Source organism: Pelophylax lessonae (assembly GCF_965119305.1).
Source record: "Pelophylax lessonae genome assembly, chromosome: 7".
NCBI lineage: Eukaryota > Metazoa > Chordata > Amphibia > Anura > Ranidae > Pelophylax > Pelophylax lessonae.
The window spans coordinates 173,834,887-174,734,787 of NC_138774.1; the positions used below are offsets into that span (position 1 = coordinate 173,834,887).

The 899,901-nt window shown below is 43.8% G+C and overlaps 6 protein-coding genes and 1 pseudogene across 10 annotated transcripts; 2 read left to right on the forward strand and 5 right to left on the reverse strand.

The window, feature by feature from the left end:
* Positions 1–242,506: 242,506 nt before the first annotated feature.
* Positions 242,507–509,783, reverse strand: ABCB7 (ATP binding cassette subfamily B member 7). The gene is made up of 16 exons (XM_082262773.1): positions 509,559–509,783; positions 410,437–410,517; positions 407,519–407,605; positions 386,724–386,843; positions 323,603–323,735; positions 302,503–302,771; positions 297,135–297,223; positions 293,494–293,581; positions 290,686–290,860; positions 283,865–284,022; positions 281,139–281,302; positions 279,181–279,310; positions 278,288–278,459; positions 264,520–264,623; positions 261,628–261,735; positions 242,507–243,152 (listed from the first exon to the last, which is right to left on the reverse strand). Exons 1-16 carry the CDS (start codon positions 509,697–509,699, stop codon positions 242,934–242,936), a joined length of 2,238 nt encoding a protein of 745 aa, XP_082118899.1. The 5' UTR covers positions 509,700–509,783; the 3' UTR covers positions 242,507–242,933.
* On the forward strand, positions 379,361–854,994 carry RPL7A (ribosomal protein L7a). The gene is made up of 7 exons (XM_082262775.1): positions 379,361–379,366; positions 850,234–850,383; positions 851,885–852,025; positions 852,206–852,285; positions 852,965–853,095; positions 853,279–853,348; positions 854,847–854,994. Exons 5-7 carry the CDS (start codon positions 852,998–853,000, stop codon positions 854,949–854,951), a joined length of 273 nt encoding a protein of 90 aa, XP_082118901.1. The 5' UTR covers positions 379,361–379,366; positions 850,234–850,383; positions 851,885–852,025; positions 852,206–852,285; positions 852,965–852,997; the 3' UTR covers positions 854,952–854,994.
* Positions 509,864–533,364, forward strand: UPRT (uracil phosphoribosyltransferase homolog). Its single transcript, XM_082262774.1, has 7 exons — positions 509,864–510,178; positions 518,096–518,138; positions 520,543–520,612; positions 520,700–520,762; positions 522,619–522,780; positions 524,451–524,549; positions 532,916–533,364. Exons 1-7 carry the CDS (start codon positions 509,979–509,981, stop codon positions 533,020–533,022), a joined length of 744 nt encoding a protein of 247 aa, XP_082118900.1. The 5' UTR covers positions 509,864–509,978; the 3' UTR covers positions 533,023–533,364.
* Positions 563,590–654,787, reverse strand: ZDHHC15 (zDHHC palmitoyltransferase 15). Its single transcript, XM_082264644.1, has 11 exons — positions 654,593–654,787; positions 650,435–650,461; positions 647,512–647,606; positions 643,666–643,786; positions 637,620–637,689; positions 635,197–635,229; positions 587,640–587,760; positions 585,479–585,611; positions 569,492–569,618; positions 567,849–567,961; positions 563,590–563,674 (listed from the first exon to the last, which is right to left on the reverse strand). The coding sequence occupies exons 1-11, from the start codon at positions 654,774–654,776 to the stop codon at positions 563,631–563,633; spliced, it is 1,068 nt and encodes a 355-aa protein (XP_082120770.1). The 5' UTR covers positions 654,777–654,787; the 3' UTR covers positions 563,590–563,630.
* Positions 692,907–756,449, reverse strand: LOC309559429 (histo-blood group ABO system transferase-like; annotated as a pseudogene). Its single transcript, XR_014226205.1, has 7 exons — positions 756,150–756,449; positions 722,608–722,680; positions 718,471–718,527; positions 718,058–718,123; positions 716,966–717,001; positions 710,894–711,028; positions 692,907–693,664 (listed from the first exon to the last, which is right to left on the reverse strand). The product of XR_014226205.1 is annotated as a histo-blood group ABO system transferase-like (transcript).
* On the reverse strand, positions 801,021–824,107 carry SURF6 (surfeit 6; the record flags this gene model as incomplete). Of its 2 annotated transcripts, none has more annotated exons than XM_082263443.1 (4): positions 801,021–801,839; positions 805,760–805,839; positions 817,149–817,292; positions 824,008–824,107. In XM_082263443.1, the coding sequence occupies 4 exons, from the start codon at positions 824,105–824,107 to the stop codon at positions 801,159–801,161; spliced, it is 1,005 nt and encodes a 334-aa protein (XP_082119569.1). In that variant the 3' UTR covers positions 801,021–801,158. The 2 variants fall into 2 exon arrangements, with proteins under 2 accessions (XP_082119569.1, XP_082119568.1); XM_082263442.1 differs by having other exon boundaries at positions 817,149–817,295.
* MED22 (mediator complex subunit 22) lies at positions 832,598–847,174 on the reverse strand. 3 transcript variants are annotated; one of them, XM_082263781.1, is made up of 5 exons: positions 846,986–847,174; positions 845,227–845,356; positions 842,743–842,823; positions 841,525–841,733; positions 832,598–832,835 (listed from the first exon to the last, which is right to left on the reverse strand). In XM_082263781.1, exons 2-5 carry the CDS (start codon positions 845,347–845,349, stop codon positions 832,661–832,663), a joined length of 588 nt encoding a protein of 195 aa, XP_082119907.1. In that variant the 5' UTR covers positions 845,350–845,356; positions 846,986–847,174; the 3' UTR covers positions 832,598–832,660. The 3 variants fall into 3 exon arrangements, with proteins under 3 accessions (XP_082119907.1, XP_082119906.1, XP_082119908.1); XM_082263780.1 differs by having other exon boundaries at positions 832,598–832,841; positions 846,986–847,171; XM_082263782.1 differs by lacking the exon at positions 832,598–832,835 and having other exon boundaries at positions 841,212–841,733; positions 846,986–847,148.
* Positions 854,995–899,901: the final 44,907 nt, after the last annotated feature.

Here is an 899,901-nt window from a genome sequence, read left to right on the forward strand (position 1 = left end):
TATTTTTTACATATTGACACCAGTGTAACTTGTCTGTAGTTGGTGAATGTCCGTCATGGACATCTTTGATTTTAGAAAAACGTACTCCATTAATTTGGAGGTTATTCTTTCTACTACTAACCAACCCACTGATGATATGAATGGCCTGTTTGTGAGACTCAAGAATGTTATGACTACTGAGTTACACACAGGGTGGGATGTGGCTTTTTTCGAAAAGTATCTTGCAGATGAAATGGTGCCCAGGAGTCTGCGTTGGGAAGTTGCACCCCAAAGCGATATCCTGGATACTGTAGAGTGGTGTCAATATTTTAATAAAGCCGGGCTTGATTTGTTGAGATTTATGGTGACCAAGAAAAGGCTCAAATTAAAAAAACTAGATGAAGAAATAAATGTGATTAAGGGGAAATTGGAAGAGCATAAATCCAAGGACCTCTATAAAACTAAATCTGATGCCTTGAAGAAACACCTCGAGAAGGAGGATATTGACCAGAAAAACAAGAAAAAGAAAAAATATTTGAGGGATGCGGGAGATTACAAGAGTCGGGTGATTTTTAAGTGGCAACAAAATAAAGGGGTGGCTGAGCCGGCGCCTGTAGCGAGACAGGATCTAGTCAGTGCACCTCCCCTTCCCCAGGTTGACCCTATGGAAGGTATTGAACCTAGTACTCAGTTTCAACCCTCCTATATTGTGCCCAATTCTTGGACTCAACCTAAAAGGAGTCGCGGCCGTGGTAGATGCCGAGGTAGGGGTAGAGGTCATCATACATCTTATCAGGGTTATGATCAACCCGTAATGAACAATAGATTCTTTCCTTTACAGGAAGAATTTGAGGGTGCCAGACAGTATATGACCTCCCATCCCCATGAAAGGGAACAAAGGCCTTTACTGCAGCCCAGAGCGCCCTACTACCAAAATAGTGGAGGCAGTCAGTGGAGCCAAAACCCAAGGGGACATCAGAATCCTCCTACTAACCCTAATACAAATGGATATGCCCCACAAAATCGGGTTAATACTCCTTTTCGGGGTGGCACCCCAAAGACCAAAAGGCAAAAAAATGCACAAGAGGGAGCAGAGGGGGGAGGAGGGTCCGCAATAAAAAGAAGGCGGCGGTAAGGGATAAGGGCTTGCTCAATTTGAGCTCTGCCGCCCTATCCAACGCTGAAAAATGCGTGTTAAGTCATGGACTTAAATATGCCCCTCCACGCCCTCTTAGTAAATTCAATACGTTTATCGATTTACAAAAATACGTGCGTAAGTTGAACATTAAACGATATATGATTGGGAATCCCATTGTTCCTAGATCAAATTATACTATGGGGGTCAAGAATACCCCTTTTGCTAATGCCTCCCTGTTTAATCCCCCGGGTCCCTTGGCCCCCACGTTGTCCGTTTTTCGGGACTCGGTGGCTAGGGACCTGGATCGGCTGACCTTGGTGAAAACGCATCATAAGCGTATGTTTGATGAAGGCCTACACTCTCTCACAGAGTGGAAGGACATCATCGTAAGGCCAGCCGATAAGGGGGGAGGCATCGTTATTTTAGATGCCTCTGCATATAACAGCGAAATGCTGAGACTATTGTCTGACCGAGATACGTATATTCCCCTTGGTGGGAATCCCACCATAGCTTATAAAAACGAGCTAGTACAGCTGGTCAAGGATGGTTTCCAGCGGAAGCTGTTAACCAAAAAGGAGAAATCCTTCTTAGTTCCATCTGCACCGAAGGTACCTGTTATTTACTATCTACCCAAGGTGCATAAGGATGCGATGAACCCACCCGGGAGGCCGATTGTGAGTGGCATCAATTTGGTTACCTCTCGCGTGGGTAAATACATCGATTTCTTTTTGCAGCCTTTAGTGATCAAGACTCCCTCTTTTTTGAGGGACTCAACTCAAGTCATTAACATCCTTAACAGTATAGAGTGGAAAGAGAGCTATATTTTGGTCACAGCAGATGTGTCCTCACTCTATACTGTGATTTCACATCAGCATGGAAGGGATGCAGTTGATTATTTTCTTGGTCGGGGCACTCTCCTGAACTTCCAAAACCAGTTTATTTTGTCATTATTGGACTATGCCATGGCCCACAATTATTTTTGGTTCGGAGGAACGTTTTACAAACAGAATAAGGGTGTGAAAAATTTGCGCCCAGCATGGCCAATTTATTCATGGCCAAGTGGGAGGAGGATGTCATCGGTGACGTTCCGAGGCCGGAGATTATTCTCTGGCGGAGGTACATCGATGACATCCTCCTCCTATGGGACGGTGATATGACATCACTGGATGATTTCGTATCGGTGCTTAATAGCAATGATAGGGGTATCAAGCTCACGCACGAGTGCAGTAGGTCGGAAATACACTTCCTTGATTTGAGAATAAAGGTAGTGGGCAACACCTTGGAAACTTCGACATTTTTCAAGGAGACTGACAGGAACGGATTTATTGACACATCTTGTTGCCACCATGTGTCGTGGCTTAAGTCCGTTCCTGTCAGTCAATTCCTCAGGTTGAAGAGGAATTGTTCGAACAGAACAGACTTTCTGCGTGAGTCTGCTGTGTTGAAGTCGAGATTTTTGGAGAAGGGCTACAGAAAGGAGGAGCTCGAGCAGGCTCTTGTTAGGGCGGATAGCCGTAACAGAGAAGAACTCTTGCAACCCCGAGCATGCAATGGAAATGAGGATTTCCAACATGCATTTTTTTCCTCCTACTCTGTCCAGAATTTCTCGGTGAGGAAAATTATCCAGAAACACTGGCACATTTTGAAAGGTGACAGTGTTTTGGGATCGAGCTTACCGGATACACCAAAGGTCATCTTTAGGGGTGTACCACCTCTTCGGCTTAAAATAGCTCCAAACATTGTAGACCCTCCAAGGACAGTTTCCTTTTTTCAACAAAGGGGAGGTTTCTATCCTTGTAGGAAGTGTTCAATTTGCAAAATTAACACCTGTAGAGCAAGAAGGGTAGAGTCTTTCCGTTCCAATGTTACAGAGCAGGAGTTTAAGATCAAAACGTTCATTACCTGTTCTACACGATATGTTGTGTACCTGTTGCGTTGTCCGTGCGGCCTAGAATATGTGGGCCGCACGATACGCAAATTGCACGTGCGATTAAATGAGCACGTGGGTAACATCATGAAATCCTTCCCTAAACATAGTGTGTCGAGGCATTATGCTTCATGCCATAACAGTGATCTAGAGGGGTCTCTAGGTTAGAGACCAGTTGGATATATCGACTCAAGTCTTATGCCCCCCACGGACTCAACATAGATTGGGATATCAATTCCTTTATCAATAATTCATGATTTGTTGTTTTAAATTTAATTCATCTAGGTTGAGTATATTTTGTATTGGAATTCTTATTCTTACTCAATTCATTTCTCCTTGAGAGCCCGCTTTTTTATTTACTGTCAATGTTGTTTTTATATTTGTTGATTTTTGTCATTTTTACAGTGTTTTATTCTGTGGCATGATCGGGGTTCCCTGCTCGTTTGTTTTCTGCCAGAAGATGGCGCCATAGTTTTTCGTGGCCCAGTGTGACTATCCTTATATATTGGCTTATGTAGCTCATTTGGGCCAGTGTTAATTTCGTCGACTAAAACCGACTAAAACGTTTTCGTCGACTAACACAATTCAGATGACTAAAATACGACTAAAACTAAAATGGCATTTTAGTCTTAAGACTAAAATACGACTAAAACTAAAATGGCATTTTAGTCAAAAGACTATAACTAAAACTAAATCGAAATTTGCTGCCAAAAATTAACACTGGTGCATGCTCAAAGCATAAATAATAACATATTCGATTTTTCACTCCAGGACCAGCAGTAGTATATAATGAGTTTGGAAATTGTAGAGAAATGCTTAAATAATGCATTACAAATTACATTTGAACTACACCCATTCGATTATAGATGACTAAAATGAGTTTTAGTCGACTAAAATGTAGGGCGTTTTAGTCGACTAAAATATACTGGAGTTTTAGTCGACTAAATACGACTAAAACTAAAACACTTGCAGAAGACTAAAATAGGACTAAAACTAAAATGCCATTTTAGTCCTAAGACTAAGACTAAAACTAAATTGAAATTTGCTGCCAAAATTAACACTGATTTGGGCATAAAAGTAAATTTTTTATTTTTTTTTATTTTTTTGTCTCTATTAGTAGATGTTTTCATTCCTCACCGAGTGCTTGTGGAGTACTAGTGTCTGGTTTGAGTGACATAGGATGTGTCGCAATCTATGGTTCCGTGCGGTGACACGCATGTGAGCCGCATTTTGTATCCAGATACTGTGAGTGAGGAAATGTTTCATCTGGTATAGTTCCGGTTCCGTGCTATGATACGCATGTGGACAGCATCTATTAAGATTTCCTGTTCCGGTTGTTTGGCCATCATGTGGTTTTCTTCCGTGATAGGGACCTGCCCATTGCCCAGCCTTTCCCTCACACACTCAGCGTATAAATGAAGGACGTTCACCGCAGGCCACACCCCCTGACGACGTCAGCATCTGACGAAATGCGTAGGAGGAGCCTGCGGTGCGTCACGCTGTGTCCACGAGGGAGACGTGGCGGCCATTTTGTTGGCAGGAAATAGACTTCAGGGACGCTCCGGTCCATGCGAACCTTTTATGCCTGTGAATATATTTCTAAACGTGAGTTGCCATTTGGTACTGTGTGTATAATAAAGCTGATTGTACAATATCACACTATGGGAGTTGTCCCCTTCCTTTACATGCCCTTCAATTGAGAGCGAAGCGGTCATTGATTGTGTGGTCACCGGTCAACCAGCGGATAACATACAGGCTGTATTTGATCTCTGTCGTGGGGGTCAAATTATTTTGGTAAGAGGCCAGCATTTATTTTGGTGGTGGTTCTAATTACACATGGTGATTGGATTTGTCTGTTCTTCGGAGCACCCTGTCCCTTTCAACTTGGAACTTATACTACACAGATTTGGACTATCTGTTTTTTTAACCACTTTACCCCCAGCCCTATTTCGGACACTTTTTGTTCACAAGTTAAAACCAGTATTTTTTCCTAGAAAACTACTTAGAACCCCCAAACATTATATATATTTTTTTAGCAAAGACTCTGGAGAATAAAATGTCGGTCATTGCAAAATTTTTTGTCACGCGGTATTTGCGCAGCGGTCTTTAAAACGCCATTTTTTTGGAAAAAATTTGAAAAATCACATTTCACTAATTTTAAAAAATACTAAACAGTAAAGTTAGCCCATTTTTTTTGTATATTGTGAAAGAACATGTCACGCCGAGTAAATAGATACCAAACATGTTACGGTTTAAAATTGCGCCCCCCCGTGGGATGGCGACAAACTACGGTCAATAGAGATCTCAATCTGCGACGCTTTAAATTTATTTATCGGTTACCAGTTTTGAGTTAGAGTGTAGCTCTTTTTTTTAAATTATTTCCCACGCTCTGGCGATCGCGGCAATACCTCACATGTGTGGTTTGAACAGCGATTTCATTTGCGGCTCGACTTGCGTATACGTTTTTTTTTGTGCGCGAGCTAACGGTGACGGGGGCGGCTAAATTTTTTTTTTTTTTTTTCCTATTTATTTTTTATTTTTTTTTAACTTTATTACAGGTTTTTAAAAAAAAATAAAAATCTGATCACTTTTATTGCTGTCACAAGCAATGTAAACATCCCTTGTGACAGCAATATGTGTGACAGGTACACTTTATGGAGGGATCGAGGGTCTAAAAGACCCTCGACCCCTCCACTACACTTCCCTGTATGCAAAACGCCAAAAACGGCATTTTTGCATACAGCCGTTTTTTAAATCTGCCGCCTTTTGCGGCACAGTAACCCGGATGTGACGTCATGGTCGCCGCCTCCGGGTTACGTCATCGGAGACCCGATCGATGCCGTTTCCAGCATTCATCGGGACTCCATCCAGCCGGCGGACGTGCCGGCTGGGTGCTCGGGGCTCCCGGTGGGACAGGAGCCCCGAGCAAAGCCGCGGAAGGCGGCGGGAGGGGGGGGGGACGTCCCCTCTCGCCCCCCCGGGTAACGATCGAGCGGCTCCCGAGCCGCATCGATCGTTACCAACGGAAAGCCGACCGCCGGCTTCAAACAACGGTACCGGGATGATGCCTCTAGCTAGAGGCATCATCCGGGTATAACCACTCAAAGTCAGCCGACGTAGATCTACGTGGCTGGTCGTTAAGTGGTTAAAAGGACTGTGCAGTTCCTCTATCGTATTTAGTGCAGCGCTACACCTGTTTGCGTTTATTTTGATGTCAATCTATTGTTCTAATTCATAGATTAATGTGTTGGCAGCTCACTTATTTATTCATTTTATCTAATTTATATTTTAACCCTGATTGTCAATGTGCGCAGCATACCCTACATATTAATCTATTTATAGCACCCACCCCAACACAAACTTCAGCCTGGTTTTATCTCAATTGACAGAGAACTTGTCAGAAGTTATCATGCTAAAAACAGAAGAACGGAACAGGAAAAAGCCATGAGACTTAGGACTTTAAAGAAAGATAGGTAAACATTGCAGATATATATGCCCAGGTCAAATTTCATGAATCAGGTTTACATCAACTTTAACCTCCCTGGCGGTATTCCCAAGTGTGGCTCGGGGTTAAATTTCAGTACCAGAAGCGGTAACCCCGAGCCACACTTGGGATTACCCCAGAACGTTACTCACCTTCCCCTGGGATCCCCCGCCGTCCTTCCCGTCCTACTCACAGTCTCTCCCCGCTCTGTGCATGGCCGATTGCCGGCACTTGCCTTCCGGTTTCCTCCCTGCGAGCGCTACGATGCAGGGGGTGGAACCGGCGGCAAATTCAAAAGTGTAAATACTGTACACAAATGACATGATACAAAGCTGTGATCCTAATGGATTACACTGTATCATGCCATTTCAGCACAGAATTGCACCTGGTGAGTTTTCCAGTGCCCTAATAAAGAAAAAGATGTGAAATGCAAACTCACCAGAGCCAAATGCTGTCTAGACTATAGTACAGCAATCGAGTATTGTGCGACCAGTTTCAAGATATTTTAGGACATCAATGTAGTCAGCAACCTCCGGCCTTGTGGGTATCCTCCAGTGCGTAGATTGACTCAGCACGTCATGCAAAGGTTAAATTGCAAAAAAATGGGAGAGGCTCATGGTGCAGTATGAAACAAAATCAATTTAATAAAATAATGTGTATCACTGATACAAAGTACAGTGTACATAAAAGGTAGTATAAAAACAAATAACAGTAAAAAAGAATTCACATATAGAGCCATTACTAAAATGAAAAGTGATGGCTTGGACCCTTGGCGCCCGAGACAACAAGCTCTATGGCCGTTTCGTGTCCAACCCGTCCTCAGGAGCTTTAGCTTTAGTCAATCTATGCACTGGAGGATATCCACGAGGCCGGAGGTTGCTGACTACATTGATGTCCTAAAAGATCTTGAAACTGGTCGCACAATACTCGATTGCTGTCCTATAGTCTAGCCAGCATTTGGCTCTGGTGAGTTTGCATTTCACTTGTTGTTGGTGGTGGAGAAATAATTTTCCTGTTCATCATTGTTTCCATTTGTTCACTGGACTACACCCATTGAATATCATCATATTTATTTTATGAACTTATATCACAACAGACGTTTCTTATCATATATTGTTTATCTGAGATAGTTGTTCATTTTTAAACCATTTTACAGCGCTGCATCTTTTTCTTTGTTCTTTTATTTTTGTGTATGTATATTTTACACTTTTTTTTGCTAGCCGCTTTTTTATCACAAGCGCTGATTCACTTTTTATTACTTTTCCAGTGCTCTGCCTGTGCTTTTCCAGTGCTTTGTGCCTGGAAAATTTTGAATGACCATTGCGTTCAAAAAGCGTTTTTATTGTGTAAAATCGCTTTTAGACGAACTGGAAAACGGCGACAGCGAAACTGAGTTACTTGAAGAACTGAGCGATAGCGATTCCTGGGAAAATTCGTCATCAGGTACGGAAAGTGATGAAATCAACGATTATGATGTCTCTTTCTGGTACATAGCTTGTGGAATTCGGGAAGTATATCAAATGATTCTTCAGAATTTCCAATGGAGCGTTGTGCCAGAAAGAGACATCAGAATCGTCGCTGTCGTCACTTTCCGTACCTGATGACGAATTTTCCCACGAATCACTATCGCTCAGTTCTTCAAGTAACTCCTTTTTGCTGTCGCTGTTTTTCAGTTCGTCTAAAAGTGCTTTTGCGCAAAAAGAACTCTTTTTGGACGCCATGGTCATTCTCTATTTTCCAGGCACAAAGAACTGGAAAAGCACAGGCAGGGCACTGGAAAAGTCACCAGGTGCAATCCTGTGGTGAAATAGCATGATACAGTGTAATCCGTTATGATCACAGCTTTGTATCATGTCATTTAGTGTATTTACACTTTTGAATTTGCCATGGGTTCCACCCCCCTGCTTCGCAACGCTCGCAGGGAAGGGAACCGGAAGACAGGTGCCGGCATCTGCCGAGCACACAGTGGGAGGACAGAAGAAGGACAGCGGGGGAGGACGGTGGGGGATCGCAGGGGAAGATGCTTTTAGCACATAATCATACCGCCAGGGAGGTTAAGGCAGCGGTAGGCGAGTTGTATAACACCTGCAGTGTGGACAAGAACTTGGGGCCAAAGCCAAACCCGGGACAAGATGTGAAATAGGTAGTCCTAAGACAGTGAATCAAAGGCCTTATGGATATCTAAAAACAGCATCATGTCCTGTCAGGGTCCTTTTCCATCCCAGTCAGAATGAACAGTCATATACGATCTATAATTCTCCTGGTTTGATCGGATGCCTGGCGATTAGGAACAAAGCCTGCTTGATCAGGGTAAATATATTGTGCAAGAAAAGAGTTTATTTTTAATCTTTTTTTTACAGTGAGAACGAAGAGTGTCCAGCTGCTAGGCATGTCTGATTGCCCACTTAAAGTGACTCTGTCGCTAAGTTGAATGTGCTAATAAAAGATGTCCCTGTAAAGTAAAAAATAATTACCTCTTCTTCTCTTCTAAGCCACCTTATCGAAGAGAAACTGCCAGCTGAATCTTTTTTCAAAAATCAACGCTTCAGGGAGTATCGATCTCCTGGTCCCTGGCTGTGCTCAGTGGTTTCCTGCCAACCACTATGTCACTACTGGGTCCAATGTATAGGTAAGTATTTACTTTTTTCTTCACAAAGATATATTTTATTGGCACTTTCAGTTTACTGACAGAGTCTCTATAAATGATAACTATATTTATATGCTAAATAAGCCCAAATGCCCCCTTGCCTTTCCTAGTATAGTAGTATATTCTTTAACATAGAAAGATCCAAAGCCCCCATGGAGAAAAAAAAGTGTAAAAAAAACGAAAATAAAGAAAAAATGATTTAAAAAGCATTAAATGCTCATGTAAGTAATGGCAATGCCATTTGGACTCCAAACCTGTGAAAAAGTTGCCATCGTGCTAATATGTGCCCTCATCAACCCAACTTGATCTTATCTTTAATGGTTTGCTACCAATTTACACAAACCTAATTGTTGACTGGAATATATCTCCAAAAGTAAAATGCACTTTAGCATTACCATTTTACTATACTACATCAAAATCACACCTATGTCATGCCACTCCCTCCTCACCAACTCAACTTGATCTTATCATAATGTTATGCTACCAAGTTGCTCCCCATGTGTGTGTCAGAATATAGCGTCAAAAGGGGAATAAAGCTCCCACAGAAAATTGCAACTGTTTACTTTGAGCATTTACCTATAGCAGTGGTCCTCAACCCTGGCCTACATGGCCCTCTAACCGGCCAGATTTTCAAGATAACTGAAATACATCCCAGGTGATATCATTTGCTGCTCAGTGATTGCAGTACTCTAGTCTGCATCTCCCCAAGGCAATACCTAAAATCTGGCCTGTTAGTGGGCCCTGTAGGCCAGGGTTGAGGACCACTGACCTATAGTACATAAAATGATCACTTATGTGATATCACTTTAATTGACAGACCTATATTTTATGGTAAATATCTGGGGGGGGGGCAATTTGTTTGGAACATTTGCAGAAAAATGCATTTTTTCCAAATTTTTATTATTTGTTCTAAAAAAAACTAGGAAATAAAAATATATGTCTACAAATCTGCTACCAAATTAAAATGCTACCTGTCCCCCAAAAAAATCCTGTGCTTTTATAAGTTTAAGGCATAGAACCAAGACATCTTTGAAAAGACAAAAACACTCTGAGAAATGACAAGATTAAAGGGAAAAAAAAGGTCTTGGGACTCAAGTGGTTAGAAAGGGTAATTTTTTGTGTTACCAGTGCATCTGCAGCTGGTCACTAATCTTGAATATTCTTTGCGTAATGCATAAATATTAAACAAGCAAAAAAAAGGAACACACAAACACTAGGTAAAAGCATGCATAAAAATAGGCAAGTGCATGCATACAGTATGTCATTAGCATGTAAACGCTCCTGTTCCATGATAATGGCTGGTCTCATTCCAGCATCCTGGTTTTGGCTGTGATGCATTCTCCTTGTCGGCCTGTTCACCTGCAAGGTGATTGATGTAGCCAGTCTCTGGGTGGAGACCAAATCTGATTCAAGCCAGCCAGGCCCGCAGTCTCTTGCTTGTGATAGTGTGTGTAACATGTGCTTCAAGTTTCCTGTTTGTCTGCCCTGTTCCTGTGCCTGTTAGTGTGGATTCCCTTGCTGGCAGCCTCAGATCGGATATCGACTATGCTCAGAACTCAGCTTTCCCTGAACCCAGACTGTCACTGACCATTCTGCCTATCTGCCAACTGCAATTACCTGTTTGCTGTGCTCAGTTCAAGTACCTGTTTGCTGTGCTTGGTTCGCGCCTGCCTTGGCATGGCAGCTAGGCACTATAGCCTTGTGTAGAAAACCTGGGAACAACCGAGTACAGGTAGGCCTGCTTGCCTTATGGGAAAGGAGGCTGCTATAGATGAAGAACACAGAAGCCAACTATAGTGCCTGACTACTTACGCTAGGGGTAAGTGTGTGTCAGGAGTGTGTAACGCTGCTGCTCCTCATTTCAGCATCCTGGTTTTTGCTGTGGCATTCTTGTCTGTCTGTCCATCTGGAAGGTGATTTATGTGGCCAGTCTCTGAGTGGAGACCAAACCTGATTTAAGCCATCCAAGCCTGCAGTCTCATGCTTGTGATATTGCGTTTATTACACATGCTCCAAGCTCCCTGTTTGTCTGCCGTGCTCTGCTAGATTGGATTCCCTTGTTGACAACCTCAGATCGGATTTCAATTACTCTCGGAACTCTGCCTGCCATTTGACTACCGATTTGACCCTAACTATTCTAAACCTTGCATACCTTGTACCTTGATAGTCATTGAACTACTCTGTCTGTCTGCCAAGCACAAGTAACTTTTTGCTGTGCCCAGTTTGTGCCTGCCCCAGCTTGGTAGCACTGTAGGATTGTGAATAAGTCCTGGGGGCAACTGAGTACCAGTAGACCTGCTTGCCTTATAAGAAAGGGGCCTGCTATAGGTGAAGAACACAGAACCCAGCTATAGTGTCTGACTACATGTGTTAGGGGTAAGCGTGACAGCTTGACACAGTACATGCGGTATGGGGGTGTGGATGTAATTAGACTAAACTTGCAGAGAGAAGGAGTCATTGGAATCATTGTAATGCAAAAAATTTAGAAATAACAAGCTATAGAGAAAATGTGTTTAGGAGTTGCCATTGAAAATGCTAGATCACTTGCTATCTCTGGGGTCAACACTTTTCTGGAACAAGCAATGCAGCTAATGATGTCAGAGTAAAGTTAGTTTTCCTCATCTGCACACTTGTTTCAGGTAAGTTATTTAGAAAATGGTCAAAGTCAAGATTCGGCAATAACAGTCTATACATTTTTTCAGAACAGGTTTCCTATAAGTTGTTGTTGTATTTAAACAAGTGAGAGGGCAAATGTTACAGAGCCCCTGCTTGTCTCAGATCAGCAGATTCATTTACATGGCATATCAGAAATACATTTTGAAGACATTCTATTTATTTTCAAGGTGTTACAAGCCTGTGAAAGAATGAATGATGCAATCTGAATCTATTTTTCTGCATAAAAATCCCTCCCCAGAGGATTATTGAGTTGACACCAAGGTCTGTGTGCTGTCAAGAGTCTTGAAGTGACCTTTCACTTGTTGCTGCAGACAGATATACTCAGCCTTCAGGTTATGAAAAGCACATTGTATTTTTAAAGTCCTGACCTTTATGTTTTTTTCTAATTCTCATGATGTTCCATTGGGCTGAAAACCTTTTTCAAATTCTTTAGGATCCTCAACTGAACTACAATAGCACAAATAATTGTGTACCTATGAAATACATTCTAATTAAACAAGGTCAATATCATTTTGGTGTGTACCCAGCGCTGTCTAACCATGAAGTGCCTATTTTATATCCTTTTTCAATATGTGATATTTGTACAAAAACATAATATTTAAACCACAATACAGTATTGTTGAAAACAATAAAAAATAAAGTGCAATCAGTGCAAAAAAGTGCATAAACAATAAGTCACTTAAAGTGCTGGTTGTCTTATTCTTCCATTGCCAGTGTATTCCAAAAAAGTGCCATTGTGCTCCCCTCCTTATGAGCTCTCATTCACCAACCTATAATGGGTTAAACGCCTGTGTTTTGAGAGCAATTCTCCAATAGTTAAGAATGGTGTTTATTATCCTTCTTTTCTTTTGTGACTCCGGCAGGTAGGTCAAAGTACCTCATATGAGTGTAGAGAGATAGAACCAGGAGAAATCCAGTGTGATTCGTTTTTAGTATTAAAACAACATTTTAAAGCAGATTGTACATTTACAAAACTCCCCTCTTGCACATGAGCATGTAGTACCGCCGTTCTGGAACTCAAAAATCGTGGTTTGCGTTCCAAAGAGCGGACATGACGTCACTGTAAGTGTCCACCAGCTTAATGCATTTCACTCTGCCCAGGAAGCATCCTCAGAAGCTGCCTAGCTTCCTTAGTACACAGATTTTGAGAGCCAGTCATGACAGTTAATGCAAAATTATCTGAAGGGACACACAAAAATGTTTCTAATTTAATCAGTACAGTATTCATTCGAAATAAATTGGAAGACCAAGACCACACATGCTCGGAAACTAAATAATACATTACAATACCATACAATACATAACATCACTTCCGAATTTGTATTCTGTTCTAACTTTTCGTTTTTTATAACTATAGTAACCTAGTAATCATTTATCTGATTTTTCATCATGTGTATAAAGCTTTAAAGAGAGCCAGTCACCAGACCATTTATTCAGTAAAGACCCTGAGACTGCTGCTGGGCATCTTAGATGGGATGTCAGCCATCCTAGTAAGGGGACACTGTATGGTATTCCGTCTCACTACTTTTCTAGCAGCTACATAAAAGGTTATGTAGGTAGGTGAGGGAAGGTGTGAAGGAGTTAAGCCAACAGAGAATGTATTTAGACACTTACATTTTTCTAGTCAGCTCAAAGGCACATTGCATGTTCATTTATGGAAAGGAAAAACACTGCCAGTAAGCATATTAAACACTTGTTTTTTTTGTCATGTTTTCTGCAGTTTTTTAAGTTGGGGACAAGAGTCTCCTTAAATATTTGTAGTTTGCAAATAAAGCTACAAATCAAATTGCAGTTTGAAATCAATCTGTCTCCCTTCTTAACAACTGTTCCTGCCCGAATGAAGGGGGATTGTGAGCCCCCCGAAACACATTGGCTTTTAATCTTTGCTTCAGATTTAATAAATATGTAGTCCTAACCCCAGAGGAGCCGCAGAATTGTTTTGTGCTTTCTTTGCACACCTGAAGATGACACACAAAGCACATACTGACACATCTTGAGGTATTTCAAAGGTATTTCAAAGAATTTATCAGGCCAATCATAGCCTAAAAGAAGAGAGGTTTAGCAAGTGTACTTATACAAACAATTAAGACAACAACATTACAGATATAGTTAAACACCTTTCATATTCTCAATAACAGAAATGAACCTAATTTACCTAACAATAGTATAGTAAAGTGGTACCTTGCAATAATAGTCATAGTTTTATCATGCTGGCCAATGACTGATGAAGAAAGAATTTGGCCAGCAGTGTTAAGGCCCATGAAAAAGCACAACAGTTCCCAGCAGACAACAGAATAATTTATATGACGCTAGTCTCTCACCAGTCCCAGGGCACCCTTTTCTGGATCTTCAGATAGGTGCTCTGATTCAGTAAAAGTCCACTTCCAAGTCAGACAGGGATAGAAGTTGTTGATGGTCTCACTCTGCTCAATCTCCCCTCAATTCTCCCTCAATCCTGCTGAGTCACTCCCTCTTTTCCTTCCTTATGAGTGGTGGGTGTGATCTCTAGGGCAGTGTGATGTCACCAGGCATCCAAATCACACCCACAGGGAGAAGGTTCATTTTGCTTCTCTGAGTTCTCACCCAAATGTGGTCAGCAATGGCAGGGATCCATTCATCTAGCAGCAGAAGCAACTCTGTCTCTTTCCCACACACCTGCTTGCTTTCAGGACTGTCCAATCACATGTAGCATTGCACAGGAGTGTGATGACAGCTGCAGTCTCTGATAAGCCCTCCTCTCCTGGGCAGCACAGCATTCAATGGCTCCAGGAAGCTCTGGTCACACACCATTGTTTCCTATTTACTGCAATCTTGTGGTGCTCATTTTCAGCTGCTCAGCACAGGAAAATGGTTGCAGCAGCACATGGTCCCCACAGTGACTTCCCCCCTGCATTCTGCAGGCTGATGGCACAACAGAGCTCCCATTCTCCAGCAACCCAGTTTACTGTCCCCTTGCTCTGTTGCATCTGCAAGTCCTCTAAACTCAGCCAATATGGATGCCCCCTGCACTGCACGCACTCCATAGACCAGTATTACAAAGTGTTCTCCTTAAATTTGGCTGCTGCACTTATGTATTAAAGCCGTAGTAAGCCGGATTTTATTTTTAAACTCTGTATGACAATTGCATAATGTGCTAATATGCATTGCATACTAGCACATTATGAAATATTTACCTTACAATGAAGACTCCCAGCTGCGTGCTGTCACTGCTGAAGGCGCTTCCATCTTCACCCAGTCTTTCTTACAAGTTTGCGTCCTCCTGCCATCTAATTGGCTGCGCCGCAATGACATTACTCCCATGCATGCGCACAGGAGTCACGGACTGCGGCACAGAGCTCTGAAGGAATGCACGGGTATGCCACCCCTTCAGAGCACATCACAGGCTGAATGCAGTGTGAATATCTCCTAAACGGTGCAAGCTTAGGAGATATTCACAGTAACTACAGGTAAGCCATATTATAAGCTTAACTGTAGGTACAACGTTAAAAAAAGCGTTTACTTCTACTTTAATGAATATTCATTTTAATTCTGTCTACACTGCAGAAGGATAATACAGCAGCAACAAAGGAGGATGTCCCACAGCAGTTATCAGCTACAGTCTAGGTTTCAATTAAAATCATACTGGACTGAACTTATCTGTGCTGCACTCTCACTCTTCCAATAACAACTCTTGAGATAAGACATCATTTATGCAGGAAGTGAATGTTTTTTAATGAGCTGGTCATAGAATTTATTATTATTATATTATTATACAGGATTTATGTAGTGCCAACAGTTTGCGCAGCGCTTAACAAAATGAAGGTAGACATTACAGTTACAATACAATTTGGAACAAAAGGAATCAGAGGGCCCTGCTCGTTAGAGCTTACAATCTAAAAGGGAGGGTCAATTGATACAAAAGGCAATAGCTGTGGGGGATGGGCTGATGGAGCAAGTGAAACAGTGTTATTAGTTAGAAGCCGGGTAGGCTTCTTTAAAGAGAAGGGTTTTCAGGGATCGTCTAAAGATGGATAGATTTGGGGACAGTCAGACAGATTGGGGTAGAGAGTTCCAAAGAATGGGAGAAGCCCCAGAGAAATCCTGGAGGTGAGCATGGGAAGAGGTGACAAGGGAGCTAGAGAGCAGGAGGTCTTGGGAGGACCGAAGAGAGCGGCTTGGTTGATATTTTGAGATCAGGTTAGTGATGTAGCTGGGGACAGAGTTGTGGACGGCGTTTAGTAAACCGTAAAGCCTAACTGTTAAACTGTGTTAAACTTTAAAGCGGGAAATAGAGCCTGCATACTGTATGTATTAAAAACTATAGGTGTTCTCATGCACACATTTAATTTCAAACTACGGATACAAAAAATGTTTTTAAAACATTATCACACATTGATACGATTATCGACATCTACAGCGCAGTTGATATTTTATATGCCTTCCAAAAAAACATTGAAATTACTATACATTCCTTTTACCTCTGCAGTGCTTGTGGTGCTATTAAGGTCAGAATTTTGCCCTAATGATTGAGAAAGGAAATCTTGAAACTGCATATATTGTATTATTGTTCACTTTCACTCCATATGGAAAGCTTTCTCCAATCTACTTAGTTAAACTTCCATTGGCTGCTTAGCCCTTTATGTTATTCGGTGTGACCTAAAGTCTCAGATTTCTTTTTTTCTTCACACCAACTCAAACTGTAGGGAAAACATTGTTTTGAAATTCATAATTGTGCAAGCACTTCATATGCATAAGGCTAAAGGAATTCTATAATAAATATTTGACTACTCCTTCTTAATAGCTCCCTCCTTGTACCACCTAATCTTATCCCTGCCTTCCTTTTTCACCGTCCTTTCATACTGTAGAAGAAAATGTAAATCCTTGGAGAACCCAGAACACCCACACAAACACAACTATGCATTGAACCCATTCATTATATACATATATGCCACATAGATGTCTGTGACAGGATACAATCTTTCTCACTATATTAGACATGCAGGTGTTCAAACTGATGCTTTATTTCCTAGTTGGCATATGAACTTGCTTTTTCTTTCTGATTACACCCAATTTGATTCCATACCCTAAAATATGTCATTCCTGGATGGAAAATGTCTCTTTATATCAGTGCTCTATATATGTTTGCTCTTTTCTTCTCTGAAGAATTATAAATAAAGAAAAAAAAAAGTGTATTTGCTAAATTAAGCAACTTAAAAACCCCTTTAAAAACATAATCTTATAGTAAAAACACAAATGCACAACTACAAAAATAAATAAATATATACAGGGACTACATTATGTATAAGTAAATTATTTACATAGGTGATATTCTTGCCTTTGAATGTTATTCAGTAAGACATAATGACTGAGGATGTTAGATAAACAGTGATGTCCCTCTAAAATCAAAATTAAACTGGTCCCTCTTAATGTAGAATTAAACTCTCAGCATAGTCTAGATTATTTTGCTAGTAAAGTATTTTTAAAATGCTTGCTCAAACACTTGCAGATTTCAGCTTTGAATGCGGCTGACTCCCAGTCTGTCAGTGCTCCTTCCCTGAACTTCTGGTTTTCAGAGGAAAGAGTTAACAGTGACCAGTGTAATCTGGAGTCAGTTGGTTAGCTTGGAGTAGGGAGGGGAAGAAGGTCTTCAGGTCAGCATAATGTAATTGTAAGTAATGTAAGTAATTTAGTTAGCAAATTTTGTATAATTTTTGATTACCCAAGCAATTTTGACAAACATTAGAAAGTCAGAGCAAGGTAACATAGGAAAAACACTTTTTTCTTGTACTACTTGCACTGTATAAGCTATCATCATCACACAACGCAAGTGTTCAGGATATGCCTACATCTTCTGTCATTTATCTCAGCTATCCTCTGCTGGCTTCTCTTCAACAGGTATTCTAGTTAGAGAGGGAAATATACCCTATGTGTTAGTAGCATTTATTTTGACATATTTTTTCTATTAATGTTCAGTGAAACATATGGGTATGTGTTATTCTGAACATCAATCCTTATTTCTCTGCATATTTACATTCATTTGTATCACTTGTAACTGCCATATAAATTGCTCTCTGTCATTTGAACGATGGAAATACTGAGCAAGACTAGCAGTAAAAACATGTATTGACTCATTTTATCCAGAGCATCCAGTGAACACGACTTCACCTTCTACTGGTCAGCGCAGCAGTGTCCATCTACTCACCTACATATATATATATATATATATACAGTATCTCACAAAAGTGAGTACACCCCTTACATTTTTGCAAGTATTTTATTATATATTTTCATGTGACAACACTGAAGAAATTACACTTTGCTACAATGTAAATTAGTGATTGCATAGCTTGTATAACAGTGTAAATTTGCTGTCCCCTCAAAATAACTCAACACACCATTAATGTCTAAACCAATGGCAACAAAAGTGAGTACACCCCTAAGTAGCAAAGTGTCATTTCTTCAGTGTTGTCACATGAAAAGATATAATAAAATATTTACAAAAATGTGAGGGGTGTACTCACTTTTGTGAGATACTGTTATATACACACTCACTGACCACTTCATTAGGTACACCTGTTCAATTGGTTGGTAACACAAATTGCTAATCAGCCAATCACATGGCAGCAACTCATTGCATTTAGGCATCTAGACATGGTAAAGACAACTTGCTTAATTTCAAACCGAGCATCTGTGTACTGGTGCGCAGTCATGTTAGAACAGGAAGGGGCCATACCCAAACTGTTCGCACAAAGTTGGAAGCATGAAATTGTCCAAAAGGTCTTGGTATGCTGATGCCTTAAGAGTTCCCTTCATTGTAACTAAGGGACCAAGCCCAGCCCCTGAAAATAACCCCACACCATAATTCCCCCTCCACCAAATGATTTGAAAAACTCAGAGAAGCCCGTCTGGCACCAACAACAATGCCACATTCAAAGTCACTTAAATCCCCTTTCTTCCCCATTTTGGACAATTTCATGCTTCCAACTTTGTGGATGGCCACTTCCTCTTCTAACATGACTGCGTGCCAGTACACAAAGCAGGGTCCATAAAGACATGGATTACCCAGTTTGGGGTGGAGGAATTTGACTGGCCTGCAAAGAGTCCTGACCTCAACCCGACAGAACACATTTGGGATGAATTAGAAGGGAGACTGCGAGACAGGCCTTCTGGAAGAATGGTCAAACATTCCCATAGACACACTTCTAAATCTTGTGAACAGCCTCCCAGAAGAGTTATAGCTGCAAAGGGTGGGCCAACTCAATATTGAACCCTGCAGACTAAGACTGGGATGTCATTAAAGTTCATGCGCGTGTAAAGGCAGGTGTCACAATACTTTTGACAATATAGTGTGTGTATACATATATATATATATATATATAAACACACCATCACACCATGTTTTGACATTAAAGTAACCTAGTCACTCATAAAAAGTGAGCTATAAAATGCAGGTACCTAAAAGTGCTTTACCCACCACTATGGGCAAATCCCAGGCTAATCTGATTAAGTAAAGCTTTGACATTTCCTGTTGATGGTGATGTTTAACTCCCATACAAAAAACACCAAAAAAAAACATATGCATCTATACAGGCTACCAAGTTGGAGACATATTTAATTTATTGGACATTATAATCCAAAAAGCACACAAAATTGGCAGGATGTGCATCCCCCAAAAAGCCCTTTTACCACTCAGGGTATATTCCCTACCAAACCCAGGCCCACCCTCTGCTCCCCCACCCCTCCCCCTCCACAAAATTCTCATAGAAAAGGTTGCAAAGACAGTTAGTTATTTAAGCCAAGGGGTGTCTTGCTATTGAGCTGAAAAATCCATCTGGATTCTTTCTGTAGTAAAATGTTGTCCTTATTCCCCCTCCTCTCTGATCATGTTAGTTGGTATATGGCCGCACATCTAATACCCTACAAAGACGAATGATGATGTTGTTGGAAATGCATTGCTAGGGGGGATTCCTCATCTTTTCCTGGTATGCTACTCAAATGCTCCCCTATTCTTTTTCTGAATTCTCTTTTTACATGGACATGTCATTTTGTATACTACCCAAGCCGTAGAGCAGTTTAGAAAGCTATTTATATAGTATGTACTTCTATTCCGCAAGTCCTGAAATTCTTTAATTTTATCTACATATCTGCATATCGAACAGTATCCACATGCAAACATGTCTTTTGTGAATGGTTGTAATTTTAAAGGAGTCAATTGGCTCCTCTTAAACTCACTATGAACTAGGGCATCTCCTATGGAGCGTGCTTTGCTAGCAATCATCCAAGGTTTATTCCCTATGATTTTAAAAATCCTTTGGGCTAACATCAGTATAGGGCAATGTTTTTTAAGTAGTCCTTGCAATTGGTCCCAATGGGTACCAGATCTCATCACTATACCTATCTTATCCGTCCCTGTTTTTTCTTTCCTACTTTTATGTTCCTTACACTGCAAGATTTCCTCTCTTTGTTAAAGTACAGCCCTGTGCCTACTATTTTCCAGAACTGACTTTGGATATCCCCTTGCCCTGAACCTATTCTGTAGTTCAGAGCTCTCTACATGGAAGTCCTCTATATGTGTGCAGTTTCTCCTACTTCTGAGGAACTGTCCGTATGGAATCCCTCTAATAAGAGGTCATGGATGATGACTGGTGGCGTGTATACAGAACAAATTATGGTAATTAATCTACTAGAAGTTTAACTCTCTTATCCATGTGTTGTCCCAGATATTCTGTGGGTCCTCCAATTCCAGAAACTTTTGGTCTCCCTGGAGGTCTCAGCGGGTTCTTATGGACTTTGGATGTAACATAAAACGAAGGAATGTTATAATCTCTATTTTCTAAGTAGTCTCTCTTTCTTTTTTCTGGATTAGGCCAACCTTTATTTCTGTAACCAAGGGGGGAAATGGGTTACCTGTACATCTTTCAGACCATGTAGTGTCGTTGAATTGTCTGTATACTTCTTCAATATATTCTTCTTCTTTCCAGATGACCATATTTCCCACCTTGTCACTGGGTTTGATAACTATTCCTTTCATCTCTCCAGGTTCTTTTAACGCCAATATGTCCAATCTATTTTCCTAATGTCCTGCGTACTTGCCTCTAGAAGATATTGATTGCTGGTCAAATTAGGGAACTTTTTGGATTTATTAGATAGACCTGATTGGGGCGGCGGATCTAGTATCTCTGAACTAAGCCAAGTATTGCCCTGCAGAAATTCCAATTTGTCCACCTGTCTGAGATCAATACTCAGGCCTACATTGTTTGTATCTGTATTTGTATCTTTCTGTGATGTTTTTTGAGAATACATCAACTTAAAGTTGACTCTACGCAGAAACAGACAAATATCTTTGTATATCTAGAACTGATCTTCTGGACAGGTGATTGAAAATCTTAGGCCTTTTTGTAATAAGGCTATGTGGTCCTTATTAACCTCCCTGGCGGTATGATTATGTCAGGAATTATGTACCAAAAGCGGCACAAATTTTTGCATGAAAATTTGGCGTTATGTATTATAGGCCTACAAATCTTAGTAATTACTGACTTAAACCTGACCAAAACAAGACTCTAGTAGACATCCCAGATGTGATAAATTTGAAACACAAACGCATGAATTATAATCTAATCAATAATATAATTTTATTATATAATATATATATATATTATATTATATAATAAAATTATATTATTGATTACATTATAATTCATGCGTTATATATTTTATATATATATATATATATATATATATGTGTGTGTGTATATATATACATATATATATATATATATATATATATATATATATATATATATGTGTGTGTATATATATATATATATATATACATATATATATATATATATATATATATATATATATATATAATATAAATGTTATGTGTTTGTGTTTTGTGCAACATTTGAATTTCCCTCCCAGTTCCGCTCCCATACACCATTGCTGCTGCAGGGAACGGAACCAGGAAGTCATCAGACCGACGGACGAGCGGCGGGGATCTCGGCTGGCGATCACAGCAATGGGAGATCATCGCTGGATCGCCAGGAGAAGGTAAGGAACACCGCTGCACGATCTGCACATCTACCCCGAGCGTGACTCGGGATACCGATCCTAGCATAAAAATCCACCCCGAGTCACGCTCGGGGATACCGCTAAGGGAGTTAAGATTTATATCTGTAAGGTTCATAACATTTAAAGATTGCAATGTCTTCTTTTTTATTTTTAGTGTTTCCTCGCTGATTTTCTGGAGTAGTTGGAAGTCAAACCAGTTTCCATAGCTTCTTCTCTTTTAGGGGTTCCTGATCTTTGCTGTTTATTCTGGTTTCTATTCTAAATTATCTTTCTTCGTCTTCCTCTTTTTCTCTTCCTCCTTCTGCCCCCTCCTAAAGTTTCTCTAAAATGTATTTTCCGAATTTTTATTCCCTCCTTCTCTGCTGTCGTTCATTTCTAAGATGTTCTGCAGGGGGAATTCTTTCCCCGAGACCTCTAGGTATCAAATTTGACTCTACGTATGACTTCAAGGAGACTATATTCCATTTACGTTTCAGATATTTTATGGTGGAAATACTATGTATGTATACTATTTACTATTTATATTTTCTCCCCACTCAACCCGGGTTCAAGACAAATACTCATGTAAAACACCCAAATATATATATATATATATATATATATATATATATATATATATATCTGATCATCATATAAGTCACAACAATAGACAATCAGTCTGCTTAAACTAATAACACACAAAGAATGAAATGTTGCCATGTTTTTATTGAACACACCATGTAAACATTCACAGTGCAGGTGGAAAAAGTATGTGAACCCTTGGATTTAATAACTGGTTGAACCTCCTTTGACAGCATTAACTTCAACCAATTGTTTCCTGTAGTTGCAGATCAGACGTGCACAACGGTCAGGAGTAATTCTTGACCATTCCTCTTTACAAAACTGTTTCATTTCAGCAATATTCTTGGGATGTCTGGTGTGAATCGCTTTCTTAAGGTCATGCCACAGCATCTCAATCGGGTTGAGGTCAGGACTCTGACTGGGCCACTTCAGAAGGCGTATTTTCTTCTGTTAAGCCATTCTGTTGTTGATTTACTTCTATGCTTTGGGTCATTTTCCTGTTGCAACACCCATCTTCTGTTGAGCTTCAGCTGGTAGACAGATGGCCTTAAGTTCTCCTGCAAAATGTCTTGATAAACTTGGGAATTTATTTTTCCTTCGATGATAGCAATCCGTCCAGGCCCTGACGCAGCAAAGCAGCCCCAAACCATGATGTCCCCACCACCATACTTCACAGTTTGGATGAGGTTTTGATGTTGGTGTGCTGTGCCTCTTTTTCACCACACATAGTATTGTGTGTTTCTTCCAAACAACTCAACTTTGGTTTCATCTGTGCACAGGTGTTCTTGTGCAAACTGTAAACATGCAGCAATGTTTTGTTTGGACACCAGTGGCTTCCTCTTTGGTATCCTCCCATGAAATCTATTCTTGTTTAGTGTTTTACGTATTGTAGATTCGCTAACAGGGATGTTAGATTTGCTAGTAACTTTTGTAAGTCTTTAGCTGACACTCTAGGATTCTTCTTCACCTCATTGAGCAGTCTGCGCTGTGCTCTTGCAGTCATCTTTACAGGACAGCCACTCCTAGGGAGAGAAGCAGCAGTGCTGAACTTTCTCCACTTATAAACAATTTGTCTTACCATGGACTGATGAACAGCAAGGCTTTTGGAGATAGTTTTATAACCCTTTCCAGCTTTATGCAAGTCAACAATTCTTAATCGTAGGTCTTCTGAGAGCACTTTTGAGCGAGGCATCATTCACATCAGGTAATGCTTCTTGTGAAAAGCAAACCCAGAACTGGTGTGTGTTTTTTATAGGGCATGGCAGCTGTAACAAACACCTCCAATCTCATCTCATTGATTGGACTCCAGTTGGCTGACATCTCGCTCCAATTAGCTCTTGGAGATGTCATTAGTCTAGGGGTTCACATACTTTTTCCACCTGCACTGTGAATGTTTACATGGTGTGTTCAATAAAAACATGTCAACATTTCATTCTTTGTGTATTATTAGTTTAAACAGACTGTGATTGTCTATTGTTGTGACTTAGATGATGATCAGATCACATTTTATGACCAATTTGTGCAGAAACCCATATCATTTCAAAGAGTTCACATACGTTTTCTTGCAGCTGCATATATATATATATATATATATATATATATATATATATATATGAATCCTGGGAGTGCAAAAAACACCAAAAAGGAACAAAAGCATCTACACAGGCTACCAAGTTGGAAACATTTATTACACATTATGACATTATAAATCCAAAAAGCACACAAAATTGGCAGGATGTGCAGCCCCCAAAAAGCCCATCTATTGAAAGGGGGACAGAGTCAGTTGGGGAGAAGAAAGGTGTGTGGGGGTAGTGGGTGCCCATACGGGGGGGGGGGGGGGGTTGGGGAGTTTTGGATTGGAGTGTTGTCTCTGAGCATGTGGAGGGGGGGGAGCAGAGGGTGGGCCTGGGTTTGGGAGGGAATATACCCTGAGTGGTAAAAGGGCTTTTTGGTGGGATGCATATCCTGCCAATTTTGTGTGTTTTTTAAATTTATAATGTCCAATAAATTGAATGTTTTTCCAACATGGTAGCCTGTGTAGATGCATTTGTTCCTTTTCGGTGTTTTTTGTATGGTGGAAACTTTGAAGCATATCCCCTAATCAGGGTTTGGGCACCACTTGGAATACCACTCCCAGGATTCATATAAATGTGGGTATTTTACGCTGATGTTTAACTCCCACCTCCCAAGTATTCCTAAAACACTCTTGCTGCTCTAAGGTGGGCCAGTTCAATCCTTAATCGTATGGGGTGCTAGTCCAGTCATGACTGTAGCTGATCCATAAAACAAAACTTGGGATGGCTGCACACTCAATATGGATAACTTAAAATATGCTTTATTGAAGTAGAAATATGTAAATGCAACACAGAAGTGAACAAGGGAGGCTTTGTTAACGCATTTCACACTGCAAAATGTGCTTTGTCAAAACCTGACAAGTCCACTGTTTCCAACCAAGCCTCCCTTATTCGCTTCTGTTTTTTTGTTTATTTCTACTTCAATAAAGTCTATTTCAAGTTTTCTATGTTGGGTGTGTAGCCATCCTGAGTTTTGTTTTTTGTCCCAAGCATTTCTATAGGCCATCACTATGATGGGCTGCCACAAGGAGCAATAGGAATGTGAATGAGGCAGTATAAGGGTGAGCAAGCTCTGACACTACCAAATGTGCCTGAGCTTTGTCTAATAAGAAAAGCACAGTAAGTAGAGGCCCCTTTATACCTGATAGCAGGAAAAAACATGTTAATATGCTTGATACACCAAAGATAATAATAAAACTAAAAAGTGGAAGCCATTTGAATTCATTTTTAGCAAGCAAAGGAATGGTGTATAGGGTTAGGGGTAGGTATAAACCTACCAAACTTCCCTCGTACTCAATGAAGTCAGTACTATGAAAAAGCAATCAATCACAGGAGTTGGAAATTACATTTTTTGCTTAATTCTGTACACAAACAGGGTACAAAATACCACTATTGCTGCCATGCAATGAAGCCGTAATTATAGCTGGCTGCTGAAATTGAAATTGAAAGGTAGTATATAATAAACAAGAAATTACAAAATGGATTTTGTAGCAATTATATATATAATTTTTATGCAATGAAGTTATCCTTTGTTGGAAGTGTATAAAAGAGGGCTATGTAAGCATGCATTCATGCAATGCAAATTCTCAATAACTTTGGACCTGCCCCTGAAAATAAGCCACATTTGAAAACACAAACTTTAGAGCAGAAATAAATGGTTAAAGTCACTTAGCATTTTGGTGTTATTTTTTTCAAAATGTTCAAAAATAAATACATAGCAGCAAAGATGAGGTTAAAAGTAACTATTTGCATAATATGGCTGATTCTTTTTTTTATGTCTATACTGTAAATGAATTAGAAATAAGTATTTTTTTAGTAACAGCAGAATAGTTAAATGCAGGGCTGTCTTTAACACAAAAGGTGTAGCTGCCCTGGGCCCAGTCATTCTTGTGAGGTTCAAAGCAGTTGCCCCTTTAGCCAGCGCCAGCAGACTCGAGCAGGCTCAGTAGGTGGGGGTGGTCGTGAGCTATCATTATGTATAGAAATGAGGGGGAGCCAGGAGAAGGAGTGCTGACCAGTGGGGAAATCCCAGTAGACTACATTGCATGCTGTAACTGTGCTGGCTTTCTATCGCGGATTGTTGCTGGGGGAAGATCTTAGCTGCAGCCAGGCAAGCAAATCCTGATGTAAAGGGGAACACTGTGGGCTGCAATCAGTGAGCAGAAATGATGTGCACTAACCTCTAGCAACCAATTAGTGAGCAGTAAGGATTTGCAATAACCTTTAGCAACCAATAGCAAGTAGTAAGGATTCACAGTAACCTCTAGCATCTAATGATGCGCACTAACCTCTAGCAACCAATCAGTGAGCAGTAAGAATGTGCAGTAACCTCTAGCTTTCAAGGTCTTACCTTGCCTACCTGTTGGCAGCCATCTTGGACATGGGCAGACTGCTGTCTCTTATAAACTCTGATTGCATCATTTCTTGTCTGCTGCCTGGGCGTTGCTCGGTGATAATGTTGCACACCTGACTATATATATCACCTGATGGCTTTCAGACCATGCCCTTGCGTTTGTGCTCCAAGGTGCATCACTGCTAGCAGTCCTCTGGTCTCTGTGGTTTCTCCGTGTATGACTTGGCTTGGATGACGACCTTTCTGGCTCTGGATTCCTCATTGGCAAATGACCCCGCATCAGATGACGACCCGGCTTCCGCAGACTACCAGCTCCTGGACTCTATCTCGGCTTGGATGACTACCTGTTCCTGGACTCGATCCCAGATTGGATGACTACCCTGCTTCCGAACTTGACCCTGTCTGTTCTTGATTTTGCTCCTCTGTTTTGCTGTACGATTATTATTGTTGCATAAATAAATCGCTTTATTTTACTTGCATCTTCGTGTGGTTTGGTTTCCTGGCACCCTGACACTAGCAATCAATCAGCGAGTGGTAAGGATGCGCAGTAACCTCAAGCAACCAATCAGCAAGCAGTAAGGATGTGCAGTAGCCTCTAGAAACCAATCAGCAAGCATTATGAATGTGTGGTAACCCCTAGCAACCAATCAGAAAGTGGTAAGGATGTGCAGTAACCTCTAGCAACCAATCAGCAAGCATTATGAATGTGCAGTAACCTCTAGCAACCAATCAGCAAGCAGAAATGATGTGCTGTAACCTCTATCAACTAATCAGTGAGCCGTAATGTGTGCTGTAACCTCTAGAAACCAGTCAGTGAGCGGTAATAGTATGCTGTAAACTTTGGCAACTAATCACTGCCTGATCTACTGCAGTAAACTGATTTTGAGTCAAGCTGCAGACTATTGTATGTCTCAGAGCAGACATGGAAATAAAAGAATTATTTACAAAATGGATGGTTACATTGATGTACATACTGTTATGGGATCTATTGCAGTGGTTTCCCACAATGCAAAGCTCAGAGCAGAAGCAAACTAGTGCAATAATTTTGTGCATTCTACCTTAAAGTGTATGTTTCATATTCCTGATATATGTTTCTGTTACCTTGTATTTGTATGAAACAATGTCCTGTTCTCTGTCTTCTTCCTAATTCAAAATGACCACGCTAGGCATAGAAGCACATCCATCCCAACATGGTCAGCTTTCTTCTCTAGAGTCAACTTGGAAACACAATCTGACTGTACTCCATTGGTCATACAAAAAAAATCTCCAAAACAGGACTAAATAAAAAATAACAGGGGTTCTAATATATTATATGTTATGGGGTTATGTTCCACAAAAGCTTAAGCTAAACTCTTGAGACATACAGTATATGCAGTAAATATATATATATATATATATATATATATATATATATACACACACACATGTCAAAAAATTAGAATATCATCAAAAAATTATTTTAATTTCACTAATTCAAAAAGTGAAAAAAGGGAAAATAAAGTGAAAAAGTAAGATAAAAGTGAAACTTATATTTTAAAAAAATGGATGCATTACACGCAACAGAGTGATATATTTTTAAGCATTTCTTTCTTTTAATTTTGATGATTATGGCTTACAGCAAGTGCAAACCCAAAATTCAGTATTTCAGAAAATGAGAATATTACATGATAAGACCAATAAAAAAAATGATTTTTAAAACAGAAATGTTGACTTATTGAAGAGTATGGCCATGTACAGTATAGTATGCACTCAATACTTGGTCGGGGCTCCTTTTTCATAAATTACTGCATTATGCGGCATGGCATGAAGGCAATCAGCCTGGGGCACTGCTGAGGTGTTATGGAAGCCCAGGTTGCTTTGATAGCAGCCTTCAGCTCGTCTGCATTGTTGGGTCTGGCGTCTCTCATCTTCCTCTTGATAAGGTAAAAACAAGTTTGCTGGCCAATCAAGCATGAAACTACGATCATTAAACCATTATCATTAAATTGGTACATTTGGCAGTGTGGGCAGGTACCAAGTCCTGCCGGAAAATGCTTTTTTGCATGAGATAACCTAAATAAGTGGGCACATCTTTTCTTTTGCCATTTCAAAAGTAATTTTCAATAATTTTTAAATCTGCACCTTTCATTAAAATAATTCTTGGGGATCCTGTCACAAAGGTCCTTGTTCAGGCTCTTTTATAGAAAGACAACCCTCTGTACATTACCCAATTGTGTTTCTGTGTTGTCCCCCTGTCACACTAGTTTCTGATGGCAAAATGATAGTGAGAGTCCCTGCTTTGGGAATAATATGTTTAAAAAAGACACAGTGTTTTGTTTGCATGTCTGCTGACTGCAGGGCTACAGAGCAGTTATTTTGAAAGGAGAAAACTGATCTGGAAGCTTTCTCCAAATTTTGCTATTTCTTTATGGGGCCCTGTAGTTTCTAGATTCCTAAGAGTCGTGGGTGGCAAGGAATCTCCAACCCTGTGTCTGGGTGTCGTGGGCAGCCAGCAGGGTGTGGGCCCAGGTGCACACAGCCCATATAACGATGGGCTGGTTAGAGCAGTAGGTGGTGGAGTTGGAGCAGTGGTTGCTTTTTGAAGACAGATCGCTATCAGGAAAACTGTCAGCCCCTGTTGGAGACTGCAGCATGTGTAAGGGGGATTCTAAACCAAGGACTGGGAAAGATTGGCTAGCTATGAGAGTCTGTGAAACTGGGGAAACCAGTGAGTTTAGGATGCTAGAGAGAATCCAGAAGTCTGTTGGGAGCAAGGAGAGGCACTGCTGACCAGAGAGCCAGGTGGCTTGGCATGTTTTTCATTTATGTGTGCTGAATGAAGTTGAAACCACTGCGTGAGAATCCTGAATGGACTTTTGTTTTATCTTTTAATAAAAGTGAGTTACCAGGCCCTTAACGATAATGCCTGTGTGACATGGACTCACTGCACAAAAAAAAGCATGTACCACTGAGCTAAACACCCCTCAATATTACAGCATCTACAAGTGTCTGCTTTAATACACATTAGGCAGATGTGGTCCACTGTTGTCACCATCTTAAAGTAATACTAAAGTCTCACTTTTTTGGTTTAAAACTAAAAGAACATGTCATACTTACCTGCTTTGTGCAGTGGTTTTTGCACAGAGCAGCCCAGATCCTCCTCGTCCATCCTCCCTCCTGCCAAGTTCCCCCACAGCAAGCAGCTTGCTAGCTGACATGGAGATTCAGAAACGGAGCTGCTGCCTGACCCTGCCCCCCTCTCTCCTCATTGACGTTGATTAACAGCAGAGGGAGCCAATGGGGCCCACCGCTGTCTCAGCCAATGAGAAGAGAGAGCCCTGGACAGCTGAGCCTCTTGTGCAAGATCACTGGATCGAGATGGGCTCAGGTAAGTATTAGGGGGGCTGAGGGGGGAGCAGCACACAGCAGATTTTTTTATCATAATGTAGAGAATGCATTAAGATAAAAAACCTTGTACCTTCCTAACCACTTTATTTCTGCCCGGAAACGTATCATGCAACCATCGCTGGAGTGCATGTAGACTGGAGTGGCTGCAAAAAGACTACGCTGAGATGCAAGAAGGGATGGAAAAAAAAAGGTGAAAACACATTATAAAATAAAAAATCTATTGTTTATAATGCAGAGTGCTTTGGAAGCCTGCAAGCCCTATTTTTTTAAATCTTCTGAAATCATGCCTAATGCACAGATGCATTGTAAGGATTGCAGACATGGAGCCACCTTCCCAGTGCGAATAAAATGTTACATCTTCAACAAATTTTCCCTGTTTTAAAAGGCAGACCAGCCGGCCCTTAGTGGAATAGCCATTTGGGGCCTCCTATAGTAGCAAAATATTTCAAGTAACAACCTTAATATCTGCCAAACAAAAATGTGAAAAAATAACTTAAGCTTCATCTGTGTTTATTAAAAGTTACTATTTATAAATTATTTTTTCTTTCCTATTGAGTAATAGTAGAAATATCTTCGGTGTTTGAACAGCCGTTATTTTTCTTCTGCTAAAAATTTCACTGTCTCTATGCAAATACAAACCTATTTGTGGATTGTTAAGGAGAATTACTTGGAGAATTACTGCTTCTCGTTAAACAGACCTTTATCTATTTGTGGGGGATGTTCTCAGTTTGAATTGTTTTTTAAATGTGCTTGGTTAGTTATATCCTTATATAAATTCTTATTTAGAAATGCTTTTTTTCCTTCTGTCTAAACAGTTTCAGACCAAAACTTAAGCAGATGGACTCATGCCTGAAGGATCTTGGAATATTTTCAGAAACGACTTGGAGCCAGTAGATGGGCTAATTTGAACCAACATATGCCAACATGGACAGTCATGTCAGCATTCATGTGGCTTCATCAAGATTTACGCCAGAGGAATGGTAAAATAACTAGGATCTTATAATTCTCACAAGTGCCAAGGAGGGCTTCTAAGTACTGAGAATGAAAAAATAATAGCTTTTCACCACAAATATTTATTGCTTTTGCAATCTTTGCAACCCTACAACATTCATAATACAGGAACAATTATGCAAGTAAACTTTTATTTGAGAGTTTTAATTCAAATAGGTCCTTTGAATGTAATGTCCTAAATACAGTTAGACTAGAGATGCAATGCATATTTCCAATAAAAAATTTGTCAGGCTGTACAATAAATTTACAGCCAAAAGTAAATGAGAAAGGAAGAATTTACTACAAGAACAACAATGATATTCCAGATCTCTCAGATCCAACAGCATCAGCGTAAACATGTAATAGTTAATACTTAAGGGTCATCAAAAATAGAAGATTTAGTATATGTTAATGGCTAATTAGGTGTTTCTTTAATGCAAGCATTTAGGCTGGGAAGTCAGATCTGGTTTACTTACCACATGAAGGTATCAAACTTTCCTTACATATGATTGGGTACTCATACTGAACACAGCTTCGCCTCATTCACTTAACTAGAATTAATTCACTTTGGAAAGTGAACATGCTCTACTTCTTTTGTAAATCATCTTCAAAGTTTTGGATTAAAGTATATACTGTATATATATATATATATATATATATATATATATATATATATATATATATGCACCACATACAAAAAGCATAAGCCTAAATGTAGTCTATATGTATTTATACATACAGCTGGGAAACATATCTGAATCTCTCTCGAACACAAGAATACTGCATTCAGAGGCAGAGCAATACTGTAAGCCAATCAGGCTCTATTGCATTGAGCAGTGCTGTCTATCCAACACTAAACTTTATCCAAAAGAAGGAAGGAGTATAGAAAGGATCTTATGGATAATACTTATGTTTTTTCTTTGTCCAGTTACTGTATGAGGCAGGTCTAACTAACCTTCATAGTAGTCTAAAGCAGTGGTCCTCAACCCTGGTCCTCAGGGCCCACTAACAGGCCAGGTTTGCAAGATAACTGAAATACATCCCAGGTGATATAATTTGCTGCTCAGTGATTGCAGTATTCTAGTCTGCATCTCCCCAAGGTAATACTTAAAATCTGGCCTGTTAATGGGCCCTGAGGACCGGAGTTGTATATATACATATACAACTCAGTACATATATATACATTGCAGCTGGTTTACCGGGCTATCAGCCATAACCCCAGTATTTTTTTTTTCCAGCCCGTGATTGACTTTCTCATGAAAGCATTCCGAGCAGCTAATTAGCCATTGGATCGTTTTCAAAATCAGTGGGAGAGGTCGACCCCCCCCCCCCCCTCTTCTCTTGCTGGTGTTTCTTGGGCTTACCATTTTTACAGTGTAAAAAAATAAATAAATAAGAAAAAAAAATCTAAAGCACCTCCATTCCTCCGTGCTCACAAGCAGAAGCGAATGCATACGTATGTCGTGCGCGCATATGTAAACTGTGTTTGCACCACACATGTGAGGTATCGCTGTGAACATTTGAGCAAGAGCAATAATTCTAGCACTGAACATTCTCTGTTTCTCAAAACAGGTAACCTATCAAAATTTTTTAAAGCATTGCCTATAGAGATTTTTAGGTATCATAGTTATTTTAAACAAAACAGGAGTACTTTATTGAAAACAATTACTGTACAGTATAAAGACATACTTAATGACATGGTACAATGCCCCACATAGCCAGTGAATGGCAAAAGTATCATAGTTTGTCGGCATTCCATGAGCGGGCGCAGTTTTAAAGTTTGACATGTTAGGTATATATTTACTCGGCATAACATCATATTTTATATTATAGCAAAAAATGGGGTTATATATTGTGTTTTTTTTTTTTTGCAATAAAATTCATTAGTGCTTTTTTTACAAAAAAATTGTTTTTGAAAAACCGTTGTACAAATACCATGTGACATAAAATATTGAAACAATCGCCATTTTATTCCCTGCAAAAAATTATATATAATGCTTGGGGTTTCTAAGTAATTTTCTAGCAAAAAATACTGTTTTAAAATTTTAAACAAAAAGTGCCAAAAAAAAAAAAAGGCTTGGTCGGCAAGTGGTTATTATCTATATTAGATCTCATATGTGTAGATATTTTGTGTATTTATTTGTATGTTTGGAGTTTAGCTTTTTAGCTTTAGATGCAAGTGTACATTTTGAAGTGGAAGCTTTAAATGTGGGGTAGCAAAATCATTAGACATTCTGAACCTACTGGAGTTTTTTTTTATTACCTAGGTGCACACATTTTTGTTCTTTGTCATTTGAAATATTTTAACTTTCAAATGGTGTAGGAAACCTTTGTGTAAGCTTCAAGACTTGGAATTTACTCATGGCCAAGTACTCTTGCCCTTCCCCATAGAAGTGGTCAATCACCCCCCCCCCCCCCATATCTGGAAGTTCTGGATATTTTAGGTCTCTCTCCACAGTTGAATGGCAAAACCTGCATGGAGAAAACACAAGTTCACTTTAAATTCTTACACTAGCTGTCCACGTTATATTAAATGTATTTGTTTGGCAGACCTTACATATAGAGATGTTTTATGTAGGTTACAACCCCTGGAAAAATTGTCTTGTGCAATTTTACCATCTTTGGCAAAGTGTTTGTAACTGTTTAAGACCTTAACAAGACTGCAATGTTTTAAATGCAATGAGCCTACAAATGTGGAATTGTCAAATATATGGTTTTGCTTATATACTTATAATCTTATTATTACATTTGGTTCTCAGTATAGTTTAGAGTTAATTAACAGGTGTCTGCAGCTGCAGAGCAGAAAATGGTGCAGTGCGTCATAGGCAAACAGTGATCCTGCCTTTATGTGTACAGCTAAGAGCTTTCATCAGTGGCGACAGACACCAGCAGTTTGACATGAGTTATACACTATGACATTTGTGCCCTGAGATCATAGCAGATGCGTCTCTGCCAATAAAAACACTGGACCCATGTTATAAAATTTTGAATCTTGGGATATAAACAAGGAGAAACAGGTGGGGGTAATGTTTGCTGCAATTAGCTATTATTTTGGCGAGATAATTAAATCACCACAAAGGAAAATATAAATTCCCGATCTTGTTAAGATATATTGACAGCAGTAGCACTGGTGACATGCATAATCCCTAAGGCTACAACACCATGATTGAAAAATACAATAGAAGGGAGGATAAAAATGTACTACTACATGTATACTTCTGTAAATGAACTGTTAAAGCAGAACTCCAGGTACAGAAACTTTTGTAATCCCTATGCCTGTTTATTCTGAAAAAACAGTTAATTTCACTAGAACAACTAAAGACACAATATGGAAGATTCTCTTTAGAACTAATTGCTGGTGGGGATTCTACCACACTTGTTTCTATGGTTATACCATTTATATGACAAACACTTGAATTTTTTTCTGTGTAAGATTGTCCAGGAGGTAAGTTAACTTTAGATGAAGAACATCCAATTTGCTTTCATCACTCTTCGATATTTGGTGATTGTGTGCATTTTCTAATGTGCGAATGTTATGAATAATTTGGGACAATTCAGCTTTTCTTGCTTTTTGAGGTGGGCGCCATGAGAAATAAGCACCATGTGTATTACAGCTTTAGATCACTCCCACATTGAGCTCTAAGACACATCCCCAGGGAAATTACTCTTAAAATAGTTTTAAATGGCAGTTGTTACTAAGGTTTTAACTGTAATATCATCCAAAAAAATTTGGTTTTGTCGACACAATTGATTTTTTCAGATCACAAATATGATATTTTCATGGGTGTGTGATCAGAGATCATAATTTGCTCTATTGTAGCCCTTTCCAGGTGGTCTAGATGAAACTGTTCAACATACAGTGCCTTGCGAAAGTATTCGGCCCCCTTGAACGTTGCAACCTTTTGCCACATTTCAGGCTTCAAACATAAAGATATAAAACTATAATTTTTTTGTGGAGAATCAACAACAAGTGGGACACAATCACGAAGTGGAATGCAATTTATTGGATATTTCCAACTTTGTTATCAAATAAAAAACTAAAAAATTGGGCGTGCAAAATTATTCAGCCCCTTTACTTTCAGTGCAGCAAACTCTCTCCAGAAGTTCAGTGAGGATCTCTGAATGATCCAATGTTGACCTAAATGACTAATGATGATAAATAGAATCCACCTGTGTGTAATCAAGTCTCCGTATAAATGCACCTGCATTGTGATAGTCTCAGAGGTCCGTTTAAAGCGCAGAGAGCCTCATGAAGAACAAGGAACACACCAGGCAGGTCTGAGATACTGTTGTGGAGAAGTTTAAAGCCGGATTTGGATACAAAAAGATTTCCCAAGCTTTAAACATCCCAAGGAGCACTGTGCAAGCGATAATATTGAAATGGAAGGAGTATCAGACCACTGCAAATCTACAAAGACCTGGCCGTCCCTCTAAACTTTCAGCTCATGCAAGGAGAAGACTGATCAGAGATGCAGCCAAGAGGCCCATGATCACTCTGGATGAACTGCAGAGATCTACAGCTGAGGTGGGAGACTCTGTCCATAGGACAACAATCAGTCCTATACTGCACAAATCTGGCCTTTATGGAAGAGTGGCAAGAAGAAAGCCACTTTTTAACCACTTACCGCCCGCCCGCCGTCATATGACGGCGGGACGGTGCGGCTATTATCCTGGGCGGACGTCATATGACGTCCGCAGGAAATGCACGGCAGGCGCGCGATCGCGGGCGCGCCGCCGTGCACTGCCGGTGTCGGCGTGTCCCCGGGACACAGCCGGTCACCGGCAGGGGGGAAACAGCCACTGGGCGTGGCTGTTTCCCACGTGATCGGCTGTGTTCCAATGACACAGCCGATCACAATGGAGGCGGCCGGGAGATGACCGCGCATGCGCGATCGGGAGCTCGCAGCGCGGTCATGTCGGTGGCACTGTGTTCCGTAGGAACACAGCTGTCACCGGCAGTAGTAAACAGTCACTGACAGTGACTGTTTACTATGTGATCGGCTGTGAATCCATTCACAGCCGATCACAAAATGTAAACAAAGAGCAGTAACTCACTGTTACTAGCTCTTCTCCCCTCATACAGCTTCCAGTATGAGGGGAGCAGAGCTAGAAATAGTGAGTTACTGCTCTGTGTACCTGCAAAAGTAAAATCACACTAATAAAGGTCCCCCCACACAGTCCTCAGCCCCCCCCCAATGTCCCCTGTCACCCAACAGTCACCTCATCAGTGCCCAGAAATTGACACCCATAACGTTCACATGTGAGCGCAGCGATCGCGGGCAGAATCACCGCAATTCTGCCCGCAATCCGGAAATCATTGCAAATTGCGGGACGCCTGTGCGTTGCCCGTTTTTTGCAATAGCACCCCAAACGCTGTGCAATGTTGCCGCCATTTCCGCCTGCCGAATCGCGGTAACATCGCGCAAACATCGCATGACGCCCAAAAAAGGTACAAGAGCTTCTTTGGGGCGTCATGCGTTGTTTGCGTGATGTTACCGCGATTCGGCAGGCGGAAATTGCAGCAACATCGCACAGCGTTTGGGGTGCTATTGCAAATCACGGGCAACGCACAGGCGTCCCGCAATTTGCAATGATTTCTGGATCAGGGGCAGAATCGCAGTGATTCTGCCCGCGATCGCTACGCTCACATGTGAACGTAGCCTAAAATTCACCGGTCACCAGAGACTGCCATCAATACCGCCGTGCACCATCGCCCGTCACCTGTCACCCATCAGTGACCATCGCCCGTCACCTGTCACCCCATCAATCACCGTCACCTGTCACCCCATCAGTCATCGTCATCTGTCACCCCATCAGTCACCGTCATCTGTCACCCTATCAATCATCGTCACTTGACACCCCATCAGTGATCATCACTTGTCACCCCATCAATCATCGTCACATGTCACCCCGTCAGTGATTGTCATCTGTCACCCCATCAATCATCGTCACTTGTCACCTCATCAATCATCGTCACTTGTCACCTCATCAATCATCGTCACCTGTGACCTCATCAGTCATCGTCACCTGTCACCCCATCAGTCATCGTCACCTGTCACCCCATCAGTCATTGTCACCTGTCACCCCATCAGTCATCGTCACCTGTCACCCCATCAGTCATCGTCACCTGTTTGCCATATACATGCAATCACTTACTGACCGCCTAACGACTATATGCGTCGGCCATTAAAAGCTAAATACTGGGGTTATGGCAGCAGATAGCCCCCATAACCCCGCTATTTTTTGAAACGGCGGGCGGTCGGCTTTCAGATAAGGGTGGTCCCAGTGGCGGATTCACCGCGGAATTACCCTTACGGTGCAGGGGAAGAGGTGCCCCCCCCCTCCTGCCGCGTCCCAGACGTTTTCCCAGCTTACCGGACCCGCCGGCAGTGGGGAAAACGATCCGGTCCCGGATCCTCAGAGACAGGAAGTCGAGTGAGGGCAAGATGGCCCTCACTCAACTCTATGGTCTTGGAGGACCGGAGCTACGTCAAAAGACGTTGCCTAGCAACCGGTTTAAAGGGCCGCTTTTTTTTTTTCTTTTTTTTTTTTCCTCTTTCAACAATTTTTTTTTTCTTTTCCTTTTTAGTGTAGTTGTGAGGTGTGAGGTCTTTTTGACCCCAGATCTCACAATAAAGAGGACCTGTCATGCCTATTTCTATTACAAGGGATGTTTACATTCCTTGTAATAGGAATAAAAATGATCAAAACATTTTTTTTTTTAAACTGTGTAAAAATAAAAAAATAATAAATAAAATAAATAGGAAAAAAAAAAAAAAAAAATTAAAGCGCCCTGTCCCCGTTAGCTCGCGCGCAGAAGCAAAGGCATACGCAAGTCCCGCCCACATATGTAAACGGTGTTCAAACCATACATGTGAGGTATCTCCACGATCGTTAGAGCGAGAGCAATAATTTGAGCCCTAGACCTCCTCTGTAACTCTAAGCTAGTAACCTGCAGAAATTTTTAAAATGTTGCCTATGGGGATTTTTAAGTACCAATGTTTGGCGCCATTCTGTGAGCGTGCGCAATTTTGAAGCATGACATGTTGGGTATCTAATTACTCGGCGTAACATTATCTTTCACATTATGGAAAAAAATTGTGCTAAATTTACTGTTTTCTTATTTTTTTGTTAAAAAAAGTGAATTTTTTTCAAAGAAGACTGCTGCGCAAATATGGTGTGATAAAAAATATTGCAATGATCTCCATTTTATTCTCTAGGGTCTCTGATAAAAAAAATATATAATGTTTGGGGGTTCCAAGTAATTTTCTAGCAAAAAAAATGATTTTAGCTTGTAAACACCAAGTGTCAAAAATAGGCCCAGTCTTAAAGTGGATAAATGGACAACTTTGTGTAAAGCGCTACTTGGATGTTAGGCCTATGTATGTGGCCAGGCTGTGAAAAAGTGTTACACATGTGGTATCGCCATACTCAGGAGGAATAGCAGAATGTATTTTGGGGTGCAATTTTTGCTATGTACATGCTATGTGTTAGAAATATTGCATAAATGGACAGCTTTGTGTAAAAAAAAATGTGTTTTCATTTTCTTTCCACATTTTCCAAAAACTTGTGGAAAAAAATGACATATTCAAAAGACTCATTATGCCTTAAAAAATTATACGTTGGGCTGTTTGCTTTCCAAAATGGGGTAATTTTATGGGGGTTTCCATTGTCCTGGTGCTCCAGGGCCTTCAAAAGTGCTATAGGTTGTCAGGAAATGATATGTGTAATTTGTGCTCCTAGAATGCCGGATGCTGCTACTTGAATGTTAGGCCTCTGTATGTGGCCAGGCTGTGAAAAAGTCTCACACATGTGGTATCGCCATACTCAGGAGGAGTAGTAGAATGTGTTTTGGGGTGTAGTTGCAAGTATACATGTGCTGTGTGAGAGAAATAACCTGTTAATATGGCAATTTGTAAAAAAAAAAAAAAAAAAAATCTTTATTTTGCAAAGAGTTGTGGGAAAAAATTACAACTTCAAAAAACTCACCATGCCCCTTATTAAATACCTTGGAATGTCTACTTTCCAAAAAGGGGTAATTTGGGGGGTATTTGTACTTTCCTGACTTTTTAGTGTCTCAAGAAATGAGATAGGCCTTCAGTACATCAGGTGTGAGCAAGTGTGATCAATTTTCAATGATTCGCACCATAGCTTGTGGACTCTATAACTTTCACAAAGACCAAATAATATACACTTACTTAGGTTATTTTTACCAAAGATAAGTAGCAGTATAAATTTTGGCCAAAATTTGTGAAGAAAAATTACTAATTTGCAAAATTTTATGACAGAAACAAAGAAAAATGTGTTTTTTCACGATATTTTCAGTCTTTTTTTATTTATAGCACAAAAAATAAAAAACCCAGTATTGATCAAATACCATCAAAAGAAAGCTCTATTTGTGTGAAAAAAAGGACACAATTTTTGTATGGGTACAGAGTTGCATGACTGAGTAATTCTCAGTCAAAGTGTGAGAGCGCTGAAAGCTGAAAATCGGTCTGGGCAGGAAGGGGGTGAAAGTGCACTGTAGGCAAGTGGTTAAAGATATCCATAAAAAGTGTTGTTTAAAGTTTGCCACAAGCCACCTGGGAGACAAACCAAACATGTGGAAGAAGGTGCTCTGGTCAGATGAAACCAAAATCGAACTTTTTGGCAACAATGCAAAACGTTATGTTTGGCATAAAAGCAACACAGCTCATCACCCTGAACACATCATCCCCACTGTCAAACATGGTGGTGGAAGCATCATGGTTTGGGCCTGCTTTTCTTCAGCAGAGACAGCAGAGACAGGGAAGATGGTTAAAATTGATGGGAAGATGGATGGAGCCAAATACAGGACCATTCTGGAAGAAAACCTGATGGAGTCTGCAAAAGACCTGAGACTGGGACGGAGATTTGTCTTCCAACAAGACAATGATCCAAAACATAAAGCAAAATCTACAATGGAACATATCCAGGTGTTAGAACGGCCAAGTCAAAGTCCAGACCTGAATCCAATCGAGAATCTGTGGAAAGAACTGAAAACTGCTGTTCACAAACGCTCTCCATTTAACCTCACTGAGCTTGAGCTGTTTTGCAAGGAGGAATGGGCAAAAATTTCAGTCTCTCGATGTGCAAAACTGATAGAGACATACCCCAAGCGACTTACAGCTGTAATCACAGCAAAAGGTGGCGCTACAAAGTATTACCTTAAGGGGGCTGAATAATTTTGCATGCCCAATTTTTCAGTTTTTTATTTGTTAAAAAAGTTTAAAATATCCAATAAATTCCGTTACACTTCATGATTGTGTCCCACTTGTTGTTGATTCTTCACAAAAAATTACAGTTTTATATCTTTATGTTTGAAGCCTGAAATGTGGCAAAAGGTCGCAAAGTTCAAGGGAGCTGAATACTTTCGCAAGGAACTGTATAAGAGGTGTATTCTAGAAAAGGTCTTTTGAACTTTTGAAAGCTTGGTTTTACCCCATTAAAGTCAATTAACTGTTTTGTGCACATTTTGGAGATAATGGCTTCTTTTTCTGTATATTTGTGGAGATTAAATACCACATCTTTTGGTTTATCTTGGTCCTGAAACAATGGGTGCAGTGCTCTATGTGTCCTGTCAAATTTATTATGAGCTGTTGGATCTGTTACTATAATTTGGTTGAATATTGTTTGTGATTTAGACACCAGATCAGGGGATTTAGCAGCTTCTGATAAACCTTTTGTTTTTCTGGTCATCCATTAGTAAAAGCAGGGATTCTGCTATAAGGTCTTGTCTAGGAGAGCACTCTTTCAGTAATTCCAGGGAGTGTGTAATGTCCTCCTGTTTGTTTCCCAAGGCCCCTGTTCTGTAACTGAGCTGTGTAGTCACAGGTTTGAATGAGTCCAGATCCTAGTTAAAAAATGTCTGTATCTCTTATGAAACTATGCCAGATTGCTTTTGGACTGAGGCTGAGGAGACTTTAAATGGATGCAGTGTGTCATGTGCTAGCAGTGGCCATCATCTTGGATACAGCCTTTGCTATGTGCCTCCGATCAGAGAAGAAGTTTTTTAGGGCCCCGCAAACAAACAGTTTGGAAAAGACCAAAGTGGGCGTCAGAGTTTTGCCACTTCCCTGCAATGTTGCCTGTGCTGTCATTCACTCTGTACACCCCATAGTCAGTGGAAGAATGACGGGCAGGATAGGAACTGCAGAAGATCATGGCTTCACATTTACATAACCAGGACACACCCCACCTCTATCTTTTCTTATAGTGGTGAGACACAACTGTAGGGAGGGGAGGGTTATTTTCTATTAGTCAGATTAGATACCCTTGGGTATATCAAAAGCATTGTGCTAATGGTTGTAGAGTATTAGTATATAGTGTTTTTATAAATGATTCCCATACAAAAAAGCATTTTCCAACTTGAGCTTCCTTGTTTAATCACTTCTCGCTAAATCACGCACCTGTATGTCATTTTGCTGAAGTAGTTGTAGCGACTGCAGGCATCACCCTGGTACCAATTTTTAGAGCTGACGGTCGGCTTTCTAGTATTAACAACCAAACAGGAACAGCCATATATTGATCATGATTTGGTCGGTTTCTGCTAAACTAGACAAATTTCAATCCATATATGGCCAGTTTAAGAGTTATGAAAAAAGCAAAGCACCATTTCTCGATACACTGTACCCTTAAATTCTTATTTTGGTAATTGTACTTACAGGTAAGCCTATAATAAGGCTTACCTGTAGGTACTGTGAATATCTCCTAAACTTGCACTAATATATAAATAAATATAAACAAACATTTTAAAATGTATTAAATATGGATGGCATCAGTAGGGCAGTGGGCAGTGTCAGTAGAGCAGTGGATGGTGTAAGTAGAACAGAGAACATTGCCAGTAGAGCAGTGGATGGTGTCAGTAAATTTTATTTTTATTATTTTATTTTTTCATGATTTTTTACAATTGTATTGTTTTTATTATTTTTCACAATATTATTTTTTATTATTCTTTTACAATTTTTTTAGGAGTGCCGTTGGGGGGCTTTGGTGAAATATCAGAGGTTTTAACAGACCCCTGATGTCTTGCTTTTGGGATAGAGAAAGGGGCAGAAATTCCCCAGTCCCTTTCCCTGCAGCCTCAGCTGCACTGCAAAGTAGATAATTGGGAAGTGCTCTGTGCTGAGTGGCTTGCTTTTAATTCCTGTTAATTCACAAACTGAAGCACAGTAAATGCAGTTTACTATGCTTCAGTTATGCCTCAGTCAGCACTGCTAGAAGGGCACAAATGGCAGCAGGGGGAATGATGTTATCTCCAGAATTGGTGTGGAGGGGGCATTTACTAAAACAGATCCCCCCTGCAGCAACTGAAGAATGGTGGGAGGTAGAGGAGATGAAGCAGGAAGCGCTGCGAGGAATGGAGGTGCATAAAGGGGGGGTCCGGGCAGGAGGGAAAAGGGGGGATATGATCATGGACAGGAGGGGGTGATTAGTGCGGAGGGCAGAAATTACAGGAACCAACGCCCTGTATGCTTTTCCCTGCAGAAGCTGAAAGCCAGTGGGAGGGAGAGCAGGAGAAGCCAGCTTTCAGCTGCTGCAGGGAGACCCATAAAGGGGATTGTTTCCTATATTTTCCCCCTGCTGCACTGCTCACTCCCTCCTTTCAATGATCCGATTTCCCCTGTTGCCCGGGCCCCTGGGCTAAACTGATGGTAAAAACACTATGTACCTGCGCTGCTTATGACCGAAACCTTTAACATCAAATATATACTTGTGCTAATAAATAAAGTGCTCGTGCAAATCTGTGCTTATAGGTAACTGTAAACAATGTACATGCTAATATTGTGCAACCAAGTTGAATATCAACAGTAAATAAATATCAACAATAAATATATACAACATCAATTCCATATGTGAAGCATTTCATGTGTAAAAAATATATAGTTCATAACATTCATAAAATCTTCTTCCCAAACTCATAAAGTGCAAGTCTCTGTGCTCATACAAGTGCTACGTGCTTAAAAGATATATATAAATAAAGTGCCGGTGCTCAGTCCTAGTGAGTTGGTGCTCCCCTCTCGGTTCCCCACTCACCAGAAGCTGAGTATAAATTCGCCTTATAAGTGGTCCTATGAGGCAGGCACCTCTATGGATCGCCAGCGGAATGAGGGTGCTGATCCACTGTCCCACACTTTATCCAGGAATTGCTCCCCAATTTCATGCAAAGAAAAGGGCCATCATCGTGTAATATGTTCAATAAGTTTATTGTACACGCAACATAAAGATACACTTACAATATGTGGAGAATCAATCCGCCTTAAGCAAACCCACGGGTCGCCAAACAAATGGCCGTGCGGTCCACCCGTGTAACCGGAAGCCGGAAGTGGTTGCAGCCGGAAATGACGTACTACGTATTGGTAAACTGATGGTGCCTGGGCTCCTACAGGAGGATCAGTGGTACCCCCTTATCAGCCCTGTGTATAGCTATAAGTATACTATCTCTATCCAGCCTGAATGAATGATTAGATATTACAGGAATTAGGAAAATACCTCAGCCTCATTTACACTAGTCGCAAGGACTGCCACTCCTCTGAAAAGCAATCCACAGTCAGATTTCCTGTTTTAACCCCCTAAATGACGCAATACTGTGCAAAAATGGCATGCACTGTGGGTAGCTTTGGGACAGTTGCAGTACAGCCCCTTTCACTGGAATAGGTTGTGTTTATCACCTTTGCAGATTAAGGGTAAGTGGTTGGAGGGCAGTAAAAATGTTGTTTAGCTGCTTGTTCTTACCACCCCTTATTGCATATGTATATAAGCCATTAAAGTGGCACACACCTTTTAAGAATTAAATTATGTTTACTCTACTAATTTGTCTGGAGTTCTGCTTAGATAATTATATATATATATATATATTTGCCTCAGAATAACTCAGAATATCTCAAAAGAAGCCAATTCACCAAAAACATGCTTTATTTAACAAATAGTTCAGTTTTTTTATTTTGTGATTTTAGCACCAAATTTGGGGGGGTTGTTATTTTATCTCATTTTTTCACAAGCTATACACACTGCACCAGAGTGAGATTAATGAAGACACTCTAAGAAATGTGAAACTATGAAACCATTAGCGTGCCTTCACTCACAGAATGATCTCTGTCTGCTCCAATGTTACAAATGATTTACATTCCTGAGCTAACAACATTGCATTCTCAAACTGATTATTAATATTACTATACAGGATTTATATAGCGCCAAATGTTAGGACAGACAGCATAGTTACAATACAATTCAATGCAGGAGGAATCAAAGAGTCTTGCTTACAATCTAAGGATAAATTGATTCTTTTAACTTACTGGCCAGAGTTTGCCTGATTGTTTTCTTTTTACATTGCTAAAATTAGATAAATAAATGATTTTTCTTCTTAGGCCCCATTCACACTTTGTGTAGTGGGAAGTTGTGTTCCCACTCACAATTTTGTGCAGGTGATTTTCATGCCATTCTGCGTGAAACATGAATGGGCTTCCCTATGTGAGTTTGTTGTAGCAAAGAAGCTGAAGAACCAAAATTTGATTCTGAGCAAGGAGCGTTTTTACCTGTATGGTTTGCGGATGTCATTAAGAATGAATGGCACACAATATGCGCCATGTGTTTTTCCCTAATTTTAGCTAGTATGAATTTGTTTATGAAAGAGATAAGTCTTTTATAAGTACCACTTTATTAACCCAGAGAAAGGAGTGAAAGGAGTGCATACCAAAACTGCTGAGAGACAGTGGGGCATTTTGAAATGGAGGAACAAATAAAGACACAAGATTGCAGGACTTTTCAGACTTAATGTGGTACCAGAAACACAAATATGATGACATGTCCTCCAGTGTACTCAGTGCTGTCCTGAAAGGCACAAATAATTTTCATTTTGACATACATTATACATAAAGAATTTCACATACGAAATACATTAAAAAGTTATGAAAAAAATACATTTCTTTCTCATTTCATTTTTCCTGATGATTGCCATTGCTCCTCACAGAAGGTTGAGGCCCTGGCTCCCAGATAATGAAAACATACTTCTACTGGTTCTTCTGTTTATGGAGTTGCTGTGACTGAGCTCAGAACTGAGAGTGATTGCTAAACATCTGTAATGATCTTGTGTGTAAATTGACTTTTAAATTAACCACTTAAGCCCCGGAAGATTTTACCCCCTTCCTGACCAGGGCCTATTTTGCGATTCGGCACTGCGTGACTTTAACGGACAATTGCGCGGTCGTGCGACGCTGTACCTAAACAACTTTGGAGTCCTTTTTTTCCCACAAACAGAGCTTTCTTTTGGTGGTATTTGATCACCTGTGCGATTTTTTGATCATGCGCTATAAACAAAAAAAGAGCGTAAATTTTGCAAAAATAACAATATTTTTCACATTTTTTTTATATGAAATTCCCCAAAAAAATGTAAAAATCAAAATTTTTTAACATTTTAGGCCAATTTTGTTTTTTTTTTTACCATATGTTTGGTAAAAAAAATCATAAAAAGCGTATTTTGATTGGTTTGCGCAAAAGCTATTGCGTTTACTAACAAAGGGAAAGATTTTTGTAATTTTTGTTGTTTTTTTTTAACGCGTAATGGCGGCGATCTGTGATTTTTTTTTGCGGTACTGCGACATTGGGGCGGACAGATCGGACCCTTGACTGACATTCTTGACACTTTTGGGGTTACCAGTGACATTACTACAGTAATCAGTGCTATACATATGCACTGTTACTGTAAAAATGACACTGGCAGTGAAGGAGTTAACTGTATTGGAGAGGGAGGGGTTAAGTGTGTCCTAGGGGCGTGTTTCTAACTGTGATTGGCTGTGGCTTGATGTGTAAGAACAGTGATCAACGGTCCTACATAGTAGAACTGTTTGATCACCATTCTTACACAGGGGAGACTGACAGGCGGCTTTGTTTACACTAGCCGCCTGCCTTTCTCCCGCTGTCACGGACGATCGCGAGTGGGTACGTGATCGAGCGGGAGCGCGCATCCGGCGGCGCTCGCTCGCTCCCAAAACCCTTACAGGCCAGCGACCTAGCCCTACGTCGCTTTGCCTGTGTGGGCTGACTGCCGACGTAAATAGTCGTGCGGCAGTCGGCAAGTGGTTAAAGCATAACTCCAGAGAAAGGGAAAATGCTCTCTTGCACTCTCAAAAGGTCTAGGGCAGTGATGGCAAAACTTTTTGAGCCTGAGTGCCCAAACTGCAACACAAAACTTATTTATTTCAAAGTGCCGACACTGGTGAAGATCGCCCACTTCAAGAAGGATTGCAGCCATTTCAGCACTCACCCAGCTCCGGGCGTCAAGTGTCGGTGTGCCTGACAGCAGCTTCTCCTTTTGTTGATGCCTGTGATCTCCCTCCTCACTGTCAATCATGTCCTCTCAGCACTGTCCTCTCACTCCTCTCTGGCTGGTTCAACTCCAGGGACTTTTGTGGCTTGGGCTCTCTCACTCCCTTCCGTATCACCTCAGCTTCCTCTTGTTTTCAAACTCCTCTCACGCTTGCTCTCTTACCTCCCTCGGCCCTTTTTTTCCCGGGCTTCAGGCTGTCCTTCTTATTGTCACAGGGCATGCTGGGGTTGTAGTTTTCCTTTAAAAAATGAAGCCATAGTCTCCAGGGACTACGTGTCCCATGGAGCAATTGTCCAGGCTCCCTATTTGTGCTATGGGATCAGGTAAGTAAAACTTATTTTCTTTAAGCACTAGACCTAAAACAGCATTCAACCCTTGAACTGTGGGAGCAGCCCTACTGCAAGGGGGGGGGTTATTTTCCCAAGAGTTAGGCTTTAAGGACATTTATCATCATTAGCTTTGGTATAATAGTTGTCAGAAGTAAATTGCAACTATTTCTTCTACTTTCTGATACACTTTTTCTTTTCTTTCTTTTATGTACATGTGTACTGACTGGCCAATAGATGGCTTATTGAAAATTTTAGATAAACAGAAATAATGCTGAGGGCATGACAGTAGCTCAAAAGGAAGAGGGCACATTTAAATATCCGTCATGGAATGGGGCTACGCGTTAAGGAGCCAGGTGGACCGTCGAGTATCAGATGCAACTGTTTTCAAAAATGAAAAGACTGCACAATGCAATGCTGTCCAAACAACAGTGGCTTTGTCCAGAGAACCCTTTGGGTCGATTACCAGTGCTACTTTGGTGCTCACTCTGGGACCACTGAGCAGGCAATCTAAAACCACATCATGCTCTCCACATCCCACCAGGAGATATTTCCAGGGGTCTAGTAAGAAAGTATTGATATGCCCATGAACCTATACCATCATAGGGCGGTTGTTTTATATATTGTTATACAATTTTGTAACTATTAAAGACTTATTTTTATTCTTCAGTATTGGACAGCATCAGATTTTTTTTTTAAACTCTTCTTGGACAAGATTTTCCTACATCATTGGCTACTAACTATTGCTCAAGTTCAGTGTGCTATTTTCATTTTTGTTCTTGGTTTGTTTAATAGTAATATAGACCAGTGGACCCCAAGGAAACTAGGGATACTATGATTTTTTTTATCTAGAATGCATGTCCTGCTAATAGGATGCAGGGCTTGCAGTACTGCAAACAAGATTGACCCAGGAGACCTGCTCTTCTGTTGCAAGTCACTCTTTCACTTCAGTGTATAGTATCATATGTAGATCACCTCCAGGCAAGGATACAGATAGACATTGCTGATAATTTGGTCTGTTCACTTCTTTTGGGAGGATTTTATGGATAGCATTTTGTAAGCTAATTAAAGCTTGGTAACCTAAGGCAACTTATTCTAAAGCCGTTCAGGCTTTTCAGCAATATGTCAATACTAAGTCAGTTTCTTTTACAATGATTACAGTTAAGCTGATTAACGACAGAATGATTGGTTAATTATGTGTTAATAAGAGAAACTTTGAAAACCCGGACCAGTGGTGACCACTAAGGATCAAAAGGTAGACCCAGCAGTCATAACACTGGTGGACATAGTTCTTTTAGAAAAGTGAAGGGTTTAATGTACAAGGTTTTATAATAACATTGAAGGATACATTCACATTTTGTAACATGTTACAGTATCTCACAAAAGTGAGTACACCCTTCGCATTTTTGTAAATATTTTATTATATCTTTTCATCTGACCCCACTGAAGAAATTACACTTTGCTTCAATTTAAAGTAGTGAGCGTAGAGCTTGTATAACCGTGTAAATTTGCTGTCCCCTCAAAATAACTCATCACAAAGCCATTATTGTCTAAACCGCTGGCAACAATAGTCAGTACACCCCTAAGTGAAAATGTCCAAATTGGGCCCAATTAGCTATTTTTCTTCTTTGGTGTCATGTGACTCGTTAGTGTTACAAGGTCTCAGGTGTGAATGGGGAGCAGTTGTGTTTAATTTGGTGTTATCGCTCTCACTCTCTCATATTGGTCACTGGAAGTTCAACATGGCACCTCATGGCAAAGAACTCTTTGAGGATCTGAAAAAAAAATATTGTTGCTCTACATAAAAATTGCCCAGGCTATAAGAAGATTGCCAAGACCCTGAAACTGAGCTGCAGCACAGTGGCCAAGACCATACAGCAGTTTAACAGGACAGGTTCCATTTAGAACAGGCCTTGCCATGGTCGACCAAAGTAGTTAAGTCCATGTGGTCAGGGTCATATCCCGAGGCTATCTTTGGAAAATAGACATATGAGTGCTGCCAGCATTGCTGCAGAAGTTGAAGGGGTGGGGGGTCAGCCTGCACACTGCATCAAATTGGTCCACATGGCTGTTGTCCCAGAAGGAAGCCTCTTCTAAAAATGATGCACAAGAAAGCCTGCAAACAGTTTGCTGAAGACAAGCAGACTAAGGACATGGATTACTGGAACCAAGCCCTGTGGTCTGATGAGACCAAGATAAACGTATTTGGTTCAGATGGTGTCAAGCGTGTGTGGCGGCAAACAGGTGAGGAGTACAAAGACAAGTGTGTCTTGCCTACAGTCAAACATGGTGGTGGGAGTGTCATGGTCTGGGGCTGCATGAGTAATGCCAGCACTGGGGAGCTACAGTTCATTGAGGGAACCATGAATGCCAACATGTACTGTGATATACTGAAGTAGAGCATGATCCCGTTTGGAGACTGGGCTGCAGGGCAGTATTCCAACATGATAATGAGCCCAAACACACTTCCAAGATGACCAGTGCCTTGCGAAAAAAGAAGCTGAGAGTAAAGGTGATGGACTGGCCAAGCATGTCTCCAGACCTAAACCTTATTAAGCATCTGTGGGGCATCCTCAAACAGAAAGAGGAGGAGCGCAAGATCTCTAACATCCACCAGCTCCGTGATGTCATCATGGAGGAGTGGAAGAGGACTCCAGTGGCAACCTGTAAAGCTCTTGTAAACTTCATGTCCAAGAGGGTTAAGGCAGTGCTGGAAAAAAATGGTGGCCACGCAAAATATTGACACATTGGACCCAATATTAAAATTTTTACTTAGGGGTGTACTCACTTTTGTTGCCAGCTGTTTAGACATTAATGGCTGTGTGTTGAGTTTTTTTGAGGGGACAGCAAATTTACACTGTTATACAAGCTGTACACTCACTACTTTACATTGTAGCAAAGTGTCATTTCTTCAGTGTTGTCACATGAAAATTTATAATAAAATATTTACAAAAATGTGAGGGGTGTACTCACTTTTGTGAGATACTGTACATCCATATAGAGGGTGTAACACGTAACATGTTACTGTAGCACCAGCCTCTGCACACCCCCCTCTGATTGCCTGTTGTAACAGCAAGCAGGGGATCTTCTCCCCCCGCTCACTGTCACAATTTAAAAAAAACACCACCATGTGGGGCTCTGTCCACCTGGCCGCATCATTAATTCACAGAGTTCGGGTAATGTGAAAACTACAAGTACGGACAGCCTTTGCAGCTGTTGGCTTGTAGTTCTCAATGAACTACCAGGGTGCTGTTGAACTCTCTAGGTAATTTTTTGAGTCTTCTTGGCAGTGTGTAACTGCCTGCTCGTACAAGGTATGAGCAGACAGCTTACACAGAATGTCTGCAAGAGCCCTAGCAAGATCTGCTGATCGTGGGTTCAATGCTTTGCAGTTTCATAGGCCATTCAAAAAGATGTGCAATTATTTATTTTTTTCAAAGGTGAACTTATCCTAAACTCAGGACAAAAATGTATTATATTGCAGAGTATCAGTCCTTAGATTATTTGGCTGCATTTCTTTAATTTCACCTGTACCTGCCAGTACAACATTTCATGTCCTAGGATGATAATCCTTACTCACTATACCATATCTATGGAAGGGTAGAGTAGTCACCCTAGGACAGGACTATAGAACCCTATTTCCTCATCTGCATAATATGGGGACAATGTTTTGTAATCTACAGATGTAGCTGAGATCAAGACTAACTGATAAAAGTCAGCACAGGTAGAGAACACAGGAAGTTGTCAGTTCAGATTTCTGGTAGAATCAACAGTTTTTTCCACTTATCTGACAGATATAACAAATTTCTTTCAGTGATAAATTTAAGAGATGAAAAGGGAGCAGATGCAACAAATTAATTGTTCGAGTTTACATTTACACTTTAAATGTGAACTCTGAGCACACTGGAAAGCATGTAAAGTACATTTAATAGTTAAAGGCAGATATACATAGCCTACAGTTTTTATTTATTTCTTCTCTGGAACTGTGGTCTAATGGTCCTCAAGTCTGCTCCTTAGAGATGGTAGACTAGGTTGTTGTATGTGCCACCTATGCATTGGCAGAATTAGGTGCTGTGTGATAAAAGCAACAATGTCTACTGTATCATACCCTATCCACACCACACCTGCCCATCTACAGTATGCCAAATGCAGCTTTACAACCCATAAAACTGTCTATAGTCCTACCCAAAACAATGTACCACACCAACATCTTCTACAACATGCAGTCCAGGGTGTGCAGTTACATCACCAGCTTATGAGGTATTTCAATCATACCTACATTCTCTTGCCCCAAAAACTATTTTTAAGCAAATATAGACACATAGAGTATGATGGACATACATTTTTTAGGTCATAAACTTATTTATCAGTGCTTGGCAAAATCATATTTCTATGAATCCTTTGAAAACATTTTATCATTGTAATAGTGCAAAGGAATTTTCATCAATCCTTTACTTTAAACCTATGAAAAAAATGTTAAATTCTATATAAAACTGTACTACAATTTGTATGCTCTGCTTGTGTTTTGAAAACTGCACTCATAATCTGCAAATGGTACTAATAATATCTTTCACATATTCGACTAATAATAAAATAGCCCGCCAATGTAGTACCTACAATTGTATTATTAATGTGATACCTACATACAGTAAGCATGGTTTTAAAAACAAAAAAAGCACCAACTAAACAGAACAGTTATTTGGAAAAGATGGCGAGTGTATTTTATTTCTGTTCCCTACTTCAGCCTTTTTCAACCAGGGTGTCTTCGAGTTTCTTCAGGGGTGCCTTGGCAAAATGCCTAAAAATAGCTCAGATATTGTATACCAGCCAGTGAGTGGGTAAAGCTTGCCTTTTAGTTACACAAAGCCACAGGTTTTCATTGTGCACCATTAAAACCTTCTAGCCGCTGGCATCCTAACAACTAACAATGTCATCGGTTGATAAGGAGGATGTCGGGCACCAATACATCAGTCACATTAGCTGAGTGAAGAAGAGAAACTGAGGGAGAAGAGAAACATTGGAATACTAGTCAGTACCAGTGTGCAAAGCTGTTTTTGCTTTGAAAAAATTAGTCACCTCTAACGTTGAGTGTCTTACCTGTGTGGATGTTGCTGCGTTATGTAAAATTATTAGTTTCATTTTTTACATTTTAGAATGGTGTGCTTCGAGAAAGTCTATAATTATGTAGGGTGCCTCAAGATTGTGTATAATTTTAAAGGGTTCCTCGAGATTGTACATGTTTTTAAAGGGTGCCTCAATTGATAAAAAGGTTGAGAAACATTGCCCTACTGCAGTAGTTATTATTCATTTGGAACCATGGATTAATTTTGGGATAGGAGTTACTGATCTATAAAATTTCCAAGACAGTTGGCGAGCTTACAGCCAGGAGGGAAGTTACAGGGACTTTGAGGATCTGAAACCTGAAGCTTTAAATGATCAGGAAACTTCTGATACTCAACTCACAAGGTAAGCCTTTTGTTTGTTTTCATTTAAGTTATCAGATTTCCTTGATTGGTAAGGAATTTTGAGACAAAGGGGTACCTATTTAGTTATATGAAGCACACGTCTGCTGTACTAGTTGTTTAGAGGCAAAAAGGTATAAGTAGAGAAGACAAACCATTTATTATGGGCATTAAGTTAAACAAGGGAATGTAGGGTAAGAGACCCTCAGAAAATGCCCAGCACGAGAAGAGTGCAAAATAATATATGAACCGGAGGTACAGTTCTGCCTATACTGAGCTCCAAGAGAAATATTTAAGGTGGACAGGGATCCACAAGGGGTAACAGGGTAATGAAGTTCATAGGTACTAGGGGACACGGTCCCCCTGAAGGCCCATGCATTTTAACCACTTGCCGACAGCTCACTGGAGCTCTACTGCGGCAAAGTGGTTAGTTCCCATCCAGCGACGTAGACCTACGTCGCTGGACTCCTCCCCTTGTGGGCGGCGCACGCGTGCCGCCGGAGGCTCGCTCCTGCTGTATTCAGTCACAGCGGGAGTTGGGCCAGGGGAGGAGCGGCGGTGATCACCGCCACTTTTCCCCGAACGTTGGGGAATCGAGTTTGGAGATCCGCCCGCTTGTGTAAACAAAGCGGGCGGATCTCCTAAGTGACAGACAGTGACAGATTGCAGGGTTCAGCATAGCTGAACCTGCGATCTGTCCCTGTGTCACTCAGTCACCTCCCCCACACACACGTTAGTAAGCACCAGGCATACATTAACCCCTCCCTCTCCAATAAAATTAACCCCTTCCCTACCAGTGTCATTTTTAAAGTAACAGTGCATATTTATAGCACTGATTACTGTAGTAATGTCACTGGTACCCCCAAAAGTGTCAAAAATGTCAGTCAAGGGTCCGATCTGTCCGCCACAATGTCGCAGTCCCGCAAAAAAAATCGCAGATCGCCGCCATTACTCGTTAAAAAAAAAACACCAAAAATGACAGAAATCTTTCCCTTAGTTAGTAAACGCAATAACTTTTGCGTAAACCAATCAAAATACGCTTATTGTGATTTTTTTTTTACCAAACATATGTAGCAGAAAACAAATTGGCCAAAATTGTAAAAAAAAAATGATTTTTACATTTTTGAGGGGGGGGGGGGGAATTTCATATAAAAAAATGTGAAAAATATTATTTTTTCAAAATTTACTCTCTTTTTTTGTTTATAGCGCAAAAAGTAAAAATCGCACAGGTGATCAATTACCACCAAAAGAAAGCTCTGTTTGTGGGGAAAAAAGGACGTAAATTTTGTTTGCGTACGGTGTCGCACGACCACTCAATTGTCAGTTAAAATTGCACAGTGTCGAATCGCAAAAAGTGGCCTGGACGTAAGACAGCAAAATCCTCCGGTGGTAAAGTGGTTAAAAAACTAGAGAAGTTATAGAAGGGAGATAATGGAAGTTAGGCCATAGGGCCATTACCTATTTGAACAGAATGGACAAAGACTGACACACAATGTAACACAAGATCTAAAGGGTATTTGGACGCTAATTTGTGGGATGAATTTATGGTCAGGTATGAACCACAACTAGTGAAAATAAAAACATGGAAAAATGAAAGTCAAAATATATTGGAATAAGGAATAACTCCCATCTGACTCCCCATGAACAAGGCAACTTAAGTTTGGTCTAGTTGTTACATTCAATTACTGTAACAGTGTCTTTCCTTGTTTTATTTGAATACTCATTATAATACAATTACTTGTTGCTGGACCTATATCTGATTTTGTACAACCTATTAAAGTGTTTATGAAATAAGAAAAAAGTTGGCTTATTGGCTGGCTTCAAACTTCCAGCTTCTTGCATATTGTTTATTAGGTTTAACAGAATGGAAGAATTGGAATAACTGATTTAACTGCTTTTTTTTCTATACTCCTCCTATTGGTCTGACTTACCTTAATCATGATAGCTTAAGTTTGGTCCAGTTGTTGCATGCAATTCTTTGTTACTCTATGGTTGTATTACTTTAACAGTGTCTTTTATTTGAATTCTCACTCTAATACAATTACTTGTTGCTGGATCTGTATCTGATTTTGTACAACCTAATAAAGTGTTTATGGATTTAAAAAAAGTTTGCTGATTGGCTGCCTTCAGCCTTCCAGCTTCTTGGATAATGAAAATATAAGTGTAACTCCACTTTTGTTGAGAAAAAAACATTCCCCTCTTGGTGATCCATGTTCATTTCAAGGATTTTAACAAACGTTGTTGTAGATTCCTACCTTTTGTTATTCTAAAGAAATCACCGTTTGTTCTTCTGTGACCCTGTGCTAAGTGAGTCTAATGGGAGTGGTTTCATGATTATCAATCAGCAGTGCACCTGCAGGGCTCTAGTGAGGAAAGCTGCTGGGCCTGCATCCCTTTAGCCGTAATTTCTTATTGAAAGTATCTCACCAAAAATTACATTTTTGTTGCAGGGGATGTCTGAAATCTGACTTGTAACTTAGGGCAGACTTCTGGGAAAATTGGTGAGCCAATCACACAAGCAGGAAATTATGTTTCTGGGTGTGTTCTGTAAACATTCTGTGTAGGGAAAAAAGGTAGCCATATTGCATTGCGTTCTCAGAAACTTACAGAGCTGCAGATTGAAAAGGAAAGGAAATGTTTAACAACATTCAATTACAATATGTCACAATTATATATGCTATATTATTTTTTCCTTATTTGCTTTTTTTTTCCCCCACAAAGGGGGAGTTACCCTTTAAAAGTGCACACAAAAGCAAATGAACCAGAGACCAAGGGAAAAAAACAAAGCAAACCAAGTGACCAAGAATACTGCATTACAGCTCTGAAAAGAAATATGGCACTGTATTTTCTAAGAGTCACTGAAATTGACACTTGGTACACTGGCTCTGGTTTTAAGTCTTCCAGAAGATCGAGACCATCATCAGGAAAAAGGGAAAGGACCCAGCTTTGAGAATCCACAACATGATTTAACTTTTCTACATTCAGTGCAGGAATTATTGCAAGGAGCCAAAACAAAACATTTTTCTTACACAGGGTTTCTCTACTTTTGCAAGAGGTCCCAGGGGTTTTGCCACAATCTACCAGTCAATCGCAGGCATATGACAGGTAGATATCATCCCCACTGCTCTCCAACATGTACTGTGCCCCGATCCCGGTCCAATTGTAATGTGCCCTGCTGCCCCGGATGTAGTGTTCCCTCCTGTCCAATGTACTCCGCCCTTTTGACCCCTGAGTCCAACCCTTCCTTCCCTCATTATCTCCCATTTTCATTTTTTGGTTTGTTTATTACTCATATTGCACCACTGAGATATTAGGAGTCAGGGCTACTATACTACGTTCATAAAAGACAATCTTAAACTGTCATCTTGGTGGTCCCTGGCAATAAGATGGATTCTCTCGTGAACAACAGGGCAAACCCACTGTGATGTTCACATTTTATGGCCACCGATTATTGTCCTGGAAATTACCATGCTCAGTATGGCTCCCCTTTTCTGCTGGGTCGTCCTTTGACTAACATTGTTAATTGAGATATTGCTGACTCCTGGTTCCTATTCCAGGCTAGGTTACGCAGCACTTTTGAGTTTGTTTTATTCTCTTATGTTTTGTTATTTTCTACATCATGCTTTCTTGTGCACCATCAAGGTGATTTGTGATGTATGCTATACTATATGTTTGGATACATGATGACCATTGGATGTCCATGATCACCTGGTTTCTGTTTTTGTTTGTTATATACATGTCTGAAAAAAAAAATAAAGATTATATTTAAAAAAACATCATGCTCTGTGTCTTCAAATGTGTGGCCCTTTCTAATGCTCCAGCACTCAGATAATACACTCTGATGTTTATTTCAAGATAAAACATGCCTTGTCTCTCCTTCTCTTTGGGGCCTAACCAAATGACTTACTTACCATCTAGTAATTGTACAATATTTGTTGCTATTGTCTCCCAAATAATTTACTGTTTATTTTAGGGCAAAACCTGACTTATCTCTTCCTGTTATACTGCAGCCTAAATAAGCTGCTTACATAATGTCCAGTAACTGTAAAATATGTATGACTATTTTCTCTCAGATGATACACATGTTTATTTTGAGATAAGAGCTTCCTTGTCTCATCTTCTTATACTGTGGCCTAACCAAGCTGCTTGCATACCGTTCAGTCACAGCACAATATTTGTGACTATTTCTCTCAGATATTACACCACAATGTTTATCTCAACATAAAGTTGCCTGATCTCTCCCTCTTACACTCTGGCTTTACCAAGTTGCTTACATACTCTACAGCCACTGTACAATATTTATGACTACCGTCTTTCAGATAATGTTTTTTCAAGATAAAATCTATCTTGTCTCACTCTTTTAAATCACAGTCTTATTAAGCTGCTTACATACAGTCCAGACACTGAACAACATTGTGGCTACTGTCTCTCAAATGATACACATATTTATTTCAAGATAAAGCCTACCTCATATCTTCCTCTTTAAATTGTGGCTTTACCAAGCTGCTTACCTCCTACCTAACCACTGTACAATATTTGTGACTATTGCCTCTCAAAAATTAATTCTGATGTTTATTTCAAGATAAAACCTGCCTTGTCTCTCCCTCTTTCATTGTGACCTTACCAAGCTGCTTACATACATACGCTTCAGCAATATTTTTAGGCTATTTTCTCTCGGATAATGCAGTTTGCATATTTTTTTATTGCAAGACAAAACCTGTCCTTTATTTTTCTATTTGCCTATTAGGTGCTGATTTGCTGTTCTGACACTAGCCAATTTATACCAAATACATACCTAAAGTCTATAATTTGAGTATTTAGAAAAAAAATTGCAAAAAGGGGGAAAGGATGGGCAACAAAGTTAAAAGGTTTAGATTTATTTTTTTTTAGCAGTAAACTTTCCTATAGCTTTTAGATTTGTTGTGGCTACCACTTATACTGTTCTCTTAGTACTGATGAATAAAGAATATCAGGTGTCACAGCAAAAACGAAATAAAAAATCCCATTTTAAGTTGTAGTAAATCAGATTGGGATTCTGCTGCTCTTTTTCAGCCAAGGAAGATTAGTCAAGAGCAGTATTTAAACTTTGAGGACTTCAGTTATGAGGCTAGATTTGCTGAACCAAGTTTATTCTCTCTTGAGAAGGGGCAAATTTGGGGGGGAAGGGGGGGAGATCATAATCACCACGTATACAAAATAAAAATGGTCCATACAGTGAACATGGTGTAAATGAATTCACTTTAAAGTCATTGCAATTCATTGCAAATGACAAGGGGGACTCTCTGCACCTGGAGGAAAAGAGGTTTAACCTATGCATATGGAAATTCTTCCTTACAATGAGAGCTGGGAAATGTGGAATTGTGGAAAACTAGCTCTAGCCAGCTCAGGTGAGCCAGATGCATTCTGATATTCACAGAATATTAACCAAAAATTAATAACTGCGCTAGTGGAAAATAGCAGCTGCAGCTTCCAGTGTGACAACACCCAAACAAATTAATAAACAACAAGCTGCGCTAAACAATAAATATGATTAATCATATAAGTGAGTAATCATGTAGCACCAACTAAATTGTGTATTGCAATCAAGGTGTCAAAATAAATGTAAATATTAAATAATATACACATTAAAATGTACATATAAATAAAGTGCACTATATAAGGTGCAAACAATAAATAAAGTCTCTAAATAGAGTCCATGAAAACAAAAAATATGTGACTTGAGTGAAGAACCAAGTAATTGTGCAGTCCACCATGAGTGCTTAATTCTCCACCGATATCAAAACTGCTTACCAGAAAGTAATATACTGTACATGGGCCTGTATAACACAACTGGAGGTTATCAGGGTTCACAGCAGGATAGAAGAGGATGGCCAGGATTTTGGTATAAATACCATAGAAGTCACTCAAAAGGCAGCCCGGCTCCGCTATCACAATCCACACCAATGGACCACCATCATGCAATTAGAAGCAATAGAGGCTCCATAGCATTAAACCATCACATAGAGTTTATTTATAAAAGACATACACTTACATAAAAATGCTGGAATGCGCACAGTGAAAGATCAAAGCAAGCCGCCAGCCGGTTGGCTGTTCTACCCGTCTTCTTGGATACGAGGGGTGACATCAGCACGCCGCGATCCAACGCGTTTAGTTACAGATGACGTTGTCCTAGGGTATGGGCAGCGTGCTGATGCTACCTCATATATAGAGAACACATAAGGAAGTACCGCCTCAGTCTGACCATGGGGTCTCAAAGCAGACGTCATCTTTCAAACAGGAAAGGATGTCAATCTGTGTCAGTATATCAATCAGATCAAATTTAATCATACTATAAATAATACGGGTAATAGGAATTACTCCCATGCAAAATAATAAATTGGTAAACTATAAAATGCAAATATTAGCCAATACTAAAAAGGCCACCGTATAAAATACTATGTATATATGGCAAATGACCAACAAATGCCGGACATATGACATAAGCATAAGGTCATTTACTCAATAATATCAAATATACATAATGAAAATCATATAAGACAAATATCAAGTTTGATCTCAATACTGAAATATGCATAAAAAACTATATATGAATAATTGATATAAAAAATTAATATTAAAAATTGAAAAATAATAAAATGGTAAAAATAAAAATAAAGATGAAAATATATAAAAATGTAAATATATATATATATATATATATATATATATATATATATATATATTTAATATAAAATATATTAATTGATATAAAAATATGATGTGAGTACCCATGTGTCAAACCAAGTACACAATTCAACACAGAAAAACAGCACAAAAAATATCATGCATTATCAGTAAACGCATTGAACAAAGAAAAAGAACAAGGGCGCCAAGTCATAAAGGTAAATGAACAGCTGTATAATTTAATGTAGTAACTTACATGTTAAAAACAGGTATTCCAATAGGACAGCATGCATAGTGTGAAAGAACAGTCCCCACAGTGGATCCGATGGAAGATGGAAAATGAAGGATGGTCACATCAGGGTCCTGTATGGCGGGTCCTGTATAAGTGTAAAGGCAGTCCTGGATACCGGCAATACCGGGTGATGCCGCAGATGGCGTGGGCTCCCTGGCTGGGCAGCCTCGCCGCGATCCGCCGTGCAGCAGGGAGGTAGTGACCCAGAACCAGAAGTGAAAAGGACAAGCCTGTCGGTTCCTCCACGGAAGCCGACAGGTACGGACACTGAACCAAGAGTGGAGAGCGGGCAGCAACGTCGTTTCGGAGGACCTCCTCCTTCATCAGGCAGCTTTAATTTCATTTAATTTCATTCACATCCACATTTGTGATTTCATCTGTGGCACCACTGGTCATGTGGTTGCTTCCAGAGTGGTACAGTGAGCACTGATTCACTGACTTAGGTCAGTGTGTGTCTTTTTATGCAATAAACGCATTGACATCAATGTCTATGTTGAGGCCAAAAGGTGTATATGTCTTAGCCCTATATATCCAGGCCATTTCAAGCCTGGATAGACCCCTCACAATGGGTTCCCCCTGCCAATGGGGGCTAAATTTATCTATGCCCAAGAAAAGAGTATTCCTAGGATCTATGTTATGGCACTGTAAAAAATGTTTGGACACTGAGTGATTTTTAAAGCCCTTTCTAATATTGGTGCTCATTGAGTTGCACTTGTAGATGACGTTTAGTCCTGCCAATATATTGGTACCCGCACGAACACTGGAGAAGATAAATGACTCCAGTGATGGTGCAGGTTATAAAAGGCTTTATCATATAGGACTTCCCAGTGCTGGTGGAGACAAAAGTTTTAGTGTTCCTCTGCCTAATATTATTGAGTGAACAAACTTGGCACCTGTTGCATCTATAATAGCCATTAAGATGTTGTAAGAAGCTAGGTTTAGACTGGGGGGGTTCAAAAACATTTGGAGCCAAGCTGTCTCTTAAAGTAGATGCTTCCTTAAAGATGACGCAAGGTCTCTCAGGAAGGACCTTCTTAAGGACTGGGTCATTCCCCAAAATGTGCCAATGACTTTGTATAAGATTCTTAATCCCCATATGTTGATTTGAAAAGGTGGTAATAAAGGGCAACACAGGAAGAGAATCACCTTGTCTGTTGTTAGATTGAGCTTGCAACAACTGACCTCTCTCAGTTTGGCCAACCTGTTCTAAAGTCTCACGGAGAAAACTCTCCTGATAACTTTTTTCTAAAAATCTCTCTGTGAGAACCTGAGCCTGAGACAAAAAATCATCATGGTTCATGCAGTTTCATCTAATACGCAAGTACTGACCCTTAGGGACCGCATGCAACCATGAGTCATGATGGCAACTACCAATAGGTATATAAGAATTTCTGTCAGTTCTTTTGAAGTAAGTAGTGGTAATAAATCTTCAGTTTCTATTGGAAATTGTTAAATCCAAAAAGTTAATAACTGTCTGACTTCTATCATAATTTAGGTGAATCCCTATGGAATTAGAGTTTAGGAATTCCATTATGGATACCAAATCTGCCTCAGTACTGTCCCATAGGAGGAGGACATCATCTATATACCTCACCCACCGCAGTATCTGGGGCCTGCTGTGGGCATATATGACATCCTCCTACCACTGTGCCATAAACAGATTGGCCAAAGAAGGGGCATATTTGGCCCCCATGGCCACTCCGTGTCTTGACTAAAAAAAACGCCATCAAACCAAAAATAATTGTGTTGTGTGGCGTATTGTAAAAGTTCCATAATAAAAGACAATCCGTACCCTAGGGATATTTGAATCTCTATCTAGAAACATTTGGACAGCCCCTAAACCAAGTTCATGTGGAATAATGGTATAAAGTGATGAAACATCAGCAGTTACCATCCAAAGGTTCTCAGTGGGCATTAAATTAGACAACAGATTTATGACATGTCAGGTGTCCTTTATATACAGTATGATGGTGTATTTTGAACTAATGGTTGAAGATAAGAGTCAATATACTTCCCCATCCGGGATGTCACAGAGTCAATACCACTGACGATGGAACTCCCAGGGGGAAAGTTTGACTCTTATGCAACTTAGGAAGATAGTATATAATGGCAGTACGCGGACATTTAGGTACCAAAAAATTTTTTTTTTTTGTTGAGTATGTTCAACTGGTACCCCCTATTCACTATGATCTCCAATTCTTTCTTGTATTGGGCCTTAGGATCTTTACGTATATACACATCTTATCAAGGTCTCATAAGACAACATCCCGAAATACTTTCAGGGATAGAGCCAGGGACCCCGGCGGATTGAAGAGGGAAGCGTAAGCCAGTCCAGAGTGATGAAACTCAGTGGACACAATACGATTCTCTTTGATAGGATTACCAATCATATACCAATTTATATTTATTTTATATTTATTCTTATAAATTTATGGACATCCATATAAGTCTGAAACTTATTTAGACATCTAGAGGGGGCAAATTGTAGTCCCTTATCTAAAATACGCTTCTCAGAATCACTCAGGACTGTTTTACTTAGGTTAAAAATCCCAACCCCTGTTACGGTTTTACTCTTTTTAGATTTTATCCGCCTCCCTCCTCTATTGCCTCTTGTTGTTTGGCTGGACGTTTTGTTCCTTGGCCCAGTTAGGGAAAACCCCAACCTGGATAGCTCTGGTGGGTCTGTTGTAGAGGTATTGAACCTTCAGTTTCAATCTCCCTATGTTAGTGAGTATTCCTCACATCATCCATAGGCCTCTCATTGTCCCTCAATGGAAAAAATTGATTCCCAACCGGGACATTATATTGATAATCGAGGTCCTGTTGTCTAACATATGAGGGATCCCCTTCCTGTTCCTGATATTGATCATTGGGACCATAGGAAGGACCATACCATTGTTGATTAGGTCAATTAGTGTAATTAGGGCCTTGTCTCCACTGTGGAGTTTGATTGTAACCTGACTCAGAATTCAGAGCTGGATTCTGTCTCCATTGTGGTGCATTACCATAATGATAACCTTGCCCCAAATTATGAGCTGGGCCCTGTTTCCACTGGGCGGCATTACCCCTGTCGCTGTCCCCTGCCGCCATCAAATCCATTAGTGTATTGGCCCTGCATAGGATATTGGCCATTGGGTCTAGATTGAATAATTTAATTGTTTACCCCTACCCCGACTCTGTCCTATAAAAGGTGATTTATAAGAGGAACGTCGTCTCTGATTGGGAAATGGTCCTCTAGGGAAATTCTGAATCAGTGGTCTATCATTCCCCCCATGATGAGAGGGACCTGGTAGCACCTCACTTTGGATAGGGTTATTTATTTCCATCCTCTAGAATATAACTATCAACATTTATAAGTAAAAACACCAGAGATTGTTGATCCAGTGACTATCCAACTGCCTTAGGGGATCAGGAAATTTTCAATAGATTTTGATGATAAGTTCATGTTTTGCAGACTTCAAGCAGGATTTGATTAGCCCCCTATGAAACCTGACAGATTAATTCTTTACTTATTCTGCCACTTGCCTGGAATTGAGGTTTAAAGTGTTACTAAACCCACAACAGTAAAATCAATCTATATATGCAGTAAAGCATGCTTGTTTTACTCACTGTGGAACCTAAAGGGTTAATTCTCCACTTTGTGTAAAAAGGCTGTTTTTCTTTTCTTTTTTTGGAAGGTGCATGTGATTAGCACAGGGCAAATCAGCACTGTCCAGAGAGAGGGTCGGGGGTCATGCAGCCTTATAGGACAGTCAGAGGAGAATGAAAACTCCTCCTACAAGCTTTAACCAGACACTGATTGAAGTCATATGACTGCTTTATACTGCTGATGAGAAAAGGTATTTAGCAGCTTATATTTACTCAAATAATTGCATTTCCATTTTCTGTGTAGTGTGGGACACTGCATATATAGTGAATGCAGGGTCCTTGGTTTAGTAACACTTTAAATCTAAATCAGTTTGAATATTCCCAAACTACTGACGTCTAAATCAAATTAATTTAAAGAATAGAAACAATGTAATTTAATCCAGATAAATTAAACTTCTACTTCGTATTGACACATGCCAGTTGCTCGGAAACAAAAATGAAATTGACTGTGGATTTGTCAGAGGGTGGTTATTTCTGTACTTGTGTAAGAAAATGGCTATGCTATGATATCATATATTTATGATTCATCAAGTAGTTATTTCAAATGTCTTAATGAATCATGACAAGAGAAAAACATGGTGTGAACACTTATCTTTATTCTTAATTCCTCATTCCAACAGAATCTTGCTACTTTAAAGAATGCCTGCATTTTTTTTTTTTGGCTGGATTCACACATTTGCAGTTTTGCTTGATGTAATTTCTATTTAAAACAATAGAAAAGCATCAAAGTGCATCTCACTACATATGTTAAGACTTACATCAATGCACTTCATGGTGCACCTAAATGCATTATGATGCTTATTGACATTCAATATAAAGTGCATTGCAACAGCATTGAAATATGCAACAAACATTGATATGCATTTTTTATGTGTTTCCATTGATTTCAATGAAAAGCACACTGGGGGACGAACTCATGGGTGTGAATGCAGCCAGCCTTTTTTTTAGCTGCTTGCATACTCTTATTCATCTGCAGTTGATATAGCTTGCCCAGATTTCAGACACTTGATATACTGTATTACAAACTGATATTAGGTAGAAATGGGATGATTATCTTTATCGAGAGGTATATTTACTGTGTATGCTGCAAATAACATTACTGAGAGAAGATATAAAAGAAAGCAGTGTGATTAGAGAGGAACTGGACTGAGATGACCCTAAAATAAAGAAAGCAGAGGGCCAAGGAATAGTCGCCAGTATTGCCTGTGATCTCCCAGTAGCTGTTCTTTTTCCCATCATTTAGTTACTATGCCTTGTTCTGCTAGGTGTTTCTGTGTGGAGATGGCCATCTTGGTAGAGGCAGGGCTTTGATTTCCCATGAGGAGCCTCCAGTAGAGAGAAGAGTAGGTAAAGTAGCAACATCACCAAATCTCACTGCAAATCTTCTGAGACTAGCAATCAGTGACAGCAGATTTACAGCTTTCAGGCTGTAGGCACACTCAAATACAAGTGGACTTCTTTTTTTCAGGAAGAATTCAAGGCAAAAGTTAAATCTATCAGGGTACTGTCTAGATACAGTAAACATATGTAGATGTTTCTTTAAACACAGCAAATCTTCGCTTTTTTAGGGGAGTAGGTAAATATAATTATGCAGGTACACCGGCTTGAACTCTCTGGAAGTAATGATAGACAAATAAACAGAAAATGAACAATTTGTCTTATCTTTGGTGATGGGCTTTATTCAGAATAAGCTGTTTATTTCCACAACCTTCAGACCTACCTTCAGTTCCTGTGATGATTATAAGTTCCTTCACTTCATTTATCAGATGTCCAAATCAAGGCTGCTAAGCAATACGTTGTCCTCATGGAAACCTAAAGCCAACCAGCTAATTTAATCAAGATACGTAATGTAGTGGAATTTCCCTGAAAGATGTACATGCAAACCCTAGTTTTTTTTACATCATACTAATTTAGCAAATCATCCACAAAGCAACTAGGGATGAGATTAGGGCTTGCAGCTACCATAGTTTCAAAGTGGATCCCGCGGGTTTAAGATTCACAGCCCTAGCAATTTTTTTGTGCAGATTCACCCAACAGAATTCTTTTAAACATCAATGTACTACATGACATTTAAACTAGGGCCAGCAGGTTTAGAAAGGGCAATAATCTAGCCCCTAACTATAAAAGAAGAACACAGAGCAGTCATAGTGTCAGTGAATTAGAAGCATAGGGAAACCTGACAAACTGCACGGGGAGAATTTAGGATCAGTTAGGAAAATGTACTCTGAATCTCAACACTAGCTCTTTGACCAATCAACCCACATGCGGCAGTTTTATTTTTTATGTTAATATTAGGGTTTTTCTTTCATCTTTCAGTTTATTTTGTGGTTGATTTAAGGTCAGTAATCACTTTCAGCTACTGCCCTGTCCAAACTTTTTAAAAATGGGCTTTTACTGATATTTTACCTTTTTCATTTATTTTGTGGATATTGGGTTTTTATGTAGGGGTTAATAGGTCTTCATTTTAGGTTAAACTGCCTCTTGCTGCAAGTCTTTCCTTAAAAAAGTGGGCTTTTATTTCAGGAGTGGCATTTTGAGGTTTTCATTTCCTTTGTTTTTTTTTTTTAAATTTATGTTCATAAGGCCTTTTTAGTTTGGGATACTTAAAGTACTGTTCTTTAAAATGTTGTTCCACTTGTGCAGTAAAATTTGAGAATTAGATATTTCTTAGAGGAAGGATTCATTAATTGATTGATTCATGCATTAATTTCTGAGAAATGTCAGAGTGAGTCTTCCCTTAAGAAAGTCTAGGGATAGGCTGAGTTTCCTTTCATTAACATATAATGCACAACACAAGCTAATCTTTTTGTTAGGCGAGACAAATCTAATATACACCTTATGAGTTCTGCCAGCACAGTACAGACAGGGTTAATTATCCACTTGCCGACCACAAAACATATATATACGTTGCAGTTTAAATGTGGTTTACTCTGGTTTTTGCTGAAAGCATCACCTATGGAGATTTTTAACTACTGTAGTTTGTTGCCATTCCACGAGCATGCACAGTTTTAAAGCGAGACATGTTAAGTATCTATTTAATTGGCATAACATCATCTTTTATATTTTACAAACAAATTGGGGGGTATATATTGTAAAAAAGGGGGGAAATGTTTGTTGGGAGCCAACTAAACATTAACAAAAACGCTGGACTTTCAAAGGCACATCGTAAGATAGACTAAATACACATATTTGTTAAAAGAAAGACTTTTATTACACATATTTTAAATTTCAGTGCAGGAGTTAGAAAACCTCCATGCTCTATGAAAAAATTATTTTGACACATAAAATACAAGAAAAAAAAAAAGCCACATAACATGCCATTACATCAATATGGAGGTATATGAATATTCAGAAATTGATCTGATTGGAAATTAGCCAATACTTGACTTTATGAAGTCTGTCTGATTAGAGGTCAACGCGTTTCGCAACAAGCTTCATCAGGACCCACAATAATCAAGACAATTCTTCTCCATATGAGTGTGGCATATGAGGCTTTTGGGCGGACACAGGGGACTGGCAAGCAGACAAGTACCAAGAGCAGGTGGTGTAGTCAATAGAATATGATCCGGATTGACTTGCAAAGCAGGGAATGAAGCAGTAATGTGATGTTTCCAAAAGGGCAACAACACACAACCAAATAGTTGGTCAATGATTGGTCGACCAGAGTAGCTTACTTGGACTATCGTTTCCTGAGAGGTATGATTATAATATATGAATGGCACAGATGTAGATCGGTGAAGGGGCCTTATAGTTCAAATGGTGGAATACCACAGTGTACCACAGCCCTATAGCAGGTAGGGACGGTGGCAAGACAGTCACTGCCAAGAGGTCAATAGATACAACACTGCCGATGTACAATATCCCTTTCCTAATAGTGCCAAGCAGCTTCTCCCGCCACGAGGGTGAAGCGATGTCCACACATCCACTATGTGTGCGCCTGTCCCCGTTTGTGTCACCCAGGGGCATATATTGTCTTTTGCTTTTTTTTTTTTTTTAGTCAAATAACTTTTTTAATTAGACAAATACCAGGGTACAAACAAACAAAAGAACATAGATGTAAAAAACTTTCCATAATATGTCATATAGTCAATGAGGACCATATGCGAAAAAGAGATCAAAACAGTGCAATGGAACTATAATGTATACGATACCCACAAACATAGTACAAAATAATAAACTGCATCAGGGTGGGAGGCAACAGACCCTCTTATATGCTTTTGTAATGAAAAACAAGACAGGTGATCTTTCTACTCATTTCGTCTGATTTTTGTATTTTTTTTTCCCCTTTTATTTATTGCTTTTTGGATTGGGGCTTCCCCCACTCCTCCTTGTGGAGCCTTTTTCCATTGCACCTGCCTCCGTACCTGCTAAGGGTTTCTTCTGCTGAGAGCCCTGTAATGTCTTGGTGAGAGGCCTGGTCCCCAAATGTGTCGCAACCCTCCTGGGTGCTTGGGGCCAGGGGTTCCCTCACCGAATTGCTTTATGTTCACCCCTCCTCCCCACAAGATTCCGATTGGCTCCCGGGGGGATCTGGGGAAGTCTCTCCATCACTGGTTCCGGTTTATTAGCACACGTAATGGGCCTTTTCTTTGGTCGTCGTTCTTAGTTGGCCAGTGAATGCTCCTCTGTGTACTTCCTTGTTATTATACATTGTTCAGATCGATCTCTTGTTTCATTGTTGATTACTAGTCGCTGCATTTGACAGTTTGTATTGCTTTTGTTGTATTCAAAATAAAATATTTGAAAGTAAAAAAAAAAAAAAAAAAAAAAAGGAAAACAAGACAGGAAAAGGAAAAGAGGGAAAAGAGAAAATAAAGAAATAAAAAATCAACAAGAAGTGCTCAAAAGCCACCACAAAAATAGGAAATGATACATGCCCCAGTGAAACCATAGGAAGGGTGAACACACTAACCCACAACTATATATAGGCCCACCAGCATGTCCATGTAGTGGGTACTACATGGACATGCTGGTTAAATTCTTTGAAGTATAGTTTTTCCCAAAAAATTGCATTTGAAAAACCGCTGCGCAAATACAGTGTGACATAAAGAAATTGCAACAATCACCATTTTATTCCTCTAGGGTCTCTGCTAAAAAATATATGTAATGTTTGGGGGTTATAAGTAGTTTGCACTTACAGCTAGCCTTCTTCCATGACATGCTGAAAGTGGTGATGAATGCAGCGGGCCATTTAATTTTTAGAGGCGATATTAACCCTCCACTAGATCAAATCTTGGATAAATCGAATTCCCTGAAAACGACCCTAAAACATATACCCAAACAGAACATTAAACTGGCGCACCTATTGCACTCCAATGGCCTCATAGATGTTTGGAGGGATAATCATCCTACCATGAGGAATTACACGCACTACTCACATGCCCATAAAACATATGCTCAAATAGACCACTTGTTTACATTATCGCCCCTTCTCCCATTTATACAGAAGTCTCAGATAAGAATAACACCTTGGTCCAATAACTCCCCAGTCGAAATGACAATCTCGGATCTGTGGACGAAGCCTAGACCTACCACATAGAGACTAAATGCCTCCATTTTGAATAACCCCATAGTATTCAAGGAAGTGGAAGACCACTTACCCCAATACTATATTGACAACAACGCTGCAGACACCTCTCCCACAATTCATTGGGCAGCGCATAAGGCGATCATTCGGGGTGAGCTAATTCAGACAGCTTCTAGGAAAAAAAAGGAGAGAGAGTGCGGCATACTCCAACAGGAGGTTGACTTGGGCAACTTACTAAGAGAACAACAAAAAACTCCAGGTTTAGACATTAGACACAAAATAGATGCTGCGCGACCTTTTTCCATAATATCCCCCCTTCCTCAACTCTCCGATCTACATGCTGACATAATGGATAGTGAATTCACCGAAACGGAAGTGGTTTCGGGCTTTAAACACCTCATACCCTTCTAAAGCACCAGGCACTGATGGCTTCTCTGGCCAGTACTATAACAAGTTTAGAGACGTCCTAGCCCCCCATCTTTGTTCCTACTTTAATTCAATCAGGGGGGCACACCTATCCCCAAATATGAAAATAATGCATTTATTCAAGTCATTCCCAAACCCAGTAAAGACCATGGAGAATCCTAAAATTATTGCCCGATATCACTTATAAATGGTGACCTGAAAATTATGACAAAAATTTTAGCAGCCACAATAAACTCTTTCCTGGAAGAGTATGTCCACCCAGATCAGGTAGGATTTGTCCCGCATAGACAGGCCACCAACAAAACTAGACGAGCAGTGGACATCATATCAGACCTTAAATCTAACTGGGATGGGGGGGTAAAGGAAAGGCATGCTGTTATGTCTCGACCTCCACAAAGCGTTTGATTCCTTATCGTGGGAATACATGTTACTAACTTTGGAAAAATATGGCTTTGGAACCAACTTTCTTACAATCGTCAGAATGTTATATAGTGAACCCATAGCTAGACTATTGATCAAAGGATATGGATCAGACTATTTCATGATATGCAGAGGTACCCGTCAAGGTTGCCCCTTATCCCCACTCCTTTTTATCCTAGCATTGGAACCACTAGCTATTAAAATTTGCCAAAACATAAATATCCAGGGCATCCATTGTGGGCACAGGGAGCACAAATGCACTCTCTTCGCCAATGACATACTAATGTATATCTCGACCCCAATGATTTCTATTCCGAACCTCCACAAGGAGCTGGAATCATTTGCAGCAATCTCTGGATTAAGGGTGAACCACTCCAAATCTCAGGCTCTCAACCTAACATTAGATAATGGTACGGTGAACACACTTAAAAGGAATTTTCCATTTAAATGGCAGGGGAAGTCAGGACCTTGGTAAGAACAGTGGGTCCAGATATGCCAGAGAAGTATGGGAAAAAGGGACTGGACAATAAGGAAGAGGAAACAAGCATATCTGGGAAATGGGGATTTACATGTGCCTCTCAAACAACTTAAATTATATAAAGAGTCATTATATAAAAAAGTATCAAACATTTTTATTGATGTATCAAAGGAGTCATATCATATTTATATTACAAACATATACATTGTCACAATAATCATTGCGGCACAGTTTTCACAGAAGGGTAGTACATAAATGAGTCTATACCTGGATCAACGCGTTTCGCTGAAGATGCTTCATCAGGGTCCAGCAAGTTTTAATTCACAATAAGGTTATACAATGATATCAAATCCTTTGTTTGTATCTGCATTTGAGAAAATGCTATGTGCAATGGACAACATTTGTTAATCCTAGATTAAAAACAATCAATTTTAGGTAGGAAAAAGGACCTACCAAAGGAATTTAAAACAGTATTGGTCGCCACGGATCCCCATAATGTTTGGGTTATGAAAACTGATACGACCTTAGAAGAGAAAGGCCTGTGTCATAATTAGGAAAGATTTCAGGTCCAAATGGTCAGACCACGGTCCCTTGAGGACATGGATATGCTGCTTGCAGCAATTTCCTCTCACTTCCTGTTTTGGCTATGGGAGGAAAGTGAAGGCAAATCTCCACAATTCAAATAACAGCACCGCTCAAAGTGTATTCCAGACAATCCTCCAGAAAAGCACAAACACCGTGAGAGGATCTCCACAATGACAAAGATGTCTTTTTTATTGGTGGAAAACCTTTATTTTTGTGTGTGCTCTTTAAACCTGTTTACATTCAATATTTTACATTTATAAAGATATTTTGTTTTTACTTGATTTAACTTTTTTTTTTTTTTTTTTTTGATACACCATGTATGTGCTGTGAAAGCAGCTTCCCTTTGACTGGCATTCTAGCCATCTTTTTTCTTTTATATTATTACATTTTCTGCAGGGATCGCACTGACTTGTGAGTTGGCATATTTCTACAGTTTGAACCATTTTACCTCTTCATTAGCACTAAAACCTGAAGGGGTTCTAATTCTTCTCCACTGTATCCATCCCACTGGATATCATGTCATTAGATAAAATACATACCACATGGTTTCATGAGTAAAATACCTCACATTTTGATAAAATAGGTCATGCTTTATTTTATTAGCTTTTTTTTGTGAATTGCAAAAAAAGTGTGGGAAAAAAATCTATGAGTTATTTATCTCAGCTTTTAAGAGTAAAATAACTTTCCTGACAGACTCCATGGCAGCATACGTATGGGTTAACCCCGCCTCCACTCCTTCCCCTATAGGACCCCACTCCCATAAATCTTTGCTCTGAGCCAGAGGCCGTGTTCCTTTTTTGTCCTCCTCTTAACCACTTCCGGACTGCTCACATTGCTGCTACTGCAGCTAAGTGGCAGCCCTGTGTCCAGCGACGTAGACCTACGACACTGGATTCCTCCCTGTCTCGGCGGCAGTTTAGACACAGCGGGAGTCGGGCCGCAGGAGGAGAGACGGCGATCACCGTCTCTCTTCCCCAATTGTCGGGGAAAGAGTGAGAAAATCCGCCCGCTTGTGTAAACAAAGTGGGCGGATCTTCTCTGTGACAGACAGGTAGAGATCACAGGATTCCGCATAGCTGAACCTGCAATCTCTGTCTCTGTCACAGAACCCCCTCCCCCCACACACGTCAGTAAGCATGAGGCACACATTTAACCCTTTGATCACCAACAATGTTAACCCCTTCCCTGCCAGTGTCATTATGACAGTAACAGTGCATATTTTTAGCACTGATTACTGTAGTAATGTCACTTGTCCCCCCAAAAGTGTCAAAAATGTCAGTTAGGGGTCTGATCTGTCCACTGCAATGTCACAGTCCCGCAAAAAATCGCAGATCGCCGCCATTACTAGTAAAAAAAAAAAAAAAAACAATAAAAATTACAAATTTTTCCCGTAGTTAGTAACTTTTGCGCAAACCAATCAAAATATGCTTATTGCCATTTTTTTTACCAAAAATATGTAATAGAAAACAAATTGGCCTAAAATGTTAAAAAATTTGGATTTGTAAATTTTTTGGGGGGGAATGTTATATATCAGAATGTGAAAAATATTTTTTTCTTTCAAAATTGTCACTCTTTTTTTTCAAAAATTAAAAATCGCACAGGTGATCAAATGCTGCCAAAAGAGCTCTATTTCGGGGGGAAAAAAAGGACGTAAATTTAATTTGGGTACAGCGTTGCACGACCGCGCAATTGTCCGTTAAAGTAACGCAGTGCCAAATCGTAAAATATGGCTTGGTCAGGAAGGGAGTAAAATCTTCCGGTCTTAAAGTGGTTAAAAATACGCTCATTGAGAATTTTTTTGTCAAAGACATGTAGCTAGATACATTTTGGCCTAAATATATGACAAAAATTTAATATATTGGATATTTTTTAACCGTCAAAGTAGAAAATGTAAATTTTTCGCAAAATATTCACTCTTTTTTTATTAATAGCGCAAAAAATAAAAAGCGCAGAGGTGATCAAATATCACCAAAAGAAAGCTCTGTTTATGGGAAAAAGTTACAGTCACGCAGTGCCAAGTTGAAAAAAGTGGCCTGGTCATTAAGCAGGAAAATCCTCCAGTCAAAGTGGTTAAGGACCAGAATGATTGAAGTCTTACCTTGGATAAAGTGTCCACAATCGAGGCCTGGTTGTTCAGCAAGCTGTGCCCTGGAAGACGTGTGGAGACTCTAGCAGTCCGCAGCTATTAGCGAGGTGGAGAAGGACGATGGATTCGTTTCCATGTTGAGCCCCCAGCAGTCCCCAGCTATTAGCGGGGTGGAGAAGGGCGATGGATTCGGTGCCATGTGGAGTCCCCAGCAATCCCCAGCTGTTAGTAGGGTGGAGAAGGGTAATGGATTTGGTGTCATGTGGAGTCCCCAGCAACCCCCAGCTATTAGCGGGGTGGAGAAGGGCGATGGATGCGGTACCGTGAAGAGCTTAAGATTGGCCATTGGCAGGCAAAGCCGCAGTATGGGCTAAGAGCCTTGCTGTTAGCAGGTGGCCATAAGCGGCCTGGGCCGATGCAGCAGCATCTGATTTCTGGATCCAGGCATGGTCATGGGGATGCCGTGTGTGGTAATGTATACTTTTATTTTGCATATTCCATGGCAGCAGTTGTGTGTGTTTGTCTTTTTTCCTCCCTGGCTCTAGTGTCTTCAAACCTATGGCGGCTGGAGTGCATTTGCATTTCAAGCCACCGCTCTCTCTTCCGGCCTGGCTTCCATGCGTTACTCATGCCCAGGGACTCAGCACATGCGTGCTGTGGGTGGCGGTGGTGTTATTACAGTGGAAAAATTCAATCAGCGGTCAGTACTATTGATATTGGGTTTTCTCTGTAGGAAGCTTGCAGCAGTTTCCCTAAATGCTGTGTGCAATCATCACAGGTATATGCTCTGCAATAACACCCTTGTGTGCTACCTGTGTGTGTGTGATCCTGATGGTTCTATCACCTGTGCAAGTTGGTTGTCTGTGCAGTTTTCCCACTACGGATTTATCACTGCCCCCCTGCTGACCCCCCTTGTGGCCAGCACTTGTGTAGCGGGGGTGAGAGGGTGTGTTTAACCCTTTCCTTTCCTCACTTTCCTGGGCACTCCTTTTCCATTTTTAACCTTTTCCTTTCAACCCTTTTTTGTTGGTATTTTTTTAGGTTTTCAAGTCCTTCTAGGTCAGATTGACAATACACAGCATGGGATGATAAAGACCTCATTAGGTCACTACATCAACATTCTTCTTCCAGATTTAGTCGTCATTGGATACCATCAAGGTCCAGCCTTCATAACAGAAGCTCAGAATCCTCCTTCTGGCACCACATCCACCGCCATGTCAGCCCCTCAAAGGAAGGAGCCTACTGGGGATGCAGGACTTAGGTCTCAGAGGGCAAGCCTCTGTGTGAGCCATACTAAGTCCAGGCAGTTGGAAAATGGGATGGTGGTTTCCAGGAAATGGAATCTCTGGTGAGGCGTATAGTGTAGAAAACCCTTAAAGAGTGGGGTACAGCGTGTTCTCCCACTAGGGACGGCCAGGAAGAACTGGAACCGTCCTAGCCAAGCCATCAATCTATGAAGACCTCAGAAAGTGAGGCAGAGCGAGTTGAGTCCCTTTGCCCTTGTGATGCCTTTGGTCAAGGCAATGAAGCCGGCATTTACATGAGTAAGAACCTGTAAAGCAAGAAGAAGTTCTTTAAGCACCTCTAGAGAAAGCGTTCTAATTTCCCATTCCTAATGGAAATAGGGGACATAATTTTAGATGAGTGGAGCAAGGTCATGAGATATACCTCCCTTCTGAGCAAGATGGCCAAGCTCTATCAATTCAGAGATAAGGATGTGAAGCATCTAAAGGCTGCCTCTCTAGTTGTTTAGGCCTTGATGAGGCAAGCAAGCATGTTGCTCTTCCTTGGAAGATGCAGTGAATGGCCTGAAATCAGCCTGGGCTCTTGTGGCCATGTTTAAAGCAATGGAAACGTAGAAGGGGAATGTGGACACATAATTCAAGAGCATTTTCAGAAATTCGGTAGTTCAGGAGTCTGAGCTGATGTCTTTCCATGGTGAGGCTCCAATTGACATCATCCACATAGTGGCATGGGTTTTGCTCCCACTAGTTACGGCAAAGTGAGTGCTATGGCTGGGGCCTGGGCTTGCTGATCCAGCCTCTAACAGGCCTAGTGTAAGATCCCTTTGAGGGAGCTTCATCTTTTGGCAAGCTGGACAGCACCGTAACCCTGGCCACAGTTGGCAAATTGGATTTTGCCCCAGGACTGGCACCTGCTGGGCCAGATTAGGACACAGTCTAGAAGACAAAGTTCAGAGTGTGCGAGGGTTGCACGTTTGTACAGACCAGGTCTGGATTTTAGGGAGAACTGGTGAAGAGGCCAGATATCCCCTCAGAAGTATGCTAAGAGCTTGACCTCGGCTATCCAAGAAGCTACTGAGTTTGAGCCTCAGACTATTAGAATGTCAAAGCGGTCTTTTCAGAATGGTCCATCGTTTCCAATAGACCTAAAGATGCTTACTCTCATGTCCCCATTGTAGAAGACTTCTGCAAGTTCCTTCGGTTCGCCGTGGGTCAAGACCATCTCCATCTTGCTTGTCTACCATTCAGGCTTTCAACATCACCCTGTGTGTTTTAAGGATCTTATTGGTTGTTAAGGTATTTATCAAAGCAAGGAGCATACGCCTTGTATAATTAATTGGATGTTCTTCTCCTACTGTCCCAAGACAGAGGGCAGCTGCGCCTCAAAATTCATCTGGCAGCTGGTTCTGGAAAAGAGACACCTGTAGCCCACTTAGTCTCCTGTGTGCCTTAGTGCTCAATTCAAAATAATCAAGAGGACCATTGCTTTGTCTCTGGATCCCGATGTTCTGGAACAGAATACTCCTGGCCCTGTCTTCTTCCCACCTGTGCGCCTTTCAGTGTGCAAATGATCAACACTATAGTGTCTTTGGATCCAATGGGAATGTGGACGCTCCAGAGAAGGTGCCCCTTCCTGAAGGGGTTTCTCCAGCAGTGGGAACCAGGAAGCAGAATTCAGGTAATCTACATAACCTCGGTGATGAGAGTGAGTCCCCTGGTGGCTGCAATGGAGAAACTGACTCATTTGCAATTCTATTGCCTCATTTCCTGGTTCACAATCATGTCCGATACCACCAATACAGGATAGGGGGGATTGCTGTCTGTCGGGGATAGCTCGAGGCAGGCGGTTCTGTCAATTTCACAAGATTGTGTTGAACATTCTGAAACTACGGGCAGCCTTCTGCACCCTACAGGCCTTTCACTATATAACAAAGGAAGCATCAGTGCTCTTAGGCTAGTCAACACTACGGCGGTCTCCTACATTAAAAGACAAGGGGGGAATCACAGCCTGTTCCCTATTACAGGAAGCAGAGCCAATTATGTCTTGGGCTCAGAATAATCAAGCCTACATCTTAGAGGCTTATGTTCCCGGAGTCCAGAATATTCTAACAGACTTTTTTTTTTCAGAGTCCAGTTGGACATCAAGGAATGGTCTCTACATGTGGAGGTTTTTTCAGGCACATATGCCCTGACGGATCATTGGAAATGCAGTGGGTCCTGTGTGTGTCCCGGTCATCCTCCAGTTTCTATGAAAACCCTGAACAGAAGTTGTGGAGGTAGTGGCAGTGATGTCCTATTGGCCAATAAGGCCATGGTTCCCCTTGCTAGTACTGTTCAGCTACCGGAACCCAGTGCCCCTTCTCATCAGGCCAGACCTTCTGTCACTGGGTGCATTTCTACATCCATGTCCAGCACAGTTACATCTGACAGTCTGGTTTTTGAGATTGGAGGTCCTAGGCTGTTCCTCCAGAGTCATCTCCTCTCTCTTGAATGCTGGGAGAGTAAATACAAAGTTTTTGGGAAAATCTGGTCAAAGTCTGTGCAATACATGTCTGCTGCTGACAGATCATGTACTGATCTAGAAGTTCTAAATATTCTGGGCTTCCTCCAGTCGGATTTAGATCTGGCCCTATCTATCAGCTCCTTCAGAGTACAAGTGTCAGCTTTATCGGCCTTCACAGGTGTTTCCAGGTCTAGGCATCTTTTCCTGTCCAACAATTCTTCAAGGGAGCAACTAGGCTCAGACCTCGGAGTAAGCGGTGGTTTCTCAAATAGAATCTACCTCTTGTTCTCAACTCCCTCTTGGGAGTTGTAACTGAGTGTTCTAGCACTGTCTTCGTTAAAGACCTCTCTGTCATGTTCACCTTTCTCCTGGCTATCACATCTGCATAAAAAGCCTCAGAGATTGATTCACTGGTCATGGAGAACTTTTCTTTCGCGTTCTTCCAAATCGAGCGGTGCTTTTACCTGTGCTTGACTCAATTCCTAAGGGAACATCAATCTTTCATGGGAACCAAGAATTTTTTCTACCGTCCTTTGGAGTACTAACTTGCATCCTTTAGACGTGGGCGAGGTCGTACTGTGGCTTAGTTGGTTAAAGTGCATGTCTAGTAAACAGTGAATCCTGAGTTTGACTCACAGCAGTGCCTTCCTTTGGTTCTAGGAATCTCTCAGATATTGTGACAATATCTACAAGCTACAGCTTCCTTCAGGCTTCAGAACGCCTGTTCATTCTTTTTGCCAGAAACACAAGGGAAAACGTGCCTCATCTAGGACAGTTGTGGCATGGATTATCTGGGCCATCCGACAGGTTCACAGAGCTGAGGGCTTGGCTCCTTTGGGGATGGTGACCGCTCACTCAACCAGGAGTGTGTCTACATCCTGGGTGGCTTTGCAGCCTGTGGTTCCCAATGAAATCGGAGGGGCGGCCTTGTGGTCTCCGATCAATACATTTATGGCTCATTATTGTGTACAGCCAGCCTCTTTATCTTCTGTTAGTTTTTGGTTTACAATTCCTGTCGGTTGACAGTGTCAGTTAAACCCTTTTCTTTTGTTCTGCAATTGCCCACCCGGCTGTGTGTGTAGGGCTATTTATTTCCAATACGTATGCTGACTCTGTCAGGAAAATGGAAAATTTCCTATCAAATACCTACTGTAATTTTCCTTTCCTGATGGACTCATGAGTAGGCTAGTTACAGAACGCGGCCTCTGGCTCAGAGCAACAATTTATGGGAGTGGGGTCCTATAGGGGAGGAGTGGAGGTGGGGTTAACCCATATATATACTGCCATGGAGTCCATCAGGAAAGAAAAATGACAGTAAGTATTTGATAGGAAATTTTCGGTTATTTGTGAATTGAGCCCTGAATGTAGATTTTAACATTAAAAGCTATTTAGAATGCTCAGGTTTAATTTTTGTATAGGATTGTGACCTTTTATGTTTGTAAAATGCACTTAGGATGTTTATATGGGAAGGTGCAATATTTATGGACTAAATGTATTTTATTGATCATTTTTATATCAAGTCATTTCAGGAATTCTTGAGATAATAGTGATTTTCTTTAGTACTTAAACTGCATTAATAATGTTGCCTTTTATAATGTTGCTTCTCATATGGATAGTGGCAAATTCAAGGGATTATCAATGGGCAAAAAGTGCTGGAGAAATTTTTGGGCAAAGTTGCTGGAGGAACTGGGTTTTCATTGAATGAAGGGGCTGGTGAACCTGTGCTTGGCATTGAGAGTCAAGCCCCGTACACACGTACCGATTGTCGGCCGTAAATATTCGGCCGACGACCGATCGGCCGATTGTAGGCTTGTTAGTATGATGCGTCCGACAGCCGACAGCGCATTTTCGGCCGAACAGAATCTGTCGTGCATGCATTAAAATTTTTGTTGGCCAACACCAGAACGGCCGATTGTTCGCCAGTCAGTACAGAATTTGGCCGACAATCAGCAGATTTGCAAGACTGGGCATGCTCAGAAAAGAGAAAACACACGGAAAGTTAACCATCACATGACATCACTTCTGCAGTCGGCTGCTGTTGGCTGACAAAATTCGTGTGCAGTCTTTTGCAGTTTTCAACAGACACGACAGCCCTGGACAAAAGACGGCCGATCGTTCGGCCGACAATTGGTACGTGTGTACGGGGCTTTACTGTCTACGAGGAAGGTTAAACTGACTCATTTGTTGACAGTGGATCTCTACAATAATAAAAACATATGTATTTATGAATGCCATTGCAGTATGAGCTGGGAGTGGAGAAGACAGGGTGGTCATTTTTTCATAGTTGCATAGTGGGTAAGGTTGAATAAAGACAATATTCCATCCAGATCAACCTGTGTAGGTGTGTGTGTAGCAGTGTCGATAATAATTTCCCATATCCCTGTATGTTGTGTTCACTAAGATGCACATACAAAAGTCTTTTAAATATATCAATGTAGCACTGCCCCCATAGGAACTGCTGGATATTAACTCTGCGGGCTCCCCTGGTTACCAACATACGGTTATAATCAGATAAAGTTCCTAAATCCCTCCTGTTGGCTGTTCACAGAAATAAACAGTCTAGGGGTGTTAGTTTTTTTGTTGTTTATTTTGTAATTGGGATAGGAGAAGGGAATAGTGGGATACTCCAACTGAACTATTCACATAGATGAGGACTTCTATCTTCAGAACTTCTCTAGTAATCACGAACAGCCAGGGTCCTAATCCACACTGTCACAAGTGTAGATAGGGTTAAGTCTCTTGCTCTCTTTACTCTCTGACAAGATGACTTGGTGATTGATATCTTATCTTCAGGAAACCTTCACTAGCATCCTCTCTCAGCTGACACCTGTCCACTGACTATCCTAGGTGCAGGGGTGGCCCCCATCAGGTCAGGCCCCTTGACACGAGTTTCTGTACTCACTGTACTGCAGAGACAACTCTATCCTCTCAGTCAGCTTCCCTGAACCTCTGGGTTCAGCTCCTCACTGCTACTCTTCCGACCCTCAGGACAACTCCCTGAGGCCTCAGGACACCTCTACAGAGGAGGAGGCAGCCGCCCTCTCCCTATGGGACTCCTCTCCCCAACAAAAGACCTCCAGTACATGTGCTCCCCGCTTTTATACAGTATCCCAACATGCACCGAGGCAACTTTCCCTCTGCCAATCGTCTATATCAAAAGCCCATGCACCCATTCGTCAGGTTTCGTCCCACTTTCCAACATACCTCCCTATTGGACCAGTGTGAAACACTCTCTAGACAGAATGACCTCACTAACCGATCCTTCTCTCTGGTAGGCATAGAACAATATAGATTTACCTGCAGCTCTTCTGGTAAGCAGACCGAGCACAAACTATACTCTCTCACTAGCACCTACCTAGGAGAGTGCTACATCAATACTCCCCGCTGACACCACCACTTGTGGAAAAGAGTTCCACATCCTTATCACCCTGATAGTGAAAAACCCCTACGCAGCTTAAGGTTAAATCGCTTCTCCTCCAATCTCATTGAGTGGCGCCATGTCTTCTTACACTCCCTGAGACTGAAAAATAATCTTCCAATGCTGGGATCACCAATGAGGTATTTGTATATCCCTCTCATATCTCCTCTCAAGCGTCTCTTCTCCAGGGAGAACAAATTCAGTGCTTGCAGTCGTTCCTCGTAATTTAAGTTCTCTAATCTGCCTACCAATTTTGTTGCCCTTCTCTGGACACTCTCCAGCTTCACCACATCCCTCCTGAGGCCTGATGACCAGAACTGGACAGTATACTCCAGATGTGGCCGAACCAGAGATTTATAAAGTGTCAGGATCATGATTTTATCTCTGGAGTAAATTCCCTTTTTTACATAATAATCTGCTGGCTTTGCTTGCTGCAGCTTGAAGTTGTCTGCTTTTGCTCAGTCTTCTACCAGGACCCACAGATCTTTCTCCATCCTTTATTTCCCCAGAGGTTCTCCCCCTAGTGAATAGTTTGCATTTATATTCTTAGCCCCCAAGCCCCCAAGAGCATCACACTACATTTTTCAACATTTGCCATGTAGTTGCCCATCCCATTATTTTATTCAAGTCTTTCTGTAAAATTTCTATATCCTGATGTGAAGTTATTGCCCTGCTTTCAGGAAAAAATAAATATGCCCAGGCACATAGTTATGTGCAAATGGAGAATTTCTGTTAACCAAATCCACAGACAGAGAAAACCTATTAGCCAAACATATGGACAGAGAATTTCTGTTAGCTTGACCCACGCAAGTGGGCTATATAATCAACTCTGCTGCACTAGGACTTTACCTTATGGACTTCCGTGTTCTGCTTCCTACTACCTAATTTCTGTGTTTGATCGTGTTGCCGTTCTGACACTTCTGACCATGCTTGTACTCTCTGAACCGACCCTTGACTTGCTCTTCTACCACATCTCTGCTTGATCCCTCTGTCTGTCTGTCTGTTTGCCGTTGCCAACTCCAGCCAGAAACTGATTACTCTGCTGCCTACTGCTCTGTTCCTGAAGTGCCTGCTAGAGCCCGACTTGACTTGCCTGACCCTGCTCTGTGCTACCTGCCATTATGCAAACCTGCCAAGTACCTGCTGCCTGTGACCTACAAGCCTGCCAAGTACCTGCTGTCTGCCACCTGCCAGTCTGCCAAGTACCTACTGCTCTGTGTCACGATCAAGCCTGCATCCAGGTGCGCACGTGGGACGTACTATTAGGACATTATGGAAGAGATTCGGTGAGCACAGATGAGGAGCAGAAGAGGGTAAGGACCCGTATGCAGTACCGAGACAGTTTTAGGAATTCCACTAATAATCAACAACAGGACACCAAGTTTGGGTCATTGAGTCCATACCGCCAAGTCTTCCACGAGCAGAGCAATTTAAACGCCTCTGCGAAAGGGAGACCTATTGTATTTACACTCTAGATAGTATGACACCTGGGGGCCTCAACGAGGAACTAGAGGTCCAAACCATCATCTGAACCCTCATATGGTGTGGGCCCCATCGCATGCACCATTTTTGCATGCACACTCATTTTTCAGCTTCACTTTCTAGCTCCTCTTTTTACACATGTTCTTGTTTTTAAAAACTCGCCATATTATAAACATACAGTACATTTTTATCCTTTTTAAGTGTCCACCCCCTGGACAAACCATGGCAGCACAGTGTGTACGTTTGGCTCTGGAAGAGGTGGGCAGGACTGTGACGTTCGCTGCCCTGCCCACCTAATCAGCAGCATCCTCATAACCACTTCTGCAATGGCTGCCTTGGAGGCCTGATGAAGGAGCACGTATCCTCCAAACGTGTGCCTGGACACACCCACCGCTGACACACAAGTCTTCAGGAGGCTTACTGCTCTCCTCCCCGCACCTGGAGCCCCGGAATGGCCAGAGGAATCTGCCTGCTGACTGCACCATCACAGCGTACCCCATGATCCACATGCTTGTATTACAGTACTGTATGTGTGTCTTATTAAACCTACTGCACTGAGATTGGCGCTGCTCTCCCCCCCCCCCTTGTCTATTTCACACATAGCTGCTTCATACTCTGCAAGCTGGCCTGAGACTTTCTCAATCTAGTGCGATTTGGCACCAGCATCATCTACTTCAGGCATGTCCAACCTGTGGCCCAGGACCGCAGGCAATGCGGCCCACTGCCCCCTGACAATTTTTTTTGTTGCTGGGGAGGAAGGAAGTCGGGTCGGGAGCACAGCAGCTTCCAACTAACGTTAGGCAGAGGCTACCTCGGAGGGGAGGGGGGGAGGCGAGCATGTGCAGTGTTTCTGACTCCTACCACCATTAACACTTCAAATTACTGAAGTGGTCATGGTGGTTAGAGTGTTCCTTTATTATCTCTCAGAAGAAGTAAACCTCTGTATACTGATTCCATTTCATTTGATCATCCTCTAGTTGTGCTAAATTAGTGCTGGGGCATGGGGGTGCGGCAGCATTTTATTACTTATATTACTTATATAGTATATATTTTATATGCAGCCCAATAAAAATTTTCTACACTCAATGTGGCCCAGAGAAGCCAAAAGGTTGGACACCCATGATCTACTCCATGCTTTCTGATCTTCCTACTGCATTGAACTTTATTCAACTCCTAACTCTATGTCTCACTGACTTTTGTTCAGAACTATTGTTCACCCCCCCCAATACTTTTTTACGTATCAGGCACTCGTGGCACTCCAGGCTTCCGTGCCTCCTGTTTACTTTTTCAGGAGTACCAGGCCAGAGGTGTAACAGATTGCCTTCCTCTCCACGTCAGGCTCCATCTCCAGGTACGTGACACCTGCTAATTTTTGTGACGTCCGCAAAGACTGAGATTGAGCTATCTATACTGACCTCTATATCTTTTATGAATAAATTAAACATTTTTTAGATTTTTTCTAAAAATTAAAAAAGTCACCAAAAAGAGAAATAAGAGTTATGAAGTCACAAAACTATCAGCTGTACAATGAATGGCAAAAGCAATGAACTGGTCAGTGTGAGCATAGGACAGCAACTTTGTTCTGCTGCAGACTGTATTAGTAATGAGAAACTGAGCTCACAGCAAACAGCTCAGTATGTCTGCAGTCTGGCCAGTAATTAACATTGTAAATCACTGCACGATTTATCATCCATCAGATTGTTGCAAAAAGACTTTCAGGATTTGAAGCAATTATTTTATTCACAGGAGGGTGTCTGTTTTTTTCTGTGACAAGATTAAAGGGAGGAGGGAAGCAGTAGAACAGATATTTTAATTATCTCTTTCTTCCTTCTACATTTATTTTATGCGCACAAAATATAACAGCCCAGTGCCCTCTAAACTGCAAGAGTTCAGTGCAGGCAGAACTGGCCTTTACACAGCTTAACACTTGTCAGCTCATTTTAGCAGTTTTTTTTTTAAAACTATTTTCTGAAGTTTTAAACTGTACAATATATATTTAGTATGACTTAATGAGACAAGATTTTTGCAGTGCTATGCCATCTAGATCCTTTTCATTAAGCATGAGACTCTACCCCAATAATTAAATTGCAGATGGATGACGCAACATCTCTATTTGGGCTATACATGCCCAGATGACTTGGGTGGACTGGACACAAAGCACTTGCCACTGGCATCTTTGCAATTGCAAACAGCATACTGCACAACTAGATTTTTTTGGCATATGGGTTTACATGGAAGACAATTCACTTGAAGTTGAAAGGCATCTAATTTCCCATTCAATTTTTACCATGTAGGCCTATGTAGGCACATACATGAGTTGATAACCAAAGGAGGAACAACCAGAAGTGATATAAATCAACTGGCAAATTGAAGATCTTAAATATAATCTGGGGTCAACAACAGACATCAGGGAAATGGAGATCAGATCAATAGCCAAGATGCAGTCAGGATATGCAGAAGTCAGAAACAGTAATCAAGCAAAAAGCAGGCAAACCAGGAAGCCAAACGATCTAATGAAGTATGATCAGTTGGGTCACTAGTTAGCAAGGTATACAGGTATTCAGATACAAATTCAGTTAGCAATGGGCAGGCTTCTGTATAGAAGCACACAGGGATTTGTATGACCATCTAGTGCCCAGGGTAATAGAAAACTGCTCCAATCAGAAACTTGATTACTTAATATAAGCCAGAGGATGATCACATAAAGATGTTATCCACTGGAGAAAGTTGGGGCTGAAACCCCAGGGGTACCTGATGTTTACATGCCAAGTGCTGCAATAGATTCACTCTCTAGACTAGAATCATATTTGCTGGCGAAATTTATAATTTCATCCTAATGATTGTAACTTTACATTTAAGTACAAGGGCTGTACAGAGTGTTTCTCTGATTAATTACTTACTACATGTTTTGTAAAGTGTTTTTAATTACATTTTGTAAAGTTTTTAAGCTGTCTATTGAATACAATTAAGGTGTCATTAAACCCACATCATTAAAAACTATCAATAAATGCTGAATTACATGCTGTTCAAACTCACCCAATCACTACGGGATTCGTTTTCTGTATTGTGAAACAAACCTGGTTGATCCTGCTGTTCTCTGTCTCCACCTCCTGCCCATGTACCCACTACAGTTGGGGATTTTCCAGAGCAGTGTTGACAGCTAGTACACATGCTCACCAACCAGCTACACACAATGGGAGTGGGATAATACATCTTTATTGATAGAGGCTTCACCTCCCTGTTATTCTAAGACACAGGCTGGAGGGACGTGACAAAGTCTATGACTGGCATAAATCTGCCCACACCATTTTATTGCCAAAAAATAAAGACTTGATTTCATATATTTGTTTGTACGATCATTTAAAAGAGTTTATTGATATTAACTATTTATTTTTACTTCGTATTCCAAAGGATGTTTTTTTTTTTTTTTTTTTTAACTTGTGATCAGTATCAGAGGACTAGAAGTTCCTCCTGCCACTATTTCCCAACAGACAGGCTAGGAAAGAGATGGGTTATGTGACAGCTATATATTGATTAGGAAAGAAGGTACTTAATTTTTTTTAAATGAATAAACGCTAAATTCGTTTAGCCGAGTTTGCCATTTTATATGCCCAAAAGCTTTTCTTCTTCTTTTCTTTTTCTTCTGAATACAATTCTTCTGCATTTAGGAGAGGAGCTTTGACTGCCTCTAAACGTTGCTGCTCCTAAACTCCTCTAAAAGCCTATGTTTGTATTGCATAGCTGCCAACTTTCCCGTTTTTGCGGGGACAATCCTGGCAAATAGGACCCTGTCCTGGGTAACTTTCTCTGCTGCGATTTGTCCCCACCAGTGGCGTAGCGTGGGGGGGCCGTCTGATCTTTAATATATTTCCTAGCGGTGTCACACTTGCTCCCTGCACTCCAGCCGCCATCTTCCAGCTCAGCGATGGCCAGTGGGTGCCCTGTGATTGGATGAACATGGCGGGGTTGGTTTGTGCCTTTCCAGTGGCGTAGTGCGGGTGGCGAAAACGCAAATGCTTGCTTCCGGTGCCCCGCCTCGCAGTCTCTCAGAGCTCAACGCTCAGCAGCCTTCTCAGCCACCGCTCCGGGCCGAATCGTCATTCCTGACCTGTTATACTGTAAGTGAGTCAGTGCAGGTGCGGCTAATTCACTGTGTAGGGAAGGAAGAGTGGAATTCTGATGTCTCAGTGCTATTTCTGACAGGTAGAAGAAAACATTCTTTATTGGAAGGAGGGATCTGGGAATCAGGACAGGTGAGAACATTTGCATAAATTGCTGTGATGTCCTGTTTATTTGGCAGGCATGCAGGTTTATCAAAGTCTGATCAACGTTTGAATAATAACAAAAAAAAAAAACCTTTGTAATGAAATCAAAGTTTCCAAAAGATGGCCAAGTCCTTCTCTCTCCATTTAAAAATGAAAATTAACAAATTTATAATTTTGTTAACGACAAACACATTGCTCTGCATTCAGTGTCATAAAAGTATAATAGGCCAATTCAAAGTGGATTTGTGTGCCAGGTGCTTTACATAACAACAAGGTTTTTTTTTCTGTTTTTTGTAAGCAAATTTTGCATGAAACAGGTCAGCTTATCTTGTAGCCCCAACTCCATGGGGGAAAAAAATGCTCAACAAAATTTAAAGCAGAACTATACTGCATCTGAGCACCATAAACGCTATTTCATTCATTTTTAATATTTGAAGCAAACTCCCTCATCCATCCATGTCTCCATGTTTTCTCCCAATTTTCCAGAAAAATTTCTTTGAAATTCACCTCCCTAGCATTTCTGGCCACAGCCATCTTGAGTAAGGGCAGATGATTCCTGTAGCATTTACTTGGTGGAATACATCTGCCCTTAGCTCAGGCACGCAGGCAGGAGAGTGTGCTCATTATATTATAATACAGGATTTATATTTCATCAACAGTTTGCACCAACAGTTTGCGCTATATAGGAGGGGCTGAGAAAGCCTCCTGAAGACTCCTGGGATGTTTGACATATTTTGGCCTAGGCCAGAAACCAGGAAATAACTGAAGACATGTTTAAAAAAAAGTTTAAAATAAATATAATATACCTTCCTATCTATTTAATAATGAAAGCAGCAGAGGAATTAAAAATAGTCAATGCTGAATGAGGATATTTTGTTCAAATTCAACTGCTTTTTTATAAAGCTATTTTATAAAGTCATTTTACGATAGGCCGGGTGGGAGCACTATTATCCCGTGTGGACGTTTTTAAAGCGAAGGCACTCATTCTCGGCAGTGCCTCGCCAGCACCCCCCGTCACACTGCAGAGAAGGACCCCTGGAGATTGAGAGAGAAGACATATTCACAGACATGAAGGTAGGTAGGAAAAAATGGAGAAACGGGCAAATAGGAGGAAGAGATTTTTATGGTATAGTACCCGGACAGATAGTCAGACCGAATAATGTATATAAAAATGTCAAAGAAATCAATGGAATCAATGGGACAACATTCCTATTCCTAAACTTGAGCAACTTGTCTCCTCAGTCCCCAGACGTTTGCAGACTGTTATAAAAAGAAGAGGGGAGGCCACGCAGTGGTAAACATGGCCTTGTCCCAACTTTTTTGAGATGTGTTGATGCCATGAAATTTCAAATCAACTTATTTTTCCCTTAAAATTATACATTTACTCAGTTTAAACATTTGATATGTCATCTATGTTGTATTCTGAATAAAATATTGAAATTTAAAACTTCCACATCATTGCATTCTGTTTTTATTCACAATTTGTACAGTGTCCTAATTTTTTTGGAATCGCGTTTGTACATCTGTTCCTATTATTTGATATAGTATACTATGGCGTACATGTCCCATTGGTGTATTGTTATTAGCATTATTTTTCAATAAAATCGTATTGAACAAAAAAAAAGAAATAATGGCTACTTTAAATTTCTAATGTTTTCTCATTAACATAACATATTGTTAAAAAAAAAAAATGTTGGTTACATTTTAAGTGCTTTTTACTTGCTTAAAAATTCTTACTTGCTCTCCCTGGAGTAATATTTAATATAATTAACCTTGTCTGTACTGTGTTTGTAAACTAGATTTGAACACTGTGGGGTGGATTTACAAAAGGCAAACAAACTATGCACTTTGTAAGTGCAGTTTCATTCTGCAAGGGTATTTTCTACAGAGCTTAGTAAATGAGGTTAAATAATAATTAAAGGCAAAACTTTTTTTTTTAGTTTTGGATAGAGTGAAGAGGGATTAGAACACCTGCCAGTTTTTATTCACCCTCTGTATTTCACCTGTTTCTCATTATCATTGAAAGTGAAAGTAAAAAAAAATTGCCCAAATTTTGGGTTGTCCCCAGAAAAGTAATAGAGAGGAAATCTTCCAATGGGTATACTAGTTCTGGCGACTTTGGGGTCCCCAAGAAATGCCCTTGTATTTTAAGGATTTCCTCTCACTTCCTGTTTGGCTATGGGACAGGAAGTGAAGGGAACAGGGGTTATAACCCTCCCTTGCTCTATCCAAAATGAAAAAAAAAAAGTTTTGCCTATAAATCTACTTTAACCATTTTCTCTGCCAGGCACTGTGATCCACTTTTAAACTTAGCTGGCCAGGACATTTTTGCAATTTTTCCATTGCTTTTTAATTTTTTCCTTACAGCTTTCAGAGTTTGTTAAAGACCCCCCCCCCCCCAACCATATATTTTCTGAAAGCACATGACCAGTAGAATACAAATAAGGGGCTCCTGATTTTTAGGGCACAATGATATTTGTGCAAATGTTTATCAAAACAATATGTTTGCTAAAAATACACTAAAACCATTATTAGCAAATAAATATGCAGCCCATTTTACAAAATTCCTACTAAATATAAAAACTAACCTGTATTGAGTTAATAAATAACCACTGTTTGTAAATTTTAGATTGCACCTTTTTGCAAAATGGTGAAAATTGAACATACGCAAAAATGGAAATATGTTCTCTTATAGCTTTCAGAGTTTGTTTAAGACCCCCAAACCATATATTTTCGTGATTATTTAATAAGGTGGGATGGTTTGGTAGTTTGGAGTGGGAGCATTTGGGGTAACACGGGAGCTCTGACCTACCCGGGTCATGCAATACACAGTGCTAAATGCGTTGCTGTGTATCCCCACTGATACTTGATACTTAATACTGATACTGATACTTAATACTGATACACAGTCAATTGCAGTTTGTGTAAGGATAAGACCCAACAGTTAGGACTACTTGTGTAGTTTTTTTTTGTGTGTGTCAACAACAAATTCCGTTGTTGTTCTTTACCTTTTTTTGTCTTTAATTGTGTTTACCGTTTACTTATTTAGTTATTTTCATATTTTGTCATTCAGATTTATTTCCCTATGTTTTATTTTGCTAGGGTATTTTATTTATTGATTTATTTATTTGTAACTGGGTCTGCAACATCAGTGTGAAGTTGTTGTTGGTGACACCACAAAAGCTGCCCTTTGTTTGCATCAGAGCACCACATGTTATTGGGGAGCAGTTTATTCCACAAAAGCAGCACAGTTTTCAGTTAACCCAAACACCACATGCCCTACCCACTGCTCTTGCCTAGACATGTGCAATTCATTTTGGTCCGTATGTAAATTCAGCTGAATTTTTGGTTATTCAGAGATTCCAATGTATCCGAATCGCCAAATGAAACAGTAACAAATTTTGTTGAAATGTGTTAAATTTCATTTTGTTAATTTGTTTTCGAATAAATTCAAAATTTTTGGAACCATTCAAATTCAGATCAGTCGAAAAATGATTGACCGATTTGAATTCTGTGTGAAGAATAGCTGGTTCTTAAGGTGCAGGCTGGGAAGTCGGCCATAGCGTTCTTAACAAACGATGACTCAACAGCTGTCAGCGGGTTTCCCTTCGGCCCTTCGCATCTGGTACGGATTTTAAGGGGAACCCCATGCCAAAATTCAAAAAAAAAAGTGTAGGGTCCCCCCCAAATCCATACCAAACCCTTATCCAAGCATGCAGCCCAGCAGGTCAGAGGGGCCCCACACTGTTTTCTTTCTGAATTTTCTACTACCGGTGTTCTGTGGAATAGTGCATCCCGTCGGATATCGGATACTGCCTCGGACGATCTGCGCATGTACAGTACGTAACGTCACTCCAGCTGATCTAGTGATTAACACTGCACATGTGCAAATCATTGGAGGCATTATCCAATGATCTGCAAAGCATGGAGGCAGCATGTGTGAGACTTGAGCGACGGAATCCGCCCTGCAACACACCCAAATCCACACTGCAAGATCCGCCCTGCAACACACCCAAATCCGCCCAACAACAATAGTATTCCGCCTGTGACTCCGCCTATAACGTCGCACAAGTCTTGTGCATGGGCAGAGAAAACAAGGCAGAATCTAACAATTAGATTCTTCCTCTGCACTTTGCAGATTGACAGATAATGCCTCTGATGATCTGCACATGCGCAGTGTTGACGTCACGCCAGCTGATCAATAGATCAGCTGGAGTGACGTTACATACTGAACATGTGCAGATCGTAGGAGGCATTATCCGATGGGATGCACTATTCAACAGAATACTGGAATTCTAGGGAACCCTGCTGACAGCTAATGAGTAATCAGTTGTTAAGGATGTGGTGGCTGGCTCTCCGGCCTGCTCCTTAACCACCAGCTATTCTTCACACAGAATTTGAATCGGTCGATCATTTTTCGACCAATCCAAATTTGAATCATTCAGAAAATTTGGAATTACTTTAGAAAGTTCATGAACAAAACAAAATTAATTGAAACTAAACTAAACTACTGTATTTATCGGCGTATAACACGCAGGTCAATTTTAGGAGGGAAATTTTAGGAAAAAAGCTTAAATTGGAAATGAAACAGCTTTGAACTCTGAACTTTTTTTTTTTAATCAAATGTAGCCTCACCAGTGCCCATGAATGCAGCCGCATCAGCGCAGTGTCCATAAATGCAGCCTCATCAGCGCAGTGTCCAGCAATGTAGCCTCGCCAGCACAGTGTCCAGCAATGCTGCCTCGCCAGCCCAGTGTCCAGCAATGCAGCCACGCCAGCCCAGTGTCCAGCAATGCAGCCTTGCCAGCGCAGTGTCCAGCAATACAGCCACGGTAGCCCAGTGTCCAGCAATACAGCCTCGCCAGCGCAGTGTCCAGCAATGTAGCTTTGCCAGCACAGTGTCCTGTATTTCCCCGCCAGCGCCATTGCACAGAGCGGGGGCGGGCCAGGACGATGAGAAGGGAAGACGAGCGGCTGCTGTCATCTGAAGTCCCGGCGCCTATGATAGACGTTACACATCCCGGCATTGGGCCACTGTGCTGTCTATCATAGGAGGCGGGACTTCCTATGACAGCGATCGTCGTCCTTCCTTCTGCTCGGCCCGGCCCACCCCCCTCTGCCTCTCAGCACTGCCTGGCCTTTTTTTTTTATATATTGGCGTATAAGTATGCCAATAAATATGCTAATTCCAAAACAAATTAACGAAACAAAGTTAGTAACATAACAAATCTATCCGAAACTAAACACTTTTTTCTGTTTTGCACATGTCCACTCTTGCCATAGCTGGGGCCGCTCACTGACGTCATCGTCATAGCTATTCAAGAAATGTCAGACAGCGGAGCAAGCAGTCGGCAGGGAGCCTTCGACAAGGCTGGAGGTTTTTTTTTTTTTTTTTCGGGTCCACCGGTACAGTGGGCATGTGATTTATGATGGATCTACGTCAGGGGAAATTGTTTTTTTTTATTTTTGTTTTGTTTTTTATTGGGGAATTGTAAAAAAAACTTGTGTAGTGTCTTTATTCATTTTTTTTTTTTTACACTTTTCTTTTTTTTTAATCAAGAACAATTTTATTGAGATGCCAACAACAATACATTTATAACAGATGCATGCATTTCTAATGTTACAAAAATACTATTCATTATACAAAGTCACAAACATATAGCTCCTATCGCCTCTGCAGTTCCTCCCTCACATGGGGGGGGGGGGCTGGGATCAGGTGGCCCCCTTCTTAAAGGGTCCTTCCAGATTCTGATAAGCCCCCTGCCTGCAGACCCCCACAACCACCGCCCAGGGTTGTGGGCAAAGTCTCCCCTGCCACAAAGCAGCCCCCCCCCATGTTGAGGGCATGTGGCCTGGTATGGTTCCAGAGGGGATACGTTCGCTCAACCCACCCTATTTCCTTGCCTGCCAGGCTGCATGCTCGGATAAGGGTCTGGTATTCATTTGTTTTGTTTTTTAAAATTTTGGTGTGGGGTTTCCCCTTAAAATCCTTACTAGACCCGAAGGGCCTGGTATGGACTGGGGGGGACCCCACGCAGTTTTTTTTTTCTAAATTTTCTATTGCTGCTATTCTTTTTTGTTTATATTTCAGCCCGTTGACAGCTGATGAGTCATCGGTTGTTAAGGAAGTTGCAGCCAGCTTCCTGGCCTGCTCCTAACAACCAATTTTTCTTCACACAGAACTCAAATTCAAATTATTCCAAAAATTTGGAATTCACTAGAAAGTTAATAAATTAAACAAAATTAAATAAAAAACTAAATGCATTCCGAAATGAATAAACAAAACCAATTAGTAACATAACAAGGCTATCCGAAACCAATACATTTTTTCTGTTTTGCACATGTCTACTCTTGCCAAAGCTGCTATTCGATGTAGAGAAAAGGCCCATGTAACAACATTATGTCTGGGAGGCCCAAAAGGAGAGGCAGAAGTGGTTCTCATGCAGCTATTAGGGGGCGAGTAGTATTCATATCCACAGACCTAAGCAATGGTTGGGGTGCAGCATCTATCTAAGCAGGGTATCTGTAGAATGTGAAAGCATTGCATTTCCGGACAGCCCAGCGTACATTAGTAGTAGGAAGCAGCCTCCGCCTCTGCTCCTCCTACAGCATGCCCCCGAAAATGTTTGACCCCTCTTCCGGGGCTTAGTCATAGTAGTGAGACTCTACACATTGTACAGATACCATGCATTTTGCATGAGCATTTTAGACGCCATCATCCATCTTAGTAGTGGATCACCGGAGGGATTTTAACCAGCACTTAGAGCAGTGCTCCAAACTTTCAGTAAAGGTTGCATCTAGAAGCAGGGAGTATGTTCCTTATTTCTTGCATTTGGTGGGCCATACACCCAGAGCACAGGAAGCAAGTGGCGGAGCAGCTAAACAAGCCTTCATCATCCTCCACCTACATCCCCCAGGCTTGGAGTAACTTGAAAAAAATCAGCAGCTGCTAAAACGCTCTGTTCTGTTTATTCATCCCGGGCTACTCCTGGTATTGCTCTGCCAGCTGCCACAGAGGAGCTGGCTCAGTTATTTGAGCACAGTATTAACAACTTGCTGCAACAGAATGTACAGCAAAGAATAGAATTTCAGGTTGAGGTGGAGAGCAATGGGGGCTTAAAGGGAGTTGACCACAGGCAGGGAGAAACAATTGGAACAGATGTTCCTGAAGCTGCAGTGTACTTCCAAGTTGACTAGAGTGATTGGGGGGGGGGGGGGGTGATGATGAAGTCACTGATCCTCCTTGGATGGCAGATATAGCAGAGGAGAAAAGTGAGAGAAAGAGGAAACATCAGCAAAGAAGGGTGTCTTTCAGGGACAAAGACAGAGGAGTGCAGAAAGCAGCCATCAAATTCACTAGGTGGCAGGGCTCTACAGGTGCAGACCACAGTTATTCCCCAGTCTTTTCCCAAGAGCTCAGCTGTGTGGGCCCTTTTCAACATATGTGCTGTGGACTGCAAATAGTAATTTGCAATCTCTACCCAAGCTTAGTGGGAGCAGTACCTGAATGTTAGCCATTGGGAAGAATGCACTCCTTCTCCCTTCAACTCCTCCCTTTCCTCCTTTACTTCTAATATACAAGATTCCCTACCAGCAGCCTTCAGTGATAAGGATGAAAGTCTTTCAAGAGGTGCAAAAGTTTACCTTATAGTTCTTCCAGTGGGAAAGAGGGTTAGCATAGTGACAAGCACAGTAGGGACAAACGTAGACTGCAACCTTACTCTTGCTCTAAAACCCCACCCTGCCATCTCCAGCTATAGCATTCAGCAGGCAAGTTTCTCTGCTTCAGGTGCTGGAATGGAAGAAGTGGTACATCCCCAGTCACCCCTTACCCATTGGCTCATTGCCAGCTTGGCAAAATTGATGACTTTATAGCTTCTGTCTTTCCAGTTGGTGGATTATGCGCCCTTTCAGGAATTTTGCTTCCTGTGCTGTACCACAGTGGCAGGTTCCAGGCCACTTTTTTTCTACCTATAAGGCCATCCTACTGCTCCATCAGCAAGCGGATGGTAATGTTTTCATGTCGCCGGACCATGTGATAAGCAGGAGGACTACTTGACTACAGACAGGTGGTCCAGCAAGTATGGACAGGAACAAATAATTTATGGCCCACTAGGTGCCTCTGCTGATAGATAGGAAAAATGCAGGATAGGGAACGCCATTGTAGTTAATTGTGCCTCCCCATGTCCTTACATCTTTTGACAGTGACAGAGAAGTCAGCTCTATCTCCTCTTCCTCTTCAATGCCCTCTTCAGGAAAGTCGTCCTCTGAACCATTAGTCCCCTGCAAGAGTTCAAGATGTTATGCAACAGTTCAGGCAAAACAATACCACACAGAGTCTCATCTAATTTGCCTGAGAAACAAGAGTCACATAGAGATTCTGTCAGCTCTGCAGGAGCAGGCCCAGAGGTGGTTAACTCCACACTATTTTGTGCCAGGAAAGGTTGTGTGTGAGAATTGTACCAAGGAAAGTTCGTACAAGTGCCTTGCGTGGCACAAGTCCTCAACCTGGTGGTGTAGTGATTCCTGGATAGGTAACCTAGCTTTCAGGATCTTCTGAGACAGGCCAGAAGAGTTTGTAGCCATTTCAGGCAGTCATACCCAGTGTGGTGCTGGGTGAATTTTCAGCAGGAGCTCCATTTTCCAACACAGAAATACTGTACATTACTGACACTCTAAAATCCTTCCGGCAATTTCCTTGACCTGAAGATTGGAGTTTTAGCCCTTTGAATACCCTTACCTGGAATTAGCAGTAACTGGGACCCTATACTTGGCCATGAAATAACACAACATTGATTATTTCCTAAACCTCTTACAACATGCCTTTGGATAGGTAAGGCAAATTTCATCCTGCATTTAGAAAGTTTAACTTACATGAGTAGAGTTAGCTGTAAAAACTTTGAAAACATTTGGAATAAATGGCTTAGTGACCGTGCCCTTGCATCACCTGCTTTAAGTATGAACAGAATATTTCAATAATATACAGTAAGCCCCCCTCCATTGCGGGGGTTACGTTCCGGACCCAGCCGCGAAAAGTGAAATTCCGCGAAATAGAAAAACCCTATTAAAATGCATTGTAGGCATGTTTATTTTACTGTCACTGTACGTGTAGAAGCATTTTAAGGTCTTTAAACACACTTTTAAAACAATAGAAACTCATTTAAACACATAAAAGATACTAAGAGACAGAGCAAGAGCTATGGAAAACACAAAAATATTTCATTTTTAATGATTTATATAGTAAAATAACATTACAAAAAAAAACGCGAATTACCGGGACCTCAAAAACTGAACCGCGATGGAGTGGGGGATTACTGTAGTCTCTAGGGGAGATAGACAATTTATCTTTTCTTTATACAATATCACTACGCATGTTTGGTAAAATAATAAGAATATAAGTCATTGTTTCTTCACAAATAGAAAAGTCTTTATTGTAGGATATTTTATTATCAATTATACCATTCTACTCAAACTATCATACTGTCTATTGTTATGCTATACTCCATGGTTATGACAAACATTTCTGAACACACTTAAACCCCTCTATGTACTGTAAGTCAGTTTGTTTCATTCTTGACTTGTTGTTTTCTTACTTTACTGTAAAGCAATCTATGGAGACATTTAATAACTTTGTTCTTTTCAAATGAAAACTTCTTGATGATAAAAAAATGTTAAATCAAGGTACATAAAAACAAAGTGTTCTGCTGTATGATGGCCTTGGCCAACCAGAATAACAAGCACAACAATAGTAACATATAGTAACATAGCAAATTCCATTTGTGGCCCAATAAGTGTCTTTAGGAGACTTGCCTTCAAAACACACCAACAGTGTAATGCAAATACAGCAAAATGTCAAGAAGATGTCAAAATTACTCTGTATCTCTTAGTAGTTAAATAGTGGTTCATATCTAGATGACTTTTATTTAACCACTTAAGCCCCGGAGGATTTTCCTGCTAAACGACCAGGGGGTATTTTGCGATTCGGCACTGCGTGACTTTAACAGACAATTGCGCGGTCGTGCGACGCTGTATCTAAACAAATTTGGCGTCCTTTTTTTCCCACAAACAGAGCTTTCTTTTGGTGGTATTTGATCACCCGTGCGATTTTTACTTTTTGCGCTATAAACAAAAAAAGAGCGTACATTTTGCAAAAATAACAATATTTTTCAAATTTTTTTATATGAAATTCCCCAAAAAAAATGTAAAAATCAAAATTTTTTTAATTTTTCGGCCAATTTGTTTTATGCTACATATGTTTGGTAAAAAAAATCGCAAAAAGCGTATTTTGATTGGTTTGCGCAAAAGTTATCGCGTTTACTAACAAAGGGAAAGATTTCTGTCATTTTTGGTGTTTATTTTTTTAACGTGTAATGGCGGCAATCTGCGATTTTTTTTGCGGTACTGCGACATTGGGGCGGACAGATCGGACCCTTGACTGACATTTTTGACACTTTTGGGGTTACCAGTGACATTTCTACAGTAATCAGTGCTATATATATATATGCACTGTTACTGTAAAAATACACTGGTAGTGAAGGGGTTAACTTTATTTGGGAGGGAGCGGCTGTGTGTGTCCCTAGGGGCGTGCTTTCTACTGTGATTGGCTGTGGCTTGAGCTGTAAGGACACTGATCAACGGATCTACATACTAGATCCGAGTGATCAGTGTCTTTACAGCGAGGAGAATGACAGGTGGCTTGTTTACACAAGCTGCCTGACATTCTCCCTCTCCCCCGCCGATCGCCGAGTGACCGGCGGACATCGGGTCCGCTGGTCACACGCGCGGGGGGGTCCGTGACCGCGCGGGAGCGGGAGCGCGCCTCCGCGGGCGCGCGCTCGCTCCCCAGAGCCTCACAGGCGAGCGACGTAGACCTACGTCACTCTGCCTGTGAGGGGCCGACTGCCGCAGTAAATATACTGTGAGCAGTCGGCAAGCGGTTAACTCTCTGTTCTGATAGAAAATATGGTTTGCAGTTTGGCAGAATGTTTGGGATGCCATTAACCACTTCAGCCCCGCCCACCACAGTTTTACTGCAGCAGGCAGGCGCTCCTGGAAAAAGTGACGGCTCGCTCAGGAGACTCTAGGGGGCGAGAGCGCGCCGCCCCCCGCTGGTTAGCTGCGGAGCCAGCGCATGTGAGTGATCGGCGGCTCTGATGGCCGACGGCCACTCGCAATCTCCCACAGCAGAGAGAGAAGGACAGATGACTGATGTAAACACAGCCGTCTGTTATTCTCCCTGAAGTGATCACAGAGGTTATGTGATCCTGCTATGTAGGATCGCATGTCTCTGTGATTATTTCACAAGCCACGCCCCCTGACGGTTAGAATCACGCCCCCCTAGGGACACATTTAACCCCTTGATCACCAGTACAGTTAACCCTTTTCCTGCCAGTGTCATTTTTACAGTAACAGTGCATATTTTTAGCACTAATTACTGTAGTAATTTCACTGGTACCCCCAAAAGTGTCAAAAATGTCAGTTAGGGGTCCAATCTGTTCGCTGCAATGTCGCAGTCCCACAAAAAAAATTGCAGATCGCTGCTATTATTAGTAAAAAAAAAAACAATAAAAATGACATAAATCTTTCCCGTAGTTACTAAACACAATAACTTTTGTGCAAACCAATCAAAATACGCTTATTGCGATTTTTTTTTTACCAAAAATATGTATCAGAAAACAAATTGGCCTAAAATGTTAAAAAAAAATTTGGATTTTTACATTTTTTTTTTTAATTTCATACAAAAAAATTTGAAAAATATTGTTATTTTTTCAAAATTGTCACTCCTTTTTTGTTTATAGCGCAAAAATTTAAAATCGCACAGGTCATCAAATACCACCAAAAGAAAGCTTTGTTTGTGAGGAAAAAAAGGACATCAATTTTGTTTGGGTATATCATTGCAGACCGCGCAATTGTCCGTTAAAATCACGCAGTGCCGAATCGCAAAATAGGGCCTGGCCATTGAGCAGCCAAATCCTCTGGGGCTAAAATAGTTAACGAATAATGGCACCCAAAACATGCATTGCGCAGTGATAAGTCACGTAATTTGGAATTTTTGCCACAATTCCAAATTGCAAAGTGTGATTGGAGCCTTAAACCTGTCAGGAGTCACCAGATATTCAGGATAGTCTCCTGGGAGCTTGGCTAAAACTCCAGGCTCCCAGTGTTTTAGTGCTGGAGGTACTTAAAGGGTACCATGTTTAAAAATACAAATTTAATATATTGCAGTTTAAGTTTACCAGTCTTTATATGTAACAGCTACGTTAGCTTTTCAGTTTTTTCTGTTTGTCACCTGGTGATCCTTTAAATAACAAACTTTCTGTCCTTGGGCAGCTACATTCATTCATCCACTGTACAGTAAAACCTTGGATTGTGAGCAGAATTAGTTCTGGAAACATGCTTGTAATCCAAAGCACTCTTATATCAAAGCGAATTTCCCCATAAGAAATAATGGAAACTCAGATGATTCGTTCCACAAGTCCTTCAGTTTATAGTCTATATACAAAGATTATAGCAATGTGATTGGTTGTGTAACCATAAAATGTCCATCCACGATATGCAGCCTTCCCAAGGGGATTAGAAGCAAAATCTAGCAGAGCTACAGAATATAAGAGAGATGAGAGGCGCCTCTAAGTGTAGCAATATGGTTACATTTAATGAAGGTTCAACATTTAGCAACTCACATGGTTGATGATTAAAATAGGCACATCTAAGTATGCAGGCATCCGGGGTAAAGCTGTCTACATAGACCTTCTTCTGAACCACCGACTCTCACCACTGTCAGTCTGCAATCGTGACCGGGAAGAATAGCCTGCAGTAGAGTGATCTGAAAGTGAGGCTTTGAATCACTCGTGGAGTGCAGCGGGGAAGGGATGATGGAGATGGCAGTGCGGAGGATGGTCTATGTGGAAAGCTTTACCCCAGATGCCTGCATACTTAGATGTGCCTGTTTTAATTATCAACCATGTGAGTTGCTAAATATTGAACCTTCATTAAATGTAACCATATTGCTACACTTTAGAGGCTCTTCTCTTCTTTTTTTATACATGACGCTACTTGTATATCAAGACATCGCTTGTATATCAAGTCAAAATTTATTTTAAAAATGTGCTTGTCTTGCAAAGCGCTCTCAAACCAAGTTACTCTCAAACCAAGGTTTTACTGTATCTGTAAACTTGCCCACCTTTGTTTATCACCATTGCATGGGGAACTATGGGATTACCAGTTTACACAAATAAGATAACATTGTTAATGCTTTCAGTTTATAGAAAGTGACAAGGACCTTTTTTTCTGTACTTGCTGAAATTTTTCTTAGCCTGACAAGGAAAACTAATGCTTACCTCTATGGTCCCTCCTCCTATCAACATTTTCCTTATCAGCACTTTTTCATGTAGCACATCTGATTGGCTATCAGTTTTGCTCCTTCCTTTTCGAGCCTAATTGCTACTGTGCAGAAGACTGTGGAAAGCTGACACCAAGCCAAATTAGAGCCGGTTCACACTGCCACGACCATAAAGTCGCCCCATGTCGAAGCGACTTTTTACCGCGACTTTACCTCGATTTTACCGCAACTTTACTTGTGAATTATTTTGCGCGACTTATATGACAGACGACTTTGTGTTTGGCCAATCAGAATATGATGTGTTGTGACCTAATTCCCCTTTTCTGTTTTTTTTTACTCATTTCCTCATTGCCCACCAGTGCCATGTATGTGTCCACCAGTGCCACTGCCCACCAGTGCCATGTATGTGTCCACCAGTGCCACTGCCCACCAGTGCCACGTATCAGTGTCCACCAGTGCCACTGCCAACCAGTGCCACGTATGTGTCCACCAGTGCCACTGCCCACCAGTGCCACGAATCAGTGTCCACCAGTGCCACATATCAGTGCCACGAATCAGTGTCCACCAGTGCCACGTATCAGTGCCACATATCAGTGCCATGAATCAGTGTCCACCAGTGCCACGTATCAGTGTCCACCAGTGCCACGTATCAGTGTCCACCAGTGCCACATATCAGTGCCACGAATCAGTGTCCACCAGTGCCACGTACCAGTGCCACGTATCAGTGTCCACCAGTGCCACGTATCAGTGCCACATATCAGTGCCATGAATCAGTGTCCACCAGTGCCACGTATCAGTGCCACGAATCAGTGTCCACCAGTGCCACGTATCAGTGCCACGTATCAGTGTCCACCAGTGCCACATATCAGTGCCACGAATCAGTGTCCACCAGTGCCACGTATCAGTGCCACGTATCAGTGCCACGAATCAGTGTCCACCAGTGCCACGTATCAGTGCCACAAATCAGTGTCCACCAGTGCCACGTATCAGTGCCACGAATTAGTGTCCACCAGTGCCACGTATCAGTGCCACGAATCAGTGTCCACTAGTGCCACGTATCAGTGCCACGTATCAGTGTCATGAATCAGTGTCCACCAGTGCCACTCACACAGACCAAGCAGAGATAATGGAATATATATACCATTATATATATATAGATATATATATAGATATATATATATATACCATATAGGCATGGCTGCAATGTGGGGAATGCCTGGCTAATCTCTTTCTTCTTCCTGGAACGTCTGATAACAAGTTGCTTCAATTAAGATAAGGAGGCGACTTGAAGTATATGGGACAGTCGGACCACAGGTCACCTCAAAGTAGTACAGGACCCTTTTCTGAAGTCGGAGCGACTTCAGTAGTGCCAATTAAGACGGCACTGATTGATTAACATTGCTTTTGTTATGTCAAGCGACCTGGGGCGACACAAGTTGCCTCACAAGTCGCGCTAGTGTGAATGGGCTCTAAAGTGAACCTTTGCCCAGATCATACACTAAATATTTACATATTCTGAACAAACAGTTAAAGGATAAGGTCACTTTAAGAAAAAAAAAATTATTGCAAATTTTTTTGCAGGTCAAAAAAATCTGCACTTTTTTTTATTTCTGAAGACTGTAAAGTATTACACCAGTGATCAGCAGTTCGCTGGTGACATGCAGGTGTCCTGCAGATCTGTTAGTATATCTGTGTACCCGTACATCCTGTATGGGGAAGCAGATGCATTGACAGGAATAATCAATAAACTACCAGTGCCATGGTAATGCATTGAGAACTGCAAGCCAACAGTCGCAAAGGATGTCAGGGCTTGTAGTTCATTTACACACAGAGCTGTGTGAATGAATGATGCAGCCTTGTAGGCAGCAGCTGCAGCATTGGGAACATATTTCACTCTAGTTCCACCAAACATTTTTACATTCTTTTTTTTTTTTGTCATTCTTTATTTTTCAAATTTTTATAAAACAAAGCGAGGTGTGGCCACAGTTAGAGCATCCATATATATATATATATATATATATAAAGGGCATTCTCCGTTAGGCACAGAACAAAGTATTGTCAGCTCAAACAATTGATAACAAACATGTAAACATGTAGAGTACCCAAAAAAAAACATTACATGAAGCCCTTAACAGCTTAGCCGAACTTCGGCATGGCAGTCACCCCATCCAAACTAAACCTATTTACTACAAACAAACATCCAAAATGGAAAAGTTAAGGCAAAGTGTAGCAGTCAGAAAAGGGATGGAAAAAAAAAAAAAAGGAAAAGAAAGTGGGAGTTGGAATGCGATCAGAGTACTCCCCAACCACATGCGCCTGAATTTCTCTTCCTTGCCTCCTAAGGCTGCCATGATACTTTTCATGTGTGAATTTCCATTATCCTGGCAAAACACCTTGAAATTGAAGGGGGAGAATCTTGCTTCCCAAGCGGCGGTCACCCTGGCCGCATTCAATAGATGGACTAGCATTGATTTCTTATATTTGTGTTTCAGGAGATCCGAGAGATGCAGCAGGTACCAAACTGGTTCCATACCTAAATCAAAGCCAGTCAGCTGCCTGATAATTTCCCATTCTCTGACTCAAAACCTTTCAAGGTTTTTGCAGGCCCAGAAAATGTGGAGAATGGAAGGGTCTGCTTCTTCACATCTCCAAAAAGTTTTCCTGGCATCCAGATAGATTTTATGTAGCAGTGTTGGAACCCTACACCAGCACATAAGCATTTTGTATCCTAGTTCCTCATATTTGGAGGCTATGGAGGAATAATTGGCGAAGTATAAAACATGGTCCCTCTGTTCTGATGTCAGGGTAAGGCCCTTCCACGTGAGTAAGAAGGGAGGTACATAGTAATCTGGAGGTTGCATTAACAGGTGATAAGTCGCCAAGGATGGCCCTGGCACACAGGGTTTTAAAAGGAGAGTCAGGATGGAAAGCTATGCCCCCCTTAAGTAGCACGATTAAATAATAAGTCTCAAGGTGTCAAACGGAGGGTCACTAGGCCGCTAAAATTCCGAGATTGGGTTTCAGGCCTGTGCTGGTAACGAAGTTTAAAGACTCCATGTTGTACCAGTTGGCAAAATCTCCTATCCATTAGGCTGGGGGGAAAAAAACGGAATACCCAGCACTGGGAGCAACCTAGTGACTTAAAAACTGGAGTCAAAGGAGTCACAATGCTGATTCAGGACCTTAAATGTGGCGCCTATAAGGGGGTGTGTTTTGAGTAAAAAGAGTAGGTCAGGTGCTATCCAAGGTAAACACTGTAGTGGGATGTCAGTACAAACAGTTTTATTGCTTTTTTTCTTGTTTGTATTTGATAGACTAGATTTATCTGTTGATTCTGAGAGTGTCCTCTGCATTAACCTGTGTTATCCTGACCACGCTAATCATGGCTGCAAACTCATGTTAGCATGGTCAGTTTGTGTGCAATCTTTTCTCTATTAGGAACAAGAGGATGTAATGCCAATGCACAACAGGCCTGCAGTCACCAGGTCAGCCTGCGACATCACAGGCCTGGAATGACTGACAGCAGATTCAAGTATTTTATGTAGAGTGCAATCTACTGCTGTGCTTGGGTGACCTCACTTGCCACAATTTGCCTTCAGCAGCTGAGTGCCAATTCTCTAATATTTGGCAGTATGACTTCAGACAGGAGCTGCTGTCAGTCATTCCAGGCAGGGTTAATAAAACCAAGCAGTACTGGTATTATAAAAAAAATCTTTAGCAAACAATGGCTCAGTAAACACACTTCTGTGGACCTCTTTCTGCAATAAATCTGCTTTTTGCAGCAATGGCTCCTGCAGAAAACAGTGCTTCAAATACATTTCAATCAATGGATTTCTTCATGCCTAGCAGCAGTTGTGAAGTAAGTGGGGAAGGGAGCACAGAAGTTTGTTTGGGGAGGCATTGTTTGTTAATGCCTCCCAGTGATAGCAATACTGCTGAACCTCTTGCTGCTTACATAATGCATGTGTGCATTGGCAAAGAGAGTGGGCTTTAATGCCCAAACGCCGCACATATGCATCCATGGAGGCAGAGATCTTTTTGCTGAACAGAACAGTGACCAAGCTGTCAAAGAAAGCTTTAATTTCCCACTACAAATCAGGAGTCATGTCATCAGCCATAAAAGACCCCCTCCACCTTTCTCAACTGCAAAGAGTTAAGGTAGTGTTTCTCAACAATTCTTGGTCACAGCACCCTTTAAAAGTATGCAGAATCTCGAGGCACCCAAGGTTCGTTTTATTTCAGTACAAATTGGGCCTTTGATTGGTGGTAAATATTTACAAAGATGTATCATCTAGTTAGGAGAAATAGATTTACAGAGGAGAAACAGTGCAGGGGTGGGTTCTAATACTAGTGATCACTGTGATTGGCTATTACAGTGAACATGTGATTGGAAGCCAGTCTTACCAGCTTCCAGTTGTTATTTTAGATAAGGTACTGACGGTGACAGCTCAGCCTCCGTACTGGGGGTGTGTGAATAGAGGTACAATGTACCCCATACTCATTTACAAGGGGGGTGTGATCTGGAAGCCCCCTTGTTAAAGGAGGATTTCAGGTCCTGATAAGCCCCACGTCCGCAGACCTCCACAACCACTGCCAGGGTTGTGGGGAAGAGGCCCTTGTCCCAATATCAACATGAGGACAAGGTGCTTTGGGGTGTAGGGAAGAGCCCCCCTGCACCAAAGCACCCTCCTATGTTGAGGGCATATGGCCTGGTATGGTTCGGGGGGGGGCGCTCATTTGTCCTAAGCCTGCTAACAGCTGATAACTCATCTGTTGGTAAGGATGCCGCGGCTGGCTTCTCGGCCGCACCTTAACAACCAGCTAAACACTGGTTGTTAAGGACCCTGGGTGTTTAGTAGCATTTAGGAATTGTCAGCATTTTTTTATACCAAAACACTTCTCCTCCAGAATGCGCTGGCCCTGGGATTTTTTTACTTCTTCTAAATGCCTATTCCACTAACAGCTCCTAAAAGCCTATGTGTGCATGGATACAAAGAATAAGATAGAGAGGTGTTTTGAAGCTATAAAATAAAAACACCGGACGCTGCTAAAAGCGGCAGTACAACGCCCAGTGTTTATAAGGCCTTAAAGTAGAACTTTACCAAAAAGGAGACGTTCCCCTCTTCCTCCTCCTCCCCTCCTCCTTTGTCATATTTGGAACATTTTCTTTTTGGAGGGGAGGGGGTTGGAGTGGGTACCTAGTTTTGACAGGTATCTGCCCCCACTTTCAACTGGATCGCCTAGGTGATCTGAGCGGAAGTTCTCCTCCCACCCTCCCTGCCCACAGACTGTTGGTACATATCACAGGTGCCAGAAGGCTGCGGGAATGTTCACAAAGCACAGAATGGCTTCCGCATGCGCAGCCCACTGTGAAGCCACAAGAAGTCAAAGCTACAATTAACATGCCAGATTTGGGACCCAAAGACCAGTTAGGAAATTGGTTCTGGGGAGGCCAGTGGTGAGAAAACAACAAGAGAAGGGCGCACCGACCTTGTGCATTACCACTTAAAAGTTTATTAAAATCAAAGAAGGGTGGCGTACAATATACTCACAAACGTAGCATATGAACAAGCATATAGGAAATGGGCACCGCTCGCTTCCAGGACACTTCTCTACTGCTGGATAGCGTGATGGCGTCCTCAAAACCTGATGTGGCTTACGCGTTTCGAGGGAGGACCCTCTTTCTCAGAGCCAAAATCGCCACTGACCCACCATGCACTCCTAGGAAGTTATATAGGAGTGGGTCCTCCCTCGAAACGTGTAAGCCACATCAGGTTTTGAGGACGCCATCACGCTATCCAGCAGTAGAGAAGTGTCCTGGAAGTGAGCGGTGCCCATTTCCTATATGCTTGTTCATATGCTACGTTATTGTACGCCACCCTTCTTTGATTTTAATAAACTTTTAAGTGGTAATGCACAAGGTCGGTGCGCCCTTCTCTTGTTGTTTTCTTGTAGTGCCTTTTGGATACCCTTGGTCCTGAGGGGGGCAGCAAGACCACTTCTTTTGTGTCATAAAACCGCCTAGAAGATTCACCTTCCCGCATACCACTTGAGCGCAGGAGAGATACTGTTGTTTTTTGGAGGCCAGTGGTGAGAGCCTGGGCAGGTGGATGTCTGTTTATTAAGTCAGCAGTTACAGTTTTTGTAACTGCTGACTTTTAATTTTAATAGAAATTACTAAAACTCCTCTATAAGTACACTATGCTTATAAATGCAAGATATTTTGGTTCTTGTATGTGCATTCACTGAAAAATGTTCCTGCAATGGTATGGGTTAAATTCTAGTGATTAAAATAATGCTCATTTTCAGTGCTCCTGACTCTGTAGTTGCGCTCCATCATGCTTATGAGAAGCTGACAGGCAGATGTGCAATGTACCTTCACTTGAGTTACAGATTCTCGCCCATAAATTTCCAAATATATACACAATATACAAGGCAAACTGACTCACAAAGACACATATGTCAATTGCTATAAGTAGTATACAAAGCAGCTGCAGACACCTACATTTCTAGTGGTAAAGAAAGAATAGTACGGGTATAAGGTTTTTTGGAAGTGTATGAAATGTCCTAGCTTGCTGATGATGGTTTGCTGACTACTCTAAAAAAAAACATGGTATGAATGAAATTTAAAAAATAAACAGCCCTGCTTACACTACTGCAGCCTTAAATGGTTCTTACAATTTTCAGATAAGGTTTCTTCTACAAATTAGATGAAAGCATATTTTTGTCTCTGGTCTTCCACCCTAAAGGCTTCCACCAGAGGACCACAATCACTTACAATCTAATTTACCTACAACACCAATGCAAACACCCAAACAAACCAGATAAGTGATATCAAACATGCTTACAGAAAACACTCTGGATTTCTAACATGTTATTGTACCTGTCAGGGACGTTATCACTGCTCAGCAGCTACGGAACGACTCAGGCGGATGCGCGGGAGCGCGCCGGCGCAGAGCGCGTGCGTCATCACGCACAACTCATCAGCACTGCCCCTATATAAGGCTCCCTCCTGGCTCACTCCAACGCTGGTTTATCGTCACCTGTATCCTGTGTATTACCTGCTTTCCTGTTGTGACCCGGCTTGTCCTTGGACCTGTCTGCTCCCTATCCTGTGATCTGACCTCGGCTTGCCTGACCACCCTTTGTGCCTGCTGCTACCTCTGCTGGATCTCCTGTGTACCGACCTTGGCTTTCTTCTCACGGACTGTCTCCTTCTTATCCCTCTGGCTACTGCTGACCCCGGCTTGCTTGATTACTTGCATCAAGACTGATTACCCGTGTATGACCCTTGGCCTGGCTTTTTACCTTGGCACCTGCATTACCGAATACCATCAAAGTGACTGGAAGCTGTCCTGGGTGTCTACCCAATCCACCCACCTGTACTACACAAGCATCCAGTGCTCCTTGGGTCGTGTCATCTCCTGTACCACTTCCAGGGAGTCCTCTCAGCACCTCGGCCTCAACCAAGATAACTGACAGTACCACAGTAGGAGTATCTCCAGGTGGTCCTGCTAAGTTGTGGCCACCGACTAGCAGGATTGTGGATGGTGTGTATGGGCCACCTAGGTTTCTCACATTCAGATGACAATTGACTCTAGGGTTAATAATTAATATGGTAGAAAACAAACTTTTAATTTTCTTTCATCTTAAAGTGATAATAAATGCATTTTTTTTATCAAAATAAAAAAGAGGGTATAGTTACCTGCTCTGTGCATGGGTATTGCAAAAAATTGTCCCTTACTTCCTCTTCTGGGGTCCCCCTCCGGTACTGTTCACACCTTCTCTTCTCCAAGTGCCCCCCCCCCCCCACAAGCCTTGTTAAGAGGTAGTACTCATGTGGGGGTACTGGCGAGAGGGTCTGTGTGCATCCTTAGACACCCACAGTAAGGCTCCTCAATGCCCCCTGCTCCTTCCTCACAGGTTTTGACTGACAGCAGAGATTCCTGTGAATGCAGGTAGTGAGGAGCACACAGGACAACAATGGATTGAGGGAGGACTCAGGTAAGTGTTTAGGGATGGTTGGGGGGAGGGGTAACTGGTATTGGAAGCTTTTTTTTTACCTTAATGCAGAGAATGCATGAAAAGGATAAGATTCCCCTTGAAACATGTTCACCTATATTTAGGGTGGAACATGCAACATGTTCCAGCTCTTGCCCCCTCTCCCCCCGAATGTCCCCTCCCTATAACAGCAATCTGGGTTCTTCTTTGCACTTAAAAACAGCACACCTGTGCAGGGCTTTACCCACACAGCTACGTCATTCGTTCATAGAGTCCTGTAAAAGAATGAATAAACTACAAGTACCATCTTCCACCGTGGCAGACGGACTTGTAGTTTCAGTGGGAGTGCTGAAGAGTGTTCTCGTAGTCCACAAACATGTCTTTCAAAGAGAAAGCTTGTACAGAGGTACAGGCAGAAAGTGAGAGCCCACATTGCACCCCTGGTCTACAGATCACAGGTACAATGCTTTCCAGGCTCCTGCAGGAAAAAAATAATAAATAAACTTTTTTTCTGCAAGAAATGTGCATTTATTATGTTTTCTTTAAAGGTAAAGTTACATTTTAAGGTAAAAAACCTTTTGGTTTTAGAACCACTTTAAAAGTTGCGATCTAGGTCCTCGAGCTTGGAGGTCTTGTAGAGCTATGACTAGGATAAAGCCTCCATTCCTAGGACCACATATTTTCTATTAGCCAGGCTCCAATATTAAAGGAGTTGTAAAGTCTCAAGGTTTTTCACCTCAATGAATTCTATGCATTAAGGTGAAAGACTTTCTTGGTTGCAGCTGCCCCCCAGACCCCCCATTATTCTTACTTGAACCTGAACGTTCCAGTGACGAGCACAAGCCCAGCAGCTCCAGTCGCTGTCTCGGGTCCTCATTGGATAGATTGATAGCAGCAGGAGCCATTGACTCCTGCCAATTAAATCCAGTGACACAAAAGCTGGGGGTGGGGCGGAGTCCTGCTGTCTGTGTCAATGGACTGCGGCTCTCCGTGGGGGAACCCGATGAAGAGGAATAGCCAGAAGCAACTCCGGGACACCCCAGAAGAGGAAGATTAGGGTTGCTCTGTGCAGAACCCTTGCACAGAGCAGGTAAGTCTAACATGTTTGTTATTTAAAGAAAAAAAAAAGGAACCTTTACAATCACTTTAAGTCTCTGCTTTTCACAGGCCATGTGTGTTGACTGATCCTCGGGGCTCTTTCTCTTTCACTCTCTGCTGTGAGGGCCTGCTGCTTGGTGAAAAGGCTGATTGTAAAGAGAATACTAAAAAGATAGCAGGGCTGCCTGCTTCTTTTGGTGAATCTGGCAGATAGTGACTCAGACAAGCAGTTGTTTTGCTTATTTTATGGTTTGGACTTACTGTACAAAGCATTCCTGCATTGAACCTGTGTTTTTTTCTGCATTGCTGAATAAACATGCAGGATAAACCTGCTTGGACTGTTCCTTGTTGTCCCTGTCTTGTAGATGTCCCAATGCCAGTTTGCTGCACTTCAAAATAGTGTGCAACTTAGACACACCTGTAATCAACTTGAATAATAATATAATATTTTTAGTATTAAAACCAAGATGCATATCAATTGAACACACTCTAATCAATATACATAAGCAGCTCTATGACCATAGTTAAAACTAGATCTCAATAGATATCTCTAAAATACATATCTTGGCATCTTGGTTTTAATTTGTTCATATTCAGGCGGCAGCTTTCACAGTTAAATTTATTTATTTTGTGATATCGTGCACCAGCTAATTGGAGTGCAGAGCGCTGGGTGATTGAGATTTAGGCTTTTAGTTTGTTTATCACTCCTTTTTTTTTTAAATATTTTTAGTATATCTATGTGGCCAATGGGCACAACTTCTATGGATTTCCTAATTTTATATTGTACAGTTATGTTTTTTTTTGGTATGAAATAAATGCGCAGAGCCTTGACACCATATTCTAATATTTTGAAGGATAGGCAAATGTAAATTAATGGTTTTCTTTCCATCTTACATTCAACAAGCATGATTCAGGTTTGAAGGATTTGTCCATGGATTGTTTTCTTACTGTAGCTTTTGATACATCACCAACAAACTGTGCCTCCAAAAACATACTTTATGCTTCCATTTTAACACTGAAGCCATATGTTTCTTTTACTGAAATTTATTGAATTTTTCAATAGTAGAAAAGTTGGAAACATTACATTGTCAAAATGGTGATAAAAGGTATCAATACACATTGAACAGATAATCCTCCCTAAATTTAAGGCTAAATTGTGGGTGTGTTCCCGCTGTGTTCCTAAATGAGAGTGCCACATCCCAGTATGAAGAATATGTTTTGGAAAAATCCCCTATGGGGTGGGACTTTTTAGGTCACTCAAGATAAATGATGTAAATATAAAGAAAATACTTAATGATGATTTTATTAATATATGCAAAAAAGAAATAGAAAATTGACATACAACATTATATCATTAAAAATGGACAGAACTGGTGTGTATAAAAAAGATGAACATATGGATTCAACCGACTATTTCAATGTGGTCCGACGTTTCGAGGTGAAGACCTCTTCTTCAAGGACTGTATTAGAAATAGTATTTATCTGTAAGTATTAAAGGGATATTGTAACAAATGGTTTGTTGATACAAAAGGCAGCAGAAACAAAATATAAGTAAATGCGTCTTGAATATATATACATATTTGTTACATTAGATAATATTTGAACATATATACATGTTTGTTATGCTCAAAATCATTTTAGAGATAGATATAATATATATAAATATAAAGATTGAAATTGAACTTACATGGTTGAAAGAGATATGAACACCAATATTGTTTTGTCCTTTAAATAAAAGCATGGATTTTTGATCGCACCCACAGAAACTGATGGTAGTTTATTCTGTGACAAGGAGATTCATTGCAAGCAGGCAGTCAGAGTAGTATTAGTGGACTTATCTCAGAAGTGAGGTGTGCACCAAGAGGGCCCAATGCCACAACTGGAGTCCAGTGATGGCTCAAGCCAACAAGCAAAGGCCAATCAACAAATGCTGTGAATAATAAATACATATAATTACTAAAAATTTATCAAAGGGGGAAAGGGTTTTTTAATAACAATTTCCATTAGAAAAAGTAACCATGTTTGTTAGTTGGTTTATGTAATCCAAACATATTTTTCCACATATATAGGACCACGAATGTAATCCTGTTTACTCCAACTAATCAAATGATCGGTGGAGATCAGAATCATGGTCAATGATAAGTATATAGTGTAGGTAAGGCAAAGGTACTAAATGTTGCCCAAATGACAAAAAATGAGTCCAGATTTTAAAAAAGATATATATAAGGCATTTGAGATTACACAGCAATAGTGAGGGTGAACACTGACCTTAGACAGATATCTCGTGGCAAACCTCCTCCCAGCAATGGATGCGCAGAGTGATCCACGCCGGGAGTGGTGCCTATAAAGGGATACTGTCAGGTGGAGGCAATCATTCTGATTGCCTCTCAACCTGTTGGGAGCCATGGGCTCCCCGGGAGGTGCTCGCCAGGCCCGCCCTCGGAGCCGGCCCCGACGCGCACAGGAAGTGCGTCACCAGGGGGACGGGAGCGCAGTCGGCAGAGCGTCTCCCACCAGCACGGGATGTGACGTCGCCACCGCGTGGTTACGCAGGTAGCAGCGTATCCCGGAAGCTGGGTGGACATCAGAAGATGTCAGCAGTGTTGGTGCCCAGCTGCCGGAAAAAACCACGGGACCTAGAGAACGGTCCCGGACCCCGTGCTGGGTTGGGCAGAGGGCTCAAATAGGTGCACAAATATACACACGGGTCCACAGAACCATGGGACCTGGGAAATATGTACATATATTCTTATGATAAAGCAAAGAATATATATTAAAAAGAGATGTATGGCAAAATTTTATATTTTTGAAAAATTTAGGTAGACATTGTAATAAATTTAAATGTGAGTACACATATTGTATTAGCCTGCAATAAAGGGAACGAGAATGATAATAACTATAGAAGTCACCAATGAGTACCCATATATTGTCAATTCCATATGGATATCCACAGCCATCAGCAAATGTGGGTGGAACCAACACCATGCCTTTTTAACAATTTAAACTTAGATATGCACAGACATCCACCAAAAAATGGAATATGATGATGTAAAATGGACAAATATAAGTTCCAATATGGAGGAATGGAGAAGAAGAGAGATGCACAGACATGCTATACGCCGCATGGAATGGTGAGAGATAAATGGTACAGTCATTTCTCAATGCCCCCAGATACAAAACCTTCCAAAAAGGGCCTGAAAGATACCATATCATTGAGGCCCGGGGGTTCCGTTGCCTTCAAAGTGTGGATCCATCTCAGCTCCAATTGGAGGAGGCGCTTGTTCCAGTCGCCCCCTCTGGAACTGGGATGGACCCGATCCAAAGCCAGAAATTTTATTTTGGGAAACTTTCCACCATGCATAATAGATACATGGCGGCCCAAGGGTAAGTCGGGATCGCGTTTCCGCATACTCCTGATGTGTTTATACATGCGTTTCCATAGTTCTAGCTTCGTTTTGCCAACGTAAAAGCATTTACATTCGCAGATTAAGAGATATACAATTCCAATAGTTCTACAATTTGCAAAATGTTTGGCCTTAAACTTTTGGCCATTGGGGAGGATAGGATCACGTGTGGTATGCATAAAATCACAATAGTGGCATGCCCCACATGAAAAAGTACCTTTGTACTTACATGGATCGACATTGGACTGGCTTTTAAGTTCACTACGAACTAATTTGTCCCTAAGGGCTGGTGCTCTCCTATATGTGATTAATGGTCTCTGAGGTAGATGTCGACTTAGAGTTGGATCCAACGCTAAGATATGCCAATATTTGGCAATTATATTTCTTAAATCTTGGTGTTGATGAGAATAACTGGTGATAATTCTCAGTGCATTGTCGTTTTTTCGGACCTTGGGAACTAAGAGTACATCTCTGTCACTAGCCAATGCTTTCTTATATGCAGATTTTAGCAATTTATGGGAATATCCTCTTGCCATTAGTCTATCTCTTAGGCCGGTAGCTGCTGTTTTAAAAATGTCTACGTTGGAACAGTTCCGACGCAGACGCAGGTACTGGCCTGTTGGAATTGAACGAATCAAAGGTTGGGGATGAAAACTTGTGGCATGGAGGATGGTGTTCCCCGCAGTGGGCTTACGATAGAGCCCACTGTGGAGAACACCATCCCCATCGCAGAACACCTCAACATCCAAAAAGGTTATCCTGGTGGCATCGGCTTGCATTGTAAATTTCAAATTGAAATCGTTTCGATTTAATCTTTCGATACATTTGTCCAGAAGTTCTCTGGGGCCATCCCAAATTACAAATATGTCGTCGATATATCTCAACCAGGTGCGTATGCAGTCTGTATACATCATGAGATCTTCATCTGTCAAAAAGGTTTTTTCCCATTCCCCCAGGTACAGATTGGCGTAGGATGGGGCACAGCATGTCCCCATCGCTACGCCTTGTACCTGGAGGAAATGGGATTCTTGAAAACAAAACACATTATGTGTCAAAATGAATTCCAATAGGGACAACATAAATTCACCATATGCGTCCAGGCCAGAACTGGTGGCGATCGTGTGGCGTACAGCTGCGACCCCCCTAGAATGAGGGATCGAGCTGTATAGTGCCTCAACATCGATCGCCACCAGAAGACACCCAGAAGGTAGGGTGAAATTGCAGATTTTTTGTAAAAAATCTATGGTGTCGCGTATGTAAGATGGAAGTCTTGCAACAAAAGGCTTCAAAAATTTGTCAAGGACTTTACTTGCACTATCCGTGATTGATCCACACCCAGAAATGATGGGTCTACCTGGGGGGTCCCTGGGGTCTTTGTGGACCTTTGGGAGAGCATATAGAGTTGGAACTACCGGAAAGGCTGGGCGGATATATTCCCAGGTGTCTTTGGGAATGATGTTGTGTAGATAGGCTGCATCTACCAACTCATAAAAATCCTTGTTATATTTATTAATGATCTCCTTTGTGATGGGTCTATACCATTCACGATTTTGAAGGATTTTGTGACACATATGGATATACTGTGTATCGTCCATTAGGACGATATTGCCCCCCTTGTCTGCTGGTTTAATAATCAATGATTGGTTATTGGCAAGGGAATTCACAGCCTGTCTCTGCTGGGGTGTGATGTTAGGTACAGGCGGAGACTTAGTTTTCAATTTGTCTACATCATTGGAAACCATTTTAAGAAAGGCGTTTATGTTGGAGTTCTGTATGGGAGGACATTTATCTGATTTTTTCTTTACAGTGGGATGAAGACATGGAGGTTCATTAGGTGTCGAATCGACACTCGCTAAAAGCGATGGAAGATCGACACGGTCAATGAGGTCCTCATTTTCTTCTAAAAGTGATATTAAAGTTTCAAGGGCACGGTTGTGAGGAGTATCAAGAGATGTTTCTTTGGACTCTTTATTGTATAAAACTTTGAGATTCAGCTTTCGAGCAAATAAATGCAGGTCCTTGACAAAATCGAATTTGTCAAGGCCTGCATTTGGGCAAAAACTTAGTCCCTTCTGTAGGGCAATAGATTCATCCTCCGTTAGAATGTGATGTGACAAATTAATGATAGTAGGTTCTGTGGAAAGTGAATAAGGAGTGTCTATAGGGGTTGGGATGGAGTGGGGGGAAGTGAGGAAAGCTGGCGTGCTTGTTGGTGAAGGATGTCTAAAAAAGAAGCATCTTGTAAATTAATAGTGCTGGAGATGGTGGATGGGGGTTGGATTGGTAAAGAGGTGTTAACTGATAAGTTTGAGGGATGTTGTGATGGTTGTGGGTTAGTGTCCAGTGATTGATTTGTGGCTGATGGTTTAAACAGAGGGTAAAGATTTTTTGATGTGGCCTTAGTATTAGGTTTTTTTGAGGATGATTGGTTGTTGGATAGGTCTCCCGAAAGCGGTCTTTTCGGGCGATCATTGTTAGTCGCTTTTTGATTGGGATAGGGGTGTTGGGAACTTGATGGTATAGGTGGATCTGTTTTCCTATTAATATTGGGGTTAAATTTACGTGTTGTCCAGTCATATGCTTTCCCTAATTTAAATATGTTTCTATCTCGGTTGAGTTTTTTCTGTTTCTTACTCATGATGTTTTTATTAAATACATCGAGATGTTGTTTTAGTTTGGATTCACGATCCTTGAATGTTTTATGAGTTTTGAAATTTTTGATTTTATCACAAAGTGAAGAAATTTCCACATCCAATTTTTTTGATCTTAGAGTATATTCGTCGATCAGGTGCCTCATTAAGGAAGCGGAGCAGTCACGGAGTGACTGTTCCCAATTAAGTTTAAAGGCTGGACTAATATCATCCAATATAGGAAAAATTTGGACTCTGAGTCCGAATGGGTTGATACTCTCTCTCAGGTAATCACCAAACGATTTGACATGCCAGAAAAATGAAGATTTCTTTTCTAATAATTTGGTAAGTTGGAAAAAACATGAAAAAATCTCAATATCGATATATTCTTTTTGATTATACTCATCTGAATACTGAGACATAAGGGTCTCCCAGTCATCTCCTACAAAACCTGCCATCACGAACACCCTCTCGGTTGAGGTCTGTGCAGTACAAGAATATAAACAAAATAATACAATACAGAAATATGCATACCACACGTGATCCTATCCTCCCCAATGGCCAAAAGTTTAAGGCCAAACATTTTGCAAATTGTAGAACTATTGGAATTGTATATCTCTTAATCTGCGAATGTAAATGCTTTTACGTTGGCAAAACGAAGCTAGAACTATGGAAACGCATGTATAAACACATCAGGAGTATGCGGAAACGCGATCCCGACTTACCCTTGGGCCGCCATGTATCTATTATGCATGGTGGAAAGTTTCCCAAAATAAAATTTCTGGCTTTGGATCGGGTCCATCCCAGTTCCAGAGGGGGCGACTGGAACAAGCGCCTCCTCCAATTGGAGCTGAGATGGATCCACACTTTGAAGGCAACGGAACCCCCGGGCCTCAATGATATGGTATCTTTCAGGCCCTTTTTGGAAGGTTTTGTATCTGGGGGCATTGAGAAATGACTGTACCATTTATCTCTCACCATTCCATGCGGCGTATAGCATGTCTGTGCATCTCTCTTCTTCTCCATTCCTCCATATTGGAACTTATATTTGTCCATTTTACATCATCATATTCCATTTTTTGGTGGATGTCTGTGCATATCTAAGTTTAAATTGTTAAAAAGGCATGGTGTTGGTTCCACCCACATTTGCTGATGGCTGTGGATATCCATATGGAATTGACAATATATGGGTACTCATTGGTGACTTCTATAGTTATTATCATTCTCGTTCCCTTTATTGCAGGCTAATACAATATGTGTACTCACATTTAAATTTATTACAATGTCTACCTAAATTTTTCAAAAATATAAAATTTTGCCATACATCTCTTTTTAATATATATTCTTTGCTTTATCATAAGAATATATGTACATATTTCCCAGGTCCCATGGTTCTGTGGACCCGTGTGTATATTTGTGCACCTATTTGAGCCCTCTGCCCAACCCAGCACGGGGTCCGGGACCGTTCTCTAGGTCCCGTGGTTTTTTCCGGCAGCTGGGCACCTCCACTGCTGACATCTTCTGATGTCCACCCAGCTTCCGGGATACGCTGCTACCTGCGTAACCACGCGGTGGCGACGTCACATCCCGTGCTGGTGGGAGACGCTCTGCCGACTGCGCTCCCGTCCCCCTGGTGACGCACTTCCTGTGCGCGTCGGGGCCGGCTCCGAGGGCGGGCCTGGCGAGCACCTCCCGGGGAGCCCATGGCTCCCAACAGGTTGAGAGGCAATCAGAATGATTGCCTCCACCTGACAGTATCCCTTTATAGGCACCACTCCCGGCGTGGATCACTCTGCGCATCCATTGCTGGGAGGAGGTTTGCCACGAGATATCTGTCTAAGGTCAGTGTTCACCCTCACTATTGCTGTGTAATCTCAAATGCCTTATATATATCTTTTTTAAAATCTGGACTCATTTTTTGTCATTTGGGCAACATTTAGTACCTTTGCCTTACCTACACTATATACTTATCATTGACCATGATTCTGATCTCCACCGATCATTTGATTAGTTGGAGTAAACAGGATTACATTCGTGGTCCTATATATGTGGAAAAATATGTTTGGATTACATAAACCAACTAACAAACATGGTTACTTTTTCTAATGGAAATTGTTATTAAAAAACCCTTTCCCCCTTTGATAAATTTTTAGTAATTATATGTATTTATTATTCACAGCATTTGTTGATTGGCCTTTGCTTGTTGGCTTGAGCCATCACTGGACTCCAGTTGTGGCATTGGGCCCTCTTGGTGCACACCTCACTTCTGAGATAAGTCCACTAATACTACTCTGACTGCCTGCTTGCAATGAATCTCCTTGTCACAGAATAAACTACCATCAGTTTCTGTGGGTGCGATCAAAAATCCATGCTTTTATTTAAAGGACAAAACAATATTGGTGTTCATATCTCTTTCAACCATGTAAGTTCAATTTCAATCTTTATATTTATATATATTATATCTATCTCTAAAATGATTTTGAGCATAACAAACATGTATATATGTTCAAATATTATCTAATGTAACAAATATGTATATATATTCAAGACGCATTTACTTATATTTTGTTTCTGCTGCCTTTTGTATCAACAAACCATTTGTTACAATATCCCTTTAATACTTACAGATAAATACTATTTCTAATACAGTCCTTGAAGAAGAGGTCTTCACCTCGAAACGTCGGACCACATTGAAATAGTCGGTTGAATCCATATGTTCATCTTTTTTATACACACCAGTTCTGTCCATTTTTGTTGTTGTCAATTTTCTATTTCTTTTTTGCATATATTAATAAAATCATCATTAAGTATTTTCTTTATATTTACATCATTTATCTTGAGTGACCTAAAAAGTCCCACCCCATAGGGGATTTTTCCAAAACATATTCTTCATACTGGGATGTGGCACTCTCATTTAGGAACACAGCGGGAACACACCCACAATTTGTTCAGTTGGTAGAAAATACCGTTATCCCCGCTCGCTCCCACTGTGTTCCTTCCTTGAAGTTTTTTGTGGACACAGGATATTTTATGTCCTCTGCCCTCCAATACTTCAATATATCTATTTTTGGACAGTCTTTTTCTAGTCCGTTTTTCTATATTATATTTCTGTATTGTATTATTTTGTTTATATTCTTGTACTGCACAGACCTCAACCGAGAGGGTGTTCGTGATGGCAGGTTTTGTAGGAGATGACTGGGAGACCCTTATGTCTCAGTATTCAGATGAGTATAATCAAAAAGAATATATCGATATTGAGATTTTTTCATGTTTTTTCCAACTTACCAAATTATTAGAAAAGAAATCTTCATTTTTCTGGCATGTCAAATCGTTTGGTGATTACCTGAGAGAGAGTATCAACCCATTCGGACTCAGAGTCCAAATTTTTCCTATATTGGATGATATTAGTCCAGCCTTTAAACTTAATTGGGAACAGTCACTCCGTGACTGCTCCGCTTCCTTAATGAGGCACCTGATCGACGAATATACTCTAAGATCAAAAAAATTGGATGTGGAAATTTCTTCACTTTGTGATAAAATCAAAAATTTCAAAACTCATAAAACATTCAAGGACCGTGAATCCAAACTAAAACAACATCTCGATGTATTTAATAAAAACATCATGAGTAAGAAACAGAAAAAACTCAACCGAGATAGAAACATATTTAAATTAGGGAAAGCATATGACTGGACAACACGTAAATTTAACCCCAATATTAATAGGAAAACAGATCCACCTATACCATCAAGTTCCCAACACCCCTATCCCAATCAAAAAGCGACTAACAATGATCGCCCGAAAAGACCGCTTTCGGGAGACCTATCCAACAACCAATCATCCTCAAAAAAACCTAATACTAAGGCCACATCAAAAAATCTTTACCCTCTGTTTAAACCATCAGCCACAAATCAATCACTGGACACTAACCCACAACCATCACAACATCCCTCAAACTTATCAGTTAACACCTCTTTACCAATCCAACCCCCATCCACCATCTCCAGCACTATTAATTTACAAGATGCTTCTTTTTTAGACATCCTTCACCAACAAGCACGCCAGCTTTCCTCACTTCCCCCCACTCCATCCCAACCCCTATAGACACTCCTTATTCACTTTCCACAGAACCTACTATCATTAATTTGTCACATCACATTCTAACGGAGGATGAATCTATTGCCCTACAGAAGGGACTAAGTTTTTGCCCAAATGCAGGCCTTGACAAATTCGATTTTGTCAAGGACCTGCATTTATTTGCTCGAAAGCTGAATCTCAAAGTTTTATACAATAAAGAGTCCAAAGAAACATCTCTTGATACTCCTCACAACCGTGCCCTTGAAACTTTAATATCACTTTTAGAAGAAAATGAGGACCTCATTGACCGTGTCGATCTTCCATCGCTTTTAGCGAGTGTCGATTCGACACCTAATGAACCTCCATGTCTTCATCCCACTGTAAAGAAAAAATCAGATAAATGTCCTCCCATACAGAACTCCAACATAAACGCCTTTCTTAAAATGGTTTCCAATGATGTAGACAAATTGAAAACTAAGTCTCCGCCTGTACCTAACATCACACCCCAGCAGAGACAGGCTGTGAATTCCCTTGCCAATAACCAATCATTGATTATTAAACCAGCAGACAAGGGGGGCAATATCGTCCTAATGGACGATACACAGTATATCCATATGTGTCACAAAATCCTTCAAAATCGTGAATGGTATAGACCCATCACAAAGGAGATCATTAATAAATATAACAAGGATTTTTATGAGTTGGTAGATGCAGCCTATCTACACAACATCATTCCCAAAGACACCTGGGAATATATCCGCCCAGCCTTTCCGGTAGTTCCAACTCTATATGCTCTCCCAAAGGTCCACAAAGACCCCAGGGACCCCCCAGGTAGACCCATCATTTCTGGGTGTGGATCAATCACGGATAGTGCAAGTAAAGTCCTTGACAAATTTTTGAAGCCTTTTGTTGCAAGACTTCCATCTTACATACGCGACACCATAGATTTTTTACAAAAAATCAGCAATTTCACCCTACCTTCTGGGTGTCTTCTGGTGGCGATCGATGTTGAGGCACTATACAGCTCGATCCCTCATTCTAGGGGGGTCGCAGCTGTACGCCACACGATCGCCACCAGTTCTGGCCTGGACGCATATGGTGAATTTATGTTGTCCCTATTGGAATTCATTTTGACACATAATGTGTTTTGTTTTCAAGAATCCCATTTCCTCCAGGTACAAGGCGTAGCGATGGGGACATGCTGTGCCCCATCCTACGCCAATCTGTACCTGGGGGAATGGGAAAAAACCTTTTTGACAGATGAAGATCTCATGATGTATACAGACTGCATACGCACCTGGTTGAGATATATCGACGACATATTTGTAATTTGGGATGGCCCCAGAGAACTTCTGGACAAATGTATCGAAAGATTAAATCGAAACGATTTCAATTTGAAATTTACAATGCAAGCCGATGCCACCAGGATAACCTTTTTGGATGTTGAGGTGTTCTGCGATGGGGATGGTGTTCTCCACAGTGGGCTCTATCGTAAGCCCACTGCGGGGAACACCATCCTCCATGCCACAAGTTTTCATCCCCAACCTTTGATTCGTTCAATTCCAACAGGCCAGTACCTGCGTCTGCGTCGGAACTGTTCCAACGTAGACATTTTTAAAACAGCAGCTACCGGCCTAAGAGATAGACTAATGGCAAGAGGATATTCCCATAAATTGCTAAAATCTGCATATAAGAAAGCATTGGCTAGTGACAGAGATGTACTCTTAGTTCCCAAGGTCCGAAAAAACGACAATGCACTGAGAATTATCACCAGTTATTCTCATCAACACCAAGATTTAAGAAATATAATTGCCAAATATTGGCATATCTTAGCGTTGGATCCAACTCTAAGTCGACATCTACCTCAGAGACCATTAATCACATATAGGAGAGCACCAGCCCTTAGGGACAAATTAGTTCGTAGTGAACTTAAAAGCCAGTCCAATGTCGATCCATGTAAGTACAAAGGTACTTTTTCATGTGGGGCATGCCACTATTGTGATTTTATGCATACCACACGTGATCCTATCCTCCCCAATGGCCAAAAGTTTAAGGCCAAACATTTTGCAAATTGTAGAACTATTGGAATTGTATATCTCTTAATCTGCGAATGTAAATGCTTTTACGTTGGCAAAACGAAGCTAGAACTATGGAAACGCATGTATAAACACATCAGGAGTATGCGGAAACGCGATCCCGACTTACCCTTGGGCCGCCATGTATCTATTATGCATGGTGGAAAGTTTCCCAAAATAAAATTTCTGGCTTTGGATCGGGTCCATCCCAGTTCCAGAGGGGGCGACTGGAACAAGCGCCTCCTCCAATTGGAGCTGAGATGGATCCACACTTTGAAGGCAACGGAACCCCCGGGCCTCAATGATATGGTATCTTTCAGGCCCTTTTTGGAAGGTTTTGTATCTGGGGGCATTGAGAAATGACTGTACCATTTATCTCTCACCATTCCATGCGGCGTATAGCATGTCTGTGCATCTCTCTTCTTCTCCATTCCTCCATATTGGAACTTATATTTGTCCATTTTACATCATCATATTCCATTTTTTGGTGGATGTCTGTGCATATCTAAGTTTAAATTGTTAAAAAGGCATGGTGTTGGTTCCACCCACATTTGCTGATGGCTGTGGATATCCATATGGAATTGACAATATATGGGTACTCATTGGTGACTTCTATAGTTATTATCATTCTCGTTCCCTTTATTGCAGGCTAATACAATATGTGTACTCACATTTAAATTTATTACAATGTCTACCTAAATTTTTCAAAAATATAAAATTTTGCCATACATCTCTTTTTAATATATATTCTTTGCTTTATCATAAGAATATATGTACATATTTCCCAGGTCCCATGGTTCTGTGGACCCGTGTGTATATTTGTGCACCTATTTGAGCCCTCTGCCCAACCCAGCACGGGGTCCGGGACCGTTCTCTAGGTCCCGTGGTTTTTTCCGGCAGCTGGGCACCTCCACTGCTGACATCTTCTGATGTCCACCCAGCTTCCGGGATACGCTGCTACCTGCGTAACCACGCGGTGGCGACGTCACATCCCGTGCTGGTGGGAGACGCTCTGCCGACTGCGCTCCCGTCCCCCTGGTGACGCACTTCCTGTGCGCGTCGGGGCCGGCTCCGAGGGCGGGCCTGGCGAGCACCTCCCGGGGAGCCCATGGCTCCCAACAGGTTGAGAGGCAATCAGAATGATTGCCTCCACCTGACAGTATCCCTTTATAGGCACCACTCCCGGCGTGGATCACTCTGCGCATCCATTGCTGGGAGGAGGTTTGCCACGAGATATCTGTCTAAGGTCAGTGTTCACCCTCACTATTGCTGTGTAATCTCAAATGCCTTATATATATCTTTTTTAAAATCTGGACTCATTTTTTGTCATTTGGGCAACATTTAGTACCTTTGCCTTACCTACACTATATACTTATCATTGACCATGATTCTGATCTCCACCGATCATTTGATTAGTTGGAGTAAACAGGATTACATTCGTGGTCCTATATATGTGGAAAAATATGTTTGGATTACATAAACCAACTAACAAACATGGTTACTTTTTCTAATGGAAATTGTTATTAAAAAACCCTTTCCCCCTTTGATAAATTTTTAGTAATTATATGTATTTATTATTCACAGCATTTGTTGATTGGCCTTTGCTTGTTGGCTTGAGCCATCACTGGACTCCAGTTGTGGCATTGGGCCCTCTTGGTGCACACCTCACTTCTGAGATAAGTCCACTAATACTACTCTGACTGCCTGCTTGCAATGAATCTCCTTGTCACAGAATAAACTACCATCAGTTTCTGTGGGTGCGATCAAAAATCCATGCTTTTATTTAAAGGACAAAACAATATTGGTGTTCATATCTCTTTCAACCATGTAAGTTCAATTTCAATCTTTATATTTATATATATTATATCTACCTCTAAAATGATTTTGAGCATAACAAACATGTATATATGTTCAAATATTATCTAATGTAACAAATATGTATATATATTCAAGACGCATTTACTTATATTTTGTTTCTGCTGCCTTTTGTATCAACAAACCATTTGTTACAATATCCCTTTAATACTTACAGATAAATACTATTTCTAATACAGTCCTTGAAGAAGAGGTCTTCACCTCGAAACGTCGGACCACATTGAAATAGTCGGTTGAATCCATATGTTCATCTTTTTTATACACACCAGTTCTGTCCATTTTTAATGATATAATGTTGTATGTCAATTTTCTATTTCTTTTTTGCATATATTAATAAAATCATCATTAAGTATTTTCTTTATATTTACATCATTTATCTTGAGTGACCTAAAAAGTCCCACCCCATAGGGGATTTTTCCAAAACATAAATTTAAGGCTAGGGCGGAAACGATCATATAACACAGTATAACTGGATTAGAGCAAAGCTTATGAGGAGTACATTAATGAGAGGTAAGCAACAGTTTGAAATGTTAAAGGTGAACATTCGACGAAAATACTAAGGAGACAACTTCAGGGCAATCGAGTCAGTATCATGCTTACCAATCCACTAGCATCCTAGTGCTGCTGTAACCCATATAAAAGATTTGAGCAAGAGGCCGAGAAAAAAAACTTTTAAGAAGGGGTGAGGGAAATAAACGGTCAAGGCCTCTGTTGCTCATCTGGAACCTACTTCAGGCTGTAATTGACTGCAAAGGATTTGCAACCAAGTATTAAAAAGTGAAAGTTTGATTTATGATTGTTATTCTGTCCCATTACTTTTGGTCCCTTAAAAAGTGGGAGGCACATATACAAACTGTTGTAATTCCTACACCTTTCAGCTGATTTGGATGTAAATACCCTCAAATTAAAGCTGAAAGTCTGCAGTTAAAGCACATCTTGTTTGTTTCAATTCAAATCCATTATAGAGCCAAAAATATTAGAATTGTGTTGATGCCCCAATATTTATGGACCTGACTGTAGTCCTTGCATTTACAAGTGTTGTATCAAGAATTCCTGTTCATGTTCTATCTACAATTTGTTTGAGATAGCTTGACCACTGAAATGGTTGTGCCAAACAAGACTACAGACTTATTTTCTAAAGCAGAGAGCAAATTGTCATAGAAAATATGCCGTTGAGCTATAATTCAAATAAGGACATTGAAGGGTTTTCATTTTAAATAGCAATAAAAAGAATTACTAATATTTGTGTATTATGCTAAATCATTGCAAAAATGTGTTTAACCTTTTAAGACAGAAAAGGGGAGAGACCAGCATTGACTCTGTTTGGCAATGTGGTGACTGCTCTCAATACACATTGCAGTATCAGTACCAATTGCAGAGGAAATTTAAAGCACAAAAACGAAAAAAAAAGAGTGCCACTGAATGTATTATCATGGCTGTAGGTAGTAGCTATACAAATACTCAACTAGTATAATGAGTAAAATACTTATGATGGGGTATCAAAAAGACCTTAAAAAAGCATTTCTGTTTTTTCATACAATTAAAATTGGTTGCACAAACCATGTCAAACTCCGGCTCAACTGGTTGTGGACCCAAAAAATTTCTGACTTTTATTAAAGCTCTGTTCGATGACATAGTTAAAAATCCTTATCCAGTTCTATTAACTGTAACTGGTGAACAATTCTTTAGCAAGAACTGAGTGCCTCTAAGCACATTAATGTAGCAGGAACTGTAAGAAGTTGGATCTATTTTTTACTGCAATATTAATGCGTTTAAAGTGTATGTATAATCATAATGCAAAATCATATACTAATTTCCAAAATGTAGTTCAATTATTTATAGTCTACTCCTACTAAGCTGAATGATCTTGAAGTGTTTTATCTTACTTTGTGAAGATTCTCACATATTTACTCCCTTAAATTCTGTGATCTGTATTCACTATGCCCTGTGAGTAGGCACTGCTGTGTCACACATTTCACAGAGCCTGACCTCTGACCTACAGAAGTGCTGAGAGGAGGAGGTTCAGGAGGTGTAGTCAGTACAGGAATCACTGCTGTACCATGCGATATGTACTCCTTAAGAATTGAAAATAAATAGCAGATGAGACACTGTAAAGCATGCAAGGAATCCAGGAAGTTGTGGAAAGAAATGGTCATCAGACAGGCAGCTCTCACAATATGAACATAGATTTTTCAAGAGGCAATCCAAATGGAAAACCAGCATTCAACCAGCGCTGACAGCCAATGGCTGCCAGTGCTGATCAGTGTGTTCTGGTATCCCCCCTGTCAGAACACAAAGACACAGCTAGGGAGATTGCTGCACTAACATTGCTTGTGTTATGACAGCAATCAGTTTTTTTCATTTAGCCCGCTGACTTAAACAAAGAAAACTTCTAGTATGTACCCAACCTTAGTTTTTTTATATTCTGCCAGCAGGTTAGGTAGATTAGGTTGATAGAAGAAACCCCCGCCAGGATATTGCATTCTGAAAGCTGGACCTGCAGCTGTCAGAATTCACTGATCAGCAGCTGCAGCTGATCTAACAATTGACTTCTGTCGAGCGTGGAAAGCCTCACACTTATTGAAATTCATCCAGCCCCTGCTGAACCCACCAAATTCTGATCAGTGTATTACCTGGCCAGCTTTAATTCCAGTTTAAGTTGATGCCCTGATCGCTACATAGCCTTTTCTGTTTTAGGGTGGCTCCAACCCCCTGCAGGATCCTATGAATCCACCCCGGCATGCAATCAGGCACACACCTGGCCATGATTAGGATAGAAGTATAAATCAGTGTTGACTTGTTTTTGAAGGTGCAAGCCCTTGGAAAAGTCTTTACTAATTTACTAGTAAGTGGCTCATGATCCTAGGACAAGCATGTAGCCATGTGTTTTGACACTCAATATGCACATGCTTGCTTCTGGTCATTGTCTCAGTAACGCGGGTAAGATAATGATGGTCCCAACTTCAAAAACAAGATGACAGGTTCCTTTTAAACCATGTTTGAATAGGACTTAAACCATTACAGGAAAACAAGAAAGCATGCTGTTGGCATTTCCTTTAGTGATCTCTAAGTGGTGTACTCAAAGCTCATTAAGCAGAATAGGAAATTAAAGTTAAGGCTAATAAAAGAATATAGATGTGGACAGTGGCAGCTGGTGCTCAATTGGCCGGGGGGAGGGGGGGGGGCGGCAGACTGACCGCACCCTACCCCCCCGGACCACACCAGGCTGGACACCATCCCCCCTCTGGACTACAGTGAGGCAGGAGAGGAGAGGACAGACGGACAGACAGGACCCCCCCCGCTCACTGACCCTGCCTGGATGCAGCAGCAGGCGGCGGTGGCTTCTTCCCCGTCTTCTGCGTCTCCTCCCTCCTCCTTCTCCTTTCAGCCAATTGGGAAACGGGTCTCAAAACCCGATTCCTGATTGGCCAGGAGGAGGATCCGTGTGACAATAGCAAATTTTCATTCGCTATTGTCACACAACTGGGTGGGCTCGGGGCGCACTGCTCTGCACCCCGAGCCCACCCTTTTTTTTAGCCTGTGAGAGCCTCTGGCTCTAATCACATGGTTTAAAAAAAAAGCCTCATTGAACTCCATGCGTCCGGTGCCCCGCATGTACATTAGGAGGCTGGATGCATGGATAGGGGGTGTGGCGCCCCTGCGCCCCACATGACCAGCCGCCACTGGATGTGGACCTGGTCCGCAGTCGCCCAGCCCAGGGTGTGACTACTGCCCCGCAGCCACATGGACCAGGCTGTAACACTGTAGCTGCCCACACACAGGTTTCTCTCCCTCTCCCCGACCACCAGTGAGCAGAGGAGTGGCTGTTGGGGGCAGAGGAGAAGGAGGATAGAGAGCGTGGAAGAGAGTTAAGGCTCGTACACACTTGATGAAAATTGGAGGAAATATCCTTCGATTTTTCTCTCTCTTGCTCAGCGGTCATAACCATTTTAGTTGACAGTGCATAATGTTCACAAAATTTTTCATCCGATTTTTTTTTTTGGGACCTTTATTCCTAGACCTCCGGGTCGTCAGCAACTTCAGATCATGGGTGGTCTATCATATCCAATTTATCGCGGACGTACTGCATACACATTAAACTAAAATTGGCTGTGCTGGGGGCGGACGATAAAACGTTTGGTGTTTGTCCCTCTGTTTTTTTTCGTTGAAAATGTCGGCATTGGCTGCTGAAAGTTGTGTACACACTAGCCGAAAATCGTATGATTTTACCTCGGATGGGAATTTTCGGCAGATTTTCTACTAGTGTGTACCCCACTTTAGAGATTGCCACAGGACACTTTTGGGCTGTGTTAGCTGCAGAGAGAACCAGAGGAGAACCCTGCCCACTCACCAAGGGTACAGAGAACACTGATTGACCGCTGGGCAGCCTAGGAGGAAAAACGAAAAAAGGACTGCTGGGATTCACCTGAAACTAAGAAGGCCAAGTACTGAATGGGACTACAATTCTAGAAGGACAGAGTGGCAGAAATAGGGAAAAGGAGAGAGAAGCCTACACTTGTGGCAGTCTTGTGGGTAAATGGAGAGATGACCACTGGAGAGAACCGCAAATCTACTGTAGAGTGTTTGCCACAAGGTCAGAAAGAGAGGCTGGGCTGCCACATCTGCAGAGGAATCAGCTTTCAATGAGCTGGATGAAAGGGGGAATCATTGGTTGCATGAGCGATCACCACTACTGGGTTCCGAGTCACCACCAACATCACTGGTTCCAGATGCCAGAGAGCAGGAGGAGACTTCATCACAAACTGCTTAGTGGTGAGAGACCCCTGGCCACAACTTCCTTATCCACTTCTTCTCACCTCTAATTTGTGATATAATTTGAGTACTTACAGCGTGTACTATGGGATCAACTTTAATCTGAGCATCCCAACACAGGAACTTTGAGCCCTAATAAATAAAATAATACTGGCCAGTGGGAGGGGTTTGGAGAGATTAAAGAACCTTTTTAGCTTCTAGTTCCACCCTTTTAGTTAGGACCTCCATAGATTCAGGGTTTCGGGTGCAAAGACACCTGGTCCTCTAATTTTTTGTGGTGTAAAAATGTCTTATCGGGTATTGTTTATTGATATTTACATTCTGTTTTGTTTCCTTGTTGAGAGTATTTCCCAAATAAATCCTCCTTCTTCAGCCTTGGTGTGTCAGAGGGTGTGTGTGGTATTGGTGGAATATTTGTCGCCATCTGGAATTAGGGGGCCCATACATCAGCAACTGCTTCAGGGGTTCGTTATATAGAATTAGCAAAACCTTGGTGTCCAGTATGAAATATTTGTATATCTCATCCATTAATCTTCTAGGCAGATCTGACTAAGTATTGTTATTTTCTAAGTAACCAGAATTGCTGCCTAACCAGTATCTTGTGGATCCACATGCCATCACTGAAAGCGAAAAAATTCTCTATAAAACCAACACCATGTAATTGGCATCCTTCAACTTAAAGTCACATACAGCTTTAATAGAGCAAACAACTAATGGCCCATAAAGAGATGATCTTCAGCACACTGGTGGATTCATTGCTGACGTTCCGCTCATAGCCCTGGTGTTGGAATTGCCTGCCAATGCGGTAATTTATTCACCATAATTATGTGTCAAATCAACACAAGCTACATTATGATGTGACCTGTGAACGTCTTCATAATGAGATTGCTTGTAACCCTCTCACTGCAAGGGAGATCCTTTAAATAAGCCTGAGACACAGGCTCCCAGGCCAGTCAGCACAGAATGGGTTAAAGCCTTGACAAAACAGCAGGACAGAATCTCATCGAAACATCTCTCTTGTCCTTTCATTATCAGTAGCCTGTATGATTTTCTTTCCCAAATAGCAGCAGGATAAGCATTTCTCTGCAACAATGTGACAAAATTAACATTTATGTAGACAGAGCAACAGAAGTGTGTCACTATGCAACTAGATTACCATACCCACGCAGGCCAAAGTGTACACAGCCCAGGCCTCTCCAGCCCAACAGGGTTTCAGACTTGAGTTTATTAGTAGCAGATGGTAGAAAGTAGATATCAGTCACCTGTCTCCTACAAACCAGGCTGAGGAATACATACTGATATTACTTCTGTTTACTGCTTAGTCGTACTCACAGAGTACATGTGAAAGTAAAAATAAACCAGACCGTTTGGATACAGAAACCCTTAATGAGATCTGTTATAAAGCTGTCAAAGGGTCACCAGCATTGGATGCAGTAATGAGTCTTTCGGGAGAGCAATCCTGCAGCTATTTACCAGCCATATGTACTTATCAGAAATTCACTATATTTCTCTGTTTCTATGGATATGATATATCAGGGGAGTTGTTACTAAACAGATTTTGAAATGTAAAAAGGAAAAGAAGGAGGAAAGAAAACACTTTGCTACTTGGGGATAAATGTAACAGGAAGAAGCATTTAGACTCTTCAGAAAGGTGTCGGAGTATGTGCTAATTATCCTTTACTAACGAACAGCATGGACAGCTGACAAAGCACTTTGTTTAATTATTTTATATACTTCTATAAATTTATAGCGCCAAGGCATATTGCCAATACCACAGAGGTGGTAAAGTTAACGCAAGTTGGTGTAGTAAAGAAACCATTTATGAGCTCAGTACATATTTGAGTTTAACCACTTGCCGACCGCTCACGTTGAGGGTACTGCGGCAAAGTGGCTCGTTATCGGCCAGCGGACGTAGACCTACGTTGCTGGATCCCGCCCCCTCTCAGCGGCGCGCGCGCGCCGCCGGAGGCTCGCTCCCGCTGTATTCAGACACAGCGGGAGTCAGGCCAGGGGAGGAGAGGCGGTGGATCGTCGAGGATCGAGTGAGGAAATCCGTCCGCTTGTGTAAACAAAGCGGGCGGATCTCCTATGTGACAGACAGTCACAGATTACAGCATTCAGCATCGCTGAACTTGCGATCTGTGTCTGTGTCACACAATCCCCTCCCCCCACACACGTCAGTAAGCATGAGGCATACATTTAACCCCTTGATCACCAATAAAGTTAACCCCTTCCCTGCCAGTGTCATTATTACAGTAACAGTGCATATTTATAGCACTGATTACTGTAGTAATGTCACTGGTACCCCCAAAAGTGTAAACAATTTCAGTTAGGGGTCCAATCTGTCCGCCGCAATGTCGCAATCCTGCAAAAAAAATTGCAGATCGCCGCCATTACTATTAAAAAAAATAAACAATTAAAATATCAAATCTTTCCCGTAGTTAGTAAACGCAATAACTTTTGCGCAAACCAATCAAAATACGCTTATTGTGATTTCTTTTACCAAAAATATGTAGCAGAAAACAAATTGGCCTAAAATGTTAAAAATGTTTGATTTTTACATTTTTTTGGGGAATATTATATATCAGAATGTAAAAAATATATATTTTTTTTTTCAAAATTGTCGCTCTTTTTTTCAAAAATTAAAAATCGCACAGGAATACCACCAAAAGAAAGCTCTATTTGTGGGGAAAAAAAAGACATACATTTAATTTGGGTACAGCATCGCACGACCGCGCAATTGTCCGTTAAAGTAACGCAGTGCCGAATCGCAAAATATAGCCTGGTCAGGAATGGGGTAAAATCTTCCAGTCTTAAAGCGCTTAAAAATACGCTCATTGAGGATTTTTTTTGTCAAAGACATGTAGCTAAATACATTTTGACCTAAATATATGACAAAAATTTAATATATTGGATATTTTTTAACTATCAAAGTAGAAAATGTCAATTTTTTTGCAAAATTTTTGCTCTTTTTTTATTAATATCGCAAAAAATTAAAAGTGCAGAGGTGATCAAATACCACCAAAAGGAAGCTCTGTTTGTGGGGAAAAAAGGACGTAAATTTCATTTGGGTACAGGGTTGCATGACCGCGCAATTGTCAGTTAAAGTCGCGCAGTGCCAAGTTGCAAAAAGTGGCCTGGACGTAAAGCAGGAAAATCCTCCGGTGGTAAAGTGGTTAAAGGAATAACACATACACCAATAGTGTAACTGTCTAGGAATTTAACAATACTATAACAATAATGTTTTCATAGAGGTGAACTCCTGTCTACATATATTTACTTTTATTTCTCTGAACTGAAATTTGATTTTTTTTCATTTGGGTATTGTCTTCTGTTCAAAACAAATCCGTTTAAAAAGCAGAAAAATCTGTCAACAGCAATTTTTTATTGTCCTGATTATATATGAATGTAGGTATCTGTGTTCTAGAGAGAACCATGCCATTCAAAAATCATGATTGCCCAGATTTCTAAATTGCATGACTCTTTACAGATCAAACACCTGAACATATTCCAGTTTAATCCCACACACAAGCAAAATGTCAGCTCTGCTCTTACATTAGCTATGATAATAGCAATAGAGATCATCCCACCATGTACAGTAATCCCCCGCTCCATCGCGGTTCAGTTTTTGCGATCCCGGTAATTCGCGGTTTTTTTTGTAATGTTATTTTACTATATAAATCATTAAAAATGAAATATTTTTGTGTTTTCCATAGCTCTTGCTATGTCTCTTAGTATCTTTTATGTGTTTAAATAAGTTTCTATTGTTTTAAAAGTGTGTTTAAAGACCTTAAAATGCTTCTACACGTACAGTGACAGTAAAATAAACATGCCTACAATGCATTTTAATAGGGTTTTTCTATTTCGCGGAATTTCACTTTTCGCGGCTGGGTCCGGAACGTAACCCCCGCAATGGAGGGGGGTTTACTGTATAGACTACTCTACCTCTAAGGACAAAGCCAGGAAAAATCAGTCATGGCCATGTATCATACCTTGCAGAAACAGGAAACATCTCTGAAACCACTTGTTAAAGCCTAGTTAGAGTATGTGCTCAACAGTTCTCCTTCCAGAGATGTCAAAAAGCTCACGTAACTATTCTCCACATGTTCTGTTCCTGCCACTTGCCGACTGCTGCACGACTATTTACGTCGGCAGTCAGCCCCACACAGGCAGAGTGACGTAGATCTACGTTGCTAGCCTGTGAGGGTCTAGGGAGCGAGCGCGCGCTCCCGCGTGGTCACGGACCCCCCCGCGCGTGTGACCGGCGGACCCGATGTCCGCCGGTTACTCGGCGATCGTCGCTGCAGAGGGAGAAAGTCAGGCGGCTGATGTAAACATGCCGCCTGTCATTCTCCCCTGTGTAGAAACAGTGATCATACGGTTCTACTATGTAGGACCGTTGATCACTGTTCCTACAGCTCAAGCCACAGCCAATCACAGTTAGAATCACGCCCTTAGGGACACACACCATCCCTCCCTCTCAAAAAAAGTTAACCCCTTCACTGCCAGTGTAATTTTACAGTAACAGTGCATATGTATAGCACTGATTACTGTAGAAATGTCACTGGTAACCCCAAAAATGTCAAAAATGTCAGTCAAGGTTCCGATCTGTCCGCCCCAATGTCGCAGTACCGCAAAAAAAAACGCAGATTGCCGCCATTACGCGTTTAAAAAAACAACAAAAATGACAAAAATCTTTCCCTTTGTTAGTAAACGTGATAACTTTTGCGCAAACCAATCAAAATACGCTTTTTGCTATTTTTTTTTACCAAACATATGTAGCATAAAACAAATTGGCCGAAAATGCTAAAAAATTTTGATTTTTACATTTTTTGGGGGGGAATTTTATATAACAAAATGTGAAAAATATTGCTATTTTTGCAAAATTGACGCTCTTTTTTTGTTTATAGCGCATGATCAAAAAATCGCACAGGTGATCAAATACCACCAAAAGAAAGCTCTGTTTGTGGGAAAAAAAGGACGTCAAATTCGTTTAGGTACAGCGTTGCACGACCACGCAATTGTCCGTTAAAGTCACGCAGTGCCGAATCGCAAAATAGGCCCTGGTCAGGAAGGGGGTAAAATCTTCTGGGGCTTAAGTGGTTAAAATGGACAGCCTTGCGGAGCAGAGGGAGACTACACTCACAGAAAATTACAGACTTTAAAATCCTGAATGATCATTCTTTTTTTCTTTTACATCCTAGGGGACACATACTGCAGGTCCATTTTGCAGCATCTTCTTAATGGTGCAAAAGCCTGCATTCCATTACATTGGAAAGGCCCTTGTCACCATTGATCTCCATGTGGACACTCAAGCTGGAGGAGGCTAGGAAGATGGAGGACCTTGTCTTGTCCTCACAAAACAAGCATGATATATTCTATAAAATTGGGTTCTACTGTAATGACTTCCACATTTCAGATGAAGGCACAATTCTGATATCAGAAACAACTTGACTCCAATCCGCTGCCACTCTCGTGTATCTAAAGGAACCCTGTTTCCCTAACCCGACCCACTGTACTGCTTCCTTTTGCTGATGTTATGTTACATTAATTTCTCTTTTCCTGATCTCTACTCTTCTTTTTTGCTAACCCCATCCCACTACGACCCCCCTCATCCCTCATAAACCCTTCCACTTACCTACCATCCTTCACTCATTCCTTGGCCCTCCCTACTCCGACCTCTGGTCTGGAGAACCCCTTTCTCTATATATTCCTCCACTCTACCTCCTCCCCTCCCATACCCCCTCCTCTCACAAAGAAAAATGTCCCAGCCTCTTGCATCTGGAATATACTTGAAAGCTTAATTTCACGAGTAATTTCCACAAACACATTAGGCTACGGGCTTTGTGGTAGATTTGTGTAATAAATGTATAATATTATGAACAATCAAAAGAGAATTTGCCTGATCCTGGGTTAGGCTTTGTTTTTTTTAAATCACAAATATTGGAAGGAACACAGTAAGTAAACTATGATCAATAACTGGGAGGCTTATCCTCTCATTAATACACATTATTATTGAACATCAGACATAAAAAGTCCAGCTTTTTAGCGCTTAGACCAAATCACTGGTTCCAATGGGACACACATTTCAATGTTGGATGACAACTCTGTACATGGTTAGAAACAGTTATTTTTTTTTTTATACTATTGTGAAGTATTTCACAGCAAGAGTGCTTCTAAAACATGTATCAGGCTGTGTATGAATTATAAATATGATTACCTGATTATAGAATCCCTCTAAGGTAATAACCTTGATGTGCAGCATGAGTCAGACTGCTAATTGTTAGTATATGTGTGACAGCATCTTTACTTGTCCTTGTATTATGGTGTGACTCATCAAGCCAGCATGTTAAACTTCCTTACAAATTTTATCACATTTATGTATTCTCTTATATACTTGTCTGAATTCATCCAAAAATGATCGTCACTTAAAACACTGTGGCAACTGATACATGCTGTTTATATTTACTGTATTGTTAGTGAAATTTTTTTGTAGGATCTATAATTTTTGTTCTGCATAAGATTTGTTCTTTTATTATTATTTTCTATTATGTATTACATTGGCTTATACTAACATTAACTTCATGGCAACTACATAAGTCTGTCTTGAGATAAATTGGGTAACTTGACTTTATGTGTGGCCAGCTGAAACAATTTGGCCGCACCCATTCAGCACAAAGCTGCTTTACCATTTAACATGCATGTGAACCTATACCTTGTAAAATAACTAATTTAGTTTAAAACAAGAATGCAAGGTAAAATGCGTATGTGTATATATATATATATATATATATATATATATATATATATACACACACACACACACACACATATTTTGTATATATAGGTGCATCTCTTAAAATTTGAATATCAAAAGTTTAATTTATTTCAGTAATTCAATTTAAAAAGTGAAACTCATATTTGATATAGATGTATTACACACAGAGTGATATATTTCAAGCATTTCTTTTTTTTAATTTTGATGATTATGGCTTACAGCTAGTAAAAACCCAAAATTCAGTATCTCAGAAAATTAGAATATTACCTAAGACCAAAAAATGAGATTTTGAACTTACCGTAAAATCCATTTCTCTGATGTTCATTGACGGACACAGCTCCTAATCTTCATAACCATTGGGTTATACTGCCCCCTACAGGAGTAGGACACTAGGCAGAAAGAGTTCTGGCTATACCCATGGGCAGTCCCAGGGGGTATACTCCCTCTCTCTGCTATAGCCACTCAGTTTTGTTAAAAGCAATGTGAGGAGAATTACAACTCCACAGAGCGATGGGTGCTGTGTCCGTCAATGAACATCAGAGAAATGGATTTTACAGTAAGTCAAAAATCCCATTTTCTCTTTACTTAATTGACGGACACAGCTCCTGATATTCATAACCATTGGGACGTCCCAAAGCAGTGTTAAACATGAGTGGTGGGAAAACATCAGAAAAACATTTCCTAACTATAGCCAACCAGGTAACATAGAGCTCAACCATAAACAACTGGAGCTCACCTGAAAAACAATACACCCTCAAAGAGGACCAAGTCCTCTAAACAGCAGCCAGCAAATCCTTGTGGCCAAAAGAAGCATCTGCAGATGCCAACACAACTACTTTACAAAAAAACTTTGTAAAAGTGTGTACCGACGACCAAGTGGCCGCCTTGCAAAACCTGCGTCACTGACCCTTGAAGACAGCAGAGAGGAAAAGGACCCCACCAGACTCACTACCCACAGAAACAGGCACCTGCAGCCACCAAAAGAATCTGCTCTACACGTGCGACGATCAGGAAGTAAAATGATCCCGGAGTCAGCACCAGGGGATAAGGAGGGGCTCCCACTGATGAAATCGCCACCCACAGGGCTCCACTGTTATGGCCGCCGCTATTTCCAATGGCAAACCACAAGAAAAGGACCACCGGACTACACAAACATGGCCACCGTGTGCACCGACGACCAGGTGGCAAAACCTGCTTCACTAATGCTCTAAGACGGAAAACCCAGGAGACACTAAGTGCTCTAGTAGAGTGCGCCTAAACAGGGAAAAAAGGAACCTGCCCTCTGTTGCAATAGGCCTGAACCACCGTCTGTCTGATCCATCTGGAAATGTTAGCAGGAGAAGCAGACAACCCTTTGTGAGGTCCATCCATGAGCGCAAATAAAGAGTCTGATTTCCTAAAAGACTCCGTAGCTGCCAGGTACACCCTAATGGCCCGGGACCACATCCAAGACATGCAAGGCAATTTCCTTCAGGTGTTTAGGCCTCGGACACAGGGAAGGCAACACAATGTCTTCATTGAAATAACAGTCAGAGACCACCTTAGGAAGGAATGACGGACAGAGGCAAAGCACCACCTTATCCTTGTGAAGCACCATAAGGTGAACGACAGGAAAACGTCATCAGTTCCAACACCCTGCATGTAGAGGTGATAGCCACCAAAGAAGGTCACCTTCTGGGGCAACGTTAGCAGAGAAACTCCGGAATATTTTCAAAGAGAAGCTTAGGTAGAGCTGAAAGCACCACAATAACATTCCAGGGTGGCAACGGAGCCCGCACTGAAGGAACCAAACGTAGGACACCCTGAAGAAAAGGCACACACCAGGGAGTGTGTGGCCAAAGGTAGTTGGAAAAAGACCGCCAAAGCCTGATACCTGGCCCTTGGTGGTACTCCAGGCCAATTTTTGTTTAACCCCCCGTTGAAGGAAGGTTAAGATCCGATCCACGAGGAGCGAGGATGAACCCCAAGAGGCTCACACCACACAAAGTACATCTTCCACGTATGATGGTAGATCTTCCTAGAGGCAGATTTCCAAGCTTTTAACAGTTTAGGAATCACCGATTCAAACAATCCTCCACCCTTCAGCACCTGGCGTTCAACAGCCAAGCCATTAAAGCGACCATAAAGTAGGATGGAAGATTGGTCCTTGGGAAAGCAGATCCTCCCTGAGAGGAAGTCTCCAAGGAGCATCGGCGACCAGCCGTACCAGATCGGCATACCAAGACCGAGGAGACCAGTCTGGAGCCACTAGAATGACCAGAATCCCTTCTGCCTGAATCTTGCACAGGAGTCGTGTCAGAAGCTTGAGAGGGCTGGAATGAGTCAGCCCACCTTAGATTGCCAGCTACTTACCGAGCCGCCAGGTGATTGACATAGACTTACTCATTGTCCGAAATAATGTGTACCGGACACTCCTGAAGATGATTATCCAATGAGCCAAAGTCTGATCATTTAGAGTTCCAGTACACTGAGTGCGTCTGTGCTGAGGACGCCTCCCAACCCAGACAGGCTGGCATGCGTGGAGACAACTATCCAGTACAGGAGGAGAAGGATATTCACTGTCAAAGTGCCAGAAAGTGAAGCCACCTCTAAAGACCGTGGATCATTGACCCATTTCACCAGAATCTCTTTAGCAGAGATCTTATGTGGAACTGTGAAAACAGACCGCCTTAAGGGTGGACACCATCAGGCCCAGCATGCGCATGCAAGCCCAAAGGAATGACCATCTGCTAAACAACAGAAGCTGAATTGTCTCCTGCAATGTCTGGAGTTTTGCCCGAGGAAGAAACACTCTGGCTGAGGCCGAGTCAAGTGTCAGACCCAGATAGGCCATTTTTAGTGAACAGAACCAAAGCAGATTCCTGAATGTTTAGGATCCCACCCAACTCCCTCAGAGTTCGCAGAGCAATCTCCAGTAGTCAACAGCAGTCGGAAACTCCGCTCACAGAAGATCGTCCAGGTACCCAAGTACCGCAATCCCCCGCTGACTCAAACAATGCCAGCACTGGGGCCAACACTCCTGTGAAGACCCGAGGTGTGGAGGTGAGACCAAAGGTCAGCGCCACAAACTGATAATGCTCCTCGTCCACGGCAAAACAGAGTAAGCTCTGGCGACCAACACATATTCTAATGTGCAGGTAGGCATCATTGATGTAGAAAGAAGCGAGAAGAAATCCCCCCTGATGTGAATAGACTCCATGTGAACTTCTGTACTTGCACAAAGCAGCTTAGCGACTTGAGGTCCAGAATTGGACGTACCTTGCCCTCCTTCCTGGGGACTGTAAAGGTTTGAGTAAAAAACCCTTGAAACCCTTGAAAATATTCCAAAGTCGGACTTGGAACAACGACCCCTTGAAATAGCAAGTCTTGCACTGCCCCAAAGAGGCCCCATAAGTGATCTGTGGACAAGTGCAGGTTGGAAGGGAAAAAAAACCTTTCTGGAGGACAAGACCAAACTCTATCTTGAAGCCTGACCGAATAACTTCGTGGACCAACTTGACCTGTACCAGCGAGGTCCATGGATCCGGGAACCAGCAGAAGATGTCCCCCCACCCCAGATATGAATGAGCGTGCCCCTTCATGCAGAGGCAGCCTTGTCCGCAGGTCTGGAAGAGCCCGCCCGTGGCTTACCAGACCAGGTCCTCTTGGAACCTCTGGTGGGAGTCCTTACTTTTGATCCCTAATCTTGAGATCTTGAGAGACGAAGAGGCCACTTAGGAGCCGAGGAGAATGGCCTTGCTCTTGGTAGCCTGTGGATGAAGAGTACCCTGTGGGACCCTTGACAATGTCATCCAAGGAAGCTCCAAACAGGCGACCCCCTACAAGAGGGAGATCAGATAAGGCCTTCTTAGAAGTCTAGTCCGCAGACCAGCCTTTCAGCCAGAAAATACGCAGAAGGACCACTGCTAATACAGACAGCCTAGAAATCAAAGGAGCCGCATCCAAAGAGGTATCACAGACAAACTGTAGCTCCTGGACCAACCGATCCGCCAGCTCCGCAAAGACAGGGGGAATCTAATCCAAAAGATCCACAGTGACTGAAATTTTAGAGGAGCTGAGGGGATGGGAGGGGAACCTGGGGGTCCGACCATCCCAGAGAGGGGCCCACGTTCATCCCAACACCCTCCAGGGGTAGTGGGGGAATAGCTACTTACCACACCAGGAACAGGGTGGGCACAGCTCCGGACAGGAAACTGCTCCATCATAAAGTGGGTGCTGTCGGCCAGAAGGAAACGCTGTGACTCAGGCCGAAGCCAGTTCGTATGCATCCGCGCGAGACGTTTAACTCGCAGGCCAGGCCCCATCCAGTGGGGCTATGTCGTGGCTGACCTAGGGTGGAGCTGCAGTCTGTATGCAATCGTTAGCCGGACTGGGGGGCACTTGATTGTAGTTCTCACAGGAAAAAAATAATAAAAGAGGAAAAAATGCCATTTACAATGCAAAAAATTGCCAGGACCAGAGATCCCAGCAAGGAACTAGGTCCTTACTCCTGACTAGGCAGAAAAAATGAGTACCTATAGCTGAAAGTGGGTGTATACCCCCTGGGACTGCCCATAGGTGTAGTCAAGCTTTTTCCTGCCTAGTGTCCTACTCCTGTAGGGGGCAGTATAACCCAATGGCTAAGAAGACTCAGGAGCAGTGTCTGTCAACGAACGAAAGAGAAAAACTGAGTGGCCATAGCAGAGAGACTGCCCATGGGTATAGCCTGAATTCTTTTCTGCCTAATGTCCTACTCCTGTAGGGGGCAGTATAACCCAATGGTTATGAATATTAGGAGCTCTGTCCCTCAATGAACGAAAGTGAAAAAGGATTTTTAATACAGAAATGTTGGCTTACTGAAAAGTATGTCCATGTACAGTATAGTATGTACTCAATACTTGGTCTGGGTTCCTTTTGCATGGATCAGTCTGTGGCAATGCTGAGGTGTTATGGAAGCCCAGGTTTCTTTGATAGTGGCTTTCAGCTCATCTGCATTATTGGGTCTGGTGTCTCTCATCTTCCTCTTGACAACACCCCACAGATTCTCTATGTGTTTTAGGTCAGGCGGGTTTGTTGGCCAATCAAGCACAGTGATACCATGATCATTAAACCAAGTATTGGAACTTTTGGAAGTGTGGGCAGGTGCCAAGGCCTGCTGGAAAATGAAATTGACATCTCCATAAAGCTGGTAAGCAGATGGAAGCATGAAGAGCTCTAGAATTTCTTGGTAGAGGGCTGCGCCGACTTTGGACTTGATAAAATAAAGTGGACCAACAGCAGCAGATGACATGGCTCCCCAAATCATCACTAACTGTTAAAAAATTTGCATTTGATTTGGACATCAAGGTCCCAGAGTCTGGAGGAAGAGTGGAGAGGCACAGAACCCAATTTAGTTGAGGTCCAGTGTGCAGTTTCCATTGTCAGTGATGATTTGGGGAGCCATGTCATCCGCTGGTGTTGGTCCACTGTGTTTTATTAAGTCCAAAGTCAGCGCAGCCCTCTACTGGAAAATTCAAGAGCTCTTCATGCTGCCCTCTGCTGACCAGCTTTATGGAGATGCCGATTTCATTTTCCAGTAGGACTTGGCACCTGTCCACACTGCCAAAAGTACCAATGCCTGGTTTAATGATCATGGTATATCTGTGCATGATTGGCCAGCAAACTCTCCTGACCTAAACCCCATAGGGAATCTGTGGGGTATTTTCAAGAGGAAGATGAGAGACAACAGACCCAATAATGCATACGAGCTGAAGGGCGCTATCATAGAAACTTGGGCTTCCATAACACCTCAGCAGTGCCACAAGCTGTTTGCCTCCATGTCACCCCACATTGATGCAGTAATTCATGCAAAAGGAGCCCTGACCAAGTATTGAGTTCATACTATACTGTACATGGACATACTTTTCAGTAAGCCAACACTTCTGTATTAAAAATCCTTTTTTTTATTGGCCTTATTTAATATTCTAATTTTCTGGGATACAAAATTTTGGGTTTTTACTAGCTGTAAGCCACAATCATTAAAATTAAAAGAAAGAAATGTTTGAAATATATCAATCTGTCTGTAATGTATCTATATAAAGTATACAAGTTTCATTTTATTTATTCTAATTTTATGAGATGCACCTGTAAATATATAAATATATATATATATATATTTTTTTTTTATAAACACCTTTTTTTCTATAAGTGATTATATGCCCTCGGTTTTTAGCTGCATTAGGTGGTTAAAGAGTAGTGGATGGAGACTGCAGAAGGGTGTGTCAGCAGGAGGCAACAAAACTCCAGTACTGATCTTCCCAGTGAAGAGATGTGCAGGAGGGTGTGTCTGCGCAAGTCTGAGCACTGAAGTACAGGCAGGCTATGCTCCCAAGTAGAATGCAAAGAAGAAAGCTGACTGTGCTGGGATGGACATGAAATAGGAAAGCAGTGAGACTGGCAGGATCACCAGGTAATTCACACAAGGGAAGCAATGCAAAGAGAACAGGAAACATTTTAATACAAGATACAACAGACACATATCAGAAATATGAAAAGTTGGAGTAACATACACTTTAACTTCATACGGAAGGGGGTAAGAATCTGCCCCTATCCTCTGACAGACAAATCCCTGATTTTTGTTTTTGCTATGTATGAGCAGCATTGTGTTAGGGCCACAGAACACCTCTTCCTCTCCTCGCCATCATAGAAAAGGGGGGGGGGGGGTAATGGAATTATGTTGTTTACAGAAGAGAGCTGAAAAGGCCAATACTATTGTTTGTGATCTCAGTTCAATGCACAGAAAGTTACAAAGACACTGAGTTTCTAGCAGGATCAACAGGTTATTTTCTTTACTTCCTAAAATGTACCTAGACTGAAACAAAAACAAATGCAGCCACCATTTTATGCTTAGTTATATTTTAAATACAGTACACCTCCCTCTCCCTCTATATCATTTATGTACAAGTAAACAGAATTGTTTCCAGAACAGAACCCTGGGGCACTACCCTCACAACTTCAGACCATTCAGAAGATACTCTTTATTACCTCCCTTTGAATGAGCTTCTGGAACCAGTTTCCTATCCAGGTACATACACTATTGTCAATACAAACAGACCTAAATTTGTAAATTGAGCATTTACGGGGTATTGTATCAAATTTTTTGGCGAAGTTCAAATACACCATGTACACAGGCCTTCCTATATCCAGATTACAGCTTACCTCCTCATAGCATGTTAAAAGCTTGATCTGGCAGGAACGATCCTTTATAAATCCATGCTGGTTACTACTAATGATACTATTTTCAACAATTTATTGGATATAGTCCCCTATTATCCCCATAAATAGTTCACATACTATTGATGTTAGGGCTAACTGATCTGTAGTTTCTAGGTATGTATCGCTTTTTTGAATATTGATACTACGTTAGTGTTTTGCAATAACCTGGTTACGTTTTTTGAAGACTCTAGGGTGCAAGCCATCTGGCCCTGGCGGTTTATTCATATTAAGTTTTTCCAATATTTTTTTGAACACTGACTTCCACTAGCCATAAGGGAACATTCAGTGCTGTGCTCATAACAATACTGTCTTGTCTATTATACCCCTACTTTCACTTAGTAAAAACTGCAGAGAAGAATGTATTTAACACAGTTGCCTTCTCCCTGTCACTTGTAACCAAATTCCCCTGACTATTCTTTATGGGACAAATCTGCTCCTACAGATTTGTTTAAAACAGCTTTTGGGATTTTTTTTTTTTTACTCTTCTCCGCTATGTGCTTCTCGAGGTCTATCTTCAATACCTACCCTGATCACGTTCTTACATTTCTCATTGCAATCCTTATTAGCGTTGGAATGCTCATGGTGACCCCTCTGCCTTATATTTTCTAATTTCTAATATTTTCCATTCTTCTCCTATCTACAATCCTCCCTACCCTTTGCTTTCATTAGGACCTCTTTCTCACCACTTTCATATATATTAGTGCTCCAGGCCTCTTATACATTACTGTTTTCTATGACGGTATAAATATATCATATAGAGAAAAAGACTCTTCCCCTATTGGGTAAGATTATTTCCCTATTCAAAGGACTGTGCCCAATCTAAGTAGGAATTATTACCATGACAAACATACTGGTTAGAGTAGTTGGTTATATAAACTGATCAGCCATAACTTTATTACTACTGACAGATTAAGTAAATAACACTGATTATCTTGTTACAATGGCATTTAAAATTTGGTGGGATATATTAGGCAGCAAGTAAACATGTTGTCCCTGAAGCTGATGCATTAAAAGCAGAAAAAATAGACATCACAGTTTGTTGTGCATGGCACTGCATAGCCCTAGACCGGTCAAGGTGCCCATACTTACCTGTGTCCACAGACAACAGCACCCAAAATGGGCATGTGAGCATCAGAACTGGACCATGCAGCAATTGAAGAGAGTGGCCTGGTCCAATGAATCATGTTTTATTTTACAGTATATGAATGACCAGGTGCGTTTGTGTTACCTGGGGAAGAGATGGGACCAGGATGCAGTATGGGAAGAAAGCAAAAAAGCGAAGGCTTTGTGATGCTTTGGGTAATGTTCTACTAGGAAACCTTGTGTTCTGCCATTCATGTGGATATTACTTGACACATACCACCTACCTAAACATGTGTCATACATGACTGTAATACTGGTGCTTCGGTATTAAAATTTCGGAGGCATTGTAAGTACCCTTGTGACTTTTGAATCCAAGGATATATTGTTTTAGTACACTTTATCATTGCATGCACTTCTGGGAATATAGTCCCTAGGAAATATATATTGGTTGCAATGTTTCTTCTGCTTGATAATTTTTTTTCTGATGGAATGCATCTGACTCATTTTTTCCCTTGAATTACTACTTGTTGAACTGAAAACCATTTAATTGTGTATATAGGGTACAGTACAAATTAGTATTAAAGAGCAAGTGGACATTGAGCCTATATTAAACATATGTACTGTATGTGGTACTTTATGGTGCTGGGTAATCAGTGTATGTGTTGAGTTTACATTTTATTTATCATTTCAGTTTTACTTTTTTTTTTTTTTAAGGTTTACACAAATCTGTTGTGCAACTTAAAACAAAAAATTAATAAAAACAAAGGACAAAAAAAACATTTGTGTGTTACCCACGCAGGGGTATATAATGAGGAATACAGCAGGGATGTATACAATAAACACGGGTAACACTGTAATAAATGTTTTATGGCTTCCCAACTTACAGCTTTCAAGTATCAGTGCATAGCTTAGGAGAGAACATAGCTTATATTACCATGGATGACCCTGTGAATAACGATACATCCAAGAAAGCATACAAAAAAAAATCAAATCAACTAGTTATTTTGAAGCAGTAGTGGGGGCCACTAACTATTGAGACCACACTTTGTCATACTTGACAGGACAACTACAGTTAGTATGCGTCTTTATATTGGAGGAGATTGTTATTTATCAATGGTTTACAAAAGAAATGGAAGGGGGGGTGGCACCCTTTTTTTCAATGTAAAGTAATGGACTTTCTGGCATAAAAGACGAGACTGACCAAGGTTTTTTCTGCCATAGTAGGGATAAGATTGTAAATGGTCCCAATAAACAAATTTCCATAGCCAAAGGAACAGTGGTCAATGTAAATGCATTAATAATGTTCACCACGTCTGTCCAGAACCCAGCGCCAGTCAGAGAGGTCCAGAACATATGGGAAAAATCTCTCAGGGAATGGCCACACCTCCAGCACAGAGGGATGGGATAGATTTATTTATTTTTTTATGCCTGGAGGGAGTAAAGTAGGCCCTGTGCAATATTTTGTAATGGATCAGTTGGTTATGCAGGGAAACTAATGTCTGGAATAGAAGACTGGACATCTCGCTGGCACTTGGCTCTAAGAAATCCCAAGGAAGGTAGGAAATCTGAGGTCAAATGGGCACAAATCTGAGAAGTGGGTTTTTAAGTACAATCTGTTCTGAGTACCTGTTCAATCTCTGGCTGTATCTGCTGAAGGGAGGCCTGTTGGAGTTGGGTATAAGAGGCATAGGAGAGTTGCAAATAACAGAAATGGTGTGTGAAGGGTACATTAAAACCTGTTGAGAGGTGTGTTAAAGGTCGTAAGGTACTGTACGATGAGCCACTACTTGGGAGATGTGTAGCACTAAGTGTAAATTGATGTACAAATGTGATGAACCCCATACAATAAATGTGACAAAAATTATTATATGATGATAAGGGGGACTACAAGTCCCAGTAAACTGAAAACAGTCCCAAAAAATAAGTCCTCCAGAAAGGAAATTAGAAGTGACAAAGAGAAGTGGTGCAACACATTTGGAAGGAACCACAAGTCCCAGCAGAGGTGGCGCATCCACAAAAACTTCACAGTAGAACAAAGGGTCACCGGTGCTTCAGGGGATATTAATATGCTGCTTACCAGATCAATATGGTTACCACGCCCCCACAGCGTGGTCACGTCACGTCCAGATCTGATGTCACCACGCCCCCACAGCCGGCCACAGTGTTTGTATGTGAATGCGGGATGCCGTGGCTCTGTCTTCTCCATTACCCGGCTTTGTGTTATGCTCACCTGTTACATGGATGCTGTAAGTGGGATTTTAAATAAAGGGATTTTAATTCAAGCAGTATTACGCTATGTGTCTTTGTCCTCTTCCCTAAATATGTAATTCGTATGGGCTTCACCTGTCATTCCCTGAGGATTCGGTTTGTATTGAGGATTGTTCATTTTGTATTATTTTTTGGGACTGTTTTCATTTATACTGGGACTTGTAGTCCCCTTATCATCATATAATAATTTTTGTCACATTTATTGTATGGGGTTCATCACATTTGTACATCAATTTACACTTAGCGCTACACATTTATTTTACTGTAATTTTTACTTTTATTCTATAGGTCTATGCAGCTTTTTTTTTATCATTGGTTTAATTTCAAAAAAATGTTTTCACTTAGCGCAGAATTTTATCTTGATTTATACTTGGGAGATGTACCTAATTTTGTATTTGGCCCAAACGGCTAAATCTGGCAACATATACAAATGAGGCAATGAAGGGTTCATCCAGAGTGGTGTATTTGGCGAAACCGTATGATCAGGGTAGTTTGCATATGCAAGTCCTGTCTTCCATGCTCTGATAGTTGTAAGCATAGAGGGGGTGAGAGAGTATAGAGACTTTGGGCCCCTAAATATCAGCTTTTGCAGGACCTCTAGGGAGCCAACAATTGCTGCCTCGAACATACCATTTATTTCACAGTCATTGTCGGTCTTCTCCTGCACAGAGCTTCCGTTGCTGGAGACCGGACGGGATCAGGTGTAGAAAAGGTAAGTAGAGTGATTTTTGCTTTACAGGGTTAGATAGAATAGTCTTAGAATGTGGCAAAGAGCAGGTTTAGCATTCATTCATTTTTGACTGGACTTATCCTTTAAGAAAGGAAATCCCTGTGAGAGTAGAATAGCAGTTCGATATCTGTAGTGCTCACTGTAACGAGGGGCCAACATCGTTCAGGAATAATAACAGGTCATCAGTGTATAGGGCTACCCTCTGCTCCAGTCAGCCAGCGTGAAGGCCTCTAATGTCCAGAAAAGTTCACAGTACCCCAGCCACAGGTTCTATAGCAATAGCAAACAGGGCCGGAGAGAGTGGGCAGCCCTGTTGAGTACCTCCCACAGAAAAGGCCACTTGACGGTGTCAAAGGCATTCTCTATTTCCAGAGAGGCCACCACCCTAGTGCCCCGATTAGAGTGCGTTGTGGAGGTTTACAAAATTCTGTAGGTAGACCATCTGGATCTGAGGCCTGCCCTGAAGGAAAGGAATCGATTGCTGAAACAACCTCATCTGAGGATCTGAGGTAATAGGGTGCACAAGAAAGCCAGCCTAGAGCCACCTGATCTAATACGGGAGCTAGGGATTGAGGGCAGAAATCAGTAGGGAGTGTGGAGGTATAGAGTATTGTAAAATCTATGAAAAGCCTTTAGGATGTCCTCACATGTAGAGGCGCTGTAACCAATAGAGAGCCTTATCTCTCTGATGGTAATGGGCTGATCGTTTGGGGCCAATAATGTCAAAAGACAGCTATTCCTGTCTCCCTGCTCAAAAAACAGCTACTTGGTGTGGTATTGAGCAAGATCTGTAAGCTGAGCCAAACGCAGGTGGAGTTCCCCTTGGATGGCCTGCAGGTGGACAAAGTTAGTGTCACTAGAAATGGAGTTATATGCCTCTGTTTGATCAGTTACAGACTCCCCAAGAGATCCGGTAGTAGAATCAAGATCTGATTTGATCGCAATAGAGGAGATGTAATGCCCTCCAGTGTAGGTCTTGAAAGCATCCTAGGTAACAGCAGGAGAGGATAACCCCCCTTGATATCCCAATATTCGGTCAATCTGTGTGGCAAACTTTCTGCCAGCTCGAGATGGAAAACCCAGTGAGAGGCAAGCCGCCACAAAGAAGGATTACAGGAGGCCAGGGTACGGAGAGCCAGTTCCAGGGGCTGTTATCTGACAGGCCACTACTCCAGAAAATTGCTTGGAGAGTTGCAAATAACAGAAATGGTGTGTGAAGGGTACATTAAAACCTGTTGAGAGGTGTGTTAAAGGTCGTAAGGTACTGTACGATGAGCCACTACTTGGGAGATGTGTAGCACTAAGTGTAAATTGATGTACAAATGTGATGAACCCCATACAATAAATGTGACAAAAATTATTATATGATGATAAGGGGGACTACAAGTCCCAGTAAACTGAAAACAGTCCCAAAAAATAAGTCCTCCAGAAAGGAAATTAGAAGTGACAAAGAGAAGTGGTGCAACACATTTGGAAGGAACCACAAGTCCCAGCAGAGGTGGCGCATCCACAAAAACTTCACAGTAGAACAAAGGGTCACCGGTGCTTCAGGGGATATTAATATGCTGCTTACCAGATCAATATGGTTACCACGCCCCCACAGCGTGGTCACGTCACGTCCAGATCTGATGTCACCACGCCCCCACAGCCGGCCACAGTGTTTGTATGTGAATGCGGGATGCCGTGGCTCTGTCTTCTCCATTACCCGGCTTTGTGTTATGCTCACCTGTTACATGGATGCTGTAAGTGGGATTTTAAATAAAGGGATTTTAATTCAAGCAGTATTACGCTATGTGTCTTTGTCCTCTTCCCTAAATATGTAATTCGTATGGGCTTCACCTGTCATTCCCTGAGGATTCGGTTTGTATTGAGGATTGTTCATTTTGTATTATTTTTTGGGACTGTTTTCATTTATACTGGGACTTGTAGTCCCCTTATCATCATATAATAATTTTTGTCACATTTATTGTATGGGGTTCATCACATTTGTACATCAATTTACACTTAGCGCTACACATTTATTTTACTGTATTTTTTACTTTTATTCTATAGGTCTATGCAGCTTTTTTTTTTATCATTGGTTTAATTTCAAAAAAATGTTTTCACTTAGCGCAGAATTTTATCTTGATTTATACTTGGGAGATGTACCTAATTTTGTATTTGGCCCAAACGGCTAAATCTGGCAACATATACAAATGAGGCAATGAAGGGTTCATCCAGAGTGGTGTATTTGGCGAAACCGTATGATCAGGGTAGTTTGCATATGCAAGTCCTGTCTTCCATGCTCTGATAGTTGTAAGCATAGAGGGGGTGAGAGAGTATAGAGACTTTGGGCCCCTAAATATCAGCTTTTGCAGGACCTCTAGGGAGCCAACAATTGCTGCCTCGAACATACCATTTATTTCACAGTCATTGTCGGTCTTCTCCTGCACAGAGCTTCTGTTGCTGGAGACCGGACGGGATCAGGTGTAGAAAAGGTAAGTAGAGTGATTTTTGCTTTACAGGGTTAGATAGAATAGTCTTAGAATGTGGCAAAGAGCAGGTTTAGCATTCATTCATTTTTGACTGGACTTATCCTTTAAGAAAGGAAATCCCTGTGAGAGTAGAATAGCAGTTCGATATCTGTAGTGCTCACTGTAACGAGGGGCCAACATCGTTCAGGAATAATAACAGGTCATCAGTGTATAGGGCTACCCTCTGCTCCAGTCAGCCAGCGTGAAGGCCTCTAATGTCCAGAAAAGTTCACAGTACCCCAGCCACAGGTTCTATAGCAATAGCAAACAGGGCCGGAGAGAGTGGGCAGCCCTGTTGAGTACCTCCCACAGAAAAGGCCACTTGACGGTGTCAAAGGCATTCTCTATTTCCAGAGAGGCCACCACCCTAGTGCCCCGATTAGAGTGCGTTGTGGAGGTTTACAAAATTCTGTAGGTAGACCATCTGGATCTGAGGCCTGCCCTGAAGGAAAGGAATCGATTGCTGAAACAACCTCATCTGAGGATCTGAGGTAATAGAGTGCACAAGAAAGCCAGCCTAGAGCCACCTGATCTAATACGGGAGCTAGGGATTGAGGGCAGAAATCAGTAGGGAGTGTGGAGGTATAGAGTATTGTAAAATCTATGAAAAGCCTTTAGGATGTCCTCACATGTAGAGGCGCTGTAACCAATAGAGAGCCTTATCTCTCTGATGGTAATGGGCTGATCGTTTGGGGCCAATAATGTCAAAAGACAGCTATTCCTGTCTCCCTGCTCAAAAAACAGCTACTTGGTGTGGTATTGAGCAAGATCTGTAAGCTGAGCCAAACGCAGGTGGAGTTCCCCTTGGATGGCCTGCAGGTGGACAAAGTTAGTGTCACTAGAAATGGAGTTATATGCCTCTGTTTGATCAGTTACAGACTCCCCAAGAGATCCGGTAGTAGAATCAAGATCTGATTTGATCGCAATAGAGGAGATGTAATGCCCTCCAGTGTAGGTCTTGAAAGCATCCTAGGTAACAGCAGGAGAGGATAACCCCCCTTGATATCCCAATATTCGGTCAATCTGTGTGGCAAACTTTCTGCCAGCTCGAGATGGAAAACCCAGTGAGAGGCAAGCCGCCACAAAGAAGGATTACAGGAGGCCAGGGTACGGAGAGCCAGTTCCAGGGGCTGTTATCTGACAGGCCACTACTCCAGAAAATTGCTTGGGTAGTACATGCCTGTCAAAATCCAGGGATAGAATAACACCCATTATTCCATTATTAATTTGGCAGGACATTAGAGGGCAATCCTCTCCAGTACAGTGCGAAGAACAGTAAGGGAAAAACAAGGGGGGGGGAACACAACAATCACATAGCAGTGACTCCATAATGTAAATACCACAATGACATTTTCCCTGGGGGTCTGTGTGAATCACTTCTATTACACATGGGAGGGGCTTGTTAGTCAGTATAGAAACCCCTCTAGCAAAGGTTGAGTATGTAGCATGACATGCTTTCTGAACCCTCGGTTTTATCAGTGCCAATTTGTTGGCCACCTAAATTATCTGCCGAAAATGAGACTATCCCATTTCGGCCGATAATGAGTTAACAGTGCCGAAATTAATATGGCCGCCGTGAGGAAGGAGGAGGGCGCAGCGCAGGGCAGGTTTTATAAGTCCCGCCTCTGGCCGGCCGCCCGCCTCTCAATGACGTCCCTATTACGATCTGTGCATTAATGAAGTGACATACCAGGCGGGAGGGCGGGGCGAGCGGCCGCTAATAGATAGAACTATGTGATCCTTCCCAGTCAGCTCAGCGGGACTAAGTGTGAAATTCTGTGAATGAGAACTGACCTGACACCGGGCGGGGGGGGCGGGGGGAGCGGCCGCTAATAACTGTCACTATGTGAGAGCTTCACTTCCCTGTCAGCGGAGATACATGCCTGACAGGGAAGTGAAGGGCTCACATAGTTACAGCCATTAGCGGCCGCTCCCCCCGCCCGGTGTCAGGTCAGTTCTCATTCACAGAATTTCACACACAGTCCCGCTGACAGGAAGGATCACATAGTTATATCTATTAGCGGCCGCTTGCCCCACCCTCCCGCCCGGAGTGTCAGGGAATTGAAGAGAAGTGAAGGGCTCACATAGTGACAGTTATTAGCGGCCGCTCGCCCGCCCGGTGTGTCAGTTCATTCATGTACAGATCGTAGTAGTAGTGACATCACCGGGAGGCGGGCGGCCGGCCTGAGGCGGGACTTTTGAATAATGGACACCGTGACCGGAGGAGCTGAGTGAGTAGGAGAGGGACGCTGAGGCTGATGCGGGGGGGAGGGGGGAGTGATAGCTGAGGCAGCTTACCATTGGTATTAGTATTAATTATGCAGCATGAGGGGGTTCATGTATTGTCATTGCTGCATTAGTGACCGACCAGTGGCAGTTAATTAACCCCTTTGTGCTGCATTAGTGCAACCAGTGTCAGTGCAACCAGTGTTAATTACACTGACACTGGTTGCACTAATGCAGCACAAAGGGGTTAATTAACTGACACTGGTCGGTCACTAATAGATGAGTGACCAGCAGTGACAATACATTAACCCCCTCATGCTGCATAATACAAATACCATTGGTAATTAAATTAACCTATTGCCAACCCGTCACAGTACATATACTGTGACAGGGTGGCAGCGACAAGTGTATGTCGCTGCCCAGAGGCGTAACTAGATTTCTCAGGGCCCCGGTGCAAGAAATCATGAAGGGCGGGGGGAGGGGTGTGGGATCAGGGGCAGTAATGGTGGTGGGGAGAGGTGTGGGATCAGGGGCGGTAATGGTGGTGGGGAGGGGTGTGGGATCAGGGGCGGTAATGGTGGTGGTGGGGAGGGGTGTGGGATCAGGGGCGGTAATGGTGGTGGTGGGGAGGGGTGTGGGATCAGGGGCGGTAATGGTGGTGGGGAGGGGTGTGGGATCAGGGGCGGTAATGGTGGTGGGGAGAGGTGTGGGATCAGGGTGGTAATGGTGGTGGGGAGGGGTGTGGGATCAGGGGCGGTAATGGTGGTGGTGGGGAGGGGTGTGGGATCAGGGGCGGTAATGGTGGTGGGGAGGGGTGTGGGATCAGGGGCGGTAATGGTGGTGGGGAGGGGTGTGGGATCAGGGGCGGTAATGGTGGTGGGGAGAGGTGTGGGATCAGGGGCGGTAATGGTGGTGGTGAGGGGTGTGGGATCAGGGGCGGTAATGGTGGTGGGGAGGGGTGTGGGATCAGGGGCGGTAATGGTGGGGAGGGGTGTGGGATCAGGGGCGGTAATGGTGGTGGGGAGGGGTGTGGGATCAGGGGCGGTAATGGTGGTTAGGGGTGTGGGATCAGGGGCGGTAATGGTGGTGGGGAGGGGTGTGGGATCAGGGGCGGTAATGGTGGTGGGGAGGGGTGTGGGATCAGGGGCGGTAATGGTGGTGGGGAGGGGTGTGGGATCAGAGGTGGTGATGGTGGTGAAGGGGGGGTGAGATTAGTGGCGGCGATGGTGAGGGGGGTGGGTGGATGGTGGGGTGGGATCAATGGCGGTTATGAGAGGGGGTGATGGATTGGAGGGGGTGGGATCAATGGCAGTGGTGAAGGGTTGATGGTAGAGAGGGATCAGTGGGGGCAATGGTGGGGGGTGGAGGAGGGGTGGGATGTGGTGTCACCACTACCTCTGTCTTACTGATCCCATCCCCCCACCACCGCAGATCTCATCCCTACACCCCCAAAAGCTCTGTTGTAGAGGATGAGATCTGTTCTGTGCCAGGCATGGGATGGGATCATTAAGAGGCAGTAAGCCAGCAAGGGTGGAGTTTGGGAAGGCAAGTTGAAGTTCACTTACGATTATCAGTCAGTCACTCAGGCTCAGGCAGACACGGCATTGATCCCTTCACACTCGTCTGGCAGAGGGGAGAACTCCTCCTCCCCCTGCACTCTATTGGTGTCAGCTGACTTTCAGTGACTGTTCACCCCTGCTGCCTCACTGCATCAGCCCTCTCTCGGATTGGAGGATAGGCAGGGCTGAGGGCGGTGCAGGCAGCACAGCAGCAGGATGCACAGAATGCAGGTACTCGTAGATTGCTTTACAGTACACTGACTCTGACTGCACACATGACATGCCTGTACCTCTCCTCTCCGCCCCCCCCCCCCCCACAACGATCGGGGAAGGCGCAAGGCGGCATCCAGCCTAGTCTCTCACTCACTGAGCCACCACTAGCGATTAGCGATCATCAGGCGGACGGACGGGCCCCCTCACGCCGCGGCCGCTGTAAGAAAACAGGGGCTGGCGGGCCCCCCCCTCAGGTAGCGGAACTCCAGGGCCCGGTCGCAACCGCTGCGACCCTGATAGTTCCGCTACTGTCGCTGCCTGTTTTTGGCGTATGCCCCTGTTCTATTTTAAAATTATTTGGGGGAAAAAGTCATTTTCGGTTTTCGGCCAATGGCATCCTGCATTTTCGGTTTCGGCCCAAAATTTTCATTTCGGTGCATCCCTAATAAGTATACCATACTAGAGTCATGACAGAATAATAGAGGTGAATGAGATGAGGCAATCATAGGAGCAGCAAAGCAGAGGCAGCCCAACACCAAAAAATAAAAAAACTATAAAATTTCTCATGCACAAAAGCACACACCCTGCCCACACCAGATCCTCTCCCATAACAGAACTAGGAGAGCAACTGGCAGGGGCCTATACCCAAAACAGTGAACACTAAACCAGTTATAGCCAAATGTTTAATAAGGCGGACGTGGTGGTAAAAGTTGTGGAACTTGGACAGGAGGGACGGGAGTCCAGAGAACTTAAGGTGACTACAACAGGCCGCAGTCCACAATGCAATCAATTCAGACTGAGGTACCTCAGGAACATAAAGGTGATCAAAACACTATTATGGTAAGGCAACTAGGTGTACGGCGTTAGGCTTGAGGGGTGTGCTAAGTCCCTGGGTGAAGAGCTCAACAGGTGCAAATAACATGAAGGCAAAAAAGTCAACCTGAGGAAAACAGTCATATGTAAAAAAGAGGTTAAACGGGTAAAGCTGGTATATTTGCTGAAACATTGCTGTGAGCCAGTGAGAAACATGGTAGCAATCAGGTGTTAGTTGGAGTCCAGCCAGTCGGAAGCCGCTGCAGCATTATCAAAGAATCCAACACGGTCTCCGTCCACCGTCGGTAGCCTGCTGGGTAATGGGAAACTATACTTGACAACCTTTTAACAGAGTCGCTTGCAAATCTTTTAAAAGACCTCCAATGCTGCTGTACCCTTGGAGAATAATCCGTAAGGAACAGAAGCTTGGCTTTGTCTAAAAGCAGGTCTCCGTTGGTGTGACCCGCAGCCAGGAAGCAGTCTCTATCCGAGTAGTTTAACAGGCGGTGTAGAAACGGATGTGGTGGCGCCCCCCAGATCGGTGGTTTGGGCGAGACAATATTAGCACTTTTGACCACAAATGTGGGCACCATGTTGGTAAGGCCACAGAGCTTTGTGAGCAGCTGCTCTGCATATTCTGCCGTTCTGACCCGAGGATGCAAATGTGGTTTCTTCTCATTCGGTTTTCTGTATCAATGGCTTTCTCCTGCAAAGCTTTGACACGAAGCTGGAAAGCATTAATGTCTCTGGAATCAGAGTGTACCGTGTCTTCCAGCCCAGAAACCAGATGCTCCACCTCAGTGACTCGGGAGCAAAACTTGTCAAAATCATGCATAATAAGGCAGATATCCGTGAAAAGGAAATTAATCTTCGCTGTCAAGGATTTTTTGCAAGCTGTAATAGCCACCAGGTTGTCGGCACAGGATGGAGAGGGCTCGTTGCAGCCATCAGCAATAGTCTGTGTGCTGACAGACAGTGCTGGCCGGAGACCTCGTGGGCAAGATGGCCACTGCAGAAGAAGGGCGGGGACTGTCAGTCTGGGATCGTGTGGAATGTGAATTTTACAAGGTCATGAAAGATGAAAAAAAGGGAGCTGGCTCCCCAGAGGACAAGGTCACAGTTTGCAGAGCTGGAAAGTCAAAGGGGATTGTGGTATCAGTTGCACGAAGGCAGGATCGGAGCTCCAGCGGCATGCGCCTGGTCTGTATCACATCCAGTCCACGCCCCCATTTGAGTTTTACTTTAACTTTACTTTAGATGCTTTTTTTTAGGGTTCCTCAGTGCATTCCTTTTGTTTTACCCATCCTTGACTAAATCATTTTTTTCATGTTTAGGATGATGCCACTTAAAGTTGAACTTTAGTCAGAAAATTTAGTCCTGCTAGATCACTTCGAGCTAGCACTTTTTGCAGGTAAAAGCTATGTAAAACATAAACAAAATAAGTGCCTATACGTTTTAAAATCTAGTAATACACTGTCTCACCCTGCTCTGCACATGTTCAGTTGCTCTCTATAATTGTACACATTCTGATTTAAAGCAGAAAGTAGTGTCCTTTGCCCCTCTCATACAGTAGTGTCTTCTGCCCCCTTTCACACCCCCCAACTGTAGTGTTCTCTGCCCGCCCCATAGCAGTGTCTTTTGCCCCCCCAAAACAGTGCCCTCTGCCCCCCCCCCCCTTAGTGTGTCCTACGCCCCTCTGCACCCTTCCCACAACAAATGTCCTGTGCCCCCCCCCACTCCACACATACACACACACAGCCTACCTTACACTGGTTAACACTGTGCAGCGGTGCAGAGAGCGAGAGGTGTCACAGTACTAAATAGAGGGTGGGAGCCCCTGCCAACCTTAACCTTTCACATTAACAAGCTGGTAATTGGTTGCTAGAACTGCTCAGGTTCAGTCCATCAGTGCACATCAAGGAGAAAAATTATCTGGTTGCAAAAATTTATAACAGAAAAAGAAAAACTTTGTTTTCAAAATTTTCATTCTTTTTTCGTTTGTTTAGCAAAAAATAAACTCAGTGGTGATTAAATACCACCAAAAGAAAGCTCTATTTGTATGAAAAACATGATAAAAATGTCATATGGGTACGGTGTGTTGCATGACCGCATCCAAGTCACACGTCCGGAGATTGTGACCAGCTCTCTATGGAGCCGGTTCACTTATCTCCGGAGTGGCTCCAGAGAAAATTGCATTGGAGTCATGTGCGTCTCCTGGTCTGTTTCAGGTTCAAATTCAGCCAAAAATGCGGTCTGAAATTGGACCTGAAACGGGGAACAGGGATGCACCGGACCCCTGCTGTGAGCCGTTACGTGCGGCAGTGTGAATTCAGCCTCTAAGCGCTAAAATCTGACAATTGGCCTGGGCACGAAGGGGGTAAAAGTGCCCAGTAGGCAAGTGGTTATATTAACAACCAATATGCCCAAAAATGAATACTTAAATTGATGATGAATTTGTCTTTTTCTAAATCCCTACACTACCTGTGCTGATTTCGTATAGTGCTGAAACAAATCCCACCCCAAAAACATAATATATTGCATCTTACTAATTCTTAAAAGTGGGGGCTGCATTTGTTTTCAATTCATTAGACTTTTTCCCTTTTTTTCTACATTTACAATGTCAATAAGGCCGGTGCGAATAGTAGTGGCAGGATTTAGAGATTCCCAATGCATCTCTCAGCAGCTAGGTGCAGTCACCAGGCCCTGTTCATTACAATGACAGGTCGCCAATGGTCACAGCTATTCATGGCTCTCTGCAAGACCAGCAATCACCGCATGTAATTACTGGCTGTGCAAAGAGCCATTAAAGGCTGCGTCTGCCAATGACCTGTTAGTTTAGTGAACAGGGCTGGCGGCTGTACCTAGCTGCTGAGAGCCACAGCATGAACTGCCACTTCAATTCAGACCAGCCTTAATCGCAGGTGTGAATGTAGCCTAAGGGTGTCGCCACTCCACTGGAGGAGCAATATACATTTGCACATGAACATTATCAATCTGGGAAGTAATAGTGTTCTATGCACCAGCAGATTCAGATGGACTTGACAAACAAAACAAAGCTGAACTCCAGCTTACAATTCCTAAATACATCAATATTTTTTAAAATAAAGGTTTTACATGAATAAAAGCTGAACATTATAAGCACCCCTATCAGTGGTAAGTGGTTTCTCTGAGCACTTTAACTCTTGTTAAAATCTGAAAAACAACAGATTTACTGGATGAATCACCAGCTGACAAACTTAAAAAGCCTAAAAAAAAGAAAACAAATGCAGCCACCACATCTAAGAATTGGTAAGTTACAATATTGCATTTTGTAAAAGGTTATGTAGACAACCTAGCGTATTGTGTTACCATAATCCCTAAACCGTTAGATAGAAGAAAAACCCCCTTAGTGTGTGTGGGACTTTAAAGGTAACAACCTTATTAAACATATAGAAAGTGGTGTAATATAATGTTCTAAAATGCTTTATTGAAAAGTTGATTGTAATGGCTCTCAACCAATGTCAGTTCTTAAATATTGGACATTATATACAACACATATGGCCAGAAACAGACTGGCTCATCAAATACATTGCATAAATATGAAAAAACATGTATAGTGCTACTTATAGAAGTGGTAGATAAACCAACGTGTTTCGATAAATGTACAATTAATGATATACAGATCTTCATCAGGGATTTTGATTCCACTCCTGAAAAAGTACAACATAGAGTGAGTTTTATACAAATTGGAAAAATTTCCAACAAATATCATTATATTATATTATGCGCCCGCGACTAGTTTCCCCCATGGAGGCAATCCGACATTCCTCCACAGCCCACCACACACCCACCAATACCCACAGCTCCAACCCACAAGTCCCACAACATACCTGGCGCCCTGCACCCCGCTATGTTCCTCCTTCAATGTGCATCCTGTGTTCTCAGGTTGAAGCTAGAGCCAAGTATAAATGATTCCTGCTTCCTATTCCTAGAACAATAAGCATATCAATGGATTGAGCTCCAATGGTATTGATCCCCTTCAAGCCCTCCTCCTGAATATGAAGGAAAGGGAGGGAGAAAGGGAACATGGAGCAGAACAAAATTATCTGGGGAAGGAGGGGGGGACAGGGCAGGGTTTTGTGGATTTAAAGGCTCACCTAGTATCCACAATCAGGAAAAACGGCGTTAAGAAAATGTATGGCATTCCCCTCTACTCGAACCCATCAAGAGAGTGTTTGCTCGTCCTCCATCTATTCTAAAAAAGAAGAAATTAGGGGGCAGGGCAGCCTAGATTGGAAACCCACTCAGTCTCACATTCCCTGGCTGTTCAATTACATAGTGCCGTTTCTTACCTTGACAAATAATATGAATAAAGGTCAGGGAACTGTATTAGTCCATTCATAAACAGTGGTTTTACTTTCTAAACAAGGAAAGACCACCTATGAGAATGGAAGGATCTCTGAGTGCTTTCCCCAGTCCTGATGATTCGATTCCCCTGTAAAAAATAGGGATATAGAGGAAGCCCTGTTCAGTGTTCAAACATATACTCCCCCAAAGAAACATTCCCCTAGATAGCAATTCATTCAGGGAGAAATGTGTAGCATCCAGTACTTACAGATCAGGAGGTTATTCGTCTCTGACGTGTCCCTGCACACTCCCAAAAAAGGGCGGCCACCTTGGGAAATGTATTGTCCCCTAGCATGTATCAAACTAAAAAAATCCTCCCATCGCCAACGTGGCTACACTGTAGAGGAAATTACAGATGTGGGGCACAGGATTGTGTCACCTGTCCCCACATTCTAAAAAGTCCCCATTTTCAATCCACTGTTAGTGGCAGGATCTACAAAATAGAAAAGCTTTTTAATTGCAATTCTGAATATATCATATATTTGATCACCTGCAAAAAGTGTTTAACCCAATATGTGGGCAGAACAACTAGGAGACTCAAGGATAGATTTAGAGAACATCTAAGCGACATACGTTGTTTTAAATCAACGAATGTCGCTCGTCATTTCAATGACCTACATGAAGGAGACATTTCACTGGTCATGGTTCAGGTCATTGAAAAAATCTTAAAACCTAAAAGAGGAGGAGATATTTTCCAGATACTTTGCAAACGTGAAGTTTTCTGGATATTTAAACTCCACACAAGATTACCTAAAGGTATGAATTTTGAGTGGGATGTGACACACTTTTACACCTAATATTTCTTAGCATCAGATTTTGTCCAGAAGAATGATCATTAAAATACACATATTTCCCTGTTTTGGTAATATTATACCAGATATTTTGTAATAACATTTTTCACATAGAAATATCGAAGCTTTTTTCTATTTAGCCAGGATGTGTTTATATACACATAAGAGCTTTAATGACACTTATAAAGTTTTTCTTAGGATCAATGACAGTTAAGGAAGTGACTCCGGGCTATATATGCTCATATAGTATATGTACATACAAGTGATATATCATCTGACATATTCGACCATATGTTCCGAAGTCATCTTTATTGCCATGGATCCTCAGTATTAAAATATTAAAATACATAATTAAAACATTATATTGGAGGTTCGTTTCCAAACTTTCTTTCCCCCGCCTCTGGGATCTGTGGGTTATGTCAGTATTCATAGCAAGGATATAGTAATTATTTATTTTTTTGTTCAGACTGATTTGGATGAGATAAATTCCCACATTTACCCATAGACTGGCCAATTTTAACACATCGGGTTTCCTATAACAATGGTTGACTACTCCAACACAAATGGAGAACTATGTTTAGCTAAATTTAGCCAACAGATGTATAGTGAACCGCACCCGATTTTGCTTTTGTTTTTGTATTTCTTTTTTTTCCCAAACAATTCTTTTTTGAAAGCCTTCTTTGAGGGTTTTCTTTAGAGAGATTTTTGTGGTTTTAAAAAAACACTATATAGGAAATTCAGTCCATGAGAAAGCATGTGCATACCGGTGTTTGTATTGTTCTCAATATAGCGATGGGTTGTTACAATGTATTACTTTGATTGATACTCATTGCTGTTTAGAGGAACACTGACTATATCACTATGCACTGCATATCTTTTATATATATCACATTTGATTATCGTGAACCATGCTTATCTATTTATATACTGAAATTATTATTCCTTGTTCCTCAAATATGCATGGACCACACATATGTGATTTTCTCTCATGTATTTTTATTGGTGTTTTATCACTTACAAGTGTTTTATGGAAAATGTATTTTTGAGAAATACATATGGTAATTTATATATAAATAATTTTCTATTTTTCCACATATATATCATTATATTGTTTCACATATGATTGTTGGGCAGAAAATACAGACTGGAGTTTTCTCTACATTGCTCCCATTCTGAAATACACTTTATTGCTTTTTGAAACCGGTCAAAATGATTTTTTAGAAATCAAGAATTTTTTCGTGACACTTTATACAATTTTTTAATAATATATATTTTTATTTTTTCACTTCACAATAATAATAATTTTTTTCACTTCAAAGTCACTTTTACAAGGTTTTCCACACATATTCTTTTCATTTATATCAGATATACATATATCTTTATTAGATATACGATATATGACAAAATGCACCACTAATATTGAATATGTTTTTTATTCTTGATTGTTTTTCACTTTAACACTCATCACTAGGATATTCATCTGATTTATATTTATGTTAATAATGTAAAATGTTTTTTGCACAAGTGTGTTCAAGTTTGAATTTGTTGGGGTCATTCTGTCTGTGCAATCTGGCCATAGATTCCCAACAGCTGACCGATGGGAGGAACAACTAGTTTGATGACTCTAATCGTTGCCAGCTGCATGTATGGGGTGTATATATGGCCGGTGCACATCCAGAGAGAATTTGGTGATGAATAAGCGACATATCCAGTCGTGAAACGCGTCCACCGATTGTCCTGCATTCACAGTGTGTACCTGTACCTGCCATTTGATTGATGTGGAATAAAGATACTCCTTTCTTTGAAAATTCATCGGAAGTGCGGTCATTCCTTTTTGTTTGAAGTTATCCTGGATTGCGGATCCGACCAGCACCTGATCCCAGTCTCACCTGGACTGGTCTACCCTGCTTGGACTTTGCCGTTTCTTACCTTGACAGATAATATGAATAAAGTTCAGAATATCTCACAAGAATTAAAACAAGATTGGGAGAGGATTTTAAATGAATGTTCTAAAAATCTTATGATTCTCCTGCAGGGGGAGTATCTCAAGCAGTTGAAACATATTGATTCTGAAATAACCTTGATAAACACACAGCTTACTCCTCTGAAGTCATCTCCCCTCTTCAACGAACAAGAGGGTAAACTTAAGACGTATTTAGAGGAATATAATAAATCTATTTTACAAAGGAAGGAGAAAAAATATTGGAGGGATAGAATAGCATTTAATGAAGGTAAAGCATATAGATGGCATCTAGGACAACAGAGTTTTAGACGCAGATATGAACAGGGCAGCAGAAATTACAACTATTCCTCTGATTCTTCTGTTTCGAATTCCTCTCAGACAGAAACACACGGACGTCCTAGAACTAACAACTCTCAACGGGGAAAAAAGAAAGACAGATCTAATAAAGAAAGGACATCCTCTAGAGGACACCGGCAGCAACCAATACAGACGGCACACCTGGTGATAACGGTGGTGGGTATAGCCATGACCAAGACCCACAGGGGTCGCAATCAGACAGTTCGGTGGCGGACAAACATAAGACACAAGGTAACATAAATAGAGGGTTTTTATTAGGGAGACCGAACACACGACTAACATCCAAAACTCAGGCAAGCATGGACTCATATGCAATAAGAGTGGCGGATAAGGGGGACTAACTATTATAAATCTTTCATCTTATAATTTATCTGAAGAGGAGGAGCAATTACTAAAGCTGGGTTTGTCATTCTGCCCTAATCAAAAAATGGATAGATTCGGTGTCATAAAGGACATTAATCTATTCGCCAGGGATCAATTCTTCAAAAGTAAGTTCTTTAAACAGACGGAAAATAGAAAAGCATGATTCAAAATTAAAGGCAGCAGAGTATAGAGCACTCATTAAACCTGCTACTTCAAGAAAGTGGGTATGATGACCCAGATATCTGGGACAACATAAGCAGCTCCTCCGAAGAGGAAAATACACAAGAAGATATAGAAATCTCTTCTACCAACAAATTTCGTAAAAAATCTCATAGATTCCCCCAACTAAGTCAGAATCCAGCAGTAGCCCTCTTTGTGAGAGAGGTTACAAAAGATATTGAAAAATTGAAAACAGATCCAGCACCTGATAACCTCATTCCGAACCAACGTCTAGCTTTAAAATCACCTAAAAGCAACTCAGATATCACTATTAAGCCTAGTGATAAAGGAGGCAATATAGTTTTAATTAACAACTATGCTTATGAAAATATGTGTTTCAAACTCCTTAAAAATAAATCCTGTTATCGGAAAATACCGGTTTCATCTATTCAACAATATAATTGTGAATACTATAATATTGTTGACAAAGCCAGAGGTGAAGGCATTATTACAACTGAAATGTGGGAATATAGGAGGACTTCACATCCCTGTATTCCCACGTTTTATTGCCTCCCCAAAATCCACAAAGACCCCAAGAATCCACCGGGCCATCCCATTGTCTCGGGAAATGGGAGCATTACCGAAACAGCAAGCCGTATAGTGGATGCCCATTTAAGGCCACATGTTACAAGCGTGGCATCATATACCAAAGATACCATCCATATGCTGCAAATATTGGAAAATGTAATAATACCAAAAGATGCCCTCCTTGTGACAGTGGACGTAGAATGTCTTTATAATTCTATACCCCATAACAAGGGCTTAAGTGCAATAAAAAACATTCTACAGCAGAAAAGACTACAAGAATGGAACTACAATCTGTTTATCTTGGATATTCTGGAGTTTATACTCCACCATAATGTTTTTCCTTTCCAAGGCTCCCACTACCTCCAGGTACAGGGAGTGGCGATGGGGACATGCTGTGCCACATGGTACGCCAATCTGTACCTGGGGGAGTGGGAGCAAAAATTCATCTCCAGCGAAGACTTGTCGATATACTCCTGTCACTTTCTCATGTGGCAGAGGTATATCGACGACATCGTCCTGGTTTGGGACGGTCCGGTGGAACTTCTGGAGGAATGCCTGAAAAAGTTTAACCAGAACAATATGAATTTTTTTTTTACAATGAAATACAACCCCAGTCGGGTCGACTTTTTGGATATCAGTATTATCAAAGACAATGAGGGACAACTGAGAACAACACGTTTCAGGAAGGAGACAGCTGGAAACACACTGCTACACGCAGAAAGTTTCCATCCGGAACCCTTAAAAAGATTGATCCCCTATTCCCAATACCTAAGAATTAAGCGCAACTGCTCATCTGAAACTGATTTCAGAACTAAGGCAGGTGAACTGACAGAAAGACTATTGGAAAGAGGTTATTCCAAGACGTGCCTGAGGAAGAATTTTAACAGAGTTAGAGTCCTTACAAGACAAGATCTGCTTTTTAAGAATAAAAAGATCAAAACGCAGCCTGTTGAAAATCCTCCGGGGGTTATTTTAAATTACTCCACGGAGCATGAGGATATCTATAAAATACTCAGGAAACATTGGGGGATACTAAAAGAGGATTCCATCCTCAAACAAATTGTTACCCCACCCCCGCCATCACATATAGAAGGGCACTTTCCCTTAAAGATGATCTTGTACAAAGTGAGTATAGAGGCTCCACCAGAGGAGATCCATGCCGTGACCTGGGCACATTTCCCTGTGGGAATTGTGAGCAGTGCAAGGTTATAATCAGATGTAAAACCACCACTCTACCTAATGGGGAGGTATTTTCCCCTAAACATTTTGCGAATTGTAGAACTAGGGGGGGTTGTCTACCTAATGCGCTGCGAATGCAGCTCATTCTATGTGGGCAAAACTAAACAAGAGTTTGGGAAACGCATCAACAAACATATGCAGAGTATCAATATTGGTGACTTATATTTACCACTAGGTAGACATATGGCCATCGCTCACAAATATAAGGTCCCCAGGGTCACGTTTTATACCTTGGAACGCGTACATATTCCGGCCGGGGGGGAGTGACTGGAACAAGCAGCTACTCCAACGCGAAATGCGCTGGATTGCTAGACTTGGGGCGACCACCCTCCCGGCCTGAATGAAACGGAGAGTTTCAGACCCTTCTTGGAGGGTTTTTCTTCGGGCAAGATGGACTAACTTGCATATCTTGGAGGCCCCATATCTGGGACTTTTCTTCTTTCCTTCTTTAACTGACCTACCATTTTCCCGGCAATTCAATCGGTATATGGGATAGGCATGATTTCTGGGGAATATATATGTAGTTTTCAAAATTCGGACATGGGATTCCCCTTTCCTACTTTGGAAGTTTTATTCTCCAGATCTGTAGAATTTGGATATTGCCTAAATGTATGTTTTCATATGTCTCATTTTGGGTTTTATGAACACTGTTTAAATTATTATACTTATATGGTATATTGTAAATGCGCTGTGCGATTATGAGTTCCCCCCTGGTGACTGTCAGGGTTATGATACATCACTGGGACCCCTTTCGTGGGCCCCCCCCATTCCATCCGGCCCCTGTGCCTGTGGCTGGCCTGGTGCCCCCACTCTGCTGTGAGGGTAGGGTCAGCTTTTCCTTCTATGGGATCCGACTCAGTTAGAAGCCGGGCACCAGTAGGCCCCTAGGGGTTCATTTTTAACCCTTTCCATCTGGGGCACTTGTGAAATGGGATTACTCCCCCCCCTTTTCTTTTTTTGGGGGGGATATCCCTGACCCCTCTATGCGGGGATCACGCACTATCGTGCCGGGGTGTGTATATTCCCTTTTAGGCATAATTTGTGAAGTCCCCCGCAACTATACTTAGACCAAAATCGTGATTTACAATATTAATATTGGAATAAAATAAATTTCCGTCCTCTATAATATGTATTTTTGATGGAAGCACTTCAGGTTCAGTATATGCAGCCTAAATACATATCAATATAATAAGGAATTGCCAGCTCGATTCTTAGTAAAGTGATGACAAGTCTTGGTCTATTGTGTTTGTTAATGGCAATAGCACCGCCTCTCCTCACACACGGTATAGTAGCTGTTGGTTGCCTTGGCAACAGAACAACAGCAGGGAGAAGCGCCAGATACTTCCACAATAAACGTCTGGGTGGAAGTGACGTTGATGCGGATATGACTGGGAGCGTCACGCCGCCGACGTGGTCGGTATGCTTTTTAAAGGGACGCCGAGAGCCAGAAGGGAGAAGCATTTCTCTCCACCGGACAGACAATTAACACTCCCATTTTGGGAGTGTGCAGGGACACGTCAGAGACGAATAACCTCCTGATCTGTAAGTACTGGATGCTACACATTTCTCCCTGAATGAATTGCTATCTAGGGGAATGTTTCTTTGGGGGAGTATATGTTTGAACACTGAACAGGGCTTCCTCTATATCCCTATTTTTTACAGGGGAATCGAATCATCAGGACTGGGGAACGCACTCAGAGATCCTTCCATTCTCATAGGTGGTCTTTCCTTGTTTAGAAAGTAAAACCACTGTTTATGAATGGACTAATACAGTTCCCTGACCTTTATTCATATTATCTGTCAAGGTAAGAAACGGCACTATGTAATTGAACAGCCAGGGAATGTGAGACTGAGCGGGTTTCCAATCTAGGCTGCCCTGCCCCCTAATTTCTTCTTTTTTAGAATAGATGGAGGACGAGCAAACACACCCTTGATGGGTTCGAGTAGAGGGGAATGCCATACATTTTTTTAATGCCGTTTTTCCTGATTGTGGATACTAGGTGAGCCTTTAAATCCACAAAACCCTGCTCTGTCCCCCCCCCCTTCCCCAGATAATTTTGTTCTGCTCCATGTTCCCTTTCTCCCTCCCTTTCCTCCATATTCAGGAGGAGGGCTTGAAGGGGATCAATACCATTGGAGCTCAATTCATTGATATGATTATTGTCCTAGGAATAGGAAGCAAGAATCATTTATACTTGGCTCTAGCTTCAACCTGAGAACACAGGATGCACATTGAAGGAGGAACATAGCGGGGTGCAGGGCGCCAGGTATGTTGTGGGACTTGTGGGTTGGAGCTGTGGGTATTGGTGGGTGTGTGGTGGGCTGTGGGGGGAATGTCGGATTGCCTCCATGGGGGAATCTAGTCGCGGGCGCATAATATAATATAATGATATTTCTTGGAAATTTTTCCAATTTGAATAAAACTCACTCTATGTTGTACTTTTTCAGGAGTGGAATCAAAATCCCTGATGAAGATCTGTATATCATTAATTGTACATTTATCGAAACGCGTTGGATTATCTACCACTCCTATAAGTAGCAACTATACATGTTTTTTTATATTTTTGCAATGTATTTGATGAGCCAGTATGTTTCTGGCCATATGTGTTGTATATAATGTCCAATATTTAAGAATTGACATTGGTTGAGAGCCATTACAATCAACTTTTCAATAAAGCATTTTAGAACATTATATTATACCACTTTAAACTTTATGTTTAATAAAATCCCACACACACTAAGGGGGGTTTTCTTCTAACAATATTGCATTTTTGCTTTGGGGTTTAGTACCACTTTAACCACTTAAGCCCCGGAAGATTTTACCCCCTTCCTGACCAGGGGGTATTTTGCGATTCGGCACTGCGTGACTTTAACGGACAATTGCGCGGTTGTGCGACGCTGTACCTAAACGAATTTGACGTCCTTTTTTTCCCACAAACAGAGCTTTATTTTGGTGGTATTTTATCACCTGTGCGATTTTTTGATCATGCGCTATAAACAAAAAAAGAGCGTCAATTTTGCAAAAATAACAATATTTTTCACATTTTATATGAAATTCCCCCAAAAAAATGTAAAAATCAAAATTTTTTTACATTTTCGGCCAATTTGTTTTATGCTACATATGTTTGGTAAAAAAAACAAAAAAAACGCAAAAAGCGTATTGTGATTGGTTTGCGCAAAAGTTATCACGTTTACTAACAAAGGGAAAGATTTTTGTTGTTTTTTTTAACGCGTAATGGTGGCGATCTGCGATTTTTTTTCCGGTACTGCGACATTGCGGCGGACAGATTGGACCCTTGACTGACATTTTTGACACTTTTGGGGTTACCAGTGACATTTCTACAGTAATCAGTGCTATACATATGCACTGTTACTGTAAAATTACACTGGCAGTGAAGGGGTTAACTTTATTTGAGAGGGAGGGGCTGTGTGTGTCCCTAGGGGCATGATTCTAACTGTGATTGGCTGTGGCTTGAGCTGTAGGAACAATGATCAACGGTCCTACATAGTAGAACCGTATGATCATTGTTTCTACACAGGGGAGAATGACAGGCGGCTTGTTTACACTAGCCGCCTGCCTTTCTCCCTCTCCACCGACGATCGCCGAGTGACCGGCGGACATCGGGTCCGCCGGTCACACGCGCGGGGGGGGGGGGGTCACTTTGCCTGTGAGGGGCTGACCGCCGCAGTATATGTACTTGCGGCGGTCGGCAAGTGGTTAAAGTTCATCTAAACCCTAAACGGTTTGACATTTAGGTTGCTAAAGTACTGTGTATTTTAAAAAATATCCCTAATGTCCACTTTCAGTAAATACAGTTTCACCTTTTTGCATCCCAGTGCTACACCCACTTCCTGTATACAGTATCTCAAAAAAGTGAGTACACCCCTCACATTTTTTTTAAATCTTTTATTATAGCTTTTCATGTGACAACACTGAAGAAATTACTTTTTGCTACAATGTTAAGTAGTGAGTGTACAGCTTGTATAACAGTGTAAATTTGTTGTCCCCTCAACATAACTCAACGCACAGCCATTAATGTCTAAACCGCTGGCAACAAAAGTGAGTACAAACTGTTATCGCTCTCACTCTCTCATACTGGTCACTAGAAGTTCAACATGGCACCTCATGGCAAAGGACTCTGAGGATCTGAAAAAAAAAAAAAGAATTGTTGCTCTACATAATGGCCTAGGGGCTATAAGAAGGTTGCCAAGACCCTAAAACTGAGTTGCAGCATGGAGGCTAAAACCATACAGCGGTTTAACAGGACAGGTTCTACTCAGAACAGGCCTCACCATGGTCGACCAAAGAAGTTTAGTGCACGTGTTTAGCGTCATATCCAGGTAGTCTTTGGGAATAGACATATGAGTGTGGCCAGGATTGCTGCAGAGGTTGGGGGGTCAGCCTGTCAGTGCTCAGACCATACACCGCACACTGCATCAAATTGGTCTGCATGGCTGTCATCCCAGAAGGAAGCCTCTTCTAAAGATGATGCACAAGAAAGCCTGCAGTTTGCTGAAGACAAATAAATAGACCAAGAACATGGGATTACTGGAACCATGTCCTGTGGTCTGATGAGACCAAGATAAACTTATTTGGTTCAGATGGTGTCAAGCGTGTGTTGCGGCAACCAGGTGAAGAGTACGAAGACAAGTGTGTCTTGCCTACAGTCAAGCATGGTGGTGGGAGTGTCATGGTCTGGGGCTGCATGAGTGCTGCTGGCACTGGGGAGCTACAGCTCATTGAGGAAACCATAAATGCCAACATGTATTGTAACATACTGAAGCAGAGCATGATCCCCTCCCTTCAGAGACTGGGCTGCAGGGCAATATTTCAACACGTTAAGGACTCCAAACACACCTCCAAGCCTGCCTTGCTAAAGAAGTTGAGGGTAAAGGTGATGGACTGGCCGGGCATGTCTCCAGACCTAAACCCTATTGAGCATCTGTGGGGCATCCTCAAACAGAAGGTGGATAAGCGCAAGGTCTCTAACATCAACCAGCCCCGTGATGTCATCATGGAGGAGTGGAAGAGGATTCCAGTGGCAACCTGTGAAGCTCTGGTGAACTCCATACCCAAGAGGGTTAAGGCAGAGCTGGAAAATAATGGTGACCACACAAAATATTGACACTTTGGGCCCAATTTGGACATTTTCACTTAGGGGTGTACTCAATTTTGTTGCCAGCCGTTTAGACATTAATGGCTGTGTGTTGAGTTATTTTGAGGGGACAGCAAATTTGCACCATTATACAAGCTGTACACTCACTACTTTACATTGTAGCAAAGTGTCATTTCTTCAGTGTTGTCACATGAAAAGGTATAATAAAATATTTACAAAAATGTGAGGGGTGTACTCACTTTTATGAGATACTGTACATATAATTGCTTGTACTTCATTTCCCAGGGATAACTTCTTGATACTGTGTCTACACAATGTCCTTAAAACTTGGTACCTAACTTAGAAAGTGTATTGATAGCTAAAATTGAAATGCGGAAAAAAAAAAAAAAAAGAGTGGGTTCAGGTTTGACTGGTCAGAGATCAGGGATAAATCTTAAAATCCTGGCAACAGTCCAGAAAATCTGGGGCAGGGTAACTTTTCTATGTCGTGTTATTTGTACATTTTTTTCTCGAACTCAATTGTAAACTATGAAGGAAACAATATTTTGAATAACTTTTCAAATAAAAAATAATACAGCTAAAAAAAAAAAAAAAAAAACCACTAAAAGTACATCCTGTGCTGCGAACATCCATTGTTACTCCGTTTAGTACTGAAATGAAAATTAGATGTGTTTCAAACCATATATTATGACGCAAAGTGAACAGTAGACAAAAAAAATCATGATGAAGTTGTATAGAACAGAACAAAATAAAGCATACCAACTTGTCCTATTTGTCACAAATGAATACTACATACCTCTGGCAAATAAAAATAAATTATAGCTGCAGCAAGCACACCTTTCAGTCAAGTAGGTGATGTATAAATAAATCAATAAATTATTTAATTATTTAGTTTATTCTAGGCTGCTGCTGTACAATGTAAATAGGGTAAAATAACTGGAGCAAGGGAAACAGAGGTAGTACTAATAACAACCAGTCAGGGGTTTGCTATATGACCAGCAGTAATGTCAATATGACTGTAAGCTATGTTCAACATTTACACTTTCTTTTGCGCTACTTTCCAAACAGTTTTTTTTTTGGTAATAACACCATTACTTCCATTACTTTGTTTTGGTAAAATGCCTTCCTGTGCAATACGCCAGGAAAATAGAGAGAGTCTCTCCCAGCCAGTTTCCATTAGCGCCAGTCCTTGCCCAACACACTATCATAATCACAATGTAAGTTGCTGATCACGCCATTACTAGTATAGTGTCTGTACAGATCAGTATCCTGGTCACAGTCAGAACTAAACTAGTGTCCCCAATAGTCAGACAATAGTGAAGAAGTCCTTCCTAAAATCAGTTGTACCCGACCCCATTTTTCTGATGTCCTAGAAACACATGATAATGCTAAGATGCAGCAGGGCACAAGTTCTAGCGCTGCACTACTTTTTGGCGATCTGGCAAGCACCAGCAGTGTAGTACAATCTGGCCTTTTAGACACCAGCACTACAGTATTTCATGGTGAAGTGTCGAGCACCAGCAGTGCAGTACAAGCTGGTGAGGTGGCTAGCACTAGCAGCGTAATGCAGCCACCAAGAATTTGATCACAGGCCCGTAGGGCCCATAGTAGCCTTCCAGAGGTGCTTGCAAACTCTAATTATTCTGCCCCTCGGCTGCATGAGAGGCATTTTCCAAAAGTCCACCAACCTACCTCAAAGCAAAGGTCACCCAAAAAAGATAATGTGTCTGTGGAAAATGCAGAATAAGGCTTGGCACCCACATTTTTGTCCCTACTGTTCTGACCAACCTGGCCTCTTCATCAAGCACTGCTTCCATATCACACCATAGTGAATTATTAGTCTAGCGTACAGCAAGGCACAGTATAGGGGTCCACACAATTCTGCACAAGAACGATCTCTAAAGAGGTTAGGTAGTCAGGAAACTATCACATTTGAGGGACCCCAAAACCAAAGGCTGGAAAGGGTATTGCTCTGAAAAGTTAAGTTATCACAAAAAAAAAGGGAAAAAAATTGGATTTTTGACTTACCGTAAAATCCATTTCTCTGATGTTCATTGATGGACACAGCTCCTGATATTCATAACCACTGGGTTATACTGTCCCCCTACAGGAGTAGGACACTAGGCAGAAAATAATTCTGGCTACATCCACGGGCAGTCCTAGGGGGTATACTTCCTCTCTCTGCTGTTTTGTTACAAGCAGTGTCAGGAGAATTTTAACTTCACAGAGGGGTGGGTGCTGTGTCCATCAATGAACATCGGGAGAAATGGAATTTATAGTAAGTCAAAAATCCCATTTTCTCTTTTGTTCATTGACGGACACAGCTCCTTTTATATTTTTTTTTTCCAAAAAAACAGCTCCTTTTATATATATAACCATTGGGATGTCCCAAAGCAGTGTTAAACATGAGGGGTGGGAACAACAAAACAAAAATCCCAAGGCTAAACATTAGCGAACCCGACAACCAAACAACTGGAGCCCACCTGAAAAAAAACAACACACTCTCAAAGAGGATCAGGTCCTCTTAAACAGCAGCCTGCAAAACATTGCGGCCAAAAGAAGCATCAGCAGATGCAAACACATCCACTTTATAAAACTTCGTGAAAGTTTGCACCGACGACCAGGTGGCCGCCTTGCAAACCTACACGACTGACGCCTGATGACGGAAAGCCTAGGAGGCACTAAGTGCCCTAGAAGAGTGTGCCTCTACAAGGAAAGGAGGAACCTGACCCCTGAAGGCACAGGCCTGAACCACTGTCTGTCTGATCCATCTGAAAATGGTCGCAGAGGAAGCAGACAACCCTTTTCGAGGTCCATCCATGAGCAAAGAGAGAGTCTGACTTCCTGAAAGACTCCGTAGCTGCCAGATACACCCTAATGGTCCAGGCCACATCCAAGGCAGTTTCCTTTAGATGTTTAGGCCTGGGACACAGGAAAGAAACAACACAATGTAATACGTCTTCATTCAAATGAAAATCAGAGACAACCTTTGGAAGGAATGACGGACAGGGGTGAAGAACCACCATATCCCTGTGAATCACCAGGTAAGGTGAACGACAGGATAACACCACCAGTTCTGACACCCTGCACGCAGAGGTGATAGCCACCAAAAAGGCCACCTTCTGGGATAGTGTAAGCAGGGGAATCTCCCAAATATTTTCAAAGGGAGGCTTCTGTAGAGCTGAAAACACCAAATTAAGATTCCAAGGCAGCAATGAAGCCTGCACTGGAGAATCCAACTGTCGGTCATCCTAAAGAAAGGTATGCAACCAGGAAGTGTGTAGCCAAAGGTGGTTGGAAGAAGACCATCAAAGCCATCACCTGGCCCTTATGGTACTCAAAGCCAATTTCTGTTCAACCGCCCCGTTGAAGGAAGATCAAGATCCGAGCCACCGAGAAGGAGCAAGGAAGAACCCCAAGAGACTCACACCACGCAATGTACGTTTTCCACGTACGATGGTAGATCTTCCTAGAGGTAGATTTCCTAGCTTTCAACAGTGTAGGAATCACCGACTCAGATAAACCCCTATACTTCAGCACCTGCCGAAGCAATCGACTGTAAAGCAGGATGTAAGATCGGTCCTTGGGATAGCAGATACTCCCTGAGAGGAAGTTGCCTAGGAACGTCGGCGACCAGCCGCACCAGATTGGCGTACCAAACCCAGGGAGGCCAGCCTGGAGCCACTAGGATGACCGGAATCAATTCTGCCTCGATCCTGCATAGAAGTCTTGGCTGAAGCTTTAGAGGAGGGTAGGCATAAATCAGACGATACTGACCCCACAGGGCCATCAGGGCGTCTGTGGTGTCCACCAGAAGATCCCTTGACTGAGCCACAAACCTCTGCACCTTTCTGTTGAGCCGAGACGCCAACAGATCCACCTCCGGGGTGCCCCACCGGAGCCACAGCTGATGAAACACCTCTGGATAAAAGGACCACTCCCTATGGTCCCACGCCTGCCAAATGAGGTGATCTGTCTGCCAATTTTCCAACCCAGGAATGTGTACGGCGGAGGGGGCTGGAATGAACTGCTATGCCCACCTTAGAATTCTGGCTACCACCAGAGCCGCCAGAACACTTCTTATGCCCCCTTGGTAATTGACATGAGCCACAGCTGTGGCATTGTCCAATTGAATGCACTCTGGACAACCTTGAAGACAATCCATCCAATGATCCAGACACAGTCTGATCGCTTGGAGTTCCAAGACATTGATCTGGGAGTCTGAACTCTTCCAGCGTCCAGATCCACTGAGCAGAATGCTTGCAGAGGATGCCTCTCCAGCCAGACAGGCCGGCAACTATGGTGACCACTGTCCAGAGCAAGGTAAGGAAAGAATTTCCCAGCCGAAAGGAAGTCACCATATCAGGGACTCCTTTGTACCCAGACTCATGCGGATCTGATTGTCCAGAAACTGCAGAGTATTGTCCCATTTGGTCAGAATATCCCTTTGCAGGGACCTCATATGGAACCGTGCAAATGGAACTGCCTCGAAGGTAGACATCACCAGGCCCAGCACCCACATGCAAGTCTGGAGGGATGACCATTTGTTGGACAGCGGGAGGCGTATTGCAGCCTGCAATTTCTGGAGTTTGTCCAGAGGAAAGAGCACTCTGGCTAAGGCCGAGTCCAGAGTCAGGCCCAGATAGTCCAGCAACCAGAGTAGACTTCTTAAAATTCATAAACCAGCCGAACTCCCGCAGAATTCATATTGTGATCTACAGGTTCTCCACCAGAGCAGAGAGAGACTCCGCTCACAGAAGGAGATTATCTAAGTAGCCCATCCCACAAACCGTTTGCGTAGCAAAGCTAGTACCAGGCTAACACTTTTGTGAAGACCTGAGGAGCAGATGCAAGACCAAGGGATAACGCCACAAACTGATAATGCTCTTCTCCCACAGCAAAGCGGAGAAAACGCTGGTGATTGACACTTATTGGAATGAATAGGTAGGCATCCTTGATATCAATAGAAGTGAGGAAATCCCCCTGATGCAGGGATGCCACCACCATTCAAATAGACTCTATTCTGAACTTCTGTACCCACACAAAGAAGTTTAGCATCTTGAGGTCCAGGATTGGACGCACTTTGCCTTTCTTCCTGGGAACTGTGAACAGGTTTGAGTAAAAACCCTGAAAACGTTCCGAGGTCGGAATCGGGACAATCATCCCTTGAAGGAACAGGTTTTGTACAAACAGGCCCTGTAAGCCAGAGGCATACCAGAACCTTCAGGGCCCCCGGTGCAAGAAACCATGAAGGGCCCCCGGACCCCTGGCCAGGGCCTTTCCCTTCAAGTCTGGGGCTCTTCCCATTGATCCTGGGGCCCTTTGCTCCCGTTGCAGGGCCCTTTATTACGGTCTTGCAGCAGGACTCTTTTACAAGTTCTGCAGTGGGCCCACTTCCTGCCATCTTGGGGCCTCCCCACGGTGGTGGAATGCCAGGGCCCTGTTGCAAGTGTGACCTTTACGGTCCTGGAAGTTCACCCACTGGTGTCAGTTCTTCTTTTTTGGTATTTTAATTGTGTTATTTTGCTATTTTTTATCATTTTATTTTTTTACAATGTTACTGACTAGGACTCTGTTCATTCAGAAAAGGAAGGAGCTGGTAAATTACATATTTATCGACCCCTTTCTGATTCTCTATTTTGACACATCCCCTGCAGCAGCCTGCAGGAGAGGGAAGGGAGCATATTGGGGGGGGGGCGGAAGGGGGGGCAGCAGAGGGGGATGCACACAGGGGCCCAGAGACAGCAGAACACAAGTGAACTGGATAGGAGGAGTGGCGGGGGCAGCATATAGAGGAACCAATCTCCTGAATTTTCCTCCTGCAGCTACAGGAGGAAAAAGGAGGGCAGTGATTTCTCTACATGCTGCCCCTGCCTATCCAGGTGTACAGGGAAGCCACACAGGCCCCCTGGAGCATGAGGCCCGGTTGCAATTGCAACACCTGTAGTTACACCCCTGCTGTAAGCGGTCTGGGGACCGGGGCAAGTTGGAAGTAAAAAAACCTTGTCGGTGGACAAGAGCGAAACTCAATCTTGTAGCTGGACTCAATGACTTTGTGGACCCACTTGTCTTGCACCCAGGAAGTCCACGGGTCTTGAAACCAGTGAAAATGTCCCCCCACCCCTGATACGGGTGAGGACACACCTTTATGCAGAAGGAGCCTTGTCCCTGGGTTTGGAGAAGCCCGATCTTGGCTTGCCAGACCAGATTCATTCGGCTCCTCCAGAAGAGGCCCTGAAAGGCTTTGAGCCCTTGTCAGTCGACCCTGAGGGATGAAAAAACATCTTACGAGTTGAAAAGGAAGCCCCACATCTACGACGAGGTTCTTTGCCCTTCGTAGCCTGCGGAAGAAAAGTACTCTTCCCCCCATGAGAACTTTAATGATGTCATCAAGGGTAGCTCCAAACAGGCAACTCATTGAAAAGGAAGATCAGTCAGGGCGTTTTTTGAAGTCTGATCCGCAGACCAGCACTTGAGCCGAAAAACACGCCGAAGGACCACTGACAAAACAGAGGGGAGCCATCAAGGGAGCCGCATCAAAAAAGGCATCAACTGCATAAAATGCAGCCCCTGGACCAGCTGGTCCATCAGCTTGGCAAAGATGGGGGAGATGTTCCCCCTCCAGGTCACGGTGTAGGAGCTTAGCCTACTCGGTCAGAGTTTGCGACACTAGGGGAATGGTGAATACCGGCCTCATTGCCGAACCAGCTAAGGTGTACATAAAGCGGCAACACAATTTCTGCCTTCTGGTCAGCCGAATCCTTAAAGGCCGAGGACTCTTCAACCAGAATCATAGTTGCCTTGTTTAATCTGGAAACCGGAGGGTCCACACCGGCACTAAGAAGTGACTCCTCATAGGGGGTAACACCTAGTAAAGCACTTAGGGACGCTTTGGTCATCCCTACTCTTTAGCGACAATTCTGTTAAAATAGGCAGGGAAAAGAAACACATTTGCCGCTTTGGATGGCTTAAGTGCCAAAGGGTACCTGTGCCTCCGTTGCAGCTTCAGCTGCGTCCTTCATCTTCAGAGTCTCATGCACAGATACAATCAGTGCATCCACCAGCACCTTTTCATGCGTGGTCGCAGACATGGAGGAATCATCCTCACTATTAGAGGATTTCAGGCACGTGGTTACAGACCCATCATGGTGACCCACGTCCACAGTGGCTGAATCAGATTCAGGATCTGATGAGACAGATGAGACAGGGGAAGGTGGGGCCTTTTTGCTAGCCCGTCGCTCGCAAGCCACCTCCACCCGGGACTCAAGGGAATCCAGGAGCGCCGTCAGTGCATGGATGGATGGTTGAGACCTGGAGGGCCCTACGGCCTCAGAGATGGGATCAGGTGGGGAAATGTGCTACAAAGACTCCATGAGTCACCAGGGGGACCCCAATAAAAGTGTAAAACTCTGCTAAAGGGACAACCCCACCACACTGGCAGCACTACCAGGTCGTCAGGCACAAAGCGATCCTCAGAAGAGAGGGAGAGGCCCCCACCAGACTCACCACCAACAGAAACAGGCACCTGCAGCAACCAGGAGAATCTGCACTACACATGCGGAGATCAGGAAGTGAAAAGATCCAAGAGTCAGCACCAGGGGATGAGGAGGGGCTCCCACCGCCGAAATTGCCTCCCACAGGGCTCCACTGTCATAGCTACCACGATTACCAATGGCAAACCACAAGAAAATGGCCGCTGGACTACACAAACATGGCCGCCATGTGAAGAAATACACAGGCTGCAACAAAATGGCAGCACCACAAGGCTTACAGGGACACAGGAGGGAGTCCAGGTTTCCAAGGACAGATCCAGGCAGGATGGGGGGGGGGCCCTGGCAGGAGCCCCCACCAGGTACAACCCCCCTCTGCAGAATTGATCATCCGGCCCCCATTGCTAGTCAGCACCCTGCCCCCATCCCAGGAAAGAGGCCAGACCACCCAAATAGCTCCAGTGTGGAGGGGGGGGGCAGGATGAGGGACTTGGCAAGGGGGGGTGCCTGTGGGGAAGAGGGGAACCCGGGGGTCTGACCATCCCAAAGAGGGGCCCACATCCACCCCAAATACCTCCAGGGGCAGAGGGGGGGCTGCTTCTCACCATACCAGGAACCAGGCAAGCATAGCTCCAGACAAAAAACCCTCTCCATTTAAATGAGGGGGGGGCTTGTCGGCCAGGAGGAGCGCTGCGACTTGGGCTGAGACCCAGTTGTATGCGACCTTGGAAGGCGTTTAACTTACAGGCCAGCCCCCGCCAAGTGGGGCTATGTCACGGCCGACCTAGTGAGGAGCTGAGGTCTGCACGCGCTCGCTGGCCAGACTGGGGTGACCACTGGATCTGGATTATCCAGCCCTTCGCCCAGTCCGGCAATTGATGGTAGATCTCACAGGAAAAAAATCCAGGAGGAAAAAAAAATTCTATCTAAAAATTTTCTGCCAGGACCAAGGATCCCAGCTATGGGACTGCCCGTGGGTGCAGCCAGAATTCTCTTCTGCCTAGTGTCCTACTCCTTTAGGGGGCAGTATAACCCAATGGTTATGAATATCAGGAGCTGTGTCTATCAATGAAAGAAAGAGAAAAATACATTCTTGTTCTATTGAAATAATTTTATATTGTTACTGTGTGTTTTTACCTGTTGCTGTTTGCTTTGCAGGAACGTCAAGCCACATACAGGGGCCCAAAATCCAATGAGCACCTTTAGCCTTTCAAGGGGTGGTAATTATGCAATGGATTTCCTGACTGCCTATCACATTTTTAGAGGCCCTAAAATGCCAGGAAATTATAACCCCCCCCCCCCCAAAAAAAAAAATACCTCTTTTTGGAAAGTGGATAGCCCAAGGTCTTTGCCGAGAGGAATTTTGAGTCTTTGGAAGATCTTATTTTTAGAACAAAATGTTCTTGAAAAATGAAAAAAATGCCACTTCACTGAGATTTTTCTCAGACACGTCATGTGTATATGTGGCATCACTGCCCAAAACACATTCTACTACTTCTCCTGAGTAATGGGAAAACACGTGAGACTTTATGGGGGCCTAGCCACATATGGGAGCCCAAAATCTAATGAGCACTTTCAAGCTTTCAAAGGGTGTAACTCGTGCATTTAATTTCCTGACTACCTATTACAGCCTGGGAGGACCTAAAATGCCAGGATAGTACATACCCCCATATGACCCCTTTTTGGAAATTAGACACTCCACAGTATCTGTTAAGAGGCATTGCATGTATTTTTTAGATCCCATTTGTTGCCACAGGTTTTTGGAAAATTAAGGAAGAAAACAAAAATGTTTTTAATTTTCTTTTTTTCAAAACCTTGTGTCCATTTGGGGGGTGTTTATACTGTCCTGGCATTTTAGGGTCACTAAAAGTGGGATAGGTAGTCTGGAAATCCAAAGTGTAATTAATGCCCCCCAAAAGCCTGAAGGTGCTCATCAGAATTTGGGCCCCTATACATGGCTAGGCTGCCAAAAAACTTTCTCCAGTATACAGTGGGTATAGAAAAGAATCACACCCTCAGTACAACCTTTAATATCAAAATAAAAGTTATAACCCCAACATGTCAGAAAAAAAATAAAACATTTCAAAAACTGAATCACTGAGTTGGAAAAAGGATTACCCTCGTGTCAGTATTTTGTTGAACCACTTTAATTACAACTTTTAGTCTGTTGGGATACGCCTCTACTAACTTTGTACATCTAGACTCTGCAATATTTGCCCTCTCTTCTTTTAAGGGAAACTGCTCAAGTTCAGTTGAATTTTATGGTTTTAAATGGAGCTCGATCTCCAGTATGTAGCAGACGCTTTCAGCTTGTGGTCCAGAGCGGAAGTCCTGGCATCTTGTGGCAAATGGTATGTGTGGAAATATTTTGATGGGGGGTCAGCAGATCTACTGCTTTCCTACCTATTGATTTTATTTTGTAATACACCATTTCCCTGTCCCCCCCTTTTATATTAATTCTATGCACCTGGGTTTATGTTTGTTTTCAGGTGGACAAGCTCTACTAAAACATCCAATTGTCTCCTTTGTAACAGTGGCGGTTGGTGCTCAAAATTTTTGGGGGGCGCAAACAGAGAAATGTAATAGGCATTGCTCTGCGGCAAAAAACGCTGTAAAAAATTGCGTGACTTTGAGGTCGCAAAAGTGTGAAAGGGGCCTTCAGTAAATAAGGTATAGTGTGCCCCCTTTCAATGCAGAGAGAACAGCGTGCCCCCTTTCAATGCAGAGAGACCAGCGTGCCCCCTTTCAATGCAGAGAGACCAGCGTGCCCCCATTCAATGCACAGTGACCAGCGTGTCCCCATTCAATGCACAGTGACCAGCGTGCCCCCTTTCAATGCACAGTGACCAGCATGCCCCCTTTCAATGCACAGTGACCAGCGTGCCCCCTTTCAATGCACAGTGACCAGCGTGCCCCCTCTCAATGCAGTGACCCATGTACATGCCCCCTTTCAATGCAGTGACCAGCGTACATGTCCCCTTTCAATGCAGTGACCAGCATACATGCCCCCTTTCAATGCAGTGACCAGCGTACATTCCCCCAATGCAGAGATCAGCGTGCATGCCCCCTTTTAATGCAGTGACCAGCGTACATGCCCCCAATGCAGTGACCAGCGTACATGACCCTGCCAATGCAGTGACCAGCGTACATGACCCTGCCAATGCAGTGACCAGCGTACATGACCCTGCCAATGCAGTGACTAACGTACATGCCCCCAATGCAGTGACCAGCATACATGCCCCCAATGCAGAGATCAGCGTGCGTGCCCCCTTCAATGCAGTGACCAGCATACATGCCCCCAATGCAGAGATCAGCGTGCGTGTCCCCTTCAATGCAGTGACCAGCATACATGCCCTCAATGCAGAGATCAGCGTGCGTGCCCCCAATGCAGCGACCAGCATACATTCCCCCAATGCAGAGATCAGCGTGCTTGCCCCTTCAATGCAGTGACCAGCGTACATTCCCCCAATGCAGAGATCAGCGTGCATGCCCCCTTACTTACCTGGAGCAGCAGCGGCGGCGGGCGGCTTCTCATCAGTGTCCCGGCGTCGGCTTCTCATCAGTCCCAGCGGCACGTCTTCTCCAGTCCTCCCGCTCCCGCCTCCTCGGCCAATGGCATGGGGTTTGCCTTGCGGCCAATCAGGAAGCGCATCGAGGAGGAGGATCGGTGTGGCAATAGCGAATTTTCATTCGCTATTGTCACACAATGGGTGGGCTCGGGGCGCACTGCTCTGCGCCCCGGCTCCACCCTTTGCATCACCCTATTAGAGCCTCTGGCTCTAATCAGGTGATTTAAAAAAAACCCATTAAGCTCCATGCGTCCGGTGCCCCTGCATGCAGATTAGGGGACCGGACGCATGGATGAGGGGACGGCGCCCCTGCGCCCTCAATAGACCAGCCGCCACTGCTTTGTAACAAGTGCAACCCGAATATATCGCTTTGGGCTTCACATTGCCCACTATCACCTGCCTGTAATGAACTGATTAGGGGGTCCCTTTTTTAATTTTCTTTTCCTTTTTTTGATGTTTTTCTGGAATTTTTGATCCTGTTGAGGATGAAGAAAACTATGTGCAAACTGAGACTATCTCAACCCCTGCTTTAATTGGGACATAATTGGCTCAAATCGTGACTAAAAAACATTCCTCTTTTTTGTATCGAATGTAACCAATTGCTCTGGCCCAGTAAGTAATCTTCACTATATACTTATTCGTCATATACTTTTGTGTTTCATTAAGATACTACCTCTATATTGTTGGCTCCTAAATTACCCCTCTCTGCGGGAGACCAATAGTGGGCATGCCTGCTTGGCTCCTGGAAGTCTGTGCTTCACAAACTTGGGCTCACACATCCCCAGTTTCCATTATCTGCTCCAATACACAGGATTGGATCAGTTCTTTTATACTCCAGGTCACACTGGGCGGATTTTGGTAAATATGCATGAACATTGATTTATCTGCACTAAATGTATATTTTTGCTTAAAATGCACCAATTTTCTTGTATTGACATGTATATGCTTTACTTCATAGAGGGACCCTTGTCTACGCTAATTTTCTGAAGAAGCCTGACTTGGCGAAACCGGTCAAAAACCATTTCGCGTTCAGGACCAATCCACACCCCATGCCCCTTGTTATGGCATTAATTTTTTTATTATACCCTTGTCTGTGTTTTTTGTGATTTGAGTGCTTTTAATGTAGTCACCTAATAAAATTGTTTTGATGTGTAGGAAGATCCCGCGCTATGAAACTTCGGGAAAAGGGGGGGGAAAGGGCTGCAGCCTCCCTAAAATATAGCCAAAATAAATAAGGGTAGGGAATATGGCGCTGCCTGGTAGGTGTTGGATAATAAAACAAATGGACTCAAGTATAGCCAAGGAATGGTGTATAGGTAAATGGTCTACTAAATGTTCCCAAATAAATTAGTAAAGAAAGTGTGCATTCAGCCAATAATAAATAAATAATAAATGAAGAAGATGCTAATAGAATTCATATACATCCAATAACACACTAGCATACATATGATAAAAATACATAAAACAGTGTTATAATCATAAAGTGCTTGGTGCTGTAACCTAATAAATAAATCTAAAAAGTGATCCAGTGGTATAAGGTGCGAACATATAAAAGTGATTATGGTGGCTAATATTCAAAATATATATGTATATATAAAAAACAGTATTAGGGTTGAGCGAACACGGACTGTATTATTCGTGTTCGTACCGAATAATTGGATTTTTGTTACCCAAACACGGACCCGAAAATTTTACTGTATGTTCGGGTAAAAATCCGTGTTCGGTCATTTTATTTCCGGGTTTTGTATGCATTGGCGCGCTTTTCATGGCGGGCTTTCAACAGCCAATCAACAAGCGTTTAACTGGTGTGCCTTAAGCCATCCCAGCCATGCCTACAAATGTATTAGTAGCTGTGATTTGCCATCTGAAGCATGTGACCAAGTCTTTATAAGTTCGAGACGGAGCGGCGCTGCGTCATTCTGCTGTGTTAGTTCAGGGACAGAGCACACATCATACGTGCTGGCTGCTGATTAGGGACAGACAGGCAAAAACCATTTGTGTCCAGATAGAATTGAGGGACAGGTCGGAGTGTGTTAGGCAGGGCGAGATATAGGCATTTTAGGGCGAGGCTGCTGATTTTTAGGGTCAGTGTTCTACAATCGATATTGCTGTGTGGGGGGGGGTTTGCAGTGACCGATCTTATCAATCCTGTTAGGGAGAGGCTGGAGATAGGCAGGTGTCAGTGGTCCACATCGATTTTGCTGTGTGTGGGGTGCAGTGAACACAATCTTTTTTGCCCACTGAGGAGGAGGGAGAAAAGTCTTTTTCTATCAGTCACTGTGTGCAGCGTTTTCCCTTCAGTGCTGTGCTGTGCTGACTGTGATCATACACTGCTGTGTTCAGTGTTCACATGTGCTATTATTGAGAGATTTCAAAAGTTATACAATTTTTTCTATTCCACTATTCAATATACACCCTTGGGTTAAAAAAATTAAATTGTGGCATAGTCTGTACTAATCTAGTTAAAAATTTAAAAAGGGGAATTTTTTTCCCCTCCATAGCCTGCAGCAGAGCTGAATGATACAAGACACTGCTGTTCACATGTGCTATTGATAAATCACACCAATTTTATATCATATTTTCTATTCCGCTATTCAATAAAAACCTTTGGGTATAAACAATTAAATTGCGGGATAGTCTGTGTTGGTACGTGTGAGATACACCTTTCCAATTTTTGGGGTGCATCTCATACTTCTGAAGATTTGAGGGTGCTGCCTGTTCCGTACTCCTCCTACTCCTCATCCGTCCTTTAGGGGTACAAAAAATAGTAATTGGGGCCTAGTGTGGTTGTGTACGTGTGAGATACATACACTTTTTTTGATAATATTTTCTATTCCGCTATTCAATAAAAACCTTTGGGTATAAACAATTAAATTGCGGGATAGTCTGTGTTGGTACGTGTGAGATACACCTTTCCAATTTTTGGGGTTCATCTCATACTTCTGAAGATTTGAGGGTGCTGCCTGTTCCGTACTCCTCCTACTCCTCATCCTGCCTTTAGGGGTACAAAAAATAGTAATTGGGGCCTAGTGTGGTTGTGTACATGTGAGATACATACACTTTTTTTGATAATATTTTCTATTCCGCTATTCAATAAAAACCTTTAGGTATAAACAATTAAATTGCGGGATAGTCTGTGTTGGTACGTGTGAGATACACCTTTCCAATTTTTGGGGTGCATCTCATACTTCCGAGGATTTGAGGGTGCTGCCTGTTCCGAACTCCTCCTACTCCTCATCCTGCCTTTGGGGGTACAAAAAATAGTAATTGGGACCTAGTCTGGTTCTGTACGTGTGAGATACATACACCTTTTTTTGATAATATTTTCTATTCCGCTATTCAATCAAAACCTTTGGGTATAAACAATTAAATTGCGGGATAGTCTGTGTTGGTACGTGTGAGATACACCTTTCCAATTTTTGGGGATCATCTCATACTTCTGAAGATTTGAGGGTGCTGCCTGTTCCGTACTCCTCCTACTCCTCATCCTGCCTTTAGGGGTACAAAAAATAGTAATTGGGGCCTAGTGTGGTTGTGTACGTGTGAGATACATACACTTTTTTTGATAATATTTTCTATTCCGCTATTCAATAAAAACCTTTGGGTATAAACAATTCAATTGCGGGATAGTCTGTGTTGGTACGTTTGAGATACACCTTTCCAATTTTTGGGGTGCATCTCATACTTCCGAGGATTTGAGGGTGCTGCCTGTTCCAAACTCCTCCTACTCCTCATCCTGCCTTTGGGGGTACAAAAAATAGTAATTGGGGCCTAGTCTGGTTCTGTACACGTGAGATACATACACCTTTTTTTGATAATATTTTCTATTCCGCTATTCAATCAAAACCTTTGGGTATAAACAATTAAATTGCGGGATAGTCTGTGTTGGTACGTGTGAGATACACCTTTCCAATTTTTGGGGTTCATCTCATACTTCTGAAGATTTGAGGGTGCTGCCTGTTCCGTACTCCTCCTACTCCTCATCCTGCCTTTGGGGGTACAAAAAATAGTAATTGGGGACTAGTCTGGTTCTGTACGTGTGAGATACATACACTTTTTTTGATAATATTTTCTATTCCACTATTTAATCTACACCTTTGGGTAAAAACAATTAAATTGCGGGATAGTCTGTGTCGGTACGTGTGAGATGCATACACCTTTTGATATCATATTTTCTATTCTGCTATTTAATCAAAACCTTTGGGTATAAACAATTAAATTGCGGGATAGTCTGTGTTGGTACGTGTGAGATACACCTTTCCAATTTTTGGGGCGTATCTCATACTGCCGAGGATTTGAGGGTGCTTCAGTCTGCCTCCTGCCTGTTCCGAACTCCTCCTACTCCTCATCCTGCCTTTAGGGTACAAAAAATTGTAATCGGGGCCTAGATTGTGTTTGTACGTGTGAGATACACCGTTTTGTAAAATTTGTCCTATTCCGCTATTGAATATACACCCTGTTTGAGTGTAAAAAATTAAATTGCTGGATAGTCTGTATCGGTACATGTGAGATACACCTTTTTAAATTTGTTTGGCGCATCTCCTTCTACCGCCGAGGATTGCAGGGTGCTTCAGTTTGCCTCCTGTTCCCAACTCCTCCTACTCCTCTTCCTCATCCTGCCTTTAGGGTACAAAAAATTGTAATCGGGGCCTAGTCTGTGTTTGTACGTGTGAGATACACCGTTTTTTATCCTTTTTCCTATTCCGCTATTCAATATACACCATTTTGGGGTAAAAAACATTAAATTGCGGCATAGTTTGCATATTTGACTGTGAGATACACCCGTGCGATACTGTTGTTGTTTTGTTCCGCTATTCAATAAACACCTTTCTAGGGCAAGATCATAAATTACAGAAATATGAGGAGACCGTCAAATAGGGGCCGTGGCCTGGGTCGTGGTGCTGCTGGTAGAGCTCCTGTTCCAAGGAGAGGACGTGGTCGATCTGTGCCAGCTACACGCACAAGTGAAACACCTTCCTCAAGTGTGAGTAGGCGACAGAACCTGCAGCAGTATTTGGTAGGGCATAATGCGCCTCTAGACGTGATGAGGCTGAAGAAGTACAGGTGATAGTAGATTGGGTTGCTGACAGTGCCTCCAGTTCCTTCACATTGTCTCCCACCCAGTCTACTGCAGAAAGGTCAGAGTTGCCACCTGCAGCCAATGTCCAACCGTCTTTCACCTCACCCCCTTGGAAATCAGGCAAGCAGTCTGAGCCCCAAGCCATACAGCAGTCTCTTCTTCTTTTTGATGACTCTGTCAGCAGGGTTTCCCAGGGCCATCCACCTAGCCCTGCCCCAGAAGTGGAAGAGATTGAGTGCAGCGATGCCCAACCACTTATTTCTCAAAATGAGTACATGCAAGGACCATCGCAGCACGTCTCCGATGATGACGAAACGCAGGTGCCAACTGTTGCGGCGTTCAGAATTGTGGAGACCGACAAGGAGGGCAGGGGTGAAGACTGGGTGGAAGATGATGTGGAGGACGATGAGGTCCTCGACCCCACATGGAATGAAGGTCATGCAGATGACCTGAGTAGTTTGGAGGAAGAGGCGGTGGTCGCACAGAGCAACCAGCACAGCAGAAGAGGGAGCAGGGTGCAGAAGCGGAGCGGCCGTACCCTAGACACTACGCCTGCTACTGCCCAATGCAGCAAGGGAACGAGCGCACCAAAGCCAGCTCAAAGGAGTTCTCTAGCGTGGAAGTTCTTTAGAAAATGTGCTGATGACAGGACACGAGTGGTTTGCACCCTGTGCAATCAGAGCCTGAAGCGAGGCATAAACCTTCTCAACCTGAGCACAACCTGCATGATCAGGCATCTAAGTACAAAGCACGAGCTGCAGTGGAGTAGACACCTTCAAAACCAAGAAACGTCTCTGGCTCATCCTGCTTCCTCTTCTGCTGCAGTCTCGGCCGCTCCAGCCACATCTGTAGTGATACCGGCACCTGCCACCCCGCAAACAGACGATCTGTCAGCAACACCACCACCTGGGTCACCAACCATCTCCACAATGTCCCGTGCAAGCGTTCAGCTTTCCATCTCCCAAACACTTGAGAGGAAGAGGAAGTACCCCCCTACCCACCCGCGATCCCTGGCCCTGAATGCCAGCATTTCAAAATTCTTGGCCTTTGAAATGCTGTCATTCCGTCTGGTGGAGACGCACAGTTTTAAAAACCTTATGTCGGTGGCTGTCCCACAGTACGTCGTGCCCAGCCGCCACTACTTTTCCAGGCAAGCCATCCCTTCCCTGCACAACCAAGTGGGGGAAAAAATCAGGTGTGCACTGCGCAACGCCATCTGTGGCAAGGTCCACCTAACTACCGATACGTGGACCAGTAAGCACGGTCAGGGGCGTTATATCTCCCTAATGGCACACTGGGTAAATGCAGTGGCGGATGGGCCTGAGGCGGATAGCAATTTGGCGCATGTCCTTCCACCACCGAGGATTGCAGGGCGCTTCAGTTTGCCTCCTGTTCCTAACTCCTCCTACTCAGCTTCCTCATCCTCTACCGCCTCCTCATCCGGACAGCGTAACCCCTTCACCACTAACTTCAGCACGGCCAGGGGTAAACGACAGCAGGCAGTTTTAAAACTTGCCTGTTTGGGGGAAAAACCACACACTGCGCAGGAGTTGTGTAGGAGCATGGAACAGCAGACAAATGAGTGGTTGCTGCCAGCGAGCCTCAAGCCCGACCTGGTGGTGTGCGATAACGGGCGAAATCTCATAGCCGCTCTGGGCCTAGCCGGTTTGACGCACAAGCCTTGCCTGGCGCATGTGCTGAATTTGGTGGTGCAGAGGTTCCTTAAAAACTACCCCGATATGTCAGAGCTGCTGCAGAAAGTGCGGGCCGTCTGTGCGCACTTTCGGCGTTCTCACCCTGCTGCTGGTCGCCTGTCAGCGCTGCAGCGTAACTTCGGCCTTCCCGCTAACCGCCTCATATGTGACGTGCCCACAAGGTGGAACACCTTGCACATGCTGGAAAGACTGTGCGAGCAGCAGCAGGCCATAGTGGAGTTTCAGCTGCAGCACGCATGCGTGAGTCACTCTGCGGAACAGCACCACTTCACCACCAATAACTGGGCCTCCATGCGAGACCTGTGTGCCTTGTTGCGCTGTTTTGAGTACTCCACCAACATGGCCAGTGCCGATGACGCCGTTGTCAGCTTAACTATCCCACTTCTATGCCTCCTTGAAAAAACAATTTGGGCGATGATGGAAGAGGATGTGGCACAGGATGAGGAGGAGGAGGAGGAGGAGGATGAAGAGGTAACATTTCCAAGGCTTTCAGGGCAGTCATTCACAAGGGGCTCCGAGGGTGGTTTCCTGCACACACAAACGCCAGGGACACAATTGTCCAGCAGGGGCAAAGTTCTGGAGGATGAGGAGGATGAGGAGGAGGAGATGGAGGAGGAGATGGAACCATGTTCACAGCAGGGTGGCACCCAGGCCAGCTCATGGCCATCACTGGTGCGTGGCTGGGGGGATACAGAGGACACAGACGATACACCTCCCACAGAGGACAGCCTTTCGTTGCCTCTGGGCAGCCTGGCACACATGAGCGATTACATGCTGCAGTGTCTCCACAACGACTGCCGAGTTGCCCACATTCTAACTTGTGCTGATTACTGGGTGGCCACGCTGCTGGATCCCCGTTACAAGGACAACGTACCGTCCTTAATTCACTCACTGGAGCGCGATCGCAAGATGCGCGAGTACAAGCGCACGCCGGTAGACGCGATGCTGCTGGCATTCCCACCTGACAGCGGGGCCACAGTGGAAGCACAAGGCAGAGGAGGAGGAGGAAGAGGTCACCAACGCAACCAGGGCACCGCCAGCACCTCAGAAGGCAGGGTTAGCATGGCCGAAATGTGGAAAAGCTTTGTCAGCACGCCACAACAAACAGCAGCACCAGCAGCTCATATGGAACGTCTTAGCAGGAGGCAGCATTTCACCAACATGGTGGAGCAGTATGTGTGCACACGCCTAGACGTACTGAATGACGGGTCTGCCCCCTTCAACTTCTGGGTCTCCAAGTTGGGCACATGGCCTGAGCTTGCCCTTTACGCCTTGGAGGTGCTGGCGTGCCCTGCAGCCAGTGTATTATCTGAACGGGTATTTAGCACGGCTGGGGGCGTTATCACAGACAAGCACAGCCGCCTGTCCAGAGACAATGTGGACAAGCTCACGTTCGTTAAAATGAACCAGGCATGGATCCCACGGGACTTTTCCGTACCTTGTGCAGAATAGCGATGGATACCGACCTTACCCAGCCATTGTTCTATTTTTGCTCTTTCTCACTCTTTTGGGGTGTACCCTCATTTAAAATTTCTGAAAAAAAAGCAGTGTTGGCTACCTCGTCCTCCTCAGGGCCAGATTAACATAGGGGCTATTGGAGCTGCAGCTCCAGGCCCCTACCTTAATATAGGCCCCGGGTTGGCCATATTCACTGTTACCGCTCTTCTGTCACTTGTAAACACAGAAGTCTGGCTTCTATGCTCGCTTCCCCAGGCAGCTCCCTCAGAACCTCCCCACACAGCACAAAGGCCGGACAAGGAGGGACAGTTGCCGATGCATGGATGTGTTTATGGGCTTCAGAGACAGCATCCCATTTTGAATTAGGCATGCATGACTGCACCCTTCCTCCTCTGGGTGCATGCCAAGGCACGGCCCTTAAGGCCCTTCAAAATCCTCAGCACCAAGCCCATGATGCTCTTAATCTGGCCCTGGTTCTCCTCCACCGTCGCTTCCACCTACACCGCCCATAGGTGTGCGCAGCCTATTGCATTAGGGTGTGCACCCCAAAGTTTAAATACACATGCATGTGTTTGCGTACATGTACATGGCCCCGATACATTACTCTCCCTGCTGGCAAAGAGAAATAGAGCAGAGCAGGTCCGAGGGAGATCTTTCCCATCTCCTCACTGGCAAACAGAGCGATAATGCTATGTGCCCTAGGTGATTAGGGTGTGCCCAGGTACACCCGGCACACCCTGTGCGCATGCCTATGACACCGCCACATCCACCACCACCTCAACCTTCCTCCTACTCCATATGGGCCTCGTCCTTCAGAGATGAAGAACATTGTTTTATTTTTCTGTTTTTTTTTGTTGTTTTAAGTTATTTCCCTATCCACATTTGTTTGCAGAGCACTTGCCATGCTCTTAACTACATTTTGCTGCCATTTGCAGCATTCTAGCCCTTTCCATTGGTGTTTTAGAGCCATTTTAGTGCCTGAAAGTTCGGGTCCCCATTGACTTCAATGGGGTTCGGTGTCCGGGAAAAGTTCGGCCGAACCCGCCGAACACGGACATCCAGGTGTCCGCTCAACTCTAAACAGTATATATAAAAAACAGTTAAATATTGATAGTACGAAATTGGAGACACAGCTAAAATTATATATATGCAATAGTGTATAAGGCAAAGTGAGAAGTGCAGTTATATGGTGGAAATAAACAATAAAGTGAGGTGCAAAGTGGATTATATAAATCAGGGGATTAAAAGTGCAAATGCTTTTTATGCACAGTGAAAATTATGCACAGTGAAAGTGATCCAATATTCAGTGCATAAATCTTAAATCAATGTCCATAGGTGGTGGTGCTTAATCTTCATATGGCAATCCCAAAGATCTTCTTATTATAGAGGGGTGCCCAGGGTGGGTATAAAATAGATTGCACTCACCAGAGTGCCTAACCCCACACAGGAGTATTAGGCAGGGGTATATATAACCACAGCGTAAAGATGACTGGTCTTGGGGATCCTAATCCTAAACACTGTTTCCATGTCTGTACGTCTCAGGTACCAAAGGGGGTGGGGGAGTAAGTGCTGTTCCACAGCATTCAGTATCCTTCCTGGTTGTTACTCCAGCAGTGGTGTGTATGTGAATGAACAAGGGGGGACACATTGTGATACCGCAATATGAATTTTATTTAAAATATCACAAAGTAGGGTACTCACAATTTATTAGTAGGTATTGCGCATATAGACATCCAAATAGGGGGGACCGTGTAAGCACACGCCAACAAGGGTTCATAGCTCCGGAACGCTGTGCTTTCCATGAAGGTCCCGGATCAGGAAGTGACGCAACTACGCTGTAGGCGTTTCGTCATAGACATCCTCAGCAGCGTCACTTCACTTCCTGGCCTCCATGTACGCTGCGGTTGCTTGGCAATGAAGCCAGTGGATTTCGGTGCTTCCGGATGCGGAGTCACCCAAACGTATCTCTATTGATGTTTTTGGCAAAAAGTTAAATGGCAAAAAAATATATATGGATGGCAAAAAATAGGTGTAAAACTGGTACAATAAGTATTTATATAGATATATTGACAATTGTATTTGTATATAGTTATTTCAGTGTACAAAAGTTAACCCCATGAAATAAATTCATTAAATGCATAGTAAATATAATTCTGACATATGTATAAAGATAAATCATGAAATAATATAAAATAAAATAATTATAAATTCACAGGAGAGGTAGAATGTAAAGAATTAAAAATATATATATGGACAAGGAATTTGCTTTAATAAAAATTAGGAAAATGAAAAAAAATATATATTTCCGTAGATGAAAATAATTGTGAGAAAAATAAATATGAAAAGATATTAAAATATATAAAATATATATAAAAATCTTTATATATGAAAAAATTATATATAATAAAGAGTATGAATGGATTATAAATTAGAAAAAAAAATATTGAGAAAATGCTGTGTACTAAAGGATAGAATAATAAAAATAAATATATATGTGTATAAGCAACTCCTATGCGTTGTAGATGGGATATGTGCACAGGTATGGTCCATGTGGTGAAAATAAAAATGTATATATATATATATATATATATATATATATATATATACCTTATATACATTTAAAGAATTACATATAATGAGGAGGAGAATATATAGAGAGGATATTAAATAGAATATAACAAAATTATAAATGAGAATTCTACTGAAAGCAGTAATCTTGCATATGAGTATATAGATTATTGTGTATGTACCTGGACATAAATAGAAGGGAATAATGTTTATCTGTGTCCTAAATGTCATAATCGTGGAATTGGGATGGTATGGACATGTTGGTTGTTTTATATAAAAGATTAGACGTATAAAACCATATTAAAGGTATATGTACGAATATGATAAAAATTATAAATTATGTAAGAATTGAGAGTTATTAGGGAAGGATGAACACGTTGGTAAATTAAGAAAAAGAGATAAATACAGTAAAACCTTGGTTTGAGAGTAACTTGGTTTGAGAGCGCTTTGCAAGACAAGCCAATTTTTTAAATAAATTTTGACTTGATATACAAGCGCTGTCTTGATATACAAGTAGCGTCATATATAAAAAAGAAGAGAGGAGCCTCTAAAGTGTAGCAATATGGATACATTTAATGACGGTTCAATATTTAGCAACTCAAATGGTTGATGATTAAAAGAGGCACATCTAAGAATGCAGGCATCCGGGGTAAAGCTGTCCACATAGACCGTCCTCTGCACAGTCATCTTCATCATCCCTTCCCCGCTGCACTCCACGAGTGATTCAAAGCCTCACTTTCAAATCACTCTACTGCAGGCTATTCTTCCCGGTCACGATTGCAGACTGACAGTGGTGAGAGCCGGTGGTTCAGAAGATGGCCTATGTGGACATCTTTACCCCGGATGCCTGCATACTTAGATGTGCCTATTTTAATCATCAACCATGTGAGTTGCTAAATGTTGAACCTTCATTAAATATAACCATATTGCTACACTTAGAGGCGCCTCTCATCTCTCTTATATTCTGTAGCTTCTGCTAGATTTTGCTTCTAATCCCCTTGGGAAGGCTGCATATTGTGGATGGACATTTTATGGTTACACAACCTATCACATTGCTATAATCTTTGTATATAGACTATAAACTGAAGGACTTGTGGAACGAATCATCTGAGTTTCCATTATTTCTTATGGGGAAATTCCCTTTGATATAAGAGTGCTTTGGATTACAAGCATGTTTCCAAAACAAATTCTGCTCGCAATCCAAGGTTTTACTGTAATCTAAAAAACGCATGAGAATCATAGGAGTTTAAACAAGTAAAACCACATTATTGGACACAAATTAATTTGTTTAAAAATATGTATGAAATTTTAGGAAGTAGGGATTTTTTAAAAGTTAGAAATAAAGCAGTTAAGATCTATATCTAAATTTAACCCTTTCGGTTGTAGGGTCTCCAATTTAAAAATTCAAACTGTTTCATTCCTTGAGATATTAATTGTCTTATTCGTACCTCTCCAATGAGGTTTTATAATATCAATCTCATAAAATATTAGTCCACTTTGATCTTTATTATGGGCTTCAGCGAAATGTCTTGACAAGCTGTGTTTTGGAAACCCTTTTCGAATATTGTTTATATGTTCACGGATTCTGATATATAGAGGCCTATTCGTCCTTCCGACATACTGGAGTCGGCAGGGGCATTCTATAACATATGTTACGTGTGTTGTCTCACAGGTAATGAGATCATTGATTTGGAACGTCTCCTTGTTCCATCTCGATTTAAATGTGGTGGTTTTCCTTGGTAAATTCCTATTTGTTTTACATGGCAGGCACCGTTTGCACCGAAAAAATCCTTTTGTGTGTGGGAACATTCTAATATTTTTGCCCTTCTATATACACATTTTGGCTTATTTGGAAGGAGTTTTGATAGCACCCTGTCCGATTTTAATATAGGCCAGTATTTCTTTATAATGTGTTCCATAGATTTGTATTGTCTTTTGAATCCCGTGATAAAAGCTGTATCCGTAGGGTTCTTTTTGTTCTCTTGTTGTTTGTGAAGAAAATCTTCCGTTCATTTTCTTTACATGTTCTTTTATTTTTGTCGTATGCCCTTTTCTTCAAATCTTCCTATAAGGGTATCTGTTTGTACTTCAAAATCCTTGTCATTGTAACAATTCCTCCTCAGTCTAATAAGTTGACTTTTGGGTATGTTCTCTAACAATTTGGGATGGTGGCAACTTGTGGTAGGTATGTAACCATTGCGATCTGTTGGCTTAAAAAATGTTTTTGTCTTCAATAAATTACCCTCTTTAAAAACTTGTAGACCTAAAAAATTAATAGATTCGCGGCTCCAAGTGCCCGTAAACTTGATATCATATTCGTTATTGTTTAACTCTTGAAAAAAGTGTTCCAGTGCATTTTCAGAGCCCTCCCATAAAAAGACAATATCGTCAATCTTTTAGAAAATCTGAGTTGCGGTATCTCCTTAGAATAAATTATTTTTTCTTCCAACATATCCATAAAAAGGTTTGCTACGCTAGGTGCGTAGCATGCTCCCATTGCTACTCCTTTCTTTTGGACATAGAAGTCTTTTTCGTACCAAAAAAGTTATTGCTATGTCCAGCCCCTCTAGTATATACTTAATTTGTGTTTGTTTAAAGTTCGTCCTCTCATGTAGTGCCTTGGATACTCCTTGTATGCCATGTTGTTTGTTTAATACTTGTGTACAAGGAGTTTGCATCTATAGTTGCCAGAATTCAGTTCTCAGAGACTTTTGTATCTTTCAATAATTTATTAAGTTCAGAACTATCTTTCAAGTAGGACCTCTCGTTCTTCACTATTGGCTGTAAGAATTTGTCTAAGTATTCGCCTAATCTCAAGAAGAGGGAGTCTATCCCACTGACTATGGGTATGCCTGGAGGTTTCACTGGATTCTTGTGGATTTTTGGCAAGTAGTAAATGACAGGTGTTCTAGACGTTTCAGGTATTAAGTATTTACTCTCCTTTTTGTTCAATATTCCAGCATCTTTACCTTTTTCAACAAAAGTCCTAAGTTTTTTCTTGTATTGTTTTGTAGGGTTACTTTTTAATTTGTCATATGTATCCTCAATCTGTAATAAGTTATTTCTTGTTGGTAATATACCTTATTTAAAATAACTAATCCTCCTCCTCTGTCCGCAGGGCGAATCACAATGTCCTTTTGTTTTTCTAATTTCTTGATAGTATTCCAAGTTTTATTTGTATCTTTCAATGGTACATCTATTTTCCTCATATCCGTCCCCACCATCTTCTTAAAGGCTCCTAAGCAATCATTCCCTGGTTCTATAGGGTTAAAAATGGAGTGGTTTCTAAGCTCAGTATGTTTATAAGAATCTTGTACAACGTGGGTAGACCCTGTTCCTTTCAAACTAAAAACTTTTTTACATTGAGTTTCCTCATGAATTTTTGCAAATCCAAGTATAATTAAAATTTGTCTAGGTTCTTGGAGGGAGCGTATTTCAGTCCTAAGTCTAATAGGTGGAGTTCCTCTTTTGAGAAGATGGCGTCACTCAGATTGAAGATTCCTTTTCCTAGTAGACGCGTCTTTGCTTTTGTTTAAAGTTTGCCACAAGCCACCTGGGAGACACACCAAACATGTGGAAGAAGGTGCTCTGGTCAGATGAAACCAAAATCGAACTTTTTGGCAACAATGCAAAACGTTATGTTTGGCGTAAAAGCAACACAGCTCATCACCCTGAACACACCATCCCCACTGTCAAACATGGTGGTGGCAGCATCATGGTTTGGGCCTGCTTTTCTTCAGCAGGGACAGGGAAGATGGTTAAAATTGATGGGAAGATGGATGGAGCCAAATACAGGACCATTTTGGAAGAAAACCTGATGGAGTCTGCAAAAGACCTGAGACTGGGACAGAGATTTGTCTTCCAACGAGACAATGATCCAAAACATAAAGCAAAATCTACAATGCAATGGTTCACAAATAAACATATCCAGGTGTTAGAATGGCCAAGTCAAAGTCCAGACCTGAATCCAATCGAGAATCTGTGGAAAGAACTGAAAACTGCTGTTCACAAACGCTCTGAATCCAACCTCACTGAGCTCGAGCTGTTTTGCAAGGAGGAATGGGCAAAAATGTCAGTCTCTCGATGTGCAAAACTGATAGAGACATACCCCAAGTGACTTACAGCTGTAATTGCAGCAAAAGGTGGCGCTACAAAGTATTAACTTAAGGGGGCTGAATAATTTTGCACGCCCAATTTTTCAGTTTTTTAATTGTTAAAAAAGTTTGAAATATCCAATAAATTTCATTCCACTTCATGATTGTGTCCCACTTGTTGATTCTTCACAAAAAATTACAGTTTTATATCTTTATGTTTGAAGCCTGAAATGTGGCAAAAGGTTGCAAAGTTCAAGGGGGCCGAATACTTTTGCAAGGCACTGTATATGCAACAGTGGATAAGGCAAAGTGATAAGTGCAGTGATATGGTGGAAAAAAACAATAAAGTGAGCGGGATCTTCCTACACATCTATTCTATAGACACCAGGAGTTAGAACACCATGGGAATTTACATTCAGACCTACTAGGAATGATGCAGTTGAGGACACTTTCCATGAGATAAACACACCAATACGTGAGAATAATAGACCACACAGGATACCAAGACCAACTTCACCTGCTACACCTAGATATAATATCTCCACCTACAATCAATATTCCCCTTTAAGAAGGACAGGTCCTTACACACCGAGAAGAGGTAGAACTGAAACAATACGAAATGAAGGACAGAGGAATTTTTTCCGGGGTGGACCCAGAGGAAGACCACTACCACCCAGATATCAAGGATGACACAGACCACAGTGAAGACAAGGAGGAGGAGGACCCTGAAGGAACTATCAGAATTGGAACCAAGAACATCCACAAAACAGAGAACCCATATTTCACAAGGGAGGAGGATACCAAGGTCAATGGAGAGGCCATTACCAAGCAGATCACAACAGACACAATATCTGGAACAACCAATGGGAAGAAGGAAACGCACCAGAGGCAAGAGAGGAGGGAGGAAGAAAGCAAAGACGCGTCTACAAGGAAAAGGATTCCTCAATCTGAGTAACGCCATCTTCTCAAAAGAGGAACTCCACCTATTAGACTTAGGACTGAAATATGCTCCCTCCAAGAACCTAGACAAATTTGAATTATACGTGGATTTGCAAAAATTCATGAGGAAACTCAACGTAAAAAAATTTTTTAGTTTGAAAGGAACAGGGCCTACCCACGTTGTACAAGATTCTTATAAACATACTGAGCTTAGAAATCACTCCATTTTTAACCCTATAGTACCAGGGAATGATTGCTTAGGAGCCTTCAAGAAGATGGTGGAAACGTATATGAGGAAAATAGATGTACCATCGAAAGATACAAATAAAATTTGGAATACTATCAGAAATTAGAAAAACAAAAAGACATCGTGATTTGCCCTGCGGACAAGGGAGGAGGATTAGTTATTTTAAATAAGGTATATTACCAACAAGAAATTAATAACTTATTACAGATTGAGGATACATAGGACAAATTAAAAAGTAACCCTACCAAACAATACAAGAAAAAACTTAGGACTTTTGTTGAAAAAGGTAAAGATGCTGGAATATTGAACAAAAAGGAGAGTCAATACTTAATACCTGAAACGACTAGAACACCTGTCATTTACTACTTGCCAAAAATCCACAAGAATCCAGTGAAACCTTCAGGCAGACCCATAGTCAGTGGGATAGACTACGTCTTCTCGAGATTAGGCGAATAATTAGACAAATTCTTACAGCCAATAGTGAAAGACGGGAGGTCCTACTTGAAAGATAGTTCTGAACTTATTAAATTATTGAAAGATACAAAAGTCTCTGAGAACTGCATCCTGGCAACTATAGATGCAAACTCCTTGTACACAAGTATTAAACAACAACATGGCATACAAGGAGTATCTAAGGCATTACATGAGAGGACGAACCTTAAACAAACACAAATTAAGTATATACTAGAGGGGCTGGACATAGCAATGAGCAATAACTTTTTTGGTACGTAAAAGACTTCTTTGCCCAAAAGAAAGGAGTAGCAATGGGAGCACGCTACGCACCTAGTGTAGCGAACCTTTTTATGGATATGTTGGAAGAAAAAATAATTTATTCTAAGGAGATACCGCAACTCAAGATTTTGTAAAAGATACATTGACGATATTGTCATTTTATGGGAGGGCTCTGAAAATGCACTGGAACACTTTTTCAAGAGTTAAACAATAACAAATATGATATCAAGTTTACGGGCACTTGGTGTCGCGAATCTATTAATTTTTTAGATCTACAAGTTTTTAAAGAGGGTAATTTATTGAAGACAAAAACATTTTTTAAGCCAACAGATGGCAATGGTTACATACCTACCTCAAGTTGCCACCATCCCAAATGGTTAGAGAACATACCCAAAAGTCAACTTATTAGACTGAGGAGGAATTGTAACAATGACAAGGATTTTGAAGTACAAACAGATATCCTTATAGGAAGATATGAAGAAAAGGGATACGACAAAAAGAAACTGACCAAAATAAAAGAACATGTAAAGAAAATGAAGAGGGAAGATCAAACAACAAGAGAACAAAAAGAACCCTACGGATACAGCTTTTATCACAGGATTCAATAGACAATACAAATCTATGGAACACATGATAAAGAAATACTGGCCTATATTAAAATTGGACAGGGTGCTATCCAAACTCCTTCCAAATAAGCCAAAATTTGTATATAGAAGGGCAACTACACTAAGGAACCATTTGGTAAAAAACGTGGTGGATCCCCCCAAAGGTATTAGAATGTTCCCACACACAAATGGATTTTTTTGGTGCAAACGGTGCCTGCCATGTAAAACAAATAGGAATTTACCACCACATTTAAATCAATATTTTAGGAAAACCACCACATTTAAATCAAGATGGAACAATGAGACGTTCCAAATCGAGGATCTCATTACCTGTAAGTCAACACACGTAACTTTTGTTATAGAATGCCCCTGCCGACTCCAGTATGTCGGAAGGACGACTAGGCCTCTATATATCAGAATCCGTGAACATATAAACAATATTCGAAAAGGGTTTCCAAAACACAGCTTGTGAAGACATTTCGCTGAAGCCCATAATAAAGATCAAAGTGGACTAATATTTTATGGGATTGATACTATAAAACCTCATTGGAGAGGTACGAATAAGACAATTAATATCTCGAAGGATATGAAACAGCTTGGATTTTTAAATTGGAGACCCTACAACCGAAAGGGTTAAATTTAGATATAGATCTTAACTGCTTTATTTCTAACTTTTTAAAAATCCCTACTTCCTATAATTTTATACATATTTTTATACAAATTAATTTGTGTCCAATAATGCGGTTTTACTTGTTTAAGCCCCTATGATACTCATGCGTTTTTTAGATTATTTATCTCTATTTCTTAATTTACCGACATGTCCATCCTTCCCTAATAACTCTCAATTCTCACATAATTTATAATTTTTATCATATTCATACATATACCTTTAATATGGTTTTAATACATCTAATCTTTTATATAAAACAACCAACATGTCCATACCCTCCCAATTCCACGATTATGACATTTAGGACACAGATAAACATTATTCCCTTCTATTTATGTCCAGGTACATACACAATCTATATACTCATATACAAGATTACTAATTTCAGTAGAATACCCATTTATAATTTTGTTATATTCTATCTAATATCCTCTCTATATATTCTCCTCCTCATTATATATAATTCTTTAAATGTATATAATGTTTATATATAGATATACACACACACACATTTTTTTTTCCACCACATGGACCATACCTGTGCACATATCCCACCTACAATGCATAGGAGTTGCTTATACACACATATATTCATTTTATATATATATATATATATTTATTATTCTATCCTTTAGTACACACCATTTTCCCAATAATTCAAGTTAGACTTACCGGTAACTTGTTTTCCAATAGTCTTTCAGGACAGCACCTTAGAGAGATGGCTCCTCCCTCTCCTCATCAGGAAACACCCCATCCACCAGATTTTAAAAGGATGCTTCTCCCACCATTCGTCAGTTTGTAGAAGAGTACCTCCGGCCCATGCTGGAACACAAACAGATATGGTTAATCACAGCAATAAATTTTATACAATAGGGCGGGACTCCTGCTGTCCTGAAAGACTATTGGAAAACAAGTTACCGGTAAGTCTAACTTGAATTTTCCCTAAAACGTCTTTCAGGACAGCACCTTAGAGAGGATTATCGAGACTTACTCAATTTAGGGAGGGACCACAGCCTGAAGGACCTTTCTGCCAAACACCTGATCCTCAGCTCTGATCCCCTGCGGGGGAGACAATTTTATTTGGGAGTAAGCCTCTAAAATAGCGGATCTGAGCCATCTGGCTATTGATCCCTTTGATACCTGGCGACCTTTTTTGTTGCCAGAAAAAAGAACAAAAAGAGAATTTGAGGATCTAAATTCTTTAGTAACCTCCAAGTAGTGTATAAGAACTCTTCTTACATCTAGGTAGCGAAAGCTTTTTTCCTTATCTCCTGATGGATTAGGACAGAAGGTTGGTAACACAATTTCTTGTGATCGGTTTCTCGTTGAAGCTACTTTTGGGAGAAACCCTGGATCCGTCTTGAGAATTATCCTATCTGGATAAATGGACAAGAAAGGTTCAATAACTGATAGAGCATGTAGCTCACTAATTCTTCTTGCTGATGTTATTGCCACCAAGAAGGCCGTCTTGAGGGTAAGGTTTTTGAGTGTAATCGTTTCTAGTGGTTCAAAAGGTTCCTTTGTGAAGGCCTGAAGGACCACCGACAAGTCCCATTTGGGGAAACTTCTGATAGGCACTGGTCTGGAGCGGGTAAGGGCCCTGAAGAATCTGATGATTAGAGATTCTGAGGAAATGGGCCTTTCCAAGATTACCCCCAGAGCTGTTACTTGCACCTTGAGGGTACTTACTGCCAAACCTTTTCCTGCACCCTCCTGTAGGAGCTCCAAAATTGAAACAATACTGTCCAATTTTTGATCTTTCGATTCACACCAGGTATTATAGGTTTTCCAAACCTTTGCATATATATTCCTTGTGACTTTTATTCCTACTGGAAAGTAGAGTAGCAATCAAAGCATCTGAAAATCCTTTCCTTTTCAGCAGTTGCTCCTCAGATACCAGGCGGTGAGCTTTAGCTTTTCCACTTCTGGATGATGGACTGGACCTTGAAGCAGTAGATCCTGCCGAAGAGGGAGCTGAAAGGCAGGTTTGACTGATAATTGGAGGACAGTTGAAAACCAAACCCTTTTGGGCCAATAAGGAGTGATCAGGATCACTGAGGCTCTTTACATTTGGATCTTCCTCAACACTAACAGAATGAGTTGGAAGGGGGGAAAGGCATACCCCAAACTGAACCTCCAGGGATGTGCCAGAGAATCTACTCCCAGAGAGTTGTCGTTTCTGTGGAGTGAGAAATAGAGTGGAAGTTTTGCGTTTTCCTTCGTTGCAAACAAATCCACCTCTGGCCTTCCCCAAGTTGTGGTTATCAACGTAAAGATTTCTGGATTTAAGCTCCATTCTGCTTCTCGGATCTTCTGCCTGCTTAAATAATCCGCCACACTGTTTAGTGTACCTTTTAGGTGGATTGCTGACAAGGAAAGTAACCGACTTTCCGCCCACTGCAGAATTTCCGTTGCCAACAGCTGTAGGGTTTTGCTTCTTGTGCCCCCTTGCTTGTTTAGATATGCCACTGTAGTGGCGTTGTCTGAAAGGACTTGAACATGAGTCCCCTGAAGATTTTGAGAGAAGGTAGCTAGAGCTAGGCCGACTGTTTTCAACTCCTTCCAATTTGAGGATTTCCTTGTCTCGGTGTGAGACCAAACCCCCTGTGCCAGGTTTTGGTTCCAGTGGGCTCCCCACCCCCATCTGCTGGCATCCGTTGTTAATCTTTGGTCTGCTGGGAAGGACCAGGCCAATCCCAGAGACAAGATTATCTGATTTCTCCACCACCAGAGGGATCTCTTGACCTTGGTGGGGATCTTTACCTTTAAGTCCAAAGTCTCTGGATTGTGATCCCAAATTCTGAGGAGGAAATATTGGAGTGGTCAAAAATGAAGCCTTGCCCATTGGATGGCTGGAATTGATGCAGTCAGGTTTCCAAGGACTGACATGATCTCTCTGATCGACCACCACTGATTTGTTTGTAACCTTGCTACCATATTCTGTATTTTGACCTGTTTGTCTTCTGGTAGGAAGATTCTTTGTTCCACAGAGCATAACTGAAACCCTAGGAACTGAACCCGTTGAGCCGGTGTGAGATTCGACTTCTGGATATTTACTATCCAGCCCAGAGACTCTAGATGACCTCTTGCCTTGTGCAGGTCCTCTTGAAGTTTTTCTTTTGACGGGGCAAAGAAAAGCAGGTCGTCCAGGTAAGGCACCACAGAGATTCCCTGAAGGCGGAGGGGAGCTAAACACTCTGCCATTACCTTCGTAAAAATACGAGGGGCGGATGATAGCCCGAAAGGGAGTGCTTTGAATTGAATGTGAAGCATTTCCTTTCCCAGATTTACCGCCAACCTTAGGAATCTTTGCGAGTGAGGGGCTATAGGGATATGTAGGTAAGCATCCCTTAAGTCGATTGATGCCATGAGGCATCCTTTTGTTAACAGGGTTCTGACTGTAAGAATTGAGTCCATTCGAAACTTTTTGTACAGAACTGACTTGTTTAGTGGTTTCAGGTTTAATATAAGACGAAAATCCCCCGATGGTTTCTTTATCAAGAATATGTGGGAATAAAATCCCTGATGTTGTTCCTCCACTGGTACTGGACAGACAACTCCCTGTCGCCTCAGGTCCTTTAGCAGGTCCATCATAGCCAGGGCTTTTTCTGCATCTCTTGGGAGGCTTGTGACAAAGAACCTTTCGGGTGGCGTCTCTGAAAACTCTATGTTGTAGCCTTGGGACAGCATATCTAGAATGTATTGATTTTCTGTTATGGCTGCCCAATAGGGGAGGAATTCCCTCAATCTTCCTCCCACCGGCAATGTTTTGTCATTGTGGTTTGCTGGTTGACACAGGAGGATGGAAGAGAACACCTCCTTTCCCTTTAGGTTTTTGTGTCGACCAGTTTCTTCTCCTGGGGTCTGCTATTCTGCTGAGCTTTTTGAGGTCGAAAAAGCTTTTTTGCTGTCTGTTTTCTCTTCACGGGAAAATACTTCTTTTTGTCCGCTGTTCTATCTAGAACAGAGTCTAGCTCAGGCCCGAATAGGAGATCCCCTTGAAATGGAAGTCCACACAGCTTATTTTTAGAAGCCGTATCCCCAGGCCATGTCTTTAACCAAAGAGCCCTTCTGGCTGAGTTGGTTAATGCTGCAGATCTTGCCGTCATCTTCACTGACTCTGCTGAAGCGTCAGCAATGAAGGCTATGGCTGTGGAGAGCGTGGAGAAGGAATCCAAAATTTCCTGTTTAGGTGAATCTGCTGTGATGTGTGCTTTTAGCTGGCTAAGCCAGTATTCCAGATTCCTGGACACACAGGTTACCGCCATGGCAGGTTTCAGATTCCCCATGATGGATTGCCAGGATCTCTTAAGTTGCTGGTCAATCTTCTTATCCATGGGATCCCTCAGGACTCCCGTGTCTTCAAATGCTAGGTCCGTTGACCTAGAAACCTGGGAGAAGGATGCATCAATCTTTGGCATCTTATTCCAGGGAGCCCCTGGGTCCTCATCAAAAGGAAATCGCCTTTTAAAGGCTTTAGGGAAGAAGGTTTTCTTTTCTGGATCAGCCCACTCATGTTTAATTGCATCTGAGATGGTCTGATGCACTGGAAAGGTACGACCCTTAGGCTCTTCCAAGCCTGCATACATTTTATCATGCAGGGACAGTTCCTTCTTATCCTCTTCTAGACCCAGGGTGAAGTAAACTGCCCTCAAGAGACCATCCACCTGCTCTAAGGACAGTTTGTATTTAGAGGGCCTACTTTGTGCCCCTTCCTCCTCCTCTTCCTCTGAATCCTCTTTGGAATGTGAGGGGGAATGATCTCCTTGGGTGGGAGGGACCCCTTCTGTTCCCACCGAAGGAACCAATTGTGAACCCTGAGAAGAATGTGAGGATGATGGCTGACTCAGGGCAGGATCCTGCAGGGATGACCGAAAGGATTGGATGGTAGCATCCAATTCCTTAATCACAGATGCGACTAAATCGCCACATACTGCAGATGCTTCTTCCTTTACTAGTGCATCAATACACCCCTGGCAAAGTGTCTTTTTCCAGTGTTCGGACAACTTTGCTTTGCATGAGGGACACTTTCTCTTGAAAACAGTTTCAGAGCTTTTAGCCTGGAAGACATAAAAGGAAAACATACACATGCTTCTTATGAGTCAGCCTGATTCTCAGGGCCACCAAGGTGCACAGAAAGACATTTTAAGGGAAGCCCCATGTGCCCTGACAGGCCCCCAGCCACCGGGGGGAAAGATAAAAGGGATGGAGAGAGACCCCACAGTAAGATAGGCCATAATAGAGATACCCCTTACCTGGGCCTTACTGGTGCCTGTGCCTGTCCCACTCGCTGATGAAGCTGTATCCATCGCTTGGCAGCGGTATCACCCGTGGCTTCGGTACCGGTTTCGGAGACCAAAGCGCACCTGCACTGGACCGGAACAAGGCACCAGCTTGCTCCTCCCTTCTTCCTCTGCGTTTGGCGGAAATGACGCCATACGCCCCCTGCAGAACGCTGCCCTTTCCGGAAACCTCACTTCCGGCCGGAAGAGTGTCACTCGATCCGGGAAAATTGGCGGCGGAGGGTCTAAGAAAAATCGTTCCGCTCACCGAAAATGCCTTCCCAGGGTTGTGCTCTGCGGGGTCCTGACTCAGCCTAGAGCACTGAAGAGGAAGAAGAAGCTCATGCACTGCAGTCGGTCGCGTGAATGGGAGGAAGCAATCGTAAGCAAGGGTAGGTGGACGTAGGAAGCCCGGTCTCTCAGGATAGCACCTTGAGAGCCCAGCTCCCCACAGAGGTGTTCCTCGGCCGGAGGAAACACAAAAACTGACGAATGGTGGGAGAAGCCTCCTTTTAAAATCTGGTGGATGGGGTGTTTCCTGATGAGGAGAGGGAGGAGCCGTCTCTCTAAGGTGCTGTCCTGAAAGACGTTTTAGGGAAAAAAAAATTCTAATTTATAATCTAATCATACTCTTTATTTAATATATATAATTCTTTTCATATATAAAGATTTTTATATATATTTTATATATTTTTTCATATTTATTTTTCCCACAATTATTTTCATCAACAGAAATATATATTTTTTTCATTTTCCCAATTTTTATTAAAGCAATTTCCTTATCCATATATATATTTCTAATTCTATTTACATTATACCTCTCCTGTGAATTTATAATTATTTTATTTTATATTATTTCATTAATTTATTTTTATACATATGTCAGAATTATATTTGTTATGCATTTAATTAATTTATTTCATGGGGTTAACTTTGGTACGCTTAAATAACTATATACAAATACAATTGGCAATCTATATAAATACTTATTGTACCAGTTTTACACCTATTTTTTGCCATCCATATATATTTTTTTGCCATCCATATATATTTTTTTGCCATTTAACTTTTTGGCAAAAACATCAATAGAGATAAGTTTTGGTGACTCCGCATCCAGAAGCACGGAAATCCACGGCTTTTTGCAGCGTGTGATTCCGCTGGCTTCGTTGCCGAGCAACCGCAGCGTACATATAGTGGAGACCAGGAAGTGAAGTGACACTGCTGAGGACGTCTATGACGAAACGCATACAGCGTAGTTGCGTCACTTCCTCATCCGGGACCTTCGTGGAACGCACAGCGTTCCGGAGCTACGAACCCTTGTTGGCGTGTGCTTACACGGTCCCCCCTATTTGGATGTCTATATGCGCAATACCTACTAATAAATTGTGAGTACCCTACTTTGTGAAATTTTAAATAAAATTCATATCACGATATCACACTATGTGTCCCCCCCCCCCTTGTTCATTCACATACACACCCCTGCTGGAGTAACAACCAGGAAGGATACTGAATGCTGTGGAACAGCACTTATTCCACCACCCCTGTGAAGATAGAATGTGGGACAAGATGAAGATATACTCCAGATATATACATACATATATATATATATATTCTATATTACTATGCAAGACTTTCCTATAGTAAAGACATATATAGTTGTATCCATTTGATAGTCTAGAGTTCCCTCTTATCTGTAGAAATATATTTTCTCATACTGGTTTTCAGAATTCTGTCTGTTATTGCGCAAATGTACTTGTGGCAAAAGTTGTTTGTCAGGATGTTAAGAAATGTGCGGCCAAAGTTATTTCTTAGAATAGTAGCAATTAGCTTATTCCTGGAAGTGCAAAAACTCCCTAAATCCCCCTTAAACCTAGATTATGGCTCTTCCAGTAAATGATAATTATTCTTATAGATAGTCCATCATGCTAGTTGACAGAATGAACTTTAGGTTATTTCTCCATAGGTCAGGGTGACCATTTTTCCTCTTCTGTATAATCAACAATTCAACCAAAAGAATGTATTGTGTAATTTCTTATTTGGGCCATTGCCCACCATTCACTTATATGTAATCAAAACTGTATAAAAACTGTAACTACGTTGTGAAAGGTACTTCAGTCTTTCATGGCTGGAGTCCTTGCGCAAGATAATCTTCAGTAAACCTACATGAACAGATGCAACCTGAACAGATGCAACCTGAATGGCGTGATTCTTATATCAAAAAGCTCATTATTACAGTGGTGACCCGTCGACGTCTCTTTCTGGCCGATGTCTCCCTGCACCCGGCAATCGTCACACACCAGGAGGGACAACACAGAGGCCTCAGGTGAGAAACTTTTATTTTCTCATATTTTGACATGTGTGTGGTGATGTGCCGGTTGGGGAGTGCGGCCACGAAAGGTAACACGTTTCCTTTGAATTTAAATGCATTCTGTTTATGTATGGTTATTGAGGTTATTATTTGGTACCAAGGGGGAATACTGTGCATGCAAATATTATTGTCTGAGGTAGTTTTTAGGTCTCCTTATTACCAGAGAATGACAATATAAATATAGCCATTGAAAAGGGACGTGTTCTTAGCAGGTACCACTATTTTCTGAAGTGCGTGTGTGGTGTTGAAAGGCTGAACATGGTGGTCTTAGGGCAGATACTGCCCTAAAAACCCCAATGCCTGTATGACCTGCTGTGTGTTCTTTGAAATAGGGAGTCAGACAGAAAAAGACTAGCCTATTTTCACGTGTGTGGGAGACGTCCCAACGAGATAGAACAGTGAGATATTATAATATTGTACCGAAAGCCGCTGGTACACGGCTGTTGTGTTAAAAGAAAACGGAGTCCTTGATCCCGGGAACTCCAAATATTGTCATTTTATGTGGTAACGAGACTAACAGACAAAAATGGGAAATTTTCTTGATAAAAGTATTTTGCCTATTATGAATGATTTAGGACTCACAAAAACTAGAGCAAAAAAGTTATTGAAAATAGCAAAGAAAACAGGCTTGAATGTCGCAAAATTAAATTCAGGTGCGCCCATTATTAAGATGATGGTGAGTGGTGATCCAGACGCCCTCAAACATCATGTAAAATGGTGTAAAATTACAAAAAAGGCATACAAAGATGACCCCTCTAAATGGTGGCCACCAGAGGGTTCATTAAGTACCCCAGCGATAGACGCCCTGTTTAATTTGCTATTTAAAATGTCTGACTGTGGAGGGATTGAATGTTTGGCTGCTTGGGAAGAGGTGTCTAGAAAGGAAACACAATCACCTAACCCCGGTATACTACCCCCTCCATACAAAATGTGCTCAGAGAAAGCCGCTTTACAGCTGCAGTTAGATGAGGAAGATGAATTGCCAAATGCCTGGGCTTCTCCCTATAGTCAATTAAGAAGGGAATTAGCAGCGGCAATAGAAGCCACTGCTCCTGCTATAGAACAAGTGGAAGATAGAACAGACAGACAGCCGCATACCCCGTCAGTGACAAGCGGATCAGACCGAGGGACAACTAGTGCCAGAATAGAAGAAGTCCTTAAGAAGTTTGCTAGTGTCCGCCCTGAGCGAGTCACTACCATTTAAAGCTGCAGGAAACTGGTGGAAATATAAGGTAGGAAAAGGAACCACCGCAAAATTTGTGGTGTTACCAGACCTAGAGATCCCAAAGACACCACCTTCCTCACCTAGGGTAAGAAGATTAGATCCATCCCCAGCACTAACACGAAGTAAGGCAAAAGCCCAGGGACAATCACTTATGTCTCCAAAAGACATAGAAAAATACAGAAAATATATAAAAACACAATTGGATGAGCCACCTGTAGAACAAATGCCTGTAAGAGAAGTTGCCCTGCCTGGACAAATGGTAGATCAAGAATATCGAGCTAACATAGGAAAGGTGTATGTACCCTGGAAACCCCATGAAATTAGGGCTATAGTAGATGATTTACCAAACCTTATTAAGTGCCCAAAGAAGTGGTATAAAAGAATGGTATGGGTGGCAAGAACACAGCAAGCCACTTATGCAGATATGTGGATATTGATTGATTGTGCGATACCTGAAAAGTATGTAGAAATGTGGAGTGCCTTTGCAAAACGAGCGCGTGCTTATGAACAAGGGGTAATAAAGGTAGAGCAGGCGGCACAGGCTGGGCCATATAGAGCAGAGGATTATGAAACGAACCTTGCCAGGTTGCAGTCCATCTTAAAAGACTGGATTACAACTACCTTTGATAAGGGACAAGATATGAGAATGCTGATGGAAGTTGTTCAGAAGAAGGGTGAGGATGTTTTAGATTATTGGGGAAGGTTTAAAGAAGCTATACAGAAGCATACTGACTGGATAGCTGATGATGAGCAGGACTTAAAACGGCCTGAATTAATAAATGTATTTGTAAGTGGATTATTGCCTGAGATTAGGGAAGAGATAGAGCTCCGCACACAGGGATGGAGAGTAAAACCCATCCCTGAGTTGGTGGAAATTGCTCAGACAGCAAGTGATGTATTGCAAAAGAGAAGAGAGAAAATAGAGAGAAAAGAGAAGACTAAAATCATGAATATGCAGGTCCCGGAGGCTAAGGAAAAAAGTCCTGGGCCAAAAGGAGTGCCTGTTTCCACGGTACAGGTGACCCCTCAAGGAGTCCCTGTGGCAGAACCCCCTTATCCACCATCAGGAGTAGTGTATATTTCAAACTATGGGGCTCCCCAGGCTAGAAGGGATAATTGGAGATCCAGGGAGGGTCAAAGAAGGAATCCAAAAGTGCAACCCAGATATCAGCAGGTTATCCCAAATCGAGCTGGACAGTCACCGCCTCCCTCTCAGCCATATGCTGCCCCCACCTGTTTCAAGTGTGGGATTAGTGGGCATTTGGCAAGGGATTGCAGGAGATGCTAGGATGAGGTGGAATGTGGTGTTAATGCAGAGGAGCAGTCGAATGTGTGCCCTATTTTAGCAGCTATTGAAATTGATTCTATTGATGAACCAATGATTGAAGTGAATGTAAATGGGTTAAAACTCCCTTGTCTAATTGATACGGGGGCGTCGAGAAGCCTGCTGAATATTTCAAATCCTAGGATACCGCTCTCTAGGGAGACTGTCTCCCTGGTGGGGGTAAGCAACAACATAATTTCAGCAGGTGTCACTAAACCAATGCCGGTGACTATAGGCACACATTCTACAGAGCATTCTTTTGTATTGTCTCCACATTCCCCCTGCAATTTATTGGGACGAGATCTGTTGTCAAAAATGGGAGTGACCATCGCTTTAACCCCTGAAAGAACTGTCATAAATGTACCTAGTTCAGTCCAGGATGAAGCTGCAGATTTACTGTTTATGCCACTTATCGTAGCTGAAAAGGAGGGAGGGATCCCTGATGAGGTAAAGCTACAGATAGACCCCTCCCTATGGGTGACAGGTGCCAATACTCCAGGCTTGATGCAGGTCACTCCTGTGCGATTAAAAAGAGATCCTACACTGCCAGTGCCGAGACTACCTCAATATCCTTTATCCCCTGAATCAGTGGAGGGTATCAGGCCAGTCATAGTAGAGTTACTACAGGAGGGTGTTTCAACCCCTTGTAGAAGCCAAGCTAATACCCCCATTTACCCAGTACCAAAGCCAATCAAGCCCAGAGAGGACAAGTGTCGCTGGAGATTGGTACATGATCTTCGTGCTGTCAACAAGGTAATTATTCCTTCAGTACCTGTAGTGCCAAATCCATCCACTATCCTAGCGACAATTCCACCTACAGCTACCCACTTCACTGTAATTGATTTGGCATCAGCCTTTTTCAGTGTACCTGTACATGAAGATGACCAGTGGCTACTAGCTTTCACCTTTGAAAAACAACAGCTGACCTGGAGGAGGCTCCCAATGGGGTATCACGACTCACCTAGCTGTTTCTCACAGGCCCTGAAAGAAAAGCTAGATGAGTGGCAGCCACCTAATGGGTCCATACTAGTGCAGTATGTCGATGATCTTTTACTGGCTTCCCCAGATGAGCAAGCATGTACAGAAGATTCCATTTCTCTGATGAATTTTTTAGCAAAAATTGGCCAGAAGGTGGATGCCTCTAAAGTGCAGTGGGTACAAATAAAGGTACAGTACTTAGGGCATTGCATCTCACAAGGTGTTAAACATCTGACCGACAAGAGGAAAAAGGTGATTGCTAAACAGCAAATGCCAAAAACTTTAAAACAACTGAGAGCATTCCTGGGATTAGTGGGATACTGCAGACAGTTCCTGCCCCAGTACTCTACAATTGTGGGTCCCTTACAGGAACTATTGAAAGGTCAGACAAAAGGCAGTTACAAGTTTACTCCAGAGGAATTAACCCCAGCAGTGCAGGCAGCATTTAAGCAGGTCAAACAAGCATTGCTACAAGTGCCTAGTCTTGGTCTGCCTGATTACAGCAAAGATTTCTATTTATTTTGTACAGAAGTAAATGGACACGCCAATGGGGTTTTGACACAGCGCTACTGTGCCAGACATCGCCCAGTGGGGTACTACAGTTATCCATTAGACAATGTAGCCAGGGGGCTCCCTGGGTGCTTAAAGTCAGTAGCAGCGGCTGCTCTACTAGTTGAGAAAACTGTAGACATTGTGTTGGGCAACACTCTCTATTTAATGTGCCCTCATGATTTGGAGGCCATGTTGAATAGTGCCTACACCAAACACTTTTCAGTACAAAGGATAACACACTATCATTTGGTCCTGTTGTCAGCTTCCAATCTAAAGATTCAGCGGTGCCAGACTTTAAATCCAGCAACCTTTCTACCGGAGGCTGATGATGATGAGGACAGTGAGGAATCCGAGTATTTGACACACGATTGTGCTGCCTCAATTGATGACGTTACCAAACCCAGAGCTGACCTCCGGGATGAGTCCATTGCTGATCTGCCTGAATATGCAGATTTGTTTGTGGATGGCTCATCCCTGAGGAGACCAGATGGTCAGACCTTTGCCGCCTGTGCAGTGGTCAATGGTAACCGCCAATTGCTGCATTCCGAAGTTTTACAAAATTCCAGATCAGCGCAAGCAGCTGAATTGACAGCTCTTTGTGTAGCTCTGGAATTGGGAGAGGGTGACTCTGTCAATATCTACAGTGATTCCGCCTATGCCGTGGGTATACTACACAGCTTTGCACAACTATGGCAAGAAAGGGGTTATCTGACAGCAACAGGAGCACCTATACAGCACAAGGAATTGATTATCAGATTGTTATCAGCTGCTCAACTACCTCTCAGAGTAGCAGTAATCAAATGTAAAGCACACACTAAATCAGATGATTATGTGTCTGTAGGGAATGCTTTGGCTGATCAACATGCAAAAGAGGCTATTTACTCATATCAGCCACCAACAATTCCTACATTTTTTGCCACTGAACTTTCAGTGGACCTAAGTGTTCTCCAAGCCTTGCAAGACAGTTCACCTCACCAACACACCTGGTCTGCGAAAGGAGCTGTTTGTGGGCAGGATGGGTTGTGGAGGATGAATGGCAAATTGATTGCTCCACCGACTCCCTTTCCTTCCTTATTTGCTTTGAGCCATGGCGCTTGCCACGTCTCCACAGGAGGGATGTGTCGGGTGGTGAACAAACACTGGTGGGCCCCAGGATTCCATACCTATGCTGCTAACCAAATTAATGCATGTGCTGTATGTCAAATGCATAATATAGGTAAAACAGTACCTACTCCTATGAAACACATTCCACATACTGAGGAGCCATTTCAAATTGTGCAAATTGACTTCTCAGATATGCCCCCTTGTGGCCGGTTCCGGTATCTTTTGGTTTGTGTAGATCAGTTCTCGGGCTGGGTGGAAAGCTATCCCACAGCAAAAAACGATGCTAGAACAGTGGTTAAATGTCTTACCAGAGAGCTGATCCCTAGGTTTGGTATAGGAATGGTGATCTCCTCAGATAGAGGTCCACATTTTGATAACAAACTGATGGCAGAAGTAGTGAGTATTCTGGGTCTCAAGCAACAGTTACATACTCCCTATAGACCACAGGCTAGTGGAATGGTGGAGCGTACAAACCAAACCTTGAAAAGGTATCTAGCCAAGATAACAGCAAACAACAAAAGTACATGGGTAGAAGCATTACCTATAGCCTTGGCTACTATCAGAACTACACCTAAGGAAAAACATGGATTATCACCCTTTGATATACTGTTTGGGAGACCTCCTAAAAGACTTCCTAGTGTCCCTACAGCACCAGAATCAGTGACTTTGCTGAATGGACAGGACACAATGATAGACTATGTGCGCAAGTATACCTGAGACGTACAGACGTGAAAACAGTGTCTAGGACCCCAAGACCAGTCATCTTTACGCTGTGATATACATCTTATATATACCTCTGCCTAATAATCCTGTGTGGGGTTGGGCACTCTGGTGAGTGCAATCTATTTTATAACCACCCTGGGCACCCCCCTATAATAATAAGATCTTTGGGATTGCCATATGAAGATTAAGCACCACCACCTATGGACATTGATTTAGGATTTATGCACTGAATATTGGATCACTTTCACTGTGCATAATTTTCACTGTGCATAAAAGCATTTGCACTTTTAATCCCTGATTTATATAGTCCACTTTGCACCTCACTTTATTGTTTATTTCCACCATATCACTGCCCTTATCACTTTGCAGTATCCACTATTGCATATATATATATATATATATATATATATATATATATATAATTTCAGCTGTGTCTCCAATTTTGTACTATCAATATTTAACAGTTTTTTATATATACTGTTTTTTATATATACATATATATTTTGAATATTAGCCACCATAATCACTTTTATATGTTCGCACCTTATACCACTGAATCACTTTTTAGATTTATTAGGTTACAGCACCAAGCACTTTATGATTATAACACTGTTTTATGTATTTTTATCATATTTATTCTAGCGTGTTATTGGATGTATATGAATTCTATTAGTATCTTCTTCATTTATTCATTATATAAAAATATATATATATAATCGCCGCGCTCACCAATAAATAAAATAAAACAAGCGAATAACACCACTACCAGTGTAATGCACATATAACAATTGAATTGATAATGACTATAATATCAGATGTATAGTAATCAAATCAATCTCTATATACCACCAACCAAATAAAAGTGCAAATATAGTGAATGTATGTTAAATAAAATTAATGATAATTAACATAAGTGTATAGGATTATATAAATAAATGAACAGTACAATAGGTGACTAGTCCAAAAAGTGCAAGTAAAGTCCCAACAACAATAATAGTGGGCCACAAAGCAGTCCAATTAGCACTGTCCAAGGATTTGGAATATCAGAAGGGTCCTATTTAAACCTCTTGCAATATAAACACCTCCTCCATACAACTTGACCACCTGGTGAGTCAAACTTCTTACCAGAGATGGTAGATCCTCAGATTATAGGAGACATTTTGCACAAATGCAAGACAGGTTATGGCAAATATGCACCGAGTCCTTCCAGACAGGAATGAACCATCCTCCTTGGGAGTCTTAACACCAGGATGCTGGGCTCATGTGTATCACATAAACAGAGAGAGACTCCATGGTGAAGTATGTCAGTATATAACTTACAGTGTAGTAGATTCAAACAGACGATAATGACAACCAAGCCGAAGTCCCGGGGAACGCCGCTTCCGCGTTCTGGCAATTGCGTTCCATCCGGAGCCCGGAAAGGACGTGGCACGTATAACAATGCGATCTGACGTCCCGACGATACAGGACAATCTCACTGGACAGCCAATCCGCCTAAACCAATTAAACTAAATTAACAGTGATTCGCCTCCCAAAATAAAGCGGCGCCATCTTTTGGGTTATAGAAGACAGTCTCAATAAATTGCCAATCCGCCTAGATAAATTACCAATGACCCACCTACCACAGGAAAGCGGCGCCATCTTTTTGGTTATGGAAGCCTATACATATCTCTCAGATGTGAATGACAGCATGGCTAATTTAAGATTAATTTCAAAAGAGGCAACTGGCTCTTTTAAGCACCACCACCACCTATGGACATTGATTTAGGATTTATGCACTGAATATTGGATCACTTTCACTGTGCATAATTTTCACTGTGCATAAAAGCATTTGCACTTTTAATCCCCGATTTATATAGGATCGTATGATCTCTGCTGTTACACCAGGGAGAATGACAGGCGGCTTTGTTTACATCAGCCGCCTGCCGTTCTCCCTCTCCACCGGGAGATCGCGAGTGGCCGGCAGATATCGGACCCGCCGGTAACACGCGCGGGGGAACGAGCGGGAGCGCGCCTCGGGTGGGGTGCGCTCGCCCCCTACAGGCTCCTGGGCTAGCGACGTAGTACGTCACTTTGCCCAAGGAGGGGCTGACTGCCGCAGTAAATGTACTTCCGGCGGTCGGCAAGTTTTGTTGGAATACAAACAGATCCAGAAGATACCATATTGATGGCACACAGCTGCCCTGCCTTTCCGATTGCTGATATGGGTAACACAGCAGCCAGAACGAAGCACTTATTTGCTTGGACAAAACTACCATCAGCTGGGAATGAAGGGCAGTAACCAGTTGCACAAGTTAAAGCATTTGTTACACAAAAAAAAAAAAAAAAAAAACATAAAAACCTGATCCTGTTCCCTTAAACCATGTTATACCGCACAGTGCTTCTGCTGTGTCATTTGACCCATTCTATCACCTAAAATACCTGGCTGATCCTGCTGAGCCCTGATACCATGGTCAGTTTATGTGCCTCCTTAATCCGCAGCCCTGCTCTGTTCTCTCTCCCCTCCTTGCCTGTCTGCTTGTGTCAATGCCCACCCCTCCTCCCTTCCTGCTGCTCTCATATTTAATATAAAATCATCCCATCCCATAATAAGTGTCCCTGTAAAAAAAATATGCCAATCTGTATCTATATCAGAGTGGCTCCCAGCGATCACGTGACCGCTCGGCTCTCTCTCTCCTCTCTTCCCCTCCTACCTGGCTGATGTCAGCGACAGTGCTCAGCCCCACCTACTGGAGCTGTCAGCCAGACAGAGGAGAGAGCCGAAGAGTCAGCTGAGCGCTGGGAGCCGCTCTGATTTAGGTACAGATCGGCATATGTTTTCCATAACACAGACACAGGGGCACTTATTGTTATATTACAGAGAGAATGGCATGCTTTTATATCAGTGGCTTAACAACCACTAACAATGCTCATTGTTTGGGAAGTAGCTTGAATAAGTACTAAAAACACTAATCTAATACTGCGTTCATAATGTCAGATTTTATATTATTCACAACAGAATATTGCTTGAATAGGTTGTATTTTCAATAATCTTGAGGTCCTTGACTTCTATTCCAGGTAAGCACTCTTAAAAATATTTTACACTAGCAACAAATTAAACTACAATTGATGACTATTTTTCTATGGGTTTCTGTATGTCAACTCTTTTGTGAAATGTTAGTAGCAGAAAAGGAAAAGTGCTTACTGAAAAACATTAACTTTTAATACAACTTCTAAATCCATTAGCGCCATACAGGACAGGCAACCAAAAGATTTTGAGTACAAAAAATTACATCTCTGGGAAACTCAGAATTCAGACTTACCGTTGACTCATAAAAACACCACGTATATTAGCAAAAGAGTTAGGTCAGACAACTCAAGCACTTTCATTTTGTGATTCTTGTCTTAATACTTTTACTCTTCATTTCAGAAACATGACGACAGTCATTTCCATCCCTCATTAAAACCATCAATCTAAGGTAAAACCTTAAATTGAATCCACCAATATAAGGTAAAGCAAAACCCAAAACCACAAATGTATTATATTGCAGCTTACTAATCATCCGGTATAGTGGTTGAATCAGTTTTCTTTTCTTTGGCTTTTTTCCCTGTTTTCACCTACTGATCTGGCCAGTAACACACCTCCTGTAGAGAAGCATAACTGGCGGAATGAGCATAGGAGGCACTGCAGACAACAGCACTGTCAGTCTGGGAAGAGATACAAGAGAAATGGCCGCACACCAGGCAATAGCTCACGATGAACGGCTTTATTGAACAAGCATGCAAGGTACAGCAAAATGGATGGTAGACATGTTTCACACGACTGACAGTGTGCTTGTTAACTACTAGACTAGTAGTACAAGTAGAGCAGGAGCCCAACTTGAAATACACCCTCAAGAGGGAAAAACAGACCCCCCTAAATCGCAGCCTGCAAAACTTTGCAGCCAAAGGAGGCAACTGCAGATGCCAAAACATCCACTTTCTAAAACTTTGAAAAAGTACGCACTGACGACCAAGTGGCCGCGATGCACACCTGCCACCGACGCCTGATGACAGAAGGCCAAAGAAGCACTAAGCCAGAGTAGAATGTGCAATCACAGGCAAAAGGGGGAACCCGACCCTTAAGCGAATAAGCCTGGGTCACTGTCTGTCTGATCCATCTGGAAATGGTAGCAGGGGAAGCAGGAAGCCCCTTCCACGGCCCGTCTGCAATCGCAAAGAGCAAGTCTGACCTCCAAATAGACAAGAATAGCTCGAACAACATCCAGAGTATGCAAGAGAAATTCCCTGGAATAAGCTAGCCTGGGACACAAGGATGGCAGCACAATGTCCTCATTCATGTCCGAAGGGACAACCACATATGGGCTAGCAACAGTTGAATTGCAGAATGCAACTTTTCCAGAGGAAGGAACACTCCGGAACCAGCTGAATCCAGAGTCAGCCCCAGATAATCCAATCTCCTCTTCGGAACCAGGGCAGACTTCCGAAAATTCAGAAGCCACCAGATCTCCCGCAAAGTCTGGAGTATAATTTCCACATTGGTTTTCAGAGCAAACCGAAACTCTGCTCGCAAGGGAAGGTCGTCTAGGTAATACAGAACTGCAATCTCCCGCTGATGCAGAAAAGCGAAGATCACTTTTGTGAAGAACCGAAGGCTAGACCAAAGTGACAGTGCTCCTTTCTTACAGCGAAGAGGAGGAAACTAATGCATGCCAGGTGCAAATTGGAATGTGCAGGTAGGCATCTTTGATGTCTAAAGAAGCCAGGGAACCCACTTGATGCAGGGACGCCATGACGGTCCAAAGAGGCCCCATCCTGAATTATTGCACCCGCACAAAACGGTATAGGGCCTGAGGTACAGAATCGGACAAACTTGCACTCCTTCCTGGGAACCATGACAGGGTATGAATAAAACACCAGAAAATGTTCAAACACCGAAAACAGGACGATCACGCCCTGGGACAACAAGGCCTGCCCTGCCCTGCCCTGCCCACAACAGAGCTTGCACCCGATCCGGGGGCAGGTGCAACTTGGAAGGAACCTACCTTTCCGGAGGACAAGAACGGAATTCTATCTTGGAACTGGTGACAAATCACCTTGTGGACGCACAGCCCTGGAACCAACGAATAGGTTCCCCCAGCCCAGATATGGATGGGAGCGAACCTTCATGCTGAAGGGGCCTTGTCAGCAGGTCTGGAGAAGCCTGCTCTCGGATTGCTAGACCAAGGCCGCTAGAAACCTCCTTAAGAGGCTTTGAGGGGCTTGAAACCTTTTTCTGAAGTCCCTGAGGGACAAATAAACTTCTTACAGGCTGAAAAGGAATTCCCTTGCCACAATTGAGGCACCTTCCCCTTCGTCAGATTCCTAATGATGTCATCCAGGGTAGACCTTAACAGGCGCTAGCCCTGAAAAGGCAATTCAGTAAGGGCCTTCTTGGAGGTTGATCCGCAGACCAACACTTCAGCCACAAAATACGGCTAAGCACCACTGCTGCGACAGATAGCTTAGAGACTCATGGGAACTGCATCCACAGATGCAGCGCAGACAAACTGCAAACCCTGGACCAACTGCTTTTCCTGTGCGCCATAGGCGGGGGGAAACTGGCCGCCCCCCCATGGCCAGACGCAAAAGCGTAGCCCACACCATCAGTGTCTGAGATACCAGAGCGGAGGCCAAACAGGCCACAATAAGGCACCAGCCATAGTAAACATATAACGGGCCTTAGAGAGATTATGCCCGCCTGTCAGTTGGATTCCTAAAATCCGGGGATTCTACCACCAGAAACATGGTGGTCTTAGTCAACCTGGATATAGGGGAACCCATTGCTGGTGTGAAATGTTTCCTCAAAGGGATACCAGACAGCAAAGCGTCTTGGGACCATTAAGGGTTGTATTGGATGTACCCAGCACCTATAGGACACAATTGTCAAAATAAGCTGGATAAGAGAAAACCATAACTGCACGGGACGGCTTGTGGGTGACAAATGGAACAGATATGTCCGCAGTAGCCTCGGCTGCATCCTCCAACATAAATGGCTCCTGCATTGACACAATCCGTGCATCTACCAGCGCTTTTTTGTGCGGCGCAGCACCAATGGAGGAATCACCCTCACTGCCTGATGGGTCAGGGAAACATGGACTCAGACCCCGTAGAGTGGTCCCATCCACAATGACCAAACCAGATGCAGGATCTGATGAGACAGGAGAGGGCGGAGGGGGTGCATACGCTAAGCCAACACCATCCTTGCCCCTCACAGGGGATGCCGACTGAGGCCTGCAAAAGGGGGGGCACTAAAAGGACCCCACAAGGGGGTCCCCTGTAGGCACCCTTCCACAGGGGGCCCACAGAGGGGGCGCCTACCGCTGATGAGGGAAGACCCACAGACAGGCTACCCCCACAGTGCCAGTAGGTAAGGTGGATGCCCCACAGTACCATGGCAGCTACACCTGCCTGGGACCCTGTTACTAGTAAACCGCAAAGCTGCGGCCTAAAGTTTTCGGCCGCGGGAGCGCTTTCCTGCGGGAAACTCGTGACTAGCCAGGGGAGCAGAGGGGAGATGAATCTTCCGGGTATAATAGCCACTTCAGCGGCCGCAACTGAGGCCACCCAATACAAGGTCTATCTAGTAGGCCGCAAAGCCGCAGCCTAAATTTGCAGCCTTCCCGACTGCACGGCACTCGGACCCGTGGATACTGGGCCACCCTCCCCCCAGCTGTCCCAAGGGGGACAAAAAAGGCCACCCACCCCATAGCAGGCCCCCAGAAGGCGACAGGGGGACAGCAGGCGGCAGGGGGACAGTGGGCCGCAGGTGCCAAGGCCAGGGGAACCGACAGCCTAGGCACCAGCCACCCCCCCCATTAACACAGGCAGGCAATCCAGCTTAATGCCACCTAGGGAGGGGGAAAGAGTACCCTAGAAGTACAAACCACCCCAGGGAGTACCCACACCCCACACCGCATCCAGGGAAGAGGAGGGGGGCCCTACCTTACTGATCCAGCAAAGCATGTGGGTAACACTCCCAAGATAGGAACCTCCTTGGGGGAGCTGTTGGGCAGAAGGAACGCTGCTACTCAGGCCGAGATCTGATTGTATGCGACCTTGTGAGACCTTTAACTCATGGCCCGTCCAGTGGGGCTATGTCGTGGGCAAACGAGCGTGGAGCTGCGGTCTGCACACGCTTGCTGGCTGGGCTGAGGGGACCACTGGAACTTCAATAGTCCAGCTTGTCGCTCAGCCCGGCAGTTGCTAGAAGATCTCCACAGGAAAAAAAAAAAAGAGGAAGAAATCCAAACACAAAAAAACACACAAACAGCAAAAAATAGACAAAAATGCCAGGACCTAGGGCCCAACAGGGAGACTAGGCCCTACTCCTGAACTAGGCAAACAAAAACTGAGTATCTCTAAGCAGAGAGGGGGATGATGCCAGCTGAGGATGACCCACAGGGCGTAGCCGAGCTTTTGGGTTGTGTGCCTAGTCCTACTCCTGTAGAGGGCTGCATAAACCTATGGTAAAGAATATGGACCTGGGTCTGTCAATGAACATAAGAGAAAAACACTTTAGTGAATTTTAATGCACAAAAACACAATATATAATCAAATTCATTGGTAGTAAATGAACGATGATGTCACACTGAGCAAACACATACCCAATATGTCTTTAAATTGCACGTGCTCGCAGTATGGCAACTTCAAACATTCTTTGCAGGTTACCAGTTTAGCGTTACAAAGGAGGTTTAGCACTACAAATATTGTTCTCACTATAATGTTTGCGACGAATAGTCACGAGTGGTGCGAATGTTTACATATGTGTGTGCGAGATCTATGTATGCGTTCGCCTCTGTGCGCAAGCATTGGGCAATGGGGGAGCTTTACATTTTTTTATTATTTTTACACTGTTTCTTTAAATCGTTTTTTAATTTTTTTTTTTTTTTTTTGCTGTCGCAAGGAATGTAAACTTCCCTTGCAACAGCAATTGGCAGTGACAGGTACTGGTACACTTTATGGGGAGATTTGGGGTCTGTTAGACCCCAGACGCCTCCTTTACTCTTAAAAGCATCTGATATACTGCGGCAGGGAGGCTCGGCTGTGCAAAATCACGCAGATCTACGTGATTTTGTGTACACGGTCCGACAGCGCACGCGCTGGAGCCACGCTCCCACTGTGTTTAGACACAGCGGGAGACCTGCCTGCTTACGTAAACAAAGTCTGTCACACAGGCAGAGAAAGAGCATGAGTTTTCAGCTAAGCTGAAACTCCGATCTCTCTGCCTGTCACAGAGCCCTTCCCCTCACAGTGAGTAAGCACAGTTAGGCATACAATAACCCGTTTAATCACCCCCAGTGTTAACTCCTGCCCTGCCAGTGTCATTTATACAGTAATGGTGCATAATATATAGCAATGAATACTGTATTAATGTCACTGGTCCCCAAAAAGTGTCAAAAATGTCAGCTAGGGGTCCAATCTGTCCACCGCAAATTCGCAGTCCCACTAAAAATTGCTAATCGCCGCCATTACTAATAAAAACAAAACAAATAAATAAAAAGTCAAAAAATCTATCTGTAGTCTGTAAACTCTATACCTTTTGTGCAAACCAATTAGAATATGCTTTTTGGGATTTTGTAGCAGAATACAAATTGGCCTAAACAGATAAAAAATATTTGATTTTTTTAAAAATTTTATTCGGAATGTTTTATAGCAGAAAGTGAAAAATATAGTTTTGTTCAAATACGAATTTATTATGTGGCTAAATAGGAAGACATTTTATTTAAAAATATATAAATTTTTTTTTAACTTGTAAGGTTTGTTTAACCACTTCCATACCGAGTCATGTAAAATGACGTCGGCAAAGTGGTTGTAAGGATCCGGGCCGCCGTCATATGACGTCGCCCGGATCTCCCCTCTACTGCGCGCCCCCGGGGGCGCGCAGCGCGGCGATCGGGGGTGAGGCTCGTCCCTCGGACATAGCCCATCCCTGATCAAGGTAAACATCCAGTAGAAATTGGCTCTTTACCACGTGACCGGCTGTGTCAATCACAGCCGGTCACAAATGTCAACAGAGAACATGGTAACTAGCTGTCACCGTGTTCTCCTCCTCACACACTGATCCTGTGTGAGGAAGAGTGTGGTAACAGCTAGTTACCAATTACAGTGCACCCCAACCACACTGATTGCCCCCCGCAATAAAGAGCACCTGTCACTAGCCCATCAAAGTACCCGAGTACCTGTCACCAGCCCATCAGGTACTCAGATGACAGGTACTCGGGTACTCTGATGGGCTGGTGACAGGTACTCGGGTACTCTGATGACAGGTACTCGGGTACTCTGATGACGGGTACTCGGGTACTCTGATGACGGGTACTCGGGTACTCTGATGACGGGTACTCGGGTACTCTGATGACGGGTACTCAGGTACTCTGATGACGGGTACTCAGGTACTCTGATGACGGGTACTCAGGTACTCTGATGACAGGTACTCGGGTACTTTGAGTACCTGTCAACGGAGTACCCGTCATCAGAGTACCTGAGTACCTGTCACCTACCCATCAGAGTACCCGAGTACCTTCCACCTGCTCATCAGAGTACCTGACGCCTGAAGTACCCGTGTACTTGCCGCCTGCTCATCAGTACCCATCACTACTCATCAGTACTCATCAGTACCTATCACGTATCAGTACTGATCATCAGTACCCATCAGTACAGTATCACCTATCAGTATCAGTACTACTCATCAGTACCTATCACCTGCCTGTCACCTGCCCATCAGAGTACCCGAGTACCTGTCACCTGCCTATTGGAATACCCGAGTACCTGCCACCTGCTCATCAGTACCAGAGTACCTGTCACCTGCCCAACAAAGTACCCGAGTACCTGTCACCCTTCATACAGCCACCATGTCCAAGTCCAAAAAGGTATACGTCCTCCGTTTAAACCTAAATACCGGTGTTATGGCAGCAGATAGCTGCCATAACCCTGGTATTTTTTTAAATGGTGGACGGTTGGCTTTCCGATAAGGGTGGTCCCAGCGGCGGATTCACCGTGGGATCACCCTTCCGGGATGGCGGAAGAGGCGCCCCCCCCTCTCCCGCCGCGTTCCGGTCCTTTTCCCCGCTTACCGGACCCGCCGGCAGCGGGGAAAACGATCCGGTCCCAGATCCTCACAGACAGGATGTCGAGTGAGGGCAAGCTTGCCCTCACTTGACTCTATGGTCTTGGAGGACCGGAGCTACGGAAAATGTTGTTGCCTAGCAACCGGTTTAAAGGTCCTTTTTTTTTTTTTCATTTTATATAATAATTTTTTTTTTTCTATCTTTTAGTGTACTTGTGAGATCTGAGGATTTTTTGATCCCAGATCTCACAAAAAAGAGGTCCTGTCGTGCCTATTTCTATTACGAGGAATGTTTACATTCCTTTTAATAGAAATAAAAATGATCAATTTTTTTTTTTTTTAAACGGTGTAAAAATAAAAAATAATAAATAAAATAAATAGTAAAAAAAAAAAAAAAAAATTAAAGCGCCCTGTCCCCGTGAGCTCGCGCGTGAGGTATCACCACGATCGATAGAGCAAGGGGAATAATTTGAGCCCTAGACCTCCTCTAACTCAAAGATGGCAACCTGTAGAAATTTTTAAATTGTCGCCTATGGGGATTTTTAAGTACCAAAGTTTGTCGCCATTCTGTGAGCGTGCGCAATTTTGAAACATGACATGTTGGGTATCTATCTACTCGGCGTAACATTATCTTTCACATTATGGAAAAAAATTGGGCTAACTTTACTGGTTTCTTATTTTTTAATTAAAAAAGTGAATTTTTTCCAAAAAAATTGCGTTTGGAAGACCGCAGCGCAAATACGGTGTGATAAAAAATATTGCAATAATCTCCATTTTATTCTCTAGGGTCTCTGCTAAAAAAAAAATATATAATGTTTGGGGGTTCTAAGCAGTTTTCTAGCAAAACAACTGATTTTAGCTTGTAAACACCAAATGTCAAAAATAGGCCTAGGCAAGTGGCTAGGATGCATGATGATGCTCCTTGGATGTTAGGCCCCTCTATATGGCTAGGCTGTGAAAAAGTCTCACACATGTGGTATTGCCATACTCAGGAGGAGTGGCAGAATGTATTTTGGGGTGTAATTTTTGCTATTTACACGCTATGTGTTAGAAATATCCTATAAATTGACAACTTTGTATAAAAAAAAAAAAAAGGTTTTCATTTGTTTCCCACATTTTCCAAAAACTTGTGGAAAAAAATGACACGTTCAAACGACCCATAATGCCTCATAGAATATACGTTGGAGTGTTTGCTTTCCAAAATGGCGTCATTTTGTGGACTTTTCCATTGTATTGGTGCTCTAGGGCCTTGAAAAGTGTGATAGGTAGTAAGAAAGTTTTATGTGTATTTATGCTCCTAGAACGCCTGAAGGTGCTTCTTGGACGTGGAGTCTCTTTTTGTGGCCAGGCTGTGTAAAAGTCTCACACATGTGGTATCACCATACTCGGAAGGAGTAGCAGAATGTATTTTTGGGTAAAATTTTTGCTGTGTACATGCTATGTGTTAGAAATAGCTTATAAATTGACAACTTTGTGGGAAAAAAAAAGAAAAAAAAATTTTTTTCTTCATTTTCCCAAGAATTGTGGGAAAAAATTACAACTTCAAAAAACCCACCATGCCTCTTACTAAATACCTTGGACTGTCTACTTTACAAAAAGGGGTCATTTGGGCGGTATTTGTACTGTCCTGACATTTCAGGGCCTCAAGAAAGGAGATAGGCAGTCAGTACATCTGGTGTGATCAATTTTCAGTAATTGGTACCATAGCTTCTAGACTCAACTTTCACACAGACTAAATAATATACACTAATTTGGGTTAATTTTACCAGAGACATGTAGCAGTATACATTTTGGCCCAAATGTATGAAGAAAAATTAATTTTTTGCAAAATTTTATAATTGAAACTAAAAAAACGGAATTTTTGTAAAATCTTACCTGTAAAATTCCTTTCTCTGAGTCCTCCGACAGTCGCCGCCTCTTCATATTCGTCACATATGGGGGTATTAGACTTTGCTCCGAAGGAGTAGCTAGGCAACAGAATATGTTAACATTAAAGCTTTTAACATATCCCACCCTCAAGGGGTGGTCCCCTCAGTCAATACCCTCCTACTTCCTGCAACCATATCTCAGTTTTAGTGGAATAGCAGTAGAGTATACAACCAAACCCCAAAAGTGGGGCGGGGGCGGCGACTGTCGGAGGACTCAGAGAAAGGAATTTTACAGGTAAGATTTTACAAAAATTCAGTTTTCTCTTACGTCCTCCGACAGTCGCCGCCTCTTCATATTCGTCACATATGGGGACGTCCCAAAGCAGTGCAAACATGAGGGGTGGGAAACGCATCCGCGCCGAAAAGGCAACGCAGTCTCCGCATCAAAGAAAGGAACCTTACCAAAGGAAGGAAACCAGCTGGGCAACAGGAAAAAACAAGTGCTCAACAGGAGCAACAACCCAGGAAAAGACAAATAACCATGGGATAAAAAAACTTATCCCAACAGCCAGAGGTCCCCAACAAGGGACCCTAGGGAATTGCCGCACTAAGAACCTTGCGGCCAAAGGAAGCATCCGCCGATGCCTGAACATCTACTTTGTAGAATTTTGTGAAAGTGTGTACGGTCGACCAAGTCGCCGCCTTACACACCTGGGCTACAGAAGCCCCATGACGACAGGCCCAAGACGTACTCAAAGATCTAGTAGAGTGCGCCTTCACAGACACAGGGGGAACCTTCCCCTGCAAGGCATAGGCCTGTTCAATGGTCTGCCTGATCCATTTGGCGATGGTAGAGGCCGAAGCCGCCATGCCCTTCCGAGGACCCTCTGGAAGAACAAACAAGGAGTCCGTCTTTCGAAAAGACTCAGTCGATTTAAGGTAAACCCTTATCGCCCGAACAACATCCAGAGAATGCAATCTCACCTCCTGTGGATGTTTAGGCTTCGCGCACAGCGAAGGTAAGACAATATCCTCATTAAGATGGAATTCCGAAACTCGTTTCGGAAGAAAAGAAGGATTAGGTCGCAAGACCACCTTATCCAAATGAATAACCAGGTACGGAGACTTGCAGGACAAAGCTGCCAGCTCCGACACTTTGCGAGCCGAAGTGATCGCCACCAAAAAGGCGACCTTTTTGGACAACATAGACAACGAGATCTCCCTGATCTGTTCAAAAGGAGCACGTTGCAACACAGACAGAAGGAGATTCAAGTCCCAAGGGGGCAAAGGATCCCTCCTAGGAGGAACCAGATGCCGCACACCCTGAACAAAAGTGCCAACTAAGGAGTTGGAAGCTACGGGACGTTGAAACAGAACGGCCAGCGCAGACACCTGACCCTTTATCGTAGCCAGCGCCAAACGCTGATCAACACCCGTTTGAAGAAAAGACAGCACACGGGAAACAGAGTACGTGCGGGGAGAAAACCCCCTGGACTCACACCAGGCAAAATAGGCCTTCCAAGTACGGTAATAAACCTTCCCCGAGGAAGACTTCCTCGCGTTGATCAAAGTATGAACAACCTCAGGAGAGAGACCCTTCTCCTTCAGGACCTCGGTCTCAACAGCCAGGCCGTCAAAGCCAGCGACTGTAAAGCAGGATGGTATATTGGTCCTTGAGACAGTAGATCGTCTCGAAGAGGCAGACGCCACGGGTCGTCGACCGCCAGATTCACGAGGTCTGCGTACCAGGACCGGCGAGGCCAGTCCGGTGCCACAAGAATCACCGTGTTGCGTTCCGAGTGTAACCTGCGAAGGAACCTGGACAGCAACTGAATCGGTGGAAAAACGTACATCAGCCTGTACTGATGCCACGGGGCCACTAACGCGTCTGACGCGTCTGCCCGAGGGTCGCGCGTCCTTGCCACGAACCTTCTCACCTTGTTGTTGAGACGAGACGCGAACAGGTCCACATCTGGAAGACCCCACTTCGCGCACAACATCTGGAAGACAGCCGGGTGGAGAGACCATTCCCCCTGATCCAGGGTCTGGCGACTCAGATAGTCCGCCTGCCAGTTCTCCACCCCCGGAATGTGAACCGCCGTTATCGCCGGGACATGAGTCTCGGCCCAAGACAGAATGTCGGCCACTTCTCGAGCCGCTCGGGCACCCCTGGTGCCCCCTTGGTGGTTGATGTAGGCCACCGCCGTGGCATTGTCCGTCTGCACTCGAACCGAGCAGCCCTGCAGCCGGTCCGTCCAGCGATGAAGACAGAGACTTATCGCACGCAATTCCAGAATGTTGATCGGAAGGGAAGACTCCCCCTCCGACCAAGTTCCCTGGGCGGACAGAACGCCCAGAACACCACCCCAGCCCGACAGGCTGGCATCCGTGGTGATCACCGTCCACGAGACAGGACGAAACGACTTGCCCCCGGACACCAACGGGGACTGGAGCCACCACAGAAGGCTTCTTCTGGTGCGATGACTCAACGAGATTTGAAGATCCAGAGATTGAGGTCGCCCGTCCCACCTGGACAGGATCTCCGCTTGGAGACCCCGCGTGTGAAACTGGGCGAATGGAATCGCCTCGAAGGCCGAGACCATCAATCCCAGACATCTCATGCACGTCCGCAGAGACGAGTGCGGAACGTCCCTGAGGGACCTGACTTCTTCCTGAAGAGTTCTGAGTTTGTCTTCCGGCAGGAAGACCTTCGCCTGCACCGAGTCCAGAATCATTCCCAGGTAGGGAAGACGAACCGACGGACTCAGTGTCGACTTTGGAAAATTTATCGTCCAACCAAACTCCTGCAGAGTTTGCATCGTGACAGACAGGTCCTTCTCCAGACCCTGGCTGGTCGCAGACCGAACCAGAATGTCGTCCAGATACCCCAGGACAGAAATGCCCTGGGCCCTCAATAATGCCAGAACCGGTGCAAGCACCTTGGTGAAGACCCGCGGAGCCGAGGCGAGACCAAAAGGCAACGCCACGAACTGGTAGTGATCCTCCGCAATGGCAAATCGAAGGAACCTCTGGTGACCCTCGAAAATGGGGATGTGAAGATACGCATCCTTCAAATCGATGGAGGCCATGAATTCCCCCGGAACCAGGGCAGCCACCACCGACCGCAGGGATTCCATGCGGAACTTGCGAACCCGCACAGAGCGGTTCAGAGCCTTCAAGTCCAGAATCGGACGAACCTTGCCCTCCTTTCTGGGCACGGTGAACAGATTGGAATAAAACCCCCGAAATTTGTCTGGAGACAGTTGAAGATTTGAGGGAAAAAATCTGCTCTCCGGCCGAGAGAGAAACTCGATCTTGTAACCAGATCGAACGATTTCCTGAACCCATCTGTCCCGCACACGGGCCAACCAGGGCTGAAGAAAACCGAGCAGGCGTCCCCCCACCCCAAAACTGGGTGAGGGCGCCCCTTCAGGCCGAACTGTTATGGGCTGCAGATCTGGATTGACCGGACTTCTGTTTCCCAGACCAGGGCTTCTTCTGAGAGCCTTGACCCTTGAACGGCTTGCCCTTGTAGTGCGGCCGGAAGGCACGAAAGGACCCCTGAGGGGGCCGAAAATTAGCATGCTTCTTCCCAGAAGCCCCCTTAGCCTTGGGGAAATGGGGCAAGAGAGTGCTCTTACCCCCGGTGATCCCCTTAATCAACACATCCAAGGACTCCCCAAAAAGGCGAGACCCATCATAAGGTAGATTGGCTAAGGTCTTACGTGAGGACTGGTCCACCGACCAACATTTTAACCAAACCAGGCGGCGAGACAACACCGCCACGCTGTGCACACGTGCAGCCAATGGAACCAGGTCCAGGTCCGCATCACACAGATACATGACACCCTGGTGGATTTGATCCACCATATCCAGGGTCGCCGGCGAGGCCGAGTCGGCCACTAGGACGCGCCTAAGCATCTGCGTCCAACTTGCGATCGCCTGGGCCGCCATGAGAGAAGCAAACAGAGCTTTAAGCATAGAACCCGTAACAGAATAAGTATGACGGGCAAGAGACTCCAATCTCCTATCCGTGGCATCACGGAACACAGGGGAATCCTCTGCAGGAATCGCAGTGGCCTTGTTTAAAACCGCAATTGCGTGATCAGCTGGGGGAGGCACACACCACCTTTCATCAGTGGAAGGCGAGAAAGGATAACGCAGCTTGAACCTACTTGGTACAGCAAAAGGTTTGCGCAGATTGCGCCATTGTTCCTTAACAGCGTGCTGAAAATCATCATTGCAGGGAAAAACCTGCGGCGTCCTGCGTTTTCTCTGCGTCCCATAGGCCGCCAAGGCAGCGGGGGGACACACTTCATCCTGCAAACGCAGTGTTTGCTTTATGGAAGCAATCAATTCATCCATGATTGCAAGCTCTTCAGGCGAGCCAGGGGGAGAATTATCAACCCCCTCAACTTCAGCCTCCACCTCGGACCCCACTAGATCTAGGGAGGAGCGGGACCCCGATAAGGAGGCCCCCGCCATAACAACCCCATCACCTTCACCCTCAGAATCAGAGGAAAGAGCAATTCTGGGTCTTTTAGTAGATTGAGCAGCCACCAGCATCTGCACCTGAGCAGCAAGGCCAGCCACAATAGTGGCCAAATCCCCCCCTGGGGGGGAAACAGCGGTCCCCTGGCTTTCCACCAAGGCGGTAGGAAATTTGCCCTCCTGAGAATCCATTGCCCCTGTAATGCCAGACAATAAAGGGTTAACTGCCCCTTTAACCACTTGCCGACCGCCGCACGACTATCTACGTCGGCGGTCAGCCCCTCACAGGCAAAGTGACGTAGGGCTACGTCACTAGCTTGTGAGGGCCTAGGGAGCGAGCGCGCGCCCCCGGAGGCGCGCTCCCGCGTGGTCACGGACCCCCCCGCGCGTGTGACCGGCGGACCCGATGTCCGCCGGCCACTCTGCGATCGGCGGGGGAGAGGGAGAAAGTCAGGCAGCTTGTGTAAACAAGCTGCCTGTCATTCTCCTCGCTGTATGAGAGCTGATCACATGGATCTACTATGTAGATCCGTTGATCACTCTGCATACAGCTGAAGCCCCAGCCAATCACAGTTAGAATCACGCCCCTAGGGACACACACAGCCCCTCCCTCTCAAATAAAGTTAACCCCTTCACTACCAGTGTATTTTTACAGTAACAGTGCATATGTATAGCACTGATTACTGTAGAAATGTCACTGGTAACCCCAAAAGTGTCAAAAATGTCAGTCAGGGGTCCGATCTGTCCGCCGCAATGTCGCAGTACCGCAAAAAAATCGCAGATCGCCGCCATTACGCGTTAAAAAAAAAAACAACAAAAATGACAAAAATCTTTCCCTTAGTTAGTAAACGCAATAACTTTTGCGCAAACCAATCAAAATACGCTTTTTGCGATTTTTTTTACCAAACATAGGTAGCATAAAACATATTGGCCGAAAATTTTAAAAAATTTTGATTTTTACATTTTTTTTGGGGGGAATTTCCTATAAAAAAATGTGAAAAATATTGCTATTTTTGCAAAATGGACGCTCTTTTTTTGTTTATAGCGCGTGATCAAAAAATCGCACAGGTGATCAAATACCGCCAAAAGAAAGCTCTGTTTGTGGGAAAAAAAGGACGCCAAATTCGTTTAGGTACAGCGTCGCACGACCGCGCAATTCTCCGTTAAAGTCACGCAGTGCCGAATCGCAAAATACCCCCTGGTCGGAATGGGGGTAAAATCTTCCGGGGCTTAAGTGGTTAAGCAAGCGCGGCAAGCGCAGCCCACCGCACCACACTCAAGCACAATGAGACCCCCACAGGGAATATGCAAACTGAACACAGGCAATGGATAGCAAGAAACAGAAGGATAAAACCTGAGGAGACCCTCGCCGCTGCTGCTGCCTCGATCGGTGTTCCTGGGAAGAGGAAGTGATGCTGCCAGGGCGCTCTATGAAAACCTATGGAGGCTACAAGAAAATGGCCGCCATGCATGTAAAACATGCGGCTGGAGCGAGTGTAGGCAAAATGGCGCCGTTTGGCGCCGAAACCGCCGCTCCACAGTGCAGTAATGCACACATGACATCCTTGTATAAGAATACATGTCAGATCGCCGCAGCGATCGCTGTATATGCCCAAACATGCCAAAAAAACATGCCCCACAGCACACAGCTTCACACACTGATCAGACTGACACACACAGTGTCACACAGCTCCCCCCCCCCCCTGCAGCCCACATCATGCAGCCGAGAGATAGGGAGACAAGCAGTGTGAATAGAGGCAGGTTACACAGTCCCAGACTGACACCCCCCCAGACAGACAGGTCCCCACATAGATACACTTACCTCACAATGGCGTGGGGGAACCGCACAGGCGAACAAGCCGCTGCACATGAGGCAGGGAGAGTCGCAATTCAAGACGCACAAAATGGGGGTTAAGAAACCGCACAGCGTCCAGTGAGGTAGCCACCTCACCAATCATCCCTGCACCGAACAGGGATGGGTCGTTCACTGTGCCAGGAGCATTACCTGGCTGAACGCTCGATGGCAGGCTGGGAAGCCACTGACCCACGACCTGCGACCAGGGGGATCAGCCCGAGACCCAGCCCGCATGATCCTCTTCATCAGAAGAACTAACTAACGCTGACAAAAATAACAGCTAAGTAAAGGTAGAGAGAAAACTCAAACAAAATTTCAAAAAGAAGAAAGAGTCTGGGGCAGAAAGCCCCAGCACAGAGAAAGCCAGCCACTCCTGACAAGCTAGACATTAAAACTGAGATATGGTTGCAGGAAGTAGGAGGGTATTGACTGAGGGGACCACCCCTTGAGGGTGGGATATGTTAAAAGCTTTAATGTTAACATATTCTGTTGCCTAGCTACTCCTTCGGAGCAAAGTCTAATACCCCCATATGTGACGAATATGAAGAGGCGGCGACTGTCGGAGGACGTAAGAGAAAACGTGGTTTTTTTTTTCAAAAATTTTTCTCTTTTTTTGCATATATCACGAAAAAAAAAAACCCCAGTTGTGATCAAATACCACCAAAAGAAAGCTCTATTTGTGTGAAAAAAATGATAAAAATTTTGTTTGGTTACAGTGTAGCATGACTGAGCAATTGTCATTCAAAGTGTGAGAGTGCTGAAAGCTGAAAATTGGTCTGGGCAGGAAGGGTGTCTAACTGCTCTGTATGGAAGTGGTTAACTGATGTCAAGTGCAGATCACAAGTTATATTACTCAATGACAATATCATTCACAGACTATCTGCAAGTGTCATTTTACACAGAAGCGGCTGCATTTTGTGATAGATACCAATTCCTGGCTGTCATTTTGACAGTCAGTAATTGCTAGTATTATTGGCAGGGAAGAGGAAACCATGAGAGAAAAGCTGAACATAGGTGATCCAACCTAGAAAGTTTGTGGAAGTATTTAAACCTCATCTCCTACATTCAAAATCCTTTAGCGGACCGAACTGAAAATGAAAGATTTGCTATTTTAAAAACCTTAATTAAGTATAAGCAATACCCTGAACACATTTACCCTTTGTTTTGAATTCCTCCTGAAAAACAGCAGTGCAGCTCCATAAGTACCATAAGCCTCATAACTGTAAATCTGCATTTGAGATCTAAAGCATTTTTTTTCTGCTATTCTCACAAGATTTGAAATGAGATTTTGTGATTTCACTGCTACTATACTGTTTCTCTTACTTGAGAGAAATCTATATCTACAGGGCAATAATCTCCCCGTTTCTGCTTTATACTTTTATATTTTGTATATCTGTCCTTTTTGAATCACTCCTGTTACTTCTTATTACCCCATCGTTAATCAGAGTAGCAGTCACCAGGGGGCAGCTCTGATATGAGGAATAACAGCCATGCTTCTACCATGATGGCTGCCTATACACAAAAACAGTCAGGAATAGTGAAATAAATCAGCTGTAAGGACACCAAAGGCAAAACTAGAGCCTAGACCTTCTGTCCTGTGCTTGACTTTTTTGGGCACAGCAAACTTCTCCTGTGCAGCTCCCCTCACTGAAGCCGCTCCTGTAACATGATATTTACAGAAAACATCTTTACTTGTATTTCAGAAATATGATGCAACAAAGTATTGTTCCATTGTATTTACTGTTTCAATTCTTGAGCAGATAAATAGGATGATCTTTACATGATATCAGTTAAAGCAGCCTTGCGCAACCTTTTCAACACAGAGGAACCCCTGAAATAACTTTGCAATCTCATAGAATCCCTGCTAAAAATTACTTTATCCACAACTCTTGCTACATTAGTGAGATGGCCACTGGGAATAATGCTCCTACACTTGTAGTCATTAAGAAGAACCCCCCCCCCCCCCTTACAGAAAGCTAAAAGGATCAATGGCGTCAGTGGGAACTGATCTGAGAGGCAGAAGTTTCCCATTGCTCAAGGAACCTCTAGAAGCCTCTGGAGGAACCCTAGTTGAAATGACCCTGAGTTAAAGTATTCTTACAAATAAATGGATTTTTGTAAAATCTTACCGTAAAATCCTTTTCTCTTAGCTCATTGACAGACGTAGTCCTCGGTGATACACCACCTTCGGGTTATGTTGCCTCCACAGGAGCAGGACTAGACAGGAAATTAAAAAGCTCTGGCCACACCCTAGGGGCAGTCCCAGAGGGTATATCCTCTCTCTCTCTGCCTCAGCAAATCAGTTATGTGAAAAAGCAGTCTTTAGAGATTTTAACCCAACCCAACTCAAAAAAACAGAGGGGCGGGGACTACGTCTGTCAATGAGCTAAGAGAAAAGGATTTTACGGTAAGATTTTACAAAAATCCATTTTTCTCTAGCGCTCATTGACAGACGTAGTCCTCGGTGATACACCACCTTCGGGACGTCCCAGAGCAGTATCACAACTGAGGGGTGGGAAAATGAAATCAAATCCCAATCTAGAAGGCCCAACCGGTGCCAACTAGAAGTTTACAATGCTCATCCTTAATGATGAGACTCAACAAAAGAGAAAAAAAAATTTTTCTTTTTTTTTTTTTTTCAAACAGAAAAAAACCCTCGAGGTAGACCACCGGTCTCCTCAAATTGCGGCCTGCAAAACCTTGCGGCCAAATGAGGCATCCGCCGATGCCGTCACATCAATTTTATAGAATTTTGTAAAGGTATGTACCGACGACCAAGTGGCCGCCTTACATACCTGGACCACTGACGCCTGATGGCGAAAGGCCCAGGAAGTACTGAGCGCTCGAGTGGAGTGCGCCCTAACAGGGAACGGAGGACTCTGACCCTTAATAGAATAAGCCTGTACCACCGTTTGTCTAATCCATTTGGCAATGGTCGCGGCAGATGCAGGCAAACCCTTTCTGGGGCCATCCGTGATCACAAAAAGTGAATCCGTCTTACGGAATGATTCCGTAGCTTTCAGGTATACCCTGATTGCCCGAACCACATCTAAGGAATGCAACGCATGTTCCCGATGATGCTTGGGCTGAGGACACAAGGAAGGTAGTACAATATCTTCATTCAGATGAAAATCTGAAACCACCTTAGGAAGAAAAGATGGCTTAGGATGAAGTACTACCTTATCCCTATGAATCACTAGGTATGGGGACTGGCATGATAATGCAGCCAGTTCTGACACCCTGCGAGCAGAAGTAATAGCCACCAAGAAGACCACCTTCTGGGATAAAGTAAGCAAGAGAATCTCCCTGATGTTTTCAAAGGGAGGTTTCTGTAGAACCGACAAAACCAAATTAAGATCCCAGGGCGGTAAGGGCGCGCGGACTGGAGGAGCCAGGTGCCGCACCCCCTGGATGAAATTCCGCACCAAGGATTTGGTAGCTAAAGGTTTCTGAAAGAAGATTGCTAATGCTGAAACTTGACCCTTGATGGTGCTCAAGGCTAGCTTCTGCTCAACCCCTTGTTGCAAAAAGGCCAATATTCGAGACACCGAATAGGTACGTGGAGGAAATCCTAAAGATTCGCACCACGCAATATAAGTCTTCCATGTGTGATAATAGACTTTGCTGGAAGTCGCTTTCCTTGCTTTAATAAGGGTAGGAATGACTGAAGTAGACAAACCTCTGTCCTTCAGTACTTGGGTCTCAATGGCCAGGCCATTAAAACCAGCGACTGTAAAACACGATGGTAAATTGGTCCTTGAGACCACAGACACTCCCTGAGACGAAGTTCCCACGGAACGTCTGCGACTAACATGTCCAAGTCGGCCAGGCCGGCTTGAGGAGGCCAGCCTAGAATTTCTAGGACCACTGGCGCTGATTGGATCTGAACCAGGCGTCCCTAGAGCTATCTGGCCCCGACCATCCGAGAAAGTCTGGTCGTTTTCTGTTTCCACACATTTATCAGATACCTGATAGTTATCAGGAAAGGTGATCTTTTCTGGTTGAACCTCAGGGACCGAAGTCACCCGACTAGAGGCTACTTGGCCTATCTGGTCAATCAGATCCGATTCCTGTGAGGTATCGGGACTAATCTTAGGAAAAGGTAAAGGAAAAGATCTATTCAGGGAACGGTAACTACCGCTTCCTGTGGTACTTAAATGTTGGAAGGGAAGAATCGCACCGGTAGTAGTGGTTGATGCTCGATCTAATGTCCTGAATACCGGTGAAAACGTCCCCCCACCCTGAAACCGGGTGGGGGCGCACCTTCAGGCTGTGTACTCCTTTACTTCGGGTTTGGCTGGGTTGGTCCTCTGCTTGTCCGACTAGCCCTTCTTGAACCCTCCTGGAGGAGTCTTGCCTTTCCCGGGAGTACCAGCCGGGCGCCCTTTATGGGCGGTAAAGAAAGGTCCTCGCTTGTTGCGAGGTCCCTTAGCTTTTGCAGCCTGTGGCAAAAAAGTGCTCTTGCCCCCAGTGGCATCCTTAATGATTTCATCTAGGTTGGCCCCAAATAGACGATTCCCCTGAAAAGGGAGATTGGTCAAGGTCTTTTTGGAACCTAGGTCAGCTGACCAGCATTTTAACCACAGCACACGTCTGAGGATCACTGCTAACTTAGATGCATGCCCTAACAAGGGAGTAGTGTCCAAGGCTGCGTCACAGATAAACCGTAGCCCTTGTATGATCTGTTCCATCAAATCAGATGTCTCCTGGGGAATATCTTTTCCCCTAAGATCTTGGCGTACCATTTTCGCCCATTCCGTAAGTGTCTGGGAAACTAGACCAATAACAATTACTGGTCTAAATGCTGACCCTATCAGAGAAAAGATAGTGCGGGACTCTGCTTCTATCTTTCGATCCACCGGATCCTTAAAGGACGAAGTGTCCTCCATTGGAATAACCGTGGCTTTATTCAGCCTGGAAATAGGCGGATCCACGACTGGTGGTACCGTCCATTTCTTAATGATGGATTCCTCAAACGGATAGCGTCTAGCAATACGCTTGGAAATAGTAAAGGTACGTTTAGAATGCTCCCATTCTCCTTTAATCTGATTACCAAAACATTTAGGTACAGGAAAAGCCTTCGCCGTCTTGATGGGCTTATTAGTCCCAAAAGGCCTCTCTGTTTCAGTTGCCTCTGCCGGTAAAGCCTCAAGTTTTAAGGTTTCTTGCACTGCCACAACTAGTGCGTCCACCAATGCTTCTTCCTGAATTATAGCAAGAGAAGAAGCGTCCTCCTCACTGTCTGAGGGGGCTTTACCTGGGATAACAGCCCTTGCAGAGGAACCTGCAACTGCCGTGACCATCTCTGAATCTGAGTCAGAGGTGTCTGATAGTATAGGGGTAGGCGGGGGTCGCTTCCTTGACCCCCGTCCCTGACAGGCCGCCTCCACCCGAGCCACCATAGACTCCAAAATTGCTGTAAATGACTCTATACTCTGTGCACCGGCGGGTCCCGAGGCCCCCTCGAGGGAAACAGGTGGGGGAATATGTGTGGCAGGGTCCATAATAACTCCAGTTACTTCCTGGATAATATAATTCAAAAGTAAAGAAAAAAACTTTTTTTTTTTTTTCTTTTCTGACCCCCAGCGCCACAAAAAGCCCCTTAGTGTTACCTGCTAGGGATCCCTATCGATCGAGAGAGAGAGAGATAGACCCCCAGGCTCACCACTTGATGCTCAGAGTTAAACTGCAACAGCTTACAGCGCTGTCTTGACAAACAGGAAGTTTTTTGGCTGGCTACCCAGGAAGAAAGGAGGCGGCTCCGCCCCTCTGCACGCCTTCCGACGCCTCCCCCAAGCTCCACGAGGTGTAGGATCACCTCAAACATGGCCGCCCCCATGCTGGAGACACGAGGCTACGCCAAAATGGCGGCTCGTGCGATCCAGCAAAAAAAATGGCGGCGGCCTATACTGAATAGCGGTGTGCTGCAGGGCACACAACACTCTCTCTACATGGGGATATGGCGTGGTTGGCGGTACCGGCCCTGGCGGACCGCATGGCCGTTCGGGAGGCCTGCTAATAGCTGGAGATCTGATTTGGAAGGCAGTCTACATGTCCGCGGCTTCTGACTGGTAGGTAGCTTATACTTAACCCATAAGATTCCCAGAATGCCACAGATTACATCTTTTAAACATGTATACAATAGATTGTTAGCTCCCAAACCAAGCCTCCTGGCTTTTGCACACATAAAATCACACTCAAAGTAGGAGGATTTGTGACATGTTATAGGATAGAAAGGACTCTTTCTTACCATACAGAGAGGGGCCCGCGTTCACCACAAAACCCGTCAGGGAAAAAGGGGGAACATACTACTCACCATACCGGAACCAGGCGGGCACCAACTCCTGACAGTACCCCTCTCCACCGGGGCGGGAGGGCTGTCGACCGATACGGACGCCGTGACTCATGGTCTTTGGCGTTTCAGCGAGACGTTTAACTCGCGGGTTCAGTCCTTTTAATGGGACTTTGTCGCGGCCGACCCAGCGCGGAGCTATGGCCTGCACGCGCTCGTAGGCTGAACTGGGGTGACCACCGGATCTCAACATCCAGCCCGTCGCCCAGTTCAGCTTTCTTGCTTGAAGATCTCACAGGAACACTGGAGAAAAAAAGCTGTCTAAAAATCCTTTAAGAAAAAAATTCTTGCCAGGACCTTAAGATCCCAGCAAGGTATCTAGGTCCTTACTCCTAACTAGACAGAAAATAACTGATTTGCTGAGGCAGAGAGAGAGAGGATATACCCTCTGGGACTGCCCCTAGGGTGTGGCCAGAGCTTTTTAATTTCCTGTCTAGTCCTGCTCCTGTGGAGGCAACATAACCCGAAGGTGGTGTATCACCGAGGACTACGTCTGTCAATGAGCGCTAGAGAAATTTTTTTTACTTGTAGTACCCTACAGGTAGGTGCTAGGTAAAGTATAGTGGGCCTTGGCTGCCTAACAGCAAAGCCATGATTTCAGCTGGACTGTCATGTCTCCCAGGTGTTCTAAAGGAACGCATGACGCAGCGTCTTTGGCGGGAAGTAGAGTCCCAGGAGGGAGAGTACGGCTGTCTCTCCTCCTGTCAGAGGAAGCGGGTGTCCTGGGTGGCGGCATGGGAATCCCAAGAGTGTGGAGCTGAGCTGCAGAGGGGATCCGGTGTGCCGAGAACCAGCGGAGAGAGAGAGATGGGTCCAGTTCCAGGAAAGCCTACAAAGGTTGTGAGTACTGTGGACTGCCCCTGGAGGTCTGCCTAGCATCAGAGGGGACCACTCCGGAGAAGGATCTAGGGATCCAGGAGTCAGCTAACTGTTAAAGAGGGTGCCTAGTCAGAGGATCCTGAAGTGTCAGAGTTGCAGTAGCACAAGTAGTGACAAGGAGCTACCTCAGCCAGTGAAGGGTTAGAGGGAGCTGTTCAGTGACTTTTGAGCTACACCAAGTATCAGGAGTCAAGAGTTCTACAGTCCTGGAGCTTCTGAGCTAACAATCCAAGTTAAAGTCGAGGTTTCAACACTAATTCAGTCATGCAGCATTTGAAGCATCAGGAAGCGCTGGTCGGCATTCAGCTGGCACCAAGACAGCGCTAGTGAGCATTTTTTGTACAAAGTCCCAGTTAAGCCTAGAAGAGCCAGAGGAGTATCCCACTCATTCCCTTCTCCCATCCCCTAAATACAATAAAACATAACAAACCAAAAATGCCGGAATGGTCATTGTCGCAGTTCTCACACCTGGGTTCACAACTTAGTTACTGGTACTGATGGCAGACCCACCTCAGACCCCAGGCCTGGAAATAATGCTACATACTAAAAGTTTTTATAATTTATCACTAATTTATCACTTAGTTGACTCTCCTCATCCCTAACAAACTTGTTCTTTGCAGTTCCTCCTTTAAAGCGGTTGTATACCCATTCAAACCAGCTTCTATAGAATTATTTAGTGCAGCCTATAGTACTGTGTGCTCTGTCTTTATCACTTCTTACCTGCTTGCCTTCGGTGTAATCCTTCGGTTTCATTTCAATGACATCACCGGCTTATGCTGCCGGAAAAAGGCTGTGTATATGCCGGGGCCGCGTCATTTCCTAATGTTGGTGTCAGCCCCGAGATCCCGCGACACTCCTTCCCACTTGAGAAGCTGGGCAGAAGCAGGATTGGCTCCTATTCGCTAGTCATAGCTTCCAAAGTAACCGGAATAGAAAATAAGGGCTTGGCTTCGGGGAATGATGCGCATGCGCGGGATTACGGACACGGAGAAAGAGTGAGGGTGGAAATACATTACAAGAAGTTGCATATTGCAGATTTGGAGTAAGGTTGTTGAGTGTACTACCGCTTTAACTTATTTTTTTTCTTCTTGTTTTACCATTAATATTGTAACCTTTTTTTTAATAATTAGAATACAATTAGCATTTTTTTATCTACAGTGCCCTATATTTTAGAGCAGGAGTTTCCAAACTGTGGGTCGCGAGCTCAGTTTGAGCGGGTCGCGCTGAGCGGACCCGCTCAAACTATAGGAAGCCGGAGCCGCTGCGGCCGGCTCATGTCCACTGCGCATGCGCCGTCGCCACCCCTTGGGGAGGCCCATACACGTTTGGGCAGGCAGCGCATGCGCAGTGAAGCAGCGGCCATTTTTAAATGGAAGGCGCCTCAGGGATGGGTAAGACAGACCCCTCCTGCACCATGCTCACAGCGAATAATCTTCTGCACCATGCCCACAGCCCTGCATCTCATGCACCATGCCCGCAGCCCTGCATCTCCTGCACCATGCCCACAGCAATTCAACTCCTGCACACAGCCCTGCATCATGCCCACAGCCCATCATCTCCTGCACCATGCCCACAGCTCTGCATCTCCTGCACCATGCCCGTAAGCCCTGCATCTCCTGCACCATGCCCACGGCCCAGCATCTCCTGCATTATGCCCACAGCTCCTGTATTTCCTGCACCATGCTTACAGCCCCTGCATCTGCTGCATCATGCCCACAGCCCTGCATCTCCTGCACCATGCCCACAGTCCTGCATTATGTCCACAGCCCTGCATCTCCTGCATCATGCCCACAGCCCTGCATCTCCTGCATTATGCCCACAGCCCCTGCATCTTTTGCACCATGCCCACAGCCCCTGCACCATGCCCACAGCCCTGCATCCCCTGCACCATGCCCACAGCCTTGCATCTCCTTCACCATGACCACAGCTCTGCATCTCCTGCACCATGCCCACAGTCCTGCATCTCCTGCATTATGTCCACAGCTCCTGCATCCCCTGCACCATGCCCACAGCCCTGCATCCCCTGCACCATGCCCACAGCCCTGCATCCCCTGCACTATGCCCACAGCCCTGCATCTCCTGCACCATGCCCACAGACCTGCATCTCATGCACCATGTCCGCAGCCCTGCATCTCCAGCACCATGCCCGCAGCCCTGCACCATGCCCAAAGCTCTGCATCTCCAGCACCATGCCTGCAGCCCTGCATCTCCTGCACCATGTCCGCAGCCCTGCATCTCCTGCACCATGCCCACAGCCCTGCATCTCCTGCACCATGCCCACAGCCCCTGCATCTCCATGTCCACAGCCCTTCTGTCTGTCAGAATCTACACTCAGCGAGTAACCATTTCTATGCAATGTTTTGCAAATTTTATGCCTTTTTTTGTGCCACGTGCCAATCTTATGCCCCTAAAGCTTACTGCCATGTTGTGCCACTCTATGCCCCTAAAACTTATAGCCATGTTGTGCCAATTTTATGCCTCAACATCCCCCTCCCTTTAAAATATGCATATTATTTGCATTTATATAGCGCCAACAAATTCTGTAGCGTTTAACAATATTCAATTACAAGCAAGTGGGTCCCGAAAAATAACTGTATTCAGAAGTGGGTCTCAGCCCAAAAAAGTTTGGGAAGCCCTATTTTAGAGCACTCCCGTATATTAGCAAGCCCCCTCCCACTACTAGTAAATAAAAGATGCTATCCAAATGCACATCTTACTTGAAGCCATGGTTATATGATGACCCTTCTCTCTTCTACTGTTTACTTTCTGGGGTCCTGCCGGGCTTCTGTCAGACGAGCATGCTGGAAACCCTGCAGCCGACCACCTCCCGATCAGCGCTCTCAGCCAATATTCTTTATTTAAAAAATCATAACTAATGACTCAACACCTTTTGCAATCATTTATTATGTCTCACAGGACTTTTAGGAGAGCTAGCCCTTTTCAGTCATCTGGTTTATGAAAATTAAAAAATCTTTCAGACTGTAATTACCCTATATGCTAAATGAGCCTCCTAACATTTCTCAAAATCAATCGTCTACAGAAAATGATTTTCCAACAAGCTGGAAATCAATTTAAATATCTTGTTTTATCCGTTGTTAATCGAAGTACGTGTGATCATTTTTGTATGGTAAATGCTAGTCACTTATGTTCACTGAATATTCTGTGAAAATTCATCAAATCTTCTCAAAATAAGCCTTTCTATAGCCAGCCTCAATCATAGAAGTTAAGACCTATGCACACAAAAAAAAAAATAATAAAAAACAATTAATGAAGGTAAGAGGAGACAAGTCACACAGACAGCTCTCATCTGTCCCTTCCTGAGGCGATTTGCAAGACAAGACCAGCAAGCACAGAGAGTAGGATTCCTGTACCAAGAGGGCAGCAAATCAAGAAAATGAAGAATGAATGAAGACAGCAGAGATGTCAGCAGGTCATCTGGGAAATAAGGATTCAGGACCTGGATTTAGATGGAGATCACAATTTAAGTCCATTGACGTATGTTACATGACTTAAAATGATTAAGGTCATTTTCTGTCTCTCAGAGCTATATGGACTCACAGCAATGATAGAAGACACATGAGTGCCAGGAACTCTTACACATGAAATTGAATGTCTCTTTCACACAGCTTTTCTTCATGCCAGCTGTGTTAACTCACTCTTTTTCTAAGGATAACAGTGGGCTGTGCATTCTACACCAGCTTTTGTAAGGTACACACAGTATGTAACTCATATTAGTTTAATTTCATATCATAAATAACATACAATATATCTTCTAGAAAAAAAAAATCAGATTTTCTTTTTCAAATGAAAGAGGCTGCAGAAATATGCTTCCATCCTGAAGAACTCTCACAAACATGTGCATTAAAAGTAATGCTGGCCACTAAACTTCAGCCAACCAACCCCAAATCTCTTCCACCTCCAGAGTATGCCCCAACACAGTTTTTTTTTTTTTGTTTACCTTGTTCCAGTAGTAAGAAACTGTTTTTATTACTCCCTGTGACATCACCTAGCTGTGAAAACCTTGCAAGTGCAGCTGTTGGGAGGCTAGCCATTAAAAAGATAAGCGTATCTCCCAGAAACACAACTACAAGGGCAGGCTCTTTAGAGTAAAGGCAGCAGCATTATTTTGCAGGAAAAGAACTCATCATATGCATGTGGAGAGGAACATAGAGGGTTGGGGATTAGTGAAGTTCTGTAGTCCAAGAAGGGCTGGTGATGCGGTTTGGCATTTCCGTAAAACAGAGATAGAGTTTTCAGCAAACTAAAGGAAGTTAGGATTTCACTAAATTTTTGGCAGGATGACCAAGTGTTTTCCTACACTTAAATCATTTTAAAAGGATAAACCATAGGAAAAATGTAAATGTACACAAAATGACGTACAGCATTTTTTTTCTCCAAATTTTGTCAAGTCACAAACGTTATTAAACCACAGAAACCCAATTTCAATACTTATTTCAGGGAATTGACAGGATTGTTGTTGACAAGTTGCAGTCATCTGTTTGGTTGTTTCTGTAATGGAAAGCCAGTCGAACATGCCAGAAAAATGCCACATGTGGCCAGCATTACTCCACAAAAGCCACTATATCTAAACAGCAATAAACATGATTACAGAAAAAAATGCACATTTTAGGAGGACAGCCTGAGCAGAATGTCTAGATCACAAAGATAATAATAGTACATTGTGCACACAGAAAATACATGCTCATTGACTCACACTGGTAATCCTTTTTTATAAGAGGACATTTTTTTCTGAACAGATATTGAATCAATTGTGCTTCATTCATTTATGGTCAAAATAGTCTCCAAGTACCCAAATATTTATCACAACTTCCCTGTACATGACAAAATACAAGAACTATTGACTTTCAAAATATTGGTTATACATGTTCAAAGCTTTCGAATATAGAATGTACGTTGTGCTATTAAGTTTACATACCCTTGGCAGAATTTGTAAGATGTTAGACATTTTTGTTGCACAAAAAAACAAAAAACAGCTCTATTACAAGATCCTAAACAGCACCTAGTGAGGCCTCAAAACTTTTCTAACAAAATAATTTAAATGAGGAGACCAAAATGTAACTTAATGTACACAACAATAAATGCTATGGTTGGAGAGGAGTAAACAAAGCCTATTAAGAGAAGCATTCCATCCCTACTATGAAACAGAGACGGATCTCTGCTTTTTTTGAAGCTGTATGCCCTAAGAGTCACAGGGAATTTAGTAAAAAAATGATACCAAGATGAATGCAGATTATCAGAAAATATTGGGAAACAAATTTGCATTCATGAGACCGCAACTTGCACATGGAGCGCACTTAAACTTTTTAATATGACACTTATCTGAAGCAAAAGGCTGACCCCTTCAGTGGCTACAGCGAAAAAAAACCCTGAAAATCCAGGAGTGACCATTACACATTTTCCTGATCTCCACATCATTGAGGCACTATAGGGACATCTTAAAGATGCAGTTCATGCTAGACAAAGTTTACAGGACCTAGAGTTTTTTTTTTTTGTTGCCAAGAAATGTGGATGGAAGGAAGCTTTGGACGAATTAAAGGGCCTAATTCACAACTCTTATAAAGAGTTAAACCCCTGATTGATTCTAAAAGGGGGTTTATACATGCTATCAATAACTAAGGGAATGCAAACTTCTGAAAAAGGCTATTTTGTTATCCTACCCATAAAGCTACGGTTTAAGTAATGAGTGTGTTATTCTGTGATACCTAGCAGTTTGATTTGAATCACATTAAAAATAAAATAAAATCTATTTGATCTGAACACTCATGTTTTATTTAAAAGATCTACAATTTTGCCAGGGGGTATGAAAACCTGTGCACAACTGTATAGATGGCCTTACATTTACCACTACAAACACATACAAATGTAGTATATGAAGAAGCTTAAATAGCCAGTTCTAATATTGCTATCATAGAATCTTGAGTACAGTAAAGCAGAATGACCGATTCATTTCTTCTGTTACTTTGCAAACAGAGGGTTACACGAAAAAAATAAGATTTATTGTGTTTTTGACACTAATCTACAAAATATATTGAAGTGGATAAAAAAAAATCTACATTTTACCTTCGCTATGAACAAAAAATAAAGTTTTGATTGCATAAATATTCACCCATTTGCTGTGAACCTCTGGTGCAGCCAACTGTCTTTAGAAGTCGTGTAATTTGCTAAAGAGAGTTTGTGTGTGTGCAACTGGAACTAAGTAAATTTTTTTTTCATAAGCTTCCTGGAGAAAATATCTCAACAAGCTGCAACACATAGCAGACAGGATAAAGCTCTGGAGAGTCACCAATACTGGTTGGGTTATGAAAAAAAAATTCCAAATACTGAACATCCCAAGAAGCACCATTAAATATTTTATCAAAAATTGTTAAAATTTGGCACAGCCACAAATCTGCTTAGAGGAGGCCATGGTGGCATGTTGTCGTGAGGATGCTTTTTTATCTAAAAGGTTGGGAAACTACTCAGTATTGAAGGCAAGAACAATCTATAGCGCAATTCTAGAGGAAACACAGTTTTAGTCTGAGACTGGGATGGAGGTTCATCTACCAGTAGGACAAATACCATAGACCTCAGTCAAATTCAGAATCTGTGTCAAGTCTTGATTTTTCCTGCCCCTATTAAAACTCACAGATAGAGTCTTTTTTAAAAGAAGAATGGGCAAGAATTGCAGAAACCAATTTTCTTTTCTTTTTAAACTTTTAAAGCTCAATGGAAGCCTTAAGTCTCTTATGCTCTTTACAGGTCAGAGCCTTCTCTGCCGGCAGAATACAATGATTAGTGTTGCCAACTATAGCCAGCGGCACTAATCGTTTGGGAAAAACCTGACAGGCTGGTTGTACACAAGTCAACTGGTACTCATACATGGATCAAAATGTGGCCGATTTAGCAGGGACCGGACAAATTTCGATCCATGTATGGCTGGCCTAACTTGCCAGCCTTTCGGATGCACAGTCATATTTAGACAACATGTGAAACTGTAGCAAGAAAGAAAAGAACAGACCGTAAAAATGCATGTTACTTGTACCATGTATCGCTGATTGCATACCTTTATATGTGACTTCAATTTGGCAGTAAGCCAAACAGCATTCACACCTTCAAAGTATTGGAAATATTGTGTAAAACAAATATTAAAAATCCCACTTAAATCGTTTTAGTTCCATTTTGCAAAAATACAAATGTGGAAAACTCCAAGGGGTAGAGAGTATATCCTTATGCAAAGAACTGTAATCTGCTTCAAGTATATTTGTAACCAGATCTGAAAAATGAATATAAGGGGTGCTTTGAACCCTTAAAATAGTTTGAGGGAAATGGTTTTGAAAATGTGTATTTATAATGTCTTGTAAAATTTTACAGAGTATACTTAATTATTTACTTCAGTCCCATCCCTAAGGGGGCTTATTGGTGACTGTCACCACCACAGAGGATTATTGCTCTAGGGCAAAACTGATCATGTCAAAAAATCTGATGGTATATTTTTGTTAAGTTGGAGGAAACTGGATTATCTGAATGAAACTCATGCAAATATAGAAAGAACATACAAATTTCATGCAGTGTTCTTGGTGGGATCTAAGCTAAAAAACCTACTTAGCCAAAGTGCTGCCCTAGAAAACCTGATTCTAATTTTGTGAATTTCCTTAAAAAGTCTGAGTAGCACACCGTTAACAAACCAAACAATAAAAGTATCAGTTATAAAGTCTTTTATAAAACCTCTTTACTATTATCAAAGCTAATCACTGTACATTAGAAACAATTTTTCAGGCGTTAAATTGCTGGACCAGTTGTTGAGAAACTGACAATAGTGATGGAGAAAATTACACAACAGTAAGATCACCAATGTTTCATCCAATGTCACTACTGGAGACAATCTTTGTAAGAAAATATATTTCAAATATTTCAGGAAGAATTTGTTACACTATGAAGAAATAAGGCAGATATATATACAAATAAAAAAAAATGATGGGAAGAAGAAGAAGAAAATGGGTCAAAAAAAGATTTGTTCCTAAAAGGGAAGAGATGAGGGAAAACAAAATATTGAGGGGATATGAAGCTCCATTTCCAGTTTAGGTTGTCCATTTCATCAGCAGGAACAGTTGCCGCATCCTTTAACGCTGTTAATTATCTCCTCCTGCAGCTTCTTTCGTTCCTCCTCTTTGGACATTTCTTGGCTACTTTTCCCAGACTTCTGATTGCTGTGACTGTTTAAAACCCTGTTACTCTGCGTGTGCCACAGTTCAGAATAAAGGCTGCTAGGGTTTGCCAAAAGTTCAAAATGTGTCCCTCTCTCTGCCACTTTACCCTGCCACAAGATGAACAGAAATTACAGTCAGGCTAGAATAAATTAAACATTTTTTGTTTTGCATCAAAGTTAATTAGCATGTAAAGGGCTTATGCCAAATTCAAAAACAAGCAAATAAGAATTCATATTAAAAGAAGCCAATAACTTATTACAATGGTCCCCCAAAATATTACTATCATATATATGTAGTCTTTTAACATTGCCCTTCTGCTTACTTATTGATAAAAGGGGTATATTGATGGATGATTCTTCTCCAGTACTTCTATCATGGGTGAACAGCTCATGACTGCAAAATCATGCATGCATACAAAGGACCTTGGCAAAACAAATGTACTTTTGTTTTCTCCATTGTTACATCCTCAGAGATACAGCAAATAGATCAGGCTTCCAAATCTCTGTGCTTTCTTCACTCTCTAACAGTTCACCCACGACTCATAATACAGCACTAATACAGTACAACAGGGAATACATTAAATCACAGCAACAGAAAGTGATTTAAAGTGGTTCTAAAGGCAGAAGGTGTTTTTTTTTTTTTTTTAATCCAGGAGAGTCCAGGGACTCTCTCTCATTGGCTGAGAATTTGCTGTCAAAGTCAGTGAGCCAATGAGGAAAGAGACAAGGTGGGGCCGAGCCACAGGTCCGTGTATGAATGGACACACAGAGCAGCGACTCAGCTCAGGTGCCCCCATAGAAAGCGGCTTGCTGTGGGGGCACTCGGCAACAGGAGCTCTGGCAAAGGACTCAAGAGGAGGAGGATTAGGGATGCTCTGTGCAAAACCACTGCACAGAGCAGGTAAGTATTACGTTTGTTATTTTTAAACAAAAAAATAATATCAGTTTGAAAAACTCAGCACATCCCTTAGTTTTTTCATCTACATTTCGCAGAATTTTTTTTGTCAATGCCTCAAATGGTAGTTACCAGGAGCAACCATTTTCGGTGACAATCCTTTTGTCGTGCCTACAAGTAACTGGTTTGAAAATCAGTATAAATTCACAGTTAGTTAAAGCGGAGTTCCGGCCACAAAATCGACATAATCGATTTTGGGCCATACGCTTGCTTTTTGTCACCTGAAAAAGAAATGGATAGTTACGATTTTTTTTTTGTTTACTTGCCTTGTTATTGAAGAAAAATATACTCACCTTTCTTCCACTTCCTCCCTCTGCGGCCGCGGCCTGCGACGTCACTTCCTCTTTGCATTGATTCCTGGGAGCTGAACGTCATCGCTCCCAGGAATCAATGCGCCTGCACCGGCCCCGCTCGTCACTTCCGGTGCGGCGACTCATTCCCTGCTAAACAGCTTCTGGGCATGCCCAGAAGCTGTGGAGGGATGACGCGCCCGCACCGAAGTGACGAGCGGGGCCGGTGCAGGCGCATTCTGGGAGAAGAGGACACGGAAGAGGACGCAGAAGAGGACGCAGAAGAGGACGCAGAAGAGGACGCGCTGGCTTCAGCTGCCCACATCCAAGATGGCAGCGCTGGAAAATAAATCTTCAAGGTAAGTATTTTTTCTAAAAGGTAAGTGCGACCCGGGACAGTACAGAGGCTATTGTGGAATGTACAAGCCCTGGCTGTCCCGGGGGTATTTTTATTGAAAAAAAAATTTTGTGGCCGGAACTCCGCTTTAAGGAGGCCATACAGACTCTGAACTCCAAGTTCTTATTTTGAATAATTTCCTGATGTTGATTAGGAGTGGAGATTCCATGTTTGAAAAAAAAAAAAACAAGAGGTGTGGTGTATCCACAGATTAAATTTCCCAGAGTCCCAAGGCTTACTCCCAGAGGCTTATTACGATATATACTTTTGCTTTATGGGGTTCCGATTGATTGTTTTTACAGTTTTAGGCGAAGAAGTACTGGGCTTTCTTTGCAGAAGTCAATCATGTTTTGCCAATTGAGTTTAATGGATGAGCCATAAAATAATTGTGACATAATACCTGTATGTGCTCAGAGAATTTGATCTTGTGATAAACTATTCTAAAAAACACATTTGCAAACAAATAAGCAATAATTCAATTAGAAAACCACTCGGGACTGAGCCTCTCTCACACTCGTTTGAACAGTCCTGTTTTATACTCCTGGAAACGGATAGATTTAGACATCATACACAGTACTCATTTATTACCATATAAGCCCAGTTTTTTTTTTTTTTTTTTTTGAGACCTGTCTTGCTCACAGCTTTTCAAGCAGCAGATAACATTGCTTTCAGAATAATCAAGCTATCTTTTCAGGCAAAACTCTAGAAGACGTTAGGTTTTCAACAACTCATTGTACTGGTAGTGATAAAGTAATTGCAGAATAGGATGGGTTCATCCATGCCTTATATATGAAGAGAGACTGCAGAAAATGTGGAATTTCTCGGTCTTCCCACTCCTGTGCTGCCATGTGTCTGAGTGTCTGATCATGCTGCCTTCCTATGGGGCTAGTGTGAATGCCATGCCAGCAGGAAACAATGTATAACAGCAGGAATTTGGCTCTAAAACAAGATGCACTATGCACACATCTAACAGAGAAAAGACAGTGATATAATGCCTATATACACTAGTGTACAGTACCATACCACATAGCTCTCAAAAAGACTCATCAGATTTCTGTTTTCACATTAAAAATGTGGCTGGCATATTGCACATCATGTGCATTATAATTTAGAAACATATGCAAAACCGCAGGTAAAAGATCCCACTTCTCTCTAAAACAAGAAACAAATTGCAGATGGACACCCCACAAGCCTGTGGCATTAGCTGGGCAAGACACGCATTATGCTCTTATTGTTAATTTAAACGGGTGACAGATGTCCTTACTGTGAAAAATAACTAGTCATAAAAGTTACAATTAACAGAAGGAAATGCATATATGACCACCATCAGACATGTCTTATCTCAATATTAAGGACATAAATTTGAATTAATTTTGCTGAAAAGGAATATGTTTAAAAACAAAATTGCAAATGTAATAACCCAAATCTCAGTGTTATTTTTTTTAACCAACTTTATCCATATAAAAATATGTCTGTTTATAAACTAATGCTCATAGTATAGTCTTCACACAACGGACAGTAACACAAGCAGTAATCACCTTTGTATATTGCATGAAATAGTCTGATAGCTGATGTTGACAAAATAGGGTTGATAAACTTTGAGGCTGTTGGCTTAGTTTATTTAGTGTGTGAGATAAATCTGTGCTCACCTAAATGGCAAGCTTTCCTTTACAGAAATAATGGAAAGTTGAAATAACATTCTGATCATAATTAAAATGCTTAGATTGAGAAAGAACAGTGTTCGCTCACCTTTACGATTTTTTCTATACAGATGAACACTGAATCATATAAATCGCTTGCAAGCAAAACGTTTTCTTTTTTTTCCCCTTGCACCCGATTGGTTGTAAAAGTGAATTGCAAAATGATTTTCCATTTAACCACTTCTGGACTGCTCACCGTGTACTTACATCACTACTTTGACGCTAAATACTGGGGTTATGGCAGCAGATCTGTGGCATAACCCAGGCATATTATTGAACGAACGGGGGGGGTGTATTATGAAAGTAGTCCCAGCGGCGGATTCACTACGGATCACTTTCATGTCAGAAGAATTAAAACTCCACAGAGGGGTGGGTGCTGTGTGCGTCAATGAAAATCAGAGAAATGGATTTAATGGTAAGTCAAAAATCCCATTTTCTCTTTCATTCATTGAGGGGACACAGCTCCTGATCTTCTTAACTATTGGGACGTTCCAAAGCAGTGTTAAACATGAGGGGTGGGACCAGCGAAAAAGAAATTCCCAAGGCTAAAACTATAGCCAACCAGGTAAACAGGGGCTCAACCAAAACCACTGGAGTCCACATAAAAAGAACAATACACCCTCAAAGAGGACCAGGTCCTCTAAACAGCAGCCTGCAAAACCTTGCGGCCAAAGAAAGCATCCGCAGATGCCAACACATCCATTTTATAGAACTTTGTGAAAGTGTGCACAGACTACCAGCTGGCCGCTTTGCAAACCTGCGTCACTAACGCCTGATGACAGAAGGTCTGAGTAGAGTGTGCCTCAACAGGGAAAGGAGGAACCTGACCCTTGATGGAATAGGTCTGAATAACAGTCTGTGTGATTCATCTGGAAATGGTTGCAGAGGAAGCAGACAATCCTTTCCGAGGCCCATCCGTTAGCACAAATAGTGAGTCTGACTTCCTAAAAGACTCCGCAGCTGCAAAGTACACCCTAACTGCCCGGACCACATCCAAGGCATGCAAGGCAATTTCCTTTGGATGTTTTGGCCTGGGACATAGGGAAGGCAAAACAATGTCTTCATTCAAATGAAAATCAGAGACAACCTTTGGAGGGAACGATGGACAGGGGTGAAGAACCACCTTATCTCTGTGAACCACCAAGTAAGGTAAACGACAGGATAACGCAGCCAATTCCGACACCCTGCGCACAGAGATGATAGCCACCAAAAAGGCCACCTTCTGGGACAGCATAAACAGGGGAATCTCACGAAGATTCTCAAAAGGAGGCTTCTGGAGGACTGAAAGCACCAACAGAGACTGCACTGGAGGGCCAAAGTGCCTAACTCCCCAAAGAAAAGTACACAGCAGAGAGTGTGTGGCCAAGGGTCATTGAAGGAGTACTGATAGTACTCAAGGCCAGTTTCTGCTCAACCCCCTGTTGAAGGAAGGTCAAGATCCGAGCCACCGAAAAAGAGCGAGGATTAACCCCGTGACACACCACGCAATGTACTTTTTCCATGTACAATGGTAGATCTTTCTAGAAGTAAATTTCCTTGCTTTTAGCAACGTTGGAATCACATACTCAGACAAACCTCTATCCATCAGCACCTGGCATTTAACAGCCAAGCTGTCAAAGCCAGCGACTGTAGAGCAGGATGGAAGATTGGTCCTTGGGACAACAGATCCTCCTTGAGCGGAAGCTTCCAAGGAACATCGTCGATCAGCCGCACCAGACCGGCGTACCAAGCCCGGCGAGGCCAGTCCGGGGCCACTAAGATGATCGGAATCCCTTCTACATCGATCCTGCGTAAAAGTCTTGGCAGAAGCTTGAGAAGAATCCACCAGCGCGTCTGTGGCGTCCGCTAGAGGATCCCCTGACCGAGCCACAAACCACTGCACCTTTCTGTTTAGCCCGAGACGCCAACAGATCCAACTCGGGGATGCCCCACCGGAGACACAACTGATCAAACACCTCCGGATGACGGGACCACTCCCCTTGGTCCAATGCCTGCCAACTTATGTAGTCCACTGCCAGTTTTCCACCCTGGGATGGTGTACGGTGGAGAGGACTGGAACAAACTGTTCTGCCCAGTTTAGAATGCTGGTTATCTCTAGAGCCGCCAGGACACTTCTTGTACCCCCCTGGTGATTGACATAAGCCACGGCCTTGGCATTGTCTGACTGAATGCACAATGGACATCCCTGAAGACGATCTGTCCAATGTTCCGGGCACAGTCTGATTCCTGGGAGTTCCAAGACATAGATTGTTAGTCTGGACTCTTTCAGTGTTCAGACCCCCCTGAGCACAATTTTTGCAGAGGACGCCTCCCCAGCCAGACAGGCTGGCATCCGTGGTGACCACTGTCCAATACAATTGGAGGAAGGATTTTCCAGCCAAAGCACCGGAGAATGAAGCCACCATATCAGGGACTCTTTCGTTCCCCTATGTAGCGTCCAGAGACTGCGGATTCATGTCCCATTTGTCCAGAATCTCCCTTTGCAGGGACATTGTAAGGAGCTGTGCAAACGGAACGGCCTCAAAAGGTAGACCCCATCAGGCCCAGAACCCACATGCAGGTCCAGAGGGATGACTATCTGCTGGACAGCAGGAGCCGAATTGCAGCCTGCAGTTTCTGGAGTTTGTCCAGAGGAAGAAGCACTCTGGCTATGGCCAAGTCCAGAGTCAGACCCAGATAGTCCAGCTTTGTGGACAGAACCAGAGCAGAGCAGACTTCTGAAAATTCAGGATCTAGCCAAACTCCCTCAGAGTATGGTGATCTCCAGGTTTTCCACCAGTAGCAGTAGGAGACTCCGCTCGCAGAAGGCGGTCATCCAAGTAGCCCAGTACCGCGATCCCCGGTTGGCGTAACAATGCTAGCAGGGGGGGGGGCTAACACTTTTGTGAAGACCCGAGGAGGAGAGAGGAGACCAAAGGCGTTTTACAGCATGACATCTTAGGTATCAGTTTACTCGGCGTAACATTATCTTTCACATTATAGAAAACAAATTGAGCTAACTTTACTGTTTTCTTATTTTTGAATTTAAAAAAGTGTATTTTTTCCCAAAAAATTGTGTTTGTAAGACCGCTGTGCAAATACGGTGTGACAAAGTATTGCAACGATCTCCATTTTATTCTTTAGGGTCTCTGCTAAAAATAAATATGTAGTATTTGGTGGTTCGAAGCAATTTTCTAGCAAAAAATACAGATTTTTAACTAGTAAATAAGTGTCAGAAATAGGCTCGGTCCTATTGTGGCTAAAGTATAACTAAAGGAAGGGATTTACTCTCACTTCCTGTTGAGCAATGGGACAGGAAGCAAAGGTAAATCTAAGTAATGGGACAAAGATGGAAAAAATAAACCCTTACAGGAGTACAGGAGTTACCTTTCCTTACTCTACCCAAAATGAAAAAAAAAAAAAAAGTTTTAATTATTATTCTACTTTAACTTCATCTCATTCACTAAACTACGTGAAAATTCACATGGCAAAGGGAACATGCCCTGCTTCTTTAGTGAACCAACACCTTTTGAATGTGTTTTTTTTTTTTTAATATGCAATACACTTTAGTTCTGATTTATTTGTTCTTTTAGAAAACATACGCAAAAGGGATAATCGTTACAAAACGTAACATACAATAAAAAAGTGCTTTTTGAAATAAGCTCACAACTGTAAAGCAAGCCTTAAATGTCACCAAACTGCTGCCAGTAAATTATATTGCAGTTTTCTACTCCCAAGACCACATCATACAAGATTTATTAACGCCACAGACCAAACGGCTGCATTGGGTTATTCTCAGCAACTACAAAGTAGTACAATGCAATATATCACGATTTGCCTAAATATTCTTCATGTGTGCTTTTAACACCTTTGCTATGCTTAGTATAGGGCAGCAGGAAGTATTTAGCAACCACTTTAATACAAAAGCAAGTTCCTACTTATTTTACAGTAAAAATAGCAGAGGCAATATACAAACCTGATTGGGACACTGTACAAATTGTGAATAAAAACAGAATGCAATGATGGGGAAGTTTCAAATTCCAATATTTTATTCAGAATACAACATAGATGACATATCAAATGTTTAAACTGAGAAAATGTATCATTTTAAGGGAAAAATAAGTTGATTTTAAATTTCATGGCATCAACAAATCTCAAAAAAGTTGGGACAAGGCCATGTTTACCACTGTGTGGCATCCCCACTTCTTTTTCTAACAGTCTGCAAATGTTTGGGGACTGAGGAGACAAGTTGCCCAAGTTTAGGAATGTTTTCCCATTCTTGTCTAATACAGGCTTCTAGTTGCTCAACTGTCTTAGGTCTTTGTCGTCTCTTCCTGTTTATGATGCACCAAAAGTTTTCTATGGGTGAAAGATCTGGACTGCAGGCTGGCCATTTCAGTACCTGGATCCTTCTTCTACGCAGCCATGATGTTGTAATTGATGCAGTATGTGGTCTGGCATTGTCATGTTGGAAAATGCAAGGTCTTCTCTGAAAGAGACTACATCTGGATGGGAGCATATGTTGTTCTAGAACTTGGATATAGATTTCAGCATTGATGGTGCCTTTCCAGATGTGTAAGCTGCCCGTGCCACATGCACTCATGCAACCTCATACCATCAGAGATTCAGGCTTCTGAACTGAGCGCTGATAACAACTTGGGTTGTCCTTGTCCTCTTTAGTCCGGATGACAGGGTGTCCCGATTTTCCAAAAAGAACTTCAAATTTTGATTCATCTGCCCACAGAACAATTTTCCACTTTGCCACAATCCATTTTAACCACTTCCCGCCCGCCCTATTACAAAATGACGGCGGGAATGTGGTTGAGTTATCCTGACCGGACATCATATGACGGCGGCAGGATAACACCGCTCTGGGCGCCCCCCGGGGGCGCGCAGAGCGGCGATCGGTGATGCGAGGTGTCAGTCTGACAACCTGCACCTCCGATCTCGGTAAAGAGACTACTGGCGTAGCTCTTTACCATGTGATCAGCCGTGTCCAATCACGGCTGGTCACATTGTAAACAGGAACAGCCGTTGATCGGCTTTCCTTAGTTCATGCCTGACAGGCACGAGTAAAGGAGCGCCGATCGGCGGCTCCCCTGACAGGGGGGGGGGGGTTGGCACTGGTAATCAGATCATTGATTACCAGTGCAAACCCTCGGGGGGGGGGGGGGATGCCACTAGATCCACCAGGGATGCCCACTATGACCCCAGGGATGCCCACTATGACCCCAGGGATGCCCACTATGGCCACCAGGGATGGCAATCAGGGCTCAGGGAGCCCCCCATTGCCCTCCCCATCAGTGATGCCCACCAGTGTCCTCCCTATCAGTGCTGCCCACAAGTGCCCATCATTGCCATCCTTTAGTGTCGCCCACCAGTGCCCATTATTGCCCACCAGTGCCGCCTATCAGTGCCCATTAATGCCCATCAGTGCCGCCTGTCAGTGCCGATCAGTGCCGCCTATCAGTGCCCACCAGTGCTGCCTATCAGTGCCCATTAGTGCCACCTATCAGTGCCCGTCAGTGCCGCCTATCAATGCCGCCTATCAATGCCCAGCAGTGCCGCCTATCAGTGCCCAGCAGTGCCGCCTATCTGTGCTACCTATCAGTGCCACATATCAGTGCCACCCCATCAGTGCCACCCCATCAGTGCCACCCCATCATTGCCACCCCATCATTGCCTCCTCATCAGTGCCTGTCAGTGCAGTCTCATCAGTGCAGGAAAAAACTTATTTATTTACAAAATTGTATAACATAAACTTTTTTTTTTTTTCAAACTTTTCTGTCTTTTTTTTATTTGTTTAGCAAAAAGTAAAAATCGCACAGGTGATCAAATACCACCAAAAGAAAGCTCTATTTGTGGGGGGAAAATGACATAAATTTGGTGTAAGTACAGTGTTGCATGACCGCGCAATTGTCATTCAAAATGCAACAGCGCTAAAAGGGGAAAATTGGCCTGGGCGGGAAGGGAGGGAAGTGCCCTGTATTAAAGTGGTTAAAAGAGCCTTGGCCCAGAGAAAATGCCTGTGCTTCTGGATCATGTTTAGATATGGCTTCTTTTTTGGCCTATAGAGTTTTAGCCGGGAACAGCGAAAGGCGCGGTGGATTGTGTTCACCGACAAGGTTTTCTGGAAGTATTCCTGAGCCCATGTTGTGATTTCCATGACAGTAGCATTTCTGTATGTGATGCAGTGTCGTCTAAGGGCCCGAAGTTCATGGGCATCCAGTATGGTTTTCTGGCCTTGACCCTTACGCACAGAGATTGTTCCAGATTCTCTGAATCTTTGGATGATATTATGCACTGTAGATGATAATAACTTCAAAATCTTTGCAATTTTTCTCTGAGAAATTCCTTTTTGATATTGCTCCACTATTTTTCGCCGCAGCATTGGGGGAATTGGTGATCCTCTGCCTATCTTGACTTCTGAAAGACACTGCCACTCTGATGGGCTCTTTTTATACCCAATTATGTTGCCAATTGACCTAATAAGTTGCAAATTGGTCCTCCAGCTGTTCCTTATATCTACATTTAACTTTTCTGGCCTCCTATTGCTACCTGTCCCAACTTTTTTGGAATGTGTAGCTCTCATGAAATCCAAAAAAAGCCAATATTTGGTATGACATTTCAAAATGTCTCACTTTCAACATTTGATCCATTATCTATATTGTGAATAAAATATAAGTTTATGAGATTTGTCCTTTTTTAACCGCTTGCCGACCGTCGCACGACTATTTACGTCGGCAGTCAGCCCCTCACAGGCAAAGCGACGTAGGGCTACATCGCTAGCCTGTGAGGCTCTAGGGAGCGAGCGCGCGCCGCCGGAGGCGCGGTCACGGACCCCCCGCGCGTGTGCGATCGTCCGTTACACCGGAAGAAAGGCAGGCGGCTAATGTAAACAAAGCCGCCTGTCATTCTTCCCTGTGTAAGAATGCAGATCAGACGGTTCTACTATGTAGGACCGTGGATCTCTGTTCTTACACTAGTAGCCACAGCCAATCACAGTTAGAAACACGCCCCTAGGACACACTTAACCCCTCCCTCTCCAATACAGTTAACTCCTTCACTGCCAGTGTCATTTTTACAGTAACAGTGCATATGTATAGCACTGATTACTGCAGTAATGTCACTGGTAACCCCAAAAGTGTCAAAAATGTCAGTCAAGGGTCCGATCTGTCCGCCGCAATGTCGCAGTCCCACAAAAAAAAAAAAAAAAAAAAAAAAAAAAAAAAATCGCATATCGCCACCATTACTCGTTAAAAAAAACGAACAACAAAAATGACAAAAATCTTTCCCTTTGTTAGTAAACGCGATAACTTTTGCGCAAACCAATCAAAATACGCTTTTTGCGATTTTTTTTTTACCAAACATATGTAGCATAAAACAAATTGGCCGAAAATGTTAAATTTTGATTTTTACATTTTTTTTGGGAATTTCATATAAAAAAATGTGAAAAATCTTAACGTAAAATCCTTTTCTCTTAAGCTCATTGACAGACGCAGTCCTCTTGATTAATAACACATTGGGTTATACTGCCCTCTTCAGGAGTAGGACACTAGACGGAAGGAAAACCTTCTGGCCACACCTTAGGGGCAGTCCCAGAGGGTATATCCTCTCTCTCTCTGCTACAGGAAGTCAGTTATGTCACAAAGCAGTGTTAGAGAATTTAACCCAACTCAAAAACAGAGGGGCGGGTACTGCGTCTGTCAATGAGCTTAAGAGAAAAGGATTTTACGGTAAGATTTTACAAAAATCCATTTTTCTCTGTCGCTCATTGACAGACGCAGTCCTCTTGATTAATAACACATTGGGACGTCCCAAAGCAGTGCCACAAATAAGTGGTGGGATAACAGAAATCAAAATCCAGAAGGCCCAACCGGAGCCAACCAGCCAACAAACCCTCGAGGTAGACCAACGATCTCCTCAAATTGCGGCCTGCAGAACCTTGCGGCCAAAAGAGGCATCAGACGATGCCATCACATCAACTTTATAAAATTTTGTAAAGGTATGAACCGACGATCAAGTAGTCGCCTTGAAAACCTGGACCACTGACGCCTGATAGCGGAAGGCCCAGGAAACACTAAGCGCCCGAGTAGAGTGCGCCTTAACAGGGAACGGGGGATCCCGCCCCTTAATAGAATAAGCCTGTACCACAGTCTGTCTGATCCATCTAGAGATGGTCGCGGCAGAAACAGGCAACCCCTTTCTTGGGCCATCCGTGATCACAAAAAGTGAATCCGTTTTACGAAAGGAGTTCGTAGTAGTCAAGTGTACCCTGATTGTCCGAACCATATCCAAGGAGTGTAATGCAAACTCCCAAGGATGGCTAGGCTTAGGACACAGGGAAGGTAACACAATATTCTCATTCAGATGAAACTCTGAAACCACTTTAGGAAGGAAGGATGGATTCGGACGAAGAACCACCTTATCCCTATGAACCACCAGATATGGGGAACGACAAGATAATGCGGCCAGTTCTGACACCCTGCGTGCAGAAGTAATGGCCACCAAGAAGGCCACCTTCTGGGATAACGTAAGCAAGGGAATCTCCCTGATATCTTCAAAGGGAGGTTTCTGAAGAACCGACAACACTGAAAGAAGATTGCTAACGCTGAAACCTGACCCTTGATAGTGCTCAAGGACAGTTTCTGCTCAACCCCCTGTTGCCGAAAGGCCAAGATTCGGGTCACCGAATAAGTACGTGGAGGAAATCCAAAAGATTCAAACCACGCAATATAAGACTTCCATGTGCTTGAAGTCGCTTTCCTTGCTTTAATTAGAGTAGGAATAACTGAAGCTGACAATCCCTTGTCCTTCAGTACCTGGGTCTCAATGGCCAGGCCATTAAGCCAGCGATTGTAAAGCAAGATGGAAGATCGGTCCTTGAGACCGCAGATCCTCCCTGAGAGGAAGTTTCCAAGGAGCGTCCGTGACTAGCCTCACCAAGTCGGCGTACCAGGCTCGACGAGGTTAGTCCGGAGTTACCAGGATAACTGGAATTCCCTCCACCTCTATCCTGTGAAGACGTTCCCGCAGTACCTTGAGAGGATGGAAGGCATACCGTAGCTGATACTGCCCCCACGGGGCGATCAGCGCATCTGCTGCGTCCGCTAGAGGATCGCGGACGCGAGCTACAAACCTCCGCACTTTCCTGTTGAGCCGAGACGCCAACAGATCCACATCCGGGGTGCCTCAATGAAGGGACAGCTAGTGAAATACCTCTGGATGAAGAGGCCATACCCCTTGATCCAGAATCTGACGGCTGAGATAATCTGCCTGCCGATTTCCCACCCCCGGAGTGAATACTGCGGAGAGAGCCGGAACAAACCGTTCCGACCAACGAAAGATGCTGGTCATTTCGATGGCCACCAGGACACTCTAGGTGCCCCTTTGGTGATTGACATAAGCCACGACCATGGCATTGTCCGATTGGATCTGAACCGGGCTGCCCTGGAGCTGCTCGGTCCAGTAAATCAGACAAAGTCTGATCGCTCTCAGTTCCGATACCTTTATTGGTAACCTGGATACTATCGGAAGAAATTACTTCCCCTGGTTGAGCATCGGAGACCGAAGCCACCAGACCAGAGACTCCCTGGTCCTCTCGCTCAACCGGATCCGATTGTCCAGAGAATCGAGATTCCGATTCCATTTGAGAAGAATCTCCTCTTGGAGAATTCGGGTATGAGACTGGGCGAACGCTACTGCCTCTAAGGAGGCCACCATCAGTCCCAGTCAGTTGACGGACAGCAACATCCAAATCGTTGACTGAACCTTCTGGAGTTTCTCCGCAAGGAGAAACACCTTGCCAAGCATTTATCCAAAATTAGGCCCAGATAGTTCAGTCTCCTGGTGGGAACCAGGGATGATCTTTGGGAAAAGCGAAGAAAAAGCTGATGTCCTGCGAAGATGGGGATATGAAGATAGGCATCCTAAATGTCTATGGACGCTAGGAAATCCCCCTGATGCAGGGAGGCCACCACTGTACGGATGGACTCCATCTTTCCCAAGTCCAGAATTTGGACGCACCTTGCCCTCTTTCCTGGGCATTTTGAACAGGTTCGAATAGAACCCCTGAAAACGTTCTATCCAAGGAATGGGAACTACTGCTCCCTGTAGCATACGAATGTTGGGAGGGAAGAATCGCACCGGTAGAAGTGATCGAATACTCGATCTTGTATCCCGACCGTATGACCTCTTGAACCCCTTTGTCCGGGATTCAGGAAAACCATGGATCTGGAAACCGGTGAAGACGTCCCCCCCCCACCCCAGAGATGGGTGGGGGCGCATCAGGCTGTCTTAGCAAGAGAGTGCTCTTGCCCCCCAGTGAGATCCTTTATAATCTCACCCAAACACGCGATCCCCTTGAAAGGGGAGATTAGCCAACCCATTCTTGAAACTAAACCAATGGCAACCACTGGCCTAAAGGTTGACCCTGTCAGGGAAAAAATGAAGCGGGATTCCGCTTTCACTCCTCGATCCACCAGATCCCTAAAGGACGGAGCGTGCTCCAACGGGATAACAGTGGCTTTATCTGGAAATAGGTGAGTCCACCACTGGTGGTACCGTCCATTTTTTAAGGAGGGATTCCTCAAACGGATAGCGCCTAGCCATGCGTTTGGTCTCCCGGTTTCTTATTCACAAAATCACACTCAATTGGGGGATCTGTGACACTTGTTATAGGATAGAGAGGGGACCCAGAAACATGAGCGTCCGACCATCCCAGGGAGGGGCCCGCGTCCACCAACAAACCCGACAGGGGGAGAGGGGGAACATTTTACTCACCATACCGGAACCAGGCGGGCGCCAACTCCTGACAGAACCCCTGTCCACCGAGGTGGGGGGGGGCTGTCGACCAATGCGGACGCCGTGACTCAGTTTCCAACTGGTCGTCGGCGTCCAGGCGAGACGTTTAACTCGGAGGGCCAGTCCCCGTCCAGTGGGACTATGTCGCGGCCGACCCAGCGTGAAGCTAGAGCCTGCACGCGCTCGCAGGCTGACTGGGGTGACCACTGGATCCTAACATCCAGCCCGTCGCCCAGTTTCAGCGTACTTGCTTGAAGATCTCACAGGAACAACTGGAGAAAAAAAGCTGCCTAATAAAAAGTTTTTCTAAAAAATCCTGCCAGGACCAAGATCCCAGCAAGGAACTTAGGTCCTAACTAGACAGAAAAAACTGAATTCTTGTAGCAAAATAGGCCCGGGTCAGGAAGAGGGTAAAATCTTTCGGGGCTTAAGTGGTTAATTCACAATTTGTACAGTGTCCTAACTTTTTTGGAATTGGGTTTGTAAAATACTGCACAACGATGGGGTGTTGTTAAAGCAATCCTGTCGCACTTGTATAAAAACATAAAAACCCAATAATCTATAATCAAAGATATCCTAAACATGGAGGACCTCACCGCCACTCTACATAACACAGAGGAACAATTTAGGCTGACCTGGCAACGCTTCATATTAACAGATGCTTATTTATACACTCTAGCACAGACAACAAAACCCTAAGGGTAACGACTGTATCACTAATGACTTTATCCAGCATCCGTGCCCTTCCTTTCCCCAATCACTGACTCCTCTTCCCACTCCAGCCAGGGGTCCTATCGATAACTTACTTACCTTCTTTCCTTTTCTCCCAATCTCTACCAGGAGGCTCACTTTACTTTGTTGATTAAGCTCACCCCCGATAACTTGCTGACATTATTTTAGTTATAATCATCCCTATAGCTTCTCGGTAGCGCCCTCTTCTCTTCCTCGCTGATCCCTTTCCCGGTCTGGTAGAGCAGCGTTGCACTGCTGTATGTATGTTTGTTGTTTTCTACTGATGTATTGAATTCAACAGCTAATGTTTGTATTTTCACAAACTAAATTTGTGTGCGACTCCACAAAACTCTTGTTGTATTGTACTGGACTGTTATGTACCTAAGTGCCGGTTCACACTTGTGCGATGCGGGAAGGCTGCGAATATGCAGCGTGTTCCCGCATCGCATCCGCACATCTGGCAGTTCACACTGCCATATGCGATACGCAGGGGATGTCAATTAAAAGTTAACGACACCCCCAGTTGCGATCGCATATCACAGTGCGATCTGCAAGTTCGCACAGAATCGGATCGTACAAATGCGAACCACTGTGCGATCCGATTCTGATGCGGCTCAAAAAAAACCTCGTGTGCGAGTTTGCCTCGGATGCGCTGCAAATTCAGCTATACAAAGTGTATGGCTGAATTCGCATCCGCACAGGAGATCGTATGTAATGAAGGAGCAGTGCGCTCCGAATTACATGCGATCTCGCAAACCGCACAAGTGTGAACCGGCACTTAAGATCCTCTTGTAAGATTTTATAGCTTTCTGGATATTACTGTCTGTATCTGTACAGTCTGTATTGTGATGTATTGTGAAACTATAAATGAAGAATTTAAAAGAAAAAAAAAAAAAAAAAGGATTTTATAGTCGCGCTGCCTGAAAAATTTCTCACATCTGACAAAGTGTGTCAAACACCTGAATCCCCCACAACCCAACATCCGAGCCTATTGGAGGGCGCAGGCATCCAACACAGCAGGAAGCTTGTCGGATATGAAGATACAAGCTACTTGTTTTACTTTTTTTTTTTTCTGCAACATGGATGCTTTAAGTTTTTATGGGGAGTAAAGAAAACTGTATCAATTTCTGACCAAACTGGGTTCATAAAAACAGACATCTGTAGATCTGGAAAGCAACAGCTTTTGCTCCAGATAAAACATTTAGCTGTAATCAAAGCATGTGAAGCAAGAGTTGGCTACCAGAAAGGAAAAGTGGCTACTAAACATAATGGAAGTGGGCGATGTCGTCTGCATAATTAACACCTTTGCTACTGAAGGAATACATTTAATGCGGAACACATTATGAAAACCTATAGAATTCCACTTTACAGCCACAGATCTACTGAGTGTCCATGGTTTATTATCCTGACAGTCAGCATTTTTATATTAAAATTTTACTACCCCATATTTACTATAATTCAATAGTTTACAAAGGGCTGCCCAACTTATGCAAAGGTTTCACAAGTAGAACAAACAGAAGGAGGTCTATAAGGGGAAACTCCTTCATTGTCTAATCCACAGGCCAGGGGAGGGTGTGTGTATTTTTATTCTATGTTCTTGACCTGGTCAGGCTGCTATGGCAGTGGAGGTCAAAAACCAAGCTGCGTTGTCTTGGCAGAGCGACTTGATCACAAAATGAACTGCACAACTAAAACAAAGTATGTTTTCAGCATCACTGCAATTTTATGTATTACAGATACTTCTATAGCACCATCAATTTATGCAGCGCTTTAAATCCATACTGTGCATTCACATCAGTCCCTGTCCTCAAGGAGCTTACAATTTAAGGTCCCTAACTCTCATACACATACTAAGGCCAATTTAGACAGGATCCAATTAACCTACCAGCATGCCTTTGGAGTGTGGGATGAAACCAACGCAAGCACAGGGAGAACATGCAAACTCCATGCAGGTAGTGTTGTGCAATGCAGATTTCTGGAGCAAACAGGCCTTACTCACATGAACTGACTATAACCATACCACAAGGTTTGTGTGTACTACAGAACACAGCAAAAAAAGAATCACACTTAGTCTAGTCTTTATTCCTGCTGTTTGTGAAGGAATCAAGACAACTGTGTAAATTCTGAATCAGTTATTCACTGGCACATTGGTGACCCAGGAAGCCTAATGACCAGACAGACATTAAAAAAAAGAAAAAAACCTGCATGTGTGCCAAGACTGCTGGAGTAGTAAGAGACTAAAGGCTGGCTATACACTGAGCAAGTTTTAGCCAGTTGCTAATAAACAGGTCGAACAGTGGGTAGCCCTGCCGGCACCACTCCACCCAAACATCTTTCGGCTGAAAAGTCAGGTAGAAAATGGTCATCCGAACAGCGCCTGCATCCAATAAGATGTAGGAACTGGTTAGTATTCTGATAGTCAGCGGCACTGGCTGTCAGAACAAAATACCCACAACACAAGTGGTTTATCTGCACTGCTTAGTGCAGATGGAGGAATCTGTTGGATTTTGTTTAGCCCAAAGGTTGAACAAAATAAACCTATTGGTACAAGGCCAGCTTTAGGTAATGTGTCTAGTAGAATCTTTTGAATTTGTCTTTGATTATTTTATTTTTTTTCTTTAATGCAGGAATAAAACTGCAACACAAAACAGGTCACTTGAAACTTGGCATTACATTATCTCTCCGGTTTAAGAACCATAAAGTGCTGAGGTTATGATTTTGCCATTTTCACACTATAAAATACTGCATATAATAAATATGTCTGTGTTATTTCACAGTCAAAGAGAAAAAGTGACCGCACTCAGGAACTTAATGAAATCATCAAAGCATTTGTTCCTCACCATAGATAAAATGCAGACAGTACATCACAGGGACATGCAACAGGTTGACGCGTTTCACGATACCGGAGATCGCTTACTTATAACCACATAATATGAGTAAGCGAGTATCGTGAAACGCGTCAACCTGTTGCATGTCCCTGTGATGTACTGTCTGCATTTTCCTGTGATGTACTGTCTGCATTTTATCTATGGTGAGGAATAAATGCTTTGATGTTTTCATTAAGTTCCTGAGTGCGGTCACTTTTTCTCTTTGACTGTGAAGTATCTGGATGACGGATCCGACTTGCACCGGAGTGTTATGTCTTACCTGAGCGGCTTTTCTTTGTCAGAATCAATGAGTCTGTGTTATTCTGCAGTTTAAGCTCAATTTCAGCATAAAATAAAACTATAATTATTTTCCCCATTATTCCTTATGTACTATTTAGGTACAAGTAAAACTTAATTTTTGCACTCTGCTTGCCTTATGCATTAAAGGTCACATGACTACCTTATTCCTCCTATTAAGTCTGGCAGTGCTGGATCAACAAAACATATGGAAGGGTGCTTATTTGAAGCACATCTTCAAAGGTTTGTGGGCATGATCATAGGCTTCTTCCTTAGAATATATTATATATATATATATATATATATATATATATATATATATATATGTGTGTGTGTGTGTGTGTGTGTGTGTGTGTGCCTCTTGCCCACCTCACACATGCCCCTTGCCCTACTCAAAATCTTTTCAATGTAAATGTAAAGTTAGCAAATCTAAAGTTAGCCCTTCATTTTACTGCCTTTCTAGAAAGGTAGCAAAAACAGCTACCATTGTAAACTGGTGTTCGCACAGCAATAACAATATTAATCTCAGCTAACCATTATATAAGTAATCAGGTGCTGCTTACCTTATCCAACACTATAATTTCATCTGCATCAACAATGGTGGACAACCTGTGAGCGATGAACACAGAGGTCCTGTGTCTTACCATATCACGCATCGAGCTGAGAATATTCTGTCAATTATAGAGTTGTAAAACAATGACTTCACAGGTGAACAGTCAGACTTTATAAGATAATATTTACATTTTGTATTGAACCAGTACTCTAAACTTAAATAGATGTTAACATCCTGCCATTAAATATGCAGTATATAATTAGGAAATTAGTCAATCTGCACTGTAAAGCCTTCAGCTTCACATGGACACTTTGCAATCTAGAAGTAAACTTGCGTAAATTAATTTACTCTGTTGCAGCCTAAATGAGCTACTTGGTGCAAAAAGCAAAACGAAAAGCAGAAAGGGGTGATTGAGGGCTCCTCCACTCTGGGAATCGCATGGAATGTGCTGTGCGTTCCTGTGCGATTCACATGCCGTTCAGTGTAGTGAGATTTGAGCCCACTCATTTTGAATGGCAAAGAAGTGGTAATAAATACTGTTTACAAATCTGGTTATTTCTTTTGCCTTTCATGTATATTTCAAAATCAAATATAATCAAATTATCATAGTTATATGTAGGCTGTTAAAAACACTCTAAAATATTCTTTGGATCCAGCATGGTTTAAGAATTAAAATAAAAAATCCTTGCGGTCTCACTAGAATAACCATATGTTTTATATGCATCTAAAACAAATTTATTTTGTGTTAAAATGGAAAGCATCTAACAGTTACTGAGGCAAACATACATGACTGTTAATTTAGAGATAAGAGCAATAAATGGCATTGAGCAAGGTTTTCACGACCCTTCACTGCAGAAGAGCATGCACCAAAGTTAGGCCCCTTTCACACATGGGAGTCTGTCGGCGGATTCCGTTTTTCTCAGCGGGGGATCGATCGGCCGATCCCCCGCTGAGCAGGCGGATGGCAGCTCTGTCTCCACGCTGTGTGCGGAGACAGAGCGGTCAGGTTCCCGCTGTTCTCTATGGGGGAATTGGATGAGAACGGACTGCTTGTCCGTTCTCATCCGATCCCATCCGATCTGATCCGCTGGACGGATGGAAAATAGGGTTTCCATCCATCCAGATTTGACAGACCGGATCGGATGTCAGCGGACATGTCTCCGCTGACATCCGATGCCCCATAGAGATGCATGGGGCATCCGTTAAGATCCGCCTGAAAAACTGACAGGGGGATCTGAACAGTCCGCTAGGGTGAAAGGGGCCTAAAGCTGCTTTTTAATTGGATATCCAAATCACTTATGGAAAATTTCTCAAAACGTTTGTGTGCAGAAAAAACCCCCCACAGAGATAGGCTGTTCAAAACTAACATGTTGCAATGAAACTTGTTTCACACCAGTGCATACTTATGTGCATTTTGCAGCGCATAATAATGCATGTGACATGAAAATACATTGAGTTGAATAAGGCTGCACTGTAAAAAATGCAGCATGTCCAATTTTACATGCATTTATCAGAGTTTTCAGGCCTATTGAAGTCTATAAAAGTACATAAAAATGCACATGCTGTGCATTTTCATGAGTTTATTCCATGCATTTTCAACTTGTTGTGGGTGAGTACATGGCAGCTTGAAATTCCCTGGTTACAAGCACCTCTCTTGGATACTGGCAATGTACTCAGCTACAATGTGAAAACTGAGTTGCTGAGACAGTATAAAATCAGCCAAGTTTCCTAAACTCCATACTCTGAAAGCCATGAAACACATTCCTTCAGGTCACTATAGGAAAACAATCCTCACTAGTCAACATCAAAAATGCATAACGCATGAAAATATATGTAAAATGCACTAAAATGCTCAAAAACAAGCACTTAAAAAAACAAGTCAAAATGAACGAGCACTTAAAAGCAAGTAAAAATGGAGAGATGGGAACAAGACCTGACTCTTTCTTTTTAGCAATGAACATGAAAACTAAGTGTAATGTTATTTATTGCTTTAAAGCGTTTGTTACCCTAAAAAAACAAAAAAAAAAAAAAAACCAACAGATCCTGTTCCCTTAAAGCAGTTATAAAGCAGAGTGCTTGTGCTGTGAAATTTGGCCCCCTGTATCACCTAAAAAACCTGGCTGATCCTGACAGCTTCTACCCTCCCCTATGTAAACTGACCAGGGTATATCATGGCTGCTGAGCCCTGACACCATGGTCAGTTTACGTGCCTCCGTCATCCGCAGCCCTACACTGTATCTCCTCTCCCCCTCTCCCCCTCCCTACCTGTCTGCCTGTCTCCCTACCTGTCTGCTCATGTCAGTGCCTGCCCCCTCCCCTCCTGCTGCTCCCATATTTATTATAAAATCCTCCCATCCCCTCTGTAATAGAACAATAAGTATCCCTGTGCCTGTGTTATTTAAAAAATATGCCAATCTGTACCTATATCAAAGAGGCTCCCGGTAATCACGTGACTCCTCGGCTCTCTCTCCTCTCTTCCCCTCCTCCCCAGCTGGCGACAGCGGCAGTGGTCAGTCCTGAAGCTGTCAGCCAGGCACAGGAGAGAACCAAGGAGTCAGCTGAGCGCCGGGAGCCGCTCTGATATAGGTACAGATTGACATATTTTTTCTCTAACACAGACACAGGGACACTTCTTGTTATATTACAGAGTGGATGGGATAATTTTATAGTAGTGGTTTAACAACCACTTTAACTATATACCAAAACAGAATCTATAAAGTGGGGATCAGTCTTGAAGTACAAGGGGATCAGAGGATCTTCTAGTGCAGGTAAGAAATGGAAAAATTCTTGTTATTAATAAAGAAAATTATTTACAGTAAAATCTGTCTCTTGGGAGTAGTATTTAACAATTGCTTACTTGCAGCTACCCTCAGATGAATGGACATTAGCAAAATGTACTTACCTCCTCAGTAATGGAGTCCAAAGAAGAAGTGGCTTCATCATACAAAATAATAGGAGGGTTCTTCAACATTGCTCTGGCAATTGCCACTCGCTGCTTTTCTCCACCTTGAAAAATCACAAATCATTAAATTGGTAAACTAAGTACATCAAAGTAGATATTTAATTAAATGTACAAGTCGGCATAAATTCCTAAAATGCCACAGTATACAGAGCAGTATCAATTTTTTTTTTTTTAAAAGTTATACATTTTGTGCATAAAAAGGTGTCTTTGGGAACCTGTCAAGTGACTTTTACCTAGGCTGACATAATGGCATCAGTCTGTCGCAGGCAGCAGGAAGAATTACTTAAAATATAAGTTCAGCTTAAAACTAAATAACTCTAAATCTAGCAGCACCTAAATCACAGCCACATTCTAAGACTAACCTATCTAGCCCTGTAAAGAAGTAATTGCTACACATACCTATTCTGAACGGTCAGTGGCGACTTCGGTGTTTGGGAGTGTGCAGGAGAGGCAGCCGACAATGGAAGCCCCTATGGGTGAGGTCAATTCCCAGGCATTTCCCAGCCATTATCGGCTGTCTCCTGCACACAGCATGTGCCGGTGGAGCACAGACTGGATGGGCTTCAGAAAAGGTATGTATAGCGATTTTTGCTTTACAGGGTTTGATAGGGTAGTCTTAGAATGTTAACATAAATATTGGCGCAAAACTGGGAGTACTGGTGTGCCCAAGTGGTTCTAAACACAATCTGTTAGGTAAAAAGAGTCTATAAAAAAAGTACATAAAGATCAACAAAATTCCATATGTAGGCTCACTTGTGAGGCAGCTCAGTGTACAAGCAAGAAGTAACTTGGAGAAAACTTTAGAGGAAACACAAGCACCATACTAAGTGCAGCATATATAGGATTTTATTCAAATCACAAGAAAGTTACTCACAAGGGTAAAATTATCTGAGCCATGTAGTTTAGCACTGCAGTACATCCCTTTCAGTGGAGCAATGGGTTTACCCTCGTGTCAAACTTTCTTGGGATTCAAATAAAATCCTATATATGCTGCACTTAGTATGGCGCTTGTGTTTCCTCCACAGTAGTCTTAGAATGTGGCCATGAGTAGATTTAGAGATCATTTGTTTTAGGCTGAACTTACACTAAGTGTTTTCTTCCATAGTGACACTCAGATTACTGACATGTGTCAGACATTTGTGAACACAGCCAAGAACTGCACAGGCATTTGGATTTACATGATCATGGCATCTGTAAACCAGCATTTCAATTCAAGAACTAAATACTGACTCTGGATGATGATGGCATCATCCTTCAGGAAAGAGAAGAAATGACAACATTAGCAGTGAGAATATTGTGACATCTGTAAAAAGTAATTAACACCTGTAAGGCCCCTTTCACACGGTCCGCATTCCGTTGCGGACCGTGCTCTGCTCAGCGGGGATCGATGCGCCGATCCCCGCTGAGCCGGCGGATGACAGCTCCGTCTCCGCACTGTGTGCGGAGAGGGAGGTGTCAGAGTCCCGCTGCTCTCTATGGGGAATCGGATGAGAGCGGACCGCCTGTCCGCTCTCATCCGATCCCATCCGATCCGATCCCCAGGACAGATGGAAAATAGGGTTTCCATTTCACGGACAGGATCGGATGCGGATGGCAGCGGACATGTCACCGCTGACATCCGCTGCTCCAAAGGGCTGAATGGGGCATCCGATCAGATCCGCCTAAAAAACTGACAGGCGGATCTGATCGGAACGCCCGTGTGAAAGAGCCCTAAATGTTATTCTTACACATTACACACCATGCATGTATTTAAAGTGTATCTAAAGCCAAAACCAAAAATTTTATATATTGCGGCTTACCAATCCTTAAAGCAGAGTTCCAATCATTTTTGTATTTATTACAAGTCAGCAGCTACAAAAAGTGTATCTGCTGACTTTTAATAAATGTACACTCACCTGTCCCACGATCCAGCGATGTGGCCGCCCGAACCCTCGCTCCTCTCCCTCTCCTTTTGGCGGCACTGGCATCACTAGTGTGGGCACCCAGCTGTGACAGCTTGCGGCTTCCCGCCTTGAATGGCCAGGCAAACTTTTGGGACCTCTGACGTGTCCCAGAAGATTGAAGGGAGGGAGGGAGGGGGGGGGAGGAGAACTTCTGCGTGAGCCACCTAGGGGGCCCGAGCGGAAGTGGGAGCTAGTACCTGTCAAAACTAGGTACCCGCTCCCCCCTCCTCCTCCCCCCCCCCACAAAATGACATGCCATGTGTGGCATGTCAGGGGGTCAGGAGTACTTTAAGCGGAAGTTCCACTTTTGGGTGGAACTCCGCTTTAAATGTGGTTGTTGGCATTCGTTTTCTTTTCTTCTAAGCTTTAAACAAACCCTAATAATTGGCTCCTATTTGCCACGAAGAGAAATTTGTTATATTTGTTCAACAAAAGCAAAAAAAAAAAAAAAAAACCTGTTGATTCTGCCTGAAATCTAGTGAACGTGTAATCTCTAGTAGTGACCTGACAATACAATGTCTTTGCCTCTCCCAGTTCCCCTCCATATTCGCTACTGTTTTTGGAAAGAAAGATCCTGGGCAGGGCATCCAGCATCAAGCCCATGTACTTCATTCAACCTGTGAAATGGGTTCAGTGATAACTGTGTCAGATTAAGGATTCAACCAAAGCTCTGCTGAGTCTGCTGGATGCAGGGTAACCGGAACAGGGAGGACTGGTCTTTCAACAAGATATCATTCAGGTACCCCACAACATGAGTCCTCCGAGCATTGAACAAAGCCAAAATTGGGGTAAGCACTTTGGTGAAAACTGGGGGGGGGGGGGGGCTGTGGATAGGACAAATGGAGGGGTGACAAACTGGTAATGCTAAACGTCCCACAGCAAAGCACAAATAGTGTTCATGAGACAGAAGGATAGAAATGTGGAAGTCCGCATCCAAGTTGTCAAGAGAGCTTACAAAAAAAGCAAGGCTATGTCCAGCCTGGCTGTTTCCATCCCGAACCTTTAAACTGTAGAGCAAATTTAGAGTCTTACGATCCAGAAGGGTCCAAACTCCTCTGTTCAGTTTGGCAACTGTAAAAAAAGCATGCAAGAAACCTTGGAAGCATTCTTTTGGTGGAACAGAGGTAAGCAGGGCTGCTGTTTGAAACACTGGGCCCCATACAGCCTACCTGGCAGGGCCCCCCTCCCCCAAAATATATCAGGACAATATTTCCACTAAAAATACACTAAAATCATTAGCGGACACATACATAAAAGAGAACCTGTGTGAATTAGCCCTTTTTTGTTACTCCTTTAGGGAGCACACATGGGGGGTCCCAACATCACAGGGAATCAGTGAAGTCCAGGGGAGGGGCAATTACAGAAGGAAGCTCTTTAATAGTTTTTTACATTTTAAAAAGAGAAAATTACTTTTTTTTTTCTATTTAATGTTAAAAATGTTTACAATTATTTTACAATTTTTTAAAATGATTTATTACAATGTTTAAGGGATAAGTCCAAACAAACCTAGCTAACGCTAAACCTGCTCTTTGCCACCGGACCAGATCGGGTGTAAAAAAGGTGATGTTTGCTTTACAGGGTTAGATAGAATAGTCTAAGAATGTGGTAAAGAGCAGGTTTAGTGTTCGCTATGTTTTGACTGGACTTATCCTTTAACCATTGTAATAAATAATTTAAAAAGGTTGTAAAATAAAATAATTGTAACCATATATAAAAAAAAAAAAAAATTTGAATTTTATTTTTTTTTAAATGTTAAAAAGAAACAAAAAAGGGGCTTCCTTCTGTAATTGCCTCTCCGCCCAACTGCACCGATTACCCCGTGCTGTTGGGGCCCCTCTGCGTGCCGGGCCCCCTACAGGAGGACTGGTAAACCCCCCTATTAGCGGCCCAGGGGGTAAGTACCCCTTGAATCAAGAGCTTCCAGAAAGCATCAAGCAAATCCACCTGCCAAGACAGGGAAGGAGACAAGATTGACAGTGTGCTAGAAACTCCAGTTTGTAGCCTTTGAAAATGACACTTTGGACCCAGGCATCTGAATTTTTTTTTTTGAGACCAGGGGGCTGACAGACATCTCCCCACTTTTAAAAGTGGGGGCATACCATCACTGGAAAGAGGTCTCCGAGCCCGTCTTGGCTGGTTTAGAGGGCAATGCCTTCTTACAAAAGTACGTACCTAAAACTCAAACAAAGTGTTGGAGGACTGGGAGGGACAAAAGGAATCCGTTCTAGCCTTAGCAGTAGAAGTCCTACTGGTAGAGGCACAAGCCCTCTTTCTGGGGAAGGAAAGTACTCTTACCGCAGGTGATCCCCATCAATGTAAATTATTTACCCAAGGCGAGACCAAAAAGGTGTTGCCCATTCAAAATGTAATAACTCTAATAAGGGGTTGCTGGCATGGGAGCTCAAAAGACAAGCATTCAAGCAAAAGAATCCAGCGCATGCCAATGTAGATTTGAAAAAATTTATCTGCCAAGGCATTTGCACTGTAGCATAAGACCGAGGGTCGCGCGTCCTTGCCACGAACCTTCTCACCTTGTTGTTGAGACGAGACGCGAACAGGTCCACATCTGGAAGACCCCACTTCGCGCACAACATCTGGAAGACAGCTGGGTGGAGAGACCATTCCCCCTGATCCAGGGTCTGGCGACTCAGATAGTCCGCCTGCCAGTTCTCCACCCCTGGAATGTGAACCGCTGTTATTGCTGGGACATGAGTCTCGGCCCAAGACAGAATGTCGGCCACTTCTCGAGCCGCTCGGGCACTCCTGGTGCCCCCTTGGTGGTTGATGTAGGCCACCGCCGTGGCATTGTCCGTCTGCACCCGAACCGGGCAGCCCTGCAGCCGGTCCGTCCAGCGATGAAGACAGAGATTTATCGCACGCAATTCCAGAATGTTGATCGGAAGGGAGGACTCCCCCTCCGACCAAGTCCCCTGGGCGGACAGAACGCCCAGAAACACCACCCCAGCCCGACAGGCTGGCATCCGTGGTGATTACCGTCCACGAGATAGGACGAAACGACTTGCCCCCGGACACCATCGGGGACTGGAGCCACCACAGAAGGTCTCTTCTGGTGCGATGACTCAACGAGATTCGAAGATCCAGAGATTGAGGTCGCCCGTCCCACATGGACAGGATCTCCGCTTGGAGACCCCACGTGTGAAACTGGGCGAAGGGAATCGCCTCGAAGGCCGAGACCATCAATCCCAGACATCTCATGCACGTCCGCAGAGACGAGTGCGGAACGTCCCTGAGGGACCTGACTTCCTCCTGAAGAGTTCTGAGTTTGTCTTCCGGCAGGAAGACCTTCGCCTGCACCGAGTCCAGGATCATTCCCAGGTAGGGAAGACGAACCGACGGACTCAGTGTCGACTTTGGAAAATTTATCGTCCAACCAAACTCCTGCAGAGTTTGCATCGTGACAGACAGGTCCTTCTCCAGACCCTGGCTGGTCGCAGACCGAACCAGAATGTTGTCCAGATACCCCAGGACAGAAATGCCCTGGGCCCTCAATAATGCCAGAACCGGTGCAAGCACCTTGGTGAAGACCCGCGGAGCCGAGGCGAGACCAAAAGGCAACGCCACGAACTGGTAGTGATCCTCCGCAATGGCGAATCGAAGGTATCTCTGGTGACCCTCGAAAATGGGGATGTGAAGATACGCATCCTTCAAAATCGATGGAGGCCATGAATTCCCCCGGAACCAGGGCAGCCACCACCGACCGCAGGGATTCCATGCGGAACTTGCGAACCCGCACAGAGCGGTTCAGAGCCTTCAAGTCCAGAATTGGACGAACCTTGCCCTCCTTCCTGGGCACGGTGAACAGATTGGAATAAAACCCCCGAAATCTGTCCCGATGAGGCACCGGAACCACCACTCCCTGAGCCCTCAGGTCCCGCACCGCCAGGTGCAGGTCCCGTAAACGCTCCGGAGACAGTTGAAGAATTGAGGGAAAAAATCTGCTCTCCGGCCGAGAGAGAAACTCGATCTTGTAACCAGATCGAACGATCTCCTGAACCCATCTGTCCCGCACGCGGGCCAACCAGGGTTGAAGAAAACCGAGCAAGCGTCCCCCCACCCCAAAACTGGGTGAGGGCGCCCCTTCAGGCCGCACTGTTATGGGCTGCGGATCCGGATTGACCGGACTTCTGTTTCCCAGACCAGGGCTTCTTCTGAGAGCCTTGACCTTTGAACGGTTTGCCCTTGCAGTGCGACCGAAAGGCACGAAAGGACCCCTGAGGGGGCCGAAAATTAGCATGCTTCTTCCCAGAAGCCCCCTTAGCCTTGGGGAAATGGGGCAAGAGAGTGCTCTTACCCCCGGTGATCCCCTTAATCAACACATCCAAGGACTCCCCAAAAAGGCGAGACCCATCATAAGGCAGATTGGCTAAGGTCTTACGTGAAGATTGGTCCACCGACCAACATTTCAACCAAACCAGGCGGCGAGACAACACCGCCACGCTGTGCACACGTGCAGCCAACGGGACTAGGTCCAAGTCCGCATCACACAGATACATGACACCCTGGTGGATTTGATCCACCATATCCAGGGTCGCCGGCGAGGGCGAATCGGCCACTAGGACGCGCCTAAGCATCTGCGTCCAACTTGCGACAGCCTGGGCCGCCATGAGAGAGGCAAACAGAGCCTTAAGCATAGAACCCGTAACAGAATAAGTATGACGGGCAAGGGACTCCAATCTCCTATCCGTGGCATCACGGAACACAGGGGAATCCTCTGCAGGAATCGCAGTGGACTTGTTTAAAACCGCAATTGCGTGATCCACTGGGGGTGGCACACACCACCTTTCATCAGTGGAAGGCGAGAAAGGATAACGCAGCTTGAACCTACTTGGTACAGCAAAAGGTTTGCGTAGATTGCGCCATTGTTCCTTAACCGCGCGCTGAAAATCATCATTGCAGGGAAAAACCTACGGCGTCCTGCGTTTTCTCTGCGTCCCATAAGCCGCCAAGGCAGCGGGGGGACACACTTCATCCTGCAAACGCAGCGTTTGTTTTATGGAAGCAATCAATTCATCCATGATTGCAAGCTCTTCAGGCGAGCCAGATGGAGAATTTTCAACCCCTTCAACTTCAGCCTCCACCTCGGACCCCACTAGATCCCGATAAGGAGGCCCCCGCCATAACAACCCCATCACCTTCACCCTCAGAATCAGAGGAAAGAGAAACTCTGGGTCTCTTAGTAGATTGAGCAGCCACCAGCATCTGCACCTGAGCAGCAAGGCCAGCCACAATAGTGGCTAAATCCCCCCCTGGGGGGGAAACAGCGGTCCCCTGGCTTTCCACCAAGGCGGTAGGAAATTTGCCCTCCTGAGAATCCATTGCCCCAATATCAAATGCCGGATAATAAAGGGTTAACTGCCCCTTTAACAAGCGCGGCGAGCGCAGCCCACCGCACCACACACAAGCACAATGAGACCCCCACAGGGACAATAAAACTGACACAGGCAATGGATAAGAAGGATATAACCTGAGGAGACCCTCGCCGCTGCTGCTGCCTCGATCGGTGTATCCTGGAGAAGAGGAAGTGATGCGGCCAGGGCGCTCTATTAAAGCCTATGGGAGGCTACAAGAAAATGCCCGCCATGCATGTAGAACATGCGGCCGGAGCGAGTGTAGGCAAAATGGCGCCGTTTGGCGCCGAAACCGCCGCTCCACAGTACAGTAATGCACACATGTTATCCATGTATAAAAAAACATGTTATATCGCCGCAGCGATCGCTGTATAGTGCCCAAACATGCCACAAAACATGCCCCACAGCACACAGCTTCTCACACTGACAAGGCTGACACACACAGTGTCACACAGCTCCCCCCCCCCCTTGCAGCCCACAGCATGCAGCCGAGTGATAGGGAGACAAACAGTGAGAACAGAGGCAGGTTACACAGTCCCATACTGACACCCCCCCAGACAGACAGGTCCCCACATAGATACACTTACTTCACAATGGCGTGGGGGACCCGCACAGGCAAACAAGCCGCTGCACATGAGGCAGGGAGAGTCGCATACAAGACGCACAGAATGGGGGTTAAGAAACCGCACAGCGTCCAGTGAGGTAGCCACCTCACCAATCATCCCTGCACCGAACAGGGATGGGTCGTTCACTGTGCCAGGAGCGTTACCTGGCTGAACGCTCGATGGCAGGCTGGGAAGCCACTGACCCACGACCTGCGACCAGGGGGATCAGCCCGAGACCCAGCCCGCATGATCCTCTTCATCCGAAGAACTAACTAATGCTGACAAAAAGAACAGCTAAGTAAAGGTAGAGGGAAAACTCAAACAAAAAATCAAAAAAGAAGAGAGAGTCTGGGGCACAAAGCCCCAGCACAGAAAGAGCCAGCCACTCCTGACAAGCTAGACATTGAAACTGAGATATGGTTGCAGGAAGTAGGAGGGTATTGACTGAGGGGACCACCCCTTGAGGGTGGGATATGATAAAAGCTTTAATGTTAACATATTCTGTTGCCTAGCTACTCCTTCGGAGCAAAGTCTAATACCCCATATGTGACGAATATGAAGAGGCGGCGACTGTCGGAGGACGTAAGAGAAATCCATTTTTCTCTATCGCTCATTGACAGACGTAGTCCTCGGTGATTCAACACCCTCGGGACGTCCCAAAGCAGTACCACAAATGAGGGGTGGGAAAATGGAAATCAAATCCAATCTAGAAGGCCCAACCGGTGCCAGCTAGAAGTTTACAATGCTCATCCTCAGTGATGAGACTCAACAGAAATTTTTCAACAGAAAAAAACCCCCGAGGTAGACCACCTGTCTCCTCAAATTGCGGCCTGCAAAACCTTGCGGCCAAATGAGGCATCCGCCGATGCCATCACATCAATCTTATAAAATTTTGTAAAGGTATGTACCGACGACCAGGTGGCCGCCTTACATACCTGGACCACTGACGCCTGATGGCGATAGGCCCAGGAAGTACTGAGCGCTCGAGTGAAGTGCGCCCTAACAGGGAACGGAGGATTCCGACCCTTAATAGAATAAGCCTGTACCACCGTCTGACTGATCCATCTAGATATGGTCGCGGCAGACACAGGCAATCCCCTTCAAGGGCTATCCGTGATCACAAAAAGTGAGTCCGTCTTACGAAAACCACTTTAGGAAGGAAGGATGGATTCGGAAGAACCACCTTATCCCTATGAACCACCAGATCTGGGGAACGACAGGATAATGCGGCCAGTTCTGACACCCTGCGTACAGAAGTAATGGCCACCAAGAAGGCCACCTTCTGGGATAATGTAAGCAAGGGAATCTCCCTAATATCTTCAAAGAGAAGTTTCTGAAGAACCGACCACACTAAATTAAGATCCCAGGCGGTAAGGGTGCGCGCACTGGCGGAGCCAGATGTCGCACCCCCTGGATGAAATTCCACACCAAGGAATGATTAGCCAAAGGTTTCTTGAAAGAAGATTGCTAACGCTGAAAACCTGACCCTTGATCGTGCTCAAGGATAGTTTCTGCTCAACCCCTTGTTGCAGACAGACCAAAATTCGGGTCACCGAATAGGTATGTGGGGGAAATCCAATAGATTCACACCACGCAATATAAGACTTCCATGTGCTGGAAGTCGCTTTCCTTGCTTTAACTGGAGGTAGGAATAATTGAAGCTGACACTCCCTTGTCCTTCAGTACCTGGGTCTCAATGGCCAGGCCATTAAGCCAGCGACTGTAAAGCAAGATGGAAGATCGGTCCCTGAGACCGCAATCCCCCTGAGAGGAAGTCTCCAAGGAGCGTCCGCGACTAGCCTCACCAAGTCGGCGTACCAGGCTCGACGAGGTCAGTCCGGAATTTCCAGAATAACTGGAATTCCCTCCACCTCTATCCTGCGAAGAAGTTCCCGCAGCAGCTTGAGAGGATGGAAGGCATGCCGTAGCTGATACTGCCCCCACGGGGCAATCAGCGTTTCTGTTGCGTCCGCTAGAGGATCGCGGTGCGAGATACAAACCTCCGCACCTTCCTGTTGAGCCAAGGTGCCAACAGATCCACATCCGGGATGTCCCAATGAAGGGACAGCTAGTGAAAAACCTCTGGATGAAGAGGCCATATGCGATTGGATCCGAATCGGGCTGCTCTAGAGCTGCTCGATCCAGTAAATCAGACAAAATCTGATCGCTCTCAGTTCCGATACCCTTATTGGTAATCTGGATACTATCGGAAGAAATGACTTCCCCTGGTTGAGCATCGGAGACTTCCTGGTCCGCTCGCTCAGCCGGATCCGATTGTCCAGGGAATCGGAATTCTGATTCCTATTAAAAAAGAATCTCCTTCAGGAGAATTCGGGTAGGAGACTGGGTATACGGTACTGCCTCTAAGAAGGCCACCATCAGTCCCAGCCAATTGACGGACAGCAACATCCGAATCGTTGACTGAACCTTCTGGAGTTTCTCCGCAAGGAGAAACTCTCTTGCCCAGGATGTATCCAAACTTAGGCCCAGATAGTTCAGTCTCCTGGTGGGAACCAGGGATGACTTTGGGAAAGCGAAAAAACGCTGATGTCCTGCGATGATGGGGATATAAAGATAGGCCTCCTAAATGTCTATGGACGCCAGGAAATCCCCTTGATGCAGGGAGGCCACCACTGTACGGATGGACTCTATTTCTTCCCAAGTCCAGATTTGGATGCACCTTGCCCTCTTTCCTGGGCATTGTGAATAGGTTCGAATAGAACACCTGAAACCGTTCAATGTTAGAAGGGAAGAATCGCACCGGTGGAAGTGATCGAAACTCGATCCTGTGTCCTCCAGAAACCGGTGAAGACATCCCCCTCACCCCAGAGATGGGTAGGGGCGCATCAGGCTGTATTCTTCAGGCTTGGCTGAGCCGGACTTTTTGTTTAGCCGACCTTTGAAAAACCCTCTGAAGGGGCTTTGGAGGGTTTCGCCTTATCGCCCGCCCTCGCGGAACGAACAACTCTTTATGAGCAGAAAAGGAAGGTCCTCGTTAGTTACGAGGTCCTTTTATCCTAACAGTCTGTGGCAAGACAGCAGGTGGTACCGTCTATCCTCTAAAGAGGAATTCCTCAAACGGATAGCACCTAGTCATGCGTTTGGAAATAACAGGGGTTCGTTTCAAAACGACCCCATTTGGGTAAAGGAAAATCCTTCGCCCTTTTGGTAGGCTAACAAGTACCAAAAAGGAATCTCAGTCTCAGCTAACTCTGCCGGTGTAACCTCAAGACTAAAGGTTTCCCGGACAGACACAACTAGTGCATCCACCACTCTTGTGCTATGGCGGAGGCAGAAACGTGCTCCTTACTGCTGAGGAGATCCTACCTGAGACAACAGCCCCCTAGGAGTGACCTGCAACTGTATTGACCAGCTCCGAATACGTATCTGAAGTATCTGATAAACAATAGGGGTAGGCGGGGGTCGCTTCTTGACCCACGGCCCTGACAGGCCACCTCCACCCGGGATACCAAAGACTCCAAAACTGACGATAATGCATTAAAAACAAGTGGGGTACTGGAGGGTCCTGCGGCCACCTTGAGGGGATCAGGTGGGGGATACCTATGCGGCAGGGTCAGTGATAATACAAGACACTTGCCAGCGACAAAAAATGACAAAGTAAAAAACTTTTTTTTTTTGTGTCCCCCAGTCGCAACAGCGCCCCTCAGTGTTACCTGCCTTTTTGGACCCCAGAGAGAGAGAGAGAGAGAGAGAGACCCCAAGGCTCATCCCTGATGCACAGAAGTTTTCATTAGCTTGCTCAGTGCTGTTCTGTTACAGACAGGAAGTCTTTGGCCCTATTTACTGGGTAAAGGAGGCGGCTCCGCCCCTTAACACGCCTGCCGGCGCCTCCCCCTGGCTCCACGAGGTGTTTGAGTCACCTCAAACATGGCCGCCCCCATGCTGGAGACACGAGGCTACACCAAAATGGCGGCCTTGTGCGATCTACCAGACAATGGCGGCGGCCTGCACAGAATAGCGGCATGTCTGCAGAAGGATCTCGGCCTCACAACCCTTCACCCTCATGGTGGTCAGCGGTACCGGACCCTGGCGGGCCGTATGCGGTCCGTGGCCGTCGGGAGGCATCTGCTTAGCTGGAGGAATGATCTGGAATGCAGTATACATGTATAGATATCGCCCTGTGGCTTCTGACAGGTAGGATACCTTATACTATCACAGTAAAGTTCTAGTACTGCCACTGACTACAATCATTTTCACATTTTTACAATTAGATTGTCAGCTCCCAAACCAAGCCTTCTGGCTTCTTGTACACAAAAATCACGCTCAATTAGGGGGATCTGTGACATATTATAGGATAGAGGGGAACCCATCCTTACCATTAGAGAGAGGGGCCCGCGTTCACCACAAGACCCGTCAGGGGGAAAGTGGGAACATACTACTCACCATACCGGAACCAGCCGGGCGCCAACTTCTGACAGTACCCCTCTCCACCGAGGTAGGAGGGCTGTCGACCAATACGGACGCCGTGACTCATGGTCTTTGGCGTTTCAGCGAGACGTTTAACTCGCAGGGTCAGTCCCCGTCCAGTGGGACTATGTCGCGGCCGACCCAGCGCGGAGCTATGGCCTGCACGCGCTCGTAGGCTGAACTGGGGAGACCACTGGATCTCAACATCCAGCCCGTCGCCCAGTTCCAGCTTTCTTGCTTGAAGATCTCACAGGAACACTGGAGAAAAAAAGCTGTCTAAAAAATCTTTTCTAAGAAAAAAATCCTGCCAGGACCGCCAGCAAGGTATCTAGGTCCTTACTCCTAACTAGACAGAAAAAAACTGATTTTCTAGAGCAGGAAGTGAGAGGATATACCCTCTGGGACTGCCCCTAGGGTGTGGCCAGAACGTTTTCTTTCCTGTCTAGTCCTACTCCTGTAGAGGGCAGCATAACCCGAGGGTGTTGAATCACTGAGGACTACGTCTGTCAATGAGCGATAGAGAAAAACTGATTGGCTATAGCAGAGAGTGGGAGTATACCCCCTGGGACTGCCCATGGGTGTTTTTTTCTGCCAAGTGTCCTACTTCTGTACTGGGCAGTATAACCCAATGGTCAGGAGCTGTGCCCGTCAATAAACAAAAGAGAAATTGAGATATTCTGAATGGTATAGATACTACTTCTACCTAAATGTAACTTGCACTTAAGACTTAAGAGAGCTTTAAATTTAAAGTTCATGTTGACCTAATTTTACAAACAAGTCCAAAGTTGAACAAAATTAATACAGCCCACCCTAAAAGATGATCTGAAACTGTAAAATGTCTGGGGCACAAGCAGCAAGTTGGTTATTAAAACCCAGTTACAAGAAATAGTAACTCATCTAAATCAAATAAAGGGGCTTTTCCGAATCATGAATAAACAGCTAATCCCACATCTAGGCCTCAACAGTGTGAGGCAAAGAAAGAACAGCAATGGTTTCTTTAGCCTTTGATAAGAAATAGTATTCAAGCCACCAAGTGGGCAGTGTGCCCAGTAACAACCACATCAAATCTTTTGCTGTGCTACTCAAAAACCCTCTGTGACTCGAGACACAGAATTTAATTACATACGAAAGTCACTTAACACCAAAGACTTTATTGAAAGGTTCACTTATCTAAGCTATTGTAACCATATAAAATAGAAACAAATCTTAATTTTCGCTTACTAAACAATCAGTCTTTATCAGACACTTCCAGCAAAAAACATTAAATATTACTAGCCTCTTAATTATTTATATAGGTTTTTTTTTGTGTTTTTGTTTACCAGTGATAATCATTTGTGAACACAGTTTTCAGGATGCACATTACCTGATAGCTTGAGCCCTCGTTCCCCTACTTGAGTATTGTAACCATGAGGCATCCGGAGAATAGCATTGTGTAATCCTGCCAACTTAGCTACTTCATACACTTCTTCTGGTGAGGCATTAATATTTCCATACATCAAGTTATAATAAAGTGTGTTATGGAAAAGTACAGCATCCTATAGACAAATAAATACAAAATATTAAGCAGCAATATCTTTTTTGTATCTTTGGTCAGCAATTAAAGCCTAACTCCAGCTGAAACATTTATGTCTCAGGGAGTATGATGGCATTTCCATCATGTATATAACGCAGTCAGAATTCTCAATGGGAAAATGACCACTACGTCTTTATTCCAATGACAACCTGTCTGTTTTTCACTGTGACAAGAAGTGAGGGGAAATATCCACATGGGAGGAAGAAGATAGCAACAAAACCTCGACATAGGTCCTTACCTTTCCCCACTCTCAGAATAAATACTAGTTGTCATAATCAGAATTATCCACATATAACTATAGACAGAGTATGCACCTTCCTCTGCAAGAGAATGTTCATTTTGCACTGGCCTCATTATAGGTTTCTGGAATCAAACTTTGTTCCATGTACAGCTACATGGATATAGTTATACTTTTATATAAGGTAACTGATATTTTGCAAACTATGCATTTTTAAACTACCAATATTTTAAATATATGAAAGAGGTTTTCTAAAAGATGTCTGCAGACTTTTAAACTTAAAACTACTGCTTTTGCCCTTTTACATCCTGTGCTAGTAATGACAGCTTATTCACTTGGGTATAATTTCAATTTTCTGTATAAAGCCAAAAGATACAAGTCTGCCTCCTCACTAAAAAAAATTTCATTTTTTAAAGTAAAGTTTTGTCTATGACATAAATCGTACCTGGGGAACAACACCAATGGCTTTTCTCAGACTCTCCAGACTGACATCCTGAATGTTCTGACCAGCTACACATATGTTTCCCTTCTGAGGCTCATAAAACCGAAACAAAAGTCGGATCAGGGTGCTCTTGCTTGAAAAGAGTGGAAAAGATTTTAAAATGAAAGTGTTTCCACAACATATGATAAGTTGTAAGAATAAAAATTTAACAGGTCAGGAGGACAGACGTTTGGGGCTGTCACTGCTGACTTCTCTTTAAGTCCCCATGCACACAGGGTGTTTTTTTATTATGATTTTTTATTTTTTTGCAGCTTAAAAACACCTCTTAAGTTATTCTAGAGCCTCATGCACACACAGGCTATTAGGAACTGTAAGTGACATAGGCATTTTCAAGCTACAAAAAACCCAGGGCCAGCGTTTAGTTTCTGAGGACCAGTGTTACAGCTGTAAAAATGTCTGATCCTGCTGAACATGGCTAAAGCTTTTTTTTTTGACATGTCAAAATAAATGGTTCCCTATGAGAGTCCATTGATTTGAATGGAAGCCGCATCCAAATCAGATCCTGATGATCAGACCTGTGGTGTGACTTGTGCTCTGGAGATCTTGAAGGGGAACCTCATGACAAAAAATAAACGCTGTGGGGTCCCCTTCCTAAGACCATACCAGACCCTTCGGTCTGGTATAGATTTTGAGGGAAACAACCATGCCAAAAAAATGGCATGGAGTCAGAGAAGACCGGAGGAAGATTTTTAATAATGGACTTTTCAAAACGATTTTGTTTTTATTTACACTAAACTGCCTTTTTTTGCGGGGTGAAAAGGTAGGGGTACAATGTACTCCATACTCATTCACATGGTGGGGGCAGTATCTAGGGGCCCCCTTGCCTGCAGACCCCCACAACCACAGACCAGGGTTTTTAGGAAGAGGCCCTTGTCCCCATCAACGTGGGGACAAGGTGCCTTGGGGTGGGGGGGGGGGTGCAGAGCCCCCCCTGCCCCAAAGCACCCACACATCCCATGTTGAGGGCGTGTGGCCTGGTATGGTCCAGGAGGAGGGGAGCACTCGCTCACCCCCAACCCTCCTCTTTCCTGACCAGCCAGGCTGCATGCTAGGATAAGGGTCTGGTATGGATTTGTGGGGACCCCAAGCCATTTTTCATTTTTTTTTCATGGCAGTGGAGTTCCCTTTCAAGATCCATACCAGACTCAACAGGTCCTGGCATGGATCTTAGGGGGGGACCCACACTGCTTTTTTTTTTTACATTTTGGCATCGGGTTCCCCTTCAAGATTCTTCAGAGCACAAGTCGCACCACAAGTCGGATCATCATAATGGAATCAGTTAAGACGGCTCTTTTAGGGAACCATTGATTTTGAATAGAGGTAGAGAAATGCTGCTAAAAGCCAACGCGACTAAACGCATTACGACATTGTAAAAAACTACCAACAGCACGTTTTTACAGCCGCTTTTTCCTGGCGTTGGTAGTGGCTTTGCAGCTCGTTTTTTCTAACACCCTGTGTGCATGGGGACTAAAAGTTCAAGCTGTGGAGAGGTTATCCTCATCCTGGTTTCATTATCTAGCAAGTCATTAACAAGAAACATGTAAGCATAGAGCTATTTCAGATTACACCAGCTGTATGCTAGTTTCAATCAGTGAATCACTAGATAGAAATGAAAGAATTAAGCTTATTTCAAAACCTGCGCCAATACCTTAGTGTTTTTTATATGTGAATGAATGCAGTGGGATCCAAGAGAAGTGGTTAATCACAGCCACTGCATGTTTTGCATACCTTCCTTTAATCCTATCAGACACTAATGCAGTGGAAAGGTAAGGTATTGGGAGTGAGGTACCTGACATTAACTCAGAATTAACAATATCAATTAAAGAAACATAAGACTATTACATTATTTTAAAGAAAAGATTTCCAAAACAGGAACTTAAAAATAAATGTTAGCTTCTTACCCTGAGCCACTTCCACCAACAATTGCTATTTTTTTTCCAGCAGGAACTTCAAAAGACACACCATTTAGGACTTTCTGTCCCTCCAAATATTCAAAGTAGACATCATCAAAGGTGATATTAGCTGTCTGAGGAGTGATCAGTAATGGGGGAGCCAAACCTTTATTCTAGAAAGAACAGAAGAAAACTGCTGGGTTATAGGGTCCATGAACACTAGGCAGCAGAAAAATGCTAGAATTGAGGTCAGAAAAAATCAGCATAAAAAACTTTCCTATGGAGCATATTGTAAATGTATTTAGGCGCGTTTAGCCATGTTTGCGTTCATAAACATTTTCTCCCAACAGACTAGAAGAAAATGTACATTAAAAAACGCATTTGTTTCTGCCCAAAAAGCTCTCAAGAACTGGTATTTTTTTTTTTTTCTGTAAGCCTGTAATTGCCCAAATTTGCATAAAAAAAAATGCCAAATGCCTGTCTAAGCAGCATTTTTTAATGCCCAGTGTGCATAAGGCCTTAAAATGATAACAAAGTTACTGATTCTATTTTCTAAAAATAACAAACATGTTATACAGTAAACCCCCCTCCATTGCGGGGGTTACGTTCCGGACCCAGCCGCGAAAAGTGAAAATCCACGAAATAGAAAAACCCTATTAAAATGCACTGTAGTCATGTTTTTTTTACTGTCACTGTACGTGTAAAAGCATTTTAAAGGTCTTTAAACACACTCATTTAAACACATAAAAGATACTGAGAGACATAGCAAGAGCTATGGAAAACACAAAAATATTTCATTTTTAATGATTGATATAGTAAAACAACATTACAAAAAAAAAACGCAATATACCGGGACCGCAAAAACTGAACCGCGATGGAGCGGGGGTTTACTGTATTTACCTGTGGTTTTGCACAGTGCAGTCCCAAGTCTCCCTTTCTCGAGTCCCCAGCTTGCACTTTGGGCTCGCTTCCCCTTGCTGAGTGCCCCACAGCAAGCTGCTTGGATCGAGATTGGACTCAGGTAAGTATAAGGGGGGGGGGGGCTGGGGAGGATCCTCTGGCACACAAGTTTTTTTTTTTTTTTTTTACCTTATTGCAAAGCCTTTGCAATCACTTTAGGGTATTTGCTGGATAAACCCGACTTTCCCCTTCTTAAAATGTTTTTTTTACCTGCTACTTGAACCCATCATTAGATAAACATTTCACCACCCCTGGAACATCAGTATCTAGAGACACCATACTATCCCAGTTCCTAGAAAGCAGGATGTATTGACATGCAAAGGAACATGTATCCAAAGGAGCAATAGTTCTCCTGTTTTTCTAAAACTCCTATATCGCTTTCCAGAACTGACTTGTGTGTAGAATCTCCTACCATAAGTCCACAAGTAAGCAGAATTAAATACGTTCTAGAAAAACCTCAGACCACACTCTCCTCATTGGGTGTCTTAAAGCTAGACCTTATAATACTCTTACCAGGCCTTGTGGAAAATAAATGCATTTTGGCTTCATTTTGTTACTTGACATGATTTTATTGAACTCCAGACAACAGAATGCTTTAGGGTTCATGGTCCTTTTTCTGATTTACTTACCTGTTGGGTAAGCTGTATTTTCTTCTGAAATAAATGGTGTCAAAAGTGACTGCATTAAGGGAACGTTGATAGGTACATCAACTTGAAAGGGAATATATTTCTAATCTGAATACTTCTACATGAAATATAGGTTTGCACAGGATGTTTTAATGTGCTTATCTACTGCATCCACAGAAATGAAAAGGTTCTTTAGTAACCTGGTTTTCTATGAAGAGGGAGTGAAAACTGATCATTTGTATTCTTTAATTACTCTATCCCAACAACCCTCTAACCTTATCAGTGCACTGGTTACACCAGAGGGACAAGTAGTTAACTTACCAGATATGGTACTACGAGAGTTAGCCGTTTTTACTCTGACCTGCAAATGCCAAAAATCTCCCAATTGGATGAATCCTTTCACCAGAAGATAATAACTTAAAAATACTATCTGGAGAACATCCAACACTATTAGACCCCTTATTACTATAGAAGAAAAACAGACAGCAACCAAATCCTTCACTAATCATAAAGCCCCTGGTAATGACAAGTTTATAAATGTGCTGCAGAATGTTCCGCAGCTTCTGAAAATGGCAACACCCAATATAACACTGTCATTAAACCTAGCAAAGATCCAACTGATCCCAACTTGTATAGCCCTATTTCACTCTTATGATCAGATGTGAAAATACTGGCTAAGGTCCTGGCAAACAGATTAAACTAAGTTATGAATAAGTGATTTAAGCTGTCGCAGCTTTTCTATTGTCACACACTAAGAGTGTCATAAAAATGTGAGCTTTACAACTACTCTTCATCCCACACCCCACAATTCCAGCATCAGAAGATTAGGAAAGACTTGCATCTCAAAATCTGTATCTGAATAGGATCAAACTTACTAAAAGAATTAGGGGGCATGCACCTGGGTGCATTCTCCAGTACAGAGTAAACAACCTAGCGTTATTTTTGTGTATATTTTGAGTTCCTGGTGTGGCTTACAGCTACCCACAGAGATGAATGGCTGCAGGCGGATGCACGCAGCTATGCACCGGTACTTGCGTAAAGCAGAGCATGAAAGTTCCTTTAAAGAATATTTGTGCGCATCTGCCATTTTACGCAACATTACACATGCAAATCAACTCCTCATCAAGACAAATGAAACCCAAGAATTACCTTAATTTTTGTGTCTATACTTAGAAGAGTAAAGAGTGTGTTCATATCAATTAGAGCTTGTCTTGTCTCTCGGTAGACGGTTCCTAAGAAGTTCAAGGGCATGGAAAGCTGGAACAACAGCCCGTTTACCATAACCAGGTCCCCAATAGTTAGGTTCCCTGAAGAGAGCAAACAGCATTAAGCATACAAATCCAAAAAGAATACAAATATATATTATATCTATATATACACACACATTTATACAAAATATATATGCGAGCTACAGCAGTACAAGACCCCACTGGGTACCACTCCTGTCAGCTAAGAACAGAAAAATAAGGATACAATTCGCACAGGCTCACCAAATTGGGCACTAGAAGATTAGAAAAACATAGCCTGGTCTGAGGAGTCTCGATTTCAGCTGCAACATTCAGATGGTAGGGTCAGAATCTGGCGTAAACATGAAAGAGTGGATCCATTCCTGCCTTGTATCAAAGGTTTAGGCTGGTGGTGGTGGTGTAATTGTGTGGGGGATATTTTCTTGGCACACTTTAGGTCACTTAATACCAATTGAGCATTGTTTAAACACCATGGCCTACCTGAGAATTGCTGCTGACCATGTCCATCCCTTTATGACTACAGTGTACCCATCTTCCGATGGCTACTTCCAGCAGGATAATACACCCTGTTGCAAAGTTCAAATAATCTCAAACTGATTTCTTGAACATGACAATCAGTTCACTGTACTTCAATGCCCCCCACAGTCACCAAACCTGAATGCAATAGAGCAACTTTGGGATGTGGTGGAATGGGAGATTTGCATCATGGATGTGCAGTCGACAAATCTGCAACTGCGTGATGCTATCGTGTCAATATGGACCAAAATCTCTTTCCAACACCTTGATAAATCAATGCCATGAGGAATCTGGGCAGTTCTGAAGACAAAAGAGGATTCAACCCGGTGTACCCAACAAAAAATGGATGGTGAGTGTGTGTGTATATATATATATATATATATATATATATATACACACATACATACATATACACACACACACATATATATATATATATATACACATACATACAGTTGTGCTCATAAGTTTACATACCCTGGCAGAATTTATGATTTCTTGGCCATTTTTCAGAGAACATGAATGATGACACAAACTTTTCTTTCACTCATGGTTAGTGTTTGGCTGAAGCCATTTATTATCAATCAACTGTGTTTACGGTTTTTAAATCATAATGACAACAGAAACTACCCAAATGACCCTGATCAAAAGTTTATATACCCAGTTCTTAATACCGTGGATTGCCCCCTTTAACATCAATGACAGCTTGAAGTCTTTTGTGGTATTTGTGGATGAGGCTCTTTATCTTCTCAGATGGTAAAGCTGCCCATTCTTCCTGGCAAAAAGCCTCCAATTCCTGTAAATTCTTGGGCTGTCTTCCATGAACTGCACGTATGAGATCTCCCCAGAGTGGCTCGATGAAATATTGAGATCAGGAGACTGAGATGGCCACTCCAGAACCTTCACTTTATTTTTCTGTAGCCAATGACAGGTCGACTTGACCTTGTGTTTAGGATCATTGTCATGTTGGAATATCCAAGTACGTCCCATGCGCAGCCTCTGGGCTAATAAATGCAAATGTTCCTCCAGTATTTTTTGATAACATACTGCATTCATCTTGCCATCAACTCTGACCAAATTTCCTGTGCCTTTGTAGCTCACACATCCCCAAAACATCAGCAATCCACCTCTCGTGTTTCACAGTAGGAATGGTGTACCTTTCATCATAGGCCTGGTTGACTCCTCTCCAAATGTAGCGTTTATGGTTGTGGCCAAAAAGCTTTATTTTGGTCTCATCACTCAAAATGACTTTGTGCCAGAAGGTTTGAGGCTTGTCTCTCTGCTGTTTGGCGTATTGTAAGCGGGATACTTTGTTGCATTTGCGTATTAATGGCTTTCTTCTGGCGACTTGACCATGCAGCCCATCTTTCCTCAAGTGCCTCCTTATTGTACATTTAGAAACAGCCACACCACATGTTTTCAGAGAGTCCTGCATTTCACCTTCAGTTATTTGTGGGTTTTTCTTTGCATCCCAAACAATTTTCCTGGCAGTTGCGGCTGAAATTTTAGTTTGTCTACCCGACCATGGTTTGGTTTCAACAGAATCCCTTATTTTCCACTTCTTGATTAGAGTTTGAACACTGCTGATTGGAATTCTCAATTCCTTGGATATCTTTTTCTATCCCTTTACTGATTTATACAGTTCAACTGCCTTTTCCAGCAGATACTTTGACAATTCTTTTGCTTTCCCCATCACTCAGAATCCAGAAACATCAGTGCCGCACTGGATGAAAGATGCAAGGGTCTGTCAGGAGTCCAGAAACTCATTGACCTTTTATACACACACACTAATTACAAGCAAACAGATCACAGGTGAGGATGGTTACCTTTAATAGCCATTCAAACCCCTTTGTGTCAACTTGTGTGCATGTTATCAGGCCAAAATCCCCAGAGTATGTAAACTTTTGATCAGGGTCATTTGGGTAGTTTCTGTTGTCATTATGATTTAAAAAGAGTAAACACAGTTGACTGATAATAAATGGCTTCAGCCAAACACTAACCATGAGTGAAAGAAAAGTTTTTGTGTTATCATTCATATTCTTGGAAAAATGGCCAAGAAATCAAACTCTGCCAGGGTATGTAAACTTATGAGCACAACTATATACAGTATATATATATATATATAATATATATATATACATACATACACACATATACATATACACATATACATATACACACACACACACAGTATCTCACAAAAGTGAGTGCACCCCCTAACATTTTTGTAAATATTTTATTATATCTTTTCATGTGACAACACTGGAGAAATGACACTTTGCTACAATGTAAAGTAGTGAGTGTACACCTTGTATAAGTGTGTGAATTTGCTATCCCCTCAAAATAACTCCACACACAGCCATTAAGGTCTAACCTGCTTGCAACAAGACTGAGTACACCCCTAAGTGAAAAGGTCCAAATTGGGCCCAAAGTGTCAATATTTTGTGTGGCCACCATTTTTTTCCAGCACTGCCTTAACCCTCTTGGGCATAGAGTTCACCAGAGCTTCACAGGTTGCCACTGGAGTCCTCTTCCACTTGTCCATGATGACAGCACAGAGCTGGTGGACGTTAGAGACCTTGCGTTCCCCCACCTTCCATTTGAGGATGCCCCACAGATGCTCAAAAGGGTTTAGGTCTGGAGACATGCTTGACCAATCCATCACCTTTACCCTCAGCTTCTTTAGCAAGGCAGTGGTCATCTTGGAGATGTGTTTGAGGTTGTTATGTTGGAATACTGCCCTTTGGCCCAGTTTCCAAAGGGAAGGGATCATGCTCTGCTTCAGTATGTTACAGTACATGTTATACCATTCATGGTTCCGTCAATGATCTGCATCTTCCTCAGCGCTCCCGCAGCCCCAGACCATGACACTCCCACCACCAAGCTTGATTGAAGGCAAGACACGCTTGTCTTTGTACTCCTCACCTGGTTGCTGCCACACACGCTTGACACCATCTGAACCAAATAAGTTTATCTTGGTCTCCTCAGACCACAGGACATGGTTCCAGTAATCCCATGTCCTTAGTCTGCTTGTCTTCAGTAAACTGTTTGCGGGCTTTCTTGTGCATCATCTTTGGCCAAGCTTCCTTCTGGGACGACAGTCATGTAGACCAATTTGATGCAGTGTGCGACGTATGGTCTGAGCAGGCTGACCCACCCCCCCCCCCCCCCTTCAACCTCTGCAGCAATGCTGCCAGCACTCATACGTCTATTTCCCAAAGACAACCTCTGGATATGATGCTGAGCACGTGAACTCAACTTCTTTGGTTGACCATGGCGAGGCCTGTTCCCTTAACCGGTTGCCGACCGCCGCACGACTATATACTGCGGCGGTCAGCCCCGGCCAGGCAGAGTGACGTATCGGTACGTCACTCGCCTGTCACTGACTTGCGAGCCTATAGCGAGCGGGCGCGCGCCCGCCGAGGCGCGCGCCCGCCGCGGCTCGTTCACAGGCAAGTCAGTGCGTGTGACCGGCGGACTCGATGTCCGCCGGCCACACTACGATCGCTCCTGTGAAGGGAGAAAGACAGAGCAGCTTGTGTAAACAAGCTGCCTGTCAGTTCTCCCTGTGTAAAAGTAAAGATCTGACCGTTCTACTATGTAGAACGGTTGATCTTTGCTTTTACACCAATAGCAATGTCCCTACACAGTAGAAAGCACGCCCCTAGGACACACTTAACCCCTCCCTTCCCAATAAAGTTAACCCCTTCCCTGCCAGTGTCATTTTTGCAGTAACAGTGCATATGTATAGCACTGATTACTGCAGTAATGTCACTGGTAACCCCAAAAGTGTCAAAAATGTCAGTCAAGGGTCCGATCTGTCCGCCGCAATGTCGCAGTACCGAAAAAAAAATCGCAGATCGCCGCCATTACGCGTTAAAAAAAAAAACACCAAAAATGACAAAAATCTTTCTCTTTGTTAGTAAACGCGATAACTTTTGCGCAAACCAATCAAAATACGCTTTTTGCGATTTTTTTTACCAAACATAGGTAGCATAAAACAAATTGGCCGAAAAATGTTAAAAAATTTTGATTTTTACTTTTTTTTTTGGGGAATTTCATATAAAAAAATGTGAAAAATATTGTTATTTTTGCAAAATTTACGCTCTTTTTTTGTTTATAGCGCGTGATCAAAAAATCGCACAGGTGATCAAATACCACCAAAAGAAAGCTCTGTTTGTGGGAAAAAAAGGACGCCAAATTCGTTTAGGTACAGCGTCGCACGACCGCGCAATTGTCCGTTAAAGTCACGCAGTAAAAAATCGCAAAAAAACCCCTGGTCCTTTAGCAGCCAAATCCTCCGGGGCTTAAGTGGTTAAATGGTACCTTTCCTGTTAAACCACTGCATGGTCTTGGCCACGGTGCTGCAGCTCAGTTTCAGGGTCTTGGTAATCTTCTTATAGCCTAGGCCATCTTTATTTAGAGCACCATTTCTTTTTTCAGATCCTCAGAGTTCTTTGTCATGAGGTGCCATGTTGAACTTCCAGTTACCAGTATGAGAGAATGAGCGCGATAACACCCAATTTAACACATCTGCTCCCCAGTCAAATCTGAGACCGTCTAACACTAGCGAGTCACATGACACCGAGGGGGGGGGGGGATTGGCAAATTGGTCCCAATTTGGACATTTTCACATAGGGGTGTACTCACTTGTTGCCAGCAGTTTAAAACATTAATGGCTGTGTGTTGAGTTATTTTAGGGAACAGCAAATTTACACTGTTATACAGTGGTGGCTGGTGCTCAACATTTTTGGGGGGGGCGCAAACAGTAAAATGTAATAGGCATTGCTTTGCGGCAAAAAACGCTGTAAAAATTGCGTGACTTTGAGGTCACAAAGGTGTGAAAGAGGCCTTCCGTAATTAAGCTATAGTGTGCACTATAATGCACAAAGACCAGCGTGCCCCCTTTCAATGCACAGAGACCAGCGTACATGCCCCCTTCAATGCACAGAGACCAGCGTACACCCTTTCAATGCACAGAGACCAGCGTACATGCCCCCTTCAATGCACAGAGACCAGCGTACATGCCCCCTTCAATGCACAGAGACCAGCGTACATGCCCTCTTCAATGCACAGTTACCAGCGTACATGCCCCTTTGAATGCACAGTGACCAGCGTACATGCCCCTTTCAATGCACAGTGACCAGCGTACATGCCCCCTTCAATGCACAGTGACCAGCGTACATGCCCCCTTCAATGCACAGTGACCAGCGTGCCCCCTCATTTTACTCGATATATGATATTAGACATAGAGAGAGGTGTACGGATAGTGTATGCTAGAGCCCCCCGACGTGCCCCCACACTGATAGGTTACCTCTGTCAGGCTTCATCTTCCCAGTGTGTCCGGTAGAAGAAGCACAGTGGCGGCGGGTCTCATGGGCTCCGGTGTCCGGTCGGCCAATCAGTCAGGATGAGCCCCCACACGATGTCCTGCCTCCTCATGGGCCCTCCTCCTGTCCTCCGCTGCCTCCGGTCTATTTATAGAGGAAGGCCGCTCTGCCCATGGTGAAGGTGAGTCACCCGGATCTGCCATAGACACACACACACAGCTGACGGTCCTCCCTCCCCCTCCTTCTCCTCCCTGGTCACAGCTGACTCTCAATCAGCGGCGGCTCGCGGCTTATCCTCCCCAGCCAATGGCATGGGGTTTGCTTTTCGGCCAATCAGGAAGCGCGTATCGGACAGGCTTCCTGATTGGCCAGGAGGAGGATCCATGTGACAATAGCAAATTTTCATTTGCTATTGTCACACAATGGGTAGGCTCGGGACGCACTGCTCTGCGCCCCCCGGGTCCACCCTTTTCTGCAGCCTATTAGAGCCTCTGGCTCTAATCAGGTGATGCAAAAAAAAAAGGGGGGCCGGATGCATGGATAGGGGGGGGGGGGGGGGTGGCGTCCCTGCGCCCCCAACGCACCGGCCACCACTGCTGTTATACAAGCTGTACACTCACTATTTTACATTGTAGCAAAGTGTAATTTCTTCAGTGTTGTCACATGAAAAGATATAATAAAATCTTTACAAAAAATGTGAGGGGTCTACTCACTTTTCTGAGATACAGTATATACACACACACACACACACACACACACACACACACACACACACACACACATACATATATATGTTATACATGCCAGTACATGACATGTTTTATATTTTCTAGAGACAAAAGAGAATGTTTGTGTGATCAATTTAGTGTTATCCAACCTGCAAGGATTCCTTTGCTTGCAAGCACCATGACAGCTGTCAGGCCCACACTAAATATTGCACTTTGTCCAAAGTTCAGCATGGCTAGCGTTGAGGTAGTCTTCAGAGAGGAATTTTCATATATTTTCAAAAAGCCATCGTATCTTTCTGCTTCATATTTTTCATTGTTGAAGTACTGTCACAAAAGGAAGAATGCAACATAGTAAAATAAAAGCAAAACCACCCAAGGCCCTCTGCTAATGTTCAAGTTAAAGGTACACTAGCTACATTTTTAGGCTGTATAGTTATTGACCCAATTGATGTAAAAGTTAGGTTGGCCATACATTGTACAATTTTCTTATTCAATCTTCCTTTAGATTTACCAAAACCATATAATATGAGGGCAAACCAAAACACTTTCAATGTGTATGTGGTCAGGCAAGCCGTTGCATAAAATAGTTGAAGGTAAATCTAAAGAAAATTGAGTAAGAAAATTGTACAGTGTATGGCCAGCCTTAGGCATACATGGTGTGAAAGCCGCTCTTAATGCTCATATATTGCTGAATAATAACAGTGAATTATCATGTAGCACAGATAGTAAATATGGTCAAATAATTACCCATCTACTGTCGTATCCATTTATATTACAGTAATGTGGATAATTTAGAAGAGACAGAAAAACCACAGCTTTTTAAAAATGACACCTAGACGTCACCACATACATATTATTTACACACCACGTAGACAACCCAAGTGCCACAAAAATCCAAGATGGTCCAACAACCAGATCTTTGAGACAATGGTGGACTCTGCCCTGCACCTCACCATTGTTGGTGAAACCATTCATCATAGTTATGGGCCAACAGTCAGACACAGATATTCCTTGGAAATTAAATCCTGGGGACAATACCATTTGCATTTTGATGATTCCACAGATCCTACCTTCTGGTTAGGAGGGCCACCATTATAAATTGTTAGGCCCCATACAGCCTTGCCTGACTGAGCCCCCCTTCATGCCTCAGTGTTTCTAATGTGCTGTACACTGCAGCCCTGCTGGCTAATACACCCCCCCTCCCCCCCAACACACAGAAAAGGACTGTAAATACCATTTTGTGCACACACAAGAAATCCCAACAGCCACAGCCATCTCTTAGCAATTAAATAGAAGTTCCCCGGGCCAAGTGGCGCACCTAGCATATCTAGCACCTGGGGCTGATCAGAATTGTGGGTGTAGCCAAGTTGAGAAGGTCTATAGTTAACTAAAACCTGAGCCTACTCACTGTATACACAGTAAACTCTCAGAAGAGCATAACATGAGTGCAGGGCTCAGGAATGGGTCATGACAATGCCACTGTACAAAATACAAACAAATTACCTCCTCCTTCTGGTACAAATCCCCCCCAAGCCCATTTCCTGTACAGTACAAATGTCAATGCACAGTCCCATTCCCCCCCAGTACAGATCATCCCCCACAGGCATGCCTGAGCCAGCCACCTCAGTACAAACCACCTTCCCAGCTTAACTTCTCAGTGCAAACCCCCTTCCCGTCTAACCCTTTAGTTCAGATTCCCTCACTCAGATCTCCCCTACCAGTTTAACTATTCAGTACAGACTAATATAGTCCCCCCTCCGGGGGGAATCACTCAGTACAGACCCCCTACTTTTATAACCATATCCCTCAATACAATCCCCCTTCCAGCCTAACCCATCAATAAAGATCCCTCCCTTCTATCCTAACCCCTCAGTACAGACTTCCCTCTGTCAGTCTAATCTCATAGCTTTGAATCCCCTCACCTAGCCCAAAACTTCAATACAGACCTCCTTTCCAGCCTAATACCACAGTACAGACACCCCCTTCCCCCCCAGTACAGTCTAACCCATCAGTACAAACCACCATCACAGTACAATACAGCACTGCTTTTGTCTGACAGCAACATGAACAAGCAGCCCTGTTTTGCAGATGCATAAAACTGAAGGTTAAATTCATCAGACAATTCAGATAAGCTTCTTACTCCACCACGTGTAAAGAATGTTTGCTCTATGACCATCATTGTCCCTTTTGTAGTGCTTACAGCTGCAGGTAATAATTTGTAGAAAGCTTTCCTATAAGGTAGTATACATCATGTATGCTGTATACGAATGCTCATCATTTATGCCTTATGATAATGTACATTTTATTGCACATGTGGTTTAAAAAAAGTAACAGGTTTGTGACGGAAGTCCTTCAAATTTCAGATGTCTGAGCTAAACAATAATTATTGGGTTGCTATTGTACTGGAATTTATAACATTACTGAGAAAGTAGCATGAGGTTTACCATTTAAGGGAAAGCTATTAGTACATTTTTAGGGTTGCACATTTAGATGCTTTCCAGTTAACTTTACAATAAATATGTAGACGTAACTTTCGGATTCAGGTTTACCCAGCGCTTATGGGTAACGAAAAGCATTTGACCCCTCCCAGTATGAAATGCACTGGTCTAGCAGCTGAAGGGGGTGAAGACACTGCTCCCTCTGAGTGTCAATACTTGGGGGAGAACTAGGGGAAAGTTGATGGGACCACTTCCGCTAGGATTGTACAGCAGCCTACACCAAGTCTTTTGGTGCCACCTGTGTTAGAAGGGGTGGTGGGGAGTGCTGAAGCGAGAATCAAAGAGACAAGGCAGTTTCACACAGGAACTGTCACTTTGCCCTAAAACATTAACAGTGTCCCCAAGTACAAACAGGAAATCAGCAACAGGTCTCTTGAAACCTGAACACAAAGTGAACACAGTATTCCATGAGAATGCCATAGAACTGATAGGAATATGATTTTAAAAACTATTTCTTACCTTAACGGTTTCATAATTTAAAAGTGAATCTATAGCAGCATTTCCAGCTTCATTATCAGCCTTGTTCATTTCTATTCTGAACCTCGTCCTATTAAAATATTTGGCAAAAAAAGAACATCAGTAATGCAGATTAGTAACATTAAAGTTATGGTGGGGATGAAGTAGGATTTCCTAAAACATGTACTGAAAAATGTGAACGCTGTTCTCACCTTCTCAAAATGCTAGGTGCCAGCCTTTTCATGCCAATCAACTGTTTTCAATACTTTCTACTGCACCAACCTGAAACAACTACATAGGTCAGAGGTTCTGACTTAATAACTGTCTCAAAACAAACACATGGATTGGAATGTCATAGTTAAGCACTGAAGTGAAAGCGAGCCTGGCAACCAGTGTTTTTGGATGGTAGTCACCAAAGGCAGCTTCCCTATTCTTTACGTACAGTTTTGCCTTAAAGTGACTGTAAACTACCACCTTGTAAAACAACCCTTTCAGTTTAAAATATAAAATGAAAGGCTAAATATTTTTGTATAGATATAAAAAAAATTATAAATACCTTTTAGAGGTATAATAAATAATACCTTTTTTCAAGTGATCATGTTCCCTGTGTACACTCTATTCTCAGCTGCATAAGAGCTGAGAGGAGAAGAAGCAGCACCCAGAGCTTCCCATTGAATGGCTGTGCAACGGGGGCGTGTCAGGGCAAGTCTGATCATTGGAAAATTGCACATTGAGTTCCCAGCATAGCTAGAAAACTGACCACAGTGTGTGCTCCTGCTTAGTGTGATCAGTTTTTAAAAGAGAATCAGAAGTACTGGCAGAAACACCAGGGATTTCACATAAAGGAGGCGATGGAACATGGAACACCAGGCACATATCAGGAATATGAAATGTTGGGGTAACTAATGCTTTAAAGTCCAATTTAATTGTAATACTCTGGCATTTTATGATTTGTAACTTTTTTTTTTTTTTTTAAACGCCTAAGCATATTCTGTTCTCTCAGAGAATTTGCCGTTTCCTGCACTCCCTCTTCAGTGTTCTGTGCTGGCATACCTGTATAATAATAATAAACCGTGTTGCACAATCACTTGTTGCTTTGCTTCTATGATTTACATTATCTGCTGTCTGAAGGGAAGATCGATGCTAAGGTGAATAGCAGTTGCAGTAGAAGAACCTCTGATTGTTTTGGGGATTACATCCATGTAATGTGATAGTGGTCCCTGGGATCTGGGGACGCTGGTGAGCGCAGTATTTTTTGTATTTCACGCGGTGGAGCACTTCATTTTATATTTTACACTGGTTGTGGTCACAGAGATTGATGTTTAACACATATTATCATCATGTTTGTTTGGAGTGATGTACACATACTCACTTTTTTGTTTAGGCTACATTCACACCTGAGCGTAGCGTTTTCGCCGCGATTTTTACCGCGATTTACAGGCGTTTTTAGATCGAATAGAGACCAATGGAAAATGGCTGTAATCTGCCCAAAAAGAAGCTCATGTACTTTTTTGAGCGTTTTGCTCACAGCGTCAAAAAGCTCAGATGTGAACAGGGGCCATTGAAATGAATAGGATTTGTCTTGTTGGGCGTTTTGAGAGCTGATCCTAGAGCAGAAAAACTCCCCAAAACGCCTACATGTGAACGGAGCCTTAGGTTGTATGCATTTTGTACTTATGGTTTATATAAAAGCGCCTTACTTTATTAGTTACCCAATTGCTTTATATGTATTTCACATTTAAGGGGCAGCAGTTTTTTTTGTAAAAGGTTAGTACATGGTTTTTAGGGTTGGCACCAATTTGATATTTTTTTACCTGAGTAACAGCCACACCCCTCATCACCAGCATCCTCACACAGATTTGTACTGAAGCGTTAGGAAGGAGGTGTATCTTACCAGGTCTGTTACTAAAGCTGAACTCACTGGCTCTAACACTTGTATCCACTGGGCTGCATAGCCATTTTTAGACAACTTGCACAACTGCCGTAACAGGAAAGGATAGGTAAGACTATACAAATGGAAGCTTTGTGCCGATGTTCCTTATATGGGTTTCAGGATTAATAAGGTAAAATACTATATAGTTTAGTTAATGTACACCAAATGTACAAACCACTACCATATTCCTACAGGATTTACAGTAAAGGATAAGTTCACCTTTTGTAACGTTACAGATAAGATAACACCTGTATATATTGTGTAACATGTTACTGTGTTTAAGTCCTTGATTGCGGGTGCAATGCTTTACAGGCTGCAGTGCAAAAAATTATACATACACATTTTTTTTTACCTGCAAAATCATCTGCATTTATTATTTTTTGTACAAAATGTGAACTTAACCTTTAAAGTGGTTGTACCCTTAAAAAAAAAAAAAACATGGATCTTGTTCCTTTAAAGCATGAATAACAGCACGGTGCTTGTGCTGTGTAATTTGGCCCTTTCTATCATCTAAAATACCTGGCTGATCCTGCCTGGTGCTGCCCTCCCCTCTGTAAACTGACCACGTTTATCATGATTGCTGAGCCCTAACACCATGGTCCGTTTACATGCCTCCGTCATCCGCTGCATCACCGGTCTCTCCCTCCCTGCCTACCAGCTAGTGTCAGTGCCTTACCCTCCCCTGTTGGTGATAAAATAACTTTGTGTACTGTATAGATTCCCCACTGTTCAATGATGGTATGTGCCCCCTTGTATGTTCTATATAGAAATATGTTGCTGTATACCTTATTTCAAAGCGCCGCTCTTGCGACGGCCTGCCACTCTCCTCCACACCTCCCGGCTGAAACCAGCGAGGGATTCTCAGCCCCTACTGCTGTACTTCTCAGATCTGGAGAGGAGAGTGGTGGACAGTCACGTGAGTGCTGAGAGACGCTCTATAATAAAGTATACAGCAACATTTTTTTTTTTTAAAATAGAACATACTCTGGGGTACATAACATTATTGAACAGAGGGAAATCTATAAAGTACACAAAGTGGCTTTAAAATCACTCTAAGTCCATAAATCATTGCAAAGCGACACAATTTGCATAATTTTGGCTTTGTACACCTCCTGTGATATCTGCTAGTTTTTTCCCACCCTTATCTCCCAGCTCTGCTGATCCTCCGTGGCTCAGTCCTATCTCCCTGGTCCTCGCTCACCTTCCGCTATATCATTCCCATGTTGCACACCACGAGTGTGTTCTGCTAGTTGCTCCACCCTGGGCCAGGCCCTGCTTACCTTTCTGCTGCTCCTTGCTGCACGCCAGATGTGACGTCTGCCCTAGACACTCCGAGAAACACATGACCTGGAAATGACTACTGATGATGTCTTTCTGGCTCGCCTATTGGTTTCCCAGTGCATCCTGGGATATCTCAGACCTACAATACCTCCAAAACTAACTCTAAATAAAAGTCTCTCAAATGCTGCAGGTGCTGTTAGAGAGTGCTGTAATGAACATCTATGGAGGTTTTGGAGAAGCTTTGAAGCACCAAAAAAGTGAAACAGGGTATCATTTTTGAAGCAGAGCAAATGCAACATTGTGAACAGGACTGTAAGCTAACTTCTATTTAGTGAGAGGGGCTTTGATTGTCGGTGCTTTTAAAAAAGAGTGTTGAATGCCACATTTTGAAGCAAGTGTAATTGAGCCCTAAGAGACAGAATAAAATTACCTCCACTGTGTGACTCCAATGGTGAATGCTGTATAAGCTCCAAGCGTTCCCAAAGTTACAAATGCAAAATGGGCTCCACATTTGTAATACTGTGTAGAGAGGGAAAAACATATAAGATATGTAAAATAATAAACAAATCGCCTGTAACTGCAGGAAACATGCATTCATAGCAGTCAAACAATATGCAAGGGTTTTTATGTCCTTAGCTGTACAAACCGCACACAGTTTTTCAATTAGTCTACCAGAAACCAGAAAATATATGTGAATCATCACCTTGTAAACAACCTACTCACTTTAACATGCATATTAAAGTTGTAAATACTTTTTTTTCCCTTTTTATAAGTGATCACCCTTTGTTCACAGCTGCATAAGGAGCTCAGAGAGCTAGGGGAAGAGAAACAGCAGCACACCGGTCTTCCCAATGAATGGCTGTGCAGGGGACATCAGTAGAAGTCAAATTATTGGAAGAAATAAGGCCAGGTCCCCAGCCCTGCCAAAAAACTGACCACATTCTGCTCTTATGTCAGGTATGGTCAGTTTGAAATAGAAAAGTACATGGTACAGCAGGCACATAAGGAATAAGAAATGCTGGGATAAAATATTCTTTAACCCATATCTATGCTGCCTTTTTATGTGGTAATTGAGCTTTTATTCAAAAAAGTGTTTACGATTTTCAAAAATATAAGTATGGAAAAATGTGTTTACAGTTATAGCCCTGAAATCTTCTAAAACGAATAGCCAATACTGAACAAAAAGTTACATTTCGAACGATGGATGAGAACATCAAAGGATATATGAAAAAAACTATCAAACAATCAAACAGGGGAATTTACCAAGCCTGGATCAGAAAGAATTTGGAGCAGTTTTGCGTAGTAACCAGTTTTTACCTTCAGCTTGTTCAGTGAAGGCCCCTTTTACATGGGGTGGATCCATTCGAGCAGAATTTCTAATTACTATCCCCGCTGAGCAGGCGGATGACAGGTCCGTGTCCGCTCTGCCTATGCAGAGCAGACAATGACAGAGCCTGCTCTCCTCTATGGGGCAGTCGTAAGGAAACGGACTGCATGTCCGTTTCCATCCAATTGTCATCCGATCAAACCAGCTGGACGGATGGTGAACGTATCATCATGTCTGTTTTCAGCAGATTTTGTCAGATCGAATGCCTGGCAGGCCTCCCCGTAGAAGAAAATGGGTGGCCCATTCGGGTGCACCTGAAAAATAGACAGGCCGACCCGATCAGTCCCACTGGTGTAAAAGGGACCTAAGCTTTGCAAATAAAAGATAGAAACTGATTGGCTGCACTGGTTCAGATTCTATCTGCTTAGAAAATTCCCTTTAATGACTTGTAAGCAGGATCACCTGAATGTCCATTAATCTTAGAAAGAATAAAAAGGTTTTGATTTGTAAAATTGAAAAATGTAAAGATTGAAGTAATAGTATTAGGATTTGAACCTACTGGTTGAACAATAAAATACAACAGTAATTCAAAATATAATTCAAAATATCCTAATATTAGGGATTTAAAATCATCAGTGCTTCAAGGATATTTCTAACAAAAAAAATACGCTACTAAAAGCCCCAACTTGTTGCTATCTAAATTTGCCAACTCTTCCATCAAGACTTCATTCAATATATCTGACCATTCCACCACAGATGGCAGGATCTTGATGTCCTACAGGTGCAGCAAGTAAACAGAGGCATACAATGCAATTTTTTTATCTTATGATATGGACACTTGTAGCAGCAGCAAAAGGCATAGGGGAACCCTGAGATTATTTATAAACACATTCACGCTATGTGTGAAACAATTTCTTCCAGATAAGCTTTAGGCCTGGTTCACACTAGTGTGATTTCTGGTGCGACTTGTGCCCTACAGAATCGCATGACAACGGGAATGTTTTTTTTTAATGGTGACCGTTCACATCAATGCAAAACAACTGCGATGCGAGCTTGGGGAAGGGTCTGCTGCTACTTTGGTGCGATGCAATGTGATTTTTGTGGCCCATAGACTTTAGTGGAAATGTATAAAAAATACATATGTTTATGCAATTCTGATGAGGAGAGGTGGTAGTAGTAGTTGTGGCAGTAATAGTAGTGGTAGTACTAGATGTAGTAATAGTACTAGTAGTTAAATTGTGGGCAAATTGCACAGCTGTTAAATTGCATGAAAAAAAAAAATCACTCTTCAGTCACATCAACATTGCAAAGCACTCACAATGCAGAATCGCACACAAAACTGATTCTACTAGTGTGAATCAGGCCTAACCGGTTCAGCAGACATCTGAGACACTAAGAAATATTGTGTGCAGTTCATGTCACTTTACATTATACCAGTCTATACATGTGACCAGTCTTCTGTTGCGAAAGTGGTACCCACAGAGCTTAAAGTGGTTCTTAAGGCAGATTTATTTATTTTTTTTACCTTAATGTATTTTTGCATTAAAAAGGTAAAAAAAAAAAAAAAACCCAGCCTAAGAACGGGGGACGGGACTGAGCCACACTCTGTGTCTATGGACACACAGACTTGGCTCGGAAGTATACCCACACGAGTATCCCCATAGAAAGCTGAGTCATAGGTGATGAGCCACGCTCTGTGTGACTATGGACACACAGAGTTGGCTCGGAAGTATATCTACACGAGTATCCCCTTAGGAAGCTGAGCCATGCTCAGGGAACACCTGCCAGAACCTTCTGGAAGAACAAACATGGAATCCGGTTACCTAAAAGGGGCAGTGGGTAAGTGATTTACTCTAATTGCTCGTATCATGTCAAGATAGTGAAAAAAAAATTCCTATGGATGTTCCAAAGTAAGATGTAGGGGAGGAAGAAAAAAGTCCTGGTAAAGGTGGAAGGAAGAAAGGTGGAAATGCAGCTTCTGAAGAGCTGAAAAAAAAAACATGTTAAGGTCTAACAAACACAGAGGAGCATACAGGAGGAGAAATGTGTGTAACCTCCCTGGACGAGAGCAATGTGAGGCCAATGGTTTCTGAAAAAGAATGGCCAAGTCTTATCTAGATCATTTTGGAGGAAGGACCGAATGTGTCCCACAGAGTACTTTTAGGATGAAATTTAGTCTAGTCTTTCACCAAGCAAAATAGGACAGGTGCAATGGTAGACCTTCCTGAGAGGTCAGTTACCTAGCCGTTCATAGGGTAGAGATGACTGAATCAGACAGGCCCTGTCTCTCAGGACTTGTGCTTACCTAGCCATATAATCAAAGCCAGTGAATGAGAAGCAGGATGGTGTTTTGGCCATTGAGACAGTAGGTCAAAATGCTCTGGAAGGGTACAAGGATAGAGCCTGCCAGGAGTCCTTGTATATTTCAATATCCCACTTTCCTGGGCCAATCTAATGTAATAGGAATTAATGGAATGTCTACCATTTCCATCCTGTGGAGCAGAAGAGGGAGGGGAAATGATCCCATAGCATCACCAGAGCATCTGCTTTAAATGTCAGAGTTTCTGGAACTGGCAACAAAGCTGTCCAATTTGTTGTTGAATCTGGATGCCAAAAAAAAATCAAGGTCTGATGTTGACCATTTGTGGCAAAGTGGCTGAAACCCCTCCCAATAGAGAGCCTATTCCCCCAGATCCAGACACAGAAGATTGAGAACATCTACATGCCAATTTTCCACCCCTGAGATGTGGACAGCAGACAGGGCCTAAATAAAGGGGATCAAGACCACTTCCCTTTGAGTGGCATAACTTCTGGTGCCTGCTTGATGGTTGATATAGGCTATGTTCCAGGATATTTAAGGTAGGATGGGTTTCCCCTGCAAACCAAGCCCACTGACTTGAGCGGGCATCCAGGACTCCTCTCAGTGCCACAGGCTTGTATCCATTGTAAAAAACCTCCACGCATATGAAGAAAAGGGTTTCTCAGACTCCAACACTAGGTTGGCAATCCAGCATGCTAGGGAGAGTCTGACCTTGCAGGTCAGATGTATGGAGCGGTCTAAAGCCCCAAGTTTTTTTGTCTTGCGCTGCCAGAAATGTTGTGTTGCAATGTTATGGAATATAACTGGATCTATGGGTGCAATCTTGAGGGAGGCAATCATTAGACTCAACACCCTCATGCAGGCATCAAAAGTCTCCTCTGGGCTCCACCACAGGCCCAGGCATGAGAGCAGAGGGACAGAAGAAGGACAGGAAGACTCTGGACAAGGCTGTGTTTAACATCAGGTCCAATACTCTGAGAGACAGTTCCGGCAATGACTTCCAAAGTTTGAGGATTCTAATGAAGCTCTGGAGAGTCAATTCAATGGACATGGGTGGACATTGATAGGGAAAATTCGATTTTTCAGCAAATGATTGTCCAGACACTCCACAACAAGAATCTGTTGAGCACAGAGCAGAGCCAAGACTAGTAAAAACTATTTGATGAAAATTGTGGAGGCTGTGGACATGCCAAAGAGAAGGGCAACAAATTGTTAGAACTGATTGCCTGCTGCAAAACACAGATAGTGTTTAAAGGAAGAAAATAAATGAATGTACAAGTAGGCATTTTAATTGTTTACTGAAGCTAGAAACTCTTCTCAAAAGGTGAGCAATGACCAATCTAGCAGTTCTATGCAGAACTTTTGAACCCACAGGAACAAGTTGAGTCTTTAGATGGTTTGGGCATCATAAAGAGTTTTAAGTAGACACCCTTAAAGCATTTTTCCTTGCTACAGGGGTAATGACTGAAGCTGCTGAATGGCAGCAAGAAGAGCCACCTGTCTGAGTTCAAAAGGCCCAGTTTCCAGCTCTAGGAAATGACACTCTGGTCCTAAGGGCCGACTTTGTCTTCCCACTCTGAGAAATGAAGACACCTCAATACTGGAAAGAGGGCTTGGAATCAGTCTTAGCTGATTTGGATGGACATATCTTTAAAACTAAAGAATGTTCCTAGCTTGGATATGAAACTGGAGGTCTGAAAGAACGAAAGGAACATTTCCTAACCTTAGAAGGCAGTGTCTTTTTCTGGGGAGGACAGTACTCCTACTCTGGTGATCAGCTTGAAATACTTATCAGAGGAATAGTCAAACAGGTATTCACCTTCAAAGAGATAGAAAATCAGGGCTTTCCTTATGAGGAATTTCTGAAAACCACCATTAAAGCAAAATGATCTTACTCATGGTGAATGGAGAGACAGGATTCATTGTGGAGACCTATCAAGCTGTTCATGCAGCAGCATAAAGCCACTAGTAAGAGGTACACTATATAAACAGCCAGAGTTAATTCCCTTACATGGGGAAAGAATGTGTTCAAAAAAACAAAAAACCCTACCTATAAGTGTTCTTAGTACCTGGAAGACTCTGGTGTTCCTCATTTTACATATAAAAAAACGAAAGGCTAAAATCATGTTTAGGGTGTAAGACGGAACATACCAATATGCTGCTAACAAGGAAAACCTCAAACATTGTGGGCCCCAGATTAAACACCAGGGCGCTGAGCACAAAGCTGATGCCTCTTGTACCCCGATCAATGGCTTTAGAGAGTGCTCCCGTCTGTCTGCTCAGGTGGAAACCAAGGTCCAGATTATGTAGATGTAAAAATACATTTTTTGCAATCCTCCTAATGGAACTCTGTGCCACCTTTCCAAACACGGCATTTCTCATTTCATTAAAAAGAGCAGAGCTGGCTCTAGCCACACCATCTAAAAAAAAAAAAAAAAAAAAAAAAAAAGATTAAAAAGAGATTGAACACGAGAAAAACACTTTCTATGATAAAAGAAAAAACACTTTCATTTTAAAAAACATTAAGAGTCGGTTCACACTAGCGCTCACACTCCATTGACCGCTACAGGACCCGTTCTAATAGGAGCGACACAAGTCGCTCCGACTTAGAAAAAGGGTCCTGTACTACTTCGGGGCGACCTCGGAGCGACTTGCATAGACTTCCATTATGTGAAGTCCCTGCAAGTCACTCCGAAGTCGTGGTGCATGGGAATGTACAAGTCGCCCCCGAAGTAGTAAGGAGTCGTGTCGCCTCAGTGTGAACTGGCTCTAAAACATCAGCATTTTAATGGAAATACAAACAAGACAGTTATTTTTAACAATCTATTCGTTTCCTTAAAAATCGTCTTTTATGTTGTGAGCTTTGCCTGTCTGCTGGCTGCCTCTTTTCACAGCTACCTGGATTCTTTGCATGCTTTGCAGCTTCTCCTCTGCTGTTTACTTTCAATTTCCAATAACTACATATCCCATGGTATCTTGCTACCTGCAATCATTGATTTATGCACTTCACCTCCTGAATCTACTCTTCTCAGTACATTTGTAGTTCAGAAGGCAGGCTCTGTGAAATGTGACACAGCAGTGCCTACTTACATGGGTATAATAAATATACTGTATGTCACACAGAATTCAAGGAAGTCCTTGTGCAAAAAGCTTCAAAAAGTAAGTTTACAAACTTCAATATAATTTGGAATTATAGGAATAGACTAGAAACAGTAATATTCTTTCAGTTATTCTTTTTTTTCTTCTAATGATTTTAGAACATAATTTTAGAACACATGCTGACTTTTTAAATTTGAATATATAAAAGACACAGTTCAGATACTGAAAGCAACTGCTCCTTTAGCAACAGAGCACATAACTGGAAAACACAACCTTTTTGGGTCCCTCAGTAGTGCGATACTCAAGTTATTTTCCCTTTTCTTAATTTTTTTAATCCCCAAAGTTTTTTATCTGCTCTCCCTACTTTCACCTTTATCCCTCTACAGAATTATGATTTTAATATATTTCCAATCCATCTAATTAGTATTTACTGATCTAAAAAGTTTGATGCATGAAAACTGTAGTAATGAACTTCAACAAATATTGTGTCTTGTCTTAGAGCCGAGATAAGAAAAATACTCATTACTAAAGTTAAAGATGTCCAGAAAAACATAAAAAGTGTAAAAGGCACACAAGCAGAGCAGAGGAACGGTGCAGAGGTCGGACATCAATCTCTTTCTGATCAAAGAGCAAAACACCTCGGTGTGTATACTGGATGGGCATAAGCGAGACAGCATCCGTTAGAAGTTATAAATATAGCTGGAAGGAAAATGTTACAAAAAACAAAAAATGCGTGTGTTCTCATGTTACTATACTGCTGAGAGTGGCGAGCGAAAAAAATGTAGTTGACAGCAGGTTATCTTGTAGGCTTTCATTAGCACAAACTACCTAAAAATAAATGGTGGGCACTCGGAAAGAGGGACCCCAGAAGTGGAGGATTGGGGCTGCTCTGTGCAAAGCCACTGCACAGAGGAGGATAGTAGGACAATTTCCATTAAAAAAAAAATGTATTTACCTTTAGAATCACTTTAAATATGTCTGTGCTCAGTAAGCCAGCCCACCATGGCTTTCAAAAAACACATGCTTATGGGATAAGAGACCACTGCTGTCATGCACAACATTGTTAAGCCTGCCAAATGTGGTTATTGGAAAGAAGGAACACCTTTGAACACACAGTGTCTAGTCTAAAGTAAAAAAAAAACAACACATGGGAATAGTTTGTAGTCCATAAGGCAGGGAATAAATACTAGAATGAAGTTGGCCATACACCAATAGATTGCTTTTTGTGGGGTGAACTGAAAAAAATCTATCAGATTACTCCATCCAGGCTATACAGCATGATGAATCCCCCTGCTAGGCTATTGTATTCTACACTGCATATGTTCGGCCACCGGTTTTATGCCTAACCCCTTCAACTTTCCAATCTAGAGATGTTGTATGGAAAGGAGCCCAAAAGTGCCACCTACTAAGTGAATTTTGCTGGGTTCACCAGGAACTGGATCAATTTCTTCAAGCCAGAAGATAATGTATAATAATGTTTTTTTCCTAGGGTACTAATTGAATATACTGGCTCCCGTTCAAATGCGTCCCTTAGTTTCTAAGCAGCATGGTAAGGTCTCAACCCCCCGCCCCCTATCTAAAAACCCCAACATTGCTAAAAAGGAGACAATTTGTGACGGACAGCTTTGGTCTCAGGTAAAAGGGGCTGTTCTGAAGACCAGCACTACCAATTCCAAAAGCAAAACCAAAAATAATACCACACAGCCTGTGGCGCTGTGTCTATTAACAAATGTACATGTAAACAAGCCGGCTGATGAATGACACAGCACTGCAGCACTGTGTGATATTACAGTTTTATGAATAGGCAATAAGCAGTGGTAGACCCTGCACCAGCTTGACATTGCTGATCTTTAAGTAATCTATCACCCTTCTATTGTTTGAACCAGATGGACTTGTGTCTTTTTCAACCAGACTATGTAACTACAGATGCATCTCATAAAATTAGAATATCAAAAAGTTAATTTCAGTAATTCAATTCAAAAAGTGAAACTCCTATTTTATATAGATGCGTTATTGATTACAAGCATTTCTTTCTTTTATTTTGACGATAATGGCTTACAGCTAATAAAAAAACAAAATTCAGTATCTCAGAAAATTACATAAGATCAAAAAAAAAAAAAAAAAAAAAGGATTTTAAATACAGAAATGTTGGCTTACTGAAAAGTAAGTCTATGTACAGTATAGTTTGCAAAATACCAATACTTGGCCGGGGCTGCATTTGCATGAATTACTGCATCATTGTGATGTGGCATGGAGGCAGTCAGTCTGTGGCACTGCTGAGGTGTTATGGAACCCCAGGTTGCTTTGATATCAGCCTTCAGCTCGTCTGCATTGTTGGGTCTGGGGTCTCTCATCTTCTTCTTGATAATACCCCACAGATTCTCTATGGGGTTTAGGTCAGGCGAGTTTGCTGGCCAATCAAGCACAGTGATACTGTGATCATTTAACCAGGTATTGGTACTTTTGGCAGTGTGGGCAGTTGCCAAGTCCTGCTGTAGAATTTCCTGATAGAAGGTTACGCTGACCTTGGACTTGATAAAATACAGTGGACCAACACCAGCAGATGACATGGCTCCCCAAATCATCACGGACTGTGGACCTCATACAACTTGGATTCTGTGCCTCTCCACTCTTCTTCCAGACTCTGGGAACTTGATTTCCAAATTAAATGCTACATTTTTCACAATCCGTGATGATTTGGGAGCCATGTCATCTGCTGGTGTTGGTCCAATGTATTTTATCAAGTCCAAAGTCAGTGCAGCCCTCAACTAGGAAATTCTACAGAACTTCATGCTTCCCTCTGCTGACCAGCTTTATGGAGAGGATGATTTAATTTTCCAGCAGGACTTGGCACCTGCCCACACTGCCAAAAGTACCAATACCTGGTTTAATGATCATGGTATCATTGTGCTTGATAGGCCAGCAAACTCGCCTGACCTAAACATCTAAGAGAATCTGTGGGGTATTGTCAAGAGGAAGATGAGACACCAGACCCAACAATGCAGACGAGCTGAAGGCTGATATCAAAGCAACCTGGGCTTCCATAACACCTCAGCAGTGCCACGGGCTGATCGCCTACATGCCACACCGCATTGATGCAGTAATTTATGCAAAAGAAGCCCCAACCAAGTATTGGTATAGCGCATACTATACTGTACATACTTACTTTTCAGTGAGCCAATATTTCTGTATTAAAAACCTTTTTTTTTTTTTTAATTGGTCTTATGTAATATTCTAATTTTCTGAGATACGGAATTTTTGGGTTTTCACTAGCTGTAAGCCTTAATCCTCAAAATAAAAAAATAAATGCTTGGAATATTTCACTCTGTGTGTAAAACATCTATATAAAATATAGGAGTTTCACTTTTTTAATTGAATTACTGAAATAAATTAACTTTTTAAAGATATTCTAATTTTTTGAGATGCATCTGTATATGTAACTATATCAGTCAAGTTGTGTATTTGTACCATTCACCACTGACACAGAGAGCCGCAATAATTTACCAATGCCCTATATGTCTTAGTGATCTTTTACCAACATGAAAAAACAAGCGGCTCTGATAGTTCATTCACAATAGTGGCAAATCATAGCTTAGAGAGGGGTGGAGCTCTGTGCTGGTTGTACCTCCCCACACGATTGCCCGTAATTTTGGCTTCAAAAAGAGGTGAAGCTACAGCCATCATACCGAGATGTGCATAGGGGACAGAGAGGCCACCAGCTAGTGCCAAGTGCTATATGCACTTTAGAGGTGCGCATCTTCACTGGCCTCACAATTCGATTTGATTACGATTATCATATCAACAATTCGATTCTGCGATGCATGCCGATTAACGCCCATGGTTATTTTATCTGTTCTTGAAGAAAAAAAAAATCCCTGCATGTAGCAAAGTCTAAACACAGCAGACAACTACTTAAAAAGCTCCAGGCTCCCCCCTAAACACTACAGGAGAGGGTCAGAGACCGCAGACACACTACAGAAGCCGGTCAGAGACCGCAGACACACTACAGGAGACGGTCAGAGACCGCAGACACACTACAGGAGACGGTCAGAGACCGCAGACACACTACAGGAGACGGTCAGAGACCGCAGACAAACTACAGGAGACGGTCAGAGACCGCAGACACACTACAGGAGACGGTCAGAGACCGCAGACACACTACAGGAGACGGTCAGAGACCGCAGACACACTACAGGAGACGGTCAGAGACCGCAGACACAATACAGGAGACGGTCAGAGACCGCAGACACTACAGGAGACGGTCAGAGACCGCAGACACACTACAGGAGACGGTCAGAGACCGCAGACACACTACAGGAGACGGTCAGAGACCGCAGACACACTACAGGAGACGGTCAGAGACCGCAGACACACTACAGGAGACGGTCAGAGACCGCAGACACACTACAGGAGACGGTCAGAGACCGCAGACACACTACAGGAGACGGTCAGAGACCGCAGACACACTACAGGAGACGGTCAGAGACCGCAGACACACTACAGGAGACGGTCAGAGACCGCAGACACACTACAGGAGACGGTCAGAGACCGCAGACACACTACAGGAGACGGTCAGAGACCGCAGACACACTACAGGAGACGGTCAGAGACCGCAGACACACTACAGGAGACGGTCAGAGACCGCAGACACACTACAGGAGACGGTCAGAGACCGCAGACACGATACAGGAGACGGTCAGAGACTGCAGACATGATACAGGAGACGGTCAGAGACTGCAGACATGATACAGGAGACGGTCAGAGACTGCAGACATGATACAGGAGAAGGTCAGAGACTGCAGACATGATACAGGAGACGGTCAGAGACTGCAGACATGATACAGAAGACGGTCAGAGACTGCAGACATGATACAGGAGATGGTCAGAGACTGCAAACACACTACAGGAGACGGTCAGAGACTGCAGACATGGTACAGGAGACGGTATCAAGACGGTATCAAGAGCAAGTATTGGGCTCTTGATAGCAAATATCAAAGCTATAACAAGTAGTTAATTTTCCGGCTGATTTGGAGAACATATCCCCTACACCATAACAAGAGATCAACTCTAGCTCATAATCCAATGTACTTTTCCATGATTCTAGACATCTATGTAAAGTACTCCACACTAGTAATAGACTTAGTTTGGTAATGGATGTTCCAGAAGTAATCAACAAAGCTGTAAGGTAATCGAATGTAGTTACAAGTAGAAACTTGGCAAATTTCCCCAGTTAAATCACAAGAATTCTGGAAGGTTTAAACAGGTTGCCTTTCATTATATAGGTTCCATACTCACAGTCACTTGGACTCCACATTGCAGCAGTGCACTCCTAATTCAAGTTGTCAGAAGAATTCCACTGACACAGAATTCAGCCATAAATTGCAGAATACTCAGGGATGGTAATAGCATTGCACTCCAATTCAAGCTGTCAGAGAAATTCCACAACACAAAATTCTGCCATAAAATGCAGTTTGCTCAAGGATGGTAATAGCAATGCACTTCCACTGACACAGAATCCAGCCATAAAATGCAGATTTCTCAGAGAGTTTAGGCAGTCTCTTTGGAGTAGGGTTCAATGTGTAAATCAGCCTTATATATTGTTAGTGGGTTTCCCCATCAGCTAAGCAAGAGTCCTTTCAGGCTTTAAAAGGAATTCCTTACCCCGATCAATAGTTTCTTCCAAAGAGCGATCGTCCCATCAGCTAAGCAAGAGTCCTTTTAGGCTTTAACCACTTAAATTTTGAAGATATATTGCTAGAGATGAAGTAAGAGGCACCACATCCCATAAATTGAGTAACTACAATAGAGGGGGGGCAAGTGGGACTTTAACGGTGCTAAATGATGGAGAAAATTTGAATTCTCAAAAATTGTACATTTTATTACACATAGAAAGTGAGGACAAGACAATACATCAATATAAAATGATAAAATCAAGAAAATGCACTCGAAAATATCAACTCTACATGTTTCGCCATCTTCATAATAGCTTCTTCAGGAGTTTTCATAGACATTTCTCGAGAGTGAACATTTCTTAAGATGACCTGAGCCCTTTCTTATGCCGAAGGTGGAGGTAATAGAGGTGACGCCACCAAAGCAAGCACAGAGGGGGAGGGGAGCCGAGACCCTCAGACTCCTAGAGTTGACCCATAGAGAGGGTGACAGCCAGGCTGATTATGAATAAATGTGCAGTTGATTCCCTAGGTACCTCAATGTAACAAAGACAGGAAGGGAAAATGAAGTCCCCTTAATATCCCCCAAATAGGAGGTATCCCCAAAATTGACAAGATTCAGCACCTAAATTGTCATGCAGTATTCAAAAGTTCACCGCCATTTCAATTCAACAAGTTTTCCAATAGTACACAAAAATGAAGGAGACGCAAATGGTCTCAAAGATCATGTATCATGTGGTCTAGACACCTGGGAACGATACATGATCTTTGAGACCATTTGCGTCTCCTTCATTTTTGTGTACTATTGGAAAACTTGTTGAATTGAAATGGCGGTGAACTTTTGAATACTGCATGACAATTTAGGTGCTGAATCTTGTCAATTTTGGGGATACCTCCCATTTGGGGGATATTAAGGGGACTTCATTTTCCCTTCCTGTCTTTGTTACATTGAGGTACCTAGGGAATCAACTGCACATTTATTCATAATCAGCCTGGCTGTCACCCTCTCTATGGGTCAACTCTAGGAGTCTGAGGGTCTCGGCTCCCCTCCCCCTCTGTGCTTGCTTTGGTGGCGTCACCTCTATTACCTCCACCTTCGGCATAAGAAAGGGCTCAGGTCATCTTAAGAAATGTTCACTCTCGAGAAATGTCTATGAAAACTCCTGAAGAAGCTATTATGAAGATGGCGAAACATGTAGAGTTGATATTTTCGAGTGCATTTTCTTGATTTTATCATTTTATATTGATGTATTGTCTTGTCCTCACTTTCTATGTGTAATAAAATGTACAATTTTTGAGAATTCAGATTTTTCTCCATCATTTAGCACCGTTAAAGTCCCACTTGCCCCCCTCTATTGTATTTAACCACTTAAGCCCCGGAGGATTTGGCTGCTAAAAGACCAGGGGGTTTTTTGCGATTTTTTACTGCATGACTTTAAAGGACAATTGCGCGGTCGTGCGACGCTGTACCTAAACGAATTTGACGTCCTTTTTTTCCCACAAACAGAGCTTTCTTTTGGTGGTATTTGATCACCTGTGCGATTTTTTGATCATGTGCTATAAACAAAAAAAGAGTGTCACTTTTGCAAAAATAACAATATTTTTCACATTTTTTTATATGAAATTCCCCAAAAAATAAAAATGTAAAAATCAAAATTTTTTAACATTTTCGGCCAATTTGTTTTATGCTACATATTTTTGGTAAAAAAAAAAAAAAAAAAAAATCGCAAAAAGCGTATTTTGATTGGTTTGCGCAAAAGTTATCGGGTTTACTAACAAAGGGAAAGATTTTTGTCATTTTTGGCGGGTTTTTTTAACGCGTAATGGCGGCGATCTGCGATTTTTTTTCGGTACTGCGACATTGCGGCGGACAGATCAGACCCTTGACTGACATTTTTGACACTTTTGGGGGTACCAGTGACATTACTGCAGTAATCAGTGCTATACATATGCACTGTTACTGCAAAAATGACACTGGCAGGGAAGGGGTTAACTTTATTGGACAGGGAGGGGTTAAGTGTGTCCTAGGGGCGTGATTCTAACTGTGCAGGGACATTGCTATTGGTGTAAAAACAAAGATCAACGGTCCTACATAGTAGAACCGTCTGATCTTCATTTTTACACCAGGGAGAATGACGGGCGGCTTGTTTACATAAGCAGCTCCGCCTTTCTCCCTTCACCGGAGCGATCGTAGTGTGACCGGCGGACATCGGGTCCGCCGGTCACACGCAATGACTTGTCAGTGAACGAGCCGCGGCGGGCGCGCGCCCGCCCGCAATTGGCTCGCAAGTCAGTGACAGGCGAGTGACGTATCCATACGTCACTCTGCCTGGCCGGGGCTGACCGCCGCAGTATATAGTCGTGCGGCGGTCGGCAACCGGTTATAATGAACTCCTTACCCCCCCCATCAATAGTTTTCCCCAAAGAGCGATTGTCGGTCAGCTTTTCAAGGGATTTTTTCAAAGGGAGCGCTTCACCGCTGCGGGAGGAGCCGTTACCACCATTTACACAGCGTCCGGAACTTGGTGGTTGTAGCCGGAAGCTTGCCAGAAGTAAGCAGAGCTGTTGCACAGGAGAGCTAGGCGGGATGCGGACACCTACATGCCTAAGACGTCTTATCCAGCAAAGACAGAAGAGGGAGGGAGGGGGAGGAGCCAGAAATCGATTACTCTGGGGTCCGCATCGTAACCGAAACGGAAAAGGCCGCATCGTGATGCATCGATGCGCCAATTATTTTCAACACCCCTAATGCACTTGGTACCCTGGGAAGTTAAAAAAAAAAAAACACTAGTTCTCCCTTAAGATCCCTTTTCGTCTGGGATCATTTCCAATCCAGGAGAAAGGGCAGGAATTCGAAGGATAAAAACTGAATTTTTGTAAAATCTTACCGTAAAATTCCTTTCTCTGAGTCCTCCGACAGTCGCCGCCCCCTTCCAAGTCCTCACCAATGGGTATTGACCTTTGCTCCGTAGGAGTAGCTAGGCAACAAGAATTGTTAATACAAAAGCTTTTCGCATAGACACACCCCTAGGGGCTGTCCCCTCAGTCAATACCTCCCTGCACCAGCATTCCCAACTCAGTTTGGTAGCATAGCAGTAAGAGTACACAAAAACCCCAAAAGAGGGGCGGGGCGGCGACTGTCGGAGGACTCAGAGAAAGGAATTTTACGGTAAGATTTTACAAAAATTCAGTTTTCTCTTACGTCCTCCGACAGTCGCCGCCCCCTTCCAAGTCCTCACCAATGGGACGTCCCAAAGCAGTGTAGACATGAGGGGTGGGAGACGCAACCGTAGAAAGGCAACGCAGTACCCACATCAGAGAAAGGAACCTTAACCACAGTAAGAGAACCAACTGGGCAACAGGAAAACGTGCTCAACAGGGGCAACAACCCAGGAAAACAAGTAACCCAGGGGTAAAACACCCCAATAACCAAGGGCCCACAAAAACAAGGGTCCCTAAGAAACTGCCACACTGAGAACTTTACGGCCAAAGGAGGCATCAGCCGATGCCTGAACATCCACCTTATAGAATTTTGAGAAGGCGTGAACGGACGACCAAGTCGCCGCCTTACACACCTGGGCCACAGAAGCCTGATGACGGTAAGCCCAAGACGTACTCAAAGATCTGGTAGAGTGCGCCTTCACAGGGAAGGGGGGAACCTTCCCCTTCAAGGCATAGGCTTGCTCAATGGTCTGTCTGATCCATTTGGCGATGGTCGCAGCCGACGCCGCCATGCCCTTCCGAGGTCCCTCAGGAAGGACAAAGAGGGAATCCGACTTGCGAAAAGATTTAGTGGACAACAGGTAAACCCTGATCGCCCGGACAACATCCAAGGAATGTAAGGCAACCTCCTTCGGATGCTTAGGCTTCGCGCAGAGCGAAGGCAAGACATTGTCTTCATTTAGGTGAAATTCCGAGATCCTTTTCGGAAGAAAAGATGGGTTAGGTCGTAGGACCACCTTATCCTTGTGGATCACCAGGTAGGGAGAGTTGCAGGACAAAGCCGCCAGCTCCGACACCCTGCGAGCTGAAGTGATCGCCACCAAAAAGGCAACCTTCTTGGACAACAGAGACAACGAGATCTCCCTGATCTTTTCAAAGGGAGCCTGTTGCAACAGGGACAGAACTAAGTTCAAGTCCTATGGAGGCAAAGGTTCCCTCCTAGGAGGGGCCAAATGTTGCACCCCCTGAACAAAGGTGCTAACCAATGAATTAGACGCCACAGGGCGTTGAAAGAGAACGGCCAGCGCAGAAATCTGACCCTTAATCGTGGCCAACGCCAAACGCTGGTCCACTCCCGTTTGAAGGAAAGCCAACACTCTCGACACCGAGTATGAGCGAGGGGAATACCCCCTGGACTCACACCAAGCAAAATACGCTTTCCAAGTACGGTAGTAAATTTTCCCCGAAGAGGCTTTTCTAGGGGAGAGACCCCTATCCTTCAGGACCTGGCTTTCAACAGCCAGGCCGTTAAAGCCAGCGACTAAAGCAGGATGGAATATCGGCCCTTGAGACAGGAGGTCTTCTCGAAGCGGCAGACGCCACGGAGCGTCGACTGCCAGATTTACGAGGTCTGCGTACCAAGACCGGCGAGGCCAGTCCGGTGCCACCAGAATCACTGTGTGCGGTTCCGAGGCTAACCTGCGAAGAAGCCTGGACAGTAGTTGAATCGGTGGAAAGGCATACATCAGACGATACTGATGCCAGGGCGCCACTAACGCGTCCGAGGCGTCTGCCCGAGGGTCGCGCGTCCTTGCCACGAACCTTTCCACCTTGTTGTTCAGACGAGACGCGAACAAGTCCACATCCGGGGAACCCCACTTCGCGCACAACATCTGGAAGACATCCGGGTGAAGGGACCATTCTCCCTGGTCCAGGGTCTGGCGACTCAGATAATCCGCCTGCCAGTTCTCCACCCCCGGAATGTGAACTGCCGTTATCGCCGGGACGTGCGTCTCGGCCCAAGACAGAATGTCGGCTACTTCCCGAGCCGCTCGGGCACTCCTGGTGCCCCCTTGGTGGTTGATGTAGGCCACCGCGGTGGCATTGTCCGTCTGAACCCGAACTGGACGGCCCTGAAGCCGGTCCGTCCATCTCAGAAGGCAAAGCTTTATCGCCCTCAATTCCAGAATGTTGATCGGAAGGGAGGACTCCTCCCCCGACCAAGTTCCCTGGGCGGACAGAACGCCCAGAACACCACCCCAGCCCGACAGACTGGCATCCGTGGTGAGCACCGTCCACGATAATGGACGAAAAGATTTGCCCCCCGACACCGCCGGGGACTGGAGCCACCACAGAAGATCCCTTCTGGTGTTGTGGCTCAACGAAATCCGCAGATCCAGGGATTGCGGCCGCCCGTCCCACTCGGCAAGAATCTCCGCTTGGAGACTCCGCGTGTGAAACTGGGCAAAGGGGATCGCCTCGAAGGCCGAGACCATCAAACCTAGACACCTCATGCACGTCCGGAGAGACGACTGTCGGTTGTCCCTGAGGGACCTGACCTCGTCCTGAAGAGTCTGAAGCTTGTCTTCCGGTAGGAAAACCTTCGCTTGGACAGAGTCCAAAATCATTACCAGGTAGGGAAGACGAACCGAAGGACACTCCTGCAGTGTCCGCATCGTGGTGGACAGGTCGGTCACCAGGCTCTGACTGGCGCTTGACCTTATCAGGATATCGTCCGGATACCCCAAGACAGAAATGCCTTGTGCTCGCAACAGGGCCAGAACCGGCGCCAGCACTTTGGTAAAAACCCGCGGAGCCGAAGCGAGACCGAAAGGTAACGCCACAAATTGGTAGTGATCCTCCGCAATGGCGAATCGAAGGTACCTCTGGTGACCCTCAAAAATGGGGATGTGTAGGTACGCATCCTTCAGATCGATGGAGGCCATGAATTCCCCCGGACTCAGGGCAGCCACCACTGAGTGCAGGGATTCCATGCGGAACTTGCGAACCCGCACAAAGCGGTTCAGAGCTTTCAAGTCCAGAATCGGACGCACCTTGCCCTCCTTTCTGGGCACAGTGAACAGATTGGAGTAAAACCCCCGAAATCTGTCCCGATGAGGCACCGGGACCACCACCCCCTGGGCCCGCCGGTCCCGCACTGCCAGGTGCAGATCCCGCAAGCGCTCCGGAGACAGCTGAAGATTTGAGGGAAAAAATCTGCCCGCCGGCCGAGAGAGAAATTCAATCTTGTAACAAGATCGAACGATGTCCTGAACCCATCTGTCCCGAATGCGGGCCAGCCAAGGTTGTAGGAAACCGCGCAGACGTCCCCCCACCCCAGAAACGGGTGAGGGCGCCCCTTCAGGCGGAAGTGGTATGGGAAGTTGAACCGGACTGGCCGGACTTCTGCTTCCCCGCCCACGGCTTCTTCTGGGGCCTTGGCCTTTGAAGGGCTTGCCCTTGGACTGCGACCGAAAGGCACGAAAGGACCCCTGAGAGGGCCTAGACGAGGAATTCCGTTTACCACGGAAGGACTTATGCTTGTGGGACTGGGGCAGGAGAGTACTCTTGCCCCCCGTAACCCCTTATATCAGGGTATCCAAAGCCTCGCCAAAAAGGCGAGATCCCGCGTAGGGAAAATCCACCAGGGTCTTGCGAGAAGATTGGTCGACCGACCAATTCTTCAGCCAAATCAGACGACGGTTCAGTATCGCCACGCTGGACAGGCGCGCAGCCAAAGGAGCTAAATTCAAGTCCGCATCACACAAGTACATGACACCCTGATGGATCTGGTCCACCATAGCCAACGTGGTAGGTGAAGCTGAATCAGCCACTAAGGTGCGCCTGAGCAACTTTGTCCAATCTGCAACAGCCTGCGCCGCCATAATGGAAGCAAAAATAGGCTTCAGCATAGAACCAGCCACCATATAGGCATGACGGGCAAGAGATTCCAATCTCCTGTCCGTGGGGTCCCGGAAAACCGGGGTATCCTCAGAAGGCACCGCAGTAGCCTTGTTCAAAATGGCCACCGCGTGATCCACCTGAGGCGCCACGCACCAACGCTCGTCGGTGGAGGGCGCAAACGGATAAAGCAGCTTAAACTTATTTGGCACAGTAAAGGGCTTCTTTAAATTGCGCCACTGTTCATTAACCGTATGGTGAAATTCAGCAGGACAGGGGAAAACCTGCGCTGATTTGCGAGTCCTCTGCGTCCCAAAAGAGGACACCCTAGCAGGAGGAGTAGGCTCATCCTCCAGGTGCAAGGTATCCTTAATGGAAGCAATCAGCTCATTCATGAGTGCAAGCTCTTCAGGCGAGCCAGGGGGAGAAACATCAACCCCCTCCACCTCTGCCTCCCCCTCGGACCCCAGAAGGTTCAAAGATGAGCGGGACCCCGAGAAGGGTACGCCAGCCACAGCAGCCACATCGCCCTCTGAATCAGAGAAAACGGACACCCTGGCCCTTTTTGCGGATCGTTCAGCCATCAGCATTTGCACATGAGACACTAAGGAAGCCACTACAGCGGTCAGATCGGCCCCATCGGGGGGTGCAGCAGCCCCCTGGTCCCCCACCAGGGCGGGGGGAAACTTGCTATCCTGAGAATCCATGCCCCAGCACAGAAAAGTAATAAAGGTACTGGCCCTTTAATACCACGGCGAGCGCAGCCCACCGCACACTGCTGTAAGCACCGACCCCGCAGGGATAGATAACACTGAGCAAGGAATGACAGGACAAGAAGGTAAAAACCTGGAGAGAGCACACCAGACTGCTGCCACCGATCGCTGTTCCCAGAGAAAGTGGAAGTGATGCAATGCTGGCTGACTGATATAGCCTATGAAGGCTCCGGCAAAATGGCCCCTCGGCTGGGGGAGAAGGCTACAGTAAAATGGCGCCGACATGTGCTCGGCCGAGCACCGCCCGCCAAAATGGCGGCGAATGGCGCCAAAACACGGCGCTGCACAGGGACAGGGCCGGTCACAGTATTTAGGCAAAGTAAATGGCGGATCGCCGCAGCGACCGCCGCGCACACACACATGTCTGCACACAAAACTGCACCCAGAGCATAATGCACAGCAGAGCAGGATGGCCCCCCCTCGCAGCCCACAGACAGTGCAGCCACACAGGGATCGGACAGGGAGCCCGCAGTCACACAGACATGGGGGGTACTACACAGCCACAGACTGACACCCACACAGAAGGTCCCCACACAGAAGGTGCTTACCGTACCAGATGGCGTGGGGAGCCGTCTCCAGCGGCAAACCGCTATCAAGGCAGACAGGGAGTGCCGCAGCCAGGACGCTTGTGGACCGCAGCCATAGCGTCCAGTGAGGTAGCCACCTCACAGGCAGCATCCCTGCAGCGAACAGGGATGGGTCGTTCAATGTGCCAGGGTAAAACCTAAGCTGAACGCTCGATGGCAGGCTGGGGATCCATCTGGCTCTCAACCCTGGGATCCAGGGCGGCCAGTCCGAGACCCAGCTCCGCATGACGATTCTTCATTTGAAGATCCCTAAACTAAGGCTGACAAAATAACAGCTAGTAAAGAAAAGAGAAAAAAATACTTGAAATAAAATCAAATAAAGGGTAGAAGGCTGAGACTGAGCCCCAGCACAGGAAAGCCAGCTACTCCTAAGCTAGGCAAGATCAAACTGAGTTGGGAATGCTGGTGCAGGGAGGTATTGACTGAGGGGACAGCCCCTAGGGGTGTGTCTATGCTAAAAGCTTTTGTATTAACAATTCTTGTTGCCTAGCTACTCCTACGGAGCAAAGGTCAATACCCATTGGTGAGGACTTGGAAGGGGGCGGCGACTGTCGGAGGACGTAAGAGAAATCCCCTTTTTTTTCCAGAATGCCCTTTAATCCTTAACATTAGGTTTTATGCTAGGTAAATGTAAATCATTGGAGTACTGCGGTCCTAAAAAATACAGAATTGTATCTGGTAACCTTCCTTCCACCTATGACAAAAACATTTTTTTCAAAGAGTCTACCGAAAAGGCCATCAATTATATCCCTTTTAGGTTTGACACATTATTGTGCATAAAATAAGACCAGGACAAGTATGATCATTGTGTGATAAATATGTTAGGCTTCCAATTTTGAATAAAATGCAAGCTCCAAACAATGCCAGGCTGCCTAATAACCAGAAGTTAGCTTGAAAAAAATAATGCATAAAAATGAAGCCTGCACACATTTTCTGAAAAAAAAAGAAAAAAATATCAAGAATAAAAACAAACCAAAAGTCTTAACGTAAAATAATGAGCATGACAATGGTAACCTTGCCAATCCAATAATTACAGTCATAACAGAAAATGCAGAAAAGGGAAGAACACACATTAAGCTGGAAAGGATTAACAATTTGTTGATTTTGCACTTCTATTTAGTTTTTGTTAGCCAAGTGCTTTTAAAGTACAGAGAAAGCTGCTTGTTGATTCTTATATGTAAAAAAAACAGCAGGCCTCTTCCCTTTAGCCTTCTTATACAGTTTGTGCATAATACATTTCTAGACTCCATGTAAACATACAAGTCTTTGTCTTATTTTTAGTCAAACATTGGAATAAAAAAACAGGAGAATCCAAACCAACCAGTGTTCATAAACTGGAATTAAACAGAAAGATATTTATCAAATCAAAAGATGGACCTTACATAAAAACTTGTAGCGCAAGTGATTGTTTTTATTTTGATTGCAAAAAAGGACTTTTTTTTTTTTTTATATATATATTGTCCCATAATAAAAATCATTAAAAAAAAAAAAAACACGACTTCCTTGCAGGGTTTGAAAATTGTGTAACATGTACCCTTTTAAGTATTGTTCCATAATTCAGGTGGCATATAACAGCACTTTTAATGGTGAAATGCACATGAGAAAACACTTCCAGCTAGTTATTTAAATCAGCATGCTTTTTCTAGGGCCTGGCAGCTGCAACTAGAATGAGCAAATTTGCATATGCTCACACAAGCAGACGCTGCCAGGCACTACAAGCAGCATAAAGATTTAAACAGACTGAAACATCCATTTCTATGGGCTCCCCTAGCTGTTCAGAAAGTGTACTGTTCAAACTGGGCATTGCGTTTTTTTGGGTGCGTGGAGCAGCTATCCTAAGCCAAGTAGACAAGAGAAAGGGGATTTTGCAGGAAGGGACTGCAGAGCTCCAATTAGCAACTTCAGGACATACAACAGATCATTTTCTGTGTAGGAGAGAATATATTGGCAGAAAAGAGAATAAGAACAGATTTATCAGTGTTACTGTGGCTCTTCAAAAGGTGGTTTTGGTGGCACATGACTAAAAAGAAATGATGGAAAAGGCTGTTTTTTTATACATTGATAAAACAAAATCAGTCAACCTGGAATCAAATCTCTGTTAGGCAGAAGGGTTATATATGCCGCCCCCCCCCCCCCACAAAAAAAAAAAAAAACTTGTTAAATATACCAGAGGATATATTAAACAAAAAATTGTGGACAGAAAGTAAGGAAAAACCTTAAGTCCAGAAATCATTAGCCTTGGGTCAAACCAGAAAGGTCACTTGTAATTTAAAATGGTAATTACTGCCAACATTGCATTTGACAGAAGAATTAGGTCTTGGCAGAGACTTACCGTAATTGTACTGGATATTTAATTAATAATATTGTTTAAAACATGACTTCATGTGCTCCAAAATATTATTTACAAGGCAAAGATTCAGCTGTAGCAGATACATTGCTTTTGTTTAAATTGCCATAGTAAACATAGGCCAATATGTAAATTGTACATCCTAGAAAATTAGGACAACTTACCCTAACTAGCTGTGAAAATTATACTAGTAAACAGAAAAAATGTTATCCAATTAAAGGACATCTTTGCCATGTACAAGCACTATTATAAGAGAGAGTGGACATGGCTATCAGCCCTTCAATATACTCTGAAATGTTATTGCACAACCCGGTCTGCATTTTAAAACGCTCTGTTAAAATGGAGGCATGGAACCTGTGGTGTTTTATGGAGTTTTCATTTTTTTGCACATTTTTATTCATTTTAATAGAGCTCCTGTGGCTTTGGGACCTCCAGATAAACACAACTGTAAATGACACTTCAAATAGATGCATTTTTTTATAGTAGCATTATGGCTGGCTGAATGAAGTCTATATCAATGCTTGAAAAGGTAGCGGCTTCAGTTGATTCAATGGGTCACACAACACTGCCATATATTTGTTCTCAGTAAATCGAAAATGGTTAGTGATGTAGCTGGGGGTCAAGTTGCGGATGGCTTTGTAAGTTATGGTTAGTATTTTGAATTTGATTCTTTGGGTGAGTGGCAGCCAATGAAGTGATTGCCAGGGAGGGGTAGCAGACAAGGAGCGGTTGGTAAGGTAAACGAGTTTGGCAGCAGCATTCATTATGGATTGAATGGGGGATAGCTTATGTAGAGATAATCCAATGAGTTGCAGTAGTCGAGGTACGAGATGACCAGAGAGTGAATTAGAAGCTTTGAGGTGTCATTGGTTAGGAAGGAGCATATTTTGGAGATGTTGCGGAGATTGAGATGGCAAGTTTTGGACAGTGCTTGGATGTGGGGCCAAAAGGAGAGTTCAGAGTGCAGGACCACACCTAGCACCCTGGCATAGGGGGGGGGGGGGGGGTCGGATTGATGGTTGTGCCATTGATATTGGCAGAGAAGGGGCACCTGGGGGAGGAACTGTTATGAGCTTGCTTCTAGATAGATTGAGTTTGAAGATGTGGTGTGACATCAAGACAGATGTCAGTCAGAAAATTAGTGAGGAGACTGATGTAAGCTGAGGGGTAGAGAGATAAATTTGGGTAACACCAACCTAAAAATGCTATTGAAAGTCCTGAGAGGCTATCAGCATGCAATATGCCATTCCGTTTTAAAAGGTTTTCTTAACCACTTGCCGACCGCTCACATGGAGCGTACTTCGGCAAAGTGGTTCGTTATCGTCCAGCGACGTAGACCTACGTCGCTGGACTCCTCCCCTTGTGGGTGGCGCTCGCTCTAGCTTTATTCAGTCACAGCGGGAGTCGGGCCAGGGGAGGAGCGGCGGTGATAACCGCCGCTCTTCCCCGATCGCCGGGGATCGAGTGAGGAGATCCGCCCGCTTGTGTAAACAAAGCAGGCGGATCTCCTAAGTGACAGGCAGGGACAGATTACAGGATTCAGCTTAGCTGAACCTGCGATCTGTGCCTGTGTCACACAGTCCCCTCCCCCAACACACGTCAGTAAGCACCAGGCATACATTTAACCCCTTGATCACCAATAAAAGTTAACCCCTTCCCTGCCAGTGTAATTTTTACAGTAACAGTGCATATTTATAGCACTGTTTACTGTAGTAATGTCACTGGTACCCCCAAAAGTGTCAAAAATGTCAGTCAAGGGTCCGATCTGTCCGCCGCAATGTCGCAGTCCCGCAAAAAAAAAAAAAAAAAAAAAAAATCGCAGATCGCCGCCATTACTAGTTAAAAAAAATAAATAAAAATGACATAAATTTCCCGTAGATAGTAGCTGCGATAACTTTTGCGCAAACCAATCAAAATACGCTTATTGTGATTTTTTTTACCAAAAATATGTAGCAGAAAACAAATTGGCCTAAAATGTTAAAACATTTTGATTTTTACATTTTTTTGGGGGGGAATTTCATATAAAAAAATTAGAAAAATATTATTTTCAAAATTGTCGCTTTTTTTTGTTTATAGCGCAAAAAGTAAAAATCGCAAAGGTGATCAAATACCACCAAAAGAAAGCTCTATTTGTGGGGGAAAAAAGAACAAATTTAATTTGAGTACAGCATCGCACGACCACCCAATTGTCCATTAAAGTAATGCAGTGGCGAATCGCAAAATATGGCCTGGTCAGGAATGGGGTAAAATCTTCTGGTTTTAAAGCGGTTAAAAATACGCTCATTGAGAATTTTTTTGTCAAAGACATGTAGCTAAATACATTTTGGCCTAAATATATGACAAAAAGTGAATATATTGGATATTTTTTAACTGTCAAAGTAGAAAAATATTGTTATTTTTTCAAAATTTTCGCTTTTATTAATATCGCAAAAAATGAAAAGCGCAGAGGTGATCAAATACCACCAAAAGAAAGTTCTGTTAGTGGGAAAAAAAGGACGTTAAAGTTAAAGTCGCACAGTGCAGAATCGCAAAAAGTGGCCTGGACGTAAAGCAGGAAAATCCTCCGGTCCTAAAGTGGTTAAGGCTCCGTTCACATGTGAGCGTATGGATCGCGGGCAGAACCGCCGCGGTTCCGCCCGCGATCCGGAGATTTATTGCAAATCACGGGACGCCTAGCGTTGCCCGTTGATTTGCAATAGCCCCCCAAACGCCGAGCGATGTTGCCGCGATTTCCGCCTGCCGAATCGCGGCAACATCGCGCAAACAAAATCGCGGGACGCAATACGCTCCAAAGAAGTACAAGAGCTTCTTTGGAGCGTATTGCGTCGCGCGATTTTGTTTGCGCGATGTTGCCGCGATTCGGCAGGCGGAAATCGCGGCAACATCGCTCGCGTTTGGGGGGCTATTGCAAATCAACGGGCAACGCTAGGCGTCCCGCGATTTGCAATAATCTCCGGATCGCGGGCGGAACCGCGGCGGTTCTGCCCGCGATCCAAACGCTGACATGTGAATGCAGCCTAAGAGGAAGTGTATTTTTTTTTAAATATATTTACACTTTTTTAGATCAACAACTAACTGATCACACTTATGTAAGCTGTAGAACAAAAACTATTTTCAAGTGTTCCCCCGAGATCATAAAACGTTTTCTAGGGTTCCCGCAAGGTAAAAAAGTTCAGAATGGCTGGTCCAACGTGTACTTTTTTAGTGAAGGAAATAACATGTGTATTAACAACCAGTGAAACAAAACGAAACGTCTATCTTAAACTTCTTATAAATAGCAATACTTTAGATGCAGTGCAGGAGCGCTCTCCGGTCCACCACACCTCTGCGTACATCCATTCCACCGGTTTCAGGCAGACAGGGTGGTTGAGGAAGAAGACATTTCCAAAACCTTTTTTCTTGCTTTTTTTTTTTTTAAGAAAGGTACAGCTGTACTTTTGTTCTAACTCCTGTCACAATCACTTTTGCATAAACGCATGTAAAATTAGAAAGGGAATTCATATTGCACACCATCATTATGCGCATTAACCAGATAGTGGTCCTTCAGATCTGACATTCGCCATATTAAACCCAACTCCTGTCATTCAAGTGACAAATTTCATAACTGACAAAAGGATAGTCTAGTAGTTGTGGCTGTGGTGTTTAACCTTGACTTGAGGTCCTGGATGCAGCTTATGCCACTGTGTAACCTGTGACTGTAAAGACCTGGATCTGAACATATTTTCAGTAGGGAGTAAAGGAGAGGTAAGTGCGTACAGCTGAACAAAAAAACAGCAGAAAAGTGAACCCGTTTAATTTTTCCTGTGTGAGCAAAGCACTGGTTCTTTTAACTCTCACTTTTATTGGCAAATCTAGTTGAATACCGAACCAATCAGTGTTTGGTAAAATTCTTCAATACATTCGTGTAAATTTGTTAATCATACTAGTACTTACATCCAATCAAAACAGATGTTGCTATAGTTGCCACAGTATTTGGTGCATCTGCTAGATTCAGTACATTCCCGGATACCTCATTCAAATTGTCAACTGCAAATTTAAACATGAATGGCACCATAATGTTCATACCCTGCAAAGAAACAAAATCATTAGTGGTCCATGAAGAGAAAGAATAAACACCTAACATGAACTTTTTGGTTTTTGGTAAATGTTTTTATTTATACTTTTACACAAGATTGGTTAACAAAAGTACAAATTGTCAATGTATGAAGGGATAATTGTGTTGCATTAACTTATTACATTATGTAATAAATGAATTTTGCTTTGAATATATAGAGAACATGTGAACCTAGCACAGATAATTGCTGTGGCCCATTTAACTACTTGCCGACCACCTAATGTACATGTACTGCGGCAAGTTTCATGCGTGAAATTACTTACCTGTGTGTCATTTCGTGCAGCGGGTCTGGGGTGGGCTCGTGCCCGTGGACCCGGCGGTGGTCTGATTCGGTTCAGAACCGATCAATCATCAGGTCCAGGTCAATGATTTATGGCCTGGACCTGCTGATCAGTTCTGACGAATGTAATGTACACACAGGCACAGGAAATTATTCAATCTTCCCTCCTGGAGCCCTTTTCAGTTCCAGCGTGGGAAGAGATAACAGTTACTGCAAGTACAAGAACTACACTGACACCAGAACACATAGTTAGGCACATTTAACCCCTTGATCGCTCCTCCAGTTAACCCTTTCACTCCCTGCCACAGTGTCACTAGGTAGTGTGTACTGATTACTGTATTAGTGTCACTGGTGACGCTAAATAGCGTTAGCATCAGTCCCAGATAGGTTTTGGGTACACGCCTTATATTCCCCAATAAAGTTTTAATCCCCTGATCGCCCCAATTAACCCTTTCACTGCCCTGTCACAGTGTACAGATCTTTTTTCTCATCACTGCATTAGTGTCACTAGCGATGCTAAATAGTTAGCGCCAATAAAAGTCAATCTCAGACAGCGTCAGATTGCCTGCCACTTATTCACTAATACATTTAACCCTTTGATTGCCAGTAACACTAAAGCCCCGTACACACGTAGCGATTGTCGGCCGTAAATATTCGGCCGCCGAACGATCGGCCGATTGTCGGCTTGTTAGTATGATGCTTCCGACAGCCGACAGCGCATTTTCGGCCGAACAGAATCTGTCGTGCAGACTTTAAAATTTTTGTTGGCCGTCACCAGAATGGCCGATTGTTCGCCAGTCAGTACAGAATTCGGCCGACAAACAGCAGATTAGCAAGACTGGGCATGCTCAGAAAAGAAAAAAGACACGGAAAGTTAACCATCACATGACATCACTTCTGCAGTCGGCTGTTGTTGGCCGACAAAATTCGTGTGCAGTTTTGCACTTTTCAGCCGTCAGGACAGCACCGGACAAAAGACGGCCGATCGTTCGGCCGACATTCGGGACGTGTGTACGGGCTTTACACACACACTACACACCTCCATTACTAGTGTAGTGTCTGAATGGATCAATATATTTGATCAGATCAGAACTATACTAGAGCCCCCAATAGTATAGTGTTCCCAAAAAAGCACAGCGTTAGCAGGGTCAGTCCCGACACTTGCCAACTCCTGCGTTTGGCCCCCCCATCCTAACAAGTGCAGTGTCAGTAGATCATTGTCTCTTCTGAAAACACAGTACACAAACCTGCAGCATTAGCAGAGTCAGGCATGATCTCTGCTAGTGCTAGCAGGTACATTATTTTGTAACGGTTCCAACAGTCCTTGACAACAAGGTGCTTTTTTACCCTGAGAGTTTCACTAGGTACCTATAAATTTAGTGGTCAAAATGTCCAAACAAAAGTACACTAGCGAAGAGGCCTACACCATGGGGAGCATGACAGATGAGAGCAATAGGGAGTCTTCACTTTCATAATCAGGCTCAGTATTCGAACCTGTAGAGAGCAGCAGCACCCTGACAGATAGCTCTGATGACGGAGTAGTGGTCCTTGCGAAGGTCAGGCATACTCCGTTCCCAGGTTGCTGAGGTGCAACAATCGCATGGTTCTCATATGCAGCTAGTACTAGTGGCGCTCAACCTTCTGGTAAACTGGCGAGCACCAGCAGCCTAGTACGTCCTGGTCAAACCAGCACTGCAGTAACACTTTGTGATGTGGGGAGTCCCATTAATGCAGTTCAAGCTGGTGCGGTGGCTAGCACAAGTAGTGTCCCGCAGCCACCAAGAATTCAAAGACTGACCCGTAGAGCCCAAAGTGCCCTTCCTGATGCACTTGCAAATCCTATTTGGGAGCACACCACTTCTGCAGTGCCCGTACATCCTCCATTCACTAGCTAAGCCGGAATTCAGGTGGAAAAAGCAAATTTAACTCTCCATGTTTTTTTTTTTTTTTTAGCTGTTTTTCACTTTAGATCTGTTCGGATCTATTGTGGACTAAAGCAATTTATATGCCAATCAATTTATAGCAGCAACCCCAAATTTGACCCTTACCAGACAATCTGGATGAAAACATAACGGTTCCTGAATTTAAGGCCTTTCTGGGCCTATCCCTCAACATGGGCATTACTAAAAAAAGAGTGAGTTGTGATCATCATTGTCCACAGACACAATTCATCATATGCCCCCGCTGTCTGCTGCCATGGACAGGACTAGATACAAGCAAACCTTGCGGGTTATGCACTTCAATGACAATGAACTCTGTCGTCCTCGGGGTGACCCTGAATATGATCAACTCCACAAAATTTGGCCCCTCATAAACCACTTTAACCAAACATTTGCAGCCTTGTATACACCCCAACAAGTTGTCTGCGTAGATAAGTCCCTGATTACGTTTTTGGCTGCCAGTTTCTCCCCAGCAAGCGTGCTGGATATAGGGTCAAAATGTATAAGCTCTGACAGGGCAACAGGCTATATATATATATATATATATATACATATATATATATATATATATATGTTTCCTGGATTTCGAGGGAAAAGATAGCAGATAGCAGCTTGGAGCCCTGTTACTGACCAGTCTAAATAGGGAGCAGCGGCAAGATTGTTTGGGACTTGGTGTCACCTTTATTTGGAAAGGGGCACCATTTATACGTGGACAATTATTACACAAGCGTTCCACTTTTTAGACACCTATTTGAATTTGGAATTGCTGAATGTGGCACTGTGCGACATTTGCCGGGGCTTTCCCCAACGACTTGTAAATGCTCCACTTAGTCAGGGAGAGAGAGTCTGCATGAAAAGAACGTTTACATCCTGTCTACCATTAACCCAGATACGACAGTCCAAACTGCACCGACGACTGGTGTTGTTGAGAAGCCCCTCTGTGTCCACGACTACAACCTTAACATGCTAGGGGTGAACTTCAACGACCAGGTAATTGTGCCATACTTAGTTGCTTGTATGGCCAGACGCTGGTACAAAAAAAAAAGTGTCTGTATATTTATTCCAATTGGCTCTGCTGAACGCTTTTGTACTGTACAAAGTGTCAGGAAGAAGTGGAACCTTCCTAAAATTCCAGGAAGAGATCACCAGAGCCCTTTTGTTGGAACCTTCCTAAAATTCCAGGAAGAGATCACCAGAGCCCTTTTGTTTCCAGAAGGTGCTGTGGCCCAATTTCCCAATCCAGATGCAGTGAGCTGGCTGCATTAGAAGCATTTTCTAGATATTCTCCCTGGTACCCCACCCAAAGAGCACCCCAAAAAATACGCAGATATAGGCGCAATGCCTGCTATTTTTGTCCCTTCTGTCCTGGCCAATCTTGTCTCGGGGACCGTTTCCGTCGCTACCACACACTAGTGGATTAGTAGTATAGGGTACAGCACGGCACAGTCTAGGGTACACATTCACACAGGGTCTTGAAAGATGTTAGATGGCTATCACATTTTGAGAGACCCTAGCCTGGAATGTTTAAAGTTTTTTTTTTACAGTTACAAGAAAAATGTAAAGCATAAAAAGCCAAAATTTGTCGTTTGAGTTAGATTTCAGTTCTTAGGCTCCATGTACACGGGACGCTGGAAATGGCCGCTTAGAAGCAGTTGGGTGTTTTTTTCAGAAGCCCCTGAACGCAGCTCCATGTTATCTTATCTGTCCATGTACACATGGTCGTTTACAGTCATTTGCAGGCAGTTGCGTTCAGGGACTTTTTTTAGAACACAATTATTTGCGTTCGAACGTGTGTTTCCCGGCGTTTCAAATGCAGAAATGCGGCCGAACGTGACTAAACATAACTGAACGTGATGAACCTACGTTCAGCCACGTTATACGTTTTTTTTCTTCCATTCAAAATCAATGGTTCCCTATAGGAGCCTATTGATTTGAATGGAAGTCGCACCACAAGTCGGATCCGACTTGCGGTGCGACCTGCACTGTGAGAATCTTGAGGGGGAACTCCACGCCAAAAATGGGAAAAAAAACTGCGTGGGGGTCCCCCCCAGGTTCCAAACCAGGCCCTTCGGGTCCGGTATGGAATTTGAGGGTAGCCCCACGCTGAAAAAACGGCGTGGGGTCCCCCCCAAAATCCATACCTGACCCTTAGCCGAGCATGCAGCCCGGCAGGCCAGGAAAGGGGAGGGGACGAGCGAGCGGCCCCACCCCCCCCGGACCACACCAGGCCACATGCCCTCAACATGGGGGGGTGTTGGTGCTTTGGGGCAGGGGGAGCTCTGCACCCCCCACCTCAAAGCACCTTGCCCCCATGTTGAGGAGGACAAGGGCCTCATCCCCACAACCCTGGCCGGTGGTTGTGGGGGTCTGCGGTCAGGGGGCTCATCGGAATCTGGAAGCCCCCTTTAACAAGGGGGCCCCCCAGATCACGGACCCCCTCCCTATGTGAATGGGTATGGGGTACACTGTACCCCTACTCATTCACCACATAAAAGGCAGTGTATGGAAAGAACGACAGGAGACGTTTTGGAAAGTTTATTAAAAATCTTCATCCGGCTCTTGTCTTCTCCTCTCCGGTCTTCTGCTCTTTTGCTGTCCGCTCTTCTTGTCTTCTCCTCTCTGGGGTCTTCTGCTCTTTTGCTGTTCGCTCTTCTTTTCTTCTCCTCTGCGGTCTTCTGCTCTTTTGCTGTCGGCTCCTCTTCTTCCTCCGGTCCTCCTCCTCCGACGTCTCCGATGATTATGCCGGTCTCCGGTCTCTGCAGCTTATTATATAGCCATTAGGGGTATGGCCCCGATGACGTCATCGGGAGGCCCCGCCCCCTCATGTCATAGATGACGTCAGCTGTGACTAGGCTTGTGACGGTATCAGATTTTCATGCTGTGATTAATTGATTAAGGTTTTGCCACGGTATACGGTATTATCACGGTATTCTATTATTAAATTTAAATTATTAAATTTCCACCTCACTTCAATTTCATTGCTGAATTTAGGGGCTTTGGTTCACTTATGCACATTATTATATAGTCAGTCAGTACAGACTCTGTGAACCAGGCCTAAAATAGGTCATCAAGCAGTGTCTGGCCTAACTGGTGATAACTGGTCCTGGCGCTCGGCTCCGATCCGATGGCCTGGTCATTAAGAGGGCAAATCCTTGTGGTCAAGAAGTGGTTAAACCTGAAGGAGGTGTTGTTTATAAATTACTTTACTATCGCTTTAGGCCTGGTTCACATGTATGCGGGTTGGTGGTTCACATGTATGCGGGTTGGCGGTTCACATGTATGCGGGTTGGTGGCCCACATTTGCACAGGCATAGCAGCCCATTGATTTGAACGGGCTGCTATGCCTTCATTTTCCGCAGAAAAAAGGTGCATGCAGCATTTTTTTAAAATTCAGTGGCCTTGAAATCCATCCTGCTTTTGCACCATGCGACTTACCTGCCGTTGCTGCACACGCAAACTGTTTTTAAATGCCGTGCCCACGTATACAAAAAATGCAGAAAGCTTGCCAGAGCAGGAACTGCAGGTTAGTCACATGGTGCAAAAGCAGGATGGATTTCAAGGCCACTGAATTTTAAAAAAATGCTGCATGCACCTTTTTTCTGCGGAAAATGAGGGCATAGCAGCCCGTTCAAATCAATGGGCTGCTATGCCTGTGCAAATGTGGGCCGCCAACCCGCATACATGTGAACCGCCAACCCGCATACATGTGAACCAGGCCTAAAGCAATAGTAAAGTCATTAATAGATAAAAACACCGGTCCTCCTGCAGGTTTAACCACTTCTGGATCGCAAGGATTTGCCCCTTTAAAGACCAGGCCATCGGATCAGAGCGCCAGGACCAGTCATCACCAGGTAGGCCAGACACTGCTTGATGGCTATATAATAATGTAATGTGGGCTGCTATGCGTGTGTGTTTATATATGTATATATATATATATATATATATATATATATATATATATATATATATATATATATATTAGAGCTGCACGATTCTGGCCAAAATGAGAATCACGATTTTTTAGCTTGGAATAAAGATCACGATTCTCTGTGTAACAAAAAAAAAAAAATTGGGATAACTTTACTGTTACGTTTTTTTTTTTTTTTTTTAATTCATTAAAGTCTATTAATTGCGTTTGAAAGACTGCTGCGCAAATACAGTGTGACATAAAATATTACAACAATCGCCATTTTTTTTCTGTAGGGTCTCTGCTAAAAAAATATATAAAATGTTTGGGGGTTCTAAGTACTTTTCTAGCAAAAAAAAACTGATTTTAACTTGCAAGCAACAAGTGTCAGAGAAAGGTCTAGGCTTTAAGAGGTTAAACTTCCTTTCTCCCTGGCAGAGGGAAGGAAAAGATACAATGTAAACATTTTTGTTTATAGTTACTGGGAGAGCTGTGTGAGTGAATGAGTCATCCAGCTCACTGAAATGTATCAATTCACAAGTCAGACCCAGGAGCAGAGAAACTCTGTATTTTAAAAATGCCACAATAACAATACCGTGGCTATGCAATACCGCGATATATCGTATTACCGAAAACCGGCATATGTCTAGCTGTGACATGAGGGGGTGGGGCCTCCCGATGATGTCATCGGGGCCACGCCCATAATGGCTATATAATAAGCTGCAGAGACCGGAGACCAGCATAATCACCGGAGACGCCGGAGGAGGAGGACAGGAGGAAGAAGAAGAGCCGACAGCAAAAGAGCAGAAGACCGGAGAGGAGAAGAAAAGAAGAGCGGACAGCAGAAGAGCGAACAGCAAAAGAGCAGAAGACCCCAGAGAGGAGAAGACAAGAAGAGCGGACAGCAAAAGAGCAGAAGACCGGAGAGGAGAAGACAAGAAGAGCCGGATGAAGATTTTTAATAAACTTTCCAAAACGTCTCCTGTCGTTATTTCCATACACTGCCTTTTATGTGGTGAATGAGTAGGGGTACAGTGTACCCCATACCCATTCACATAGGGAGGGGGTCCGTGATCTGGGGGGCCCCCTTGTTAAAGGGGGCTTCCAGGTTCCGATGAGCCCCCTGACCGCAGACCCCCACAACCACCGGCCAGGGTTGTGGCCCTTGTCCTCATCAACATGGGGGCAAGGTGCTTTGAGGTGGGGGGTGCAGAGCTCCCCCTGCCCCAAAGCACCAACACCCCCCCCATGTTGAGGGCATGTGGCCTGGTGTGGTCCAGGGGGGGTGGGGCCGCTCGCTCGTCCCCTCCCCTTTCCTGGCCTGCATGCTCGGATAAGGGTCTGGTATGGATTTTGGGGGGGACCCCACGCCGTTTTTTCGGCGCGGGGCTACCCTCAAATTCCATACCGGACCCAAAGGGCCTGGTTTGGAACCTGGGGGGGACCCCCACGCAGTTTTTTTCCCCATTTTTGCCGTGGAGTTCCCCCTCAAGATTCTCACAGTGCAGGTCGCGCCGCAAGTCGGATCCGACTTGCGGTGCGACTTCCATTCAAATCAATAGGCTCCCATAGGGAACCATTGATTTTGAATGGAGGCAGAAAAACGCTGCTAAAAGCAACGTGGCCAAACATGCAATAACGCAAATGGAAAAAGCTACTGAAAGCACGTTTAACAGCTGCTTTTTCCCGGCGTCAGAAATAGCTTTGCGTCCCGTGTACATGGAGCCTTACTGTTTTACTGTACTTTATACTATACTGTGTAATGTTTTGTTGTTACTCTGTTTATTGTTAACCATTGTTTGCTTTGCAGATACGCCATTCTACTGTTTTACTACACTGTATACTATACTGCTATATTGTAATGTTTTATTGTTACTAGGTTTTTTGTTAACCGTTGTTTGCTTTGCAGGTATGCCCATCAGCTGCAGCACTGATCTGTTTATTCTGACAGAAAAAGCGTTTGCTTTCAGAATACGTAACTCAATGATTGCAGCACTGTAGGAGGTAATTTCACTACCGCAGTTAAAAAAAAAAGAGCATATATGGCGAAGCATAGGGTGGTGGACCGAGGGCTGATCTCCTCTATGCTTCACCACATAATTTTTTTGTAAAATGTTTTGTAATTTTCCAGAAACTTATGGCAAAACATAAAATTTTCCATGAAACTAACATGCCTCTTAGCGAATATCTTGGGGGTGTCTACTTTAAAAAAAAGGGGTCATTTGGGGGGTTTGTGCTATCTTGGCATTTCAGGGCCTACAAAACAGTGATAGGTAGTGAGGAAGTGAAATTAGAAATTTATGCCCATTGGAATCCTGAAGGTGGCGATTGGTTTTCGGCACCCATACACGAATTGACTGCCAAAAAGTCTCACACATGTGGAGAAGCAGCAGAATGTATTCTGGAGTGTAATTCCACATATACCCATGGCATGTGTGAGAAATACACTGCCAGCCAAAAAAAAATAATCAGACACTAATATTTCATTGGAATGCCTTTAGCTTTGCAATGTCAAAAGATTTCTTTCCGTCCGGTGTTGCATTCATTTTTCGCCAAATGATGGGAGAGTCGGACAACTGCGCAGAGCCTTCTCCAGCACATCCCAAAGATTCTCAATGGGGTTAAGTTCTGGACTCTGTGGTGGCCAATCAATGTGTGAAAATTATGTCTCATGCTCCTGAACCACGGTTTTAAAATTTGAGCCTGATGAATCCTGGCATGGTTATCCCATCAGGGAAGAAAAAATCCATTGATGGTATAACCTGGTCATTCAGTATATTCAGGTAGTCAGCTGACCTCATTCTTTGGGCACATGCGCCTACTATCCAAATAGTTACTGCATGTTTATTTTAGTTATTTAGTTGGTTCAAGGTGGCGCCTTTTTTTGTGGCCGGAAAGTGTATATCATTCCAGTGACAACTTTGTGTAAAAAAAAAAACAAAAAAAAAAAAACAACATTTGTGAAAAAAAATTAAATATTCAATGGGCTCAACATGCCTCTTAGCAAAGTCCTTGGGGTGTCCACTTCACAAAAAGGGGTATTTGGGGGGGGGGGGGGGTGTTGTACTGCCCTGCCATTTTAGTACCTCAAGAAACGAAATAGGCAGCCAAAAAGTAAAAGCTGTGTAAATTCCAGTCTGGTAAGTGGGCGCACAACTCTGTTACGGATCCCCCCAGTGTTGATCCTGCATGTGGTTCATCTCTTGCACTGAGCACGTTGCACTTTTGGAATCATTGAACTGCACAATTGCACTAAGCACTTTTATTGTATTTTTTCTGTCACAAATTCATATTAGCACGGACACTTTAATACTTGGCACTTCGAAGAACCTGTTGGGGGTTCGCTTTTCATATGAACTTTTTTTACCTAATTTCCCAATTTATTTCTGTTATATTTCCAAATGGTATATATATATATATATATATATATATATATATATATATATATATATATATATATATATATATATCATGTATTTTTGATGGTGCCAATTTAGACATTTTCACACCTTTTGAGCGCTGTCCCCTTTATATTCACTGTGTACACAACCCCTTGTTGTTTTGACTAGCTGCTCAAAAGGAACCTATATAATAATTTTTTAGTTTGTATAATAACACTAATATTTAACCTAATCTAATATCTCACCTAATCCTAGGCGCGTTCACGTGAGCACACACACTCACATTTTTTGTTTCAGTTTTTGATTTACAAAGCACTCTGAACATACATACAAGTGGTTGAACAGCCTCAATTCACAAAATGCATTGACTATTTTTATTACCAAAAGTTATTTGCTTTCTTTTATCCAAAATGTTTTTTTCTTCTCACTGCATGATCAGCAGAATATACGGCATGCACATTATGTACATTTTTTTGTTAAATTTATGACTATTTATTTAGGAAGATTAACGCACAAGAGAACAGCTAGGTTCAAGCTGGTGATAACTGAGGTTCAATGATACACTATATTACCAAAAGTATTGGGACACCTGCCTTTACACGCACATGAACTTTAATGGCATCCCAGTCTTAGTCCGTAGGGTTCCGTATTGAGTTGGCCCATCCTTTAGCGCTAGAACAGCTTTAACTCTTCTGGGAATGCTGTCCACAAGGTTTAGGAGTGTGTCTGTGGGAATGTTTGACCATTCCTCCAGAAGCGCATTTGTGAGGTCAGGCGCTGATGTGGACAAGAAGGCCTGGCTCGCAGACTCCACTCCAATTCATCCCAAAGGCGACCCATCGGGTTGAGGTCGGGACTCTGTTCGGGCCAATCAAGTTCCTCCACCCCAAACTCGCTCATCCATGTCTTTTTGGACCTTGTTTGTGCACTGGTGCACAATCATGTTGGAACAGGAAGGGGCCATTCCTAAACTGTTCCCACAAAGTTGAGAGCATAAATTGTCCAAAATGTCTTGGTATGCGGACGCCTTAAGGGTCCCCTTCACTGGAATGAAGGGGCCAGTCAAGTCAACCGCACACCATAATCCCCCTCTACCAAATGATTTGGACCAGTGTACAAAGCAATAACTAGCTTTGAGAGCAATTTGCACACAGCAAACAAGACAAAACATATTTCCCAGCACACTTACCAGCTACTACTAGACAGCAAAAAAAAAAATAATAATAATTCACACGGTCTAATAATTTGCATAACTAACAGAGGTTATAGTTGCATAACATTTGCAAACATATATGGAAGCCACACTGCCTCATCAAGGTGTCTTTGTATAGTATGGTCCCATCTCCAAGTCTATGAGAGTCACATTGTTGCAACATATAAAGCAATGGATAAAGAGCAGGTATGCCTACAGGGAGTCCATACCTCTTTTTAAGGAGGAAGGACACAGCAGAGGATCAGCAGTGCACAATGGCAGCTGAAGGCATCTAATGTGTCCTTGTGTCATATCCATCAAGCTCAACTAAATTTGCAACTGCCAAAATTGATATCTAACTAGCGAGCAAAAAAAAAAAAAAAAACTGCACTGCCCCATAAAGGCACCTCTGTATAGTGTGGTCCTAACCCTAGTCTGAGAATCTCCATATTGGAACATACACTTTATCAAAAGTATTGGGACATATGTTTTTACATGCACATGAACTTTAATGGCATCCCCAGTCTTAGTCTGTAGGGTTCAACATTAACTTGGTCCACCGTTTGCCCCTATAACACCTTCAACTGTCCACAAGGTTTAGGAGTGTGTCTATGGGAATGTTTGACCATTCTTCCAAAATGATTTGGAACAGTGCACAAAGCAAGGTCCATAAAAGGCATCGATGAGAGGGTGTGGGGTGGAGGAACTTGACTGGCCTGCACAGAGTCCTGACCTCAACCCGACAGAACACCTAAGTCGGCAGGAAGTGTAGTAAACATGCAGATGTGGCGGGCGGATGTGCATCACATCTTGAAACATCCAGATAAGAGGAGACTAAAAATGTTAGATTGTAATAAAATAATCTACTCGTATGGTACTGAAGAGGTATGAACAAGTGCAAAGGGGATTAGCACATAAAAATGAATTCGAGCATCTGCTTGAATGCTAATAGAAAGGTTTTGGTTTTATGAGCTGGTCTACAGTACAAAGAAATTGTTTCTTACCTTATTCATGTTGCTGTACCCACAAAAAAGTACACGTTTCCCCCATCATGGCGTGCATACCCCCAAAGGGGTCTTTAGAGGTCTGAGAACCATAGGGATAGCCAATGGCTCTAGACCTGCATAGAACTCTGTTCTATGTAGGATTCAGTACCCAAAAGCAAACATTACAGGCCATCCCCACACACGATGGGGTCCAGGTATAGACTCAAGTTACACAGAGTAACTGATCAGGAAAGTTAACCACAGGCAGTAAGTAGTCAGATCTTAATAGAAGTGTCTAAAAGGAGAAGTATGTGGGGTATTTAACTGTGGCCATAGAAGCGGCTCACTGAAAATTTTCAGGAAACAGTCATTATGATATAGAATAACTCCTCTATGTGAGCTTACCCTAACATATGTTGCCACTTTTTATTTTAAGGTTGTATTCTACAGTCCCTTATACTGGACATATACTAGGCCCCTTTGTGGCGACTTCAACCATCTTCCCTTTGTCTTGATCAGTGTCGAAACAATTGTCCATTAGTACAATTTAGAAAGGTATGATGCAGTTTTGTGCCCTTGTTTGTGAAGCTTTAGGTGAACCCGTCTTAGCCTTTAACCACTTACAGGCTGTCCGCCAGCATTTTACTACAGGCAGGCGTGTCTCACAGGCACCTGTACTTCGCTCCCTTCTTCCGGGTTTAGGGCACACAGAATGACAGCAACCATAAATTTTCTTTGCTACAGTTCAGAAAAATCATCTGGTCACCCTATCTACCGAAAATAGAAGTCTGCAATATTTTAAAAAATAAATACACACTTAAAAGGGTGCTCGTAACAGTGTTTGTAATAGCTGACCACATAGACTTTAGGACGGTCACCAATTCTGTCACAATGGTGAATATGGTTACCTTTAATAACAGGCTGTAACCAAGATCGCTAACAAAATGAAGAGATATTTAAATAATTTAAGAAGCAGGATTCATTGTAATATAATATCCTGCAGTGTGATTATCATTAAAGGAAATAGCGTTAATGGCTTTTCAGTTATGGAGATATGGCTCTATTGCTTGTCTTTCCAATTCCAAATCCCACCATGGAGCCATAAACCTGACATTTTACAGACTATGGGTATAAATGTGTCAGTTAAGGAAAAGAATATCCTTTTAGCAAGTAAATTCAATTGTGCCCCTTTCCTTCAACATATCCTTTAGATAAGTCTTTCAACAGGAATATTCCTAAGTATCCTGCACACATTTTAATAACATCTAAAGCCGACATCCAGGATTTCAGTGCAGTGGATTCCCTGAGGGTAAAACATGAATATATATAAGGCCAAGTACCATTCCATTTCATTCATAATCAAGTGAGGATTTATTCTCATCAGCAAAATTTGCCTTGATTTGAAATTCATTAATATCGCAAGGAGCGGATTAGGCTGAAAGAGGCAGAGATGTGTGAGCAAAACTGTGTGGTTTACGTTTTAAATTAAATGCTTTGTGGATGGAGGGCTAATGCCATGCAAACTCCTGCTCAAGGCAAAAAAAAAAAAAAAATGCACACATGCAATTCAATTTATACTAGATATATAAAAGAAGGAAAACAGAAGAAATAAATAATGCCAAACTCTTGAGAAAATCTTTGATTAGCTAGGCATAATTAGGTTTTGTAAAATAATTCTAAGAACACTATTAGGTGTGCAACATAATAAGCACACAATTTTAAATGAAAATGATAAGCACAAGAACCACCAGTATGTTTTTGGTAGTCTAGGTATGACACAATTTATTATTTTTTATTTTGTATAAAACGCCCTATTTTCTTTTTGCTGCCAAGTCTGAAATAATGTTTAAAAGGCAAGTTGGCAAGAGGAACATCAAACATCTGAATTAAAGTTGAACTCCAATTTCAAACTACTTATCTGCAGTATCATGGTTGCTCCTTTTCATGCATGCAAGGCTGAATGTGTTATGGGACATGCAGTCCCTGTAAAAGTGTTCCTAACCACTTGCCAACCAGCCGCTGCACTTCTAGTGCGGCAGGTCGGCTCTGTACCTGTATGACATTTTGCGGGACAGCTAGTGGGCGCGCACACAAGGGGAAGCAATCAGCTAGTCCGGTGGCCGCGATGTCCGCCGTGCACCCACAATCGCTCCCCGTGGAGACAAAACGACGGTCTTCTGATGTAAACATGGCAGGCCGCTGTTCTGTCAGTAATTAACACAGGGATCCTGTGTTCCTCCTATTTGGGAACACAGGTCAGTCTCTGTGTTCATCCAGCAAGCCTATCCCCCACACAGATAGAAAGCAACCCCTAGTGACACATTTATCCCTTTGATCTCCCTTGATGTTAATCCCTTCCCTGCCAGTGTCATTAGCACAGTAACAGTGCATATTCTTTGCACTGATTACTGTAGTAATGTCACTGGTACCCCCGAAAGTGTCAAAAATTTCAGTTAGGTGTCCAGCCTGTCCGCCACAATGTCGCAGTGCCGCTAAAAATGGCTGATCGCTGCCTTTTACTAGTAAAAAATAAATAAATAAATAAAATAACAAATCTTTCCCCTAGTTTGTAGATGCAATAACTTTTGCGCAAACCAATCAATATACACTTATTGGGATTTTTTGCATCAAAAATATGTAGCAGAATACATATTGGCCTAAAATGACGAAAAAAAATAGATTTTTTTTTTTTTATTGGGAATGTTTTATAGCAGAAAGTAAAAAAAATTGGATTTTTGACTTACCGTAAAATCAATTTCTCTGATATTCATTGACGGACACAGCTCATTCATAACCAGTGGGGTAAACTGCCCCCTATAGGAGTAGGATACTAGGCAGAAAAAAATTCTGGCTACACCCATTGCCAGGGCAATCCCAGGGGGTATACTCTCTGCTATAACCACACAGTTTTCTTTACCAGCAGTGTCAGGAGAATAATTGCTCCACAGAAGGAAGGGTGCTGTGTCGGTCAATGATCAGGGAAATGGATTTTACGGTAAGTCAAAAATCCCATTTTCGCTTTCTTTCATTGACGGACACAGCTCCTGGTATTCAAGACTATTGGGACGTTCCAAAGCAGTGTTAAACGTGAGGGGTGGGAACAAATAAAAATTTCCCAAGGCTAAACATTAGCCAACCAGGCAACAGGAGCTCAACCAAACAACTGAAACCCACCTGAAAAAAAAAAAACAATAGACCCTCAGAGGATCAGGTCCTCTTAAACAGCAGCCTGCAAAAACCTTGCGGCCAAAGGAAGCATCCGCAAATGCCAACAAATGCAATTTATAAAACTTTCTAAAAGTGTGCACCGATGACCAGGTGGCCGCCTTGCAAACCTGCGTCACTGATGCCTGATGGCAGAAGGCCCAGGAGGCACTAAAAGCCCTAGTAGAGTGTGCCTTGACAGGGAAAAGAGAAACCTGACCTCTGATGGAATAGGCCTGAGCCACCGTCTGTCTGATCCATCTGGAAATGGTCAAAGAAGAAGTGGACAAGAGAGAGCGCCTGACTTCCTGAAAGACTCCGTAGCCGCCAGGTACACCAACTGGCCGGATCACATCCAAGGCATGCACGGCAATTTCCTTCGGATGTTTAGTCCTGGGACACAGGGAAGGCAACACAATGCCTGCATTCAAATGAAAATCAGAGACAACCTTTGGAAGGAAAGACGGACAGGGGAAAAGAACCACCTTATCCCTGTGAATCATTAGGTAAGGTGGACAGGATAACGCCACCAGTTTCGACACCCTGTAGGCAGAGGGGATAGCCACCAAAAAGGTCACCTCCTGGAACATCGTAAGCAGAGGAATCTCCCGAATATTTTCAAAGGAATGCTTCTGTAGAGCTGAAAGCACCAAATTGAGATCCCAAGGCAGCAATGGAGCCCGTACTGGAGGGACCAAATGTCAGACACTCTGAAGAAAGGTATGCACCAGGGAGTGTGTGGCCAAAGGTCGTTGGAAGAAGACTGCCAAAGCCGACACCTGGCCCTTGATGATAGTCAAGGCCAACTTCTGTTCAACCCCCCACTGAAGGAAGGTTAAGATCCGAGCCACCGAGAAGGAGCGAGGATGAACCCCAAGTGACTCTCACTACGCAATGTACGTCTTCCATGTACGATTTTAGATCTTTCTAGAAGTAGATTTCCTAGCTTTCAACAATGTAGGAATCACCGATTCAGATAAATTCCTATCCTTCAGCACCTAGCGTTCAACAGCCAAGCTGTCAAAGCCAGAGGCTGTAAAGCAGGATGGAAGATCGGCCCTTGGGATAGCAGATCCTCCCTGAGAGGAAGCTTCCAAGGAACATCAACGACCAGCCGCACCAGATCGGCGTACCAAGGCTGAGGAGGCCAGTCCGAATCCCTTCTGCCTCCATCCTGCGTACATGTCTGGGCAGAAGCTTGAGAGGCCTAAATCAGCCGATGCTGACCCCATGTGGCTACCAGCGCATCTGTGGCATCTGCAAGAGGATCCCTTGATTGAGCCACAAACCTCTGCACCTTTCTGTTGAGCCGAGACGCCAACAGATCCAACCTGGGAGGTGCCCCAGCGGACACACAGCTGATGAAATACCTCCGGATGAAGGGACCTGCCAATTTACCACCCGCGGGATGTATACAAGGAAGAGGGCTGGAACGAACCGTTCTCCCCACGTACGAATGCTGGCTACCTCAAGAGCCGCCAGGACACTTCTTGTGCCCCCTTGGTGATTGACATAAGCCACGGCAATGGCATTGTCCGATGGAATGTGCACTGGACAACCCTATAGATGATCCATCCAACGATCCAGACACAGTCTGATCACTCGGAGTTCCAAGACATTTATCGGTAGTCTGGACTCTTCCAGATCCCCTGAGCAGAATGCTTGCCGAGGACACCTTCCCAGCCGGACAGGCTGACATCCATGGTGACCACTGGCCAATATAAGGGGAGAATCCTGTATAATAAAAATAATAGATTCTATACCATCCAGGATCAGGAAATGCATTCATCATCATCTTTCTACAACCCCTGGTAGGAAATATGTCCTCGTATTTGAAAGACATTAATCTCTTATGAGTGGAGGAGTGGAGAACACAGGAAAGGATATTTGCTAGCCACGGCAGACATGGCCTCCCTGTATACCATCAAATCTCACATATTGGGTTACCTAGCTGTAGGATATCCTTAAACAGGATACCAATATACCAGCTATTCAAAAGAGGTTCATTATGGACCTATTACAATTGGCTACCACTCAAAATTACTTTGGGTTTAATGGACAATTCTTTCTCCAGAATAGGGAAACTGCAATGGGAGGAAAATGTGCCCCAGCCGTGCTAATCTTTTCAAGGCTAAGTGGGAGGAGGAGGTTAAAAAAAAAAAAAGTATGCGTCAGCGCTGCCCCTTCCACTTTCTATCAATGTGTATACTAAAGTATAAATCTGTGTAACAGAATAAAGTGCTACGTGCAAATCTTTTAGCACCTATGTGAATCAATAAATATACAATAATAAACAGCAATATATATCAAAAGATAAGCCAAATAAATATCATACAATTAAATAGAGTGGCTATAAATAAATGACCAGGTGCTAGCTGTGTTAATATAATCGTGAACCAATAACAAATGAATAAATAATGGAAAAGTCCTTAAATAAATAAGTTGATAGTGTGGAAAGTGCTCTAGTGCTGTTATTCACAAAGTGCCAGTGCTCCCCTTAGGTGACCCCACTAACCAGAAAGATGTATGTATTGAGCCTTGTGTCTGGATATTATCTCCTTTGGGCTGGTAATTCCGCACTTTTCATATGTCACAATAGGGCTGCTGGAAGTGCCGCTGGCCATGTATTCCTCATTAAACAAAATGAAAATGGCTCGCCATGGTGAAGTATATAATAGAAGATTTATTTAACACAAAAGAAACACACTTGCAGAGTTTCAGGAAATAGATTGCGGTCTGGTCCGGTGGACACTGCTCCGGCAGTGTGCGTTCCACCGACCGGAAGTGCTCGGAACTGACGTCACACGCTCTCTGCCTCGCCCTCCTATTGGGCGTTATCAATAGCTGGCAGAGAGAGCGTGTGTTGAACTTAAATACCTAAACACTCCTCCTCCTCATTTACAATTGTCTTTATTCCTCCTGAGTAATCCGGAAGTGTATACGTGACCACCACCTGGAACTAAACTAGTGATTAATTGTACTACGCTTTAATAAGTCTGGGATTATACCAATAATCACTAGTGCTAATATTTAATTAAATAATAAATAAACCTCCACTGATTCTTAAACTATGATTACTACATCATTAAGCTAAAATCTCATAAATACAATCCCATTGATAGAACAGCGACCCCTAGTGGGTAAACATAATTAAAATTAGATTCTTAATATCATTACATTACTAAAAAAATAGGACTATTTGTATAATTCATTGTAAACGCCCAAAATTCTTGATATAAAACATGATATTATAAATACTTTGTCATTCATTTTATATATAAAAATATTTACAAGTATTAAAATTGAGAAGTGTTCTTATATGTACCTGTTAAAATTACATAAAATATGATAAATATGTGTAATGTTTAAAAATCACTAATGAAACAATTTATATCTATTTCTACATTGAGGCCTTTGGGTGCCATGCTTCCTATTTTGAGAATCCAACGTGTCTCATTCTGGGATGGCCTGTTTCATATTGGTTCCTCTCCAATGCCTCTCTATTCGGTCTACGTCACAAAATTTGAGTTTACTGGGGTCCTTATTGTGGTGTATCCTGTAGTGGTTGGATAAGCTATGCTTTCGGTAACCATTTTTTATATGGTTGAAGTGTTCCCTGAGTCTAACACGTAACTCCCTTGTGGTCCAAGCCACATATTGGAGTCTGCACTCACACTCAAGGAGGTAGGTGACATGGGTACTACCACAAGTGATAAACTTATCTATCTTATATTGTTGCTGTGTAGTATTGGACTTAAATTGTGTAACTTTTTTTATTCTATTACTAGTCCTACAGGTACGGTAAATGACACATCTGCCACAGAGAGAAAGAGAAAGAGAAAAGGATTTCACGGTAAGATTTTACAAAAATCCATTTTTCTCTATCGCTCATTAACAGACGTAGTCCTCTGTGATTCAACACCCTCGGGACGTCCCAAAGCAGTACCACAAATGAGGGGTGGGAAAATGGAAATCAAATCCAATCTAGAAGGCCCAACCGATGCCAACTAGAAGTTTACAATGCTCATCCTCAATGATGAGACTCAACAGAAATTTTTCAACAGAAAAAAACCCCCGAGGTAGACCACCGGTCTCCTCAAATTGCGGCCTGCAAAACCTTGCGGCCAAATGAGGCATCCGCCGATGCCATCACATCAATCTTATAAAATTTTGTAAAGGTATGTACCGACGACCAGGTGGCCGCCTTACATACCTGGACCACTGACGCCTGATGGCAATAGGCCCAGGAAGTACTGAGCGCTCGAGTGAAGTGCGCCCTAACAGGGAACGGAGGATTCCGACCCTTAATAGAATAAGCCTGTACCACCGTCTGACTGATCCATGTAGATATGGTCGCGGCAGACACAGGCAACACCCTTCAAGGGCTATCCGTGATCACAAAAAGTGAGTCCGTCTTACGAAAACAAGTTCGTAGTAGTCAAGTGTATCCTTCTGAACCCCATCCAAGGAGTGTAATGCAAACTCCCAAGGATGGCTAGTCTTAGGACACGGGGAAGGTAACACAATACTTTTATTCAGATGAAAAACTCTGAAAACCACTTTAGGAAGGAAGGATAGATTCGGAAGAAGAACCACCTTATCCCTATGAACTACCAGATATGGGGAACGACAAGATAATGCAGCCAGTTCTGACACCCTGCGTGCAGAAGTAATGGCCACCAAGAAGGCCACCTTCTGGGATAATGTAAGCAAGGGAATCTCCCTAATATCTTCAAAGAGAAGTTTCTGAAGAACCGACCACACAAAATTAAGATCCCAGGCGGTAAGGGTGCACGCACTGGCGGAGCCAGATGTCGCACCCCCTGGATGAAATTCCGCACCAAGGAATGATTAGCCAAAGGTTTCTGAAAGAAGATTGCTAACGCTGAAACCTGACCCTTGATAGTGCTCAAGGATAGTTTCTGCTCAACCCCTTGTTGCAGACAGACCAAAATTCGGGTCACCGAATAGGTATGTGGGGAAAATCCAATAGATTCACACCATGCAATATAAGACTTCCATGTGCTGGAAGTCGCTTTCCTTGCTTTAACTGGAGGTAGGAATAACTGAAGCTGACACTCCCTTGTCCTTCAGTACCCGGGTCTCAATGGCCAGGCCATTAAGCCAGCGACTGTAAAGCAAGATGGAAGATCGGTCCCTGAGACCGCAAATCCTCCCTGAGAGGAAGTCTCCAAGGAGCGTCCGCGACTAGCCTCACCAAGTCGGCGTACCAGGCTCGACGAGGTCAGTCCGGAATTTCCAGAATAACTGGAATTCCCTCCACCTCTATCCTGCAAAGAAGTTCCCGCAGCAACTTGAGAGGATGGAAGGCATGCCGTAGCTGATACTGCCCCCACGGGGCGATCAGCGTTTCTGCTGCGTCCGCTAGAGGATCGCGGCGCGAGCTACAAACCTCCGCACCTTCCTGTTAAGCCAAGGTGCCAACAGATCCACATCCGGGATGTCCCAATGAAGGGACAGCTAGTGAAAAACCTCTGGATGAAGAGGCCATATGCGATTGGATCCGAATCGGGCTGCTCTAGAGCTGCTCGATCCAGTAAATCAGACAAAATCTGATCGCTCTCAGTTCCGATACCCTTATTGGTAATATGGATACTATCGGAAGAAATGACTTCCCCTGGTTGAGCATCGGAGACTTCCTGGTCCGCTCGCTCAACCGGATCCGATTGTCCAGGGAATCGGAATTCTGATTCCATTAAAAAAGAATCTCCTTCAGGAGAATTCGGGTATGAGACTGGGTATACGGTACTGCCTCTAAGAAGGCCACCATCAGTCCCAGCCAATTGACGGACAGCAACATCCGAATCGTTGACTGAACCTTCTGGAGTTTCTCCGCAAGGAGAAACTCTCTTGCCCAGGATGTATCCAACCTTAGGCCCAGATAGTTCAGTCTCCTGGTGGGAACCAGGGATGATCTTTGGGAAAGCGACAAAAAGGCTGATGTCCTGCGATGATGGGGATATAAAGATAGGCCTCCTAAATGTCTATGGACGCCAGGAAATCCCCCTGATGCAGGGAGGCCACCACTGTACGGATGGACTCTATTTCTTCCCAAGTCCAGATTTGGACGCACCTTGCCCTCTTTCCGGGGCATTGTGAATAGGTTTGAATAGAACCCCTGAAACCGTTCAATGTTAGAAGGGAAGAATCGCACCGGTGGAAGTGATCGAAACTCGATCCTGTGTCCTCCAGAAACCGGTGAAGACATCCCCCCCACCCCAGAGATGGGTAGGGGCGCATCAGGCTGTATCTTCAGGCTTGGCTGAGCCAGACTTTTTGTTTAGCCGACCAGCGTCCTTTGAAACCCCTCTAAAGGGGCTTTGGAGGGTTTCGCCTTATCGCCCGCCCTCGCGGAACGAACAACTCCTTATGAGCAGAAAAGGAAGGTCCTCGTTAGTTACGAGGTCCTTTTATCCTAACAGTCTGTGGTAAGACAGCAGGTGGTACCGTCTATCCTATAAAGAGGAATTCCTCAAATGGATAGCACCTAGCCATGCGTTTGGAAATAACAGGGGTTTGTTTCAAAACGACCCCATTTGGGTAAAGGAAAATCCTTCGCCCTTTTGGTAGGCTAACAAGTACCAAAAAGGAATCTCAGTCTCAGCTACCTCTGCCGGTGTAACCTCAAGACTAAAGGTTTCCCGGACGGACACAACTAGTGCATCCACCACTCTTGTGCTATGGCGGAGGCAGAAACGTGCTCCTCACTGCTGAGGAGATATTACCTGAGACAACAGCCCCTGAAGTATCTGATAAACAATAGGGGTAGGCGGGGGTCGCTTCTTGACCCCCGTCCCTGACAGGCCACCTCCACCCGGGATACCAAAGACTCCAAAACTGCCGATAATGCATTAAAAACAAGTGGGGTACTGGAGGGTCCTGCGGCCACCTTGAGGGGATCAGGTGGGGATCCCTATGCGGCAGGGTCAATGATTATACAAGACACTTGTCAGCGACAAAAAATGACAAAGTAAAAAACTTTTTTTTTTTTTTGTGTGTCCCCCAGTCACAACAGCGCCCCTCAGTGTTACCTGCCTTTTTGGACCCCACAGAGAGAGAGAGAGAGACCCCAAGGCTCATCCCTGATGCACAGAAGTTTTCATCAGCTTGCTCAATGCTTGTCTTGTTACAGACAGGAAGTCTTTGGCCCTATTTCCTGGGTAAAGGAGGCAGCTCCGCCCCTTAACACGCCTGCCAGCGCCTCCCCCTGGCTCCATGAGGTGTTTGAGTCACCTCAAAAATGGCCGCCCCCATGCTGGAGACACGAGGCTACACCAAAATGGCGGCCTCGTGCGATCTACCAGACAATGGCGGCGGCCTGCACAGAATAGCGGCATGTCTGCAGAAGGATCTCGGCCTCACAACCCTTCACCCTCATGGTGGTCAGCGTGGTCGGCGGTACCGGACCCTGGCGGGCCGTATGCGGTCCGTGGCCGTCAGGAGGCATCTGCTTAGCTGGAGGAATGATCTGGAATGCGATGCACAGGTCTCCTCTGGGCTCCACTGAATGTTTTGCAATCCAGATAGCATTGCAAAACATCCTTTCCGACTATGCTGTCAGGGGACACAGAGGCTGACCCGAAAGCTTTATGGGTCACAGCAAGAATGGGAGAAGAGCGGACGTGTGCCCGTTCGTCTCCCTTCCCTCCTGCCAGCACCTGTCATGTTGGTCCTGGGCCCGCAGAGCCTGGAATACATTCTGGGGTGCCCATACCAGGGGTGTGTGAGCAATCAGTCTGCCTGTCAGTTTTACACACAATCCCCATGGCTGCAGCCACCAGATGGTGTAGGAAACCCCCCATTGTCAGGTCCACATAATGTATGGACTGGCAGCGAAAGGGTTAGGTCCATGGATCGAAATTTCTTTATTTCCACGAATAGCTGTCATCACCAGTCATGGCTAAAGACTTAGGCGTATTTGCTCCAAGATAAGGTTTTAACATTCAGGCTAATATACTTAAAGATGGGTTTGTGGAAAAAGGGGTATAAGGAGAACTTGGATATGGAATTTTCACAGGTCCGTAAGGATGACAGTGTCTGGATCTTTTATGTCTCCTTGTATGATCCTGTGAATTGCGAGATCAAGTAGTCTAGTGGAGAAAGGCTACAAGATCCTTGATTCATCTGTTTTGCCAGATGGTATTACTGGTTTAAGTAAGAACTTAAGACTTCAGCTGTCAAGGGCAGGTGCTGACAAGCACAGACCTCATGCACACTCCTGTAGCAGATGATGTAGAGATGAGGTGGGTACTGCAGGAGAGGTCTGAGGTCCACATGAAATGGCCTGGCGGGTCAGATTCAGGCCGCAGGCCTTGTGTTTGACACAGGTGCTTTATGGGAAGCTTATGCACCATACAGGATGGCCATAGGTTAATGGAACATGGTCACACACTCCAAGCTATAACGTAGCGGTTTAAGAAAGTACTTTAACTTTTTTTTTATTACAATTTAATTTTAGAAGGTACTACAGTATATAAGGACTTTAGTACTACATATATTTTGTCATTGATTTAAATTCTTAGCAATGAGGGAAATTGATCAACCAATCACACAAGCAGGAAATGATGTTTCTGGGGTTTGGTCAGTACACATTGCAATTTCAGAAAATTACAATAGCTGCAGATTGAAAAGGAAAGGTAATTTTTAATATAATTTAATTACAATATGATTTGTGTTGCAATTGTATACGCTATATTGTTTTTTTCTTTATTTGCTATTTCACCCCCCATGAAAGTGGAGTTACCCTTTCAGTTTGTACTGATCCATCTGTGAAACACTAGGAAAGATACGCCGCCATGAGTTAGAATTTCCGGTAACTTGCTTTCTTGGAGTTGTCCAGGACAGCATAGGAGAGAAGGCTCCACCTCCGGAGGCAGGAAACACAAATCCTAACTCCATAAATGGCGGTCACTCTCCCTCTACCCCAGTCTTTTATCCGAGAACTTCAGTGGAAGGGCTTCTGAAACAACAAAGAAAACACTCGTCTAAGGTTATAACAGCATAAAGGGAGGGAATCCCTGCTTTCCTGGACAACTCCTAGAAAAAGAGTTACCGGTAAGTCTAACTCAGGTTTTCTCCAGTCGTCTGTCCAGGACAGCATAGGGGAAGATCAACAAGAACTTACCAGATTGGGGGGGGGGGGGGGGGGGACTACCGCCTGGAGGGCCTTTCTGCCGAACGCTAGATCCTGTGCTGAGAGAAGGTCTAGTCTATAATGCTTAACAAACGTTGAGTAGCTTGAACGTGTTGCTGCTTGGCAAATCTGTTGGTTTTGCCCCAGCTCGCTCTGCCCAAAAAGCTAACAGAGCCTGCATGGAATGAGCCATTAGGGAAAAAGGACACTCCTTCAGAATTTTATAAGCTTCTACAACTGCCTGTTTGATCCACTGGGCGATTGCGCTGTTCGAAGCTTGGAACCCCAATTTTTTACCAAAATGCTAAATAAATAGGGCATTCGATTTTCTAATGCCTTCAGACAAATCCAAATAACGCAAGACACAGGCCCTCACGTTCAGCTGAAGGAATTCAGTTTCTTTAGGATTAGTTGGAGACGTACAGAAGGAAGGCAAAACGATCTTCGAGTCCTGTGGAATTTAAAGACCACCTAAGGCAAGAACCCTGTACGCATTAGCAGTCTGTCCTCAAAAAATTGCAGGAAAGGCTCCTTAATAGAAAGTGCCTGCAGCTCGCTAATGCATCTGGCTGTTGAATTTGCAACCAAAAAGGCCGTTTTGAGGAGTAGCCCACTTAAGGGTAGGTCTCTTGTGAATGTTTTATCCAACCTTGCAATACGATTGCCAAATCCTATTTCGGCAGAATCCTAAATGGAATTGGGCCTCGTTCTGGCTAACCCCTTAAAGAACCTGCTGACTAGAGGGTCTAACGCCAGGGGCTGCTCCAAAAACACAGACAAGGTCGTCACTTGAACTTTTAACATACTAATGGCCAGCCCTTGGTCCGCTCCATCTTGTAAAAACTCCAAGATGGCTGTAAAACCTGCAGACACCATCCTGGTGTCCAACCATGAGCAGAAGATTTTCCAAGATGTAAAATAAAATCACTTGTGTCACTTTATTTCTGCTGGATAGTATCGCATTCACAACCATGTCTAAAAGCCCCTTAGACTTCAGGAGGCTTTCCTCAGACACCAAGCCCACAATTTCAGGCTGTGTATTTTTGGCAACAGGACCAATCCCTGGGACAGTAGTAGTTACCCTCTCGGGTATCATGAGGGAAAGCTCTGCCGCCAGGTGCAAGAGCGTGGAAAACCAGGGTCCCGTTGGCCAATATGGCACCACCAGAAATATCGTGGTGTGTTCTTGTGAAAACTTCTTCAGAACCAGGTGAAAAAGTTGGAACGGAGGGAAAGGCATAGCACAGGCGAAATGCCCACTTCTGGGCCAGATCGTCTATCGCTCTAGCCCCCAAGTCTCTTTCTAACTTAAAGTACCATGGAACCTTGACATTTGACTTGTTGGCGACTAGATCCACCTCTAGGAGGCCCCACTTCCCCGCCACTAGCTGGAAGACATCACAGTTCAGTGACCATTCTGATTTGTGCACCTTGTGGCGACTCAAAGTCCGTCAGGCGATTGTCCACTCCTCTGAGGTGGACTGCGGAGATTGAACTCAGGTTAATCTCGGTCCAAGTGAAAATGGCCGGATCAAGAAAAGGCACAGAGTCCCCCCCCCCCCGCTTGTTGACATAGGAGACCGCCACTACGCTGTCCGTGAGGACCTGCAAGTGGTGATCCCTCAACTCTTTGGCAAATGCCCTCAGAGCCTCTCAAATTGCCTGCAACTCCCTCTTAATTGGTTGATCTTTGGGACTCTGCTCTGGACCAGGGCCCTCCTTGGGCCACTTTTGACCCCCAGTGGGCTCCCCATTCCCAAGCACTTTTGTCCGTGTAGATACAGATAGACACTGGAAAGGATGGATCACTGAAGACCCTGCAAGAGGTTTTCTTCATCCTTTCACCACTACAGAGACCGTTTGGTCTTTGGAGATAATAGGTCTTGTCCAGTGATTGTTGTCTCCCATCGCAATTTCCCAGGATATTGGCCTGGAGAAACCTGAAATGGGCCCTTGCTTACGAAACCACTGGGATCGTTGCTGCCAAGAGACCTAGAACCAACATGGCTGTTCGAACGGTCACCGCTAGATTGCTTTGAAAGGAAGGGGCTGTAGCCTTTACCTTTTCTACCTTCTCCACCGTGAGATAGACTTTCTGTGTTACCGAGTTTACCCTTTACCCTAGGTAGCATAGGTCAGGTTAGGTTTTTCCCTGTTTTATCAACCACCCAAGATCTTGCAGAATTGCTACCCCCATGTCCCCCTGAAATTAGGGCAAAAAATAAAATGTCATCTAAATATGGGATGACAGAGATCCCTCTTAGTCTCAGGGGGGCTTAGTGTCTCTGTCAGGAAATTCGTAAAAATTCTGGGGGATGAAGGCAGGCCAAACGGCAGAGCTCTGAACTGGAGATGGCGGACTATCTCCCCCCACTTGATTATCACTCTCAAAAAACGTTGCGATTCTTCGTGGACCGGGATGTGCAAATAAGCATCCCTCAAATCGAGGGAAGCCATAAAGCGATTTGGGGGAAGAATAGATTTGGTCGTAAAGATTGTCTACTTCTTGGAAACCAACCAATTGTTTAGAGACTTTGTTCAAAATTAGGCAGAATTTGCCCGATGGTTTCCGAACCACGAAAACGCGTGAATAGAAACCTTGGTTTGTCTCTTGCTGCAGCACCGGAATGAGGACTCGCTGGTCTACCAGGTTGCGAATTTGAGACAGAAGGGCTGTCGCCCTCTGAGGATCCCTGGGAAGGGAGGTACGAAGGTCCTTGCCAGGGGAGTGTCATTGAACTGAATTCGTTAGCCCTCCCTGATTATCCTCGGTATGAACACATTTGGGGTAACCTTTTTCCACTGTGGGAGGAACTGCCCCAACCTCCTTCCCACCAGGACCAAGTCATTGGAATTTTTGGGTTTTCTTAGGAGAGGAAAAAATGACGCCACCCTTCTGTTTCCCCCTCCCCCACTGCTTCTTAGTGGCTGGTACTTTAGTGGCCTGCCCCTGCAACTTTTGGCAGCGAAATAAACGCCTTTCTGAGGTCTTCTTGGTTTTGATCGTAAAGGCTTTCTTCTTATCTGCAGTTCGGTCTAAGACCTTCTCCAGGTCCTATCCAAATAACAGGTCCCCTTCGAAAAGGGATTACCAGGCCTTCTGTAACATAGGCAGGGAATCCAGGATTTGCTTCCGTGAAGGCTCCTTCTACTAGATGGGCATGGAGCTAGTCTATCCTGACCCCCAAATTGAGAGCTACCACTGTTGTAGCCATTACTACTTCCCAAGATAGTTTCAATAACACCTCCATTCTTTTGTCCATGGGTTCCCTAAGGACCCCCATGTCTTCAAAAAACGTCAGGTCCATTAACTTAAGCACTGGGAAAATGCTGCGTCCAATTTTGGAACTTTGTTCCACACTCAGGAGGGATCCTCAATAAATGGGAATCTCCTCTTCAAGCTTTTAGGAAAAAACTTTTATAAATTATAAATCACTTTTTCTCAGCCTCCACATACTCCTTTTTGATAGAGTCTTTGCAGAGCAGTTTATTCCATCCCTCCTTAAACTTGGACGCGCAAGCCGGGCACCTCTTCTCCCCCCCCCCCACTTTCTCTGAAGGGCCAGCACCACCATAGGTCTGTCATCCTCCTGCAGCATTGCGCCGCTGCGCTTGGGTCAGTGGATCCAGGACAGCCAGCTGCTCATGGCCAGCGTTCACGGTCCCCGCAGGACCTGTAACCAGAAGTGATGTGTCGGAAGCACCGACCTCCTCCGGCATTTCAAAGGCTGAAACTCGAGGCCGCGCGCCTGCCCCTTGCCGCATTCACTCGGAATACCCTGGTATCCAGCCCGACCAAGACTCATTCGCACCACCGAGCAGACTGCGTGGGGAGCGTCCAGCCCTCCCTGGGCTAACATGGAGGAAAGCGCCAGTTCCAGCTTCCCCTGAAGCCTGACTGGGGGCCAAAGACCGCCCCACCCAGGTAAATGCAGACCTCACCCCAAGCCTCCCCCTCTTGGCAGCCTCCTAGGTTCTGGTGGGATTTAGAGCGCCTCACCTGCCTCCTCCTCCGATGGAGGAAACGCAAAAAACTGGGGAAGAGGGATGGTGACCGCTCTTTATGGATTTAGGATTTGTGTTTTCTGCCTCCAGAGGTGGAGTCTTCTTTCCTATGCTGTCCAGGACAGCTGACTGGAGAAACACAAGTATCCACTGTCACCAATCAGGTTACCCCTCCAAAAGATTGACTAACTTGGTACAAGCAGCCTGCTTATTAACGATTCAAATCTCGGCTTGTTCCTGCTGAGCCTGTATGGCTGACCTTACTGTATGTTAGTGCAGACAACTACAGTGATTTGCAGCATCCCCAGTGGCCCTCGATATTAGATATGCAAACTTTATACATTACGCCAAGCTGGCCCAATGTAATTATGCAAAATATATTTCCTTGAGTTCAGCTTTAAGGTCCAAGAGAAAGCACAAAAACACACCGTAATGCACTCTAATTTGTATACTGCCAGAATGGTGTGACGTGGGCTTTACTAAATTCACTCTAGAAAAAAAAGGATTTATATGTGTGAATATCGGTTATGGTTGTTCACACTCAAACTGTCTATTGTAGAAGCCTAGATCTTTAAATCTTTATGAAATAAATCCATTGGACTAGAGATTTTAACAGTCTGCAATTATTGCACTGAAGCATGTCAATGTAAGCAGGTGCCAACCATTCAATAACAGATTCTGACTCTGCTATTATTGCTAGGCGAAGAGCATCACCTATACATTTTGTGACATGTAGAAATGACAGGACAGCAGCTCCAAGGAGGGTAACTAATCATTAAGGCTATTTCTTGCTTTTTAAAAGTGACATGCACCACACCACTGTGACAGAGAAAGTTAACTACTTGCATGCCAGACATTATAAGGTCCTTGTATACCATCAAATTTGATGTCAAATAAATGACAGCTTTATGTAAGCAGCTATACTACATACAAGAGAAAGCTCTACCTGCAATTCAAGCAGAGCAATTTATAAAAACTGGAAATAATTTAAAAAAATGATGCCGATACTAACTGTAGCTAATTAGGCTTCACATTTAATTTTTATGTTTTTTTCTTTAATATAAATAAAAATAGTGTACAATGATATATTCAAGAATGTCATATAAAAAACTACCTGTAATAGCTATGTCATTTAGATGGTTGTGGTTTATGGAAACAGTTTAAAACAATGTTGTTTTGCCAATGCTTATTGGTAGATTAATATTTGCTGTATACGTTTTTGTGGAGCACTGGCTGGCAGGATTGTGGGTGGTATACATACAGTATATCACCTAGGTTTCCTACATACACATGGTAAAAGGCTTCTGGGTTTATAGATGAGAATAAAACCCTTTTTTTTTTAGATTCTAAATGCTTTGTAGAGGTGTGCTCAAGATAAAGCTTCCATTCCTAGGCCCATATCTTACCTGGTAGTCAGACTTCATTATAAATCTCAGCATACCTTATATGCAAGCTGACTGATGCAGCACTTGGATAAGTAGATGTGTTGTTTGTTTTATGCTATGGACTTTCTGTACAAAGCCCTCCTGCACTGAACCTGTGTATTTGCTGAATGAAAGCCTACGACAAATCTGCTTCGGCGGTTCCAAGAAAACCCTGTCTCATGCATGTTTTACTGCTGCCAATAACAGTTGAGCTTTTCCTCCTAGCAACTAGGTATTGCAGAAGAACCTCAAAAAGAGAAAAGCTTATTGGTGAAAAAAAATGGAGGAACCTGTAAAAAAGGCAATGTTGACAAATGCTAACTAGCAAGTAGCGAGCCACTTAACCGCTCAATGGGTGAAAAAGCTGACTGCAGCCCACTAAGCCTCATTCGAAGGACAGTGGCAAGTTAGCTGGTATATAAAGCAGCAAATAAAGGCCCTGTTAGAGTGATAGACTGTTACAAAGGAATGATAGCTTGTGCAGAGAACTTTATGGAAATTGTCTCTAGAAGATGGTGTTGAAGCACACTGTGGCATCTTTAGGAGATGCCAAAAATGAGTAACTACCGAGGAGCATTGGACTGATGTGCTAGCACCCCTTTTAACAGGGGAACCTCAAAAGGCCTACTTTAACCTAGGATGCCAAAACTCAAAGGAGAAATTCTTCTTCTGCTTATTATTATTATACAGATATAATAGTTTGTGCAGTGCTTTACAAAATGAAGGGAGATAGCACAGCTACAATACAATTTAATATAAAGGGTTCAGAGGGCCCTGCTTGTGAGAACTTATAATCTAACAAAGAGGGGCAATCGACAGTAAGTGCCCGTTTACATACGAGCGACGCTACTTCGCACCGTGACCTCCGAGGTCGCAGTGCGTGCAGCGCGCCGCGACCTCGGAGCGGCCGCCACAGACTTCATAACACTGAAGTCTATGGCGGTCGCCTCCTGGTCGCCCCAAAGAAGCTCCGGACCCTTTTTCTAAGTCGGAGCGACTTGTGTCGCTCCTATTAGAACGGGTCCGCAGCTTCCCTATGGGAGGCGACCTGGGAGGCGACCAGGTCGCCTCACAGGTCGCCTCAGTGTGAACCGAGACTAAAGGAAATAATGGTGCGTGATGAGCTGAAGGAAAAAAGTAAAAAGTAACAATTATGGTAAACAAAGCTTCAACAACAAAACAAGTGAGCACTCAGATGGGCAGCTATCACAAATATGACCATAAAATCCCTAAAAGAAATGCAAATATAAAAAGGTGCAGCATTTCAAAAATAAACAAAATAAATAAAGAAAACACAATTTTAGTGTTAACTGTATAATTAATAGTCTACAAATATGTTGTAAACACAGCCTGTGATAGAATTATAGTGTCTTCAATAAAGAAAGAGATCATCCAACGTGCAGAGTAAAGTAAAGGTGCAGCTTATCCTACACCCTTTATGCACTCCGCAGATGGCCAGCCACATATAAATGTAGCAAGCACAGTATATCCACTTAACGACCAGAGACGTACCCATACATTGCTGGACTTTCAGCGGTTTTATGGCTACTGCGGTTTTATGGCTACTATTTATTTATATTTTTTGAGCAGGTGGTCTGCTCTCTAGTAATAGGAATCAGAGCGGCTAACTAGCTACTTGATTGCTTCTACAAGCAGCAGGAAGGGACATTTCCCCCCTACCCGCATGGCTTGCCTGGGCTCTCCTGTCCAACCAGGGACGCCTGGCGACAAGCCAGCATGTCTGCAAGCTGGCCGGACAGCCAAGCAAAGCCAGGACTGGCTTTGATCAGCTGTTCGTCATAGTAGCCCAGAAGCGATGACATGACATCACGTTTGGTTTACCTGGATTTCAATGGCGCCACATTATTCATAGACACAGATCTCGGTGTTTTGAATGCTTTTAAGGGCAGAGGAGTGATTTGGGGTCTTCTAAACTCCAGATCACTCCATAAAGAGTACCTGTCACTTGCCTAATGCTGTCACAAATTGAAACAGTAATAAAAGTGATCAAAAATGTTTTTAAAGCAACAGTGTATAAAAATAATTAATAAAAAAAAAAAATTCAAGTGAAACCGGCCCCCCTCCCCGCTAGCACACAAAGGCAAACGCACGCGCTTTTCCTGCGCACACAAACAGCAATCGTCCCACACATGCAAGGTATCGCCTCAAACGTCAAATCATGGGCAGTAATTCCAGCACTAGACCTCCTCTGTAAATCTAAAGTGGTAACCTATAAAGGCTTTGAAATTGTCGCCTATGGATAGTACAATTTACGCCGTTTACGCACTATTACGTCCGGGCGACATCACGTATGACAAAACCGGTCGGGGGGTATCTGACGTAGCGTTATCATGCCCCCTAGACGCCGGCTCAGTTTGTTACATGCGGGACGCCACTGTTTTTACTCTACTCGTTTTATCTGGGAGATTGTAAGTGTGATTTCAATAAATCCTTTCCTTTTACCATATTGGATTACGCTATGTGCATTTCTATCTCTCCTCCTACACACATGATTTTTCCCATCTGGGAGCTTATTGCAAGAATTTGGGCCTGAGGAAAATCCCCACCTCCTAGTACATGAAGGATTGATATCACCACTGATTTATATCTTAGCGTGTGTAACCCATCCATTAAATTGGGGGCCTATGCTTCTGGTAAGCAGCCAATTTACATATATTCCTCACGGGTGTATTCCAGCTTCACCATCTCCTTGGGATATCAGCCTTCCACCTGTCACAGTCCATTCTAGGACTTGCGTTTTCTGATTTGTTCTTCAAAGGACTTTTTTTCTATATTTTTTATTATTGCACATGTCACTTTTTGTATTCAATATTCCTTGTATGCACTATATTATATATGGTTTATGTTTGCTGATGTTAGCGCTACACTATTTGTTGCACATGTCTTCAGAATTACTTGGCCAAACTAACAACCTACCCTAACACTGCAACAGTGTCTCACTTTAGTGTAAAGTTAAGACCTTGAAGCCCATGGAAAAGCCATTTCAAAATAGGTACAAAAAAATGTAAGCAATTGGGGTCATACAGGAATCCATAAGCGAGTGGTCGTGGTCAAGTACCATGGTGCTCATCCCTAAGCCAAATGGCTACAAGGTTCTAAAATGACTTCAGGAAACAAAATTAAATATCCAAATATAATTTGATAGGGCTTATGCCAGGCCCTGTGAATGAGTTGATAGAAAGGTTGGGTCCCGACAGATACATTAGCACCATAGATCTTAAGGGTAGTGGGCAGGTTCCCTAACAGCCAAGGCAAATGAAAAAAAAAAAAAAGAAAGCAAGCTTTTTCAGCACCAGATGGGCTGGTCCAGTTTGTGGTCCTCCATTTTGGCTTACATTGAGCTCCAGCCCCATTCAAAGATACAATGGATCGCATTCTTATGCCCCGCAAAGCATATGCGTCTGCACATCTGAATGATGTGATGTTGAATTTTGACTGGGATTCACAGCAATTAAAAGGCTGTAAAAAGCCAATCCAAAAATGTGAAATAAGCCTGGAAGAAGCCCAGTATCCAGGCTACTGTACTGGAACTAAAACCCCTAAGAAATATTATTAAATTAATAAAAAGTAAGCCCCCACCCATGTAAAAAAAGAAATCACTGGAGCATTGTAGGATTGTATGATTTGTCCGGAGTTATGTGCCTATACTTGCTAGTTCAACAGTTCCACTTACTAATCTCACCAAAGAGAGCAGGTCCACCATAGTGAAATGAAATAAGAAGCAGAAAGTCTTTCAGGAGCCGAAGGCAGCACTGTAGTAGGGTCCCGGGTTAAACATCCACAACTTCAGTTAAGAATTTCTTTCAATGACAGATGATTCCTCTGATATTGGCCTGAGAACAGTCTTGTCCAGAAAATTTAATGTAAAAGATCATCCAGTAGCTTACCTCAGCCGAAAACAAAGCCCTCTACAGGGAGGAACTATTCTATAGTGGAAAGAGGAACTATTCTATAGTGGAAAGTGAGTGTCTGGCCATCTAGAGTCATTTGGACCTTTCAGGCAAACGGTTGTAATAGATTACAGACCATTCTCCACTATGGTGGATGATTCCGAACCAAGGGAACAATGCAAGCGTTTCCAGGTTTACAGGGCTTTACATTTTACACAGGCCAAGGACCCAGCAAGGGAATGCTAATAGAAGGTCATCTGTCCAGTGTATGTTGGCAAAATGTGCTCCTTCCCATAGGTCTCCAAAGAGTCCCCTAACCTCGGCTATTAAGCTCTTCTCTCTCCAACTCCTGTTTAACTGAGGCTAGAAGGTCCTTACACAGATTAACTAACCTGGTCTGCAATGCAAGACTTACACAACGCTTTACTGTATAACTATTTTAAAGTAACTTTGCATGATGGCCAGTTTCTTTTGATCCCATAAGGAAGCTTTAAAAAACAAAAAAAAAAAAACAGTACAGGGAATGCTCATTAACAAATCGATTGTCACCAAACGCCACAGCCCCCCCCCCCCCTCCCCTCAATGCACATAGGATCCCAGCCCCGGAGCTCCAAGCATCGAATCCTTGCCTCTGACCACCAAGAGGAAAAACCACCAATGAAGAAACCAGGTAGGAGTCACCACTCTACAGGCCCCTTCACCCAAGAATAACTGGTGCTTGCTACACCTGATACTGTGGCAACTGGGCTCTCTACTTCTGACATGCTGGCATAGTTAGCTTGGAGAGGTAGGAGCAAAACGGTCCACCAATTGAGGTCCAGATTTAACGTCAGTGTGCCTCTGGAGACCCCCACGCCCGCACACACCCAACTCTCTATCACTGAGTTTCGCATTCACCAGAAGTCAAGCACCTGTGGAAAGTCCTGCATCCCCGGAGCCGTCCTCCGAGGCCTGAACTTGAGGGTTCTGGCTACAGAAGGGCTCAAATCCGCTTCCTGCTGCATGGAGGCCTTCTCCTCCACCCGCAGTGTCTTCCTGTCAGAAGAAACACCAGAACTTAGAAGCCATCTGTTAAGCTTTCCTTTTAAAACATGTAAGGTGTTGTTTCCTGATCAGGGGGGTGGAGCCTGGTCTCTTAGAGGTGCTGTCCTGAAGACACTTGGTGGGAAAACAAAAAACAACTTACCTGCTGCAGTGCCTTTCAAGAGCATAATGCACAGAAGTTCCACAGTCCTTTATTTGAGCCAAAGGATCCTCCTAATATGTCCCAAAAGAAACCCAGCCTTTACGAAGTGTATCTGCTAGCCCACTGGCACAATAGCACAGCACCACAGGCAAGAGCTGCAGTTGTTGGACCAGACAGAGGTGCAAAGCCAGACTCGCAGTAGCAAACAAGGTGTTGGAAATGTCTTGTAACCTTTTATATCAACAGGGTCTTGAATACTGAAATATTCTAAACAGGAACTGTTAAAAAAAGTATTGATGAACAAAACGCTTTAGAGGAGAAAATATTTTTTTCAAGAGGAGGCCGCTCCCTGTACATACCAAGCTGTAAAAGCTTGTGTACAGAGATGGTTTGAGCAGACCAAGGAATATTTAGGGAACCCAGGCTAATGGCCTTTTGGCCTAGTCCGGGCTGTGTTAACAAGGATAGAAATAGTACCTTTACGTTGGGAGATATGTCAGCAAACTGAACATCATTATGTACAGAGCCCTCTGAACCTGGACTCATCCTCCTCTTTAGGAAGATCAGAGATGGACTCTGGGGGGAGAGCATGATAGAGAACTTTAGCAGGACGAAAGTTTTCCATCAATTTAGACCCTGTGACTTAAAATTCCTCTCTTGATAATTGAGTGAAGGAGGTTAGGCTTCTGTGGGCAGTAGAGAGCACAGGAAATGTCACAGAATCACTGGATTAGGTCCGCATGCAAACTTGCCAAGAAGGCATGTGCATGCATCTGTCTGGGAGAAAGCTGTGAAAATGCAGTGGTACATGATTTGCAGCCAGCATTCCATATGTTAACTTCTTGAGCACAAAACACCCTGGCTCCCAGATAGGCAAAGCCCTGACTTAACAGCAGTCAGTCCTGTGGTTCAACCAGTCAGCGTTGAGGATTTTCGAGACGAAGTCCAATCCACTAATTTTCGATTTTTGCCATTGTAGGCATACTCTCTAGGAAGTCTTCAGAGACAGGGTTTCACTGGCAGGTGTACAATGGCCCCGGACCTGTAGAGCACCCTGTGGCAAACTCAACACCTTGCACCATGTGCCTAGGTGAACACTTAAAGCAAATGAGTCCAATGTAAAAAGGACAACATTACAGGCTGGCCCTGCATCTTCTACCTGGTGAGGTCTGGGTATGGTTCTCCAGGGCAGAGTCAATGTTTAACTGATCCAAGAAATCGGTCAAAATGAGCCTCAGTGGCTTTGCAGCAGCTAAAAAATCGTGCCAAAAAAAATTCAATAAAAAAACTTGTGAAAAGAAAAAAGAGCAAAAGAGAAAGTAATTTGGGGCTTAGAGCAGAGAAAGGACTTCTGTTCTCAAGAGCAGTAGAAAAAAAGACTGAGATACTGGATATAGAGATACGGGGCAACTTAGGAAACAGTAACCATAGGTCAATTAGTTTCAGTATTAATCATAGTAATAGGAAACACAAGGGTAATATAAAGACACTGTATTTCAAAAGAGCCAATTCCCAAAACTGCGCTCTCTGCTAGAAAATATCAAATGGGATAGAACCCTGGGAACAAAGAACACGGAGTAAAATTGGGAGTGCTTCAAAGAGCATACTAAACAAAGGGATTGGCCAGTGCATTCCAAAAGGGAAATAAATTTAAAAGAGCAAAAACTAAACCCTGGGTGGCTAAACTCCAACATAAAAATGCAAATTAATACTAAAGAAAATGCCTTAAAAAAATACAAGACTGAGGGGTCATTGGCAGCATTCAAGCATTACAAAGAGTGTAATAAGAAATGTAAAGATGAAATCAAGGCGGCTAAAATAGAACACGAGAGACATATAGCAGAAGAGAGTAAAAAGAACCCCAAGAAATTAAGTATATAAACAGTAAGAAAGCGAGGCCAGAACACATTGGCCCCATACAAGACGACAAAGGAAATATGGCCACAGAGGACAGAGAAAAGGCGGAAGGGTTAAATAATTTCTTCTCTTCAGTCTTCACAAAAGACTACACTAACCCAGCTTGTAAGGCAAAACTAAATAATACACCTCAGGAAGTACCGCCATGGCTAACAGAAGATAGAACTAAACTAGAAAAACTTAACATGAATAAATCACCGGAACCGAATGGCTTGCACCCAAGGGTTCTTAAAGAGCTCAGCCAGGTGACTGCCAGACCATTATTTTTGATCTTTAAGGATAGTCTACAGACAGGTATGGTGCCAGCTAATTGGAAAAAAGCCAACGTGGTACCAATATTTAAAAAAGGGCCGAGATATATCCCAGGTAACTATAGGCCGGTCAGTCTAACATCAGTAGTCTGCAAGATTTTGGAGGAGGTGTTAAGGGACCACATACAAGACTTTAGTAATGAAAATGGTATTATTAGTAGTAATCAGCATGGATTCATGAAAAATCGTTCTTGCCAAACCAATCTATTAACCTTCTACGATGAAGTCAGCTGACACCTAGATAAAGGTAAGCCTGTGGATGTGGTGTATCTGGACTTTGCAAAGGCCTTTGACACCGTTCCCCACAAACGCTTACTGTACAAACTAAGGAAGGTAGGTATGGACCATAGGGTGAGTACCTGGATAGAGAACTGGCTCCAGGGAAGAGTCCAGAGTGTGGTGATTAATGGGTAGAACTCGGATTGGGCGGGTGTGGAAAGTGGGGTCCCCCAGGGTTCTGTCCTGGGGCCAATCCTGTTTAATTTATTCATAATTGATCTAGAGGAGGGGATATCGAGTACAATCTCAGTATTTGCAGAGGATACTAAACTAAGCATGCCAATATCTTCTATGCAGGATGTGGAAACCTTACATGGCAGATGAGATTTAATGTTGCAAAAGGTAAAGTAATGCACTTGGGCGTCAGAAACACGAAAGCAAGCTACTCACTGTAGGATGGAAAAGGACCTGGGGGTAATGGTAGACAACAGGCTTGACAGTGGCATGCAATGCCAAGCCGCTACAAGCAAAGCCAACAGAATACTGGCTTGTATAAAAAAGGGGATTCACTCCAGAAATAAAGAGATTATTCTCCCACTCTACAAGACTCTGGTCCGGCCACATCTGGAGTATGCTGTCCAGTTCTGGGCACCGGTCCTCAGGAAGGATGTGCTGGAACTGGAGAGAGTCCAGAGAAGGGCAACAAAAATAATTAGGGGAATGGAGGACATCAGCTATGAGGAAAGAATACAAGCACTGAACTTATTCTCTCTGGAGAAGAGACGATTGAGGGGGGATATGATATCAATGTACAAATACTGTACTGGCGACCCTAGCATAAGGAACAAACTTTTCAAAGAAAGGGAATACAATAAGACATGTGGCCACTCACTAAAAGTAGAGAAAAAACGGTTTAACCTTAAAATACGTAAGTGGTTCTTCACTGTCAGAGCAGTAAGAATGTGGAATTCTCTTTCACAAGCAGTCGTTTCAGCAGGGAGCATCGATAGTTTCAAAAAACTATTAGATGGGCACCTTAAAGACCACAACATACAGGGGTATACAATGTACAGTTAACAGCAAACACACACACATCATAGGTTGAACTGGATGGAGTGTCTTTTTTTCAACCTCACAAACTATGTATGTAACTGAGGCTTGCTGGGCAGCCAGAGCCTCACTCCACATTATTCCCTCAGCAGTGATCACATCACTAAACATTTTTGCACCCCTTTGAGGCATCTCTATCTCTAGCATCATTTGGTTGAGCTCTCTTCACACATTAGCTTTTCTGGTAGCTCTCTCCCTGCTGCTTGCATCACGTTTTCTAGCATCTTCCCCCACCCAATTCTCACATTGTTCTCTGACAACTTCCCTTTCCCAGTGTCTACACTGCCCCCCACTGTCAACACTACACTCTCTTGAGGCTTTTCATCAACCATCTAAGCTTTGTTCTCTGGCAGCTCTAACCTTACTGTCTGCAGTAGCTGCTCTTGAAGTCTCCTCACTGTTTTACTACACCCCGTCATGCCAGCACTTATACATACAACTCTCCATAGCAATCTTTTTGTTGTTGCAGTCTGCTGCATTCCACATTACATTACCTTTTATCCTGTTTTTTTTCTTGTTCAATTTATTTATTTGGAAACAGGCAGGTTACAGTATAATGTATGCAACAAAATTAGTACATAAGATAAAGTAAACGAATTACATACTTTCTTCAAATTTATCTGCAAAGGCTATGTTAAATATTTAAAATTAACACTTGTGCTTATACCCCAACAATAGAAGTAGGAATAAGTAGTGGTGCACCGAAATTTTCGGCCGAAAATGGGCCTATCCCTTTTCGGCCAAAAATGGGTCAAAGATGGTAAATATTAATGGCCACCGTGAGGAAGGGGGGCGCAGCGCAGGTGTATATAAACTAACACACCGGGCGAGCGGCCACTAATAGCTGTAATGAAGTGAGCCCTTCACTTCCCTGTCAGGTGGGTATCTCCGCTGACAGGGAATTGAAGGGCTCACTTTGTTACAGCTATTAGCGGCCGCTCGCTCACCCGCCTGGTGTGTTAGTTCATATACTGTACATAGTCACGTAGTAGTGACATCACTGAGAGGGGGGGCCACCAGCCAGAGGTGGGATTTTGAAAGGAGGACCCAAGAGGAGAGGAGCAGAGAGTTCGCCTGCCTGTGACATGGAAGAGCCAGCATGCAGGAAGAAACAAGCATATTGTTAATCCCACAAGTAAGCACTAAGCAGATTGCCATCATTAACTCTTGAGACGAGGTTAATTACCAATGGTATTTGTATTATGCAGCATGAGGAGGGTTAATGTATTGCCACTGCTAGTCACTGATGCATTAGTGACCGATCAGTGGCAGTTAATTAACCCCTTTGTGCTGCATTAGTGCAACCAGTATCAGTGTCAGTGCAACCAGTGTTAATTAACACTGACACTGGTGCCACTAATGCAGCACAAAGGGGTTAATTATAACTGCCACTGGTCGGTCACTAATGCATCAGTGACCAGTGGCAATACATTAACCCCCTCGTGCTGCATAATACAAATACCATTGGCAATTAAATTAACCACTTGCCAAACCGTCACAGTACATATACTGCGACAGGGTGACAGCTACAGGTGTACGTCACTACCGGTTTCTGGCATATGCCCCTGTTTTATCTATTTTAATATAATTTGGGGGAAAAAAGTCATTTTCGGTTTTGGTTTTTGGCCAAGGGCATCCTGAATTTTCATTTCAGTGCATCCCTAGGAATAAGAGGTAGGGTAAATGAATGATTGTGGAGCAGGTGGGGCCAGGTAGGAGAGGGTGAAAGGAGGTTCTTGGGGTAACATCAGAATGTTTGGTTACTGCAGATGTTGATAGTGGGTGGTTTATGGTAATACAATCTAAAAGAGGAGTCAGGTGGGAGATACTTGTCAATCCATGGTTGCCTTACCTTTGCAAATTTAGAAATCCTGTCTAGTATGATGGCCTTGGTTTTTTCGCCATATATTACAGGTTGAGTGATTGTTATTTTGGTTTTGGTAAGGCAAAGACTAGCTGATTTCCAGGCTTTAGCTATAGTTTACTTGGCTGCTGCTGTGACTTGAAATATAAATTTGTGCATTTTTGATATCAGGGGGACGTTAATTGAGAAGCCCTACTCATAGGTCCGGGGCAAAGATGTCAAAGACCAAAATTGTTTAACTATTGGGCAGGTCCACCATGTATGGAGATGGATGCCTAAAGTCTTTGCAGCCTTTAAAACATGTAGGAATGTAGTTAGGAACAAATTTAGCTAACCTAGCTGGGATTGGTACCATCAATAGAATACTTTCTAATGGTTTCCAGGGCTGCCATATTCTGGGAACAGGGTTTAGTAGTAACCCAGATTTAATCCTATTCCTTGGTCTCCAAGGTAATCGAAAGGTTAGTGGTACATTTGTTAGTATAGGATGGGGGGTGGGGAAGATATTTTTCAACCACTGTTGAATAACTCATAGTGATGAGGCCATCAGAATGGGGGGTCCTATATATATTTGCGTTAAAAGGAGAACTGGATGTAAGAGGTTTGAGTAATGTTGGCGTACAAATGCTTGACTTGTAAGTATCTGAAGACTTCAAAGCTCAAGAGGTTGTATGTCTCCTGTAGTTCCTAGAAAGATTTATTACTATTGGGGCCAACTAGTTGATGTTGTCCAGTCAGGTTTAGTGCAGACCAGGCTGCAAAGAAGGCGAGAGATGTATAGCCTGGATAAAAAGAGGGGTTTCACAAAGATGAAAGCAGGGGAAAGTGCAGGTACAATAATCTGGCAGTATGTTTAACATGATTTAACATGGGCCAGCAAGTGTATGATGATGGAGTAGATGATATTTTTCTGTTCTGTTAATCTTAACCAAAATGTTTTTGATAGGTGGAGGATCACAGTTCACTGCTTCAAGCATAAACGGTATCTCCCAGGTGGCATCAAGTTGTGTTAATTGTGCCATATGTGGGGCATGGAAATATTTTACAAAGTTAGGGTGTCCCATGCCCCCATGTAATCCAAGTTAGAAGAGTGTCATTTTAGGCAGTATACTTTTTTTTGTTAAACCAGCAGGTAGGCAGTATACTTTTTTTTGTTAAACCAGCAGGTTTAAGGAAAAAAAGGTGCCGATTTCCCTATCAACACACTCAGTGTTGATGGAAGAACACTGCAGCGCTACTGTGTTTTGCCGGCGGGGAACCATCCTCGCTGGCAGCATACAATGATCAATGTTGCCAACTATAGCCAGTGGCACTGATCGTTCGGGAAAAAAAAAACGATAGGGTGGTTTTACACAAATAGATCGCTAGATCGACGTGTTTACAACCAGCTGGCCCATACATGGATCGAAAGTCCCGCTGAACTGGTTGAATTTCATTCCATGTATGGCTAGATTTAGGGAGTCTTTGTTTAGCAACCCTCAGCTGTAGTGAAGAACCTGCCTGTGTAGTATTTTTAGATAGTATGCTGGAACGGAGACTGGGAGAACTGGGAGATATAGAAGTTTGGGTAATAAAGTAATCTTGACAGCCGGGCCCCATCGTGTCATTTGAGAAGTTAATTTAGTGAGTATTGGGGGGTAATTAGCTTGGTAAACAGTATCATAGACTTTGGTTAAGTTGATGTCAAGATATTAGGTGATGTTATGTGCAGGTGAATGGAAAGGAAGACTGAAAAGAGGAGACCGCATTGTGGGAACGATAGTTTAAGGACTTTTGACTTCAATGTATTCACTTCTAAACCTGTAATTTGTGTGAAGAAATTAAGTAAAGTGAGGTAGAGGTGTGTGGGAATGTTATGAATAGGAGGACATTGGCAAATAGGCTGTTTAAATCTAACCTGAACATCAAAATTGCAGGACAGCATCATAAATAGGTGAGTGGTTCAGTAGCCAAAATGAACAACAAGGGTGATAGGGGCAACCTTGTCTAGTGCCTCTCGCTAAGGTAAAAGCCAGATTTGTACACAGAGTACTTCAGGTACACTTGTGCATCAGAGTAGAGACACCAAACCCATTGTAAAAAGTTGGGGTTAAAGTCCCAGCATTGCACAATGTAGAATAGCTATCGCCAGGAGACTGAATCAAATGTCTTTTGTTTGTTAAATGATAGACGATAGGCTGGTATGCTCCTTTTCTCAACTGCACGTAATAGAAGCGATGCTAGCTTGATGAAGGGGGGATGAACACACCGTGATCTTTATGGATCAATGAGCCAATTTCCAGGCTTAGTTGTATTGCGGGGACTTTAGCAAAGGGCTTAAAGCAGTAATAAATACAAAAGCATATAGTTATTATATTGAGGCTTACCAATTCTTAGATATGATGGCTGCATTCATTTTCTTTTTAGGCTCTCTTCTATTTTCATCTGGTGATCTGGCCAGTAAGCTCTCTTCCAGATGTATCAGTTTACAGGGATGAGATAAACCATTTAACACTGGCAGAGGTCCTTACAATGATCAATGATTATCCACAAAAAATAAAAAAAGAAAAAAGGTTTGCTGTAACTGATTATAAAGTGTGATCTGGAATTTGGCTTCAACTTGTAAGTGTTTTTCAATTTTCTAGCACCTCCAATACCCACCCCGCCCCCGACTGATCATGCTGCTTTCTGCTGTGCCCTCTGTGCTCATTCATCCAGAGTGAAGGCACTCAATAGAGGGGGTGTGCTACTGGCCAGATCAGCAGGTGAAAACAGGAAAAAGCCGAAAAAAGAAAATGAATGCAGCCACCACAGCTAAAAATTTGTAAGCTTCAATAGAATATATGTTTGGTTTGTTTTGGGTTGACCACTTTATTTTTAAGTAGATGACTAGGTCTGTAATTTGACCAGGTGGAATCATCCAGGTTAGGTTTCAGGATCATAGTTGTTATAGGGGTAAGAGTTTTTCATCTTCATAAGAGGCACAGTGTCTTAATATTAATACAAAAGGAGGGATTGAAGGCACAATAGGTAAAAAAAATAAGTACATATAACCATAATGACACATATTATTCTTTGTGGATTTATACTTTGAAATTACATATAATTATACAGTATATGCTATTTATGTGATTCACACTGTGTGGTGCTTTTTGGTAATAGGCATAGTCACATGACCTTGTGGGATATCTTTTGTTTTAACGATAGGAGGGGCAAGGTGTTAGTTCAAATGCCATAAGTAGGTGTGTGAGATAGATAGATAGATAGATAGATAGATAGATAGATAGATAGATAGATAGATAGATAGATAGATAGATAGATAGATAGATAGATAGATAGATAGATAGATAGATAGATAGATAGATAGATAGATAGATAGATAGATAGATAGATAGATAGATAGATAGATAGATAGATACAGTATCTGAAGTTAGAAGGTCCAGCTGGTTTGGCTCTGAGGAAGAGGATACTTCTCTCGAATTGTGTAGGCCAGCTAGGATCCTGGTGGTGTCCTCCCATGGCCTGGAGTATATTGAACGGCTCAAGCAACCTTCAAGTTATCCCTTTCTTTAACCACTTAAGGACCGGAAGGTTTTACCTTCTTAATGACCAGGACATTTTTTTGTGATACGGAACTGCATTACTTTAACTGACAATTGTCTGGTCGTGCAACGCTGTACCGAAAAATAAAATTGATGTCTTTTTCCCCAGAAATAGAGCTTTCTTTTGGTGGTATTTGATCACCGTTTTTTATTTTTTGCGCTATAAACAAAAAAAGAGCAACAATTCTGGGAAAAAAACAACAATATTTTTTACTTTCTGCAATAAAACATTCCCAATAAAAAAAAATTAAAACAAAATCTAAGTTTTCATTAATTTTGGCCATTATATATTCTGCTACATATTTTTGGTAAAAAAAATCCCAATGACTGTATATTGATTGGCTTGTGCAAAACTTATCACGTCTACAAACTAGGGGAAAGACAATTTTTATTTATTTATTTATTTTTTACTAGTAATGGTGGCGATCAGCAATTTTTAGCGGCATTGCGACATTGCAGCGGACAGATCGGACACCTGACACTTCTGGGGACCAGTGACACTAATACTGTAATCAGTGCTAAAAATATGCATTGTCACTGTACAAATGACACTGGCAGGGAAGGGGTTAACACCAGGAGCGATCAAAGGCTTAAGTGTGCTCCTAGGGGGTGCTTTCCAACTGTGTTCTTAAATAGGAGGAACACAGGATCCCTGTGTTCATCTCTGACAGAACAGTGGTTTGCCTTGATTACATCTGCAGACTGGAATTCTATATAATCTGGCTTTAGAACAGGGTCTCCCCCCACCAGGACATGAGCCAGATGATTCTTTTTGCATTATTTCAGAGAGAATCTGTTTTACTGTAGATGCAACTCTAACAGTAATACCAGATGCATCACATACATATACTTTGGGCTACAAGTTATACCCCATATGTCTAATCCAAGGTTTTAAACCCTAGACTGTCTGGTGGTGGGGGTTTAAGGCACATTAATGCAGCCTCCCATGGTTTCTTAAGTAGATCATCATCTTTCTTGTGTATCAGGTCTTTAAGGCCCCTCTATCCTCAAACTCTAAAGTTACAGTTCTCGGGAGAGTTTTTAACATGTGTTTTAGAGGTTTTATCTCATATTTCAAAGTACTGAAAACCCTTGTGTAACTTTCCATTGTTTTTAAATGATGGATTTTATGTCTTTATGCACTCCATACTGGGCCTTGCGCAGGCCAGCCTATACTGCACTCAAAACCTACTTACTGCTTTTTTATGTTTAAAAAAAATGTTTCCAAACGTTAACCTATCCTCAGCATAATTTTAAAAAATTTTTTTTTTTTCCTCCTGTAGGATACTCCTCCACACGTCCCTCTAAAAGATTTTTATCCAAGAAAAAAAAACAAAAAAAAAACAAATGCATTACCCTAGTTCAAAATATAACTGGGTATATGGACTACATAGTGCAGTTACATAAAATCCAAAACAGTAAAAGTTTAGATATTATATAGTAGAAGTTTAAATATATTTAACATATCTACAGATACGTTTAGAACTTAACAATATTTAAATAATGTCATGTAATTGTTAGGCAGGGGTGATTTTTTATTTGATCCTACACCATGTCTTCCAACATCGACAGCTAGAGACCTTCCTAACAGTGACATCTAGAGGCTGGAAGACGTAGTACCATAGGGACTGTGAACACGTTGAAAAACTGGATTTTCGACTTACCGTAAAATCCTTTTCTCTTAAGTTCATTGACGGTCACAGTTCTCTCTGATCCATATCAGCAACTGATATGGATCAGAGAGAACTGCGTCCGTCAATGAACTATAGAGAAATTACATTATTATTTATGAATACTATTTTAAGTTTTATATAACACTTTGTAGATAAAATATTTCAGCATAAGCAGCTAGCACAGTTTAATGAGCACTTTACCTCCTTTTCCTATTAGATTGTTAAGTTTCCTTTTTTTTTTTTTACATATTCGTGAAGAACAAGCTGAGTCAAACTTCATGCATCCAACATAGAAAGCTTTTTAAAAGCTCATTCAACCAACAATCAGCTAAAATTCAAAGTGGAACAGTTACAGAAATGTATCTTCACAACTTATTAAAAACATTATGGTAAATAATATATTTTTGTGTTAATCCACTATCTTAAAACATTCCACTTGGCCAAAACCAATGTGGGGCACTAGTGACTGGGTACAGAAACTTAATCAATGAGGTGGGATTCCTGGATTTGCCCCCTATCCTGCAATAAAGGTTCATTCCTCTGTCTGCATGAACCTTCCTGCTACATTTTCTGCATAAAATGTTATAGATTACAGTTGCATATAGTAAGAGGAAGAGATCTGTGGGGATTTAAATTCAAGAAACCAGGCTGGAGGGCTTTTAAACAAGGCATGTCACAAATCTGATCTAGCCGATTTGCAGAATACCCATACTTGCATATAAAAGAATCACAGCAATTTGTTTTTAACTCACAGGAAATGTTAGGTATTTTGTGGTCTGAAATTCTGTTGCCCACCTTAAAGAATCTTCTGTGCCAGTGTGCTTAAACAAGGTGAGATCATTTAGAAGTGGTGTTGAAACTGATTAAAATTTCATGAATGTCTGGTAAGAAGCAGCCAAACACTGTGCTGCCTGAGGCAGCTACATAATCTCACTCGTCCTCTACACAATCTGTAATGTGTTAGCTTTGCACAACAGCAAAGGGCAGTGTAATATGATTTGCAGTGGCTTCTGCACTAATATAGCCATGAAAAAAAACGTACATGTGTGGGAAATCACACCTAATACCCTTAAATCATCACGTGGCAGGCTAGTGCCAGGAAGGTACTGGACACAGAATTCCTATGTCATCTATATTAATAAAGTCCAAGTGTCTCTGCGTCCAGTGTCCCTGTGTCTGTGGGATTGTGCTACTGCGCATGTGCCCCACGGACAGCCTTTGGGACGCAGAGACTTCGGGCGGCCGGGCTGTGAGAGAGCGGGCGGTCGGACAGCATCGTGTTAAGTGGGCGTGTGTACCCCAGGGAAGGCGTGTGTGTCCCGGGGGCCAGGCACGGTAGAGCGGGTGGTGCGGTAGAGCGGTTGCAGACATCTCAAGTTGCAGGAGACTCCCACTTTCCGCCCTGAGCTCACGGACACCCGCGAGCTCAGGGAAATATCCCGGCTCTGTGTGTGAGTCACAGTGAATCAGATCATGATGATGACTCATCGATGCAGACAGAGTGTGTCAGCTGCACAGAGAAATGCCGGAGCGGCTGTAGGTACAGCTCACAGGCGGAGTGATATGATCACATGCACTGCGCCTGTGGGAGGAGCGGCAGAGAGGAAGAAGCGGCTTTGCTCTCTACTACAGCCGCATCTTCCACTCCAGGAGGCATTTTGGCGCGCGAGGGACCGATCACCAACTCTCTGACAGACCGTGAACTAACCTTAGAGCAGCACCAGAGAGCCAGCACCTGTGACCAGTACCAGCAAGTGACCAGCACCTGCGACCAGTACCAGCAAGTGACCAGCACCAGTGACCAGTACCAGCAAGTGACCAGCCTCAGCAAGTGACCAGCACCTTTGACCAGTACCAGCAAGTGACCAGCACCTGTGACCAGTACCAGCACCTGTGACCAGTACCAGCACCTGTGACCAGTACCAGCACCTGTGACCAGCACCTGTGACCAGTACCAGCAAGTGACCAGCACCAGTGACCAGTACCAGCAAGTGACCAGCACCAGTGACCAGTACCAGCAAGTGACCAGCACCAGTGACCAGTACCAGCAAGTGACCAGCACCAGTGACCAGTACCAGCAAGTGACCAGCACCAGTGACCAGTACCAGCACCTGTGACCAGTACCAGCACCTGTGACCAGCACCTGTGACCAGTACCAGCAAGTGACCATCACCTGTGACCAGTACCAGCAAGTGACCAGCACCAGTACCAGCAAGTGACCAGCACCTGTGACCAGTACCAGCAAGTGACCAGCACCAGTGACCAGCACCAGTGACCAGTACCAGCAAGTGACCAGCACCAGTACCAGCAAGTGACCAGCACCAGTGACCAGTACCAGCAAGTGACCAGCACCAGTGACCAGTACCAGCACCTGTGACCAGTACCAGCAAGTGACCAGCACCTGTGACCTGTACCAGCAAGTGACCAGCATCTGTGACCTGTACCAGCAAGTGACCAGTACCAGCAACCAGGCCAGTACCAGTGACCAGGTATACCAATTACATTTTATTTCATTATTCTCTGGTTGTGTTAAATTGGGAAGGGGGGGGGGGGGGCGCGGTGGTGGCGGTGTGCGTGGGGGGCCCGGCGTGCATGGGTAGGGCACCTCCCTGAAATGAGTTTTTGCAGGTTGGAATGTCTGCGGTCGGCTCTCTGGAGGTGGCTTTCAGAGGGAGGAAAACGTACCTCATCTTCAGCCAGGAGTTCGTCATCCACAACCATGCGGACATCGGCTTCTTTATCATCTGCATCCTCATCGGGCTCATGTTTGAGGTAGGTGTTTCCCCCTACCCCCGCAGAAATTCCATGCACCTTCTCCCCAGCCTGCACTCCTCCAGAGGGGGGGGTTTGTTCCTGCACGGGGCGCCCCCCTCCGGCACAATGCGGCGTGTATGTAGATTGCTGATGTGTCCATCCCACTGCCCTCTGCATTCCAGGCTCCACAGCGCCCCCTTGCTGGAGGGGGCAGCACTGGCTTGGCTGAAGTGTCAGCTCTTCTGCCTCTGATCACGCTGCTGACCTGGCACCTCTGATCCTCAATTTTTTATGATATGATCGCATCTTCCTGCACATCACCCGTGGGCTGTTCTAGCAAACACGTGGGATTGCGCTACTGCGCATGTGCCCCACAGACAGCCGTTGGGACATGGAGCGCAGAGACTTCGGGTGACCGGGCGAAACTCTTGAAGCGACGGGTGTGCGCGGGCACGCGGCGGGTGCGCGCTCGCATGCGAGAGCTGCTCGGTCAGTTCTGCGCGTGTCCCCGATGTTGCTAGGGCAACAGGGACGCTATGCGCAGAGCTGGCTACGTCATGCGGCTCTCGCGTTGTTAGAAAAAATGTTTGACCACATATGTTCTAGCGCCCGGTAATTTAACGGGCTTAATGTCTAGTATTACATAAAAAGGTGGGGTGATTATATAAAAATTGGGGTACATAGATGAAATAGAATTTTTATAGTCTATCAATGTATTAGCCAGTTTGACCTTTGCCTACTATGTGTATGCCATCCATCTGTGCTCAACATATCACTAGATAAAATGAGCAGGGCTTCAGTGCTACTATGCTCTACACAATAAAAACAAAAAGTATTATCCTGTGAGTGTCATAAGCATACTCTTCAAGCTACTAACAAAATGCAATTCTAGACTGGAGACTGGGATGCTACAATGCATTGATGCATGTTATGCCATACATAAACACGAGTTGTGTTAAGGCAGCCTTGTTCTACTTCCACAATCTAAGCATTGCATGTGTGATCTATATAAATCTTAATATATCACGTGTTATAAAAATTAATAGGTGATTTAAAGTGTAATATATGTGATTAAAAATTGCTACAAATATATATATGATCTACTATTGGTGCAATTAGCAAAGAAAAGTGCATACCAGTGCAATTTCAATTCAGAAGTGTTTGTGCTTCTCAAAGTAAATTAATCCACAAAGGTGTGGATCAGTGAACCAATAAATAGATATATAAAGAATTCCATACAAAAATCACATAAGAATATATAAAAATATAAATATATAAATGTGCTCCAAGTAGTGTTTAAAAATCCAGGCAATAGCATGCAATCAAAATTGTGCTTGGTGGATTCTTATTAATCCCTTCACAGTGCTCCAGGTGCTGGGATGTGACAACCGTCAATTAAGAAGTGCTTGTGCTTCTCAAAGTAAATTAATCCACAAAGGTGTGGATCAGTGAACCAATAAATAAATATATAAAGAATTCCATACAAAAATCACATAAGGATATATAAAAAAATCACATAAGAATATATAAAAAAGTATAAATATATAAATGTGCTCCAAGTAGTGTTTAAAAGTCCAAGCAATAGCATGCAATCAAAATTGTGCTTGGTGAATTCTTAATAATCCATTCACAGTGCTCCAGGTGCTGGGATGTGACAACCGTGGCCTCTTACCAGCTAGCAGCAGGTCACAAGGACCCCCAACGCCTGTGATCCCTTTATTGGGTGGATCAGACCTCTCCTCGATTGCTTGGATCTCTGGCTCCTATATTACTCGAGTTGGACCATGTAGTCCCCCCATACACATAAAGATATAGAAGAACAAATAGCCTCCAATAGTGAAATACTGTTTTATTCTCCAAAAAACATACACTATAAGGTGACAATTAGCCTCTTACTATTTGTTGTGCCCTCCTGGCACTGGGCAATTCGGCAGTACAAAATCGTTTTTTTGGGTCTTAGGAAGATATTCTCCGGGGATCTGCAGCACCCTGTATCTCCTTTCCCCCTTTCTTTGTATTGCAGCGGTGGATGTGTATCCCAGCCTCTGTTCCGAATGCCTCTGTGTGTTACTTCCGGGTTAGCATTGACCACAATGCATTTCGCTTAACGAGCGTCCTCAGGCAGTCTGTGCTGGCCCTGTCAGTCACATCTTAAGTATCGCTATCTCTATTATGATTGGCCGGTGTTTAATTTTGCTTTTGTAGCGCCATTCATTTATTTTTATTGACATTAAGTGCCGATCTGTATATTTAACAGGATGGTATCGATTTATTACGTGACCCTTTTATTTTATGTGTATTTGACATTTGCTGCAAATCGCCCGGGTATATTCCTATTCCCCGCATTATACAAACAGCAATTCACATCCAATAATTCTTAAAAACACATAATGTATTTCCCACAATTATAAAACTATTTATATCTAGTATTAAATCTTTATTAATAAAACATTATAAATAAAATTGAAATTAGACATTATAAAATAAAAAATAAAAAAATATATATCTTTAATTGACGCCATCTAGTGGTCATCTAATTTTTCCTACATTCTTTTTAGTGTAATTCGGGACTATAACTCCATCTAGTGGCCATATATAGGAACAATTATTTTTTATTTTATCATTCTTATGGACATAGATATTAATTTATAGGGACATATGCTTATTAAAAAGGTACAGTGTACATTATAAATTTTTTAAAATAATATTATCTATATAAAAATCCATAATTTGTAATTAAAAAAATATATATATAAAATGGATATATAAAATATAAATATGAGATATATTATCTAAAGGCAAGGGATATAATCAATTAAATTCCTAAAAATTATTTAAAAAGCAATTAAGGTCTATGTCTGCATTTAACCCCATGGGTTTTAATGTTTTTAGTCTATGGATCCATGCGGTTTCGTTCTGCGATATCATTTTTCGCATATCTGAGCCTCTCCAATGACTGAATATTTTGTCAATTCCACAGAACCAAAGGAGGGAGGGATCTTGGTTGTGGAAAATTCTGAAGTGATTGGACAGGCTGTGCTTTTTGAAGCCTTTCTTTATGTTATCGACATGTTCTCCTATCCTAATTGCTAAAGTGCGGGTCGTGCGTCCGATGTATTTTAATCCGCAAGGGCAAGTACACATGTATGTAACAAATCTAGTGTCGCAGGTGATGAATTTTTTAATCTCAAATTCCCGATTGTCCGCGGAGAAGAACTTGTGTTCAATCCTTTTCTTAAATCTGCTTGTCCTGCATGCTTTACATCTTCTGCACCTATAGAAGCCATTTTTTGCGAAAAACATTTGTGGTTTTTTTGGTGGGTCTGGAACATTTTTTGATAGGATATTCCGTAGTCCCGGGGCTCTTTTATAAATAAATTTTGGATTCTTTGGGAGGAGTGTTTTTAAAGTGTCATCCCTTAATAGGATGTGCCAATTTTTCTTTATGCATTTTTCAACCTCTTTGTATTGGGTGTTGAATCCCGTAATAAAAGCTAGTTCAAAGTTTGGGTTTTCTTTCTTCTTTTTCTTCTTATTCTTTAGGAGGTCTTCTCTCTTCAATTCGGATATTTTCTTTTGTGTGATTCTCAGGTCTTTCTCTTTGTATCCCTTTTCTCTGAATCTTTCTATTAATTTATCTGTCTGTGTATTGTAGTCTTTTAAATCTGTACAATTCCTTCTAATTCGGGTGAATTGCCCTTTTGGTATCGCTTGTATCCAAGCCGGGTGATGGCAACTCCTCTTAGAGATGTAGCCATTAGTATCCACCTTTTTAAAGAAGGTTCTGGTGTTTAAAGTGCCGTTGTGCTTAAAGATCTCCAAGTCGAGAAATTGCACTGTATTTTTGTCCATATTACCTGTAAATTTGATCTGATATTTGTTTTTATTCATTTTCTTGAAGAAATGTTCCAGGGATTCTTGCGATCCTTCCCACACAACCAAGATATCATCAAGATATCGGCGGTAATACTTCAGTTGTTGTGGAAGTTTTGAGTAGATATCCTCCTCTTCCCATTTGGCTAAAAATATATTTGCTACGCTGGGAGCATAACGTGCTCCCATAGCTACACCCTTTATTTGGTTATAGTACTCATTCTTATACCAAAAATGATGATTTGACATAGCCATATTCAGGCCTTCCAATAGGAAATCTCTTTGTGGTTCCTTTAAATTGGTGTATTTTTCTAAGGCCCATTTGATAGCCCTTGATGCATCCTTCTGTCTGATGTTCGTATATAATGATTCCACATCGATCGATGCCAATATTGTATTTTCGGTGATATTTATGTCCACTAGTGAGGTTAATGTTTCCTTGGTATCCTTTAAAAAGGATTTTCCAATAGCAGCTATAGGCTGAAAAAATGTATCCAAATATTCACCCATCCTAGCATATAAAGATTCTATGCCACTGATTATGGGTCTTCCCGGTGGCTGCTGTAGATTTTTATGAATCTTGGGGATTTGATATATCACCGGCATACGAGGGGCTTTAATATTCAGGTATTTTCCTTCTTTTTTGTTCAGGAGGCCCTTTTTCATCCCTTTATTAATCCACTGTATCATTTTGGCTTTCAATTTATTTGTAGGATTTCCAGGTAATTTAACATATGTATCTTCATCATTTACAATACGATCCAGTTCCTTGATATAATCTTCTTTTTTGAGAATCACTAGACCCCCTCCTTTATCAGCTGCTCTAATAATGATATTCTTCTTTTCTTCCAAACTTCTGATGGCTTCCCAAACTTCCTTTGTATTTTTAGTTGGCTTCCTTTTCATCATCTGTACCTCTTTTTGAACAATATTCCTGAACACTTGGATATATTGGTAGGTACTGGATTTAGGATTAAAAACTGATTTGTTCCGAAGTTGGGTATGTTGGTATTCTGTTTCTTCCTCTCCTCCTATCCCTTTCTTGTGTTGTTCCGCAAAAAATTTCTTAATATTAAGTTTTCGTGTAAACTTTTCTAGATCGATAAAAGTCTCAAAATGATCTAGAGATTTAGCAGGGGCAAATTTCAGTCCCTCTTGTAATATTTTCAATTCTGATGGTGTAAGTTCCACCCCTGCTAAATTGAATATCCCTTGCTCTAGACGTCCCTTTTCCGTTTTCTTTCTCCCTCCTCTACATCCTCTTTTTTTGCGTTTTCCCGCATGTTGGCCCAATAATTGTCTTTCCAAGACCTCTCTTCCCCCTGTTGCTTGAATTGTCCCGAGGGACCTGGCTTTTGTCCATCATTGGGATGAGGGTAGATATAGTGTTCTGAAGGTCCTGGTCTTTGGCCGAGTAATATAGGAGCCAGAGATCCAAGCAATCGAGGAGAGGTCTGATCCACCCAATAAAGGGATCACAGGCGTTGGGGGTCCTTGTGACCTGCTGCTAGCTGGTAAGAGGCCACGGTTGTCACATCCCAGCACCTGGAGCACTGTGAATGGATTATTAAGAATTCACCAAGCACAATTTTGATTGCATGCTATTGCTTGGACTTTTAAACACTACTTGGAGCACATTTATATATTTATACTTTTTTATATATTCTTATGTGATTTTTTTATATATCCTTATGTGATTTTTGTATGGAATTCTTTATATATTTATTTATTGGTTCACTGATCCACACCTTTGTGGATTAATTTACTTTGAGAAGCACAAGCACTTCTTAATTGACGGTTGTCACATCCCAGCACCTGGAGCACTGTGAAGGGATTAATAAGAATCCACCAAGCACAATTTTGATTGCATGCTATTGCCTGGATTTTTAAACACTACTTGGAGCACATTTATATATTTATATTTTTATATATTCTTATGTGATTTTTGTATGGAATTCTTTATATATCTATTTATTGGTTCACTGATCCACACCTTTGTGGATTAATTTACTTTGAGAAGCACAAACACTTCTGAATTGAAATTGCACTGGTATGCACTTTTCTTTGCTAATTGCACCAATAGTAGATCATATATATATTTGTAGCAATTTTTAATCACATATATTACACTTTAAATCACCTATTAATTTTTATAACACGTGATATATTAAGATTACCAGCGCCTTTTTACCTATGATATATACCTATTTATTGTTTTATTACAATTAAAAGGGCAGCAGGTTCAACAATCTTTTATTTAAAGGGCCAGGCGCCTTCTCTTTTCTTTTTATTGATCTATATAAATGATGAAGTTGGGGTGAGCTATAACTTACAAGCTTGGTATTGTTGGCTGACAGTGCCTGAATGAAAATTACATCTTGCAGATAGCAGAAAGCTTTAATCAAAGCGTGAAACTAAAGACACACTAAAGAGGTTGGGACTAGCAATACAGAGAATCTCCTAGCTACGGGGTGAGGAAGGGACAAAATTATTTAAGCCAGACAACAATGCAAGCGTAACATGATACTCCTCGTCGAAATCGAGGATTTCAAGTATTAAATAATCAAGAATAAAGTCCAAACCTTCTGTGAAGACTTTATTCCATTAACACCTGAAAAAGACCTGTTTCCACTGTCATCTATGAACATTAGTAAGGGTGGGGGGGGGGTCTGAGCTTAATCTGTCATCTGGGAGCTCTGACATTTGCAGTTGTCGGTGCCTTCCTTGCAATTTTTGACACTTGACACATGTGAAGAATTGGAGGATATGTCTTTTTCATCCCAGCAATCCAAAACCCTGCAGATATATTACTGCTCCTAATGTAAAGTGCCATCCTTGGTGCTGAACTAGTTTGTGGTGATGTTGAACAAGCAGTGTAGTGATGTGATGTTGATCTGGAACAATAAGGGCATTGTGTTCATGATTGAACAGATTGGACTTCCCTATGTGACCTCCAACTTGAAGTAACTTGTCATGAACAATCATTGAGTTTAATTTGTAGAGCGGGCTATCCTTAAAAAGGTTAAGTCAATTGGAGTACACTTCATGCTGAAAACATTGAATGACGACATTTTCTGTGCCAGGAGCGTCTAGCTCTTCTGCTCTTCATTCCAGCATCCTGTTTTGGCTATGGCATTCTCCTTATCTGGCTGTCCACCTGCAAGGTGGTTGATGTGGCCAAACACTGGATAGAGATCAACGGGATTTAGGACAGCCAATCCTTCCGTCTCATGCTTGTGATAGAGTCTGTTAACGTGTGTATTACTTTATCAAGCTCCCTGTCTGTCCGCCCTGCTAGATTGGATTTCCCTGTGTATGACTTGATCAGATGACTATTTTCTGAACTCTGCCTGTCTTTTACGTTATTGAACCACCCTGCCTGTCTGCCAACTACAAGTACCAGTTTGCTTTTCTAAGTTTGTGCATGCCCCGGTGTGGTAGCCAGGCACTATAGCAGTGTGTAAAAGTCCTGAGGGCAACGGAGTACCGGTAGGCCAGCTTGCTTAAGGGGAAAGGGTGGCTGCTATAGGTGAAGAACACAGCAGCCAGCTATAGTGTCTGACCACCTGCGTTAGAATTAAGCGTGACATTCGGCTTGTGAAATTTCCTCAATGGTGGGAGGCCCTTTACAACGGTGGGAGGCCACTTAAAACAGTGCCATCCATAATACTTTTTATGGTCTTTGGCATTGGTTGCAAATTGATGAGCAACATGGTTAAGCTGTGCAATAGCTCGTACAACAGAATACCACTTTGAAAAGCATTTAAAACGGGGAGAACTCAATCTTGTCTGTAACTTTACAGTTCATAGTCCAGCTCAAATGTAGAATCACTGTGAATTGTTATAGGTTCCTCGTTATCGCAATACCATCTGAACCTGAGGAAGTTTCTGTTTTCTTCTCAAACAAAGTAACAGTGAAACATTTGCTGAATGTAAGCCACTGGTTCTTGTTTGAAGCGTAGCAAAATGCCTATAAGGTTGTTGTTCAGAATAGGCCATGTGAGAAGGACATTGTTGAGCAAAACACCTTCATATCAAGCACTTCAGTGAAAAAAACACTCTGATCTTATCTGCTATGTGAGGAAGGTACAAGCAAAAGCATGGGAGGTCCTCTCCTTCCTTGAGGGATGGTGTACGCTCACCATGATCTCTTACACGCACAAAGTCAACAATGTGTTTTTTTTCATCTCGGGTTTTCTGTTCAGGGCTGTTAAACCCCGTATTTTAACAGGATCTGTTGGACAGGGTAATTTGCTTTGTTGCAGGATGCCTTGCAAGTGAACTGTGAATTTTTGTTTGTTATTTTTTTGACATGCGTTGCCCTTCCATGTGCTCATGCTGCATAGGCCAGTTAGCCCCCGTTCACATAGAGGCGACCTGGTCGCCTCACAGGTCGTCTTCCATAGGGAAGCTGCGGACCCGTTCTAATAGGAGCGACACAAGTCCCTCCGACTTAGAAAAAGGGTCCGGAGCTTCTTTGGGGCGACCAGGAGGCGACCGCCATAGACTTCAATGTTATGAAGTCCGTGGCGGCCGCTCTGAGGTCGGGGCAAGCTGCTCGCACCGCGATCTCGGAGGTCGCCACCCGAAGTCGGATCGCCCCTATGTGAACGGGGGCTTACAGATTGGGGTGGTTACCATTTGTTTATGTTCAGGGTGCATTGTAAAGAAGTAAATTGTGCTTCTGTATGCTAAACATAATTTATTCTTTTCAAAATTAAGGCACAAAAATGTAGTAATGCCAATAAGCTGTTGGAATTTTACTCATAGGAACTTCTTGCCTTTCATGTTGGCTGTCAACTCACTGTCTTTAGTTGCTACATCGAACACTGATGTCAATATCATCCCAGAAAAGGGCCTAATCACTTTGGGTGAAGAACCATTGCATGTCTTTACCTCAAAGTCTCTCTTTGACATAGTAGTGATGTGGGGACTGTTCAAAACTGGTAATGTGACCATTTGGCAGAACAAGTCTTGAATGAAGAAATGGTGGAAGAAATCCTGACTTTACCCAGAAAAACGTTGCCTATAATGACCCAGCCAAGGTCTAGGCAATGGGCATATGGGTATATGGTATATCATCTTTGCATGCCTTGTGTACCCTTAGGATGTTTCTACCGAGAAGCAAGTGTATATTGATATTTCTGTCAAAAGCTGGTATGTTGTCAGCTATGCCTCTCAAGCGAAAGTGGTAGGAGGCAGCTGCCAGAGTCGGGATCTCCCCTCTGTTGGTTAAAATATGGTTGTACTGGATAAGAGAAAGCAATGGTATTTCTACACTGCCTTTATGGGAGTAACTAAAAGACTATTGGCTCTCCTGCCTGGTACTTCTGTAATGCCAGCACAAGAGCTCAAGGTGTATTAAGGCATCTCCTGTTATGTTTACAGGTCAAAAGCTTTGATCCTGCAAGAAACCCATTACCCACATAATCTAGAATAGTACAAAGTCTTACGAATTTTACAGGTAGACCTCCTGGGGTATAAATGAACTAAGCTTTTTTTTAACCAGAATATTTTTATAGAGTCCTTCTCCCAAGACATCTGTGCAAGCAGAGAGAACTAGAGTATGAGACACTGGGTTCAATTCACAAAAGCATATTGCATGCGGTATTTGGGTCACGTGACACATTTTTCCTAATTATTATATGCAATACTGAAAATGACAATTCACTATCTCTTTAGGTGATATTTATCTCAAAAAGCTAAAACGTTTGCCAAATACCACACAAAACAGTGTTAAATTCACTAAGGTAAATATATAAATGCATGAATTAAATAAGTAATGGTGCAGGCATATTATAATTAACCACTTAAGCCCCGGAAGATTGTACCCCCTTCCTGACCAGGGCCTATTTTGCGATTCGGCACTGCGTGACTTTGACGGACAATTACGCGGTCATGGGACGCTGTACCTAAATGAATTTGACGTTCTTTTTTTTCCACAAACAGAGCTTTCTTTTGGTGGTATTTGATCACCTGTGCGATTTTTTGATCATGCGCTATAAACAAAAAAAGAGCATAAATTTTGCAAAAAACAATATTTTTCACATTTTTTTATATGAAATTCCTAAAAAAAATGTAAAAATCAAAATTTAACATTTTCGGCCAATTTGTTTGGTTAAAAAAAAAAAAAAAAAAAAAAAAATCGCAAAGAGCGTATTTTGATTGGTTTGCGCAAAGTTATCGCGTTTACTAACAAAGGGAAAGATTTTTGTCATTTTTGTTTTTTAACGAGTATTGGCGGCGACCAGCGATTTTTTTGCGGGACTGCGACATTGCGGCGGACAGATCGGACCCTTGACTGACATTTTTGTCACTTTTGGGGTTACCAGTGACATTACTGCAGTAATCAGTGCTATACATATGCACTGTTACTGTAAAAATGACACTGGCAGTGAAGGAGTTAACTGTATTGGAGAGGGAGGGGTTAAGTGTGTCCTAGGGGCGTGTTTCTAACTGTGATTGGCTGTGGCTACTAGTGTAAGAACAGAAATCAACGGTCCTACATAGTAGGGGTGTGAGAGAGATGGGGGAGGGTGGCTTTAACCCCACACTGATGAGGACAAGAGCCTCGTCCCCACAACACTGGCCCAGTGTTGGGGGTTACTAATCAAAATCTGGAAGCCCCATTTAACAAAGGAGCCCCCAGATCCTGCTGCCTCCCTTCAGTGAATAAGCACTTCACCAACAAAAATGGCCAAAGTATATAAAAATCACAAGACAGTTTTTGACAAGTAAATCCAGCATCAATCACAATGATTGCCAACCACTGACCCCGCTTCCCCTCGGCCATTAAATAAACGAAGGAGAGGGTCTCATCAATGGATGACCAAACCCCCTTGTGATGTTGATGGCCCGGCATGCCCGGGAGGATTACCTGTGGACAAAGTGGGACTGGCTGGAATTTGAAGAAGCCCCTGCACGTGATCACTGTTGCATTTTATGTACTTATTGATAGACTTACAGCCTTCAGCATGGGGTTCAGTGGAAGCTCAGCATTTGAATCAAACCCTAATTTTCTTTAAAAGCTCTTTGCATTCTTGCAAGGGTTTCTTTTTGAAGCTGATAAATTTCCTAAGCAGGCACGGTTTGTTATGTATTGGACAATGGCAAATTGGGTCCTCGATTTTCTTGTCCTGATCAGTCCCTTTTAGGGAGTGTAGTAGGTGTAGGAAGAATATCAGTCCTTTTCACAGACACTGGACCTCAGCGGTCTCTATGTGAAAGTGTGAGCTTGCACTTGCAGGCTTTGGAGAAGGTGGCCAAGATAGTGTTGGACTCCTCAGAAACTTGGATCATGTTAGGTATCTTTAACTCTACTAATGACTCACAGTCACAAAGGAAACTTTGCTTTCTTCCATTAACCTTAATCTGAGTGACTATTGGGTTGACCCCCTGAGCAGTATCTACAGTATCTCACAAAAGTGAGTACACCCCTCACATTTTTGTAAATATTTTATTATATTTTTTCATGTGACAACACTGAAGAAATGACACTTTGCTACAAAGTAGTGAGTGCACAACTTGTATAACAGTGTAAATTTGTTGTCCCCTCAAAATAACTCAACACACAGCCATTAATGTCTAAACGGGTGGCAACAAAAGTGAATACACCCCTAAGTGAACATATCCAAATTGGGCCCAATTAGCCATTTTCCCTCCCCAGTGTCATTGACTCCTTAGTGTTACAAGGTCTCAGGTGTGAATGGGGATCAGGTGTGTTAAATTTGGTATCATCGCTCCCACTCTCTCAAACTTGACACTGGAGGTTCAACATGACACCTCTTGGCATAGAACTCTCTGAGGATCTGAAAAAAAGAATTGTTGCTCTACATAAAGATGGCCTAGGCTATAAGAAGATTGCCAAGACCCTGAAACTGAGCTGCAGCACGGTGACCAAGACCATACAGCGGTTTAACAGGATAGGTTCCACTCAGAACAGGCCTCGCCATGGTCGACCGAAGAAGTTGAGTGCACGTGCTCATTGTCATATCCAGAGGTTGTCTTTGGGAAATAGACGTATGAGTGCTGCCAGCATTACTGTAGAGGTTTAAGGGGTGGGTGGGGGGGTCAGCCTGTTAGTGCTCAGACCATACGCTGGACACTGCATCAAATTGGTTTGCATGGCTGTCGTCCCAGAAGGAAACCTCTTCTAAAGATTATGCACAAGAAAGCCCACAAACCGTTTGCTAAAGACAAGCAGACTAAGGACATGGATTACTGGAACCATGTCCTGTGGTGGGATGAGACCAAGATAAACTTATTTGGTTCAGATGGTGTCAAGCATGTGTGGTGGCAACCAGAGTACAAAGACAAGTGTGTCTTGCCTACAGTCAAGCATGGTGGTGGGAGTGTCATGGTCTGGGGCTGACCTGGTCTGAGTGCTTCTGGCACTGGGGAGCTATAGTTCATTGAGGGAACCATGAATGCCAACATGTACTGTGACATACTGAAGCAGAGCACGATTCCCTCCCTTTGGAGACTGGGCCGCAGGGCAGTATTCCAACATAACGACCCCAAAACCACCTCCAAGACGACCACCGCCCCGCTAAAAAAGCTGAGGGTAAAGGTGACGGACTGGCCAAGCAGGCCTCCAGACCTAAACCCTATTGAGTATCTGTGGCCTAAACCCTATTGAGCATCTGTGGGGCATCCTCAAATGGAAGGTGCAGGAGCGCAAGGTCTCTAACATCCACCAGCCCTGTGATTTCATTGTGGAGGAGTGGAAGAGGACTCCAGTGGCAACCTGTGAAGCTCTGGTGAACTCCATGCCCAAGAGGGTTAAGGCAGTGCTGGAAAATAATGGCTGCCACACAAAATATTGATACTTTGGGCCCAATTTGAACCTTTCCACTTAGGGGTGTAATCACTTTTGTTGCCATCGGTTTAGACATTAATGGCTGTGTGTTGAATTATTTTTGAGGGGACAGCAAATTTACACTGTTCTATTGTGTACACTCACTACTTTACATTGTAGCAAAGTGTCATTTCTTCAGTGTGGTCACATGAAAAGATATAATAAAATATTTACACAAATGTGAGGGGTGTACTCAATTTTGTGAGATACTGTAGGTAACAGGGGACAGTTGGTGGGCATCAGCTTTGCCAAGTTGAAGCTTTGCAGCCTCCTTAGGTACTACATTTAAAAACAAGAAGCAGATCAGTTGGATCCTGCGATTTGATTTTAGAACACAATTTATAGGACTCCCACAATTTATTTTTTGATAAAGATTTTTAAAAATTCATGCACCAGGGGTTTCTTTAGTGAACTATGAATTTGCTCTGGAGCCTTCACTCACTTTTTGTACTCTTTTTAAAACAAATTAGTTTATTCATTATTTAAGGTGTGTTTCCTCACAAACATACAGTTTTTTCTAACAACCGATTTATTGACCAACCTTATATAAATAAGGCAACTATACGTTACCAGTATAGTAACTAGGTAGCAGGTCACTAAAGTGGAAAATAACTATTCATATAGAATAACTGGAACATTAGCAAGGAAAATTAAGGCCTGATAGATATTCAGGGAGCCTATATTAAGGCTTACCTATAGGTAGTGTAAATATCTCCTTAACATGCACTATGTAGGAGATATTTACTAAGCTAGCAGCCAGTGATGTCACTGGCGCATGTGCCCTGAAGGAACAGCCACCCAAGCCATTTCTTCAGAGCAGTGTGCTGTAACTGGCGGCTCCCGCGTGCATGCGTGGGAGTGATGTCATTGCAGCTTCAGCCAGTTACAGAGTCGGAGCTGCGAACCGGGAGGAACATGGGGTACAGTGGCATCGCATCGCTGGAACTCCTTGTTTTCAGGTAAGTTTAACAATGTGCTAGTATGCGATGCATGCATACTAGCACATTATGCCTTTGCCTTGCTGGTAAGTAAAAAAAAAAAAAAAAAAAGGTGCAGCGGTTTACAACAGCTTTAATGAGGGAATCCCTCGAGCAGAGCTTTTGTGTTCTTCTGGCGAGAAGAGGAAATCCGACATGCAGGTTTTACCCACGTTGATCGTTCATCATCTTGGGTACAGTCAGCCTGCCCATACATGGTTCGAATCTCAGCCAGTCTCTGCAAAACCGGCTAAGATTTGAACTGTCTATACCCAGCTTTAGAAGGATAATGTCTTATTCTATTTTCCGGATTCTTTCCTTTCTCCTTCATCTGCAGTCTGCAAACGTCAGCACTGTAAAGCTTTGGTCAGCCTTTTTCTTTATCTAAGCCAAGACATACAAAGCATATAATTTTTGAGACCAAGGTGAGGGGGAGAGTTTACAATAAGGAAGTGAATTCTCTGGGCTTGAATAAAATGGCAGCCTACAACAGAAAGAAACCGATGTAAAGCTGGAAGTAATTTACAGCACACACCAAGTTTGGTAGCATAATTAAGGAACGTATGTTTTTTTTGTAAAAAACATTATTAGTTAATCAAATTGGTATGGGTAAAGTTCCGCTTCAAGTTTAATATACACACAAATTACACCCTCTTCAACAAAAATTATTAGTATTAGCAACTGAATTATGAAACAGAAAAGGAGGAGAGCCTTTTACAGTTAATTTTCAGTACTTCAATATTTTAGAATAGTGACAATATGTCCAACACCTTTAAATGCAAAATCTCAAATAATAACCTGCAAAACTGCACTTTAGCAGAAACTTATAGGACCTGAAAATTCCAAATGTCTGTTGTTGTGTCTGAAGAAATAAAAAAAAAAAATAGAAAAAAAAAAGTGCTGTGTAAAAGAAAACGCTTGTTTAAAAATGTACAGATAAGCTAGTAAATGTGACTAATAAAAGTGGCCACCAATAGGTTAAACATGTTACTGCCACTGGCTCCCTGTCTCCAGTTTAGATTACATTTTGTACAAGAGGAAGTAGAGCACTAGAGTATTAATCCTGGGATTTCCAATATTTCCAAACTGTTGTGCCACTGATATGGATAAAAAAGTGACCCATGGGGTCATTCCTCCCACATGTAGGCACTTATTTCAGCCTCCCAAAGGACATGATTAATGGTTTTCTGGGAAAAGGCCATAGTATCACTTACCTTTGCACAGGCTAAAAGCCCAAGGGATAAAGCAACTCTTGCTCGTAAATCAGGCCGGTCTTTGGGCCACACATGAGAAAACATAGCTTTTAAGATTTTCTTTGAAGCCACCTCCTTTAGCTGTTGGAAGACGACAAAATAAAATAAGTGATTCTGCAGCAGTGATATTGTACTAATTGGATAATTTTTGCATTTCAGTACTAATATTTAATAAGGTTATGGTCTTTAGAGGTTTATAACAAATTCTGTTTAGTACAGGCATTTCAATCTGGAACAAAACATGCACTTACATAAATTTAATCCCCCCCCCCCCCCCCCCCAAACAGAGCAACAATGCAGGTATTAAATTGACGCTAAACAATATCCTTATTCTTCAAAAATAACCAATACACATCCAGTACTTAATGGCCCCCGTGATCTATTTTTTCATTAAATCATTCTTAGGCCTCTTTCACACTTATACGACCTGAAAGTCACATGACTTGAAGCAATGCCTGTGTAATCTTGAGGTCTATGGACCTAAAGTCGCATTAAAGTCAGACCAAAGTAGTGCAGGGACCACTTTGAAGTCACACAGATATGAATGGTACTCATTGGAAATCATGGGGTACATTGCAGTCCCAAGTCACAGGACAAGTCGCACAAGTGTGAAAAATGGATTTTTGTAAAATCTTACCGTAAAATCCTTTTCTCTTAGCTCATTGACAGACGTAGTCCTCGGTGATACAGCACCTTCGGGTTATGTTGCCTCCACAGGAGTAGGACTAGACAGGAAATAAAATGCTCTGGCCACACCCTAGGGGCAGTCCCAGAGGGTATATCCTCTCTCTCTCTGCCTCAGCAAATCAGTTATGTCATAAAAGCAGTCTTTAGAGAATTTAACCCAACCCAACTCAAAAAAACAGAGGGGCGGGTACTACGTCTGTCAATGAGCTAAGAGAAAAGGATTTTACGGTAAGATTTTACAAAAATCCATTTTTCTCTATCGCTCATTGACAGACGTAGTCCTCGGTGATACAGCACCTTCGGGAAGTCCCAGAGCAGTATCACAAATGAGGGGTGGGAAAATGGAAATCAAATCCAAATCTAGAAGGCCCAACCGGTGCCAACTAGAAGTTTACAATGCTCATCCTTAATGATGAGACTCAACAAAAAAATTTTCAAACAGAAAAAAACCCTCGAGGTAGACCACCGGTCTCCTCAAATTGCGGCCTGCAAAACCTTGCGGCCAAATGAGGCATCCGCCGATGCCATCACATCAATTTTATAAAATTTTGTAAAGGTATGTACCGACGACCAGGTGGCCGCTTTACATACCTGGACCACTGACGCCTGATGGCGAAAGGCCCAGGAAGTACTGAGCGCTCGAGTGAAGTGCGCCCTAACAGGGAACGGAGGATTCCGACCCTTAATAGAATAAGCCTGTACCACCGTCTGACTGATCCATGTAGATATGGTCGCGGCAGACACAGGCAACCCCCTTCAAGGGCTATCCATGATCACAAAAAGTGAGTCGGTCTTACGAAAACCACTTTAGGAAGGAAGGATGGATTCGGAAGAAGAACCACCTTATCCCTATGAACCACCAGATCTGGGGAACGACAGGATAATGCGGCCAGTTCTGACACCCTGCGTAGAGAAGTAATGGCCACCAAGAAGGCCACCTTCTGGGAAAGTAAGCAAGGGAATCTCCCTAATATTTCCAAAGAGAAGTTTCTGAAGAACCAACCACACTAAATTAAGATCCCAGGCGGTAAGGGTGCGCGCACTGGCGGAGCCAGATGTCGCACCCCCTGGATGAAATTCCGCACCAAGGAATGATTAGCCAAAGGTTTCTTGAAAGAAGATTGCTAACGCCGAAAACCTGACCCTTGATCGTGCTCAAGGATAGTTTCTGCTCAACCCCTTGTTGCAGACAGACCAAAATTTGGGTCACCGAATAGGTATGTGGGGAAAATCCAATAGATTCACACCATGCAATATAAGACTTCCATGTGCTGGAAGTCGCTTTCCTTGCTTTAACTGGAGGTAGGAATAACTGAAGCTGACACTCCCTTGTCCTTCAGTACCTGGGTCTCAATGGCCAGGCCATTAAGCCAGCGACTGTAAAGCAAGATGGAAGATCGGTCCCTGAGACCGCAAATCCTCCCTGAGAGGAAGTCTCCAAGGAGCGTCCGCGAATAGCCTCGCCAAGTCGGCGTACCAGGCTTGACGAGGTCAATCCAGAATAACTGGAATTCCCTCCACCTCTATCCTGCGAAGAAGTTCCCGCAGCAACTTGAGAGGATGGAAGGCATGCCGTAGCTGATACTGCCCCCACGGGGCGATCAGTGTTTCTGCTGCATCCGCTAGAGGATCGTGGCACGAGCTACAAACCTCCGCACCTTCCTGTTAGGCCAAGGTGCCAACAGATCCACATCCGGGATGTCCCAATGAAGGGACAGCTAGGGAAAAAACCTCTGGATGAAGAGGCCATATGCGATTGGATCCGAATCGGGCTGCTCTAGAGCTGCTCGATCCAGTAAATCAGACAAAATCTGATCGCTCTCAATTCCGATACCCTTATTGGTAATCTGGATACTATCGGAAGAAATGACTTCCCCTGGTTGAGCATCGGAGACTTCCTGGTCCGCTCGCTCAACCGGATCCGATTGTCCAGGGAATCGGAATTCTGATTCCATTAAAAAAGAATCTCCTTCAGGAGAATTCGGGTATGAGACTGGGTATACGGTACTGCCTCTAAGAAGGCCACCATCAGTCCCAGCCAATTGACGGACAGCAACATCCGAATCGTTGACTGAACCTTCTGGAGTTTCCCAGCAAGGAGAAACTCTCTTGCCCAGGATGTATCCAACCTTAGGCCCAGATAGTTCAGTCTCCTGGTGGGAACCAGGGATGATCTTTGGGAAAGCGAAAAAACGCTTATGTCCTGCGATGATGGGGATATAAAGATAGGCATCCTATATGTCTATGGACGCCAGGAAATCTCTTTTATGCAGGGAGGCCACCACTGTACGGATGGACTCTATTTTTTCCCAAGTCCAGGTTTGGACGCACCTTGCCCTCTTTCCTGGGCATTGTGAATAGGTTCGAATAGAACCCCTGAAACCGTTCAATGTTAGAAGGGCAGAATCGCACCGGTGGAAGTGATCGAAACTCGATCCTGTGTCCTCCAGAAACCGGTGAAGACATCCCCCCCCCCCACCCCAGAGATGGGTAGGGGCGCATCAGGCTATATTCTTCAGGCTTGGCTGAGCCGGACTCTTTGTTTACCCGACCAGCGCCCTTTGAAACCCCTCTAAAGGGGCTTTGGAGGGTTTCGCCTTATCGCCCGCCCTCGCGGAACGAACAACTCTATATGAGCAGAAAAGGAAGGTCCTCGTTAGTTACGAGGTCTTTTTATCCTAACAGTCTGTGGCAAGACAGCAGGTGGTACCGTCTATCCTATAAAGAGGAATTCCTCAAATGGATAGCACCTAGCCATGCGTTTGGAAATAACAGGGGTTCGTTTCAAAACGACCCCATTTGGGTAAAGGAAAATCCTTCGCCCTTTTGGTAGGCTAACAAGTACCAAAAAGGAATCTCAGTCTCAGCTACCTCTGCCGGTGTAACCTCAAGACTAAAGGTTTCCCGGACGGACACAACTAGTGCATCCACCACTCTTGTGCTATGGCGGAGGCAGAAACGTGCTCCTCACTGCTGAGGAGATATTACCTGAGACAACAGCCCCCTAAGAGGGACCTGCAACTGCATTGACCAGTTCCGAATCCGTATCTGAAGTATCTGATAAACAATAGGGGTAGGCGGGGGTCGCTACTTGACCCCCGTCCCTGACAGGCCACCTCCACCCGGGATACCAAAGACTCCAAAATTGCCGATAATGCATTAAAAACAAGTGGGGTACTGGAGGGTCCTGCGGCCACCTTGAGGGGATCAGGTGGGGATACCTATGCGGCAGGGTCAATGATTATACAAGACACTTGCCAGCGACAAGAAATGACAAAGTAAAAAAAAAAAAAAAACTTTTTTTTTTTTTTTTTTTTGTGTCCCCCAGTCGCAACAGTGCCCCTCAGTGTTACCTGCCTTTTTGGACCCCACAGAGAGAGAGACAGACCCCAAGGCTCATCCCTGATGCACAGAAGTTTTCATCAGCTTGCTCAGTGCTTGTCTTGTTACAGACAGGAGGTCTTTGGCCCTATTTCCTGAGTAAAAGAGGCGGCTCCGCCCCTTAACACGCCTGCCGGCTCCTCCCCCTGGCTCCATGAGGTGTTTGAGTCACCTCAAACATGGCCGCCCCCATGCTGGAGACACGAGGCTACACCAAAATGGCGGCCTCGTGCGATCTACCAGACAATGGCGGCGGCCTGCACAGAATAGCGGCATGTCTGCAGAAGGATCTCGGCCTCACAACCCTTCACCCTCATGGTGGTCAGCGTGGTCGGAGGTACCGGACCCTAGCGGGCCGTATGCGGTCCGCTGCTTAGCTGGAGGAATGATCTGGAATGCAGTATACATGTATAGACATCGCCCTGTGGCTACTGACAGGTAGGATACCTTATACTATCACAGTAAAGTTCTAGTACTGCCACTGACTACAATCATTTACACATCTTTACAATTAGATTGTCAGCTCCCAAACCAAGCCTCCTGGCTTCTTGTACACAAAAATCACACTCAATTAGGGGGATCTGTGACATGTTATAGGATAGAGGGGAACCCATCCTTACCATTACAGAGAGGGGCCCGCGTTCACCACAAGACCCGTCAGGGGGAAAGGGGGGAACATACTACTCACCATACCGGAACCAGGCGGGCGCCAACTCCTGACAGTACCCCTCTCCACCGGGGTGGGAGGGCTGTCGACCAATACGGGCGCCGTGACTCATGGTCTTTGGCGTTTCAGCGAGACGTTTAACTCGCAGGGTCAGTCCCCGTCCAGTGGGACTATGTCGCGGCCGACCCAGCGCGGAGCTAGGGCCTGCACGCGCTCGTAGGCTGAACTGGGGTGACCACTGGATCTCAACATCCAGCCCGTCGCCCAGTTCAGCTTTCTTGCTTGAAGATCTCACAGGAACACTGGAGAAAAAAAGCTGTCTTAAAAAATTATTTTCCAAGAAAAAAATCCTGCCAGGACCGAAGATCCCAGCAAGGTATCTAGGTCCTTACTCCTGACTAGACAGAAAAAAACTGATTTGCTGAGGCAGAGAGAGAGAGGATATACCCTCTGGGACTGCCCCTAGGGTGTGGCCAGAGCATTTTATTTCCTGTCTAGTCCTACTCCTGTGGAGGCAACATAACCCGAAGGTGCTGTATCACCGAGGACTACGTCTGTCAATGAGCGATAGAGAAAGGGGGCTTAATGTGTTTTTCTGCCTCAAGGGAACATCCTGCTTGAGATCCTGAGCATCTAATTTTCCCTCTCACTTCCATTTGTTTGGAACAAGCAGTGCAATGATATATGGTCAAGTGCTCTATGCGAAGTAAAAATCCCATAATCTCTAGGCCATTTTAGGAGTAAACGAGAGAAGGTTGTTACATTCCTATATAAAGTGGGACCAATAGAAGATACTTTGAGTTAAGAATACATACTTGAATCACTTTTTTTTAAAGCCAAGTATAGTGTCGCTTTAATAATGTATGAGCTGGCTTAGCACAGTAGACTCATGTCTAATAGCACCACTGAAGGGTGCCTGTGGTTGACAAATTATTGCAAGGATCTGGCCACTATGGACCTTGGGCATACAGAGTAAACCCAAGAACAATATTCTAAGTATCTTGGGATCGCTGGCTGACATTCTGACATCTGCATTTTTTTGTGTCTCAGGACCACGGACAGCGGCTCCTGTATATAAGAAGCAAAACACTGGGACCTGGTATTGCTGACTTCATTTGGAAGGCACATGTTCTGAATCCATCATAATGTTTCTTCCTTCAGTACTTGGATATTCAATGTCCCAGAACAAGCATGTACATATTAGGTATCCTGACACTCAGTATGCACATACTTGTCCAAACCAGTTAGTGAAGAATAGATGAAGATAACTGCCCTTGAGATTTCAACTTCAAAAATAAGCCAGCAATGGTAGCTCCCATGTTTCAGAAAGGTTTATCTATAGTCCCACTGGCCACCATACTGTTGTACAAGGCTATATTAATACAGATGTGTTCCTTTAGAAACAAATGTCCATGCATGCTCTCCCATAGCCAGTTTGATGATGCACAGTTCTATCAATGACCTTCCTCTTATTAGCCACTAGCGTGATACGCTTTGGTTACAAAGGGAAAAAATGCCTAATGACTGCTGTTGATGTGGAAGTCTTCAAAAGACAGAAAATAATTTGCAATGGATTCATATAAATAACTTCAGTGAAAACGGTGATTTTTACTTTCCTTAGGGATATGTTCATACCAAAGTATCTTAAAGCCCAATTGTAGTTTCCTTTCAAATACAGTGGGGAAAAATAATTAATTTGACCTCCTGCAGTAAGTTTGCCCACTTACAAAGAAATTAAGGGTCTATCAATTTTATCATAGGTGTATTTTAAATGATAGAGACAAAATATCAACCAAAAATATAGCAAAAACACATTATACAAATGCTATAAATTGGAATTGCAGTTCAGTGAGTAAAATAAGTATTTGACCCGCTACCAACCAACAATAATTCTGGCTCCCACCGACTGGCTACAGTATGTGTTCATGTGGTACACAGATTAGTCTGGTCAATTTAAGAAGGTGCTCCAAACGTCAACTCGTTATGTGTATAAAAGACATCTATCCACAGAATCGTTTTCTTCCATTCAAACTTCACCATCATGGGCAAGACCAAAGAGCTGTCAAAGGACATCAGGTACAAGATTGTAGACCTGCACAAGGCTGGAATGGGCTACAAGACCCTCAGCAAGAAGCTTGGTGAGAAGGAGACAACTGTTGGAGCGATTATTCGCAAATGGAAGAAATACAAAATAACCATTAATTGTCCTCGGTTTGGAGCCCTATGCAAGACTGCGCCACATGGGGCAAGAATAATCATGAGAAAAGTGAGGGATTAGCCCAGAACTACACAGGAGGAGCTTTAAATAAATGATCTCAAGGAAGTTGGGACCACAGTCACCAAACAAACTATTGGTAACACAATACGCCACCATGGATTGAAATCCTGATTCGCCCACAAGGTCCTCCTACTCAAGAAGACACATGTACAGGCCCATCTGAAGTTTACCAATGAACATCTAAATAATTCAGAGAAGGATATAGAGAAAGTGCTGTGGTCAAATTGAGCTCTTTGGCATTAACTCAACTCGCAGTGTTTGGAGGAAAAAAAAAATGCTGACTATGACCCTAAGAACACCATTCAGTCAAGCACGGAAGTGGAAACATTATACTTATGGGCTGTTTCTCTGTTAAAAGGTACAGGCTGGATTAAAAAAAAAAAAAAAAGTTACAGGCTGACTTTGCCGCATTGAGGGGGCAATGGATGGGGCCATGTATTGTAAAATCTTAACGCGAACCTTCTTCCTTCAGCCAGAACACTGAAGATAGATAGTGGATGGGTCTTCCAGCATGGCAATAACCCAAAACATACTGCCATGTGTAGAAACCAAAAGGCCAAAAAAAAAAACAGCACAAATGGGTCTTTACAGCACTGATCAGGTTGCTGACTTGGCATTGGCATGTACAAGATAGTTTGTGAACCTAAAAGATGAAGGTATGTATCCACTGACTTCTGACAAAATAGTCAAGCAGTAAAGGAAGGGACAGATCACACCTTGAGTGTTTGTACTGCATCTCCAGTACTTTGATTCCCTTCTGGTTAGTGTGCTTGACAGGACCAATTATTGGTGATACAAAAAAGCAACACTCTTTTCTGTAAATTTAATCTACAATGTAAGCTGGATTTTTTTCAGTGCACACTGCAGAGAATTCACAGCTAAAAGCTCGAGAATTGTTCTAGCTTGCTTAACTGCGCGTAAAATGTCACCACTTCATTTAACAGGGCTGGCTCTAAACTTGTGTAATCATGCATTATGAGTCCATTAAGCTATAGAGCACAAGACTATATTTAAAGGTTAAACGTGTATTGCAGAGGTTCCCAAATGAGCTCTTCAAAAAGAGTACAACCTATTTAAAGAAGAAATTCAGGATTAAGCATGGCAAGGAGGGGGAAAGCCTAATGCTTCTAGGACAACTGTTTTTAATGCAAATTTTAAATTTAACCTTGTTGGACAGAAAATGGCGGTCAACACGGAACTGCTGTTGAGGAAAAAAGGGCTTACGATTTTCAGCAATCATTTCTTACAGGTTGCACCAAACACATGAAAAAGCATGTTTAAATTCAATTACAAATTTGCCGGTATCACCAAAATACCCATTTGTGCTTTAGAAAGCACCTGACCTTTTTTTTGAAAAAAATTGTTTACCATTCACTTTTTTCTTTTACAAGTACACCTTTTCAGGCACATTTTTTTTTTTTTTTTTTACTTATATGTGCAACAACATCAATATACAGTATACAAGGTGTGACAAATGAATAAAATGCCTGCAGCGCAGCACTATGGTGGCGGGTACGCCATTCACACATAAACGTGTTCAGACATGTTCTAATTTGCACTTGCCAGGTCGCAAAAACAGTTGACTCAGTCTTTATGGAGTAGTAGAAGAAATAACAAGTGTGCGCATTGCGCTGTTGGTGGAAAACGAGTGCCAGGAATCTGGAGCCGTGGTCTAACATCAAATTTTAAGAGGAAATTGGCAAAAGTGCTAGTTCAACTTTAGCTCTGTTACAACAGGCAAGAGGTGAACATTCCATGAAGAAATCAAGCGTTTTTGAATAGCAAAGGTGATTGAAGGAGGGGCGGGAAGATGTCCACAATGAAGCAAGAAGTGAGCAGCCAAAAACAAAAGAAAGAATGGAATTGTGGGCAGAGTACAAATCCTTGTATACTCATGCTAGTGTGTTCCTTTGATCACAAGGGGATAGTTTACTGCGAGTTGACAGAATATGGTCCAACATTGTTACTTGAAAATTCTGAATAGGATACAGGACTCTGTTTGGAGGAAAAGACTGGAACTCTGGCCCGACAAGTGGATTCTTCACCACAGCAATGTTCCTGCACAGTTTTTTACAGTCCATTCCAGGAATTTAATTGTCACATGTTGTACGTGTGATGAAAAATAAAACAAAAAACAAAATGTATTAAAACATTACATTTTTTTATTACCAAAAAAGAAAAAAACATTGTCTCCCCTGGCCTTCAAAGCAGCTTACCAAGCACAGTTCTGCTCAGTTAGCTCCTTCCCTGGCTGTTGCATCCAAATAATGTGTGTTTTCAAAGAATCTTCCTCCCAATGTAATTTACATTTCAAAACGCCACATACAAAACGTAAAATTTCTTTTCACTTGGCTCAGCAAAGGAATAAAAATCACACTTTGTACCAATTTACACTTGTGACTGAGGGCAGTAAAAACAGGTGGTTTTTCACCACTCCCTGTTGAGATGCAAAGCCAGTCGAATGGGGGTGTAGACATGACATGGTCGCAAAGCTTTGGCTGTAATGCATGCAGTTGCAGCATAATGGTACAGCAATTACAGGGTTAAAACAGACAGAAGGGAGGAGACATATCACCTCCTCACCCCCATCAAAAGCTTTTCAAAGGGGGCGACAAGCACTGCCACAGGTAAATTTAGCCTAACACTTTAAAAGTGCATTGCAGCACAATTTGTAAAAGCAGGCTCCAAGTAAGTATCCAGGATGGCACCATAACATTGTTACTGACAGGGTCATTTAGCAGATGTCAACACTTCTGATTTCTTTAGGATTAGAACTTTTACTGCATTTACTGCTATCGCTGTGCCTATTAGAGAGCTTTCAGGTGTAGGAAACTTTTTAACAGGGACACAAACAAAAACACTTTGGAGTAAAATGGGGTAGAGTTAGGAACGACAATGGCTTACATGGTACAATGTTTGGAGGAAAACCCGGAGACACATGACGGAAGAAGACGCTTGTAATATTGTACAGCAGTTTGACCATGCAAGTAGATGTTTGAGCTCTTCTGATTCTTTGTCCGTTGAACAGGAAGGTAATAAACTTAAGTGGAAAACTAAAATACCATCCTGGCTATTTAGAGTGTAGGAGTGTAAATCAAAACGATGGCTAAACAAAATGACACATCCTTGATCGCTAAAGCAGTTCTTACGCAAGCATTTTAACAGTACGTTTAGCTGTTTGCTTGGTTTACCATGATCACAATTTGGGGGTCTTAGAAACCCATAAAGATGGGCTATATTGGAGGTAAAAATCCTAGAACTACCCCACAACAAAAAATATGCAATTCCTGCATCCTATAAAACAGAGCAAAAATGTGTCTCTGAGCTGTACAATTAGTAATTTGCCTGCAGATCTTCTACGATTAGGTTTGGTTGCTGTATTTTAAATAGAAAGTTATGCTTGCTATGCAAAGTGTACTAAACAGTGTTCATCAGCTACAGCTTTGTGGAAATTTAAACTGTGTAACTGTCCATGCATGCTGGAATGCTGCCAGTTTTATTCCGGTATAAAGGATTATATATTTTCTTATTTTACATATATTCTCTTATTATTTAAAAAGGTAATCAGGTAAAAAAGGTAATCAGGTAAAAGGTCAGGACTTGATTCTAAGTGTGGTATTTGCATTTGGAATCTATTGCTGTGAACCTACATCATGCATTCAAAGGAGCTGCCCATGCAAGTGAAACAGGCCATTGTAAAGCTTCAAAAACTAAACAAATCCATCAGAGAGATAGCAAAAACATTAGGAGTCACCAAATCAACAGTTTGGTACATTCTGAGGAAAGAAGAATACACTGGGGAGCTCAGCAACATAAAAAGGCCTGGACATCCACGTAAGACAACAGTGGTGGATGATTGCAGGATCCTCTCTGTGTTAAAGAAAAACCCATTCACAACATATAGACAAGTGAAGGACACACTCCAGGAGGTGGGTGTATCATTGTCAAAGTCTATGATCAAGAAAAGACGTCACAAGAGCAAATACAGAGGGTTCACCACAATTTGCAAACCATTCATAAGCCTGAAGAATAGAAAAGCCAGATTAGGCTTTGCCAAAAAAAAAAACAATCTAAAAAAGCCAGGCCAGTTCTAGAAAAGCAGTCTTTGGACAAATGAAACTAAGATTAATCTGTACCAGAATGACCGGAAGAAAAAAGTGTGGAGAAGGCTTGGAACAGCTCATGATCCAAAGCAAACATCTGTAAAACATGGTGGAGGCAGTGTGATGGCATGGGCATGCATGGCTTCCAGTGGCACTGGGTCATTGGTGTTTATTGATGATGTGACAGAAGTGAGAAGCAGCCAGATGAATTCTGCAGTGTTTCGAGACATACTGTCAGCCCAGATTCAGCCAAATGCAGCAAAGTTGATTGGACAGTATAGATAGACAATGATCCAAAACACACTGTAAAAGAAACCCAGGAGCTATTGAAGGAAAAGAAGTGGAATATTCTGCAATGGCCAAGTCAATCACCTGATCTCAACCCAATTGAGCATGCATTTCACTTGCTGAAGGCAAAACTAAAGACAGAAAGACCCACAGACAAAGAACAGCTGAAGACAGCTGTAGTTAGAGCCTGGCAAAGCATCAGAAGGGAAGAAACACAGCCTTTGGTAATGTCCATGGGTTCCAGACTTCAGGCAGTCATTCCCAGTAAAGGATTCATTACATTTAAGCCCCTGAAAATGGGGGGGGGGGGGGGCGGTGAATAAAAACGGTTGCAGTAGCTAAAATTTGTACTTGATATTTATGTTCAACCCCTTGAATTAAAGCTGAAAGTCTGCACTTCAAATTCATTTGGATTGTTTTATTTTAAATTTATTCAGGTGGCATACAGCGCCAAAAGTATGAAAATTGTGCCTGTGTCCAAATATATATGGACCTAACTGTATCTAACAACACACAAAATGATACGTATATTACTTGTGTCTGTGTCAGACACATTAGGGCCTTTTCTTACATAAATTAGAAAAAAAGCATTGCTTCCAATCATAAACATCTACAATTTGAAATGGATTTAAGCCTGTCTTTAAAATAATTGCTCCACATGCTCCAAGATTTCCAAAATAAGTGCTTTCATAATTAACACATTCCACAAAGAAATCCAGATTTAAAAAAGCACCAAAAAAACAAAAAGGAGACCATTTGAAGATTAAAAACAGGAAAAAAAAACTGAAAAAGTGTAACAAAATGAGACATTTATGCTCATCTGTAATTGGATGAGAAAGAAAAAGCAGAAGGGCATTGTGGCAGCTTTTAGCTACAAATCCATCTTCTCATCGCAGTTAAAAGAGTAAGGATATGCATAAATAGTTTTATTGTATCCAAGCACAGTTGGTACCAGGTCTATGAGAAACATGAGGAGCTGGAAGTGGAAGGGATGCTGTGACGGTATAAAAGAACCCTATGAAGAGAGAGTGTATGTAATTATACATTGCTACAGGCTAGTCAGGATAAGTCAAGATTGTGATTGGGAAGGGGGGAGGCAGACAATATTGTGAAATAGGTATTTCTGTCTGCACGGCACAGGTTCACAAATCGTAAATACTGTAGGGCAAACTGCACAGCCAACCTTGCAAACATATTTGTAATCTATATCATGCTGCATGCAGACACAGATGATGGAAATGTTATCTATACACAATAAACGGTCATTTTCATCCAATGCAACCTACATATAGTTATTAACAGATGTAGTCAGTCAATGTAATGACCTATTTGAGGGGTACATGCAAAAGGTGGATGCTTAGCGGCAGTACAAAATGAAATCTGCATGTTCACTGGTAACTTTTACTTCCAAAAGCACAAGGAATGGTTGTTTAATACCTAAAAGATTTAACTTATTTATAAATAAACATTTCTGTGTGTCAATTACCACGATTTCAGAACCCCTGTCATGTATATTAAATTGGTTTGCAGCATAAGCCGCTTCTCACTCTTAAAGAATAAGTACACCTTAACTACTTGCTGACCATGCCTCTTACATTTGTGGTAAAAATCTGTATTTTTTGCTGAAAAATTATTTAGAAAATACACTTAAATTAATTTGAAAACAAAAAAACATTATAAATACCCCAATTTTGTGCAGAATATGAAAGATGATGTTACGCTGAGTAAATGGAGACCCAACTTGTAATGCTTTAAAATTGCGTGCAGTCGTGAACTGGCAGTAAAATATGATACATAAAAATCTCCATAGGTGACGCTTTAAAAATTTCTACAGGTTACCAGTTACAGAGGAGTTCTAGTGCTAGAATTATTGCTCTCGTGTGGTGCAAACATGGTTTACGTATGTAGGCGTGACCTACGTATGTGTTCACCAACCCGGACCCCAAATCTCTCCTCTGCCCTTAAAAGCAAAAGATCAAAAAAAACTGTCTACTGTGATGGAAGCTGGGACTTGTAGTTCATTCATCCACAGATCTCTGGGATTGATTTTAAAAGTGACAGGAGCTGTGAGGGAGAAGAAAATCTATAAACTGTCCTGGGGGGGATGGGGGGGGGGGGAGAGTGCTTGGCAACATCTTACACTCCAAATAGGAGTGTGACATGTAACATATTGCTAAAGGTTGAAGAAATCATTATAAAACCCAAAACCAAAAAATTTAATATACTGCAGCTTACCAAGTATTAGATGTGGTGCATTATTGTATTAGTTTTGTTTTTTGTGAATTTTTTCCCTCTGTTTTCATCTGGTGATCTGGCCAGTAAAAACACCCTTTGTATTAGAGTGCCTCCAATCTGGATGAAAGAGCACAGGGGGCCCAGCAGACAACAGCTTTGTCAGTTGTAGGGGAGTAGTATTAAATGTACTAGCGGATTTAGATATCTAATGGAAAAGAGAAAGGAGAAAAGTCCTGGAAGGTGCACATATCTGCAAAACCCCCAATGAAGGTGTACGACAGGGAATCCCCCACGAGGAAGCCATGTATCCCTGTGGCATAACGTGTAGGGGAGGGGCAACCGGACGCCACGGTGCTTGAATTTGAGACAAACATACAGACCATAGGCAAATGCAGTGTCACAACTATAGAGAGATTTTAAATGCTGTTAAAAGAGGTACACTGGAGTAGAGGGTTGCATTGGGTTTTTGGGCTCCCGCGGGACCCAACGCTAATCTCGCGGAAGCGAGCGGTTTTACCTCTGCTGCGGGTGGGAGTGGGCGGTCACAAAATTTTGCGGGAGACTCGCGGAGAACGGTGCGATTTGGTGTACTGTATTTTCCGGCGTATAAGATGACTTTTTATAATAAAAAAAGATAGCCTTTTTTATTATAAAAAAAGATACCATTGGCGTCCTATACGCTAGGTACTGTAGCTTCATCTAGTTACAGAACGTCCTTATAAAATATTTTAGCCCACTGGATGTGTATACAGTACCTTTGGCAACTTACAGAACATCCCTGTGCTGTAATACTCTAGGTATCATGCTGAGCCAATCACGGCAAGTGGTGTATTCTATTAATGCATTCAAAGCCTGCTCGGATTGGCTGAGGCGGGCTTACACAACCTTTGTCAATCCGAGCAGGCTTTGTATGCATTAATCGAAAACACCACTTGCCATGATTGGCTCAGCGCGGTACATAGAGTATTACATCACAGGGACGTTCTGTAAGTAGCTGAAGCTTGCTGTATAAACATCCAGCGGGCTAAAATATTAATAATACAGGAGTTCCTTATGTAGCAGAAGCTACAGTACATATTAGGGCACATCCAGAGGGCTAAAATATTTAATAGGGACGTGATGGAGTTGCGATAAATGTACAAAAGTGTACAAACATTACGGGTGCGGGCATGAGTGGACACCAACATAGGGGGTGGGAGTGGAACACAAACATTGTGGGTGCAGGCAGTCCTGGTCATAGATTGGGCGGGTGCGGGTTTAATAAAACAGCCCCGCGCAGGGCTCTACACTGGAGCACCAGACTAATGTGAGTAGTACTCTTTGAATTAATAAAAAGCAATTGCAGTTTACGATATAAGCACTATTGGCGTTCCTTTCCTTATATTTATGGTTTGGGTGCAAGAGCCAAGGAGACATAGCGGTGGCAGTGGGAAAGATTAGTGGATAGCTATTGATTTAGTCCTTGAAGGACAAAAAGTGATATATGAAGAATTTAATTGTTGGGTCACATACCATCAGGTGAGGACACATCTAATAGGGGAGCACAAGTGTATTTCATAAGCACATGTATGAAGCATTCAAAAAATCACTGAGAGAAGCATTTGGATACATAGAAGCATGCAAGCACGGCACTAATGAATTACTACCACGGATGTACTGCACTAACTATTTGTAATCATACGTATATAACACTATTGTATGGATTAATATAACCCTTACTTATAGGAAATTGATGCACTTTATAAATTGGATATAGAACACGGTTTTGTATATTGAAGCACTTTTTTTAAATGAAATTTATTTCATTTCATTCGTTTAATTTATTGATTTCTTGAATTTGATTGATTTAGGGATCTACAGAGAGGCACGTTTCAACTATTTATTTCATGTATGCACAGTTTTACAAATTGGAGCACTTTTTGAATGAACTGCATTTAGCTTAACAGTTAAATTATTTTAAAGTATACACAGCGCACCACATTTTACTATTTAATTCATGTATGCATACATAAATATGGGGAAGTAGTGATCGACCGATATCGGTTTTTCGCTGCCGATACCGATATTTTGGCCAATGCATATCGGTATCGGCCAATATTTTTATACATTAAAAAAAAATGTCCTTTTTTTTTTTTTTTGACAGGTACGTTCGTAGAGGGATCTGAGGGTCTAAAAGATCCCAAACCCCTCCTCTGCACTTAAAAGCATTCAAAACGCCAAGTTTGGCTGTTTTGCATGCTGTCATTTTTTTTTAATCACTCATGACATCACTTCCGGTTTTTTGCATGGAGACCCGATCAGAGCCGAATACAGCTTTGATCGGGTCTTCAGCGGCCATGCAGGCTGGTTGCCTGGGTCTCTCGGTGGGAACGGAGACCAGCGGAAGGTGGCGGGAAGAGGGGGGGGATATCCCCTCCCACTATTTGTAATGACAGCCGAGCGGCTTCTCAGCTGCAATGGTTGTCATTACAGGACAGACGACCGTCGGCTATGGACGCCGGTACCAGGGTGATGCCTCTAGATGTAGGCATCATCCGTTACAAGCACTTTCCCGAAATATCGGTAACCTGCGGGGCCGACTCCAATATATCGGGAAAAGTGCGTATCGGCCCACGATATATCGGCTTTGCCGATAATCGGTTGATCCCTAGTGTTAAATGTTGGCGGCTTTATCCCTTTAAATATAGCATAGTTTTTTTTTTTTTTTGCAAAACACTATCCTTAATATTTCTGCATGACAGCTTCAGCCTGGGCACCGACAGGCCATGCTTCCAACGCATTTCACTCCACCCACCAAGCTCAGTGCCCTTTGACCTTCTTAAGGGGTTTTGCAGAGATGTGCGATTTCCAGGACTTTTCCCTTTTCCATTAGATGCCTAGAGCTGGGACAAGCTGTGTCCTTGTCTGCACCCCAAGCGGTTGCTACATAAGAGGACCTGGTGGAGCCTTGATCGGCACCTGCAGATTTAGTTTAGGTCACAGCAGATTTAGAAACACTAACAAACCGAAACCAATTTCCAGCACTATAATCAGTTTCAGCAAACCGTTTTTTCTTTTTTCCTTTTGGAATAAAGGTTCATTGTAAGCACCCCTGACAGTGGTAAAAGGTTTGTCCCATTCTTGTAAACTGATACATCTTGAAGAGAGCTTACTCTTTTAAAAAAAAAAACAACAGACCTACTGGCTGAATCACCAGATAAAAATAGAAGAAAGGAGGCCTAAAAAAGAAAACTAATGCAACCATCTCATCTAAAAATTGGCTCCCGCTGTTGCCTCAATTTCCAGCGAGGAAAGAGAGCCACTGCTCTCAGGCACAGCACTGAATCAAGATTGGGCTCAGGCAAGTATAAGCGAAGGGCTGGGAAATTACACATAGATTTTTACCTTTCTATTCTCTGTATTAAGGTAAAAAAAAAAAACCCTTCTACCTTTGTAACCACTTTAAAGGTGAGAATTTGCCCATTTACAAGTGTGTTGTTATAAATAAACAATTTCACTGGTTTGAAGAGTTTGCCAGTAATGCAATTTTCAAAATGCAAAAAAAGAAAGCACAAAAAATAGGTGCCTAACGTTTCTATAAGAAACATGTCCTAGCCTTCTTTCATCTGCTATTAAAATTAGCTGACAAGTGTTGGACTGACCACTAGCAAGTCTCTCCAAACCATTCGGGATGCTGAATTATGCCCCAACTGCACCCAACTGCTGGATGGCTACTTATCACAAGTTCCCACTCAGATGCCTCACCTTCTATGAGACATCTTGTGCTGTGCTACGGCTCCCTGAGGTTCCCATTGCATTTTAGTTCAGCTTTTATTTCTAATTGTTCTGCTTATAGCCATATTACACTGCATACAACTTGGCTAATATAGAATGTATACTCTGTATATACTGTACACTCAAACTGTTCTACCTATGCTTTCCTGGAGATTTGTTGATTCTTTGTGATATTTTAGATGATAGATTTTTTGTCACATCTTTGTTCAGTTTCACAACATATTTGCTGCAACATCAATAGGCCATTATGCCTATCTGCCACATGTGTTTTTCCTGGAGTTTCCTCCTTCCAGCAATCACATTTCCCAGACCTGGATTCATTCCGCTGTAAAACTTTAGTGAATTGTTATTAAGCAAATACTTAGTACAATGTAGTGGATTAGGCATAGCTTATGAAAAAAGTAACATTGTTACAAGCCACATCTTAATTTTACTACAATTTCTGACTTCTCAAACCCAGCATGTACTGCATATTGAAAATGTCAATTTCAGTTAAACTAAAGCAACATCCAGGTTTGGTTAGGAATAGCATTTAATATCACCTTTTAAATGGTCTGCAGTTCTAAACCAATATACTGGGGATCCTGTGTCTCGGAATTTCTGTCATTTAAAGGTCATTAAAATGGCAGTGACGCACTCCTTGCTGTCGCTTTGGACCTTTGGGTCTATGAATGGCAGCCTGTTAAATTTTCTCTTGCCACATAATTACTGAATACAGCAGAAGAGGATATTCCATTATTTCTAATAACCAAGCTACACAATAGAGCCAAAATATTATTTCCAGAGCTGATGCTACCAAAAAGCTAACATGGCTTAAAAGTGAAGAAATCCTAGCCTTTCCTGGTCCCTAAGCTTTTAATTTCATATGTTGTTACCATATGTAAAAAACTTGAACAATGAACATCTCTTACTTGCTTCAAAAATATTCTATTGAAAGTATTTTGATGTATGTGCTCAGTAAAGCTGACCACAAACAGTTCAAATCTCGGCTAGTTTAGCAGGGACCAACCAAGATTCGAACCATGTATGGGCAGGCTGAATGTATCAAAGTTGATCGATTGATCAATTGAGTACAACCAGCCTGCCGGATTTTACATGCAATTATTACTAGCAGCTGTTGCACCTGCTTTCCCGGCGGGATAATTCCCCCTGCTCGGAGAACACAATGGCTCCTCAACAGAAAGGATACACCTGTCAACACTGCCAAGAAAATAACTCCTTCCATGCCCAGCCTAAGTACAAAAAATTGGATTTTTGTAAGAACTTACCATAAAATCCTTTTCTCCGAGTCCTCTGACAGACGCAGCTCTCAATGCTTCTTCACTAATGTGTTATGCGCCATCTACAGGAGTAGACTAAGTAGTGAAAAGTTTTCACTCGACACGCCTATAGGGGCTGTCCCTTACAACATAACCCCAGACACACTGTGCTCTCAAATCAGTTTCGTAGCAAGCAGTGAAAGAAGACACAACCAATCCCAAAATAGAGGGGCAGGAGCTGCATCTGTCGGAGGACTCCGAAAAGGATTTTACGGTAAGTTCTTACAAAAATCCAGTTTTCTCTCACATCCTCTGACAGACGCAGCTCTCAATGCTTCTTCACTAATGGGACGTCCCAAAGCAGTGTAGGCATGAGGGATGGGAACCTATACCCCAGGCTAAAAAAAAAGCCAACTGGGCAACAAAAGAGCTCAACTTAAAACAATAGGAGCTCATCCCCAAGACAAAAAGTCACCCCCGAAAGAGAAGAAAACCAAGTCACGTAAAATGGCGGCCGAAAATGGCGCCAAAGCACTCATGAGGGAATATGGCTGCTGCCCTTACACAGAGCGGCCTATGCCCACAACCTCAAAATGGCGGCCGAAAACGGCGCCCAGTGCTCAGAAAACCCAGGAATGAGGCCATCGTGGGAATCCCCCTAAAAAGGAACCCCGAGAAACAAGTTAACATCCTCAATACTCCCCCCCCCCCCCCCCAGGCATCAGATGCCACTATAGCGCCTGACAGGCCAGGGGGGATCTTTCAGAGAAGCGTAGCCCTGTTATCCCCAGGAGTGGGCCCACATTCCCCCCTCCCCCCAGAGGTCTGTCGCAGGGAAACAGGGGACATTGCATCACTCGCCATACCATGGACCGGGAGGCTCCACTCCGAAACAGCTCACCTCCCACCCTGAGTGGGGGTGCTGCCAGCCAAAAGGGGTATGCAACGACTCAGAGTGTTCCAGGTCGATGCGTCCTGGTGACGCTTCCGATCACAGGCTCGTCCCCATCCACCGAGACTCTGTCGTGGCGAGGCCTGAGCGGACCACAACCTGCTCACGCTCGTTGGCCGGTAGGCTGGTAGACCATAAGGATCTAGATTATCTAGTGCTAAACCCCAGCCCCGCTGTCACTTGTAATTCACCAGGAGGATCCCCCTGACATTAGCTAGTGATAGTGAGTAAAGAGAAATAAACAAACATTCTCAAAAGAAAATAAAAACAGAGACCGAAGTCCCAGCAGGAAACCTAGGTCCTACTCCTAAACTAGACAGCAAGAAACTGATTTGAGAGCACAGCGTGTCTGGGGTTATGTTGTAAGGGACAGCCCCTATAGGAGCGTCGAGTGAAAACTTTTCAGTGCCTAGTCTACTCCTGTAGATGGCGCATAACCCATTAGTGAAGAAGCATTGAGATCTGCGTCTGGCAGAGGACGTAAGAGAAATTACCTTTTGATTCTGCCAGGAATCTTGTGAGTTAATAGTTTGCCAGGCTGCCTGTGGTGCACTCCTATGAAATGCATTGTTCCCTGCTAGCTTTTTGGATTATAAAACACATGCTATGTAATGTTGAAAAGGGTGGGCATTTTGTAGTCCTGTCCTAGTGTGACAACACTGCTTCTGTATATACAGTACAGTATGGTGAGCAAACGTTGTCACCCATATACAGAAGAAAGCTTGTTACTGCAAATTTCACTAGGTAAAAGTAAAGGAAAACAAGTTTACAAAAAGGAAAGGAATGCAGCCACCACATCTCAGGATGGGTAACTTTAATTCTTGTTCTTGGGATCAGACACGTTTTAAACAGCTGTTGACAAAACTGATGTAATACTTGGCTTTATTGTTATGCCCCCCAAAACTGGGAAAATTCAGATATCCAGATCCAGTATAAATTTTTCTGAGGCAAGACCTGATCTGCTGAAATCTGATTGGCAACTATGAATTAGGGCACAGAGGCCCACAGTAAATACCACTAATTGATAGCTTGGCACCCACAACTGCACATAAAAAGTAAAAAAGGACACAGAAAATGAATTTAGGTAAGAATATTTAAGGTGAATGTATACTAAAAATGGCTGTTTTCTTACCCCATCTTTGGGATCTGTGTGAAGTCCACCTCCTGCATTCCCATGCCAGCATGATCTTATATGAGTATTAGGCCATCCTGATAGTATCTACAATAAAAGAACACAATTTTATAGGTATATATCATCCTTGGTAAAAGATACAACTAAATAAAAAGTAAATGCCTTTATTTGTGTAAAGCAGGGGTCCCCAAACTTTCCAAACAAAGGGGCCAGTTTATGGTCCTTCAGACTTTAGGGGGGGGGGGGGGGCGGACTGTGGTCAATGGAAGTAGAAAATGTCCCAGCATCAGTGGAAGTAAACAAATGCCCCATCTTTGGTGTCATTGAGAGCAATTGTGCCCCCTGCTGACGAAGTCGTGGATTTGGCGTAACTCGTACGGAGGAGGAGCCTGTACACGCCGCAGCATACCTATCCCGCTGTCCATGCCTGCACTAGCTTAGTGCCAGCTAATGTGAGTTTTTAATCATGGTTTACCTCAATACATCTTATAAAACGGAGAGCATTAGATCGCTGTGTTTATTTTATACATGCACCTGACCATGACTGTGGAGAGAGGAGTTTAAAGGAGGGGACACCAGTATTTCCTTTCACTGTGTCAGTGGACACAGCAGGGCTGACCATTACATCCCACTAAAAGCACCCTGATCCAGAGAAGGAAAGGAGGAGGTGACGTTCCCATTGCCGAATAGCACTTGTGAGTGCACAAAGTGTGTTTGGCTCATTATCTGTGAGCCAAACTGGGAGGTGAGCGGCTAGCATTTTCATTAATGCACGGAGTCACTTTATGATATTGAAGCACCAGCACCTGATTGATTTAATTGCACAGCACGAAAGATATCATTCATCTTTTTGATTATGGACTATGCACATTGTTTGATTAAATTATGGTCATCACTCAGAATATTTATCGTCACATAACCAATCAGCATGTGCACTTTATTGTGACATTTATTTCTTTGATATATATATATATATATATATATATATATTTTGAATTCTCAATTATTTATCTATTTAATTCACGTATATTTCACTTCACTAGATTTCACGATTTATATTAACTATATTCTTGTGGCGCTGCATTTTTTTATTTCGAATTGTGCCCCATCGTTTGTGTCATTGGGAGGAATTCCACCCCAATGTTGGTGTCAGAGGATGAAACATTGCCCCAAGGGCCAGAAAAAAGCAAGCAAATGGCCACATTTGGGCCCCCAGGCCACCATTTGGGCAACACAGATGTAAAGGAAAGGTATTAGAAAGTCATACATCCTCTGTGGTTTTCAAGTTAAGATTTGTTTCAGGAAGGAGGAGCAAAAATGTAAAAATACTTAGAAATATATTTAAAGCAGAACCAAAAGGCAAAACTTTCTTACATTTTGGAAAGAGTAGGGGGGGGGGGGGTTAAAACCCCAGTCAGGTTTTTAGACTTTTGGAGAGACTTCCCTTCACTTCCTGTCCCAAAGCCAAAATAGGAAGTGAGAGAACATCTCTTTATAGTTAGGAAGTCCAAAGTTGTCACCAAAGCTAATGTGTCCATTGGAAGATCTCTCATCTATTACAGTTCTGACAATTTATTTTACTTTAAAAAAAAAAAATGGTAAACATGACAAAAACAGAGAAGGCGACTCTCCATAACAGGGGCCAGACTGCATTAAAAAAAAAAACATGACAGCTGTTCTAATCCCTCCCCACTTGATCTAAAATTAAAAAAGGAAAATAATGTTGCCTTTAGTTATATATTAAGGGGCACTTGAAACTATAGCAGAGAGCTGCGTTCTTCTAGAGAAGAAAAACACAGCTCTCAGCGAGGGCACACAGTAAACAATGGTTTTCTGTGTGTCCTGTTTGCACTTCTTGGCAGTTGAAAGCTGTAGGACAGAGAAATGCAGACATGTTTCATTTTTCTCCCCAGCTCCGCAGGTGAACTCAGTCAAACACAATGGGAACACCAACAGCCACCTGCTTACTGTATGGGTTGAGCATTCCCTACCCCACTGAACTTAGCAGGGATGGTTGTGACATCACCATAAACCTGCCCAGCTGGGTTGGCATTCGGTCCCCCCCCCCCCCCCCCGGGGAGATGTCACCCAATATATTCCCGCTATAATATCGAATGTAAAAACACAGTGATCGCCAAGTGTGTCAGGATGTGTAGCAGCATGGCTCGGAACATTGAGACGGGACAGGTACACATACTGTAGGCTAACTATTTAATTACTATTTTTATTTTGTGCGTTTTATTTTTATTAAAGGCCTTTTTTCATAATGTAGGTTTTTTTTTACTATTTCTGGATTTTTCTTTTGTGAATAATTAAACCAGATTGTTTTGTACCCGTTACTTAGTCACGTGAGGGGGGGTAACCTCCCTACACCCCCACACCAAGGTTGTGGGGAAGAGGCCCAAGTCATCATTAACATAAGGACAAAAGTACTTTGCCGGGGGGGGGCATTCCTGGCAAGGTACCCCCCTTCTATTATTCATGATTTGGAGAGTGGCTAAGATGAAGTGAGCTGAGGCTGCTTTTAATTGTTAATTGCATGACCAGAAATGGTGCGTGGCTGCCAGCAAATCTCTTCATCTCTGCACTGGCTGGTTTGCCATTGGCAACATCTCCAATTATACTATAGCCTTCTTTTTCCCAGTTTTAATGAATCAGCCCCAATGTGTATAGTATATTCTATATGCGTGCATGTGTATTTTTACATAAGCCGTTTAACACAGATGTGAAACATTATATCAAATTTAGCACACAATCCATTTAATTGTTCTGCAGGCAGAGGATGTACCTTTCTCCAAGCACATAAAACAAGACATTATGCAAAATGTTGCAGAATAGGCAGAATAAAATGGTGAATGCTCTCTATGTGTTTCCCATCTTATCCCCAAGCTTTCAGAATTGGATGAAGCTATTAATACCTTTGCAGCATCTAACAAGTGTCTTGAATTGTCTCTCCCCAAAATGCGGCAAACAGTCTGCCTTGGGAGTGTGTGCAGCACCTGAGGAGAAAAACAAGGTCATATTAGCACAAAAAGGAATATTAGCTCTTCAAGCAGCACCATATTTCCCTCTGCTTTCATGCTTTGCGATACCCAGGAGGAAAGCACAGAATATAATGCTGAAACTGAGCCAGAAGAACACAGGCAGCAGGTGTAAAGCAAATTAAAAACAAACATTAAAAATGCAAAATGACAAAGGGCCCTTTGTACCACCACAGCTTCCATGTCTCTAGACACCAGCAGTCTTTACTTCTTTGTAAATCCGTGTCCCATTACATTATCAGAGCTCTCTTCCCCTATGTGACTATATTCATAGCCTATAAAAGGTACAATGAAAACAGAACACCACAAAGCTACAGGTAGAGCATTACAGTGGACATCCCCTAGTGAAGAACTCTGCATGTCAAAAAGGGTAAGAGACTAAAACTTTCTTCTTTACACTGTTCATTTAGAAGATTGTTTTCCAAAAATCTACAACCACCCTTCTGATTCCCCTATGTCAGAATACAATAGCTTGGCAGGGGGTGTCCCTGCATCACGTATTGTTTTTGTGTAAGCGGGGATCTGTCAGGGTCTTTTTTTTTTTCCGCTCAACTTGCAAGTTGAGCAGAAAAAAAAGAATTAAACAAATTAAAAACATGCATACTTAAGCTTAAAGCTTGCCATAGGCAGAGCGATTTTGAAAATTGCTCAATTCCTGTCTGTGTTGATGGGGGAACACCACCCATGAAGCCATTGTGTTCTCCTGGTAGCGGGGCGGGGGAAGCCATCACCGCCGGGAGAACACAGTGATTATCCAACACACATTGAATTTCATAACAGCGCAAAATTTGTATTCCTTTTCATTTAGCTTCACCACTGGTATTATGCGTGGTTCATGAAGACAGCTTTGGTACATTCAGTCTGCGCATACATGATTCAAATTATCTATAGCCAGCTTTAGTCTTCACAATGATCCCTATGGAGCTCTACTAGGCCAAGGATGTACAAAGTAAGTCGAAATTAAAGGATAAGTTTACCTTTTCTAACATGTTACACACGTATTCAGGGTGTAACATGCAACATGTTTGTGCTGCAGCTGCCCCTGAGCCCCCATGATCCCCGTTGTGACAGCAGACCAGGGATCTCCTACCTGGGTCTGCTGCCACAAATCAAAAAAGATGCGGCAGTGCAAAGCCTGACCCATCCAGCCGCATCACTCATATACAGTATTCAGTGAATGGGAAGCTACAACTACCAACAGACTTTGAAGTTGTAGTTCCCAATGAACTACCATGGCGCTGTTGAGAACTGTGGAACTTCATTAAAAAAAAAAAAAAAAAAAAAACTGCACATTTTTTACCTGCAAAAAGATGTGCATTTATTTATTTCTTTTTTTTAAAAAAAGTGAATTGTAATCTTTATCCTGGTTCACACTGGGGCTCAAGTCGCTCCGACTTAGAAAAAAGGTTCCTGCACCACTTGGGGCGACTTCAGAGCGGCTTGCATTGACTTCTATTAGAGAAGTAGTTTGCAAGTCACACTGCAATCACGGCCAATCCCATTTCGGCCGGAAACAGGTCAAAGATGTTGAAAATAAATGGCCGCCATGTATGAACTAACACACGGGGCGGGCGGGCGAGCGGCGGCTAATAGCTGTACAGTTTTTTCCTCCGTCGGGCTGTACAGACCAGTTCGTTCCTCCGCCAGGCGGTGGCCGCTTTAGTCTGAGCTACACTGGTTGCTAGGATGGCCAGCCGACTGGCGTCTAGCAACCAGTGACGTCCTGAGGAGAGGACCCAGAATGCAGAGCAGAGGAGAATCTTCCTTGTCCTCCTCCACGCCTATTCCAGATTGGCTCCACCCACCTCCTCCATTCATGTGCTCTGTGCTGCCGCTGCGGAAGGTAATCTGGCTGACTGCTGCTTGATTTCTCTCTCTCTCGAGCATCTCTGATTGTCATCTTCTGTCTGATATTCCACAGGACCCGCACTGCATATGTTTCAGATCTGCACACCTAATAGTCTCAAACATATAATTTTATCTTAGTAATTGACCTTAGACAGTTATTGTGATTTGCGTCTGCTATTTCCCTGTTCTGTAAAGTGATTTGCTGGGGTTGTTTATTTTCACACTCTTGGTCATAAATTGCATATATATCACTTGTTTACATCTTTGCTGCTGGTATCTGGCCTTGTGTGACACACCTATAGAGCGTAATGGAGCATGTTCTGGCCGAAATAATGTGAGGTAAGTGAGAATAGGAAGGCTCTGTTACCACCTCTTGTCTATACATACTGCTCTCAAATATCCATCACTAAACATAGCGATGCATAATAAAGAAATCACCATGGCCTGTAAGATTTACTGTTCCAAATTATTATTTTATTCCATTATTTCATGATTGCAACATGTGTGGTCATGTTGTAAACTCAAATGGAATCTCTCTCTCTCTCTCTCCTCACATTTTTGTAGATATTTTATTTTATTTTTTCATGTGAAAACACTGAAGAAATGACACTTTGCTACAACGTAAAGTAGAAAGTGTACAGCTTGTATAACCATGTAAATTTGCTGTCCCCTTAGAATAACTCAACACACAAACATTAATGTCTAAACTGCTGGTAACAAAAGTGAGTACATCCCTAAGTAAAAATATCCAAATTGGGCCCAATTAGCAATTTTCCCTCCCCGGTGTCACGTGGTCTCCGGTGTGAATGGCGAGCAGGTATGTTAAATTTGGTGTTATCACTCTCTCATACTGGTCACTGGAATTTCAACATGGCACCTCAAGATCTGAAAAAAGAATTGTTGCTCTACATAAAGATAGCCTAGGCCAGTGATGGCGAACCTTGGCACCCCAGATGTTTTAGAACTACATTTCCCATAATATTCAACTACACTGCAGAGTGCATGAGCATCATGGGAAATAGGGATGCACCGAATGTTCGGCGGCCGAACATTATTCGGCCGAAAATAGAAAAAATAGCACTTTCGGTGTTCGGCCCGAATAAGTCAAAAGGCCGAATAATTTTGTGCCGAATAATAGGGCTGAACGATAGTCGATATGATATCGACTATCGTTCTGTGGCCGTAGGCGATATTCATATCGCCGAGGTCACAATATTTACAGGGGGAAGGGACTCGGAGGAGGACAGGAGGACTCACAGACTTCCGTGAAGCCGGGACACTTCAGCGGTGAGCATACATTACATTACTCACTCGTGCACTGCAGCCCGCCCCCCACACATTCAGTGAGTCTTACTCTCCTCCCTAGTTTTTTCAATGGCACATTCAGGAAGCCAATCACGCCGTGATTAGCTGCACAGCGAACCAATCACGCGTGCCTGCACACCTGATTGGTTCCGCTACTCACGGCGTGATTGGCTTCCTGAATGTGCCATTGAAAAAACTAGGGAGGAGAGTAAGACTCACTGAATGTGTGGGGCGGGCTGCAGTGCACGAGTGAGTAATGTAGGTATGCGGCTGTGCTCCTTTCCAGGCTACTACTAGTCCACCTCCAGCCTCCTACTACCACCAGACTGTATAATCTGATCGAGTCCACACTGACACTGACTGACTGTCACTGAGTAATTGATGTTACCACATTAACCCTGACCTGCCCAGTGCCCTGTATCTGCAATTAAAATTTACAAGGCTGCCTGCATGCTTCCTGATTTCCATTCCCAGCATCCTTCCCAATCCCTACAGTGTCACTAACATTAACCTATGGTACAAGGCTGCAGTGTGCACTGAATCCCATTCCTACAGTAACATTTAGGGAGAGAGAGAGACATGAGAGGGAGAGAGAGAGAGAGAGAGAGACATGAGAGGACAAGAGAGAGAGAGTGAGAGGACAAGAGAGAGAGAGTGAGAGGACAAGAGAGAGAGAGAGAGAGAGAGACACGAGAGGACAAGAGAGAGGACAAAAAATTGGCAAAATAAATGGAAAAAATGTGAAACACCGCGTTCGGTATTCGGCCTTCGGCCAAACATTTTATTATTATTCGGCTTCGGCCAAGAATTTCATTTCGGTGCATCCCTAATATATATTGGTCTGAACTTATGAAGAAATTCATTATTATAATTTTTTTTATTAGATAGGTTCAAAAAAAAAAAAATAAAAAATATATATATATATAAATATAATTTTTTTTTTTTCTTTTTCAAAATTGTTAGTCTTTTTTTTTTTGTTTTATAGTGCAAAAAATAATAAAAAGCACAGTGGTGATCATATAGAAACCTCAAATACAAATCAAATGAAAAATCTAGGTTTGGGGAAAAAAAAGAACCTACATTTTATTTGGGTACAGTGTCGGACGACCCAGCAATTGTCAGTTAAAATAATGCAGCGTTGTATCGCAAAAAATGGCCTGGTCAGGAAGGGGGGTAAATCTTCCGGAGATCAAGTGGTTAATAACACAATCCATTTGATTTGTGCCAGCCTGAGTGATGATAGTTTCGTGGTTATGGATAACTTTAAAGAGGAAGTAAACCCTCCTCTGCACCTTGTATCTATAGGTAAGCCTATGATAAGGCTTACCTATAGGTACTGTAAATCTCTCCTAAACATGTACCGTTTAGGAGATATTTACTTTGCATGCAGCCAGTGACATCACTGACGCATGCGCTCTGAAGGAACGGCCGCTCGTGCCGTTCCGTCAGAGCCCTGTGCCGTGACCGTCGGCTTCCGCGCGCTCGCGTGGGAGTGAAGTCATCGCTGCTCCAGCCAATCAGATGGCCGGATGCCGCAAATCCGGAAGAAGGGTGACCGAACATGTCACCCATGAGAGAGGTGAGTGTGCGGCACTGCGGGGCTTCGTTCTAAGGTAAGTATTTCATAATGAGCTAGTATGCGATGCATACTAGCTCATTGTGTTTTGTCTTTCAGTTTTTTTTTTTTGTTTTTTTTTCATTTTCTGAGGTTTACAACCTCTTTAATTAGATAGGGCTGACTATAGCCTTGCTTGTTACATTGCAGCCCCAACCAGTGAATATACGGTAGTTATACTGTTCCCATAATGAGGAATTATTCATACCAAGATAGACTATGCTAGACTGAAATGTTATTTCAGGGATTGTACCTTCGATCTTCATGGAATACTGCATTCCAGTAAATCGGTAAATTTAGATTATCATGTTTGTCTGTTCAACTTTATTACCAATGTCAGAATACTTGTTTACATGGATTTTTCCTCGGTTTTGAAGCTTTGCCTTGGAAGTTGATTTGAAACCTTTTCAATGAATCTGTTATGTTCTTTGAGTCAGTTCTTGCAACAACAGTCTTTTTATGTATCCTGTTGTCATGGCATAGCACCTGCCTGCCTTCACATATTGTCACCTACAAACCCATTTAAAATGTGCTAGACAAAATGGGAAAAAAAAGTATAATTTGTGTCACAGAAATATTTGTACAATTATTTCTTAACTTTCACCACAAAGAGAATACAATGCTGCTTCGGTTGCTTTATTTATGCAAATGTTTAAAGCTGAACTCCAAGCACAAAAATAATAATTTAGATATTTTAAGTAGCTACAGTGAGCATCAAATTCCATTGCAAGCCCAGTTATTACCTTGTTAAGTAGAAGTGACTTCATTGCTGTGTTGCACACATAGTCTGTTCAGAGAGCAGCACTCAGCAGGCCCACCCACTATGGTCTGGGGCGCATATAAGACCAGTCACCCTGCATAAGGTAAGAGAGACAGCAGCAGTAATTGGTCTATATTACAGGAAGGAACTCCTTCCACTGCCTGTAAAAGCGATTCAGTGGCTAATTATCCACTAGGATCGCTATTAGAACAAAGCCCATCGCTGGCTGAAAAACTGGGATGATGCCTATAAAGTTGGGCAGTTGAACCTAAAAACAAACATTTATCATGTTGCAGATTACAAATTCTGAGATGTCATGGCTGCATTACATTTTTTTTTTTTTTTTTTTTTAAGCTTGCTTTCTTTTATTGTAATCTGGTGATCCAGCCGAAGTCTGTTTTTCAAAAAGAATAGGCTCTCTTCCAGATATATCAGTTTATGTGGATGAGACAACCAAAAGGTGAAGTTCCATTTTAAGGCCTCCTCTCCCGCTCCTCATTAACAAATTGCACATTTCTTTTGGTGGGGGGGGGGGGGGTACTTTTGACAGGTACAGTGCCTTGCGAAAGTATTCGGCCCCCTTGAACTTTTTCGACTTTTTGCCACATTTCAGGCTTCAAACATAAAGATATAAAACTGTAATTTTTTTGTGAAGAATCAATAAAAGTGGGACACAATCATAAAGTAGAACGAAATTTATTGGATATTTCAAACTTATTTAAAAAAAAAAAAAAAAAATGAAAAATTGGGCATGCAAAATTATTCAGCCCCCTTAAGTTAATACTTTGTAGCGCCACCTTTTGCTGCGATTACAGCTGTAAGTCACTTGGGGTATGTCTCTATCAGTTTTGCACATCGAGAGTGAAATTTTTGCCCATTCCTCCCTGCAAAACAGCTCGAGCTCAGTGAGGTTGGATGGAGAGCGTTTGTGAACAGCAGTTTTCAGTTCTTTCCACAGATTCTCGATTGGATTCAGGTCTGGACTTTGACTTGGCCATTCTAACACCTGGATATGTTTATTTGTGAACCATTCCATTGTAGATTTTGCTTTATGTTTTGGATCATTGTCTTGTTGGAAGACAAATCTCCGTCCCAGTCTCAGGTCTTTTGCAGACTCCCTCAGGTTTTCTTCCAGAATGGTCCTGTATTTGGCTCTATCCATCTTCCCATCAATTTTAACCATCTTCCCTGTCTCTGCTGAAGAAAAGCAGGCCCAGACCATGATGCTGCCACCACCATGTTTGACAGTGGGGATGGTGTGTTCAGGGTGATGAGCTGTGTTGCTTTTATGCCAAACATAACGTTTTGCATTGTTGCCAAAAAGTTTGATTTTGGTTTCATCTGACCAGAGCTCCTTCTTCCACATGTTTGGTGTGTCTCCCAGGTGGCTTGTGGCAAACTTTAAACGACACTTTTAATGGATATCTTTAAGAAATGGCTTTCTTCTTGCCTCTTCCATAAAGGCCAGATTTGTGCATTATACGACTGATTGTTGTCTCCCACCTCAGCTGTAGATCTCTGCAGTTCATCCAGAGAGATCATGGGCCTCTTGGCTACATCTCTGATCAGTCTTCTCCTTGTATGAGCTGAAAGTTTTTAGAGGGACGGCCAGGTCTTCGTAGATTTGCAGTGGTCTGATACTCCTTCCATTTCAATATTATCGCTTGCACAGTGCTCCTTGGGATGTTTAAAGCTTGGGAAATCTTTTTGTATCCAAATCCAGCTTTAAACTTCTCCACAACAGTATCTCGGACCTGCCTGGTGTGTTCCTTGTTCTTCATGATGCTCTCTGCGCTTTAAACTGACCTCTGAGACTATCACAGTGCAGGTGCATTTACACGGAGACTTGATTACACACAGGTGGATTCTATTTATCATCATTAGTCATTTAGGTCAACATTGGATCATTCAGAGATCCTCACTGAACTTCTGGAGAGAGTTTGCTGCACTGAAAGTAAAGGGGCTGAATAATTTTGCACGCCCAATTTTTCAGTTTTTTATTTGTTAACAAAGTTTGAAATATCCAATAAATTTCATTCCACTTCATGATTGTGTCCCACTTGTTGTTGATTCTTCACAAAAAATTACAGTTTTATATCTTTATGTTTGAAGCCTGAAATGTGGCAAAAGGTCGCAAAGTTCAAGGCCGAATGCTTTCGCAAGGCACTGTACCCGCTCTCACTTCCGCTCGAATCGCCTAGACTTTGTTCTTCACTTCTATGTCCCATACGCAGCTGACATTGCAGAGCTGGTCCAGGCTGTGCAGGGATCCTGACAACAATGTTGTGATCCATTCAGATGCCTGACTGGCAGCTGGCTCAGCCTCTTAGTGCACCCCTAAGCTCCAGTGAGTGCTGGAGGGACAGAGCAGAGAGCCAAAAACGGAGCAATCAGCAGTCTTGATTGCTTAGTTCCTGGTGTAGAACAGCCTTTCTCAACCTTTTCAACACTGAGCAACCCTTGAAATTTCTGGTCTCTGGGAACCCCTGCTAAAAAAAAAAAAAAAAAATCTACAACTCATGACACTTTAAGCTGGATACACACTATACAATCCTCTATAGATTTTTTCCTTAAGAGTTACCAAAACCATATAGTACGAGATCAAACCTAAACACTTTCAATTTGTATGCAATCAGGCAGGCCCTATACTACATAGTTGAAGGTAAATCTAAAGGAAATCAAACAACAAAAGTTGTATAACGTGTATCCAGCTTAAGTGTGACAGTGGGAAGAATACTCCTTACTCTTGTCATCATTTGGAAGACACCTAAATCCAAACCGCTGGCAACAAAAGTGAGTACACCCCTAAATGACAATGTCCAAATTGGGCCCAAAGTGTCAATATTTTGTGTGGCCACCATTATTTTCCAGAACTGCCTTAACTCTCTTGGGCATGGTGTTCACCAGAGCTTCACAGGTGGCCACTGGAGTCCTCTTCCACTCCTCCATGATGACATCACAGAGCTGGTGGATGTTAGAGACCTTGCGCTCCTCCACCTTCCGTTTTGAGGATGCCCCACAGATGTTTAATAGGGTTTAATAGGGTTTAGGTCTGGAGACATGCTTGGCCAGTCCATCACCTTTACCTTCAGCTTCTTTAGCAAGGCCAGTGGTCGTCTTGCAGGTGTGTTTGGGGTTGTTACTATGTTGGAATACTGCCCTGTGGCCCAGTCGTGGGGGGGGGGGGGGTCATGCTCCGTTGGCATTCATGGTTTCCTCAATGAACTGTAGCTCCCCAGTGCTGGCAACACTCATGCAGCCCCAGACCATGACACTCCCACCACCATGCTTGACTCTAGGCAAGACACACTTGCCTTTGTACTCCTCACCTGGTTGCTGCCACACACGCTTGACACCATCTGAACCAAATAAGTTTATCTCGGTCTCATCAGATCAAAGGACATGGTTCCAGTAATCCATGTCCTTAGTCTGCTTGTTTTCAGCAAACTGTTTGCAGCCTTTCTTGTGCATCATCTTTGGAAGAGGCTTCCTTCTGGATTGACAGCCATGCAGACCAATTTGATGCAGTGTGCGGCATATGTCTGAGCAATGACAGGATGACCCCCCCATCCCTTCAACCGCTGGCAGCACTCATACATCTATTTCCTAAAGACATCCTCTGGATATGACGCTGAGCACGTGCACTCAACGTCTTTGGTCGACCATGGCTAGGCCTGTTCTGAGTGGAACCTGTCCTTTTTAAACCGCTGTATGGTCTTGGCCACCATGCTGCAGCTCAGTTTCAGGGTCTTGGCAGTCTTCTTATAGCCTAGGCCATCTTTATGTAGAGCAACAACTCTTGCCATGAGGTGCCATGTTGAACTTCCAGCGAGCAGTATGAGAGCTTGAGAGTGATAACACCAAATGTAACACACCTGCTCCCCATTCACACCTGAGACCTTGTAACACCAACAGGTCACATGACACTGGGGAGGGAGATGGCTAATTGGCCCCATTTTGTGCATTTTTCCTTAGGGGTGTACTGGTCAGGAAGGGGGCAAATCCTTCCAGGGCTAAAGTGGTTAATGGCTGCGTGTGGAGTTATTTTGAGGGGACAGCAAATTTACACTGTTATACAAGCTGTACACTCACTAATTTACATTGTAGCAAAGTGTCATTTCTTCAGTGTTGTCACATGAAAAGATATAATAAAATATTTTCAAAAATGTGAGGGGTGTACTCACTTTTGTGAGATGTGTGTGTGTGTGTGTGTGTGTGTGTGTGTGTGTATATTAACATGCAGATGGATTTGAATTTGTTTGCCTGAATGTGAGCTTTTAACTTTTCTTATATTGTAAATATCTATGTGTATATATTAAGTAAAGCAAACACGCTTATTAGACAAAGGAGACAGTATGTCCTTTCACAGAAATACTATTTAACAAATTAAGTGGAACAACATAATGTTCTGCTTCTATGTTCTAACTACTCTACATGATTACAAAAGCTGAAAATAATAACTCCCATGGATACATTAAAGGGGCCTTGACTGACCATGTGTTAGGAAGATAATTGGGGAATAACACAGTTTGTGATCCCTATTTCAAATCTCAATTTCTTTAGTAATAGTTGTCAGCAGGGTTCCAGGGCTAAAACCTCAAAGATCCATTGCTTACTACAATAAAATAAATGCAGTGCTTCCTGGAGGATAGCAAGTAGCTACTGTGAGCATAGCTTTCAGGCATACTATGCATCGAGTGGGTGGACAATGTGAGGCTAGGGAAGAGCACAACCAGAAATATGTTGTAAAAAAACATTTGTAGAAGAAGCAGCTTTTCATACCTCCACAAAACAAGATGTTATACTGATTGCAATTGATGTGTAGTTATTTGCGGTTTGATATACGGATATGTATAAATAAATGCAACATTGAACTATTTCAAGTCTAGGTTCACATACGTGAGGGTATGTGCATATGTGTTTGCACAGGCATAGAAGCCTAGTCACCTGAATGGGCTGCTGTACCACAGGAAATGAGGGGGGAAGAAACACGACGCATGGAACCACAAGGTGCTGAGGCACCATGTGGTTTCCCACACACCCGAAAATGCATCATTATTCCTGATGTGTGGGGATAAGAATGACTTGCTCCCCAGCACAAGTGCTAAGGAGCAGAATGTTTTGCCTGTGAGTTGGAAACGCGTGTGATTATGCAAGCGTTTCTGACCTACACATATGTAAATCTAGCCTGAAATTAGTGCAGTACTTATTTTCAAATACAGGTGTATAAGAAAATGCATAAATGGCTTATCAGCTCTGATTCCTCCTGTATTGACTTGTATTGTAACTGTAGTGTCTGCCCTAAAATAGTAAAGCGCTGCACAAACTGATGGCGCTATATAAATCCTGTATAATAATAATAAGTGAATGGATACTACATTTTATATTGTTCAAGGGTATCTCTTTTTCTGTTCGTGTGACAGCTAAAACATTTTGAATTTTTTATTGTAAGAAAATGAATGCGCATAAATTAATAAGTACACCTAAAATGTTTATAAATAATAATATACTGTGCATAAAGGTTGAAGGTAAAAGGTCAGTTTATAGTTTTGATATGGGGTAAAATTTCCTGAAGAGATTGTTTTGAGGGATGGCCCAAGGGTGAACAGAGTAGGAAATGGCTAGAGAAATTGGGATAGAGAGTTTCAGAGGATGCAAGAGGCTCTTGGGAAGTCCTGGAGATGAGCATGGGAGAAGATGACCAGGGATCTAGAGATCTGGAGGCCTTGGTAAAAGTAAAAAGGATGATTTGGGTGATATTTTCAGATAAGGCTTGTGATATACTTTGGGCCAGAGTTGCTTTCTATGCTGTATTTAGAATTTTATTTGTTAGGTGAGTGGAAGCATGCAAGGTAGGCCAAACAAGGAGGGCTTTGGTAATAGTCAAGGCGAGAGATAACAAATTAGTGAAGAAGTACTGTATCTTGAGGGTGGTGTTGGTTAAGAAGGGGCATATTATGGAAAATGTTAGAGGTGAAGGTGGAAAGAGTTGGGCAGTGATTAAACTTGGGGACAAAAGGGGAATATAGTGGGGAGGGGGCACGGAGGAAAGCAATATTGTTGGCTCTGTTTTTTGAAAGATTGCTTTTTAGAAAGTGGTATGACATCCATACTGATATGTCAGTTATTATTATTATTATACTGATATGTCCATTATTATTATTATTATTATTATTTTATAGGATTTATATAGCGCCAACAGTTTATGCAGCGCTTTACAACTTGAGGGTACACAGTACAATTACAATACCCTTAAATACCATAGGAATCTGAGGGCCCTCATCGTTAGAGCTTACAATCTAAGAGGGAGGGTCAAGAGATACAAGAAGTAATAACTCTGGGGGATGGGCTGATGGAGAAAATAAAAGTACAGTTGTTAGGTGGTTGCCAGATAGGATAGGGTACAGCAATCCAGAGGACGGGAGAGGCTAGGAAGTAGTCCTGGAGGCGAGCATGGGAAGAGATGACAAGGGAGCTAGAGAGCAGGAGGTCCTGGGAGGAGCAAAGAGATCGATTTGGTTGGTATATTGAGACCAGGTTAGTGAGGTAGCTGGGTGCCAATTTATGGATGGCTTTGTAAATTATGGCTATTACCCTAATTATTTATTATTATTATTATACAGGATTTATATAGCGCCAACAGTTTGCGCAGCGCTTTACAGTGTGGGGAAAGACAATACAGTTACAGTACAATTCAAAACAGGAGGAATCAGAGGGCCCTGCTCTTTATAGCTTACAATCTAGAAGGGAGGGTCAAGTGAAACAAAAGGCAGTAACCAAGGGGGATGGGCAGATGGATAAAATGGAGGTAGAGTTGTTAGGTGTGGGTAGGATAGGCTTCTCTGAAGAGGAGGGTTTTCAGAGATCGCCTAAAAGCTAATAGAGTAGGTGATAATCGGACAGATAAGGGTAAGGAGTTCCACAGGATTGGAGAGGCTCTGGTAAAGTCCTGGAGGCGAGCATGGGAGGAGGTGACAAGGGAGCTAGAGAGCAGGAGGTTTTGAGAGGAACGAAGAGAGCGATTGGGTTGGTATTTTGAGACTAGGCTAGTGATGTAGTTGGGGGCTAAGCTGTGGATGGCTTTGTAAGATCTTGTTAGTATTTTGAATTTAATTCGTTGGGTGAGCGGAAGCCAGTGGAGGGCTTGACGGAGAGGAGCGGCGGACACTGAGTGATTGGTAAGATGGATGAGTCTGGCGGCAGCATTCATGATGGATTGAAGGGGGGATAGCCTGTGTAGAGGTAAGCCAATGAGAAGGGAATTGCAGTAGTCGAGGCGAGAGATGACCAGGGAGGGAACTAGGAGCTTTGTTGTGTCTTTGGTTAGAAAGGGGCATATTTTGGAGATGTTGCGGAGGTTAAGGCGGCAAGATTTGGACAGCGATTGGATGTGGGCCTTGAAGGAGAGTTCAGAGTCCAGGACAACACCTAGGACCTTGGCATGCAGGGATGGGCTGATAGTAATTCCATTAATATTGACAGAGAGATCAGGGGAAGGGGCACCTGGTGGAGGAAAAATTATTTGCTCGGTTTTGGAGGGTTTGAGTTTGAGGAAGTGGTGTGACATCCAGACCGATATATCGGATAGTAAATTAGTGATACGTGCGGAGACTGAGGAAGAGAGCTGAGGGGTGGATAAATGAATTTGTGTATCGTCAGCGTAGAGATGGTATTGGAAGCCGTGGGAGGCTATCAGCTGACCCAGATAGGAGGGGTCCAAGAACAGAGCCTTGGGGGACCCCAACAGAGAAGGGAAGAGGAGAGAAGGAAGTGGAATTGTAAGTAACACTAAAAGGTGCGGTTGGATAAGTAGGAAGATAACCAGTGAAGAGTACAGTCACAGAGACCAAAGGCATGGAGTTTTTTTCATAGGTTGAGTGGCAGCCAATGGAGGCATTGGCAAAGAGGGGTAGCAGACTCAGAGTGATTTGTAAGGTGGATGAGCCGGGCAGCAGCGTTCATGATGGACTGAAGGGGGGAAAGCCTATTTAAAGGTAGGCCAATGAGAAGGGAGTTGCAACAATCGAGACAAGAGATTACCAGGGAGTGGATTAGAAGCTTTGTGGTGTCGTTGGTTAGGAAGCGGAGTATCTTGGAGATGTTGCAGAAATTGAGGCGGCAAGCTTTGGACAGTGACTGACTGAATGTGTGGCCGAAAAGATAGTTCAGAGTCCAGGATTACACCTAGGACCTTGGCATGGGGAACTGGTTGATAGTTAAGCCATTGATTTTGACAGAGAAATCGGGGAAAGGGGAACGTAGGGGAGGAAATAGCATGAGCTTGTTTTTGGATAGGTTGAGTTTGAGGAAGTGATGTGACATCCAGGCTGATATGTCTGTTAATAAGTTGGTGATGCCTGAGGAGACTGATGGAGTGAGCTGAGGGGTGGAGAGAAAGATATGAGTGTCATCAGTGTAGAGATGATATTGAAAGTAGTAATCGACCGATATCAGTTTCTCTTACGTCCTCCGACAGTCGCCGCCTCTTCATATTCGTCACATATGGGGTATTAGACTTTGCTCCGAAGGAGTAGCTAGGCAACAGAATATGTTAACATTAAAGCTTTTAACATATCCCACCCTCAAGGGGTGGTCCCCTCAGTCAATACCCTCCTACTTCCTGCAACCATATCTCAGTTTCAATGTCTAGCTTGTCAGGAGTGGCTGGCTCTCTCTGTGCTGGGGCTTTGTGCCCCAGACTCTTTCTTCTTTTTTGATTTTTTGTTTGAGTTTTCTCTCTACCTTTACTTAGCTGTTCTTTTTGTCAGCGTTAGTTAGTTCTTCGGATGAAGAGGATCATGCGGGCTGGGTCTCGGGCTGATCCCCCTGGTCGCAGGTCGTGGGTCAGTGGCTTCCCAGCCTGCCATCGAGCGTTCAGCCAGGTAACGCTCCTGGCACAGTGAACGACCCAACCCTGTTCGGTGCAGGGATGATTGGTGAGGTGGCTACCTCACTGGACGCTGTGCGGTTTCTTAACCCCCATTCTGTGCGTCTTGTATGCGACTCTCCCTGCCTCATGTGCAGCGGCTTGTTCGCCTGTGCGGGTCCCCCACGCCATTGTGAGGTAAGTGTATCTATGTGGGGACCTGTCTGTCTGGGGGGGTGTCAGTCTGGGACTGTGTAACCTGCCTCTGTTCACACTGTTTGTCTCCCTATCACTCGGATGCATGCTGTGGGCTGCAAGGGGGGGGGGGGGGAGCTGTGTGACACTGTGTGTGTCAGCCTTGTCAGTGTGAGAAGCTGTGTGCTGTGGGGCATGTTTTTGGGCATGTTTGGGCACTATACAGCGATCGCTGCGGCGATCTGACATGTTTTTTTATAATGACGTGTGCATTACTGTACTGTGGAGCGGCGGTTTCGGCACCAAACGGCGCCATTTTGCCTACACTCGCTCCGGCCGCATGTTCTACATGCATGGCGGCCATTTTCTTGTAGCCTCCCATAGGCTTTCATAGGAGCGCCCTGGCAGCATCACTTCCTCTTCTCCAGGAACACCGATCGAGGCAGCAGCAGCGGCGAGGGTCTCCTCAGGTTATATCCTTCCTATCCATTGCCTGTGTCAGTTTTATTGTCCCTGTGGGGGTCTCATTGTGCTTGTGTGTGGTGTGGTGGGCTGCGCTCACCGCGCTTGTTAAAGGGGCAGTTAACCCTTTCTTATCCGGCATTTGTAATAGGGGCAATGGATTCTCAGGAGGGCAAATTTCCTACCGCCTTGGTGGAAAGCCAGAGGACCGCTGTTTCCCCCCCAGGGGGGGATTTAGCCACTATTGTGGCCGGCCTTGCTGCTCAGGTGCGGATGCTGGTGGCTGCTCAATCTACTAAAAGACCCAGAGTTTCTCTTTCCTCTGATTCTGAGGGTGAAGGTGATGGGGCTGTTATGGCGGGGGCCTCCTTATCGGGGTCCCGCTCCTCCCTGGATCTAGTGGGGTCCGAGGTGGAGGCTGAAGTTGAAGGGGTTGATAATTCTCCCCCTGGCTCCCCTGAAGAGCTTGCAATCATGGATGATTTGATTGCTTCCATAAAACAAACGCTGCGTTTGCAGGATGAAGTGTGTCCCCCCGCTGCCTTGGCGGCTTATGGGACGCAGAGAAAACGCAGGACGCCGCAGGTTTTTCCCTGCAATGATGATTTTCAGCGCGCTATTAAGGAACAATGGCGCAATCTGCGCAAACCTTTTGCTGTACCAAGTAGGTTCAAGCTGCGTTATCCTTTCTCGCCTTCCACTGATGAAAGGTGGTGTGTGCCAACCCCAGTGGATCACGCAATTGCGGTTTTAAACAAATCCACTGCGATTCCTGCAGAGGATTCCCCTGTGTTCCGTGATGCCACGGATAGGAGATTGGAGTCTCTTGCCCGTCATACTTATTCTGTTACGGGTTCTATGCTTAAGGCTCTGTTTGCCTCTCTCATGGCGGCCCAGGCGGTCGCAAGTTGGACGCAGATGCTTAGGCGCGTCCTAGTGGCCGATTCGGCCTCGCCAGCGACCCTGGATATGGTGGATCAAATCCACCAGGGTGTCATGTATCTGTGTGATGCGGACTTGGACCTAGTCCCGTTGGCTGCACGTGTGCACAGCGTGGCGGTGTTGTCTCGCCGCCTGGTTTGGTTGAAATGTTGGTCGGTGGACCAGTCTTCACGTAAGACCTTAGCCAATCTGCCTTATGATGGGTCTCGCCTTTTTGGGGAGTCCTTGGATGTGTTGATTAAGGGGATCACCGGAGGTAAGAGCACTCTCTTGCCCCATTTCCCCAAGGCTAAGGGGGCTTCTGGGAAGAAGCATGCTAATTTTCGGCCCCCTCAGGGGTCCTTTCGTGCCTTTCGGTCGCACTACAAGGGCAAACCGTTCAAAGGTCAAGGCTCTCAGAAGAAGCCCTGGTCTGGAAAACAGAAGTCCGGTCAATCCGGATCCGCAGCCCATAACAGTGCGGCCTGAAGGGGCGCCCTCACCCAGTTTTGGGGTGGGGGGACGCTTGCTCGGTTTCCTTCAGCCCTGGTTGGCCCGCGTGCGGGACAGATGGGTTCAGGAGATCGTTCGATCTGGTTACAAGATCGAGTTTCTCTCTCGGCCGGAGAGCAGATTTTTTCCCTCGAATCTTCAACTGTCTCCGGAGCGTTTACGGGACCTGCACCTGGCGGTGCGGGACCTGCGGGCTCAGGGAGTGGTAGTTCCGGTGCTTCATCGGGACAGATTTCGGGGGTTTTATTCCAATCTGTTCACCGTGCCCAGAAAGGAGGGCAAGGTTCGTCCAATTCTGGACTTGAAGGCTCTGAACCGCTCTGTGCGGGTTCGCAAGTTCCGCATGGAATCCCTGCGGTCGGTGGTGGCTGCCCTGGTTCCGGGGGAATTCATGGCCTCCATCGATTTGAAGGATGCGTATCTTCACATCCCCATTTTCGAGGGTCACCAGAGGTACCTTCGATTTGCCATTGCGGAGGATCACTACCAGTTTGTGGCGTTGCCTTTTGGTCTCGCCTCGGCTCCGCGGGTCTTCACCAAGGTGCTTGCACCGGCTCTGGCATTATTGAGGGCCCAGGGCATTTCTGTCCTGGGGTATCCGGACGACATTCTGGTTCGGTCTGCGACCAGCCAGGGTCTGGAGAAGGACCTGTCTGTCACGATGCAAACTCTGCAGGAGTTTGGTTGGACGATAAATTTTCCAAAGTCGACACTGAGTCCGTCGGTTCGTCTTCCCTACCTGGGAATGATTCTGGACTCGGTGCAGGCGAAGGTCTTCCTGCCGGAAGACAAACTCAGAACTCTTCAGGAGGAAGTCAGGTCCCTCAGGGACGTTCCGCACTCGTCTCTGCGGACGTGCATGAGATGTCTGGGATTGATGGTCTCGGCCTTCGAGGCGATTCCCTTCGCCCAGTTTCACACGCGGGGTCTCCAAGCGGAGATCCTGTCCATGTGGGACGGGCGACCTCAATCTCTGGATCTTCAAATCTCGTTGAGTCATCGCACCAGAAGAGACCTTCTGTGGTGGCTTCAGTCCCCGATGGTGTCCGGGGGCAAGTCGTTTCGTCCTATCTCGTGGACGGTGATCACCACGGATGCCAGCCTGTCGGGCTGGGGTGGTGTTCTGGGCGTTCTGTCCGCCCAGGGAACTTGGTCGGAGGGGGAGTCTTCCCTTCCGATCAACATTCTGGAATTGCGTGCGATAAATCTCTGTCTTCATCGCTGGACGGACCGGCTGCAGGGCTGCCCGGTTCGGGTGCAGACGGACAATGCCACGGCGGTGGCCTACATCAACCACCAAGGGGGCACCAGGAGTGCCCGAGCGGCTCGAGAAGTGGCCGTCATTCTGTCTTGGGCCGAGACTCATGTCCCGGCGATAACAGCGGTTCACATTCCGGGGGTGGAGAACTGGCAGGCGGACTATCTGAGTCGCCAGACCCTGGATCAGGGGGAATGGTCTCTCCACCCGGCTGTCTTCCAGATGTTGTGCGCGAAGTGGGGTCTTCAACAAGGTGAGAAGGTTCGTGGCAAGGACGCGCGACCCTCGGGCAGACGCGTCGGACGCGTTAGTGGCCCCGTGGCATCAGTACAGGCTGATGTACGCGTTTCCACCGATTCAGTTGCTGTCCAGGTTCCTTCGCAGGTTACACTCGGAACGCAGCACGGTGATTCTTGTGGCACCGGACTGGCCTCGCCGGTCCTGGTACGCAGACCTCGTGAATCTGGCGGTCGACGCCCCGTGGCGTCTGCCTCTTCGAGACGATCTCCTGTCTCAAGGACCGATATACCATCCTGCTTTACAGTCGCTGGCTTTGACGGCCTGGCTGTTGAGACCGAGGTCCTGAAGGAGAAGGGTCTCTCCCCAGAGGTCGTTCATACCTTGATCAACGCGAGGAAGTCTTCCTCGGGGAAGGTTTATTACCGTACTTGGAAGGCCTATTTTTCCTGGTGTGAGTCCAGGGGGTTTTCACCCCGCACGTACTCGGTTTCCCGAGTGCTGTCCTTCCTTCAAACGGGTGTCGATCAGCGTTTGGCGCTGGCTACGATAAAGGGTCAGGTGTCTGCGCTGGCCGTTCTGTTTCAACGTCCTGTGGCTTCCAACTCCTTGGTTGGCACTTTTGTTCAGGGAGTGCGGCATCTGGTTCCTCCTAGGAGGGATCCTCTGCCCCCTTGGGACTTGAATCTCGTTCTGTGTTACAACGTGCTCCTTTTGAACAGATCAGGGAGATCTCGTTGTCTATGTTGTCCAAAAAGGTCGCCTTTTTGGTTGCGATCACTTCGGCTCGCAGAGTGTCGGAGCTGGCGGCTTTGTCCTGCAAGTCTCCGTATCTGGTTGTTCATTTGGATAAGGTGGTCTTGCGACCTAATCCTTCTTTTCTTCCGAAGCGAGTTTCGGAATTCCATCTTAATGAGGATATTGTCTTGCCTTCGCTGTGCGCGAAGCCTAAACATCCAAAGGAGGTGAGATTACATTCTTTGGATGTTGTTCGGGCGATAAGGGTTTACCTTAAATCGACTGAGTCTTTTCGAAAGACGGACTCCTTGTTTGTTCTTCCAGAAGGTCCTCGGAAGGGCATGGCGGCGTCGGCCTCTACCATCGCCAAATGGATCAGGCAGGCCATTGAACAGGCCTATGCTTTGCAGGGGAAGGTTCCCCCTGTGCCTGTGAAGGCGCACTCTACTAGATCTCTGAGTATGTCTTGGGCCTGTCGTCATGGGGCTTCTGTAGCCCAGGTGTGTAAGGCGGCGACTTGGTCGACCGTGCACACTTTCACGAAATTCTACAAAGTAGATGTTCAGGCATCGGCGGATGCTTCCTTTGGCCGCAAGGTTCTTAGTGCGGCAATTCCCTAGGGTCCCTTGTTGGGGACCTCTGGCTGTTGGGATAAGTTTTTTATCCCCTGGTTATTTGTCTTTTCCTGGGTTGTTGCTCCTGTTGAGCAATTATTTTTCCTGTAGCCCAGCTGGTTTCCTTCCTTTGGTAAGGTTCCTTTCTTTGATGCGGAGACTGCGTTGCCTTTCGGCGCGGAGGTGTTTCCCACCCCTCATGTTTGCACTGCTTTGGGACGTCCCCATATGTGACGAATATTAGAGACGGCGACTGTCGGAGGACGTAAGAGAAAACGGAATTTTTGTAAAATCTTACCTGTAAAATTCCTTTCTCTGAGTCCTCCGACAGTCGCCGCCCCCGCCCCTCTTTTGGAGTTTGGTTGTATACTCTACTGCTATTCCACTGAAACTGAGATATGGTTGCAGGAAGTAGGAGGGTATTGACTGAGGGGACCACCCCTTGAGGGTGGGATATGTTAAAAGCTTTAATGTTAACATATTCTGTTGCCTAGCTACTCCTTCGGAGCAAAGTCTAATACCCCATATGTGACGAATATGAAGAGGCGGCGACTGTCGGAGGACTCAGAGAAAGGAATTTTACAGGTAAGATTTTACAAAAATTCAGTTTTTACGTTGCCGATACCGATATTTTGGCCAATGCATATCGGTATCGGCCGATATTATTGGACATTTAACATTTTGCAAAATAAACAAAAATTTCGACACAAATCTGTTACTGAACATGTAAAACTTTATTAACATTTTTAACATTAATGGCTTGTTCTTCACACCTTATCTGCATGAGAACTGATAGGAAAACTTCAGTTGCAGGGACATTTAGTTTCACATCATTCTGATTGTGCATTAATGCATAATAAACTGCTGCAGTAGTGCAATTACTCACTGCAATCATTTTAAATCACTACTGCAGTGCAGTCAGTGCAAAACTGCTAGAAAAAAAGCTAGGCAACACAACAGCTACACAGTGGATTGGACTGGAGTCAGTGGACTACGTCTGCAGTATGGCACTCACTGCAACTGCTGCAGTCAGTGCAAAACTGCTACAAAAAAGCTAGGCAACAGCTACACAGTGGATTGGAGTTTGTGGATTACCTCTGCAGTAGGACACTCACTGCAACTACTGCAGTCAGTGCAAAACTGCTAGAAAAAAAGCTAGGCAACAGCTACACAATGGATTTGAGTGGACACTACTCTTTTCAATACTCCCAGTTAAGTAGAAAAATATTATACTGCAGAAAGCACAACATTTCAGCAAGTCCAATGCCATGATCACCTGTTAAGTGCTTCTGTTTTGTTCATATAATGCTGCCACTTCATAAACATGCTCGGGAGTAGAGAAGGACAGAGGAGCAGAGAGAGAGGTATCTTCTAGCATGGAAAGGAAGTCTTTTGTAGCGTGCCTCATTTTCTTTCCACCACTGAAGAGGATCACTTCTACTGTCAATTACTGGTTCCTTCAAATAGAGATGAAGTTCATCATCCAGGCTCATTATTGCAGATTCATAAGAAATTGAATCCTCCGCATGAGGCCCCAATAAAACACTGAAAATGTCCTTATCCATTCCACCACGATGAAGAAGATTCTGTTCTGTTCGTGGACGTATTTTTGGATATTTTTCTGTTTTTGCTGCATGCTGCTCTTTCATATATTCAAAATAGTGATCTAGACTTGTCTTTTCAGCAGGAACCTCCTGTTGAATATCTTCTGTCAGCCATTGTTTTTCCTTTGCCAATCCATCTTTAGAAGAGAAAGCATTGTTCTTGTATTGACGATTCAAGACTTGCAAGCACAACATTTTTTAATCTTTTCATGCTTCTGAAAACATATATCAATCAAAGCTCTTTGGCTTGACAGACCATCATTTGAAAGTTGGAGGGTGTCCTCATTTGAATTTGAAAGTTGGAGGGTGTTGTGTGCCATGACACTGAGGTATGACATATCATCAAGCAGCCTCATCATTCCTTTCCGCAGGTTTGCTCCACTGTCTCCAAGTAGCACAAGCATCACTCTGTCTTTGTTGATTCCCCAGTCTTCAAGCATGCCTAGAAACATTTCTGTGTGGATCCTTGCATCACTTTTGTATCCAACATCAATTGCCTTTTTGTCCATCTTCTGTCAATGAAGTGGCATTTAAGAATTATTAGTGACTCGGTTTGTACTGACCAGCAGTCAGTCGTAAATGAGAGTGAGTTGCCAGCATTCTCTGGTTGCAGCATAGCCTTTACTTTGTCAACGACCTTTTGGTGAATCTTTCCCAGCTTTTCTGTTCGATAATAGTTCTCACTCTTTAGTGTGTAGCTTGGCTCAAGAAAGGACATCAACTGCTTAAATCCTGATCCAGACACCATTGTAAATGACTTGTTATCAGTGACAATCATCTCTGTGATTACTCTGTCCGGCAGTTGGGATCTTCCATCTGAATCTAGACAGTGACTCGTGTTTTTTTTCTGAAACATATCTGTTATTGTTGCCTGGGATAGTGGAGGCTGGGATAGTGGAGGAGGTATTTCAAAATCAGATTGATATTCATTTTGTTTTTTCTGTGCTGCATGATATAATTCAATATGATGAACTCTTAGATGGGCTCAAAGATTTGACGTATTTTGTTTTTTGCAGTTACTGATCCCATGCTTATGATGTTTGTAAATGTGTTGCACACTGCTGCTTTTCCTGGAGAAGGTTGAGACGAGAAATAGTCCCAGACCACACTTTTACTTTTTCTCTCCTCGTCCATCTCCATTTCAATTTGAAAGACACAAAAAAGATTAAAAAAATAGCTTGCTGAAGTTGTTGGCACCCTGTTGTGGGTTGGTGGCTGACGCCTGGCAGTGTGGATTGCTTGCTGGCACCCTGTGGTGGGTTGGTGGCTGATGCCTGGCAGTGTGGGTTGCTTGCTGGCACCCTGTGGTGGGTTGGTGGCTGACGCCTGGCACTGTGGGTTGCTTGCTGGCACCCGGTTGGTGGCTGACGTCTGACACTGTGGGTTGCTTGCTGGCACCCTGTTGGTTGGTGGCTGACGCCTGGCAGTGTGGGTTGCTTGCTGGCACCCTGTTGTGGGTTGGTGGCTGACTCCTGGCAGTGTGAGTGGCTTGCTTGCTGGCACCCTGTTGTGGGTGGCTGGCTTAGTGTCACTCACTCACCCTGGCCTGTTGTGGGTCGGATGGCTAGTGGTGGTCACCCTGTGATTGGTGGCTGAGGCCAGGGCCTGTGGATGGATGGCTGGCACCGTGACTGGACCAGACTGCACCTGGCTGCACATACACGAGGCTGTCCGAGGCGTGGGAGGCGGTCTTAAGGCAGAGAACGTGTGCTGCGCGCGGTAAAATGACATCAGGTATGGGCCGCGCAGGCTTGGGGGGCGGTGTTAGAAGGCAGAACGTTTGCGCACAACATACGCAATGACATCACGGCAGTATTGGTAATCCTAAGGCCGATTCTGATATATCGGGGAAAGTGCAAATTGGCCCTCGATATATCGGTGTTGCCGATAATCGGTCGATCTCTAATTGAAAGCCATGTGACGCAATTAGCTGACTCAGGGAGGAGGTGTAGGTTGAGAAAAGGATCGGTACAAGAACAGAACCTTGGGGACCCTGACCGAGAAAGGAAGAGGAGATGAGGTTGTTGACATCTAAGTAGCACTGAAGGTGCGTTGGGATAGGTAGGATGAGAACCAGTAGGATGAGAACCAGTAAAGAGTACAGTCGCAAAGACTAAGGGGGTAGAGTTTTTTGAGCAGGAGGGGGTGGTCCACTGTGTCAAAGGCAGCAGAGGTCCAGGAGGAGTAGTACAGAATAGTGTTCATTGGTGTGTGTGGTTAGTAGGTTGTTTGTGAGTTTAAAGAGCAGTTTCAGTGGAATGTTGAGGGCGAAATCTGGACTGAAGGAGATCAAGAAGTTTGTTCTTAGTCAGATGGTCGCTCAGTCGGTTATAGACCATTCATTCAAGGAGTTTGGAGGAGAAAGGGAGTAAGGAGATGGGGTGTAGATTGTGAAGATTGGTGGGGTCCAGTGAAGGCTTTTTAAGGATGGGAGTGACTAGCATGTGTTTTAGAGAGTCAGGAGGATGCCAGAAGAGAGGGAGAGGTTGAAGATGTGAGTCAGAGGGTTAGCGTAGCATGTGCGAGGGAGCAGGATCCAGGGGGCAGGTGGTTAGATGGGTATTAGTTAAGTCCAGCAACCTGATTAACACTAGCAGGGTTGACCGAGGGAAGTAATGATTGTACCTGTGGACATGAGTTGTTAAGTTGGGAAGGTTTCTGCATATTGGAGATCTCCTCGCGAATTGTATTAACCTTTTTTGGCGATCTCCTGGGCAGTGAGTGAGTTAGTGGGTGGATTCTGTGGAGGACAGAGTAGAAAGTTCAAGGTAGAGAAGAGATGATGGGGACTAGATGACCATGTTTGAGTGAGTGTGATAAAATTAGGTTTGCTTGGCAGTGAGGAGGCAGAAATAGTATTTTAAGAGGGCAGATTTATATTGGTTGAAGTCTTCCGTGGACTTAGTTTTAAGCCACAGGCACTCAAGACAGCGGCTAAAATTTCTGAGACTTATGGTGTAGTCAGTTTGCCAGGGTTGTAGCGGTCGGGCTGAATTCTGAGTGTAGTGAGGGGAGCAAGCTTGTCTAGGGAGGATGACAGTCAGCTGTTATAGATGGAAGTGGCTAAGTTGGGGCATGACAGGAGTGCAGATTAGTGGAGAGAAGGGTTGAGGTGGCAAAGGTTTCTACATGTAACTGTTAGGTGGTTGGAGGGAGAGGAGGCAGAAGACAGGGAGAGTGCGAAACTAATAAGGTGGCGATCAGAGAGTGGGAGCTGTTTGTTGGAGGAGAGGTTGCATGGCGTGCATAGATAGAAGACGAGGTCAAGGGTGTTGCCGTTGGAGTGTGCAGGAGACTGTATCCATTGCTTCAGGTCAAGAGATGAGGTTAGACTGAGAAGTTTAGAAGCAGTAGTAGCATTCGCATTAACAGGGATGTTGAAGTCCCCAAGAATGATTGTGGGGATTTCAGAAGAGAGAAAGTAGGATAGCCAGGCAGAGAAGTCCTCAAGGAAGGTTGATACCGGTCCAGGGGGCCGGTAGATGACAGCGACTCTTAAAGAAATGGGAGAAAATAGACAAATACAATGCACCTCAAAAGAGGAGAATGTCAGAGAGGGAGGTAGGTGAAGTACCTGATAGTTGCTGCATGGGGCTAGAAAGATTCCCACTCCACCTCCCTTCCATCCACTTGGTCTAGGGGAGTGAGTCCAGAGAAGGCCACCATGGGAGTGGGAAGCAGGAGAAGTAGTATCTGAATTATGAAGCCAGGTTTCGGTGATGGCGAGTAGGTTAAAGGAATTTGTGATGAAGAGGTCGTGGCGGGAGGTGAGTTTGTTATAGACAGAGCGGGCATTCCAGAGGGCACAGGAGAAAGGGAGACGGGTACTGGGAAGAAGAGGAATGGGGACTATGTTCTGTGGGTTGCGGCTGCTGGCTGAGGGTGTAGGGTGGTGGAAGCGTGGTTAACAGCCAAATGGATTTGGGGAAATGTCGCCAGAGATAAGGTGAGGGAGGTAATGTGAGAGAGTGACTTATATGAAGGGACATGCCCCAGAGTCCTGGAGGTTTTCTCATTATGTGGATGTAAAATTAGCAGGAGTTGGTAGGAGCAATAGTAGGGAGAGGACAGAAGAGCGGAGTGGTAGAGAGTACATGTTACAGGGTGTGAAAAGTGCTGAATAGAGAGACAGGGTCACCTGCAGACTGGTGCTTGTTGGTGTAGTTTGCTGTGTATGTTCGCTTCGTGCAATTGAGGAGCTTGAAGTGCATATCACTTGTAGAAGAATCACTTAAAGAAGCCTTAAGGAAAGATGCCCTGAAACGTGCTGACCTCTTAAGGGTGCACTAACTTTATACTGGTATAAGGGTGGGGGTTGAAATTTGTTAATTAATCATGAGTGGATATAAGGATGCCTAACAACCAGAGTGGACCTTTCACTTCTAAAGTCAGACTAGTAAGAGGCAAGAATGGCTATAAAGATAAGGTCTGCTCATAAAACATGTTAAGACACTTCAGAACAACAAAAACATCATGGTAATGCACACAGGGCAACCGATGGAAAAGGCCACATACCAAAAAGCACAGATGCATAGAGAGAGTAAACAGGTTCCAGTTGCAGTTAAGGGTGGATGTCTTTCAGCAGCCTACACATACCGGTAGAGGGACAGAGGATAAGATGTTCAGGTGAAGCAGAGCTTGAAGTGCATAACACTTGTATTAAATTATTGATAGACTGATAGGGGTGAGCTGAAGAGTAGAAGGATAGATTGCAGTGTCATTAGCATAGAGAGGGTATTAAAAGCTATGGGAGGAGCTATAGATAGTAGGAGGCTGAAAAAAGAGCCTTGGGGGATCCTTATGGAAAGAGGAGAGTGGGATATAGAGTTGTAGATGACACAGAGGAAAGGAAAAGGGGATCTAAAAAAAAAAGTAATGTTTTATAAACTCTATAAGTCGGCCAGAGATCTGTTCAGCAAGGACCGACTGAGATTCAAACCATCTTTGGACAGGCTGATTGTCAGACAAAATAAGACCAAGTGAGTGACAAGGGTGTCACAGCTGTTTCCTAATTGTGCACCCCCTTAAGATTGGGTGCTCACCTTGTATGTAAAGTAAATGCGCTCAATTGCTGTCTGCCTGATGGTATCAGGTGATCACCTCCCATAGATTGATCAATCTCCTCTTTTACAATCTCGCATTAATGATTGGATTTAAATGTTTGATGTCCGGCAGAAGCTGGTGATCTTAACTTCATAGACACACCATATATCCTCATAGTATTCGTTTGCATGAAATAGAGAAGGCTCACAATAGTGCTTACATCGTTTAATAAACACACTTTATTTCTTTAAAACAGAAGGTGATGCACTCAAATTTATCATGCACCTTTTAGATAGCCTTTTAAGTATTATTCCTTCCGCAATGCCGTGGTGGTATAGTGAGAGACGCCTCCGCTAAGCCCTTATCCTCTGCAGTGGATCTAGCTAGCAGCCCGACAGTCTCACAGCCAAAATCTGCGAAGTGCTCGGTCCGTCCTTGCCCCTCCCCTACGCGTGACGACACAGGGACCACGTGTCTTCCTCAGGGGGATTCTGATTGGACAGGGGGAAGCTCATGTTATTTATACAAGTTCAGCAGCGCCATTTTTCCGGAGTTTACTTCTCATCTACATTGGTATTAACAGATATGTATATTAGCCTACATATCTGTAAGAACAAACAGGAGCTGACTGTCTCTTTGGTGTCTCCCTCTTTACCACTCGGGCTATTGCTAATTAAAACATATATTTAATACATCGCTGTGGTTTTAGTAAAGTGTACTCCTTAATGTATTTAAGACAGATAAAAACACATTTACATCTATAATTACCTTCCTGCCGAATATGTTATGGATATAAATTAAAAATAATCTTTATTAAGCTTAGGAAACAGCTGTGACACCCTTGTCACTCGGTTGTTGGGAGCACAGCCACGCACCTGGTGGCTTGTGCACTTTACAGTGGACTATTTAGTGGCACTTTTTTATCACAAACAATTTTTTGGACATTATTAAATTGATATTTATATATATTTATTTTTCATCTATGACACTTTTATGCACATAATTTTATTATTTATAAGGTGCACTGTTGATCATTGGCACATTTTTTATTGGCGATTTAGTACGTTTGTCATTATTAATATATTGATCCAAATATCACTATTTATTCAATACTAAGGTTGACATAGGTGTGCGCAGCCTATTGCATTAGGGTGTGCACCCCAAAGTTTAAATACACATGCATGTGTTTGCCTACATGTACATGGCCCCGGTACATTAATCTCCCTGCTGGCAAAGTGAAATAGAAGTGTGTGGCACTTCTCTTATGGCAGAGCAGGTTCGAGATCTTTCCCATCTCCTCACTGGCAAACAGAGCGATAATGCTAATGTGCCCTAGGTTATTAGGGTGTGCTCAGGCACACCCTGTGCGCACGCCTATGAAGGTTGAACAAGCATATATAGCTGCTAGATATTTTGTTCTTATATTTGAGGTTTTACAGCTATTTTTTTCATTCACTTGAGCCCAGAGATTTATTTTGAATTTATTCATTTCTTTTTGATGATTTAAATTAATATATGGTTTGAAGTATCACTATTTATTCACTATTAAGGCTCAACAAATATTTAATATCATATGAACATTTTTTGCACATTTTTGAGGTTTTTTTTTTATAAATTCAAAGTTTATTAGAAGAGGAAAAGGCACACAATACAGGCAGGATCAGCAGTACAAGTCCATATACATCAAATATAGAGACAAACAGCTCAGAGTCTCAAGCATAAACTAACAGCAAAAGCCGCCCCTAAACCAGAGGGCAGTGGTATCAGACGTTGTATCAGACCGCCACAGGGGAATAGGTCCCCGGAGAGGCCTCCCCCTCCACCGGCATCTGTCACATGGCCGGACTACGGAGGCGGAGAAAAAACAACCCCGGTTGCCCATCTCCCCACAGCCAGCTATGCGAAACCCCTGCATGTATGCCCGTGAGGGAAGGAGCGAGGAACAAAAAAAAAAAAGAAAGCAGGGTGATTAACATTTCCCTTCCTCTCCTTTTCATTTTTTAATATTATCCCAAAGAGGGTGGGGAGATCCCACCTAACGAGAGAGAAAGACAGGAGGGTGAAAACAGTAGGGGGGAGAGGGGGGGAGATGAAGGAGGAGACAGGGGATAGAAAAAAGGGGGGGGGGGGGAGATGGCCACCCGGCCCGCCATAAACGAGCTATATCACCAGGTCTTTGTATTCCGCAGAGAAACTGAACTCATGCCAGTAGTACCATCTTTTGAGGAACCTCTCCCTCGTGCCCCGTTCAGCAGCCACAAGGTCCTCCATTTCATTAATGCTAGCTACTTTCCGCAACCACATAGCTACTGTAGGTGGCTGGGTCTGCTTCCAGAGAAGAGGGATACAGCTCTTGGCAGCCGTGAAGAGCAGCGGCAGAATGGATTTTTTGTAGGATGCTCGCGGGAAACTGTTGTGGTGAAGGAGAAAGAGAGCAGGATCCAAAGTGAGGGCATGGTCTGTGAATTTTTGTGCGATGCGTAAAACCTCAGCCCAAAAGGGTTGCAGGCGGCTACAGGACCAAAAAATGTGGAGGAGAAGGGACCCCACCTCCTCCCCACATCTCCAGCAAAGGTCCGAACAAGAAGGGAACATTCTGCGTAATCTGACCGGAGTGTAGTACCACCTGGTGAGCAGCTTGTATCCCATTTCCTGATATTTGGTACAAGTGGAAGTTTTGTACGTGAAAAACATAATGCGATCAATCTGGTGATCCGTGAAAGAGAGGCCTAGGTCGCGTTCCCACCTGTCAAGATACAGGGGGCGAGAGGAAGGGTCATCCGACGGCCCCGTTAACAGGCGGTATATCAAAGAAATGGTATGTCGTAATGGAGAGGTCGACGCACACAGTTCTTCAAAGGGCTTTAGGCGTCTATTAAATGAGGTTGCAGGTGGAAGGGACTGTAGAAAATGTGCTAGCTGCACCTTCTGCCAGAAGGACAGAGCAGCAAAGGAGTTACTGGAAAAGAGAGCCTGACGCGAGACCCATTTCCCTTGAGCAATGAAGTGCCTAGCCTGGTGGAAGCCGTCGGACTTCAAGACGTGGAAGCCCTTATCCGTCCTACCTGGGGAGAAGTGCTGATTTTCGAGCACCGGGAACAGAGGCGAAGGAAGAGAGGCAATCAGGCCGGCCTCGCATATCCTACGCCCCAGCTTAAGGGTAGCTCCCACAGTCGGATGCTCCATCACATGCTTAGGCAAGTCGGAAACACCCCACAGGAGGGAGTCCGGAGGGGGATCCCCCGGACTTCGCTCAATCCTGATCCACTGTTTGAGGTGACTATGAACCTGCCAGTCCACAATCCTGGTAAGGTGACATGCTTCGTAGTACATCGTCGCGTCTGGGAAGGCCATGCCTCCACAAAGCTTGGGCAGTCGGAGAACCTTGAGGGCAAGGCGGGGGGGGCCCCTCACCCACAGAAATTTACGGAAGGTTTCATTGATTTTGCGCAGGAAGGCTGAAGGGACCGCGATTGGAAGGGCTTGCAATACATATAGCAAACGAGGCATGACATTCATTTTGATAATATTGCAACGCCCAAACCAAGAGAACAATCCCTTCTGCCACTCCTCCAGATCCTTCCGAATACGAGAGAGGAGAGGAGGGAAGTTAAGTTCGAATACGCGGCCGGGGCAGTTGGGGAGGGAGATACCCAAGTATTTGATATGGGAAGAGCTCCACTTAAATGGGAAGTCTTGCCGGAGGAGGGCCAGCAAAGCCGGAGGCATCGCCACAGGCAAGGCCTCCGACTTCTGATGGTTTATCTTGTAAGACGAAAGAGCTTCGTAAACACGGAACTCCTTCATAAGATTAGGCAAGGATATAAGAGGTTTCGAGAGGAAAAACAGGAGGTCATCGGCGTAAGCTGCAACCTTCGGGGCCAGCGATGAGGAGATGGTCAACCCGGCTATGTCCACGTTGGCTCTGACGGAGCGCAAAAAAGGCTCCAGCGTCAGGACAAAGATCAGGGGCGACAGGGGGCAACCCTGCCGCGTCCCATTAAAGATCTCTAACGGGTTGGAGAGCAGACCATTTATCTTAACACAGGCCGACGGGTTGGAGTAAATCGCACGGATCCAAGACAACATACGTTGACCGAGGCCGACATGCTCCATCGTCCCCATTAGAAAATCCAAGTTTACCCGATCGAATGCCTTTTCGGCATCCGTCGAGAGAAGCAGCAGAGGGGTCTTCCGCGCACAGGCCAAATGCAACAAATCCAGGGCTTTCGTTGTATTATCCCTGGCCTCTCTGGAAGGCACAAAGCCCACCTGGTCGTCGTGGATCAACTGTGGGAGCAGAGGGGCCAAGCGAGATGATAGGATCTTGGTAAACAGTTTCAGATCCACATTTAGGAGCGAGATAGGCCTATAGCTCTGGCAGAGGAGGGGATCCTTGCCCTCCTTCGCAATCACAGTGATATGTGCGCGAAGCAAGTCTACCGGAAACTCAGCACCCAAGCCCGCCGCATTATATGCAGCCAGAAAGTGCGGGGAGAGAATGTGTGCAAAACATTTATAATAGGTCAAAGAATATCCATCTGGACCCGGAGCCTTGCCTTTCTGAGAGTTCGCCAAGGCGCTCAACAGTTCATCGGGGTGAAGAGGTTCCTCCAGGCGCTCCACGGCATCCAGCGGGAGGGCAGGAAGACCAGAGGCACTAATATATTCCTGAATCCGAGAGCGGAGGTCGCCCCGCGCGGACGCAGACGTGTCAGGGGTCAGGTTGTATAGAGAGGAGTAGTAGCGGCGAAAGGCTTCCGCTATGCGGTCCGTTGCGTGTACCTTCTGTTTCGGGGAGGCGAGGATTTCCTGGATGAATGTCTGCGCCCTCCGCTGTCGCAGTGCGCGCGCCAAGATTTTCCCACATTTGTCCCCATGTTCATAGAAGACCCTTCGACACTTTGCTAGCGATGCCTTAACCCTAAAAAGGGTCAGGGAGCGCAACTGCTCACGTAGAACAGTTAGTTCCTGAAGGACAGACTGGGCCAAGGACCTCTTATGAGCAGCCTCCAGCGACTCCAATCGCGTAAGAAGATCGTGCATCGGACGGGCACGCTCCCGTTTACACTGTGAACCGATCTTTATTAGGACCCCCCGCATATAGCTCTTATGAGCTTCCCAGACCATCAGCGGAGAACTCTCCGGGAGGGCATTGGAGGAAAAGAAACGCCCAAGCTCGACTTGCAACTCCTCCAGGACTTTGGGGTCCTGGAGGAGACTGTCGTTCAGCCGCTACTGCCACTGCCGAGGCTCCGGGGACCGCAAATCCAGCTCAAGGATCACCGGTGCATGATCGGACACAGTGACAGGGCCGATGGAAGACGAGACGACCTTACCCAGCAAGGCCTGCGGGATCAGGAAGTAATCGATACGCGTGTAGGAGGCGTGGGGGGAGGAGTAGAAGGTATAATCCCGGGATGACGGGTGAAGGATCCGCCACACATCCACAAGGTGAAAGGCATGAAACCCCTTTTTGAGGTGGTGACCGGGACAGAGCCCAGACGGCCCTTAACAAAAAGAGCCCGGCCCAGTTCGTCACTCCACGAATCCAGAAATGTCCACGGAGCTCGTGCGCTAATCAAAATGCTGACCCCTCTCGATCTGGAATCAGGTGAGCAGCTGTGGTAGACAGTGGGGAACCGTCTGTCGCCCAACTTCGGAAGTTTGGCGGCTCTAAAATGGGTCTCCTGCAAAAAGCCAACGTGGGCCCGAAGACGGTGAAGGTCATTCAAAATGATGGAACGTTTCTCCGGGGTGTTAAGTCCCTTGACGTTGAGGGACACCAACCGGACGGGGTCAACCCGGGAGGTGGCCATCTCAAAAAAAAAAAAAACATTTTTGAGGTTTTATAGGTATTCACTGCATTTATCTGAACATAGAGATCTATTTTGAGTAGATTCCATTGTAGAAATCACCATAGATTCTACCACTTTTATATATAATTTTAATAGATTTTTTATCATTTGTGCAGCACTATTTTATATTTATCAGTTTTACACTTTTATGAGAAGTGAAGTGTCTGCGGCCAATGTTTTAAAAAGTCTACTATACACAGGTTGCTCGTAGGAAAATACTGTATACATTTTTTAGTGTAAATTTGCTGTCCCCTCAAAATCACTCAACACACAGCCAATAATGTCTAAACCGCTGCTAAGAAAAGTCAGTACATAACTAAGTAAAAATGTCCAAATTGACAGTAACTGATCAGGGAGAAAAAGAACTGCTCCAATGAGAAAGCAATCCCACAAACACAGGTGCAGGCAAGGATCCGCAGTCCAGGCAATAGTAGTGTGAGAAGGAAAGAAGCCGCACTTCTGGTTGTAGATGTGAAGTGTTAAAATCCAGTTTTATTGATATCCAAAATAAGACAATAAAAGCATATGAAGCATATCCACAATAGCCAGAGACATGGGGAAAAAAGTGCACAGCGGTTGACGCGTTTCACGGAAACGTCCGCTTAGTCATAACGACTAAGCGGACGTTTCCGTGAAACGCGTCAACCGCTGTGCACTTTTTTCCCCATGTCTCTGGCTATTGTGGATATGCTTTTATTGTCTTATTTTGGATATCAATAAAACTGGATTTTAACATTTCACATCTACAACCAGAAGTGCGGCTTCTTTCCTTCTCACACTACTATAACAAGACTGCCAGGACCCTGAAACTGAGCTGCAGCACGATGGCCAAGACCATACAGCGGTTTAACAGGACAGGTTCCACTCAGAACAGGCCTCCCCATGGTTGATCAAAGAGGTTGAGTGCACATGCTCAGTGTCATATCCAGAGGTTGTCTTTGGGAAATATACTTATGATACTGCCAGCTTTGCTGCAGAGGTTGAAGGGGTGAGGGATCAGCCTTTCATTGCTCAGACCATATGCTGCACACTGCATCAAATTGGTCTGCATGGCCCAGAAGGAAGCCTCTTCTAAAGATGATGCACAAAGCCCGCAAACAGTTTGCTGAAGACACAGACTAAGGACATGGATTACTGGAACCATGTCCTGTGGTCTGATGAGACCAAGATAAACGTATTAAGTTCAGATGGTGTCAAGCGTGTGTGGCAGCAATAAGGTGAGGCGTTTCAAAGACAAGTGTGTCTTGCGTCTTGCCTACAGTCAAGCATGGTGGGGGGGGGGGGGGAGTGTCATGGTCTGGGGCTGCATGATTGTTGCTGGCACTGGGCATCTACAGTTCATTGAGGGAACCATGAATGCCAACATGTACTGTGACATACTGAAGCAGAGCATGATCCCCCCCTCCCTTCGGAGACTGGGCCGCAGGGTAGTATTCCAGCATAACGACCCCAAACACACCTTCAAGACAACCACTGCCTTTGCTAAAGAAGCTCAGAGTAAAGGTGATGGACTGGCCAAGCATGTCTCCTGACCTAAACCCTATTGAACATCTGTGGGGCATCCTCAAACGGAAGGGGGAGGATTGCAAGGTCTCTAACATTCCTCAGCTCCGTGATGTCATCATAGAGGAGTGGAAGAGGACTCCAGTGGCAACCTGTGAAGCTCTGGTGAACTCCATGCCCAAGAGGGTTAAGGCAGTGCTGGAAAATGATGGCCACATAAAATATTGACACTTTGGGCCCAATTTGGACTTGTTAACTTAGGGGTGTACTCACTTTTGTTGCAAGCGATTTATACATTAACCGATTCCTGACCAGCCGCCGCAGATATACTGCGGCAGGCTGGCTCCTACAGGCAAACCGCCGTACATGTATGGTGCTCGCCTGAAGGCCGGCAGGGGGCGAGCGCACGCCACCGGCGGCGCACTCCGACCCCGCTCTTCCCCCGGGAAGCCAGTGCGTGTGTCAGGCGGCTCCGATGGCCATCTGACACCGGCAATCTCTCCCTGCTGAGGGAGAAAGACGGTCGGCTAATGTAAACACAGCCGTTTGTCCTTCTCCCTGCAATGATCACAGAGACTGTGATCCTGCTATATAGGATCGCATGTCTCTGTGATCATCTCACAAGCCCAACCACCCCACAGTTAGAATCACTCCCCTAGGCTTACATTTAACCCCTTGATCACCAACAGTGTTAACCCCTTCCCTGCCAGTGTTATTACAGTAACCGTGCATATTTTTATGACAGCTCATTGATTACCAGTGCAGACCCTCAGGGAGCCCACCAGTGCCCTCCCCATCAGTGCTGCCCTCCAGTGCCCATCATTGCCATCTATCAGTGCCGCCCACCAGTGCCCATTATTGCCCACCAATGCTGCCTATCAGTGCCCATCAGTGCCGCCCGTCAGTGCCCATCAGTGCCACCTATCAGTGCCCAGCAGTGCCGCCTATCAGTGCCCAGCAGTGCCGCCTATCAGTGCCGCCTGTCAGTGCAGTCTCATCAGGGCAGGAAAATGTTACAAAATTGTATAACATAAACAAAAAAACTTTTTTTTTTTTCTTCAAACTTTTCTGTCTTTTTTTTATTTGTTTAGCAAAAAAGAAAAAAACTTGCGGTGATCAAATACCACCAAAAGAAAGCTCTATTTGTTGGGGGGAAAATGACATAAATTTGGTTTAGGTACAGTGTTGCATGACCGCGCAATTGTCATTCAAATTGCAACAGCGCTAAAAGGTGAAAATTGGCCTGGGCAGGAAGGGGGGGAAATTGCCCTGTATTGAAGTGGTTAATAAGAAAATTGTATAATGTATGACCAGCTTTAGAAGGAGTTCTAATGGAGGGGCTGTCTAGTGGAGACTTGCACAGGGCCGCAGAAGATACGGTGGAGGAATCTGACTCAGTGTCCTCAGCCGAGGAATCTGTGTTGAGCTTGTCTCCCGGGAACTTGAACTCTGCCATGTTGTCTGTCCCTGTCAGCCACCATTTGGAAGAAGGCTGTCAGTTTAGTCTAAGCTGATCGGTTTTGCTGCCTCTTGGGCATGGTTGCTGGAGTCCCCAGGCGTAGGCCGAGCTGGCCAAGGATATTATTGCTGGGGAGAGAGGTCAGCTAAAATCTTGGAGTACAGGACACAGGTCCCTTCCTGCTTCTCTCTATGATCTCCTAATTGCTTGCTAAAAAAAAAACTGGAGGCTCACTAAGTGGTCAGGGTTATATGTTTACACTGGAGAGAAGATCCAGCAAATATTTGGCAGTGTCCAATCACCTAATGGTAGCTACATGTACCCCATGATCTATTGATTCCTGTGTCCTGTACTTTATTATTTTTTTTTTTTGTGTGTGATTTTGTAATGCGTTTGATTACAGTTACTAAAAGGAAATTCCTGTACTGGGGCTGTGGGAGTTTAAATGTATATGTATTATTAATATGAAGCGTATAGTGTTTTTTTTTTTTTCCTACACTGCAGTCTTCCTGAAATGACCTATAGGCTAAACTCACAGTAAACTGGCTTATGTAATCTTATTCTAGAGTTGCCCTTTGTGCCACCCTTTTTCTCTCTGTAGACTTCAAGATTTTATGCAGCCTCCTTCTTCTCCCCGTTAGTGTGCAACAATCCACCATTGCTTGCAGCTTGTCAGGATACTAGAAAGCTATGAATGACAGTTTTAATATTTTACCTACACAGCTACTTAAAATGAAAAAAAAAATAGATATAGATAGATATATCACACTTTTAGCACTCCTTGAACCATTAAGTGCAGCATTTGTATGATTTCATGACTTTTCCATAGAAAAGTCGATACTTTTCCATAGCAGTGCATTTTGATGTGAAGTTTGAGCTGATTTTTTTTTTTTTTTTTTTTTTGTAGCGTGGGGCTGGTACATTCCTAACTGGTTACATGTTGCACCCTTAAAGCGTAGTTCCAGCCTATTTTGCAACTTTAGTGATTTCTGGAGTGCTCCTTATTCTGATCAACAATTGGGCATTTTCAATTTTTTTCGGGGGTCCCTTACCTTATTTTCAGGGCATTTTTGATTGTACTTCCTCCTTCTCTCCCCTCTGTGGCCACGGCCACCGACATCACTGGGAGCTGTTTATTACTCCCAGGAGGCTGGAATCAGGAAGAACTCCCAAAACACTCCCTGGATTTAGGAAGAAGGACACAGATGCCCACGTCTAAGCTAGCCGCGCCCAGACAGCATTTTTAAAAGTAAGATTTTGACTAAAATCCAATACTGTACACCTTGTAAGTATGAGAATAGCGGCAGTTCTGTAAAGGGCGATGGATTAGTATTATAGGGGTATTTTTAGTTAAAGGTTTTTGAGGCCGGAACTCTGCTTTAATATGGGTGTAACATGTTATGAAAGGTGAACTTATCCTTTATGACCTTTGGACTGCAAGTGGTTCAATTTACATTTAAACATCCTTAATTTCGCTAAAGTTAAAGTGGAGTTCCACCCTATTTTTATACTTACCTCCATCTTCTCGCTCCGGGTCACCTGAAAAAGAAATGGATAATCGCATTTTTTTTTTTTTTTTTACTTACCTCGTAGCGAAGAAAATATACTTACCTTACTTCCTTCTTCCTCCTTCCTCGGCAGCGGCCCGTCGTCACTTCCTGGCTCTGCAATGATTCCTGGGAGCTGGACGTCATAGCTCCCAGGAATCATTGCGCCTGCACCGGCCCCGACGTCAGTTCCGGGTCGCGCGCGTCATCCCCTTCTAAACAGCTTCTGGGCATGCCCAGAAGCTGTGGAGGGGTGACGCGCGCGACCCGGAAGTGACGTCGGGGCCGGCGCAGAGCATCGTGGGACCACAGAAGGCGGAAGAAGACGCTGAAGAGGACGCGCTGGCTTCAAGCTGCCCACATCTGAGATGGCAGCGCTGGACAAGACGTTTGCAAGGTAAGTATTTCGTCTTGCAGGTAAGTGCAACCCGGGACAGATCAGAGGCTAGCCATTGTGGAATGCACTAGCCCTGACTGTCCCGGGGGTATTAAAAAAAAACAAAACAAATCCAGGGTGGAACTCCGCTTTAACTTCTTCTAATGCAAGTTTCATATATTTTTTTGAATTTCCGAGGTGTGTGACAAGTGTACTTTAATGTACTTTTAAGCTCAAGTTTGTGGTAAAAATGCCTATTTCTCTTTTGTTCATTGACGGACACAGCTCCTTTTTTTCTTCGACCCTTGGGTTATGCTGCTCTCCTTAGGAGTAGGACACTAGGCCGAACCGAAAAGAGTTAAGAGTTTGACTACGCCCATAGGGCAGTCTCAGGGGGTATACTCCCACTTCCTGCTCTAGCTCTTCAGTTTTGTTCTGCCTTTGCAGGCCGCTGCGCGCTGTTGAAGGCTAGAGGGATGTCTAAATCGGTGATTCCCACTACCCTACTTTTAGGGTAGTTTTACCATCGTCTTTGAGGAGCATACATTGCGGATGTGAATTCCCTACTGCTCACTCTGCTCACTCCCGCTCCTTTTTGGTGATTCAGGGTTGGTTTCCTCCAATGTGGTGTTGAGCAGCACCTGGCACCAGGTAACATGAAGAGCCAGGTTCGGCCATTGGCGGTTTGCTTTCTTCGTCCTTAGGCCATGCTTTCTGTGGTTCACACCTTTGTTCAGGGGGTTCGCCACTTGGCTCCCTCAGTACGGTCTCCGTTGCCCTCGTGGGATTTCAATTTGGTGCTGTCAGTTTTCAGTAACAGCCACTGGAAATTTTGTGAAATTCCTCTGCTTACTTTGTCCAGAAGGTAGCCTTCTCGGTGGCTTTACTTCTGCACCGAGGGTATCAGAGCAGGCAGCTGTCTTGTTCACCTTGGTGGTTCACGGAGATAGAGTGGTGCTTTGTCTGCCAGTTTCCTACCTAAGTTCGTCTCTGGTTTCCATTTAAAATAAAAGCATTGTGTTGCTTTCCTTGTGTTCTAAGCGTAAGCATCCTTAGGAGATTGCCTTACATTCTTTGGATGTGGTTCTGGCAATCAGGGTGTACCTGGCGGCGACTGAGTCAATCCAAAAAATTGGGTTCCCTGTTAGTCTTTACGGATGGTTCCCGTAAGGGGCTGGCCGCGTCTGCTGTGACCATTTCAGATGCATCAGGCAGACGGTGGTGCAGGCCTATTGCATTTATGGTCAGGATCCTTCGTTTTCCTGTTAAGGCGCATTCCACGAGGGTGCTTAGTGCCTCTTGGGTCTTCCATCATCTGGCGTCAGTGGTGCAGGTTTGCAGGTGGCCACCTGGTCATCTGTGCACCCTTCCACAAAATTTTATAGGGTAGATATGTTGGCATCTGTTAATGCCCCCTTTGGCTGCAAGGTTTTGCTGGCTGCTGTTGGAGAGGATTAGTAATCTTGGAGGGTGTACATTTTTGCCAGGTGAGCTCAAGTTTTCTTGTTGAGCTCCTGTTTTACCTGGTTGGCTACATTTAGCCTTTTAGAAAGTATGTTTATTGCTGTGTTCTTCCCACCCCTCATATTACCACTGCTTTGGGACGTCCCAAGGGTCAAAGAAGATATGGAGCAGTGTACATCAACGAACGAAGGAGAGAAGTGGATTTTTGTCTTACCGTAATTTTTCTCTGATGTTCATTGACGGACACAGCACCTGCCCCTCTAATGAGTTGGGGTTTATGGTCTTCTGACACTCCTTTCACTCCTTTTGTTACAAAACTTAGAGCTAGAGCAGGGAGTAGGAGTATACCCCCTGGGACTGCCCTATGGGCATAGTGGAACTCTTAACTCTTTTCAGCCTAGTGTCCTATTCCTAATGAGAGAAGCATAACCTAGGGGTCAAAGAAGATATGGAGCTGTGTCCGTCAATGAAGATCAGAGAAAAGGATTTTACGGTAAGACAAAAATCCAGTTTTTTTTTTTTTTCTCCATAGTTCCTGTCCACTTGCTGCTTCGGCAAATGACGTCAAACATCTGCTCCTGTTGACTCCTGGGATATTTTCGTCAGAAATCCCAGGTGTCGTTTAGGGTTTGTGTTTTTTTTTTTTTTTTTTTATGTGAGCGAAGGGGAGCTGGTGAAGAATAGCTGGCAGAGGACAGGCAGAGATGGGTGGGGATGGCCGGAGGACGGACTCTGATGTATACTGCGCATGCGCAGACTCACTCTGTGCCAATGTACTGCGCATGTGCGAACCCGTATTGTGGAGGGTGGAGAAGCTGCAAGAATTACCCAGAAACTGAGGGTGCTGGCATCAGCTGCCCTCAGTTAAAATGGCTAGTAATTCGTAAAACTAAAATTAAATTAGTAATACTAGTAATAAAAAAGTAAACTAAAATTAGTAATAAGCTGTTTTTTTAACTGCAGAATGGAACATTGGGAAAAGTATGGTAAGTAGACAAGTCGCATCACTGCCGTTTTTAGATGCGACTTGTATTTTTTTCCAACATTTTTGAGAATTTGACTGAAGTTTCTCTTTAATCTTATTTGAAATTGTAGCCATATGTTGAATAATAGACATCTATAACCAGGCCCTTCAAGGTAAACTTCTTCACTGTAAGAGTTTTTGACAGTGTTGAGCTGAATGGACAGCAAATGCGGTAAGAACCTTTGCAGTAGACATTTCCTGCACACAAGTCAGACAAAATATCTGGAAAGTGGACATTTTCCTTTAATTAGATTTCTGTGGTAACCTTTGGTCCTGTTAGAGCCTGTCTTGTTGCTACCATTTCACCATGTCTGATATGTTCAGTACACTGTTTCAGCAGCATACTTTGAGCTTTGTGTAAAGTTTTTTTTTTTTTTTTTTTTTTTTTTACTGACGCACCTAATTTGAGATATTGTAGTGTAGAGGAATACGGTATATAATGGCATTACTGTTGCATAATCCATGTTTGTGAATGCTTTTAACAGAACTATTTCATGCTTGTTTTTCTTTTAAGATGTGTTTATCAGGGCAGGTACACTGTGTTTTTTTTCTTCTTTAGTAGTTTAGAACATTGATACAGCCTTGGAATTACCTAGAGCTGCAAGAACCTGGATACAAATTCACAATTTTTTTGCTTAGAATAAAGATCATGATTCTCGGCGTAACATCATCTTTCACATTATACAAAAAATTTGTGCTAACTTTACTGTTTTTAGTTTTTTTTTTTTTTAATTCATTGAAGTGTATTTTTGAAAGTCCGCTTTGCAAATACATTATAACATAAAATATTGGAACGACCGTCATTTTATTCTCTGGGGTCTCTGCTAAAAAAAAATGTATGTTTGGGAGTTCTAAGTCATTTTCTAGCAAAAAATTGACTGATTTTTAACTTGTAAGCAACAAGTGTCAGATTAAGGCTTAGTCTTTAAGTGGTTAAACTGACCTCATATACAGACCAAAGTTCAACCCTTTGATCTAAAAGAATCAAATGATGCATTGTAAAACATGTTTATAGTTCTCTCACAGCACTTAGAATAGTTAATAAACATTTGCAGGAAGCTTTTTTTTTTTTTTGACATTTGTGAGTGAGCAGAGAACAGCTCTGCACTGAATGAATCGTGGAAATGCCAGATTAAGATCGTGAGGGGGGTTGAATGGAGAGCGCCATTTTTTTTTTTTTTTATGCTTAATCATGCAGTTCTAGTATTAATCCTTTCTCTCTGCCAGGCTCTGTGCTCCACTTTTAAACTTCGCTGGCCATGCCATTTTTGCAATTTTTCCATTGCTTTTTTATTTTTCCCTTACAGCTTTTAGTGTTTGTTAAAGACCCCCAACGATATATTTTCTGAAAGCACATGACCAGTAGAATACAAATAAGGTGCTACTGATTGTTAGGGCACAATGACATTTGCGTAAATAACAATAGTTTTGCTAAAAATGCACTAAAATTATTCTTAGCAGATAAAAGCACAGCACATTTTACAAAATCCCTTCTATAAATAAAAGCAAATCTGTACTGAGTTAATAACTAACCGCTGTTGTAAGGGGGATGGGTGCGCTGATAGTGCATTGAAGCTGCTCCCGGTATTCAGTGCTTTTGAATATAGATAAATGTATATGTGGTGTGGGGTGCGCTAAACAACAAATAAATAATGAATATATAACATATATCTATGTGTGAACCAAATCAACAAAAGTAAATATATATAACATATATCAATCTGCGAAGCCAATTAATAATGCAAATCCATTGGTGCATAAACATAAAAGTTCATAAGTGTCCATAAATATTTTGCAGGTGAGTAGAATTGTATTCTATCCGAATAATACGTGTATCCACCACCGAGTGAAATTCATCCTTACCAAACGGAAATAAATAAGGTGCAACTATATTTTCTTGTGCTGAAAAAATATCCAATCTCCTTGTGAACAAACACCACGTGTAAATCACCAAGAATTAGCCTCTTACCAGATGGTAATAGGTATGCACTTGTTCAGTGAAACCACCGCCTTGCTTCCTCTTTAAAATCCTGAAGTGGGATGTAGAACCGCTCTACCTTTCTTTCTCCACTAGATGGCAACGAGTACCAGCAAGAAACACAGCCTCATCCTTCTTTACAAGCTCACAAAACCACCGTGTATTAAAGGAAAAAAGAGGGCTAATAGTGCAGACACCGGAAGTTAGACAATCTGCTTCCACCTGTATAAGTAAAGCGGAAGTGACGATGCGCCAGTACTCCTGTCTCAGTAGAAGTCCTATGGGAAGAAACCGGTCAGATTAGGAGGCGCACACGTCACACACAACTTGCGGTCCGTGCTGCAGCCGGCCGCAAGCCTTTGCAGGAATTCGTATGCCTATGTTTATGCTGAATACAAGACATCTAATTGTAAGTGCATTATCAACTGTTTTTTGAATAAATCTCAAGGGTAATGCACTATTAGCCCTCTTTTTTTGGATTATTCGGATAGAATACAATTCTACTCACCTGCAAAATATTTATGGACACTTATGAACTTTTATGTTCATGCACCAATGGATTTGCATTATTAATTGGCTTCGCAGATTGATATATGTTATATATATTTACTTTTGTTGATTTGGTTCACACATAGATATATGTTATATATTCATTATTTATTTGTTGTTTAGCGCACCCCACACCACATATACAATAACTAACCGCTATTTGTAAATTTTAGATAGCGCCTTTTTGTGAAATGGTGAAAATCAAACATATTCAAAAATGTAAATATCCAAATTTCTCTAGAAATCTAGAGGTTTTTATATTTTCCTTACTGCTTTCAGAATTTTGTTAAAGACCCCCCCAAACCATATCTTTTCTGTAAGCAAATCACCTGTAAACTAAAAAGGTGCTACTGATTTTTAAGGCCCTGCGATATTTGCGCAAATGTTTACCAAAACAATATTTCTCTGTCGCTCATTGACAGACGTAGTCCTCGTTGATTAATAACAACTCGGGTTATACTGCCCTCTACAGGAGTAGGACTAGACAGGAAAGAAAACGTTCTGGCCACACCCTAGGGGCAGTCCCAGAGGGTATATCCTCTCACTTCCTGCTACAGCAAATCAGTTTTTTTCTGTCTAGTTAGGAGTAAGGACCTAGATGCCTTGCTAGGATCTTCGGTCCTGGCAGGATTTTTTTCTTGGAAAGATTTTTTTTTTTCCGACAGCTTTTTTCTCCAGTGTTCCTGTGAGATCTTCAAGCAAGCAAGCTGTAACTGGGCGACGGGCTGGATGTTGAGATCCAGTGGTCACCCCAGTTCAGCCTACGAGCACGTGCAGGCCATAGCTCCGCACTGGGTCGGCCGCGACATAGTCCCACTGGACGGGGACTGACCCTGCGAGTTAAACGTCTCGCCTGGACGCCAATGACCAAGAGTCACGGCGTCCGTACTGATCGACAGCCCCCCCATACCGGTGGAGAGGGGTTCTGTCAGGAGTGGCGCCCGCCTGGTTCCGGTATGGTGAGTAGTATGTTCCCCCTTTCCCCCTGACGGGTTTGTGGTGAACGCGGGCCCCTCTCTGGAATGGTAGGATGGGTTTCCCCTCTATCCTATAACAGGTCACAGATCCCCCAATTTGAGTGTGATTTTTGTGAACAGAAACCAGGAGGCTTGGTTTGGGAGCTGACTATCTAATGTAATTTTAAAACTGTAAAGGTGACTGAAGTCAGTGGCAGTACTAGAATGGGCATTACTAATGTAGCAAGAGGTATCTTACCTGTCAGAGGTGTTCACAGGGCGATGCCTATGCCTGAATCACTGCAGTCCAGATCGCCATTCCTCCAGCAAGGGCAGAGAGCTGCCTTCCGACGGCCCACGGACCGCATGCGGCTCGCCAGGGTCCGGTACCGCCGGCCAGGCTTATCACCATCAGGGTGAAGGTTGTGGGGCCGAGATAGTCCCGCAGGCGAACATAGAATCCTGTACAGGCCGCCGCCATTATCCGGCAGATCGCACGAGGCCGCCATATTGGCGTAGCCTCGTGTCTCCAGCATGGGGGCGGCCATGTTTGAGGTGACCAAACACCTCGTGGAGCCAGGGGGAGGCGCCGGAAGGCGTGTTAAGGGGCGGAGCCGCCTCCTTTACCCAGGAAAAAGGGCCAAAGACTTCCTGTCTGTAACAGGACAGCACTGAGCAAGCTGATGAAGACTTCTGTGCATCAGGGATGAGCCTTGGGGTCTCTCTCTCTCTGTGGGGTCCAAAAAGGCAGGTAACACTGAGGGGCGCTGTTGCGCTGGGGGATTACAAAAAAAAAAAAAAGTTTTTTACTTTGTCATTTTTTTTTGTCGCTGGCAAATGTCTTGTATAATCATTGACTCTGCCGCATAGGTATCCCCACCTGATCCCCTCAAGGTGGCCGCAGGACCCTCCAGTACCCCACTTGTTTTTAATGCATTTTCGGCAGTTTTAGAGTCTTTGGTATCCCGGGTGGAGGTGGTCTGTCAGGGACGGGGGTCAAGAAGTGACCCCCGCCTACCCCTATTTTTTTATCTGATACTTCAGATACGGATTCGGAGCTGGTCAATGCAGCTGCAGGTCCCTCTTATGGGGCTGTTGGCTCAGGTAATGTCTCCTCTGCAGAGAACGTTTCTGCCTCCGCCATAGCACAAGAGTGGTGTATGCACTAGTTGTGTCCGTCCGGGAAACCTTTAGTCTTGAGGTTACACCGGCAGAGGTAGCTGAGACTGAGATTCCTTTTTAGTACTTGTTAGCCTACCAAAAGGGCGAAGGATTTCCCTTTACCCAAATGCGGGTCGTTTTGAAACGAACCCCTGTTATTTCCAAACGCATGGCTAGGCGCTATCCGTTTGAGGAATCCCTCTTTAATGGAAGGTCATACGGTCAGGATACAGGATCGAGTTTCGATCACTTCCACCAGTGCGATTCTTCCCTTCTAACATTGAACGGTTTCAGGGGTTCTATTCGAACCTGTTCACAATGCCCAGGAAAGAGGGCAAGGTACGTCCAATTTCTGGACTTGGGGAAAGATGGGGTCCATCCGAACAGTGGTGGCCTCCCTGCATCAGGGGGATTTCCTGGCGTCCATAGACATCTAGGATGCCTATCCTTATATCCCCATTATCGCAGGACATCAGCGTTTTCTTCGCTTTCCCAAAGATCATCCCTGGTTCCCACCAGGAGACTGAACTATCTGGGCCTAATGTTGGATACATCCTGGGCAAGAAAGTTTCTCCTTGCGGAGAAACTCCAGAAGGTTCAATCAACGATTCGGATGTTGCTGTCCGTCAATTGGCTGGGACTGATGATGGCCTTCTTAGAGGCAGTACCGTATACCCAGTCTCATACCCGAATTCTCCTGAAGGAGATTTTTTTCTAATGGAATCAGAATTCCGATTTCCTGGACAATCGGATCCGGTTGAGCGAGCGGACCAGGAAGTCTCCGATGCTCAACCAGGGGAAATTATTTCTTCCGATAGCATCCAGGTTACCAATAGGGTATCGGAACTGAGAGTGATGAGATTTTGTCTGATTTACTGGACCGAGCAGCTCTAGAGCAGCCCGATTCGGATCCAATCGCACTTTGCCACGGTCGTGACTTATGTCAATAAAGGGGCACTTAGAGTGTCCTGGTGGCCATCGAAACGACTAGCATCTTTCATTTGACGGAACGGTTTGTTCCGGATCTCCCCGCAGTGTTCACGCCGGGGGTGGGAAATCGGCAGGCAGATTATTTCAGCCATCAGATTCTGGATCAAGGGGTATGGCCTCCTTAATCCAGAGGTTTTTCACTAGCTGTCCCTTCATTGGGGCACCCCGGATGTGGATCTGTTGGCACCTTGGCTCAACAGGAAGGTGCGGAGGTTTGTAGCTCGCACCCGCGATCCTCTAGCGGACGCAGCAGAAACGCTGATCGCCCCGTGGGGGCAGTATCGGCTACGGCATGCCTTCCATCCTCTCAAGTTACTGCGGGAACTAGAGGTGGAGGGAATTCCAGTTATTCTGGAAATTCCAGACTGACTTCGTCGAGCCTGGTACGCCGACTTGGTGAGGCTAGTCGCAGACGCTCCTTGGAGACTTCCTCTCAGGGAGGATTTGCGGTCTCAGGGACCGATCTTCCATCTTGTTTTACTATCGCTGGCTTAATGGCCTGTCCATTGAGACCCAGGTACTGAAGGACAAGGGAGTGTCAGCTTCAGTTATTCCTACCTCCTAGTTAAAGCAAGGAAAGCGACTTCCAGCACATGGAAGTCTTATATTGCGTGGTGTGAATCTCTTGGATTTCCCCCACATACCTATTCGGTGACCCGAATCTTGGTCTGTCTGCAACAAGGGGTTGAGCAGAAACTGTCCTTGAGCACATCAAGGGTCAGGTTTCAGCGTTAGCAATTTTCTTTCAGAAACTTTTGGCTAATCATTCCTTGGTGCGGAATTTCATCCAGGGGGTGTGACATCTGCCTCCGCCAGTGCGTGCACCCTTACCGCCTGGGATCTTAATTTAGTGTGGTCGGTTCTTCAGAAACTTCTCTTTGAAGATATTAGGGAGATTCCCTTGCTTACATTATCCCAGAAGGTGGCCTTCTTGGTGGCCTTCTTGGTGGCCATTACTTCTGCACGCAGGGTGTCAGAACTGGCCCCATTATCTTGTCGTTCCCCATATCTGGTGGTTCATAGGGATAAGGTGGTTCTTCTTCCGAATCCATCCTTCCTTCCTAAAGTGGTTTTCAGAGTTTTCATCTGAATAAAAATATTGTGTTACCTTCCCCGTGTCCTAAGACTAGCCATCCTTGGGATTACACTCCTTGGATGGGGTTCAGACAATCAGGGTACACTTGACTACTACGAACTTGTTTCGTAAGACAAACTCACTTTTTGTGAGCACGGATAGCCCTAGAAGGGGGTTGCTTGTGTCTGCCGCGACCATATCTAGATGGACCAGTCAGACGGTGGTACAGGCTTATTCTATTAAGGGTCGGAATCCTCCGTTCCCTGTTAAGGCGCACTCTACTCGGGCGCCTAGTGTTTCCTAGGTATTCCGCCATCAGGCGTCAGCGATCCAGGTTTTCAAGGAGATGACTTGATCGTCGGTTCATACCTTTACATCATTTTATAAAGTTGATGTGATGGCATCGTCAGATGCCTCTTTTGGCCGCAAGGTTCTGCAGGCCGCAATCTGAGGAGACTGTTGGTCTATCTCAGGGTTGGTTGGGTTTTTCACTTAGGTCTCATCTTTTTGCTCGATGAGTCCTTGATGCTTCTGGCTGGCTCCGGTTGGGCCTTCTGGATTTTGATTTCTGTTAGCCCACCCCTCATTTGTGGTACTGCTTTGGGACGTCCCGAGTTGTTATTAATCAACGAGGACTACGTCTGTCAATGAGCGACAGAGAAAAATGGATTTTTGTAAAATCTTACCGTAAAATCCTCTTAAGCTCATTGACAGACGTAGTACCCGCCCCTCTGTTTTTGAGTTGGGTTGGGTTAAATTCTCTAAACACTGCTCTGTGACATAACTGATTTGCTGTAGCAGGAAGTGAGAGGATATACCCTCTGGGACTGCCCCTAGGGTGTGGCCAGAACGTTTTCTTTCCTGTCTAGTCCTACTCCTGTAGAGGGCAGTATAACCCAAGTTGTTATTAATCAACGAGGACTACGTCTGTCAATGAGCTTAAGAGAAAAGGATATTACGGTAAGATTTTACAAAAATCCATTTTTTCGCTAAAAATTCACGAAAATCATTATTGGCAGATACAAACACAGCAAATTTTTACAAAATTCCTGCTAAGTTCCTTCTAAATATAAAATCTAAACCTGTATTGAGTTAATAAATAAATATTTGTAATTTTTTTAATTGCGCCTTGAGAAATAGTGACAATCAAACGTATAAAAAATTTCTCTAAACATCTGGAGGTTTTCCTTTTTCACACACAGCTTTCAGAGTTTGTAAACCCCCCCCCCAACCATATATTTTCTAAAAGCACATGGCCAGTAGGATAAGAAAGAAGGTGCTACTGATTTTAAGGGCACTGCAATATTTATGCAAATGTTTATCAAAACAATATTTTCACTAAAAATAGACTAAAAATGTTAAATTAATAACTACTAGAGCATCATTCACATGTGGCATACTAAAGTGTATGCCCATGGAGGGCCATGTTTACCCGCACAGGGATTCAGTTATTCCATGCATCCCCATACAGGCAGTTCCATTTATGTCAATTGGGACATGTTTCCAATCTGACATCCATGTGGGTGTGGGTACACGACCCTGAACGCAGACAGTGTGAGCTCAGTGATATTCACGTGGACCTACATGTATGTCAAATTGGGAGCAACGGCTCTGTTCGTGCAGCTAATACATCCAAAATGACATCAATGGGACTGCCTGCACAGGGATGCACAGGTGTTCCATGCATCCCTGTGCAGGCAGTCCCATTGATGTCAAAGGTAAATACGGCCTTGAAGGAATGTATGCTGTGTATGCCCTGTGTGAACAAGACCTTGGGCCCCTTTTAATGCAAGCAGACTGCTCCATATTGGATGAAAGCAGTGAGGCTACCAAGAGGCCTATGGACACTCTGAAGTAGTTATAGGAATTTATGACAAAGATTGGTAATTGTGTGCATGTGACAACAATATCACCAATTCTATACAAATGTGGCTTGTATGGGAAGATTGCAAGAAAAAAAGCCACTCCTCAAGAAAAGTCACATGCATTCACTACTGAGCTTTGCCAAAACGCACCTTGAAGGTTCTGAGGCCACATGGAAAAGGGTGTTATGGTCAGATGAGACTAAAATTTAATTCTTTGGCCTCCACACCAAATTATATGTCTGGAAGAAATCCAATACAGCGAACTATCCAAATAACACCATTCCTACAGTAAAGCATGGAGGTGGTAGTATCTTGTTGTTGTTCTCAGCAGCCATGATACACTGTGGTCAGTGTACAGGGAGGAGGACAGAAACTGGCAAGATCAGCCAGGTTTTTTAGATGATACAGGGGGCCAAATGACATAGCACAAATACCTCTGCTGTATAACATGCTTTAAGGGAACAGGATCTTTTTTTTTTTTTAACAGTGCATATCAGAGCACAGACCAAGCCATGAAGTCCAAGGAATTGTCTGTAGACCTCCGAGACAGGGTTTTATTGAGGCACAGATCTGGGGAAGGGTACAGAAAAATTTCTGCAGAATTGAAGGTCCCAATGAGCACAGTAGACTCCGTTATCCATAAATGGAAGAAGTTTGAAACCACCCTGGACTCTTCCTAGATCGGGTCGCTCGGCCAAACTGAGTGATCTGGGGAGAAGGGTCTTAGTCGGGGAGGTGACCAAGAACCCGGTGGTCATCCTGACAGAGCTCCAGCATTTCTCTGTGCAGAGGAGAAACTTCCAGAAGAACAACCATCTTTGCAACATTCCACCAATCAGGCCTGTATGGTAGAGTGGCCAGACAGAAGCCACTCCTCAGTAAAAGGCACATGGCAGCCCACCTGGAGTTTGCCAAAAGGCACCTGAAGGCCTCTCAGTCCATGAGAAAAAAAAATTTCTGGTCTGACTAAAAAAAAAAAAAGAATTCACTCTTTGGCCTGAATGTCAAACATCATATCTGGAGGAAACCAGGTACCGCTCATTACCTGGCCAATACCATCCCTACAGTAAGGCATGGTGGAGGCAGCCTCATGCTGTGGGGATGTTTTTCAGTGGCAGAAACTGGGTGACTAGTCGGGATTGAGGGAGAGATGAATGCAGCAATGTACAGAGACCATCCTTTAATAAAAACCTGCTCCAGAGCGCTGAGGACCTCAGACTAGGGTGAAGGTTAATCTTGCAACAGGAAAACGACCCTAGGCATACAGCCAAGATAATAAAGGAGTGGCTAGGGGACAACTCTGTGAATGTCTTTGAGTGGCCCTGCCAGAGCCCAGACTTGAACCCAATTGAAAATCTCTGGAGAGATTTGAAAATGGCTGCGCACCGACACTATCCACCCAACCTGATGAAGCTTGAGAGGTCCTGCAAAGGGAGAAACTGCCCAAAAATAGGTGTGACAAGCTTGTACCATCATACTCAAAAAGACTTGAGGCTGTAACTGGTGCCAAAGGTGCTTCAAAAAAGTATTGAGCAAGGGCTGTGAATACTTATGTAGATGTGATTTCTTTTTTTTTTTTCTTTTAAATAAATTTGCAAAGATTTAAAACAAACCTTTCACCACTTAAGCCCCGAAAGATTTTACCCCCTTCCTGACTAGGGCCTATTTTGCGATTCGGCACTGCGTGACTTTAACGGACAATTGCGCAGTCATGCGACGCTGTACCCAAACGAATTTGACGTCCTTTTTTCCCCACAAACAGAGCTTTCTTTTGGTGGTATTTGATCACCTGTGCGATTTTTACTTTTTGCGCTATAAACAAAAAAATAGTGTCAATTTTGCAAAAATAATATTTTTCACATTTTTTTATATGAAATTCCCAAAATAAAAAATGTAAAAATCTAAATTTTTTAACATATTAGGCCAATTTGTTTTCTGCTACATATGTTTGGTAAAAAAAATTGCAAAAAGCGTATTTTCATTGGTTTGCACAAAAGTTATTGCGTTTACTAACTAAGGGAAAGATTTTTGTCATTTTTGTTGTTTTTTTTTTTAACGTGTAATGGCGGCGATCTGCGTTTTTTTTTTTGCGGTACTGCGACATTGCGGCGGACAGATCGGACCCATGACTGACATTTTTGACACTTTTGGGGTTACCAGTGACATTACTGCAGTAATCAGTGCTATACATATGCACTGTTAGTGTAAAATTACACTGGCAGTGAAGGGGTTAACTTTTTTTGAGAGGGAGGGGTTATGTGTGTCCCTAGGGATTCTAACTGTGACTGGCTGTGGCTTGAGGTGTATGAACAGTGATCAACGGTCCTACATAGTAGAACCGTATGATCACCATTCATACACAGGGGAGAATGACAGGCGGCTTGTTTACATTAGCTGCCTGCCTTTCTCCCGCTCTAACGGACGATCGCTAGTGACCGGTGGACATGGGGTCCGACGGTCACACGCGCGGGGGGGGGGGGGGCTGTGAGGGGCTGACTGCCGACGTAAATAGTCGTGCGGCAGTCGGCAAGTGGTTAATCCATTTTAATCCATGTTGGGATAAGGCTGTAACATAACATAAAATGTTATAAAAAAAAATTAACATAAAATGTGGAAAAAATTAAGTGATGGCATACTTTCCGGATACACTGTAAATGTATGCAATGTATAATTGTTGAAGTGATGCTCTTGTGCAGTTGCCTCCACAGCCCTTATGTAGTACTATCATTCAGCATCTATTTGGAGCACCCTTGTATGTCAAATTTTACTATCACTGTCGAGGGATCTGTTGTAGACTGGGCTGCCTACAGCCAAAAAAGCTCCTGCAGGGCACTCCAATACTGCCTTTTACTTGTATACATTGGGAGAATGAATGGTGGTTTTGAGTTTTTACAAGTCCCTATGAATTGTATGAACAGTTAAACTCAATAGAAATCTATCCTTTTTAAAGCTGTTTGCTAATAAACACTTAGTTTGCATTTGACGCTGTAAAATGATCCAATAATTGTATTCTAATAATAATAGATTGGTAAAGTGAGTGTGTGCTCCCATAACCGGGGCAGTTTTACTATATTTTTAAAAAGTAAATATGCATTTATCTCCCCCTTTTACAAAAATAGCATCTCCCATGGCTGTTACTGTCACTTTTGCATGCTGATACATGGCCACCCATGTATCCCTTAGGGACCTTTCACACTGATCAGTTTTTCACTTAAAAAAAGCAGAAGAAAATGCATGCAAAAACGCATCCCTTTAAACCCTATGAACTCTTCACACCAGTCAGTTGTTTTTTTAAAAGTACTGCTTGCTGCATCTTTGGTGCGCTTTTTAAAACCACACCAAAATTGCACTTCTCCATTAAAATGAATAGGAAAAGCATGAAAAATGCACTTTGGGCTGCGTTTTGTTTTGCTGCGGCTTTTGAGTCACATGACCATGTTGCGCAGGTGCATGCTGGGAGCCTGGGAATCAGAAAGTGCACTGGAAACACAACAAAACAAACACAACAACAAAAATGCATGTGTAAGAGCAGTGTAAAAGCAGCCTTAGGCCTCAGGCACACTGGTTTCTTGTAAACGCTTTTTATCCTCACAGGATAGACTCACCTAAGCTGCATTTTTTCAAGACCGTTTAGGTGAGTTTATCAGAATTTTAACACTTTGGTTTATTTCATTGGCAAGAATTTTAATTTATTCTGGCCATTGAAATAAACACTAAAGTGCTTAACGTGCTTAGAGTTTGAGCATTTATCAGCCATTTTTGTGGTCAGAATTCCCTCTCCTGAACACGATTTAAGGGCGTTCAGAAAACAGCCTATAAACTCCCCTGCTGATAAACTGGTAAAAACGTCCATGTGTGCATAACCTAGGATAACATAGAGGGAAGTTTAAAGTGGAGTTCCGGCCTCAAAACGAAAATTTGACATCCGCTTGCTCTAAGTAACCTGAAAAAGAATTGGATAATCACAATTTTTTTTTTGCTTTACTTACCTTGTTTTTAAAGAAAATATACTTACCTTCCTTCCATTTCCTCCCTCTGCGGCCACAGCCCACGCCATCTCTTCCTACTGGCATTGACTCCTGGAACCTGAACGTCATCGCTCCCAGGAGTCAATGCGCCTGCATCGGCCCTGCTCGTCCCTTCCGGTGCAGGTGCATCATTCCCTGCTAAACAGCTTCTGGGCATGCAGGGCCGGTGCAGGGCATTCTGGGACTCCTACGTCACTGAAGAGGACGCTCTGGCTTCAGCTGCCCACACCTGAGATGGTAGCGCTGGACAAGACCTTATCAAGGTAAGTATTTCTTCTGAAAGGTAAGTGAACCCGGGGACAGTTCAGAGGCTATCATTGCTGAAATGCACTAGCCCTGACTAGCCGGGGATATTTTTATTGAAAAAAAATTTTGGAGGCTGGAACTCCGCTTTAAGGGCAGAAAAAAAAAAAAATTACCAAAAAACCTGAGTTTAACTGCAGCAGTGTGCACAAGGCCTTGGAGAATGCTGGACATAAATGTAGAGAAATTGTATTTATTTGCAATGGTTCATCCATCTTTAACTCCGTATTCCCTAGATACTGCCTTTTTATTATCTTGGTGTCAAAATTCATCAGTTTTCTGGTGTGTGTTGTGAAAACACAAGGCCTTCTGAATAAGGTGGAGTGTATTCTGGGCTTCTGTTTCACTGTGATAACATTCCTGGACTTACAAAATTTGTGTAGATTAGCATAAAGTTTCTGTTAATGTCTTGTGGCAGTTTAGTGTGCTGCAGCTATTGTTAAGGTACATAACTTGTATGTTTTTATGTTGCGGCAAGAAGCAATCCACCTAATGTTTAGTTTTTACCATTTCAATACATTTGTAACAAATTAGGCAGTGTAAACTGAGACTGTTTGATAAACTTTACTTTTATGAAAATAGTGAAAGAAATCCATGACACTAGTTGCGCACAACACCAGTAAATAAAATAAAAGCAATCCTCAATACACAAATAATTTTGCATCAATAAACTGTGCCCAGAAAATAAGTCCACAATATGAATGTTGGATATGGAATCCAAAAAACTAAATATACTGTGAATAAATGGGAGTCCAAAAAATGAAGTAAAAAAAATAACTTCTATAAACGTGATAAACCAAATGATTTTGTGAGATTCCAGTGCTAATAATAAGGTGACACCCAAATTAGATCCACCACCGATGTGCTTCACACCCGTCAAACTAGCAACTCGCCCTCATTTGTTGCCTACCACTCTCGTGGATAAGGCAAATTTCGCTGTGTATATTACTGTTGGCTGTGGTGTTTGACCAAGGCAATGCAGACAGCGGTCCTCATATAAACCAGAAGGTTGGGGGATAATCCTTGGCTCCAAACCATGTGGAAAAAACATATAACAGAGGGACCCCACTGGTGCAGTACCATTAAAACACTTTATTAAATCCACAAAAACAATATAAAATGACCGTACATGTATTTAACTTGCCAAGCGCATATATACATCCAATAAACAAATGAGAGGGATAGGGGAGCTCACTCTAGGGATGCTGCAGCGTGAAGTACATAATGTCCACGGAGCCAGATGAATCACCCTGCTCACCCTGCTCACCTCGATCACTCCTTCAGTCTGTCGTGTAGCCACGCCCTTAACGTTTCGTCACTTCCTGACTTTGTCAAAGGGGGCACTAGTTTTGGTTTTGGTCAGTCTAAGTTATAAGGAAAAAGCTTGTCCACTAGTATCTCTTTCTGTCCTGATAGCTGTCTCTATAGTTACAGTATCGTATATCTATCTTTTTTTGGGTGCCCCGTTCAAGTAATGTCTACAAACAAACATTCATCCACTGTGGATGTGGAAGATAGATAGATGGATAGATAGATGAAGCTTAGTCTTTGCAATACCCTGAACTCTCATGGATTATAATATACAACTAGGCTGAGACAGCTATACCCCAAGAAGGGCGTGAAGAGGTTTGGACATCAGAATAATATCTTCCACTTCTCACCTGTGCTAGAAGTGCGCAGAGCCTAAATCCATGTCAAAAAGGGGTGGGGCCCCTAGCATAAATGGGCCTCTAAGTCCTATATAGTAGCCAAACAGGTTTACCCTTCTGGGACTGTGTCCACACACCCTGTGTGCTCAGATAGTGAGGATGATTCCTCTGTTTCTCTAGCTGCACATGAAAAGGCGCTGGTGGATGCACTGAATGTCAGTGCGTGAAACTTTAAAGCTGGAAGATGGAGCACCCACAGGCCCTCCAAGGCAGCGAAGGTGTTCTCCTTTCCCGCATTCTTTGACAATATTGTCACAAAACAGTGGGGCTGTCCAAAACGCACTTTTGCGAACACTAAGCATTTTGCGCTGCAGTATCCTTATGAGGCTTCCCTGCTAAAAAAAAAAAAAAAAAAAAAAAAAAAAAAAAAAAAGTGTACGGTTCCACCTGCAGTGCACTCGCCGCTTTCCAGATTAAATAAGCAACCCAAATTCAAGTGGAGGAGTCTCCGGCCTTTAAGGATCCGGCTGATAGGAGGTCGAAGGCTCTGACCCACCATATGTTCACGGTGGCCGGGTTGGCGCTTAGGCCAGTTTTAATATTTCCCTGGTGTCGCAAGCTCTATCCGAGTGGGCCAAACTTTTACGCTGGCACCTAGAGGGGGGAACAGCTTCCTCCTGCTTTTGCAGAGCTTCCGGATCAGTTAGTGCAGGGGCTACAGTTTGTCTGTGATGCCTCTTTGAATGCGGCTCCAATGCTTTCTAGAATGTCAGTCTCAGCAGTGGTCCTTCGGCATATTATCTGGCTAAAATGCTGGTCAGCGGACCAGACCACTAAGAAGGCCTTATCTAATCTCCCATTTGTGGGGGATCGCCTGTTTGGGGCTTCCTTGAATGACATCATTAAGGAATTCACAGGGGGGGCAGAGTACTTTTTTTCCACAGACCTCCAAGTGTAAGGAGCCCTCTCGTCTCAACAGGAATGTACAGAGCCTTGTGGCACATTCTCAGGATCCTCTAGGCAATGCCACAGACGCCCTAGTGGCTCCTTGGAGTCAGTATCGTCTGATTTACGTAGTATTCAGGAGACAGCGCTCAAAAAATAATTACTAAGTGACAAATAATAATCAATTTATAAGAGTTATAAAAATTATATGAATTATTCCTTCACATATTAAATAATAAGTAAACCATAAATCTAAAAGTGCTTAAACTATAAAGTGACTGTGCCTTCAATAACGGATAGGATACACAAATGATCGTTATCCTTTCAAATAAGTGCCAAGTGCAAAAAAACAACAGTCTTTGGTGATGAGGCATTTTAAAGTGCTTGGTGCTCAGTGAGATCAAATGTCCACACATCCGAGGAATTTGGACCACTGAGTAACAGTCCACTCCTTTTTCTCCTTAGCCCATTTAAGATGCTTTTGACATTGTCTCTGGTTCAGGAGTGGCTTGACACAAGGAATGCGACAGTTGTAGCCCTTGTCCTGGATACGTCTGTGTGTGGTGCCTCTTGAAGCACTGACATCAGCTGTAGTCCACTGTCCCAAATTCAGTGGTCTTAGCTTCAAAGCTGTGGTTATTAGGGATGCACCGAAATGAAAATTCTGGGCCGAAACCGAAAATGCAGGATGCCCTTGGCCGGAAACCGAAAATGACTTTTTCCCCCAAATAATTTTAAAATAGATAAAAAAGGGGCATACACCAAAAACAGGCAGCGACGTACACCTGTCGCTGCCACCCTGTCACAGTATATGTACTGTGATGGGTTGGCAAGAAGTTAATTTAATTACCAATGGTATTTGTATTATGCAGCATGAGGGGGTTAATGTATTGCCTCTGCTGGTCACTGATGCATTAGTGACCGACCAGTGGCAGTTAATTAACCCCTTTGTGCTGCATTAGTGCAACCAGTATCAGTGTTAATTAACACTGGTTGCACTGATACTGGTTGCACTAATGCAGCACAAAGGGGTTAATTAACTGCCACTGGTCGGTCACTAATGCATCAGTGACCAGCAGTGGCAATACATTAACCCCCTCATGCTGCATAATACTAGATACCATTGGTAAGCTCGCCTCAGCCCCCCCCCCTCCCCTGCCTCAGCGTCCCCCTCGGCAGTACACCCCCCCCCCCCTGCCTCAGCTTCCCTCCCCATCCTAAGGATGCAATCTCCTTACTGTCACTCTGCTCCTCCGGTGTCCTTCATTCAAAAGACGCGCCTCTGGCCGGCGGCCCGCCTCCCTGTGATGTCACTACTACTACGATCTGTGTATGAATGAACTAACACACCGGGCGGGAGGGCGGGCGAGCGGCCGCTAATAGCTATAACTATGTGAGCGCTTCACTTGCCTGTCAGAGGAGATACATGCCTGACAGGGAAGTGAAGCGCTCACATAGTTATAGCTATTAGCGGCCGCTCGCCCGCCCTCCCGCCCGGTGTGTTAGTTCATTCATACACAGATCGTAGTAGTAGGGACATCATTGAGAGGCTGGCAGCCGGCCAGAGGTAAGACTTTTCAAACCTGCGCTGCGCCCTTCTCCTTGCTCACGGCGGCCATTAATTTTGGCATTTTTTAACCCATTTTCCCTCAATGAACTGTAGCTCCCCAGTGCCAGCGGCATTCATGCAGCCACAGACCATGGCACTCCCACCACCATGCTTGACTGTAGGCAAGACACACTTGTCTTTGTACTCCTCACAAGGTTTCCGCCACACACGCTTGACACCATCTCAACCAAAAAGGTTCATCTTGGTCTCATCAGACCACAGAACATGGTTCAAGTAATCAATGTCCTTAGTCTGCTTGTCTTTAGCAAACTGTTTGCGGACTTTCTTGTGCATCGTCTTTAAAAGAGTCTTCCTTCTGGGACAACAGCCATGCAGACCAATTTGATGCAGTGTGTGGCGTATGGTCTGAGCACTGACAGGCTGACCCCCCCCCACCCCTTCTACCTCTGCAGCGATGCTGGCAGCACTCATACGTCTATGTTCCAAAAACAACCTCTGGATATGATGCTGAGCACGTGCACTCAACTTCTTAGGTCGACCGAGGCGAGGCCTGTTCTGAATGGAACCTGTCCTGTTAAACTGCTGTATGGACTTGGCTACCATGCTGCAGCTCAGGGTCTTGGCAATCTTCTTATAGCCTAGGCCAGTGATGGTGAACCCTGGCACCCCAGATGTTTGGGAACTACATTTCCCATTAGGGATGCACCGAAATGAAATTCTTGGCCGAAGCCGAATAATAATAAAATGTTTGGCCGAAGGCCGAATACCGAACGCGGTGTTTCACATTTTTTCCATTTATTTTGCCAATTTTTTGTCCTCTCTCTTGTCCTCTCGTGTCTCTCTCTCTCTCTTGTCCTCTCACTCTCTCTCTCTTGTCCTCTCATGTCTCTCTCTCTCTCTCTCTCCCTCTCATGTCTCTCTCTCTCCCTAAATGTTACTGTAGGAATGGGATTCAGTGCACACTGCAGCCTTGTACCATAGGGTTAATGTTAGTGACACTGTAGGGATTGGGAAGGATGCTGGGAATGGAAATCAGGAAGCATGCAGGCAGCCTTGTAAATTTTAATTGCAGATACAGGGCACTGGGCAGGTCAGGGTTAATGTGGTAACATCAAATTACTCAGTGACAGTCAGTCAGTGTCAGTGTGGACTCGATGATCAGATTATACAGTCTGGTGGTAGTAGGAGGCTGGAGGTGGACTAGTAGTAGCCTGGAAAGGAGCACAGCCGCATACCTACATTACTCACTCGTGCACTGCAGCCCGCCCCACACATTCAGTGAGTCTTACTCTCCTCCCTAGTTTTTTCAATGGCACATTCAGGAAGCCAATCACGCCGTGAGTAGCGGAACCAATCAGGTGTGCAGGCACGCGTGATTGGTTCGCTGTGCAGCTAATCACGGCGTGATTGGCTTCCTGAATGTGCCATTGAAAAAACTAGGGAGGAGAGTAAGACTCACTGAATGTGTGGGGCGGGCTGCAGTGCACGAGTGAGTAATGTAATGTATGCTCACCGCTGAAGTGTCCCGGCTTCACGGAAGTCTGTGAGTCCTCCTGTCCTCCTCCGAGTCCCTTCCCCCTGTAAATATCGTGACCTCGGCGATATGAATATCGCCTACGGCCACAGAACGATAGTCGATATCATATCGACTATCGTTCAGCCCTATTATTCGGCACAAAATTATTCGGCCTTTTGACTTATTCGGCCGAACACCGAAAGTGCTATTTTTTCTATTTTCGGCCGAATAATGTTCGGCCGCCGAACATTCGGTGCATCCCTAATATATATTCTGCTACATGATTTTGGTAAACAAAGTATCAGTAAGCGGATATTGATTGGTTTACGCAAATGTTGTAGCATCTACAAACTATGGGACATATTTATGGAATTTCCCCAGTCATCTTCCAGGACAGCCCTTGAGAGATGGAGCTCCTCCTACTGGACGGGAAACACATTGCCATCAGCTCTTTAAAAGGCGGTCCCTCAGGCACCTGGTCAGTTTTTTGTGTTTCCTCACTCCGTAGGAGACATGTTGCCAGGAGGAACCAACTTTTAGAGGGCTGGATGCGCTCCATATCTCAAGGCTGGCAGGGGAGACAACTACCGGGCAGCCTTGGGTCCCTCACCTTCCGCAGGAAGCCTCAGCAAGGAGCAGCATAGCCTCAGGTTCCCTCCACAGGTGTTGGAGTTTCCCGTCCCCCCCTCTCTCCAGTGCCCGGAAAGGGAGAGGGCAGCGATGATCGCACACCGAGCGGTGACTGGAGAGGAGCCGCCCGGCGGCCTCCCTGTATACAGCGTGAACCGGAGGACGCACGGCGTCACTTCCGGCGGCGGTATCGTCATCGCTGTGCGCCAGAGGTCACAGTTCCGGCCTCCTGGTGCAGAGAGGAAGGGGAGGGCCAGAGCCGGTGTTAAAGGGCGAACAGCTGGGGCCGAAGATGCCTGCATGGGAGCGCGATCAAACGGAAGGATGGAGGCTCCATACACCGCAGGAGAGACAAGCACTGGCTCATCACAGGTAGGCTGGCAGTTGCCAGTGCCCTTTTCCTGTGTATTTCAAACAGCATAGCTGGTTGGTTGGAGGGGAGTGAAGCACTAAAGAGTCCTTAGGGACTTTTCAGTGAGGCAGGGAGGCACAGGAAAGTTCTTATTTTAAAAAGAAAAGTTTTTTTGTTTTTTAATGTCTTTTTTTTTCCATGTTAGTCAAATTGTTTGCCTATGTAACCCTTTCTTAGAAGGAGCCCTCAAAAGCAACTTCTAAGACTGAAAAGAAAAGTGCCCCTCCTGCGCCATCAGGCTTTCCTCTAATTACTCCAAAACCCTATGCCCAGCATGCATCTCTATAATATAAATAGAAGAAAAATTTCCGCGCTAGATGTGACAGAAAACCAAATGATTAAGAACAATAGTGAGCAGCTGGCACAAAATCAACTAACAGTGATTCAAAAAATACAATAAAAACCAAAAAGTGCAGCGCTGAAATCAGTATACAATTATATAGCTGAAAAGCTCATATAAAGAAAACAAAAAAGGAGAGGGGATAATGTCCAAATGAATAGTCCCAATATTAAGTGCAGAGATGTGAATCCACGTGCAAAATAACTTTCTTCCAGTGACACCAGGGAAAAGTGTAGGAAGGGGACACCCTTGTGCTCAGGTATAACAAGCAGCTTACCGAAATTCCGTGGCTGCTCAATTTAATGAGACAGCCTCTCCCAGCTAGTAGTAAACCAGTAGGTCAACCTATATCAAGCTCAGGTGCTTTGAAAGACTCCAAAAGCCGAAAGCCGTTTCCGGTGTGTTGTTAAACCGATCACATTAATATGTGGCACACTTGGAACTTCTCATATACTCCATTGAATGTAAAGCCATATGTAGAAAGAAACAGAGGCCCATAGCGTAATCCCGTAAACCAATAGGTAAATTTATTAAAAAAACTACTTACAATTTAAAAGACAAAAACAGGCATGTAGTATGTGCCGGTCATGGATCTAACCACGGCGTCCCGCAAGTCTCCAGATCAGCATATGGATAAACAGCCGGCTTCGTTGGGGGGCGTGTGGACGTTTATGTCTGGGATCGCCAACGTTTCGTCATAAGAAAGACTTCTTCTGGGCGTGACCCCAGACGCAACACACACGCCTATGTACCCCCACACCTATGTCACATGACGGTCACCTCTGCCAATGGGTGTTCAATCCCAGGGGGGCGGGAGTAATATGTTAATAACTCGATTCCAATAGGTTAAAAGACCAAAGGAAACCGTCTGGAGATAGGTGGTACAAAATGCTAATAGGAAGTGATGATCCGTCTTCCTTAATGCCCATTCGTTCAAAAGGCAAAGGGGCAGGGAGACGGTCGTCACGTGATGCACATCACATGATGAACAGGAAGTGATGATCAGTATCCTTTGATGACTCATCGTCATCCGGGCGGAAGTGACACGCTCACGCCCATAGCTGACAGGGTAAGAGGGCGGAGGCGGAGGTGCGGTCGTCACTCCAGATACATCCCTTGTAACAGGAAGTGATGATCCTCACTGTTCAAGAGTGGTGTCAGCAGAGCATGTCAAACCCTTGTAACAGGAAGTGACGATCCTCACTGTTCAAGAATGGTGTCAGCAGAGTATGTCAAACCCTTGAAACAGGAAGTGATGATCCTCACTATTCAAGAGTGGTGTCAGCAGAGTATGTCAAACCCTTGTAACAGGAAGTGACGATCCTCACTGTTCAAGAATGGTGTCAGCAGAGTATGTCAAACCCTTGAAACAGGAAGTGAAGATCCTCACTGTTCAAAAATGGTGTCAGCAGAGTTTGTCAAACAACACCGTCGGTATTCAGGCGCCCCTGTGTACAGAGTGCAACCTCCAACAACATAATATGGTTAAAACCAAAATACATATATACCAAGGTCTATAACGGAATTAAAAATTATTAAGGATGAGGTGGAATGCTGGATAATCGTTGAAACAGGCAAAGGAGTTGATGTCCAATTCCTTCTATGTAATGAAAAATTTCTTTTACATATTTAATAATTGGCCATTGTGATACTTCATTCCATTGATATAAAACGCCATCTAGTGGCCAAATAAGTGTGACACCACTGAAGGAGATAAAAATCAAAAAGGATAAAAATTAATTATGTGAAAAAACACTGTTGGTGAAAACAGTGAAAATGGGAGTGGGTTAAAATAAGTGATATTTAATCGAATAATATAAATTAACATGTGAATGAACACATATTATTTTGTGAAATAATTAACCCTTACTTACTCTCCCTATATCCAAAATTTCCATAAATTTTTTTTTTTTTTTTTTTTTTTAAGTGAGTGAATAAAAATAGTGATAAATATGTATAAAATGAAAAATATGTGAAAAATGCAAAATATTAATAAATGGAATGTGTATCACACATAGCCTCACAATTTAGAACCAGCCTGTATAAATCAAGATATACATCAACTTATGAGAAAGATTAAAAGGATTAAAAAGGTTGAAATCAGCTATTATATGTAACCCTTTCTTAGAAGGAGCCCTCAAAAGCAACTTCTAAGACTGAAAAGAAAAAGTGCCCCTCCTGCGCCATCAGGCTTTCCTCTAATTACTCCAAAACCCTATGCCCAGCATGCATCTCTGCAGTATTAAAAGCCGAGGAAGATTCGCCTTTTTCAAACATTTCTTCCCTCATTTAAAGACGAAGTACAAATTACCTTTTCATCTTTTAAGAAACTAATTGCGGATGTACAGATACCCAAGACCACTGCTCCGCCAGACCCACCCTCTTCACCTACCCCCTTAGCTTCATGTTCAGGGGAACAAATGGGAAGCAAGGAAGACCCCCTAGGGTTACGGACCCAGACTCTTCCCAGTCAGATTCTGGTCAGGAAGAGGGACTGGGAGAAGCCGTTAGATCTACCAGATATAGGCTCTCCATAGAGGAAGTAGATGACCTATTCAGGGCCATTTACGACACTTTGGAAATAAAGGAAGAGGAGGCCCTCTTATCTAGACACGATAAGATGTACCAGGGGCTGAACAAGAAGGAGGCCAAGGTATTCCCAGTACATCAAATCATGTCAGATTTGGTACTGAATGAATGGTCAGAACCAGAAAAGAAACCATTCTTTTCAGGTTCCTTAAAGAGAAGATTTCCCTTTGACGAGGACCCTGAGTCAGTTTGGAACCAGTCACCAAAGCTAGATGCCCCCCTGGCTAAGGTTTCCAAACATTCGGACTTAGCCTTTGAAGATATGGGACACCTAGGGGATCCCATGGATAAAAGAGGCGATGTTATCTTAAAGCGCTCTTGGGACACTGCTATGGCCAATTTAAAGGCTAGCATTAGCCACAACTTGCGTAGCAAGAAACTTAGAATTCTGGCTAAAGCAGCTGCAGGGACACCTGACAGCAGGTACCTCTAGGGAAGAGCTACTAAAATTCTTCCCTATGCTCTTTAAGGCAGTAGGCTTTATCTCTGATGCTTCAGGAGAAGCAGTAAAGCTGTCAGCCAGATCAGCGGCACTTTCTGTCTCAGCCAGAAGAGCACTATGGCTCAAGACCTGGTCTGGACACACAGCCTCAAAACTACGTATATGCAGCGTCCCTATTTCGGGAAAATTCCTTTTTGGTCCACAATTGGACGAAGCCCTGGAACGGACGGCAGATAGGAAGAAAACCTTCCCATTCAAGAAGAGGTCATTTCAGAGAAAAACTTTTCGTCCCTATAGGGGACAAGCCAGGGAGGAACGAGGTCAACCAGATAGGGGAAGACCAAAAAAGCGCTGGACAGGCCAGAAAGGGAAACCAAGGGCAAACGTGCTCTTTAACCCTCCTGGCCAAAATCCCAAAACTCAGTGATGCTGGATGCCAGGTGGGAGGGAGGTTGGAGAGATTCCTCCCCCAATGGCAGAAGTTAACCTCCAACAAATTTGTCAGGGGAGTCATCGGGAAGGGTTACGCCTTGGAATTCAGCAAGAAACCCCCCTCGGAAATGACGATTACCAAGCTACCCAGAGACCCGGCGAAGGCACAGGCCCTGCCACTACTTATAGGGGAAATGATAGACCAAAAGGTCCTAATTCCTGTACCAAGGCAAGAGGAGGGAAAAGGTTTCTACTCCCATGTATTCCTAGTGCAGAAGCCCTCAGGAAAATTCCGGTTAATATTGAACCTAAAACCTCTAAACAGCGCCATAAGGTACAAAAAGTTCCGCATGGAGTCAATTTACTCTGCAAGAAATTTACTTCAAAGAGATTGTTTTATGGCAACAATGGATCTAAAGGATGCCTATCTCCACATCCCCATAAGGGAGGGATCCCAAAAACATCTGCGCATAGCAATAAAAATTGGGGAAAAGATCCACCATTTTCAAAGCAGAGCTCTTCCGTTCGGACTCTCTTCAGCCCCAAGGATTTTTTCAAAGATCCTAGCAGAGGCTCTGGCTCCCCTAAGACTCAGGGCCATAACCATAATCCCTTATCTAGACGACCTACTGTTCATGGCTCCTACCAAGAAGAAACTGATCGAGGATATAGTAGTGGCTCAAGAATGGCTTACCCATCTAGGTTGGATAGTCAATGTCGAGAAGTCAAACCTCATATCCTCACAGGAGATATTGTTCCTGGGATATATAATCCGCTCCAGAGAACAAGTGTTGATGCTTCTAGAGGAGAAGATCAGGCGCATAGACCAAAGGACAGCAGAAATGCAAACCAACCTTCCAAACTCGATAAGAGAAATTATGTCGGTCCTAGGACTCATGACAGCCTCCATCAGAGACCACTTCAGTCTTTTCTCCTACAGAACCTCGGGAAGAGAGACCTAGATGACAAGGTTCTTCTCCCAGCAGGGGTAAAACAAGAGCTATGGTGGTGGAGAAACCAGAACAACCTAAACAAGGGACAGTCATGGACAGTTCAGATTTCACGCATCCTAAAAATGGATGCCAGCAGCTGGGGATGGGGAGCCCATTTAGGGAGTCATTGGACACAGGGAGTCTGGTCTTGTTCAGAGAGACACAATTCGTCTAACTTTAAGGAATTGAAGGCCGTGGCAAGATGTCATGGTCTTACCTTCTTGCTGTTCTCCTTCGTTTGACATGTGCTGGCGGCCATCTTGGTTTCTGGGTTTCTTGTAGCCTCCCACCCTGCGGCTCCTCCTTCCCACTGGGAGGAGCTGGATGCCTAGCTCATATATATAGGAGGTCTGTGGCTTCAGTTCCTTGCTTGGTCCTCCTGTGTTCACATGCTTCTAAGACTGCTGCTGCTTCTGGTTCCTGATCCTGGCTTCGTCTGACTACCCTGCTGGTTCCTGATCCTGGCTTCGTCTGACTACCCTGCTGGTTCTTGATCCTGGCTTCGTCTGACTACCCTGCTGGTTCCTGATCCCGGCTTCGTCTGACTACCCTCCTGGTTCCTGATCCCGGCTTCGTCTGACTACCCTCCTGGTTCCTGACCTCTGGCTTCGCAAGGACTCTGCTTCGGTTTCGCCATCTGTTTGGACTTTTGCTTTACAGCTTGATTTTCAATAAAGCCTTCTTATTTTCACTTATCTGTTGTTGTACGTCTGGTTCATGGTTCCGTGACATTAGGACCAAGCCATGAATTCTGACGGTACAGGGCCATCCTCGCTACTCACGCTGGTTGCCAGACTTGATCAGCAGGATTACCTGTTGGGTCAGTTCGCCGTGTCGTTGCAAACCCTGCTTGAACGCACGGCTCATTTCGCTCCCGTTGTCGCTCCTGGGCCCGCTCCTACTGCCGCTCCGGTTGTTGCGCCAGAGTCTACCCCGACACCTGTTGTTGCGCCTGCGGTGTTTCGGGGTATGACCGGTTCTGCCCCCCTTCCACAGCGCTTTGGGGGAGAGCCAACTCAGTGCCGAGGTTTCCTTAACCAGGTGGGCACTTATTTCGAGTTGCTGCCACATGCCTTTCCTACTGAGAGATCAAAGGTGGGCTTCTTAATTTCGCTGCTCTCGGACAAGGCCTTGGCCTGGGCCAGCCCTTTATGGGAGAACAACAATGCGGTGGTTGCCGAGTTTTCCGGTTTTGTTGCTTCTCTTCGGAGGGTATTCGATGTGCCGGCTCGTGCTGCCTCTGCTGCGAAGCTCCTTATGTCCATCAGGCAGGGTTCACGATCCGTAGCTGAATACGCCATTGAGTTTCGTACCCTGGCAGCAGAGGTGGGCTGGAATAATGAGGCTCTGGTCGCTGCTTTCTCTCATGGTCTCTCGGATGCCTTGAAGGATGAGGTTGCAGCTAAGGACCTACCAGTGGAGCTCGAGTCTCTTATTTCTTTCCTGATTTTGATTGACACCAGACTCAGGGAGAGACCTTCCTTTAAGGAGAGTCTGCGGAGGCCTCCTAACAGATTGGCGCCTACCTTTGCTGTCCCACCCGTGCCTCCCTCTCCTCCCACGCCTCCTGGGGATGACTTGGCTGGGGGTGAACCCATGCAGCTGGGGTTTGCTCGCCTGTCCGAGGGGGAGAGGGTACTCCGGAGACGCGAGGGCCGATGCATGTACTGTGGTCTCGGTGGGCATTTTCGGTTGGCATGTCCGAACCGTCCGGGAAACGCTCGCACCTGAGATCCTGTCGGGGGCAGATCTTGGGTGGAGTCTCCTCGTCCCCGGTTTCCCGTGTTGACAAACCACTGATCACTGTTGTCCTCTCCTGGGTCGGGGGCTCGGTGACGACCCAGGCGTTGGTGGACTCTGGTGCTGGTGGTTTGTTCATTGATAGTGTGTTCGGTGCCGCCAATTCCATTCCTCTGCAGGCTCGAGGTTCTCCACTGGCTCTTGAGGCGATAGACGGCAGACCCCTTCTGCCGCCACACGTGACTCATGAGACCCTTCCAGTGGGGATAGCCATTGGTGCCGTTCACAGAGAGTCGGTCTGCTTCCAGGTTATTTCGTCTCCACACTACTCGGTGGTCTTGGGGTACCCCTGGCTGCAGAAGCATAATCCGACTTTCGATTGGAGATCGGCCGAGATCCTCTCGTGGTCACCGCAGTGTGGGGCTAGTTGCATCCATGGGCCTGTCAAGTTGCTGTGTACTTCCTCGGACTCTCTGTTGCCTCCTGAATACGAGGAGTACCGGGATGTATTCGATAAGGTGCGCGTGGTTGCCCTACCTCCGCACCGCCCATACGATTGTGCCATCGAGTTACAACCTGGTGCCGTTCCTCCTCGTGGCAAAGTCTATCCACTGTCGGTAGCGGAGAATGAGGCCATGGAGGAGTACGTGAAGGAGGCGCTTTCACGCGGACACATTCGCAAATCCTCGTCCCCGGCAGGGGCTGGATTTTTCTTTGTGAAAAAGAAGGGCGGTGAGTTGAGGCCTTGCATCGATTACAGGGGTCTCAATCGCATCACGATCAAGAACGCTTACCCGATACCCTTGATTTCCGAGCTGTTCGATCGCCTTAAAGGGGCTACGGTCTTTACCAAACTCGACCTGAGGGCGGCATATAACCTCGTAAGGATCAAGGCGGGCGATGAGTGGAAGACCGCGTTTAACACCAGGACCGGTCATTATGAATCTTTGGTTATGCCCTTTGGGTTGTGCAATGCGCCCGCAGTCTTTCAGGAATTCATCAACGATGTTTTCCGTGACCTGTTGCAGCAGTGTGTGGTGGTCTATTTGGATGACATCTTGGTATATTCTGAATCCATGGAGACCCACATTCTGGATGTCAGACGAGTGTTGCAACGGTTACGAGAGAACAAGCTGTTCGGTAAGCTTGAGAAATGCGAATTTCACAGATCCCAGGTAACCTTCTTAGGTTACATCATTTCCGCTGAGGGGTTCTCCATGGATCCTGAGAAGGTTTCGGCTGTCTTACAGTGGCCCCAGCCCAGCGGTCTTCGCTCCCTGCAGCGCTTTTTGGGCTTCGCCAATTATTATCGGAAGTTCATCAGGGACTTTTCCATGCTAGCCAAGCCTCTCACGGATCTGACCAGGAAGGGCAGTAATTCCCAGGTCTGGCCGCTCGAGGCCATCCGAGCTTTTGAGGCTCTAAAGTCCGCCTTTGTGTCGGCTCCGATTCTGTCGCATCCCAACCCTGGGTTGCCCTTTGTCCTCGAGGTGGACGCGTCTGAGACGGGAGTAGGCGCCCTTCTGTCTCAGCGTAGAACACCAGAGGGTCCTCTGCTTCCTTGTGGGTTTTACTCCCGGAAACTGTCTTCCGCGGAATGCAACTATCAGATTGGTGACAGGGAGTTATTGGCCATCGTGCAGGCCCTTAAAGAATGGAGGCACTTGCTCGAGGGTTCGGTGGTTCCGGTCCTCATCCTGACGGACCACAAGAATCTGACCTACCTTTCTGAGGCCAAGAGATTGACACCACGTCAGGCCAGATGGGCTCTGTTCTTGTCACGTTTTAATTACGTGGTCTCCTACCTACCCGGTTCCAAGAACATCAGGGCGGATGCCTTATCACGGCAGTACTCCGACCTGTCCAGGGAGGAGTCAATTCCGACTTCGGTCATACCTCCGAATCAGATCCTGGCCGCCATTCGCACCAGCCTGACCTCTCCCCTGGGTGAGCAGATTTTGGCGGCTCAATCTGGTGCTCCCTCTGGGAGACCCAACGGCAGATGTTTTGTGCCTGAGGAGTTGCGCACTCGGTTGCTGCGAACCTACCATAACTCCAAGACCGCGGGGCATCCTGGAAAGAATCAGCTGTCCTGGGCTGTTTCACGTCTGTTCTGGTGGCCTTCCCTACGTTCCGACATCGCCGCATATGTAGCGGCATGCTCCGTTTGTGCCCAGAGTAAGTCCCCTCGGCACCTTCCGTTGGGCCTTCTGCAACCCATAGCCACCGGGGAGCGCCCATGGTCACACCTGGGGATGGATTTCATTGTGGACCTCCCTGCATCCCGAGGCCATACGGTCATTCTCATGATTGTGGATCGGTTTTCCAAAATGTGCCACTGTGTTCCTCTCAAGAAGTTACCCTCTGCACAGGAGTTGGCCACGATTTTTGCCAGGGAGGTCTTCCGGTTGCACGGTTTGCCCAAGGAGATTGTGTCGGATCGGGGGAGTCAGTTTGTGTCCAGGTTCTGGCGCGCCTTTTGCTCCCAGTTGGGGATTCATCTCTCCTTCTCCTCGGCCTACCACCCTCAGTCTAATGGGGCCGCAGAACGATCCAATCAGGCCTTGGAGCAATTCCTTCGTTGCTATGTCTCCGATCACCAAGACAATTGGGTTGACCTCCTGCCTTGGGCTGAGTTTGCCAGGAACACAGCGGTGAACTCTTCCTCTGGGACGTCTCCCTTCATGGCCAATTATGGGTTCCAACCTGCCGTGTTACCGGAGGTATTCTCTCCCCAGGATATTCCGGCTGTGGAGGATCACCTTTCCGTCCTACGTGCTTCTTGGGTTCTGATCCAGAAGTCCCTTGAGGTCTCTGCGCAGCGCCAGAGACTCCAGGCTGATCGCAGACGAGCGCCTGCTCCTTCCTACCAGGCCGGAGACCGTGTATGGTTGTCCACCCGCAACCTCAACCTTCGAGTGCCCACTCCCAAGCTGGCGCCTCGCTTTGTTGGTCCCTTCCGAGTGCTTCGCAGGGTAAACCCGGTAGCCTATGCCCTTGCGCTTCCTCCTGGCATGCGGATCTCCAACGTGTTTCATGTCTCCCTGTTGAAGCCACTGGTGTGTAATCGTTTCACTTCCTCGGTTCCTCGGCCTCGTCCGGTCCAAGTGGGCAATCGTGAGGAGTATGAGGTGAGCAATATCCTGGACTCACACCTGGTCCGCGGTCGGGTGCAGTTTTTGGTTCATTGGCGTGGTTATGGTCCAGAGGAGCGTTCCTGGGTTCCCTCCGCAGATGTCCATGCTCCTGCCTTGCTCCGAGCCTTCCACGCACGCTTCCCTCAGAAACAGTTCTTTACTCCGTGGAGGAGGGGCCCTTGAGGGGGAGGTACTGTCATGGTCTTACCTTCTTGCTGTTCTCCTTCGTTTGACATGTGCTGGCGGCCATCTTGGTTTCTGGGTTTCTTGTCGCCTCCCACCCTGCGGCTCCTCCTTCCCACTGGGAGGAGCTGGATGCCTAGCTCATATATATAGGAGGTCTGTGGCTTCAGTTCCTTGCTTGGTCCTCCTGGGTTCACATGCTTCTAAGACTGCTGCTGCTTCTGGTTCCTGATCCTGGCTTCGTCTGACTACCCTGCTGGTTCCTGATCCTGGCTTCGTCTGACTACCCTGCTGGTTCCTGATCCTGGCTTCGTCTGACTACCCTGCTGGTTCCTGATCCCGGCTTCGTCTGACTACCCTGCTGGTTCCTGATCCCGGCTTCGTCTGACTACCCTCCTGGTTCCTGACCTCTGGCTTCGCAAGGACTCGCTTTGCTTCGGTTTCGCCATCTGTTTGGACTTTTGCTTTACAGCTTGATTTTCAATAAAGCCTTCTTATTTTCACTTATCTGTTGTTGTACGTCTGGTTCATGGTTCCGTGACACAAGAGGAATCGCAGCCTTCCAGGAGCAACTCAAGGGCCAGCACGTACAAGTGAGGTCAGACAATATAACTTCCGTGGCATACCTAAACAAGCAGGGAGGGACCAGGAGTCCCACCTTGATGAATGTAGCACAGGAAATCTTTCACTGGGCAGAGCAAAATTTAGAGTCCCTCTCAGCTGTACACCCCAAGGGCACTCCGAACAATCTTGCGGATATTTTGAGCAGACAACTGATCTCGAAGGAGATTGGTCCTTAGACCCTGGAGCCTTCTCACAGATAACATCCAGATGGGGGTTTATCCAGAGATCGATTTATTTGCCAACAGAGAGAACACCAAGCTACCAGATATTTGCTCGCTCAATCCTCGAGATCAGCCGATGGCAGTAGATGCGTTTCAGACCGCATGGACTTTCAGGCTATGCTACGCCTTCCCCCCTCTTTTTCTAATCCCAAGAATCCTAGCAAAATTCAGGACAGAGCACACTGCTTTAATCCTGATCACCCCATTTTGGCCAAAAAGGGCCTGGTTCTCACTGCTACTATCCCTGATGGATCAACAACCCTGGATGTTAGCCCCCAATCGGGATCTGCTATCGCAGGGACCAGTGCTTCATCCCAGGCCAGCCATGCTAAACTTGGCAGCTTGGTATCTGAATCAGAGATCTTAAGATCTAAAGGGCTCTCTGACAAGGTAATCAAGACTTTGTTACAGAGCCGTAAGCCGGTCACAAGAGCTATTTACCAGAAAGTCTGGAGGAGGTTCAACTTGTGGCTAGCACAATCTAAAAAAAGAGGAGTCAGACTCACCTACAATTTTAGAATTTTTACAGGAGGGTATTGACAAGGGCCTGTCAAGTACTATTAAGGTACAGATTGCTGCCCTATCAGTTTATTTACAGTTTTCCTTACAACAGGATCCCCTCATTAGCAGATTCTGCAAAGCAGTCTCTAGACTTAGACCAGTACCTTGTCGTAAGTTTCCGACTTGGGACTTGTCTACCGTATTAAGGGCGCTCATTAACCACATCCATACCGGCGCATAGTAATATGACGCCGGCAGGATGGCTTTACCGTTCCGAGCGGCCGTCATATGACGTCCGCCCGTTCTAGCTGCTACTGCGCGCCCCCGAGGGTGCGCACCGCAGCGATCAGGGATGAGGCTTGTCCCTCGGACATAGCCAATCCCTGATCAAGGTAAACAGCCAATAGAAATTGGCTGTTTACCACGTGATCGGCTGTGTCAATCACAGCCGATCACATGAGCGGCTCAAGCGCGAGCCGCTCGTTCTCTCTGCAATGCGCGCCCCCGGGGCGCGCAGAGCAGCGATCGGGGACGAGGCTCGTCCCCCGTACAGAGCCAATCCCCGATCTTGGTAAATAGCCAATGAAATTGAGTATTGTGGAATTACTGTGCCCTGATCGCCCCCAGCAAATAAAGAGTACCTGTCACCTGCCCATCTGAGTACCTGTCACCTGCCCATCTGAGTACCCGAGTACCTGTCCCCTGGCCATCTGAGTACCCGAGTACCTGTCCCCTGGCCATCTGAGTACCCGAGTACCTGTCGCCTACCAATCAGAGTACCTGAGTACCTGTCGCTTACCCATCAGAGTACCCGAGTACCTGTCACCTACTCATCAGAGTACCCAAGTACCTTCCACCTGCTCATCAGAGTACCTGCCGCCTGAAGTACCCGAGTACTTGCCGCCTGCTCATCAGTACCAATCACTACCCATCAGTACTCATTAGTACTCATCAGTACTGATCACCAGTACCCATCAGTACAGTACTACTACTATCACCTGCCCATAAGAGTACCCGAGTACCTGTCACCTGCCTATCGGAGTACCTGCCACCTGCTCATCAGTACAAGAGTACCTGTCACCTGCCCAGCAAAGTACCTGAGTACCTGTCACCCTCCATACAGCTACCATGTCCAAGTCCAAAAGGGTTTTCACTGCCGAAGAGGCCTGTGAAATGATATCCATGATGAGTGACGGCAGCGGGGAGCTCTCACTTTCCGACGCGGAAACCCTTTCTGAATCCGGTTCCGAATTTGAGCCCTTTGAAGGCTTTACATCCGGCACTGAATCGGAGGAGGAAGAAGTTCGGCCTAAAAGACGCCGCACTGAAAACCAGGCAGACACCAACAACGCCAATGGCCAATCGGCAAACGCCAACGGTGCTGGACCCCAGGAGGAAATGCCCAGTACAAGCACTGGAATTTCACACCAGCCCCAAAGAAGAAGAGCCCAAATGCAGCTTCCGGATGCCTTGGCAAACCCTTTGTGGCTGCCTTCTAGCTCTGGGTCAGCTAAAATCCCCCCCTTCACAGCACAGCCAGGTTTGCAAGTCAACACCCAAAATTTTGCTCTAATTGATTTTTTTAATTTATTTTTCCCTGTGGAGTTCCTTCAAGCCATCGTCGACCAAACAAATCTTTTTGCCCAACAATTCATAGAGAACAACCCCACCTCATATCATTCCCGTCCTTTTGAATGGAGACCCCTAACAGTAGAAGAGTTCAAAGTGTTTTTGGGCCTTACAATCAATATGGGGGTTACAAAAAAAAAACGAGCTGCATTCTTATTGGTCCACCAAACCCATCCACCATATGCCACTTTATTCATCAGTCATGCCCAGGTCCCGCTATGAAATTATAATGCGCTTCCTGCATTTCAACGATAATTCCCAGTGCCCTCCCCGAGATGATCCCAATTATGATAAACTCTACAAAATTCGCCCCCTAATTGATTACTTTTCCAGACGGTTCCCCGAAGTCTATGTCCCTGACCAAAAGATCGCTGTGGACGAATCACTGGTCCACTTCACAGGCCGGCTGGCATTTAAGCAGTATATTCCCAGCAAGAGGGCTAGGTACGGCTTAAAACTAAACAAGCTCTGCGAAAGCCAAACTGGATACGTGTACGCCTTTCGCGTGTACGAAGGCAGAGACTCTGAGCTCCAGCCCCCTGAGTGCCCAACGTACATGGGAGTAAGTGGGAAGATTGTCTGGGACCTAGCCTTCCCATTGCTGCAAAAGGGGTACCATATTTATATGGACAACTATTACACCAGTTTGCCCCTTTTCCGCCACTTGTACCTGAAGAAAACCTTGGCCTGCGGTACAGTAAGAAAAAACCGGAAGGGCTTTCCGCAGAGTCTGGTCACCACTCCTTTACAAATCGGGGAATCCGCAAGCCTAAGAAACGAGGAAGTAATGGCTTTGAAGTGGAGGGATAGTAAGGACGTTTACCTCATGTCCACCATCCACGATGACACCTCAGTGGAAATTAGAAGACGACGCGGTCCAGTTCAAAGTCCCTTTCAAAAGCCTGCTTGCATCCTCGAGTACAATAAGTACATGGGGGGGGGTGGACTTAAATGATCAAATGCTGCAGCCCTATCTCCCGACACGAAAGACCCTCTTTTGGTACAAAAAAGTTGCAGTGTACTTTTTCCATTTGGCCACGTACAATGCCTTTGTCACCTATAAAAAGTCCACAACACCACCAATCCCCTTCCTCCAGTTTATTGAAGACATTGCCACTGCCCTCATTTACCAGCAAGGATCCCCCCCAGAAATCATTTGTTCGGATTGTGTCAGCAGACTTCATGAGCGCCATTTCCCTTTCCATATCCCACCTTCAGAAACCGGAAGAAGACGCCAAAAAAAGTGTCGGGTGTATAGCAAAAGAGGAATTAGGAAAGACACCAGTTTCCATTGTCCCGATTGTCCCTCCCAACCTGGCCTTTGCATTGGAGAATGCTTCAAAATATATCACACTGCCCTAAACTTTTAGCCCATATTTCAGTCAGACTGCCATTTTCCCTTTTTCAATGTTTGTGCTGAATATTTTTCTGCTGCCTCAACCAACCAGATCACTGCCTTCCATGTGAACCGACCCTGGCCTGTATATCAACTATAAAAATCAAAAAACGTGCTGCGCCAGAAGTGCACAAAAATAATTAGTGATTACATGAATCAACAAGTGTTATCAACAAAATATGGTGTCCATCATATGTGCTCTGATGAAACATAAATGTTCATATAAAGTGCTCCAAAGTAATGATTAGTATATCCAGGTGATGACAGGACAGCCTCAATCCCTTGTGAATCAAGCAGGAACCACCAGTGTGTGAACTCCCTCCACCAGTAAGATTGGCCTCTCACCTTGATACCAGACCCAAACGGGCCAGCATGAGCATATCAGGGGATAAACAGACTATCACAGGTAACCTCTCCAGCCTTCACCTCCGGGGGTCGCCAGGACATAAAATAAAGATAAAGCAAAGATCTAGTGCTCTCTGAATGTAAATAATGAGCTTTTATTGAGCATAAAGGGGTAACTCACATTTGTTGGGCACTCAGCCGTGCCTGCTATTATGGCATTCAGTGTTGGAGAGTAGCACCCGAGCGATCGGCGTCAGGCACGCAGGCTCCGCCTCCCTATACACGTTACGCCTGAAGCGTGGGCTACGTTTGGCTTCTTCGGTAGGAAGAAGCCAAACGGAGCCCACGCTCCAGGCGTAACGCGTATAGGGAGGCGGAGCCTGCGTGCCTGACGCCGATCGCTCGGGTGCTACTCTCCAACACTGAATGCCATAATAGCAGGCACGGCTGAGTGCCCAACAAATGTGAGTTACCCCTTTATGCTCAATAAAAGCTCATTATTTACATTCAGAGAGCACTAGATCTTTGCTTTATCTTTATTTTATGTCCTGGCGACCCCCTGGATGTGAAGGCTGGAGAGGTTACCTGTGATAGTCTGTTTATCCCCTGATATGCTCATGCTGGCCCGTTTGGGTCTGGTATCAAGGTGAGAGGCCAATCTTACTGGTGGAGGGAGTTCACACACTGGTGGTTCCTGCTTGATTCACAAGGGATTGAGGCTGTCCTGTCATCACCTGGATATACTAATCATTACTTTGGAGCACTTTATATGAACATTTATGTTTCATCAGAGCACATATGATGGACACCATATTTTGTTGATAACACTTGTTGATTCATGTAATCACTAATTATTTTTGTGCACTTCTGGCGCAGCACGTTTTTTGATTTTTATGTTTTTGTTGTGAGGTGTGGACACAATTTGTGTATGCAGCCGGATTTATATATTGATTTATTCTAGCACATTTTATACACATTTGAATTTCACTTAGTCTTGCGCTGATAGTTTTTTCACTGTATATCAACTATGCCTCTGCCTGCCGTCTGCATTGTTTATCCGCCATGTTTCTGCCTTTCAAGTGAACTGACCCTGGACTGTTTATCGACTATGCCTCTGCCTGCCGTCTGCATTGTTTATCCACCATGTTTCTGCCTTTCAAGTGAACCGACCCTGGACTGTTTTTTGATTATGCCTTAGCCTACCGTCTATTTCTGCCATTTACCTGCACTGACCTCGGCCTGTTACGACCATGTTTTTGCCTGCTCCTTAGACTGATCCTTCGCCCTGCTACTGTAGTAGTGGGATTCAAAATGACACAGGGGTCTCACTTTTGTGAGGGGCTTCAGAATAGTGTTCTGATATGAGAAAACCAGTTTTTGGATTTCTCTGGGTTTGTAAACTCAGAACAGGGTCTGGAGTCCGGAGGCTTCAAAGCGATTTGGGTGGGAGAAGCCTCTACCCCTGTCCCCATTCTTTCCCGACCGAGGCCCTAAGCTTGATGGTCCTGCCTGCTGCCTGGACCAATACTTTGGCTGTGCTGATCATATCCCTGCCTGCACTGACCCGGAACCTTTTATGGAACATGTGCCTGTTGCCTGGACCAATACTTGGGCTGTACTGATCATATCTCTGCCTGCTGCCTGTACTAATTATGGACAGTATTCCTGCCTGCTGCATGGACAATCCTTTTTCTGCTGATGACCATATCCCTGCCTACTACTTGGACCAATGCTTTGGCTTGGCTGACAATATCTCTGCCTGTACTGACTATGGACAGTATTCCTGCCTGCTGCCTGGACAATCCTTTCACTGTCGCTGTCTACGTTCCTGCCTGCTGCCTGAACCACTGCACTGCTAAAACCACAGGTAATTTTTTTGTTTATCCTTTGCTCAGCAGAATGTATTTTGGTATGTATTATGCGATGTGTTAGGGGCCTTCAACAATGTGGTAGGTTGTCAGGAATTTATGTGTGTGATTTATGTCCCTAGCCACTTGCCAACCGGCCAATGTATTTATACGTCCTCCGTTTAAACCTGAATACCGGTGTTATGGCAGCAGATAGCTGCCATAACCCTGGTATTTTTTTAAACGGTGGACGGTTGGCATTCCGATAAGGGTAGTCCCAGCGGCGGATTCGCCGCGGGATCACCTTTCCGGGATGGCGGAAGAGGTGACCCCCCCCCCCTCCCGCCGCGTCCCGGTCCTTTTCCCCACTTACCGGACCTGCCGGCAGCGGGGAAAACAATCCGGTCCCGGATCCTCACAGACAGGCTTGCTTGCCCTCACTCAACTCTATGGTCTTGGAGGACCGGAGCTACGGCAAACATCGTTGCCTAGCAACCGATTTAAAGGTCCCTTTTTTTTTTTTTTTCATTTTATTTATTTATTTTTTTTCCTATCTTTTAGTGTACTTGTGAGATCTGAGGACTTTGTGACCCCAAATCTCACAAAAAAGAGGTCCTGTCGTGCCTCTATTACAAGGAATGTTTACATTCCTTGTAATAGAAATAAAAATGATCATTTTTTTTTTTTTTTAAACGGTGTAAAAATAAAAAATAAAATAAATAGTAAAAAAAAAAAAAATTAAAGCGCCCTGTCCCGGTTAGCTCGCGCGCAGAAGCGAACGCATACAGAAACCCCGCCCACCTATGTAAACGGTGTTCAAACCACACATGTGAGGTATCGCCGCGATCGTTAGAGCAATAATTTGAGCCCTAGACCTCCTCTGTAACTCTAAGATGGCAACCTGTAGAAATTTTTAAAATGTCGCCTATGGGGATTTTTAAGTACCAAAGTTTGTCGCCATTCCGTGAGCGTGCGCAATTGTGAAGCATGACATATTGGGTATCTATTTACTCGGCATAACATTATCTTTCACATTATGGAAAAAAATTGGGCTAACTTTACTGGTTTCTTATTTTTTAATTAAAAAAAGTGATTTTTTTCCAAAAAAATTGCGTTTGGAAGATCGCTGCGCAAATACGGTGTGATAAAAAAATATTGCAATAATCTCCATTTTATTCTCTAGGGTCTCTGCTAAAAAACAATATATAATATGTGGGGGTTCTAAGTAGTTTTCTAGCAAAAACAACTGATTTTAACTTGTAAACACCAAATGTCAAAAATAGGCCTAGGCAAGTGGCTAGGATGCATGATGGTGCTCCTTGGATGTTGGGCCCCTCTATATGGCTAGGCTGTGAAAAAGTCTCACACATGTGGTATTGCCATACTCAGGAGGAGTGGCAGAATGTATTTTGGGGTTTCATTTTTGTTGTGCACATTCTATGTGTTAGGAATATCCTATAAATTGACAACTTTGTATAAAAAAAAACGGAATTTTTGTAAAATCTTACCTGTAAAATTCCTTTCTCTGAGTCCTCCGACAGTCGCCGCCTCTTCATATTCGTCACATATGGGGTATTAGACTTTGCTCCGAAGGAGTAGCTAGGCAACAGAATATGTTAACAATAAAGCTTTAACATATCCCACCCTCAAGGGGTGGTCCCCTCAGTCAATACCCTCCTACTTCCTGCAACCATATCTCAGTTTTAGTGGAATAGCAGTAGAGTATACATTCAAACCCCAAAAGAGGGGCGGGGGCGGCGACTGTCGGAGGACTCAGAGAAAGGAATTTTACAGGTAAGATTTTACAAAAATTCCGTTTTCTCTTACGTCCTCCGACAGTCGCCGCCTCTTCATATTCGTCACATATGGGGACGTCCCAAAGCAGTGCAAACATGAGGGGTGGGAAACGCATCCGCGCCGAAAGGCAACGCAGTCTCCACATCAAAGAAAGGAACCTTACCAAAGGAAGGAAACCAGCTGGGCAACAGCGAAAATAAGTGCTCAACAGGAGCAACAACCCAGGAAAAGACAAAAAACCAGGGGATACAAAACTTATCCCAACAGCCAGGAGTCCCCAACAAGGGACCCTAGGGAACAGCCGCACTAAGAACCTTGCGGCCAAAGGAAGCATCCGCCGATGCCCGAACATCTACTTTGTAGAATTTTGTGAAAGTGTGTACGGTCGACCAAGTCGCCGCCTTACACACCTGGGCTACAGAAGCCCCATGACGACAGGCCCAAGACGTACTCAGAGATCTAGTAGAGTGTGCCTTCACAGGCACAGGGGGAACCTTCCCCTGCAAGGCATAGGCCTGTTCAATGGTCTGCCTGATCCATTTGGCGATGGTAGAGGCGGAAGCCGCCATGCCCTTCCGAGGACCCTCTGGAAGAACAAACAAGGAGTCCGTCTTTCGAAAAGACTCAGTCGATTTAAGGTAAACCCTAATCGCCCGAACAACATCCAGAGAATGCAATCTCACCTCCTTTGGATGTTTAGGCTTCGTGCACAACGAAGGCAAAACAATATCCTCGTTAAGATGGAATTCCGAAACTCGTTTCGGCAGAAAAGAAGGATTAGGTCGCAAGACCACCTTATCCAAATGAACAACCAGGTACGGAGACTTGCAGGACAAAGCCGCCAGTTCCGACACTCTGCGAGCCGAAGTGATCGCCACCAAAAAGGCGACCTTTTTGGACAACATAGACAACGAGATCTCCCTGATCTGTTCAAAAGGAGCACGTTGTAACACAGATAGGACTAGATTCAAGTCCCAAGGGGGCAAAGGATCCCTCCTAGGAGGAACCAGATGCCGCACACCCTGAATAAAAGTGCCAACCAAGGAGTTGGAAGCCACGGGACGTTGAAACAGAACGGCCAGCGCAGACACCTGACCCTTTATCGTAGCCAGCGCCAAACGCTGATCGACACCCGTCTGAAGGAAAGACAGCACACGGGAAACCGAGTACGTGCGGGGTGAAAACCCCCTGGACTCACACCAGGCAAAATAGGCCTTCCAAGTACGGTAATAAACCTTTCCCGAGGAAGACTTCCTCGCGTTGATCAAGGTATGAACAACCTCTGGAGAGAGACCCTTCTCCTTCAGGACCTCGGTCTCAACAGCCAGGCCGTCAAAGCCAGCGACTGTAAAGCAGGATGGTAAATCGGTCCTTGAGACAGTAGATCGTCCCGAAGAGGTAGACGCCAGGGTCTGGCGACTCAGATAGTCCGCCTGCCAGTTCTCCACTCCCGGAATGTGAACCGCCGTTATCGCCGGGACATGAGTCTCGGCCCAAGACAGAATGTCGGCCACTTCTCGAGCCGCTCGGGCACTCCTGGTGCCCCCTTGGTGGTTGATGTAGGCCACCGCCGTGGCATTGTCCGTCTGCACCCGAACCGGGCAGCCCTGCAGCCGGTCCGTCCAGCGATGAAGACAGAGCCTTATCGCACGCAATTCCAGAATGTTGATCGGGAGGGAAGACTCCCCCTCCGACCAGGTCCCCTGGGCGGACAGAACGCCCAGAACACCACCCCAGCCCGACAGGCTGGCATCCGTGGTGATTATCGTCCACGAGATCGGACGAAACGACTTGCCCCCGGACACCAACGGGGACTGGAGCCACCACAGAAGGTTTTCCCTGGTGCGATGACTCAACGAGATCTGAAGATCCAGAGATTGAGGTCGCCCGTCCCACTTGGACAAGATCTCCGCCTGGAGACCCCGCGTGTGAAACTGCGCGAAAGGAATCGCCTCGAAAGCCGAGACCATCAATCCCAGACATCTCATACACGTCCGCAGAGACGAGTTCGGAACGTCCCTGAGGGACCTGACTTCCTCCTGAAGAGTCCTGAGTTTGTCTTCCGGCAGGAAGACCTTCGCCTGCACCGAGTCCAGTATCATTCCCAGATAGGGAAGACGAACCGACGGACTCAGTGTCGACTTTGGAACATTTATCGTCCAACCGAACTCCTGCAGAGTTTGCATCGTGACAGACAGGTCCTTCTCCAGACCCTGACTGGTCGCAGACCGAATCAGAATGTCGTCCAGATACCCCAGGACAGAAATGCCCTGGGCTCTCAATAATGCCAGAACCGGTGCAAGCACCTTGGTGAAGACCCGCGGAGCCGAGGCGAGCCCAAAGGGCAACGCCACGAACTGGTAGTGATCCTCCGCAATGGCAAATCGAAGGTATCTCTGATGACCCTCGAATATGGGGATGTGAAGATACGCATCCTTCAAATCGATGGAGGCCATGAATTCCCCCGGAACCAGGGCAGCCACCACCGAGCGCAGGGATTCCATGCGGAACTTGCGAACCCGCACAGAGCGGTTCAGAGCTTTCAAGTCCAGAATTGGACGAACCTTGCCCTCCTTTCTGGGCACGGTGAACAGATTGGAATAAAACCCCCGAAATCTGTCCCGATGAGGCACCGGAACCACCACTCCCTGAGCCCTCAGGTCCCGCACCGCCAGGTGCAGATCCCGCAGGCGCTCTGGAGACAGTTGTAGATTTGAGGGAAAAAATCTGCTCTCTGGCCGAGAGAGAAACTCGATCTTGTAACCAGATCGAACGATTTCCAGAACCCATCTGTCCCGCACACGGGCCAACCAGGGCTGAAGAAAACCGAGCAAGCGTCCCCCCACCCCAAAACTGGGTGAGGGCGCCCCTTCAGGCCGAACTGTTATGGGCCGCAGGTCCGGATTGGCCGGACTTCTGTTTCCCAGACCAGGGTTTCTTCTGAGAGCCCTGGCCCTTGAACGGTTTGCCCTTGTAGTGCGGCCGAAAGGCACGAAAGGACCCCCGAGGGGGCCGAAAATTCGCATGCTTCTTCCCAGAAGTCCCCTTAGCCTTGGGGAAATGGGGCAAGAGAGTGCTCTTACCCCCGGTGATCCCCTTAATCAACACATCCAGAGACTCCCCAAAAAGGCGAGACCCATCATAAGGCAGATTGGCTAAGGTTTTACGTGAAGATTGGTCTACCGACCAACATTTCAACCAAACCAGGCGGCGAGACAACACCGCCACGCTGTGCACACGTGCAGCCAACGGAATCAGGTCCAGGTCCGCATCACACAGATACATGACACCCTGGTGGATCTGATCCACCATGTCCAGGGTCGCCGCCAAAGGCCGAATCGGCCACTAGGACGCGCCTAAGCATCTGCGTCCAACTTGCGATCGCCTGGGCCGCCACGAGAGAAGCAAATAGAGCTTTAAGCATAGAACCCGTAACAGAATAAGTATGACGGGCAAGAGACTCCAGTCTCCTATCCGTGGCATCACGGAAAACAGGGGATCCCTCTGCAGGAATCGCAGTGGCTTTGTTCAAAACCGCAATTGCATGATCCACTGGTGGAGGCACACACCACCGTTCATCAGTGGCAGGGGAGAAAGGATAACGCAGCTTGAATTTACTTGGTACCGCAAAAGGTTTGCGCAGATCGCGCCATTGATCCTTTACCGCGCGCTGAAAATCAGCATTGCAGGGAAAAACCTGCGGCGTCCTGCGTTTTCTCTGCGTCCCATAAGCCGCCAAGGCAGCGGGGGGACACACTTCGTCCTGCAAACGTAGCGTCTGCTTAACGGAAGCAATCAACTCATCCATGATTGCAAGCTCTTCAGGCGAGCCAGGGGGAGAATTATCAACCCCCTCAACCTCAGCCTCTACCTCAGACCCCACTAGATCAAGAGAGGAGCGGGATCCCGATAGGGAGGTCCCTGCCAGAACAGCCCCATCACCTTCACCCTCAGAATCGGAGGACAGAGTAACTCTGGGCCGTTTAGTAGATTGAGCAGCCACCAGCATTTGCACCTGGGCAGCAAGGCCAGCCACAATAGTGGCTAAATCCCCCCCTGGGGGGGAAACAGCGGTCCCCTGGCTTTCCACCAATACTGTGGGAAACTTGCCCTCCTGAGAATCCATTGCCCCTGTACGCCAGACAACCAAGGGTTAACTGTCCCCTTTCAGCAAGCACAGCCCACCGCACACACTCAGGCACAATGAGACCCCCACAGGGAATATACAGACTGAATACAGGCAATGGACAACAGGAATAGAAGGATAAAACCTGAGGAGACCCCGCTGCTGCTGCTGCCTCGACCGGTGTTCCAGGAAAAAGGAAGTGATGCAGCCAGGGCGCTCTATGTAAGCCTATGGAGGCTACAAGAAAATGGCCGCCGTGCATGTAAACCATGCGGCCGGAGCGGGCGCCGGTAAAATGGCGTCGTTTGGCGCCGAAACCGCCGCTCCACAGTGCATAAAAACACACACAATTTCATCCCATTATATGGATACATGTTAGATCGCCGCAGCGATCGCTGTATATGCCCCAACATGCCATTAAAAACATGCCCCACAGCACACAGCTTCCCACACTGCCCAGCCTGACACACACAGTGTCATACAGCTCCCCCCCCCCCCCTTGCAGCCCACAGCATGCAGCCGAGAGATAGGGAGACAAGCAGTGTGATTTAAAGGCAGGTTACACAGTCCCAGACTGAGACCCCCCCCAGACAGACAGGTCCCCACATAGACACACTTACCTCATATGGCGTGGGGAACCCGCACAGGCGAACAAGCCGCTGCACATGAGGCAGGGAGAGTCGCAATTCAAGACGCACACAATGGCGGTTAAGAAACCGCACAGCGTCCGGTGAGGTAGCCACCTCACCAAACATCCCTGCACCGAACAGGGATGGGTCGTTCACCGTGCCAGGAGCGTTACCTGGCTGAACGCTCGATGGCAGACTGGGAAGCCACTGACCCACGACCTGCGATCAGGGGGATCAGCCCGAGACCCAGTCCGCATGATCCTCTTCGTCCGAAGAACTAACTAATGCTGACAAAAACAACAGCTAAGTAAAGGTAGAGAAAAAACTCAAATAAAATATTAAAAAGAAGAAAGTCTGGGACAAAAAGTCCCAGCACAGAGAGAGCCAGCCACTCCTGACAAGCTAGACATTAAAACTGAGATATGGTTGCAGGAAGTAGGAGGGTATTGACTGAGGGGACCACCCCTTGAGGGTGGGATATGTTAAAGCTTTATTGTTAACATATTCTGTTGCCTAGCTACTCCTTCGGAGCAAAGTCTAATACCCCATATGTGACGAATATGAAGAGGCGGCGACTGTCGGAGGACGTAAGAGAAAAAGGGTTTTAATTTTTTCCCCACATTTTCCAAAAACTTGTGGAAAAAAAATAGGGATGCACCGAATATTCGGCGGCCGAACATTATTCGGCCGAAAATAGAGAAAATAGCACTTTCGGCATTCGGCCGAATAAGTCAAAAGGCCGAATAATTTTGAGCCGAACAATGTCAGCTTCCGCCCTGACCGCTCACCTTCCTCATTGCGGCTCGCGGCTCCCTTCTCACACGCCGCCGGTGTCCTGTCCGGCCGCGAGTAGGGGGTGTGACGTCACGCGCGCGTCCTGCCCCCTGCTCCTGACTGCGGCTCCTTCACACTAGGTCCACGCCCGCCCCCCTGTTCGCGGCTTTTGGCTCTGGCTGCAGTTCAGGTATGTGATGTGGAGCTGAGCACATTTGGGGGAGAATACGGTAGCTGCACAAGCATTAGTGTGCAGACTGCCATATGTTGTTGCCACTTGCCATGCTCATTACATTAGAATGCCCTATAAAGTGCCCCTTTAAAAAAAAAAAAAGAAAAAAAATGTGCCCAACAGAGTGCTCCCTTGACATAAAATGTGGCCATCAGCGTGCCCCTTATTTTATGCTAAGGGACATGCTGATGAGCATATTTTATGTTAAGGGGCACTCTGATGAGCATATTTTATGTTAAGGGGCACTCTGATGGGCATATTTTATTTTAAGGGGCACGCTAATGGGCATATTTTATGTTAAGAGCAACGCTGATTTAAATGTTTTGTTTTGCCCATCAGCGTGCCCCCTAACATAAAATGTGCCCATCAGCGTGCCCCCTAAAAATTGGCAAAATAAATGGAAAAAATGCGAAACACCGCGTTCGGTATTCGGCCTTCGGCCAAGCATTTCATTATTATTCGGCTTCGGCCAAGAATTTCATTTCGGTGCATCCCTAGAAAAAAATAACACGTTCAAAAGACCCATAATGTCTCATAGAATATACGTTGGAGTGTTTGCTTTCCAAAATGGGATAATTTTGTGGGCGTTTCTATTGTCTTGGTGCTCTAGGGCCTTCAGAAGTGTGATAGGTAGTCTGAAAATGATGTGTGTAATTTATGCTCCTAGAACGCCTTAAGGTGCTATTTGCATGTGGAGGTTCTTCATGTGGCCAGGCTGTGTAAAAGTCTCACACATGTGGTATCGCCATACTCAGGAGGAGTAGCAGAATGTATTTTGGGGTGTCATTTTTGCTATGTACATGCTATGTGTTAGAAATATCCTATAAATTGACAACTTTGTGTAAAAAAAATAGGTTTTAATTTTTTCCCACATTTTCCAAAAACTTGTGGAAAAAAATGACATGTTCAAATGACCCATAATGCCTCATAGAATATACTTTGGAGTGTTTGCTTTCCAAAATGGGATCATTTTGTGGGCTTTTCCATTGTATTGGTGCTCTAGGGCCTTCAAAAGTGTGATAGGTAGTAAGAAAGTTTTATGTGCATTTATGCTCCTAGAACGCTTGAAGGATCTACTTGGATGTGGAGTCCCTTTTTGTGGCCAGGCTGTGTAAAAGTCTCACACATGTGGTATCGCCATACTCAGGAGGAGTAGCAGAATGTATTTTGGGGTGTCATTTTTGCTGTGTACATGCTATGTGTTAGAAATGGCTTATAAATTGACAACTTTGTGGGGAAAAAAAGAAAAAAATATTTTTTTCTTCATTTTCCCAAGAATTGTGGGAAAAAATTATAACTTCAAAAAACTCACCATGCCTCTTACTAAATACCTTGGACTGTCTACTTTCCAAAAAGGGGTCATTTGGGGGGTATTTGAACTGTCCTGACATTTCAGGGCCTCAAGAAAGGAGATAGGCCGTCAGTACATCTGGTGTGATCAATTTTCAGTAATTGGTACCATAGCTTCTAGACTCAATAACTTTCACACAGACTAAATAATATACACTAATTTGGGTTCATTTTACCACAGATATGTAGCAGTATATATTTTGGCCCAAATGTATGAAGAAAAATAAATTTTTTGCAAAATTTTATAATAGAAACTAAAAAAAAGTCTTTTTTTTTTCAAAAATTTTGCTCTTTTTTTGCTTATATCACGAAAAAAAAAAAACCCAGTTGTGATCAAATACCACCAAAAGAAAGCTCTATTTGTGTGAAAAAAATGATAAAAATTTTGTTTGGTTACAGTGTAGCATGACTGAGCAATTGTCATTCAAAGTGTGAGAGTGCTGAAAGCTGAAAATTGGTCTGGGAAGGAAGGGTGTCTAACTGCTCTGTATTGAAGTGGTTAAGGAACCCTTTGAGCCATTATCAGAGGTCTCCTTAAGATTGATTACCCTAAAAACCATTTTTCTTGTCGCTATAACTTCTGCTCGCAGAATTAGCTAACTACAAGCCCTTTCAGTTAGAGAGCCCTTCCTACAGATTCTTGAGGATAGGGTCATTCTCAGGACCAACCAGGCTTTTATACCCAAGGTCGCCTCTACCTTTCACAGAAGCCAAGACATAATACTACCCTCCTTCTGCAATAGACCATCCAATGAAAAAGAAGAGCAACTACACCATTCGGATGTCAGAAGGTGCCTTATAGCCTACCTAGAAGCAACAAGAAGCTTCAGAACATCAGAGACCCTGTTTATCCTGTTCTCAGGGAAACGCAAGGGGAAGCAGGCTTCGAAAGGGACTATAGCCAGATGGATAAAGATGGCTATTTCAGAGGGATACAGGGTCTTGCACTTGGATGCACCAGAGGGATTCAATGCGCACTCCACAAGGGTATTAGCCACATCTTGGGCAGAAAGAACCAGTGCTACCCCAGAACAGATTTGCAAAGCCGCAACGTGGTCAAGCATCTCAACGTTCATCCGGCATTACCGTCTGGATATTTTGGGTAGCCAGGATCAGGTGTTTGGAAGGAAGGTCCTCCAAGCAGTGGTCCCCCCCTAAAAGGAACTGGGTGAGTATTTGTTAATCCTCTCAAGGGCTGTCCTGGAAGACGACTGGGGAAAAAAAAAATCAGAGTTAGACTTACCGGTAACTCTGTTTCCAGGAGTCTAACAGGACAGCAGGTTCCCACCCTTTTTTCTACATTAATAAAATGAATTTGATGTACCATTCCATACTATGTTTTTTAACAATTTTTCAGCTCCGTCCTTCGGTTCTTGGATAAAACTGACCAGGTGCCTGCGGGACCGCCTTTTAAAGAGCTGATGGCAATGTGTTTCCCGTCCAGTAGGAGGAGCTCCATCTCTCAAGGTCTGTCCTGGAAGACTCCTGGAAACATAGTTACCGGTAAGTCTAACTCAGATTTTTTCTTTTTTATACTAGTAATGGCAGTGATCAACGTCTGCGGTATTGCAACAGAAAATCAGACAATAACTGACACTTTGCCGGAACTAATACGATGAGTAGTGCTATAAATATCCATGGTCACTGTACTAATGACACTGGCTGGGAATGGGTTAAACATCTAGGGCAATCATGGTGTTAACCATGTGTCTAGCCACTGTTTTTCTGTACACAGTGTGGTGCTTTTACTAGCCACACTTCACACCACAAAGAACATGTCCTATGCTGACCGCTGTGGTTTTCAGCAAGCCAACTGACGGACAGGGTACTATCAATGGAATTTTTTTTAAACTTCCTGCCAGGACTGCTTTGAATCTGAACTTCTGCATCCTGGATCCCAGCCCACCCTAAAGCCCCCTATCCTTTAATTTATTTTGCAACAAATCTATACATGCTTACCTTCGGTCCTGCAGTCTTCAGGACAGTCCAAAAATTTCCTTAATGAGGTTTACACAGGCTTTACTGGTGCAAGATGAGATAACACTCAAATTTGATAAAAAAATGTAATGCAATGCTTCATTGATAGAAGTAGAAATAAATAGATCTGTTTGATCCTAAAATTTCTTGACCATCTGGTAAGCCAAATTTCCATTAAATTCAATTTATATATTGTTACGTATAAATTGTAATCTCCATATTAGAGATTGCACAGGTATTGCTTTGTAACAATTGTCCCCTTCGGTCAACGTGCTTCTCATAAAACTTCTTCAGGACCAGTTGAGGATTCAATAAAGGAGATAATATTAATCAAAAAAGTGCAAAAATACTTATGGGACTATTGGAGGCAACGGCTACAAAGTGGGGCAATCCCTTCGGGTGAACACTGGGACATAGAGACTGGATCCAAACCACGGCCGATCCAACGCTATAAGTTTCAGCAATCTTGCCATAAGCATGCCTGATTGGGTACTTAATGGCCTTATCTGGCGTACAATATTTTCCTCCATTAAACCAACAATCTGTATTTGCTATAATGATAGGGTCCCAATAATGAGCACCTAGAGCATTTGACCATAATCACATTTGGTCATATTGGCCATATCTGATCCCATAATGATAACTAGTTCTCTTAAAGAGCGGAGTGTGCATCTTTGGAACATGTGAGGCAGCGGCTTAAAGTAATTCTATCAGGCAGGGTTCTTTGTGGTGCCTGGCTCTTTCTATGTAATTAAACAGAAAGAAACTGCATTCTATATGGGAGGTAATGTGATTAGGGTCAAATGCTCTAGGTGATCAGCATTGGGAACCCATCATTACAGCATATACAGATTAGGAATCGACCGATTATCGGTGGAGCTGCTTTTCAGAGGCCGATATTCACTTTTTTTGAAGTATCGGTATCAGCCACAAACTTGCCGATATGGCCAATATTGCTTCAAGTGGTTGTACCGAGGTGATGCCTGCAGCTACAGACATCACCCCAGTACCGTTTTTTTTTTAGAGCGGACGCTTGGCTTTCTTGTAGTAACAACCAATGAGGCCAAGCAGCCACTTTGCTGTTATTACAAGCAGTGGGAGGGGACGTACTCCTCTTCCCGCTGCCTTCTGCTGCTCCACGCGGGTCTCTGGTCCCACCAGGAGGCCCGACCAACCAACCTGGCATTTTGAATGCTTTTAGGTGAGGAAGAGGGGTCCATAAAGAGTACCTGTTACTGCCTATTACTGTCACAAGGGAGGTTTACAATCCTTGTGACAGCAAAAAAAAAAAAGATAAAAAAAATTAACAGGGACAGTGAAAAAAAAAAAAAAAACTTTAAATGTGCAGAATATCAGCACCTGTTATCGGCCTGAAGGATGGCCGGAAAATCAGTATCAGCCCTGGAAAAAAAACGATATCGGATGATCCCCAATACAGATACTTGGTTTAATGGAGGAAAACTATTGTATACCAGATAAGGACATGAAAGACCCAATCAGGCATGCTTATGGCAGGATTGCTGAAAATTTGAGCTTTGGTTCAGATCTAGTCTCTATGTTCCAGTGTCTGCCCCAGGGGATTGCCCCACTTTGTGGCTGCCGCCTCAACCGGTCCCAGAAGTAATTTTGCACTTCAATTTCGCACTGTGATTACTATTTTCTCCTCATTAAACCCTCAACTGGACCCGAAGAAGCTTTATGAGAAAGGCATTGACCTAAGGGGAAAACAAATTAAGCAATACCTGTACAATATCTCATATGGAGAGTAGAATGTATATGGAACTAAAGGGAATTTAGGGGGGTATGGTTTACAGATGGTCAGGAGATTTTAGGACCAAACAGATCCATTTATTTTTTACTTTTATCAATAAAGTATTGTATAATAATTTTGTCAAATTGGAGTGTTATCTCAATTTGTACCAGTGAATTTCATGTAAACCTCACTGGAGGAACTTTTTAGAATATAAGAAATGTTTAGGATGTGGTAAATTGGTGGTGGCTCCTTATTAGGTTAATGCGGGAAGAGGCTGCAAATTCGCAGCCTTCCTGCATCGCACAAGTGTGAACCGGCCCTTAAAGCGGAGTTCCACCCTAAAATTATACTTACCTCCATCTTCTCGCTCCGGGTCACATGAAAAACAGATGGATAATCGCAATTTTTTTTTTTTTTTTTTTTTTTTTTTTTTACTTACCTGGTTTAGAAGGAAATATACTTACCTTACTTCCTCTTCCTCCCCTCGGCGGTTATGGCGATTCGTCACTTCCTGGCTTGCATTGATTCCTGGGAGCTGAACATCATCGCTCCCAGGAATCAATGCGCCTGCACCGGCCCCGACGTCAGTTCCGGTGCAGGCGGCATCATACCTTGCTAAACAGCTTCTGGGCATGCCCAGAAGCTGTGCAGGGATGACGCTGCGGCACCGGAAGTGACGGCGGGGCCGGTGCAGTGCACGGAAGAGGACACAGAAGAGGATCACGCTGGCTTCAAGCTGCCCACACCTGAGATGGCAGCGCCGGACAATACATTTTCAAGGTAAGTATTTCTTATAAAAGGTAAGTGCAACCTGGGACAGATCAGAGGCTAGCCATTGTGGAATGTACTAGCCCTGACTGTCCCGGGGGTATTTTTATTAAAAAAAAATTTCCCAGGGTGGAACTCCGCTTTAAGGAGTCTTTCCTCTTCAGCTTGAGTGGTGCTTCCTGCTGGGGTGAGCTGCACTCATGTAATGATGTGTGAAGTCTGCTTTGTTCTTAGCCCAGGTTACATGATTCCCTTCTGGGGGATGGTACATCCACAATAGCCCGGGCTGAGAGGAACTCAACCCAGAAATCAAGTGGAGCTGAACCTCAGAGTGGAGAGTCTTCAGAGGACAGCATCAGAGAAGAAGCATTTTTTTTTTTTTTTTTTTTAAGCATGGCAATGCAAATGTAATTTTTTCTTTTTAACTGGAACTCAGCTTTAAACCATGGCTTCTGCAAATAGTAATAAAAAAATGGCTGACTTATGTTTTTTTACCACAGTCCTGATGTGTTAGAAGAGACCTGCAAGTAAGCAAAGAGTGCCGAGACAGATAACAAGGATAGGCCATGTGCACAGAATATTCACAGCGGTCTACAAAATAATGGAAAACACCCTCCCTCAGAAGTTAGAACATCAATCCAGATTTTAAACTCACATGTGAACATGCTTCATGAAAAAGCCATCTCACCAGGATCTTGTATCAATTCTCTACTGCTTCCATTCACCTATCTCTGCAAACTCACCAAACCTCTGAAAAAAGCCCACCGTGACTGCAGGAACCTCATGCAGAAAAATGTCCTCCAAGCTGCAACCCTTCATTATCCTAGACTTCACCAGCCCAGACCCCAGAACAGTGCTTCTTTCATCTCAGCTGCAAAGTAATAGCCGCACAATGAACTGCATCACTGTACACAATATTAGAGCTGCTGAGCAAAGGAGCAATCGGCAATGCTAGTTACCAATAACACAGGAAAACAGGTTGGCACAGCGATTAGAAAGGTGATGGTGAGCAATTACTAATAGGGGTGCACCGATCCGATATCAGCCTCGATACTGACAAAATAGCTGGATCTGGGATCGGAAAAATTAACAGATCCGTGGGCCGATCCAGGTTTTTTTTTTTTTTTTTCCTCGCAGCAAGATCGTCATTTGTCAGCTTCACGTGTGTGTCGAATGCTAGAATCAACATGGAGCGAGCCAAAGAGTTCTACTGCTACATTTTATTTATTTAAAGAAGTTTGATTACATTCTATTTTCGCTTTGAATACACAAATGTTTTTTAAATAAATAAGAATTCAATACATTACCATACATCTGTTATTTTGTCTTAGTTATGTTTAGTTAGTAAAGTCTGGTGCCTTTAGTATCTTCAAGGAAGGTATAAGGTGGATGGTATAAAGTTTATTATTAATTCAGCAATAGTACTGGTTCGGTATCAGGTATCGACAGATACACAAAGCCCAGGCATCGGTATTGGGACTGAAAAAATCGGATCGGTGCACCCCTAATTACTAACCAACCAGAGACATTAAAGTATATCTAGGGGTTCTTTCACAATAGAGGTCCAATCGGGTCCGCCTGTCCGTTTTTCAGGCAGACCCGGTCGTACCCTCTATTCTCCTCTATGGAGCAGTGTGTTTAAATGGACATGTGTCCCTTTACACTCGCCTACATCCAATCTGAGAAGCTAAATACAGACGGATAGGGATCTGTTCCCCTTCGGTCCAGCACATTGGATCAGATGGCAGTCTATTTACACCCACATACATTTAACAAGCGCATGAAAAATGTCAGTTGTCTTTAAAAGTTCATCAAAATATTCTCACAAGGCTTTCCCCAAATAAAATGAGAGCCCCTTCATTCATGAATCAGAATAAAGTACGTGTGAAAAATAAGATGCGTCCTGTCTCTGCTTCTCCTTTCTTACACATAATGTTTGTTATGTTTCTTATGCTGGGGTTTATCACAAAGTATGGTCTGTTTTATGCTCTCCTTTTGCAACAACTACCTCTTGGGTCGCTCTCATGTGTTGTGAGCTGCCCTCTCTTCCTGTCACTGGTCTCTGGCGCTGTATGGTTTGCTTCTAGTCGTTATACAATTGTTTCCGGGGCCTGGGTGGAGATCCAGGCTCTTCTGATATTTTCCTTCCCGTTGCCATGGCTCCCCTAACTATTGTTTCCTGGAATGTCCGGGGTCTTAACTCCAAATTTAAAAGATCCCTTGTTTGACTACCTAAAGAAGTACCACCCACATATCTGCATTCTGCAAGAAACCCACCTTGTGGGTAGCAAACTACTTGCGCTTAAGAAACCCTGGGTGGGCTCCTATTATCATTCCACCTACTCCTCCTACTCGAGGGGTGTTGGCATCCTAATCCATAAATCCCTACAGTTTGTCCTACTGGATCTTCACCTGGACCCCGGGCGTAAATATGTCATTCTACATGCTATCTGTGACAGGCTTGAGATGGTTATTGCAGGTATTTACAATCCTCCCCCGGCTAGCATGTCCCTTCTCCATGCATTGACCCCGATCCTGGCTAAATACCCTTCTGCTCATGTGTTACTGGCGGGTGACTTTAACATGCCCCCCGATACCATCTGTGGACAGGATGGGGGTCGACCCGGTGGTGGACTCTCCCGTTAGGCTGAAGTCTATGGCCTGTGGGACGTCTGGCGGTGGAAGCACCCCCGAGAGCGGCAGTTCACCTGCCATTCTGCCACCCTCTCCAGCATAGATCTCATGCTAGTTAGCAATCCCCTTCTAGCAATCACCCTTGAGGCCTCCATCCTCCCTAGGGGCATTTCTGACCATGCTCCTGAAGCTCGGAACAGACACGTCTCCTGGACCATGCCTTTGGCGGCTGTCTAGGTTCTGGGTGATGGATGAGAGGATGGCCCGAGGGTGACGTCAGACCTCCAGGATTTCTGGGTACATAATAAGGGCACTGCGGACTCGGCCACGACCTGGGATGCCTTCAAGGCCTATGCTAGGGGTCAGTACCAACTTGCTATAGGGAGGGCTCGTAAAGAATCTTCTCTGGAATCTCTGGAATACCTCTGCTATCGGTATGAATCACTTCTGGCAAGTTTTCCTGACACCAAGAGAAAAATGGTGACAGGGGAGGGAGCTCCAGCTGATTGACAGCCTCAGCTCTGTTCTGTGAGTTGTGTGCAGGGGGCGTCTCTCTTCCCTTCAATCACCTCTCTCCTCACTGAACTCTGAAGAGTGTAACTTCAGATTTCTGACCTCTCAGACAAGCTTTATAATTCTGCACTTTGAATGGATGTACAGTAGAGAGAAGACTGCAGACAGACAGGTACAACTTGAGGCCAGTCACTTCATTGGGTATATGTAAGGGTTTACAACCACTTTAAGTAACATGGTGGATCTAGTTATAAAAGAAAAACTGCTAGATGACTGTGACAAGCATTTACCCATTCATGTCTACTTCTAAATGCATCTTCTTTAATACAGTGCTTTTCCATGGTAGTCAGCTCCATCTAGTGGCCATAATGCAGTATTTCTTGTGATTGAGGCATTTCAGAACAGATATTACATTATGACCACTAGATGGCGATGACAATTATACGAAAATGCTGTATTAGGGCTCTTTCACACACTATGTCCCGTCAAACGGACTCCGCTTTTATCAGCGGGGGATCGAGCCGCCGATCCCCCGCTGAGCAGAAGGATGACAGATGTGTCTCCGCGCTGTGTGCGGAGACACAGCTGTCAGTTCCCCATGCATCTCTATGGGGAAAATTGGATGGGAACGGACCGTCGGTCCGTTCTCATCCGATCCGATCCACTGGACGGATGGAAAATAAGTTCCGCTTTAATCAAAATATGGTCAGAATTTGCCAGTAATGGGTGAAGGCTTGTCTCTTTCTTCAAACTTATTTTTTTTTTTTAAAGCGGTTGTAAACCCTAAAAAAAAAAAAAAAACCTGCAAGACAAAGGCATAATGAGCTAATATTCTAAAGTGTCATTCGGCAGATACTGTAAGTGTTTCATTACATCATGTTTGATTTAATATAAAATCTGTTTGAAATGTTCATGTAATATAACGCTTACTAAATTATTGCTCATGTTATAACATCTTCTTTTATATATGTAAACTTCTGATACACCTACCAATAATTAACAAATATGTGATTGATCACTTACAGACCGCTATTTAAAGGTTGCCCCTGAAGAAGGAATTCTGAATTGTGTCTCTGAAACGCGTCGGGCATTCACCTTCAACACAGCGGTATCTGTTCTTGCCCCATGACATCATGAATTGTAGACAGCTTGCCATATGCTTTTAATATACATTTTTTTGTACTCATGTTCTTTAATAAAATCATTTAATTGTATATTTTGGTTCAAGTTACATATTATTTTTAGTGCCTTTAAAGTCCCACCCCAAGGGGAAAACTTTTTCCGAATGAGCTAGTATGCATCGCATACTAGCCCATTATGTGTAACTTACCTTAAAACGAAGCCCCGACACGGACCCCCTGACATCGCTGCAGGCGCTGCCATGATCCCTCGCCATCTTTTCCGGGTACGGCGGCTCCGGCATGCGCGCGGGAGTGATTTTCCAGCAAGCTCCCGGCAAACATAATTGAAGGTCCCCCCAGACCTTCAGAGCGCGAGCGGATGCATGCACTGCAAATATCTCCTAAACCGTGCCGGTTTAGGAGATATTTATTTGTACCTACAGGTAAGCCTTATTATAGGCTTACCTGTATGTAAAAGTGTCAAAAAGCGGGATACTACCGCTTTAAACAGGCCCCATATGTGTTGCAAATGTAAACATTCACTTCCTGCTGAAGTAGATGGTATATACTGTATATATGTTTTATTTTCTCTATGTGCTAATGTACACAATGCATTCAGTACAAAAGTCAGAAACGACAAGGACAATTTACTAAAGAAGTTGAGAATCTTCACACAATGGATTGGATGAATATTCATCCAATCACCCGCAGATGAAATAAGTACACAGGAATTTGCTTTTCACATGATCAGATAATTTAACCACTTGCTGCAAAATCACCTACCAGTACGTCATTTCGATCAAGTGGTTGTATGGGGGTGATGCCTGAAGCTGCAGGTACCGTTATTTAGATCCAACTGTAGGCTTTCTTGCAATAATAACCGATGCAGCTAGGCATCCGCTCAGCTGTTACAAGCAGCGGGAAGGGATGCCCCCCCCTCCCGCCACCTTCTGTCGCTCTCATCGGGTCTCCAGTCTCACCAGGATACCTGTACGACCAGTCGGCACATCTGCCGGCTGGCCTGGACACGCAAAAAAAAGTGGAAATCGTCTTTGATCGGGTCTCTGATGTAGTAAACCAGAAGCAACATCCGGTTCACTCGGCAACCAACAACGCCAGTTCAAAAAATCCAAAGTATTCATAAATACCAATCTTGGACTTTAATACTTTGAAGTGCATAGGAAGGGTTTGGGGTCTAAAAGACCCCAGATTCCTCCATAAAGAGTACCTATCACTGCCTATTACTGTCACAAGGGAAGTGTACATTCCTTGTGACAGCAATAAAAGTGATCAGAAGCAAATTTTTCAAAGGGGCCGTGTAAAATAGGAAAAAAAAAAAAATGTTAAAGCGCCCCATCCCTTCGTGCTCGCACACCAAACAAAACGCATACGTAAGTCGCGTCCACAAATGAAAACAGTGTTCAGATCACACGTGAGGTATAGCCGCAATCATTAGAGCAAAAGCAATAATTCTAGCACTGGACCTCCTCTAACTCTAAACTGGTAACCAATAAAAAATGTTAAAGAGCCGCCTTTCGAGATTTTTACCCAAGTTTGTCACCATTCCACCAGTGCGTGCAATTTTAAAACATGACATTGGTGTAACAATATATTTCACACAGAATACAAATAAATTGGGCTAAGACCCCGTTCACACTGGGGCGACGCTACTTGCCGGGGCGACCTCATAGGTCGCGGCGCGCAGCTCGCACCGCGACCTCGGAGCGGCCGGCACGGAATTCATATCATTGAAGTCAATGCAGGTCGCTCCGGGTCGCCCCAAAGAAGCTCCGGACCCTTTTTCTAAGTCGGAACGACTTGTGTCGCTCCTATTAGAACGGGTCCAGAGCTTCTCTATGGCAGGCGACCTACGGCGACCCGGTCGCCCCAGTGTGAACGGGGTCTAACTTTACTGTTTATTTTTTCATCTAAGTAATTTTTTTAAAAAAAAACAAAATAGTGTTTAAAAGACAGCTGCGCAAATAGTGTGACAAAATATTGCAGCGGTCGCCATTTTATTCTGTAGGGTCTCTGCTAAAAAAAAAATATATATATATATGTTTGGGGGGTTCTAAGTAATTTTCTAGCTAAAAACACTGTTTTTAACTTGTAAACAAAAAAAGTCAGAAGTTAACCACTGCAGGACCGAGTGCTGCATATAAACTACGGCCGGGCGGCCTGGCTGCACAAAAGTACATACAGGTACATGATTTTGTGCACGGGATCAAGGGCATGGACCGCCAGAGCCCCGCACCTGCTGTGATTGGACACAGCGGGAGCCAATCAGCGGGTCCAGCGGCCACGATGGTCACCGGGACCTCCTGAATGTTCAGAGGAGAGGCAGAACAGCGGTCTTCCTAGGTAAACAAGGCAGACTGCCATTCTGTCACAGAGGAAAATGGAGATCTTGTGTTTCTACTAAGCAGAAACACGGATCTCTGTCTTCCTCTGGTCCATCCACTCCCCCCACAGTTAGAAAGCACTCCCTAGGATCGCACTAAACCCTTTTAACCCCCTGTTAACCCCTTCCCTGCCAGTGTCATTTATACAGTGAATCTTTTTTTTAGTATTGATCATTGTATTGGTGTCACTGGTCCCCAAAAACTGTCACTGAATGTCAGATTCGTCTGTCGCAGTCCCTTTAAAAAAACCTGATCGCGGCCATTAATAGTAAAAATAAAAAATCCATAAAAACATCTTCTAGTTTGTAGACGCTATAACTTTTGCACAAATCAATAAATATACACTTAGGCCCCATGCACACGGGACGTTTTTAACGCCGCTGTAAGCGGCGTCAGGCGTTTTCTTTTTGCAGCCTAAAAACGCCCCTCCATGTTATTCTATGGCCTCATGCACACTCAGACGTTTTTGAGCTGTAAGTGGCTTAGACGTTTTTAGGCTGCAACAAGAACCCACCACCTGCGCGTTCTGAGGACCAGCGTTACAGCGTTAAAAACGCCTGACGCTGCTAAAAGCTGAATAACTTTGCTATAACGTTGCTTAACGTGCGTTAAGCCACGTTATACGTTTTTTTTTCTTCCATTCAAAATCAATGGTTCCCTATGGGATCCTATTGATTTGAATGGAGGTCGCACCGCAACACCGCAAGTCGGATCCGACTTGCGGGGTGACTTGCGCTGTGGGAATCTTGAGGGGGAACGCCATGCCAAAATGGGAAAAAAACGGCGTGGGGTCCCCCCCCCAGGGTTCCAAACCAGGCCCTTCGGGTCTGTTATGGAATTTTAGGGTAGCCCCATGCCGAAAAAACGGCATGGGGTCCCCCCCAAAATCCATACCAGACCCTTAACCGAGCATGCAGCCCGGCAGGCCAGGAAAGGGGAGGGGACGAGCGAGCGGCCCCACCCCCCCTGGACCACACCAGGCCACATGCCCTCAACATGGGGGGGTGTTGGTGCTTTGGGGCAGGGGGAGCTCTGCACCCCCCACCTCAAAGCACCTTGCCCCCATGTTGATGAGGACAAGGGCCTCATCCCCACAACCCTGGCCGGTGGTTGTGGGGGTCTGCGGGCAGGGGGCTCATCGGAATCTGGAAGCCCCCTTTAACAAGGGGGCACCCCAGATCCCGGACCCCCTCCCTATGTGAATGGGTATGGGGTACACTGTACCCCTACCCATTCACCCCATAAAAGGCAGTGTATGGAAATAACGACAAGAGACGTTTTGGAAAGTTTATTAAAAATCTTCATCCGACTCTTCTTGTCTTCTCCTCTCCGGGGTCTTCTGCTCTTTTGCTGTCCGCCCTTCTTGTCTTCTCCTCTCCGGGGTCTTCTGCTCTTTTGCTGTCCCCCTCTTCTTGTGTTCTTGTCTCCGGGGTCTTCTGCTGTCCCCTCTTCTGCTGTCCTCTCTTCTTTTCTTCTCCTCTCCGGTCTTCTGCTCTTTTGCTGTCGGCTGTCTTCTTCCTCCGGTCCTCCTCCGCCGACGTCTCCGCTGATTATGCCTATCTCCGGTCTCTTCAGCTTATTATATAGCCATTAGGGGCGTGGCCCCGATGACGTCATCTGGAGGCCCCGCCCCCTCATGTCACATATGACGTCATCTGTGACATGAGGGGGCGGGGTCTCCAGATGACGTCATCGGGGGCCACGCCCCTAATGGCTATATAATAAGCTGAAGAGACCGGAGATAGGCATAATCAGCGGAGACGTCGTCGGAGGAGGACCGGAGGAAGAAGACAGCCGACAGCAAAAGAGCAGAAGACCGGAGAGGAGAAGAAAAGAAGAGAGGACAGCAGAAGACCCCGGAGACAAGAACACAAGAAGAGGGGGACAGCAAAAGAGCAGAAGACCCCGGAGAGGAGAAGACAAGAAGGGCGGACAGCAAAAGAGCAGAAGACCCCGGAGAAGACCCCGGAGAGGAGAAGACAAGAAGGGCGGACAGCAAAAGAGCAGAAGACCCCGGAGAAGACCCCGGAGAGGAGAAGACAAGAAGAGTCGGATGAAGATTTTTAATAAACTTTCCAAAACGTCTCTTGTCGTTATTTCCATACACTGCCTTTTATGGGGTGAATGGGTAGGGGTACAGTGTACCCCATACCCATTCACATAGGGAGGGGGTCCGGGATCTGGGGTGCCCCCTTGTTAAAGGGGGCTTCCAGATTCCGATGAGCCTCCTGCCCGCAGACCCCCACAACCACCGGCCAGGGTTGTGGGGATGAGGCCCTTGTCCTCATCAACATGGGGGCAAGGTGCTTTGAGGTGGGGGGTGCAGAGCTCCCCTTGCCCCAAAGCACCAACACCCCCCCATGTTGAGGGCATGTGGCCTGGTGTGGTCCAGGGGGGGTGGGGCCGCTCGCTCGTCCCCTCCCCTTTCCTGGCCTGCCGGGCTGCATGCTCGGATAAGGGTTTGGTATGGATTTTGGGGGGGACCCCATGCCGTTTTTTCGGCATGGGGCTACCCTCAAATTCCATAACAGACCCGAAGGGCCTGGTTTGGAACCCTGGGGGGGACCCCCACGCCGTTTTTTTCCCATTTTGGCGTGGCGTTCCCCCTCAAGATTCTCACAGCGCAAGTCGCCCCGCAAGTCGGATCCGACTTGCGGTGTTGCGGTGCGACCTCCATTCAAATCAATAGGCTCCCATAGGGAACCATTGATTTTGAATGGAAGAAAAAAAAACGCTGCTAAAAGCAACGTGGCAAAACGTGCAATAACGCCAATGGAAAAAGCTACTGAAAGCACGTTTTTACAGCTGCTTTTTCCGGCGTCAGAACTAACTTTGACGTACGTTTTTTCTAACGCCCCGTGTGCATGGGGCCTTATTGGGAGGATTTTTTACCAAAAACATGTAGCAGAATACATAGTGGCCTAAATTGATTAAGAAATTTGATTTTTACATGTTTTAATTGGATATGTTTTATGGGAGAAAGTAAAAAATATTGTTTTTTTTTTTCAAAATGTGTTTTTTTCTTGTTTATAGCGCAAAAAATAAAAACCACAGAGGTGATAAAATATCACCAAAAGAAAGCTCCATTTGCGTAAAAAAAAAAAAAAAAGGACATTTGTTTTATTTGGGTACAGCGTTGAACGACTGCGCAACTGTCAGTTAAAACAACGCAGTGCCGTAGTGCAAAAAATTAAAGAAGGGTTGGTTTTTTGTTTGCCATTTGTGTCCCATAGGGGAGATTTCCCTTCACTTCCTGTCCCATAGCCAAACAGGAAGTGAAGGGAAATCTCCCGGATTGTCACCCAGAACTAGTGTCCCCATTGGAAGATTGCTCCTCTGTTTGGGGACGACCCATCATGTTGGATTTTTTTCCTCTCTTGATGGGAACGATCGCCGTGACGCGGAGGAAGGGTGAATCTCCCTAATAATGACGCAGACAGCAATAAAAAGCTGACAGGGGCTCCAATCCCTCTCCATTCTCTCCAACACCAGTAGCAAAGCTCTGCCTGGAGTCATACATGAATGGAGATGGTCCTTCCAGCCATAACACAGGACAGGTTCTCTTCATTGTACAGCTGTCAGCACATGGTGACCTCAGCCTGTAGTAGGGGGGGGGGGGGGTCCTCCACCCCCCTGACTGTACCCCGCCCCCCATGCAGCCGGCTCACCTGGCTCTGCTCCCCTCTTGCCCGGGAACTGCTGGACTTCCACCTTCGTTCTCCTTGATAGTAGCAGCTGAGAGGCCTCCTGAGCTGCCACAGTGACCCCGGTCTCCTGCGGGGCATATTGAGCACCATGAGCAGCGCCATGTCCGGGGTCACGGGGTCTGACAGACTGGAAAGCTCCTAGTCCTCCCACACCATAGAGTAAGGAGACCAGACGGCCCCTCCCCTCTGTACGAGTTTTGCAGTACATCGTTGGTCATGCCCATGCAAAGCTCCACCTCCAGTTCCTGGAAAGGAGCCAATCATGTCGTTGGTGTGGGGGCACAATGTGATTGGCAGCCGCATTGACCAACGAGCCGCGCCACCCAGGATGCTCGCGATAGGCTTCTAAGCTTTGCACGTTGCCGAGTGGTGCTGGGCTGCATGGAAGACATGCCGGGGGAACAGCAGCAGGAACCCGTCCAGCGGCAGATCCGCTTCGCTGATGGCAGCGGGAGCAGCAATGAGACGGATAAGGAGAGTCCAGAGCTGGAGGAAGATCACCTGCAGCAAGTGGGACCTCAACTCAAACTACTCCCCATGAATGACCAGATCCGGGAGCTGCAGACCATCATCCGGGACAGGTGAGCAGGCTGCGCTATGGGGCTGCTGGGGACAGCCATCTCCAGTCCCAAATACATACATAATATATCTGATGGGAATGGAGTGACAGCTCCCTGGTATGACTGACGGGGGCGGTGGTGACAGTTGGACACTCTATATGTAACGGGTTTTGGGGACGCCCCCTAGTGTCTTTGGGGTCCCTAAACCTAGTTAACTCACTATGCCTGACAGGCGGGTCCTGAGCCTCCGCTATATGGGAGCTGGGGTACATGTCTGCGGCAGTGCCTCCACCCAGTGGGGCATCCGGGGTAGGGATGTGGGGTCCCACTGGGAACATACAGTGCAATGAGACTGACACAGCCTAACGAACTAACTTTATATAGTAAGTAGCAAATGAACCAACATACATAGGAAAATACAATAGAGTAACACAGATAACAATGCAATGTGGATTTTCCTCACCCACCCACTAGCACACCTGCGTCCCACCCCCTTATCTTCACCCTAATGGCCGTTGGTGCACATAGGAGAGTTGGGGCCCTTAGAAGTCCTGCTCCACAGAGTCATTGAAGCAGCCTGAAATGTGCAATGTCCACTCTGAACCTCAGAGTCTTTACTATGAGTGAGGAGACAGGTGCCCTGTGGTGATACAGGGAGAGGCTTGGCTTACCCTCACAACGCAATTAACCAGATCAGTCCGCGGCAGTCTCCTCTCATGGAATTCACCAGACGTCTGGACTCAGTGCTTGTCTTTGCCAGCGGGTCCCTCTCTCAGCTGGTGTGGTCTTGGGTGAAGCAAGTTCTCTCAGCAGGGTTCTATCTCTGTGCTGCAGTCTTTCACGGCTAGTAGCCTGTCCTCTCTCTGGCTGAGCATGTGGTAACTTTTAGAAGACCTCCTTCCTCAGCGCTGTGCCTGGAAGTCCTAACAGGACCTGCGATGATGCCACAATCATGAGACTGGCAAGGCAGCCAGTCATGTGATCAATGCTCAATGTTTTATTAACAGCATACTGAGTCCATCTGCCATCTACTGGGCATTTCAGATAATACAGCCTGTGTAACTCCACAGGGTTACATATAGCATGGGTGTCCAACCTTTTGGCTTCTCTGGGCCACATTGAGTGTACAGAAACTTTCCCGGGCTGCATATAAAATATATACTATTAGTTAAGGTATATAAGTTATAAAACGCCGCCGCACCCTTCCCGTGCTGCCGCGCCCCCCCAGCACTAATTTAACACAACTAGTGGTTGATCCCCTCTGTGGCCATGCCCCCGACTCCGACTTTCTTCCTTCCCAGCAAAAAAAAAAAAAAAAATTGTCAGGGGGCAGTGGGCCGCATTGCCTGTGGTTGTGGGCTGCATGCCTGGACATGCCTGCTCTATAGGGTGGGGGGATGCAATTGGACACTCTATAGAGTGGTGGGGGGGGTGCAGTTGGACACTATAGGGGGGTGCAGTTGGACACGCTATAGGGTGGGGGGGTGCAGTTGGACACTCTATAGGGTGGGTGGGGGTGCAGTTGGACACTATAGGGGGGGTGCAGTTGGACACTCTATAGGGTGGGGGGGGTGCAGTTGGACACTCTATAGGGTGGGGGGGTGCAGTTGGACACTCTATAGGGTGGGGGGGTGCAGTTGGACACTCTATAGGGTGGGGGGGTGCAGTTGGACACTCTATAGGGTGGGGGGGGTGCAGTTGGACACTATAGGGGGGTGCAGTTGGACACTCTATAGGGTGAGGGGGGGTGCAGTTGGACACGCTATAGGGTGGGGGGGGTGCAGTTGGACACTCTATAGGGTGGGTGGGGGTGCAGTTGGACACTATAGGGGGGGTGCAGTTGGACACTCTATAGGGTGGGGGGGTGCAGTTGGACACTATAGGGTGGGGGGGGTGCAGTTGGACACTCTATAGGGTGGGGGGGGGTGCAGTTGGACACTATAGGGGGGTGCAGTTGGACACTCTATAGGGTGAGGGGGGGTGCAGTTGGACACTATAGGGGGGGTGCAGTTGGACACTCTATAGGGTGGGGGGGGGTGCAGTTGGACACTCTATAGGGGGGGGGGGTGCGCAGTTGGACACTCTATAGGGTGGGGGGGTGCAGTTGGACACTCTATAGGGTGGGGGGGTGCAGTTGGACACTCTATAGGTAGGGGGAGTGCAGTTGGACACTCTATAGGGTGGGGGGGTGCAGTTGGACACTCTATAGGGTGGGGGAGTGCAGTTGGACACTCTATAGAGTGGGGGGGGGGTGCAGTTGGACACTCTATAGAGTTTTTTTTTTCTGTACTGGAAAACAGCAAAGCGTATCAAAATTGCACAAGAGCTGTGTGTGCTGGGAACTGTAAGCAAACACTCATCTGCAGCATATCATCCAGAAGTGCGTTTTTTTTATTCTTTTTTTTTTTTTTTTTTTCTCTGCAGCAAAAAGTAGGTTATTTGGTTTCCAATGGTATAATGCACACCAGTGTGGTAATTCCAGGGATTTCCAGTTCCGGAAAGGGGGTGGGGGGGGGGGAGTAGAACATGCTGCATTTTTCCTGTACTGGAACACGGTAAGGCCTCTTTCACACTCGAACAACATGAAAGTTGCACGCCTTTGACGCAATGCCTGTGTAATCTTGAGGTCTATGGACCTCAAGTCACATCAAAGTATGACCAAAGTAGTGCAGGGACTACTTTGAAGTCGCACAGCTATAAATGGTACTCATTGGAAATCATGGGGTATGACTTGTCATGCGACTTTGCAGTCCCAAGTCGCACAAGTGTGAAAGGGGCCTAAAACGCTTTCAAAAATGCACCAGAATGCCCTGGAGCCATCAAAAAAGTACAGTGGGGGGGGGAAAAAGCAAAAAAGAAGAAAATAAAAAATCATCTGCAATGCTTTATAAATGCACCTGGAACGGATCTGCAACACGTGTTTGTGGTGTGAATCAGCCCTAATTGAAGGTTATAACCCCTGTCAGTTTTTTTTTTTTTTCTTTCTTTCTATGTCCCATTGGGGAGATTCACTTTCTCATAGTGTCTCATAGCCAAAAGAGAGGAAGTCCCTCCAAAGTAAGGGAATCCCAGGGTGTCACCAGCCCTAGTTTCCCCACTGGAAGATTTCTCCCTTTTATACCTGTTTTTGGGGAGTGTTTTCGTTCACTTTCTATAATAACGGCCTGATAAAAGGGGTGAATCTCCCCAACGGGGTCACAGAAAGCAAAAAAAACCTGACAGGTGTCCTATTCAATCTTCTTTTCACCTATTGATCCTGACAGCAGGGGACTTCCTATCCAAGGATGACAACACTTACAGAGCGTGTCCCTCTGCAGGAGCTGCGTTGTCACTCTGGGCCATGCAGAATGCTGTCATGTGTAAGACAAGCTGTACAGCTTCCAGCTTCTGTCCCACCCCTGCTGGGATGAGCCAGAAATGTGGAGCATGGTGTCGGTTTTCTAAGAGCTCGTTCACACCAGCCCCATTGGCAGCATTGCCCAATAGAGTTCTAATATGAGAGCAAAGTAAAAAGCCGTGCTTTCTGAAGGGTTCGTTCACACCAATGTGCTGGCTGGCACATTATACGTGTGCCCACTGGTGTGAATGAGCCTTTAGGTAAAAATGATTTTAAAACAAATTTTACAAAATGTATATGCACATTCTCTACCTATAGCAGGAGTTCTCCAAACTGCTGCCCTTTGCTTGACTTTCTCTGGGCCTTTTGGCACTATTGATCCCACTGATATGAGACACTATTCTGCCCGCTGACATTAACAATGGAGCATGATTCCTACCACTGACATCAACAATGGGGTGCCCTTTCTCCCACTGACACCAACTATGGGGCACTATTCCTCCCCTGAATACCAAAGATGGTGCACTGTTTATTCTAGGGATGCACCGAAATGAAGATCTAAAAAGGAACCCAATAGGAAGTGGAGTTTTGGGAAAGGTTGACAAAGAAGTAATTTGCTCCTCCCCTCTCCAGGTTTAAGCACCAAGAATACCAAGTGAAGCCAGAGTCAAATGGGGGGACAGACTGTCTCAGTTCATTTCCCAGTGGGAGAAAATTTGAGTCAGTCCATACATTTCTCAACTCATTAGAGAAAGCTACCGCCTAGAATTCTTGTCCAAACCCCCACAAAAAAATGACCTAACGTCCTCCCAAGGACGTATGAAAAAAGAGGGCCCTATTAAATGGGATCCAGGAGCTGGGGGAACAGCAAGTGGTAGTGCCAGTGCCAGAAAGTCTGCTTAACCAAGGCTTTTACTCCCATGTGTTTGTGGTACCCAAACCCCTCGGGGAAATGCCACCTTATCATAAACGTCAGAAACTTAGACAAGTTCCTAGAGTACAAAAGGTTTTCCATGGAAGGTTCCTTGTTAAATGTGTTTGACTATAGAATAATGGTGGTCTGGTGCGCTAAACGAATAATGTGCCAAATAACATGTTAGTGATTACAATAATGTGTAACACTAATGTTATAACAATCGTAAAAAATATGTGAATGATCAAATTCAAATGTGAAATACCCTTAACCTGCTCCCATCCGCGCTACAGCCTATATACGGCTGCAGCGCGGACTTGAATTTTCGGGAGGCCGTTTTTAAACGGCCTCCCAGTGACCCGCCCCCCGCGCGCTCCCGCGAGCGCGCATTGGGAAGAATATGTGTCGGCCGTGTCCCTTGGACACGGCCGATCACAGATCGTGGTGAATGGCCAATCACAGCGGCCATTCACCGCGTGATCAAGCCGTCCAATGAGAGATGATCTCATATGTAAACATATGAGATCATCTCATCGCTGGCGCTCCTTCCTCACACAGAGCCTACAGTGTGAGGAAGGAGGGGGAGCCGTTAGCCGCCGGGGACACACAGCGATGTAATCATGGCACTGATCACCAGTGCCCTGATTACTAAAGGTAAAAAAACACACAGTGCCCGCCATCAGTGCCCACAGTGCCCCCCTTCAATGCACACAATCAGTGCCCATAGTGCTGCTAGTCAGTGCCTGCTCATCTAGGCACTGATGAGCACTGACTGGCAGCACTATGGGCACTGAGTGTGGGCACTGATGGTGCCGCCCATCAGTGCTCATCAGTGCCACCCGTCAGTGTCCATCAGTGCCATCCGCCAGTGCCTATCAGTGCCGCCTATCAGTGCTCATCAGTGCGGCATATAAGTGCCACCTCATCAGTGCCCATAAGTGCCACCTCATCAGTGCCCATAAGTGCCACCTCATCAGTGCCCATCAGTGCCACCTCATCAGCGCACATCAGTGAAGGAGAAAATTTTATTTTCAAAATTTACTCGCAGAAAATAAGAAAAACTTTTTTTTTTTTTTTCAAAATTTTCTGTCTTTATTCTTTTTTTTTGTAAAAAATAAAAAACCCAGAGATGATTAAATACCACCAAAAGAAAGCTCTATTTGTGTGAAAAAAATGATAAAAATGTCATATGGGTACAGTGTAGCATGACCGCGCAATTGTCAGTCAAAGTGTGACAGCGCTGAAAGATGAAAATTGGCCTGGATGGGAAGGGTGTTTAAGTGCACAGAAGGCAAGTGGTTAAAAAGGGTGTGGATTCAACAAATGAAATTCACAGTGTAATGTCCATGCTTTTAATGCGGTAGTATACTCGGACCTTTTTTTCCTCAATTTCAATTTAAAGCCTGTAATAAGTCATTCTTAGTCTGTAAAGCAAATGATAAAAATCATCCTTGCATCTCTTATTGATCCCATTCTGAGGTGTTTTTCCTCATGTTTAGCGCCGCCATCCTTACTGTTGTTTCCGTGTCCTTATCTGTAAAGTATTTCCGCCCTCAGTGTTCGTTCTGTTCCGAAATCCTGCGCACGCGTACTAGCCGCCGAAACCAAGCATCGTTTTGGTCCATGAACCAGTTTGACAGCCAATAGGAGGCTGTCCACAACACGTTGCAAATGGGGTAGTGGAGGAATTGCTGAATGGGTACGGATGGAGTCTGGCGTGAGCACGGGGCTGATGTCCAGCAAAGGAAATGTCGCAGCCCCGGCAGAGACCCTGAATTCCGGCAGCAGCAATAACTTGCCGGAAAATCAGGCTGAACTGAGCATGCGCGGATGATGTAATTAGAAATTAAAAACAAAATATCTAAACAACGGAGAGAGTGAGTGGCAAAGGAGAAAGGTAAAAATATTATATGCATAAATACGATTTTAAATATATAAAGTACTATGAATGCGTATACTACCTCTTTAAATACAAATAAAAGTCAGTGTAATAACTCCAGTGATAATTAAGTCCAAAAAGGTCCAATAGGGTGTAAGGCGACACACAAGGTTCCCACCACCTTCAGGATTCTCTTACCAGCAGATGGGGATTAGTTGGCGGAATATATTTTACACCTTGAAGTGACAGCACCCCATACCGTGAAGGAAAGGTTACACCCCTATACACCCTTGGTACTGGAGACAGATTCAGTAGCCTCTTACCAGATATGAATGTATACCAGCGTGTGTAAACACCTGTTGCAGGATCTTTCCCACCACGGTTATAAGGGATGCCGGGATCTCCCCCTGATGTTTCTTATAGCTTCTCTCCTCTTCTGCACTGCTGCTCTGCAAAACATCTGTGACGGACACTAACCTCACTACCAAAGAAATATCAGGACCTCTTCAGGGTCCATCTCTTCTACACACGTCAATCTCTTCTACACACGTGATCAGCAGCAGGGGGACTGCTGAATCTGTCTGTCTGTGTTAATTAACACTGGCACTGGTGCCACTAATACAGCACAAAGGGGTTAATTAACTGCCACTGGTCGGTCACTAATGCATCAGTGACCAGTGGCAATACATTAACCCCCTCATGCTGCATAATACAAATTCCATTGGCAATTAACCACTTGCCAACCCGTCACAGTACATATACTGCGTCAGGATGGCAGCTACAGGTGTATGTCGCTGCCTGTTTCTGGCGTATGCCCCTGTTCTATCTATTTTAAAATCATTTGGGGGGGAAAAGTCATTTTCAGCCAAGGGCATCCTGAATTTTCGGTTTCTGTTTCGGCCCAGAATTTTCATTTCGGTGCATCCCTAGTTAAAATGTTAAAGTTGACTCAACCTGTGCCACACGGAGCATGGAGAGGGGAGACAGAGTAGCAAAAAATTGTCTGAGGATTTGAGAACAAAAATTGTGGCAATATCTCTCAATTGATTTCAGTAATATTTTCCAAGGGGTGTACTATCAAATATTAACCACTTGCCAACCACCCCTTGCAGTTTTACTGCAGCAGGCTGGTTCGACTGCGTGAAATGACGTAGTCCTACGTTGGTTGCACACATGGTGCTGGGGGGGCGAGTGCCCGCCACCGGCGGCATGCTCCTGCCCCCACTAGGCAGTGGGGATGCCAATTCACGGGACTGGCGGCCGCGATTGCTGCCGGGCACCAGCGATCTCTCCCCACTGAGAGAGCAGGCCGGTCAGCGATTGTAAACATCTTTGTCATCTGTTTTTACATAGAGATGCATTGATGTCCGTTTTTCATCCGTCAACGGACCTAGTTGTGAGAGGGGCCTTGTACAAGCTGTACACTCACTACTTTACATTGTAGCAAAGTGTCATTTCTTCAGTGTTGTCACATGAAAAGATATAATAAAATATTTACAAAAATGTGAGGGGTGTACTCACTTTTGTGAGATACTGTATGTGTTTTTTTTTTTGTTTTTTTTGACAACAGCGTCACTTTATTCCTTCCACAAAAAGAATTGCCAGAATATGGATCTCTAAAATGGCGGGCAGAAAAGGGATTTAGTAGTGCACTGGGAGATCTTATACTGCTGGTTCTGGTGGTAAATAACTGGGGGTTCCAGATGACATTGGGCAAAGCTCATGTGGGCAGGAAGTACTTGACATCATGCTCTGGTGTGGCTATTATTACAGTAACACGATGGTAATTGTCCATTTCTTTGTTTACAGGACCACAAGCAGAGGGGATTTTGTATTTTCTGCAGATCGGTTGGTATGTGTATTTCCCAGTAATATGCTGTTTTATTTTTTGTAAAGTAACTAAGTGTATAATGATCAAAATATTGTAGTTATTCTATTTAATTTAAACCCTAAGTTTACCTAAATCCTAAAAAACAAAAGAAGGGATATTACTTTATTAAAATTCAAAAAGTTGCACTGTTATGGTGGACCACAAGAAATAACTAAACCTGAATTGCAGCTCCCACTCATGTGCTTTTTTAAAAAAAAAAAAATGTGTGTGTGTGTGTGTGTATATATATATATATTATAGCGCTAATCAGAGATAAATACGTTGGTCTTAAGTTTGAAATTCCCTTTTCAATTTCCTGTAATTCTCTCTTTATTGAGTAGACCCTACCAGATAGTATAATTAGGTTTTATCGTACTTATTTACACCTTGCACTTTATTTATATTTGCATATTACACTTTTTGTATGGTCACACCTGAGCACGTTTAACACTTTATTTACACGTCTGTTACCGGATTTTTTTTGCACATAAGATTATTGCTTTCATCCTACCTACCTTCATGTCTGTGAATGTGTCTTCACTCTTCAGGGGTCCTTCTCTGCTCTGCTGTGGCAGCTGGCGCCGGCGAGGCGCTGCCGAGAACGAGTGCCTTTGATTTAAAAATGGCGCCATTACGTAACTGCGCATGCGCCCCTCCCAGCTGACCTTGTTCAAGCCTTCCTGAGCCCGGCAGGCGTCGGAACGGCGCATGCGCAGTTACGATGTCAGCCCGCAACCATTTTTTTTTTTTTTTTTTTTTTTACGGGCATCGGCTGCCCGTAACGGGCATTAACGGGCACTTGCCGGGACAATGTAAATTACCTGGGACAGGCTCCTATTTGCTGGGACTATCCCGGCAAAAACGGGACAGTTGGCAAGTATGTTGCTCCCACTTATACACTATGAGGCACTATTCTCCCTTCTTCTGTCCACATTTGGGAACCCGTACTCTATCATAAAACACATGCTCCACACAAAAATTTCAAATGACCCCCAATATCTTCAAAAATAATAATTTTTTTTTTTAGTTTTGGATAGAGTGGTAAGGGATTAGAAGGCTTGTTTGTTTTTAATGCTGTCCGTGTCCCCTTTAGGGAGATTTGCCCCCTCGATTTTGTCCTGTATATCATTATCATTGAAAATGAAAGTAAAACAAAAATTCAAAATTTAGGATTTCTAGAGTGGAAATCTTCCAATGGTGAGTCGGACATTAATTCTGGTGAACTGGGGGACCCCAAGGAATTCGCAGGTATTTCCTCTCACTTCATGTTTAGCTGTGCGTCAGGAAGCGAGAGGAAATCTCTGCCATGGGAAACAGATGGCAAAAAACAGATGGCATAAAAATCTGAGGGTTTCTAATCAACCAATATCATTTTTTTTATTGCCAATACCGATATTTTGGTCATCGCATATCGGTATTGGCCGATATGTTCGTACATTTTAAAGAAAAAACATTTTTTTTTCTTTGACAGGTACTCTTGTGGAGGGATCTGGGGGTCTAAAAGACCCCAAACCCCTCCTCTGCACTTAAAAGCATTCAAAATGCCAAGTTTGGCTGCTGTGAATGCTGTAATTGTTTTTGAAATTGGCGCAGAGTACCCGGAAGTGATGTTACATGGAAACCCGGTAAGACCCGAATGCGGCTTTGATCGGGTCTTCTCTTCGGCAGGCATGCAGGCTGGTTGCCCGGGTCTCCCGGGCGAGCCACGGGTGAGTCATTCCATCCCGCTCCTTTTAATGTCAGCCGAGCAAGCAGCTTTCAGCCGCATCATTGTCATTACAAGACAGCCGACCATCTGCTATGGACGCTGGTACCAGGGTGATGCCTCTAGCTGCAGGGATCACTCCGATACAAGCACTTTCCCGCAATATCGGGTCACCTCAGGGGCCGATTCCGATATATTGGGGAAAGTGCATATCGGCCTTGCCGATAATCAGTCAATCCGTAGTTCTCCAATGGAGGGTTACTCCATTGCTCTATCCAAAATTTGAAAAAAATATTTTGTCTGTAGTTCTACTTTATTGTTATTGGTGGCAAAGGGTCTCATTGTTGGTGTCAGTGAGAGGAATAGGGCCTCATAACCGTGGGAGGAATAGGGCCTCATAACCGTGGGAGGAATAGGGCCTCATAACCGTGGGAGGAATAGGGCCTCATAACCGTGGGAGGAATAGGGCCTCATAACCGTGGGAGGAATAGGGCCTCATAACCGTGGGAGGAATAGGGCCTCGTAACCGTGGGAGGAATAGGGCCTCGTAACTGTGGGAAGAACAGTCCCTCAAGGAGGCAGACAATGGCAAGCAAAGGACTACATCCAGTCCGGTAGTTGCAGTTTGGAGACCACTGTGATAGAGCATGTGACTAATGTATATTGGTGTTGATGTTTCAGATCCGGTTGGTGGTTGAGGAGGGTCTGAACCAACTACCATATACAGAATGCACTGTTACTACTCCGACAGGTAAGATTCTGTTTGCTTGATGTCGTTTTTGTTTAAAGCAAAGCAACAACCAAATTTTTTTTTTTTTTTTTTTTTTCTTCCTTGCAGGGTACAAGTATGAGGGAGTGAAATTTGAAAAAGGAAACTGTGGAGTGAGCATTATGAGGAGTGGTAAGTAACTGCCATGCTAGGTTCAGTTAGTTTATTTCAACAAATACACTTAATTCCAGTTCTTTCCTAAGGCTCCGTTCACATGTTAGCTTATGGATCGCGGGCAGAACCGTCGCGGTTCCGCCCGCGATCCGGAGATTATTGCAAATCGTGGGACGCTACATCGCTCAGCATTTGGGGGGCTATTGCAAATCAACGGGCAACGCACAGGCGTCCCGCGATTTGCAATAATCTCCGGATCGCGGGCGGAGCCGCGGCGGTTCTGCCCGCGATCCATACGCTGACATGTGAACGGAGCCTAAAATGTTTTTCACTAAAACCTGACATGTTAAAGTGCATTATTTCTATGATCTACCTAGTCCTAATCTAAACATAAGTTTAATATATTGAATTGTAGTCCAATTTATTCTAAACCCAACCTGCTTTTATTCTCTTCCTCCCTCAAATGAGTCACAAAACTGGCTGAACAGTACTGCATATTTTGAAAGCAAAATTGTTTGTGTAAATGTGCTTCTTTCTTTCCTTCCATCATAAATGTCACACTATTTTTAAGAAGGGAATGCCACCCACATGCAATGAAGCAAACTGCTTTTAGCTTAGGGCCCCTTTCACACATGGGAGTCCGTCGGCGGACTCAATTTTTCTCAGCGGGGGATCGATCCGCCAATCCCCCGCTGAGCAGGCGGATGGCAGCTCTGTCTACGCGCTGTGTGCGGAGACGGAGCTGTCAGGTCCCCGCTGTTCTCTATGGGGGATGGATGGAAAATAGGGTTTCCATCCAGATTTGACGGATCGGATCCGATGTCTCCGCTTACATCCGATGCCCCATAGAGATGCATGGGGCATCCGTTTAGATCCGCCTGAAAAACTGACAGGCGGATCTGAACAGTCTGCATGGGTGAAAGGGCTCTTACAATTAAGCAATTACATTATAGGCTGTTACTTTTGTGTTTGCAAAGTAAGAACCAAATATTTTCAGTATATATTTTTTATTAATTGAAGTGTTCAAAACCGAGAGCCTAGAGCACGGGCGTGGGACTCTAGAAGAGGAGTATTGCACAGAGCAGGTAAGTATAACATGCTTATTTAACCACTTCAGCTCCGGAAGGTTTTACCCCCCCTTAATGACCAGGCCATTTTTTGCGATTCGGCACTGCGTTACTTAAATGAAAAATTGCGCAGTCGTGCGACGCTGTACCCAAATACAATTGATGTCCTTTTTGTTTTCCCACAAATAGAGCTTGCTTTTGGTGGTATTTGACCACCTCTGTGGATTTTAGATTTTGCACTATAAACAAAAAAAGAGCAACAATTTTGAAAAAAACACTTTTTTTTTTACTTTCTGCTATAAAACATTCCCAATAAAAAAATTCTAAAAATCATTTTTTTTTATTAGTTTAGAAAAATTTTATATTCTGCTACATATTTTTGGTAAAAATCCCAAAAAGCGTATTTTAATTGGTTTGCGCAAAAGTTACAGCGTTTACAAACTACGGGATAGATTTTTTGACTGAATTATATGCACTGTTACTGTATAAATGACACTGACATGGAAGGGGTTAACACTGGGGGTGATCGAGGGGGTTAATGTATGCCTGACTGTGGGGGCGGCTCTGTGACAGCCACAAAGAGATCGGGGCGTTTCAGCTTGGCTGAAACTCCTGATTTCTCTCAGCCTGTGTGGCAGAAGACCCGCCCGCGTGGGGCAGTCGTCAAGTGGTTCATGAAGAATAAAAAATAGGAGCGTTTACAATTGCTTTAAAGCGGAACTGGACCCCCCAATATCTTAGGTTGCTTTTTTTTTTTTTTTTTTTGCTTTATTTCCTTCTGACTCTCAGCATTATTTCTTTGTATAGGTGAAGCCATGGAACAGGGCTTGCGAGACTGCTGCCGCTCCATCCGCATTGGAAAAATTTTAATCCAGAGTGATGAAGAAACACAACGTGCCAAAGTCTATTATGCAAAGTTCCCACCAGATATTTACCGGAGAAAAGTTTTGTTAATGTACCCTATACTAAGTAAGAATTTTTCTTATTGTACTTTTTCGTAGTTAAGCTCTAAAAGGTTTGTAACCCTACATTATGATTTTCTGCCAGCCCCCCTATTTTAAGCTGTTCTCTGCACTGTGTAATTGTTTGTTAAAATCTAACCCTTAAATTTCCTTTTTTGTGAAGTATTTTTAGGCCAGTCACATGACTCCTGGCCATTCTAATCCAGGGCTACAGCAGGAGGAGCCGAACTCACTCTGACGTCACCCGGGAGTCATGTGATCGCTGAGCTGGCTGCTTGGCTCCTCCCGCTGTAGCCCTGGATCGGAGTACTGGAGCGACCTGGAGTCACGTGACCGGCCTGAAGATAATCACAAAAAGGTATTTAAAGGCTTCTTTTCTAACACAAGATTACACAGTGCAGGATGGAAGTCTAAGAGAGGAGCTGGCAGCGATTTTTAGTATTTTACTATCGACATGAGTGAGGGGGAGGTGGAGACAGAGAGACATAGATTCCCGAGCTGACAGGCAGGGAGTGGAGAGGACAGAGGAGAGCTGCGAATGACGGAGGCACGTAAACTGACCACGATGTCAGGGCTCAGGAGCCCTGATGCACCGTGGTCAGTTTACATGGGGGAGGGCAGAAACTGGCAGAATCAGCCAGGTTTTTTTCTTTTTTTTTTTTTTTTTTTTTTTTACAGCTTCCAGAGGGACGGGGACGATCAGTGGGTGTCGGCTGTAATCTATTAGCTGGCACTCGTTGGATCAGCATCTGCTGTGAAAAATCACAGCAGAACTGGGTCGACGGTGGCGTTTGCAGGTAAAAAAAAAAATAAGCATTTACCGTTATTAATTTTTTATTTTTTTACACTGGAGCCTAAAAAGCATTGCACTTGTGATCAGCAGATCGTGGGTGCAATGTCAAGATCTTGCATTCTTTCAGTACACTGTCTGCCTGTACCTCTGATACGAGCAGGCAGTTAATGAATTGCAGGAACAATCCATGTACTATGAGGAAGCTCACCGGTGCCCTTCCAGCTCATTGAGAATTACAAGCCGTTGGATGCAGTAGCCAATGGTACTTGTAAACCACTCATTGACAGAACTCTGTGAACGAATGGCATGGACATGTGGGTAGAGCCCCCCGCATGGCGACGCTGTTTTTAAACTCTGACAGCTAGTGTGAGGAGAAGATGCCCTGCCCGCTGTCACAAAAGGAGGGGGGGGGGGGGGAGACAGGAGCTGGAACCTTTTGTGTGTTCCACCTTAAATATGGGTGGAACATGGTTTACATGTTCCAAAGGTAGCCTTTAAAAACTATATTTAAACAAATTAACTTTGAATGGTGAAAAATAAGTCCAAAATTAAATAAAAATTCAAATTACAAAGTGCACTGTGCAAAATAATTCTTTAAACCCCTTTACCAAATCCAGTGATCTGGCCACCACCTGTCTTCACTCTTTCACCCTTCACCCATCACCGCTGTTTACTTGCTGCCTAATGTATCCTACAGACTTTCAGATGCCATTGTAACAAGATAATCAATGTTATTCACTTAACCTGTCATTGGTCATAAAGTTATGGCTGATCAATGTGTATTTGTGTGTGATTAAAGCGTGATAAGTAGATTATCAATGTGTTGAGATCAGATTTTAAAAGGGTTTTTACCTGTCCTCATTTGTGGTAAATTTCTTCTGCAGGTACTGGCAATACGGTTATTGAAGCAGTTAAAGTTCTGATTGAACATGGAGTCCAACCTAGCTGTATTATACTTCTCAGTCTCTTCTCCACCCCACATGGTAAGACTTTTGGATATTTTACACACACAAATTGACATTAACCCTTTCGATGCCCATGTAATTAAGTCGGGGTCAACGTCCATTTGTGCACAAAAATCCAGCCATTATATAGCAGCCTTTAGTGTGTTTAAATGGAAAAATTTGATAACGGTAGTGCAACTGTTGAAGAAAACCTGTACTACAAGTATTTTGTAGACTGACATTGCTGACCTTGTTTGCAAAATGCTAGTTGTCTGGCTGTCAGTGACCTGGCTTCAGCATGTTGAGACACCAACCAGGAACAGGTATTGCAGATGAGAACATCTTGCATTAACCAGTTGAAGCCCATGCTATAGCCAAAAGATGGCTACAGCGCGGGCTAAAAATGTCGGGAGGGCATAAATGGACGTTCTCGTGTTGCCCTCACTCCCCAAGGGGTGCGCAGGTGGTGCGCTCTGTGATCGCTGAGTCCTTGGGACTAGGCTGATCAGAGCAGGGTAAAGAGCCAATCACCGCGGGCCCCTTACCACATGATCAGCTGTCAGCTGATGACAGATTATCACGGAAGTAACCGATGCCGGGGACTGGCTTTTTTTCTTTTTTTTTCTTCACGTTGTCAGCATGAAGAAAATAATAAAGCTGTGAACCGACTTCTGTTAAAGGGACATCGGTCCCCTTAGTGCCCACCCTCAGTGCTACCTCATCATTTCCCATCAGTGAAGGAGAAAAATTACCGGTTTGCAAACTTTAACAGAATATAAAAAACGTGTGGCCGTTTTTTTTTTTTTTTTTTTTTTTTGTTTAGCAAAAAAATAGAAACCCCAGTGGTGATTAAATGCTGACAAAATAAAGCTCTATTTGTGTGCAAAAAATGTAATTTGGGTACAGTGTTGCATGACCGCACAATTGTCATTCAAAGTGTGCCAGCACTGAAAGCTGAACATTGGCCTGGGCAGGAAGGGGGTATTAGTGCCCACTAAGCAAGTGGTTAATTTGCTGATCTGTAGACTTGTGGAGTAATGACGTATTGAAGTGGTGGGTCACCAGAAATGCCAGGCAGTTAGCATTACAGAAAGGTCATCAGCTATGGCAGCCCCCATTATTGCACTTGTGACCAAAGTAAAATTTACTTTAAAACTGAACAAACGTAAGTTTGCTCAGCCATGATGTTTTGGCCGTACTGTTAAGAGTAGTTGTTAGACTTGGATATCCATTTACAATTTAAAAGTACACCAGAAATCAATGCGCTCACTACATTAGTAAAATAAAGTGCAGTGTTTTTGAAAACCCAAAGTGCTTGCATTTGTTGCAGTAGTAAACGTTCAGTGGAATTTATACTCTTACCTTTAGGATGTGAAAGCAGCAACAGATGCACTTGGAAAGAGCAATTGAAAACGGCGTGTAGCAGTCAGTAGATCAAAGCTATTATACAAATTACACTTTTAAGGTGCAACTGAGATGACAGAAATCTTTTCCCCAAAGGCCACCTCTTCATCCTACTCGCCATATACTCTCCAATTACACCCCATGGAAATTGTTGTCTTATTCAACATGGTTCTCCATTCATACAACAGTCACCAGATTATTGTGCTTTAATTAAAAATATCACCTTTAAGTTGCCCTTTGCAATACTTTATTCAACACAAATATTAGATATGATGTATTATGGAAAAGTGAGTACACCGTTGGCGTGGTTCCCTATTGCAGAAAGCTATAACCTTCAGTGAGCAGCGGCAAAAAGGAGTTGTAAAGTTTTTTTTTTTATCCTAATGCATTCTATGCATTAAGATAAAAAACCTTCTCCGTGTAGCAGCCTCCCCAGCACCCGCTAATACTTACCTGTGTCTCATCTCAATCCAGCGATGTGTACAAGTGCCTCGACCGCCTGGGACTCTCCCGTCTGGTTGAGACACAGCAGCGGCACCATTGGCTCAGTCAGCTAATAAGGGGGCAGGGCCGAACCGCGGCTCCGTGTTTGAACACACAGAGCTTCGGCTCGGGTGCCCCCATAGCAAGCTGCTTGCTGTGGGGGCAGTCGACAGGAGGGAGGGGCTCGGAGCGTCAGCGAGAGACCCAAGAAGAGGAGGATCTGGGCTGCTCTGTGCAAAACCAACTGCACAAGGCAGGTAAGTATACCATGTTTGTTTTAAAGAAAAAACCCAGACTTTTAATATCACTTTAACACATATGGACCTCAAATTGGCATTGCTCAGGGTTCAGGCTTTGCACAGTAGTCACCAGTTTATTCATCTTTGTACATTTCCGCTGAATACAAAGTTTCCAGTTTGCAAACTTGCCATAATGTATGTTTCAGCTTTCTTGTGCTCATGATTTATTTTTTCATGATTTTTATCTTAACTTGGTCATAAAGGTGTTTCCCCCAAGAAGACTATTGGGAGCATTTAGTGTAGTTCTGAGTTTTTTGTTTTAACAAGTTCTTTTCACATAACCTTTTCTTAGCTGCATAAGCTCAAAGAGATAGGAGAGGAGAAACAGCATTACACTGGTCTTCCAAGTAAATTGCTCCCAGCACAGCTAGAAGAAAAAAAACACGCTGTGCTCTCATGCCTAGTGTGATCAGTTTGTGTGTGTGTGTGTGTGTGTGTTGTGTTTTTTTTTTTTTAAGTTAACGAGGCTGTACATTGAAGTGATTGTAAAGTCACTTTTTTTTTTTTTTTTTTAATAACAAACCTGTTATACCTGCCTCCTCTGTGCAGTTGGTTTTGCACGGGGCAGCCTGCATTCTCCTTTTCTCAGGTCCCTCCCTCCTGTCGAGTGCCCCCACAGCAAGCAGCTTGCTATGGGGCACCTTAGCCGAGCTACAGCTTTTGGCCCTGCCCCCCTCGCTCTTCTGATTAGCTAACTGACTTTGACAGCCATGGGAGCAAATGCCACCGGGGCTATGTCTCAGTCCTGGACGGCCGAGGGACTTGTGGACATCGCTGGAGAGAGATGGGGCTCAGGTAAGTATTAAGGGGTGCTGGGAAGACTGCTACACTAAAGTTTTTTTTATCCTAATGCATAAAATGCATTAGGATAAAAAAACTGACTTTACAACTCCTTTATGGAAATCCAGTGGTGGGCTGGAGCTCAAATGTTCTCTGCATGATTTTTTTTTTTGTCCTATATTTGCCCATAACAAATGGAATATTTGAATATAAGTGTTATAAATAGCTTGGTGCTTGCTTTTATCCTTTTTCAATTTTAAGTACTTGGTTATCTATAGCACAGAAACCTTAGAGGACTGTGCATGTTTCTTCTTTATGAAAAGTTGTGAACGGACCTTTAAGTTGTATTAATAAATTTAGGACTCACAACCTTAGCATTGCCATACACTTTATTGCACAAATGGTTTTAGGATTAAAATCATGCATGGAAAAACCTGAAGATGTTAAAGCTTATAAAACTTAAATAGGTTACAGAAAGGTTTCTAAAGAATCTGATCTCCATGATTCCATAACATTTCAGGGTGATGCTAAGGTTAAGCAGGAATCCATTGATAACATGTTCAGGAGGTTCCAAAGGAAACCTATTACTAGTGGGGCTTTTTGGAAATTACCACATTGGCAATTACTGTAGTCTTTCATTGCTTGCTCCATTGTATGTATTGTATGATTTCTAGATTTTAAAGCGGTATTAAAACCAAAAATAATGTATTCCATTGCAGCTTACTAGTCCTTAGGTGTGGTGGCTGCATTTGTTTTTTTCTTTTTTAGTGTTTTTTTACCCTAAATTTACCAGTAATTCACTTCTTGTCTTGGCTAAGGAGGTTTTATGTAAAACCTTTATCACAAAAGGGAAAAAGAACTATTTTAACTTCCTAAAGTGTTAGCCAGAGTTTGTTTGTCAAACCCATCCTAAATCTGCTGGTGCATCTGACAATACCCCCTCTGACAATGACAATTCTGCTGTCCAAAGGTGTTTCCATTGTTTCTCCAGCCAAAATAGAGACACACTAAAGGCCCGTACACACTATACGAAAATTGGAAGGAAAATTTCGTCTGACGAACGATCTGTCGATTTTCAGATTGTTAGTATAGTGCTTTCAACAGCCGATTACGGATTTTCGGACGACAAAAACTGGATGTTCAGGCTATAAAATTTGTATCGTACGTCAACAACACGTACAATTTTCGCTTAATTAGTACAGTTTTCATCTGAAAAAAAATCTTAAGAACAAGACTAGGCATGCTCAGAGACAAAAGAACCCATACAAATCAATACAACACATGACATCACTTCTGAAGTTCAATTCTGTCGTACGGGAATTTCCATGTGAAAATAACCTCTTCACTTTCGACATGAGACTAGCATGCAACAAAAAACAGACAGATGGTTCGATAATCTGATTGTGTGTACGGGGCTTTAGATGGAAAGTGTTCCTGAATCACGAGGTAATCTACAGTATATTAAATCGTTGTCTTTCTGCTCAATGACAGCTGTATCTGGCTGGAAACCATGTGAAAAATGAATGCTTTCTTAATAATGTATCGCAGGACACTAAGGGGTTAGTACATGGGTTAATTTGCCGACTTTCCAGTTAATGAAACTAACCAGAAAAAAGGCAGCTTATAATAAAGCTTACCTGTAGGTACAAGGAATATCTCCTAAATGTGCACTGTGGAGATTTGTACTAGTTCTGCAGCTGATGACCTCGTCGGCACATGCACATTGCATTCTAAAGGGGCAGAATGCTGTCCCTTCAGAGCACTGTGCCGCAGTCATAGTTCCCATGGAAGTGATGTCATCAGGGCACGGCCATTTAAATGGCTGGAGCCCGGAAGAAAGACCAGGTGAAGATGGAAGCCCTGACAGCAGTGACTGCTGGATGGCTTAGTTTTAAGATAAGTCTATTAACTTGCAAAGGAAGACTTTTTTTTTTATAACATCCGGGCAGAGCTGGGCCCATCCAAATCAGTTTCGGCTAATAGAAGAGTAACTGTACTCAGACCCCACATACATGAGTAGGGAAGGCCTGTTAAATCCGCTTTTTGATGCGGAACGACGTGCCAGGGTGCTTTACAGGTCCTGGCAGTGATCCCTCTGGAGAAAAGTAGAGTCCCTGTAGACCCTGTGGGACGGCCTACTAGGCCCTACAGCATGGATCGGTAAGTGCCTCTGTTTGTGGAAGGCCCCCATTACAGTCTTCCCTCTGTGTGTGGTGTTTCAAAGTACAGGATGGCATCTGGTTATGTGTTTTTCCCCTTATGGGTTAAAATACAAGCTGTAGCAGTGTTAAAAGGGGTGAACTTGTCAGCCATTTTGTGTCCCAATAACTTCTTTACGGATTCCCTGCCTACAGTTCTTAACGCATCCATCTGAAATCTCAGGCATCCTGCCTTTCACATCCACTAACCAAGCTGACTTCTGTTCATTAGGGCACAGCAAGTACAGTGTCCAGCCATTGGCCTTGCTATTTCCTATTTGAAGAAGGCCCTGATGGTCCCACTGGATGACATTCTGGGTCTTTAAAGACGCCCAAAATACACCCGTATTTAGGGAGTAACATGTTGAGCATCCACCATCTTTCTCTCTATCTCGCAAGTCAACCTCCAGGAATGTGTATAGAAAAAAAAAAACAGCGCTGTATGAATAATGGTGATACTCTTCAACAAGTATACAAATGTGCATTAAAAAAACTGAGTTTTAAATCAAATAAAGTAGATCACAATAATGTGAATAAAAGTCTATAAGTGTAAATTAAATAGTTCCAGTGTATTTACTCAACAATAACTAAATTACCATCTGTGTGCTGCCTCCACTAAATAGAAGTGCACACTCGCCAGAAACAGTTGCTGTCTAAGTTCTAGGACAGCAAAAGCGCATTCACTGTTCAGTGGTCTTCCTTATGAAAATACTTCTGATACTCTATGGATTGGGTAGATCTTTCAACTTCACATGTGAAGTCATCAGGGAAACTGATGATTTTCATCAAGCCAGATGGAAGAGGCTTTAGACAACAACTGGTTCTGGTGAGTGTGCACTTTTTATATTTGGTGGAGGCAGCACACAGAATTCACTGAGATTAAGGCGTAAATACACTGGAACTATTTTTTTTTTTTTTTTACACTTACGGACTTTTTATTTTGATCTATTTTTTTTTTTAACTCAGTTTTGTTCATGCACATTTGTATACTTGTTGAAGAGTATCACAATTATTCATACATCACTTTATTTTTTCTTTATTACTTTGTTAGTATATTCATACAGAGTGCATGCTGCTTTATCCAGACCACTTAAGTGCTGACGGCTGACTCTTTAGTTTACTCCAAGGTGTACTTTCATTTGGAAGGCCTGTTTCATTAGGTGGGAAATTAATTAATTCGTTCACTTTCTTTCAATGTTGTGGGGCAGATTCTCCAGTCTGGCCTGTAGAGGTTTATTGGCTTGGAGTACCATCCGGAGACAGATCTCAGCCTTGCCTGTGCTTTTTCAGAGACCATTGCTTGTTATTCCTAGGTCAAAGCTTTTGTTCATGGTGTCACTCTAATTGTTTCCTCCTGTGCAGCCATTTCCATCTCCATGGACCTTAACCTCCTTGGCGGTATTCCCGAGTGTGGCTCGGGGTTGAATTTCAGTGCCATTAGCGGTAACCCTGAGCCACACTCGGGGTACCGCCAGGGAGCATTGCTGGATCCTAATAGAGGTGGCTTATCTTGTCCCCGGGATCCCGCAATGTGTCACTGCAGCATACAGCAGCCGGATCTTCCGCCCAATCCTTGTGAGCCCCGACTTCCGTCTCCTGCGACGTGACGCTCGCAGGGGGGTGGAACCGGCGGCAAATTTGAAAAGTAAAACACACACACTGATATATTGTAATCCTATTTGATTACATTACTAAATAAAATAAATTGACATTAGTTTGCCCCCCCAGTGCCCTTGCCTGCAGTTTTACTGTACATATATATTTTTATTATATTATAATTTATGTTTTGTGTTTCAAACTTATCATACCAAAGAAGGAACGCACAGTAAAAAAAAAAATCATATGTGAATAGTTGGTTTGGGCTGCTCATTCTTAAGAATTACATGCAAAATAATGGTACCGCTTTCAGCACCTAAGATCGGAAACAATCATACCGCCAGGGAGGTTAACTTGGTCTTGTCTGATTTGCAGTCTTATCCCTTTTAATCTTCTCCCAGAGATTCCTATGCTGCTTCTTAAGCCCCGTACACACGTACCGATCGTCGGCCGAACGATCGGCCGTCTTTTGTCCGAGGGCTGTCTTGTCTGTTGAAAACTGCAAAAGACTGCACACGAATTTTGTCGGCCAACAACAGCTGACTTCAGAAGTGATGTCATGTGATGGTTAACTTTCCTTGTCTTTTTTCTTTTCGGAGCATGCCCAGTCTTGCAAATCTGCTGTCTGTCGGCCGAATTCTGTACTGACTGGCGAACAATCGGCCGTTCTGGTGTTGGCCAACAAAAATTTTAATGTTTGCACGACAGATTCTTTTCGGCCGAAAGGGCGCTGTCGGAAGCATCATACTAACAAGCCGAAAATCGGCCGATCATTTTCGGCCAACAGTCGGTACGTGTGTACGGGCCTTTACACACAAGGTTGGCTTTTTGGTGGCCAATACCTTGGCTCACAGGCTCTCGGAGTTTGCTGTGCTTTCCTGCAAGGAGCCTTTCTTGGTTCTTAACCGGGATAAGGTGGTTTCCTCATTTCACCTGAATCAGGACATTGTGTTGCCATCCTCTTTTCCTACACCCAAGTGTCCAAAAGAAAAAGCGCTTTACACTTGTCCTGGCTGTTAGCATTTGTCTTCAGCTTTGTTTCAGCAGTTTGATTCCCTGACTGTTTTGCCTTAACATCCTTGTAAGGGTCAGGTGGCTTCTGAATCCACTATTTCTAATTGGATTTGTCCGCTCCTTTCTCAGACCTATGGGATCAGGATGAGGTTCTTCCTTTTTCCAGTTAAGGCCCATTCCTTCTCTTCTGAGTGTGTCCACATAGACCAGCTTGGGCGCGAGTCAGCAGGTGGCTTGCTGAGTGCAAGCATCGACACACAGTGCAATTTGCCCACCCCCCTCTCACAGAAATTGACAACAGCAGAAGCCAGTGGCTCCCCGCTCCTGCCTCTGTGTCCTGTGAGGAGAGGAACACTGATAAGTGCTGCAAACGGGTCCAGCAGGTCTAGATGGATATAGGATTCGGGTAAGCTTTTAGGTGGGGGGGTGCATACAATTACTGGGACATTTTCTCCATTAAGGTAAAAAAATTGTCCTGGCTTTAGAGCCATTTAAACCCCTCCGTGTTCTGTGATGTAGTCCAAAGATGTACAGATAAACCAAAATCTTCTCACTTTTTTTTTTTTCTTTGTGCCACATAAATTTATATGCATGTTTGCTATAACGTTAAATATCTTTATTTCCTTAACAGGTGCAATTTCCATCATTCAAGAATTTCCTGACATAACCATTTTAACCACTGAAGTCCACCCAGTGGCCCCTACACACTTTGGACAAAAGTATTTTGGGACAGACTGACCTTTTTTGTAATCCTGCCTCTTCAGAGGCTGCTTATGACCCAGTGTTTGTCTCAGTGCCCTGAATCATGTGCACTGTTACCTAAAACTTGTACAAGACACTGAATTATGCAGTCTTTTTACTGTATATTGTTTTTTTTTTTTCTAGCTTTTTACTGAATATTTACTGCCTCGCCACCAGCCGCAGAAACTGAATGGTATTCCTTGACTTTCTTTGCTTACACACCCCACCAAGGGTCCACATTCCATTCAAACGCAGCTTGTATGGGTGTGCTGAGGCGTTCCAGGGCATCTTCTATTTATTTATTTGTATGACTAATAAAGCTACTTAGTAATAATAAAAAAAAAAAAAAAAAATGGCAAGATCATTGTCACTGTGTTTTCTGTTTTTATTCTGGTAAGCTTTAAATTTATATATAAAAATGTTATCCTACTGTGCTATGATCTGTTCAAGTCACTATTAATTTTGCATTGCATACCATGGAAGAAAAATGCTTAAAAAGAAAGTAAAATATTAAAAAAAATATATATATAGTATGTTAATTGTATGCAAATTTAATCATGACATATAGGAAGAATTTTTATTTTTTTTTCTCTTAACCACTTGCTGAAAAGTGGTGCCTGCTCGTTCCCTAAAAAGCCTGCGCGTGGGACCGGTCACTCGGCGATCGTCGGGTGGGGAGGGAGAAAGGCAGGCGGCTAATGTAAACAAAGCCGCCTGTCATTCTTCCCTGTGTAAAAGCACAGATCATACGGTCCTGCTATGTAGGACCGTTGATCTGTGCTGTTGCACACACAGCCACATCTAATCAGTTAGAAGCACGCCCCTAGGGACACACTTAACCCCTTCCTCTCCAATAAAGTTAACCCCTTCCCTCCCAGTGTCATTTTTACAGTAACAGTGCATATGTATAGCACTGATTACTGTAGTAATGTCACTGGTACCCCCAAAAATGTCAGTCAAGGGTCCGATCTGTCTGCCGCAATGTCGCAGTCACGCAAAAAAAAATTGCAGATCACCGCCATTACTCGTTAAAAATTACAAAAATCTTTCCCCTAGTTAGTAAACGCAATATCTTTTGCGCAAACCAATCAAAATACGCTCTTTGCGATATTTTTTTTTTTTTACCAAACATATGTAGCAGAAAACAAATTGGCCTAAAATGTTAAATTTTGATTTTTAAATTTTTTTTTTTGTGAATTTCATATAAAAAATTTGAAAAATATTGTTATTTTTGCAAAATTGTCGCTCTTTTTTTGTTTATAGCGCATAATCAAAAAATCGCACAGGTGATCAAATACCACCAAAAGAAAGCTCTGTGGGGAAAAAAAGACATCAATTTCATTTGGGTACAGCGTCGCACGACCGCGCAATTGTCCGTTAGTCACGCAGTGCTGAATCACAAAATAGGCCCTGGTCAGGAAGGGGGTAATATCTTCCGGGGCTTAAGTGGTTAAAGAAACCCTACAAAGTGCCTCTTCCTTTTGCAATCTTGACCTTGTGCTGTGAATTTAGAGGTTTGTTATCTTCTAAAACATATTTTTGCTACTTAGTGTGTTCTATATGGGGGATGAAACAAAAAAACTGACAGATCTCTTCTTTGCATTTGAAAGCAGCAATTTCATATTGGTCTCTTTGAAAGAAGATAAAACAAGTTGTATGCAAGAAACAGTGGCATACTTTTCAGCCTTTTGAGTAGCATGGGCCACAAAAAGATTAGAAAGGTTATGCCGCATAATTAAAAAGGGTACGTATGCCATTTGCTATGTAGAAACTATACCTTTTTTTTTTTTTTTTTTGTAAAACCCCAAACTCCCCTTCCCCAATGCTGACTCCCTGTAGTAGTGGGATCACTGAAATAGTATAATCACTGAAGAATAATGTGATCCACTTCCAAACTACATCTCCAAAGTTAGAATGAGAAGTCTAAGAAGCACAATGTTGGGACAAATGATAGCTAGTCAGACTCCTTGTTCTTATGCCACTGACTAAAATGACTGAAAAACCAAGCTATAGTACTAGAAGATGTACAGATGTAGGCAACACTGAGTAGAACAATGCAATGGTCATAAAATATCACCCAAGGGTCCTTCAGGAAAGCAAAGTTGTGCTATGCAGGAGAGGCAGAAGCAGTAAATGCTTTAGTCTAGTGACTCGTAGGACACAGGAAGTATTAGACTTTCTGGTTATACTGCAATACACAGGAGGATAAGACAATGGCAAACAAATTGTATGCCAGCTCAGGATAACCCCTCCTACTAGCATGCTTCAGTTTTTTTGCTAGTGTCCTTAGGATAGATTTTTCTTCAGGTCTGCTGTGTTAAAGACCAACCTATGTTACCGGTATAGCCTGGAAGCTACCTTTTGAGCACTGGGTTCCACATGGGGATGCTTTCCAGCTCCAGGACCACTAGCAGTGCCTCTAAACTTGCTTTGTCTCTGAGGACTCTGTTAGTGAGTAGGCAAAGCACTGGGAGCTACCTTATTTTTGTACATTGGTGTGAGAGTATTTATTGCTGCAAAAGGAGTTAACACTGTGGAACTGTGTGCTGACATATTATGCTGGGTGGAGGGTCAATAGTGTTTGCTCCACATTCTTTTCTGCCATACACTGTCAAGGAAGCATGTCGCTGCTTGTTAGATCCATGTGAAACTTTAATTTGTTCCTGCTGTCAACTTGCAGTGACTCTTATGGGCCATACACACTATAAGATTTTCTGAATATTTTTTTCCTTCAGACTTACCAAAACCATATAATATGAGGTCAAACCTAAACACTTTCAATTTGTATGCAATCTGGCAGGCCCTTGCACTACATAGAAAGGTAAATCTGAAGGAAAAAGTCTTCAGAAAATCTTATAGTGTGTATGGCCCATAAGGTACCTACATCCAGCCAACACTCACTTAGTACCAGCTGTCGGGTTTTGTGAATACCTGAGACTTTCCCTCTTACCTTGAGCCTATACATTGCCTTACTACCATACAGTTGCAAGATTTCTATTTCTAGACAAGGGGAACAGTCCAGCTCTACCAAGGTACACCCAACACACTTTTTAGTAAGAGCTTCAGAGCTGCTTGTAGCATACCTAGTGAAGGGGTCGACAGCTGCAGCCTGGTCTTTAATTGCATTCTGCTCTTGGGAGTTTTTTTTTTTCCATCCTTGGAATTCTATGTCCCTTTTGTAGAGTGTAGTTGCATCATCTGCGGTCTTCTTCATAGGTATACTAGATTTTGTTTGCCCAAATCGCCCATTTATTTAAATTATGACTGTAGAGGCCACAAGCACACCCCTGTGCCCTCTATCGCAGATTCTATATCTGATTTGCCTGCAGCCCAGGCACCTTCTGAGCAATTGGCTTCAGAGATTGTCTTAAGTCACCCCAGTCCTTGACTGATGGGATTACCCCTGTGGAGTCACATTATTCAGCTATTACTCCTTTAGTTAAAGTAACCAGTTACAGCTGTTGCTGCAATGTGCTCCACTCTGAAACTGGCCCAGTTCAGCCTTAATAAGGTGCTTACTAATCTGACAGATGTGCTTGTGTTTTGGGACCCAAACACTTAAACATGTGTAAGCTCTTGCTATAGCTTTGGTCAAACTCCTTGAAAGCAGAACTTAACTGATCAATTTAACTGATTTTCAAAACCTCTTAATTCATGGCATACTGATAACTGTTGCTTGAGTTCCCAACCAAACTGTCAGACCATCAAATGGCTGGTGTCATAACGAACCATATGTTCAGCACAATGACAATAGCAGAGGCTAAGATGGTTGCTTCTGTGCCTTTAAAGGATAGGTAGCTTGATCGGGAATCAAAAATGTGTTCAGTTCAGCAGGGACAGTCTGGATTACGATCTGTGTGAGGCCACTGTGGTTGAAATGAAGTCTATTGATTCACTTCTGTTACCCCACCCTGTTGGAAAAAAAATGCTCAATCAGCACCGCGGGTAATGAACGTCATCGCTGATCTGTATATTGTGACAGCAGGGGAGTCTACCCGCTGTCGGCATGCAATAGCGCAGCAAGAAGGATTCCTCCATTCACTTCAAATGTGTGAATGGCAGTTCAGTTTTTTTTTGGGCTGAATGAAAAAAATGGAACATGTATGACCAGCTTTAGGTCCATTTTAGGAGACATCCGCTTCAGCTGTGTGATGGGAGCCTCTTGTCTTATGTCGGCCCATATGCCTAGGGAAACTTTTGCTAAAGACTGTAGAATCCTTTTCTGAAAAACATCTGAGCCACGTGGCCTTTGACAGACAACTTCTCTTCAGACCGACTCTTATCATCCAAGATGCTTTTGGGGGCAAGAACACCCACACCCATCTTCCTCAGTGGAAAAAGTGTAGACTGCAAAGCATTTAGCCTTTCTGTCTGTTAAAAACCCCTCCCCCCTTTTAGTTCTCCACTCTGCCTTTCGATTAGTTGAGACCCTCTAAGTTTGACTCACTGTACTCAAAGTCTGGCACTCAATCTGCCAAATACTTAAAATAAGCCTTTCTTGGCATGAAGGTGTGCTCCCACTCTAAGTGGAAGGACAATTGTTAACCCTTACAGAGACTGACAACTTTCATCCAGACACTTGAGTGCAGTAGGTGGTATGCGTGGGCTAAAACTACATATTTGGACTCTGCATGGAATTGCCGCGCCCCCCCCCCCTTCATCATTAACACATTCATGTGTTCATCTTTCCACTCTCCATACATTACAGTTGGATCCTGACCTCAGAAATTGTCACTGTAACCAACATATGGTATAGAATTTCTTAATCTAGTTCTGAACCCAGCTGAGGCCTGTGCGTACCTTCCACAGGAGATATTTCAGATTCCCTGGCATCAGTTTTAAATGCTCCAGTGAAAGAGTTGTCTGGTTTTCCACTATTTCATGAGAGTCCTAGGCCTGATGGTAGCTTCCGTCAAGGCAGTTGCTGAATTTTGAAATGTGGAAAAAAAAACACTTTCCACGTTATCCCTGTGTATAAACCACCTATTACTCAACTCTATATACTTATAGGAGGCAGCTAGCAACACTATGCATCCAATCAGTATATACAGTATCCCACAAAAGTGAGTACACCCCTCACATTGTTAAACATATTTTATTATATCTTTCATGTGACAACACTGATGAAATGACACTTTGCTACAATGTAAATTAGTGAGTATACAGCTTGTATAACAGTGTAAAATTGCTGTCCCCTCAAAATAACTCAACACACAGCCATTAATGTTTAAACTGCTGGCAACAAAAGTGACTTCACCCCTAAAGCCCCGTACACACGTACCGAGCGGCCGTCTTTTGTCCAGGGCCGTCATGTCTGTTGAAAACTGCAAAAGACTGCACAAGAATTTTGTCCGCCGACTGCAGAAGTGATGTCATGTGATGGTTAACTTTCCCTGTGTTTTTTCTTCTCTGAGCATGCCCAGTCTTGCAAATCTGCTGATTGTGAGCCGAATTCTGTACTGACTGGCTAACAATCGGCCGTTCTGGTGTTGGCCAACAAAAATTTTAATGCCTGCACGACAGATTCTGTTCGGCCGAAAATGCGCTGTCGGAAGCATCATACTAACAAGCCTACAATCGGTTGTCGGCCGAATGTTTATGGCCAACAATTGGTACGTGTGTACGAGGCTTAAGTGAAAATGTCCAAATTGGGCCCAATTAGCAATTTTCCCTCCCCAGTGTCATGTAACTCGTTAGTGTTACAAGGTCTCGGGTGTGATTGGGGAGCAGGCGTGTTAAATTTGGTGATATCACTTTCCCTCTCACATGCTGGTCACTGGAAGTTCAACATGGCACCTCATGGCAAAGGACTCTTTGAGGATCTGAAAACAGAGAAGTGTTGCTTTACATAAAGATGGCCTAGGCCAGTAATGGCAAACCTCGTCACCACAGATGTTTTGGAACTACATTTCACATGATGCTCATGCACTCTACAGTGCAGTTGAGCATCATGGAAAATGTAGTTCCAAAACCTCTGGTGTGCCAAGGTTCACCATCACTGGCCTAGGCTAGGCTAAAAATATTGCCAAGACCATACAGCAGTTAAACAGGACAGGTTCCACTCAAAACAGGCCTTGCCATGATAGACCAAAGAAGTTGAGTTCATGTGCTCAACGTCATATCCAGAGGTTGTGTTTGGGAAATAGACATACGAGTGCTGCCAGCATTGCTGCAGAGGTTGTAGAGGTGGGAGTCAGCCCATACACCGCATCAAATTGGTCTGCATGCCTGTAGTCCCAGAAGGAGGCCTCTTCTAAAGATGATGCACAAGAAAGCCCACAAACCGTTTGCGGAAGACAAGCAGACTAAGGACATGGATTACTGGAACCATATCCTGTGATCTGATATGACCAAGATAAACTTATTTGCTTCAGATGGTGTCAAGAGTGTGTGGCACCAACTAGGTGAGGAGTACAAAGGCAAGTGTATCTTGCCTACAGTCAAGCATGGTGCTGGGAATGTCATGGTCTGGAGCTGCATGAGTGCTGCTGGCTCTGGGGAGCTAAAGTTCATTGAGGGAACTACGAATGCCAACATGTACTGTAACATACTGAAGCAGAGCATGATCCTCTACCTTTGGAGACTGGGCTTGCAGGGCAGTATTCCAACATGTTAACGACCCCAACCACACCTCAAAGATGACCACTGACTTGCTAAAGAAACTGAGGGTAAATGGGTAACTGGTCAAGCATGTCTCCAGACCTAAACCCTACTGAGCATCTGTAGAGGAGCACAAGGTCTCGAACATACCCAGCTCTGTGATTTCCCCATGGAGGAATGGAAGAGGACTCCAGTGGCAACCTGTGAAGCTCTGGTGAACTCCATGCCCAACATGGTTAAGGCAGTGCTGAAAAATAATGGTGACCACACAAAATATTGACATTTGGGCCCAATTCAGACATTTTCACCTAGAGGTGTACTCCCTTTTGTTGCCAGCAGTTTAGACAATAATGACAGTGTTGAGTTATTTTGAGGAGACAGCAAATTTACACTGTTATACAAGCTGTACACTCACTACTTTGCTACAATGTAAAGTGTCAATTCTTCAGTGTTGCCCCAAAAAAGATATAATAAAATATTTTTAAAAATGTGAGGGGTGTACTCACTTTTGTGAGATACTGTATATAGTCACAAAAAAGTGCAGCACTCTTCTTTAATAAATTGCATTCAAATTATAGTGTATAAATAGCTGAAAACTGTAAAAAGCATCTTATATATAATAAATAAACGTGAGTCCATCTCTTCTTTTAAATATATATACAGTCCATTAATAAATGATTCCATGTTCATGAAAAAAAGATTGCAGTCCCATACACCAGAAACTCTTCAGTAATTGCCTCTGATCACCACTGTGGCCTTCACCCCACCTATGGGTGTCTTCTCACCTGCCTGAATGGACCTCACTAATTAAAGGTCTTTGCAGTGTTTTAACCACTTAAGCCCCGGAAGATTTTACCCCCATTCCGACCAGGGGGTATTTTACGACTCGGCACTGCGTGACTTTAACTGACAATTGTGCGGTCATGCAATGTGGTACCCAAACAAAATTTACGTCCTTTTTTTCCCACAAACAGAGCTTTCTTTTGGTGGTATTTGATCACCTCTGCGCTTTTTATTTTTTGCGATATTAATAAAAAAAGAGCGAAAATTTTGCAAAAAAATGACATTTTCAACTTTGTCTTTTAAAAAATATCCAATATACTCAATGTATGTATTTTTTTTTGGCCAAAATATATTTAGCTACATGTCTTTGACAAAAAAAATTCAATGAGCGTATTTTTATTGGTTTGCGCAAAAGTTATAGCGTCTACAAACTATGGTGTAAATACAGAAATTTACGCAGCTTTAATTTTTGACTGCCTATCTCATTTCATGAAGTGCTAAAATGGCAGGGCAGTACAAAACCCCCCCCCAAACTACCACTTTTTGGAAAGTAGACATCCTAAGGAATGTTCTGAGAGGCATGTTGAGCTCATTGAATATTTCATTTTTTTGTCACAGGTGTTTGAAAAATGACTAAAATTTTTTTTTTTTTTTTTTACACAAAGTTGTCATTGAAATGATATATTGCTCACACATGCCATGGGTATATGTGTAATTACACCCCAAAATATATTCTGCTGCTTCTCCTGAGTACAGGGATACCACATATGTGGGACTTTTTGGGAGCCTAGCTGTGTACGGGACCACAAAAACAAATCCCCACCATCAGAATTTCAAAGGGCGTACATTTTTCATTGCATTTTCTCACTACCTCTAACGGTTTAGGAGGCCCTGAAATGTCAAGATACCACAAAACCCCCCCAAATGACCCCATTTTGGAAAGTAGACACCCAAAGCTGTTTGCTAAGAGGCATGGTGAGTCCATGGAATATTTTATATTTTACCACAAGTTTTGGGAATATTACTATTTTTTTTTTTTACACAACGTTGTCACTAAAAGATAAAATTCTCACACATGACATGGGTATATGTGGAATTACACACCAAAATACATTCTGCCACTTCTCCTGAGTATGGGGATGCCCCATGTGTGAGACTTTTTGGGAGCCTAGCTGTGTACAGGACCGCGAAAACCAATCAACACTCCCAGGTTTTCTAATGGCGTAAATTGTGCATGTCACCTCTGCACTACCTGTCACAGTTTCGGAGGCCCTAAAATTCCAAGATAGCACAAACCCCCCCCAAATGACCCCATTTTGGAAAGTAGACACCCCAAGCTATTTGCTGAGAGGCATGGTGAGTTCATGGAATATTTTATATTCTGCCACAAGTTCCGGGAAATATATATATATATATATATATTTTTTTTTTTTTTTTTCACAAAGTTGTCAGTAAATGAAATATTGCTCACACATGCCATGGGTATATGTGAAATGACACCCCAAAATACATTCTGCTGCTTCTCCTGAGTACAGGGATACCCCATGTGTGAGACTTTTTTGCAGTCTAGCCGAGTACAGGTCCCCGAAAACCAATCATCGCCTTCAGGCTTTCCAAGGGCGTAAATTGTTGATTTCACTCCTGACTACCTATCACAGTTTTGGAGGCCATGAAATGCCAAGACAGCACAACCCCCCCCCCCCCCCAAATGACCCCTTTTCGGAAAGTAGACACCCTGAGCTATTTGCAGAGAGGCATGTTGAGTGTTTTGCAGATCTCACTTTTTGTCACAAAGTTTTGGAAATTGAAAAAAGAGGAAAAAAAATGCATTTTCCTGTTTTTTCATTTTCCAAAAAAAATTAGAGCTGCAAAATACTCACCATGCCTCTCAGCAAATAGATTGGAGTGTCTACTTTGCAAAATGGGGTCATTTGGGGGGGGGGTTTGTGCAATCTTGGCTTTTTATGGACTTCAAAAGTGTGATAGGTAGTAAGGAGTGAGATCAACAATTTACGCCCTTAGAAAGCCTAAAGGTGCGCATTGGTTTTCCGGGTCCTGCACGCGGCTAGACTGGCAAAAAGTCTCACACATTTACTGACAACTTTGTGTAAAAAAATAAAAAACAATTTTTTCCTCGAAACTTGTGGCAAAATATAAACTATTCCATGGACTCACCATACTTCTCAGCCAGTAGCTTGGAGTGTCTACTTTGCAAAATGGGGTCATTTGGGGGGGTTTTGTGCCATCTTGAAATTTCAGGGCCTCTGAAACTGTGACAGGTAGTCAGGGGTAAAATCAGCAATTTACGCCATTAGAAAACCTGAAGATGTGGATTGGTTTTCGGGGGCGCGTACACAGCTAGGCTCCCAAAAAGTCTCACACATGGGGTATCCCTGTACTCAGGAGAAGCAAAAGAATGTATTTTGGGGTGTCATTTCACATATTCCCATGGCATGCATGAGCAATATATCATTTAGTGACAACTTTCTGTAAAAAAACAACAAAAAAAAAAAAAATAATAATTTTCCCGAAACTTGTGGCAAAATATAAAATACTCCATGGACTCACCATGCCTCTCAGAAAAAAGCTTTGGGTGTCTACTTTTCAAAAAGGGGTCATTAGGGGGGTGTTTGAACAGTCCCGGCATTTTATGCTCAATCTTATCCACACATCACCCACTCTTCTAACCACTTGAAAACCAAGCCTTTTCTGTGCCTTTTTGTTTACATGAAAAAATATTTTTTTTTTACTAGAAAATTACTTTGAACCCCCAAACATTATATATTTTTTTAAAGCAGAGGCCCTATAGAATAAAATGGTGGATGTTTCAAATTTTTTTGTCACACGGTATTTGCGCACAGATTTTCCAAACGCAATTTTTGCGAAAAAAATAAAAAATTTTTAATTTATTGCACAAATACACTATATAATTCCAATTTTTTTGGTAAAATTTAAAAGATGATCTTATGCCGAGTTCATAGACACCTAACATGACATGCTTTAAAAATTGCGCATGCCTGCGCAGCGACAAAAACGTATGTACATTTTTAAAAACCTTTAAAAGTCTCTACAGGTTACCACTTTAGACTTACAGAGGAGGTCTACTGCAAGAATTACTGCACTCGATCTGGCGATCACGGCGATACCTCACATGCATGCTGCAATTGTGGTTTACATATGACACTAGACCACCGCTTGCGTGCGCCATTGCGCGCAAGCACCGGGGGTAAGGGGGGGGCTCAATTTTTTTTTTTTTCTTTTGCTTTTTTATGTTATTTTGACACCTTTCCTTTAATTTTTTTTTTTTTTAAATCATTTTTATTGTTATCATAGTGAATTTAAATATCCCCTATGATAGCAATCTGTGGTGACAGGTACTCTTTTTTAAAAAAATTGGGGTCTTTTAGACTCTAGATCTCTCCTCTGACCTTAACGCATCTGACCACACCAAAATTGGTGTGATAAAATACTTTCCCAATTTCCCAATGGCCCTGTTTATTTCTGGCGAAACAGAAGTCATAAAATGCTCGTAGCCTCCGGCATCTTAGGCCATAGAGATGATTGGAGCCATTCTCATCTCCAATTAGCTCTATGTTTAGATAACTGAACCACCGGCTGCACTCTCGGGTTAACCGGTGGGACAGGAGAGCCAGAGAAAAACCATGGAAGGCTGCGGAAGGCGGCGGTGGGGGGGGGGGGAGGCCCCTCCCACTGCATGTAAAAGCAGTCTAGCGGCCAATTACCTGCTAGAATTGCTTTTACATGTAAGCCGACCGCTGGCTGTAAAAAACGATACCAAGATGATGCCTAAATCTGCAGGCATCATCCTGGTATAACCACTCAAAGTCCAGCAACGTACCAGTACATTGCTGGTCCTTGTTTGGCATATAGGGTTTTTTTTTTTTCATGCAGCCTGTGGGCTGAACGGAAAAAAAGAGAACCTATCAGAAATCAAACAACCACCCACTGAATTTAATGATGGGTATACACGACACTATCCACGTATACCAAAATAGGATTTTAACTGCAGTGCTGAAATCAGAAAATCACCACAGCTGCTATCAGCAAAGGTATCCATATATGCTGAGCGCAAACGCTGTTTGTGTCAGAATATATAAAATCAATGCGTGGTAGCCGACGAGTACCTGCAAGAGAAACAGGTCACAAAAGAATGAAAAAACAAACAAAGGACATTGAAAAAGGTATAGTAGGAAGGAGTAGAAGGACATATAAAATTACTGACACCACAACAGTTTTTGGATCCTTTTATTTTTCTTTCTAACTGTTCCTTTATTTCTTGATTTGGGAGGGACTGCGATCTTCTGCGATCTTCTCTTCCAGCTTGGGTCTCTCAAAATGTCGATGGACATCCAACATCCTTCGAGACCCTGTGTTTATGTGCCCTACACTGTGTCGTGCTGTACCCTACGCTAATAATCCACTAGTGTATGGTAGCGCTGGAAACATTCCCCGATGCAGAGACCAGGTTGGTCAGGACATTTGGGACAATAATAACGGGTGTCACGCCTAAATCCGCGCTTGCTACAGACACGACATCTTCTTTGGGGCCATCTTTGGGTAGGGGTACTCGGGAGGACATGTGAAAAATGCCTCTCATGCAGCCGGCTCACTGCATCTGGAAGGGGAAGTTGGGCAGGCATGCCTCCCTGGGTACAGGTAGGCAAGGATGATCTCTTCCTGGAATTCCCGGAAAGATCCAGTTCGTCCTGACGCCCTGTATAGGACAAAGGCGTTCAGCATAGCCAATTGGTATAGGTAAACAGACACTTTTTTGTACCAGCGTCTGGCTTTACGGGCAACTAAATACGGCGCCAAAAGCTGGTCGTTAAGGTCCACCCCTCCCATATTAAGGTTATATTCGTGGACACAGAGGGGTTTCTCCATAACGCCAGTTGCCGTAGGAATTTGGATCGTCGTGTCTGGGTGAAGGGAGGACAGAATATAAACATCCCGTGTATCCTTCCACTTCACCGCAAGCAATTTGTCCGTTTTCAAGCAGGCTCTCGCCCCCCGACTAAGACGGGAATCTACAAGCCTTTGGGGGAAGCCCCGGCGATTAGGTTGCACGGTGCCACATGCGCCAATTTGTAAATCGAGAAGGTGACTAAATAGTGGCACGCTTGTGTAAAAGTTGTCCACGTACAAATGGTACCCCTTTCCGGATAAGGGTGACACCAAGTCCCAAACGATCTTACCGCTGCTCCCTATGTAGTCTGGGCAGTTGGGGGGCTCCACACAGCTATCTTTTCCCTCATAGACCCGGAAACTAACTGTATAGCCTGTGGCCCTGTCACACAATTTATACAGTTTGACCCCGTACTTGGCACGCTTGCTGGGGAGGTACTGTTTCATAGCAAGGCGGCCAGTAAATTTAATCAGGGACTCGTCAACGCAGACAACTTGTTCGGGGGTAAACAAGGCTGCAAACCGCTGATTGAAGTGGTCTATGAGGGGCCGAATTTTGTGGAGCCGATCGTATGCAGGGTCTCCCCGAGGACGACAGATTTCATTGTCGCTGAAATGCATAAATCGCAGAATTTGCTCGTATCTCGTCCTGGACATAGAGGCAGAGTACATGCGCATATGGTGAACTGGGCTAGTGGACCAATATAGCCGCAATTCACTCTGTTTAGTTATGCCCATGTGGAGGGAAAGGCCCAGAAAGATCTTAAATTCGGAAACCATTATAGGTTTCCAGCCGAATTGTCTGGCAAGGTGTGAATTTGGGTTGGCGGCGATGAACTGTTGTGCATATAAATTTGATTGATCCACAATAGATCTGTAAAGATCTTCCGTGAAGAACAGCTCAAAAAAGTTCAGGGGCGTAAAACCAGCTGTCTCCACGTGGATTCCAGGTTGGGCGGTGAATGGGGGAATTACTGGCGCTGTAGTATCAGTGGGTTGCCAATTAGGAAATGCCAGCGCATCAGGGAGGGCACTATGGGCTCTACGGGCCTGTCTTCGAATACGCGGTGGCTGCGGGCCACTACTTGTGCTAGCCACCGCACCAGCTTCAACTGCACTTAGGGGACTCGCCACGTCACCAGGTCTTACTGCAGTGCTGGTTGTACTAGGTCCAGGTTGTACTAGGCCGCTGGCGCTTGCCAGGTCGCCAGAAGGATGAGCGGCACTAGTACCCACACTCTGCTCCATACGAGCACCCTGCGATTCCTGCATCACAACAACTTCAGAATGGGGTCGGGTACGCCTGGGTCTAACAGGGACCCATCTGTCGTCGGAGCCATCTGTCAGGGAGCCGCTGCCGTCATCAGGTTCATATACTGACACTAATTCGGTCATTGTAGCTTCCCCTTCGCTATCAGATGACTCGGTCAGCATATAACTGATAAGCTCTTCATCCCTGTACGAACGTTTGGTCATTTTGGTAACTAAATTTACCCGTACAGTGATGCGACTCACAGGTAATAAAAGCACCTGGTTGTCGAAGATTATTTCAAGCGCTACAAAAAAAACTGCTAATGCTAGCAGGGATCAGGCCTGACTCTGCTAACACAGCGGTTTTGTGTCTTGTGTTTTTTTGCAAGTGACAGTAATCTATTGATTACTACACTTGCCTGGGTGAAAGGGTTAAACGCAGGTGCTGGCCGGAATCAGTACTGATCGTGCAAACACCGCATTTTGGGAACCCTAAACTATGGGGGCGCTAGTATAGTTCTGATCAGATCAGATATTGATCTGTTCAAACACTATACTAGAAATGGAAGTGTAGGTGCGTGCGTGCGTGCGTGCGTGTGTGGCAATCAAGGGGTTACTTCTAAACTATGCGCCGGGGATCTGGGGGGGGGCTGGCGGGGACCCTAAACCTCCTTTGGGAAAGAAACTAGCTAGCTAGCGCAACCTTAAGTCACAATGACACCAATACAAAATACAGTAAAAACAGTATATTATGTGTGTATTAGTGCTAATGTGACAGAGGGTGTAGGGGTTAACGGGATGTGATCAGGGGGGGATCAGGGGTTTAAATCTTTATTGGAAGGGACTGGCGGGTATCCCAAGGATAAAAGGAACGATGGCAAGCGCTAAACCTGGTCACAAGTCACACTTATACGGGTATATAGAAAATGCTATATACTGTATACAGTGTGCGTTGTGGCAGGTGGTGTAGGGGTGATCAGGAGGGGATCAGGGGATTAAATCTTTATTGGGCGGGTGGCGGGGACCCTAAACCTCCTTGGGACACAAACTTAGTCGCCTGCGCTAATTCTGATCACAATGACACTAATACAAATATACAAAAACACAGTATATTACGTTTGTATTAGTGCTGATGTGACAGAGGGTGTAGGGGTTAACTAGCGGTGATCAGGAGGGGATCAGGGGGGATCAGGGGCTTAAATCTTTATTAGGGGGGGGTGGCGGGTAATTCAAGTGGAAAAAGGGGGGTCGCAAGCTCTAGACCTGACCACAAATCACACTTATACGGGTATATAGCAAAATGCTATATACTGTATACGGTGTGTGTTATGGCAGGGGGTGTAGGGGTGATCAGGGGGGGGGGTCAGGGGCTTAAATCTTTATTGGGCGGGTGGCGGGGACCCTAAACCTTCTTGGGACAGAAACTTAGTCGCCTGCGCTAATTCTGATCACAATGACACTAATACAAAAATACAATAACACCGTATATTGCGTTTGTATTAGTGCTGATGTGACAGAGGGTGTAGGGGTTAACGGCGGTGATCAGGGGGGGGTCAGTGGGTTAAATCTTTATTAGGGGGGGGTGGGGGGTAATTTGAGTGGAAAAGGGGGGGTCGCAAGTGCTACACCTGTTCACAAATCACACTTATACAGGTATATAGGTAACTGCTATATGCTGTATATAGTGTGTGTTGTGTCAGGTGCTGTAGGGGTTAATTGGGGGGGCGATCGGGGGTGAAATGTGCCTATCTACCTGTGTGTGGGTGTGCTTGGTGCAATACTCACAGTAAGATGTGCTCTCCTCTCACGCTGGATCCAAAAAGACCGTTGTGGGGGGAGGGCACATCTCCTCTAAGCCTGTGTTTACATTTCACAGGCTTAGAGGATGATCTGATTGGGCAGGACCGATCAACAGGTCCAGACCAAAAATGATTGGCCTGGACCTGCTGACTGATCGGTTCTGAACCCAATCGAGTCATCGTCGGCGGCGGGGACGTGCGGGAGCGCGCACAGGGCCGGCAAATTGTGCTGACGTAGGCCTACGTCAGTTTGCCTGGCCGGGGCTGAGTGCCGACGTAGATCGTCGTGCGCCGGTCGTAAAGTGGTTAAGTGATACCGCTCCCACTGGCTGTACACTCCAAATCTGTGTCTCTCAGCATGGTGTCAATCATATAGAAGGCAATAGGCTGCATAAACCGCTCCACCTAGTCTGAGCATGATTAAGTCACGGCCCACCTCAAGTGTAGCAACCGATGGGCTTTCTCAAAGGTTCAGGCTACTGAGTTGCCAAATTTTGCTCCAGGCCCCAACAACACAACATTCTGTTATTTAAGGACAATTCAGTCCGGTGTGGTCTGATGGATGTCAACCTCTTGACTTGGGTAGAAATCCTGGGAACCCTGTTGCAGGAGACTTGGATTATCTGAAGAGTCTCATGACTTGACAGTCTCTACAGTCTTGGTCCATCCTTCTGAAAATGTAATTTGATCCATAATAAAACACCACAGCGGTAACATACAGTAGCACCTAGGGGGGACCAAAAATCTCACCTCCGCCTAAGTATATCAGTTCCTGCCCTGGGCAGAACTTCACATTCAAGCCATGTACTTTCTAGGTGTAGACAATTGGCACATCATTTCCTTCAGCTGGCAGTGCCTGGACTCCGAGGAGTGATCCCTTCTTGGAGGTGGTGCAAAACCTGTGTCACAGGTTGGGAGTATGGCAAGTGAGCCTTCTAACCTCCTGTTGTTCCAACAAACTGGACAGGTTTTTCTCCATTCACAGGGATCTTCTTACACAGAAAACCTCAAACGTTCTAAACAAAGTGCCAGTTTACTGTCCTTCAGACATTAGGGGGGCTGGACTGTGGCCTCTAGGAGTGGAAAATGCCCCAGTCAATGTAAATAATGTCTATAAGTTAGGAATCAGTGGCAGTAAAAAAAAAAAAAAAAAAAAAATGAATTACAAAAATGCCTGTGGCAAGTAAGAGGAGAAATAGTGTCACATAATCTATATTGTTGGGAGGAATGATTCCCCATTCTTGGTGTCAGTGGGAGGAATTATGCCTCACTGGTAGGATTGGGGCCTCATCATTAGTGCCAGTGGAATTAATAGTGGCTTATGTCGGTGAGAGGAATAGTGCCACTAGGGCTGGATAAAGGCACGCATAGGGCTGCAGTTTGGAGGCCACTGCTATAGTGGATGCTCTGGTAGCTTTGTGGAATTGGTACACCCTGATTCATGCCTTTCCCCTCCAAAACATACTCCTATAATTAGGCTTACCTGTAGGTACAGTAAATATCTCTTAAATATGCACAATTTAGGAGATATTTATTGTAGCAGACACCTCCGGTGATGTCACCAGCGCATGCGCACTGCTCTCTTAATGGACTAAGTGAAGATGGAAGACCTGTCGGCGGTTACAGTGCACCACTAGAGGTTTCATTCAATGGCAAGTCTTTCATAATGTGCTGGTATGATATGCATACTAGCACATTATTCTCAACTTGCAGGGGGAAAATATATATATATATATATATATATATATTTATTACACACATACATACACATTTTAATTTTTTTTGCAGTTTACTAATGCTTAAATATCACTTTAAAAAAAAAAAAAAATCAATTCTCAGCCAGGGTGCCGTGGCTTCCTGGGCTAGTTACTTATAGAAACATGCAGCCTTCCTTCTGTGTATTAAAATGTTCTTTTCTACTTTGGCGAAAAAGTTAACTTCCACCTTTTTAGTCATTGGTGTCAAGAAGCCTTGCCCAATGAAATTAATAGTTTGGCTTACTGGACATTGAAGAAAATCTTCCATTACACAATGTAAACGTTCAAATAATACAGGAAATCAGTTTTCTAATAATGCTCACAGCACTTTGCTGGCAAGACTATAGTATGGTTTACCTGCCTATACAGAGCCTGCACAAGGCGATTTCTTGTCTGTCCTACACTAAGCAATGACTGGACTGACACTGGGAGACTGTTTCAGCATCCCCTGAACAGCTGTAACTCCATCCTGTTCTGGATGTGACATCACAAGGCAGAGGGAGAAAACTGTTTATGCATACAGATAAAAGAGACTGATTATGACAGAGAAGCTGTGAAATAATGGAGTGAGGTTCAATGAGGATGAAAAAGAATGAGAGAAGTTTTAGAATTTAGGAGACCGACCGAGCAAGAGAAAAGGAAAGCAAGGTAGAAGGAAAGAGGATTAGAGAGGAAAGGAAAGTGTTGAATGATTCATTGGCAGGATGTGATTAACCAAAGGTTGTAATATATTCATGAAAACGATTTTACACTGGGGTACCTGGAGATTCTGCATACTAAGAAAGGGTGCTGCAACTAAAAAAGGTTGAAAAACGCTGCTTTTATCAGGCAATTGAGAATTTATGCTTGACCTGAATAGTTTGTTGAGTATTTAAAGGGTACCTCTGCTTTCGTGGGGAAAAAGAATTGCACATAAAGGAAAAATAAAAGAGCGTATAAAAAAATTGCAACACAAGTCATATTGTTATTGAATGTTATTAAAATGACCTTTCCTTTCAATCTGCAGCTGCTGTAACTTTCTGAAAGGCAATGCAATATGGCTACCTGGAGTTGTTCAAAAACTTACCGTTAGTTTACCGGTAACGGCTTTTCTGATGAGCCTTCCAGGACGGCCCAAACATGAGAGATGATAGGCTCCTCCTACCGGAAACACAATCAATTAAACATAGTTAAAAGGCCCCACCCTTCCCTCTGCCCCTCAGTTGTAAAAAAGTATCTTCCACAGCCAATTTCTCAAGGGAAGTGTACAAATTAATTCCATAGGTACTTACCCCTTAATTTGTTTGCACCCTTTTAGTAGGGCGGGTAGGCCGGCCGTCCTGGAAGGCTCATCAGAAAAGCCGTTACCGGTAAACTAACAGTAAGTTTTCTCTAATCGCCTTCCAGGACGGCCCAAACATGAGAGGATACTAGATTACCCCTGGCCTACCTTAGGGTGGGACTACTGCCTGCAAGACCTTCCGTCCAAAGGTTAGGTCCTGTTGAGACAGTACTTCTATCCTGTAGTGTTTCAGGAAAGTGTCGTGGCTGGACCAAGTGGCTGCCTTGCAGATCTGTTCCCAAGATGCTCCTGCTTTCTCGGCCCAGAATGTTGCTAGGGCTCTTGTAGAATGCGCTTTTATTTTAATAGGAGCAGGGATACCTGATGCCTCATAAGCAGTGGTAATTGCCTGCCTGATCCATCTAGATACTGAAGGCTTAGAGGCCTGCAACCCTTTCCTAGGTCCAGTGTGAAGAACTAAAAGATGGTTTGACCTCCTAAAGGGTCTTGTCCTATCTAAATAGGTGAGCAAAGCTCTTCTTACATCAATGCAGTGGAAACTTTTCTCCTTACTGTTCTTTGGGTTATCACAGAAAGAAGGCAGGTTTATCTCCTGTGTTCTGTGAAAAGGAGATGCTACCTTCGGTAGATACAGAGGATCTGGTCTTAGGACTCTCCTGTCTGGAAATACTACCATAAATGGTCCTTTGATAGAGAGAGCTTGGAGGTCTCCTACTCTTCTAGCTGTAGTGATGGCCAGTAAGAATGTCAATTTCAGGGACAGCATTTTAAAGGGAAATCTCTTCCAATGGTTCGAAGGGAACCCTAGATAACGCCTCTAGGACCCTTGTCAGGTCCCAAGGTGGGAACCTGTCCTTTACAATAGGAGTAATTCTTTGTCTGGCTAACAGAAATCTTTTTATTAGTGGCTCTTTCGCCAGACGGGTGTCTAGAAACACAGAGGGAGCCGCCACTTGTACCCTAAGGGTGTTAATAGCCACACCCTTATCCACCCCATCCTGTAAAAACTCTAGGATTACCGGGGTGGAGGGGAAAGCAAAACTTATTTGCCTACCCCAGGTACAAAACCTTTTCCAAACCTTAGTGTAGATCTTTTTTGCAACAGGTTTCCTGCTCAACAGGAGAGTATCTACCACTCTCTGTGAGCAACCTTTTGAAATTAGGAGCTGGCTTTCAGTAGCCAAGCTGCTAACTGAAAAAATTCCGGGTTTGGACACAGAACCAGACCCTGTGACAGTAGGCTTTGAGAAACTGGAAGGTGCCATGGGCAAGCCACTGCCATGGCCTTCATTGTAGAAAACCAAGGCCTCCTTGGCCACCAAGGAGCAATTAAGATCAACCGAAGATCCCCTGATTGGTTTAATTTTTGAAGAACTCTCGGGATCAACATCAGGAGGGGGGAAGGCATATGCCAGGTTGAATTGCCAAAGTTGGGCTAGTGCATCCAACCCTGTCATCCCTCTGGTCCGAGTAAGGGAGAAGAATTTTTCCACCTTCTTGTTCTGTGCTGTGGCAAACAGGTCTATTTCCGGGGTTCCGAATCTCTGAATTATCATTTGAAACACTCCGGGATCTAACTCCCACTCTCCCTCTTGAATAAGGTGACGACTGAGGAAGTCTGCTTGCAGGTTGTTTTTCCCTTTGATATGGACTGCTACCAGGGAGACTACCCTTTCCTCGGCCCAGCTTAGGATTGCAGTAGTCAAATCCAGGAGAGGTCTGGATCTGGTTCCTCCTTGCCTGTTCAGATATACTACTGTTGTGGTATTGTCTGAAAGGACGAGAACTTTCCTGTTGAGGATGTTTTCTCTGAAGGCTTTCAGGGCCTCTCCTACTGCCTTCAACTCCCTGAAATTTGTGGAGGCTTGAGCTGTGGCATAATCCCAAATCCCTTGTGCCTGGGCTCCATTCATGTGGGCTCCCCACCCCTTTGTACTGGCTCCGTGGTAATCTCTATAGGATTCCACTGTCCCCAGGGTCTGCCTTTCCCCAGGTTGGCTTGGTCTTTCCACCATATCAGGGATGCCTGCACTTGTGGAGTGAGGATGACGTGCTCGTCTAAGGACTCTGTTTTTCGGTCCCAAGACGACAGATGGTAGAACAGAAGTTCCCTTGCGTGCAGTTGTGCCCATACCAGAGCTGGTATACTGGCTGACATAAGCCCCAATACCCTTAGAACCTCTCTCCTGGAACAGGATGGGGAGTCTACCAGTGTCTGGACTGCGGTACTTATTTTTTTCCTTGGGGCAAAAACAGCTTTTGAGCCCTTGAGTCTACTAGGAACCCCAGAAAATTCCACATCTGGGAAGGTACCAAGGCTGATTTCTTTAGATTGATAAGCCATCCCAGACTCTCCAGGAAGACTATCACCCTGTGGGTATCTAGGTTTACCTGGGTCTCTGATTTTCCAAAAATCAGTAGGTCGTCCAAGTAAGGGATCAGGGCAATCCCTAACAAGTGTAGGTGAGCCACTGCCTCCGCAAGAACCTTTGTGAAGATCCTTGGACTGGCGGCCAGTCCGAATGGTAGTGCCCTGAACTGCCAATGTGTCGTCTTTCCGTCGTTTTCTATAGCAAATCTCAGGAACTTCTGATGTTCTGGGTGGATGGGAACATGCAGATAAGCATCTCTGAGATCCAAGGTGGTAATGAAGACGTCTTTTAATAAGTTCTTCCGTACCGAATAGATTTTTTCCATTGAAAATTTCTTGTACGTCAGGAACCTGTTGAGTTTCCTTAGGTTTATTATTAGGCGGAACTTGCCTGATGTTTTTGGGACCACAAACACATGGGAGTAGAACCCTTGAAGATGTTGATCTTCTGGAACCGGAATTATTACTAGCTGCTCTGCCAGTTCTTGAATTCCCTGTAGTAGGGCTTTTGTTTGGGGTTTCTTGGGGATTTGGTTCAGGGTTATTGTAATAGGTGGGATTGAATTGAATTGAAGGCGATAACCTTCTTGAATGAGGGTGTAAATATATGGGGAGACTGAAATTTCTTTCCACTGGGTGAGAAATTGATTCAGTCTGCCCCCCACCTTGACACTGGCGTCACTTGTTGTCTCTGGAGCCTGCAGTGGAGGGAAAGAGCAAACTGTTCCTTTGTCTTCCCTTCCTGAAACCCCATCTTTTGTTAGGTTCCCTTTTACGTCTATTTTGACTTTGTTCTTGGAGGCCTCGAAAAAATTTCCTGGGAACTTCCATCCTCTTCACCGGAAATTTCTTCCCCCTTTCTGAGGATCTGGCTAAGACCTCGTCTAAACCAGATCCAAAGAGTAGAGATCCCTCAAAAGGCAAGGCGCAAAGCTTTGTTTTTGAGGTAAGGTTCCCATTCTTTTAGCCAAATGGCTCTTCTGGCTGAATTTAAGAGGGCACCTGTTTTGGCAGAGGCTACGACAGACTCCACTGCTGCATCAGCCAAGTAAGCTACTGCTTTTCCTATTAGTGATAGGGAGTCCTGTAGGTCTTGGGTTTTTTCCTGTGGTAAGTTTTTGTTCAGTCTGTCAAGCCAACAGAAGGTATTCCTTGCCACACAGGAGGCAGCAAGAGCTGGAGCCATGGTAGACGCATTTGCCTCCCAGGCCTTCCTCAGAAGGGACTCCGCTTTTCTATTCATGACATCCTTAATACTGCCTGTATCAGCAAAGGAGAGGTCAGACTTTTTGGTCACTTGTGCCAAAGGTGAATCTAGTTTAGGACTTTTTATCAATTGTTCGATATCCTCTCCTTTAAAGGGGAATCTGCGTTTCCAGGACACTGGTCTGCTAAACTTCGTCTCTGGACGCTGCCATTGTTGGAGAACCAACCCTTTTAAGGATTGGTGGATGGGAAAAACCCTAGAAGGAGTCTTACCCAGACCCTTATAGAGTCTGTCCTGGGCTGAAGTCCCTTTTGGCAAATCGGGTATTTCTTCAGAGGCATACACTGCTTGAAGGAGCCCTTGCATGTTATCTAGCCCAAACAGATTTCTGGATGGTTCTGTTTCCTCTGCTTCCTCTGAGTCCCTTTCTCCCTCTCCCTCTGAGCTGGATTGGGAGGCTGAGCGGTCTCTATCCTCTTCCTCCTGTCTACTCCTCTGTAACCCTGAAGGTAGACTTTGAGAAAATGACTGGCTGGCCTGTCCTGGCCTAACAGAAAGGCTCTCCTGTGAGGAGGTACCCTCCCCTGCAGGAGAGGCTGTGGATCCAGAATTTCCTAAGGAGGATTTCACAGTCTGGCTTGTCATCAGCATTTCTTCTTGGACCGTTTTTATGAAATCCTTCATTAGGGCTGACGATTCTTTCCCTGCTAACTTATAGATACATTTGTAGCAGAAAGGTTTAGTGTGGGAGCTAGGCAATCTATCTGCACAATTACCACATTTTTTGAGGCAACAGAACCTAACAATACAGGTGAAGCAGTAGAGGTTTCCTGAGCACCGCTCTGGGACTCTGGAAGACAGGATACAACATCAATTAGTATCACTCTTCCAAGATTCTTTTGAAAAAATATGAGGACCATAGAAAGGACACTTAATCAGTCCGACTATGGACAGGGAGAGGGAACATCAAGCATTTCAGAAAAAAAACAAACATCAGCAGACTTTTTTAGAAGACAGGTTGCCTAAATCAGATGCACTTCAGCACCTACCCGGGTCCAACCTGGGTTTGGCTGCTGTTGCTTGGCCTAGCGCTTCTTCCTTCCCGGGTGGGTGAGTAGAAGGCTACATCTCCCTGGCAGCTGTCCGAGCTCCTGTGGCCTGGGAGTCTGCACTACCGCGTGATAGCGGTTCCGGCGTCTCCTACACCTTCCTTTTCCGCATTGTGACAGGAACTGACGTCACCGGATGCTTCCGAGCTCCTTCCGCTCCGATAGCGAGGCTTGACGCGCCTGCGTCTGACGTCACTTCCAGCGGGAAAATTGAATCCAAAGTCCTGTGGAGGAGAGCTGCTGGCGCCGGGACACGGAAAAAACCTAGAGGGTCACCCGGGTGACCGACGGTTTCACCGATGTAGGGGGCGACCTGTGAGAAACCCGGGAGGGGTGGCAGGTAGAGCGCTACTCTCAACGGCTTTACTGAACCTGGCTCACAGGGGGACCATAGGACTACAAAAGTCTGCAGGTCAGTAAAAATAACAAATGTTTCGTAGGAAGAAACACAATCTAAACTGAGGGGCAGAGGGAAGGGTGGGGCCTTTTAACTATGTTTAATTGATTGTGTTTCTGGTAGGAGGAGCCTATCATCTCATTGTTTGGGCCGTCCTGGAAGGCGATTCGAGAAATGTGTACTGACCAAACCCCAGAAACATAATTTCCTGCTTGTGTGATTGGCTCACCGATTTTCCCAGAAGTCTGCCAAAGGCCTTTTTCACACTTAAAAGGTTACGTTAAACTTTACGCAAAATACCTAAAAGTTGCGCAATTTTTTTTCCCGCAATTTTGACTGGACTTGAAGCAATGCCTGCATAATCTTGAGGTCTATGGACCTCAAAATTCATCAAAGTCGGACCAAAGTATTGCAGGGCATTTTGAGGTCACACAGATATGAATGGTACTTATTGGAAATCATGGAGTACAACTTGTCATGCAACTTTGCAGTCCCAATTAGCACAAGTGTTAAAGGGGCCTAAGATACAAGTCAGATTTCAGGCATCCCCTGGAACAAAAATGTCATTTTTGGTGAGATACTCCCAATAGGAACACATCTAAAGGAATGCAGGCCCAGAAGATTTCCTTGTTCGTGCTCTGCAGCTGCACAGCTGATTGTTAATTATGAAACCACTCCCATTAGACCTACTTGGCACAGGGGAACCGAGGAACAACAGTAATTTCTTCAGAATAACAAAAGATAGGAATTGGCAAAAAGGTTGTTCTAATCCTTGCAATGTACATAGATTTTGCCCAGGTACTCACTTCCAGGTTTAGGCCCCACTACCTGATGTCGGTCACACACTTCGGTTTTGTGATGACACAACATTCTGTACCTACAGTACATTGCAACATATGTGCTGTACTTGGAATCTTCATTGTATTATCTTGTTTACTCAATAAAACTTTATAAAGCTACATTTAGCCAATCACAGCCTCATCATTTAGTGTTTATTAACCATACTACAATTCGCATTTTCCACTGCAGCAGAGGGGACCCAGCAAAGGGGTGTGATATCACCACAGTACAGGAATCCGGTCAGGTCATAACTCCTCTATCCCCATAACAGGTCAGTACCTTCATACAGACATGGGGGCTGGAGGTAAATGCTGCAAGAACCTTTGCGTTGCACACACATACCCCATTGATTGCAGGTGCAATACTTTGCAAGCTTAGACTCGGTTCACATTGGTGCAATGCAGGAACCCTGCGAATCCACTGTGGGTTCCAGCATCGCACCCGACTCGCAGGCAGTTCCCACTGCCATATGCAAACTGCTGGGAGCGTCAATACAAAGTTGATGACACCCCCATATCAGTTCGTATATCGCAGTGCGAACTATCAATTCAGACAGGAATTGAATCGCATGGATGTGAACAGCCATGCGATCCGATTCTGGTGCGGACGAGAAAAAAAAGGGTCCTGTATGAGTTTGGTCTGAATGAGATGCGAATTAAGCCATACAATCTGTATGGCTGAATTCGCATCGCACGGACATAGCATGTGATTTGCACAGCAGTGTGGTGCGAATCATATGCGATGTCTGACATCGCTTTAGTGTGAAGCGGCCCTTAGAGACAAAAAAAGTATAAAAATCTGTGTTGCTGCATTTACTTTTTTTGCAAAAAGGTGGACTGTGCCTATAACTGCCTCAAAATAAAGACAGGCTCGTCTGCCTAAAGTCCAGGAGCAATAGAACTAATGCAAATCATGTGTATTTGAAATAAAAACACCACAGTAAGTATTTACAAATTAGACTTGATTTTATTCGACAGGCAGCAAATCCAGCAAAACATTATGGAAATAGGAGTGTTGACTCTTAAAAATCCCTTTGTAAAAAAAACTGTACAAAAAAAAAATAAAAAAATATTTGTTGCATTTTCTGTTTGTAAGAGCACTAATCATAACATGAATGACCACATGATGTTCCATAATTAAAGTGCACCTGTCACTTAAAACCATTTTCTGCACATTTAGCCCATCAGAATGCCACTTACTGATTCACTCAGAATGACTGGCATTACTGAAGCACACTGCATGATAAATATTCATGAAGCCAGATTTATATTTTGATAGTCATGTTTTGTAGCTAATTGTTTGGCTGAATTCCAAATGATTTTGGGTTCAGTCCACAAAATGTATGCATATTATATATAGTGGTGCATTCAAATAACTTGTTTTCCCCATTTGTAGGCTATGAATCTAAAATGTTATTTTAGATGGACATACATATAAATGGTTTTAGTCAGACTGCTGATGTATATTAATGCAGTATTGATCAAACTGAGGCAAATCCTTTTAAAATCCAAACTTATACAGAGCAAAATAATGTTTGCATATTTTGCAGACAAAATTGAGGCTTCAAAGCTTCTGAATTTACAGAGCCACAAAGATAAAACCTGTTCCACTTTTCAGTTACTGTAAATGGCATAACAAAACGTATTTAAACAGCAGTATAAAATGCTATAACCCCTAGCAAACAATTAAAAACAACCTTTCAGCAGAATTAACCAATAGCTGGTAGCTAATGGTCAAGCTGCTTATGGCAATGTGTTATTTCCAATGCATTTAGAACCGGTCACAAGGCCACTAAGCAATAAATGATGGCTCTGAAACATTTTGAAAGTTACAAAATATGCACATTTAGCAGGCAAGTACTTACACATGTTAAAAAACACGCACACACATTCACTTACATGAACAGATCCCCCTTTAAGAGGCAATTAAGTCAATGAACAGCAACCATGAATACTGGTAGCTTACAGAAATACAAACACCACTAATATATCTTATGCTGGATCTAGTTTCCAGCTAATCCAGTGAAGATTCCAACATCAGTAACCATATTCTAACCTAACTTGAAGCTTTAATTAAAATGTCTTCCAGTATGCTGAATATTTTGTATAAAACAATAAAAAATGACTGCTTGTTTGATTTCTAAACCTCGCGGAAAAAAAAAAAAAAAATCTGGCTTTTACAATTTTTGCTTTTTGAGAAACCAAAGCACAAATGATGTGAAACCGAAGTCCTGTTTCACTTGATTGTGTAACTTCTGAAATTACAGCAGACAATGATTAAGCTTTAGTACAGGAATGACTAACATTCTTACCGGTCATGGCTTTATAATCTCCCTTCCTCACACCAGCTTTATGAATACCAAAGTTAGAATCGTGCTCAGGCAAAGTTGCATTTTAAACCCCAAGGGCTGTCAGATTTAGTGTCTATTCACACTGGTACGACTTGTCAGGCGACTTGGTCAGCCTGACAAGTCCTGCACCGTCGCTCCCACTGTGTAGTACAGGAGCCGTTCTAATAGGAGCGACACAAGTCGCTCCGACTTAGAAAAAGGGTCCTGTACTACTTTCGGGCGACCTGGAGGAGACTTGCATTGACTTACATTATGTGAAGTCCGTGCAAGTCGCGCTGCACACTTCTCAGGTCGCCCCCCTAAGTCGGAGCGACCTAATGTGAATGGGGACTGAATAAACATCTACTTCATGTTTATGTGTTCCCATACAAACAGCATTCCAAAATCAAATTAGGAGCATTTTTTAGCTTTCTATATGTGTCATTGAAGCAGGATTATACATGGAACTCTATAGACAACTTCTATTGTGCTTTAGAAAACCAAATGTGCAATTAATGGACAGTTACTTTTAAAAGTGCATTAACATTCAATGTACCACCTAAGCCTTGGGATCATCAATCCTTTTTTTGTTTAGGACAGTGTATAAAACTGATGAGGATCTTTAAGCACAGTACAGGCAGAGTTATTAATGATGAGCTTAACTCCCCAGCACTCAAAACTAGGTAGGATTCTTAAGTCAAAGGTGAGCAGCATTTTCAAATATCTTTTTGCCAAGTTATTGGAAACGTAACAAATAACTAGGTAGGATTCTTAATTAAAAAAGATGAGCAGCATTTTTAAATATCTTTTTTGCTAAGTTATTGGAAACCTGTAACAAATATAAGTAGTTGTGATCCCAATCAGGCTGCAAACATGAAAAAACACTTTAAGCCTGGCATTTGACATTTTCTAACCTCAAAGCATTGACAAACGCTGGTAGACAAAGAGAGCATGAAGCTGTGGGAAAATGTGGATATGATGAGCATGAGTTTACAGTGCAAATTTTCATTTACAACTCAGAAAATGACCTCCAGTCTACAATGTGCCCATAATAGCTTTTCAGGGTTTTACATACCGAGTAAAATACCTTCAGGAAACACTAGATGAAAATAACCCTCTGTCATAAAATGATTAGTAAACTGTATTCATACAAAAAGCCAACTGGCTAAACCACCAATAAATTAGAAGAATATCAAAAAAGTTAAAGTACATAATGAAAATCACTCTGTCACTGAAACTCCTCTTGCATAGAAAGAATTTTCAGAGTGCAGAAGAAAAACAATTGGTCGCATATTCCTTTCTCCCACCCACCAAATACAAATAATTGCCCAACTTAAGCAGCAGATTTGTCCAACAGCATCACAGCCTGAGTGGCTCCTGGAGTTCTAAAGCTGTACAATGTCTGCATGTGGAGCAAGGGTGCCTGGATACTGGCTCTCGGATGCTATGTGCAAACTTTCCCAGTATTCTGACCCCCTAAAATGCAAGAGAAGGAAATATTTTAGGCAAATCAGTTTCAGAAAAAAGTCAACTTACATTAATAAACAACAGCATTGTGATAAGGATGTTGAACACAATCATTCCCCACAAATCCAACCTTTTACATAAATAAATAAAACCGCTAACTTTTTATCCCCATCCGAGTCCCACTTGGGAGATTTTCTTTTACTTCCTATCCTGTAGGTGCAACAAGAAGAGAGAGAAAATCTTTCCAAGTTAAGGAAAGTGCCTTTTTGACAGCTGTCAGTGGAAACCAGTGTCCTCTTTAGTAGATTTTACCCATATTCCTGTCCACCTAACACAAGATTTCATGAATTTACAAGTCTCCTTTGGCCGAGTGAGCACTATGATTGTGGTGAGCATGGATGCCGGCAAAGGCATTGGATTCTGTGGAATAAGCTACTTATTGCAAACATTACATGGCTTTGGTCTTCAACTTATTAAAATGGCTTTAAAGTGGTTGTAAACCCACTTTATTGACATTAACATATAGGTAAGCCTATATTAAGGCTTACCTATAGGTGCTATAAATATCTCCAAAACATGCACCATTTAGGAGATATTTACAGTGCAGGCAGCGCTCTTCCGGTCCTTCAGAGCCCAGTGCGGTGAACGGCGGCTCCCGTCCAATCAGATGGCCGGAGGACACAATCCAGGAAGCAGGACTGCCGAACATGTCCTGTCGGCACTGCGGGGGCTTTTATTTTTAGGTAAGTACTTCATAATGAGCTAGTATGTGATGCCTTTGAAGGTTTTTTTTTTTTTTTTCACATTTTTTTTCAGCAGTTTACTTCCTCTTTAACTTCTCTACACTTCTCCCATGGCCAGAGTTTATGTCAATGGGTGGACAACTGAGGGTTTTCCATGTGCCAGGGGCACTAAACAGGGATGTGCATTTTCTCCTCTCTTGCACAACATTGTGGTAAAACCTCTGATGGCTTGATTCAGGGAACTAAAAGGGAGAAGTGTTTTTTTTTTTTTTACCTTAAAAGTGGTTGTAAACCGTTACAGATTTTTTTTGCCTGTGGGTTAAAGCCATATTGTGCATCGCATACTAGCACAATATGTTTGTTAAACTTACCTGAAAACGAAGCCCTTTCGTGCCAAGAAATCAGCGCTGCAGGCGCATCCATCTTCACGTCTTGCTTCTGGGTTCGCAGACTCTGGCTGCGACTGACCGGAGCCGCGATGACCTCACTCTTTATGGCACAAGAATCTGAAGGAACGGAAGAGCGCCTGCGCCAGTGATGTCACAGGCTAAATGCAAATCTAAATATCTCCTTAAACGTTGCCCATTTAGGAGAGATTTACACTACCTAAAGGTAAGCCTTATTATAGGCTTACCTATAGGTAAAAGCAAGAGAAGGAATTTTACTTCCTCTTTAATGCTTTCTCTACATTAGGGTAAAAAAAAAAAAAACAATCTACTGTCTGTGACTCCGCTCTCCTCTTCCATAAACACTTACATGACACCCCCCTCGATCCAGCGCTGTCCCTGCCAGCAGCTCCGCTCTGCTGTCTCTTTGCATTTAAGGGCTTTACTGAGCAGCGGGAGCCATTGGCTCATGCTGCGGTCAGTCAAATCCTGTGAGGAAGGAGTGGGGGCAGTGCCTAGCTGACCCCCACAGTAAGCATCAGACCAGTGTTTAGTGTGATGTCGCTTTTTAAGTGTATTTTTTTTGTGTCCTCCTTTTTGGTTTTGGCCACATATTAATACACCCAGAACCAATTTAGCATTATTTTAGGTTTACGATTGGTGTTCTCCTCTGCATGTGTGGATTGGAGATATGGGCAAGAAAGTGGTTTATGAGCGCTGCGATACCCAAGCATCTTGTGGCGCAAGAGGTATACTTTTACTTTATTCTTTTGTTTACACTTCCAGTCTTGTGTTTGGCATTTCTAAACTCTGGAGAAGTTATCTGGAATGTTTTTTTTTTTTTCTTTTACCGAAAAAAGTTGTATTGACTTTTCCAACCACAAGCATATATATATAGTGGATACAGGGTAAAGGAGTCTACTTTACCTTGAAGGATCACAGAATGGCATACAGAGACATTTTAGCAATAAGACATGGTAATACATAGAATAATGCCATATTCTTCACATACTATATGACAAGCTCAAGGATTCCTACACAGGAATTTGACAAGTATAAACAACTTCTAGGCTTCCCAGTTCATTGTTTTCTGTGTTAAGATGTTCCCGCTTTGAAGTGGGTTTAGCCGTGTTTGAAGATTCTAATCAGATCTTGGACGCACACAATTCTTATTTCCCTAAATGCAGCTAAGTGACTCACAAATCAACATTTCACAACACAAATGGGAAATTACTACATGTTATATGCTTTTGGAGGACATTTCTAAACGCATATAATAAACACAGATTTGACACTGTTAGTGTAATATAAACACACATACCTTAACTTGGCATTTTCAGCTTCAACTGTGCCAGTAACTATGTGTCGATTTCTATGGCTATGTGTGAAGTCTCATGAGGACCTGAAGTACAAAAAAGCATACAGGAGAAAACTGATTTTCTGGACAAATAGGCCTTCTTCATTAATTTCAGTGTTAGAGGTAGAGTGAAAGTTAAAACACCTATGTAACTTAATTTATAATCAGTTCATCAACGTTTTGTTAGTTATAGACAGAAAGATGCTTGTGGAGTCCCCTCCATGCTCAGCCATGGGGCATTCACTACCTTTTTTGCAACATCAAGTCTAGGTCCTACAGCTGCGATCTAAAATCGAACATTCATGTGGCACCACCTTGCCATGCCCATGGCAGGTGGGTATAGCTGGGAATTTAAATACAAAGATCTTTTTAGAGAGATTTATGAAAACACATGGGTGAATTAAGCCTCTAGCTCAGGGGTGGGGAACCTATGGTTCGGGGGCCGTATGCGGCCCCCGAAGTCATCTGGTCCGGCCCCCCATGCAGCTGAGTCTGTGTCTCTCAGCTGATCTGTCAGAATGGAGCCGATGCTTCCTGCTCCGTTTGACCAAATAAAACAGGCTAATTTTTAAGGTGATAATTTTGTACGGCCCCCGAATGGTTTTATAAATACCCAAATGGCCCTTGGCAGAAAAAAGGTTCCCCACCCCTGCTCTAGCTATACCAGATTTTGGTGGATTGAAATGGGTAATGTATGGGATTTATAGGACTAGGTTTTTGGGCAAAAATTTGATTTTTTTTTGCATTTCCCTGTAAAATCGATTCCTTGGAGTAGAGGACAGGACAGAGGAAGATTTAGAGAAGACTGGGATATAGGCAGGTATGTTGAGATGATTGGACACTGGCAAAAAGACTGCAAAGGATTTCCATATAACCCCTCCCACTCCCAGGAAGCCTCAGTTATTTAGCAAGCAATAAGGGGACAACAGAGGGAAGGATGGCTTGTGTCCTTACCTTTAAAAGAGTACAGTAAAGTCAGAAATCCCATCCCATTTTCTTGAGCATACAATACATGACAGGCAGATTCAGACAACTGGGACATTCCAATGCAATATCAATGTGAGGGGAGACAAAACAGCAAAAAAACAGCCTACAGAGGACGACCCCCCAACATAACAAAAGGGCACAGACTCAAATAAACAGTCTGAAGCACCTTGCGACCAAAAGCAGCATCAGCCAAAGCCTGAATAAATCCAGTAAACCCAGTAAAACTTCCTAAACGTGTAAACCGAAGTCCAGGGGACAGCCTTACAAATCTGCAAAGCCAAGAATGCACTGACAGAACTAGTAGAGTGAGCAGTCACTGGAAAGGGAGGAACCCTATATGTTTGGCCAAGTAGGCCCACACCATAGCCCGACCAGTGGACCTAGCAATGTTGGGATAACATGCCGGGAAAGGTGAAAAGGAAAACACATCTTTAGAAAAAAAGAACTTAGGTGGGGGGGCTATGGCACTGAAATTACAAGATTTGAGTCCCACGCTGCTACCAGAGGTTACCTGGAGGCAGCAATATGTCCAACCCCTTAAACAAAGACCTTCATCGTGGAGTGAGATGCCAACGGTCTTTGAAAAAGAATAGCCCAAAGATGGTATTTGACCCTAATTCATACTCCGGGCCAACTGCTGATACAGCCCTGACTGAAGAAAAGCCAGGATATTTCCCATGGAAAACTGACAAGGTCTAACCTTCTGCTGTTACCACCAGACAAAAAAAAAAAACCTTACAGATGTGGTAAAAGACTAGAAGTTGATTTTTTGGCACCTAACCGCATAGTGATGACTGGTTACACAGACCTCAATTTCACAGGACTTGGGCTACAACAGCCAAACCGTTAAAGCCAGTAACAGAAAAGCAGAATGGAACACTGAACCTGAAACAGTAGATATGAACAGTCCTGTACCAGACATGGAATATCTGCCAGAACCCCAGGAACATCTACTTACCATGGTATTCTTGGCCAATTTGGAACCAAGAGAATCACTCTGACTCGATTCGCTGGAGCAGGCAAAGGGAGGATTTTTTTGGGGAGGAAAATGTATATTTCAGGGAGATTTGATCCCATAGGGTTCCCCAGGGCATCCATCAAGAAGGCCCTCCGATCCTGAAATCTAGAAAAGATCCTTTCTACCTTGTGGTTAAATGAGAATGCTAGAAGATCCACATCCACTGTCCCATCTCTTGACAAATGTCCCAAACAACTCAGTTTCAAATCGCTTTTATTTGTATTTTGACAATATAACAAAAGTACTGTACAGTACAGAGCATCGAACAATCCTCAAGTGCCCTATTTAGACAGAATAATGATATATTGGTGAGGGAACATCAACATAGTAATTCAAAAAGCAGATCGTACCTTCAAATGCACCATAATAGGCCCAGTAGGGATGCGATTTATGAAAACATATATGGAGCAACAAGAGTAATCTAGTCATTAGCACTGGATAGTTACATATCCATTGTTTAGGGCTGACTGGTATGTATCGGAAGAATAGTAGATAGGAATAAGAAAAAGAAGAAGTAGTAGGTAGGTGGGTGTGTCCGTCTGGGCGTCTCGCCCATCAATACGTTTTGCGCGTTTAGGTTCACTCCCCTGGAACCTGTAAGTAGGCAAGCCATGGAGACCATATTTTGTCAAAAATAGTTTGTCGCGTAGAACACTCACAATTTTTTTATTACGCATAATCTATGCGAGTTTGCGTTTCCCTAGTGCCATGTCTATGACTGGATTTTTCCATGCTGTTGCTATAGCAATTTTGGCTGACAGAAACATGAAGTAGATTAAATGTTTGGGTATGTCTCTGGAAATTTTCGACAGTCTTATCCAACAGGGCCATGCCCACATCCTTGGTGATATTGACCTGTGTGACTGTGAAAATGAAAGAATGGATCCGCATCCAGAAACGGTGGACCTTGGAGCACGTCCACCACATGTGTAACGGTGTACCCATCTGTCCACAACACCTAAAGCAGTAGGCTGAGGTGCCAGGAGTCCCAAACAATTCCAGGTGTGAGGACCACTCTATCCTTAGTCAAGCTGCTGGTGGCGGAGAAAATCTGCCTGTCAGTGTTCCACACTTGGAATGTGTGTGGCCAACAAGGCTGAAACAGGACATTCTGTCTACTACAGAATCAGGTCTGCTTTGAGCTGCCCAACCACTGGTTCTGCCCTGGTGGTTAATAAAGCCACTGCCATGGCACTGGCTGATTGAACCTGTGTCAGCAGTCCTTGAAAGCAGTATATATTGATGTGAAGTCACTTCACTGATCAAGGAGGGAGAATTAGACACTGTCCAACACATACTCAGTACATACAAGTCGCTAAAATCCTTAGAAAGGGCAGTAAGACTGCCCAGGGCTGTCAGCACCTGTGCCTGAGTAGCAGTTATTAGCCTTTGAGCGGCCTGACTATAGATATTAATTGTAAGAGGAGAGGAGGATGACCTGGAGGTCAGCGTGGACATAAGCCCACTGTAAGTGAGAGAATTGGGGTTCACCACAGCAGGGCAGAAGGGCCGGTTCCACAGAGCACTTCCACACAGGGAAGAGCAGTCATTAACTCTTCCTAGCCCAGTTCATACCCCCTCAGTAAGGGGCCTTTAAGGACTGGGTCACATTGGTGCAGATCTCCTCTGCCCTGGACCTGTATTGCAGCCTGAGGATAACTAAGCATGCGGCAATGCATGCCAAGGTGGGTCCCTAACGAAGGACCAAGTGCACAAAGTAACTTTACAGGCCGGCCCACATCTTCTCTGGTGGGGTCAGGGTACAGTTTCTAAAGCTTTCGCTTGGGGCACCAACCTGGAAACTGTGTAAGATGCCGCCAAATAGCCATACCAGAGGAAAAAAATTTTGACTGAAGCATTCAGTAAGTGTGACTGACAAAATAAAAGCTCCACTCAGAGAAGACACCCAATATCTAAAAGACACTAGCGATAAACTGAGGCTTGCTAGGAGTAGGAGACGTTACATGGGGTCCTCACAGTCTTTTTGCCAGTGTCCATTTATCCAAAGCTACTTGCCTTTAACTTAGTGGTCTCTAAATCTGCCTGCGTCTTGTACTGTATGATTAGGAAATGTGAATTTCTAGCAAAGAGTCAGTGAAAATATGTTGGTGGGACCATATAGCTTGACAATTCTATCTTAAGAACAGATATCTTCAAGAAACCCCTAACTACCTGACACAATTCTAAGCTACTTCAGTGTTTTGAAAGCCTCACCTGGATTTTCTTCATCTGTACAATCATCATCATCCCACTGATCCTCTCTAGAGAGCAAAGGGTTTTGAGATTCTGAAACCGTTCTCATTGGAAAACATAATCCATCTCCAATACTAAGAAAAAAGAAAACAAATACACAGCGCAATGTATTGTGATGTAAATCTACAATGCAGAAGAAACAAAAAAAAAAAAAAAAAAAATCATGTTACTCCTGTATTTCTTCTCTTTGATTTAAACTCCTTTAAGCAGATTGTCAACCTGAATTACAGTGGATGTAAACCCTCACATATACCCACTGAAATGAACAGCCTCAGAGGATACACAGAGATGAAACAAATCCCCCTACATAAGTTTTACATGTATATTTGCTGTCTTCAACTTGCTATACTCTTTATATCGTGTTAGAGATTTTTTTTCTTCCTGTTCAGCCCTGGGTGTGGATTCTTGGCATACACTGTGTGACAGCTGATTGGAGGAAACCACCACTCCACATAGGCAAAGCAAGGAAGGAAGGAATGTGCAGAGCTGTGTTGTGAATAGATCAGCTGAGAGTACAGAGTGAAGATGCATTTTAACATTTATCTTAATGGCAACTAAAATCACTGCCAAACCCTGGAACTTTACAACTCTTTTACACAAATTTAAGAACAGGATACAGGAGACCAAGGTATATGAACAAAATGATGACAGAATGACCAATTTTGACTAAATCTGGACCCATAGGGTTAGGCATTTTCTCCCATCCACTTTCAATAGACACTTTCTAAAACTGCATAACATAGGGATAATGCACAATTGTTGTGATAGCCCCACGGGCCTTTCAGCACCAAAACCCCAACTTCCTCTTCCATTGCTCACTACCCCAGAAGGCACTTGGCAGAAGATAGAAACCTCTAAGATGGGCCACAGACACCAGCTGGACCGCAATATCCCAATATGCTCGATTCCAGGGAATATCATCACAGGTCTGTTTGTTGCACAAAACTGGAAGCTATGGGCCAAACATTTATATACAAAGTCTATACATCTATACATGGTTTCCCGACATCACTTATTTTTGGTTGCTCCCCACATGTAGCGGTGTTTAAGCCGTACTGAATGATTTGCTTTGTACCCTTATGTTTTCATGGACTTCTAGCATTCAAGCATTAATGCCCTGGACTTTGTAAAACCAATGCCATGTATTGTACAACCCAATACAAATTTATTAAAATGAGAAAAGGCAAATCATATGACAGATATTTAAAAGTGTGGATCATAAAAACCTTGAAGTCCAACCTGTGGCTCAAGGACAAATGTGCTTCCCTGGAACTCAATGACTACAAGGTCCCAGAGCTACACAGTAAACAGGAATGGCAATTTGTAAAGTTGCAATTGTAAGGTTCTCTAGCAGTCTCATGAAACAAGTCCCCTTCAACAGGTCTCCAACCACACCTCTCGGATCATCTCATGTAGCAAGCATATTTTCCTGACAGGTTTCTCTAGCATCATAAACATACACTCACATTCAGAGTATTACATGTGGCCCTTTAGTGATGTCAGGGTCCACATATCAGGCACCCTATACTATGTAAGCTAACCAACACCACCATAAAATATTCCATAAAAAAAAAAAAGAAGTATACAAAAACCTGCTAGCCTACCTTGTGAAGACAGGAATTAACCAAAGATTTTTCTGTTTCCCAAACACTTGCTCCAAGTTCTTTCTAATGCCCAGGTGGAAGCCATTTTTATCAGGACCACTGTAAAACACTGGTGTTGAAAAGGCCTCTATAGGATGTAAGAAAAAAAAAAAAAAAGGACAAAGTAAGAAATGATCACCAGTTATTACAAATATTCCTACAAATATCTTTCTCAGCTCATACAGTTCCCCATTTATTTTAAACTTTATAAAAATAAAAGAATGAATCTAAATCTGCTACAATTAAGTAACTTTATAACTGGTGCCCAACACATGGCTCGCTGACCCTCTGCATGCAGCCAGCAGACTATTGGGCACCATACCAACAGCAGAATTGAACCAGGGTGTCGGTCACTAAATTACGTTCTGTGTTCCATTGAAGGAGAGATTGTACTATGGGAGAAATGGGATGGATTTACTGTCACTGCAAGTGACCACAGACATAGAGGGAGGAATGTAGGGAGAAGGGTGGGGGTTAATATCACTGACACCAATGCTGGGGGCTATTATTGCGTCCACTGACACCAATGTTGGGGGTTATTGTACTCCCAACTTCAAGTTTGCATTCTGATACATTACAAAACACGCAGCGGGACAGAAATTTCTGGGCTTTGAAAAATGCACTGCATTTGTGCATCTTTGGAAATGTGGGAGGGGGTCCCACTGGAGGCCCTTTAAAATTTTCAAGTTGACCACACTGAACTGTATGAATTTAAAGAGGAACTTCAGTCAGGTTTTATTAAAAGTCAGCAGCTACAGTTTTTGTAGCTGTTGGCGTCATACAGGTGAGCGGGCGGCATGGCGGGGGCTCGTTCTTAGGTATTTTTATAATGAGCTGGTATGCGATGCATACTAGCTCATTATGGGTTTCTCCTTCAGGTTGCACCAAAAAAAAAAAAAAAAAGTTTCATGGGTTTACAACCTCTTTAAGCCCAGTGTGCATGGAGCCTTAGTGGCCTAAAAATGCACTGTACCGCAGAAACTCTGCTACAGGCAAGAAAGGGTCCTTCAAGAGCGAGAGTGTGGGATAATGCTTACTAGCTATGCACAGTCTAGAAAATACTGTGCAAAGCAATATCGGAAACTGCACATAGAATGTTCCTAATTAAGCAATAATCCCCCGCAATAAAGGCTCATAATTACTCAGGAGTTTGAGAAATCACTGAGTGGGTTGCCACAGCAACATACCATTATAATATTAGTGGTATTGCTGCTGTTTTCAAGCACAGAAATGCAACATAGCGGTCACAGAAAGACTCTAGTGCAGAGACAGACTCATATCCGGCATGCTTTCACAGAAGAAAGGGAAGGTGGGAGGTAATAACATTTATGAGCTAGAACCTGATGTAGCTATTATAGGACACCCAAAAGTGCTGTAAAGGAGGATGGTAGGAAAAGAATGTACAGGTTTTTTTTTTTTTTTAAAAACGAGAGTTGGGTTTATATACAAAATGGATATATTGTATCTACCGGAACCACAACCCCACAATGCGCTTGTGTGCTTCTGTCAGAGTACCACTTCCTTCAATCTTGAACATAGATATCAGATATTACAGCACCCCATACAAAACTAGCCGGAACTTAGCTTGTATAGATCTGGAACCTTTATTGAACAAACTCACACACAATATATGCCACATAGGAGGACATCCCCCTCCTGATCAGATTACCCCACCAGGTCAGGTGCCTGATTAAATTATCCTATGCAGATGAAATTGTGTACAGAAATATAATTAACCTGAACTAATTATCTAGCCACCAGGACAGAAACAAAAGGTGAATGGGAATCCACATCTTGACACCGTTATAATTAACATGTTAATTAACTCAGCACTGCAACAAGGTTAAAACAAAATACATTACACATTATCCTACGTATAAACACATCACACCTTATTAAGCAGACAATAGCAGGAGACCACCAGTAAAAGACAGTCTGTCTCTTACATTGAAGAACATTGGACAGAGGCCAATGTGACCAGCTTTTTCAATGAACATGTTAAGAATCAAACAAACCAGGAATAGTTTTCCTATATTTCTTGAAATATATCTTTGATAAATATTACTGTCCAATTAGAAGTAATCCAAACCATATTCTCAGTGTCCATTAAATAGCTGTCCATCATTTCCTTGGTCACCCTGTGTTCCTAATAGACACAGGGTGACTTACACATAAGAGGGGAATAGGGGGCTGAGAGAGGGATTTCCCAACCTCTCTAAGGTAAGCGGTGTTCCACGAGCCGCCAAACCAAAGGGATTCCTGTCACACTGTACATACATTATACTTACAAAAAAAGGAAATGGGAAAGGTGATAACAAGGAGATGGAGGGAAACCTATGAGAGAGGATAGGCAAGAAAGGGGTCCTCTCTAGGCTAACAACCAACCATTCTCTCTAAATCTCTCACACCAGGGCTTTTTGTCCAGTCTTGAGAGACATCCTCAGTTGGGTCCCCACAAATTGCATGGTTAAAGATAACTTCCACCTTGCACCAGAGGTCACAAATATCAATTCCTACCCCAGGCTCAAAGCAAGTTTTTTGTGCAGATTACACAAGATGTACAAATGGCCCTCCTCCCAGGAACCATGCTTTCATAATGGCCAGGTGTGAGGACAGTGAAAACCCTTAGGGGTCTTGCTGGTCAATGTGCTAACAATCTTATGCATTCATCTAGTCTTTGCTGTTTGGCTTTGCAATCTGCCCTAAAAAAAATTACTTTGCTTCTGGAGAAGACCTATTTAAGTTCAAGTTAAAGCTGCATTATTATAATTGTTTTTATCCAATATAATAGTTAAACATGTCCTACTCTACATAGGTATAGTAAGAGACAAAAAAACAAACACAAACATACACACACTGTTCAACGCTCTAGTCACTGCAAGCTATTTTTAGTCAATGCAAGCCATTTTTATGCTTCTGTCAGTGCTGTTAGTTATTGAGTGGCGGTTCACATTTCTGCGATCACAGAGATCGCATGTAATTCGGAGCGCACTGCTCCTAAAATTACATGCGATCTCTATGCGGTGCAAATTCAGCCAGTTTGTATGGCTGAATTCGCCCCGCAATCGCACCTAGCTCGCACAGGACCCTTTTTTGGTCCGCAGCAGAATCAGATCACATGGTGGTTCACACTAGTGCGATCCGATTCTGTGCAAACTTTCAGATCGCACTGCGATATGTGATCTGATCTGGGGGTGTCGTTAACTTTTAATTGACACCCCCAGCGTATCGCATATGGCAGTGTGAACTGCCAAGGGTGTGGATGCGATGCAGGAACACGCTGTATATTCGCAGCGTTCCCGCATCGCAGAAATGTGAACCGGCACTCACTGTACATTTATTTTTGTCATGTTCCATTTGCGAAGACCTTTTTAAAAAAAAAAAAAAAAGAAATGGATACAAACCTTTACCCATGTGACTAAAGGGAACCTTCCATCTAGGCTGCATAATAATTGCAAGGCAGCAACTATAACCACAGTAGATATGAACTGGCTAGAGTATAACTAAAGGCAAAACATTTTAGCTTTGGATAGAGGGGAGAAGGATAAGAACACTGGTCAGATTTTTATTGTCGTCTTCGCCCCCAGATAAGGAGTCTCATCCTCTCCATTTGTCATATTTACCATTATCACCAAAAAGTAAAAATAAAAAAAAAACCTCAAATTTTGGGTTTTCTCCTGAACTTAAATAGAGGGAAGACTTTTAAAAAGAGGCTACTAGTTCTGCTGACTCTGGTGACAATAAGGAATGCCTTCACTTTGGAGGGAATTCCTCATTTCCTGTTTTGGCTACAAGACAGGAAATGGAGAAAACTTCCCAATGGGACATAGTTGGCAAAAATAAACTGACAGGGGTTATAACTCTACCTTACACTATCCAAAATGAACAGAAGAGTTTGCCTTTAAATCTACTTTAATCAAAGTTGTCCATGTCCGGATCAATTCCCCCCCCCCCCCCCAATCAGATCCATGGTTCGATTGTTTTTAATGTATGTGGAGAACACTAGACATTGTACTAATAATGATCACAAAGATGCTCGAATATACAATCTTATGTGTTTTTGTTTTTCGAAGCTTCCAACCCAGCCATTTTAATTTTAAAGTATAAATAAAGTCAATTGTTTTAGTTTTGAATAGAGTGGAGGATTAGAACCTTTGTCCATGCTTATTGCTGTCTGTGCCCCCGTGAGGAAGATTCACCCTCTATATTAGTCTTGTTTACCATTATCAATAAAAGTGAAAGTAAAAGAAAATCCCACATTTTGGGTTGTCCCCAAAATAGTAAAGAGAAAAACTTTCAATGGAGACACTAGTTCTGGTGACCTAGGGGTCCCCAAGGAATTCCCTTTATTTGCAGGAATTTCCTCTCCCTTCCTGTTTTACTATGGGACAGGAAGTGAAGGAAAATCTCTGCAACGGGACACAAATGGCGGAAAAAAAAAAATCTGACAGGGGTTATAACCCTCCCTTACGCTATCCAAAATGAAATAAAGTTTTGCCTATAGTTCTATTTTAACATCCTTGCAATTAAATCAATTGAATACCAAAACTGTGGAAAAACATTGGTGATATATTCTGGAAAAACCAAAACAACTGAAAATTTCAGTTTACTGATAAAATGGAACAAATATAGACATCCAAATAAATGCCCTGAAGAAAGCATGCAGGCAAAGAAGTCAGGCTATACCCATCTCTTGCACAGTCTCTAAAGGCAAGTGATTTGCACAGTAAAATATTCCCTTTACAGCAGCATCTTGAAAACAAGTTACCAACTACAGTATATTTATTTTTTCCCTAGAGGATAGCAGTTGTATTAATACCACTCTTGGCATTTTACCTCAACCATATCATTAGGCACTGTTGTAATATAGTTTAGAACTTGTATAGGACTCAACAGCCCTTACAATTCACACTTAAATACAATGCAGGCCATATTTAAAGCAATATGATCGCTCGCGAAGGGTGGACATTTCATCAAGACAATGATCCCAAACACAACGCAAAGGAAACTCTAAACTGATTTCAAAGAAAGAAATACAAGCTGCTTGAATGTTCAAGCCAATCACCTGACTTGAATCCAATAGAAAATCTATGGACAGAACTAAAAGACAGTTCGTAAAAGAGGCCAACAGAACCTTCAAGATTTTAGGATTCTCCATACAGGAAGAGTATTGAAGTGGTCATTAGCATTTTGTACGAAGAATTAAAGGATATGTCCAGTCAAAAACTAACGCTAAACAGGTTCTTTGCCACAATGACTATTCTATCTAACCCTGTAAAGCAAAAATCACTGTATTTAACTTTTCTACACCCGATCCAGTCCGGTCCCACACCCCACACTGATCTGTCAGCAGCGGCTTCAGCGTAAAGGCGGGTGCAGGAGAGGCACTCGGCAACGGAATTTTTTGGGTGAGGTCACTTTCCGTTTATTTCACAGCCATTGTCAGTCCTACCCTGTACAGACCTGTCGCTGGAGACCGGACCGGATCGGGTGTAGAATAGGCAAGTACAGTGATTTTAGCGTGCATTCGTTTGACTGGACTTATCCTGCAAATTTCGGTTAGCGTGTTCAATACGCTTTCCCGGTGTCATTCTATTTTATTACACAGCTTAAGTTCTGAACCGATTTGTTTTGATTTCTTTGTATGTATGGATTGCATGGGTTGTTACCGACATGTGGTAAAATTTTCATGTCAATAGCACCTTTACAAATATACAGTTAGAATATATATATATATATATATATATATATATATATATATATATATATATATATATATATATATATATATATATATATATATATACACACACATACACACACACACACACACACACACACACACACACAGCCACTATTTTAGTTTTTTTCAGGTATATACCAAAACATATTCAAGTTATAGTTATATATTGGATATGGGATGAAAGTGCACGCTCAGGTTTAATTTGAGGGTACTTCCAAATCGGAGCAAGGGTTTAGGAATTACTGCTCTTAAGAATAGCCATCCCCCCTTTTTCAAGGGACCAAAAGTAATTGGACAATAGAATCAAAAGCGGTTTCATGGCCAGGTGTGGGCTACTCCTTTGTTATTTCTTCATCAATTAAGCAGGTACAAGGTCAGGACTTAAATCCACTTGTGTTATTTGCATTTGGAATCTATTGCTGTAAACCTACATCATGCGTTCAAAGAAGCGGTCCATGCAAGTGAAACAGACCATTGTAAGGCTTCAAAAATGAAACAAATCCATCAGAGAGATAGCAGCAACATTAGGCATGGCTAAATCAACAGTTTGGTAAATTCTGAGGAAAGAACACACTGTTGAGCTCAGCAAAATAAAAAAGGCCTGAACGTCCACAGAAGACCACAGTGGTAGATGATCGCAGGATGCTCTCTACAGTAATTAAATACCCATTCACAACATCCAGACAAGTGAAGGACACTCTCCAGGAGGTGGGTGTATCATTGTGAATGTCTACAGCCAAGAGAAGACTTCACAAGAGCAAATACAGAGGATTCACCACAAGGTGCAAAACATTCATAAGCCTGAAGTATAGAAAAGCCAGATTAGACTTTGCCAAAAAAAAAAAAAAAATAATCATCTAAAAAAGCCAGACCAGTTCTGGAAAAGCATTCTTTGGATGGATGAAACTAAGATTAATCTGTACCAGAATGACTGGAAGAAAAAAGCGTGGAAGAGGTTTGAAACAGCTCATGAGCCAAAGCACACCATCTGTAAAGCCTGGTGGAGGCAGTGTGATGGCATGGGCATGGCATGGCTTCCAGTGGCACTGGGTTCTTGGTGTTTATTGATGATGTGACAGAAGCAGCTGGATGAATTCTGCAGTGTTTAGAGATATATTGCCAGCCCAGATTCAGCCAAATGCAGCAAAGTTGATTGGACGGCGCCTCACAATACATATGGACAATGATCCAAAATACACTGCAAAAACAACCCAGGAGCTTTTGAAGGAACAGAAGTAGAATATTCTGCGATGGCCGAGTCAGTCATCTGGTCCCAACCCATTTGAGCATGCATTTAACTAGCTGAAGGCAAAACAAAAAAGGAAACACCCACAAAGACAACTGAAGACTGCTGTAGTTAGAGCCTAGTAAAGCATCAGAAAGTAGGAAACCCAGTCTTTGGTAATGTCCATTGGTTCCAGACTTCAGGTAGTCATTCCCAGTAAAGGATTCTCAACAAAATATTAAAAATTAACATTTTATTTATGATTATATTCGTTTGTCCAATTACATTTGAGCCCCTAAAAATGGGTGGGACTGTGTATAAAAATGTTTGCAGTTCCTAAAATTTGTCATTGATTTTTATGTTCAGCCCCTTGAATTAAAGCTGAAAATCTGCACTTCAAATGAATTTGGATTGTTTTGTTTTAATTTTATTCTGGTGGCATACAGAGCCAAAAAGTATGAAAATTGTAGTAGTATCCAAATATATATGGACCTAACTGTATTTACCTAGAAACAATAGTGACCTGTTCAATACTTTTACGAGCTGTAGATAGATATCACAAATTTTTTCTAGTCGAATTAAAAAGTATAAATGGAAGGGTAACAATTTTATAAATTCTGGTAATTATGCATTTTTCTATAATAGACATAAAAAGAATATGAACTTTAAGTGGTAAACATTCAATATCCCATGTGCTCCTAGCCATATTAAAGAATTAGAAGTGTACAGTGCCTTGAAAAAAGTATTCATGACACTTGAAATTTTTCACATTTTTGTCATGTTACAACCAAAAACGTAAATGTATTTTATTGGGATTTTATGTGATAGACCAACACAAAGTAGCACATCATTTTGAAGTGGAAGGAAGAAAAATTATAAATGGTTTTAGAACTTTTTTTACAAATAAATATATGAAAAGTGTGCCGTGCATTTGTATTCAGCCCCCGAGTCAATACTTTGTAGAACCACCTTTCGCAACAATTACAGTCTTTTTGGGTAGGTCTCTACCATCTTTGCACATCTCGAGTGTGACATTTTTACCAATTCTTTGCAAAATAGCTCAAGCTCTGTCAGATTGGATAGAGAGTGCCTAAACAGCAATTTTCAATTCTTGACACAGATCCTCAATTAGATTTAGGTCTGGACCATTCTAACACATGAATATGCTTTGATCATTCTAAACCATTAAATTGTAGCTCTAGCTGTATATTTGGGGTCGTTGTCTTGCTGGAAGGTGAACCTCCAACCTAGTGTCAAGTTTTTTCAGACTAAGGAGGTTTTCTTCTTAGATTGCCCTGTATTTGGCTCAATCCGTTCTTTCATCAACTCTGACCAGATTCCCTGTCCCTGCTGAAAAAAAGCATCCCCACAACAACATGATGCTGCCATCACAATGTTTCACAGTGGGGATGGTGTGCTCAGGATGTGCAGTGTTCGTTTTCTGCCACACAGTTTTGCTTTTAGGCCAAAAAGTTCAATTTTGGTCTCATCAGACCAGAGCACCCTTCTTCCATATGTTTGCTGTGTCCCCACATGGCTTCTCGCAAACTGCAAACGGGACTTCATATGGCTTTCTTTCAACAATGGATTTCTTCTTGCCACTCTTCCATAAAGCCCATATTTGTGGCGTGCATGACTAATAGTTGTCCTGTGGACAGATTCATCCATCTGAGCTGTTGCTCTCTGCAGCTCCTCCAGAGTTACCATGGGCCTCTTGGCTGCTTCTCTGACTAATGCTCTTCCTTGCCCCACCTGTCAGTTTAGGTGGACGGCCATGTCTTGGTAGGTTTGTTTGCATTTGTGCCATATTCTTTCCATTTTCGAATGATGGATTGAACAGTGCTCCGAGAGATGTTTAAAGCTTTGGATATTTGTTTAAAACCCCAACATTGCTTTAATCTTCCCCACAACTTTATTCCTGACCTGTCTGGTGTGTTCCTTGGCCTTCATGATGCGGTTTGTTCACTAAAGGTACTCTATCAAACCTCTAAGGGCTTCAAAGAACAGCTGTATATAGACACTAAGAATTACACACAGATGGACTCTATTTACCAATTAGGTGACTTCTGAAGGCGATTGGTTCCACTAGATTTTAGTTAGGGGTATCAGCATAAAAGGAGGCTGAATACAAATGCACCCCACACTTTTCACATATTTGTAAAAAATGTTGAAAATCATTTATCATTTTCATTTCACTTCACAATTATGTGCCACTTTGTGTTGGTCTATCACATAAAATCTCTATTAAAATGGTATTTTTGACTTACCATAAAATCCATTTCTCTGTTGTTCATTGACGGACAAAGCTCCTGTCATTCTTGACCAGTGGGTTATGCTGCCCCCTACAAAAGTAGAATACTAGGCAGAAAAAAAAACTTCTGGCTACACCCATGGGTAGTCCCAGGGGGTATACTCCCTCTTCCTGCTATAGTCCGTCAGTTTTGTTACAAGCAGTGTCAGGAGAATTATAACTCCACGGAGGGGTGGGAGCTGTGTCTGTCAATGAACATCAGAGAAATGTTTTTAACGCAAGTCAAAAATCCCATTTTCTCTTTTGTTCATTGATGGACACCGCTCCGGTCATTCTTGACCAAACATGAGGAGTGGGAAACAGCAAAAAATTCCCAAGGCTAAAAACAGTAGCCAACCAGGCAACAGGTGCTCAACCAAAACTGGAGCCCACCTGAAAAAAAAAAAACCATGCACCCTGAAAAAGGATCAGGACCTCGTAAAACTGCAGCCTGCAAAACCTTGTGGCTTAAAAGGAAGCATCCGCAGATGCCAACACATGCACTTTTTAAAACTTTGTAAAAGTGTACACCGACGACCAGGTGGCCGGCTTACAAATCTGCATCACTGACGCCTGATGACGAAAAGCCCAGGAGGCACCAAGCACCCTAGTAGAGTGCGCCTTAACAGGGAAAGGGGGAACGTGACCCCTGATGGAATAGGCCTGAACCACTGTCTGTCTGATCCATCTGAAAACGGTCACAGAGGAAGCGGGCAACCCTTTGCGAGGTGCATCCGTGAGCGAGAGTCTGACTTCCTGAAAGACTTTGTAGCTGCCAGGTATACCCTAATAGCCCGAACCACATCAAAGGCATGCAAGGCAATTTCCTTCGGATGTTTAGGCCTGGGACACAGGGAAGGCAACACAATGTCTTCATTCAAATGAAAGTCAGATATCACTTTAGGAAGGAATGACGGACAGGGGTGAAGCACCACCTTATCCTTGTAAATCACCAGATAAGGTCAACTACCAGATAACACCGCCAGTCCAGACACCCTGCACGCAGAGGTGATAGCCACAAAAAAAGGCCACCTTCTGGGACATCGTAAGCAGGGGAATCTCCAGAATATTTTCAAAGGGAGGCTTCTGTAGAGCTGAAAGAGCACCAAATTAAGACCCCAAGGCAGCAACGGAGCCCACACCAAATGTCGGACACCCTGAAGAAAGGTACACACCAGGGAGTGTGTGGTCAAAGGTCCTTGGAAAAAACGCCAAGGCCGATACTTGGCCCTTAATGGTTAACTGAAGGAAAGGCATACATTTGGGGGGGGGGGGGGGGGGGGGAATGGTGTCCACCCCTGTCGCCTGCGAATACCTCGACCTGGAGACAAATCTGTCTAGTTTCGAATTGAACCCGGATGCTAGAAGATCCACATCCATTGTTTCCCAATGCTGACAAATTGCACTGAACACCTTGGGATTAGCAGACCACTCCGCTGGAGCCAACCTCTGGCAACTGAGAAAGCCCACCAATTCTCCAGATCCGGGATATGTACTGCCAAAAGGTTTGGAACATGATGCTCTGCCAGAATATGATCCACTACCACAACCGTGGCATTTTCTACCTGGAAGTCCCTGTAGCTAACTTGTCTAGTAAATCTTTGCAAGCTGAGCAGCCTGAAGCTCCAGAATGTTGATAGGCAAAACCCTTTCCTGAGGAGACCATGCCCTCTTCACTTAAAGGGACCCCAGAATGGCTCCCCAACCTGTCCAACTGGCATCGGCAGTGGTTACTTTCCGAACTACTGGAAGAAAGGACTTTGCTTTCTCCAGATTCTGAGGAACCATCCACCAGTTTAATGCCTGAAGAATACTGGGAGCAAGGGCCGTTTAAGTACAAAGACTCAACCCTACTGTTCCACTCTAACAGGATATTCTTTTGTAAGGGCCTTGAATGGAATGGCCTTGAATGCGACAACCATCTTCCCCAGAAGCCTTATATAAAAGGTGTACTGAAGGAGACCGGTGACTCCTTAGCACTAAAACCTGATTTCTCACTGAAAAAGCGCTTTCCCAGAGGCAAACACACCTTTGCAAGAACCATATCCTGGATTAGACCCAAATACTTCAGGCTCTTTAATGGTTACAGTGCCTATTTCTACCGATTGAGAATCCAACCCAGACCTTCTAGATGTGGGTAGCTCAAAAGGCAGGACCACAAACTGAAAAGCGCTGGTTCTCTATCGTAAAACATAGGATTTTAGCACATGGACATAATCATCCTTGAGGTCTATTGCAGGGCTCGACAAAGCCCATCCCAGGTTCCCGCTAGCCCATCCACCACTGCCAGTGGAACCAGACACTAGCAACTCCTCGGGCAGCTGTCCACTCAGCTCGCCGTCTTTCTTCACTTGTGTAGGAAAGCAATGATTGGGCAGCCTGTCGGGCCATTTCCCTAATCAGGAGGTGAGCTGGGGACAGCAGGTTATGCAATTGGCTGGCCAGAAAGATGACAAGGCCTCTTCCTGGCCGACAGTAAGCCCCGACTGACAGATGGCTGAGAGTGACCTGGCCAAGCCCTGCAGAGAAGGCACCCCAAGATGGGGCCCAGGAGCTGGCAGAACTCTACTCTCCAGGTGCAAGGAGACACACCAGGGGCGCCACCCACAGTGCGAGAGGAATGCATGGGGGGGAAGGGAACACAGAGGAGTGTATGACTCTTACCACATTGTCCCAGCAATAGGTGTTCGCTGCCTGTTGTGACCTGCAATTGTAGGACAGGGAGATTAAAGACCCCCTCCCCCATTAAATCCGTGTCCCTTTATGTTAGCACTATCCTTAGAGACCCCCCCCCCCCGTTGGATCAGAGTCCCTTTATACTAGCACCCCCCTTAGAGACCCCCCATTACATCAGCACCCCCCCCCCTTAGAGACCTCCCCCATTAGATTAGTCCCTTCATATTAGCACCCCCATTATATCAGAGTCCCCTTTTATCAGTGACCCCCTTTAGAGATCAACGGTTGGCCATCACTGTCACTGAAAACAAAGCCCTGGCAGTCAAAAAAAAAAAAACTAGCTCCTAACTTTTCAAGCTGGCTCCTAGATTTAAAGCAAATTTGTCAAGCCTTGGTCTATTGACACAAGAAAGTCCCCATGCTGGAGTGAGGCCATACAAGCCAGAACAAACATTTTTTGTAAACTCCTAGATGATGTTTTACTAAAACTGGAGTGTGCAAAATCTGGTGCAGCTGTGTATGATAGCCAATCAATTTTTAACTTTAGCTATTTCAAACATACGTTTACAAAACAAAAACCTGGAAGCCAATCTATGCAGACCTGCAGCAGATTTCGCACTCTCCAGTTTTAGTAAATTAACTCCTTAAGGTCTAAAATCATCCACCAGTCTATTGGGACTGAAGAGTCTGAAGTGGAAGCTGAGGAAACTTTTGGTTACTGGAACTAACTTGACTAACACCCTGCGCCTGAAAGAAGTAAGCGCTCTTCTGTTGATTCAGCAGGTATATTTGATGTCAAACCAAGGAGGAGCAAGAACCCTAAACTCCCAACTTGTACCTGTGAAAAACTGTTAAAAAAACTGTTAAAAAAAATGAAATCCACTCCAGCCATGCCCTTGAAAAAGCCAGCAGCCTGACCCACCCACCCGAGCACCCCTTTATAGTGAAGAGGAATCATCTTTAGCTGATTTGGATGGCCAGGGTCTCCTTTGCCCTTGACTCTGTGCTTTCTCCCTGGATCCAGTCACCTGGGAGTGCCAAAAGGACTGCCTAGATGCAGAAGAACCGTAAACTGAAGTAGCAGCTCTTCTGGACGCTTGCCCTTCTTTTGAGTGGCAAGAAGGAGCTCTTTCCATTAGAGATCTTCTAAATTTATTTACCCAGGTCCTCACCAAACAGGTGTTCCCCATGAAATGGAAACCCTGCTACCAACTTTTTACAGGGTAAATCAGCAAACCAGCTCTTTACCCACAGAACCCTACACATGTAAATAGACCCCAGAGCTAAACAAGAAATTTTCTAGATAGTGTCCTTCAGGGCATCTATCACAAAACACAAGGCCTGGGGCAACTCTTAACCACTCACTAGTGTCCGCCTCCACATGCACCGTGTTCCTCTTTATGAGCCGCTTAATGCAATCTTTTAGGCTTTTGCAAATGTCAATGGGTGCCAACGCAAGGTTGCAAGGGAAAAAAAAGAAAAAAAAGAAGAAAAAGGAGGAGCTTTTAAACTGTGATTTCCTTCTCATCAGCGTGGACATTATCCAACAGGCAAGTCATATTCTTATTGAGCCATGACACCGTTGCATATACTGTGGGCATACACATACCACTTCTTTTAAAAACTTTAATTCCATTGGATAGAGAAGAGAAAAACCTTTTGGCAGCAAAAACACCCTATAATAGGGTGCATTGGAAATGCTTGTGAACACTGAGGTGGTTGCAGTGATTTCAAAGAGGAATATTTGACTAATGTTTCAGCTGGAGGTAACCTGAAGTCCGAACAAACCATCTCAGAAAGGGATTGTACTTACACCCTCTGAGCTTGAGAAACCAAAAGCTTCTGAGCTTCCTTGGGCTTAGAGTCCTCAGAAGTAGACTCAACTGATTGCTCTTAAGTTCTATTCCGACCACCGCATCAACATTCACCCATTCCTCCTTCACAGCCGGAGGGGGATCTGGTGAAGAGGAACCTCTACGGCTTCTTACAGCACTGTGCCTTGGAGCTGAACAAACCAGCAATCTTTCCTTCTAGACCTGCCAATGCCACAGCCAGCTTATCGTTAGTGACACAGACCAAGGTAAAAGGCCCCTGCAGTGGCCACAATAGCACAGGGGCTTAGATGCACCAGTCACTTATGGTCTATGAGGAGATGTAAACACAGCAGGGCTAGGTCTAGTGTCCTCGGGACCTGACAGCAAAGCACTTGTGCCCCTCCCAGCTGTGCTCCCCCCTCCTCACTTTCTAAAAGGAATTTACTAAGCATGCTGGGTAGCAATAAGACTGTCTAAACCAGCTATCCACCCAGCCTAGAGAAATATATGTCCACCCACAAAAGGTAGTACTCACATGCCTCAGAACAGCCTGTCCTCTGCCCTTATTGCTGACATGCCAGCAAAACCACCTGCTGCTGGGACAAAAAGCTTTACAATCTTCATTTAGTAACAAGGCCACCAGTCTCTACCTCCCCGACATACTTCCAGTCCACAATGCTCATGCATACGCATGTCCACTTAGGGTAATCCCACGCGTGCCTCTACTACAGAGACATACCAAAAAACAAACCCGGAGTTTTCCTAGGACCAGGGAAAACACTACACGAAAGTGCCAGCTGTACCATAAAACAAGGCCACTCACAAGCAGCATGAGGGTTCAGCAGCAACCTAGGACACAGGCCACTACTTTGCCCCCAGTGAAATGAGGCAGCCCAAACATGGTTCATACCTAAAGAACCCCCATTGTAAAAGAACACTCCCTTATTTCTTGCTGCAGGATCGTGCCCAAAGGACAGAGACCCAGGCCTTCTTCCATCACACCGGGATGAGTCAATACAGACCTTTCTTATGCTGGAGGCAACTGCCATGGACCAGTTCAGCACCCTACCGAAACACCTTGGTCAGTACCAAACTACGCGTGATTTCATAAACGCAGGATCCAGCAATTCATACAGCATACTTTATTTTATTGATTTAATTTCTGTGGTTTAATTGTAACACAGAGGTGTTTTAGCGGCTTCTATTAGATTCAATTTTAGCAAAGGCTAAAATTTAGTAATAGCGCAGGTGTTCCTAATTGGATAATGTTTATAAAGAAGTGAATGAAATGCTCTATTCACTGGTGTGGAATGAATCCCTCATTTAAAAACACATGCACCAGGTAAATTTGCCTGCAGTGAATGTCTGGCGTTCCCATTACATTAAAATTTCTGACATTCAAACATTCAGTTTGTTTGGGCCAAGCTGGCCCCAAAACCCTATTTTTCTTGGAAGAAATGAATGTTTCTGCACATATACGTACTGGTTCAGTTTGGTAATACAAATATAAGGCTACACTGAATGAATGTCCTAATTCTGTAAAATATACACAAATTATTATGGTTAAATTAAGACCTTCCCAATAATTCAAGAATTATTGAGAACCTTTGTCAAACTGCCCTAATGAGGTGGCTTTATTAGAGTGTCTGTGCCAGGAAGCATGTGTGCTAGTTATGAGCATAATGTGGATTTACATACCCTAAAAGAAGAGTATTAATATTCACCACAGCTTTAGGGAATCAATAAATCCTCCTTATAATGTGCATTAATAGGGTCACCTTGCTAGCTGGACAATTTCCAATTGACTAATAATTTACAGCAGGTGTTGAATAGCCCACACAAAAAAGATAAAGTAGATTACAGTCCGCAGTTATTGTCATTAACAGCAGGATGCTTTCTTTCAATGATATAAAACTGATAAAGGGATATTCTGGTTTATTTATTTGATTTCATGCAGTTTATGATTGAATTACCATCCTTTGACCTAACACAATGAAAAACAATAATTCATGCAAAGAATGTAGAGAACAAGGAGGCAAGGCGAGTGTGTTCCCTTTTTTTTTTTTGGGGGGGGGGGGGGGGGGAATGTTCTGAATGCCAATTTGTGTTTAAGCAAATTTACATTGTTATTATAGGCTGCAGAGTTAGAGTTATAATGCCTCACAAATGAACAATTGCTAAAGTTTACAATGCAGCTTACCAAGGGTAGTTCTGTTTAGACCCACTAACCAGCAATGATATCCAAAGAGAAACATGAGGCTCAAGAAGAACATCAAAGCGACAAAAAGCAGGAAAAGGACATGGAATTTTGCACGACTATTTGTAAGCTCACCCTGTGTGGGGAGAGAGGAAAAAAAAACATTTCAGCATTCATTTACATGTACCTAGTGTGCATCTCTGCCTATTAAATGACATCCTCTTAAGTATCAAAACTAAAAAACAACATTTTTTTATATTGCATTTACAGTCCTTCGATATTTGTGAGATATAAAGCTTTTAATTGGCACACAGTTTTAATAAACATCTGGGTTAGATTTTTTTATTATAAAAAGACATAATCGACAAAAACTTTGAAAAAGCTGCAGTTTGATTATTGCGCAGTGTATTTTGCATTATTATACTACTTCAAACATCTTCACTAAATTATTTTCTCACACATCCTGAGTACAGGGACCTCAAAATATGTGTAGGTATTGATATATATCAACACTGTATAGTCGAAAAATGTGTGTTTATATTCAGTTTCTAGATATTAGCCATTAAGTACAAAAATAATAATAGAAGTAGAACTGCGCTTGCCTTTGTGTGATGAAGGCAGAAAGGAACAATGCAACTGTTTCTAGTTAAAAACTGACAGCTTATTGAATCCTGTGCCATCATAGGACACAGAAAGGAGAGTGCAGGTAATGGCTAATTACCTTAAGGAATAGCAGGAGTGCTCGTGGTAGTGTTTTTCAAGCTTTGCATCAGGCTTCCTCAGGATTGACACAGATTTTAAAAAAAGTCAGTTGAAATATCCAGGGCTCAGGAGCTTTAAAACTGGAGCCGCTGGTCTAATGGCCAGCCAGGCAGCAATGACACCCAAGAGAGTTCAAGCTCATGAGGAATGACCCAATCATAGACTGCACCATCCTGTTCATGACTAGGGGTTGTTTTCCAGGATTTTGCAAGCCTCTTTGTACCCAAAGGAGATGAAGTAGAGTAAAGTGGCACAATGCCAAGGCTTTGTAGATGGAGGCAACAAGCTTTTTAATGTTCCCAAGCATGTTACATAAAGCTCCCTCTTCGATATAGTTCCATTCTGGGGAAGAAAATGTTTGCACGTGATTTTGCATTGACTCCCTTTCCCCTATACTCCACCATAGCTCCAATGAGAGTATTCCCCTGTGGGGAACTCACAGAGTAGGGTGCAGAGTATAGGGTAAGTGAGTCCTTAAGTACACCCTAAAACAGGTGTAGATTGTCCTGTAACAAACTCTTGTGGTGAAAGGGCAGGTGGAAGCCTCTGAGAATCTTATAAGGGCTTTAGGCAGAAGTGCTGGCAAAGTAAGTGAACAGTGGTGTGTTACAACACCTGGTCATCCACCCAAGACTGAACTCGAGTGGTTAAATATTAGCACTAAAATTGAAAAGTTTACATTGCAAGGTGAATCAGTCCAAACATACTCCTATTTTTACAGTAATGGTCAGAAAACAGGGTGACCCTGTCTTACCTGTCCACGATTCTGGACTGTAGTCCAGGTTTTGCCAGTCAGGGTGGGGATATCACCCAAGGTGTCTTTAGGGTCTGGGTTCCAAAACAATTGACCACGGCTCTGGATCTGTATAGCCCCCTGTAGATAACTAAATGCATTGCGCCAAGAGCCAAAATGAGCTCCCCTGCAGGATCCAGTGCATGAAGCAACATCACAGGCCATCCCCACAGTGTAGGGTCCAGAAAACAAAACGAATAAAGCGAAGGACGAATTTCTTCATTCGTCCTTCGCTTTATTTGTTTTGTTTTCTGGACCCTACACTGTGGGGATGGCCTGTGATGTTGCTTCATGCACTGGATCCTGCAGGGGAGCTCATTTTGGCACTTGGTGCAATGCATTTAGTTATCTACAGGGTGCTATACAGATCCAGAGCCGTGGTCAAGAAGTGAAGATCCCTCCCCTTCTTACACTAGCACAAAAGTGAGGACTTTCGGAGTGGCATAGGGTTATAGGGGAGGCGCCCAGGGGGTAGTTCCTCTAAAGCTTTTCCAATGTCATGTCCATTACTTTGATGGCATAACTACACAACTCATTTGAAGCAGCCCTAAAGATACCAAAATGCCACAAAACAGCTCAAACATGCAGTACAGACAATAAAATACCTACCGTCCAGTAAAGAAGGAAGTACTTAAAAACTGTAGAAGCAATGTATAAACAGTACAGCATGGAATATGCCAGGAACAGCAGGAAGAATTTGTAGTTCGAAAATCCAATGCAGTTGTTTACCCTGCAATAAAAAATTAAATTGTAATTGCATGTAAGATCTGATAAAGTCAACAAAATAGATTTTAGAAGCTAAGAGAAATGACATGAATTTTTGACAAAATAAAAAAAATTAGATTTTTGTCTTACCGTAAAATCCTTCTCTCTGAATTTCATTGAGGGGCGCAGTCTCTGTTCTTCATAACAGTAGGGTTAAACTGCCCCCTACAGGAGGAGGACACTAGGCAGAAAAAAAGTTCTGGCTACGCCTATGGGCAGTCCCAGGGGGTATACCCTCGCTCCCTGCTATAGTATGTCAGTTTTGTATCAAAGCAGTGTCAGAGAAAACAATACCAACCCAACTCAAAATAGAGGGGCGGGAACTGCGCCCATCAATGATCTTCAGAGAAAAGGATTTTACGGTAAGACAAAAATCTAATTTTCTCTATTGCTCACTGACAGACGCAGTCTCTGTTCTTCATAACAGTAGGGACGTCCCAAAGCAGTGACTTAAAGATGAGGGGTGGGAACAGCAGAAAATCATTACACAAGGCTGAAACATAGCCAACCAGGCAACATAGGACTAATATCAGGACAACAAGATGAGACCCACCTGAAAAAAAAACATTAAAACACCCTCAAGGGAGACTAAAAAAACACCCTTAAAAACAGCAGCCTGCAAAACTTTGCGGCAGATGCCAGGCACATCCACCTTATAAAACTTTGTAAAGGTATGAACAGATGACCAGGTAGCCACCTTGCAAACCTGAACCACAGATGCCTTATGGCGAAAGGCCCAGGAAGCACTAAGCGCCCGAGTAGAATGCGCCTTAACAGGGAAAGGTGGAACCTGTCCCTTAATTGAATAAGCCTGCACAACTGTCTGTCTGATCCATCTGGAAATAGTCGCAGCAGACGCAGGCAGCCCTTTCTTTGGTCCATCCGTGAGTACAAAGAGCGAATCAGACTTTTGAAAAGACTCAGCAGTCGCCAAGTACACCCTGATTGCCCAAACCACATCCAAAGTATGCAGTGCAAATTCCTTAGGATGTTTAGGCTTAGGACACGAGGGTAGCACAATGTCCTCATTTAAGTGGAAACTGGAAACCAACTTCGGAAGGACGGATCCGGACAAAGCACCACTTTATCCTTGTGAACCACCAGATACAACAGGACGCCGCCGTCAGTTCCGACACCCTGCGCACAGAAGTAATAGCCACCAAGAAGGCCACATTCTGGGATAAGGTAAGCAGGGGAATCTCACGAATATTTTCAAAGGGAGGTTTCTGGAGAACCGACAGCACCAAATTAAGATCCCAAGGTGGCAACTTAGGTCGCATCGGAGGTGCCAAGTGTCACACCCCCTGGATAACGTTACGCACCAGGGAATGGGTGGCTAGTGGCCTTTGGAAGAAAATTGCCAAGGTCGAAACCTGACCCTTGATAGTACTCAATTTCAACTAAATTTTTGATCAACTCCCCGTTGAAGGAAAGCCAAGATCCAAGCCACCGAGTAAGAGCGAGGGAGAACCCCAAGAGACTCTCACCACACAATAAACAACTTCCACGTACGATGATAGATCTTTCTAGAAGTTGCTTTTCTCGCTTTAAGCAGAGTGGGAATCACTACAGCAGACAATCCCCTGTCCTTCAGCACCTGGCTTTCAACAACCAAGCCGTCAAAGCCAGCGACTGTAAAGCAGAATGGAAGATTGGCCCTTGAGACAGTAAATCCTCCCTGAGAGGAAGTCTCCAAGGAACCTCTGTGACTAGCCTGACCAGGTCGGCATACCAAGCATGGCGAGGCCAGTCCGGAGGCACTACAATGACCTCGATCCTGCGAAGAAGTTTTGGCAGCAACTTGAGAGGTAATCCGCCTGCCAATTTTCCACTCCGGGAATGTGAACAGCGAAGAGAGCTTGAAACAAGCATTCCGCCCATCAAAGAATGCCTGCCACCTCCAAGGCCGCATGGACACTTCTGGTGCCCCCTTGGTGGTTGACATAAGCCACGGCCGTGGCATTGTCCGATTGAATGCGCACTGGACAGCCCTGAAGGTACTCCGTCCAGGGGACTAGGCAAAGCCTGATCGCTCTCAGCTCCAGAACATTGATCGCTAACCTGGATTCTTCCAAGGACCAGGCCCCTTGAGCAGAAAGCTTGCCGAGAACATCTCCCCACGCGGACAGACTGGCATCCGTGGTGAGCACAGTGCAATATAAGGGGAGGAAGGATTTTCCTTGTTTGAGCGTCAGGGACCAAAGCCACCATATCAGTGACCCTCTGGTCACCTGGCTCAGCTGGATCTGGTTGTCCAGGGAATTTGGATCTTTGTTCAATTTGACATTTGAGAAGGATTTCCTTCTGGAGGATTCTCGTGTGGAATCAAGCAAAAGGGACCGCCACAAAAGGTCGACACCATCAGTCCCAGAACTCTCACACAAGTCCAAAGGGATGACCCATTTTCTGGACAGCAATAGCTGAACTGCAGTCTGGAGCTTTTGAAGTTTGTCCGGAGAAAGAAACACCCTGGCTGAGGACAAATCCAAAGTCAAGCCCAGATAGTCCAGTCTCATGGAAGGAACCAGGGACGACTTCTGAAGGTTCCGAATCCACCGAAACTCATGGTGACCTCCAAGTTTGTCACCAGCACCGTGGGAGACTCTGCATGGAGAAGCAGATTGTTCAGGTAACCCAGGACCGATAACCCCTGCTGGCGTAACAAAGCCAGGACCAGAGCTAACACCTTTGTGAAGACCCAAGGAGCAGAGGCAAGACCAAAGGATAACGCCACAAACTGATAATGATCCTCTCCCATGGCAAAAACTGAGAAACCATTGATGTCCTGCACATATCAAGATGTGAAGGTAGGCATCTTTGATGTCTATGGAGGCCAAGAAAACCCCCTGGTGTAGGGAAGCCACCATCGTGCAAACGGATTCCATCTTGAATTTTTGAACTCTCACGAAGCAATTCCGTGCCTTCAGGTTCAGAATTGGATGCACTTTGCCTTTTTCCTAGGGACAAGTTTAAAGCAAAAGCATTGCGAATACAGAACCGGAACTATTACTCCTTGTTGTAACAGGTTCTGTACCTCCCCAAAGAGAGCCTGCCTGTAAGTGATCTGGGAACAGTCCCACAGTGAAGAGAAAAACCTTACCGGAGGGACAGATCGAAACTCGATCTTGTAACCGGACCGTATCACTTTGTGAACCCACTTGTCTTGTATCCAGGATAGCCACAGGTTCGGGAACCGGCAAGGACGTCCCCCCACCCCAGATACGGGTGAGGGCGCACCTTCAGTCCGAAGGGGTCTTATCCGCAGGTCTGGAGAAACCCGATTTCTGTTCGTCAGACCAGGGTCGCTCTGAGCCATCCAAGGAGGCCTTGAAGGACTTTGATCCTTTATCACTTGTCCCTGAGGGACAAAAAAACTTTGTGTGTGCTGAAAAGGAGGGGCCCCGTCTACGACAAGAATCCTTACCCTTGCTAGCCTGTGGGAGAAAGGTACTCTTACCCCCTGTAAGAACTTTGATAATGTCATTAAGGTTAGCCCCAAACAGGCGATCACCTTGAAAAGGTAGATCAGTCAAGGCCTCCTTTGAGGTCTGATCCGCAGACAAGCATTTTAGTCAAAGTATACGTCGGAGGACCCTGGCCGAAACTGACAGTCGGGCCAAAATTGGAGCCACATCCAGCAAGGCAACGCAAACAAATTGCATCCCCTGCACCAACTGGTCCGTCTGCTCCACAAAGGTGTGGGGGGGGGGGGGGGAGTTGTACCCCCTCCAGGTCACGGCGTAGTTACTTAGCTCATTCAGTCAAGGTTTGTGACACAAGGTCAATAGTATACACAGCGGTCTTAGTGCAGACCCCGCCAGGGAGTACATATTTCGGGCCTTTCTATCCGCCAGATCCTTAAAGTACAGGGAATCCGCCACTGGGATCATGGTAGCTTTATTCAGTCTGGAGACCGGAGGGTCCACCGTAAGTGGCACAGTCAAGATACGCGGAAAGGGGGAAAACCGTTTTCTGCTCTGGATGGCTTGTGAGTGCCAAACGTAACCTGCGCCCCATTCGCAGCTGCGTCCTCCATTTTTAGGGTCTCACGCCCGGCAACAACCAGTGCGTCCACCAGCGCCTTTTCTTGCGTGGTGGCGGAGGGAGAGGTGTCATTCTCACTATCAGAGGAGACAGGGCGCGAGGTAGTAGACCTGGCAGGGAGACCCACATCTGCGGTGGCTGAATCAGATTCAGAATTTGATACATCAGGTGAGGCAGGGGTAGGTGGGGGGTGTTTTTTGGCACCTCGCCCCTAACAAGCCCCCTCCACCCAGGACACAAACGATTCCAAGACCGCTGACAGTGCATCTATAGATAGCTGGGATCCGGAGGGCCCTGCAGCCTCCTTGAGGAGGTCAGGTGAGGAAAAAATATCCGTAGGGTCCATGTTGCACCAGGGTAACTCTTCAGCAAAACGTTGCAAAAAAAAAAAGTTTTCTTAAGAACGTCCCACCATGCTATCTACATACATATATACTGTATATTTATATATATTTATATTTATATTTATTTATTACACACATACATACATTAGATAGAGAGAGACCCCCCCCAGACTCACCACCCGGCACCAGAGATGCATCGGGAAGGCCCAGAACTTCTGTACAGTACGTGTCTGCAGCGATCTCGATCAGCAGAGAAAAAACCTGACTGTCAGCACCAGGGTATAGGGAAGGGCTTCACCACAAAAAAAAAAAAAAAAGCCTCTAGGGTCTCCAAGAACATGGCCGCCAGTGATTTTCAATGGGAACCCACTGCAAAATGGCTTCTGGGTGTACCAACATGGCCGCAGATCTCTCAGCACATGGGCTACAAGAAAATGGTGGCCTGCAAAGCTTCTGGGGGCCCTCGAGGAGACCCCCAGCCTCCTGGATGGGATCGACAGGAAAGGGGACGTGGAAGTGACAGGTGAATCCCCTTTCTCCCCCCCCCCACACACAATCGATCGTCCGGTCACGCACCCCGCCCCCCCCTCCCTCAGCCTTGCGCTCGGTCCCAGCCCCCGGGGAGTAGCTCCAAGCATCCCCTAGCCCCAGTAGTGAGGAGTGAGGGGAGAGGGGGGACAGGTAAGGGGGGACGTGTGACAGGACTGTTGGCCAACAGAGACGCTGTGACTAGGGCCTAGACCCAGTCGTATGCAACCTGGCGGGACGTTTAACTCACAGGGCCAGTCCCCGTCCAGTGGGACTAGGTCGCAGCCGACCTAGCGCAGAGCTGGGGTCTGCTAGCGCTCGCTGGTCGGCTGGGATGACCACTGGACCTATATATCCAGCCCGTCGCCCAGATCCGACTTAGTTGCTTGTAGATCTCACAGGAAAAAAAAAAAAAAACTTTTGCCAGGACCAGAGATCCCAGCAAAGGAACTAGGTCCTCACTGCTGACTAGGCAGATTAAAACTGACATCCTATAGCAGGGAGAGAGGGTATACCCCTTCAAACTGCCCATAGGTGTAGCCAGAACTTTTTTCTGCCTAGTGTGCTATTCCTGTAGGGGGGCAGTATAACCCTACTGTTATGAAGAACAGAGACTGCGTCCGCCAATGAACGATAGAGAAATAGGATTTTTACTACAGCTTACCTGTAAAATCCTTTTCGTGGAGTACATCACGGGACACAGAGCAGGTAATAATGACGGACTATCTTATATGCTACCTTTTGGTGAATGGACACTGGCAACCAATAGACAGGAAGTTCCTCCCATATAACCTCTCCCATACAGAAAGAACCTCAGTTTTTGAAGCAAGCAATGAAGATCCCAGAAAAAGGACGGGAGGGACCTCTGTGTCCTGTGATGTACTCTAAGAAAAGGATTTTACAAGTAAGCTGTAGGAAAAACCCCCATTTTCTTTATCGTACATCACGGAACACAGAGCGGGTAATAATGACTGACTATCTGGGATGTCCTAATACAATGCCCTTGAGGGGAGGGGACACAGAATCCCATAAATGCCCCTGGGCAAAGAATAGGAACTTATAGTGCTGCTTGCAACACACTAATACCAAACTGAGCCCCTTCTCAGGCTCCAACATCCACTTGATTTAACCTTGTGAATATATGAACTGAAGACCAAAGTAGCAGCTTGCAAATCTGAGCCATAGATACTTGATGATGCACTGCCCAAGAAGCACTCACCCTCCTGGTAGAATGCGCTTTTAACTTAAAAGGCGGAATCTTAACCTTTAAGCCATAAGCTTGAACAAGGACTTGACAAATCCACCTAGAGATAGTGGAAGTAGTTGCCGCTTGTCCTTTCCTAGGCCCTTCAGGCAATAAAAAGAAAGGCATATGTACTACAGATTAGTGCAGATGACTTCAAATAGACTAACTGCAAGAACCACATCTAGTGAATGCAACAATCTTTCCTCTGGAGTCCTGGTTTAGGTCAAAACCTGATACTACTTTAGGCAAAAAAGGATGGATGAGGCCGAAAGACCACTTAATCCTGATGAAGGATCAGAAATGGCTGCTAACTTGGAGACCCTCCTGGCAGAGGTTATAGCAACCAAATATACTAATTTCCTTACCAATAATACCAAGGGAATCTGCCTATTAGGGTCCAAAGGGCTGCCTCTGCAGCGCCTAAAGTACAAGAGTCAGATCCCAAGGACACAGGGGCGGCTTAATTGGCAGAACCATGTAAATCACACCTTGCATAAATGTCCGCACCAAAGAGTGCATCACTAAAGGTCTCTGGAAAAAAAACTGACAAGGCTGAGACTTGACCTTTAATGGTCCCTAATGCCCATTTTAAGAGCACCCCTACCTGAAGAAAAGCAAGAATTCTACCAATGACCTCCTTATGAGGATGCCATTTCTTAGATTCATACCGAGAGATATAGGATTTACAAACTCTACAATAGATTCTCCTAGAGACGTGTTTTCTGATATTAATCAATGTAGCTAAAACCAAGCCCGAGATCCCCTAATTCTTCAAGATTCTGGTTTCAATAGCCAAGCCATCAAATTCAGCGACCATAAAGCAGGATGGAATATGGGGCCTTGGGAGAGCAGATCTGGACGACTTGGAAGCAACCATGGCTCACCCATGGCTAACCACAAAACCTCTGCGAACCATGGCCTCCTGGGCCAGGCAGGAGCCACCAGGATCACTGGCTTCCCCATAAAATTCTGCTCAACAACCATGGCAGAAGTTGGATCGGAGGAAATGCATACATCCAGCTGAATTGTGACCAAGGGGTCACTAAGGCCTCTGTTCCAATAGCGATCGGATCCATGGTTCTGGACACAAAATTGTCCAGCTTGTTGAACCTGGATGCCAATAGATCTACATCAGGGGTACCCCAATGTAAGGACCATTCCCCTGGACACAACTGCTGGCGACGTAGAAAGTCTGCCTGCCAATTGTCCACACCCGGGATGAATACTGCTGACAAATATGGAACATACCTCTTTGTCCATGTTAGTATTTGGTTCACCTCTTTCTGAACCAATTGGCTCCTGGTGCCCCTCTGATGGCTGATATAAGCCACCAGGGTCGCACTGTCAGACTGAATACTGACAGGACACCCCCGCAACCTGGTTGTCCAATGACACAGGCTGCCCTGGTTTTGGAGATGTTGATGGGCAAGAGTCTCTCTACCCGAGAACAAGCCCCCTGGAAGAAAGACCCTCCAAGACAGCCCCCCCAACCCTAGTCAATCAGGCTGGCGTCTGTGGTTACGACCTTCCACTGTTACTGTCAGAAAAGGTTCTCCTTTGCTTAGGTTGATCAGAACTATCCACCAAGACCGATCCTGCCTGACCCCTGGAGCAAGAGACATAGGGGAATCTAACGCTTGGACCTTTTTGTTCCAAGCAGAAAGAATACTGTTCTGAAACAGTCTGGATTGGAATTGAGCATAAGGGACTGTCTCGAAAAAGGCCACTATTTTTGCCCAATAGTATCATGCATAGTCTTATGGAGGGAATCTTTTTCGTCCCTATGAACCGAACCAGACTTCTTAGGGCTACAACCTTTTTTTTTTGAGTGCAAAAAAAAAAAAAAACTTTTGCCTGAACTGTGTCGAGAACCAGACTCAGACATTCCAAGACTGGAACAGGCTTTGAGGGCGATTTCTCTAGATTGATATTCCAACCCAAAACCTCTAGGCACTGAATCGTTAGGGATACGTTTTGTGTTAGCCATAAGATTGAACGTTCTTTAACAGTAGGTCGTCCAGGTAACCCATGACAGACGCCTTGGGGCCTTAGAAAGGCTAACACCGGGGCCAAGATTTTTGTAACCACCCGGGGAGCTGTAGCCAGACCCAATGGTAGAGCGAAAAACTGGCAGTTGCACTGTCCTACTGAAAACCGCAGAACCTCTGAGGAGCCTGAAAAATTGGTACATGGGGGTATGCATCCTTGATATCTAGGGAAGCCAGAAAATCTCCTCTTCCTAGAGAGGCTTTCGCGGATCGATTCCATATGAAAAGACGGAAGGGTCAGATACTGGTTCAGAGATTTGAGATCTAGAATGGGTCTTCCCTCGCCATTTGGTTTTGGAACTGTAAAGAGATTTGAGTAAAAACTCGTAAACCTTTCACTAGTTGGAACCTTCACAATCACACCCTGTACCCACAAATGTTCCAGGGCATGGAACAAGGACTTCCTATTTACTGGGCAAACAGGAACATTTGAACCCAGAAACCGAGGAGGAGGAAACTCTCGGAACTCTATCATGTAGCCCCCTGCCACTGTGGACCTGTCCTGCACCACTCCTCCCCACTGAGAATTGTAGAAGCCTGCCTCCCACCCAAACGAGTAAGGGCACCCCCTCATAAGGCGGATTTGGAACCTGATTTAACAGGCCTTTGGACCCAGGGTTTTTTTTTCTGACCATAATTCTGAGGTCTTCTAACCCCTGATGGCTGGGGCCGTCGGAACTGCCTAGAAGCTGACGTGTTAGGAGGCACCCTAACACTTGGAGCTTTAAAAGATGGATGTTTAATCCTTCTTTTACTGGCAAAAATGCGCTTTTTCCACCTAAAATTTTCTGGATGTATTTATCTAGATCCTCACCAAACAGACATTCCCCATGGAAAGGAAAAGCTGTCAGTTTCTTACAAGGTAATTCTGCTGACCAATTCTTAAGCCATATTACGCTGCGCATAGGAACAGAGAGAAGAACTTGGGAAATCTGTTGAATAGAATCCTTAAGGGCATCTACGGCAAAACACAAGATTCCCCCTAAACAGGCAGACTTCTAGTCATCCTTTTAAAGCGATCCTTTAAGGATTGGCAAACACCTATATCCGCTATAGCTGGTTGAACAGCAGAGACAGCGACTGCAAAGGAAGCTTTAAGTAAGGATTCCAACTTTTTATCTGCTGGATTCCCAAGGATCAAGGAAATTAAGCATATATGCATGCAGTTCAAGGTAATTAAGCATATATGCTTTTATGCAATATGCATTTATGGAAGCATGCATTTATGGAAGCATGTAAGCATGAGTTTTATGCAAATATGCGTTTATGCAAACAGGTGTTCCTACAAACATGTGTACCCATGCAAACATGCATTCACGCAATTAGCAAGCATGGATTTATGCAACATGCGTCTATGCAACCACGTGTCAATGCATTTATGCAATTTGAGTTTATGCAAACATGTATGTAAGCAAGCAGGAGTTCATGCAAGCAAGCAGGTATGTAACGTGTACTATGCTGCACAAGCTCAACTGCACTTGGCCCCAACTCATTTTCCAGGATATGCCAAGCATATAGGCTCCAATACAGCCTTAAAGCTGCTTTAAAAACAGCCTAAAAATAAGTCCCTGCAGACCAAATGCACGCTATACTGGAGACATAACTCCTTAAAGTGCACTGATACCCGTACAGGGGTGTATCGACAGACAGTTGTACAAGCCCCCCGGATTAAGCAGTAAGTATACAAATATACCTTTATGCCTTGACTGGTCACCTAGATCTCCCATGGAAATGTAGCTATGGGCTGAAGCTATGTCTTCGATGCCTTGCTGATCCTTCAGCCCACATGGTCCACCAAAAACGGCCATCCTACTTCCTGTCTATACAGGGGTAGGCCATACTGAGCGAACCTGCGCCCTCTAGTGGCTGGAGGAGACACTGCAGTCCAATACTCCTGAGAAGTACACAGGGCATGAACAGCACACTGCCTCCAGTGGCCACTGGGAGAAAGACCAGAACGACAGATCTCGCTTTTTTTTTTTTTTTTTTTAAAGAGAAGGAAAAAAACGTATCAGTCCCGCCGCAAGATCTTTAGGAGGACCCAAACTTCCCCATCACAAAGGGCTTTGTCAGTCAATGGACCTTTAAGGACCGGGTCCCCCTTTTTAATGGGGTCCACACCCTTGGACCTGTAGAGCACCCTGCTGGCAAACTCCGTGGGATAATAGATAACCAGGGTTCCATTTATCAGGGTCCAGCGCCCAGATTACATTACACATCACAGGCAAAACCTTGGGCCTCCAAGCTGAGGCTCGGGTACCATCCTTTTAGCATTTAGCCATTCAAATGGATCCGATCAGAATGTCCCTAAGCTGGGACATCATTCTTAGGATTGAAGAGCTTGAACAGCCATGACCACCACCTTCAAGACACTGGCGAAAAAACAGAGGTTCTTTCTATATTGTAGGGGTTATATGGGGGGGAACTTCCTTTCTACTGGTTGCCAGTGTCCATTAACCTAAAAGGTAGCGTATAACCCAGATAGTCATTATTACCTGCTATGTGTCCTGTGATGTACGATAAAAAAATACACTATACACTTGCATTCAGAGTGGTCCCCACAGCATCGGACGCCATCAGAAGCAATGCAGGGTCAATAGCCCTGCATTGGATGTGAAAAAGCCACCGAGCAGAGGATCAGGTAATACAAATCACTTTGTTTTCCCAGACTAGACAAGCAATGAACCCTTGCAGTGCAAATACAACCCCACTGCAAAGAACTTTCAGGTTTCCTAAAGTTTGGCCATAAAGCGCTTGTAAAAGGGATTTTTTTTTTTTTTTTTTTATTGTTAAAATCACAAATAGGTTATACTTACCTGCTCTGTGCAAAGGTTTTGCACAGGGCAGTTCCAAAGCTCCTCTTCTGAGGTCCCCCGCCAGCGCTCCAGGTTCCTCCTCTTCTTGCAAGCTTGTTTCAGGGCCGGGTTGTGTGTGCCTATTGGTGCACACAACGTGACTTAGCGTTCGGATAATCAGGATTTGATTAATAGCAGCAGGGAATGCATGAAGATAAAAATGTCCAGGCTTTAGAACCACTTTGCTCTGAAAGCACTGATTTTTTGTTTTTTTAAATTAAGATACCATTTCATTGATTTAAAATGTAGTCAAGGTTCAGGGGATAACTAATGTTGCAAATGGCTATCACTGCTTAAAAAATCTAATGCAAAATGTATTATTTATATAAACTTCAAAGCCCAAATTTTAGAAAGCCATTTCCTTAGTGTCCTAAAGATAAACTCTTTTTAGTTCATACTTAATTAATCGCGTTTAAATAATTGGTTTTTAATTGAATTAGTAATGCTAAAACCTTTTATTATGTTCAGAAAAGCAAGCAAATTATCTTTCATTGGTGTGAGAGGAACAGACTGGAAGATTGTGGAAGGAGCCTAGGTTATCCCCCGGGAAGCTTCTTGTGTATGAGAAAGTACTGAGAAAGCAAGTGTGTTGAGGAAAAGGATGCTGTGCTGTGAGTACCTAAGAAACTGAAGTAATTAAGGGCAATTATTCCACTGCTGTGATAATTCTTGATAGAGGAGGCAGCTGCCTTTAAAAACAGGGAAGAGAGCATAGACACTGAATAGTGGGTAAATAGAAAGATGCATTTTTATTTGAAGATTACATTTGGCGGGGCTTGAATCAAGGAAAAGAAAAGTGAGATGTCCAGAATTCCTCCATGCATAATGTGCTTTTCCATTTATGCACCAACCAGTGTCAGTTTATTTCCCTTTTCTTTTTTAGAACTTTTCTTTTTATGACTGCCACTAAGTCAACATGCTTAAGGTTTACTGTTGCATTGCACTCTGGCAAGTATTCGTTTAGCAAGCAGAGTGCCTGTCAGGGACAGCAGAGTAAAATGTAATGATATAGGGCTGCTTTGCTGCTGGTAAGTGTAAGATTTAAAGTGGTTGTTAAGCCACTTGCATTACTTTCTATAAACCTGTCTCCTAAGCCTGTTTGTCTCCGATTCTGTGCTTTATAAAAAAAATGCTGTGAATACCTGATTTCAGCGTGCTGCTCGGCGATCACATGACCGGCCGGCTCTCTTCTCTACCATCTGACAGCTGCAGGGGGTGGGGCCAAGACTGCCCTGCTGACTTCACTCAGAAGAGGGGAGAGGGGAGAGAGAGAGAGACAGCCGGTCACTTGATCGCTGAGCAGTATACTGAATTTTCTTTTTTTTTTTTATAAAACACAGACAGAAGCACACAGGCTTAGGAGACAAAGAGGATTATAGAATACATTAATAGTTATTTCAGCAGCAGGAGGGGTGGGAGGGCCATGACAGAGAGCTGACAGGCAGGGAGAGGAGGGGGGAGGAGGACACAGGAGAGCAGAAAGCAGAGCTGCGGATGATGGAGGCACGTACACTGACCAATGTGTCAGGGCTCAGCAGCCATGATACACTGATCAGTGTACAGAGGGGAGGGGAGAAACTGGCAGCATCAGCCAAGTTTTTTAGGTAATACAGGGGGCCAAATTACACAGCACAAGCACTGTGCTGTACTGTATAACTAAAACACAAAAAGGTTGCAGAAAAGGTTACCACTCCAATTTTACACAGCAATGTCGTCTCCCGGTGTTTAGAAAATATTGATACAAATGTGAAGTGTCACTTAACTTTTTTTTTTCCCCAGTTTTGCCTAGAGCAGAGAGCGATTAGAACACCCGTCAGGTTTTATGGCCGTTTGTGTTCCTGTTACAGAGATTGACCTTCTCTATTTGTCCTGTTTACCCGTTATCATCAAAAAGCGAAAGTAAAAAGGAAAATCCCAAATTTTGGGTTGATATTTAACAGGAATATAAGGAAAATCTTCCAAAAAAGGCACTAGTTCCAGTGACCCTGGTGACACCCCGGGATTCCCACTTTGGGATTTCTTCTCACTTCCTGCTTTGGCTATAGGACAGGAAATTATGGGAAATCTCCACAATGGGACACCGATGACAAAAATACCCGACAAGGGTTATAACACTCTCTTACTCTATACAAAGTGGAAAAAAAAGTTTTGTCTTTAGTGACACTTTAACCACGCAGCTGTACAAAGATCCAACACACACCTCTAAGCCATTCAAAAACTGGGGATAAAAAAGAATAAAAGAAAAAAATAAAAATAAAGCAAGCTAGATTACAATCTTTTGTGTACTCTCTAGCACTGTAGTCCTCAAACAGTTTAAACTTTGGGGGGGCTTGTACAACTACCAACAGCTTTCTCCTATCACCCTGAATCTAAACATTATGTGACAGCACATCACAACCTGGTGCCCACATGTTTACGTACAAGGAGGCCCTTTACTCTGCTCATCTGCAGTTTCACCTGACTTTCTGGCAAACTAACCGAGATGAAAATGAATAAAGATTTTACACCACAGGCTGAACATCCCATTCAAGATGGCGCTGGAGTGCTACCGCTGAGAATGGGTGGGGGGGGGGGGGACTCAGGGACACTGCAGCTAGCCTGGAGTGGCTTGTGCCAACCCCCAGCTAAAGAGATAACCCTAGACCTAGAACACTACACCCATACCCCAATGGACATTCTTGCAATCGTAAATACGTGTAATTCCTGGAGAGAGGGAGAAGCACATGAATATAGACTCGAGGACCTGGAAAACAGATTTCACAGAAATATTGTGCATACTGTGGACCTGCCTAAGCAGGCTGAAGGGAAATCACCAGTTAAGTTAATTTAGGGCTGGCTGAAGGAAACATTTGGAAGTTTGCTTTTCTAATCTCCTCAGTTGAGAGTGCCCCACTGGTTGCTCCACCCAGACCCAAAGGTCTGCTATGAAGGAAAGGAAGCTATGAAGAGGGAACTACTGTGGTACAAGATAGATATTATCAGCACTCATAAGTAAAGCACATGTAAAAATATTAAGTGTAAATGGTTATACCATTACACTAGTGCTGCAGAGCAAGCTCAAGACATGCTCTATATGTTCTAAATGGATAACACATTCACTACAAGGAAGTCATGTAGAGATCTAAAACTGTGGTCTAGGATGGACAACCCCAAAAGAGCACAAGAACTGCATATTTAGCAAGGATTAAAGAATAAAAAAAATCAAACAGTTACATAGAAAAAATAAAAAAAAGGGGGAAATGGTTCACACAACAGAAATAGCTAAAGCATTTCAAGCTACTATAACAGTCTATATACCATAAGTCAAAAGGAAGATCATGAAGTGGAACAGTATAGAAAAGAATATATAAAAATACATAAAGGAATCAAAACTACCCAAATTAGCATTTAAATTATCAGCATTGGAGACACCAATATCTCAGTAGGAGATATTGGAGGCTCTAAACAATTCTCTGACTGGGAATAGCCCGAAGCAGATGGGTATACTACTCATTACAGGAGGATCAAGGGAATATTAGTCCCAAAAATTTCCACATATAATAAATGAGATAGGAGAGAGGTGGGGAAGATGAGAGAAGAATCACTAACGGCTCATATAACGGTATTACCTAAAGAGGGGAAAGATCCAACCTTATGTGCAAGTTATAGGCCAATAGCATTGTTGAATGCCGATACAAAATTATATGCAAAAGTACTAGCAACTCGATTAAAAGATTTAATGGCAGAGTGGATACAGATCAGACAGGATTTATCCCAGGGAGAGAGGGGGAAAGATAACAGGATTAGAACATAACTGCTACTACACAAGCCTAGAGACCTAGATACTCCGGCCCCCTTGTAGTCAATAGACAGGTTAGACTAGGTCCGCCGATCGATCCGCCGATTCCCCGCTGAGCAGGAGGATGACAGCTGTTCTTCGCACTGTGTGCGGAGACACAGCTGTCAGTTCCCTATACATCTCTATGGGGGAATCGGATGGGAACGGACCATCGGTCTGTTCTCATCCGATGGATGGAAAATAGGGTTTCCATCCGTCCAGATTTGATGCATCAGATGTCAGCGGACATGTCTCCGCTGACATCCGATGCCCCATAGGGATGCATTGGGGGACCGTTCAGATCCGCCAAAAAAATGGTCAGGCGGATCTGACCGGTCCCCCTGTGTGAAAGGGGCCTTATAGGGACTCTCTCAAAGTAAAAGAAAACCTCCACTTACGAAAGAAGTGAAGTAAATACAACCACCCAGCTGTAAAAATCCTAAGTGTAAGGTCATTGAATCTGGAGGCCTCATCCACAAGTAGACAAGGAATGTGAATCCTCCAACTTGGAGGCCATGGGGGGAAAAAAACAAACAAAAAAACAAAGGCCTTATTTATAACAGCTTATCCAGAAAAACATCCAACCTTTGGAGTACCTCTTGAGATTTACCTCTGGATAAGTTTACATTAGAAACATATACCCATCTTCAGATCCCAATAGCTTGTACATGCATATAATCTTTGACACAATTGGCCAGCTTAAACATGTATTGCAGTATGTGTGAACTAAATATCCCTTTTTATTTATTGCAATGTTTGCGTGAAAGTGTACAGCAGTGTGCAGAGGGTTCATCCAGTATTTCTAGAGGTTACAGGTGGCCATAAGCAGAGGTGAAATACAGCAGGATGCATAAATAAATTCAGGACCTGAACAACTTAAGGTCCTGGCAAGAGTGTAAGAATGGTGTCCCATGCAAACATGTTGTGACTCCATATGCAAAACCAGTAGCACAAAATGGTTACTACACATCAGGCCCAAGATACTAAGTACAACATAAAACCTTAGGCCCAAAAGACAGACTTGTGCGAAGGCTGGAAATTTACCCTTAGACAAAACTCCAAAGGAAACATGTATGACAAAGAAGTACCACATAACCACTGAGGTTATATAGTCCGATCCCAAATGCGTGAAGGTTACAGTATACCAGGTAACAAGTCCTCTATCAAGAGCTGATAAGTTTACAATTCATCCTCTCAAGCTCTGCACTAGTGGGAATAGAATGCTCTGTGAAACAGGTGGATAGGAAACGTCTGCCAACTGAGCTGTGTTAACATTTTGCAGATTGTACAGATTGTACAGCGTGTAGGAAGGCAAGCCAAACACCTGTGAGACAGCCACACCCAGGTAAGGTATAACAGAAACAATTAAGGTTAATGTGAGCCTAGAGCGGATTGTAAAAACGTTTTCCCCTCTTAAGCCCCACTCAAACTGGTCGAAGGTCGGGCCAAATTGGTCGGTGAAATAGAAACAAGCCGACATTCGGCCTGTGTATACTGCAGCCGGTTCGACAGAAACCAGCCTCTGTCGAAGGAGCATGACCAAAAAAGGTTTGCCAATGGCTGGGTGCGTTGACCGGAGTGTTCTGGTGGGAGGCCGTCCCTCTGTCAGAACACAATAAAACAGCAGGGGAGATCACTTCTTTTTTCCCCCATTCAGCCCGCTGGGTTGAGCAAAAAAAAAAAAAAAAGAAGCAGTGTGTACTAGGCTGTAGGCTCCAATACATGCTGGTATGTAAAACAGACTAGTAACTAGTATTACTAGCATGGAAAAAATAAGTGAATGTCAAATCCTACTAGATAGCCCCAAAAAGGACATCCACATCTTCTAGGGAAAATAACCTTGAAGAGGTATTCTACTGTGCTCCCCTAATCCCAGGGATTTAGCAACATATGCCATTAAGGCAACAGTCAGCTCTTTCCCCTTCACCGAAAATGAGGCCCGAAACCAGAGCCACAGGCGCCTGGAAAGGACTTCACCCCACCTAGGAATAATGCCCGTGCATCATCTGGTCAAACAGGAACACAGCCATGCCAAGAACCAACAGAGCTACTATGTGCGTCCCCACCAAAGTGACCTGAAGTGCAGACTGGGAGCCTCAGCTGCCCATGCTGGTTCCCCGCCAATGTGGTATATCCCTTCTAGATATGGCCTTCCTCAGGCACAGAAGGAGAAAGGGAAACCAAGCTACCTCTTTCTCATACTGAGGAGTGGTCCTGGGGGGCAATCTTGCAGAAAATCCTACTAGCTGCTCCCAGTGGGGCCAGGTAAGTAGAGTAGTGTGGGGAAGAAACAATAGCCAGAGAAACAGGAGGCCTCCCTCACCCAGGTTCCAGGGGATGCATCTCCTCCATCGGGAGGAGAAACAAAAACTGACCAGTTCAGCAGAAGGACTTTCTTTTAAGTGTATTTGGTGATGCATTTCCTGTTTCTGTTGGAGGAGTGCCTATATCTCATAGGCTGTCCTGAAAGACTATTTGGGAAAATAAATGTACAGTTGAGGTGGGGGCAGGATAGGCCTCCTTGAAGAGATGAGTTTTTAGGGATCATCTAGAAGTGGGCAGAGTAGGGGTGTTGAAAATAATCTGCAATCGCAATGCAGCTGTGAACGATTCTGCATCAATGCAGAGAGCAGCTGAATTGTGATTACACCACTGACATCATTCCGGCATGCCCTGCCTTTCCAGGGAGAGTCCTACCCTGCCACTCAGAGAGCGCTCCCAGCGTACTCTACAAAATGAATCAGACCGCCTACGTGTCTCCGCTTTATACCCTTCGACCTCGCACCCATCACCTATGAATTGGCTGTCAGGTCACTCTGCCCCTGTTCCTCCCCGATTGGTTTCGCCGGTCTCTGCTAAACGCCTGTGTCTGGGGCTTCCATGTGGAGCGGAGCCTGACGTTGTCAATGAGTGGAAATTAGGTTTGGTACCGCCTTGTTGCTTCTAGTTAGAAATGGAAGAGAATACAATGTCACTTTTATTAAATTGCATGGCATGTAATACTAATTTATTTTTTTTATTTTCTCTTTCTCACCTTTTTCAATGGGTGTTTATGGGGAGCGGCTGGAGTTCCTTTGGTCCCCTGGCCATCTCAATATCAGATCTCAGATTTAATCAGGGTTGGATCCGCACATGCTCATAGATTGGTGTATAGGGATTGAATACACTGTCATTATTGCTAAACTGACACGGAGGGTGATGACCTTTGACACCGAGACATATACGTGATAGCTGCTGGGCCCATTTGATTAGCAGTCAGGATTCACCCTTGTCCCCTCTTTCAGGAGGGGATCTGTGGACCCGGGGGCTTCATGATTCCTGGGAGTTGAGATGTCTCTCGACCAGGGAGATGTCAAAAAGGTTATTTATAGTGATGACTACCCCAGAATAGTATTGAGCAATGTATAGAGGAATCATTCTCTGTTGATTGTATCTGTTGGTTTCTGTGTTCCCAGGAAGTTATCCATTTTTTTCAGGTTTCATGATTACAGGTTTGTTTTGTTCGATTTTATTACCCGAGGCAAATATCTAGGCAGGAACAGAACGTTTGATTAACGCTCCAGTTTATGGGGCTCTGACCCCAGGGGTGGGGATCAGTTCCTTCACCGCAAGGTCTTTTAACAGGCTAGGTTCTGTTCTCAGCAACAATCCTCTTTACAACTATATGCCATCCTCAGGTTATTCTACAATTCAGAGAAATATATACGTTTATACTGTCCCATTGTGGACTGGTCCACACTATTATGGGCTGGGGGGGCGTCTAGCTGCCTGGGGGAGGGGGGGGGTCAAGCCCTGAAGTGCCTTACCTCTTCCCCCACTAGGCCTTAGCTGTCTATATTGGCAGCTGCTTTCCTTCTGGAGATCTAGTACTTCCCACTCTCTTCACATTACATTTCTATCCTCTTACCCTAACTTAATTTATCTTCTATCTCCTCTCTACTACACTCCTTTCTTTTGGAATCCCACCCTTTCTTCTTTTCTCCTTTTCATCCCAAGCCTCAGCGTGGTTCGACGGCCGGAGCCCGCTCCCTCGCGATGACGGTGAAGCTTTTGTCTTGGAACATCAGGGGCCTCAACACGCCCGAGAAGAGATCCAGCTGTCTCGCTGATCTTTGGAGACAGACAGCGATCTAAGGAAGTATTTTTACAAGAAACCCATTTCCGGGCTGACAGAATTCCAAAGCTATCCAATAAACACTTCCCAACAGCTTATCCTAGTGCGTCTCCCTCATCCAAATCTAAGGGGACGAGTATTTTATTAGCAATGACCCTACCTTGGCAATTCCTGGATCTCCACACAGACAATGAGGGCAGATAACTGTTCTTAAAAAAAGGTAAAATTCAGTCGCAAACATTCACGCTGGCAAATATCCATATCCGGACCGGGTCTCGGCTTTGGAAACATGTTTATCTTCCTTGGCATCGTTTGCAGAGGGTACGATTGTATTGGGGGGGGGGGGGTGTCTTTAATTTCACTATTGACCCACACAGACTCACTCAATCGACAGGATCTTCAGCCCTACTCCAGAGATCCCAAATTCGGCTTAGGGAACTCTTTCATTCTCACCAGCTAGTGGACATTTGGCGCATACTCGGACCATGCACCGATTTCTTTGGAACTGGCCTTGCAGCACCAGATCCCTAGACCCACTACTTGGCGGCTAAATGAATTGCTTTTACAAGACCCCATAGTCTAAGCAGACATTCAAGGATCTGCAATTCTTCGAGACAAAGACTAGCTAACCCTCTCTCCTTATGGTCGGCTCATAAATGCTACATCAGATGAGTGCTCATTAAGCATGATCATAGAGTAAACCGTAAGCGAGCAAAACAGTCGCCGAGTTACTATAAAAGTTACATGACTGAAAGAAGTCATAAAACACACTCAGATCCACTCATAGAAGATGAGGTATCGCGCCTTCGAGAACAGATCAGGGAGCACTCGTTTCAGGCCAAGACTAACCTTTTGAAAGCACGCAGAGTTTTCTATGAATTTGGCGATAAATGTAGTAAATCTTTGGCTAATGCTTTACGTACCCAACGCGACTTATCTTAAATTCCAGTTTTATCCACTCCCTCTGGTGCAAAAAAAATTGATTTTTCTAAGAACTTACCATAAAATCCTTTTCTCTGAAGTTCGACAGACGCAGCTCCTTATCTTTATGACTCATAGGGTTATGCTCCTCCTAGGAATAGGCACTAGACAGGAAAAAAAGCATAACCATGCCTTTGGGGGCTGTCCCTGCAGGCATAACCCCTCAGATTCTGCTATCAAACAGTTTAGTTGCAAGCAGTGTTTGGAAGACAAAAAACCCCATACCTCAGAAGTAGAGGGGCGGGTGCTGCGTCTGTCGAACTTCAGAGAAAAGGATTTTACGGTAAGTTCTTACAAAAATCCAGTTTTCTCTATCGTTCATCGACAGATGCAGCTCCTTATCTTCATAACTCATAGGGATGTCCCAAAGCAGTATAATCATGAGGGGTGGGAAAACAAAGCAGAAACAAAATGTAAGTCCCCAATGGCTAAACTTAGCCAACCAGGTAACAGAGCTCAACCAGGAACAACTGGAGCTCACCCGAAAAAAAATTGAACCCTAAAAACAAACTAAAAAAGTTCTTTTAAACTGCAGCCTGCAAAACCTTGCAGCCAAAAGAAGCACCTACGGATGCCAACACATCTACCTTGTAAATTTTTGTGCACAGTCGACAAACTTGTAGCACCGACGCCTGATGGCGAAAAGCCCAAGAGGCACTCAGCGCTCTCGTAGAATGCCCTTCACTGGGAAAGGAGGTACCCGACCCCTCAGTGAATAGGCCTGTACCACCGTCTGCCTGATCCATCTGGAAATGGTCACAGCAGATGTAGCCAATCCCTTACGAGGTCCAACAGTAAGGACAATAGAGCGTCTGATTTTCTAAAAGACTCAGTGGTCTCTAAATAAACCCTGATCGCCTGAACCACATCCAAAGAATGCAAGGCATACTCCTTAGGATGCTGAGTTTTAGAGCAAAGTGAAGGTAACACAATGTCAACATTCAGATGAAAATCAGAAACCACCTTAGGAAGGAACGACTGATTAGGTCGAAGTACCACCATATCCCTGTGTACCACCAGATAAAGTGAGCGGCAAGACAATGCCGTCAATTCAGATACCCTGCTGGAAAAAGTGATCGCCACCAAGAAAGTGACCTTCTGAGATTCCAAAAGGAGGCTTTTGAAGAACAGATAACACCAGATTTAGATCCCACGGAGATAATAGGTATCATCTCGGAGGAGCCATATGGCACACTCCCTGGATAAAAAAAGTCAGGAGTAGGACATGCGTGGCTAGCGGGCGTTAAATATATAGCCAAAGCCAAAACATGGCCTTCGATAGTACCCAAAGCTAACCGCTGTTCAACCCCTTTCTGCAAAAAAAGCCCAAACCCTAGTGATTGAAAAACAAGCGAGGGTGCACCTTCAGCGAATCACACCATGAAATGTACGATTTCCACATACAATGGTAGATCTTCCTGCAAGTTGACCTCCTAGCCTTCAAGAGTGTAGAAATCACAGAGTCAAAAAGACCCCTAGCTCAACACCTGACTTTCAAACAGCCATGTCGTTAAAGCCAGCGACTGTAAAGCAGGATGGAAGATCGGACTTTGAGACAGCAGATCTTCCCTGAGAGGAAGTCTCAAAGGGGTATCGGCAACCAGCCTTATCAGGTCTGCGTACCAAGACCGGCGAGGCCAGTCTGGAGCCAACAGAATGACTGAAATATTTTCCACCTCTATCCTGCACAGAAGCCTCAGCAGGAGTTTCAATGGGGGAAATGCATAAAACAGCCGCTACTGACCCCAAGGAGCCACCAGAGCGCCTGTAGCGTCGGCCAGAAGATCTCAAGACCTGGCTACAAATCTCTGCACCTTCTGGTTGAGGCCAGAGGCCAACAGATTGACCTCGGGAGTCCCCCACCAAATACACACAGGAGGCGGAACACCTTCGGGTATAGGGACCACTCCCCTTGATCCAACACCCGGCAACTCAAAACAAAGTTTTATTGCTCCGAGCTCCAAAACATTTATCGGAAGTTTTGACTCTTCCATCGTCCAGGTACCCTGGGCACAGAGCTTCCCCAGCACCCTGCCCCAGCCCGACTTGCTGGTGTCTGTGGTTACCACCATTCTAAAAAAGGAAGGAAGGACTTGTCCTGGCACAGTGCTGGAGACTGAATCCACCACAACAGAGCAGATTTTGTTTTGTGGCTCAACCGAATCAAACAATCAAAAGGACTTTGGAACCTTGTTCCATTTTACAAGAATCTCCCTTTGCAAAGGCCTTGTATAGAACTGAGCAAACGAAACCGACCTCAAAAGGTCGATACCATCGATACCATCAGACCCAAGGCTCGCATACAAACTCGTAGAGAGGACAGATCGTCGTCCAACAACAACTGAATCTTTTGCAGCTTGTCCGGGGGAAGAAAAACCCTCACCAAGGCTGAATCCAGAGTCAAGCCCAGATAATCCAGTCTCAGAACTGGAGTCAGCGCAGATTTCTTGAAATTGATGTGCCAACCAAACTCCAGCAGAGTTCTGACCGTGATTATCAGATCCTCTAACAAGGTTAAATGAGAGTCCGCTCTCAACAGGAGATCGTCCAGGTACCCCAGTACTGCATTCCCCCACGCAGCGTAGCAGTGCCAATACCAGTGCTAGTACTTTGGGTAACACTCTGGGAGCGGAGGCGAGACCAAAGGGTAACAGCAAAAATTGATAATGCTTCTCTTCTACCGCAAAACGAAGACACCGCTGGTGTCCAGCGTAGATAGGGATGTGTAGATATGCGTCTTTGATATCTATGAAGGCTAAGAAATCTCCCTGATGCAGAGATGCTACTACCGTGCGGATGGACTCCATCCGAAATCTCTGTACCTGCACAAAGCGGATAAGGGGCCTGAGATCCAGAATGGGACGCACCTTGCCTTCTTTTCTGAGCACGGTGAATAGGTTTGAATAAAACCCCTGAAAACATTCCTGATCGGGAACCGGCACAATCAATCCTTGCGACAGCAAGTAGTGTACCGCCCCTCGCAAATCCCTTAACCGGACTGGGGACAATTGAAGATTGGACAGGAAGAACCTGTCCGACGGGAGAGACCGGAATTCGATCTTGTATCCTAATCGGATCAGTTTGTGAACCCATTTGTCCTAAATCAAGGAGGTCCAGGGTTCCTGAAAGAATCGAAGACGCCCCCCCACCATAGACTCGGGGGAGGGTGCCCCTTCATACAGCCGAGGACTTGTCTGCAAGTCCAGATTGGCCAGACTTAGAATTTCCCAACCATGGCTTCTTGGAACCTCCAGAAGACTTACGGTTTACCTTTTTCTTGCGACCCCGAGGCACGAAAAAGACGTTTGTGAGCAGTAAAGGAAGGCCCCCGCCTAGTACACGGCACCTTGCCCTTAGAGGACTGGGGCAGAATAGTGCTCTTACCCCCGTGATACCTTTGACCATCTCATCCAGGGAGGATCCAAACAGACTCTCCCCTGTAAAAGGAAAATCAGTCACAGAATTCTTAGTAGCCTGGTCAGCCGACCAGCATTTTAGCCATACCATGCGCCGAATAGCAATGCCCACTGCGGACATCCTGGCCACCAACAAAGCTGAGGTCCAAGGACGTATCACATATGAACACCTGGACTTGGGTCAACCGGTCTATTAGTTCCAGTACCGCAGGGGGAAGCCGTGCCGTTTCCAAGTTACTTTTCAGTAACTGCACCCATTCAGTAGCAGTCTGCACTACTAAAACATATACAAAAAGGTAGCCTTTAACATGTCAACTGCTACCACATGTAAATGGCGGGACAAGGATTCCACCCGTCTATCCACGGGATCCAGAAAGGTTGGAGACTTTTCCACCGGTACCAGAGTCGCTTTTTTCACCCTGGCCACCGGAGAATCCACTTTAGGTGGTACAGTCCACCTATTGGACACCGCCTCCGATAAGGATAATGGCGTGCAAAACGCTTAGGCACCCCCAACATGTGCTTATTGCGTCACCATTGTTCATCCACAATAGTATGAAACAATTGTGGACAAGGGAATACCTTGCCCGAATTACGGGTTTTGCGCGAGCCAAAAGACACCTGCGTATCTTGTTCTGTAGGTTCAGCAGCCAATTTTAGGGTTTCCCCCGCATAGAAACTATCGGGGCTTCCACCAAAGCGCGTTCCTGCGCGGTGGCTGATGAGGTCCTCTTTGCCATCAGAATTTGAAGACACCGACCCCTCAAGGTGATCTGCGTCCGCGGCGACCACATCTGTCTCAGAATCCAAAGACCCTGTCTATGGAAGTGAGGGTGTTTGCAGCTGGCAGCACCAGAAATTACAAAATCCACTTTTGACATCAGGCTTTCCAAAAAATAAAAAAAAATAAAAAAACTTCAATTTCTGGCTGCAACTGTGAACCGGAGGCTCCCGCAGTCGCTCCCAGGGGGTCTCCATTGCTCGAAATACATTTTTTTTTTTTTTTTTTTTTGTGTAATGTCACTTTAAGACCGCGGAAAAAAAAAAGGTCCCACCACTATTACTGCGGATTCACAATCCCTGATTATTATGTAATAACAGAGCAGAAGAGGAAAAAACCTACAGGGAAAACCCAGAAACGTTACCAGACCACAGAGAAGTATTCAGCCTGATCAGTGTAAAAACGAAACTAACACTGCACAGGAAGAAGCTCTGCCTCTATCATTATAAGCCATGCCGCATGCCTGTTCATCACACGGACCTCAAGAAAATGGCCGCTCATACAAGCTCAATCGGGAAGTACAGAAAATGGCTGCCCATGCAAACTAACAGAGATCATGAACCACAGCAAAATGGCGGCCCCCATGGCACGCCATGCGGTCTCCAGGACCCCCCAAAGGTGTCCCAGAACAAAAAGGGATCTAAAGGTCCCTAGCCAGGAACCCACCCATCTCATTCCCAGTCCTGTTATCCGAATTACGTAAATATGGTGACCTATCCGATTTTAAAATCTACAAAAATCAGAAGCCCTCTCCTTGCATCTCCTAACTCGCCTTAGTGATAATTTTTCCTTCCGCTGGTCTCCTCACACCATTCAATACATGGGGACCAAAATTCCCTCCAATCTACACCTTATTTTCCAATACAACTTTCAACCATTGTTAAGCGCTTTCTCAATGGACTTGGACAAATGGAGGACTTTGGCGGTTTTGTGGTTCGGGAGATGTAATGTCCTGAAGATGAACATCATGCCGCGGCTCCTATATCTCTTGCAGGCATTACCAGATTAAGATACCTCAGTGTTTCTTTTGTAAGGTCCGGACAATTTTTATCAAATATGTATGGCAAAATAAACCCTCTCGTCTCAGATGATCTCATTTGAAACAACCAATACTTGGGGGGGGGGGGGGGGGGGGGAGGGGTTTGGTAAGTTTCCCGAATCCAGAATTATATTATACGATACATAGGAATAGAGTAGTTGACTGGTGTAGACCCTCTTCTCAAACTATGGATATCCCTAGAACAAGAGTCAGTACCGGTCTCTATAGCTGGTCTCCTATGGACTGGAATTCGGTACTCCAAAGCCCTCCCATCAGACCCTTTGATCGAGCCTACGCTACATACAGGAGATTCATAAATATTACAAATTAGCTGGGGTGACCAGCTTCCCATCGCCCGCAACACCTATTGTCGGCCACCCGGATTCTGTATCGGGTCTTAAGGATAAGGCCTTTCACTTACAAACGGATCGGAGTCTGGTCAGAGCTTCCGCCTTCCTAGGCCCTTCAGGGTGGAGCCATCCATTAGTTTTATTTGGGGCTTTTAGCTCCTCGATACTGGGCCGATGGAAGATTTTACAGTGATCTCACTTCCTTCAGTCCCTCCCAGACCATAATAGTTTCACACAATAACTTACCTCATTTTAAGATCTCCATTTGGGTGAGGGTCCCTTGCGGAAATGTCTTTCCTGCTCTTACGGCATTCTACTAGTAATTTCATCCCAAACTGACCCTCTATGTATCAAGACAAAATGGAAAAGGGACCTCAATACGAGCAGGGCCCTCTGATTCCTTTTGTTCCAAATTGTATTGTAACTGTAATGTCTGCCTTCATTTTGTTAAGCCCTGCGCAAACTGTTGGCGCTATATAAATCCTGTATAATAATAATACCCCGTTCTCGGAGAATCAAAAGAACAATATTTTTTGTTTTTCGCCCATAAGTCATCCCTTTGCAGCAAATACCAGGAGATATCCTATAAAATCAACGCACTGGTATCGGACCCCCATCGGTTCTTGCATCAATGTTCCCCGGTCACAGTCCACTGTGCATGCTCACTTCTTCATATTTTCTATGATTTTCCAAAAGTGCGTCCCTTTTGGCAACAGATTCTACAGATCATTCACAAACTTAATGATATTTCCCTTCTTATTGGCCCAGCAGCAGTGCTCCTTAATTTAACTCCAATGTCTAACAAGAGGTATCGTAAATCTCTGTTGAAGCACCTTAACGCAGCAAGGGCCTGCATTCCTTGTGAATGGAAACAACAATCTCCACCTACTGTACTCCAACGGTTTGCCAGGGTGAAGGATATTCAACGAATGGAACATATGACGTCCGCCATTAGGGACAAAGCAGAGGAACACAGGAAGCGTTGGCTGCATTGCGATCGGTTTTACTTTTCAGATGAATATCGGACCTACACTTCCACCTACACTGGGACTCTTCCACTTGTGGGGTGCTAGAGATTCTGGCCTGTCGACCCTGCTGGGGCTCCCCAATTATTTTTATTTTTTTCCCTTCTCCCCCCTCCCTTCTCTCAGCCCTTCTGTAGCTACTCTCTTTACTTTACCGCACAAAAAAATAAAAAATCTCGCTTGGGCACCATCAGTGTGGGATAAAGGCGCGTATGCCTCCCATAGTTATCCATGGGTCGCGCTCCATACCCTCTTGGGGCCTTATACGTATTGGTTAGTGTCCGTTCTATTTTCTCTCAGTTTTAGCAGTATGGTATGTATGGCAGGCTTCAGAAGGAGTTCTACCTTACAACGCAGGTTTTGTTATGAAAGACACTTATAGAAAGGATACGATATTTACACTGTTACTCATGTACCTTCTATGTTACTCCTTCTGCTGATACATGTAAAATTTCTGTCTACTGTATTATACATTACGTTTAAAAGATGTATAAGATATTAGATGGCTATGCCATACTGTATTGTCAGGTTGCATACCTTTGAATAAAGAATAAAAAAAAAAAAAAAGAAATGGAAGGGCATGAGAAAAGGCCGCTGCCTGATTGGCTGGTGTCAAGTGGAGCCACCCCGCCTGCAGCAGAACCCAGAAATGTAGTGATAGGATTCTCAGGGAGCTTGAGAGGGTTGTGCTAAGAACAAGAGGCAATGCTAGTGATCGCCTTCTGTTGAGCCCCGTTATTTGTGGGCTCCAGCCTGTGTCTGCACATCAGATTCACATCATAGTACAGTGAATGCTGTACATTTTATCATATACTGACTGCAAAGCTGATGTCACATGCAGTTTCCTGCTCCCACCACATTGTTCCAGCCAGTCTCAGGGTTCCTCCAGAGGTTGCTAAGGGTCCTGGAGCTTAGGCTGATCCAACTCCATCTGCTGGTGTCGGCATAGATCCGAGTCGGAGCCAGTTGCAGGAACCCATAAAAGCTCTTAAGGGGAGGGGGGGGGGGGTCATCATAACCACCAATGTACAAGAACATTCTCCCCAATGAGCCCCCCATGTAAAGATCATTCTTCCCACTGACCCCCGCCCCAAAGTAAGCATCATTCTTCTTGCTGCCCCCCCCCCAATGTAAGGATCATTCTTACCACTGACACCCCCCCCCCCCCCAATGTATGTACGATGCACTACTAAACATTTTGATGTAATTTAGTACTTACTGTTCCAAATACTGTTGTTGTCAGCTGTGATCAGACTTTGCTACGGGTGGGTTTTTTTTTTTTTCTTCAGAAGAGATTAAAAAAAGGGGGAGGAGTCTGGTGGCAGCATTCATGATGGACTGAAGGGGAGATAGCCTATGTAAAAGTAAGTCAATGAGGGAGTTGCAGTAATTGAGGTAGGAGATGACCAGGGAGTAAATTTAGAACCTTTGTGAGGTCATTGTTCAGGAAGGGGCATATGTTGGATATGTTGCGGAGGTTGAAGCGGCAAGCTTTAGACAGTGATTGCCTATGAGGCCAAAAGGATAGTTCAAAATTCTTGTTCTGGTAACGGAGGACTTTACCATTATTTAAATTCCTACTTATATTAACATGGTACTTTAGATAATCCCTTGCCCCCAAAGAAAAAAAATAATAATATATTACAATGTAATAATATAAACAATGTGACTATTATACATTTTTCTTATAGAAATCTCAGACCGTGTCCCCTCCATAACTAAACTTAAAAAAAGTTATTGGACAACATGAGAAGTTCTGACCGATCTCCAAGATTTTCCTAACCATTAATAAGCACTCTGCTCATACATTTGTGGTCTGGGATTGTCTAAAAGCATACCTTAGGGCAGTGGTTCTCAACTCCTGTCCTCAGGATCCACTAACAGGCCATATTTTAGGTATTACATTGGGGAAATACAAACTAGAATACTGAAAATGACATGTGACGTATTTCCGTTATCTTACACACCTGGCCTGTTAGTGGGTCCTGAGGACAGAAGTGGAGAATCACTGCCTTAGGGGAACCCAAACTGCTTAGATAACTTAACCACTTGCCGACCGCCGCACGACTATCTACGTCGGCGGTCAGCCCCTCACAGGCAAAGTGACGTAGGGCTACGTCACTAGCTTGTGAGGGTCTAGGGAGCGAGCGCGCGCCCCCGGAGGCGCGCTCCCGCTCCCGAGTGGTCACGGACCCCCCCGCGCGTGTGACCGGCGGACCCGATGTCCGCCGGCCACTCTGCGATCGGCGGGGGAGAGGGAGAATGTCAGGCAGCTTGTGTAAACAAGCTGCCTGTCATTCTCCTCGCTGTATGAGAGCTGATCATCTGGATCTACTATGTAGATCCGTTGATCAGTCTGCATACAGCTGAAGCCCCAGCCAATCACAGTTAGAATCACGCCCCTAGGGACACACACAGCCCCTCCCTCTGAAATAAAGTTAACCCCTTCACTACCAGTGTATTTTTACAGTAACAGTGCATATATATAGCACTGATTACTGTAGAAATGTCACTGGTAACCCCAAAAGTGTCAAAAATGTCAGTCAAGGGTCCGATCTGTCCGCCGCAATGTCGCAGTACCGCAAAAAAAAATCGCAGATCGCCGCCATTACGCGTTAAAAAAAAAAAACAACAAAAATCTTTCCCTTAGTTAGTAAACACAATAACTTTTGCGCAAACCAATCAAAATACGCTTTTTGCGATTTTTTTTACCAAACATAGGTAGCATAAAACAAATTGGCCGGAAATTTAAAAAAATTTTGATTTTTACATTTTTTTTTGGGGGAATTTCATATAAAAAAAAGGGAAAAATATTGCTATTTTTGCAAAATGGACGCTCTTTTTTTGTTTATAGCGCGTGATCAAAAAATCGCACAGGTGATCAAATACCGCCAAAAGAAAGCTCTGTTTGTGGGAAAAAAAGGACGCCAAATTCGTTTAGGTACAGCGTCGCACGACCGCGCAATTCTCCGTTAAAGTCACGCAGTGCCGAATCGCAAAATACCCCCTGGTCGGAATGGGGGTAAAATCTTCCGGGGCTTAAGTGGTTAAAGAAAAAAAATTTTTTTTTATTTTTTTTTTTTTTGGCTGACCTTAATAAAGACACTCCTTTTAGCTAGAACAGCAGCAGGCCTATAAATCAAAAGCAGAAAATAAAATATTTTTTTATGAAGCAGGGTTTTTGTGAGGAGGGAGAACAGTTATGCCATCTCTTAGTGGCCTTTGCCAGATCCCAAAAACCCTTATACAATGTTATTGCTCTTAACACCAATGGGGAAATACAGCAAAGACTTCCCCAGAAATCGCAGCTGCTTTTCAGAGCACTTCTATGGATCTTTATAGTAGTAAGGTCCCCTACGAGTCTGAAGCACTTCAGCATCTTTTGAATCTGGTTCCCCTCCCCACAATCTGAGGAGGACTGCACCATACTAGACTCTCCCATCGCGTTGGAGAAATTGACGGCTGCCCTGAGTGAAGCCTAACAAAGCCCCAGGAGTAGATGGCCTAGCAGTAAAACTAAAGGCCCGTACACACGTACCGATCGTCGGCATACAAACGTCGGTGGACGAAGGATCTGCCGATTGTACGCGTGTTAGTATGGTGCCTCCGACAGATGTCTGCGCACAATCCGCGGACAAAAGTCTTTCGTGCAAACATGAAAATATTTGTATGCCGACACCAGAACGGACGATTGTTCGCCTGTCAGTACACAATTCGGCCGACAGACCGCAGATTTGCAAGACTGGGCATGCTCAGAAAATAGAAAACACAGGGAAAGTTAACCATTACATGACATCACTTCTGCAGTCGGCGGACAAAATTCTTGTGCTGTCCTTGTGCTGTCTTTGCACTTTTCAGCAGACACCGACATCCCGGGGAGAAAAGAGGAACATTTGTAAGCCGACCATCGGTACGTGTGTACGGGGCTTTAGTTTTAAAAAATTTAATATATGTGGGGCTGCTCCCCTCCCAGAGTTTCTTACTATTCTAAATGAAGGTCCAAACTTGGCACACTTCCCAAATCCATTAATGAAGCACTTATTCTTATTCTGCAGCCTGAAAAAAATCCCCTCCAATCTTAATCCTACTGCCCAATAACTCTTCTCATGACTGACATTAAAAAGGTCAATACCAAAGTTCTTGCAAATAGATTGTCTAAGATTATTAGTAAATTGATAGATCCTGGTCAGGCTGCTTTCATACACACGTGGTCTACTGCGAATAAGAACAGATTATACCTTAATTTACAAATCCTACCACTTAATGTGAGTGATATGGCTATTCTCCCATTAGGAGGCGGCCAAAGCGTTTTGATAGTGTAAAACGGGACATGTTCTGCATTAAAATTTGACTCTGGCACAGGCTTTATCTGACTGGATCAAAATGCTTTATTCTGTTCCTACAGCCCGTATTACAGTAAATAGCATTCAAATTCACTTACCCTTTTTCAGGGTACATGTCAGGGGTGTCCAAATTCAACCCCCTTGTTTGCTTTAACATTAGAACCTGTTGCTGAAGCTATTAAAAAGGCAGGCCGATGACATAACTGGTTTCTGTACAGCCAATGGGGAGGCTAAAAATTGCACTCTAGGTTGATAGAATATTTTTGGGAGACATGCCATTCCCAGACAACTGTTATGGCCTTAATCTTTAAATGTGCTAAATAAAATATATAGGTATAAATATCTCAGCTGCACTTAGGAGTGTTTCTATGTTTAGTGTAATGTAATCCCTGACCTAAACAAAAAACAAAAATTGTAAGATCTGGTGCAAATCGCCCTTGTCTGATGTCATGGGAAGGTCAGACTTAATAAAAAATGGTCTGGATGCCCCAAATACATGTTCTGCACACTTATCCAATATGGATAAGTCAAAAGGTGTTTCGACGGGTGATTTCTTGCTTATGGGTTTTTTACACGGGAAACAAAAAAGACCCAGAATTAGGCTTGAAACCTTACAACTTCCAAAAGATTGACTAGGAAGTTCCCAATGCTAAACTTTATTTTCTGGTTTCCCAGCCAGACATCTTTAAAATGGGATCTCACTATCCCACATCTACACTTCTACAGAGAGTGTGGTTAACAGTAAAACGATTACTAAGCACACAGGATATACACAATATTTGCTACTTTGGAACAACCCATTCTTACCAAGAATGGAGGGGTTCAATAACTGGTAAAGAACTGTAAATATAATATATTTACTCCTTCAGCTGTATCAGAATAACATCCTTACATCCTACTAAACACAAAGGTCTTTCTAAACATTCCAGTATTTGCAATTATCCCATGCATTGCAGGCACGGCCTAGTTTTTCTCTACTTGTACTCACTTCCTCTTTAATTGGTAAAATAATAATAGCACCAGCCACAGCTACCAAAAAGGTTTTTATTATGTGAACTGTATTCTGTTCTGCCAATTCAAAGACAGTTAGGTTGCAGGGAATATTGAAGACAAGACCTTGGACATACCGACCATGATTAATGGAACAAGGTCTTAAAAATTTCCTCTAAAGTTTTGCCCTTCCAGAAACTCATGCAACGATTTATACTTCACATGGCTTATGTGCCACAAAAAAAAAAATACACTCATGGGTTCTCTCTGTGCCGCAGTACCTATGGAGTCCCGTGCAAGTCTCCACAATATGCACACTCCCGCTCTGTGCTACAACTGTACAAGAAGCCATTCACAGTGCCACAGACACAGAGCAAAAGACACGCCTCTCCTACTTCACCACAGCAGTGATTGTCTGCAGCTCATCTCCCTCTCCCCCTGGATGTGTGTGCTGCACTCTTAACATTTTCCTCTAATTTCAGATAAAAATGCCCAACAAATTGGTGACACCTCTAAGAAGAGCTACTAAAAAGCATTGGCTATGGTTTTCAAAAATATTCTGGAAAAAATAACAGCTAGAATGTCAATGGTCTATAAAGCTGTAAATGATGAATGGAAATCTTGACAAGTATAAACTAAGTATTAAACGTGGAATAGGATATACAGTGCTCAGTATAAATGAGTACAACTGTAATCAGATTTGTCAGAAAACAATTTCTTTCCTTTCCGAATCAACATTTTCTCGTGGACACTATACTACAAAATACTCCCACAAATACGGGGCATTGATTGCAACCAAGATTTGCCAATTTACACAAACAATAAAAAAGTATTTCTTCCTAACAAATTAATTCAAGACCATGTTGCAAAAATGAATACACCCCATGAAGGTCTTAGGAGCAAAGCTACATTTTAGACAACAAAATCCGAATTAACAAGAATTCAACTATAGTGAAGTTTAAATATTAATTAAACAGGTATCCAGCAGACAGTTGATTATAAAAAGGCAGTTACTTAAAGAAAACCCCTTCCCATTTCATGCTTTCAGCAATGGCACCACATAGAAGAGATCTGTCACAAGGCCTGAGGAAAAAAAAAAATTCTAACACAAGAAAGGTGAAGGCCACAAGAAGATCAGCAAAGCTTTACTCATCAGTCAGAATACTGTAGAAAAAGGGATACAAAAATGTAACAAGGATGGAACTACAACCATCTCACAGAGGTCCAGGCCGTCCACAGAAGTTAACACCTCACAGGAGCATCTTCTGATGAGAAGGATTGAAGAAAATTGCCCTCCAAGTTCACTGCAGTTAGCTAAAGAATATGGCATATACTGCAGAGGAATGGCAAGCATGGGTGTCATTTACTAAGGATGCCTCTCCTAAAGCCCATGCACAAAAATGCCTACCTAGAATTTGCCAGGGCCCATGCTGAAAAAGAAGACTACTGGGACTCTGCACTCTGGATTGATATGCAAGATAAATGCTTTTGGAACAAACGACTTCAAAACTGTATGGTGTCACAAGGGTGAGGAGTACAAAGAAAAAAAATCATGGTGCCCACTGTGAAACATGGTGGTGGAAGTGTCCTCCTGTGGGTGTTGCATGAGTGCTGCTGGTGTCAGGGAGCTGCATTTTATTGATATTATCATGAATTCACAGATGTGCTGCTCAATATTGAAAGAGAAGAGGATACCATCACTCGATGCTCTTGGCCGCCGTGCCGTTTACCAACATGACAATGATCCAAAACACACATCTATGGCCACTGTTGAATTTCTGAAGAACAGGGTTAAAGTGAAACAGTGGCCAAGTACTGTACGTCTCCTAATCCGAACCCGATTGAACACCTACGGGGAATTCTGAAGAGACAAGTTGAGCATCATTCTCCATCCAGCATTCAGGCTCTAAAAGAGGTCGTTCTTGACGAATGGAAAAAAAAAAAAAGATAGATATTGCAATATGTCACCAACTTGTTCATTCCATGAAGGTGTCCTTACAAATTATGGAGTTCATACAAAATACTAGATGTAGTAGTTTTTGTTGTGGGGTGGATTCATTTTTGCATCAACTAATTTGAGTAACACTGAAGATTAGTAATCCAAATTATATTATTAACCTTACTTTTATGTAATCAGCCAAAGAAATGTTCTATAAAACTCAGTTTTGTCAAAATTTTGGAAATTATTCTTGTGTTCATATAAATATGGATTAAAAATTTTTCTTTTCAGAAGGGGTGTGTTCAATTATGCTGAGCACTGTATATGTCATGCACACACAACCTTTTGTAGGTTTTGGTTCATTTTATCATATTCTAAAATCTTATTCCCACCAACTCTGACTGATCCATTAAATATCCTGTATACCCTATATACTAAACAATGCTTTCCTCTGTAGGTCTGGTGTAGCAATCATCTTCATTGGCCAAGGCTCCTTTCAAAAATTTGCGTCCCAGATTATGGGCAGATTTGCAGCTATTCCGCCTGCGATCCTGAATCACAGCAAATCGCCATGCGCCTATGCAATTCCCGTCAATTTCAATGGCACCCCAAACGCGGCATGGTTGTGCCGCGATTGTCACCCGACGAATCGCTGTAATATGGCGCAAATACAATCAAGGGGCGCCTGCCCCCCAAAATAAGAACTTTTGGGCAACAGACATCCCACGATTCAATTTGTCGGACAACAATCGCTGCAAAATTGTGCCGTATTTGAAGTGCCATTGGAAGGGAATCGCACAGTTGTCCCGAGATTTGCCGTGTTCACGGCGATTCCGCCAGTGTTAATTTTGGCAGCAAATTTCAATTTAGTTTTAGTCTTAGTCTTAGGACTAAAATGGCATTTTAGTTTTAGTCCCATTTTAGTCTTCTGCAAGTGTTTTAGTCGTATTTAGTCGACTAAAACTCCAGTACATTTTAGTTGACTGAAACGTCCTATATTTTAGTCGACTAAAAACGTCCTACATTTTAGTTGACTAAAACTCATTTTAGTCATCTATAATCGAATGGGTGTAGTTCAATTGTAATTTGTAATGCATTATTTAAGCATTTCTCTACAATTTCCAAACTCATTATATACTACTGCTGGTCCTGGAGTGAAAAATCTGTTATTATTTATGATATTAAGCTCTGAGCATGCACCAGTGTTAATTTTGGCAGCAAATTTCGATTTAGTTTTAGTTATAGTCTTTTGACTAAAATGCCATTTTAGTTTTAGTCGTATTTTAGTCATCTGAATTGTTTTAGTTTTAGTCGTATTTTAGTCTACTAAAATTGTGTTAATTTAGTCGACGAAAACGTTTTAGTCGACGAAATTAACACTGGATTCCGCCTGCCACCCGGGGCGCCAATATGTGAACAAACCCTTACAGTGTGGTTTTCTGAATTTTAATGGTTTTTCCATCAAGTCAGATTGTCAGAAACCAAAAAAAAACCTGACAGCAAAAAAGAAGGAAGGAAAATTACAGGAGGAATTTAAGGAACCATTTTTTTTTTTTTTTACATCTGACTTCATAAAAAGAAAAGGATTAGCAAATTACCACATGTATGTCTTGTAGAAAGGGTATGGTTAAGCAATTCAGTGTTGTTTAGTCATGGTTCCTGTTAAAATAAACCTGTACTAAAAGAATACCAAGAAGAAACCTTTACTATAGTATTTACAAGGAAAGGAGAAGGAAACATTGGGCCTTTTAATGGTAAATTAAACCTATTGTTCTGTGCAGTACTACTACAGCCCTGTATAACAAGAGGTTATAAAGAACATAACATTGTGGCTACTTACTAAAAGGTAAACACACCACTGGATACCTGTCAAATTATTAATGATCATGTAATGTGCAAGACCTACAAGATGTGCATCAAGTTGCACATTCTAATTAACAATGTATCAGAAAACACATTCCAAGTTTTTTTTACCTTTACTATAATGTATCACACCAACAACTGACATTTCAAGAAAGACATGGTCTTATGTTGCTTTAAAGAGGAGTTTCAGTCCGGTATGCAAAAATCAGGAGTCAGCAGCTACAAAAACTGTAGCTGCTGACTTTTAATAAATGGACACTCACCTGTCCAGAGATCCAGCGCTGTTCTGACCCAAAACAGTTCTTTACTGGTCTTCAACACCGGCATGTGAACTGTGGGCAACCGACTGACTTCTTGCAGCTTCACAGCCAGGTGCCATTTGCTTTCAAGGCATTAGGAAAACACCTAGTGGTTAAAGCGGAGTTCCGGCCTCAGGGGTGAAATTTAGCTAAAAATACCCCCGGGACAGTCAGGGCTAGTACATTCCACAATGGATAGCCTCTGTATGGTCCTGGGTCGCACTTACCTTTTAGAAGAAATACTTACCTTGAAAATTTCTTCTCCAGCGCTGCCATCTCAGGTGTGGGCAGCTGAAGCCAGCGTGTCCTCTTCTGTGTCCTCTTCTCCCAGTAATCACTGCGCCTGCACCGGCCCCGCTCGTCACTTCCGGTGCGGGCGTGTCATCCCTCCACAGCCTCTGGGCATGCCCAGAAGCTGTTTAGTAGGGAATGAGGCGCCCGCACCGGAAGTGACGAGCGTGCCGGTGCAGGCGCATTGATTCCTGGGAGCGATGACGTTCAGCTCCCAGGAATCAATGCAAGGAGGAAGTGACGGCGCAGGCCGCAGAGGGAAGAAGTGGAAGAAAGGTGAGTATATTTTCTTCAATAACAAGGTAAGTAAACAAAAAAAAAAAAATGTAACTATCCATTTGTTTTTAAGGTGACCTAAAGCAAGCTGATGGCCCAAAATCGCTTATGTCGATTTTGAGGCCGGAACTCCGCTTTAATGGCCATTTTTAATTTTGGAAGTTGGGCTTCGGAGATATTCCTGCTATGAATCCTTTATTTTGCCCATTTTCTGAATGGAATTTTATTATTTTTCTTTTGATTTTTTCATGATTCGAAATGACCAAAATGTCCCTTTATGACATTTAAAGCTGTACAACTGTAAACTTACTTCCTCATCAAATTGATTAAAGCGGAGTTCCACCCGAAATTTATACTTACCTCCATCTTCTCGCTCCCGGTCACCTGAAAAACAAATGGATAATCGCAATTTTTTTTTTTTTTTCACTTACCTTTTAGAGAAAATATACTCACCTTACTTCCTTCTTCCTCCCCTCGGCGGCCACGGCGATTCGTCACTTCCTGGCTTTTGCAATGATTCCTGGGAGCTGAACGTCATAGCTCCCAGGAATCATTGCGCCTGCACCGGCCCCGACGTCAGTTCCGGGGCGCGCGCGTCATCCCCTTCTAAACAGCTTCTGGGCATGCCCAGAAGCTGTGGAGGGATGACGCGCGCGACCCGGAAGTGACGTCGGGGCCGGTGCAGTGCATCGTGGGACCGAAGAAGGAGGAAGAGGACCGAAGAGGACGCGGAAGAGGATCGTGCTGGCTTCAAGCTGCCCACACCTGAGATGGCAGCGCTGGAGAAGACAATTTCAAGGTAAGTATATCTCCTGAAAGGTAAGTGCAACCCGGGACAGATCAGAGGCTAGCCATTGTGGAATGTGCTAGCCCTGACTGTCCCGGGGGTATTTTTGTAAAAAAATGTATAACCAGGGTGGAACTCCGCTTTAAGATGATCCCTATTGAATATATGATTAGGATAGTTTGGAGAAAATCTGTTACCTCTTTTCCCCTTGGGATATGGATACTTATAGCCACATTTGTTTTTTGATAGGTTTTGCTACTCCATATGCTACTGTGTTGCAACATTACAATAAGTGTCGGTTCACACTAATGCCCCATACACACGTGCAGATTATCTGCAGACTTTTGTCTGCAGACTTACCTTTTTTATGTAGTGCAAGGGCCTGCCGGATTGCATACAAATTGAAAGTGTTTAGGTTTGACCTCATATTATATGGTTTTGGTAAGTCTGCAGATAATCTGCACGTGTGTATGCGGCATAAGGCGATCCGACTTAGGGGGCGACCTGTGAAGTCGCGTGCACCGCGACTTCGGCGCGACTTGCACGGACTTCACATAATTGAAATCAATGCAAGTCGCTCATATTAGAACGGTTCCCGTAGCACTGAATGGACTGCGACTTGTCAGGCTGACAGGTCGCCTGACAAGTCGCGGTAGTGTGAACCGGGACTAAAGCTTTTTAACAGCCTCATAACAAGGGAGGGCACTGAGGAGCCCGGTGGCTCACAGAATATAAAAGGTTTGCTGTATCCCCTCCCTGATCTGAAGTCTGCTGATTGGTAGACGAAACGCGTCATCAAATGACGTCTTGTCTCCAGGTGACGAGCCGGGGTGTCCCGAGTCTTCCCCGAAGCCCTACTGCGTGGCACAAGAGGATACGACTATAAGCTGTTGATACCCTGACCGCATTATACCTTGGGTGGGTTGGATTCACGGGACTGCACCCTACAGCACTTTTTCATCCTACGATGACATACATTACTTACACAATTTGAAAAGGACTAGAACTACCACTTGATCTTCATGACGACTATACCTTTACTCCGTAATTCACAGGAGAGGATGATGCGGCAAGAGCAGTGAGTATATACTCCCAAAATAAATTGTTTGGTGATACATTGTTTATCCTGCTCAGCGTGTACTCCCCTTGTTACACCTGTGGGAGTCATCAGCTATACTGAAGTGTGTTTGATCTACATGCGCCTATGCGATCCCCGCTTTCATAAAGCCATTGAGCACTAAAGACACTGCAGCCCAAGTGCCGGTTATGTTTATTCAGAATCCCCGGTTCTGGGCAGGATCATCATAGCAAGAGGTTGTGTCGCCCTTTTGAAACAAGTCTGTGGGCAGCAAAGTCTATCATCTTGAAATCTATCATACAGGTTTTGAGCAACAGCATATCTAGATGGATAGAATTATTGAATCGCGATCTGGCTTGGATTACTGCCTTCTAACATATATCTCCTCAATTTGAACTCCTGCCTGATTTTTGATCACACCTGCTTAGCTACGGATTGTTGCACTGTGAAAAGGTGATGTACGCCTTGTTTTGGACTTTCCACTAATTACCCTTGAGGTGTGAATACATCACAACCACAGATCACTTTGGGGTCAGGCTATTTGCATTACAGACTTATAAAAACGCCAGTGACTATCTTGCATTTTGGAGTCAATATCATTTCATCAGCTGCAATTAACTTGTTCAGCTCTACCTTTAGCAAATTCCATAGTAGCAGTATTACATTCCAATTAGTTTCAGCAGATTACCAGTGATGTTTGGCAGTCCTTGATCATCCTTTTTCGTTTTTGATGCATTTATTTTTGAACTTTTGTGCATAGTTCTGCAAGTTTAAAGCCCCGGCTTGCCACCTGGATGTGTTTTATTTGTTTGTATGTCATGTTTGTGACCAGTTGCTGATAGATGTGATATTTTGATACCCATGTTTAGAATATTCAATAAAGCATTGATTTTATTTCAGCCTAAACACCGCATGGGAACATTACCTATTCTTTGAATAGCTCTCTTGTTACTCTTTTTCTTTGTTACTGGTAACTCTAGGGTGTCCCACAGCCTATGGGGTGAGACGGTGAGGCTTAATCTACGTTAAAAAAACCCAGTGTATTTCACTGGGTTTATTAATTTTTGTACATTAGGAAAAAAACAATTACTAATATAGTGCTGAAATGATCCATATTTTTATTTATTTTCTTAATAGTCTTCAGGAAAATGCATTTCCTATGTGGTAAGTGGATCCTTCACTCCAATGTTCTATTCTCTTAAATCAGTTATATTTCGGCGCCCTTCCAGGTAGGCAGCTCCTTTCAGAGCATAAGTGCATCAACAAACCCCTGTCATGAAATCAGGGGGTTTAGAAATTCGACGCTATGGAATGGCTAAGGGCTGCAGCCTACCTCAAAATACAATCCGAAGGTTTTTATTTTAATAATGAAAAAAAAAAAAAGGGGTTTTGGTGAGGTAAATGGCGCTGCCTTTCAGTAAGTGTTAGGGGGCACTATATGTAAACGTTAAAAGGTGGAAAATTTCAACGCAGAGTATTCCAAAGTACATGTATTAACTTTTTTTTACACCACAATGGATTGCAAACAGTACATATGAATAAATAAAAAATGTATAAATAAAAAGTGCCAGTAGTGCAGCAAAGGTGCTGTATTGTGATGTGAATGATAAATTGTTGGTTAATAAATATTATTGAAATGCCAATAAAGATAAATATGGATAAATATAAGGCGCTCAGTGGAAAGTGACGGATGTATAAATAAATAAATATCCCAAATATCTCAGGGAGTGGTCAGTAAATATATCAACAAATACAAAAAATATATTCAAAGCTGGTGATTATGTACAGAAGACTAACGTGATCAATAAACTAATAAAGTGATGTGGTGATAATTAATTATTTCTTATAAATAATATCTAAAAAGCAAATATATAGAGAACCACAAATTGATAAATATAAAGTGACTTGGTGCGGCCTGCCCAACTATAATTGCAGAGTCCTGCTCTGCAAGGTGGCCAGTAAGTGAACAAAAGTGATGCAATTGAATTCAGCAATAGAAGTCCATCAAAATGGTTGGTGAAAAAAATTCCAGAGAAAATTGATGGGTGAATCTCGGGGTGATCCAACTGGAACGTGTCGGGGAAGGAAGCAAGTGCTCCCCTCTCAATTCTGCCCGCACTCACCGGAGCTCAATACCCCAACAGGGGTAACCAGCAAGACGTTATAAGGGGTTCCTTCTTGGCAAACAGGGCCCAGGTACTGGTGGCTTCAGTGGCTCCACCGGATAACCTCTCTCATATACTTAGCATGTTCAATATAACTTTAGCATCCCATCAAATGATTGCAGCAATTTCCAGATCATACATAAGAAGAAGAAGAGCCTCATATAGTGAAGTATTGCAAAAAATTCCTGAGTTTATTAAATAAAAACGGTACTTGCATAGCAAACAGGTAAACGTGCAAAGACTGGTATAGGGACCGCAACTTCCTTGTTCGCGTTAAACTTCCGGAACACTATGCGTTCCAAACACCGGATGTGCGTACCAAGGTAGCGGAAATGACGTGATTGACCATCATCATGATTGATCATCAGGAGCAGCCTGATCACGTTAATCTTCTGTACATAATCACCAGCTTTGAATATATTTTTGTATTTGTTGATATATTCACTGACCACTCGCTGAGATATTTGGGATATTTATTTATTTATTTATACATCCGTCACTTTCCACTGAGCACCTTATATTTATCTATATTTATATTTATTGGCATTTCAATAATATTTATTAACCAACAATTTATCATTTACATCACAATACAGCACCTTTGCTGCACTACTGGCACTTTTTATTTATTTATTTGTACTGTTTGCAATCATTGTGGTGTAGAAAAAAAAAAAGTCGATACATGTACTTCGGAATACTCTGCGTTGAAATATCCCACCTTTAACGTTTACATATAGTTCCCCCTAACACCTACTGAAAGGCAGCACCATTTACCTCACCAAAACCCCTTTTTGTAAACCACTGTCATGGTTCACCGCTTGTAGGACTGGGTTCATCCCTATCCTATAAAATAGCTGATAATTTATTTTAACTTTTAAAATATTCTTGTCATACAGCTTGGTGCAAACAATAAATCAGGTTAAACCACAATCCTGGCATTCTAGATCAAGAAACCTAACAAGCATATTCTGATTAATATGCCGTCAGTGGTTGAGAATTACAAACCTAGGGAACATAACTTGGCTGAAGTCAATTGCAAATGTTAGGTAATAAGCGGTTTGTATAGAACACATCATAGTTTATTTCCTATACAAAAAATAAATAAATACACTTCTGTTATCCAACAGATTATAGGCTTAATTGCTAATGCCACAACAGCCTTTTTTCAACAAGGGTGCCTTGGTGAAACACCTAAAAACTGCTTCCAACTGCCAAAAATATAAACAAGCTGGCAGGTGGATTAAGCCTGCCTTTATTTTATTATACAAAGCCACCGGTTTTAATTGTGCAGCATTACAACCTTGGGCGCCGTACAAGCCAGCTGCTGGAATTCTAATAACCGATTAGGTCATAGGTTGAGAAGGAGGAAATTGGACGTCTGCGTACGTTTGCCCCTTTAGGTCAGCCCTTGGGTCACATTATCTAAATGAGGAAGAAATGCTGGAATACTAGTCCATACCAGTGTAAAATGGTAATTTTGCCTTGTAAAATCACCTCCAATGTTGATTATCAGAAAGGTTGCCAAGTTGTGAGAGCTAGAAGGGGATACGGACTGAACCCCAAAAGTCTGGTGGAGGTCTCTTTGTGGTCCTAATACCATATGCATGCATTACCTTGATTAAAATTGATGTCCACTGAGGGAGGGGAGCATATACACAATATTACCAAAAGTTTAGGATGCCTGCCTTTACACGCACATGAACTTTAATGGCATCCCAGTCTTAAGGCCCGTACACACGTACCGATCGTCGGCATACAAACGTCGGCGGACGAAAGATCTGCCGATTGTACGCGTGTTAGTATGGTGCCTCCGACAGATGTCTGCGCACAATCCGCGGACAAAAGTCTTTCGTGCAAACATGAAAATTTTTGTCTGCGGACACCAGAACGGACGATTGTTCGCCTGTCAGTACAGAATTCGGCCGACAGACCGCAGATTTGCAAGACTGGGCATGCTCAGAAAATTAAAAACACAGGGAAAGTTAACCATTACATGACATCACTTCTGCAGTCAGCTGAAGTCTGCAGACAAAATTCTTGTGCTGTCCTTGTGCTGTCTTTGCACTTTTCAACAGACACCGACATCCCGGGGAGAAAAGACGAACATTTGTATGCCGACGATCGGTACGTGTGTACGGGGCTTTAGTCTGTAGGGTTCAATATTGAGTTGGCCCACAACTCAGCTTCAATCAGAGAGTCAATCACACAAGCAGGAAATTATCTTTCCGGGTGCGTTCTTTACACATTCTGTGAACAGAACACCTCCAGGTAGCCATATAGCATTTTACAGAAAATTACAACGGCTGCAGATTGAAATGGAAAGGTCGTTTTTAAAAACATTCAACAACAATACAACTATTTGTCATTTTTATTCCCCATGAAAGTGAAGTTACTCTAAGTTTCTGCGCTACGTCGTTTTTTTAATTTAACAGTTATTAAAAGTCACAAAGACCATCACTGCTCGCAGCAATATCCCATGGGAGGTCAAAATATCAGCATGGCTAAAAATAAACAAACATTCATTATGACAAATAAAGCAGTAGTGAACCACTTCAATGCCGGACACTTTCATTCCCTTTCTGCCCAAACCAATTTTCAGCTTTCAGTGCTTTTGCACTTTGAATGACAATTACACAGTCATGCAGTTCTGTACCCATATGAAATGTTTGAGACAGCTAGAGCCTTCTGTTGGTGGTACTTAATCACACATCTAATTGCTAAAAATAATTGCTAAAATCACACACATTTTTTTAGGTTATAAAATTTTGCAAATAAGTATTTTTTTTCCCTTCGCTGCACTGATAGGTGGCACTGATTATCAGTACACTGATTACATGTGATTGGACATTATATATACAGTGGGTAGGGAAAGTATTCAGACCCCCTTAAATTTTTCACTCTTTGTTATATTGCAGCCATTTGCTAAAATCATTTAAGTTCATTCTTCTTCCTCATGAATGTACACATAGCACCCCATACTGACAGAAAAACACAGAATTGTTGACATTGTTGCAGATTTACTAAAAAAGAAAAACTGAAATATCACATGGTCCTAAGTATTCAGACCCTTTGCTCAGTATTTAGTAGAAGCCCCCTTTTGATCTAATACAGCCAGGAGTCTTTTTGGGAAAGATGCAACAAGTCTTTCACACCTGGATTTGGGGATCCTCTGCCATTCCTCCTTGCAGATCCTCTCCAGTTCTGTCAGGTTGGATGGTAAACGTTGGTGGACAGCCATTTTTAGGTCTCTCCAGAGATGCTCAATTGGGTTTAAGTCAGGGCTCTGGCTGGGCCATTCAAGAACAGTCACGGAGTTGTTGTGAAGCCACTCCTTCGTTATTTTAGCTGTGTGCTTAGGGTCATTGTCTTGTTGGAAGGTAAACCTTCGGCCCAGTCTGAGGTCCAGAGCACTCTGGAGAAGGTTTTTGTCCAGGATATCCCTGTACTTGGCCGCATTCATCTTTCCCTCAATTGCAACCAGTCGTCCTGTCCCTGCAGCTGAAAAACACCCCCACAGCATGATGCTGCCACCACCATGCTTCACTGTTGGGACAGGTGATGAGCAGTGCCTGGTTTTCTCCACACATACCGCTTAGAATTAAGGCCAAAAAGTTCTATTTTGGTCTCATCAGACCAGAGAATCTTATTTCTCACCATCTTGGAGTCCTTCAGGTGTTTTTTAGCAAACTCCATGCGGGCTTTCATGTGTCTTACACTGAGGAGAGGCTTCCGTCAGGCCACTCTGCCATAAAGCCCCGACTGGTGGAGGTCTGCAGTGATGGTTGACTTTCTACAACTTTCTCCCATCTCCTGACTGCATCTCTGGAGCTCAGCCACAGTGATCTTTGGGTTCTTCTTTACCTCTCTCACCAAGGCTCTTCTCCCCCGATAGCTCAGTTTGGCCGGACGGCCAGCTCTAGGAAGGGTTCTGGTCGTCCCAAACGTCTTCCATTTGAGGATTATGGAGGCCACTGTGCTCTTAGGAACCTTAAGTGCAGCAGAAATCTTTTTGTAACCTTGGCCAGATCTGTGCCTTGCCACAATTCTGTCTCTGAGCTCTTCAGGCAGTTCCTTTGACCTCATGATTCTCATTTGCTCTGACATGCATTGTGATCTGGAAGGTCTTATATAGACAGGTGTGTGGCTTTCCTAATCAAGTCCAATCAGTATAATCAAACACAGCTGGACTCAAATGAAGGTGTAGAACCATCTCAAGGATGATCAGAAGAAATGGAAAACACCTGAGTTAAATATATGAGTGTCACAGCAAAGGGTCTGAATACTTAGGACCATGTGATATTTCAGTTTTTCTTTTTTAATAAATCTGCAACAATGTCAACAATTCTGTGTTTTTCTGTCAGTATGGGGTGCTGTGTGTACATTCGTGAGGAAGAAGAATGAACCTAAATGATTTTAGCAAATGGCTGCAATATAACAAAGAGTGAAAATTTTAAGGGGGTCTGAATACTTTCCGTACCCACTGTATATATTAGTAAAAGACCGCTGTGATTGGCTCTTTCCCACGATCTGTGATCAGCTGTGTCCTAAGCACACAGCGTTTACAGAGTGCACCCAGGAGGCACTCGGGTGGGGGCGTGGTTCTGAAAGGACGTCCATGGACGCCCTCCCAGAACGAGAGATGCACACTGTAGCAGTCTTTCAGCTATAGCGTTGTAATGATGTAGTTAAAAAACAAATAAAAGATACCCTGCAAGGCAGTGGCATAATGTGCTAGTATGCATTGCATACTAGCACATTATGAAATACTTACCTTAGAACAAAGCCCTCCAACAGAGCGCTGTCATTGCTGACAAGGCTTCCATCTTGCCCTGGTCTTCCTCCTGGGTTTGAAGACTCCGATCCTGTGAATGGCTGAGCCACGATGACCCAACTTCAGTGCATGCGCCAGTGACATCACCAGCTGCATCCAGTGTAAACTAAATACTGCAAGTTTAAGAGATATTCACTGTACCTACAGGTAAGCCTCATTATGAGGCGTTTACTACTGCTTTAACACTTGCACTACACAGTAGATTTGTTAACACAATAAATACACTATGATTTTTTGAGTGGATTATTAAATACGTAGAAATCCAAAATTTATGACAAATTTTGCAGAGAATAGCATATGTTTATGCATGCGTTGTCATAACAGTTTTTGATCTTAACATATCACTAATATAGATATGTTCAAATGGACTACCTGGCATCAGGGGGCAGATCAGTACATGCCACATTTTCTGTGTGCTGAGCAGCAAAACCCTTATGTTAGAATTGCAACGAAACACTACAGGCAATCACATGCTTAGGTCATTGACACACACCGTATACATGCCATGGTAAATATTTTACATTTGTTTGATGTTTACAAGTGTTCACATATCTTTAGGCCACGGTTTATTTTAAATATTAACCACCCAAAGCCCTGCCCACAACCCCAACACAACCCCTTTTCAATGCAGATCATTAAATATTTCTGGTAGAGATACTGAAAAAAAAAAAATCTGACTCATCCAGTCCTGAAATTACCCATACATTATCCTTAGTAGGAGCCTGGCAAGATAGACGAGGGAGCTGCCATTCCTAACTTGTGCCTGAAGCAAGCTCCAGGATTGTCATCCTCAGCAAGTTATACCTGGAAAAACATTCAAAATATATCTAGCCATCTATATTTTCAAAAGCATTCAACCAGACTAGTAACAGAACAACTGATAGGCACATGCTTTTTTAGGTAACTGATTCACCAGGTAATGAAGGAGGGAGGATTAAAGCCTCAATGCATCTACCCCGACCAGTTCCTTTTAATGCTAACATGTATCTGTAACCACAAGTTAGCCATAAGGTTCCCTTTCTACACAAGTATAGCTTTAATTTCCAGTATTTTTGGAAATTGTTCCCTCACCTTCTCCCTTTGACTCAAATTCAACAAAGTGAGGGGCGTGGTTGTCACCAGGACAAGGAGGCACAGACCGAAACATAAGCACTGTCAAAGTTCTAATTCTTTCAATTGGAAAAATGTCCCATCACTTTCTGTCCTGACATAGTATAGGGATGTGTCCCCAATCATAACCTGACAGTTTTAAGTGGTTGTAACCCCACTTGGTAATTCTCAGGCAACCCCCTATGTTTGATAATGCTATGTGCTTTATTTAAAAATGCCATTCTATACCTTATTTCAGAGCACCACTCACGTGATCGACCGCTGTCCCCTCTCCCATTCTGACAGCTACAGTGGGAGGGGCAGAGAATTCCCCGCTGAGGTCAGTCGGGAGGAAAGAAGGAGATAGGCGTAGGCTTGAGTGCCAAATTTCACAGTTATTTCAGCAGCAGGACGGGAAGGGTGGGCACTGTCACTAGCTAAAAAGGCAGGGAGGCGAGGGGGGGGGGGGAACGACAGAGGAGAGGTGCAGATAACGGAGGCACGTAACTGACCACGGTGTCAGGGCTCAGCAGCCATAATAAATTGGGATCAGTTCCCAGGAAAGAACCAGGCAGGATCAACCAGGTATTTTATAGGCTACAAGGGGCCAAAAATTACACAGCACAAGCACTTTGCTGTTATTCATACTTTAAATAGGAACAGGGTCTTTTTTTTTTTTTTTTCCAAGGGTAACAAACTCTTCAATGGTTCATACTCTAAAAAAATAGAACTGCAACTTAGAAACAGTATAAAACAAGGTAGAATGTTTTGTTTGGAGCTTGGCTTAAACTATGGAAGCTTCAGTGCTGGGTGGCATTTTCTTTGCAAAGTGCATAATACAAGCATTATTCCAGATACATACCATGGGCAATGATGGTCCATCTTCAAGACACACCTATGACAAAAAAAAAAAAAAAAAAAAAAGAAGATTAATTTCGCCAGCAGCAGAATTTCCACTTTTGACAGCCGTCTCCAACTGTTAAGATGAAAAAAAAAAACAAGGAAGGAAGGTGCACACTAAAATTTTTATCGTATGTGAATACAAAGTCCGATGTGTACAATAATCATATAAAAATAATGGAATAGAGAAAAATGTCCATGATCAGAAGCAAAAATAAACAACAACCGGAAGAAGGTGGCAACAAACATAGGAATTATACACTTTGTCATTCAAGAATTGTCGTACAAGTTAATATCACGGTCGATTACATGATACACAACTAAATGGAAAATCAGACGACCGCTCATCTGATTTTCTCATAGTGTGTACCCCACTTAGGTCAGTACAAGCATACTGATAAAGAATTCAGTCATTATTTTAGCTTTCTTAATCTGCATACTTGCTCTGAATTAGGGAACCAAGTAGTTAAAGTGGTTGTAAAGCCATATGTATTAATTACTTTTATTCTCTGGGTTTAGTACGGTGTGTTTTCCTAAAATATAATGCTAAATACCTTCTTTGCAGAGCCCTGCTGTCCTGTCACGTGACATCCCTCTGCTTCTTTTCCTGAGTAAGTACAGTGGGAGGGGCTAAGATTTCCCTCTAATGAATGCAAGCTAGCAGAGGGAGATCAAGTGTCTGCACAGCAGGGCTCTGCAAAGAAGGTATTTAGCATTACAATTTTAGGAAAAACACACACACTGTACTGAACAGGGACCTATAACAGACAGGATCAAAGTAATTAATACGAGTTTCTTAAATTTACAAGCACTGGAGCAGCTGCAGAAAATAGAATTACACAGGCATGAGGGGAGAGGTGGGGAGGAGTTACAACAACTTTAAGCGAATGGATCGGTATAATAGCCAGGGAAGCCGCCCCCGTCAAACAGTGATTATCGCTAACGGCTATAGCAGCCGCTTGCAATAACTAGAAGCAAATCCGGTAGGCTGGTTGTATTCAAGTTGATCGATTGGTCAATTTAGTACATTCAGCCTGCCCATTTACGGTACGAATCTTGGCCAGTTCCTGCTGAACCAGCCAAGATTCGAACCATGTATGGCCGGCCTAAGGGAAGGCTTTAACCCCTATAAGTTGTTTTGTGATCTGCACTTCATTGGGGATATTTTTCTTCACTTCCTGTTCCATAGCCAAAACAAGAAATCCCTCCAAACTGATGATATCTTTCATTTTCACCATAACTAGTGTCCCCATCAGGAGTTTCCCTTCCTCTTCTGATGACAACTCAAAATTCTGGATTTTCTTATACTTCCACTGAAAATCGTGAACAGGACAAAGGGAGAGGGTGAATTCCCTAACTGGGCCACAGACCAAATTAAACAACCTGACAGGGTGTGGAGGGATTCGAAAACCTATAAAACCTACATAATACTATATCAAAATTTACTAGTTATACTTTAAAGCTCATTACACAGTCTACAATCTGACTGTACAATCTCCTCTGCCAACAATAATGTTGGGGCCTGCCTGACTGGACACAAATCAATTTCATTGTTTAGGTAGGTCCTCACATTACAAGGTTTTGGTAAATCTAAAGTTGATTGTAATGTGTATCGTAACCCTAAAAGTGTAGACGGAATGGAGGATGGGACATAACTTTGTCAGGAAGAGGTAGGGCCCTGCATACAGTATGCCCCCAAAACCCAGAGGTTCGCCAGGATCACAGAAGAGTAGTGCCTAGTACACACGATCAGAAAATTGGCCAGAAAAAAAAAAATACCACTTTCAAAGTGATTATATGATAATCTGATGGTACACAGTTTATGAGAAACGATCAAGACAGTTAATCCAAAAATATCTGGGGGCAATCAAAGAATAAATGATTTTCATGTTATCAGTACAGCATTCGTTGAAAATAAATAATTCAGAAGAGAGACTATGCACGCTCCAAAATGAAAGAATACAGTACACTGTATCACTTCCAAAGTTGTATTACGTTGTACGACAACTTTCGCAAGTTTAGTAACCCATTGGTTTTTAAAACTAGCATGCAAAAAAAAAAAAAAAGATTTATCCATCCAATATTTTCATCGTGTGTATGAGGCTTTAGAGAAAGATACTACAGACACCACAAGGTACAGTGTAATCTGGCTGTATTGTTAGATCTGTCTGACATTGATGCAACTGACAGGATTGCTTTAATGACCATAAAACTATGAATGACTGTGCATTCTAACAGCAAGAACTTTGAAATGTAGATTTCATAAAAGGAAGATTAATTCAGACCACTAATTAAAAGAACAAAAAACAAATATATTGTAAAAAAAATGCACAGGGACAAGAAAAGAAAAAAAAAAAAAAAGCGGTATGGTTTTAAGATACTTACATTCCACACACAGAGCAGTGATGACAGCGATCAGGCTTCACCACCTGGCACCGATCACAGAAACGAGTTGCTGAAATATATAGCAGTATGGATCAGAATCCAGTGCGGTTTACGTTCACTCTTAGTTGTATGGCAATGTTTATATTTACAGAAGTATACGCTCATCTACATCAGTAGAGCAAGGTTAAAGGATACGTTCACCTTTGGGAACATGTTACATGTTCCCACTGCTGCAGCCATCCACCATTCCCCCCTCTCCCTGTGACAGCAGTATGGGAAGAAGTTCCCCATACAAGCATGCGCATGCCATCAGCAATCTGCTGATCACTGGTGCAATGCTTTCCAGGCTGCAACAAAAATGTGCATTTATTTTTAAAGTGAACTTATCCTTTAAGATGCCTTGCACTGTACTTTATGAGATGAGGAGGGGATGTAGTCAAGTCTCAGCGATGTGGCATATCAAATGACTTTTGACAGATCTTTCATCAGCCTTAAGTCTTAGTGAGACCAACCAAGGTCCACTCCACAGCTTTGCACTGTACGCAGATCTGTTTTTATACATTTGTTTAAAGTTGTTGTAATCATCTGAAATAAAAAATAAAGCATTTGCCTCCATGTCCTTGCATCTAGTGTGGTTCCCATCTGCTCTCTCCTCCCTCTGTCTACACAAGTCACTTCTGACAGGTTATGCTGATAGCACAGAATCCTGAGGGATGGCCCTACCCCCTCCTCCCAGCACACAGTAGGTGACTGATAGTCTCAGCTGTGCATGTTTCCCTATAAGATTTTGCAGAGGGGATGTGTCCTTTCCCTCCACTTAGGTCTCAGATTACACTACCAGTTCTATGCTGTGCATTGTGTAATGTCAGATCCTAGCCCTCTGCCTTCTAGAACTGACAAAATGCTGTGTAAAATGTGTGCTTTAGGAGGGAGAAGAGAAGAGAGAAAAGAGAAGAGAAGAGAGAAAAGAAAAGAGAAGAGAGAAAAGAAAAGAGAAGAGAGAAAAGAAAAGAGAAGAGAGAAAAGAAAAGAGAAGAGAGAAAAGAAAAGAGAAGAGAGAAAAGAAAAGAGAAGAGAGAAAAGAGGAGAGAGAAAAGAGGAGAGAGAAAAGAGGAGAGAAGAATGCAAATAAACAAGTGCAATTTATGTAGGAGGATGTGTTTCATCTCTGTATAACCTGAGGCCAGTCACTTTATTGGGTATACATTACAACCACTTTAGAGCCGGTGTTCCGTGAGAATTACCTACCCCGTGAGAAAAACCTACCCTCGTCACTTCCGGCCAGGAACAGCTGAGCAGCGCAGCAGTGCGCATGCTCACAGCCCCGGATACGTAATGGAACAGCTGAGGATCAGACTAGTGCGCATGCGCACTAGTAAGAAATGATCACGGTGTACCGTGAAAAAAACCTACCCATGCGGCGGTTACATTAAAACAGCTGTTCTGCAATATGAGTCATCTCCACTCCTGTCCCTGTCACTTCCCTGATCTCGGCTAGTAAATATAAAAGCGGCTCTCGGCTCCGTGATTTATCTTTTCATACACTCGCCGCCGATTTTATATTTACTATCCGAGATCAGGGAAGTGACAGGGATAGGAGCGGAGATGACTCATATTGCAGAACAGCTGTTTTAATGTAACCGCTGCGTTACACACACTGCCGTGCACCGACGAGGGTAGGTTTTTCTCACGGAACACCGGTTCACATCAGTGCGGATGCGCTGATCCCATGTAATTCGGAGCGCACTGCTCCTTCATTACATGCGATCTCCTGTGCGGATGCGAGTTCAGCCATACACCATGCACCAAACACGCACAGGAGGCATTTTTTGAGCCGCCTCAGAATCGTATAGCACAGTGTTTCATACTTGTGCGATACGATTCTGTGCGTACTGTCAGATCGCACTGCGATATGCGATCAAACTGGGGGTGTCGTTAACATTTAATTGACACCCCCTGCTTATCGCATATGGCAGTGTGAACTGCCAGAGGTGCGGATGCGATGCGGGAACAGGCTGCATATTCGCAGCATTCCCGCATCGCAGAAGTGTGAACCGGCACTTAATGTCAGTTGTAACACAAAATTATGCATGGTCTTGCAAGATTTTTTTTTTTTTTTTGCATTTTTTCCTTTTACCCCAAAGCTAAAATTGCATGTATGGCAATTGGTACATTGGTCCAGCTTGGACCAACGTAACAATGCATGTGCCATACTTGGGTAATACTCCTGGAAGCTATAAATCACTATAGCAAGCACCACTACACTACAGTGGTTGTTGCTAGTTTTCAGGTCACGTGTCACAGATCACTCAACATGGGTGCCATTTACAGAACATTTTGCATTTTTCTCAGTGAATGAAAAACCTTCTCTGATTGGGTGAGAGGGAGAGGTGTGGCAGTGGTGTGCTGATCTCCAACTTGTTCAATCAAGAAAACTTTTGTATTCACTGAGAGAACAAAAAGAGTTTTCTGAATTGTGCAGATGCTGAGCGAGTGACCTCCTGTATTCACTGAGCTGCAGGGCAGCTACTCAGCATGGGACCTGAAAGCTAGCAGCAATCACTTTAGAATCTGTGCCAGCTAGCGATTCCCAGCTTCCAGAGGGATGCCCGGGTATGGCACGTGCTTGGCTAGTTTGGACCTACGTAACCATGCAAAAGTAGCCATACCTGAAATTCAGCTATAGGGTTAAGGAAAATTGAAGAACACATAAAAATCATGCAAGACAATGCCTAATAAAATTATTGCAAAGACATTCTCTGCATTAGGATAAAAAAATAAAAATGTCCCAGAAGTTTTATCGCTCCCTCAACCCCTTTATACTTACCCAAGCCTTATGTCAATCCAGTGTCTTGCTCCGTCTGTTGCAGCACTCTTCTCTCCCTCTCCCCACCCCCCCTCCGGACATGGAAGGCAGCAGTGGAGCTATTGGCTCCTGCGACTATCAATTAAATCTTGAAGCGAGGGATCGGGGGTAGAGGGAAGGGGAAGGTGCACCACCATAGGAAGTGGCCTCTTATGGGTAAGCCAAGAACGCTGGTAGGAGCGCCAGAAGAGGAGGTTAAGCACCGCTCTATGCAGCACCACTGCACAGAGCAGGTAAGTATAACATGTTTATTATTTTAAAAAATATGTATCAATAACAACTACTTTAATCATTGCTTTGGAAATTGACAAACAAAATGTATTATTAGAATACAGGTTTTTATATAAGACCAACAGCTTGGGCAGTGCTTTACAATACAATTCAATACAGAAGGGAGGGGAGGGCCTTGCTCATGGAGCTTACAATCTAAAGGGAGGGGGAGATGGTACAAAAAGTAAATAGCTGCGGGGGATAATCTGATGGAGGTGGCTCGGGTACGGTCCTTTAGTGGGATAGGCTTCCCTGAATGAGTTTACGGGGAAAGCCTAAAGGTGGACAGGGTAGGGCTGACAGGACATACTGGGGCAGGGAGTTCCAGAGGATGGGCGAGTCTCTGGAGAAGTCCTGAAGAGAAGCATGGGAGGAGGTAACAAGGGAGTTAGAGGTCTTGGGAGAAGCGGAGAGGAAGATTTAGGCGATATCTGCAGACGAGAGTGGTGATCTAGCTGGGGGAAATGTTGTGGATGGCCTTGTATGTTGTAGTATTTTGTTTTTTTTACGGTGGGGTAGGGGAAGCCACTGAAGGGATTGGTTAGTAAAGTATATTAGTATAGCAGCATTCATAGTAGACTGAATCAGTGGAGGTAGAAGCGAATACGGTTGTGGACAAGGCGTTCAAGAAGCTTGGAGGCAATCGGGAGAAGGGAGATGGGTCTTAAGTTATTCAAACAGGTGGGGTCCAATTTTTTTTAGTATAGGGATAACCAGTGCATGATTGAGTGGGGAGGGAAAGGTGCCAGAGGAGAGGGAAAGGTTGAAGATGTGGGTTAGCAAGCTTAGGATAGAGCAGGAAGGTGGTTGCAATAATTGTGAGGGAACAGGTCCAAGGGACAGGTGGTGAGGTGGGCAGTGGAAAGGAGTTTGGCAACTTCCTCAGTGGTAACAGGGCAGAAGGAGGAAAGCATTGAGTGCAGTGTTGGGTGCAGGACCTGGTTGGGAACTGGATATCTCATTATGAATTGTGTGGATTTTGTTTTTGAAATGATTAGCAATCTCCTAGGCAGTAAGCAAGAAGTATGACAACCGAACTGAATGCAGTACAAAGGCGTGAATGGTATCCTAGGTTGGTTCCACTAATGCCCCATACACACGTGCAGATTATCTGCAGACTTTTGTCTGCAGACTTACCAAAACCATATAATATGAGGTCAAACCTAAACACTTTCAATTTGTGTGCAATCCGGCAGGCCCTTGCACTACATAGAAAAGGTAAGTCTGCAGACAAAAGTCTGCAGATAATCTGCACGTGTATGTGTATGGGGCATAAGAATGAAGGCTGATGAAACATCTGTCAGCAGTCATCTGACTTGCCAAACCACTGGGACTTGACACCATCCCCTCTTGGTCTTACAGAAGCATGGAAATACAAATACAGTGCATGGAAAAAAGATTCATATAAATGGATAAAGAACAAATATACTCTGGCACTTTAATAAATCAGAACTATACTGAAAAGATGGTGAGCAAGCAGGCCCTTTACTGCAGAAGAGACATGCTATGTACTTTCTGCAATAAAACAAACTTGGTCACAATCATCTTTACACCGCAAAGTTAAAAAACATTCTCAGCATACAGTAACTCTGTGCCAGATTGAATTCCCGTGCACATGTGGGGAGTTGCATGATTCTGGCCCAGCCAATCAAGATGGCTGAAAATCCAAAACCGAAAAAAGACCAGGCAAAGAAGTTGGTGTTGGCAATTAAAAGAGTATAGTTCTGCCTTAATTATGAGATCCCATACAAAAAACACAAGGCAAGGAAGGAAAATAGTAGCTGAATTTCAAGAGATTCAATTTGACTGGCTGCTATTAGGTGTTGTGGAAATTTTATTAGGACTAGTGTGGACATTTTTCAGGATGGGTTTTATTTACCTTGTCATTATGGCTCCTGTTGTCAGTTTGCTTGCAATACACTCAGAGCGTGTACGGGCAAACCAGCATTGAGTAAAGACTACTGGCAGTGAAAACCTTCCGTTAGATGTGTAGACGCGTTCACTCTACATAGACATCTCCGCCGGCGAACACTCCATGTGTGGGTCTATTTGCCGGAAGAGATCTATGTGTATTACAGTGCGGAGTTCAAGGATCAAGCAGCAAGGATATGACCACCAGCAGGGTCCCCTGTATAATGTGCAAATTTGTTCGCTCGGCAGGGATAGGTTTGCTCTGTGAAGTCAATATATTGTTTTGATATCGATCTGCTTTTATGAAAGGGATACACACTCATGTCTTTCTACTGTGCCTGATCACCATAGTGGAAACAGCATGGCTCTTTCCCTGCAGATAGCCTCCCATCTATGGGAACAGTAGTATAATCCTATTAGGCATTGTTCTAGTGTGTAGCGTTAGGCCCAAATTCAGCTACACGCGGGTTTCATTGTTAATTGCGGTGTGTGGATTTCCACCCAACACTGGCGGGAAGCCGTGCATGCTGTTCTGCTCATTCACGATTGTGTACTCCCCCTTTCTATTGTATATTTAAATGTATACAGGTGTGTCATTGGCATTGTCATTCTATGTGAGTAACTTATGTCATGTGACTGTACATTTGGAACTGATTTGCTGATGTTGTATAGCCATCATTTCCTGCTGTTAACACTGTATTGTCCCATAAATAAAACAGAGCTCAATGCTTTAGGCAGGACATTCTATCAAGCATCCAATGTGATAACAGCCTGTGTGTCTATTACTAGGTACTGCTGAGCGTGCTCCATTACCTTACAAAAGAGCTGAGAACTGGGCTTTTTAGCACAATGGAATTCATTGCGCTTGGCGTATATTAATATCCAAAAGTGCACTTATTAGCGCAACAGAGTTATTTGCGCATCAAGCGTACATGAAGATCCAATACATAGGTGATATAGTGGATTGCTAGCTCTTTCATAAATATGTGCTTGGCTGACCTCCATTTGCTGTCCGGGTATAAACAGGTAGCTTCTTTGCAAATTCAGCAAGGATTTGCCTCTGAATCTCTGGGCGCTCCTCATTGTCATACCGCTCCTTTTCAGCATAAGGCAGCAAAAACTGAAAACACAAGTATGGGTTTAGTCATACAACTACACATCTCTTGCTAGAAATACAGTAAAACTATGTACCTAAAGTTTATGAGCATTCATAAAAACCAGTTACGACGAACCTATTATTTAACTATAATTGGACTATAATTGCATGTGGTACATGGAGTCATATGCATTAGGCACTCTCATTTAATGACTAAAAAAAGAATATTAACACAACAATTATCCATTGCAGTGCACTCTTGTGCTCCCAGTCTCAACAAAATTCTAGCCTGTATTTTTATTTTATTTTTTTAAAAGGAATGCAAAGCCGGACAATTTACTGCTAGAATTTGCTTCCTTTTGGTTTGTTAAATACACCACAGAAAAGGTCTTGTTACATCTGTTTGAGAACTGCAAAATAATTACGTGTTGATCTTGCCAGAAATCCTGTCATGTGATAACTTGATGTACTCTCTGCTTGCACTGCAATTATATCAGTTACATAGTTTCCCAGTTATCTGAGGACTACAGACTTCCCCTTTTATTTATGATGAAGAGGAGAGGGGAAGGTTTCAGTAGTCCTGTCCCAGGGTCGCAGCATTGCTATTAAATAGATACAGTACAGAGAGTGTTTTCACCCTGGTATGGAAGTTACTGGTTATAATTTAGAAAAAGTGTGCCCATTTATGCACAGGACAAATCAGATTTGTGTGTGCACTCTCAGTGGGAAAGAGGCTGTAAAGAAAAGAAAAAAGTCAGCATACAGGTTTTTTTAAATGAAAGTTTGGCTACTGGGGGTATATCTCATGTGGCATGGATACTGGAAAGTGAGCTGTGTTTGTTGGGAGTGTACATCCCACAGGTGACATGGGATGCATGTACTGAATTATTATTAGACCTTACTGCCGGGAAAGGATACTGAGAAGTAAGCTGCAAGCATCCGTGTACAAATCTCACTGGTGCCATGGATACAAGGGAGTGTGTTGTGCATGCTGAAGAGCAGGTTTTGCAGGTAGTATAGATAATAAGAAAACAAGCTCTGTGTACTAGAGTGTATGCTTTACTGATCGCATGCATTACTTTAAAATAAATTTTTGTCCTAGACACATTCTAGTTACTTGGATTTGGAAAAGTGAGCCAAGTATAGCGGCAACATATCTCACAGGATTCCTGGAAATGGGCTGTGTGTACTGGGATATAGATCTCACTAGTGGTATGGATACAGGGAAGCAAGCTGTGTGTACTGGAGTGTAGATCTCACTAGTGGTATGGATACAGGGAAGCAAGCTGTGTTTACTGGAGTGTAGATCTCACTAGTGGTATGGATACAGGGAAGCAAGCTGTGTGTACTGGGGTATAGATCTCACTAGTGGTATGGATACAGGGAAGCAAGCTGTCTGTACTGGGGTATAGATCCCACTAGTGGTATGGATACAGGGAAGCAAGCTGTATGTACTGGGGTATAGATCTCACTAGAGGTATGGATACAGGGAAGCAAGCTGTGTGTACTGGGGTATAGATCTCACTAGTGGTATGGATACAGGGAAGCAAGCTGGGTGTACTGGGGTATAGATCTCACTAGTGGTATGGATACAAGGAAGCAAGCTGTATGTACTGGGGTATAGATCCCACTAGTGGTATGGATACAGGGAAGCAAGCTGTGTGTACTGGAGTGTAGATCTCACTAGTGGTATGGATACAGGGAAGCAAGCTGTGTGTACTGGGGTATAGATCTCACTAGTGGTATGGATACAGGGAAGCAAGCTGTGTGTACTGGAGTGTAGATCTCACTAGTGGTATGGATACAGGGAAGCAAGCTGTGTGTACTGGAGTGTAGATCTCACTAGTGGTATGGATACAGGGAAGCAAGCTGTGTGTACTGGGGTATAGATCCCCACTAGTGGTATGGATACAGGGAAGCAAGCTGTATGTACTGGGGTATAGATCTCACTAGAGGTATGGATACAGGGAAGCAAGCTGTGTGTACTGGGGTATAGATCTCACTAGTGGTATGGATACAGGGAAGCAAGCTGTGTGTACTGGGGTATAGATCTCACTAGTGGTATGGATACAGGGAAGCAAGCTGTGTGTACTGGGGTATAGATCTCACTAGTGGTATGGATACAGGGAAGCAAGCTGTGTGTACTGGAGTGTAGATCTCACTAGTGGTATGGATACAGGGAAGCAAGCTGTGTGTACGGGGATATAGATCTCACTAGTGGTATGGATACAGGGAAGCAAGCTGTATGTACTGGAGTGTAGATCTCACTAGTGGTATGGATACAGGGAAGCAAGCTGTCTGTACGGGGTTATAGATCTCACTAGTGGTATGGATACAGGGAAGCAAGCTGTGTGTACTGGAGTGTAGATCTCACTAGTGGTATGGATACAGGGAAGCAAGCTGTATGTACTGGGGTATAGATCTCACTAGTGGTATGGATACAGGGAAGCAAGCTGTATGTACTGGGATATAGATCTCACTAGTGGTATGGATACAGGGAAGCAAGCTGTGTGTACTGGGGTATAGATCTGACTGTTGTCACAAATACTGCAAAGCGAGCTGTGTGTGCTAAACACGCCATACTGACACAGGTACAGGATACTGGGGAGGGAGCTGTGTGTGCAAAAGTGCAGACATCAAGGGGGAGCAAGCGTGTGTTTGAAGCGGGATACTTGGACTAGACCAAATTTTTGGTGTGGGGCGATATTTTGACTGGTAGATCATGCACTGTTCAGTTCTTTACTACTGGAAGAATGTTCCGACAGGAAAACAGGAGGTTGCAATCTCCTAGACCACTATAAATACTATATTTGATATACAAGATACCACAGATAGAAAAGTACATTGAAAAATGCCACATTTTTAAAGGCTAAACAAAAGGCACCTGTGTGTTTTAATTTTACACGGATGTTTGCAACGTGAAATATCCACTAGCTTCTTGGGTGCTCAAGCAGCAAGATTTACACTCTGAACTTCCAAGTAGTGCATTACCCATGTTACAGAGCTGCATTCAGTACAAGGAAAATGGGCATGTAGACTGAACTCTCTTGAAATGGCCACATCTGGCAGAGATAGCTGGGAACTCCAGAGCAGAGATCCCACTGCCAGAGAGACCGGGGCACTGGAGAGTGCAAAATCTGGCACAGCTATGCATGGTAGCCAATCAGCTTGTTCAACAGACAAAGTTTGACAAAGAAAAAAAAAAAAAAAAAAGTGGAAGCTGATTGGTTTCTATGTAGAACTGCACCAAATGTTGCAGTCTCCAGTTTTAGTAAATCAGCCCATGAACCGGAGTGTTTCAACTTTTTGCCATTATCTCAGATTTAAAATATCAGTTCTGGATTTATTGACACTTTAGGACCTTTTCACGCAGGCGCCTCAGTCTAGCGGATTCCGCTTGCTCAGCTGTGGATCGCTCGCTGAGCAGGCGGATGACAGGTCCGTGTCCGCTGCACGGTCATGGACACAGTCCCACTCTCCTCTATAGGAAAATCGGATGGAAACAGACCGCCTCTCCATTTTCATCCGATCTGATGGACGGATGCAAAATAGGCCCACCACCCGTCTGCTTTTTGCAGGCATGATTGGATCGGATATCGGCGGGTGTCAGCGTACAATCCGCTGCTCCATAGGGGAGACTAGAGGGTATGATCAGATCCACCGAAAAAAACTGACAGGCGGACCTGATTGGACAGCCCATGCGAAAGGGCCACCTAGATTTAAATATTGTATCTATAGAAGATTCCCACCTTTTTTGTTGGCTCTTTAGGAGAGGTAAAAATTGCTTTCCAGTACGTCCAAATAAAGAGTAAAAACATTATATGAAATATGAAGAGATATAAAGCTGTGGAGAGGAAACAGAATACAATAAAAATACATATTAGTAGCACAAATATTTCCACTGTATGCCTAAATTAAATGTTAAAATACTAAAATGCAAGGCCGAAAGTGAGAATTTGTGGACAGACATAGTATTCGGAAACACAGACTGGCTGTCCTTACTTCTCTGGGCACTGTAGCAGTGAGATATCTGCAGAAAATTCCTGCTACTTCCCACTTCTACTGAGGAGAGCTGCCCATACATCAGAAACAACCTCACTCTAAATTTGCTGCAGTCACCATATTAAATGGCAACCCTTTCATGATGAATACAGTAACTGGGTAGGGTTGTGGACTCTGCGGTAACATTTTGCTGCCAGAGAACACAAAATATACCAACCACTTGGCCTGACACTTTAGCTGATTGTAGTCACTGAAACTAAATGACATCCATTAAGCTTTTTTTTTATTTTGTCAGCATATCTTTAATAATTGCATATAACACTACCTGGTACAGTACATACAAGTTATATTATTGTACGGTAGTATGGAGCATATCATGCAAAATAATATTTATAAAGCAATTAATATGACTTTCACCGCAGGTGAATCATCCTGCTGCAAGTGTTTTAAATTATAGCGATTCACCGCCAGTGAATGTTTGTTGAGAAATTACCTTCATTGCTCCATTAATATGCCCCTAAGGGTGTGAGAAAAATAAGAAATACTTATTTTAATTAAAAGGGGCTTTTTATATTACTGTAGATTTGTTCAATCCAAACATTGACCATGAATTACATTCTTCCTACATGTACAGAAGTTGGCTGCTCAAGCAAAGCTGTGTCCCTTCTACCCTTATTCACAAGGCACAGCAAAAGAAATGTGGTTCTCTCTCCCATACACTGCTAGATTAGAATAATTACTGATAAAAACTAGGATGTAGTGTTTTTCAACCTTTTTACCTCAAAGAAACCCTTGAAATATTTTTCAGATCTCAGGGAAACACCTACTAAAAAATTTGTATACCTATATCTCATGGTACATCACTGTGATCAATATGTTAATCCCTTAGTGACTAAGGCTCGGTTCACACTGCCGCGTCTTGGGATCCAACTTGTGAGACCCCAAGTCCGATGACGTGAAATCCTATTGGAAAACAGAAAAAGATAGCCCAGCCAACCCATACCCTTACTCGGCCTGAGTGGTAAGCAAGTAAAAGCAGCCTCAGCTTGATTCATCCAGACCACAGCTCCGACATGTTTCACATCGCCCCCGGGGCCTAATCACAAAGATTTATCCATGATTAAGCCCCGGGGGCAGGGTGAAACATGTCGGAGCTGTGGTTTGGATGAATTAAGTTGGGGCTTCTTTTACTTGCTTACCACTCAGGCCAAGTAAGGTGTGCGGCGGTCAGACTATCTTTTTCTGTTCTGCAGTATGCTTTGGGTCTGGACGGACCGGTCCTCAGCCTGGACCCTCACTGCTCAGCGGCATCCAACTAACCAGACTTTGACAGCCTGAGCAAGGACCCTCAAGCATTTATCATAGGTCACATGTGAAATCCCAGGTTAGCCAATGAGAGCTGTCTTAATTCGCACTACTCAAGTCACTCCGACTTTAGAAAAAGTTCCTGTACTACTTCAAGGCGAATTCTATCAGACTTGCGCCTCAAGTAGCATTGTGCTCCCAGCACAAAGATACACATATTTGTGGCCCAAAAGATAAAGACCCACTTCCGCAAGACTGCATATATGCGTAGTCGTGGGAAGGGGTTAATAAAAGGCTCAAATAAAAAAATATGGTGGTCTACCTAGGATATTTGACACCTTGGGCAGATAACTTCTAACACTTTTCCAAGCTATATAGAGAGAAAATGGAATTTTTGTAAAATACCGTAAAATTCCTTTCTCCGAGTCCTCCGACAGTCGCCGCCCCTCTTTTGGGGTTCTTCTACACTTACTGCTATGCTACCAAACTGAGTTGGGATGGCTTACTGCAGGGGGGTATTGACCAGTGGGACAGCCCCCATGGGTGTGTCTATGTTAAATGCTTTTGTTTTAAAAAAGTCTTATGCCTAGCTACTCCTGTGGAGAGGAAGTCAATACCCAATGGGTATTGAGTGGGCGGCGACTGGTGGAGGACGTAAGAGAAAGGTATTTTCAATAATTATCTTCAAATGAAATAAATAACAGAAAAATGCAAACAGTACAAATTGCAGTGTGGTCTAATGTTAGTTGTCAGTGCAGAAGTGCCTATTACATTGGTGGTCATTCTAGGTGGGTGATTGTTTCCTGCTCATGGAACACCCATCAACCTCAAAAGGAGCCCCGAGTTCCACAGAACCCTGGTAAAAAAAGGCTGATGTACAGAATGATATATCTGTATCCGTTTTATTTTTCTATAAAAGTGTCCATTGAATTCACCAGTGAGTAAAGTGTGTTAGACCCCTTTCACATGGGCCCTGTTCATTCCAATAAGCAGGAAACCCATGAACAGATCTTATGAACTGGAGCAGAATGATACATGTCACTTTTCTGGCCAGCAACTCTATTCAGGTTTTTCCACCCAGACATTAAAACAGACGCATATTTAATCTATGGGAAGGCGTACGTGAATCTGAATACCCCTATCCATTACAGAACTTTCTGTTTTTTAGTTTTTTCCCCTCCAGATTTAGATGGCCCCAGAGATAATCTGGTGTTAATGGCTGCTTGCTCTTTTACATCTGCCTGCCCATAGACTTACATGGAGCTTCAGTTCAAATCCACCAGACAAAAAACTGACAGGCAGATTTGAACTGACCAGCTGTGTGGACCATCAGATTTACACATATTTACACTAACACAGACTTACCTTTTTCTAAAGCATTTTCTATAGTCACTAAAAGGAAAAAAGAAAAAAAAGAAAATGTTTTACTTACACAGGCCAAATCAATCACACAGATTAACTGAAATCAGCGCTGATAGCACATATAGCCCCAATGGTATCTGTACTGCACACAATCCTGCCATTGGTGACTGAGCTGCTATGCAGTCTGCAATAAATCCAAACTCACCGATTACCTCTACAGGATTCTGCAACCCCCTTACGTTATGCTAGCGTTTTCCTCACTCTGTCACTTTAACCACTTAAGCCCCGGAAGATTTTACCCCCTTCCTGACCAGGGGGTATTTTGCGATTCGGGACTGCGTGACTAACGGACAATTGCACGGTCGTGCGACGCTGTACCAAAACAAATTTGATGTCCTTTTTTTCCCACAAACAGAGCTTTCTTTTGGTCTTTTGGTGGTATTTGATCACCTGTGCGATTTTTTGATCATGCGCTAGAATCAAAAAAAGAGCGACAATTTTGCAAAAATAACAATATTTTTCACATTTTTTTATATGAAATTCCCCCCAAAAAAATGTAAAAATCAAAATTTTTTTTAAATTTTTGGCCAATTTGTTTTCTGCTACATATGTTTGGTAAAAAAAAAAAAAAAAAAAAAATCACAATAAGCGTATTTTGATTGGTTTGCGCAAAAGTTATTGCGTTTACTAACTAAGGGAAAGATTTTTGTCATTTTTTTTTTTTAACGAGTAATGGCGGCGATCTGTGATTTTTTTTTGCGGGACTGCGACATTGCGGCGGACAGATCAGACCCTTGATTGACATTTTTGACACTTTTGGGGTTACCAGTGACATTACTACACTAATCAGTGCTATACATATGCACTGTTACTGTAAAAATGACACTGGCAGGGAAGGGGTTAACTTTATTAAGTGTGTCCCTAGGGGCGTGCTTCTAACTGTGCAGGGATGTGGCTGTGTGTGTAACAGCACAGATCAACGGTCCTACATAGCAGGACCAATAGATCAGTGCTTTTACACAGGGAAAAATGACAGGCGGCTTTGTTTACATTAGCCGCCTGCCTTTCTCCCATCATAGCGGACGATTGCGAGTGACCGGCGGGCATCGGGTCTGCCGGTCACACGCACGGAGGTGTCCGTGAACGAGCCGAGGCAGGAGCACGCCTCCGGCGGCGCACGCCCGCCCGCTATTGGCTCCCAGGCTAGTGACGTACCCATACGTCACTTTGCCTGGCCGGGGCTGACTGCCGCAGTATATGTACTTGCAGCGGTCGGCAACCGGTTAAGAGGAAGCAGAGATAAAAACAAAGTAAAGTAAAGCTATCCTTATACTACACCAATCGGCCATAGCATTATGACCACTGGCATATAAAGTGAATACCATTTATTATCCAATTACAATGACATCTGAAAGTGAGTGGGATGGATTAGGCAGCAAGTGAATGTGTTGTCCCTGAAGTCGATGTTTTGAAAGCAGAAAAAAAAATAAAATGGTCAAGCTTAAGGATTTAAATGACTTTAAAGAGGGCCACATTGTAATGGCTACATGTCTGGATCAGAGTAACACCAAAAACGCAGCTCTTTTGGGGTGTTCCCAGTCAGTACCTACCAAAAGTAGTCCAAGGAAGGAATACCAATAAAACAGTGACAGGGTCATAGGCGGCCAAGGCTCATGGTTGGCCTGTGTAGTGCAACGCAATAAAAGAGCTCCTGGAATTCAAATTGGCGAAAAAGAATGCTCTCTTATAAAAAGGTGTCAGAACACACAGTACATGATGACAGTTTGCCGTGTATGGGGCTGTGTAGCCACAGACTGGTCAGGGTGCCCATGCTGGCCCATGTCTACAGCCAAAAGTGCCTACAAGGGGCAAGTGAGCATCAGAGCTGGACTACAGAGCAATGGAAGGAGGAGGCCTTGTCTGATGAATCCAAGAATAGTCTGAACTGTTAAACTTGGCCTCCAAATCTCAATCCAAATTGACCATCTGTAAGATGTGCTGGATAAAGAAGTCTAATCCACGGAAGCCCCACCTTACAACTTACAGGACCTAGATCAGGGGTCTTCAAACTATGGTCCTCCAATTCCCATAATGCCTAGTCATGTCTGTGAATATCAGAGTTTTAAAATGCCTCATGGGACGTGTAGTTCCGCAACAGCTGGAGGGCCATAGTTTGAGGATCCCTGACCTAGAAGATCTGCTATTAACCACTTAAGCCCCGGAAGATTTTACCCCCTTCCTGACCAGGGCCTATTTTGCGTTTCGGCACTGCGTGACTTTAAACGGACAATTGCGCGGTCGTGCGATGCTGTACCTAAACGAATTTGACGTCCTTTTTTCCCCACAAACAGAGCTTTCTTTTGGTGGTATTTGATCACCTGTGCGATTTTTTGATCATGCGCTATAAACAAAAAAACAGCGTCAATTTTGCAAATATAACAATATTTTTCACATTTTTTTATATGAAATTCCCCAAAAAAAAAAAAAATGTAAAAATCTAAATTTTTTAACATTTTCGGCCAATTTGTTTTATGCTACATATGTTTGAAAAAAAAAAAAAAAAAAAAAAATCGCAAAAAGCGTATTTTGATTGGTTTGCGCAAAAGTTATCGCGTTTACTAACAAAGGGAAAGATTTTTGTCATTTTTTTTTTTAACGAGTAATGGCGGCGATCTGCGATTTTTTTTGCGGGACTGCGACATTGCAACGGACAGATCGGACCCTTGACTGACATTTTTGGGGGTACCAGTGACATTACTGCAGTAATCAGTGCTATACATATGCACGGTTACTGTAAAAATGACACTGGCAGTGAAGGGGTTAACTTTATTGGAGAGGGAGGCATTAAGTGTGTCCTAGGGGCGTGCTTCTAACTGTGATTGGACATTGCTACTGGTGTAAGAACAGAGATCAACGGTCCTACAAAGTAGAACCGTGTGATCTCCATTCTTAAACAGGGAAGAATGACAGGCGGCTTTGTTTACATCAGCCGCCTGCCTTTCTTCTGGTGTCACGGACGATCGGGTCTGCCGGGCACATGCGCGGGGGGGGGGGTCCGTGACCGCGCCTCCGGCTGCGCGCGCTCGCTCCCTAGAAGCCTCACAGGCTAGCGACATAGACCTACGTCGCTTTGCCTGCGAGGGGCTGACCGCCGCAGTAAATAGTCGTGCGGCGGTCGGCAAGTGGTTAACAGGGTTGGTACCAGATACCACACAAAACCTTCAAAAGTCAAGTAAAGTTCATACCCCAACAGGTTATGGTGGGTGGTCATTAGATTATGGCTGATCGATGTATACAATCAGATTGTACAATTAGTATTCTTTAGATTTACCAAAACTATGAAATATTAGGCCAAAGCTTCACAATCAAACCAAATGTGTTTCAGGTAAGGCAGGCCCTTGCACTACATAGTTGTTGGCAGATCTACAGGAGATTGCACAGGCTGTAATTGTGTATGGTCTCCTGAAAAAGGGGATTGGACGGAGTATGCTCAGCTTTATTTCAGGTGCTTATATAGCGCTGTCAATTTACATATACATTCACATCAGTCCCTACCCTCAAGGAGCTTACAATCTAAAGCCCTAACTAACATCCATACATACACATAATGGGGCCAATTTAGGCAGGATCCAATTAAACTACCAGCATGTCTTTGGAGTGTGGGAGGAAACCGGAGTACCCGGAGGAAACCTACGCAGGCACAGGGAGAACATACAAACTCCAGGCAGGTAGTGTCGTGTTTGGGATTCAAACAGTTTTGCTGGTAGGTGAAAGTGCTAACCACTTCACCACTGTGCCGCCGCAAAAATGAATTGTTTTCATATAGGAAAGTGGATAGTCAGTGTATACACAACCAGCAGGGATGAATGAGCAGGTAGGTAGGTGGATGGATGGATGGATGGATGGATGTGGGGGGGTCCTATCCACATTGAGGAGACTGCAGAGTCCTCCATCCTATCCCCATGCAGAATGGAGCACACACCATAGTGATAGGAGAAGGAGGACCTCCCTGGCAGGGCTCATCCATCCCCTCCACACAAAGGCTGCAATCCCAGCAGCACCTAACATGGAAGGAAGGCGGAAATGTCACTTCCTCCTACACCGGCTGCAGGGAGTGCACCTCACCGGCTATTACCACTGCTAAGGACATTGTCTGCTTACCTAGGCACAGCTCACACACATAGGCGTAATACGACCAAAGCACGACCAGGGAGATGATGACTACAGGCACCCATGCTAGCACTCGCTGGCAGCACTTCAGTCCCCTGGACAGAGCCATTCCGCAGCCAGGCTGCATCCTGGTCCGTGAAATCAGCCGTCGTCTACTCTGGCCTTTGATAGGCATTCGATTTACTCGGAAATAAGGCGCATGTGACTCTTATTCGATTTTAAATGTAGCGACATCTGGTGGCGTCTAGGTAATATTACACCGATTTGTAACGGGTGGGGGTGAGCAAATATTCCTTAGTCCATAATTAGTCACCTATCAGGTTTCATCTATTATTATCTGGAAATGTATTATCTGGAAATAAAAAAAGGAATGTAAACGGTTACTGTGGGCAGGTGATATATGCAGTTTTTAGGTGAATTACACACCCGATTTGAGCAAGTTTTTAAGGTCTCATTCACAACATATCCATTAACCACTTAAGCCCCAGAGGATTTGGCTGCTAAAAGACCAGGGGGTATTTTGCGATTTGGCACTGCGTGACTTTAACGGACAATTGCGCGGTCGTGCGACGCTGTACCTAAACAAATTTGAGCTTTCTTTTGGTGGTATTTGATCACCTGTGCGATTTTTTGATCACGCGCTATAAGCAAAAAAAGAGCGTCAATTTTGCAAAAATAACAATATTTTTCACATTTTTTTATGTGAAATTCCCCAAAAAAAAAAAGTAAAAATCAAAATTTTTTTAACATTATCGGCCAATTTGTTTTATGCTACATATGTTTGGTAAAATAAATCGCAAAAAGCGTATTTTGATTGGTTTGCGCAAAAGTTATCGCGTTTACTAACAAAGGGAAACATTTTTGTCATTTTTGTTGTTTTTTTTTTAACGCGTAATGGCGGCGATCTGCGATTTTTTTTGCGGTACTGCGACATTGGGGCGGACAGATCGGACCCTTGACTGACATTTTTGACACTTTTGGGGTTACCAGTGACATTACTGCAGTAATCAGTGCTATACATATGCACTGTTACTGCAAAATGACACTGGTAGTGAAGGGGTTAACTTTATTTGAGAGGGAGGGGCTGTGTGTGTCCCTAGGGGTGTGATTCTAACTGTGATTGGCTGTGGCTTGAGCTGTAGGAACACTGATCAACGGTCCTACATAGTAGAACCGTATGATCATTGTTTCTACACAGGGGAGAATGACAGGCAGCTTGTTTACACTAGCCGCCTGCCTTTCTCCCTCTCCCCCAACGATCGCAGAGTGAGCGGCGGACATCGGGTCCGCTGGTCACACGCGCTCACTCCCCAGAGCCTCACAGGCTAGTAACGTATATATACGTCACTTTGCCTGTGAGGGGCTGACCGCCGCAGTATATCTACTTGCGGCGGTCGGCAAGCGGTTAAAGCATGGGTGTCCAACCTTTTGGCTTCTCTGGGCCACATTGAGTGTAGAGAAATTTTCTCGGGCCGCATATAAAATATATACTATAGTTAAGGTATATATGTAATAAAACGCCACTTCGCCCTTCCCGCACTGCCACTAATTTAACCCAACTAGAGCATGATCCCTTCCGAGGCAGCCTCTGCCTACAGTTAGTTGGAAGCCACTGTGGCCGTGCCCCCTACCCGCCTTCCTTCCTCCCAAGCAAAAAAAAAAAAATTGTCAGGGGGCAGTGGGCCGCATTGCCTGCGGTTTCGGGCCGCAGGTTGGACATGCCTGCATTAAAGGACAATCCTGCTTTGTTATAAAAAAGATATAGCAAGTAAGAAAACATAATAGAGCATATACAATTTCTGTCCTGATTTCCCGGACAGTGGGCTGAAAGCTCATTGGCAGAAAGCTGACCCCAATGGCCAGTTCCTATTCTTAAAAGGAGAGCTAGAAGGCCATAGGCAGTGATGGCGAACCTTGGCACCCCAGATGTTTTGGAACTACATTTCACATGATGCTCATGCGCTCTACAGTGTAGTTGAGCATCATGGAATAGTAGTTCCAAAACATCTGGGGTGCCAAGGTTCGCCATCACTACCATAGGGTCACCCTGGCCACCCTATACCTCCTCCTAATCACGCCCGATACGTTAATGTCCTCTAGACCTTTGTAGAGGTGGGTGGAGATTTTAAAGTGGAACTATACCCAAAAGGGGAAGTTTAGCTTTAAGACCTCCCCCTCCTCCTCTCCACTATTTGGCATGTTATTTTAATATTTCTTTGAGGGAGGGGGAGAGCGGGTACCTACTTTTGACAGGAACCAGCTCTCATTTCCACTTGAATTGCTTCGGCAATCCAAGCAAAAGCTCTCCTTTCCCCCTCCCTCCCCGCAGTCTTCTGGGACAAGTCAAAGGTCCCAGAAGACTGCTGGACCAATCACAAAGCAGAGCATGGAATGGCTCTTGCATGCGCAGTGGGCAGCCAGCTGTGAAGTCGAAAGCTGCATAGCCGGCTGTCCTCAGTTAGCATGCCAGCGCCGGGAACCCGAAGGCTAGTGAAGAACTAGCCCGGATGAGGACAGCACTGGATCCCTGGACAGGTAAGTGTCCTTATAATAAATGTCAGCAGCTTCAGTATTTGTAGCTGCTAACTTTTATTTTTCTTGCCCAGACTAAAACTCCTCTTTAATGTAGCTTTGGATCCCCTGTTGGATACCTCCAGATCATTCATTCACCTTTATGATCCCTATCTCCGACAACTCAAAAGAGCTCTACAATCTCTTCATCTGGTGGATATTTGATGTGTACACCACCCAGACACTCATGACTACAAACTCTATTCTGTCCCACATAACACATACTCCAGAAATGATTACCTTCTGGCAGGGCTGCTGTTAGAAATCAGGGGGCCCTGTACAGTCTACCTGGCCCTGTACAGTCTACCAGGCAGCCCAGGCAGCCCCCCCCCCCCAGGCAATATTTTCACAAAAAATACACTAAAATCATTATTAGCACAAACATAACAGAGAACCTGTGTGAATTAGCCCTCTTTAATTGTTTTTTTAAAGTTTAAAAAGGTTTACACTTATTTTATTTTACAAGTTTTTTATTACGTGTAATTTTTTTTTAACAATTTGTTATTTTTTTTATAGGATATGGAAGCCTACAGTGTGGGGGGGGGGGGGTGGCACAGTGAAAGGGGGGCACAAGGGGGGGGGATCAGGAGCAGGCAGAACAGGGAGGGGGGATCGGTGTTGGAGAAGCAATTACAGGAATGATGCCCTGTGTCTCTCCCTGCAGCAGCTGAAAGCTGGCAGGAGTGGGAAAGACAGGCTTTCAGCTGCTGCAACGAGTGGCGTAGGGCTTCCTTCTGTAATTGCCCCCCTGTACAACTGCACTGATTCCCAATGCTGTTGGGGCCCCCTACAAGAGGACTAAGGGTCCCCCCTATCAGCGGCCCTGCCTTCTGGTCTTTCTTTCCCTTCTCCCTGACATATCCAAAACTGTGACTAGAATTCAAATAATTTTGAGTGTGGTACTGAAGTTGAATGACTCCCTGATTCAGGGAGGCTCATTGAGGTCAGAACTTTCTATCTGTCTCTCCCAGGGTTTTTGGATAATCCCACCCCAAACTCCTCCCCACTTATTCTGTGGGAAAGCCAGAAATGTGTCATGCAGGGACACCTTATCTGGAAAACTACTGAATTGAAGAAAGCCAGGAATGCACAATTGCAGGTTCAGTTAGACCTGATTGCTGTAACGCTCCTGCGTTTTATGTATGATGTGGATTTTCAGCTGCAGAAATATTCCACTTCAGTAGTCATGTAGAGAAACGCTGAGACACCAATCCCAACTCCCAATGACTCATCATGTGTGGATGATCTCAATTCAGCAACTAAATACACACACTCAATAAGATGTTTCCTAGAGTGACTTATGTATATAGTAACACAGTGATGATAGGCACTGAAGAGACAGGTTGGGTAGAGATGGTAGATGACAGACACTTGAAAGGAAATGTTCTTGAAAGTAAGATAGTAGCAGATGGGATGCAGATAGGTTTAGCAATCATGTATGGTAGCAGATGACAGAGTAGCAGGTGGACATACAAGAGAGATCAACCCAGTGCAAGAACAGGTGGTAGTAGGCTCAAGAGCTAGCAATCTTAGATAATGCAGATGTAGTAATAGTCCTTAGTATGCAGAGCTAGATAGTGTAAGCTTTAGTATGAAGGTTATAGAGGTTTCCCTTGTGGGGTACTTATCACTAATAGCAATGTAGCAGAGGAGAGGTTCGGCAAGAGCGGATGATCCGGTAGCGGGATACAGGGATCAGCGCAGCGTGGTTCCGACAGCGAGGTATGCTTGCAAGCATGAGAGCTTCAAGACAGGTTAGCATCAAGGCACAAAGCAGTTTGAACGAACACATGTGAGTGAGAGCCGGCGATCTAAATAGCCATCCAGTCCGGCGCTCAGTGATGACAGCATCAGTCTTAAAGGTGTATGCGCACCTTACCAAAAGAGAATGGTGGGGCGCATACACTTATGAAAGAGTAATTAGGGTACCCAAAGGTACCAGAACATTACAGTACCCCCCCCCTTAAGGCCGGCTCCTGAAGGCCTCTGGAGCTGGTTTGTCTGGGTACTTCGCATGAAAATTGTGGATTAATCTAGAGGCATGTATGTCAGAGGTGTTTAGCCAGGTGTCGTCTTGGGGCCCATAGTTCTTCCATCGAACCAAGTACTGAAGTCTTCCTCTGTGGATACGAGAATCCAGAATCTCTTTTATCTCATATTCTTCTCCACCTTCAACTTGTACAGGAGGAGGAGGTGGGATAGTAGGCCTTATTCCTTGGTCAGGAACATGGGGCTTCAGTAGCGACACATGGAAAATGGGATGTATTTTGAGGTCTATTGGCAATGTAAGCTGTACTGCAGCTTTTCCAATAAGTTTCTTGATTGGGAAAGGTCCCAAGAACAGAGGTCCAAGCTTTTTGCTAGGGATTTTCAGTCTTAAATTTTTTGTTGAGAGCCAAACGAGGTCCCCGATAGCGTACTGAGGAGAAGGTCTTCTGCGAAGATCATAGTACTTCTTTTGTTGACTATGAGCGTGCGCAATGGTAGTATTAAGCAAACCCAGAGAGTCCTTTATTTGGGTAAGATAGTCTGAAGCTACTGGGTTATTTGAAGGAAGGATGCGTGGTGGAAGAATAGAGGGATGAAACCCATAGTTCAAGTAGAACGGACTCTGCTTGGTCGTACTGTGGGTTTGCTTTGTTGTAGGCAAATTCTGCCAGAGGGAGAAGATCCACCCAATCATCCTGTTGGTAAGAAGTGTAACAACGTAAATATTGCTCGATGCATTGGTTGACTCTTTCAGTCTGTCCGTTGGTCTGCGGAAGGTAAGGAGAAGTGAGCTTCCGCTCGATCCGTAGTATGTGACATAGTTCTTGCCAGAACTTGGAAATAAATTGTGATCCACGGTCAGACAGAAGAGTTTTTGGGATACCATGTAACTTAAAGACATGTTTCATCAGGAGTTCTGCCGTTTGTTTGGACGAAGGTAGTCTGCGAATAGCAATGAAATGTGCCATTTTTGTCAGATGGTCCACTGACACTAAGATGGTATTAAATCCTTTGGAAGGAGGTAATTCCACTATAAAGTCCAAGGACACAACTTCCCATGGAGTTTGGGGTATTGGTAGACTGCATAGTAGACCGGATGGTCTCGTAGTGTCAATTTTGGACCTGGCACAGACATTGCATGAAGAGACGAATTTTTGTATAGATGTTTTCATGTCAGGCCACCAGAATTGCCTGGTAATCAGATTAAGAGTCTTTGTCATACCCATATGTCCTGCCATAGGCACATCATGCGATAATTCCAAGATCTTGGTGCGTATGGTAGGTGGTATGTAAAGTTTGTCGTTGTAGTAGAGGAAGCCTTCTGCATCAGTATTTAGTTGTGGTGGGGGTGAATCCAAACTTATACCATGCAAAACCTCTTCCTTCAAGGAACGGACAACTCCAATAATGCGTTTGTGAGGTATTATAGGAACGGAAGGGATTTCGAAGTAGTTTTCTTCAGTTAGTCGTGATAGTGCATCCGCCTTTTTGTTCTTATCTGCAGGTGTGTAGGTCACTAGGAAGTTAAACCTTAGAAAGAATAGTGACCATCGTACCTGTCGGTGAGAGAGAGTTTTGTTAGTCTGAAGATATTGGAGATTTTTATGGTCCGTGTATATAAGTATTGGTAATTGGGTGCCTTCGAGTAGATGTCGCCAATTCTCCAGAGCCAATTTTATAGCAAGCAGTTCCTTTTCACCCACGGGGTAATTTATCTCTGGACTGCTTAGGGATTTAGAAAAAATGCGACTGGATGAAGTGGTGAAGTGTGAGTTGGTCGTTGGGAGAGTATTGCTCCTACTGCCATGTTTGACGCATCTACTTCCAGAATGTATTGGAGGGATGGGTCTGGATGGCGTAATATGGGAGCAGAAGTAAACCTTGTCTTTAACAGGTGAAAAGCTTTATTTGCTTCATCTGACCATTTGAATGTTTTTTTAATGCTAGTGAGCTGTGTGAGGGGTCTCACAATGGCAGAGAAGTTTCTGATGAACTTCCTGTAGAAATTCGAAAATCCAAGGAATCGCTGTAGCGCCTTGCGTGTGGTTGGTGTAGGCCAATCCTGAATGCAGGATACCTTACTCATGTCCATCTCGATTCCTGTTTTGGATATGATGTAGCCTAGAAACAGTACCTCTTCTTTATGAAACAAGCATTTTTTCAGTTTCACATAAAGGTTGTGTGCAAGCAATCTCGATAATACTAGTCTTACATGTCTTATGTGTTCAGACAGGGATCGTGAATATATAAGTATATCGTCCAGATATACCACAACACAGACATCTAGTAAGTCTCTGAAAATATCGTTTATAAATCGTTGAAAAACTGCAGGGGCGTTGCATAGCCCGAATGGCATTACAAGATATTCGAACAATCCGTATCTGGTTCTGAATGCAGTCTTCCACTCGTGTCCAGCACGGATTCGAATGAGATTGTATGCTCCTTTCAGGTCCAATTTTGAAAAATAGGTAGCTCCACGCACCTGCTCAATGAGCTCAGGGATAAGCGGTAGAGGATAGCGATCTTTTATTGTAATAGCATTCAATTGCCTATAGTCGATGATAGGCCTGAGACTTGAGTCCTTATTGCGGACAAAAAAGAGTCCTGCTGCTGTGGAAGAAGTGGAAGGTCTAATAAAACCTTTCTTCAAATTCTCATCCAAATAGTCTTTGAGATGGGAAAGTTCATCCTGTGAAAGAGGATAAACATGACCGAACGGCAATTTGCTATTTGGGAGTAGATCAATGCTACAATCATAGTCTCGATGGGGAGGTAGTGCTTGAGCATTTTTCTCAAGAAAAACCTCAGAGAGATCCTGATAACATAGATCCGTAGTATGTGACATAGTTCTTGCCAGAACTTGGAAATAAATTGTGATCCACGGTCAGACAGAAGAGTTTTTGGGATACCATGTAACTTAAAGACATGTTTCATCAGGAGTTCTGCCGTTTGTTTGGACGAAGGTAGTCTGCGAATAGCAATGAAATGTGCCATTTTTGTCAGATGGTCCACTGACACTAAGATGGTATTAAATCCTTTGGAATGAGGCAATTCCACTATAAAGTCCAAGGACACAACTTCCCATGGAGTTTGGGGTATTGGTAGACTGCATAGTAGACCGGATGGTCTCGTAGTGTCAATTTTGGACCTGGCACAGACATTGCATGAAGAGACGAATTTTTGTATAGATGTTTTCATGTCAGGCCACCAGAATTGCCTGGTAATCAGATTAAGAGTCTTTGTCATACCCATATGTCCTGCCATAGGCACATCATGCGATAATTCCAAGATCTTGGTGCGTATGGTAGGTGGTATGTAAAGTTTGTCGTTGTAGTAGAGGAAGCCTTCTGCATCAGTATTTAGTTGTGGTGGGGGTGAATCCAAACTTATACCATGCAAAACCTCTTCCTTCAAGGAACGGACAACTCCAATAATGCGTTTGTGAGGTATTATAGGAACGGAAGGGATTTCAAAGTAGTTTTCTTCAGTTAGTCGTGATAGTGCATCCGCCTTTTTGTTCTTATCTGCAGGTGTGTAGGTCACTAGGAAGTTTAACCTTAGAAAGAATAGTGACCATCGTACCTGTCGGTGAGAGAGAGTTTTGTTAGTCTGAAGATATTGGAGATTTTTATGGTCCGTGTATATAAGTATTGGTAATTGGGTGCCTTCGAGTAGATGCCGCCAATTCTCCAGAGCCAATTTTATAGCAAGCAGTTCCTTTTCACCCACGGGGTAATTTATCTCTGGACTGCTTAGGGATTTAGAAAAAAAGGCGACTGGATGAAGTGGTGAAGTGTGAGTTGGTCGTTGGGAGAGTATTGCTCCTACTGCCATGTTTGACGCATCTACTTCCAGAATGTATTGGAGGGATGGGTCTGGATGGCGTAATATGGGAGCAGAAGTAAACCTTGTCTTTAACAGGTGAAAAGCTTTATTTGCTTCATCTGACCATTTGAATGTTTTTTTAATGCTAGTGAGCTGTGTGAGGGGTCTCACAATGGCAGAGAAGTTTCTGATGAACTTCCTGTAGAAATTCGAAAATCCAAGGAATCGGTGTAGCGCCTTGCGTGTGGTTGGTGTAGGCCAATCCTGAATGCAGGATATCTTACTCATGTCCATCTCGATTCCTGTTTTGGATATGATGTAGCCTAGAAACAGTACCTCTTCTTTATGAAACAAGCATTTTTTCAGTTTCACATAAAGGTTGTGTGCAAGCAATCTCGATAATACTAGTCTTACATGTCTTATGTGTTCAGACAGGGATCGTGAATATATAAGTATATCGTCCAGATATACCACAACACAGACATCTAGTAAGTCTCTGAAAATATCGTTTATAAATCGTTGAAAAACTGCAGGGGCGTTGCATAGCCCGAATGGCATTACAAGATATTCGAACAATCCGTATCTGGTTCTGAATGCAGTCTTCCACTCGTGTCCAGCACGGATTCGAATGAGATTGTATGCTCCTTTCAGGTCCAATTTTGAAAAATAGGTAGCTCCACGCACCTGCTCAATGAGCTCAGGGATAAGCGGTAGAGGATAGCGATCTTTTATTGTCCTTATTGCGGACAAAAAAGAGTCCTGCTGCTGTGGAAGAAGTGGAAGGTCTAATAAAACCTTTCTTCAAATTCTCATCCAAATAGTCTTTGAGATGGGAAAGTTCATCCTGTGAAAGAGGATAAACATGACCGAACGGCAATTTGCTATTTGGGAGTAGATCAATGCTACAATCATAGTCTCGATGGGGAGGTAGTGCTTGAGCATTTTTCTCAAGAAAAACCTCAGAGAGATCCTGATAACATAGTGGTGCAATTTCATCTGTCACCACAGACAGGATCTTCCCGAAAGACGGGAGGTTACACGTACCCTCGCAATAGCAAGAGAGGAAGGCCAGGGTCCGTTCCTTCCAATCTATGGTTGGTTGATGTGTGTGCAACCAGGGAAGTCCCAACACAATGGGAAAGTGGGGTGAAGGTATTAGATCGAAGGTAGTGGTCTCCATATGAGACCCGTTAGTAGTGACTAGGAGTGCCTGTGTCTGATCAGTGATCGGACCAGAGGATAAAGGAACACCGTTAATAAGACTCACTGAGACAGGTTTAAGTTTAGAAATAATAGGAACTTTATTTAAAGCAGCAAAACGTATGTCAATATAATTTCCACAAGATCCTGTGTCAATCATGGCCTTAGTAGTAATCCTGTTCTGGTCCCACTGTAATGTTAAGCAAACAGAAAGGTAAGGGTTAGTGATTGAAGTTGTCAATCCCCCTAGGAGGACATGTGAACACTCACCCTTCTTTTTGTAGACTAGGGGACAGACGTTTATCTTGTGATCCGGGATGCACAGTACAAGCAGAGATTACCAGATCGTCTTTTGGCTCTTTCCATAGTTGATAGAGGTGGGCGTATGGTTCCTACCTCCATAGGAACGGGGTCAACGGCCGAAATCCGAGAAGAACTGGATAATGGCATTCCCATTTTCTCAGCCTTTCTTTCTCGTAGTCTTCTATCTATGGTGATACTGAGTTGTATCAATGCATCCAGGGTTTTTGGCAGATCCGCTCGGGCGAGCTCGTCTTTAACGGCCTCTGATAGGCCAAGCCTAAATTGGGTTTTCAGAGATGCATCATTCCATTCTGAATCAAGGGTCCATCTCTTGAATTCTGCGACAAAGTCTTCTACAGGTCTCCTACCTTGTTTCAAGGATCTTAATTGAAGATCGGCAGTACTCTGCCTATTGGGATCATCATATAGGCTAGTGAGTTCTGCTAGGAACAAGGCATAGGAGTTGAGAAGCTGGTCGCTTTTCTCAAAAAGAGAGTCTGCCCAGGCCCGAGGATCGCCTGTTAAGTAAGAAATAATAGTACAAACCTTAATGTGATCAGTAAGGTAGGTACGGGGTTTTAGCAAGAAAAGTAACTCACATGCGTTTTTAAATTCGCGAAATTTTTTGCGATCGCCTGTAAATACCAAAGGAGGATTTATTTTGGGTTCAGGGGACTGAGCAGTGGTAAGTTGTGTCAGTCTAATTACCTGCTGCGACAGAGCCTGATTGTCTTCTTTTAATTCAGCAAGTGCGTGTATTAACGCAGTTACTTGCTGTTTTAATTGTGTCATCTGAGTGGTTATTTCTGCTGAATCCATTTGTGGTTCGTTCAATCTGTAACGCTCCTGCGTTTTATATATGATGTGGATTTTCAGCTGCAGAAATATTCCACTTCAGTAGTCATGTAGAGAAACGCTGAGACACCAATCCCAACTCCCAATGACTCATCATGTGTGGATGATCTCAATTCAGCAAGTAAATACACACACTCAATAAGATGTTTCCTAGAGTGACTTATGTATATAGTAACACAGTGATGATAGGCTGAAGAGACAGGTTGGGTAGAGATGGTAGATGACAGACACTTGAAAGGAAATGTTCTTGAAAGTAAGATAGTAGCAGATGGGATGCAGATAGGTTTAGCAATCATGTATGGTAGCAGATGACAGAGTAGCAGGTGGACATACAAGAGAGATCAACCCAGTGCAAGAACAGGTGGTAGTAGGCTCAAGAGCTAGCAATCTTAGATAATGCAGATGTAGTAATAGTCCTTAGTATGCAGAGCTAGATAGTGTAAGCTTTAGTATGAAGGTTATAGAGGTTTCCCCTGTGGGGTACTTATCACTAATAGCAATGTAGCAGAGGAGAGGTTCGGCAAGAGCGGATGATCCGGTAGCGGGATACAGGGATCAGCGCAGCGTGGTTCCGACAGCGAGGTATGCTTGCAAGCATGAGAGCTTCAAGACAGGTTAGCATCAAGGCACAAAGCAGTTTGAACGAACACATGTGAGTGAGAGCCGGCGATCTAAATAGCCATCCAGTCCGGCGCTCAGTGATGACAGCATCAGTCTTAAAGGTGTATGCGCACCATACCAAAAGAGAATGGTGGGGCGCATACACTTATGAAAGAGTAATTAGGGTACCCAAAGGTACCAGAACATTACAATTGCCTACCTTGAACTTGCACATAAGAACTCCTTACCATGCTCTGTAACCACTGAAGTTAAAGTAAGACCAAAGAAAAACTTTTTTTTTTTAGTTTTGGATAGAGTGTAAATAGATTAGAACCCCTGTCAGTGTTATTGCTGTCTGTCCTGTTTACCATTATCATTAAAACATAGAACATGGGGAACACATGGTGTTCAGACTAAAAACGTGGGACTTTGTATGAGGTGTGGGCAGTTTACACATAATGATATAATGGTAATACATATACAACTGCTGGTAAGCATAAAGAGGCATATGATTAATCATTGCGTGTTTATTAACAAGTTCTATAGCACTTAAACATTAGTAGTATGGATCTACATTGGTTCAAAGGGGATGTATACAATGTACAAAAAAATACAATGGTAAAACCATAATAAATGATACAAACATATACAGGATAGACCAACAGACATAAGTTAAAATTGTAAATGGTGGTTGGATGCATGTTGAAAATTGGCAAACAGTTCAATGGCCTCTTGGGCTCTACGCGTTTCGTGAAAGGAATTTCACTTCATCAGGAGCTGGCACATTTGGGTTTCTAAAAAATCTATGGCATAATTAATATTGCATCCAATCAGGGGTTACACTCAGAGGTTGGATGTTGAATATGAAAAATGACTTACAAGAAAATATAAAAACTGTCAAGGGGGCTGTTGGCCACCCAGGAATACGTCCATGAAGGGAACTGAGGGGGCGAATACTCCGCACAGGGCCAACGCGCAAGGTCCACAGGCAATGTGTGAAAATCAGATAGAGCTGTATTGAAATCTAATAAAAAGGTAATAGATAATAGAGGTAAGCCATAGTAATAATGATAATAATAATAATAATAATAATAGGGGTACAATACTGATACTAAGCCCAAGACAAAAAGTGATGTAGGGTAAAGTAAACCCAAAACCAGAAGTGAAAAGGCAGGGAAAAGGAAATCAAAATCTGTGTAACTGAGTGTCAGAGTGGTTCAGTGTTGAGAAAATGAACCGTGAAAAATACCGCACCTGAGATGGGTAAATTCCGGTGCGCAAGGGGTCCAGACTATAAAACCTACAGCAAAAAGAAATGAAAGTGGAAAAAACGGAAATAGGTCCATACCAATGCCTTCCATTCCTTTTACTCCCTACCACTATGGTTATTTTCAAAACAGGCCTTATTTCGCCTCCTTTTTTCCACCTTTTCTGGGTCACATCACCCACTTTCACATTACCCCTATTTCGTTTTTTTTTCACTTTCATTTACCATTGTATTTTTTTGTACATTGTATACATCCCCTTTGAACCAATGTAGATCCATACTACTAATGTTTAAGTGCTATAGAATTTGTTAATAAACACGCGATGATTAATCATATGCCTCTTTATGCTTACCAGCAGTTGTATATGTATTACCATTATATCATTATGTGTACACTGGCCACACCTCATACAAAGTCCCACGTTTTTAGTCTGAACACCATGTGTTCCCCATGTTCTATGTTTATCATATTAGGGATGGAGACTCTATTGCACGGGTCTCATATAAAGTCCCACTCCCCCTGTTTTTCCCCCATTGTCCAGTCCCCCTCCCTTCCTATTTTTTCCATATATCCCCTTTCAACATTATCATTAAAAGTCAAAGTAAAAGAAAACCCCAAATTTTGGGTTGTTCCCATAAAAGTAAATGAAGGGAGATCTTCCAATGGGGACCCTAGTTTTGGTTACCTAGGGGCCCCAAGGGATTTTGCCTTTCTTGCTGTTTGGCTATGAGACAGGAAGTGAAGGGAAATCTCTGCAATGGGACACAGATGGCAAAAAAAATATCTGGCAGGGGTTATAACCTGTCAGAAACTGTCATCCTTTCTTCTGCACAACACTAATACCAGGTTTACCAGGCTCGGACAAGCCTATTATGAGCATTGTGCTCTTAGCCCACTCCTTGAGATAGTGATCCATCAAAACCTACATTCCTTATGTGAGTGACGGAAAGGCACAGAGGTGCCATATCTTGTCCTCTGTTGCCTCTGCATTCGAAGACTTCTACTCTAAACTAAATAATCTGCTGGGACTATCAGACCCTGCTGCCTTAAATCTCAAGAAGTAGAGGATTGAAGGCTATCTCAGGGATCCCATCTATCCTCAAGGAGATGGTCTAATCTCTCAATAGTCCACTAACGGTCGGCAAATTCCTCCTCGCAGTCAGATTATTAAAACCACACAAAAGTGCCTGTACTAGACAGGTTCACCAACAGCTAATATAGGGCCTTCGCACCTCTTCTGGTCCAGAGATTTGTAGACGTCTACAACTCGATACTACAGGATCATGCCTTACCTCTAGACTTTTTGAGAGCACATATCTCTGTAATCCCTAAGGAAAGTAAATATCTGTCCCTGTGTTCTAACTTCTATCACTATTGAACATCGACTTGAAGATCCTTACAGAAACTTTGACATACTGCCTTTTGCCTCTTCTTCAATTCATTATCTACACCGATCAAGTTGGCTTTGTGCCAATGAGAAAGGCAAAGAACAATACCACTGGAGTCTTTGATATGATACACAAGCGCATGCACGGAAGGTCCCTCTTTGTTTGCTATCCACTGTTGAAAAGGCATTTGATATTGTGGACTGGTACTTCTTTCACTGGCCCACTGGAGGTAGAGCAGACCTAGCTTCCCTCCTCTTCAGTTCTGCAGGCTGTAGAGACGGCGGGTGAGCTGGTGGGCAGAAGAGCATGTGGGGACTGTGCTGACTGGGCACTGAGTGTTTCTCAGCCTCAAAAGCTGCAGCGGGGCATGCAACTGACAGGTGGATTAGTGGAGTGAAGTGCTGAAACTTTTTGTGGCAATAGGGTCTGTTGCTGGATTCAGCCCGGACTCGCAGGACACCGGGATTTACTTAATCTCAGGACGGTGCCGGCGAATCCGGGATGGTTGGGAGGTATGCATGAGCAGAAAATGTCCATGTCCTGGAAAAGAGGATTTGTGCTGCAGTCCCAGAGTCCCAAATCCAGTATTGCAGAAAAAACTTTGGGAGGGAATACTAAAAAAGCGTATTCCTTCCTTGATTAATAAGGCCGCAAAGATCCACCCTTTTAACTTTAACAACAAATGAACTCCTTCAAGTGTGAGGGTTGGGCAAACAATCTGGCAACACAGGGCAAACAAGGGCTCAACATGCCCTAGGCTCCACTCTTTCCTAATGTTGTGAAAATGGGTCCAGAACCTAGGGTAGTAAAGCCTCGACAAGGCCTCAGAACATGCAGGAAGTCCCAAATGAGATCCTCTTCCCATTCAGGACACTTAGCTTCCACCTTAAGGTACATCAAGGTACTCCAGGGATACCCTCTGTTGTATCCCACGCTTAAAACGGGAAAACCTTGGCATTTTTTTTAATGTTTCCTCTTCCTGGGGGGACACAAGACTCTAGTGACTTTGTGATCAGTTCTTTGAATGCCTGGTTCTTTGCTGCCAACCGTGTCTAGAAGGTTGATGGCCCAGACTGCACCTGGCTTTCTGTGTATGCCCATTCCATTTGCAGCACCCTGGCACTCTCCAACAACCGCTCTACTAAACTACTGCTTCCTGCCATGTCAGGGTAACTAGTCTCTTAGTGCAACCCTGCAGAAAGTCTCTCCCCAGCTTCCCTTGGGTATCCCCCAGCCCCACTTGGTGTCCAAAGGGTTGGGTGAGTCCCAGTCCCCCACATCTTCCTCTAGCGAACTGTGGGGATCCAGGGTCTGTTTCCCCACCACTATCACTCCCCACCGGCTCACCTATGTTTTTTTCAGACTCCGGCTCTTTCTGAGCAGGGGGTGCAGGGCGGATGGTGACAGCTGGCTTCTCCGGCGTTACTCCCAGCTCTGGCATCTCATGCCTGCTGGTCAGCACCAGCTGCTCCACTGCCATGGATTCAACAGGAGTTTTCTGCTTGCCATGAGTGGACACGGGTCTCCTACCCTGACCAGAGGTAAACTTACACCAGTACTACTGTGCTCTTACCTTTGTCCTCCAGATAACCGAGATGGTTCCACCACCTCATCACAAAACCCAGTAGGTGGGTTGACAGTATAGTGCACTGGAGATAGATGGCACGGTGTCAACTCAAAAAGTGTCTCTCCCCAGTGCCTTTATCTTGCCCCTGCCATCTTTCTCATCTCACACTTGTTCAGGGTGTACTGTTTTTTCTGGGACTTGCAGCTAATCTTGCCCCCACCATCTTTCTCCTCTCACACTTGTGCAGGGTGTACTGGTTTTTCTGGGACCCGCAGCTAATCTTGCCCCCAACATCTTTCTCCTCTCACACTTGTGCAGGGTGTACTGGTTTTTCTGGGACCCGCAGCTAATCTTGCCCCCACCTCTTTCTCCTCTCACACTTGTGCAGGGTGTACTGGTTTTTCTGGGACCCGCAGCTAATCTTGCCCCCACCATCTTTCTCCTCTCACACTTGTGCAGGGTGTACTGGTTTTTCTGGGACCCGCAGCTCAGTACCGCCCCAAGACTCACAGGTGTCAGCATCTTCTACTATAAAGCAGAATCTTCCCACGCCACTGCTAACGCCTGGTGTACTGAAAGTCCACTTTCTCTGTATTCCATGCCTACTCTAAAGAAACTTCACTATTTCTGGGCCTTCCCTGGTGAAACTCCCTAGCAACAGTACTGTAGCAAATTCTGTTTCCTGCCCAGAATGGCTTAGACACACTACAGACTTCCAGCTCTTTGTTTACTGTTGTCTTGGTGCAGCGCTCTCAACATAAACATATACTAAACTCAAATATACAAAAAAAAATGCCCCACATAAAAGTACACTTTCAGGCTGACAAATTTAGTTACCATTAAGGATCAATCGCACCTCCAGGCCTCAGGCAAAATGACCGGGCACCCCAGCGACCGGAAATTATACAACTGGATGTGACGTCAGTGTGGCTCTGAGCAGCTAACCAAATTTGTCAGCCTGCATTTTAACGTGTGGGGATTTTAATACACTGTTGTAAATTCTATCCTGGTAAATCCTTGGCATGTATCTGGAGCTGGAGAAAGTGCCATATGTAGCCAAACTGGAGAAAAAAACTTGTTTTACTAAAGCGCTGCCGCCCTTTTTATGTAATTATTATTATATTAGGTTATAAGGATCTGGTGAGTGACTTTTCAAAGCACGATTAATAGAAGCACTTTGTTTGGACTGGTTATATATTGGATGTTGAAAAGTTTTATACAGCGCAAACACTTTATAATAAGGATCGATGGAAGTGAATTTGTAGTTGGTGTATAAACACTGCACTGATTCATATATATATATATATATTGTCATTTAATGCTAATATACATTCGTGGTTAATGCTGGAATTAGATAGAATTAGATTAATTAATTAAATTAGATGAAATTTTATTTTTGCAAGGTAATAGCTGGTAATAGAAGATTACTAATTGTATGCATAACACCCTCTAGTGTACAGTTTAGTGTGAGGAAAATGTATCTTAACTCACAGTAGCTGTGCGAGTCTGGTAATTGATCTGGGTTACTGTAGGCAAGGCTGGAGGGCTCTACAGGTCAGGCCTCTGGTACCTCCCCCTGATTCTAGAGGCTGCTGGAAGTTTCTGGAAGCTAGTGGGTGGAGGCAAGGAGGCCAGGATCTACATATTTTTTAGAATCTTCTCAATCCTCAGACAGGAGGCCTGGCAGGGTGGTTGGGTCAGCCCATACCCATAAATATTGTGAACCTGGCCAGCGGGGGAAGGTTGTTGTTTTGTCGAGTGAAATATGGAGGGCTGTGTCGTTTAGCCTGGTAGGGGACCTCCAGGCTGGAGCTGAAAAAGGTGTCTTTTCTAGAAGACACCCTGGCTAGGATAAGAGGGCCTGGACAGCAGGAGGCCTGACCAGCAGTCTTTTCAAAAGCAGGAAAATTATAGGAACAGTGTGAGTACCTCTACACCCCCAGGACCTACAAAGGAGGAGGCTGCCACATGCAATATCCAGCAAGCTTTCCAGAGCCAGTGCCAACAGCTAAACCTAATGCCTTGCCCTGGGACACTTTACAAGGCAGCGAGGTGGGCTGGTATTTTCAAGAGAGGGGACATAGAGCTCCTGCAAGGTTGGGACCTTGCTAAATTCTATTAAGGGGACACAGAGCTCCTACCAGAAGAATTCTTACTGCCATTTCCAGAGAGACTGATATTGTTCCAGAGGGAATACAGTCCAAGGTGTGCTATTACCTGAGGGCTCTATGTCAGCACAGCTGGGTATAGGCCCCGCCTCCATGCTTCCAGGACCTTACCTCATAGATTTGAGCCCACCCACAGCCTCAGCATTCTCAGATATAAGTAGGCTTGGCATTAGATGTGGCTGAACCCAGTAGTTGGCCCTGTGTACCAGTAGAAATAGTGGAGTTGTTTATATCGCCGAAAGTCCATCGGGAAGCTACCATGGCGGGTTTCGAGTGTAATAAGTCTACCATTCTCCATGAATTTACCACAACTAGTCTTGTAGTCATTGGCCAACTTCCAGAAAAAGGCAGTTTGTTCTCCAGGAGGGAACCAGTGAAAACCCCCAAGTGGAGCTGGCGGGGACCAAAGAATACAAATTTTTAATCCGATCCCATACTTTAAGAGCCTTGGACATTAAAGGTAAAGCAGTGTCTGACAACCCCCTGGTTTCCCACAGCAGCCAACGGGCATACGCCAGGTTTCTGCCCTCCATACACTTTTCCAGGGAAACCCAAAGCTTAATTTGGGTGTGAAAATGCCAGTTTCAAATCTGCTGGAGAATGATAGCCCTGTAGTACCTTCTGATATCAAGTATGCCCAAGCCTCTGTCTCGTTTTGAGCGTCTCAGCACCTGCATAGCTATTTGGGATCTCTTTGCATTCCACACAAATTCAGGTAGCATACTTGCAATTGTTGAAAAGAAGGTTCTGGGGTTCTGGACAGGTACCATCTGCTTATAAAAGAGCACCCGTGGGAGGACATTCATCTTTATGATGTTCACCCACACTAGCCAGGTAATGGCAGTTTTAGACCAACCTGATAGGTCCCTTTTAACTTTAGCCAGTAGTGTGGGGTAAATACCATAATAGAGTGTCTCAAAGCGGTCAGTAGGCTGGAAACCCAGATATTTCAATGAGGATGTAGCCCAAGTGAAGGGGAACGCTGCCTCAAGACTACTCACCAATGGTGGGGGAAGCACAATCTGTAAAATCTCAGACTTAGAGTACCTAATTTTAAAATTGGAGAGTGCTCCAAACTGCTGAAGTTCCTGCATAAGGTTCGGCAACAAGACCAGGGGTTCTGTAAGGTGAAACAACACATCATAGAGCGTAAGCCAAATTTTAACCTCTGCCTTCATCCTTTTCCTTTCTTGATGGATAACGGCAGGCTTCCTCAGTTAGGTTGGGCTGGGGGGAGGGCCTTTCCTTTTTATTTTATTTCCTTATCCTCACTTACTTATGGGAACATTGTCAATCAGATCTGTGCATTACTGTAGCTTTGCTGGTGAATAAGTAAATTCTTGTGATATTTTTCTAACTGTTCCTCTTGGTGTTGAAGCTTTAGGACTAATGCGTTTCTGTTATTTTCACAACCTGATGTTTTTTTTTATTAAGGTCACCTGATCAACAATCTTTTCTAACTCCGCTGTTGAGTCAAACATGTTAGATTTTAGCACTTACTGTATGTTACCTTGTACAATGGTCATTTACATTTGTATTTTGAGCAAATATTCAACATATACTGGTTGTATGTTTATTTCGCTTTTTCAATTGAAACCAAGTGAAAGGGTAAATCAACTCCATTGCATCTATTTCAGAGATTTGGAAACATGACAGCCCAAGTGGGAATCTGGAACCCCATTCCCTTCCTCAGTCTGTGTACAGAACACTCTAAAATGTGAAAAAAATCTAAAATAACTAAATAACTACTGTCCATGGACATTTCACTGGATACAAAGTAGCTTATAGAGAATGTTCAGATAATGTTCATATAATGTTAGGCAGACATAATGTTTTAAGCCCCGAACACACGATCAGATTATTGAACGATCTGTCGTCCGTTTTTTTGGCATGCTTGTCTGATGTGGAAAGTGAAGAGGTTATTTTCATACGGATTTTCCCGTACGACAGAATTGTACTTCAGAAGTGATGTCATGTGTTGGATTGCTTTGTATGTGTTCTTTCATCTCTGAGCATGCCTAGTCTTGCTCTTAAGATTTTTTTCCGTCGAAATCTGTACTAATGAGACGAAAATCGGATGTTGTATTACGGACAACAAAAATTTTATAGCCTGCACATCAGGATTTTGTCAGCCGAAAAGTCGGAGTCGGCTGTCGAAAGCACCATACTAACAATCCGAAAATCGGCAGATCGTCGTCAGACGAAATTTCCCTTCAGATTTTCTTATCGTGTGTACAGGCCTTTTTATATATATATATATGTATATATATATATATATATATATATATATATACATATACACAGTATCTCACAGAATTCAAGCCATCAGAATTACATGTTTACAGCTCTATGTCTTTGAAAATAAATAATGATTGAGAAGGTCAGTGCTGTCTAACATGAATGGAATTAGTGTTTGACCTGGACCCCCCCATCCCTGCTTCTCCCTCAGTGTATAGACAATGATGCTTACTGGGCCAATGTACAAAAATAGAACACACACACATATATATATATATATATATATATATATATATATATATATACACAGTATATCACAAAATTGAGTACACCCCTCACATTTTTGTAAATATTTAATTCTATCTTTTCATGTAACAACACTGAAGAAATGACACTTTGCTACAATGTAAAGTAGTGAGTGTACAGCTTGTATAACAGTGTAAATTTGCTGTCCCCTCAAAATAACTCAACACACAGCCATTAATGTCTAAACCACTGGCAACAAAAGTGAGTACACCCCTAAGTGCAATTATCCAAATTGAGCCCAAAGTGTCAATAATTTGTGTGGCCACCATTATTTTCCAGCACTGCCTAAACCCTCTTGGGCATGGAATTCACCAGAGCTTAACAGGTTACCACTGGAGTCCTCTTCCACGCCTCAATGACGACATCACGGAGCTGGTGGATGTTAGAGACCTTGCGCTCCTCCACCTTTCATTTGAGGATGCCCCACAGATGCTCAATAGGGTTTAGGTCTGGAGACATGCTTGGCCAGTCCATCACCTTTACCCTCAGCTTCTTTAGCAAGGCAGTGGTCATCTTGGAGGTGTGTTTGGGGTCGTTATGTTGGAATACTGCCATGCAGCCCAGTCTCCGATGTGAGGGGATCATGCTCTGCTTCAGTATGTCACAGTACATGTTGGCATTCATGGTTCCCTCAATGAACTGTAGCTCCCCAGTGTCGGCAGCACTCATGCAGCCCCAGACCATGACACTTCCACCGCCATGCTTGACTGTAGGCAAGACACACTTGTCTTTGTACTCCTCACCTGGTTGCCGCCACACACGCTTGACATCATCTGATCCAAATAGGTTTATCTTGGTCTCATCAGACCACAGGACATGGTTCTAGTAATTCATGTCCTTATTATACTTGTCTTCAGCAAACTGTTTGCGGGCTTTCTTGTACATCATCTTTAGAAAAGACTTCCTTCTGGGACCACAGCCATGCAGACCAATTTGATTCAGTGTGCGGCGTATGGTCTGAGCACTGACAGGCTGACCCCCACCCCTTCAACCTCTGCAGCAATGCTGGCAGCACTCATACCTCTATTTCCCGAAGACAACTTCTGGATATGACGCTGACCACGTGCATTCAACTTTTTTGGTCGACCATGGCAAGGTCTGTTCTGAGTAGAACCTGTTCTGTTAAACCGCTGTATGGTCTTGGCCACTGTGCTGCAGCTCAGTTTCAGGGTCTTGGCAATCTTCCTATAGCCTAGGCCATCTTTATGTAGAGGAACAATTATTTTTCTCAGATCCTCAGAGAGTTCTTTGCCATGAGGTGCCATGTTGAACTTCCAGTGACCAGTATGAGAGAATGAGAGAGATAACTCCAAATTTAACACACCTGCTCTCTATTCACACCTGAGACCTTGTAACACTAATGAGTCACATGACACCGAGGAGGGAAAATGGCATTGGGCCCAATTTGGACATTTTAACTTAGGGGTGTACTCACTTTTGTTGCCAGCGGTTTAGACATTAATGGCTGTGTGTTGAGTTAGTTTGAGGGGACAGCAAATTTACACTGTTATACAAGCTGTACACTCCCTACTTTACATTATAGCAAAGTGTCATTTCTTCAGTGTTGTCACATGAAAAGATATAATATAATATTTACAAAAATGTGAGGGGTGTACACACTTTTGTGAGATACTGTGTATATATATATATATATATATATCCACTGTTAAAGCGGAGTTCCAGCCATTTACTCACCTGTCCAACGGTCCAGCGATGCGGCCGCCGGAAGCCTCGATCCTCTCCCTCGGCGCCGGCATCACTGCTGTGGGCACCCGGCTGTTACAGTTTGCGGCTTCACAGCCGGGTACCCACTGCGCATGCGCAAGTCGCGCTGCGCGCCGTGATTGGCCGGCAATCTTCTGGGACCTCTGACGTGTCTCAGAAGATTGCAGGGAGGGAGGGGGAGAGGAGAACTTCCGCTCAGGGCGCCGCGGCGCTCCGAGCGGAAGTGGGAGCGGGTACCTGTCAAAACTAGGTACCCGCTCCCCCCCCCAAAAAATGACATGCCAAATGTGGCATGTCGGGGGGTCAGGACTCCCTAAAGCGGAAGTTCCACTTTTGAGTGGAACTCCGCTTTAAGATTATGAGGCTACATGCCCAAAGAATGGAGGTCTATGTATTATAACACAGATTCAGTGTTCTGTGTATTGAGCTGGTGAGAGGGTTGTCCCTCCAAGTCAATAGGACAGGTAGATGGTAATCTAAATCTATGTTCCCTCCCTCATCCCTGTTAGGCCCCTTTCACATATACAGACCGTTCGTCTGTTTTTCATCCATTCGTTGACAAATGAAAAATGGACATTTACTCTTTTTTAATTTTACAAATTATTCATATATGCTCCTGCATGTTGCATAATTGTGCTAATCCCTTAACACTCTTTTTTGAATATTTCTGTTATTCAAAGTTTACTATTAGCTTGAGACTTCATCATATTTTTATAGTTCATGTGTGGTTTTAGCCTCTTTTGAATAATACCAGGAATTACCTTTTGAAGTTACTAATCTTATGATTAGGTTACGAGACATATTTGTTTTCAGTTATATTAGGGAGCCATAATCCTCTATTGTTACCTGACATAGTATTTTCTTGCTTTTGAACTTGTTTTATTTGTTAGATTTCAATAAACAAATTTGACGGGAAAAAGGGACATCAATGCATTCCTATGGAAAAATGGATGTAAATGAATGATCATCCATTTACATCTGTTTTTATTGGCCTTCGTGAACATCTGTTTTTTGAACGGATGAAAGCCCTATTTTTCATCCGTTAAAAAAACGGATCAGACGAAAATCAGATGTAAAATTGACAAACGGTCTGTTTTTGCATGAAAAAATGGCTCCAGGAATGAAGTAGTTATAAAAACGGATGACAAATAGATAAAAAAGTCATGTAAACTTCATCCATTTTTTCTTTGAAAAAAAGTGACTGAACTGATCAAACAAGCGGTCCGCATTTGTTGAAGGGGCCTTCCTGTAAATATTAATCCTCTAACCAGCTAATAATCAAATTGGGTTTACCTTGTGTTGATGCCTGAATGCATTGTGCTCAGCAGGAAATAACTGTAGCTGCTCCTTACATTCTTCTGTGGGTATTCTTTGTTCGGCGGAGAAGATAGCAGTCCTAGTCCTCCTCAGTCAAAAATGTTCTTAGCATTCTGACAGAAACTTATAAGGCTCAAGTCAACAATGGTAAATTACATTTTGCAAATAAAAGCATGAATAATGAATTGGAAAGAGTTATTTCATCCAGTTTATTTGGAGGTCCCATGTGTTGTTGCAATGTTGAAGAAGCCAGTATGACCATGCCCAAACTTGTGAGTGATATTAACCATCTTTACTTAGGTTTCTGCAGAACAAAATATGGTACCAAAACTACAGGCAAGACAATAGGTTACAAACATTAATTAAAAAATAATGCCATTAGTAATGTGCAGCATGAAGGGGTTAATTGACTGCCACCAATCCATTAGTGACCAGTGGCAGTTAATTAACCCCTTTATGCTACATTATTGGCACCAATATCATTGATAATGAACCTCTTTATGCTGCAGTATGAAGGGGTTAATAGACACGTCTACTGGCTACTAAAGCAGCACAAGGGGGTTAATTTACACCACCACTGCCCACCAATGGGGAGAGATGTTTGAAATAGCTCAACCACTGACCATCGCTGCAGAAAGCTTTAAGTAAAAGTCCAGCTTAAACCCAACTAGCCTTAAAATGCCCCTACCAAAACCCCCCCACCTAACACCTATGTTGACCAACCTATTTTCAGGCAGCTCTAGTCCAGTCACATGATCTCACGTGAGGTAGCGGTGTATGCAGGGGAGAGGAAGGAGTGCCAAAAACAGCCGAGTCCAGAGTCCCAGGATGGAGAGTGCGGCTGTCTCTCCTCCTGTCTGAGGAAAGAGGATGTCTCGAGGTGTCGCCTGAGAATCCAGAGAGTGCTGAGTTAAGCTGAGGGGATCCGGTGTGCCGAGAACCTGCGGAGAGCGAGAGGGGTCCAGTCCCAGGAAAGCCTACACAGGTCGTGAGTACTGAGGATTGCCCCTGGGGGTCTGCCAGAGTTAAAGGGGACCACTCCGGAAGACGTTCTGGGATCCAGTGCCAGCTAGTGGAAAGGGGGTACCTAGGTTGAGGACCTTGAAGTTACAGAGGGGGGTGCATAGACAGTGAACCCTGAAGAATTCAAGGTTAAAGGGGGCACCTACTATTGGGCCCTGAATTGTACAGAGTGTGCCAGTTGGGATTTACAGTTCTATAACATGCTACCTCAAGCCAGAGCAAGGCAGGAGGGAAGCATTCAGTGACTTGTTGCAGTGTAACAGTGTCGGTGGTTCTACAATTTCACAGTCCTGGATCTTTTGGACTTTGAGTCAAGGATTCAGCACTTCTATTAAGCTACAGAGTATTCTCAGAGTTAGTGAGCGTTGGCTGGCGCCGGCTGGCGTCAAGGAAGCGCCAACGGGCATTTTTCAGGAACCAAGTCCCAAGTGTACATAGTTGAAGCCTAAAGGAGTATCCCACTCATTCCCTTCTCCCATCCCCTTTATCTACAATAAAACAACAAAACAAAGATGCCGGAGTCTCAGTCTCAGTTCTCACACCCAGGGCTGCAGCTCACATGGGCTGGAAAGGTAACCGGTAACAATGGCAGACCCACATCAGGCCACAGGCCTGGAAAACCTGCTACAGAAGCATCTAGAACGCACTTGCTCCTCTAACTACACGCAGAATCAGGCCCCGACCATTGCAACCCTGGCAAACTAACTACAGTAGAAATCTCAAGAGGCACTGCCGTGCTCTTGAACGAAGATGGCATAAAAGCAAATGCTTGCAGGACTTCACCCTATATAAATCTTCCCTCCAAACTTACAATTCATGCCTCCATGCTGCCAAACAAGCCTACTTTGTCTCTCTTATCACTACCCTGTCATCCAGTCCCCGCCGGCTCTTCTCAACTTTTAACCCTCTACTTCGTCCCCCACCCCCTCTACTCACTAACTCACTCACTGCCCAAGAGATTGCCAATCACTTCAAAGACAAGGTTGATGCAATACGTGAGGACACCTCCACTGCGTGCACATCTTCCCCACTCAACATACCTTGCCTAACAGCACAGTCAACGCTCTCCTCCTTTGAACTGGCTACTACTGAAGAGGTTAAAAAACTGTTTTCAGATGCCCACCTAACCACCTGTTCCCTGGATCCTGTTCCCTCACAACTACTACGGACAACCTCTTACTCTATCCTATGCTCCCTTACTCACATCTTCAATCTCTCCCTCTCTAGTGGCACATTCCCCTCCCCTCTAAAACATGCACAGATCACTCCCATACTTAAAAAGCCCTCACTAGACCCCACCAACCTGAGCAACTTAAGACCCATTTCACTGCTTCCATTCCCTTCTAAACTTCTAGAACGCTTAGTCTACAACCGTCTCAGCTCCTACTTCAGAGAAAATAACCTTCTTGATCCCTTACAGTCTGGCTTTCGCTCGCAGCACTCTACAGAAACTGCCTTACTAAAACTCACAAACAATCTACTAACTGCTAAAACCAATGGCCACTACTCCATACTTCTATTACTTGACCTTTCTGCTGCCTTTGATACTGTTGACCACCCGCAGGGCCGGTGCAAGGATTTTTGTCTACACAGGCGAAGGTGCATTTTAGTGCCCCCCCCCACTGTCTACAGCCTCGCTGGTACCTCCTTTATGTTGTGCCCCTAATGTGATGGAGCGAAGCGTGAATGACATTACACAGCATTAAAAATTTAAGGAAGCTGGCAGGTGAGGCAAACTAAAATCTCCAAGCTGAGCCCAATAGGAGAGAGGGCGCAGCTTTAAGTAATGCATACCTCCCAACACAGAATGCAGGGGACAGGAATATTACGCACAGAATACAGGGGGCAGGAGTGTAATGTCCAGAATACAGGGGGCAGGAGTGTAATGCCAAGAATGCAGGGGGCAGGAGTGCAATGCCCAAAATGCAGGGGTCAGGAGAGCAATGCCCAGAATGCAGGGGGCAGGGGTGTAATGCCCAGAATGCAGGGGGCAGAAGTGTAATGTCCAGAATGCAGGGGGCAGGAGTGTAATGCCAAGAATGCAGGGGGCAGGAGTGCAATGCCCAAAATGCAGGGGTCAGGAGAGCAATGCCCAGAATGCAGGGGGCAGGGGTGTAATGCCCAGAATGCAGGGGGCAGAAGTGTAATGCCCAGAATGCAGGGGGCAGGGGTGTAATGCCCAGAATGCAGGGGGCAGGAGTGCAATGCCCAGAATGCAGGGGGCAGGAGAGCAATGCCCAGAATTCAGGGGGCAGGGGTGTAATGCCCAGAATGCAGGGGGCAGGAGTGCAATGCCCAGAATGCAGGGGGCAGGAGAGCAATGCCCAGAATGCAGGGGGCAGGAGAGCAATGCCCAGAATGCAGTAGGCAGGGGTGTAATGCCCAGAATGCAGTAGGCAGGGGTATAATGCCCAGAATGCAGGGGGCAGGAGTGCAATGCCCAGAATGCAGGGGGCAGGAGTGCAATGCCCAGAATGCAGGGGACAGGAGCGTAATGCACAGAATGCAGGGAGCAGGAGTGTAATGCCCAGAATGCAGGGGGCAGGGGCGTAATGCACAGAATGCAGGGAGCATGAGTGTAATGCATAGAATTCATGGGACAGTGTAGTGGTAAGGAGAGTAAAAATCCCTACTCCCTCCCCTTCAAAAAAAAATAAATAAATAAAATCCAGCACTAATTTGTACACTCCCCCCTCCTCCAGCCTTCCCAAGTCCCTAGTCCCAGGCCAATTCCCCCTTCTTCTAATTTCCCCATCTTAGCATCCCCACACCCTTCCCAGCACCAATCCTCTTCCCCTTCCAGCACAAATCCTCCTTCCCCCCCCCCCATACCCCTCTCAGGATAAACCCTCTTCCACCCCCCAAATGCTCCCTCCTAGCACAACCCCCATTCCAGTACAAATTCTCTCCCACCCAAACCCCATTCCCAGAACAACAAATCCCCCCAAATTTATTCTCCCAGCAAAACAATCCCCTAATACTTCTTCTAGCACAGATCTTCCTGCCAGTGTAAATCTTTTCCCCATTTCTAGCACAAATTTGCTCCCCTATATCCCCTTTCCCAGCACAATTTTTCCACCCCCTAAATACCCCCTCCCAGCACAAATACACCACCCAAATCCCCTCCAAGCACAAATCCACTTTCCCTCCCAATTCCCCACGCCAGAACATCTCCGTTGCTTAGTTCCATCATAAATCCCACCCAAAACCCCTTCCCAGTACAAAACCTCCCCCCAACCACAACACCCCCCTCCCCTTTCTAATGCAAATCAATCAACAATACTTCCCAAATGTCCTGTTTTTTGTGGGACCTTCCGGAGATGAGGACAAAATCTTGCAAATCCAGGTCTAGTTCACACCAGCATGCAGTGTGGGAAACCTGCATTCTGTGTGTGTTTTTGCACTGAATTTGAAATGCACTGCAGTTGCAATTAACAGTGGGTGTCAGTGGTAACTTAATGACACCCCAAACTTAGGTTACAAATGTAATGCGTTTGCCTCCATCAGATTGTATGGTACAGTAGTACCATGTGATCCGCATGCGGTGCGTTTTACAACTCTTGGTGCAGTCTGACACGATTTCAGCCCATTCAAACGAATGGGCTGAAATTGCACGGCACCTGAAATGCATGTAAATCACAAAGGAACGCACAGTGTGTTCCTGTGTGATTCATGGTGTGAACTGGCCCAACAGGGGAGTACTAATGTGGGTTCATGGGGTGATTGCCCTGCATCTCTAGTGGGGTGCCCATTGTCCTAAATGCAAATTAATTTCCTGCGTGGAAGCAAGCATATCTTTGATTTGGGGGGGGGGGGGGAGATAAGAGAATACTGTATGTCCTAGGGGTGCTTTGGGAGAAGAGAGGACTTGTGCTGGGGGGTGCTCAGATTTCATATCCATTCTCCCCTCCTAGCACAAGTTCTCTCTCCTACTGAAACACTCCCTAAGACATACAGTATTCTTTTAGCATCCCCCCTCCTTCCCTTCTGATCACTCTTTTCCAGCTGTTCACCTCCACCCTCCCTCCTATACTTCCCTCTCCCAATTCCTCCCTGCAAGTGTCATCAATCACAGTGTCATCAATCACAGACCTCAGATCAGCCAGGAGCATGCACAGCAGCACAGCAGTGTCTCCTCCTCCCCAGCTCCTCTTGTCAGTGTGTAGAGGAATACAACACAGCCGAGGAGGAGGAGGGGCGGTCAATCCACGCTGTGAAAGACTGCTGGTGGGCGGCGACTCGGGGAGAGATGCCGGGTGCCTTGCAGAGTGGACAGCGTGCTGTGTGGGACACTAAACACCCTGAACAAGCTGCGGGGTGGATGACACTGGTGCCCACACCAGCGCGCCCCTGCACACTTGCCTCTTCTCCTGAATGTGCCGTGCCGGGACTCCTATCCAGGACTAATGTATGAGTTATGGGAAGGGAATTCACCGCCCCCACCACCCTAGCGCCCTCAGGCGGCTGACTGTGCTGCCTTATGTGTAGCGCCGGCCCTGACCACCCGCTCCTTCTTAATAAACTCTGTTCCCTTGGCCTCCAAGATTCTGCTCTATCTTGGTTCTCCTCCTACCTATCACAGCGCTCCTTCAGTGTTACCCACAACTCTACCTCCTCCTCTCCATTGCCCCTTTCTGTGGGGGTTCCCCAAGGCTCTGTTCTTGGACCCCTCCTCTTCTCTATCTACACCGCCTCCCTTGGTCACTTGATAACCTCCCACGGCTTCCAATACCATCTATACGCCGATGACACTCAAATCTATCTGTCTACTCCTCACCTCACTCCTTCAGTCTCCTCTCGCATTGCTAACTTACTCACTGACATATCAACATGGATGTCGCACCACTTCCTCAAACTAAATCTCTCTAAAACTGAGCTGGTAATATTCCCTCCCGTCCGTGCCCCCCCTCCATGACTTTTCTATCAAAGTTAGTTATGCAACCATCAATCCCTCCCCTCATGCCAGGGTACTAGGTGTAATCCTGGACTCTGACCTGTCCTTTCAGCCCCAAATCCAATCATTGTCAAAAGCTTGTAGACTTCACCCCCGCAACATCTCTAAAATTCGCCCCTTTTTAACAACTGAAACCACCAAGCTACTCATTCACTCCCTAGTTATTTCTTGCCTCGACTATTCTCTTCTCATAGTGATGAAACAAATATTGCAGCGCTGCTAATAAATAAATAAGCATATACATAAATAAAGCATCAGTATTCCTATGTGTTCTTGTGCAAACTGTGCAAAAATTGTGCAAAAAAATATATGTTGTGCAAAATCTCGCAAAATCACACAATAAATAATCAATCAATCTTCATAAATTCAAAAAATCGCAAATCATGTATAGAAAAGTCCATATACAGTGCATCAAATGCAAAACCAAACAAAGTGCTTCTGTGCTTCGGTGTGTGCAGAAATGGGGATGACCCCATAGTGGCTGTCTACTTACCACAACACACTTGGTCTCAAGCATTCAGGAATTGTTACTGCAGTGGTGTCATCACCTTTCTGCTGGACTGGTATCCTTAATCTTGTGGAGAGGTCCTTCCTGGTGGTCTTTTCACATCCAGAGTCCCCTCATGGGAAAGAAAAGGCCATCCATAGTGAAGTATGTTAAATCAAATAAATTTTCGCCATAAAAGAAACTACTTACAAACACTTTAAAATCATCAGCATATAGAACTCGGCTCGGTGGTTGCTGCTTCCGCAGCGTGCGCCTCACCGGCCGGAAATGACGTTAGTTCCGCTCAGCCAATCACGGCGTCCTCTGTAGCTCCCTTCTCATAGGCCTATCACTTTATAGGCTATCCCCTCTTCAGTCTATCATGAACGCTGCTGCCAGGCTTATCCACCTTACCAACCGCTCAGCGTCTGCCTCCCCTCTCTGCCAATCCCTACACTGGCTCCCGATTGCCCAGCGAATTAAATTCAAAATACTAACTACAACATACAAAGCCATTTACAACTCTGCCCCGAGCTACATCACCAATCTTGTCTCCAAATATCACCCAAACCGTCCTCTCCGCTCCTCTCAAGACCTCCTACTCACAAGCTCCCTTGTCTCCTCCTCTCATGCTCATCTCCAGGATTTCTCCAGGGCCTCTCCCATCCTCTGGAACGCTCTACCTCAACCTGTACGGCTATCTCCTACTCTAGCTGCTTTCAGGCGATCCCTGAAAACTCATCTCTTCAGGGAAGCCTATCACACCGCCAACTAATCTGCCATCAGCTCATTCCGAGCAGGGCCCTCTAAATCCTCTTGTATTTTATTGTATTGTATATGTACTGTCTCCCTTTATTATTGTAAAGCGCTGCGTAAATTGCTGGCGCTATAGAAATCCTTAATAATAATAATAATAATGTATCATTACGACGATGCTATTTTTTAATGAAATACTAACGCAATAGCGTGTTTTTTTAACACTTTGTACAATAAAGCTTCAATTTGTTTTTATATAAATAAGTGACTCTGTCTCATGTGGGTGCCAGTAAAGTCCAACTGATTCAATCAGGTAAGTTTCCTGCTAGAGTATTTAGGATGTGGCACGGGTAGAGGTTCTATATTTATTTTGTTAGCCATTTTCAAGCACTCATTTCTCTCCCCTGCAGCCACTGCTGGCTGACCCAGGGAAGATCACATGACTGGACCCAAGTGGGCTGAGAATTGGTAAGTATATACATATTATTTTACATCAAGCTAGAATTCAACTTTAACCACTTGACCTCCTTTTTTTCCCATTAATGACCAGACCATTTTTTGCTATTCAGCACTGCGCTACTTTAACTGGCAATTGCGCGGTCATGCAACACTGTATGCAAATTATATTTATTTCATTTTTTTTATCACAAATATAGCTTTCTTTTGGTGGCATTTGATCACCACTGGGTTTTTATTTATTTATCTTTTTATATATTATATAAAACAAAAAAAAAAGACTGAAAATTTTGAAAACCCATATTTTCTACTTCTGCTATATAACATATCTAATAAAAAATTTTAAAAAATCTAATTTCTTCATAAATTTAAGCCAACATTTATTCTGCCACATGTCTCTATGGTAAAAATAAAAAACAGATTAGTGTATATTAATCAGAGTTGTATAAAGTACTCGAAACCCATACTTGAGTAAAAGTACAAGTGCTCGATCAAAAAGTGACTTGAGTAGAAGTGGAAGTGCTCGATCAAAAAGTGACTTGAGTAGAAGTACTAAAGTATTCAACATTTTTTGTACTTAAGTATTGCAAGTAGTTTTTTAAAAAATGTTGCTACTCAAGTACTGAAAGTAAAAGTACCAGTAGTTTTGAAAAACAAATTGCTACTCAAGTATTGAACGTAAAAGTACAAGTACTGTGTTATGTAGTTATTAACGAAAGAAGTCAAAAGTTTGAACATCATATTGTTTTTTATTATTTCAAATGCAGCTTTTATTTATACATACAGTAGCTTTTATTTTCGTATATGCGCTGATAATACACATGTTTTTTTAGCTTCATGATACCTGCCATCTACTGTTCTGGCAGTGGTAATTATTATAATTGTAACGTGTAAATATGCAGCACAAAAAAAAATATCGGAGTAGAAGTATTGAAATCATTGAAAAAATGTAGTGAAGTAAAAGTGGAAGTAGGAGAAAAAAATTCTACTCTAGGAAAGTACAGATACCGCCTTTCGGTACTTAAGTACAGTAGTGAAGTAGTTCTACTTAGTTACTATACATCTCTGATATTAATTGATTTATGTGAAAGTTATAGTGTCTATAAACTATGGTATATATACTATAATGGCACTGATCAGCAACTTATAGCGGGACTGTGATATGGTGTCAGACAATCTGGTGCTAACAGAAAACATCTGGGAGGGTCACTGATACTGATGTCACTAGTGACACCAATACAGTGATCAGTGAAAATACTGTACACTTATACTGTACTGAACCTGGCTGGGAAGGGGTTAACATCTATGAGCAATCAAGGGGTTAATAGTGTGCCTAACAATGTGTTATGTGTGCTGCTTTTACTAGCAGATTTGGCTGTTTTTTCTCCCTGCTTTGCAGGGAGAGGAAACAGCCAGATCGCTGGTCTATGTACAGAGCCATGTGTTTATATAAACACAGGGCTCTGTGCTGTGATTGGCTACAGCTAATCAGCAGCTCTTGACCATAAATCATTGGCTGAGACCTGCTGACAATATCCTGCTGCAGTAAATGACAACAGCATTAAGCAGTGGGCGCATACATGCGTTCTCCTAACCCAGAACAGGCTGGATGGCATACATGCACTTGATCCAGCCTGCCCGTGCCACCCTGCTGCAGTAAATATACTGTGGCCAGGCGGCAAGTGAATAAGAGGGGTTTAAATAGCAGAATTCCACTGACCAACTATGCTGGGGGTTATTATTGCTGCTACTGACACCAGTACTGGGGATTATTATTCCAAAACCTGGCACCAATGCTGGAGGTTATTATGGAAGTTGGAGCCAGTGCTGGGGGTTATTATTGTGAAAACTGGCATAAATGCTGGGGGTTATTTTTGCTGCTACTGACACTAATGCTGGGGATTATTACAATTTTTCCCTGAAAATAAGACCTACCCTGAAAATAAAACCTACTGTTATTTTCGGGGTGGGCTGCAATAGAAGCCCTACCCCGAAAAAAAAGCCCTAGTTTCGTGTTTCTAAAATCATAGAATCCACTTTATTATTAGTGTTTTATACAATGTCCAGTGTGTGTTTCTGTAATAGAATAGTGTGAAACACCTTTGATACAGCGCCGCTCGGTGCTCGGCTGATCTCCTGCTCTGCTCTCCTTCTCCTCTCATAGCTGTCAGAGGGGGATCTCAGCCCCTCCCCTCTGCAGTGTTCAGAGGGGTCACAAAAGCGCAGAGTATTAGATTAGCATTGTGTGAAATACCTTCGTTACAGCGCTGCTCAGCGCTTCCGTGACCCCCAGCTGTCAGGGGGGGAGAAGAGAAGGACAGCAGCGGGAAATCAGCTGAGAGCCAAGCGCTGCTGTACCGAAGGTATTTCACACAATTCTTATCTAATACTCTGCGCTTCTGTGATAGGGGAGGGGCTGAGATCCCCCTCTGACAGCTATGAGAGGAGAAGGAGAGCAGAGTGGGAGTTTAGCTACCAAAGGTAATTCACACTATTCTATTACAGAAACACATACTGGACATTATATGAAAAACACTAATAAAGTGGATTCTAAGATTTTAGAAACACTAAACTAGGTTCACACAGGGGATTCCCGACAGGCAGGGAGGGAGAGAAGACAGCACATTACAGATAAGACCTACCCCAAAATAAACTCCACTGTGTCTTTTGGTGCCAAAATTAATATAAGACCCCGCCTTATTTTCGGGGAAACACGGTATTGCAGAAACTGGCATCAATGCTAAGGGTTGTTATTGCGTAAACTGGCACCAATGCTGGGAGTATTATTGCAAAAATTGGCACTGATGCCACAGGGTTATTATGCAAAATGCCATCTATGCTGGGGGTAGTTATTGAGTAAACTGGCATTGATGCTGGGGGTTATTATTGCAAAAAACCGGCACCAAAGCTAGGGTGCTATTACAGAAACTGGCACTGATGCTGAGGGTTATTATGGTTGCCAATGCTGGGGGTTAATATTGAGGAAACTGGCAAAAATGCTGCAGGACTATTATTACAGAAACTGACTTCTATGCTGGGGGTTATTATTATGTAAACTGACACCAATACTTAGGGGTTATTATTACAGAAACGGAAATTGATGCTGGGGGTTAAAATTGTTTATGACACTAAGCTGGGAGTTATTGCAAAAACTGGCACCAATGCTGGGGGTTATTATTGCAGAAACTGAAATTGATGCTGGGGGTTAATATTGCTGCTACTGACACTAAGTTGGGAGTTATTGCAAAAACTGGCACCGATGCTGGGGGTTATTGTGTAAAATGTCGTTGTGGGGGGCTTTACTGTCGTGGAGACTGCAGATTGCCATTTTCGCCCTGGGCGCCAGATTAATTTATACTGACACTGCTGGTGGTTGTGCAATATATTAGAGTGCTGACTGGCTTGATGAAATTGAATTTGTTTTCAGCAAGGAAGTTTGTATAAATGTAGCACCCTCTTGGTTGTTAGGCAAATTTAGTGTTTTGAGCTGTAAATCGCAGAAGCAGTAATTGTTTGCTGTAGTCCCTTCAGGGTTTCTGTCAGGAGTCAGCAACCGGGAGATGACTAGATATGTGGAGCTACACATACAAACGGTGGCCTAGACCATCTGTATATACTTTTAAAGTGAGACTTATTTGCAGTGTAACAAAGGACAATTAGCCCCCGTTCACACTGGGGCGACCTGTCAGGCGACCTGGTCGCCTGACAGGTCGCCGTAGGTCGCCTTCCATAGAAAAGCTGCGGACCCGTTCTAATAGGAGCTACACAAGTCGCTCCGACTTAGAAAATGGGTCCGGAGCTTCTTTGGGGCGACCCGGAGCGACCTGCATAGACTTCAATGTTATGAAGTCCATGCCGGCCGCTCCGAGGTCGCCCCGGGAAGTCGGATCGCCCCAGTGTGAACGGGGCCTTACACACCAGCAAACAGTAAACATAAACAAACCTTAGTGACAAAATACCTAATTAACTTAAACAGAAACCTAACAACTAACTATATACAAAATATATACAAAATGAGGGACAGGGGTAACAGGGAGTACTAGGGATGCAAGGAAGTGGGGAATCAAGCCTGGTTACAGAAACAAGGAGCAGGAGTAAGCAGCAGGGTACAGGATGCAAGGCTATATCTGAAGCAGGATACACAGACATAAGGATCTGGCAGCAAGGATGGCGATCAAAATACTGACACCCGCCATGTGCTAGGGGGAAAAGCATTATATCTCCTGCTAGAAGCTGAGACCATTTGGAACTGATTACTGGTGCCTGCTGGACTCTTGGAAACACATGCTGCTAGACACTGGAACTGCAGCAATCAGCCCTGAGCACCACGGTGCCACCAGCAGGCAAACATGGTCCTAGCAGTTTCACAGCTTGGGAGTTTGAGTTTGAGTTTACTCTCCAAAATCATATTTGTTTTGGGCAGAATGGGAAAGGGTTAGACCCTCTGTAATGTATAATTTTAGGTCTGTATTTCCACTGAGGAGATTTCTATTCTATTAGGACAATGGGCGAAAGTTGCGAATCTTGGGTCAAAACGTTGATAAACAGCCCCTAAGAAATAGTGGTTTACTTTATTGTAATATTTATTGTTAATGTATATACTTACTTATATATTTACATTTAGTTTTTAACAAAAATTACTCCAAATCCATTAGAAAGAAATTTGCTCTCTACTAGTCTCACTCAACCATTTTACAATGGAGGAAACCATTAAATCATTTTCAGCTTTCAGGGAACAGCTCACTGTTCATTAGTTATTCCACACTGGTGGTCAATGGAAGAGGGGCTCACTTACACCGGCTGTCAGGAACAAAGAATTCCCAGTTAAATTAGTTATTAGCTGGAAGAATGCCCACATTTTAGTGGTCAAGGTAATTAAGAAACCTTATATAGATGGACAGCTGAAGGAAGTCTCTTTACATTGGTGATCATTGAATGTTTCCTCTACACACAGCTAACATGATTATTGATGTCAGTGGATACTTAGCTGATACAAAGATGAAAAGCTCCACCGTTACCAAAACTATGCAGGCACCATTCGGCAGAAAATCAATCCATCCCTGCTCAGGAAGCCCATAGAAGCCTAGATAGCAAATTACCGTGTTGGGGGGCCCATACACCTGACTAATGTAGGCAAAAAAAATTATAGAGAAAGGATAGGGCTTTCAAGGCCAATGGGAGGAGGAGTGTCATATATAACACAAGGTTTATACTCGCACCTGTATTGAGATTCCCATTATCTTGGACCATAAAGGCCTGAATGGCTACTTAGTCTATTATAGTTGCAACATATAGTCGAGGTACATGGGAACATCTTATTACGATAGGTATATCCGAATATCCTATGTCCTACATACAGCTAGAGGTTGCGACTGCAAATCATCCAGTCAAATCATGAGGCAGGTATACTCTAAATGGGTCCAGCCTGTAATAGCTGCCGACCCATAAAACGCCCTGGTTAAGAAATTCTGTAATATACAGACATTTTACATTAGTGCTTTGAGATGGATGTTTCTGAAAACACAAAAATAATCTACTGTGCTTACAAAATAATGAAGTGCAATGAGCCCTAACAACAACTGTGAACCTTCCACCAATTAATGCACCAAGCACTTGTATGCTAGATGCAATGTCAGATGACAACAGAAATAGAGAAAAGGTTTATTTGGATAGAGTAGGAACGGGTTAAACAACAGGAACAACAGAAAGTGAGAGGAAATTTTCTTATGAAATTAAATACAGTAAAACCTTGGATTGCGAGCATAATTCGTTCCGGGAAACATGCTTGTAATCCAAAGCACTCTTATATCAAAGCAATTTTTCCCATAAGAAATAATGGAAACTCAGATGATCCGTTCCACAACTATTTATTCATAAGTCTTTCAGTTTATAGTCTATATACAAAGATTATAGCAATGTGATAGGTTGTGTCATCATAAAATGTCCATCCACAAATGGCGCCTCCACAAGGGGATTAGAAGCAAAATCCAGCAGGAGCTACAGAGTATAAAAGAGAAGAGAGGTGCCTCTAAGTGTAGCAGTATGGGGACATTAAATGAGGGTACAACATTTAGCAACTCACATGGTTGATGATTAAAAGAGGCACATCTAAGTTTGCAGGCATCAGGGGTAAAGCTGTCCACATAGACCATCTTCTGAACCACTGGCTCTCACCGATGTGAGTCTGCAATTGTGATTGGGAAGACTACCCTGCAGTAGAGTGATCTGAAAGTGAGACTTTGAATCGCTTGTGGAGCGCAGCGTGGAAGGGTGTGATGAAGATGGCAGTGCGGAGGATGGGCTTTACCCCGGATGCCTGCATACTTAGATGTGCCTGTTTTAATCATCAACCATGTGAGCTGCTAAATATTGAACCTTCATTAAATGTAACAATATTGCTACACTTAGAGGCGCCTCTCTTCTCTTTTATACCCAGTTGTGACATGACGCTACTTGTATATCAAGACATCGCTTGTATATCAAGTCAAAATTTATTTTAAAAATTTGCTTGTCTTGCAAAGCGCTCTCAAACCAAGTTACTCTCAAACCAAGGTTTTACTGTATTCCCTCTAGTCACCGGGACAGAGGTTCCACCTGGGAGATTTGATCCTTGCCTCCTTTTCTGGGGACAGCTGTACATTTTTGGATTTCCCATCCCTTTCTATTCTGCTCACCAGAGCAAAAAGAGGGTGAATCTCCCAAGTTGGGACAGACAGCAAAAAGAAAAACTTAACAGGAATTAGAACCCTTCTCTTCCTCTATCCAAAACTCACAAAAATAAGTTTAGGATATTAATATACTTTACAAGGCTGAGAATTGACATTTTCTAAAAACAAGTGACCACAACAAGTTCTGCTGAATCTATATCCTATCAGAGAATGCAACTGCAAACCGAAAACTAGACATACAAAGCTTTTCTTACAACTCATGCATGTTTTACTTCTGCTAAATTGATGTCAATAAAAGACCTGAAGGGGATTCCTAGCTAACCCATAAGCAGAAAAAAAAAAAACATGCATTATTAAGGAGTCCCAGATGTGAATCCGCCTTCACTGGTCAGTAGATGGAAATCTGTAACTGAACATTTATTGTGATTGAACACCACAAAATATAATAAAACATTAAAGAAAACAGTCTGAGATGTGTGCATTACATAAAATGTGTTATTTTCCTCAGGAAGAACTGGTGGGCAGCAGACAGCCAGGTCTGACATTGTCAAAATTCCCTCTGTGTTCTTAGATTGACTACAAAGCAAATCCAACTACTTAGGATGAGTTTAGTTCTACAAAAAAACTTGCTTGAACAGTTTTGTGACTTGCAGTAGGTAAAATCCCATCACCTGTGAAACTTTCCTTTAGTTGTTAAAACACCTTAAGTGCTCGTTTGCTGCGAATTGCATTATGGTCCTTCGGAACAGCAACAAATCTTTTTCTCTTGATAAAACCAGGAACTGTAAAATAATTATCCCATAGGTACTCTGGAGAGAGAATTTTAGTAGGTTTTTCATAAAGAAAATACTTATTCAAGTAACTTTCATCATGCCAAATGGCTTCCATTTGGTTTTCTTTATCCACCATCATAGCATTATGGCAGAAGTTGGTCAGTCTGTGGACTTCTTTTACTGTACCCCCAAAAAATCCACCAGCATAGTAAAAGTCACCTTCATCTGTGGGAATGTAAGCTGCAGACTCTGGTCGTCGCTCATATGTAAATTGTTCTCGTGATGCACTATAAAAGCCAGGATGTAATGTTCCAAACACGCCACTTAAAATCTCAACCCCCACCTTATCGGTGAATCTCATATCAACATCCACACACACCAGATAATCCACTTCATGGATAAATCTCTGGTGGGACTGATCACGAATCATCTCCATCCGTCGCATTGACACATCTTGCCAACGTTGGTAGCTGGGAACCTCCAGTGTTACCAATTTTCTGCCAGAACCAAGTGTAAAGGCAGGAATGTCACTTACTCGATCAGTAAATATATAATAGGTGACTTTATGTCCCACCATAAAAAACTTCTCAGCAGATTCTATGAATGTCTGAGCAAAGACGGAATACCTGAAAGATAATTCATCAAAGACAACAGTCAAAAATTAGAAATTGTGGAGTAATTGAGATGTAATTAGGCTGTCCACATGTGTCGAGTGGAAACTGTGTGACTACTTCCCAGCTTCATCTATGGGGGTGGTGGGGGCAGGGAAGAGGTAAGTAACTATACGGGTCTACAGACTTACTTGTGAGGCCAGTCTCTATTGGCTTATGACTGGGTTGTGGGGAATTTTAGGAGTCTACAGAGCTTGGTGCATGGGATATTCAGTATTGAATGTTTCCATAAGCCCAGGATAAAGGCTTACCAAAAAAATCTATCAAGTTTATTCCATTATGATTTAAAATCACACTTATTCAAACCTGAAAGATTTTTGTATTTGTCTTGACACTGGTACAATTGAAAGTCTCATTTGTGTATGTGTATCTTTATACTGTAGAGTGATGAAGGCATTTCCCATAGGGGATATAGATATTTCTAGAAGGATATACATCTGTAAATTTAGCTATATAAGTCCTTGGAGAGGCCTGAAGATAGTGCAAGGCTGTGCATGGGGAGGGAACATAGCATTCTGCAAGCCTACGTATTTGCCAGTATGATACATTAGTGTACAGATTAGGCTGGGGGCAGAGTGGTATATAGGGGGAACTAAAGTACTGGTGGTCTATGGGAAGGTGTTGACAGTTCTCCAGATCTTTGAATAAAGCAGGGTACTTTAAAAGTTTCTATAAATGGTCAGGGGTTGAAGGAGTCTACAGAGAGGCCTTAGGTTACTGTGAGGCTAGAGTGAGGGCTAAGGGATCTAGAATCAATGTATTATCTTGGAAACAAAAGATTTTGAGTGTATAACCTCACGTGATCACGCCTAGGATTCTAGTGAACAATGTATTATCTTGCATAAGTATTCTAAAATGAGATTTCAGTACGTTTACCATAATTCTAGTTCCTGGATGCTAATGGCTAAGCTTAACTTCAGTGCAAGCTGCCTGGCTTTCATGCTGATGCAATGACTTCAATACTTTTTTATGTCACAAATCAGGAGTCTTGATTTTGCATTATACTTGCTGGGTGTACAATCATAAGTAAATGTTGCGCTTCTCTATCATCTAAATCCCAACAAAAATAAACTCTCAATCTCCAAAATATACTCAAACCAGCTCATAAAACAGTGATTGCAAAACTACAGTTCTTCAGCACCAGTAGTCAAAAAAAGTTTAATAAGTCCATCCAATACAGTGAACAAACAAATATAAATAATCAGGAAAAAATATACACATATATAGATATAAAAAAAAAATGATATGTGCAATATAAGTATAGTAAGTAATTGTTTTATGTTCCTAATATTGTAACAGTTTGTATATACAGCATGTTTTGTATAGCAAAAGCACATTTATACACTGCAGAGGTCTGAGCTTCCTTGATTATACCACAAAGTAACCTTGCTAGATAGACGCAAGCAAAACAGTAATACCAGTGCTGTAACATGAAGTTAGCAATACTATCTATATATTAACATTAAGCATGATTTCTTATGGTATACAATTACTTCTGAGTTTTAATAATATAACAAGGTATGAGTCCACAGTTCATGCCACAACACCAGTGCTGGCAATCCAGCTTAATGTGTAATTAGGCATAAACTTTAATACATTTATTATTGAACCAGTTTTTTCATTTAAAAATTGCACGTGATGTCTTGCCCGTGCTCCACTACATTTCAAACCAATTAGTGCTCCATCTCCATGCAGATAACACGCTCACCCTAAAGATTTGACCCATGTGTCATATAGGTCCTATGCAGTTTATCCTGTACCAGTCGGGAAGTGTGGTGTCCCTTCAACAAAGACGGAATGCCTGGATGCAGAAGGTGGGTATGTAGGTGCCTTTAAAGGGATTTGATTCAAATTACAGCGGCTGGGGGCAATATTTAGAATAAAGAAGATATTGCCAAAAGTGCAAAAAAATTTAAAATTAGCCTTTTTAATAAATAAAATTTCACTCACATTAAAACATATGTAATAGGCTCAGCAGCAATATACACTGTTGCGGTTTCTCACCAAATTCCGGTTTCAATTCTGGACCGCAATTGACATCACCCAGCTCCGCCCGACACATTGCGTCATGACTTCAGGTGATGGGGTTTGGTGATGAGAGTCGGGCATAAATACCACTACTTGTTTACATGTACCCATTGAGACACTGAACATGCCAATACCATTCTAATACATTAAAACTTACTATGCTCAGAAATTGTAGTCACCACAATATTCACAACTAAATAAATGTCAGATGGATCAAAAAATGATGCAATTTACTGTATTTATTTCCAATTGGTATATGTACCCTATACATAGTTTACCACGTGCATAAAATTATTGAATTATTTGAAAGACTTAAAAAGTCTTGAAAAACCAAAAATAAATATTTTTAACAAATATTCTTATATAAAATAATTTCCTGGTCCTACCTCACGTCAGCACACAATGGGTTAACACCTCCTCTGGAGCCCACAGGACCACCTCTCCCTAGCTAAATAAAAGACAGTCCCTCCCTCACTGAATTGTTCTTTTTTGGTCATGCTCCAGGCTACCTGTGGATTGCAGTTTGGTAAGGACTTTGTTTGCTGCAAGGATATCACCCCTGCCTAACTTACCGCTCCATGTTCAGCCTCTCATGGAGTTGGAAGACCCTGAATGTTGGATGGTAAACCCTCCTGAAACTGGGTGCCCTTTGTGCTGGGCCATGGGCAATGTTGCTTAAACAGCAGGAATATTCTACAGGTGTGGTATTAGTAAGTAGGTCAATCGACCTGACTGATGTATATTTCCATGTACCAATTGGTGCATAACACCAGATACATCTGAAATTTGCAGTGACCGGCTGTCACTTCCAGTTCGGGTGTTTGCCATTTTTAGAATTGGCACAGCACCAAGAAACTTTTTGAACATTTTGTTGGTAGTAGTGGCAGTAATTTGTCTTTGGGGATAAGGCTCTACCACTACTTGAATGACGTTTTAATTGTCACAGGTGTAAGCCACACAGTGCTGCCTTGGGCCAGGTGGCACATGAGGGATTTTCAATTTGCCTTACTCAGTCAATGGGGTGGGCTGCCTATGGATCAGAAGGTCTTTTTGTCTGCTCAAATTAGCAAGAACTAGAGTTTTGGACACCAGTGTGCCTCTTTTAAGGTCATTGGAGCCTATTGGAATGCAGATGCTCTGACTGTCTTGAATCCAAGGCAGTTTTTTCTAGCATTGCAAGCCTTTCAGGATCTTCCTCCAAGGGGCCCGAGTGAAGTTGATGATCGATTGACAACAAGACAGCAGTAGCCTATATTGCCCACCAAGGGGGCGTCAAGTGTCTGTCTTGTCCTCTTACTTTTCGTAACATAAACTTTTTGCTGGATGGAGAGCCACTAACACTAACTACTTACTGGGAAAGCAGGATTCACTAACGGATCAGTTAGGCAAATTATTTTCCAGCAATATGTACCTCAACTCGTATTGGAGCATTCCAGAGGTAGTTCTCATAGAGAGTCCACTGAACACACAACTTACGGTATTTGTAACAAGGTACAAAGGTGAAGTGATAGAAGGTGGATTTACAGTGCCATGGGATTTTTTCCGTTGGTGTTCGTATTCCTCTAGTGTCCTTGATTATGAAGATTCTTCTGAAAATTTGGACAGAATACGCTTATGCCATACAGGTGCTTTCCACCCGCCGAGGAGGCCTTACTTTTGAATTGCTCCCCCAGATGTGATCCGCACCACCAATCCTGTTTCCGATCAAACAAGATCTGTTATGCCAACGTCAATGGCAGCAGCCCAATCCAGTGAGACTCTTAATAGCCTGGCTATTGAATTGGCCGGATTAGAGGTGCAGGGATTCTCATCCGAGGTGGTTCAGACCTTGATGAAGACCACAAGACCATGAACGCTACATATAAGAGGATATGAAGGAAGTTTGTTCTGTTTGCCCAGGAAAGTTTTTTTCTCTCGTGTCCCCAGCTCTAGCCAATATCCTGGACATTTTTACATTCAGCGCTTGAGGTTAGTCTGGCATACAACTCAATTAAAGTACAGGTCTCTGCCCTTTTTTCAAGCTGCAGATGAGTGGAAGAGCCATTGAACAAATGCTTCATGCAGGCTGTAATCCATATAAGACCACCAAGGAAATCCTTGTTCCCTTCATGAGACTTAGGCTTGGCTCTGAAAGCACTAGTACAAGCATCCTTTGCTTCAATAGCTTAATTTTCATTTTAGTTACCAGTGGTAAAACTAGTTCCTCTGACAGCAGTTGCTTCAGACAGATTGCAACACTTTCCTGCAAAGATCCCTTTTGTGTCTTTTTACCAGAAATAGTGATACTACGTCCATCTCCAAGTGGTATCCAGTTTCCAGGAAAACCTGGGGGGAGTCCCTCCAAGCATTCACATTGAGACATTGAATACACAGCAGGGAGACTTCAGGTCCTTACACAAGTTGCTAACCATGTACATGGAAAGGTCAAAGACATGAGGAAAGTGGACAATCATTTAATTTCGCTGTCAGGTTCTTGAGTCCTCTTCTATTGGTTTACCACCAGGGTGATTAGATTGGCATACAGGAAGAAGGCTTTTCTGCTCAGGAACAGGGGCAAGCTTCTTTGACCGGAGGGGTGGCATCCTTTGGGGCAGTGAAGAATATATGAGAGCTGGCTAGCCCTTCATTTGACTTTACAGGCTAGGCGTGCAGTCAGCAAGTTCTGTAAAGTTTGGGACGAGACATATAAATTATTTTTGTCCCTGGGAGCATTTCTTGCATTGTCAATGTTTCTTTTCATGTGTTCTCTCCAGCCCATTTATTCAGCTAGTTAAATACAATTGTGTGCTGATGTGAGGTAGGGCCAGGACTATGGAAAACTGTTATCAAATACTTACTGTAATTTTCTTTTCCTGGCCTATCCTCACGTCAGCACAGGACTCCTTCCCTAGTTGCCTGTCGCAGGTTAGGTTATTGAACACTTCAGTGGGGGAGGGGCTGTCCTTTATTTAGCTAGGAAGAGGTGGTCCTGTGGGCTCCAGAGGAGGGGTTAACCCATTGTGGGCTGACGTGAGGATAGGCCAGGAAAAGAAAATTACTGTAAGTATTTGATAACAATTTTCCACATTCTTGCTTAAAAAAAGAGCACGGTACAAATGTAATAACCCCCTCCAACCAGCTCTATCTCACTAACTCTAGATTTATAAATCAATCTAACTTTATATAAAGGGAACTCAATATCTGCCTACATCACTATAAAATTAGCCAATATCAGGTTATCACAATTAATAGTCACTAATAAAGCAGTTCATATAAAATTCTACATTATGCCTTAATGGTATAAGAGTCTGCATCTCATAGGTCCACTTAGAGTCATACTGACTGAGCTCAATGATTTTATTGCTACCTCTCCAATGTAATTAATAGTTTCTATCTCCCAGAAGACTAGTGATGATGGATCTTTTTTGTGGTGGGTGGCATAGTGCTTCAAATTATTAGGTTTCCTAAAGCCCTATGTTATATTCTGGATATGCTCCCATATTCTTTTCCAGAGAGCTCTCTTTGTTTTTCCTACATACTGCAAGTCCCACGGACACGGCAGTGTGTATACAACTTTCTCTGTCTCGCATTGCATAAAATCTAAATTAGTGTAGTGTACTGTTTTACAGTTGCATTTGCTATAAATTCCTCCTAGTTGTTCCCATTGGTTTTGCATAATATATTTTGCATGGTTAAGTCTTTCCCATCAAAAGGAGTAAAAAAATTTTCTTAGTGGGTGCTTCTACCACATTTTTAACAAACGTATCTAGGATTGTTGGGTTTCTTTTGTATGTAGAACTGAGACGGTCAGGTAATCTCACTTTTAAATGCTTGTCAGCTCTCAGTATAGGCCAAAGCTTCTAAATTATATTTTCAATGTTTTTTATGTTGTACACTATAGTTCAATATAATGGGCATGTTACAAACATTTTTCTCTTGCTCATTTCTATCTTCAATTAGTTTCAATCTTTCCATGTTACCAACTTATTTGATCTTCTCTTCTACGAAATGTCTTTCATATCCCTTCTGGATGAACCTTTGCCCTATTTCACCTGCTTGTTCTTCATAGTCTTCCTTCATCCCAATTTATTCAAAGCCTAATTAATTGGCCTCTTGGTATATTGATGAGCCATGGAGCATAATGGGAGCTATAAAAAGGTATATAACTATTCCGGTCGACTGAGTTACAGAAAGTCTTAGTACTTATCTTCCTCTTCTTCACTCTAATTTCCAAGTCCAAAAAATGTATTTTCCTTTTATTATGTTCCCTTGAAAATCAGATTGTTTTAAAATTATTTACAGTATCCAAAAATCATATGAAACTACTCTTATCTCCTTTTCATAGTATGATTGCGTCATCAATCTAACTGCTTGTACAACCTTCAATTGGCATAATTTATTTTGATAAATCACACTTTCTTCCCATTGGGACATGAACAGATTTGCCTCACAAATTTAGCAACTATGACAATTCCTTTTATTTGTCCATAATATGTGTGAACATGCCAGAAATAGTTATGTGTAAGGCAGTACCCCAAGCATTTCAGAAGGTTCTTTCCCTACCCATATTCCAAGTTACTCATTACTTTAACCACTTGCCGACCATCCCACATATATATACTGCAGGGCGGTGGCTCTTCTGCGCGAAATCACATACCTGTACATCATTTCATTTCATGCTTCCAGGTCTGGGGAACGCATGTGTGCTACCGGCGTGTCCAAGCACAGCGGGAGCCAATCAGCAGGTCTGGTGGACCCGGTGTCCGCTGGGACCAGCTGATTGTTCACAATGTAAACAAGGAAGATCGCTGTTCTGCTAGTAGGGGAGACAGATCCTGTGCTTCTCACAGCCAAAGCATCCCCCCACACAGTTAGAAATCACTCCCTAGAAGCACATTTATCCCTTTGATCGCCCCTGATGTTAACCCCATTCCTGCCAGTGTCATTAGTACAGAAACAGTGCATTGTTTTAGCACTAATCACTATATTGGGGTCGCTTGTCTCCAAAAGTGTCACTTCCCTTGTCAGATTTGTCCGCCGCAATGTTGCAGTCCCGCCAAAAATCGCTGATCGCCGCCATTACTAGTAAAAAAATTTTTTTAAAAATTAAAAATTCTATAAATCTATCCCATAGTTTGTAGATGCTATAACTTTTGTGCAAACCAATCAATATACGCTTATTAGGATTTTTTTTTTAACCAAAAACATGTAGCAGAACACATATTAGCCTAAACTGATGAAGAAATTAGATTTTTTTTTTTTACATCTTTTTCTACGTGTGTGTTTTATTGCAAAGCATAGTAAAAATATTGTTTTTTTTGTTTGCGAAATTGTTTTTTTTTTTTTTGCTTCTAGTGCAAAAAATAAAAACCGCAGAGGTGATCAAATACCACCAAAAGAAAGCTCTATTTGTAGGAAAAAGGACATTAATTTTTTTTTGGGCACAGTGTAGCACGACCGCACAATTTTCAGTTTACCACTTCAGCCCAGGACGGTTTTAACCCCTTAATGACCAGGCCTTTTTTTGTGATTCTGCACTGCGTTGCTTTAACTGACAATTGCGCGGTCATGCGATGCCGTACCCAAATACAATTGATGTCCTTTTTTTCCCACAAATAGAGCTTTTTTTCGATGGTATTTTATCACCTCTGCAGTTTTTCGTTTTTGCGCTATAAACAAACAAAAGTGTCAATTTTGAAAAACACCAATATTTTCTTTTTTCTGCTATAAAACATTCCCAATAAAACAAATTTTAAAAATCTATTTTTTTTTATCAGTTTAGGCCAATTTGAATTCTGCTACATATTTTTGGTAAAAAAAAAAATCCCAAAAAGTGTATAATAATTGGTTTGCGCAAAAGTTATTGCGTTTACACACTACGGGATAGATTTATGGACTTTTATTTTTTTTATCAGTAATGGTGACGATAAGCGATTTTTTTTTTTTTATTGGGACTGCGACATTGCGGCGGACAAATTGACAATAAGTGACACTTTTTGGGGACCAGTGACATTAATACAGTGATCAGTGCTAAATAATATGCACTGTTACTGTATAAATGACACTGGCATGGAAGGGTTAACACTGGGGGTGATCAAGGGGTTAAATGTGTTCCCTAGATGTGCTTACTAACTGTGTGGGGGATGGATTGAACAGAGGCAGAGAGAGATCGGTGATTCGGCTTAGCTGAATCACACACAATCTTTCCCTGCCTCTCTGACATGAGAGCTTTCTTACATTGTTTACATACCACACGGCTCTCCTGTCAGTTTTGTCGAAGATTGCGGGAGGCCGATGGCAGTCAAGCCCGCTCCTCCTGCGTTCTGCCTCCCGCTGTGTCTAATCTAAAACCATGTGCACATAATCATGTAAATCTATTATTTGCCCGCAGCAAATGGCTTGGGCAGGAAGGGGCGGGGGGTATACCTTCTGGAGCTGAAGTGGTTAAATCACCTATTTTGTTGCTCCTAGGGCCTTTTGGTGAATAATAATTGTATAGAGCGATGTCATATCTGCAGTGGCCAACATAGGTGATCCTGTCCCAATTTCTATTTTGTTCAACAACTGAATCAAATATTTTGAAACAAAATCTAGCCAGCATTCAACATGGAGAAAGTCTGATCAGCATGGGTGATGATGGGTTTCATTAGAAGCGGATGTCCCTCCTACGGTGGCAATGTGGCTCCACAAGGTTGCCTGTCTAAATGAAATGGAGGACTTGGTTGCCACTGAGCACGGTACCAGGGACAAATTTATGAAACGTTGGTATTACTGGCATGACTTCACATTTACGACGGAATACAAAGACCTACTTGCCTAAGCACTGACCGCGGAGGTGGGTCGAGCCTTCCCGCCCCCTCCCCCCCCGCCTTTCTCCTGCTTCCTTGCACCTGCCCCTCTGCTGTCTCCTCTTGTCTACCTCTATTTTTGTGTTTAGTACTGTGTCTGGTATTCACTTTCTACACTCCCCTATATTTTTGACCTGGATATTAGCAACTAGCCTAATGACACCTCCATACCATGGTTATTCTGTTATCTGGGTCTGCATTTTGTTCTCTCCCCAAGAGGGCATACCTGTGCCGGACCCCTTGGTACTTATCCTGGGCCCTGGTACTCTGGGGTGGTATACCCCATCCCCCTGATACCGGCCCAAAGTTGGATGCCGGTGGGGCGGGTGGACTTCCCTAGATATGCCCGACCAGCTCCCATGTCAACCGTTAGTCATCGCACCTTCTACCATTGGGGTCCCTTGATAATCTATATATCTGACAGGGTCTCTGATGCAATCCTATTTTTGCACCATTGCTCGATATTAGATGTACTGTATCTGCTGTGAAAATGGACCGCTGCTATCTTTCTTGTGACTTTACTTTTTATATTCATGACCACTGGTGTTTTACTGTATGCCTTCTTGTTTTCCTGTTTTATTAAATAAATAAAGAATTTAAAAAAAAAAGAAGCGGATGTCTTCAGAAGATGGCCTACTGGACATCCATCATGCATGCAAATACAGTCAAAGAAGGAGGGTGGAATTCTGAAAGCCACTCTGCTGCTGGCAACCATTAAACCAGAGACCGGACCCATAGTACTCAGTAGAGCCATCTTGTGGAAACATTTAAATATGACCCTAGAAATTCTATTTATTAAACGACTCCACTGAATGAAAATATACAAAAAATGAACAAAAAAATCTGACAAATTAATAAAATGGGGAAGAACTGCTCTCAAGATGTGGTTTTTTATTCCCAAGTGGAGGTCCTGGAAAATAGGTTTCTTTATAAATGGTTATATAATTCCAACACTCTTGATGTTACTATTTCCTCATTGTGCCATATTGATAAAGATACCTTGCTAATGGATACACCTAAGGTTGTTAATGTTGAGGACAAATTAGCTTGGTCTACACTTTCTATGATGTCTATTTATTAGGAGTTTGCTTATGTTTTATTTGTTTACTAATGTGTTCATTCTGGGGTGCAGTGTTGCCTTTATTTATTACACAAGGTCTGAGCGTAGTAAGCACAGTAGTTTGAAGTTTCAATGTATCAGGATGGTATTGGCATGTTCAAACTCTAAACTTTTTTCCTTCCCCTACAAAAATACATGTATGCTTTCAGTAACTTCTATATGAGTTGCCCATTACTTTGTTTATACCAAATAGGTCTGCTGCTTCCAGACCACTTGAGGTCCCTGGTTTCAGGTCTTTCAGTTTTTTTTTTTTTTTTTTCTATATTGATTTCTTCCTTCCTTTATTTATACACTATTCATATTTGTGCACCATATAACATAGACACACTCATAATGATGGATAAGATATAAAATAAAACCATATGCACAGGTTATTAAATATATACTGTTTACCTTTAATAATACAGATACAATAATATTACTCAATCTTCGGTGAGCTCTTTTTAGCCTCGGATATATTCTGTATGCATATACAAATTGTTTTTTACCTGTACATTTCATAATATTTTTATACTATATTCAACTGTTATATAATGGGATGTCTTCTCTATATATGGAAGAATGCAACATTTTTTGAATAATGGAATGGATTCCCCTGTGATCCATAAACTGCCATCACCACTGTCCACTTCTGCTGCTTTTCTCCCCACCCTTTCTGTCCTGCTTCCTGCTTTTCTCTCTACATCAACATTCCGATGTGTAGAGGCCGACTCCGCCCAATTTTCCACCCCCTGTGGTTGTTGCTCTCCCCGTGGCTCCACCCGGCGCACCCGGGGGGACACGCAACCCACATGCGGCCCCCCCTGTATCCTGGCTCCTCCTGCGGGCGTCACCCGATCCTTTCGGTCCCGCCCGCAATGGTTGAGCCAGTCACCGCGTCGGCGCCGCTGGAACGCAGACCGCGCTTTCGCATCAGGGGGCGTGGCCTGCGTTCCACCGGCGGGGGATGCCATTGGTCACTTTCAGCGCGGTAGCGTGCGCGCGGCACGCACTGCGCATGCTCCGGCGTCCTTCACTCCACACATAAACAGCGGTGGACGCTAGACACAGCATCCACCGCTGCTGACACTGCAGAACAACAGCCGAAGGTAAATATTTGGAATTTATCCCTCTCACCCAACCAAATATAAAGCTGGATATGACTTAAACACGAACTTTAAAATTTCAGGAACCATAAGGGAGACCGATTCCCATAGAACAATAACATCACCTCCGAACAATATCAGGTAACTTACCAGCCTGACCTCCCCTCTTTTACTCCATGACACCCTCTCCTTCTCAATATATTTTACCTTGCATGATGCATATACTATTCCCTTAATCCCCAGATACATACTACAGCAAGTTGAAGAAGGAGGAAATTAAATACGACATCAAAATTACTCCATCTAGGTATATTTAAATCAGCAATTGTAAAACACCAAATCGGTTAGACTCTATTATGTAACTCGATATGTTCCCATTTTAATATTCTTTTAGGACCATCCGTCCTCTACCGATCAGGAACCAACAACACAACTCCAAATCCCCTTGGGTAAAAAGTCCTTTTTGGTACAATTACCACAAGGTATGAGCACAATACATACACGGTTACTACTAATTTTTTGACACAATCTAACCACAATACCCCATTGAAAATATGTACATATTTACTTTTCAGAAACAAGTACTTTCTTCTACCTTCTGACTCTCAGCGGAACAGACACACCACAACCCCCTTTAATCATAGGTGCTGAGACAATTGCCTAAAGGTATCTCCACCCTTCCCTTTTTTTTTTTTTTTTCTTAAATCCATCTGAAAATATACTATCTACGCAGAGAACACAATGCGAATCATTTTTTTTACATATACATTCATACAGACGCCAGTGTGACCTCAACATAGGCATCCTCGCTGGGGCCGCATGCGGGAGGGCTTACAGCCTCAGGGATCCAGTGGCGCCCACGTCGGCATCCAACACAGCGGAACTCTCTCCTTTTTTCTTTCCTTTAACAGTCGTGACTCTCCCGTCACTTCTTTAGTAGCCTACAGGTACGAATTTCTAAGAATCCAAGCCATACCTACACGTGCAATATATACAATGTGTATCTGATAATTTACTTACACTGTATTTGATAAAACGTTTATGCAATTAATCTAAATAACACTTATTATGTCATATAGGAAATCACAAACCTCCCCACTTCAGACCCCTGAAGAAAGGCCTGCGTGCCTGAAACGCGTCGGGTGGGAGGATTTCCTTCAAGAAGTCAACATGTACCATTGAGTATATGCAATACAAGTCTCTTCATTTCTCTTTTGAAAATTATACCTATACACACTATCTGTACAATCTATGTGACCCGTTTGATATATGTAAGATCAATTTTAAACTTTGTTTAATAAAACGATTTATTTTTATCTACTTGTGGAAGTGTGTTTGCCGGTAAAGTCCCACAACCTAGGGGGACCCCCCATTCTGCTTGTTTTGGCATGTTCAATGTCTCCATGGGTACATGTGAACAAGTAGTGGTATTAATGCCCGGCTATAGTCACCCATCCCCAGAAGAAATCATGACGCAACATGTCAGACTGAGCCGAGTGATGTCACTTCCAGTCTGGATTGGAAACCTCAACTGTGTATATTACTGCTGAACCTGTTACATATGTTTTAATGAGAGAGCAATTTTATGAAATAAAAAGGCAAAATTTAAAAACTTATTTTATTTACTCTTGCCAATATCTTCTGTCTTCTGAGCATTGCCCTCAGCAATGTGATTTGAGCTTGATTCCTTTAAAAAGGTACCTACACACCCCCCTCCAAGATCCAGGGATTTCATCTATGTGGAAGAGATAATACACTTACTGACTAGTACAGGACAAAGTGCATAAAAACCAGGGATTCCATCTATGTGGAAGAGATAATACACTTACTGACTGGTACAGGACAAAGTGCATAAAAACCAGGGATTCCATCTATGTGGAAGAGATAATACACTTACTGACTGGTACAGGACAAAGTGCATAAAAACCAGGGATTCCATCTATGTGGAAGAGATAATACACTTACTGACTGGTACAGGACAAAGTGCATAAAAACCAGGGATTCCATCTATGTGGAAGAGATAATACACTTACTGACTGGTACAGGACAAAGTGCATAAAAACCTATATAACATATGGGGCATTTCTTGAGGTGAGTGTGTAATCTGTACGGAAGTGGAGCGTTCATTGGTTTGGAGTGTAATGGAGCACAGGCAAGACATAACATGCAATTTTAAAATAAGCACTGGTTGAATAATATATGGACTGACATTAGGCCTATATGTAAAATAAGGTGGATTGACATTGATGCCTATATACAAAATAAGGTGGATTGAAATTGATGCCTATATACAAAATAAGGTGGATTGACATTGATGCCTATATACAAAATAAGGTGGATTGACATTGATGCCTATATACAAAATAAGGTGGATTGACATTGATGCCTATATACAAAATAAGGTGGTGTGAGCATGAAACAGTGGACTCATACCTTGGGACTTATTAAAACTTAGGAGTAATTGTATACCATAAGGATTCACATTTGAAGTTAATATATAAATAGTATTGCTAACTTCATGTTACAGCACTGGTATCACTTACTGTACTGATATTGCACAAAAAATGATTTCTTTATATCTATGTAATATGTGTATATTGGTGGATCTCACTTGGGAAAGGGAATTTTGCTCTGAAACGTTGTTACTCCCACCTCCACCTGATCCTGCATGTCAGATAAAAAAAAACAATTTTGATTTCTATGTACAGTATGTGTATTGAGGTTTGATAATTGCTGTACTTTAAGCTTGGACCTCCTGCCTGTTCTAATGAAAATGAAAATTATGCTTGTTGCTGAGAGTTTGTCTTTGTCTGGATAGAGCAACTGTGGGGAGATCTTGGTCATGTACCCTGTTGGACGGTAAATGTATGAAAATCAAAATGTTACCTACTTGGGGTGCTGCCTATTATTTACTTTTTATTATTCCTGGGTCTTTCTTGAGAAAACACAATATAGGGTGCCAACACCCCTATTAATGCAATTAACTCCTTATGTACTAATGTACAAATATTCCCAAACCAGCAACATGATAAGTTATGCATCTATACAGCGGAGATGATACAATATATTGTCAAAAGTATTGGGGCACCTGCCTTTGCACGCACATGAACTTTATTGGCATCCCATTCTTAGTCCGTAGGGTTCATTATTGAGTTGGCCCACCCTTTGCAGCTAGAACAGCTTCTGGGAAGGCTGTCCACAAGGTCTAGGAGTGGGTCTATGGGAATGTTTTATCATTCTTTCAGAAGCGCATTTGTGAGTTTAGTCACTGATGTTGGACGAGAAGGCCTGGCTTGCAGTCTCAGCTCTAATTCATCTCAAAGGTGTTCTATCAGGTTGAGGTCAGGACTCTGTGCAACCCAGTTAAAGCAGAGTTCCGGCCACAAAATTGACTATGTCGATTTTTGGGCCATCCACTTGCTTTTGGTCACCTGAAAAATAAATGAATAGTTACGATTTTTTTTTTTTTGTTTACTTACCTTGTTATTGAAGAAAAATATACTCACCTTTCTTCCACTTCCTCCCTCTGCGGCGCGCCGTCACTTCCTCTTTGCATTGATTCCTGGGAGCTGAACGTTATCGCTCCCAGGAATCAATGCACCAGCACCGGCCCCGCTCGTCACTTCCGGGCACGTCATTCCCTGCTAAACAGCTTCTGGGCATGCCCAGAAGCTGTGGAGGGATGACGCGCCAGCAACGGAAGTGACGAGAGGCCGGTGCAGGTGCATTCTGGGAGAAGAGGACACGGAAGAGGACGCAGAAGAGGACGCGCTGGCTTCAGCTGCCCACATCCGAGATGGCAGCTCTGGAAAAGAAATTTTCAAGATAAGTAGTTCTTCTAAAAGGTAAGTGCGACCCGGGACAGTACAGAGGCTATCCATTGTGGAATGTACTAGCCCTGACTGTCCCGGGGGTATTTTTATTGAAAAAAAATTTTGTGGCCGGAACTCCGCTTTAAGTTCCTCCACCCCAAACTCGCTCATCCATGTCTTTATGGACCTTGCTTTGTGCACTGTGCACAGTCATGTTGGAACAGGAGGGGACCATCCCCAAACTGTTCCCACAAAGTTAGGAGCATGAAATTAGATTTCCCTTCACTGGAATTAAAGGACCAATCCCAACCCCTAAAAAACAAACCCACACCATAATCCCCCCTCCAAAAAATGATTTGGTCTCTTACCAAACGGCATGGATCTCGATTACAAAGATCAAAGGCAACCCGCACTCAATCTCCACAATAGAAGCTCACAATAGGTATGTCTCCGTGACCTTCTCACAGGAATCTGAAACGTTCTTTGGTTGAGATCCACTCACCAAAGGAGCATATGTAAAATGTAAACAGGGAGAAGCCTCATAGTGTAAACCAGTTGGTGTTTTTATAAAATTAAAAGAAAATACACATACAATGAGGCAAAGGAAATCAAGCAGTAAAATCACGCTAGCCGCAGTGTCACCCATTCTGCCAGCCACAATGACGTCACGCGTGAACTCCAACCAACGCGATTCCCCAAAAATACTTTTGACAATATAGTGTATATACTCAGTTTTAGTCTGTAGAGGGGGGTCTTTTCTCCAAAAGGCCACAGAGGCTACTTGATTTGTGTTTTTTTTTTTATTCATATGCTCTTAGATAGGCGTTACGTAGGGAGTGTAATTTGCTATGCCTGCTTATCAGGGGAGTAGCAGGTAAAACATAGTTGCTCTGTCTGCTTATCAGGGAGCAGGATTTCTAGTCAGGCCTGTTGCATGTGTCCAGGGTGTGATTCATCTGGGCTGAGGGAGAGTCCCCACTGAATCCAATAGGGAGGCTCGGTGGGACAGTGGAGGAAACCCAGTCAGCGACACACAGGCTTTTGTAGCTGTCCCAGTGGGTTGGCACAGAGAGTGGTGCATCCTGGGATAGGCTATAAAAGCCAAGGACACATGTGGCAGGGGGTCTTTGGGCGGGAGGCCAAGTCCCAGGAGGAGGGTGACGGCTGTCTCTCCCTCTGTTGAGGATGGTGGTTAGGCCTTGTGGATCAGGAGTGTGGTGCTGAATCCGAAGGTCCAGGAAAGCCGACTAGTGGAGGTGAAGGCAGAGCAACCTTGGTTTTTCCCAAGGTTGCTCTGCCTTCACCTCCACTAGTGTCCGTGAGTACCGGGAAGCTTGCCAGGGGTCTGCCCAGGAAGGGGATCACTCCAGTGGATAGAGTCAGTGGACAGGTGTCAGCACACATAGGCAGTGAAAGTAAAGGGGTGCCAAGTTTAGAACCCTAAAGAGGATAATCAAGCAAGGATCTTTAAAACTATCTTCACTTCAGTGGCAGGGTGAAGCAGCAGCCTTGCCGCATTCTACAGTAAGTTGTCCTCAAGATTATGCATAGTTCATAGTTGGAGTATCCCACTCATCCCTTCTCCCATCCCAGTTCTAAATAAAACCACAAAAACCAACATCCCCTGGATTGATTATTGACTGAGCCAAGGACTTTCAATGCTGTTTGTCTGCTATCAGTTGCCAAGGGTAACCCAGGGGAATCCAGAAAGTGTTATTTTTTTATCCAACTGCTCAGAGGTCCATATCATAATCTTAATCTTGGGCCTTGTTTTAACATTACATTTAATCCACAGGGTATAGTTACCCATGTCAAGACTGTGATGGGCTACTGTCGTGCTCATTGCCTCCTGCATGCTTACCTGTACTTGGGTTTTCTACTGGCACAACAGAAGGTTAGTAGCAAAAAAGTAAGTAAACAAGCAAGTATAAATGGCTTTACAGCAGGAAATGTTCTAAACAAATTGTTTGCCAACATCCTAAACGTTATAGAGTGAAGGAATTTGGTTCTGGAGCCTGATATTTGGGAAGCTTCTTTTCTTCTGGCTCTCCCACCATAGTGGCCATTGACCACCACAGCAGGTAGATAGAGCAAAATCTTTCTAACTACAAAGGTGACAAAAATTGTAGTCATCCAGAGGCTCCCTTATATATGTGTATTCTGCCAGTCTGTTATATTCAGGGTGAAGGTGATGTTCAGAAAGAAAGTTTGAGAAGCTTATGCAAGCCTTTTCCCCAAATTCTACCATTACTATTTGCTCTGAGAAATAGACAATTCTTTATTATGACACAGGATTGACTAATAGAACTTACTTCTTAATAGCAAATGCAGTAAGGCCAATGTGGACCTGTCTCTGGTGGAACTGTGCATTCAATATGTCTAAGTTATAGCTGCCATTCCAAACAATTGGAGCGAACCAAGGCGTCATTGTCAGGACGTCCATCCTCCTGGAACAGAGTGGAAAACAGAAACCAATATCTGAACACATTACCCACAAAGTGTCCTACAGGTTTTACCAAATCTGTGTCATGGAGACAGGACTGCATTTCAGGATCATGAAGAGCAAGGTATTGTTTGTACAACTTCAGCCATTTAATATTTTTGATATTTTTCAAATGCTAAAATAATAATGTGGTAATAGAGGCACAATGGTGTCTGCTTTATATATTGAGCTGTCCACCTAATCGCCATCCAAGCATCTACAGTATGCCGACTCATCTTCTTTGATCAGGTGTCACCTGAACATATCCCCACCCCTACCCTGCCATCTCTGACGTTTTAAAGCCTCCTAAAAGGAGAAACATCTGGTGGAACAGTGCAGAAGTATCTTCAGTTATTTTCTCCACCTTTTCAAGCTCATTATGTGGAGCTCAGGAAATTACATCACAGGTCACATAATAGCCAGAGCCAGATTTCCCACTAGGCACTGTAGGCATGTGAGGGTGCTTGTCTGTATGAGTTTATTTTTTTTTTCCCTTTCACTGCCAGGTCCATACGTCATATGGACCTGACATTGAGGGGTTTCACACATAATCCGGTGGCTGTAGCCACCAGGATTGTGTATGTAAAACTGACAGGCATCCTCCTGTCTGTCAGGTGGAAGCATTTGGGCTTCCATACTCCACCCCGCAGTACTGGCTCGCACCCCCGACATGTATTCCGGGCTTCGCTTGACCAACTACGGGCCCAGGACCAACATGGTGGGTGCCGGCAGGTGGAGGAGAGTTAGAACAGGGGACACACGCCTGCTCTCCTCCCCTTCTTGCTGTAACTCATGTATGACGCTACTTCTGGGTCACCCTATCACTTTCCCTGGTTAGCATAGTTAGGAAGGGGTGTATTGCAATTCGATCTGCATAGCAATACATTCAGTGGAGCCAAGAGGAGACATCTGGGGTCTTTTAGACCCTGCATGTCTCATTAAAGAGAACCTCTCAACATCAGTCATTGATAAACTTTTTTTTTAACTCTCTATGTCTCCATCAACTTGGAGGTTAAATCAGAATGCCTGTTTAATCAGTTGCAGCCCGCCCGCCGTCATATTATGGCGGAGCGGTGCGACCATTGTTCTGGGCCGCCGTCATATGACGGCGGCCCATTCAGGCAGGGCAGGCGCGCGATCGTGTGCGCGCCGCCCTACACTGCCGGTGTCGGCGTGTCCCCGGGACACAGCCCGTCACCGGTAGGGGGGGAACCGCCAATAGGCATGGCTGTTTCCCATGTGATCGGCTGTGTTCCAATGACACAGCCTATCACAATAGAGGAGACCAGAAGATGACCGTGCATGCATGATCGGGAGCGCGCAGCGTGGTCATGTCGGTGGCTCTGTGTTCCCTAGAAACATAGCTAGTCACCGGTAGTAGTAAACAGTCACTGACAGTGACTGTTTACTATGTGATCGGCTGTGAATCCATTCACAGCTGATCACAAAATGTAAACACAGAGCAGTAACTCACTGTTACTAGCTCTTCTCCCCTCACACTCATAGGTTGAACTGGATGGACTGATGTCTTTTTTCAACCTCACTAACTATGTAACTATGTAACACAGTTTCCAGTGTGAGGAGAGCAGAGCCAGAAACAGTGAGTTACTGCTCTGTACACCTTGTTAATGTAAAATCACAGCAATAAAGGTCCCCACAGAATCCTCAGCCCCCCCCAATTGCACCTGTCACCCAACAGTCACCTCATCAGTGCCCAGAAATTGACACCCATAAGGCTACGTTCACATGTGAGCGTAGCGATCGCGGGCAGAATCACAGCGATTCTGCCCGCGATTCGGAAATCATTGCAAATGGCGGGACGCCTGTGCGTTGTCCGTGATTTGCAATAGCACCCCAAACGCTGTGCGATGTTGCCGTGATCTCCGCCTGCCGAATCGCAGTAACATCGCGCAAACAACGCATGATGCCCAAAAAAGGTACAAGAGTTTCTTTGGGGCGTCATGCGTTGTTTGCGCGATGTTACCGTGATTCAGCAGGCGGAAATCGCGGCAACATCGCACAGCGTTTGGGGTGCTATTGCAAATCACGGGCAACGCACAGGCGCCCCGCGATTTGCAATGATTTCCGGATCGCAGGCAGAATCGCGGTGATTCTGCCTATGATCGCTACGCTTACATGTGAACGTAGCCTAAAGTTCACCTGTCACCAGAGACTGCCATCAGTACCGCCGTGCACCATCGCCCGTCACCTGTCACCCATCGGTGACCATCGCCGTCACCTGTCACCCCATCAATCACCGTCACCTGTCACCCCATCAGTCATTGTCACCTGTCACCCCATCAGTCATCGTCACCTGTCACCCCATCAGTCATTGTCACCTGTCACCCCATCAGTGATCATCACTTGTCACCCCATCAGTCATCGTCACCTGTCACCCCATCAATCATCATCACTTGTCACCCCATCAGTGATCGTCATCTGTCACTCCATCAGTGATCGTCATCTCTCACCCCATCAATCATCTTCACCTGTCACCCCATCAGTGATCGCCATCTGTCAACCCATCAATCATCGTCGCCTGTCACCCCATCAGTCAACGTCACCTGTCACCCCATCAGTCATCGTCATCTGTCACCCCAATATATACATGCTATATACATGCAACCACTTACCGACCGCCTAACGACTATATACATCGGTCATTAAAAGCTAAATACTGGGGGGTTATGGCAGCAGATAGCTGCCATAACCCCGGTATTTTTTTAAACGGCGGGCGGTTGGCTTTCAGATAAGGGTGGTCCCAGTGTCGGATTCGCCACGGAATTACCCTTACGGTGCAGGGGAAGAGGTGCCCCCCCCTGACGCCGCGTCCCAGACGTTTTCCCAGCTTACCGGACCCGCCGGCAGCGGGGAAAACTATCCGGTCCCAGATCCTCAGAGACAGCAAGTCGAGTGAGGGCAAGATGGCCCTCACTCGACTCTATGGTCTTGGAGGACCGGAGCTACGTCAAAAGTCGTTTTTGACGTAGCAACCGGTTTAAAGGGCCGCTTTTTTTTTTTTTTCTTTTTCAACAATATTTTTTTTTTCTTTTTTAGTGTAGTTGTGAGGTGTGACCCCAGATCTCACAATAAAGAGGACCTGACATGCCTATTTCTATTACAAGGGATGTTTACATTCCTTGTAATAGGAATAAAAATGATCAAAACATTTTTTTTTTTAAACTGTGTAAAATAAAAGAATAATAAATAAAATAAATAGGAAAAAAAAAATGAAAGCGCCCTGTCCCCGTTAGCTCGCACGCAGAAGCGAATGCATACGCAAGTCCAGCCCACATATGTAAACGGTGTTCAAACCACACATGTGATGTATCGCCGCGATCGTTAGAGCGAGAGCAATAATTTGAGCCCTAGACCTACTCTGTAACTCTAAGCTAGTAACCTGTAGAAATTTTTAAAATGTTGCCTTTGGGGATTTTTAAGTACCAATGTTTGGCGCCTTTCCGTGAGCTTGCGCAATTTTGAAGCATGACATGTTGGGTATCTAATTACTCGGCGTAACATTATCTTTCACATTATGGAAAAAAATTGGGCTAAATTTACTGTTTTCTTATATTTTAATTCAAAAAAGTGAATATTTTTCAAAAAAATTGCATTTAGAAGACTGCTGCGCAAATATGGTGTGATAAAAAATATTGCAACGATCTCCATTTTATTCTCTAGGGTCTCTGATAAAAAATATATAATGTTTGGGGGTTCTAAGTAGTTTTTTAACACCAAGTGTCAAAAATAGGCCCAGTCTTAAAAGTGGATAAATGGACAACTTTGTGTAAAGTGCTACTTGGATGTTAGGCCTCTGTATGTGGCTAGGCTGTGTAAAAGTGTTACACATGTGGTATCGCCAAACTCAGGAGGAATAGCAGAATGTATTTTGGGGTGCAATTTTTGATATGTACATGCTATGTGTTGGAAATATTTCATAAATGGACAACTTTATGTAAAAAAAATGCATTTTCATTTTCAAAAACTTGTGGAAAAAAATGACACGTTCAAAAGACTCATTATGCCTCAAAAATTATACGTTGGGGTGTTTGCTTTCCAAAATGGGGTCATTTTATGGGGGTTTCCATTGTCCTGGTGCTCCAGGGCCTTCAAAAGTGCGATAGGTTGTCAGGAAATTATATGTGAAATTTATGCTCCTAGCATGCCGGACGGTGCTACTTGGATGTTAGGCCTCTGTATGTGGCCAGGCTGTGAAAAAGTCTCACACTTGAGGTATCGCTATACTCAGGAGGAGTAGTAGAATGTGTTTTGGGGTGTAGTTCCAAGTATACATATGCTGTGTGAGAGAAATAACCTGTTAATACGTCAATTTGTAAAAAAAAAAAAAGAAATCTTCATTTTGCAAAGAATTGTGGGAAAAAATTATAACTTCAAAAAACTCACCATGCCCCTTATTAAATACCTTGGAATGTCTACTTTCCAAAAAGGGGTCATTTGGGGGTATTTGTACTTTCCTGACTTTTTAGTGTCTCAAGAAATTAGATAGGCCTTCAGTACATCAGGTGTGATCAAGTGTGATCAATTTTCAATGAATAGCACCATAGCTTGTGGACTCTATAACTTTCACAAAGACCAAATAATATACACTTATTTGGGTTATTTTTACCAAAGATAAGTAGCAGTATAAATTTTGGCCAAAATTTGTGAAGAAAAATTACTAATTTGCAAAATTCTATGACAGAAACAAAGAAAAATGTGTTTTTTCACAATATTTTCAGTCTTTTTTTATTTATAGCACAAAAAATAAAAAACCCAGTAGTGATTAAATACCATCAGAAGAAAGCTCTATTTGTGTGAAGAAAAGGACACAAATTTTTTATGGGTACAGTGTTGCATGACTGAGTAATTGTCATTCAAAGTGTGAGAGCGCTGAAAGCTGAAAATCGGTCTGGGCAGGAAGGGGGTGAAAGTGCACTGTAGGCAAGTGGTTAAACATATTTTTTTGGTTGAGCCAGATGGATTTGTGTCTTTTTTCAATCTGACTAACTATGTAACTATATTTCATTTATTTCATACTTACAAAAAATGTGTACTGTTATATACTGTAGATCTCAATTTGGTACGGGTTTAATCGTATTGCAGTAAAACAAATGCTAAGATGTCACCAAAATATGGCTGTTGCTTAGTGGATAGGAGCAACAGTTTTTAGATGCTTTTTATTGTATTACCATCACATACTGTAGCTGGATTTGCCAGTCATTATAAAAATTCAATCCTGGCACAGTCTGCATTTACAACTACACATCTGTAGATATAGCTTATGGCTCCATGCACACTGGGCTTAAAAAATGGCAGGTCCCTTGGAAGAGAAAAAAAAATGCTTATATGGAGCATTTTTTACATAGTTTAATCGAGTTTAGCATTTTTTCTGCCAGAAAGCTCCAATCTGAAACGCAAACCAGAAGGGTTTTTTTTTTTCCTGCCTCTAAAGGTTGAGGTTAAAATATGCCTGTAATTGTCCTAATGTGCATGGACACATAGGATAACACTGAGCTGCTTCTACAGGCAGAACACAAAACGTCCTGTAGAAGCGGCGATTTTTAAGCCAGTGTGATAACCTAACCTGTGATAGAGCCTAACAGTCCAGCAAAGCAGTGGGCTTGCTCACACCAGATGAGTTGTAAAATATTTTACTAGCCATATGCATGAGCATAAAAAAATTATTTTCAACTGGGTCTGGTCCCGACAATGTGTTGTAAGGCAACATGCATTAACACAAATGTTCTGGTGTAAACAAGTGCTATCTCTTTGCATAATTCACTTCAACATCTACCACACATGATGCTGATGAACATTGATATGTGGTCTAGCATTTAGGAATTCAATGTACAGTATATGCAGACCAAAACTACAGCCTACTAATAAAAAATAAATTACTTACAAAGGCCTCATAGCGTCTGGCTTCTCATACAGCATCCTACAAAAGGAAGGGATAAAGTTCAGAAATTCTTTGGATAAGTTCTGAGTAAGAACTAACTAAGTGACTTAGTGGCTTTTAAATGCCCCCCTTCACCCCTTCTCATACCAAGAGCATATCAGTCAAACCGGCCCATCCACTCATGCACCACCACACCAGATGCACAACCTTGAGAAGGGCCGCCCCCACAATAGGAATTCCCAATTTAAACTCCCCCCCCCCAAAAGCATAGGCAAGTCACTCAGAAGAGCAACCCCCCCCCCCCATTTAATGCCAGAAGCATGCCAATCAACTCCTTTCCCTACCGGCACAGCAGCATGTCCCTAGGGACAATACACTGAGAATGAATGACCCAGGGACACTACACTGGTGAGTCTGAAATGGGGGTCTATATTTCCATGGACACTATACTGGCAAAAGAGAAATAAGGTTCTGTATTTCTTGGGACACTACTCGCAAGTCTGAAATGAGGATAGATATTCCTTCGACACTCCACTGGCAAGTCAGAGATAGGAATGATATTCCTGGGGAAACCACAGCAGCAAGTTGTTCTTCTGAGTCAGAAATGGGGAACATGGATAATTTGAGGTACAGTGTGCTACTGCAATAGGGAAGGAGGAACGAGGATGTTTCTAGGAACATGGTCACTAAAGGTGCAAAAAAGGTTTCAAAGACCCTTCAACATGGCACCTTCTATAAGGCAGAAAATATTTTGTTCTTGAACTTCTCTCAAACTCATGCAAAGAGTCTGTTTAACTGTCAGAAAGATAAAAGAGAAGCCCAGCCAGGAGTGGAGTATTTTTTTTACCTTATAGGAGTGGGTCATACTAGATGTAAGCCAGACATCTGTTATGTTAGTCATAGAGGGGATTCAACTGAAGCATCCACAATGCTACTCAGAAAGGCATTTTCAGTTCATTTCAACACAATTTTTAAGATTTGGTCATTTAAAGAAAAACAGACAAGCTGAACACAACAAAACAACAACCATGTCTATAGCTTGCATTAGGAAAGGTTAGTATCCAGGTTAGTATCCAGCACAGACAGAAGGCTCACCTGTGCAGTGTGACACTCTTCATAAGGTTCAATCGGGAGGTGTTGGGGAGACTTGTGGTGCTGCCCCTGTATGGCAGAAATGAGTATTACACCAAAATGCTCACAAAGGAGATGTAACATTTTCAACTGCAGTCATATGGTTTGTTTTTCACTTATTATTCCTTATGTTTGCTAATGATTATTTATTGTCTGTAATGTACACTACAGATCTTATTAAAGGTTTGCAGTCTTCATGCTTGAGGCTGTTTGTAAAAGTACTTCACCAAATGAAAGTCGCAGCTGATAAACAGGACCCAGCATTACCACAGAGGATACAAAGGATATTTCATGAAATGCTGACTGGAAAAGTCAACATAATGGGAAACAATAACATACAGCTTTTCTGCAACACTCTTACAAAATTAACGACTCACTTCAAAACACAGAAGAATGATGCACTAGCGTCCCATTGACTATGTCGGAGAGTGTACCTGAAATCAGAAATAGATAAATGTGGTGCTCAAATTAATTCATTGGATATACATTTATACAACAGTGGCTGCAATTATCTCCGAAAACAGATACCCCTTAAAAAAAAGAAAAAACACCAAACATACACTGGCAACACATCGTCTGAAATCACCAGTAAAAGGAATTGATGTAATCAAACGATTAACAGTTGTAATACAATCTATCCACACCAGTACTGTATTTGCATTTTCCTTTGACTGAGAACTTTTGTTTGGGTGAACAAGAAGAAGAAAAAACAGTGTATCAAAGGAAAAAGTGAACAATATTCATCTTATCAGAAAGAGAAATAACTGTAATTTTATATTGCACAATGTATCCTACAAAAGAGGCTTATAAGTCGCCATGTTTTCAAGAAGAATCTCTGTATTTCTCCTAAATGCATTTAAAGCAGTATTAACCCCAAAAATAAACATCAATTATAATGCAGCTTACCAATTCATTAATGTGATGGCTGCATTCTTTTTCTCCTTTAGGTTTTCATTTTCACCCAGTGATCCTACCAGTAAGTCTGTTTTTCAACAGAACAAGCTGTTCTGCAGATGTAGTGGGTAGAGGGTTGAGAAAAAACATTTACCACTGGGTGCTTACAATAGTCAGTTTTTATTGGATTTATGAAAATCCTTAAACCCAAAATTCTGTTTGGGTGAATATACAGGGGTTTTCATTCTCAACAGGCACAAGTACTGGTGTGGATATATTGTTTTATACCCGCTACTCTTTTTGTTTCATCAATATCCTTTTAGTGATAAGCGCAGAAGTCTTTTATGTGCTTTATGAAATCACAACGTGCCTTATTTGCATGTTCTACAACTATAATCATTTCATACTTCAGACACAAAACAAACAAACATATGCAAAAAAGGGGTCCTAGCGCTTCTGGATCTCAAATAAAATAATTCAAATTAAATAAATTAAATTAGTGATGGCTGCTGCTGACTGATAAGGTGTGTGTGCCTTTTAAATGTGACAGTGTGTGGGTCAGCGCTGCTCAAAGTGTGAAAAAATTCTCACAATATATAAATATACCAATAAATATTAAATGAAAAAAAAGGGGGGGGGGAATCTGCACTTAGGATATTAAAGGCTGCAGCCTACCTCTTAAATATAACCCTATACAGGGTATATGTAGGTATGATAGAAAGGGAGAAGGTATTGGTGCTGCCTGGATAAAGAAGTGGTCTAACTCAATATACACAAGGTGTGATGGAGTGTAAGTTGAATATAAAGAAAGCGTATGGTGTTATCGCTACCTAAGTAGCCTATGATCTGAGTAATTGTGCACAATGTATGATGGAATATCAAATATGCAAATATATTACACAGTGATAAATCTTGTGGAATATAAACAATGTAAGAATATCTTAATAAGATTAAATTAGTGTGCAAAATGGACAATGGGTAATCCCAAATCAAGTGGTATGTGCTCTTGAGCAATGTGTGTAGTCTTGTTATCGCCTAATGGACGTGATATACCAACTAAAGTGCAATGTGCTAAATAAATATTGCACAGGTGATATATGAAAAAATCCCACCAAATAAAAAGGTGAATAAATTAATTCCAATGACTCTATAAGAGTATATCAATGTAGGGGGGGATGAGAAATGGTGGTGCTACCTCAAGTCAGTAATGGAAAAGGATCAAAGACCAAATTAGTGGCAAAAAAATTGATCACCAATTATACCATATGAATATACAAATAAGCAGATAAATAGTATTCCAAGCGATATGGTTCAGAGTAAGGTATGCACAGAATAAAATAACATCAAATCTATACAATAGAGTCTTTAGATGAAAAAAACACCTCCTAACATATCACAGATGTATATTATCAAATATAAAGTGCAAGAAATGATCAGCAATAATAAAGTGCAATAAGTGATGTAAAAGTGCATTAATTTTTCTGTGTATGCAAAAAAGGTGCAATATCACGACCAAGTAAAGGCAGACGTGAACTATGATATATGGATATATAATATCCGTGAAAGAAGGAAATAATATTCAATCTATGTATCCAATGGTGTAATGGTGCCAAGGTGAAATGGTGATAAAGGAAATAACTAATAATAGTGCAAGGGACCAATAGTGTATGTATGTTTAAGAGTAAATTAATATAGGTGAATTATAGAAATAATAACTGTAAGTGAATCCCACCAGGAAGATGTTCCTGGGTCAGGGGAATGGTAGTAAGTGTTGGGAATAAATATATAATTCAACAAATAAGGTGACTATTGCTTAGGTGACCAGGTGCATTAAAAATAATTTTAGTCCATAAAGTGAATTTGGGATCCAAAAATTTGGAGAATCAAAAGCTGGTCCACAGGTAATGGTGCCGGTAAGATAGCCTTGGTGCTCCCTTCCCAATAATAATCGCACTCACCAGATAACAATACCCCTGCAGGGGTGATGGGCGTATTGCTCAGGGGGTAAATCACGTCAGGGCTTAGCGGCCATCAATGGATTCCTAGCCGGGTCCACCTTTTGGGGTATGGGGTAATACTCTCCGGTAATAGGTACCCGTTCACAAAGGCATCAGATAGGGGAATATTGGCAATGGTAGAGAGATCCGGTCCGTGTAGAGGAAAACAGAAGCCTCACATAGTGAAGTATTGTAAACATATATATTTTATTAAATAATAGAGAGCTTCTGTTTTCCTCTACATGGACCGGATCTCTCAACCATTGCCAATATTCCCCTATCTGATGCCTTTGTGAACGGGTACCCCTTACCGGAGAGTATTACCCCATACCCCAAAAGGTGGATACCATACGCTTTCTTTATATTCAACTTACACTCCATCACACCTTGTGTATATTGAGTTAGACCACTTCTTTATCCAGCCAGTGCCAATACCTTCTCCCTTTTTATCAATAAATATTAAATGCCATACTTAATTATGCATAAAAAAATCAACAGGTGAATAAATAAATAAATATAAATATATCAATAAATACAAAGTGCTGGGCGCAAACTGTGCTCAATAATACATAAAAAATCAATAAGTGAATAAATGGATAAATATATATATATAATCCACAATGAATAAAGTCCTTCAATGAATACATGGTGCACAGTTCATAAAGTGACAATGTGAGAAGTGCTTCAGTGCTCTGCTTCTTTCCAAAGTGCTGGTGCTCCTCCTCACCACCAAAACACTGTATGTGTAGAGCCTTATACCTATACCTTATACCTATACTGAAGGAAAAGCATCCGGGTATAAGGCTCTACACATACAGTGTTCCGGTGAGTGGGGACACTGAGGGGGAGCACCAGCACTTTGAAAGGAGCAGAGCACTGAAGCACTTCTCACATTGTCACTTTATGAACTGTGCACCATTTATTCATTGAAGGACTTTATTCATTGTGGATTATATATATATATATATTTATCCATTTATTCACTTATTGATTTTGTATGTATTATTGAGCACGGTTTGCACCCAGCACTTTGTATTTATTGCTATATTTATATTTATTTATTTATTTATTCACCTATTGATTTTTTATGCATAATTAAGTACGGCATTTAATATTTATTGGTATATATATATTGTGAGAATCTTTTCAAACAAACATAAATGACCGAGTGGACAGCACGGTCAGAATTCCTCCAACCAGAATTTTACTTTTTTTTTGTTGTTCTGCAGTACAACAGCTCCATAGGGACCATGTGCTGGGATATTTGACCAATTGCTGAGATAGTGCCAAAGGGAGACTGTGCCAAATAAAGACTGTGCATTGATATATATATAGCAATTACAGTGTTCTGTACAAGCAAGAACTGAGTACTAAGGTCTATAGAATGATGTCCAAAAATAAACCACCTATTGGGAAGACTATATACTTTAGAGGCAACATGCCAATAATTATATTTGTTATCTGAACAGCATAACAGAACATAGAAACATACAGTATGTGTCGTCTACTTCTATACATTGTATGTACACAGGAGTGTTTATTCAACTATAGTGCAAATCACAAATTGGGGATCATATGACAAAATAGCGCCCCCCTCCCCCCCCCCCAAAAAAAAAATATTACCAGAAGATGGAGCAGAGCAGGATACTCAGATAAAGCAGAATACAATATCTCTTCTTCCCACATTTCTTCTCATCTGGAGGGAAAGGAAATCAGCTGAAAGGTCTAATCAACATGGAACTCCCAGAACCCCCAAAACATACCATTTTATGTTGCATGTATTATAGTTAGACAACGAGAACACAGCTGTTTAGGATTAACATTAAAGTTGAGTCACTATCAGTTGTGGTTGGCTAGATTTATTACATAAAAGTTCATAAGCAACGCTTGATGGAAGGGAAAAACCATCACCTTCAGTGCGTCTGATAGCACACACCACCAACATGTGATCTCTCAATCTCCTTACCAGAATGAAGATGAAAAAAGCATGTAGCCAATGTCGGCAGAGGATCAACCCAGTGAGATATGTCAGTCCCCAATTGCAGCTTTGAACCAATCAACAGGGATGGTGTAATCCGATAAAACTCGCCAGCCAGCAACTCAGATATAAACCAAGAGGGATAAAGGAGATCTCATAGTGCAGTATGTTCAATAACTTTTAAAATGTATTTGCAAACATACTTACAAAAGCAGATAAAATCCAAGTATTAAAATATTTCAGAAGACCCGCGTCATTCAGCATGTGCGTGTCAGCGTGCCCACCTGATGCATTTCGGCCAGTCAGCCGTCGTCTGAGGTGTGGCTACGAGACACACACATGCCTTACATACTGTATGCTGAATGGTCGTAATGTCACTTCCAGCCGGGAGGGCGTTACCTTGGCAACTGAAAAACACAGGAAGCTCTGCAGTCCAAACACCAGACATAGCTGAGACAGGCTGTGTTACATATCTACAAGAATCCTGGAGAATTTCAATATATTTATTAAATCATTAAAAATAAAAAAAAGTATCATTCCCTTTTCCACTTGGCTATAAGAAACTGATACTGAGAAAAAGGAATCATGCTACTATTCAGGATCTACACATAGAGAATAAGAACAGATACTGGGACTTACACCCAGTATACAGGACACTGTAATATATGGTTACTCATACACCTGACTCTAATCCTACAAATTCCCTGACTTTGTGCATGTGTAAAGTGTGCAAGTGTAAGAATTGATACTGGTTTAAAGCCAAATGGTAGTCACAGCAAATATTGATTTTGATTTTTGTTCTGTTCGCTCACTTTGCATTTTGTAAATTGATACAAATAAACAATTAAAATATATATATATTTTTAAAGCATTCTTACTATACAGCATTTCTTCACACCTTACTAAAACTTTTGCACAGTACTGTATATATACACACACACATGTACAGTATCTCACAAAAGTGAGTACATCCCTCACATTTTTGTAAATATTTTATTATATCTTTTCATGTGACAACACTGAAGAAATGACACTTTGCTACAATGTAAAGTAGTGAGTGTACAGCTTGTATAACAGTGTCAATTTGATTTGCTGTCCCCTCAAAATAACTCAACACACAGCTATTAATGTCTAAGCCACTGGCAACAAAAGTGAGTACACCCCTAAGTGAAAATGTCCCAATTTTGGCCCAAAGTGTCAATATTTTGTGTGGCCACCATTATTTTCCAGCACTGCCTTAACCCTCTTGGGCATGGAGTTCACAGGAGCTTTACAGGTTGTCACTGGAGTCCTCTTCCACTCCTCCATGACAACATCACAGAGTTGGTGGATGTTAGAGACCTTGCGCTCTTCCACCTGCCGTTTGAGGATGCCCCACAGATGCTCAATAGGGTTTAGATCTGGAGATATGCTTGGCCAGTCCATCCCCTTTACCCTCAGCTTCTTTAGCAAGGCAGTGGTTGTATTGGAGTTATGTTTGGGGTCATTATCATGTTGGAATACTGCCCTGCGGCCCAGTCTCCAAAGGGAGGGGATCATGCTCTGCTTTAGTATGTCACAGTACATGTTGGCATTCATGGTTCCCTCAATAAACCAGGGGCGTAACTACAGGGGTTGCAGTGGTTGCAATTGCAACTGGGCCCCATGCTCTAGGGGGCCTGTGCGGCTCCCCTGTACACCTTAATAGGAGGGGCGGCAGAGGCAACATGTAGAGAAATCACTGTCCTTCTTCCTCCTGTAGTTGCAGGAGGAAAATGGAGGGGATTGGTTGCTCTGTGTATGCTGCCCCGCCACTCCTGATATCCAGTTCACTTGTGTTCTTCTGTCTCTGGGCCCCTGTGTGCTCCCCTGGTCCCCCCCCCCCCCACACTGTGCTCCCTCCCCTCTCCTGCTGACTGCTACAGAGGATGTGTCACAATAGAAAACTAGGAAGGGGATCAGTAAATATGTAATTTACCAGCTCCTTCCTTTTCTGAATGGACAGTCATAGTTAGTGACATTGTAAAAAAATAAAATAAATTGATAAAAAAAGAATACAATTAAAATATCAAAAAATAAAAAACTGCTGACACCAGTGGGTGAACTTCCAGGATCAAAAAAGGTTACACTTGCAATGGGGCCCTGGCATTCCGCCACTGTGAGGAGGCCCCAAGATGGCAGGAAGGGGGCCCACTGCAGAACTTGTGAAAGGGCCCCGCTGCGGGACTGTAATAAAGGGCCCCAAGTTTGAAGGGAAGGACCCAGGGGGACCCTTCATGGTCTCATGCCCTGACTGTAGCTCCCCAGTGCCGGCAGCCCTCATGCAGCCCCAGACCAGGACACTCTCACCACCATACTTGACTGTAGGTAAGACACACTTGTCTTTGTACTCCTCACCTGGTTGCCACACGCTTGACACCATCTGAAACAAATAAGTTTATCTTGGTCTTATGAAACCACAGGACATGGTTCCAGTAATCCATGTCCTTAGTCTGCTTGACTTTAGCAAACTGTTTGTGGGCTTTCTTGTGCATCATCTTTAGAAGAGGCTTCCTTCTGGGACAACAGCCATGCAGACCAATTTGATGCAGTGTGTGGTGTATGGTCTGAGCACTGACAGGCTGCCCCCCCCCCCCACCCCTTCAACTTCTGCAGCAATGCTGGCAGCACTCATAAGTCAATTTCCCCAAGACAACCTCTGGATATAACACCAAGCATGTGTACTCAACTTCTTTGGTCGACCATGGCAAGGCCTGTCCTGAGCGGAACCTGTCCTGCTAAACCTCTGTATGGTCTTGGTCACCATGCTTCAGCTCAGTTTCAGGGACTTGGCAATCTTCTTATAGCCCAGGCCATCTTTTTGTAGAGCAACAATTCTTTTTTTCAGATCCTCAGAGAGTTTGCCATGAGGTGCCATGTTGAACTTTCAGTGACCACTTCCAGCGATAACACCAAATTACCTTATAAAGTTACAAAGACCTTGTAACATTAACGAGTCATATGACATCAGGGGGAAAATGGTAATTGAGCCCTATGTGGAAATTTTCACTTAGGTGTGTGCTTCCTTTTGTTGCCAGCAGTTTAGACATTAATGGATGTGTGTTGAGTTATTTTGAGGAGACAGCAAATTTACACTGTTATACAAGCTGTTCACTCACTACTTTACATTGTTGCAAAGTGTAATTTCTTTAGTGTTGTCACATGAAAAGATATAATAAAATATTTACAAAAATGTGAAGGGTGTACTTGCTTTTGTAAGATACTGTATATACCAAGCAGGTGCCAATGATCATAAATGTCATATGTAGGCTGAAACACAGTCATTAACTGAAACAGCTGTGTAAGAGGCTTAAAACTAGAAGGGAAATAGTCAAACTCTGTTACTAAGGTGAAGTTGTGGAAGACAGTTTCATGTCACAGGTTATACACCATGGCAAGACTGAGCACAGCAACAAGACACAGGTTACGTAGTTTATACTGCATCAGCAAAGTATCTCCCAGGCAAATATATCAAAGCAGACTGGGGTTTCAAGATGTGCTGTTCAAGGTCTTTTGAAGAGGCACAAAGAAACGGGCAACTTTTGGGACCGCAGATGTAATGGTCAGCCAAGAAAACCTAATGCGGAAGATGAAAGACACATCATGCTTACTTCCTTTCAACATCGGAAGATGGCCAGCAGTGCCATCAACACAGAACAGGCAAAAACCAGTGGGATTCAGGTATACCCATCTACTGTCCAGTAAAGTCTAGCCAGAAGTGGTCTTCATGGAAGAATTGCAGCCAAAAAAGTCATACCTCTGTAGCACTGCCCCCTTGAGAACTGCTGAAATGTGTATCTCGAGATCCCCCTGGGTTACCATTAGCAACTGCAGCATGCATAATTTAACTCTTTTCTTCCTGGCTCAGTCAATAAAGAGTCTAGGGGTTGTAGTTGTTTTTGTGTTTTTATTTTAAAATTGGGATTAGGAGAAGGGAAGAGTGGGATACTCCAGAATTGAACTATTCAGAAAAGATGAGGACTCCTGTCTGTAGATGCAGCCAGGCTGCTGATTTACCTTGTCACTAGTTAAACTTTAGGATTAATTGATCCAGATTAGATGACTTGATTGAGTAACTTCAGGGTACTCGCCTAGCATTCCCTTTCACTCCACCAGCTGACACCCTTCCTCTGACTATACTACTCCGGGATGGCACCCTCTCAGGTCAGGCCCCTAGACATGATCCACTGTACTCACAATACTGTTTTTCTTCCAGGGTCTCCAATGTCTCAACCTCTCCAGCCAGCTCTTCTGGACCTCTGGGTTCAGCTCCTTCCTTCTGGTCCACCAGGCCGACCCCCTGCGACCACATACCAACTGCTACAGAGGAGGAGGCAGCCGCCACCCACCTTCCGGGACTCTGCTCACCAGCCAAAGACCCTGAGCACATGTGCTCCTGGCTTTTATACCACACCCCAGAATGCACCGAGACAACTAGTCTATGCCAATCACTGAGGCTGTATCAAAACCTGTGTACCCATTGGCCTGGTTTCCTCCACTTATCACTATGCCTCCCTATTGGACAAGTGTGAAACACTCCCTAGACCAGATGAATCATAAACTGAGCACCATGAGCATACTTAACTCACAGATCTTGCTCTCTGTTAAGCAGAAAGCAAGATAGAATTTGCCTGCTGCTCCTCTGATAGGCAGACAGAGCCAAAACTATACTCACTCTCTAGCACCTACTTAGGAGGGTGCTACAATCACCCCTGCCAAACCGAGCCTTGTCCTCACTGACTCTGAGGTAGCCGCCCCTACAAAAATGATTTCCCAAAAAATTTCTTATGGATTATCCCACAAACCAGGAAAAGGGGGAGAAGGGAAACAACAAATATATATATAGATCTGCTGTACAAATATTAACAAGGTTATCTACACACAATAGGTGCATTTAAATCAATGCACCCCCGCCAAACAAAAATCTGTCTGGACAGGTAAGAGCAACATCTTATCTGATTAACTAAATACAATATTTACATTGTACAAATGGTGAAGGGTCTAGCCAGACCCGGAAATCCAGAGCAAGCTTGCAAAGGAAATGTGAATTAGGCATGTATTAAGCATGACTATTTGGACCAGTGAGACCTCTCCTCGGAGGCGACCTTCTCACCACATACTTTCCAACTATACATTCACGTAGAAGTCACTTCCAACCCACTTGACTTGGTGTTCAGCTGTTACTCCTGAGTCCTGAATCAGGTTACAGTGGAACCCTATCAAGCCATCTATCTATCTAGACTTTACACACCATTCTTGGTGAGTAGATGATAGGCACATTCCCACTTCCAGCACTAGGACACTGACTCTCCTCCCATCACAGTAAAACTCTCAAGTTCAGAGTGAAGACATGCGGAGTCCACCTGAATGATGCTCACAGTGTCCTTTTCCTCCTGTAGCACTCACAGATCCTGCTCTCTGTTAAGCAGAAAGCAATATAGAATTTGCCTGCTGCTCCTCTGATGGGCAGACAGAGTCAAAACCATACTCACTCTCTAGCACCTACCTAGGAGGGTGCTACACCTCCATTGTGGAAACAAGGCTAAACGACTCAATTGTGCACAAAAATATAGGAACTGGGGTGAAGAAAAATTGCAGCATGTGCTCTGGGCTAATAAATCAAAATTTGAAGTATTTGGCTGTAGCAGGAGGCAGTTGGTTCACCGAAGAGTGGGAGATCGATACAATAATGAGTGTTTGCAGGCAACAGTGAAGCATGGTGGAAGTTTGTTGCAAGTTTGGGGCTGCATTTCTGCGAATGGAGTTGGAGATTTGGTCAGGATTAATGGTGTCTTCAATGCTGAGAAATACAGGCTGATATTTATCCATCATGCCATAAAATTAGAGAGGAGTGTGATTGGCCCTAAATTTATTCTGCAGCAGGACAACATCCCCAAGCATATAGCCAATGTCATAAAGAACTATCATCAGAGTAAAGAAGTCCTGGAAGTGATGGTTTGGCCCAAACAGAGCCCTGATCTCAATGTTGAGTCTGTCTGGGATTACATGAAGAGACAGAGGGATTTTATGCAGCTTACAGTACATCCAAAGAAGATCTGTGGTTAGTTTTCCAAGATGTTGGGAATAACCTACCTGCAGAGTTCCTTCAACAACTGTGTGCAAAAGTACCTAGAAGAATTGATAGTGTTTTGAAGGCAAAAGGTGGTTACATCAAATATTGATTGCTTTCTATTTAGTTAAGTGATAAAAAAAAAAAAACATTACCACTTCTTTTTCTGAAAGCATTCCTAATTTAAATATTTTTTTCATTTTTTCAATCATTACTGACTGTGGAAACTTCACACTGGTCCTCATGCAACTTGGATTCTGTGCCTCTCCACCAGGGCCGGACTGGGTATGAAAACCAGCCCTGGAAAAAATTACATACCAGCTCCATAGCATTGCATCGTCATACCAGCACAACGTCGATTTCTTGTTCATAAAAGGTAAAATCATGCATTTTAAAGCACATTTAATAAGTGCATTATTTATAGATAAGACAGATATAAAAGCACACAAAGGACATATATAAAGAGCAAAAAAAAAAAAGGTTGTAAACGTGGAGCAATCATCAAGATTAGACCCTTTATTAGGGGGAGGGGGGCAGATCAGCATTTTATTAGGGGGAGGGGGGCAGCATTATATTAGGGGCCCTAATATGCTGATTCTCCCCCCCCCCAAATGCAATACAAGAGGACGAGGTTTCCCCCCCCCCCCAGCCTTATACAATGCTTATCCCCCCTCCCCTAATACAATGCTTATCCCTCCCTCCCCCTAATACAATGCTGATCCTGGCCCCCTCTCCCTAATACATTGCTGATTCCTCCCCTCCCCCTAATACACTGCTGACCCCCCCTGGCCTCCTCCCCCTAATATAATGCTGATCCCCCCTCCCCTTAATACAATGCTGTTCCCCTCCTCCTAATACAATGCTGTTCCCCTCCTCCTAATACAATGATGACCCCCCCTGGCCCCCTCCCCCTAAAACAATGCTGTTTCCCCCCAGCCCCCTCCTCCTAATACAATGCTAACCCCCCTCCCCCTAATAAAATGCTGCCCCCAGGCCCCCTCCCCCTAATACAATGCGGATCCCCCTCCTAATACAATGCTAATCCCCCCGGCCCCCTCTCCCTTATACAATGCTGATCCCCCCTCCCCCTAATACACTGCTGACCCCCCGGCCCCCTCCCCCTAATACAATGCTGATCCCCCCCTCCCCCTAATACAATGCTGATTTCCCCCCTCCCCCTAATACAATACTGATATCCCCCCAAAACAATGCTGATTCACCCCCCCTCCTCCTGATACAATGCTGTCCCCTAATACAATGCTGATCCCCCAGCCCCCTCCTCCTAATACAATGCTAGCCCCCTCCCCCTAATACAATGCTGATCCCCCCTCTCCCCTCCCCCTAATACAATGCTGATCCCCCCTCTCCCCCTAATACAATGCTGATCCCCCTCCCCCTAATACAATGCTGATCCCCCTCCGGCCCCCTCTCCCTAATACAATGCTGATCCCCCCCTCCCCCTAATACACTGCTGACCCCCTCTGGCCCCCTCCCCCTAATACAATGCTAATCCCCCCAGCCCCCTCCTCCTAATACAATGCTGACCCCCTCCCCCTAATACACTGCTGACCCCCCCTGGCCCCCTACCCCTAATACAATGCTGATCCGCCCCTACCCCTAATACAATGCTGATCGCCCCAGCCCCCTCCACCTAATACAATGCTGACTCCCTCCCCCTAATACAATGCTGTTTACCCCCCTCCCCCTAAATGTGGGGGGGTCAGCATTGTATTAGGGGGAGGGGGCCAGGGGGGGTGGTGGATCAGCATTGTATTAGGGGGAGGGGGGGCGGATCAGCATTGTATTAGGGGGAGGGGGGCGGATCAGCATTGTATTAGGGGCCCTAATATGCTGATTCTCCCCCCCCCCATTGAATCTTACCTGGCTTTTTACTTGTGGCAGCTCAGGTTCTGCTCTGCTCACACTGTGACCTTTCCTCCTGCTGCGATGATGCTGCTGGCTTCTGTGTGGGAGGGATCGGCGCCATCATGTAGAGAGATGCAGGAGATGATACGCCCCCGCTGGATGTGACGTCACGCCGCTCACAGCGGCTGGCGTAGGAGAAGATATCCATCACTGGAGCCAGGTGACAGGGGGGGCATATCAAGCGGCCGGACGGCCCCATCTTAAAGCGGCGGTAGCGTAGTGGCCCCATCCTAAAGTGGCGGTAGAGTAGCGGCCCCATCTTAAAGCGGCGGAAGCGGCCCCATCTTAAAGCGGCCCACCGGGAAATTTCCTGGTATCCCGGTAGGCCAGTCCGGCCCTGTTCTCCACTCTTTCTCCAGATTCTGGGACCTTGATTTCCAAATGCTGGTGTTTGTCCACTGTGTTTTATCAAGTCCAAAGTCAGCGCAGCCCTCTACCATGAAATGTTAGAGTACTTCATGCTTCCCTCTGCTGACCAACTTTATGGAGATGCAGATTTCATTTTCCAGCAGGACTTGGCACCTGCCCACACTGCCAAAAGTACCAATACCTGGTTTAATGATCATAGTATATTTGTGCTTGATTGGCCAGCAAACTCGCCTGACCTAAGCCCCGCAGAGAATATGTGGGTTATTGTCAAGAGGAAGATAAGAGACACCAGAGCCAACAACGCCGATGAGCTGAAGGCCGCTATTTAAGCAACCTGGGCTTCCATAACACCTCAGCAGGGCCACAGGCTGATCGCCTCCCTGCCACGCCTCATTGATACATTAATTCATGCAAAAGGAGCCCTGACCAAGTATTGACTGCATACTATACTGTACATGGACATACTTTTCAGTAAACCAACATTTCTGTATTAAAAATCCTTTTTTTTTTTTGGTCCTATGTAATATTCTACTTTTCTGAAATAATGAATTTTGGGTTTTCACTAGCTGCAAGCCAAAATCATCAAGATTAAATGATAAAAACTTATCTATATAAAATAGATGAGTTTCACTTTTTAAATTGAATTACTAAAATAAATTACCTTTTTGATGATGTTCTAATTTTATGAGATGCACCTGTACATCCCAACTGTCCGGGATTTTCCGAGCTGTAATGTAAATCCCAACAAATCAAGGCTGAATCCCAGAGCAGAGCCCATTGCCAGAACAAGTTTCAGTAAGGAGCTCCAGCGACTTTCCCAGTAGGGGTGTACTAGCACGGGCACCAGTGACACCTGCCCTGCAGATTCTGCGGGGTGTCTGGGTTCACACGCCATTATCACATAGTTCTATTTCAGCTGGCATCTCTCCCTGCTGGGTGCCTTTCACACTAACTTACTGCAGAGCTGACCGAATCTGCCTTCTCCTCCTTGGCTCTGATATTTTCATGTACACAAACAGGAGGAGGAGCGGGAAGGAGGGACAGACACCATTCTACATGTGCCCTGCTGATCTGAAGCCTGTAGTAAGCAAATTATAGATGGACTCTTGTAGGTAAGGGGGAGGACAGCGACTGAGAAAGTGTGTGTGGGGGGGGGCAACTTAAAGTGGTTTTAAAGCTAGAATGTTTTTTTATATCTTAATGCAGTCTGTACATTAACCACTTGCCGACTGCCGCACGACTATATACGGCAGCAGTCAGCTCCTCACAGGCAAAGTGACGTATGGGTACGTCACTAGCCTGTGAGGCTCTAGGGAGCGAGCGCGCGCCGCCGGAGGCGTGCTCCCGCTCGCTCACAGACCCCCCCCCGCGCATGTGAACGGCGGACTCGATGTCCGCCGCTCACTCGCGTTCGTCGGTTACACCGGGAGAAAGGCAGGCGGCTAATGTAAACACAGTCGCCTGTCATTCTCCCCTGTGTAACAGCACAGATCATACGGTCCTGCTATGTAGGACCGTAGATCTCTGCTGTTACATGAAAAGCCACATCCAATCACACTAAGAAGCACGCCCCTAGGGACACACATAGTCACTGCATCTCTAATAAAGTTAACCCCTTCCCTGCCAGTGTCATTTTTACAGTAACAGTGCATATGTATAGCACTGCTTACTGTAGTAATGTCACTGGTACCCCCAAAAGTGTCAAAAATGTCAGTCAAGGGCCTGATCTGTCCGCCGCAATGTCGCAGTCCCGCAAAAAAAAAAATCACAGATCGCCGCCATTACTCGTTAAAAAATAAATAAATAAAAATGACAAAAATCTTTCCCTTAGTTAGTAAACGCAATAACTTTTGCGCAAACCAATCAAAATACGCTTATTGCGTTTTTTTTTTACCAAACATATGTCACAGAAAACAAATTGGCCTAAAATTTTAAAAAATTTAGATTTTTAAATTTTTTTGGGGAATTTCATATAAAAAAAAATGTGAAAAATATTGTTATTTTTGCAAAATTGTCGCTCTTTTTTTGTTTATAGCGCATGATCAAAAAATCGCACAGGTGATCAAATACCACAAAAAGAAAGCTCTGTTTGTGGGAAAAAAAGGACGTCAATTTTATTTTGGTACAGCGTCGCACGACCGCGCAATTGTCCGTTAAAGTCACGCAGTGCTGAATCGCAAAAGAGGCGCCGGTCAGGAAGGGGGTAAAATCTTCCGGGGCTTAAGTGGTTAAAGTGGTTGTAAATCTCAGACATGAAATAGAACAAAGCATATCAAGAGCACTCATTCCTCTGCTATCTGCATTTGACAAGTTTCTCTACACCAGGAGGTAAAAAGGTGACAGAGGAGGGAGCTCCAGCACACAGCTTGCGATTGACAGCCTCAGTGTGTTTCTGTGTGAAGGGGCATGGCATACCTCACAACTTTCTAAGATGGGAATAAGGGACACCTATTAGCATAGGTACCGTATATACTCGAGTATAAGCTGAGTTTTTCAGCACATTTTTTTGTGCTGAAAACGCCCCCCTCGGCTTATACTCGAATCAAGGAAAAAAAAAAAATTTCCTGTCCGCTCCGACGGGTTTAAGGTTTAAAAATGGCGCCGCCCGTCGCATACATGTCACCGCGCACGCGCCGCCGGCGCTCGTGTAATTTCGGCTATTCCCGGCGCTGCTCGGTAGAGGCCGGGAATAGTCGAAAGTATACGAGCGGCGGCGGCGCGTGCGCAATGACGTGTCGGCGCCGGGCGGCGCCATTTTTAAAATGAAGGCGCCTCTGGAACAGGTAAGTGATACAGCTTCACTACCTGCCATTATGCAGGGCTGCGGGCACACTACAAGGGATGCAGTGCTGCGGGCATGGTCCACATGTACCATGCCCACAGCACTGCATCTCCTGTAGTATGCCCACAACCCCGGATCCTCTTGTACCATGCCAGTACCCTGCATTCTCCTGCACCATGCCAGTCACCCTGCATTCTCCTGCACCATGCCAGTACCCTGCATTCTCCTGCACCATGCCAGTCACCCTGCATTCTCCTGCACCATGCCAGTCACCCTGCATTCTCCTGCACCATGCCAGTCACCCTGCATTCTCCTGCACCATGCCAGTACCCTGCATTCTCCTGTACCATGCCAGTCACCTTGCATTCTCCTGCACCATGCCAGTCACCCTGCATTCTCCTGCACCATGCCAGTCACCCTGCATTCTCCTGCACCATGCCAGTCACCCTGCATTGTGCATTCTCCTGCACCATGCCAGTCACCCTGCATTCTCCTGTACCATGCCCGCCGCCCTGCATTCTCACCCTAGGCTTATACTCGAGTCAATGATTTTTCCCATCTTTTTGTGGTAAAAGTAGGGGTCTCGGCTTATACTCGGGTCGGCTTATACTCGAGTATATACGGTAAGTAGGCATAGGACACACATGGCCATGCTTTCCTTAAAGGAGAATTGTACAAACAAAATGGATTGGCTAAGCCCACAAGTGCTTTTTTTTCCCACCACTATTCCTTTATATTGGCTTTTTGAACTTACAAATGCAGCAATTTAGAAATTGGAGGAAAGATTTAGCACTAGGAAACACTTTTTGATAGATAAATAGTGCATTTTATATACAACTATATACTGTAGATAAGACCAGAATGAGGGACAAATGAGGAGAAAAGAGGGACAGAGGGACTTTGTTCCAAATCAGGGACAGTCCCTCCAAATCAGGGACAGTTGGGAGCTATGGACTGTGGGGGTATGTCCCTTCCCTCCAATCAGCTCTCAGCTTTCCTCACTGACCTCTGTAGAGTGTAATTTTGGCTCCCTACCCCCTGCTTTATAGAACCTCAGACAAGCTGTAAAAATTTGCCACTTTGAAACGAAGGTAGAGAAAATAAAACTACAGATAAGCAAGTACAACTTATGTAGGAGGATTTATTTAAACCCTGTATCACCTGAGGCTAGTACAGTATAACAGTATATGTAAGGGTTTACAACCACTTTAAGGTAAAAAATCTTCTGTGTTATTCTCTCCCCCCTGCCCCTTATACTTACCTAAGCCCAATTTTGATCCAGCGCTGACATGTTTATATTATTATTTTTTATTTTTTTTATTTAGGTTTGCAATCACTTTAACAAATGATGTATACTCTGAGTGATTTGGCGTGATTTGGGGGATGGAGTAAGAGAATATGTGCTAGGGGGTGCTTTGGTAGGGAAGAGGACTTGAGAGTGGGGTTGGTTTTAAAATCTGCCTGACAACCCCCCCACCCCTCCCCTCCCCTCCCCTCTAGCTCAAGTCCTTCCCCCTCCCAAAGCACCCCCTAGTACATATCCTCCCCCAAATCAAAGAGAATCCAGCTGCCACAGCGTGGATGATCATGGCGTCTGGGACCACATGCCCCCCTGCAAGAGATGCAGGGCTATTGCCCCATGTTCCCATGCTAGCCTCCTCTGTCAGGGAAGATAGTGAAGCCAAGTGAAAGATTTGAAGGACACCCGGATTTTGTTCAAATCTCAGAAGGTTCCAAAACAGGGACAGTTGAAAAGTATGGATTTATATTAGACTAGTGCAGGCGTGGGGTATTTGGAGGAAAGTGGATTTTTGCTGGAGAGGATGGGAGGGAGAATTTGTTTCAGGATCAGAGGGAGTTTGTGCTGGAAGGGGGATTTGAGGGAGAGGATTTGTGCTAAAAGTAGGGAGAGGATTTGTAGTGGGAGGGGGATTTTGGGGGGGGCAATTTGTGCTGGGGGGGTTTTGAAGAGAGGGCAGAAGGGTTTGTGCTGGAATGGGGGGGGGGGTGGATTTGCCATAGAAGCTGGGAAAAGATTTACGCTGGGAGGAGAAGGATCTTTTCCAGAAGGGTGATGAGGGGGTGGGGGCAGAATTTTTCCTGGGAGAAGAAATTTGGAGGGGGGGGGGATTTGGGCTGGGAAAATTTGGAGAGGGAAATCAGGTGGGGGAGGATATATACTGGAATAGGGGGGTTGGCCTGGGAGGTAGGATTTTAGGGGTGGAAGAGGATGTAATCTGAGAAGTGTATAGGAGGGGGGGGGGGATTAGTGCTGGGAGGGGCAATTTAGGGGGTGGGGATAGTGCTGGGACTAGGGATCTGAGGAGGGCTTGTGCTGAGGAAAGGGGAGGTAGATGTGTACTCCTGGCTTCTACTATGTATCACACACTCCTGTCCCCTGCGTTCTGTGCATCACACACTCCTGTTTACTGCATTTTGTGCATTACATACTCCTGAATCCTTTATGCTGTGCATTACATGCTCCTGAGCCCTGCTCTCTGAGCCCTGCTCTCTGTGCATTACATGCTCCTGAGCCCTGCTCTCTGTGCATTACATGCTCCTGAGCCCTGCTCTGTGTGCATTACATGCTCCTGAGCCCTGCTCTCTGTGCATTACATGCTTCTGGGCCCTGCTCTCTGTGCATTACATGTTCCTGAGCCCTGCTCTCTGTGTATTACATGCTCCTGAGCTCTGCTCACTGCGCATTACATGCTCCTGAGCCCTGCTCTCTGTGCATTACATGCTCCTGAGCCCTGCTCTCTGTGCATTACATGCTTCTGGGCACTGCTCTGTGTGCATTACATGTTCCTGAGCCCTGTTCTCTGTGTATTACATGCTTCTGGGCCCTGCTCTCTGTGCATTACATGTTCCTGAGCCCTGCTCTCTGTGTATTACATGCTCCTGAGCTCTGCTCACTGTGCATTACATGCTCCTGAGCCCTGCTCTCTGTGCATTACATGCTCCTGAGCCCTGCTCTCTGTGCATTACATGCTCCTGAGCCCTGCTCTCTGTGCATTACATGCTTCTGGGCCCTGCTCTCTGTGCATTACATGTTCCTGAGCCCTGCTCTCTGTGTATTACATGCTCCTGAGCTCTGCTCACTGTGCATTACATGCTCCTGAGCTCTGCTCTTTGTGTATTACATACTCCTAAACCCTGCTAAACTCCTAAATCCTGACTACAGCCCTCAGTGCGTTACATACTCCTGATCTTTAAACACACTGCATTACACACCCTGGACCCCTGCACTCTGCGTTATGTATCCTCAAACAGATACTGACTGAAGTACTCTGTGTATTGCCCACCCCCAACCCCTGTGCTCTGCCTTATAGACTCTTGCACTATATACATGCACACGTACACACATAATACTGTATGGAATATAGTTCTCACCATAGTGTTCATTGTCTCAACAGTTGCTGGTTGCTATCCAGTCTCTGAAGATTTTAATGAAGTTCTTCTTTAAGGTAGGATCAGACAAAGTGTGAGCTCAATTTCTATTTTCAGTGTGTGCAAAACCATTTGTAATGACATTTTTTTTTCTCTTAAATTATTGCGCTGGGGTTCATATGTGTCTGTGAGACTCTTGCTTTTGGCTGTATATCAGTCAAACATAATTTTAAAGGTACAAGGAAGCCTGTGTTTTGTTAAACCATGCCCCTTAAGCTCTCCCACTATTAAGAGTTTAGCCATACCTACTTTTTTCTATGGCAGCTTTGTATGCCGCTGGTCACTTCCTTCCTCAAGTGTTCCTCATTCTGTCATTCAAAAGTTGGAGGGGTATGTATACATAATAACAAATACTCAGCATTACACCCAGTATGCAGGACAAGGACAACCATGCTAGGCTATATCCATACTTGGGAGATTTTTAATTGATACTGAGCCATACACCTAGGACACAGGACAAGTACAAATATGCTAGACTATATCCATACATGGGAGATTAAAGTAAAGTCTCATTTTTTTTAGGTAAAAATAACAAACATGGTTTACTTGCCTGCTCTATATAATGGCTTTGCACAGAGCAGCCCAGATCCTCCTCTTCTCGGGTCCCTCTTCGGTGCTCCTGGCCCCTCCCTCCTGTTAAGTGCCCCCTATGGGGGCACCCGAGCCGAGAAACAGCTCCCTGTGTCCATTCAGACACGGAGCCGTGTACTGGCCCTGCCCCTTTCTCTCCTCATTGGCTGACTGACTTGGAATGACAGCAGCAGGAACCAATGGCACCGCGCTGCTGTCTCAGCCAATGAGGAGGGGAGTCACGGGCAGATGAGACACGCCTGCAACATCGCTGGATCTAGATGGGCCTCAGGTACGTAGTAGAGGGGCTGAGGGGGGCTGCTGCACACAGAAGGCTTTTTATTTTAAGGCATAAAATAAAATTGAAATCCTTGTGACTTTACAACCACTTTAAGAACAGATACTGAGATTTACACATAGTATGCACGAGGCACTCTTGTTACATGCGCTTTTATTAATCTATGTTTTGTAAGTATGTTTTTGGCTTGTGAAGCAAATAAATAGTTTTAAACATACTTCACTATGCATGGCCTTTCTATTTTTTAATGGTGGAAACGGAGGTGGATCCCTACCTACCCTTATCCAAGGCTATATGGAAAAATACCTTTGAGATCCTGGCAAAGAGGGCTTATGTGCAATATAATTTCAAGGCTCAAAAATTTTGGCAATTTGGTGAGTGGGGAACCAAGAGGGGTCACCTATCACTTTGAAGCACTTTGTATAACCTTCAGCACCTGAGCACCTTAATGGATCACGATTAAGGACTTTTTTTATTGATATTAATTTTTTATTGAAAATATTTTTGCACCTTTTAGTTTGCACTGATGAACTGATTATATTTATTTCACATGATGTATATTTTTCATTAATGCTAGCGCTGCTTAAATTTGGTTTTTAATATTATCCTAAGATTTGCTTAGTGTTGCAGCTGCTGCATACCATTTATGCACTTTGTATACATAATAATTTATATATTTAATTTATATTTTTACATATTTATTGACTCACTTATTCAGCTGATCTACCAGCGCGGGTTTTAATTTAGTTTTTTCACATGCAAGACTAATGCATAGCTTCCTGATATGAAGTGACTGTTCCAAATCAGGGACAATGTCCCTCTGTTCCTCTTTCATCCTCATTTGTTCCTCATTTTGGTCTGATCTATATAGTTGTATAATAAATGCACTATTTATTATTACTATTCAAAAAGTGTTTCACAGTTCTAAACCATTCATCCAATTTCTAAATTGCTGCATTTGTAAATGTCAAAAGTTAGTATAAAAGAAATAATAGTTGTGTAAATAAAAATAAAAAAATTAATAAAAAACACAACACTTGTGGGTTTAACAAAACATTTTTTTGTAATTCTCCGGCATGGCAGGGGGTGTGTCATATGCCTACATACTTTTGCTAATATGTGTCCCTCGTTTCTATCTCAAAAAGTTGGGAGGTATGCTAGTGGCACTGTGTGCTATATCAATATACCGAACAAGAAAAGCTACAGGGAATTATACCCACAATATGGGACACGGACAAGTGGCACTGTGCTACATCCATCACAGATGCTGTATTTTACAATCAACAAAGACTTCATCAGCATTATGTAAATGCATTGCGTATTAAAAGAAATAAGATTAGCACTACCTAAACAACTAAATCATGTGCTCAAATCAAAATTATTATGACAAAACATATACATGTGACTTTTAGAAGACTTAAATTAGTCGGTTTCTCTCCTTATTCAGACAAATGTAAAAAGTCCAATCACATCATATAATTAGATCAATGAAGAAAAAGTCCAACAAAATCTTCAATTATGAACAGTGCCAAAATCTTCTGTGAAAGTGCTCCCTGGTTCCACAAAATATGTGACATACAATAGTCTTCTCACCTCTGTACTAAACGTCAGAAGTCAAAAGAGTTTTGTAGCACCCTCATAGGCAGCTGCTAGGAGTAGGTCAATGTAGTTCTGGCTCACGGTGTTCAGTGGAGCTGTATTTTTGTTGTTAGGTAAATTTAGTTTGTCTCACTATAATCAGTGTGGCTACAATCTTTGGGTTAGGTAAATTCAGTTCTAGCTTAGTTCTAGCTGTATTCAGTGCAGCCGCATGCAATTAGTTAGGTCTGTTCAGTGTTTCAGCTGCTGCAGGTTTGATTGCTCTCTCTGCTTTCTAGAGAACAGTGGATCTCTCTGGAACATAGGTGTGGAGCAATGCAAATAGCAAAATATGTATATACAAAGTATATTCCTCGCACCAATGGAAGATCACTATAAATAATAGGGTAAAATATGTATAAATATAGGTGGGTATTATATCAAGAAAAAAGCCTAAAATCAATAATTAGCAGCTGCTGTATAAAAGGTAGTGGGTGAAATATCTAAGGTCTTAATTAAGACCAAAGTACAGCGCTTGCTTAGCTACCTGTATAGGTTTGCCCGATTTTTGATATTGGGTATGATACCAGCACATATATTCTAAAATTGCTGTGAGCAAATATAAAGATTGTGCAAATATAGATATTATAAATATAATTAGCAAAGTAATATTTACTATTTTTAACACTATTGATTTTTTTATCACTCTATATTTGCACAATCTTTATATTTGCTCACAGCAATTTTAAAATATATGTGCTGGTATCATACCCAATATCAAAAATCGGGCAAACCTATACAGGTAGCTAAGCAAGCGCTGTACTTTGGTCTTAATTAAGACCTTAGATATTTAATGCAAATAGCAGCATGAATATTTATACAGCCCTGGCCAATCCCAGGGAGGGTGGCCCTAAAGGCTGTTGAGAGTCTGTATAAATACTCAGATGCAGAGCAGTCTGGTCTTGTTGTGGAGAAGAGAAGTCCAGCCTGGAGGGCTTGCTGCTCTCTGGGCAGCCCTGCCATGTGCTTGTGGATTGTGAGGCCTCAGCTGGACTAGCTGAGGGACCTGGATGCTGAAGTTACAGAGAGTTGACTGAGAGGCTGTCATCTGAACACATAGTCTGGTATCACAAGAGAAAGGTGTTGCACGGATGTTGGAAGGAGGCAACCAACTTTCCCTGGACATTTAGACATACTGCCAGTGGCGGCCGGTCTATAGGGGGCGCAGGGGCGCCGCCCCCCCAATCTGTGTGGCCAAAGAAAAAAAAAGGAAAAAAAAAACATTTTCAGCCCACTAGGGGCGTCGGACCTACTGGTGGCTATGGGGGGGGGGGTTTGCACCCCACGTGCGTGCAGCAGAGGCGCCGATTGGCGGCCTTCTGGGGGTCATCGGGGCACAGAGCAATGCACCCCGACACTCCCCACTTTAGTGATATCCTGGCTGTGATTGGTCCAGACTCCAGCCTGGACCAATCACACAGGAGGACATCCCGGGTGACGTGACGTGTGGGGGTGGTGCATGCGTCAGTCACTCACCGTCCCGGTGTCACGTCAACACCTTCCCGCCCGCCTGCGCCGTCAGACCAGAGGAGAGCCGGTGCATGAGGAAGAAGAGGGACTCGTTCGTCTCGTGTAGTCGTGTTCTTCTCGTCTGCGTCTCAGACTCTCAGTAGTATCTGTGAGTAGTCCCGGGCCGACTCAGCAGCAGCAGCACGCGGTGACCGCCTGTCAGTGAGGTAAGTGAAATGATGCTTCGGGGGGGGGGCCCGGCCCACACACTGCTTTGAAGGGGGCACGCACGCACGCTGGTCTCTGCATCGATAGGGGGGGGGGCACGGCAGACAAGCTGGTCACTGCATTGATGGGGCATGGGGGCACGGCAAGCTGGTCACTGATGATGGGGGCAGACAAGCTGGTCACTGCATTGATGGGGGGGCACGGCAGACAAGCTGGTCACTGCATTGATGGGGCATGGGGGCACGGCAAACTGGTCACTGATGGTGGGGGCACGCAAGCTGGTCACTGCATTGATGGGGGGGGGCACAGCAGACAAGCTGGTCACTGCATTGATGGGGCATGGGGGCACGGCAAGCTGGTCACGGATGATGGGGGCACGGCAAGCTGGTCACTGCATTGATGATGGGGGTACGGCAAGCTGGTCACTGATGATGGGGGCACAGCAAGCTGGTCACTGCATTGATGGGGGCATGGCAAGCTGGTCACTGCATTGATGATGGGGGCATGGCAAGCTGGTCACTGCATTGATGATGGCGGCACGGCAAGCTGGTCACTGCATTGATGATGGGGGCATGGCAAGCTGGTCACTGCATTGATGATGGGGGCACGGCAAGCTGGTCACTGCATTGATGATGGGGGCACGGTAAGCTGGTCACTGCATTGATGATGGGGGCACGGCAAGCTGGTAACTGCATTGATGATGGAGGCACGTCAAGCTGGTCACTGATGATGGGGGCACGGCAAGCTGGTCACTGCATTGACGATGGGGGCACGGCAAGCTGGTCACCGCATTGATGATGGGGGCACGGCAAGCTGGTCACTGACGATGGGGGCACGGCAAGCTGGTCACTGCATTGATGATGGGGGCATGGCAAGCTGGTCACTGCATTGATGATGGGGGCACGGCAAGCTGGTCACTGCTCTGATGATGGGGGCACGGCAAGCTGGTCACTGCTCTGATGATGGGGGCACGGCAAGCTGGTCACTGCATTGATAATGGGGGCACGGCCAGCTGGTCATGTCTAAGGCCTACATACACAGGGTATCTGTGGTCTATAAATATTAACCACTTAAGCCCCGGAAGATTTTACCCCCTTCCTGACCAGGGTTTTTTTGCGATTTTTACTGCGCGACTTTAACGGACAATTGGGCGGTCGTGCGACGCTGTACCTAAACGAATTTGACGTCTTTTTTTTCCCACAAACAGAGCTTTCTTTTGGTGGTATTTGATCACATATGGGACTTTTACTTTTTGCGCTATAAACAAAAAAAGAGCGGAAATTTTGCAAAAATAACAATATTTTTTACATTTTTTTATATGAAATTCCCCCCCAAAAAAATGTAAAAATCTAAATTTTTTAACATTTTTGGCCAATTTGTTTTCTGCTACATATGTTTGGTAAAAAAAAATCGCAAAAAGCGTACTTTGATTGGTTTGTGCAAAAGGTATTGCGTTTACTAACTAAGGGAAAGATTTCTGTCATTTTTGGTGGTTTTCTTTTTAACGCGTAATGGCGGCGATGTGCGATTTTTTTTGTGGTACTGCGAGATTGCGGCGGACAGATCGGACCCTTGACTGACATTTTTGACACTTTTGGGGTTACCAGTGACATTACTGCAGTAATCAGTGCTATACATATGCACTGTTACTGCAAAATGACACTGGCAGGGAAAGGGTTAACTTTATTGGGGAAGGAGGGGTTAAGTGTGTCCCTAGGGGCATGCTTTTTACTGTGATTGGCTGTGGCTACTAGTGTAGGAACAGTGATCAACGATCCTACATAGTAGACACAGGGGAGAATGACAGGCGGCTTGTTTACATCAGCCGCCTGACTTTCTCCCTCTGCACCGACGATCGGCGAGTGACCGGCGGACATCGGGTCACACGCACTGACTTCCGTGTGAACGAGCCGCGGTGGGCACGCGCTCGCCCGCTATTGGCTCACAAGGAAGTGACAGGCAAGTGACGTATATATACGTCACTTTGCCGGGCCGGGGCTGACCGCCGCAGGATATAGTCGTGCGGCGGTCGGCAACCGGTTAACAGCCTGTGTACTGTATATATCTGTGTTGGAGTTACTTCATGTGCAGAACTTTACTAATTTATGAGAATTCAGTGTGCAGGCTCTAAATTATTTTACTTTTTAAATGGCATTGCTTTTTATAGGACAATTACTCCTCTTCAGAATATTAACTTTCTGTTTTAATAATTTTACTGAGTTTTATACCATCTTATACCAGGCCGCTGTGTGCCATTTACTATTAATAAATATGTAGTGCCAGGCTAGCAGCCTGCTTAGCAGTGTACACAATATAAGACTAACTTAGCATAGCACTTTACCTGTGTACAATGTAATTGGCCTGGCCTGCGCTGTCTTATATTGTGTACACTGCTAAGCAGGCTGCTGGCCTGGCTGGCACTATATATTTATTAATAGTAAATGGCACACAGCGGCCTGGTATAAGATGGTTCCCAAGTTGGTCAAAGTCACGCAATTTTTTACTGCGTTTTTTGCCGCAAATTTTTCTTTTTGCTCCCCCCCCAAAAATTTTGAGCACCAGACGCCACTGCATACTGCAGTGAGACATCTCCCAAAACCTTTGGGCTGCTGCCACCCCTCTAGTGCTAGAGAGTCAGCTGTGTGTTTGTGTAAAGGAGACATCGGCTGGTGTCCTGAAGAGTTCAGGATATTCAGTTCTTTGTGAAGAGACTTTGCTCTAATGAAGAAGCGTTTGTGCTTTAACTGCTTCTACTACAAAGCCAAGTCAACAGTTTTCTTTTGCAAGGAGTTTTGCTACAGTTCTACAGAAGGTTTACTGTCCTCATCTTGTACATAGTTCTTTTTTGAATATCCCACTCAATTTCCTCAACCCTATTCAAGTTACCACAAAAAATTAAAAAAAAAAAACAAAAAGAACACCCCTGGACTGGTTATTGAGCCAAAGAGTGACTGTGAAAGTGTGCCCTGCTGCAGGGCAATTACTGAAAAAAAAAACCTGGGCAATTTCCAGTTCCTTTTTTGGGGGTATCGCTACACAATGGGTACATCATTCCATAGCTCCTCCCATCAACATCCTCCGCAAGCCAAAGCACCAAGAATGGCATAAAACTACAAAAAGCAACTGTGCTCACTGTATAAATTATTTATTCAAACCAAAAGGATAAACTCACATAGTAAGGTAGAAACCAGCATTTCTGCTTTAAGAATACTCCAGCTTACCTCCCCTATACTGCAGTTATACCAAACTTTCACTGCATTTGACCCACATCTACGGCACCTGTACCACACTTATACTGCATCTTTACTGTGTGCTGGTTTACTAAAACTGCCGCTAAGTGCACCACCGCTTCTTAAAGGGCTCCCACTAATAGCCGACAGAAGAACACATAGGACTGCCTCTCCAGAACAACCATCCTACAAGTCCCTTTTGACTCCTTCTCTCTTTTTTTATTTTTACAGACAGTACCCATCCAGTCGTTCTAGGCCTAGCATAGTCGCCATTAATGCACTTTGGCAGTATAGTCTCCTGCTTACCATAATTCAAGCTTTATTACTGCCTCCTGCACTTTAGGTGACCTTTCTACTGTTTATGCTGATCTGGGCACCAAGTGACATCTAATTCCTATTACTAATCCCTCTGTTTGCTAAATTGTGTTATTGCCTTTGTTATTCCATTCTCATGCTTGCCATTTTCCTCACCATATCAGGTGACAATATATCAAGTTTGGATGTGCAAAAAAGGGAATTGGGTGTTGGCACTGCTCGGAGTGTTATGCTAGCTTATATATCAAGTATAATTAGATGAACATGGAAAACATATGTAATCTAGAGTGGTACCTATATATATATATTGTACAGGACACCGGGAATGTGTCCTGGGTGGCAGGTACATTTCCCCGATATTTGAGTTGTGGTCCCTTTAATATCATTTTTTTCACACAAATAGAGCTTTCTTTTGGTGATATTTAATCATCTCTGGGTTTTTTATTTTTTACAAAAAAAAGACAGAAAATTTTTTTTAAAAAAAAAGTTTTTCTTATTTTCTGCAAGTACATTTTTAAAATAAATACATTTTTCTCCTTCACTGATGTGCGCTGATGAGGCGGCACTGATGGGCACTGATAGGCTGCACTGATGGGCACTGATGAGGTGGCACTTATGGGCACTGATGAGGTGGCACTTATGGGCACTGATGAGGTGGCACTGATGAGGAGGTACTAATATGCCGCACTGATGAGCACTGATAGGCGGCACTGATGAGCACTGATAGGCGGTACTGATGAGCACTGATAGGTGGCACTGCTGGGCACTGAGAGGTGGCACTGCTGGGCACTGAGAGGTGGCACTGCTGGGCACTGAGAGGCGGCACTGACGGGCGGCACTGATGGGCACAGACGGGTGGCACTGATGGACACTGACGGGTGGCACTGATGAGCACTGATGGGCGGCACTGATGAGCACTGATGGGCAGCACCATCAGTGCCCATACTCAGTGCCCATAGTGCTGCCAGTCAGTGCTCATCAGTGCCCTGATGAGCAGGCACTGATGGGCACTGACTGGCAGCACTGATGGCGGGCACTGTGGGCACTGATGGTGGGCACTTAGTGTTTTTTTTTTTACCTTGTGTAATCAGGGCACTGGTGATCAGTGCCCTGATTACATTCCTCTGTGTCCCCGACGGCTGATCGGCTCTCCTCCTTCCTCACACTGCAGTCTCCGTGTGAGGAAGGAGCGCTGGCGATGAGAGATGATCTCATATGTTTACATATGAGATCATCTCTCATTGCATGGGCCGATCACGTGGTAAATGGCCGCTGTGATTGGCCATTTACCACGATCTGTGATTGGCTGTGTCCAAGGGATACGGCCGACACAGATTTTCCCCAATGCGCGCTCGCGAGATCGCGCGGGGAGACTGTCTCTGGGAGGCCGTTTAAAGACGGCCTCCTGGAAATGTGAGTCCGCGCTGCAGCCGTACATAGGCTATAGCGTGGATGGTAAGAAGTTAATGGGGTCAGTTGCAGAGCTTTTGTGGTACTCAGGGGTTAAGTCCCAGGTGAGGGAGGCTTGAAAGGCAGCAGAGGGAAATCAGCACCTGTGTCAAGGAGGTGAATGAGAGAGAGACTCACAAGCTGTGTAGTGAGTGAAAGCTCTCAGACAAGCTGAGACATGGGCTGCTAACTTTCCCCCTGTGTGGCCTGCCTGTTACCCTGACTTTGAAGGAGCCTGACCCCTGTATGGGACCAAAGACTAGTGGTGAGCCTGCTGTTTTATTACCAATACCAGGATTTGGACTGTTTATTTACTTTGGCTGAAGTAAGCTGCCTTTTGTTTAGCTGGGATTCAAATAAATGAACTGTTTTGCTTTCACCAAACTGACTGGAGGTCATTCCAGAGCTAACCCAGGTTACAATATACTGTATATATATATATATATATATATATATATATATATACACAGATAAAGCATTTGCCATCTATGTGCAAGATCTGCTCCTATTGTACAAAAAGCACGCTAATCATGCAGTATCTCTCAAAAGTGAGTAAACCCCTCACATTTTTGTAAATATTTTATTATATCTTTTCATGTGACAACACAGAACAAATGACACTTTGCTACAATGTAAAGTAGTGAGTGTACAGTTTGTATACCAGTGTAAATTTGCTGTCCCCTCAAAATAACTCACCACACAGCCATTAATGTCTAAACCACTGGCAACAAAAGTGAGTACACCCCTAAGTGAAAATGTCCAAATTGGGCCCAAATAGCCATTTCCCTCCCCAGTGTCATGTGACTCGTTAGTGTTACAAGGTTTCAGGTGTGAATGGGGAACAGCTGTGCTAAATTTGGTGTTCTCACTCTTTCATACTGGTCACTGGAAGTTCAACATGGCATCTCATGGCAAAGAACTCTCTGAGGATCTGAAAAAAAAGAATTGTTGCTCTACATGAAGATAACCTAGGCTGAAAGAAGATTGCCAAGACCCTGAAACTAAGCTGCAGCACAATGGCCAAGACCATACAGCGGTTTAAGAGGACAGGTTCCACTCAGAACAGGCCTCTCCATGGTCCACCAAAGAAGTTGTGTGCATGTGCTCAGCGTCATATCCACAGGTTGTCTTTGGGAAATAAACGTATGAGTGCTGCCAGCATTGCTGCAGAGGTTGAGGAGTTGGGGGGGGGGTCAGCCTGTCAGTGCTCAGACCATACTCCGCACACTGCATCAAATTGGTCTGCATGGCTGTCGTCACAGAAGGAATCCTCTTCTAAAGATGATGCACAAGAAAGCAAACAAACAGTTTGCTGAAGACAAGCAGACTAAGGACATGGATTACTGGAACCATGTCCTGTGGTCTGATGAGACCAAGGTAAACTTTTTTGGTTCAGATGGTGTCAAGCGTGTGTGGTGGCAACCAGGTGAGGAGTACAAAGACAAGTGCGTCTTGCCTACAGTAAAGCATGGTGGTGGGAGTGTCATGGTCTGGGGCCGCATGAGTGCTGCTGGCACTGGGGAGCTATAGTTCATTGAGGGAACCATGAATGCCAACATGTACTGTGACATAATGAAGCAGAGCATGATCCCCTCCCTTCGGAAACTGGGCCACAGGGCAGTATTCCAACATGATAATGACCCCAAACACACCTCCAAGATGGCCACTGCCTTGCTAAAGAAGCTGAGAGTAAAGATTATGGACTGGCCAAGGATGTCTACAGACCCAAACCCTATTGAACATCTGTCGGGCATCCTCAAATGGAAGGTGGAGGAGTGCAATGTCTCTAATATCCACCAGCTCCATGATGTCATCATGGAGGAGTGGAAGAGGACTCCGGTGGCAACCTGTGAAGCTCTGGTGAACTCCATGTCCAAGGGGGCTAAGGCAGTGCTGGAAAATAATGGTTGCCACACAACATATTGACACTTTGGACCCAATTTGGACATTTTAACTCAGGGGTGTACTCACTTTTGTTGCCAGTGGTTTAGACATTAATGGCTGTGTATTGAGTTATTTTGAAGGGACAGCAAATGTACACTGTTATACAAACTGTACACTCACTACTTTACATTGTAGCAAAGTGTCATTTCTTCAGTGTTGTCACCTGAAAGGGTATAATAAAATATTTACAAAAATGTGAGGGGTGTACTCACTTTTGTGAGATACTGTAAATCTGCAAATCAATTAAATTTCAACTTCACAAACCTGTGCAAGACATTAATAGTGCAAATTTGCCAAAAACTGCAGGTGCTAAAATAATAAGATTTCAAAGCCACATTGTATATCGTCTTCACAGGCTCCTTATGCTCCCCTGCATATTCAATGATATAGTGGCATTCTCCCGTATGGGTCAATGGAACATAGAAGAAACAGCCCCATAGATTAAAATCATAATAAACAAGTTTATTGATAAAAGTAGTCAGGGCCGGTGCTAGACTATTTTGCGCCCTAGGCAAGACCAGCTACTTGAGCCCTCTCAACAAAAAAAAATGTCAAAAATGTTAAAAACAGTAGAAAATATTATAACAGCCTTTAACTTGGGTGACATGGCCCTGCTTTATATCACCAGATATCCGTTATGTTTCTCTGGCCACTGGACTTTGAGTCATGTCCAAGGGTCTAGCGGTGTGCCACACTGGGATCACAGAAACCTTGGTCTCTGTATGTCCTGAGTGCAGAGCCATGACAATTGGCTCTCACATCCTGGGCCTGTTATGGGGACTGCTAGGCCTTCCTTTTTGAGGCGCTCCCAGTCGGCTTACCTGGTACCCTGCAAAGACACCAAGACACAGTGCACTATGGACCTACCGGAAATGGACAGAGACTGCAGACATACTACGGGAGACGGTCAGAGACAGCAGACATACTACAGTGCACTATGGACCTACCGGAAATGGACAGAGACTGCAGACATACTACGGGAGACGGTCAGAGACAGCAGACATACTACAGAAGACGGTCAGAGACTGTAGACATACTACAGGAGATAGTGTGACACATATTACATGGGGACACAGACAAGAACACATTTATAGTACTGGCTTCAAGTACTAGAAATATATGAAAAAACATTGGCCCATCCTGAAATCAGATAAAATATTAAAAAAGGTAATCCCACAAAATCCAAAACTTATTTATAAAAGGGCCCCCTCTCTCAGGAAAAGATTAGTGCATAATGAATTGGATCCCCTAAGACCTGTTAGTTTGTTCCCTAAGATAAAAGGCTTCTTTAGATGCCAAAAATGTCTGCCTTGCAGAGTAAGCCAGAAACTAGCAAGGAGAAAAGAGTCCTTCGTAGCCACGGCAACTGGAAAACATTACAGGATCAATGAGATGGTAACCTGCACAAGCACACATGTCACGTATGTGACTGGATGCCCATGGCAGTTACAATATGTAGGCTGTACCATTAGACCCCTTTATGTAAGAATTAGGGAGCATATTAACAATAAAAAGGGATTCATGAAACATAGCCTATCAAGGCATTTCAGGGAGGTATATAGAAATGAGCCATTCCTTATGACCTTTTATGGCATTGACCTAATCAAAGGGCATTGGAGGGGGGAATAAAAAAAATAATTAAAATATCACAGAATGAAACAAAATGGAACTTCTTGCTAAATTCTCTCCAGCCTGCAGGTCTTAATATTGACATAGACCTCAACTGTTTCATTTCCAATGATTAAATGGGGTACATTATAGAAAACTTTTTAATTCATGTTCCTTAAAATATTTTATATATTCCTGGGGTCTGAGGTTTCCCTAACTAGGGCTTAAATATGTTTTGTGAAACACATTAATTCCTACTACCTTAGAATTTTTCTTATTATTAATTTTTTCCTTTTTTTTTTTCAATTTTTTTCATTACATTTAATTTATTCTTTCCCCATTTATTTATTATTTTTATTAATTTTCACCCAAAGTTTTTGGTCACATGTACATTGTGTTGATACTGGTACCCTTAGATGCTGGTCTGTATCATTTGGCATGTGCCCTCAATTTGGGACATATGAAAGTGTACATTCAAACTTGAACAACTATACACAGCTTGTTGTCTTGGTCTGTATTCTAAAGGTTTGTAATAAAGTAGAGTTACGTGCCAACCTGGGCACCCCTTTTTCCCTCCAAAGCGATTTTTCACAAACCGCTTTCCAAAAAGAAATGGTAGCTGTTTCATTTTCAATGATTAAATGGGGTACATTATGGAAAACTTTAATTCATGTTCCTTGAAATATTTTATATATTCCTGGTGTCTGAAGTTTCCCTAACTAGGGCTTAAATATGTTTTGTGAAACAGATTCATTCCCACCTACTATATATAGATTTTTCTTCTTATTCATTTTTACTTTTTTTCAAATTTTTTCATTACATTTAATTTATTATTTCCCCACTTACTATTTTTAATAATTTTCACCCAAACTTTTTGGTCACATGTACCTTGTGTTGAACAGGTACCCTTAAATGCTGGTCAGTATCATTTGGCATGTGCCCCCAATCTGGGACATATGAAAATATACATTCAAACTTGAACAACTATACACAGCTTGTTGTCTTGGTCTGTATTCTAAAGGTTTGTAATAAAGTAGGGTAACGTGATAACCTGGCACCCCTTTTTTTCCTCAAAGCTATTTTCCACAAAGCGCTTTCTAAAAGGTAATGGTAGCAAGTCAGGAGAATTGTAAGAACAGAGTACATACGGATCTATTCAGTGACTACAATTCACATATCCAATTTTGCTGCGGATCATGTGTACCATGTTGTCAGGGTACCGTACACAATATAAGCCGGAGGGAGCAGCAATATGGCGCCGCTCCCGATAACGTCTGAGTGGCGAAACGCTTAGGGAGGAGCCAAGCATCACTGCGCCACTTCCGGTTTGTGTCCGTGGAGCGCATAGCGTCCCGGACTTCCTGGATTCAAACACGAGAGATTGATAGGTTTTATGTGTAACTACTACTTTTATTAATAAACTTGTTTATTACGATTTTACACTATGGGGGCTGTTTTTTATATGTTCCATTGACCCATACTAGAGAATGCCACTATATCATTGAATATGTGGGGGACCATAAGGAGACTGTGAAGACGACATACAAGCCAGGCATACCTATATACATTGAAATGGGAAGGATATCTGATGAGTGTGATACCAGGTGGGGGACATCGGAGTTTACTGCATGTCATGGTTCTAACCTGAGTATAACAGCACCACTTAAGGTTTATCAGAGATGGCACTACAAAGAGCAGCAAGGCCACGGGTAGAGTGAAATTTAAAGGACACTGTACTTTTTTCTATAGGATTTTAAATTTTTACGAATTCTTTATTTTGCACTGATATTGAGCTTTATGTATGATTTATGCATATGTATTTATTAAGTGGGTTTGAAATCTTAATAATTTTAGCACCTGCACTTTTTGGCGAATTTGCACTATTAATTTCTTGCACAGGTTTGGGAAGTTGGAATTTATTTGATTTTCACATTTATGTTTAGTGTGTTTTTTGTACAATAGGAGCAGATCTTACACATAGATGTTTTGCACATAAAGAAAATGCTTCATCTGTGGATATAGGCCATTGATATTTATGTTTTATTATTTTATTATTTTTATTTCTATACAAACACAGTGACACTTACAATATTAGTGTTCTCTATATGTATTAATTGGTACCACTCTGTTTACATATGTTTTTCATGTTTACCTAATTATACTTGATATACGTATTAGCTAGCATAACACTCCGAGCAGCGTCAACACCAACTTCCCTTTTTTTTGCACATCCATCTTACAGACGCCACTTAGGTAGTTAGTCCCAGTGGGGGCAGCAGCTATACACTAACTAGAGCCATAGCGCGGAATTACACATTTTAACCAATATATTAATTTTGCCTTTCCTAACTGGCTCAGTGCCTATTTTCTTGGACACGATAGTTTAATGATTACCAAATATTACTTTCAGTGATTTTCTGTGATATTTTTTGCTTTGAACACTCAGCCTAGTGTGTCAAAGACACTGAAGTTCTTATGAAGGTGGAGGCAAAGAACACAGGACCTATCTTAATAGCTCCTAAGAGGGTAGCACAACAATTGCTAGTATTTTTAGCATTTTTTTTTTTCAACCTAAACAGTCACTTATCGCATTCTGCCTAGAAAGGACATCATGGGAATTACAGAAAGTTCCGCATTTCTCTTCCTTATCATAAGTAATGTAAATATCTTCTATTTCTGCCATGGAGGTTTTTAAATGTAATCAATTAATGGTGTAGAAACATATACCTATTTCAGGGTTCAATCAAAATAAAAAATATTCAGAACTATATGGGCATTTTGCTTTTTTTTTTTTTACAACTCTGAACACAACTGCGTGTTAGCTAATGTGCCCATGGCCTTGCAGGTGTTTTAGTGCTTTTTTATATGCAGTGTTCAAGTGTAGTTGCCAACAGTCCTGATTTGCCCGGGACATTCCGGGAAATCAGACCGATGTCCCGGTCTGAGCATGTCCCAGGCGAATACCTGAAATTCAGACTCAGTCATGGACATCGGGACTTTTGGCACTGACACCAGATGATCCTTCCCCTACCACCTCAGATTGGTCAATATTAGTGAGCGCGGGGCATGCGGGATCATTTGTGTGAGCAGGGGCACGTGGAGAGCCGACATCAGAGTGGGAGCCGGCAGCACTGCCTGGTGAGCCTGCTGATGGTGAGAGGAGCTTGGCTAGCGTGGCCAGGACCAGGTAGGCCCGGCTGAGACTGCTCTGATGAGGCGGCACTGATGAGACTGCACTGATGGTACAGCAGGGCTCTAATGGTAAAGGTTTTTTTTATCCAGCAGTCACTGGACTGTAAGAAATTGGGTTTAATATTGCACTGGCCAGTTTCTCACAGTCAGGAGACTTTTAGATATAAGTATAAACAATTCTGTTGGATGACAAAGATGGTATCTCGGTTTTTTATGTAGCACTATCCTGACTGTGAGAAATGTCAGGATATTATTAAACCCAGTTTCTCACAGTCACTCCTTGCTGACACCATCACTAAGGCCCCTTTCACACAGTGGCTCTGATCAGGTCAGCCGGTCAGTTTTTCCGGCAGACCTGATGGGAAGGTCCATGCATCCCTATAGACAGATGGATGTAAACAGACTAATCACACCCGCTTTAACCTATGCCCAATATTTGGCATAATTTAAACCACACCCATTTCAGACGTAATTTTTTAACCCGCCGAACACGCCCACAAAAATGATTGACCCACCCCTAATTACCATACTGCTCTGCCTACACTGGCTTTCTGCAAAAAAAGTGTCCCTAAAAGTTTTTGGGAAAGGTTGGCAACTATGTGTTTAGGCACAGTCACGTGTTTCGGGGGAATTGGTTTTGTGTTTTGTTTTGGGGTTTATTTTACATGCAAGCACGCACCTGAATATACATCAGTAAAAAAAATACGAGATTAAAGGCAATATTTTGCCCACTTCTGATAGCAAAAAGCCTCTAAACTTCATATGCCCATGTGTATGAAGCCTTATACTCAGCATGCAAAGAAGAAATGTGTTACAGTGCAGAACATATACTATACAAGCAGAATATGAACAGATTTTGAGAATTACAATCACAATGTGCAGAACAAGAGAAACGGTACTGTACATACAGATTAGGATCAGATAACAGGAGTTCCAGCCAGAACACAGGGCGGGAGAAGGGTTATTGTGCAGAAAATACTGAGAAAATCCAGAATAGGGCCCCTTTCACACTTGTGCAACCTAAAAAAGTCAGGCGATTTTACTGCAGTTTTTTGGCGCGATTTTGACTAGACTTGAAGCAATGCCTATTGTCTATGGACCTCAAAATGCATTAAAATCAGCCCAAAAGTAGTGCAGGGACTACTTTGAAGTTGTTGTGACATGAAGTCGTACAGATATGAGTGCTACTCATTGGAAATCATGGAGTACAACTTTGCAGTGCCAAATTGCAGGACAAATCGCACAAGTGTGAAAGTGGTCTAAAGAACAAGACAACTGGCACTGTACTCCACAATATACACACATACAGAATGAAAACAGATAATGAGGAATTACACCTAGCATTCAGAAAATGAGTAATGATACTGAGACACCTCCATACATACAGCACACAATAAAAAACACAGATGCTGAAAATTAGACCCAGCATACAGAACAAGGAATGTGTCACTGCGCAGTGTCAATACATGTAGAATAATTACTGATACTCAGAATTACAACCAGTGTACAAAACACTACGCAGTGTCCAATCTTCTTTCCATCCCTTATTAAATTAATATACTTCTTTATTCCTCCCTCTATCCAACCCTTCTCTCCTTTTCTCCATGCATCCATCATCAGGTAACACCCTTGAGCACTCTTAGGAAAACATGTTTTATGCAAAGTCTCCTTTGCTTACAGTGGATCTGAGCAAATATGAACGATATTGTAGTCCAAACAATACACCAGCTTTTTATGAAACGTAAGTAAAAATTTGCCTTGTTCTTTAATAAATTACACACACTCATTTAGTTTTAGCTTGTGTGAGGAAAATACCTTTAAAGTCAAACTGTCAAATAGGGTTTGGACATGCAGTGCCATTTCAGCCAAGTCTGTCTGTTGCTTGGCTAATGAAGCAATGGCTGATTTCAGTGCAGGAGCAGTTGTGTTAAGCCCCGTACACACGTACCGATTGTCGGCCGTAAATATTCGGCCGACGACCGATCGGCCGATTGTAGGCTTGTTAGTATGATGCTTCCGACAGCCGACAGCGCATTTTCGGCCGAACAGAATCTGTCGTGCAGGCATTAAAGTTTTTGTTGGACAACACCAGAACGGCCGATTGTTCGCCAGTCAGTACAGATTTCGGCCGACAGACAGCAGATTTGCAAGACTGGGCATGCTCAGAAAATAAAAAAGACAAGGAAAGTTAACCATCACATGACATCACTTCTGCAGTCGGCTGTTGTTGGCCGACAAAATTCGTGTGCAGTCTTTTGCAGTTTTCAACAGACACGACAGCCCTGGACAAAAGAAGGCCGATCGTTCGGCCGACGATCAGTACGTGTGTACGGGGCTTTAGACAATAAACTGCAGTTCAGCACTGGCAATAAATTTGAAACTGTGAGACTCATCAAGTCTCTCTAAAAGTCTAAAATGATCAAATAATGTAAAATAAAAGACAGAAATACCGACACAAAATGATGTACAGTTTAAAACAAAGAAGTTCGTTTAAACTAAACAATAAGAACATTTAAATTGCCTTAAACTATTCATGTTTTTATCCATGATGTTACTTTGCCTCTTACTCCCATATATAAAGTTACAGGAAAATCACATTGTAGAAGGTTTGGGATTTCCAGCCTTTGACCAGAAGGATCAGATGTACTTACAGATTTCCACTGACATTTCATTAAGTGCCTTTTGCAATCCACTAGGGTCTCTGGTATATGAAGTCTTTGACTGGGATCCACTGGTGTCACTGATTAAAGAATGCTGGAATATGGATCCATTATCTTCTATAAGCAGTGGTGTGAAGGGATCAGATGCTGGAGTGAATAAAGAGACAGGTGTGGCGGCTCCACCTCCAGGTAGATTAAAGCGACTTCTGGGACTGGAAGCAGCAGGTGGAAGAGCACTACTATTATTAGAGGCAAGCTCTGCTGGGGAAATTACTTTGTTATGATTCTCATTTAGCTTATTCTGCCTGTTAGAATGAAATCGAATACCTTTTTTCAGCATTCTGGGTGTGCAGTGTGGTGACAAGGGGCAGGTTGCACCTTCAACCATGTAATTCAAATCATTAAGACCCATATCAGACTTCATGTTGCCATGGGGAATGGTATGTAATTTCAAAAGGGAGGCTTTACAAAGACCAACGTCTCCAATTGTGTTTTGGATAATTAATATCTACCTTGAAGCAATATATGATGATTCGATACTAGTGTATTATAGCAACAGACTTACCCATGTGCCTATAAGCACCAAGATATGTTTCTGACATTCATTAGAACATGGGTTTCCAAACTTTCTAAATGAAGGTCCAGTTTCCTCACCTTTAAAATTTAGGAGGGGCTTGACTGTGGCCAGCAGTGATAGAAAATGGCCTGATGTCAGTTGGAACAATACAGTAAACAATGCCCTATCTTTGGGTTAGTGGGAGGAATAGTGCTCCATCGTTGGTGTCAGTGGGAGGGGTAATAGTGCCCCATCGTTGGTATCAGTGGGGGGTAGTATGCCCAGTTACTGGTGTCAGTAGGAGAAATAGTGCCCCATTGTTGATGTGGAGGAACTATGCCCCATTGCTACAATGGGGGGGGGGGGCAAATTGGGACTTTAAAGGTGCAAATGATGGAGAAAAATCTGAATTCTCAAAAATTGAACATTTTATTACACAAAGAAAAAAAGACAAGACAGGACATTTGATAAAATGTTAAAAGCAAAGGAATGCACTCAAAAATATCAACTCTACATGTTTCGCCATCTTCATAATAGCTTCTTCAGGAGTTTTGCCAGATATTTCTTGAGAGTGAACATTTCTAGGTTACAGAAAAAAAGAGTATAAACAATAGAACAAAGGAATAACTGCTAGGGCAGAAACCAAAAGGTCCTAAATTTGATGCCCTCATACACTTCACAGTTTTAGCACTAATATCAAAAAAGTACCTTTATAAAGACCTGACCCCTTTCTTTTGCCGGAGGTGAACACAACGTAGGCGCCGGAGACCAGATGAATGAGGAGGGAGGAACTGAGACATCTAGCCCCTTAAAGTTGACCCATAGAGAGGGTGATAGCCAAGCCAAGGATAATACGTATTAAAAATGAGAGACTGCAATATAGGAATATGTTAGAAACCATATGGATTTTGTGACTTATAAATATCACATTCTTGGATAGGAATATATTTACCTATTCTGAGATAGCAATAAAATATGCTTCAAAGGTATTCCAATATCAAAAACGGGGAGGGAGAACCAAGATTGTCCCATATAAATCCCCAAGAAGAAACATCCCTTTAAGCAAAACAAAAAAAATATATATATATGGTGTATAAGTATACCTAGAATTGTAAAAAATATATATATATATATATATGCTGATGGTAAAGGTAAAATGACCAAGAATATTTACCCTTATGAGGCAGTATTGCACACATAAAGTTCCATCCAGACTGATATATAATCGGGCATCAAATTGCGACAGACTTTCCCAATGGTATGCTCCAAAATAATGCTGCACAAGGGAGAGAAAGGGGCATAAAGCGCAAAGTAACCTGAACAGTATAAATAAGCCCAAAAGGAATCAGTGGAGTGGTAAAAAAGAGAAATGTTCCAATACCGCAGAAATCTTCAACCGCATATGTCGTTCCCCGGTGGTCTAGTGTAATACTGACCATGTTGCGCCGGCATTTATACACCCTCTCCACTCCCGCGGCGTCTGACGTCACCGTAGGAGTGAGAGCAAGATGTACCCGGCGATCCAATTGAAGCCAAGCAGGAAGTGCGTCATATCGACGCGACCGCATCACATGATGCGAACCGGAACCGGAAGTCGAGGATGACTACATCCGGTCCGGTCGCCATGTACATGACGACCGGACCGGATGTAGTCATCCTCGACTTCCGGTTCCGGTTCGCATCATGTGATGCGGTCGCGTCGATATGACGCACTTCCTGCTTGGCTTCAATTGGATCGCCGGGTACATCTTGCTCTCACTCCTACGGTGACGTCAGACGCCGCGGGAGTGGAGAGGGTGTATAAATGCCGGCGCAACATGGTCAGTATTACACTAGACCACCGGGGAACGACATATGCGGTTGAAGATTTCTGCGGTATTGGAACATTTCTCTTTTTTACCACTCCACTGATTCCTTTTGGGCTTATTTATACTGATCAGGTTACTTTGCGCTTTATGCCCCTTTCTCTCCCTTGTGCAGCATTATTTTGGAGCATACCATTGGTAAAGTCTGTCGCAATTTGATGCCCGATTATATATCAGTCTGGATGGAACTTTATGTGTGCAATACTGCCTCATAAGGGTAAATATTCTTGGTCATTTTACCTTTTACCATCAGCATATATATATATATATATATTTTTTACAATTCTAGGTATACTTATACACCATATATATATATTTTTTTTTTGTTTTGCTTAAAGGGATGTTTCTTCTTGGGGATTTATATGGGACAATCTTGGTTCTCCCTCCCCGTTTTTGATATTGGAATACCTTTGAAGCATATTTTATTGCTATCTCAGAATAGGTAAATATATTCCTATCCAAGAATGTGATATTTATAAGTCACAAAATCCATATGGTTTCTAACATATTCCTATATTGCAGTCTCTCATTTTCAATACGTATTATCCTTGGCTTGGCTATCACCCTCTCTATGGGTCAACTTTAAGGGGCTAGATGTCTCAGTTCCTCCCTCCTCATTCATCTGGTCTCCGGCGCCTACGTTGTGTTCACCTCCGGCAAAAGAAAGGGGTCAGGTCTTTATAAAGGTACTTTTTTGATATTAGTGCTAAAACTGTGAAGTGTATGAGGGCATCAAATTTAGGACCTTTTGGTTTCTGCCCTAGCAGTTATTCCTTTGTTCTATTGTTTATGCTCTTTTTTTCTGTAACCTAGAAATGTTCACTCTCAAGAAATATCTGGCAAAACTCCTGAAGAAGCTATTATGAAGATGGCGAAACATGTAGAGTTGATATTTTTGAGTGCATTCCTTTGCTTTTAACATTTTATCAAATGTCCTGTCTTGTCTTTTTTTCTTTGTGTAATAAAATGTTCAATTTTTGAGAATTCAGATTTTTCTCCATCATTTGCACCTTTTAAGTCCCAATTTGCCCCCCCCCCCCATTGTAGTTATTATTTATCATAGGGATGTGGTGCTTTTTATCCTATCTCTAGCAATATTTTCAAAAATTTATGCCCCATTGCTGCTTAAAGTAGGGGGAATAATGCCCCAATGGCCGAATAAAAGCAAGCAAGCAAGCAAAGAGAAAGGTAGGTGTGTGCAGTGTAAAGACACAGGACAGGTAGGTGTGTGTGGTATAGTGACACAGGATATATATGACACATGATATAGTGACACAGGTGTGTGGAGTAAACCAGGACAGGTAAATGTGTAAAGTGTGAAGACAAAGGACAGGTACATATGTGAGGTGTAATAATACAGGGCAAGCATGTTTAGAGTAATGATACAGGACAGGTAGGTATGTGCGGTGTAGTGATACAGGTAATAGGTAGGTGTGTGGAGTGGAGTGATACAGGACAGGTAGGTGTGTGTGGTATAGTGACACAGGATATATATGACACATGATATAGTGACACAGGTGTGTGGAGTGGAGTAAACCAGGACAGGTAAATGCGTAAAGTGTGAAGACAAAGGACAGGTACATATGTGAGGTGTAATAATACAGGGCAAGCATGTTTAGGGTAGTGATACAGGACAGGTAGGTATGTGCGGTGTAGTGATACAGGATAGGTAGGTGTGTGGAGTGGAGTGATACAGGACAGGTAAGTGCCAGGGTTGTGAACACACAGGACAGGTACATATGTGAGGTGTAATAATACAGGACAAGTATTTTTAGAGTATTGACACAGGACAGGTAGGCGTGTGGGATGTAGTGATACAGGGTGGGCAGATGTATGTGATGTAGAGTCATAGGACAGGTAGATATTTAGTGTAGTGACACAGGACAGGTAAGTCTGTGTAGTGATACAGGACAAGTGGGTACATGTGCTTTAGTGTAAGACTCAGTGACACAGGACAGGTAAGTGTGCGGTTTGGTGTAATGACACAGGAGAGGTAGACCTTTTTCACACGGGCTTTAGCTTAAGAGAAGTGTCTACAGCAAGCTTTTACAAAGCATTTGAAGAGTTTTCAGCATACTTTGTTAAATTAATATTTAGCTCCAGTTTGGGAATGTTAACACACAGATCCTACTGGAAGGACGAACTGTTGCTGTAAACTAGCAGGCTTTAGTACACAACCTGAGTGTTTTTTTAATTAAAAGAATAGGAATCCTATTCTTTTAATTTCAAAGATGATTTGTTTTAAAAGGTATACAAAATAAAAGGGGGGGGAAACATTGTCCCAGGGTGACTACAAGCAGGAAAAGGGAAGCAAAAAGACACATGGCTTCTGCAAACAAGCGGGGATTACAGCACAGAAATTGCATCATCTTATTATGAAAGCATAACAGCTGGGTCTCAGCACAAAAAGGTGAGACAAGAGCTTGAGAAATGGCTTTATTTTTGTAGGATCAGGGACTATAGCAAACAAACTATCAACCTAACATTGAACAGAAATTGTTTTGCTCCAAAGTCAAAATGGACTCAGATGGGTTTGGAGAGGAGTTGTCAAGTTTCTATTGCAGGTGAGCCCTTGTAGAAAGCCAACTTGAGGTTCCCCTGGGGTGTAGAGTCTAAGCCCCAGCCTGCTTCTTCAACAGGGCCCCTGATGATGGGGATAAACTTACAGCAACTTGGCCCCCAGGTACCCTCCCGCTGACAATACAGAGACTTCACATGTGTGCAGAGTACAGATGGCAAGAGACAGAAGAGGATCCGGGAAATGAGTCAAAGACAGGACGGGCAGCAGGCAAGCAAAAATGATAACCAAAACTGGGGTCGGTACATGGGTAGTCTGGCACAGAGTAGAAGTAATACATGGAAAACCAAGATCACAAAGAAACTAGGAAGTTGCTCAGGCAACCCAGGCTGCACTGAGCATGTCTATATACTGTATACCATAGAGAAGCAGACTGGTAGGTGGGCCAGGAAGTGATAGAAGGGAATGGTATATAAATCCACAGTAGAGCAGATGACACTAATAGGTGAACACAGGAGCTAGCAGAACATATGAATGAAATCACAGATCCACTGCAGAAAGTAGGTAGGAATTTCACAAACAGAAAACCAAATGATTACTACCGGGGACGAGTTGTGTTTCATTTCACCAAATGAGGAGCAGAAAGATCTGTAGAAAGAATCCAACATCTTTCCTTAGGACCATATCCTTTTCAGTAAACTAGATATAAAAGCCTTTCCCTGGAATATTTTGAATCCAAGATTGGCTTGATTTCATTGTGATCTGTAGTATTGATCATTCGAGAATGATGACGAAGAGAACGAGAAAACCTATTGATGTACAGACATAGGAGTGAAACATGGAAAAAAGTTAGAATCCTTAAATACGAAGGTAGACCGAGCTAGAAAACGACAGGATTACCTGAATTGTAAAGGGACCAATGAGTAGCGAATTTTATTGAGGGTACGCTGAGATGACTTTTCTTAGTTAGCCAAACCTTGTCGCCAGGATGATCCTGTCACACGGCAATGACGATCTGCAGCTACTGTGTATCTGGAAGCTGCCAAATGTAAACTCTTGGAAACATCTGCCCAGGTGGAACTGAAGGACCCTTGAATCTGTTCAGCCACTGACACTACAGGAGAAAAGGGAATGGGAAAATGGTACCGAAGGATGATGACCATACACCATGAAAAAAAGGAGACTCCCTAGTGCTGGCGCATTCACATGGTTATTAAAGGCAAACATAGCCCAGGAAGGAAGGTTTACCCAATCATACTGATGGGCAGAAATGAAGGCACAAAGATACCGTTCAACATTCTAGTTGACCCTTTTCAGTTTGCCCATTAGACTTCGAGTGCAAGGCCAAGGCGAACTCCAGCTTGATCCCAAAGAATGTGGTCAGAGCCCTCCATAAGTGAACTGTAAATTGAACTTCTCTATCAAAAATGATGTGTGAGGGCATACCATGAAGACAAAAAATGTCCTTTATAAAGATGGAAGACAAAGTGACAGCTTATGTGTAAGAGACGCTCAGTGCGCGTGCCCAGGCACACGGGAAGCAATGTGCGAATGCGCATGCGCCAATGCGCGGACGCGCGAACGTGCGTACGCAACGTGCGCACGCAATTGGCGCCAAACGGCCTATTTATACCAGGCGGTGACAGGAGCACATTGCTGAGTGGTCTTTCAGCTTGTGTTCCTGTTTACCTGTGCCCTGACCTGCTTGTGGATTTCCCGTTATACCGACCCGGCTTGCCTTTTGACTCTCCTTGGATTCCTGCCTGCCTTGTGACCTCAGCCTGTGTTTGACCCTGCCTTGCCTTATGCCCTTGTACCTTGCTGCCAGACTGTGTACCGACTTCGGCTTGTATCCTGACTCCGCTTCTGCCTCACGTTCCTGTACCCGTGCTGTCCGGCTGTTGACAACCCCTTGGCTTGTGTTCCGATTTCGCTCCTGCCTTCTCATCCAGCATCACCGAGTTCCAGTTTCAGGTGTTCATCCGGTGATCCACAGCCATCAGTCTTCTGCCAAGACATCTCCTGCTATTCCGGCCCTCGTGCCACTCTGTGTCCTACACCGCCTGTCATCTCTATCAGGGGTGTTGGACAGGAGGTGCAAGAGAAGCCCCCTCTACAGCTTGGTCTCCACCAGGTACGTGATAGTACCACTCAGCCAGATGTCGGAGACGGAGAGAGGGGCTTCACCTCTAGAGACAGTATGCCAGCAACTTGCTTCGCTTACCCAAGCAGTCAAATCCTTGCAAGAGGGTTACTTCCAATTAGAGGGTCGCATCCAATCCATGGCTTCTACCCCGGCAACCCCGGCACCTGGGTCCTCCGTGCCCGAACGGGCTCTATCTACACCTTCAGTGGTTTTGCCACCACCGGAACCTCGGGTACCTGCTCCAGAACGATTTTCGGGTGACCGACACAAATTCCGGGCTTTCAGGAATTCTTGTGAGCTATACTTTGCCCTGCAGCCACGGACTTTCTCACTTGAATCCACCAACTGGGGTTCGTAATCTCTCTACTTCTCGGAGAGCCGCAATCCTGGGCCCACCGTCTCCTGGAACAAAATGATATAGCCTTGAACACCATCTCATCATTCTTCGAAGCGATGGCGCAGCTTTATGACGACCCCCAGCGATCTGTTACAGCCGAAGCAACCCTACATACACTACAACAAGGCCGCCGCCCTGCTGAGGACTATGTCGCTGAATTCCGCAGATGGGCTTCCGATACAGGCTGGAATGATGCAGCCTTACGGCATCAATTCCGTCTCGGCCTATCAGAGGGCCTTAAGGATGAACTTGCCAGAGTGGGTACGCCTGATTCTCTTGATGACCTTATTAGTCTTACTATCCAGCTTGACCGCAGGATCAGGGAGCGGAGAGTGGAAAGAGCTGGAAGTTCCAGACCTACCTGGATGTTGCCTCAAGTGCCGTCACCTCCGGCTTTTCGTCCACCTGTCGCTTTCCCCACAACCTCCAGTGTGGAGCCCATGCAACTCGGACTTTTACGTTCTCCACTAACCACTGAGGAGAGATTGCGAAGACGCCGGAACAACATACCTCTATTGTGGGGAAGCCAGACATTACCTTCAGACCTGCCCGGTGCGGCCTAGTAAGTCTCAGTTTGCTTTTCCTTCTTACCTTGCAAACAGTTCTGGGAAGGATCTGTCCACTCACATTACTCTACCTCTCTCACTACAGATTCTCGGAAAGACCATCCAAGTCCCAGTCATTATTGACTCCGGCGCTTGCAGCTGTTTCATGGACAGTGACTTTGCTCAGCGTCATCAGATCCCTCTGCAAGCAAAAACCCGTCAGTTATCTATCCATCTAGCTGACGGATCCCATCTCAAGTCCGGGCCTATAACCCAAGAAACCTGCCCATTACTGGCTATCTCTAATAAAGGCCACCGAAAATACTTGTGCTTGGATATTATCCCATCTCCTCTGTTCCCTATCATTCTCGGTATCCCATGGCTACAAGCACACAATCCTCAGATAAACTGGAAGTCAGGAGAAGTGGCATTTCCATCCACCTATTGTCAACAAAACTGCTTCCAGCCCAGTCCGGGGAAACCTGCATCACTTTTGGGCCTGCAACCTGATCCCTCTGCATCCCAACTTGTGCCTGCAGCTTACCATGAGTTCTTGGAAGTCTTTGATAAACAGAAAGCAGACATCCTACCACCTCACCGGTCGTATGACTGCCCAATTGAACTTTTACCAGGTGCTGAAATACAGTTTGGGCGTATCTTCCCCCTCTCTGAACTAGAACTTAAGGCATTACGCCTTTACATCGACGAAAACCTGAAAAAAGGCTTCATCCGGCCCTCTACGTCCCCCGCAGGGGCTGGTATTTTCTTCGTTGAAAAGAAGGATCATTCTCTACGCCCCTGTGTTGATTATCGGGAGTTGAACAAGGTTACTGTAAAAAACAGATACCCCCTGCCCTTAGTTCCTGAACTTTTCCAACGTTTCAGGGCAGCCACGGTATTCACAAAACTTGACCTACGTGGAGCATACAACCTAGTACGGATCCGTGAGGGCGACGAGTGGAAGACCGCCTTTCGCACAAGATTCGGCCACTTCGAGTACCTTGTCATGCCCTTTGGATTGTGCAATGCTCCAGCTACTTTTCAGCATTTCGTAAACAATATTTTCAGAGACTTCCTTGATTTGTTTATGATTGTCTACCTTGACGATATTCTTATCTTTTCAGGTTCCATTGAAATGCACCGTGAACATGTCAAGAAGGTTCTCGGCCGCCTAAGAGACCATGGATTATACGCAAAGGCTGAGAAATGCGAGTTCGAAAAGGAATCAATCCAATTCTTGGGACTCGTCATTTCCACTTCTGGGATCTCCATGGACCCCCAAAAGGTCAAATCGATCCTCGAATGGCCCACTCCCACAGACAGGAAGATCACACAAAGGTTCATTGGCTTCGCTAATTTTTACCGCAAGTTTATCAAGAACTTCTCCGCCATTATGCTTCCAGTCACCCAGCTAACAAGGCAAGGCACCCGTTTCCAATGGACACCGGCAGCACAAGCTGCGTTTGACCAGTTGAAGATCCTATTCACTACTGCACCTATCTTACGACACCCAAATCCCGCTCTGCCCTATGTTCTCGAGGTGGATGCTTCAGAAAATGCCATAGGTGCCATCCTGTCACAGCGTTCAGGTACGAGATCTCTTCTTCATCCTGTTGCCTTCTTTTCCAGGAAACTCAGCCCAGCAGAAAGGAACTACGATGTTGGAGACCGGGAATTACTGGCCATCAAGGCGGCCTTGGAGGAATGGCGCTACCTATTAGAAGGAGCATCTCACCCTATCCTGATCTTTACCGACCACAAAAATCTGGAGTACCTCCGAACAGCTAAGAGACTGAAACCACGTCAAGCCAGGTGGGCACTGTTCTTTTCTCGTTTTACCTTCCATATCACCTACAGGCCAGGCTCCAAGAATGGCAAACCTGATGCACTTTCCCGCATGTACCCAGAGGACGAAGAGTGTCACCCAGTAGACACAATCCTGCCATCCCAAAGTTTTCTACTTTTGCAAGCGGATCTGTTAACGCAGCTGAAGCAGGCGTCTACAAGGGATGTTTTACCATCAGGTATGTGCCTTCAGGAACAAGAAGGTCTGTTTTTCTATAACCAAAAAGTGTTTGTACCTCCAGGTCTACGTGCCAAGATCCTCGGCCTGTGCCATGATCACCCCCTGGCAGGGCACTTTGGGATATCTAAAACGGTTGACCTGGTACAACGGTCCTTTTGGTGGCCTGGTCTGAGGTCAGACTGCCGTAATTATGTTAGCACCTGTACAATCTGCATCCGGAACAAGAATGACAAGGCCAAAGCCTGGGGTTTGCTAAGACCTTTGCCCATTCCCAAGAGGCCTTGGGAAATGATAAACATGGACTTTATCGTTGAGCTCCCTCTGTCTGAAGGATTCACGACCATCTTTGTGGTGGTCGACAGACTAACAAAGATGGCCCACTTTATCCCTATGTTGGGAACTCCCTCAGCAATGGAAACTGCCCAAACCTTCATCAAGGAAGTGGTTCGGCTCCACGGGGTTCCTAGTAATATCACTTCAGACCGAGGGGTGCAATTTACTTCGAGATTCTGGAGAGGCCTTTGCAAAACATTAAAAATTGACACGTACTTTTCCTCAGCTTATCACCCGCAAACAAACGGGCAAACGGAGCGTACAAACCAGACCCTGGAGCAGTACCTCCGGTGTTTTTCATCTTTCTCACAAGACGACTGGGCATCACTTTTACCCCTAGCAGAGTTTGCATATAATAACGCAGTGCATTCAGCCACGGGTCAAGCCCCGTTTTTTGCAAACTATGGGTACTTCCCAGCCTTTATGCCTGACGTAATACCTGATTCCTTGGTTCCCGCAGTCCAGGAAAAAGCTACATTTCTGCAAACCAACAACAAATTATTGCAAGATGCCATTGTCAGAGCACAGCAAGACAACAAAAAATGTTTTGATAGGAAGAGGAGGGGAGATCTAAACCTCAGACCGGGAGACAAGGTTTGGTTATCCTCTATCAATCTAAAACTGTCATGTCCGTCTAAGAAACTGGGGCCTAGATATATCGGTCCATTCTCTATTAAGAGACAAATCAATCCTGCTGCCTATGAACTTTCACTCCCGGAAACATACAGAATTCACCCTGTTTTCCATGTATCCCTACTGAAGCCTACCAGACCCAATCCATTTCCTGACCGAGAGTCGGATCCACCTCCGCCTGAAACTATTGATGGCAACGAAGAATACGAGGTTGAAGCAATATTAGACTGTAGGAAAAGAGGAGGTACTGTCCAGTACCTAATTAAATGGAAGGGCTATGGCCCGGAAGAAAATTCTTGGGAACCAGAAGCCAACCTCCATGCTACGGATCTAATTCAAACCTTTTTTCAGCTTCATCCTGAGAAGATGTTGCAGATGGGCATCCGGAGGCCGCCCATTGGGGGGGGGGCAATGTAAGAGACGCTCAGTGCGCGTGCCCAGGCACACGGGAAGCAATGTGCGAATGCGCATGCGCCAATGCGCGAACGCGCCAATGCGAGGACGCGCGAACGTGCGTACGCAACGTGCGCACGCAATTGGCGCCAAACGGCCTATTTATACCAGGCGGTGACAGGAGCACATTGCTGAGTGGTCTTTCAGCTTGTGTTCCTGTTTACCTGTGCCCTGACCTGCTTGTGGATTTCCCGTTATACCGACCCGGCTTGCCTTTTGACTCTCCTTGGATTCCTGCCTGCCTTGTGACCTCAGCCTGTGTTTGACCCTGCCTTGCCTTATGCCCTTGTACCTTGCTGCCAGACTGTGTACCGACTTCGGCTTGTATCCTGACTCCGCTTCTGCCTCACGTTCCTGTACCCGTGCTGTCCGGCTGTTGACAACCCCTTGGCTTGTGTTCCGATTTCGCTCCTGCCTTCTCATCCAGCATCACGAGTTCCAGTTTCAGGTGTTCATCCGGTGATCCACAGCCATCAGTCTTCTGCCAAGACATCTCCTGCTATTCCGGCCCTCGTGCCACTCTGTGTCCTACACCGCCTGTCATCTCTATCAGGGGTGTTGGACAGGAGGTGCAAGAGAAGCCCCCTCTACAGCTTGGTCTCCACCAGGTACGTGATATTATGGTAATCCTCGAAGCACATTTGAAAAAAAACCTGTCCACAACAGTGCAGCCTACTGAAGAAGGTAATACAGAGATAAAGTTCATGGAGATGAAACACCAAAGTTCATCTGTAATTGGTAGAGGTAAGAGGAGACCTGCTGGAGCAGATGTGGAAGACTTTGACTGCACGCAAATGGAACAAGCCTGAACATAATCTTCAACATCCCTACAAAGGGAGGGCCACCAGTAGTGATGCTGCAGAATGCACAGATATGTTGAGCTTCAGGAGATCTTGAGGGTTTGGTGTCATGTGATAATTTCAGAAGCATCAAGCGAAGGTTGGGTACAACAAAGTTATTACCGGGTGGGATATGTAAAGACTGAAGACAGGTGGTGACCAGAATATGAATGCCCACATATTTGGAAACCGACCAAAGGTAATGCCAAAGTTAATCCCAGAGTTAAACCTGGCAAAAAAAGAGAGCATATCGTGCTTGTCTGGGATCTAGAGGTCGGCCGAATTGCAAGTATTAGAGATTCTTGTTATAGGTATAAATCAGGATACATTGTGGAGATCCCTCCAGTAGATGCTGCCATTCTTGCAGCACCAGCTTAATAGCCAGCAGTTCCTGATCCCCGATAATATAATTTCTTTTGCCACCTGAACACTTTAGAGAAAAAGGCACATGGGCTGAGCTTGCCATTATGTTCTTGAAAAAGAATGGCTCCAACACCCAAGGGTGAAGCATTTACCTCCAACAAGAACGGCTGGCTGTATGGTAATAGATGCAGAGAGGAAGGCTGTTTTAAGTTTTTGGAAAGCCTTGACTGCTTCAGGAGGCCAGGTTCTGGAATCAATACCCTTCCGGATCAGAGAAGTGATTGAGACCAACAGAGTTGAATAACCAGCAATGAACTAATGATAAAAATTGGTGAACCCGAAAAAACGCTGCATTGCTTTCAAACTGAAGGGCTAAGGCCAGTTGGAGATGACCTAAAGTTTGGCTGGGTCCATAAATAGCCCTTTGTCTGTAACCAAGGAAAGGAACCTGGGTACGCTCGATGATGCATTTCTCCAGCTTTGCATATAGGCAGTGGTCCCCAAGATCCTGAAGAACCAGACATACGTGCTGATGATGAGTGTTCGCATCTGGGGAGAAAATAGGTTTATCGTCTAGATGCACAATGACACAAATGTACAAAAGATCAGAGAAAATCTCTTTAACAAAGTTGTGAAAAATGGCTGGGGCGTTACACAAGCCAAAAGACATCACAAGATACTTATAATGCCCATCTCTCATGTTGAAAGCTGTCTTCCACTTATCACCCTCTTGGATCCTAATCGAAGTGCATGCTTCACAAAGGTCTAAATTGGTGAAGATATGAGCATCCCGAAGCCTATTTAAAAGTTCAGAGATCAAGGGTACCGATTCTTAAAGGCCATGGCTTTAAGGCCTCTATAACCAATGCAATGTCGGAGTGTGCCATCCTTTTCCTTCAATGAAGCCATCCTGAGCAGGAGAATTAGACGTTTGGATGAATCCTTTTTGTAGATTTTCCTGAATGTACTCAGACATGACTTGAGTTTCCAGGAATGGAGAGGTGAGACTAGACCCCAAGGCGGAGTAGTTCAAGGATGAAGATCAATGGGGCAATCATTTGAATGATGAGGAGGCAGATGATCAGCAGCTTTTTTACAAAAAACTTCTTTGAAGGCCTGATAATGTCCCAGGAGCATTGAACAGGTGGGTACGTACAGAAAGAGGTGAAATCACCTTGGGGAAACAAGTCTGATGGCATTGCAACCCCCAGGACAAAACCTGACCAGAGTTCTTATCTAGATAAGGCGAATGTTTTTGCAACCAGGGAAGACGAAGAATTTTGATATACCAGAAAATTGAGGCGGTGGAGGGAGCTGGAATTTTGAGGAACTCTGACACAGGAGGAATAATGGGAGTTGGAGCAGGAGTAGGAATGGAAGAGAACTGGACACAATTTGCAAATTAGAGGACAGTTCATGTAAACATTGCATGATCCCCTCTTGATAAGCCTGCTTGGCGCCAACTCTCTGCTCCAAACACTGAAGTTGTTATTGTAGAGGGTTTGGTGTCTCAGAGAAGCATAAGACCTAAGCAAATTATCAAGTTTCTATGGTAGTAGTGAGCCCTTCTAGAAAGCCAACTCAGGGTTCCCCAGGGTGTGGAGTCTAACCCTTCGCCTGATTCTTTCACCAGGGCCCCTGTTGGCGGGGATGAACTTGCAGCAAACTGGAATTTGCAGCCCCCATGTACACCCAGATGACAATGCAGAGTTCACTTGCATGTGCAGAGTACAGATGGCAGCAGACAGAAGAGGATCTGGGAAATGAGCCGAACTCAGGATGGGCATCAGGCAAGTGAAAACAGTAGACGAAGCCGGGGTCAATACACAGGTAGTCAGGCACGGGGTACAAGTAATACAAGGCAAGCCAGGAGCACATATAAACAAGGTAGTTGCTCAGAAAAACCCATGCTGCACTGAGCATGTCTATATTTATATATGTGTATATATATATAGGGAAGCAGACTGGGAGGCAAACCAGGGAGTAATAGAGGGGAAAGGGATATAAATCCACAGTAGTAGAGCAGGCAAGGCCCATAGGTGAACACAGGAGCCAGAAGCACATGTGAATGGAATCACAGATCTAGCAGAACCACAGCAGCAAGGAGGTAAGAATTTCACAAACAGAAACCTGCAGGCTAGACCATGACAGGAGTAATATAAAACAAGAGACTAAAAGTGTTAAAGATATAGAAGCACAGAAGAGCTTAGGAAAAGGAAAGAAAGGAGAAGAAAACTAAGTGGGGGGGGGGGGGACAGGGGGCGGCCGTGGTCTAAGATGTGCGCCAGTGGCGGCTGGTGCTCCATGGGCCAGGGGGGTGGCGGACGGACCACACCATACCCCCCCAACCACACCAGCTCCAGCCTGCACTGCCCACACCCTGTCGCTGGTCCCCCGTCCCCCACCAGCTCCAGCCCGCACTGCTCCCCACCAGCTCCAGCCCGCACTGCCCCAGTTGCCGGTTCACTCACCCTGGGCAGGCAGGGGCGGTGGCTTCACCCTCAGTCTCCTCCCTCCTCCGCTCCTTGGCCAAAAGCATGGCTTTTCCTTTTGGCTAGTAGGGAAACGAGGGTCTCAGGACCCGCTTCCTGATTGGCCAGGAGGAGAATCAGTGTGGCAATAGCGAATATTTATTCGCTATTGTCACACAAAAGCCTATTAAAGCCTCTGGCTCTAATCACGTGCGCCCCCAATGCACCAGCCGCCACTGATGTGCGCCCAGCACAAGGTTAGTCCTGAGGGTGGCTACAGCACCCTGACTATGGATGGGTGGTGAGTTCATAAGTAACTCAAAGGGCCCAAATGTTAACAAATGCATCACGGGGGTCTGGCACGGGGGTCAGCAGATGACCTGGCTCCCCGTATTATCATGGACCGTGGAATCTTCACACTGGACCTCATGCAACTTGGATTCTGTGCCTCTCCATTCTTCCTCCAGACTCTGGGACCTTGATTTCCAAATAAAATGCAACATTTTCCAAAGTCCGTGATGATTTCGGGTGGGCCATATCATCTGCTGGTGTTGGTCCACTGTGTTTTATCAAGTCCAAAGTCAGCGCAGTCCTCTATCAGGAAATTCTAAAGCACTTCATGCTTCCCTCTGCTGACCAGCTTTATAGCTTTATGGAGATGCTGATTTCATTTTCCAGCAGGACTTGGCACCTGCCCACACTGCCAAAAGTACCAATACCTGGTTTAATGATCATGGTATCATTGTGCTTGATTGGCCAGCAAACTCACCTGATGTAAACCCCATAGAGAATCCGTGGGGTATTGTCAAGAGACAGATGAAAGACACCAGACCCAACAATGCAGATGAGCTGAAGGCCACTATCAAAGCAACCTGGGCTTCCATAACACCTCAGCATTGTCACAGACTGATTGCCTCCATGCCACCACGCATTGATGCAGTAATTCTAAAAGAAGCCCGACTAAGGACTGAGTGCATACTATACTATACATGCACATACTTTTTAGTAAGCCAACATTTCTGTATTAAAAAAATCCTTTTTTTTATTGGTTTTAGGTAATATTCTAATTTTCTGAGATACTGACGTTTTGGTTTTCACTAGCCGTAAGCCATAATCCTCAAAATTAAAATAAAGAGATGCTTAAAAATATATCTCTCTGTGTGTAACGCATCTATATAAAATATGAGTTTCACTTTTTGAATTAAATTACTGAAATAAATGAACTTTTTGAAGATATTCTAATTTTATGAGATGCACCTGTAGATTTTGACCTCATGGAAAGTGCGGTATTGTGCGCTCCACACTGAGGCTATTTTGTTTGTTTTGTCGCTAGGAATACAAATGTGACCAGTTTACGCTGGTATTTAAAGTGACACTAAACACACACTGTGAAATTTACATTGTCTCTTCTATTTCTATATATGGATGAGGGAACTATAAAGATTTGAATAAAAAGTACCTTTTTCCTATATCCTATACTAAAGCTGTCACATTACCCAGATCTTTCCCAGCCTGTCTATCTAGTCCTCTGCTACTGGTCACATATTCAAAATGAAAAAAGTATTTAGATTACAGAGTAAAAACAAATGAATAATATCAATAAACTGTTTTAAATCGGATCTTTATTTATTTAGTTTTTTCTGCCAGTCATGCCCCTCCAGCATGCATCTTAGAATAAGACCCCGTTCACAATGGGGCGACGCTACTTGCCGGGGCACCGCGACCTCGGAGCGGCCAGCACGGACTTCATATCATTGAAGTCAATGCGGGTCGCTCCAGGTCGCCCCAAAGAAGCTCAGGACCCTTTTTCTAAGTCGGAGCGACTTGTGTCGCTCCTATTAGAACGGGTCCACAGCTACTCTATGGCAGGCGACCTGTCAGGCGACCAGGTCGCCTATCAGGTCGCCCCAGTGTGAACGGAGTCTATGGCTACGTTCACATGTTGGCGTAGGGGATCGCGGGCAGAATCACAGCGTTTCTGCCCACGATCCGGAAATCATTGCAAATCGCGGGACGCCTGTGCGTTGCCGTTGATTTGCAGTGGCACCCCAAACGCTGTGCGATGTTGCCGCGGTTTGCGCCTGCCGAATCGCGGTAACATCGCGCAAACTAAATTGCGGGACGCATGACGCCCCAAAGAAGCTCTTGTACCTTTTTTGGGATTCATGCGACCCGCGATTTTGTTTGCGCGATGTTACCGCGATTCGGCAGGCGGAAAATGCACAGCGTTTGGGGTGCCATTGCAAATCAACGGCAACGCACAGGCGTTCCGCGATTTGCAATGCTTTGCGGATCGCGGTGATTCCGCCCGTGATCCACTACGCCAACATGTGAACATAGCCTAAGAAGGCTCCATTAATCTACATGTAATATCCTGCCCCCCATTGTGTTTAGCTGGTTAGTGGGCATGGAGGAGGGAGGGAGGGAGTGGGCTATCATTTACCACGGTATAAACACCCACATCTGTGACTCACACGTGGGCGTACACATGGTCATGGCCATAGTCACATGGGCTGCTCAGATGTGATAGGGAGGAAATGCTCAGCATAGATACTCACTGAAAACGGAGCATGTGCAGAGTTGCCACCACCGCTGCAAAAATCTCTATCTGAATTGGGGACATAACCACAAGGTGGAGATAGCGAGCAGCAGGATCAACCAGGTTTTTTGCAGAATACAGAAAAAAAAGGGGCCTAATTCACTATAACGCTACGCTGGCATACTTTTACGGGAGGATTTACTAAAGACCTGCGCCTGTGGTGCACTGGTGAAATTGGAGTAATTGCACAAAAAACGGGACTCATTAGATTTATCAAAAACGATGGTGCGAACATGTGCGCCAAAGCATATTTACACTAAGTGGGGGATATGTCCACTTGTGGGAACTTTCGTGCCTGCTGTTATTAGGCGCTGCCACTATAATTATCCTAAATTCACTGGGAATACTGTGCATAATCTTAGTGCAGGGTCACATCTTCTATCAGCAGGATGAAAGGAGTGCGTGCAATACACGCTTCTTACACGCTTCTTACACGCACACATCTCTTTCCATAACTTTAAATCTATCTTACTACTATTCAAGTCTTTACACTCTCTTTAGGCTTGCTCAACTGTGCATGTGCATTGAGACACTGCACTGCTTTTTCCTCGCCAAACACGGCGCACATGCCTTACTTTGTTACATATGTGTTTTGTGCACGTAAGCATTTGTGTGCTCTAGATTGCAAATCTGCTCATTTGTTTTCCTTATTGTAGGAATTTGGCCACTTTTCACTCCTGAATTTTTACAACTATAAACTTATATAAAACTATCTACTATTTACAACTACTTCGGCACATTATGAGCACTGTAGCCATATCACTCCCCCATACACTGTACAATCAGATGGGACAACTTCTGTATCTATTATACTCATCTGTCTGACCAAGTCACTCCCGCATACACTGTACAATCAGATTGGACAACTTCTGTATCTATACTCATCTGTCTGACCAAGTCACTCCCCCATACATTGTACAATCAGATTGGACAACTTCTGTATCTATACTCATCTGTCTGACCAAGTCACTCCCCCATACATTGTACAATCAGATTGGACAACTTCTGTATCTATACTCATCTGTCTGACCAAGTCACTCCCGCATACACTGTACAATCAGATTGGACAACTTCTGTATCTATACTCATGTGTCTGACCAAGTCACTCCCCCATACATTGTACAATCAGATTGGACAACTTCTGTATCTATACTCATCTGTCTGACCAAGTCACTCCCCCATACACTGTACAATCAGATTGGACAACTTCTGTATCTATACTCATCTGTCTGACCAAGTCACTTCCCCATACACTGTACAATCTGGACAATGATTGCATCTACTCATCTGTCTGACCAAGTTACTCTCCCATATACTGTACAATCTGATTGGACATCTGCATCTACTCATCTGTCTGATCAAGTCACTCCCCCATATACTGTACAATCTGATTGGACGTCTGAATCTACTCATCTGTCTGATCAAGTCACTCCCCCATATACTGTACAATCTGATTGAACAATGATTGCATCTATTCATCTGTCTGGTCAAGTTATTCCCCCCATACACTTTACAATCTGTTTGGACAACGATTGCATCTACCCATCTCTCTGACCAAGTCACTCCCCCATACACTTTACAATCTGATTGGACGTCTGCATCTACTCATCTGTCTGATTAAGTCCCTCCCCCATACACTGTACAATCTGATTGGACGCCTGCATCTACTCATCTGTCTGACCAAGTCACTCCCCCATACACTGTACAATCTGATTGAATGATTGCATCTACTTATCTGTCTGACCAAGTCACTCCCCTATACACTGTACAATCTGATTGGACAACGTCTGCATCTTCTCATCTGTACAATCGGATTGTAGAAAATTGGTATTTAGAAATGCCAAACCTTTCTTAATCAATTTGCGCATGTGCTAACTCTGTGTGTAGGAAGTAAGAAAAGTTATGCAGACTAAGTGGAGAATTTTCTTTCAGCGCATGGGAGGGAGGGGTGTGGCTTGTGTAGGTTTGCCTAAAGTTTGGCCACCTTGCTGTATATTTTGTTATTCAGGCATCTATTTTATCACTGCTTAGAATTGTTCATTGTTATGGTAACTATTCTAAATAGAAGGAATCATAGTTACTTCATTAACCACTTCTGGAATGGAAGATTTTTCCCCTTAATGACCAGGCCCTATTTTGTGATTCGGCACTGCATTACTTTAACGTACAATTGCGCGGTAGTGTGACGCTGTACCCAAATAAAATAGACGTCCTTTTTTTCCTACAAATAGAGCTTTCTTTTGGTGGTATTTGATCACCTGTGCGATTTTTATTTTTTACGCTATAAACAAAAAAATAGCAACAATTCTGAAAAAAAAAAAAAAAACAATATTTTTCACATTCTGATATATAACATTCCCAAAAAAAAAGTTTAAAAATCAAAATTTTTTAACATTTTAGGCCAGGCATGTCCAACCTGCGGCCCGGAGCCGCTGGCAATGCGGCCCAGCGCAGAATTCCAGTCTCCCACCCGCTAACATTTATTCAAAACGGCCGCCGATTGGCTGAGTTGGTGCTGCACTGCATTCTGGGAGTTGTAGTACGGACAGTGCTCAAGTTCTTGGTGGCGGTGGGTGGAGAGAACTGAGCATCAGGAAGCAGGAAACTACAACTCCCAGAGTCTTGAGGCGAGCAGAGGCGGGGCGCGAGGGGACGGGTCATGTATGTCTGGATGGCTGCAGCAGTGAAACAGATGAGAACAGCGAACTTATAAAACTCCCAGAATCTTTGGACTGGAGGCAGGCAGAGGAAGATGTCATCACCTTCCAGGAGGCCGTGCAAGGAGCTGGAATCGGCATTACTGAGGTGAGAGACCCTGACACCCCCACCTAACCCTACATTCCATCCCCCCCATACACCCCATTTACCCTGCCCCCCTACCCTGCCCACCCAGTAACCCTAAAATAGTAAATAGCCTTCAATACTGTCTGGTTGTCTGGTGCGGGCCATAGCCTGTGGGTCCTGATGGCCACTGCCTGCGGGTCCTGATGGCCACTGCCTGCGGGTCCTGATGGCCACTGCCTGCGGGTCCTGATGGCCACTGCCTGCGGGTCCTGATGGCCACTTCCTGCGGGTTCTGCTGGGAGCTGGCCACTGCCTGTGGGTCCTACTGGCCACTGCCTGTGGGTCCTGCTGGGAGCTGGCCACTGCCTGCGGGTCCTACTGGCCATTTCCTGTGGGTCCTGCTGGGAGCTGACCATTTCCTGTGGGTCCTGCTGGGCAGGCCATTGCCTGTGGGCCTGCTGGGAGCTGGCCATGGCCTGTGGGTCCTGATGGCCATGGCCTGTGGGTCCTGCTGGGAGCTGGCCACTGCCTGCGGGTCCTACTGGCCACTGCCTGTGGGTCCTGCTGGGAGCTGGCCACTGCCTGTGGGTCCTACTGGCCACTGCCTGTGGATCCTGCTGGGAGCTGGCCACTGCCTGCGGGTCCTACTGGCCACTGCCTGTGGGTCCTGCTGGGAGCTGGCCACTGCCTGCGGGTCCTACTGGCCACTGCCTGTGGGTCCTGCTGGGAGCTGGCCATTTCCTGTGGGTCCTGCTGGGCAGGCCATTGCCTGTGGGCCTGCTGGGAGCTGGCCATGGCCTGTGGGTCCTGATGGCCATGGCCTGTGGGTCCTGCGGGTCCTACTGGCCACTGCCTGTGGGTCCTGCTGGGAGCTGGCCACTGCCTGTGGGTCCTACTGGCCACTGCCTGTGGGTCCTACTGGCCACTGCCTGTGGGTCCTGCTGGGAGCTGGCCACTGCCTGCGGGTCCTACTGGCCACTGCCTGCGGGTCCTGCTGGGAGCTGGCCACTGCCTGCGGGTCCTACTGGCCACTGCCTGTGGGTCCTGCTGGGAGCTGGCCATTTCCTGTGGGTCCTGCTGGGCAGGCCATTGCCTGTGGGCCTGCTGGGAGCTGGCCATGGCCTGTGGGTCCTGATGGCCATGGCCTGTGGGTCCTGCTGGGAGCTGCCACTGCCTGCTGGTCCTACTGGCCACTGCCTGTGGGTCCTGCTGGGAGCTGGCCACTGCCTGTGGGTCCTACTGGCCACTGCCTGTGGGTCCTACTGGCCACTGCCTGTGGGTCCTGCTGGGAGCTGGCCACTGCCTGCGGGTCCTACTGGCCACTGCCTGTGGGTCCTGCTGGGAGCTGGTCACTGCCTGCGGGTCCTACTGGCCACTGCCTGTGGGTCCTGCTGGGAGCTGGCCATTTCCTGTGGGTCCTGCTGGGAGCTGGCCATGGCCTGTGGGTCCTGATGGCCATGGCCTGTGGGTCCTGCTGGCCACTGCCTGTGGGTCCTGCTGGCCACTGCCTGTGGGTCCTACTGGCCACTGCCTGTGGGTCCTGCTGGGAGCTGGCTATGGTCTCTGGGTCCAGCTGGGAGCTGGCCATGGCCTGTGGGTCCTGCTGGCCATGGCCTGTGGGTCCTGATTGCCTTTGGGTCCTGCTGGCCATGGCCTGTGCGTCCTGCTGGCAGTTAGCCATGGCCTGTTGGTCCTGCTAGCCATGGCCTGTTGGTCCTGCTGGCCATGGCCTATTGGTCCTGCTGGCCATGGCCTGTGGGTCCTGCTGGCAGTTAGCCATGGCCTGTTGGTCCTGCTGGCCATGGCCTGTTGGTCCTGCTGGCCATGGCCTGTGGGTCCTGCTGGCCATGGCCTGTGGGTCCTGCTGGCCATGGCCTGTGGGTCCTGCTGACCAATGCCTGTGGGTCCTGCTGGCAGTTAGCCATAGCCTGTTGGTCCTGCTGGCCATGGCCTGTTGGTCCTGCTGGCCATGGCCTGTGGGTCCTGCTGGCAGTTAGCCATGGCCTGTTGGTCCTGCTGGCCATGGCCTGTTGGTCCTGCTGGCCATGGCCTGTTGGTCCTGCTGGCAGTTAGTCATGGCCTGTTGGTCCTGCTGGCTGTGGCCTGTTGGTCCTGCTGGCCGTGGCCTGTTGGTCCTGCTGGCCGTGGCCTGTTGGTCCTGCTGGCCGTGGCCTGTTGGTCCTGCTGGCCGTGGCCTGTTGGTCCTGCTGGCCATCGCCTTTTGGTCCTGGCAGTAACCGCCAGAAGGACCCGTCAGCAGTAACCGCCAGCATTACCCACCAACACTACCTGCCAGCAGTCTGCAAAATAAGTAGAAAAGGTATGTGCATTAGCGTGTGTAAATTGTTGCAATATGTTTTTTAATAATTAGTTGTGTTTTATCATAATATGCCATGTCCTTGTTCATACATGTATGAATAATGACATGCCATTTTCTGGCTGCCTAAGTCATAGGTGCTACAGGGGCAACTATCCCCCAGCACATAACTGTAAGTATCCCAGCATATGCAGTGTTCCTGACTCCTCCCACCATGACCACTTCAAATCACTGACATGGTCATGGTGGTTAGAGTGTTCCTTTATTTTCTCTCAGAAGTAAACCTCTGTATACTGATTCCATTTCATGTGATCATCCTCTAGTTGTGTTAAATTAGTGTGTGTGTGTGTGGGGGGTGGGGGGGTGGCGCAGTAAGGGCGCAACGGCGTTTTATTACTTATATACCTTAACTATAGTATATATTTAATATGCGGCCCGGGAAAATTTCTCTATGCTCAATGTGGCCCAGAGAAGCCAAAAGGTTGGACACCCATGATCTACAATATAGAATAAATATTAATATGAGGAAGATCTAGAAAATAAATATTGATATAAGGAAGATCTAGAGAATAAATATTGATATGAGGAAGATCTAGAGAATAAATATTGATATGAGGAAGATCTATAAAAATAATATTGATATGAGGAAGATCGATAGAATGAATAATGATATGAGGAAGATCTATAGAATGAATATTGATATTGGAAAGATCTCTAGAATAAATATTGATATGAGGAAGATCTATAGAATGAATAATGATATGAGGAAGATCTATAGAATAAATATTGATATGAGGAAGATCTATAAAAAGAATGTTGATATGAGGAAGATCTATAGAATGAATAATGATATGAGGAAGATCTATAGAATAAATATTGCATTGTTTCAAAAGCAAGTTAATGAATGGAGGAAAGCTGGAAGCAATATACTTAAGCCTCGTACACACGATCAGATTATCGAACGATCTTGCTTCCGATTTTGTTGCATGCTAGTCTCATATGGAAAGTGAAGAGGTTACTTTTATACAAAAATTCTCGTATGACAGAATTAAACTTCAGAAGTGATGTCATGTGTTGAATTGTTTTGTATGTGTTCTTTCGTTTCTGAGCATGCCTAGTCTTGCTCTTATGATTTTTTCGGGTTAAACTGTACTAATTAAACGAAAATTGGATGTTGTGTTGACATACGATAAATATTTTATAGCCTGCACATCCAGATTTTGTCATCCGAAAATTTGTAATCGGCTGTTGAAAGCACCATACTAACAATCCGAAAATCGGCAGATTGTTCGTCGGACGAAATTTTACTTCCGTTTTTTGTATAGTTTGTACGGGCCTTCAATCTGCTAATTAAAAGCGCATTAAGACGTGCTACCTGCAGATCAGCATTACACTGAGCAGGTGCCTAATGCACGTTGACTTGTATTTAAGAACATTTTCCGTGCTAGTGTGCAAAATGATTCCGCACATCCGGCGCAACTCGCAGCTGTTTTCCATTTATTTTATTGATGCGCCATGTCACAAACATTGTTCTTGTCTGTGCAAATGCACCAACGTTCTTAAATCAGCCCCTTCATTTCTACGGCGGAAGCGCCATAGATTTACTCCTAAACCAAATTCAGTATAGCATGTGGAAAAACGTAATCGCGAACGCAAATTCACTATCGGCAATATACAGCAGCGAGGGAGTAAATAAGTAGTCGTGCTAAAAGTACCACTATAGACGTGGAAATAATGTTTTGAGCATGAAAGCATAGCTGAAATGGTTCTTTAGGATGTGGTATAATGTTTGGACATAATCTGCTTTGAAACATTTTCAAAAAGCGTTGTCTAAAAAGAAATTTCAAGGAAAGTCTGAGAAGAAAAAAATTTCCCTACAGCCTACGACTATGAAGCAGCACATGTGCGCATATCCAGATCATAAAAATAGTTTCAATCCTACGCCTTGGGAATCGTAAGCAGGCGTTTTAGTGAATTTGGGAATTGGAGAATGATAAATACGCGTATGTGGCATAAAAATGGACGTAAGGTATAGAAAAGCAAGTGTCATCCTTTGATTCAAATTGTACAACTGTTATTTACACAAGAGCATACATTTTAATTTTGGTATGAATTGTTGAATTCCTAAAGACAATTGTCCTTGCTGGCTTTTTTATTTTGCTTCTTATTCCTTTTCATTTTAAACAATGCTAGTAAATCTAATGTGTTCATGTTTTTTGCAACAGATATTATTCTCTCTCGCTCTCTACATGTATATATATATATATATGTTGAGAGGCAGAGATACTACCATGTGCATTGTGTATGCCCAGGGGCTTTTGTCATTTGAGACATATCTCTGGCTGCACTCTCAAACACTTTGATATCTGATAAGTAAATGGTAGATAATGCACTCCTTGCTCTCCATTTCACAGAAATCTTAACCAAAACTCCTACAGCGGTCTTCACAAACCATACACAATACCATTGCTGATGCAAATTTAAAATGAATACCAATTTTGTGTGTTGTTTAGTATTTCAAAATGATCATCATTTTTACCACAAAAATGTAATACGTGTACCAACATCATACATCTAGATCCAAATGTCATTACCAAAATTCAGAGGGTAACATCACTATTCTACACTCACACACACCAATATTCAAAAAATATCACAGAATAAATCAAGAAACAGAACTCCTGACTGATGTAATTACACCACCTATAGGTAATGACCCAAGAAATTTACTTTTTTGGTATAGGAGGGTTCCACCACCATTGCAAATCTTGCCATATATGTTCCACGGGGAAGGACAAGAAGCAGCCTTATGAATTCCACACCAGCACCAATTGCAGCCTCTTACCGACAAAAAAAGCCTCAAAATTATAGATGGTCCTATAGGAGCATGCTGACAGTAATCAGACATAATCAGTCTTGGACCCAGATGCATATCACAGAAACAGGTTGCTCAGTGGCACTCAGGACTTCCAGGGTACATGTGCATTGAATAACTTTAGGCACCCCAGGGACTTAGGGCTGTTTAACACCACAGAGATGGAGGCTCCGTGCATGTGGCAGCACAGTGGCTAGCTGGTTAGCACTTCTGCCTTGCAGCACTGGCGGTTTGAATCACAAACCTTCCACCACCTAGCTAGAAGTTTCTCTGTTGTTCTAGTTTAATTTTCACAAGGTATTATATTTCTGAGGGGTTTCATATAATGGAAAACCAAGAAATGACATTCTAAAGAAAGCGACTGTGGTTTTGCACCCAATCTACAACTGTGTGTTTGTGGGCAGATATGGATGTGTGATCCTGCACTCCTATTTGAATGTTGTATGCTGATGATGAATGACGAGTGTGTTTGGTCAACAATTTGAGGGAAGCAGCCCTCACAAAGTTGATATTTCCTGCTTTATATCCTCCACATAGCCTACAACTTGAATAGTTTTGTTTTTGTTCTCACTGATCAAGGCCCAAACCTGGGACATTTCTCTTTTTTCTTTTTACCCTGTACAAATACTTATGCTGATGCATTCTTTCATTTGCCAAGAGTGTGTGTTCCTGATCCACAGGTGTGAGTACTTTAAGACATGAAGAGACAATTACACTGGTGGGTGTTTCCTTTACTGGGTGGGTGTAGGTGTGCTATCAATCCAACCTATGTTATATAAAGGGCTGCACTAGTGTGGTTTGCTTTGCCTGTGAAGAGGCCATAATCTTTGCTTGCATTTGTATGAATTTTTTTTTTTTTTTGGTGGGCATGTTTTAAAAATTGTGTCTTTGTCAAGTCTGACCATGTGTTTGTTTGCGAGCCTCTGTGGAGCCATATCTTCTTCTAGTTACTTCTGAATCTCATGTTAGACTTACAATTCCTAATGTTAATCTAGTTAATGTTATGGTTTAGATCAGGGTTTCTCAACCAGGGTTCCGTGGAACCCTAGGGTTCCTCCAGAGGTTGCTAGGGGTTCACAGGGCAATGAGTAATTTCTGCCTCTCAGATAAGTTCCCACTGACACCATTGATCTTTTTAGCTATCTGGAAGGAGGTAATTATTCACAATGACCACCAGTGTAAGTAGCATTCTTCCCACTGACCATCACACGAATGTATGATGGGTTGTAGATATAGTGATTTTTATCAGGGGTTCCCTGAAACCTGAATGATATTTTTTAAGGGTTCCTCAGTGTTGGAAAGGTTGAGAAAGTTTGGTTTAGATGGAAAGGAAGCTTCCTGCTAATCCAAACCATAAATGCATGTGTATTTTTTTCCATTGCTTTTTGGATTTAGTATGCATTTTGTCTCTTTTGCTCTTGATGGTGTTTTCCTAAAATATTTTTCCTGGTTCTTATCAGCCTTGATTTTAGTCCTGTTTTATAATGTGAATGTTAAGGTGTGTGCAATTATTTGTGTCTTACCTTTGTAGACTGTAAGCTCTTTGAAGTAGTACCCTTCTAACCATACTGTAAAATGTGGTTTCATAAATTACATGTTTTTATTTTTTGGGGGGGGTTTTTTGGGCCAAGTACAAAATGTTGATATTAATGTTCTAATAAATTGTTTTATTGCAATAGGTTTTACTTTTGCAGACTAGGAAAGAATGTTGGATAAGTGTAAACTATTTGCACCTCTTCAAAGTAGTAAAATCTAATTACATACCAAATCATTTTCTTTAGCAAATGTGCAAGTAATTTTGATGAAGTAGAGAGAATGTAATGTGGGGGTTGGGGGATAAGCGTAAATATTTCCCCCCAAAAAAACACTGCTACAGTGCTGGATTCAGGCATGGCTCAATCACTTTTTTGGAGCCTAGGTAAACCATGAAAGATGTCAACTAAATTTGAATTCTCTTAGAACACCAACATAAAAAAAAAAAAGTCAAAAAGATGTTTGTGATCTATATTTTTGAGATTTATGTCAATGAATTATTCAAGCATGGGACTACTTAATATACTAAGTATTAATGTGCTCAGCTCATGCTTAGTGGTTAGCGCTCCTATCTATAACCACTCAAATCATAGGTTCAAATTCCAGGCATGCCATCACCTACTTGAATTATAGTAAGCTGCGAATGCTGAAACTTGGCAAATGCCTAATTGCCACTGCCACATCTGCATGTATGTTTCCCTAATATGCATGCAATTGTAGGTGATTTAGCCAAGGTATTACTATGTGGCAATATAATAATCACACACCAGCGAACACGCAGGGTGTTAGCATGGTTGGGACTAGAACTCATTACCTAGCAGTCTTTGTCCATGAGTGTAGACCACTACACCAATGTGCTGAGTACAATTAGACATGCCGAAAAGTTTAATCTGAATAAAGAATGAACACTTGTAATTAGAGGACTCTATAGTCTCCAAACAGGAAATCTAAAAGTTAAAACACATAACAGATACATATACATAAAAATAAATATAACCTTACATAATAGCTTACATTGCTTTGTAATAATCATTCAGAAAAGCATTCGTTAGCAAAAGAAGAAAACAGACTACAGTATACACAATACTTTTATTCAAAACACATAGCCGCACACGAGATAGAGCACATCCCATATAACAATGGCTTATTAGCATACATATACAGGAACAATTACCGTATACCTGAATAGGAATTGCCAGTTATAAAAACGTGACCCCAATTCTGACTATGCCGATACTGAATTCACTATTGTATCTGGCCGTAATTCTACGCTGCATGTTCGCCTAGTTGAGGTCTTAATTAGAGAGAGTAATTAAATGGAGAGCAAGCATTTCTGCTCCTTCTTCTTAGTGAATTAGGCTCCCCGTGAGTATGAACAGAATGTAATACACCATTTATTGATAGTTTTTATGATGTGGCCTTAGTGACACTTTAAATACCTAAAACAGGAAGGTTATATAAATACCACTGTGTAACAATATCTAAAAAATATCCACTTTCAAAAATATTGTCCTCAAAGCCCATCAGGGTATCTGAGTACCTATCTGCAGCCCATCAGGGTACCTGAGTATCTATCTGCAGCCCAATAGAGTACCTAAGTACCTGTCTCCAGCCCATCAAAGTACCCAAGTACCTGTCTCCAGCCCATCAGAGTACCTGAATACCTCTCTGCAGCCCATCATAGTACTAGTGTACCTCTTTGTAGCCAGAGTACCCGAGTACCTGTCTCCAGCACAGAGTACCCAAGTACCTGTCTCCAGCACAGAGTGCCTGAGTACCGCTCTGAAGCCCATCAGATTACCCAAGTACCTGTCACTAGCCCATCGGAGTACCCAAGTACCACTCTGCAGCACATCAGAGTACCCAAGTACCTTTCTGAAGCCAAATAGTGTACCTAAGTACCTGTCTGCAGCCCATTAGAGTACCTGAGTACTTATCTGCAGCTCATCAGAGTACCTGAGTACCTATCTGCAGCCCATGTCTCATAGATTATACATTGGGGTGTTTGAAACACCTCCTCTTAGCACCTGTTTAATCAACCACTTGCTGGCCAGCCAACTCTTTTACTGCTTGTTGGTGGCTTGAGCAAGCATCCTGACACACCAGTATGCTGCCCCACTCATGTGCACTGCGTGTGCCCGCTGGGATGCACAGCAGTGCGATTTGCGACCGCTATGTCCACCAAACACAGCAGATTGCAGTGCTCAATATCGGGCTGTTGTGATCGGCCCAGATACCATGATTGTTGTGCGATCACGTCACCAAAGTAAACAGTCACGAATAGAATTGATTCATGACATCATGGTTTAATACTGTGTGTGATCTGTGATTGGTCACCAGTGATCACATGCTGCCTGGGCCAATCACAGAACCCTGCCCCATGTGATACCTGTGGCCAATCACAGCATCGCAATAGGAGATAATGAAAGCCATTCATGACAGTTCAAACAATTGCTGTTATATTGTAACAAGCAATCACAGTGTAAAAACAGAACAAATCCCTGATCACCACTCCCCCCTTTCCCCATTAGATTATTATAGTGTCACTTTGGTGACACTGAACTACTCTGACAGTATGTTAAAAAAAAAAAAAAAAATTAAAAATCTAAATTTTACAGTGAAATTCATTGGTACAAGCAATTGTAATGTGTAAAAGAAAAAAAAATCCTGATCACTTCTACATAGTACAGTGATACTATGGTAATACTGTATTGCTCTGCTCACAGTATGTTTAAAAATCATTAAAAAAAAAGAGAAAAAAAATGTAATTTTTTTTATTACATATTGTCACCAGTCTGTATCCCTGATCACTGTCACACCAGTCATATGATGGTGCTATAAAGGAAAGAGGTGTAGCGCTTTAGGCTAATCCAAAATAGTCCATAAATAGCACTTGTTTGCAGATATGGGGGAGTAAGTTAATGAACCAGGCAGAAGTGTAGATCAAACCCACCACCAGACACCGATTACACTGCCTCTTACCCTCCAGCTGATTCTAAAAGAGCATGAGGTATCCCACAGTAGACTCAGCCAATATCCTTTACTGGGAACGGCTCCAATCCTTTTTGCAGTAATACTGTCTCCATATAGCTAACTTATCCAGAGACACAAAACAAAAAAGCCCCAAAAACAAGAGAGATACTCATAGGGTAGTACGTTCCAAAAATCAGATTTTAATAGTAAAGGTGTTAGCATACACTCACATTTGGCAGAGTTCCCAAGCGATGTACAGGTCAGGTTATAAACCACAAAGAAGTCCACTGCGTCCCGAAGCGTGATGACGTCACGCGTCCAAGTCCCACCCAACGCGTTTCGTCAGCTGTTCTGCACTGGTGGCAGTATGTAAAAAAAAAATCCATGCCCCGAAACTATTTAAATTGTCGAACAGAAATGTAGCATGTTTCACTATCTGTGCTAATAAATTTCACTGCTGCCACCATAAATATTTAAAAGCAAACAAAGAAAAAAACACAGGTAGCTCTGCGATAATGCAATCAAAATTCAAAATGATAAAAATCAAAAAGTAAAAAAATAATAAAAACTAAAGTCCATATGATGTAAAACAGCCAGTGTTGTTCTCCATGCTGATAATTCAATGTGTCAATGCTCTATAAGCATATAATAAGTGAAATCCCCCTTCTTCTCCACTTCCAAACACCACCTCACGTACAATTAGTGATCCCTGTCCCTTTAGATGAAAAACTCACCAGCTTCAATTGCCTTCCATTCTCATGGATGGCAAAACAGCTTTTTAGTTGAAACATCAACTCAAGGGCAGTCTTCACAACACTCACTTCACAGTGTAATATGTCAGATATCATGTGGAAACAAAAGGGAAACATAAATGGCATAGTAACCAAAACCAACAAAATGCATTAAAAAGATGAATAGGAGCTGCTCACATTATTTAAAAACAGTTTAGGCATTCACGGTATAAATCTCATGAAATGCTGCTATCGTATCCTATCTCACCACCGATGGTCACATGTAAATGTACATCCTGGTGTCTTCTCTGGTCGTCATGTAGCCACTCCCGATGCATTTCGTCACAGACCCCCTGGCAGCACTTATACGTCAATTTTCCAAAGACAGCCTCTGGATATGACACTGAGCACGTGCACTCAACTACTTTGGTCGACCATGGCGAGGCCTGTTCTGAGTGGAACCTGTCCTGTTAAACCACTGTATAGTCTTCAGGGTCTTGGTAATCTTCTTATAACCTAGGCCAGTGATGGCAAACCTTGGCACCCCAGCTGTTTTGGAACTACATTTCCCATGATGCTCTACTACAGTGCAGAGTTCATGAGCATAATGGGAAATGAATTTCCAAAACATCTGGGGTGCCAAGATTCGCCATCACTGACCTAGGCCATCTTTATGTAGAGCAACAATTATTTTTTTCAGATCCTCAGAGAGTTCTTGCCATGAGGTGCCATATTGAACTTTCAGTGACCAGTATGAGAGAGTGAGAGTGATAACACCAAATTTTAACACACCTGGTCACCATTCACACCTCAGACCTTGTAACACTAACGAGGCACATGAAACCGGGGAGGGAAAATGGCTGATTGGGCCCAATTTGGACATTTTCACTTAGGGGTGTATTCACTTTTCTTGCCAGCGGTTTAGACATTACTGGCTGTATGTTGAGTTATTTTGAGGGGACAACAAATTTACACTGTTATACAAGTTGTACACTCACTACCTTACATTGTAGCAAAGTGTCATTTCTTCAGTGTTGTCACATGAGAAGATATAATAAAATATTTACAAAAATGTGAGGGGTGTACTCACTTTTGCGAGATACTGTATATGTATGTATATATATATTCCCTCAAAATTTCCACTTGCGTACAAGCATTTAGCAAGTGGAAAATAGTTGAGGGCGAGTGTGGAGCAGGAGGGCCAACCATTTTCTGGCTGATCAGACGTGATCGGCCAAGAAATTGTCAGGAGAAGAGCCGACCATATCACACAGAGCAGGGATCTCCCGCACTGACATGGCTTGTATATAAAACGCTGGCTGCTGTCAAACAAAGGACTTTGACAGCGGCCAGCATTCCATATACAAGCCGTGTCACAGCGGGGGATCCCTGCTCTGTGTGATCCAGCCGGCAATACTCCCATCATGGTGCATTGATGGGCACTGATGAGGCTTCTCTTATGGGTACTGATAGGCTACATTGGCTGCATTGATGGGGCGACATTTATGGGCACTGATGGCCACTGATAAGGCAGCACTGATATGCTGCACTGATGGGCACTGAGAAGGCTACACTGATATGTTTTATGTTAATATTGTTAAAATGTATTTTTGTTACCTAACTCTACATAAAAAAATTTAACAGTGTCATTTCATGAGATAATTAATGAAGGCGTGTTTAGGGGCGGGATTAGAGGCGGGTCAGGGCAGGGTAGGAGTTGGGTGGTATAACTTGTAGCGAGTTAAGCCTCGTACACACGCACCGATTATCGGCCGACCGATCGGCAGTCTTTTGTCCAGTGTTGTTGTGTTGGTTGAAATGTGCTCTAGACTGCACACAAATTTTCTCGGCCAACAAAAACCAACTTCAGAAGTGATGTCATGTGCTGGTTTACTTTCCGTGTGTTTTTTCTTCTCTGAGCATGCCCAGTCTTGCTCATCTGAATTTTGTCTGCCGAAATCTGTACTGACTGATGGAAAATCGGCCGTTCTGTTGACGGCCAACAAAAATTTTATAGCATGCACACCAGATTTTGTTCGGCCGAAAAGTCGGAGTCGGTTGTCGGAAGCATCATACTAAGAAGCCGAAAATCGGCCGATCGGACGTTGGCCAAAAATTCACGGCCAACAATCGTTGCATGTGTACGAGGCTTAACTCTTAAGCCCTGGCTAGTAGCTCAGGACTTGAAATTTTGAGCCCTGTTTATATATATATATATATATATATATATATATATATATATATATATATATATATACAGGTAAAACCTTGGTTTGAGAGTAACTTGGTTTAAGAGCGCTTTGTAAGACAAGCAAAATTTTCAAATAAATTTTGACTTGGTTTACAAGTGATGTCTTGATATACAAGTAGCCTCAAGTCACAGCTGAGTAGAAAAGAGAAGAGAGGCACCTCTAAGTGTAGCAATATGGTTAAATTTAATGAAGGTACAAACTTTAGCAACTCAGATGGTTGATGATTGGAACAGGCACATCTAAGGATGCAGGCATCCAGGCTAAAGCTGTCCACATAGACCGTCCTCCACACCACCATCTACATCATCCCTTTCATGCTGCCCCTCGCTTTCAGATCGCTTTACTGCAGGGTGGTCTTCCCGGTCAGGATTACAGACTGGCAGCCATCGGTGCAGAAGATAGTCTATGTGGACAGCTTTACCCCGGATGCCTGCATACTTAGATGTGCCTGTTTTATTCATCAGCCATGTGAGTTGCTAAATGTTGTACCTTCATTAAATGGAACCATATTGCTACACTTAGAGGCGCCTCTCTTCTCTTTCATACTCTGTAGCTCCTGCTGGACTTTGCTTCTAATCCCCTTGTGGAAGCGGCTATTTGTGGATGGACATTTTATGGTTATATAACCTCTCGCAATGCTATAATCTTTTTATATGGACTATAAACTGAAGGACTTATGAATAAATGGTTGTGGAACGAATCATCTGAGTTTCCATGATTTCTTATGGGGAAATTTGCTTTGATATAAGAGTGCTTTGGATTACAAGCATGCTTCCGGAACGAATTATGCTCGCAATCCAAGGTTTTACTGTATATATATATATATATATATATATACATATACACACACACACACCCACAACTTTGAAGATGTTTTTTTTTTTTTCATTGTGAAGCAAACAACAAATAGGACAAAATAACAGAAAAAGTCAATGTGCATAACTATTCCCCCCCTAAAGTCAATACTTTTGCGGCAATCACAGCTCCAAGTCACTTTGGATAAGTCTCTACGAGCTTGCCACATGTTACCACTGGGATTTTTGCCCATTCCTCCTTGCAAAACTTCTCCAGCTCCTTCAAGTTGGATGGTTTGCGCTTGTGAACAGCAATCTTTAGGTCTGACCACAGATTTTCTATTGGATTGAGGTCTGGGCTTTAACTAGGCAATTCCAACACATTTACATGTTTCCCCTTAAACCATTCAAGTGTTGCTTTAGTGTGTTTGGGGTCATTGTGCTGCTGGAAGGTGAACCTCTGTCCTAGCCTCAAATCACACACAGAGTGGTACAGGTTTTGCTCAAGAATATCCCTGTTTTTACCACCATCCAACTTTCCCTCAACTTGACCTGTTTCCCAGTCTCGGCTACTAAAAAACATCCCCACAGCATGATGCTGCCACCACGTTTCACTGTGGGGACGGTGGCCTTTGGGTGATGTGAAGTGTTTGCGCCAGACAAAGCGTTTTCTTTGATGGCCGAAAAGTTCAATTTTCCCACATGCCTTTTTGCAAAATCAAAACGTGCCGTTTTGAAAGTAAGAAAGTTGCTGAAAGTAATGGCTTTCTTCTGGCCACTCTGCCATAAAGCCCAACTCTGTGGAGCATACAGCTTATGGTCGTCCTATATACAGATACTCCAGTCTCTGCTGTGGAACTCTGCAGCTCCTCCAGGGTTGCCTTAGGTCTCTGCTGCCTCTCTGATTAATGCCCTCATTGCCCAGTCCCTGAGTTTTGGTGGGCGGCCGTCTCTTGGCAGGTTTGCTGTTGTGCCATGTTCTTTCCATTTGGGTATGACAGATTTGATGGTGTTCCTGGGGATCATCAAAGATTTGGATAGTTTTTTTTTAGTAACCTAACCCTGACTTGTACTTCTCAACAAAATTGTCCCTTACATGTTTGGAGAGTTCCTTGGTCTTCATGGCAGTGTTTGGTTAGTGGTGCCTCTAGGGCCTTTCAAAAAAGGTGTGTATATGTAATGACAGATCATGTGACACTTAGATTGCACACAGGTGGAAATCATTTCACTAATTACGTGACTTCTGAAGGTAATTGTTGGACCAGAGCTTTTTATGGGCTTCATAACAAAGGAGGTTAATACGTACGCATTCTGTTTTCTTTTTCTAAAAAAATAGTTTTATGTATATATTTTTCTCATTTCACTTCACCAACTTAGACTATTGTGTTTTGATCTATCACATAAAATGCAGATTAACAAAACATTGAACTTAAGGCTATAATGTAACAAAATAGGTAAAAAGTCAAGGGGGGGGGGGGGGGGGTGTGAATACTTTTGCATGGCAATATATATATATATATATATATATATATATATATATAAATAATAAAAACAGTTTGCGGATGCTATAACTTTCACACAAACTACATAGTATACACTGATTTGGGTAATTTTTACCAAAGAAATGTAGCCGACTATATTATGGCACAAATTTATGAGGAAAGATTATTTGTTTTTTTTTGTTTTTTAATATTCTGTATTTTTTTTTGTTTATATAGCAAAAAATGAAAAAAAAAAAAAACCCAGTGGCGATTAAATATCATCAAAATAAAGGAAGTGTAAAAAAAAAAATGATATAAAATTAGTAGAGTGTTGCATGACCGTGCAATTGCCAGTTAAAGTAGCAGTGTTAAATAGCAAAAAAATGCCCTGTTCATGAAGGGGATAAATCCTTCCAGAAGTCAAGAGGTTAAAAGGCATTAAACCCAAAAATCAAAAAGTGTAATATATTGCAGATTCCTAGATGTGGATGCATTCTGCATGGACCTGCATTTATTTAATTTTTTAGGATTTTTCCTCAGTGTTCATCTGGTAAAATGGTCAGTAACCCCCCCCCCACCCCTTCCCCTTAGGGTCCCTACACTCTGGATGAGAAGCAACAGCAGCATTGTCAGTCTAGGGGAAAGGGAGACTTGGACATACTAGCAGATTTACATCATTAAAAAAATTAAAGCCAGACTCCAGCGAACACTTTTTAAAAAGCTACAGCAACAATTTTTTCCTTTTCGGAGAAAAGGTATAAAATGAATAAAAGCTGATCATAGAAAGCACCCGTCAATGGTTGTCTCATTTTGAATGGGCTCAAATCGCACTGCATCACACTAACGATTGCATGGTACTTTTGTACCATGCGATCTGGTACAGGCAAATCCACTGCATTTTTTACATGAGTTTGGCGCGATTCATGTAACAGTGACAAATGCTACAGAGCACAACTGCAGTGCATTTTGAATGCGGTGCGGGAAACGCCCACAGAACGTGGGTTTCCCACACCAGGTTTCAGCGTGAACTTAGCTTTAACTGCTACATCTGCAGGGCAGCTTGTTCTGATGAAAAACAAGAGACTAACTGGCTAGGTCACCAGGTGAAAAAGCCTAAAAAGAAAATTAATGCAGGCATCTTGTCTTAAGAATTGGTAAGCTGCAATATAATACAGTACATGTTTGCTTTTGGGGTCAATACGCTTTAAGGAGCAAGGCTCCGTGAAACGCGTGACAAAGCAGTACCTACTTGCAGAGCATTTCGATTACATGTCACAGAATTCAAGGTGGTTAATGTGTGGGGATCGTTTATAAACTTAAAGATCGTGGAGATTAATAGCAGGACAGAAATTAATGTATGATTTTACATTTTGACCATTGATATGCTTTACACAATCCACTCATTTGTAACCAACCAGGACTGCTAGGCTCTATAATTTTTGGATCTAAAGGACTATACCTGTATGGTCAGATTTAGAAAACTTCTTTAACCACTTCCGCATCAGCCGCCATTGGCTCTCCCAGGCATGTACGGCGCTCGCCTGGGTGGCGCTTGGGGGCGATCGCGCGCCACCGGAGGCACACTCCCGCCCCCGCTCTTCAGCTGGGGAATCCGCGTGTGTGACCCGTGGCTCTGATGGCCGCCGGCCACTCGCAATCTTCCGCAGCTGTGAGAGAAAAGGGACACCCTCCACTAATTTTCAAAATTTGAATAAACAGAAAGTTCCAACGAAAACTAAACGCACTTATCAAGAAGATAATAGCATAAACCAATCTACCAAAAAAACTAACCTACAACACAATGTAGGCCAACACCTATCACTCTTTAAATCCAATCCACCCCCACCTGAATTAGATTCCAACCCACCCCCTAATTCTCAGACACAGACCCCTTCCTCCAAATCCAATCCAACACCATCCTCACTAGCCTCCACTCTTAATTTACAAGACACAACTTTTTTAGAATTGATTCACTTGAGAGCTCCCACGATCACTCCCACTCCCTCTACTTAAATTACACTGCACCCACTGTTCTGTCCCCACACTCTGAAGACCTTGTTGTAGCTTCTACTGATTTTTCGATTGTTAATCTTTCAGACTATAAGCTGTCTCCAGAGGAAACAGAAGTTCTCTCTAAAGGTTTGAGTTTTTGCCCTAGTACAAAATTAGATCGTTTTGATTTTATAAAAGATTTGCATCTTTTCGCTCGAAAGTTGAATTTCAAAATCCTATATGACAATGATAAATCTTCTGAGATCTCAAAATCTAAGAAAGATCCGATCCTGGATACCTTAATCTCACTACTCGAGGAAAATGAGGATCTCATTGACCGAGTAGATTTGCCCTCCCTACTAGCGAGTGTAGATACACAGAAACCTAAGCCCCCCAACCAAGGCTTATCTTTAAAGAAAAAGTCGGATAAGTTTCCCCAAACCCTCAACCCACACGTTGCCGCCTTTGTTAAATTAGTAACGAAAGAAGTTGAAAAATTACATATTAAAAAACCAACTAATACAAATACTACATTCAAACAAAGGCATGCAATTAAAAAACTTAAGCAAAATCCATCCATCACGATTAAACAAGCCGACAAAGGCGGCAACGTCGTCATCATGAATAATGATGACTACGTGGCAATGTGTTTGAGGATCCTTAAAAACCTTAATTGGTACAGGAGGATTCCGGCCGATATTGTTGCGAAATATCAGCTGGAATTCTACAGCCTAGTTGACTCAGCATATTTCAATACAGTGATCCCCAAACACACTTGGGAATATGTTCGTACGGCTTTCCCTGTTACCCCTACTTTTTACGCCCTCTCCAAGATACACAAAAACGCCACGAATCCACCAGGGCGTCCAATTATCTCAGGGATTGGCTCAATAACAGATAACGCCAGCAAACTGATAGATACTTTCTTAAAGCCTTTTGTAACTGCCCTACCCACTTTCGTGCGGGACACAATACATTTCCTACAGAAAATTCAGGATACAATTGTTCCTGCCAATTGCCTATTAGTTACTATAGACGTCGAGGCGTTATATAGTTCTATCCCGCACGATCGGGGGTTGGCGGCAGTCAGACGCGTGTTAACGCGGGGATCCACTTTTGATGCATATGGGGAGTTCATCCTGTCCATCCTCCAGTTCATTTTGTTCCATAACGTTTTTACCTTCAACGGCTCCCACTACCTCCAGGTGCAAGGCGTAGCGATGGGCACTTGTTGTGCCCCATCCTACGCCAATCTGTACCTGGGGGAGTGGGAACATGCTCTCCTTGATGATGACGAGACTTCGATGTATACGGACCACATCATTATGTGGGTCCGATACATCGATGATATTTTTATGTTATGGCATGGATCACGGGACCTTCTGGACAAATGGATGGACAGGATGAACAAAAATGACTTTGGTTTAAATTTCACGATGAACTGTGACCTACAAAAAATAACTTTCCTTGACGTAGAGATCCACAAAGGCGAAGATGGTGGTCTCCACAGTGGGCTCTTTCGGAAGCCCACTGCTGGAAACACCATACTCCATGCTTCAAGTTTCCATCCTCAAAGTTTGGTTAGGTCAATCCCATACAGCCAATATCTCAGGGCCAGGAGGAATTGTACCGAACTGGTACAATTCCAAAAGGCTGCTGACGATCTACAACAGAGATTGCTTAAGAGAGGATATAAAAAAACTACTCTAAAAAAAGCCTATAAAAAGGCCCTAACCAGTGATAGAGAAGTATTACTGGCACCAAAAACCTCTAAACCTGTTGAAAACACCCTTAGAATTATAACAAAATATTCGGAACAACATCTCGAAATTAAAAAGATCGTCACGAGATATTGGCATATGCTCTCTCTTGACCCTATTTTGGGCAAACATGTTACAACATATCCTCAATTCACCTACAAGAAGGTCCCCGCTCTAAGGGACCAACTTGTACAAAGTGAATTTGTGGCTCAAAAAGGGAAAGACCATTGTAAGGTGAAAGGAACCTTTATGTGCGGTACATGCAGATATTGCAGATACATGCACACGAGCAAGGACCCAATTTTACCTAACGGCCAGGTTTTCAGGCCGCAACATTTTGCCAACTGCCGCACCCACGGAGTGGTTTATTTGCTCCTCTGTGGGTGCGGATGTTTTTATGTTGGGAAAACCAAACTCGAGTTCACCAAACGTGCATGCAGACATTTGAAAAGTATACAAACACGTGACCCAGAGCTTCCATTGGGACGCCATGCCGCTTTGATCCATCCTGACAAATTTCCCAAAATCAAATTTCTGATATTGGATAGAATCCACCCAAACCCCAGAGGAGGGGACTGGAATAAGACCCTCCTCCAAATGGAGTTAAGTTGGATCTACCGATTAAAGGCCACCGAGCCACCAGGACTGAATGATTTCATCTCATTCAGACCGTTTCTAGATGGTTTCGCATCTGGAGGCATGGAAAGATAAACCATGCCCCTGATTTGAACATAAAAAGATTTTTTGCAATACTATGGTGACCTGTTCGAATATGCTTTGCTGACAGGCTAATGATTAATGAGGAACTAGACTAACTGCACCTTATATATCTTATGATATTGTTTTCATATTTTTTTCTTTCTTTCTTTTTTTCTTATTTACACATCAGTGATTATCATCACTATAATTATGCGTTTTCCGCTCTTTTCTCTCTTCATTCCCCTACTATTATGTCTACTTTATTAATTATTTGCTATTGTTCTTTGTTTTCACTTTAAAGAATGTTTTTGTAATTTCTTGTATATAAATGTTTAATTTATATACATGCGCTTTGTAAATACTCTGCTCCTATACCCTAGCGCTATTGTACACAAATGTTGCAGTATATTCATGAATTGTCCAATCAGGAGCTAAGTCCGTTTTTGTGTATTAATAAAATATGTATCCAATTATAAGGTTTATAAACTCTAAGGCAGTCTGTTTATATATAAATTGTTTCCCTTTTCTTCAATAATATAACCAATTTTTTCCACTAGGATTCAGAGTTTAAATGTCTGAGACAATGATTGTCTCTAGATGTGCGTTAGGAATAGCCCGGCACGGCAAGGCGGTCGCCACCTAGTGGCGCTCGCACATTAGACGTTCATCATTCCATCTCTACCTCCATACGAGGTTAGCGATGCACGCCTAACACACTCATCTGCGGTCCACGCAGATGGGTAGTGTTCCGTGTCGGTGGAACGCATCGGCCGCTCACGCTTCCGCCGGATATCCGGCAGGGGGCGTGTCCGGCCCCTACGTTCCAGGGAACCCTGACGGCGCTCAGCTGGATGCGTGTAATCGAGCTGAAATATGTTTCAGCTGATTATCACGCTATTTAAGCCCTGTGTACCTGCCATCAGAGCTGCTTGCTCTTTTTGCCGGACACACAGGTCTTGTGAGGGACTCCCTCCCTCTGTGAACGTTTCTCTGTTCTACCAAAGGTAAGAAAGAAACCCCATCCCTATTAGGTCTATCTAGATACCGCTGATTCCTCTTTATCAGCTTGTTTAAAATTGACTATGTATATTGTGCTTAATGGAACCCTCCAGCCTCCTTTCAACTAATTGGAATCTCCCCATGGTTAGTGTCCTACTACTTGGCACTATATATATATATACTGCTTATATCTATTTTGATTTTGTTCCATACAATTTCATACTTATTTTTATGTTTTGATATGCCCTTACTGAAAGCAGATAAGGCTGGAGGTTACTGTTTCTGCCGGCATAATATGCATGCCTATTTTTTAAATTAAACTTTGCAATAATCATGCGATCTCTATTCAGCAGATCTGCTGTCTCTTTGGGGTTCCAGCTACTCCTACCCAGCCTCCAACTGAGACTGGTTGGCACATAAACTCTGAATACCTAGGATCCTGGCAAAAACCTTTTTCATCTTAAAAACGGCACTCTCTATGGACAACAGTGATATGCTGACCATTTGTTTTTAAACTGTGCAGGCAGGCCATTCATACTTACCACCACAGTGGATTATGTAAGTCATTGTTAAAATACTTTGCTTAATGTATGTATAGACTTATATGTTAAATATTTAAACTAATTTGTCTTGTATTGATCACCCACAGACCACCCTCCAAGGGTACCCCTGAGGAAGGAGTTCCAAGAGACTCCGAAACGCGTCGGGTTCAAACCCAGGGGTCGTGTGGTCTTTAATCCGACTGTTAGCTGTGAAGTATTCTATAGCTTGCCCTATGTTTTTATATTTTTTTGTATGATCTAATAAAATAAAGAATTGATTTTATATAATTGATTGTCTTATACTTTGGTGCCTAAAAAGTCCCACCCCTAGGGGAACCCCTTTCCTTTTTCAGCTGTGAGAGAAGGACAGACGGCTGATGTAAACACAGCCGTCTGTCATTCTCACTGAAGTAATCACAGAGGCTATGTGATCCTGCTATATAGGATCGCATGTCTCTGTGATTTCTTCACAAGCCATGCCCCCTGACAGAATCATGCCCCTAGGGACACATTTAACCCCTTGATCACCAGTACAGTTAACCCATTCCCTGCCAGTGTCATTTTTACAGTAACAGTGCATATTTTTAGCACTGATTACTGTAGTAAGGTCACTGGTGCCCCCAAAAGTGTCAAAAATGTCAGTTAAGAGTCCGATCTGTCCACTGCAATGTTGCAGTCCCGCAAAAAAAAAAAAATATATAGATCGCCGCCATTACTAGTAAAAAAACAAAAAAAAACACAAAAATGACCTAAATCTTTCCCGTAGTTAGTAAACGCAATAAATAACTTTTGCGCAAACCAAAGTACGCTTATTGTGATTTTTTTTTACCAAAAATATGTAGCAGAAAACAAATTGGCCTAAATAAGAGAATTTCATATAAAAAAATGTGAAAAATATATATTTTTTTAAATTGTCGCTCTTTTTTAGTTTATAGCGCAAAAAATAAAAAAAAAAAATCGCACAGGTGATCAAATACCACCAAAAGAAAGCTCCGTTTGTGGGGAAAAAAGGACGGCAATTTCGATTGGGTACAGTGTCGCACGACCGCGCAATTGTCCGTTAAAGTCACGCAGTGCCAAATCGCAAAATAGGGCCTGGTCATTGAGCAGCCAAATCCTCCGGTCTGAAAGTGTTTAACTACAAAAAAAGAGGGGCTACAAAAAGAAAGCATTTCTAGATGTAGAGTGAGGAAAATAATTATTTTATCTCCTGCAGATTTTGTAAGTTTGCCCACTTACAAAGAAATGAAGCGTCTATAATTTTAATCATAGGTGTATTTTAAATAAAACACAGAATATAAACCAAAAATTTGTGAAAAAACACATGATAAAATGCTATAAATTTAGTTGCAGTTCAGTTAGTAAAATAAGTATTTGATCCCCTACCAACCAACAATAATTTTGGCTTCTACAGACTGGCTACAGTATGTGCTCGTGTGATACACAGATTGGTCCTGTTAGTTAAAGAAGGTGCTCCTAATGACAACTTGTTATGTGTATAAAAGACATCTGTCCACAGAATCTTTTTCTTGGGAGAAAGCGCTGTGGTCAAATGAGACAAAAATTGAGCTCTGGCATCAACTTGACTTGTTTGGAGGAAGAATAATGCTGAGTATGACCCTAAAAACACCATGCCTACAGTCAAGCACGAAGGTGGAAGCATTATGCTTTGTGGCTGTTTCTTTGCTTAAAGGTACAGGCCAACTTTGCTGCATTTAGGGGCTAAGTATTGTAAAATCTTGGATAAGAACCCTCTTCCCTCAGCCAGATCACTGAAGATGGGTCGTGGATGGGTCTGCCAGCATTACAATGACCCGAAGCATACTGCCAAGGCAAAAAAGGCCCAAGAAGAAGCACATTAAGGTCATAGAGTGGCCTAGCCAGTCTCCAAACTTCAATCCTATAAAAAAATTTACGGAGGGAGCTGAAATTTCAAGTTGACAAAAAACCCTAAGGATTTAGAGAAGATCTGCAAAGAGTGGACCAAAATCCCTCCTGATGTGTGCAAACCTGGTAACCAACTACAAGAAATGTCCTACCTCTGTGGTTGCCAATAAGGGTTTCTCCACCAAGTACTAAGTCAGTGGTTCTCAACTCTGGTCCTCAGGGCACACCAACAGGCCAGGTTTGCAAGAAAACTGAAATACATCACAGGGGATATCATTTGCTGCTCAGTGATTGCAGTATTCTAGTCTGCATCTCCCCAAGGTAATAGCTAAAATCTGGCCTGTTAGTGTGCGCCCTGAGGACCAGAGTTGAGAAACACTGTACTAAGTCATGTTTTGCTTGTGGATCAAATACTTAATTTACTCAATGAACTACAACTCAATTTAGATCATGTCTTTTCTGGATTTTTGGTTAATATTCTGTTTTTATCATTTAAAATACACCTATGATAAAAATTATAGACCCTTCATTTCTTTTTAAGTGGGCAAACTTACAAAATCTGCAGGGGAATCAAATAAACGTATTCCCTGCTGTATGTATGAATGTTACAGATCATAGACTGTAAGCTCCTTGAGGGCAGGGACTGATGTAAATATATATATATATATTATGGCGCTAAAGCAATTAGAGCAAAATAATTATAAAATTATTGAACAACAATTCATCCATAGCATATAATAAAAAATATGTGACAATTCATAAAATCTATAGTAAATATTATACAAGTCCCATTTCATCAAATGTAGAAAAGCGCAAAAAGTTCATGAAGGAAAACTTTAACGATGCCATCCAGTGCTACTAAATGTGAAATACGGTGCCAACATAAAGTGAAGTTATAGCTTCTTACCCTGGAATGTGGACCATGCCTTCTAAACAATGGTCAACACATCTTGTTACATGTATTCCACATAGAAGATCTCTCAAGTGCCTGTCACCAGTGTGTTATCATTCCATGCCAAGTAAGAATTCCAGCCTCCTACCCAACAGTATTGACCATCAGGAATGAAACGGTCAAAAGCGCTTTAGATGAGTAAGGGTCTCTCCATACCGCAGCTCATCAAGCCATTCCAGCAGAAGTCAGTTTTGCAACCTTCTCAAACTAGCTCTTGCTGGAGCACCTAACATCAAAGGAAGCTATTCATTATGGCCAATAACCCAGTGGGCAGAAACTGAGAGAACAGCCGCCAGCACTTTCACAGATCACCCTTGTAGAGCTCTTCTCCCTCCTCCCCCTTTACATTCCCCTAGACACCAGCTCGCGTATCAGTAATTGGGATTATTGATAAAGCTTGTATTGCTTATGTTATTTTGTTTTATTTAGTTTGCTTTATTTTTATGAGCGATGTGTACTCTAAAGATTTCCGATACGTTAAAGACACAGGTATAAGCAGCTATTCTACACACAAAAAGCTTCTGTAATTCTGTTTTATTTTCAAATCAGGGCTGTCTTTACAGAGTCACCTTTCATAATATTAAAATCCAACATTCTGGACTCTCAGTGCTCCATCACATAGTACAAATTACAAAGCATAGACTATTTACACACAAGACATTTTAAAATCTTTGTAATACAAAAATCACTTGACATTAGCTTTGGCCAAGTCCTCGGGCATGATGCGCCCTTTCTTGCGTGCTCTGCTCTTCTTCTTCTCTATCTTGGCAACTTTCTTCTTTTTGATGTTACGTTTCCTCTTCTCCTGCCGCTGTTGCATTCTCTCTGTAGTCTGCATTGTTCGATTGTCCCAGCGCTTCTTCCTCTGCTCCCGCTGCTTTTCCTTGCGCTTTAGGGCAGTTTTTAACATCCCTTCATCATCTTTGATCTTCAGTCCTTCAGCTTTATACAACACATTAGTCCATTTAATTTTTGATTCAAACTCCTTAGCTTTCTCCTGGTCTTTGGCTCTTAATTCTTCCAGCTTACTCTTTTGTAACTCTAGGCGGCTCAGCAGCTGTTTGTAGTTTTTGCCAGTCATGGGCGTTATGTGTCCCTTCACCCTTTCTTTTTTCTCCTTTTTCTGCAAGATTTTATTGAGAGGTTCGTCGTGGACTTCTACCTTGTTGAAAACTAACGGGACCTGATTTGTCTCTTCTACATCTTCTTCTACAGTCTGCTCCACTTTAGCGGCTTCACCGCCTTGTGTCTCCTGCAAAGCTTTACGTTTCAGCTCCTTCCTTTTTCTCTTCTTCCTCTCTCTCTCATGTTTTCTCCTCTGGCGTCTTCTCTCTATTTCTTCTACTGAAAGAGATTTGTTGGAAAACTGAAGAAAAATAAAGTTAGATTAGGAGATTGTCATCAGCAGTTACAAGGGTTTTTTTTTTTTTTTAGCAAGACCAAGAGTCAAAGCAACTTGACTAGGATAAGGTTCTGTTATAGAAACATAGAAGCTTCTGCCCAGAAATTTTGGAATTAAATTGCTCCACAGTGCCTGCGGCTCCAGACTTACTTCATTAACTGCTTAAGTGCATAGAAAGTACTTTAATGTACACATCTTGGCCATAGACTTTAAGCAAGTTCCCTATTTTTTTTCTAAAAGGTTCTCTCTTACAATAAACATGTTCAAATCGCAAACAGTACTTTTGCTTAAATTTTGAATCTTCACATGAAATGGACATCTAACTGTTGAAAGCCTTATTCGCGGATTGATTCTTATTCAACTATCTCCTCAAATAGCAATTTTCCTGCTCTCATTTTAGCGAAACACACAGATGTCACCAGTTAACTTGTGAGATAATCTTTGAAATAGGACTTTAAAGTGATACTTGTTTTTTTTTTTTTTCCGTTAAAAATAACAAACATGTTATACTTACCTGCTCTAAGCAGTGATTTTGCACAGAGCAGCCGGGATCCCGGGTCCCTCTTCGGCACTCCTGGCCCCTCCCTCCTGTTGAGTGCCTCCACAGCAAGCAGCTTGCTATGGGGGCACCCCAGCCAAGCTGAAGCTCCCTGTGTTCATTCAGACACAGAGCCGCGACCAAGCCCTGCCCCCTTTTTATCCTCATTGGCTCACTGACTTTGATTGACAGCAGTGAGAGCCAATGGCGCTGCACTGCTGTCTCAGTCAATGAGGAAGGGAGTCCCTGACAGCCGAGTCTCTCAAGCAACATCACTGGATCTAGATGGGGATCAGGTAGGTGTTATCGGGGCTGCTGCATAGAGAAGTTTAACCCAATGCATAGAATGCATTAAGATAAAAAAAAAAAAAAAAACCTTCTGCCTTTACAACCACTTTAATACTGGGTTCACACAGCTTCTGTGTGGCAATGCATGCACATTTGAGTGTGTTACACTTCGGCAGTCCAATAATCGAAATAGTCTGCCTAAAGTACTAAAAAAGGTGTAATTTATATACAATATTTTATAACAATGTACAGTTGTGGTACGTTGCAACGCATGTCCGTTAGGAGGGTGCTTTGGGGTGATGTTAATTGATGTTACCACAAATGCACACACTACCGCGGTGCAACAGTGTGAACCCAGCCTTAGAGACAAAAGTAAAAAAAAAAAAACATTGTGAACGCATGAATACAACATGCAGGTGATAAACCTTTTTGGTACAATGAAAAAAATTTCAGGCGTCATTTACAGGCAGCTTCAGTTGTCCAGGGTTTTTAGCCACCATAAGATTCTGATCATATGGACAGAAAGGAGTTATTCTGGAAATTTTATGTCAGAGGGGTAGTAAAAGTAGAAAGTTTGTAAGAGTTCCGCCAGAACTTGGTTCTAGAATACAGGATCCTATTTATTGGTAATTTCCCAAGTTCAATTAGCTGCAGTTTGATAAACAGATATTGCAACAAAAGCCAGTTGCAGAGCTTGACTTACAAGAGCAGAGAACTTTCAAATATTCTGTCTGCTGAATCCTAAAGGAAGGAACATCTTCACAGCAAGATGGTAATATGCAAGACTGAAATGGGAGGGTCTACTACCGGAACTGTCTACTTTTAACAAAATTATTTTTCCGTTGGATATAGCCTGACAATAATTATAAGAGGAGTGAAATTATTTTAAATTATAAGTATGAACGCTTCTCAAAAATATATGCATGCGATGACGGTAACTGAAACCAATTTAGTGCTGTGCTTCTTAATAAAAGCTTATATTAGGAAGCACAGCACTGAATTGGTTTCAGTTACCGTCATCACATGAAGATATTTTTGAGAAGCGTTCATACTTATTTACAGATTCATGGACTTGGTTCACTGCATGATTGATTTCATTATGTTCATGCACATTTATTTTATTTACACATTTTTGTTTGTCCTTTCAATTGATGTTTTGACCCATTTGTGATCATTATGATGTGTTCAGATTATGAGTAGTGCACCACTTTTCTTTTCTATTGTCGTTTAGCAAGTTTAAGGAGTACTTGTATATGGTGGGAGCTGCAAATGACTTCGTTTTTTTAGTCATCACACATTATCCATAGCAGCGCACCGGTCATTCACTTTTATTACAGAGTAACTATGCTGAGGCTTTTCTGCACTGCAGATGTGAGCATGTCTATACTGGTCATTTAATGACTTTCTGCTCTGCCCCTCCAGTGCTCACTGGACTGCTGGTCTGTGCAGAGGATGGGAGCAGCTGGCTCAGGCTCTCAGCAGTGTGCCGAGAGCCTGAGCCAGCTGCAGGTCCAGGCATCTGGGTGGATCCCGACATAAAAGTTGGGAATGTCCAAAGCCTGGGCCGGCTGAGTGATATCAGCCGACAGCGGACTTTAGCCTGCTGCTGACTGAATGCAGGTTACAGGAGTCAAGAACTAAGTCCTCCAACGTAAAAGGTTTTGACATATTTAACTCTAACCTTGTATGAAGAATTGTTTCCTAATTACAGAGGAGACTGGACTACATTCAGTTAAACTCTTTAGCTGACACCAATAAGGTCATACATCAGCAGTAGGAAGGGGGGGGGGGGGGGTTACACACACTTTTGCATGTAAATCTGACAGGTTGGGTGGAGGTGATGGTATGGCTTCCTTGCACCTTGGCACATTAACCATTTCCCATCCTTTTACCCTGGCGCTGCCAGGTAGAGGGGAGTGAGACCAGCGAAGGTCCAATTTCTAAACTCCCTATCTAGTAAGAATCTAGAAGTACCTAGCGTTCCATCACTTCCAGGTTCAGCTATCATTTCCCGGCCATACGATCTGCAATCCACTAAAAAGTCACCTATGGAAAAGTTAAAGCACTGAAGTTTGCTGCTGTGTCATGGGTGTGCTCAATTTTATTTACCTGGCACAGCCTCATCTTTTATATTTTACCAAGAAATTGGGTAATACATAGCAATTTTGTGCCCTAAAATATATTTACTGTTCTATTTCTACTTAAAATTTGCACTTGATAAAACTTGAAACTACCACTATTCTATTCTCCAGAGTCACTTCTTTAAGAAAATCTATATTAATTGGGGGTTTTAACAAATCTTCAGGCCCAAAATGACTTTTTAAACATGCAAAAAATGTGAAAACAGCTCTTGAAGCACCAAGCCTTAAAATGGAATTGCAGCCAAAACTTTTGTTTTGAGTGGAGTGACAAGGCTTAGATCCGCTCATGTTTGCATTGTCATGGAAAGAACTTTCACTCTGTGGTCAATGTTAAAGTATAACTAAAGGCAAAACTTTTTTCGTTTTTGACAGCGTGGATAGGAATTTGACCACTTGTCAGTTTTTATTGCTGTCTGTGCCCCCCTTACAGAGATTCACCCTTTGTAATTGCCCTGTTCACCATTATCATTGAAAGTGAAAGTAAAAAAATCTGAAATTTTGGGCTGCCCCAAGAAAGTAATAGAGAGAAAATCATCCAATGAGGCCACTAGCTCTGGTGACCTGAGGGTCCCCAAGCAATTACCCTCATTTGTAGGAATTTCCTCTCACTTCCTGTTTGGCTGGCTATGGGACAGGAAGTGAAGGGAAATCTCCGCAATGGGACACAGATGGCGAAAAAAAAAAAAAAATGTGACAGGGTTTCAAACCCTCTTAACCAAAATGAAAAAAAAGTTTTGCCTATAGTTCTACTTTAAGTTTCTGCAACGGTAGTGCTGTGTTTCTGCTGTAGGGCAATGCAAACCCAAGGAAGCAAAAAAACTGAAGTTATTGGCATTAAAATGAATCCTGCCTTTTTCCATATAGTAACCAATTACAATAACTTAGGTATATGGATGCTGTCTGTATTGTGCCCTCACCTGTCCACGTGATTCCTCAATCTTCTCATGTAATCGTTTCTTTAATATATCAACTGTGGAAAAGGAGCTTACAGGGGCATCTACAATGAAAAAATAAGTAGGACAAAAAAATGACAGGTTAATAAAAATCCTAATAGATTTTTAACCCTTCAGATATTTTTAAACCACAAAAATTGCAAATGACCGGGAGACCCCTGTTGTGGCAAAGTTTTTCATTTACTTCAAACTGAACTCTGAGCACGCAAATGATTATAAAATATATTCACCTGAAAAAACAATTGCGTCTTTGCACTCCACTTAAAAAAAATAAATAAAAAAACCCGCCTAACCAGGTAAAGACTTCACTTTTCTCTATCACACAAAAGGAACACAGTGATGTGCAGGGGATTACAGGAAACTACCATAAGAAGGATTTAAGTATTCATGCTAATAGTGTTTAAAAGAAATGTAACTTTTTTTTCCCTCCAATTGCCTGCTTGATTTTGTAGTGTGAAATGGTTCTTTGAAGATTACATGTACAGAATGATTAAATGTGAAGAGCTAAATGGGATGGAATGGGGTTATGCTAAAATAAAGTAGAATAAAATGTACATCCACTGTTTAAAAGGATAAGTTCACTTTTTAGGGAAAAAAATATGTGCATTTATAATTTTTTCTTTCGAAGCCTGTAAAGCATTACACCAACGATCAGCAGGTTGCTGGTGCCATGCAGGTCTCCTTCAGATCTGTCAGTATATCAGTGTGCCTGTACATCCCATATGGACAAGCAGATACACTGACAGGAAGACAAAATTTAAATCAATTATACCAGTTCCAGGGACTACTAACCACATCCAAAATATATATCACATAGAAAAGAGAGGGAAAGAACAGGACAGTCACATATCCCTACCAAGAATAGCAGTACTTAATAGGAAGTGGTGTTGTCGCTGACATGAGCACATACACGTATATTTATAAAAAAAAAAAAAAAAAAGTTATTGTATAAACATGATTAAAAAAGGTCTAGTTTAGACATAAAAACATGTGGACAAATTCATAGCCCCACGGCCTCAACTGTTACACATTAACAGTACTTTTATAAATACATAAAGGTCCAACGATTTTGCAGAACAATTTGGGCTCTTTCACACGGTCCGCCTCCGCAGGCGGATCCGTGTTGCTCAGCGGGGATCGATCCGCGATCCCCGCTGAGCCGGGCGGATGACAGCTCTGTCTCCGCTTGCAGAGCGGAGAGGGAGGTGTCTCAGCACCCGCTGCCCTCTATGGGGGATCGGAGGAGAGCGGACCGCTTGTCCGCTCTCATCAGATCCGCTCTGCTTCGATTACTGAACGGATGGAAAAAACGTAATTTTTGTAAAATCTTACCTGTAAAATTCCTTTCTCCGAGTCCTCCGACAGGCCTCCGCTGCCATCCGCATCCTATCCTGTGCTGAAATCTGGACGGATGGAAACCCTATTTCTCTTACGTCCTCCGACAGTCGCCATCTTCATATTCGTCACAATGGGGGTATTAGTCCCTGCTTCGTAGGAGTAGCTAGGCAACAGAATATGTCAATATTAAAGGTTGTAGCATATTCCCACCCCCAGGGGGTGGTCCCCTCAGACAATACCCTCCCATTTCCTGTATCCATTCCTCAGTTTCAGTGGAATAGCAGTAGAGAGTACATCAAACCCCAAAAGAGGGGCGGGGGCGGCGACTGTCGGAGGACTCAGAGAAAGGAATTTTACAGGTAAGATTTTACAAAAATTCCGTTTTCTCTTACGTCCTCCGACGGTCGCCGCCATCTTCATATTCGTCACAATGGGGACGTCCCAAAGCAGTGCAAACATGAGGGGTGGGAAACGCAGTCGCGCCTAAAGGCAACGCCATCTCCACATCAGAGAAGGGAACCTTACCAAAAGAAGGAACCCAGCCGGGCAACCTGAAAAAATTTGCTCAACAGGAGCAACAACCCAGGAAAACAAATAACCCAGGGATAAGAAACAAATCCCGAACAGATAAAGGGCCCAAAAACAAAGACCCTTACGGAACTGCCGCACTAGGAACCTTGCGGCCAAAGGAAGCATCTGCCGATGCCTGAACATCTACTCTGTAGAATTTTGTGAAAGTGTGTACAGTCGACCAAGTTGCCACCCTACACACCTGGGCCACAGAAGCCCCATGACGACAGGCCCAAGACGTACTCCACGATCTGGTAGAGAGCGCCTTCACAGGCATAGGGGGAACTTTCCCCTTCAAAGCATATGCCTGTTCAATAGTCTGTCTGATCCATTTGGCGATGGTGGAACCCGACGCCGCCATGCCCTTCCGAGAACCATCCGGAAGTACAAACAAGGAATCCGTCTTGCGAAAAGACTCAGTCGATTTCAGGTAAACCCAATCGCCCGAACAACATCCAAGGAGTGTAACTGTACCACCTTCGGATGCTTAGGCTTCGCGCAGAGCGAAGGCAAGACAATGTCCTCATTGAGATGAAAATCCGAAACGCACTTCGGAAGACAAGAAGGGTTAGGTCGAAAGACCACCGTATCCAAGTGAACGACCAGGTACGGAGACTTGCAGGACAAAGCCGCCATCCGACACTCTGCGAGCCGAAGTGATCGCCACCAAAAAAGCGACCTTCTTGGACAGCATAGACAACGAGATCTCCCTGATCTGCTCAAAAGTAGCACGTAGTAACACGGACAGAACAAGGTTCAAGTCCCAAGGAGGCAAAGGATCCCTCCTAGGAGGGACCAGATGTCGCACCCCTTGAACAAAGGTGCTAACCAAGTAGTTAGATGCCACAGGACGTTGAAAAAGAACGGCCAGCGCAGACACCTGACCCTTGATCGTAGCCAGCGCCAAGCGCTGGTCGACACCCGTCTAAAGGAAGGACAACACTCTAGACACCGAGTAGGTGCGAGGTGAGACCCTCCTGGACTCACACCAGGCAAAATACGCCTTCCAAGCACGGTAATAGACCTTCCCCGAGGAAGATTTCCTCGCATTGATCAAAGTGTGAACGACCTCAGGAGAGAGACCGCTATCCTTCAGGATTTCCTTTTCAACAGCCAGGCCGTCAAAGCCAGCGACTGTAAAGCAGGATGGAATATCAGCCCTTGAGACAGAAGATCTACCCGAAGAGGCAGACGCCATGGAGCGTCGATCGCCAGATTCACGAGATCTGCGTACCAGGACCGGCGAGGCCAGTCCGGTGCCACAAGAATCACTGTGTTTTGTTCCGAGTGCAACCTGCGAAGGAACCTGGACAGTAATTGAATCGGTGGAAACGCATACATCAGCCGATACTGATGCCACGGGACTACCAACGCGTCTGACGCGTCTGCCCGAGGATCGCGCGTTTTTGCCACGAACCTTCTCACCTTGTTGTTCAAACGAGACGCGAACCGGTCGACCTCCGGAAGACCCCACTTCGCGCACAACATCTGGAAGACATCCGGGTGGAGGGACCATTCCCCCTGGTCCAGGGTCTGGCGGCTCAGATAATCCGCCTGCCAGTTCTCCACCCCCGGAATGTGAACCGCCGATCTAGCCGGGACGCGTGTCTCGGCCCAAGACAGAATGTCGGCTACTTCTCGAACCGCTCGGGCACTCCTGGTGCCCCCTTGGCGATTGATGTAAGCCACCACCGTGGCATTGTCCGTCCGCACCCGAACCGGGCAGCCCTGCAGCCTGTCCGTCCAACGACGGAGGCAGAGATGTATCGCTCGCAATACTAGAATATTGATCGGAAGGGAGGATTCCTCCTCCGACCAAGTTCCCTGGGCGGACAGAACGCCCAGAACACCACCCCAGCCCGACAGGCTGGCATCCGTGGTGATCACCGTCCACGAAAGAGGACGAAAAGACTTGCCCCCCGACACCGACGGGGACTGGAGCCACCACAGAAGATCCCTTCTGGTGCGATGACTCAAGGAAAACTGGAGTTCCAGAGACTGTGGTCGCTCGTCCCACCTGGACAGGATCTCCGCCTGGAGCCCCCTCGTGTGAAACTGGGCGAAGGGAATCGCCTCGAAAACCGAGACCATCAATCCCAGACACCGCATGCACGCCCGGAAGGACGAGCACGGAGCGTCCCTGAGGGACCTGACTTCTTCCTGAAGAGTCCCGAGTTTGTCGTCCGGTAGGAAGACCTTCGCCTGGACTGAGTCCAGGACCATTCTCAGGTAGGGAAGACGAACCGACGGACACAGCGTAGACTTTGGAACATTTATCGTCCACCCAAACTCCTGTAGAGTTTGCATTGTGACGGACAGGGCCTCCACCAGACCCTGGTTGGTCGCAGACCGAACCAGAATGTCCTCCAGATACCCCAGAACAGAGATGCCCTGGGCTCTCAACAAAGCCAGAACCGGTGCAAGCACCTTGGTGAACACCCGTGGGGCAGAGGCGAGACCAAACGGCAACGTCACGAATTGGTAGTGATCCTCCTCTGGTGACCCTCGTACACATCCTTCAAGTCGATGGAGGCTATGAGCTCCCCTGGAACCAGGGCAGCCACCACCGACCGCAGTGAATCCATGCGGAACTTGCGAACCCGCACAAAGCGGTTCAGGGCCTTCAAGTCCAGGATCGGACGAACTTTGCCCTCCTTTCTGGGCAAAGTGAACAGATTGGAATAGAACCCCCGAAATCTGTCCCGGTGAGGTACCGGAAGCACCACTCCCTGAGCCCGCAGGTCCCGCACCGCCAGGTGCAGAGCCCGCAAAGGATCCGGAGACAGTTGAAGATTTGAGGGAAAAAATCCGCTCTCCGGCCGAGAGAGAAACTCGATCTTGTAGCCAGACCGAATGATTTCCTGAACCCACCTGTCCCGAACCCGGGCCAGCCAGGGCTGAAGAAAACCGAGCAAGCGTCCCCCCACCCCAGAACTGGGTGAGGGCGCCCCTTCAGGCCGCATAGTTACGCGCAGCTTGTCCGGACTGCCCGGACTTCTGCTTACCTGACTTCTTATGGGAGCCTTGACCCTGGAAGGGCTTGTGGGAGTGTGGCAGGAGCGTGCTCTTGCCACCCGTGACCCCCTTTATCAGAGTATCCAAAGAGTCGCCAAAAAGGCGAGACCCATCCTAAGGCAGATTGGCCAAGGTTTTGCGCGAAGATTGGTCCACAGACCAACACTTCAACCAAACCAAGAGACAACACGGCGAGACAACACGGCGAGACAACACCGCCACACTGCGCACACGTGCAGCCAGCGGTACCATATCCAGGTCCGCATCACACAGATACATGACACCCTGATGGATTTGATCCACCATATCCAAAGTCGCCGGGGAGGCAGATTCAGCCACCAGGACGCGCCTAAGCACCTGCGTCCAATTCGCGACAGCCTGGGCTGTCATAAGTGAATCAAATAAAGCTTTCAGCATAGACCCGGTAACAGAGTAAGTATGGCGGGCAAGAGACTCCAGTCTCCTGTCCGTGGCATCCCGGAACACCGGGGCGTCCTCTGAGGGAACCGCAGTGGACTTATTCAAAACCGCCACCGCGTGATCCACCGGAGGTGGCACACACCAACGTTCATCAGTAGCGGGCGTGAAGGGATAACGCAGCCTGAACCTACTTGGTACAGCAAAAGGCTTGCGTACATTGCGCCATTGCTCCTTAACAGCGCGCTGAAAATCATCCGTGCAGGGGAAAACCTGCGATGACTTGCGCCTTTTTGTGTCCCATAAGCCGCCAGAGCAGCAGGAGGACATGGTTCATCTTGTAAATGCAGCGTTTGCTTGACAGAAGCAATCAATTCATCCATGAGTGCAAGCTCTTCAGGCGAGCCAGGGGGAGAATTATCCACCCCTTCTACCTCAGCCTCCACCTCGGACCCCACAAGATCCAGGGAGGAACGGGACCCCGATAAGGAGACCCCAGCCATAGCAGCCCCATCACCATCATCCTCTGAATCAGAGGAAATTAAAAACTCTGGGCCTTTTTGTGGATTGAGCAGCCACCAGCATTTGCACCTGAGCAGCAAGATTAGCCACAACTGCAGCCAAATCCCCCCCTGGGGGGGAAACAGCAGTCCCTCATGAACCCACCAAAGTGGTAGGATATTTGCTTTCCTGAGAATCCATTGCCCCCAGATCAGACCGGAAAATAAAGGGTTAACAGCCCCTACAACAAGCGCGGCGAGCGCTGCCCACCACACACACACACTAGCACAATCGAGACCCCCCACAGGGATAAAGGCTAAACTTAGGCAAGGACACAGGGATAGAGAGGATAAAACCTGTAAAGACCGCTGCTGCTGCTGCTCCGATCGGTGCGCCCAGGGAAAAGGATGTGATGTAATACAGGGCGCTTCTGTGCAAGCCCATGGAAGGCTACAAGAAAATGGCCGCCAGCAGTGTTACCATGCGGCCGGAGCGAGCGCTGACAAAATGGCGTCGTTTGGCGCCGAAAACTCCGCTCCCTCACCTCAGTGAAATGCACAGTAAACATGGCGGACCGCCGCAGCGGTCTCAGTAATGTGCCCCAACACGATTCAGGCATGTTATACAGCACACAGTCTGACACACAAGCTCAGTCTGACACAGAAGTGCAGCACAGCCCCCCTCCTTGCAGCCCACAGCATGCACCAGAGAAATAGGGAACATTTACAGTGTGACAGAGGCAGGGTAACACAGTCCCAGACTGACACCCCCCAGATAGACAGGTCCCCACATAGATTTACACTTACCTCATAGGTGGCGTGGGGAACCCGCACAGGCGAACAAGCCACTGTACATGAGACAGGGAGAGTCGCATCCAGGACGCAGCAAAGGTGGGTTAAGAAACCGCACAGCGTCCAGTGAGGTAGCCACCTCACCATAGCATCCCTGCACCGAACAGGGATGGGTCGTTCAGAAAACTCAGGAGTGGTACCTGACTGAACGCTCGATGGTGGGCTGAGAAGCCACTGACCCACAACCTGCGAACAGAGGGGCCAGCCCGAGACGCAGCCCGCATGATCCTCTTCATCAGAAGAACTAAACTGATGCTGGTAAAAATAACAGCTAAGTAAAGAAAGAGAAAAAAAACTCAAATAAAATCAAAAAAGAAGAGAAAGGCTGAGACAAAAGCCCCAGCATAGAGACATGCAGCCACTCCTGACAAGCTAGACATTGAAACTGAGGAATGGATACAGGAAATGGGAGGGTATTGTCTGAGGGGACCACCTCCTGGGGGTGGGAATATGCTAAAACCTTTAATATTGACATATTCTGTTGCCTAGCTACTCCTACGAAGCAGGGACTAATACCCCCATTGTGACGAATATGAAGATGGCGGCGACTGTCGGAGGACGTAAGAGAAATAGGGTTTCCATCCGTCCAGATTTCAGCACAGGATAGGATGCGGATGGCAGCGGAGGCGTCTCCGCTGACACCCGCTGCCCCATAGAGCTGCATGGAGGATCCGATCAGATCCGCCTAAAAAACTGACAGGCGGATCTGATCGGACCGCCCGTGTGAAAGAGCCCTTTCTCTGCTTCTTCAGGGAACTTTAATATGTATCTACATTGTTGCGAAATTTGAAAAAAGAAAAACATATTATACATCAGAACATTCTTTTAATTGGAAATAAACATGTATTATTCATAATTAGGCAAATATCTGTGCTCACCAATTTTTTCCCAGTCCACTGTTAGAACATCCAATCGCACATGGTACAACTCGAGTCAGATAATGACCAACTGACTGACCCCTGGTAGATTTCCATGGTCAGGTCTAATTGACACTGGACCATATATATGAGATTCAGACAGACCAATGTGTTGCAAAGTGGCTAAAAATGGAAACATATGGCGCTTTTCCACTGCATGGTACGGATCGGTTTGGCGCTTTAGCACTGCATGGTACGGGTTAGAACAGTTCGGTACAGTTTGGTACGCTTTTCTACTACATTGTATGGCGTCGGTACAGCTCGCTTAAACAGTACCACCTCGGTTGGGGTTCCAAGCAGGCCGTCCCGATACCATATCCCACAATCCTTTGCATGCAGCATTGATTGTTTGTCACTACTAGCCACTGATTGGTCAGAGAATCGTTGTAATCCCACCCACTTACTACTAAGTACTACAACAGTGGAAAATCAAACCGAGCCGAGTAGAGCCTATACAGTGCTGAAAGGTGCTGACTCGTACCACGCAGTGGAAAAGCAAACTGAGCCGAGCTGGGCCAAGCAGTGCCGAGTGGAGCCGAGCCGGTACTTGCAGTGGAAAAGTGCCAATATTTCCCTCAGTGAGTATTTCATAGTGCTATTAGACCACTAGTTACCAAGGTCCACCCAACGAGCCAACACACGTACATACATACCACCTGATACATACGTACATACACAATCCCATCCATCCACATCCATAGCCATATAAACACCCAACAAGCTATAACTAACCATGCAAACAAAACAAACCAGTCCACAGACAAATCACAATCCATCCACACCTCTCCCAGATCCCATATGTGTCCTAATACTACAACTAAACCTCACCTCCACGTGGGACTCCATTCCACATCTCCCTACATATACCTCAACAATCATAGCACTAACCCCCCCAATCACACACAAACCATGTTGGCTAGAGTAGCCATACACAATGACATCCATCCACTACAATGTTCCCAGTATATAGCAAATCCAGCTCATCCTTATAGTGTAGCCCCCCCCAACAAGCACAGATAGAGGTAGCTGTGTGGAGCCATGAAAATACATAGCCAGCCGCTGCCTCCAACACCTATGGTGTCCAAATAGTCTCATTCCTGCAAATTCTCACCTTGTATATTGCCTCTGCATGTGTGGCAAAAGAAGCCGCTGGAGCTTCCACCATTAGCGGAATTTGTGGCTAGGTTGTTAGACCATATTCTCACATCTAACATCTTTTTATTCAATGGGACTGCTTACCTCCAGGTACAGGGGGTTGCGATGGGGACTTGTTGTGCCCCATCATACAGGTAAAGATCCCTATTTAGGGACAATGCTGCGTCAATATATCTATCGTCGCCACATTTTATTGTGGCGTTGCTGTATCAATGACGTGCTAGTTATCTGGATCGGGACCCTAACTGATTTGACACAATTTATGTCATTTATATCCAATAATGAATTTAACCTTAAATTCACTATGCAATCTGATACACATAGTATTCCTTTCCTAGATGTAAGACTTTTCCTGAAAGTGACTTTGATAAACAAATACCTCACTAGGAGGCTAAATAGATTTAGAATCTAAAGGCAACGTCTCATCCGGGGATAAATACAGCGATAACCTTTAAGTCGTTCTTATAATACTAGATGAATTAGAATAATTTTGGGGTCATCGAATGCTTAGAATGGGATGTATGAGATATAATTTGCCGTTCTTCTTTACACACAACCCATATACAGTATGTAGTCACTATTTGTAAAATACCATTGAACTATTCATTATGTATACATATGTCTTATGGATTATCTATTGTACCTTTGGACGCGGTAGAGTACCCTGAGGTATTGGATGACCGTATAATTGTGATGGGCACTCAGGCGCTCAAGCCTGGATTGGCCAGTGGTAACATCCTCTCAGCCATCCTTACTCGGTTGGAGTTCATCCTCCAACTGGAGGTGGCACTGTGGTGGCTTCTGCCTCTGGTCAGGCCGCGCTCATGCACACTAGTCTCAATGCCCATGTCACTGCCCTGTCATGTCCAGTGGGACCATATAAATTGTATGAGATGGCAGGACCACAAGCCGGACTTAGCTCCTGCGGCTTCTTTTGCCACACATGCAGCAGTAATATACAAGGTGATAATTGCAGGGTCGAGACTACTTGGACACCATAGGTGTTGGGGGCAGCCGGCTGTCTATGTATTTTCGTGGCTCCATACAGCTACCTCTATCTGTGCATGTGGGGGGGGGGGGGGTCACTGGGACTACAATATATGGATGAGCTGTATTCGCTATATACTGGGAACATTGTAGTGGATGGATGTCATTGTGTATGGCTACTTTAGCCAACATGCTAAATTGGTTTGTATGTGATGTGGGGGGGGGGGGGGGTGGAGAGTTAGTGTTATGATTGTTGAGGTATATGTAGGGAGATGTTAAATAAAGTCACATGTGGAGGTGAGGTTTGGTTGTAGTATCTGGAAGAGGTGTGGATGGATTGTGATTTGTCTGTGGGCTGGTTGGTTTTGTTTTGTTTGCATGGTTAGGTTATAGCTTGTTGGGTGTTTAGGCTGTAAATGGCTAAGGATGGATGGATGGGATTATGTGTGTATGTATGTATGTATGTATGTATGTTCATTGGGTGGACCTAGGTAACTAGTGGTCTAATAGCACTGATATATACTCACTGAGGGAAATAGGTTTTAATTTTTAGCCACTTTGCAACATCTTGGTCCGCCTGAATCTCATATATATGTACAGTGTCCATTAGATCTAACCCTGGAAATCTACCAGGGGTCAGTTGGTTATTATTTGACTCGTGTTTTACCATATTCGTTTGGAGGTTCTAACAGTGGACTGGGAAAATATTGGTGAGCACAGATATTTGCTTTTTTATGAATAATAAATGTTTACTTCTTATAAAAAGAATGTTCTGATGTATAAAATGTTTTTCTTTTTTCAAATTTCACAACACTGTAGATACATATTAAAGTTCCCTGAAGAAGGAGAAAGTGTTCTGCGAAACACGTTGGACCTTTATGCATTTATAAAAGTACTGTTAATGTGTAACAGTTGAGGCCGTGGGGCAATGAATTTGTACACGATTTTATGCCTAAACTGTAGAATTTTTAAATCATGTTTATACAATTAAGTTCTTTTATTTGATATACATGTGTATGTGCTCATCTAGGTGACAACATCACTTACTATAAAATCCCACTTTTCTTAGTAGGGTCATGTCCTGTCTCTTCCCTCTCTTTTCTATGTGACACTGACAGGAATAATCAATGAACTACCATAGTGCGCCACAGCGCCTTGGTAGTTAATTGAGAACTACAAGCCGACAACTGGAAAGGATGTTGGGGCTTGTAGTTCATTCACACACAGAGCTGTGTGAATGAATGACGCAGGCATGTGGGCGGAGACCGGAACGGGTGCGCTGATTTTAAAAAGTGACAGCTAGTAGGGGAAACTTCTTCCCATACTGCTGCCACTGGAAGGGAAGAGGGGGCAGCGCCTGCAGCCTTGGGAACATGTTACAAGTTTCACTCTAAAATTGGGTGTAAAGGTGAACTTATCCTTTAAGACTTGTATAGAATTCTGACACATCTCTGACACTTATTCATAGCATGCGTGATCTGGCCAGGAAAAAAAGCATTTTTAGAAAGACTCCAGCAATGACAGGGTCACTTCAATAAAAGCAATAGATCAGTCATAAGGAAGAGATGAGGGAGGTCTGTCACCATCCCTTTAATTGCTCACCTTTCCTCTGGGATTTTGGGAAGACGGGATTAGACATTTTGGGAGGAAATTTCTGCATGCTGCCATCATGCCTGAGGTTCTGTGGCTTTCTATTCCTCTTTTTCTTCTTCCCAGTAGTACGCTTCTCAGTGCCATCAACAGCAACTGCTGTGGGAGAGGTGGGAGACATATTATAGCACACTGCCTGCTAAAACACATCCTTCAGCATTGTTTAATGCCCCCAACTTTGCAAGATGTCCCCCAAATCACCCTATGCAACTCCATATGCTCTTAAACCGTACATACCAGCACATCTTCCCATTACACATGCAGCTGTTGGAGGGGCCACTCCACAAAAACCACTGGCCCCTCAATTCCTCTCATCCTTCTGTCTGCAGGACACTAGAATTGTGTGACTCCCTGCGGACACTCTGGGCCCCTTAACCACATCAGCCCCAGAGGGTTTTACCCGCTAATGACTGGGCCATTTTTTGTAAAACGGGACTGCATTTTTTTAAACTGAAAATTACACGGTTGTGCAACGTTGTACCCAAATAAAATTGATGTTCTTTTTTCCCCACAAAGAGTTGGTGGTATTTGATCACCTTTGCGGGCTTTATTTTTTGCAGTATAAACAAAAAAGAGCGACAATTTTGAAAAAAAAAAAAAAAAAAATATGGGATTTTTGTCTTACCGTAAAATTAATTTCTCTGATGTTCCATTGACGGACACAGCTCCTGATCTTCCCAACCATTGGGTTATATTGCCCCCTACAGAAATAGGACACTAGGCAGAAAAAAAAAGCTTGACTATGCCAATACGTCCCAGGGGGTATACTCCCTCTCTCAGCTATTAGCACTCAGTTTTGTTACAAGCAGTGTCAAAAGAAATCCAACTCCACAGAGGGGTGGGTGCTGTGTCAGTCAATGAACATCAGAGAAATAAATTTTATGGTAAGACAAAAATCCCATTTTCTATTTCTATTGTTCATTGAGGGACACAGCTCCTGATCATCTTAACCATTGGGACGTCTCAAAGCAGTGTTAAACATAAAGGGGTGGGAACAGTAGAAAAAATTCCTAAAGGCTAAACTATAGTCAACCAGGTAAAATGGAGCTCAACCAAGAACAACTTGAGCTCACCTGAAAAAAAAACAATACACCCTCAAAGAGGACCAGGTCCCTCCAAATAGCGGACTGCAAAACCTTGCGGCCAAAAAAAGAATCCGCAGATGCCAACACATCCACTTTATAAGAATTCGTAAAGGTGTGCACAGACGACCAGGTAGCCTCCTTGCAAACCTGCATCACTGACGCCTGATGACGGAAGGCCCAAGAGGAGGCACTAAGCGCCCTCCCTTTCCGTAGCAGGGAAAGGAGGAACCGGACCCTTAATTGAATGGAGACTGCACCAGAGGAGCAAAGTGTCAAACTCCCTGGAAAAAAAGTACGCACCAAGGAAAGTGTGACCAATGGTTATTAAAAGAAGACAGCCAAGGCAGAGACCTGCCCCTTGATAGTACTCAAGGCCAGGCGCTGCTCAACCCCCCGTTGGAGGAAAGTCAAGATCCGAGCCACCGAAAAGGAGCGAGGATGAACCCCAGGAGATTCACACCATGCAATTTTCTAGCTTTTAACAGTGCAGGAATCACTGAATCAGTCAAACCTCTATCTTTCAGCACCTGGCTTTTAACAGGCAAGCCGTTGAAGCCAGCGACTAAAGCAGGATGGAAAATTGGCCATTGGGACAGCAGATCTTCCCTGAGAGGAAGTCTCCAAGGAAAAGCTGCGACCAGCCATACCAAGACCGGCGAAGCCAGTCTGGAGCCACTAAGATGACTGGACCAGAAACCCTTCTGCTTCGATCCTTCGCAGAAGTCTTGGCAGAAGCTTGAGAGGTGGAAGGGCGTAAATCAGACGATACTGACCCCACAGGGCCACCAGCGCGTAACTGGCGTCTGAAGGTTCAGAATCCAACCAAACTCCCTCAGTTTGCAGAGTAATCTCCAAGTTGTCCACCAGAGCAGTCAGAGACTCAGTTCGCAACAGAAGATCTTCCAGGTACCCCAGTACCACGATACCCTGCTGATGCAACAATGCTAGCACCATGGCCAACACTTTTGTGAAGACCCGAGGAGCGAAGGCGAGACCAAAGGGTAACGCCACAAACTAATCATGCTCCTCTCCCACAGCAAAGCGGAGGAAGACCTGATGACCAACACATGTTGGAAAGTGAAGGTAAGCATCCTGTCGATAGAACCAAGAAGATCGATCTGATACAGGGATGCCCCTACCATCTGAATGGACTCCCATTTGTAACTTCTGCACCTGCACTAAGCAGTTTAGTGCCTTGAACTCCAGAATTGGACGCACCTTGCCCTCCTTCCTGGAGACTGTAAACAGGTTTGAATAAAACCCCTGAAAGCGTTCTGAAGTTGGAACCACGACAATCACCCCTTGGCTCAGCAAGTCTTGCACTGGTCCAAAGAGACCACGTAAGCGATCTGGGGACAGGCGCAAGTTGGAGGGAAAAAAATCTTTCCGGAGGGTAAGAACAAAACTCATTCTTGTAGCCGGACCGTATGACTTTGTGGACCCAGGGAGGCCCACGGGTCCAGAAACCAGCGAAGGCATTCCCCCACCCCACATACAGGTGAAGGAGTCCCTTCATGCTGAGGGAGCCTTTTCCACAGCTCTGGAGAGGGCCCCTCTTGGCTTGCCAGACCAGGCTTGTCTGGATCCTCAGGAGGAGGCCCGGAAGGGTTTTGATCCCTTGTCTTGAGACCCTAAGGGACGACAAAAACTTCTTATGAGCCGAGAAGGATGGACCACGTCTACCACAGGGCTCCTTGCCCTTACTATCCTGCAGAAGAAAGGCATCTTCCCCTCTGTGAGACCCTTAAGAAGTCCAGCATTTAAGCCAAATAACATGCCTAAGGGCCACTGCTGAGACAGACAGCCTCGCAAACAGAGGAGCCGCATCAAAAGTGGCATCACAGACAAACTGCAGCCCCTGGACCAACTGGTCCGCCAGCTCAGCCAAGGCAGGGGGAAGCTGCTCCCCCTCCAAGTCCCGGCATAAAAGCTTGGCCCACTCGGTCAGAGTTTGCGACACCAGGGCAATAGTAAAAACCGGCCTAAGTGCCAAACCAGCCACAGGGTACATATGGCGGGCCACAGCCTCCGTTTTTCTGTCAGGGTCGAGTCCTTAAAGGCCGGAGACTCCTCAACCGGAATCATGGTTGCTTTGCTTAACCTAGAAACTGGAGAGTCCACCACAGGTGGGACTGTCCACTTTTTAAGCAGGGAGTCCTCATAAGGGTACCGCATAGCAAAACGCTTAGGGATCACAAGGGGGCGTTATGGACAACCCCACTTTTTAGCGACAATTTCATCAAAGTAAGCGAGAAAGAGGAACACCCTTGCCACTCTGACCCCTACTGACGAAGTCATGACGCGAAAGCGTAAGACGCCACGCGTATAGGGGACGGAGACTCGGACGGGCGAGCGGCGATCCTCCAGCACTGCTCCCCACAGCAGCAGTATTGTTTGTTGTGTATGGTCCGCACAAGCCCTATTGTGCTGATTCATGTAAGTGCATTTTCATCTTTGATTCAAATAAAAGGATAATAGCAGTGAGCACTTAGATCTCTTATTATCTTTATCCACATATCATATCCATGAAATTGTGAGAAATCGATCAAGGAAGTGGCACCCCCTACACTGGGCTTATCCTTACAGAGGATTTACTGCTGGTTTATTACTTCAGTGAGGTGAGAGGCCATCTTGTGCCTAAACGGTGGTGGTGTCACTAGCACTTTATTAATTGAGACATCTATCAAGCACCTTGATTGATTTTTGCTCACGGCTTGACCCATGTTTTAGTGGACTTTTCATGCACTTTACTTTGGAATGCACTTTATGGACACTCTATATATTGCACCTTAACCACTTGCCGACCGCCGCACGACTATCTACGGCGGCGGTCAGCCCCTCACAGGCAAAGTGACGTAGGTCTACGTCGCTCGCCTGTGAGGGTTTAGGGAGCGAGCGCGCGCCGCCGGAGGCGCGCTCCCGCGTGGTCACGGACCCCCCCGCGCGTGTGACCGGCGGACCCGATCGCCGCCGGCCACTCTGCGATCGGCGGGGGAGAGGGAGAAAGTCAGGCAGCTTGTGTAAACAAGCTGCCTGTCATTCTCCTCTCTGTATGAGAGATGATCACATGGATCTACTATGTAGATCCATTGATCACTCTGCATACAGTTGAAGCCACAGCCAATCACAGTTAGAATCACGCCCCCAGGGACACACACAGCCCCTCCCTCTCAAATAAAGTTAACCCCTTCACTACCAGTGTATTTTTACAGTAACAGTGCATATATATAGCACTGATTACTGTAGAAATGTCACTGGTAACCCCAAAAGTGTCAAAAATGTCAGTCAAGGGTCCGATCTGTCCGCCGCAATGTCGCAGTACCGCAAAAAAAAATCGCAGATCGCCGCCATTACGCGTTAAAAAAAAAAACAACAAAAATGACAAAAATCTTTCCCTTTGTTAGTAAACGCAATAACTTTTGCGCAAACCAATCAAAATACGCTTTTTGCGATTTTTTTTACCAAACATAGGTAGCATAAAACAAATTGGCCGAAAATATTAAAAAATTTTGATTTTTACATTTTTTTTTGGGGGAATTTCATATAAAAAAAAGGGGAAAATATTGCTATTTTTGAAAAATTTACGCTCTTTTTTTGTTTATAGCGCGTGATCAAAAAACCGCACAGGTGATCAAATACCGCCAAAAGAAAGCTCTGTTTGTGGGAAAAAAAGGACGCCAAATTCGTTTAGGTACAGCGTCGCACGACCGCGCAATTGTCCGTTAAAGTCACGCAGTGCCGAATCGCAAAATACCCTCTGGTCGTTTAGCAGCCAAATCCTCCGGGGCTTAAGTGGTTAAGAGAAATATTTATTTATTTATTTATTTATATGATGCACATTGTCACTTTATTGTTTATTGAATTTATATAGTGCTGTATATACATACTGTTCACAGTTTATTACTCCCGCTAGTGAGGGGAGGTCCTATATAGCTGCTGCACACCCACATATTTTTATTCATTTATTGTCCCAATTTATTGGGTCTGAGCACTGCATCACTTTATATTTAATTTTGCTGATTATTTTTTGCACATATTATAAACAGAAGCGGTGCTGGTATGTACAACCCAGAGGGTACAGAATGTTAGGGACACACTAAAATGAAAAAAGTGTCCCCATAGGATTTTTACTCATTTGTTTTTAAGCAAATTCCATTCTTAGAAGGCTGTGGTGACTGTAGTGTACATGTCTCTCTGGGGCTGCTTTGTTGGTTCATTCTGTTTTGTGTTTCAGGTTAAAAGGTGCCTGCTGTTATTGGGAAGATTTACTTCAGCTGTGGGGCAGCTAAACACTAAATTGGTGACAATCTTATCTCAATAAACCTCAGACATGAAATATGAACAAAGCATATGCTTCTATAGTGTGTGATTGTCTCAATCCAGAGCACTAAGTCTGCTGCCTGGTTCTTCTGCTAGCAGCATGAGTCACTTCTGACAAGCTTTCCTGACACCAAGAGATAAAAAGGTGAGAGAGGCAGGAGCTCCAGCACACAGCCTGTGATTGATAGCCTCAGCTCTGCTCCTGTGTGAATGGACGGGGGGGGGGGGGGGGGGGGCAATCCAACCGGGGAGCCCAACCCCCACCTCAATCAGCTGTCACTGAGCTCTGCAGAGTGTAACAACTGCCTCCTGCTTTCTGGTAGCTCAGACAAGCTTTAAAAATTCAGCACTTTTAACCGATGTAGAGAAGAGAAGGTGGCAGAAAAACAGGTACAATTTTTGCAGGAGGATTCGTTTCATCTCATCTGTATCACCTAAGGCCAGTCACTTCCCTTCTTTGGGTATATGTAAGGGTTTACCTGCACTTTTAAGGTTAAAGATTTTTTTTCACAATTAACATTTATTTAAAACCAATAAAGGGGCCAGGGTCTTAAGTTTTTGCCACAATCTTTATAATGCGTTTACCTTATTATTTAAGTATATTATCTAATGATGGGTATTAAAGGGGTGTAAAATTCCGCTGCATGGGGGGAATTTAGGGGAAATCTTACTAAAGCTGAACAATTTAAAGTTTACATTCTTCCAGCATGTGAGTAGGCATTCAGGGTAAACACAGCAGCCTGTTTCCTTTCCTTACTCTGAGGATTGAGCAGAAGACCTCACTGACCATCAGTTACCTCTTAAGTCGGCCATACTGTACATAGATCAAAATTCATCCAGTTCAGCAGGGACCGGACAAATTTCGATCCATGTATGGAGCAGGCTGACTGTATAGAAGTCAATCTACAGATAAACTTCTCTACATCAGCCTGTTAAAAATTTTCCACACGATCAGCGCCGCTGGCTGTAGCTGACAGAGCTGATCAGTGTTTTCTGATGACGGGAACACTATAGCTCAGCAGGAGTGAATCCCCCATTCACCTTGAGTGTATGTAGATGGGAGATCAGGTCATTTTTTTTCGTTCGATGACTAATGTATGGGCTGCCCTAGGCAGGCTGCTCAGGTGAGGATTTCTCCACACTTATCTTACATTTCACTCTATGACCATGTATACATCACAGAGGGAGGTCCAGCATTCTGTTTTACCTTAACATTACATGATATAAACTGTAATTTCCCTTTAAATAAACCACCATTGTGGTATGAGCACTGACATGGAGCACAGTCTATTGTCCTCTGTAATGGGTCGGATGTATGATAGAGAGTATGTTCCCTCTCTGACACAGTAGTTGGCTGCTCACAATGGCCAAGGCAATGTCAGCTCATGTATGGTGGGTTGACTCACCTTTTTTGCGTTTGCGATGTTCTGTAACTTCCTGCGCACAAACCTTTCTGCCCAGACTTTGTAGGTAGGAATCCTTACTGGCAAGGGAAGACATTGTCATCTGAAAATGAAGTAAACATTGTCATGACATGATACGGATTATCTATAAAATAGTATAATTTAGGCCGGGAGCAATACAGTACAATATAGGAATAATAACTGAATGATGTATCTATGAGTAATAAGGATACAACTAGAACAACAATCATTTATACAGGATGATATACTCAGTTGTAATAAGGAAATGATACAGGAATAGCAATCACTGATACAGAATGAAATAATTGGGTGTAACAAAGATATGATACAGAGATAATCACCAATCATACAGGATTATATTGCTAGGTTTTAGAAGGCACAGATATGGGAATAACAATCACTTATACCAGCTGACATAACTAGGAACATATTTACAAGGCTTAGTTTACACTTGTGGTGGGGTGTGGCTAAAATGTTCGGTTGAGCCATGCTTTTACACCCCCCCCCCCCAACTGCTCCCCCTAAGGCTGCTTTCACACAGCAGTCCGTCAAACGGACTCCGCTTTTCTCAGCGGGGATCGAGCCGCCGATCCCCCGCTGAGCAGGAAGATGACAGCTGTGTCTCTGCGCTGTGTGCGAAGACATAGCTGTCAGTTCCCCGTGCATCTCTATGGGGGAAATCGGATGGGGACGGACCGTCAGTCCGTTCTCATCCGATCCGATCCGCTGGACGGATAAAAAATAGGGTTTCCATCCGTCCAGATTTGATGGATCGGATCGGGTGTCAGTGGACATGTCTCCGCTGACATCCGATCCCCCATAGAGATGCATTGGGGGGACCGTCAGATCCGCCAAAAAAAAAGAACAGGCGGATCTGAACGGTCCGCCTGTGTGAAAGGGGCCTTAAGCTGCAAAGGTAGCGAGACAATCTCTGTTGTCACGTTTAGTGTACAGTACCACTGGCTGAACACATCCCACTCAACTGAGGCAATATAACGTCTGCTCACCACCTGTCAAATTCCCTCTGAAGAGCGATCCAATGTGGATCGTTCCTCAGAGGGCACCACATCTGTAAATGTGGCCTCAAAATAATTGTAAAGTCAAGTTTTTTTTGTTTAAAAACAAACAGTGGTTTTGCACAGAGTGGCCCAAATCCTCCTCTTCTCGGGTCCCTCTTCCATGCTCCTGCCCCCCCCCCGCAAGCAGCCCAGCCCCCTCTCTCCTGAATGGCTGACTGACTTTGATTGACAGCAGTGGGAGCCAATCGCACCATGCTGTTGTCTCAGCCAATGAGGAGGGGAGACTTGGGAAGCTGAGAAACTCCTACACCATCGATGGATAAAGAAGGGCTCAGGTAAGTATAAGGGCGGCTGCTGCACACAGAATGCATTATTAAAAAAAAAAACCTTCTGCCTTTACAATCCCTTTAAAGAGAAAGTAAACCCTACTCTGCAACTTTTACCTATAGGTAAGCCTATGATAAGGCTTACCTATAGGTACTGTAAATATCTCCTAAACATGTACCGTTTAGGAGATATTTACCTTACATGCAGCCAGTGACGTCACTGGCGCATGCGCTCTGAAGGAACGGCCGCTGGTGCCATTCCTTCAGAGCCCCGTGCCGTGACCGTCGGCTCCCACGCGCGGGAGTGACGTCACCGCGGCTTCGGCCAATCAGATGGCCGGATGCCGCGATCCCGGAGAGGACACAGACTGCTGTTCTTTATGGACTGTCGGATGGAAACAGACCTGTCCATTACCGTCTGATTAACCCCTGATCCGCCAAACAGATGGGGGAACATCTTTTTTTAGCAGACCGGATGTCAGCAGACGTGTCCACTGACATCTGCCGCTCCATAGGGAGCAATGGATGGTCTGATCGGGTCTGCCTAGAAAACTGACAGGTGAACCCGATTGGTCCAGCAGTGTGAAAGGGGCCCTAAGAAGAAAACCAATGCAGCCAATTGGTAATCTGCAATATCTTACATCTTGGGTTTAATACTGCTTTAATCTGTAGGGATTTGTTTGATCCCACTGATACCCAATTTAGTGTAAAATGTGGCGAAATGAAGCCATAGACCACACTTCCGTATAGTGAATATTCTTCCTAATTGTTTTCAGACGCTGGGAGCTGTGACCACATGGCACTGGAGGTGTCAGGAGATGTGCGGGAGAGGGGACAACTTAAACATGAGTACAGGAATACACAGACAGCGATCTGCCAGGAACATCATACCGTGTGATGGATGAAAGATCACAGCCCCCTCCTATAGCTGTCTATGAGGACACATCACCCCCACACACGATAGAAGCACAATACCCGATTCACAGCCACTTCCAGCAATCATCGGCTGCTCTGTGCACCCACTTCCGGTCCCCCCATGCGCCGCACATGGACTGCCAGACCCGACTATCAGAGCGCCGATCTGTCCTGGTGTGTTGGTCCGCCCCCTACCTCCACCCTCCGCCATGTAGTGACGTGTCTGTCTCAGGCAGGATAAGTAGTGGTCAGAGCGGATCGTGCAGTATAGGGCTGTGTGTGATGATGTGAGGTCGGAGAGCCGTGGCTCCTGGCTGTCATGCTTGTCCTTGACTTCAATACTGAGAATGTGTGAGATTGGACTAATATGTAGATTCGATTAGGAGGCGCTTCAAGCCTTGTTCTGGGTCCCTGTACAGGAAGATCAGCATGACAGCCAGTCTACCAGTTTCTGGAGGAGATCAATGGGCCTGTGGGCATGGCAGTGGGATTAGGGCGTTTTCACACTGCCACCAGTGTGAAAAGAGCCCCGTGTGAAAGGGCCCTAAAGCTTTCCATACATGGTTTCATTTTGTTGGTTAAACCAGCGGGCTAAATGGGAAAAACTGAACTAATTTCCCCATCCACACATTCAGGGTGGATGGGGGAATCTTCTCCACTGCACTGTTGTATTCTGAAAGCAAGGACACTCTCCCACTGTCAGATTACACAGATCAGCTGGGGTTTGCCACCTGTCCAGGATTCACCCGGACAGTCTGGGTTTTGACTCATGTGTCTGGGTTTCCGTGTTGAAACCTGGGCACATTATTCAAACATGAATGTAGCTTGGAACAAGGCATGACAGGAGGATGAGGGGGCACTATGCGCGATCGGTAGATGGCCTTATGTTCAACTGAAGTGGCCAAACATGGATTGAAATTTAGCTGGGCCTGGCTAAACTGTCCATATTTTGATCCATCTATGGCCACTTAAAACCATTTCTCTAGGCTGTACATATCCATGCTTCCTCCCGTCTGCTATTGCATGACTTGGGGACCTTTCACACCAGCAGTCCAGTCAGTTCTGCCTGCCAGTTTTTCAGGTGGACCTGATCTAGGATTGCCACCTTATCCCTTTAATCCAGAACACATATAAATTACAAAGGTTCTGAGGCTAATGTAATGCACTTAAGGCACTAAGTGAGTTTAATTACCACCTTAATCAGCCACAGAACCGGTAATTAATATGTGTCCTGGTTTAAAGGGATGAGGTGGTAACTCTAACCTGATCAAACCCTCCATTAACCTCCCGAGTGTGGCTTGGGGTTAATTTTCAGTACCAAAAGCGGTAACTCCGAGCCACACTCGGGATTACTCCGGAATCACACTCGCCTTCCCTGCGCTCCCCCGCTGTCCTCCTCACAGTCTCTCCCCGCTCTATACACAGCCGATTGCCGGCACTTGCCTTACCCCCAGCACATAACTGTAAATATCCCAGCATGTGCAGTGTTTCTGACTCCTACCACCATGACCACTTCAAATCACTGAACTGGTCATGGTGGTTAGAGTGTTCCTTTAATATCTCTCAGAAGAAGTAAACCTCTGTATACTGATTCCAGTATTCCTGATACAGCGCAACGGCGTTTTATTACTTATATACCTTAACTATAGTATATATTTTATATGCGGCCCGAGAAAATTTCTCTACACTCAATGTGGCCCAGAGAAGCCAAAAGGTTGGACATCCATGGCTTACATATTGTTAGCTGGCGTTCAGATACATTTGTTAAGTCCATCTAAATCTGCTAGTAAATCTAACACTACCATCTCCCCAGACTGACAATGCTGCTTGTCCAAAGGTGTCTTCGTTGTGCCTCCATCCAGAGTGGAGACACCCTAAAACAGGAAGTGGGTCATTGGCTGTATCAGAAGGTGAAACAAAGAAAAAAAAAAGCTTAACTCTTTTCCGCCTGCCCTGGCGTCTACTTTAAAAGTTCTTAACGCTCACAGGGATGGAAAGGATTGTTGATCATGTGACCACTGTGATTGGCTGTCCTCCAGGAGAAGTTTGGACACAGCTTACATGTAAAGTCCACATTTTAGATAACCAATTTCCTATGTCAGGGGTGTCAAACTCAGTTTCATTGCGGGCCACATCAGCAATATTGTTGCCCTCAAAAGGCCAGACTAGATGTCCAGAGCACCCCAACCCCCCTTACATCAGCTGTCAACATTCCCCTATTATCAGAAGTAGAGTCCCCCACGCTACCATACTTTATAGTGCACCCCCCTATCTTGTGCTGCTAATGGGAAGAAGCTGGGGTGGAGCTGGGAAGCAGAAAGTGCAGGGTCTGGAGGAGCACCAGGAGAGTGCTGAAGTCAGCTGCCAGTGTGTGCTCAATGCTAAAAGAAGGGGAGGTGAAGATGAGGGGGTGCTGCAGCTGCACAAAGATGTGCAGGATCTGTAGAAGGAGTTCTTTCCTTCTCTCTGCTGCCAGCTGCTGAGACAGAGATTAGGGGGTGCTACATCTGCAACAGAGGGGAAAGGGCCACATGAAATGGCCTTGTGTTTGACACATGTGCCCTAGGTCTTGGGTACAGTGGCAGCTGAGCTCAGCAAGAGGAGAGAGTGATGACCAAGAGTGCAGTCGGAATGGCCCAGAGTGGTCGCTACTGAACTGGAGCAAAGAATTAATTTGATCTAGTCTTCCAAGACTGGAAGATTTTTATATGGAAAGAATGGACCCTTTATGCTATAATGTTATGAGAATTTTATTTACCTGTATTGTCTTGTATGCTAGAGATCTTTCATGTCCCCCAGCCAACGTCTGCCCTTCTAATCATGACCAAGATATACTGTAGAATTCACAATGCCTGCCACCATCTTTCATCTCTGTGCTCCCCTCTACTGCACTTATATACAGCAAAATGGACAACCTTTGCATTGCCATTCTGGATGGCCATTACACACTCTATGGGGGGTGCAGGATACATACACATCCTTTAATTCACAACTATTCTTTAACACTAAAGGGTCTGTTTATTTAAAAAAATAATGTAGTGCACGGTAATATGTTTATTTCCTACTATTGCCAGCTCTAGTGACCATAATGCTGTATTTTCCTGGTTGAGGTATTTCAAAAAAGTACCTCATTATGGCCACCAAGTGGAGCTAAAGATCATAGGAAATAAAGGCTGCACTTGACCTATTTTCCTGTAGTTCAAATGCACCATAATAGGACATACTGCATCCTAAGAAATACACTGTAATGCAAAGCAGGGTCAATGCAGCCTCTGAAATGCCATGTGTACTACTCAATAAAAGTTATTGGATTTTACTGCATTTGACGTGTTGTTCCAGACCTATGTCAAATGCAGGAAAACAACACGCAGTGACATAGGCTTGTCATTGGGGGACGTGGCAACACTTTGAGCCAGATCGGCATACCTTGCTATTGTACACCTTGGGTCAGCACTGGGGGCGCTATAGTGTTAGTTATCATGACATGCAGATAAAGGGTGCACTTAAATGGTTTACACAAGAGGTGATCTCGTTTCAAGGATCCAGTGGAATGATTGGGCCATTTTTGACCTCCAGGAGTGATAGAAATCAGAAGTAGGTCAACACACTGGGAGATTTTCCATTTTTTTGTAATCTCTCAAGCAGGGCTGATCACCTTGATCTATTATAGAACTACCAAGCATCACATGTGTATGCTTAAAGAGGTTCCAACACTCAGATAACTTGTGCAGGAAGAGCAGATGTTACCCCACACACCAATCTCAGTGACATATCTGGCCATATGATTAGAAATAAGCTGTCCGACATTGGTCTGAACTCCCTCAGTGACCAGGATTTCCTACATGTATGGCAGCTCTCTTCATCCATGTCAAAGCTCCAAACAGGGGCTCTGTCTGCTAAACTCTGATTATCACTTCCCAGAAACTAGGCCACTCTATTCAGTACATCACATACTTTGCCGTATGAAGACAGAATTGTAAAGTATTGACACAGCTTTAATTTAACGCACCGTACAATTATACAGCCTATATTCTATATGTAGTTTGTAAAATGCCCTGTCTATAGCTATAGAAGCCATATATCTGCACATTGCAGCAATACAGACTGTGCAAAATAAATTACAAACACAATGTTAGAAAAAAGGATTTAATTTTTATTTTACCGTCTACAATATATACAGAACAAAACCAAAACTCGACTGGTGAGCAACAGTGTTACTTGTCTACATGGTAACCAAATATATATATATATATATATATATATATATATATATATATATATATATATATATAATAAAAAAAAAAAAAAAAAACTTAGTGCACTGCACTTTACCCGACACTCTGGAAATAGGAAAAAGGTTTAAATGTTCACAGTTGACAGTTAACCCTTCTCTTCCCGGAGCACACAGCTCAGTGAAGCACTGATCACAAAAAAAAAAAAGTGTATCTCCAGCAGATATGTCTCTTACTGGCTGATACCTGAAAGTTACAAAAATACTGACCTATTTTGCGTCCTCCATGTGGGTACTTTCACTGCTAACACTATATGTGCTGCCCAGTCCCTGAACTGAAATTCCCAGCATTCTATGGGGGTTGAAGCAAAAAGTCTCACCCAAGGGGTCCCTAGGCAGGAGTGAATAAAGCCTTTGAACCACACATCACAGGGGAGCAACCACCCCACCACCTTAACAAATAGCAGCTTCATCAGATTTGTATTATCAAACGTAACATTTAGGTTACTTTCACATGGTCGATCAGAGGTCAGTAAAACCAGGTGGTTGATCTGCATTTTTACCAGCACCTGACCTACAAGCGGACATAGTGCCACTCGGAGCAGCATACATTGTTGCGACTGTGATGCTTTGGATTGTGTTGCCGCAATTTTAATGCTACATGCAGAGATTGATAGGCAGCTCTGCCTGTTGAACTCTGCCATGTAAGTGAATGGGGTTACACCACAACCACAAGCCAAAAAATTGGCTCACAGTTATGGTGCAGTCCCATAATGTAAAGTTGTCGGTCTGGAAAAAAAACACAAAAACATATTAGTATCACCTAGTGAACACCTGCTAAACTCCTTTCACTGTCCTCTGAAAAGCCATCCATTGCAGATCACTTTTCAGTATGGCATTACATGATACTGCTAGTGGGAAAAGGACCCCGAGTCCTTGTACACAAAGACTTCAGTATGTGAAAGAGCAATGTGTTCGTTCAGCAAGCTTTTACAAAGCTTTCAGCAAAATTCAAGCTAGCTTTGCTTTAGCCTTTAAAGTAAAGTAAAGTAGTTCTCAGTTGCAGTACGGTGACATTTAAATCATAATGGGAGAGCAGGCTATCACTTTAAACAGGCTGTTATCAAACTTTGTGGGCTCTCAACAAGCTTATGGAAGACAGCTAGAAGTGTGTTTGAAGTGACAGCACTGGACTTACCCTCTCCAAACTGGAACTGAATGGCTTAAAGCCCCATGACCTCAATTGAAAATCTTTGTAAAATATTCTCGTACAAGCTGAAACAGGCCAAAGATTAAGCAGAGGTGAGCGATATATAGTCTCGCACCTCAAACCCTTTATTATGGGTAATTTCAAAGGGTAGAATTGCCAGGAGATTATCCAGCCCAACGTCATCCAAATATAACATTTCTTAAGGCAGTCTTTAGTGAAGCTGAGTTTTTGTACAGAGAAGTTGCTGTCTGTATTGGACATGAGAATATATGGCGCTGGTTCAGCTCAAAAAAGGGCCACCTTCCCTCTGTAGAGTCCATTAACACAAAGTTAATTTTGAAGTAATTGTGCAAGACTTTGCCTTTCTCTGTATACATTTCAAGACCTAGACTCAAACCACATGGCTGATATATTTTGAGGCCTGACAAAAACATCAGCAGACTCACCAACTGTTGTTGCTTGTATCAGCAGCTAGACAAGATACTCCACTATCAGTTGGGGAGACAGGTGGGCAACAGTATGGAGTGTGGGTAAAGCCTTCCTCTTATTATGACCAAATACAATGAAGTGGGAGACATGGGTGCTACTCTCAGGAGAAATGTTGAAGATAGAAGGTCTAATAACATGGCTGCCCCACCCTCCAAAGCCTCCTCAATCTGCATATATTGCACCTGATTACAAGTGATTAACAGTGATGGCAAACCTTGGCACCCCAGATGTTTTGGAACTACATTTGCCATGATGCTCAAGTACACTGCAGAATGCATGAGCATCATGGGAAATTTAGTTCCAAAACATCTGGGGTGCCAAGGTTCATCATCACTGTTATAGAACATTACCTATGTGTGATTGTGGAATGGAATGAGCAGCTGTGAGTCTTTAGTGACCATCAATGTACAAGCTGCTGATGGATGTGGAAGTGGACAAATATAACTCAGCTGTGCTCCACCATGCCTCCGCCATTTAGGTGAGGAGATGCATGAATTTGGTTATTGCTGGAAGCGGTTTCCACTGATACCAATGGCGAAGAGAAATCCGGAGGTGAGGAGTCCAGGCTGTCGCAGTTCCAGTATGCTTCACACAGCGGTAGATCACTTGGCTCACACACACTGTAGCTTACAACACAAAGGCCAACAGGTAAAGCAGAGAGTGTCCGGGAAGCGAAAGGAGAGTGGAGAGAAAAGTAAGACAGAAGTAGAGGGTTAAGAAAAACAGCAGCAAGAATTCATTTCATTAAGGACTGAGATAACGATCCCCATATAGGCCATAACTACATGGAACAGCAGCTGGCCATATGGGAGCGCTGTCACTTATATGTCACCAGTTTACACCCTGTGCTGGGAGAAGATGCAAAGAAGTCCCTATAAAAAGGTCAATTAAGAATATATGGCCTGTCTTCATTATATTATGAACATGAGATATTTACTTCCTGGTAGGTTAATCATAAACTTGGGAGTAAATGTATATTCTGCATATAAAACTTAATTTTTGCTAGACTACAAGATAAAAAAACAACTATATGCTGTAGAATGTAGAAATACTATTTCCAATGGACACTATGGAAGTTGGATCATCTAAGGCCCTGGTCCTCAACCCTGGTCCTCAGGGCCCACTAACAGGCCAGGTTTGCAAGATAACTGAAATACATCCCAGGTGATATAATTTGTTGCTCAGTGATTGCAGTATTCTAGTCTGCATCTCCCCAAGGTAATACCTAAAATCTGGCCTGTTAGTGGGCCCTGAGGACCGGGGTTGAGGACCACTGATCTAAGGGATGCCATCATCTCCCAGCATCAGCTGCCTATGGTGATACACAGTACTTACACTCTATAAAATCACTGACTGGTCATTGAAACAAAACCTTCTTTTCTATAGTGCCATGACAAATTTGTGTGTAAATGGATAATAAAACATAGTTTTCAGCTTCTGGCATTCTCTTTATGCTGCGTTCTACTTACAGGCAATACCACTTATTACATATTCTGTCATACAGTGCCTTGAGACTGGCAGTAAAGAAAAGTTGTGAAGCTGTGGTCTTGAGGACACCTCAACACACTGAAGTTGTGATTTAAAAATCAAACTGACCCAGATATTATGGAAACAGTTGGTGGGGAGCAGTGCAACTTTAAATGAGATATAAAATTGAATGTTCTATTGCTCCCAGTCGGATTAAATATCATAAGACATACAGGAGGTGTGTGTGTTTTTTTTTTAAATAAATGATGATTCTTTACTGTATATGCCTTCAATTTTGAAAGCAGGTGTAGATGATTAGAGAAGAAAGAAGCTGTAGAAAGACAGCTTCCCCGGAGATTCTGTAGCTAAGCCCACTCATTTGTGGACTCTTTTAGAAACACAAACATATGAAGGGATCCCTGAGCTGGTTTATATACAACTTCTCACACATGGAGCCTACCGAGAAGAATCCTCTTAGAAGATGGCTTAGAGTGGAACCCCGGGTACAGAGATTTTTGTAAATTCTGCTTTGTAAAGAAAAGTTACCACTCCTAAATTGTAATAAATAGCCAAATCACTTCACAGTACCTTAAAGTGGTCGTAAAGGCTGAAGGTTTTTTTTTACCTTCATGCATTCTTTGCACAAAAGGTAAAAAACCTCCAATGTTCAGTTCCCCTCCCCCTAATACTTACCTAAGCCCGATCTCAATCCAGCAATGTGCACGAGACCCAAGGCTCTCCTGGGCCTCTCCCCCCTGATTGGCTGAGATGCAGCAGTGAGAGCCATTGGCTCCCACTGCTTTCAAACAGCCAGTGAAGCTGGAGCAGGGGGGTTGGGGCTGAGCCGTGCTCTGAGGGAGCAAGCATGCCCAAGTGCCCCCATAGCAAGCGGCTTGCTATGGGGGCACTCAGCAAGGGGGAGGGGCCCAGAGCAGCAGCAGGAGACCCAAGAAGAGGAGGTAAGTATGACATGTTTGTTATTTTTTATTTATTTTTTTAAATAAAAAGGTTTCCTTTACACTTACTCAATGCTTTTCTCTCAGTCTGATAGTACAGCTTTCGCTGTACTTCCAGACCACCCTGAAAAAACTTCCTGCAGAAGCCCTAGTGTCATTTTTCAACAGTTGTTACAACTGTAGTTGTAAGAGCAGCATCTGCTTCAGGTTCAAATTTTAGAAGAGTTGGGCAAGACTTTTTGTGTTCTTTGCCAATTCCCCCCCCAATGTTTTCCTTACACAGTCCCTACTTAAAAGCCTACCCCAGGACAACTTGCCTACTGACATTCCTCTAAACCTGTATTAAACACTCTAAACACCATGCAGATATTGGCAATACTATGAAAGAGAAGAATGGTTGTGTGTGGCCACCTTAAGACAAGTTAGGCAAAATATAAACACTTAGGGAGGTCAACGCAGCTTTATTCTTCATATATTACTATCATAATATAAACCAATTATATATTCATTAAAAGGCACAGGCACAACATGACTGAAGTAACTGGAAAAAAAAAAAAAGACACTGGGCCTATTTTAGGATCAGAGAAAAAAATAAAACCATTGCACCAACCCGAGAAAAGGTTCTCCTTTCTTTATACTAAACTGAAACTGATGGATCATGGTGCGGATCAAGTTTTTATAAATTAATGATATCGGTCTAAAAACTACATTTAAAAAGGGGATTTTTACATTGCTGGGGGTAAAAAAGTGGAAATAATTCTGGGGCAGCAAAAAAGTGCGGGAAAAAAGTGTAAAATTAGAATTTTTGGTTTACCTGTAAAATCCTTTTCTTGAACTACATCACAGGACACAGAGTAGTAAATAGTCATTAATACATGGGCTATGTTGCCACCTTCAGGTGAATGAACAGTGGCCAGATGAAAAGGCAGAAGTCCCCACCTGGGCATAACCCTTCCCAGCCCAGATAAGCCTCAGTTTTGTAGTAAGCAATGAGGAACCACAAGCCAGAAGGGAGGGATCTCTATGTGCTGCAATATACTCCAGAAAAAGGACTTTACAGATAAACAAAACATCCTAAATGTCTTAATCGTACATCACAGGACACAGAGGAGTTAATAGTCAGTACTACATGGGATGTCCCAAAACAATAAACCTGAGGGGAGAGCAACACAACATGGCTCAAAACAGAAAAGGGAGAATCCCTTCCAAAGCTGTCTGCAAGACCTTCAATTTGAAATTGGCATCAGTTGGGAGGGAAAAACCATTGACCTGGTAGAATGTGTGAAGACAATACAAGGAAGCAGCCTTACAAATATGTACAATAGAAGGTTAATGCTGAGTGTCCCAGCAAGAACGTACACTTCTAAGTAAAATGGGCCTTAGGCCCCTTTCACACTTGTGCGACCTAAAAGTCACGCAATTTTACTGTGATTTTGACTGGACTTAAAGCAATGCCTATGTCTATGGACCTCCAAACGCATCAAAGTTGGACCAAAGTAGTGCGAGGACTACTTTGAAGTCGTTGCAACTTGAAGTCACACAGCTATGAACGATACTCATTGGAAATCATGGAGTATGACTTGTCATGCGACTTTGCAGTCCCAAATCACAGGACAAGTCGCACAAGTGTGAAAGAGGCCTTAACTGGAAAAGGACAGCTCTGATCCCATAGGCCTGAGAAATGAGCTGAGAAATCCACCTATAAGTGGATTTAGAAGCAGCCAGACCAGAATATCAAAAATGAAGTCGCAGCCTAAAAGCTTGAACAACGTCCAAAGTGTGAAGAACCCCCCCCCCCCCCCTTTTTGGATGCTTCACAATAGGACAAAAAGGATGGCAAAAAATGAATCCACCTTAGACAGGAAAGAGGATCGAGGCCTCAACACTTTATTCAGTGTAGAAAGTGACATGGGACATCTCTTGGAGAGATTTAACGTAAGACGACTGCCAAGGCTCTGACCAAAGAATGAGGCACAAATAGTACCTTAAAAAGCATAGTCAAGGCCGACTTTTGTCCTTTGATAGTAAATAAAGCCAAGGACTTATTCAGACCAGACTGGAGAATAGCTGGAATACACCCTACGACATACTGTGGATGACGGAATGTCTACATTTTACACCAAATAAAACAATGCCTTTCATGTACAATGTTATACTTTCCCAGAGATTTACTTTGTATAGTCAGAAATATCCCTGTCTCTTAGGACCTGGGCTTCAACAGCCATGCTGTCTAAGCCAGTAACCGTAAAGCAGGATGGAATATCAAATCCTGAGACAACACTTTCATGCTGTCCTGATCAAGGGATCTTCCAATGTCCTTAGACCAGTGTTTCTCAACCTTTTTTCAGTCAAGGCACCCTTTAAGAACTTTGGACAATCTCGAGTCATCATTTAAAAATTATGGACAGTCTAGAGGCACCCCCATTCTAAAAAGTAAAAGCCTTTCTAATAGTTTTACATAATGCAGCAACATCCACAAGTCCAAGTAGAACACTCAACATTAGAGGTGATTACTTCTTCCAAAGCAAATATACATTTGCAAACTGGTACTGACTAGTATTCCAATGTTTCTGTTCTCCCTTTTTTTCATCACTCAGCTAATGAGACGCCAGCGCTCATGGAGAGGGGCAGGGGAGGGTCAAACAAGGATGCTGTGCAGGCGACTGACATCCTCCTTATCAACTGATGATGCAAACCTGTGACTCAGTGTAACTAAAAGGGCGACTTCATCCACACGCTGGTTCATATACAATTTTTGGGCAATTTTTAGGCATTTTGCCAAGGCACCCCTGAAGGAACCCCAAGGCACACTAGGGTGCCTGGGCACCCTGGTTGAAAAAGGCTGCCTTAGACTCCCACTCGGACTCAAAGAGACAAGCAGTAACCTTGCCTCAGACATATCCAGGATTAAACCCAAGTATTCAAGGCATTGGGTTGTACCCAAGGCTGACTTCTGAAGGTTTGGCACCCAGCTGAACCTCTCCAAGACTTGTACGGTCATCTGAATGTAGAACATCAGCCTTCAATGCAACTTCTCTCTTAGGAGCAAGTCATCCAGGTATCCCAAACCAAAACCAACATCTCGATAAACACCCTGGGTGCCATGGACAGGCTGAAGGGTAACAAACTGGTTGTGGCGATCTCCCACCACAAAATACAGAAATCATTGGTAAAGCTGGAAAATTGGTATATGTAGGTAGGCATCCTTGTTGACCGACGCCAGAAAGTTCCTTGATAAAGAAAAGCAATTAGTGAGTAGGAGGACTCCATCCTGAATTTTTCTATTTTCAGGAACTTGTGGAGATCTCTGCGGTTAAAAATAGAGGTTTCTGTTTGGCTTGGGAACCGTGAACATGTTCAGTACAAGCCTTGAGACCTCCCCTCTACTGACAAAGGTGCAATAAACCCTTGGGACAGTAATCTTTCCAGGGCTACAAGGAACACCTTTTTTTTGTGGATCAGAAAACGCAAAGCAGGAAGAGGGAAAACAGCGAAATTCCAGCTTGTATTCCTCTGGATACCATGCTCCAGACCCAGTCATTTGTGATCTCAAGTCTATGTGGCTGCAAAGGCCCTTAGGCATCCCACGACCTGAGTGAGTAGGGGCACCCCTTCACTGAGAACAGGATTTTCCTCCGCAATTGGAGGGGCTTGGAGTTACAGTTCTTCTCATGAAACTGTGATGTGGGCTTCTGTTTTGAGCATAACACTGGTTGCTTACAAAACAACTCTTGGACTCTGAAGACATTATTGGCTTCTGAACAGTAACCTTAGCCTTCTTCCTAAGAGGTAAGAGAGTACTCTTCCCTACAGTCATCTTCTGGATATTGGTGTCCAAGGACAGTCCTAATAAGCATTCACTCTCAAAGGGCAGCCTCTAAATTTGCTTTTTAAATAGAAGTTCTGCCAACCAACACGTAAAGAGTAACTACACTTTTCTTGAGAAAAAATAAACCCCTCTGGGTGATCTATGTACATTGCAGGAATTTTACCAAACTGTAGCAAATTCCTACCTTTTGTTGCTTTAAAGAAATAGCTCTTTGCTTCACCCAAATGAGCGCATACTTATTCTGAATGAGGGGATAGGGGGGAATCTGGTTCATTATTAGTCATCTGATGCACTTTCTGTGTTCTAATGAGGAAAGCTGCAGTGTCTGTATTCTTTCGGAAGTAATTATCCCTTGGGGAGTATCTCACCAATACTTACATTTCTATTGCAATGGTTGTCTAAAAGCTGGCATATATATTAGTGTTGACTTAAGGGAATATCAGTGAGTCAATCACACAAGCAGTAAATAAAAAATCTTGGCTTATGTAACAATTGTATGTGCTATACTATTTTCTTAATTTTTTTCTCATGAAAGTGGTGTTACTTTTGAAGCCCTGGAATCCTGTGGTCAGACATGGTGCCCACTTCTGAAAGCTGCCTTTTGGGGTCCTCTGAGGCAGGCATTGAGAAGTTTAGGGCTCTCAGAAAGTATTCTAGGAGCTGCCAAATGGCAGGATAATTGGGATCAGATTCCCTAGAGTGAAGCATCTGTTTTTCCCAGACCTTAAGGACTTAGCACACTTCTACTGCAGCCACCAACTGAGAAAAACACCTTAAAGAGGGCCTCTAACCTCGTCAGTGGCATCTTTAAAGACCGAGACATCATCCACTGGGACCATCATGGTGTTATCCAAATAGGAAAGGGCTAGGTCAACAGCTGGCGAACCCCACTTCTTGTAGAATTCTCTCTCTCTATGGGGTACTGGTAAGAAAACTGTTTCAGTGATGAAAACACCTTCTGTGGGTGAACCCAATCAGCATGCATCACTTCCTGCAAGTCGGGGGTACACTGGAAAGCACTTGAGATTTTTTTTTTTTTTTAGGTCAGGCCCCAAAACCAGTGACTTTAGGGGGAAGAGGATTCTGGCAGCAGGAAACTTAAGGTTAGTGTGAGCAACATCTGCCAGGAAGCCAATCTATACAGTGTTCCTGATTCTCCACAACTTCCACTCTTTCCTAGTCGAGGGGAACTTCCTCAGACACCTCATACTCCAGCTAAAAAGGTGGAAGGGAAGGAGAATACTCATGTTTGTGTCCCGGTATTACTGGCAAGTGAGCACTCCTGGGAGCTAATCTCAAGTCCAGATATGACTGCAGAGAATCCCTGTTTTTACACAAAGTGGAGGAATGTGCCCCTGATAGAACAGAGGTACCAGATAAGGGCAGGGTATCAGAGCTAATTTGACACATAGGGGAGCCATTGCAGGACAAACTTTGCAAGGGTACCTCCCTACCTGATAGGGGACTCTGGGAGTCCCATTGTCCTCCTTCCCACTCCGTGTGAAGCCATGGCTTGCTCAGAGATGAAAGGCCTGTAACCCAGCGAGAAGCAACAATCCACCTGAGAGGAGTGTTGGCCTAAGTCAGAAGACTACACTTACAACTGCCCCTGTACTTGCTGTGGTCTGATGTTAAGAAGTCACTCACCAGATTACATTGCAGATCCTTAGCAGGCCCAAACCCCATCCATTAGGCAGATAAACCCTGTAGGGCCTTCAGTGAATCAATTCCCCTCCAAAAGAATCACTGCCCTAAACCGGTAAAGCACTGTGCCACCAAGATCACCTAGTAAACTGTACACTGTTGTGTCACTGTACACAGGATCCAGCGCCAAACACAGACATTACTGGCCATCCCCACTCTTGTATGTTGGGTCCTTGTACATTCACTGCTGGCTATAGTAACCAATCCAGATAGAGCCTACCCCTGCCTAGATAAGGGAAAAGGAAAAGGGCCCAGGGAAATAGGAACGATGTCCTAAAAAAACATCTTCAGAGAGACTCACGGAAGCATGCATCACCTTTGGACGCTGGCAACATTACCCAATAAGTAATAAATAATGTGTCCTGTGATGTACAATTAAGAAATTTAAATTCGAACTTTAGAAAACAAGCCCCAGGTGTATCATAAGGTCACAGAGGAATTCTTACACAATCCCTCAATACATTATCAATGACAATTCACCATGAATAGCAAGCAGAATGTCACAGAGATGGAATAAAATGTCCTGGGCCCCAATCTGCAAGTTTATATAGGACAGTAAAAACAAGTCTCAAATCTAGTTACTAGGAGACGCACAAACCTCAAAGTAAAAAACTTCACCTTTCCTGCTGAGCCAAAATCCCCTTTATTGTGTATCTCACACGCTCTCCCTCCCAGACACTGCATATCACAGTGGGAGATTTTCAGTAACAGAGCCAGCGCTGTCAATCCTGAAAGCAGTGGGCAGGACTAGGTGTGGGCAGGTGCTGACTGACAAACTACAGGTTTGTGAAATAGTGTGACAATGCTCATAACCTTATCCCCTGCAACATTTTTCCAGCTCAACTGCAAGGGGGCTCAGCCTAAATGAGTGGCAACTCTGCTCTGAATTCAGGAGCAGTGCAGCATCATTGTCACACCATCACATTAACCTACATTATAGGGACTTCAATGGCAGGATTAACAGCTATTTTTGTGACTTCACAGAGGGAATAAGAGAAAACTAGGTCCATATGCACTTAAGTGCTGCAGCATATTTTTTTCATATTTTAAATGGGAGACCATAGTTCTTTTTTAAAGTGTATTTTTTTTACCCAGACTGAGGCCTAACTTTTGTAATGCTTTCTATCTAGTATGTATTAAAAGATGGCACACAACAGGGATTCTACAGGGTCCATAGGCCAATTATATAACCCAAAACACTGGCAAAGGCCACCTCTTATTTCATTAAGGCACATATGTCTGCCGTCACTCCAGCCACCAATATAAACTACATAGTCCAAGATGGCTGACAAGGGCATGCTTCCTGCAAGATGCCATTTTCCGTTGGAGCTGCACCTAGGCCCCTATTTATACCTGGAGGAGTAATATTCCTCTTCCAGCTCATAAAGATCGATAGCAATCTCGTCCCGTAGAGAAATGAGCTTTTTGTCGCATTCATCCTGGAGTGTCCGCAGCTGTTGGTTCCTCTGATTGATGGCCTCATTCACAGAAGGAAAATCATTCAGAATAAGGTACTGCTTCAGATCGGAGACCAGCCTCATGAGAGATTCACCTGCACGCACCTACAACGCATGAGAAGAACAACGATTGGTGTATCTACCAACAACACTTTTCAGAATGGTAAACTGGTGATTCCAAATCTGTTCCTCTGTTATAGGATTGGGTTTTGTGGTATCTGCACAGGTATGCCAGGGGACAACCCACATGTGCAAAGGGGAGGTTACCTGTATAACATGCCCTACAGTGGACAAGTTACCCCTTCCAACTACCTGAAGAGAAGAATTGGTTTGGTCGCTGCATCAGACATCATTTTTAGTCGGCACATCAGTAACTGCAACATATAACTGGAAAATGGTAGTGACTTTACCACTCTGCAACCCCCCCCCAGAAAAAGATGCTGTACTCTGTGGTGCAAAAGGCTGTAGGAGGGATATATTTCTTCTGTGCTCAGCTGACTTTCTCCAGGAAACTGTATTCTCTGATACTACATAAACAATTGAGAATGACAGCTCAGGAAAACAATGTCCCCAAGGAGATTTAACAGACTGTTTAAGGGGCGTCTTATGCAAGATCAGTATAGACACAGTGATCCATACAGAGACCTGTCTAAAGAACATTTTATCCCTGACTGCACAAGGGACCTTAGTTTTCAACTCAAACAGGTTATACTTATACATAAGTTAAATATAAATTGGAATAGTTTCTTATTTATAAAGCTGATCTGTGCACTCGCTTTGTTAATATTTGTATTATTTCTATTAACTCTAATAACCTGGATTATCTACTCTATACTGCAAATTATGCAGCCAACTTCAAATTACTTTCTGAGGTATTTGTGCCAGTAGCAGATGCATAACAGACCAAACTCCATCATATACATGAATTATAGGCAATCTTTGCAATAAAGATCTGCATATAGTACAGACGGGTGACGTGATGCACTCTCATCATACAATGCTGTTTGGCTGGCAGTGAAAGTATTAGAAAGGCCATTATATAGGGTGTTCAATCTTATAAACTTCATCATTGGGACATTTCCCATCACCTGCTACCACTGCCTGCCATACTTACTATGTTAGCAGCTCGGACATGCATCTCATAGTTATCCTGCTCTCCTTGAGTTAAGCGTGAGACTTGATGCTCTTCTTCAATCTGTAAAACATAAAAAGAAACTAATTTGAATTCTACATTTGTTTCAAAGCTCAACCATAATCGCTATACCAATTTACCAATCACTGATATGTTACTTAACATGCTTGGTGGCTTCACCTAAGGTGGAACGCACGCTGCACGCTTTTGGGTAGCCTGGTGGAACGCAAGCCGGCAGTCACCGCTCTCCATCCATAGGCATGACCCGCAGCAAGCGTTTTTAAACTATTTGAACTCCTTTGTACTTTTTACCAGCTAGATTTAATAAAAGCTACTTTTTAATGGTACTGCACTATTGGAGCACTTTATTTTTCCCTAACCACTGGGCCTGGAGGATCGGTTTACTACCAAAAGGAGCGACCCCGGACCACAGGGAACCATAAGGCCCAGCGGTCACCTTCTAGGCTCAGGAAGCCACAAGCCTGAAAGGTCTTTCTACCATATGGTATCTAAGACCCACTATTTCTGGTGAGTGTGAACCCCTATTATCTCAAGTCATGCCCAATATACCAGTAGTTGGACTACTGGAGGAATTAACACTTGCACTTTCCTATTTTTGGCACTGAAAACGTTTATTCACGCACAAAGTCACATATGAACTGTTTATTGGGACTTATTATTTGGCAATATTTTGCACTTTAATATTTGATGTATTTATTTATGTACACCATAAGCTAATATCCTTGTATTACCACCATTAAGCTTTGTATGGTTTATATATATATATATATATATATATATATATATATATATATATATATATTTTACCACTTGATTGTCTATTCCAATATTTGGGGTGCGAAAAAGGAATTGCTTGCCCCTGAGTAATTAGAAGCAAGCGCTATACAAACTCCTTCTTTTTGGGGTTTAAATTTTTTCACAAGCATTCCCATTGACACACTCCTAAACCTTGTGGACAGCCTTCTCAGAAGAGTTGAAGCTGTTATAGCTGCAAAGGGTGAGCCAACTCAATATTGAACCCTACGGACTAAAACTGGGATGCCAATAAAGTTCATGTGCGTGTAAAGGCAGGTGTCCCAATACATTTGGTAATATAGTGTAGCGGTAGTATTTGATTTATTAATTTTTTCCAGGTGTTGGGAGGTGAAGGAATTCAGTGGCTATCTAGGAGTACCACTGTTTTTCTGGCAAAAAATAAAGTGACCCCCCAGGAATGTTTTATTTTATTTATTTATTTTTAACAAGCACCAATTTCAAATCACCAAAGACACCATTTTGGAAAACAAATGTTCGGAGCATCAAAGTTACGCAAGGTAAAGGCCATGTTTTGTGACCAGAAAGTCCTGACCTTTTCACATGCCCGTATCATATGCAGCAGATGCCCATCAAGTTTGACATTTATGCCAGGTAGGAGTGTCTCTTTACCAATTTGAAGCAGGCAGGTAGGTGTTTAAACAGCAGTGTTTCTAAACCTTTTTTCAGCCAAGGAGCCCTTAAAATGGTGCATTCGAGGCATTCTATTCTTAAATATAAAAAAAACTAAATAATGGTTGTACATTACACAGCAGCATCCACAAAAGTAGGACACCCAACATTGGAAGCAACTTATTTTTAAAATGCAAATATACCTTTGGCACACTGGTACTGACTAGTAAACCACAGCATTTCTCTTCTCCTTCAATTTATTTCCTTCACACAGCTAAGTCGACCCCAAAGCTGACGGAGAGGGGCAAACAAAGATGATGTGCATGCATCCACTGTTCCATATCAATAGATAACATTATCAGTGGTTAGCATGCCAGTGGCTGGCCTGCACAGTGCCCAAGGTTGTTAATGCTGCAAAAAAACAACCAGTGGCTTTTTGTCACGAAAAAAGGTAGGCTTGAGCCACCCTCTGGCTTCTTGAAAATGCTTGGGCAATTTTAGGCACCCCTGAAGAACCCAGACCACACCGCAGATGAAAAAGCTGTAACAGACTATGAAAATATCTCAGTTTAATAAGTCTGTCCCTAAAAGAAATAACTATCAAATAGGAGTTAAACATTTCTGCCAACTTTGATATTAGGAATATCTTTACTCCATCGTTCCCTTATGAGCTTGGATGGTCCAGAGATTAAGCTGGTATGGACCATGTGGAGAAATGCACTTTGCACCATGTTACACCTCGAATAAGGATATACCCAACATAATGCAAAAGATGGAGGCTCCCATCAGCACGTGAATTGTTAGCAGAAGAAAACTGCAGCACACCTGGCTGGTTGTCCATTGCTGTGCATTTCTCTCTGGGACGGACTGCAAAAGCCTGATGTCAAGTCAGATTCAAATACTTGCACTAGATGCTTTTAAAAACACAGCAAATGTTTTTTTTATTAAACACATAATCTGGTGTTATTTCTTATCTGCTTGGAGTTCAGCGTTATCGTTTATTCATGGTTAAACACTCACCCGAGCAGTTTTGATGATCTCAGTGAAATTGTCCATGATGGACTTAATATCATCTTTCAGCCGCTTGTTGTAGGACTGGAGCAAAGTTTCCTTACTTTGAGGTAAAGCCCGCTGTTGAGACATGATGTCACTGGAAAAGCAGAGAAAAGCGTTATGACATCACTCCACATAAACGTGACCCCCAACAGGCCCAGATTTCGCAAGCCTGTCACAGGAGTTGAACAAAAATATGGGGTCTCATTAGCCCATCCCCAGTCACAAGAAGGGGGTGCTAATGGCCTGAAGCCTGATGGCGACATTTCTTTATGTATACAAACACTGTATGTATCATACACAATGGAACATTTTATCCTTCTACTCATCATCCACACTGAAACATTTTATCCTTCTACTCATCATCCACACTGAAACATTTTATCCTTCTACTCATCATCCACACTGAAACATTTTATCGTTCTACTCATCATCCACACTGAAACATTTTATCCTTCTACTCATCATCCACACTGGAATGTGTATGATGAGTAGAAGGATAAAATGTTCCAGTATGGATGATGAGTAGAAGGATAAAATGTTCCAGTGTGTATGATGAGTAGAAGGATAAAATGTTCCAGTGTGTATGATGAGTAGAAGGATAAAATGTTCCAGTGTGGATGATGAGTAGAAGGATAAAATGTTTCAGTGTGTATGATGAGTAGAAGGATAAAATGTTCCAGTGTGGATGATGAGTAGAAGGATAAAATGTTCCAGTGTGGATGATGAGTAGAAGGATAAAATGTTCCAGTGTGGATGATGAGTAGAAGGATAAAATGTTCCAGTGTGGATGATGAGTAGAAGGATAAAATGTTTCAGTGTGTATGATGAGTGGAAGGATAAAATGTTCCAGTGTGGATGATGAGTAGAAGGATAAAATGTTTCAGTGTGGATGACGGGTGCCCAGAAGAACGGAGTCTGCCAGGCCTTCTGGCTAGGTGGACCATGTAAACCCTTTGTCCCTGTCAGGAGCCTTGTGCCTAGAGGGATCAGGGTAGAAGTCCTACTGCTTCGGGGGGGGGGGGGGTGGACTAAAAGCACACCCTTAAGTGCACTTTTTAGTTTAAAAAAAAAAAATCTGTGTTACGGTGTGAATTGGCCCTTTGTGTTTGCCCGCAGTGGGTCACGTGATACACAAGTACCATGCAGTCCAGTTGTAGGCATTATATTGGGTGCAGTACAGTGCGGTGTGATTGGAATTCATTCACAATGAATGGGCTGTAATGGCAGCACCCCGGGAACATGCAGCGCGCTCCTGTGCAATTCCTAATGTGAGCCACCCAGTGCAGTACCATGCATTTTCCCACACCACAAGTGTGAAAGGTTGCAGTAATGGTGAGTACACATTGATGAGTATGAAGGTGTACACACCATTACTGCAACACTTGTGCGACTTCTCCTGACCAGTCATACTCCATCATTTCCAATGAGTACCATTCACAGTACTCCCTGCACTACTTTGATATGACTCGATGTCCATAGACCTCAATATTACACAGCCATTGCTTCAAAGTCATGTGACACTCAGCTTGTACAAGTGTGAATGGGGCAAAAATTGTACTTTTATTTATTTTTCTCCATAAATGCACTGAAAACGCATGTGAACGCACAGTGAATGCAGCGCTTGTGGTGTGCCATGTCTTCCCTGAGTGTATGAAGGGGCACCGTACACAACCAACACACCTCCGAGGCCTTACATTCCATTTACACCCCAACCGGTACCGACCTCCTATGCGCTCCGTCCACCGATTACAGCAGCACTCAGCTCCCGGAACCCCGCCCACTCCGCGCTGATTGATTGCCTCACCGGAACAGGCGGGGCAAAGAGACTTAAAGGAGCCGCGCAGATTTTGTGCAACACTTCTAAATGAGGGAAAAGGATTGCTATAGCGGAGCCGCCAGGTCTTCCAGGTGTGATATCTGCGCTGCCACACATCCCCAGACTGAGAGCAGCGTGGCTTGGTGTTGTCCTCAACCTGTATTCCCTCCTGCCAGCAGATGGCGCTCTTTACCACACGGCCATAGAGCAAGCGCTGTACTTCCTCTCATCCGCCGCTAGATGGCGCTCCTCCGTGTGTGATGTAAGCGAGATCTCGCGTCTTCCGGCCCAGGATACTTATATTACCCAGAATTCTCCGCTCTTCCTTTCTCTCCCCCGTCCGCCATGGTGAGTGCTGTGGGCTTCTTCGGCCTCCTCTATCTGCCGCCATCCTCTGTTGTATTACCCGGACTGGAGCTGAGCTTTGGACTGTAGTGTGCTGTAATGTTTTCCTCCACACTGCTAGGGATATGAGGCGGAGAGCGGCCTGTATAGTGCCGGCAATGAGGGAGGGTACCCGGCTCTCGGCTGTGTCTTCTCTCCGTGCAGTGTGCTGTGTATACGCTGTGCTCTGCACCCTCATTGGGTGCTCAGTATACTGTACTCTGCACCCTCATTGTATACTCTGTGCTGTAGTCATATCTATGTGTGTTCAGGCCCTCTGGTGTGTGTGATGCGCTCTGTATACTTTATCCTGTGGATGGCCTATACAGTGTATATCATGGCTGCTGCAGTGTGACAGTATGTTGAGGCTTTCTATGTGATGTACTTTTTATTCTGTCCTGTGCTCTCTATTTTCAGTACAGTGACTGGTGCAGTATGACAGTATGTTGAGGCTGTGTGATCTCTCTGGATCACTTGATGTGTTTTTTTTTCCCCCTGTATCGGTACCTTTCTACAGCTAATGCACACTAATGCCGTATTCCTTACCTCCCCAGGAGCTGTAATTATAGATGAGGGGGGGGGGGATTCTTACATTATTACTAAAGGCAAAACTTTGGGGGGGGGGGGGGGGTTTGTTTCATACCATAATACTAAAGGCAAAACTTTTGTGGGGGGTGATTTTTGCACTTACTAAAGGCAAAAACTTTGGGGGGGGGGGTGATTTTTGCACTTACTAAAGGCAAAAACTTTGGGGGGGGGGGTGATTTTTGCACTATTACTAAAGGCAAAACTTTGGGGGGGGGGTGATTCTTACCATATTACTAAATGCAAAACTTGGGGGTGGGGGGTGATTCTTACCATAATACTAAAGGCAAAACTTTTGTGGGGGGTGATTTTTGCACTATTACTAAAGGCAAAACCTTTGGGGGGGGGGGGGGTGATTCTTACCATATTACTAAAGGGAAAACTTTGGGGGGGTGGTGTTTCTTAAACTATTGCTATAGGCAAAACTTTTTTTTTTTTTTGGGTAGAGTTGGGGCAGATTAAAACACCTGTCTGTTTTATATTGCTGGGTCCCTCCCCATTAAGGCGATTCACCCTTTGTTCCATTTACCATTATTGATAGTAAAAGAAAATCCATAATTTTGGGTCCCTAGAAAAGTGAAAGGAGAATTCCTCCAATGGGGACACTAGTTCTTAAGATTGGGGGTGTCCCAAAGTAAACTCCCTAAATTTGTATTTCCTTCCTCTTCCTGTTTGGCTATGGGACAGGAAGTGAAGGTAAATCTCCCCAATGGGGCACAGATGGCAAAAAAAAAAAATCTTATGGGTTATAACCCACTGTTGCTTTTTCCAAAATGAAAAGTTTTCCTATAGTTGTACATTAAGTATACACTGGTTGGTTAGGAATGTATTGGTGACCCCCCCCCCCCCCCCCCCCTCTAGATTCACACCATGTCTATTGATCTGTATAGTAGAGAACACTGTGTTCTATGCTCGGGTCACACCGTAATTTAAGTTTCTTTAGAATGAGGCCCACATTTTTATGTAGCACGATGCACAGCTCTGCGTGTCACTGAGTTCACTTGTGTGAACTGCTGTTTTGTGACCCTTTTAATATAGTTTAAACGGAACACGTAAACTATGCGTGGTACTAAAGCCTCATTCTGCCTCAACGCAAGCTTGGGCACTTGAGATTGTGTGAATGACTGTGATTTTGTCATGATTTCAGCTCCTATTTTAGTTATTACAGGTACTTGTATAGTGTTGTCAAATTTACGCAGCATGTTACACATATTTTACATTCACATCAGCTCCTACTAGTAACTTCCTGTGCGTTGAGCCCCCTAAAGACGCAGATGATGATCCAATATTTGCTATCTGATCCGTGATTACACTGTAACCACCAAGATCACTGATGCGTCCGCAGGTTCTGTGCCCCTGTTGGTTTGATGTGCTGTGGTTGTACTAATTATCCTCTTCTTTCCACCAGCCCAAAGGAAAGAAGGCCAAGGGGAAGAAGGTGGCCCCGGCCCCTTCTGTGGTCAAGAAGGCTGAAGCCAAGAAGGTGGTGAACCCTCTGTTCGAGAAGAGGCCTAAGAACTATGGCATTGGTGAGTGAGCTGCCTGAGAATCCTTGGTGATTGTAGCTAACAGTCAGGGATTAGCACATGTGGTGGCCCCCGGATTACAAACAAGATGGGGATTGCATGTTTGTTCAGTCAAATTTGTAGGTCGGCACAGATACATTTTTTAATTTTAGCTCAAGCCAAAAGAATAAATTTTAAACTTTTTTTGGTAGCATAGGGAAGGGAACCAACACCCCTGTACCACCTGTTTAGAAGATTTCACCTCACTTTCTGTCCCTATGACAACTGTATTTTGAAAATGTTGGGTTTTGTGGAGACAAGGTTTAGTGATAAAGCTTCAGTGGAGACACCTTTTTCCCATGAAAACTTACAGGAGTAAATTTACCTTCCTAAGGCTAGATTTCTCCTCACTTCCTGTTGTCTCCCTCCGTTTGTAAGTCGGATGTTTGTAACCAGAGGACCGCCTGTACTGTGGAAAATTTAGGGGTTCACTGTAGGTTACCCTCTGCTGCTCACCAAACAACCCGGTGTTGTCACTGTGTTGGCTATACTCCCCTATAGCTTTGCACAGTTGCATTCAATTCTTTGACCAGAAACCTAAAACCTCTGTAGTCCTAGATGCTTCTGTTGATGGTACAGTACTGTTTCCACACTGTTAATCACTGTTTTTAATACCTGTAGGCCAGGACATCCAACCCAAAAGAGATCTCACCCGCTTCGTGAAATGGCCTCGCTACATCAGGCTTCAGCGTCAGCGATCCATCCTGTACAAACGCCTGAAGGTCCCACCAGCAATCAACCAGTTCACCCAGGCTCTGGACCGGCAGACAGGTGACTGAGGGTGCTGCTTGCACATGGGGGGGGTGAGGGTTTGTGTACAGTTGCAGTGTATGGTACCCATACATTTGGGGCAAGCACACCAGATTCCTGGGACCCATAAGAAAGCCACATCCTTGTTGGCCATAAGCTGAATGCTTTCAAGAGGACCTGTGCTAAGAATTTAAAGGCAAAGTTCCCCTTTAAAAAGCGCTTTTTTTTTTTTTTCCCTCAGGTAAAAAAATAAGTTTGTTAATTTTTATTGTGTAAAGCATTGCAGCTGCAGTCAGAAGATCTTGGGTGTATTGCCACGGTCCTGCAGACTGTCTGATTCTTCCTGCCCGTAATCAGATGTACAATGGACTACCAGAGTGATCATCAGCACCCTGATGGTTCATTGAGGACCACAAGCCCACAGCAGCAAAGGCTGTCTGTACCTGTAGTTTTCCCATTCATGGTACTCTAAATGACTGGGTGCGTGCAGGGCCCTGTTGCATTGGTAACATGTTATGCCCTGAAGGTGGGTATAACATGTTACCAAAGGTGAACTTCTTCTTTAAACCCATTGGCTGAGGTCTTATTTTGAAAATGCAATGTCTCTGGCAGTTTCACTAATCAAAGGCCTCAGTGTTTTTTAGGTGCAGACCAGGAGTGATGACATTTTTGCCTAGCAGTATGCCGACTGGTGGTTTTGATTGCTCTTATCTTTGTTATTGGAAACTTTCTGGAGAAAAGTCTGCCATTGCTGACTTTTTTTTTTCTTGAAGACTACCTTTGCTTGGCCATGGTTCTGAACCCCTGGCTTAAAGAGGTTGTAAACCTATAGGTGCTATAAATATCTCCTAAACATCCTCCGTTTAGGAGATATTTACAATGCATGCAGCTAGTGACTTCATCGGCGCATGCGCTCTGAAGGAACGGCCACCTGTGCCGTTCCTTCAGAACCCTATGCCGTGAACGGCGGCTCCCGTGCACATGTCCGGGAGTGATGTAATCGCGCCTCCGGCCAATCAGGTGGCCCGGAGGACTCGAACAAGGAAGCAGGGCGGCAGGACATGTCGGCCGCCCTGTTCTGTTGCTGAGCGGGCGACACTTCAGGGGCTTTGTTTTTAGGTAAGTATTTCATAATGAGCTAGTATGTGATGCATACTAGCTCACTATGCCTTGTTTTTACAGGTTTTTTTTTAACATGAATTTACTTACTCTTTAAATATATTGCCGCTAAAACAAGTATGCCGATGAGGACTTCTAACTTTCTAAGGCTTACGCTTCCAGGGATCACTGCTTATAAGGATCTGCACATGTCTGATTCTGCTTTTTATCAGTTATATTTATGTAACAAATGTATGTTTTGTGGAATTTAAATTGGTGCTGTGCACATGATGAAAAGTAATATTTGCTATCTGAGAGATGTGATTACACTCTTCCACCAAGATCGCTGATGCACAGACTTGGGCCTATAGCTGAGGGGTTCATCTAATGGGAATGAAAACTAATTATGTTCTTCTCCTACAAGCCACTCAGCTCTTTAAACTGGCACACAAGTACAGACCAGAGACCAAGCAAGAGAAGAAGAAACGCTTGCTGGCCCGTGCAGAGCAGAAAGCTGCTGGTAAACCAGATGTCCCTACCAAGAGACCTGCAGTCGTCAGAGCAGGTGGGTTGTTTTGGCTGCTTGTGAGATGCTGCTTCTGTCACTGCTGTGATGTCTGAATTTCTTCACCTGAATAAATTGTGTGGATTTAAAGACGAGCTTTTTAACCCTGAGCATTGACTGCTATTCCTGGTACTAGGTCCTCCTAACCTGTGACCAGCTGACACGTGTCAATCTTTGCAGGTGTCAACACAGTGACCACTCTGGTGGAGAACAAGAAAGCCCAACTGGTGGTTATCGCCCATGATGTGGATCCCATTGAGGTGTGTATGGCATTGTGGTTCTGTTCTGAGCTGTGGCCGTGTTTGTAGCTGGACAGTTGACTCACTTTGAGAAATGATTTTGTCACAAAGCACAGATTACTTTCAGGAAAGGGGAGGGGGTGTAGTGGTTAGCTTGCATGAATACATAATTCAAATGTGAAGGTCAGTGGTAAGTTATGTCAGTGCAAGAGAATTTGCACACCAAAATGGGTTTAATCTTCACATATGGAAAGGCTTCTATACAGTAAGAGCTGCAAAGGCATGAAATGCATTACAGGAAGTTTTGTGGATTACTTTAAAAAGGGCCAGGCTTATTCCAATTAGTTGCCATGTTGTGTAAGAAACATTGTAAACTGTTTCAGTGAGTTAAATATCATCATTCTGCGGTTTAAGAAAAAATTCCCACTGCCCCTACAATTGGTACATCAGTTTTAGTGGAGCTAAGGATGTAAATATCATCAATTCCTGGGTTTCAGGTTTGCACAATGAGACTGGATATTTCATGTGTGGTTTAACTTTAGACTATAGATTGCAATGATGTATGAATTTCTTCACCTGATTCTACTGTGAAGAGTAAATTTGAGCTTTTTAACCCTGAGCAATCTTGGTCATAGCCTACTGGGTTGTCACAGTATTGTCTTCTAGAGCAAGGGTCTCATGTTATCTTTTTGTCATCCAGCTGGTGGTCTTCCTCCCTGCCTTGTGTCGGAAAATGGGTGTGCCCTACTGCATCATTAAGGGCAAAGCCAGACTGGGCCGCTTGGTACACAGAAAGACCTGCACCAGCGTCGCTTTCACACAAGTCAATCCGTAAGTATTTTATCCTTGCTTCCGGAGTCTTGCATGTTTCTGGCAATGATGTAAATAGAATTTCTTCACCTGAAATTACCGTGTGGTTTTCAGAGCTTTTTAACCCTGAGCAGCCAGGAATTTGTGTTTGTAGTAATAAATCCGTCTTGTAGACCTCCACTCACTTGGTATTTTCTTTTACAGTGAAGACAAAGGCTCTCTCGCCAAACTGGTGGAGGCAGTAAAGACCAACTACAATGACAGACATGATGAGGTAAGAGTTTGGCTCGAGGTATCTTTTTTTTTTTTTTTTTTTTTTTTTTTTTTTTTTTTTTTGCTGGAATGGCTGAAATCACACTTTCCTTAGTAACCTGTTTTGGTCATACCAGTGTCTCTCAGTTTAAAAAAAAAAAAAGCTTTTCATCAGAAATGTGTAAATATCTAGTAGATATGAAGGGACTTTAGTCCCTCACCCCTAATTGAGAATTGTGTTTGTTTGAATCTGGTCATAACCATGTGAAAGTCTCTACATATTTGTATATGGCTGCCTACAATCGTCCTTCACTGACAGGAGTATTCCACTAGTGTTACATTCTATCTACAGCTCTTAAACTTGTTTTACTGCTCATATGAATTCTATTTTTCTTGTGTGCTGGTCATGTGAAGGTGCTCAGGCATCATCAACAGCCAAACACAGCCACTTATTCTTTAGGGACTGCAGCTCCAATCCAAACACAACACACTAAACTATATTTTACATAGGCTAGTTGCTGACCAGTTAGCACTTTTTTTTTAAACTGTTTTTAAAATTGCAGTTTAACATGTGGTGTGTTAAATAAAATTGTGCGAGCATAGTCATGGTTGCTCAAAGGTATTGGCAAATGCTCTTGGATTGCTTTGTTGCTTTAGAAATTTGGTTGCTCTTTCTTGGGTTAAAATCTGCTTCTAGCATCGATTTGTATTACGTTTGTAAGAGCAAGCACATTTAGTGGGCTCCAATTCCCTCTTACCAGGCAACTATTGCATAAAATGTACAGTAAATATCATCTTTAGGGAGATATTTATTTATCATAATTGCATGAGCCTTTCTTTCACATGTCTGCTATTGCAGACCTGTTCTGCTTCTGAAAAGGATGGCTGCCTGACTGTCACTGACCTGGATTAAATCAGATCAGGAAAGTCAGGGACATCAGCTCACCCAATCTTTTAATTTCTTCTGGGTAAATTACACTACTGAAGGGAGTCAGCATGACAACCAGTCATCTGGCATTTTCAGAAGATAAGGCCTCTTGGCAGTCTACATATTTCTATAACTTTGCACTTAATGGATTCAAATGACCTGTATCTGTATATTCCCATTGGCTCCTGTATTTTGTGCAAAAAGCATATTTAAAAAACATTCTTTCCATTATGGAATAGGAAATATTGTAACATTGTAAGGTGTGTGGGGTTTTTTTTTTCCCTGCAATGTGACCCTTTATGGTAGAGGTTTGGCTTGCTTCCTGTCATTTAGATAAAACACAATTTTTTCAAGTGAGGAAAGTCCCAAAACACGTTGTCCTCAGTATTCCCACCCCTCACCTCCTGGTGACTAGAAACTTTGACTTTCCAATTGCTGTCAGTCCCAATGACAATGGCCTCTTTAGAACAAGTGGCATAAATAACCTGAGAGGTCTTTATTCTAGTCTACACTGTTAAACCTAAATTACCTTCTGATGCACTGAATGTAGTTTTTTTTTTTTTGACTATGTATGAATCTATTTTTCTTGCAGATCCGTCGTCACTGGGGCGGAGGAATCCTGGGACCCAAGTCTGTGGCCAGAATTGCCAAGCTGGAGAAGGCAAAGGCCAAGGAACTGGCCACAAAACTGGGCTAAATGTACCGGGCGTGTCTGTCTTGTTCTGTACATAATAAAAAAAACCTTCTCCAACGTTTTTGTGTTTTATTTACAAAGGCTGATATTTTTTACACCTTCTGTGCAAGTAAAAATGACCATAGATTATATGCAATTTGCTCAGGTTTTTTTTATTTGTTTTTACAATAGTCTGGGGGGTGGGGGAATGCCTCCTGTGAAACTCTTGTGTTGGGAGAACAGTGAATATTGCTAGCAACTATATGCGCTGGCAATTTCCTCAAAATCTGACCTGGTTGTACCGAAGTTCACCCCCCAATCAGCCTTTCAATACAGTTCCTGCTGAACTGGCCTAGATTCAAAGCATCTGTCGCTGGCTTAACACATTTATAGGTCGGAGATATGAAGCTGTCCTGTAGATGTTACTTTCCCAAGTCCATTGTCCAGGGTGGCTTTGAGAAGACTCCTACCTAGAGACAGGAAATGCATCATCCACTATTATGGGGGGAAAAAAAGCTACATACCCCTGAGCCTCAGATATTTCCTCTGGCTGCACAGGAGCATAACTAGTTTTATCTATAGTTTGGCGGTTGTGCTAGTTGCAGGGGCCTCCTGTGATTCCAGGGACAGTGGACTTGGAGGTGTTGTAGCCTATGGTTTTTCTAACTTAATTTTATACTAGTCGTGGGATCTTACCGCCTCTTTTTTTGGTGGTCCCCAAGGTTCCTTTCTCTGCTGGAGTAGAAGAAACGATCCCCGTGGGTAGCAGAGGCTCTAGTGAAGCCCTCCCCCCTAACCGCTCATTTCGTCAGGCGGGAGTCCTACCCGGTTTCTTCAGGTGACATGCGCCCCCCAAAACGGCAATATAGGGTGGGAGTATTCCCTGGTGCTGGCATCCAGACACCAGGGTGGCAGTGCAAGTGACTGAGGGATGGAGCAGTTGGTGTATCTCCCTTGTTCGCTATACTACACCATGCAGTCTTCTGCTATACTACACCATGCAGTCTTCTGCTATACTACACCATGCAGTCTTCTGCTATACTACACCATGCAGTCTTCTGCTATACTACACCATGCAGTCTTCTGCTATACTACACCATGCAGTCTTCTGCTATACTACACCATGCAGTCTTCTGCTATACTACACCATGCAGTCTTCTGCTATACTACACCATGCAGTCTTCTGCTATACTACACCATGCAGTCTTCTGCTATACTACACCATGCAGTCTTCTGCTATACTACACCATGCAGTCTTCTGCTATACTACACCATGCAGTCTTCTGCTATACTACACCATGCAGTCTTCTGCTATACTACACCATGCAGTCTTCTGCTATACTACACCATGCAGTCTTCTGCTATACTACACCATGCAGTCTTCTGCTATACTACACCATGCAGTCTTCTGCTATACTACACCATGCAGTCTTCTGCTATACTACACCATGCAGTCTTCTGCTATACTACACCATGCAGTCTTCTGCTATACTACACCATGCAGTCTTCTGCTATACTACACCATGCAGTCTTCTGCTATACTACACCATGCAGTCTTCTGCTATACTACACCATGCAGTCTTCTGCTATACTACACCATGCAGTCTTCTGCTATACTACACCATGCAGTCTTCTGCTATGAATCTGGCAGGTGGCTCCAAAGTAGGGTGTTTGAAGTGGGTTTCCGCCCTCTTATTTATTTTTTTTCACACGGTTTGGTCTAGATCCGTCTGTCTTTTCAGATAGATCAAAATTGAAAACCTCACGGTATGTGTGGGGGTGGATTAAAATAATTAGTTTACATCTGCCTCTGTGTCGCTTTTAGATCCTTAACCCCCTCCCATCCGTGCTACAGCCTATATACGGCTGCAGCGCGGACTTGACTTTTCGGGAGGCCGTTTTTAAACGGCCTCCAGCGACACGCCCCCCGCGCGCTCCCGCGAGCGCGTATCGGGGAGAATCTGTGTCGGCCGATCACAGATCGTGGTGAATGGCCAATCACAGCGGCCATTCACCACGTGATCAAGCCGTCCAATGAGAGATGATCTCATGTAAACATATGAGATCATCTCTCGTTGCCGGCGCTCCTTCCTCACACAGACACTGTAGTGTGAGGAAGGAGGGGGAGCCGACAGCCGCTGGGGACACACAGGAATGTAATCGGGGCCCCCATCAATGCCCACAATCAGTGCCCATAGTGCTGCCAGTCAGTGCCTGCTCATCTAGGCACTGATGAGCACTGACTGGCAGCACTGATGGTGCCACCCGTCAGTGTCCATCAGTGCCACCCCTCAGTGTGGCATATTAGTACCTCCTCAGTGCAGCCTCATCAGCGCACATCAGTGAGGGAGAAAAATTTATTTTCAAAATTTACTCACAGAAAATAAACTTTTTTGTTTTTTTCAAAATTTTCTGTCTTTTTTTTTTCTTTTTTGTAAAAAATAAAAAACCCAGAGGTGATTAAATACCACCAAAAGAAAGCTCTGTTTGTGTGAAAAAAATGATAAAAATTTCATATGGGTACAGTGTAGCATGACCGCGCAATTGTCATTCAAAGTGTGCGAGCGCTGAAAGCTGAAAATTGGCCTGGATGGGAAGGGTGTTTAAGTGCACAGTAGGCAAGTGGTTAAACACCTGGGCTTCAGAAGGTTTTTAACCCCATCACCACAGCTTTTTTTTGTGTGCTACTTTTCAAATTTGTCTAGTGTTGCATGACTGCACAATTTCTTTAGATTGAATTAAGAAAAATATAAACACCTTTGGTGTTTTATATATGTAAGTGAAGAACCAAGTTTTTTTTTTTTTTTTTTAATTATAAAACCTATCCAGTGGAATCAAATTTCTTAAGTTTAGGCGAAAAGCTATTCCACAACATGTCTGGTGGGGGAAAAAACCCCAGTAAGTGTTTTGGTTTGTGTGAAATTTCTAGCGTCTACATGTATGTAGGTACACCTGTTCAATTGCTTACTAACAGAACTCTTTATCAGCCACTCACATGGCAGCAACTCAATTCATGTAGGTATCTCTTGCTCATGCTCAAAACCGAGTATCAGAATGGGGAAGAAAGGGGATTTAAGAGACTTTGAATGCGGCATGGTTGTTGGTGCCAGATGGGCTGGTCTAATGCTAGTCATACACTCTGCAGAAAAAATCGTTCAAACTTTTTTTTGAAAAACGAACACTGCTGTGAGACAAACATTTTATATGGATGGTACCGTCACATATGCCTAAAGAACCAACATCCCCAAAAGTACATATAGAGGGAAGCAAGGAGGTATGGGACTTTTAAGGTGCTTGTGGGAAAAATTATCGATTTCACAATTAAAACTGAATATATTAAAATAAAAAATGTATTTTATTAAAAAAATTAAAATCCACAAACCCGATCATGTGTATACTGTCAGATTGTTACACTTATAGTTCCTGTTTTGCGCTTTAATTTTTGTGACTGGTTTCGCCAAAGAGGCTTCTTCAGACTTCTGTGAGAGCGGATGATTGTGCCACCATGTAGAGAAAGATAAATCATTCAATGGACATAAATTATTTCATTTTTCACATATACCTAGGGCAAACAGTTTGGACAAGAAACACCTTTAACCTTTCAATTTATTGTCCATTTGGCAGAACATTTCCAAACTTGTGCTTTTGGGGGTTTTTTTTTTGGCTCAAACGATTACTGATTTGTGCCCATTAACTGGCCAAAAAATGATCAAACTGTTCAAATAACTGCATTTTGGCTGCTTTTTGGTATGATAGAGCTGCACAATTGTTAAAAGCCTGTTCACGCATTGCAAACGCACATCTGGCAGTTCACACTGCCATATGCGATACGCTGGGGGTGTCAATGAAATGTTAACGACACCCCCAGTTTGATCGCATATCACAGTGCGATCTGACAGTTCGCACAGGATCGCATCGCACAAGTGATCCGATCCGATCCTGATGCGGCTGAAAAAATGCCTCATGTGCGACTTTTGTGCGGGTGCAGTGCGAATTTAGCCATACAAAGTGTATGGCTGAATTCGCACTGCACATCCGATTGCATGTAATGAAGGAGCAGTGCGCTCCGATATTACATGCGATCACCGCACATGCGGAAGTGTGAACCGGCACTTACACAATGTATCATTTTGTTCTTTTAATTTAACCGCTGCAAGTAGATATACTGCGGCGGTCAGCCCCTCAGGCAAAGTGACGTATATATACGGCACTAGCCTGTGAGGCTCTGGGGAGCGCGCGCGCGGTCAAGGACCCCCCCCCCCGCGCGTGTGACCGGCGGACCCGATGTCCGCCGCTCACTCTGCGATCATCGGGGGAGAGGGAGAAAGGCAGGCAGATTGTGTAAACAAGCTGCCTGTCATTCTCCCCTGTGTAGAAACACTGATCATACGGTTCTACTATGTAGGACCGTTGATCAGTGTTCCTACAGCTCAAGCCACAGCCAATCACAGTTAGAATCACGCCCTTAGGGACACACACAGCCCCTCCATCTCAAATAAAGTTAACCCCTTCACTGCCAGTGTAATTTTACAGTAACAGTGCATATATATAGCACTGATTACTGTAGAAATGTCACTGGTAACCTCAAAAATGTCAGTCAAGGATCCGATCTGTCCACCCCAATGTCGCAGTACCGCAAAAAAAAATCGCAGATCGCCGCCATTACGCGTTAAAAAAAACAACAAAAATGACAAAAATCTTTCCCTTTGTTAGTAAACGCGATAACTTTTGCGCAAACCAATCAAAATACGCTTTTTGCGATTTTTTTTTTTTTACCAAAAATATTTTTTTTTTCAAAATTGACGCTCTTTTTTTGTTCATAGCGCGTGATAAAATACCACCAAAAGAAAGCTCTGTTTGTGGGAAAAAAAGGACGTCAAATTCGTTTAGGTACAGCTACGCACGACCGCGCAATTGTCCGTTAAAGTCACGCAGTGCCGAATCGCAAAATACCCCCTGGTCTATTAGCAGCCAAATCCTCCGGCGCTTAAGTGGTTAAAGGAATGACCTGTTTGTAAAGGGCAGTTTAACTCCTTAAAGACCAAGCCTTTTTCTTACACTTGGTTACAAGTTAAAATCAGTATCTTGTTTCCGAGGGCGTCGTATTGGAAATCAATCCTGCCGCTTCTGTTCACAGCGGCGAAAAGCTGCATCCCCCCTCTTTGGAAACAGACTCAGCCCCCCACTGTGGCCATATGGCTCCATAAAGTGAAATGCATCAATGAAATGGAAGACCTGGTGGCGACGGAACACGGAGATAGAGAGAAATTTTTGAAGCGCTGGTACTACTGGCATGAATTCACATTCACGGCGGAATACCGTGATCTATTGATCTGATGGCGTAGGTGGTGTCGGGCCGGGCGGTTTCCTCCCCCCCCCTCCTTCTCCTCCCCTTCTCCGTCCAGTCACCCTTCTGCTCCCCCCTTTTCTGTTCCCCCCGTTTCTTTCCTCTCTCCCCTCTATTCTACTGACTCTAATCTGCCTTGTCTCTGGATGACGCGGATTGGACTTTCTCTCTTTGTTTCCTCGCTCACTTCTGGATTTACCGTCTAGGCATGTTTATTTAGTTCTCTGTTCGCTCCTCTTCCTGAAGGGAATACCTATATCGTTCCCCTCAGCGGCCGCTGAGCAGTCGAGTGACTGTCTGTGTGATACCCCCCACGCACCTGTAGCCGGCCAGGTGATAGATGCCGGTGGGTGCTGGGAATTGCCTACGGATGGTCCTTACACCCAATGTCATATTTTGCATTATGTATCTCTCTGTGGCGGGCTCTCAGGGGTTAACAAAGTTATATTAAGTTATTTTATGATATCCATCTTCATGTTCCAGTTCCTTGTCAGCACGATATCTTATTTCATGTTATTCAACTCTTGAATATGTATTTTCTATTTTCTCTCTATGTCATTCAATGTATTCCTCTGTGGGATTTGTCATATGCCTTTTATAATTTCTTCAATAAACGAATTTAAAAAAAAAAAATCAGTATCTTTTGCTAAAAAATTATTTAGAACCCCCAAACATTTGTATTTTCCCTTAAATGGCTTTCATGACAGCACCTTGAGAGATGGTTCCTCCCTCTCACCAACAGGAAACACCCCATCCACGAAATTTTAAAAGGAGGCTTCCCCCACAATTCCCTGTGTTTCCTTCGGCTGAGGAACACCTGTGTGGGGAGTCTGGGGCTCTTAAGGTGCTGTCCTGAGAGACCGGGCTCCCTGCGTCTACCTTACCCTTTTTTGTGGAGTAGTTGCTTCCTCCCATTCACGCGACAGACTGCAGTGCATAGGCTCCCTCTGCCCCTTCAGTGCTCAGGCGAGCTAGGACCCTTGGAAGTGTAGCACCTGGATAGCATTCTTGGCTGGCGGTGGACTCGGAAGTGGCGACCCTCGTACAGGGGGTGTGTGGCGTCATTTCCGCCGGACGCAGGGGAGGAGCAGGCTGGTGCTTATTTTCCGGTACCCTAAAGCCATCGTACAGGCTGCCAGCACCGCGAAGGAGGGAGCTCCTGCAGCGAGCGGGACATGCAGAGGACCCAGGTAAGGGGTAACTGTATTTACCTTGTTTACTGTGGGGTCTCTCTCCTTCCTTTGCTTTCCCCCCTGGTGGCTGGGGGCCTGTCAGGGCACATGGGGCTTATCTTATGTCTTCCTGTGCACCTAGGTGGCCCAAAACAGGAAATCCTGAATTCCTTTTCCACTCTATCCACAGCTATAGCATTTATTGAAGATGCATCGGCGGAATCGGTGAAGATGATGGCAAGGTCAGCAACTTTAACCAACTCGGCCAAAAGAGCTCTTTGGTTAAAGACTTGGCCTGGAGACGCGACTTCCAAAAACAAACTTTGCGGAATCCCGTTCCAAGGGGATCTCCTCTTTGGCCCTGAGTTAGATTATTTTCTAGACAGAACAGCAGACAAAAAGAGGTCTTTTCCAATTAAAAAGAAAAAGCAGCCACCTAAGCGGCTTTTTCGACCTCAAAATACTCAGCAGGATAACAGGCCCCAAGAGAAATGAAGGAATTGACCAGCGCAAAGACTCAGGGGGAAAGTAAGCATCCTTTTCCATCCTACTGCATCAGCCAGCAAAACGCAATGACAAGACATTGCCAGTAGGAGAAAGATTGAAAGAACTCCTCCCCTACTGGGCGGCTATGACAAAGTCAGTATATTCTGAATATGCTGTCCCAAGGCTTCAAAATCGAGTTTTCAGATACTCCTCCCGAAAGGTTCTTTGTCACGAACCTTCCAAGAGACAATACAAAAGCCCTGGCTATAAAGGACCTTTTAAGGGACCTGATGCGACAGGGAGTGGTGAGTCTAGTACCATCGGAGGAACAACATCAGGGATTTTATTCCCATATTTTCCTGATAAAGTAACCATCGGGGGATTTCCGGCTTATCCTCAACCTAAAACCATTAAACAGGTCAGTTCTGTACAGGAAATGGACTAAATTTTCACGGTCAGAACCCTGTTAACCAAAGGATGCTTCATGGCATCAATAGACTTAAGGGATGCCTATCTACATATCCCCATAGCCACTCATTCCCAAATATTTCTGAGGTTGGCTGTGGATATGGGGAAGGAAAACCTTCATCTCCAAATCAAAGCCCTTCCCTTTGGCCTTTCATCAGCCCCTTGGATTTTTACGACGGTAATGGCAGAGTGTCTAGCACTCCTGCGCCTGCAAGGAATCTCTGTGATACCATAATTAGATGACCTACTTTTCTTTGCTCCTCCTGAGGAAAATCTTCAAAGAGATCTAAACAAAGCCAGTGTTCACCTAGAAGCCCTGGGGTGGATAGTGAATTTCTAGAAGTCGAATTTCACGCCAGCACAGCGGGTACAGTTTCTGGGTTTCCAGATAAGCTCAGTGGAACAAAAAAATCTTCCTTCCAGAAGACAAGCAAGCCAAGATTCAAAGTATAGTGGCTATGCTACAAACAAATCAAGAATGGTCGGTCAGAAGGGTTATGTCAGCTCTGGGAAATCTAACCTCGACCATACCAGCCATTTAATAGACAAGGCTCCATTTCCAGACCGCTCCAATATTTCCTACTAAGAGTCTGGGATCACAGTCCAGTAACAAAAGTAAAGATCCCCACCAAGGTCAAGAGGACCCTCTGGTGGTGGAGGAACCAAGCAACCTTATCAAGGGGATTGGCCTGGACCTTCCCAATAGACCAAAGAGTAACAACAGACGCCAGCAGATGGGGATGGGATGCCCACTGGAATCAAAGTCTGGCACAGGGTGCTTGGTCCCAGACAGAGGCAAGGAAATCCTCAAACTGGAGGGAGTTAAAGGCAGTCACCCTGGCTCTGGCTGCCTTCTCTCCAAACCTCCAAGGGACTCATGTACAAGTCCTATCGGACAATGCCACAACAGTAGCATATTTGAACAAACAAGGGGGCACAAGAAGCAGAACCCTGCAGTTATTGGCAACCAAAATTCTGGAATGGGTGGAAAGTCAGTTGCTTTCCTTGTCAGCAATCCATATCAAGGGCACACTGAAGGAAGTGGTGGATTTTTTTTAAGCAGGCAAAAAATTTGGCAAGCAGAGTGAAGCCTAAATCCAGAAGTCTTTACACTGATCATCAAGACTTGGGGACAACCAGAAGTGGATCTGTTTGCAGCAAGAGAAAACACAAAGCCTCTGCTTTAATTCTCACTTCACAGAAACGACAATTCCCTGGGGATGGATGCTCTGGTGCATCCCTGGAACTTCCGGTTGGGCTATGCTTTTCCCCCCTTTCAGCTTTTCCCTCTTGTACTACGGAAGATACAAAAGGAAAGAACATCAGTGATCCTGATCACTCCATATTGGCCCAAAAGAGCTTGGTTTTCAACTGTGTTACAGTTGGCAGCCAAGCCTGCCTTTCAGCTCCCTCTTCGTCAGGATTTGCTTCTTTAGGGCCCAGTTTGTCACCCAGAGGTGGACAGGCTGAACCTCATCGCCTTGTATCTGAGGAGCAAATACTAAAAAAATAAAGGACTCTCAGAAGCGTTAGTAACCACTTTACTTTCCAGTAGAAAGGTTACTAGGGACATATAAGCAAAAGTTTGGAAAACTTATAACACCTGGTGTCAGTCAAGGAACCAAACCTTGGAAAGTATTGTGTCAATTTTGGAATTTCTACAAAATGGTGCAGAAAAGGGTCTGGCCGTTTGTACCCTTAAGGTTCAAGTAGCAGCTTTAGGAGTGTTCTTAGATCTGGTCGCCAGATTCTTTAAGGCTCTTACCCGTTCCAGACCAACACCTACCAAGAGTTTTTCCAAATGGGATTTATCAGTCGTTCTTCAGGCTTTCACAAAGGAGCCTTTTGAAACTATTTCGCTAAGAAATCTTTCCCTCAAGACTGTTTTTTTTCTAATTGCAATAACATCAGCAAGGAGGATCAGCGAACTACATGCTTTGTCAATCATTGAACCATTTTTGTCTATCTATCCTGATAGAATTGTTCTTAAGACAGATCCAGGTTTTCTACCAAAAGTAGCTCCAGAGAAAAACCGATCCCAAGATATTGTCTTACCGACCTTTGGCCTAACCCTTTAGGGGATAAGGAATGACTGTTTCGTAACCTGGATGTGAGAAGAACCCTGATACACTACCTGGAAGTAACCAGGGAATTTAGATCTTCAAATTCTCTTTTTGTTCTTTTTTCTGGCAACAAAAAGGGTCGCCAGGCATCAAAGGGGTCAATTGCCAGGTGGCTTAGGTCAGCTATTTTAGAGGCTTACTCCCAGATGCAATTATTTCCCCCGCAGGGGATTAGAGCTCACTCTACTAGAGCTCTTGCCACTACATGGACAGGAAAAGCTGGTGCCACTCCAGAACAGAGCTGCAAGGCAGCTACGTGGTCAAGCTACTTTACGTTTGCACGACATTATAGGTTGGACCTTTTGTCAGCTGGGGACCAGGCTTTTGGCAGAAAGGTCCTTCAGGCTGTTGTCCCTCCCTAAGTTAAGTAAGTCTCAATAATCCTCTTAAGTTGCTGTCCTGAAAGACGTTAAGGGAAAATTCAAGTTAGACTTACCGGTAACTTGTTTTCCAGGAGTCTTTCAGGACAGCAGGAGCCCACCCTATTGTATATTTTGTTGTTATTATCCATATTTGTTTGTGTTCCAGCATGGGCCGGAGGTACTCTTCTACAACTGAGGAATTGTGGGAGAAGCCTCCTTTTAACATTTGGTGGATGGGGTGTTTCCTGTTGGTGAGAGGGAGGAGCCATCTCTCAAGGTGCTGTCCTGAAAGACTCCTGGAAAACAAGTTACCGGTAAGTCTAAAGGCCCGTACACACTTAGCGATTGTCAGCCGTAAATATTCGGCCACCGACCGATCGGCCGATTGGCGGCTTGTTAGTATGATGCTTCCGACAACCGACAGCGAATTTTCGGCCGAACAGAATCTGGCGTGCAGACTTTAAAATTTTTGTTGGCCGTCACCAGAACGGCCGATTGTTCGCCTGTCAGTACAGAATTCGGCCGACAAACAGCAGATTAGCAAGACTGGGCATGCTCAGAAAAGAAAAAACACACGGAAAGTTAACCATCACATGGCATCACTTCTGCAGTCGGCTGTTGTTGGCCGACAAAATTCGTGTGCAGTTTTTAGCACTTTTCAACCGACAGGACAGCACCGGACAAAAGACGGCCGATCGTTCGGCCGACATTCGGTACGTGTGTACGGGGCTTGACTTGAATTTTTTTTTTCTTTTTTTAGCAGAGACTCTAGAGAATAAAATAGTGGTCCTTGCAATCTTTTATCTCACACTGTAGTGCAGAAGTCTTTCAAATGCAATTTTTCGGGGAAAAAAATACACTTTAATAAAAAAAAAAACTAAACTGTAAAGTTAGGCCAATTTTTTTTGAATAATGTAAAAGATGATGTTACTCTGAGAAATGTGATCTTTATTCTAAGCAAAAAAAAAAAATTGCTATTCTCATTTTATCCAGAATCCTGTAGCTCTAGTGTATGGCCCCCATTGGTATTTCAAAAACCGCTGATTCACTGCGATGAGAATGGTTGGAAAAAGAGAACATATCCAGTGAGCGGCAGTTGTGTGGATGAAGATACCTTGTCAGAGGAGAATGGGCAGACTGGTTTGAGATGATAGAAAGGCAACAGTAACTCAAATAACAACTTGTTACAACCAAGGTATGCAGGATACCATCTCTGAACTCACGAGCTTGAAGCAGATGGGCTACAGCAGCAAAAGACCACACCGGTTGCCACTCTTGTCAACTAAGAATGGGAAATTGAGGCTAAAATTTGTACAGGCTCACCAAAATTGCACAATAGAAGATAGGAAAAATCTTGCCTGGTCTGACGAGTCTTGATTTCAGCTATGAAATTTGGATGATAGGGTCAGAATTTAGTGTAAACAACATAAAGGCATGGATACTTCCTTCCTGTAATGGTGTGGGGGATATTTTCTTGGCACACTTTGGGCCCCTTAGTACTAATTGCGCATTGTTTAAACACCATGGCCTACCTGAGTATTGTTGCTGACCATGTCCCTCCCTTTATGACTACAGTGTACCTTCTGATGGCTATTTCCAGCAGGATAATGCACCATGTTACAAAGCTCAAATCATCTCACCATTGGTTTGAACATAACAATGAGTTCACTCATTGAAGAACACCTTTGGGATGCGGTGGAACTGGAGATTTGCATCATGGATGTGCAGCTGACAAATCTGCAGCAACTTCCTGATGCTACCATGTCAATATGGACCAAAATCTCTGAGGAATGTTTCCAACACCTTGTTGAATCTATGCCATGAGGAATTAGAGCAGTTCTGAAGGCAAAAGGGGGTCCAACCCGATGCTAGCCAGGTGTATGTAATAAAGTGACAGAAGTAAGGATGTGTGTGTGTGTATAATGTGTACACACACACACACGTATTTAGGTTTTGTGCTGCCCTAGGCCTGACTAAACTTGTGCCCCCCTAATTTAAATATAACCCACCCCTTCCTGTAAAGGCCACACCCCTTCCTATTAATGACCCACCCTGTCATCTGTAAACCACAACCACAGTCTATCAGTGCAGCCTCATCAGTTCCCATGAGTTCAGCCTCATCAGTGCTGCCTTATTAGTGATTTGCCTCCTGGACCCTGCCCTCCAGCCCAATTCTCGCCCCATAAGACTGGGACTATACTAAAAGTGTAGCACAAGCCGGTGGGGACCCCTTTCGTGTTGGAGCTGGGAGAAGGCTGTTTTTTTTTTTCGTGTGGGGTGCAGCTTTTTTGCTGCCCCCCTGCAAAGTGCCGCCCTAGGCCTGGGCCTTGTAGGCCTAGGCCAAGATACAGCACTACACACACACACACCTGTCTCATTTCTTGAGACTCCAAAATGCCACGACAGTACAAAAAAAAACAAAATGATCCTTTTTTTGCAAAGTGAATAAATGAAATAAATTTTTTATATACTGTCACCTGCGAAGTACATCTGACTAGTGTGGCAGTGACCAGGTAAACTACCCGGTGATGGTATATATTTTTTTTTCTCATCCTGTCATCAGTAGCTCAGTGGCACCCTGTACTACTCTGGGAGGGGGTTTGGGTTATTACTCATACAGTGATGATCACTAGCAGCAATAGTTTTTGCTGTGATTAATGGGTTAATAACCATTCATGAACAGCTTACTTATGATCTGTTATTGGCTACAGCTAATCACATGCTAAAGGTAGCCAGGTACCATGTGATTGCTTTGGGCCAATCACAGATTACAACAGTAAGCAAGCTGTTCATGAATGGAAAGCCATTCATGACAGGTTTACATTATGTGATCGCTCTGACCAACCATAGCGATCAGATGATACCTAACTAGCCGTAACAGAATCTGCTGTGTGGAGTGTGCTGTGTACTCCTAACCCGGAAGAGGCACATTGATGTATTTATACGTGACTTAGCCTGCCTGTGCTGCCCCGCCACAGTAAATGTACTTTGGTGAGACGGAAAGTGGTTTGACAGAACAACCAATGTCCAGATCCATTGGAACAGATGTAGACGGAAGCTATCTGTTTACATCAATGCTGTCTGCAACCTGTTTACTTTTCCTACATTTATGTTACACTTGCGCAAGGCTACTGGGGTCTGCTTACTCAATTTTTACCATTTCATACACTTTTTTTTGCATAAGTGGCCCCATGAATTGGGGAGTTTTTCTTATATGCGTTTATTACCTAATATTGCCCTAGTACCGACTCTGCATTCAGCAACATGGTTGTCTTAAGCATAAACGTATATAAGCAGCATGTAGGTTTAGAAACCTCTGGGAAGATGCCTGACCAGAGTACTTTTATTAGATGGATAGAAGACAATCCGCAACTCCTTACATGCTTTTAAATACCCTTTTTGAACAAGGCCACTATGGCTGAAACGCGTTAACATCTGTTATATATAATAATCTTTTATGGAGTTACAATACATTTGGACTTATTTAAGAGCATGTAAGAAGTTGTGGATTGTCTTCTATCCATTTACTTAGTTGGCAGCTGAGCAACTGCACATCCTGCACCCAACAGCTCAGGAGGTTCTCTACATATTCTGGGGTAGTAGCACCTTTTTCTTTCATTGATGGATTACTTTTATTAGAGGTCTTGTGCCTAATATGTGAAATTCACAACTAATTACTATGATATTTCTAATAGTATTCTTTAAGTGCTTCCTGTCCGGCCATAGTACATAAACGGCTGGACAGGAGCAGGGCCGATGTGGGTGGACTTACCAGTGTGCTCTCTGGAGCGTGCAGCGGTGGGATTGGTGCCCCGCCGTGTCCACCAGACACAGCCGGTCACTAATTGTTGTACTGGGCCACTGTGCGCAGCCCTGGTACCATGTGATCACTGTGACTAATCACAGTGAGCACATAAACAGTAAAGAATAATGTCATTGTTTACTACTGTAAACTGTGAGGCCTGTGATTGGTCACAGCGATCCTATAGTACCAGGGCCAATCACAGCGGCCCTGTACTGTGTGATAGCTGTGAACAACCACAGAATCACACTAGCACACAGGGTTTCATGAATGTAACCTCTCCACAGTCTTTTACCGACTTTGTTTATTACAGTGATCATCTCTGTAATAATAAATCAGTGTAAAAATGTGAGTAGGACGTTGTCACTATGGTAACCATGCACTGCTCTGGCGGCAGTATGTACAAAAAAAGGTGTGTGTGTGTATATATACTGTATATATATATATATATATATATATAATTTATTTACTTATTTTTTTTTAACAGACTCTCACCAGTGTCCCTAAACACTGCCACACCAGTTACCATGTCCCTGATTATTATCTTATGCGGAATTTTTGCCCCAAGATAGCATAAAGGTGCTCCTTGGATTTTGGGTCTCTCGATGTGGCTATCCTGTGAAAAAGTCTCACACGTGGTATCGTCCTATTCAGAAGCACAATGTTTTGGGATGTAATTCTAAATATGCCTAGGATGTGTGTTAGAAATATCTTAATAACTGAAAACTTTGTGTAAAAAATATAAATTTTCTATTTCTTTCCAGCAAAGGTGTCTGTTCCGAGTGTCTGCACAGATCGGAGGTCAGCACAGATGCCAACAAAACATGTTTCCTGGCGGGTCCAGCTTTCCACCATTGGACTCACAGATCCCTCAGGTCTCTGAAGCCTTCAGTTGGTTTCTCCTCCACCTCAATGCCGATTCACCTTTGCCTTTCATATGAATTTGGATTTATTTGTTCAACAAATAATGGCATTTTTTACTGATTCAGCACTTTTGTGCTCTGTTTTCTTTGTCATTCAAACTATGATAGCGCTAAAAGCTGAAAATTGGCCTGGACTGGAAGGGGATAAAAGTGTCCAGACTTGAGGTGATTAGAGCAGAGCTACACTGCATCTGAGCACAGCAATCCAAAAACGCTATTTAATTATTTTTTTAAATTTAAGTAAACTCATCAATCTATCCATGTCTTAATGCTTTAATTTGCTGCGAAATCATTTTGAAAAATACCCCTTAGCATTTCTGGCTGTGGCTATCTTGGGCATATAATTAATGTAGCATTACCTTTGTGGAATCCATCTTCCCTTAGCTCAAGCATGCAGACAGGAGAGTGTGCTTAGTTGAAAAAAAAAAACCCCTCCTATAGACTCTTGGGATGTAAGACATAATATGCCTTGAAATGTAAAAAAAAAACATTTAAAGCAAGTAAATATGACATGCTTTGCTATCTATTTATTAATGCTAGTAGCATAAGGAATACAAATAGTCAATGTTAAATGAGAGAGTGAAGTTCCACTTTAGGAAATAGGCTTGGTTGTAGAAGGTTCTGCATGGTTTGTGCATTATACAGAATACTTTCTTTATGTTTTCTATATGAATGACATTAGAGTCAGCTTCTTACACAAGGATCACTCTAAATATACTCAAGTTGTAAATAAATAAAATAACAATCCATCTTAATGCTTTACGAATAGACTTTTTTTGATCTGAAAAGGTGCTGTCATCACTGTCGTTCCAAATCTGGTTGTACTACTGGTTGACATTATACCCAGCTTATAGTGTCTGGTGAAGGTCTCGCAGGAGCTCCAGCTAGTAGTTCTGCATATTTCTTCCACCGACACTTTGACGAGTGCTGCCCATGAGGTTGCCACACCTTTTGTTGAGTGAGCTCGTAACACCTGTGGAGGAGTTAATCCCTGTTGCTTGTACGCCAGGTTAATTGTCCTTGTGATCCAAGTCAATATAATTCTTGCTGATGCTGCCTCCCATTTCCTATGCCCCGATGGTAAGATAAAAAGGGTGTCAGACTTTCGTATTTTTTGGGTACGTAGTAGGTACATTGTAAAAATGCTTACCATATCCAGTGGTCTAAGGTCTATTTGTCTGTTTCGGTGGCTGTCAAAAACTTGGTAGGATTGATTTCCAATTTATGTGGAATTCAGGGGCTACCTTGGAGGATAAGGCTGGTGAGGGCTGCAGGATAACCTTATCTACCATAACAATGTAAAACAGTGTTTGCAAGATAGGGCTGCCAGTTGTGACACACTTCTGGGCTGATGTGATGGCTGTAAGAAAGGTTTAGTTGTTAGAAACCACAATGGGCATGGCTCTGTGGGGATGAACGGAAGTTGGAGCAGGGCATTTAGCACTATGCCCAAGTCCCAGGTTGGCAAGAGATTCCTCCTTGGAGGTCATATACTCATTGTCGCCCTGAGTAACTGTCTTATTAAGGGCTCTTCTGCCCACTTGTGACCTGTGAAAGTTGATATCACAGATACTTGTGCCTTGATCGCATTGTAGGCCAAGCCCATCCCTAGAGCTGATTGCAGGAAGTCTAGCATACTCTTGATCCCCAGAGTTGATGAGAGAAGCCCTATTCTGTAGCAAAGGTTATGAATCTTTCAAACACTCTGGTATACGTAGTGTTAAGGTTCTCCTAGCCCTCAATAGTGTGGTAATCAAGTTCTCCAAGAGTCCCTGCCACCATAATCTGGCTGATTTAAGAGCCAAAGCACTAGTTGCAGCCTCCCTGGATTTGGATGGTTCCACTGTCCCTGTCTCAATAGGTCTCTCTTCAGGGGCAGAGATATTGTTGCAACCATCTATAATTGCAACGGAAACCATGGTCTTCCAGCCCAGAAGGGTAGTATGAGGATGGCATGGGTCTCTTCCTTCGCAATCTTCAATAATGTCTTCAAGATTAGCAGAACCGGGGGGGGGGGGGGGATGTATACCAGTGGAAACATCCATGTAATTGAGAATGAATATTGTTGCTGTCTTTGAATCTTTCCACAAATATCTGTACATTCTCTGCTAATTGTCATTAGATCCACGGAGGGTTTCCCTATTTGAGAGAAAATCGGTTCCAAGTAGCGCCTGTTGACTGCCCATTCGCTGTTGCTGGAAAATTCTGACTCAGCTGATCCGCAAGATGGTGTTGTTTGTCTGGAATATAGGCTGCTGTCAGGACCTCCAGATGTGTCTCGGCACAGACAAAAATCCTGGTCGTCAATTGTAGTAAAGGCAGTCTCTTGGTTCCTCCCTGTTGGACTATATAGGTGACTGCTGTCTGGTTGTCTAACCCTAGCTGGACTTGGGCCCCGCTTATAATGTCTTTAAAGGCACACAGAGCAAGGAAGGCTGCCTGCAACTCCAGCAGGTTGAAGTGTCTTGTCTCTGTTGCATGCCACATGCCCTGAACCTGCCTGCCAAGGTAGTGAGCCCCCCCAGCACCAGAGACTGGCATCCAGGGGTATTGAGATCCAATCCCCTGGGCTGAGGGGCACGCCCCGTGACCGGGTGTCTGGCGAATTCCACCATACCAGATTCTGGCAGACTCATGTTGGCAATTAGATCCTCTGATCTAGGGCGAAGGAAAGGCATCTGGAAACATCCCCAGGAGTATCATGCATTCTCTTGCTGACAGTACAGGAGAACTCATCATGCTGTCGACACAAGCCATCAACTAAGTCACCTTGCGATCGGGCAGGAAGATCTGTCCTTTATTGTGTCTGATATTAGGCCCATGTACTCCATTCTCTGAGATGGTAATAAATGGCTCTTTTGAGCATTTACCAACCAACCAAAATGGGAGACGGTCTGTAATACCTGGTCACAATGTCGTTTCAGTTCCTTGCTTGATTGGGCTACTGTCAGGATGTCGTCCAAGTAATGGTAGATCCTTATCTTTCTTAGACGAATGTTTGCAATGGTGGCTAACAGCACTTTGGAGAAGACTCTGGGAGCTGTGCTGATCCCGAAAGGCAAGCATCTATATTGATAGTGGTCTTCTCCTAACCTGAACCTTAGATATCTTTGGTGGTGTCTGTTGATTGTAATGTACAGATACGCATCTGCCAGATCGTTTGATATCAGCCAATCACTCATATAATACTACATATTGACTCCATCCTGAATCCCTGAGGCTTAATAAATAGGTTGAGCAATCTCAAGTCTAGGACTGGTCTGAGATCTCCTGATACCTTGGGCACGAAGAATATTGGAGAATAAATGGCTTTTCCCCGCTGTTGTAGCGGGACTAGTGTGATTGCATGTTTCTGACGCAATTTGGTTACATCTTCTACTAAGTATTCCCGTATCTTTCGGTCTTGCAGCCATTCTATTTGGATGTAAATATTCAGTGGTTTCTCTGAAAAGACTATCATGTAGATTGTCCATTTCATCCTCAGGACCCATTGAGCCTTGATCTTGTCTGTCCATACCTTCCAAAAGGCTGTCAGCCTGGCACCCACCTTGAGGGGTTGGATGGCTGCACTGTCAAAAATATTTTTTGGCCAGCTGGGCTGCTTGTGATTTTACACCCCTTAAATAGAAGCTCTACGTTCCTCTCCATTGTCCCCTTGCATATTCCCATCCGGGTTTAAATGATCTTGCCTCCTGAGCCCTCCTACAGTCAGTCTGTCCTGGGTGGAAGGATGGTTGTCTTTTCCTGGTTCTCTGCGGTAAGATTTCCCTCTTGCTTCCAGTAACGCACTTAATTACCTCCTCTAAGGTTTTTCCCCAAAAAAAGCATTATGCCATTAAATGGGAAATTGCAAAGTGCCTGTTTTGATGAACTGTCAGCTACCTAGTTCCGTAGCCAGAGCGTCCTTTTTGCTGTTACAGAGTGCACCATAAGTCTCATTACTAACTATAAAAGGTCTGTGGATGCCTCTGCAAGAAAAGTCGCTGTCAGACTTAGTTCTTCCAATCAATGCTGATAATGATTCTGGCTCTTTCTTCTCTAGAATTCAGTGTTGTCTCCACATTCGTGACCCATACCTTTTCAGCCTTAAAGATGGAGACCAGTGCTATGGTCGGATGACAGGCTGCCCCTGGCACCTAGTATATCTTCCTAAGATCTGCATCTGCACTTCATCCATTGGATCCCTAAAGATGGTGGAGTCTTCTGCAGGAAGAGATACCTGTCTTGCCAGACGCTGCAAGGCTGCGTCCAACCCCAGCGGTCTCTCCCGGCTATCGGCATCCACGGTCCTAAAATAATATATCTTAGAAAAACGATTCTGGGTATTCGTCTTTTTCTCTGGTTTTTCCCATTCATCTTGAAATAATATTCATATTTCCGTCATAAATGGAAATGCAGCTCCCTGCCTTTTCAGGGTTGGGAAATATCTTCTGGCTGGGAGTCTTGCTCTCATTCTATGGGTTCCTTTATGGCCCTAATATATGGTTTTATAAACTGAATGTCAAACATATGCTCAGACAGTTCCTCTGATTCTGAAGATGTCCCAGAGTAAAATTCCAGCACTTGCGGCAACCCCCATCTATGCTCTGACGTACTCTTTGTTCTAGGCCTACTTCTAGGCGTGGTTGTACTAGCAACCAGGTGTATGCTATCGGCTATGACCTTGTAGATAAAATCTTTAACCCTGTTTGCCTCTGCCTCCTTATCTGTAGCCACATCTTTAATGTACTTGGCATGCAGTCGTTTTCCAGGAGCGGCAGGAGCAGCACAGGCCCAACAAAAGCCCCCGGCAGGCTGCCCTTCGGACCTTCTTGGCTCTAAGGCTGGATATTTAGTGCAGCAAGGCCTGCCTGGGGAGTGAGGTGTATGGCTAGAGCGTAATTCTGGTTGCAGTGAAAAAGGTAATTGGTGGGTCTTTTCTTTATGTGAATGTTTCTTTTTAGGGCTTTTGCTTCTAAAAGACAAACATATAATAAGTATGCTGTAAGCACTCTTTTCCATGTCTAAGTCCCTCCTACGTTTCTGACAATCTTCGTGCCTTCTGTGGCTGTGGAGAGCTCATAACTATAAGTAAGATAATTTGTCCCTGTTTCCCCTCACTTCATTCTTTCCCCCTTTTTAAAAAATTTATTTTTTTTTGTTTATTAAAATCCTAAAGGTTATACTGCTGCTAATCAGTCGTAGTAAGGCGGAAACCCCAGTAGGTGACAGCAGAGGGAAAAGACTTGCAGACAAAGCTGAGAAGTGGGCATCCACTGGGTGGCAGCAGAGAGCTGACTATAGCCCTGAAGGGGACGGAGAGAAAAGACAAAAGTATTAGCTTGTAAGTCTAACAGAATTTCCAGCCACTAAGAATTTCCAATTCGCCTCACTGCACTTACCTGCGTAGTGGGCTGCTTCCGCTGTGGCATCCAGCACCTGGTCTTACTTCCTGCACTGACCCAAGGGTCCATGTTGTGGATTTCCTTACAACACTTTAAATTCAAAGAGCCCCTTGGGATTTTCATGCTGCACAGACAGTGCAAGACTTCTCATAGAATACTTTCAGTCAATAAGGATCTAATATACCAGGGCCCAATACCATAGCTCCCAACTGTCCCTGATTTCGAGAGACTGTCCCTGATTTGGAACAAATCCCCTCTGTCCCTCTTTCCTCCTCATTTGTCCCTCATTTTGGTATAATTGTATATAAAATGCACTTTTTATCTTTCAAAAAGTGTTTCCCAGTTCTAAACTTTTCATACAATTTCTTTCCAATATAAAGGAATAGAAGTGGGAAAAAAAAACCATTTTGGGTTTAACTAATCTTTTTTAAATAAGTCTTCTTTAGGGGGTGTGTCCTATGCCCACTTACTGTTGCTAATAGGTGTCCCTTATTCCCATCTCATAAAGTTGGGAGGTATGCAATCCTACACCAACAAGTACCAAGGCCAGGGGTTAGTGACTGATTAATAGTCTCGCTATTTCAGACTATTTTATTGTTATAGTGATCAGAGGGCTTATCTTTTCACCCCTTAGTATACTGATGGAAAATATTTGTTTAAACCATGCTGCAAGTAGCTTACACTTACAAGGACTGTAAGTGTAAGTGTTGCGACTTCTATTCAAATCCATAGATTGAAAGTCGGATCAGTTAAGACAGCTCTCATAGGGAATTGGTTTTGAATAGAGGCAGAGAAACTCTGCTGAAAGCTTACACTGCTAAATGCGCATTAACGCCAATGTAAAAAGCTACTAAAAGCGTGTTTTTACAGCCACTTTTTTCTGGGAATAGTGGTGGCTTTGCAGCTCATTTTTTCTAACGCCTTGTGTGCATGAGGCCTTATACTGTTAAGAGATAAGGTTAGATCATGTTACAACTAGTTAAGACAATGCATCTATGTCCTTAGCAGTCATTGCTGGCTGCATGTCTGGAAGATTAAAAAACTGTCTTTGTATTCCAGTGAAATAGCAGTTGGGCAAAGACTACTTTAAAAGGGGACTCTACATACAGTATAGAATCGATACAAGATGAAGTCTCTAAAGCATAACTCTGACCTAAGGTCACTTGTGCATTTTCTCCCTTTTTGTCCAATCCTGGACAAATATTAGTCCATTAAACGTTCTTCAAGGTACTTCCAGTAAGCAGACCACTGATCACACCCATTCACGATCGGGGAACTTCCTAGTCTTCAAAGCAGGCACTCCGTTCCCTTGAAGCTTTAAGAAACAGTCTTAAATCGTTTTTCTTCCATGGAAAGATGTTTCATCAGCAAAATGGGCTCCGTTTCAGCAGGGACTGTAGCTTTCTTTCCTGGCCAGCCCCACGTCAGCACACCTGGGTTTGCTCCTCCTGCGAACCCTCAGGACCACCCTTATCCAAGCTTATAACAGAGGGCCCTCCCATTCCCTCTTGTTCTCCTTTTTTGGTCTCCAGCCCACCTGAAGCAAGCCATAGAGGAACAACCGAGAATGGATCCCCCCTGCTGAACCTTCCCATCCAGGTTTAGCGTCTCCTGGAATTGGCAGGTCCAGATTGATAGAAGTAAATCCTCTTAACATCCTGGACGCCCTGAGTGCCGAGGCCGGGAGCATGGATGGCTTAAAGAGCCTAAGAGTATGGTGGAGAGGCTGTGGTGTGCTAAGCTCATTTCCCCTAACCTGTTTGCAGCGATTAGGGACGAGTCGGCCGCTCTCCTTTGCTGGCGCTGATATCACGAGGAGGCGGAGCCTGCAGGTGGCGGGCCTAGCCTAGCAACTGCCCTGCATAAGACTGGAAGCCGCAATGGCGGTGATGCCGAGAGCCATTTCAGTTTCTGTCCACTGTGCAGATCAGTGTAGTGAGACGACTAGGTGCCGGGTGGCTGTGTTTCCTCCCGATGACTCATCTCTTTTTCTCTCTCTCCTATCCTCGTCTGGTTTGTAGTAAGCTCTCTGCTACCACCCGGTGGATCCCAGACTTGACATCTTCTTCCTCTCAAGCTCTTCTGCTCTCTGCTGCCACCTGCTGTTGCTGTCATTTCTTTATAGGTAATCAGCATCATTTTTATGTTGAAAAAAAAAAAAGTAGAGAAAATGTTCTTTTTTTTTTTGGTGTGTTTTGTTCTTTCTATTACATCAAGATATATTAAGTTAAGGGAAGTTGTGGTGAGGGGAAACAGAGGAAAAAGGCTTATCTTACTTTCCTCTTCTATAGCATGAGCTCGCCACAGCCATAGAAGGCACGAAGATCGTCAGAAAGGTAGGAGGGGGCTACGAGGGACTAGACGGTGAAAAGAGTGCGTACACCATATTTAAAAGGTGTTTGTCCAAGAGCCCTAAAAAGAAGCACTTGCATAAAGAAAAGACCAGCCAACGATCTGGTTCACCTCCACCTAAACCACACTCTAGCCAGACGCCTCATTCTCCAGGCAGGTCGCACGCTAGTAAATCTCCAGCCATAGAGCCAAAGAGGTCCAAAGGTCGACCCGCGGAGGGCTTATGTTGGGCCTGTAGGCTCCTACCGCTCCTGGAAAACTCCTGTGTGCCGAGTGCATTAAAGATGTGGCCACAGACAAGGAGGCAGAGGCAAGCAGGATTAAAGATTATATCCACGAAGCCGTGGCTGATAGCATACACCTGGTGGCTAGTACAAGTACGCCTAGAAGCAGGCCTAAAACAGGGAGTACCCCAGAGTACAGAATGGGATCACTGCCAGTGCTGGAAATCTCCTCAGGAACATCTTCAGAATCAGAGGATCTAGAGGAACATATGTTTGATTTTCAATTCATAGAACCATATGTCACGGCTGCAACTCCTTGTAACGCTCCTGCGTTTCTTATATGGTGTGGATTTTCAGCTGCAGAAATAGTTCCACGTCAGTTGTCATGTAAGAGATATGCTGAGATACCATTCCCAACCTCAATGAATCATCATGTGTGGAAGGTCTTATTTCAGCCAGTAAATACACACAATTAGCAAGCTGGTTCCTAGAGTGAGTTTATATATGTGGTAACACAATGATGAAGGTTTGAGGGATAGGTTGAGTGGAGGTGGTAGGTGATAGACACTTGAAGGTGAGACAGTAGCAGATGGATGCAGGAAGGTTTAACAATGTTGTATGATAGCAGATGATAGAATAGCAGGTGGACATACAAAAGAGATCAACCCAGTGCAGAAAAGTAGCAGTAGTCTCAAGAGCTAGCAATCTAGTTTATGCAGATGTGATAAACAGTCTCTACTATGCAGAGCTAGATAGTGTAAGCTTAGTATAAGTTTATAGAGAATTCCCCTGCGGGGTACTTAGCACTATTAGCGATACAGCCGAAGGGTGGTTCAGGAGAGGCGGATGATCCAGTAGCGGGATACAGGGATCAGCGCAGCGAGGTTCCTTCAGCGAAGTAAGCTTGCAAGCATGGAAGCTTCAAGCAAGGTTAGCATCCAGATAAGGGTGTTTGAACGAACACATGTGAGTGAGAGCCGACGCCTTAAATAGCCATCTAGTCCGGCGCTGAGTGATGACAGCTCCAGTCTTAAAGGTGTATGCGCACCTTTCCAAAAGTAAATGGTAGGGCGCATACACTTGTGGAAAGTGTAATTTAGGGTACCAAAGGTACCGGAACATTACAATACCCCCCCTTTAAGGCCTGCTCCTGAAGGCCTCTGGAGCTGGTTTGTCTGGGTATCTCGCATGAAAATTGCGGATTAATCTAGGGGCATGTATGTCAGAGGTGTTTAGCCAGGTGTCGTCTTGGGGCCCATAGTTCTTCCATCTAACCAAGTACTGAAGTCTTCTTCTGTAGATACGAGAATCCAGAATCTCTTTTATCTCGTATTCTTCTCCACCTTCAACTTGTACAGGAGGGGGAGGTGGAATATTAGGCCTTATTCCTTGGTCCGGAACATGGGGTTTTAGTAGCGACACATGGAAAATGGGATGGATTTTTAGGTCCATTGGCAATGTAAGCTGCACTGCAGCTTTTCCAATAAGTTTCTTGATTGGGAAAGGTCCCAAGAACAGAGGTCCAAGCTTTTTGCTAGGGATCTTCAGTCTCAAGTTTTTTGTTGAGAGCCAAACGAGGTCCCCGATAGTATACTGTGGAGAAGGTCTTCTACGAAGATCATAGTACTTCTTTTGTTGACTGTGAGCGTGTGCAATGGTAGTATTTAGTAAACCCAGAGAATCCTTTATTTGGGAAAGATAGTCTGAGGCTACTGGGTTATTTGAAGGAAGGATGCGTGGAGGGAGAATAGAGGGATGGAACCCATAGTTCAAGTAGAACGGACTCTGCTTGGTTGTACTGTGAGTTGCGTTGTTGTAGGCAAATTCTGCCAGGGGGAGAAGATCCAACCAATCATCCTGTTGGTAAGAAGTGTAACAACGTAAATACTGCTCGATGCATTGGTTGACTCTTTCAGTCTGTCCGTTGGTCTGCGGATGGTAAGGAGAAGTGAGCTTCCGCTCAATCCGTAGTATGTGACATAGTTCTTGCCAGAATTTAGAAATAAATTGGGATCCACGGTCAGACAAAAGAGTTTTTGGGATACCATGTAATCTGAAGACATGTTTCATCAGGAGTTCTGCCGTTTGTTTGGACGAAGGTAGTCTGCGAATAGCAATGAAATGTGCCATCTTTGTCAGATGGTCCACTGACACCAAGATGGTATTAAATCCTTTGGAAGGAGGCAATTCTACGATGAAGTCCAATGACAGAACCTCCCATGGAGTTTGGGGTATTGGTAGACTGCATAGTAGGCCGGATGGTCTCGTAGTGTCAATTTTGGACCTGGCACAGACATTGCATGAAGAGACGAATTTTTGTATAGATGTTTTCATGTCAGGCCACCAGAATTGCCGAGAAATCAAATTGAAAGTCTTTGTCATACCCATATGTCCTGCCATAGGCACATCATGCGATAATTCCAAGATCTTGGTGCGTAGGGTAGGTGGTATGTAAAGTTTGTCGTTGTAGTAGAGGAAGCCTTCTGCATCGGTATTTAGTTGTGGTGGGGGTGAATCCAACCTTATACCATGCAGAACCTCTTCCTTCAAGGAACGGACAACTCCAATAATGCGTTTGTGAGGTATTATAGGAACGGAAGGAATTTCAAAGTAATTTTCTTCAGTTAGTCGTGATAGTGCATCCGCCTTTTTGTTCTTATCTGCAGGTGTGTAGGTCACTAGGAAGTTAAACCTTAGAAAGAATAGTGACCATCGTACCTGTCGATGCGAGAGAGTTTTGCTAGTCTGAAGATATTGGAGGTTTTTATGGTCCGTGTATATAATTATTGGTAATTGGGTGCCTTCGAGTAAATGTCGCCAATTCTCCAGAGCCAATTTTATAACAAGCAGTTCCTTCTCACCCACGGGGTAATTTATCTCGGGACTGCTCAGGGATTTAGAAAAAAAGGCGACTGGATGAAGTGGTGAAGTGGGGGTAGGTCGTTGGGAGAGTATTGCTCCTACTGCCAGGTTTGACGCATCTACCTCCAGAATGTATTGGAGGGATGGGTCTGGATGGCGTAATATGGGAGCGGAAGTAAACCTTGTCTTTAACAAGTGGAAAGCCTTATTTGCTTCTTCTGACCATTTAAATGGTATTTTTATGCTAGTGAGCTGTGTGAGGGGTCTCACAATAGCAGAAAAGTTTTTTATGAACTTCCTGTAGAAATTTGAAAATCCCAGGAATCGCTGTAGCGCCTTGCGTGTAGTTGGTGTAGGCCAATCCTGAATGCAGGATATTTTACTCATGTCCATCTCGATTCCTGTTTTGGATATGATGTAGCCTAGAAAGAGTACCTCATCTTTATGGAACAAGCATTTCTTCAGCTTCACATAAAGATTATGTGCAAGCAATCTCGATAATACAAGTCTTACATGTCTTATGTGTTCAGACAGGGTCCGTGAATATATAAGTATATCGTCCAGATATACCACAACACAGACATCTAGTAAGTCTTTAAAAATATTGTTTATAAATCGTTGGAAAACTGCAGGGGCATTGCATAGGCCGAATGGCATCACAAGATACTCAAACAATCCGTATCTAGTTCTGAACGCAGTCTTCCACTCGTGTCCATCATGGATTCGAATGAGATTGTATGCTCCTTTCAGGTCTAATTTTGAAAAATAGGTAGCTCCACGCACCTGCTCAATGAGCTCAGGGATAAGTGGTAGAGGATAGCGATCTTTTATTGTGATAGCATTCAATTTCCTGTAGTCGATGATAGGTCTGAGACTTGAATCTTTATTGCGAACAAAAAAGAGTCCTGCTGCTGTGGAAGAAGTGGAAGGTCTAATAAAACCTTTTTCCAAGTTCTCATCCAAATAGGTTTTGAGATGGGCAAGTTCATCCTGTGAAAGAGGATAAACATGACCGAACGGCAATTTGCTATTTGGGAGTAGATCAATGCTACAATCATAGTCTCGATGAGGAGGTAATGCTTGAGCATTTTTCTCAAGAAAAACCTCAGAAAGATCCTGATAACATAGTGGTGCAATCTCATCTGTCACCACAGACAGAATCTTCCCGGAAAACGGGAGGTTACACGTTTCCTCGCAATAACAAGAAGGGAAGGTCAAGGACCGTTTCTTCCAATCTATGGTTGGTTGGTGTGTGTGCAACCAGGGAAGTCCCAACACAATGGGAAAGTGGGGTGATGGTATTAAATCGAAGGTAGAAGTCTCCCTATGAGACTCGTTAATAGTGACTAGAAGTGCTTGTGTCTGATCGGTGATCGGACCAGAGGATAACGGAACACCGGTAATAAGACTTACTGAGACAGGTTTGAGTTTAGAAATAATAGGAATTTTATTTAAAGCAGCAAAACATATATCCATATAATTTCCACAAGATCCTGTGTCAATCATGGCCTTAGTAGTAATCCTGTTCTGGTCCCACTGTAATGTCAAAAAAACAGAAATGTAGGGGTTAGTGAATGAAGTTGTCAATCCTCCTAGAGAGACATGTGAACACTCACCCTTCTTTTTGTTGACTAGGGGACAGACGTTTATCTTGTGAGATGCACAGTACAAGCAGAGATTTTCATTTCGTCTTTTGGCTTTTTCCATAGTTGATAGCGGTGGGCGTATGGTTCCTATCTCCATAGGAACGGGGTCAACGGCCAGACTCCGAGAGGAAACGGATAATGGCATTCCCATCTTTTCAGCCTTTCTTTCTCGTAGTCTTCTATCTATGGTAATACTGAGTTGTATTAATGCATCCAGGGTTTTTGGCAGATCCGCTCGGGCGAGCTCGTCCTTAACGGCTTCTGATAGGCCAAGCCTAAATTGGGTTTTCAGAGATGCATCATTCCATTCTGAATCAAGGGTCCATCTCTTGAACTCTGCGACAAAGTCTTCCACAGGCCTCCTTCCTTGTTTCAAGGATCTTAACTGAAGATCAGCAGTACTCTGCCTATTGGGGTCATCATATAGGCTAGTGAGCTCTGCCAGGAACAAGGCATAGGAGTTGAGAAGCTGGTCGTTTTTCTCAAAAAGAGAATCTGCCCAGGCTCGAGGATCGCTTGATAGGTAAGAAATAATAGTACAAACCTTAATGTGATCAGTAAGGTAGGTACGAGGTTTTAGCAAAAAAAGTAACTCACATGCGTTTTTAAATTCGCGAAATTTTTTGCGATCGCCTGTAAATACCAAAGGGGGATTTATCTTGGGTTCAGGGGACTGAGCAGAGGTAAGTTGTGTCAGTCTAATTACCTGCTGCGACAGAGCCTGATTGTCTTCTTTTAATTCAGCAAGTGCGTGTATTAACGCAGATACTTGCTGTTTTAATTGTGTCACCTGAGTGGCTATTTCTGCTGAATCCATTTTTTGGGTTCGTTCAATCTGTAACGCTCCTGCGTTTCTTATATGGTGTGGATTTTCAGCTGCAGAAATAGTTCCACGTCAGTTGTCATGTAAGAGATATGCTGAGATACCATTCCCAACCTCAATGACTCATCATGTGTGGAAGGTCTTATTTCAGCCAGTAAATACACACAATTAGCAAGCTGGTTCCTAGAGTGACTTTATATATGTGGTAACACAATGATGAAGGTTTGAGGGATAGGTTGAGTGGAGGTGGTAGGTGATAGACACTTGAAGGTGAGACAGTAGCAGATGGATGCAGGAAGGTTTAACAATGTTGTATGATAGCAGATGATAGAATAGCAGGTGGACATACAAAAGAGATCAACCCAGTGCAGAAAAGTAGCAGTAGTCTCAAGAGCTAGCAATCTAGTTTATGCAGATGTGATAAACAGTCTCTACTATGCAGAGCTAGATAGTGTAAGCTTAGTATAAGTTTATAGAGAATTCCCCTGCGGGGTACTTAGCACTATTAGCGATACAGCCGAAGGGTGGTTCAGGAGAGGCGGATGATCCAGTAGCGGGATACAGGGATCAGCGCAGCGAGGTTCCGTCAGCGAAGTAAGCTTGCAAGCATGGAAGCTTCAAGCAAGGTTAGCATCCAGATAAGGGTGTTTGAACGAACACATGTGAGTGAGAGCCGACGCCTTAAATAGCCATCTAGTCCGGCGCTGAGTGATGACAGCTCCAGTCTTAAAGGTGTATGCGCACCTTTCCAAAAGTAAATGGTAGGGCGCATACACTTGTGGAAAGTGTAATTTAGGGTACCAAAGGTACCGGGACATTACACTCCTCCACAAATATCACGTGCGCACTCAACTAGAGGTGTGGCGACCTCATGGGCAGCACTGGCCAAGGTTTCGGTAGAGGAAATATGCAAAACAGCCAGCTGGAACTCCTGCGGGACCTTCGCCAGACACTATAACTTGGACGTGATGTCAACCAATACAACAAGATTTGGAACGGCAGTAGTGACTGGACCTTTGCAGACAAAATAAAGTCTATTCATAAAGCATTAAAACGGACTGTTCTTTTATGTCATTATTCTGGCCTACATAGCTAGGTAGATCCCAGGTGTGCTGACGTGGGACTGGCCAGGAAAACGGAAAATTGTTGCCAATACTTACCATAATTCCTGGCCAGTCCTCACGTCAGCACAACCTTGGAACCCTCCCTAAGTGACCTGTTGCCGCTAAATATAGAACAAGAGGGAATGGGAGGGCCCTCTCTTGTAAGCTAGGATAAGGGTGGTCCTGAGGGTTGACAGGAGGAGCAAACTCAGGTGTGCTGACGTGAGGACTGGCCAGGAAAGGAAAATTACGGTAAGTATTGGTAACAATTTTCCTTTATCCTGAAGCTCAGATATATAAGCAATTTCACTGCAAGGTAAATAAAAAGTATAAGCAAAATATCCATGAAAAATGCATCCCTACTCATTTAAACCATGAAAATATGCTACCAAAGAAATCTCCAAGAGCTCATAGAGCTTTAAAAGGGTTCAATCCATCATCAGCAATGCATCTAATCCCTGTTTGAAGACGACTGAATGTCTCTTTCCTGTGTTGTTTAATTAGCTCATAAACAGTGGCGGCTGGTGCTCAAAATTTTTGGGGGGGCGCAAAAAGAAAAATTTGCGGCAAAAAACGCGGTAAAAAATTGCCTGACTTTGATGCCACACAAGTGTTAAAGGGGCCATGAGTGATCAAGGAAGAGTGCCTTGATAAAGCATTCATAGTTACCCCTTTAAATAATCCATATTTTGTCATGTTATTTACCACCAAAAAACGTACATGTATTTCATGTGATAGACCGGCACAAAATTGTGAACTGGAAGGAAAATGGAAGAAAAATGACAAATGTATTGCTTTGAACATTTTATTAACAAAATTCAAACATGAAAGAAGAAAACTAAAACCAAACCACAAAAAGCCAGCGTCCTTATCTGAAAAGAAATTTTGCTCTTCTTTCCTTAAGGGATGCAAATTTCTCGATGACCTTCTGGTTGAAATCGGTCGTCTCTGTCACCAGTCTCTTTTCCATAGACAGCATGGCCAATGCATTCAACCTCTCCTGGGTCATGGTGTTCCTCAGAAAAGTCTTGATCCTTTTTAGGGTTGAGAAGCACCTCTCAGCCTCTGCTGTGGTCATGGGTGTGGTGATGAGGATCTTGAGGAGAGTGAAAGTCTCTGCAAAGACATCTCTAAGATTGTTCGCCACAAAAAACTGGAATAAGTCCACAGCTCCCTGACATGTTCGGAATTGCTCCTCGGAGTAGAGGAGACTAAGCTCCGTTTTTAACCTACTCCCATCAAGTACAGGATAGGTTTTCACAGTAGTGCTAAGTGCATCCTTTGGGAATTCCCTCGCATACTGCTCAAACTTGTCCGCTTGAAGCAGGGTGGCACTAACCAGATGGTCTGTGAAGGAGAACCGCTCCATGGTGTGTAGGAGGATGGTATCACAGACCTATCAAGAATGAGAAAAAAAACAAAATTAGGTACTGGTGACAAAATGTCAATGTCATGTGTCAGCTCCCTGAGCATCAGAAATGCATGAAACTTAAATATGTACTCAGAATGTCTTGGGCATTTGTATGGGATGCAGAGAAATTATGATTTCAAAAAGCACTTGTTAAAATTTTAAGGTTTAAGTTATTATAAAGGAAGATCATATTCAGTGTTTTTGAATCCAGAATTTCTCAGAACTCCATACACATCAACACAGGACATTCTAAGTAAATGTTTCTAAGTTGTATGCATTTCTGATGGTCTGGGAGCTATGAATGCTGTAATACCAATTTTGTCCACTAGAGGGAAAAAAAAAACATTATTTTCTACAAATAAAAACTAACCTCTGTTGCAATAACTTTATGGGTTGCTGGGTCAAACGGGCACCGCCTCTTCGGTTGGGAACCACCTTCACTCAGTTCACCAACCAGGGAATGCAGAGAATCTCTGAAAAATGTAGAAGTAGTAAGAATAATTAAAACAAAAAAAAAAAAAAAAAACAACAACATGGAAAGGGATGAATACAGCTGCAACCTGATCTTCTGTATGGCCTGCTGGAACTGCTGGATGCTCCCCTTAATGTGGACTGAATCTATGTCCTTCCGCTGGAGTTTGGCATAGAGGAGGTCCACATGTGGCATGATTTTGTGGAAAAGGTTCAGAAAAAAAATAAACTCCTGATTCTCCAGCATCATGGCAAAGGCTCCTGCCTCTCTGGTGGTAGTAAGGTCAAAGTCACCAGAATCCTGGATTTGTTCAAAACAGCGAATGAGGTCCTCTCTGTGCTCAAAGACTGTATTGACAGCACGGCTGTGGAAGTTCCATCTGACACTGCTTGATGTTGGTAGTCGATGGGCAACTACTTTATCCAGAACATCCGTGCGCTTTGGTGATCTGGAGAAAAAGCTGGCAAACCCTCCAAGGTTAGAAAAAAAAATTCTCACTTTGGATATGCGAGAAGTGGCCTGCTGCATTATCAGATTCAGCTGATGTGCATAGCAGTGGATGTAATGGGCATTTGGGTAAACATCCTGGATCTTCCTTTGCACACCTCCAGTGGCACCCCTCATCACACTAGCTCCATCATAGGCTTGGCAGATGAGTTTACTCTTCTGATCCTCTGGAAGGATGACAGCAAGACGCTCTTGTAGTGCTGTAGCGATGGAATCAGCTGTCGTTGTATGCAGAGGAATAAACTCAAAAAACCTCTCTTGGATGCAGTTGTTGCCATCAATGTAGCGCAGCACAAGCACAAGTTGGCACTGTGTGGCAATATCAGTGGTCTCGTCGGCCTGGATGGAAAGAAAATCACTGTTTTGTGCTTCTTGGACAATTTGGTCTTTAATAACTGACAACATACAGTCCAAGAGCTCGTTCTGCACAGTTTTTGAAGTTCCCTTAAACACAGTGGCGTTCTCAAGGTGCTCTTTCAAAACTCCATCCAGAGAAGATACAAAGTCGACCAAGCCACGGAATATCCCGGGATTATCTGAAGTGGCACTCTCATCATGGCCACGCAAAGCAAGCTCAAAAGCACCACAAAATTTCACGCAGTCTATAATTCTAGACAGGATGTGTCTATTTTTGGTGACTTCCTCATTGTGCTTTCTTATGGCAGTCCTGTAGCTTTGATCTAGCTGTTCAGCAATGCTATGGCTCCCAAAAAGCTGGAGCCTCATAGCGTTGGTCAGATGACTTCGGCTACCTTCATGCCGCTTGCACTTGTCAGTGAGATGTTTCAGGTCAGAAACCCCTGTTGATATCCACAATGTGTCAGTTCCATGAGCTTGAAACAGCAAACAGGGAAAACAAAAGAAGGCATTGCTAACATCACATCCAGCAAGCCAACTCCGTCTCTCATAGCAAGTGGTGGAAAAGCTCCGAGTGTAAACTCGACCACGATCACTTGCCTGCTGCTTAATTTGCAAGTTGGGACGATCTGGTCCAAGCTCCTTTAGCCTCTTTTTCTCAGCATCAGAACGCCGCGAGAAGGGGTTTTCTTTTAAAGCTACCACAGAATTTTCTCTATTACTCATCATGGCTGACAAATGTGCCTCACTTCCAAAATGATCAGTACCTAGGAGTCAGATGACAATATGGGAATGTTTAAAAGAGAGATCCGTATGGCAATTCTATATGCAAGTGTCTATTTAATCAAGAGTTATGATAGTTAGGCTAGGAGGTTTGAAGGTGTTTTGCACGTCACCCTGAAGCCTCGCACACACATTTTTTGTTCGCCTACTTAATGATTTTTACAGTGGTCTACAGTGACATGTTGTACTGACTACATGCAAATGATCAGAAGTGGTATTGCTGAGACAAGCAAGAAAAAAGGTGCAGCAGCATATGGAAACTGACATAAATATACAAAAGCTGATCATTGTGAGCACCTCTGTCAGTGTAAATGGTTTGTCAGAACCTTCTAACTGCAACATTTGCAGGACTGCTTGTTTTGTTGAAAACAATGCACTTAGTCTTACTAGCAGGATCAGCAGGTGAACATAAAGAAACTAATTACACTCACTATAAAAAAAGTCCTCAAGATCCATTCCCTCATCCAGGACAGGGAAGGTGCCACTGCCCACTCTGCTATTAGGGATTTCTCCACCCCCCTCCTATGATAATAAGGAGTCCAGACAGCCTGCTGAGCCACCCTCCCATTCCTAGACTGTGTGACCTCCATCAGTGATAACTATTAAAACTGAATTAAAATGTGTCAAGTTTACTCATTTTACCTTTGTGTGAATCTAGGAATAGGAGGGTGGCTCAGCAGGCTGTCTGGACTCCTTATCATAGGATGGGGGGGGGGGGGGGCATCCCTAATAGAGTGGGCAGTGTGGCATCCTTCCCTGTCCTGGATGAGGCCAGAACTTCTTCAAGGACTTCTCATCATGCCACCAGTCCATAACCATGATGGAACCATCTTCTACCAGGCCGCTGTCTGTGTAAATTATTTTACTTTTTAAATGGGACAATTACTCCTCTTCAGAATATTAACTTTATGTTTTAATAAATTTACTGAGTAAGGGCTCTTTCACACGGTCCGCCTCCGTAGGCGGATCCGTGTTGCTCAGCGGGGATCCATCCGCGATCCCCGCTGAGCTGGCAAATGACAGCTCCGTCTCCACTTGCAGAGCGGAGAGGGAGGTGTCTCAGCCCCCGCTGCCCTCTATGGGGGATCGGATGAGAGCGGACCGCCTGTCAGCTCTCATCCGCTCACTGAACGGATGGAAAAATAGGGTTTCCATCCGTCCAGATTTCACAGACAGGATTGGATACAGATGGCAGCGGGTGTCAGTGGAGGTGTCTCCGCTGACATCCGCTGCCCCATAGAGCTGCATGGAGGATCCGATCAGATCCGCCTAAAAGACTGACAGGCGGATCTGATCGGATCGCCCGTGTGAAAGAGCCCTTAGTGAGTTTTATACCATCTTCTAACAGGCCGCTGTGTGCCATTTACTATTAATAAATATATAGTGCCAGGCCAGCAGCCTGCTTAGCAGTGAGTGTACACCATATAAGACAGTGCAGGCCAGGCCAGGCCAGGCCAATGACATTGTACACTGGTAAAGTGCTATGCTAACTTAGCCAGTGTACAATGTAATTGGCTTGACCTGCACTGTCTTATATGGTGTACACTCACTGCTAAGCAGGCTGCTGGCCTGGCACTATATATTTATTAATAGTAAATGGCACACAGCGGCCTGGTATAAGGTGGTATAAAACTCACTAACTCAGTAAAATTATTAAAACATAAAGTTAATATTCTGAAGAGGAGTAATTGTCCCATTTAAAAAGTAAAATAATTTAGAGCCTGCACACTGAATTCACATACATTAGTAAATGTCTGCACATGAAGTAACTCCAACACAGATATATATACTGTACACAGGCTGTTAATATTTATAGGCCACAGATACCCTGTGTATGTAGGCCTTGTGCCCCGTACACACGTGCAGATTATCTGCAGACTTTTGTCTGCAGACTTACCTTTTCTATGTAGTGCAAGGGCCTGCCAGATTGCATACACATTGAAAGTGTTTAGGTTTGACCTCCTATTATATGGTTTTGGTAAAACTGCAGACAAAAGTCTGCAGATAATCTGCACGTGTGTATGGGGCATTAGACATGACCAGCATGCCGTGCTCCCCCACCCAATCATCAATGCAGACTGACCACCAGCTTGCTTTGCCCCCAATGATCAGACATCAATGCAGACTGTGACCACCACCATCTATCACATATATCATCATGAATGGATGGATGGATGATCCATCCATGATGATATATATAATGATATCTGCACACTGTGGTCTGGGCCCGGCCTGGGTAACTCGATAAATGTTGCACCGTGACATGCCTGTACCTACCTGTTCTGGCCTGGCCTGGGTCCATCCAACCATCCATGATGGATGGATGGATGGACCCAGGCCAGAACAGGTAGGTAGTACAGGCACTCAGGCAGGTCACGGACGGTGCAAGATTTATCAAGTTACCCAGGCCGGGCCCAGACCAGAGTACAGATATCATTATCATCATGGATGGATGGATGGACCCAGGCCAGGGGAAAACAGGTAGGTACAGGCATGTGAGGTCACGGTGCAAGAAGAATAACATCAAGTTACCAAGGCCGGGCCCAGACCACAGTGTGCAGATATGATTTTATATATATATATATATATATATATATATATATATCAATCCATGGATGGATGTATCATCCATCCATCCATGATGATATATATATATATATATATATATCAACGATATCTGTGCACACTCTGGTCTGGGCCTGGCCTGGGTAACTTGATAAATCTTGCACCGTGACCTCACATGCCTGTACCTACCTGTTCTGGCCTGGCCTGGGTCCATCCATGATCCAACCAACCATGATGGATGGACCCAGCCCATGGCAAAACAGGTAGGTACAGCAGGCATGGATGGCATTGGTGATGGCAAATTGGCAAGGCATGGCAATCTAATTTGGCATGGAATGGATGGCAATGGCTGCCCAGTGCCCACAGTGCTGCCCACTGCCCAGCATTTTTTTATGGTCTGGTCAATATAGTTGGTACACAAAAATGCAAAGTCTACATTGGCACACAATTTGGAATGGGAGCACCCAGACCTCGTGCTGACTGTGAAAAGCAGTGTTATTCAATGGCTGGCAATGTTCGCTTTTCGGTTCAAATGGATATTCATTTTTAACTGCACTGACCATAAAATTCTAAGGACAGGATGCATATATTGTCTTGACTCTTGAACGAATTAAATTCTGACTGTCAATGTTGTTTGCATTGGGGGAAAGGTTATACATATTATAATGAAATCTGTTTAGAAGGAAACCTCACTCCAAAAAGGGAAAGTTCTACTCTCCCAAACCCTTCTCCCTCCTTTCCAACATATTTGTCATTTTTTTTTTTTTTTTACAAAATATGACAAATATTTTTACCCAAATTCTGGTGTATGGTGAGCTCAGCTGAAGCTTATTTTGGGTGACACTGCCCTTCTTGTACACTTTATGGCCCGGGGTTTCCCTAAAATAATCCATCAATGGGAGGGAGCCAAGAAGAGGGAGAGATCATCTGGAATGAGTTGTATGGCAAATGGCAATGCTGGCCGACTGATCAGATTCAGATCCCTCCATTGCCGGCCGCTGAGGAGGACTCACTTACCGGGGTGATCGAGTTCGTGCACTGTAGTGTCTGTCTTCTCTTCCAGATGACCTCCGCTCCTCTTGAGACGCTGCGCGGCTGCGGCCTGGTGAGGTGACTGGTCGGGTCGTCCGTCTCTGAATCCGATTCCGGTCTCCTCTCCGCTCTGCAGTGCCTGTCTGTCCACCGTCCACTCCAGTCGTGACTGACGCACGCGACATCAGCGGGGTCACGGGTCAGCATCGGATGTCCTGGATGATGATTGGTCCAGGCTGGAGACTGGACCAATCACAGCCAGGATATCACGAAAGTGGGGGTGTCCTAGTGCTGTGCCCTGCGCCCAGGTTACGCCCCCAAAAGGCAGCCAATTGGCGCCTCTTCTGGGTCGTAAACCCCACCCCCCCACCCCCACAGCCTCCACATAGGCCGGCGAACACAATTTTTTTTTTGAAAACTTTATTGATCTTTTTGTATTTTTTTTTCTTTTCTTTTTTTAGGGGGGGGGGGGGCGGCGCCCCGGCGCCCCCTATGCACAAGCCGCCACTGCTGGGAAATGATTAATTTTTTTTCCATGTTTTGCAGGGACATACAATCCATCCCTTCTCGCCTGTCAGAACAGAGATCTGCCTTGTTTACATAGGCAGATCTCCATTCTGTGTCTCTGCCTGATGAATGGCGTGCACTAGTGGACATCCAGTGCCCAGCACCCGCAGATCGGCTCCTGCTGTGAGTATTCACAGCAGAAGGGGGCCACCGGCAGAGTGCTCACACGCCCCATAGGCGGAAGTGCAGAATCGTGTATCTATACGTGATTTTGCACAGGAGGGCCACCCTGTAGCAGTAAATGTGCTATGGGGCAGTTATAACTGTCATTCAGAAAAACTGTGAGTGTTTAACCACATCTCTGAGAGTAGTGGCAATGTCTTATGGATTGTTTGTATAACACTTGATAATCCTTTCTTCTTTTTAGCCTAGTACACATAGGCCGAATTTCAACTGGTTCAATAGAAACAGGCCAACATTCGGCCCGTGTGTATGGCAGCCGGTCTGACAGAAGCCGGCTGCTTGGCCAGGTTCTGTTAAAGGTTCAAGCCAGCAAAAGGTCTGCCGATCGGCTCACAATCAGCCAGTGGCTGAGAGCGCTGACCGGGCTGTCCCCCTGTCAAATAAAACAAGAGAATAGCAAGGGAGGTCACTGTACTAACATTGGATTGTTAGTACAGCAGCTCTGATCTGAGTTGTCAGGTTTTTTTTGTTCAGCCCCCTAACTTGAATGGAAAAAAAATAGTGGTGTGTACTAGGCTTTAGGCTATGCTTGACATAATAAATTACTTGAAATACCTTACAGTGTGTTTGTAAGTGCTAGGTGAGTGAGGTGTGTCATCTTCAAGTATACAGAGGAATTAACAAAACAATTCAGCGTCTCCTCTTGGAGTAGCACTACAGCTGAAACCTAATTAACTCCTGTTTCTATGCTTTTATAGACAATTGTCAATAACGACTCTGATCTACATATACACAGCTATGAAAAAGTGATATACTGTTTGTTGTGTGAACTACCACTATACTTTATTACAAAAAAAAAAAAAAATCTTTTATCAAAAACTGTGGCATATACAAAATCACATTTGTGGACAAATCAAAATACTATATTCAGTGGTGTATTTAGGTTTTGTGCTGCCCTAGGCCTATCTAAACTCGTGCACCCCTAATTTAAATATGACCCCCTTCCTGTCAAGGCCACACCCCTTCCTGTTTAAGACCCTTCTTGTCATTTGCAAAACCACATCCCTTCCTCTTTAGGCTCCACCTTTGCCTGCATGTGTGGGAGTGATGTCATCCCGTCCCCCCCCAGCCACTTATATAGCCAGAGGCTGCAAATCTGAAAGGAAGACTGTTGGAAGATGTCAGCCGTCTCAGCGAGGCACTGGAGGGCTTAGTTCTAACTCCAGTCTGCCCCATAACATTGGCGCCAGGGCAGCCACCAGAAATTCTGGGACCCCTTACACAACTTTAGGCCAGCCCCCCCCCCCATGCCTAACCTAAAACATTCTCCAGGGCCTGCCCACTAAATCCACGCACTGACCATCCCACCATGTCCCCCTCCATCCCATGTCTTCCTCCTCCTCCAGTCCCATCTCCCCCATCCATGTCCTCCCCCTCCAGTCCCATCTCCCCCATCCCATGTCCTCCCCCTCCAGTCCCATCTCCCCCATCCCATGTCCTCCCCCCCCAGTCCCATCTCCCCCACCCCATGTCCTCCCCCTCCAGTCCCATCTCCCCCATCCCATGTCCTCCTCCTCCTCTAGTCCCATCTCCCCCATCCATGTCCTCCCCCTCCAGTCCCATCTCCCCCATCCATGTCCTCCCCCTCCAGTCCCATCTCCCCCATCCCATGTCCTCCCCCTCCAGTCCCATCTCCCCCATCCCATGTCCTCCCCCTCCAGTCCCATCTCCCCCATCCCATGTCCTCCCCCTCCAGTCCCATCTCCCCCATCCCATGTCTTCCTCCTCCTCTAGTCCCATCTCCCCCATCCCATGTCCTCCCCCTCCAGTCCCATCTCCCCCATCCCATGTCCTCCCCCTCCAGTCCCATCTCCCCCATCCCATGTCCTCCCCCTCCAGTCCCATCTCCCCCATCCCATGTCCTCCTCCTCCTCTAGTCCCATCTCCCCCATCCCATGTCCTCCCCCTCCAGTCCCATCTCCCCCATCCCATGTCTTCCTCTAGTCCCATCTCCCCCATCCCATGTCCTCCCCCTCCAGTCCCATCTCCCCCATCCCATGTCTTCCTCTAGTCCCATCTCCCCCATCCCATGTCCTCCCCCTCCAGTCCCATCTCCCCCATCCCATGTCTTCCTCTAGTCCCATCTCCCCCATCCCATGTCCTCCCCCTCCAGTCCCATCTCCCCCATCCCATGTCTTCCTCTAGTCCCATCTCCCCCATCCCATGTCTTCCTCCTCCTCCAGTCCCATCTCCCCCATCCCATGTCTTCCTCCTCCTCCAGTCCCATCTCCCCCATCCCATGTCCTCCCCCTCCAGTCCCATCTCCCCCATCCCATGTCTTCCTCTAGTCCCATCTCCCCCATCCCATGTCTTCCTCCTCCTCCAGTCCCATCTCCCCCATCCCATGTCTTCCTCCTCCTCCAGTCCCATCTCCCCCATCCCATGTCCTCCCCCTCCAGTCCCATCTCCCCCATCCCATGTCTTCCTCTAGTCCCATCTCCCCCATCCCATGTCTTCCTCCTCTTCCAGTCCCATCTCCCCCATCCCATGTCTTCCTCCTCCTCCAGTCCCATCTCCCCCATCCCATGTCCTCCCCCTCCAGTCCCATCTCCCCCATCCCATGTCCTCCTCCCCCTCCAGTCCCATCTCCCCCACCCCATGTCCTCCCCCTCCAGTCCCATCTCCCCCATCCCATGTCCTCCTCCTCCTCTAGTCCCATCTCCCCCATCCATGTCCTCCTCCTCCTCTAGTCCCATCTCCCCCATCCATGTCCTCCCCCTCCAGTCCCATCTCCCCCATCCATGTCCTCCCCCTCCAGTCCCATCTCCCCCATCCATGTCCTCCCCCTCTAGTCCCATCTCCCCCATCCCATGTCCTCCCCCTCCAGTCCCATCTCCCCCATCCCATGTCCTCCCCCTCCAGTCCCATCTCCCCCATCCCATGTCCTCCCCCTCCAGTCCCATCTCCCCCATCCCATGTCTTCCTCCTCCTCTAGTCCCATCTCCCCCATCCCATGTCCTCCCTCTCCAGTCCCATCTCCCCCATCCCATGTCCTCCCCCTCCAGACCCATCTCCCCCATCCCATGTCCTCCCCCTCCAGTCCCATCTCCCCCATCCCATGTCCTCCTCCTCCTCTAGTCCCATCTCCCCCATCCCATGTCCTCCCCCTCCAGTCCCATCTCCCCCATCCCATGTCTTCCTCTAGTCCCATCTCCCCCATCCCATGTCCTCCCCCTCCAGTCCCATCTCCCCCATCCCATGTCTTCCTCTAGTCCCATCTCCCCCATCCCATGTCCTCCCCCTCCAGTCCCATCTCCCCCATCCCATGTCTTCCTCTAGTCCCATCTCCCCCATCCCATGTCCTCCCCCTCCAGTCCCATCTCCCCCATCCCATGTCTTCCTCTAGTCCCATCTCCCCCATCCCATGTCTTCCTCCTCCTCCAGTCCCATCTCCCCCATCCCATGTCTTCCTCCTCCTCCAGTCCCATCTCCCCCATCCCATGTCCTCCCCCTCCAGTCCCATCTCCCCCATCCCATGTCTTCCTCTAGTCCCATCTCCCCCATCCCATGTCTTCCTCCTCCTCCAGTCCCATCTCCCCCATCCCATGTCTTCCTCCTCCTCCAGTCCCATCTCCCCCATCCCATGTCCTCCCCCTCCAGTCCCATCTCCCCCATCCCATGTCTTCCTCTAGTCCCATCTCCCCCATCCCATGTCTTCCTCCTCCTCCAGTCCCATCTCCCCCATCCCATGTCTTCCTCCTCCTCCAGTCCCATCTCCCCCATCCCATGTCCTCCCCCTCCAGTCCCATCTCCCCCATCCCATGTCCTCCTCCCCCTCCAGTCCCATCTCCCCCATCCCATGTCTTCCTCTAGTCCCATCTCCCCCATCCCATGTCCTCCCCCTCCAGTCCCATCTCCCCCATCCCATGTCCTCCTCCTCCTCTAGTCCCATCTCCCCCATCCCATGTCCTCCCCCTCCAGTCCCATCTCCCCCATCCCATGTCTTCCTCTAGTCCCATCTCCCCCATCCCATGTCTTCCTCCTCCTCCAGTCCCATCTACCCCATCCCATGTCCTCCCCCTCCAGTCCCATCTCCCCCATCCCATGTCCTCCCCCTCCAGTCCCATCTCCCCCATCCCATGTCCTCCTCCTCCTCTAGTCCCATCTCCCCCATCCCATGTCCTCCCCCTCCAGTCCCATCTCCCCCATCCCATGTCTTCCTCTAGTCCCATCTCCCCCATCCCATGTCCTCCCCCTCCAGTCCCATCTCCCCCATCCCATGTCTTCCTCCTCCTCTAGTCCCATCTCCCCCATCCCATGTCCTCCCCCTCCAGTCCTATCTCCCCCATCCCATGTCTTCCTCTAGTCCCATCTCCCCCATCCCATGTCCTCCCCCTCCAGTCCCATCTCCCCCATCCCATGTCTTCCTCTAGTCCCATCTCCCCCATCCCATGTCCTCCCCCTCCAGTCCCATCTCCCCCATCCCATGTCTTCCTCTAGTCCCATCTCCCCCATCCCATGTCCTCCCCCTCCAGTCCCATCTCCCCCATCCCATGTCCTCCCCCTCCAGTCCCATCTCCCCCATCCCATGTCTTCCTCTAGTCCCATCTCCCCCATCCCATGTCTTCCTCCTCCTCCAGTCCCATCTCCCCCATCCCATGTCCTCCCCCTCCAGTCCCATCTCCCCCATCCCATGTCTTCCTCCTCCTCTAGTCCCATCTCCCCCATCACATGTCCTCCCCCTCCAGTCCCATCTCCCCCATCACATGTCCTCCCCCTCCAGTCCCATCTCCCCCATCCCATGTCCTCCCCCTCCAGTCCCATCTCCCCCACCCCATGTCCTCCCCCTCCAGTCCCATCTCCCCCATCCCATGTCCTCCTCCTCCTCTAGTCCCATCTCCCCCATCCCATGTCCTCCCCCTCCAGTCCCATCTCCCCCACAGTGTTGGGCCACAAAACAGTAGAGCAGCAGAATGTGACCCCTGGGTCCCCAGAATACAATGTAGGAAAGCAGCACAGTGTGGTCCCAGGGGCTACAGCATACTATTAAAATGAGGCAGAAGAATATGGCTGCCTTCCATAGCCTTGTGCATCCCGTGGTTTTTCTTTCAGTTTCCCGCTGAGAAGGACTCACTTACCGGTGGCTCGATCTTCTCTTCCAGTCCAGATGTCAGATGATCTCCACTCCTCTGGAGAGAGACGCTGCGGCCTGCTGAGGTGACTGCCTGGTCGGGTCGTCCGTCCGTCCGTCTCCCTGCCGATTCCGGTGTCCGGTCTGCTCTCTCCAAGTCTCCGCTCCGCTCTGCTGTGCCGTCCGTCCACCGCACTGACTCGTGACTGACGTACGCGACGTCAGCGGGGTCACGGGTCAGCATCAGATGTCCTGGATGATGATTGGTCCAGGCTGGAGACTGGACCAATCACAGCCAGGACATTCCGAAAGTGGGGGTTTCCTAGCGCTGTACCCTGCGCCCAGGTTACGCCCCAGAAGGCAGCCAATCGGCGCCTCTTCTGGGTCGTAAACCCCACCCCCCCCCACAGCCTCCACATAGGCCGGCGAACACAATTTTTTTTTTGGAAAACTTTATCGATCTTTTTGTAATTTTTTTTTTTTTTTTTTAATTTTTTTTTTTTTCCTTTTTTCAGGGGGGGGGGGGGCGGCGCCCTGGCGCCCCCTATGCACAGGCCGCCACTGCTCATAAATAGGCTGGGATTATTACTGGAAAGGGGACTCATTGGCACACTCTGCAAACTGACAGATGGGGTGCTGTAAATTGAATCCTCTATGTATAAGGGTGCAGCATTTCCTATGGTCAGACTTTTGAGCATACTCATATTTAAGCTGCAATAAAAGTGTCTTTTCAGTTAGTAACTTCTTATGACATATTAAATTCTCTTGTGTCAGGTTAATTTTCTGACACTGCCTTCCCTTGCACCTGAATTTATACTATAAAATTCTACATTATACCTCTCATACACACACAGTGATATTGTATGCAACAACAAATAGAATATAGCCAAAAACAATAAAATAATCACCATTCTTTCCAAGGCTCATCCCTAACATTCACAGCAATCATTTTGCAAACTTTTTACAGCAGCTAGTATGGACCCAGGTAGACTTTCCTTCACGCTTAACCACTGTGCCAGTCCGAGGAAGCACTCGATTTGGGTCAATCAACGCGTTCTTTCAAACTTTTTCTGCAACAGTTTCTGGTTTAAAAGCATGTCTCTGGGCTGCAGGCTCTGAGTTCCTATAACAGAGGAAGGCTCTGGGATGGAAGAACACATTAGCTTGTGCATGTCCTCCAATCTCCTGTGGAGGCTTTGAACATACAAATAAAGATGATAATTCAGAACAGGCATTTTTGGACCAATATAACATCTTAACCCAGGTATTGTCCCAAAATGTATCACATAGAGTTCTGTCTTTATCATTAGGGCGGTTCTGGTAGTCTATAATACTATAGGCAAACACTCTACCAAAGATTTCTGTATTTCCTCTGTTATTGTAGTCAGTCTATTTTTGATTATTCTATGAACTCTTTTTTGACCTTACCGCTATTCTGAGATGGTAAGGGACGTGTAACACTTAAAGTTATTCTAAACACACACTGTTTATCATATATTGTTCCTTCTATTTCTGTATGTGGATGATGGCACTGGAATACAAATAAGTACCTTTTTCCTAATCGATATACAGCTGTCATATGATCCAGCCTGTCTGCAGGGAAACATAAGCAGGAGGAGCCTCTAGTCCTCTGCTGCTGGTCACATGTTCAAAAAAAAAAGTCTTCAGGATACAGAGTAAAAATAAATAAATAATATCAATAAACTGTTATAAACTGTCATACAAATATATATTGGAAATCAAATCTTTATTATTTTGTGGAAAAAACATGGTGTGAGTGAATTTCGGGCACGTCCCAGGCTGTATCACACCCCTTCAGCCCGTGTCTTAGAATAAGAGGGAGGGGAAGCCTCCATTAAACTACATGTAATATCGCACCCCTATTTGGTTTAGTTGGTTAGTGGGCATGGGCAAACATTTAAGTACCTTTTTCCTAATTGATATACAGTTATCACATTTCCCAGCCTGTCTGCAGGCAAAACATTAGCAGGAGGAGCCTCTAGTCCTCTACTACTGGTCAAAAAAACAAAAACAAATAGTCTTCAGGATACAGAGTTAAAATAAATAAAATATATTAATAAACTGTTATAAATTGTCATACAAATATATATTTGAAATCAAATCTTTATTATTTTGTGGAAATAACATGGTGTGAGCAGATTTCTGCCAGTCACAGGCTGTGTCACGCTCCTCCAGCCTGTTCTTAGAATAATAAGAGGGAGGTAAAACCTCCATTAATCTAAATGTAATATCCTGTCCCCATTGTGGTTAGCTGGTTAGTAGGCATTGGGGAGGGAGGGAGTGGGCTGTCACATACCATTATGTATACACCTACATGTGAGACTCTATGGTCACATGGGCTGCTCAGATGTGATAGGGAGGAAATGTTCAGCCTAGAAACTCACTGAAAACTGAGCATGTGCAGAGTTACCACCACAGCTGCAAATTCCCTATCTGCATTGGGGACATGAACAGAAGATGGAGATAGAGAGCAGCAGGATCAACCAGACTTTTTGCAGAATACAAAAAAATCATCTCACAGTCACTGAGTAAGTATGAACAGCATGTAATACAGCATTCATTGATAGTTTTTTATGGTGTGGGTTTAGTGACACTTTAATTTATCAAAATGTTATTTTTTATAGGTAATTTTACCTATAAAAAGTGAATCTCAATCTGATTCAATAACCTCAAGACCATAATAACAGACAACATTTGAAAAAGATACTTTCTCTTACGTCCTCCGACAGTCGCCGCCTCTTCATATTCGTCACAATGGGGTAATTGACCTTTGCTCCATAGGAGTAGCTAGGCAACAGAATATGTCAATATCAAAGCTTTTAGCATATCCCACCCCCAGGGGGTGGTCCCCTCAGTCAATACCCCCCTACTTCCTGTAACCATACCTCAGTTTCATTGTCTAGCTTTCAGGAGTTAGCTGGCTGTTTC

Bases quoted from the DNA above. Each gene is read 5' to 3' on its own strand.
- ABCB7 (XM_082262773.1), bottom strand. From the start codon at position 509,699: ATGGCGCTGCTCATGGTGCTCAATATGCCCCGCAGGAGACCGGGGTCA. The intron at 290,861-293,493 runs GTAAGAAATAGT...CTTTTGTGACAG, and splicing joins TAAATTATGAAACCGTTAAG to TACTTCAACAATGAAAAATA. The intron at 279,311-281,138 runs GTAAGAAGCTAA...ACTCTTTTCAAG, and splicing joins GTTGGTGGAAGTGGCTCAGG to CAAGAGCACCCTGATCCGAC.
- UPRT (XM_082262774.1), top strand. From the start codon at position 509,979: ATGGAAGACATGCCGGGGGAACAGCAGCAGGAACCCGTCCAGCGGCAG. The intron at 510,179-518,095 runs GTGAGCAGGCTG...CTTTGTTTACAG, and splicing joins CAGACCATCATCCGGGACAG to GACCACAAGCAGAGGGGATT. The intron at 518,139-520,542 runs GTATGTGTATTT...TTGATGTTTCAG, and splicing joins TATTTTCTGCAGATCGGTTG to ATCCGGTTGGTGGTTGAGGA.
- ZDHHC15 (XM_082264644.1), bottom strand. From the start codon at position 654,776: ATGCCTATCAAAGGCCAGAGTAGACGACGGCTGATTTCACGGACCAGG. The intron at 647,607-650,434 runs GTAAGTCTGTGT...TCCTCTCCACAG, and splicing joins AGAAAATGCTTTAGAAAAAG to CTTTATATCTCTTCATATTT. The intron at 569,619-585,478 runs GTAAGCTGCATT...TACATCCTATAG, and splicing joins TCTAAACAGAACTACCCTTG to AGGCCTTTTCAACACCAGTG.
- MED22 (XM_082263780.1), bottom strand. From the start codon at position 845,349: ATGTCTCAACAGCGGGCTTTACCTCAAAGTAAGGAAACTTTGCTCCAG. The intron at 841,734-842,742 runs GTAAGTATGGCA...CATGCGTTGTAG, and splicing joins ATGTCCGAGCTGCTAACATA to GTGCGTGCAGGTGAATCTCT. The intron at 832,842-841,524 runs GTATAAATAGGG...TTGTGTTGTAAG, and splicing joins GAGGAATATTACTCCTCCAG to CTACAGTGTGTGTGAGCCAA.
- RPL7A (XM_082262775.1), top strand. From the start codon at position 852,998: ATGGGTGTGCCCTACTGCATCATTAAGGGCAAAGCCAGACTGGGCCGC. The intron at 853,096-853,278 runs GTAAGTATTTTA...TTTCTTTTACAG, and splicing joins GCTTTCACACAAGTCAATCC to TGAAGACAAAGGCTCTCTCG. The intron at 853,349-854,846 runs GTAAGAGTTTGG...TTTTTCTTGCAG, and splicing joins ACAATGACAGACATGATGAG to ATCCGTCGTCACTGGGGCGG.